We start from the raw sequence: 1,023,372 nt of genomic DNA on the forward strand, positions 1-1,023,372 counted from the left end.
AACCGCCAACCCCCCACATTGCCTACACTAAATAAACCTATTAACCCCTGTGTGCGGAGGACGATCGCATGAAGAGGACCCTCCACACTGGATGTTGTCTGGAAGAAGATGAATGTCCACACTTCAGGAATGGTGAGTACATTTTTTGGGGGTTAGTGTTATTTTATTTTATTTTTTTGGGGGTGGGATTTTTTTAGATTAGGGCTTTCTTTAGGGCAGCAAAAGAGCTGATTGCCCTTTTAAGGGCAATGCCCATACAAATGCCCCTTTAGGGGCAATGGGCAGATTAGATTTTTTTAATGTTAGGTCTTTTTTATTTTGGGGGGTTGGGTGGGTTTACTATTAGGGGTTAATTTTTATTTTTTTAGGTAAAGATCTGATTTCTTTAGGGAAATGCTCTACAAAAGGCCCTTTTAAATGCTATTGGTAGTTTAGTGTTAGATTGGTGCGTGTTTTTATTTTGGGGTGGCTTTTTTTTAAATTTTTTTTTTTATTGAGGTTATACAGTATATAAACAGTAGTAAGGTTACAATGTAATCAGTGACAAAAGCATATGTCTAAGTAGTAGCATCTTAATGATACAAATTGTCACCAATGCACAACCAGTACATTATAAATAAAATATAACATTGTAGAATGCAAACATAATCCTTGATAAAGAATTAATCTGTGTACTCTAAATCAAACCACTTTTTGTATATATTTGGTTGCCGTTTTTAAGGCAATTTAAACTTATCATTTCCCCCTAATGCAGAGCGTAAAGATAAACTAGAGAAAATTACACCTCATATAGAAGGGGACGGTCTCTCTTGGAACTCTGTTGTTATTATATAGTGGTTTGAGGATATAATAGGGAGTATGTAACAAAGAAAAGGTATATAGGGTCACTCTTGGATCAGGGATAGGCAAGGTGTCCGTACACGTGTCCGCCACAGTGTCCGCCACAACCTTAGTATATCTTTTCTTTCTGATTAAATAATAGGAATAAAAAAAAATATGTAGTGTGAATAAAGTTAGTGGCTTGTCAAGAGACTGCTAGCGATATTGGGTGATAAGTTATGGAATAAAACCTGAGTAAAATACTGGATGTGTATCTGCATCAGTATAATAACACCCAACTCTATACAAAAGACACAGTAGTGACACTGGCACATGCGTATAGCCAGAGGAGGGCTGGTTATAGGATCAGTGGTATCTACATCAGTATAATAACACCCAGCACTATATAATGACAAGGGCTGGTTATAGAATCAGTGGTATCTGCATCAGTATAATAACACCCAGCACTATATAATGACACAGTAGTGACACTGGCACATAGGTATAGCCAGAGGAGGGCTGGTTATAGGATCAGTGGTATCTACATCAGTATAACACCCAGCACTATATAATGACACAGTAGTGACACTGACACATGGGTATAGCCAGTCAAGGGCTGGTTATAGAATCAGTGGTATCTGCATCAGTATAATAACACCCAGCACTATATAATGACACAGTAGTGACACTGGCACATAGGTATAGCCAGAGGAGGGCTGGTTATAGGATCAGTGGTATCTACATCAGTATAATAACACCCAGCACTATATAATGACACAGTAGTGACACTGGCACATGGGTATAGCCAGAGGAGGGCTGGTTATAGGATCAGTGGTATCTGTATCAGTATAAAAACACCCAGCACTATATAATGACACAGTAGTGACACTGGCACATGGGTATAGCCAGAGGAGGACTGGTTATAGGATCAGTGGTATCTGCATCAGTATAATAACACCAAACACTATAAAATAATGTTTTTAATTTCAAATGTACCGTGGTGTCCTTCACTAAGGTTTGTACTTTGGAAAATGTCCGCCACAGCCTTTTGTCTGCGCCTATCCCTGTCTTGGACCCTTAGTAATATGATACATAATTTTGACTTAACTAAAATATGGAACGGCAAAGTAATAAGGAAGCAGCTTGTCACATGAGATAACAATTATAGATATCAGTATATGTGTATCAATATATTTTATAATATAAGGTAAAATTTCTATAGGGTGCATTTCCCTTCACTTACGAAGTAAGCACTATGGAGTAGGGGGGGTTCTGGGGATATTTGAATAAAACATTTAGCAAAGATTACATTAACCAAGTAGCAAGATTTCCTAGCTATGAGAGAGGAACTGTGTTATAATAATAAGAATTGAAGGGAGAACCAACTACTTATTTATATAATGGGTGATTTTCTTGGTACTGTGATATTAAACAGTGGGCTAATCCACACCTCGGATATGAATGTCTGAAGCCAATAAAGCTACTAGATTGCAAGGGACTGCAAGAATACACAACCTATGTGGATTTGAATATTATCAAATTAGTTGGATAACCTGAAAAATATGTTGGGCGTCTATACTAGGGTACCATAATAAGGATTAAAAAGGAATATTTAGTCCCTATGGGGGTGGTAAAGTCGGTCGGTAGTATCTATCCTCCAATAAACTACTATATAGTAATATGAAATCAAATTGGACCTTCATCAACAATTGTGTGGCTTACAGTATAATATAAAATAGGACGGATGCTTATCCATAGTAATGCGGGTATATGAATGAGGTTCCAATTTGACTGACCATTAGCCAAACATTAGGGAACATATATTGAGAAAATGTACCTAGGCGATATTAGGGTCTAGTGAAACCTATATTGACTTATAGTTGCACATTAGCCTTCCCAATAATTCATTAGGTCCCATCTCCCAGGTATGGGCCCACTACCTATGCAGCAGGCAGTTCAGGCAGAATAGTAAATAGGCAATTCCCAACGTTGGGTTGCCAAAATTTTGGTACCGAGTAAGACTATAGAGCTTAGAGTCAGGTCACCAGCCCCATAAACTAGGTATCATTATTAATATGGAGAAACAGTAGTTAGAGTGTAATACTCTTAATTGGGGATGGGGTACGTCCATTAAAACAAAGAATAGACAATATCAATCATAAGGTAGGCTCCAAGAGATGAATAACAGCTGCGTGACTGTAGCATATATATATATATATATATAAAGTTAACCGAAAACATAGGGCCATATATACCTTCTTTGGGGATACTATAAGGAAACTCTGTTAAAAAAATATAGGTTCAATTATACTTATTTAGTTACTAGAAACCCCTAATAGAAGGTGGCAAAGATATAGTAAAGCTTAAACCTGCTTAGTCATAAAATATAAATAGGAACCCATGTCCTGGGACTGGACTCTTAAAGGGCAGGTGATCTGAAGACCCACTTCAACAGTGCGTTGTGCGAATACTAGTTATAATATTGAGTAAATATTGTTGTAATGATAGTGAAAAAATTTATCAATAAGGCATTAGCTGTATAGAGTTCAAACAGTAAAAGTCGCTGTATTAAACACAGAATCTCACAAAATAGATTAGGTAGCAATGACAATTATGTCCCATCACTACTATACTGTGACTATCAACAAAACTAGACATGTTACTATAACATGGGAGTAGCATGCAAAGACTAGAAAGTACTAGGTAACAGGCTAGCAGCAGTATAAAAAAGAAAAACATTTCCCAAGTGTCCCTGGTCTTAAGGGGAAGCAGTGTTGTATATACTAACTGTAACATGGGGATCTACAAATGTGTACACACACTTCTCCAGGGGTTAGTAACCCTGTTGTACCACATTTAGAGTACCTATATAGAAAGGCGCTCCAAATGAACTCTTAATGTCAAGCCAGTTTAACATAAAGTTTAAAGGGAACATGAAATGTAAGATGCCATGTACTATAAAACGTACCAATTTGGAAGTGCACCATAAAAAGCAAGGCTGAGCAGGAAACATCCTTCATCGTTTCCCAGCTAAACCCCACGTATGACTCTTTATATAGAGCGTTGCTGCCCCCCAGTGGAGAAGAGTAATCTATGCAGTAGTCTCCTATGTAATATATTTACGGTGCAATGCAAATTTACCAACATTTACAAAGTAAGTATATAGGGATAGGTGTGAGTCTCCAGTTATGTAGCATGTAGGTCATCTAAGGGCCTGGGGTTAAATGAAAGGTATAATAGAAGGGCTATGTTTATTTAGAGACACTTGACACTCTTGATAAAAGATCTCCGGTGCAGTAGTCTCTTTCTTCATCCCCTGCACAGCTATTAATATGTAGCTGCTCATTGTCATTTTGCAGGCAGTAAATGGGAGGAGTAGGGCCGTTAAGCCTGGCCATACCATCTCTGAAGCCTTTTCTTTAGGTGAGTTAGCTCCCCTCACAATCAGGCCACTTTGAAACTGCATATCAGGATCAAGATACCACTCGTACCGGGTGGGCGCTTCCGCTGTCAGATTGTTCAGATGGTAAGCTTTCCTCGGTCTGTCTGCTCGGTTATTGAGTGGGGCGATTCAGGTAGAAAGAGATGGCTTAATCTCCTTGTATGTATTAAGTGTGATTTTTGTGCTCACCGCCTCAATAGTGGCTTGAGTCTCGTTGGTCTCCATTGCTGTGATCCTTTTGGGGGTCATCTCCCACAACTGAGTTTCATGCCATCCAGATAATAGTTTGGGCTCAGTATCAGACGATGCGAGCTCTAGGATCAATCACTCCTCTAGCTGTAGTAATCGCTCAAGGAGGGTGTCCAGGAGACTTCCCTTATGGAAAGTCATGTCTAATAGTAATCCTCCACGTGGGCCCAAAAATGGCCGCTCCGGAGAACCCCCGATCATAAGCTCCTTGAGGAGTATGTGAGTCCACACTACTTGGCAGTGTCCTTCTCAGTCTCAGAGCTACACTTTCCAATTATATGTGCCCTTAGACAAAGTAATTACACAGAGAAAGTTAAACTGAATGGTCAAATTTGTGTTAATTTGTGCTGTATAGCTGGAGCTATGGTAATATGCGACCGTTCAGTCTCAAAGCAGGCTCCGCCCCCTATTTTTGTTTTTATAATAATTTCGTTTATTATATGCAATCTTAGATTTTTTTTCTTTTCATAATATTAGACTGTTATTTTTAGTAATTTTTTTTCGTAGTGATTTTTTAATTTTGTAATTTAGTTTTTTTTATTTTTGGTATCTTATTTTTTAAAATAAGGTTTATTTATAGTTTAAGCTTAGGTTTCATTTATTTCACAGGCAAGTTTTTATTTATTTGAAGGGAGTTATATTGTAACTTTAATATAAAGTTAGGGGTTGTTAGGTTTAGGGGTTAATAGCTTAAATTAGTTTGTCGCAATGTGGGGGGTCAGCGGTTTAGAGGTTAATAGATTTATTTTAGTAGTAGCGATGTGCGGGGTCGGCGGTTTAGGGGTTAATAGGTTTATTTTAGTAGTAGCAATGTGAAAGGTTGGCAGTTTAGGGGTTAATAGGTTTATTTTAGTAGTAGCAATGTGGGTGGTCAGTGGTTTAGGGGTTAATAGGTTTATTTAGGTGTTAACAATGCGGGGGGGCAGCAGATTAGGGGTTAATATGTTTATTTAGGTGTTATTGATGTGGGTGGGTAGTGGATTAGGTGTTAAAAGGTTTATCTAGTGTTCGGAATGTCGGAGGGCTACGAATTAGTGGTAATTAGACTAGGGTTTCTGTTAGGGTGATAGATTTATAATAAACTTTCTTGTCTCCATTGACTTCAATGGGGAATGCGTTATAGAGATCACCATTCCGCAATCACAGTGTCGTGCTGCTCAGTCTCAGCAACGGCTCGGTGTTCTCCTCCCATGGCCGATGCCATGGTTGTGGCAGATGTCATCGCCACTTGCCGGCTCCTTCCTCTGATGCCACTCACCGGTCTGCTTGCGCGAACATGCCCCTATGTAAGTCTCACCCCACTTCCTATACGTTGCCCAAGTATAGATTGTACTTTGTATTCCTGGGTGCTGTTTATTCTACTGTATATTTGATTGCCTTTATGCTGCTGAACTCTGCTTGCCTCTGACCTCGCTCCTGTTTAACCCCTGAACTGCTGACTGCTGGATTGTCTTTCTGCTGCTGAACTCTGCCTGTCTCTGATCACTCTTCTGATTAACCCCTGAACTGCTGTTACTGTGGATTGCCTCATTGTTGCCGTACCCTGCTTGCCTGACTACTCTCCAGTTATCTCCTGTAGTGCCGTGAAGGCTTGCCCGCTCTACTGTGAGTACTGTTTGTTACCTCATTTGCTTATCTGTTCTCTTGCTCTGGGATATTTCCTTATCCTTCCACTTCCACGCCGGGATAAGAAGACTACTGGCCAAGTTTAGTCTGATAGGGAAATATCCCACGAGCATTACATGATATTTGGCCAAGGACCCAAATGCAGTAGCAAGAGCAATCTCTCTTCAGGGACAAATGCTGGGAACCCATGCCACGCACCTGCAAAGTCTGGGTTCTAAATTAGAGACTATTACCACTATGCTCTCCTCACTTGTTGCAGAGAAAAACACTGCTCCTGTTGCCACACAGCCTGCCCCTGTTGCTAGTACCACAAACCCCTCCCCTGCTTCTGGCAGCATACCCTGGATACCGTTGCATGACAAGTATGATGGCACTACCGACTGTAGGGGATTTCTCAACCAGTTCAAACTGCATTTCCACAATGACCCTCATACCTTTCAGTCCCATCAGTCCTAGGTCACCTTTATTATTTCTTTATTGAAGGATAAGGCCCTAGCCTGGTTCTCTCCCCTATTGGGACAAAGTGCTCAACTCGAGTCCTGAACGATGCTGATAACTTCATTTCCGCACTGTCTTCTGTGTTTGGGACCCCTGGTCGACCTTCTGCTGCAGAATACTCTCTCTTTAATCTCCACCAGAGTAATAGATCTGTGGCACAATATGCCATTGAGTTTCGCACCTTGGCACATGAGACAAGTTGGGATTGCAGTGCTCTCAGGGCGGCATTCTGGAGGGGTCTACTTGAACGCATCAAGGATGAGTTCACTTATCGTAAAGCTCCATCTACCATGGATGAATTTATAGAGCTTTGCATCAGTCGGGATTTTCACTTTCAGGAGCGACAAGCTAAGCGAGAGAGAGAACTCGCAGAGTCTTGCCTTCTCGTCCTCCTATCCGTCCACCCACTAGACTGTCCTCTACCCCTCCTGCACCTCCAGTTGCCTCTGAGAAGGATCTCTCTTCCCTAAAGTCTTCTGAATCTGAAAGACAGAGAATAAGGAGGTTAAGACTGTGCTTCTATTGTGGTTCTAATTCCCACCAACTTAAGAATTGTGATATACTGCCGGAAAAAGCCAATGCTTAGAAAATAAAAGTGGGGTACCTCTAAGCATAGCTACTACTAATTCCCCTTACTCTTCTCGGATCTTGGTACCTATTACTTTCACCTTTCTCCAGAACTCTGTTCACACTCAGGCCTTTGTTGATTCTGGGGCATCCAGCAATTTCCTAGATCACCACTTCATGATTTATGCAGGTTTACCTCTTTTCCAGAAAAAGCAATGTCTCAAAATAACCACTCTGGACGGCACACCCCTTGGATCAGGCTTAATCCATTTTGAATCAGCAACCCCTTACCATGACTGTGGGAGTCTTGCATTCTGAACAGTTGCAATTTGATGTCCTTCATTCTCCTGCTCAGCTAGTTGTCCTTGGTCTTCCTTGGCTACGCAAACACAATCCTTAATTCGACTGGACTGAGGGGCAGTTGGCCTCCTGGGGTAAAAAAAACTTCCATTATATCACATCCCTATTGCCAGCCTTCTGACTCCTTCTACTCTTCACTCAGTATATGCAGAATGTATGGACATGTTTGAAAAGAAAGCAGCCGATGTATTGCCACCTCACCACCCTTACGACTGCAAAATCGTCCTGTTTCCTGGATCCCTCTTGCTAAAGGTAGGACTTATCCACTGTCCAAGGCTGAGACCAAAGTCATGGAGGAGTATATAGAAGAAAACCTACCTAAAGGTTTTATTCTCCCTCCTCTCTTGCTGGGGCTGGTTTATTTTTTGTCAGTAAAAAGGATGGAGGTCTAAGACCCTGCATTGACTACAGAGCCCTAAACAAAATTACTATTAAGATATGCTATCCTATTCCCCTGATCACAGAATTATATGATTTGCTCCAAAATGCTTGTTACTTCACAAAACTAGATCTTCGTGGGGCATACAATTCGTATCTTCCTGGGACATGAGTAGAAGACTTAAACACGAGATTGGGACATTATGAGTATTTAGGAATGCCTTTTGGGCTGTGCAATTCCCTGGCTGTCTTTCAAGCTTTTGTTAATTATGTTTTCCGTGACCTCCTTAATCACACTGTCATCGTCTATTTGGATGACATCATCATATTCTCCACCACCCTGGAGGAGCATCATGAGCATGTAAAGTAGGAACTCCTTAATCTCAGAAACAATTCTCTGGTAGTCAAGTTGGAGAAATGTGAATTCGATCAAGTCCAGATTCAGTTCCTTGGCTATGTCATCTCTAAAGAGGGTTTTTCCATGGATTCAACAAAGCTAACCGCAGTTCTGGAATGACCTCAACCCACCACATTGAAAGAACTACAGAGATTTTTGGGGTTTTCTAACTACTATCGCAAGTTTATAAAGAACTTCTCCAGAATCGTTGCTCCACTCACTGATCTGACTAAATGAAACAGAGATTTCAGAAAGTGGCCACCTCCAGTAGCTGTGGAGGCTTTTTCTCCTCTGAAAAAGGCCTTTTGTACTGCTCCTATATTACCACATCCTGACCCTGATCAGCAATTCACCTTAGAGGTTGATGCCTCTGAAATAGGAGCTGGTGCAGTCTTAACCCAAAGAGACCCTTCAACTGACAAAATGCATCCAGTAGCCATTTTCTCTAAATGATTTTCTCCTGCAGAGAGGAATTATGATGTGGGAAATCGTGAACTCCTAGCCATCAACGTGGCCCTTACTGAATGGCATCACTGGCTAGAGGGTACTGCCAATCCCATCCACATTCTCATGGATCACAAGAACTTGACGTACTTAGAGACTGCTCATCAACTCAATCCTTGACAGGCCAGATGGGCCTTATTCTTTTCTCATTTTAACTTCATAGTCCCTTATCTTCCTGGTACAAAAAACAAGATGCACTTTCCCGTCAGTTTCCACAATCTAGTGATTCCTCAGAAGTTCCTAACAAACACATCATCCCTCCCTCTTGTGTGGTTGCTCAGCTTAACACCTTTCTTCTTAAAAGACTGCAACATGCTCAGTCAAGAAAACCCCTTGGAAGCCCCTGTGGCACCTGAGATCCTTTTTATACCTTCCATTCTACACACTCCTGTGCTATCCTGGGATCATGATAGCAAACTATCAGGACTTCCCGGCTTGACAAGAACCTTAAAACTCCTTTCCCAACATGTTTGGTAGCCTACCATGAAGTCTGACTCTCAGGAGTATGTTAAGGCCTGTCAGATTTGTGCTGCTAATAAGGCTCCCCGATCCTTGCCTCATGGTTTATTGCAACCATTGTCCATTCCCAAACAACCTTGGACACACATAACCATGGACTTTGTTGTGGATCTCCCACCTGACCATCATACGGTTATCTGGGTTGTGGTGGATCGTTTTTCCAGACTTGCTCATTTTATACCATTAACCAAGCTACCGTCTGCTCAAGAATTATTGACTCTTTATATTTTACATGTGGTTCATCTTCATGATATTCCTGTTAATATTGTTTATGACAAAGGTCCTCAATTCATCTCTACTTTTTGGAGGGCTTTTTGCAAGTTGATTGGAACCACTGTTTATTTGTCTTCTGGCTACCATCCTCAAACTAATGGGCTAACGGAGAGAACTTATCAGGATCTCAAAGCCTATCTCAGAGCCTATGTCAATTCTCTACATACCAATTGGTCTGGATTGTTGCCCCTAGCCAAGTTGGCAAAGAACACTCTTCTTTATGATGTTCGCCATTTCAAGCTACAGCATGATATCAACCTTGTGTCTTTCCTCTCTTCACACATTCTACAGGAGTTTCTGCTGCAGAACATCACTTTACTGACCTCACTACCCATTGGCAATGTATTCGCTCTCAGTTACATTCAGCTTTCTCCAGATACAAGAAGTTTGCTGATCATCATTGAGCTACTGTTCATGCTTTTTCAGTAGGTGAACGTGTCTGGGTCTCTACCCGACATGTTCATTTTACGTCAACCCTGTCATAAGTTAGGACCTAGGTATATCGGCCCTTACAAGGTCCTCAAAAGACTTTCTCCTGTTGCCTACAAAGTGGCTTTACCCAGAACCCTGCGCATACACCCAGTCTTCCACATATCACTGCTCAATCCTTACATCATGAACAGATACATTCAACTCAGACCTCCTCCTCCTCCACTGTTAGTTCATGGAGAACTTGAGTATGAGGTCGCTAAAATTCTAGACTCCAGATTCAGGCACAGGCAACTACAATACCTAGTGCACTGGAAGGGTTACTCCATTGCAGATCGTTCCTGGATTCCAGCCCGTGATGTTCATGCTCCATCTTTTGATCTCCAGGTTTCATGCCCTCCAAGCCATCTTTGGGTCCCTGAGGAACTATTAAAGATGGGGGCTGTGTCACGCCGCTCGGTCTCAGCAACAGCTCGGTGTTCTCCTCCCATGGCCGTTGACATGGTTGTAGCGATGTTGTCATCGCTGCATGCAGTCTCCTTCCTCTGATGCCACTCACCTGTCTGCTGGCGCGAACCTGCCCCTATGTAAGTCTCACCTCACTTCCTATATGTTGCTCAAGTATAGGTTGTATTTTGTATTCCTGGGTGCTGTTTATTCTACTGTATATTTGATTGCCTTTATGCTGCTGAACTCTGCTTGCCTCTGACCTCGCTGACTGCTGGATTGTCTTTCTGCTGCTGGTTAAACCTGAACTGCTGGATTGCCTTATTGTTGCTGAACTCTGCCTGTCTCTGACCACTCTTCTGATTAACCCCTGAACTGCTGTTACTGTGGATTGCCTCATTGTTGCCGTACCCTGCTTGCCTGACTACTTTCCAGTTATCTCCTGTAGTGCCATGAAGGATTGCCCTCGTTACTGTGAGTATTGTTTACTTCATTTGCTTATCTATTCTCTTGCCCTGGGATATTTCCTTATCCTTCCACTTGATGCCGGGATAAGAAGACTACTGGCCAAGTTTGGTCTGATAGAAAAAAACTAACACCTGTGTGATATTTCCCTAACACTTTTTCTCCATTGATGTCTATGGGGGAAAACATGCACGAGCATGTCAAGTAGGGACTTAGCTTTTGTGTGGTATGAAGCTTAATGCACCATACCACACAACAAGATTTTTTTGTAACTTGCAATGGCAGCGCTATGGAAAGTGCGGTACCGTTACATTTTTAGCGTTATTTACGCACCGGGTATCGCGCACAACTTGAAATCTAGGTGACTATGAATTATGTTTTTTTTTTACTGTGCTTCTACTGTAAACATTTTACATTCCAATAGAAACAAATAACTATTAACCCACCTTATAGTCTATTTGTATAATATACATGTATATTCACATATGCAGAAGTGGAAATCTGTATTAACTATTTATTTTATGTATGAGGTTCAGTGACTATTAAAATAAATATTGTATTATATTTTCTAGCCATTAATTCTCAATGATGTGTATAAACCGCAATTTTGAATGTATAGTCTACAATGTATTTCTTAATCTCTTGTTGGTGTCTTTAGTTCATCCTCCAGTTTACATATTGGTAACTGCAGAAGCTTCTACACCATATATTGGCATACTATAAAAAATCATATTGTACATGTTAATCATTATAAATATAAGTTACCAACCATCTTAAAGGGACACTAAACCCATTTTTTTTTCTTTCATGATTCAGATAGAACATGCAATTTTGAGCAACTTTCTAATTTACTTCTATTATCAATTTTTCTTTGTTCTCTTGCTATCTTTATTTTAAAAAGAAGGCATCTAAGCTAAGGAGCCAGCAAATTTTTGGTTCAGACACTGGACAGCACTTGTTTATTGGTGGGTGAATTTATCCACCAATCAGCAAGAACAACCCAGGTTGTTCACCAAAAATGGGCCGGCATCTAAACTTACCTTCTTGCTTTTCAAATAAAGATACCAAGAGAATGAAGAAAATTTGATAATAGGAGTAAATTAGAAAGTTGCTTAAAATTGCATGCTATATCGGAATCACGAAAGAAAAATATTGGGTTCAGTGTCCCTTTAAGTTCAGTAATTGTGCATTGGTACTGTATTGATTATAAAAAATATCACCATTTTGTGTAACAACAAATTTTACTTTATAAATAAGCATTAGGTGGTCTGTGTAATTTGTCATTGCTGATTTTATTATGTATGTCTACTGTTCATTCTATTTGTGTGTCTCATGGCAATACTTTTTATGACAAATGACTCTGGATTTTCTATCCCATATCTTTGTATATCATAAAATAGTGACTGTATACATATTAAATACATTAATCATCAAATATAAATCATCACATAAGCCATGCATGTTTAATGAGTATCTATTCCTCTGCTAAACATACAGGGTTGTGTATTAGTCAATGACATGTGAGTGTGACATTTTTCATTGTCCCTGTTGGGATAATTACACAAAGGTGCAACAAATTCCTTCATGTTATAGAGTGATTACTGTATACAAATGTGAGCCTTAGTGACTCTTAGGGGCCTAATTATCAAGTTCTGAATGGATCTTGATGCCCCTTGTTTCCGGCGAGCCTTCAGGCTCTCCGGAAACATAAGTAATGAAGCAGCGGTCTAAAGTTATGAAGCAGTGGTCTAAATGCTGTCGGCATTTATTGATGTGCAGTGGACATGATAGGCTACATCGTTTCATGTCCACTCACACTTTGATAAATATGCCCCTTAGTGTCTAATAATATCCCAGGGTGTATCCTGAAATTTGTTGCCCCTGGTTATTAAAGTCTAGCTAGGGAAGGTATCTGTTTCCTAAAATCAGATACATTTATTATGGCTCAGCAAAAGTCTTTTAAAATATATCATATTAGAGGCAAGTTTAATAAATGGTGTAGTCTCACCCTTGGTAATGTTCAAACGGGTCATTTGGTGCTTTGAAATACAATCTTAACATTTGGGTGCTTCAGATATAATCTGACATGAGGGATAGTGGCAGGGTTGATATAACGTCCAAAAGACTTGATGTTCAGAGGAATGTGTGCATGTCTAAACTGCCTTCATCAATCATTCACTTGATCCAAATGTTTCCCCCCCACATAAATGTCTTGAGTTTCAGAGTTCAGCGCACATAGAATGGAGAAAAACAAAACCAAAACCAAATTATGGTGCAGTATGTCAGTACTAGGCAATCAAAAACTAAAAGTGAGATTTAAATGTGCTCACCTTGTTTAACCTCAAACATGTGAGGTATGTTGGAAGCATGGAGGGGATGTAATCCCTATCTGTGGTAAAGATGTTTCCAGCTGGTATGCAGAAACTTTTAGCAGGTGGAAATCTTGATATCCCTGGAGTAGAAATATGTTGGTATTTCAGACAAACTTCTCCTCTCTGGAGTTAGGTAGAGACACTTTAATTCTTTTTTCTGAATTTCTTTCCTTGTTGCTGTTTATTTCTTTTCCCCTTCTTTATACTTGAAAGGCTTCTCCTCTCTAGACTAGAGTATGGTATAAACTTTATGTATGCAAACCAATTAGTGCTCAGTTACATACTATGAGATCAATTGTGGATATTATTTGCAGCACTCATGAGATGTGTATAACTGATGCTTGCAAGGACACAAAGTGAAATTTAGAATAAAAACACTTTTATTTTCCAATGTCCAATAAAAAATGATAAACAGAAATCCTCTTTAATAATAATCCAGATCAGGAACAGAATAGGTGATCAGATGAAATATAGTATATTTCTTTAAATCCGGTAGTGAGTTTTTTTATCAGGGCTGGTGCAAAAACAGCTAGCTGATAAAAGTTGGTGATATTGTGGTATAGGATGCTGTAAGTACAGCTGAAAGTAAATTCCTTGTGGTGGTTTTGAGCTCTGAAAAGCTCCCAGAGTTCAGGAGGATAAGTCGTTGTTTATGGTGGAAAACTGTAATAAATAGTTACATGAACTGCTGTAAATACAGCTGGATGATGATTCCTTATGGTTTTTTGAGCTCTAGATAGCTCACAATATCCGGATGGATGTGAATTCTTAAGCCTGTCAGTGACAGGGTCCGTTGCTGAAGTGTTTGAAGCTTGGTCTCCCTGGACAGGAAGTGAAGTCAGAAGTGGGCGTGCCCTTACGCGTTTCGTGAATTACATTCACTTCATCAGAGCATATGCCCACAGAGCACTGAGGAGCGCTTTTATGGCGTTTCAGTGCAGATAATTGGCTTTAACTTAATTTGTTAATTAAATACAGGTACCCTATTGTATATTCTTTGATTGGTGTGATTTATTTGTATTAGTCTGCATAAATTAGAAGCAGATTACTAACTGGCTTACACATATTTTGAAAGAAAAAAGAAAAAGAAAAAAAGAGGAAAAAAAAAAGAAAACTTTTTTTCTTGTTAGTGATATTGGATTTTTATCTATGTGTTTAGACATAAATCTGGTAGGGAATCCTTACGTATTTCCATAGGGGTAATCAAAGGTAATAAAGCTGCCTAAAATTACTGTCACCCATATGATTTTTTGCCTAAAGTGACGGCTGCTTTACCTATGTGTTTATTTATTTTTTCGCATAAAAATATAATGAAATTAAAATAAGCAACCAATTTGGTGCATAACACAGGTGGAGCCTGCTAAGAGCAGTTCTCTGGGGAGTACTAATTGCTTAGGTGATCCTCTACCTCACTTTACCTATGTGTTTATCCATAAAAATAGTTTATTATTTTTATTTTTATTATTTGATTAATGGATTAGGGAATGGGTGGAGTTACCTTAAATGTCTGACCATGGACATAACTTTCTATGTGGAGGTATATTTGCTTAGGTGATCCTCTACTTCACTTTACCTATGTGTTTATCTATAAAAATAATTTATTATTTTTATTTTTATTATTATTTTTATTATTTGATTAATGGATTAGGGAATGCGTGGAGTTACCTTAAATGTCTGACCATGGACATAACTTTCTATGTGGAGGTCTATTTGCTTAGGTGATCCTCTACCTAACGTTACCTATGTGTTTACTAATAAAATTTGAGAAACACAAATTATTATTTTTATTTTTATTATTTGATTATTGGATTAGGGAATAGGTAGAGTTAACTTCAATGTGTGACCCTGGACATAACTTTTTATGTGGGAGGTCTATCTGCATAACTATGTTGTTTTACACAGATTTAACTATGTGTTTATTTGAAACGGGACATAGAGAATAATTTAGGTGTAGAAACACTTGGTAATATTAATCACAATATAAAGCTAATTAGTAAGACATAGGAGTGGATAACAACTATAAATGATTTAAAGAAAAATATTTATATCTCTCTCTTTTTGTTACAGGAGAAAGTCAAAATGGGTCATTCTTGATTATTTAAAGAAATGCAGCCAGGTCTATGTCTTGTTTGAGACCTGTTGGTTGTAAAGTATTCAAACAGTGAATCCAATAGGTTTCTCTTTTTCTGAGCTGTAAAAGTCTTTCCTTCCTTTTAGAGGCTGAAATTTGTTCAATTGCTCTTACCGTAAATTCGTCACTATTTTTATTGTGATAAAGCCTAAAGAGACGAGTGCTGGAACACATAAACAACATCAAAGATGCCAATTCTGAATACGGCATCGGCAAACACTTTGAATAATATCACAATAAAAATAGTGACGAATTTACGGTAAGAGCAATTGAACAAGTTTCAGCCTCTAAAGGAAAGGAAAGACTTTTACAGCTCAGAAAAAGAGAAACCTATTGGATTCACCGTTTGAATACTTTACAACCAACAGGTCTCAAACAAGACATAGACCTGGCTGCATTTCTTTAAAGAATCAAGAATGACCAATTTTGACTTTCTCCTGTAACAAAAAGAGAGAGATATAAATATTTTTCTTTAAATCATTTATAGTTGTTATCCACTCCTATGTCTTACTAATTAGCTTTATATTGTGATTAATATTACCAAGTGTTTCTACACCTAAATTATTCTCTATGTCCCGTTTCAAATAAACACATAGTTAAATCTGTGTAAAACAACATAGTTATGCAGATAGACCTCCCACATAAAAAATTATGTCCAGGGTCACACATTGAAGTTAACTCCACCTATTCCCTAATCCAATAATCAAATAATAAAAATAAAAATAATAATTTGTGTTTCTCAAATTTTATTAGTAAACACATAGGTAAAGTTAGGTAGAGGATCACCTAAGCAAATAGACCTCCACATAGAAAGTTATGTCCATGGTCAGACATTTAAGGTAACTCCACCCATTCCCTAATCCATTAATCAAATAATAAAAATAATAATAAAAATAAAAATAATAAATTATTTTTATAGATAAACACATAGGTAAAGTGAGGTAGAGGATCACCTAAGCAAATATACCTCCACATAGAAAGTTATGTCCATGGTCAGACATTTAAGGTAACTCCACCCATTCCCTAGTCCATTAATCAAATAATAAAAATAAAAATAATACATTATTTTTATGGATAAACACATAGGTAAAGTGAGGTAGAGGATCACCTAAGCAATTAGTACTCCCCAGAGAACTGCTCTTAGCAGGCTCCACCTGTGTTATGCACCAAATTGGTTTCTTATTTTAATTTCATTATATTTTTATGCAAAAAAATAAATAAACACATAGGTAAAGCAGCAGTCACTTTAGGCAAAAAATCATATGGGTGACAGTAATTTTAGGAAGCTTTATTACCTTTGATTACCCCTATGGAAATACGTAAGAATTCCCCACCAGATTTATGTCTAAACACATAGATAAAATTCCAATATCACTAACAAGAAAAAAAGTTTTCTTTTTTTTCCTCTTTTTTCCTTTTTCTTTCAAAATATGTGTAAGCCAGTTAGTTATCTGCTTCTAATTTATGCAGACTAATACAAATAAATCACCCCAATCAATGAATATACAATAGGGTACCTGTATTCAATTAACAAATTAAGTTAAAGCCAATTATCTGCACTGAAACGCCATATAAGCGCTCCTCAGTGCTCTGTGGGCATACCCTCTGATGAAGTGAATGTAATTCACGAAACGCGTAAGGGCACGCCCACTTCTGACGTCACTTCCTGTCCAGGGAGACCAAGCTTCAAACACTTCAGCAACGGACCCTGTCACTGACAGGCTTAAGAATCCACATCCATCCGGATATTGTTGTTGGGGTAACTATATTTAGACTCCGGCCGGAGTGACTCCCTGACTGAAAGTAGCTGATACCAATTTCCACAGAATTTCTGGAGTATCACCAAGTAACTGACAGACAATATGGATGCTTGGCAATACTAATTTATTCAGAGCAGATGCAAACAGTTATTGGGGTTGTTGGGGTAACTATATTTAGACTCCGGCCGGAGTGACTCCCTGACTGAAAGTAGCTGATACCAATTTCCACAGAATTTCTGGAGTATCACCAAGTAACTGACAGACAATATGGATGCTTGGCAATACTAATTTATTCAGAGCAGATGCAAACAGTTATAATCTTTTTCAGTTTTACAGAAAGCAGAAGTGACTTTGCCATATATGGGTGTATCACATTACTTTATAATGTATTGTCAGCAGTAATTCTTATGCCCATCACCCCTGCCATATTAGTAGCAATGTGGTTGTTAGTAGAACAAATTATGTAGCAATACATACAGGGAGTGCAGAATTATTAGGCAAATGAGTATTTTGACCACATCATCCTCTTTATGCATGTTGTCTTACTCCAAGCTGTATAGGCTCGAAAGCCTACTACCAATTAAGCATATTAGGTGATGTGCATCTCTGTAATGAGAAGGGGTGTGGTCTAATGACATCAACACCCTATATCAGGTGTGCATAATTATTAGGCAACTTCCTTTCCTTTGGAAAAATGGGTCAAAAGAAGGACTTGACAGGCTCAGAAAAGTCAAAAATAGTGAGATATCTTGCAGAGGGATGCAGCACTCTTACAATTGCAAAGCTTCTGAAGCGTGATCATCGAACAATCAAGCGTTTCATTCAAAATAGTCAACAGGGTCGCAAGAAGCGTGTGGAAAAACCAAGGAGCAAAATAACTGCCCATGAACTGAGAAAAGTCAAGCGTGCAGCTGCCAAGATGCCACTTGCCACCAGTTTGGCCATATTTCAGAGCTGCAACATCACTGGAGTGCCCAAAAGCACAAGGTGTGCAATACTCAGAGACATGGCCAAGGTAAGAAAGGCTGAAAGACGACCACCACTGAACAAGACACACAAGCTGAAACGTCAAGACTGGGCCAAGAAATATCTCAAGACTGATTTTTCTAAGGTTTTATGGACTGATGAAATGAGAGTGAGTCTTGATGGGCCAGATGGATGGGCCAGTGGCTGGATTGGTAAAGGGCAGAGAGCTCCAGTCCGACTCAGACGCCAGCAAGGTGGAGGTGGAGTAGTGGTTTGGGCTGGTATCATCAAAGATGAGCTTGTGGGGCCTTTTCGGGTTGAGGATGGAGTCAAGCTCAACTACCAGTCCTACTGCCGGTTTCTGGAAGACACCTTCTTCAAGCAGTGGTACAGGAAGAAGTCTGCATCCTTCAAGAAAAACATGATTTTCATGCAGGACAATGCTCCATCACACGCGTCCAAGTACTCCACAGCGTGGCTGGCAAGAAAGGGTATAAAAGAAGAAAATCTAATGACATGGCCTCCTTGTTCACCTGATCTGAACCCCATTGAGAACCTGTGGTCCATCATCAAATGTGAGATTTACAAGGAGGGAAAACAGTACACCTCTCTGAACAGTGTCTGGGAGGCTGTGGTTGCTGCTGCATGCAATGTTGATGGTGAACAGATCAAAACACTGACAGAATCCATGGATGGCAGGCTTTTGAGTGTCCTTGCAAAGAAAGGTGGCTATATTGGTCACTGATTTGTTTTTCTTTTGTTTTTGAATGTCAGAAATGTATATTTGTGAATGTTGAGATGTTATATTGGTTTCACTGGTAAAAATAAATAATTGAAATGGGTATATATTGGTTTTTTGTTAAGTTGCCTAATAATTATGCACAGTAATAGTCACCTGCACACACAGATATCCCCCTAAAATAGCTATAACTAAAAACAAACTAAAAACTACTTCCAAAACTATTCAGCTTTGATATTAATGAGTTTTTTGGGTTCATTGAGAACATGGTTGTTGTTCAATAATAAAATTAATCCTCAAAAATACAACTTGCCTAATAATTCTGCACTCCCTGTATGCACAGGAAATACAGAAGTTTATGATATTGGGAAATTACAGTATAAATGAAAAATAATACATTTTGGAGTCTGTAAAAATATTAACCCCATAATAGCATACAGTGATATAGTAATATAGTAATAAGGCACATTTATAAGGCCTATGGAATATATATATATCTACATTCCCCTCTTTGATCACTAAGGCCTAGATTTGGAGTTTGGCGGTAGCCGTGAAAACCAGCGTTAGAGGCTCCTAACGCTGGTTTTAGGCTACCGCCGGTATTTGGAGTCACTCAAAATAGGGTCTAACGCTCACTTTTCAGCCGCGACTTTTCCATACCGCAGATCCCCTTACGTCAATTGCGTATCCTATCTTTTCAATGGGATCTTTCTAACTCCAGTATTTAGAGTCGTGTTTGAAGTGAGCGTTAGACCTCTAACGACAAAACTCCAGCCGCAGGAAAAAAGTCAGTAGTTAAGAGCTTTCTGGGCTAACGCCGGTTTATAAAGCTCTTAACTACTGTGCTCTAAAGTACACTAACACCCATAAACTACCTATGCACCCCTAAACCGAGGTCCTCCCACATCGCCGACACTCGAATACATTTTTTTAACCCCTAATCTGCCGACCGCCACCTACGTTATCCTTATGTACCCCTAATCTGCTGCCCCTAACACCGCCGACCCCTATATTATATTTATTAACCCCTAATCTGCCCCCCACAATGTCGCCTCCACCTGCCTACAATTATTAACCCCTAATCTGCCGACCGCAAAGCGCCGCCACCTACGTTATCCTTATGTACCCCTAATCTGCTGCCCCTAACACTGCCGACCCCTATATTATATTTATTAACCCCTAATCTGCCCCCCACAACGTCGCCTCCACCTGCCTACAATTATTAACCCCTAATCTGCCGACCGCAATGCGCCGCCACCACCTACGTTATCCTTATGTACCCCTAATCTGCTGCCCCTAACACCGCCGACCCCTATATTATATTTATTAACCCCTAATCTGCCCCCCACAACGTCGCCTCCACCTGCCTACACTTATTAACCCCTAATCTGCCGACCGGACCTGAACGCTACTATAATAAAGTTATTAACCCCTAATCCGCCTCACTAACCCTATAATAAATAGTATTAACCCCTAATCTGCCCTCCCTAACATCGCCGACACCTAACTTCAATTATTAACCCCTAATCTGCCGACCGGAGCTCACCGCTATTCTAATAAATGGATTAACCCCTAAAGCTAAGTCTAACCCTAACACTAACACCCCCCTAACTTAAATATAATTTAAATCTAACGAAATAAATTAACTCTTATTAAATAAATTATTCCTATTTAAAGATAAATACTTACCTGTAAAATAAATCCTAATATAGCTACAATATAAATTATATTTATATTATAGCTATTTTAGGATTTATATTTATTTTACAGGTAACTTTGTATTTATTTTAACCAGGTACAATAGCTATTAAATAGTTAAGAACTATTTAATAGCTAAAATAGTTCAAATAATTACAAATTTACCTGTAAAAGAAATCCTAACCTAAGTTACAATTAAAACTAACACTATACTATCAATAAATTAATTAAATAAACTACATACAATTACCTACAATTAACCTAACACTACACTATCAATAAATTAATTAAATACAATTCCTACAAATAAATACAATTAAATAAACTTGCTAAAGTACAAAAAATAAAAAAGAACTAAGTTACAAAAAATAAAAAAATATCTACAAACATAAGAAAAATATTACAACAATTTTAAACTAATTACACCTACTCTAAGCCCCCTAATAAAACAACAAAGCCCCCCAAAATAAAAAATGCCCTACCCTATTCTAAATTACTAAAGTTCAAAGCTCTTTTACCTTACCAGCCCTGAACAGGGCCCTTTGCGGGGCATGCCCCAAGAAATACAGCTCTTTTGCCTGTAAAAAAAAACATACAATACCCAAGCCCCCCAACATTACAACCCACCACACACATACCCCTAATCTAACCCAAACCCCCCTTAAATAAACCTAACACTAAGCCCCTGAAGATCATCCTACCTTGTCTTCACCTCACCAGGTATCACCGATCCGTCCTGGCTCCAAAATCTTCATCCAACCCAAGCGGGGGTTGGCGATCCATCATCCGGTGCCTGAAGAGGTCCAGAAGAGGCTCCAAAGTCTTCATCCTATCCGGGAAGAAGAGGCGATCCGGACCGGCAACCATCTTGATCCAAGCGGCATCTTCTATCTTCATCCGATGACGACCGGCTCCATCCTGAAGACCTCCACCGCGGACCCATCTTCTTCCGGCGACGTCCAACTGCAGAATGACGGTTCCTTTAAGGGACGTCATCCAAGATGGCGTCCCTCGAATTCCGATTGGCTGATAGGATTCTATCAGCCAATCGGAATTAAGGTAGGAATATTCTGATTGGCTGATGGAATCAGCCAATCAGAATCAAGTTCAATCCGATTGGCTGATCCGATCAGCCAATCAGATTGAGCTCGCATTCTATTGGCTGTTCCGATCAGCCAATAGAATGCAAGCTCAATCTGATTGGCTGATTGGATCAGCCAATCGGATTGAACTTGAATCTGATTGGCTGATTCCATCAGCCAATCAGAATATTCCTACCTTAATTCCGATTGGCTGATAGAATCCTATCAGCCAATCGGAATTCGAGGGACGCCATCTTGGATGACGTCATTTAAAGGAACCGTCATTCGTCGTTCAGTCGTCGGCCAGGATGGATGTTCCGCGGTGGAGGTCTTCAGGATGCTGCCGCTTCGCTCCGGATGGATGCCGCTTGGATGAAGACTTCAATCGGATGGAAGAACTCTTCTGCCCCGCTTGGATGAAGACTTCAGCCGGATCATGGACCTCTTCAGCCCCCGCTTGGGCTTGGATCAGGACATCGGAGGAGCTCTTCTGGACCGATCGGTGAACCTGCTATGGTGAAGACAATGTAGGATGATCTTCAGGGGCTTAGTGTTAGGTTTATTTAAGGGGGGTTTGGGTTAGATTAGGGGTATGTGGGTTGTGGGTTGTAATGTTGGGGGGCTTGGGTATTGTATGTTTTTTTTTACAGGCAAAAGAGCTGTATTTCTTGGGGCATGCCCCGCAAAGGGCCCTGTTCAGGGCTGGTAAGGTAAAAGAGCTTTGAACTTTAGTAATTTAGAATTGGGTAGGGCATTTTTTTATTTTGGGGGGCTTTGTTATTTTATTAGGGGGCTTAGAGTATGTGTAATTAGTTTAAAATTGTTGTAATATTTTTCTTATGTTTGTAAATATTTTTTTATTTTTTGTAACTTAGTTCTTTGTTATTTTTTGTACTTTAGCTAGTTTATTTAATTGTATTTATTTGTAGCAATTGTATTTAATTAATTTATTGATAGTGTAGTGTTAGGTTAATTGTAGGTAATTGTAGGTAGTTTATTTAATTAATTTATTGATAGTCTAGTGTTAGGTTTATTTGTAACTTAGGTTAGGATTTATTTTACAGGTAATTTTGTAATTATTTTAACTATTTTAGCTATTAAATAGTTCTTAACTATTTAATAGCTATTGTTCCTGGTTAAAATAAATACAAAGTTACCTGTAAAATAAATATAAATCCTAAAATAGCTATCATATAATTATAATTTATATTGTAGCTATATTAGGATTTATTTTACAGGTAAGTATTTAGCTTTAAATAGGAATAATTTATTTAATAAGAGTTAATTAATTTCGTTAGATTTAAATTATATTTAACTTAGGGGGGTGTTAGTGTTAGGGTTAGACTTAGCTTTAGGGGTTAATACATTTATTAGAATAGCGGCGAGATTCTGTCGGCAGATTAGGGGTTAATAATTGAAGTTAGGTGTCGGCGATGTTAGGGAGGGCAGATTAGGGGTTAATACTATTTATTATAGGGTTAGTGAGGCGGATTAGGGGTTAATAACTTTATTATAGTAGCGCTCAGGTCCGGTCGGCAGATTAGGGGTTAATAAGTGTAGGCAAGTGGAGGCGACGTTGTGGGGGGCAGATTAGGGGTTAATAAATATAATATAGGGGTCGGCGATGTTAGGGCAGCAGATTAGGAGTACATAGGGATAATGTAAGTAGCGGCGGTTTACGGAGCGGCAGATTAGGGGTTAAAAATAATATGCAGGGGTCAGCGATAGCGGGGGCGGCAGATTAGGGGTTAATAAGTGTAAGGTTAGGGGTGTTTAGACTCGGGGTACATGTTAGAGTGTTAAGTGCAGACGTCGGAAGGGTTACCGCATAGCAAACAATGGGGCTGCGTTAGGAGCTGAACACGGCTTTTTTGCAGGTGTTTGTTTTTTTTTCAGCTCAAACAGCCCCATTGTTTCCTATGGGGGAATCGTGCACGAGCACGTTTTTGAGGCTGGCCGCGTCCGTAAGCAACTCTGGTATCGAGAGTTGAAGCTGCGTTGAAAATGCTCTACGCTCCTTTTTTGGAGCCTAACGCAGCCTTTATGTGGACTCTCAATACCAGAGTTATTTTTATGGTGCGGCCAGAAAAACGCGGGCGTTAGATTTTCGGCTCGTTACCGACAAAACTCCAAATCTAGGCCAAAGTGATCACAACAATCAGCATTATACCTGAGTGTTTATAATGTTGGGGATCTCATATGTATCGTTGCTCATTACATATGTGGAAGGTATGCCTCTTAACAAATTCTCATATTCATGTTCAGCATGCCTCTCAATAGTGGCCTTAATTCTTTTGCGAAGAGTGCAAGTGAGGTATAGATTCCATATTGTTAACAGTATTAATATGCATGCAATGATGATGAGTGGGTAGAATGACATTTGTAATATCTGATTACCCATTGTAGACCAGCCGGTCAACGCATCATAGCAATGATGTGTAAGATCATTTTGTATTTTTGAAGATACAGATAACAACTTAGTTTTAACAAAATGTGTTTGTATTTCCCCATGAGAAATAGCTTTTTCATGTTGTTGCAATGTATTGAACAATTCTTTCTGCCCCAGCATTTATTGTAGAATGGTAGTGGAGGGTAACTGGTATGAAGAAATAGGTAGGTCATGTGGCACAAAGAATGCATGTTTGTAAATATTCAGTACAGGGTGTAATAAATAGCTATTACCTTTCCAAGTAAAAAAAACTAATATTAAATACACATCCAGAGAATGGTAGCTGACTGTCAACCATAGGAATGTTAACTGGCAAACTAGTAGACATGCATACAGTTTGAGGTGCTATTTCTATCATGACTGAGAAATTTTCAGGATAAACCTGCCATGTGCATGAATTAATCTCAGATGCCAATAAACAAGGTTCAAAATTTGGAGAGGCGTGACGACATGCCAATCCATGATCAGTCTGATCACAATGTTCAAGTGAAGATGTGGTGTTGTCATGAGGAAATATATATTTTCCATGATATGTGGGTTTCCACCATGTCCAATTAGAATGCAACAAATTAAAAACTGGGTGTGGTAATGTGAAAAATTTACAAGCTACCTTAACAATATCAGCTGTGTAGGCAGTGATTGACACTAGGCAAGAGTGTTTGGAAACATTACCATTATGTTCCCATTCTACGCACTTAACACTAGTAGTATCAGTATGTATCCATACATTTTCATTGTTGTTTCCTATTGTTAATAAGTTGCGTAATTTATCAGTTTTAGGAATCATTAGAATGTTTTCCAAATCTAAACGTTGTTGACTCATATATACATACCGTAAACCACAAAGACTCCAACTACCACTATCTGTTACCAGGTTCTCCACAGCCTTAGTAAGGTTATTAAAATATCTATACATACTTGACTCAAGCTCTAGGCCTTTCCTCTGTGCCTCATAGATTGTAGGTGCCCATTGTCCTATCAAGTGTAGGGATGAGCCGATGTCTGCACCAGCACTAGATAATTTGTTATTGATAACTTCATTGTCTATACCATTAAGGACACCAAGTGTAGCCCCAGTACCCCCTAGCAAGGTGTCATACCTTTCACGACGCCTGCGTGAGCGGCGGCATAAAGAGACATCTGGCGTAGAAATGTTAAGGGTTATGTGTACCATTTTTGAAAATGTGGTAGTATTTACACAAGTGTGAGCTAAAGGAATAGTGGTATAGTTATGGGTACTGATGGGAACAAAAGGGAGACAATAAGCCAATTTCCAAAAATATGCATAAGGATACTCCTCCCCTTGCACATTACTAGGCCTTATATATGTAAATATGATATAAGTACCTGTACTCCATTCTATATCTGTATAATTGGGTGCTTGGTTTATCTTAAACGTGTGTGGTAGGAAATAATTGTTAGAGCGGAGTATATTTTTAATGTTATCATGCGTGTTCTGACTGTCCCTCAAATCCTCTAAACTTCTCAATGCCACAGGGAGTCTAGTGGGTGGAAATGATAAATGATAAGTGGGTCTGGGGCCTGGGGGATAGGCAGTAACTCAAGTATTGCATTTCTTTGAGTCTTTATTGGGCAAAAACAGGAATTGACCTAAAGGCCTGTCATAGCAAATGGGCTTAATAGTGGAAGTAAGACTTAAAGTCCTACATGATTTCCAATTAGTACAATTAACCTTTTTATCAGTCTCCCTTTCATCTGACATCAAATATGTATAATTGAAATGGGTACCTATATGCCAATCATGTGAACTACAGCAATCAACAGGAATATAGGGTGTCCTATGAGCATATAATGGTTCTGTATATTCATTACAGAATTGTACAAAAACATTAAGATCAGTTGTGTACCCTCGCATATCCATTGTATTTAAAAATACAAGATATGTATTGTGAGGCCATGTTAACACTGTAGTCTTACTTTCTCCCTCTTGTATAATTGTTACATTAGATGACAGTTTATTTTGTTTAAGGAAAAAACAAAAAGACCGTATTATCTTATGTTCTGTTGCATCATCTGAATTTGGATTCTTCACTTTAATCACAAAGTCATTTGTCATGCCCATAAACCGGAGAGGAAGATGTGATAAAAGATAACTTGTATAATTAGTAAAAGAAGTAAACTGCATGCTACAGTGTTGTGTGTCGTAATGCGGGGTCAATGTTAATACATTTGAAGTGACATTGTGACATAGATTTTTTGATGAAGATCTCAAAATAAATACATCACATCTTTGCTTTGAACTAAAACAACAAAAACACAAGCGCATCCGAGATTCACTGTATCTTTCTTTATTATTTTTAAAATAAAGCCATAAAAATATACACTTACAAGATAAGTGCAAGTTATGTGCACATAAAGTTTAAAGTTGCTCAGCGGTCCCAACCCAAGCCTCGGTATCCGGTCTTTGTGATGGGAGCTGTATGTCCGCTCTCCTGCTTTTATTCCTCCAGCTTAATGATTCAGCAAATCCGGTATTGTTTCACCGGTGAGGCACGATTGTCCTGTCAATGAGCAAGGTTTGTTCAACTCTTTCTCCCGAACGCGTTTCATTCACTCTCGGGTGAACTTTCTCAATGGGCTTTGCATGTTGAACAGCTGTTGTTGTGAGCTTTAAATTTACCGGGTTTTGCTCTCATTGGTTGGTGTCATATTACTCACAAATACAATGTATCCGAATTAGCTGCGGTGGGTCTGACATTACATCAGTATAAGTGCTCTGCAGATGTAAAACTGTAACCTATCCTAAAACATATATATTACTAAGATGAATCATTTATAATTTATGAAAAACTGTTCGTAAGACTCGCTCTGTGTTATATAACATTAGATCAATTCCACATTAACACTCTTACTGCCTACAATCAACTTACTCCAAGAAATGCTTAAAATCACTTTACAGAATAATAGAATTATAAATCAATTCATAACTATCAAAAAATAATAATTTAACAAACACATTTACAAAGATGCAATTTGATTAATATTAATTAAACTACATTATGATATTTAAAAACTCTCTAAAAAACAAACCATTCTAAACCTTAAAATACGATTAAATTAACTCATATAAAATATGATAAATTCATTCCTATTTCCTTTTATTTAAAATTTTAAGAATATTAAAAGATATATTAAAAAACTAGTGATTGCTATAGATTAACACTATACTGCTCTTTACCTACTTTGTGGGACAGACATGTATTATACTATACCATAAAAGCTTGAAGATCAATTTCTATATTTAATCCTCTAGGGCTTAAACTTCCTAATTGGTGAATCCACTTGGTTTCAGCTTTTCTAAGTTTTAATAGGCGATTGCCCTGATACTCACTAGTAACATGTTCTAACACTTTGAATGTAATTCCTACACTACTACACTGATGTTTTAATTTACAATGATGGGAAACACTATGGCCTTCCAAACCATTTTTTATATTGTTCAAATGTTCATAGACTCTCCTTTTTATTTTACGTTTAGTACGCCCTATATAAATTAATCCACAAATGCATGTAATTTGGTATACTACATATGTTGAATGACATGTAGTTCTATCTTTGATTTTAAATTCATTAGTTCTATCCCAATTCCAAGTACTCTCTGATGTTTCATCTATAATAGGGCATAAACAACAGTCTATTTTCCTACACTTATATGTTCCTGGTTTAAGTGCTAACCAATTAGACAAGGTTCCCTCATTTTTAGGTCTGGTAGCTTTCAGTTTGGATGGAGCAATTAGACTCTTAATGTCCCTATTCTTCCTGTACACTACATCGGGTCTCTCTTCTAATTCTCCTGCTAATATTGGATCCGCTAATAAAATTTTCCAATGTTTATTTAAAATAGATCTAACACCCTGTACTCCTTCACTATATGTTGTTATAAAAGTAGTATTGTTTTTCCTCTTTCTTACACTTGATACTTTATTTCCTTTGTCTTCTAGCAGTTTACTTCTATCATATTCTAACCCTCTTTGTTTAGCTTCCTCTATTCTTGATTTTTCATAACCTTTTTGTAGAAATTTATTGCTCATTATCTCAGCCTCCTGCATATAATTATTGATGTCTGTACAGTTCCTCCGTATGCGCCTAAATTGCCCACTTGGGATATTTTCCTTCCAACGGGGTAAATGCCCACTAGTAGCATGTAGGAAACCATTTTTATCGGTGGCTTTCCTAAAATTCCTCACTGATATTCTATTAGAACCATCAATATACAAAACCAGATCTAAAAATTCTATTTCAATAGATGAAATTTTACTAGTAAACTCAAGATTATATTGGTTGTTGTTAATATATTTAATGAACTCTTCTGCTTCTTCCCTTGACCCCTTCCAGATCATAATAATATCATCTATAAATCTGTAGTATTTGTGTATATTAGAATTAAACCTATGTTTCCCCCAAATCATAGAATTTTCAAAATGCCCCATGTATATATTAGCGTAAGATGGGGCCATATTGGTCCCCATCGCTGTCCCTTGGATTTGATTGTAATATTTTCCTTCGAATAAAAAGTAATTGTGGGTTAAAATATAAGAGATACTATCACCTATGAATTTCACATGTATATCAGGGATATTCCACGTTATACTAGTTTCTTTGAAAGCTTCTATGCCTAATTTGTGGGGGATTTTTGTGTATAACGAGGATACATCACACGATATCCACAAGAAGTCTTCTTGCCAACCTATACCTTCAAAAATATTTATAGTATGAGTTGTATCATTAAGGTACGATCTCACCTTTTTGGCCATTGGTTGAAGATACCAATCTACATAAATGGATAAATTACTACTCAGTGAGTCAATACCCGACACAATAGGTCTTCCCGGGGGGTTGGTACTATTTTTGTGGACTTTTGGGATATGATAAAATGTAGGTATATTAGGACTTGCTTTATATATAAACTTAAATTCCTCATCATCAATAATATTATTATCCTTTGCTTTCGTCAATAACGAATATAATTCACTTTTATATTGCTCAGTGGGATTTCTATCTAAAATAGCATATACTTGTCTATCCCCTAATAGTACTTGTGCTTCTTTCAGGTAGTCACTTTTATTTTGTATGACAGTTCCTCCTCCTTTATCTGATTGGCGAATTACTATTGTACTGTCATTTGTTAAGTTCTTAAGTGCTTGTCTTTCACTCATATTGAGATTGTCATTATACTTATTGACAAATTTCCCTTTGTTTTTCTCAAAATATAGTTTTAAATCTTCAGTAACTAGTTTGTTATAGGTATATATATATTCTCCCTGTGTTTGATGTGGGTAAAAGGTAGAACGAGATTTCAAACCACTATGTCTCACTTCTTGCTTTTCTTCATATACACTACAATTAAGTATTTCATCTAGATTTATATCTACATGACTGCTTGATGAATCCAAGGATGCTTGTCTACAGCTATCCTGTTCTAAATTTTTAAGGCAATTTATAGTTTTTATATCCTCTAAGTTGAAATTAGTTACACTACTTTGCTGTACAGTATTATTATATTCTTTAATGTAATATCTTTTAAGGGTTAGTTTTCTAATGAATTTTTGCAGGTCAATATATGTATCAAATTTATTAGGGGCTTTCTTGGGGGCAAATTTTAAGCCCTTACTCAATAGACTAATTTCTTCATCTTTCAGGACTCTATCTGAGAGGTTAAAAATCTCTTTCTTTGCATTCTCTAATTCCATCTTCTTTGTTTGTTTCTGCTGAAATCTGACACCTCCTCTACGTCCCCTCTTTGTTCCCACCCTCTTTTGGCTACTCTCTGATTCTGATTTTGTTGCCCCCATTGTCTCTGTTCCAGTGGTCTCCAGTATGTGTTCTGTTGATATGGTGGTGGCCTCTGTTGATTGTTTCTTTCGTATAAAAAATGATTCTCATTATGTTGTGTATTATACGAAATTCTAGGATTCCCATTATATTGAGGGTTATGCATTGGTCTAAAATTCTCACTAGGTCGGTGATTTGTACTCTCTTTTGGTTTAGCACCCTCCCTATTCCATGTTGGCGATATTGGTTTGCTATGATCTATACTCTCACTAAGAGGAGCAAATCTATTACTTACGAGTAATGGTGTATTTAGGAGGGGTTGATTCAATACAAAGATTGAAGCGTGTACACTTATTAGCACTCACATCTCATGGTGATGTGGCTTTAAATTTAGAACCTTTAGTGCCAAAAAGGGGGGACGGTCTGTGCCGTAAAAATAAAATATAACCTTTATTAGATTTGTTAAAAAAGATTCCACAAAACAAACATAAACATATATATATTAAAAACACTTAATGTTGAAAAGGATAATATCACGAGGATTGAAATGCTAAACGTAGCTATCTGTAAGGAAAGTTATCTTCAGGCTTATGGTTAGGGGTATTCCTGGTTCCCTAGATGTCTCCTGGTTATAGCTGCTGCTATATGTGATATATAATGCTTGTGAAAATAGTGGTACTATTATCTTGTTCAAATATTATAGTTATTCGTAGTCTCAAAAGTCTTTTGAAAATAGACTTATTTTACAGTGTAGTACCTATAAATGTAATTGTAAATGCTTCTCGGGCATGTGCTTAGGGTTCTTTGATATTAATGCTGCTAACGCAGTGATACTTATTAATGTATAGCACTAGTTATTGTGATACTGTTGCATTATCACTTTCTGGACATATAATTGCTATCGTATGCTTGTTATATACCTCCCCTTTCAAAGGGTTAATTTGGCTAAGTTCTTAATGCAAATATAATAACCTATTGAATTTTCATAATTAAAAGGTATGCCCTAATAATATTGGGTATGTATTTTTCGTTATTTAGCATAAATATTCTGCTGTTGTAGGGCTGTATGCAATTTTCAACGTTAATACGAATGTTGCTATTAGGACATAGCGTTATACAAGTCCACACAGTGTGAATTGTATCTAGATTACTGGTCTATGTTTTCATGGAGGTATTTGTTGTTTATCCCTCAGTCATTTATACTGTGCGTTGTGCAGATTAACACAATATCAATTTATATTCGGATTATTCCGATTGTTAGGTTGTGTTTTTCTGAGGGTATTTGGCGCATATTCCCTGGTGCTTGGTGCCAACAATATCAAGTATTTCAATGCTATGGATATCTTGCACTGATATCAACAAATGTACTGCTGTTAGCTAGAGCTTTAGTACGATTGGTCTTTTAATTTAATAATTTCATTCATCATTCATACTCAAATGCCCAAGAGCTGCACTATGTCAGCAACTATTAGTTAAATCTCATTTGCATAACTTGCTATAATCGTAAGATATACTATCGTTAGCTTTATATTTATAGTTAGCTTAATATTTTCATTTGTGTGGCGGTCCACCTTGCATTCATACACTTGGCTTACTAGCCGTTCTATACTGCTTAGATGTGGACTAGTCACTATAATAGTTTTCTAGTGAGCTAAGCTATAGTAATTTCCTCAAAAACGTAATACACCTAACTTCAACCTTTTAACTTATAACTAGGCAGTGCGCCTTCCGTAATTGTACCGTTAAGGTTTCAGTGGTGTAACTAAATACTATATCCTTATTCCAACATTAGCTGATAAAAAAGTTTGGCTTAAAGCCTAACAACATATTCAAAGCCCTAACATGTTTCGCCACCAACGTGGCTTTCTCAAAGGGCCCTTTGAGAAAGCCACGTTGGTGGCGAAACATGTTAGGGCTTTGAATATGTTGTTAGGCTTTAAGCCAAACTTTTTTATCAGCTAATGTTGGAATAAGGATATAGTATTTAGTTACACCACTGAAACCTTAACGGTACAATTACGGAAGGCGCACTGCCTAGTTATAAGTTAAAAGGTTGAAGTTAGGTGTATTACGTTTTTGAGGAAATTACTATAGCTTAGCTCACTAGAAAACTATTATAGTGACTAGTCCACATCTAAGCAGTATAGAACGGCTAGTAAGCCAAGTGTATGAATGCAAGGTGGACCGCCACACAAATGAAAATATTAAGCTAACTATAAATATAAAGCTAACGATAGTATATCTTACGATTATAGCAAGTTATGCAAATGAGATTTAACTAATAGTTGCTGACATAGTGCAGCTCTTGGGCATTTGAGTATGAATGATGAATGAAATTATTAAATTAAAAGACCAATCGTACTAAAGCTCTAGCTAACAGCAGTACATTTGTTGATATCAGTGCAAGATATCCATAGCATTGAAATACTTGATATTGTTGGCACCAAGCACCAGGGAATATGCGCCAAATACCCTCAGAAAAACACAACCTAACAATCGGAATAATCCGAATATAAATTGATATTGTGTTAATCTGCACAACGCACAGTATAAATGACTGAGGGATAAACAACAAATACCTCCATGAAAACATAGACCAGTAATCTAGATACAATTCACACTGTGTGGACTTGTATAACGCTATGTCCTAATAGCAACATTCGTATTAACGTTGAAAATTGCATACAGCCCTACAACAGCAGAATATTTATGCTAAATAACGAAAAATACATACCCAATATTATTAGGGCATACCTTTTAATTATGAAAATTCAATAGGTTATTATATTTGCATTAAGAACTTAGCCAAATTAACCCTTTGAAAGGGGAGGTATATAACAAGCATACGATAGCAATTATATGTCCAGAAAGTGATAATGCAACAGTATCACAATAACTAGTGCTATACATTAATAAGTATCACTGCGTTAGCAGCATTAATATCAAAGAACCCTAAGCACATGCCCGAGAAGCATTTACAATTACATTTATAGGTACTACACTGTAAAATAAGTCTATTTTCAAAAGACTTTTGAGACTACGAATAACTATAATATTTGAACAAGATAATAGTACCACTATTTTCACAAGCATTATATATCACATATAGCAGCAGCTATAACCAGGAGACATCTAGGGAACCAGGAATACCCCTAACCATAAGCCTGAAGATAACTTTCCTTACAGATAGCTACGTTTAGCATTTCAATCCTCGTGATATTATCCTTTTCAACATTAAGTGTTTTTAATATATATATGTTTATGTTTGTTTTGTGGAATCTTTTTTAACAAATCTAATAAAGGTTATATTTTATTTTTACGGCACAGACCGTCCCCCCTTTTTGGCACTAAAGGTTCTAAATTTAAAGCCACATCACCATGAGATGTGAGTGCTAATAAGTGTACACGCTTCAATCTTTGTATTGAATCAACCCCTCTTTTGTAGTCCAAAAGTACACAGCACCTAACTCTAATATTATAGCAAGGTGAATTACCTGCCTCAATTATTATAGAGCATCTCAAGTACACCGGATAGTAGTGCTATTTAGTCTCTCTCTTTTCTTTCTAATGGTGTATTTAGCTTTATAGGTTTAAAAGCCACATTTCCCTCACTTGTAGATTGCTGCGAATCTCTGGTGGTAGATACATGGATTTTAGTATAATTACCATTCTGATAAGCATTTTGGTTTAGATGGGTCTTCCTATTCTTTTTATTGTAAGTGTGTACTTTATCTGTTGCATAATCCTCTTTATCTCTTTTTAATTTTTCAGCTTTATGTTCCATTAATTCTTTCTCTAATTCTATATTTCTTTTTACTATATTATTGAATTGTCTGTCCCACTTTTCCTCATTTCTAAACACTTGTATTTTTTGTAATGTATTTGAAATATCAGTTTTGGACTTTTCTAATTTATATTCTCTATATTTTATCAAAATTTTAATAAGTGTGACTGAGCATGTATGCAGAGCACTCTCCCACTCGGTAGAGGATTCCACATCTTCTAATTCAAAGGCCGGATATTTATGCATCCGTAATCCTCTAGGGATGATATCATGTTTGATATAATTATCCAGTAGGATTAAATCTTGCCAATCTTTTGTATCGGCTGTTATTAATTTCTCAAACATTTTCAATAGATGTGAAGGATCTTCATTAGTTATATTATTTACTTCTAACAAGTTAATATCCCTATTACGGTTAATATTATATTCTTTGATTTCATTATCCACATTTATACTGGTTTGGGCGGTGACCTCTGTATCTGCCATAAGTGCTGCTACTACAAACAACCTATATAGTACGACCTCTACCTAATTACCAAAAAATGTTGCAGCGCAAAAATTAAACTGATATAGGGTACACTCTACCTATTAGATACCACAATTTTAAATTCCTAGAATCTTACAATCCCCTGAATACTAACAAATCTTTTATACACAATTCTAAACTTACAAATGGTAAAGTGCTAGTGCTATTACTATTCTTCCTTAAATAATTTAATAAAAAATGTATATCCTTATCTACCTGAGTGATATAATAAACTCAAGAATTAGTTATGCATGTAAAAACTCTATTACACATATAAAAATCCAATTACATATAAAACACTGTTTCATATAGTATAAATACCGCAGTTCAAACTCTTGAATTGAAACAAGTCCCGAAAAGGGTTAAAAATCCAAATGGAATGAATATGGCTTAAATGTTCTTTAGCAATAGGTTTCCAGCTGATATCTGTGATCTTTCCGTTGCTGCTTGTCTCAGGAACCTGCTTGTGTCCAGATCCTCCTTTCACACGAACTAAAACAACAAAAACACAAGCGCATCCGAGATTCACTGTATCTTTCTTTATTATTTTTAAAATAAAGCCATAAAAATATACACTTACAAGATAAGTGCAAGTTATGTGCACATAAAGTTTAAAGTTGCTCAGCGGTCCCAACCCAAGCCTCGGTATCCGGTCTTTGTGATGGGAGCTGTATGTCCGCTCTCCTGCTTTTATTCCTCCAGCTTAATGATTCAGCAAATCCGGTATTGTTTCACCGGTGAGGCACGATTGTCCTGTCAATGAGCAAGGTTTGTTCAACTCTTTCTCCCGAACGCGTTTCATTCACTCTCGGGTGAACTTTCTCAACGGGCTTTGCATGTTGAACAGCTGTTGTTGTGAGCTTTAAATTTACCGGGTTTTGCTCTCATTGGTTGGTGTCATATTACTCACAAATACAATGTATCCGAATTAGCTGCGGTGGGTCTGACATTACATCAGTATAAGTGCTCTGCAGATGTAAAACTGTAACCTATCCTAAAACATATATATTACTAAGATGAATCATTTATAATTTATGAAAAACTGTTCGTAAGACTCGCTCTGTGTTATATAACATTAGATCAATTCCACATTAACACTCTTACTGCCTACAATCAACTTACTCCAAGAAATGCTTAAAATCACTTTACAGAATAATAGAATTATAAATCAATTCATAACTATCAAAAAATAATAATTTAACATCTTTGCTTTGCATTACACCTTTTTGGATCTATACCTTCTAAGTTTATACTATAATTATGTGAAGTATAACCATTCCAAGCAAAAAATCATAACAATTTACGAGTGTACCTGGAGTCCTATGCAATGGTGCAGATCTTTTGTCTCTCTCTTGGGGAATAGAGGTTTTAGCATAAAAGGTAAATGAAGTATCAGAACCGTTATGAAACTTTGTATTTGTGTTTGTGTAACTAATGTTTCTTTTATCTAGCAAAAATTCACATTGTGGATCAAAAGATCCTGTAGCCTCAGGGTATCCATAACAGGAGAATATTATGACTGGTATGTAAGCAAAGAAAAGAGCGCCGAACACTATCATTATCGTTTTGCATGGGTGGTCCATCATTACAATAGGGGGCATCCTTAAGACTTAGCAGAAACTGGTAAGTTCAGAGTCAGTATTACTGTCAAAACTGATTGCAACCTAAAATAGTAATGTTCGCCAAGGCTAAGGGACAGTGTGTTAAGTGATGTGCTATATCTCTCTCTACGACTGCATGTAAGTGTTTCAGACATGCCACTTGATCACACAACTCCTTAATCTGTTGCTCTAAGCGCTGTTGTCTTTCCCAGGTCCGTGTAAGTGCTGCTGTCCTTCTTGCTCTGTATCTTCTGGATGCTAATCTATTATACTGACGCTCCCTAATCTGACGTTGACTAACCTTCTGCTGTTTAGTAATAGCAGCAAGGATCTTAGCACATCTGTGCGGAGTGGGAGGCGGTTCCTGATATCCCTCCAACCCAAAACTAGTCTCTGCTAACCCTGTTTCAGCCTTAGTAGGTGAAGGTGTATGTAAGAAAGATGGGCCTGCCAAGGAATCTTCCCGTATTGGTTGTGGGGACGTTTCCTCTTCTATCAAAGGAGGAGAAGTGTAAGTAGGCGCACTCAGTGGGATGTGACTCATTAGATTTTATAAAACCACCCTGATATACCTACAAAGAAATGTATGTGTGTTAAAACTGCGTTAACCCTTTTTCCCCCTGTCTCTGCTCTCTATATAATCTATAGATTAACATAACCCAGGGAAATGGGGATAGGAGGATTCTCAGTTACTTCGGGGGTATCATGTACTACCAGGTGCGGATAACTAGTTGAACACTGAGCTAAAGAACAAATCCAAAAATGTTCCTCAAGTGTACTCTGAATAGTTTTAGTAAGTTCTGCGAGTTCCAGCAACTCCTTAACTAGTGCTTTCTTTTGGGTTTTTAAAACTAAACAAGTGTGATGGAATCGTTGAGCCTTCTCCTGTAGTTTATTACGAAATCTTCTCTGATATTGTGTTTTGTTTTGTCTACGTATCTTACGTTTAAACTCCTCTTCAGCAGGATCTGTAACAATCCATTCTATTTTACTTTTACTTTTTAATACTAAGGAAGTTTGAGCAACTGCAGTATTGGGTTCTGGCTTTGATAAATTATCGTGGAAGAAAGCAACAAAAGGTTCAGAGGTCATTGGGTAGAGATGTGGTAGCTAGTTGGACGGTATTATTGTCAATATGGCCGTGAGATGTAGAAGCACTGGAAGTAGTAGGTGGTGGGGGAGGTGGGGGAGGGGCAACCTGTCTAGATAAGTCGAGAGCAGTAACCTCTGGACACTGGACTAAAGGACAAATCAAAGAGTGTGCTTGCAAATTTTGTATAAGTACTCTATTAAAGATTTGTACCTGTCCCAACTCGTGTATAAGCCAGTCCTTTTGTTCTCTTAAAATGCTACTATCATATTGGAGCTGGTTAAAAAGTTCCCTTATTCTAGCACAACCCTCGTGACTGCCAAGACTCAATTTACGTCTAACCTCTTCTATAGCAGAGCCTGATACCCTTTTCCTCCCCTTTTCCCTACTTTTTATTAAATTTGTGAGTGATGCTGTAGTAGTGGCTAATATAGTTGTTAGAGATTGTGTTGGAACCTCTAATGGAGGGGTTTTAGGAACTATAAGTACGGGAGGGTTGTTAGTAGAATCTGTCAAACTAGATTCGTCAGACAAAATAGTCGATGCAGAGGATGGAAGTTCGTCAGGTATGGTGGTCAAGGAGGGTTCAGAGTTCATTGAAAGAAATATGCAGTGTTGCAATGTCTTTCAATGAATAAGGCTCATTAACTAATTTAGAATCTTTGTAGAAACGTGTCTGTATGGTGTATTTTGTGTCTTTCCCCCGTTTTACTCGTAACAACCTCTAATCACCTATTATTGATACCAATATAACATCACAAAAAAATCACAGGTTTTACAATTGCTTAGAGGACTGTTGAGTAAAGGGTGCTGAAATATTGTTCACACTGTTGATGGTGTTCAGGGTAATATCACTGTCCTTTGTTCCACATAACGTGCATACCACTGTTGAAAGATCTGGCAATGGGGTAGATGAATCAGGATGCTGAATGCAGGGGTCTGGAGTACTGTCCACAGCGTCTGCTGTCTGTATCTTTATAAGGCGTGCCCAGTCCTGGGCATACTCTTCTTCTGTGTCTTTGTGAGAGGTGACCGATACCTTGTCACCTGCTTCTCCCCTCTTTGGACAGAGTTTGACACGCGAAGCGTGTATCCAGATATCCCTGTCGTCAGTCAGTACTGCATTCCTTGTTACAGCTATTACGCTATCTAGAGCTCAAAAAACCATAAGGAATCATTATCTAGCTGTATTTACAGCAGTTCATGTAACTATTTATTACAGTTTTCCACCATAAACACCAACTTATCCACCTGAACTCTGGGAGCTTTTCAGAGCTCAAAACCACCACAAGGAATTTACTTTCAGCTGTACTTACAGCATCCTATACCACAATATCACCAACTTTTATCAGCTAGCTGTTTTTGCACCAACCCTGATAAAAAAACTCACTACCGGATTTAAAGAAATATACTATATTTCATCTGATCACCTATTCTGTTCCTGATCTGGACTATTATTAAAGAGGATTTCTGTTTATCATTTTTTATTGGACATTGGAAAATAAAAGTGTTTTTATTTTAAATTTCACTTTGTGTCCTTGCAAGCATCATTTATACACATCTCATGAGTGCTGCAAATAATATCCACAATTGATCTCATAGTATGTAACTGAGCACTAATTGGTTTGCATACATAAAGTTTATACCATACTCTAGAGAGGAGAAGCCTTTCAAGTATAAAGAAGGGGAAAAGAAATAAACAGCAACAAGGAAAGAAATTCAGCAAAAATAATTAAAGTTTCTCTACCTAACTCCAGAGAGGAGAAGTTTGTCTGAAATACCAACATATTTCTACTCCAGGGATATCAAGATTTCCACCTGCTAAAAGTTTCTGCATACCAGCTGGAAACATCTTTACCACAGATAGGGATTACATCTCCTTCATGCTTCCAACATACCTCACATGTTTGAGGTTAAACAAGGTGAGCACATTTAAATCTCACTTTTAGTTTTTGATTGCCTAGTACTGACATACTGCACCATAATTTGTTTTTGTTTTTGTTTTTCTCCATTCTATGTGCGCTGAACTCTGAAACTCAACTCCATACCTTTTTCCTTCACATTCCATTTGATGATAGTGGAATATTCAGAAACTAGCTGCCATTGAAATATATCAGGAGGAACTATTTTGAGCAAAATAACCATTTGCAACTTACACAGCGCAGATCAAGAAACACCCAAGCAACACTTTCAATATATATATATATATATATATATATATATATATATATATATATATATACAGGGAGTGCAGAATTATTAGGCAAATGAGTATTTTGACCACATCATCCTCTTTATGCATGTTGTCTTACTCCAAGCTGTATAGGCTCGAAAGCCTACTACCAATTAAGCATATTAGGTGATGTGCATCTCTGTAATGAGAAGGGATGTGGTCAAATGACATCAACACCCTATATCAGGTGTGCATAATTATTAGGCAACTTCCTTTCCTTTGGCAAAATGGGTCAAAAGAAGGACTTGACAGGCTCAGAAAAGTCAAAAATAGTGAGATATCTTGCAGAGGTATGCAGCACTCTTAAAATGGCAACGCTTCTGAAGCGTGATCATCGAACAATCAAGCGTTTCATTCAAAATAGTCAACAGGGTCGCAAGAAGCGTGTGGAAAAACCAAGGCGCAAAATAACTGCCCATGAACTGAGAAAAGTCAAGCGTGCAGCTGCCAAGATGCCACTTGCCACCAGTTTGGCCATATTTCAGAGCTGCAACATCACTGGAGTGCCCAAAAGCACAAGGTGTGCAATACTCAGAGACATGGCCAAGGTAAGAAAGGCTGAAAGACGACCACCACTGAACAAGACACACAAACTGAAACGTCAAGACTGGGCCAAGAAATATCTCAAGACTGATTTTTCTAAGGTTTTATGGACTGATGAAATGAGAGTGAGTCTTGATGGGCCAGATGGATGGGCCCGTGGCTGGATTGGTAAAGGGCAGAGAGCTCCAGTCCGACTCAGACGCCAGCAAGGTGGAGGTGGAGTACTGGTTTGGGCTGGTATCATCAAAGATGAGCTTGTGGGGCCTTTTCGGGTTGAGGATGGAGTCAAGCTCAACTCCCAGTCCTACTGCCAGTTTCTGGAAGACAACTTCTTCAAGCAGTGGTACAGGAAGAAGTCTGCATCCTTCAAGAAAAACATGATTTTCATGCAGGACAATGCTCCATCACACGCGTCCAAGTACTCCACAGCGTGGCTGGCAAGAAAGGGTATAAAAGAAGAAAATCTAATGACATGGCCTCCTTGTTCACCTGATCTGAACCCCATTGAGAACCTGTGGTCCATGATCAAATGTGAGATTTACAAGGAGGGAAAACAGTACACCTCTCTGAACAGTGTCTGGGAGGCTGTGGTTGCTGCTGCTGCATGCAATGTTGATGGTGAACAGATCAAAACACTGACAGAATCCATGGATGGCAGGCTTTTGAGTGTCCTTGCAAAGAAAGGTGGCTATATTGGTCACTGATTTGTTTTTGTTTTGTTTTTGAATGTCAGAAATGTATATTTGTGAATGTTGAGATGTTATATTGGTTTCACTGGTAAAAATAAATAATTGAAATGGGTATATATTTGTTTTTTGTTAAGTTGCCTAATAATTATGCACAGTAATAGTCACCTGCACACACAGATATCCCCCTAAAATAGCTATAACTAAAAACAAACTAAAAACTACTTCCAAAACTATTCAGCTTTGATATTAATGAGTTTTTTGGGTTCATTGAGAACATGGTTGTTGTTCAATAATAAAATTAATCCTCAAAAATACAACTTGCCTAATAATTCTGCACTCCCTGTATATATATATATATATATATATATATATATATATATATATATATATATATATATATAGATCTGATATTGATAGTTTTCCCCACAAATGATCTTAGACTGTATATATATATATATATATATATGCCGAAAAATAAAACCATTCCCAATCAAGGGCTTTCCAGAAGGAATGGCATGATGAATTAAACCCTGTCTGTAGTTTTCAGCATTCATTATCCCATCAATTTGGACAATATCGCCAAAACCAATAGCAGAAATGCAGCCCCAGACCAGGACAGACCCTCTACCATGTTTCACTGAAGGCTGCCAGCACTCATTCTTCCATCTCTCTCCAACACTTCTTCTCACATATTGTCCATGATTGGACCCAAAAATGTCGAACTTGGATTCCTCACATTATTATACTCTTTTTCACTTATTTGCATTCCAATCTTGATGAGCTTTAGCATATCTTAAACTTTTCAACTTTTTCCCCTTCAGAAAAAGTGTTTTCTTGGCTGCTACCCTTCCACAAAGACCATTCCGGATCAAGCTTCTTCAGACTGTAGAAAGGTCAACTTGGCATTCCGATGAAGCTGCCAGATGCTGAGCCAGGTCCTTGCTGGACTTCTTCCAGTCTCTCAAAGAACAAACTCTGAGAAGCTTCTCATCAGATTTTGAAAGTTTTCTTGATCTTCTAGTCCTTTTTTGTCCTTGACCACTCCTGATTCTTCACATTTCTTTATGACAGCTTGACTACCACATCTTGAGTATCCCATTTGTTTGCTGATTTCACTTTGAGAGTGGCCTTGCTGATGCATAAGTTTGATTTTATGTCTGTCAAATTATGTGATATTTGGTCTTATTAGCAAGCTTCCAATTAATTAAACTCATACCACATGGGTATGTAATGCTCAAGCATGTCTTGCACAAACCTAGTGTAATAGACCTTTTTCACAGCATTCATTTTGACATGAAATAGTAGGACAAATACAGGTGTTAGCAAGACATTAATTAGGGTTCCATTTCATTTAGGTTTACGAAAGCCAGGTTCCTGCTATTGCTCAAGTGTAAGGGGAGGTCACACTGAATACTTGCTACTTTAGCCTATAGAAGCATTTTTTTCTGATATTTTTTTTTTTTTTTTTTTTAATGCTGCCTACAAATACCCTGTATTTTCTGGTTGTATTCTAATAAAGAGACTGAGAAATAAATATATATGGTCATTATAACTTTGCTAAAGCAACAAACCTAATGGTGACCTAAGACTTTGCACAGTACTATATACATATATATATATATATATATATATATATATATATATAATGTGTACACAGATTCAAAAACCCCACTGAGCTGGTGCTCAAACAACAAGCCAAACGTAGCAGACAGTCACAGGTGTGATTACCAACAGTGATAGGAGCTGCCAAGCACTAAATACCTCTGCTAAAAGGATTCCCCCAGGATAAGGGTAAAAACTTACTTCCAGTTTCTTGCAGTCAAAACCTTTCAATGTCACAGCGGCCGCCACTGCAGCCGTGAGTGACACAGGGATTGCTTCTCCAGCCGGAATGTTACCTCCTTAGCCTCTCGGGGGGTTGCTCTGTAGTGCTTCACGTAGGCTCACCTCTGTCTGCTCAATTACCGGCACCTGTGCAGGACTTGTCTCTCTCTCCTGCACCAAGTGATAGGTGCCGTCTCTGTATTCACCACTTCCAATCACAGATGTTAGATGGAAACTGTGTCTCAGTGGTAGTGGACCCAGAAAGGTGCTCAGCTCGGTAGGGAAAATTCATGTGAAGATAGTTAAAGTTAAGCCAGCACTACACCTTCTTGATTAAAAGTCCAAATTTATTAAAGTTTCAATAAAATGAGAACAAATTAAAGTGCAATAGCTATTCAGGTACTAGCTTGTCTAACATGTTTCGGCCGTAGCCTTAATCATAGACCTAGACCTAGGTCTATGATTAAGGCTACGTCCGAAACATGTTAGACAAGCTAGTACCTGAATAGCTATTGCACTTTACTTTGTTCTCATTTTATGGAAACTTTAATAAATTTGGACTTTTAATCAAGAAGGTGTAGTGCTGGCTTAACTATATATATATATATATATATATATATATATATATATATATATATATATATATATATATACAAATGAAGTAAGTATCTATCACTATGCAAAGCAATACAATACCAAACTGCGCTCTCTAAGAACTTAGTAGTTCACAAGTTTAAAAAAGGAAAAGAAAATAATATAACATATATATAATATTATTTTTAAAAACAGGTTAGTTGATTTCTATTTTATGTTGCATAAACAATTCTTATGTTGATAAATAATATTATGAATAATATATATATATATATATATATATATATATTAGTAAAAAGGATAAATATTGATCCCACACAATGTTGAGAGGTCTAAGTAGGTGCTGGCTGCTGTATTCACAAAGTTATCCTTTATCCCACGGATTGGAGAGAAATCTAAGGCAAAGACAAGAAGAAAAGCGCACAAAAGCACCTACATAGTGCAAATCAATTTTATAATCATAAAACACACACAAATATCTGATAAAAAGTGAGCCCCCGCAGGGTGTCTACTCACAAGAACTACCCTCAAACAAAATGAGGTATGTACAGGCTCTTTAAATAAGATCCTCACTGGCAGTGATGGCTTTTACCGGTCTCACGTCCCTTCAGGTGGATTGTTCTTCAAATCCCCAGTGAATACCGAAAGGGTCCGTTGCACAAAGGTCCTCACTGCACACAAACAGAGTCCCAGTGTCCGTATATAACTGCTACAAATGCGGCTGGTAAAAGTTTTAAAGAACCGCTCACTCGATCGGAGCTACAAGATCAGCTGTATGCTAATCTCTCGATGCAAGGTGGGCGTGGCCTTACGCGTTTCACGGTTACGTAACCGTGGTGACGTAACCGTGAAATGCATAAGGCCACGCCCACCTTGAGTCAAGGTTGGCGTGGCCTTACGTGTTTCGCGGTTATGTCACCGCTTCGTCAGAGGTATGATACCTCTGACGAAGCGGTGATGTAACCGCGAAACGTGTAAAGCCACGCTCACCTTGCATCAAGGGATTAGCATACAGCTGATCTTGTAGCTCTGAGTGAGCGGTTCTTTCAAACTTTTACCAGCCGCATTTGTAGTGGTTATATACGGACACTGGGACTCTGTTTGTGTGCAGTGAGGATCTTTGTGCAATGGACCTTTTCGGTATTCACTGGGGATTTAAAGAACAATCCACCTGAAGGGACGTGAGACCGGTAAAAGCCATCACTGCCAATGAGGATCTTATTTAAAGAGCCTGTACATACCTCATTTTGTTTGAGGGTAGTTCTTGTGAGTAAACACCCTGCGGGGGCTCACTTTTTATCAAATATTTGTGTGTGTTTTATGATTATAAAATTGATTTGCACTATGTAGGTGCTTTTGTGCGCTTTTCTTCTTGTCTTTGCCCTATATATATATATATATATATATATATATATATATTATACTGTATAATTTTTATAAAAAAATAATATACCTGTATATAAATATATATTTATAAATAAAAATAACATTTCATCCTTTGTGAAGAATATAGAAATATAAAATATTACTCACTTCAGGTTAGCGTTGTAGGTCTCAAGTTAGCACTGTGTCTGGTAAGCATGCAAGCTAAAAGTGTTAGGTTTTTGTGAAGTTGCACTCTCTACTGAAACCTATGGGGAGAGATTAGTGTGGTCGCAATATCCAAAGTCCTGAAGTTAGTGTGTTTCAGCTTTCACTTGCACGGGATCAATTTACTTTCAACTTGTAATATGTGTGCTAACCTGTGCTTGTTAAGTTTAAGTTTTTTTCTTTCTCTCTTTGCATGCGAAAAGCACTAAACAGCGCACCACTTGTAATCTTGCCCAGTATATATTCTCAGTTTTTAGCCTACTCCTAGGGAGAGCACTAAACGTAAGGATAGGTTACAACTTGTTGAATTGATTCATTTATTCAAACCGATGTGACCATTAAAAGTATAGCAAGGTCAAAAATTAAACTTGCATGAATCAAAAAGAGCATGTCATTTTAAGACCCTTTTAATTTCACTTATATTATTAAGTTTACTTTGTTCTCTTGGTATCATTTGTTGAAAAATAAAATGTACATATCCTATACTACTGGGAGCTAGCTGGTGACTGGTGGCTTCACACATTTGCCTCTTGTCATTGGCTCACCAGATGTGTTCAGCTAGCTCTTAGTAGTTCATTGCTGTTCTGGAGATTACTTTAACTATGTGTTTAATCCCTTTGCATGGGTTAAACACACAATTATAAACAAGCAATAGTGCAATAGTAAAATATTACAGCATTTCCTTTTTTTTGGCACTTTTAGATCCCTTTAATATGCCACTATCTCAGAATGATACATCACATCTTGTTTTATAGGCCATAATAATAACTTTATTATACAGTGAGCAAACACGTTTAATGGTATAACTGTACTAGTATACAAGTTAGCTCAGGTCAGAATATATGGGCTTTTGATTCCCTAGCTGTTATTTCTACATACCAAAGTTTAGCTTTGTCATAGGTTTGGGAGAGGAGAATATGGGTGAATGAAGAATACAGTAAATGCAAAGGACATTAAATAAACTGTTCTTTTCCTATTACATTCACCTGTTGACCTTGTTATTTTTGTAGCCCCCAACCTAAGTGTAGCACAGACGTAGTACATTGTTCACAAATGTTGATGAAAGCTTTGAGAACAAAATCTAAATAATGCATGTGTCTTGTGCATGGTGTTCTCACAGCTTTGAGAAATTCAAGGACTACTGCTGTTCACAGACAAAAGTTATATGAATATAACGATAAATATTATAATGTATTCTTTATTCACTAATTATTATTTAATATGTATCATTATCAAGTATTTTTTGTAATACTCGTAATTATTTTTTTATTCCATTTTCCCTATTTACACTTTAGCATTTTATCTTTTCATTTTCTCTTGTATTTTCTATGTGTCTATATTTATCCCTAATTGTTTCCATACATTTGCAAAATGCTTTTGAAAAACCTGCTGTCTATTTTGCCACTTAAATTCCTTACTGGAAGAATGCAGTTCTTAAAAGGATAAGAAAATGCTCTGTTGGCCCACTGCTGTGCTTAAATGTAGGAGCATTAGAGGTAGGGTGACCATATTGCTGCTTTAACAAGGGACACATATGAAAAATGTTAGGGCTGTTTCAGGGCTATTAAAAGAAATGTTTTGTATAAGAACCCTGACATACGTATTTTTTATATGTGTCCCTTTTTAAAGCGGCAATATGGTCACCCTAATGATAGGGGTCAATTTATCAAGACCTTCTTTCCCCATTTGACTGGAGTTTGGCACAAGCAAACATGCAGTCAGGGTTTCTCAAGCAGTGCTTATCAGACCCTGCCCTGTTCTCCACCTCTTAGGTGGAGAATTTCAATCTCCCCGGTCTCTTCCGACTAGGTGGCTTAACAGCTCCTGCGGGCAGTGGATTGCTGCCCACCAGAGGAGAAGCCGGGCGGACAGGGGCAAATATTTACACCCCTGTCCACCACGAATGATAAATCTAGCCCATGTGATCTATTTTTGAGGGTAAACCAGAGCAAATGTCTTCTGGAGCAGAGATGAACATATATAGCAGTGTAGTATGCCAACCTTTACCACTGACAATTAAAGCGTTTGACAATTTTATGAGCATGATTAAAAGGACACTGAACCCATTTTTTTTTTATTTCATGATTCAGATAGAGCATGCTATTTTAAGCAACTTTCTAGTTTACTCCTATTATCAATTTTTCTTTGTTCTCTTGCTATCTTTGTTTGAAAAAGAAGGCATCTAAGCTAAGGAGCCAGACAATTTTTGGTTCAGGTCCCTGGACAGCACTTGTTTATTTGTGGGTGAATTTATCCACCAATCAGCAAGAACAACCCAGGTAGTTCACCAAAAATGGGCCATCATCTAAACTTACATTCTTGATTTTCAAATAAAGATTCCAAGAGAATGAAGACAATTTGATAATAGGAGTAAATTAGAAATTTGCTTAAAATTGTATGCTCTATCTGAATCACAAAAGAAAAAATTTGGTTGGAGCTCTACTGTTTTTAAAAGACTGTCAGGTGACATATCTTTATACAAAACATGTTTTTTTACCCACCAGCTGTTCATAGAATTTCTTGAATAATCTCTATAACTGCAGAACTGCTGCAAAGTAAGTACCATATCAAAGTACCAATGTTAAAAATTTCATGAATGTACATCTGTTTTTTCTATACTGGAAAATTATTGAAAATAAATGGGGGATAAGAGAGTTCACGTGAAGAGGGTAGGTATAACTCCTTTAGAATATGTGGAGATAAGCCAGGTAATTTCTTGGGTGAGGAATATATTTCTTAACTTGCATCAATGACCCCCCGTGGAAAATGTTTACCCCTAAATTAGCGATTGGCAAACATTCTAAAGTTTGTGATGTTTCTTATCATCAATAACATCTGTCATGTTCCCCATAGTTGACCTACTACAAGGCAAGGACCATCGGTATCACTTTCTCCATGTCAACTTCTAAAATTACCAATACCACCTTCACCAACTCTACCTCAGACTGGCCTAACTGAATATTATATCTCTTATGGCTTAGCTGAGGTTATAATGGGTGAGGGGACAAGGAGATAGGCATGGCTTGTGTACAACCAGTCCATACAGGTCCAGAGACAGACAGAAAAAAATATGCTTGCAAATATGCAGTATCTACAAATTAATTGGACCAAAGTATACTATGGATTTAAAAGGACAATGAAACATAAGTGGACAACACAGTAAGTAACTGATATGAGTTCTGAGGTGACACAACCATTGATCACTCCTCAGTGTTAAGATTTTCAGCACGTTGTACTCCATACCATATTGTACAGTACTCCTTTCAAGCATGGAAATAGGGGAAAACATATAGGGGTCAATTTATCAAGCTCCATTATGAAGCTCTGTTATGAGGCAGCGGTCTAAAGACCGCTGCTCCATGGGGGATATTTATCAAAGTGTCAACTGAAAATACGCTTGAATCCAGCATCGTATTTGTCGTGAGATTGATCCAACGTAGTTATCAAAGCGTCAAGATCATCAAATGTTGAAATGTGTGAAGAAATATACGCTCCCATGATCTCTATCCGACGCAGATCGATGATTGCGTCATTACAGATGTTTTGAATACACATTCGACTATGACAATTTTCACAATTTATCAAACATTTAACAGGTACGCTCGTGTCTATTGCGACGCAGCGTACCTAGTTTTCAATCCGCCACCCTTGAGGCCGCGGATGCCATAGAAATCAGTGGGAGTCTGAAATCACAGAAAGCTTACGTTGATGCTGCAAGAGAATGAAGTATATTACATAATAAAAGTAAATTAGAAACTTTATTAAAATTGTATACCCTTTCTAAATCAAACAATATTATTGCTTCACATTTGGTGCACTAGTAGATATAGGGATAAAAATGAAAAATATATTACTACTTATGGATTTTGTTACAACTTTGTCTCTCATTACAAAGAAAGGGGACAATATTATTTCTCAAAAATTTTAGAAAAGGTTTTTTTTTTTTTTTCAAATAATTTTTATTGAAGGTTTCAAAGATACAGTAAAAAAATGAACATTATAAAACTTCAAAAGAAAGAAATGTAAGTACACTGTCTCACAGTCAAAATTGGCAAAAACATCCAGCATATTTATTTTACTAATATAAGATTTTAGATCAATGACAGGATCCAAGACTGACGAAAAATAACTGTCTAAGCCCAAAGTGAGCTGTGATATAGTGGACGTGTGTACAGACAACCGTGGTCGATGCGTAAAAGAACTTATATATCCTGTCTCATGGAAACAGTGTATGTTTTTCTGAGAAGGTAGAGAATAAGAAAAGAAATAGAGAGAAAAGAAGTAAGAAGTAGGAGGAGTGGGTAGGGAAGAGAAGGGGGGAGGGTAAGAGGGGGAGGAGGGAGGGGAGGGGGAGGGAAAGAGGAAAAAAAAGAAAAAGGGGGGGAAGAGGGGGGGAGGGAAAAAATGAATAGAGTACAGGGCCACACTTATACGGTTATATGTATTACCACTTCTGCCACCAGTGCGCTTCCTTTATGGGTTTTATCTATTAATAAAAAAAAAAACAAAAAAAAAACTTGTGAGCCATGTCACTACATTCGGTCGGGGGGAGCGCCACAGGGGGGAACACAGTCTGTTTATGTGTTACCAGTCAGAGGGAGCACAGCCGGCCGGACAGGTGAGCTGTATTTCTCCCATGTCTCGGTCAGCAAGCAATGCAGATCTAGTTTGTTCGATTTCATGAAGTGAAAACGCTCTAGCACGATTAAGTCTGTCACCTGTGTACGCCAGGCATTCAGCGTCGGAGGAGCCGCTGATTTTCAGTTTTTTGGGATAAGCTTTTTTGCCCCATTAATCATTATCAGGAGTAATGCCCTTGTGGCTGTGTTTTGAATTTTGGGGATACCCAGAAACATTAGGGAGTGTATATGGGGTGGTAAGGTAGTTTCTATTATTTCTGAGACTGCAGAGAACACTGCCTCCCAATATGGTGCTATCACTGGGCAGGTCCACCATATGTGGTACATTGTGCCGCTCAGGCCACAGCCTCTCCAGCACATGTCGGTGATCTGTGGGTTTTATGTAGTCTGGCAGGGGTTAGGTACCATCTGCTCAAAAGTTTAAAATGCATTTCCTGTATGTTAGCAGAAGAGGATGCCTTAACAGCAATCTGGAACACCCGGCTCCAATCAGTAGGCTGGGTGTCTGTGTTGGTCTCTCTGTCCCATGCTTGTGTGTATGTGGGTAGTGCCTGGTCATCACTCACCAGCAACAGCTTATATATATGGGATATAGTATGTCTTGGGGGGTTCTGCTGTACGCACAGAAGTTCAAAAGGGGTGAGTTTCCTGTTTAACTTGCTCTTGTGTCTATGTGTGATAATGAAATGTTTAATTTGGGAACGCGCAAACCAAGACGAAAACAAAGTCTTGTCCCATTGTTGGAGGGTTTCCAATGAGGCTATATCCCCCCTGTCTAGTGCAAAATGTAAGTCTCCATCTCTCAGCTTATATGGTTGTCTATGTGCCAGTCTTTGGTGTGCCAACGGGATCCCAGGATGTTCTCTCAGGGGCAAGAGTGGGGAATATGGTGTAGAGATATTACCAGGGACTGAAATGGTTTAATCCCATTCACTACACTAAATGTCTCCCGTTTGATGGGGTAAGATTTCAAGGTCAAAGGTCTATAACGTGGTTCGATCCAAGCCATGGTGGCCATGTTACCTTTAGAAAAGATCTGATTATCCACCTGCACCCACGCCTTCTGTGTGATATTGTGGCTTCAGTCTACTATGTGCTGTAATAATATCGCCCTATGGTATAACTTGAGATTGGGGAAACCCATACCACCTCTATGCTTTGGCATGTATAGTGTTTGCCTACTTATCCTGCTCTTCTTTCCCTGCCAAATATAGTTGTCGATAATTTTTCCTAGTTGGGTAAGGTAGGTAGGGGGCAGTGGGACAGGTAGGGCTTGAAAAATATACAGGATCCGTGGCAGGCTGTTCATTTTTATTATGCCCACCCTGCCCAACCAGGAGATGGGCTTGTTACCCCAAAGTTGGAGGTCGTTTGCAATCTCATTCTTAAGCTTTTGATAATTGTACAGTATAATGTCGTTGTCTTTACTTGCTAAATTAATACCTAGGTACTTCATGTGTTTTTTGGCTATTTGTATGTGAAGGGTGTCTTCCATTTGGGTGATGGTTTGTGGTGTGGCAGAAATATTTAGTAGTTCAGATTTTGTAACATTAAGTTGGAAATTGGAAATCTGGCCGTATCTATGTAGTTCCGCTAAGATGTTTGGGAGAGTAGTTTCCGTGTTGGAAATGGTAAATAGTATGTCATCAGCATACATAATCATTTTATGTTCCCTGTCCCCCACCACAAAGCCCGTTGTACTGTGATTGAGCCGTATCGAGACAGCTAAAGCCTCGATTGACAGCACAAACAAAAGTGGGGAGAGGGGACACCCCTGCCGTGTACTATTCGTAATGACAAATGGGTCCGGCAACGTGTCATTGGCCCTTATTCTAGCGCTGGGGTTGGAATATAGAGAGAACACCATATTAAGGAAGGGAATACCGAAATTCATTTTGAGCAATACTTCTTTGAGAAAACGCCAATCTACTCTGTCGAACGCCTTTTCGGCGTCCGACGAGAACAGTGTCAGCGGGACGGATTGTTGTTTGGCATAACTGATTAACTGAAGGACTCTTAGGGTGTTGTCCCTGGCTTCACGTCCTGGGACAAAACCTGCCTGGTCAGTGGATATTAGATCGGGGAGGAACTTATTAAGTCTAGTTGCTAGCACTTTTGCCAATATTTTGACATCAGTGTTCAAAAGGGATATGGGCCTAAAGTTCCCTGGTTTATCTGGCTTCTTACCGGGCTTCGGCAAGACTGTTATATGGGCCTCGAGCATGGAGGAAGGGAGTGTTTTAGTTTCTGCTAGGTTATTGAACAATGCCTGTAGGTGGGGAACAAGGGTATCTTTAAACGTTTTATAGTATTTAGGTGTAAGGCCATCAGGGCCCAGGCTTTTCCCCGTTGGGAGGTTTTTTATCGCTTCACATATTTCTTCTGAAGTAATAGGTGCATCTAGGGACCCAGAGTCCTCTGTTGTCAGTCTGGTTAATGGCAAGTTTAGTAGGTAGTCTTTAGTTAGTAGGTCCTTTGTGTTTATGTTGTCCTGCGCGTTAGGTGCTGGCGCTGGGGGGTTTAAATTGTAAAGGCTATTGTAAAAATCTCTCAGGGTATTTGCTATCCCCTTACTGTCTTGTACTGCCACTCCCCTCCCATCTGTGAGTGTGTGAATAAAGGTTTTAAGTTGTTTACATTTTATTGACCTGGCCAAGAGTTTGCCTGGCTTGTTCCCTTGATCAAAATACAGCTGTCTTAAGTATAGGGCTTGTTGCTGAGATTCAGATGTTAGTAGGTCCCTAAGTTTATGTTTGGCCTGCTGTAGCCTGTAAGAGACATCTGTATCCCGCGGGTTTGCTTTGTGTGTTGTCTCTAACTTAGAAATTGTAGAATGTATTTGGTCGTACCTAATCCGTCTTTCCTTCATTTTTTTAGCTCTCAGCTTTAAAAATTCGCCTCTAATGACGCACTTGTACGCCTCCCAATTTGTGGTGAGAGAGGTATCAATATGATTATTAAATGAGAAATACTCTGTTAAGGCAGTGTCAAGTGAGGTCACTACAGTCGGATCTGATAGTAAGTGATTGTCCGGGCGCCAAATGTAGTCAGTCAAAGGGGCTTCCGGCCACACAATATCGCATACTACCGGTGCATGATCTGTCCATGTGATTGTTCCTATATGGCATGAGTGTATTATAGAGAGACTAATTGAATCTGTAAACCAGTAGTCAATGCGAGAATATTTGTGAAAGACATTGGAAAGGTAAGTGTAATCCCTCCTCGCCGGATGGAGTGTTCTCCATACGTCGTGGAGGTTTAAGCTAGATAGTGAAGTTTTGATCGATTTCAGTATCAATTTGGGAACACTGGATCCTGAGTTAGATATGTCTAATGTTGGCTGTAGTGGGGCATTAAAATCACCGCCCAGGAACACTGCTCCCTTTGCGTGATCCAGGAGCAACCCTGATAGTTTTTCAAAAAGCGATGTTGCTGCGCATTAGGAGCGTACACGTTTAGGAGAGAGATAGGCCTTCCAAAGAGGAGGCCCACTAAAAGTAGGTACTTGCCCTCCGGGTCTTTATGTGTGGATAATACTTGGAAATCTATTGAGTTATGCATCAGGATGCCCACTCCATTCTTCTTTTGAGGGCCCGATGCAAAAAAGGCAACAGGATATTTCTGGGATGACCATTTAGGCTCCCTCCCCCTCTGAAAATGGGTCTCCTGTAGGAAGCTATGAAGTTTAGAGAATTCTCGCATCGCTATTGAGCGCTTTCCTGGGCTATTCAGTCCATGTGTGTTAATTGTCTCCAGGGTCAGAGTGTGGTCCCGTTTACGGGAGCGTGGAGTTTGCATTGTGGAAAAGGGAAGAGGAGAGAAAAAAATAATAATTAAATTTAGGGATAGGAGAAGGGGAAAAACTTATAGGGAAGAGGGATATAGGGTTAGATAGGTGATAGGTAAGAGAAGGTAAAGATGTGTGTAGCCTCTAGACCAAGTAACCCAAGGCTGTTGACGTGGGCTGTAGGTTGTTGGTCCAGACTACTTAACAGTTAAGAGTTTTAGAAGAATAGAAGTGCTAATGAGAAATAGAAAATCTCCTTGCTGGAGTGCACTATGAGAAGTAAGTACACTAGTGGGGATGTGTCCTGGCAAAAGTGGAGGACCGCTATTCATGAGTTTAGGTGTTATTTAGGGTATGTGGCTTTGAGCTATATTCTTGTAGTGATTTGTAGCGCATTGTGTAACTTAATAAAGGTATGAAGTTTATCGTCAGACATGTGTGCTATATATGTGCTATATGTTCAGGAAGCAATGATGGTGTGGTGTAGGTGATTGCTGGTAAATGTGTATATGTGAATAAAGACAGGAGGTGTATGTGTTTCCTGGATTCCTGTTAGAATATCTCAAGTAGAGAAGAGAGTGTTAGCTATCAACATTCTATTCATAACATTATCCATATCTTAAAACAGTAAAAATATGGTAAAACAGTTTATACAGCATTCAGGATATATTAGAAGACTATATGTTCAAATAAACTATAACTGTTCAAAAAATGTGTCCCCTCCTTGAAGGGTATTCCCCACAACCAGTAGACAAATTGCAATAAGGAACAGCATTATTCCCATGCTGATGTCCTAGGGGCAAGCCCAACATGAATGTAAACAACATTTAAAAATAACTTACATAACCACATTTATAACAAAATTATAACTAGTCTCTTGCTTATCCCTCTGTTTAGGTAATCACTCAGACTAGGCTAAAGTACCCTAAGGGGAGATGGTCTGAGGAAAAGCAATACTATTCCTGTGCGTATCGTCTCTATGACTGGTCTATGACAACCATGCAAACATATTAGGGTTCATATTGCCAATATACTTGCGCCTCCGAAGCAGGGCTGCGACCTCCGGGAAGCAAACAATAACAGTACTGAGGGGGTCCATATTTTCTGATCTGTTTCAGTCCCCAGTTTCTTTGTGAAAGATTGTAGCTTGTGTAGATGTGCCATCTTCTTCTTGTGTCCCTTCCTGAGTCCCCTGTGCTGCCTCTTTGGCTGTCTGTGGGGAGTTGGTATTTCAATGGAGAGTTGTGTGCAGAATCAGGCAAGGTCCTCCTTCGTTTTATACATTACAGTCTTATTGTCTCTGGTGGCAACTATAAAAACGGGGAATCCCCATCTATAGGGTATTTTGTGTGCCTGTAAAACAGATGTAAGGAATGAAAGGGACCTGCGCTTTTGCAGAGTAGTAGGACTAATATCACTGAATATTTGTATGTTAATGCCAGCATGGCTGATTGGCTGTTTTGCTCTTGAGTTTCTCAGGATGTCTTCCTTGTCAGGGAAATGGAGTAATTTAACAATAATGTCCCTAGGGGGTGCCTTGGGTGGAGGCTTAGCCCTGAGTGCTCTGTGGGCTCTTTCAATAGGAACACCTGGGGCCCCAGGCATCCCCCTAATGGTCAGGAAAAGATCTTGTAAGTATCCCATAATTGCAGTGGGGGCTACAGACTCTGGTGTTGTTACGGTGACTGCGATTTTCTAAGTCCTCTATTTTCTCATGTAATGCATCAATAGAGTTCTCTTGTGCTGTGACCTTGTTTGTGAGTTGCTTGAGTCCAGCTGAAACTGTGGAGCTTTGCTCCTCTACTGTTGTAACTCTGCCTTTAAGGGTAGATATGTCCCTATGAAGGTCTTTGTACAGGGTTCTAACCTCATGCATTGCCACCCTTATGTCTTCTTTAGAGGATAATAGGCTCAAATCAGCTTTAGTGACATAGCCTGTAGGTAGTGCATCTATTATGGGTTCCTGAGCTGGTGTTATGGATTGTCTGTCCTCTGATGCATCAGGCTGTGAGGATATAGAATGTTCAATTGATTTCAGGTATTGCCCTATCGTTTTATTACTGGTGCCCTTTTCCATTTTTTGGCCCTTCTTTTGAGGCATAGCAATGTAAAAAAAAAAAAAGAGATGCCCTTTCCTGCTTGTCAAATAGTATAAACCAGGGACCACAAGAATATACGTCTAGTGAAGGGACGTTGCTGTTTGCTTATATGGTCTTACTGTGGGTAAGAAAAGAAAATGTCTCGTGTTTTCTACTTGCGGTCTCCCTCTTACACCGCTGCGGTGCTTTCTTTATGGCCAGGCAAGTGTACCCTGCAGGGTCCCAGTCTGCTTTTATAACCTCCTCCGTGCTGTGGTGCTTTGTGAGTCAGGGGGTATACTGTACGGCCCGCACCTGCTGTTCACTTGATAGTGTATATGTGCCCCCGTGTACCCGGTGTGCTGGGTGATTTGCGGGTATTAGTATTGGCCAAATCGTGGTGTGTGCACTAGCACTTGCCTGTTGCACTGTCCGGTGCTTTAAGTATCCCCGTGATAAGCTCTGTACATGTCGCACACTGAGGAATCTGTAAGGCTTGTATGCGGAGGCCACGTGGCGTGCCGAGATCAGTGAGAAGGCCCCTGTAGCAATGGGAAACTGTACACTTGCTGGTTATCTGCGGTTGTGGGCTCCGGTATTATCCCTCTAGGTGGTCTAGCTGTTCAGACCGTCACCGCTTCCAAGTTGAGGTATTTTAGCCACAATTACATGTTAGATGCCGTCCTCCAAGAATGCCAGGCCTAGGAGCTCTAACTTTATGCTGCCATTCAGCTCCGTGGCTAGGCTCCGCTCCCAATTTTAGAAAAGTTTTGTCCCAAACTTGTTGCACTAAAAGATATAGAGGTAAAAAATAAATAAATACACAACATAATATAGCTAACTTTCTTTTTATTTTTTTGGAAAAATCTATTTGCACCATGTTTAAGCCCTGTAAAACAAGTCCCACTCTCCACTTTGCACCAAATAGGACGCAACACTTTTCGCACCAGTTATGACGCAAACTCCTAAATAACCCACACACTATTACATTTTTCAACCACTTTTGATTGGAATATGCATAATTATCACATGATTTATGACATCAGCCAATCTGATTCAAATATACATTTTAAACTATCACTAACTAATCAAATTGCTCAATGCTTGTGCCATTGATCACGCATCATCATTTGTTACATTGTGTATTATACTTTGAAAGCATGTATATGTGAAATTAGTATTAAAGATAAACATTGATGCTGACATTAGGACACACAGTGTAATATTTTAGACAATGATTTTAAAATTCAAATTGATGTTTGATTCAATATAATCTTAAGCTGATAGCTCAAAGGGATAGCCCACCTAACATTAAACTGTCATGATTCAGATACAACAGAAATTAAAATCACCTCTTTACTGTCATGCTATTTTCAATGTATTTCTTCCTTCTCTTGAATTTCTTTTTGAGTAAGAAATGTCATCTAATATGCCAGCCCATTTTATAACACCTGTGTAGGGGTGGTTTTTAAAACTAGATTGCAATCAGGAGGGGTTACACAGGTACAGAGAGATAAAATATCCATTGATTGCAAATAAATACATATGATACCCTGATTACATGTTATATTCACAATTATTCCTGCTAAGAATAATAATAAATTTACACTACAACATTGTATGTGCAAAGATATATGTAGAAATTCTAGCATTAATAATCATTTATAAAAAAAAAAAACATGAAATAAAAGCATATCATGACTTCTAGAAATACAAATACACATTAATTTATGTGAAAGTAACATATATTAAGATTTTTTTGGACATTAACAGATAAAAAATAAAAGATTAGCTTTTCGAGAAATGTGCTTGTTCATGGACAGTAATGAAACGGTATAAATAAAGTTGGGAAAAACCCGAATAACCGCAACATCGATGACAGTTAACAACATCGCGCCGTACTTGACACGCGTGTTTTTTTACATTTTTTTTTATAAATAAGGGCATCATATGTGGATCCGCTTTAGCGATGCCTGGCGATGTCTGGCGAGCATATTGACGCTGGCGAATGCACCGCGATTGGTGTAAGATAAATATCCCCTCATAACTTGTCCGCCTGCTCTGAGGCGGCGGACAGAAATCAACCCGATCGAATACGATCGGGTTGATTGACACCCCCTGCTAGTAGCCGATTGGCAGTGAATCTGCAGGGGGCGGTATTGCACCAGCAGTTCACAAGAACTACTGGTGCAATGATAAAAGCAGATAGCGTATGCTTTTTCAATAGATCTCATCCTATTGGCTGATTTGAACAGCCAATAGGATTTCAGATGCTCGCCTCCTATTGGCTGATTTGAATTTAACTCTCAAATCAGCCAATAGGAATGCAAGGGACGCCATGTTGAATCTCGTCCCTTGCATTGAAGCTTCAGTTTATGGCGGCGACTGTAAGAAGAGGAGCTCCGCTTTGGATGGCTTCAGGATTAACCTGCTCCGTGCCGCAGGGATGAAGATAGAAGATGCCGCTTGGATGAAGACTTCTGCCGCCTGAATGGATGAAGACATCGTCGCCTGGATGAAGACTTCTACCACCTGGATGGATGAAGACATCGCCGCCTGGATGAAGACTTCTCCGCCTAGATGTCGGGACTTCCGAACTGTAAGTGGAGCCTCGAGGGTTAGTGTTAGGATTTGTAAAAAAATTTTGGGTGGGTTTTTATTTTAGATTAGGGTTTGGATTTGTATAAGAGCTAAATGCCCTTTTTATTTGGGGGGTTGGTTGGGTGGTGGGTTTTACTGTTGGGGGTATTTGTAATGTTTGTACAGGTAAAAGAGCTGATATCTTTGGGGCAATGCCCCACAAAAGGCCCTCTTAAGGGCCATTGGTAGTTTATTGTAGGCTAGGTTTTTTTTATTTTTGGGGGGATTTTTTATTTTGATAAGGGCTATTAGATTAGGTATAAAAAAAAATTATTTTGGATAATTTCGTTTGTTATTTTTCGGAATTTAGTGTTTGTTATTTTTTGTAACTTAGTGGTTTTTTTTGTTGGTAATTTAGAACTTTGTAATAATGTATAATTGTATATTTAAATAATTTTAGTAGTGTTTGGTTTTTTAATATGTAATTTAGTTTATTTGATTGGTAGTTTAATTTAATTTTAGTATAATAGTTAGGCTAGGTTAATTTATAGTTTAAAATTTGTATATTTTAATTCTACAGGTAATTTTTAATTTATATTAAGATAGGTATCTTTAAATTTGAATTTAAAGTTAAGGGGTTGTTAGGTTTAGGTGTTAATAGCTTAATTTAGTTTTTGGCGATGTGAGGGGCTGACGGTTTAGGGGTTAATTAGGTTTAGTTAGTGGTGGTGATGTGGGAGGCCAGAGGTTTAGGGGTTAATACGTTTATTTAGTGGCGGCGGTGTCGGGGAGCGGCGGGATAGGGGTTAATATATTTTATTTGTGTCGGCGATGTCGGGGCAGCAGATTAGGGGTGTTTAGACTCAGGGTTTATGTTAGGCTGTTAGGTGTAAACTTAACTTTTTTTCAACCATAGAAATCAATGTGATATGCTTCCTTCTCTTGCAACATGGAACATAAGCTTTCGTTGCTTTCATAATCCCATTGATTTCTATGGTATCCGCGGCCTCAAAGGTGGCGGTTTAAAAACCAGGTACGGTGCGTCGGATTAGCCGCGAGCGTACCTGTTAAATGTTTGATAAATTGGGAAAAGTGTCAAATAGAGTTGAATGTGTATTCGGAAAATCTGTAATGACGTAAGCATCGATCTGCGTTGGATTTAGATCGCGGGATCATGTGTTACGTCACAAATTTCAACATTTGCCGATCTTGACGTTTTGATAACTAGGTCGGATTAATCTCGCAACAATTACGATGCGGAATTCCAGCGTATTTTCGGGTTGACGCTTTCATAAAGAAAGAAAAAACTACCGACTAGAATAAGATTAAAATTGTACATTTTATTGTTTTTATTTTCTACATTTTACAGTCCAACATTTAGGATTCTATACCAACATTTTATAATATAAATAAGTAATCAAAGATTTGAATATACAATTCTGATTTTACATAAGCATAGCTTAGTTTATTTTTAAGGACTATGTAAGATATAGCAAAAACATTTTCAACCAATAAATATTTATATATAAATTTCAGCTATTTTACACATTTTTCTTTTGAACTTCAACTCTTTAGCATACCCCAAAGTGTGTATTTGCGCAGAGAAATATGTATTGATGAATCTAGACTCCAGTGAGCATAGAGCTGCTTCTATGATACAAAAACCTTTTCTGAATGTTGGGATCTCTTTTAAATAAGGGGTCAAATATTTCTATTGTCATGGTGTAGTCAAGATTTTTTTTTTTAGGGAGACCGCAAAATAGGACCAATGCTTTGAATTTGCCATAGTTATGACAATCACCTGACAGCTAGATGGATAGAAAACCATTTATTTGAAAGAAAACTTGTTTTTATCTTTTAAATGAGAAGGGCACATGACACCCTACCTCCCAGGATTTTGTACCGTGTATATTGTTCTACGAAGTGATCACTATTGCTAACTGACCTGGATGTTTCATCCCCTCGTTTAAAAGAGGGGGGTTTTGTGCTGTTTTTAAAATATGGGTCATATGTCTATATCATACTTATATGTGGGTGATAGAATATCTTTAGAAAGGATAGCACACTAAAACTTCTATCCGACATATGATTACTATTTCTACCCCAAGCACCTTTTACTATTTTAAAGAGGTAAATGCTATCTTTCACGTGTGGGGTGTTATGTACATGCTGTGTAAACTGATTTTAGAGGGTAGGAATTTCTTTCAATATTATTGGTTAACTTCTAATATGACGATCAGGTTTAGTTTTCATGTATTAGTTTTACTATTGTATTGTTTACAATAAAGCTCAGTTTTAGTTCACACATGTAAATTGTATTGTAATTCACTACTGTCTAAAGGGATGATTTACATTACGTGTTTGCTGCAGATGGCGATACTGCTTTTAACATTCCGCCAGTGGCAGAGAATCATCACTTCCGCACAGTAAAGTGTTGTAAAACACCTCTTTAGCGAGAATGCCTTCTGACAGGGATTTCATCCCTTTAGAACTCTGGTTTTCAAACCTGTTCTCAGGCGTCCCTAACAGGCCAGATTTTGAGGCTATCTGAACTGGAGCACAGGTGGAATAATCCAAGGTAATCCTGAAAATCTGGCCTGATGGGGAGGCCTGAGACATGTTGGAAAACCATTACTTTAGAACATATCACCTGCATTCTCTTTGTGATGCGTATTATACTTTTTATAAAATAGTATAAACCATACACTTAGTATACCGCACCTTTCTTGAGTGATGCACAAGGAACTGGGGTGACTGTCTTCCCCTCAACCATAAACCGGCAGAATCCTCAGCACCATAGATAAAGTTCACTTAATATTAGTGAATATTAGAGGATTCTGCGTGTTTATAACATAGTGCTATTGTGATGCTTACAACATCAGGCCCTAAGGGTTAAATAGAAGATTCCAATGTCTTACATTGGTGGTAGATATACTAACTTGTAATATACAGAACCTGTGACACCTATTTTTCCGTAAACAGGTAAAACTTAAAATAACTTTGATTACTAAACATTGTTATCAACCTACTCTCACCAAAATTAATCCTGAAAATCTAGGATGTTAGAGAGGTCTGAGGACAAGTTTGAAAATCCCTGATTTAGAAGGACATAAAAGTGTAAAAAACAAAATGATGTAATGTATTATATGCAAGAAATGGTGTAGTCATAACATGCTATGTGTCTTTAAGTCCCTGCTAATGGGTTAAAGTGACATAAAACCCAATATTTAACTTTCATGATTTAGATAGAGAAAAGTATTTTAAACAACTTTCCAATTTACTTATATTATTTCATTTGCTTCCTTCTCTTGTTATCCTTTGCTGAAAGGTTTATATTGGCAAGCTCAGGAGCAGCAAAGAACCTAGGTTCTAACTGCTGATTGGTGGCTGCATATATATACCGATTGTCAATGGCTCACCCATATGCTCAGTTAGAAACCAGTAGTGCATTGCTGCTCCTTCAACAAACGATACCAAGATAATGAAACAAATTAGATAATAGAAGTAAATTAGAAAGTTGGTTAAAATTGTATTCTCTATCTGAATCATGAAAGAAACATTTTGGGTTTCATGTCTCTTTAACCCCTTAATGACCACAGCACTTTTCCATTTTCTGTCCGTTTGGGACCAAGGCTATTTTTACATTTCTGCTGTGTTTGTGTTTAGCTGTAATTTTCCTCTTACTCATTTACTGTACCCACATATATTATATACCGTTTTTCTCGCCATTAAATAGACTTTCTAAAGATACCATTATTTTCATCATATCTTATAATTTACTATAAAAAAAATTATAAAATATGAGGAAAAAATTGAAAAAAACACACTTTTTCTAACTTTGACCCCCAAAATCTGTTACCCATCTACAACCACCAAAAAATACCCATGCTAAATAGTTTCTAAATTTTGTCCTGAGTTTAGAAATACCCAATGTTTACATCTTCTTTGCTTTTTTTGCAAGTTATAGGGCCATAAATACAAGTAGCACTTTGCTATTTCCAAACCATTATTTTTCAAAATTAGCGCTAGTTACATTAGAACACTAATATCTTTCAGGAATCTCTGAATATCCATTGACATGTATATATTTTTTTTTAGTAGACATCCCAAAGTATTGATCTAGGCCCATTTTGGTATATTTCATGCCATCATTTCGCCGCCAAACGCGATTAAATACAAAAAATCGTTCACTTTTTCACTAATTTTTTCACAATCTTTTGGTTTCTCACTGAAATTATTTACAAACAGCTTGTGCAATTATGGCTTAAATGATTGTAAATTCTTCTCTGGGATCCCCTTTGTTCAGAAATAGCAGACATATATGGCTTTGGCATTGCTTTTTAGCAATTAGAAGGCTGCTAAATGCCACTGCGCACTACACGTGTATTATGCCCAGTAGTGAAGGGGTTAATTAGGGAGCATGTAGGGAGCTTTTAGAGGTAATTTTAGCTTTAGTGTAGTGTAGTACACAACCCCAAGTATTGATCTAGGCCAGTTTTGGTATATTTCATCCCACCATTTCACCGCCAAATGCGATCAAATTAAAAAAAAACGTTAAATTTTTCACAATTTTAGGTTTTTCACTGAAATCATTTACAAACAGCTTGTGCAATTATGGCACAAATGGTTGTAAATGCTTCTCTGGGATCCCCTTTGTTCAGAAATAGCAGACATATATGACTTTGGCGTTGCTTTTTGGTAATTAGAAGGCCGCCAAATGCCGCTGCGCATCACGTGTGTATTATGGCTAGCAGTGATGGGGTTAATTATGTAGCTTGTAGGGAGCTTGCAGGGTTAATTTTAGCTTTAGTGTAGAGCTCAGCCTCCCACCTAAAACATCAGACCCCCTGATCCCTCCCAAACAGCTCTCTTCCCTCCCCCACCCCACAATTGTCCCCGCCATCTTAAGTACTGGCAGAAACTCTGCCAGTACTAAAATAAAAGCTATATTTTTTTGTTTTTGTTTTTTTTCTTAGCATATTTACATATGCTACTGTGTAGGATCCCCCCTTAGCCCCCAACCTCACTGATCCCCCACCAAACAGATCTCTAACCCTCCCCCTCTGCCTTAATGGGTGCCATCTTGGGTACTGGCAGACAGCTGCCAGTACCCAGTTTAGTACAAAAAGTGTTGTTGTTTTTTATTTAATTTCCCTTTTCTGTAGTGTAGCTTCCCCCCCCCCCAGATCAATCCCCCACCCCTTCCAGATCCCTTAGATTATTTTTTTTTTTTTTTAAAGTTTGGTTTTTTACTTTTATTCACACTTATTTTTCTGCAGTGTAGCGGTTCCCTCCCGTTCCCGCCCCGTGCACGCGCCCGCCCGCCGCCCCCCGTGCACGCGCGCGCTCCCGTGCGCGCTCCCGTGCGCGCTCCCGCCCCTCCCGCCCCCGATCCCGCCCCCCTCCACTTCATTCGGCACATCGATGGCCGCCCACCCGCCTCCCAGACGATACCGGCCACCGATGTCCGGTGCAGAGAGGGCCACAGAGTGGCTCTCTCTGCATCGGATGGCCAAGGGGGGTTATTGCAGGATGCCTCGATATCGAGGCATCACTGCAATAACCGGAAAGCAGCTGGAAGCGAGCAGGATCGCTTCCAGCTGCTTTCCAGACCAAGGACGTACGCCACACGTCCTCGGTCATTAAGTGTATTTTTTTTGAGGACGTGTGGCGTACGTCCTTGGTCGTTAAGGGGTTAAATATGGTTAGTGCAACAATTAACTAATGTAGTGCAGTAGTGCATAGCTGCTCCTTAGTCTACCTATGTATGCTTTTCAACAAACGATGCCAAAAGAACAAGGTCAATTTGATAACAGAAGCAAACAGAAAAGAATCATAAAATGTAATGTTCTATCTGAACCATGAAGTTAAAGGGACACTGAATCCATATTATAAAAAATCATCTTCTACATGTTAATCATTATAAATATAAGTTACCAACCATCCTAAAGGGACACTAAACCCAATTTTATTCTTTCATGATTCAGATAGAACATGCACTTTTAAGCAACTTTCCAATTTACTCCTATTATCAATTTTCTTCATTCTCTTGCTATCTTTATTTAAAAAGCAAGAATTTAGGTTTAGAAGCCGGACCATTTTAGGTTCACAACCTGGGTTGTTCTTGCTGATTGGTGGCTAAATGCACCCACCATTAAACAAGTGCTGTCCAGGGTCTGACCAAAAATTGGCTGGCTCCTAAGCTTAGATGCTTCTTTTTCAAATAAAGATAGCAAGAGAATGAAGAAACATTGATAATAGGAATAAACTAGAAATAATTGCATGCTCTGGCCTATATTTATCAAGGTCTGTTGGACCTGATCCGACAGTGCGGATCAGGTCCGACAGACCTTGCTGAATACGGCGAGCAATACGCTCGCCGTATTTAGCATTGCACCAGCAGCTCACAAGAGCTGCTGGTGCAGCGCTGACCCCCTGTTGACTCGTGGCCAATGGGCCGCCAGCAGGGGGTGTCAATCAACCCGATCGTACTCGATTGGGTTGATTTCCGGCGATGTCTGTGGCGGACAGGTTATGGAGCAGCGGTCTTTGTGACTGCTGCTTCATAACTGCTGTTAAACACGGGGCATCAAGCTCCATTCGGAGCTTGATAAATATGCCCCTCTATCTGAATCATGAAAGAAGAAAAAAATGGCTTTAGTATCTCTTTAATTTTGGCTTTCATGTCCCTTTTAAATAGTGAATGTTAAACTCCAAATAAGTATAATTGGTTGTGAGGTTTTGCAGATCTGTAGCATTTAAATATAGGAAGTTACAGAGTTGTAGAACAAACATGACTCACTGACTACCAGGATTTTTATAATACATTGATAAATATATATTTGAAATTGTATGCATTGTCATATGTTAAAGGGACATGAAACCCAAATGCTTTCTTTCATGATTCTGATAGACCACACACTGTTTAACTACTTCCCAATTTACTTATATTATTTTCTTTGTTGAAGAAAAAGCAATGCACATGGGTGAGCCAATAACTCGAGGCATAAATGTGCAGCCACCAAACGGAAGGGCCTGAGCCTACCTAGGCATGCTTTTGAACAAAAGATATCAAAAGAACAAAACAAATTAAATGATAGGTGTAAATTGGAAAGTTGTCAAATAATCTCATGCTCTATCTGAATCATGAAAGAAAAGACACACACACAAAAACACTCACGCACACACACAGAAACACTCAGACACACACACAAAAACACTCACGCACACACACAGAAACACTCAGACACACACACAAAAACACTCACGCACACACACAGAAACACTCAGACACACACACACACAAAAACACTCAGACACACACACACACACAAACTCAGACACGCACACATACAAAATATGGAAACTGCACTGCATTAATTATAAAGCTCATGCCTAGAGCTGCTCCCTGGCTCAACAGAGCATCAAATGAAAGATAAACAGTGCACTCTAAAAATAAATCACTAAAGAAAAGGTTTAGGCGCGCAAACTATGGAAAATCTGCTCTCTGACTCTGTTCCAAGTCTGTCAGTGCACAGCCCCGGGCTGCGTGCCTACCGCTTCTTATAGCCAATCACCTCTGCACTCTGCCCACCCCCGCCTGCCCTCCCCTCCTACACTTAGTGTGCACTTAGTGTATTGTAACCGTACCAGTCTGGTGGGCATAATATGTGGCTCCTTCACTTTAGAGACACTGTCAGACAGTCATGCGGTCAAGTGCCAGGCATCCCCCTCACGATTTCCTGGTTCCCGTTTAGAGAGACAGCACAGCAGTGAGTGACTCCACTGCTCCACATGTCACTGAGCAGTGAGCACAGATAGGCAGGCAGGCTTAGGCTAGCAGTGTAACTTTGCAAGCCCCACGACATGCCCACAACATTCATAGTAAAATTGGGTAGGGGAGGAGCAAAGCAAAAAAATTAAGTGCATCTACAACTTCCCCAGTCCCACTAATGTTAACAAATGCTGGCCCCTCTAATAAAAAAATCTATGCATCTCTACATTGTATTTCTTTGAATTTCAATACAAGTAAAAAAAAAAAAAAAAAAGTTCTGGTGGTGTTACCCCCTGGAGGGTGTCACACGGGTGCAGCCCGTAACCCCCTAGTGATGCCACTGCTTTCCTGGACTCATTTCACAGGGATATTCTATAGGTTTAAGGAAGCCCTTCTGCAGGGCAAGTTTGTGAAGACAGAAACAGGCAATGATTATAGTTAATGGGGCATTAAACACTTTGAGATGGTAATATAAAATGATGAATCATGTATATAAATATAAACTCTGCAATATACATTTATTTTGTCCCCTTTTCCTGTAATTCAATTCTTAAATTGTGAGCTTTTCAGTTCCTGTTAGAAATGGAAATGCAGGACACTGTTATATTCCACACAGCCATTGGCTGCACACTCTAGTGACCTATTTATAACTGTCCCTAATTGGCCACAGTAGAGAAGGTAGCTTAAGTCAAAACATGGCAGCTCCCATTGTTTTATAGACACTAAGGGGGAGATTTAATAAGCAGCGGATGCAGCTTTCTCTGCCCGTAGTTTCCGGCTCGCCAGAAACAGAAGTTAAGAAGCAACGGTTGTAAGACAGCTGCTCCTTAACTTCTCTGCCACCTTTTAGGTGGCGGACTGCAATCATCCCGATTATATACGATCAGGATGATTGACACTCCCTGCTAGCGGCCGATTGACCACGAATGTTCAGGGGCCTCCATTGCACAAGCATTTCACAAGAAATGCTTGTGCAATGTAAAATGTCAACAGCGTATGCTGTCAGCATTTAGGGATGCCAGGTGGACATAATTCTCTACAATAATAAATTATACCCCTAAAACTTTACACCTATTTTGTCAATATTTAAAGAGCTAATTAAACTTTAAAAACAATATCAACATTTTTTTTCTTAGACTAATCTGTTCTTTGAATGCATCATTCTATCTAACATTCATTTAAATAAATTACAAAATAAATAAACACTAAATTACACAAAATAAAAAAGAAAAAAGGGCCTTTTGCAGGGCATTGCCCCAAAGAAATCATCTCTTTTAACTGAAAAAACAAAATACAAACAACCCCCCCAACAGTAAAACCCACCACCCACACAACCAAACCCCCCAAATAAAATCCTATCCAAAAAACCTAAGCTCCCCATTGCCCTGAAAAGGGTATTTGGATAGGCATTGCCCTTAAAAGGGCATTTAGCTCTTTTTCAAAAGCCCAAACCCTAATCTAAAAATAAAACCCACCCAATAAACTCTTAAAAATCCTAACACTAACCCCCGAATATCCACTTACAGTTTTTGAAGACCGGACATTCATCCTCAACGAAGCCAGGAGAAGTCTTCATCCAAGCATCAAGAAGTCCTCAACGAAGCCAGGAGAAGTCTTCATTCAAGCGGCAAGAAGTGGTCCTCCAGATGGGCAGAAGTCTTCATCCAGACGGCATCTTCTATCTTCATCCTTCCCACGCGAAGCAGCTCCATCTTCAAGACATTCGGCGAGGAGCTTCCTCTTCTTTTGATGGATCTTCAAGAATGAATTCTCCTTTAAATGACGTCAACCAAGATGGCGTCCCTTGAATTCCGATTGGCTGATAGAATTCTATCAGCCAATTGGAATTAAAGGTGAAAAAATCCTATTGGCTGATGCAATCAGCCAATAGGATTGAGCTTCAATCCTATTGGCTGATCCAATCATCCAATAGGATTGAGCTCGCATTCTATTGGCTGATTGGAACAGCCAATAGAATGCAAGCTTACTCCTATTGGCTGATTGGATCAGCCAATAGGATTGAAGCTCATTCCTATTGGCTGATTGCATCAGCCAATAGGGTTTTTTCACCTTTAATTCCGATTTGCTGATAGAATTCTATCAGCCAGTCGGAATCCAAGGGACGCCATCTTGGTTGACGTCATTTAAAGGAGAATTCATTCTTGAAGATCCATCGAAAGAAGAGGATGCTTCTCGCCAAATGTCTTGAAGATGGAGCCGCTCCACGTCGTAAGGATGAAGATAGAAGATGCCGTCTGGATGAAGACTTCTGCCCATCTGGAGGACCACTTCTTGCCGCTTGAATGAAGACTTCTCCCGGCTTCGATGAGGACTTCTTGCCGCTTGGATGAAGACTTCTCCCGGCTTCATTGAGGATGGATGTCCGGTCTTCAAAAACTGTAAGTGGATCTTTGGGGTTAGTGTTAGGTTTTTTTAAGGGTTTATTGGGTGGGTTTTATTTTTAACTTAGGGTTTGGGCTGAAAAAAAGAGCTAAATGCCCTTTTAAGGGCAATGCTCATCCAAATACGCTTTTCAGGGCAATGGGGAGCTCAGTTTTTTTGGATAGGGTTTTATTTGGGGGGGTTTGGTTGTTTGGGTGGTGTGTTTTACTGTTGGGGGGGTTGTTTGTATTTTTTTTTTTACAGGTAAATGCCCCGAAAAAAGGCCCTTTTCAGGGCTATTGGCAGTTTAGTTTCGGTTAGGGTTATTTTTATTTTGGGGGGCTTTTTTTGTTTTGATAGGGCTATTAGATTAGGTGTAATTAGTTTAAATATTTGATCATTTCTTTTTTATTTTGTGTAATTTAGTGTTTATTATTTTTTGTACTTTAGATAATTGTATTTTGTTAATTTAATGTATTTAATGTTAGTGTAATGTTAGGGTTTTAGTGTAAGGCAGGTTAGGTTTTATTTTACAGGTAAATTTGTATTTATTTAACTAGGTAGTTAGTAAATAGTTAATAACTATTTATTAACTAGTCTACCTAGTTAAAATAAATACAAACTTAGCTGTGAAATAAAAATAAAACCTAAGATAGCTACAATGTAACTATTAGTTATATTGTAACTAAATTAGGGTTTATTTTACAGGTAAGTATTTAGTTTTAAATAGGAATTATTTAGGTATTAATAGTAATTTGTATTTAGATTTTTTTAAATTATATTAAAGTTAGTGGGTGTTAGGGTTAGACTTAGGGTTAGGTTTAGGGGTTAATAACTTTAGTATAGTGGCGGCGACGTTGGGGGCGCAGATTAGGGGTTAATAATTGTAGGTAGGTGGCGGCGATGTTGGGGACGGCAGATTAGGGGTTAATAACTGTAATGTAGATGTCGGCGACATTGGGAGCGGCAGATTAGGGGTTAATAAGTGTAGGTAGGTGGCGACAACATTGGGGGCGGCAGATTAGGGGTTAATAAATGTAGGTAGGTGGTGGGGGCGGCAGATTAATGGTTAATAAGTGTAGTGTAGGATGTCGGGGTGGCAGATTAGGGATAATAAATTTAGTTCGGTGGCGGTGATGTCGGGGGCCGCAGATTAGGGGTGATTAGATTAAGGGTTTATGTTAGGGTGTTAGGTGTTAACATAAATTTTCTTTCCCCATAAGAATCAATGGGGCTGCGTTATGGAGCTTTACGCTCCTTTTTTGCAGGTGTTAGGCTTTTTTTTAGCCGGCTCTCCTCATTGATGTCTATGGGGAAATCATGCACGAGCACGTAAAACCAGCTCAAAGCAGCACTGGTATTTGGGTGCGGTATGGAGCTAAATTTTGCTCAATGCTCACATATTGCCTGCTAACGCCGGGTTTTTGCAAACCTGTAATAGCAGCGCTATAGGGAGGTGAGCAGTGACAATAACTTGCAAGTTAGCCCCGAGCCGCTCATAACGCAAAACTCGTAATCTAGCCGTATGTTAGCTATTACAGCTGTGAGTAGCTAGTCTTTTATAAAAGCCTGTTGTACCTAAATTGTAACATGCAATTGGAAGATATATTCTGATTTTAAGGTCAAAATCAGTATTAAACAGCTAGTATATTTCAAACTAATCATCATGCTGGGAAATTGCTGGCTTGAACCTGAGTAGCTAGCATAGTGTTTAAGGAACTGTGGGGTGCTGTTGGATAAGTAGCAAATATATTCAATATGCACATGTTAGCATCACATGCGAATTGTACTTTGATGGAATAGAAATGTTTCCTTTTACAGATTTAAATGTGTTATGCCTAGGAGGCCCGTTTCCCTATGACAGGTGCAAATGACAGACGCTTTGAGCGTCTGTATAGAGATAAGATGTATCTGCGTAAGGATAAAATATTTACATATCTGGGAATTGAAAAGCTAAGCAGTTTGAGGGTTCTTGGCATTTAGTGTCAGAACTTATTGACAAATTCCACAGCACTTTCAGAGCATAATATTATTTAATGATAGAAAAACAAAGGGTTTCAGTATTAATCTGAAGTATTTATATGAAGACAACAATATTGCTGAGACAGAAGCTCCTGTATGTAATAATAAATAAAAAAGTATCACATTTTCAAATACAACACATTTTACATTCATCTTCCAAGTTGCTCTCAGCAGGAGTTTTCTTCTGACTCTCACACAGGTACATGATCAACAGACAAACAGCATTAAACCAACCTTTCCTTAATTGTACCAATACACTTAAATTCAATCAGTTACTACTTTTGCTAAGAGTTTGGAAATGCTCATTTTTAAAGAAGACCAAATACAAGTGTCATTGAATCAGCATAATCAGCATTACTTCACAACATAAAGTACCTCATTAGTAGTTATCTGATATATTTCTAGATACAAACAATCTCTATTCAATTGCATTTAATTTAATGTAACTATAATTATTCTAAATGAACTTAAATTAGTGACACCTTGAGGTATATTGGATAATTAATTTTAGTGATACCAATAACTGATGCTAAAGATATTAAAGTATTATGCAGCCAATTGCCAGGTCACCCTAATATTATTAGAGGTCTCTGGCTCAATTTTTTCTTTTTTTCACATGCTCTAATAGAAGAATACTCAGAGTTACCTCTTCCCTCATTTTTTTTTATTTTTTTTTTTTTAAATTTTGGACAGATCATTTGAAGGATTTTGAACTGACACTGGATCACCCATAGCAACATACATTTTTATAAATAATTACTATTTTCATATTGATATAACAGTCTGTCAAGTTCATGAGACTTCAACCAAGTATTTTGTTTGTGACCTCACCAATGTACAATGTAGTGGAACTTTAGATATCTAAAAATGTGTAAATCCTCCTAATGGGAATTAGTCGCTGGCCCATCGTTTCAGGACCTAAAAGGTGGCTGATTGAAATCATCCCTATCTGTACCAATCGGGGTGATTGACTGCCCCTGCTCGCAGCTGATTAGTCTGCCAGAAAGCAGAGAGCTGCATTCCACATGCAATTCTGACTAAATGCTTGTGCAATCATAAATGTGGACAGCGTATGCTACAGCAAATCATGTCCACTCAACATTTGATACATAGAGCCCATAGTCTCAATTCACTTAAGTGACTTCACTGTGAAGATGTAATGATGTTTGGGTATGATATGCCAATTGGCACCAGTGTAAAATGACAGCTTTTTTAATTACCACATGTAGCCATGCATTAAACATCCAGTTATAATGGCAATCCCATTCCACTGAAGTGATGAAGCCTTCTGATCCCTGTGTCACACACAAAACCTTACTGACTGTTAACAGAGGAGGTCTGCTATACGTCCAAAACAAACTTATGAATATAATTTTATAAAGGAAATTACTTTATTAAAGGGTCATAGACCCAATCTTTTCTTTCATGAATCAACTAGAGCATGCAATTTTAAACAACTTTCTGATTTACTTCTGTTATCAGATGTTCTTCATTCTTTTAGCATCCCTTGTTGAAAAGCAGATATGTAAGCTCAGGAATGTGCACGTGTCTGCAGCACTATTTGCAGCAGTTTTGTAAGAATCTAATACATTAGCAAGGGCACTAGATGGGAGCACTATTTCCTACCATGTAGTACTCAAGATATGTGCAATCAACCTAACTAGCTATCTCTTCAAAAAATATTATGAAAATAAAGCAAATGTGATAATAGAAATACATTGGAAAGATTTTAATAATTGTATGCTCTGTCTGAATCCCTGAAATCATTTTTTGGGGTTTCATGTCCCTTTAAGGAAAAATGTTTATACAGTTTACAACAAGTTCAAACAATCCCAGCATGTAGTTCCAAGAACCTCTAACGCATTTTGTGGGAGATCACACTTTGGGGTCAATTTATCAAAGCGTCAATCTCAGAGCATTTTAATTAATGTTAGTCAATACGCTCACCAGACATCGCTGGCAGGGATCTGAATACAATAATCAAAGTAGAAGGGGAACAGCTTATGGATGTATGCACAATATATTTTATTTTTATTTGAAAATAAGTCTCTTTCCCACAAACAGCTTGGATATTGTGATAATTGTAGTTTCTGTTCAGTACTGTCAGTGGGTTGTCCCCTAGCACCCCGGACTATTTCAAAATTAAAGGCAAAAGTTCACTTCCAATATCACCAATATAGTATTATCTATATTACAAGTGACTCACCACTTTCTTGTCGCTGGGTGCTGTTTTCTTCCACTTCCTGTGGTGCTGTTAACAGTAGAGAGGCTGTTTCCACCACCCCATGTCTTGAGTCCCCTGCTGGTGATTGGCAAATATCCCTTGAAGATATAGTAATCCAAGCAGAGTGGTACCATACAATCCACAGTTTAGGGTATGTTTTTATAATAATAAAACTCTCTTTAATGTGCTCACTGTGGCCACTGCTAGCAAATATCAAATGAAGAAAGTTTGTAGGAGCACCAAAAAAGCGAGTTAAAAAAAAAAAAAACTTTATTGTGTACAAAAGGGTTAATTAACCCCCAGGGTAAGAGTGAAAATAATAATATATAACAATTGAAAAATCAGAGAACAAAAAAGGCTTACCGGTTTCGGCGTCTGCCTTAATCCTAGCCTGGCTAGGATTAAGGCAGACGCCGAAACCAGTCAGCCTTTTTTGTTCTCTGATTTTTCAATTGTTATATTTTTTTTTTTCACTCTTACCCTGGGGGTTAATTAACCCTTTTGTACACAATAAAGTGTCGCTTTTTTGGTGCTCCTACAAACTTTCTTCATCTGAATACAATACCCTTATTTATCAAAAGAGCCGTCAAAAACACACACGTCAAGTACAGTGCAAAGAGCTTCGGACTGTTGCTAACAGTCATTGATGTCATGGTTATTCAGGTTTTTCCCAACTTTATTTATACCATATCTCATAGAAAGTTATTTTTATATTTATTTGTTATACAAACGCACTCAAGAGCTATATAAGGATATTTTGTTATGCTTTACTAATCCTTAAGACTGAGTTATTGCTGTTGTATACAGATCTCTAAAGAAACAGAGTACTAGTTTAAACTTGACAGGTTGGTGGTGGCTATAAAGATAACCACTAAAGAGGATACATTGATAGCACTCAAAAGCTATGTTGGAATATGTTGTTGTAATAAGTTGTTATGCTTTACTAATCCTGGAGACTGAGTTGTTACTATTATATTCAGATCTCTAAAGGAATGAAGTCAAGATATCTCGTTATAAAACTTAACTTTTTTTATGAAAATACTACTAAAAATATGCGGGAAAAAATAAAATGTAAAAACACAAGCAATAATATGACTTCTTATTGAAATTTTATTTGTGGTAATAGATTTCAAGCTTGTTCAGAGAGTGAAAATAATGGATCACAAATTATAGATACCTTCAGGGTTTATTGTATATCAGCTGTTGTGATTGGATCTATATTAAATATGATAGTCCTACATTTTAATACTGATATTATTATGCCTGAAGTGGCGGCCAATAGTGGGTTAATAATAAAGCTTTATTAATTTATCTCAAAACACTATGTAATTGTGTATATTACTTTGTGTATATACCCATAAATCATATATTCTAATACCTGTGGTTAATTTGAACAGCAGTTATTGTAAAGATTGTTTATTGAATGTCAAACCATGTAGCTGTAATTTTATAATCCTTAGTTAAACATCTCCTATTATCTCTTATATAGAGATTTTCCTAGTCATAAGTTATAGTACACTTAGTTCTTAGTATAGCAGGTATTGCAAAAAAATCGCTTGTTGAACATCAGACCCTGTTTTTTCGGTTACAATCCATTATATCTATGGTTGTGAGTCATTTGTTAAAAGTCAATCTTTATATATGCTGAGCAATTGTTAATAACATATATTGTTTTTGCAATAATTTGTAATTTGCTATTTTCAACTGTAAATTAGTTGTAGATTTCCACTAATAATATAATTCTACTCTTAAGAGATGTTTTATCAGATTAAATAAAATTTGTGCATAAAATTCTGCACAAATAGCAGCTCACTTGATATTATGTTTATCCAATGCCTCAGATTTCACATAAAATATTGCAAACCTCACTTTAAATTATATTTGTTTGAGGCATATGAATAATAAGTGATAATAGCGTGTTTTTATTTGTTACAACAATTATTTGTTATCTGCAGTTCTCTGCTGTTAGTCTATTGCTGGCTTCCACTAACAATATGATGTTGCACTTAAAGGATTACTTTCTGTTATAATTTTTAAGCTAAACAACTAACATATTAAAGTTAATAAACATTAATTAAAACCTACTGACCTATATTTTCTCCAAAACGAAGTTTCATAACGTTCTAAAAGTTATATCTTTTATTTGCCGATGATGTCACGTTATCCTGCCCACTATTTTCAGCACTGCATGTTCAAAATACTTAAACCAATAACTTTGTGTTTAAAGCGCCATTTTGAAACCTAGGTATTGTAAACGGATTGGTACAGAGCAAAGGATACCCCCGGAGTGGGTTTGGAAAACAATTAAATTTGCAGACAAGATTTCTGATATACGGTAGAGATATGTTAATGAAATGCTATTGATAAAAAGCGAATTTGGGGTAGTTAGTTAGTAACAGGCATAGAAAATATTTACTTACATTGGCCCTTTAAGAAAGTGTTGTTCTTAGAATGAATAAGTTTTTTACTTAGGATTTTAAATAGGTTTTTTACATAGGGGTTTGCATGGTAATGAAGTGCTTGCATAGATGCTTTATTGAATAATATACTTTGTTTAATGCATATATTAAGTGGTTAATAATGATGGAATGTTGTTATTTATTTCCACAATTGTTTGTGGCCTGCAGTTCTCTGCTGTAAATCCGTTGTTAGCTGTCACTAGTAATAACCTTGTGATTCTTACAATTCATAAATTAATTGGTTTTGGTTTATTTCACCATTCTGTTAGCAGAGTTTGCTTTATTTAACAATCGTTTGTGTTAACTTATTCAATAGATACACTTTGTTACAATCTATGTTTATTTGTAACATTAAATCAGTAGTTGAGTTGAAGTTGCTTAAAATGTAACTAAATATGTTCTTAAGATCCCCACACAATGTGTCGGTATTTGACTTAATGGCTACCTAGTTCAGTGTGAAATTATATGAATACCACTTGCAGTATTTAGTTACCACAAAAATACTTAATCAAATTATAGCGTATTTAAATATCTCTGTGCATGACTATAAAGTTTAAAATGCACTATTGTAATACTTAGAGCTTTGTTACACATTTTCAATTAAGCGTTGTGGCATAAATCAGCTGGTTGTTCCCCGCTATTGGTATTCATTATGTGCGGTAGCCAGGGCCACCACTAGAAATTTTGGGGCCCCTGACTCAACCATTGATCAGGCCCCCCCCCCCCCCCCTTGACATGTGCAATTTTTGACCACGTGACTAAAACGTATATGCACTTTATTCTTAAGTTTAGTCAAACTTGGAAATGTTGTAAAGGTAGTAACACACAAACACAGAAACACACAGAGACACTTATACACGGAAACACACACTCACACATAAGGATTCACATATAGACACTCTAGCAGACACGCAAAGAAACACAGACACCCAAACAGACACTCGGCACTTGTTTACATTGACCTGACAAGTAATGAGGTAGACTACAGTTTTGTCAAAAAAGGAGATTTACAAAACAAAAAATGGAGTTCTGATTATCTTTTTGTCAAGGAAGATGCCAACTAAATGATGACAACAGCATGCAGTGGCTGAAAGGAAGGGCCCTGAACTGCCTAAACAATAATTTAAAGGTTAAATGGTGGATTGGTGACTTCCAGAAAGGTCTCATTAGTCTCAAAGTCTGTAGAAAGATGTGAATAATCAGTAGTAAGGTCAAAATGTCCTAAAAAGGAACAGACTATGGACATACACACACACACACACAGACAAACTCAAACACAAACTTGCACATACATCCAAGGAAACATCAACAGAGACAGCCTCAGAAAACACACAAAGACATACACACACACACACACTCACAGACACCCACAGAAAACACACAAAGACATACACACACACACAGACAACCTTAATAAAACACAGAAAGACATACACACGACCTTACTGAGACATCCACAGAAAACACACAAAGACATACACACACTCTCACAGAGACACCCACAGAAAATGCACAGGCATACACACACCCTCACAGAGACATCCACAGAAAACACAGACATACATACACATCCCCACCCTCACAGAGACATCCACAGAAAACACAGAGACATACAAACCCACCCTCACAGAGGTATCCAGAGAGAATACATAAAGATATTCATATACATACCATCACAGAGACACCCATAGAAAAAGCACAAAGACATATGCACAGACCCTTACAGACATCCACAGAAAATGCACAAAGACATACACACCCACCCTTACAGAGAGACCTACAGAAAAAAATTGCATACACACTCATAGAGACACAAACAAAAGAACAAAGACATAAACACAGACACCCACAAAAACACTCACAGGAGGTAACATTTCTGCACATTGCATCCCCTAAATCAACAGTGTCTGACATGTATGATAAAAAATTGTAGAAATTAAGAGATCACTTTTTAAAGAATCATATTTGTAAATGTGCAAACAAAAATAATTATGTGAATTCAAAATTGTACATTAATGATCTGGGTAGATGGCTAGATGAAGAAAAGTACTTTTAAAAGGTTGGCATATGTTTGTTTTTGTCCCCCCCCATTTACCCCAACCAAGAGCACCTCTTCAAATATAGTGTACAAATGTTCCCATCTGTCAGCTGTACTTATGGATTTTGAAAATGTTGTACTCTATATGGTCTTGGTGGAACCATAAGCTGTAGTACTCATACAATTAGATCTGGTTAAATGCAGGATTTAGGCTTGTTTGTATGTATTTCAAAATTAAGTCAGCTGTAGTGTAAACTGAACAGTTTTAAGTTAACCTGTCTCATTTCAAACACTGAGCAATCCTAGTCTGAGAGTATAACATTTTATGCAGATGTAAATATCTTAGATAAAATGCCTCCTTGCATCTGGAAAGTCCTTGCATAAAGGGGCAGTATATATATTAAAAAAAACTCATATCTGCCAAAAGGGCACCTACCATTTGTGTATTGAGGAGGAAACATTTCTGCATGGCTTTAAATATAGAATTTCTACAGCATTGTTGAATAATCATAAATATAAATAAATATACTGCTGCTAAAAAAAATGTGTTTTTATGGACCCCTGGCCCCACCATACAATTACTACCACACTGAAGTTACAATCCGAAATTGCACAAAGAAATAAAAAACATTTACTAAGTAAGTCCTACCTCCTCTGCAAATGAAAGTGATCTGCCGTCTGACTCAGGCACACACTGTACAAAGTGCCAAGTCTGTCTCACACTGTGCATAGTGGTTTAGTACACATTCAGAAATCCTCTCAAATGTTTATAATTTACTCCTTGTAATAACATTTCCCATGCTCAATTAGCACTCTGCTGTAGTACCCACTGGTGGCTGCCAAAATAAATTAAAAAAAAATATTTTATTTTTTTTAGTTCCTGCCTCATGGGGCCCCCTGGCCCATTGGGCCCCTGACAGTAGTCAATCCTGTCACCCCCTGATGGCAGCCCTGGCGGTAGCTATTGTCCACTATTGTTGCAAGTTAAATCAAGCTTATCTGGTTGTTTGGATTGCTTTGAATTATCACTCTGTTACATTAGCAAGGGCACCAGATGGGAGCACTATTTCCTACCATGTAGTACTCAAGATATGTGCAATCAATCTAACTAGCTATCTCTTCAAAAAATATTATGAAAATAAAGCAAATGTGATAATAGAAATAAATTGGAAAGATTTTAATAATTGTATGCTCTGTCTTAATCCCTTAAATCATTTTTTTGGGTTTCATGTCCCTTTAAGGAAAAATGTTTATACAGTTTACAACAAGTTCAAACAATCCCAGCATGTAGTTCCAAGAACCTCTAACGCATTTTGTGGGAGATCACACTTTGGGGTCAATTTATCAAAGCATCAATCTCAGAGCATTTTAATTAATGTTAGTCAATACGCTCACCAGACATCGCTGGCGCGGATCTGAATACAATACCCTTATTTATCAAAAGAGCCGTCAAAAACACGTATGTCAAGTACGGTGCGAAGAGCTTCAGACTGTTGCTAACTAACAGTCATTGATGTCGTGGTTATTCGGGTTTTTCCAAACTATATTTATACCATATCTCATAGAAAGTTATTTTTATATTTATTTGTTATACAAAAAAATCTGTTATATGATACGTTCACATAAATTAAAGTGTATTTGTATTTCTAGAAGTCATGATATGCTTATATCTCATATTTTTTTTTCTAAATGATTATTAATGATAGAATTTGTACACATATCTTTGCACATACTTGTATATATATATATATATATATATATATATATATATATATATATATATATATATATGTGTGTGTTATGTCAGAAATCTTTTGCAAACATATTTACATGTCCCTAAATTCCTTTTTTGTTCTAAACAATGTTGTCTTTCATATCTCTGTGTTTATTTACACCACTATACGTATACAGTGTAAATGTATTATTATTCTGAGCAGGAATAATTGCAAATATAACATGTAATCAGAGTATAATATGTATTTATTCGCAATCAATGGATATTTTAAGAGCTGGGACAGTTTTCTCTCTGTACCCCTCCTGATTGCAATCTTGTTTTAAAAACCACCCCTTCACAGGTGTTCTAAAATGGGCTGGCATATAAGGTGACATTTCTTACTGAAAAATAAATTCAAGAGAAGGAACAAATACACTGAAAATAGCTTGGCAGTAAAGAGATTATTTTAATTTCTGCTGTATCTGAATCATGAGTTTAATGTTAGGTGGACTATCCCTTTGAGCTATCAGCTAAAGATTATATTGAGTCAAACATCAATTCGAATTTTAAAATCATTGTCTAAAATTTTACGCTGTGTGTCCTAATGTCAGCATCAATGTTTATCTTTAATACTAATTTCACATATACATACTTTCAAAGTATAATACACAATGTAACAAATGGCACTTACAAGTTCTGATGAGTGATCAATGACACAAGTATCGAGCAATTTGATTCATTAGTGATAGTTTAAAATGTATATTTGAATCCGATTGGCTGATGTCATAAATCATGTGATAATTATGCATATTCCAATCAAAAGTGGTTGAAAAATTCACTAGTGTGTGGGTTGTTTAGGAGTTTGCGTCATAATTGGGGCGAAGTGGAGAGTAGGACTTGTATTCGCATTGAGATTGCAGAATCGTATTTTACGTCACAAATTTTGAACATTTGCTGCTTTGATAACTACCTCAGATCAATCTCACGACAAATACGATGCAAAATTCAAGTGTATTTTAAGCTGACGCTTTGATAAATCGACCTCTTTGTCAGAGCACAAGATGAGGAAATCGCTACTATCCCATTCACCCTTTATATTAAGCCTTGTCATCAACTTTTAACACCCCAAATTATTAGGGCTAGAATCACTCCTGGTTAAAACACAGTTTGTGTTTAACTCAAGAATACATTTTATAGTAATTTTAAGAACTTTACACAGTGGTATCATTAAAAATACTATCAAATATATGAAGAAAGGCATATTTAATACAGTATATATTACAAATTATGGCCTGATTTATAAATGGAGCACACTCATTACTGTGAGAATCACAAACACGATTTCGAGGTGGCAATATTTTACTACTAAATCCAATATTACAAGTTCATTGTGAAAAAAAAAAATATAGCAAACCTGTAGTAATTAACGCTCCTTATACTTTCAATGACGATCACAAAATGGAAACACACTTATATTACAAGGTTATTGTTAACTTTTGTACTCAAGTGATAATAACATTAACACTGGAAACATTTACCAAAGTTAAAAGCTCTGATAAAGTCATGTTGACTGCTAATAAAGGACTTTGGAAATAGACACATGCATTTGTCAGTTTCGTTAGCTGCCGAATGCAGGAGAAGGCAGCGACTCTTCGGCCTCTGGCTCTTTTCGAAGCCAGATTTATTCTTGTGAAAGTTCAACACACTAAGATCTGTATTTGCACAGCTGTTCTTAAGGATTGATATTTCAGTTTAGATGGGCATATAACAGGCAAAAGCAGCTATTTCTAATGACAAAATGCATGTAAAGGAGCTATTTGTAAACAATTTAATACACTCTAGCAGGTAAAATGGAGCATTGGGAACATCATATTAAAGTGGATAACATATATATTTAGAGGTTATGAAATCAATGGTATTTGTTTAAAGGGATACTAAACCCAATTTTTTTTTTCTTTCTTTCATTATTCGGATAGAGCATGTCATTTTAAGCAACTTTCTAATTTACTCCTATTATCAATTTTTCTTCGTTCTCTTGGTAACTTTATTTGAAAAGCAGGAATGTAAGCTTAGTAGCCGGTCCTTTTTAGGTTAAGCATCTGGGTAGCCAGGGCCGGCTTAACTATGGGACCAAGGGGGTCCAATGGACCCAGGCTGCACTTGACAGGGGTGGCACTTCAGTGACTTTCACGGACTGCCGCTCTGACGTCCTCTTTCTCTGTGGGGGGTTGGGATTTAGAGCCGGTCAGGTACGGCATTGAAGGCATAACGCCACTCATGTAACCTTTGTCTCCATGTCTATCTATTTCCCCCATCCTCTAACTTTTACTCTCTCTCCCATGTCTCTCTATTTCCCCCTTCCTCTAACTTTTCCTCCCCAATTGCTTTGCGGATTCAAGCAGTTCAGTTTCTGATAAGAAAAAAGAAAAACTCTGAATCCTAGCTGTAGTTTCAAAGCACTTGAACAGTAAAGATTGAAAATATATTCAAGTCCCCAACTCTGCAGATTCCTGTCCTTGATACCTAAGCAAAATAACATTATCAAATCTGCCTAGAATATAGCTGAGTCACAGTGGTTATAACCAATGCAAACTAGGGGAACTTGATCCCTTTGTAGTAGATGCACAGCTGCAGTTAAATTCAAACATAACTACACAGCCTCTCACATACTGTATAGCGCTTGCTGATTGGTGGCTAATGAGCAAGCACTATCCTGGGTGCTGAACAAAACAAATTAGATGATAAAAGTCAATTAGAAAGTTGTTTAAAATTACATGCCCTATCTAAATCATGAACGTTTACTTTGGACTTTACTATCCCTTTAAAGAAATTATCAAGTAAGCATAAATTTTGTTTTTAAGCAGTTCTAACACTGTAAAACGTGTTTAGTAGAACGCAAAGATTTCTATCAGTTAGTTTCTGTCTAAAACTAATGAGCTGTCTCATTTTGTAAACCTATCATTTCTAGCTGTACAAACTTCAGGGCCAGATTGGCCTACCAGTAAATTTCCTGGTTGGCCGCCTGGCTGTGGCCTTGTGACAGTAGTTGGAATTGAGGCCACTCATGGAGCGACCAGCTGCTTTGAGCACAGTACTTGCATATTACAAGGTGGCCGCTATGCTCCAAAATAGCACTGCGGGTAGAGGGGAGGGTAGGAATGACGTAAGTGCTCTGCATTTGCTGCCTGCACTGCACACAGTCCGTGAAACAGCAGGGTTAGAAGCAGGAGCCAAGCTGGAGCCTGGAGGCCAACAAAACATTTATTTGCCTTGACTCAGAATGTTCAACTTTCCTTATTTTTCAGACAATCAGTTTCATATTTGGGATAATGCATTTGAATTAATCATTTTTTCTTACCTTTCAAAAATTTGACTCTTTTTTCCCTGTGGGCTGTTAGGCTCGCGGGGGCTGAAAATGCTTCATTTTATTGCGTCATTCTTGGCGCAGATTTTTTTGGCGCAAAAATTCTTTTCCGTTTCCGGCGTCATACGTGTCGCCGGAAGTTGCGTCATTTTTTTGACGTTATTTTGCGCCAAAAATGTCGGCATTCCGGATGTGGCGTCATTTTTGGCGCCAAAAGCATTTAGGCGCCAAATAATGTGGGCGTCTTGTTTGGCGCTAAAAAAATATGGGCGTCGCTTTTGTCTCCACATTATTTAAGTCTCATTATTTATTGCTTCTGGTTGCTAGAAGCTTGTTCACTGGCATTTTTTTCCCATTCCTGAAACTGTCATTTAAGGATTTTGTTCAATTTTGCTTTATATGTTGTTTTTTCTATTACATATTGCAAGATGTTCCACGTTGCAACTGAGTCAGAAGATACTTTAGGAAAATCACTGCCGGGGCTGGATAAATTTTTGGTATCTGTTTCTCCAGCTGTTGTTTGTATTGCATGTCATGACAAACTTATTAATGCAGATAAAATTTCCTTTAGTACTGTTATATTACCTGTTGCTGTTCCGTCAACATCTAAATTTCAGAGTGTTCCTGATAAACATAAGAGATTTTATTTTTTAAATCCATTTAGAAGGCTATGTCTGTTATTTCTCCTTCTAGTTTACATAAAAGTCCTTTAAAACTTCTCTTTTTTTCAGATGAATTTTTAAATGAACATCATCATTCTTATACTGATAATGGTTCTTCTGGTTCAGAGGATCAGGATATATAGGAGCGCCAATGGCTTAGATATACCACAGGGAATAAAGAGTCAAATGTTTTCCAATAGTTTCTATGTTCCAAAATCAACCAAATATTTAATATATAAATCCAATCTAATTCTGATCACCAGAATTACAAAAACACAAATTACAATAAAAAACAATAAAACAGTAAAACACAAAATAATCTAACGAAGCTTAAAATACAATGCAGTAGATGCTTTAAAATACAACAGATAACAGATTTAATCCGGTTGGTTAAACTGGATAACCAATATCTAATGTCCCAGTTATCGTGAGTCCTCTTAAAAACCTTCTAGTAGGTACATAATATGTTTAACAAATACACGTGCAATTAAACTTAGTGTTCAATAAAAACTCAAAAATTCTTATCAAAGTGATAAGAGTGATATGATCACTAATAAAGTGATATGAGACCCACTAGTAGGTCAACAGTGCATATAAATTTTGCAACATTTATAACATGTAAAAAAACAAAAAAAAAAGAATACAATGTGTTAAGTTCCTTAAATTGTCAAATACACCATTTAGTGGATTTGTAGATTATGACACACAATAAAAATAAGTCGTAAGTGGTGAGTCTGCTCTTCAAAAATAATATTATCAAAATGAAATAGAGTAATGAGAAAAATAATAATGTATGTGATAACAAATTTGATGTGAGATCCTACCAATGGGATATCTAACTAAACTGGTACCAGCTGTTACCTCAATTCTCCTGATTAAATCTGGGTGATGGACTCAGTGGTCCGATATTTGGTTAATATCTTAAAACAGTGAACAAATACCATAAGCTATATCTTAAAAACAGTAACAAATACCAACTATAAGCTATAAAAACAACAAATGAACAGAGAGTGTGTATAGTTTGGCCAAAACTAGTCCACAAACTCCTAAAGGTGTGTTTCCACAACTTTGAATAACAAAAATAAATATAACATTAGTGTCCTTTAAAAGTCTTTTGGTAAATCCTTAAAAAGTCTGGAAAAAGTCCGGTGAGAGAAATCCTCAATACAGTGGAGTCCAAAGTCCTAATTCTATGTATAGAAAAATACCTGAAAGAAATAGAAAAAGAATTAGAAAATCTTGAAAAAGGCCCGATACGAGGGCCGAAACGCGTAGACGAAACTACATACCAGAGTTGGAGAGGCTCATTATATCCAGGACCAGGATTTAAATGGTAAGACTATTTTCAATAGTCCATACCCGTTAGCGCTGTTTGTTTAGTGCGCTTTTTTTCTATTTCTTTCAGGTATTTTTCTATACATAGAATTAGGACTTTGGACTCCACTGTATTGAGGATTTCTCTCACCGGACTTTTTCCAGACTTTTTAAGGATTTACCAAAAGACTTTTAAAGGACACTAATGTTATATTTATTTTTGTTATTCAAAGTTGTGGAAACACACCTTTAGGAGTTTGTGGACTAGTTTTGGCCAAACTATACACACTCTCTGTTCATTTGTTGTTTTTATAGCTTATAGTTGGTATTTGTTACTGTTTTTAAGATATAGCTTATGGTATTTGTTCACTGTTTTAAGATATTAACCAAATATCGGACCACTGAGTCCATCACCCAGATTTAATCAGGAGAATTGAGGTAACAGCTGGTACCAGTTTAGTTAGATATCCCATTGGTAGGATCTCACATCAAATTTGTTATCACATACATTATTATTTTTCTCATTACTCTATTTCATTTTGATAATATTATTTTTGAGGAGCAGACTCACCACTTACGACTTATTTTTATTGTGTGTCATAATCTACAAATCCACTAAATGGTGTATTTGACAATTTAAGGAACTTAACACATTGTATTCTTTTTTTTTTGTTTTTTTACACGTTATAAATGTTGCAAAATTTATATGCACTGTTGACCTACTAGTGGGTCTCATATCACTTTATTAGTGATCATATCACTCTTATCACTTTGATAAGAATTTTTGAGTTTTTATTGAACACTAAGTTTAATTGCACGTGTATTTGTTAAACATATTATGTACCTACTAGAAGGTTTTTAAGAGGACTCACGATAACTGGGACATTAGATATTGGTTATCCAGTTTAACCAACCGGATTAAATCTGTTATCTGTTGTATTTTAAAGCATCTACTGCATTGTATTTTAAGCTTCGTTAGATTATTTTGTGTTTTACTGTTTTATTGTTTTTTATTGTAATTTGTGTTTTTGTAATTCTGGTGATCAGAATTAGATTGGATTTATATATTAAATATTTGGTTGATTTTGGAACATAGAAACTATTGGAAAACATTTGACTCTTTATTCCCTGTGGTATATCTAAGCCATTGGCGCTCCTATATATCCTGATCCATTGTTCCGTTTTTAGACCTATTAGGGGGTCTTCTTTATAGTGAGCAGATATCAGTCCTGGGCGCTGGTTACTTCTCCTTTTCAAATCTTCTGGTTCAGAGGTTTCTGTCTCAGAGGTTGATGCTGATAAATCTTTGTATTTGTTCAAGATGGAATTTATTCGTTCTTTATTATAAAGAAGTATTAATTGCTTTAGATATAGAGGATTCTGGTCCTCTTGATACTGAATCCAAATGTTTAAATAGGGTTTTTAAATCTCCTGTAGTTATTCCAGAAGTGTTTAATCTCCCTGATGTTTTTTCTGAAGTAATTTCCAGGGAATGGAATAATTTGGGTAATTCTTTTACTCCTTCTAAACGTTTAAGCAATTATATCCTGTGCCATCTGACAGATTAGAGTTTTTTGGGACAAAATCCCTAAGGTTTGGGGCTGTCTCTATTCCTGCTAAAATGTACTACTATTTCTACGGCAGATAGTACTAAATTTAAGGATCCTTTAGATAAGAAAATTGAATCCTTTCTAAGAAAAGTTTACTTATGTTCAGGTAATCTTCTTAGACCTGCTATATTTTTACCGGATGTTGCTGCAGCTTCAACTTTTTGGTTAGAAGTTTTAGCACAACAAGTAACAGATCATAATTTTATAGCATTATTATTATTCTATAACATGCTAATAATTTTATTGGTGATACCATCTTTTGATATCATTAGTGTTGATGTCAGGTATATGTCTCTAGCTATTTTAGCTAGAAAAGCTTTATGGATTAAACTTGGAATGCTGATATGTCTTCTAAGTCAACTTTGTTTTCCCTTTCTGTCCAGGGTAATAATCATTTTTTCGTTCTTTTTTTCATAATAAGGAACAAAAGCCTGATCCTTCATCCTCAGGAGCGGTATCAGTTTGGAAACTTTTTCCAGTTTGGAATATATCCAAGCCTTATAGAAACCTATAGTCAGCTCCTAAGTACCCATGAAGGTGCGGCCCTTTTTTCCAGTTCAGCTGGTATGGGGCAGATTACGTTTTCTTCAAAGGAATTTGGATCAATTCCGTTCTCAATCTCTGGTTTCAGAACATTGTTTCAGAAAGGTACAGAATTGGCTTCAAGTTAAGGCCTCCTGCTAAGAGATTTTTTTCTTTCCCGTGTCCCAGTTAACACAGCAGGCTCAGCATTTCTGGAATGTGTTTCAGATCTAGAGTTGGCTGGAGTAATTATGCCAGTTCCAGTTCTGGAACAGGGACTAGGGTTTTATTTTATCTCTTCATTGTACCAAAGAAGGTCAATTCCTTCAGACCAGTTCCGGATCTATCAATATTGAATCGTTATGTAAGGATACCAACATTCAAGATGGTTACTGTAGGACTATTCTGCCTTTTGTTTAGTAAGGGCATTATATGTCTACAATAGATTTACAGGATGTGTATCTGCATATTCCGATTCATCCAGATCATTTTTAGTGTCTGAGATTCTCTTTTTAGACAAGCATTACCAGTTTTGTGGCTCTACCGTTTGGCCTAGCCTCAGTTCCAAGAATTTTTTTCAAAGATTCTCGGTGCCCTTCTTTCTGTTTTCAGAGAACGGGGTTTTGGTATTTCCTTATTTGGACGATTATCTTGGTATTTGCTCAGTCTTCTCATTCGAAGAATCTCATGCGAATCGATTTGTGTTGTTTCTTCAAGATCATGGTTGGAGGATCAATTTACCAAAAAGTTCATTGATTCCTCAGTCAAGGGTAACCTTTCTGGGTTTCCAGATAGATTCAGTGTCCATGACTCTGTCTTTAACAGACAAAAGACGTCTAAAATTGATTTCAGCTTGTCGAAACCTTCAGTCACAATCATTCCCTTCGGTAACCTTATGCATGGAAATTCTAGGTCTTATGACTGCTGCATCGGACGCGATCCCCTTTGCTCGTTTTCACATGCGACCTCTTCAGCTCTGTATGCTGAATCAATGGTGCAAGGATTACACAAAGATATCTCAATTTATATCTTTAAAAACCGATTGTTCGACACTCTCTAACGTGGTGGACAGATCACCATCGTTTAATTTAGGGGGCTTCTTTTTGTGCTTCCGACCTGGACTGTAATTTCAACAGATACAAGTCTCACAGGTTGGGGAGCTGTGTGGGGATCTCTGACGGCACAAGGAGTTTGGGAATCTCAGGAGGTGAGATTACCGATCAATATTTTGGAACTCCGTGCAATTTTCAGAGCTCTTCAGTTTTGGCCTCTTCTGTAGAGAGAATCGTTCATTTGTTTTCAGACAGACAATGTCACAACTGTGGCATACATCAATCATCAAGGAGGGACTCACAGTCCTCTGGCTATGAAAGAAGTATCTCAAATTTTTTTGGTTTGGGCGGAATCCAGCTCCTGTCTAATCTCTGCGGTTTATATCCCAGGTGTAGACAATTGGGAAGCGGATTATCTCAGCCGCCAAATGTTCCATCCGGGCGAATGGTCTCTTCACCCAGAGGTATTTCTTCAGATTGTTCAAATGTGGGAACTTCCAGAAATAGATCTGATGGCGTCTCATCTAAACAAGAAACTTCCCAGATATCTGTCCAGATCCCGGGATCCTCAGGCGGAGGCAGTGGATGCATTTTCACTTCCTTGGAAGTATCATCCTGCCTATATCTTTCCGCCTCTAGTTCTTCTTCCAAGAGTAATCTCCAAGATACTGAAGGAATGCTCGTTTGTTCTGCTGGTAGCTCCGGCATGGCCTCACAGGTTTGGTATGCGGATCTTGTCCGGATGGCCTCTTGCCAACCATGGACTCTTCCGTTAGACCAGACTTTCTGTCGCAAGGTCCTTTTTTCCATCAGGATCTGAAATCCTTAAATTTATAGGTATGGAGATTGAACGCTTGATTCTTGGTCAAAGAGATTTCTCTGACTCTGTGATTATTACTATGTTACAGGCTCGTAAATCTGTATCTAGAGAGATATATTATAGAGTCTGGAAGACTTATATTTTTTGGTGTCTTTCTCATCATTTTTCTTGGCATTCTTTTAGAATGCCGAGAATTTTTTTTTCAGTTTCTTCAGGATGGTTTAGATAAGGGTTTGTCTGCAAGTTCCTTGAAAGGACAAATCTCTGCTCTTTCTGTTCTTTTTCACAGAAAGATTGCTATTCTTCCTGATATTCATTGTTTTGTACAAGCTTTGGTTCGTATAAAACCTGTCATTAAGTCAATTTCTCCTCCTTGGAGTTTGATTTTGGTTCTGGGAGCTCTTCAAGCTCCTCCCTTTGAACCTATGCATTCATTGGTCATTAAATTACTTTCTTGGGAAGTTTTGTTCCTTTTGGCCATCTCTTCTGCCAGAAGAGTTTCTGAATTATCTGCTCTTTTCTTGTGAGTCTCCTTTTCTGATTTTTCATCAGGATAAGGCGGTGTTGCGAACTTCTTTTGAATTTTTACCTAAAGTTGTGATTTCCAACAACATTAGTAGAGAAATTGTGGTTCCTTCATTATGTCCTAATCTTAAGAATTCTAAGGAGAAAGCATTGCATTCTTTGCATGTTGTTAGAGCTTTGAAATATTATGTTGCAGCTACTAAGTCTTTCCAAAAGACTTCTAGTCTATTTGTTATCTTTTCCGGTTCTAGAAAAGGCCAGAAAGCTTCTGCCATTTCTTTGGCATCTTGGTTGAAATCTTTAATTCATCTTGCCTATGTTGAGTCGGGTAAAACTCTGCCTCAGAGGATTACAGCTCATTCTACCAGGTCAGTTTCTACTTCCTGGGCGTTTAGGAATGAAGCTTCGGTTGATCAGATTTGCAAAGCAGCAACTTGGTCCTCTTTGCATACTTTTTCAATTCTACCTTTTTGATGTATTTTCTTCTTCTGAAGCAATTTTTGGTAGAAAAGTACTTCAGGCAGCGGTTTCAGTCTGAATCTTCTGCTTATGTTTTTTATTAAACTTTATTTTGGGTGTGGATTATTTTCAGCAGGAATTGGTTGTCTTTATTTTATCCCTCCCTCTCTAGTGACTCTTGTGTGGAAAGATCCACATCTTGGGTAATCATTATCCCATACGTCACTAGCTCATGGACTCTTGCTAATTACATGAAAGAAAACATAATTTATGTAAGAACTTACCTGATAAATTCATTTCTTTCATATTAGCAAGAGTCCATGAGGCCCACCCTTTTTGTGGTGGTTATGATTTTTTTGTATAAAGCACAATTATTCCAATTCCTTATTTTATATGCTTTCGCACTTTTTTATCACCCCACTTCTTGGCTATTCGTTAAACTGAATTGTGGGTGTGGTGAGGGGTGTATTTATAGGCATTTTAAGGTTTGGGAAACTTTGCCCCTCCTGGTAGGAATGTATATCCCATACGTCACTAGCTCATGGACTCTTGCTAATATGAAAGAAATGAATTTATCAGGTAAGTTCTTACATAAATTATGTTTTTTTACAAATCTTGCATTTTTGGTATGTGCTACAGGGCAAAATCAACTTTAACCTTGTCTGTCTTCCAGCATCAAACAATATAATTGCCATTACTCTTACATTTATGGTATATTTTTCATTACCTTTTTTTTTTTTTTTTTTTTTAAAAGACAATTGTTATCTGCATTATTTGTTTAGGCCTTCTTTCATCCTGCTGTAATTTATGACCTTTGTAAATTAGGACCATGTGACTGTTATTACCCATAATTTGAATACCCTTAACTTGTTACATCAAGCTAGCTTGTTAGATTACTGCAGCATGTGTGTAGTTCTCTAAGTGTGTTAGTTCATAAGTGTAGGGAGTTATAACAAGTACTTTCTAATCTCCCTAAATTTCTCTGCAAATATGCTACAACTTCTCCTGTCTGCCTTTACCTTCTCCTCCGTTCTCCTTAAAGTCACAGCTCTTCCTTTCACAAACAACACTCAGACCATTCATATCTCCCATTCTCTTCTACCTTCCCCGCTCTACAACACACATTAACTCTATTCCTATCTTACATCCCTTAGCCAGCCATGCTCCACTGATTTTAAGCTTAAACAATCACATAAGACACACTCTCATCTCCTTTCTCTTACCATCTTTCTTCTCCTTGCAGCTGGGGATGTCTCACTTAACCCATGTCCACTCTCACATTTCCTCTGCTCACTACCCCAAATGACACCTCAGAAACCTTGCCCATGTAACCCTCTCAACCTCATTGACTGCACATCTGTTAATACACCACAAATCTCTGGTGCCCTTTGGAATGCATGCTCTGTATGCAATAAGCTCATATCTATTCACAACCTTTTCATTTCATGATCACTTTCCCTGATAGCCCTCACTAAAACTGGGCTTTCCTCCTCTATAACAACTGTTGTAGCCTCTCCTATGGCAACCTGCACTTCAATCACTCCGAGGCCAGGAGACAAACAAGGAAGGGGAGTAGGAATTTGTCTGTCTTTATACAGTACATTCCACTGCATTCCTTCACCCCCTCTCTTTCTTTCTCATTTTTTGACGTTCATGCTATCTGCCTTTTTATTTGCTGCTTTCAATACAGTTGACCATCCTCTCTTCCTAAAAATCCTACATTAATTTGGTATCCGAGATTCAGCCCTCTCTTCTGATCCTTTGCCTCTCTCAGTTGGAGTACCACAAGGCTCTGTCTTGGGTCCCTTGCTTTTCTCTCTCTATACATCCTCCCTTGGAAAACGTATATCCTCCTTTGGGTTCCAGTACCCATTGTATGCTGATGATACCCAAATCTATTTTTCCTCTCCTGATATCTCTCCCTCTTTACTCAACCAGGTTACCAACTCTCTCTCTGCACTTTCCTCTTGGATGTCCTCACACTACCTCCAACTTAATCTGTCCAAAATTGGGCTTCTTATTCTTTCCTCTTAAAGACATCCGACACCTGACATTTCTCTGATGCTCGGAGACTCTGTTCTCAGCACCTCATCCTAGGCCATCTGTCTTGGGTTCACACTTGACTCAGAACTCACATTCACCCCACATATACAAGCATTTACCAAATCCTGCCATGCACACCTTCGCAACATTTCACAAATTTGTCCCTTCCTTACTCAAAAACTACAAAAATACTAATTCATTCCCTAATTTTGACACGCATTGACTACTGCAATCTACTTCTAAATGTCTTACCAAAACACTGCATCCTCCCTCCAATCTATTATGAATGCTTCAGCTAGACTCATCCACTTAAGTCGCTGATCTACATCAGCTGCCCCTCACTGTCTCCCCATACACTCCAGAATACAATTTAAAGTTTTAACCCTAACTTACAAAGCCCTCAACAGCCTTACTCCCAACTATATTTCCTGTCTCATCTCCAAATATTCCCCAACCCATCCTCCTCTGACCTACATCTCTCCACTCCTATTATCTCTAAATCCAACTCCCGCCTCTAAGACTTCTCATGTGCTGTTCCTGTCTTCTGGAACTCACTACCCTGCTCCATAAGATTGCCTCCAACCTTTTATAGCTTCAGACGCTCCTTTAAAACACACCTATTACGAGAGGCTTACCAATTCTCCTCTGTTTTTAATCCTTACCAAAAAAATTCTTGAACTGCCTGACTCACTGCTGCAACTGCAATCCATATGGTAAGATACCCAAAACCTTATGTCTATGCACCCTCAACCTGTAGACTGTAACCTCTCTGGAGCAGGGCCCTCTTCCTCCTGTACTAGATTTGTTTAGTCTGTTATGTTTTTGTATTATATCAAAAATTCTTTTCATTATATACCCTATCTCTGTACCCAGTGCAACAGAATTTTGCAGTGCTATTTAAATAAATAAATAAATAATAATAATAATAATAATAATAATAATAATGTCCATGTCCATATATTATGCAATAACTAAGCAGTGATATGATATGATATTTTTTTCCACACAAAGATGTATTCATTTATTAGCTTGCTTTATCTTGCTTGTACAGTACAAGCAAGATTAAGCAAACAGATTAACATGGATACTGTACCAGCCCAGGTAGTAGTTTTACTTTGTTAATTGATGGCTTTTTGCCATTCTCTACCAGCCATAACATTTATGTTTTTTTTTGTTTTATCACATTTTCATTGACTTGTTTGAATCAATATCAGAGGCAGAAGTTGACATATATTTAAGGACTAATTTGAAATACATAGTGTTCTATATCTTGCATGTACACTGCTAGTGCCTGGCATATGTGGAATAATGCTGCAGATGAGGCAAGGCAAGCAAGGCTGCAGAAGGCAAATTTTAGGACCAATTATACCGGTAGTAAAACAGTGACTAACAGTCGGCTAGATTACGAGTTTTGCGTTATGAGTGAAAAAGCAGCATTATGGGTTATAACGCTGCTTTTTAACTACCACTGCTATTACGAGTTTTGTCAAAAAAGCTATACCGCACACTTTTTTGGCCATAATGCAAATTAACTTAAGCAATTTGCATAAAGTCTTTTTTCAATGGGACTTCCATAGCGCCGATATTACAAGCTTTTTCTGGGAGGCCAAAAAGTGAGCGGTACAGCCTATCCCGCAAGATTCGTAACGCAATCTAAAGTCAGTAGTTGTGATTTTTACGCTACAAAGCAGTAGCATAAAACTCATAACTAAAGTGCTAAAAAGTACACTAACACCCATAAACTACCTATTAACCCCTAAACCGCCACCCTCCCGCATCGCAAACACTAAAATAAAATTATTAACCCCTAATCTGCTGCTCCCGACATCGCCGCCACTAGTTAAATATTATTAACCCCTAATCTGCCGCCCCTAACATCGCCGCCACCTATCTACATTTATTAACCTCTAATCTGCCGCCCCCAACGTCGCTGCCACTATACTAAATTTATTAATCCCTAAACCTAAGTCTAACCCTAACCCTAACACCCCCTAACTTAAATATAATTCAAATAAATCTAAATAAAACCTACTATCATTACCTAAATTATTCATATTTAAAACTAAATACTTACCTATAAAATAAACCCTAAGCTAGCTACAATATAACTAATAGTTATTTTTATTTTACAGGAAAGTTTGTATTTATTTTAACTAGGTAGAATAGTTACTAAATAGTTATTAACTATTTACTAACTACCTAGCTAAAATAAATACAAATTTACCTGTAAAATAAAACCTAACCTGTCTTACACTAACACCTAACCTTACACTACAATTAAATAAATTACCTAAATTAAACACAATTAACTAAATTAGTAAAAAAAAAACCCACTAAATTACACAAAATAAAAAAAGAAATTATCAGATATTTAAACTAATTACACCTAATCTAATAGCCCTATCAAAATAAAAAAGCCCCCCAAAGAAATCAGCTCTTTTACCTGTAAAAAAAACAAAAAAACAACCCCCCAACAGTAAAACCCACCACCCACACAACCAACCCTCCAAATAAAATCCTAACTAAAAAAACCTAAGCTCCCCATTGCCCTGAAAAGGGCATTTGGATGGGCATTGCCCTTAAAATGGCATTTAGCTCTTTTTCAAAAGCGCAAACCCTAATCTAAAAATAATACCCACCCAATAAACCCAATAAACCCTTAAAAAAACCTAACACTAACCCCTGAAGATCCACTTACAGTTTTGAAGACGACATCCATCCGGATATCCTCTTCCATCGAAGTCTTCTTCCAGAATGAAGGTTCCTTTAAATGACATCATCCAAGATGGTCTCCCTTGAATTCCAATTGGCTGATAGAAGACTTCTCCTGGCTTCGTTGAGGATGGATGTCCAGTCTTCAAAACTGTAAGTGGATCTTCAGGGGTTAGTGTTAGGTTTTTTTAAGGGTTTATTGGGTGGGTTTTATTTTTAGATTAGGGTTTGGGCTTTTGAAAAAGAGCTAAAAAAAGTACTAAAAAAATTTGGATCCCCCAAGCGCCTACCAATCGGAGGCAAAGGGATAGTGATGGGTACAGCAATATGTCAAGGATAAAAACTAATTTAATAATACAAAACTAGATACATATAATAAATACAGTTCATGGATCCATGAAATAAATGACATACAATAAAAACCATATACAATGTAAATAAAGATGTAGTTAACAATAAAAACAGAAGTTATCAATAAAAACAGTGATAAGGGCATATACAATGTAAATGAAGATGAAGATGCAGTAGATAATAATAAAACCAGAGGTTATCAATAAAAACATACTATCCAATGGTCTACTACTTGCTGTGTTGATTTGCCTGCACATAAATTTAGATTGCCAGCAATCTCACTACTATTATTAATGAAGGATATTCCTCAAAATTAACTGGAGAGATTGCTGTAATATTATTTGATATGTTCTTCTTGTCATATATTTGATTTTCATGATCAGATTTCAGAGCTTGAGCTAATTTTAACCAGTGTGTGTGTGAGTGTTTGTATGAGTCCTGCTGGACTAAACCCTTTGTCTCCAATAAAGTTTTTTCAGTGTGAGTGTCATCCTTAGAGACAAATTTTATCTTAAACTAAACAAATTTTCTGGTACTTGCTGACGCATTTACCTTATGACACATAGTGTTGATCTTTGATATAACCTTACTAATATAAATCGATTACTCATATTAGTGGGATTCTTCAAATATATCTACTTAGAAACAAGCAGTCTTTTCCTATTGTTTGCAAGATTTCTCTCTTCTTTGCAATTAATGGTACATATACGTGTATTTCTCTAGCTTTTCTCTAGAATTATAGGGTTAACACATTGGTACAATAAATAATTTACCCTATAATTTTGATTTTCAACCCCACTTGCCCTCAGCCCCCTTTTTATTATACAATATTTAACTAGTGTTTGTGAGGCGGGAGTGTGGCGGTTTAGGGGTTAATATGTTTATAAAAGTGGCGGAGACGTTGGGGGCGGCAGATTAGGGGTTAATAAATATAATGTAGGGGGCAGCAGATTAGGGGTTAATAAGTATAATGTAGGTGTTGGCGATGTCGGGGGCGGCAGATTAGGAGTTAATAAGTGTAGGTAGGTTGCGGCGACATTGGGGGCGGGAGATTAGGGGGTTAATAAATATAATGTAGGTGGCGGCGATGTTGGGGGCAGCATATTAGGGGTTAATAAGTATAATGTAGGTGTCGGCGATGTCGGGGGTGGCAGATTAGGGGTTAATAAATATAATGTAGGTGTCGGCGATGTCGGGGGCGGCAGATTAGGGGTTAAAAAGTGTAAGATTAGTGGTGTTTAGACTCGGGGTTCATGTTAGGGTGTTAGGTGTAAACATAAATTTTGTTTCCCCATAGGAATCAATGGGGCTGCGTTATGGAGCTTTACGCTGCTTTTTTGCAGTTGTTAGACTTTTTTCAGCCGGCTCTCCCCATTGATGTCTATGGGGAAATCGTGCACAAGCACGTAAAACCAGCTCACTGCAGCTTTCAGCAGCGCTGGTATTGGAGTGCAGTATGGAGCTCAATTTTGCTCTATGCTCACTTCTTGCCTGCTAATGCTGGGTTTTTATAAACCTGTAATACCAGCGCTGTAGGGAAGTGAGCGGTGACAATAACGTGCAAGTTAGCACCGTACCCCTCAAATTGCAAAACTCGTAATCTAGCCAAGTGTGTGTTATACTGTGCTTCAAGCTTGTGTGCAGCAACAAGGCGAAAAGGGAGACCAAACAACAGAAAACAGTTAACCACTTCACTACCAGGAATTTTAGAGAAAAACTTGCTCAAAGTACAGGAGAAATTTTAGCATTTTTGCTATCAATACATTTGTTTTCAACTTAGCTATTCATTCACATTATTGTAAATTTACTAAAAAAATAATAATATAATATATATAAAAAATAGGAATTATCACATGCTCCCAAAAATTGTAACTTTCTAACTGTAGAAAAAAATCTCATAATTTTTGATAATTTTAAGGTTTTTATCTGCAGCTATAAAATCTTTTTTACGGAAATAATTTACATATAACTTGTGCAGTCACAAGACAAATGCTTGGAAAAGCTTTTCTAGGTTCCCCTATGTTCAGAATTAGCAGACATTTATGGGTTTACCATTGCTTTTAGTGATCAGAATGTCGCTAATTTCACCTGCGCAACACAATTCGGAAAGAGGCTTGTAGTTTGTATGCAAATTGGATCATATAAAAAAGTTAACTTTTTCACAAACTTTGGGTTTCTGACTGACATTTACACAAAACGTTGGCAGTGATAAATCAAATTATTTTAAAATCTTTTTTTAAAGGGACATAAAACAGGTTGAGATCTGTGCATATCCTAAAAGGGCTAATTAATTTAAAATAGTTTACATAAAAAAAAATTGTTTAAAAATTGCTGGCAAGTATTTTAAAATAATTTTCAAAAATAAGAAAAATGCATTACATAGCGAAGCTATCATATTTTGTCTCTATCCCAACTTGTTTTATGTCCCTTTAAAGTCCTTTTGTTCAGAAATAGCAGATGTATGGGCTTGTCATTGGTTTTGGTAATTATAAGGCCAAAAATTTGCAGCTGTGCATCACAGTTCTGAAAAGGGGATTTTAAACACTTGGGCCAGATTATGAGTAGAGCGGTAGTGCTCGTATTAAAAGTAAAACGTTTTCGCTTGCGCACTAACCTGAAACACACAAAAAGCCAAAGTTAGAATACCGGGACCGGGTTAACATATTCCCCCATAGAAGTCAATAGAACAAGAAAAGTGGGGAAAAAAACACCCTACTTGCTTGCAAACCTGATTGCATAGTGTCAAGTTCGCTAACCTGACATGAAAATAACATTTCACATTCCAATATTCTTCACATAGCAGAATATATTCTATTTATTCATAAATATATATATAGATTAGATTTATTGTTTTAGCAAAGTTTTAATGACCACCTATATTTCTTTTTTGGTCTGTTTATTAAGATACAAACATAAAATACAGGAAATATGTACATAAAATATAAAAACACAATTTCTTCAGGCAAAAGTCAGTATTTAGTATGACCTCCCTTGGCACTATGCACATCTTTAACTCTTTTGGGGATACTGTCCTGACACTTTCTGAAGTAATCTTCTGGTATATTATACCAGGCTTCTTTCAGCACTTCCCAGAGTTCTTCTTTAGATTTAGGTTGTCTTATATTAATTTTTCTGTCCAGGTGATCCCATACTGCCTCTATAATATTCAGGTCTTGACTCTGTGGAGGCCAGTCCATGACTGTCAGTATTTTAACAGATGTTTTTCTCTCCAAATATGATTTCACTGCATTAGCAGTGTGCTTGGGATCGTTATCATGATGAAAAATAAATCCATTCCCAATCAGGTACTTCCAGAAGTAATGGCATGATGAATTAAAACCTGTCTTTACTTTTCAGCATTCATGATCCCATCAATTCGGACAAAAACACCAACACCACTGGCAGAAATACAGCCCCAAACCAGGACAGATGCTCCACCATGTTTCACTGAAGGCACTCATTCTTCCATCTATCTCTCCATATATTCTTCTCCCATATTGATGACGATTGGACCCAAAAATTTCAAACTTGGATTCGTCACTCCATAATGCTCTTTTCCACTGATCTTCACTTCAATCTTTGTGAGCTTTAGCAAATCTTAACCTTTTCACCCTGTTCCCTTTCTGAAAAGTGGTTTCTTGGCTGCTACCCTTCCACAAAGACCATTCCTGATCAAGCTTCTTCAGACTGTAGATGGGTCAACTTGGCATCCAGATGAAGCTGCCAGATGCTGAGCCAGGTCCTTCTTGTACTTCTTCCAGTCTCTCAAAGAAGAAACTTTGAATCAGATTTTGAAAGTTTTCTTGGCCTTCCAGTACATTTTTTTTGTCCCTGAACTCCCCTGATTCTTCAAATTTCTTTATAACAACTTGAATACTTGATAGTGGCCGTGATGATGCAAAACTAGGATTTTATGTCTGTTATATTCTGTGATCTTTGGCATTTTGAATGGAATGATGAAGTTGGTCTTATTAGCAAGCTTCCAATTAATTAAACTCATACCACATATGTATGTAATGCTCAAGCATGTCTTTCACAAACCTGGTGTAATATACCTTTTTCACAGCAATTAGGTTTATAAGAGCTAGGTTCCTGCTATTGCTCAAGTGCAAGGAGAGGTCACACTAAATACTTGACACTTTTGCCTATAGAAACTGTTTTTCTGATTTATTTTTTGTTTTTTAATACTGTATACAAATATCTTGTATTTTCTGGTTGTATACTTCTACACAATGCTCTCTATGACTTTTCTGCTCTCTCTGTCTGCCCTTCTCCTAAAAATCACTGCATGTCCCTTTAACAACAATCCCCACACTATCCATATCTCACCCTCCATTCTCTCATCCCCTATGCTATCCTCTCATGAACTACTTTGTTTCCTTAGAAATACTTCCCCATCTAACTCTCCTGTGTCTAATCATACCCGCTCCTATAAATCTCACTCTCACCTTCTGTCACTCTCACTGCTACTACTGCTTGCTGCTGGTGATGTCTCTCCTAACCCTGGCCCTGCAGCAATCACCACACTTTTACATACTCGCTCCATCTCCCACTGCAAAAATTCTAGGTCACATAATACCAGCAATCTCATCTCCATTAACACACAGCGCCTATCCCCTCCCTTTTCTTGTTCCCTCTGGAATGCTCGCTCTGTCTGTAACAAACTTACAACTGTTCACAGCCAGTTTGTTTCCAACATGCTCAACCTTTTAGCAATTACTGAAACCTGGCTATCTTCCTCTGACAATGCTTCCATTGCTGCTCTCACACACGGTGGTCTCCATTTTAGCCACACACCTAGGCCAGGTGAGAGACACGGTGGCAGTGTTGGCATCTTACTCTCCCCCTCCTGCTCCTATCAGTACCTATCCCCATTTCCATCTCTCTCCTTTTCTTCCTTTGTTCTCCCCCTCTCTCTCAGAATGGTAGTTATCTATTGCCCCCCTGGAACAACCTCCCAATTCCTTGACAACTTTTCTGCCTGGCTTCCTTACTTTCTCTCTACAAATACACATGCTCTAATCCTAGGGGACTTCAACATCCCTATTGACAACCCATCTGCCCCTGCTGCCTCTAAACTTCTCTCACTCACTAACTCCTTTGGCCTCTCACAATCCACCCTATTCCCTACCCACCGCGATGGACACTCAATTGATCTGGTATTCTCCTATCTCTGCTCTCTCTCTGATGTTGCCTGTTGTCCATTTCCCATCTCAGACCACCATCTGCTTACCTTTAATCCTAATACAGATGCTAAACCTACTTCCCCCTCTCACCCCCACACCAGTAGAAATCTGCACACTGTGGACCCTCCCTAACCCTCCAATCTTATTCAAATACGCCTCCCCCACACTTCCAAAATATCCTGCCCTGACCTTGCTATAACCCACTATAACAAAACTCTCTCCACTGCACTTGACACTCTCGCTCTGCCCCAACCTCGCAAAGCCCCACGTCGTCGGCTCCAGCCCTGGTACTTCCAACAAACACGCCAGCTACAAAAATGCTCCCACACTGCTGAGCGTGCCTTGAGGAAATCCCGCTCTAAACCTGATTTCATGCACTATAAGTTCATTCTTTATGCTTACACCTCTGCCCTTCGCTTAGCTAAGCAAACTTACTTCTCTTCTCTTATATCCACTCACTCTTCAAAGCCTCTCTCATCTACCCACCTGCACCACTCCCCTCATCTACATTCAGTGCTCAAGACCTTGCTGACTATTTTTTCAATAAAACTCTTGGCATGCGAAGAAACATCCCAACACAAACCTGCAATCTCCCAAATCTGCTCCCAGTCACCCTCTCTGCCACTCTCTGCACCCTCCTCCGAACCACTGAGAGTGAAGTGGCTTCCCTTTTGTCTTCCTCACACCTCACTACCTGCCCACTTGACCCTATTCCTTCACATCTAATTCCTCCTTTGTCTCCCACCCTCACTCCGGCTCTAACTCACATATTCAACCTATCCCTTTCTACCAGCTCATTCCCTGCCTCCTTCAAACATGCAAAGGTCACCCCCATCCTCAAAAAACCCTCCCTTGACCCTAACTCCCCTGCAAACTACCGCCCCATATCACTGCTCCCGCTAGCTTCAAAATTCCTTGAAAAACTAGTTTTCAATCGCCTAACCCACTTCCTGTCCTCCAACTCATTGCTCGACCCCTGCAATCTAGCTTCCGCCCCCAACACTCAACTGAGACTGCCCTCATCAAGGTTACTAGCGATCTCCTTTCTGCTAAAAACAAAGGCTATTACTCTATACTCATCTCACTTGACCTCTCTGCTGCCTTTGACACTGTTGACCATCCCCTTCTCCTACGGACTCTCAGCTCTCTCGGTCTCTGTGACACTACCCTCTCCTGGATTCACTCTTATCTCTCTAACAGATCCTTCTCCATCTCTTTTGCTGGTGACACCTCCTCTCTATTGCCTCTGTCTGTTGGAGTACCTCAAGGCTCTGTCCTGGGTCCTCTACTCTTCTCTATTTACACTTCTTCACTGGGTAAACTTATCAACAGATATGGCTTCAGCTATCACCTCTATGCTGATGATACCCAGATCTACCTTTCCACCCCTGCACTCCTTCTGTCAATTCTCACATCAGCGACTGCTTATCTGGCCTTTCCTCCTGGATGGCCTCTCACCACCTAAAAATAAACATGTCCAAGACTGAGCTACTTCTAATTACCCCCTCTAATTCTACTCCAGTTTCCAGTTTCTAATTTTTCTATCACGGTTGGTGGCACCACTATCTCCCCATCACCCCAAGTCCGCTACCTCTGAGTCACGCTTGACTCAAATCTGTCCTTCATTCCCCACATCCAACTGCTCTCTTCATCCTGCTGCAACAAACTACGCAATATCTCCAAAATTTGTCCATTTCTGAGTGCTGAAACTACTAAACAGCTAATCCACTCCCTGGTAATCTCCTGACTTGACTACTGTAATAACCTACTAACTGGCCTCCCTCTCTCCCACCTCTCTCTTCTCCAATCCATCCTAAATGCATCTGCCAGGCTAATCCACCTCTCTCAACGCTCTGTTTCTGCTGCACCTCTCAGTGAGTCCATTCACTGGCCAAAGTTAAATTCAAAATTCTTACCCTGACCTACAAAGCCCTCACCAATGCTGACCCACCCTACCTATCCTCACTCATCAACAAATATACTCCTGCCCACCCCCTAAGATCCAACAATGACCTGCTTCTTGCGTCCTCTACCATCACCTCCTCTCATGCTAGACTACAGGACTTCTCTTGTGTGGCACCAACCCTCTGGAACGCACTTTCTCGAGCTGTCAGACTTGACCCTAACCTCTCCTCCTTTAAATGTTCCCTAAAGACCTTTCTGTTCAGGGAAGCTTATCACCCGACTTATTAACAAACTAACTTCACTTAACAGTTGCCCTCCTCACTAATATCAATCTCACCTTTGCAGTCCCCACCTCCTGCTTCCCATCCTCTTACCCATCTAGATTGTAAGTTCCCACGGGAATAGGGCCCTCAATCCCCCCCTGTATTTGTCTGTAAAATTTTGTCTTTTATCGTATTGTTTCTCCATTACCCATGGGCAGCGCTGCGGAATCTGTTGGCTCTTTATAAATAAAGAATAATAATAATAATAAAATAAAATAAATAATTATATATGGTTATTACTAAAACAACAAATCTAATGGTGGCCTAAGACTTTGCACACTTTGAGAGACACAGTCTCCGTTGCTAAATTTGAAGTGAACTTTCAGTTTATTCGATGTGAGGACAGTACCTGCTCTCTGCCGTACCCCTAGTTTTTGGACTATTGGTAATCGGTTTGTGAACGTTCCAGCCAAATACAAGTGTGGACGTTTGGAGATGTGATACAAAGGTGTGCTGTAGCCCATGGTTCCAGGGGAATCACCTGTTTTTATAAAAATTTGTTGAACTTTACATCTGTGTTCTTCTTGCTGCACTCCATTTGTTCTGTTTTGCAGATTTTGTGGGATAAAATGAGGGGGATTTCAAATTAAATTGTTACCTCAAGACTCTTCAAATTGCTCTTGTGGATATTAGGTCTCTGTTTTTTGGGGGGAATATGGGGCTCAGTATCAGTGTCACTTGGTTCATCACTGTCTGAATTAGGATGGTATTCTGATTTAGCCGGGTCAATATCAGAGCCTGTATCATTACCAAATTTTATATACCTCCTCAACATTTTAAAATCTTTTTTTTTTTCATTTGTAGTTTTCCAAATCTATAGTATATATCTTGCCACAAGAAAACCCCAAATCTGGTAATATAATATAGTACAGATTAGTTCTGCACTTTCTCTCTCTCCCCCCCTAAAATAGCACTGTCTGTAACAATCTGGCATTTGCCTTTATATAAAACCAGAGCACCGATAGTGTCCCGTTTTCTGAGCTGCAGATATCTGTCTGCATATAGTAACAGCAGCTTAAAGGGACAGTATACACTCATTTTCATATAACTGCATGTAAAAGACACTACTATAAAGAATAAGATGCACAGATACTGATATAAAAATCCAGTATAAAACTGTTTAAAAACTTACTTAGAAGCTGTCAGTTTAGCTCTGTTAAAAATGTAGCTGGAAAGCCCACTGCAAGTGGGAAATAAGACCCTCCCCCTTCTTTTGCATATGAAAAGACACTTTACACAAACAGGAGCAAGCTGGAGAAGGTAGCTGATGGTATTCACATAAAACTTAGGGGCTTGGTAAGGAGTCTGAAAATCAGAGCAATGTTATTTAAAAATAAGCAAAACTATACATTTAAAAAAAAAAAAAAACTTTATGGGCTATATAAATAGATCATCTACAAAACATTTATGCAAAGAAAAAATGAGTGTATAATGTCCCTTTAAGTGACAGCCAAGACTGCGGGAGCTATAGAAATGGATGCATCTACAAGACATTTATTCAAAAAAAATCTAGTGTACAGTATCCCTTTGATGCAAAATACAAACAAATATGCCTTTTGTTATAGATGCATCAAAGAGAAAATAATACTTTTTTTTGTCCTTTAGAAAAAAATAATAATTATTACTAATATGCTTGTCCCGATAGTTATCACAACTTTGAATCACATAGAAACATATTTCTCAACATTTCAAGTACCAATAGCAGGATACATAATAATAACCTAAGGTCACTTGTAGCAGGCATTATCCGTTTTGGTGCAAAAGCACATGTACTAAAGGGGGAAAAAAAAAACTTGAGCTATAAAAATGGAAAACTACATATTACCAGTAATTTGTGTCAAAAGAAGATTTTCTATTAAAACATGTCAACCTTTCAGAACGGGGAGGTATTTTTAAAACTTGGGGATAGATCAAAAACTCATAGAGATAAATCATGCAAATATTTTTTTAGCAATATATTATAATGTTGGTATAACTCCACATCCAGATACCTGCATAGCAAGATAAATAGTTCTCAAGCTAAAATATGTACTTAAGTAGTTTGAGGGACCTCTCAGTACTGGCAAGACTTCTTAGATAATCTCACCAGACCAGAGATCTTATCAGGCCTTTGGCGAGACATGGGACCAGTTCTCAGCTGACACCAGGTGCACACCTCTAGGGGGCCCATCCTGGTTCTGCAATCAGTAAGAGCATAATTTATTCTCCCTCTGTCCATTCTCGCACTGACTAGCAAAGGGGGGAAGGATAACTCACATTCATAAAGAAGCAGCTCCTCTGTTTACTATGTAACTGTCTGCTCTCCTTTTACTGATAGCAAACAGCCAGATAGGGAGCTGTTGAAATTCCAGAGCCTATACCCCAATGGACTCAATTCTCTAATGCTCTCTGCTTAGGTGAGCTTATCTAAAATGATCCTCCAGCTCTGTGAAATACCTAACAACATTTCAGAAAGGCTAATTATTTCATTACAGTACAATGCAGCACTGCATGACAGAGTTTTATTTCACTTACATTTTTTTTTATTTACTTAAGATGTATTCCTTTAAGTTTTATTACATTTTAAGCTTTGAACTTAAATTTGTTTTAATGCGTTTAGCTTTTATTTACCTCAGTGCCTCGCTGGTTTATCTTACCAGCTGCATTCTGGTGAAATTTGTTCAATGTTCACTATACAATTATTTTGTAGACATAAAAGTAATGTATATTAAACTAGAAGCATATACAAGTTACTGTAGTGAAAACATTGCAGTTTAATTTGTATCTGCTGCAAACTGAGAATTTATATCAACCCTGGAGGCTCCCCTGTTAATTTCACTGTCGCCTATGAAATTATCTATTCAAGAAAGCCTTTTTACTTTCTATGGACCTGATTCTCAAAACTCGCAGGCATGGAGTGAAAGCATCATCTTATTTTAGTGAGCACTATTCTATAAAGCAAGTATGTCTCCTTTACATAGTGAAATCCCCTTACTGAGATACACAGTTCAGAAGGTAAAAATAGCCTTTAAAACAATCTCTAAGGGACTTTGTGATAGTGAAAAGACATCTTATACAATCTTGTCAGAGTTTTAGATAATCAGACCCTCTGGGAGGTAGCTCTTATCTCTCTGGGACTGCCATATTCAATCTTTTTTTTTTTTTTCTCCAAGCTGGAGACTTTTAGAGAATGAAGCTCATTCAGGGTTTATTACTTATTGATTATTTAGCGCTGCAGAATCTGTTGGTGCTCTACAACTAACTGATAATAATAATAATAAAATAATTACAAGTAGGGATGTATCATTAGATTTGAATGTGTAAGTAGAAAGATACTCGTGGCATTCGGGTCCTTTTGGAGCCGGATTTATTCTTGTGAAAGTGCAACAGACTAAGATCTGGATTTTCACAGATCTTAGTGTGTTAAACTATCACAAGAATAAAGACTCTGGGGCATATTTATCAAGCTCCGATTGGAGCTTGATGCCCCGTGTTTCTGGCGAGCCTGCATTCTTGTCAGAAACAGCAGTTATGAAGCAGCGGTCACAAAGACCGCTGCTCCATAACCTGTCCACCTGCTCTGAGCAGGCGGACAGACATCGCCGGAAATCAACCCGATTGAGTATGATCGGGTTGATTGACACCCCCCTGCTGTCTGCAGGGGGCGGTGTTGCACCAGCAGCTCTTGCTCGCCGTATTCAGGTCCGACAGACCTTGATAAATTGAGGCCTCTGACTCCAAAAAGAGTCTGCTGCCTTCTTCTGCATTTTGATCCTAACAAAGGATCCAAATTAACATCCATAATTACAAGCACACAATTTGCCTTTAAAATGTGTTACCAATTTATCATTATTTTCTCTTTTTCTTTTAATCTGAAGATTAATCTAAAATTGTTCAAACTGATTTAGAAAGGAAATATAAAAATCTTTTTCAGTTTATTTCTTCCGACAATTCCTTAGTTGCTAGCAATATATATTATCCAACAACATGATTGTATCTCAGCAAACAGATGGGGCATGCATTCTTGTAGCAGCTGGTTAATTACACTGTTCGAAAAAGTGCATTAGACAAATTCCATTTTTTCTATAACCCAATACTTTAAGAAGCATACACTACTGGGAATGTAATGTGTTCTTTGCTACCGTCTTGTAGAGCTTTTCACATACAGGGAACAAATTGGTGTATAAAAAAGTTATACAAATATGAAAATCTAATGTGTAGTTTAATAGTTTGTACTTTCCAGTCCTCATATTAATATAATAGCTTATGAGTACTACCATAATTATTGTTTTATTTCATGTAGTGGTTTATAATACTTATCAGTAGATAAATGCTAGAAAATGACACTCTCACTTCCCTTGATTCAGTACAAATTAAAAAATTATCCAGCAAATCTTATACTACACCTATGTTATTGAATGAGACAATTAACTATAGTGTTAAGCAAATCAGTTTGTTTTGTTTTTTTGGCGGGGGGGGAGGGGTTGTGAATTTTGAGAATTGTGCAAATTTGAACTTTATTTCCACCTCTCACTCTCTCTCTCTCTCTGGGAAAGATTATATAAAGGTCTCTAGGCTTAGGAAATTTTCTTCATATGATGAAGTTTTAGCTTTGAGAACACTGTGTCTTGAAAAGGAGTTTTCCCTGCTTTTTAAGTATGTGAAAGAGATGCATACACTATAGGACTCACTATAAAAAGTGTAATATAAAAGGACAGTAAAGTAAAAATTAAAATTGCATGGTTAAAATTGAGCATACCAATTTAATAAACTTTACAATTTACATAAATTTTCTCATTTTTTCATTCCCTAGGAATCCTTTCAAGAAGACTTAAAGGGACATTATACACTCATTTTTTTGCATAAATTTTGCATAAATGTTTTGTAGATGATCTATTTATAAAGCCCATGAAGTTTTTTTTAAAAAAAAAATGTTTAGTTTTGCTTATTTTTAAATAACATTGCTCTGATTTTCAGACTCCTAACCAAGCCCCAAAGTTTTATGTGAATACCGTCAGCTACCTTCTCCACCTTGCTCCTGTTTGTGTAAAGGGTCTTTTCATATGCAAAAGAAGGGGGAGGGGGGAGTGTCTTATTTCCCACTTGCAGTGGGCTTTCCAACTACCTTTTCAACAGAACTAAACTGACAGCTTCTAAGTACGTTTTTAAACAGTTTTATACTGGATTTTTATATCGGTATCTGTGCATCTTATTCTTTATAGTAGTGTCCATTACATGGAGTTATATGAAAATGAGTGTATACTGTCTCTTTAACCTAGGTCTGCAACAACTGTATTTACAACAATGTATAACATTATTACAAAAGTTGTTTCACACTGCTGCTATAGAGTTCTAAATACACATGCATGCTCCTGAACTCTTATGAGCCCATGTAGGTTTACTCCTCAGCAAAGTATGCAAGGAGAATGGAGAAAGTTTTATGTAAAATCGGGCCTCTCTCTTGTGCCTTTGTGAACACAATTTTAATAATGTAGGTGCAAGCACTTTAAAATGCACTGTTTTGGCTATGTTTAGACTTAGCGTTCATAAAGGCACTTCCCCTAGAAACACCAGTCAAAAAAGTGGTGTCGTATGAACATCTATGCAGATATAATACAAAGCCGACAGGCGAAACATGTCAAGGGCGGTTGGGAGTGTAATGGGGTTCCTAAATTTGTTTTAAATCTTTACTTTGACCAGACTTGTACTACAGTTATATATAACAATAGGGTCAAGGACTGTGAGTAAGATTGGGTTAATTAGTATGTCAGTAGCTGAATGGAACTATTCTAGCACAGCTCTCCATGATAGGAGATCTGAAGTGAATTAGAAAGGTAATAATGGAAGTTGCATATAGAAACTGCTTAACAATCACACATAGAGCAAATCTAATAGTAACAGTTTGGGCTCAGCACTGTGGAATGTTGCAACATTGTATTTATTAAATAGCCACTAAGCTTTTATGAAAAGGGACACTGAACCCAAATTTTTTCTTTTGTGATTCAGATAGACCATGCAATTTTAAGCAACTTTCTAATTTACTCCTATTATTAAATGTTCTTCATTCTCTTGGTATCTTTATTTGAAAAGCAAGAATGTAAGTTTAGATGTCGGCCCATTTTAAGTGAACGACCTGGGTTGTGCTTGCTGATTGATGAATTCACCCACCAATAAACAAGTGCTGTCCAGGGTGCTAAACCATAAATTGGCTGGCTCCTTAGCTTAGATGCCTTCTTTTTCAAATAAAGATAGCAAGAGAACAAAGAAAACTTGATAATAGGAGTAAATTAGAAAGTTGCTTAAAAATGCATGCTCTATCTGAATCACAAAAGAAAAAACTTGGGTTCAGTGTCCCTTTAAGCGAGGATATAATTGAGTCCTAATATTACTAGCATTTAAAAAGCAGCCATTAATCCTGTACTGAGTGTGAAAGTAATTTAATGTAGGATGTAGCAACTAAGCTCAAATAAAGTGGGGATACAATTGAGTCTAAATATTGACAATCCTTTTTAAGCAGCCATAAAATCTGCACTGCGTTTGAATCAATTGTATTTGGTACATTGCTACATTGAATCACAATAGCAGCGGTTACTAATACCTGGTTACAGGAATACAGGTATATAGAGACTAGTAGGAAGTGTAAGGAGCGCCTAAGAGAAAGGCCAGGCCAATATAAAGAGATATAAAAAGTTAATGAACTTACCAACAATAGCTAGGAAGATAAAATATAAAATTTAAATTTTAAAATATGAAATCTATTAAATAGTAAAATATAAAAATTAAAATCTATTTAATAGTACATAGAACCACATTAGTGACACATATTAAAACAAAGTATATGGATCCATAGTACTGATTAATACAAGATAAAACAATGACAAATATTATAATGATAATAGGATAAAAGCAATGAGGGCAATGACAAAATCAATAAAATCAGATAAAAATAATTATAAGATGAAAATAATTATAAATGGGGTAGAATGTTGTGTGGCCCCTGAGATCAAGGGTATAATGTGAAAAATAATAAAAAAATAATAAAACGTGTGAAAAAAGTGTGTCCAGAAATAAATGTGTTAAAAAAGTGTCCAAATGTTAACAAGAATGATGTGAGGTGACAATACAATCAGTCAAATCCAACAAATATTGTAAAATACACAAAATACATATAATCCAAAGTAGTGTTAGAAGTCCCTGTGGATCTAGAGTGAAATAGTGAAATGTTCCAATTATTCCACAAATAAGTGTTCCAAAATAAGTCAAATATTCCAGGTGTTCCAAAACTAGTGATCCAACTAATCCAAAAAATGTATGTAAGTCCTCCAAGATGTAAAAATAAAAATAAAAATAAACACTATGCTGTAATACACTGCAAAAATTGTGTAAAAGTGCCAAAAAGTAGGGCTATGTGAAGGTAATCACCGGTGTGAATCAAATCACTAATGAACAAAAAACTCCAAAACCTGTGGAAAAAAGAAAAAGTACAACATAGAGCAGTATTGTTTATAATAAGCTCAAATTGATAAGAATATAGCTCACCATATATGCCAACGCGTTTCGGCCCACCAATAGGGCCTTTTTCAAGACTATTGGTGGGCCGAAACGCGTTGGCATATATGGTGAGCTATATTCTTATCAATTTGAGCTTATTATAAACAATACTACTCTATGTTGTACTTTTTCTTTTTTCCACAGGTTTTGGAGTTTTTTGTTCATTAGTGATTTGATTCACACCGGTGATTACCTTCACATAGCCCTACTTTTTGGCACTTTTACACAATTTTTGCAGTGTATTACAGCATAGTGTTTATTTTTATTTTTACATCTTGGAGGACTTACATACATTTTTTGGATTAGTTGGATCACTAGTTTTGGAACACCTGGAATATTTGACTTATTTTGGAACACTTATTTGTGGAATAATTGGAACATTTCACTATTTCACTCTAGATCCACAGGGACTTCTAACACTACTTTGGATTATATGTATTTTGTGTATTTTACAATATTTGTTGGATTTGACTGATTGTATTGTCACCTCACATCATTCTTGTTAACATTTGGACACTTTTTTAACACATTTATTTCTGGACACACTTTTTTCACACGTTTTATTATTTTTTTATTATTTTTCACATTATACCCTTGATCTCAGGGGCCACACAACATTCTACCCCATTTATAATTATTTTCATCTTATAATTATTTTTATCTGATTTTATTGATTTTGTCATTGCCCTCATTGCTTTTATCCTATTATCATTATAATATTTGTCATTGTTTTATCTTGTATTAATCAGTACTATGGATCCATATACTTTGTTTTAATATGTGTCACTAATGTGGTTCTATGTACTATTAAATAGATTTTAATTTTTATATTTTACTATTTAATAGATTTCATATTTTAAAATTTAAATTTTATATTTTATCTTCCTAGCTATTGTTGGTAAGTTCATTCACTTTTTATATCTCTTTATATTGGCCTGGCCTTTCTCTTAGGCGCTCCTTACACTTCCTACTAGTCTGTTTATACTCTATGGGTAACTAGAGACCCATTGGTTATAGGAGCTTAGGTCCCTGAGTTAGCGCCATTAGATTGTTATTATTTGGAATACAGGTATATAAGCAGTTCCCCAGATTTTTACTTGAGGGATATACAAGTAACTGCAGTTGTACTGGCAATATTGACCCAAATGTAAACAAACCAATTCTCTTAATGGGGATGAAACATATGCATCTATAATTATAACTTATGAGAAAGTTCTAATTCTATCCACTAATCAATTAAGTGATAATTAATTAAGGCATATGTTCAAATTGTTGTTTCTCATTATTATCACTAAATAGTTACCATACTCAGTACTAGCTAATAAATATATGCAGCACAATGTTGCTTTCACAAACAAGGTGAAAGTGTGAAATACACTAGCCACTATTTAACTTCAGAGTCCACCAACATAACTTATAAATTCATCTGAAAAGATAAAGTGATAAAATTACAATTTTTGCGGTACGGCTATACTTTTTGAGTGGAATGGCAGGTCTCCCGTATTACAGATCACGGCGGTACAGCTATACCGCTAGCGTTTTAGCCTGTACCGCAACTCTCCATTCCGCACTCAAAAAATGGCTTTTGAATGTGGATTTTTCAGGTCTCCCGTATTACAAGTTGTTTGGTCAGGCTATTACCCTAGCGTTATAGCTTATACCGCCACAATCTATTCCGCGATCAAAGACCAGAAGTTATGGATTTTGTGAAACAAAAATGTTTCACAAAACTCATAACAAAAATGTTACTAAGCACAGTAACACCCATAAACTACCTATTAACCCCTAAACTGCCATTCCCCCACATCGCAAGTACTATATTAAACCTATTAACCCCTAATCTGCCACCCACCCATATTTCCAACGCTAAAATAAAGTATTAACCCCTAAACCGCTGACCCCCCACATCGCCAACACTAAATAAACCTATTAACCCCTAAACCGCCGACCCCCATCACCAACACTAAATAAACCTATTAACCCCTAAACCGCCAGCCCCCACATCACAACTTCTATAATAAAGCTATTAACCCCTAAACCGCCAGCCCCCACATCGCTAATACTAAACTAAACCAAACCTATTAATCCCTAAACCGCCGGCCCCCCACATCGCAACACACTAAATTAAACTATTAACCACTAAACCTAACACTCCCTAACTTTAAATTAAACTTACAATATAACAACCATAAAATAAATAAAAACTTACCTGTGAAATAAAAAAACCTAAGCTTAAACTATACAAAAACCTTACATTACTATTTTAAAAACTAAAATAAACAAAAAATAAAAAAACCTGTTAAAAAATTATAAAATCCTAACACTAAGAGAAAAAAAAAACTAGCATTACTAAAAAAAAAAACACTAAAATTATGAAAAATAAAAAAACACTAAGATTACAAAAAATTTTGTAAGTGGAACTTGACCCGCAGGCCAGATTCATTATTTTACAAATTGTGATCAACAATGTTGACTTTGTTTTATGTAATATTTATGGGCCAAATGCTCATTCTCCCATATTTTGGGAGGAAATTAAACTTAAATTATTTCCATTTGTTTCTCAAAATCTGATTCTAGGGGGTGATTTCAATATCGCTTTATGCCCTGAAATAGATAGATTAACTCAGAAAAAGTCAAAAGAGTACAATAAAAGGGCAAAATATTTGAAGCAATTTTGTCAGAAACTTAAACTTTTCGACATCTGGCGTATTGAGAATCCAGATGCGATAACATTTTCCTGCGAGTCAAAAGTACATAATACATTCTCAAGAATTGACCTGTTTTTAATTTCGGAATCTCTCTCCATCTTAAAAGTTAAACCTGAAATTTATGATATAATTATATCAGACCATGCTATTATCTCATTAGCTTTCCCATCTTTGCACAAGCCAAAAGACAAAAATCAAAGTTTTACATTCCCGCGGTTTCTATATAATAACCCCAGATTTGTCCTTTGGCTAAAGCAAAAATGGAGGGATTATGTTACCTTTAATATCGCCCAATTTAATGATATTGAGCTATTCTGGGAGGCCTCTAAGGCTGTATTGAGAGGGGAAATTAAATCTTATTTATACGCTTTGAATAAAAAAAATAGGGCCACTGAAATTCAATTAGCATGTCATGTGAAAAACGCTCTTAAAATTTTTTACAATGAAAGGTCAGCTATTAATTGGAATAAGTACTGCGAAGCTAAAAACAATCGTGAGGTCTTCCTCAAGCAAAGATCGCATAGGGAAGAACTTAAATTGAACTTAAAGTTCAAAGGTTATCATGGGATCTCAGCAAAACATCTTTCTAACTTAACAAGGAATAGGAAGAGTAAAAATTATATTATGGCTATTAAAGAAGGTAATAAAAGATACACGGATAGTGAAAACATTAGAAAGGTTTTTCATAACTTTTATCAAAATCTCTACAACAAAATGGATGTTAACTTGTTAAATATGGACAATTTCTTGTCAAAGATCAAACTGCCCCAATTGTCCAAAGATCGCCTGCTGGAACTAAACGCACATATCTCGGGGGAAGAAATTACTAAAGCGATAGAAAAAACAAAATTAAATAAGGCAGCTGGGCCCGACTTTCTTCCTTCAGAATACTATAAAATACTTTCTCATGAGATTATTTTCACATTGGAAAGGCTTTATAATGATTACCTCTCTTCTAATAAAACCATGTCCAGCCTATTTACAGCTGCTAATATTACCCTAATTCTTAAAAAAGACAAGGAAAGAGAAGATCCAGCATCATATAGACCAATATCGGTGCTTAACACCGACTATAAAATTTTAACCTCTATTATCGCAGATAGACTGGCGAAAGGATTAGGCGAGATTATACACCCAGACCAGACGAGTTTTATTCAGGGACGCAACTCTACTAAAAATATACGCAAAGTAGTCATGCTCCTGGACTACATGTGGAATAGAGATAAAATTAAAAAAAATGGAGAACACACAGATATGGCTCTTCTGACGTTAGACACGGAAAAAGCTTTTGACTCCATCACATGGCAGTACCTATTTCGGGTTTTAGAACAATTTGGGTTTCAGGAACAATTTATGAATCTGGTGCATAAAATATACAGGTCACCAATATCATATCTTTTAATTAATGGCATATTATCTCCTAGGATAATATTAGGCAGGGGAACGAGACAGGGATGTCCGCTGTCTCCCCTGCTATTTGATATCGCTCTAGAACCTTTGGCTATCTGGTTAAGACAAAAATTATCCGGAATTTCAATAGGGCCACATATTCTCAAGACCCTTCTTTATGCAGATGACCTTTTATTGTTCCTAGATAAAACAGAATTGCATATACCCCTAGTATTACAAATCCTGACGGAATTTAGTTCTTTTTCAGGGTATAAAATTAATTATGGAAAAAGTGAGCTATTGTGGATTTCTAAGTCAAGGGTAAGTTGCTCTAATCACCCCTTTAAGGTGGTAGATAGACTTAAATATCTTTATATTATTTTACACAGAGACCCACTGAAATGGTATAATTTGAACTTTGAACCATTGTTACGGAAGCTCAAGAATAATCTTGAATTATGGGCCTCCTTTCCCTTGTCTATCTCAGCACGAGTTAACTTAATAAAAGTAATTGTATTCCCCCAGATCTTGTATCTCTTACAAAACTTACCGTTATTTCTTTTAAAAAAGGATCTAAATAAGTTTGATCAAAATATAGTTAAATTTATATGGGGTAACAAGAAGTCTCGGATATCCTTGATGAAATTGACCCAAAAAAATGTTTTGCTGGCCTAGCCCTTCCTAGTTTAAAACTGTATAATATCGCCACTCTAGCTAAATTCGCGCTTGACTGGCTAACCGACTCAAATTATTTTTCAACAATTGAATTAGAAGAACAATGCATTGCCCCGTTCTCATTAAAAGCGGTCGTGCATAATGTAATTAAATACCTTCCCCCTAAAATTAAGACATTATCCTCAGTCAAAAACATAATTGTGGCCTGGCAGAAATTCTGTAAAATCTTAGAAGTTGATCCTCATTTCTCAAAATTCCTGCCCATAAGAGGCAACCCAGAGTTTATGCCTGGGGTACAACACAAGGTTTTTAAGAAATGGGAAGAGAATGGATTGTCACGGGTCTCCCAGGTCATTTCAGATACCCAGTTAATAAGTCCATATGGTTCGTTGTTTCAAATTTTTAATTTAGCCAGGGACAACCTGTTCGCTTATTTTCAACTTAGGCATTTTGTGTATAAGCATCTCCCAACAGGGGACTGGGTGTCCCGTTGGGATGAGATCAATATTTGTTTTGATAAATTCAGAAAAGGTTATACTTCAATTTCACTTACATATGATATAATGTTGGCTAAGCAAGGGGCATTAACAGTAGACAAAATCGGTAAAAATTGGGAGAATGTGTTTCCGGCTATAACTCCTGAATGGATTTTGCAGAGTTTGGAGATAGTATACAAATGCATAGTTCCTGTGTCAGTAAAAGAGTCTCACTTTAAACTTATTAATAAATACTATTTCCCCCCTTCCAGAATGGCTCAATGTTATTCTTCACAAATCTTCCCTTGTCCGCGTTGTTCACATTTAAACGCCAATATAATTCATATGTTTTGGTCGTGCCCGAAAATAAGGCAATTTTGGTTGAAAATCCAGTACTGGGTCAATCAGTCTTTTCATCTAGCTAGTTGTTTTACTGCTGACATGGTATTTTTCTTTAGAATAAACACTCATATAGAAAGGTCACTAGTAGATTCGTACATAACTATTATTCTTATAGCCAGGTGTCTTATAACTAAGAATTGGCGCTCGAATAAGGCCCCACCCTTTACTCTTTTTCTCAGAGAAATCCAGTCCCAAATAATTTATGAAGCCTTTCATCTTCAGCTTTCTTCTGAAAAACACATTAGTAAATTTATTCACAGATTGCTTCCCATAATTAAGTCTTATCCATTGTCAGTGCAGAAGAGTATATTGATGCCATTCTTGAGCTCCCAGACCTTTGCAGATTTAGTTCTTCATGGGTTGTTTCCACCCTTATGGGTGTCCAACGCCAGAGAGGTGGGTTAGAGGGAGGGACACATTGTTGAGTGGGGGGAGAGGCGACAGGAGAGGCTCCATTCCCTTTTTTTTTTTCTTCTCTTTCTTTCTTCCCCGAAGGATGGTTAAGGTGATTAACTTAAGTGCTATTGGTGTCGAGTAGGCTTAATTTCTGTGTTAATGTTTATTCAGCATTTTGATTTCTACTATATCCCAGTAGGTGATTCTTATTGGGAAAAGTAAATTTCTCAAGATATGCTAATTGAGTATGATGAATGTACATTGATATAATATGTATACGTTTTCATTTTGTTAATGGTATTCCACAAGGTATCTGTATTCTTGATCATTTTTCGTGCATGGTTTCACCACCAAATTTTGTTACTTTATTTATCCATTTTTTTTTTTTTTTTTTCTTAATTTTATTGCTGTAAAAATACCACAATAAAAAAGATATATATATATATAAAAAAAAAAAAAGATTACAAAAATTTTTAAACAAAACTATCCAAAATAATAAAAATTAAACCTAATCTAATAGCCCTACAAAAACAAAAAAACACCCAAAACTACAAACACCCCCTAAGCTAACAAAAAATTTCCATGGCCCTTTAAAGGGCCTTTTGCAGGGCATTGCCCTTAGTTAAACAGCTCTTTTACCTAAAGAAATTACAAAGTCCTCCCTAACAGTAAAACCCCCCACCCAACCAACCCCCCAAAATAAAAAATCCTAAGTCTAAAAATAACTTAAACTACCTATTGCCCCTAAAGGGGCAATTGTATGGGCATTGCCCTTAAAAGGGCAATCAGCTCTTTAGTGCCCATTAAAAAATGAAAAAATCCCTAATATAAAAAAAACACCCAAAAAAATAAAACAAAAACCTTTAACATTAACCCCAGAAAATGTACTCACCGTTCCTGAAGTCCGGAAGTCCAGGCAGAGCAAAGTCTTTATCCAGGCGGTGAAGATCTTCTTTCAGGGCGGCACCATATTTTATCTTCTTACCGGAGGTGCGGATTGGTCTTCGGCAATACGCGGATCCGGAGCACTGGTCCTCATCCGGAGTGCTTGTCCTCTTCAGTGGCGGCAGTCTTCAGTGACATGGATCCTCTTCATGTGATTGTCCACCGCACACTGAAGATTGAATGCAAGGTACCCCTTTTGCATTCCTGTTGGCTGAAAAATTCAAATCAGCCAAAAGGGTAAGAACTGCTTATATCCTATTAGCTGATTTGAATTTTTCAGCCAATAGGAATGCAAGGGTACCCCAATATAATAGGGGTACCTTACATTCAATCTTCAGTGTGCGGCGCATGATCGGATGGTGAGGACCTCCACGTTGGACCGATGGATCTCCACCTGGAACTCCGCCTCCGCGCATCCACCGACCGCTCCGCCTCAGCTGGGATGAAGAAAGAAGATGCCGGTTCCACGATGGATGAAGATGGAGCCGCCTGGATGAAGATGCTTTGCTGCTGGGATGAAGATCTTTTGCCGGACTTCAGGAATGGCGAGTACCGATTTTTGGGTTAGTGTTAGTTTTTTTTTTTAGATTAGGGCTTTTTTTATTCTTAATGGGCTGTAAAAGAACCTTTTAGGGGCAATGGGGGTTTGTAATGTTAGGTGGTATTTGTTTAATTTTTTTGGCAAAAGAGCTGTTAACTTTAGGGCAATGCCGTACAAAAGGCCCTTTTAAGGGCTATTGGTAGTTTATTATAGATGTGTTTTTTTTTTTATTTTGTTTTTGTTTTTTTAAATGAAGTATTAGAATAGGAATAATTTTTATTATTTTAGATAATTTCATTTGTTATTTAAATATTTAATTTTAGTGTTTATTATTTTTTGTAATTGTATTTTTTTTTTTTGTAATGTTAGGTTTTATGATTTTCAGTAATGTTAGGTTTCTTATTTTTTGCATTATTTTATTTTTTTACAAGTAATGTTAGGTTAAGGTAACTTTGTATTTATTTGGGATGCACCAAAATTTCAGCCGCAATAACGTTTCGGCCGAAAATTCCATTTTCGGTTATTTTGTTTGTCATTTTTTTTGCCTGTTATTTTCGTTAAAATTATTGTGTAGCATATTTCAAATTTTATGCTAGCCTAGAGCTGCTGTTTAAGTTCATTACTTGACTTTTTTGCATATAATAATAGTTTTCTTGGACTATTCAGTTTTTATATAATTGGTAAAAAAAAAAACTGTTAAATCTGATTCTGTTACACAGAACTAAATACAGAATAATACAGTATATTAATATTTAAAGGGACACTGAACCCACATTTTTTCTCTTATGATTCAGATAGAGCATGCAATTTTAAGCAACTGTCTAATTTACTCCTATTATCAATGTTTCTTCATTCTCTTGCTATCTTTACTTTAAAAGCTGGCCCATTTTTTGTTCACAACCTGGGTTGTCCTTGCTGATAGGACAGAACCAATAAACAAGTGCTGTCCAGGGTCTGAACCAAAAATTGTCTTGCTCCTCAGCTTAGATGCCTTCTTTTTCAAATAAAGTTAGCAAGAGAATGAAGAAAAATTCATAATAGGACTAAAATAGAAAGTTGCTTAAAATTACATGCTCTATCTGAATCATGAAAAAAAAAAAATTGGCCGAAATGGCATTATCAGGATTTATTTGCCTTTTTTTTTTCTTGTTAAAATTATTGTTTATATCATATTATTGTTTTAAGATCTTTTTTGTCCAATTTTAGTGTGTTACTTTCAAGTTTTTCAATTCAGATTCATTCATTAAATAGTCTAATTATGCAAAAAGACATTTTCAGTTTTCGGCCAAGTGCATTCTGGATTTTTGGGTTCAGTTTTGATCCAGAATTTCCAATTCGGTGCATCACTAGTATTTAACTAGGTAGTTAGTAAATAGTAATATTGTAACTAGCTTAGGTTTTATTTTTATTTCACAGGTAAGTTTCTATTTATTTTTAAATAGGTAATTAGTTAATAATTGTAACTTTACTTTAGGTTTATTTTAATTATGTTAAAGTTAGGGGGTGTTAGGTTTAGGGGTAATAGTTTAATTTAGCTAGTTACAGTGTGGGGGGGGGCAACGGTTTAGAGGTTAATAATTGCATTTAGTGTTTGCGATGTGGGGGGACGGCAGTTTAGAGGTTAATAGAATTAGTTAGTGTTGGCGATGTGGGGGAATGGCGGTTTAGAGGTTAATAGTTTATTTAGTGTTGGCAATGTGGGGGGATGGTGATTTAAAGGTTAATATGTTTATTTAGTGTTGGCGATGTGGGGGGACAGCAGTTTAGAGGTTAATAGGTTTTATTTAGTGTTGGTGATGTCGGGGGATAGCGGTTTAGAGGTTAATAGGTTTTATTTAGTGTTGGCGATGTCGGGGGACGGCGGTTTAGATAATTATGTTTCACCATATTCCTTATGTTAAGTTAAATCATTTTTCGGATCCGTTCTTTATTCATATTCATTATTCTATTCTAAACTTTAGAATAGAATAATAAATATTAATAAAGAATGGATCCGAAATAATGAATGGATCTGAAATAACGATTTAACTTAACATAACTAATTTGGCAAAACGAAATTTTTTTAACTTAACTAATTTGCTGAAAAGAAATTATTTATTTAACTAATGAAAACGAAACTAAATGATTTTTTTTGCTGTGCACGTGTCTATCCCAAAGATTTTTCTGTTGAAATTTTAGCTTATCAATTTTCCTTTACTGATGTTGATTACATTCAATAAAGTGATTAGTTAGATGAGGCTAGCAATATAACTTTATCCATTCAACCACATATCATATTTCATGAGCTTCCAATAATTTTACCTAGTGCCTAAAGACAATGTAGATACAGGAGTACAGTAATATAAGTGAAATATGTTTGAAGTCATTATGTTGTTGACCAGTATCTGTGCATCTCCATTAGCCTAGTATTCAAAAATACAAAAAATTAAAATAAGTAGAATTGGCAGAAACATACTTGACTTCACATAGAAACACCAGGCGTGAAATATGGATGGAGATATGCACCAATATTGCCTACCAGCTTCTGCTAGACAGAATTTATGGTCTACGCCAAGGGATTACTCCATGTACTGTCACCATTTCACTGATTGTTTGGTTGCAAACACAGTACCCTCATAATTAACCCAAGAGACAGAAGGAGCGACACCTAAAGGTATTTGATCTAGTGGATTTAGAGCAGCAACTGTAAAGGGAAAATATGCAGCCACTTGCTATAGATATATATTGTGCTGGGTATTAATTCAAATATATATTTTGCCCTCAGGATATATTCAGTCAGAATTAGTAACAGCTTCAAGGTTACTGTTCCTACCTTTTGCCATAATCCACATTAACAGTGTATACATATTTATTCCCAGAAAATGTAACATGACAAGAAAACAGAAAATGTTACAAAAGAATCAAAGCCTTTGTAGTAAGCTGGATTTTAGTGAAAGAAAAGATGCCATTAATATTGCAGAACAGGTGAAATAATCAGATGTTGGTTGAGAGCAGGTTCATAACCATGGTTACTGATAAGCTAATTATTTCTACTTAAAAACTTGGGAATTTGCACTTTCTTATGTTTTAGCAAACAGTCTTAATCCTTTGTATTTATTTAGACTGATTCCTCTTCGAGGTTTGCCAGCAATTATTCACAATTTTATTGCCAAAAAGCACATATAGATGTGCCAAAAAAGATTGCTGTGCCTCCACTTTTTAATATTTTTAAGTGCAATTTGATTATTAAGTAGTTTGCATGCTGGCTTCTCATTCATATATCTTTATTGGATTATTAAACACACAGACACAACACACACATACTGAATTAAAAATACTTAAACTCCTTTGATTAAAAATAATATTTGCGTTGTCTCTGAGAAATATTATACACAATCTATTGCTCTGTTTCCGCTATAGGGAGTCACTTATTTTGAAGTATTATTGGATTGCATCTATCTAAGGCTAAGCTCCTTCTATAGCAGGAGCTATGATTATCGTTATGCTAGCTATTATATCCAAGGCAGATTTTATTTAGTTAGGAGGTAAGCTAATGTTTAAAAGAGGAGACTGAGTTTCTAAGATGTGTACCCCTCTAATTATTTTGCCAGCTCTAATTAAAATATTATGAAAATTTGGCCTGTTAGTGGTACATGAGGGCTAGAGTTGAGAAACACTTCTGTAGAGATATGTTTGGCTGTGTGTCAATCTAACCTGCAAGGTGTGCTGTAACAATATTGAATTTAGCAATTGACTCACCTTTAAAGGAAATTATAGGTAGGAACTCCGGATGATTGCCGACTAGCCATCATAGGTTGCTAATATTGATGACTCCTTAGCAAGAAGTTATGATCTGACAATATTTGGACTATAACACATCTACTACTTTTGACTGCGGACTCACTTCTACTAAGCTAAACAGAGAATTTTGAGTTATCTTTGGTACACTCCGGTATTCCAGATCTCTCATGTCAACTGCCCTACCACTGCAGCTCTGGCCTTCAGCTAACCCACCCCCCCACCAGGTGGATTCTGGGGGTCGATCCGATAAAAATCGTCGCCCGCAAAAGTCGGCGACGCCAATATTTGCGCGGGTTTGGTATCCTATATACGGCGTAACCTAGAAGTTACACGCGTATATTTCTGCCGTCGCCCGTAGTTTTTTGGGCCATAGGCAGGTATACCAAAATCTATCTAAAAATACAATTAAATAAACTAAACTAAATTACAAAAAAAACCCCCACTAAATTACAAAAAATTACAAAAAATAAAAAAAAGATTACAAGATTTTTAAGCTAATTACACCTATTCTAAGCCCCCTAATAAAATAATAAAGCCCCCCAAAATAAAAAAATGCCCTACCATATTCTAAATTAAAAAAAGTTCAAAGCTCTTTTACCTTACCAGTCCTTAAAAGGGCCATTAGCGAACCAATCAGCCAATCAGATTAAGCCCGCATTTTATTGGCTGATCGGAACAGCCAATAGAACGCAAGCTCAATCTGATTGGCTGATTGGTTCAGCCAATCAGATTGAACTTGAATCTGATTGGCTGATTCAATCAGCCAATCAGATTTTTCTACCTTAATTCCGATTGGCTGGGAATTCGACGGACGCCATCTTGGATGAAGTCATTTAAAGGTACCTCATTCGTCGTTCAGTTGTCGGCCGGGATGGATGCTCCGCGTTGTGGAGCGAAGAATGAAGATTGAAGATGCCGCTTGATGGAAGATGCTGCGGATGGAAGAAGACTTTGATGTCGCTTGGATAAAGACATCGCCGGGATGAAGACCTCTTCTTTGCCGCTTGGATAGACATCGCCCGGATCGGATGAGGAGTTCGGCCCGGCGTGGTGAAGATAAGGTAGGAAGATCTTCAGGGGGGTAGTGTTAGGTTTATTTAAGGGGGGTTTGGGTTAGATTAGGGGTATGTGGGTGGTGGGTTGTAATGTTGGGGGGTGGTATTGTGTGTTTTTTTTCAGGCAAAAGAGCAGTTTTCTTTGGGGCATGCCCCGCTAATGGCCCTTTTAAGGGCTGGTAAGGTAAAAGAGCTTTGAACTTTTTTTAATTTAGAATAGGGTAGGGAATTTTTATTATTTTGGGGGGCTTTATTATTTTATTAGGGGGCTTAGAATAGGTGTAATTAGCTTAAAAATCTTGTAATCTTTTTTTTATTTTTTGTAATTTAGTGTTTTTTTTTTTTTGTAATTTAGTTTAGTTTATTTAATTGTATTTTTAGATAGATATTTGTAGTTTATTTAATTTATTGATAGTGTAGGTGTATTTGTAACTTAGGTTAGGATTTATTTTACAGGTAATTGGGTAATTATTTTAACTAGGTAGCGATTAAATAGTTATTAACTATTTAATAGCTATTATACCTAGTTAAAATAATTAACAATTTACCTGTAAAATAAATATAAACCCTAACATAGCTACAATGTAATTATTAATTATATTGTAGCTATCTTAGGGTTTATTTTATAGGTAAGTATTTAGATTTAAATAGGTATATTTTAGTTTATAATATTAATATTAGATTTATTTTAATAAGAGTTTAGTTAGGGGTGTTAGAGTTAGATAGGGTTATTATACTTAATATATATACAGTATAATATAATAACAATATTAACTATATTAACCCTAATATAATTAGGGTTAATATAGTTAATATAGCTGGCGGCGGTGTAGGGGGATTAGATTAGGGGTTAATGTGTTTAATATAGCTGGCGGCGGTGCAGGGAGATTAGATTAGGGGTTAATACATTTATTATAGGTGGCAGCAGTGTAGGGGGATTTAGATTGTAGGCAAAAGAGCTGATTACTTTGTGACAAAGCCCCGCCAAAAGCCCTTTTAAGGGCTGGCAAAAGAGCAGTTTACTTTGGGGCAATGCCACGCAAAAAGCCCTTTTCATGGCTATTTGTAGGGTTAGACTTAGGTTTAGTGGTAGGGATAGTTTAATAATTTAGGGGTTAAATAATTTAATATAGATGGCGGCAGGGTAGGGGGATTAGATTAGGGGTTAATAATTTTAAAATAGATAGCGGCGGGGTAGGGGCTCACTTTAGGGGGTAGGGAAGGTAGATGGCGGCGGTGTTAGGGGCTCACTTTAGGGGGTTATAGATTTAATATAGCTGGCGGCGGTTTAGGGGTTAATAACTTTATTAGGTTGCGGCGGGGTTTGGGAGCGGCGGTTTAGGGGTTAATACATATTTTATTGTTAGGCTAGTGAGGGGGGATAGCGGATAGAGGGTTAGACGTGTCGGGCTATGTTAGGGAGGCGTGTTAGACAGTGCGGGTGATTTAGACTTTAGTCAGGTTTTGTAGGCTCTGGCAGTTTCTAACGTGCCGTAAGTCACTGGCGACGCCAGAAATTTGTACTTGCGTAGATTTCTGGACATCGCTGGTTTATCCGACTTACGGCATTTTAGCATCTGATGGCGCCGTATATGGGTTAGCTCGAGTTGCGAGCTGAAACTGCGGGCGACGCGGGTTCCCTCGCTTGCGCCGCAAACTACGCCGTATATCGGATCGCGCCCCTGGTAAGCAGTGAAAGGATACCGCTAATAAATGTAGCTACATAAAGCATTTAGGTTCACTACCTAATTGTTGGTGGATTGAGTAAGACTGAGAGAAGAAGCACCTTGCACAGTGACACGTTTAATTTAAATTTCTACTTAAATATTTAATTCAGCATTTGTTGTTTAACCCTTTACCAAGAACTAGGATTTTTCACAGCCTGAGGGCTAGAGATCTGATTTTTTCTTTTTTTTCTTTTACATGTTTCTAGTGGCAGCCCTAGTCTGAATGGCTTTTTTTTAGGGTTTTTGACAGTGGCTGATGATTGGCTAGATGATCTGACCTCTTTAAGTCCACAGCCCTGTAATTCCGAATCCTAACTCCTTTCAGAGTTAGCTAACTTGCTGATTGACTTTATCCATTTTTTTTTTTTTACAAATTAGGTCACAGTCCAGCGAGTAAAACGTCTTGGAGAGATGGTCAGGTTGATTGTATGAACAATGTCCCTAAGTAGTGGTAGAGGTGCTTGTCTATATGGGCAGGCTAACTGGAGTCCTCATAAGGCATATGTGTTTCAAAAATAGGGAAGAGCTTGACTGAGGCTACAGAGGGAAATCCTGACCTAGATCCATTGACTTTTTGCTAGATTTGGGATTTTTGGTTATGAAACTCAGTGGATGCCATTGTTGAATTTTCAAATATTAAAATGTTTAGCACCCAACTATGGTTTGGTATAATCCTCTATTTCCCTATGTCTATATGTATTTCTGGTTAGGGAATGGGGGGGGGGGGGAAAGGGGGAACCTAGGAAATAGAACCCTCATTGGCGTTTATTAAGAAGATGGTAATGACAAATGGGGATTTTGTCCCTTATGTTGATTAGGAACTGTTTTTTCTAAACAGATTGTACACAGGAAATAGCAATAGCAAACAGGTATTACTGCAAATAAACAGTAGCTGTAGTCTAATGTCCCATTAAATGTGAATTCTAAGTTAAATTCCCCTTTTAAATACTTATTTCTATAGAATGGATGAACTTTTACTGAAATCTCTGAATCATATTTGTTATTCAGATCTAAGTCATTTGGTTCAGTATTTTGAAGGTTGTTATGTGAAATATATATATATTTTTAAACAAGATTTTTTAAGAGAAGAAAACAAAATGGGTACAATGAAAGAGGAATTAATGTGTAATCATATATTAGATACATGTACAGTCCAGAAAGGGGAACAAGAAATAGCAGATTATCTGCTTCCAGCAAAATAAGTGCCGTAAAGTGGCTACAGGTAAGCGCTTAAAACCGCCACAGAGTCTACAAGTCCCAGTCCACTTAACAATTATTTGGAGCGTCGCAATCAATTTTAGTTGTTTACTTTGCCTAGTGGAGTAGGAGAAGGGGAATGTAAGGAGCGCACCAGGGGGAAGAAAAAAAAGGGGGGAAGGGTATCAGGCAAAAAACAAATCTGTAGAGTAGAATCTGTCCAGATAGTGTTATCTGGTATTATTGCACTGTGTTCTGATTTTAAAGACTTACAACATGAGTTATGCCATGTGGCCACACCAATGTTCTACCACCTTCTCATAAAGCTCTATTTTATGAACCAGAAGAAAGTGATAGCATTGAAGTTGGATCAATTTAGAAACTTGGGAAGATCATTCATCTTTGGTGAAAATATTTTTAGATTTCCAATGTTTGTGCTATTGAGCGTGATCAGTAGGAGAGTATACTTATCTGCTTCTTTAATTTTCAGTAGAGTGGAACATCAGGATTTTATGATCATTTGGTATTATCAAATTCAATATTTCAGGCATGGCTCATAGCAACTCGGGCCAGAAATCACGCAAATTAGGGCAGTACATCCATATATGTGACAGGGTGCCTTCATGGCTGCAGCCTTTCAAGCATCTGTCACATAAAGAGGGGTATATTCAATGAAGTATGGTAGGTGTTAAATACCATCTGATTGTGAGTTTAAATTGCATTTCTTTAAAGATTTAAGCCATGATTTATGGTTAATATCAACTCCCACCTCTAAGCTCCAAGCAGCAGTGTATGTAGGGATCAATGAGTTGATTGGGATCAGTAAAAGCTTATATATTATTGATATAGTATATCTGGGGGTGATTCTCATTTCAACCTAATTATATCTTATGTTTGTAATTAGTTAATTAATGTGTGAGTTGTGCATACCTGAAGCAGGAAGAAAACAGTGCAAAGACCCATTCCTGAAGTTTTGCTAGCCTGACATTTTCAAGAGGATAATGTAGCACTACTTCTTTGAGGCTATAGGTGTTCCCAGAGGGAGGCCCTGTGGGGGAGTAAGGTAGAACAGGGTTTTCCCTAAAGCCAACATAGGCGAGTGGGGTGTGGATAAGCGTGTGCTTGTAGCAAGCGTATTGTCCCACTTTTTGGAAAATTCCTCAACCTATGGGTATTTAGATATTAACTTAGGGCCTTTTGCCAAGGCCAAAAATAAAACCATCTAGCCAGACCCACACCTTGTGGTCCAAGTTGTGGCTCCACTCTACCAAACATTGAAGAAGAACTGTACATGATAGAAGCTAGTACAGGGAACACCTTGGCAGGTACATGGTATATCTTTTAACTCTGGGGCCTTGATGATCGAAAGTGCCACAAGGCAGCAAGATCTTCAAAAGGGATCTGTTGTCATGTAGAGAAAGCCAATTAAATATTCAAAAGGGCCGGCAGTACTGTTTAACAGCAGCATTGCCGAGAGGCATCTTACGATACATTCAGTGGGTGGTAATACTGCTCTGATATCATCAATATATTCAAAGCAGCATTGTGACCTACATTGAAGGTGTAATGTAAATCATCCCTTAAAACAGTACTGTATGACAATTCAATTTACATGTATCAACAGAAACTCAATCCCTGTTCTTACAATACACCTATTTAAGCTGGGGGATTGTGGGTATATGAAATATTTATATACATTATTTAATGTATAGTATAGTATAATGTTAGAATATGTATGTAAACTGTAAACGTGATTGTGCTAATCTTCTATTATGTCCATAAGCGTGTATTTTTACTTGTTTTTACTTATTTTAAGAATGCGATTGCGCATTCTCAACATTCATTTTTACATTACATTGAGAATGTGCATTTGTGGTCACAATATTCATAATTCACAACATTGTGATCGGATTTTCGTGTTTGTAATATTCATATTTTATTATATTGCGATTGTGGTTGCACGATCGTGTTTTACTTATAATATTGCTATTGTACTATAGCACATGTTCTATATTAATATATATATATATATATATATATTTATATATATATAGATATAGATATATTATTATAGAATGGTTCATCCCACTTTTTTAGAATATATTTACGGACTGCGAGCCTGGTGAACTCAAACAGGTAATTTCTCATCAGTCTGTCAATGTTTTGAATATCAGGGTCTGGGTCCCATTCAAGCTCATATATACTCTTCTAACAGTTTTTGAACTTGGGGGATATATCTAGAAGGGACAATATATATATATATATATATATATATATATATATATATATATATATATATAATTTTAATTTATAATGTTTTTTTATTAAGGCAGTGAGCAAAAATGATATACATACAAATGACATGTAAAATACACTAGGAATACACATGTTTAAAAGGTACATACAAGATATAGGATATATGGCATACATGGCTCGAACAGAGTAAAGTACGTCATTCCAATATACATCCCAAACATCAACTTTGGTACCTTAATTTTAAATAAGTACTTAACAATGAAACGTCTAGGTAAAGTAGATCATCCATGAGAATGTTGTTTCAGGAGAAAATATTAAAATCAACTTAAACGTGATTTTACTTGAAAGTAGTCTATCTTATCAATCAGATATCAGAGCTAACGGTTATAATGGTATATTTAGTATATTAAAGATAAGGTTATTGGGATAAATTGACTAAAGAGAAACTCTAGTGTCTGTAAAAGTGTCAGACTCAGATGAGTATAAATTCCGAAGGGAAAAAATATAAAGAGAGGGAGGTGCAAAAAAATTAATTTTGTGACGTAACATATGATCCGCCGGTCTCAGTCTGACACAGATCGATGCTTACATCACAACAGATGTTCCGAATGCAAATTCGGCACTATCTGACTACTTTTGCTAGTTATCAAATTTCTACCAGGTACGCTAGACACTATTCCGGCCCAGTGTACCTGGTTTTCAATCCGCCGCCCTGGAGGCGGCGGATGCCAAAGGAATCAATGGGAGTCTGAAAGCAGCAAAAGCTCATGTTCGCTGCTGCTCGATATCCTATTGATTCCTAGGGGAGAATAAAAGTTATGTTTACACCTAACACCCTAACATGTACCAAAAGTCTAAATCTGCCACCCCCTATACCGCTGCCACCTACATTATACTTATTAACCCCTAATCTGCCACCCCGACACCGCCGCCACCTACATTATACTTATTAACCCCTTATCTGCCGTCCCCAACGTCGCCGCCACTATATTAAATTTATTAACCCCTAAACCTAAGTCTAACCCTAACCCTAACACCCCCTAACTTAAATATAATTTAAATAATTCTAAATAAAATTCCTATCATTACCTAAATTATTCCTATTTACAACTAAATACTTACCTATAAAATAAACCCTAAGCTAGCTACAATATAACTAATAATTACATTGTATCTAGCTTAGGGTTTATTTTTATTTTACAGGCAAGTTTGTATTTATTTTAACTAGGTAGAATAGTTACTAAATAGTTATTAATTATTTACTAACTACCTAGCTAAAATAAATACAAATTGATCTGTAAAATAAAACCTAACCTAAGTTACACTAACACCTAACCTAACCCTGCAATAAAATAAATGCAATTAGCTAAAGTACAAAACCCCCCCACTAAATTACAGAAAATAATAAACAAATTACAAGATACTTAAACTAATTACACCTAATCTAATAGCCCTATTAAAATAAACCCCCCCCCAATAAAAAAAACCCTAGCCTAAACTAAACTACCAATAGCCCTTAAAAGGGCCTTTTGCGGGGCATTGCCCCAAAGAAATCAGCTCTTTTACATGTAAAAAATACAAACAACCCCCCAACAGTAAAACCCACCACCCACACAACCAACCCCCCCAAATAAAATCCTAACTAAAAAAACCTAAGCTCCCCATTGCCCTGAAAAAGGCATTTGGATGGGCATTGCCCTTAAAAGGGCAGTTAGCTCTTTTGCGGCCCACAGCCCTAACCTAAAAATAAAACCCACCCAATACACCCTTAAAAAACCTAACACTATCCCCCTGAAGATTGACTTACTGTTTTGAAGACCCGAGATCCATCCTTAAGGAAGCGGCAGAAGTCTTCATCCAAGCCGGGCAAAGTGGTTCTCTAGACGGGCAGAAGTCTTTATCCAGACGGCATCTTCTATCTTCATCCATCCGACGTGGAGCGGGTCCATCTTCAAGACATCCGAAGCGGAGCATCCTCTTCATCCGAAGTCTTCTTACTGAATGACGGTTCCTTTAAATGACGTCGTCATCCAAGATGGTGTCCCTTAGATTCTGATTGGCTGATAAAATTCTATCAGCCAATCGGAATTAAGGTAGAAAAAATCCTATTGGCTGATGCAATCAGCCAATAGGATTGAGCTGGCATTCTATTGGCTGTTACAATCAGCCAATAGAATGCAAGCTCAATAAAATTCCATATGATAGGATCAGGAGGCCACTGCAGCACCGGTCTTATGCGTTTCAGCTTGCGCCTTCCTCATAGACCGTGCTGGACTGACCCTTACAGCCTCATTATATTCATGTGTGATCCTATGATGTCACTAAATACAAAAGATTAACTCTTAATGCTCTTAACTTTGCATATTGACAATAAAACATACTTTTAACTAATACATAGCGCATATCATTATTAATATCCTTAGAACAGTTTGTATATATGTAAACAAAAGCGACAATATAAGTTAAAGCTCAAACGCTAACTCCCTCCTAAGGATTTGTGGGGACATTTAGGACATATATTAATTTTATCTATAACTTTGTCTATTGGTTAAATTTTCCCAGGTCAAAATTCCAAGTTTAATCACAAGGTTAAATGTCTTATTGACAGCTATCAATGTTAAAAGTATTCTACCTAAAAACTATTGGGAATACATACATTACTTATTGTATCTTAATATTGAACACTATATGAGACCTTTATTATAATAAACTAGAATTTACCCTTAAGAATTCTAACCGTTATAGTCTAAATGTATCATATCTCTCAGTCATTTATACCTCGATATAGTATCAAGCTAGTATGTATCCATCCTACAATTTATAATCTACCCAACTAACGAAGACTAGTTGTTTAACTCAACTTTGTGACTATCTCAATATAGAAATAAGCTAGCAAGCTTATTTTAAAGTGGATACAATTCAAGTACCTACTCCTACTCCCAAAAATTTATAAGATCCGTTTGCACATTGAGGCCTTCAGGCGCTCTCGTTTTCAATTTAAAAATCCAAAACGCCTCTCTTTTTTGTAAAAGCTTATCTCTATTCCCACCTCTCCAAGGTGTTTTCACATGTTCTATTATTTGCCATTTTAGGGCATCTAAAAGCTCATTATGCATGTATTTAAAATGATAAGTCACTTGTGAATTAGGAGTTATGGATTTGACCTCATAAATATGCTCCTTTATCCTGTCTCTAGCCTCTCTAGAGGTGAGACCAACATACTGTATTTTACAGTGTATACATGTTACCAGATATACCACATAAGTAGTGCGACAATTTGTACAAGAGCTAATGTCAAAAACTCTCTGTGTGACAGTTGACTAAAAATGCTTCCCTATCTGAGTGTAGGCACAAGCCCTACAACTCGCTGCACCACATCTGTAATGACCTTTACAGTACAACCATCTGCTATCTCTCTGTATCTTTTTCACCTTTATTTCACTTGGAGATAAGATGTTGCCCAGTGTTTTGTTCCTTCGGGACACACACTTGCAACCATCCTTAACCCAGGGATAAAGAGATTCATCTCCCTGTAAAATAGGTAAACATTTCTTAATAATCGTTGCAATTTCTTCAAACTGATTACTGTAATTTGTAACAAAAAATAGGTAGCTAGTCCTTACCCTCAAATGGAGCCTGCTGCAGAACTTTAAGAATCATGGGGCCGATATATTAGAGCTTCAACTGATAATGCGCTGAAAGTCTGCGTCAAATTTGACGCAAATTTGATCCGCCGTAGTTAACAAAGCTTCAAGATCATCAAATGTTGAAATATGGGACATCATATACGCTCCCGACATATCAATCCGACGCAGATTGATGCTTTTGTTATTCAAGCGGAATACTGATCATCCGCCGTCACATTCGACTCCATTTGACCATCTTGCCAATTTATCAAACATTTAACAGGTACACTCGTGTCAATTCCGATGCAGCAAACCTATCGTTAAAACTGCCACCCTTGAGGCCGTTAATGCCATAGAAATCAATGGAAGTCTGAAAACACAGAAAGGTTATGTTCGATGCTGCAAGAGAATGAAGCATATTAGATAATAAAAGTAAATTAGAAACTTTTTTAAAATTGTATACTCTTTCTAAATCAAACAATATTATTGCTTCAAATTTGGTGCACTAGTAGATATAGGGATACAAATTGTAATGAGAGACAAAGATGTAACATAATCCATAAGTAGTAATGTATTTATTTCAAAGCAAGGGGACAAGTATTGCTCCAAATTTGGTTTGGTTCCCAACCTTTTTTCTCTCCTGTACCCCTTGATTAGGCTTTTAATTTATGAGTACCCCATCTTTTCATTACCCCAACCCATCCCTTAAAAAAAGTTTTATTTTTTTAGGTTAGCTAAATAATCAAACGTCTCAAATAAACCTAATAACATGTGAGGCACTCATAAAAAATAACAATCTAGACGGGCTAGGCCTATTAATACATGATCAAAAGTAATCAGTCCCAAAGCATGTGTACCAAGCTCAAAGGGGAATAGGGTCAGTGTCTTTGTATCTGCAAGAGGAACTGAAGTGTATTTAAAACTTGGTCACGGGTGAACCTTTCAGCGAGGAGATCGCTCAGTGGGCTATGTCACAGTTATACAGGGGACAGTGTCAGGGGCTACGTGCAGGTGTTGAGTGCGAGTAAAGTAAATACTTGGTCCCAGGACTGTGCACTAGTAGATATAGAGATAAAAATGAAATACATTCATAAAATAATATAGCTAACTTCCATACTTTTTTTTTTTTTTGGATAAATCTATTTGCACCATATTTAAGGCATGTAATACAAGTCCCACTCTCCACTTCGCACCAAATTTGACGCAACAATTTTCGCACCAAATTTGGTGCAATACTCAAAAACAACCCACAAACTAGTGAAAATTTCCACCACTTTTGATTGGGAAATGCATATTCATATGATTGATGACATCAGACAATCTGATTTAAATATACATTTTCTACTATCACTAACTAATCAAATTGCTCAATATTTGTGTCATTGGTCACTCATCAGAACATGTAAGTGCCATTTGTTACATTGTGTATTATACTTTGAAAGTATGTATATGTGAAATTAGTTTTAAAGTTAAACATTGATGATGACATTAGGACACACAGTGTAATATTTTAGACAATGATTTTAAAATTTGAATGCTGTTTGATTCAATATAATCATAAGATGATAGCTCAAAGGGATAGTCTACCTAACATTAAACTGTCATGAATCAGATATAGCAGAAATTGAAATCACCTCTTTACTGTCATGCTATTTTCAGTGTTTTTCTTCCTTTCCATCTAGAAATGTCATCTTAAATGCCAGCCCATTTTATAACACCTGTGTAGGGGTGGTGCCTAAAACTAGATTGCAATCAGGAAGGGTTACACAGGTGCAGAGAGAAAATTGGCCCAGCTCTTAAAATATCCATTGTTTGCAAATAAATACCTATGATACCCTGATTACATGTTATATTTGGAAATATTCCTGCTCAGAATAATTATAAATTTACACTATATACTGTACATCTAGTGGTATAAATAAACACAGCGATTTGAAAGACAACATTGTTTAGAACAAAAAAATGAATTTAGGGACATGTAAAAGATATCTGACATACATATACAGTATCTCACAAAAGTGAATACACCCCTAACATTTTTGTAAATATTTTATTATATCTTTTCATGTGACAACACTGAAGAAATGACACTTTGCTACAATGTAAAGTAGTGATTGCATAGCCTGTATAACAGTGTAAATTTGCTGTCCCCTCAAAATAACTCAACACACAGCAATTAATGTCTAAACCATTGCCAACAAAAGTGAGTACATCCCTAAGTTGAAATATCCAAATTGGGCCCAATTAGCCATTTTCCCTCCCCGGTGTCATGTGACTTGTTAGTGTTACAAGGTCTCAGGTGTGAATGGGGAGCAGGCGTGCTAAATTTGGTGTTATCGCTCTCACACTCTCTCATACTGGTCACTGGAAGTTCAACATGGCACCTCATGGCAAAGAACTCTCTAAAGATCTGAAAAAAAGAATTGTTGCTCTATATAAAGATGGCCTAGGCTATAAGAAGATTGCCAAGACCCTGAAACTGAGCTGCAGCACGGTGGGCAAGACCATACAGAGGTTTCACAGGACAGGTTCCACTCAGAACAGGCCTCACCATGGTCGACCAAAGAAGTTGAGTGCATGTGCTTAGTGTCATATCCAGAAGTTGTCTTTGAGAAATAGAGGTATGAGTGCTGCCATCATTGCTGCAGAGGTTGAAGGATTGGGGGGTCAGCCTGTCAGTGTTCAGACCATATGCCGCACACTGCATCAAATTGGTCTGCATGGCTGTTGTCCCAGAAGGAAGCCTCTTCTAAAGATAATGCACAAGAAAGCCTGCAAACAGTTTGCTGAAGACAAGCAGACTAAGGACATGGATTATTGGAACCATGTCCTGTGGTCCGATGAGACCAAGATAAACATATTTGGTTCAGATGGTGTCAAGCGTGTGTGGCGGCAACCAGGTGAGGAGTACAAAGACAAGTGTCTCTTGCCTACAGTCAATCATGGTGGTGGGAGTGTCACCTACAGTCAAGCATGGTGGTGGGAGTGTCATGGTCTGGGCCTGCATGAGTGCTGCTGGCACTGGGGAGCTATAGTTCATTGAGGGACCCATGAATGACATGTACTGTGAAATAATGAAGCAGAGCATGATCCCCTCCCTTCAGAGACTGGGCCGCAGGGCAGTATTCCAACATGATAATGGCCCCAAACACACCTTCAAGACTACCACTGCCTTGTTAAAGAAGCTGAGGGTAAAGGTGATGGACTGACCAAGCATGTCTCCAGACCTAAACCCTATTGAGCATCTGTGGGGCATCCTCAAAGGGAAGGTGGGGGAGCGCAAGGTCTCTAACATGCACCAGCTCTGTGATGTTTTCATGGAAGAGGGGATGAGGACTCCAGTGTCAACCTGTGAAGCTCTGGTGAACTTCATGCCGAAGAGGGTTAAGGCAGTGCTGGAAAATAATGGTGGCCAAACAAAATATTTACACCTTGGACCCAATTTGGATATTTCCACTTAGGGGTGTACTCACTTTTGTTGCCAATGGTTTAGACATTAATGGCTGTGTGTTGAGTTATTGTGAGGGGACAGCAAATTTACACTGTTATACAGGCTGTACACTCACTACTTTACATTGTAGAAAAGTGTCATTTCTTCAGTGTTGTCACATGAAAAGATATAATAAAATATTTACAAAAATGTGTGGGATGTAGTCACTTTTGTGAGATACTGTATGTATACTGTAAAGTATTTAGTCAGCCACCAATTGTGCAAGTTCTCCCACTTAAGAAGATGAGAGAGGCCTGTAATTTTCATCATAGGTATACCTCAACTATGAGAGACAAAATGTGGAAACAAATCCAGACAATCACATTGTCTGATTTGGAAAGAATGTATTTGCAAATTATGGTGGAAAATAAGTATTTGGTCAACATCAAAAGTTCATCTCAATACTTTGTAATATATCCTTTGTTGGCAATGACAGAGGTCACACTTTTTCTGTAAGTCTTCACAAGGTTGTCACACACTGTTGCTGGTATGTTGGCCCATTCCTGCATGCAGATCTCCTCTAGAGCAGTGATGTTTTGGGGCTGTCGCTGGGCAACACAGACTTTCAACTCCCTCTAAAGGTTTTCTATGGGGTTGAGATCTGGAGACTGGCTAGGCCACTCCAGGACCTTGAAATGCTTCTTATGAAGCCACTCCTTCGTTGCCCGGGCAGTGTGTTTGGGATCATTGTCATGCTGAAAGACCCAGCCACGTTTTATCTTCAATGCCCTTGCTGATGGAAGGAGGTTTGCACTCAAAATCTCACAATACATGGCCCCATTCATTCTTTCATGTACACGGAACAGTCGTCCTGTTCCCTTTGCAGAGAAACAGCCCCAAAGCATGATGTTGCCACCCCCATGCTTCACAGTAGGTATGGTGTTCTCTCTCCTCCAAACACGACAAGTTGTGTTTCTACCAAACAGTTCTACTTTGGTTTCATCTGACCATATGACATTCTCCCAATCCGCTTCTGGATCATCCAAATGCTCTCTAGCATACTTCAGACGGGCCCGGACATGTACTGGCTTAAGCTGGGGGACACGTCTGGCACTGCAGGATCTGAGTCCCTGGCGGCGTAGTGTGTTACTGATGGTAGCCTTTGTTATGTTGGTCCCAGCTCTCTGCAGCTCATTCACTAGGTCCCCCGTGTGGTTCTGGGATGTTTGCTCACCGTTTTTGTTATCATTTTGACCCCACGGGGTGAGATCTTGTGTGGAGCCCCAGATCGAGGGAGATTATCAGTGATCTTGTATGTCTTCCATTTTCTAATTATTGCTCCCACAGTTGATTTCTTCACACCAAGCTGCTTGCCTATTGCAGATTCAGTCTTCCCAGCCTGGTGCAGGTCTACAATTTTGTTTCTGGTGTCCTTCGACAGCTCTTTGGTCTTCACCATAGTGGAGTTTGGAGTGTTACTGTTTGAGGTTGTGGACAGGTGTCTTTTATACTAATGAAATGAGGAAAAAGGAAGCTGAGTCCTGGGGTCAGTAATGGAGTTTATTGCAATGCAGGCTTACAACAAGTTAGGTGAGCTCCATCTAACGCGTTTCGCGCATGAGCACATGCGCTTCATCAGAGATATCAGTCTCTGCCGGTCGGGATCAATATAAGGATGTGAGCGGCCAATCAAGATCATTCAGATCATTAACTCTTGTGATGCATGATATTGTCTAAAATAGATAGAGTATTGGTCACTCCCAAGTTAATAACATTGACCCCGTTCTGCAAGAGACCGATGGAACAGAATTTATAACAAACAAATTTCTAAATGCTTTGTACTTAATAATACATGATATTTTACACATATATATGCATACATACAATTCAGCCATTGCGGTACTGATACTGGTTACAGAAAGTGGGGACATTTTTTGTGTGCTAGCTAGATACTGGGTATAAGCCAGGATGAACCAGGATCAATATGTTTGTACACCTAGACAGGGTGTGTTGGAATGAAGTAACAAGACAATTTTTAGTTAACTTCAGTTAGGTTTAAACCCCTTGGTCTGAGCTTGTGCTCTATCTAGACACAGTAGGGCTTTTAATGATCCTTTCTAGGTCCCCAGCTGGTTGTATGTGATGTCCATTAGTTAAAATCATTAATAACATACTATACTATACATGCTATAATCCCCTATGTTGGAGTGTATTTAAACTTATATATTTTTTTTTTCTCCCTGCCTCCTTATAAATAAGCAAGAAGGAAGTGGTACTCTTTGCTAATTTGATGTTAATTTAATGTACCCCTACATAGTGTAAGACTAGTGAGTGTATGTCACTTTGTTCAACACTTGGATAGGTAAATATCAATATGGTGTACCTCTCTAGAATTGTTATAAGAAAAACAAACAAAGTGAGGAGATGGTGCTCCATATTGGTTAAGGGGAAGATGACGTGAGTTATCCACCCTACCAGCTGAAGGGTGGCCACTCTGAACTGAAGAAGGAAAGGGGAAAATAGCAAATATAGGAGCTTAATAAGAACATTTGGAAATTAAACTAAAAGCAAGAATATATTTCTCTCTTTCTTTAGGTATTTAGGAAAAGGGGCCGGTCTGGCTTGGATAGGCTTGCTTGAGAGTTGTTATATAACCTTTGGTGGATCTTTTTTATATATTGGTGTATGGATATATCTGTCTTTTATTGTTTTCTTTTATGTGGGGGATTTTTTGGACTCATGGCACTGATTTATGTGTGTTGGAAGAATATTTGTTTACTCTATGTATAGGTTTACATCATATCTTTTGTTCATACCTTGAGGTGCCCTAGTTTGTAACATGAAAATCCAATATACTTCTCTTTTGGATAGCAATTTGTTCCTATCTCCCCCTAATGGATTGTTAATAATTTGTTCTATAGCTTTGAATGTAAAGTGAGTTAACTTTTGTGCGTGTGTGTGGAAATGTTTGGCCACTGGAGTTCTAGGGAATTCTTCTTCTATGGACAAGAGATGTTCTCTAATACGGTCTTTTAGGGGACGTGTTGTAATTCCTACGTATTGTTGTTGACAAAATGTACATGTGATTAGATAAATGATATATGTGGATGTGCAATCCATTCTGGTAGTGATAGGATAAGATTTTTGAGTCTGTGAAGAGGTAAAGGTAAAGCTTTTATCAGTATATTTGCAACTCTTACAGGGTACATGACCACATCTATAATTGCCTTTAGTTGGAGTAAGCCAGTTGGTGGTTGGTGAAATTTTGTTGTGAAACTTGTGTGTAATCTTATCTCGTATTGTTGGTGCTCTTTTAGCTACAAATCTAATATGTTTGTGTAATTTGTCCCTTAAGGTAATGTCACCATTGAGAACTGGTAGGTATTTCTTGATAATGCTTTTGATAGTGTGGAATTGATTGCTATAACTGGTTACGAAGCTTATGTGTTCTAAGGTAGTTGGTCTAATTGTGTCCTTGTTTATACTGTTAGTTGTACTCTTTACTGGTTTGCTGTTTAATAGTGATGTCCTGTCCATTCTCATTACTTGGGTTTTGACTTTCAAAAGAAGACTTCTCTTGTATCCTCTAGCTATTAGTCGATTGGTGAGTTCTTCAGCTTGTTTAATATATAACTGAAGAGAACTACAGTTTCTTCGCAGCCTAAGATACTGACCCTTAGGGATGCCTCTTTGTGTGTGGGGGGCATGGCAGGAGTCTGCTCTTAGTATCGTGTTTCTTGAAAGAGGTTTCCTAAAGGTGCTAGTCATAATGTCTCCTTGTCTATTGTGTTCTAGTGTAAGATCCAGAAAATCGATGGTTTGATCGTTGGTTTGGTACGTGAATGTCAAATTGAGTGTGTTGTTATTGAAGTAGTCAATGATTTCCTGAATTGTAAGTTCTGTATTTTTCTTGTAAATTATAATTAGGTCATCTATAAACCTGCCATATATGACTACTTTGTCCTCGAGGGCCAGCCTACCCCCAAAAAGGTAAAGATGTTCAAAATACCCCATATACAAATTTGCATATGAGGGGGCAAACTTGGCCCCCATGGCAGTGCCACATTTTTGGAGGTAGTAGTGGCCCTCGAAGACAAAGTAATTGTGTGTGAGGAGAAATCTGGTAAGTTCCTCAAGAAAAGTAATAAATTCCTCTGAATAATTAGTGTATCTTCTTAGCATATGTGTTAGAGCCTTAAGGCCTTCCTCATGGGGGATGCTAGAGTAAAGGGCTGAGACGTCTATGGATAGCCAAGTATAGTTGTCAAGCCAAGTAATTGCTTGAATTTGTTGTATCAAATGTGTGCTGTCACGTATGTACCCAGGTAAGGACTTGACTAAAGGTTGTAACACATTATCCAGCCAGTTCCCCACTCTCTCACACAGTGAGCCTCTGCTGGCTACTATCGGTCTGCCTGGTGTGTTGACAAGAGTTTTATGTATTTTGGGTACTGTGCGAAAGGTGGGGATAGTGGGATGTTCTACTAGACAATGGGTGGCTATTTCTTGGGATAAAAATCCATCTTCCACAGCTGAATCTAACAGGGTGCGGAGTTCTAATTTGAATTTGTGGGTTGGGTTGTAAGTCAATTTTTGATATGTCTCACTGTCATTGAGTTGTCTGTATACTTCTCTTTTGTAGTCTTCAGTGTTAAGGACTACTACAGCCCCCCCTTTATCCGCTGGGGTAATCACTATGTCCTTATTAGTGCTAAATGATTTGAGTGCAAATTGCTCATTAATAGACAGATTCTGTTTTCTTGTAAAATTAGTGGTGGTGCTAGTGGTGTTCTCTAAAGCAGAGTGTAAACTTATGAGTTCAGACTCTACAAGATTTTGGAACATCTCTATCGCTTCACTCCTGCTGTGAACAGGGTAAAAGTAAGATTTAGTGTGTGGTGAAAATTTGGGTGTGGAGGCTGTATTGTAGGTGCTAGCCTCTCTAAGTGTTATGGCTTGGAGTGAAGTTAGTGTATGTAGATCACATAGGTCTCTAAATTGTAGGCCTATAGAATCAAAAGTGTTTTGTGTTGTGTCTACTGGGGGTGAGTTATTCTCTTGTTCTTGATCTGTGTAAGTGATTTGTGAGAAGTGTTTGTATAGAGTGATTTTTCTCACCAGGGCATTTACATCCAAAATAGTGGAAAACAAATCAAAATTGGTGGAGGGTGCAAAGGATAGTCCTTTATTTAATAGACTAATTTGTGACTGAGTGAGGGTGATGTCAGATAAATTAATCACAGAGCCTACTTCTTCTGTGTGGTCTTTTTTATCCTGCTTGGATAACGTAGTGGTAGGTCCTTTTTTGGTGTACTGCTAGTGATTGGTGTTTGAACTAAGGTTGATAATTTTATCCTGTCATCAGAAGTGTTGGGGTGAGTTACTTCATCATTAGAGGTGTGCTCTGCTGTGTCTTCTGCAGTTTGTGAACCCTCTGTGTTATCTGTGTCAATGCTTGAGAAAGTGACCCGTTTAGCTTTGGGTGTGTGATGAAAGTTGCCCTTCCTTTTATTTTTGTTCTTATTCGTATTATTATGTTGAGAGTGGTTTGTTTGCCTATGGGGTTTGTCTTGTTGCCAAGAATACACTATGTTTAGTTCGTAATCCTTTACATCTCTTTGATATTTACTAACTTTTCTTGCTGAAAGTGTAGCATGGTAGAGTCTAGTTGTGTTTTGTAGTCAGTATATTTCTTTGTCTGTTCAAATGGTTTGAGGGATTCTATGATCTCTTCTATTTGTGTTAGTAAGGTGTCCCTCTCCTCTTTTTTGTGTCTGAGCAACTGCTTCATCAGGATGATGGAGCAGTTGGTCAGGTTGTTATTCCATTCCTCCATGAAGCTTAGGTTGTGTCGTGCAAAGGAAGGGTATTTTTTTCATCCTAAGTCCCCTAGGGACTTTTCTTTCATTAATGTAGAGTTCTAAGAACTCGATGTCCCACCAAAGGTTACTTTCTTTGTATTTTTTGCTCTCCAAATCAGAGAAGATATGAGTTAGGTCCTTCTCCAATGGTTCTTCTGTTCTAGCGGAGTCACCTTTTAATGCTTTACTCATTATGGTTTTTCTCCTATCTATGTCTACTACTCCCATGAGAGTGTTGCTTTCTGCCATAATGGTAAGCTAATGTGTCACAATATGTTGTTATACCAGTGTATAAGTCAGGAACTGTGTGTTCAAGGGTAAGCCTGACAAATATGTTAGGAAGCTAAGGAGGCTAAAGATCCTATAGCAGGGATCATAAAATAAGATTCCTAACAGGAAGTTTGCACTGTGTACTAAGTATGAGTATTAACAATTTGTATGAAAACAAACAAGCACTGTGTAATAAATATGAGTATTAGCAATTTGTATAATAACAAACAAGCAATGCATATACTTAGGACGAGTCCTAAGTATGGCAATGGTGTGTCACTAGATGAGCAGGTGGGCAAAGTTCAATCCTCATTGGTATAAGACTTAAGTGGATTAATTTGATAGTGGATCTCTTATAAAGATATTTAAGCCACCAGCTCTAGTGATTAATAGATGTATAATTCACCACTGTGCTTTATAGGTTTGTAACAAAGCTCAAGACAAATGAAAGTTCAAATCAAATGTAATCAAATGTTTATACTAATAACAAGTTCAAACAGGTGCCATTAATACAGGTAATGAGTGGAGGACAGAGGAGCCTCTTAAAGAAGAAGATACAGGTCTGTGAGAGCCAGAAATCTTGCTTGTTTGTAGGTGACCAAATACTTATTTTCCACCATAATATACAAATAAATTCTTTCCAAATCAGACAATGTGATTGTCTGGATTTGTTTCCACATTTTGTCTCTCATAGTTGAGGTATACCTATGATGAAAATTACAGGCCTCTCTCATCTTCTTAAGTGGGAGAACTTGCACAATTGGTGGCTGACTAAATACTTTTTTTCCCCACAATATATATATATATATATATATATATATAATATATATATATATATATATATATATTATATATATATATATATATATATATATATATATATATATATATACAATTATGTGCAAAGATATATGTACAAATTCTAGCATTAATAATCATTTAAAAAAAAAAAAAAACATGAGCTAGAAATACAAATACACATTAATTTATGTGAAAATATCATATATCAGTTTTTTGTAAAACAAATACATAGAAAATAACTTTCTATGAGATATTGTTTGTTCAGGTATAAATCTAGCTATTTCTTGGACATTAAGTGATGAAAAATAAAAGATTAGCTTTAGAGAAATGTGCTTGTTCATGGACAGTAATAAAATGGTATAAATAAAGTTGGAAAAAACAGAATATCCGCGACATCAATGACGTACCTGACGCGCAAGTTTTTGACCGACTTTTTAATAAATTAGGTCGTCGTATGTAGATTTGCGGTATCGATGTCTGGCGAGCGTATTGACTCCAGCAAATGCGTTGAGATTGACGCAATGATAAATAGGCCCCTAAGACTCCAAAGAGGAGCAATTGACCTAAACACAGGCCTGATTCTAACCAAAGCCTGGACAAAAGATTGAACATCTGGCAAAATTGCCAGATGCTTCTGCAGAAGAATCGACAGTGCCGAAATATGATTCCTTAGGGTACTGACTGAAAAACCCTTCTCCAGGCCCTCCTGAAGAAAAGACAAAATACAGGGAATTCTCACCTGACTCCAAGAAAAACCCTTAGATCCGCACCAATGAAGGTATTTACGACATACCTTATAATAAATCTTGCGAGTAACATGCTTACGAGCCTGAATCATAGTCTCAATAACTTTCACAGAAACACCTCGTCTGGACAAGACATAGAGGCCTATTTCACAAATGTCAATCAGGCCTGACCGACAGTGCGGATCATGTCCGACAGACAGCGCTGAATGCGGAGAGCAATACGCTCTCTGTATTCAGCATTGCACCAGCAGCTCTTGTGAGCTGCTGGTGCAACAACGCCCACTGCAGATTCACGGCCACCTGCAGGGGGTGTCAATGAACCAGATCGTACTCGATCGGGTTGAATTCCGGCGATTCCTGTCCGCCTCATCAGAGCAGGTAGACAGGGTTATGGAGCAGCGGCCTTTGTGACCGCTGCTTCATAACTGCTGTTTCTGGCAAGTCTTCAGGCTCACCAGAAACACGGGCCCTCAAGCTCCATTCAGAGCTTGATAGATAGGCCCCTAAGCGTTCAATCTCCAAGCAGTCAGCTTCAGAGTGACTAAGTTCAGATGTAGGAAGAGACCCTGAAGTAGAAGATCCTTCCTCAGAGGAAATTTCCATGGGGGAAATGACAACATCCTCACTAGGTCCGCAAACCAAGTTCTGCGAGACCACACTGGAGCTATTAGAATCACTGAAGAATGCTCCTGTTTGATATGAGCTATCACCCGAGGAAGGAGGGAAACCGAAAGGAAACAGATAAACTAGACCGAAATCCCATGGCACTGACAGGGTGTCTACCCTGCATGAGGATCTCTTGATCTTGCTCCGTAACTTGGAAGCTTGGAACTTAGATGAGATGCCATCAGATCCAGCTCTGGAACTCCCTATTTGAGGGTTAACATCGAGAAAACTTCCAGATGGAGAGCCCATTCCCCTGGATGAAACGTCTGCCTGCTCAGATAATCTGCTTCCCAGTTGTCCACTCATAGGATATAAATGGCAGAGAGATGACAATTGTGAGACTCTCACACATATAAGTGTATAAAGTGCGAGTCTAACTATTATACACAATTCAGTATTGGAATAAATCACACTGTGTCTTTCTGCTGTGTAATAAAGGAACCAAAAGTCGCTTCATGGACGTCTAGCAAACACGTAAAAATCCCAACTTGTGTGTGAACACAAAAGGGTGGGCATGTTAACCGTGCACTCTTACCCTCCACCTCCGACTTTCCGGCTTCTGAGAATAGTGGGACCTCGATATCCTATCGATAAGAGCAGTCGGCTCCCCGGTCTACTCCGCCTCCCTAGGCGTCTCAAGCCCAAAGCGCTCCTCTGGTGGCCCGGCACTTCCGGGTGACGTCACAATTACCAGTAAGTTACAGATTGGTCTCCAGCAGAGCGTGAAGTGAACAGCTGTTTGGCGGCGCTGGATCTCTGGAACTGGCATAGAGAATTCACAAGAAGAAATGCGATCCACGCCGGATAAGTTAAAACTTGTTTTTTATTAGAAACATTAAAACAAATGGAAGACTTGCAGCATGCAGAGTGAGCACAGCACTTGGCTTACGTGTTTCGGCTGACAAGCCGTAATCATAGCCTATAGTGCTGTGTTCACCTCTGCTTTTTAAGAACATGAGGAAAAAGCCCATTGACTCAAAGTCAATTACAAATTTAAAACACTTGTGCGCTACTCTGTTAACCTCTTAACATCTGACTGCAACTGAGCAAGGGGGGAAAAACAGATCCCCACAGTGAAGCAAATATCAGAACCAAACACAGAAACACCTGCATAGGGGGATAAACCTGTCATAATAACCTTATCAAATCCATTTTGAATGGAAAATATCTAAAATGTAAACCACTTATTATTATATTCATATGTGAAGATATGGTTTTTAATTGAAAAAAATCCCTGCAATAAAACTGAAAATGTATTCAAAAATATACTTACGTCTAGATTTAGAGTTTTGCGGCCAAATGGGTGCGTTAGCTACGCGTGGTTTTTCCCCCCCGCACGTTTTAAACAACACTGGTATTTAGAGTTCTCTGAAGGGCTGCGTTAGGCTCCAAAAAGGGAGCGTACAGGCATATTTACCGCCACTGCAACTCTAAATACCAGCTTTGCTTACGGACGCGGCCAGCTTCAAAAACGTGCTCGTGCACGATTCCCCCGAAGGAAACAATAGGGCAGTTTGAGCTGAAAAAAACCTAACACCTGCAAAAAAGCAGCGTTCAGCTCCTAACGCAGCCCCATTGTTTCCTATGGGGAAACACTTCCTAAGTCTGCACCTAACACCCTAACATGTACCCCGAGTCTAAACTCCCCTAACCTTACACTTATTAAACCCTAATCTGCCGACCCCGCTATCGCTGACCCATGCATATTATTTTTAACCCCTAATCTGCCACTACGTACACCGCCGCAACCTACGTTATCCCTATGTACCCCTAATCTGCTGCCCCTAACACCGCCGATCCCTATATTATATTTATTAAGCCCTAATCTGCCGCCCCAACGTCGCCGCCACCTACCTACAATTATTAACCCCTAATCTGCTGACCGGACCTCACCGCTACTCTAATAAATGTATTAACCCCTAAAGCTAAGTCTAACCCTAACACTAACACCCCCCCTAAGTTAAATATAATTTTATTCTAACGAAATAAAATAATTCTTATTAAATAAATGAATCCTATTTAAAGCTAAATACTTACCTGTAAAATAAACTCTAATATAGCTACAATATAAATAATAATTATATTGTAGCTATTTTAGGATTAATATTTATTTTACAGGCAACTTTGTATTTATTTTAACCAGGTACAATAGCTATTAAATAGTTAATAACTATTTAATAGTTACCTAGTTAAAATAATTACAAAATTACCTGTAAAATAAATCCTAACCTAAGTTACAATTAAACCTAACACTACACTATCAATAAATTAATTAAATAAACTATCTACAATTATCTACAATTAAATCAACTAAACTAAATTACAAAAAAAACAAACACTAAATTACAAAAACAAACACTAAATAAAAAAAAAAACGAACACTAAATTACAAAAAATAAAAAAAGATTACAAGAATTTTAAACTAATTACACCTACTCTAAGCCCCCTAAAAAAATAACAAAGCCCCCCAAAATAAAAAAATGCCCTACCCTATTCTAACATAAATATTTTACAGCTCTTTTACCTTACCAGCCCTTAAAAGGGCCTTTTGCGGGGCATGCCCCAAAGAATTTTGCTCTTTTGCCTGTAAAAAAACATACAATACCCCCCCAACATTACAACCCACCACCCACATACCCCTAATCTAACCCAAACCCCCCTTAAAAAACCTAACACTAAGCCCCTGAAGATCTTCCTACCTTATCTTCACCACGCCGGGTATCACCGATCCGTCCAGAAGAAGGTTCAGAAGTCTTCATCCTATCCGGCAAGAAGAGGTCCAGAAGAGGGTCCGAAGTCTTCATGCTATCCGGCAAGAAGAGGGCATCAGGACCGGTAGCCATCTTCATCCAGGCGGCATCTTCTATCTTCTTCCATCCGGCGCGGAGCGGGACCATCTGGAAGCAGCCGACGCGGATCCATCCTCTTCTACTGACGTCCTAAGTCCGAATGAAGGTTCCTTTAAATGACGTCATCTAAGATGGCGTCCCTCGAATTCCGATTAGCTGATTCTATCAGCCAATCGGAATTAAGGTAGTAAAAATCTGATTGGCTGATTGAATCAGCCAATCAGATTCAAGTTCAATCCGATTGGCTGATCCAATCAGCCAATCAGATTGAACTTGAATGTCATTTAAAGGAACCTTCATTCAGACTTAGGACATCGTTAGAAGAGGATGGATCCGCGTTGGCTTCTTCAAGATGGTACCGCTCCGAGCCGGATGGAAGAAGATAGAAGATGCCGCCTGGATGAAGATGTCTACCGGTCCAGATGCCCTCTTCTTGCCGGATAGGATGAAAACTTCGGACCCTCTTCTGGACCTCTTCTTGCCGGATAGGATGAAGACTTCGGACCCTCTTCTGGACGGATTGGTGATACCCGGCATGGTGAAGATAAGGTAGGAAGATCTTCAGGAGCTTAGTGTTAGGTTTTTTAAGGGGTGTTTGGGTTAGATTAGCGGTATGTGGGGTGGTGGGTTGTAATGTTGGGGGGGGGGTATTGTATGTTTTTTTACAGGCAAAAGAGCAGAATTCTTTGGGGCATGCCCCGCAAAAGGCCCTTTTAAGGGCTGGTAAGGTAAAAGAGCTGTAAAATATTTATTTTAGAATAGGGTAGGGCATTTTTTTATTTTGGGGGCTTTGTTATTTTTTTAGGGGGCTTAGAGTAGGTGTAATTAGTTTAAAATTCTTGTAATCTTTTTTTATTTTTTGTAATTTAGTGTTTGTTTTTTTTATAATTTAGTTTAGTTGATTTAATTGTAGATAATTGTAGATAGTTTATTTAATTAATTTATTGATAGTGTAGTGTTAGGTTTAATTGTAACTTAGGTTAGGATTTATTTTACAGGTAATTTTGTAATTATTTTAACTAGGTAACTATTAAATAGTTGTTAACTATTTAATAGCTATTGTACCTGGTTAAAATAAATGCAAAGTTGCCTGTAAAATAAATATTAATCCTAAAATAGCTACAATATAATTATTATTTATATTGTAGCTATATTAGGGTTTATTTTACAGGTAAGTATTTAGCTTTAAATATGAATAATTTATTTAATAAGATTTATTTTATTTCGTTAGATTTAAATTATATTTAATTTAGGGGTGTGTTAGTTTTAGGGTTAGACTTAGCTTTAGGGGTTAATACATTTATTAGAGTAGCGGCGAGGTCCGGTTGACAGATTAGGGGTTAATAATTGTAGGTAGGTAGCGGCGACATTGGGGGCGGCAGATTAGGGGGTAATAAATATTATGTAGGGGTTGGCAATGTTAGGGGCACCAGATTAGGGGTACATAGGGATAATGTAGGTTGCGCCAGGGTGCGGTCGGCAGATTAGGGGCGATGTGGGGGGGGCTTCGGTTTAGGGGTGCATAGTTAGTTTATGGGTGTTAGTGTACTTTAGAGCACAGTAGTTAAGAGCTTTATGAACCGGCGTTATCCCCGAAAGCTCTTAACTCCTGGCTTTTTTCTCCGGCTGGAGTCTTTCAAACGCTCACTTCAGCCAAGACTCTAAATACCGGTTTTAGAAAGATCCAATTGAAAAGATAGGATACGCAATTGAAGTAAGGGGATCTGCGGTATGGAAAAGTCGCGGCTGGAAAGTGAGCGTTAGACCCTTTCCTGACTGACTCTAAATACCAGCGGGCGGCCAAAACCAGCGTTAGGACCCCCTAACGCTGGTTTTGACGGCTAACGCAGAACTCTAAATCTAGGCGCTAGTGTTTTAATAAGGGGACAGTAAATAATTATTTTCTATTATGAACTACACATCTAGTGGCTTTGACATATAGCCTAAGCCTTACGATAAACTCTCAGGAATATTAACAATATTGACATTCATTTCAGGCTTATAAATTTTATAGTCATCGTATCTTATGATTAAGGTGGAATAGTTTATCAGGGATGACGGTTGTAGCTTATAACGCCATAGGTTCCTGGGAACATTAAATGTCACAAAATGTAACAGACAGCTCAGTGTCCGTTTTGTCATATACTTTATATCTAACATGACCCACTAGATGTGTAGTTTTGAATAAAAACCAAGTTTTAACTTATCCGGCATGGATCGCATTTCTTCTTGTGAATTCTCTAATTGTGAGACTCTGCCCACTGAAGAATGTGAGTCACCTCCTTCATAGCTATCAAGCTCCGAGTTCCTCCTTGGTGGTTGATATACGCCACCGCAGTGATGTTGTCCGATTGAAATCTGATAAACCGGAAAAAACTAATTTGAAGCCAAACTGATAGAGCATTGAGAATTGCTCTCAATTATATATTTATAGGGAGGGCAGACTCCTCCTGAGTCCAACGCCCCTGAGCTCTTAGGGACCCACAAACTGCTCCCCAGCCTAACAGGCTGGCATCCCTGGTCACAATCTCCCAAGAAGGTCTCAGGAAACAAGTGCCCTGAGACAAATGGTCCTGGTAAATCCACCAAGACAGAGAAATCCTTGTCTGAGAGTCTAAAACTATCCTCTGAGAGAGATCTGAGTGGTCTCTGTTCCATTGATTGAGCATACATACTGTAATTTTAGAGGTCTCAGAGGAAAGCATATGGAATAATGTCCATGGATGCCACCATGAGACAAATTACTTCCATGCATACAGCCACCGATGGGTGAAAAGAGGACTGAAGAGAATGACCAGACTCCAGAAGTTTGAGTTTTCTGACCTCCATCAAAAAAATCTTCATAGATACTGAGTCTATGATCGTCCCCAGAAAACATACCCTGGTACTTGGCCCCAAGGAACTTTTCCCTAGATTCACCTTCCACCCGTGAGAGCGGAGAATAGCTAACAGAGAATCTGTATGGGATCTTGCTAACTGAAAAGATGCTGTCTGGACTAAGATATCTGGATATGTGTGGGAAGGAAAAAAGAGAATTCCCACTGAAAGAATGCGCTAAAGAACTCTTTGCCCTAACTGCTAGGCATAAGCATACAGGGAGTGCAGAATTATTAGGCAAGTTGTATTTTTGAGGATTAATTTTATTATTGAACAACAACCATGTTCTCAATGAACCCAAAAAACTCATTAATATCAAAGCTGAATAGTTTTGGAAGTAGTTTTTAGTTTGTTTTTAGTTATAGCTATTTTAGGGGGATATCTGTGTGTGCAGGTGACTATTACTGTGCATAATTATTAGGCAACTTAACAAAAAACAATATATACCCATTTCAATTATTTATTTTTACCAGTGAAACCAATATAACATCTCAACATTCACAAATATACATTTCTGACATTCAAAAACAAAACAAAAACAAATCAGTGACCAATATAGCCACCTTTCTTTGCAAGGACACTCAAAAGCCTGCCATCCATGGATTCTGTCAGTGTTTTGATCTGTTCACCATCAACATTGCGTGCAGCAGCAACCACAGCCTCCCAGACACTGTTCAGAGAGGTGTACTGTTTTCCCTCCTTGTAAATCTCACATTTGATGATGGACCACAGGTTCTCAATGGGGTTCAGATCAGGTGAACAAGGAGGCCATGTCATTAGATTTTCTTCTTTTATACCCTTTCGTGCCAGCCACTCTGTGGAGTATTTGGACGCGTGTGATGGAGCATTGTCCTGCATGAAAATCATGTTTTTCTTGAAGGATGCAGACTTCTTCCTGTACCACTGCTTGAAGAAGGTGTCTTCCAGAAACTGGCAGTAGGACTGGGAGTTGAGCTTGACTCCATCCTCAACCCGTAAAGGCCCCACAAGCTCATCTTTGATGATACCAGCCCAAACCAGTACTCCACCTCCACCTTGCTGGCGTCTGAGTCGGACTGGAGCTCTCTGCCCTTTACCAATCCAGCCACGGCCCATCCATCTGGCCCATCAAGACTCACTCTCATTTCAGCAGTCCATAAAACCTTAGAAAAATCAGTCTTGAGATATTTCTTGGCCCAGTCTTGACGTTTCAGCTTGTGTGTCGTGTTCAGTGGTGGTCGTCTTTCAGCCTTTCTTACCTTGGCCATGTCTCTGAGTATTGCACACCTTGTGCTTTTGGGCACTCCAGTGATGTTGCAGCTCTGAAATATGGCCAAACTGGTGGCAAGTGGTATCTTGGCAGCTGCACGCTTGACTTTTCTCAGTTCATGGGCAGTTATTTTGCGCCTTGGTTTTTCCACACGCTTCTTGCGACCCTGTTGACTATTTTGAATGAAATGCTTGATTTTTCGATGATCACGCTTCAGAAGCTTTGCAATTTTAAGAGTGCTGCATCCCTCTGCAAGATATCTCACTATTTTTTACTTTTCTGAGCCTGTCAAGTCCTTCTTTTGACCCATTTTGCCAAAGGAAAGGAAGTTGCCTAATAATTATGCACACCTGATATAGGGTGTTGATGTCATTAGACCACACCCCTTCTCATTACAGAGATGCACATCACCTAATATGCTTAATTGGTAGTAGGCTTTCGAGCCTATACAGCTTGGAGTAAGACAACATGCATAAAGAGGATGATGTGGTCAAAATACTAATTTGTCTAATAATTCTGCACTCCCTGTAAAGAAAAGAAATAATAAAATATAACTTTTATTGGTAAACATTTAAAATTGGGTAGAAATTAAAGAAGTTAATTAGAGAAGTGTTATCATATAAACCCTGCTAATAGTAACTAAATAGGCCTTTGTATAATATCCTATGATTAGTAAGGGTTAACTAGATCAGTGTTTTTCAACCAGTGTGCTGTGGCACACTAGTGTGCCGTGAGAGATCCTCAGGTGTGCCGCGGCAGACTGACAACAGTGCAGGGGTGTTTGTGAATGAATGTCAATATGTCATGTATAGTTTGTAGGAGGCATGGCATGACAGCACAGTACAGTGTGTGTGTTTATATATATATATATATATAAATATATATATATATATATATATATATATATACTGTATATATATATCCTGTATTAGGCTACAATGTGTGATTTTGTAAAATTTTGGGATGGTGGTGTGCCACAGGATTTTTTAATGTAAAAAAGTGTGCCACGGCAAAAAAAAGGTTGCAAATCACTGAACTAGATAACAGGAGCATTGATGAGGATGGAGGAAAGATGGTTCAATCTGAGTGTCTAGGAATGTTTCCTCAATGTATTCCTCTAATCTCATATCATCTCTATATGGTATAGTGATACATTATCCATGCAATTCCATTTTGTACATAGATGGAGGATAATACAGTGATATCATGAAAAGCTAGGATGTCTTAATGGACTACTAAACTAGGAGGTGACATAATTATATGCTTAGTCATACACAGAGATTAGCAATCACAATTTTGTGCTAATCCACAGTTATAGTGTTACGGTTTTAACCATAATAGATAGATGCCTTGCTACCTACATATAACATTGATATGGGAGTAGTATGATGATTAGAAAGTGATATGCTTTTACATGTGTGTATAAACCCTTCCTGGGGTTCTTGCAACAGTTGACATCAGTCTCAAGTTATTATAAATAATGCCTACTATAACAGAGTAATAAGGGTAAATTCCCAATATTCTTACTCAGAGATTAGGTTTACATTTAGTATTAGTGATTCTAAACAGAGTGTGCTGAGCTGAGGATAAAATGTATTCCAAGTAATGCCAACTAGTAAGTCTCGAGTAATAATATTTCAATCTTACGGCTAGATTTAGAGTTTTGTCGGTAATGACCCGCGTAGCTAACACTGGCTTTTTTCTGGCCGCACCTTTAAAATAACTCTGGTATTGAGAGTCCACAGAATGGCTGCGTTAGGCTCCAAAAAAGGAGCGTAGAGCATATTTAACGCAACTTCAACTCTCGATACCAGAGTTGCTTATGGACGTGGCCAGCCTCAAAAACGTGCTCGTGCACGATTCCCCCATAGGAAACAATGGGGCTGTTTGAGCTGAAAAAAAACCTAACACCTGCAAAAAAGCCGCGTTCAGCTCCTAACGCAGCCCCATTGTTTCCTATGGGGAAACACTTCCTACGTCTGCACCTAACACTCTAACATGTACCCCGAGTCTAAACACCCCTAACCTTACACTTATTAACCCCTATTCTGCCACCCCCGCTATCGCTAACCCCTGTATATTATTTTTAACCCCTAATCTGCCGCTCCGTAAACCGCCGCTACTTACATTATCCCTATGTACCCCTATTCTGCTGCCCCTAACACCGCCGACCCCTATATTATATTTATTAACCCCTAATCTGCCCCCCACAACGTCGCCTCCACCTGCCTACACTTATTAACCCCTAATCTGTCGAGCGGACCGCACCGCTATTATTATAAAGTTATTAACCCCTAATCCACCTCACTAACCCTATAATAAATAGTATTAACCCCTAATCTGCCCTCCCTAACATCGCCGACACCTAACTTCAATTATTAACCCCTAATCTGCCGACTGGAGCTCACCGCTATTCTAATAAATGTATTAACCCCTAAAGCTAAATCTAACCCTAACACTAACACCCCCCTAAATTAAATATAATTTTAATCTAACGAAATTAATTAACTCTTATTAAATAAATTATTCCTATTTAAAGCTAAATACTTACCTGTAAAATAAATCCTAATATAGCTACAATATAAATTATAATGATATTATAGCTATTTTAGGATTAATATTTATTTTACAGGTAACTTTGTATTTATTTTAACCAGGTACAATAGCTATTAAATAGTTAAGAACTATTTAATAGCTAAAATAGTTAAAACAATTTTAAACTAATTACACCTACTCTAAGCCCCCTAATAAAATAACAAAGCCCCCCAAAATAAAAAAATGCCCTACCCTATTCTAAATTACTAAAGTTCAAAGCTCTTTTACCTTACCAGCCCTGAACAGGGCCCTTTGCGGGGCAGGCCCCAAGAAGTTCAGCTCTTTTGCCTGTAAAAAAAACATACAATACCCCTCCCAACATTACAACCCACCACCCACATACTCCTAATCTAACCCAAACCCCCCTTAAATAAACCTAAAACTAAGCCCCTGAAGATCTCCCTACCTTGAGTCGTCTTCACCCAGCCGAGCCAAATTCTTCATCCAAGCGGAGCAAGAAAAGGTCCTCCATCTGGTAGAAGTCTTCATCCAAGCGGAGCAAGAAGAGGTCCTCCATCCGATTGAAGTCTTCATCCAAGCGGGGCAGAAGAGGTCTTCCATCCGATTGAAGTCTTCATCCAAGCGGAATCTTCTATCGTCATCCATCCGGAGAGGAGCGGCAGCATTCTGAAGACCTCCGACGCGGAACATCCATCCTGGCCAACGACGAATGACGGTTCCTTTAAATGACGTCATCCAGGATGGCGTCCCTCTATCAGCCAATCGGAATTAAGGTAGGAATATTCTGATTGGCTGATGGAGTCAGCCAATCAGAATCAAGTTCAATCCGATTGGCTGATCCAATCAGCCAATCAGATTGAGCTCACATTCTATTGGCTGATCGAATGCGAGCTCAATCTGATTGGCTGATTGGATCAGCCAATCGGATTGAACTTGATTCTGATTGGCTGATTCCATCAGCCAATCAGAATATTTCTACCTTAATTCCGATTGGCTGATAGAATCCTATCAGCCAATCGGAATTCGAGGGACGCCATCTTGGATGACGTCATTTAAAGGAACCGTCATTCGTCGTTCACTCATTGGCCAGGATGGATGTTCCGCGTCGGAGGTCTTCAGAATGCTGCCGCTCCTCTCCGGATGGATGACGATAGAAGATTCCGCTTGGATGAAGACTTCAATCGGATGGAAGACCTCTTCTGCCCCGCTTGGATGAAGACTTCTACCGGATGGAGGACCTCTTCTTGCTCCGCTTGGATGAAGAATTTGGCTCGGCTGGGTGAAGATGACTCAAGGTAGGGAGATCTTCAGGGGCTTAGTGTTAGGTTTATTTAAGGGGGGTTTGGGTTAGATTAGGGGTATGTGGGTGGTGGGTTGTAATGTTGGGGGGGGGTATTGTATGTTTTTTTTTACAGGCAAAAGAGCTGAACTTCTTGGGACATGCCCCGCAAAGGGCCCTGTTCAGGGCTGGTAAGGTAAAAGAGCTTTGAATTTTAGTAATTTAGAATAGGGTAGGGCATTTTTTTATTTTGGGGGGCTTTGTTATTTTATTAGGGGGCTTAGAGTAGGTGTAATTAGTTTAAAATTGTTGTAATATATTTCTAATGTTGGTAAATATTTTTTTATTTTTTGTAACTTGTTCTTTTTTATTTTTTGTACTTTAGTTAGTTTATTTCATTGTATTTATTTGTAGGAATTGTATTTAATTAATTTATTGATAGTGTAGTGTTAGGTTTAATTGTAGATAATTATAGGTATTTTATTTAATTTATTTATTGATAGTGTAGTGTTAGGTTTAATTGTAACTTAGGTTAGGATTTAGTTTACAGGTAAATTTGAAATTATTTTAACTATTTTAGCTATTAAATAGTTCTTAACTATTTAATAGCTATTGTACCTGGTTAAAATAAATACAAAGTTACCTGTAAAATAAATATTAATCCTAAAATAGCTATAATATAAATATAATTTATATTGTAGTTATATTAGGATTTATTTTACAGGTAAGTATTTAGCTTTAAATAGGAATAATTTATTTAATAAGAGTTAATTAATTTCGTTAGATTAAAATTATATTTAATTTAAGGGGGTGTTAGTGTTAGGGTTAGACTTAGCTTTAGGGGTTAATACATTTATTAGAATAGCAGTAAGCTCCAGTTGGAAGATTAGGGGTTAATAATTGAAGTTAGGTGTCGTCGATGTTAGGGAGGGCAGATTAGGGGTTAATACTATTTATTATAGGATTAGTGAGGCGGATTAGGGGTTAATAACTTTATTATAGTAGCGGTGCGGTCCGCTCGGCAGATTAGGGGTTAATAAGTGTAGGCAGGTGGAGGCGACGTTGAGGGGGGCAGATTAGGGTTTAATAAATATAATATAGGGGTCGGCGGTGTTAGGGGCAGCAGATTAGGGGTACATAGCTATAATGTACTTGGCGGCTCTTTGCGGTCGGCAGATTAGGGGTTAATTATTGTAGGTAGCTGGCTGCGACGTTGTGGGGGGCAGGTTAGGGGTTAATAAATATAATATAGGGGTCGCGGTGTTAGGGGCAGCAGATTAGGGGTACATAAGTATAACGTAGGTGGCGGTCGGCAGATTAGGGGTTAAAAAAATTTAATCAAGTGTCGGCGATGTGGGGGGGGCCTCGGTTTAGGGGTACATAGGTAGTTTATGGGTGTTAGTGTACTTTAGAGCACAGTAGATAAGAGCTTTATAAACCGGCGTTAGCCCAGAAAGCTCTTAACTACTGACTTTTTTCTGCGGCTGGAGTCTTGTCGTTAGAATTCTAAATCTCACTTCAGACACGACTCTAAATACCGGAGTTAGAAAGATCCCATTGAAAAGATAGGATACGCAATTGACGTAAGGGGATCTGCGGTATGGAAAAGTTACGGCTGAAAAGTGAGCGTTAGACCCTTTTTTGAATGACTCCAAATACCGGCGGTAGCCTAAAACCAGCGTTAGGAGCCTCTAACGCTGGTTTTCACGGCTACCGCCAAACTCCAAATCTAGGCCTTAGTTAGCTACAGTGTGCAAAGTGTTCTGCTATATACACTGGTGAGCCCCATAGACTATAAAAGTTAGGAGCGATATTGGTCCGGCGCTTATAACCTAGTGTTGGTTAGTAATTTGCAGTTAGCAGTTCATCATCATAATTTAGGTATAGTTGGTACTATTCACTAGACTTATCTTAAGTTACTCAGACTATTCAACAGTGTCTCTATAAAGCACTTGAAAGACGCAATGTAGTAAGTAATTCCTCAACATTCTATAATAATAGATAAAACCCACCACCCACACACCCAACCCTACTCTACTCTAAAACCCACCCAATCCCCCCTTAATAAAACCTAACACTAACCCCTTGAAGATCACCCTACCTTGAGAAGTCTTCACCCAGCTGGGCCGAAGTCCTCAACGAAGCTGGGCGAAGTGGTCCTCCAGACGGGCAGAAGACTTCATCCAAGCCGGCCAGAAGAGGTCCTCCAGACGGGCAGAAGTATTCATCCAGGCGGCATGTTCTATCTTCATCCATCCGGCGCGGAGCGGCTCCATGTTCAAGACATCCGACGTGGAGCATCCTCTTCCAACGAAGTCTAACTGAAGAATGAAGGTTCCTTTAAATGACGTCATCCAAGATGGCGTCCCTTGAATTCCGATTGGCTGATAGAATTCTATCAGCCAATCGGAATTAAGGTAGAAAAAATCCTATTGACTGATGCAATCAGCCAATAGGATTGAAGTTCAATCCTATTGGCTGATCCAATCAGCCAATAGGATTGAGCTGGCATTCTATTGGCTGATTGGATCAGCAAATAGAATGTGAGCTCAATCCTATTAGCTGATTGCATCAGCCAATAGGATTTTTTCTACCTTAATTCCGATTGGCTAATAGAATTCTATGAGCCAATCAGAATTCAAGGGACACCATCTTGGATGACATCATTTAAATGAACCTTCATTCTTCAGTAGGACTTCGTTGGAAGAGGATGCTCCGCGTTGGATGTCTTGAAGATGGAGCCGATCCACGCCGGATGGATGAAGATAGAAGATGCCGTCTGGATGAAGACTTCTGCCCGTCTGGAGGTACTCTTCTGGCCGGCTTTGATGAAGACTTCTGCCCGTCTGGAGGACCACTTCGCCCGGCTTCGTTGAGGACTTCGGCCCGGCTGGGTGAAGACTTCTCAAGGTAGGGTGATCTTCAAAAGGTTAGTGTTAGGTTTTATTAAGGGGGCATTTGGTGGGTTTTAGAGTAGAGTTGGGTTGGGTATGTGGGTGGTGGGTTTTAATGTTGGGGGGGGTATTGTACTTTTTTTTACAGGTAATAGAGCTGATTACTTTGGGGCAATGCCCCGCAAAAGGCCCTTTTAAGGGCTATTTGTAATTTAGTATAGGGTAGGGCTTTTTATTATTTTGGGGGGCTTTTTTTATTTTATTAGGGGGATTAGATTAGGTGTAATTAGTTTAAAAAACTTGTAATTATTTTATTATTTTCTGTAATTTAGTGGGGGTTTTTTCGTACTTTAATTTTTTTAAATTGAATTTAATTGTATTTAGTTTAGGTAATTAATTTAATTATAGTGTAGTGTTAGGTGTAATTGTAGCTTAGGTTAGGATTTATTTTACAGGTAAATTTGTCTTTATTTTAACTAGGTAGCTATTAAATAGTTAATAACTATTTAATAACTATTCTACCTAGTTAAAATAAATACAAAGTTGCCTGTAAAATAAAATAAACCCTAAACTAGCTACAATGTAACTATTAGTTATATTGTAGCTATCTTAGGGTTTATTTTATAGGTAAGTATTTAGTTTTAAATAGGAATAATTTAATTAATGATAGTTATTTTATTTAGATTTATTTAAATTATATTTAAGTTAGGGGGGTGTTAGGGTTAGACTTAGGTTTAGGGGTTAATAACTTTAATATAGTGGCGGCAAATTTGTGGGTTTCAGATTAGGGGTTAATAAGTGTAGGTAGGTTGCGGCGACATTGGGGGTGGCAGATTAGGGGTTAATAAATATAATGTAGGGTTCGGCGATGTTGGGGGCAGCAGATTAGGGGTTCATAAGTATAATGTAGGTGGTGGAGGTGTCCGGAGCAGCAGATTAGGGGTTAATAATATAATGCAGGTGTCAGCGATGTCGGGGGTGGCAGATTAGGGGTTAATAAGTGTAAGATTAAGGGTGTTTAGACTCGGGGTTCATGTTAGGGTGTTAGGTGTAGACATAAAAAGTATTTCCCCATAGGAATCAATGGGGCTGCGTTAGGAGCTTTACGCTGCTTTTTTGCAGGTGTTAGGTTTTTTTTCAGCCGGCCCTCCGCCATTGATTCCTATGGGGAAATTGTGCACAAGCACGTTTTACCTGCTCACCGCTAACGTAAGCAGCGCTGGTATTGAGATGAGATGTGGAGCTAAATTTTGCTCTACGCTCACTTTTTTTGTGGCTAACGCCGGGTTTCTAAAAACCTGTAATACCAGTGTTGTCTTTAGGTGAGCGGTGAGCATAAAATGCTTGTTAGCACCGCATAGCCTTACCGACAAAACTCGTAATCTAGGCGTTAGTATCCGGTTACACATAGTTACTGTTTCTATTTGTTTTAAGGGCAATGTTATTGTTTAATATATAATTTTAATATTTTGTATTTTTAGTTTTTTGTGTGTAGCAGCTCTAAAATATAGTTTTGACTGAATGTTCAGATCTCTTCAATATAAATAAAAATCGAATGAAATTTACAGCCCAATATTAATTTGCTTAATACTGTGCTAATACATTATTTTAATATTTATAATTTTTTTTGGTTGAGTCTGATTTCTCAGATATTATTTAACAGTCTTGTCTATCTTACAGCTGATATTTTAATTTTCTTATATTAAATTATCTAAATTTTATTGGCTAAGGTTTATAATCTAAATTGTGTTACACCCAGTGTACTAAGTGCTAAATGAATGTGTGTGTTATGTAAATATTGTGATTGTTATACCACAATTCATCAATGTGCTATTATAGTGATATTCTAGTGGGTTATATGACCTGCTTAGTTGGTCAACAATCATCAGTGTATCTGTGATAATGAAGTGATGCTTTTAAGAAAAAAAACACACAAAAAAAACCCAAACTCTAAACTATAAGTAAAAAAAATATTAAAAAGTGGTAAATATTATTATGTGTATATTTAAGTGTTGGTGCAGTTGTTTATAGTGCTCAGAAGCGTGATAGAGAGAAGTGTGTAAATATTTATTAATACCGTGTTAGTTTTGCTCATAGTGAGGTATGGATTCTTTCACCCTTATTTTTCCCAATACTGTAAATTTGTTTGGCATCTGCCAATTGATGTGTGTTTATTAGAATTCTTACTATTACTGAATAAGAAGAATTTATCCTTTATTGTAAGTATCTCTGTATCTTTAATCATAATCTTTCATCCCAAAATAATAAGGTTTAGTATTAGTCTGAAAAATCTTTCTGCTAACTTCAAAGGTATGATTGTTATTTTGATGTTAATATCAATGTCTGCATATTTTCTACTTAGTATTCAACTAAACGATAGGGATGACTTAGATAACTGTATTTCAGTTAAATGACTTTTGTGCAGTCCCCTTCACTGAATGTGGGTTTTTAGTAACATCTGAGTTATAAGAATACAAAGTAGTTATTTTGCTCATTCAGTCCTGATGGGTATACTAAACTTAACAGGTATATTCATCTGCTTTCCGCTTTGAGGAGGGCAGTTTCTAAATCACCTCCTCTCATGCCCATACTGACTTTCTCAATTCCCGAGCATTGAATATCCTCTTGTTTGGAATTATAATATTCAAAAAAATGCACAGCTACACTTGTTAGGGTTTGTTTAGGGTTCAACTAAGCAGGTTATATACCCCACTAGAATATCACTATAATAGCACATTGATGAATTGTGGTATAACAATCACAATATTTACATAACACACACATTCGCTTAGCACTTAGCACACTGGGTGCAACACCATTTAGATTGTAAACCTTATGCAATAATATTTTGATAATTTAATATAAGAAAATTAAAATATCAGCTGTAAGATTGGCAAGACTGTTAATTAATATCTGAAAAATCAGACTCAACCAAAAAAAATTATAAATATTAAATAATTTATTAGCACAGTATTGAGCAAATTAATATTGGGCTGTAACTTTCATTCAATGATTATTTAAATTGAAGAGATCTGAACATTCAGTCAAAACTATATTTTATAGCTGCTACATGCAAAAACTAAAAATACAAAATATTAAAATTATTTATTAAATAATAGCATTGCCCTTTAAACAAATAGAAACAGTAACTATGTGTACCCGGATACTAACTGAATTAAGAATAATGGGATTGAATACATCCTATATCATGATATATCGTGATATACACTATCAGTGTCTAAATCCATCTTAAATAGCCATTCAACAATAATGCTCTTGGAAACCTTACAGAGATTAAGGTCCAGCGATCAGTATTAACTATTATAATAGAATGTTGAGGAATTACTTACTACATTGCGTCTTTCAAGTGCTATATAGAGACACTGTTGGATAGTCTGAGTAATTTAAGATAATCTAAAGTCTAGCGAATAGTACCAACTATACCTAAATAATGTTTATGAACCACTAACTGTAAATTACTAACTAACACTAGGTTATAGGTCAGAACACTTTGCACACTGTAGCTTACTAAAATAGAAATATTATTACTTGAGACTGACTAGTGGACATTACTTGAAATATGTTTTATCCTCAGCTCGGGACACTCTGTATAGAATCACTAATGCTACATGTAAACCTAATCTCTGAGTAAGAATATTGGAAATTTACCCTCTATTACTCTGTTATAGTAGGCATTATTTATAATAACTTGAGACTGATGTCAACTGTTGCAAGAACCCCAGGAAGGGTTTATACACACGTGTAAAAGCATAGCACTTTCTAATCATCATATTACTCCCATATCAATGTTATATGTAGGTAGCAAGGCAGCTATCTATTATGGTTAAAACCGTAACACTATAACTGTGGATTAGCACAAAATTGTGATTGCTAATCTCTGTGTATGACTAAGCATATAATAATTTTACCTCCTAGTTTTGTGGTCCATTGAGACATCCTAGCTTTTCATTACATTGAGGAAACATTCCTAAATACTCAGATAGAACAATCTTTCCTCCATCCTCATTAATGCTCCTGTTATCTAGTTAACCCTTACTAATCATAGGATCAATAGGTGAGCCTAGCACCCTTTAGTAATAATTGCTTTAATGGTGCACATAGTAAGGGGTTACTGCTACCCCCAAACCAATATAATATCCAAAAAATCCACGGCACCAGACAAACTTAAATGTATTTATACCTTTATTTTTACATCAAAATTGCTTATTAATCATAAGATATTACGCAAAGGCCTATTTAGTTACTATTAGCAGGGTTTATATGATAACAATTCTCCTTCATGATTTTAATTTATACCCAATTTTAATAATTTAACCAATAAAAGTTATATTTTATTATCTCTTTTCTTTATGTTTCTGCCTAGTACTTAGGGCATAGAGTGCTTTAGCGCATTCTTTCAGTGGGAATTCTCTTTTCTTTCCTTCCCACACATATACAGTTAAATTAACTGTGTATAGCACCACTCCCTAGGTTACACTTACTTAATTAAGACTTTTATTAATATATATATATATATATATATATATATATATATATATATATATATATATATATATATATATATATATTGGGAGATTGCCCATTTGTAGTGCCATTGCTTAATCTCAGTTCTTTGCATTGGACCAAGATATCATCCAGGTAAGGAGCCACTGCAATCCTTAGAGCTCTGTCCACAGCCAAAATAGCCCCTAGAACCTTCGTAAAGATTCAAGGAGCAGTGGCGAGGCCGAAAGGCAAGGCTACAAATTGGAAATGTTGATCCAAAAAAAGTGAACTTCAGGAACTTAAAATGTTCCCTGTGGATAGGAACATGAAGATACACATCCTTTAGGTCTATAGTGGTCATAAACTGACTGAGGGAGAATAGAACGAATAATCTCCATTTTGAAGGACAGGACCTTGAGAAACTTTTTGAGAGACCTTAAGTCTAGCATGGGTCAAAAATGTGCCTCCTTTGTGGGAACTACAGAAAGATTTGAATAAAATCCCTGACCCTGTTGTGACTGAGGAACTGGGATAATCACTCCCAGAGAGGACACATCCCTTATGCAGTTTAAGAAGGTCTCTCTCTTTACCTGGTTTACAGATAATCTTTATAATAGGAATTTTTCCCTGGGGGGACAAGACTTGAATCCTATCCTGTATTCCTGTGAGACTACATCCACTGCCCAAGGATCTGGAATGTTGCGAATCCAAGCCTGCTGAAAAAAGGAAAGCCTGCCCCCTACCTGATCTGGAATTGGATCATGGGCGGCCCCTTCATGCTGACTTAGCCTCAGCAGAAGGCTTTCTGGATTGCTTACCCATGTTTCAGGGCTGACTAGCTCTCCAAGAAGTCTGGGTTTGCTCAGATTTAATAGACAAGGAAGATCTCTGTTACAAAAGGAACGAAAATTAGAAGTCTGACGACACTTGGGTCTATTCTTCTTATCCTGTGGTTAAAAAACTCCCTCTCCACCAGTAACCATGGAAATGATCTCTGCCAGACCAGGACCAAATAAAGTCTTACCCTTAAAAGGTAGACACAGAAGCATGTTTTTAGAAGTCACATTCACACCAACAGATAAAACAATCTTGTTCAAGCTGCAAATCCTAGAAAGCTGCAACCATCAGAGAGAAGCGACAGACAGGAAAAATGACCTTATGGCGGAAAAACCACTCTGACTCCTTGAAAATCCAGCTTCCAAACAGCCAGCTACAAAACAAACTGTTCAGCACTCAGGAAGTAACTGAGTGGTCACATGATCGCAAATTCAAAAGTAAGGTGTGGTCCAACAACCTTCTTAAAGAGATATTACTATAACAAAATAAAAGGTAACTTTGTGCAAACAAATCCTTATAGCCAAAATCAAAAAAGCCTTCACATGACAGAACAGTGCCCTGAACTGCTGCCAAATTAATCCCCAAAATTTAAAAGGTATATTCAGTCTCATAAGGATCCACATTGTTTTCAAACTATCCTTTTTAAAAAAAAAAATGACATCCTAAGTGCTGCATCCTTCTCACCTAGAAGGTAAAAGCACTTACCTGTGCATCCGCTGTAGGGCAGGTACAGCAAACAGGTGTGACAGATAGTGATGTCGCGAACCTAAAATTTTCGGTTCGCGAACGGCGGACTCGAACTTCCGGTATTGTTCGCGAACCGCCATTGAATTCAATAGGCAGGCAAACTTTAAAACCTACAAGGACTCTTTCTGGCCACAATAGTGATGGAAAAGTTGTTTCAAGGGTACTAACACCTGGACTGTCGCATGCTGGAGGGGGATCCCTGGCAAAACTCCCATGGAAAATTACATAGTTTATGCAGAGTCTGCTTTTAAGCCATAATGGGCCTAAATCAACTAACATTCCCAAATTGTTTGCAATAACGTGCTTTAAAACATCAGTTAAGATGTTGTATCTATCAGGTACTGTAAGGGTTACGGCCGCATCACAGTGACAGAGCAAACTCCAAGTGTTACGCACCGCAATCAACCGCAAACAGTCCACTTGCACAACCACGAGATAGATAGATTTGATAGATAGATACATAGATAACATAGCTCAATCGATGCAATATACATATGATCTATACACTGTACATAGCTCAATAGATGCAATATACATTCGATTGATACGAATTACATCGATCAATAGATGCAATATACATTTGATAGATAAGAATGTTATCGAATCAAAGATGCAATATACATTTTATAGATACGAATGACATCAACCAAAATATGTAATATACATTTTATAGATACGAATTACATCGATCAATAGATGCAATCTACATTTGATTGATACGTTTGATAGTTCGATCGATTTGATATATAAATAAATGGATTTGAAATATATATAATTTCCCTGACAGAGTATAACAATAAGACATGCTGTCTGTGACCCGTGGTGTGTTAAGTAGTACTATTCTTAACGTTTTACTACAACCTGTTACTCCCCCTATCAGAAGAGGTCTATATGGCCTTCATTTGTGGAACCGGGAGATGGAAGAAGATGATTGTTCTGTCCTCCTACTTCAAATTTGTCAGAAACACAAGTGGCTGTCTCAAAACATCCCGGACAGAAGATAGATTGATAGATAGGATAGATAGATATACATAGATTGATAGTTAGATAGAATCGATAGAAGAGAAATAGATAGATTTGTTAGATATATACTGTAATTACCCTGATAAAGTCTAATAATTAAACATGCGTTCTTGGACCCAACTAGGTTGTTTTAAGCAGTTCTATTCTTCGCACTTTCAGCCCTGTAACTCCCCCTATTGGTGGAGGTCTATATGGCGGTTATGATTACCCTGACAAAGTATAACAACAAGACACGCGGTCTGGGACCCATGGTAATTTTATTGTGTTAAGTAAAACTTTTCTTATCACTTGAATCCCTCTTACCCCCCCTTTTGTTGGAGCTCTATATGGCCTGCATGATTAGCCTGACAAAGTATAATAATAAAACATCTGGTCTTGGACCCATGGTAATTAGGTTGTGTTTAAGTAGTACTATTCTTATAACTGTAATCCCTGTTACTCCCCCTATCAAGGGAGGTCTATATGGCCTGCATGATTACCCTGACAAAGTATAACATCAAGACACACAGTGTTGGACCCATGATAACTAGCTTGTGTTAATTAGTACTTTTCTTAGCACTTTAATCCCTGTCCCCCCCCCCACTATCGGGGGTGTTCTATATGGCCTGCCTGATTACCCTGAAAAAATATAATAATAAGACATGCGGTCTGGTACCCATTTTAACTAGGTTGTGTTTTAAGTACTACCATTCTTAGCACTTTAATCTCTGTAACTCCCCCTATTTGGTGAGGTCTATACGGCCTGGATGATTACCCATACAAAATATAATAATAAGACATCTGCGACCCATGGTAACTATGTTGTGTTAATTAGTAATGTCCTTCGTCTTTTAATAGCTGTTACTCATACTCACCCTATCGGTGGAGGTCTATATGGCCTGCATGATTACCCTTACAAAATATAATAACCAAACATATGCTCTGGGACCCTTGGTAAGTAGGTTGTGTTATTTAGTACTGTTCTTTGCAGTTTAATACCTGTTACAACACCAAATGGTGGCAGGTCTATCTGGCCTTCATGATTAGCTGCACCCAAACCCCAAAAAAAAACGAGTGGTCATAGACTAACACCCATGGCTAACTCGGTTGTTTCAATTAGTACTATTCTTAGCACTTTCATCCCTGTTACGGGTGGTCTACATGGCCATCATGATTAGCCGAACAAAATACTACAATCCAACCTTTGCTCAGTCTTCATAGGCCCTTCATTGGCTGTATTTTGATAGTACAGTTCTTATTATGTTTATAGCTGATACAACACCGAATGGTGGCAGCTCTATATGGCCTGCATGATTAGCTGCACCCAATACAAAAATAAATCCAAGCGGTCTTGGATTAACACCCATGGCTAACTCTGTTGTTTCAAGTAGTACTATTCTTAGCACTTTCATCTCATCATCCCTGTTACTTCCAGGACTCTCGTGGTGGTCTACATGGCCATCATGATTAGCCTAACCAAATACTACAATCCAACCTTGGCTCAGTCTTCATAAGGCCCTTCATTGGCTGCATTTTGGTAGTACTGTTCTTATAAGTTTAATACCTTATACAACACCGAATGGTGGCAGCTCTATATGGCCTGCATGAATAGCCGCACCCAAAGCCAAAAAAAAGCCAAGTGGTCTTGCACTAACACCCATGGCTAACTCTGTTGTTTCAAGTTCTACTATTCTTAGCTCTTTCATCTCATCCCTGTTACTTCCAGGACTCTCAGTGGTGGTGGTCTACATGGCCATCATGATTACCCTCATCAAAATATAACAACAATACGTGCGTGCAGGGAACCATGGTAAGGTTACTTCCTTTCGCAAAATCGAGTATAACAGTTGCAGGCAGAGGTTCTGACCCTGCATTATGGCTGCACCTCTCCCTAAAAAAGGCATGCATTACAGAGTCTGTGGGCATGTATGCAAAGAGCTGGCCTGTCTAAAAAGAGCAAGGCTGTACAGGTTGTTCTCCTTCAGTCGTTTTATACGCTGTCCCACGGCCACGACCCTCAACAACCACAACAGAATGAAACACCACATATGCCATCCTTTTGAACAACAGAGTACAGGTATGGCATTGATTTTAGTTATAGGGCAATATTTATTATGAACCATGAAATTGAAAACAAAAACATGATTGGCACCCAGTACAGTACAGGTCGTTCTCCTTTGGCCTTTTTAGAATAGTGTTCTGGACCCCCAACAAAAACAACAGCAGGAAAGAGGACATATGGCATCCTTTTGAACAATAGATGACAGGTAAGGCATAGATTTTACAAAGCCATAGATAATTTTTTTGCAACTGTGAAATAAAAAAAAACATTGGACACCCAGCACACTTCTTTATCCTTAGGCCTTTTTATAAGAGGCTCCTGGAGCCTCAACATTAACAACAGCATGAAAGAGTACATATGGCATCCTTGTGAACAATTGATTACAGTTAAGGCATTGATTTTAGAATCCCAGAGTTAATTTATATGACCCGGGAAATAGAAAAAAACATTGATTGGACACCCAGTACACTTCTTTATCCTTAGGCCTTTTTAATAAGAGGGTCCCGGAGCCTCAACCGAAACAACAGCATGAAAGAGGACATATGGCATCCTTTTGAATAATAGATTACAGGAAAGGCATTGATTTTAGAAACCCAGAGATCATTTATATGACCCAGGAAATAGAAAAAAACATTGATTAGACACCCAGTACACTTCTTTATCCTTAGGCCTTTTTAATAAGAGGGTCCCGGAGCCTCAACCGAAACAACAGCATGAAAGAGGACATATGTCATCCTTTTGAATAATAGATTACAGGAAAGGCATTGATTTTAGAAACCCAGAGATCATTAGTTGCAACCGGGAAATAGAAAAAAACATTGATTAGACACCCAGTACACTTCTTTATCCTTAGGCCTTTTTAATAAGAGGGTCCCGGAGCCTCAACCGAAACAACAGCATGAAAGAGGACATATGTCATCCTTTTGAATAATAGATTACAGGAAAGGCATTGATTTTAGAAACCCAGAGATCATTAGTTGCAACCGGGAAATAGAAAAAAACATTGATTAGACACCCAGTACACTTATTTATCCTTAGGCCTTTTTAATAAGAGGGTCCCGGAGCCTCAACCGAAACAACAGCATGAAAGAGGACATATGTCATCCTTTTGAATAATAGATTTCAGGAAAGGCATTGATTTTAGAAACCCAGAGATCATTAGTTGAAACCGGGAAATAGAAAAAAACATTGATTAGACACCCAGTACACTTCTTTATCCTTAGGCCTTTTTAATAAGAGGGTCCCGGAGCCTCAACCGAAACAACAGCATGAAAGAGGACATATGTCATCCTTTTGAATAATAGATTACAGGAAAGGCATTGATTTTAGAAACCCAGAGATCATTAGTTGCAACCGGGAAATAAAAAAAAACATTGATTAGACACCCAGTACACTTATTTATCCTTAGGCCTTTTTAATAAGAGGGTCCCGGAGCATCAACCGAAACAACAGCATGAAAGAGGACATATGTCATCCTTTTGAATAATAGATTACAGGAAAGGCATTGATTTTAGAAACCCATAGATCATTAGTTGCAACCGGGAAATAGAAAAAAACATTGATTAGACACCCAGTACACTTATTTATCCTTAGGCCTTTTTTTTTTTTTTTTTTATAAATTTTTATTGAAACAAATAAACAGACAGAACAAGACAGGTTACACCATTCATAAAAAAAAAAAAGAAAAAAAAAATACATAAAGAGGATTGGATACAGGTGAATTGGGTTTGGTCACAGTACAATCCGATCCCCAATTTTCCCTCCACTGTTCCTGATACATTAAGTTCCTATTGGTCACTTTATTAAATCTTGCAAAGTTGTATTGTTAATTCTCCCTTTAACAGTTATCTCAGGGTTCTTCATCAAGAGAATTATTCTATACTCTGTTAGGTTTGTGATACATTAGGTTCAGTACATTGTGTGGAATGGCAATATTCTTCCCATATTAAGTTTATTGCTAAAAAGTCATCTAATCTTTTCGTAGCACAATAATAATACTTTTCCATTGCTAGTGTGTGATTAACTAAAGAGCGTCACTCCGATAGTAAAGGAGCTGTTTTTAACTTCCACTTCCTTGGTATCAACCGTCTAGCGCAGTTAAGTAGAATAATTATTAGCTTTTGTCTCAATTTACATTTAATTTTTGGTGTGCTATTAAATAGAAATATGAGAGGATCTATGGGTATCTCAATATTAATTGACTGTTTAATGGCTAGGTGGATATCTTTCCAATATTGGCCAATATGAGGGCATGTCCACCAAATGTGATGGTAGTTTCCCACCCCTCCACATGCTCTCCAACACTTATTATCGTTAAGGTCATATATCGCAGCTAACTTAACTGGGGTTTTGTACCATCTGCATAGCAGTTTTATGTTCGATTCCAGTTGTGCTATAGATGATGTATGGGAACACATATTGTTAAATATTCTTGCCCATTGTTTCGATGAAATAGGAATTTGAAGTTCCTCTGACCATTTATTTGTGTAAGTTGGGAGATTTTTAGAATGGTGTTCTAGCAGCAATTTATATATTATAGAGAGAGAACCTTTGGAGTATGTGTCGGATCTGCATATAGACTCAAAGGGGGATAATGATCTATAAAATTGTGTGCGCTTAGTATGTGTGTTCAAATAATGATTTAACTGAAAATATCTAAACCACGGATTGAAATAACTTCCAAAAGTTTCCTGCAAGACATTCTTGGGTTTAAGGGATTTGTCGTCCATGGCCAGGCTACATGGAATAACATCTCTTAAAGTTAAATCCCCTGCATATGGAGTATGGTGAAATTTCTGTGCTTCAGGATTATGTTTCAGGGGCGTTAGAGGGGATGGTAAGCTGGAAATCAACGGGAAATTAATGAGGCATTTGTCCCATGTTTTAAAGGTGAGTCTGGTTATTTCTGATGTAGATGGATCTAGAATCCTGTGAATATGTGGTACCCAACAACTTGCTCCTAGTTGTGTATTTTGTGCTAAATCATGATCTAATTTTACCCATTCTTTGTGTATACCATGTTTACACCAATCTATTATCCGTGTGAGTGTGCATGCCATAAAGTAGTAATGTAAATTTGGCATGCCCAACCCTCCCTGTAGTTTAGGGTGATAAATGACATTTTTTGCAATTCTAGGGCGTCTATTGTTCCATAGGAAAGTGTTTAGTGTGTTTTGGAGTTTGTTAAGAAAGGAGTTGGGTAGCGCGAGTGGGATAGTTTGAAAAATATATAAGATTTTTGGCAAGATAGTCATTTTTATGGCATGCAGTCTACCTAGCCATGATAATGTTTTGTTGTGCCAGGCTTGTAGTTCTTTCTGTATATTGTGCAGTAGGGGGGTATAGTTTGCATTAAACATATTTTGAGGGTTAAGTGTAACATTAATGCCTAGGTATTTTAAAGAGTTCTTCTGAAGCCTATACTGGTATGTGGATTGTATGTGATTAAGTTCAGCCACTGAGGTTTCCACTCCCATAAATTCAGATTTTAAGGCATTGATCTTGAAATTTGATAACCTACCGTAGGTTTGAAATTCCTTGTGGAGCTCGGGCATGGAGATAAGTGGGTTAGTTATAGATAACAAAATGTTATCTGCATACAGAGAGACCTTGTAATCTCTCTCTTGAATGTTTATGCCAGAAATATTCCCATTATTTCTAATTCTACCTGCCAGGGCCTCCATAGCTAAAGCAAACAGCAGTGGGGACAGGGGGCAACCCTGCCGTGTGCCGTTATGGATAGTAAAGGTCGGGGATGTAGCGTCATTCAATCTAATTTGTGCGTTTGGGGTACTATATAGGGACATTATTTTAGAAATAAATGTGTCGGAGAAGCCAAATTTGATCAAAATTTGTTCAAGAAAGGTCCAATTCAGCCGATCAAAGGCTTTTTCCGCGTCCAAGGACGCGAAGATTGTGGGGATTTTTGCTTTTGATGCATAGCAAATCAATGTTTGTATTTTAATGGTGTTGTCCCTAGCCTCACGGTATGGGGTAAAACCAACTTGATTGTAATGAATTAGTTGAGGGAGTAATTTAGACAGTCTATTCGCTATTATCTTCGCGTATATTTTGGTGTCGATGTTTAATAAGGAAATGGGGCGAAAGTTTGCTGGTGTATCGGGAGTCTTGCCCGGTTTTGGGAGTACTACGATATATGCTGCTAGCATCGAGGGAGGGGGTGGATTATTAAAGGACATGTTGTTGTATAGCTTGTATAGGGACGGGATAAGGGCTGGGGCAAATGTCTGGTAGTATTTAGCAGAAAATCCATCTGGGCCTGGGCTTTTACCTGGGGTTAGGTCTTTTATAGCTGCTAGGATTTCGTTTTGAGTTATTGAGGAATCTAATGCCTCCTGTTGTTCTGAGGAAATTGAAGGGAGATTACATGAAGTTATATATGTTTGAATGAGATCTTTAAACTGTATGTCAGTTTCTGAGGCCTTGTCTTGTAAGTTATAGAGAGTTGAATAATATTCATGAAACTGGTCTAGGATATCTGGGGTTGTATTTACAGTAGTGTTGTGAGGGGATCTTAGTTCGTGTATAAATGATTTTAACCTAGTTCTCTTGAGGTTCCTGGCCAGCATTTTACCTGCTTTGTTACTTTCATGATAAAATTTTTGTTTTATTTTCAGAGCAGTTTTCTGATGTTCTAGAGCAAGAAATGTTTCTAATTGTTCTCTAACCTCACCTATTTCATGTAAGATTGAAGTATTTTTGGGGTCTTTCTTATGCGTGTATTCTAAATGACCCAGTCTGGAGGTCAGGGTTGTGTAGAGCTGTCTGGAAGTTTTTTGGATATGTGCCTTATATTTTATGAATTCCCCTCTTAGTGTGCATTTATGAGCTTCCCAAACCACATATGGATCTTTCACCGAATTATTATTGATCTGGAAGTATTCCTCCATTGTCTTAGAGAGGTGGTCTACAAAGAGTGGATGCGTCAGTAATGAGTCATCCAGTCTCCATTGGAAGGGACTGGTAGGTGTATTAGACCACGTAATCTGTATCTTGACTGCCGAGTGGTCAGACCAAGATGTAGGTAAAATTGCAGAATTATTTATTAAGGAGAGGCCTACTTGATTCGTGAGGAGATAGTCTATCCTACTGTATGACTGTGAGGGGTGAGAATAGAAGGTGTAGTCTTTTGTTGAAGGATGTGTAAAGCGCCAAATGTCGTATAGGTTATAGTCTCTCAGAGCCTTCCATAAGTATGACAGGGTGCCTTTTGATGTTCTAGGTTGCGGGTTGGAGGTGTCTATGGAGGGTTGAAATGGAAGATTGAAGTCGCCTCCAAGAAATATTGGGCCTTTAGCAATATCTAATAATTTACGGAACATTGTTTTAAAAAATGGTATATGTTGAGTATTAGGGGCATAGATATTAATTAATGTAATTGGCCTACCGTATAGTAAACCTGTTATTCCCAGAAACCTACCTTCCCCATCCCTGGCTGACTGCAGAACCGTAAAAGGGATATTTTTGCAAATTAAGATACTGACCCCACAGTGTTTGGTTAACGCAGTGTTATGAAAATGCTGCGTGTAGTGCTTACCAAAATACTTTGGGATTTGTGATTTTTTTAAATGTGTCTCCTGCAGAAACAATATGTTGGCCTTTTTCTTATATAGATCCGATAGAGCCTTTGACCTCTTACAAGGAGAGAGAAACCCTTTAACATTCTGAGTAAGTATTGTAAGTGGTGTTGATGTTTGCTTAGTGGCCATTAATCAGTTTACTGGGATGATCTGCACCCTTCTTGAACCTTGCACACATGCTAAAAACATTTTTCAGACATTGGAACAGTAATACATTGCTCATCATAATAGGTAACCTGTATCTGGTAATATAACATAAATAACTGTAATAACAATAAAAATAACATATTCGTCTCGGCTCGAATAGCCCGAGATGTGACATATAAACCATATATGCTGCTAGCATCGAGGGAGGGGGTGGATTATTAAAGGACATGTTGTTGTATAGCTTGTATAGGGACGGGATAAGGGCTGGGGCAAATGTCTGGTAGTATTTAGCAGAAAATCCATCTGGGCCTGGGCTTTTACCTGGGGTTAGGTCTTTTATAGCTGCTAGGATTTCGTTTTGAGTTATTGAGGAATCTAATGCCTCCTGTTGTTCTGAGGAAATTGAAGGGAGATTACATGAAGTTATATATGTTTGAATGAGATCTTTAAACTGTATGTCAGTTTCTGAGGCCTTGTCTTGTAAGTTATAGAGAGTTGAATAATATTCATGAAACTGGTCTAGGATATCTGGGGTTGTATTTACAGTAGTGTTGTGAGGGGATCTTAGTTCGTGTATAAATGATTTTAACCTAGTTCTCTTGAGGTTCCTGGCCAGCATTTTACCTGCTTTGTTACTTTCATGATAAAATTTTTGTTTTATTTTCAGAGCAGTTTTCTGATGTTCTAGAGCAAGAAATGTTTCTAATTGTTCTCTAACCTCACCTATTTCATGTAAGATTGAAGTATTTTTGGGGTCTTTCTTATGCATGTATTCTAAATGACCCAGTCTGGAGGTCAGGGTTGTGTAGAGCTGTCTGGAAGTTTTTTGGATATGTGCCTTATATTTTATGAATTCCCCTCTTAGTGTGCATTTATGAGCTTCCCAAACCACATATGGATCTTTCACCGAATTATTATTGATCTGGAAGTATTCCTCCATTGTCTTAGAGAGGTGGTCTACAAAGAGTGGATGCGTCAGTAATGAGTCATCCAGTCTCCATTGGAAGGGACTGGTAGGTGTATTAGACCACGTAATCTGTATCTTGACTGCCGAGTGGTCAGACCAAGATGTAGGTAAAATTGCAGAATTATTTATTAAGGAGAGGCCTACTTGATTCGTGAGGAGATAGTCTATCCTACTGTATGACTGTGAGGGGTGAGAATAGAAGGTGTAGTCTTTTGTTGAAGGATGTGTAAAGCGCCAAATGTCGTATAGGTTATAGTCTCTCAGAGCCTTCCATAAGTATGACAGGGTGCCTTTTGATGTTCTAGGTTGCGGGTTGGAGGTGTCTATGGAGGGTTGAAATGGAAGATTGAAGTCGCCTCCAAGAAATATTGGGCCTTTAGCAATATCTAATAATTTACGGAACATTGTTTTAAAAAATGGTATATGTTGAGTATTAGGGGCATAGATATTAATTAATGTAATTGGCCTACCGTATAGTAAACCTGTTATTCCCAGAAACCTACCTTCCCCATCCCTGGCTGACTGCAGAAGCGTAAAAGGGATATTTTTGCAAATTAAGATACTGACCCCACAGTGTTTGGTTAACGCAGTGTTATGAAAATGCTGCGTGTAGTGCTTACCAAAATACTTTGGGATTTGTGATTTTTTTAAATGTGTCTCCTGCAGAAACAATATGTTGGCCTTTTTCTTATATAGATCCGATAGAGCCTTTGACCTCTTACAAGGAGAGAGAAACCCTTTAACATTCTGAGTAAGTATTGTAAGTGGTGTTGATGTTTGCTTAGTGGCCATTAATCAGTTTACTGGGATGATCTGCACCCTTCTTGAACCTTGCACACATGCTAAAAACATTTTTCAGACATTGGAACAGTAATACATTGCTCATCATAATAGGTAACCTGTATCTGGTAATATAACATAAATAACTGTAATAACAATAAAAATAACATATTCGTCTCGGCTCGAATAGCCCGAGATGTGACATATAAACCATTAGCGCAGGCAAAGTGACTACCTTTACACCAATGTATGTAACAAATAAGTAACTGAGGGAAATAAATGTAAGCCTATATTAAAAGTCTTAAAGGCTTTGACAACATGAAACGTATAATAACATATCAGAGAGTATATTAAATTATCTGCATTAGATCAATTTACTAGCATAACTAAAGTAATAAGAGCGTTCTTGAAAATTAGTAGTTAGGTATTATCTACTGTTAAGTTCCACTTAAAGTCTTTGGCTATATCCTTGGGAATTGCCTTTCAGCACAGATATTGCAATCATACTCACGTATCCAGAATTCCCAACAGGGATTGCAGGAGTTGCCGTCTGCAAGTTAATGTCCTACGGTTTCCCTTACAGAGAGGACTATGCGGAACAAACAACATTGTGAGTGATTATAAGTCCATGTGATTCGTTATAGTAAGATGAGTTAGGATCTGTCCATGCTCAGGTGCCAACTTTTAATGCCCTTGCGGCTGCAGGGCGCCTCTGCGGTTTAGCTGGAGTCAGGGACCAGTTGTTTCGTTCGCGCTGCTGGTTAATGGTTGAAGAACCTGCTTGAGGCGGGTTGTTAAGATCCGGCAGATCCAGATGTAGTATTTCACAGAATCTTGAAGCTTCTGAAATGTCGTCACATATCACTCTTCTCTCTTCATGAATTACTACAAGATGAGTAGGAAATCCCCATCTATATGGAATACGTTTATTGCGTAAAAGTTGCGTCAGTGGGGAAAATTCCTTGCGTTTTTGCAAAGTTTTTTGCGAGAGGTCTGCGTAGAATTGCACTACTGTGCCCCGAAATCTAATAGGTTGATTTTTCCGTGATAGATTAAGAATTTCTTCTTTATCCCTGTAGTTCTTGAACTTAATAATAATATCCCTAGGTGGGGCTGAGTCAGGTGGCCTAGCTCTCAGGGCTCTGTGAGCCCTATCCCAAGGTATTTCCTCTTTATCTGTAGTGCCTTTTAGATGGTTAAACAGGGCAGGCAAATATGTAGGTAGGTCTTTAGGCAATACTGATTCAGGTACCCCCCTTATCCTTAGGTTTTTTCTTCTACTTCTGTTCTCTAGGTCTTCGATTTTAGAATGCAAGGCCTCAATGGTAGAAGTAACATTATCCGTTTGGGTTTGTAAGCTGTCCAAATCTTCCCTCATAGTGTCATTGTTTTCTTCAAGGGCTTCCACCCTGAACCCTATAGCATTAATGTCCTGTTTTAGGTCTGCAAGTTCCTCACGCACACATGCACGGACAATGTCCGCTATATCCTGCTTAGATGGAAGTGCTGACAAAATATTAGAAGGAACCTGAACCACATTTGACGATTGGGAGTCACTCAGTACTATCTGTGATTGTGGAGATGCCATTGCTGATGGAGGGGTGATTGTCGTTTGAGTATTTCAGAGGGGTTAAAATAGGAGGCCACTGAAGAATTTTTGTTTAATAGTGGTTTAGACAACTTGTCCGATTTGGTATTCCTCCTAGAGGCCATTTGGGGTATTAAGATCCCTTCAGTTCTGATGTGTAGTTTGATATTTTCCTGTGTTATTTGGCTTTATCTTTGTGATCTCACTCCTGTTATTAGTTATGATCCTTCTCCTCCACTACAGTGAGAATAGTGCCCCTCAAGCGTGATCTATAGTGTGCGCAGTTTATATGTCTTAAGTCCAAGCGCTTATGTAAGTCTCTTTATAGGGCTTTTTGCTGTAAATGGGATTAAGATTATGCACCTCCGCTTAGATATCTGGGCAAATCCCCTTATTCAGGCAGAGTCATATGGGGTCTTATGTCTTAAACTCCCACGTTCACAGTGTCATCTCCCCTTTATGCGATATTACAGACTGCCAATTACCTGTATTTAGCCGGCGTCACATAAGTTATCCTGCGCCTCTATTCATAAACAGCCGATCCTGTAATGTGTGTTTTTGTCAGCGCAGATGACTTTCTGGTGCGGTTGAAGTTGTTGCTGCAAGTGCGCCATCTGAAACTCTATGTTAATTACAAGGCCGTTTCCGCTCTACGCCGCCATTATAGCCATGCGGCTCCGGGTTCTCTTTAGTTGCAGAGTGTCCTCTTAGAGTTCCGACATCCAATTGTCGGTCACGCAGTATGGCTTACATGATGAGCCTTTCCTCCCTTGTATTTGTGAAGATGGCTAGCCTTGTTCTGATGGCATTTATGCCGTAAGTTGTCTCTGGCTTACACAGAGCTCGGAGTTTATGCGACCATCTTAGTCGCTACCGGCTCCGCCCCCCTTCCCTTAGGCCTTTTTAATAAGAGGGTCCCGGAGCCTCAACCGAAACAACAGCATGAAAGAGGACATATGTCATCCTTTTGAATAATAGATTATAGGAAAGGCATTGATTTTAGAAACCCAGAGATCATTAGTTGCAACCGGGAAATAGAAAAAAACATTGCTTATACACCCAGTACACTTATTTATCCTTAGGCCTTTTTAATAAGAGGGTCCCGGAGCCTCAACCGAAACAACAGCATGAAAGAGGACATATGTCATCCTTTTGAATAATAGATTTCAGGAAAGGCATTGATTTTAGAAACCCAGAGATCATTAGTTGCAACCGGGAAATAGAAAAAAACATTGATTAGACACCCAGTACACTTCTTTATCCTTAGGCCTTTTTAATAAGAGGGTCCCGGAGCCTCAACCGAAACAACAGCATGAAAGAGGACATATGTCATCCTTTTGAATAATAGATTACAGGAAAGGCATTGATTTTAGAAACCCAGAGATCATTAGTTGCAACCGGGAAATAAAAAAAAAACATTGATTAGACACCCAGTACACTTATTTATCCTTAGGCCTTTTTAATAAGAGGGTCCCGGAGCATCAACCGAAACAACAGCATGAAAGAGGACATATGTCATCCTTTTGAATAATAGATTACAGGAAAGGCATTGATTTTAGAAACCCATAGGTCATTAGTTGCAACCGGGAAATAGAAAAAAACATTGATTAGACACCCAGTACACTTATTTATCCTTAGGCCTTTTTAATAAGAGGGTCCCGGAGCCTCAACCGAAACAACAGCATGAAAGAGGACATATGTCATCCTTTTGAATAATAGATTATAGGAAAGGCATTGATTTTAGAAACCCAGAGATCATTAGTTGCAACCGGGAAATGGAAAAAAACATTGCTTATACACCCAGTACACTTATTTATCCTTAGGCCTTTTTAATAAGAGGGTCCCGGAGCCTCAACCGAAACAACAGCATGAAAGAGGACATATGTTATCCTTTTGAATAATAGATTACAGGAAAGGCATTGATTTTGGAAACCCAGAGATCATTAGTTGCAACCGGGAAATAGAAAAAAACATTGATTAGACACCCAGTACACTTATTTATCCTTAGGCCTTTTTATAAGAGGGTCCCAGAGCCTCAACCGAAACAACAGCATGAAAGAGGACATATGTCATCCTTTTGAATAATAGATTACAGGAAAGGCATTGATTTTAGAATCCCAGAGATCATTTATATGACCCGGGAAATAGAAAAAATCATTGATTGGACACCCAGTACACTTCTTTATCCTTAGGCCTTTTTATAAGAGGGTCCCAGAGCCTCAACCGAAACAACAGCATGAAAGAGGACATATGTCATCCTTTTGAATAATAGATTACAGGAAAGGCATTGATTTTAGAAACCCAGAGATTATTAGTTGCAACCGGGAAATAGAAAAAAACATTGATTAGACACCCAGTACACTTATTTATCCTTAGGCCTTTTTAATAAGAGGGTCCCGGAGCCTCAACCGAAACAACAGCATGAAAGAGGACATATGTCATCCTTTTGAATAATAGATTACAGGAAAGGCATTGATTTTAGAAACCCAGAGATCATTAGTTGCAACCGGGAAATAGAAAAAAACATTGATTAGACACCCAGTACACTTCTTTATCCTTAGGCCTTTTTAATAAGAGGGTCCCGGAGCCTCAACCGAAACAACAGCATGAAAGAGGACATATGTCATCCTTTTGAATAATAGATTACAGGAAAGGCATTGATTTTAGAAACCCAGAGATCATTAGTTGCAACCGGGAAATAGAAAAAAACATTGATTAGACACCCAGTACACTTATTTATCCTTAGGCCTTTTTAATAAGAGGGTCCCGGAGCCTCAACCGAAACAACAGCATGAAAGAGGACATATGTCATCCTTTTGAATAATAGATTACAGGAAAGGCACTGATTTTAGAAACCCCAGAGATCATTAGTTGCAACCGGGAAATAGAAAAAAACATTGATTAGACAGCCAGTACACTTATTTATCCTTAGGCCTTTTTAATAAGAGGGTCCCGGAGCCTCAACCGAAACAACAGCATGAAAGAGGACATATGTCATCCTTTTGAATAATAGATTATAGGAAAGGCATTGATTTTAGAAACCCAGAGATTATTAGTTGCAACCGGGAAAGAGAAAAAAACATTGATTAGACACCCAGTACACTTCTTTATCCTTAGGCCTTTTTAATAAGAGGGTCCCGGAGCCTCAACCGAAACAACAGCATGAAAGAGGACATATGTCATCCTTTTGAATAATAGATTACAGGAAAGGCATTGATTTTAGAAACCCAGAGATCATTAGTTGCAACCGGGAAATAGAAAAAAACATTGATTAGACACCCAGTACACTTATTTATCCTTAGGCCTATTTAATAAGAGGGTCCCGGAGCCTCAACTGAAACAACAGCATGAAAGAGGACAGATGTCATCCTTTTGAATAATAGATTACAGGAAAGGCATTGATTTTAGAATCCCAGAGATCATTTATATGACCCGGGAAATAGAAAAAAACATTGATTGGACACCCAGTACACTTATTTATCCTCAGGCCTTTTCAATAAGAGGCTCCCGGAGCCTCAACCGAAACGACAGCATGAAAGAGGACATATGTCATCCTTTTGAATAATAGATTACAGGAAAGGCATTGATTTTAGAAACCCAGAGATCATTAGTTGCAACCGGGAAATAGAAAAAAAAACATTGATTAGACACCCATTACACTTATTTATCCTTAGGCCTTTTTATATGAGGGTCCCGGAGCCTCAACTGAAACAACAGCATGAAAGAGGACATATGGCATCCTTTTGAATAATAGATTACAGGAAAGGCATTGATTTTAGAAACACAGAGATAATTAGTTGCAACCAGGAAATCTAAAAAAACATTGAATAGACACCCAGTACACTTCTTTATCCATAGGCCTTTTTAGCAGAGGCTCCTGGACCCTCAACAAAAACAAGAGCAGGGAGCTGGGCATAGGAGTACAATGGAGTGTGACAATAATAATGTGAAGGGGAAGATTGCGGAGTTGTGGCATTTTAATTTTGTTATCGTGGGAAGTACTTGCAATGACCTTGCTCTGATGAATCCATATCGCAAATGTGTTTTTAAGGCACTGTTTGTCTATTTTTTGAATATCAGCATTTGGTAAATGAAGCTCAACTTAAGGCTGGTGAGAACCGACCTTTCTTCTGGCTGTTTGCAAATGTTGTGGCTCTGGACAAACATGTGAATAAGGGGCCCTCAGCCATATTCTGCACGCAACCCCTTTGATGATTGACGATAAACATGTGTCACCTGCAAGCAGAGCTTGTTACTTCTGTCTAAATCATCTTCCTGGTATGGACAGGCCACTGTTTCCCACAGCAAGTCCGAAGCTTGAACTACAAGATTGTCTTGAGTATGGTAGGAAACCAAAGTTTATTTAATTCTGTACTATCACCACAAAAGCTGAACTTCTTGAAGCAAGGAAAATGCAAGAAATTTCATGTGCTTATGGATGACAAGGACGTCCTGTCCTGTGGTGCACAGAGATGGAGAGGATTTTGGGCCTCCCTGTACACTACCCAGATGTCTCCAACATCACCAGAAACACAAGACAGCGACTCTTGGGAAGTTCCTGGAGTGTTCCGGTAGCCATCTCTTTGCGCCCCGAAAGGAATACTTTATCAGTGTTTTTGTATACATCCGACAACAGCTTCGGAGACTGTGGTGACGCACATGTTATTTACTGTTGTTCCAGCTGTGGCAATATCAATTGGCATTAAAAAGGTAAGATTTGGGGGGCGGAGCCTATAGCTGTTGCTGTAGGACATGTGTTTGAGGAGCTACAGGTCTTACAAGTTACTTTGGAGTTAGTTTTCAACCTTAATTTAATTTTCTTTTTGGGATTCATAGTCACACTTTCTGGGGCTATCCAAGAGGAGCCTGGAGATACCTTACTCATATCGGCTTACCTATGTTCCTCAGCTGACTACGTTACAGCTAGCTGCGAGACTGAGAGGCCTCTCTAGCCTGATAGTGCTGTCAAAGCTGCCACCAATATACACCCCCAGGACCCTGGGTTATCAAACCAGTTCTATAGTAACTGGACAACTCGTTAATCACAACTATTGACAAAGAGAAGGAAAAGCACTAGTCACCCCTTATATCAACGGGTACAGAGACCTGTATTTTGTCTTTCCAATATGGCGCTGGACACCAAACTAATCCTGAATGAAGTGAAAGCCATGCTAGATGCGCACTTCCTCAGCCTGCATGAAGCACTACAGGAGGAATTCACATCCCTAAAGGGGGCTTGCGCTAAAGCAGTAAGAGGAGCACAACCTTTGCCTGAACCACACAAGCACTCGACCCAGGCACCTGAAATCTACAAAGTTGACACAATCCGTCTGACCCTGTCAGAAGATGGTACCGGCCCACATACAGAAGAGGCGATGGAGCAAGCAGCTCACTGGGAGCAGGGAGCTGCGGTGCATATAGGCGCTGAGTGTGCGGGGGTGAGCCCTTCAAGAGGAGTGGAACACCAGATACTTTGGCAGCAAGTCGCAGCTTACCCTGACAGACAGAGGGCCAGAGGGCCATACGCCACTGGAGCACCCCACAGTGTTTGGGAGCCGCAGCCCTTGTTTACACATCTCCCGACCATCTTTTCTCTTACCGGGGATGCATCTGGGGCTTGTCTACCTAAACTAAGCTGTGACACCTTTCACACATGTTACGGTGAACCAAAGAAGGAGAACACTGTCAAGGACATTGCGCTACAGGCATTGCAGCTCAACGTGAATAACAGCCTGGTCCTATGGGCCAATTGATCGAACGAGATCATTAAGGTGTCTGCTCTCAATACCTGTGGCCCAAAACCATCATTCCTTCAGTACGGCTTTACCCCTCCATTGGAACCTGAACAGTTAGAGGCTTGCAGCCCACTCAGAAAGCAGCTTCCTTACCTTGTGCTTACGGCTCGGGCTAGCGCAAGACTACTTGGCAGACACGGAGTGGGCTGGAGCTTCAGTCATAGCTGCCGACTAGATGAGGTACAGTACAGCCGTGGGGGAGTGTTTGACCCTGGGGGCTTATTTTGTCCATCTGAACCGAGGGTTGTGGACGCTACCTAACCGAACTTTCCAGCTTCCAGGACTCTAGACTCTCTATAGTTCCAGACAAATTACTGGGCAGCTGGGAGTCTGTAGTGCCCGTACACAGAGCTGGATATATGACTTTCACTTTCCGCTTCACTGTACTACAAAGATGTAAGAAGTTCATTGCTGTTTATTTGTCTTAGCAGCCTGCTGCTACTCCCCGTTAGAATACTAATGTCATCACCACTTATTCTAGGTTTGATATTTTGACATTAATTGACAGTTTATTTATTCTGTGGGTAAGATTGAGCACTAAATCTGTAATAATCACATGTTTGTACAATTTTACAGTTGCACGTAATGGTCACTAAGCCTAATCAGAGTATTCATGGAGATTGCTATTTATTTTACTGGGCCAGAGAGTTGTTAAGCAAAAGTTGCATATTTTCCTTTTATAACTACTCGGCCCGATTAACAGAAGTAAAACCCTATGTTATTTTACACCATAGAGCCCACTGGTAACAGGCATGTTATTTTTATTGTTTGATCTGGAATTTAAAAGTTGGATAGTTTATCTTAGCTATTGGGGATGACATATAAAACCACTCCAGTTTAATGAACGCTACTACTATACCCTATTCTTTTTGATTGGTACTTTTACATACAGTACTTTAGAGTGTTTCAGCCCTTTTTAGCCACTGCAGATAGTGAGGGTTCAGAGAGTTAATTCTTTAATCCAATGTACTAATATATACATGCTCCTATGTCATTTTGGACTTTATCCAAGATCCCAACATCATCTCACCCTTGATGCATTAGCAGCCCAAAACATGCCTCCTTAAATATACTCCTATATAGCAGCCTTTGGCCCACATCAATTTCACCTCCCTGTACCCTAACCCATCCAAAGTGATTCTTTGTGTTATTGTTTCCCTCATAATTTGTCCCATCTAGCGTGATATTAATTGGATTGTTCCTCTCAGATACACAACCTTTGAGATGTAATATATGAGTCATATGGTCCATGAGTGGCCTTTAGTATGAGGAGAGGACTCAGTACTATACCTAAATACAAAAAATGAGGTTTTAACTATACATTCAATTACGTCTTGATTTGTTTCCATGTCGCTCCTCTTTCTGATGTTTAATCAAATATGGTTTAACTAGACACTTCTTTGAGTTGATTTTATCTATTGTTTTCTAATTGCATACAGTTTGTTATGGTTTTACTGATTCATGTTGTAATCTGTGCAAACCTCAATAAAAATATTTATTTAAAAAAAAAAAAAAAAAAGGTAATATTTGGAGACTAGTGATGCACATTTTATGCACGCTGTGGCAAATGCAATTTGCATTAAAAAGAATCTGCTAACAACCACTACCTAGGACCACACCTGACTCCTGAAGTCATGCTTCAGTTAGTAACTCAAGTTAAATTATTTTTTTTTTTTATTATTATGCTCAGCGGATTCAAAACATACCATTCTTCTAGTCATATCACACGACATGTCAAAATGCTGCATGGAAAATGGCAGTGTGCAAAGTCATAATCTTAGTGAACCTATAAGTGCATTACATTTTCTAAAATAAACAAAAATACAGAGAAAAAAATAAAAAAAAGGAAAGAGGACATATGGCATCCTTTTGAACAATAGATTACATTTAAGGCATTGATTTGAGAAACCCAGAGATAATTTGTTGCAACGGGAAAATCTAAAAAAACCTTTATTAGACACCCAATACACTTATTTATCCTTAGGCCTTATTAGCAGAGGCTCCAGGACCCTCAACAAAACCAGCAGCAGGAAAGAGGACATATGGCATCCTTTTGAAAAATAGATTTCTGGAAAGGCATTGATTTTAGAAACCCGGGGATAATTTGTTTCAACCGGGAAATCTAAAAAAAACATTGATTAGACACCCAGTACACATATTTATGCTTAGGCCTTTTTAGCAGAGGCTCCAGGACCCTCAACAGAAACAACAGCATGAAAGAGGACATATGGCATCCTTTTCAACAATTGATTACAGTTAAGGCATTGATTTTAGAATCCCAGAGATCATTTATATGTACCGGGAAATAGAAAAAAACATTGATTGGACACCCAGTAAACTTCTTTATCCTTAGGCCTTTTTATAAGAGGCTCCCAGAGCCTCAACAGAAACAACAGCATGAAAGAGGACATATGGCATCCTTGTGAATAATAGATTACAGGAAAGGCATTGATTTTAGAAACCCGGGGATAATTTGTTGCAACCGTGAAATCTAAAAAAACATAGATTAAACACCCAGTACACTTCTTTATCCTTAGTTCTTTTTATAAGAGGCTCCCGGAGCCTCAACAGAAACAACAGCATGAAAGAGGACATATGGCATCCTTTTGAATAATAGATTACAGGAAATGCATTGATTTTAGAAACCCGGGGATAATTTGTTGCAACCGTGAAATCTAAAAAAACATTGATTAGACACCCAGTACACTTATTTATCCTTAGGCCTTTTTAGCAGAGGCTCCAGGACCCTCAACAAAACCAGCAGCAGTAAAGAGGACATATGGCATCCTTTTGAAAATTAGATTACAGGAAAGGCATTGATTTTAGAAACCTGGGGATAATTTGTTGCAACCGTGAAATCTAAAAAAACATAGATTAGATACCCAGTACACTTCTTTATCCTTAGGCATTTTTATAAGAGGCTCCCGGAGCCTCAATAGAAACAACAGCATGAAAGAGGACATATGGCATCCTTGTGAATAATAGATTACAGGAAAGGCATTGATTTTATAAACCCGGGGATAATTTGTTGCAACCGTGAAATCTAAAAAAACATAGATTAGACACCCAGTACACTTCTTTATCCTTAGGCCTTTTTATAAGAGGCTCCCGGAGCCTCAACAAAAACAACAGCATGAAAGAGGACATATGGCATCCTTGTGAATAATCGATTACAGGAAAGGCATTGATTTTAGAAACCCAGGGATAATTTGTTGCAACCGTGAAATCTAAAAAAACATTGATTAGACACCCAGTACACTTATTTATCCTTAGGCCTTTTTAGCCGAGGCTCCAGGACCCTCAACAAAACCAGCAGCAGGAAAGAGGACATATGGCATCCTTTTGAAAATTAGATTACAGGAAAGGCATTGATTTTAGAAACCTGGGGATAATTTGTTGCAACCGTGAAATCTAAAAAAACATTGATTAGACACCCAGTACACTTCTTTATCCTTAGGCCTTTTTATAAGAGGCTCCCGGAGCCTCAACAGAAACAACAGTATGAAAGAGGACATATGGCATCCTTGTGAATAATAGATTACAGGAAAGGCATTGATTTTAGAAACCCGGGGATAATTTGTTGCAACTGTGAAATCTAAAAAAACATTGATTAGACACCCAGTACACTTATTTATCCTTAGGCCTTTTTAGCAGATGCTCCAGGACCCTCAACAAAACTAGCAGCAGGAAAGAGGACATATGGCATCCTTTTGAAAATTAGATTACAGGAAAGGCATTGATTTTAGAAACCTGGGGATAATTTGTTGCAACTGTGAAATCTAAAAAAACATAGATTAGACACCCAGTACACTTCTTTATAATTAGGCCTTTTTATAAGAGGCTCCCGGAGCCTCAACAGAAACAACAGCATGAAAGAGGACATATGGCATCCTTGTGAATAATTGATTACAGGAAAGGCATTGATTTTAGAAACCCGGGGATAATTTGTTGCAACTGTGAAATCTAAAAAAACATTGATTAGACACCCAGTACACTTATTTATCCTTAGGCCTTTTTAGCAGAGGCTCCATGACCCTCAACAAAACCAGCAGCAGGAAACAGGACATATGGCATCCTTTTGAAAATTAGATTACAGGAAAGGCATTGATTTTAGAAACCCGGAGATAATTTGTTGCAACCGGGAATTTGAATCAAACAAATGATTCGATGGACACCCAGTACACTTCTTTCTCCTTCAGCCTTTTTATAAGAGGGTCCAGGACCCTCAAAAAAAACACCAGCAGGAAAGAGGACGTATGGCATCCTTTTGAACAATAGAGTACAGGTACAGCATTGATTTTACAAACCCAGAGATAATTTTGGTCAAATGTGAAATAGAAAAAAAAATTGAGTGGACACCCAGTACACCTCTTTCTCCTTAGGCCTTTTTATAAGAGGGTCCAGGACCCTCAAACAAAATACCAGCAGCAAAGAGAACATATGACATCCTTTTGAACAATAGAGTACTGGTATGGCATTGATTTTAGAAACCCACAGATAATTGTTTGGAAAAGTGAAATAGCCCCAAAAACCATGCTTGGACTCCCACTACAGGTCGTTCTCCTTCAGCCTTTTTATAAGAGGGTCCAGCACCCTCAACAGAAACAACTGCAGGAAACACCACCACATATGCCATCCTTTTGCACAAGCGAGTACAGGTATGGCATCCATTTTAGAAACCCTGAGATAATTGAGAGGAACCAGGAACATTTTTCAAAAAATTTGATGAAGCACCCATTACAGGTCATCTCCTTCAGCCTTTTTATACCATGGGCCACGACCCGCAACAGGCACAACAGCATGAAACACCACATATGCCACCCTTTTGCACAATAGAGTACAGGTATGGCATAGATGGAACACAGAGATAATTTAGAGCAACCAAGAGTTCAATTTAATGGTCCACCAGATATGAGTGGTGTGCTAAGTTGTACAATTCGTAACAGTTTAATCACTAGTGTTATGTGCCTTATTTTTTTTATTTGAGTTTTGTACCCACAGAGCTGCAGCAGAGGCCAGAAAAATTAGGAATGTACAAATGACTGAAAAATTTGGGTATTGTTGTAGCAACTGCTGTAGCAGCGGCCAGAAAAATTGATGTTTGTAAAACATTTATAAAGTGCCCTAAAAGCTTGTGGCTTGAACACTAGTTGTTGGCGGATAAGTCAAGCAAGTCCTCCGGCTTTATAACAAAAAAAAAGGCCAGCCTGTGTACCAGTTGTAGCCCAAGCCAGCTCATCTCATCATCAGGCCTTTTTTATTCAAATGTATCGCCCAATGTCAGTCCCTTCGGGATCCAACCCTCATTCATTTTTATAAAAGTGAGATAGTCAAGGCTTTTTTGACCTAGGCGACTTCTCTTCTCAGTGACAAAACCTCCTGCAGCACTGAAAGTCCTTTCGGACAGGACACTTGAAGGGGCAGGCCAGAAGTTCCATTGCAAATTGGGATAGCTCAGGCCACAAGTCCAGCCTGCACACCCAGTAGTCAAGGGGTCCATCGCTCCTGAGAGTGTCGAGATCCGCAGTTAAAGCTAGGTAGTCTGCTACCTGTCGGTTGAGTCTTTCTCTAAGGCTGGATCCCGAAAGGCTCTGATGGTGCATGGGAGTTAAAAAGGTACGCATAACCTCCATCAACAAGACGTCAGGAAAGCGTCCTGTCCTTGCCGCCGTGGTCTTGGGAGGAGGAGGAGGAGGAGGAAGATTAATTTAATCTCTTCCACTGTTACATTCCCGTGGTGCTGTGACATCACCCTTATACGCTGTGTAAAGCATAGTTTTTAATTTATTGTTAAAATGCTCCATCCTTTCCAACTTGTGGGAATTTGGTAACATTTCAGGCACTTTATGCTTATACCGGGGGTCGAGGCGCGTGGACACCCAGCTTTTTTATACGAGGGTCCCTCAACAGGCACAACAGCATGAAATAACCCATTTGAACAAGGTTGGATGCCGAGCTAATCATGTTCCGTTCCTCCTCCTCACTGATCTCACTGATGGTATCTTCTTCCCCCCAGCCACGTACAACACCACGGGTACCAGATAGGTGACAACAACGAGCACCCTGGGATGCCTGTTGTGCTCGGTTTTCCTCCTCCTCCTCAAAGCCACATTCCTCCTCTGACTCCTCTTCCTCACAATCCTCTTCCTGCATTGCCGCAGGTCCAGCAAGCGATGCTGATTCAGCTGTTTGTGGGGGTGATGGACACCACAACTCTTCCTCTTCACGCTCATCTACGGCCTGATCCAGCACTCTTCGCAGGGCACGCTCCAGGAAGAAAACAAATGGTATGATGTCGCTGATGGTGCCTTCGGTGCGACTGACAAGGTTTGTTACCTCCTCAAAAGGACGCATGAGCCTACAGGCATTGCGCATGAGCGTCCAGTAATTTGGAAAAAATATCCCCAGCTCCCCAGAGTCTGGCCTAGCACCCGGTCATACAAATACTCATTAACAGCTTTTTCTTGTTGTAGCAGGCGGTCAAACATTAGGAGTGTTGAATTCCACTGTGTCGGGCTGTCGCAAATCAAGCGCCTCACTGGCAGGTTGTTTCAACGCTGGATATCGGACAAGTGCGCCATGGCCGTGTAGGAACGCCTGAAATGGCCACACACCTTCCTGGCCTGCTTCAGGACGTCCTGTAAGCCTGGGTACTTATGGACAAATCGTTGTACAATTAGATTACACACATGTGCCATGCACGGCACATGTGTCAACTTGCCCAATTTCAATGCCGCCACCAAATTACTTCCATTGTCAGAAACAACCTTGCCAATCTCCAGTTGGTGCGGAGTCAGCCATTGATCCACCTGTGCGTTCAGGGCGGTCAGGAGTGCTGGTGCGGTGTGACTCTCCGCTTTCAGGCAAGTCAACCCCAAGATGGCGTGACACTGCCGTACCCGGGATGTAGCATAGTACCTATGGAGCTGGGAGGGTGCAATAGATGTGGAGCAAGACGCAGAAGTTGAAGAGGACTCAGCCGAGGAAGAGGTTATGGAAGAGGATGGAGTAGGAGGAGTAGAGGAGGTAGCAGCAGTCGTGGCGGTGTCAAGAAACTCTTCTGCAGAGCCACGCATTCCATGCTTGTCAGAAGTCAGCAGGTTTACCCAATGCGCAGTGTAGGTGATATACCTGCCTTGACCATGCTTTGCAGACCAGCTATCCGTGGTCATATGGACCCTTTCCCCAACGCTGTGTGCCAGACATGCCATAACTTCCTTTCTCACAACAGAGTACAGGTTTTGGGATTGCCTTTTGTGAAAATAAATTTCTGCCAGGTACCTTCCACTGCGGTGTCCCAATAGATACAAGTTTTTTGAAAGCATCAGACTCCACCAGCTTGTATGGTAAAAGCTGGCGGGCTAAGAGTTCAGACAAGCCAGCTGTCAGACGCCGGGCAAGGGGGTGACTTTGAGAAATTGGCTTCTTACGCTCAAACATGTCCTTGACAGACACCTGACTGTGGGCAGATGACCAGGAACTTCTACGTAATAGAGACTGAGTGGAGGATGGTTGAGAGGGGGCAAGGAGGACAGCACTGGTTGACATGGCTGAAGATGCTGGAGCAGGAGGAGGAGGGCGGCTTTCACTTTGTGTTCTGCTTCTACTCATGTGTTCTTCCCATCGGCCTTTGTGATGGGAGACCATGTGCCTTTGCAAAGCAGTTGTACCTAGGTGGCTGTTGGACTTCCCACGACTCAGTTTCTTTTGTCACAGGTTGCAAATGGCATTGCTGTTGTCAGAGGCAGACACACAAAAAAATGCCACACTGCTGAGCTCTGCGATGACGGCATTCTGGTGGTGGCAACCGCATGCGTTGATGGGCGTCGGCGTGCTGTCTGGCTGACCCCTGGTGACGATGCATGCTGTCTGACTGTGCCACTAGCTCCTTGAGACGACCTCCCCATGCTTCCAAATCGTCTCCTCCTCCTCCTTTCTGTCTCCCCATCTAAACTTTCCCCCTATTCTTCTTCTCTTCTAGCAGGCACCCACTTGACATCCACCGACACATCATCATCAACCGCTTCACTTGTATCTGAAACATCAAGAAAGGAAGCAGCAGCGGGTACAACATCATCATCATCACACCGTACCTCCATGTTGGTAATGCTGCCTGACTGAGACTGATCACTATTATCTACATCCTCTGTCAATGATGGTTGCGCATCACTCATTTCTTCCAAATGATGTGTCAATAACTCCTGCGACAGATCAAGTGAAGCGGCTGTGGTGCTAGTGTTGGTGGTGGCGACAGGTGGGGGAGTGGCACTGGTCACTTGAGACCTGCCCAAAGCACAGCTGGACGTATATGGTGCGTCAAGTTTAGGAGGACTAGCAGCGGAAGCTGAAGAAGATTGGGTGTCCTGTGTTAGCCATTCAACTAGGTCCTCCTCAGAAGTTTTCGCGTCCCCCCTGGCACCCGGCGTCTGAACAATGTGCATATTTGTAGGGTCTAAAGGAATCACAGCACCACGACCACGGAACCTGCGGGGTGGCCTGCCTCTGCCTGTCATTTTTTTTTAAATGGACACTAACAATACTATTACACCAATTGAGTGGTGGCACTGTGAAAGTGGGCAAAGTATACGCTGTTAGACTGACAACAACAAAAAAGACAGATGTTTTAAAAATCACAAATTGTTAATTTTTTAAAATATTACAAGTACTGTGACAACAAATATGATTGTTTGGCACTAGTTGGCAAATGGGCCTGTCTGGCACACACGCTGGGAGAAAGGAAACTGCAATTCAATGGCACTAGGAGACTGAAGAATCACAGTCAAAACAGTTATGATTAACAAAAATTCCAATCCTGTTACAATAAATATGATTGGTGGCACTAATTGGCTAGTTGGGACTGGCACACAGGCAGGCAGGCAGGAGGAAAATGCAATTCAAGGGCACTAGTAGACTGCAGATTGACAGTCAAAACAGTGATGATTGACAAATTTTGCAATACTGTTAAAAGAAATATGATTGCTGGCACTAATTGGATAGTTGGGCCTGGCACACAGGCTGGCAGGCAGTAGAAAAGTGCAATTCAATGGCACGAGCAAACTGAGGATTAAGATCAACAATCAAAATTTCTTTAATTTTAATTAGTAACTATACTGTGACAACAATTATGATTGGTGTAAATAGTTGGCAAGACGGCCTGGCACAAAAGGCTGGCAGGCAGGAGGTAAATGCAATTCAAGGACACTAGGAGACTGAATACTGACAGTCAAAACAGTGATGATTGACAATTTTTGCAATACTGTTAAAAGAAATATGATTGCTGGCAATAATTGGCTAGGTGGGCCTGGCACACAGCAGGCTGCAAGGCAGGAGGAAAGTGCAATTCAATGGCACCAGCAAACTGAGGATTCACAACAACTATTACCAAAATTTTTAATTTTTAATTATTAAGAATACTGTGACAACAAATATGATTGGTGTAAATATTTTTCAAGTAGGCCTGGCACACAGGCTTGGAAGGCAGTAGAAAAGTGCAATTCTAGGGCACGAGCAAACTGAGGATTAAGATCATCAACAATCAAGAATTTTTTAATTTTAATTAGTAACTATACTGTGACAAAAAATTATGATTGGTGTAAATAGTTGGCAAGACGGCCTGGCACAAAAGGCTGGCAGGCAGGAGGTAGATGCAATTCAAGGACACTAGGCGACTGATTACTGACAGTCAAAACAGTGATGATTGACAATTTTTGCAATACTGTTAAAAGAAATATGATTGCTGGCAATAATTGGCTAGGTGGGCTAGCACACAGCAGGCTGCGAGGCAGGAGGAAAGTGAAATTCAATGGCACCAGCAAACTGAGGATTCACAACAACTATTACCAAAAATTTAAATTTTTAATTATTAAGAATACTGTGACAACAAATATGATTGGTGTAAATATTTTTCAAGTAGGCCTGGCACACAGGCTTGGAAGGCAGTAGAAAAGTGCAATTCTAGGGCACGAGCAAACTGAGGATTAAGATCAACAATCAAGAATTTTTTAATTTTAATTAGTAACTATACTGTGACAACAATTAGGATTGGTGTAAATAGTTGGCAAGACGGCCTGGCACAAAAGGCTGGCAGGCAGGAGGTAAATGCAATTCAAGGACACTAGGAGACTGAATACTGACAGTCAAAACAGTGATGATTGACAATTTTTGCAATACTGTTAAAAGAAATATGATTGCTGGCAATAATTGGCTAGGTGGGCCTGGCACACAGCAGGCTGCAAGGCAGGAGGAAAGTGCAATTCAATGGCACCAGCAAACTGAGGATTCACAACAACCATTACCAAAAATTTAAATTTTTAATTATTAAGAATACTGTGACAACAAATATGATTGGTGTAAATATTTTTCAAGTAGGCCTGGCACACAGGCTTGGAAGGCAGTAGAAAAGTGCAATTCTAGGGCACGAGCAAACTGAGGATTAAGATCAACAATCAAGAATTTTTTAATTTTAATTAGTAACTATACTGTCTGTGACAATTATGATTGGTGTAAATAGTTGGCTAGACGGCCTGGCACAAAAGGCTGGCAGTGGCAGGCAGGAGATAAATGCAATTCAATGGCACTAGGAGACTGAATATTTGCAGTCCAAAAAATTATGATTTTTATTTTTTTATATACTGTTACAAGAATTATGATTGGTGCCACTAATTGGCTAGTTGGGCCTGGCACACATGCTGGCAGATATGAGTCGTGGATGGTAGGTAGGGCAGCAATTTAACACAGTATGCTGTGTAAGTGACAAAAACACAGGCCTGATAGAAAATTAAGTTAGATTACACTAGCAAAATATTTTAAAATTTTAGATTTTAATATTAAAATTATGTTAAGAAGTGCAATGCACATATGACTCTATGAGTGGTTGCACTGGCTGGCTGCTACGTAGGGCAGCAATTAACAACAGTATGCTGTGTAAGTCAGATAGACAGTTAGACACAGGCCTGATAGAAAATAAAATTAGATTACTCTAGCATAATGATTTAAAGACTTTTTTTGGGGAATTTAAAGAAAAAGGTTAAGCATATACATATGAGTCGTGGCTGATAGCCTTGGAAGGGCAGCTATTAAAAACAGTAGGCTCTGTAAGTCAGATACACACACGCCTGATAGAAAATACTATTAGATTACACTAGAAAAATGATTTAAATTATTTTTTGGGGGGGGGAATTAAAAAAAGGTTAAACCCATATGAGTCGTGGCTCATAGACTAGGGAGGGCAGCAAGTAAACACAGTAGGCTCTGTATGTCAGCAAAACACACAGGCCTGATAGAAAATTATATTAGATTACACTATCAAACAAATTTTAAAAAAAATTCTTTTATATTTAAATTAAGGTGAGGAAGATATGAGTGCTGGGTGGCTGCCTGGCACAGACCAATTAACCAAAAGACTGAAAAAATGAGGTATATTAATGCTGAGCGAGCCTGACAGACACAGGCCTGATAGTAAATGTAATTAGATTACACTAGCAAAATATATATATATTTTTTTTAATTTAAAATAATGTTATAAATGGATATTAACACTGGTGGCTGGCACAGAGCAATGAACCAGAGTATATGCTGTGTGACACAGGCCTGATAGAAAATGAAAAAAAATTACACTAGCAAAATAATTAAATTTTTTGGTTAGTTAAATTTAAACTAATGTTGTTAGGGAGATATCAGTGGTGGCAGTAATCACAGCATATGCTGTGAGCCTTAAACACACAGCCTGAAAGCCAGTCAAATGCTAAAAAAACGGCACAAAATATAGCCCTAAAAAGGGCTTTTTGAGGCGCTGTGCTTGCAGCAGAGATGAGTGGAGTCCTTCTGGACTGTAAATACACTAGCCTAGCTATGTTTTTTCTATTAATGTCAGGAGCAAAAACACAACACGTCCTCTCATTAAGAAATCAAGGTCGTTATGAGTCTAAAATGGCGGATTCCGAGTAGCTGGGAGGGTCTGTGAGGGAGTATCTGATGTTGATTGGCTCTAATGTGTCAGACGGCTGTGACATAAAGGGTCAAAGTTTCCTCAATGATGACACATAGGGGCGGATCGAACATCGCCATGTGTTCGCCCACAAACGCGAACGCGAACAAGCTATGTTCGCTGTGAACCGTTCTTGGGCGAACAGTTCGAGACATCACTAGTGACAGAATCCTCACTGACATAGACCTGTAGATTACAAAAAACAGAGTAACCAACCCTGGTTTTCTATATAGGGGAAGGAAAAATGTTGGAAGGTAAGCAAAGACTACCTCGTCGTCTTCCAACTGCTGAAAGCCACCATTACTCTTACTAAAATGAATTACATGGACACAGCATAACCTCAATCCTTGTTTGCAGGGAAAAGTACCCATTAAAGGATTAACAACTTGATTTTTTCAGACACCTTTGCACATCACCTACAATGTTACTCAGGCAAAGAATAACTAGGGATTGTGGGTAATGGGAGGATACTTGAATCAGCTTTGCTGGGGTGTTCTTTGCCTCCACCTGGTGGCCAGAAGTTGAATTCCCACTAGTAATTGAATAGATTTGTGGACTCTCCATGCCATTGGAAAGAAAATATTTTTTAGTAGAGTGAGAATGTTTAGGCAATACTATAACAAACCTGATGAAACAATAATGATAATATTTTGCAAGGGGATGAATAGGTAAACCGTATAATTAATTCCAATGATTTTGAAATGCCATATTATAATGATGTTTTATGAGTATGTGACAGAAAAACATAACTTAATGCACACACGCAGAGATAACATTTTCTGTAACCGAGCATCATAATTTTAATTTGAAATTTGTGTTATATTGATGTGAACTGAGCTAGATTGACATAATATTCTTTTATATTGATCTGGATTTACATCAATGTTGGCGGCTATTCTTATCTAGCTAATTCATTTTTAGTCTGTGCAGTAGTAATTTTAAGCCTGACTGCCTGTCAAAACAAGAGCAGAATTGAGCATAGTCAAAAAATATTGAGCTTATCTGACTTATTTGCACTAGAGCATTGGTTTTCATTCCTGTCCTTAGGCCTCAATAACAGGCCAGCTTTTCAGAAATACCTTGGGTAAGAGCAGGTAAAACAACCATATTTACTAATCTGCTGATTATCTCACCTGTGCTCTAGTTCAGATATCCTCAAAATCTGGCCTGTTAGGGACGCCTGAGAACATTGGTTAAAAACCAATGCACTAGAGAAGGCTTAAAGCATGTTTTATATTAATTAAAGGAACAGTCTACACCAGAATTTGTATTGTTTAAAAAGACAATAAGAGATGACTGCGTTCTGTATAGAAACAAAAAAAGAAGAGGCGCTCTGGTGCAGATGATCCTACAAATGATTCTAAACTAACAGTTCAGAGTAATACTCACAAAGATGTTTGCACATGCAGTGCAATAACAGGTGAGCCGAAGGTAGCCTGATGAAACGGCATGTTAGCCGAGAAACGCGTTGCTAAGTAATTTTTATATTTTTAATAAATACTTTTATTTTGTCTACCTTGCTGGTGAATTGTTCTATTTGCCTTATTGATCCCTTGCTTGGATTAACCTCTATCGGCATATCCACCTTTATTTTCCACCACTCCTCCAATGATCCAGGAGCAGCTGTACAGGCCTCAGGGAGTCAGCCGAACGGCTCTTTAAGATTCGGCACGCCTGATATTGCACTGCTTGTGCAACTCTGTTTGTGAGTATAACTTCTCGACACCTGTTGTATGTGTATTCTGTGCCTGGGATAATCTGCACCAAGGGCGGTATCTATATTTTATGTCATAGGTATCTTTTTCCCCACATCGTTGGTGAAGTGATTACCCAGTGAACAGCTGATTTCACCCTCTAGCGAGTCAGCCGAGCGGCTCTGAAGCTTCGGCTCACCTGTTATTGCACTGCATGTGCAAACATCTTTGTGAGTATTACTCTGAACTGTTAGTTTAGAATCATTTGTAGCCAAGGATCATCTGCACCAGAGCGCCTCTTCTTTTTTTGTTTCTATACAGAACGCAGTCATCTCTTTTTCAACATCTTTGGAGAGAGCAGCTATCGTTTGGGACATCATTTCCAGATTGGACATCACTCTATATTGGGACTTTCACTTGCATCTATGGATGTATATTTCCTAACCATATGACTGTGGTGACTATTGTAATGCACTTGTATTTATAATTATACAGTTCATATTGTTTATTTTTTGTAAAATATAAAACTTAGGATCTATCCATATTATCACTTTTTTGAAATAGCATAAATTAGGCGCACCTTATTTCTGGACACACTACTTAGATATAGTAGATATGTCATAGGTATCTTTTTCCCCACATCGTTGGTGAAGTGATTACCCAGTGAACAGCTGATTTCACCCTCTAGCGAGTCAGCCGAGCGGCTCTGAAGCTTCGGCTCACCTGTTATTGCACTGCATGTGCAAACATCTTTGTGAGTATTACTCTGAACTGTTAGTTTAGAATCATTTGTAGCCAAGGATCATCTGCACCAGAGCGCCTCTTCTTTTTTTGTTTCTATACAGAACGCAGTCATCTCTTTTTCAACATCTTTGGAGAGAGCAGCTATCGTTTGGGACATCATTTCCAGATTGGACATCACTCTATATTGGGACTTTCACTTGCATCTATGGATGTATATTTCCTAACCATATGACTGTGGTGACTATTGTAATGCACTTGTATTTATAATTATACAGTTCATATTGTTTATTTTTTGTAAAATATAAAACTTAGGATCTATCCATATTATCACTTTTTTGAAATAGCATAAATTAGGCGCACCTTATTTCTGGACACACTACTTAGATATAGTAGAGCCCCATTGTTTTTTAAAAAGACAATACCTTTATTACCCATTCCCTAGTTTTGCATAACATACACAGTTATATTAATATACTTTTTACCTCTGTGATTACCTTGTATCTAAGCCTCTGCAGACTTCCCCCTTATTTCACGTCTTTTGACAGACTTGCATATTAGCCAATCAGTGCTGACTTCTAGGTAACTCCACGGACGTTAGCACAATATTATCTATATGGCACATATGAACTAACACCCTCTAGTTGTGAAAAACTGTCAAAATGCATTCAGATAAGAGGCGGCCTTCAATGTCTAAGAAATTAGCATATGAGCCTACCTAGGTTTCAACTGAGAATACCAAGAGGACAAAAAAAATTTGATGATAAAGGTATTTTGGAAAGTTGTTTAAAATAACATACCCTATCTGAATCATGAATGTTTATTTTGGACTAGACTGTCCCTTTAATAAAATAAATATATAATGAAAAAAATAGGGGATGTAGGATTTTAGGAATTAGAAGCGCTAAATTAAGAGCCATAGGGGCCCATTTATCAAGCTCCGAACGGAGCTTGTGGGCCCGTGTTTCTGGCGAGTCTTCAGACTCACCAGAAACAGCAGTTATGAAGCAGTGGTCACAAAGACCGCTGCTCCATAACCCTGTCCGCCTGCTCTGAGCAGACGGACAGGAATCACCGGAATTCAACCCAATCGAATACGCCCAATCAGCTGGTGGCTGATTGGGCGTGAGTCTGCAGGGGGCGGCGTTGCACCAGCAGCTCTTGTGAGCTGCTGGTGCAATGCTTAATACGGAGAGCATATTGCTCTCCCCATTCAGCGAGGTCTTGCGGACCTGATCCGCACTGTCGGATCAGGTCTGCAAGAACTTTGAGAAATAGGCCCCATAGTGTAAATATGAACAAACCGCATCTTGTTTTTTTTAAAGAGATACTAAACCCACATTTTTTTCTTTCATGATTCAGATAGAGCATACAATTTTAAGCAACTTTCTAATTTACTCATATTATGTTTTTCTTCATTCTCTTGGTATCTTTATTTGAAAAAGCAGAATTCTAAGCTTAGCAGTTGACCTATTTTTGGTTCAGCACCCTGGCTAGCGCTTGCTGATTTGATGGATACATTTTGACCATTTTTCACAGCTAGACAGCGCTAGTTCATGTGTGCCATAAAAGATAACATTGTGCTCACTCCCGTGGAGTTATTTATGAGTCAGTACTGATTGGCTAAAATGCAAGTCTGTCTAAAGAACTAAAATAAGAGGGCAGTATGCAGAGGCTTAGATACAAGATAATCACAGAGGTAAAAAGTATATTAATATAACTGTGTTGTTTATGCAAAACTGGGGAATGGGTAATAAATGGATTATCTATTTTATTTTTTTTGAATAATTTTTATTGAGGTAGCAATGACATACATAAATAGCTTCATATGTGTTCATGGCAACATACCTATATACATACATCATGTCTTGCGCATTTAATACATAGGTATGTCCTAAAAAACTATAAACAATATAAGTTCCTAAACAGTAGGAAATACAATAAGCGATGAGCGGCACCTCATTTTTTTTTTAATTTTTTTTTTTTATATTAAATATGTTTTTATTGAGGGAATTGCACTTACAAATGCACAAGAACAGTTTGCCCCAACATGGACATAGTATAAAGCATATAGTAAAACAAGTATTGTGGACAATTATAAATGTAGAAGAACAGATATAGAGATAAATCTCCTGTCAAATTCACAAAATGTTCTCAGGTTAAAGTATACATCAAATGAATAGAAGTTGGAGAGCAAACTCAAAATCGCCCTCTTTTCCCTCAAAGATGACTGAAGCCACTTTTGGACTTCTATGAATTAAGGGTACTATTCAGAGGGCTTTTAGGCAGCACAGACCCAATCAAGGCCTACGCTGAATAGCTCCTCCCTATGGCAGATAGGACACTGGTGAGGTCCGAGAAGCTCAGAATAATATAGGAAGAGATGATATAACCAGATATTACAACATTAAATATTTCAATATCTCATATTATGTCAGAGAAACAAACTGTAGAAACTGCGTCTCATAAAAGCTCACATACTGATAAATAAAGGAATGTAGTTGTTCACCAAGATACAAATATGGGAAGAGCATTGAGGCTAGAAAACTAACAGACCAAAAATTGCAGGCTCAAAAGGAATTATCAATCACCCGAAGGTTAGTGAGTGCTTATACCACCACGGTGGGTAGCATATGAAAGAAAACATAAGCATTGGACGTCCTAGAATCTCTGAGCCTTAGGCAGCATAGTAATAATTCTAGAAAAAGCATTAGATATATAAGTGAGGTTGCAAATACAGAAAGCCAATAGTGAGACGCAGCAGATAATAAACAATGCATGACATTCATAATATATTGTTACATTAGTGACATTCGAAGAGCCAATTTTTACACTCATATGGGTATATTTTCTAACCGAGGCCCTACGAACAGGGCAGAGACTTCATAACTCTGCCAGATAGGAGCATAGAGGATAAAGTATTTATCCCTTTACTACACAATTGTGAGAGGGGGGGAAGCAGGAAGGATGAGGAAAGAGGGGAAGGAGAAGAGGAGGGAATGGAAAAGGAGGGGGGGAGAAGAAAAAGGGGAGGAAAGGAGGGAGGGGAGGAGGAAGGGGAAAGGATGGAGAGGGGGGGAGTGAGGGAAAAGGGGGAGAGAGGAATGGGGGGGGGGGGGAAGGAAGGGGGAAAGGGAAAATGGAGGGGAAAGGGAGGGGGGAAAGGAGGGAAGGAGAGGAGGAGGAAGGGAGGAGAAGAAGGTTGGAGGGGAGTAGGAGAGGGGAGAAGGGAGGAGGGAAAGGGGGGGAGATGGGGGAAAAAAAAGGGGGGAAGATGAGGGGAAAAAGGGGGGGAGAGGGGGAAAAAAGGGGGGGAGAGGGGGGGAGGAGGAAGGAAAGAGGGGGGAGGGAGGGGGGAAGAGAGGCGGATCTAAGACAAGTATTGTGGTCCCATTCCTTGAAAAAAACCCAGCTACCCAAGTAATATCTGAAAACTAGCATTCTCTTTCCCAATAACACATATCGTCAGGAGGAGGCTGCAATGGTATGAGAGGGATAAACTGTTCACTATATATGGATAGAGATTAGATGAGGAAAGAGCAAAGGGCAGACAGTGGTAACCTACAAGTACAGGGGACATATCAGTTGCATATTTAGATCCACAGTTAGCCAAATAATCAGAGAGGATATAGGTTCTCATATCTCCAGTAAGCTGACAAATATGAATATTGCTGGGGCCACAAGATAAAATGTTCACAAAAGTGAGTCTGTGAGTTCAGACCTAACGGTCGTCATATGGGATTGCAATGTTAGAACATAGGCACCCTGCTGAACATGGGGGTAGCTGCACAAATGACAGCCACAGTAGGAATGCTCAGCCCACACCGGTCTTTACAAACAGTTGTCTCACCAAGACGCCAAGTAAATCCAGAGTTTCCCAGCATGATATGTCCATCCGATGTAGCCTCAGGCTGTTGGTCATGTTGGAGTAGAATTGTCTTCTGCGCGCACCCTCCTGAAGTGTAGCAGCGCAATGGTAGGAGCTCCCACAGTCCCCCCTGGGTATCTGGATTAAGAGATCTGACCTGTACCAGGTCGCTGGTAATCCACAGGCCTCTGATTCTGCGGTGAGCGGTGAGTTATCCGGGGGTTGATCAATATCCTCCTGAGAGTCACTGCGCTGTGCGTTCAAAGCTGCATGGGGTGCCACATCCGAGACTTCAGTAGCAATTTCTGCATGGGTATCCGCCATGATGGTTAGGAGGCGGTCAAATCTGCGGCCCATCTTGCACTCGAAGTCCTCCTGCCAGTTGTGCAATGCCGCTAACAGCCCCTCCATGGTCTCAGAGTCCTCACACTCCAGCAGGCACCGCTCCAAAAAGCCAGCTCGGGCCCTCTTACTATTATCTTGCTGCGAGGTACGTGGTATACAGGTCTCTCAGGGAGACCCCGAGCTCGGCAAGGCCTCAATCTGTCGCTCCTCTCTGGCGTCCAAAACCTTCTTATAAATCGCCAGCGAGGTCCTCAGCTATTGCAGGGCTCCTTTAGAATGAGTACATCTCTTGTGCTGTTCGAATTAGCTAAATTTTATAACTTTTTTATTATTTATTGCAGGAGCCATGTTCAAACACATCCTCTCTGCATGATAGCTGGCTCCGCCCCCGCGGCACCTCATTTTATATATAAAAGTTTTAACATAGACATAGCATAACATAACCAGTGAGAAACATAAGACCTAGTTTTCATGACACATCTCTAAAAGAAAGGAAATAGGTCTTCGTGTGTCCATAACATATACCATATGCATTGCATTTGTGACAAAGATATCTGTCTACAATTAAAAAAAAAAAAAAAACATATTAACACTGGCACATTAAGCTGCAACATGCTGAAGTTAAATTGTGAGAAGTAACTGTAGTAAACTTGTAGTTATATAATCTCTAGGCACCATAATAACAAGGGGAGCAAACAGTACATGGATATCAGTATATAGCCCCTCATAATATGTAGTATGATATATGGCAGGATTCCCTGACCATTAGACAAATAAATCAAGGAGCCCTATATAATATGTATGAAACATCAGGGCATATCCATGTAGAGTATACTAGTTGCAAACCAAATATAGAACATCACTACAGTGAATAACCTGTATACAGAGATTTCTAATTGGTGATGTAAAGTATAAATTTATACTAAGACTATGTTGCTTCATCCAAACATGTTTATCTTTAGTGATGTTGCAAATAGTTCGCCGGCGAATAGTTCCCGGCGAACATAGCATGTTCGCGTTCGCCGCAGATGGCGAACATATGCGATGTACGGTCCGCCCCCTTTTCCTCATCATTGAGTAAACTTTGACCCTGTACCTCACAGTCAGAAGACACATTACAGCCAATCAGCAGCAGACCCTCCCTCCCAGACCCTCCCACCTCCTGGACAGCATCCATTTTAGATTCATTCGGAAGCTGCATTCTTAGTGAGAGGAGGGACAGTGTAGCTGCTGCTGATTTAAAAACGAAATCGATAGCTAGGCTAGTGTATTCAGTGTCCACTACAGTCCTGAAGGACTCATCTGATCTCTGCTGTAAGGACAGTGTTGCACTTCTAATAAATAAACTCCACAGTGCGATCGGGGTTGGGTGAAATTAGGGTGCTTTAATATGAACTGCAATAAAATGGAGAACACTCATAACTGAGGGAACAAGTGTGTAACTGAACACAATAATACAGAATATAAAGCATAACAACTGTGTAGGTACAGTACAGAATTATTGTGATTAACATCCAAATGCAGAATCAACATGTGCTCTGTCTGCTGAGAACATCCTTCCCCAAAGCTGCACTAAGGAAGATGCTACATGTCTTATAATCACACTGCATTTACTTTCACTTGTCACTGGAACATTAGCTAGACCAGTTTAATCTATTATATTCCCAGCTATGCTTATAAGAATCCTCTCCCTTACCTGCAATAAAATGGAGAACACTCATCACTGAGGGAACAAGTGTGTAACTGAAAGAAGGTTCCCCTCAGAAACAAGTAACTAAGTTTCCCTTCCCACTTACAGTGCAGCAGGTGCTCTGGTAAATGTGTCCTCTCTCTACAAACAGGAGTTTAGCTTAAAGTGTCAATGTGTCCTCACTAAGAGAGCCTTTACATATTATTAGAATATTATTTTGGGGGTGTCTATTTTTACATTCTTTACACTGTCCCCCACAAACTTTTATGTCGTCCTCGACATATGCCAACTCTGTATGGTAAAACAATATGTGCTTGTTGTCTGACAACACTGTTGGGTAGTCAGGAGTACGTCACAATTTCTCACTAGGCCTATTGCGCGCTATAATATCTGGTGAGGTATTCTTGCTCGTACAGCAAGCTATTTGGTAAACCCCTTTCCTCACTTACTTGTGTAAGTTACTGTAGTCAGACTAAAGATGGTGGTAACCTAGAGTACACACTCTTACTCTGTCCCTTTACTTGACCCAGCATGGTGGCAGACTAGATACACATTCACCATGTCAGTTTATAATTTCAACCAATACCTTTGGGTGAACTTTTCCCATCTTATCTAGTTCCATCATCTCCAAATTACTGCTTTTGCTTTACCATTTGTACATCTTTAACATTTGCTCTATACATGAATAACTGCGGCATAAGTTTACATGCAAACATTAGAGCATTAAATCTGACAGATTTACCAATGTTTAGAATCTACATCAAAACAATCTGGATCTAGATACCAATCAGGGTAGACAGGTAAAACATTGCTACACTGTATAGCTTGTACTGTTGGGTCTCTGGAAACTATGCTGGGTTGACCTAAAGTATCATAAGTCAAAGTCTTTGGTTGTCTCCTTTCTCTGCTGGATTTTAGTCTTTTTAGAGGAATGGTATCTGAATAGTCCTCATCCTCATCGCTCACACTTTCAACTATCTCTGTTGAGTTTTCAGGTGATGACATTTCCTCTTCCATGTGTCCTGATGGATTTTCAGATATCTCATCTTCAGAAGAATTTTCTTCTGTAACAATCTCTTTAAGATTTTCATTGGTCCCTAACTGATGTGGGTAGAACTCATGAGCTTCTGGATTCAGATCTGTTGTGTTTCCAACTCTGTGATCACTTTGAGATGTAGGAATGAAAGCTTTCCAATGTTCCTGTTCCGTCTCTGACTCACTTCCTGTCTCATCATTGAAGTTTTGTGCAGATTGTAATGCAGTATCCTTACGGTTTGCTTGGTTTCTTGCAGTAGGTCTGTCTTTTGTTTTGTGACCTGGATCTACAGGTAGATAATCACATGGCAACAACAAATTGCGATGCAGAACTTTGATTTTTCCTTTTCCAGTTTCTGGCTTAACTTCATAAACTGGGCTGTCTTTACATTTCCTTTTAAGAACAACATAGACAGTATCTTCCCAATAGGATCTTAATTTTCCAGGACCTCCTCTTTCTGTGATGTTTCTTACAAGTACTCTACTACTGGGTATTAGTTCAGCTCCATAAATCTTCTTGTCATAGTGTGTTTTACCTCTTTCTGCACTTTTAATAGCTGTTTCTGAAGCAACTTTGTAGGCCTCATTCATTCTTTTTATCCAGGTGTTCACATATTCGGAAGAGGTATGATATTTTTCAGTTACTGGAGTGTCAAACATGCTATCAATGGGTAATCTTGGAGATCTTCCAAAAAGAAGGAAGAAAGGAGAATATCCTGTAGCTTCACTCTGTGTACAATTATATGCATGTACTACCTTTGCAAGTGAATTTTTCCAATCTTTCTTTGATTCGGATGACAAAGTGCGAAGCATGGATAGAAGGGTGCGATTGAACCTTTCCACTTGTCCATTACCTTCTGGGTGGTATGGAGTTGTATGAGAGTTTTGGATGTGGCAGTGCTTGCCTAATGCCAAAAACAGTTTGTTTTCAAATTCTCTACCCATATCATGGTGAATCTTGGTAGGAAATCCAAATTTCAGGACAAAATCATTAAATATTTTATCTGCAACAGTTCTTGCTGACTTGTTCCTGGTTGCATATGCTTGAACAAATCTTGCAAAATGGTCTATTACCACTAAGATATATTCATATCCACCTTTACATGTCTCAAGATGAAGGAAATCAATGGAGACCATTTCGAAAGGATATGTTGTGGTAATATTACTCAAATGAGCTCTAGTAGGCTTGTTTGGGCATTTATCCTTTAAACAGGTACACTGTTGAGTAATGTAATGTTCAGTGTCCCTTTGCATATGTGGCCAACAGAATCTATCTCTGATTAGATTTACAGTCCTTTCAACTCCTAAGTGTCCCATCTCTTCATGTAATTCTTTAAACACTAATTGATGGTACTTCTTTGGCAACACTAACTTAGAACCTGATAGTGTTTTTCTTCTCAAAATTCCTTCATTGTCAAGATAAAGTTTATGCCATTGTCTCAGGAGTATAGAAAAATCAGAAGACTCACCTTGGCGCTCATGTTTTGATGGAAACTTGTTCTCTTGTTTATATTTCCATACTTTTCCAATCACAGGGTCTTCCTTTTGTGCTGTTCTGATAGTCCCTTTGGGAATTTCGGCTACACTTTTTAATTCACCATTTTCTGTCATTGGAGTTGTATTATTTTTACATCTTTTCCCAATGAGATTTAACAATTTACTATGGTGTTTTGTGGTAACACCGTTCATTTTTGGTGGCAGTCCATTAGTAGAATTGTATGGTTGCTGCGCACGCTGAGCAATGCAGTCTTGTATTCTTCGTGAAGTATTCAGATTTAACCTTTCCTTTGCTGTGTTCCTTGCTATATGAGGACTCTTATCTGATACTTCTTTGATATAGGGCAGTGTATTACTCTGGGACACAGGTGTGCTGTAGGTTACTGTCTGTCCCTTGACAGCAACCCTCTCTCTTTTAACGGTTTCTGTTTTCTCACTCTGCATCCTTTTGCAAAATGTCCCAATTGACCACATTTGAAACAATGGTTACATGTGGTTCCCTGACCTGTGTTCTCACAACATTCACAAGCTCTTTTTCTTAGTCTAGGTGTGGCTGTTGGCCCTTTAAATACAAGCTCCTGCTGAACTTTGCAAAAGTGTTTTCATTTCTAGCATTTCTTTTTGCATTTGCAGTATTACCTTTTCAAGATCCAGTTTAGTATTCTGAATTTGCTGAGTATTTTGGTTACTTACTTGTGGCTGCATCAATGGCATGGTGTCAGCGGATTTCTGAGAACAATGTAGATGACTGGACTTACACTCCATCATCATTGGTTTGCTGTTTTGATATTTCTTCTGCTTCCTCTCTCTTTCAATCTCCATATTGGCAGCTTCATTTATTTTCTCTATGAGCAAATCATCTGAAGCAGAGGGGTCGTCTAAATATTGCTTTAGCTGAAACTTGATGTGATCACTTACTAGTCCAGTACCTACAGACCTTAAGAATTTCTTCTGTATTAATTCCATTCCAAAGTGTTCATCTGATTCTTCTCCTTGTGAAACAAACAAGAGACGATCTTTCAGTTCAATTGCTCTAAACAGAAAATTCTGAGGTGTTTCTTTGGTATTTTGTGAGATGTTGATCAGTTGTTGGTACAAATCTGATGTATTCTCTTCCTTGTAGTGACTTTTCAGGATTTTTTTCAGTTGCACTAGAGTCAGCTCATTCTTCATTTCCAACATACCTCTAACACTTAAACCAGGACTTATGGCCTTGGCTACAGATTCCACAATCTCTATTTCAGAGTATCCTCTTTGTAGTCCCATGTCAATCTGGTGCATGAGGTTAGTATAGGACAATTTGTCTGTCTGTCCCTTCTCACCTATCTGACCAGCAATTTTAAAGTCCTTTCTTATTGCAACTTCCGGTAAGTTACTATAATGAGGTGTCTTAGCCGTTAAAACAGGTTCTTTTCTTAAATGACTGTCCCTTGAATCTTGACTTTTAGTGCTGAGTTCTTTAATTTGATCCTCTATTATCTTAGTTGTTTCCTGAAATTTTTCCTGCATAATGCGGTACTGTTGCTTTAAATATTCCAACTGTTGTTGTTCCGGTTGGGGGTCTCTGTCACTATCACTTACTGCTTCAGCATCCATTCTTTTCCCTAATTCAGAGATGAATTTCTTAGTTGTCTGTAGAAATTGCATAACAGCCTCTTCACTCTCACTCTCTACCAGTTCATCCATCATATCTTCAATTATCCTCATGTAATGGCGGCGGTTTTTGCCTTTCGCCATACTCTCTTCTGATGCTTTAATAACCTGGCAGGTTTCAATCAGTTCACTGACTGTCATCTGTGTTAAAGATCTGCTGATTTCATCTTGTAACCTCTCCATATCCATTTTTGCAGCTTTTGCCATCAATGGGGTTAATTTAGTATATATATCCTCCTTTGCCTAATTCCTTGTTTCTATTCCCCTCAGCAGACAGGGTGTTTCTTCACCATACACTATTACAGGGATTGCACCAAGTTTCTTTCACTCATAGACTGCTATTTCTATATGCAGCATTCACTTCTGTGTCTTTTCTGTGACATATTCACCCGGCCCCATGTTGGGCGCCAATTTTGTTGCACTTCTGATAAATAAACTCCACAGTGCGATCGGGGTTGGGTGAAATTAGGGTGCTTTAATATGAACTGCAATAAAATGGAGAACACTCATAACTGAGGGAACAAGTGTGTAACTGAACACAATAATACAGAATATAAAGCATAACAACTGTGCAGGTACAGTACAGAATTATTGTGATTAACATCCAAATGCAGAATCAACATGTGCTCTGTCTGCTGAGAACATGCTTCCCCAAAGATGTCCTATAATCACACTGCATTTACTTTCACTTGTCACAGGAACATTAGCTAGACCAGTTTAATCTATTATATTCCCAGCTATGCTTATAAGAATCCTCTCCATTACCTGCAATAAAATGGAGAACACTCATCACTGAGGGAACAAGTGTGTAACTGATAGAAGGTTCCCCTCAGAAACAAGTAACTAAGTTTCCCTTCCCACTTACAGTGCAGCAGGTGCTCTGGAAAACTTGTGTCCTCTCTCTACAAACAGGAGTTTAGCTTAAAGTGTCAATGTGTCCTCACTTAGAGAGCCTTTACATGTTATTAGAATATTATTTTGGGGGTGTCTATTTTTACATTCTTTACAACAGCACCCCAAAAAGCCCTTTTTAGGGCTAGAACATTAGTCTGCTTTTTTTTTTTTCCTGTGTAATCTAATTGCAGTTGCCTGCCTGCCAGCGTGTGTGTCAGGCTCACATCGTATACTGTGCCCACTTGCCCAGTGCCACCACTCATATCTGGTGTAACAGTAGTGTACATTTAAAAAAAAACAACACTTTTTTGACTGTGAAATAATAGCAGACAGCTGCCAGTACCCAAGATGGCCGCCAATAAGGCAGATGGGGTGGGTTAGAGAGCTGTTTTGGGGGGATTAGGGAGGTTGGGGGCTAAAGGGGTATGCTACACCACAGCATATGTAAATATGCTAAAAAAAAATAAAAAAATTAAAAAACCTTTTATTTTAGTACTGGCAGACTTTCTGCCAGTACTTAAGATGGCGGGGACAATTGTGGGGTGGGGGAGGGAAGGGAGCTGTTTGGGAGGGATCAGGGGGTCTGATGTGTCAGGTGGGAGGCTGCTCTCTACACTAAAGCTAAAATTAACCCTGCAAGCTCCCTACAAACTACCTAATTAACTCCTTCACTGCTAGCCATAATACACGTGTGATGCGCAGCAGCATTTAGCAGCCTTCTAATTACCAGAAAGCAACGCCAAAGTCATATATGTCTGCTATTTCTGAACAAAGGGGATCCCAGAGAAGCATTTACAACCATTTGTGCCATAATTGCACAAGCTGTTTGTAAATAATTTCAGTGAGAAACCTAAAATTGCGAAAAAATGTAAGTTTTTTTTAAATTTGATCGCATTTGGCGGTGAAATGGTGGCATGAAATATACCAAAATGGGCCTAGATCAATACTTTGGGTTGTCTACTACACTACACTTAAGCTAAAATTAACTCTACAAGCTCCCTACATGCTCCCTAATTAACCCCTTCACTGCTGGGCATAAAACACGTGTGGTGCGCAGTGGCATTTAGCAGCCTTCTAATTACCAAAAAGCAACACCAAAGCCATATAAGTCTGCTATTTCTGAACAAAGGGGATCCCAGAGTAGCATTTACAACCATTTATGCCATAATTGCATAAATTGTTGGTAAATAATTTCTGTGAGAAACCTAAAGTTTGTGAAAAAGTTTACAATTTTTTTTTATTTGATCACATTTGGAGGGAAATGGTGGCATTAAATATACCAAAATGGGCCAAGATCAATACTTTGGGTTGTCTACTACACTACACTTAAGCTAAAATTAACTCTACAAGCTGCCTACATGCTCCCTAATTAACCCCTTCACTGCTGGGCATAAAACACGTGTGGTGCGCAGTGGCATTTAGCAGCCTTCTAATTACCAAAAGCAACGCCAAAGCCATATGTCTGCTATAATGGCATGTCTGGCACACAGTGTTGGGGCAAGGGTCCATCTGACCACTGATACCTGGTCTGCAAAGCATGGTCAGGGCAGGTATATCACCTACACTGCGCACTGTGAAGCGGGCGTAACCCTTACACTACCTGATCGATACAACATCATACCTGATGTTTTAAAGCACGTTATTCCAAACAATTTAGGAATGTTAGGTGATTTATGCCCTTTATGGATTAAAACCAGACTCTGCGTCAACTATGTAATTTTCCATGGGAGTTTTGCCATGGATCCCCCTCCGGCATGCCACAGTCCAGGTGTTAGTCCCCTTGAAACAACTTTTCCATCACTATTGTGGCCAGAAAGAGTCCCTGTGGGTTTTAAAATTCGCCTGCCTATTAAAGTCTATGGCGGTTCGCCCGGTTCGCCGGTAGGTGAACTTTTGCGGAAGTTCACGTTCGTCCGTGAACCCAAATTTTTATGTTCGCGACATCACTATTTATCTTATCAATAGTATAATATTTTTATACATGCAACCCCACATGAAATATCACATAGAAGACATTTAAAATTCTAAAAGACTATATAAAATTTGCACTCTCTCTCTTATGGTAGCATAGATAAAGCTATGTAGAGCATCATCCCAACACCAACCTGCAATACTCCATCAACAGGCCCTGTCACTCCCTCTGCCACCCTCTGCATCCTCCACCCAGCCACTGAGAATGAAGTTTCCTCCTTGCTATCTTCCTCACGCCTCACTACCTGCCCACTCGACCCTATACCTTCCCATCTAATACCCTCCCTATCTTCTACCCTCACTCCTGCTCTTACCCACATCTTCAACCTATCTCTTTCTACCGGCTCATTCCCATCTTCTTTCAAACATGCAATAGTCACTCCCATACTCAAAAAAGCCTCCCTTGACCCTAATTCTCCTGAAAGCTACCGCCGATATCACTGCTCCCACTAACATCAAAACTCCTTGAAAAACTAGTTTATAATCACCTAACCCACTTCCTGTCCGCCAACTCCTTGCTTGACCCCTTGCAATCCGGATTCTGCCCCAAACACTCAACTGAGACTGCCCTTACCAAGGTTACGAACGATCTTCTCTCTGCTAAAAATATTGGCCACTACTCCATACTCATCCTACTTGACCTCTCAGCTGCCTTCGACACAGTTGACCACCCCCTCCTCCTACAGACCCTTAGCTCTTTTGGCCTCTGTGGCACTGCTCTTTCCTGGTTTCACTCTTATCTTTCTCACAGGTCTTTTTCTGTGTCATTTGCCAATGACTCCTCCTCTCCTCTCTAATGCCTCTGTCTGTTGGAGTACCTCAAGGATCTGTTCTGGGTCCTCTACTCTTCTCCATTTATACTTCTTCACTGGGTAAACTTATTAACAGTTATGGCTTCAAATATTACCTCTATGCTGATGACACCCAGATCTACCTCTCCACCCCTGCTCTCTCTCCCTCTGTCCTTTCTCATGTCAGCAACTGCTTATCTGGTATTTCTTCCTGGATGGCCTCTCACCACCTAAAGATTAACATATCCAAGACTGAGCTCCTTCTTATCCCCCCCTCAAGCTCTATGCTGACCTGTGACTTCTCTATCCCTGTTGACGGCATCACCATTTCCCCACCGCCCCAAGTCCGCTGCCTCGGAGTTACACTTGATTCAAATCTATCCTTCACCCCCCATATCCAATCGCTTTCTACATCCTGCTGCAACCATCTACGCAACATTTCCAAGATTAGACCTTTTCTGTGTGCTAACACCACAAAGCAAATAATCCACTTCCTTGTTATTTCCCAACTTGACTACTGCAATAACCTACTTACTGGCCTTCCTCTTTCCCACCTCTCCCCTTTTCAATCCATCCTAAATGCCTCTGCCAGACTGATCCACCTTTCCCGTCGCTCTGTATCTGCTGCACCTCTCTGTGAGTCCCTTCATTGGCTCCCCATACACAGCAGAATTAAATTCAAAATTCTCACCCTTGCATACAAAGCACTCACCAACTCCGCTCCCCTCTACCTATCCTCTCTAATCAACAAGTATACTCCAGCCCGCCCACTAAGATCCAACAATGACCTGCTCCTTGCTTCTGCGACTATCACCTCCTCTCATGCTAGACTGCAGGACTTCTGTCATGCAGCACCTACCCTCTGGAACACTCTCCCTCGTGCTGTCAGGCTTTGCCCAAATCTTTCTTCCTTTAAATGCTCTCTGAATACTTTTCTGTTCAGAGAAGCCTACCACCCAACTCAATAACTCATTTTACCTAACAACATTTCCCTCCTCTAACTCTGCATTAACATCTTTCTCAATCTTGCAATCCTCACCTCATGTTTCTCAACCTCCTACCCTTCTAGATTGTAAGTTCCCATGGGAATAGGGCCCTCGATTCCTCCTGTATGTGTTTGTAAATTCTGTCCTGTCTCTGCGGAATATGATGGCGCTTCATAAATAAAGTATAATAATAATAATGATAATAATAAACATTTCTCTCTGAAGTAAGAGAAAAAGAAAATAAAGCACATTGTCATAGATAGAAGGAGCTTATAAACATTAATTTTCCCCTTTGTCTAATATGGCTATATCAGGGCCTCAATGAACGTTACCTTCTGATCTGGGGATACAGGCCTTTGTCCGACCTGCAGTATAACAAATATGAATTAGGGGAGGAGGACTGCTTCTCATCAAACGATTACAGCACCCTTATCTCCTAAAAGGATCCCAGGCTCTATTAAATGTTGCTATCCTACTAATAAACTGGGTTTTGGGCAAATCTGTCTCGGTTAACCAACTTTCCCCTAGTCTCATGGGGTAGTATAGAGGCCAAGCTAACCACAGACCTAAGGGCACAACAGTGTTAAGTATATTAATAACATCTCGGCCTCATGTATAGCAGTTCTCAGGGCAGTGCATAAACTCCAGTTCGGGAGAGAATCAATTCTGGAGTGGGGCTAGATCCAGCCTAGCAGTCTAGAAGCAACCATTGTGCCTTTTACTTTACCCAACCCCAACTCTTGTGTCAATACTCAGATCCAGAGGGCCTCCGGGTATCCGCCGCATCACTTTGGGAGCCGGATCTATCATATACTCCAGCATGTGTCACAAACCTAGGCCGCAACCTTCGCAGAGAGCCAGGACAGCAGGATAATAGTTAGCTGTCAGCACCAGATGCTCCTCTGTAGAGCCTTTCGCTGGGGAGCTGGCCGGTCTCCCCCACATGTCCAGGTAAGCAGCATTAGGCTGGATGTCTCCAACTGAGCAACCGCCATGGGCCTCAGCAGTTTCTTGTGTGCTAGCGACAGGCGCTGCCGTGGCAACTGTCTCCATCTCAGGCAGATTATTTACTTTGGGAGTTCCCGGGTGAGAGACGTCTCCCTTCTCCAGAAAAGTGGCTCCGGTAAGTGTGCTCTCATCCCACGGCTGTGGATCGCTGCTCAAGTGCATGGAGCTGTCACCTCCCCCATATTGAGCCTGCAAGGCTGCTTCATAGGGGCCTCAATTAATTGCATGAGGCAGTCAAATCTGCGGAGCATTTTCTGCTCAGACTTAGCGAATAGATCTTGTATCTTAGAGTAAAAGTCCTCCTCCATGCTGGAAATGTTGAGCAGAGGATCACTATATTCTCTGAATACCCGGTACCCCGGGGGGGGAGCTGAAATCCCTCTCCTTAGGAGCCGCCAGGGACATTCAGCGGTCCAATCTGGGAAGTCCTGTTGTATGGAGAACAAAATTTTTTATATCAGACCATTCAGCTAACTATCCTCTGCGTCGTGAGGTATAAATTCTTGCTGGATGGCTGTGTAATTAGCAGATTACAGGCGGGATGTAAAACTGTGTTACAGAGCTCCCAGTTTAGTGGTCATCTTGGACCATAGCCCGGACACGCCCCCTATCTATCTTTTTAAACAATAAAAAGATAGATAATTTCTAGTTCATTCATCCCCATTCATACACACAAGACAAGACACTTAGGTTAGTAATGTTCATAAAATAAAACTCCAGTAAAGTATTTCATAATAATATCCATCAGTCCCCCTTGTTTTTTCTATGAAAATACATTTAAATATGGACAACAAAGCAAATGAGGCTTAGGTGTAGAGTAGCTAAGGAGTTCAAGCAAGGATTATAACAAAGGCAATCTGAGTTAAAAAAGTGAGTCTCCTGGCCGACAACAGGATACCTCGGCATCAGTTAGAGAGACACAGGTAGCAAAGGGCTTCATTGAAGGAAGAGCTAAAGCCAAGCAAACTAAAATGGGCAGGTGAAGCTGGGAGTGAGTTACTAGGCAGGTAAGAAGCTGAGGCACTAACAGAAACCAAACAAGTAAATCTTTATTTAGCATCATCACAATCAATATCTCCCAAATGGAGATGTTCCATGTAGATCACATGATCCTATGCCATTGAGTTTGCAAGCTCCTGGAAGCTGTCTGTGCCTTTTTATATATTATCCTCATCATACCTCTACAACAAGACTTAGGAGGTGTTTTCAGATCCTTAAAGTCAGTCAATGTGACATCATCTGTAAGCTCAGGATGTTTGTCAGAGCAGGTTTGCAGAATTTCCTGTTGCAACAGAAGAGGGGTACTGGAGATACTGGACAATTAGATAAGGCAACATTTACACAGACAGACAAGGATAGGGATAGCAACAACCACAAGGACAAAAGCAATAAGAGCAGGATTCACCCACCCAATCCTGTAAATAGGAAAGTAAACCAATTCATATCTCATACAATATCTAAGTTTGGCTTGTACTTCTTGGATAACTTACCTAGTGGTGTCATTAATATATACACAACCGTGATGGCCTATACAGTAACCCATGTACCCTCCGTAGCTTCTAAGATATAATATAAAGACATACAGATTTGCAAAGCAACCATTCCAACTTGAACTTATTCCTGGTTAACGTTTTTATTGTTATCAGTAGTATCATTCAAAACCATCAAAACCAGCAATTTTGTGAGTTTATTATGTTTCTGAGCAAGGAAAAAAGCACCTGCCTTCTCACTATAGGTAATAAGTACATCAGTAGAACCTAGGTGAAACCCCCTTTCCATTCCTAAGTCTACCTTCCTAAAGCTGATTTGTCAGTCTGATTCCAGGCATGAGATTTCTTAATAAACAAGTACTGTACTATTAAGAGGGCAGACTCGTATATGCATACTAATCACATATCCAATAAATCCCCTAGGTAAAGAATAACTGTAGCAGTTATAAGTTTGTTCTTCAAAGGACCTTTAAATGAAGGCAAAAAAAGTATCATATAATGCATTTTGAACAAAATCAAGTCCGCAGCGAGGTCCAGGGGACATGATTCGCATTAGCAATGTGAAAAAGACTTTGTAGTTTTGGAAGCTGAGCTTGGCGGCTGATCCCAGAGTGGCCTTCAAGTCCTTGAAGGCTGCTACAGTGGCATCAGTATATAAGTATATGTTACTAAGAAATTATACTTACCCTTTACTAGCTCCTGCCGGGCCGAAGCTTTATGTGAACAATTTGGTATCCATTGACAACAGAATCCTTCCATCCCCAAATAAATATATGTAAACTGGGTACTAGCAAATAGCTGTCAGTACCTAAAATGGCAGAGACCATTGGGAGGGGAGAGGGAGAGCTGTTTTGGAGGGATGAGGGAGGTTAGATGGTAAGGGAGGATCCTACACTGCAGAAAATAAAAAATAAATTAATTAATTTATTCATTCATTTTAAAAAAAGCCCTAAAACGTCATACTGGCAGATTGTCTGCCAGTACCTAAGATGGTTGTAAGGAGTGTGGGTTGGGGAAAGAGATTTGTTTTGGAGGGATCAAGTACATATGGCAGGTAGGAGGATATTTCTTACACTAAAATACTAATACCCTTGCCAGCAAAAAACAATGGCAAGCCATGCATGTGTGCTATTTCTGATGCCAGAGAAACTTTTACAACCATTTGTTTTATGACTGCAAAAGCAGTATGTAAATAATTTCAGTGAGAAACCCAAAGTTTGTGAACAAGTTAATGAAATAAGTTTGTGAACAAGTTAATGAAATAAAATATACCAAAATAGGCCTAGATCAATACCTATTTATTATCAAGTTCCGTATGGAGCTGTTCCATAACTTGTCCACCTGCTCTGAGGCAGTGGATAGAAATCAACCCGATCAAATATAAGCGGGTTGATTGACACCCCCTGCTAGCGGCCGATTGGCCATGAATCTGCAGGGGGCAGCATTGCACCAACAGTTCACAAGATTATGCTGTCGGCATTTATCGATGTGCAGCGGATATGATACACTACATCGTATAATGTCTGCTCACTTTATAATAAATATACTCCCTTGGGTTTTCTACACACACACATATATTTTTATATATATATAATATATATATATATATATATATATATATATATATATATATATATATATATATATATATTATAAAGGACGGCACTCACTGGTCTTTCCAAAGTGTACTTTTAATAGAAAAAAAAGTGATGTTTCGGGGACACACTCCCCTTCCTCAGACGTATATACTGTATATATTATTCAGAAAAACGACTGCACTCTCTGATTTTCCGTAAAAAATAACTTTTAATTATAAATAGTTAAAAATAAGGAGAAAACATGACGTTTCTTTTGGGACATCACTACGGTGGTGTTTGTTTTTTGACCTTTGGGGACATTTGATAAAGATGCCAGTAAGGCATCGAAACGTCATGTTTTTCTCCTTGTTTTTAACCATTTATAATTAAAAGTTATTTTTTATGGAAAACCAGAGTGAAGTCGTTTTTCTGAATACTGCATTATTATTGATTTTTTTGGCACCCTGGAAGCTGCTGTATCAAGTTGTAAATCTGGAGTGCAGTCAGTTTTGATAGGTAAATGAAATAAATAAGGCTCTATTTCTGTTTATACAAAGTGATAGCCAAAATGCTAAAAATGCTCCAATACTTTGGGCAAGTTTTTCTCTGAATTAAATGGTAGCAAAAGGGTTAAGCTGCTGTAAGAAGCTTATTAACAGGCTTATCAAATATACACCATATAACACAGTCCTTAAATTCTTAGGATGAATTAAATCATAAATGGTATTTTGTGTCACGGTGGTAACCACAATGTGAGTTTACAGGTTACCACAGTGACTTGATATCTGCCGTAAGTGTTGTTAATATACCAAAATACTAACACAAGGTCACATATGGCATTAAATACCTTAAGACTTAAATGGTAGGAGTCTGATCAGTGAAGCAGCGTATCAACCATGGTTGGAATATAGACAAACGGCTTTTCTGCGGGCTGTAGTGCTAAGTTTGTCGGAATAGGAAGGAGGAACAGCTTCAGGCATCTGTAGCTGATGATGTCAGCGAGTTCCGGACAGGCAGTCTGTGAGAGTTTGCAGAGAAGCTGAACAGGAACAGAGAACAAGTGGAGGTAACAGGAATACAGGAATCCTCCTTGTAGAAAACGAACAGAGTTCCAGGTAAGGGCGCAGCAATATGTTGCACTGAGCAAAGAAGCTGCTACCCAGGAACTTAATTGGCCAGCAATGAGAGCTAGCAGGAGGCGACTTAAGTAGGGAGAGGTTGATTATTTAAAGGCACAGGACAAAATACAAGGCACTGATAAGTTAACTATACAGCTGCACTAAGACTGGAGTTCAAGTTCTTTCTCAACTGAAGTGTTAAAGGAATTTACCTTTAGTTCTAAATCAATGTCTTCAAATAGTAATGAGAGCATTTTTTTAACTTGGCTGTTCATGGTCAGTGGTGGGGACATCTAAGTACCCGCCATCAGGTGTGCAGTGAATAGTACATACCATACAGAGGAGGTTTTTCCCTAGTAAATTAACAGGATATGTGGGGATCAATAAGAAAGCATGCCTGTCAGCAATAGGGCCTAAGGAAACAGTCATAGGTTGTAATACCTTGTGTCTAATCACTTGGTTACCAACCGCTTTTACTAACACCATTTGGATATGGGCAGCAGGTATATTGAAAGAGTCAGTAGCAGATATGGCAGATTGTGGGGCACCTGTGTCAATCAGAAATTCATTGTCATGTCTGTCAATTTGCATAGTCACATAAGGGCCATCGTTGCCAACTGGTATTACACAATGCCTAATCTTGCACTTTGTAACATATTAGAAATATTTGACTTTAACCCATTTACAAAGGCAGACACTTTAATGTAACTGCATTTTGTTCTACCACAGTTATCCCACCAAAAGCTTTTAAGGCTTTCAACGGCCTATTGAAGAACTCTGCTGGTCCCTCATTTTTACCTTACTTCATGACATTACATTTTCTCTAGTCTACATGAGAGGGAAAAGTCCTTACAAATGCATGTCATAAATCTGTGTAAATAATTCCTAAGAGCCCAACCTCATGTACATTATCCCAAATAGCAACTGGAGGCTGTTTTGCTCTCCTTATGTCATCAAATGTCTGTTTTAACTTGTTCATTTTTAAAGAGTTAGCTGTAGCCCTAATTATCTGGTCAATGTCAGTCAGAATAAGTTTACTGTATATCTTGCACATATTCCTTTGCGTAAACTTCTGGATCAACATTCCTTTTTTGTAAAGTTTTGTTTCATTACCATAAAGTCATCTATAGTCCATGGTGTGCATACAATAATCTGATTACCATCATCTGCTAATCATCTTTTTTCTCTAAATCAGTAGTTATTATGTTGGTATGTCTAGCATTCAACGTCTTAGACTATAACTTTCACGTATTTCCTCATTCACTGCCCCTTTCAGTATTTTATCTATTTAGCTCCTCTTTTCTGGCCCCTCCTCTTTAGTTGGTGTTTGTGTGAATTTTTGTGTCTGTTGGAGTTAAGGTAAGGGAGGTGGTGAAGTGATAACTACTGGTGGAGGCTTAAGGGATCTCACATGAATGGGTTCAGGTGGAGGACTTTGGGTTCGCGCAGGAACCGGGGTTGTGAGCATTATAATTCTTTTAATTTGTCTTTAGTTTCATTTAACTGGGCCTGAAGCTTATTTTTGATATCCTCATTTGACTTCCTCAACTGATTCTTTGGGTATACTATATGCTTCCTCTTGTCATTTTAAATTAGATGTCCATTTCCTTGCATTAACCTTTTTAACCTCTGCTTCCTTAAGATTGTCTATGAATGTAATTTCAAAAATACCTTCCTCTGGCCATTTACGGTGTCTGTTTGTTATATTATTCTATTTATTACTGTATTCATTTACCTATGGACCTACGGTACGTTGCATTTGATATATAGGTGTTCCCTTAGGGGCCTCTCTGTACAGTACAGTTGACTTTGCTGATCCCATACTTATTTGTATAGTTAAACTAAATCACCTACGGCTAGATTTGGAGTTTTGACGGTAACGACCCGCGTAGCTAACGCCGGCTTTTTTCTGGCCGCACCATAAAAATAACTCTGGTATTGAGAGTCCACAAAAAGGCTGCGTTAGGCTCCAAAAAAGGAGCGTAGAGCATTTTTAACGCAGCTTCAACTCTCGATACCAGAGTTGCTTACGCAAGCGGCCAGCCTCAAAAACGTGCTCGTGCACGATTCCCCCTTAGGAAACAATGGGGCTGTTTGAGCTGAAAAAAAACCTAACACCTGCAAAAAAGCCGCGTTCAGCTCCTAACGCAGCCCCATTGTTTGCTATGGGGAAACACTTCCTACGTCTGCACCTAACACCCTAAAATTTCCCCCGAGTCTAAACACCCCTAGCCTTACACTTATTAACCCCTAATCTGCTGCCCCCGCTATCGCTAACCCCTGCATATTATTTTTAACCCCTAATCTGCCGCTCCGTAAACCGGCGCTACTTACATTATCCTTATGTACCCCTAATCTGCTGCCCCTAACACCGCCGACCCCTATATTATATTTATTAACCCCTAATTTGCCCCCCTCAACGTCGCCTCCACCTGCCTACACTTATTAACCCCTAATCTGCCGAGCGGACCTGAGCGCTACTATAATAAAGTTATTAACCCCTAATCCGCATCACTAACCCTATAATAAATAGTATTAACCCCTAATCTGCCCTCCCTAATATCGCCGACACCTAACTTCAAACATTAACCCCTAATCTGCCGACCGGAGCTCACCGCTACTATAATAAATGTATTAACCCCTAAAGCTAAGTCTAACCCTAACACTAACACCCCCCTAAATTAAATATAATTTTAATCTAACGAAATTAATTAACTCTTATTAAATAAATTATTCCTATTTAAAGCTAAATACTTACCTGTAAAATAAATCCTAATACAGCTACAATATAAATTATAATTACATTGTAGCTATTTTAGGATTAATATTTATTTTACAGGCAACTTTGTAATTATTTTAACCAGGTACAATAGCTATTAAATAGTTAAGAACTATTTAATAGTTACCTAGTTAAAATAATAACAAAATTACCTGTAAAATAAATCCTAACCTAAGTTACATTTAAACCTAACACTATACTATCATTAAATTAATTAAATAAAATACCTACAATTACCTACAATTAAACCTACACTATCAATAAATAAATTAAATACAATTCCTACAAATAACTACAATGAAATAAACTAACTAAAGTACAAAAAATAAAAAAGAACTAAGTTACAAAAAATAAAAAAATATTTACAAACATAAGAAAAATATTACAACAATTTTAAACTAATTACACCTACTCTAAGCCCCCTAATAAAATAACAAAGACCCCCAAAATAACAAAATGCCCTACCCTATTCTAAATTACTACATTTCAAAGCTCTTTTACCTTACCAGCCCTGAACAGGGCCCTTTGCGGGGCATGCCCCAAGAAATTCAGCTCTTTTGCCTGTAAAAAAAAACATACAATACCCCCCCCAACATTACAACCCACCACCCACATACCCAAACCCCCCTTAAATAAACCTAACACTAAGCCCCTGAAGATCTTCCTACCTTGTCTTCACCCTACCAGGTTCACCGATCCGTCCTGAAGAGCTCCTCCGATGTCCTGATCCAAGCCCAAGCGGGGGGCTGAAGAGGTCCATGATCCGGCTGAAGTCTTCTTCCAAGCGGGAGCTGAAGAGGTCCATGATCTGGATGAAGTCTTCATCCAAGCGGGAGCTGAAGAGGTCCATGATCCGGATGAAGTCTTCTATCAACGGCATCTTCAATCTTCTTTCTTCCGGATCCATCTTGCAGACCTCCGACGCGGAACATCCTCTTCTCCGGACGCCTACTAGCCGAATGACGGTTCCTTTAAGGGACGTCATCCAAGATGGCGTCCCTCGAATTCCGATTGGCTGATAGGATTCTATCAGCCAATCGGAATTAAGGTAGGATTCGATCAGCCAATCAGATTGAGCTTGCATTCTATTGGCTGTTCCGATCAGCCAATAGAATGCAAGCTCAATCTGATTGGCTGATTGGATCAGCCAATCGGATTGATCTTGATTCTGATTGGCTGATTTCATCAGCCAATCAGAATATTCCTACCTAATTCCGATTGGCTGATAGAATCCTAATGAAAAGTGAGCGTTAGACCCTATTTTGAGTGACTCCAAATACCGGAGTTAGCCTAAAACCAGCGTTAGGAGCCTCTAACGCTGGTTTTCACGGCTAACGCCAAACTCCAAATCTAGGCCCTAGGTAGCTAAGGTCACTAAGACTATGTAACTAAGACTGTTTCACTAGGCTGTGTGCCTAGAACACTTGCCACGAACACTACGTGTTAAAAATATCCCTCAATTTTCCCTATGTGTACACTACTTAATTAACTCTGCATCCCTTTAGGTGATTAGTCAGGTCATTATTTCCATATAGATTTGTTTTCCAGTATCCCTTGCATTCCACAAGGAGCTGGTCACTGCCTTGCGGCTAGCAGAAACTGTAAGTGCAGCTGATACAAGAATCCTATGCTTAATCTCACTTGCCTGTGGACCAACAACCTACTGGCATACAGTTTTTACACAATATTAAATAGGTTTTAAAGCATCCATAGATCATATAACTATATTATTCAGACTTACTTTTTTAGATTAAGACTCCCTTCTCCAACAACCACTCAAGCAATTACACATTTAAAAGATGCCTTACCTTTGAAATGTGGACTGGTCTTGGTAAGTTGGAGTTGGGTCTGGTTGTCTCTCTCCAGTTGTTCCTGAGGTGTTGGTTTTCTGGCCAATGCCCCAAATTATTTTGGGTCTTTCAGCCTTAAGAAAAACTAGAGAAAGAGCTGAAACCGGTTGCCATTTTTTTTAAACTCGAAAGAAGTTTTGTCCCACAGCAGACAACATACTCATAGCCCACACTGCTTGGAACTACTGTCTAGCATGCTGGACAAAGTTGCGATTCTGACGCAGTTTAAAAGGCTGTGCTGCAGATTTGCTAAAGGATCTGCAAAAAGTTGGGAGGAATAACAACAGCGAGGTACAGTTCAAATATGAAGGAATTTGAGTACACACAACTTTAATATCAAACTCAAAATATTGACTTAATACTCAAATTGGAATAATTTAAGAACATCACTGGTACTCTCTGGTGTACATCAGGAACAGTGTTTTAATTAAAACAGACTTCCAATGAAATTACTTTTTACATTTTTAAAGAACTTTATAAATGGATATTTATTGAGCTCATTTAGGCTTTTTTTAGTGATACAAAGATCCTTGTTTTTTTTATCTAAATGTTGACTAATATATTCTGATATATTTCACTAAATATTACATTGTATTTGTGATCTTATATATTTCAAATTGATATTCAGTCTATGACACTTGTGTAGAGTGGTGCTCACACATTGCTTTTTACTATTGTCTTGTTTTACATAGGGGTGCAAGGTTAACTCTTTAGTAAATGTGCTGTTTGGACAGTGATTTTTCTAGTTATGGTTCTTTCGATCTATATCTTTTTCAGGTAACCTTGCAATAAACCAGGAGTCTGTAAGGTAAATAATATAGTTTATCACAAGTGCACATTGAGATGGTATAACAGGGTTGTTACAGAATCAGAGGAAGGGTATTCCTCACTCAATATATAGAATACAATTTACATATAGGTTACAAATCAATAAGCATTAGTAGATTTCTATCACTTAAGGCCTGATCAGCGTGTGACCAGTTCATGATGTACCTTTTACAACATTACCAGAACCATACCACACCATATTTATAATTTGTACAACTAACATGGCAAGGATGTTTCGGCAGTTAATAGGAGTAGTACTAACTGAATTTTATTCAAATAGCCATCCTAAAAGCTAAGGGGTCCTGATACACATTTAATGCACACAAAGTTAACTCATTCATCACCATTCACAGACACAAGACAAGACACTTAGGTTAGTAATGTCCATGAAATAATAATCCAGTAAAATATCTTTGCATAATAATATCCATCAGTAGATGATATATTAGCATATTGTAAAGTTGGTTCAGTTGATTCCTTAGTTTTCTCTTGTGTTTATGTGCAAATGTTAACAATTTAGGGCCCAGCACAAAAGCAATATTTGCGCTCCACTGAGTAATACCATTGCATGCTAATGTGCGCTGGTATTACAAGTTGAGAGCAATGCAAACGTGAGCTCTCGTTCGCATAGCTAGGAAGCATTCTACTCATGAGAGTGCACTTCCATAGGCCCCAATGGGAGTCTCATTTTGATGCCGTGAGACAGGGCATGAAATCTAGCGCAGAGAAGGAGTAAAGTCGAGCAGTGTTGGCAGCAAATTGTAAACATATATGAATATATAGATATATATGTATCTGTTTATATGTGTATATACACACATTAACACATAAATATATATGTATATAAGCATATACATATATATTTACAGGGAACACACAGTTCCCATAGACTGCAATGTAAAGGCAAGTTTCAGTGCCATTGTTTTTCTAACACCCCACACCAGCCAACTTTAGTCCCTTGTAACTGCTTTTTGAAGTTATTTTATTAAAAAATAAATATTGTACTATCTTTAATTTTTAATAAAGTATATTACACTGTATTTTGGAGGCATTTGGTGGACATTTATAAAATTATCTCTGGGTAATTAAATATGCGCTAATTGTAATGGCTGGTTATTTATTGCACACCCATAAACGGGCGCTCCACTTGTAATCTAGTCCTTAATTGCCAATGCATTGTAACATAGTAATATACATAGTAGATAAGGTTGAAAAAAGACCAAAGTCCATCGAGTTCAACCTATACAAATCTAAAATACTTACAAAAAGCTCCAGTTAAGCTTAAATAACCCCACTAAAAGGTGACTCATTTAATACTAGCAATCATATCCATGAATTTTGTTTACATACAGAAATGTATCCAGACTATTTTTAAATGTATCTAGGGTATTGGCATTCGGTAATGAGTTCCACAATTTTATTGCTCTTACAGTGAAAAAACGTTGCCGTTACAGGAGATTAAATCTCCTTTCCTCCAACCTTAAATTGTAACCTCTGGTCAGAAAATTTTTTCTAGGAATAAACAGAGCTTCTGTCATCTCTGAATATGGGCCTTGAATATATTTATATAAAGTAATCATGTCACCTCTCAAGCGCCTTTTTTCTAAAGAAAACAGACTCAGTTTGGCTAGCCTCTCCTCATAGGTTAATTTCTCCAATCCCCTTATTAGCTTTGTGGCCCTTCTCTGAACTTTTTCTAGTTCTGCAATAGCTTTTTTTGAGATCGGTCCCAAGAACTGCACTCCATACTCAAGGTGAGGTCTTACCAGGGCTTTATATAGTCACAGAATTATGCTTTGCTCCCTTGAATCAATGCATGCTAGTATCTTATTAACCTTTGAAGCCGCTGCCCTGCATTGTTCACCCATCTTTAGTTTGTTATCTATTACTACTCCCAAATCCCTTTCCTCCTCTGTTTGGCTAAGTCTTGTCCCATTTAAAAAATATGTTGCCTGCTTATTTTTACTTCCAAAATGTAGAACCTTGCATTTTTCCGTATTAAATCTCATTAAATCTCATTTTCCATTTACTTGCCCATACTTCTAATTTTTGCAGATCCCTTTGTAATGAAAGTTCATCCTGCTCTGACCTAATGACCTTACTTAACTTAGTATCATCTGCAAAAATAATTTAATTTAATCCTTGCTCCAAGTCATTTATAAAAATATTAAAAAGAACGGGGCCCAGTACTGATCCCTGGGGGACTCCACTGATTACCTTTGTCCAATCTGAGTATGATCCATTTACTACTACTCGTTGCTCCCTATCTTTTATTAAGTTATTTATCCATGAGCTAACATTTTCAGCTATTCCCAGTCCCTTAATTTTGTGCATTAATATCTCATGTGGCACTGTATCAAATGCCTTTGAAAAATCTAAGTATATCACATCAACTGATTCCCCTTTATCTATAATTTTACTTACTTCCTCGTAGAATCTAATTAGATTAGTTTGACATGATCTAGTTCTCCTAAAACCATGCTGATTAGAACTCATAATCTTGTTTACACGAATATGCTCATCAATATAATCCCTTATAATCCCTTCAAATATCTTCCCCACTATTGATGTCAGACTAACTGGTCTATAGCTTCCTGGATCATCCCTGCTTCCCTTTTTGAAGAGTGGCACCACATCAGCTTTACGCCAATACTGGGGTACCATGCCTGAGGATAATGAGTCTTGAAAAATTAAGAGTAGAGGTTTGTCTATAACAGTGCTAAGTTCCCTTAACACCCTTGAGTGTATTCAGTCTAGGCCTGGAGTTTTATTTACCTTAATATTATCCAGTTTTTTCCTGATATCCTTTAAACATAACCCAGTTAATAGTATGGACTGGCATGTTCTATTTTTCTTCCAAAGTATCATCCAATGGTTCCTCTCTTGTGTATACTGAAGAAAAAAACTGGTTTAGTACCTCAGCCTTCTCCCTGTCATTATTTATCATGCTACCCTCCACGCATTTTAATGTACCTATATTATCCTTCTTAGATTTTTTGCTATTTATGTATTTAAAGAACCTTTTAGGGTTAGACTTAGAATCCTTTGCAATTAATTTTTCATTTTCAATTTTGGCTAATTTGATTGCTTTTTTGCATGCATTGTTACATTCCTTATAAATATTGTATGTTGAGTCTGTACTATTTTCTTTGAATAATTTAAATGCCCTACGTTTTTCCTAATTTCTCTTAACACATTTTTATTTATCCACAACGGCTTTGATTTTTTATTTTGATTTTTATAACCATATGATATTTGTTGATATGTTAAGTTTATTATTTTCTTAATATGAGTACATTTATAAAGCAATTAATTAAAAATAAATAACACATTGAACCAGTATGTCTGCTGAGCAGGGATCAAAAGCTTCCCTCATGTAGTAGATGCATTTGTACAGAAATGAAATAGTCAAGTATTTGAGCTCAGTCAGAAAGGACCTAAGTGAACAAAGATTTTTTGCAAATTATTTTTGATAATGCCTAAGGACAAACAAATATGTATTGTAAATTATCGGCTTTAAAATATGTTTATTCATTGTCTATGATGGACTAATTGTTTAATTCTCTGTTTGGCTTGTAGCCATTATAAAAAGTAAACATGATGAAAGTCTTATAGGGGCTTTAAATATATCAATGCTATATAATAATTAAACAAACAAACTTGTATCTGGATTTTGTTTGATTTAAATTTCTGTATTTGAGCTTTTATATATATATATATATATATATATATATATATATATATATATATATATATATATAAAAATCAAAGAATACAGGATAGCGCAGGTTAAACAGCTAGTATATAAATCAATAAAGATATAGTATCATGAAAGGTATAAGTCTGCGATCAGTCGTACCAATTATAGTAATATAAGAAAAAAATAACAAAATATAAAAATAAGTTAAAAATCAGTTAAAAATATGTGGTAAAATACACAGTCCCAAAAGTAGATAAAAGTGAGGTCAGAAAGTTAATCTTCATCAATTTCTCCCCTTTTGGATGTGCACTTACTTCCAGTCCCCTCAATCATATGAGGTAAGAATGTAGCAATATCACTGATGGGCTAGGCACCTCCTGTAGTATGGATCACGCTAGTCATGGATCTCTGGAGATTGCAGAATCTTGTCACTATTTGCTCATGTAGAAATCCAGCACACACCCTTCTATCTATCTATCTATCTATTGGGTTCTTGTAAAGCGCAGCTATTCACCCGTAAGGGTCTCAAGGCGCTGAGGGTTGCAGTTCAGTCGAAGAGCCAGGTCTTGAGGTCCTTTCTGAACTTAGTTAGGGCGGTAGCTTGTCTAAGGTGCAGCGGGAGGGTGTTCCAAGTCTTGGCAGCCAGGTGAGAGAAGGATCTGCCTCCCGCTGTGGTTTTCCTGATGCGGGGGATGACAGCTAGGGCTTGGTCGGCCGATCGAAGTTGTCTGGCAGGGGTGTAGAAGGTAACACGGTGGTTCAAGTATTCAGGACCAATGTTGTGGAGGGCCTTGAATGCGTGGGTGAGAAGCTTGAAGGTTATTCTTTTGTTGATGGGGAGCCAGTGCAGGTCCCGCAGGTATTTGGTGATGTGGCATTGATGAGGGATGTCAAATATTAGTCTGGCCGAGGAGTTCTAGATGCACTGTAGTCTCTTTTGGAGCTTGATGGTGGTGCCGGCGTAGAGTGCGTTACCATAGTCCAGTCGGCTGCTGACGAGGGTGTGAGTGACAGTCTTCCTGATCTCGATTGGAATCCATTTGAAGATCTTTCGCAGCAGGTGAAGTGTGTGGAAGCATGCAGAAGATACGGCGTTGATTTGCCGGTCCATGGAGAGCAATGAGTCCAGGATGATGCCTAGATCTCGTGCATGGTCGGTGGGGGTTGGAGGGTGTCCGAGGGCTGTGGGCCACCAAGAGTTATTCCACGAGGATGTGGTGGGACCGAGGAGGCAGTTGTAGTTCATCCAGGTGGCGACTGCTGTCAGCCCTTCATGGACGTTTCTCTTGGCGGTGGTGGGGTCACTGGTGAGTGAGATGATTAGCTGGGTGTCGTCGGCGTAGGAGACGATGTTGAGGTTGTGTCGTCGGGCGATGGCGGAGTGAGTGGCCATGTAGATGTTGAATAGGGTGGGGCTCAGAGAAGAGCCTTGGGGTACACCGCAGCTGATTTCTGTGGGCTTGGAGGTGAAGGGTGGGAGTCTAACTTTCTGGGTTCTGCCGGTGAGGAAGGAGGTGATCCATTCCAGGGCTTTGTCGCGTATGCCGGCATCGTGTAGTCGGTTGCGGAGGGTGAGGTGGGAGACAGTGTCAAATGCTGCTGAGAGGACCAAAAAGCAACGCCAAAGAGAGAATGAGGGCGGCGGTCTCTCCTCGGTCGAGTAGGGTGAGGATGTTGTCTGTGGCGGCAAGGAGGGCGGTCTCGGTGCTGTGGTTGCTCCTGAAACCGAAAGTCTGCCAGTACTAAAATAAAAGGTTTTTAATTTTTTTTAGCATATTTACATATGCTGTGGTGTAGCATCCCCCCTTAGCCCCCAACCTCCCTGATCCCCCCCAAAACAGCTCTCTAACCCTCCCCATCTGCCTTATTGGTGGCCATCTTGGGTACTGGCAGCTGTCTGCTATTATTTCACAGTCAAAAAAGTGTTTTTTTTAAATGTACACTACTGTTACACCAGATATGAGTGGTGGCACTGGGCAAGTGGGCACAGTATACGCTGTGAGCCTGACACACACGCTGGCAGGCAGGCAACTGCAATTAGATTACACAGGAAAAAAAAAAAAAGCAGGCTGATGTTCTAGCCCTAAAAAGGGCTTTTTGGGGTGCTGTCGTTACAGCAGAGATCAGATGAGTCCTTCAGGACTGTAGTGGACAATGAATACACTAGCCTAGCTATCGATTTCCCTATTAAATCAGCAGCAGCTACACTGTCCCTCCTCTCACTAAGAATGCAGCTTCCGAATGAATCTAAAATGGATGCTGTCCTGGAGGTGGGAGGGTCTGGGAGGGAGGGTCTGCTGCTGATTGACTGGAATGTGTCTTTTGACTGTGAGGTATAGGGTCAAAGTTTACTCAATGATGAGGAATAGGGGGCGGACCGAACATCACATATGTTCGCCGTCCGCAGCGAACACGAACATGCTATGTTCGCCGGTGAACTATTCACAAAATCACTAGTGACAAGATTCTGCAATCTCCAGAGATCCACGACTAGCTTGATCCATACTACAGGAGTTGCCTAGCCCATCAGTGATATTGCTACATTCTTACCTCATATGATTGAGGGGACTGAAAGTAAGTGCACATCCAAAAGGGGAGAAATTGATGAAGATTAACTTTCTGACCTCACTGTTATCTACTTTTGGGACTGTGTATTTTACCACATATTTTTAACTGATTTTTAACTTATTTTTATATTTTTTGCTTATCCTATATTATAAAAGGCCAAGTGTTTTTCTGAAGCCGTCATGCGCAGTAGAGACAAACACTTGGCCTTAGATCCCTGCATGCGCACCTCCGTAGTTTAAGCAGCGCACAGCATAGACCTTCGCACGCGCACCCACCTGACCTCGCACGCGCACCTCCGCAATTGACACAGCAGCGCGAGGATCAGATACAACCTGACCTCGCACGCGCACCTCCGCAATTGAAATAACAGCAGCGCGAGGATCAGGTACAGGAGAGAGAGAGAGAGAGAGAGAGAGACAACATGGCCCGTGGCTTGGCTGCAATACATTGTATAAAATAGCTAGAAGGCAAGGGCTTAAGTTCTCACTAAAATGAGAAAACGCAGAGAGAGTCTTCAATTCATCTTTCTCATAAAAAAAATAATTTTAAACTAGGTGCTCTAAGCAAAATAATACAAAAGTAAACAAACAAACAACAACAACCATTTACTTGTTAAATAGAGAGCTATAAAGAGCTGTGGATATTTTACCTAGTTAAACTTGCATGTAGTTTATGTATAGTATGTGTGTATATATACTGTATGTGTGTATATATATATATATATATATATATCGGTGTATATATATATATATATATATATATATATATATATATATATACATATATATATGTATATATATATACATATATTATAACTGTATCCAGTAATGCAGTTTGCAGATATGTGTAATGCTTGATTTCCAACTATAAAAAATTAATGATGGGGTGATAGAAGAGATTAATTACTACTAGAACAGGGTATTTGACACTAAGTGCATATAAATGAGCATGTGCATAGGGTAAACGGTAAGAAGACAATTGCTACATGGTAAATGCGAAACTCTTCATTGTGTTTACAATCGCAATTATAAAAGGCTAATAGCATTTGAGATGTTCAAACTGTAACAGCTGCTGCTAATAATTAGACCTCTCATAACCTAATGTAATTAGAGTTTCCTTGAGGATGTCTGTGTATAATCATATGCACAACTTGAAACAGAGCATATATAACTGAAGGGTCTAAATTCTTTCTGCTTGGCAGTGAACTCAGCAATATGGAGGTTAAGAAGAAATGTTTAGAAAGATGATTTTTGCATAAAAATGAAACAGTCATTGAAAGTGGTAATAGTTAGTAATTAAATTTGATGTTTAAGATTATCTTTGAACATAGCAGATTATTGTTGGGCCAATTAAATTTTAATGGTTGAAAAAATATTTGGTGAAACTGATAAAAAACCCATTGGCAAGATTTGTTTTGTTATATATCTCTAAATAAAACTGTATTAATTTCCTAATTTTTATGTTCTTCTTATGAAATAACATTTCTTTCTTTACCTACGCACCTGTTGGCTAATTATGTTTTTGCTTTCTGTAAGAAGAGAAAAATAACCTTAGTTCAATAAGATTTAGTACCTGGATTTATCTGTTGATTTCAAGAACTTTGTTGCTAAGAAAATGGTAAGTCACATATGTCAGTAAATACATTAAGGGCCAGATAACAAGTGGAGAGCTAAATATTGTTTTCGCAAACACAATATTAGCACTCCACTGAGTAACACTAGCGCATGCTAACATGCGCTGGTATTACAAGTTGACAGCAATGTGAACGCGAGCTCGTGTTCACATTACTGGGAAGCATTGCACTCATGAGACCGCGCTTCCGTAGGCTAAAATAGAAGACTTATTCTCACTCCGTCACTGTGAGACACAGCATGAAAACCTTTGCGCAGTGAAAGAGTTAAGTAGTGCAGCGGTGGCAGCAAATGTTAAATATATGTATATGCTTATATACATATATATTTATGTGTTAATACAGTATGTGTATATACACATATTAACACATAATTATATATGTATATATATATATATATAAATATATATGGGTAGAAAGAGGGGTGATGTTTATCAAGCGCTGTCTACTGTATAAAATATTTGTGTGTAATATTTATTTGAGAAAATATATGTGTGTTGGATACCCTTAAGCTGCCATGCTCTATGTGTTATACTTGATACCACTAACAAGTATGGCGATTGCAATGGAAATAGAGGAAAAAGAGGGAGCGCTGTAGGGACCAAACTAATTAATGAAATTCAACTGGAAATACATGCCGCTGAATATAATATGGTAAAAAATATGGAAGAAAATACAATTAAATTCGGTATCTATTGAGAGACCCAAAAATGAGGATGCTGAAACAGTTAGATATATATTTACAGGGAACACAAGTTCCCATAGACCACACAAACCCACAGTGCTGTTTTTTTTTTCGTCTAAAAACCCACCACCCACCATTTTTAACCACTTAAAACTGCCTAGTGCAGTTGTTTTTTTCTTAAAACATTTGAGGGTATTTTTTGGGCACTTTTAGAAAATTAAAGGGACACTGAACCCATTTTTTTTCTTTCATGATTCAGATAGAGCATACAATTTCAAGTAACTTTCTAATTTACTCCTAATATCAATATTTCTTTATTCTCTTCTTTTCTTTATTTAAAAAGCAAGAATGTAAGTTTAGAAGCCAGTTCATTTTTGGTTCACAACCTGGGTTGTGCTAGCTGATTGATGTCTTAATGCACCCACTAATAAACAAGTGCTGTCCAGTGTTCTCAACCCAAAATTAGCTGGCTCCTTAGCTTAGATGCTTTCTCTTTCAAATAAAGATAGCTAGAGAACAAAGAAAAATTGATAATAGGAGTAAATTAGAAAGTTGTTTAAAATTGCATGTTCCATCTGAATCATGAAAGAAAAAATTTGGATTTATGATCCTTTTAACCAGAGATGTATAAACAATGTATAAACTAAATATTGGTTAGCACATAATCTATAAATGCATGATATATAAATCACAGTGAACATTCATCTTAAAGTAGAGGTACATAATAATTATAGTGATGTATCACAAATCAAATTGTATTATTTTACTCCCAATTAATACATAATTCAGAATTGAAACCTTTCAGAAACCTTTCAGAACCTTTCAGCACTGGAGGCAGAGTATTTTGTACTTATCACCCCCTCTTAGTGGACAGAAAACAACCTGCTCAATAGCCTGTCATCTAAAGCAATCAACTTTTTTATGATGTACATCAATGAAATGTCTTAATAGGGCTGATCAGGTAATTCCTCCCGAGATGTATGACAAGTGTTCCCTGATTTGAGTACCCACATTTCTGGTCGTCCTACCAACTTACTGGTGACAACAAAGCGTGTATTCAATAACATAGATAACATAAGAGCTAGTGCAATTGATGCAACCCTTAGGGGGCGATTTATCAAGCTCTACTCCAGTAATGGCTGATTTAAAAGTATTCATCACAGAGATAAAAGATTTACATTTTCTTCTCCCACCTCTAAAAGTTTCTATAAATTGAAGCCAAGAACTTTTAGAGCTATCAGTTTTTAAAAGACTTGGGGATAAGAGATTACCTAAGGTAAGGTTCTTTTCGTATACACATCTACAGCCTTCTACCCTGTTTTTTAACTGTTTATCTCCTAGGAGAATAGGTAAGTTCCTCTTAACAATAGAGCACACCTCATCATATTGGTTAGAAAAGGCAGTTATGAAGGTGGGTTTGCCTTTTGAGCCATCATAGTTTCCACATGGACGTCTACAAAGTAAATATCTCCTGTCCATGGCTGCCACCTCTCTAAATGCCCTCTTAACCATAATCCTTGGGTATCCTCTACATTTAAGCCAGCATTTTTAATTCAGTTAAGTTTTAGCCAAATTATATGTCCCTTAGCAATGTCCTTAAATACATGTCTAGGGTGACTACTTCTAGCATTCAGGAGAGAATTACCTGAAAAAGGTTTTCTATGTAAAGATGAAATCTTTTTTGAAGATGAAATCTTGTTTGAAGATGATCAAGGATTACATTTGAGAGCTATCTATGTGTGTGTTATTTTTAACCAATAGCAGAACATGTTTGCTTTTTTTACATTTTCCAACTAGGTGTGTGTTATTAGCCTATGATTACAGTCTGCAGACCGAAACTGGTATGGATTTTTTTCTCACTCTCCCTTTTTATCCTATGATGGATTGCTTGGACCCTTGTCCATTTTAGTTGTTTTTTGTACCTAATAAACAGTTTGGTTTTATTAGTTTGGACACTTTGACTTTTATTTTATTTTTACATCATTCAGTTCTTTGTTTATTCTTTCAAAGGGGTGCTCATTTTGCATTTTGAATTAAATGCAAATAATATAGCAAAAAAAATGTTTAACAAAATATAAAGCTGCTATAATATTATTGTGGTAAAACAAAGCAGCGCTACAAAATCTCTTTTTATATAAAGTAATGAATACATTTTTAGTTAAATATTTCAGATTTGTTTTCTTTATTCTAACGAACAAAATAATGACATAACTCTTCACTACAACCATACACAGATTACTGTATAGTCTGACTATATTAATAATTAGAGATCTGTTATCTTAGCATTTAAGACTTATTTATTCAATATGTATTTTGTCTTCAAAACTCAGATTCTTAAAACAGTGAAAATGTCATGGTCAACAAAATTTTACATAAAAGTACATTTACAGATTTTTAAGACCTTTAACAAAGATGTTGCCATGGCATCTTATGAAACACATTCTATTACACAAGTAGAGATATATTTTTATCAAAACAAAGCCCACATCATATGACATCAGATTACGAGCTACACTTGTGTAAAATAATGCAATTGAAATTTATAACTTTAATTTACCTTATAGAAATTAATAAATATTACCCTTAAAATGTGAAATATTGCTCAATTATCAGCTTTACCTCTTAGCTATGCTGAAAACAGCAGGGCTATCCAATTTGGGACAAAAATCCTGCAGTCTCTCATAGACCTACATTTTCCTGCTTCGGCAGCGGTCTGTTTGTGGAAACCCTCCCTATTCTTACCCAGCCTCGGACGAGTAACTACTTACCAGGACGCTGTAAGGATGGTATGATCCACTTCAGAGGCTACAGGGTTGAGAATGGTGGAGTCGAGGGGACACCCCAACAGCAGTCTCCCAGTGGTAAGAGTAGCATTTCAGTGTCTCTGGTTTGCTCCATTTTTGTAGTCATGCAAGTGCTTTAATGTGCAGGGTTTAAGGGACAGCACTTTGGAGGAAGTTGTTGGCTTTTGCTTGTTCATGCATTTGTATATTTTGGCGCATGGATTATCTACTCAAGTGCAATGATTTAACCACTTTACCATCTGGATTGTTTGCATTATCAATTTGAACTGTGTGCAAGTAGCCTGCTACTTTCTTAGTGAGTGGCCCAGTAGATTTTATAGAATATGTTTAGGTAATTTCTATGTACTATATATAAGTGTGTATTAAAAAATGTAAGCCTTGAGTAATGCAATTTCCCTTTCTTTCTTTTGTTTTTGTTAATTTGAGTGCTATTTTCTAGACTTTTGGGTACACTCACGGACGTCTCTTTTTCTATTGTATCCAAAGGCTGTGTTACAAATGATTAGGTTAAGAGAACCAATATGTTTGTACATGCCATTATCTTTTGTTTTACTGTTTAAAGTAATATGTATAGTCATAATTCAAAAGGGAAGTTTCTGTTCTATTACATTTGAAATAAAGAATGGTGGATACCAAATTCTTTTTTCAATATTTACTTAGTTCAGAGAAAATTGTGCGTTTTAATAAAAAAGTGTAAGGCTAACACTACTTTCGAGCACGTCTGTATATGCGTGTGTATATACATAAACACAAAAATGAAATGTAACATATAGCTTCTTATTTAAATAAATGTTTTAACATAAATTTAAAGAGGTATATGGTAAAGGCTCAGAGGTGTTTATGAGTGTTTATGTACATATACAGAGGTGTTTTTTGTATGTGTATATATTTCTGTGCACCCTAGACTTTCACTCGAGTGCTAACACACTTTACTTTTTACATATAATATGAGATCAAAAATTAATTCTCTGCTGAGTTAACTTGAGCCGCTAATATTTTTGCGCTTCACTTGTAATCTAGGCCTAAGTGTTCATTTACTATATTTTTTATTTATTTTCTTGACAATTTTGATTGCTACAAATGTGATTTATCTAATCTCAACTCGGAATTATTAATGAGTAAAATTTTCTGACAACTTTCCTTAAATTTGTATCATGTGACAGCCATCAGCTAATCACAGAATTATATACATATACACAGTAAAGTCTTGCACAGTCTCATTTGTACCTTTTACATATGTGAACTTATCGTTAGATATGTGCGATTCGTTTCGGATCGATTCGGAAATTCGGAAAATTCTGCAAATTCGGCGATTCGAATCGAACCGAATTTCCAAATTAAAATACTGCCGAATTACCAAATAAATCCGAATTACTTCGGATTTATTCGGTAAATTCGGATGGCCATGGATTACACTAGTATTATACAGTATAAATCTAATCCCACCTAACACTTACCGAAATTCCGAACCGAACCGAATCCAGCCGAATTTAGTACATAATACTAGTCTAATCCTCCTAACACTTACCGAAATTCCGAATTTCCGAACCGAACCGAACCGAATCCAGCCAAATTTATTCGAATCCGAATGAATCCGAAACAATACCGAACCGAATTTATTCGAATCCGAATGAATCCGAAACAAATCCGAACCGAATTGATTCAAGTTTTTCCGAATTCGAATCGCTCTGAACCGAAATTAAAAAAAATCTGAATCGATCCGAACCGAACCGAATTTTTTCGCCATGCACATGTCTACTTATCGTTCATTATTATGAACAAATGATGAATATGGACACATTCTGAGGAGGATTTATTCATTTGAAAGTGCAACACACACAATGATCTGGATTTGCACTTTGAAACAAATAATCCTGGCTCTAAAAAGAGCCAAATGCTGCTCCTCACAGGAATATTTGTCATCCATTCATAGGAACATGTGTCAGATGCACATATCTAGTAGCTGGTGCCTGAGAAAGTGTGCCTATAAATAGACTGTGCACAATTTGAAAAGGGAAGAAAAGTATGAAGTCTCTTAAAACTACATGCTCTTTCTGAATCATGAAAGTTTAATTTTGACTTTAGTGTACCCTTTAATTCCTAGCCTGTCACTCTGTCCTTAGAACTATAAATAAGAAAGCTTTACTAAGAGCTTAGTAAAAGCATACATATCTCCATTGAGATTTATTTTACTTTATTTTTTGTTACTGGTAGCTGTTTTTAAAGCATTATTTTTGGTGTTTCATCAAAAAAGCAAATTTAAAAAACATATGTTTATTATTATTATTATTAGTAAAAATAATAATAAAAATTATAATAAAAATTATTAGCAAAATATAGGTGTTCTCGTGCTATTTTTGATTGTCAGGTCTATCCGTCAATACATCTGTGGAACTACTATCCCATGTATAGGGCAGTATTAGTGGTGTACAAAATGCATTCTGTGCATGTTATAATTTTACTTCACTTTACCATGAATAAAAATTATTTAAAGCTACATGAAAGTCAAAATTAAAGTTACACTTTTAAATTCACTTCTATTTACAAATGTGCTTTTTATCTTGGTATCTTGAAAAAGAATATGCACATATGCTACACTAGTTGGTGCTAGCTGCTGATTGGTACCTGCACACATTTGTCTCTTGTGATTGGCTGACAAGTTGTGTTCAGCTAGCTGCCAGTAGTGCAATGCTGTTCTTTCAGCGATTGATACATAGAGAATGACGCAAATTTGATAATAGAAGTAAATTGGAAAGTTGTTTGAAATTGTATGTTCTATCCGAATCATGAAAGGAAATGTTGTAGTTTCCTGCCCCTTTAACAGTGTTTAATTTCTGATCTTTAGTATGCCTGAAATAAGTATTTGTCACCATGTTCCTTTAAAGTTTAATGTTCATGCAAGCTTCCAACAGAATTTAAAAAAAAATTAAATTGATAAATTCTGACTCTCCCATCTTGGAGAAAAACCAGCAGTAACTTAGCATTCTATAAAGTAAAGGGATATGAAACCCAATTTTTTCTTTCTTTCATGGTTTAGATAGAGCATGCAATTTTATGCAACTTTCTAATTTACTCCTATTATCAGTTTTTCTTCGTTCTCTTGGTATCTTTATTTGAAAAGCAGGAATGTAATCTTAGGAGCTGGCCCATTTTTTAGTCAGCACCTGGGTAGCGCTTGCTGATTGGTAGCTAAATGTAGCTAACATTCCTGCTTTTTCAAATAAAGTTATCAAGAGAACAAATAAAAATTGATAATAGCCGTAAACTAGAAAGTTGCTTAAATATGCCTGCTCTATCTAAATTATTAAAGAAAAAAATTGGGTTTCATGTCCCTTTAAAGATATCTTTATTATAATAAGATTTGTATTTTTAAGCCTGTAATTTATGCTTAGGTGTCAAATACAATGCATTGTACAAGATTACAAAACCACACAGATGGTCTTCCAGAGGCAGCATGGAAGATAATAAATACATAATTTACATTTCAACTCAGATTTTACAGATTATTTTCATCCTTACACTAAGTTAATGGCTAATTAAAATTACATTTCTGATAGAAGTGGTGCTAATTATGACTCTTTAAAGCAAATCTTGATATTACCTGTGTGTTTTTATATCTTTCCATACACATTTATTTCAAGTTTTGTCTTGTTTTCTAGATGGAGCAGTTGATTACGCTTTGGATTTTGTTTATCCTCACTATAGTCGGTAATTCAGTTGTCCTATATCTCACCTGGAATGAGAGGAAGAGGAAATCCCGTATGACCTTCTTTGTTACTCAGCTTGCGATCACTGGTAAGTCAACCTAATTTATACAAAATTAACATATATAATAATATATATATATGGTTTATGAGTACGGCACTGGGCCGAAACGCGTAAAACCTATTACCACTGTGTGACCCATGTTGATTTTTTAAATGGATTAATAAAGCTGTTTTCTTTTATATACATTTGGATGCTGGGACTGCTTCTTCTCTCTTTTTTCACAAAATTAACATATGTCTGTCTAATTTGATAATGTGAATTTTGGGTTAATTATCAGTTAAATGATTACTATATACAAGAACTTTTTTTGTCCTATATTACAAAAATAACTCAAAATGTATTTGTTTCTGTAGATTAAATTATAGTTATTTCTAATGCCCCTGAGAGATATAAAGGCTGATGAGTTATATTTATAATGGATTAGCCTAGTTTACTACAAGTGAGCTTTCTTCGTGTCTTGATATAAAACACGGGGAAAAGACGAGAAAATAAGTTCTACTTTTAAATGAGTTGTAACTTTGTGTTTTTTGTGATTTTTTTCACAAGAAAATTTGTATTCAACATGTGGATATCCAGTAATCCTCTAAGATTTAAGGCTTTTCCTTATTTTATAGATCATTACATGATGATAGAACAACTGGACGCACAAGTTGATTCTCAGAGTAGAATAAAAAAGTTATACAAAAATTGAATGGTTATTCTAGATTCCTAGCTATTAATAGACTAAAACAAATGATTTTCCCGTTTAGTAATACTAAATACATATGCCATACAAATCTGAAAGGAGCATGGATTTTCACAAATGAAGTGTTTTTCAGATAATTTAGGTAATAAATGAGAGAAAAAAAAGATGAGTGATGAAGAAATTTGGATTGTTTATGTTAATATGGAACTAAAGATTAAAAGGGTAGTCAAGTCAAAATTAAACTTTTATTATTCAGATAGAGCATGCAATTTTAAGCAACTTTCTAAATTACTCCTATTATCAATTTGTCTTTGTTCTCTTGGTATCTTTATTTGAAAAAGCAAGAATGTAAGCTTTGGGTTCAGAACCTGGGTAGCGCTTGCTGATTGGTGGCTTCATTTAGACACCAATCAGCAAGCACTACCCAGGTTCTGAACCAAAAATGGGCCGGCTCCTAAGCTTACATTCTTGCTTTTTCAAATAAAGAAAACCAAGAAAACGAAGAAAAATTGATAATAGGAGTAAATTAGAAAGTTGCTTAAAATTGCATGGTCTATCTGAATCATGAAATTTTAATTTTGACTAGACTATGGGGCATATTTATCATGCTCCGTATGGAGCTTGAGGCTCCTTGTTTCCGGCGAGCCTTCAGGCTCGCTGTAAACAGAAGTTATCAAGAAGTTATGAAGCAGCGGTCTAAAGACCGCTGCTCCATATCTTGTCTGCCTGCTCTGAGGCAGCGGACAGAAATTAACCCGATCGAATACGATTGGGTTGATGATTGACACCCCCTGCTAGCGGGGCAGCATTGCACAGCGTATGCTGTCAGCATTTAGCGATGGGCAGCGCACATGATACGCTACTTTGTATCATGTCCGCTCGCACATTATTAAATATGCCCCTATCCCTTTAATAGTTCCTCGTTTTTTGTTGATTATGATTACATTTGTATAATTTATGTTACTACATTGTGGAATATTATTGTAATCTATTTTGTAATCTTTGCATTCAAGTGATACTCTGTTCTGGCTTTTCTTTTCTTTTCTGTTTTAAATTGGCTACTTGTTTGTAGCATTTGTGCTTTGTATTTCTTTGTATTTCTTGCTGCTTCTCTATGACCTGTATACACCAAGCCAGAAAATAATGTTACAGTTACCTATAAAGAACACTTTTTCTGGCTTCTAGCACTATGCATCGTTGTCTAATTTTATGGGTCAATAAATTGCTGTTTATAGACAAAATACCTTAGCGCTTCATGCTGACAGTTATTGTATTGTACACTAGCTTCAAAGCTGAAAATACGACAAACAGGGTTTTAGAAAGACTCACTGATATAACTTTTCTCATTATTAATAGGCTTTTATAAAAATGATAGCCCATCTTTATTTTGTGCTTTCCAAATGGCACCTTGCTATTTATTTACTATACTGCTTATTAGAAATCTCTTTCCTTTACATAGAATGCAGCAAATTACGTTGCATGTATACAGAGATACATATAATTATAGGACATATTAAAACTACTTCACCCATTTAGCTCACACAATTTATAATCTGTGTAAATTCTCAAAGTATATTTGGTCATATATGTTTCTCTTGGCTAAGCATTGTTTTTTTTGCATATTCCAAGTAAGCATAAATTCACTTGTAGTATTAAAGGACCAGTCAATACAGTAGATTTGCATAATCAACAAATGATTGGTAAGAAGACAATGCAATAGCACTTAGTCTGAACTTCAAATGAGTAGTAGATTTTTTTTAAAATAAATTGCAAAATTATGTATATTTCCACTCCCCCTGTATCATGTGACAGTCATCAGCCAATCACAAATGCTTATATGTATATGCTGTGAATTCTTGCACATGCTCAGTAGGAGCTGGTGACTCAAATAGTGTAAATATAAAAAGACTGTGCACATTTTGTTAATGGAAGTAAATTGGAAAGTTGTTTAAAATTGCATGCTCTATCTGAATAATGAAGTTTACTTTTGACTTGAGTGTCCCTTTAAATGTAAAATGTATTATTTTCGCTGCTTAGTCTAAATATAATCAAATTCATTATTCTAAGCCAAACCTAACTGCCTTCCAGTAGAACTACAAACACGGAAACTTCCATGACTCAACATGACAATTGTTTATTTAAAGGGACAGTCTAGTCAAAATTAAACTTTTACGATTCAGATAGAGCATGCAATTTTAAACAACTTTCCAATTTACTTTTCTCATCAAATTTGCTTTGTTTTTTTTGTTATTCTTTGTTGAAAGCTAAACCTAGTTTGGCTCATATGCTAATTTCTAACACCTTGAAGGTCGTCTGTTATCTCAGTGCATTTTCACAGTTTTTCACAGCCAGACAGCGCTAGTTCATATGTGCCATGCAGATAACATTGTGCTCACTCCCGTGTAGTTATTTATGAGTCAGCACTGATTGGCTAGATGTAAGTTTTTCAAAAGTACTGAAATAAGGGGGCAGTCTGCAGAGACTTATATACAACATAATCACAGAGGAAAAAGGTATATTAATATAACTGTGTTGATTATGCAAAACTGGGGAATAGGAAATAAAGGGATTATCTATCTTTTTAAAAAATGAAAATTCTGGAGTAGACTCTCCCTTTAAATAAAGAAATATTACTTAAACTAATACAATTATGTGATTAAATCTTTGGCAATTATATTTTTACTAATTGTAAATTATAGATCAAAGCTATCTTAAATAACATTCATAATTGTGATATACATGTGTAAAATTGTATGATTATGATTTTTGAATATTTACAAGCAAATGTTTAGAAAGAAAATTGCATGCAGAGTAAGAATGTAGTCAGATATTAGCTGTTGTTGAGTTTTCTTTGCCTGATTTAGTCAATTTAAAAATGTTGGACTGATTAGATAAGTTATTTTAAGGTTTCTTTCTTGGAAAATATGTGTTGCACATATTCATATCCATACCATGCATTCTAGTATAATGTCACCTCTAGTATAATGTCACAATCTGAGCAGTCTTTATTGATAAACGTTATCTACCCTAACTATTTTATATTTTTGTCTTATAGTGTTTTGTAAATTAAGTTCTCAAGCTCTTCCAAAGATCATTGTTTACGCATTATTCCTGGCAGAACAGAAGCAGCACAAACATAGAAACATAGAAATATAGATTTTGACGGCAGATAAGAATTAAGGCCAAACTTTCCTATAAAGTATAAGCTTAATTAGCATATAAGGTAGTATTATGCTTATTAAGGCATTCATTAAGTTCCTCACAATAATTGTCTTTATCACCTCTAATTAACGTTTATTCCATGAGGCCGAATTATCAAATGTCTGTGGGACCTGATCCAACAGTGCGGATCAGGTCCGACAGACATCGCTGAATGCGGAGAGCAATACGCTCTCTGTATTCAGCATTGCACCCGCAGCTCACAAGAGCTGCTGGTGCAACGCCGCCCCCTGCAGACTCGCGGCCAATCAGCCACCACCAGGGAGGTGTCAATCAACCCGATCGTACTCAATCGGGTTGAATTGTGGCGATTCCTGTCCGCCTCATCATGACCCCTTCTTCTAGTGTTGCTCTTTTTGTTCAAAATGCTCAGCTTTATTAAGCCCCTTAATATACTTGAACGTTTTATCATACCATATTTTACACCTCTCTCCTCTATACATATTAAGGAAATTGAGCCTTTCTTTATATGTTTTAATTTTAAAACCATGTGCCATTTTAGTAGCCCTCCTTTGAACATCAACTCTATTACAATTTTAGTATAATATTTAAACAGATATACATTTCCCTGTAGCCCTTTGTATTAAACAAAACAGGCCCCAGGACAGATCTCTGAGGAACACCACTAGTAACAGCCCCCTCATGTGAGTGCACTCCGTTTGTTAAAACAGTCTGGCCCAGATTACAAGTGGAGCACTATTAATATTACAAATCGAAAGTTATGGGTTGCACTTGACTGCAAGCCAAAATAGTGTTAAAAGAATTAGCTCAACCTGAAGCCTGAAGTAAAGTGTTCACTAGAATAAAAGTTTAAAATAAACTTATGTAAAACATATTAAAATAAAGTAAACTTATATATTAACATATTTAACATAAATATGTTTATTGTTGAAATAAATGTTTAAAGATGGTTAAAAATAGATTTGGAATATGTCAGGGTGTTTGACTGGGAAGGGCTCAAAAGTTTATTCTCATAATGGATAGAGAAATAAAAGACATTGGGGGATATTTATCAAAGCATCAACTATGTTGCATTTGCGGGTGTCAATACGCTTGCCTAACATCGCCAAACATTGCGGCCACGGATCTGAATATGATCTCCATATTTATAAAAAAAAGCCGTCAAAAACATGCGCACCAAGTATGGGGCGATGAGCATCGGACTGTTGTTAACTAACAGTCATCGATGACGCTGTTTTTCGTGTTTATCCAACTTTATTTATACCAACTAAACTGTACACTAACACCCATAAACTACCTATTAACTCTTAAACTGCCGCCCTCCCGCATAGCCGCCACTATAATAAACCTGTTAACCCCTAATCTGCCGCTGCCGACATCGCCAACACAAATAAAATGTATTAACCCCTATTTCTCCGCTCCCCAACACCTCCACCACTAAATAAACTTATTAACCCCTAAACCTCTGGCTTCCCACATCACCAACACTAACTAAACCTATTAACCCCTAAACCGTCAGCCCCCACATAGCCAAAAACTAAATGAAGCTATTAATCTCTAAACCTAACAACCCCTTAACTTTAAATTAAAATTACAAGATCCCTATCTTAAAATAAATTAAAACTTACCTGTAGAATTAAAATAAACTAATTTTAAACTATAAATTAACCTACCCTAACTATTATACTAAAATTAAATTAAACTACCAATTAAATAAACTAAATTACATATTAAAAAACCTAACAATACTCAAATTATTTAAATATACAATTAAACATTATTACAAAGTACTAAATTACCACACAAAAAACACTGTTACAAAAAATAACAAACACTAAATTACGAAAAATAACAAACAAAATGATCCAAAATATTTTTTTACACCTAATCTAATAGCCCTATCAAAATAAAAAAGCCCCCCCAAAATAAAAAAACCCTAGCCTACAATAAACTACCACCCCCCAACTGTAAAACCCACCACCCAATCAACCCCCCCCCAATAAAAACCCTAACTCTAAAAAAAACCTAAGTTACCCATTGCCCTGAAAAGGGCATTTGGATGGGCATTGCCCTTAAAAGGGCATTTAGCTCTTTTACAAACCCAATCCCTAATCTAAAATAAAAACCCAACCCAAAAATGTAAAAAAAATCCTAACACTAACCCCTGAAGATCCACTTACAATTCTGAAGTCCTGACATCAAGGCAGAGAAGTCTTCATCCAGGCGGCGATGTCTTCATCCATCCAGGCGGAAGAAGTCTTCATCCAAGCGGGGATGTCTTCATCCATCCAGGCGGAAGAAGTCTTCATCTAAGCGGCATCTTCTATGTTCATCCCTGCGGCGCAGAGCGGGTCCATCCTGAAGCCATCTAACACAGAGCTCCTCTTCTTAGGTCGCCGCCGTAAACTGAAACTTCAATGCAAGGGACGCGATTCAAGATGGCGTCCCTTGCATTCCTATTGGCTGATTTGAGTGTTAAATTCAAATCAGCCAATAGGAGGTGAGCTTCTGAAATCCTATTGGCTGTTGAAATCAGCCAATAGGATGAGAGCTTCTGAAATTCTATTGGCTGTTCAAATCAGCCAATAGGATGAGAGCTACTGAAACGCCAATAAAACCTCATTGCTTGTAAAAAGATTAGTGCAAAGTCCATTTCCATTTTTAGCAGAATCCCTTATTGTAGTTCAATTTTCACAATCTTTTGTGAAGACAGAACAAAAGTTATCATCTTATCTCCTTCCACTACTCTGCAGTCAACTGTTTTATTACTCTTTCTTCCTTAGTTGTTCCCCTTCCGCTGATATATCTAAGAAAGATTTTGTCTCAGTTATTCACAGACTGTTCTATCTTCTCTTCTGAATGAGAATTAGATTGAGCTCGCATTCTATTGGCTGTTCCGATCAGCCAATAGAATGCAAGCTCAATCTGATTGGCTGATTGGATCAGCCAATCGGATTGAACTTGAATCTGATTGGCTGATAGAATTCCGATTGGCTCATAGAATCCTATCAGCCAATCGGAATTCGAGGGACGCCATCTTGGATGACGTCCCTTAAAGGAACCGTCATTCGTCGGGAAGTCGTCGGTGAAGATGGATGTTCCGCGTCGGCGGGATGAACATGGATCCGGAAGAAAGAAGATTGAAGATGCCGCTTGATAGAAGACTTCAGCCGGATCATGGACCTCTACAGCTCCCGCTTGGATGAAGACTTCAGCCGGATCATGGACTTCTTCAGCTCCCGCTTGGATGAAGACTTCAGCCGGATCATGGACATCTTCAGCCCCCCGCTTGGGCTTGGATAAAGACGTCGGAGCAAGGACGGATCAGTGAACCCGGCGTGGTGAATACAAGGTAGGGAGATCTTCAGGGGCTCAGTGTTAGGTTTATTTAAGGGGGGTTTGGGTTAGATTAGGGGTATGTGGGTGGTGGGTTGTAATGTTGGGGGGGTATTGTATGTTTTCTTTTTACAGGCAAAAGAGCTGAATTCTTTGGGGCATGCCCCGCAAAAAGCCCTTTTAAGGGCTGGTAAGGTAAAAGAGCTTTGAACTTTTTTATTTTAGAATAGGGTAGGGCATTTTTTTATTTTGGGGGTCTTTGTTATTTTATTAGGGGGCTTAGAGTAGGTGTAATTAGCTTAAAATTGTTATAATATTTTTCTAATGTCTGTAAATATGTTTTTTATTTTTTGTAACTTAGTTCTTTTTTATTTTTTGTACTTTAGTTAGTTTATTTAATTGTATTTATTTGTAGGTATTGTATTTAATTAATTTATTGATAGTGTAGTGTTAGGTTTAATTGTAGATAATTGTAGGTATTTTATTTAATTAATTTATTGATAGTGTAGTGTTAGGTTTAATTGTAACTTAGGTTAGGATTTATTTTACAGGTAATTTTGTAATTATTTTAACTAGGTAGCTATTAAATAGTTATTAACTATTTAATAGCTATTGTACCTGGTTAAAATAAATACAAAGTTGCCTGTAAAATAAATATTAATCGTAAAATAGCTACAATATAATTATTCGTTATATTGTAGCTATATTAGGGTTTATTTTACAGGTAAGTATTTAGCTTTAAATAGGAATAATTTATTTAATAAGAGTTAATTTATTTCGTTAGATTTAAATTATATTTAACTTAGGGGGGTGTTAGTGTTAGGTTTAGACTTAGCTTTAGGGGTTAATAAATTTAATAGAGTAGCGGTGAGGTCCGGTCGGCAGATTAGGGGTTAATACTTGAAGTTAGGTGTCGGTGATGTTAGGGAGGGCAGATTAGGGGTTAATACTATTTATTATAGGGTTAGTGAGGCGGATTAGGGGTTAATACATTTATTATAGTAGCGGTGAGGTCCAGTCGGCAGATTAGGGGTTAATAATTGTAGGTAGGTGGCGGCTACGTTGTGGGGGGCAGATTAGGGGTTAATAAATATAATATAGGTGTCGGCGGTGTTAGGGGCTGCAGATTAGGGGTACATAGGTATAATGTAGGTGGCGGCGGTGTACGGAGCGGCAGATTAGGGGTTAAAAAAAATATGCAGGTGTCAGCGATAGCGGGGGCGGCAGATTAGGGGTTAATAAGTGTAAGGTTAGGGGTGTTTAGACTCGGGGTACATGTTAGGGTGTTAGGTGCAGACTTAGGAAGAGTTTCCCCATAGGAAACAATGGGGCTGCGTTAGGAGCTGAACGCTGCTTTTTTGCAGGTGTTAGGTTTTTTTTCAGCTCAAACTGTCCCATTGTTTCCTATGGGGGAATCGTGCACGAGCACGTTTTTGAAGCTGGCCGCGTCCGTAAGCACCACTGGTATTGAGAGTTGCAGTGGCGGTAAATATGCTATACGCTCCTTTTTTGGAGCCTAACGCAGCCCTTCTGTGAACTCTAAATACCAGCGGTATTTAAAAGGTGCGGCCAAAAAAAAGCACGCGTAGCTAACGCACCCCTTTGGCCGCAAAACTCCAAATCTAGGCCAAAATGTTTAAATATCTAAATACTAAATATAGTCATATAAATATATAAAATCATAAAGGCTAAAACTCACTAGCGTTTTGAAATGTAAAAGTAACTTATTTCTTATGTGACATTTTTGGAAATCATTCTCATTCCTCATTGTCTGAGGAGATTGTTCATGATTTGTTATTACTTTGGACTTGCCCTGAATCCTGGTGGAAGATTTTGCATATATCCAAGGACGATTACTCCAGAGAGCAGCCAGGATCTACTTGTTACATCTATCTAGGACTTTCTTTTGACTTACTTACATTGATACTAATTAATATTTTTGGGAATCAAAAATGTAACCCCTTTACCCTTTATGATGTATATATATATATGTTGTGCAGTATTTTGCTTATTGTACCACACAGTGTATATATACGTTGGAGCTGCAGAAAGCTAGTTACAGCTGAGAGCTGGTGTTCCTGAGCTCCTGACATCTGTGTTCATATGGAACCAGAGCACGATCAGTGGTTTCACCATCTGTTACAATCATCTGCTGGTGACGACGGGAGGGAATCTGGGAGGCAGGTGGGTGGTCCTCAGCAGAGGAGGGGTGACAGAGGGGAAGGGAGTGGGATAACCCTACACTACAGAAAAATAAAAATAAAGGAATGGGGAGCATTCACTATAAAAAAAATATCGGGTGCTGTTTGGGAGGGATCAGGGAGGTTGTAGGGTATTGGGGAATCCTAAACTGCAAATAATAGAAATTAAAAAAAATGGCATTAAATCTTCATATTGGCAGACTGTCTGCCAGTACCTAAGGTGGTGATGACCAGTTGGGGATGAGGGAGGAAAGAAAGCTGTTTGGGAGGGATACGAGGGTGGGAAGTGTCAGGTTGGAGGTTAATCTCTACACTAAAGCTAAAATTAAGCTTACTAGTGACCGGATTAACCCCTTCACTGCCGGGAATAATAAAAGTGTTGTGCGCAGCTGCAATCAGCAGCATTCTAATTACCAAAAATCAATGGCAAAGACATGCATGTCTGCTGTTGCTGAACAAAGGGTATCCCAGAAAAGCTTTTACAATCATTTGTGCCATGATTGCACAAGCGGTATGTAAATAATTCCAGCGAGAAACCAATAGTTTGAGAAAATAATTAACGATTATTTTTATGTGACCGCATTTGTCAGTGAAATGGTGGCATGAAAAAAAACAAGGCTCTGTTTCTGTAGAAATGGAGTGATAGCAAAAATGCTAAAAATTCTCCGGTATTTTGGGGAAGTCTTCTCTGAAAGTCCTGGTAGTGAAGGGGTTAAGTTTTTTACATCAAAGTAGCCACCTTTTGCAGATGTAACAGCCAAATAAACTTGTGTCATTCTTTCAAAAATGAAAATCAAATATTGTTCAGAAAGTTCTTCCTAATATTGTTACAAAAGTTCCCACAATTGTGCTGCACTTTTATGTTTCTTTGCTTTAACCCCGATTTGCTTTAACCCCTATTTGGGGTGTTATAATCCTCACTTTTATATCTTTTGAATTACTTTTATCAACCAAACAAATGTATCTGCTTTTAACTGTTGAAATCCATACTGTTTATTTTAATACAACCTTTAACATATATATATATATATATATATATATATATATATATATATATATATATATATATATATATATATATATATATAAATTTACACTTTGCTATAACTTCTTGTCTGCCATTAAATGCTGGGACACTTTGCATAACACTGGATTGCAGTCCTCTCTGATTTCTAAAGGGTTAAGATGTTTTTGAACAAATACAGTAACTTTGTAGAATTTAAAGTAAATGAGGAATTCTATTTGATTTCCTGTAATAACCTGAAAACCATTCAGAAGTTTTCATATATTTTTTAAATAGATTTGATAAAATCTTACTGTATTCACCTCCTAAGAAATAGATTATTTTTTTTAAATATTAGTAAACACATTAACTAGCTGCTTATTATAGTTTGAATGTAACTTAAATAGTTTTTTTTAGAAGAATAGAGGGAGAACATAACACTTTACAGTGCACAAAAGGGCTGAGAAAATGACTTGATAGTTGGAACTGGCCTGAGATGTGATTGACTGACAGGCATCGATTGCTTTGTAAAACTTACACCTGTACTAGGTAGGAGGAGTCAGGAAAGGATATAAGGATTGTAACGAGTATGTACAGGGCCTGCTCAACCTTCGGACCAAGTGGGTTGATATGCAAATCAGTAATGTTACTACTGGGGGTGCATAATTGCATTCTCGGACCCAGGCAGCACAATATCTTGAGCTGGCCCTGAGTATGTAGAGATATAGCTCTTTTATTTCAATGTATTAGTTCTTGAGAAAGGCGGTGGAACCACTGAAATATGTAGAGCATTTTTTAACTGTTTTTATTTAATAAGCTTGAAGATAAATCTGCTGAGAATCTTCAATAAAGTGTTTTTTTGGAATTCCTAGTGAGTACATTCCTTTTGATGCATGCTTGAGAAAAACATTATTGCACTATCATTTGTACTTTATCTTAGAAGTTTCCTGAGGAGAGTGCGGAGTCTAGCAACCTGCAGAGGCCAGCACTGCCATTTGAGTATTTGTCTGAAATCTGGAGAAACTGGGGCTGGCAGCGGCCTGAAGGGAAATTATTTTAAAAATTTTGTATCAACAAAATAATGAATTCTGAGATGTGATTGTCCAGCTTCTCCTGTGACTTGCTGGTTGATATAGTACTGTTTTATTATCTAGGCCTTTGGGCTACATAAACCCATGTAATGTTTATCTAATATACTTACAAAAAGCTCCAGTTGAGCTTAAATGAATCCAACTAAAAGGTGACCCATTTAATACAAGCAATCATATCCATGAATTTTGTTTCTAGCCAGAAATGTATCCAAACTATTTTTAAACGTATCTAGGGTATTGGCATTGTATGTATGTATGTATGTATGTATGTATTGGGTACTTGTAAAACACGGCTAATCACCCGTGGTAATGAGTTCCACAATTTTATTGATCCTACACTGAAAAAACTTTTTCCATTGCAGGAGATTAAATCTCCTTTCCTCCAACCTTAAATTGTGACCTCTTGTCACAAAAAAAAATCTTGGAATAAAAAGAGCCTCTGCCATCTCTGTATATGAGCCTTGAATATATTTATATTAAGTAATCATGTCACCTCTCAAGCGCCTTTTTTCTAGAGAAAACAGACCCAGTTTGGCTAGCCTCTCCTCATAGCTTAAATTCTCAGTTCCCCTTATTAGCTTTGTGGCCCTTCTCTGAACTTTTTCTAGTTCTGCAGTATCTTTTTTTGCGACCGGTCCCCAGAACTGCAATCTATACTTAAGGTGAGGTCTTACCAGGGATTTATATAGTGACAGAATTATGCTTTCCTCCCTTGAATCAATGCCTCTTTTAATACATGATAGTATCTTATTAGCCTTTAAAGCAGCTGCTCTGCATTGTGTACCTATCTTTAGCTTGTTATCTATTACTACTCCCAAATCCCTTTCCTCCTCTGTTTGGCTAAGTCTTGTCTCATTTAAATAATACATTGCCTGCTTATTTTTACTTCCAAAATATAGAACCTTGCATTTTCTACATATTAAATCTAATTTTCCATTTACCTGCCCATTCATCTAATTTCTGCAGATTCCTTTGTAACGAAAGTTCATCCTTCTCTGACCCAATGACCTTACTTACCTTAGTATCATCTGCAAAAATATAGATGTCGCTACTCGCTATTTAATCCTTGCTTCAAGTCATTAATAAAAATATTAAAGGGACAGTCAAGTCCAAAAAAAACTTTCATGTTTCAAATAGGGCATGTAATTTTAAACAACTTTCCAATTTACTTTTATCACCAATTTTGCTTTGTTCTCTTGGTATTCTTAGTTGAAAGCTAAACCTAGGAGGTTCATATGCTAATTTCTTAGACCTTGAAGGCCGCCTCTAATCTAAATGCATTTTGATAGTTTTCCACCACTAGAGGGCATTAGTTCACGTGTTTCATATAGATAACATTGAGCTCATGCACGTGAATTTACCATGGAGACAGTGCTGATTGGCTAAGCTGCAAGTCTGTCAAAAGAACTGAAAAAAGGGGGCAGTCTGCTGAAGCTTAGATACAAGGTAATTACAGAGGTAAAACGTGTATAATTATAACTGTGTTGGTTATGCAAAACTGGGGAATTGGTAATTAAGGGATTATCTATCTTTTAAAACAACAAACTCCACTGATTACCTTTCTCCAATCTGAGTATAATCCATTCAGTAATACTCGTTGCTCCCTATCTTTTATCCAGTTATTTATCCATGAGCTAACATTTTCAGCTATTCTCAGTCCCTTCATTTTGTGCATTAATCTCTCATGTGGCACTGTATCAAATGCCTTTGCAAAATCTAAGTATAGCACATCACCTGATTCCTCTTTATCTATATTTTTACTTACTTCCTCATAGAATATAATAGGATTAGTTTGACATGATCTATTTCTCATAAATCCTGCTTCCCTTTTTGAAGAGTAGCACCACATCAGCTTTACACCAAACCTGGGGTACAATGCCTGAGGATAATGAGTCTTGAAAAATTAAGAGTAGAGGTTAGTCTATAACAGTGCTAAGTTCCCTTAACACCCTTGGGTGTATTCCATCTGGGCCTGGAGTTTTATTTACCTTAATATTATTTAGTTTTTTTTCCTGATATCCTCTAGACATAACCCAGTTAATGGTATGGGCTGGCATGTTCTAGTTTGTTAAAAAAAACAACTGTATTTAGATGCACCTAAAAAACTCTGGTATCAGATTGCTTTAAAAAGGCTGTACTAACAGCCGAAATGTGTAGCACCTGCACTTTGGAACCAGCACCTGCACTGCAAAACCAATTAAGGATCAATATTTGCCGTTATATTAACATTGTCAAGAAACTGTTTCGCACAGGAGCTGCACCGGACCAGTACAATACTACATACAGGTCAAAGGTTACAGTGTGTGAAGTGGAGGCTAGTCTGCCTCACTACACCTGCCTAACCCATAAGATTAAAGACAGAGAAGTTCTGGTTATCCAGGCTCAAGGACGTGCCTAACATCAAACAGAGGAGATGGCTGAAAAGGTTTTTTATCTAACTAAGCTTTTACCACTAATCGCTAGACACGAAGAGGAACTTTTTAATAATAACGTTGTCATATTTAGGTCTACCTAAGAATTTTTATTCATATGGAGTCCCGGGCATTTTTCATGCTATATATTTCTAACTGGCCAGTTTAATACGATTTCTCTGAATATATTTACCTATTGAGATTGTACCACAGATTACATGAGTTTTACCTTTTAAAATTTAAATTGTTGCTTTTAAAATTGATATCTTTGCTTTTAACTCGGCATTCGGTTTGGAATAAAATCAATAAAGATATATGTTATTTCAGCATTTTTTCCTTTAAGTATAAGATGATATATAGGACCCAAATAATTAGACACGCTCTTGTGGGATACATACACTATTTTAGGAATGTGTATGCACTCCTCACATTTCAGGTGGTCTATACTAGGACATCATATATTTTGTATACCAGTAACACTTAATTTTCAGACTAAGAACCATTGGAGTTTTTTTTTAGGCGCATCCAAATAAAGTTGTTTTTTTTAAATTTTCATTCTATATCCAATATTGAGGTTTTTATTGGTTCTTTTTTGGATGTTAAGTGAGGGATAACTGCCTGCACTAAGATCTGTGATAACTGTCTTCTGTTTTAATATGTTCTAGTTTGTTCCAAAGTATCCTCCATTGGTTCCTCTCTTGTGTATACTGAAGAAAAGGCACAGGAAAAGGAGGGTCTACAAATAGTATTGCTGCATAATGCATTTTAAGAATTGCCCATAAAAGGTAAAGGGGGAAAAAAAGGAAGAGAAATAAGAGTTGTCTTTTAAGGAGGCATTTCAAGGATGCATGATACCATTTAGAATAACATTAGCATTATATTAAAAATGGACTACCTAAAAAAAAATACTTAGAATAATTAAGAAACTAAAGAAAAAATATAAGAACGTAATAATAATATTAATGGGACATTTAAAAGGGACACAGCCCTCACTGCCCAAATGGACCAGGCACTACTGCTGAATCTTTCAATCTTGAAGCTTGAATTCTTCTCTTCACAGTTGAAAGTGATACTTCCTTACTTTGATGTGCTTCAAGCTGTTGTCCTGTTACCACCCAATCATGCCAGCTGCTGACTCTCAAAAACTTGTCTTCTGATGTTATAGGTTTGGTTCTGCTAGATATATTTCTTTTAAATAAATAATATAATGCCCACAAGTGTGGTGCTGCACCCCTTCACTGTTGTAAATGTTGGGTACATCATGGGAATGTGCCAGGCCTGGCTGCAACTCTAGACATAAAGTGGGCAACCTCCCTTGACAACCGAGCATGAAACAGGACTACTAGGTCATGTGAACTGGATTTGTGCAAAACCACTGCACAGTGTTTGGTAATACAAAACTCAAGACCACAGTTATTAGCAACTATTAACTGCAGACAATGAGGCCGAATTATCAAGCCGTCAACTATGCTGCATTCGCTGGCACCAATACGCTCGCCTAACATTGCCTAACATCGTGGCCGCTGACCTGAAAACGCTCTCCATATTTATAAAAAAAGCTGTCAAAAATCCGCGCACCAAGTATGGGGCGATGAGCAGCGGACTGTTGTTAACTAACAGTCATCAATCTCGCTGCTATTCAGCTTTTTCCCAACTTTATTTATACCCTGTCACTAAACACCGCCACTATACTAATAGGTTTAACCCCTATCCCGCTGCTCCAGGATCCCGCCACAACTAAATAAAGTTATTAACCCCCATCCCGCTGCTCCCAGAGCCCACTGCAACTCTAATAAAGTTATTAACCCCCATCCCACTGCTCCCGGAACCCACCACAACTCTAATAAAGTTATTAACCCTCATCCTGCTGCTCCCGGAGCCCACAGCAACTCTAATAAAGTTATTAACCCCTATCCCGCCACTCCCGGACCCCGCCGCAACTCTAATAAAGTTATTAACCCCTATCCCTCTGCTCCAGGAGCCCACATCAACTAAATAAATGTATTATCCCCTAAACCCCTGGCCTCCCACATCACTACCACTTACTAAACCTATTAACCCCTAAACAGCCTGCCCCCCACATCGCCATAAACTAAATTAATCTATTAACCCCTAAACCTAACAACCCGCTAACTTTACATTAAATATTAACTCATCCCTATCTTATAATAAATTTATAAACTTACCTTTAGAATTAAAATAAACTATATTAAACTATTAATTAACCTACCCGAACTATTATACTAAAATTACATTAAACTATATTAAACTATTAATTAACCTACCCTAACTATTATACTACAATTACATTAAACTATATTAAACTATTAATTAACCTACCCTAACTATTATACTACAATTACATTAAACTACAAATTAAATTAACTATATTACATATTTAAAAACCTAATCCTACTCAAGTTATTTAAATCTACAATAAAGAATTACTAAGTTACAAAAAATAACAACTAAGTTACACAAAATAAAAAACACTAAGTTACAGAAAATAAAAAATAAATGATCAAATATTTAAACTAATTACACCTAATCTAATAGCCCTATCAAAATAAAAAAGCCCCCCCAAAATTAAAAAAAACCCCTAGCCTACACTAAACTACTAATGGCCCTTAAAAGGGCCTTTTGCAGGGCATTGCCCCAAAGAAATCAGCTCTTTTACCTGTAAATAAAATACAAACACCCCCCACCAGTAAAACCCACCACCCACACAACCAAACCCCCCCAAATAAAAACCTATCTAAAAAACTTATGCTCCCATTGCCCTGAAAAGGGCATTTGGATGGGCATTGCCCTTCACTGTTGTAAATGTTTGGTACATCATGGGAATGTGCCAGGCCTGGCTGCAACTCTAGACATAAAGTGGGCAACCTCCCTTGACAACCGAGCATGAAACAGGACTACTAGGTCGTGTGAACTGGATTTGTGCAAAACCACTGCACAGTGTTTGGTAATACAAAACTCAAGACCACAGTTATTAGCAACTATTAACTGCAGACAATGAGGCCGAATTATCAAGCCGTCAACTATGCTGCATTCGCTGGCACCAATACGCTCGCCTAACATTGCCTAACATCGTGGCCGCTGACCTGAAAACGCTCTCCATATTTATAAAAAAAGCTGTCAAAAAGCTGCGCACCAAGTATGGGGCGATGAGCAGCGGACTGTTGTCAACTAACCGTCATGAATCTCGCTGCTATTCGGCTTTTTCCCAACTTTATTTATACCCTGTCACTAAACACCACCACTATACTAATAGGTTTAACCCCTATCCCGCTGCTCCAGGATCCCGCCACAACTAAATAAAGTTATAAACCACCCATCCCGCTGCTCTCGGAGCCCACCGCAAATCTAATAAAGTTATTAACCCCCATCCCGCTGCTCCCAGAGCCCACTGCAACTCTAATAAAGTTATTAACCCCCATCCCACTGCTCCCGGAACCCACCACAACTCTAATAAAGTTATTAACCCTCATCCCGCTGCTCCCGGAGCCCACCGCAACTCTAATAAAGTTATTAACCCCTATCCAGCCGCTCCCGGACCCCGCCACAACTCTAATAAAGTTATTAACCCCTATCCCTCTGCTCCAGGAGCCCACATCAACTAAATAAATGTATTATCCCCTAAACCCCTGGCCTCCCACATCACTACCACTTACTAAACCTATTAACCACTAAACCGCCAGCCCCCCACATCGCCATAAACTAAATGAATCTATAAACCCCTAAACCTAACAACCCGCTAACTTTACATTAAATATTAACTCATCCCTATCTTATAATAAATTTATAAACTTACCTTTAGAATTAAAATAAACTATATTAAACTATTAATTAACCTACCCGAACTATTATACTAAAATTACATTAAACTATATTAAACTATTAATTAACCTACCCTAACTATTATACTACAATTACATTAAACTATATTAAACTATTAATTAACCTACCCTAACTATTATACTACAATTACATTAAACTACAAATTAAATTAACTATATTACATATTTAAAAATCTAATCCTACTCAAGTTATTTAAATCTACAATAAAGAATTACTAAGTTACACAAAATAAAAAACACTAAGTTACACAAAATAAAAAATAAATGATCAAATATTTAAACTAATTACACCTAATCTAATAGCCCTATCAAAATAAAAAAGCCCCCCCCCCCAAAAAAAAACAAAACCTAGCCTACACTAAACTACTAATGGCCCTTAAAAGGGCCTTTTGCAGGGTATTGCCCCAAAGAAATCAGCTCTTTTACCTGTAAATAAAATACAAACACCCCCCACCAGTAAAACCCACCACCCACACAGCCAAACCCCCCCAAATAAAAACCTATCTAAAAAAAACTATGCTCCCATTGCCCTGAAAAGGGCATTTGGATGGGCATTGTCCTAAAAAGGGCATTTAGCTCTTTTTCAGCCCAAAGTCCCCAATCTAAAATTAAAACCCACCCAATAAACCCTTAACAAAAACCTAACACTAACCCCCGAAGATCCACTTACAGTTTTCGAAGACCAGACATCCATCCTCATCCAAGCGGCAGAAGTCCTCAGCGAAGCCAGCAGAAGTCTTCATCCAAGTGGGCCGAAGTCTTCATCCAACCGGGCAGAAGTCTTCATCCAGACGGCATCTTCTATCTTCAACAATCCGGCGTGGAGCGGCTCCATCTTCAAGACATCCGGCCTGGAGCATCCTTTTCTTCCGATGGTCAACGATGAATGAAGTTTCCTTTAAATGACGTCATCCAAGATGGCATCTCTTACATTCCGATTGGCTGATAGAATTCTATCAGCCAATTGGAATTAAGGTGGAAAAAATCCTATTGGCTGTTGCGATCAGCCAATAAAATTGAGTTTTCATACTATTGGCTGATCCAATCAGCCAATAGGATTGAGCTCGCATTCTATTGGCTGATTGGAATAGCCAATAGAATGCGAGCTCAATCCTATTGGCTGATTGGATCAGCCAATAGGATGAAAGCTCAATCCTGTTGGCTGATAGGATTTTTTCCACCTTAATTCCGATTGATAGAATTCTATCAGCCAATCGGAATGTAAGAGATGCCATCTTGAATGATGTAATTTAAAGGAAACTTCATTCTTCAAGAGTCGTCGGAAGAAGAGGATGCTCCGCGCCGGATGTCTTGAAGATGGAGCCACTCCGAGCGGGATGGATGAAGATAGAAGATGCTGTCTGGATGAAGACTTCTGCCCGGTTGGATGAAGACTTCAGCCCGCTTGGATGAGGATGGATGTCCGGTCTTCGAAAACTGTAAGTGGATCTTTGGGGGTTAGTGTTAGGTTTTTTTAAGGGTTTATTGGGTGGGTTTTCTTTTTAGGTTAGGGACTTTGGGCTGAAAAAGAGCTAAATGCCCTTTAAAGGGAAATGCCCATACAAATGCCCTTTTCAGGGCAATGGGGAGCTTCGGTTTTTTAGATAGGTTTTTATTTGGGGGGTTTGGTTGTGTGGGTGGTGGGTTTTACTGTTGGGGGGGTTGGTTGGGGGGGGTGGGTTTTACTGTTGGGGGGTGTTTTATTTTACAGGTAAAAGAGCTGATTTCTTTGGGGCAATGCCCCGCAAAAGGCCCTTTTAAGGGCCATTGGTAGTTTATTGTAGGCTAGGGTTTTTTTTATTTTTGGGGGGCTTTTTTATTTTGATAGGGCTATTAGATTAGGTATAATTAGTTTAAATATTTGATCATTTCTTTTTTGTTTTGTGTAACTTAGTGTTTTTTATTTTGTGTAACTTAGTGTTTATTATTTTGTGTAACTTAGTTGTTATTTTTTTGTAACTTAGTAATTCGTTATTGTGGATTTAAATAACTTGAGTAGGGTTAGGTTTTTAAATATGTAATATAGTTAATTTAATTTGTAATTTTAGTATAATAGTTATGGTAGGTTAATTAGTAGTTTAATATAGTTTAATTTAATTCTAAAGGTAAGTTTAAATGTATTATAAGTGTTAAGGAAAAATATTTTTAATTCTGTATATATTTCTCATGTGTTAGAATATGGGCTGACTATAGCAGTTACATTTCTTTTTGTCAATTCAGCTAGTATAGAAACTGCTGTATATGCAAAGTAAGTATTTTCAGCTACAGTAACACCCAAAGTTTGTATGGACAAGATAAGAAGAAGACCACGAGGTGCATAATGTGAAGATTCTCAGAAACACCCAAGATGGCCTATAAAAGAGAGACATTGCTGCAATCTAATGCTGCACGCCACACACACTTGTATTACTATGTAAAATGACCTGCTGTCATTTTTGTTGTAATATGTTTAATTGTACAATTATAACCTTTTAAAATTTGGACCAGCTGTCTTCACGTTATTTTACTTTAACATAAGATAGGGATGAGTTAATATTTAATGCAAAATTAGCGGGTTGTTAGGTTTAGGGGTTAATAGCTTAATTTGCTTTATGGCAATGTGGGGGGATTGCGGTTTAGGGGTTAATAAGTTTAGTAAGTTGTAGTGATGTGGGAGGCCAGGGGTTTAGGTGTTAATACATTTATTTTGTTGCAGCGGGGTCCGGGAGCGGTGGAATAGGGGTTAATGCATTTATTTAGTTGCGACGGGGTCCGGGAGCTGTGGGATAGGGGTTAATAACTTTATTATGTTGGGCCAGGATAGGGTTTTATGCATTTATTTAGTTGCAGCGGGGTCCAGGAGCGGCGGGATAGGGGTTAATAACTTCATTTAGTTGCGGTGGTGTCAGGGAGCGGAAGAATAGGTGCTGCTGTCCTACACTCCCTGGGGACGCCCTGGGGGTGCAATTATTTTTTTATTTTTTTTGCTATTTCTTTGTGTATTTATGTATGAATGTTACTTGCAGATGTGTGGATTGGTGGATGGGGTTTTGTGTGGATCTGTGTGAGTGCATCTTTGATCTCCTTCCATTATTTGTTATGCATTATCAGATAGTGTCTGAATTTATGTGCAACCATTAAAATAATTTTTAATTTAATTTTTTAATCTTATATTATTATTGAGTTGAGGACCAGACTCCATCCCGTGCCGGAGCATTTTTTGATACTGTTAGGGTGGTGCTGTCACCTTGGTATTATAGTATATTTATTTAGTTGTGGCAGGGCCCGGGAGCGGCGGTATGGGGTTAATACTTTTATTTAGTTGCGGAGGTGTCGGGGAGCGGCGGGATAGCGGTTAATAACATTATGTAGGTGGCAGCGATGTTGGGGCGGAAGATTAGGGGTGTTTAGACTCGGGGCTTATGTTAGGGTGTTAGGTGTAAATGTAATTTTGTTTTCTACCGTCGAAATCAATGGAATATCGGGCAGCATTGAACATAAGCTTTCGCTGCTTTCAGACTCCCATTGATTCCTATGGCATCCGCGGCCTCCAGGGTGGCGGATTGAAAACCAAGTACGCTGGGCCTGAAAAGCCGCGAGCATACCTGTTAGAAGTTTGATAACTTTCAAAAGTTGTCAGATAGTGCCGAATTTTATTCGGAACATCTGTAATGACGTAAGCATCGATCTGTGTCGGATTGAGACAGGCGGATCGTATGTTACGTCACAAATTTCAACTTTTGCCGGTCTGTAGGCTTTGATAAATAGGTCGAATCAGGCTCGCCATAATTACGCTGCGGAATTCCGACGTATTTGCGGTTGACGGCTTGATAAATAACCCTCAATGTTTCTATGTGATGTCATCAGAACAGAATTATATTTTTTTTTAGACCTCTGACACTATTTTATTTATTTTTATTGAGCATGCTTTTTATTGACAGAATTACTAGTAACATATTGAGATTACTTTGATATTTTATTAATTTTATCAATATATTTGATTGTAAAAAAAGCATATGTACAGGTATGTTACAATTTTGCTTTATTGTTTTTTAGTATTAAAGTTTGTTTCATTTCAAGTTTTTTCCTATATTCTACTACTCTAGTCGTTATATTTTATATTTTTTTATGTATACTCAAGACTTCACATATTTAAATTAAATATAACTTTTCTATACTTTAATTATTCTAGTTATATACTTTAGCTTCATAATTCAAATCTGTGAAAATGTTGTATTCTCCATTTTTTATGAAAGCTTTTTAAAGTTTACCTAAACTCAGAATGTTTTTATCATCCACACAAATCAAATCATTCTGCAGTTTATTTTTGCCTTGCACAGCTAAAAAGTGTGATTGCTATAATAGGAAGATAGATGATGGTGTTTCCCATAAAAACAGACACTTTATTTTCTTTCGCCCAGATTACGAGTTTTACGTTATGAGTGGCTCAGTAATAACTTGCAAGTTATTTCCACCACTCACCTTTAATAGCGCTGCTATTAAAGGTTTGCAAAAAAACAGCGTTTATGGGCAATATGGCAGCGTTGAGCTCCATACCGCACACAAATACCAGCTCTGCTTTGAGCTGGTTTTACATGCTTGTGCACGATTTCCCCATAGACATCAATGGGGAGAGCCGGCTAAAAAAAAGCCTAACATCTGCAATAACTCAGCCCCATTGATTCCTATGGGGAAATAAAATGTAGGTGTAAACCTAACACCCTAACATAAACACAGAGTCTAAACACCCCTAATCTGCTGCCCCCGACATCTCTGCCACCTACATTACACTTACTAACCCCTAATCTGCCGCCCCCGACATTGCCGACACCTACCTACACCTATTAACCCCTAATCTGCCACCCCCAATGTCGCCGCCGCCACTATACTAAAGTTATTAACCCCTAAACCTCTGGCCTCCCACATCACCAACACTAAATAAATATATTAACCCCTAAACCTAACCCTAAGGCATCTACTTATCAAGCCGTCAACCGCAAATACGCTGGAATTCCGCAGCGTATTTGTGGCGAGCCTGATTCCCCTTAGTTATCAAACCCTACAGACCGGCAAAAGTAGAATTTTGTGACGTAACATACGATTCACCGGACTCAGTCCGACACAGATCGATGCTTACGTCATTACAGATGTTCCGAATGCAAATTCGGCACAATCTGACTACTTTTGCTAGTTATCAAATTTCTACCAGGTACGCTCGCCACTATTCCGGCCCAGCGTACCTGGTTTTCAATCCGCTGCCCTGGAGGCGGCGGATGCCATAGGAATCAATGGGAATCTGAAAGCAGAGAAAGCTCATGTTCGCTGCTGCCCGATATCAAATTGATTTCTATGGTAACGTTTACACCTAACACCCTAACATGTACCCCGAGTCTAAACACCCCTAATATGCCCCCCCTACATCGCCGCCACCTACATTATACTTATTAACCCCTAATCTGCCACCCCTGACACAGCTGCCACCTACATTATATTTATTAACCGCTAATCTGCCCCCCCTACATCGCCACCACCTACCTACATTTATTAACCCCTAATCTGCCCCCCCTACATTGCCACCACCTACCTACATTTATTAACCCCTACTCTGCCGTCCTCAACGTCGCCGCCACTATATTAAATGTATTAACCCCTAAACCTAAGTCTAACCCTAACCCTTACACCCCTTAACTTAAATATAATTTAAATAAATCTAAATAAATATTACTATCATTAACTAAATTATTCCTATTTAAAACTAAATACTTACCTGTAAAATAAACCCTGAGATAGCTACAATATAACTAATAGTTACATTGTATCTATCTTAGGGTTTATTTTTATTTTACAGGCAAGTTTGTATTTATTTTAACTAGGTGGAATAGTTACTAAATAGTTATTAACTATTTACTAACTACCTAGTTAAAATAAATACAAATTTACCTGTAAAATAAAACCTAACCTAAGTTACAATTACACCTAACGCTACACTATAATTAAATTAATTCCCTAAACTAAATACAATTAAATACAATTAAATAAAATTATCTAAAGTACAAAAGAAACAAACACTAAATTACAGAAAATAATAAACTAATTACACCTAATCTAATCCCCCTAACAAAATAAAAAAAAAAAAGCCCTACCCTACACTAAATTACAAATAGCCCTTAAAAGTGCCTTTTGCGGGGCATTGCCCCAAAGTAATCAGCTCTTTTACCTGTAAAAAAAGTACAAATCCCCCCCAACATTAAAACCCACCACCCACACAACCAACCCTACTCTAAAACCCACCCAATACCCCCTTAAAAAAACCTAACACTAACCCCTTGAAGATCACCTTACCGGGAGAAGTCTTCACCCAACTGGGCCGAAGTCTTCAACGAAGCCGTCAGAAGTGGTCCTCCAGATGGGCAGAAGTCTTCATCCAGAGGGCATCTTCTATCTTCATCCATCCGGCACGGAGCGGCTCCATCTTCTAGACATCCGACGCGGAGCATCCTCTTCATCCGATGTCTTCTTGAACAATGATGGTTCCTTTAAGTGATGTCATCCAAGATGGCGTTCCTTCAATTCTGATTGGCTGATAGAATCCTATCAGCCAATCGGAATTAAGGTAGGAAAAATCCTATTGGCTGATGCAATCAGCCAATAGGATTGAAGTTCAATCCTATTGTCTGATCCAATCAGCCAATAGGATTGAGCTCACATTCTATTGGCTGATTGGAACAGCCAAAAGAATTCAAGCTCAATCCTATTGGCTGATTTCATCAGCCAATAGGATTTTTCCTACCTTAATTCCAATTGGCTGATAGAATTATTGGATGACGTCACTTAAAGGAACCGTCATTGTTCAAGAAGACGTCGGATGAAGAGGATGCTCCGCGTCAGATGTCTAGAAGATGGAGCCGCTCTGCGCCGGATGGATGAAGATAGAAGATGCCGTCTGGATGAAGACTTCTGCCTGTCTGGAGGACCAATTCTGCCCATCTGGAGGACCACTTATGCCGGCTTCGTTGAAGACTTCGGCCCGGTTGGGTGAAGACTTCTCCCGGTAAGGTGATCTTCAAGGGGTTAGTATTAGGTTTTTTTAAGGGGGTATTGGGTGGGTTTTAGAGTAGGGTTGGTTGTGTTGGTGGTGGGTTTTAATGTTGGGGGGGGATTTGTACTTTTTTTTACAGGTAAAAGAGCTAATTACTTTGAGGCAATGCCCCGCAAAAGGCCCTTTTAAGTGCTATTTGTAATTTAGTGTAGGGTAGGGCTTTTTTTATTTTGGGGGGGCTTTTTTATTTTGTTAGGGGGATTAGATTAGGTGTAATTAGTTTAAAAATCTTGTAATTTATTTATTATTTTCTGTAATTTAGTGTTTGTTTGTTTTTGTACTATTTTTTATAGGTAAGTATTTAGTTTTAAATAGTAATAATTTAGTTAATGATAGGAATATTTATTTAGATTTATTTAAATTATATTTAAGTTAGGGGGAGTAAGGGTTAGGGTTAGACTTAGGTTTAGGGGTTAATACATTTAATATAGTGGCGGCGACGTTGGGGGCGGCAGATTAGGGGTTAATAAATGTAGGTAGGTGGCGGAGATGTAGGGGGGGCAGATTAGGGGTTAATAAGTGTAATGTAGGTGGTGGTGGGCTCCGGGAGCGGCGGTTTAGGGGTTAAACACTTTATTTAGTTGCGGCGGGGTCCGTGAGCAGCTGTTTAGGGGTTAATACATTTATTAGAGTTGCGGTGGGCTCCGGGAGCGGCGGTATAGGGGTAAAACAGTATAGTATAGTGGCGGTGTTAGCGACAGTATACCAATAAAGCTGGGAAAACCCGAAGAGCAGCGAGATCGATGACTGTTAGTTAACAACAGTCCACTGCTCATCGCCCCGTACTTGGTGCACGGCTTTTTGACTGCTGTTTTTGGTAACTTTGGAGAGCGTATTCAGGTCCGCGGCAGCGATGTTAGGCGATCTTAGGCGAGCTTATTGGTGCCGGCGAATGCATGTAAGTTGACAGGTTGATAAATAGATGCCAATGTCTAACCATAACAACCCTAACTTTAAAATCTAAATACAAATTACTATTATTACCTAAATAATTCCTATTTAAGACTAAATATTACCTATAAAATAAAACCTAAGCTAGCTACAATATAACTAATAGTTACATTGTAGCTATCTTAGGTTTTTTATTTTTATTTTACAGGTAAGTTTGTAATTATTTTAACTAGGTAGCTACCTAGTTAAAATAAATACAAAGTTACCTGTAAAATAAAACCTAACCTGCCTTACACTAAAACCTAACATTACACTAAAATTAAATAAATTAAATTAACAAAATACATTTATCTAAATTACATAAAAAATAAACACTATCAAAATAAAAAAGACCCCCCAAAATAAAAAAAACCCTAGCCTACACTAAACTACCAATGGCCCTTAAAAGGGCCTTTTGCAGGGCATTGCCCCAAATAAATCAGCTCTTTTACCTGTAAAAAAAAAATACAAACAAACCCCCAACAGTAAAACCCACCACCCACACAACCAACCCCCCCAAATAAAAACCTACCTAAAAAACCTAAGCTCCTCATTGCCCTGAAAAGGGCATTTGTAAGGGCATTTAGCTCTTTTACTGCCCAAAGTCACTAACCTAAAATTAAAACCCACCCAATAAACCCTTAAAAAACCTAACACTAACCACCGACGATCCACTTACAGTTTTCGAAGACTGGACATCCATCCTCATCCAAGCAGCAGAAGTCCTCATCGAAGCCGGCAGAAGTCTTCATCCAAGCGGGCCAAAGTCTTCATCCAAGCGGACAGAAGTCTTTATCCAGACGTCATCTTCTATCTTCATCCATCCGGCACGGAGCGGCTCTATCTTCAAGACATCCGGCGCGGAGCATCCTCCTCTTCTGACGTCTGTTGAAGAATTAAGTTTCCCTTTAAATGATGTCATCCAAGATGGCATCCCTTACATTCCGATTGGCTGATAGTTTTTTTTTTATTTTGGGGGGTCTTTTTTATTTTGATAGGGCTCTTAGATTAGGTGTAATTCTTTTTATTTTTGATACTGTGGTTTTTTTATTTTTTGTAACTTAGTGTTTTTTATTTTTTGTAACTTAGTTGTTATTTTTTTATAATTTTGTAATTTTTAATAGTAGATTTAAATAATTTGAGTAGGGTTAGGTTTTTAAATATGTAATATAGTTAATTAAATTGTTAGTTTAATGTAATTGTAGTATAATAGGGTAGGTTAATTAATAGTTTAATATAGTTTAATGTAATTGTAGGATAATAGTTAGGGTAGGTTAATTAATAGTTTAATATAGTTTATTTTAATTCTAAATGTAAGTTTTAATTTATTATAACAGGGATGAGGGAATATTTAATGTAAAGTTAGCGGGTTGTTAGGTTTAGGGGTTAATAGCTTAATTTAGTTTATGGCGATGTGGGGGGCTGGCGGTTTAGGGGTTAATAGGTTTAGTTAGTGGTAGTGATGTGGGAGGCCAGGGGTTAATAATTTTATTACAGTTGTGTCTGGGTCCGGGAGTGGCAGGATAGGGGTTAATACATTTATTTAGTTGCGGTGGGCTCTGGAAGTGGCAGAATAGGGGTTAATACATTTATTTAGTTGTGGTGGGCTCCGGGGGTGGCGTAATAGGGGTTAATGATTTTATTTAGGTTGCGGCGATGTCAGGGCGGCAGATTAGGGGTGTTTAGACTTGGGGTAAATTTTAGGGTGTTAGGTGTAAACGTTACTGGTTTTCTAGCATAGAAATCAATGGGATATCAGGCAGCAGTGAACATGAGCTTTCGCTACTTTCAGACTCCCATTGATTTCTATAGCATCCGCGGCCTCCAGGGTGGCGGATTGAAAACCAGGTACGCTGGGCCAGAATAGTGGCGAGCGTACCTGTTAGAAATTTGTTAACTAGCAAAAGGTGTCAGATAGTGCCGAATTTGTATTCGGAACATCTGTAATGACGTAAGCATCGATCTGTGTCGGATTGAGACCGGCAGATCGTATGTTCCGTCACAAATTTTAACTTTTGACGGTCTGTATGCTTTGATAACTAGGCCGAATCAGGCTCGCCACAATTATGCTGCAGAATTCCAGCGTATTTCAGGTTGACGGCTTCATAAATATCGCTTATAGTCTTATATGATGACATCCTCATGTTGCTCGATATAACCACTACCAGAATAATCTACCAACCATCTAGTCTCAGTGAGATTTATACTGCTACTTGTTGTAAAACTTATATTATTGTACATATAGCCAATATCCCTAGTATCTGATAGAAAGTGTATAGTAAACAGAAGTCAAACTTGGATCCAACTAGAATGTAGTGTCACATAAGCTATCTATTTAGGTGCTAGGACTACAGTGAAGTTTGCCTAATCCTGTTGAAAAATTATCAAAACCAAATATATATGCACAGTCTTTGTCAAACACCATATACCATATATGTTTGAGCCTTTATAACTTTTTTATGAGAAATTTTTAATATATTTTTTAAAAGATTGTGTTTATATGAGTGTAACTTTACTTTTAAATTTATTTATGTTGTGTTTTATACCAACTTTTTTTTAACCCACTACCCTTTACACAAGTTATTCAGTTGCGCTAACCAGATGATTATGCTCAAGTGAACATGTTTACTTTCATCTTGTGATATGTATGTTACTGCACCACTTGTATAGCCCTATATATGTATATATACTTTCAAAAATTGAATTGTTGATAGTTTATTTTTATCTATTAAAGGGACACTGAACCCAATTTTTTTTTCTTTCTTGATTCAGATAGAGCATGCAATTTTAAGCAATTTTCTAATTTACTCCTATTATCACATTTTCTTCATTCTCTTGGTATCTTTATTTGAAATGTAAGAATGTAAGTTTAGATGCCGGCCCATTTTTGGTGAACAACCTGCGTTCTTGCTGATTGGTGGATAAATTCACCCGCCAATGAACAAGTGCTTTCCAGTGTTCTCAACTAAACAAATAGCTTAGATGTCTTCTTTTTCAAATAAAGATAGCAAGAGAAGAAAGAAAAATTGATAATAGAAGTAAATTATAACGTTGCTTAAAATTGCATGCTCTATCTGATTCACGAAAAAAAAAATTTGGGTTCAGTGTCCCTTTAACAAAATGCAAAGTGAGTAAACAGAAGAAAAATCTTATTCAAATTAATATTTGGTGTGACCACCCTTTGACCACCTGACTATCACACCTAAATGAAAAGGGCTTTCAAAAACATTTAGTGTCAGATCACTTTAAAGGGACAGTATACACCAATATTCATATAATTGCATGTAATAGACACTACTATAAAGAATAATATGCACATATACTGATAAAAAAATCCAGTATAAAACCATTAAAAAACTTACTTAGAAGCTCCCAGTTTAGCTCTGTTAAAAAGGTAGCTAGAACACCCTCTTTAAGTGGAAAATAACAGACACTCCCCCCCTTCCTCTGCATATAAAAAGACCCTTCACACAAACAGGAGCAAGCTGAAGTAGGTATCTGATGGTATTCTCCTAAAACTTTGGGGCTTGGTTAGGAGTCTGAAAATCAGCGCAATGTTATTTAAAATTAAGCAAAACTATATATTTATTAAAAAACAAACAAAACAAAAAAACCTGTATGGGCTACATAAATGGATCATCTACAAAACATTTATGCAAAGAAAAATTAAGTGTATAATGTCCCTTTAAGATTGGTTTATAGTAATAATTCAAAACAAATAATTAAGTTGATGGAAATTCAAGAAATAGAGCCCATTGTGAAATGAAATTATTTAACTTCTCAGTACATTGGCACCCAAAGGTCTCATTTTGGAATTTGATTGTTATTCTTGATATAAATATCAATGGATAAAAGGCTATACATTAGCTATATTTAAAATTATGATCCATTAGCGTTTCCTGCATATATTCTATACTTGGGATCCTGGAACTCTCAGTTCAATCCTAGGCATAGACTAATTAAAGACTTATTTTTATTTATTTTTTAAATAATCCTATATTTATGTTATTTTTATGTTTTTAATATATTGAGTATGTTATGCTTATTATCTCTGATACTTAGAACATAACTTAAAAATTATACATTTTTACAGATTTCAAATGATGCTAAATAATAAATTAATCAGAGTAGCACAGTATTTGAAGAGCCTCAGTGACTCATTGATAACATTTTTACCTTGGAACTTCAAGAGTTAGAATCCAGGCTGATGATTATTAAAAAAAAAAAATTAAAACATTTTTTTCAGTTATTTTTTTACACACCATTTACCCCTTTGGTATAAGTAATATAGTTGTTATATTGTAGTTTTTCTGCGTCACTTGTCAATCATTTCCTTCCATTAACATTTTTCAGATAAGCTTCCTCTGTGAAAATGGTAAAAGTTAACAAATGGTTAATCACATGAACCAATAGCATGCTCTGCAGGTGTTATAAAGCGGACAACAGCAGAGAGGAAACATTCTTAAAAAAGCCAAGTGCATTTGGTGAAAAAGATATGGGATGTAAACAGAGAATTACACATCACAATTAATGTGTGAGACAAACACGGAATCCTCTAGCAAGGGTGAAATCTAACCGGTATCCTTATGGACACAATCCACCTCCTTATGTGATTGTGTTTCGCTTGTTTCTATATGGTTTTAAAGTTTTATTGTATAAAATAAATGTGATTAACATTTAAACAAGTGATACAGATTGACTAATTTCTGGCTGATATATCTTTAAAATCTCTGTTGATACTAAGAAATGGGTTAACAGCTGAGAAGAGTGCATGTAATGTCCAGTTAGAATGTGGCAATCATTCATACACTGACGTGGAAAGAATTTCACTAGAGGGAGTCTTCATTATCTACATTGTTACTATGGGGCTGATTTATCAAATGTCGGGCGGACATGATCTGCTGTAGCGCTGTCTGCATTTAACATTGCACAAGCATTTCTAGTGAAATGCTTGTGCAATGCCACTCCCTGCAGATTCGCGGCCAATTGGCCGCTAGCAGGGGGTGTCAATCATCCCTATCGTATCTGATCAGGATGATTGCTGTCCGCCGCCTCAGAGGTGGGGCATAAGTTAAAGAGCAGTGGTCTTAAGGCCGCTGCTTCTTAAATTATGTTTCTGGCGAGCCTCATGGCTCGCGCAGAAACTTCTGCATTCGCAGCTTGATAATTCGGCCCCTATATGTGAAAATTGCACAATGTAACACTTATATTTAGTTGTTTTATTTTCTGATATACACATACACTTTACTTTATATTAAGTTTACTCCAGAGAACATGTTTTCACTGCTCCAGAGTCCGGCGGCGTTGTCCACTACACCACTCTAGCCGACACTTAGCATTATGCATGTTAATGTGAGACTTGTGTACAGCTGCTCAGCAATGGAAAACCATTTCATAAACTCCTTATGAACAGTTTTTGTGCTGATGTTATTTCTAGATATGTGCATGGCGAAAAAATTTGGTTCGGTTCGGATCGATTCAGAATTTTTCGAATTTCGGTACGGATCGATTCGAATTCAAAATGTTTTAATCGATTCGGTTTGGATTCGTTTCAGATTCATTCGGATTCAAAGAAATTCGGCTGGATTCGGTTCGGTTCAGTTCGGAAATTCGGAATTTCGGTAAGTGTTAGGTGGGATTAGACTAGTATTATGTACTGTATATTAGGTGTAACCCATAGCAGAGTGATATAACCTAATATACTGTACAATACTAGTGTAATCCATGGCCATCCGAATTTACCGAATAAATCCGAACTAATTCGGATTTATTCAGTAAATTCGGCAGTATTTTAATTTGGAAATTCGGTTCAATCCGAATCTCCGAATTTGCTGAATTTGCCGAATTTCCGAATCGATCCAAAATGAATTGCACATATCTAGTTATTTCCAGAGGCAGCTTGGAACTCTGTAGTGAGTGATTCAACAGATGATTGGCAACCCACTCTGTGAGTTTGTGGGATCTATTATTTTGTGGCTGAGCTGTGGTCACAACTATATGCATCCACATTACAATTATATCACTTACACTTAACAGGGGTATATCTAGAAGGGCAGAAATTTCACTAACTGACTTATGGCAAAGTTGGCATCCTATGATAGTGCCATGTTTAAACTCATAGAGCTCTCTAGTACCACACATTTTACTGCCATTGTTTGTCTATGGAGATTGAAATGGATAATCTCTTTTGCAAGAGAAAGTACTCTGCGCTACAATAATTTAGCTAAATTGGTAACAGAATGGCAGATTAGAAATAGGTGTGAGGTTAAAAACCAATGGTTGAATGTCAGGAATGGTGATTAAAATTCAAGTATTAAAAAACGTAATAAACAAAATAATGTTAGCAATTGAATAAAAAAAGTTGCATATAAAATGCTACATAAAAAGTACAAAAAGCATAGTATCAGCAAATTAGATACATCAAATAACAGAATAAAAAAAAGACACATTACAAACATATAGAACAAATACAAATACAAGCATTAAAAACAGTGCATCCGATAATGAGATCCAATAAAAGATCCAAACAAACTTTAACAAATGTCTTCCAGTAAATTGAAGAAGTTAATGGGAACCTAGAGCGCTGGAATATAAGGAAATTCCAATGAGAAGCAAAAATGGAACCAAACTTAAAGGTGACAAGCCTTACTTACACCGGCAGTTGTTTGGGTAATATGGTATTATCCAGTGACGTACTCCTCCCGCACTCTCTCCAAACAGAAAGCACAGACACCTCTTCAGTGTCTCTATTAGCAGTCTTAGTACTTTGCGGCGTATACTTGAAACTTGGCACCTCAGTACATTCAAAACAAACAGGGCTATGGAAGCCCAAATAGGACAGATTAAAGAGTAACGTGTTTCAGCCCAGAATGGCCTTTGTCAAACTCTAAGGATGAATGTATTCTTGCCGCTATATATACCCCTATTGCACTGCAAAAAAGCTAATTTGCATAATCCTTTAATTTAATGCAGACAACTTCTGGTGTCAAAACAAACAGACTTTTGAATGCATAGGACAATATATATTGTAGATATATATTAGATGTGTATTACAAATAAATATTAGAAAAAAATTAGAAAAAATAAATATAAAATTTTGTATATATATATATATATATATATATATATATATATATATATATAATACTTAATAAAACAAAGGAAATATTAATTCATTATAAAGTGGTGTGTTGTAAAAATAAGGGATAAAATATTTGTAAACAGAAATACATTTTACAAACCCTATATTGCTCAGTGGTACATTTATAATACATACGACAAATAAACATGATTATTTCTTCAACGATAAAAACTAAATGCAAACAATGAAAAGTATATGTGTGGGTGAAAGGGACATGTTAAGGAAAAGTAAAAAGAGTTTCAAAGAGGAAAAGGGGGAATATTGAATATATAAATGATATGGAACTAGAAGTGGACATAGAAAGAAAAGATGGGATTTTAATCATTCAAAAAAGCAATTTATTTCAAACTCTATATTTAGATTAGTAGATTGAAGTGTCTTTAAAAGAAAGAGCCATCTCCCTTTCTTTTTGAGAAGTTCCTTATGTGAATTTTCCCCTCTCCAATTTTTAAGTTGCTTATCAATACCCATGTATGAAAAACAGCTAAGATCTGCCTTATTTCACTTTGCAAAATGATTAGGGACCAGTACTAAAATTTTTTATCGACCAGATCTGTTCCCTAATCCTATTGCGGAGGGGTCTTTCCGACTCCCCCACATATTGTTTTCAACATTTGCGCTGGATTACAAAAATGACATTTTTATTTGTACATCTAATTAAATTCTTAATTTTGTACGAATGGTTTGTTACATGTGAAATAACTTCTTTCTGTTTCTTAGAATGTTTGCATGACTTGCATGTTAAACATGGATAAAATCCTTCTAATTTTTTACTTGTAAGATCTGTATCATATTTATTATTCTTTAATTTTTTTAACTCGGTGCTAAAAAAGATTTCAGGTTTCTCGCTTTTCTATATAACATTTGAGGTTTGTTTGGCAATATAGGACCTAATTTATCATCTGTTATTTTATGTATATCTATTTTGCTGATACTATGCTTTTGTGAGTATTTTTTGTACTTTTTTTGTAGCATTTTCTATGCAACTTTTTATGCAATTGCTAACATTATTTTGTTTATTACATTTTTTAATACTTGAATTTTAATCACCATTCCTGACATTCAACCATTGGTTTTTCACCTCACACCTATTTCTAATCTGCCATTCTGTTACCAATTTAGCTACATTATTGTAGTGCATAGTACTTTCTCTTGCAAAAGAGATTATCCATTTCTGTCTAAATTTTCTGGGGGAATTAGGGATCCCCTGTTTTTTGTACTCTGCTTTTGGCAACGCTTCTACAGCACAAGTATCTATCTGCTTCCACTTTTCTTGTCTATGGAGATTTCATGGCTATGTGCTGGATTTTATGCACCTGTTAACAATAAGTGTGGCTGACCTGAACTTAATAATTAGTTTTGACCATGTATTGTATATAAAATAGTGTGAGAGAGTAGGGATTAAATAAATGTTTCATAATGTCCATGCAGCAATGTTTTCCCTTTAATTACTTGGAATGTTGTGATTTAAAGAAGAAGCAGGGAGGGATAAAAATAGTTCCACTAGAGAGGAGCCATGAAAGGGCTGGAAATTTAGTGAAGATATTGGGATAGATTTACTATATGTTGAGCCTATTCTTTCAGCATTTATCATTGCACAAGCATTTCTAGTGAAATGCTTGTGCAATGCCACCACCTTCTCACCAGCAGCCAATCGGCCCCTAGCAGGGGCTGTCAACTATTCCTAAAAGGTGGCGGACAGGTTAAGGAGCAACAGTCTTATGACCGCTGCTTCTTAACTTCCGTTTCAGGTGAGTCAATTGGATCAATATTATTATTATATTATATTATTATATTTTACCCTTGTGAAAAAAAAAATCATTTTTCTTATGGTGCTTATAGCAGCAAATCATTTTTCCTGTGAATGCCAAGTTCTGCAGGGAAGAAAGATTAGAGTACTAGGTAGTTTTTCCTCCTGGAAGTGATGATGACTGCAATGCTGCAATGTTTTTAACCTCAATAGCAGGTAAGAAATGGCAGAAATTTGCTGTTCCAAATAGACAATCTATGAAAACTGTTCAAATAATAAACTATAAAAAAAAAACTATAATGTTTATGTGGAATCAGCAAAACCAGAATTTAGGCAAAGTGCAATAGCAGAAGAAAGTCCACCTCACAAAGGGGAGAGGTGCTATTACTAATCGTGTGCTTTCCTGGCATTAGAGTCTGTTGAACTCTGGAATTTTGGGTTATTGTACACTAGATTTCAGATAATTATTCTATAAATGGGGATCAAATGAAGCCCTACACAATAGGGAAGAATTTATATAACAGAGAGAGGTACAGCCTAGGGGGAACTGACATATCTCAATTCAACTGAGAGTTTTCACATACTTTTGGATGCAGGTGATCAACCTTTAGGTTCATGAACACCCACACTACTGGCACTTGGGTGGTTCTTTCATAGTATCTTTCCGCTCACAAATTAAGAACTTAGAAAAAAAAACTATCTTTGAAAAGAGAAATTACTCTTACTCTTCGCTATATTATATTAAGCAAACCGACTTCTCCTCCCTTATATCTACTCTTTCCTCAAACCCGAAACGACTCTTTTCCACCTTTAACTCTCTCCTCTACCCTCCTGCTCCACCCCCCTCATCTGTCTTTAGTGCTCAAGACTTGGCAGACTACTTTTTAAACAAAACAAATTCTATCCGGAGCAACATCCCAACACCAACCAGCAATACTCCATCAACAGCCCCTGCCACTCCCTCTGCCACCCTCTGCATCCTCCATCCAGCCACTGAGAATGAAGTTTACTCCTTGCTATCTTCCTCATGCCTCACTACCTGCCCACTCAACCCTATACCTTCCCATCTAATACCCTCCCTATCTTCTACTCTCATTCTTGCTCTTACCCACATCTTCAATCTATCTCTATCTCTAACATGAAATAGTCACTCCCATACTCAAAAAACCCTCCCTTGACCCTAATTCTCCTGAAAGCTACCGCCCAATATCACTGCTTCCACTAACATCAAAACTCCTTGAAAAACTAGTTTATAATCGCCTAACCCACTTCCTGTCCGCCAACTTCTTGCTTGACCCCCTGCAATCCGGATTCCACCCCAAACACTCAACTGAGACTGCCCTTACCAAGGTTACGAACGATCTACTCTCTGCTAAAAATATAGGCCACTACTCCATACTCATCCTACTTGACCTCTCAGCTGCCTTCGACACAGTTGACCACCCCCTCCTCCTACAGACCCTTAGCTCTTTTGGCTTCTGTGGCACTGCTCTTTCACTCTTATCTTTCTCACAGGTCTTTTTCTGTGTCATTTGCCAATGACTCCTACTCTCTAATACCTCTGTCTGTTGGAGTACCTCAAGGATCTGTTTTGGGTCCTCTACTCTTCTCCATTTATACTTCTTTACTGGGTAAACTTATCAACAGTTATGGCTTCAAATATCACCTCTATGCTGATGACACCCAGATCTACCTCTCCACCCCTGCTCTCTCTCCCTCTGTCCTTTGTCATGTCAGCAACTGCTTATCTGGTATTTCTTTCTGGATGGCCTCTCACCACCTAAAGATTAACATGTCCAAGACTGAGCTCCTTCTTATCCCCCCTCAAGCTCTATGCCGACCTGTGACTTCTCTATCCCTGTTGACGGCATCACCATTTCCCCATCGCCCCAAGTCCGCTGCCTCGGAGTTACACTTGACTCAAATCTATCCTTCACCCCCATATCCAATCGCTTTCTACATCCTGCCGCAACCATCTACGCAGCATTTCCAAGATTCAACCTTTTCTGTGCACTAACACCACAAAGCAAATAATACACTCCCTTGTTATTTCCCGACTTGACTACTGCAATAACCTACTTACTGGCCTTCCTCTTTCCCGCCTCTCCCCTCTTCAATCCATCCTAAATGCCTCTGCCAGACTGATCCACCTTTCCCGCCGCTCTGTATCTGCTGCACCTCTCTGTGAGTCCCTTCATTGGCTTCCCATACACAGCAGAAGTAAATTCAAAATTCTCACCCTTGCATACAAAGCACTCACCAACTTTGCTCCCCTCTACCTATCCTCTCTAATCAATAAGTATACTCCAGCCCACCCACTAAGATCCAACAATGACCTGCTCCTTGCTTCTGCGACTATCACCTCCTCTCATGCTAGACTGCAGGACTTCTGTCGTGCAGCACCTACCCTCTGGAACACTCTCCCTCGTGCTGTCAGGCTTTGCCCTAATCTTTCTTCCTTTAAATGCTCTCTGAAGACTTTTCTGTTCAGAGAAGCCTACCACCCAACTCAATAATATTACTTTACCTAACAACATTTCCCTCCTCTAACTCTGCATTAACATCTTTCTCAATCTTGCAGTTCTCACCTCCTGTTTCTCAACCTCCTACCCTTCTAGATTGTAAGTTCCCACGGGAATAGGGCCCTTGATTCCTCCTGAATGTGTTTGTAAATTCTGTCCTGTCTCTTAGTCTTAGAAGCTTTATACTATTGTTTTATTTAAATGATCTGTATCCATGGACAGCGCTGCGGAAAATGATGGTGCTTCATAAATAAAATATAATAATAATAATAATAATATGCATAAACAAGTCTATAATAGTAATAAGAAAAAATTGTTTGGCTTCTCCTGTCATTTAGGTCAACAATTCACTTCAGGATATTGCCTATCAATAGGGCAGTATTATTTATCTGCATTGGCACATCCTGCCAGAAAGATTATTAAAGCAAGGAGCTTTATCTCTATGTCAGAATATTAAAGCCATTTTAAAGGGACATAAAACCCTATGTTTTCAAGATTTCCTGTAATTTTTCAACAAATTATGATTAGCGTGGTAAAAATGTATCAATGCAACATCTGTTCTTACCACCTCTGCTGAGGCCTGCAAGGGAGAAAGATGTGGCAGGATTCATTTGTGCAGCACCCAGCTAAAATGATCAATAAATACATTTATCTTGAACTATGCAATCGATTTGTGCATTGGATTTCATAAAATGTTATAATAATAAAAATAATTGCACTGCCCTCACCCGACTACTTCATAATGCCACCCCGCTGGCAAGATTTTCTGTGAAGAACCCTAATTTTGTTTTTCACATAAATCTTTACTCCATACCCCATAATGACAAAGCAAAAACCAGATTATTGATAACTTTGTAAATTTGTAAAAAAAAAAATAAAAAAAAAAATATCACATTGAAGTATTTTCTGACCTTTGCTAAACTCTTGAAATTTAGCTCAGGTGCATCGCTTTTGTGAGATCATCTCTGAGATGTTTCTACACTATGGGGTCTATTTAACAAGGGCTGAATGGCCCCTTTTCCCCTTGTTTCCGTGCAAACCTTCAGGCTCGTTGGAAACAAGAGCTACGATCGGGCTGATTGACACCCCCTGCTAGCGGCTGATTGGCCGCGAATCTGCAGGGGGTGGTATTGCGCATCGGGTTCGAGTCAATTCAGAGCTCTGGTTAACTGTTAATGAAGTCAAAAAAGTTGCAAAAAACATTAAAAGTACATTTAAAGGGACAGTCTAGTAAAAAATAAACTTTCATGATTCAGATAGGGCATGTCATTTTTAACAACTTCCAATTTGCTTTTATCATCACATTTGATTTGTTCTATTAGTATTCTTTGTTGAAAGCTAAATCTAGGTAGGCTCATATGCTGATTTCTAACCCCCTGACGGCCACCTCTTATCTGCATGTTGACAGTTTTTCACAGCTATTCGTGCCATTTAGATAACATTCTGCTCAATCCCTTAGAAATATTTATTAATCAGCACTGATTGGCTAAAATGAAAGTCTATCAAAAGAACTGAAATAAGGGGGCAATCTGCAAAGGCTTACATACAAGGTAATCACAGAGGTAAAAAGTGTATTAATATAACATTGTTGGTTAAGCAAAACTGGGGAATGGGTATTACAAGGATTATCTATCTTTTTAAACAATAACATTTCTGGAGTAGACTGTCTCTTTAAAAATTCATTTACATTCTATTTTTTTTTACCAAAACAATTGCAGAAAAAAGTTATAAGGTCTCAAAGATATGAGGTATCAGGTGTTAGAAAAAAAAAAGGTATGCAAAGGCCTTTAACATAGAGATACATCCATAGTCACATGTTTAAAGATCTATATGTATGTATGTAGAGTATATATGTTTATTTGTGTGTACATAGGTATTTATGTATTTATATGTGTATATATGCATTTACAAACATATATACACATATGAACACATACATACATATGTATACATATTTACATATAAGTTAATTGGAGCCCTTTGCAGTCAAGTAGCTGAAACATGTAAAATCATATTTATGCAATATTAATTTTAAATAAAGTGTTGAACTATGTATTTACGGTAAATATTTTACATTCCAATCTTCTTCACGTAGGGGAATATGTTTTAAGTATTTTTACATAGATATTCCTTCATATATCTGTATATAACTATATTTATATATATATACTGTATATACAGTATATATATATATATATATATATATATATATATATATATATATATATATATATATATATATATAGTTTTTTGGTGTAAAATATATGTATACCTAGGTGTATATATATATATATATATATATATATATATATATACACATTTATATTTTACCAAAAAACTATCATATTGGCTTCTTGCACATGCCGGGTTAGTGCTCATGTGAAAACTTTTTACTTTCAACTTGTAATACACGCGCTACCCGATGTTCACAAAAACTTTACTTCTACCAAATTTAACACACAAGCGGAAGCAATACATTGCCCTATATAAGGTCTCACAGCTGAAAATGCATGTGAGAGCAAATACAAAGCATGATGTCAAAGGTATAGATTTATGAAGCAGATGTAAATGAAATTAAATCAAAACTTTATAAGTGCAGCTGGTTGTTGTGATCCTCTCTATCAAGAGCAATTTCCTGCTGGTGATAATGTATCTCTTGCTCAGGGGGTGGTGAAACGGTAGAATGCAGAAGTTCAACTACAAAGTCTCTGCAAAATAGTGTCTGAAAATCTGCACAATGATCACACCATACACACGTGTGCTTTGGAATCATATAATAGAAATCACCCATTAAAGGTTGAGGAACTGCTGTAGGACTAATTATCCATAATAGTTCCCTGTCATATTGCTCCAAACAATCATTATGTGGTGCCCAACAACAGGCTTTTAAAGTAGTACAAGTATAGGCTCCATGACTAACAAAATTCAAGTTACCCTCACAAGGAATATAGCAAGACATCATAAATACTTCTTGCTCAGGATCAACCACTATGCATTCTTCTGATCATACAATTTATCAAACCATTTATCTGACAGAAATTGGTCAATAGGGGAAGGGCTTGTAGAAGAAGTGTACCTTGCGGAGTGATCACTGAGTAGGGATCATTGTTTTGCAGAGGTGCATGATACATTTAGATGCATAGTGTTGTTCGATGTTGTACATAGTTCGGCAGAGTTGCCAAGGGGTGAGGGGGTCACTTGCTGAAAGTATGGTTTCATAGATAAATGACTCATGTGTGGCAGTAATCTCATTGCTCTAATCTGATTCAAGGAGACTGTGCTCTTCTGTCACTGAAACGGACATACATTATAAAGGCAGAAATGTCAGTAGAAGGCAAATGGCCAAGATTTTCTGCTGTGAGAATTCTCAAGAGTAACAAAACCTGCATGAGAATATATAAGGATTATTAAGATCTTTAATTAAAGCATCACACTGATTACGTTTATAAAAGAAAAAGTAACGTATCTCATCTACATATCAAATTGGAGTATTATAATTTTATAGCGGGGTAATAAGAAATGTCTCTCTCTCAGGAATCACAGTACACTCAAAAGAAAACATGTTGATGAGAAATTGCTGATTTTCTCGTGTTAGACTTCTTCCTAGGATGAAGATAAAATTCTGAAAAATATAACAGTGAACACTATTGCTATAACTGCTATAATTATAGGTTTTACATAACATAATAATCCTTAAATTGAACTAACTATGCCCCTAGCAATTGTCCTATATTTGAAATTACATCCCTAAAGTAGGCATAATAGTGCTGAGACTTAAAGGGACAGTCAAGTCAAAATGAAACTTTCATTAATCAGATAGGCCATGTAATTTTAAACAACTTTCAGATTTACTTTTATCATCAAATGTGCTTTGTTCTCTTGGTATTCTTAGTTTAAAGCTAAACCTAGGAAGGCTCCTATGCTAATTTCTAAGCCCTTGAAGGCTGCCACTCATCTGAAAGCTCTTTTATTTGCTTTTCATAATAGGGGTGTGCTAGTTCACGTGAGCCATTGTGCTCACACTCGGGGAGTTATTTAAGAGTTAGCACAACACAGCACTAATTGGCTAAAATGCAAGTTAATAGATAATAAATAAAAAGTCATGTGATCAGGGGGCTGTCAGAAGATGCTTAGATCACAGAGGTTAAAAGTTTTTTAATATACACTAACTGTGTTGGTTATGCAAAACTGGGTAATAAAGGGATTATCTATCTTTTAAAACAATAAAAATTCTAGTGTAGACTGTCCCTTTAACTAAAATCATAAAGGGACAATCTACACCAAAATTGTTATTGTTTAAAAAGTTAGATAATGCCTTTACTACCTTATCCCCAGCTTTGCACAACCAACATTATTAAATTAATATACTTTATGACATTTAAACCTCTAAATTTCTGCCTGTTTCTAAGCCACTACAGACAGCCTCTTATCACATGAATTTGTATTAGCTTTTCCCAACAGGAGACTGCTAGTTCATGTGTGTCATATAGATAGCATTGTGCTCTCTACCATGGAGTTGTGGCTGACACTGCACTAATTAGCTAAAATGCAAGTCAATAGTTAATAAATAAATAGCCATGTGATCAGGGGCTGTCAGCAGAGGCTTAGATACAAGGTATTCACAGAGGTAAAAAGTGTATTAATATAACAGTGGTGTTTAATATAAAGGGAAAGTATGTCAGACTCAGAGCGCCATACAAAGTAGGCTGGGTCAAGGATCAGCTCAACAATCACCAGTGATAACAATAAGATGGTAAAAAAGTAAATAAAGTACAGTTTAATACAATTAGATACTAATACAAATCTATTAAGATGTGGTGGTAATCAGATAAAACTACAGTTTGATACATTAGATACTAATACAATACTGTTAAAATGTGGTGGTTTTCAGATAAAAATAACAATGATACATGGATCCATGTTACAAATATAAATAAAAACATATTTCTGAAAAAGCTCAGGTGGCACAAAATAAAGAGCAAGTGTTTGCAGAAAGTTTGGCGTTTGAGTGACTAAAAAGGAAAGGCACTATGTGATGGCTCTGAAAGAGTGGCGGACTAATGGAATAAACCGGATAAAATTACCGGATGGAATTACATATAATAACAGTCGTGTAGATTTGTGTGATGCGTGGTAGATAATGCGAGGGGGTTGATTAAGCAAATGCTATAACGAAAAAAGTGGAAGATTGTCCCGGCTCACACCATAAGTTTTACTTATGTGTTTAAGTTTTCAAAAATTTACGTTTAGGATAGACTGTTAACAAGACATTCTAATTTTCACTGAAGTTTGGACTCATTCCTAATTGCATCACCATCTGTTATTTTTAGTTCTGAAGATGTCAGCTTAGCGGTCTCCTGATCCGGAGATACTCTCAATAGTTGCTTATGGAAATTGTTGTAATTCATTGTGCTTTAATCGATTCTAACGTTTTATCAGAGTGATCACTCATTGTTGTTTGTTTAAAATTTTGAGTTAAATTTTTTGTTGTGGTTTGAGTTTTAGTTTCACCCTTGCATTTCCAATCGAATATACTCACCTTTAACAACCACCGTCACAATCTTCTATCCCCTACACAAACGCCGATTTTATTTTTCTACACCATTTTCAAGTTTTTTATGTCACACCACACGATCACATTTTTCTTCTAAGCACTCGTCAGGGGTACCTCTGTCACGCTCCTACCAATCTAGGAGCATTTTCCGCATTAATAGTATTAAGTTTTTGAAAACTTAAACACATAAGTAAAACTTATGGTGTGAGGCGGGACAATCTTCCACTTTTTTTTCGTTATAGCATTTGCTTAATCAACCCCTTCGCATTATCCACCACGCATCACACAAATCTACACGACTGTTATTATATGTAATTCCATCCGGTAATTTAATCCGTTTTATTCCATTAGTCCGCCACTCTTTCGGAGCCATCACATAGTGCCTTTCCTTTTTTAGTCACTCAAGCTCCAAACTTTCTGCAAACTAGCGCCTAGATTTAGAGTTCTGCGGCCAAAGGGGTGCGTTAGCTACGCGTGCTTTTTTCCCCCACACCTTTTAAACAACGCTGGTATTGAGAGTTCTCAGAAGGGCTGCGTTAGGCTCCAAAAAGGGAGCGTACAGGTATATTTACCGCCACTGCAATTCTCAATACCAGCGGTGCTTACGGACGTGGCCAGCTTCAAAAACGTGCTCGTGCACGATTCCCCCATAGGAAACAATGGGGTGGTTTGAGCTGAACAGCCAATAGAATGCGAGCTCAATCGGATTGGCTGATTGGATTAGCCAATCCGATTGAACTTGAATCTGATTGGCTGATTCAATCAGCCAATCAGATTTTTCCTACCTTAATTCCGATTGGCTGATAGAATCCTATCAGCCAATCGGAATTCGAGGGACGCCATCTTGGATGACGTCATTTAAAGGAACCTTCATTCGTACTTAGGACGTCGTTAGAACAGGATGGATCTGCATCGGCTGCTTCAAGATGGTCCCGCTCCGCGCCGGATGGAAGAAGATAGAAGATGCCGCTTGGATGAAGATGTTTGCCAGTCCGGATCTCCTCTTCTTGCCGTATAGGATGAAAACTTCGGACCCTCTTCTGAACCTCTTCTTGCCGGATAGGAGGAAGACTTCGGACCCTCTTCTGGACGGATCGGTGATACCCGGCGTGATGAAGACAAGGTAGGAAGATCTTCAGGGGCTTAGTGTTAGGTTTTTTAAGGGGGGTTTGGGTTAGATTAGGCGTATGTGGGTGGTGGGTTGTAATGTTGGGGGGGTATTGTATGTTTATTTAAATGCAAAAGAGCTGTTTTCTTTGGGGCATGCCCCGCAAAAGGCCCTTTTAAGGGCTGGTAAGGTAAAAGAGCTGTTACATTTTTATTTTAGAATAGGGTAGGGCATTTTTTTTATTTTGGGAGGCTTTGTTATTTTTTTAGGGGACTTAGATTAGGTGTAATTAGTTTAAAATTCTTGTAATCTTTTTTTATTTTTTGAAATTTAGTGTTTTTTTTGTAATTTAGTGTTTGTTTTTGTAATTTAGTTTAGTTGATTTAATTGTATATAATTGTAGATAGTTTATTTAATTAATTTATTGCTAGTGTAGTGTTAGGTTTAATTGTAACTTAGGTTAGGATTTATTTTACAGGTAATTTTGTAATTATTTTAACTAGGTAGCTATTAAATAGTTATTAACTATTTAATAGCTATTGTACCTAGTTAAAATAAATACAAAGATGCCTGTAAAATAAATATTAATCCTAAAATAGATACAATGTAATTATTATTTATATTGTAGCTATATTAGGGTTTATTTTACAGGTAAGTATTTAGCTTTAAATAGGATTAATTTATTTAATAAGAATCATTTTATTTCGTTAGATTTAAATTATATTTAATTTAGGGGGGTGTTAGGGTTAGGGTTAGACTTAGCTTTAGGGGTTAATACATTTATTAGAGTAGCAGCGAGGTCCGGTCGGCAGATTAGGGGTTAATACTTGAAGTTAGGTGTCGGCGATGTTAGGGAGGGCAGATTAGGGGTTAATACTATTTATTATAGGGTTTGCGAGGCAGGAGTGAGGCGGATTAGGGGTTAATACATTTATTATAGTAGCAATGAGGTCCGGTCGGCAGATTAGGGGTTAATAATTGTAGGTAGGTAGCGGCGACGTTGGCGGGGGGCAGATTAAGGGGTAATAAATTTTATGTAGGGGTCGGGAATGTTAGGGGAAGCAGATTAGGGGTACATAGGGATAATGTATAAGGCGGCGGTGTGCGGTCGGCAGATTAGGGGTTAAAAAATGTAATATAGTAGCGGCGATGTGGGGGGCCTCTGTTTAGGGGTACATAGGTAGTTTATGGGTGTTAGTGTACTTTAGAGCACAGTAGTTAAGAGCTTTATGAACTGGCGTTAGCCCATAAAGCTCTTAACTCCTGGCTTTTTTCTGCGGCTGGAGTCTTGTCGTTAGATTTCTAACGCTCACTTCAGCCAAGACTCTAAATACCGGCGTTAGAAAGATCCCATTGAAAAGATAGGATACGCAATTGACGTAAGGGGATCTGCGGTATGGAAAAGTCGCGGCTGGAAAGTGAGCGTTAGACCCTTTCCTGACTGACTCTAAATACCAGCGGGCGGCCAAAACCAGCGTTAGGAACGCTGGTTTTGACGGCTAACGCAGAACTCTAGTCTACTTTCTCTTTATATTGTGCCACCTGAGCTTTTTCAGAAATATGTTTTTATGTTTTTATTTATATTTGTAACATGGATCCATGTATCATTGTTATTTTTATCTGAAAACCAACGCATTTTAACAGTATTGTATTAGTATCTAATGTATTAAACTGTAGTTTTATCTGATTACCACCACATCTTAATAGATTTGTATTAGTATCTAATTGTATTAAACTGTACTTTTATTTACTTTTTTACCATCTTATTGTTATCACTGGCAATTGTTGAGCTGATCCTTGATCCAGCCTACTTTGTTTGGCGCTCTGACATACTTTCACTTTATATTGGTCACCCCTTATTGACAACTAGGTGCCAATCTATCAGAGCCAGAGGTCTGTTTAGTTGGCGCTCTGTAATCCCCTTTATAACAGTGGTGTTTATGCAAAGCTGGAGAATGGGCATTAAAGGGATTATCTATCTTTTTAAACAATACAAATTTTGGAGTAGACTGTCCCTTTAATCCAAGAAAGAAAATCCCCTTTATGCAAATCTACCCTCAATAGTGTTGCATGGACCCTTTTAACTAAGTCTTCAAGTGTCTGGTGGGAGGATTCTAATGTCACCTGCATATTATGCAGATGAGCCCAGAAAGCACTCATATTAGTTATCTGCAATGTAATTTGTGGAATTTGTATATCTATCTGATGCTAATGTCTTTCAATAAAGGAGGTAAACAAATAGATTTAAAACATAATGGGCCAGATTTCAAAGATGTATATGTCAGTATCTCTATGTTAAAGCCCTTGGTCTTTTATTTTCTAACACCTGACATCTCATATCTTTAAATATTTATTATTTTTTTGCGCAATATTTTTTGGAATATTTTTTATTAGATGATGTTATTATGAGTGTAAGTGTACTTTGTAATCTATTTTGATGTGTTTTATGACACTTTTTGTTTTGCAAAACAGTTAACTAGATCTCTGAAGTTGCAGTAATCATTCTAGCGTAAATTGCATTTACGCTCACGTGATCGTGTTTTCTTTCAACTTGTAATACGAGAGTAAAACACGACGGACGCCAATACCAGCGATAAACCCCTTATCGCTTGCACGCAAATGTTTGCGCTCCACTCGTAATCTGGCGATATATGATTTATATGTCTGATTTACAGTCACTATTGTAGCCTGCAATATTTGAATATTGCAGTTATCTTCACTAGTTATTACAACATAAGAGCCATTATTTGTAGACTCTATACTAGTATATAGTGGATTAACAGGTGTTATTTTAAAAGGACAATTAGATCCTTGTTTATTAATCCCACAATATTTTTGCTTAAATATATTATCGCATATCAAATATTCTAAATCAATGCATTTCTCTGTATTTATATTTATACTTATATTTATATATATATATATTTATATTTCCAGTTATCACACGTCTGTGATATATACTTATATAATTACTGAAGTTTTAATAGAGCCATATAATCTGGTTAACGAATTAAGTGTCCATAATTTACAATTTCCCAATGAGTAATATAAACTTCTCCTGGTATTATAAATTCATAATAAATTACCAACTCCTATTGACAATATTCTGGGTTTTCTTTTAGTCTATGCTTTAATTCTCCTATATTATAAATCTTTAGTTTGGAATATGCACCATAATTTCTGTTTGCTTATTACTGCATAGCAATATCCGTAGGGCAAGATAACGAGTGCCACGTTAACAGTTGCACACTAGCAAAAAGGGGTTTATAGCGTCTGTTCGCATCAGTTTTTTCGTTTGTATTATAAGTTGAAAGTAAACATGATCGCTTGAGCGCAGTCGCGCGTCAGGTGAGCGCAACCTCAATGTTCTGGTTAAATGTTTCGCAAAACAAAAAAGTCTCACAATACACATCAAAAATACATTACAAAGTACAGTTACACTCATAATAACACCATCTAATAAAAATTATTCCAAAAAAATATTGCACAAAAAAGTTATAAGCGCTCAAAGGGAATATGAGGTCTCACGTGTTAGAAAAAAAAGTAGGCAAATGGCTTTTAACATAGCGATACATACATATACATGTCTAAAGATGTATATGTATGTATGTATATATATATATATATATATATATATATATACAGTATATATATATATATATGTGTGTGTGTACATATGTACTTATGTATTTATATGTGTATATGTATTTAAAGACTTATATACACATATACACATAGAAACACATAAATACATATGTACACAATAATGCTATGAAGCCTATTTATTAATGTGCGAGCAGACATGATCCGATATGGCGGATCATGTTCGCTGCACATCGATAAATGCATACAGCATCGGCCGCTAGCAGGGGGTGTCAATCAACCCAATTGTATTCGATCGGGTTGATTTCTGTCCGCCGCCTCAGAGCAGGTGGACAAGTTATGAAGCAGTGGTTTTTAGACCGCTGCTTCATAACTTATTTTTCCGGGGAGCCTCTGTGTCTTAATTTTGTGGTGCTTTTATATTAGACATAGGAATGCCTGCAGCCTGTGCTAGAGGAATTTTAAATACTCATTCCAGATATTCTACTATTTATAATTTTTGTAATTATATGACTTAAAATTGTAATAAGGTTATTCCTTTCTGTTTGTACATCTCCTGCAATTGGTGGTATTTAAATTTTCTTTACTGGACTACATACTCAATTTAGGTGTTCCGCACATTTCAGTTAAGGCTATAGGACCATCTATATTACATCTTTATAAGTAACATTTATGGGCCCCTTCTGATATGCAGCGTCGCCCGCAAAAGCCGGCGACGCCGGTTTTTGCACGGGTTTGGTATCACATATACGGCGTAGCATACAACTTACGCCCGTATATTTCACCCGTCACCCGCAATTCTTACTCCCATAAGCTAACATGGGACCGCGTCGTAAATTGGTATCCAATATCCAGCGCAAGGCCTTACGTGGAGAAAATGGAGAAATCTTACTCCATTTTTACCTCGCCAAAAAATGCAGCCGTAGCAGGCCTTGCGCTGAGTATGGGAGCACTGTAACTCCCTAAAATGCCTGCAAAAAAACACCTAACACCCAACGCATGCGCAATGTCTATCTACCTGTCAACCGCAATCTCCCACCGCAATACCTAATAAAGTGTTTAACCCCTAAACCGCCGCTCCCGGAGCCCGCCGCACCTAAATAAAGTGTTTAATCCCCTAAATCGCCACTCCTGGACCCCGCCGCCACCTACATTAAATTTATTAACCCCTAATCTGACCCCCCTACACCGCCGCCACCTACATTAAATTTATTAACCCCTAATCTGACCCCCATACACCGCCGCCACCTACATTAAATATATTAACCCCAAATCTACCCCCCCTACACCGCCGCCACCTACATTAAATGTATTACCCCCTAAACCTAAGTCTAACCCTAACACCCCCCTAACTTAATTATTATTTAAATAAATATAAATAATATTAATATTATTAACTAAATTATTCCTATTTAAAACTAAATACTTACCTAAAAAATAAACCGTAAGATAGCTACAATATAATTAATAATTATGTAGCTATTTTAGGGTTTATATTTATTTTACAGGCAAGTTTGTATTTATTTTAACTAGGTACAATAGCTATTAAATAGTTAATAACCATTTAATAGCTACCTAGTTAAAATAATTACAAAATTACCTGTAAAATAAATCCTAACCTAAGCTACAAATACAGCTAACACTACACTATCAATAAATTAATTAAATAAATTAACTACAATTATCTAAAATAAAATACAATTAAATAAACTAAACTATAGTACAAAAACAAACAGTAAATTACAAAAAATAAAAAAATATTACAAGAAGTTTAAACTAATTACACCTAATCTAAGCCCCCTAATAAAATAAAAAAGCCCCCCAAAATAATAAAATGCCCTACCCTAAACTAAATTACAAATAGCCCTTAAAAGGGCCTTTTGCGGGGCATTGCCCCAAAGTAATCAGCTCTTTTACCTGTAAAAAAAAGAACAATCCCCCCCCCAACATTGCAACCCACCATCCACACACCCCTACTCTAAAACCCACCCATTCCCCCCTTAAAAAAAAACTAACACTACCCCATTGAAGATCACCCTACCTTGAGTCGTCTTCACCCAGCCAGGCCGAAGTCTTCATCCAATGGGGCAGAAGAGGACATCCAGACCGGCAGAAGTCTTCATCCTATCCGGGCAGAAGAGGACATCCAGACCGGCAGATGTCTTCATCCAAGCGGCATCTTCTATCTTCATCCATCCGACAAGGAACGGATCCATCTTGAAGACCTCTGGCGAGGAACATCCTTCTAGGCCGACGGACTAACGACGAATGAATATTCCTTTAAATAACGTCATCCAAGATGGCGTCCTTCGAATTCCGATTGGCTGATAGGATTCTATCAGCCAATCGGAATTAAGGTAGGAAAAATTTGATTGGTTGATTTAATCAGCCAATCGGATTGAACTTCAATCCGATTGGATGATTAAATCAACCAATCTGATTTTTCCTACTTTAATTCCAATTGGCTGATAGAATCCTTTCAGCCAATCGGAATTCGAGGGATGCCATCTTGGATGACGTTATTTAAAGGAATATTCATTTGTCGTTAGTCTGTCGGCCTAGAAGGATGTTCCGCGCTGGAGGTCTTCAAGATGGAGCCGTTCCTCGTCGGATGGATGAAGATAGAAGATGCCGCTTGGATGAAGACGTCTGCTGGTCCGGATGTCCTCTTCTGCCCGGATAGGATGAAGACTTCTGCCGGTCTGGATGTCCTCTTCTGCCCCATCGGATGAAGACTTCGGCCCGGCTGGGTGAAGACGGCTCAAGGTAGGGTGATCTTCAATGGGGTAGTGTTAGGTTTTTTAAGGGGGGATCGGGTGGGTTTTAGAGTAGGGGTGTGTGGGTGGTGGGTTGCATTGTTGGGGGGATTGTTCTTTTTTTACAGGTAAAAGAGCTGATTACTTTGGGGTAATGTCCCGAAAAAGGCCCTTTTAACGGCTATTTGTAATTTAGTTTAGGGTAGGGCATTTTATTATTTTGGGGGGCTTTTTTTATTTTATTAGGGGGCTTAGATTAGGTGTAATTAGTTTAAACTTCTTGTAATATTTTTTTATTTTTGTAATTTAGTGTTTGTTTGTTTTTGTACTATAGTTTAGTTTGTTTAATTGTATTTTATTTTAGATAATTGTAGTTAATTTATTTAATTTATTGATAGTGTAGTGTTAGGTGTATTTGTAACTTAGGTTAGGATTTATTTTACAGCTAATTTTGTAATTATTTTAACTAGGTAGCTATTAAATAGTTATTAACTATTTAATAGCTATTGTACCTAGTTAAAATAAATACAAACTTGCCTGTAAAATACATATAAACCCTAAAATAGCTACAATGTAATTATTAATTATATTGTATCTATCTTAGGGTTTATTTTATAGATAAGTATTTAGTTTTAAATAGGAATAATGTAGTTAATAATATTAATATTATTTAGATTTATTTAAATAATAATTAAGTTAGGGGGTTGTTAGGGTTAGACTTAGGTTTAGGGGGTAATAAATTTAATGTAGGTGGCGGCGGTGTAGGGGGGTCAGATTAGAGGTTAATATATTTAATGTAGGTGGCGGCGGTATATGGGGGTCAGATTAGGGGTTAATAAATTTAATGTAGGTGGCGGCGGGGTCCTGGAGCAGCGGTTTAGGGGTTAATACATATAATGGTGATTTAGGGGTTAATAATTAGGCTTATTGCTTTGTGGGGGTTATCGGTCCAGGGGTTAATACATTTTTTATTAGGAGTGAGAGGGGGGATTGTGGATATAGCGGTATACGTGTCGGTCTTATTTTTGGGAGGCAGGTTAGACGGTTACAGGAGATTTAATATTTTAGTTACTTTTTTTAGGCGCAGGCAGTTTCTAAAGTGCCGTAAGTCACTGGCGACTCCAGAAATTTGTAGTTACGCTCATTTCTGGACATCGCTAGTTTATCCGACTTACGGCACTTTAGCAACTGCCGGAGGGGTATATGTAATACCCCGATGTGCAAGGTGAAACTACAGGCAGCGCGGGTTCACTCGCTTGCGCTAAAAACTACGCTGTATATCCGTTTGCGCCCTATAATTCTGTGTGTTGTTGGATCCTAATCCTTATGTATAGTGTGATATGTTGCTTGTTGCAAAGCTACTTCAGAAGTATTACTTAAATGTAAATATATTATCTAAAGCAATAGTCTTTTCACGTAGAACATCCCTACCACAACATAACAAAATGTGAAAAAATAAAGGGGTCTCAATACTTTCTAAGGGCATTGTATGTGTGTGATTTTGTTTGTGTGTGTGACAAGAAAGAAAGGAAGGAAGGAAGGAAGGAAGGAAGAAAGAAAGAAAGAAAGAAAGAAAGAAAGAAAGAAAGAAAGAAAGAAAGAAAGAAAGAAAGAAAGAAAGAAAGAAAGAAAGAAAGAAAGGAAGAAAGGAAGAAAGGAAGAAAGAAAGAAAGAAAGAAAGAAAGAAAGAAAGAAAGAAAGAAAGAAAGAAAGGAAGAAAGGAAGGAAGAGAAATGAGGGTAGGATTTAAACAAAAACTAAATATATGCAATATGTGAATTCTGCAGAAAGAAATCCTGTCCTTAACTATGATACAGTATAGATATGCTTTCTATGAAGTGTCAATATTTTACTTAAATTGTTTTTTGTATCATCCTTTTGGCAGAACACAACTGGAGTCTTTGTTGTTTATATGTTCACACTGCTTTGTATTGTGAGTAACAGTCAATAAGTTCCTTTTTAATAAAAGATCAATGGTATGAAATCACTATGAGCTTTGAGTGTCAGCATGACATTTGCCTATGAATATATTAGAAGGTATTCAATATAAATTATTTCTGGATCTTTTTTTTTTTATTTTATAAAAGTTGATGATTAAACATTGTCTTTATAACATGTTTTAAATATGTTGTTTCTTTTTAAATTGATCTTATAAAGCCACAGTAGCATCACAATGGACAAATGGAAGTACAAACCATAATAACAAAGAACAGACATATTGTAGCAAGACAACTGAATACAGCAGCATTGTATCTACCTATTTAAAGGGACAGTCTAGGCCAAAATAAACTTTCATGATTCAGATAGAGCATGTAATTTTAAACAATTTTCCAATTTACTTTTATCACCAATTTTGCTTTGTTCTCTTGGTATTCTTAGTTGAAAGCTTAACCTAGGAAGTTCATATGCTAATTTCTTAGACCTTGAAGCCTACCTCTTTCAGATTGCATTTTAACAGTTTTTCACCACTAGAGGGCGTTAGTTCACGTATTTCACGTATTTCATATAGATAACACTGTGCTCATGCACGAGAAGTTATCTGGGAGCAGGCACTGATTGGCTAGACTGCAAGTCTGTCAAAAGAGCTGAAATTCTGGTGTAGACTGTCCCTTTAAATTATATCATTCAACAAGAGATGCTACACCAAAGAGAAGCATATTGCAAATCTCATTTTTAAAATGATGAAATAAGAATAGAAATGGTGATTTCTTTCTAAATCCAATTTATCATTGTGCCTACATTAAACTTCCAGTATACATTAATAGTAAGTAAATGTTTGGTTGTTAAAAATCCACAGCCACAAACAAGTTTTAAACTGAAAAGTTCCCAAAAAGGTCTAAGAGATCACCCAAAACTGATAGATAGAAAAGTCTATTCACACCAGTCAAAGGGATATAACACCCAAAAAATGTATTAAAAAAAACATTTAAAAAAGTTTCCAATTTATTTCAATTATCAAATTTGCTTCGTTCCCTTGATATTCTGTGTTGAAGAGATACCTAGGTAGGCATCTGGTGCACTACATGACAGGGAATAGTGCTGCAATCTAGTGCTCTAATAAATGGATAACATTCTAGCAAAACTACTGCCGTATAGCGATCCAGAAATGGGCCTGCTCCTAAGCATTTGTCCCTGCTTTTCAATAAAATATAACAACAGAACAAAGAAAAAATTATGATAGAAGTAAATTAGAAAGTTGTTTAAAATTGCATGCTCTAACTGGAAAAAACACGTTTGGGGTTTCAAATCTTTTTAAGCTCACAAAGCTGAAGTCATGTAACTCCTTGGTTCACTCTACAAGTTAAATACTCGTTTGCCTATGTGACATTAACCTTTTGTCATCACAAAACATCATCAACACTCAGTGTCCGTATGAATGCTATCTGTATCTTGGCAGGATCAATATACTGTTATACTCACTTCAGGACAACAACATCTACAAATAACATGATTTTATATTGCATTTTTTATATTTTATTGTAAGTCAAACTCGCACTGTTGTGATTGTAGTTAACAGTACTGGCGTCATTAAAATCGTTTTTTTAAAGGAGATCATTTAATCTCAATACGTTCCTATTCACACCACTGCTATCCCATTTAAATGCATATTTTATGTTGTCAGAATAGGCAGACTGTGCATTCTTTTTCTATTGCTATATGGTCACTTTGCAACTTAGACAAGTATTTTTTGTTTTTGTTTGTTAAAGGGACATGAAATCCAATTTTTTTTCTATCATGATTCATATTATATTATCAAATTTTTTTTATTCTCTTTGTATCCTTTGTTAAAGAAACAGCAATGCCAATATCATGAGGCATATACCAATATCATGAGGCATATATGTGCAGCCATCAATCAGCTGCTCCTCAGCCTACCTAGGTATCCTTTTCAAGAAAGGATACCAAGAGAACAAAACAAATTAAATAATAGAAATAAATTAAAACATTTTTTAATTGCATTATTCCTCTGAATCATGAAAGAAATAAAATTGGGCTTTGTATCCCTTTAAAGCATTGTTTCCATTTTGTTGTGAACTTATAATAAAATGGCGACTATGAACTTCTATGTAAAGGACTTATGATATCTTTTAGTAAACACATAAAAAAGGCGCCTCCTAGTGCAGATAAACGAGATTAAATTGACTAAATATAGGCCCAATATGAGAAGGGGTACTCACACTTTCAGAAGCACCTAACAGTGCTAATATTGCCTGCAGGGCTATTATAGTGGCCCATGCCTGAGGAAACGGTGCAGTAGACGCAGAGAAACGCGTTGCACTATAAGTGCTATTGATTTTTACTTATGTCTTTATTTTGTATAACTTGTTTTTAATTAATACACTTTTTTTTTACAATACTTGAGCATTTTTTTGAGTCTTTTTTTTTTAGTCATCCACCGTTTTGGACGCAGAGGATCTTTGGCTGGATGTTAAGTGAGCTGGGCCACTATAATAGCCCTGCAGGCAATATTAGCACTGTTAGGTGCTTCTGAAAGTGTGGGTACCCCTTCTCATATAAACAACTTAACACTTAACAACAAATAAACAAAAAACAAACAAATCAGTTAGTAAATGTTTTCCCCTCTACTTATAACAGTAAGGGTTTTCTCATAAATGGGTTCACAAAGCTGTTGGTTTTGGATATGAAATATTAAAGAAACTCTTAGGCCTAGATTTGGAGTTTGGCGGTAGCCGTGAAAACCAGCGTTAGAGGCTCCTAACGCTGGTTTTAGGCTACCGCCGGTATTTGGAGTCACTCAAAAAAGGGTCTAACGCTCACTTTTCAGCCACGACTTTTCCATACCGCAGATCCCCTTACGTCATTTGCGTATCCTATCTTTTCAATGGGATCTTTCTAACTCCGGTATTTAGAGTCGTGTCTGAAGTGAGCGTTAGAAATCTAACGACAAAACTCCAGCCGCAGAAAAAAGTCAGTAGTTAAGAGCTTTGTGGGCTAACGCCGGTTCATAAAGCTCTTAACTACTGTGCTCTAAAGTACACTAACACCCATAAACTACCTATGTACCCCTAAACCGAGGCCCCCCCACATCGCCGACACTCGATTAATTTTTTTTAACCCCTAATCTGCCGACCGCCACCTACGTTATACTTATGTACCCCTAATCTGCTGCCCCTAACACCGCTGACCCCTATTTTATATTTATTAACCCCTAACCTGCCCCCCACAATGTCGCCGCCAGCTACCTACAATAATTAACCCCTAATCTGCCGACCGCAAAGCGCCGCCACCTACATTATAGCTATGTACCCCTAATCTGCTGCCCCTAACACCGCCGACCCCTATATTATATTTATTAACCCCTAATCTGCCGCCCTCAACGTCGCCTCCACCTGCCTACACTTATTAACCCCTAATCTGCCGACCGGACCGCACCACTATTATAATAAAGTTATTAACCCCTACTCCGCCTCACTAACCCTATAATAAATAGTATTAACCCCTAATCTGTCCTCCCTAACATCGCCGACACCTAACTTCAAACATTAACCCCTAATCTGCTGACCGGAGCTCACCGCTATTCTAATAAATGTATTAACCCCTAAAGCTAAGTCTAGCCCTAACACTAACACCCCCCTAAGTTAAATATAATTTAAATCTAACGAAATTAATTAACTCTTATTAAATAAATTATTCCTTTTTAAAGCTAAATACTTACCCGTAAAATAAATCCTAATATAGCTACAATATAAATTATAATTATATTATAGCTATTTTAGGATTTATATTTATTTTACAGGTAACTTTGTATTTATTTTAACCAGGTACAATAGCTATTAAATAGTTAAGAACTATTTAATAGCTAAAATAGTTAAAATAATTACAAATTTACCTGTAAAATAAATCCTAACCTAAGTTACAATTAAACCTAACACTACACTATCAATAAATAAATTAAATAAAATACCTACAATTACCTACAATTAAACCTAACACTACACTATCAATAAATTAATTAAATACAATACCTACAAATAACTACAATGAAGTAAACTAACTAAAGTACAAAAAATAAAAAAGAACTAAGTTACAAAAAATAAAAAAATATTTACAAACATAAGAAAAATATTACAACAATTTTAAGCTAATTACACCTACTCTAAGCCCCCTAATAAAATAACAAAGCCCCCAAAATAAAAAAATGCCCTACCCTATTCTAAATTACTAAAGTTCAAACCTCTTTTAACTTACCAGCCCTGAACAGGGCCCTTTGCGGGGCATGCCCCAAGAAGTTCAGCTCTTTTGCCTGTAAAAAAAAACATACATTATACCCCCCCCCAACATTACAACCCACCACCCACATACCCCTAATCTAACCCAAACCCCCCTTAAATAAACCTAACACTAAGCCCCTGAAGATCTTCCTACCTTATCTTCACCATACCAGGTTCACCGATCGATCCAGAAGAGTTTCTCAGATGTCCTGATCCAAGCCCAAGCGGGGGGCTGAAGAGGTCCATGATCCGGCTGAAGTCATCATCCAAGTGGGAGCTGAAGAGGTCCATGATCCGGCTGAAGTCTTCATCCAAGCGGGAGCTGAAGAGGTCCATGATCCGGATGAAGTCTTCTATCAACGGCATCTTCAATCTTCTTTCTTCGGGAGCCATCATCTTCCATCCGACGTGGAACATCCTCTTCTCCCGACGCCTACTAAGCGAATGACGGTTCCTTTAAATGACGTCATCCAAGATGGCGTCCCTCGAATTCCGATTGGCTGATAGGATTCTATCAGCCAATCGGAATTAAGGTAGGATTATTCTGATTGGCTGATGGAATCAGCCAATCAGAATCAAGTTCAATCTGATTGGCTGATCCGATCAGCCAATCAGATTGAGCTCACATTCTATTGGCTGTTCCGATCAGCCAATATCGGAACAGCCAGACTCGGGGTACATTCTATTGGCTGTTCCGATCAGCCAATATCGGAACAGCCAGACTCGGGGTACATGTTAGAGTGTTAGGTGCAGACGTAGGAAGTGTTTCCCCATAGGAAACAATGGGGCTGCGTTAGGAGCTGAACGCGGCTTTTTTGCAGGTGTTAGTTTTTTTTTCAGCTCAAACAGCCCCATTGTTTCCTATGGGGGAATCGTGCACAAGCACGTTTTTGAGGCTGGCCGCGTCCGTAAGCAACTCTGGTATCGAGAGTTGCAGTGGCGTTAAATATGCTCTACTCTCCTTTTTTGGAGCCTAACGCAGCCATTCTGTGGACTCTCAATACCAGAGTTATTTTAAAGGTGCGGCCAGAAAAAAGCCAGCGTTAGCTACGCGGGTCCTTACCGACAAAACTCTAAATCTAGCCGTTAGTTATTGTTGGATAAATAAGTTCTGTGAGTGCCTTTATCACAAGTACTGTCATTTAAGGGGACTGAATCTGAGCGTTCCTCCAAGCTGCAACCCTTTCAGCTAGTTCTTTAGGGATAAAGAGCTCTATAAATAGTATTGAAGCTGGGAGAAAACTTCACCCACATCCTGTCTCTTTACTACAATCTTTGACACTGGGAGATTCACTTAAAGGTACAGTAAAGTCAAAATTAAACTTTCATGATTCAGATAGATCACTGGTATTCAAACGTGTCCTCGGGCCTCCCGAACAGGCCAGGTTTTCAGCATTACCTTGGGTGAGAGCAGGTTAATTATCATGTTTACTAATCAGCTGATTATTTCAGCTGTGCTACAGTTCAAATATCCTTAAAACATGGCCTGTTAGGGAGGCCTGAGTACAGGTTTGAAAACCAGTGATAGAGTGTGCAATTTTAAAACAACTTTCCAATTTACTTCTAATATAATATTTATTTTGTTCTCTTGATATAATTTGTTGAAGAGTAAATCTAAGTAAGCTGATAGGAGTTCAGGAGCATGCACGTGTCTTTAGCACTCTATGGCAAACGTGTTTGCTGCCAGATAGCTAGAGAAACGTGCACACTACTGAGCTCACCTAGAATTACTCTTTAACAAGAGATATCAAAAGAACTAAGCAAAATTGATTATATAAGTTAATAGGAAAGTTGTTACACCATCATGCTGTATCCAATCCATTTAAGGTTAATTTTGACTTTACTGTCCCTTTAACACTTAAAAAAAATTGTGTTTTCTATTTTACATTCCTAAATACCCTGCTATTTAGTACGCAATAAAATGATACCTGTATTTAGTTTAGACTACATAGTTTATATTTTTATCTGTAACAACGTAGAAGTAGGAATAAAAAAAATCATGATCAATTTGAATTGTATGTATAAAGAATAAAACAGGAGACACAAAGCAGGTAAAACTAATTCTAGCATTATTGTATTGTATTAATTTCCCTTTGTCAGCAGAAAACATAATGAGCATTCCATATAGTGCTATAGAGTGATTAATGGCAGATTTCCTTTAATGAATTTCCCAAGAGAACCTTCAAACCCAAAAACTATTGCAGGAGCATCTTATATAGATACCGGTCTGGTATGTGTTCCCTGGGGATGTTTTATGTGGTTTTTGAAGGATGTATCATTATTCCTGAATGACTACCTCCAAAGCCACAGGGTATATTTTCAAACAAATCTTCATAAGTCATAAAGTTTGGACTGGTTTGATTCGTCTTGGCCTTCAGCTTTCACTGCAGTTGTTCTGGATATCTATGTCAGCAAACTAAAATCAAAACTTATATTCTAAAATGGTTTAAAATATAAAATCTACTATATTTAATTCAAAAATAGAATTGTTAAAGTGTACAAAATGCAATTAATTTCTATTTGTATATGGGCAACTGTTCCAGCCGTTCTTAAAAAATGTAAGTGTTATACAGCTAATGTTAATATTATTGCAAAATTATATTTTATATTTTTTACTTTTGAACATCTGTAAATATGTTTAATTGGTTTATATAATTTGTTTACAATATTTATAGAATATTAACTTTACTTTTTACTGTACCGTCACTATTTACCTGACTTTGTGCCATTCACAGACAGCTTATTTATAGGTTCTAAATAAAAAAGTTCCTTGTTAAGTTTAATGTGAGCAGGGGTCAAGTCGGGCGGGAGCACATGGGATCAGAGTTCCTGCACTATTTTTGCAGGAGGAACTAGGTTCCCTCTGGACAAAGAACAGAAACCCTTCAGAAAACATTGCTGATGCTGCTGGTGTGAGGAGCTAAATCACAGTCTTGTTAGACGGATAGTGAGATCCTCTAGTAATGGGCAGTAACACTTCTTATGATACACTAAATGTAAGCCTAGTAGCGCGGTCCTACTGTATGATCAACCTGCACTGTGTGTAACACCTGGTGCTTACATTTTTGTGTGGCATCCTATTATTTAGCTCCCCTCAGCAGAAATAGGACTATTGCACCTTAAAGGGACATTATACACTAGATTATTTGTTTGCATAAATGTTTTGTAGATGATCCATTTATATAGCCCATCTGGGTGTGTTTTTGTAAACATGTATAGTTTTTCTTATTTCTAAATAACATTGTGCTGATTTTCATACTCCTAACCAAGCCCTAAAGTTTTAGATTTATAATGATGTATACATACTTCAGACTGCTTCTGTTGGTATAAAGGGTCTTTTCATATGCAGGGAAAGGGTGAGGGGGGGATTTATGCTCTCAGCCATTTTCAGTAGGTGTCCCAGGCTAATATTTTCAACAGTGCTAATTTGGGAGCTTGTAAGTAAGTTTTTAAAAGGTTTTCTACTAGATTTTTGTATCAGTTTCTGTGCATATTATTCTTTATAGTAGTGTCTATTACATGCAGTTAAATAAAAATTGGTGTATACTGCCCCTTTAAGTGGGTGTGACAGAGAAGGATTCTCAGCCCCAAAGGCAACCATTCGACCCTTCGATGGATTTAATTTGCCAAAGTGTACATAAACATATAAATACAGTGTGTGTGTGTGTGTGTGTGTGTGTGTGTATTTATAAAAACAATAATAATTGTGAGGGGGTGGAAGTCTTAGTAAGTTCCCACACTTTTTTTTGTAGGACTTGACCCGCGACTGTGAGGCTCACTTTAAGCTAATTCTAGTCATTTTGTCTTTGTGTTTGTGTGCTTCGTATGTTTTATGTTCTTTTTACCCATCACATACATTATATTGAGACTCATATATTAATAAATGCAAATAGACTCTTCTGGATGATTTCTTAAGTCAGGAGGGTTTAGCATTAACTTTGTCTCCCCTTGAAATACAATAATATATCAAGAATATAAATTTAAGGAACATGAGACCAATTATTTTTCTTTCATGATTCAGAACATGAATATGATTCAGATAGAACATACACTTTTTTAAAAAAAATTCTAATTTACTTCTATTATCAAATCTACTTTGTTCTTTGAATCAGTTCAAAGAGCAGCATTGCGCTACTGGCAACTAAAGGAAACTAATGAATGTTTTGTCAGTATTTTTCGTTTTCTTTAATATTAGTTGGTGCATTCATTCAGATTTTGGTTTATGAGAACGAAAATCCAATTTTTGTGACAAATGAACATGTCTAATACACCGATATGCCGGCTTGTTTTTAAAACACAGAGGTGATGTTCAGAGTTCACAGATATGTGAAATCAAGAGACTGATTCACACTGAGGCCCCTATTTAACAAAGCTCTGTCGAACCTGGTCCGACAGTGCGGATAGGGTCCGACAGACCTCGCTGAATACGGAGAGCAATACGCTCTCCGTATACAGCATTGCCCCAGCAGCTCACAAGAGGCCGCTAGCAGGGGGTGTCAATTAACCCGATTGTACTCGATCGGGTTGAATTGCGGCGATGTCTGCCTGCTTAGGGCAGGTGGACAGGTTATGGAGCAGCGGTCTTTAGACTGCTGCTTCATAACTGGTGTTTCTGGCGAGTCTGCAGGCTCGCCAGAAACACGGCCCTCAAGCTCCATCCAGAGCTTGATAAATGGGCCCCTCAGTGTTGCTTTAAGAAGTGTAGGAGTGCTAAAAACAGACTAGTTGCAAACCACTTGAAAGTCTTAGCAGGTCAGGGGATTATGACTTTAGATCAGGGGAGTATGACTTTTGGTCAGGTGATTATGACTTTTGGTCAGGTGATCATGACTTTAGGGAGCAATGAAAGCTGGACTTGGCAGTGGCAGCTAGGGAGCAAGAAAAAAGGAAGTCAGGCTGCATTTTGTGACATATTTATTTTTATGGACTACACTTTTGTTTGGAGAGAGGCAGATATTCTATTATAAATTTGTTTTCCTCTGTTTATGGTTTTCCTCTCACTTTTTAAAATGTATTATATCTAGTTGCACTGAACTGAATGCTGTCATAGGATGTCTCCTAATAGCTTAATAGTTTTGATTATATATCTGTAGATTACATTGCCATCTCTATGTACAGCAATTATTCCTTTTATACAATAGCTTTAAAGAGAACACTTTCATATGTCTCCCTAGTCAAATCCACCTACAGTATAAGTGAAATAGACAAGTTAAGTAGACATGAAGAAATCACTCAAACTTGTAAATGCACGGACAATTACTAGGTGTATTCCTTTTTGACATCTCAAAATTATTGGGGTAGATTATTCAATATTAAAGTTAAATTTATATTACAAAATTTACTTTTTTCTTTTGGTATCCTTTGTTTAGAAATATACCAAGGTAGGCTCAGGAGCGGCAATATGCGAATGGCAACTAGTTAATGATTGGTGGCTCCAGGTATATGACACTTGTCATTGGCTCACCTGATGCGTTCAGCTAGTTCCTAGTAGTGTAGTCTGCTCCTGAGCCGCCTAAGTTGGTTCACTCTTCAACAAAGAATACAAAGAGAAGAAGCTACTTTGATAATAGAAATAGACTGAAAAGTTGTTTAAAACTGCATACTTTATATGAATGATGAAATATGAATTTTAGTTTACTGTCCCTTTAAGCTGCTACTGTGAGCTTCATCAGGTCTGTAAAATCTTTTTCAGAATTCATAAAGGACAAACTTCATTGAAGGCTATGTAGTTCACTTTGGGGCAAATTTAACAAATACCAGGTGGACATGATTCGCTGCAGCAAATCATGTCTGCCCGGCATCGCTAAATGCCGTCGTCATTTAACATTGCACAAGCATTTCTTGTGAAATGCTTGTGCAACGCTGCCCCCTGCACATTTGCGGCCACTAGCAGGGGTGTCAATCATCCCGATCGTATCTTATCTTATGATCGCTGCTTCTTAATTTATGTTTCCGGGGAGCCAGAAATTTCACGGGTAGAAAGTAGCATCCGCTGCTTATTAAATCTACCCCTTTGAGTATTCAATATATTTCTGAATTAGAAAAAAAAAATGTCACCCTACAGTTTATTAGGCAATAAAATACAACTTTTGCTCATTTATTTACCTTGTATTTGTGTATGTAAGTAGGGATGGTCGAATGTGCTGAAATTGTAATTCGCTTGGTAGAACGAATAGTCCCGTGGACATTCGTTTTGGACAATTGGATGTTGATTAAAATTCTGTAATCAAATGTTATTTCCAGTTTTCAAAAGTCACTTTAATTTTTCGAATGTTCATAATTAGTTCGAATATCCACATTTGAAATTTTGAATGTAACATTCGATTTAACAAATACTAATCAGAAGTTCAATAGTTCATGTGGTAAGGAATATAGTAAATTGATACGCAATATATACAAATCTATCAATTCTAATGTTTACATTTTGAATATTGCATAATTCCAATATTACATTTATAGAGCGCATTAGAAATACTATTACAAATATTTTGATTTTCATTTTTTCGAATTTGAATATTGCATATTTCTAATTGAGTTATTAGAAAAACTAGAAATTAATATTACATTTAAAGAAAGCATTAGAAATACTATTACATTAAACGAATGTTAGAAAATTTTACAAACATTCGAAATTCGAAACGAACAAATGCGTTAAAATTTGTTTCATTTTTCGATTGTTGCAAAACATTCACTATCTATCTATCTACAGTATCTATTGGGTACTTATAGAGTGCAAACTAATCACCCATGAGGGTCTCAAGGCGCTAAGGGAAAGGGGATACGAGAAGGGGGGGACGGGATGGGCATTCAGTCGAAGAGCGAGGTTTTGAGGTCCTTTCTGAACTTTGTAAGGGAGTTGGATTGTCTGAGGTGCAGCGGGAGGGTGTTCCATGTCTTTGCTGCCATGTGGGAAAAGGATCTTCCGTCCGCTGTAGATTTGCTGATGCGGGGGATGACTGCGAGTGCTTGGTCGGTGTAGAAATTTACGCGGTGGTTGAGGTATTCAGGTCCGATGTTGTGCAGGGCCTTGAACGCGTGGGTAAGGAGCTTGAAGGTGATTCTCTTGGTGATGGGGAGCCAGTGAAGGTTCCTTAGGTGTTCGGTGATGTGGCATTGGAGAGGGATGTCAAGGATGAGTCTGGCTAAGGCGTTCTGGATACGTTGGAGTCTCTTTTGGAGTTTGATGGTGGAGCCGGCATAGAGTGCGTTGCCGTAGTCTAACCGGCTGCTGACGAGGGCGTGGGTGACTGTTTTCTTTGTTTCGTTAGGGATCCACTTGAAGATTTTTCGTAGCAGGTGGAGAATGTGGAAGCATGTTGAGATGATGGCATTGATTTGTCAGTCCATGGAGAGTGAGGAGTCCAGGATGAAGCCTAGATTTCATGCATGGTCGGTTGGGGTTTTTAGGGTGACCCTATATGTAACGTTGCCAATGCTAGTTAGTGTGTTTGATTTAATTATAGCTATTTTTTTTTTTTTGTCTTTCATCCAGTGTTAAAAAAATAAAAATTTTTTTTGTAAATTAAACTTTTATTTTGTATTATAATCAGGATTTATTTAATTTTAGACTTAGATTTTTTTTTTTTTAATACTGTATGAAGACGTAAGAAGATTGGTTTACTTAGATACAAATAAATTACTAATGTTTGTTACACTAAAAGATTTCAGTGTCAATGAAAGAACAGAGCCAAACTTTTGTTAATCTTGTTTCTTAAAGTGAAAAGAAAAGAAAAAACAGCTTTCCCACTCTATAGTCCAAGAAATACTTTTAAAACCTGGTGAGTGTATCACATATAGATATTTATGATGATTTTAAACTGTATAAATGACATAAATTTTACAAAAATTATATCCTCATGGTTTTTTAATTTAAATATCCCATTTATTTTTAAATAATGGTGCACAATATTGTTTTCAAAAATGATCTATCATGCATAGAGATCAGCATGTTTAACATTGTCAATGTGTTTAAGATTGTGTTAGATTTCCTCCAAGGTGAACAGCTTATCTCAAAATGTATTTATGATCATTTAAAGGGACAGAGAAGTTAAAATTAAGCTGTCATGATTAAGATAGAAATACAGCAAGAAAAATAGTTGCACGCTCCAATATATATAAAAATTACCTTTATTCCAAAAAATGTTTAAAGGAACACTGTACCCAAAAAATTTCTTTCATGATTCATATAGAGCATGCAATTTTATCAACTTTCTCCTATTATCAAATCTTCTTTATTCTCTTGGTATCTTTATTTGAAATGCAAGAATGTAAGTTTAGATGCCGGCCCATTTTTGGTGGACAACCTAGGTTGTCCTCGCTGATTGGTGGATAAATTCATCCACCAATCAAAAACTGCTGTCCAGAGGTCTGAACCAAGAAAAAAGCTTAGATGCCTTCATTTCATATAAAGATAGCAAGAGAACAAAGAAAAATTGATAATCGGAGTAAATTAGAAAGTTGCTTAAAATTGCATGTTCTATCTGAATCACAAAAGAATTTTTTTGGGTACAGTGTCCCTTTAAAATATTGACGGTAAACCAAGCCACCAAACAAAAAAAAATATGTGTAGCATTTTAGCAAACATTGCAGACACTGATGCTATATAGTGCTCAAAACACATGCACGTCTCTGAGCCTACCTCAGTATGCTGGTATGGAACGGAGTTAAAGGGACATGAAACCCAAAAATGTTCTTTCATATCGCAGAGCATACAATTTTGTTCTATTGGTATCCTTTCTTGAAAAGCATGCCAAGGTAGATTCAGAAGTTGGGAGCTAGCTTGCTGGTTGGTGGCTGCACATATATACCTTTGTAACATTGGCGTACCAATGTGTTCAGTTAGCGCTCAGTAGTGCATTGATGCTCCTTCAATAAAGGATACTAACAGAATGAAGCACAATTAATAATAAAAGTACATTGGAGAGTTGTTTAAAATTGTATTCTCTATCTGAATCATTAAAAAATAATGGGGTTTCTTGTCCTTTTAAGCTTCAACAATTATTTTTAAATAACTAGGATCTACCTGGATCACAAATGGTCTCTAATAACCTATTTAAATTATTGAAATAAAATTAGAAATATTTGAAGAAAATAACTGAAATACAACCTTCTTTACATCAAAAGCAAAGTTTAAAAAACAGTGTTTTTAGTTTTAAAACTCTTTTCATGTGCAAATTATATATATTTAATATTCAAGATAAATATTAAAGGTTAAGTAAAATAATTGTAGCTGGGAAACATATTAAAAAAATGCTTCAAATTAAACACAACTACTGCCTTGAAATTGTGTTTCTATAAAACACATTTTTATAATTTTGTGAAGTGAGTTTAATATTTTGTTTTCAGCTGTCTTAAGCATTTGAAAGCTGCATGTATTAGGCTAATGTGTTTGTCAAGAACAAAAAGAAAAAAGAAGAAAGCTTTATAATGATAATTTTTAATGGTCTCCAATGTTCACTTATTTTCCAAGTTCATGTGGGTTTTGATAAGAAAAATGCCATCCTTAATTTGATTCTTGTAGGCTATTTTTGTCATCTTAAATGCTGTTAAATAATGTATTTTAGGATATATAAGCATTTATTTGCTTTAGAGGTGTCCACCATAAAAGGAACCACATAGGATTTTTCTATTTTTTTTTTTTACTTATTTCTAAAATGTATAAATTCTTGGATTCAGAAGATGGAAAAAAAATCTAAACTTTGTGATGATCAAACCAAAAATTAGTAATCCTTTAACACAATGGGGCCTATCTATCAAACTCCGAATGGAGCTTGATGCCCCGTGTTTCTGGCGAGCCTGCAGGCTCGCCAGAAACAACAGTTATGAAGCAGCGGTCACAAAGACCGCTGCTCCATAACCTGTCCGCCTGCTCTGAGCAGGCGGACAGACATCGCCGGAAATCAACCCAATCGAGTACGATCGGGTTGATTTACACCCCCCTGCTGGCGGCCCATTGGCCGCGAGTCTGCAGGGGGCGGCATAGCACCAGCAGCTCTTGTGATCTGCTGGTGCAATGCTGAATACGGCGAGCGTATTGCTCGCCGTATTCAGCGAGGTCAGGCGGACCTGATCTGCACTGTCGGATCAGGTCCGCCAGACCTTGATAAATAGGGGCCAATAAGTAATTCACACTGATCATGTTAAAAAAAAAGCTCAGCATTTCTAATACCTTTAATAAAAATGGAAACAAACGTCTAAGAGTTGGCACTATCACAAAATAAGAGCTATAATCCTACCACATGTTAAACAAATATATATGGCCGTTTGAGAGATTGGCTTTTCCAATGCTCCAAAACCCAGAGAATTAAAAGTCAGCAGAATTTTCTGAAACGCAACACTTTTATCAAGTTAATATATAAAAAAAAATAAAAAAATAATATGGTCAGCCAATTTACTTGAAATTTCCAGTTTTATATGTGATAGAAAGGTCAATAGAACTGCCAGCATTTAGGTCAGTTGAAGTTTTCGCATAAAATTCCAGTTTATAACAAAAAGGCAATATCAACTATACACATAGACAAAGAAACTTATTAAAGGGTCAGTCTACTCCAGAATTGTTGTTTTAAAAGATAGACAATTCCTTTATTACCCATTACCCAGTTTTGCATAATCAACCAAGTATATTAATATACTTTTTACCTCTGTGATCACCTTGTATCTAAGCCTCTGCAGACTTCCCCCTAATTTTTTTTTTTTTGACAGACTCGGATTTTAGCCAATAAGTGCCCTCTCATAAGTAACGCCATGGGCATGGGCATTATTTTATCTGTATGGCACACATGAACTAACACCATATGAGCCTAACTAGGTTTAGCTTTCAACTAAGAATACCAAGAGAACAAAGCAAATTTGATGATAAAAGTGAATTGGAAAGTTGTTTAAATGTTCATGCCCTATCTGAATAATGAAAGTTTAATTTTGACTAAACTGTCCCTTTAACAGAGAAAGGATAGGAATAAGCCAGTTGCAAGAAAGAGAACACTGTGTTTCCAATATGTTTCAAAGGTTAGTGGTTTAGTTTGAAAGGGGTAAGTGGAGATGGTCAGAGAAAAAAGGCTTTATAGGCACTATAGGGCAACATTTTGGTTTACAAAACAAACTAAAAGTATTATTATTATTTTAATAGTAACCCATTCCACATAGACAATAAATCAAAGCCTTTAGTACCTCAGAGGAAAACTATTAAAAGATGTACCGCATCAATTTTTTTTAGTGAGATGGTGCCTGCAGAAATTAGTAAAATAATTTTTAAAGGGATATGAAGCTAAAATAAAACATGCATGATTAAATAGAATATACCATTGAAAAAAATGTTAATGTTAACTTTTATGCTCCAAATTCACTTGGTACCCTTTGTTGAAACTTAACTCCTTAAGATGAGATCATACTGAGGTAGGTTTTGGAATATGCACATCCTGAGTAATATGCAGTACCAGTGGTTGGGACATAATTTGTAACAATGTATATGCACATAAAAGTCATGACACCTACACCCTGCTGAGCCTACCTATGCATTATCTCATTAAAAGTTACACTTCATTAAAGGATTCCAAGATAAAAGTAATTTGTCAATATAAATTAATTAGATTTTTTTTAACTGCATGTTCTGTCTGAATCATCATGCAAGCAAGTGCTAGACTTTCTCTGTATGTTGTTTTAATATGTTTTGTAGTTTTCCCTAAGGGCCTTGAACTCAGACTTGTCTGGGGTTAACTGCCTGGGACTCTGGGGATGGTACAGCTACCTGTGAGTGCTATCGAGCACCCAGGGCTGTGCGTGTTACAGGGTCATAGGATATGTACCCAGTCCAGTCCCCTTCCGTGTTTTGTATATGTCTAGGGTGATTACATAAGCCTGTGCCCCCTTGACTTGCTCCCAATTTGTTGGATTGAGAACTTGCATTGTTTGGCTGTATTAGGGACCCAGGTTTAGGAGACACCTTGACGTGGTACCTGGGCTTGTCCCATTTGGCCAGATGTGGTAACTAACTCTTCCATGTTTGCTTTTAATCTTAGCTGAGTGCTTGCAAGTGAGTGATAGACTTCATCTATGTGTTCATTTTTTTGTAATTTTCCCTATGGGCCTTACACCCAGACTTGTCTGGGGTAAACTGCCTGGGACTCTGGGAACGGTACAGCTACATGTGTGTCATAGGATGTGTACACAGTCCAATCTTAGAGTGCAGTCCCCTTCTGTGTTTTGTAAATGTCAAGAGTGATTACATAAACCTGTGCACCCTTGACTTGTTCCCAGTATTTTGGATTGATAGCTTGCAATGTTTGGCTGTATTTGGGACCCAGGTTTGGGAGAGACCTTGACGTGGTACCTGGGCTTGTCTCATTTGGCCAGATGCGGGAACTAACTGTTCCATTTTTGCTTCTGTGTGTTGTGTGTGTATATATATATATATATATATATATATAAACAAAAGCAGAGACCGCACTCATAGGTCTTATTTTCACCACCACTGTGGACTTTATTCAATCTGTACAGATTGAATAAAGTCCACAGTGGTGGTGAAAATAAGACCTATGAATGCGGTCTCTGCTTTTGTTTATATTGTCTTTATGTACTGCACCTAGGCATCATATGTACAACGTGAGTGCTTGGTGACCACAATTTGCTTATATATATATATATATATATATATATAATCGTTTCCAAAAATATTGGCACCCCTGCATTTCTGTCAGATAATGCACCACTTTGCCTAGAAAATTGTTGCAATGAAAACATTTTTAGGCATTCTCATGTTTGTATTGGTATGACACCAAAAAGTGTAGAGAAAAAAAAGCAAATCTGACATTCCATGCAACACTCCAAAAATGGACTGTACAAAATTATTGGCACCTTCCCAAAATTGTAAGAAATAATTGCATTCCAAGTTTGTGATGCTCCTGTGATTTGTAATTAAACTCACCTGTATCAATTAAAAGTTGCTGACAATATAGAAATCACACTGGCAACCAGTTAAAATGGTGAAAAATTTACTCAACCTTTCTGTAGTGTGTCTCTGTGTGCCACACTGAGCATGGAGAAGAGAAAGAGCAGCAAAAAATTGTGTGAGGATTTGAGAATAGAAATTGTGGAAGAGCATGGACAATCTCAAGGTTACAAGCCAATCTCCAGAGATCTTAATGTTCCTGTGTCCACTGTGCGCAATATTGTCAAGACGTTAACAGCCCATGGCGTTGTAGCTAATCTCCCTGGACGTGGAAAGAGAAAAATGTATCAAAGATTGCAACAAAGGATTGTTCGAATGGTGGATAAAGAACCTCAATCAACTTCCAAACAAATTCAAGCTGACCTTCAAGCACAGGGTACAAATGTGTCAGCTTGCATTATTCATCACCATCTGAATGAAAAGGGACCCTATGGTAGGAGACCCAGGAGGACCCCACTTCTTACAAAGAGACATAAAATAGCCAGATTGGAGTTTGCCAAAACTTACCTGAGGTAGCCAAAAAGCTTTTGGGAGAATGTGCTGTGGACAGATGAAACAAAATTACAGCTTTTTGGTAGAGCCCATCATTCTACTGTTTTTCTTGCCGGAGAGTACTGAACTGGCTAGCAATGAGTTCAGATCTCAATCCCATAGAGCACCTGTGGAGAGATCTCAAAACATCTGGGCACAGGGTGGATTTGAAACCCTCAAACCACAAAAAACAAAAAGAAGGTATAGATTTCTACCTAAAACACAGATCCATCAAATGGATACAACTTATGGAAGGAATACATCGGGGCTAAGGGTGGATTTGAAACCTGTAAACCCGCAAGATTACATCTAGGATCCTAGGACGTTCCCCCACTACCACCGACCTACTGAAGGGGTAAAAAGGTCAGATAGGTATACCTTACTAACTTTTTGCTGTTAACACAGGCTCCCTATAGCTGCCATTGCCTCAGATATATTTTATCCTTTGTTTCTTCTTCTTTTGTTGCTCCTCATATTAATTTTTTTTATGAACCATTTATGATCTTTTATTTGGGAAGCGACACTTACTTTATGATTGCTGTTGATCTTTTGTTTTTTTAGCCCAATTCCAATTTTACATTGTAATTGTATTTGTTATTAGCGTATATAGGTTGGCCAACTTACTGTATTTTTTCTTTTTTTAAATATTTCTATGTTTTATGATATATGGTTTACACCTCAAACATATTTGTGTAACATCAAAACTCTTTTTACATCAAAACTCTTTTAACACATTGAGTGTATATAATATAGTCTACATAAGACAGTTAGAAACACATCACTACTACTAAGAGTTGATACAACTAATAAAATGATTGTTTTAATAAGAAACTTATTTGTTACAGACAATTCTTTCCTTATCTCCATTGGGTATTCGCTATTTTAGCGCTCTTTTTTCTAAAACTCTTTCACCCAATACCTCTGTAGGAAGCCTAGAGGCAGCTTCCATTAGATATAAGAGCTTATACCTCATCAGCGCAGGAATATATATCTACCAGTACAGAGATCTCAAAACAGCAGTTGGAAAATGAACACTTCCATTCTGAGAGACTAGGAGCAGTTGGCAAAAGAAGAGTGGTCCAAAATTCCAGTAGAGAGGTGTAAGAAACTCATTGATAGTTACAGGAATCGATTTCAAATATTTTTTCCAAGGGGTGTGCTACCAAATATTAAATGGAGGGTGCCAATAATTTTGTACAGTCCATTTTTGGAGTTTTGCGTGGAATGTGTCAGATTTGGCTTTTTCCCCCCCCACCTTTTTTGTGCCATACCAATACAAGCAAAAGTAATAATCATGAGCATGCTTAAACATTTGTAATTGCAACAATTTTCTGGGTGAAGTGGTGCATTATTTGACAGAAATGCAGGGGTGCCAATATTTTTGGCCATGACTGTGTATATATACAGTAAATACATACATATTCAACATAAAATATACTTTTTTTTTAAATAAATGTTTAAAAATGATTTAAAAGGGTGCTAGGTAAAGTAAGTAAAGTGTTAGGGCTAGATAGAAAAAATGTATCACACCAAACACATGTAAATCATATTAAAACAAAGTATAACACATATATATTTGCATACAAAGAGAGAAGCGCTCTACCAGGAACGAACAACAGCTCATCAGCTAGTTCCATGGCGATTTACCACCCGAAAGCAGCCTCTTTTAGACCAGTGTGCTTTTCACAGAGGAAAACTTTCCTGAAGTAAATCAGTCTGATCCCACCAAGTAAGGTCAGTCCAGCCCTGAAATACTTTGCAATTCTCCTCTGAACAAGGAACATGACAACCCCAGACGATCGTTTCGGCCTCCTATGGGCCTTGACAGTGAGGTGCAGCCACATTCCTCTAAGCACACTGGGCAAGGAGTCCATGTCTGATTTCCCCCATCACCCATAGGGAGACTTCCCCAGGGTCATATTAATATGCATACAAACAGAGAAGCACTCTACCAGGAACAAACAACAGCTCATCAGCTAGTTCTATGGCGATTTACCACCCGGAAGCAGCCTATATTAGACCAGTGTGCTTTTCACAGATGAAAACTTTCCTGAAGTATATCAGTCTGATCCCACCAAGTAAGGTCAGTCCAGCCCCAAAATACCCGGCAATTCTCCTCTGAACAAGGAACATGACAACCCCAGATGATCATTTCGGCCTCCTATGGGCCTTGTCAGTGAGGTGCAGCCACATTCCTCTAAGTACACTGGGCAAGGAGTCCACGTCTGGTTTCTCCCATCACCCATAGGGAGACTTCCCCAGGGTCATATTAATTTGCATACAAAGAGAGAAGCACTCTACAAGGAACGAACAACAGCTCATCAGCTAGTTCTATGGCAATTTACCACCCGGAAGCAGCCTCTTTTAGACCAGTGTGCTTTTCACAGAGGAAAACTTTTCTGAAGTATATCAGTCTGATCCCACCAAGTAAGGTCAGTCCAGCCCCGAAATACCCGGCAATTCTCCTCTGGAAAAGGAACATGACAACCCCAGATGATCATTTTGGCCTCCTATGGGCCTCGTCAGTGAGGTGCAGCCACATTCTTCTTAGCACACTGGGCAAGGAATCCGCATCTGGTTTCCCCCATCACCCATAGGGATACTTCCCCAGGGTCATATTAATTTGCATACAAAGAGAGAAGTGCTCTACCAGGAATGACCAACAGCTCATCAGCTAGTTCTATGGCGATTTACCACCCTGAAGCAATGTCTTTTAGACCAGTGTGCTTTTCACAGAGGAAAACTTTCCTGAAGTATATCAGTCTGATCCCACCAAGCAAGGTCAGTTCAGCCCTGAAATACTCGGCAATTCTCCTCTGAACAAGGAACATGACAACCCCAGACGATCGTTTCGGCCTCCTATGGGCCTCGTCAGTGAGGTGCAGCCACATTCCTCTAAGCACACTGGGCAAGGAGTCCACGTTTGTTTTTCCCCATCACCCATAGGGAGATTTCCCCAGGGTCATATTAATTGGCATACAAAAAGAGAAGCGCTCTACCAGGAACAAACAACAGCTCATCAGCTAGTTCTATGGCGATTTATCACCCAGAAGCAGCCTCTTTTAGACCAGTGTGCTTTTCACAGAGGAAAACTTTCCTGAAGTATATCAGTCTGATCCCACCAAGTAAGGTCAGTCCAGCCCCGAAATACCCGGCAATTCTCCTCTGAACAAGGAACATGACAACCCCAGACGATCGTTTCGGGCCTCCTATGGGCCTCATCAGTGAGGTGCAGCCACATTCCTCTAAGCACACTGAGCAAGAAGTCCACGTCTGGTTTCCCCCATAGGGAAACTTCCCCAGGGTCATATTAATTTGCATACAAAGAGAGAAGCGCTCTACCAGGAACGAACAACAGCTCATCAGCTAGTTCTCTCTTCGTATGCAAATTAATATGACCCTGGGGAAGTCTCCCTATGGGTAATGGGGGAAACCAGACGTGGACTCCTTGCTCAGTGTTGCTTAGAGGAATGTGGCTGCACCTCATTGACGAGGCCCATAGGAGGCCAAAACGATCATCTGGGATTGTCATGTTCCTTGTTCAGAGGAGAATTGTCTGGTATTTTGGGGCTGGACTGACCTTACTTGTCGGGATCAGACTGATATACTTCAGGAAAGTTTTCCTCTGTGAAAAGCACACTGGTCTAAAAGAGGCCGCTTCCGGGTGGTAAATCGCCACTGAACTAGCTGATGAGCTGTTTGCTAATAATGGTAGAGCGCTTTTCTCTTTGTGTGCAAATTGATATGACCCTGGGGAAGTCTCCCTATGGGAGGTCCACCTGTGGAGGTAATATTATGTCTTCTCAAATTCTGCCTGGAATGTAATCATTTCCGTTTTGAACGGAAATTTTATTTACAGATTTCTGGAACGGCGATGGGTTCGAATATGGCCTCATCACATGTCAACATCTTTATGGCAGAATATGAGCTATTTGACACTGATCTATCTCATAACCCAAACATCAGGATGTTCAAGAGATATATAGATGACTTGTGTATCATTTGGACGGGCACCAGACATGAGTTGGATAACTTGTTTGCCCAACTAAACGTATCAAGTGAACACCTCAAATTCAAAATGAATGCTTCTGACACCTGTATTGAGTTTTTAGATTTGTTAATCTTCAAGAATGGTAATCGCCTAGAGACTACTCTATACACCAATGAGACGGATAGGAACTCCATCCTAAGAGCTGAGAGCTGCCATCTGCCGGCCCTTAAAATGGCACTGCCTATCTCCCAATTGAAGAGAGTGCTGTGGAACAACAGTACTGAAAGTAAAAAGTTAGAACAACTCCAAGAAATGGAGAACAAGTTTATCCAAAGGAGATATAAGCGTAAAACCATTCAGGATATCAAATCTACTATGTCCACATTGACACAAGCTGAAGCATTGATAAAGAGAACCAGCAAAGACACACCTGACGGGCTTCAAGGATGACGTTCGTGACCACATATTCTCCTGACAAGTGGCAAACACCTAGTATTCTACAGGAGAATTGGCACATCAACACAGATGAATGCTTACCCTTTAAGAATACCATCCATCCGAGGGTTGGTTATAAACATTCAAGATCTTTGAGGCACTACTTGATGCGTCCTGACAATGTCCAAAGTTATACCAACAAGACTTGGTTAGGGAAGCCTAAACATGTTTGTTTTAAGTGTATGGGTTGGTACAAACCACCCATTTTGTTCACCCATGGCACAACAAATGCTATGCCATTAAGCACAGAGTCACATGTACTACCAAGTTTATAGTGTACATGCTGCACTGTTGCTGTGGCAGATATTACGTTGGCAAAATGAATGATGATCTATGCACCCGTATGGCCAATCACAGGGCATCCATACGTGCTGCCCTAGCGAGTGGTGAAAGTGATCAGCCAGTGGCTAGACACTTTTTGTCTGCCAAACATACTGTGGCCGATTAGCGATACGTGATCATTGATCACCTCCCTCCCTTACTGAGAGAGAGTAATAGGGCCAAATTGTTTTTGCAAAAAGAGACCAGATGGATTTACACCTTGGATATTTTAACCCCTTAGTGACCACAGCACTTTTCAATTTTCTGACCGTTTGGTACCAGGGCAATTTTTAATTTTCTGCAGTGTTTGTGTTTAGCTGTATTTTTCCTCTAACTCATTTACTGTACCCACACATATTATATACCGTTTTTATCGCCATTAATTGGACTTTCCACAAATAGCATTATTTTCATCATACCTCATAATTTACTATAAAAAATTTTTAGACGTGAACGCGCACACAATCTTCTAAGTTATGACGAAAAAATTGAAAAAAACACCCTTTTTCTAACTTTGACCCCCAAAATCTGTTACACATCTACAACCACCAAAAAACAACCATGCTAAATAGCTTAAAAAATGTTGTCCTGGGTTTAGAAATACCCAATGTTTACATGTTCTTTGCTTTTTTTGCAAGTTATAGGGCAATAAATACATGTAGCACTTTGTTATTTCCAAACCATTTTTTTTTCAAAATTAGCGATCGTTACATTGGAACATTGATATCTTTCAGGAATCCCTGAATATCCCTTTGCATGTATATATATAATTTGTTTAGTAAACAATCCAAAGTATTGATCTAGGCCGATTTTGGTATATTTCATGCCACCATTTCACCGCCAAATGCGATAAAATAAAAATAATTGTTCACTTTTTCACAAACTTTTTCACAAACTTTAGGTTTCTTACTGTAATTATTTACAAACAGCTTGTGCAATTATGGCACAAATGGTTGTAAATGCTTCTCTGGGATACCTTTTGTTCAGAAATAACAGACATATATAGCTTTGCATTGCTTTTTGGTAATTAGAAGGCCGCTAAATGCCCCTGCGCACCACAAGTGTATTATGCCCAGCAGTCAGGGGTTAATTAGGGAGCTTGTAGGGAGCCTTGTGGGGTTAATTTTAGCCTTAGTGTAGTGTAGAAGACAACCCAAATTATTGATTTAGGCCCATTTTGGTATATTTCATGCCACCATTTCACTGCCAAATGCGATCAAATTAAAAAAAATGTTCACTTTTTCACAAACTTTATGTTTCACACTGAAATTATTTACAATCAGCTTGTGCAATTATGGCACACATGGTTGTAAATGCTTCTCTGGGACCCCCTTTTTTCAGAAATAGCAGACATATATGACTTTGGCATTGCTTTTTGGTAATTAGAAAGCCGCTAAATGCTGCTGTGCACCACACTTATGTAATGCCCAGCAGTGAAGGGGTTAATTAGTTAGCTTGTAGTGTAGAGATCAGCATCCCACCTGACACATCCCACCCCCTGATCCTCCCTCCCAAACAGCTCTCTTTCCTCCCCCATCCCACAATTGCCCCTGCCATCTTTAGTACTGGCAGAGAGTCTGCCAGTACTAAAATAAAAGGCTTTTTTAAAAAATATATATATTCTGCTGTTTAGGATCCCCCCTTAGCCCCCAACCTCCCTAATACCCACAAACAGCTCTAACCCCCCATTCTACCTTATTGTCTGCCATCTTGGGTACTGGCAGCTGTCTGCCAGTACCCAGTTTGCCATACAATTTGTTTTTTTAATTTTATTTTTAAAATATAAAAACCTATTTTTCTGTAGTGTAGCTGCCCCCCTCAATAGCCTACCCCCACCCCTCCCAGATCCCTTAGATACAATTTCTTCCAACCACCCACCCGTCTCCCTGCAATGGCTCCCACCCACCAACGATTGGCACCATCACTGGACGATGCAGAGAGGGCCACAGAGTGTCTCTCTCTGCATCGGATGCCTAAAAAATGTTATTGCAGGATGCCTCAATATCGAGGCATCACTGCAATAACATGAAAGTGACTGGAAGTGATCAGGATCTCTTCCACCACTTGAAACCCCTGATGACGTACAGGGTACGTCGTTGGTCGTTAACAACCTTTTTTTTGTAGGACATACCCTGCATGTCGTCGGTCGTTAAGGGGTTAATACCTAGGGGCCTTAATACCCATTTTGATATGCAATGTTTCTTGTAATGATCCTGTTTGTACATATTTTACACGTAATAGTATATTGTGTAGTTCAGCTAGCCATAGATTCATACTAATCTGATAGTCATACTCTGAGTCTGTCAGTTATTAGATTATACAGGGATGATTTAGATTGTATTCACAATTTTTCTGTATTTTTGACATATTCCCACCTAGTTAAAGCAATTTTTGCGGTAGGTAGGTTTCATTTGTCTCCCTGGTCAAATTAAGTATGTCCTGTTACAGGGTATGGATTTCATAATTACACTTGATATTCATTACTTGTCTGCTTTTTTTGTAAGTAACATCTTACTTATTCCCCTCATTAGTTAAGATGTAATATTTATTTGTAGCCAATTTTTGTTTTTGCTAGTTTTGTTACATATTGTGAAGATTAGTTATTCATCACATATATAAGGGCTACTTAGGTTACATTTTTGTTTATATGAATATTGTTACATTGTAATTTCAGGCAATTTCCATTTTTAATTTTGCTTTTAGTTGTTTGCCCCAATGCAGCCACCGTAGTTATCTCTGAGCATGCTCAGTTGCGCAGATGAGAAGCTGCAGGTGTTAAGCATTCACAGTACATTGTGGAGGGTATTTAAGGGGAGTAAGTTGCACTATATTTGTTATCTGTCTGAGGAAGGGGCTAACCTACCCTGAAACGTCACAGTTCAAATAAAGAAGTTTGTGTTTTCACAGCGGAGAGTGTGGGACCTGTTTATTTCATATGTTTACTTTTCCTACCCAGAGCACCACGGAAGTTGGAAATTTATTGTGTGTGCAGATCCCCTGCTTGATTTTAAAATAAATGTATGAAAAGGATTTAAAAGGGCTCAAAAGTGTGTATGTATATATATATATATATATATATATATATATATATATATATATATATATATATATATATATATATATACAGGGAGTGCAGAATTATTAGGCAAGTTGTATTTTTGAGGATTAATTTTATTATTGAACAACAACCATGTTCTCAATGAACCCAAAAAACTCATTAATATCAAAGCTGAATAGTAGTTTTTAGTTTGTTTTTAGTTATAGCTATTTTAGGGGGATATCTGTGTGTGCAGGTGACTATTACTGTGCATAATTATTAGGCAACTTAACAAAAAACAAATATATACCCATTTCAATTATTTATTTTTACCAGTGAAACCAATATAACATCTCAACATTCACAAATATACATTTCTGACATTCAAAAACAAAACAAAAACAAATCAGTGACCAATATAGCCACCTTTCTTTGCAAAGACACTCAAAAGCCTGCCATCCATGGATTCTGTCAGTGTTTTGATCTGTTCACCATCAACATTGCGTGCAGCAGCAACCACAGCCCCCCAGACACTGTTCAGAGAGGTGTACTGTTTTCCCTCCTTGTAAATCTCACATTTGATGATGGACCACAGGTTCTCAATGGGGAGATCAGGTGAACAAGGAGGCCATGTCATTAGATTTTCTTCTTTTATACCCTTTCTTGCCAGCCACGCTGTGGAGTACTTGGACGCGTGTGATGGAGCATTGTCCTGCATGAAAATCATGTTTTTCTTGAAGGATGCAGACTTCTTCCTGTACCACTGCTTGAAGAAGGTGTCTTCCAGAAACCGGCAGTAGGACTGGGAGTTGAGCTTGACTCCATCCTCAACCCGAAAAGGCCCCACAAGCTCATCTTTGATGATACCAGCCCAAACCAGTACTCCACCTCCACCTTGCTGGCGTCTGAGTCGGACTGGAGCTCTCTGCCCTTTACCAATCCAGCCACAGGCCCATCCATCTGGCCCATCAAGACTCACTCTCATTTCATCAGTCCATAAAACCTTAGAAAAATCAGTCTTGAGATATTTCTTGGCCCAGTCTTGACGTTTCAGCTTGTGTGTCTTGTTCAGTGGTGGTCGTCTTTCAGCCTTTCTTACCTTGGCCATGTCTCTGAGTATTGCACACCTTGTGCTTTTGGGCACTCCAGTGATGTTGCAGCTCTGAAATATGGCCAAACTGGTGGCAAGTGGCATCTTGGCAGCTGCACGCTTGACTTTTCTCAGTTCATGGGCAGTTATTTTGCGCCTTGGTTTTTCCACACGCTTCTTGCGACCCTGTTGACTATTTAGAATGAAATGCTTGATTGTTCGATGATCACGCTTCAGAAGCTTTGCAATTTTAAGAGTGCTGCATCCCTCTGCAAGATATCTCACTATTTTTGACTTTTCTGAGCCTGTCAAGTCCTTCTTTTGACCCATTTTGCCAAAGGAAAGGAAGTTGCCTAATAATTATGCACACCTGATATAGGGTGTTGATGTCATTAGACCACACCCCTTCTCATTACAGAGATGTACATCACCTAATATGCTTAATTGGTAGTAGGCTTTCGAGCCTATACAGCTTGGAGTAAGACAACATGCATAAAGAGGATGATGTGGTCAAAATACTCATTTGCCTAATAATTCTGCACTCCCTGTATATATATATATATATATATATATATATATATATATATATATCACACAACCTTAGCACTCCCTGTATAGTAAATTGGCCAGTGCTGAGCTTTCAAACACACCTTGCAACCAGTTTTTTCAATAAGGATGACACCACTCTTATTCACATATTGTGGTGTAAATCACATCCAATACATCCAGCGTTTCGGTCCTCCACCTAGAACCTTTGCAAAGGATACATAATACACATAAACACCCACCTCAAATAATATTCCACAAGAGAATTCACACACATCGTCAAAAACGCTAAACCAGAACAGCAGGTACCAACTTCCGGTGATGACGTCATTGCTGTTTTAAACAAAACTTTCAAACTAAATAAAAACCTAAAAATAACTCTAATCAAAGTTTCTATTACTCTTAATAAGAGTGCACAAACCAGAGGGCACCTACATGACTCTAAATACCTTATAAAGAAACCGTGATAAACAGGGAAAAATAAACAATCAGTTGTCATGGCAACGAAGGTACACATAACAGACAAGTAACGTCTGAACCTGCATAGTTACAAAAAAATCAGGAGGTTGAAGCCTATAGTCACATAATTTTATACATATATACAATAGTTACATATTCATGTACAATCCATTATTCACACACAATAAGGTTATATCACACTTCGTGTTATACTGAAGATGTCCATTCTAGTTCAACATACTACCAAACTTAAGCACATAAATAAAGCAAACAAAATCACAAAAAGCACTCAGATTATTTTTCCTAGAGGAAACATGAAAGCCAAACCTGTTTGTTGAGGCCCTTGGGCGAATGAAAGAATTGCCAACAATCAGGCTACTGCAAGTTATACATCCATCTGATCTGTGGCACACTGGGTCAATGTCCTAACTCCTGGTATCATAACTGTGTATAGGGTCAGTACAAACCAGGAGGTCCTTTAAACTCATTCCTCTCCTATACCCAATCAGGGAGCGGATCTTAAAGATACCTTTCAGAGAGTCATCTGTAGATAAAGTGTCCCAATACGTATATATTAATTGTTTCATCTGCTGAGTCACCAAATTAAATCTAGGGGTAAAGACACATGAAGGTGGTTCAGAGCTTGCAGCTCTCTTGGCCAGCTTACTTCTTATTTTAGCAATCTCAACACATTTTGATGAAAAACCTCTATCAAGGAATTTATAAGTCATTTCTTCCTCCCTAACCTTTACCTGTCCCTCATCAGAGACAATCCTACAGATCCTTGAAAATTGGCTAATAGGCACACTATCCAACAGGGTTTTAAGGTGAAAGCTAGAAGACAATAGCAATGAGTTTCTATCAGTGTCCTTAACATAAAGATCCATTTACCCCCCCCATGTTTCACTACCATCACATCCAAGTATGGAATGTGGGTATAACTTGCATTCAAAGTGAATCTGATTTTCAAGTGGACCGAAATGTTGGATGTAATGGATGTGATTTACACCACAATATGTGGATACAAGTGGTTTCATCCTTATTGAAAAAACCGGATGCAAGGTATTTTTTTGGAGTATATATATATATATATATATATATATATATATATATAGTATACCACACACATGAGTACACCCCTCACATTTTTGTAAATATTTTATTATATCTTTTCATGTGACAACACTGAAGAAATTACACTTTGCTACATTGTAAAATAGTGAGTGTACAGCCTGTATAACAGTGTGAATTTGCTGTCCCCCTCAAAATAACTCAACACACAGCCATTAATGTCTAAACCGTTGGCAACAAAAGTGAGTTAAGTGGAAATGTCCAAATTGGGCCTAAAGTGTCAATATTTTGTGTGGCCACCATTATTTTCCAGCACTGCCTTAACCCTCTTGGTCATGGAGTTCACCAGAGCTTCACAGGTTGCCAATGGAGTCCTCTTCCACTCCTCCATGACGACATCACAGAGCTGGTGGATGTTAGAGACCTTGAGCTCCCCCACCTTCCATTTGCGGATGCCACACATATGTTCAATAGGGTTTAGGTCTGGAGACATTCTTGGCCAGTCCATCACCTTTACCCTCAGCTTCTTTAGCAAGGCAGTGGTCATCTTGGAGGTGTGTTTGGGGTCATTATCATGTTGGTATACTGCCCTGTGGCCCAGTCTCTGAAGGGAGGGGATCATGCTCTGCTTTAGTATGTCACAGTACATGTTGGCATTCATGGTTCCCTCAATGAACTGTAACTCCTCAGTGCCAGAAGTACTCATGCAGGCCTAGACCATGACACTCCCACCACCATGTTTGACTGTAGGCAAGACACACTTGTCTTTGTACTCCTCGCCTGGTTGCCGCCACACACACTTGACACCATCTTGGTCTCATTGGACCACAGGACATGGTTTCAGTAATCCATGTCCTTAGTCTGCTTGTCTTCAGCAAACTGTTTGCGGACTTTCTTATGCACCAACTTTAGAAGAGGTTTCCTTTTGGGATGAAAGCCATGCAGACCAATTTGATGTAGTGTGCGGCGTATGGTCTAAGCACTGACAGGCTGAACCCCACTCCTTCAACCTCGGCAGCAAAGCTGGCAGCACTCATACGTCTATTTCCCAAAGACAACCTCTGGATATGACGCTGAGCACGTGCACTCAAATTCTTTGATCGACCATGGTGAGGCCTGTTCTGAGTGGTACCTGTCCTGTGAAACCACTGTATGGTACAGCTCAGTTTCATGGTCTTGCCAATCTTCTTAAAGCCTAGGCCATCTTTATGTAGAGCAAAAATTCATGTTTTCAGATCTTAGAGTTCTTTGCACACACCTGCTCCCCATTCACACCTGAGACCTTGTAACACTAACAAATCACATGACACCGGGGAGGGAAAATGGCCAATTGGGCCCAATTTGGAAATTTCCACTTAGGGGTGTACTTACTTTTGTTGCCAACGGTTTAGACATTAATGGCTGTGTGTTGAGTTATTTTGAGAGATGGCAAATTTACACTGTTATACAGGCTGTACACTCACTACTTTACATTGTAGCAAAGTGTCATTTCTTCAGTTTTGTCACATGAAAAGATATAATAACATATTTACAAAAATGTGAGGGGTGTCCTCATTTTTGTGGGATACTGTGTGTGTGTATATATATATATATATATATATATATATATAAAATTCAAAAGGGTGCAAGTGACGAATCAAACTATACAAAAAGGCTGGCACTTACTGAATATATAATTTTCAAAAGTCAACAGCACCAGGTAAACTTAAAGGTGATTAAACCTTTATTTTCACATTAAAACATGCAACGTTTCGGCCCCTCTGGCCTTAATCATGCATAGGAAACAACTGAGCCCATATACACATTATATATGCTAATACATTAAGAGTTCATTACAAACAGATTTCGCAAAACTCATTTCATGTAAGACAATAAATCCACCTAATGGTACATAAACCTTATTACATCAACCATTTTATCTCTTTAATATCCTTACAAACACATTACTATATTACGAGTTTTGCGTTATGAGGGGTGCGGTACTAACTTGCATGTTATTGTCACCGCTCACTTACCTACAGCGCTTGTATTACAGGTTTTTATAAACCCGTAAATTATAAGTGAAAAAGAGGGCGCTTGAGGAAAAGACCAGACATTGGTCTAGAAACGCGTAGCAATTTTATATGGATTAAAGATTTTAATTCTATCATATGGAAGTTGTCTTACATTTTTATTGATCTAACCTGAAAAGGGTTTTGATTTTAAAAATCCACTGCAGTTTGCAATACATTGTCTATACAGACGTTTGGTTTACTGCAATCAAGCAACACTGAGATCCACCTGTCTGCAGTTCAGCTGAGGCCACCCAGTGTGCTAACCACTGAGAGTGTTAGTCTGCCTGATAGCACCGGTCACAGAACGGTGCAAAGCCATTTGGTAAGCCTTTTTGAATATTCTGCCTTCTGATTTTACAACAACAGTATCACACTATGTGGCGCCCTCTTTTTCACTTATAATTTTCAGAAACCTTCACTCCGAGGACCAGAGGAGCTTTGCCGCCTGCACCTTTTATTCCAATTGTTTTGAACTCACTGCCCGATCCCACGGGAACCATATGGTTTGTGCACTAATTTGATTGTTTGGTTCACCAAGCGCACCCCGCTCTGGGTTCCCTTAGGGGTTCCTTGTTTTATAAACCCGGCATTAAAAGGCAAGAAGTGAGCATAGAGCAAAATTGTGCTCCATATCGCACTTCAATACCAGCACTGCTTAAGTCAGCGGTGAGCTGGTTGTACGTGTTCGTGCAAGATTTCCCCATAGACATCAATGGGGAGAGCCGGCTGAAAAAAGTCTAACACCTGCAATAAAGCAGCGTAAAGCTCCGTAACGCAGCCCTATTGATTCCTATGGGGAAAATAAACTTATGTTTACACCTAACACCCTAACATGAACCCCGAGTCTAAACACTAATCTAACCCTAATCTTACATTTATTAACCCCTAATCTGCTGCCCCCTACATCGCCGACACCTACATTATATTTATTAACCCCTTATCTGCCGCTCCGGACATCGCCGCCACTATAATAAACATATTAACCCCTAAACCGCCGCACTCCCGCATCTCAAACACTATTTAAATAATATTAACCCCTAATCTGCCTCCCCCAACATCGCCGCTAATTACCTACATTTATTAACCCCTAATCTACCGCCCCAACGTCATCATTAACTAAATAATTCCTATTTAAAAATAAATAATTACCTGTAAAATAAACCCTAAAATAGCTACATTATAACTAATAGTTACATTGTATCTAGCTTAGGGTTTATTTTTATTTCACAGGCAAGTTTGTATTTATTTTAACTAGGTAGAATAGTTACTAAACAGTTATTAACTATTTACTAACTACCTAGCTAAAATAAATACAAAGTTACCTGTAAAATAAAACCTAACCTGTCTTACACTAACACCTAACCTTACAGTACAATTAAGTAAATTACCTAAATTAAATACAAATACATAAATTACAAAAGCAAACAAACACTAAATTACACAAAATAAAAAAGAAATTACAAGATATTTAAACTAATTACACCTAATCTAATAGCCCTATCAAAATAAAAAAGCACCCCCAAAATAAAAAACCCTAGCCTAAATTAAACTACCAATAGCCCTTAAAAGGCATTGCCCCAAATAAATCAGCTCTTTTACCTGTAAAAAAAATGCAAACAACCCCCCAACAGTAAAACCCACCACCCACACGACCAACCCCCCAAATAAAACCATAACTAAAAAAACCAAAGCTCCCCATTGCCCTGAAAAGGGCATTTGAATGGGCATTGCCCTTAAAAGGGCATTTAGATCTATTTCGGCCCAAACCCTAACCTAAAAATAGAACCCACCCAATAAACCCTTAAAAAAACCTAACACTAAACCCCTGAAGATCCACTTATAGTTTTGAAGAGCCGACATCCATCCTCAACTAAGCCGGTAGAAGTCCTCAACGAAGTGGCAAGAAGTCCTCTACAAAGCCAGGAGAAGTCTTCATCCAAGCCGGGGGAAGTGGTCCTCTAGACGGGCAGAAGTCTTAATCCAGATGGCATCTTCTATCTTCATCCATCCGGCGTGGAGCGGGTCCATCTTCAAGACATCCGGCGCAGAGCATCCTCTTCTTACGACGACTCCCAACGAATAAAGATTCCTTTAAGTGACGTCATCCAAGATGGCGTCCCTTAGATTCCGATTGGCTGATAGAATTCTATCAGCCAAATGGAATTAAGGTTGAAAAAATCCTATTGGCTGATGCAATCAGCCAATAGGATTGAACTTCAATCATATTGGCTGATCCAATCAGCCAATAGGATTGAGCTTGCATTCTATTGGACTTCTCCCGACTTCGTTGAGGATGGATGTCGGCTCTTCAAAACTGTAAGTGGATCTTCAGGGGGTTAGTGTTAGTTTTTTTAAGGGTTTATTGGGTGGGTTCTATTTTTCGGTTAGGGTTTGGGCCAAAATAGATCTAAATGCCCTTTTAAGGTCAATGCCCATCCAAATGCCCTTTTCAGGGCAATGGGGAGCTTAGGTTTTTTTAGTTAGGGTTTTATTTGGGGGGTTGGTTGTGTGGGTGGTGGGTTTTACTATTGGGGGAGTTGTTTGTATTTTTTTTACAGGTAAAACAGCTGATTTCTTTGGGGCAATGCCCCACAAAAGGCCCTTTTAAGGGTTATTGGTAGTTTAGTTTAGGCTAGGGTTTTTTTTTTTTATTTTGGGGGTGCTTTTTTATTTTGATAGGGCTATTAGATTAGGTGTAATTAGTTTAAATATCTTGTAATTTGTTTATTATTTTGTGTAATTTAGTGGGGGGGGTTTGTAATTTAGGTATTTGTATTTAATTTAGTTAATTGTATTTAATTTAGGTAATTTATTTAATTGTATTGTAAGGTTAGGTGTTAGTGTAAGACAGGTTAGGTTTTATTTTACAGGTAAATTTGTATTTATTTTAGCTAGGTAGTTAGTAAATAGTTAATAACTATTTAGTAACTATTCTACCTAGTTAAAATAAATACAAACTTGCCTGTAAAATAAAAATAAACCCTAAGATAGCTACAATGTAACTATTAGTTATATTGTAGCTAGCTTAGGTTTTATTTTATAGGTAAGTATTTATTTTTAAATAGGAATTATTTAGTTAATGATAGGAATTTTTAGTTAGATTTATTTTAATTATATTTAAGTTAGTGGGTGACAGGGTTAGGGTTAGACTTAGGTTTAGGGGTTATTAAATTTAATATAGTGGCGGCGACATTGGGGACGGCAGATTAGGGGTTAATAAATGCAGGTAGGTGGTGGCGATGTTAGGGGCCGCAGATTAGGGGTTAATAATATTTCACTAGTGTTTGCGAGGTGGGAGTGCGGCGGTTTAGGGGTTAATATGTTTATTATAGTGGCGGCGATGTCCGGAGCAGCAGATTAGGGGTTAATAATTTTATTTTAGTGTTTGCAATGCGGGAGGGCCTCTATTTAGGAGTTAATAGGTAGTTTATGGGTGTTAGTGTACTTTTTAGCACTTTAGTTATGAGTTTTATGCTACGGCTTTGTAGTGTAAAACGTATACTGACTTTAGAATGCATAGGCTGTACCGCTCACTTTTTGGCTTAAAAAAAAAAGCTTGTAATACCGGCACAATGGAAAGTCCCATTGAAAAAAGACTTCACGAAAATTGCATAAGTTAATTTGCGGTACGGCCAAAAAAGTGTGCGGGACAGCTGTACCTACATGACTCGTAATAGCAGCGGTAGTGAAAAAGCAGCTTTATGAGCCTTAACGCTGCTTTTTTACTCATAACGCAAAACTCGTAATCTAGCCATATGTTAATAGAAGAACAACCTCTTAGTGAACCTAATGTAATAGAAAACTCAATAGACTGAAGTACTTCAGATCAAATATTATATATACCAAAATGGGACTAGATCAATTAAGAGTTAATTACAAACAGATTTAGCAAAACTCATTTCATGTAAGAAATTACTCCCCCGAATGGTACATATACTTTATTACATCAACCATTTTAACTCTTTAATATCCTTAAAAACACAGTTAATAGAAGAACAAGCTCTTAGTAAACCTAATGTAGCAGAAAACTCAATAGACTGAAGTACTTCAGATCAAATATAATTTTTTTAGAAAAAAGTGGTTATTTTATAGAGGACTACTGTGAGAGACAGGGGAGAATGCAAACAGTTTCAGATAAATACTGAAAAGTCTTTTTCCCTATTTAACCCCTTAGGGTACATACTGTCCAACTGGTAGATCCAGTAAGTTTCTCTCTGCTTAAGCATCCTTAAGCATCCTCTCCCTGTTTTCAGGGACTATAATTTGCCATCTCATTTGACATATTTTGCCCTGATTGCTATTATTTTTTAAGGGTGCTGGGCTCACCTATTGTTTCTGTGAACTTTGGTACTGCAGAGCTACGTGCACCCTATATTCTGCCTATTATGGCAGACAAAGCGAGAACAGATGGAACCAATATACCTCCTAAAAGAAATAGATATACAAAAAGAACAAGTATCGAATACGAAAACTGAGCTGAGCAAACTAATTATGGTAGAAGAGCTTGACAAAATTATCAAGGATGTGGACATGAAAATTAAGGATATGGAGACAGAGATCAAGGAGATGAAAAGATCCAAATTCAAGAGGGACGAACAGGATTACCTCAGTGGAATGGTCTACAGATGGAGAGGCATATTTCCAGAATGAGGGGACACTATGAGAAGCTGGCGTTACCAGGGTAACACACGCAACAGAGGTGGACCACGCGAGACTATGGCACACAGTGATGACGTCAGCAAGACTTTGATCAATTCGTCAGCAGGCAAGGTATCTCCAGCTTTTTTGTCCAGCAACAAAAGCAGCACAGAGGCGGAAGAAAACATAAACACCGCCATAAGCACCCGGAACACACGGAGCATGATGAAGAGAGGCGGAGGGAACCAATGGATCTAACAGAACAGTATTAAATATCTCTTCTACGGAACTTACGAACAGTGAGTAAAAGCTTCTAAATAAGGGACTGTCCTTTTGCCCTAACACCAATGTGGACATTTGTGAAATTGAAAAGAACCTTCAAATGTTTTACAGGTCTTTAAGGCTACAAATTATGTTTCATAAAGGGGATATACCTACTTCCAATATACAATGTGAGCTAAATGTTAACAAGGGTTTCAATGCTAAAGATATGGGTCTTAGAAAGAAATCAAACTTTGTACCCACTTACAGTAACAATAGAATTGAAACCTTTGTTAAAATGGTTAGCAACAACTGGCATAATTTGAAATAGGAGATTTATTAATCCCTCTACAGAAGAAAGGCAGTCGTTAAAATCTCTTCGAGAAAAAGAGAAAGATATCCTAGTGAGGGCGGCTGATAAGGGGGTGCAACTATTATATTGGATAAAAAATATTACATTGGGCTCCATGTACGAAGCAGCGAAAGCTGCTCCGGAGCCTTTGCGGGGCAGGTTCGCATATGCGAGCCGTCTTCCCGCAATGTAAGAAGCAGCGGTCATTAGACCGCTGCTTCCTACACCCTACGCCACCTCTTAGGTGGCGAAGCAAAATCACTGAGAGCTCGCTCGCTCTCGGTGATTGACAGCCCCTTCAGTCACGTGATTGGTCGCGCGACTGAAGGGGCGGGCATTACACACTCCGCTGAGTGTGTAATGGTACATACGGGCAAAGCGGATCAATAGATCCGCTGCCCGTGTGTAGCGGAGGCGGGCGGACAGCTTCGCGAGTTAAGAAGCTGTCCGCCCGCCTCTTAGTACATGGAGCCCATTGATGAAATTAATACTCAATTATAGGATAATACTACTTACCATTCATTGCCAGGGGATCCAGTATTTAAAATACAGAAAGAGATAAAACATATACTGGCTAAGGCAGTAAAGAATGGTGTCATAGATGTCAAATTATCCAATTATTTGTACAAAGATCATCCAAGGACCACAATATTTTACACGGTCCTAAAAGTGCACAAGAATGTTAAGAGTCCCCCTGGTAGGCCGATTGTCTCCAATGTGGACTCAATTTTCACTAATATAGCTATTTTTGTGGGCAAAATATTGCAACCAGAAGTTATTAAAATGCCCGCATATATTAACGATACTGGTGACTTTTTAAATAAACTTCATGATTTGCATTAACCTAGTCAAAATATATTCCCTTTACTCTTGATGTCAAGAGTCTTTATACCTCAATTAAGCATAAAACAGGTATAGAAATAATCAATAAACTCTTGTGTGATATTGGTATCTATAGCCCTCAAAAGGTAGAATTTATTTGTGAACTGTTAAGCCTCATCTTGTATTGGAATTACTTTTTGTTCCAGGATTACTGGTATGTGCAGATTAAAGGGACAGCCATGGGATCCAATGTGGCCCCATCATACGCCAACCTTTTTATGAACAGCTTTGAAGAACATTTTGTATATGCTAATAAATTGTTCCAGGAATATGGTGCAGTCTGGTGGCACTTCACCGTCGATGTGTTTGTCGTGTGGTGGGCCGACATTGGATCCCTGGAGAAATTTGTAGCCTCCTTAAATACAGCTATCTCAGGGATAGAATTTATACTTACATATAGAGAGATGTCTGTGGATTTCCTAGGTACTAAGATATACAAAGAAAATGGTTCTCTAAAAGTTGATTTGTTTAGGTAGCCCACAGAAAAAAACACAATGTTGGCCTATGATAGTTTTCATCCCAGCAAGTTAAAGAACTCCCTTCCAAGAAGCCAACTATTAATGGTTAACAGGATTGTTAATGATAACCAGATATTACCCACAAGCATGAAAGAAATGGGTAATAGGTTCATCCAAAGAGGTTATCCAGAACAGCTTATCAGGGAGGAGATTGATAGGTTACAAAATATAAGTCCTGCCACCAAAACAACTAAAAAAGTCCCTAAGACTGATAACAAAAGGATGGTGTTCTCTTCCCAATATAATTTGTACAGTACTGAAGTAACAGAAATTATTAAGAAACACTGGGAGATTTTAAGTAATTGCAATAAAGAAATGGAAATTCTCCAGCATTTCCCCATTATGGCGTTTAGGAGAGTTAGAAACCTTTGGGATTGCCTAGTAAGGAGTGATTTGGGCCCCATGAAAAATAACAAAACAAATTGGAGTTTGGGAGCACTATAAGCTAAATAAGATAATCTGGAGACTTCTATATAATTTATCAAAAGTACATTTATTTAAAACATAAAAACATAGATATATATATATATATAAAAATGACGAAAATATAGTATGGGACGTCTCCCTGGATTTAAAATAAGCAATGTGCAATAAATTAATTCTATAATGAGAACTCTAGTGTCCTTTCTGAGTATTCCACCTTTTAAACGTATATTTATCCTATTCCACCTTAATAATTTATTACCACAGTCTTTGTGGCTTGTTTCTCGGTGTTGCTATTTTTATTCAAAAAGTAACAGTGTCTATCTTCATAATCCAATAAGTTGTAATATTGTAATTCACTTGTAATAGCAATGTCTCTTGGTGCTTATTATAACTTGTAGACTTGGCTGTAATTATGATAGTTCGATGTATGTATAAAGATGGGCTTACTGGGTCTTCTGACACATCTGTGTCTGATGGGATCAAGGTGTTTCTTACCGGTGTTTTCTGCCTTTCCTCCTTATGTGAAGCAGGTATCGCTGATATCGAAACCTAGACCACGCTCCTGCGTGTATGGGTTTCTTTCACTCTGCCGGCTTGAAATAACTTTTACCCCTGTAGTTTGGGGTCTGTGTTTCCCGGGCAGCCTCTTGAAACAGGTATATGCGGTGCACGCTTCCAGCATGTATGTAAGAACTCGGACTTCGATTACAAACGGCCGTTTGTTTTAGACTTTCTTTCCCTCTGCTCCTTCCAAAGCGGGGTAGGTTTAGTGGATGTCCAGTTCTTTCAGGTGTAGAAAACGTCTACGCGTTTCGCCAATAGGCTTTATCAAGACGGATGATGTTAGTTGTTGCCCCGGCAGTTTAAAAAGCCTTCCTTCCATTTCGATTGGTAAGTAGGTATTCTGTTCTGATAGGTGTGTTTTTTAAAGGTGGATTTCTCTAATTTCTTTAAGGTGGAAACTTTTTGCTTCTTTCTTTGTTACTTTATATAAGCTTTTGGTATCTCATATTTCTCTATAAGGACACTAGAGTGCTCATTATAGAATTATTTTATTGCACATTGCTTATTTTAAATCCAGGGAGACGTCCCAAACTATATTTTTGTAATTTTTATATATATATCTATGTTTTTATGTTTTAAATAAATGTACTTTTGATAAATTATATAGAAGTCTCCAGATTATCTTATTTAGCTTATAGCGCTCCCAAACTCCAATTTGTTTTGTCCTTTTTCAATTTTGTACGGTAATCATAGGGAAGATTACCTGTGAGGGAGCTTTAAGATTAAACTCCAGGCGCGGTTCCTTATATATTTATTTATAACTGTTTCACTTCCCTAGCTTATTCAATTAAGCATAAGTAATAGCAGCCTGGTAATGGAGAACAACATATTTGCCTGGAGAGAACAAATACTAAAAGAAATCACTGAAAATGAATCCAATATAAGTGAGATAGAACCCATAGACATAAACACTAAAATGTCTAAATTAGAGAAATACATGACGAGTGAACTCAAACAAAAAATAGAATTAAATTTTCTTAACAAATACATAGCAAACAAGTGGGCACCAAGAGGCCTTAGATTAAAAAAGAAATGTACATTTGACCTAAAAAGTGAATTCCAAATAGAATGGGACACAGCATTGAAAAACACTACACAAACTCTATTAGACATTTTGAAATGCTCTAGGGAAGAATCCTTAGAACAACTAAGTGAGAATATTACAGCAATTAAAAATGAATTAACTGAAATGAAGGATGATAAAGAATTTAATTTATAAAGGCTACAAATATGAAATAAGGTCTAATGAAAGACAAAATTTTGATAGAGAAAGGAAAAATTATAACTACTGGAATCACCCTCGTAATAATTACCAATCAAGAGAATATAGAAATTATCACAATTATGACAGAAGGTTTAACACACAAAATAGAAATTATACACAGTATGAAGATAACTATAGATATAAAGAAAGAGACACATACAGAGGGGAAGACACACAAAAAGGTGAAAACGAGCACAACAACTATAGAAATGATTATAATTATCACTATAGAAATGACAATCACTATAGAAATGACAATCACTATAGAAATGACAATCACGTAAGAGAAAATCCTTACAGAGAAAATCACAAGGGAAATTTTAAAAACCACACATCTGAAAAAACGCCAAGAGAAAACACTGATCACAATTACGAATTAGAAACACACAATAGATTTGAGAATTTAAAAGTAGATCAGAACACCCCAACAAATGAGGAACATTTTTTAGGGTTAACCCCAAAAAAACTAGAAACACCACAAAATCAATTGGCACTAAAAGCACCACCATTAAGAAAAAGAAACAGAGAGGAACAAGAGGAGGGAGATCAACAACAACAAAAAAAATGTAAAGAAAACAAAATAAACACTTCTATAGGGATTTTTAATTTAAGCAGCAAAACATTGACAAAAGATGAAGAAAAAGTGTTACAACTAGGTCTAAGTTTCGCCCCTACAGCCAAAATGAATAAATTCAACACACATATACATATTAGTCAATTTGTTCGAAAGTTAACCTTAAAAAGGTACTTTGAAAAAAAACCAATAGAAAGACAAATAACTTCAAATAAAATAACCACAATAACCACGGAAACAGCAACCCCAGAAATAAAACATACAAATTTTAAATTAAAATCAAAATTTTACCCAACTAATGAGAAAGGGAGAAACCTCAAGCTTTTTGAAAAATGAGTACAAATTGATATTGCAAAATTAAAACATAATAAATATAGACCAAGAAATTTGTCCAGAAAAGAAAATACAATAATACAAAATTTACAAAAAGATAAAGAACTGACAATTAAGGCTGCGGATAAGGGAGGAGGCATAGTTCTTTTAGACACAACCAGTTATATCAATGAGGCCAATAGACTCCTAGGAGACATAGATACCTACAAAGAAATTAAAATGGATCCAACAAAAAAAATTCTAAATAAAATAACAAATATACTAAAAGAAGCCCAAAGTAAAAATATAATTCCTAAAAAGGAATTTAAGTTTCTATGTCCCAAATATCCAAAAATACCTGTGTTCTATTACTTGCCAAAACTACATAAAGATCTCATCAATCCACCTGGTAGGCCCATAATATCTGGAATAGGGTCTATAACTGCAAACTTATCACAATACATTGACAATTTCTTGCAAAAATATGTAAAAATTCTACCTTCTTACCTTAAAGACACCACGGATATATTACAACTCCTTAATAATCTAGAATGGAAAGGAAATTATCTGATTGGCACGTGCGATGTTTCATCTCTATACACGAGCATTCAACATCATTTGGGCATAAAAGCAGCAGAAATGTACATGACTAGGGACAAAACATTAGACCCAGAACAAAGAGAATTCATACTCAAAGGTATTAATTTTATTTTGAACCAGAATTATTTTTCTTTTAATAATAAATTCTATCTTCAGATGAGGGGAACCGCTATGGGCACGAGATTTGTGCCGAGCTATGCAAATTTATTTTTGGGAAAATGGGAAGAAGAATTCATAACCAGACATGAGCTCGGCACAAATCTCGTGCTCTATAAAAGGTACATTGATGACATCATCTTTGTATGGGAAGGGACAACCATAGAGCTAGACAAATTCATTTCAGACATGAACAAAAACGATATAGGAATTAATTTCACACATATCATTAGTAAGGAAAAAATAACATTCCTAGATTGTAGAAAGGGAAATAATTACCAAAACACATTTAAAAAAAGTAGACGCCAACAACCTAATACATTTCAATAGCTGTCATTTAAATAAATGGAAGGAAAATATTCCTAAAGGTCAGTACCTCAGAATAAAGCGCAATTGCACAAAAACGTCAGATTATCTAGAACAAATTGAGATACTTGAGAAAAAATTCATTGACAGAGGATATAATATAGAGACAATAAGAAAGGCAAAAGAACAGGTAGACCAAAAAGAGAGAAAAAGTCTACTTACATATAAAAATACAAACTCTGACAGATTGGATAATAAAGAAGAGAAGGAGAATAAATTCAATGTTGCACTAATAACTGACTACAATTGTGATCATTATACTTTACAAAAAATATTGAAAAAACACTGGCATCTAGTCCAAACAGATCCCCTTATAGGGGAAAAAATGACAGATAACACAAAAATCATTTTCAAAAAAGCAAAAAATTTCAAAAAATTACTAGCTCCCAGTGAGTTCAGACAGACTAAAACGAATCCTATACTAGAAAAAGATCTATTAGACAATACACTAGCTGGTTTCTATCCCTGTTTTGGCTGTAGGTCTTGCAAATTCAGTAGCAAGTGTAAAAATATCAAATCAAATAAAAACGGTCTGATTCATCACATAAAAGAAACCATAAGATGTCAGGATAAGGGTGTTATTTACATTATACAATGTACATGTAATTTACAATATATAGGGGAGACCACCAGGACCCTAATGGAACGCATACGGGAGCATTTATCATGCATAGACAGAGGAAACCTAGAAACACATCTATACACTCACTTTAGGGAAATTCACAATAATAATCTGAAAAACTTCACTTTTTGGGGCATAAAAAAGCTTAAACCTGAATGGAGAGGGGGAAATTTTGAAGAAAAACTGCTAAGAACAGAAGCAGAGTTAATTTACAACTTGCAAACCCGCTATCCTTCAGGATTAAACTCAGAATTAGATCTGTCCCCGTTTCTTCTGTCATAAATCAAAATTCATTAATAGAAAATACAATATAAGAAAAACATGGAAAACAAAACAAAAAAAAGTACACTATAGATTAAACATTTTCTGATGATTATCACTGCCATTATTATTATTTTCTATTATTATTTTCTATTATTAATTTTATTCTTATTTCTATTTTTATTTTTACTTTTATTATTTTTATTTTTATTTCTATTTTTATTTTATTTTTCAGTATTTGATTTCCCTTTTTAAGATTTTAAAAAAACTTTTTAAAAAAAGTCTTTAAGACTTTTGAGTTTATTGTAGACATATTTTAAACTTTATGAATAAGAAATTATCTATGAAGGGATAAACAAATAGACAAGAAAATAAAAACATGTTATGAAAAGTGGAGAAATATAGATAATAAAGATAAAATAACGCACTAATATATAAATATATATGGAATATCAGAGAATAATGTGTAATACATTTTTAATAATAAAACATAAGAATAAAATAGCTCTGTTCAAAATTCATATATGTTAAAATCCATACCAAGAATAGTAAATTAGAAGTTCAACATCCCTCTAATATAGATCGCTAATTTTCCATATATATACAAAAAGTATAGTATAATAGAAACTAATATATGATTTTATAATCTTGACCTAAAGTAAAAGGTGCGGTAATTTCACCATATGAATTGTAAATTTAGATATTGTTGATACTGCCCCTAAAAAAGCCGAAAATATTAGATATCTAAAGATTACAGAGAATAACAAAGAAAGAAGCAAAAGTATTCCACCTTATACAAAGCCGCAAATATGAGATACCTAAAGCTTATATAAAGTAACAAAGAAAGAAGCAAAAAGTTTCCACCTTAAAGAAATTAGAGAAATCCACCTTTAAAAAACACACCTATCAGAACAGAATACCTACTAACCAATCGAAATGGAAGGAGGGCTTTTTAAACTGCCGGGGCAACAACTAACATCATCCGTCTTGATAAAGCCTATTGGCGAAACGCGTAGACGTTTTCTACACCTGAAAGAACTGGACATCCACTAAACCTACCCCGCTTTGGAAGGAGCAGAGGGAAAGAAAGTCTAAAACAAATGGCCGTTTGTAATCGAAGTCTGAGTTCTTACATACACGCTGGAAGTGTGCACCGCATATACCTGTTTCAAGAGGCTGCCCGGGAAACACAGACCCCAAACTACAGGGGTAAAAGTTATTTCAAGCCGGCAGAGTGAAAGAAACCCATACACGCAGGAGCGTGGTCTAGGTTTCGATATCAGCGATACCTGCTTCACATAAGGAGGAAAGGCAGAAAACACCGGTAAGAAACACCTTGATCCCATCAGACACAGATGTGTCAGAAGACCCGGTAAGCCCATCTTTATACATACATCGAACTATCATAATTACAGCCAAGTCTACAAGTTATAATAAACACCAAGAGACATTGCTATTACAAGTGAATTACAATATTAGAACTTATTGGATTATGAAGATAGACACTGTTACTTTTTGAATAAAAATAGCAACACCGAGAAACAACCCACAAAGACTGCGGTAATAAATTATTAAGGTGGAATAGGATAAATATAAAAAAAAGGTGGAATACTCAGAAAGGACACTAGAGTGCTCATTATAGAATTATTTTATTGCACATTGCTTATTTTAAATCCAGGGAGACGTCCCATACTATATTTTCGTCATTTTTATATATATATCTATGTTTTTATGTTTTAAATAAATGTACTTTTGATAAATTATATAGAAGTCTCCAGATTATCTTATTTAGCTTATAGCGCTCCCAAACTCCAATTTGTTTTGTCATTTTTCAATTTTGTACGGTAATCATAGGGAAGATTACCTGTGAGGGAGCTTTAAGATTAAACTCCAGGCGCAGTTCCTTATATATTTATTTATTACCCCATGAAAAATAAACAGCAAATATATATAAGCCAGAAGTCCCTAGGGTCTTATCCCTGTTTAGGTTGTATTAACAGTCATGCCATGATTAAGGGGAAAGTGGTTATACACCCTAGAACAAATACAAAATAAACGGTTCCTACACTTGTGAAACAACATTTATTGTTTATCTAATTAAATGCCCGTGCTCTTTAATTTATATTGGGGAGTCCACAAGGAAAGGCAGAGAAAGAATGAACCAACACAAGTCCAATGTGAGGTGTTGCAATACAGAGGTCCCGGTATCTAACCATTTTATTCAAGCAGGACAACAATATAAGTCAAATGAGATGGCAAATTATAGACCACGTTGGGATATTGAGAGGTGGTGGAGACAGGGAAAGGATGCTTAATCAAAGAGAAACTTACTGGTTCTTTATCTGAAACTGTTTCCATTTTCCCCTGTCTCACAGTAGTCCTCTATAAAATAACCATTTTTTTCTAAAAAAAAATATATTTGATCTGAAGTACTTCAGTCTATTGAGTTTTTTGCTACATTAGGTTCACTAAGAGGTTGTTCTTCTATTAACTGTGTTTTTAAGGATATTAAAGAGTTAAAATGGTTGATGTAATAAAGTATATGTACCATTATGCCATTAGGGGGAGCAATTGTCTTACATGAAATGAGTTTTGCTAAATCTGTTTGTAATTAACTCTTAATTGTGTATATGGACTCAGTTGTTTCATATGCATGATTAATGCCAGAGGGGCTGAAACGTTGCATGTTTTAATGTCAAAATAAAGGTTTAATCACCTTAAAGATTACCTGGTGCTGTGGACTTTTTGAAATACTATTTGTTTGAGGATAGCAGTAACCCTTTACTATGTGCAATACTCAAGCTATTATTTTTAAGGGTGCTGGGCTCCCCTATTGTTACTGTTTCACTGAATATAAAAATATTATGTCTCCCTTATTTTTTACAAAATATCTTCAAGTACATTGATCTCTTGTACTTGTATTTCATTAATCATTTTTTCCTATATGACAGTTTAATGACTGTTCTCATGCTGTGCCATAAATGAGAAATATAATTCAGGGAATTGCAAGTTGTTGAATGTATTAACCCTTTCACTACCGGGAATTTCAGAGGAAAATTTACCCAAAATACTGAAGAATTTTTAGCATTTTTGTTATCACTCCATTGAAACAGAAATAGAGCCTTGTTTTTTTTTTACCTATCAAAACTATATATATATATACATATATATATATATATATATATATATATACAGTATTTTTTTTTTTTTTAGTATACAGCCCAAAGTATTGATCTAGTCCCATTTAGGTATATTTCATGTCACTGTTTTGCCACCAAATGCAATTATATTAAAAAAACTTGTTAACTTTTTCACAAACTTGCGCCTAGATTTAGAGTTCTGCGTTAGCCGTCCAAACCAGCGTTAAGGGGTCCTAACACTGGTTTTGGCCGCCCGTTGGTATTTAGAGTCAGTCAAGAAAGGGTCTAATGCTCACTTTCCAGCCGCGACTTTTCCATACCGCAGATCCCCTTACGTCAATTGTGTATCCTATCTTTTCAATGGGATCTTTCTAACGCTGGTATTTAGAGTCTTGGCTGAAGAGAGCGTTAGAACTCTAACGACAAGACTCCAGCCGCAGAAAAAAGTCAGGAGTTAAGAGCTTTCTAGGCTAACGCCGGTTCATAAAGCTCTTAACTACTGTGCTCTAAAGTACACTAACACCCATAAACTACCTATGTACCCCTAAACCAAGGTCCCCCCACATTGCCGCCACTCTAATAACATTTTTAACCCCTAATCTGCCGAACGCACACTGCCGCAACCTACATTATCCCTATGTACCCCTAATCTGCTGCCCCTAACATCGCCGACCCCTATATTAAATTTATTACCCCCTAATCTGCCCCCCCAATGTCACCGCTACCTACCTACACTTCTTAACCCCTAATCTGCCGACCGGACCTTGCCGCCACTATAATAAATGTATTAACCCCTAAACTGCCTCACTCCTGCCTCAAAAACCCTATAATAAATAGTATTAACCCCTAATCTGCCCTCCCTAACATCGCCGACACCTAACTTCAAGTATTAACCCCTAATCTGCTGACCGGACCTCGCCGCTACTCTAATAAATGTATTAACCCTTAAAGCTAAATCTAACCCTAACCCTAACACCCCCCTAAGTTAAATATAATTTTTATCTAACGAAATAAATGAACTCTTATTAAATAAATTAATCCTATTTAAAGCTAAATACTTACCTGTAAAATAAACCCTAATATAGCTACAATATAACGAATAATTATTTTGTAGCTATTTTAGGATTTATATTTATTTTACAGGCAACTTTGTATTTATTTTAACTCGGTACAATAGCTATTAATTAGTTAATAACTATTTAATAGCTACCGAGTTAAAATAATTACAAAATTACCTGTAAAATAAATCCTAACCTAAGTTACAATTAAACCTAACACTACACTATCAATAAATAAATTAAATAAAATACCTATAAAATGATCTACAATTAAACCTAACACTACACTATCAATAAATAAATTAAATACAATTCCTACAAATAAATACAATGAAATAAACTAACTAAAGTACAAAAAATAAAAAAGAACTAAGTTACAAAAAATAAAAAAATATTTACAAACATTAGAAATATATTACAACAATTTTAAACTAATTACACCTACTCTAAGCCCCTACACTATCAATAAATTAATTAACTAAACTATCTACAATTATCTACAATTAAATCAACTAAACTAAATTACAAAACAAACAAACACTAAATTACAAAAAATAAAAAAAGATTACAAGAATTTTAAACTAATTACACCTACTCTAAGCCCCCTAAAAAAATAGCAAAACATCTCTTTTACCTTACCAGCCCTTAAAAGGGCCTTTTGCGGGGCTTGCCCCAAAGAAAACAGCTCTTTTGCATTTAAATAAACAGACAATACCCCCCCCAACATTACAACCCACCACCCACATACCCCTAATCTAACCCAAACACCCCTTAAAAAACCTAACACTAAGCCCCTGAAGATCTCCCTACCTTATCTTCACCACGCCGGGTATCACCGATCCGTCCAGAAGAGGGTCCGAAGTCTTCATCCTATCCGGCAAGAAGAGGTCCAGAAGAGGGTCCGAAGTCTTCATCCTATCCGGCAAGAAGAGGACATCCGGACCGGTAGACATGTTTATCCAGGCGGCGTCTTCTATCTTCATCCATCCGGCGCGGAGCGGGACCATCTTGAAGCAGCCGACGCGGATCCGTCCTCTTCTTCCGGCGACTCCCGATGAATAAAGGTTCCTTTAAGTGACGTCATCCAAGATGGCGTCCCTCGAATTCCGATTGGCTGATAGGATTATATCAGCCAATCGGAATTAAGGTAGGAAAAATCTGATTGGCTGATTGAATCCGATATCTGATTGGCTGATCCAATCAGCCAATCAGATTGATCTTGCATTCTATTGGCTGATCGGAACAGCCAATAGAATGCGAGGTCAATCTGATTGGCTGATTTGATCAGCCAATCGGATTGAGCTTGAATCTGATTGGCTGATTCAATCAGCCAATCAGATTTTTCCTACCTTAATTCCGATTGGCTGATAGAATCCTATCAGCCAATCGGAATTCGACGGACGCCATCTTGGATGACGTCACTTAAAGGAACCTTCATTTGTCTGGAGTTGCTGGAAGAAGAGGATGGATCCGCGTCAGCTGCTTCAAGATGGTTCCGCTCCGCGGGGCTTTTTTATTTTTTTAGGGGGCTTAGAGTAGGTGTAATTAGTTTAAAATTCTTGTAATCTTTTTTTATTTTTTGTAATTTAGTGTTTGTTTGTTTTTGTAATTTAGTTTAGTTGATTTAATTATAGATAATTGTAGATAGTTTAGTTAATTAATTTATTGATAGTGTAGTGTTAGGTTTAATTGTAACTTAGGTTAGGATTTATTTGACAGGTAATTTTGTAATTATTTTAACTAGGTAGCTATTAAATAGTTATTAACTATTTAATAGCTATTGTACCTAGCTAAAATAAATACAAAGTTGCCTGTAAAATAAATATAAATCCTAAAATAGCTACAATATAATTATTCGTTATATTGTAGCTATATTAGGGTTTATTTTACAGGTAAGTATTTAGCTTTAAATAGGATTAATTTATTTAATAAGAGTTAAATTATTTCATTAGATAAAAATTATATTTAACTTAGGGGGGTGTTAGTGTTAGGGTTAGACTTAGCTTTAGGGGTTAATACATTTATTAGAGTAGCGGCGAGGTCCGGTCGGCAGATTAGGGGTTAATACTTGAAGTTAGGTGTCGGCGATTTTAGGGAGGGCAGATTAGGGGTTAATACTATTTATTATAGGGTTTTTGAGACGGGAGTGAGGCGGTTTAGGGGTTAATACATTTATTATAGTGGTGGCGAGGTCCGGTCGGCAGTTTAGGGGCTAATAAGTGTAGGTAGGTAGCGGCGACATTGGGGGGGCAGATTAGGGGGTAATAAATATAATATAGGGGTCAGCGATGTTAGGGGCAGCAGATTAGGGGTACATAGGGATAATGTAGGTTGCTGCGGTGTATGGAGCGGCAGATTAGGGGTTAATAATAAAATGCAGGGGTCAGCGATAGCGGGGGGCGGCAGATTAGGGGTTAATAAGTGTAAGGTTAGGGGTGTTTAGACTCGGGGTACATGTTAGGGTGTTAGGTGCAGACTTAGGAAGTGTTTCCCCATAGGAAACAATGGGGCTGCGTTAGGAGCTGAACGCTGCTTTTTGCAGGTGTTAGGTTTTTTTTCAGCTCAAACTGCCCCATTGTTTCCTATTTAGATATCGTGCACAAGCACGTTTTTGAAGCTGGCCGCGTCCGTAAGCAACGCTGGTATTTAGAGTTGCAGTGGCGGTAAATATGCCTGTACGCTCCCTTTTTAGAGCCTAACGCACCCCTTCAGAGAACTCTAAATACCAGCGTTGTTTAAAAGGTGCGGGGGGAAAAAACGCGTAGCTAACGCACCCCTTCTAACGCAAAACTCTAAATCTAGGTGTTAGTTTTTTTACTGAAATTATTTACACACAACTACTGCTATAAGACAAATGGTTATAAAAGGTTCTCTGGGGTGCCCTCCACAGAAATATCATACATGAATGGGTTTGCAATTAATTTTTAGCGATTAGAATTAGTTTTTATCAATTAGGAGTCTGCTAATTGCAGCTGTGCAACATACTTCTGAAATGTGCAGCAGTGCAGCAGTGAAGGGGTTAATTAGTAAGCTGGTAAGGGTAATAGTATTTTAATACAGGGATTACCCTCCCACCTGACACTTCCCTCCCAAACAGCTCTCTCTTCTTCCACACCCACAATCTTGACCACCATCTTAAGTACATGCAGACAGTCTGCCAGTATGACGTTTTTATATTTTTGTTTTTTTCTGCAGTGTAGGATCCACCCTGTCTGCCAGTAAATAGTTTATATTTTTTTTGTTTTTTTATAATTTATTTATGTTTTTTATGTTAGAACAATCACTATTTAGCTAGAATCCATACCGCAATCTCATTGCTGTGGTTAACTATTTTCCAAAACTAAAAAGTGTCACAAACCTCATAAAAAATACATTACAAAGTACAGTTACACTCACAAGAACACTGTCTAATAAAAATGATGTAAAACATATATTGCATTAAAAAGGACTCAAAGATATGAGATCTCGGGTGTTAAAAAAAAAAAAAGCAGGCAAAGGGCTTTAACATTTAGATAAATACATATACATGTCCAATGATGTTTATGTTGAGATATATATATATATATATATATATATATATATATATATGCGTGTATGTTCACATATGTTGTATCAATGTATTTATATGTGTAGATATATATTTACAGATATATATATATATATATACATATATATATACACATATATAAAAACATTAATATATATGTACATATATAGATATATATATAAGTGCATTGGAGCCTTTTTCTGTTAAGTAGATGAAGACATGTTAAAGCATATTTATGCAATATTCATATTTAATAAATGTTTTAACTATGTATTTACTGTAAATATTTCATATCCCAATGCTTTGCACATAGCAGAATATGTTCTATGTATTTTTAAATAGATATTCCAATATATATATATATATATATATATATATATATATATATATATATATATATATATATATATATATATATATTTGTTAATAGAAAGAGAAAATCAAGTAATGGCGCACAGCTGATTACTATTGATCAATAAATTGAAGTATTGTCAATATCAATGTATTGCTGATTGATATGTCATACAAATAAAAGTAAAAACAAAGTGCATATGTCCATAAAATTGGTTTTGAGCTCAAGTTATTTCTTATGCTTCAACAGTTTTTATCCTTCTAGGGTAAGTAAGATGTGCTTACCAGAAAGTACCTCAATCCTATGAGGTAAGGTGTCGGCCTTTTTTGGGGGTTTACAGATGGTTCTTGGACTCTTGTCGAGATGAAAAAAACTTTTCTTTTCTTTTGAATTGTGTAATCTTGCAATTTCTGCAGTATGCCTTTAATGGAAATCCTGGACTCTCTTGTGAAGATGTTACAGCTGGATGTAATTTGACAAACAGTAATGGAGACTCCTGGACTCTTTTCTTTTCCTTATGGTGGTAAGGATCTTTATCTTGTATCAGATCATTCCATGGATCCTTTTTTTGTTTCCTTGTTTTAATGCTGTAGGAAAAAACCTACAGCATTAAAACAGGGAAACAAAAAAAGGATCCATGGAATGATCTGATACAAGATAAAGATCCTTACCACCATAAGGAAAAGAAAAGAAAAGAAAAGAGTCCAGGAGTCTCCATTACTGTTTGTCAAATTACATCCAGCTGTAACATCTTCACAAGAGAGTCCAGGATTTCCATTAAAGGCATACTGCAGAAATTGCAAGATTACACAATTCAAAAGAAAAGAAAAGTTTTTTTCATCTCGACAAGAGTCCAAGAACCATCTGTAAACCCCCAAAAAAGGCCGACACCTTACCTCATAGGATTGAGGTACTTTCTGGTAAGCACATCTTACTTACCCTAGAAGGATAAAAACTGTTGAAGCATAAGAAATAACTTGAGCTCAAAACCAATTTTATGGACATATGCACTTTGTTTTTACTTTTATTTGTATGACATATCAATCAGCAATACATTGATATTGACAATACTTCAATTTATTGATCAATAGTAATCAGCTGTGCGCCATTACTTGATTTTCTCTTTCTATTAACAATTAACTACAGTGACAAGGGTACACTGCATCATAGGCAGCACGCGTACACTTAACAGTAACCAACACAGAAATCAAATTAAAAAATAAGAAGTGTTATAGTTTTTTAGCGCTGGTGCCCCCTCTTGACTTTAAAAATATATATATATATATATATATATATATTTAAAAAGCCATCAAATATATGTAGAAATATTTATTTATGAATAAATAAAACATATTCCGTTACGTAAAGAACATTGGAATATGAAATATTCATATGTTCATGTCGGGTTTGCGCTAATGAGAATATGTCATGGTGTTTGCGTGAGAGAGTGGGTGTTTTACATAGTTGCTTTTTTTGCTAATTGTAGTGAGGCCATTCACCACTTTTCTTCTCTATAATTTAGTTGTAGATTCTTTAAGAATGTTGGTCTCTTGAGAGCAGTGAATCCATTTGTTTAGATCTTTTAATATGTTGCAGCTCCTTAGCGGCTATCTGAGATGCATATTTTCTTTGAAAAATAACATACTATTAATCTGCATAGGAGTTTCTATATTTATTAGTTGAAGTAATGTGTGACACATTTAATCTTACAATCAATATCTAGCAATTCTCTCTCTTTATGTGCACTTTCAAAATTCCCAAGGGTGACCATTTTTATGGCTCAGTGTTGCTAATGGCTACTCTGTTTTTCAGAATAGTCTTATATTTATAGTAATATATTTAGTAATTTTGTTCCTGGGACTTTCTATATTTGAATTGATTATTTATCAGTACTTTCATGATGTCACAAACAACAGAAGCAGAGCTACCAATTACTAGCATATACAATGTGACTGGCAATTATTTTTCTTTGGCTAAGCTTGATGATTTGGACTTGCAAGGTCTTGAATTGGAAGATTTATTTGGTCTAGAGGGTCCTAATGCACAACTGAGTGATCTATTCATGCAAATGGAACAATTATGCTTAAAAGAACAAAGGCTGAAATTGGACTCTTGGACTTTGAACAAATATAGTGTGTTAAAAATGATACCCAGAGGTCTAAGAGTACTCAAATTTCCTACATTTGATGTTTCAGATGATATTTTTATCAGAGAATGGAATGAGGTTTTATCTGAATGCTCTCTACGCCTTATGCAATTATTGATTAAGTATAAGACAGCACAACTTATAGAATGCATACAGTTGGAACTTAATAAGTTTAAAGACATAGAGGGATATGGTGTTTTAGATAAAACATTACAAGATGTGGTTCAGTCCAATAAGAGTCAGATTATACAAACTAAACATACCAAATATTTGAGAGATAAAAACGATTATCAAAATGATCAAGTGTTCATCTGGCACAGGAGGAACCGTAGGAAACACAATAACAGAAAAAATCAATCCTCTATTAAAATCACTGAGGATCAGATTGTGGGTAGCAGTAAGACCAATAAGGGTAACAAGAGAAGACACAATAAGAAATCTAAGGGTAACAGAAAAGTAACATTCTCATATACTGAGCCTGAAACCACAGATGATGATGGATCATTATCTGCTTTTTCTAGCTCATATGAGGAAAGTGGGGATTCAGACCTGGAGATCAATTCTGAACAGAATGAAAGATCAGAGGTTGTCCCTAATCAACAGGTATTGGCAATAGAAAATCAAACCCATAGTGAACAATTGGGAGCTAGATTAAAAACACCAAGTATTCAAAAGAATAAACAGCAAAGTTCTATAAAACCTATCCTAGTGAACAAACAACAAACAGATACCCAGCATACACATGAAGTAAAGCAGCAGGATTTTCACAGGGATACGAATCAAGGAGAAGGAGGGGGGATAAAAGCAACCCTACCCCTACCCCTAAGGGGAAAGGGAAAATATATATTGAGGAACATAGTAACACAAAAGTAAATAATCAGGGTGTCATTAATATCTCATCCTATCAGTTAAGTGAAGCTGAGTACAAAGTCTTGAGATTAGGTTTAAATTTCTGTCCGAGCAGGGATTTCAATCTCTTCCAGACAATTCTTGACGTCAACAAGTTTGTAAGGATACTCCCTGTCAAAAAATTCTATAAAGATTCACCTGATCAATTGGATAAAGAAACACGAGAGAGTGGTCTGGGAGAGATTGATCTGTTTAACTTTGAGGATACCTGTGGTTTGCTCACTTTAAGATCATTGGATAATGAAGGGGCTCCTGATATTCCGTATAATTGCTCAGGAAGTTTAACCATTAAAAGTAAATCTAACTTTTATTCTATTCAGTCTAGGGGTAAACAACTAGAGCTGTTTCATAAGAGGGTGCTTGAGGATTTGAATGCACTCTCACATGAGAAATCAGACGTGAAATCTAATCTTTCACGTAAAGAAAAACAGGCTATTAAATCTCTCCAAACAAACAAACAAATTGTAATACGCAATTCAGATAAAGGTGGAAGTATAGTGGTTATGGATAGGAGCTCCTATATATCCGAAGCATGTCGTCAACTGGATGATCCAAATGTGTATACCTGCCTTAGCAATAATCCTACTGCTAGGTTCCAGAGAGAGTTAATGTCGCTTTTGGACGATGGTGTGGAGATAGGCATCATTAGTAGGAAAACTGCTATGGGCCTGAGTATCAGTGACCCTGTTTTGCCTATCTTCCACCACCTTCCAAAGGTGCACAAAGGTTTGCAGGATGTCAAAGGCCGTCCGATTGTGGCGGGTATTGGCTCATTACTCGAGCCTATCTCTGAATGGCTTGATATGTATCTGCAGCCGCTTGTAAATAAACTTCCCAGTTACATCAGGGATACCTCACATGTTTTGAGATTGACTGATGATTTGAAATGGCAGCCTGGCTTTGTGTGGCTAACTATAGATGTTGTGTCGCTTTACTCAGCAATACCGCATTGTAAGGGTCTTGAAGCGATTTCCTTTTTTCTTAACACCTATACAGATCTGAATGAAAACTTTAAATCATACATTATCCGCGTGGTTGAATTCCTTCTGAGTCATAATTTTTTCATGTTTGAAGGTGATTTCTATCTGCAAAGACGTGGAACAGCCATGGGGGCTAAGTTTGCCCCCTCCTATGCCAACCTGTTCATGGGTTGGTGGGAGCTGTTCCAAATCTTTGCGGATGGAAATCCCTTCATTAAGCACATCCAATTTTATAGGAGATTCATCGATGATCTCTTACTTGTCTGGCATGGGGATGAACAGACCATACATGGGTTTATGGACTATTTGAACTCCAATGACAAAGGTTTGGAGTTCAGCCATTGCTGGCACAAGTCTGAGATAGTGTTCCTTGATTTAGTGTTGAAAGCAACGCCCTCATCAAAAGAGGTTACCACGACCCTACATCGTAAAGAAATTGCAGGTAACAGTTTGCTTCACGCACAAAGTGGACATCCTCAACATGTGTATAAAGGAATTGTCAAAGGACAATTTTTGCGCGTGAGGCGTAACTGTACCCTGCATTCTGACTTTGTTAAAGAGTCAGTTGACCTGAGACAAAGGTTCATTGAGAGAGGCTACAATGTGGGGATGATTGACTCAGTGTATAGGGAGGTAGAAACTATGGATAGAAAAGTATTACTCAAAAATAGAAAACAGGGATGTAAAAGAAAAAATGTAAGATTTGTTACAAAATTTTCAAATCAATTCTCTGGAGTGTGTAATATCATCAAAAAGTACCTACCTATTCTGTATGGGGATGATGATTTGAAAAACATAGTTCAACAGGGATGTGACTTTGTTTACTCTAAAAATCTAACAATGGGAAACATGCTTTCACCAAGCATGTTGCCCATCACAGAAGCGCGCAGCTCCTGGTTAGAAGTTGGAGGAACTTACAAATGTGGTGTTCCACGCTGTAAGTCCTGTACATACATAAAACAGGGTAATAATTTCACATCCTTTGTTACAAATGAAACCTTCTCCACTAGAGGCTGTGTTAAGTGTACTTCCACCTATGTGATTTACCTAGTGGAATGCACTCAGCACAAGAAACAATACATTGGTTTAACTACAAGGGATATACGTTCCCGGATAAAAGAGCATCTGGGCTATATATCTAATGAAGTGCAGTGCTCAGCACTATCAAGGCACTTTATTCAGGTGCATGATAAAAAAGTACAGCACTTTAGATGGAATGCTATTGAGAGTATAAGTGTGCCTCGCAGAGGTGGTAGTAAATTAAAGATTTTGGAGAGACAGGAGATCTACTGGATCCACAAGCTGAAAACTTTGGTCCCAGGAGGATTTAATTCACAATTTGATGTGATTAATTACTGGGAGTAAGCTTGTGGATCAGATCTATAGTCCTGTTTATCTTTACAGAATGTAGTTAGAATGAGGTCAAATGATGAGGCAAAATAATATATAAAGAAACACAAATAATCAAGACACTAACATTAAACTAAGTTTGGTGCATGTGTTATATTAGTTTGATATTGTGTTGCTATTTGCTTCTTTTATTTTTCATTGATCTTTTCTTGATTTTTCTTCATTTTATCTTCATTTCTTCAATATGTAGAATTTAATGCTATGTGAAGAAATGTAAAGACAAACAAATACATCAATAATTGACTAGGGGCTGGCAAGGAATGTTTGCTATGGTTCTATAATTGATAAGGTACAATGGTACATGCACTCAATATTGAATTAATTATCTGTTGCCAAATCCATTTTAGCGTATTCCTAATATGCATTTAATCTGAAAATTCTTTTTTCCCCTTTCTATGGTCCTTATCTGATGAAATGTAACAATGTAAATAAATAAAATCGAATAATATGTTTAGCCATTAGTATTTAACAATTGTAACAGCTATAAAATATATCTTTGTTGTATGTATTGTATAATTACTAACAGCTGGTAATTAAAGGGTTAAGGAGTGTTAATTTTAATGGGCGGATGAAAGCCCTATAAGAACACCTCCCATATACCAAGGGAGTATGTCTATGATTACGGCCGTGGAGGCTGAAACATGTAAGACCTAGTGTTAATTCCTTTTTACCTGATGGAGCTCTGTCTTCAATACCTACTTTTTTAAATTTGTGAATAAACTTTGATGTTTTAACGGACTTGGAGACGCCTGGATTCATTTTTTCATTGCTGCATATATATATATATATATATATATATATATATATATATATATATATATATACAGGGAGTGCAGAATTATTAGGCAAGTTGTATTTTTGAGGATTAATTTTATTATTGAACAACAACCATGTTCTCAATGAACCCAAAAAACTCATTAATATCAAAGCTGAATATTTTTGGAAGTAGTTTTTAGTTTGTTTTTAGTTTTAGCTATTTTAGGGGGATATCTGTGTGTGCAGGTGACTATTACTGTGCATAATTATTAGGCAACTTAACAAAATTATTATTCAATTATTTATTTTTACCAGTGAAACCAATATAACATCTCAACATTCACAAATATACATTTCTGACATTCAAAAACAAAACAAAAACAAATCAGTGTCCAATATAGCCACCTTTCTTTGCAAGGACACTCAAAGCCTGCCATCCATGGATTCTGTCAGTGTTTTGATCTGTTCACCATCAACATTGCGTGCAGCAGCAACCTCAGCCTCCCAGACACTGTTCAGAGAGGTGTACTGTTTTCCCTCCTAGTAAATCTCACATTTGATGATGGACCACAGGTTCTCAATGGGGTTCAGATCAGGTGAACAAGGAGGCCATGTCATTAGATTTTCTTCTTTTATACCCTTTCTTGCCAGCCACGCTGTGGAGTACTTGGACTCGTGTGATGGAGCATTGTCCTGCATGAAAATCATGTTTTTCTTGAAGGATGCAGACTTCTTCCTGTACCACTGCTTGAAGAAGGTGTCTTCCAGAAACTGGCAGTAGGACTGGGAGTTGAGCTTGACTCCATCCTCAACCCGAAAAGGCCCCACAAGCTCATCTTTGATGATACCAGCCCAAACCAGTACTCCACCTCCACCTTGCTGGCGTCTGAGTCGGACTGGAGCTCTCTGCCCTTTACCAATCCAGCCACGGGCCCATCCATCTGGCCCATCAAGACTCACTCTCATTTCATCAGTCCATAAAACCTTAGAAAAATCAATCTTGAGATATTTCTTGGCCCAGTCTTGACGTTTCAGCTTGTGTGTCTTGTTCAGTGGTGATCGTCTTTCAGCCTTTCTTACCTTGGACATGTCTCTGAGTATTGCACACCTTGTGCTTTTGGGAACTCCAGTGATGTTGCAAGTCTGAAATATGGCAAAACTGGTGGCAAGTGGCATCTTGGCAGCTGCACGCTTGACTTTTCTCAGTTCATGGGCAGTTATTTTGCGCCTTGGTTTTTCCACACACTTCTTGCGACCCTGTTGACTATTTTGAATGAAACGCTTGATTGTTCGATGATCACGCTTCAGAAGCTTTGCAATTTTAAGAGTGCTGCATCCCTCTGCAAGATATCTCACTATTTTTTACTTTTCTGAGCCTGTCAAGTCCTTCTTTTGACCCATTTTGCCAAAGGAAAGGAAGTTGCCTAATAATTATGCACACCTGATATAGGGTGTTGATGTCATTAGACCACACCCCTTCTCATTACAGAGATGCACATCACCTAATATACTTAATTGGTAGTAGGCTTTCGAGCCTATACAGCTTGGAGTAAGACAACATGCATAAAGAGGATGATGTGGTCAAAATACTCATTTGCCTAATAATTCTGCACTCCCTGTATATATATATATATATATATATATATATATATATATATATATATATATACACTGCTTTTCTCCTTATTAGGCAACATGATTTTTAAGCATTTCTGTTATGGTTCTGCACATCTAAGGTTTCCTATGAGTCATTCTTTTGCCTTGGTTAGTCAATGACAGAGGATATGAACTTCCTATATAAATACGATTAAAGGTTCTTCTGTACAGTAAGACTGTGACCGCCATCTTGGAAACTCTTCCACTATATTTGTAAAGGCAAATTCAAACACCTTCCATACACTGTGAGTCTTGTTTCGTATGGAAGCACACAGAGGGGCCAGACACCAGCTCATCAGCCCCCCTGTAGAAACACCAATACTGATATCAATGCCAGATTGCCCCCCCCCCAGAAGTGTGGGGCCAGTTTCCATAGAGATCTCCAAGACCCCTGTGAAGCAACATGCTTTAACTAATTGGAAAATGGGAGGGTTTATGTTAGATGCTTGGCCCTACATAAAATTCCAAAGTGATCTCTGATGGATGTAAAAAAAATAAAAAAAATCCCTGTTACAGTTTATTAAATTGTTCTTGATTCCATCAGTATTACATTTGTAACTGTAATATAAGTCATTAGTCTACTTTGTTATATATCTGCAAGGAGGTAGACATTTGACAAAGGAGACTTCTGAGAATTTTGACATATATTCAGTAAATTGTTGTATTGTAATCATAGTTAATTGGAGAAAAAAAGATTGACTAAATAAAATATATTATTGGTCTTATATCTTGTAAAACTATTGCATTTCACTAAAAATACTATTTTATTTAATTAATACATTTTAATATATATTTTTTATTTGTTTAAGATACTATTTTATGAGAAACGCAAATGTAAACAGTTAATATGCCTTTACAAATAGTTCCTTAAAAAACAAAAAAACAAAAAAAACATATAAATATAAAGAACTGTTATTAGCATTTTAAAAAGTATATCCTTATTCTTGTATCTTCCCTAGGAAACTAAGAATGTTTTATAGATGCAGGTGAATCAGCACACTCTATCTTACTGGATAATTAATTGTTTAAGGCAAAATGCCTAAAGCAATATCTTAATCCAGCCAAAAAATTGAAGCCCATATTTAAAAAAAAGTATTTTTTTTTTATGCCAGTTCCATTTTTTGCAGCTGTATAACAATCTCTGTATTTTTTGATTATTTTTTTTTTTGTATGAGTCATGGTATTATACCAGCTTTTATTAGGTGCACATAACATTTTTCTTTTTTTTCACTTAATGGAAGTTAATGGAACATTGCCTGGCAGTGCGGCTTGGCTGGTATTAAATCAATAGTTCCTTAGAGCATGTCATTTTAAGACCTTTCACATCTGTGTTTAACCCTTGCCAAGGGGATAAATTCATAGTGAAATTACCACTTGGGACCAGCAGAGGACTGCTCGTACTGAGTGGAAACTGATGCTGACCAAATTAGTACTCATTAATAATTAATAGGCCCTACTGACAAATATGATGCATATAAAGGGTTGGAAATTTCACCTAGTCCACTAGGCGTGGAACAGAATAAAATCACAAAAATAAGCAAGAAACCTGGGTTTTGCCTGTCTATATTATGTGAACTAGTAACATTTCCCATATATACATATCCATACTGGTGAACTATAGTAATTTTTTTCCAACTTCAATCATGAAAAAAGTGTGGTTTTTTTAAATATAAACTGATCATGTACAAAAATGTTAACATTGGAAAACAAAAACTGTGCACACAGTTAAGACGTGCTTAGCCAAACTGTGTTTTCCAGAAGTTAAAGCTATAGAATTTGAAAATTATAAAGAGCTTATTTAGAAGTGTTTTCTTATGGTTTGGTATACTGCTTTCAAATAATCTCCTACAAGCAGGGAACTATAAGTTCCAGAATGACTGGCAGCAAGAGGCCTGCACATTGGAGGATGGAGCTTCTAGAGGGGCACATGGAGCTGGGGAAGGTAGGGGTTCCCAGAGCAGCACACAGAGGAGGCATCCTGAGCTGTAGACAATATTGAATTGACAACCTCCAGCGCTACAGAATTTGGCGTCGCTATACAAATAAATAATAATAATAATAAAAAATAATAATGGTTAGGATGTTGCTGTGACATAGGGCTGGCATATTGTTTAGGACTCTAGTTATTGGAGTTTACAGTAGGCATCTATTTTATTTTTTCATTCTAAAACTTGATAACATTGTGGCTGTGTTACTTAAAATAAAGCTTTATAAAGCATCAAAATATTAACCATCTTTCATAGTGATTTAGTTAGCTTTTCCAGTATACAATGTGCAGGTTTTCACAATGCATTTTCTTCACAATGCAAGGTAACATAATAATTCACTGTTTACTACAGTGCATAAACAATTCCAGATAAAGAATATACTACATCTAGTGTGTCAGGATGAATAAACCTCTCTAGTTAGATATTATTTTTTCAAAATAGTTTGATAAGTAAACAGTGTGTGTCTGGGGGTGAGTATGACAATGTGTGAGTGTTTCTGAGGTTTTCTGTGTTTATGTTAGTGTTTCTATGTGTGTTTCTGTGTTTGTGTATGTATATTACAACCTTTACAACATTTTCAAGTTTGTCTACAGTCAAGATTCAAGAGTCACTTGACCAAAAAATGCACAGGTAAAAGGGGAGAGGGGCCCCAATTGATGGTTTGGTAAGAGGCCCCACAATTTCTAGTGGCGGCCCTGACTATAAGGTAATTGTTGTGTTATAGAGCCACATATGTGTTTATTTTGGTAAGTGGGTGATCTACAGTAAATGATTGGAAGGGGTTTCAATTTGAAAAACCATTTAATGCACTTTTAGAATTTGGAATTCTAAAGGACAGGAGTGGATACCAGTGTAGGATACTTTTAAGCATAACTGAGAATACAGTTTTATATTGAAGAAGAGACACAAAATAAACTATATACTGGATAATGTTGGGGGTTCTTTGTTACATTCTATAGTAGCACAAGAAACACAAAAATAGGGTACACTAAAAACCAATCTCATTCATAGTTTCTGGGTGGGATTGATTGAATACCCCAGGATTATGGATATGATAGCATACTAGTGTAATCATATTGTATGATGTCTGAGATTCCATGTCCAACCTATGTTAGAGAAATATTTTTTAATAGTAATCGAGGAGTACAGTTCTTGCAAATACATTTGTACAAGACTAGTAAAACATTTGATGTAGAGAGGTTGGCACACATAAATGAATACATCTAAAAATATATTTGGGAAGGGAATAGACTTGTAATTTGGTCAAACAGATTAAAGTTCACCTGGTTTAGGTAAATTGACAGATGTTGATTACAAACATTCTTATTGCAAGGAACCTTGAGTCCTACTTTAATTAAAGAGCGTAGTTATAGAGCATATGGAGCTGTATTTGTGGTTGCACACATATGCCTTGTGTCATTGCCTCACTCAATATGTTCAGCTAGCTCCAAGTATTGCATTGCTGTACCTTTAACAAATGATTCCAAGAGAATGAAACACATTTGAAAATAGAAGTAAATTGTAAAGTTGTTACAAATGAATGCTCTATCTGAATCATGAAACACAAGTTTTGGGTTTCATGTCCCTTTAAGCAGGAGAACTTGATATTCAAAACCTCGGAGTTCAGGTGAGATATTTGGTATGGCGAGGCCCTCTCCATTCCAGTGAGGTTTTGAATATCAGGCCCTCAGTGTTCAAGCAAGTAAATCCTAACACCCTTGAGGGTCTTGAAGTTTGGGAATTGTTTTGTAAGCTAAAGTGTTTTAAAAATATGAACCATCATCTTGAATTTTTATTACATTTGATAAATGAGATAATCGGGGGGGGGGGGGAATTATCTTGTCTAAGAGGCTGTGATTGATTTTTCCACCCTGTTCCTTGCACAAAAATAACATTCACTTGGGACTGAGCAACCAGTTAAATGATTAAATCCTTGAACATTATAGGACAAGAATGTCATATTGACTAATAAGTGTAATTATTTGCTTTTGTATAGATTTAGGTGCCATAACGAAGTACATAGATAAAAATAACATAGCAAGTTCTCTATCCATCAATACCAACTATTAAAAAAACATTTTGCAAACAACAAACGTACACCTTTATGTACCAGGCAAAACATTCTATAATTTTATAATGAAATTTGCTGAGGAAAACAGTTGAGGCTTTCTCCTAAAGTATAATGGCTGCTAGATAAGAAACTCACACACAGGATATAACAATGTCAAAAGAAAATGATCTTATATGGTTGATCATCGTATTATTACACTATTGATGCATATAACTATGTGATTAACCCCTCCAAATAGATTAAACACATAGGGAAAGCCAGCTCCAGAGCAGCAATGCACTACTGGCACCTAGCTAAACAAATCTAATGAACCAATGTGAAGAGGCATATCTGTGAAGCCACCAATTACCAACTAGTTTATTCTGGTTATGAGTCTACATAGGTATGCTTTTCAACAAAAGATACCAAGAGAACAAAGAAAAATTGATAACAGGAATAAACTGAACAATTTCTTAACATTTTATGATGACTTTAAATCATGCAAGTGTAAAGGGGAAGCAGTAATACAAAAATAGAACAAAAAATAGCAGAAAACAGTGCCAATGCTGAGTCAGGTTTATGTAGACATTAAATGATTTGTAAATAGCCTATTTTCTTGTGTTTTCTGAATTAATTGAGAAGATTTAGTTTATTATTTATTTATTTATTTATTTATTTATTTATTATATAAGTACTTCATATTACACTGTCATAGGTACTGGAATATCTATTGCTTCTGCATCTCTTTCCTCAACATTTACCTCATATATTTCCACATGGAGACCATGGGCACATAGGGTGGCCATGCATCCCCACTAAACATCTGTAGATCATTGATTTATAATACAATTAATAAATAACACATTTAAAGATCATGGGAGTGTAAAGACATCATGCCATACACAGCTTATTGCCCTAGTCATTATATGTGTGCATTCAGCAGTTTTGTTCACTACCGAATGCGGAAGTAGGTGGCTATTTTTGGAGCCGAATATCCTCTTGTGCAAGTGAAACACACCAAGATCTGTGTAAAACCAGATTTTAGTGGGTTTCACTTGCACAAGAGGATATTCGGCTTCGAAAATAGCCACCTACTTCCGCATTCAACAGTGAATGAAACTGCTGAATGCACATATCTGCTAGTTATATGCCTTGTTTTTCTAGGCCAAAATACTCCCAGGTTTGTGAGGTAAAATTAAATATTATTTATGTGATAACTGAATGCAATGTTTCTTTAGGGGGAGAACAAATTTTGAAACTAAAGGAAAAAAGTATTCTTTGTTATATTTTGAGAATATGAGAATGTGTGTAAAATGGATAGGATTATAAGCAATTAACAAAAATGTATGTTGGTAAGTGATATAGATATTTTTTTTTAAAAAAAATTCTTAACCGCATTCAGAAGGTCCATTAAATGAAATTGAATTTAGATTGAAAACAAACAAATTACATTATTTTCACTTATAGTAATTAGTGATGTCGCGAACCTAAAAATTTGGGTTCGCGAACGGAGAACTCCGAACTTCCACAAAAGTTTGCGAACCGGCGAACCGGGCGAACCGCCATAGACTTCAATAGGCAGGCGAATTTTAAAACCCACAGGGACTCTTTCTGCCCACAATAGTGATGGAAAAGTTGTTTCAAGGGCACTAACACCTGGACTGTGGCGTGCCGGAGGGGGATCCATGGCAAAACTCCCATGGAAAATTACATAGTTGATGCAGAGTCTGGTTTTAATCCATAAAGGGCATAAATCACCTAACATTCCTAAATTGTTTGGAATAACGTGCTTTAAAACATCAGGTATGATGTTGTATCAATCAGGTAGTGTAAGGGTTACGCCCGCTTCACAGTGCGCAGTGTAGGTGATATACCTGCCCTGACCATGCTTTGCAGACCAGGTATCAGTGGTCAGATGGACCCTTGTCCCAACACTGTGTGCCAGACATGACATTATAGCAGACTTATATGGCTTTGGCGTTGCTTTTTGGTAATTAGAAGGCTGCTAAATACCACTGCGCACCACACATGTTTTATGCCCAGCAGTGAAGGGGTTAATTAGGGAGCATGTAGGCAGCTTGTAGAGTTAATTTTAGCTTAAGTGTAGCGTAGTAGACAACCCAAAGTATTGATCTAGGCCCATTTTGGTATATTTCATGCCACCATTTCACCGCCAAATGCGATCAAATAAAAAAAAACTGTTCACTTTTTCACAAACTTTAGGTTTCTCACAGAAATTATTTACAAACAACTTATGCAATTATGGCATAAATGGTTGTAAATGCTTCTCTGGGATCCCCTTTGTTCAGAAATAGCAGACTTATATGGCTTTGGCGTTGCTTTTTGGTAATTAGAAGGCTGCTAAATGCCACTGCGTACCACATGTGTTTTATGCCCAGCAGTGAAGGGGTTAATTAGGGAGCATGTAGGGAGCTTGTAGAGTTAATTTTAGCTTAAGTGTAGTAGACAACCCAAAGTATTGATCTAGGCCCATTTTGGTATATTTCATGCCACCATTTCACCGCCAAATGCAATCAAATAAAAAAAAATTGTTCACTTTTTCACAAACTTTAGGTTTCTCACAGAAATTATTTACAAACAACTTATGCAATTATGGCATAAATGGTTGTAAATGCTTCTCTGGGATCCCCTTTGTTCAGAAATAGCAGACTTATATGGCTTTGGCGTTGCTTTTTGGTAATTAGAAGGCTGCTAAATGCCACTGCGCACCACACGTGTTTTATGCCCAGCAGTGAAGGGGTTAATTAGGGAGCATGTAGGGAGCTTGTAGAGTTAATCTAGGCCCATTTTGGTATATTTCATGTCACCATTTCACCGCCAAATGCGATCAAATTTAAAAAAAATTTTTTCGCAATTTTAGGTTTCTCACTGAAATTATTTACAAACAGCTTGTGCAATTATGGCACAAATGGTTGTAAATGCTTCTCTGGGATCCCCTTTGTTCAGAAATAGCAGACATATATGACTTTGGCGTTGCTTTCTGGTAATTAGAAGGCCGCTAAATGCTGCTGCGCATCACACGTGTATTATGGCTAGCAGTGAAGGGGTTAATTAGGTAGTTTGTAGGGAGCTTGCAGGGTTAATTTTAGCTTTAGTGTAGAGATCAGCCTCCCACCTGACACATCAGACCCCCTGATCCCTCCCAAACAGCTCCCTTCCCTCCCCCACCCCACAATTGTCCCTGCCATCTTAAGTACTGGCAGAAAGTCTGCCAGTAGTAAAATAAAAGGTTTTTAATTTTTTTTATTTTTTTTAGCATATTTACATATGCTGTGGTGTAGCATCCCCCCTTAGCCCCCAATCTCACTGATCCCCCCCAAAACAGCTCTCTAACCCTCCCCATCTGCCTTATTGGCGGCCATCTTGGGTACTGGCAGCTGTCTGCTATTATTTCACAGTCAAAATTTTTTTATTTTTTTTTAAATGTACACTACTGTTACACCAGATATGAGTGGTGGCACTGGGCAAGTGGGCACAGTATACGCTGTGAGCCTGACACACACGCTGGCAGGCAGGCAACTGCAATTAGATTACACAGGAAAAAAAAAAAAGCAGACTGATGTTCTAGCCCTAAAAAGGGCTTTTTGGGGTGCTGTCCTTACATCAGAGATCAGATGAGTCCTTCAGGACTGTAGTGGACACTGAATACACTAGCCTAGCTATCGATTTCCCTATTAAATCAGCAGCAGCTACACTGTCCCTCTTCTCACTAAGAATGCAGCTTCCAAATTAATCTAAAATGGATGCTGTCCAGGAGGTGGGAGGGTCTGGGAGGGAGGGTCTGCTGCTGATTGGCTGTAATGTGTATTCTGACTGTGAGGTACAGGGTCAAAGTTTATTCAATGATGACGAATAGGGGGCGGATCGAACATCGCATATGTTCGCCCGCAGAGGCTAACGCGAACATGCTATGTTCGCCGGGAACTATTCGCCGGGGAACAATTTGCGACATCACTAATAGTAGTATGGTACAGGGAGTGCAGAATTATAAGGCAAGTTGTATTTTTGAGGATTAATTTTATTATTGAACAACAACCATGTTCTCAATGAACCCAAAAAACTCATTAATATCAAAGCTGAATAGTTTTGGAAGTAGTTTTTAGTTTGTTTTTAGTTATAGCTATTTTAGGGGGATATCTGTGTGTGCAGGTGACTATTACTGTGCATAATTATTAGGCAACTTAACAAAAAACAAATATATACCCATTTCAATTATTTATTTTTACCAGTGAAACCAATATAACATCTCAACATTCACAAATATACATTTCTGACATTCAAAAACAAAAACAAATCAGTGACCAATATAGCCACCTTTCTTTGCAAGGACACTCAAAAGCCTGCCATCCATGGATTCTGTCAGTGTTTTGATCTGTTCACCATCAACATTGCGTGCAGCAGCAACCACAGCCTCCCAGACACTGTTCAGAGAGGTGTACTGTTTTCCCTCCTTGTAAATCTCACATTTGATGATGGACCACAGGTTCTCAATGGGGTTCAGATCAGGTGAACAAGGAGGCCATGTCATTAGATTTTCTTCTTTTATACCCTTTCTTGCCAGCCACGCTGTGGAGTACTTGGACGCGTGTGATGGAGCATTGTCCTGCATGAAAATCATGTTTTTCTTGAAGGATGCAGACTTCTTCCTGTACCACTGCTTGAAGAAGGTGTCTTCCAGAAACTGGCAGTAGGACTGGGAGTTGAGCTTGACTCCATCCTCAACCCGAAAAGGCCCCACAAGCTCATCTTTGATGATACCAGCCCAAACCAGTACTCCACCTCCACCTTGATGGCGTCTGAGTCGGACTGGAGCTCTCTGCCCTTTACCAATCCAGCCACGGCCCCATCCATCTGGCCCATCAAGACTCACTCTCATTTCATCAGTCCATAAAACCTTAAGAGTGCTGCATCCCTCTGCAAGATATCTCACTATTTTTTACTTTTCTGAGCCTGTCAAGTCCTTCTTTTGACCCATTTTGCCAAAGGAAAGGAAGTTGCCTAATAATTATGCACACCTGATATAGGGTGTTGATGTCATTAGACCACACCCCTTCTCATTACAGAGATGCACATCACCTAACATGCTTAATTGGTAGTAGGCTTTCGAGCCTATACAGCTTGGAGTAAGACAACATGCATAAAGAGGATGATGTGGTCAAAATACTCATTTGCCTAATAATTCTGCACTCCCTGTATTTCCTTTAATAATGAATGCATGCAACAAGCCACAGTAGCAATTTGTGTGACTTTTTCAGCAATGGAAATCAGACATGTTCAGAAAACCGCACAGTTATTGCAGATATCTCAAACTATCGTTTACGCTCTTTACTATGCTCTTCTATATTAACAAATAATCATGTAGATTACGAGTTGTGCGTTCGTGTTTTAACGTTGAAAAAATTGTCATTTCAGCGTTAAAACAGCAACGCGGCCATTACGAGTCTTGTCGGTATAGCTGTACTGCAAGCCTTTTTGGCTGTCCCGCACTCGAAAAAATTATGTTTTTTCCATAGCGCTGCCATTACGAGTTTTGCGGTGAGGCTAAAAAGCTTGTGTTACACCCATGTGAGAGCAGTAGTTATGAGTTTTAGGCAACAAAACTGTTACACAAAACTCATAACTAAACTGTTACAAAGTACACTAACACCCATAAACTACCTATTAACCTCTAAACTGAGGCCCTCCCGCATCGCAAAACACTATATTAAAGTTATTAACCCCTAATCTGCAGCTCACGACATCGCCACCACTAATACAATTTATTAACCCCTATTCTGCCGCTCCCCAACATCGCCCACACTATAATAAAGGTATTAACCCCTATTCCGCCGCTCCCAGACATCGCCGCCACTAAATAAAGCTATTTACCCCTAAACCGCCAGCCCCCATATCGCAGCAAACTAAATTAAACTTTTAACCCCTAGATCTAACCCTACACCTAACCCTAACCCTAATAACCCCTAACTTTAACATAATTAAAATAGAGCTAAATTAAAGTTACAATTATTAACTAAATAATACCTATTTAATATTAAATACATACTTACCAGTGAAATAAAACCTAAGCTAGCTACAATATAACTAATAGTTATATTGTAGCTAGCTTAGGTTTTATTTCACAGGTAAGTTTGTATCTATTTTAACTAGGTAGACTAGTTAGTAACTAGTTATTAACTATTTACTAACTACCTAGTTAAAATAAATACAAACTTACCTGTGAAATAAAACCTAAGCTGCCTTAAACTAAAACCTAACATTACAAAAATTAAAAAAACTACCATTACAAAAAATAACAAACAAACAGCTAGATTACGAGTTTTGCGGTAAGAGATGCAGGGCTAACTTGCACGTTATTGTCACCGCTCACTTACCTACAGCGCTGGTATTACAGGTTTTCATAAACCCGGCGTTAACAGGCAAGAAGTGAGCATAGAGCAAAATTGCGCTCCATACCGCACTCCAATACCAGCGCTGCTTAAGTCAGTGGTAAGCTGGTTTTATGTGCTCGTGCACGATTTCCCCATAGACATCAATGGGGAGAGCCGGCTGAAAAAAACCCTAACACCTGCAATAAAGCAGCGTAAAGCTCTGTAACGCAGCCCCATTGATTCTTATGAGGAAACTAAATTTATGTTTACACCTAACACCCTAACATGAAGCCCAAGTCTAAACACCCCTAATCTTACACTTATTAAACCCTAATCTGCTGCCCCCGACATCGCCGACACCTACATTAAACTTAATAACCCCTAATCTGCCACTCCGGACATCGCCGCCACTATAATAAACATATTAACCCCTAAACCGCCACACTCCTGCATCACAAACACTAGTTAAATATAATTAACCCCTAATCTGCCTCCCCTAACATCACCGCCACCTACCTACATTTATTAATCCCTAATCTGCCGCCCCCAACGTCTCCGCCACTATACTAAATTTATTAACCTCTAAACCTAAGTCTAACCCTAACACCCTCTAACTTTAACATAATTAAAATAAATCTAAATAAAACCTACTATTAATAACTAAATAATTACTATTTAAAACTAAATACTTACCTATAAAATAAACCCTAAGCTAGCTACAATATAACTAATAGTTACATTGTAGCTAGCTTAGGGTTTATTTTTATTTTACAGGCAAGGTTGTATTTATTTTAACTAGGTAGAATAGTTACTAAATAGTTATTAACTATTTACTAACTACCTAGCTAAAATAAATACAAATATACCTGTAAAATAAAACCTAACCTGAGTTACACTAACACCTAACCTTACACTACAATTAAATAAATTACCTAAATTAAATACAATTACCTAAAATAGTTAATAACTACTTACTAACTAGTCTACCTAGTTAAAATAAATACAAACTTGCCTGTAAAATAAAAATAAACCCTAAGCTAGATACAATGTAACTATTAGTTATATTGTAGCAAGCTTAGGGTTTATTTTATAGGAAGTATTTAGTTTTAAATAGTAATAATTTAGGTAATGATAGTAATTTGTATTTAGATTTATTTTAATTATATTTAAGTTAGTGGGTGTTAAGGTAAGACTTAGGTTTAGGGGTTAATACATTTAGTATAGTGGTGGCGATGTTGGGGGTGGCAGATTAGGGGTTAATAACTGTAATGTAGGTTGCGGTGATGTTAGGGACAGCGGATTAGGGGTTAATAATATTTAACTAGTGTTTGCGATGCTGGAGTGCGGCGGTTTAGGGGTTAATATGTTTATTCTAGTGGCGGCGATGTCGGGAGCGGCAGATTAGGGGTTAATAATTTTATTTTAGTGTTTGCGATGCGGGACTGCCTCGGTTTAGGGGTTAATAGGTAGTTTATGGGTGTTAGTGTACTTTTTAACACTTTAGTTGAGTTACAGCTCTGTAACATAAAACTCATAACTACTGACTTTAGAATGCATTACGAATCTTGCGGGATAGGCTGTACCGCTCACTTTTTGGCCTCCCAGAAAAAGCTTGGAAGTCCCATTGAAAAAAGACTTTACGCAAATTGTATAAGTTAATTTGCGGTATGGCCAAAAAAGTGTGCAGTACCCCTAAAACTGCAAGGCTCGTAATACCAGCGGTAGTGAAAAAGCAGCATTATGAGCCTTAACGCTGCTTTTTTACTCATACCGCAAAACTCGTAATCTAGCCGAAAATTATCCAAAGCAAAAGAAAGTATTCCTATTCTAATACCCTGTTTAAAAAAGAAAAATAAAACTACCTCAAAATAAAAAGTCCTAATCTATAATAAACTACCAAGGGCCCTTAAAAGGGCCTCTTGTAGGACATTGCCCTAAAGAAATCAGCTCTTTTTCTACAAAAGAAAAACATACACCGACTAACAGTATACAAACCCCCACCCCCCAAATCCACAAAATAGGAATAAAGTAAAACCTAATCTACCCATTGCCCTGAAAAGGTCATTTGTATGGGCATTGAATTTAAAAGGGCATTCCGCTCTTTTTCTTGCCCTTAAAAGGGCATTCAGCTCTTTTAAGAAATGCTCAAACCCTAATCTAAAAAAAAACAAACACCCCAAAAAACATTAAAAAAACCTAACACTAACCCCTCTTTAGGAACTCACAGATGCTGAAGTCCCACTTGAACGATCTTCATCCCAGCGTCTCTAGTTTAGTGTCCATCTTCGGCAATAGCCCGGACACGCCCCTATGAAATTTGAATTTTGACTTTATTGTCCCTTTAATAATCTTCCCCTCTGATAGTGCACTGGAACAGGTATAGAAGTTTAGAGTGTGCCAGGCAGCCAGAAACAAGGACACACACTGCAGTGGGAGCAGGACTGACTGGCTTCCTGTACGGATGACTAACATTTCAGGCTGCACTGCTGCGCTGTCTGAATCTTAACTACTACAGTAAGGGTTGTGCACCTGCATATAATAGTGTACCTCCCCTATGCACTAATTAACCACCAAAGAACCAAATCAGAAATATAGGATCAAAGTGCTATATCTTAAACTGCTTAAGTGAAAATTCCAGTAAGCAATAAAATTATTTACTCATAAATATAAGATAATGATGTCACTACAGGGCACTGCCTCCCAACCTTCCTTAGGGAATGCCTAACAAAATAATCTAAGGGATCTGGGAAGGAGTGGGGGTTGGTCTTGGGGGGGGCTAAGCTAAACTACAGAAAAAAATACATATATTATATTGTAAACTGGGTACTGGCAGACAGCTGCCAGTACCCAAGATGGCTCCCAAGAAGGTAGAGGGGGAGGTTAGAGAGCTGTTTGGGGGGGGGGGGTCAGGGAGGTTGGGGGCTAAGGGGGATCCTACACAGTAGCATATGTAAATATGCAAAGAAAAAAAAAGAAAAAAAGGATACCTTTTATTTTAGTACTGGCAGACTTTTTGCCAGTACTTAAGATGGCAGGGACAATTGTGGGGTGGGGGAGGTAAGAGAACTGTTTGGGAGGGATCAGGGGGTGTTATGTGTCAGGTGGGAGGCTGATCTCTACACTAAAGCTAAAATTAACCCTGCAAGCTCCCTACAAGCTACCTAATTAACCCCTTCACTGCTAGCCATAATACACGTGTGATGAAAAGCGGCATTTAGCGGCCTTCTAAATACCAAAAAGCAATGCCAAAGCCATATATGTCTGCTATTTCTGAACAAAGGGGATCCCAGAGAAGCATTTACAACAATTTGTGCCATAATTGCACAAGCTGTTTGTTAATAATTTCAGTGAGAAACCTAAAGTTTGTGAAAAAGTTGACTATTTTTTTTATTTGATTGCATTTGGCAGTGAAATGGTGGCATGAAATATACCAAAATGGGCCTAGATCAATACTTTGGGTTGTCTACTACACTACACTAAAGCTAAAATTACCCCAAAAAGCTCCCTACATGCTCCCTAATTAACCCCTTCACTGCTGGGCATAATACACGTGTGGTGCGCAGTGGCATTTAGCGGCCTTCTAATTACAAAAAAGCAACGACAAAGCCATATATGTCTGCTATTTCTGAACAAAGGGGATTCCAGAGAAAAATTTACAACTATTTATGCCATAATTGCACAAGTTGTTTGTAAATAATTTCAATGAGAAACCTAAAGTTTGTGAAAAAAAAAAAGTGAATGATTTTTTTTAGTTGATAGCATTTGGTGGTGAAATGGTGGCATGAAATATACCAAAATGGGCCTAGATCGATACTTTGGGTTAATTTAAGGAGGTTTGACCTATTCCTATAAAAATCGGCTATTATAGTATAAATGATATTAATCTGTTTGATACAGAAAATTGTATATTTTGATCGTCTACACAATGGTCCTCTATTTTATTTCATACTCCACAGAGTGAATATACGTATTTGAGTATGCAGATTTGTAACAGGGTCAGGTCAGTCTCGGTCATGTATGCATTCAAAATTCCATTCTCTTTAATATGTCCATTTATATGTGAAATTGACCGGTTCCGGTCCACAGAGAGAGCAAGTATAGCGGGAATTAGAACAATATATATTCAAATATCACAAGCAGGAACCAGGCCTGCATAACATTAATTCCTTTTCTACTCACCGCTGCTCCTCTCCTCCTCGGCAACGCTGACCTGACTCCTGTTTGATCTGTCGGTACTGTGTGCATTCAGGATCCTGTTGATTTCCGCTTTCCATGTAGAGTTCGATCCGGGTATCAGGTGCTGGAAGTAACTAAATGAAGGACAATTCAACCGGAGAGCTCTTTAAAAATCCAAGTACTTTATTTCAATTGGTATAAAAACATTTTCGGCAGCATAGAGACAAATTGTGTATCTGCCTTAAACTTTCATATCCACCAACGGTAGCGCCAAGGGGTCAGCTGACGCGTTTCGGCAAATTGCCGTAGTACAAGCTGTATGACCCACTATTACACACCCCCGTTTATTTAAAACAGTGATTCACCTGTGATTGGTTACTAAAAAGCATGACGCTACTCGCTCACTCCATTGATATATTTACTCTAATTGGAAACAATGTATTGTATCATATCTTTCACAATGCTTGTCATATTGAAACAATGTTTGCAGTACTCGCAGATAATAATCTACTCTAACTTCAACTACTCATAGAACCATTTGTTTTTATTTTTAATTCAAAGAACTATTTCCGTATTTTAGTTACAAGAATTTTATTTCTTTATTTATTCGGGTACATTTGTTCCCTGCTGTATTTTTTCATTGTGATCATTATTGATATTAATATAATTTCTTTATCGACTGTGCACTGCTGTTGGGAACTGGCACTATTTGTCATGTTCATCTGTATTTATTATGTATTTTCCCTACCGATATATCCTTTTCCTTGTTAACCCCTTACATACTAGATTATAGATAGAGATTAATTTCCCTGGAGTTGACTTTACATTTATATATTCCTTCTTGTTATTATAATGTATGGTTAGCTCCCTGTTATACATGATTAGTCTATTCCCAGAAATTTATGACATCTGACTCCAGGTTTAACCCTTTTGGGATTCTGGTCTCTAGTTTTATCATCCAGAATACTTCCTGCTTCGATAATAGGTAATTCATATTTCCCCCTCTTTTTGGTAATTTTACCTTTTGTATAATTGTCCATCCCAAAGTGTTTGGACTCTTGTTATGTTTCCTAAGAAAATGTTCGACAAGAGGGGTAGTCATTTTACCTGCTTTGATGTTAGTTACATGTTCCCTAATACGGCTCCTAACCTCATGGGTAGTTAACCCTGTATATTGGACGTTGCATGTTTTGCATGTCAGAAGGTATATGCAATTTGTTGCCCTACAGTTTAGGCACTCTCTATGATTATACACTTTACCTGTGGCTTCGCTCCTGAACTGATTTCCTGGGGTAAGGTACTCACATGCTGTACATGTGTGATTGCTGCAGGGATAAACCCCTACGCAGGTTAGCCGAGAGATCACACTTTCCCTGTTTTCCTGTAACTTGGTTGGTGCTATAACATTTCCTATGGTCTTAGCTTTTCTATAAGAGAATTGGCACCCTTTCTTAGCAATATTCACTAGGCTATCATCTGCACTCAATATGGACAGATTTTGTCTAATATTTTCACACACAGCGTGATATTGGTCACTGTAGTCAGTCACAAAGAATATGCCTTGGTCCGATTTCTGATTCTTACTTTTTTTAGGTTTATTTTTCAGAAAGGTTTCCCTTTCAATCTTCTCTATGTCTCTCCTAGTATTTGTCACCATTTTTTTGTTATATCCCCTCTCTGTCAGTCTTTTCTCTAGATTTTCTGCCTGTTTGTTGTATTCACTTAGGTCTGTGCAATTGCGCCTTAGCCTCACAAATTGGCCTTTAGTAATGGCTTTAAAGATACCCTTTGGGTGGCAACTATTTGCGTGGAGTACCGTATTCCCTGAAATGGGCTTCCTGAATATTGTACTCATTATTCCTTTTTCCACTGATCCTGTGATCTTAATATCTAAGTACTCCACACTATTTTCTTCATATTGGTATGTAAAGCTTATACCTAGACTATTGTTATTTAGTTCATCCACAAATAGTTTAGCTGTCTCCTTATTTCCATCCCAAATAATTATCAGGTCGTCTATAAATCTTCGAAAAAATTTAATGTGTTGTTTTTGAGTTCCCCCCCCTCAAAAGATGTGGAACAGCTCCCACCAACCCATGAACAGGTTGGCGTACGAGGGGGCAAATTTTGCCCCCATAGCTGTTCCACACCTCTGGAGGTAGTAGGTGCCCTCAAACAAAAAATAATTATGTGTCAGTAAGAATTTTGTTATTTCCACTATAAAACTTATGTGGGTACTACTATATTTACCTGATCTCCTCAGGAAGAATTCAATCACTTGAAAGCCCTTGTCATGTTGTATAGACGTGTATAACGATTTTACATCTATAGTTAGCCACCCAAATCCCTTTTTCCACTGGAAATCTGCTAAGTGATTTAAAAGGTCTTTTGTGTCCCTCAGATAGCTATATAATTCCAATACCATTGGTTGAAGGATTGTATCTAGCCATTGTGATAGTTTTTCTGTTATGGAGCCAATGCCACTCACTATAGGTCTTCCAGTTATCTCTGTGAGAGATTTGTGCACCTTTGGTAGATGGTTAGGAGGAGGCAGAAGAGGCAGAGGAAGAGGGGGCCAAGACAGAGAGGAGTGGAACAGCCAGAATCAGTACAATCCCCCACAGGAGAGATACCAGTTACGCAGAGGGAGCAGGGGGAGAGCACCTGCACAAACAAAATACCAATGAAAAGTGTAATCAATCTCTCTAAATATACACTTACACACAAACAAAATAAAGTATTATCACTGGGTTTGGGATTTTCACCCTCTACATCATTTGATTTATTTCAAACCTTAATAGACGTTAATGGTCTAATCAGAAACCTTACTCTAAGGAAGCATTTTTCAAGAAGTGAGGGTGATGTGATCAGTGAGAGAGACATTCAAATTCTAAATGAACAACAAGGTGACGAATTGTCCTTCACAGAGATATGTGATATGGAAACCTTGGAATCTCTCCTCTCAGAGAACACATCACACACACAAGAGTCTCAACAACAGTATGCTACCCTACCGACCTTTAAAAAGAAGTCAAAATTTTACCCCATACAAGATAGGGGTCCAATACTAATGACTTTCCAGAGGAGAGTTGAGAAAGAGCTAACTGAGTTGTCAAATAGTATAAATAAAACCAAAAATAATTTAACTCTAAAACAGAGACAGGCACTTCAAGAACTAAGAAACAATCAAGACATTACAATTAGGAATGCAGACAAGGGTGGATCCATAGTGGTTATGGATAGGACATGGTTTGTTGAGGAAGCACTTAGACAACTGAATGATCCAACCCAGTATATGAAACTAAGCAATAATCCAACCAGTAGGTTTGTGAGAGAGCTGGAGCACCTAGTAGATGAAGGATTGGAAATTGGCTTATTTAACCAAACAACAGCTGAGTATTTGATTGTGGAACACCCTGTTGTTCCAATATTTAACCATCTACCAAAGGTGCACAAATCTCTCACAGAGATAACTGGAAGACCTATAGTGAGTGGCATTGGCTTCATAACAGAAAAACTATCACAATGGCTAGATACAATCCTTCAACCAATGGTATTGGAATTATATAGCTATCTGAGGGACACAAAAGACCTTTTAAATCACTTAGCAGATTTCCAGTGGAAAAAGGGATTTGGGTGGCTAACTATAGATGTAAAATCGTTATACACGTCTATACAACATGACAAGGGCTTACAAGCGATTGAATTCTTCCTGAGGAGATCAGGTAAATATAGTAGTACCCACATAAGTTTTATAGTGGAAATAACAAAATTCTTACTGACACATAATTATTTTTTGTTTGAGGGCACCTACTACCTCCAGAGGTGTGGAACAGCTATGGGGGCAAAATTTGCCCCCTCGTACGCCAACCTGTTCATGGGTTGGTGGGAGCTGTTCCACATCTTTGGAGGGGGGGGAACCCAAAAACAACACATTAAATTTTTTCGAAGATTTATAGACGACCTGATAATTATTTGGGATGGAAATAAGGAGACAGCTAAACTATTTGTGGATGAACTAAATAACAATAGTCTAGGTATTAGCTTTACATACCAATATGAAGAAAATAGTGTGGAGTACTTAGATATTAAGATCACAGGATCAGTGGAAAAAGGAATAATGAGTACAATATTCAGGAAGCCCATTTCAGGGAATACGGTACTCCACGCAAATAGTTGCCACCCAAAGGGTATCTTTAAAGCCATTACTAAAGGCCAATTTGTGAGTCTAAGGCGCAATTGCACAGACCTAAGTGAATACAACAAACAGGCAGAAAATCTAGAGAAAAGACTGACAGAGAGGGGATATAACAAAAAAATGGTGACAAATACTAGGAGAGACATAGAGAAGATTGAAAGGGAAACCTTTCTGAAAAATAAACCTAAAAAAAGTAAGAATCAGAAATCGGACCAAGGCATATTCTTTGTGACTGACTACAGTGACCAATATCACGCTGTGTGTGAAATTATTAGACAAAATCTGTCCATATTGGGTGCAGATGATAGCCTAGTGAATATTGCTAAGAATGGGTGCCAATTCTCTTATAGAAAAGCTAAGACCATAGGAAATGTTATAGCACCAACCAAGTTACAGGAAAACAGGGAAAGTGTGATCTCTTGGCTAACCTGCGTAGGGGTTTATCCCTGCAGAAATCACACATGTACAGCATGTGAGTACCTTACCCCAGGAAATCAGTTCAGGAGCGAAGCCACAGGTAAAGTGTATAATCATAGAGAGTGCCTAAACTGTAGGGCAACAAATTGCATATACCTTCTGACATGCAAAACATGCAACGTCCAATATACAGGGTTAACTACCCGTGAGGTTAGGAGCCGTATTAGGGAACATGTAACTAACATCAAAGCAGGTAAAATGACTACCCCTCTTGTCGAACATTTTCTTAGGAAACATAACAAGAGTCCAAACACTTTGGGATGGACAATTATACAAAAGGTAAAATTACCAAAAAGAGGGGGAAATATGAATTACCTATTATCGAAGCAGGAAGTATTCTGGATGATAAAACTAGAGACCAGAATCCCAAAAGGGTTAAACCTGGAGTCAGATGTCATAAATTTCTGGGAATAGACTAATCATGTATAACAGGGAGCTAACCATACATTATAATAACAAGAAGGAATATATAAATGTAAAGTCAACTCCAGGGAAATTAATCTCTATCTATAATCTAGTATGTAAGGGGTTAACAAGGAAAAGGATATATCGGTAGGGAAAATACATAATAAATACAGATGAACATGACAAATAGTGCCAGTTCCCAACAGCAGTGCACAGTCGATAAAGAAATTATATTAATATCAATAATGATCACAATGAAAAAATACAGCAGGGAACAAATGTACCCGAATAAATAAAGAAATAAAATTCTTGTAACTAAAATACGTAAATAGTTCTTTGAATTAAAAATAAAAACAAATGGTTCTATGAGTAGTTGAAGTTAGAGTAGATTATTAAAAAAGGCAGACATATGCGAGTACTGCAAACATTGTTTCAATATGACAAGCATTGTGAAAGATATGATACAGTACATTGTTTCCAATTAGAGTAAATATATCAATGGAGTGAGCGAGTAGCGTCATGCTTTTTAGTAACCAATCACAGGTGAATCACTGTTTTAAATAAACGGGGGGGTGTAATAGTGGGTCATACAGCTTGGACTACGGCGATTTGCCGAAACGCGTCAGCTGACCCCTTGGCGCTACCGTTGGTGGATATGAAAGTTTAAGGCAGATACACAATTTGTCTCTATGCTGCCGAAAATGTTTTTATACCAATTGAAATAAAGTACTTGGATTTTTAAAGAGCTCTCCGGACGATACTTTGGGTTGTCTACTAAAAAAAAAAAATATACATGTCAAGGGATAATCAGGGATTCCTGAAAGATATCAGTGTTCAAATGTAACTAGCGCTAATTTTGAAAAAAAGTGGTTTGGAAATAGCAAAGTGCTACTTGTATTTATTGCCCTATAACTTACAAAAAAAACAAATAACATGTAAACATTGGGTATTTCTAAACTCAGGACAAAATTTAAAAACTATTTAGCATGGGTGTTTTTTGGTGGTTGTAGATGTGTAACAGATTTTGGGGGTCAAAGTTAGAAAAAGTGTGTTTTTTCCATTTTTCCTCATATTTTATATTTTTTTTATAGTAAATGATAAGATATGATGAAAATAATGGTATCTTTAGAAAGTCCATTTAATGGCGAGAAAAACGGTATATAATATGTGTGAGTACAGTAAATGAGTAAGAGGAAAATTACAGCTAAACACAAACACCGCAAAAATGTAAAAATAGCCTTGGTCCCAAGCGGACAGAAAATTGAAAAGTGCTGTGGTCATAAAGGGGTTAAACTATCATCTTTCATGTAAAATAGATATCCCCTCTACATGGCCCTCCCATCACAAACCCCAGACCTAGATCCTCATTAGCAAATCATAAAGACCTAAACTCCTAATTCCCTTAAAGGGCCACTATAAACAAAATACAAATTTCATAATTTAGATAAAGCATACAGTTAAAAAAAACATAAAAACTTTCCAATATACTTCCATTATCAAAACGTGTACATTTTTAATATGCACATTTTCTGAGGCTCCGGCTCCTACTGAGCATGTGCAAAAGTGCACGGTATATACATATATGCACTTTGTGATTGGCTGATGGCTGTCACATGATACAGGGGGAGGGAAAATTGTATTAACTTTGACAGAAAATGTTCTACTGCTCATTTCAATTTCATTCAAAGTTCTATTTGTTGTGCATTTGTCAATTAATGTACTTATTGTAAATTATTTTTTTTAAATGCTAAAAAAAAACGTTAAAAATATGTTTACATTTTAATTAAAAGGCCCCATACATAACAATACACCATTTTTCTTAATGTGTGATGTTTTTAATCCTCCAAATCCAACAATAGTGATAATGTAATATCAATCTCACTGTGTAATCTGACTGATTGAATTTCCTATGGTCTAGATTTAGAGTTGGGCGGTAGCCGTCAAAACCAGCGTTAGAGGCTCCTAACGCTGGTTTTGGGCTACCACTGGTATTTAGAGTCAGTCATTAAAGGGTCTAACGCTCACTTTGCAGCCGCGACTTTTCCATACCGCAGATCCCCTACGCCATATGCGTATCCTATCTTTTCAATGGGATCTTTCTAACGCCGGTATTTAGAGTCGTGGCTGAAGTGAGCGTTAGAAATCTAACGACAAAACTCCAGCGGCAGAAAAAAGTCAGTAGTTAAGAGCCTTCTGGGCTAACGCCGGTTTATAAAGCTCTTAACTACTGTGCTCTAAAGTACACTAACACCCATAAACTACCTATGTACCCCTAAACCGAGGTCCCCCCACATCGCCGCCACTCTATTAAAATTATTTAACCCCTAATCTGCCGTCCGCACGCCGCCGCCAGCTACATTATAGCTATGTACCCCTAATCTGCTGCCCCTAACACCGCCGACCCCTATATTATATTTATTAACCCCTAATCTGCCCCCCTCAACGTCACCTCCACCTGCCTACACTTATTGACCCCTAATCTGCCGAGCGGACCGCACCGCTACTATAATAAAGTTATTAACCCCTAATCCGCCTCACTCCCGCCTCAATAACCCTATAATAAATAGTATTAACCCCTAATCTGCCCTCCCTAACATCACCGACACCTAACTTCAATTTTTAACCCCTAATCTGCCGACCTAATCTCGCCGCTACTGTAATAAATGGATTAACCCCTAAAGCTAAGTCTAACCCTAACACTAACACCCCCCTAAATTAAATATAATTTAAATCTAACGAAATAAATTAACTCTTATTAAATAAATTATTCCTATTTAAAGCTAAATACTTACCTGTAAAATAAACCCTAATATAGCTACAATATAAATAATAATTATATTATAGCTATTTTAGGATTAATATTTATTTTACAGGCAACTTTGTAATTTTTTTTTTTTTTTGAGGTTAATGCAAACAAATTACATGTAACATATGATCTTTCACATCAAGTAGTCTTATACAGGAATTTTGTCATCTATGAGACAGCAATGAATATCAAAATAATAAAAATAAAAAGAATCCAACACATATTTAGTACATTCATATCCCAAGAAAATTGTTTACTTTACTCAAATAGTTGCCTTAAATCAGGAGAAAGAACCTATACAGAAAATACCTCATTTAAAGTAGGAGGGAGGGGTATATCAATTTCTTCTTTGGGTAAGTACATTGAAGCATAATATGGGGAGTTGCATATGGGATCTGTGTCCCTAAGCTTAACCAGTAAGCAATATATTGGGGTGAACGGAGCGCGACATGATAGTGAAAATCTGTAACCTAGAAACTCTATCACGGTGGGGAAGTTTAAAACTTATATATGAACCTGGCGCACTCTTTTCAAATGCGCCAGGGTGACATGAAAGCCCAACAGCATACGTAGTTCGGCAATGAGATAGTATAGTGAATCAAGCACCCAGACATCCTAGGATAATTTAACGCCAAGAGATACAACGCTCAAATTAGGAGAGAGGATTGATATATAATTCAAAAACATAGGGTTATGTGCAGCCACCGCAGATATTAAGAAGAATACAAATACTACAGGGTTGAAGTATACAAGTAATCATGGGTAGGCCATCTCGGCCGCAGACAGCCCCCCACCCTCTGTACTTAATACCAGTACAAAATATAGGTATAGTGTGATAAGACTAGATTGCTCCATATGGTTTTAGGAATATGCAGGCTACACATCAGTATAGACTTCATTCACCCTCTAATATCTAAAGCAATGTATCTGCAGTAAAGTGCACACAGTCAGCTAAATGCAATAATAAACAATAGCTTAATGAGGTATAGGTCACCGAGTCCAGGACTAACTATCACTTGCTGAGTTAGGTCAAAAATTTAAACCTACTAAGGAGTGTCAAGCCCATAATCTCTCCTGGGAATATTTCTACTAATCGTCAAGATGTCATTTTGTATAAGTTCAATTAATACCCCAGGGAACACACATCAAACAGTTAAAACACATGGTGCAAATAAGACAAATACAAACATAGTAGGGAGAGAGATGTGGCAAATGGCAGGGCTACCTTAATCTAAAATATATGAAAACCGTGAACTGCAATTTTAAACATGAGGCAGAATTATTCAATTATATAGTATATAATAATGGCAGCCTGATTCAAGATAACTGTTGTAACAAAATGGTTTTCTCTCACCTGCCTTAACTAATAAAAGCTCTGTGCAAAAGTCAATTATGCAAAGTACCACCAAACCAAGCTTTCAGCGGACATTGGTTCTGTTAGAATCGGTGCATAATAGTAAAACCTTGCATAAAACAAATTCGAACTTAAAGCTGTGTGAAACACATAACGGTAAACTTTCCATTAAAGAATAACGAGGGAGGCATAATATTAAAGTAAATTATAGAATAGTCTCAGTGTCCACATTTGCTTCAGCCCTCATGGGTATAAAGGCTGTCTCTGAGTTAGCCGATGTCTCTTCTGAGGCCACAGCAAACATATTGCTCACATTGCCTAAGTCCCAGCAGAGACCACCAACCTGCGACAATGTCCCAGATCTGGGGGACCCAGCGCAGTTGTAGCTCACAAGCTCCACGTCCATGCGGCTTTATATTATCACCGCCAGGTAGTTCATACTTCTCAAGGGAGCTCCGATATAGTATCTGATAGTCAGAAGTAATGCGCGGTCCCCGTGTCGATATCCTCACGTTAGTACACAGCAGCGCGTGCATCCGTATCTTCTCTCTCAGGCCCCCGCAAAACGTATCCAGCTGTAAGCCTTGCGGTTCAGCAAAGGCCTCAAGATCCTTTCCAGCCTCTTGCACATTGGTCTGCCCAACCTCCTCAGTGTTGCACTGCAATAAAGTGCGTGTCGGCCTTGGTAGTAAAGATGGCGGCCGCACGGCCTCTGCCACATCCTCTGCACCATCACACTTCTCCACACAAACAGTTAGGGTAGCTGAAGAGGTAATGTGAAAGTCCGGAGACTCGGAAGCCCTAGCCACTACATCCAAGAGAGCTTCGGCAAAGTGATCTAGCAGATCCTGTAGCTGATTGAGAATTATTGTAGCCATATTGTAGCACATTCACAGTAGGCCAGTAAACAGTGGAGATCATAAGTTGCCAAAATCAGAGCCTGGAACACTGCAATGTTTTCCAAAAGCAGTGACAAGATAGATCACCAGGTGCACCTCCAGATCAGAGTAAAAAATAGGAAAAGTAGGCAATGAATCTTTTAAAATTATAGTATGAGTCAGGAGCTCCAGAAATGTGCGTCTTATCCCAGTGATAGCTAGCTCCGCCCCTCAACTTTCTAATTATTTTAATCAGGTACAATAGCTATTAAATAGTTAATAACTATTTAATAGTTACCTAGTTAAAATAATTACAAAATTACCTGTAAAATAAATCCTAACCTAAGTTACAATTAAACCTAACACTACACTATCAATAAATTAATTAAATAAAATACCTACAATTACCTACAATTAAACCTAACACTATTCTATCAATACATTAATTAAATACAATACCTACAAATAATTACAATTAAATAAACTAACTAAAGTACAAAAAATAAAAAAAAACTAAGTTACAAAAAATAAAAAAATATTTACAAACATTAGAAAAATATTACAACAATTTTAAACTAATTACACCTACTCTAAGCCCCCTAATAAAATAACAAAGACCCCCAAAATAAAAAAATGCCCTACCCTATTCTAAATTAAAAAAGTTCAAAGCTCTTTTACCTTACCAGCCCTTAAAAGGACCTTTTGTGGGGCATGCCCCAAAGAATTCAGCTCTTTTGCCTGTAAAAAAAACCATACAATACCCCCCCAACATTAAAACCCACCACCCACATCCCCCTAATCTAACCCAAACCCCCCTTAAATAAACCTAACACTAAGCCCCTGAAGATATTCCTACCTTATCTTCACCTCGCCGGGTATCACCGATCGGTCCTGGCTCCGAAATCTTCATCCAACCCAAGCGGGGGCTGGCGATCCATAATCCTGCGGCTGAAGAGGTCCAGAAGAGGCTCCAAAGTCTTCATCCAATCCGGGAAGAAGAGGCGATCCAGACCGGCAACCATCTTGATCCAAGCGGCATCTTCTATCTTCATCCGATGAGGAACGGCTCCATCGTGAAGACCTCCAGCGCGATTCCATCAGCCAATCAATATTTTCCTACCTTAATTCTGATTGGCTGATAGAATCCTATTTTTTTAGGGGGCTTAGAGTAGGTGTAATTAGTTTAAAATTGTTGTAATATTTTTCTAATGTTTGTAAATATTTTTTTATTTTTTGTAACTTAGTTCTTTTTTATTTTTTGTACTTTAGTTAGTTTATTTAATTGTAGTTATTTGTAGGTATTGTATTTATTTAATGTATTGATAGTGTAGTGTTAGGTTTAATTGTAGGTAATTGTAGGTATTTTATTTAATTAATTTATTGATAGCGTAGTGTTAGGTTTAATTGTAACTTAGGTTAGGATTTATTTTACAGGTAATTTTGTAATTATTTTAACTAGGTAACTATTAAATAGTTATTAACTATTTCATAGCTATTGTACCTGGTTAAAATAATTACAAAGTTGCCTGTAAAATAAATATTAATCCTAAAATAGCTATAATATAATTATTATTTATATTGTAGCTATATTAGGGTTTATTTTATAGGTAAGTATTTAGCTTTAAATAGGAATAATTTATTTAATAAGAGTTAATTTATTTCGTTAGATTTAAATTATATTTAACTTAGGGGGGTGTTAGTGTTAGGGTTAGACTTAGCTTTAGGGGTTAATCCATTTATTACAGTAGCTGCGAGATTAGGTTGGCAGATTAGGGGTTAATAATTGAAGTTAGGTGTCGGTGATGTTAGGGAGGGCAGATTAGGGGTTAATACTATTTATAATAGGGTTATTGAGGCGGGAGTGAGGCGGATTAGGGGTTAATAACTTTATTATAGTAGCGATGCGGTCCGCTCAGCAGATTAGGGGTTAATTATTGTAGGTAGGTGGAGGCGACGTTGTGGGGGGCAGATTAGGGGTTAATAAATATAATATAGGGGTCGGCGTTGTTAGGGGCAGCAGATTAGGGGTACATAGCTATAATGTAGGTGGCGGTGGTGTACAGAGCGGCAGATTAGGGGTTAATAATAATATGCAGGGGTCAGCGATAGCAGGGGTGGCAGATTAGGGGTTAATAAGTGTAAGGTTAGGGGTGTTTAGACTCGGGGTACATGTTAGAGTGTTAGGTGCAGACGTAGGAAGTGTTTCCCCATAGAAAACAATGGGGCTGCGTTAGGAGCTGAACGCGGCTTTTTTGCAGGTGTTAGGTTTTTTTCAGCTCAAATGGCCCCATTGTTTTCTATGGGGGAATCGTGCATGAGCACGTTTTTGAAGCTGGCCGCGTCCGTAAGCACCGCTGGTATCTAGAGTTGCAGTGGCGTTAAATTATGCTCTACGCTCCCTTTTTGGAGCCTAACGCACTGAAAACCCAGCCATTCTGTGAACTCTAAATACCAGCGGTATTTAAAAGGTGCGGGGGGAAAAAAAGCATGCGTAGCTAACGCACCCCTTTGGCTGCAGAACTCTAAATCTAGGCGTTTGTTAACAGAAGTACTGCAAATAAGTGAGCTAACTTTCAAAGTTTAGCACGATTATTAATTTGATTGTTTTAAAGTTGTTGCAGTACAATAATTATATGTTTATGTAATATGACTCAAGAAATACATAAAACAAAGGTGAAAAAGAAATCATTTAAAAAACCTGATTATAAATTTCATTAAATAAAAAGCACTTATACATTTATTTGCATTATGGATGGTGGCTTTTTGCCCTTTGGGCTTAAGTGTAAACTAGAGGTATTTTTATTAACTGCATAATCTTAAAAAAACAAAACACTTTCGGCTAGATTACGAGTCGTAAAAGCAGGCCCCAACGGTCCCAATGCTGCTTTTTAACGCCCGCTGGTATTACGAGTCTTGAAGGTACAGGCTCACCTCTCACTTTTTTGGCCAGACTCAGAAATACCGCAAATCCACTTACGTCAATTGCATATCCTTTTTTTTCAATGGGACTTGCATAGTGCCAGTATTACGAATCTGCCAAAAAATGAGCGGTACACCCTCTCCTGTCAAGCCTGGTAACGCATTTTAAAGTCAGTAGTTAAGAGTTTTACACTACAACGCCGTAGCATAAAACTCTTAACTAAAGTGCTAAAAAGTACACTAACACCCATAAACTACCTATTAACCCCTAAACCGAGGCCCGCCCACATCGCAAACACTTTAAACAAAATGTAACCTCTAATCTGCCGAACCGGACATTGCCGCCGCTATAATAAATATATTAACCCCTAAACCGCCGCACTCCCGCCTCGTAAACACTAGTTACATTTTATTAACCTCTAATTTGCCGTCCCTAACATCGCCGACACCTACCTACATTTATTAACCCCTAATCTGCCGCCCCCAACGTCGCCGCCACTATATTAAAGTTATTAACCCCTAAATCTAAGTCTAACCCTAACCCCCCCTAACTTAAATATAATTTAAATAAATCTAAATAAAATAACTATCATTAACTAAATTATTCCTATTTAAAACTAAATACTTACCTATAAAATAAATCCTAAGCTAGCTACAATATAACTAATAGTTGCATTGTAGCTAGCTTAAGGTTTATTTTTATTTCACAGGCAAGTTTGTATTTATTTTAACTAGGTAGAATAGTTATTAAATAGTTATTAACTATTTAATAACTACCTAGCTAAAATAAAGACAAAAGTACCTGTAAAATAAAACCTAACCTAAGTTACAATTACACCTAACACTACCACTATAATTCAATTAATTCCCTAAATTAAATAAAATGATCTAAAGTACAAAAAAAAACAAACACTAAATTACAGAAAATAATAAAAAAATTACAAGATTTTTAAACTAATTACACCTAATCTAATCCCCTAACAAAATAAAAAATCCCCCCCAAAATAAAAAAGCCCTATCAGTCATTCGGAATTAAGGTAGAAAAAATCCTATTGGCTGTTCCAATCAGCCAATAGAATGCAAGCTCAATCCTATTGGCTGATTGTTGTTGGGGATGTTGGGGGCGGCATATTAGGGGTTAATAAGTGTAGGTAGGTTGCGGCAACATTGGGGGCAGCAGATTAGGGGTTAATAAATATAATGTAGGTATCGGCGATGTTGGGGGCAGAAGATTAGGGGTTCATAAATATAATGTAGGTGGCGGCGGTGTCCGGAGCGGCAGATTAGGGGTTAATAATATAATGTAGGTGGCGGCGATGTTGGGGGCGGCAGATTAGGGGTTAATAAGTGTAAGATTAGGGGTGTTTAGACTCGGGGGTTCATGTTAGGGTGTTAGGTGTAGACATAAATGTATTTTCCCTATAGGAATCAATGGGGCTGCGTTAGGAGCTAAACGCTGCTTTTTTGCAGGTGTTAGGTTTTTTTTCAGCTGGCTCTCCCCCATTGATTCCTATGGGGGAATTGTGCACGAGCACGATCAGCCAGCTCATCGCTAACGTAAGCAGCGCTGGTATTGAGGTGAGATGTGGAGCAAAATTTTGCTCTACGATCACTTTTTTGCGGTTAACGCCGGGTTTGGAAAAACTCGCAATACCAGCGCTGTCTGTAAATGAGCGGTGAGCATAAACTGCTCGTTAGCACCGCACAGCTTCTAACGCCAAACTCGTAATCTTGCCATTTATTATTTGTGTGAGTAAATCACTAAAAAGCACTAGATTGGTGTTAAATTGTTAGGGTCCAATGATCAAAAACTCACCAGCATGAAGAAAATCAAAATATGTTTAGGCTTTTTTGTTTTAGCATTATATTGATTCTAATGTTGGTGTCTCTGCTGTTTATCTTGCAAGATAAACAGCACCCAGGCTAAATTTTGCCTTGAGGTATCTCACATTATTGATGAAACGTTTTAGATAATCCAGTGGCGGACCTAATGAACAGAGGCCCTCTTTTTTGCCGCCCCCCCTATGAAAAAGGAAACTCAATGGTGCATCAGCATACCCATGGATGCAAGCACACACACTATAAGTAACTGTTAATAAAATAATTATTTTAAAAACACATACATATATTTATTTACATACACAATAATATACACACACACTGTATGTATATATATACTTTATAGAAAGACATAGAAAGAATCAAGTGGCATACATTACTGTCACTTTAAAGAAATGGATTACTGCACACAGAATCCTTAATCAAATTGTAATTTATTAAGTTGCCATTATAAAAAGATATCATTGACCGGGTAGTGTCCAGGGTCCTGAACAAACCAACAAAAAACATAAAACATCTAACAAAAAAAACTAAAACCTAAATAAAGCAAGAAAAACCTTTATGCATTTAAACATATGCTACCAGATGTATATTTCCATGCTCTACAATAAAATAGAGTTGTACCATCTTTGCTGTGTCCTGCATGTGTCCTGCATCTCATGACAAAAACCTTTATGCATATAAACATATACAAAGTACACATAGAGTCCTTAAAATGAGGATCAAAAGCATATGGCTATATATCACTAGTCAAAGTTACTCACACAGTCCGCAAATGATATTGAAGGCTTGCAAGCTTGGGATTCGGAGGTATACCTCTGTTTGCGGCAACATTTAAACAAACCGCCATTCAGCTTCAGCTCTCAGACATGCCGATACCTTAGATCAGTGCTTTCCAAACTGTGTGTCATGACACATTAGTGTGTCGGCAGCAGTGTGTAGGTGTGTCCCTGCTTCAGCACAAATTTTTTTTTTACATTTTTTTTGGTTTCCGACTTTCCACCTGCCTGCTACACATATCACATGGTTGACACGTGATTGATACCTAGTGGGTCACAGATCGACTTAACCTACTGGCGTAGCTCAGTGGGAACTGAAAATATTCCCATTGAAGGCTTTGGCGGCACATTGGCTTCTGACTGCACGTGTAGTCTCCTCAATCGGCTTGTGACTGCATGTGTAGTAAGTGAGTGGGACAGCAGTGTGTTTGCAGCATGATCAGTAGTCAGTCGGACTCACAGAGCTCTGAGGGCGGCAGCTTAAATGCTGAGCTGAAGTCAGAAGTCAAAGTGTTTTTTTTTTTTTTTGCAGCTAGCTCCCAGTAGTGCATTGCTGCTCCTGCTCTTAACATATGGATAGGAATTGGAAGCTTAAAAATGCTTGATGATGAAATGTGAGTGTCTTATTCCACCAAATATTCAGAAACTGTGTTCATCCCATCAACCTCATACATCCCATTAAAATAGTAAGTAGCTATTGGTGTTTTTAAACTTTTTTTTAATTCTTGCACATACATACTGTTACTTGTATGTGTCTGTATCTCAAACAAGCTAGTTCAACCTCATGTTTGCTTGTACAACTGAATTACTGTGTCGCAAAATAATGTAGGTCTAAAAAGTGTGTCACCAACATGAAAAGTTTGGAAAGCTCTGCCTTAGATGATGTCATGAGGGTGCAGGTTAGTGATCTTACACACCTCTCCTCTAGTTGGTTAGATTCCAGAAAATGTTTGTCTCATAGGCTGTCATGCCTGTCAAGTGTAAGGCTGGTATAGCAGCTTCTATGTGGTAACTTCAAGTGGGAAAATACCAATAAACCAAAGTCCCATAAACACAGTTCTGTGCACACACACCAGCTAGGGTATGTCCGATCCAAACCCCTCATTCAGGGTGTACCACGGATGTCCGGAAACTACTCCTACTGGTTGTTTGTTTGCTGAAAAATACACATATAGCAGATAATAGGTTTATCTTGCAAAAAAGGTTAGCTTCATAGCAAAGTATCCAAAAGCCACATTGTTGCAAATGGTATAACACACTGAGTGCCAACGTCACGTACGTTTCACACCCACCATAGACTTGTGTGTCAGGGGCTTCATCAGGGCATCTGTTTATGGGACTTTGCTGTATTGGTATTTTCCCACTAGAAGTTAACCACATAGAAGCTGCTATACAAGTCTTACACTTGACAGGCATGACACCCTATGAGACAAAGATTTTCTGGAATCTAACCAACTAGAGGAGAGGTGTGTAAGATCACTAACCTGCCCCCTCATGATGTCATCTAAGGTATCGGCATGTCTTAGAGCTGAATGGCGGTTTGTTTAAATGCTGCCGCAAACAGAGGTATACCTCCGGATCCCAAGCTTGCAAGCCTTCAATATCATTTGTGGACTGTGTAAGTAACTCTGACTAGTGATATATAGCCAGATGCTTTTGATCCTCATTTAAGGACTCTATGTGTACTTTGTATATGTTTATATGCATAAATGTTTTTATCATGAGATGCAGGACACATGCAGGACACAGCAAAGATGGTACAACTCTATTTTATTGTAGAGCATGGAAATATACATCTGGTAGCATTGATCTCACTAACTAACTGCGACACAGACAAACGGACCTAAACCCCGCCCCCAATCTGGTGATGTCACTTCCTACTCTCATCACATCTTCCCCCTTTTCAAAGGACAAAGCATACATTTTTTTTTTCATTTGAATATAACAAATAACAAGGTATACAACAACAGTTTTGTATAGTATAGAACACATAAGTTACAGAAAATATAAACAACATGAATTACATCCTAAATTGAACATCGGGGTAGACTACCCTAGTCCACAGTGACCATGGGATTATTCTGCCCATACTTCCGGTCACTGTTCTAACTAAAGTTAATCCCGATATCGGGCCAGAAGTTTCACCACTCTTCCACTTGATGTAACTCTACATGAACTGTCCTCTGATACAGAAGAAGGTGATTGAGAGTCTGCTGGAGGCAAAGACATATCACCGCTGTGATCTTGCTGATGGGAAGGCATCCCTCTTAAAGCAGGGGATCCCACTGGCGGTGGTACTGAGGCATCCAGTTCCAAACTCACAGGTACAGGCTGAAGATGTTTTCAATTTCGACGTGTGACTGTCCCTCCATCAGTAAGGACTACATAAGACCTTGGTTCTCATCATCCAGTTTAATTCTGACACTTTGCCCCGCATTCAGCTCCTGCAAGGACCTCACAGAATGGCTCCTGTCGTAGAAGAATCGATAGCCCCTTTTTGCCTCTTAATCCCTCCTAAGGAATTCGTCCCGAGGAATAGAGCTAGTTGGCTGGAAGACACCCACAGAGGGTAAGGTGGTGCGAATGTGGCATCCTAGCATCAGCTGTGCCGGGTTAAACCCTGTGGCTCGAATGGGAGTCGCCCTATAGGACAAGAGGGCCAGGTACGGCTCAGATTGCTTCAAAATGAATTTTGTTGTTTGAACTGCCGTTTCAGCCATTCCATTGGCCTGCGGGTAATGTGGACTTGACATGGAATGTATAAAATCATATTCCCTGCTGAAAGAACTGAACTCTGTGGAAGCGAACTGCATTCAGTTATCACTCACCAACTCCATTGATATGCCCCACCAGGCGAACAAGCTCTTGAGACGAGTGATAACGGCTTGACTTGTGATTTCATTCAAAGGTGCAATTTCCAAATACCTGGAATTGTAGTCGATCACAACTAGGAACTTTTTCCTGTGCAGTTCACACAAATCAGCAGCTATTTTCTGCCACAGGCCTGCAGGCAGCGGAGTAGAAATCAAGGGCTCCCTTCTCTGAGTAGGCCGGCGTTCCCGGCAAAAGGCACATTTAGACACATGGCTTGCAATGTCGGAACTGATCCCAGGCCACCATACAGCCATAGCTGCCCTTTCTCTGCACTTTGTAATGCCTAAGTGGCCAACGTGAATCCTGTTTAACATCTCCTGCCGCATACTGACAGGAATAACAATGTGGTCCTAGAACAGCACCAACCCATCCAGCTCCGTGAGCTGCGACCTTTCTGACTGGTAAGAATTTAAAGACATCCAGGCTGCCCGACTCTCGGGCCAACCTTCTTTTATGTACTTTATAACTTCTTGAAGGTCTGTATCTAAATATGTCTCTTTCTTTATTTGTTCTAGCTTCCCTGAAGAGATGGACATGGAGGCCAGAACTGAATCTACATACACTTTTACATCCGATTCCGTTGAAAACTCTTCAGCAGCAGCCAGTGGGAGTCTGGATAGTGTATCTGCCACAACCTGTTGTTTCCCTGGCACATGCACTGTCTGAATGTTGAATCTGAGCAGCCTCATTAGACGTCTCTGGCATCTTAGGGGTGTTTGCCAATATCATAGGAGTTGATTAGAGGGACTAGCGGTTTATGATCAGTCTCCAGACTAAATTTCTCTAAACCCACTAGGTAACGCTTAAAGCGCTCACAGGCCCAAACTGCAGCCAGGCACTCTTTCTCAATTTGGGCATATTTTGACTCAGCAGCCGTCAGTGTACAGGAACAGTAGGCGATGGGCTGTAGTTTGTTTTCATTCAGCTGCAGGAGGGCGGCCCCTAACCCATAACTGCTCGCATCAGCATTAACCACAGTCTTTTTGGAAGGGTCGTAGAACCCCAACACTGGGGCAGACCCCAGCAGGGAATTGACCTGCATAAAACATTCTTCCTGTGAAGGTCCCCAGACCCAGACATCTTTCTTTAGCAACTCTGTGATAGGGTGTAGTATTGTGGATAAATCTGAAAGGAACCTGCCCACATAATTTACAAGGCCCAATATTTGTCTCAGCTCATGTACATCAGAAGGATTTTTCATCTGTTCAATAGCACAAATTTTCTCGGGGTCTGGCTTGATGCCATCCCCATTGATGATATGCCCAAAGTAACATAACTCAGCTTTCCCAAAATGGCATTTCTCTTTGTTTAGCTTCGGCCTGGACTCTCTGATAGTCTGCAGCATACAGCTCAATCGCTGATCATGTTCCTCCAATGTAGACCCATACACTAAGATGTCGTCCATAACGACTGCCGTGCCCACCCACCTGGTCTCTTAGGAGAGAACTCATTTCTCTTTGGAAGATTTCAGGAGCAGAGGATATCCTGAAGGGGAGTCTGCAAAAACAAAACCGACCTACTGGTGTAATGAAGGTAGTCAGTTTGTGGCACTTTGAATCTAGAGGTATCTGCCAGAAGCCGCTAGAAGCATCCAATGTAGAGAAGAACTTTGCCCCCGCCAATTTCGGAGCTTTGTCTTCAAGTGTCGGCAACACATATCTCTCTCTCTTCAATGCCTCATTCAGCCTTTTCAAGTCTACGCAGATGCGTACCTTCCCGTTTTTCTTTGCAACGGGCACAATGGGGGCACACCAGTCAGTTGCTTCAAAAACCTCTTCAATAACCCCCATATTCTTCATATGCAGAAGCTCCTTCTCCACTTGAGGCATGAGTGGGAATGGAATTCTATGGGGTGTGGTAATGCTGTATGGGACTGCGTCACCTTTAAGTGATATACGGACTGGGTTGCAATTCAGTAGGCCCAATTCACTAAACATATCTTCTGAGATTAGGCCCAAACCACAGGCTGCTTTTCTGCTCAATAAATTGTTAACACACTGACCTCTAATCACATGCACCCACATGGTGAATTTCCTTTGCTTGTACTCGCAGCTGGCAAGAAATTTCCCCACACAATCAATGCGGCCACCAGGACTATGGACTTTTGTTGTAACTTTCGCCAGCTGGGGCTGTCGAGGCAGTTTTATAAAACGCTGCAAGAGACATTACAGTCATGTCTGCTCCTGTGTCAATCTTAAAGGCAACTTTGGCTCCCATTACAGTAAGAGTAACCCTCCAATCATCTTCTGAACCTGGCCGTTAAACAACAGACCCCACAAAGGACACTTCTTGACCCTCCTGGTCGCTATTCACCTGCATCTCCTTAATATATTCAGTCTTACACACCACTTCAAAATAGCCCATCCTGTTACATTTTCTACATCTTTTGTCTTTAGCAGGCCATATGACACTCTAATCATGGGCACGGTTGCACTGTGTCCATCGGGCATGCTGTGCCCATCCACTTCTAGGCCTATCTGTTATCTTAGGTCTACCGCTCACACTGTGCCTTTCACTAGCAGCTCTCCTGAACTGCTGCACTTTATCCACAATACTCTCAGACCTCAGATCAGCACTTTGCTTTTTCACCAGTTCACTCTGGCAGGCCATCCTAATAGCTCCATCTAATGTTAAATCAGACTCTAACTGTAGCTTCAGTGAGACTTCAGCATCTGCAATTCCAATAACTATTCTGTCTCTGATTTGCTCTTCTTTAGCAATACCAAAATCACAGAATTCAGCTAGTTCATACAGGCTGCTCACAAATGACTCCACAGATTCTCCCATACGCTGAGCACGTTTGTGAAAACAAGCCCTCTCATGAATCACATTTCTTCTGGGCACAAAGTGGGCACTGAGTTTATTCTTAACTATTTCAAAGTCAAATTCTTACCCTTCTTTGTAAGTAAAAATATTGAACACTGGCTCCACATCTTTCCCCATAGAGTATAAAAGAGAATTAACTTATAATTCACCACTCTCCTTGTCCAGCTTGGAAGCAATCCTGAAGCGCTGAAACTGCTGACACCATGTGGGCCAAGCTGCAGGCTGAGAGAAATCAAAAGGCTCAAGTGGGGTAAACTTTGACATCATCATCGATCAGGAAACAGAAGCGCAGGCAAGAACGTCTGACACCATGTCATGAGATGCAGGACACAGCAAAGGTGGTACAACTCTATTTTATTGTAGAGCATGGAATTATACATCTGGTAGAATTGATCTCACTAACTAACTGCGACACAAACGGACCTAAGCCACGCCCCCAATCTGGTGATGTCACTTCCTACTCTCATCACAGTTTTTCTTGCTTTATTTAGGTTTTTTTGTTAGATGTTGTATGTTTTTTGTTGGTTTGTTCAGGACACTGGACACTACCCGGTCAATGATATCTTTTTATAATCGCAACTTAATAAATAACAATTTGATTAAGGATTCTGTGTGCAGTAATCCCTTTCTTTAAAGTGACAGTAATGTATGCCACTTGATTCTTTCTATGTCTTTCTATAAAATATTTCTTTAAAGGGTTGCACCAGGTTTTGTTAAACATAGTAGTATTAACTCCTCCCTCCAATTCTATATAATAATATATACTGTATATATACATTCATATATACACACACACATTCATATATGGTAAGGAAAAAGCAATCAATAATAGTAGGATGGCACTCTGCTATAGTATATTTTTCTGATATATTTATATATTATAAAACATTTAGTACTATAAGAAAGAGATTCTTGGATGGTAATTGGACACAGTTTGTGTTAATTTCTTGGGTGGATTGCATATTAAATAGAGATGTAAAAGTAAGACTTCCTGCTTACCTGATACGACCTCAATCCTATGAGGTAAGCTGTCTGCTCTGTGTGGGTAAAGGTGGTTCTATCTTTGTCCTCCAGAGTAATGTTTTCTGAGTACTTTGTCCACGTCTTGTTCCGGTGTGGGGAAAGTTCTTTATAATCAATGGTATCCCTGGACTCTCTGTTGATCTTTCATGCAATGGTGAGAATCTTGACCGCCTCGTGAGTATGGAGAGTATTCTGAAAATTTCCCAGTTTTATGCAAGAAAGAAAGATACACACATAGCATAACACTGTATAGAATAGAAAATAAAATGTATTATATACAAGAGGTATTATGCTTATATCAATTAACCTCAATCCATAATGAGGTAAGATTAAAAGCTTAGACCCAATTGTGTTGTACTCCAACTGGTACCCTTAGGATATACTGTTGTAGTGCAGAATAGTGTCTGTGATTTATAACTTACATGACCCTATATGGGGCATGCAGCTTGGTAAGCAGGAAGTCTTACTTTTACATCTCTATTTAATACACAATCCACACAAGAAATTAACACAAACTGTGTCCAATTACCATCCAAGAACTGTTCTCTTTCTAATAGGACTAAATGTTTTATAATATATATTAGAAAAATATACTATAGCAGAGCGCCATCCTACTATTATTGATTGCTCTTTCCTTACCATTTCTAACAGTGACATGGGTACACTGTGTCAATATTGAGACTGCACGCTATTTAGATTTTCTTGTATTGAATGTGGTGTATATATATATACTTTACTTTCAACAAATTCAATTATTCCACACCAAGAAATAGTGATATCCATCCTTACCAATGTATAAGTAGGGTAATATAAAGGCAAAACAAACCTTATAAACTAATACACTGAAACAACAAACCACCATATTGAAAGGTTTTAGCGCTTCTGTGTTCCAGTCATAGATATTAACCTGGGGTCCTGCTCACTGAATTCCAGACATTGAGGCCCATTTATCAAGCTCCAAAAGGAGCTTGAGGGCCTGTGTTTCTGGCGAGTCTTCAGAGTCGCCAGAAACAGCAGAAACAGCTGCTCCATAACCCTGTCCACCTGCTCTTAGCAGGTGGACAGGAATCGCCACAATTCAACCCGATCGAGTATGATCGGGTTGATTGACACCTCCCTGCTGGCGGCCTATTAGCCGCAAGTCTGCAGGGGGCGGCGTTGCACTAGCAGCTCTTGTGAGCTGCTGGTGCAATGCTGAATACGGAGAGCGTATTGCTCTCCACATTCAGCGATGTCTGTCGGACCTGATCCGCACTGTCGGATCAGGTCTGACAGACATTTGATAATTCGGCCTCATTGTCATTGTTTTCTTTTTTAACTTCCTGACACATTTGTCCAACACCGCCACAGCTAAAGCTTCTCTGAGGTGAGAAAGTAATTTCCCGGTCTACTCTCATTGCCCCGCCCGTTTCCTAACTCACATGCTATATAGCATGCCATTGCCTAGTACATATGCATTGAGCTCGCTACATAGCGAGCTGCACGCTGTACTGCCCAACACATAGCATAATGTTGGGGCATTGTGACACCCACCCGGCTCACCAAAATGATTTGCATGACAGTTGAATTTATTTCTGTAATTGGTGGCACACACCAGGCTCAATTATTGTTTTTGCAATCCTAGGAACTGGATTTCACAAACCAGTAAGCAAGCCAGGTGTGTGCCACAACGTTCAGTCAAAAATTTGCTTTATAGCTGGAACTCTCTGTGGGCCCCTTCCAGCCCTCGGGCCCCAGTGCAGTGTCACCTCCTGCACCACTGGTAGGTCCGCCCCTGAGATAATCTTGCTATAGCTGAAAACTTTATATAATCGTGCCTAAAAAAACTAAGGAATACAAAAACTTTATTATAGAAATTCTTATTTTTTTTTTGGTGCCTCATCTTTTTTCTTTGGAGGTGTTGTGTGTCTGTTTCTGTTTGTCATATGTGCACAGTGAATAGTTTTACTAAAAGTTGAGTTGCAACAAAATTGGGTTAATAAATTATCGCTCTATTTAACTTGAAAGCAATAATAATAATAATATTAATAATAATGTTTACGTCTGAGTTATCAGTTTTACTAAAGTCATTAAATGTCTCTCACATAATTATTATAGTTTTTAAATAGCTTGTTTTCCGAGTAGTTTAGTATGAATCATTATTTAAAAAAAAAAAGTAAATAACATAATTGCAGCTTTGAATCTACAAAATTAATTATCTTTTGAGAGGTTAAACTGACTAATGATATACTGTGTCTTCAGTGTTGTTGGATATGCACACCAATTACTGACATCCCAAATGGTTTTCATAAAAACTAAGGTACAATATTTCTAAAGAAAGTATTTAGGGCCAAGAAACATAAAAAAAGAACAAACAAAACAAAACTTACATTATAATGAATTAAAAAAAAAAAATACATACATAGCTTTTATATATTTATGGTTATTAAGTGTTAAAACATTTTTAATCTTTCCATTTTTTTTTTAAACGTAATTTACTGGTGCTTTTTTATATTTAAAGGGACATTAAACTGCTGGGAACAATTAAAATAGCATGGTGATACTACTCATTTTTCTCCTGTTCTATTCAAAGCCATTCTCCTAATTTAACTCCTTAAAATTACCCGACGGGGAAAGGCTCTCCTCTTTAGTGATAATGGCTCATGGCCATGACTACGGCAGTAGCCGAAATGCGTAGGATTTTTTGATTATCACACCTTTTTAGTGCCTTCCTCTTTTTTTATGCTTGTGTGAAATAAAAGCTAAGTTTTGTCTTATGCTAACTGCTTTTTGGACTTTTATATTTATTATCATGTGGACCACCAAGATGGCGGCATCCAGTATGAAAAGGCAGACTTTCAGCATCTGGTAACTTTAAAGGGACAATATACTGTTAAACTGTTTTTCCCTTAATGTGTTTTCAATTACTTTTTTTTACCAGCTGCAGAGTATAAAATGTATGAGATTTGCTTTTTTAAGGCTTATTTGTGTATATGAATTAGTTGATTTTGTGCTTTGAAGCCACAACCTAATAAAATGGGTTGAGCTTGTAGGTATAATCAGATCTCATTTCTGTATCACATTGTGTACATATACCTGCTTCTTTATCTTATATCTGTCCATAAACCAATCACCAATACTTGAAGAGAAAAATGGAAAATTAACATTTCATTACTTTATCTCTTCTATAACCCACTGGGAGTGTAATTTATTCTACTGGTTGTGTTAACATAGCTTGGCCTTGAGGCCAAAAACTTTCAGGATGGGTGGGGATACCACAGGCTAAATAAACTATTTCAAATGCCAATATAAGGCTAATGGAAATACTTGTAAAAAACATGCAATACACTCCAGCAGGTAAAGTGGATTATTGGGAACAAATTAAGGGAGAGAACATTTTTGAGTAAACTGTCCCTTTAAGGTGTTAAAATAGGAGAAATGTTTTGAAAAGAGCTGAAGACACAGGAGAAAGTACAATAACATTCTGAGCAGTAACCATTCTTTTGTAGTTGTGAACTTTAGGTTTACTGTCTTTTTATTGTCTCTTTAAAAATATTGTTTCTTTAAAGGAACAGTTCACCCAAAAATTGTATCCCCTTTAAATTGTTCCCAATGATCTATTTTACCTGCTGTAGTTTATTAAATTGTTTACAAGTAGCTCCTTTACACCTATTTCGGCACATGAAATAGCTGATTTAGCCTGTGGTATCACAACCTATACTAAACGTTTTGATACTGGAGTATATGCTATTGACAGACTATGCAAACATAGCCAGCAGAAGAAATTACACTCTCAGTGTGGTACAGGATAGTATAAGTAATAAAATGTTAATTTTCCATTGTTCTTTCTAAGTATTGAGCTTTGGTTTACAAACAGATATAAGATAAGGAAGCAAGTCTGTGTAAATAAAAGTAATAACATAATGAGATCTGATATTATCTGAAAGCTCAACCCATTATAATAGGCTGTGGTATAAAAGCACAAAACTAGCTAATTCATATCTATAAATAAACCTGAAAATGCAAATTCTCATACATTTTATTCTCTGCAGCTGGTATAACAAGTCATTGAACATACATTAATTGGAAAAAATTTTACGGTGTATTGCTCCTTTAGGACATTGTTTTAAACAATAAGGTCCAGATTACGAGTGGGGCAGTATTTAATGCTCCTGCTCGCTATCTCTGCTAGAAGTAAGCTTTTTGCTCATGTCGGATTCCAAAGAACATATTCTGCTTTGCAAAGAACGTGGGTATGTGAAATATTTACAGTAAATACATAGTTAAACACTTTATTAAACATTAATATTGCATAAATATGCTTTTTCATGTTTTCATCTACTTGACTACAAAGGGTTTCAATGCACTTATATATATGTTTACATATGTATTTATGTGTATAAATGTCTGTAAATACACATATACACATATCCTATAATATAAAAGGCCAAGTGTGTTTTTTTCCGAAGCTGTCATGCGCAGTAAAGACAGCACGAGGACAAACACACCTGGCCTTAGAGTCCCTACCTGATCTGCAGTGCGGGCAGAAGTGGGTGTGGCCGGGTGTGAGTGGGGGGCGTATCCAGACGTGAAGGGGCGTGGTCGGGCGCAAAGAGGGTGGGGCCGGGCGCGCACGTGAGATAGAGGGGAGAGAGATAGAGAGGGGGAGAGATAGAAAGAGGGGGAGAGAGCAAAAGAGATGGGAAGAGCTAAAGATAGGATACGAGAGGGGAAAAAGCAAGAGGGGGGAGAGAGAGCAAAATAGAGGGGGAGAGAGAAAATAAGAGGGGGAAAGAGATAGCAAAAGAGAGGGGAAGAGAGAGAACAAAAGAAAAGGGGGAGAAAGAGGGGGAGGAGAAAGAGAGGGGGAGGAGAGAGAGAGAGGAGGGGAGATAGAGAGAGGGGGGAGAGAGAGGGGAGAGAGAGAGGGGGAGATGGAGAGGGGAGAGAGAGGGTGGGAGAGAGAGAGGGGAGAGAGAGAGAGGGGAGAGAGAGAGGGAGGGGAGAGAGAGGGGGAGAGAGATAGAGAGAAAGAGGGGGGAGAGAGAGGGGGAGAGAGGGAGGGGGGAGAGAGGGGGGATAGAGGGGAGGGGGGAGAGGGGAGGGAGGAGAGAGGGGAGAGAGAGAGAGGGGAGGGGGAGAGAGAGGGGGGGAGAGAGAGAGAGGAGGGGGAGAGAGAGAAAGGGGAGGGGGGGAGAGAGAGAGGGGGAGAGAGAGAGAAGGGGAGAGAGAGAAGGGGAGAGAGAGAGAGGAGGGTAGAGAGAGAGAGGGGGAGAGAGAGAGGGGGAGAGAGAGGGGGAGAAAGAGAGGGGGGAGAGAGAGAGGGGGGAGATAAAGAGGGGGGAGATAGTGAGGGAGAGAGAGAGGGGGGATATAGAGAGGAAGGGGGAGATAGAGAGGGGAAGAGAGAGAGGGGAAGAGAGAGAGGGGGAGAGAGGGGGGAGAGGGCGGGTGAGAGGGGGGAGATAGAGAGGGAGAGAGAGAGAGAGAGAGAGAGTGAGAGAGATAGAGAGGGGGAGAGAGAGAGGGGGAGAGAGAGAAGGGGGAGAGAGAGAGGGGGGAGAGAGAGAAAGAGGTGGAGAGAGAGAGAGTGGGGAGAGAGAGCACAAAAGAAAGGGAGAAAAGAGTGCAAAAGAGAGGGGGAGAGAGAGCGCAAAAGAGAGGGGGAGAGAGAGAGCACAAAAGAGAGTGGGGAGAGAGCGCAAAAGAGAGGGGGAGAGAGCGCAAAAGAGAGGGGGAGAGAGAGCAAAAGAGAGGGGGAGGGAGAGAGCGCAAGGGGTGGGGCCGCTGTACTGCAAAAAATGGCCCATGTGAACGGGCTTTAGGACTAGTAAATACATAAATACATATGTATACACACACACATTTCTGACACAAAACAGTTCACCAGAGCTCTGAGGTCGTGCTATCCCGACACATTTTAGCTTCAATTGCGCTCAAGCAATCGCGTTTACTTGTAATACGCGCACTATATCCAACTTGCGCAAACAGTTGCAATAAACTCGATATCGCTTGTGGGTAACTGTTATCGAGACACTCATAATTTGTCCCTTAGTTCCTTAAAACAACAAAACAAATATGATTACTAAATGTGACAATCTTAAAATGTGGCAAATGTCCATTTCAAATTATTTATCATATTCAAATCAAACTATAATCAAAGAAACACTGAATTTTTTAAAAGCTAAAGGCAAAAGGTGCTCTAAGTAAGGGAGCGAAAATGTTTTATGTTGGTATACATAGCAACTAATTGGTCAAGCCAGTTGAAGTAAAAAAATAATAATAATAATGTAAAATAATAAAAATATAGAATTTACATATTCGTTTGTGATGTATAACATGTAGATTGTTTAAATTTAATGGAAATTAGAATAATTAACAACCAAATTTTTGAATGATCTAGACTCAAATTCTTACGATTAGCAGCTGTAGTATTTGCTTTTTTTCCAGATATGCACCCTCCTAGCTTATCAAGTGATAACGCTTTTAATAAGTTCCCTGTTATTATAAATTTCGTGTTCTGCACTCTTGAACAAAAACAACCATTAGGGAAATGTATAGCTGTACAAGTTGGATGTGATATCCACAAGCACAAGTGAGTTGAAAATTCAGTGGACATCTAATTAACCTGTGCCTAGAAACCATAGGAAAAATAGCCCTTCATTTGCTAGTATGGGTTAGCTAGTATAGGATGCTAAAAGTATAGCACTCTACCCCCCAAAAAAAATATTTTAAATAATCACTTTACAATTTGAATGAAATATTTATTTAGTTTACTTGCTATTGTAAAATATCTTGGCTAATTTCACTCTTCTCCCTCATTGCAGAAGAACTGAAGTGTAGGTTAGGTAAAGGGGTCCAGCCATGTTTGTCTGGCTACCTTTTCAGTGGCAAGACTTTATAGCATGAGGCAGGTAGTGTAGGTTTAGTGACAGTTAAAGGGATACTGAACCCAATTTTGTTCTTTTATTATTCAGATAGAACATGCAATTTTAAGCAACTTTCACATTTACTCCTATTATCAATTTGTCTTCGTTCTCTTGGTATCTTTACTTGGAAAAGCAGAAATGTAAGCTCACGAGCCAGCCCATTTTTGGTTCAGCACCCTGGATAGAGCTTACTGATCGATGGCTATATTTAGCCACCAATCAGCAAGCTCTACCCAGGTGCTGAATCAAAGATGGGCTGGCCTGTAAGCTTACATTCCTGCTTTGTCAAATAAAGATAGCAAGAGAACCAAGAAAAATTGATAATAGGAGTAAATGTGAAAGTTGTTAAAAATTGCATGCTCTATCTGAATAATAAAAGAAAAAAATTGGGTTCAGTATCCCTTTAAGTTACACAAGCATTATTTAAAGTACTCCTACACAGAAAACGTTTTTGGTTTCGGTGAGAAGACTGTCTGTGCTGTGTAGGAGCACTTCAAATACACCCACCCCCCTGCCCGCTAAAAGTGGCAATGTTTGCAGGCTTTTACTAAAGCCGCAATCCCTATTATTTCCAATGGGAGACACGTTGCCACTCGATAGCACTTGGCGGGTCTGCCCCTTTTATTCGAATATATCAACAGACTGATGGACTGTGAGCTTGGCAAACCCAAGCAGGCAGTTTCTTATTGGTATGCCGATATTTTGAATATAGGAGCCTGATTCACAAAATAACATTTTGTTTTTTTAATCCCTTTATGTGTATGAAATTTAAAAAAAGTTAATTATAAAATGAATCAAGATCATATGAAATGATTACTTGCTCAGATGTCATGAATACTATTATAATTTAAATAGAAAAACCTAAATTTAAACATATAGTACTCCTCATCAAAAATAAAGTATCACTGACTGCCATTCCTCAGGTGTTTAGGGAGTCAAGCATGGAACTTAAAAATTAAGTGCATGGTGTCTAATACAGTGTGTAGGTGTCTGGAGAACGTAGGTTGACTAATTACAACACTGGTAACAGATTGGAACAACCTAATGGCCATAAAATGCAGAATCACCAACAATTTCAACATGCTAGGGATAGCCATTGTTCTGAAGGTGACTGGCTCCAAATAGTTATGTATCTGGTCAAACAGCCTTAGAATTGATTGCTTGATGACCAGAACCTCTGCAATATCTCAAGGTCTGTTAGAGCTCCCAGACCACAATGGGGCAAAAACAATCTGATCACCCTTATGCGCCAATCTTTGTTGGATGACCTGTTCACTTTGCTCTAGAGCAAGGCACTGTCTATGCACCTTCTAAGAAAAAGGTTTGCTGCTACTGTAAATAGCAATACTTCCATTCCCAAACACATATAAAACAAATATTTTTTTCTATGTCACAACTTATACAGTGCTATGGAATTTTGTGGCGCTATACAAATAAATGATAATAATAATAATATTTATTGTGACTTCCAGAATATCTATTCTTTTGTGTGTTATTTGATTGCAGACATATTTAGAATACACAATCATTATACACCTATGTAACATTCGGCTATTGTGAGACTGATTTCATTCAGACTTTCAGACTATTGTTTTCCATGGAGTTCATGACAAAGCATTTGCTCAATACACATTTTCTATCCGGGCGGATTTTTCTACACGATTTTTCGACTTCACAATATGATAATCAGATTTGGCCTAATACGGGCAGAAAATATGTAAAATCGATCAGACGTGGAAACACATCTTGATTGAATCCAGTTGCAGGAACAATCATTGTTTATTCCTTGATAAATCTAAAAGCTGAATTACGCGCATATTTTGATGTGCGGACACAAGCAGATTGAGGGTTCAAGCCTTGATAAATGGAGCCCTATAGATAAAGTTTTTACAAAGTAAGAACAAAAAAATGGTTGAGAGGTTTTAAGACACTGCACTATTGTAAACTGGAAGAGTTAGGAGTGAGGAAGCTGGGGACTGTTCCAAACACAGCTCAAAGGAGATGAGTATGTCTGTTTATTCCGATATTGCTGGATAAATAATTTACCTAAGCCCGTAATGAGTGTCTGTTGATAAACTGAATTTTTACATTATTGTTTAATAATATGTATGAATTGAAAGTATTGACCTCAACATATTTTTAAGTAGATTTTGCCATTATTTTTGTCAGAACAGGTTACTTTCCTTAATTGGGCTCACTGGCAAAATGTGAATAAAAAAGTGAACTTGTCAAATATATTAAAAGAAATGGTGATATCTTCCTTGATGTTCTCCTTGCATTACCATTTCATTAATATGCATGCATACTCGATGTTGACATAAAATATGAACACACAGGCACAATTACTAGACATATATGTCTTCAGTGAGAAACAGCTCATTGGCCACTTTATTTATTTGCAAAAAGTTCACTAAAGCAGGAGGGGACACTTTAAAATAGTATTAGAAATCACTAAGAAAATGTATCTCTGAAAAGAATCTTTTATACCATTTCCTTTTTCAGCGTATTCCTCTCCAGTATTGATAGTCACTTTTTTAGTTTAAAGTTATGGTAAAGTCTACCCTTTTAAAATCAGATCCGGAATGTTATTGATATTTTCGATGGAGTTTCATTAACCAGTTGTAACGAAGATGTGCTATAACTTGCTTTTTAATATAGATATGAAATTCAGATAACTAGCACCCCACCACCCACTTCAAAAGATTATTTTTCTGTGAGCTAACGGTTTATATTGTTCTCCAATCAGCGATCTAGCTACAACAAAAGGCGTCATAATATCACTAACATTCCGGATCTGATTTTATAAAGGGGAGAGTATATCATCACTGTAAGTATGTTCATTTTCTTCAAATACTATGTATATTATATGGTTGTTAATAATATTTTCTTTGTGTTCTTCACAGAAGCACATTTTTTACAAAAGTAATTGTACTGTCTTTTGTTATAAAATATAAGAATTCCTTTGATATAATTTTTTTTTTTTATAATACATCAGTGAATTCTGAAATAGAATTTAAATAATTATCTTTTTTATGCTTCTCCCCTTAGATTCGTAGGGCAATATTTATAAAGACATTTATCTTGCTTATTAAATATATATGCATTGGAATAAAGGGATATTTAATATCGTTGGAAATATTTTCCACATCTAATGACCTTGCAGCATAAAAAGATGAGACAATCCTATTGTATCCATGAAGAGATATTAATTACTAGTCCTGTGCAGATCTCAAGTTCATTGGATTGTATCACAGGCCTACAGGGCAATTTTCATCTGAATTCATTTTAGTCAAAGTTAACTAAAAATAACAGGAAAATAATAATGTAGATACAATGTATGGAAATAGTAGCTTATGTAGAAGCAACATACTTACAAATGGAGAAAAATAAATTAATGTTATTGTGCTCATTATATATATATATATATATATATATATATATATAAATATATACTGTATATATATAATTGCTATAAGCAATGCATATTACAAGTTGAAAGTAAATGGGTGTAATCAGCGGGTTAGCGAGAGTGAAGAAGTGTTACACTCATATATACAGTTTCTAATACAAATATTTCATATAAATATAAAAAAATGTATAATGGTTAAAAGGTATATGGAAAGGTCTATAATATATATACAGTATATATGTGTGTTAGTATGTATAAATATGTATATTTATTCCTATGTACAGTAAGGATGGATTGCACCTGAATGACATGGGTGCAGGTGTGTTGGGGGAAAGGATGGTATCACGTTTAGAGAACCTTTTAAACTAGGCAAAGGGGGGGAGGGTCAATTAGAACAAAATAGAACAGAGAGATCAGTCTGTGAATATGTCACTCCCTTAATATCTCAAGGAAGGGATGACTTAAGAAATGTCACATTAGAAAGTATAGAGGAAAGTACACCAAGTAGCAGCAGAAAGCACATGAAAATTAAATGTATGACAACAAATGCAAGAAGCATGACAGGTAAAATGGGGGAGCTGACGCTCTTAGTTGCAGAAGAGGACTATGATGTTATCAGTATAACTGAAACTTGGTGGGATGATTCACATGACTGGGCAGTTAACTTAGAGGAGTATACATTATTTAGGAGGGACAGGAATAATAAAAGGGGTGGAGGAATCTGCATGTATATTAAACCTAACCTTAAACCTACAATAAGGGAAGATATTTATGATACAAGTGACAATGTAGAGACCCTGTGGGTTGAAATAAAGAGTGGGGGAAAAATCCAAAAAAAATATTACTAGGTACATGCGACAAGCCTCCCAACATTAGTGACCCGGAGGAAACTCAACTACTTATCCAAATAGGTAAGGCTGCTAATAACAGTGCTGTAATTATAGGAGATTTTAACTACCCTGATATAAACTGGGCCAATGAAACTAGTAATTCAGCTAAGGGGGATAGATTGTTAAATGTTCTCAGGGATAACTTCTTGTCACAATTAATAGAGGAGCCAACTAGGAGTAAAGCTATATTGGATTTAGTGCTATCAAACAATACAGATATAATATCAAACATAGAAGTTAAAGAACATTTGGGTAACAGTGATCATAACATGGTCACATTTGAAATCTCTTTTCATATGCAGTGTTTTAAAGGCTTAACTAAGACTTTTAATTTCAAGACAGCAAAATTCAACGATTTAAGGAAATCATTAAATATAAATTGGGACAATGTATTTTCTAATAAAAATACAGAGGATAAATGGATAATATTTAAAAATTTGTTAAATAAATATACATATCAACACATACCATATGGTTATAAAAATAAAAATAAAAAAAACAAAGCCGTTATGGCTAAATAAAAATGTGTTAAGAGAAATTAGGAAAAAAAGTAGGGCATTTAAATTATTAAAAGAAAATAGTACAGACTCAGCATATAATATTTATAAGGAATGTAACAATGCATGCAAAAAAGCAATCAAATTAGCCAAAATTGAAAATGAAAAATTAATTGCCAAGGATTCTAAATCTAACCCTAAAAGGTTCTTTAAGTACATAAATAGCAAAAAATCAAAGAAGGATAATATAGGTACATTAAAATGCATGGAGGGTAGCATGATAAATAATGACAGGGAGAAGGCTGAGGTACTAAACCAGTTTTTTTCTTCAGTATACACAAGAGAGGAACCATTGAATGATACTTTGGAACAGAATAGAACATGCCAGTCCATACCATTAACTGGGTTTTGTTTAGAGGATATCAGGAAAAAACTGGAAAATATTAAGGTAAATAAAACTCCAGGCCCAGATGGAATACACCCAAGGGTGTTAAGGGAACTTAGCACTGTTATAGACAAACCTTTACTCTTAATTTTTCAAGACTCATTATCCTCAGGCATGGTACCCCAGGATTGGCGTAAAGCTGATGTGGTGCCACTCTTCAAAAAGGGAAGCAGGGATGATCCAGGAAGCTATAGACCAGTTAGTCTGACATCAATAGTGGGGAAGATATTTGAAGGGATTATAGGGGATTATATTGATGAGCATATTCGTGTAAACAAGATTATGAGTTCTAATCAGCATGGATTTAGGAGAAATAGATCATGTCAAACTAATCTAATTAGATTCTACGAGGAAGTAAGTAAAAATATAGATAAAGGGGAATCAGTTGATGTGATATACTTAGATTTTGCAAAGGCATTTGATACAGTGCCACATGAGAGATTAATGCACAAAATTAAGGGACTGGGAATAGCTGAAAATGTTAGCTCATGGATAAATAACTGGATAAAAGATAGGGAGCAACGAGTAGTAGTAAATGGATCATACTCAGATTGGACAAAGGTAATCAGTGGCGTCCCCCAGGGATAAGTACTGGGCCCTGTTCTTTTTAATATTTTTATAAATGACTTGGAACAAGGATTAAACAGCGACATCTCTATTTTTGCAGATGATACTAAGTTAAGTAAGGTCATTAGGTCAGAGCAGGACGAACTCTCTTTACAAAGGGATTTGCTAAAATTAGAACTATGGGCAAGTGAATGGAAAATGAGATTTAATACGGAAAAATGCAAGGTTCTACATTTTGGAAGTAAAAATAAGCAGGCTATGTATTTTTTAAATGGGTCAAGACTTAGCCAAACACAGGAGGAAAGGGATTTGGGAGTAGTAATAGATAACAAGCTAAAGATGAGTGCACAATGCAGGGCAGCGGCTTCAAAGGCTAATAAGATACTAGCATGTATTAAAAGAGGCATTGATTCAAGGGAGGAAAGCATAATTCTGTCATTATATAAAGCCCTGGTAAGACCTCACCTTGAGTTTGGAGTGCAGTTCTGGGGACCGATTGCTAAAAAAGATATTGCAGAACTAGAAAAAGTTCAGAGAAGGGCCACAAAGCTAATAAGGGGATTGGAGAAATTAACCTATGAGGAGAGGCTAGCCAAATTGGTTCTGTTCTCTTTAGAAAAAAGGCGCTTGAGAGGTGACATGATTACTTTATATAAATATATTCAAGGCCCATATACAGAGATGGCAGAAGCTCTGTTTATTCCAAGAAAATTGTTTCTGACAAGAGGTCATAAATTAAGGTTGGAGGAAAGAAGATTTAATCTCCTGCAACAGAAACGTTTTTTCACTGTAAGAGCAATAAAATTGTGGAACTCATTACCAAAGTAAGTAGTGAATGCCAATACCATTGATACATTTAAAAATAGTCTGGATAAATTTCTGTATATAAACAAAATTCATGGATATGATTGCTAGTATTAAATGGGTCACATTTTAATGGGGTTATTTAAGCTTAACTGGAGCTTTTTGTAAGTATTTTAGATTTGTATAGGTTGAACTCGATGGAATTCAGTCTTTTTTCAACCTTATCTACTATGTTACTATGTTACTATATATGTATTTATATCTATTCTGAATATATTTATATATAGACAGTATATATATATGCCTGTTCTTTATGTATTCTGCTTGAAGTGCACCCCAGATGATGAACTATTGAAAGAGTGTGTGCTGGTTCCCCTTTGCATCTTCCTAAGTATACTATTTTGATTCTACAGCACCATAAACTAAGACATTCCAAGGAGGACCCTCATCTGATTATTTTTTGATCATTTGTTTTTAATGGTGATGGCCTTTTTTGTACACTGTGATTTTATATTGTTACAAACATGAGTCAAGAAGTTGAAATATTAGATGAGGAATTAGAGTGCCTTGATGACACTGACAATATTGAAGAAGCTAATGTTTTCAAGTTCTCAGAGGCTGATGCTAGCCGTATACACTTTGATGCTTTAACAATTAAGGCTAAGAGAGATAATGCAGAACAACTTTTTAACCACCTATTGAAGCTAAAGAAAAGGTTATTGATTTGAAGCTACACAGCAGTTTCCTATCTGAATATCACAGACGTTTATTTATTCCCAAAGGCTTCAGAGTTAAGAATGTCCCCACGATTGGCAGGAATAATCCAATCTTTTGTACCAAGTGGTGCGGCATTCTTAGCAAGTGCTCAATTGATTTAATCTTATTGGTTATAGAGGAGGTGAGTGAACAACTAAAGAGTCTGGATATTGAGGTAGGATCCTTTGAGGCCACACATATTGCTAAACTAATAGAGGATACTGACAATACCTGGCTGGTTAAACTAAAACAACAACTTGACAGCTATGAAAAAGTGCTGATCAGTTTTAAAGAAAATAAATGGGAGGCTGTTACCAATGATTATAAATAAAAGAGGATCTATATGTGGATGCTAGGATCCCAGGAGAGGAATATCTACCCTAGATATCGAAGAGCGAGGGTATTTAAACCAAGGAACCTGAATACAGTTGAAAGTTCTGAAAACAGTAGTGATAATCTAGGAACTGAGGGACACACAGTGATGACACAGAGCTCACAAGCAATGCAAACACGCTCAAAAAACTGGGCAGGCAGAAGCCGCACACATGAAGAGGGGGGCACAAGCTTCAGGCAAAGGGGAAGACCACAGAGGTAGTGGCGCAAGTAACCAATGTTAAATGCGACACTAGCAATATAATTAATCTTAGCTCACATACATTGACTGCTGCTGAACAATCTGTTCTTCAAAAAGGATTCAAGTTTGTGCCAACAGTCAAGACTGATGACTTTTCCTTAAGTGTTGACTTATATAAATTTCGAAGGGCACTGCACCTTATGGAGCATTTTGGCATTTCTGAAACACCAAGTTTGACTTTTAGGAAGAAGGGGAAGTTTGATCCCAAAAGCAGTAATCCAAGTATTAGGACCAATTCAAGGATGGTGAATGATGAGATGATGTCAGACCAACATGAGAAAATGAACTCTGTTTGTAATAACCTTACAAGACTGGAATGACTGGCCTTAAAGGGTCTACAGTCTAATCATACGTTGGTGATCAGGGAGGCCGATAAGGGGGGTGCCCTGGTACTTCAGGATTATTCAGACTATAAGGCAGATATTGCTGCACAACTCTCTGATGAGAACACGTATCGCAAATTGCCCAGGGACCCCACAAATATCTTTAAGGATAAGATAGACACCTTTGTGAATCATCTACTACCGGTGGAGGTGATAGACAAACAGTTGAGGGACTATTTGCTGACTGAATATCCAATAGTACCTGTGATCTATACCATACCAAAGGTCTATAAAGACCCCTTACATCCCCCTGGCAGACCCATCATCTCTGCCAGGGGTTCGATTTTACAACCATTGGCCACCTATGTGGACTCTCTTTTACAACCACTTGTACGGAATGTTCCTTCATTCCTGTTGGATTCAATTGAATTAATAAGGTTGTTGCAGGATTGGAACAGGTTTAGTACACCGGATGTGGTGGTCACCCTTGATGTGACCAGCCTTTATACGATCATACCGCATGACCTGGGCATGACAGCAGTTAAAAAACAATTGCTTAAGAGTCCATATTTTGGACCACCTGTGGACGTGATCGTACACTTACTTGACTTCTGTTTAAAGTACAACTACTTTAAATTTGAACAAGAATTCTACTTACAAATTTCAGGCACTGCGATGGGGTCCAATGTGGCCCCATCTTTTGCCAATTTGTTTATGGCTGACATTGAATTAGAACAAACCAACTTGTTTCAGGATGACAGGATCAAACTGTTTTGTAGATACATTGATGATCTCTTCATCATCTGGGGTGGCACCCAGGAGGATCTCCTAAAATGGTTTAATGACCTCAATGGGACGAATGCTAAGGTGCAGTTTAAGATGACGGCCAGTATTGAGTCTGTGGACTTTCTTGACTTAAGGATATCTAAGGGCACCGAACGATTCTGCACCACTTTATTTAAGAAGGCGACGGACAGGAATTCTTTACTGGAAATATCCAGTTGCCATCCACCAAGCTTGAAAAAGACACTCCCTCGCTCCCAGTTTAAACAAGTTGTAAGAAACAACTCAGATGATCAGCAAAAATGCATCCAATTGGAGGAGATGCACAACCGTTTCAAGGAATGAGGATATGGAAATGTCCATACTAAGGAGGCATTACAGGAGGCCTTACAAATGACCCAGGATCAGGCTTTGTTAAAAACCAATCGTGATGAAGGGGTCACACTGATGGTGTTCAGCACCACCTTTGCACCAGAAAGAATCCAGTTTGCAGCTGCACTGAAGGATAATTGGGACATTGTTGCAAGTGATAAGTCACTCCCATTTGGCCATATGGAAAGCCCGATTGTTGGCTTTAGACGTGGCAGTTCCCTGAAAGATCTACTTCTATGACCCGACAATAGGGATAGTTACAATCCTCAAACATGGCTGAATCCAATGAAGATGGCCTGTTTTCGTTGCAGTGGGTGCACTACATATAGGGGCCTGATCAAGAGCTCCAACTTCATCCATCCCTGGACCAACAAGAAGTTCACTATCCGGCACAGAGTGACCTGCACTACTACCCACATAGTGTATCTGCTACACTGTCCGTGTGGCAGATTCTATGTGGGTAAGACTCAAGATGATTTACGCACAAGGATGGCTAATCACAGATCAGCCATCCGGAGTGTCATCAAAAATGGTGACTCGGAACAGCCTGTTCAGGATTTATGGTATATTATTATCGACCATGTTCCGGCACCACAGAGAGGGGGAGACAGGTCAAGACGTCTATAACAAAAAGGGCTGCTATGTTCTGGATACCATGCACCCGAAGGGTCTGAATATGACCATGGATTACCAGTGCTTCCTCTAATATGTTTAAAATGTTTGATTTGGGATCTCTCAAATTGTCTGGTCTCATTATCTGATTAACTGTGTTGTGTATATATTTTTACTGCTATGGTATTAGATGACCTTTGAATTGTTCCGACACTAATGGTTTTCTGTATGCTATGGTGTGAAGGGAGATGTGTGTTTGAGATGAATATGGTTTCAGTTGAATGGTAGTGTTGGGTGTGATGGCCTGTTATGAGGTTGTATGGGTTGGTATTTGGGTGAATTTCCGGTTTGTGATTGGGGGAGTATGTGTGTTTGTCTTAGTGCGTGTGTTTGGTTTTTTTTAGACCATGATATTATTCTGAGGTAGGTATGAGTACTTGATGCCTTTCTGTTGACACAACCCTCCTTGAATACAAGGTGATTGGATATGCTGGTTGTAGAATTTGTACTCATGTTGATTGATAATTCTGAGAGTGCCTTATGACTATGGCAATAGGGGAGATGGTCAAGAAGGATGTATGAGTGGTGTTATATGGGTGGTGACATGTATGTGTTTATTAGGGAGCATCTGTCAGGGTGGTGGTGTTTGTTGGTTCTATGTTGGATGTGTGATTGGGTTTGATGGAAGGGTGCATGGTGGTATAGTGTGATTGGTGCATTGCTTTCAGCTTAGTATGGCATTGGATGTACAGGGGGACTTACTCGCCTTGTTGGATATAAAAATCGCTAATATGTTTAATAGTATTCCTTTTAGATATATGCTAGTGGTCTTAGTAGCATTGGTATGATTTGTATAAACAATGAATTTCGTCCGTAGTTAGAGCCGCATTAAGCATAGTGTGTTATTTGGTAGCTAGGAAAGGGTTGATAGCTGCTCTGTATATGTGGGTTTAAGGTGGCTGGGAGGATGATTCAGCTGTAGTGAATTAAACAAAATATATCCAGCCCTATAGATAGGAGAAGACTAAGGTAGTTCAGTCTGTGTGATTTAGTGCTCCCCATTGTGTCTGTATCTTGTTGTTAGTGAGTTTGATATGCCCCAGAGGTGATTTGAGTGGTTGTATGCTTGTGGTATTGTTGTTATTACTCCGTTGAGGTGGGGTAAATGTGTAAATGTAAAAATATATTATGATTGTGACAGGATAAGGAATTTCGTTTGTAGCGAGTGCCGCATTGAGCGTTGAGCGTCAGTATTGTCATTGGGTTGCTAGGCAACGTTTGGCTGGCTGCTTTGTACCTGTGAGTGTAAGATGTGATTGTATACTGGTACGCTGCTCCTTATGTGATCTTGTGCCGTATATATAGGTGTTTACAAGGTTTGATCTGTTTCAAATGCGATCATGTTTGTTTTTAACATGTTAAAGTTAGTCACGGTGGTGTTGTTATGTTCCTATGGTGACTGTTGACCTGAGGCTATTCTTGTCCTCAGCTGTGCTCCGTAGCGGGTTGGCGCATGCGCAGTTGCGCTTGGCAGACGTGCAGGGGCACAGCTGATTATGATGACACAGTGATGGGTTTACTTGTAAATAGGTGAGTTTTGTGTTTGTTCTGTTGGTCTGAGGATGGGGGCAACCCCGAAAACGTTAACAAGTGAATAAAGTATTCAATTTATTACGGTGAGTGCCTTCCCATTGCCTGTTCTATATATATATATAGAACAGGCAATATAAAATATTTAGCAAATAATTGAAATAAAATTTCTGAATATTCCTTAAAAACAAAAAAACAAGAACACTGATCTTAATAAATTACATAATAAACCAAGAAACTGAGACCACTCCTATTCACAAAGAGAACTGCTGCCATGTGCACAATTCTCAGAACTAGAAAACCAAACATTTTCAGATTCTTATTATAGAAAAGGGGGACAAACATTATGAACGTTTATTGCAAAGTTATTTTAATAGGCATAATTACACATTTTATATTATTATTTAAAAGTGTTTACTGTCCCTTTAACCCTTAACTGCAACTCCTCTCAGACCCTGAGCACAAAACCCCCTAACCTCATTTAACTTTTAAATTGACCCCCATCATAAATATCTATCCACATTAAAATACATACCCTCCATTAAACTACCCCCCCTCTTTTAAATATTACCTTAGAGTTAACTAACATATTCTTACATAATCTCCCTAAGATACATGTAAAGAGACATAAAAAGTATAGTATATATATATATATATATATATATATATATATATATATATATATATATATATATATATATATATATATATATATATATATATATAAATAGCTTCTTTGCCCAAAAAAATCATTTAAATCTTTTGTTGGCTCTATGTGCAAGGTTTTGCAAATTGCTTATAATTCAAGGATACACCTCTTGAACAGCCTGGTGAAAACCATGTTTAGGTACTGATGTAAATGAGCTTGTGCTCTGAAGTAACTAATCAATCTGTAGAAAGTTGTAGGGTCAGTCAATTTCACCATACCCAAGTGTAATGGAAGTACCCCAGCCTCTTTAAGATGTAGTAGAAAAAGTTCAGTTTCCAGAGGTATTTTTACAGCAAAATAGGCTAAATTAATAACAAATTTATATTGCAATGCTATATTTTTCTTCCCAAAAGGACCATTAACTCCTTAAAGACCAACATGCCCTGTACTTTAATGGATTTGTAGCACAGCATGGCCAACAGCTGCAAAGCCAATAGAATACAGTAGAAAGCAAACACATAATAAAAAAAAATAGAATAGCACATACTCTGAATTTCAATTAACAGTAATTTCAGAGGTTCCTTCAATTTCCCTGCCTTCTGTATCATGTGACAGCCATCAACCAATAACAGACTCTTACAGTGTGAACTCAGTAGAAGCCAATGCCTCATAAAGGGCCATATTACAATTGGAGCTCTATTTTACGCTCCCACTCGAACGGTAACTGCGCTAGAAGTAAGCTTTGTGCGCGCGTCAGGTTGCGCTTGTATTGAAAGCAAACTGTTTTTGTTTTGGCGCTAACCCTACAAGCGTAAAAAGCCAAAGTTAGGATATTGTGTGTGCAATGTATGATCACGTTTAATTTCAACTTGTAATACGAGCAAAAAACACAACGTGCAAACAACCGCAATAAACCTCTTATCACTCGTGAGTAACTGTTAATGCACCACTCGTAATCTATTCCAAAGTGTTCATATAAATAGACCTTAGACAATTTGATAATGGAAGTAAATTGGAAAGTTTTTTTTTTTAATTGCATGCTCTGGGCTCCATGTACTAAGCAGCGTAGGCTGCTTTGGAGGCTTTGCAGAGCTGACATGCGCATGCAAGCCTACTTCCCACAATATAAGGAGCAGCGGCCATCAGGCTTCTGCTTCTTACATTTTCCACCACCTCTGAGTTAGTGGAGAGAAACCACTTTGAACACGCTCGTTCTGGGTGATTGACAGGCCCTTCTCTCACGTGATTGGTCACACAAGAAGGGGTCAGCATTACACACTTGCTTGAGTGTGTAATGGTACATACGGCAGCGGATGTACAAGGTTCACTGCCCGTACACAGCTGATTCTCAGGTTGAGAACCTTGTCCACACAGCCGAAAGTAAATAGGGCCCTCTATCTGAATCATTAAAATTTTAATTTTGACTTTAGTGTCCCCTTAATGAAACCATTTATGAGGAGATTTAAAGCTAAGTTTAATGTCTCATTGAATACACCAACATTCACTAACTATTCAAAGAACCCTTTGGTGAGAAACACAATAGTGTAAAGTAGGACTCAGATAGTCCATTTCCTGCAATAACCTACGATTGAACAGATTTGTCATTCAGTAGAGTTCTGTTAATATTTAGTTTGCATAGAGGACCTATGTTTAATCTTGTTTGTACTTGGTTTTCTGTTAAGCAGCAATTGTTCATGTTTTTTAAATGTCTCTAAAAATATTCAAACTGCTAATATTAAATGAAATATACAGTAATCAACCTACAACGTCTTTTATTTTGCAAGAGTACATTAGCCATTTTCTACTTATTTGGAATTTCTCCTCATCATCACAGAATGCAGTTCTTTCAGTACTTACTTTTTACTTTTGTAACGCACAATTGAAATGCCACCTTCTATAATTAGCTATGTATTCATCTTGCTTTTTAAAGCAGCTTACAATATCGATTTGCCCTCTTCTCAATTCAGAAAAGTAACTGTTATATTTTTTTTTCCTTTGTACACACATTTTCTGTATTAATTCTAATTATAATAGAAATGTAGTTAAACAAAATTCTTGAATAAATATATGTATAAGATTAATACAAAATTAAATTGGCCAAATCATGTTATGGCAATAACATTAGCCTGCAATCAATAAAATTTGTTTGTGAAACTAATAAGTATCTTGTTTTTGCAAAATTACAACTCAAAAGTTCCAGAATGAAAAAGAAATTTGTACCAATTTCTCATCACAGATTTGAGTTGCAAGTTCAGCTCCATTATAATTTACTCTGTGAAGGATACCAACATCACAAAACGTCTTTAAAGTGATGGTAAACTTTCCCCGTTGTATAAACAGATCCAAAAGGTTAGCAATATTTTAGATCAAGTTTAATTAATCAGTTGTAATGAAAATTCGCTATAACTTACTTTTTAATGCAGCACTCAAATTCAAATACACTATGCTCCCACAGCCCACTTTGATATTACTTTTTCTTTTTTAGCTAATGGTTTGAACTCTCCTCCATTAGGCGCTCTAGCTGTACAGCTTTTATTTTTTTTTATTTTTTTTTAGCTAGAGCACCAATTTGAGCATAGTTCAAACTGTTAGCTCACAAAAAAAGTAGTTTTAAAGTGGGCTGAGGAGAGTGTGGGGTATTTGAATTTCAGTGCTGCATTAAAAATTAAAGTGAAGGTAAAGTTACCTTCATGTAAAACTGTAATGACATTCATTCCCCAAAATGAATTTGAGTTCCATTCATAATTTTTTTTAATTGTGTGTCTAAACTAAGTTTTCACCGCTATTATTCCCTTTTTTTTGGTCCGCAAATTCCACCCGTTTATTTTCTTATTTCCTGGGTTGGTCACATTTTTTTATGAGCCTATTAAAAATCTTGCCATTAGGCTCTGGTCTATCGATGTCTTCCGATTCTCGGATGATCTGCGCAATTGCTAAGAATTTTTTTTTTTGGCTTGGAATCCACGCGCACTCCCGTTTCGCACATGCCTATTGGTATTATTATGGAATTCCCATAATACATAATAGGTTTCCTACAGACGGCTCCAATCCTGAGCGCTACAATACTGACAAGCACATCACTTTCCTACTTAAAGAATTAATTGCAAGTAAGTACCGCTGTGATTTAACTTAGTACTTAGTACTATTTACATTGATTAATCTAATATCTGATTAAGACAATATAGCTCATCAAATATAACATACTTATAAAAATTTAAAAAAACAAGTGAATGGATATTATTGACACACTGTATCAAAGAGTTCAATCACTGTGGACAATAATTACAGTGTTATTTTAGCAAATAAATATTATTCTGAGAATTTCCATGTTAATTCATCTTTATGTGTAATACTTCTATTACACTTTCATATAGAAATATATTCTATTTATTATGTACTTATTTTGAAATGTATTAATATATACTATAACGAGTAGCCGATTAACGCATGTGCAGTATTGAGAGTAATCTCTGCTTTGCACATGCACAGTTCAATGGATAATCGTGAACGCGCTTTGGAAACACGGGTGGGACCGCTCTATACATCACTGAATAGAAAATAAGGAAATAGCAGTTGCGATGAATCAAGATCGGAACGGTAGGAAATTATAAAAAAATTTTATTGCATAAATAAAAAACAAATTGGGTAAAAAAATTTAGCGATTACCTTATTTAAATAATGACAAATTCATTAGTGTATTCAGCGTGTTAAAACTTTAACTTTCCGTATCTGTTTATACAAAGGAGAAAAGTTACCATCACTTTAAAACAAAGTAGTTCAATTTGGAAAAAATATGCACACAAAAAATCACTTTGAAAAACATAAAAGAAAAATTTAAAGATAAAGAAAAGATAAGCTCATCAGTTTTGAAATTGCAAGCCACGAACACAAAGCAAGATACTTCACAGAGTCTTTATGAATTGCGTATGCTTGGCTTTGATTTAAGTGAAAAACTTTGTTTATGCTCCAGAAAACCCACAGTCAGCCCATGGTCAGTCGGCAAGTTTTCAGAGACGCCTCTTGTTCTACCCAGTGAGACTACTTTATGCTATAACAAAACAGACATGCAAACATTTTACACTTACATTTATATTTACTGTGATTCAAGTTCTCGTTTCATGTGAGACATGTCATGTATTGGGGACTTAACAAACAATCAATATTGATAGCAGGAATGCCCACTAATCATATGATCTAAAAGACAGGTGAATTTCAAATGATTGGATTGCAAAATGTTTTTGTTGGTTATGTATAAGAAAGACACTGGAAGCTTGTAGGAATGCAACATTAGACTACTTATACGAATGCAACAGTCAGCATTTAGAACACATCAATCACTTGTAAAATAGTAGTCAGCACAGAGAGAGAAAACGAAAGAAACAAAACGTCCTTCCTGTTAGTGAATTAACAAGTTCACAGATATATACAGTACAAGTAGTAATCTGAAATAAACAGCACCATCTACAGCCCACATGCTGTTCATATGTTTGTTACAGTACATGCTGTTCTATTTCCCAACACCCCTTCTCAACGGCATGTACATAATTAAACTACATTCAGCTTCTTTTGAAGAAAACAATGATGTTCCTTTAACAACAGTTTAGTGAGTGCATCTGCAGTCATCTATTCTGATGGGAAATATTGAATGTCAATAATTCCTTGTGTTCTCTGAGCAAATTAGATTTTACATCAGTGTCCTTGGTTTGAGAATTGACTCTTTCTGATTGTGTCAACTTTATACCCACTTGGTTGTCTTCAAGGATTGCTCTGGGTTTAGACACATCCAGTTTCATAACTTGTAACTGACAAATCCAAATTGCTTCTTGACATGCATGTGCTGCTGCTATATATTCCACTTCAGTTGAAGAGAGTGCAACAGTCACTTGTTTTTGACTAGACCAACATATGGTTCCTTCTCCATACCGGAAGATGTAACCACTTATAGATTTGCCTTGGTATATCCAGCCCAATCAGCATCTACATATCCAATTAGTTTTGGGTATGCCATTGTTGGCAGTTGCAGCTTCCTCAGAATTGCTCCTTTTAGGTACTATATCACCCTCTTTACGGGTTCCAATCAAGTTTATGGGGTTTTGTAACCTTTCTAAAGAGTATACCCACTGCTGCGCCAATATCTGGCCTTGTGACGGTGGCAATGTATAGAAATTTGCCAATTGCCATGCAGTAATTGTCATTATTGTGTAACAAGTTTTCTATTCCTTGTTTTTCAGGTAATCTGGTTCCATAGGTGTTTTCACTTCTTTTGCATCTCACATGTGAAACTGCTCTGATCTTTTTCAAGATAGTATGTGATGTTCCCTAGTTCTTTAATGTCAAAGTTCTGTTTCAATATGTGAATTATTCGGTCGTAATCCCCTTCTTGTTCAAAACAAGTTATGATGACATCAACGTAAATTAGGATGTATATCCATTTGTTTTCTTGATTCCTTGAATATTAACATGGATCTGCATTGCTTCTCGAGAATCCTTCTTTCATGAGTACGGTGTTCACTTTTCATTCCACATTCTCACCTGCTTGAGTCCATAGATGCTCTTTTGAAGTTTAAATACAAGAATCTGTCCCTTCTCAAATCCAGGTAGCTGTTCCATGTTGAGCTCCTCCTTGATGTCTCCGTATAGGAAAGCAGTTTTGATGTCCAGGTGCCTCACTTGTATTACCGTTCTGTCTGCAATGCTAAGGAGCTCTCTGATGGGGGAGTTTTATCATAATCTTCTCCAAATTTCTGTGAGTATCCCCTGGAAACTAATCTTGCCTTGTATCTCAGGATATTTCCTTCTGTATCGTATTTGACTTTAAAAGTTTATTTGCTTCCTATAGTTTTGCAAACGGGGGAGCTCAATGAGTGTCCAGGTTTTATTTTCCTGAAGTGATTTTATTTCTTCTTTGGCTGCCTTTCTCCACTGATTGACTTCCCTTTTTGGCAATATTTCTATATCTTCCCAGCTAATTTGTCTATTATAAGTTTCACTTCTTTTTCTGTCTCCTGCACAGCTTCACTTTGGTCAGTTTTGCTTGCTGGCTCAGTGGGCAATTTCTCTTGCCTTTCCCTTTCAAGGGTAATTTTTTTTGACGTTTAGCTTTGGTCAAAATAAGCACTGCAGCTTACTGTGATCTTGTTGGTCTTTGGGTAAAGGATTCTATATCCCTTTCTTTGTTCACTGTAACCCACATGAATGCCTTCTATAGCTGTGTGCTTTAATTTGGAGCATTTCTCGCTTGGAACATAGGTGTATGCTTTACATTCGAACAGTCTAATATGCCCTATACAAGGTTTCGATCCATTCCACATTTCATATGGGGTACTTTCAATAGTTTTTGATGGTAGCCTGCTCTGTAGGTATGTTGCAGTCATTATTGTTTCTCCCCAGTACTGGTTAGGTAAATTGGCATCTGAAAGCATGCATTTGGCCATTTCTATGGTTCGATTTTTCCTTTCTTCAACACCATTTTTCTCAGGAGTGTATGGCACGGTTGTTTGGTGTACAATACCTTTTTTCTTTAGCCATGATTCCACTTCCTATTCATATATTCCCCTCCATTGTCAGTAAGTATTATTCCTGGTTTCCAATTAAATTTGTTGCTGAATGTAACTATAAATTCTTGAAGTTTTTTATGATACAACATCTGTACTTCATGAGTATGTGGCAAGGCAATATTATCATGTATTCTTATAAACCTCCCTTTGCAAGTTCATTTATAGTTTCTAGGTTTCGATGCCCAATCGTTTGTACCACAGGTGGATAGATTTGTTGTGTGGATTATGAAAGGTTGTTTTGGCTTGCTCTCTTTCAGTGATGAGTTTGTAGAGGTGTTCATTCAACCTTCCTTTTTGTCTTCTGTTTCGAATTGTTCTTTACGAGGATGCTTTGCTTACCTCCTGATGGTGTGATGCAATTCAGGAACCCTTGACCATTACCTTCCTCTGTAATATTTTTCACATTTTATAGGAAGACTTTGCCTTTTGCATTGAAATCAATTTCTGTGAAGAACATCTCATATTTGTCATGTGACTTGTTGCACCTGAGTCAATGCAGCATCCATGTGGTATACTATTCTGAGTCACTTTAATGCTAATGCTCCATTATTTGGCTGCAGTTTTCTTTGTGGCTGTCTTAGCTCTTTATCTTGTGAGTGGCTCTAGCCTTCACTGCTCAGCTTTTTAGATTAAGCAGTTCTTTTTCATGTGACCGGGCTTTTTGCAGCACTCTGCTTTCTCTGTTTTGCATCGTGCCTTTGCACACCTTCAGAGATATCTCTGATCTCTCATTTTCCTCACCATGCATATTTTACTTTCTTCCATTTTATTCATTGATGAATTTTCCTTAGCGTATTCTATTTTTATTTCCGGATCAGGTCTAGTTACTAGAGCGTTGATAAGGGCACCATACGACTCTGGAAGGCTGCATAGTATCAGTGCTACTCAATGATTGTCTTTCATTTCTTCTCCAATTGTTCAACAATCTCTAGCATAGTATTCACTTATTCACACATTTCCTTGCCTTTTTCTAGCCTTGTGTTCTACAGTCTGCGCAGAAAATATAGTTTACCATTTACATCTGAATGCACATGCAGTTTTGGAAGTGCAGTTCCCATACCTTTCGCTGTGTTTTCTTATATGAATGAGTTGATCATCCTCTAATAACAGGCTTATAACTGTTTTTGTCTGCCTGTTTTATGTTTGTTTAATTATTCTGGGTTTTCAGTGGGTCTGTTTGTATCCAGCCCTCCCATAAGTCATCTTTGGATAACAGCATTTCAAGCTTAAACTTCCACAGCTGGTAGTTGGTATTGGTGAGCTTTGCTATTGCAAATTTCATATCTGAACCACTTGCCATATTTTAGTAAATTGGATGCAGCTCTTGTTTCCTCACACAGTATTTACTTGGATCATAGATGCAACACTTCTTGACTAGTTTTCCTTTAGTGTCTGGGCCCATAACCTGTTAGTTATGTATCAAAAAGACACTGGAAGCTTGTTAGAATGCAGCATAAGGCTTTACTTATACAGATGCAACAGTCAGTATTTAGAACACCCCAATCATTTGTAAAACAGTAGTTAGCACAGAGAGAGCAAACATAAGAATAAAACTTTCTTTCTGTTAATGAATTAACAAATTCACAGATATATACAAGTAGTAATCTAAAATTCATTAAAATTATGGGGGGAGATAAAAAATGAAATTAAAATCCTCCATGTCTAAAAATTAAATCAATGTAAATATTTGCATACGGCTAGATTTAGAGTTTTGTCGGTAAGGACCCGTGTAGCTAACGCCGGCTTTTTTCTGGCCGCACCATAAAAATAACTCTGGTATTGAGAGTCCACATAAAGGCTGCGTTAGGCTCCAAAAAAGGAGCGTAGAGCATATTTAACACAGCTTCAACTCTCGATACCAGAGTTGCTTACGCAAGCGGCCAGCCTCAAAAACGTGCTCGTGCACGATTCCCCCATAGGAAACAATGGAGCTGTTTGAGCTGAAAAAAAACCTAACACCTGCAAAAAAGCCGCGTTCAGCTCCTAACGCAGCCCCATTGTTTGCTATGCGGAAACACTTCCTATGTCTGCACCTAACACTCTAACATGTACCCCGAGTCTAAACACCCCTAACCTTACACTTATTAACCCCTATTCTGCCGCCCCCGCTATCGCTGACCCCTGCATATTATTATTAACCCCTAATCTGCCGCTCCGTAAACCGCCGCTACTTACATTATCCCTATGTACCCCTAATCTGCTGCCCTAACATCGCCGACCCCTATATTATATTTATTAACCCCTAATCTGCCCCCCACAACGTCGCCTCCACCTGCCTACACTTATTAACCCCTAATCTGCCAACCTGACCGCTCCGCTATTATTATAAAGTTATTAACCCCTAATCCGCCTCACTAACCCTATAATAAATAGTATTAACCCCTAATCTGCCGTCCCTAACATCGCCGACACCTAACTTCAAACATTAACCCCTAATCTGCCGACTGGAGCTCACCGCTATTCTAATAAATGTATTAACCCCTAAAGCTAAGTCTAACCCTAACACTAACACCCCCCTAAATTAAATATAATTTTAATCTAACGAAATTAATTAACTCTTATTAAATAAATTATTCCTATTTAAAGCTAAATACTTACCTGTAAAATAAATCCTAATATAGCTACAATATAAATTATAATTATATTATAGCTATTTTAGGATTTATATTTATTTTACAGGTAACTTTGTATTTATTTTAACCAGGTACAATAGCTATTAAATAGTTAAGAACTATTTAATAGCTAAAATAGTTAAAATAATTACAAAATTACCTGTAAAATAAATCCTAACCTAAGTTACAATTAAACCTAACACTACCTTATCAATAAATTAATTAAATAAACTACCTACAATTACCTACAATTAACCTAACACTACACTATCAATAAATTAATTAAATACAATTCCTACAAATAAATACAATTAAATAAACTTGCTAAAGTACAAAAAATAAAAAAGAACTAAGTTACAAAAAATAAAAAAATATTTACAAACATAAGAAAAATATTACAACAATTTTAAACTAATTACACCTACTCTAAGCCCCCTAATAAAATAACAAAGCCCCCCAAAATAAAAAAATGCCCTACCCTATTCTAAATTACTAAAGTTCAAAGCTCTTTTACCTTACCAGCCCTGAACAGGGCCCTTTGCGGGGCATGCCCCAAGAAGTTCAGCTCTTTTGCCTGTAAAAAAAAACATACAATACCCAAGCCCCCCAACATTACAACCCACCACCCACATACCCCTAATCTAACCCAAACCCCCCTTAAATAAACCTAACACTAAGCCCCTGAAGATCTTCCTACCTTGTCTTCACCTCACCGGGTTCACCGATCTGTCCAGAAGAGCTCCTCCGATGTCCTGATCCAAGCCCAAGCGGGGGGCTGAAGAGGTCCATGATCCAGCTGAAGTCTTCATCCAAGCGGGGCAGAAGAGGTCTTCCATCCGATTGAAGTCTTCATTCAAGCGGCATCCATCCGGAGCGGAGCGGCAGCATCCTGAAGACCGCGGAACATCCATCCTGGCCGACGACTGAACGACGAATCACGGTTCCTTTAAATGACGTCATCCAAGATGGCGTCCCTCGAATTCCGATTGGCTGATAGGATTCTATCAGCCAATCGGAATTAAGGTAGGAATAATCTGATTGGCTGATGGAATCAGCCAATCAGAATCAAGTTCAATCCGATTGGCTGATCCAATCAGCCAATCAGATTGAGCTCGCATTCTATTGGCTGTTCCAATCAGCCAATAGAATGCGAGCTCAATCTGATTGGCTGATCGGATCAGCCAATCGGATTGAACTTGATTCTGATTGGCTGACTCCATCAGCCAATCAGAATATTCCTACCTTAATTCCGATTGGCTGATAGAATCCTATCAGCCAATCGGAATTCGAGGGACGCCATCTTGGATGACGTCATTTAAAGGAACCGTCATTCGTCGTTCAGTCGTCGGCCAGGATGGATGTTCCGCGTCGGAGGTCTTCAGGATGCTGCCGCTCCGCTCCGGATGGATGCCGCTTGGATGAAGACTTCAATCGGATGGAAGACCTCTTCTGCCCCGCTTGGATGAAGACTTCAGCCGGATCATGGACCTCTTCAGCCCCCCGCTTGGGCTTGCATAAGGACATCGGAGGAGCTCTTTTGGACAGATCGGTGAACCCGGTGAGGTGAAGACAAGGTAGGAAGATCTTCAGGGGCATAGTGTTAGGTTTATTTAAGGGGGGTTTGGGTTAGATTAGGGGTATGTGGGTGGTGGGTTGTAATGTTGGGGGGCTTGGGTATTGTATGTTTTTTTTACAGGCAAAAGAGCTGAACTTCTTGGGGCATGCCCCGCAAAGGGCCCTGTTCAGGGCTGGTAAGGTAAAAGAGCTTTGAACTTTAGTAATTTAGAATAGGGTAGGGCATTTTTTTATTTTGGGGGGCTTTGTTATTTCATTAGGGGGCTTAGAGTAGGTGTAATTAGTTTAAAATTGTTGCAATATTTTTCTTATGTTTGTAAATATTTGTTTATTTTTTGTAACTTAGTTCTTTTTTATTTTTTGTACTTTAGCTAGTTTATTTAATTGTATTTATTTGTAGGAATTGTATTTAATTAATTTATTGATAGTGTAGTGTTAGGTTTAATTGTAACTTAGGTTAGGATTTATTTTACAGGTAATTTTGTAATTATTTTAACTATTTTAGCTATTAAATAGTTCTTAACTATTTAATAGCTATTGTACCTGGTTAAAATAAATACAAAGTTACCTGTTAAATAAATATAAATCCTAAAATAGCTATAATATAATTATAATTTATATTGTAGCTATATTAGGATTTATTTTACAGGTAAGTATTTAGCTTTAAATAGGAATAATTTATTTAATAAGAGTTAATTTATTTTGTTAGATTTAAATTATATTTAATTTAGGGCTGTGTTAGTGTTAGGGTTAGACTTAGCTTTAGGGGTTAATACATTTATTAGAATAGCGGTGAGCTCCAGTCGGCAGATTAGGGGTTAATGTTTGAAGTTAGGTGTCGGCGATGTTAGGGAGGGCAGATTAGGGGTTAATACTATTTATTATAGGGTTAGTGAGGCGGATTAGGGGTTAATAACTTTATAATAATAGTGGTGCGGTCCGGTCGGCAGATTAGGGGTTAATAGGTGTAGGTAGCTGGCGGCGACGTTGTGGGGGGCAGGTTAGGGGTTAATAAATATAATACAGGGGTCGGCGGTGTTAGGGGCAGCAGATTAGGGGTACATAAGTATAACGTAGGTGGCGGCGCTTAGCGGTCGGCAGATTAGGGGTTAATAGGTGTAGGTAGCTGGCGGCGACGTTGTGGGGGGCAGGTTAGGGGTTAATAAATATAATACAGAGGTCGGCGGTGTTAGGGGCAGCAGATTAGGGGTACATAAGGATAACGTAGGTGGCGGTCGGCAGATTAGGGGTTAAAAAAATTTAATCGAGTGGCGGCGATGTGGGGGGACCTCGGTTTAGAGGTACATAGGTAGTTTATGGGTGTTAGTGTACTTTAGAGTACAGTAGTTAAGAGCTTTATAAACCGGCGTTAGCACAGAAAGCTCTTAACTACTGACTTTTTTCCTGCGGCTGGAGTTTTGTCGTTAGATGTCTAACGCTCACTTCAGACACGACTCTAAATACCGGAGTTAGAAAAATCCCATTGAAAAGATAGGATACGCAATTGACGTAAGGGGATCTGCGGTATGGAAAAGTCGCGGCTGAAAAGTGAGCGTTAGACCCTTTTTTGAGTGACTCCAAATACCGGAGGTAGCCTAAAACCAGCGTTAGGAGCCTCTAACGCTGGTTTTCACGGCTAACGCCAAACTCTAAATCTAGGCCATAGGAAATTAGCACATCTAGGCAAGAATCCCCGCTTGCTTTTTCCCAGAAATACCTCATATACAATGTTACCAATGCACAAGAGAATTCTGGGTAAGATATGCAAATTAAATATGCAAATTCTCAGTTTAAGTAATCTGAAATAAATAGCGCCATCTACCTCCCAAGTGATGTTCATACATGTGGTACAGTGCATGCTGTTGTATTTCCCAACAGTTTTTGCAATGAACTCCCTCACAAACTTAACAAGCATCTATGAATCTTGTTCATTGACAGTTCTTACTGTAATAAAATCTTCTTCCCACCTAGAGAAAACCTCTTTTCATTTAATTTCCTTATTATAAAAGTACTCTTGATAACTGTCTTTATGGACCCTGACTATATTAATATAATGTGTATCACCTTTTAATTTCATCATTTATACTAGATAAACAAACCCTGTTTTGCTATCCCTGCTAATATATTTTACCCTTTGTTGCACTTCTTAATATTGTTGCCCATCTTTGAATCTCCATTAATTCTGCTATACACTTTTTAAGCAGCAGTGCCCAGAAACCTCACTCAACATTCAAGGTGAGGAAACAGCTGTGATTTATATAGTGACAAAATCATGCTTTATTCCATGGTTCTATTGTTATTTTTATATATGGCATCTATATATATGGTATATATGCATATATGAATATATATGTTTTATATAGTTTATATTTTTTATCATAATTTTTTGTTATTATTATTTTTTTTTTATTTTTTTTTAATTAAAGCAGTTGCCTAGCATGGAATACTGATATCTACAAGTATGATGCTTTCCTTTCCTATTTCTGTTTTACTCAGGATGTATAGCTCCCTTAATTAATGCATAATTATATGGTTGGCTTTGTTATCAACTCATAATTTCTCTTTACACAAATCCCTTCCTAGTAAATCTGGTTTGGATTTTAAAACTTTACACAGTTAACTATTTTTGGCAAAAATTGAAATACTGCTCTCCTGTGAGATATTGATAGAACTGGGCCCACTACAGATCCCTGAGGAATACCACCTATCATGTTAGTCCAATTAGAGTTTGATGCATGTGTTACAATCGTTTGTTACATATCCATAAATAAGTTGTTCATTCATTTGTAAAAAAAAACATCTGCTTTATGTCAACTCTGCGCTACCATGGGACAAAAAGCCTCAGAAGATTAAAAATATTGGTTTTAAATATATATCATATGGAATTGCAACTTTGTTTAGCCACTTCAACATTTTACTTTTACTATTAATAATCCAACCTATCTCGTATTTTAGTGTTCCTATATATATATATATATATATATATATATATATATATATGTGTGTGTGTGTGTGTGTAAATATATACTGTATATATATATATATATATATATATATATATATATATAGTCATTTATATCCTAGAAAAATATTTTATTCTTAGTTTTACCTTTTCAAATTCATTTTTATATTTTCTATATGTCACTCAGACTTTCCATTCTTTCCATACTTGAATTGAATACCTCTCATTCATATATTAGAAGGACATATGCTATGTTAGGAAATGTAATACTGTAAAAGCTAGGCATTGTGTGTACTACATGCAGCGCATTATTTGGGTGTAACTGGTAGCACACTATGAGCAAGATAAGGAGTGGAGCTGTAATTACCGCTCCTGCCCGCACAGTAACTTCGCATGACTTCTGTTTTTGCGTGCATCAGGTAGCATGCATATTAGAAGTTGGAAGTAAATCTCTTTTGCTTGCGCACTAAACCGACGCTCGCAAAAAGCAGAAGTTAAAATACTGCAACCGCATTAACATTCTCTCTCATTTACTTCAATGGAGAAAGTGGAAAAAACACCCATACTTGCAGGTTAACCCTTTTTGCCATAAGCCCTCTACTCTAATAACCCCTAAACCACCACATAGCTCACCTCAAAGTACCCACTACACTATTAACCCCTAAACCGCCACAACGCCCGTTGCAATGTAAGCCACTACGCTATTAACCCTTAAACCTCTACACACCAATTGCAAAGTAACCCACTACACTATTAACCCCAAAACCTCCACACACACACACCACAAAGTTTCCCACTAACATTTAAATTGGCTAACCTAACACCCCCTAAGTTACCTCAAAACAGACTTACCTTATCTATAAAAAACAGTATCTTTAAAAAAAAAAACTCACCTGAAAAAGTAAAAAAAACGAACATTGCTTAACAAACCTAACATTAATAAAGAAAACAAACATCCCTTAAAAACAAACAAACCTACCATTACAAAAAATATAAAAGCTACCATTAAAAAAAGCAACAAATTAGCCAAAAAAAAAAAGAGTTATGCCTATTCTAAAACCCCACTTAAAATAACACCCCGCTAACATTAAACTACAGAAACAGCCCTTAAAAGGTCCGTCCTTTTGTAAGTTACAATTAACCCACCCAAAAAAAAAACTATTCTATCTAAAAAACTACTCTAAAAATTGCCCTAAAAGAGGTATTTATTTATTTTTTTATTTATAAAATATTTTACCAGGAAGGATACATTGAGATTTCTCTCGTTTTCAAGTATGTCCTGGGTCCACAAGACATTGCATTGATAACATAGGGTACAATAAAATACAAAAAACAATAATAATACACAATATACGAAAAAAAAAAAAAATTAACATAGAACAGTTATTTAATCAACCATATCAAAATATAAAATGAGAGGGCGCTAAAAGCAAGAATAAATACCACACTTAATCTCTAAAAAATTATAGGGGTTTAATAAAAATAATTATACATATATATAACAGGTAAAAATTACTAACATCAAAATTAAAGGGACGTCTCGCTATAAAAAGTTAATAGTAAAAATACCACCAATATATTCCAAAAAAAATAAATTAATTGTTAAAATTGCATTTTTCATCCGTTTGTATAAAGACCATAGAATATAGTCAGATCGATGTAGGCCGCTGGTAATTGCAATAAAATTAATCCGCAAATGTTCAGGGACCAACAGTTGGTAGTGATCCAAAATGATTAACAATGTTGCAGAATAGTTTTTGTAACTTTGTAGCAGTTCTTAAATAGATAAGTGCCTTAAGTTAAAAGACAGTGTTCCACCTTTTATATGCAAATATCGAAGATACTTGTGTAGTAATAAACAAGTCTTTATGAATTGGCAATAGAATGTATTAAAAAGGGCGCTCCAGGGCGTCTTACCGTTTTCTTCTGTCGGCTAAAAGCAGGCCGTTCAGCTTTTGTGGTAAAGGTTCACCCGTGGTGATAGAGTGGAGTTCAAGCTTCCAGGTAAACTCCCACTTGGGTTTAACCGTCTCACAGCAAGCCGCTCTGACCACACTGGTGGCGGTTTCCTCTCGGTGGTTGAGCACGGTTTGTAGCCGTAGTAATCCGTGTCACTGGCTGGATCTGTACTGGCTGAGGTTAACACCTCACTTTGTGACTGTCAGTAACAACGGCTCCAGGACCAAATTGAAATTCTAGCAGCATAAATATCGAAGAATGTCAATGTGTCCCGCACTTAGCGTGTATCACGCGCGGGGTAAAGAGACTAGGTACCTAGTGTCAATCAGTTGCTCTAAGCAGGATAAGCAACTCTCCTTCTACGCGTTTCACCCAGCTGTGGGCTTTTTCAAGATAAAAGTTGCTCCCAGAACAAAGTTTAAAAACCTGCTGCTTCTCTTCTATTGGTCCGTGTTCTAATTGCTTTTGAAGGTGGACTTCATTTTAAGGTGGATTATCCATTTCATCAGCATACTTTAAATTTGGCACTTATTTAACCATGTTGGAATATTTAAAAATATTGGAAAATATTTTGCTTATAGAAATTAATGTTACATTTAAAACATTTAAAACATTAATATTGTATTTGGTGGTATTTAAAATTGATTGGTGGTATTTGTAAATATTTTTTAAAAAACTAGATCTAACAAATAATACTAACATTCACAAAATTACAGTAATATATTTCAAAATAGAATTTATTATTAAAAAATAAATTAAAAGGATTTGTGGAGGATCAATACCTTATTTATCATATTGGCATTATATTTGATTGTTGCTTGAATATATTGATATAGTTACATAATTGTTATCATATGGATTTATGTGTAATCCATATATCATAGATTATCATCTTAACATATTGGGAATTACGCATGATTGGGACAAGGAATTTCACATGATTGGGACAATAATAAAAATATGTAGCGGTCTAGCATCCTCAAATCATAATATGTGTGAGGATTCATAATGAGTTTATCATAACTATCTCTGAAAAAATGCACAAGTGTCACAGATTTATATTCCTAAAAAAGGGGACAGATCCAATTCTGAATTTAGCCCAGCAGGGTGAAGGGAGTTATACTTATAAATAAATTCAGCTTCTTTTTTGAGGAGTTTATTTTCGAAATTTCCTCCTCTCCAATCCCCTTTTACTATGTGGATACCCCAGAATTTAAAGTGTTCCAAGTTGTTATTATGAATGTCTCTAAAATGTTTATAAAAATGAGTGTCTAAATTACCTTTCTCAATATTGCATAGGTGTTCCCTTATCCTGTCACGTAGCATTCTTGTTGTTTCTCCAAAGTACACTAAATTACATGAACATTTTATAACATATATCACTCCCTTCTGTGAGCATCTTAATATATTTTTAATATCTAGCTTTTCCATTTTTTCGGTTATGATTATGGAGCTGCTCTTCGTACTATATTTGCATGCTCTACATAAATGGCATGGAAAGAAACCCTTCAAATTATGTCCATGTAGATCTCTATCGGATGAGGTTATTGCATCTCCTTTGAGTTCACTGGGTGCTAAAATTTGTTTAAGGTTTTTGGCCTTTCTAAAAATAATCTTAGGTTTGACTGCTAGTATGTCTCCTATGATTGGATCCTTTTTTATAATGTTCCAATGTTTATTTACAATTTTCTTTATGATTTGGTGATTTTCACTATAATCAGTAACCAGAGCCACATTGTACTCATTATTAGTATTCTTGGTCTCATGTTTGTCTTTGTATTGTAATAGTGACCTCCTGTCAGTATCATGTGCTCTTTTTATGGCTCCTTCGAGTTCTTTTTCAGAATAGCCTCTATCATAAAACCTTTGTTGTAAGATGTTAATTTGTGTTTGGAAATCGACATGTCTTGAACAGTTTTTTTTAATTCTGAGAAACTGTCCTATAGGTATATTCTCCTTCCACCCTATATGATGACAACTTTTTTTATGTACATAGTTGTTGCAGTCTACTTTTTTAAAAAATGTTCTGGTGGCAATGTTCCCCTCATCTATAAACAGTTCTAGATCTAAAAATGAAATGCTTGTCTGACTATGCTCATAAGTGAATTTTAGACCTCTATCATTTAAATTCATATGTTCAAAGAATAATTTAAGATTTTCCTCTGTTCCTCTCCAGATGATTAAAATATCATCAATGTACCTTTTAAAGAGCACGAGGTCCATGCCAAACTCATGGGAGCTTAAAAAATCATTCTCCCAGTTACCCATAAAAATATTAGCATAACTTGGTGCGAACCTCGTGCCCATTGCGGTACCTTCCAATTGTAAATAGTATTTCCCGTTAAATTCAAAATAATTATTTTCAAGAATAAACTCAATTCTTTTGAGGATGAATTGTTTCTTAAGTTTACTGATGCTTACATCTTTGCCTAGAGTATCATTAACTGCTTTTAGTCCCTTTTTATGGTCTATTACTGTATATAAGGATGTAACATCGCTCGTTGCTAGAATGAAATTGGTGTTACGGTTGCCTCCAGGCTGGCTGGAAGTTGGACCGTAGAAAAGGATGCTCCTAGCGCTCACCAAAGGAGCAGCAGCACCGTGGACACTATAACTACTGCGTAGCCACCATCAGTAATGCAGACTATATGAACCACCGCTGCTGGGCTGGTATCTCGCCGTCTGCTCTGCGCCCGGGACCTACGACCAGGCTCCAGTAGGCGAACCTCTTCCTTCTGTAGCAATCCCTGTAGCTAAGGGAGTATGAAAAGCATAGCAATCCCTGTAGTGATTATAAGCTGTATCCTACAAACATGAGTCAAAGCTTCAAGTTAGAGGGTCAACATAGGTCTGATGTGCTGGAGCACACAGCCTGCTTTTATTCAGGTTACATGCAAACAGGACACTCTCAGGGGGAGGCATAAAATCCCCCATCACACATTTGATATTAGATAGAGAGACACTCCCTTTGACAGGCCACAACATTTACTTCAGCAGATAACATTACACACAATAAAACAATGCAGTCCACCTTATCAATACTAGTCTGATTAGACAATGGGAAAGTTGATCACTAAACCTAATTAGAGCTAATCCCAGCAGACTTGTATTTAGAATAGGTTTCTTGAAGCTGAACAAAATTTAACTCTTAATGGCACACAATGAAACTGAACCAAGTGGGAGAAAGCCAGGGACAAGTCATTTCACAGGTCTGGGGACATAGTCTTAAAGGGGCATTGTTCATCAAAGTCACAATATGTCCCCAGATGGTTCTTAAAGGGCCACACACACCCAACAAAAGTCAATATGTCCTCAGGGGCACAATCTTCCAGGGGCCATAGTCATGTGGAAGGAGGCTGGCAAATAGGCTTCTCCAAAATCCAGGGAAGCAGGGCAATTTTTCATTTAAAGGGCCAGTTACAAACAGCAGTTTGTAACATATCTCCCCTTTTGGAGGGAGACTAACCAGGCACCTGACCTTCTGCCGGTCAGTGCCTAAGTTAGTCTCGCAACCCACCCACAAATAATCGTTAGCAGCAAAGTAGCCCCCCCACAATACGTAGTACTGGCCTGTAAGTTCCAGGTTGCAGGATGAAAGTGCAGCATCCTCGGCCTTCCTGGCGCAGCTGGGCAAATAGCTGATGGTACTTGGGGGGCAGAGGCCAGCGGCACTCTGCCCTGGTGCCAGCGCTTCTGCTGGGGTGAGGGGTTTGCAGGCCAGTCCTGTAACAAGGACAAGGACTGTAGGGCAGAGGCCAGCAGCGCTCTGTCCTGATGCCAGCTCTTCTGCTGGGGGAATTGGGGCATAGTCCTGCCCGGTGGCAAAGGGAACGTGGGGGTCAGTGGGGGTTAACATCTCCACTGTTAACCCTGGGCCCAAGTTAGGAGTTAGCTGGGGAGGGGGAGATTGGCTTACCTCCTCCTCCTGATACTCCGGCGGCCGTTGGGAAGGGAGGTCGATGCTCTCCGCTTCCTGTGGAACATGCTGCGGCTGGGGAGAGAGACCGGTTGTCTCCTCTCCCTGGAAGGCACACTCCGGCTGGGGAGGGAGGTCGATGCTCTCCCCTCCCTGTAGCTGGGTCTGTCGCTGGGGATCTGGGCCGCCTGCCCAGCATCCCTGTAGGGCCGGTAGAGAGACTGCGGTCCCATCTCCACCTGCCTGCTGGGGGTCCTCCCAGGACCAGTCTATGAGGCCTGCTGCCTCTGGTATCTCTGGTTGGGGTTGGGGAAGGAGACCGGTTGTCTCTTCCCTCTGCACGGTATACTGCCGCTGGGGAGGGAGGTCGCTGCTCTCCTCTCCCTGTGGAACATGCTGCGGCTGGGGAGAGAGACCAGGTGTCCATACCCTCAAACTCCACAGTTGGCGCTCAAAGGCTCGTGCCGCTTCGTTCTCAGTAGCCAATTCCCGGATGAGGCGACTGACTACCTCCTGTGCAGGGTCTGGACCATATCGGACTAGCCGCCTCTTTACCTCTGGAACGAAATCCGCGCCCTCATAGCGACGGATCAGGTTGAGGTGCTCTTCACAGGGTTCTGACCATTATCTTGTCAGCTCCATGCTGCTGTAGGTAGGGACGCTGCGCAGTGGCTAGCGTTGCCCTCAATAACTTTCCTACGATACCAGTGCTGTTGTGGTGCTGCTCCTTGCGCTAGGATGCCAATCCCACCGCTGCCACCAAATGTTACGGTTGCCTCCAGGCTGGCTGGAAGTTGGACCGTAGAAAAGGATGCTCCTAGCGCTCACCAAAGGAGCAGCAGCACCGTGGACACTATAACTACTGCGTAGCCACCATCAGTAATGCAGACTATATGAACCACCGCTGCTGGGCTGGTATCTCGCCGTCTGCTCTGCGCCCTGGACCTACGACCAGGCTCCAGTAGGCGAACCTCTTCCTTCTGTAGCAATCCCTGTAGCTAAGGGAGTATGAAAAGCATAGCAATCCCTGTAGTGATTATAAGCTGTATCCTACAAACATGAGTCAAAGCTTCAAGTTAGAGGGTCAACATAGGTCTGATGTGCTGGAGCACACAGCCTGCTTTTATTCAGGTTACATGCAAACAGGACACTCTCAGGGGGAGGCATAAAATCCCCCATCACACATTTGATATTAGATAGAGAGACACTCCCTTTGACAGGCCACAACATTTACTTCAGCAGATAACATTACACACAATAAAACAATGCAGTCCACCTTATCAATACTAGTCTGATTAGACAATGGGAAAGTTGATCACTAAACCTAATTAGAGCTAATCCCAGCAGACTTGTATTTAGAATAGGTTTCTTGAAGCTGAACAAAATTTAACTCTTAATGGCACACAATGAAACTGAACCAAGTGGGAGAAAGCCAGGGACAAGTCATTTCACAGGTCTGGGGACATAGTCTTAAAGGGGCATTGTTCATCAAAGTCACAATATGTCCCCAGATGGTTCTTAAAGGGCCACACACACCCAACAAAAGTCAATATGTCCTCAGGGGCACAATCTTCCAGGGGCCATAGTCATGTGGAAGGAGGCTGGCAAATAGGCTTCTCCAAAATCCAGGGAAGCAGGGCAATTTTTCATTTAAAGGGCCAGTTACAAACAGCAGTTTGTAACAATTGGGTTCCCATTTAATATTTTCCATCAGTTGTAAGACTTGAGTAGAATCCCTAAGATATGTGTCTAGTTGTTTTACATATTTTTGAAGGAAGATGTCGACATATCTCGATAAGTTGCATGTAATGGAACCAATACCGGAGATAATAGGTCTCCCTGGGGGATTGGTCAAACTTTTATGTACCTTGGGTAAAAAATAAAAGATGGGAGTTCTGGGAAACTCTGGATACAAAAATAGAAACTCATTATCATTTAAAATTCCATCATGTTTACCCTCTTCCAATATATTTAGAAGATTTTTCTTGATCCTCTTTATGGGATTCAATTCTAATATTTTATAAGTCTTTTTATCACTAAGGATCCTATTTGCTTCTGTTACATAGTTTTCTTTGTTCATAATTACGACCCCCCCACCCTTATCCGCAGGTTTTATGATAACTTGTTTATCCCTTTGTAGTCTATCAATAATATCTTTATCTTTTTTAGTCAAATTATAATTTGGCTTTGAGTTTTTGGGATTAAATTCTTTAAGATCTTTGAGAACCATTTTCTCAAAGGTTTCCAGATTTGAGCCCTTGGCAAATAACGGATAAAATTTAGACTTAGGTTTCAATATTGTATGTGTGGTCGTAGTTTGTGTATTAGTAATAGTGCCTGGAAATCTTGAAGGAAGGGACTGTTTTTCAATTGGGTTTTTCATAAAGCAACGTTTAAGAGTGAGTTTTCTCACAAATTGTTTCACATGGATGTGGGTGTTGAACTTATTCAGAGTAGTGGTTGGGGCAAATGACATCCCTAAGGCTAATATCCTTTTTTCATCCTTATCTAATTCTTTATCACTAAGGTTAAAAATACCAGATTCATCAGTGGCTATTTCACTCTTTTTGCCTCTCCTTCTATTCTTTCCTCCTCTTTGTCCTCTAGTTGTCTTTTCTTTTGGTTTAATGGGGTGTAGAATTTCTCCCTTCTTTCTAATGCCATTAGGTTTTTTGAGGTGCCCTCTCTTAGAGGGCTGTTCTCTAAAAAATCCTTCTCTATATAATTTTGACCATTCGAATCATTGTCATTGAGTTCATTAAGAGGTAGAAATTTATTTTTCGTTTCTATCTGCCAACTGTCTAATCTGGGTCTGTATGATCTATCATCATCATAGTCACGTGTATTTCGATATGTGAAAGAATTTGTGTGGTTGTGTTTAGCAGCTCTGTGATTTATATTATAATCTTGATGACTAATGTGGTTTCTATCATTGTGATGATAGGATCTTCTATCATATGGATATGTATTTTCATTAGGTTGATGCATTCTGTGATGTGTATTGCTCTCTGAATTATGAGTTCTATGGTTATAATAACTTTGTTGATGCATCCTTTGATTCTGAAAATTATCATAATTGCGTCTGTAATTTTGATAGTGGGGTTTGTAATGTTGTTGTGCCATATATTCAGGGTTCTTCCTCCAATTTTGATAATTATAATTATAATTACTCCTATTATAACCTACATCATTAGTTTTCCTTCTGAATTGTCCACTCCTTTCAAAACCTTCTCTATAAGAATCCTGATTTCTATCTCCCAAATTTTTATGAGATTGATATTCTCTAGTAGTATTTCCCCTATTCGAGATACATAGATCTCCTTCTTCTTGCTGTAATAAAATGGCTGTATCCTTGTTTTTTATTTTTTCATTATATTCTGCCAAATCAATCCTGTCTCTTTCAAGTTTTTTCCATTTTGTGTCCAGTAGTCCATGCTTTAGTTCAATTAGTTTATTCACTAAATTTGCTTGTCTCTCTTTGAAATTTGGATGTTCCCTTTTCATTTCTAACTTATTTTTATATTCTATAATTTTAGTGTTGATTTCATTTAGTGTCTCTTTTCGTGATTTTTTTAAAATTTCTATTAAATTACATGATGCATTTTTTAAAACTGTGTCCCATTCACCTTGATGTGTTTGATTTAAAGTAAATGTGCATGTTTATTTAAATTTAAGACCCCTAGGAATCAGGTCCAACTCAGTGTATTTATCTAAAAATATTAATTCCATTTTCTGTTTTAACTCTCTAACCATCAATTTCTCAAGTTCATTAATTAATTGGTGAAAATCTAAAGTATTACTGTGTGTTATATCTTTAGTGATGTCTGTGTTGCTAAGTTCTATGAGAAGGTTATCTCTGAATGAGAATAGTTCAGATTCCATAGTAGTGATTAGATTGGATACAAAAGGGTGTGATGTGCCTCACAGAAAAGAGAAGACTGTAGTGAAGAGTATCTCTTAAATGTCGATAGAGATTATAAATGTGTGACCAAGCTGCTATATATTGGAGATACAAGGTAGTGGAAAAAACCAATGTTATACAGCGCTGAGGTCTAAAAACTTATCCAAGCCTCTCCCTAACCACCTCTCCAAATGGCTATAAAGAACAGGGTATCAAAATTTAAAATGAGAGGGCGCTAAAAGCAAGAATAAATACCACACTTAATCTCTAAAAAATTATAGGGGTTTAATAAAAATAATTATACATATATATAACAGGTAAAAATTACTAACATCAAAATTAAAGGGACGTCTCCCTATAAAAATTTAATAGTAAAAATACCACCAATATATTCCAAAAAAAATAAATTAATTGTTAAAATTGCATTTTTCATCCGTTTGTATAAAGACCATAGAATATAGTCAGATCGATGTAGGCCGCTGGTAATTGCAATAAAATTAATCCGCAAATGTTCAGGGACCAACAGTTGGTAGTGATCCAAAATGATTAACAATGTTGCAGAATAGTTTTTGTAACTTTGTAGCAGTTCTTAAATAGATAAGTGCCTTAAGTTAAAAGACAGTGTTCCACCTTTTATATGCAAATATCGAAGATACTTGTGTAGTAATGTATTAAAAAGAGCGCTCCAGGGCGTCTTACCGTTTTCTTCTGTCGGCTAAAAGCAGGCCGTTCAGCTTTTGTGGTAAAGGTTCACCCGTGGTGATAGAGTGGAGTTCAAGCTTCCAGGTAAACTCCCACTTGGGTTTAACCGTCTCACAGCAAGCCGCTCTGACCACACTGGTGGCGGTTTCCTCTCGGTGGTTGAGCACGGTTTGTAGCCGTAGTAATCCGTGTCACTGGCTGGATCTGTACTGGCTGAGGTTAACACCTCACTTTGTGACTGTCAGTAACAACGGCTCCAGGACCAAATTGAAATTCTAGCAGCATAAATATCGAAGAATGTCAATGTGTCCCGCACTTAGCGTGTATCACGCGCGGGGTAAAGAGACTAGGTACCTAGTGTCAATCAGTTGCTCTAAGCAGGATAAGCAACTCTCCTTCTACGCGTTTCACCCAGCTGTGGGCTTTTTCAAGATAAAAGTTGCTCCCAGAACAAAGTTTAAAAACCTGCTGCTTCTCTCCTATTGGTCCGTGTTCTAATTGCTTTTGAAGGTGGACTTCATTTTAAGGTGGATTATCCATTTCATCAGCATACTTTAAATTTGGCACTTATTTAACCATGTTGGAATGTTTAAAAATATTGGAAAATATTTTGCTTATAGAAATTAATGTTACATTTAAAACATTTAAAACATTAATATTGTATTTGGTGGTATTTAAAATTGATTGGTGGTATTTGTAAATATTTTTAAAAAAACTAGATCTAACAAATAATACTAACATTCACAAAATTACAGTAATATATTTCAACATAGAATTTATTATTAAAAAATAAATTAAAAGGATTTGTGGAGGATCAAGACCTTATTTATCATATTGGCATTATATTTGATTGTTGCTTGAATATATTGATATAGTTACATAACTGTTATCATATGGATTTATGTGTAATCCATATATCATAGATTATCATCTTAACATATTGGGAATTACGCATGATTGGGACAAGGAATTTCACATGATTGGGACAATAATAAAAATATGTAGCGGTCTAGCATCCTCAAATCATAATATGTGTGAGGATTCATAATGAGTTTATCATAACTATCTCTGAAAAAATGCACAAGTGTCACAGATTTATATTCCTAAAAAAGGGGACAGATCCAATTCTGAATTTAGCCCAGCAGGGTGAAGGGAGTTATACTTATAAATAAATTCAGCTTCTTTTTTGAGGAGTTTATTTTCGAAATTTCCTCCTCTCCAATCCCCTTTTACTATGTGGATACCCCAGAATTTAAAGTGTTCCAAGTTGTTATTATGAATGTCTCTAAAATGTTTATAAAAATGAGTGTCTAAATTACCTTTCTCAATATTGCATAGGTGTTCCCTTATCCTGTCACGTAGCATTCTTGTTGTTTCTCCAAAGTACACTAAATTACATGAACATTTTATAACATATATCACTCCCTTCTGTGAGCATCTTATTATATTTTTAATATCTAGCTTTTCCATTTTTTCGGTTATGATTATAGAGCTGCTCTTCGTACTATATTTGCATGCTCTACATAAATGGCATGGAAAGAAACCCTTCAAATTATGTCCATGTAGATCTCTATCGGATGAGGTTATTGCATCTCCTTTGAGTTCACTGGGTGCTAAAATTTGTTTAAGGTTTTTGGCCTTTCTAAAAATAATCTTAGGTTTGACTGCTAGTATGTCTCCTATGATTGGATCCTTTTTTATAATGTTCCAATGTTTATTTACAATTTTCTTTATGATTTGGTAATTTTCACTATAATCAGTAACCAGAGCCACATTGTACTCATTATTAGTATTCTTGGTCTCATGTTTGTCTTTGTATTGTAATAGTGACCTCCTGTCAGTATCATGTGCTCTTTTTATGGCTCCTTCGAGTTCTTTTTCAGAATAGCCTCTATCATAAAACCTTTGTTGTAAGATGTTAATTTGTGTTTGGAAATCGACATGTCTTGAACAGTTTTTTTTAATTCTGAGAAACTGTCCTATAGGTATATTCTCCTTCCACCCTATATGATGACAACTTTTTTTATGTACATAGTTGTTGCAGTCTACTTTTTTAAAAAATGTTCTGGTGGCAATGTTCCCCTCATCTATAAACAGTTCTAGATCTAAAAATGAAATGCTTGTCTGACTATGCTCATAAGTGAATTTTAGACCTCTATCATTTAAATTCATATGTTCAAAGAATAATTTAAGATTTTCCTCTGTTCCTCTCCAGATGATTAAAATATCATCAATGTACCTTTTAAAGAGCACGAGGTCCACGCCAAACTCATGGGAGCTTAAAAAATCATTCTCCCAGTTACCCATAAAAATATTAGCATAACTTGGCGCGAACCTCGTGCCCATTGCCCATTTAATCAACCATGACAGATGCATTCTGTTTTGAGATATGTAGAGAGGGATCTCTTAAAGGATATTAGGCTTGGGGAAGGTTTGAAAGCGTGCGGGAGGTTGTTCCATAATTGTGGTGCTCTGTAGGAAAAGGAGGATCGAGCTGCTTTCTTTTTGTATTGAGGCAAGCTAAATAATGTGCTGGTATTGGATCGGAGGTTATAGGAGGTGGGAATAGCCGGGGAGAGCATTCTGCTCAGAAATGCTCTTAAACACAAGGCAAGAAAGATGGAGGGAGCGTCTGGATTCCAGCGACAGCCAGTTTAGTTCTTTTAGCATGTCACAATGGTGGGTCCTGTAGTTACATTGTAGCACAAAGCGGCAGAACGAGTTATATAACGTATTTAGTTTATTAAGGTGAGTTTGCGGTGCAGGTGCATATACTACGTCCCCGTAATCCATGATAGGCATCAGCATTTGCTGTACAATCTTTTCCTTTACTGTAGGGCTGAGGCAAGATTTGTTTCTGTACAGGGCACCTAGTTTTGGATAAAGTTTAGATGCAAGTTTTTCTATGTGGAGGCCAAAAGATAGATTGGGGTCTAACAACATACCCAAGTATTTGAAAGAGTGGACTGCAGTCAGTGTGCAATTGGATTTTGTTTTGATGCGTAGATGGGAATTTTGTAATTTGTGTAATTTAGGCCCTGTTCCAAAGATCATTGTGACAGTTTTGTCAGTGTTTAGGAAGAGTTTGTTTTTTGATATCCACTTTTCTACCTCTGTGAATTGGTCTTGGAGCACTGCTTCAAGCTGCGGCAGATCGGAATTGTTTACATAGATTACCGTGTCGTCTGCGTACATGTGTACAGTTGAGGATTTGCAGACATTAGGCAGATCATTTATAAATAATGTGAATAGCAGGGGGCCGAGAATGGATCCTTGGGGAACACCACACGTGACCGGGAGAGGGAGGGAGTCACTGTCAGAAATGGAGACATATTGTGATCGATCCGATACATATGATCGAAACCAGGTTAGCGGAAGATCACCAATACCTGAGTTTTTTAGTTTGAGCAGTAGTATATCGTGGTTTACTGTGTCAAAGGCCTTTGCAAAGTCAAGGAAAATAGCTCCAGTTAGGTCTCCTTGTTCCATGCCAGTTTGGATGTAGTTGCAAACTTTTAGGAGGGCAGTTGTAGTGGAGTGATTCGGGCGAAAACCTGATTGATCAGGGGTCAGATAGTTAGATTGTTGGTAATACTCACAAAGTTGCGTATGGACGCATTTTTCAAAAAATTTTGACAATACTGGGAGCAAAGATATGGGACGATAATTAGAAACCAAGGATAACTCCCCACTTTTATGGATAGGTACTACTCTTGCAGTATTCCAAAGTTTGGGTATGTATCCAGACACCAAGGATTCGTTAATTAGGGTTGTGACGGGTTTAGCAATTGCCGGCGCACTGATCTTCAACAGCATTGCTGGGATTTGATCAGGTCCAGACTGGTTTTTCATTTTTAGATTATTAAGGTGTTTCTTAATTACATTGATGGGTACAGGTCTAAAATTGAACTTCTGTATATTGGGTCTTTGCTGATTTAGTGGGGCCTGATCCACATTTGTAGTTTCAGGATGCGCGTCATTTATTAGTTTGTCAATCAGGGTGGTGGAGCAATTTGGCTTGGGCATCCCAAAAAAACACCCAAAATACACCTAACACTAAACACCGAAGATGGTACTCACCAAACATCAAACCAGGCGGTGCTCCATCTTCATCCCAATGGCGGTCCATCTTCTTTTCTTCATCCCAGTTTTATTTGACAGGTAATTTTGTATTTTTTTTTTAACTAGGTATTTATTAAATAGTTAATAACTATTTACTAATTAGTCTACCTAGTTAAAATAAATACAAACTTAGCTGTGAAATAAAAATAAAACCTAAGCTAGCTACAATATAACTATTAGTTATATTGTAGCTAGCTTAGGTTTTATTTTACAGTTAAGTATGTATTTAGTTTTAAATAGTGTTATAATGTTATTTAGTTAATAATTGTAAATTTAATTTAGCTATATTTATATTATGTTAAAGTTAGGGGTGTTAGGGTTACGTTAGGGTTAGTGGTTAATATAGTCTAATTTAGGTTGTTGCGATTTGTGAGGCTGATGGTTTAGGGGTTAATAGTTTTATTTAGTTAATAATTGTAAGTTTAATTTAGCGCTATTTTAATTATGTTAAAGTTAGGGGGTGTTAGGGTTACGTAAGGGTTAGGGTTACGTTAGGGCTAGGGGTTAATAGTTTAATTTAGGTTGTTGTGATGTGTGGGGCTGGTGTTATAGGGGTTAATAGGTTTATTTAGTGGTAATGATGTGGATGGTCAGAGGTTTATGGGTTAATAGCTTTATTTAGTTGCAGCGATGTCGGGGTGCGGCGGAATAGGGGTTAATATATTTATTATAGTGTGGGTGATGTTGGGGTGCAAAGCGGAATAGGGGTTAATAACTTTAGTATAGTGGCGGTGATATCGGGAGCGGCAGATTAGGGGTTAATACCTTTATTTAGGTGGCAGCGATATTGGGAGCAACAGATTAGGGGTTAATAACTGTAGGCAGGCGTCGGTGATGTTGAGGGCAGCAGATTAGGGGTGTTTAGACTCAGGGTTTATTTTAGGGTGTTCGGTTTAAACTGTATTTTCTTTTTCCCCATAGATATTAATAGGGCTGCGTTACAGAGCTTTTGTTTCCGCGATCAAAGTTAGACTTTTTTTTACTGGCTCTCCCCATTGATGTCTATGGGGAAAGCTTGTTTTGGGTGCGGTATGGAGCTTAAAATCTCCATATCGAAGATGGAGATTTTTCTCTAAAGCTCCGTGTGTTGGTGACTGGGAGAGGGGCCTTCACCCCTCCAAATCTGCATCCAGGGAGGCATAAAAGAGCTTAAAAGCTAGCTGAGGTAACAGGGAGTGTGGAGGGCACTCTCCTTGAGGTCAGAGAAGTTACCACGGCAAAAATCTGAGTAGCCTTGAAAAGCGGCACGCCGCCATCTTTTCCTCTTACACGCCGGGTAAGCTCAGTAAAGCAATGAGCAGGATCATAATCAGTAAAGGTCGGATCGGTTTTACCCCTGAACAACAGCTACAGTAAGAAGACCGGAGGGTCCATCACGCCTGACTTGGCAGAAAGCGTCCGGACTGTAAGTACCTGGCTAAAGTCTGCCGTTTGCCCCTTAATATAACTAACAACACAGACAGCTGATAAGGGACTTACAGGCAGCTTTTACATAAAGGAGGCATGTCGCTACAGGGATCTCACGTAGTAACCTGGTTCCCCCTGATGGCTGGTTCAGATTGAGAGTCTGGAGGGAGAAGAGGGCAGTGGCGACTCTGATTGCATTAAATGCCCTTGCTGTGGGCTTAGAGGAGAACTTTTAATAGATTGCCTAAACGGAAAAGCTGTGTGTGAGAGTGGGTCTGACTGTATAGATACTGGGGCCCCCCACGTGTTACAAAAAGCATAGATTCTCTCCCCTCAGACCCATAACCTATAAGTTCAAGCTCAGAGGTCTAGGGGACAGTAAACCCTGGGATATTCCACCACAAGTGGGCAAAAACCCATTCCTTTCTATCTCTGGGGCCTATGTCCCTCCTTTTTTTGTTCTCTCTTTTTGCCCCTATAGTCACTTAGGAGACTGAAAAAAAAAAAAAAAAAAAGCAAAAAAGAAAAGCACATTTGGGTTGGAGTTGAGGCCTATGCTTCATTTTTCTGTTGAATACTTGTACACTGAAAGCTGCTCTTAATTTCAATACAAGACTGCCACCGTGTGGCCAACAAAAATATTGCAAATAGCAAGATCCTATAACTTTTTTTTTTTTAAAAAATACAGGGGAAGGAGTATGGCCTCAAAGAGACTGAGCAAACAAGAGAAGTCAGGCAAAACCACCCCTGTTACTTCCTATTTCAAACCCTCTCAAGGGGACAATCCTATGGATCAGATTAAAGAAGTTGTAGACACCATTGCAACTATACCAACAATGCCAGAAACTCTGGAAGATAATTTCCCTCTAACAAGAGCTGATTTACATCTACTTATCTCCAAACAAGATTTCTCCAACAGTTTTGAAAAATTGTGGGCTAAGATAGACACTATGCATACGTCCATGACTGCGAGCCTAAGCGATATAAAAAAAGACATCACTGATTTAGGCACAAGAGTAGAAACATTGGAAGACAACAGTGACAACTTAGTGGAAGATGTAGAGATGGCAGTGCAACAGGTCTCACAACAACAACAAGTGATCAATGAGCTACTAGATAAAATCGAGGACATGGAAAACAGAAATAGGAGATGTAACATCCGCCTTAAAGGCATCCCAGAATCAGTCAGATCCGAAGATCTCCCATCCTATCTCCACCAGTTGTTCTGTGCAATAACAGGAGTGGACCCCTCTACGGAGATTGAAATTGAAAGGGCTCACAGAGCTCTCAAACCCAGACCTAAAGCCGATCTCCCACCAAGAGACGTTATTGTTGCATTCTTGAGATATCCTGAAAAAGATAAGATCCTGAGAGAAGCAGCTAAACAACCGACATTTAAGTTCCGCGGCAATGTGGTCCATTTTTTTCAAGACCTTAGCATCAGAACGCTACAAAGAAGAGGGACCCTGCGGCCCTTGACTACCCTCCTTAGGAAACACCAAATTCAATACAGGTGGGGTTACCCTTTCGCCCTACATATAACCAAAGACAATAAAATCCTCACAATCAGGGATCCAGTAGGAATTCCAGATATATGCACAGCATTGGATCTAGAAACACCGACAATACCAGAATCTCTGTTGTCAACAGAGACATCTATACCACAACAAGTCTCCTTAAAGGCACAGAGATCACAATGGACAAGGATCCCTAAGAAGAGAACAAAAAATAAATGAAAGACTTGATTCAGGGTGCCTTGATTAGTTATTATCTCCCTTCTCTTTAGGTTGCTACAGCCAGCGAGACTGAGTGACTGGCGGTTCCGGCCTATGGACTTACAGCCCGAGTTAATGCACAGTTAGTAAAAGTTGTTGCACTTATAGGGTGCTAAGTTCTCTATTTATGTCTAACACTAAGTTACAGACTCTCTATGTGGGAAACTAAAGGACAATAACATGAACTCATGATCACTAATGATTTGTTTTTATATGTCTCATGTTTTCCAGGCCAGGTGTTTGAGAGTTTAGTTTAATTCCTGTACTTATTTTATTTAATTTAATAGTGCGTGGTGAGACTTTCTTGAACATGATTATATACCCATGAGAGATGCTAGAAAAGTTAAAGATTTATTTTAAAGCACTACAGTCTTAAAATACAATACAATCCTCCCTAAGATATGTTACAAAGAGGGGCAGTCGGCCCGCTCCTAGTTCCTGATTTCCCCCATAAACTAACATGTCATTCCGAGAAGTTATTTAAAAAATTTTGTTTTTTATTTCAGGTTTAATTAGGTGGTTTATCTGCACTGTTTTTATTGTAATTCACCTGTATTTTTCTCTTTTTCAGACTTTTTCTTATCTTACCTCTCTTTCTCTCCTGCCCTTCCCTTCCCTGCAAGGACCATGGATACCCTTATTTCAACGCCGAAAGTTAGATTACACTACCCGGATCTATAAAACCAAAGAGCGGGGTAAGATTTATCTTCCACACACGAGACTTGAAGGTTTACAGGTTATAGAGGGATACATAGAGAACACCAAACACACACATGGCCGCTTCTAATATTACTCTAGTCTCCCATAATGTGAGGGGTCTTAACTCAGTAGTCAAGAGAAGGAAAGCATTGGCCCAATATAGACATATGGGTGCTAATGTAATATTCTTACAGGAGACCCATTTTACGTCCGGTCAAGTCCCAAAATATTGGGAGAGACAATTCCCCCTGCATATCCACTCTACTACTGACAAGAAAAAAAGAGGAGTGTCTATCTTACTGCATTCCTCTCTAAACTTTAACCTCACAAACACCATAATAGATAAGGATGGTAGATACATTATCATCAGAGGCAGGTTGAACGAGGTAGACACGGTTTTTTGTAACGTTTATGCTCCAAATGAGCAACAGGAACAATTTTTTACTAGGTTGTCGTTCCTCCTTTCCAGCTGGAACACAACCAGAATATTTCTGGCCGGGGATTTTAATGTATCTCTTTATAAACAAGATTATTGCCCAAACGTACAACAGCAGCCTAGACACAATAGACACATAAGCAAAGCTAAATCTATCTTAAATATTTTAGAGGGACATAATCTTTTAGATTCCTGGAAGGCACTGTATGGTGATACTTCAGACCACACTTTCTTCTCCACGGCCCATCACAAATACTTTAGACTTGATTATATTTTCCTGAGCCAAATATTACTAACAAATCTTGTCTCCTCCTCTATTACTCCGTGTGTGTGGTCAGACCACGCGGTGGTACTAATAAAGATGGAGGGGCTTCTCCCACCCAATTCTATGAAGAGTTGGACTTATGATCCTACAATTTTGAAAGACCCCACACAGAAAGAGGTAGTACTCACACACATGGTGGAATATTGGAATCTTAATGCTGACACGGTAGATAACCCCATTCAGGTGTGGGCAGCTCACAAAGCGGTAGTGAGGGGATTGTTAATCCAGATTAAATCACAATACAAACGCAAAGCAAAAGCACTAATAGCCACCTATCAGTCGGAAATAACTGCTTTGGAAAGGCGACATAAACTAACTGGATCCCATAACATTTATAAAATCCTACAAGATAAGAGACGGGCCTTAGATAAAATACTAAACGATCAATCGGTAAGAGCAGGACTAAGATTGCAATCTAAATATTTTATCTACGCGAATAAGCCGGACAGATACCTTGCCAACAAGATTAGAAACAAAACTAGAGATATTACTATTCCCACACTTCGCAAGCCAGGAGGGGAAACAACCTCCAACCCAATAGATATAGTTAACACCTTTGCAGCATATTATGGGGCGCTATATGATGGACTCAAAGTTAACAAAACACCACACACCCAAAACCTACTCGCAAAATTCTTAGATGAGGCCAACTTACCTTCAATTAATCAGCAAGAGTTTGACACTCTAAGTGCAGACATCACAAGCCAAGAGGTGCTTGCAGTTCTACAGGAAATAAAACTGGGGAAGGCGGCTGGTCCAGACGGCTTCCCGGGCGATTATTATAAATTATTCAAGCCATCTCTTACACCTCACTTAGTCAAATTCTGTAATCATATCATGCAAGGTCACCCCATCCCCCCTGAACTTTTGGATGCCAAGATCATAGTAATCCCCAAACCAGGTAAAGATAAATTGTCTTGTCATAACTATAGACCAATCTCCTTAATAAATCAGGACTTAAAAATTTTCACAAAAATCTTAGCCAATCGCCTAAAACACATCCTCCCCAAACTAATCCATCCCGACCAGGTGGGTTTCATTAAAAACAGAGAGGCTCCAGATAACATTAGGAGAACGATTGCCCTAATTGATTATGCACAAGACACAAAAACTCCTTCTCTGTTGCTCTCTTTGGACGCAGAGAAGGCGTTTGATAGAGTTGACTGGGAGTTTATGCTGGCGGTGTTGGAGAGAGTAGGAATTGGAGGGCCATTTCTAGACGCGATTAAAAATATATACTCCACCCCGACAGCGCGAGTCAGGGCTATGGGTCATCAGTCCGATAAATTTGCAGTCCTTAATGGTACCCGTCAGGGATGTCCACTGTCCCCCCTGTTGTTTGCACTATGCATAGAGCCCCTTGCTCAACACATTAGAAGGTCTCCAGACATCTCAGGAATAACTATTAAACGGGGGGAGTACAAACTCACTTTATTCGCAGACGACATCTTACTATCATTGACCAAACCCTTGATCTCCCTACCAAATCTTTATAAAATTCTTGAAACGTTCTCTGAAATTTCGGGATACAAAGTAAACTTAGAGAAATGTGAAGCAATGCCCATTGCACTTCCTGATCTTACAAAAAAACTAATAGAATTAAATTTTGAATTTAAATGGGTTAAACAACACCTTCGTTATTTAGGGATTAACCTAACAAAAAGCTCATCAGAACTATATCAGGCTAATTACCCCACAATATTTAAATCTATTAAACAGGATCTAAGAAACTGGAGCAAACTGGGATTTTCTTGGTTTGGTAGATTATCTTCAGTTAAAATGACGATACTCCCACGGATTCTATATTTGTTCCGCACGCTACCCATAAATATCCCAACCCAAGATCTTGAAGATCTCCAAAAACACACTAATGGTTTCATAAGAGGCAATAAAAAGGCCCGTATCTCATCTAATACACTCAATAGGCACAGGAAACTGGGGGGAATTGGGGCACCAAATTTTAAACTATACTACCAGGCGGCGAGGCTAGCACAAACAGCTCTCCTTAATGAACTAGAGGAGGATATTTTATGGACAAAAATAGAGGCAGACATTACAGAAATAGAACCACGATCATTAATACTATGGGACCCAAAAAACTGCACAGGTAAAAATCATGTAGCCTTCTCAATCTCAGACTTCATGATTAAGCAGTGGTCCAAGCTCACCTCAACTTTTCAACTACTACCACACAACTCTATTAAAACACCATTGAGATGTGTAACTAAAGCGGAATGTACTCCAATTATTAAAAAGTGGGAAAACAGAGGACTATATAGAATAGCAGACCTATTAGACAGGGGTAAAATGATTACCTACACACAATTACAAGATAAACTTAACCCAATCAAGCTTCAATGGTTCTTATACCTACAAATTTCGTCCACCATACAACACCTTACACCAGAGGGCTCAAGTGGTTCTCTCACCACCTTAGAAATCATTTGTAGCTCGCCAACAAGACCCAAGAACTCTATATCTAGACTATACCAAGCAGTTCAATGTGCTACAGGGAACACTAAAACCCCTCTACAGACTAAATGGGAGACAGATCTAGATACAGTTTTTGAGGTTCACACATGGCAGGACATCTTATATAATACAGGAAGAGGGTTACTCAGTGCAGATATGTTAGAGAACTGTATTAAAACTAGCTTTCGCTGGTACCTTACCCCGATAATAACATCACATACTATAAGACATGGTTCCAAACTCTGCTATAGAGGTTGCGAAGAAGAGGGTTCATACAAACACATGTGGTGGGACTGTCCTCACTCCCATAATATATGGAATAAATTGTCTCAGTTCCTAAGTTCCATCCTGGAAAGTCCCATTAAACTCTCTATGGAACAAGCATTACTACATACCAGACTTAAAGAGTTTAACAAACATATAAATCAATTCATTAAGATTACTTGCACGGCCACTAGGGTATGTATTGCACGTCACTGGAGGGAGTGTGCTCCAAACTGGGGGGAAATTATACTTAAGATCAGGCACTATTATGAGATGTCAGCACAGGCAGCCACGATACAGGGTACGCAGGAAACCTTCCAGAAAGTCTGGTATTACTGGATTATGCATGATACACCAAAAACTAGAGCAGAGGATATATGAAGGGTTCTCTACATACAGGTCCACCTATTTTTGAGCTGCAAGACTATGTGAAGCCGTTCAGATACCGAACTATACCGCATAGAGTAAAGGATGAGGTTCCATATAGGTCCTTTCCCGTCCCCCTTTCCTTCCCTCTCTTTCTCCATTTCTAACTATTCTCTTCCTTCCCCTTAATCTTGAACTTTGTTTACAGTTAAAAAAAAAAAAAAAAAACAGCTATGATTTCAACTTTTATAGTTGAAAGTAGAACAATCTAATATATTGCTTTCAATTGTTTTAGTTTACCAACGAGCTTAGGTTTTTAGCAGAACTCTGTGAATATCCTTAGATCTTTATTTGTGACGAGTATTTTTTTTCTCTCCTTTTTGGATAAGTTTAAAGCTGTTAATGTCACTGTCACAACGTATATAATTTTCAGACTTCTGTTGTATGATATGTTTTGTTATAAAAAAGCATAAGGAAAAATATTTTCAATAAAAATCTATATTAAATTAAAATCTCCATATCGCATGCGCAAGCCGTTTTTTTCAAAACTTGTAATGGTAGCGCTATAGGGAATTAAATAACACAACTTTTGTTGTGCTCGTTAATTTCCATATAGCGCTCAAAACTCATAATCTAGCTGATTGACAATGCTGGCTGAAGTTCAGAATTTGTTATCTGCTGAAAATCTGCACAATATTTTCATCAAGCCCATAGTTACAAGCAAGCACCAGCACAATAATAAAACATTAGAGCATTTTATCTGTGCATTTGTATTTGTCTTTAAAATGCTCAGATTGCAAAAGTCAGGTGACAAACTTTAGATCTTTCTATTGGTGCTTCCCTGAGCAAACATTTAGCACATGGCTTAAATTTCAAGATTTTGTTTTTCCTTGTTCTATATTATTGGTAAGAGAAAAATTAAGCAATGACATTGGTAAGTATAAATAAAAATAAAAAGATAAATCTGAACATAGATTTAAAACAAGTGAATGTTTTTACCTCAGGGCCAGCACAGCCCCAAACGTATTAAATTTTATAGGCCTTGCACATAGATTTTCATGATATAACTAAAAATGCCATCATTAAGTTATCATGGCTAAACTATCCAATATATTCAAGTTGTTCCAATAAATGCATTGATTTTCAAAAAGTTAGCACATTATGTAATATCATATTCTACAAACAGTCTTCATCCATGGACATATTTTCCAATATTGTAGCTTAACAAGTCAGTGTCCTTAATTTTTCCCAGGACATTTATATCTTTTTCAGGATTCTCAGCAGATTCTCGAGCATACGGGGGTAGGTATAAATAATAAAAATAAATGTTGTAGAATAAGAATATTCCATGTCTTCATACATAAGAATTGATTCTACACAAGCATGTTTTTTTCTTTACAACAAAAGTAAGATATCTTTTAGTTAACAGGGCTGAAGTATTCAAAAGACTCTTTGTAACTCTATAAAAGTATATATTTTCTAAAAGTGTTCACCTAAATAAATATAAAATACCATAAAATGTGTGTGTAAAAGAAGGATAGTGTATGGGGTAGTGTATAAGGTTGGGAAAGGCTCAGGTTGGTGTACATATTAGTAAGAGAGCCTAAGGAGTGCATAAAAATAGAAAACCACTTGAAAGAGCAAAACCAGCACTGAGGCAGGTAGTGCACCCTTCTTAGTAACAATAATCTGCTTGGCAGGGAATCCTGGGGTGACATTACCAGGGTCTTCTTGGACTTCTCGCATAGCAAAGTGTTGCAAACACAGTCACATTAGTTGCTTGTCTCAGTGCAGGTTTGCGCTTCTGTGTGAGAGGACAGATCAAACGCTGGGGATCCAGTCACCTCACCTCAACTGGACACTAGAGATCAGTTCCCAGGGACTATTCTAAGAAGGGGAGTGATTATGTATATGACTGGGTGGGGGTTAGATAAATAATTAAAGACTTTTTAGATAAAAAACAATTTAAAAAAAAAAGTATTACATTTTAAGGGTATGAACTGATCACCTCTTCCAGGTTGTAGGGAAGTAAGAACCTTTTAAACATTATACATTAATTTAACTGGCCCACTTTCAATAGCAGGAATGTTATAGGCACTCAGGGGGTTAAATTGTTTGAATTTAGTTCAATAAATAGGCATTAAAATTTGTTCTTACTGGAGGCAATCCATTAGCTTGTACAGGCAGACAAGATCAGATGCCCAGTAGATTTAAGCAGTAAGGTCCAAGTAGTCAGTAATAAGCAGCGTAAGAAGCAACTAGATTAAGGGTCCAATCAACAACAATGATCAGGCGATGAGTTCTTAAAGGCCCAGCCAGTGACATGATTGGACCCAGGTAAAAGTAGTTTAAAGGAACAGTAAACACCTTGTAATTACAATATTTCTCTGCAGTCCTCTAAAAGATTACTGTATCAGCAGAGTCTCTGTATTAATAAAAAGAGAGAAGCGCTCAACCTGGGAACGAACAATAGCATATTAGCTTGTTCTATGGCTAGCTACCACCCAAGAAGCAGTCTCTTTTTGCTCAACATGTGCCTTTCACAGAGAAGAACTTTCCTGAAGCATATCAGTCTGATCCTGACTTCACAGTACAGTCCAGTCCCGAAATACCAGGCAATCCCTCTCTGAACGAGAGAAACAGCAAAACCCCAGACGTACGTTTCGGCCTATTGTGGGCCTCGTCAGTGAGGTGCAGCCATATCCCTCTAGGCACACTGAGCAACGGGTCCACGTCTGGATTCCCACATCACACTTAGGGAGACTTCACTAAATGTCATAATTTGCATAAATAAAAAGAGAGAAGCGCTCAACCTGGGAACGAACAATAGCATAATAGTTTGTTCTATGGCTAGTTACCACCCAAGAGTCTCAGTATTGTTGGAGCCAATTAACACTTTGTTTGCTGTAATTGGTTTTTAATGGTCAAACTACACCCACCACTATCTTTATTTGGAGGAAACAATGTGGACTTGTGCCTGGAGATGACAGGGCTTATCACCATCATTGCGTTAACAAATCTTCTTCTAGTTTTAGACACATTCTTCTCAGGAATCTGAAAGCTTTAATTTTCACTGAAGAATTGTATTTCTGTGGTATCTGGATCTTCCACTCATCAAAACTCTAATGGTAGCATAAATTGTTATATATATATATCTGGACCGCACTAACATTTTCATGGACATTGATATTACTAGTCCATGGTAAATCTTATTTACCAAGGAAGTATTAGCGCGGATGTCACTGCTATAGAGTAACCTATACTATCAATGGAGATTGTCATATTACACAAAATAAAGTTCAAAGTTATAGTTTGCGCTCAAATGAAAGCCTTAACTGCTCTAGAATATTTAACGCAACACATCAAAAACATATCAAAATAAACTATTATACACATATGTACACTTTAATAAAAAATATTTTAATATTATTAAAAATATTTTAAAAAGGTTAGAAAGGGATATGGTATATGGCAAGGTGACTGGAAAGTGCTAAAAAAGTGTGTGTATATATATATATATATATATATATATATATATATATATATATATATATATATATATATATAAATATCTGTATGTCTGTTTAAATACTGTACATGTCTATTATAATAACAACTATTACTATTCAGCTGCTGATTTGGTTAATTCCGAGAGCGGGCACTGAAAAAGTGCTTTGAGTCCCACTGGGAGAAAGGCACTATATAAATAAGAGTTATTATTATTATTTTTATTTTTATTATATATGTGTATTTATGTGTTTATATGTGTAAATATGTATGTGTACATATTCATACATATATACAAATATAAACACTTAAAAACACATGTATATACACACACACACACACACACACACATATATATATATATATATATATATATATATAGTCCATATATGTAAAGTGTAACAGCACCACAGCACAGTCTTACTTCTTAGAGGTGAAAAATTCTTTTATTGAGGTACAACAACCATAAAAAAGCGACGTTTCGGACCTACATGGTCCTTATTCATGCATAGTTAAAATACAACTGAACAAACATTTAAAAAGGGTATCAGAGCCAATCAGGGTTTAGTGCTGTGAACTAATTGGTTTAACTCATACCTGTCCAGGTATTGCAATTTGCTTTACTTAAGTGCCCCCTGGTGGCCCCAAAACACATAACATTTTAAAACAAAAGAATATCTTATAAAAACAAATACAAATCATAGTCCCTATTCAGACCATAAGGGTGTAAAGTATTCAAACGTTTAATCCACCATACTTCTTTTTGTTTTAACTTTAATTCCCTATTGCCCCCTCTTCTATGTATGGGAATATGGTCTATAATTTGAAAGCGGAGTTGGCTAACTGTGTGTCCCATTTGTGTAAAATGTGCAGAAACTGGTAATGACAAATCTTTAGATTTAATAGAGGCCTTATGTTGGCTGAACCTATCCCTGGCAGCCTGGGTGGTCTCGCCAATATAACAAAGCCCACATGGGCATTTAAGTAAATAGATTACATAATTGGTCTGGCATGTATATAATCCATTTATAGTGTACTGTTTCCTTTTATCATTTTGTGCCAGGTATTTACCTTTAATTATAGAGTTACATTGGGCGCAGTGCAGACAGGGATAACATCCCTTATTTGGTGTAGTTAGGTAGTTAACATTAGATGGTTTGATGGTACCTATATCGGCACAAACAATATTATCCCTAAGGTTTTTAACCCTTCTGTATGAGGGCATGGGGGTAGTTTGAAAGATTCTACTTCTGGATTATATTTAGACAGTAAGTGCCAATATTTTCTTACTATTCTAAAAACATCACTACTCAGATCACTATACTCCATAGAAAAGACCAATCTGTTAGATCTACTTACTGTGCTGTTTTTAGGATGTTTTTTAGTTTGTTTTCTTTGTATTTCTTCAATACTCCTAGCTACTGTCTCTTCTGGATATCCTCTTTGGATAAATTTATTGCCCATAGATTTCAATCTTTCTGGCAATATCTCTTGGTCTTGAACTATTCTCTTTGTACGCAATAGCTGGCTCCTGGGTATAGATCTGAACACTGTTTCTGGATGGAAACTTTCATATCTTAGCAATGTATTCCTATCTGTTGGTTTGCTATAAAGATCAGTGCTCAGTTTTGTGCCTTGCTTATAGACAGTAGTATCAAGAAAGTTAACTTTTTGATGAGAATATGTAAGTGTAAATCTAATGCCCACCATGGAGGCATTAATGTCCTCAACAAACTGAATTAAGGACTCCAATGAGCCCCCCCATATGCCAAAAATATCATCTATATACCTTAGCCAGAGCTTACAGCTACTGATGAATGGCTGACTATTGTAGACAAATTTGTTCTCAAAACCACTCATGAACAAATTGGCATATGAGGGGGCTACATTGGAGCCCATTGCTGTCCCCCGTTTTTGCATATAATATGTGTCCTGAAAAAGGAAGTAATTACAGTACAATATCAATCTTAGCATGTCGTCAACAAAATCAATCTGAGATGGATTATATAGTTTGCTTTCACTTAAAAAACTTTTGACAGTAGTTAAACCAGCCTCATGTGGAATTGAAGTATAGAGATTTACCACATCAAGTGTAAAAATTAAACATGTATCCTCTATTTCAACTCCTGCAAGTTTTGTTAAAAAATCATTTGTGTCTTTAATGAATGATCTTTGCTGTTTGACTAAAGGAAAGAGAATTTTGTCTAAAAAAATTGAAGTGTTAGAAAACACAGAATCAGTACAAGCCACAATAGGGCGTCCAGGTGGATGTGTGAGGTTTTTATGTACCTTGGGCAATGTATAGAAAACTGGTGTTATTGGAAATTTGTTAAACAAAAATTCATAAATCTCTTTAGAGATAATATTGCGTCCCAAGGCTCTATCTAAAATCCCTCTAAGTTCACTTTGTATCTCTACAAGGGGGTTGTGATCCAGTATTTCATAAACTCCCCCATCTGATAATTGTTGTAAAATTTCCTGGGTGTAATAATCAGTATCTAATATCACAATAGAACCGCCCTTATCGGCGTTTTTTATTGTGATGTTTTTATTACTTTTTAGGGTAGATATAGCCTCCCATTCCCCTTTAGTTAAATTGTGTTGTTTAGTATATGGTTGCAATTTTGCTTTCTTCACTAAATTAGCAACATCCTGTTGGACAAACTTAACAAAGGTTTCAATACCAGAGTTACTTGTAGGAGGTATAAATGAGGACTTTTTGTATAGATTCAACGTTTTTAGATTAAAGCAATCATTTTGCATTACTTCATTTATTGCATTTTGATCACACACATTAGCCGTATTACTCCCACCATATAGTGCCTTTAACCTTAATGTCCTGAAAAATTTATAGAGATCTTTATCTATCTCAAAATCGTCATGATCTTTAACAGAAGTATGGTGGATTAAACGTTTGAATACTTTACACCCTTATGGTCTGAATAGGGACTATGATTTGTATTTGTTTTTATAAGATATTCTTTTGTTTTAAAATGTTATGTGTTTTGGGGCCACCAGGGGGCACTTAAGTAAAGCAAATTGCAATACCTGGACAGGTATGAGTTAAACCAATTACTTCACAGCACTAAACCCTGATTGGCTCTGATACCCTTTTTAAATGTTTGTTCAGTTGTATTTTAACTATGCATGAATAAGGACCATGTAGGTCCAAAACGTCGCTTTTTTATGGTTGTTGTACCTCAATAAAAGAATTTTTCACCTCTAAGAAGTAAGACTGTGCTGTGGTGCTGTTACACTTTACATATATGGACTGTATCTTTTGGAGTGTGGCTGATACTCCACAGTAACGAGCACACAAGCTGGAAGCCAGTATTGAAACTTATGGTGCTGGGCTCTAACTATCTATTGTTTATATATATATATATACATACAATTGCCTTACGTCTATCTATTATTGATTACTGCACCCTGGTACTGTGCTTGGAAGTTTGTGAGAGTGCATCTCTTCTGCACTGATATATACATTGTATATTTATATATATATATATATATATATATATATATATATATATATATATATATATATATACTGTATATATACACATTGTGTGTGTATATATATATATATATATATATATATATATATATATAAATAAAAAGAATATTTTCTTCTATATGAAGAACATAGGATTGCAAAGTATTCCTAACTCACCTAGCGGGTTAGCATGCAAGTGTTTGTTTTTTTGTGCACCTTTAGAAATGTATGGGGAAAATGCATTAGCGATGTTTAGATTTCGGAAGTCCTGCAGTTTGCGTGCTGTTGTCTTTTGCTCACACGCTTCCTTTTTACTTTCAACGTGTAATACACGCATTAATATGGCTGCAATAATTTTTTACTTTGAGTGCAGTTAGGGAATTTGCGAAACAAAAATTAGCACGCAACTTGCAATCTGGCTCATAGGACTCCATGTACGAAGCAGCGGAAGCTGTTCCAGAGTCCCTGCACGGCAGATTCGCACTTGCGGTCATTAGAGTGTTGCTTCTTGCACTCCGCTACTTTTGATGTCTCGGTGATTAACAGTTCCTTCTCTCGCGCAATTGGTCACGCGAGTGATGGGGTGGGTATTACGTACTCATCGGAGTGTGTAATGATGCTTACGGGCCAGCAGATGAACAGATCTGCTGCCCGTATGCAAGTTGAGAAGCTGTCCACACGCCATTTAATATTGGGTCCCGTGCTATACTCAAGAGTTAGGATTCTTGAAGGCTTTATTTTTTTAAAGAAACTGACAGATAATTTCATTGATAAAGAAAGAATTGCAATTAGAGGATTTTGATAAAAATAAATTATTTCAAAACTTTTGTCGAAAAAGGTTTTTCTAAACAAGAAATATTTAATGTCTAGAATTACTGTACATCAAATTTATGCAGAGGACTTCATTGTATTACTACCTATAATAACAATGGTCAAAAGATTAATCAAATTGTAAAAAAAACATTGGCATATATCATCAAACGATTACATTTTGGGTCAAGCACTATTTGATAAACCAAAAATTATTTATAGAAAAGCATTTTTCTTAAAGAATATTATAGCACTCTCACTTATTAAAAAATGAAACCATTTAAACCAATTCTGTTGAGTAACAGGATTTTATACCTGTAGTAAATATAAAAGTTGCAATTATAAGAGAAAAACACATACCACTTTTTAGTCTTTTATTACAGGTAAACATTTGATTAAGGAATACACTAGCAATGTATTGCAATTCATTTTCAAACAATTAAATTGATCCTCAGTACCATTTGAAAAGAAAGCCTTTAAGACCCCTAACTCCTGTGAGTACTTTTCTTTTAGTGTGTAATCTGTTCTTTGGTTCATAGAAGTGAGGCCTAGTTCGATTGATGTGGTACATTTTGGAAACTAATGATACAAAAATGTATCTCCATTAAAGTCTATGTAGAAATTTTATGTTACCACCAGTTTCCAAACTTTACCACCTCAATGAAAACTAGGCCTAGGTTGGCTGACTGTTCATTCTGAACTTCTCTGGCAAGTGGAATATACATATACAACAGAACAGCTATTCTTCAATTTAAATTAAAGCTTTCAGCCTCACAAGACTAGAAAAGGAATCGTTACAGCAGGTGTGGAGTTCCTGGAGGGGCAGCATCTAGGGATGCCACTTTGGCCATGTTTTGCTGGACACTTATGAGTTATGCATGCTGCAGGATAAGCAGAGGGGGACATATATTGTGACTCTGGACATCACAGGAATAGTTCTGATGAACAGCACAATACATTGTCATCCCTACACACCCTACAGCGGGCTCTATTACATATGCAGCGTCACCCACAAAATCCTCGATTTTGGTATTACATATACGGCATAGCATACAAGTTACACGAGTATATTTCACCCTTCGGCCGTATTTTTTATCCCCATAGACTAACATAGAACAGCCGCGCAATTTGGTATCCAATAAACAGCGTAAGGACTTATGCGCGCAGAATTCAGAAAATCTACTCCATTCTCATCTCGCCACTTATTGCAGGCGCAGCAACCCTTGCACTGACTAAAAAAGCAACGTAACTCCCTGGAAGCCTTAACAAACACATATATTTAAGCAGCTTCTCAAGGTTAAAGGGACAGTATACTATGATATTGTTTTAAAGGTTTATTTGTGTATTTGAAATAGTTGATTTTGTTGTTTTAAGCCACAACCTAATCAAATGGATTGAGCCTGTAGGTATAATCAGATCTCATCACTTTATCACATTGTGGACATATACTTGCTTATTTACTTTATATTTGTTCTTAAAACAATCAACAATACTTGGAGGAAAGAACAATGGGAAATCATAATTGTATTACCTTCATCTCTTTAGAACCCACTGGAGTGTAATTTATTCTAATGTTAACACAGCTTGGCATTGATGCCAAAATATATAAAGGGGCAGTCAAGTCCAAAGAAAACCTTCTTGTTTCAAATAGGGCATTTTATTTCAAACAACTTTCAAATTTATTTCTAACACTTGCTTTGTTCTCTTGGTATTCTTAGTTGAAAGCTAAACCTAGGATGGCTCATATGATAATTTCTAAGACCTTCTTGAAGGCCGCCTCTTTGCAATTGTGTCAAACCAATCACAGACAACACAACCTCTTACCTGCAGCCTTAAAACACCTGATAATGCACACCCTATCAGTAACATCACTATTATATATACCCATGTGTCAATTTATATTGGATGTGAGATACATTGATTTACATCTTAGAAGTGAATATTGCTATATATACCCTTCATAAACAACTATTGTGGATGTGAGTTATAGTACAAGTCATACACATTATAATATTACCTGTTTTTATTGCCATGTCCACACAGGTCATATTATATGTTTTAACAATATTAGTGTAATAAAACATACCTCACATGGATGTGGATGACAATTATATGGTAAATAATAGAGGACAAGATTTATGGTGAACTATAAGAATATTTATTTCTTTTGTGGCTTCTTGGATGAGGGAGATTAGGTGACTGTAGTGGATTTCCTAGCTCTCCTGGTTTAAGAAGATTCTGCTGTTTCTGCTGGTGTGCTGGCCACAGATGATAGGCTGGAGGCAGTGTCCTGCTGGTGTGTAAAGTGCTCAACCAACACACCCAAGAGTTGATTTTGTTCTCTCCATCTATTGTCCATTTGCATTTGCATATCAGACAGAATTTGCATCATCTGTGACTGGTTCTGAACACTTGCACTTAACGATGCTGCCATGTCCCTCTGTAACTCTATGCTACGTTGTTGTTTCCTCTCTTGGCTCCTGATGAACCTTTCATGGTTCCTGAAGAACCTCTCTTGGCCTCTTTGTATGCTCTTGGTGCTTGTTATGAGCCGCCTCTGGAGTGCAATGTATTCATCACCCAGGGGAGAATACAATGCATCCACAGGCTCTTGAGCAGCAGGGCTTCTAGGTGTTTGTGGGGCAGGGTCACCCGCATCTGCTGGTGCTTGAGGTGCAGGGTCAGCTACATCTGATGGTTCATGTGGGGCAGGGTCAGCTACAAATGCTGGTTCATGTGGGGCAGGGTCAGCTACAATTGTTGGTTCATGTGGGGCAGGGTTAGCTACATTTGATGGTGCTTGATAGTGCAGCTGTAGATTCTGCTATATTTCCATCTGCAGATGGTGGAGCTCGTCCAATTGATGAGGATGGTGGAGTTCGTCCAATTGATGAAGATGATGGAGCTTTCATGGTTGGTTGATAGTCCCACTGATGACCAGTGTGTGACCACTCAGCCTGCCCAATTGGCACTTCCTGTGACATTGTCTGTGGGTAAAATCCCTGACTGCCATAAGATTGTGTTGTGGGGGGGTAAATACATGGACCCTTTGTGGCTGTTTTGGCTCCCCCTCAAAGCCAAAGGGAGGATATTCCTCTGGCCAGGAATCTTGCCAGGGGTCATATGGCAATGGTGGTGGAATCACTCCCGGGTCCTCAACTGAAGCCATCCAACCATGCTCATGCCTGGTAGCATACTGTTCTTGCAGTTGCCTGAAGACTGGTGGTGGTGGTATGGATATTTGTAGCCACGTGACAGGAGGTTCTGTGAAGGAGTCAAAGGATGAGAGGGATTAGTACATTCAGATATATGTCCATGTGGGCATACAATATACATTGCTACATATACTGATTCTCATGTCAAACTCTATTACATGTGTCCTGTGTTATTCTGAGACATGTTAGTATTGAACTATTCCACTTCATATCATGAATTGCATTGTGTTAAGTAGCAGTAAGGTAGGTCAAATATAATTGTAGATGTTTTTGTTAGTAGGCCAAATACCATGCTCCTCATTGTGTACATGAATGTGTGATATTAAAAGATGTTATATCTCAAATACATATAATACTGGTGTGTGGGATGTTACTCAACAGCATGATGTGCTGTGGTTGCAGCCCCTGAGTCTCAAGTTCATGGACTGCTGTGATACTCAGGGACCTGCGTATCATCTCCTGCCAGGTGTTATACTCAATATCCAGGGATGGGCCACCGCCTGTTCCCTTCTGGTGCATAGCTTCCTGCCCCATCTTTTCTTTGACCCGCCTCTTGTAGTCATTCCACCGCTTTCTCAGGCCCTCAGCAGTCCTAATCTGAGGGGCCACACTGTTGACGGCATTCTCTACCGCCAACCATGCCGTTTTTCTCTTTTTGGCAATGCCTTTGCCGTTCTCCTGCCCGAAGAGGTCACTGTAATTGTCCATGATGGCCTGGACAAGGGCAACATTTTCATCAAATGAGAAATTGGGACATCTCAGCCTCTCAACCTCCATGGACACTTGGCTTCCTCCCTGTCATGTCCATGGTGTGGGTTCCTCCCTATCCTCTCCATCCTCCCCCCTTCTGTCCCCAATGTGCACCCTCTGTCCCTCTCCTAGATGTGCCTGCTCTCTGGGGCTCTCGGGCATCTCCCCTCCCATCATCCCTTCTAACTCTCCCTCTCCCCACTCCACTTACTCCCTGACGGGGGGCCCACTGCTCCTCCTGTCCTCTACTATACTCCTCTCCCTGCCACTCCTCTCCCCTCCTTCCCTCCTCCCTACCTCTCCCTGCCATCCTCACACTAAATCACACTACACACACACCCACTCACTGCCAGTTCAATCACACACAATCACAACCAAACACTCAGCCTATCACACTGTAAATATCAAATATAATATGCAAATATGTGTGCAATATGTAAAAATATGTGTAAGTGTACAAGCTTAATCAAACAACAATGCGACCTAACTCCTCTGTTCGCGCTTCTCTCTCTCTACTCTGACTAATCCTCCACTCCAGTGTAGTGTGTTGTAGCTCAACGAACAATCCAAACACACTGAAGAAAATGGCAGCTGCGCATGGGTTTATATATGAATTTTGAATAGCGTAATTACGTGTCACATTTTTATTTGAAATCTGTTCATTTTTATGAGTGTTAGCCTAATTTGCATAAAACTACTCTTTATTGACACTTTCCGTGGAGAAAATATTGGCGTAAGTTACTTGCGACAACTAAAATGTGTATTTGCACACATTTCAGAAGATCGCCAGTTTGTCCTACTTACGCCAGTTTAGCATCTAACGGCGCAGTATATGTAATACCCTGATGTGCGAGGTGAAATTACGGGCAGTGCGGGTTTCCACGCTTACGAGGAAACCTGCGTCGTATATGTAACTCATAAGTGTCCAGGAAAATATGGCCAAGATGGCAACCCAAGCTGCAACACTATAATGGTGATTACCTGCTTCAAGTACATACCTTTGCACTGATTGATTAGGGAGACATGGTACATTTAAAGTCCTTATTAACCTAATAAAAAAGTGAGAGAGTCCTTGTTTCCAAATTTCCAATGCCTCATATCATAACCTGTCATTAGTAGTTGATTACAATAAAAATGACAATCTACATAATATATTTTCTATGTTTCTCTGAACTAATAAAACAATTTTTGAATCAAAATAAATGGATTAACTGGGTAAAAATTAATGTTACAGTTAATTTATGCTTGATGTTTTTTAAATATTTTTTTACTATGCTGGGACTATGCTTTGGACATGAGTAGGAGCATCAATACATTGCCAAATTAAGTCACTCCACCCCTCTAAGAAACCGGAATTTTGTTCAAGTGTAAAATGTGTCTAATATTTGTACAGGATTGAGCTCGCAATCTATTGGCTGATTGGATCAGCCAATAGAATGTGAGCTCAATCCTATTGGCTGATTGCATCAGCCAATATGATTTTTTCACCTTTAATTCCAATTGGCTAATAGAATTCTATCAGCCAATCGGAATGACGTCACTTAAAGGAACCTTCATTTGAGAAGAGCTGTCGTCAGAAGAGGATGCTCCGCGCCAGATGTCTTGAAGATAAAGCCGCTCCGCGCCGTATGGATGAAGATAGAAGATGCAGTCTTGATGAAGACTTCTGCCGGCTTGTATGAAGACTTCGGCCCTCTTGGATGAAGACTTCTGCCGGCTTCGCTGAGGACTTCTGCCGCTTCATTGAGGATGGATGTCTGGTCTTCAAAAACTGTAAGTGGATCTTCGGGGGTTAGTGTTAGTTTTTTTTAAGGGTTCATTGGGTGGGTTTTATTTTTAGCTTAGGGTTTTGGTGGAAAAAAGAGCTAAATGCCCTTTAAAGGACAATGCTCATACAAATGCCCTTTTCAGAGCAATGGTGAGATTAGATTTTTTTAGTTAGGATTTTATTTGGTGGGTTTGGTTGTGTGGGTGGTGGGTTTTACTGTTGGGGGGTTGTTTGTATTTTTTTTACAGGTAAAAGAGCTGATTTCTTTGTGGCAATGCCCTGCAAAAGGCCCCTTTAAGGGCCATTGGCAGTTTAGTTTAGGCTAGGGTTTATTTTTATTTTGGGGGGGCTTTTTTATTTTGATAGGGCTATTAGATTAGGTGTAATTAGTTTAAATATTTGATAATTTCTTTTTTATTTTGTGTAATTTAGTGGGGGTTTTTTGTAATTTAGTTAATTGTATTTAATTAATGTAATTGATTTAATTGTAGTGTAAGGTTAGGTGTTAGTGTAACTCAGGTTAGGTTTTATTTTACAGGTAAATCTGTATTTATTTTAGCTAAGTAGTTAGTAAAGAGTTAATAACTGTTTACTAACTAGTCTACCTAGTTAAAATAAATACAAACTTAGCTGTGAAATAAAAATAAAATTTAAGATAGATGCAATGTAACTATTAGTTTTATTCTAGCTAGCTTAGGTTTTATTTTACAGGCAAGCATTTAGTTTTTAAATAGGAATTATTTAGTTATTAATAGTAGGTTTTATTTAGATTTATTTTAATTACATTAAAGTTAGTGGGTGTTAGGGTTAGACTTAGGGTTAGGGGTTAATAACTTTAGTATAGTGGCTGCGACATTGGGGGCGGAAGATTAGGGGTTAATAAATGTAGGTAGGTGGCGGCGATGTTAGGGGCGGCAGATTAGGGGTTAATAAGTGTAATGTAGGTGGTGGCGACATTGGGGGCGGCAGATTACGGGTTAATAATTTAGGTAGGTGGCAGCGATGTTAGGGGCGGCAGATTAGGGGTTAATAAGTGTAATGTAGGTGGCGGCGAGGTCGGGGGCGGCAGATTAGGGGTTAATAAGTATAATGTAGGTGTCGACGGTGTGGGGGGCGGCAGATTAGGGGTTAAAAAGTGTAATGTAGGTTGCGGCGACATTAGGGGCCGCAGATTAGGGTTAATAAGTGTAGGTGGGTGGCGGCGACATTGATGCGGCAGATTAAGGGTTAATAAGTATAATGTAGGTGGCGGCAACATTGGGGCGGCAGATTAGGGGTTAATAAGTGTAATGTAGGTGTCGGCGATGTCGGGGACAGCAGATTAGGGGTGTTTAGACTCTGGGTTTATGGTAGGGTGGTAGGTGTAAACATAACTTTTGTTTCCCCATAGGAATCAATGGGGCTGCGTTACGGAGCTTTACGCTCCTTTATTGCAGGTGTTAGGCTTTTTTTCAGTCAGCTCTCCCCATTAATGTCTATGGGGAAATCGTGCACGAGCACGTAAAACCAGCTCAATGCAGCGCTGGTATTGGAGTGCGGTATGGAGCACAATTTTGCTCTACGCTCACTTTTTGCCTGCTAACGCCGGGTTTATGCAAACCTGTAATAGCAGCGCTATAGGGAGGTGAGCGGTGACAATAACTTGCAAGTTAACACCGAGCAGCTCTTACTGCAAAACTCGTAATCTAGCTGTAAGTTATTTTCAAAAAATGCTCGGTCAGCTGAAAAAAAACAAGGTATAGTTTTTGTGGTGCCTCAACAAAAAAAGATTGAAATTTATGTGCAAAACAGCTGTAGCAAAAATATATTTATGAAATGGCTCAGCACTGGAGGGGTTAATATATCATCTATCTCTTGTCATTTTATGTGTTTTTCAAGAAGCATATAACCTGATAGTTTGTAAATGGATAGTACAGCAAATAAGTCAACTTATTAGTTATCCATAATGTATTTATTAGGTGCAGAATTGTATATTTAAAAACTACATGACTATTTTCTATTTAATTACCCTTAAACCTTAAGCCTGTTGTGTTGCCCAGAGTCAATGTAACTAATATGTTATGTGGAAAGATTTAAATTAAGTACAGTAGCTAAGAGAGATCCATTCATTATTCACAATAAATTAGATGGGTCTGCAGAGTCATGAAAAAAACTAATAGCAAACATATAATTTGCAAGCAATTGTTCTAACACTAAATACAATTCATTATTCTCAGCATTTAGTTTTTCCCCCCTGCATTGTTATATTTAAGTGCTGTAAACAGAGTTACTTGTACAACTGCTCTGTGTTCCAGGTTAAATTAAGGACACATTAGTATGTAATAGGGTTTTGTAAATAGACTTTTATAGAAAGTGCTGCTATAGTTAAAGGAACAGTAAACATATCAGACAAGTTTAAAGATTTTCAAAACCAAATTAACATTTTGCTTGCTGCAGTTGTATTTCAATAGCCAAACTCCACCCATAATTTGCCTCATTAGACGGGACCAATCTGGGTTTTACTCTGTAGACTAACCATAGTCATAATGGTAGCAAAAAGTGCATTGTTTTACAGCTCTTGCCTGTTAAACACAATTGGCAAAATATACTGTATGTAGTAGGGTTAGCATTAAGAACTCTACTGTGTCATTTTCAGCTTTGAAAAATAGAAGCACAATTTTCAGAGCTAAATTACATGAAAGGGGCAACATAAATAATGAAACTATACTACAATGTTGTTGTTTTTTTTTACTGTTTAACTAAGCTGTTTATATTACAATCTCAAGGTGTGGAGGATGCTTCTGGGCTGGAGCCAAGATGGCTAAATTACTTTGAAGTTGTGACAACAAATTGGTTAATATGCTGTGTATCAGCTGATAAAGTTACCATCAAAGCTTCAAATATACAGATTCTGATTCTATTTCAGCTTTACTTGCTGATTGTTTTGGACTATGGGCTTGCTTCCATTAAGTCATTAAAAAAAGGAACAGTAAGCTACCGAAGTTGCCGGAAGTTAAAAGTAATTTACGACTCCATTTTAGTACCAGGTTTACATTGATATATTTTACGCATTGCGTGCAGTCGCTCGTTTTGTGTAGATGTAAGTTAACGTTGTGTTAATGCTTCCATCCAACGTCAGATTTCTTGAAAGTTAATTCATTGCTACGGTAAACTGACCTTACACTATAAAATTTACGTTTAACAGCTGTGCTCCTTACCTGTGATCACCTCTAAACAGAAACAAAAACAAATATACACTTATTTATAATACATATTTTTTACATATAAGCAAGTACTATTTTTTATTAGAATTATATTTTCCACTTTATGAATATATGTAATATGTATTGCTGCCCTATGCATAGGTCTAGTTTGGATTTTGTGGATATATGCTTCTATACATTTTTATATGTAAATAAATACTGTACTGATATTTCCATAAGAACATAAGTGCAACTATTCCTTTACATAGGACAACAATAAATATTACATATTTCAGTTATTTCTACATTGAAGCACTTGCATTGTTTGCAAGATTTAAAATTTCAATGGGAACCAGGCATCAAAAAGCAAATTTGTCCTCTTTTACACTTAGTTGAGCTGGGTGTAATTTTTCTCAATGTATCAACAGCCTCCGACAGTGTATTCACGGTTTGCGCTTTCATTGGAAACCTGGTATAATTTATAGATTAATGACTTCTAATACTCTCTATGGGACACGAAAATGTTTTCCACAGCTGGAGTCAGGCTGCTGAAATTGAGGTATAACGCGCCATTGGAAGCAGTCGATAAACGAAATTGCTTCTGACAGCATATTTATCGTTTTGTGAGCACAAGCAAACCTAATTATGGCTCAATGGAAGCAAGCCCTAAGTTGGTGGCTGTCTTCCCAGCTCAAGGTACTCAAATGAGAAGACCTTCAGAGGTACCAGTGTGTCTGTGACCATTCCTACCCACCCTGGATGTATCTGAGTAGAGAAGCCTTTGTCTGCTGTAAGACTACACATTATAGGATATGAATGATTTCTAGGAGATATAATTTACAAATATGAAGAATACTTGCTAGAGTGATCTGTCGAATACCATGGCTGCCATATTATCAGGGAGCAATGTCGTTCCCTTTGTCCATATGCTTGCTAACCCAGATTTCCTTCCATTCAACAATGCTGAGACGCCCTCTTTGAGTACTGCTGCGATGGCTTTGCGCTTTCAAGAGGAGGTGTGGAGTTCAGCTCCATTGAGAATATACTTACATGAGCTCACATCAACCAGAGCAGAACCTGAAAGAGGCCTGGAGGTAACATAGGTTTGTTTCCTGCCTGCTGCACATATCCTATCCGAGCCTCTCTTGCAAGGACCTCTTGAACAGTCTCCTCATTTAATTGTAGGCATAGGCATTGTAATATTTTGTTATCATACAAATATGGAAGAAGGCGGCCGCTCATGGTGTTCGGATCTTTACGGAGCTGAATTCCTTCTTGTGAAAGTGCAACACACTAAGATCTGTGCAAATCCAGATCTTAGTGTGCTGCACTTTCACAAGAAGGAAATAGGAAATTGGCTCTGAAAAGAGCCGAATGCCACGAGCGGCCGCCTTCTTCGGCATTCGGATGCTAACAAAGCCTCCCAATGCCCATGCATATTTAATTTTGGAGTAAGGGAGTGGCTCCTATGTTTTTTCCAGGTGTAAGAGTTACTATCAGTTAAGGGAGGAGGTTTGCAATATTCCACAATACATTTTATAACTATATTGTTTCGTAGTTAGATTTTGTTCTACACTTGAGGTATTGTACAATTTAAAGGGGTTTCCTACTATTATGTACATTACTTAGCTAATTTGCATTCCTCCCTGTAGAAGTAATCAGCAACCACTCTAAAACATGTTTAAAGGGACATGAAAACCAACATTTTTTATGATTCAGATAGAGATAGTTAGTGTGCACATGTCTAGCGCATTACATGAAATTAAATCTAGTGCACTTGCTAATGTAGAAGAACATTGTTGCAAAACTTTTGTTATATAGTGCTGCAGACACGTGCACAAACCTGAGCTTACCTTCCAGCTTTTCAACAAAGTATAACAAGAAAACAAAGAAAATTTGATGAAAGAAGCAAATTGGAAAGTTGTCTATCTGAATCACGAAAGAAACATTTTGGGTTTTATGTCTCTTTGACCACTTTGATGTCCATGACAAGGAATTCTTGTCATGCACATAGCTACCTGTATGCACATGACAAGCCCTTCTCATCATGCAGGGGATCGCCAATCAAACACTGTTTTCAGCAATCCCCCTACAGGCCGGGGATCGTTGGAGGCCTAGTGGGTGGCACTGCCAGGCTTCATGGGAGTGCTAAAAGGTGTCAAAAAGAGAAAGGCGCCACAAAAGTGCACAATCAATAAGATAGGTAACGCACACACATAGATACCATAATACTCAGTATCAAGCACTTGAGAAGTGCTACAACAGCCTCCTGGACCCTTAATGAGTCGTCCAGATAACTCTCCCTCCAGCAATGAACTCAAACCACTTGTCCACTCCCTGGAACTGCAGGTCTCTGCTTCCTAATTGATAGGCTCTAAGGACGATGTGGGATGCTCTGTAGGGAACTGTCAAGAAGCGGCTCATTTCAGAAGAGACTAAGAACCATTAAAAATCCACAAATATTACAGAATGATGAAATAAAAAAGTTGCGGATTAAAGTCTTCAAGATGCACTGAAGAGACTCATTGGTAATCTTTCCTTTAACACAAACCAGTGCAGAGTCAGATACAGATCCCAGATCCCGGAAGCCTTTAGCAGTGTCAGAACTGCAGTCAAGTGCCTAGTAGGGATGGGCGAATGTTTCGCAACATTTGAAAAATGGCGCAAATTTTAACACATTCGTTCGTTTTCGAATGTTCGGTTTCGAATTTTACGATTACATTCGAAAATATTCTTTTCGAAAAATTCGAATTTATATTGTAATAGTATTTCTAATGCTTTTTCTTTAAATGTAATATTCGAATTATGCAATATTCGAATTTGAAAAATTTGAATTTATATTCGAATTAGAAAAATTCGAATTTATATTCGAATTTGAAAAATTCAAATTTATATGTTTGTAATAGTATTTCTAATGCTTTCTTTAAATGTAATATTCGAATTATGCAATATTCTATATGGAAACATTCAAAATTATATATTTGTATCTATTATGTATCAATTTACTAGATTCCCGCCCTACCACATGAACTATTGAACTTCTGAATAGTATTTGTTAAATAGAATGTTAAATTCAAAATTTCGAATGTGGACATTCGATATAATTATAAACATTCGAATTCGAAAGTTACATTCGAAAACTGTAAATAACATTTGATTTTCGAATTTTTAAGAATATTCGTTCTTATCGACATTCGGATTTAGAATTCGAATTCCGGTAATAACATTCGTTCTACATTCGAAATTCGAAAATTTACACATTCGCCCATCCCTAGTGCCTAGCATTGTCGGGTGTGTGGCAAATTGTTTATGTAGATATTTACAGTGTGGATAACAGTTGTCTTATTCTGTAGGCTCTTTTAGTTGTTAGCAAATTGTTTCTGCATGTTAATCATTATAAATACTGTAAAGGCATTGAGTATCTTTTTGCGTACTTTATATAGAGTATCTATAAAAACATTACTACAATAAAAGCACTGTATGGACTTTATGTACAAAGAAATCATTATTCATTTCAAAATATTTTATGCCAAAATGACTTACTGGTTACTTGATTTGTTCAAGCAGAGTTCTAATTGCATAATAACAGTTAGAATAAAATAATAACATAGTGTAGGTTATTTTGTGACAACAAACATATTAGAATACCTTACAACAAAATAGAGAAAATCTCATGTTAAAGGGACATTAAACCCCAAAATGATCTTTCGTGATTTAGGTAGAACATACAGCTTTAAACAACTTTCTAATTTACTTCTATTATCAAAGTTGTTTCATTCTCTTGGTATCATTTGTTGAAGGCACAGCAATGCACTACTGGTTTGTAACTGAACACATGTATGAGCCAATTACAATCGGTATATCTATACAACCACCAATCATCACCTAGAACCTAGGTTCTTTGCTGCTTCTAAACTTTCCTAGAGAAACCATTCAGCTAAGGGTAACAAGAGAAGGAAGCATATTAAATAATATAAGTACATTGTAAAGTTGTTTAAAATTGCATGGTCTTGGGAAAACTATACCCTCAACATAAGCTAATCAATATGACAGTTGCTGCAGCCAGATACCTAATCTTCAAAAAGTGGAAATTGAAAGCAATCCCTACGGTTGTGGAGGTCAAAGACTATCTAAAAAAACAGTGTATATTAGAACAGATAGATACAAATATGAAGGATGAAGAGGACATAAGAAAGTTTTTTATAAAGTGGTCTTTATTTATTAAGATTTTCTCGGTAGCCGAAATAGATCATATGATTTTTCCATTCAGAAATTCCGAACTAGTATTATTGGGGGCGTGGTAGCTTCATTATTTTTTCTTCTTCTCTTTCTCTGCAGGGGGGGGGGGGGGGGGGAGGCCAATCAAAATAATGGATAAAATTACATGTCCTATAATGGATTCTATGATATAGAAGTGATCACCATAGGCAGTAGGATCAGGAATAAATGGTTTAGAAGTATAAAAGCAGATAAGGAAGGCCATAACTGTCAATTATTGAACAGGGCGGTAGACTTTGGTCAATATACTTAAATTCTAGTTAAATAATATTAAGTAAGAAAAAAGGGTGGTAGGCTCTGTTTGAGTCATTAAATAGGAGGGACGGGGATTAGTGTCTCTCTATTGTATCAAGCCAGCTTTTCTTGCTACCCAGGGACATCTTTCTGATCGGTATAATTATGTTAACTTGATGATCGTTTCTCAATTTAGAAACACTCTTCTAACTCTAAAGGGTATTTGATTAGTTTTGATATATCTTTTAGTGTAGTAACTTACCCTATATAGTAATAATGTTTTATATTTAAAAATGTACAGCTCATATACAGCCAAAAAGTCATTCAACTCCTGTATTTGTTTAGTAAGCTTAACAGGCTTTGTTAAGAATATACTTGGGAACTTTTGTTGTTATTACTATACTGTTTTCTTTTTGGTGTCATTTAATTGCAATTGTATCATTCTCTGATAGTATGCTGATTTCAGTTATATGGTACATATATCAGAATATGAGAGATATTTGTGTAACTCGAAAAAAAAAATAAAAAAAAATTGCATGGTCTTTCTGAATTATGAAAGAAAAAATTTGGGTTTCATGTCCCTTTAAGTTACAATCAAAATTTCCCTCCCTATCTATCCTACCCCCTTTATTAATCTTTCTATCCTTGTATTTGGATATGTTTCCCAGGGCCAACCATAGCATTTGTGTGGCCCTGGGCAATATACATTTGTGGGGCCCCTCAGCCCAGTGCCCTTATTCCCCTCCTCTGTATGCTCTGTCCCTTTTATGGCCCACCCCTGTGCCAATATTAAATTATACCTATATAAAGAATAACACAATATACTAGACCTCCTGATACCATGAAGCTTATGGCATAAACACTTCTCAAAAATTAAATACAACATATACATTGCACCATCTCATAACCTCACTGCCGGCATTGTGGGGCCCCTATCATGCTGCCCAAAAAGCAGGCCTGGTGTTTGCTTGTGTGTATGTGTCCTGTGTGTGACTGCATCACTGATGTTATGTGCATGTGTTTGTGTATCTCAGTGTGTGTGTGTGTGTGTGTGCCTATGTGTGTTTGTATATGGCTTTACCAATGAATGTCTGAGCTATGTGTACAGGCTTGCCTGTTGCCAATTGAATTGTGTGTCCAGCCTCTGCCTGTTGTCATATGAACTATATGTACTCTATGTTGTCATACAAACTATATGTACAGTATCTGCCTGCAGACATTGGAACTGTGTGTTCTGAATCTGCCTGCCGCTGTCCTATAAACTAGGTGTCCAAACCTTTGTCTGCTTCCACCTCAAGAAGAAACTTCTCTTTTTATGTCAGAGAATATGTTTATATACCTCATAGGAATATAAATAATATTTTATTCTTAATACCAATATATAATAGAAGTGTATATTGGTTATGTGGAAATTTAGCCCAAAATAGGTTCTTATAGACAGACAAAGAGAAGTGAGCTCTTGCTGCGTGAAAAAACTTATATTCAAGAAACATTTTTTGATAAGAGAAATACTGTATATGTAATTGGTCATTATTAATCACACCACACTGCATCACTAACAGAGGCTGGATAAAAGACAGATTAGCATAGAAAACATAGAATAGGGATATTCATTTATCTAGCAAAACTATTTTCTTTGCTACATTTTATGTCACATGGGTTTCCTACAATCAAAGCTACGTGACAAACATATCTTAGGAAATAAAACAGTAGCAAGAAGCCAATAACAAAATATTATACAACATTCCCCCCTTTGAATGCTCACTTAAAATAAATTAAGATAGACGTAAGTAATAAGAGTCCTCACGGGTATCCATGAACGCTATGTGGTGTCAGGTGATCAAGGCCTCTACTAAGCTACAAGTAAATACTGCATACATATAGGGTACAGAGTAAAACCCCTCTCCCATAAAGTGTCACAGAAATGATGAACCATTTGCATAGATAAACAGTTAATTTCAATAGTATGTAGGTCAGGGTTCTGCAGCAAACTGTCAGCTGGATCCATAGAAAGGTGGGAAACTTATACACCTAGGTAGGATAAAACAAAAAGGAATGAGTACAAAGTAATATAAAACTGTCAAACATCATCCTATAAAATGCTTTCACAGAAAGCAAACAAAAAACATTCAGTGCATTTCTAGAAAGATTACTTCACAACTACTTTTCACATTTTCATTTTCACATGTATTGGTTACCAGAGGAATAGGGAAGGAAAGGTTATAGGAATTATAGGCTACAACTGGTTGGGCCATCAAGGTAGGGGATGGTTCATGGCCTTTCTATTACCCGTTCCCATAAGATAGGATGTAGTGAAGCCAAAGGACTAGTTGAAGGGTTAAAGGGAAGAATAAAGAGAAAGATGGTGACCCAGAGATGGCGAATCCAAGGCAGCCTCTAGCTGTAAGGCTGACTAAGAAAAATACCTTCCACTTATATAACAAGTGATTCTAGCATGTAATTTATAAATGCCTTAAACATGACCACTAAGCAAGGGATACATTGTATGCAACAATAAAGAGAGATTAAGCACACTATAAAAATGATTATGTCTATAAGCATATTACATAACCATCGAGTACTGGGAAGCCAATCAAAAGGTGGTCAAAGAGACTTCCAAATATAGTACTACCATTAATTACACTTTTGCAGATACCCTTAAAATTTGTTTATGTTTGCTATGTGGTGTGCTATGTTTGGAACCTGGTCAGAGACATAACTATAACACTCCCTCCCAATGAGATTGCAGATGTCCCCCCCTTGGGCAGCCAGTAGGAAGTCCAGTGATATACAATTCTGGAGCATAAGCTGTCTAAGTTTTGTCAACTATCTATGCATTTCCTGGTGATTAATATACACTTCTATAACTGGCATTGATGCCCTTCCAAAGGAATCCCCATTATACTGTGATGCTATTTTGGTAAGTAATGCAGGATCCTGCTCCAACCTATTACAGCTAGCACCTGGGGGTGGGCATTGGTGATTTGAATTCCTGCCAGCACAATACCCACAAAACAATTAGCAGTTATGCTAACAGATAACTTTATGGCCATATACCTAGAACAGTCCTGGGGGAAGTTTAATCTGCAGGTAGTTTACATGAGAGACAAAACTGCAGTTGGGCCTTATAGGAAACACAGTAAGGCAGTCAGATTAGCATCTGAGCACACACCAGCATAAGATGATTTATTACAGTCCAGTAAATATTCACAGTATGATGTACGCAGGCACCATTTACCTGTTTCCAGTCTCTGACTTATAATACCACTAGGAAGGCTTAGGCCATCTAAAGAAAGGAAGTTTCACGTGAGGTTAAACAGAGGTGAGCCTGCCTTTTTAAAGCTAGAAGTATTAAACAGTACCACATTAATTTCAGCAGCTGTAAGACAGATACCCACTTTATGATGAGTAGGGGCTTGGACACAAACATAACATTGGCATTTTGTGTTACTGGCAATGTGTCTCATTAGAACAACATGGGTACATAGTCTCCATTTACTCTCTTCCCCATCCTCAGTTCCATGGAGCTCTCAACCCTGTCAAGGCATCGGAGAATGTAGAAATCTTGTTACTGGCAGTAATTTCAACAAGTGGCCTGTATATGGCATGTAGACTACTAGGAGACAATTTTCTTTCTGCAATTTTTGCCCATTATCAGCTGACCACAGGTGGATTGTCCAGTAATACAAGCAGTGGTGTACATACTAGTATGATAGAGTTTGCCAAGCAGTTATGGATGTTTACAGGTTAAGTTTGGGGAAAGCATTTCTACAGACTAAATTTTAGGGGCAATCCTGGCCAGTGTAACTTAAGTAGAATATGACACAGTCTGTTTCATTTTCTTTTTTCAGTTTACTTCAATTTAACATATTTGTTTTTACTAAAGAAGCACTGTTTAATATCCCTTTATATATGATTCTCTATGTCAGAGACAACCTTCTGACCTTATCTGGGAATTTGCAAAACTGAGTAGTGTGCTAAAAAGAACAAGGCAAAGCAAAACATTGCGAATGTTGTGTTTGGCATCAATCAGACACAGTATACAGTTATGTGTAATAGCAAATTAAAGGAACACCTTCCAATCCAGTAAGTATATCAGTACATAGCAGAAACCATCCTGAGTATAAAAGTACACTCACTGACCAACAAGATTTTGTAAAGTGGTCATGCATAGTAAAATAAGGAAATATACTTTGCAAATTTTAAATCCTTGTGTACTCAAAACAATTTTTAGGTCTAGTCAGCGAGATTGGTTGTGGCTTTGTCTCTGCAAAACTGGACTTTTAGGTCTCGATTAGCTACTTTTCCTTAGGGCTTTTGTTGTCCTCTTTGACTGCGGCTAAGGCTGGGCCACTACGATCATCTGCTTCTCGTCTTGGTCTGAGGTCTTCCACCAGCTTGATAGGGGTGATGTCATCTGTTACTTGTCCTTGTCCAAGGAAACGCATGCATCTTGTGTAGTAGTGGACCCATGAGTCAGCTTTGGCAACCTTGACAGCAGTTGGATTTACAAGCAGAACAAGACACATTCCCTTCCACATTTTCTGTAGAGATACATTGTTATAAGTCTTTAACATCACTTGATCTCTAAGTTGGATGGAGTGGGCATCACTGTCTAATGGCAGTGGCTGGAAACTTTGTAAATATATGTAGAGGGAGCAGATATGCTTCTGTAATTGTAGAAGATAAGAGGTTAATAACAAATCTCTGACAGCTCTGGTACATGCAGAGATATAGGGATGTAAGAAGCTCTAAGTCTACTCCTAGGGCTGGTTCTTACATGTAACAACGATAGTTTGAGTGTATCAACTAATTTTAGTCCTGTCTAGGTATATAGCTTACTAATTGAGAGCTTTAAAGTAAGTGTATAAAAGATAGCTAAAAAATAAATAAATTTGATTCTCTGTCAATCAGACCTGACTTTTTTCGCAAATGATATTATACCCTTAAAGGGACATGAAACCCCCCCAAAAAAAATCATGATTCAGATAGAGCAAACAATTTTAAACAACTTTCTAATTTACTTTTATTATTTAATTTTATTAGTCCTCTTGTTATCCTTTGCTGAAAGGTTTATCTAGGTAACTCAGGAGCGGCAAAGAACCTATGTTCTAGCTGCTGATTGGTGGTGCATATATATACTGATTGTCATTGGCTCACTCATATGTTCAGTTACAAATCAGCAGTGCATTGCTGCTCCTTCAACAAATGATACAAAGAGAACTAAACAAATTTGATAATATAAGTAAACTGGAAAGTTGTTCAAAATTGTATGTTCTGCCTAAATCAAGAAATAATTTTTTGGGGTTTTATGTCCCTTTAATCTCTTGTTGTATTTTAAATTTATGATCACCAATTAAAATTGCATATACTTGTTTATCCCAAGTTGTCTAAGTCATTCCTGTATATAACCATCCAGATTTAACACCTCTGTGGCCCCACCTTTATCTACTGTTTTCAACATAAGGGGGGTCAATGTATCAAGCTCCGTACAGACCGCTGCTCCATAACCTGTCCGCCTGCTCTATGGCGGTGGATAGAAATCAACCCGATCTAATACAATCGGGTTGATTGACATCCCCTGATAGCGGTCAATTGGCTGCGATTCTGGTGCAATGATAAATGCCGACAGCGTATGCAGCGGACATGATACGCTATATCGTATCATGTCCACTCGCACATAAATAAATTTACCCCAATATGTTTATCCTGCAAGGTCTCAATAGCCTTAAATTCTTCTTAACCCAGATTAGATCTTAATCTTGTTTTATTCATATGTGTCAAACACTGTTTTAGATTGGTAAAATCATTTAACACCAAATGAATAACTGTTTTGTGGGGCATATGTCTACTCATTTTCTTTAACCCCATCCTCAATGTATAGTTGCAAAAAATGTTCTGCTCTATTTGAACTTTATTCACTTCATTATACCTTCCCTTTTGTCAATTTTTTCTGAAATAACAATATAATCACTCTACAATTCAAAATGATTAGTTCCAGTTGGTTTATTTAGCAATTCAAGCTCATATTGATTTAAATCTTTATACAAGGCATTAATGACCATAGTCTGAGAGTTATCTACATTACTCACTATGATGACCCTGGTTGCAAGTTCTCATCCCTCCATATTGAGATGTTACTGTGATGTTAATTAACTTGCATTCTGCGTTCTGCATTCTGAGCATGAGCTAAACAGACTAAGGGGCATATTTATCAAGCTCCGTATGAAGCTTGATGCCCCTTGTTTCCGGCGATATACATTTATATGTTGAAAAGCATACCTAGGTAGGGTCAAGGATTTAGGTTTATTTAGGTGTTAGCGATGCGGGGGTTGGCGGTTTATGGGGTTAATAGGTTTATTTAGGTGTTAGCAATGCGGGGGTGTCGGTTTAGGGGTTAATAGTTTTATTTAGTGTCGGCTATGTCGGGGGGGGGGCAGATTAGGGGTATTTAAACTAGGGGTTTATGTTAGGCTGTTAGGTTTTAACATCAATGGGGATTGTGTTATATTGATCGCCATTCTGCGATCGCAAGTGTTTTTTTCTAACACTTTCTCTCCATTGATGCCTATGGGGGAAAACGTACATGAGCACGTCAAGTCAAGCCTTGGCTTTTGTGCGGTATGGAGATTATCGCACAACAAAAGAAGTTTTTTTTAAAACTTGTAATGGCAGCGCTATGGAGAGTGCGATACCGCTAATTTATTGCATTATTTACTGGTTTAGCACACAACTTGTAATCTTAGTGATTATTTGCTGTGTGTTTAATAGCCACACATTTATATGCTGCCCTTAATGCTTTTAAAATATTGATCGGCTGCACATAAGGGTTCTAAAATATTGATGTACGACCCCCACAAAGTGTTTCAATAAATCAAAAGAAAAAAATAATACACAGATATACAATAATACAATGCAAAGTTTATTGTTATCATCATAAATCTACCTTCTATTCTAATCTTTACACTTGCTAGTAAAATTAATAACCCTACATTATACTAGTATAAGAGTATAAACATGATCTTATTATATATGCCTTTATAATATGTAAAGTTATAAATATATTAAATACAGAATATCATAATGGAGAATTTCTATTTCAAGAAATATCCTATAGACCCAAAACTAACAAACACATGCATTACAATGAATATTATACTCAATTAATATTTAATCATGCATAATCAACATTTTAAAGAAAATAAAAAATCAAACATAATTTGATCAATTGATCAAAGATTGCAACAAAGGATTGTTCGAATGGTGGATAAAATGGTGGATAAATTAACTTCCAGACAAATTCAAGCTGACCTTCAGGCACAGGGTACAAATGTGACAGCTCACACTGTACGTCGTCATCTAAATGAAAAGGGACGCTATGGTAGGAGACCCAGAAGGACCCCATTGCTGCACAGAAACATAAAAAGGCCAGAGCGGATTTTGCCAAAACTTACCTGAGGAAGCCAAAGTCCTTTTAAGAAAAATGTGCTGTGGACAGACGAAACAAAATTACATATTTTTGCTAAAGCCCATCATTCTACTGTTTTCAGAAAAATAAATGAATCTTTTAAAGAAAAGAATACAGTCCCTAGAGTCAAACATGGTGGAGGTTCACTGATGTTTTGAGGTTGCTTTGCAGCTTCAGGCACTGGATGTCTTCACTGTGTGCATGGCATTATGAAATCTGAAGACTGTCAGAAAGTTGGGTCTCCGTCAGAGTTCATGGGTCTTACAGCAGGACAATAACCCAAAGGACACGTCAAAAAGCGCTGGAGAGTACTGAACTGGCCAGCAATGAGTCCAGATCTCAATCCCATAGAGCATCTGTAAAGAGATCTCAAAACAGCAGTTGGGAAAAGGATCCCTTCCAATCTGAGAGACCTGGAGCAGTTCCAGTAGAGAGTTGTAAGAAACTCATTGATGGTTACAGGAAGTGATTGATTTCAGTTATTTTTTCCAAGGCGTGTGCTACCAAATATTAAATTGAGGGTGGCAATAATTTTGTCCAGTCCATTTTTGGAGTTTTCCGTGGAATGTGTCAGATTTGGCTTTTTTTCTCTACTTTTCTGTGTCATACCAATACAAACAAAAAAAATAAACATAAGAATGCTTAAACATTTCTGAGCGAAATTATGCATTATCTGACAGAAATGCAGGGATGCCAATATTTTTGGCCATGACTGTACATATATACACATATAAATACATATGTACAGACATATAAACACATATATATATATATATATATATATATATATATATATATCAATGTATATCTATGTATCTCTATGTTAAAGCCCTTTGCCTGCCTTTGTTTTCATAACACCTGAGATCTTAAATCTTTAAACCTTTATAACTTTTGTGTGCAATATTTTATTTTAATAATTTTTGTTAGTTGTTATTATGAGTGTAACTGTGGTTTGTGCAGCTTTTTTGTTTCACTAAACAGTTAACCACAGCTCTGAGGATGCGGTATCATTCTAATGTATCTAATGTAATCGTGATTGCGCTCAATTGATCGCATTTACTTTAAACGTGTAAATCCAGAGGTAAACCTGACAAATCCCTCCCCGTTATAAACCCCTTATAGTTTTTGCGCAAACATTAGCGCCCCACTCATAATCTGGCCAACAGTAATTAACCTATATCTAATTTTATCTCAACAGCAAGTTACTTATAATCCTAAAATATATTAAATAATCCTAAAATTATATGTCTGCTTAAACTGTTTAATAATTAAAATGCCCTGTACCACCAACAGCATAAGGTGCGCATATAAATATAGCAAACAAAACAAAACATGCAGTATTTCTAATATTTCCAATTTAAAAGAAAACATCAGTTCAGCCAGGCTTTAATTGCATTCCATGGGACTGGTGCATTATTAGTACATTCTTACGTTTGCCGTAGCATCTCTTCTTCAAGACATTTTTCTCAATTACTGTGCCATAAAAAGAAAAGCCATTAAAGTATGACGTCATATACTGCAAATAGGTTAAAAGCTTCCCATGTACACTACTAAAAAATGACATTATTAGTGCTTTTATTCCTTAGATATTTAATACCTTGTGAAGATAATTTCATGTAAATATAAGTGGGAAATGACAGTTTGTGTTCTTATCCCATAAGGCATTGGGCAAAGTAATTCTTTCACTGGGAGAAAAATAATGTGTGATGCTAAAGTCAAAGACAGGAGATAATACAATACAGAAAAAAAATATGAATTACATTTTCATGTTTCTCTAATCAAACACAGTGGCACATCTTAGATGTTTAACCTATTGGATCCTTCACTTTTGTAAGAGTGATGCATATAGTATGAGTGAGGAAACTATGAAGAAAGGAAATAATGAATGTGTATCTCATTTTTCTACCATATAAATCCATCCAGTACCTCCAGTTACTACCTATTATTATTATTCACTTGGAAAATTGTTTTTATATTGTTATGTTATTATTTTTATTTATACAGGTACATGCCCATAACATCCATTCAGGCAACGTCCGACTGCATATACATCCGTGTTTAGTTTAGTTTATAGAAATAAAGAAAAGTATTTACTCTACATACAGCTGTGCAGTGTATTATTGTGTACATAAATTAATTGTAGAAAGTATAGATTACATATTAGCATGTACAGTATACAGTATTTTACATTATTTTTCTACTTAACCCATATACTGTACAGTATTACCTTGCCAGCCTTTGCTAAGTATGTATATACTATGGTGTTCACACAACGTCCAAATCATATAACATCCTATTTCACAGAACATATTGTGGATGTTAAGCAACACAAATATATAATTCATTTAAATTGTACCAGTGCTATCACATTAGCTGCTTGATTACAGCGCAATATTCATAGAGAGACAATTACTCAAAAAATAGAAAGGGAGAAGGTTCTGCTCATGAGATACCATGTACACATATGTTTGAGCAAGGTGATCTACAGGGCAAATGTACTCATAACGAATTATAAGGGAACAGCTAAGAGAAGGTGACATATCTGAGAAATAGATTTTGGGGCATATTTAACAATGTGCGAGCGGCCATGATATGAAGTAGCATATCATGCCCGCTGCCCATTGCTGCCAATAGATAAATTCCAACAGCATACGCTGTCGGCATTTATCATGGCACCAGCAGTTCTTGTGAACTGCTGATGCAATGCCGCCCCCTGCAGATTTGCGGGCAATTGGCCGCTAGCAGGGGGTGTCAATCAACCTGATCGAATTTGATCGGGTTGATTTCTGTCTGCCGCCTCAGAGCAGTCTTTAGAGCGCTGCTTCATAACTTCTTGATAACTTAATATGGAGCTTGATAAATATTCCCCTTTATGTAGCTGTGTCTGTATAAATTAATCATACCAATTGTAAATGTGCTATAGCATCATTTGGTGTTTTTCTTCATCAAAATAAATATTTGGCAATTTTGCCCTTGCAGTGACAGAAGTGTTGGCATATTGCCACTTTAAGGGAGGACACAAAATACATTTGTCAGGGGCTGTTTAAAGAAATGTTTGAATAATGTTCTGGTAAAGGAACCCTGACATATGTATTTTTTATGCGTCCTGCTTTAAAGCAGCAATATGGCAACCCTACATAAGTCATAATCCATGTATTAATACCTTTTCCTTCCATTTTGGTGTCTATCAATCCAAAATTATTAACTAGTATATGAGCAAAAAAAAGAGGTGACGAAAATGAAAAAAACTTGCAATAAATTGTCAAAAAAGTTCTATTTTGATTGGTCTGTTTGAGGGAGTTTAAAGTGATATGAAACCCAGATTTTTTTTTAAGCAACTTTCTAATTCACTCCTATCAATTTTTCTTCGTTCTCTAGTTATATTTATTTAAAAAAGCAGGAATGTAAGCTTAGGAGCCGGCACATTTTTGGTTCAGCACCCTGGGTAGCACTTGCTGATTTGGATTTCATATCCCTTTAAGGGAGCTCAATGGAGGGGTAAATATTCAATATCTGTAAGCCCAGAAACACCTAAGACCCACCATTTGAAAATAAATCATTTGCTCTTTCAAATGTTGTGTGTAAGGTTTAAACACACTTTAAAGAACAACAACATAAAAATGTTAACATATTCACACTTATAAAGTTATAATAGGGCATCAAAAAGGCCTGGAGATCTCCATGACTCATTGCTATAAAACTCATAAGCGCTTCATTTAAATTAAGAACCTGTATAAGTTTTAATTGCCAGTTGATCACCATGGTAATAGTGATCACTCGACATGAATAAATATGCATTTATTTGAGTAGCGGCTCATGGGAGCCCCTGTGTGCACATTAAAGAGGCCCCAATGTATATGAGGATAAACCCTTCTTGTTTTGACTAAAGGTTATTAAAAATATACATCATTGTTTGCAACCTTGTTTTTTTAAAATGCCTATATGTAATGTATATGTATCTAAAACAAAGAGGTAATAAATATGATATCCATACAGCTTTTGTTATTGAACTATTGCGCTTTGTCTTGGAGCGTAATTACTTTAAGTTTGATGGTAAATTTTATAAACAGATAATGGGAACGGCCATGGGTGCATGTTATGCACCCACATATGCCTTTCTTTATCTAGGCAAATGGGAATTGGATTCTGTTTTGGATGCACCAAGTAAATTTGATGGGATGGTTGTATCATGGATCCACTACATTGATGATGTCTTGATGTTTTGGGAAGGATCAGTTGAATTATTGCAAGAATTTGTGGCGTATTTGAATGTTAATACTGTGAACCTAAAATTTACATATCAATATAGCAACAAAGAAATTGCATTTTTAGATTTGTTGCTTACGAAATACTCTAACACTTTACTTACACAGAGTTACTGTAAGCCAATGGCTGCAAATACCCTCCTCGAAGCATCAAGCCATCACCCTAAATCCCAGATTAATGGCATCCCAATAGGGCAGTATTTAAGACATAGACGTAATTGCTCTACTGAATCTTTGTTTAAACAACATGCTGATAACCTAAAAAAAACGTTTTCGTAATCGTGGTTATAATTGGAAATCTTAAAAATCTGGCTTTTTGAGAGCTCACAACACTACCAGACAGTCACTGTTGTATAATACAAAAGATAAGCCTCAATATGAGAAAGTCAGAATGATTACCACTTACAATGAAAGTTGGCAAGATATAAAAGCCATACTTTCTAAACATTGACATCTACTGACTCTCGATAAGGATATATATCCATTTGTTGGAGATTTTCCCCTACTAACTGCAAAAAAGGCTCCATCCTTAAAAGATAAAATTGTACATAGTCATTATGTTAGCAATGAATCAAAGAACTGGTTACAGAGTTCCAAACCTAAAAATGGGTGTTTTCCATGCAATAAATGCAAAATGTGTAAATATCTACTAAGAGGAGGATCAATTGAAGATATTAAGGGTATTACACATAGAATTAAGGGTTACATTACATATGAAACCATTGGGGTAGTCTATGTTCTTTCATGTTCTTGCACCAGACAATATGTTGGGAAAACCTACCGTGAACTCAAAGAAAGGATGAAAGAGCATAGACGTGATATTTTGAAAAAACGAATAAAAACAAGTGGTATTGCATGTCACTTTCTTGAATTTCACAATAGCAAGGTTAAAAGTTTACACTTCATGGGTGTAGAAAAGGTGAGCGTAAGTGAAAGAGGTGGAGATTGGGATAAAGCCCTCCTAAGGGAGGAATGTAAATGGATATTTAATATTGATATGGTACAACCTGGGGGCCTAAATGAGGAATTAAATTATGCCCCCTTTTTTGTAAACAAGTACTCTTTCCAGGGTTCAGCGAATCAAACTTCCTCTAAAAGACCCCCTTTTTGAATAAGTGTAATGTAAATGGGTAGTTAATGTAATGTAAACATATTTATTAAATTAATCACATCTAGTGACAAAATTTTTCCTCTCTATTTATATCATAGAGTTGTAAGTTATGTGGGGGTGGTGATATATGCATTTTTTGATTGGACTGTTAGAATTGTTATTTAGGATCTCTATATATGTAACTTACTTATATGCTATTTAGTTATCACTCCCTGCAATGTGATCTCTAATAACACTTTCTGTGAAGCCAGCCATGGCATGTACAATGAGGTATTTTTTACTTTTGTGCTGCACCTAAGAATTTACTGACACCGAATTAGTTAATTATTTCACCCGGCATGATATAAATACTTTCTATGTGACATAGTTGCATCACATGCCTGACGAAGCCCAATAGGATCACTGGAGTGGGTGAAACACGTGTAGCAAGTGTCAACTGATCACACCCACTGGATCTCCGTGAGCATGGTGTTTGCTCGGTTTGAGTTGGTTTGCCCCCCGAAGAGTTTCAAGCCCTGGATACCATGCTGAATTTCCACAGTTGGACGAGCAGCTCACAGAAGGGATGTGGTTCCCACCTCAAAGGAAATGCCGCTAGTCTATCCGAACAAGCAGAGTAAGTCAGTGAAAACTACCTCTGCAACAGAGGAAGCGGCACCTGGATTCAGACAAATCTGAAGTCGTGAACGGAGAGGTGAACTGTGAATGTATTTTCTACTGTGATCGCAAGGGGAGGTACCGCTTAACCGATATTAACTGTGTTCTCTGTCTAACATTTGTGGAGGCTTACTTGCTAAGAGCGCTAATTTCTACGCAGCTTGCTACTGCTTTTCAGCATTCTTGCTTGATTTAAAACTGACTCATCACCAAACTTTCTAATGCTGGTTCAACTTGCTAGCAAAAAACGCTGGAATTATTACAAATTGCATGCGAAGATCTTAAGCCGGTTTGCCACTTATACATACTGTATTTTTGACATTTTACTTGTTACAGAGTCACAGTTTAATAGAATTTGTGCTTTTGGTGTCTTAAATTTGTTATAATACTTTATAGTGGTTTAATTATATTATGAACCAACAAGAAGGGGTTTACATTTGTATTAGATTAATCCTAATAAATGGTTACCCTTCTAATTTGTTCTGACTACTGGTTCTTGTGTCTATCTCTGACTTGCACATTTCACCAGGGGTAATTTCCATTTTGTTTTTTATAACATTATAAAACCCATTACCCCCCCCCCCCCCGGGCACCGGAGTAGCAACAGTATTTTTTTGCTTCTCTGACACTCAACCTTTTCAATTAATTCCCAACTACAGCTGGTAAAAATTCTTTATATATATATATATATATATATATATATATATATATGTATATATATATATATAGCAAAAAGACAGAAGACAGCACTCTCTGGTCTTAATTAAATACAAAGGTTGCTTTATTTGTAGTGACGTTTCAGGGAAAGACCCTCGGTCTGAGGAAGGGGGAGCTTTCCCCGGAACGTCACTACAAATAAAACAACCTTTATATTTAAGACCAGAGAGTGCTGTCTTCTATCTTTTGGTATTATTACCCACATTCATGCACCGTGGCAAATCGTGAGAGTGCACTTGTCCTATTAACCTATATATATATATATATATATATATATATATATATACTTTAATGTACTAGAAAAGGGGAGGGGGGACAGAAAAAGAAAAGAAAAAAAAAAGTAAAAAGTATGCCCTGTGCCAGCACTAATCATTAGAAAACATTCAGGGGAATGAAGTCTTCAAAGCTGAATGTGAGAGCCACTGGTCTTGGGGATATAAGCTCCTCTCCTATAAACATAAAGATGCTAGTCATGAGTTAGCAAAAAAACATATTCAGTTTATTAATCAATAACACATATCTACATTAGAGTGTTCTTGGGGTTATTATTTCTGTGTTTGTTCACTATGGTAATTTTGAATCAGTCCCTAGTCCTTCTTTGGAAGCTGATATTTCTTCCTACATTAGGCTGAGGTTAACCCTCTATACTTATGTGAGTCCTGCCTTAATGTTCTGATGCATTCTGACTAATGCTGCACTTTCTTCCAAAGGAATTATTGCTCCTTCTCTTTGTTCAATACAGGAAGGTCTGGCTTAAATTGCTAATGGCAAGCTACAGTGTCTGAAATATTGGCAGTCATTCTGCCTTCAAGTAACACAAAAGGTCAGTACAGGATATGCCTTCTACTAGTAGGAATATTCCTGTGTCTTTTGAGGCTAATGAGGCTTCTGAGGGTGTGTTTTTTTATGATCATGGACCTGTCTATTATTCATTTTTGTCTATTTTGTCTATTAATCATTTTTGTTTAAGATTGATCACATTTGTTCTTTATTAAAGTAGGTCTTGCTATTTTAAACATGCTAAGAATTCTTCTAAAGTTTTTACAGTGGCTGATTCTGTGGATGGGATTATTTATAAAGAATGGTCTAAAGCTGGTAATTAATTTAATCCTTCTGCAAGATTTTAAAAATGTATCTTCTTGCTTTTAATATTGAGCTTTGGGAAACTGTTCCTAAGGTGAATGGTGCCATTTCTATTTTGGTCAGATGTACTTCTATCCTTCTGGAGGATAGGACTTCTGTTAAAGACCCTTTAGATAGGAAACTTGAATCCTTTTATAGAAGGGCCTATTTGCAGGCAGGTTATCTTTTCAGACCAGCTATTGCTATTGCTGATGTTTTTGCTGCTGCATCCATTTGGTTGGATAGTATTTCTGATCAGGTTTCTCAAGATTCTGATAGTCAAGCTTCTCTTAACCCTTTGGGTTTGTTTAAATGTGCATGTCTTTGTCAAGCTTTATGGTTAAAATCTTGGACTGCTGATGCAGTTTCTAGGTCTAGATTCTTTAATTTTTCTTTTCAAGGAAAAACATTCGGCTAGATTACGAGTTGTGTGTTATTACAAGTTGTGTGTTAGGGTAAAAAAGCAGCATTAAGAGGTCCTAACGCAGCTTTTTTACGCCCGCTGGTATTATGAATCTTGAAGGTTTAGGTGTACCGCACACTTCCTTGGCCTTACCTCAAAACGACTTGCGTAAACTTTGTAAAGTCTTTTTCTATGGGACTTCCATAGCACCAGTATTACGAGGTACAGCCAATAGAATGCCAGCTCAATCCTATTGGCTGATTGGATCAGCCAATAGGATTGAACTTCAATCCTATTGGCTGATTGCATCAGCCAATAGGATTTTTTCTACCTTAATTCCGATTGGCTGATAGAATTCTATCAGCCAATCTGAATCTAAGGGACGCCATCTTGGATGACATCACTTAAAGGTACCTTCATTCAGCTTTAGTCCATCAGAAGAAGAGGATGCTCCGTGTCGGACGTCTTGAAGATGGACCCGCTCCGCGCCGGATGGATGAAGATAGAAGATGCCGTCTGGATGAAGACTTCTGCCCGTCTGGAGGACCACTTCGCCCCGGCTTCGATGAAGACTTCTCTGGGCTTTGTTGAGGACTTTGGCCCGGCTTGGATGAAGTAAGTAAGTAAGTCGATCTTCAGGGGGTTAGTGTTAAGTTTTTTTAAGGGTGTTTTGGGTGGGTTTTATTTTTAGGCAAGGGTTTGGGCGGCAAAAGAGCTAACTGCCCTTTTAAGGGTAATGCCCATCCAAATGCCCTTTTCAGGGCAATTGGGAGCTTAGTTTTTTTTAGACAGTATTTTATTTGGGGGGTTGGTTGTGTGGGTGGTGTGTTTTACTGTTGGGGGGGTTGTTTGTATTTTTTTTTTACAGGTAAAAGAGCTGATTACTTTGGGGCAATGCCCCGCAAAAGGCCCTTTTAAGGGCTATTGGTAGTTTAGTTTAGGCTAGGGTTTTCTTTTATTTTGGGGGGCTTTTTTATTTTAATAGGGCTATTAGATTAGGTGTAATTAGTTTAAATATCTGTAATTTGTTTATTATTTTCTGTAATTTAGTGGGGGGTTTTTTGTACTTTAGCTAATTTAGTTTAGGTAATTGTATTTAATTTAGTTTATTTAATTATAGTGCAGTGTTAGGTGTTATTTTACAGGAACTTTTGTATTTATTTTAGCTAGGTAGTTATTAAATAGTTAATAACTATTTAATAACTATTCTACTTAGTTAAAATAAATACAAACTTGCCTGTAAAATAAAAATAAACCCTAAGCTAGATACAATCGGCTAGATTTAGAGTTTGGCATTAGCCATCAAAAGCAGCAGTAAGGGGTCCTAACTCTGCTTTTGGCCTCCCGCTGGTATTTAGAGTCAGGCAGGAAAGGGTCTACCGCTCACTTCCCTACTGCGATTCCAGGCTACCGCAGATCCCCTTACGCCAATTGCATATCCTATCTTTTCAATGGGATCTGCCTAATGCTGTTATTTGGAGTCTTGGGAGAAGTGAGCGGTAGACCCTCTACCGACAAAAAAAGTCAGTAGTTAAGAGCTTTATGGGCTAACGCGTGAATATAAAGCTCTTAACTACTGTGCTCTAAAGTACACTAACCCATAAACTACCTATGTACCCCTAAACCGAGGCCCCCCCACATCGCCGCCACTTTAATAAAAAAATTTAACCCCTAATCTGCCGACCGGACACCGCCGCCACCTACATTATACCTATAAACCCCTAATCTGCTGCCCCTAACATCGCCAACCCCTATATTATATTTATTAACCCCTAATCTGTTCCCCCAACGTCGCCGCTACCTAACTACACTTATTAATTCATAATCTGCTGACCGGACCTCGCCGCCACTATAATAAATATATTAACCCCTAAACCGCCACACTCCCGCCTCTCAAACACTAGAATAAATAGTATTAACCCCTAATCTGCCCTCCCTAACATCGCCGCTACCTACCTACAATTATTAACACCTAATCTCCCGTCCACACCGTCGCCACTACTATAATAAAGTTATTAACCCCTAAACCTAACTCTAACCCTAACACCCCCCTAACATAAATATAATTTAAATTAAATGAAATAATATTCCTAAAATTAACTAAATTATTCCTATTTAAAACTAAATATTTACCTATCAAATAAACCCTAATATAGCTACAATATAACTAATAATTACATTGTAGCTATATTAGGATTTATATTTATTTTACAGGCAACTTTGTATTTATTTTCACTAGGTACAATAGCTATTAAATAATTAATAACTCTTGACCCTACCCTGTCAAGAGTACCTTTGAGGAGCACTTACAGACAGCATTACTACGTAAAGCCCTAATGTATAGCACTATTACAATTAGTTATTAACTAAAATTAACTTTAATCCACAGACCACTAATGCACTACAAGATGGATTTTTTTTTAATTATGACAAAAGCAATGTTAATTAAAATAATGGATAGGATAATGCTGACTCATTTCAAATAACATACACTATATACTATGCAACAGCCTTAGAATAAAGTAAGGAGCCGGTTAAATAATCATTCAAGGATGTGTCATATATAATAATACACACACAGCAATGATGCATGTTGTAGTAGTATTATATAGAAACAATGTCATTATGCCAAAAGTACAATACTACTATTAAACTTTTTTTTTTTTAAAACAGCCAGGGTAATTTAATTTTAATAATTACATTACATATGTTATAATGCTACACAAGGGGGTTAGTATTTGTTCTATTCATTGTTTGACAGTGCACTGAACTTAGTCTTCACTGAGACTTACTGACTCTGCTGAAAGTGAATCTCACTTCACTTGACTTTTCTAAGTTCTCTGGGCTGGCTGCCTCTGCGTGTCCTGTGAGGCTGTGACCGACCGTCGTCATCTCTGGTGAGGTCTTCTTTAGTTAGACTGTGACTGACTGTGACTGTCCCTACACATGGGTGGCCTCGGCCCTCAACTAGGCACATCGCTCATGCTCCTCAGGCTGGGTAGTGTCCCAGGCTCCTTCCACTCCACTATACAGTATGTCACGTGGGTGCGTGTGACGTCACGTAAGCTGCAACCGGGCCGGCCCGGCCCACCTCCGCATTCCTTCCTAGCCGCCCTCATCCACTGACAGACTGAGCTGTGTGATTGACAGATAAGACAGACACAGACTCAGTCTGATTGGCTTGCGCTGCGGGCCGGGCGGCCCCGGCCAGAGGGGGGTTAAGCTGAGCTGAGAAAGTCACTGTCATCTGTCAGTAGCGTGCCTGGTGCCTCTTAGGATATTATACTAACAACTCATACTTTACTGGCTAAGAACTTTAAGTTACCGCGCAAATATAAATTAAATATCAGACAGTCACTGTCATAACAGCTGAGTGCTGAGCCCAGCACAGCTGAGCTGCCGGCTGGCGGCCCACCAGGATTTTTCCCGGTATCCCAACTGCCCAATCCAGCTCTGATAACTAAAGTGCAAAAAAGTACACTAACACCCATAAACTACCTATTAACCCCTAAACCGAAGCCCTCCCGCATCACAAACACTAAAATTAAATTTTTAACCCCAAATCTGCCACTTTTGAAACCGCTGCCACCTACATATAATTTATGAACCCCTAATCTGCTGCCCCTAACATCGCCGACACCTACATTATATTTATTAACCCCTAATCTGCCGCCCTCAATGTCGCCGCAACCTACCTACACTTATTAACCCCAATCTGCCGCCCCCAAAGTCGCCGACACTATACTAAACATATTAACCCCTAAACCGCTGCACTCCCGCCTCGCAAACATTAGTTAAATATTATTAACCCCTAATCTGCCGTCCCTAACATAGCCGCCACCTACGTACATTTATTAATCCCTAATCTGCCGCCCCCAACGTCGCCAACACTATACTAAATGTATTAACCCCTAAACCTAAGTCTAACCCTAACACCCTCTAACTTAAATATAATTTAAATAAATCTAAATAAAATTACTATCATTAACTACATTATTTCTATTTAAAACTAAATACTTACCTATAAAATAAAAACTAAGATAGCTACAATATAACTAATAGTTACATTGTATCTAGCTTAGGGTTTATTTTTATTTTACAGGCAAGTTTGTATTTATTTTAACTAGGTACAATAGTATTAAATAGTTATTAACTATTTAATAACTACCTAGCTAAAATAAATACAAAAGTACCTGTAAAAAAAACCCTAACCTAAGTTACAATAACACCTAACACTACACTATAATTAAATAAATTTACTAAATTAAATACAATTAAATAAATTAAATTAGCTAAAGTACAAAAAAAACAAAACACTAAATTACAGAAAATAATAAACAAATTACAGATATTTAAACTAATTACACCTAATCTAATAGCCCTAGCAAAATAAAAAAAAGCCCCCCAAAATAAGGTAGAAGATAGAAGATGCCGTCTGGATGAAGACTTCTGCCTGTCTGGAGGACCACTTCGCCCGGCTTATCGCCTGCTAGCAGGTGGTATTGCACCAGCAGTTCACAAGAACTGCTGGAGCAATGAAAAATGCCGACAGCGTATTTATCGATGTGCGGCGGACATGATCCGCTATATCGGATCATGTCCCTCCGCACATTAATAAATGGACCCCTATGTCTTGGCTCCTAGTGATACAGACATAGTAATTAGATAGCCATTTTGTGCTGGCAATGGAAAACTGTTTTACATCAGTGACTGCCATACTGTAGATCACACATATATGAAAACAATGAGAAGATCAAGAATGCTTTCAAATTCTATAACCCTTCTAGCTTTACAGGTTAAGTGACACAGCCTGTCCCTTTTGCTTAAAGGAACACAGTGCTTCGTAGTATGCTGAGGTTGTAGGTCATGTATTTTCCTTGCAGCAGTTGCTACTAAGCAGCATATTTATATACTGTATATATTAATTGTAAAAATGTGTGCTCCATTCGACGGCACCAATACGCTCACCTAAGTTCGCCTAACATCGCTGCCACAGACCTGAATATGTTCTCCAAAATTATCAAAAAAGCTGTCAAAAGGCCGCGCACCAGGTATGGTGCGATGAGCAGCAGACTGTTGTTAACTAACAGTCATCGATCTCGCTGCTCATCAATCTCGCTGCTCTTCGGCTTTTTTACAGCTTTCTTGGTACCCTGTCACTAAACACCCACACTATACTATACTGTTTAACCCCTATACCGTCGCTCCCGGACCCTGCCACACCTAAATAAAGTTATTAACCCCTAAACCACCACTCCCAGAGCCCACTGTAACTCTAATAAATGTATTAACCCCTAAACCGCCACTCACAGAGCCCACCGCCACCTACATTATACATATTAACCCCTAATCATCCACCCCCTATACCGCTGTCACCTACATAAAGTTATTAACCCCTATCCCGGACCCCGCCACAACTAAATAAAGTGTTTAACCCCTAAACCGCCGCTCCTGGAGCCCACCGCCACCTACATTATATTTATTAACCCCTAATCTGCCCCCCCCTACACCGCCCCCAACTACATTATATTTATTAACCCCTAATCTACCCCCCTACACCGCCGCCACTAAGTCTAACACTAACCCTAACACCCCCTAACTTAAATATAATTTAACTAAATCTAAATAAATTATTCCTATTTAAAACTAAATACTTACCTATAAAATAAACCCTAAGATATCTACAATATAAATAATAGTTACATTGTAGCTATCTTTATTATTTTAGATTTATTTTTATTTTACATGCAACTTTATATTTATTTTAACTAGGTACAATAGTTACTAAATAGTTATTAACTATTTAACAACTTCCTAGTTAAAATAAATACAAATATACCTGTAAAATAAAACCTAACCTAAGTTACAATTACACCTAACACTACACTATAATTAAATTAATTCCCTAAACTAAATACTATTAAATAAAATTAAAAACAATTATCTAAAGTACAAAAAACAAACACTAAATTACAGAAAATAATAAAATAATTACAAGTTTTTTAAGCTAATTACACCTAATCTAATCCCCCTAATAAAATAAAAAAGCCCCCCAAAATAATAAAAAGTCCTACCCTATACTAAATTACGAATATCCCTTAAAAGGGCCTTTTGCGGGGCATTGCCTCAAAGTAATCAGCTCTATTACCTGTAAACAAAAGTACAATACCCCCCCAACATTAAAACCCACCACCCACACAACCAACCCTACTCTAAAACCCACCCAATCCCCCCTTAAATAATCTAACACTAACCCCTTGAAGATCACCCTACCTTGAGACGTCTTCACCCAGGCGGGCCGAAGCCCTCCACGAAGCTGGGCGAAGTGGTCCTCCAGATGGGCAGAAGTCTTCATCGAAGCCGGCCAGAAGAGGTCCTCCAGACGGGCAGAAGTCTTCATCCAGGCGGCATCTTCTATCTTCATCCATCCGGCGCGGAGCGGCTCCATCTTCAAGACATCCAACGTGTAGCATCCTCTTCATCCGGAGTCTTCTTGAACAATGACGGACCCTTTAAGTGAAGTCATCCAAGATGGCGTCCCTTGAATTCCGATTGGCTGATAGAATTCTATCAGCCAATCGGAATTAAGGTAGGAAAAATCCTATTGGCTGATGGGAACAGCCAATAGAATGCAAGCTCAATCCTATTGGCTGATTGCATCAGCGATTAGGATTTTTCCTACCTTAATTCCGATTGGCTCATAGAATTCTATCAGCCAATCGGAATTTAAGGGATGCATTTTGGATGACGTCACTTAAAGGGCCCGTCATTGTTCAAGAAGACTCCGGATGAAGAGGATGCTCCGCGTCAGATGTCTTGAAGATGGAGCCACTCCAAGCCGGATGGATGAAGATAGAAGATGCCGCCTGGATGAAGACTTCTGCCCGTCTGGAGGACCTCTTCTGGCCGGCTTCGATGAAGACTTCTGCCCATCTGGAGGACCACTTCGCCCGGCTTCGTGGAGGACTTTGGCCCGGCTGGGTGAAGACGTCTCAAGGTACGGTGATCTTCAAGGGGTTAGTGTTAGGTTTTTTTAAGGGGGCATTGGGTGGGTTTTAGAGTAGGGTTGGGTGTGTGGGTGGTGGGTTTTAATGTTGGGGGGGTATTGTACTTTTTTTTACAGGTAATAGAGCTGATTACTTTGGGGCAATACCCCGCAAAAGGCCCTTTTAAGGGCTATTCATAATTTAGTATAGGGTAGGGCTTTTTATTATTTTGGGGAGCTTTTTTTATTTTATTGGGGGATTAGATTAGGTGTAATTAGTTTAAAAAAATTGTAATTATTTTATTATTTTCTGTAATTTAGTGTGGTTTTTTTGTACTTTAGATAATTGTTTTTAATTGTATTTAATTGTATTTACTTTAGGGAATTTATTTAATTATAGTGTAGTGTTAGGTGTAATTGTAACTTAGGTTAGGTTTTATTTTACAGGTAAATTTGTCTTTATTTTAGCTAGGTAGTTATTAAATAGTTAATAACTATTTAATAACTATTTTACCTAGTTAAAAAAAAGACAAAGTTGTCTGTAAAATAAAAATAAAACCAAAGATAGCTACAATAGCTACAGACAACTTTGTCTTTTTTTTAACTAGGTAAAATAGTTATTAAATAGTTATTAACTATTTAATAATTAGCTAAATAAAACTAGCTATAGTTAAAATAAATACACACTTGCCTGTAAAATAAAAATAAACCCTAAGCTAGCTATAATGTAACTATTAGTTATATTGTAGCTAGCTTAGAGTTTATTTTATAGGTAAGTATTTAGTTTTAAATAGGAATAATTTATTTAATGATAGGAATTTTATTTAGATTTATTCAAATTATACTTACGTTAGTGGGTGTTAAGGTTAGGGTTAGACTTAGGTTTAGGGGTTAATAAATTTAATATAGTGTCGGCGACATTGGGGGCGGCAGATTAGGGGTTAATAAATGTAGGTAGGTGGAGGTGGTGTAGGGGGGGCAGATTAGGGATTAAACACTTTATTAGAGTTGCGGTGGGCTCCAGGAGCAACGGTTTAGGGGTTAATACATTTATTAGTGTTGCGATGGTATGGGGGGCAGATTAGGGGTTAATAAGTATAATGTAGGTGACGGCGGGCTCCGGGATAGGCAGTTTAGGGGTTAAACACTTTAGTTGCGGCGGTGTAGGGGGGGCAGATTAGGGGTGTTTAGACTCTGGGTACATGTTAGGGTGTTCGTTGTAGACATTTACCATAGGAATCAATGGGATATCGGGCAGCAGTGAACATAAGCTCTCGCTGCTTTCCGACTCCCATTGATTCCTATGGCATCCGCCGCCTCCAGGGCGGCAGATTGAAAACCAGGTATGCTGGGCCGGAAAAGTGGCGAGCGTACCTGGTAGGAATTTGATAACTTCCAAAAGTAGTCAGATTGTGCCGAACTTGCGTTCGCAACATCTGTAGTGACGTAAGCATCGATCTGTGTCGGACTGAGTCCGGCGGATCTTATGTTACGTCATTAAATTCTACTTTTGCCGGTCTGTAGCCTTTGATAACTAAGGCGAATCAGGCTCGCCACAAATACGCTGCGGAATTCCAGCCTATTTGCGGTTGACAGCTTGATAAATAGAGGCCACTGACTCCATCTTACACAGGTGCTGACAGGTATGTATCCTCTGTGTAGTGAGCATTTTAATATACTCTGTCTTGCATACTAAGTAGTTCCTGCTCCCTAAAACAAAAATCAGGAGGTGATCCTCATCAGCTTTTTAGCAGTAACTGGGTTAAAACTGGTCTTTAATAAAAAATAGAAATGGTCTACAGAAACCATGCAAATCAATGTTTTTATATTTACCAAAAATGATTCTTTTATAGTTATAGTGCACTTACGCACAGATAAATAAAACTCTAAGTAGAAAGCACACAAGGGAAAAAAGTTGCATTTAACACATACATTAAAATAAAATTATAATAAGGTAGTTTATTTGTTTCCATGCACCTGCATCTTTTAGCACATCCCTCTATTAAATAAATAATTCTAAATTAAAGCCCCTTTGAATTCCATGTCAGTCACACTAGCCTCTTCAGGTAAAAAAAGATAGTATTTTAATTAGATATGTGCAGTTTGACGTCACGGGTGATACTCGCAAGATGGTTTTGTTGATGTTCTCTGAACTCAGGCTTTCACAGTGTGACACTGTGTAACAAAATTTCGCTGTATACCACAGATACGACGCGTTTCACCCTTCTCAGGGCTTTATCAAGATACCTGTGGCATGTAAGAAGCTTACTTTTAAATGATCCTCCTGTGTGTTATTGGTGGAAAGTTAATTGGTGGGTTCCTGATTGTTTAGAATGAAGGTGGTATTAGCATTTTCTAAGTTAAGGTGGTATACACATGTTATTAGATGATCTTCTTGTGTGTTATTAGTAGAAAGTTCATTGATGGATTTCTAGTTATCTTAAATTAAGGTGGTATTTGCACGTTCTAAATTAAGGTGGTATACACATGTTTTTGAATGGCACATTAATTTCTGTCTATCTAATATCAGACATAAGTTTGTATTATAGGATAACATTCATGTCACAAGAAAAATATATAAATATACAAATATACAAGTTCAGAAAAATAAGTGCAAAAAAAAATGTTATGAAAAATATAAAAAACAGGTATGTATTATACCCAAAAAACAGGAGATTGTTTAAAAATAATCTTTAAGATAGTGAAAAAAAAATTATTTGAAAAGAAAGGGTGAAAGGTCTAATTCCGAGTTCAGACCTTTGGGAAATGAGTTTTATGATGTATAGATCAACTCTGATTCCTCAATAAGTAGTGTTTTTTCTATATTTCCTCCTCTCCAGTGGCCCTTAAACCTGTGGATACCCCAATATAGGATATCTTTGGTCCTCCCTTGGTGTACCTCTTTAAAATGTTTATATAAATGTGTGTCCTCTTTATTGTTTTCTATGTGCCACAAGTGTTTTTAATACGTTCTCTGAGACATCTTTTAGTCTCCCCAATATAAAATAAATCACCACAAGTGCATTTTAAAACATAAATGACATTTTTCTGTGTGCATCTGATAATTTCTTTAATAATATATTCTTCTTCAGAATTGTTTATTCTTATTTTTTTTATTTTATAACTGTGTTTGCAAGCCTTGCAGGTATAGCATGGATAGAAACCAGCTATTTTGTTCCCATCCAAATCTATTTGTGCTTTTGTTTTTACTTTTCTTTTTAACTTACTCTGGGCCCAAAATTGTTTTAAAATTTCTTGCCTTTTTAAAGATAAAGTTAGGGTTTGGTGATAGTTTCTCTCCTATAATTGTATCTTCCTTTAAAAGATGCCAATATTTATTAATGATCCTTTTGATGCTACCATAGTCTGCACTATAATCAGTTATAAATAGAACCTTAATTAAGTCTGTTTCCTCTTTATCTTTAGTTTTATATTCAAGAAGAGTTTCCCTCTCTACATTTTTGGCTTTTGTTATAGCCTTATTAATGTGTGCTTTATCATAACCCCTTACATTAAAATTATCTGCCAATAAAGTTACTTGACTCTCAAAGTCTTTAATTCTAGAACAGTTTTTTCTTATATGTAGGCATTGCCCAACTGGGATATTATCCTTCCATATTTTAAGATGGCAACTTCCAGAATGTATATAATTATTACAATCCACTTTCTTAAAGTGTGTTTTCCTCTCCAGTTTTTTATTTATCACCATTATCTCAAGATCTAAGAAAAAAGCCTGGCTCTTGCTATAATTAGAGGTAAAGTGAAGACCGTAATAATTTCTATTCATATTTTCAAACATTTGTATAAGTTCAGGTTCAGGGCCCCTGCAGACCAATAGTAGATAATCTATATATATCTCTTATAGAGTATGAGGTTTGCACCATATCCGCCATCTCTGAGAAACGCCTCTTCCCAGACACCCATAAAAAGATTGGCATAGCTAGGTGCAAACCTCGTACCCATTGCGGTCCCTTCTACTTGCAAGAAAAATGTGTCATCGAATGAAAAATAATTATGTTCCAGTATATATTTGATACTATTCAAGATAATTTTTTTGTGTGTTTGTTTCATCTCCTTTGTCTTTTTGTAGAAAGTGATCTATTGCTTGAATTCCCTGTTTATGATTAATCACAGTATATAACGATGACACATCACATGTGGCCAAAATTATGTCATCTTGCCACTCCAATGAGTTCAGGATATTCAGAACTTGTGTGGAGTCTTTTAAGTGTGAATCTAATTTTACTACATGTGGTTGTAGGAATATATCTACATTCTGGGATAGATTAGCAGATATAGAATTAATATCTGAAATTATCAGCCTTCCAGGGAGATTTATGGATTTTAGGGAGAAAATAAAAAATGGGAATTTTAGGGAATTTGGGCGTTAGATAAGCAAATTCTTTGACGTTGAGGACTCCTGATTTTTTACTATCAATTAAAATGTTATTTAATATACTCATAAATCTACTGGTGGGATTATGTTGTAATTTCTTATAGTTTTTTCCATCATTTAACAGTCTATATGCTTTACACATGTACTTGTCTGTGTCCATCACAACAATTCCTCCTCCCTTATCTGCTGGCTTAATGTTGACCTGTGCATCAGTTTGTAGATCATTTAAAATGTTCCTTTCTTTTCTACTTACATTCTGACTTCTGAGTTTAGGGGTTTACATTTTTTTACTTCCTTTAGAACTAATTTTTTGAATGTTTCTAAATAGTTACGCTTAGCATGGATAGGTTAGAACTTCTATTTGGGTTTAAGGTTGGTGTGTTGGCCACTGTCATTCTTAGTATGTGGGGGCTTCAGTTGTCTCTCTAGAGGATTTTTCATAAAAAATCTTTTTAATGTTAAATTTCTGACAAATTTCTTCACATGAATGTATTAAATGTATTCATCCTGGCTGTTGGGGCATAGGACAAACCCAAGTTTAATAACTTTTCTTCTTCAGTAGTCAGTTGTATTTTACTTAAATTAAACATTACTTGGCTAGATCTATTTATCTCCATCTTTTTGCATCATTTTGAAACTCCCCTTCCCCTCTTTCCTCTAAACCTCTTTTGGGTCTTAGACTTTGTTTGTGTTCTGGTCTTAGTAGATCTCGTGACGTGCCCTCCTTTATAGGGCTGCATTTTAAAAAAAGTCTTCTCTTCTGTTGTAAGCATATCATCTGCAACTGGATTCAAATCTATTCTGTACCGGAGTTTTCCAACTATTTTGTTCTTGTCTATAACTCCCCCATCAATTAGTGTTTCTTGAATATTCCCAATCCTCATAACCTTGATCTTGTCCTCTATAGGAATTGTCTTTGGATCTATTGGCATATAATGGATATCTGTCCCTTCCATAATTATTATAGGAATAATTTCTATTGTGGTTGTAATGTTGTCCATAATTAGGTCTATCCTTTTGGAAATTTTGGTTATAGTTATTCCTGTTATAATTGTTTGTGTTATAGTTATTCATATTATAGTTATACCCATGATCATTATAGTGTCTCTGATTGTTTTGAAATCTCCTATTTTTATTTAGGCCATTGTTCTCAGCCTTAGAAGTAGTTTCAAATACAGGTTTAGTATTGCTTCTATAGTTGTAAGAGTTTCCCAATGTGACCTTTTTCAGAATATATATGAGGTACAGGTACCTTTCCTTCATACAGAGACTGTATCAAAAGAAATCTCTTTTAAAAGGAGTAAAGCTGCTCTAGAGACATTTGTTCCTTGTTTTTTTCCCTCCCATAACAGCACAAAAATAATATAAGATTATGCTATAATAGCGGACCCGAGTATCCAGCTCTATAAAGACTTGGCTTAAACAGGATTTTTTTATACAATTGCTCTGGCACTTTGCTTCCTTGCTATGGGATACTAAATAAATATGTATAGCTGTTTTATTGTGGAATTGATACTTTTTACATATGTATTGATACATTGCAAACTTACTATTTTTATTCATTACTGTTTACTAATGTTTAAGGGAGAGGTCCCTCTTTTTATAGACTATTAAAGTCGCAAGAGAACTTTTAATAAATTTGTATTTTGATTTAAACTTAACGAGTAATCTGATATCTTCAGCTATTTTTAGCGCCCTCACTCCTATTTGTTTGTGTAATAAGGAGAGGAATGCTGAACGTTCCAATACAGCCTGGCTAGTAAGCTACATTGCACCATTCAAGTTCACTAGGCTTCATGGTGCACTCTTGTCACAATTTTCACAATGCCCCAGCAAAGTCAGTCCCCACATTAAAATACCGGCTGCTCTAATAGGAACCTGGAGGCATCCTTATTTCCCCTGAGGACAAACCTCAATCTATCCACTGCTCTGTGTACATTGTCCTACCTTCAATTTGCCACACTAGTTCTAAGCTCAGACTTACAAATTCTATGTCATCATGAAAACAATACAGCTAGCTGCTAACTGGCTAAGGGGCAGTTTGTATAAACATCACTGTCTGGCTCCTTCCTTCTCCAAGTCTCCCTGCAAGATTGTTGAGTTAATATGGCCCCAGGCTGCGCACTAAATCACAATCCACCACCACCGGCTGCACACATGAGATGAGAGAGGGACTAGTCGCCCCGCCCCACCCCCAAAAGTACAAGAGCCAGAAACAAAAAATAATTATTTTTTAATAAGTACATTTTAATAAATATATATATATATATAAATCCAGCTGCAGTATGATGCATGGGGCCCCCTAAGATGCAGGGCCCTCGAACAAGGGACGATTTGCCCGACTTGTCAGCCCCTGCTCCAAGGATCTTTACAAAGGTTCTGGGGTTCTTTTTTCTGTCATCAGAGAATATCTGTGTTACCTTACCTGGACAATATCCTGGTACTAGCTCCTTCTTTACATTCTCACACCAACAGACTGTTGTTTTTTCTTCATCAATATTCTTGTTGGAGCAGTTTTCTAAAGAGTTCTTTAGTTCCTCAGACAAAGGTTACTTTTCTAGGATTCCAGATAGATTCAGTCACCTTGAGATTGTCTTTGACAGATCAAAGAAGACTGAAGTTGGTTTCAGCCTGTCAAAATCTTCAATCTCTCCAGTCTCCCCCTGTTTCTCTTTGCATGTGATCACTAAAGATGCAAACCTTTAGGATGGGGAGCTGTTTGGGGCTCTCTAACTGCACAGGGAGTTTGGGAGGCAAGTTTGCCTATACACGTTTTAGAACATGCTATTTTCAGAGCTCTTCAAGCTTGACCCCTTCTGAAGGGAGAATCTTTTCTCCAGTTCCAGTCAGACAATGTCAAATCTGTGGCTTATGTCAATCATCCAGGGGGAACTTGAAGTCCCTTAGCCTTGAGGGAAGTTTTTTGAATTATCTCTTAGGCAGATGCCTATTGCTGTCTAATTTCAGCCATCCACATCCCAGGGGTGTTCAATTGGGATGCAGATTTTCTCAGTAATCTGTTTCTTCATTCAAGGGGATAGTCTCTTCATCTGGAAGTTTTCAATAAAATTGCCTGTCTGACAGAGACCACACACCCCTGACACAGAAAGAGCAGCACAATCTATATACAAGGATTTGGCTACTATTATAATTTTGCCCCCCCAAAAAAATAGTATCGGTTTTGGGCGGCCTGCGTATCTACCCTCTAAGTAAGTCTAACAATCTTTTTTATACATGGTTTAATTCATTCTTAATGAACAAATGCACATAGATTGACTTGAATACACAAAGCATTTAAGAAAATCTATGTTTACTGTCCCTTTAAGTTTCGTTCCTGGAAAGTCCTATTTCCTCTGGCTATCACCTCTGCTAGAAGAGTTTCTACACTTTCTGCTCTTTCTTGTGATTCATCTTATTAAGATTTTCTTTAAGATAAGGCAGTTGTAAGAACAAAATTTGATTTTCTTCCTAAGGTTGTGTCCTCTGAGAATCTAAGCAGGGAAATAGCTGATCCTTCTTTGTGTCCTAATCCTAAAAAAAATTCAGAGAAGCTTCTTCACAATCTAGAAATGGCTAGCGCCTTGATGTAACCAAGGATTTCAGATAAACTTTAAGTATGTTTGTCCACTTTTTTGGTTCTAAACAAGGTCAGAAAGCTTCTACTGTCTCTTTGGCTTCTTGGTTAAAGGGACACTGAACCCAAATTGTTTCTTTTTTGTGATTCAGATAGAGCATGCAATTTTAAGCAACTTTCTAAGTTACTCCTATTATAACATTTTCTTGGTTCTCTTGTTATCTTTATTTGAAAAAGAAGGCAAAAGAAGGTTATATTTTACTAGATCCCCCTACCATAATAATAGAGGCACTAGTGTTGTATTCACTCTTCATATTTCATGACCTCTTCCTTTATGTTACAATAGTAGCTCATTTACCCTTTTAATAAGAAACAGCATACTACAGGTTGCATATAACAATGACCATCTGACAGACATTGTAAGGTCAGCTAGTGCAATTCAGTCATATGACTAATGCATAACAGGGTGATATAGGAGAGTAGAAAAACACAAAGGTGACAGCAAATCCTAATTTATTCAAAGAATAATAGGAGACAAGCAAACAGGTGACGTTTCAGGATCCTATCCCTTACTCATGCTGTCACCTTTTCATTTTTCTATGTTATATTCTGGGACCTGGGCGGTGACCCATAGGTGACGTGCAATACCTGCCTAAGTGCTGGAACATTACTTTTTATGATATAGGAGAGTGCCTACTTATAACACAACTAATTTGTTTTGAAGCACTAAGGCCTAGATTTAGAGTTGGGCGGTAGCCGTCAAAACCAGCGTTAGAGGCTCCTAACGCTGGTTTTTACCGCCCTCTGGTATTTGGAGCCAGTCATTAAAGGGTCTAACGCTCACTTTCCAGCCGTGACTTTTCCATACCGCAGATCCCCTTACGTCAATTGCGTATCCTATCAATGGGATCTTTCTAACGCCGGTATTTAGAGTCGTGTCTGAAGTGAGCGTTAGAAATCTAACGACAAAACTCCAGCCGCAGAAAAAAAACAGTAGTTAAGAGCTTTCTGGGCTAACGCCGGTTTATAAAGCTCTTAACTACTGTGCTCTAAAGTACACTAACACTCATAAACTACCTATGTACCCCTAAACCGAGGTCCCCCCACATCGCCGCCACTCTATTAAAATTTTTTAACCCCTAATCTGCCGACCGCACACCGCTGCCACCTACATTATCCCTATGAACCCCTAATCTGCTGCCCCTAACACCGCCGACCCCTATATTATATTTATTAACCCCTAATCTGCCGCCCCCGCTATCGCTGACCCCTGCATATTATTATTAACCCCTAATCTGCCGCTCCGTACACCGCTGCCACCTACATTATAGCTATGTACCCCTAATCTTCTGCGCCTAACACCGCCGACCCCTATATTATATTTATTAACCCCTAATCTGCCCCCCTCAACGTCGCCTCCACCTGCCTACACTTATTGTGGCTTGACCACATACTCCAACCCATTGTTCAATCCTTACCAGGCTACATTAAAGACAGCGGCCATCTAATCCAGCAACTTAATACAGTCAACTGGAATTGTGAATACACTTGGCTCACAATTGACGTGGCTGCTCTTTATTCAAGTATTCCTCACACAACAGGCCTTATAGCGCTTCATGAGATGTTACTCAGACACACAGACTATGATATAGGTTTTATCACATTCATAGTAGAAACTGCAGAATTTCTACTAAAACATAACTATTTTGTACATGAAGGAAATTATTATTTACAGCAACGTGGCACGGCCATGGGGGCAAAATTTGCCCCGGCCTATGCCAACATTTATATGGGTTGGATGGAATTTTGTTTTATTTTTTCAACTGAATTCCAATTTAAAAACAATATTAAACTATATGGTCGCTTCATTGACGACCTCATAATCATTTGGGACAAGACAGACAATGAGTACACCATAGAACAATTCATGACCTATATTAACAATAACAAATTAAACCTTGTCTTTACACATAAAAGTGACAACCAATCCATTGATTTCCTAGACCTAAAACTCAGTGCAAATTTGTCAAAACTAAAAAATTTTACTTCCACATATAGAAAACCCACTTCAAAAAATACAATTCTAAGGGCAGATTCATGTCATGTCCCACATCTCAAAAAAGGCATACCCAAAGGCCAATATCTACGACTCCGTAGAAACTGTTCCAACTTAGATACCTATAGACAAGAAGCAAAAGAATTAACCAACAGGCTAGTTAACAGGGGATACAATAGATCTAAACTTGATCTAATCAATAAAGAAGTAGAAAGCACACAGAGGAACACGTTATTCCAGAAAAAGGATAAAACACAAAATGAGGAAAGTATAGTGTTCTCTACTCAATTTAGTAGGCAATACTATAAAATTTGTAAAGTAATCAAGGATAATTTGACAATATTAAAGAGTGATGATACATTGAAAAAAGTAATATCTAAAGGCATTAAATTTGTAGCTAAAAAAGCTCCATCAATAGGAGACTTAACAAACAAAAAATTCTCAGAGAGACCACCAACACAAGCTAATTGGCTGGGCTTAAGTCCTGGATCCTTTAAATGTGGCCACAGACCCTGTAAAAGCTGTGATTATACCAACATAACTCACACTTTTACTTCTAGTAATACTAAGGAAACCTACACGATCAAGCAAAGGATAGACTGCACTTCGCAGTATGTAATATACCTGATTACATGCCAACTTTGCTTTCAGCAATACATAGGCATCACCACACGTCCGTTAAAAGATCGCATTAGGGAGCACTTATTATCCCTCATTGAAAAAGAAGCTAGAACCCCAGTGGCCAAACACTTTCGCCAACATGGGATAGGTACTGACCACTTCTCATTCCAAGGAATAGAAAGGATTGTTAAAGAAGCCAGAGGGGGAGATAGAACTGCCAAACTCTTAAAAAGAGAAGTCTTCTGGATAGTCAAATTAAACACTAGATATCCCAATGGGATTAACAGAAGACTGGATGTGGATCTATATGTGTAATTTACTCTATTCAGACACATTGCAACCCCCTTAGAACTAACTAAATAAGATGGGAGTTATAAATCCTTTGGAACACTAGACCTAATAATACACTTGACATATCTCCAACACCCAGTACATACAATTGAATACTTATAATTAATACGATTCTATCTGCTCAACTCATCTAGTACACACACAAAACAAAAATAATAACAACAATATAACTGACTCTTCAGTTCATTTGCTCTTCTAGTGGTCCCCCTAGTAATACATAATCAATATATATATACACATACCTAAGCTAAGACACTCATATATATTTAATACACATAAAAGAGATCAGCATAGTATAGTTTAGTTCATGATTTTTTGATCTTGTAATCCTTTTTTAATTATAAATTGGACAACAAGTCTTTTTTACATGACTGATCAGTATATGCATTGTCCAATCTAGATTCTAATCTTCCTTAGTAAAGAACTTTCTAATTCCCTAGCCTTTTTAAAAAAAACATGAATAATACATGTGGGTAATTAAAATAGATAAAATAAAAAACAATTTCCCCCTTCTAGAAGAAGTGCACCTATATTTAATTAGCTAGCATAGACACTTAGAGCTATATCTTCTATTTTGATGGTAGGAAATTACTTTTTACCTATTTATTTATTCATTGAACATTTTTATTTTTATTTCTAGTTTTATTGACATTTTCCATTTTTTATTTTTTATTTTTTATTTTCAATTTTCATACTCATTTTTATTTTTTACTCACATTCCCATCCCAATTTTTACTCTTATCTTTACATTTTTATACCTTTTCACCATTTATTAATATTTTTACTCATTCATTTTTTACTCATTTTTTATCCATTTACTAAGGTATCTATTCATGTATCCACCATGAGAATTATCTATGTTTAATTATTCACCAGTTTTTCTCAGTAATCTTATCCTTAATTACTGTTATATTACATTAATGTTTAATTATTTTATTTATTGATGTGCGCCAATCAGTGTTACCGCAGAGTTAACAATATTAGCCTCTGTATCAAGTTGAACACACAAGAGTCAACAACACAATTGCTACAACTCACTGAAGCAACACTGATTGGTTTAGACCTCAGTCCTTCTAGGATTGGTGAAAATTTGGTTTAAAAGGCTGACACTGTTATACTCTATCAGCCTCCGATGAAGCGCATCCACGCATGCGCGAAACGCGTCAGGCGTTCCTAACTGTGACCCTGCATACCTGTACCTGTACCTGTTTGGTCTTTAAATAAATTTATGATTTCCAGCATTTCCACAGTGAGCAAGCGTACCTCTTTCTTTACTTGCTTACACTTATTAACCCCTAATCTGCCGAGCGGACCGCACTGCTACTATAATAAAGTTATTAACCCCTAATCCGCCTCACTCCCGCCTCAATAACCCTATAATAAATAGTATTAACCCCTAATCTGCCCTCCCTAACATCGCCGACACTTAACTTCAAGTATTAACCCCTAATCTGCTGATCAGAGCTCACCGCTACTCTAATGAATTTTTTAACCCCTAAAGCTAATTCTAACCCTAACCCTAACCCCAGTTAAATATAATTTTATTCTAACGAAATAAATTAACTCTTATTAAATAAATTATTCCTATCTAAATCTAAATACTTACCTGTAAAATAAACCCTAATATAGCTACAATATAAATAATAATTATATTGTAGCTATTTTAGGATTAATATTTATTTTACAGGCAACTTTGTATTTATTTTAACCAGGTACAATAGCTATTAAATAGTTAATAACTATTTAATAGTAACATAGTTAAAATAATTACAAAATTACCTGTAAAATAAATCCTAACCTAAGTTACAATTAAACTTAACACTACACTATCAATAAATTAATTAAATAAAATACCTACAATTATCTACAATTAAACCTAACACTACACTATCAATAAATTAATTAAATAAAATACCTAAAATTACTACAATTAAATAAACTAACTAAAGTACAAAAAATAAAAAAATATTTACAAACATTAGAAAAATATTACAACAATTTTAAACTAATTACACCTACTCTAAGTCCCCTAATAAAATAACAAAGCCCCCCAAAATACAAAATGCCCTACCCTATTCTAAATTAAAAAAGTTCAAAGCTCTTTTACCTTACCAGCCCTGAACAGGGCCCTTTGCGGGGCATTCCCCAAAGAATCCTATCAGCCAATCGGAATTCGACGGACGCCATCTTGGATGACGTCATTTAAAGGAACCGTCATTCGGCTAGTAGGCATCGTTAGAAGAGGATGGATCCTCGTCGGCTGGGAAGAAGATGGCTCCGCTCCGCTCTGGAAGAAAGAAGATTGAAGATGCTGCTTGATAGAAGACTTCATCCCGATGATGGACTTCCGACTTCAGCCCGATGATGGATTTCTTCAGCCGCCGCTTGGATCCAGACTTCAGCCCGAGGATGGATGTCACTCTTCAGCCCCCCGCTTGGGCTTGGATCAACACTTCCGAGGCTTGGATCAAGACTTCCGAGGACGGATCGGTGAACCTGGCATGGTGAAGATAAGGTAGGAAGATCTTCAGGGGCTTAGTGTTAGGTTTATTTAAGGGGGGTTTGGGTTAGATTAGGGGTATGTGGGTGGTGGGTTGTAATGTTGGGGGGGTATAGTATGTGTTTTTTTTACAGGCAAAAGAGCTGAATTCTTTGGGGCATGCCCCGCAAAGGGCCCTTTTCAGGGCTGGTAAGGTAAAAGAGCTTTGAACTTTTTAAATTTAGAATAGGGTAGGGCATTTTTTTATTTTGGGGTCTTTGTTATTTTATTAGGGGGCTTAGAGTAGGTGTAATTAGTTTAAATTGTTGTAATATTTTTCTAATGTTTGTAAATATTTTTTTATTTTTTGTAACTTAGTTCTTTTTTATTTTTTGTACTTTAGTTAGTTTATTTCATTGTATTTATTTGTAGATATTGTATTTAATTAATGTATTGATAGTGTAGTGTTAGGTTTAATTGTAGATAATTGTAGGTATTTTATTTAATTAATTTATTGATAGTGTAGTGTTAGGTTTAATTGTAACTTAGGTTAGGATTTATTTTACAGGTGATTTTGTAATTATTTTAACTATTTTAGCTATTAAATAGTTCTTAACTATTTAATAGCTATTGTACCTGGTTAAAATAAATATAAAGTTACCTGTAAAATAAATATAAATCCTAAAATAGCTATAATATAATTATAATTTATATTGTAGCTATATTAGGGTTTATTTTACAGGTAAGTATTTAGCTTTAAATAGGAATAATTTATTTAATAAGAGTTAATTTATTTCGTTAGATTTAAATTATATTTAACTTAGGGGGGTGTTAGGGTTAGGGTTAGACTTAGCTTTAGGGGTTAATCCATTTATTACAGTAGCGGCGAGATTCGGTCGGCAGATTAGGGGTTAATAATTGAAGTTAGGTGTCGGCGATGTTAGGGAGGGCAGATTAGGGGTTAATACTATTTATTATAGGGTTATTGAGGCGGGAGTGAGGCGGATTAGGGGTTAATAACTTTATTATAGTAGCGGTGCGGTCCGCTCAGCAGATTAGGGGTTAATAAGTGTAGGCAGGTGGAGGCGACATTGAGGGGGGCAGATTAGGGGTTAATAAATATAATATAGGGGTCGGCGGTGTTAGGGGCAGCAGATTAGGGGTACACAGGGATAATGTAGGTAGCGGTGGTTTACGGAGCGGCAGATTAGGGGTTAAAAAAATATGCAGGTGTCAGCGATAGCGGGGGCGGCAGATTAGGGGTTAATAAGTGTAAGGTTAGGGGTGTTTAGACTCGGGGTTCATGTTAGGGTGTTAGGTGCAGACTTAGGAAGTGTTTCCCCATAGAAAACAATGGGGCTGCGTTAGGAGCTGAACGCTGCTTTTTTGCAGGTGTTAGGTTTTTTTTCAGCTCAAATGGCCCCATTGTTTTCTATGGGGGAATCATGCACGAGGACGTTTTTGAAGCTGGCCGCGTCCGTAAGCACCGCTGGAATTTAGAGTTGCAGTGGCGTTAAATTATGCTCTACGCTCCCTTTTTGAAGCCTAACACACTGAAAACCCAGCCATTCTGTGAACTCTAAATACCAGCGGTATTTAAAAGGTGCGGGGGGAAAAAAGCACGCGTAGCTAACACACCCCTTTGGCCGCCAAACTCTAAATCTAGCCGTAAATACTTAGTTGTATTCAAATAAAAAAAAAATGTATATATAAAAAAAGCCCTCTTGTAGTACAATACAATATTTAGAGAAAAGTATAGTAAAAAGAAGATTTATTTTGCTATTAGTGAAACAGCTGCTATCATACAAAAAGTACTCAAACAAAATCAACACCCCTTTTACTCAAAAAGGTATGTGACAGAGCCTAGAACCAAAATTAATAATTAACTCAATTCATAATAACATTAGATATATTTAATAGAAAATACACTGCACATAATAATGCTAAAACAATGATAAAATATGAATCACAATACAAAATATCAAAACAATACAAAATATAGACAATACTTGCACTTAATAAAGGTGGTGACAAACAAACAAGTCTCTTTGTCAGAATCAACAAAGCTATAATCCAAGAAAGACAGAAACACTGCTACACACTACGCATTTCAAGGAAACCTCTTCATCGGGTGGTATGGATTAAGTGGCTGAATGCTTTCTTATATAGCAGACTTGTTACATAGTGCTCCCACTCATTGTGACATTCCATTTTGGTCACTTAGCAACATCAAAACAAAAACGAATGCTACAACTTCAATATCAATATTCAGTATCCAGCCTTATGATATACAAGTACACACAAATTCAAATGCTGTTCAATAACTTGGAATTATATGATAGCAAATGGAGTCTGAGATTCAAAATATGTAGATCGTTATCACAATACAAAATATCAAAACAATACAAAATATGGATTATACTTGCACTTAATAAAGGTGGTGACAAAAAACAAGTCTCTTTGTCAGAATCAGCAAAGCTATAATCCAAGAAAGACAGAAACAACGGCGATTCCACTGCTAAACACTACGTGTTTCAAGGAAACCTCTTCATCAGGTGGTATGGATTAAGGGGCTGAATGCTTTCTTATATAGCAGACTTGTTACATAGTCCTCCCACTCATTGTGACGTTCCATTTTGGTTACTTAGAAACATCACAAACAAAAACGAATGCTACAACTTCAATAACAATATTCAATATTCACGCTTATGATATACAAGTACACACAAATTCAAATGCTGTTCAATAACTTGGAATTATATGATAGCAAATGGAATCTGAGATTCAAACTATGTAGATCGTTATCTACGGCGATTTACTAGACACACAAATATTCTCAACAATATTGATTGACATCCCAAACCACCAATGGACATGCTCAGAATCCATTTGGTTTTATGTAACTAATGCATGTCACAAACCATCAAAGCCATTCATTCTAAAAATTCTAAGTGCTTTAAATTTGAAATGCGTAAGGACCTCTGGTGGGGATGCCTGTCAGTATAGAATGCATCCTATTCCCCTCTTGGGTGATTTGGATGTTTTATTGTGCTTTTATCATGCTTCATATCTGTTTAAAGATTTTATATGTGAGTGTATTTCTGTAATATGAATGTGTTATATTCAGTAAACGGTACACAATATGTTGAGTCTCTGTGCTTCCTTTTGAGACCAACTGCTCAATTCCCATGGAATAACTTACTACAGAAGGTGATGTAGTTTATACAGATGTGGGAATTCCTCCCTATCCAATTATGACTGACAATTACATAATTCAATTTTAGTCTTGTCTGTGAGTTTGCCTCCTGTCTAGGATACAGATTAAGTGAATTTAATTTTACTACTGCTCATGAATTGTTTCTTTATATACAAAAACGTTGTATATGTTTTATATTTTAAATTTCATATTCACTTTATTTTATTATACATGCTGTTATTTTCATTTTCTTTATTTAAATATATATATATATATATATATATATATATATATATATATATATACAGTGTGTGTATATATATATATATATATATATATATATATATATAATCTGAGGATGGGGTGATACCCCGAAAAATCATTAAATATACTACGTTAAGTCCGGTGAGTGCTATCTTTTTGGAGGATTATTGGTTTGTTTAATGAGTACCACATCACAATTATTTTGTGTTACCGTGAGTATATATACACACACACAGTGGCGTCGCTACGGGGGGTTCTAGGGGGACATTTCCCCCCCTAGAATATGGCTTGCCCCCCAGCCAGTCCCCATGCCAGCCCCGGCACTTTCTTAATTCTGGAGGACAAGGAGGAGGGAGGAGTCAGGAGTATGTGTGAGTATTTTTAAATTGTGTTTGTGTATATGTAAACTGGTTGTTTTTTATTTTGGGTCATTTAGATGCTGAGAGATAAGATGAGGCTAAGGGTAAATTGCGCAGTGGCAGCATGCCTTCCAGTCCCTGACCAACCGGTGACCCCTGTTGTGTTCAATTTGGAAGTCCTGCCACACATGCACGTGGCATGCCGCACCACCACAGCACTCAACTCGTGCCTCATCATGCCGGCTCTCCACGCAGCCCCACGGGTGGCACTCCAATTACCCCAAGCAATGGCATGCATGCTGGCATTATTTGCTTCTCTTACTCCAGATCAGTCCCAGTGGTCACGTTCCTTCACAGCACAATGAACATGACCAGAGACTCTGGAGAAGAAGAGGGAGGAGCAAGCCAGCAGTTGATATGTGTGCAGATTCTGCAGAAGCGCGAGGGAAGGAGCTGGCACTGGCTGTCTCTGTGTTGTGGACTGGCACTGTTGTGGCTGTGGTGCATTGTAAAGACCGTTCTGTGACGTTGTCCCCGGTCTAAAGAAGAGAGCTGATTCTAGGGTAGGGTCAAAAATGTCATACATGAATGTTCTGACTGTTGTACTTGTAGAGTGTAATGGTTAAAAAAAAATCCCCAAATTTGTTATTTACCAACTTACCATACCAAAATACCATGACACCAACTTTTTTTTTATCTACTTCCTGCTTGGTAATTTGGGTCTGCAAGTTGACTTCAGAAGCAGGTCAATCATTAAAAAAAACATTAAAAAAATCATTAAAAAACCCAGAAGAGAATACATGATGATGATTGATTTATGAATGTTTCAGATATAGAGTGTGTAATATTGTAATTTGTAAACAGTGAACGTTCTAAAAAAATAAATCCCAAAATTTATACTGTTACCAACTTGATATATTTTCTTGGTAAAATATTTGGGTGTGCAAGACAGTTGACCTTTTTTTTTTTTGTTACAGAAACATTACTAGAGTTCAGGAGGGATACATTTTTCAGAAAAGAAGGAAAAACAGAGAAAAAAACCCAGATCATATAATGAATGTAAATGTTATAATAGTTAATCTTTAAGGTATCCTTTAGTAAAACTACAGTTGTGCTCATAAGTTTACATACCCTGGCAGAATTTATGATTTCTTAACCATTTTTCAGAGACTATGAATGATAACACAAAAAAATTTCCTTCACTCATAGTTAGTGTTTAGCTGAAGCCATTTTATATCAATCAACTGTGTTTACTCTTTTTAAATCATAAAGACAACATAAACTACCCAAATGACCCCGATCAAAAGTTTACATACCCCAGTTCTTAATACCATGTATTGCCCCCTTTAACATCAATGACAGCTTAAAGTATTTTGTGGTATTTGTGGATGAGGCTCTTTATCTTCTTAGATGGTAAAGCTGCCCATTTTTCCTGGCTTAATGATATTGAGGTCAGGAGACTAAGATGGCCACTCCAGAACCTTCACTTTATTCTGATGTAGCCAATGACAGGTTGACTTGGCCTTGTGTTTAGGATCATTGTCATGTTGGAATATCCAAGTACGTCCCATGCGCAGCTTCCGGGCTGATGAATGCAAATTTTCCTCCAGTATTTTTTGATAACATACTGCATTCATCTTGCCATCAGTTCTGACCAAATTTCCTGTGCCTTTGTAGCGCACACATCCCCAAAACATCAGCGATCCACCTCCGTGTTTCACAGTAGTATTGGTGTACCTTTAATCATGGGCCTTGTTGACTCCTCTCCAAATATAGCGTTTATGGTTGTGGCCAAAAGCTCAATTTTGGTCTCATCACTCCAAATGACTTTGTGCCAGAAGGTTTGAGGCTTGTCTCTGTGCTGTTTGGTGTATTGTAAGCGGGATACTTTGTGGCATTTGCGTAGTTATGGCTTTCTTCTGGCGACTCGACCATGCAGCCCATTTTTCTTCAAGTGCCTCCTTATTGTGCATCTTGAAACAGCCACACCACATGTTTTTCTTTGCATCCTGAACAATTTTCCTGGCAGTTGTGGCTGAAATTTCAGTTGGTCTACCTGACCGTGGTTTGGTTTCAACAGAACCCCTCATTTTCTACTTCTCGATTAGCATTTGATCACTGCTGATTGGCATTCTCAATTCTTTGGATATCTTTTTATATCCCTTTCTTGTTTTATACCATTTACTACCTTTTCCTGCAGATCCTTTGACAATTCTTTTGCTTTCCCCATGACTCAGAATCCAGAAACTTCAGTGCAGAACTGGATGAAAGATGCAAGGGTCTGTCAGGAGTCTAGAAACTCATTGACCTTTTATACACACACACTAATTACAAGCAAACAGATCACAGGTAAGGATAGTTACCTTTAATAGCCATTCAAACCCCTTTGTGTCAACTTGTGTGCATGTTATCAGGCTAAAATCACCCGGGTATGTAAACTTTTGATCAGGGTCATTTGTGTAGTTTCTGTTGTCATTATGATTTAAAAAGAGTAAACACAGTTGATTGATAATAAATGGTTTCAGTCAAACACTAACCATGAGTGAAAGAAAAGTTTTTGTGTTATCATTCATATTCTCTGAAAAATGGCCAAGAAATCATAAATTCTGCCAGGGTATGTACACTTATGAGCACAAGTGTATATATTTTTCATAAGATCATATATTTCCTTATAACACAATCAATATTTATTATAAGAAATTAGTTTGCATTCATATTATGGTAGACACGGAAGTGTGCATGTGTATTGTGCACTATAAGTATCATATTGCCACAAACATTTGAAAATATTGCTGCTATAGTGCTCAATACACATGCACAATTCTGAGTCTACCTCAGTATGCTTTCTTGGATACCAAGAGAAGAAATAGGTAAATAGAAGTAAGCAATTATTTTATATATTTTGTATTGTATCTGCTGTCTGAATCAGGAAAGTTTATTTCTTTTACTCCATGCCTCTTTAAAGAGTAAGACACCCTAATATGATGGCATGGCTCTGGTCTGCACCCTTAAAAGGTATAGGCCAATATTTATCAAGCTTCATACGGAGCTCGAAGGGCGTGTTTCTGGCGAGTCTTCAGTCTAGTCAAAATTAAAATTCAGGATTCATATAGAGCAACAATTTTTCTAATTTACTACTTTGATCATTTTTTCTTCATCCTCTTGGTATCTTTTTTTTTTTTTAAAAAGCAAATATGTAAGATTAGGAGCTGGCCCATTTTTGGTTCAGCACCAGGGTAGCGCTTGCTGATTGGTGGCTACATTTAGACACCAATCAGAGATCCCTGCCCAGGTGCTGAACCAAAAATGGGCTAGCTCCTAAGCTTAGATTCTTGCTTTTTCCAATAAAGATACCAAGAGAATGAAGAAAAAATTATAATAGGAGTAAATTATAAAGTTGCTTAAAATTGCATGCTCTATCTGAATCATGAAAGTTTAATTTTGAATAGACTGTCCGTTAAATATCCTGATTGTGAATTACCAGACACAAAAGGTAGAAAAATATTAGCACATTGTAACTATAGAATTTACTAGTATACTTAAAATTAAAGTTATGGTCATCCTTTGACTTAGTGGTGAAAATTATAAGTGCCCCCCCAGCTTGACTGTGGTATCTTATGTGCCTCCCCCTATATATTTTTCCTAGAGTCGCCACTGCACACATACACACACACACACACACACACACACACACACAAGGCAATAAAAGAGACATTACAGCAAACAGTCATTTTTCTTATCAATTATCCCTTTAACTAAATGTTGAACATGATTTCTAACAATTACCTGCATAACCTTTGTTTATATTCAATAATAAATCCTGGAATGACATATATCAATGGCCTTTCAAGGATACATTTTCATGCTTTCAAGCCGAGTGGGTGGAAAATCTAAATGTCAAAATTCACTTGAATGTCTGTTTTCTTGTCTATTCTCTGTTTAGAGAGAATCAAAAAGCTGGCATAAATCCTTCTGTGTATATATTTATTTATATATTTAGTAATTTACTCCATATTCAGCACAATAATTATAATAGTAGGCTTAGTAAGCATATAAAGATGCAAGGCCAAAGGTTGAGGGGTGAGTGTCCTTTTGAGAGATTAAGAAATATTGAGATGCTAAAATGGATTTTAAATAACTGCTAAATGTAATTTAAAATCATGCAGCAATTTATAAAAAACACAGCTATTGAGAAATATGCACATAAAAAAAATGAAACTAATATTACTCTTGTTAGAGTATACTTTAAATGATATCATCCACTTATCTAAATAAATGTGAAGCATAAGATACAAAAACATCTCTAATGAGATGGTTTTTATTCAGTATCTATTTCGGAAAAACCATATTGTAACAACTTAGCGTATTGTTATAATGCTTTGTTCATTATATACACACATTTTATTTAAAAAAAATCCTTCAAAATATAAAAAAATATGAAAGTTTTGACTTGGTGATACTATACTTTTGATATTACAAGGTCAATACAAATACAAAATAATTCCAAATAATATGCAATCTACTCTTTGTCTTTGGCCTACGTCAGTGGTTTTCAAACTGTGAGGCAGGCCCCCGCAGGGAGACCCGCCAGAGCATATAAGTGGTGGCGTGGGAGCAATGAAACTTTGTATCATCCTATAGAAACCAAAAGCAGTAGCTGACTTTGACAAAGCATAGAACGTTTTTTAAGAGCGACAATGACAGTTGCCATGTTTTTGCATAATGAGGCGAAGGGTAGGATGTAGTTGGAAGAAAGACACCGAGGTCAAAATTGCCCAGAGACTGTTGCGTTCGTTGCCTTGATCAGTAACACAGGAGTAACAAAGTGCCAATTAAAATGTGAGTGAAATACTCTTTTGCATGAGCAGAATCAGCTCTTGAGGTTTGTGTATGAACCATGGATCAGATGTAAATCCCTCAATTAAGTCGTAAAATAAATATTACAATTTGCTTTAAAAGAAAAAATAAAGTAACATCTATTATTGGGGGGGGGGGGATGTCTTGTAAATTTCATCAGAGGGGAGGCCCACTGCCTAAGACTAAAACACCTGGGCTACATGAACTACGGTGGTTGTATTCCTAAAATGTGTTAGACAATATGTGAGCAACCATACTCATTGAGCATCTTAATATCTCTTACACAATTCTTGTGACATCATTAAGCTCCAACAGAGAGGTCATTACTGTTGATCACAAATTAATTCCCATTTTATTCAGGATCAGGCACAGAGTAGTCACAAGAGCACAGTAAAAACTCAGGATCTGGCCCAGATATTGGAAGGCAGGTCTGTGATTTGGCACCAGCAGGAAGGGAGATCTGTGGGTTCTCAGCGGCAGGATGCAGGTACCTCTGCAGTGGGCAGGTCGCAGCAAGGATTGCACCCTTGCAGACTGTGGACCCAGGCTGGGTCCAGATAAAATCCAAGGCTAGGTTGGAAGAGAGCCCATCCCTGGGATAAACTGTGGTTCCATGGCAGGGCAAAGAGAGTACAAGAAATAGGCCAAAAAATAAAAAATGTCAATATGATTTAAACGTAATATGAATCTTGGGAAAGGCCATGAAATAGGCTGAAATGCATTTCTTTGCCTTAGTCAAATACTATTATTGTGCGTATGAACTTTATAGTACATAACAGACAGACTCTTTTGACTTTTGTGATCTGGAGGCAGTGATTGGCAGCCGGAGACACGGAACTCATGGGGACATGCTGAGTGGCAGTGAATCCTGTGGAGCCGGAGATTATATATATGGACTATCTGTGTGAGTAGTTCCATTTGGTGTGTGCTCTACAGTTCTGAAGATACTGCGCAATGGAAGCTTGTTTGTTTGTGTCGATAAGCGCAGCACTCCCACCCGCCATCTTGTCTAAATGATCGACAGATGACGATTCTTCCCCCAAGGATTAGTTGGTTTAATATCGTCATCTGTCAATCAATTATACAAGATGGCGGGCGGGAGTGCTGCGCTTATCGACGGAGCAGTTTAAAGGTACAAATATAAGAAAATAAATAGATTTAAATAAAATTCATGACTTTAACTCCTGCTCATTTTATAAGTCTATGCAATGCCGTGAGGCTGTACTTTTAAAGTTGACCTTCACGTTAAAGGAACATGAAACCCCAAAAAAGTTATTTCACTATTCAGAAAGAACATACGAATTAAAACAACTTTATAATTTAGTTCTATTATCACATTTGCTTCTTTCTCTTGGTATCCTTTGTAGGGATGGTAGAATGTGCTGAAAGCACAATTTGTTTGTTAGAATGAATAGTCCTGTAGACCTTTGTTTTGTACAATCTAATGTTAATAAGAAGGAAAATTCATTCAAATCAAATGTTATTTCCGGTTTTCGAATGCTACTTTAATTTTCGAATGTTCTCGATTAGATTGAATATCCACATTCAAAATTTCAAATGTAACATTTAAATTAACAAACACTATTTATAAGTTCAATAGTTTATGTGTTAGGGAATTTAATAAATTGATACATAATAGATACAAATATTGCATAATTAAAAATCAAATTATTAGAAAAATAATAATAGAATATTACACTTAAAGACATCATTAGAAATACTATTACATTAAACAAATGTTAGAATTTCTTACAAGCATTCAAAATTCGAAACGAACGAACCAATGTGTTTAAATTTGTTTCGAATGCTGCAAAACACTCGCCCATCCCTAATCCTTTGGTGAAGGATTAGCAATTATTACACTACTGGCAGCTATCTGAACACATCAGATCAGCCAATAACAAGAGGCATATATGTGCAGCCACCAATCAGCTGCTGGTTCCCACTAGTGCTTTGCTGCTCCTTAGCCTAATTTTCAACAAACGATACTAAGAGAACAATGCAAATTAGATAATAAAAGTACATTGGAAAGTTGTTAAAAATTGCATGCTCTTTCTGAATCATGAAAGGACATTTTTGGGTTTCATGTCCCTTTAACCCCTCCGACTCCTCAAAGTTGGCACAGTTAAATTATCCTAATCAGATCCGATAAAGATAATTGACAAGCACTGTTCTCATACGGTTGCACTTGCTGCATTCCTGGAGCTGACAAGGTTTCCCGGGAGCAAACCTTGCTTGTCTGGTATTTAATAAATAGGGCCTTTGAGTAAAATGCAGAAAACCTGTTCACCTTAAACATTGCACTTTCTCTTTGTGACTTTAGTTATAATCATCATAAAAGTTAAAAGCGCGATAAGGTTTAAAGGGACACAAAACCCAAATTTTTTCTTATGAGAATCAGATAGAGCATATAGTTTTGAACAACTTTCCAATTTACTTCTATTATCAAATTAGCCTAATTCTTTTGGTATCCATTGTTGAAGGAGCAGCCATGCGTGACTGGGAGCTATCTAAACACATCTGATGAGTCAATGACAAGAGGCATGTATGTGCAGTCAATAATCAGCAGATAGCTCCCAGTTGTGCATTTCTGCTCCTCGGCCTACCCAGGTACACTTCTCAACAAAATATACTAAGAGAACAAAGTGAATTTGAATACTATAATAAATTGTAAAGTTATTTAACCCCTTCACTGGAGAATTTTTAGCATTTTTGCTATCACTCCATTTAAACAGAAATAGAGCCTTGTTTTTTCTATTCACCTGTCAAAACAATATATTTTATTTAAGTAGACAACCCAAGGTATTGATTTTAGCACATTTTGGTATGTTTCATGCCACCATTGCATCTCCAAATGTGATCATATAAGAATTTTTTTTAACTTTTTCACAACCTTAATGTTCTTGACTAAAATTATTTACATTATTGTGAAATAATGACATTAATAATTGTAAAAGCTTCTCTGGGATCCCCATTTTTCAGAAATAGCAGTCAAATATGGCTTTGCCATTTATTTTTGATAATTAGAAGGCCGCTAATTGCAGCTGTGCATCACACTTCTATTATTTCTGACAGTAAAGGAGTTAATCAAGTAGCTTGTAAAGTTCATTTTAGCTTTAGTATAGAGATTACCCTCTCACCCCCTGATCCAAACCTGATACCTCCCAAAAAGCTAGTTTCCCTCCCTCACCCCCACTGGTCATCACCATCTTAGGTATTGGCAGATAGTCTGCAAATATTACATTCTAAGTATTATTTTTCTGCAGTGTAGGATCCCCCCTTACCCTCCAACCTCCCTACCCTCCAAAATATCATATTTTTTATTGTTTTATTTTATTTTATGTAGTGTAGTGCCCCCCACGATCATTAGTTAGGGACACCCCCACCCCACCATTATTCTCTATTGCTCCCCTTCCTTCCCTCTCCTTTTATTTTTTTTTTTCTACAGAGTAGCTCCTTCCCACTCCCTCCTCCCTCTCACCTGCAGGGCTTCCCACCCACCTCCTGGTTTCCCTCCCACACATCCCGCAAGCACCAGCAGATGATCGTTACAAATGGTGACACACATAGTGTCACTATCTGTAACGATCTGGCATCTGCCTTCAAATGGAACCCCAGCACCGATCATGCTACGGTTCCATATGCGGGCAGATGCCATGATCTCAGGAACTCCCGCTCTTGGCTGTAATTTAACAGCTAAGACTACTGGAGCTTCCTGCAGCTCTGACGTATACTTATGTTGTGCGGTATTATAACAAAGTACAGCACAATGTATATATACTTTGCATTGGGCTAAGGGGTTAAAATGGCATGCTCTATCTGAATCATGAAAGTTTAATTTTGACTTTACTGTCCTTTTAAACAGGACTATTTCAGTATTTTGCAAGAGTTAATTGCCACTTGTTGGCACTTTTATTAATGGATTTTATTTTCCTAATATGCACGTGACAGCTTACTTAAAATTATATTATTCTAGTGAATGCTCCCCTGGTGTCTCTGATTGGTGGTTCAAAGTAAATCTAAAGCTTATTATTGGTCTAACATAATAGGACCTTGTGAAACTGGGAAGAAAATTATTATATTGTTAGTGTTTTACTCTTTGAGTTAAAGGGGCCAATTTACCAAATGGCGTGCGGACATGATTCGCTGTACACTGTCAGCATTTAACATTGCACAAGCAGTTTTAACAGGGGGTGTCAATCAACCCGATCATATCTGATTGGGTTGATTGCTGTCCCAGCTTCAGAGGTAGTGGACTAGTTAAGGAGCAGCGGTCTTGAAACCGCTGCTTCTTAACGGCTGTTTCTGGCAAGCCTGAAGGCTCGCGTTGAAACAGGAGCATCAGGGGCCATTCGGCCCTTGATAAATCGGCCCCTAAATATTGAAGGAGTTGACTATAGTAGTATAAATAATCCCTCATTTTAAACTCTTATAATAATGTTAATTGTATAGAAATAGGATAGGGAAGGGATTGCTAGGATGCTAAATAATGTGTAAATTCATAGATGCTAAATAATGTGTAAATTCATAGATGCTTGTGAGATTACCAAGGGGCCTCTTGGAAAAGTGACATAAATTCATAGTGTTGGTCTTAACCTATCTGTCCAAATGGATCATGTGTGGACGTTCCTGCCAATAACATCTACAGATGCATTAACTGTTTAAAACATGAAACAAGAACCTATTGCTAAGCGGTTAAAACAATTATAACTGTTCACAGCATTATTCTATAAAGAGCTGACAGTTCCTTCTAAGTTTCTTCTGTTCTTCCTTTACTTCTGGTGTTCTTAATTCCAAGTTCCTTGAGGCGACTATCCTAACCATACCCAATGAAGGTAAAGATCATGCTAAATGTGAAAGTTATAGACCCATCTCCCTGATCAATTTGAATATAAAACTATATGAGAAAATTCTAGTAGAAAGACTCAGTCTTAAAACGGCATAAGATTTTTGTCTTCAGGCCCCTTAGCACAGGTCCCCCTTATGCAGGATACTCACAAAGCTGTTAGGAGTACGGTTTGTGAATGTGCTTGAGGGTCCGGTCACATGACCTTTATGGTGTCATCAGATGGATACATTGACAAACTGTAGTTGTAGTGGTAGGTGATTTATAAAAATGTTTTTGACACTTTCTGATAATGTTTTTTTTTACACTTTGGGCTGATGACGTTTAGGGGCATATTTATCAAGCTCGGTATGGAGCTTGAGGCCCCTTGTTTCCGGCGAACATTCAGGATCACCGGTAACAGAAGTTTTCAAGGTTATGAAGCATCGGTCTAAAGACTGCTGCTCCATAACTTGTCTGCCTGCTCTGAGGCGGCAGACAGAAATCAACCAGATCTAATTCGATCGGGTTGATTGACACCGGCCCAGCCAATTGGCCGCGAATCTGCAGGGGGCAGCATTGCACGAGCAGTTCACAAGAGCTGCTGGTGCAATGATAAATTTATTAATGGGCAGCGGACATGATATGCTACTTTGTATCATGTCCACTTACACATTGTTAAATATGCCCCTTAAGCTCCTTATTGGATATTTAAAATTTTGCAAGTGTCACAAAAATGACGTCACTATTAACAGGCCTCAGCATCGGAGGATCGTAAATGGAAGGATATCATATAAACAGTGTAAAGTACCGTAAAAAATACATTTGTTTTAATCATAATATACACAAAAGGATTGTGCTGATGATAATCTCATGTGCTGTTCATCTTTGTTAATGAGATAATTATGCCAGTGTGTGTATTTTTATCAGGTAACTAATGTTATGTTTATACTTTGCTGCTTGAGGAAGCAAGTTGTTCTTGCGAAATGCGTCCGGAATTTGTTTTTATTTTATATCATGAAATCGAGTAGGTAAATATACCAAGGAGCGCGTCTGATAATATAGAGTTTATTTTGGGCAGTGGTCTAATTAGATGTATATGCCTAAAAAGTGGTGTTCAATTAAATTTACTAATAATAGCAACCAAACGTAGCAAAAATATAACATTAAATGTCTAAGCAGCTGCTTTATTTTTTTAAAAATGCATAGAAGAGATATAAAACTCGCTTCTTACTGTTGTATTCCAAAAGGAAGATAGCAAGCAAACAGCGCTGGATGATATATATGGAATAAATAAATATTAACTCCAAATAATATTTCTACTGGAGTTTAATAGTCTTAAAGATATATACAAAGTACAAAGAAAATGATAAAACAAATAGCAACCTGATGAAGAGCCGTGAACCTGGAAACACGTAGTGGAGCTTGTGTACGAGTCGGACAGCCGTCCTTGTGTTTTTCCTGCACCCATTTGCTTTAAATTCGGACATTTATCTGCTTCTCTATCCAATTGCAAGTATTGTTGCTATAAATGCACTTTGAGATAAGTGCTTCAGCTTTGTGAGTATCCTGCCTAAGGGGGACCTGTGCTAAGGGCCTGAACACAAAGATATTATGCCATTGGAGAGCCTTCTTTCTTTTCTATTTCAGTTTTATATTATATCCTATGAAGAGCTCACTGTGGCATTTTAATTTTACCATCTGTTTGAATAATAATTTGTCACTGGAGTAGCGCCTCTGCTATTCATTGTAACACTGGTGACAGTGGGACTGAGTATTATTTTTCAGTCTTACAATACCCTCTATTATTGACCAGGTAGGCTTTCTGATGGGGAGACAGGGCTTGGACAACACTCGTCGACATTTGAATGTTTTTACTGTAGCCTTTGATATGGGCCTTCACCTTCTCACCCTGCCGATGGATGCTAAGAAGGCATTTGAGAGGGTGAGATGGGATTATATGTTCAACACTCTAGAAGCTTTAGGATTTCCTAATTAATTTACTACAGCCATGAGTGCACTCTATTCTTCCCTGGTGGATTGGGTTTAAGGTGTCGGCTTCTGCTCTGAACTGATAAACAAACAACGGTACCAGACAAGGGTGTCCACTATCAGTCTTGCCGAAGCAATTAGGAAAACTGCTGAAATCCAAGGACTATTATTGCATGACACTAATCAAAAATTGGCGCTCTATGCGGGTGACCTGACCTTGTTTATTACGAATACTGAGACATCCCTCCCTACCTTGTTTGATCTAATTGAGAAGTTTGGTCGTATAATATGGGAAAAAACAGAGGCATACTCATTGTGCTTACCCCCAACTACACTTGCTCACCGTAAGCATACCTACAGCTTTAAGTGGTCTCAAAGAGGTACCAAACATCTGCAAGTTTTCCTGTCCCGCGATCTACAAGAAATAGTGGATAGGAACTACAACCTACTCTATACACAGATGCAATGCAACCTTAAGTCTTACATCTACTTGGAGGTGTCTTGTTTAGGAAGGATTGCAGCTTTTAAAATGATACAACTGCCGAAACTCACCTACTATTTCCGATGTCTGCCTATTAGGCTACCATTGTCCCACCTCAACAAATTCCAATCGCAAATCAATTATTACTTCTGGAATGGGAATGGCATTGCTGGAGATTGTGACTGTTGTAAGTAACCTACAATTTATACTCAGTACTAATTATTAGAGATGCAGCCAATACATTTTCACTTCAGACTAAATTTTCATTCAGAATATTTATTCAGTGGCTGCACTATTCGGTATTCGGTTTGTTAAAACAGAACAAATCTTTAATTTTAGTTAAACATCTAAATTTGTTTTCGTTAAAATGAATGCCAATGTTTCAAAGCTACAGGTGGACTTTACAATACTTACCATAACACACTCTCCTCTTCTTGCAAGAGCTCCAGCTTACTTTAGTGCAGATCCTGGGAGCTGAATGTGCTAAGCCTCCTGTTAACATGACTAGGGCTCTAACAAGAAGAGGATCGGGGTAGCGGAGAGCGGGGTAAGTATTAACCCATAAAAAAAATCAAGCAAACAAATGAATACTGATAGATAAATAAAGAAAAGATGTATCCAAGACATTTATCATAACTTTAATTTAAATTTAGTTAACTGAGTATAGCAATTAGGATTATGCCTCTTTTCTTACCACATTCAAAAAAATATATATTTTTTTCTCATTTTCATCTGTTACTTGAACATACAAATACTTTACTATATAACTTTTTGTTGGGATAGAAGATAAGGCAGTGTAACGCTGTAATAAAAATAGCCATTTTAAATAGCCTTCTGTTCATGGTACAGTAATGTTGATCTTACATCTCAATAGATATTATTGTAGTGAAAAGCTATGACAAACATAATGGAAATTTCATATCCCACATGGCAGCTGTAAAAGAAATTTTACTTAAAAAGGAATTCCTCTCTTTTTATGTAGTTTCTAGAAAAGACTGATTTTCTTGTAGGATTCTGTGCTGTGGCAAGGCAAAGATATAGCAGTAAATATTTGTCTATAAAATAAAAACAGTAATGTTTAATAAAGGGTATTTTTTTAATAAAACAAAATTTAAAAAAAGAGAAAAGAGAAAAAGGGCATACCATAGGGCAGACATGCCCTTTCAGTTCAAGAAAAACCACTACATAGATATTTTTTTTCCTTTTTATTGAGGTATTCATAATGAAATATAGAGACATTAGAAACAAAAGTTCACCGGCTTATACAAACGTATGTTGCATAAAATTCAATTACCAAGACCTCGCATTGGTATCACTAACCCCTCTGGTTAATTTCAATGACATATAGTGAAAACAAGATGAGACTTAGGGCTTTTATCAAACTTGAGCAGACGTGATTTGCTGTAGCGAATCATGTCCGCTGGACATCGCTGTAGGTGGACAGTATATGCTGTCCATATTTATCATTGCACAAGCATTTCACCAGGAATACTTATGCAATGCTGCTCCCTGCTTACTGGCAACCAATCGGCCGCTAGCAGGGACTGTCAATCACCCCAATCGGAACAAGAATATAATGTTATTGTTTATCAGATGATCCGTTAACGATAAAATGCCAATAAAGTTTGTTTAAAAAAATATACAGTTACCAAGGGCTAAACAATATAAAATGTCTACTTAACAATTATCCAAAATAGTCACTAAAGGTGAAGCAATACTGAATGAATCTCTTAATTTGAATCAAGTTAAAGGTTAAAACAAATGCCTCTAGACAAAGTTTGGTGACCACTTTTGGGCCTTGTATAAAGTCGACTAATTATCAGGCGCAAACTATAAACAAACATAAATGTTTGGTCCCAAAGTAAATAGATTAAGAAAATACACTAAATATATTAAATAAGATGAAAATATACCAGCAACACTGTATAATTAATACTAATTAGCCTCTATAAAGAAGAGAAACATTCAAATAAGTAGAGAAGGATTACAACCAATAAACTATTAAACTAAGGCAGATGGAAGTTTAATAGGAAAACATAATAAGTTAAGACAACAAAATATATTTTATAAATACTTCATCATTACTTAGAGGTAAAGCAATATACAAATGTTAATACTTAGATACCTGAAAAGGACCTAAATTTAAAGGGACACTAAACTCAAACTTTTCTTTCATGATTCAGATAGAGCATGCAATTTTAAGCAACTTTCTAATTGACTCCTATTATCATTTTTCTTCGTTCTCTTGCTATCTCTATTTGAAAAAGAAGGCATCTAAGCTAAGGAGCCAGACAATTGTTGGTTCAGTACCCTGGACAGCATTTGTTTATTGGTAAGTGCATTTAGCCACAAATCAGCAAGCACAACCCAGGTCATCTAAACTTATGTTCTTGCTTTTCAAATAAAGATAGCAAGAGAATGAAGAAAAATTGATAATAGGAGTCAATTAGAAAGATGCTTAAAATTGCATGCTCTGGGGCATATTTATCAAGCTCCATACGGAGCTTGATGCCCTGTGTTTCTGGCATGCCTTCAGGCTGACCAGAAACAGGAGTTATGAAGCAGCGGTCTAAAGACTCTGAGGTGGCGGACAGAAATCGACAGAAATCAACCCGATCGAATATGATCAGATTAATTGACACCCCCTGCTAGCGGCTGATTGGCCGCAAATCTGCAGGGGGTGGTATTGCACCAGCAGTGCACAAGAACTGCTAGTGCAATGATAAATGCAGAGAGCGTATGCTGTCTGCATTTATTGATGTGCAGCGGACATGATCCGCAATATCGGATTATGTCCGCTCGCACGATGATAATTTAGTCCCTCTATCTGAATCATGAGAGAAATAATTTATGTTCAGTGTCCCTTTAATGGTAAACACCTAGATTCCGAGTTTTGCACTAAACAGGGTGCGAAATGAATGCAACAAAAGTTGCGTTATTTCACCCCTCATAGCTCTGCCATTACGAGTTTCTGAGAAGCCTCCTTGTGCGTGTTATATGGTGACATTAAGCTCCATACCGCACACATGCCAAGGGCCGCTTTGACGTGCTCGTGCATGCTTTCCCCTATAGACATCAATGGGGAGAGAGTGTTAGAAAAAAACTAACACCTGAAGTGCGGAATGACGATCGCCGTAACACAGCCCCATTTCTGTCTATGGGGAAAAAAAAGTTATGTTTAAACCTAACACCCTAACATAAACCCCAAGTCTAAACACCCCTAATCCGTCACCGCCGACATTGCCGACACCTAAAGAAAATTAATAACCCCCTAATCCGCCGCGGCCCAACATTGCTGCCACTAATAAAAGTTATTAACCCCTATTTCACCACTCCCCGTCATCGCCGCCACTAATAAAAGTTATGAACCCCTATTCCGCCGCTCTCCAACATCGCCGCCACTATAATAAAGCTATTAACCCTTATTCCGCTGCTCCCCGACATCGCCGCCACTAAATAAAGTTATTAACCCCTAAACTTCTGGCCTCCCACATCTCTGCCACTAAATAAACCTATTAACCCCTAAACCTCCAGCCCCCCACATCGCAAAACACTAAATTAACCCCTAAACCGAATACCCCCTAACTTTAAATTAAAATTACAATATAACTATCTTTAAATAAAAAAAAACTTACCTGTGAAATAAAAATAAACCTAACATTCAACTATAAATTAACATAGCCTTACTATTCTAATAAAATAAAAAATACTACCAATTAAAGTATCTAAATTACAAATTTAAAAAAACCTAACAATCCTACGTAAAATGTAAAAAATCTAACGGCTAGATTACGAGTTTTTGTCGGTAATGGTGTGCGTGGCTAAGGCACAGTTTTTCCTTACCGCTCACCTACAGTAACGCTGGTATTACGGGTTTTTTTAAAACCGGCGTTAGCTGCAAAAAAGTGAGCGTAGAGCAGAATTTAGCTCCACATCTCACCTCAATACCAGCGCTGCTTACGGTAGCGGTAAGCTGGCAAAACATGCTTGTGCACGATTTCCCCAATGGGGCAGAGCCACCTGAAAAAAAACCTAACACCTGCAAAAAAGCAGCGTTCAGCTAACGCAGCCCCATTGATTCCTATGGGGAAACAATTTTATGTCTACACCTAACACCCTAACATGAACCCCGAGTCTAAACACCCCTAATATTACACTTATTAATCCCTAATCTGCCGCCCCCGACATCGCCGACACCTGCATTATATTATTAACCCCTAATCTGCCGCTCCGGACACCGCCGCCACCTACATTATACTTATGAACCCCTAATCTGATGCCCCCAACATCGCTGAACCCTACATTATATTTATTAACCCCTAATCTGCCGCGCCCAATGTCGCCGCAACCTAACTACACTTTTTAACCCCTAATCTGCCGCCCCCAATGTCACCGCCACTATAATAAAGTTATTAACCCCTAAATCTAAGTCTAACCCTAACCCCCCTAACTTAAATATAATTTAAATACATCTAAATAAAATTACTACTATTAACTAAATTATTCCTATTTAAAACTAAATACTTACCTATAAAATAAACCCTAAGCTAGCTACAATATAACTAATAGTTACATTGCAGCTAGCTTAGGGTTTATTTTTATTTTACAGGCAACTTTGTATTTATTTTAACTAGGTAGAATAGTTATTAAATAGTCGTTAACTATTTAATAACTTCCTAGTTAAAATAAATACAAATATACCTGTAAAATAAATCCTAACCTAAGTTACAATTACACCTAACACTACACTATAATTAAATAAATTACCTAATTTAACTACAATTAATTACAATTAAATTCAATAAACTAAATTACGAAAAAAACACTAAATTACAGAAAAAAATAAAATAATTTCAATTTTTTTAAACTAATTACACCTAATCTAATTCCCCTAATAAAATAAAAAAAAAACCCCAAAATAATAAAAATCCCTACCCTATACTAAATTACAAATAGCCCTTAAAAGGGCTTTTTGCGGGGCACCCCAAAGTAATCAGCTCTTTTACCTGTAAAAAAAAACAATACCCCCCCAACATTACAACCCACCACCCACACACCCAATCCTACTCTAAAACCCACCCAATCCCCCCTTAATAAAACCTAACACTACCCCCTTGAAGATCACCCTACATTGAGACGTCTTCACCCAACCGGGCAGAAGTGGTCCTCCAGACGGTCTGAAGTCTTCATCCTATCCGGGCAGAAGAAGTCCTCCAGACGGGCAGAAGTCTTCATCCAGGCGGCATCTTCTATCTTCATCCATCTGGAGCAGAGCGGGTCCATCTTCAAGACATCCAACGCGGAGCATCCTCTTCGTTCGACGGTGACTGGAACAATGACGGGTCCTTTAAATGACGTCATTCAAGATTCTATCAGCCAATCGGAATTAAGGTAGAAAAAATCCTATTGGCTGATCCAATCAGCCAATAGGATTGAAGTTCAATCCTATTGACTGATTAGAACAGCCAATAGGATTGAGCTTGCACACTATTGGCTGATTGGAACAGCCAATAGAATGCAAGCTCAATCCTATTGGCTGATTGGATCAGCCAATAGGATTTTTTCTACCTTAATTCCGATTGGCCTTTTAAGGGCTATTTGTAATTTAGTATAAGGTAGGGATTTTTATTATTTTGGGGGGCTTTTTTATTTTATTAGGGGGATTAGATTAGGTGTAATTAGTTTAAAAAAATTGTAAATATTTTATTATTTTCTGTAATTTAGTGGTTTTTTTTTGGTAATTTAGTTTATTGAATTTAATTGTAATTAATTGTAGTTAATTTAGGTAATTTATTTAATTATAGTGTAGTGTTAGGTGTAATTGTAACTTAGGTTAGGATTTATTTTACAGGTATATTTGTATTTATTTTAACTAGGAAGTTATTAAATAGTTTAGAACTATTTAATAACTATTGCACCTAGTTAAAATAAATACAAAGTTGCCTGTAAAATAAAAATAAACCCTAAGCTAGCTACAATGTAACTTTTAGTTATATTGTAGCTATTTTAGGGTTTATTTTATAGGTAAGTATTTAGTTTTAAATAGGAATAATTTATTTAATTGTAGTAATTTTATTTCGATTTATTTAAATTATATTTAAGTTAGGGGGGTGTTAGGGTTAGACTTAGATTTTGGGGTTAATAAATTTAATATAGTTGCGGCGAGGTTGGGGACGGCAGATTAGGGGTTAATAAATGTAGGTAGGTGTCAGCGATGTTAGGGACGGCAGATTAGGGGTTAATAAAATGTAACTACTGTTTGCGAGGCGGGAGTGCGGAGGTTTAGGGGTTAATATATTTATTGAAGTGGCGGCGATGTCCGGACGGCAGATTAGGGGTTAAAAAAATGATTTAAGTGTTTGTGATGTGGGGGGAGCCTCGGTTTAGGGGTTAATAGGTAGTTTATGGGTGTTAGTGTACTTTTTACCACTTTAGTTAAGAGTTTTATGTTATGGCGTTAGCCCATAAAACTCTTAACTACTGACTTTTAAATGCGGTAGGAGTCTTGACAGGAGAGGGTGTACCGCTAACTTTTTACAAGACTCGTAATACCGGCATTAGGCAAATCCCTTTAAAAAGATAGTATACGCAATTTACGTAAGTGGATTTGCGGTATGCTCGAGTCGCAGAAAAAAAGTGAGCGGTACACCTGTACCTGCCAGACTCGTAATACCAGCAGCGTTGGGACCTCTCAATGCTGCTTTTTAAGGCTAACGCAAGACTCGTAATCTAGGCGTAAGTTTACCAAAAATAATAAAATCATCAAAAATAAAAAACACTAAGATTACAAAAAAATAAACAAATTGATCAAAAATAAAAGCAATTACACCTAATCTAATAGCCCTATAAAAATAAAAAAGCCCCCCCAAAATAAAAACACCCCCTAGCCTACAATCAACTGCCAATAGCCCTTAAAAGGGCCTTTTGTAGGGCATTGTCCTAAAGAAATCAGCTCTTTTACCTGTAAAAAAATGCAAAGTCCCCCAACAGTAAAACCCAATACCCAACCAACCCCCCAAAATAAAAAACCTGACTCTAAAAAAAAACCTAAGCTACCCATTGCCCCTAAAGGTGCATTTGTATGGGCATTTAACTGTTTTGCATTGCCCTTAAAAGGGCATTTAGCTCTTTTTCAAAGCCCAAACCCTAATCTAAAAAAAAAAGACTCATAAAAATAAAAAAATTACCTTAAACTAACCCCAGAAGATCTAATTACGGTTTCTGAAGTCCGGACATCTATCTCCATCCAGGCAGTGAGGTCTTTATCCAGGCGGCAAGTCTTTATCCATCCCGGGGGCGTCTTCTATCTTCATCCCGGCAGCGTGTAGCGGAGCCATCCTGGAAGCCGATTCCATCCTGCGTGGAGCATCCTGTTCATACGGTCGGCGCCGTACACTGAAGTTGAATGCAAGATAGCCGTTTCAAAATGGCATCCCTTGCATTCCTAATGGGTGATTTGATTCACTAAATTTAAATCAGCCAATCGGATGAGAGCTTCTGAAATCCTATTGGCTGTTCAAATCAGCCAATAGGATTTCAGTAGCTCTCATCCTGTTGGCTGTTTTGAACAGCCAATAGGATTTCAGAAGCTTGTATCCTATTGGTTGATTTGAATTTGAAGAATCAAATCAGCAAATAGTAATTGCAAAGGACGCCATTTTGAAACGGCTACCTTGAATTCAACTTCAGTGTACGGCGGCGACCATATGAAGAGGACACTCCGCGCAGGATCTCTTCCAGGATGGCTCCGCTCCGCACTGCCGGGATGAAGATAGAAGACGCCCCGGGATGAATGAACACCTCGCTGCATGTATGGAGATAAATGTCCGGACTTCAGGGACCGTGAGTAGATCTTCTGGGGTTAATGTTAGGTTATTTTTAAAAAATGTGGGGTGTTTTTTTTTGTTTTTTTTGTTTTTTAGATTTGGGCTTTGAAAAAGAGCTAAATGCCCATACAAATGCACCTTTAGGAGCAATGGGTAGCCTAGTTAGGTTTTTTATTTTGTTGGGTTGGTTGGGTGGTGGGTTTTACTGTTGGGGGAACTTTGTATTTTTTACAGGTAAAAGAGCTGATTTCTTTAGGGCAATGCCCTACAAAAGGCCCGTATAAGGGCTATTGGTAGTTTATTGTAGGCTAGGGGGTGTTTTATTTTGGGGGGTGCTTTTTTATTTTTATAGGGCTATTAGATTAGGTTTAATTGTTTTTATTTTTGATAATTTCGTTTATTTATTTTTGTATTCTTAGTGTTTTTTTATTTTTCGTGATTTTAGTGTTTATTATTTTTGGTAAACTTAGATTTTTTACATTTTTCGTAGGATTTTTTGTTGTAATTTAGATTTTTTTTTTCTAGTGTTAGGTTTTTTTAAATTTGTAATTTACATTTTTTAATTGCCAGTTTTTTTTATTTTATTAGAATAGTAAGGTTAGGTTCATTTATAGTTTAATGTTAGGTTTACATTTATTTCACAGGTAAGTTTTTATTTATTTAAATAGAGTTATATTGTAATTTTAATTTAAAGTTAGGGGGTGTTAGGTTTAGGGGTTAATAGTTTAATTTAGTGTTTTGCGATGTGGGGACCGGCGGTTTAGGGGTTTATAGGTTTATTTAGTGGCGGAGATGTGGGAGGTCGGAGGTTTTGGGGTTAATAACTACATTTAGTGGCGGCGATGTCGGGCAGCGGCGGAATAGTCGTTAATAAATGTATTATAGTGGTGGTGATGTCGGGGACCGGCGGAATAGGGGTAAATACATTTTATTAGTGTCGGCGATGTCGGGAGCGGCAGTTTAGGGGTCAATAAATGTATTTAATAGTCTCAATGTGGGTGGGCGGCATATTAGGAGTTAATAGCTTTAATATAGTGTTTGTGATGCAGGAGGGCTGCAGTTTAGGGGTTAATAGGTAGTTTATGGGTGTTAGTGTACTTTGTAACAGTTCAGTTATGGATTTTGTGTAACAAAAATGTTTCACAAAACTCATAACTACTGCTCTCAGATGACAGTATGTATCGTGTCAGTATAGGCTGCAATGCAAGCATTTTAGCCTGAACGTATAACCTGTAATACTGGCGCTATAAAAATCCCACACACAAATGGCATTTCTTTGAGTGCGGGATTGACGTTGCGTTACAGGCTAAAATGCTTGCATTATAGCTATACCGACACGACTCCCATAGTGTGTTCCTGCTTTTTAGCTGAAATTGCCATTTTTTTCAGCATTAAAAGCCACAATGCAAAACTCGTAATCTAGGTGAAAGTGATTAATGTAGCCTTACACCCATAAGGTGTCATACTGGAATAAAAAAAGTAGTGCTTAACTGTGATCTGCCGCCTTGGCCGCTGGTAGCGGGGCACTAGACAAGCTAGGTGGAAAGACTATAGCCACAATAAATTATCTTGTGGGTCAAAAAAAAAAAATCAATGTAACCTGAAATTGCTTTTATCTAAATATGAAGTGAAGCAGTAGAATTAGTATTTGGACATCATAGAGAGACAAGCAGAAGAGTTCAAAAAACATTGGTGTAACATTGAAAGTTAAATCCAAAGCTATATTTGATGTAACCTAGTGGAGTTTTTTTCTAAATATGAATAAGTAAATCAGTGGGATTAATGCAGGGATAGGCACGGACCAAGGCTGTGGCGGACATTTTCCAAAGTACAGACGTTAGTGAAGGACACCAAGGTACATTTCAAATTAAAAACATCAAAAAACATACATTGTGGAATAGCCATCCAGCAGAAGTTGTAGAGACAGTGAAGTAGTTTAAACATGCATGGGATAGGCATATGGTTATGCTAGATATAAGATATGGCCAGGAACTAATGAAAGTATTCAGAAAATTGGGCAGACTAGATAGGCCGAATGGTTCCTATCTGCAGAAACATATTCTATGTTTCTACAAGTCAGGAGAGCGACACTTTGCTGTCAAATGGGATGCACGTTGGGCGCCCCTGGTCTAGTTCCACAAGTACAAATTAGTCATCTAATCAAACAAGTTTAAAATAACATTTATATAAAGACTGCTTGTGGTATTACCTTTTATTTTTTTGTGGTTATATGGAGAGTCTGCAACTCCTGATCAAACCCACCCACATTGATGTTAATTGCATGATCATCATGGTTGGTTACTTAGTTACGCAAGGTTTGTCAGAGTAGGCAGCGGTCTTCTACACACAGACACCAGCACCACACTGCCGCATAGATCAAGGAATTGGGATGGGTCACGACTCACGGTTAGTTGACTGCAGGCAGCTTGCTTCTACCCTCACTTTCCCGCTACTAAGCGTGGCGCCGCTTAGGTCAAGGAGGAGTGAGGACCAACATTCATCTGTCCTACTCCTCCCTCCCCTCCGTAAAATGGGTGGCGGACACTGCAAGGGCCAGTCACGGACACCAGTGTCCGTGTACGGACACCTTGCCTATCCCTGGATTAATGGTTTAATGTCAAAAGAAAGTAAGTGTCAAAACGCAAATTACTTTGTTAAAACATGTAAAGAAAAGCCATCTTAAAGGGACTTTAAACACTTGTCATTAGTGTTTTGTTTGTTTTTTATTCATAATGTTTCTTTATTTTTTTTAAATGCAAATCGCTATTTCTTTTTATTATAGGTTTATTTATTTTTTTATTTTTTTAAATTTACTTCACTTTCTGACCGCTCTGTGCCGACATGGCTGAAAGTTATGTTGAGAAACCCGGAAGTCTCTGCTTATTGCTGTGAGCGCGCACGCATGTAGACACTAGACAGCACAGCATAACTAAAACTACTGCTGCTATAAAGTTTGCAGCGATTGTCTTAGTTTTTTCCCTAAATAATATCCGCTTTGAACTGGCCTCATCTATAGCTAACACCCTTGTAAGCTAATAATTTATTATAATTTAAAAAAAATAAAAATAATTAACTCTATTTTGCAATAATCCTTGTACTACGAGTGAAAGAGGGATCGCCCAACACACTGCTCAGGAAGACAGCTGCTGTCTCATAAATATACTCTGTTTTCTTTTACCCCTCTGTTATCTCTCCAAGCTCCCGGAGTCCCGCTCAAGCTATACCTTCTGAGCTTATTGCAAATCTTATGCAGCTCACGCTCTCTATGTGAATGTGATGTGACAGCATCAGTGGTTTGTTTATTTAGTAGACATTCCGAAGATCCTAAAAGATAGCGTAGTGAATGCTTTATTTGTTTTTTTTTACGAGTATGGAACGGTCAGCCGTAGGGGGTAGTTATCAAGCCGTCAACCTCAAATACGCTGGAATTCCGCAGCGTATTTGTGGCGAGGCTGATTCGCCTTAGTTATCAAGCCCTTGATACCGGCAAAAGTAGAATTTAGTGACGTAAGCTTCGATCCGCCGGACTCAGTCCGACACAGTTCGATTCTTACGTCACTCCAGATGTTCCGCACACAAGTGCGGCACAATCTGACTACTTTTGCTAGTTATCAAAAAACTAGCAGGTACGCTCGGCACTTTTCCGGTCCAGCGTACCTGGTTTTCAAACCGCCGCCCTGGAGGTGGCGGATCCCATAGGAATCAATGGGAGTCTGACCATAGCGAAAGTTCATGTTCGCTGCTGCCAGACATCCCATTGATTCCTATGGGAGATGTCTGCACCTAACACCCTAACATGTACCCCGAGTCTAAACACCCCTAATCTGTCCCCCCTACACCGCAGCAACTAAATAACTGTATTACCCCCCTAAACCGCCGCTCTCCGAGCCCACCGCCACTATAATAAACATGTTAACCCCTAAACCGCCGCTCCCTGACCCCGCCGCAACTATAATATATGTATTAAACCCTAAACCGCCGCTCCCAGACCCCGCCACCACCTACATGATACCTATTAACCCCTATCCTGCCCCCCTATACCGCTGCCCTCAATAATAAAGTTATTAACCCCTATCCTGCTGATCCCGGACATCGCCGCACCTAAATAAATAGTTTAACCCCTAAACCGCCGCTCCCGGACCCTGCCGCAACCTATATTAAACTTATTAACCTCTAATCTGCCCCCCTACACCGTCGCCACCTATAATACATTTATTAACCCCTATCCTGCCCCCCCTACACCGCCGCCACTGTAATAAAATTATTAACCCCTAAACCTAAGTCTAACACTAACCCTAATACCCCCCTAACTTAAATATTAATTAAATAAATCTAAATAATATTTCTATTATTAACTAAATTAATCCTATTTAAAACTAAATACTTACCTATAAAATAAACCCTAATATAGCTACAATATAAATAATAATTATATTGTAGCTATCTTAGGATTTATTTTTATTTTACAGGCAAATTTCAATTTATTTTAACTAGGTACAATAGCTATTAAATAGTTATTAACTATTTAATAGCTACCTAGCTAAAATAAAGAGAAATTTACCTGTAAAATAAATCCTAACCTAAGTTACAATTACACCTAACACTACACTATACTTTAATAAATTATTCCTATTTAAAACTAAATACTTACCTGTAAAATAAACCCTAAGATAGCTACAATGTAATTAATAATTACATTGTAGCTATTTTAGGATTTATATTTATTTTACAGGTAACTTTGTATTTATTTTAGCTAGTTAGAATAGTTATTAAATAGTTATTAACTATTTAATAACTACCTAGCTAAAAGAAATACAAAATTACCTGTAAAATAAATCCTAACCTAAGTTACAATTAAACCTAACACTACACTATCATTAAATTAATTAAATAAATTAACTACATATAACTACAATTAAATACAATTACATAAACTAACTAAAGTACAAAAAATAAAAAAAGCTAAGTTACAAAAAATAAAAAAAATAATTTACAAACATTTAAAAAATATTACAATTTTAAGCTACTTACACCTAATCTAAGCCCCCTAATAAAATAACAAAGCCCCCCAAAATAAAAAAATGCCCTACCCTATTCTAAATTAAAAAAGTTCAAAGCTCTTTTACCTTACCAGCCCTTAAAAGGGCCTTTTGCGGGGCATGCCCCAAAGAAAACTGCTCTTTTGCCTGTAAAAGAAAAATACAACCCCCCCCAACATTAAAACCCACCACCCACATACCCCTAATCTAACCCAAACCCCCCTTAAATAAACCTAACACTACCCCCCTGAAGATCATCCTACCTTGAGTTGTCTTCAGCCAGCCGACCCTCCGATGGAACCGAAGAGGAGATCCGGAGCAGCAGAAGTGATCCTCCAAGGGGCGCTGAAGAAGTCTTCCATCCGCTGAAGTCATCATCCAGGCGGCACTGAAGAAGTCTTCCATCTGGGCGATGTCATCTTCCAAGCAGCGCTGAAGAAGTCTTCCATCCGGGCGATGTCATCTTCCAAGTGGGGTCTTCAATCTTCTTCTTCAGGATCCATCTTCATCCCGCCGATCCTTCTTCCCCGACGGACTACCAACGAATGAAGGCTCCTTTAAGGGACGTCATCCAAGATGGCGTCCCTTCAATTCCGATTGGCTGATAGGATTCTATCAGCCAATCGGAATTAAGGTAGGAAAAATCTGATTGGCTGATTGAATCAGCCAATCAGATTGAAGTTCAATCCGATTGGCTGATCCAATCAGCCAATCAGATTGAGCTCGCATTCTATTGGCTGTTCCGATCAGTAGTGGTGAGATCCGGTCGGCAGATTAGGGGTTAATAAGTGTAGGTAGGTAGCGGCGACGTTGGGGGGGCAGATTAGGGGTTAATAAATATAATATAGGGGTCGGCGGTGTTAGGGGCAGCAGATTAGGGGTTTATAAGGATAACGTAGGTTGCGGCGGTGTACGGAGCGGCAGATTAGGGGTTAAAAATAATATGCAGGGGTCAGCGATAGCGGGGGCAGCAGATTAGGGGTTAATAAGTGTAAGGTAAGGGGTGTTTAGACTCTGTGTACATGTTAGGGTGTTAGGTGCAGACTTAGGAAGTGTTTCCCCATAGGAAACAACGGGGCTGCGTTAGGATCAGCCAATCAGATTTTTCCTACCTTAATTCCGATTGGCTGATAGAATCCTATCAGCCAATCGGAATTGAAGGGACGCCATCTTGGATGACGTCCCTTAAAGGAGCCTTCATTCGTCGGTAGTCCGTCGGGGAAGAAGGATGTTCCGCGTCGGCGGGATGAAGATGGATCCTGAAGAAGAAGATTGAAGACACCGCTTGGAAGATGACATCGCCCAGATGGAAGACTTCTTCAGCGCCACTTGGAAGATGACATCGCCCAGATGGAAGACTTCTTCAGCGCCACCTGGATGATGACTTCATCGGATGGAAGACTTCTTCAGCGCCCCTTGGAGGATCACTTCTGCCGCTCCGGATCTCCTCTTCGGTTCCATCGGTGGGTCGGCTGGCTGAAGACAACTCAAGGTAGGATGATCTTCAGGGGGGTAGTGTTAGGTTTATTTAAGGGGGGTTTGGGTTAGATTAGGGGTATGTGGGTGGTGGGTTTTAATGTTGGGGGGGGTTGTGATTTTCTTTTACAGGCAAAAGAGCAGTTTTCTTTGGGGCATGCCCCGCAAAAGGCCCATTTAAGGGCTGGTAAGGTAAAAGAGCTTTGAACTTTTTTAATTTAGAATAGGGTAGGGCATTTTTTTTTATTTTGGGGGGCTTTGTTATTTTATTAGGGGGCTTAGATTAGGTGTAAGTAGCTTAAAATTGTTGTAATATTTTTTAAATGTTTGTAACTTATTTTTTTTATTTTTTATAACTTAGCTTTTTTATTTTTTTGTACTTTTTTTGTTAGTTTATGTAATTGTATTTAATTGTAGTTATTTGTAGTTAATTTATTTAATTAATTTAATGATAGTGTAGTGTTAGGTTTAATTGTAACTTAGGTTAGGATTTATTTTACAGGTAATTTTGTATTTCTTTTAGCTAGGTAGTTATTACATAGTTAATAACTATTTAATAACTATTCTAACTAGCTAAAATAAATACAAAGTTACCTGTAAAATAAATATAAATCCTAAAATAGCTACAATGTAATTATTAATTACATTGTAGCTATCTTAGGGTTTATTTTACAGGTAAGTATTTAGCTTTAAATAGGAATAATTTATTAAAGTATAGTGTAGTGTTAGGTGTAATTGTAACTTAGGTTAGGATTTATTTTACAGGTAAATTTCTCTTTATTTTAGCTAGGTAGCTATTAAATAGTTAATAACTATTTAATAGCTATTGTACCTAGTTAAAATAAATTGAAATTTGCCTGTAAAATAAAAATAAATCCTAAAATAGCTACAATATAATTATTATTTATATTGTAGCTATATTAGGGTTTATTTTATAGGTATTTAGTTTTAAATAGGATTAATTTAGTTAATAATAGAAATATTATTTAGATTTATTTAATTAATATTTAAGTTAGGGGGGTGTTAGGGTTAGTGTTAGACTTAGGTTAAGGGTTAATAATTTTATTACAGTGGCGGCGGCAGGATAGGGGTTAATAAATTTAATATAGGTGGCAACGGTGTAGGGGGGGCAGATTAGGGGTTAATAAGTTTAATATAGGTTGCGGCGGGGTCCGGGAGCAGCAGTTTAGGGGTTAAACTATTTATTTAGTTGCGGCGAGGTCCGGGATCGGCAGGATAGGGGTTAATAACTTTATTATAGAGGGCGGCGGTATAGGGGGGGCAGGATAGGGGTTAATAGGTATCATGTAGGTGGTGGCGGGGTCCGGGAGCGGCGGTTTAGGGGTTAATACATATATTATAGTTGCGGCAGGGTCAGGGAGCGGCGGTTTAGGGGTTAACATGTTTATTATAGTGAAACAGTCACAGATATCCAGCACAGGGAATGTGTCACGGTGTGCCAGCAACAAGGTTCCTGCCAGAACCCAACAATATAGCATAGGCAAAGATGAAGCAGCACCACCAATTTCTTTGTTCAAGTTGCTTTATTCAGCTTGAGGAGTAGCCAGACCAAAAAATCAAACAACAACGTTTCGGACACAGTCCTTAGTCATACATGACTAAGGACTGTGTCCGAAACGTTGTTGTTTGATTTTTTGGTCTGGCTACTCCTCAAGCTGAATAAAGCAACTTGAACAAAGAAATTGGTGGTGCTGCTTCATCTTTGCCCATGTTTATTATAGTGGCGGTGGGCTCCGGGAGCAGCGGTTTAGGGGGTAATACAGTTATTTAGTTGCGGCGGTGTAGGGGGGACAGATTAGGGGTGTTTAGACTCGGGGTACATGTTAGGGTGTTAGGTGCAGACATCTCCCATAGGAATCAGTGGGATGTCGGGCAGCAGCGAACATGAACTTTCGCTATGGTCAGACTCCCATTGATTCCTATGGGATCCGCCACCTCCAGTGCGGCGGATTGAAAACCAGGTACGCTGGGCCGGAAAAGTGCCGAGCGTACCTGCTAGTTTTTTAATAACCAGCAAAATTAGTCAGATTGTGCCGCACTGAGTCCGGCGGATCGAAGCTTACGTCACAAAATTCTACTTTTGCCGGTATCTAGGGCTTGATAACTAAGGCGAATCAGCCTCGCCACAAATACGCTGCGGAATTCCAGCGTATTTGAGGTTGACGGCTTGATAACTATCCCCCTATGGCTGACCGCTCCATACTTGTAAAAAAAAAAACAAATAAAGCATTCACTACGCTATCTTTTAGGATCTTCGGAATGCCTACTAAATAAACAAACCACTGTTGCTGTCACATTACATTCACATAGAGAGCGTGAGCTGCATACGATTTGCAATAAACTAAGAAAAGGTAAAGCTTGAGCGGGACTCCGGGAGCTTGGAGAGATAACAGAGGGGTAAAAGAAAACAGAGTATATTTATGAGACAGCAGCTGTCTCCCTGAGCAGTGTGTTGGGCGATCCCTCTTTCATTCGTAGTACAAGGATTATTGCAAAATAGAGTAACACAGCTGTCATTCACTGAAAACGGCTGCCTTTGACAACTAAATCTATGAAGCTCGTTCACAAAGTTAATGAGAACGAGCTTCATAGAAGCGGCTAAGACTTTGCTTTCTTTGTATGCGCATGCGCGGAAGTAAAGGAGGGAGTGCACATCGAGTCTGCATATTATCCCATACAACGTGCGTTACAACATGGTGGCTACCACTGCATTCAGTAGGGGGTGGTTTAGTGGTAAAATTCAAAATAAAAGATAATTGAGCAGAAGCAAGATACAAATATGGAGAAACAAATAATGTTTAAAACTAAAACAAAATGATTAAAAAAAAAATAATTAAATGAAAACAGAAGGTGTTTAGTGTCCCTTTAACAATGGTACTATGTATAAAAATGATGTGCAACTGTTATCTATAAATTAAACTAAATCTGGTCTGGTATTAATCAGCTACAATTAGTCTCTTGTTTGGTATCCTCACTCAAAAATGTGAATTAGTCATAGACATAAACATTCTAAGATAGTGTAGCTAAAGGGATCATTAATATTTATGCGTTGCAAGGACTCTGGCAGAATATTCCAATTATGGGCCAGATTACGAGTGGCACGCTAACATTTTTACGCAAGCAATAACGAATGGCTGTGGCGAATCATGTCTGCACAACATTGCTAAATTCCGACAGTGTATTTAACATTGCACAAGCATTTCTATTGAAATGCTTGTGTAATGCTGCCCCTGCACATTTGCGGCCAATCAGCTGCTAGCAGGAGGTGTCAATCATCCCGATCGTATCTAATCAGGCTAATTGTAGTCCACCACCTCAGAGGTGGCAGATGAGTTAAGGAGCAGCAGTCTTAAGTTAAGTTAAATATCTGAATGTGGATATTCGATCTAATAATGAACATTCGAAAACAACAGTAACATTCGAAAACTGGAAATAACATTCAATTACCAAATTTTTATCGATTTTAATTCTAATCTACATTTGATTGTCCAAAACTAATGTCCACAGATTTATTCATTCTACTAAACTAATTACACTTTCCGCACATTCGCTCATCCTTAGACCATACGTGTGCTTTGCTTTTAAGCTGTTAAGGATGAATCAATGAAGGTCTTTTCCAGACAGTTTTTGGGATTTTGAGCTTTTGTCAGGACTGAGTACACCTTACAAGTGTCTTGTTTTTAACCTCTTAAGAACCAAGTTCTTTCCAGTTTCCGTGTTTAAATGACAGAGTAGAGTGACCATATTGCCGCTTTAAAAAGGGACACATATGAAAAATACATATGTTAGGGCTGTTTTCAGGGCTGTTTAAAGAAATGTTTTGTATAAGAACCCTGACATATGTATTTTTCATATGTGTCTCTTCTTAAAGCGGCAATATGGTCAGCCTATGACAGAGGCAATTTTGCTCTGTATTAGTTTCACAATAATTGTCTGCTCTCTTGTTAAATGCAGCCATACATACATATTATATACTGGATTTGTTTTTTTGTTTTATAAATAAACATGGCTTTCTTGTGATATCCTATATGGTTACATAAAATACAAAAAAAATAGGATTTTAATACTAAAACCTGGGTGGGGGGGGGAAGCAATTTTCTTTAATGATCCTTTCTACAAAGCTAGTATAGCTAAAAAACAAAACTAAAAATAGATTCATTATTTTATCCTAATTTTAGAAAGATCTCATTTGTCTAAGTTTCTAAGCAATGTACTGCAAACATAGGCCAAATACTACAAGGATAGAATAGTTGGTTTAATACAAAATTTGCTATGCTTGGACTGTAAATTCCAATACCTTAGATACATTTAGAAATGGTTTTAACACATTTCTGGCTAGAATCATAATTCGGGAATATGATTGCTTGTGTTAAATGGGTCACCATTTTTAATGTGATTAATTTAAGCTCAACCAGTAGCTTTTAATGTAATTATATTAATATTTGTATAGGTCACTGTTTTTCAAACCTGTCCCCAGGCCTTCCTAACAGGCCACATTTTGTGGATATCTGAACTAGAGTACAGGTGAAACAATCAGCTGATTAGTAACCATGGTTATTTACCTGCTCTTATCCACGGTAATCCAGAAAACCTGGCCTGTTGGGGAGGCTGAGGACAGGTTTGAAAACCAGTGGTATAGGTTGAACTTGATGGACTTCTGTCTTTTTTCAACCTCATCTACTATGTTACTATGTAGATACATTTTATACTTGTTTTTATTAATATGGCTTATTAATAATATTAAAGTTATTCAGAGTTATTTATTTTGTTTTTATGAATGTTTGGACATATGATATAGCTAAAAACAATGGTATTTTGCTAAATGATTTAGAAGTTTACCTTATTAATCAACATAGCATACAAATTAATTGAAGACATAAAAACATCCTTAAAGGGACACTAAACCCTAACATTTTCTTTCATTATTCAGATAGAGAATACAAATTTAAACAGCATTACAATTTGCTTCTATTATTTATTTTGCTTCATTGTTTAGATATTCTTAGTTGAAGAAAAAGCAATGCACATGGGTGAGCCAATCACACAAGGCTTCTATGTGTAGGAACCAATCAGCAGTTACTGAGCCTATCTAGATATGCTTTTCAGCAAAGAATATCAAGAGAAAAAAACAAATTAGATAATAGAAATAAACTAGAAAGTTTTTTAAAATTGCATGCTCTTTCTAAATCATGAAAGAAAAAACGTGGGTTTCATGTCCCTTTAAATCAACGGACTTGTTTCTTTTAAATATATCCATATGGCTTAAACTTTAATAAAAAGAAAATCCATATGTACAGTATGTTTTTTAGAGTATTAAATTATGTATTTGAAATTCTAAATAATTAAATATGTATAATTATTTAGCGCATACAAGTAAAATTTTTGGAAAAGTATTCCTTTGTATGTTTTTTTATCATCTTTGAAAATCAATAATTATAATGTTGTTCCTTAAAATTCCTTAAAAATAAATCAGGTCAGTAAACACAATTACTTGCTGGGCCCCAGGGTTATGCTTGCAAATCTTTAATTCCAAATCATTTTAATCTTTAATGTTAGACCTACAAAGTGAATTTTAATTTCATAAAGAATCCCTCAAGGTTATTTTACTGTGGTGCAAGAAATAAATGTAATTTTGCTTAAATAGACTCTAAGAAAAATTAAATGGACAGTTAAGTTAAAATCAAACTTTCATGATTCAGACAGAACATTCTATTTTGAACAACATTCTATTTTACTTCTATTATCTAATTGGCATCATTCTCCTGCTTGGTATCCTTTGTTGAAATGCATACCTAGGTAGGCTTAGAAGCAGCAGTGCACTACTGGGAGATAGCTGTCAATTAATAGCGGCGCATATATGTCTCTTGTCATTAGCTCACCATATGTGTCCAGCTATTATCCCAGTAGTGCATTGCTGCTCCTACCAAGAAAATGAAACAAATTTGATCATAGATGTAAATTAGAAAGACATTTTAAATTGTATGCTTAATCTTAAAGTGACAGTCAACACCAGAATGTTTGTTGTTTAAAAAGAAAGATAATCCCTTAATTAGCCATTCCCTGGTTTTGCATAACCAACACTGTTATAAAAATAAATTGTTTACCTCTTGTATCTAAGCCTCTGCAAACTGCCCACTGGTTTCAGTTGTTTTGATAGACTTGCATTTTAGCCAAAGTGCTCACTCCAGGGTAACTTCACGTGCATGAGCTCAATGTTATCTATATGAAACACATAAACTAATGCCCTCTAGTGGTCAAAATGCATTCAGATTATAGGCAGTCTTCAAGGTCTAAGAAATTAGCATATGAACCTCCTAGGTTTAACTAAGAATACCAAGAGAATAAAGCAAAATTGATGATAAAAGTAAATTTGAAAGTTGTTTAAAATTGCATTCCCTATTTAAATCATGAAAGTTTTTTTTGGACTTGACTGTCCCTTTAACCATGAAAGAAAATAAATGGTTTTCATTAACCTTTTAAGGAGCATTTCATTTTAACAGTATTATTTTTTCTGTGATATAATTCATCATAGCTAATTCCTGTTTTCTCTGTATAGTCACTTTCTGTTTTTTAAAAATATATAGATTGGGATTCAATATTTTTACATTTAGACTAACTTTTAAATATTGACACATGCGTCCTCAGTAATGCTTATTGAATGCACAATGGGGAAACGTGAGTGAATGACCAATGGTTGTCTAGTACTATACAGATATCATTTATTATAAAACAGAGATAACTTTAGCTAGGGGCAATATTGCTAGTATTAGTATACTGCAAAAATGCATCTTTTGAAATTGACTGTTTGTTTTCAAATTCCCCATGTCTTTTAATTTAATGTGTGGGTACAACACAGACAGCACATCATTTTTTATTGATATATTTCCAGCTTAGTACTGTTTAAAAATGTTGTTCATAATTTATATTTGTTGTTCATAATATACACTAAATGCCCAAAAGTATTTGGGCAACTGACCATCACATCTATATGGGGGGGGGTTGGCCCTCCCATTCCAATCAAATTAAAAGTTGGAAACTAGAAAAGAACATTTATGTTTATCACTTTACAAACCTTGCACTGTATGCAGAAAATAAGTAGGAAAACAATACAGAAGAGATTTGTAAAATTTGAGCAGGTTAGTGCAGCTGTGAAGAAGAGGAGTACGTTAGCGAGGCTGTGAAGAAGAGGAGCAGGTTAGCACGGCTGTGAAGAAGAGGAGCAGGTTAGCACGGCTGTGAAGAAGAGGAGCAGGTTAGCACGGCTGTGAAGAAGAGGAGCAGGTTAGCACGGCTGTGAAGAAGAGGAGCAGGTTAGCACGGCTGTGAAGAAGAGCAGTGATTTAGCGAGGCTGTGAAGAAGAGGAGCAGGTTAGCACGGCTGTGAAGAAGAGGAGCAGGTTAGCACGGCTGTGAAGAAGAGGAGCAGGTTAGCACGGCTGTGAAGAAGAGCAGTGATTTAGCGAGGCTGTGAAGAAGAGGAGCAGGTTAGCACGGCTGTGAAGAAGAGGAGCAGGTTAGCGAGGCTGTGAAGAAGAGCAGTGATTTAGCGAGGCTGTGAAGAAGAGGAGCAGGTTAGCACGGCTGTGAAGAAGAGGAGCAGGTTAGCACGGCTGTGAAGAAGAGCAGTGATTTAGCGAGGCTGTGAAGAAGAGCAGTGATTTAGCGAGGCTGTGAAGAAGAGGAGTGATTTAGCGAGGCTGTGAAGAAGAGGAGTGATTTAGCGAGGCTGTGAAGAAGAGGAGTGATTTAGCGTGGCTGTGAAGAAGAGGAGTGATTTAGCGTGGCTGTGAAGAAGAGGAGTGATTTAGCGTGGCTGTGAAGAAGAGGAGTGATTTAGCGTGGCTGTGAAGAAGAGGAGTGATTTAGCGAGGCTGTGAAGAAGAGGAGTGATTTAGCGAGGCTGTGAAGAAGAGGAGTGATTTAGCGTGGCTGTGAAGAAGAGGAGTGATTTAGCGAGGCTGTGAAGAAGAGGAGTGATTTAGCATGGCTGTGAAGAAGAGGAGTGATTTAGCGTGGCTTTGAAGAAGAGGAGCGATTTAGCGAGGCTGTGAAGAAGAGGAGTGATTTAGCGAGGCTTTGAAGAAGAGGAGTGATTTAGCGTGGCTGTGAAGAAGAGGAGTGATTTAGCGAGGCTGTGAAGAAGAGGAGTGATTTAGCGAGGCTGTGAAGAAGAGGAGTGATTTAGCGTGGCTGTGAAGAAGAGGAGTGCGTTAGCGAGGCTGTGAAGAAGAGGAGTGATTTAGCGAGGCTTTGAAGAAGAGGAGTGATTTAGCGAGGCTGTGAAAAAGAGGAGTGATTTAGCGAGGCTGTGAAGAAGAGGAGTGATTTAGCGTGGCTGTGAAGAAGAGGAGTGCGTTAGCGAGGCTGTGAAGAAGAGGAGTGATTTAGCGAGGCTTTGAAGAAGAGGAGTGATTTAGCGAGGCTGTGAAGAAGAGGAGTGATTTAGCGAGGCTGTGAAGAAGAGGAGTGATTTAGCGAGGCTGTGAAGAAGAGGAGTGATTTAGCGTGGCTGTGAAGAAGAGGAGTGATTTAGCGAGGCTGTGAAGAAGAGGAGTGATTTAGCGAGGCTGTGAAGAAGAGGAGTGATTTAGCGTGGCTGTGAAGAAGAGGAGTGCGTTAGCGAGGCTGTGAAGAAGAGGAGTGATTTAGCGTGGCTGTGAAGAAGAGGAGTGATTTAGCGAGGCTTTGAAGAAGAGGAGTGATTTAGCGAGGCTTTGAAGAAGAGGAGTGATTTAGCGAGGCTGTGAAGAAGAGGAGTGATTTAGCGAGGCTGTGAAGAAGAGGAGTGATTTAGCGAGGCTGTGAAGAAGAGGAGTGATTTAGCGAGGCTGTGAAGAAGAGGAGTGATTTAGCGAGGCTGTGAAGAAGAGGAGCGGGTTAGCACGGCTGTGAAGAAGAGGAGCGGGTTAGCGAGGCTGTGAAGAAGAGGAGTGATTTAGCGAGGCTGTGAAGAAGAGGAGTGATTTAGCGAGGCTGTGAAGAAGAGGAGTGATTTAGCGAGGCTGTGAAGAAGAGGAGTGTGTTAGCGAGGCTGTGAAGAAGAGGAGTGATTTAGCGAGGCTGTGAAGAAGAGGAGTGATTTAGCGAGGCTGTGAAGAAGAGCAGTGATTTAGCGAGGCTGTGAAGAAGAGGAGTGATTTAGCGAGGCTGTGAAGAAGAGGAGTGCGTTAGCACGGCTGTGAAGAAGAGGAGTGATTTAGCGTGGCTGTGAAGAAGAGGAGTGATTTAGCGTGGCTGTGAAGAAGAGGAGTGATTTAGCGTGGCTGTGAAGAAGAGGAGTGATTTAGCGTGGCTGTGAAGAAGAGGAGTGATTTAGCGAGGCTGTGAAGAAGAGGAGTGATTTAGCGTGGCTGTGAAGAAGAGGAGTGATTTAGCGTGGCTGTGAAGAAGAGGAGTGATTTAGCGAGGCTGTGAAGAAGAGGAGTGATTTAGCGTGGCTGTGAAGAAGAGGAGTGCGTTAGCACGGCTGTGAAGAAGAGGAGTGATTTAGCGTGGCTGTGAAGAAGAGGAGTGATTTAGCGTGGCTGTGAAGAAGAGGAGTGATTTAGCGTGGCTGTGAAGAAGAGGAGTGCGTTAGCGAGGCTGTGAAGAAGAGGAGTGATTTAGCGAGGCTTTGAAGAAGAGGAGTGATTTAGCGAGGCTGTGAAGAAGAGGAGTGATTTAGCGAGGCTGTGAAGAAGAGGAGTGATTTAGCGAGGCTGTGAAGAAGAGGAGTGATTTAGCGTGGCTGTGAAGAAGAGGAGTGATTTAGCGAGGCTGTGAAGAAGAGGAGTGATTTAGCGAGGCTGTGAAGAAGAGGAGTGATTTAGCGTGGCTGTGAAGAAGAGGAGTGCGTTAGCGAGGCTGTGAAGAAGAGGAGTGATTTAGCGTGGCTGTGAAGAAGAGGAGTGATTTAGCGAGGCTTTGAAGAAGAGGAGTGATTTAGCGAGGCTTTGAAGAAGAGGAGTGATTTAGCGAGGCTGTGAAGAAGAGGAGTGATTTAGCGAGGCTGTGAAGAAGAGGAGTGATTTAGCGAGGCTGTGAAGAAGAGGAGTGATTTAGCGAGGCTGTGAAGAAGAGGAGTGATTTAGCGAGGCTGTGAAGAAGAGGAGCGGGTTAGCACGGCTGTGAAGAAGAGGAGCGGGTTAGCGAGGCTGTGAAGAAGAGGAGTGATTTAGCGAGGCTGTGAAGAAGAGGAGTGATTTAGCGAGGCTGTGAAGAAGAGGAGTGATTTAGCGAGGCTGTGAAGAAGAGGAGTGTGTTAGCGAGGCTGTGAAGAAGAGGAGTGATTTAGCGAGGCTGTGAAGAAGAGGAGTGATTTAGCGAGGCTGTGAAGAAGAGCAGTGATTTAGCGAGGCTGTGAAGAAGAGGAGTGATTTAGCGAGGCTGTGAAGAAGAGGAGTGCGTTAGCACGGCTGTGAAGAAGAGGAGTGATTTAGCGTGGCTGTGAAGAAGAGGAGTGATTTAGCGTGGCTGTGAAGAAGAGGAGTGATTTAGCGTGGCTGTGAAGAAGAGGAGTGATTTAGCGTGGCTGTGAAGAAGAGGAGTGATTTAGCGAGGCTGTGAAGAAGAGGAGTGATTTAGCGATGGCTGTGAAGAAGAGGAGTGATTTAGCGAGGCTGTGAAGAAGAGGAGTGATTTAGCGAGGCTGTGAAGAAGAGGAGTGATTTAGCGTGGCTGTGAAGAAGAGGAGTGCGTTAGCGAGGCTGTGAAGAAGAGGAGTGATTTAGCGTGGCTGTGAAGAAGAGGAGTGATTTAGCGTGGCTGTGAAGAAGAGGAGTGATTTAGCGTGGCTGTGAAGAAGAGGAGTGATTTAGCGTGGCTGTGAAGAAGAGGAGTGATTTAGCGTGGCTGTGAAGAAGAGGAGTGATTTAGCGTGGCTGTGAAGAAGAGGAGTGATTTAGCGTGGCTGTGAAGAAGAGGAGTGATTTAGCGTGGCTGTGAAGAAGAGGAGTGATTTAGCGTGGCTGTGAAGAAGAGGAGTGATTTAGCGTGGCTGTGAAGAAGAGGAGTGATTTAGCGAGGCTGTGAAGAAGAGGAGTGATTTAGCGAGGCTGTGAAGAAGAGGAGTGATTTAGCGTGGCTGTGAAGAAGAGGAGTGATTTAGCGTGGCTGTGAAGAAGAGGAGTGATTTAGCGAGGCTGTGAAGAAGAGGAGTGATTTAGCGAGGCTGTGAAGAAGAGGAGTGATTTAGCGTGGCTGTGAAGAAGAGGAGTGATTTAGCGAGGCTGTGAAGAAGAGGAGTGATTTAGCGAGGCTGTGAAGAAGAGGAGTGATTTAGCGAGGCTGTGAAGAAGAGGAGTGATTTAGCGAGGCTGTGAAGAAGAGGAGTGATTTAGCGTGGCTGTGAAGAAGAGGAGTGATTTAGCGTGGCTGTGAAGAAGAGGAGTGATTTAGCGTGGCTGTGAAGAAGAGGAGTGATTTAGCGTGGCTGTGAAGAAGAGGAGTGATTTAGCGAGGCTGTGAAGAAGAGGAGTGATTTAGCGTGGCTGTGAAGAAGAGGAGTGATTTAGCGAGGCTGTGAAGAAGAGGAGTGATTTAGCGAGGCTGTGAAGAAGAGGAGTGATTTAGCGTGGCTGTGAAGAAGAGGAGTGCGTTAGCGAGGCTGTGAAGAAGAGGAGTGATTTAGCGAGGCTTTGAAGAAGAGGAGTGATTTAGCGAGGCTGTGAAGAAGAGGAGTGATTTAGCGAGGCTGTGAAGAAGAGGAGTGATTTAGCGTGGCTGTGAAGAAGAGGAGTGCGTTAGCGAGGCTGTGAAGAAGAGGAGTGATTTAGCGAGGCTTTGAAGAAGAGGAGTGATTTAGCGAGGCTGTGAAGAAGAGGAGTGATTTAGCGAGGCTGTGAAGAAGAGGAGTGATTTAGCGAGGCTGTGAAGAAGAGGAGTGATTTAGCGTGGCTGTGAAGAAGAGGAGTGATTTAGCGAGGCTGTGAAGAAGAGGAGTGATTTAGCGAGGCTGTGAAGAAGAGGAGTGATTTAGCGTGGCTGTGAAGAAGAGGAGTGCGTTAGCGAGGCTGTGAAGAAGAGGAGTGATTTAGCGTGGCTGTGAAGAAGAGGAGTGATTTAGCGAGGCTTTGAAGAAGAGGAGTGATTTAGCGAGGCTGTGAAGAAGAGGAGTGATTTAGCGAGGCTGTGAAGAAGAGGAGTGATTTAGCGAGGCTGTGAAGAAGAGGAGTGATTTAGCGAGGCTGTGAAGAAGAGGAGTGATTTAGCGAGGCTGTGAAGAAGAGGAGCGGGTTAGCACGGCTGTGAAGAAGAGGAGCGGGTTAGCGAGGCTGTGAAGAAGAGGAGTGATTTAGCGAGGCTGTGTAGAAGAGGAGTGATTTAGCGAGGCTGTGAAGAAGAGGAGTGATTTAGCGAGGCTGTGAAGAAGAGGAGTGTGTTAGCGAGGCTGTGAAGAAGAGGAGTGATTTAGCGAGGCTGTGAAGAAGAGGAGTGATTTAGCGAGGCTGTGAAGAAGAGGAGTGATTTAGCGAGGCTGTGAAGAAGAGGAGTGATTTAGCGAGGCTGTGAAGAAGAGGAGTGCGTTAGCACGGCTGTGAAGAAGAGGAGTGATTTAGCGTGGCTGTGAAGAAGAGGAGTGATTTAGCGTGGCTGTGAAGAAGAGGAGTGATTTAGCGTGGCTGTGAAGAAGAGGAGTGATTTAGCGTGGCTGTGAAGAAGAGGAGTGATTTAGCGAGGCTGTGAAGAAGAGGAGTGATTTAGCGTGGCTGTGAAGAAGAGGAGTGATTTAGCGAGGCTGTGAAGAAGAGGAGTGATTTAGCGTGGCTGTGAAGAAGAGGAGTGATTTAGCGTGGCTGTGAAGAAGAGGAGTGATTTAGCGAGGCTGTGAAGAAGAGGAGTGATTTAGTGTGGCTGTGAAGAAGAGGAGGGCGTTAGCACGGCTGTGAAGAAGAGGAGTGATTTAGCGTGGCTGTGAAGAAGAGGAGTGATTTAGCGTGGCTGTGAAGAAGAGGAGTGATTTAGCGTGGCTGTGAAGAAGAGGAGTGATTTAGCGTGGCTGTGAAGAAGAGGAGTGATTTAGCGTGGCTGTGAAGAAGAGGAGTGATTTAGCGTGGCTGTGAAGAAGAGGAGTGATTTAGCGTGGCTGTGAAGAAGAGGAGTGATTTAGCGTGGCTGTGAAGAAGAGGAGTGATTTAGCGTGGCTGTGAAGAAGAGGAGTGATTTAGCGAGGCTGTGAAGAAGAGGAGTGATTTAGCGTGGCTGTGAAGAAGAGGAGTGATTTAGCGTGGCTGTGAAGAAGAGGAGTGATTTAGCGAGGCTGTGAAGAAGAGGAGTGATTTAGCGAGGCTGTGAAGAAGAGGAGTGATTTAGCGAGGCTGTGAAGAAGAGGAGTGATTTAGCGAGGCTGTGAAGAAGAGGAGTGATTTAGCGAGGGCTGTGAAGAAGAGGAGTGATTTAGCGAGGCTGTGAAGAAGAGGAGTGATTTAGCGTGGCTGTGAAGAAGAGGAGTGATTTAGCGTGGCTGTGAAGAAGAGGAGTGATTTAGCGTGGCTGTGAAGAAGAGGAGTTATTTAGCGTGGCTGTGAAGAAGAGGAGTGATTTAGCGAGGCTGTGAAGAAGAGGAGTGATTTAGCGAGGCTGTGAAGAAGAGGAGTGATTTAGCGTGGCTGTGAAGAAGAGGAGTGATTTAGCGAGGCTGTGAAGAAGAGGAGTGATTTAGCGTGGCTGTGAAGAAGAGGAGTGATTTAGCGTGGCTGTGAAGAAGAGGAGCGATTTAGCGTGGCTGTGAAGAAGAGGAGCGATTTAGCGAGGCTGTGAAGAAGAGGAGTGATTTAGCGAGGCTTTGAAGAAGAGGAGTGATTTAGCGTGGCTGTGAAGAAGAGGAGTGATTTAGCGAGGCTGTGAAGAAGAGGAGTGATTTAGCGAGGCTGTGAAGAAGAGGAGTTATTTAGCGTGGCTGTGAAGAAGAGGAGTGCGTTAGCGAGGCTGTGAAGAAGAGGAGTGATTTAGCGAGGCTTTGAAGAAGAGGAGTGATTTAGCGAGGCTGTGAAGAAGAGGAGTGATTTAGCGAGGCTGTGAAGAAGAGGAGTGATTTAGCGTGGCTGTGAAGAAGAGGAGTGCGTTAGCGAGGCTGTGAAGAAGAGGAGTGATTTAGCGAGGCTTTGAAGAAGAGGAGTGATTTAGCGAGGCTGTGAAGAAGAGGAGTGATTTAGCGAGGCTGTGAAGAAGAGGAGTGATTTAGCGAGGCTGTGAAGAAGAGGAGTGATTTAGCGTGGCTGTGAAGAAGAGGAGTGATTTAGCGAGGCTGTGAAGAAGAGGAGTGATTTAGCGAGGCTGTGAAGAAGAGGAGTGATTTAGCGTGGCTGTGAAGAAGAGGAGTGCGTTAGCGAGGCTGTGAAGAAGAGGAGTGATTTAGCGTGGCTGTGAAGAAGAGGAGTGATTTAGCGAGGCTTTGAAGAAGAGGAGTGATTTAGCGAGGCTTTGAAGAAGAGGAGTGATTTAGCGAGGCTGTGAAGAAGAGGAGTGATTTAGCGAGGCTGTGAAGAAGAGGAGTGATTTAGCGAGGCTGTGAAGAAGAGGAGTGATTTAGCGAGGCTGTGAAGAAGAGGAGTGATTTACCAAGGCTGTGAAGAAGAGGAGCGGGTTAGCACGGCTGTGAAGAAGAGGAGCGGGTTAGCGAGGCTGTGAAGAAGAGGAGTGATTTAGCGAGGCTGTGAAGAAGAGGAGTGATTTAGCGAGGCTGTGAAGAAGAGGAGTGATTTAGCGAGGCTGTGAAGAAGAGGAGTGTGTTAGCGAGGCTGTGAAGAAGAGGAGTGATTTAGCGAGGCTGTGAAGAAGAGGAGTGATTTAGCGAGGCTGTGAAGAAGAGGAGTGATTTAGCGAGGCTGTGAAGAAGAGGAGTGATTTAGCGAGGCTGTGAAGAAGAGGAGTGCGTTAGCACGGCTGTGAAGAAGAGGAGTGATTTAGCGTGGCTGTGAAGAAGAGGAGTGATTTAGCGTGGCTGTGAAGAAGAGGAGTGATTTAGCGTGGCTGTGAAGAAGAGGAGTGATTTAGCGTGGCTGTGAAGAAGAGGAGTGATTTAGCGAGGCTGTGAAGAAGAGGAGTGATTTAGCGTGGCTGTGAAGAAGAGGAGTGATTTAGCGTGGCTGTGAAGAAGAGGAGTGATTTAGCGAGGCTGTGAAGAAGAGGAGTGATTTAGCGTGGCTGTGAAGAAGAGGAGTGCGTTAGCACGGCTGTGAAGAAGAGGAGTGATTTAGCGTGGCTGTGAAGAAGAGGAGTGATTTAGCGTGGCTGTGAAGAAGAGGAGTGATTTAGCGTGGCTGTGAAGAAGAGGAGTGATTTAGCGTGGCTGTGAAGAAGAGGAGTGATTTAGCGTGGCTGTGAAGAAGAGGAGTGATTTAGCGTGGCTGTGAAGAAGAGGAGTGATTTAGCGTGGCTGTGAAGAAGAGGAGTGATTTAGCGTGGCTGTGAAGAAGAGGAGTGATTTAGCGTGGCTGTGAAGAAGAGGAGTGATTTAGCGTGGCTGTGAAGAAGAGGAGTGATTTAGCGAGGCTGTGAAGAAGAGGAGTGATTTAGCGTGGCTGTGAAGAAGAGGAGTGATTTAGCGTGGCTGTGAAGAAGAGGAGTGATTTAGCGTGGCTGTGAAGAAGAGGAGTGATTTAGCGAGGCTGTGAAGAAGAGGAGTGATTTAGCGTGGCTGTGAAGAAGAGGAGTGATTTAGCGAGGCTGTGAAGAAGAGGAGTGATTTAGCGAGGCTGTGAAGAAGAGGAGTGATTTAGCGAGGCTGTGAAGAAGAGGAGTGATTTAGCGAGGCTGTGAAGAAGAGGAGTGATTTAGCGAGGCTGTGAAGAAGAGGAGTGATTTAGCGAGGCTGTGAAGAAGAGGAGTGATTTAGCGTGGCTGTGAAGAAGAGGAGTGATTTAGCGTGGCTGTGAAGAAGAGGAGTGCGTTAGCGAGGCTGTGAAGAAGAGGAGTGATTTAGCGTGGCTGTGAAGAAGAGGAGTGATTTAGCGAGGCTGTGAAGAAGAGGAGTGATTTAGCGAGGCTGTGAAGAAGAGGAGTGATTTAGCGTGGCTGTGAAGAAGAGGAGTGCGTTAGCGAGGCTGTGAAGAAGAGGAGTGATTTAGCGAGGCTTTGAAGAAGAGGAGTGATTTAGCGAGGCTGTGAAGAAGAGGAGTGATTTAGCGAGGCTGTGAAGAAGAGGAGTGATTTAGCGTGGCTGTGAAGAAGAGGAGTGCGTTAGCGAGGCTGTGAAGAAGAGGAGTGATTTAGCGAGGCTGTGAAGAAGAGGAGTGATTTAGCGAGGCTGTGAAGAAGAGGAGTGATTTAGCGAGGCTGTGAAGAAGAGGAGTGATTTAGCGAGGCTGTGAAGAAGAGGAGTGATTTAGCGTGGCTGTGAAGAAGAGGAGTGATTTAGCGAGGCTGTGAAGAAGAGGAGTGATTTAGCGAGGCTGTGAAGAAGAGGAGTGATTTAGCGTGGCTGTGAAGAAGAGGAGTGCGTTAGCGAGGCTGTGAAGAAGAGGAGTGATTTAGCGTGGCTGTGAAGAAGAGGAGTGATTTAGCGAGGCTTTGAAGAAGAGGAGTGATTTAGCGAGGCTGTGAAGAAGAGGAGTGATTTAGCGAGGCTGTGAAGAAGAGGAGTGATTTAGCGAGGCTGTGAAGAAGAGGAGTGATTTAGCGAGGCTGTGAAGAAGAGGAGCGGGTTAGCACGGCTGTGAAGAAGAGGAGCGGGTTAGCGAGGCTGTGAAGAAGAGGAGTGATTTAGCGAGGCTGTGAAGAAGAGGAGTGATTTAGCGAGGCTGTGAAGAAGAGGAGTGATTTAGCGAGGCTGTGAAGAAGAGGAGTGTGTTAGCGAGGCTGTGAAGAAGAGGAGTGATTTAGCGAGGCTGTGAAGAAGAGGAGTGATTTAGCGAGGCTGTGAAGAAGAGCAGTGATTTAGCGAGGCTGTGAAGAAGAGGAGTGATTTAGCGAGGCTGTGAAGAAGAGGAGTGCGTTAGCACGGCTGTGAAGAAGAGGAGTGATTTAGCGTGGCTGTGAAGAAGAGGAGTGATTTAGCGTGGCTGTGAAGAAGAGGAGTGATTTAGCGTGGCTGTGAAGAAGAGGAGTGATTTAGCGTGGCTGTGAAGAAGAGGAGTGATTTAGCGTGGCTGTGAAGAAGAGGAGTGATTTAGCGAGGCTGTGAAGAAGAGGAGTGATTTAGCGTGGCTGTGAAGAAGAGGAGTGATTTAGCGAGGCTGTGAAGAAGAGGAGTGATTTAGCGTGGCTGTGAAGAAGAGGAGTGATTTAGCGTGGCTGTGAAGAAGAGGAGTGATTTAGCGAGGCTGTGAAGAAGAGGAGTGATTTAGCGTGGCTGTGAAGAAGAGGAGTGCGTTAGCACGGCTGTGAAGAAGAGGAGTGATTTAGCGTGGCTGTGAAGAAGAGGAGTGATTTAGCGTGGCTGTGAAGAAGAGGAGTGATTTAGCGTGGCTGTGAAGAAGAGGAGTGATTTAGCGTGGCTGTGAAGAAGAGGAGTGATTTAGCGTGGCTGTGAAGAAGAGGAGTGATTTAGCGTGGCTGTGAAGAAGAGGAGTGATTTAGCGTGGCTGTGAAGAAGAGGAGTGATTTAGCGTGGCTGTGAAGAAGAGGAGTGATTTAGCGTGGCTGTGAAGAAGAGGAGTGATTTAGCGAGGCTGTGAAGAAGAGGAGTGATTTAGCGTGGCTGTGAAGAAGAGGAGTGATTTAGCGTGGCTGTGAAGAAGAGGAGTGATTTAGCGTGGCTGTGAAGAAGAGGAGTGATTTAGCGTGGCTGTGAAGAAGAGGAGTGATTTAGCGAGGCTGTGAAGAAGAGGAGTGATTTAGCGTGGCTGTGAAGAAGAGGAGTGATTTAGCGAGGCTGTGAAGAAGAGGAGTGATTTAGCGTGGCTGTGAAGAAGAGGAGTGATTTAGCGTGGCTGTGAAGAAGAGGAGTGATTTAGCGAGGCTGTGAAGAAGAGGAGTGATTTAGCGTGGCTGTGAAGAAGAGGAGTGCGTTAGCACGGCTGTGAAGAAGAGGAGTGATTTAGCGTGGCTGTGAAGAAGAGGAGTGATTTAGCGTGGCTGTGAAGAAGAGGAGTGATTTAGCGTGGCTGTGAAGAAGAGGAGTGATTTAGCGTGGCTGTGAAGAAGAGGAGTGATTTAGCGTGGCTGTGAAGAAGAGGAGTGATTTAGCGTGGCTGTGAAGAAGAGGAGTGATTTAGCGTGGCTGTGAAGAAGAGGAGTGATTTAGCGTGGCTGTGAAGAAGAGGAGTGATTTAGCGTGGCTGTGAAGAAGAGGAGTGATTTAGCGAGGCTGTGAAGAAGAGGAGTGATTTAGCGTGGCTGTGAAGAAGAGGAGTGATTTAGCGTGGCTGTGAAGAAGAGGAGTGATTTAGCGTGGCTGTGAAGAAGAGGAGTGATTTAGCAAGGCTGTGAAGAAGAGGAGTGATTTAGCGAGGCTGTGAAGAAGAGGAGTGATTTAGCGAGGCTGTGAAGAAGAGGAGTGATTTAGCGAGGCTGTGAAGAAGAGGAGTGATTTAGCGAGGCTGTGAAGAAGAGGAGTGATTTAGCGTGGCTGTGAAGAAGAGCAGTGATTTAGCGAGGCTGTGAAGAAGAGGAGTGATTTAGCGAGGCTGTGAAGAAGAGGAGTGATTTAGCGAGGCTGTGAAGAAGAGGAGTGATTTAGCGAGGCTGTGAAGAAGAGGAGTGATTTAGCGTGGCTGTGAAGAAGAGGAGTGATTTAGCGTGGCTGTGAAGAAGAGGAGTGCGTTAGCGAGGCTGTGAAGAAGAGGAGTGATTTAGCGAGGCTGTGAAGAAGAGGAGTGATTTAGCGAGGCTGTGAAGAAGAGGAGTGATTTAGCGAGGCTGTGAAGAAGAGGAGTGATTTAGCGTGGCTGTGAAGAAGAGGAGTGCGTTAGCGAGGCTGTGAAGAAGAGGAGTGATTTAGCGTGGCTGTGAAGAAGAGGAGTGCGTTAGCGAGGCTGTGAAGAAGAGGAGTGATTTAGCGTGGCTGTGAAGAAGAGGAGTGATTTAGCGTGGCTGTGAAGAAGAGGAGTGCGCTAGCGAGGCTGTGAAGAAGAGGAGTGATTTAGCGTGGCTGTGAAGAAGAGGAGTGCGTTAGCGAGGCTGTGAAGAAGAGGAGTGATTTAGCATGGCTGTGAAGAAGAGGGGCGGGTTAGCGCAGCTGTGAAGAAGAGGAGCGGGTTACCGCAGCTGTGAAGAAGAGGAGTGGGTTAGCGCGGCTGTGAAGAAGAGGAGCGGGTTAGCGCAGCTGTGAAGAAGAGGAGCGGGTTGTGCAGCTGTGAAGAAGAGCAGGTTAGCATGGCTGTGAAGAAGAGGAGCAGGTTAGCGTGGCTGTGAAGAAGAGGAGCGGGTTAGCGCAGCTGTGAAGAAGAGGGGCGGGTTAGCGCAGCTGTGAAGGAGAGGAGCGGGTTGTGCAGCTGTAAAGAAGAGGAGCAGGTTATCATGGCTGTGAAGAAGAGGAGCGGGTTAGCGTGGCTGTGAAGAAGAGGAGCTGGTTAGTGTGTCTGTGGAGAAGAGGAGCGGGTTAGTGTGCCTGTGGAGAAGAGGAGCTGGTTAGTGTGTCTGTGGAGAAGAGGAGCGGGTTAGTGTGTCTGTGGAGAAGAGGAGCTGGTTAGTGTGTCTGTGGAGAAGAGGAGCTGGTTAGTGTGTCTGTGGAGAAGAGGAGCGGGTTAGTGTGTCTGTGGAGAAGAGGAGCGGGTTAGTGTGTCTGTGGAGAAGAGGAGCGGGTTAGTGTGTCTGTGGAGAAGAGGAGCGGGTTAGTGTGTCTGTGGAGAAGAGGAGCTGGTTAGTGTGTCTGTGGAGAAGAGGAGCGGGTTAGTGTGTCTGTGGAGAAGAGGAGCGGGTTAGTGTGTCTGTGGAGAAGAGGAGCGGGTTAGTGTGTCTGTGGAGAAGAGGAGCGGGTTAACACAGCTGTGAAATTTAAATTTAAGTATAAGCTACAGGTAAAAAATTTTTACCTGTAACTTAGAAACATTTACACAATAGTTATTTTACAAATATTCAGTATTCGTTCAGTTTAAAATGAAACTAATACTGAATAATGCTGAATAATGCAGCCAAAGAGTATTCTGGGAATTTCCCTGAATATTTGTAACAATAGATTCGGAAGAACAGAATATTTCTGGGCTACACAAGTCTCCAATACAGTACCTCAACATTAGATACATTTTAAAACAGCTTTAACATCTGATTTTACAAAGGGTAAAAAAAATTTGTGCTTGCACAGAGGAACAGCTAAGTGCCTTGACACCAACAGCGAGAAAAAATAAAGCTAGCAGTTCTCAGGAGATCATTATAACTATGAATAATACTTGATCAGACCATTCCATTAAAAGATAAAATGACTCTAAAATAAAAAGTGACATCACAGATGATGTAATTATATTTGTAAAAGAAATAGCATTAATTTACAATCGGCTAGATTACGAGTTTTGCGTTATGGCTCATAAGGCTGCTTTTTCACTAGCGCTCCTATTACGAGTCTTGCAGGTATAGCTGTACTGCACAATGTTTTGGCCATAACACAACGTAACTACTGCACCTTTCAAAAAGTCCTTTTTCAATGGGACTTCCATAGCGCCGGTATTACGAGTTTTGCCTGGGAGGCCAAAAAGTGAGTGGTACAGCCTATACCGACAAGATTCGTACCGCCATCTAAAGTCAGTAGTTATGGGTTTTTGCGCTACAAAGCTGTAGCATAAAACTCATAACTAAAGTGCTACAAAATACACCCATAAACTACCTATTAACCCCTAAACTGAGTCCCTCCCGCATCGCAAACACTATAATAAAAAGGGCTTTTAAGGGCTATTGGCAGTTTAGTTTAGGCTAGGGTTTTTATTTTTATTTTGGGGGGCTTGTTTATTTTGATAGGGCTATTAGATTAGGTCTAATTAGTTTAAATATTTGATCATTTCTTTTTTTATTTTGTGTAATTTAGTGTTTATTTTTTTTTGTAATTTAGTTAATTGTATTTAATTAATGTAATTTATTTAATTTTAGTGTAATGTTAGGTGTTAGTGTAACTCAGGTTAGGTTTTATTTTACAGGTAAATTTGTATTTATTTTAACTAGATAGTAAATAGTTAATAACTATTTACTAACTAGTCTACCTAGTTAAAATAAATACAAACTTGGCTGTGAAATAAAAATGAAATCTAAGATAGCTACAATGTAACTATTAGTTATATTGTAGCTAGCTTAGGGTTTATTTTACAGGCAAGTATTTAGTTTTAAATAGGAATTAGTTAGGTAATGATAGTAAGTTTTATTTAGATTTATTTTAATTATATTAAAGTTAGGGTTAGGGTTAGACTTAGGGTTAGGTTTAGGGGTTAATATATTTATTTAGTGTTAGTGATGTAAGAGGCTAGAGGTTTAGGGGTTAATAACTGTAATGTAGGTGGCGGCGATGTTAGGGGCGGCAGATTAGGGGTTAATAAGTGTAATGTAGGTGTCGGCAATGTCAGGGGTGGCAGATTAGGGGTGTTTAGACTCGGGTTTATGTTAGGGTGTTAGGTTTAAACATAAATTTTCTTTCCCCATAGGAATCAATGGGGCTGCGTTATGGAGCTTTACGCTCCTTTATTGCAGGTGTTAGGCTTTTTTATAGCTGGCTCTCCCCATTGATGTCTGTGGGGAAATCGTGCACGAGCACGTAAAACCAGCTCAAAGCAGCGCTGGTATTTGTGTGCGGTATGGAGCTCAATGCAACCATATTGGCCGCTAACGCAGGTTTTTGGAAAACCTGTAATAGCAGCGCTATTAAAGGTAAGCGGTGGAAACAACTTGCAAGTTATTACCGAGCCGCTCATAACGCAAAACTCGTAATCTAGCCGTATATTTATTCATGCAGTTCAGTATATGAGCTACTTCATAATTTATTTAATTGATCTGATCTGTGGTTAATTTTATGATTTAGCTTTGTTATCTAAATGATAGAGGACCACAAAGATAAAAAAAAACAATAAACACATTCCCAAATATTATCCAGAGATTAAATATATTTTATTTTCCTCCATAAATAGAATAGCCTTAACTCGCTTTGGGGTAGTTTTTGTTTCAGATATACAAATAAAGACACCACAAGTTGTATGAATCATGTTGAAAAAACTGAAACTCCACAACATCTTCCCTTTTTTATATAAATTCTTAAATCAGCAAAAAGTCCTAACAAACATGAAGTGTATCATGCTACATTTCTAGTTGCTCTGTTATAGATTGAGTCTTTCTGGTGGTCTCTAATATCATTCACTACAAGAGATAAAAAGGATCTTGCCTTCAGAGAGCTGTTTAACTGGTGTAATCACTTAATTCAAGTCATCCTCTTCATATCTCTCTAATGTAGGTGTATGCTAACTTTCCTTGCTCGATTTATTAGAACTTGGGCTGGTGAGTACCTCAACTGTTCCTGTACAGGATGTTGATAATCTTGTGTCATGGGTTTTTCTGCTACTCGCAGATCCACTCAGTTGCAGTGGTAGAGAGTACCTTCAAAATCAGCAATAAGACCTAGGTACAATATTCTAAACACAGGTACCCAACCTCCATCTACCAGTCCTATAACCGGTTTTGGCAGATACTTCATTTGTCAATTTGGAGTTTTTTCAGTGCTCCTGGAATTACACAGGTTTCAAATAACTTTTTTGATACTGTCAAAGTCTTTAGTCTCCTTGACATGAGGCACTGTGCTGGACTACTTTCCATACCTTCAGTTGGTGTGTTCCTCCACTGCTGGATTGCTTTCCATGGGTCTGTCCCATCATGCTTAGCTTTCTTGAACAGCTTATTCACTATTTTGACAGCAGATTCAGCCTTGCCATTGGCTTGTGAATGCCTTGGTGAAGAGGTAATATGGTCAAACTCCCATTAAAGGACCAGTAAACATAGTAGATTTGAATAATCAACAAAAGCATGATAACAATACAATGCATTAGCACTTAGGGGCATATTTATCAAGCTCCATATGGAGCTTGATGCCCCGTGTTTCTAAAGACCACTGCTCCATAACCTGTCCGCCTGCTCTGAGGCAGCGGAAAGACATTGCCAGAAATCAAACCGATCCAATACGATCATGTTGATCGGCACCCCCTGCTAGCAGCCGCGAATCTGTAGGGGGTGGTATTGCACCAGCAGCTCACAAGAACGGCTGGTGCAATGATAAATGCCGATAGTTTATGCTGTTGTCATTTATCGATTTGCAGCTGACATGATCCGCAATATCGAATCATGTCAGCTCGCACCTTCTTAAATAGGCCCCCAAGTCTGAACTTCAAATGAGTAGTAGATTTTTTTTCTGACAAATTTCAGTTATGTATATTTCCACTCCCCCTGTACCATGTGACAGCCATCAGCCAATCACAAATGCATATACGTACATTCTGTGAATTCTTGCACATGCTCAGTAGGAGCTGGTGACTCATAAAGTATAACTGTTAAAAGACTGTGCACATTTTGCTAATTAAAGCAAATTGGAAAGTTATTTAAAGTTGCATGCTCTGTCTGAATTGTTAAAGTTTAATTTGACCTGAGTGTCCCTTTAAGTTTCAAACCGTCTGTATTGCTAACATGCATATTGAGGTCTATTGAAGATGACTCTATCTGTTTTGCCCTAATGTGCAAACCGTACCTTACAACGCTTGATTTTAGTGTCAGCAGATAAGTCAAGTAGCAGACCTATTTCCCAGAAATCAGAATAATGATAAACAATTAATAAAAATACCTACCCTGCATAGTTGAATAGGTCCATGCTCACATTTTGCCATGGTAGGGTGGGTAGCAGATGGGACATCATAGGTTCTTGTCATAGTTTCTTGTGCTTGTGCATATTCATTGCAAGTTGAACGACTACTGACAAAGGCCCCAAGTTATCAAGGTCTGTCGGACCTGATCCGACAGTGCGGATCAGGTCCGACAGACCTCGCTGAATACGGGGAGCAATACGCTCGCCGTATTCAGCATTGCAACAGCAGCTCACAAGAGCTGCTGGTGCAACGCCGCCCCCTGCAGACTCGCGGCCAATGGGCCGCCAGCAGGGGAGTGTCAATCAACCCGATCGTACCCGATCGGGTTGATTTCCGGCGATGTCTGTCTGCCTGCTCAGAGCAGGCGGACAGGTTATGGAGCAGCGGTCTTTGTGACCGCTGCTTCATAACTGCTGTTTCTGGCGAACCTGCAGGCTCGCCAGAAACACGGGGCATCAAGCTCCATCCAGAGCTTGATACATATGCCCCAAAGTCTCTGATCTCATTTTGCATATTGGCAAGTACAAAGTATCATGTGCCTGTCTATAGCATGCTTCTCCACCAATGTGGCTTGAATGTATTTATGTCTGTAACAGTATTTTGTAATGTATTTTTGATGTGTTTTGAAACTTTTGTGTCTTGTAAAACAGTTAAAGTAATAGTAAATCAATTTTTTTTCTTTCTTGATTCAGATAGAGCATTCTATTTTAAACAACTTTCTATTTTCTTGATTCAGATAGAGCATTCTATTTTAAACAACTTTCTATTTTACTCCAATTTTTATTCATTCTCTTGCTATCTTTATTTGAAAAGCAAGAATGTAAGCTTAGTAGTAAATTAGAAAGTTGCTTAAAATTGCATGCTCTATCTGAATCATGAAATAAAAAAATTGGGTTTACTATCCCTTTAATCAAAGCGCTTAGGCCACGCTAACCCAACGCACGTTAACTTCAATTGCGCTCAAGCAATCACATTTACTTTCAACTTGTAATACTAGTTTGAAAACCCGACACGCACAGATAGCTGCCATAAACCCCTTCTCGCTCGTGAGTAACTATTAACTTGCCACTTGTAATCTAGCCCTTAGTAATTACTTCACTATTCAAAAACTTGTTTAATTGGTTGGATGGACTTGATAAAATGAAACCAGTTACTCAGTTTTATATCACTTAGAAAGAGTCTTAAAGGGACAGTAAACACCACTAACAACTATTTCTATTAAACAAATCCATAACCATTTAATCACTATTCACATTCACAGTAATGAAGAAGCAGCCATAATTATCCCTAATGTAATAATTGATTTTGATGTCTCCAAAATGGCCCCCAAACTCCTCCTCCCTCTACCTTCTTTCTCAACATTCAATATTTTTTTCAATGCCTTGGCTCATTACTGAGGCTTTCAACTGTGTCATCACGCAGTGCAGATGACATAGAAACACTACTCGCACAGTGATGAGCATGCGCACTGCAATTTGTTTCACTGTCTTCATTACCGGGTGGGCAGAGTGAACGCTTTCAGTAGTCTGTCTGAAGCGTTCCACTTCCTGCTCAACCCGTTGCGCCTCTGCAATATTGTTCAATATATTATTATTTATTATATTTATATTTTAATATATATATTTATACACTGGGCAATAAGCCTGCCCAGAGGGTAGTCTATGTTTAAAAAATACAAACCCCCAAGCTAAAGTTACAAAAAAATAATAAAGTAAAATTACAGAAAAAAATAAACAAAGCTATCCAAAATAAAAAATGTAAATCTAAACTAATACCCCTATGAAAATAAAAAAATCCCCCCAAAATAAAAACACCCCCTTATCTGATACTAGACTACCAATAGTCCTTAAAATGGCCTTTTGTAGTTTAACAGCTCTTTTACGTTTAAAAAATACTAAGTCCCCCCTAACAGTAAAAAAACCCCACCCACCAAACCCCCCCAAAATAAAAAAAACTAACACTAAAAAAAACTAAACTACCCATATTTTGGGGGGGGGGGGGGGCTTTTTATTTTCATAGGGATGAGGTTTAATTTTTTTTAATTTTCAAAAATTTTGTTTATTCTTTTCTGTAATATTAGACTTTTTTATTTTTTGTAATGTTAGATTCATTTTTTGTAATTTAATGTTAGGATTTTTTTTTTAAATTGTAATTTAGTAGTAATTGGGGTTAATTTAGGGGGTGTTAGGTTAGGGGTTTAGTAATTAAATTACAGCCAGATTATGAGTTTTGCATTATGAGAGGCTCGGTAATAACTTGCAAATTATTTCCACCGCTCACCTTTAATAGTGCTGCTATTACAGGTTTGCAAAAACCCGGCGTTAGCAGGCAATATGACAGCGTTGAGCTCCATACGGCACACAAATACCAACGCTGCTTTGAGTTGGTTTTACGTGCTTGTGCACGATTTCCCTATAGACATCAATGGGGAGAGCCGGCTAAAAAAAAGCCTAACACCTGCAATAAAGGAGCGTAAAGCTCTGTAACGCAGCCCCATTGATTCCTATGGGGAAAGAAAATTTCGGCCAGATTATGATTTTTGCGTTAGAAGCTTTGCGGTGCTAACGAGCAGTTTTTTCTCACCACTCACTTACCTGCAGCACTGTTATTACGGGTTTTTACAAACCCGGCGTTAAAAGGCAAGAAGTGAGCGTTGAGCAAAATTGTGCTCCATACCGCACTCCAATACCAGCGCTGCTTAAATCAGCAGTGAGCTGGTCGTACGTGCTCATGCACGATTTCCCCATAGGAATCAACGGGGAGAGCCGGCTGTGAAAAAGCTTAACATCTGCAAAAAAGCAGCGTAAAACTCAGTAACGCAGCCCCATTGATTCCTATGGGGAAACACATTTTATGTTTACACCTAACACCCTAACATGAACCCGAGTCTAAACACCCCTAATCATACACTTATTAACCCCTAATCTGCCTCCCCCGACATCGCCGACACCTGTATTATACTTATTAACCCCTAATCTGCCGCTCCGGACACCGCCGCCACCTACATTATACTTATTAACCCCTAATCTGCTGCCCCAAAATCGCCAACACCTACATTATTTTTTATTAACCCCTAATCTGCCACCCCCGACATTGTCGCCACCTACATTATACTTATTAATCCCTAATCTACCGCTCCGGACATCGCCGCCACTATAATAAACATATTAACCCCTAAACCGCCGCAATCCCGCCTCGCAAACATTAGTTAAATATTATTAACCCCTAATCTGCCGTCCCTAACATCGCTGCCACCTACCTACATTTATTAACCCCTAATCTGCCGCCCCCAACGTCGCCGCCACTATACTAAATGTATTAACCCCTAATCCTAAATATAACCCTAACCCTAACACCCCCTAACTTAAATATAATTACAATAAATCTAAATAAAAATTAATATTATTACCTAAATAATTCCTATTTAAAACTAAATACCTGTAAAATAAATCCTAAACTAGCTACAATATAACTAATAGTTACATTGTAGCTATCTTAGGTTTTATTTTTATTTCACAGCTAAGTTTATATTTATTTTAACTAGGTAGACTAGTTAGTAAATAGTTATTAACTATTTACTAACTACCTAGTTAAAATAAATACAAATGTACTTGTAAAATAAAACATAACCTGTCTTACCCTAACACCTAAGCTTATACTACAATTAAATAAATTACATTAATTAAATACAATTAACTACATTACAAAAAAATAAACACTAAATTACACAAAATAAAAAAGAAATTATCAAATATTTAAACTAATTACACCTAATCTAATAGCACTATCAAAATAAACTAGGTAGAATAGTTACTAAATAGTTATTAACTATTTAATAACTACCTAGCTAAAATAAATACAAATTGACCTGTAAAATAAAACCTAACCTAAGTTATACTAACACCTAACACTACACTACAATTAAATAAATTACCTAAATTAAATACAATTAAATAAATTAAATACAGTTAGCTAAAGTACAAACCCTCCCCACTAAATTACAGAAAATAATAAACAAATTGCAAGATATTTAAACTAATTACACCTAATCTAATAGCTCTATCAAAATAAAAAAGCCCCCCCCAAAATAAAAAAAAACCCTAGACTAAACTAAACTACCAATAGCCCTTTAAAGATCCTTTTGCGGGGCATTGCCCCAAATAAATAATCTCTTTTACCTGAAAAAAAAAAAAATACAAACACCCCCAACAGTAAAACCCACCACCCACACAACCAACCCCCCAAATAAAAACCTAACTAAAAAAACCTAAGCTCCCCATTGCCCTGAAAAGGGCAATTGGATGGGCATTGCCCTTAAAAGGGCAGTTAGCTCTTTTGCAGCCCAAAGCCCTAACCTAAAAATAAAACCCACCCAATACATCCTTAAAAAAAAATTAACACTATCCCCCTGAAGATCAATTTACTGTTCTGAAGACCGGACATCCATCCTCAAGGAAGCGCCAGAAGTCTTCATCCAATCGGGCCGAAGTCCTCAATGAAGCCAGATGGCATCTTCTATCTTCATTCATCCAATGCGGAGCCGCTCCATCTTCAAGACATCCGACGCAGAGCATCCTCTTCAATCCTATTGGCTGATTGCATCAGCCAATAGGATTTTTTCTACCTTAATTCTGATTGGCGGATAGAATTCTATCAGCCAATCGGAATCTAAGGGACGCCATCTTGGATGACGTCATTTAAAGGAACCGTCATTCAGTAAGAAGACTCCGGATGAAGAGGATGCTCTGCGTCGGATGTCTTGAAGATGGAGCCGCTCCGCGTCCGATGGATGAAGATAGAAGATGCCGTCTGGATGAAGACTTCTGCCCGTCTGGAGGACCACTTCGCCTGGCTTGGATGAAGACTTCTCCTGGCTTCATTGAGGACTTTGGCCCGGTTGGATGAAGACTTCTGCCGCTTCCTTGAGGATGGATGTCCGGTCTTCAGAACAGTAAGTCGATCTTCAGGGGGATAATGTTAGGTTTTTCTAAAAGTGTATTGGGTGGGTTTTATTTTTAGTCTATAATGAAATAGAGAAGGCGCCACATAGCATAATTCCGTATATTATATCAGATTTTAAGATTGTAGTTTAGAACCACTCACGTGTATAAAAGCACCAAGATGTGGTGCTGGCTAGGCAAACCGGAACCTCAGAGTTGTCCGGTAAACTCTCCTCTTGGGCAAAGATTCCTAAAAGCCAAGAAAGGTATTCACCAAACAGGCTATCAGTCAGGAAGGCACCGTCCCGCCTCCAGCAGAGGTATAAAATGACTCCAAAAGAGTGTCCAAGGAGAAACAAAGTAGCAAGTTGTATATATTAAAAGTGTTTATTACAACACATTAAAAACACAGCAACGCGTTTCTCAGTATCATGTACTGTTTCATCAGGCTGAATAAAACTATACAACATTTGCTACTTGATATACTCTATACTAACCAATAAAGAGCTGTTTAGCATACACGCCCTAATCTCTCTTAATTAGTCATATGACTCACAGGTGTTTGCAAACACATTCATGTCAAAACAGCATATCTTAACATATAACCTATAACAAGACTTTTCAAACTTGGTTACATCTTGCAACATTCTCTAAGAACATTTATCTGCTAACAATATATGCAGTAAAAGCTAATACAGATTTAAAACTTTCATGGTGATATACTGCTAACAAACAGCATGTAGATAAACTACATATAAATAATCATCATGTAAATAAACTTGACATTCATTTAAATCCCCCTGATAATATATTACCTATTCGATTATTCAAGTCTCATTTGCAGATTGCACACTTTGATCCTTATACTATCTCTTACTTTTAATCATTATGTATTTGTAGACACTATATGTCTCATTTCAGAGAGTATCTATACTATCGAGAGTTGTTTTAAATTATTTTTATGAAAAATTCTTTTCTAGTGGTTTCGTTATTCTCAGGTTAGAGGTATGTGTATATAGGACTATTGTTTTTATACATTGTTGCGCTCTCACAAACTTTAATCACTTACTAGTATATTCGTCTTTCAAAAAATGTTCCTTAGTGATTTTGCTAAGGTTACGTCTCTGTGGGTGTATACTACTGGTTATCTCCTATTGGAATAGCCAAGAGTGACGTGTCTGGTTGCTAGGGACAATTCAGATGTGACGTGTGGTCTCTTCGGTAGAATCGACATTAGCAACCTAACCTAACCTAATCTGCTGTAATCGTGGTGTTCTTTAAATTTGGTGTTAGGTTGTGTGAATAAATGATAATCTCTGTTTTGGCGATATACCTAAATATCGGACATACTTTGTATCAGATAAATAAAATGTCATGTTCGAGTTATATACTGCAAATTAATCACATCAAAAAATAACATCAAACTATATAAAAAATAATATATGCAGAGAGATGTATCTAGTTTTCACTATCACTTACACAACTAGATCATAATATAATAACAAAATAACATTAAAATGAAATAACATATTAAATAATACCCAATAATATAATGGGGTATTGAATTTTCATTTTTATTTTTTGTTTCTGTTTTACATTTTTTTGTCATGCATGTGTCCATCTTAATAGAAAATGAAATTGGATATACATAGAAGGAGCAATATAACAATAAAAGAATAAAAGTGATTAATTTGCAGTATATAACTCGAACATGACATTTTATTTATCTGATACAAAGTATGTCCGATATTTAGGTATATCGCCAAAACAGAGATTATCATTTATTCACACAACCTAACACCAAATTTAAAGAACACCACGATTACAGCAGATTAGGTTAGGTTAGGTTGCTAATGTCGATTCTACCGAATCAAGAGACCACACGTCACATCTGAATTGCCCCTAGCAACCAGACACGTCACTCTTGGCTATTCCAATAGGAGATGACCAGTAGTATACACCCACGGAGACGTAACCTTAGCAAAATCACTAAGGAACATTTTTTGAAAGCCGAATATACTAGTAAGTGATTAAAGTTTGTGAGAGCGCAACAATGTATAAAAACAATAGTCCTATATACACATACCTCTAACCTGAGAATAACGAAACCACTAGAAAAGAATTTTTCATAAAAATAATTTAAAACAACTCTCAATAGTATAGATACTCTCTGAAATGAGACATACAGTGTCTACAAATACATAATGATTAAAAGTAAGAGATAGTATAAGGATCAAAGTGTGCAATCTGCAAATGAGACTTGAATAATCGAATAGGTAATATATTATCAGGGGGATTTAAATGAATGTCAAGTTTATTTACATGATGTTTATTTATATGTAGTTTATCTACATGCTGTTTGTTAGCGGTATAATCACCATGAAAGTTTTAAATCTGTATTAGCTTTTACTGCATATATTGTTAGCAGATAAATGTTCTTAGAGAATGTTGCAAGATGTAACCAAGTTTGAAAAGTCTTGTTATAGGTTATATGTTAAGATATGCTGTTTTGACATGAATGTGTTTGCAAACACCTGTGAGTCATATGACTAATTAAGAGAGATTAGGGCGTGTATGATAAACAGCTCTTTATTGGTTAGTATAGAGCAGTGTTTTTCAACCAGTGTGCCGTGGCACACTAGTGTGCCGTGAGAGATCCTCAGGTGTGCCACGGCAGACTGACAACAGTGTGACATATTTTTTAAACGTTGCTTGTTTTTTACTCCCAGTGCAGGGGTAGTTTGTAGGAGGCATGGCATAACAGCACAATACATACAGTATGTGTGTGTTTGTGTGTATGTGTATATATATATATATGCTGTATTAGGCTACAATGTGTGATTTTTTTTAACATTTTGGGATGGTGGTGTGCCACAGGATTTTTTAATGTAAAAAAGTGTGCCACAGCAAAAAAAAGGTTAAAAGTCACTGGTATAGAGTATATCAAGTAGCAAATGTTGTATAGTTTTATTCAGCCTGATGAAACAGTACATGATACTGAGAAACGCGTTGCTGTGTTTTTAATGTGTTGTAATAAACACTTTTAATATATACAACTTGCTACTTTGTTTCTCCTTGGACACTCTTTTGGAGTCATTTTATACCTCTGCTGGAGGCGGGACGGTGCCTTCCTGACTGATAGCCTGTTTGGTGAATACCTTTCTTGGCTTTTAGGAATCTTTGCCCAAGAGGAGAGTTTACCGGACAACTCTGAGGTTCCGGTTTGCCTAGCCAGCACCACATCTTGGTGCTTTTATACACGTGAGTGGTTCTAAACTACAATCTTAAAATCTGATATAATATACGGAATTATGCTATGTGGCGCCTTCTCTATTTCATTATAGATTAACCTGTTGTGGATGGCCTTATACATCGAGGAGAGCTGCCTCACACCTCTATAACTTTAAAGGGATTTTTTGGACTTTATTTTGGACATTTTCTAATCTTTTGTCTACTTGGACATTCTGTATTACAGTTTGTATGTTATGAGCTAAGTTGTTCTTGTATGTTTATGCACAAGTACTACTATTTCTGGGAATATATGTATTGTGAATATTGAATATATGTGTTTTGAACCTTGTTAATCACATATAATTTTTCCAGCACCATTATATCTAGATAGCGCCCCTATTTTATATAATATTGTGTTATCCTCTATAGGATATACACATATATATATATATATACTGGTTTTATTTTTAGGTTAGGGATTTGGGCCGCAAAAGAGCTAACTGCCCTTTTAAGGGCAATGCCCATCCAAATGCCCTTTTCAGGGCAATGGGGAGCTTAGGTTTTTTTGTTAGGTTTTTATTGGGGGGGTGGTTCTGTGGGTGGTGGGTTTTACTATTGGGGGGTGTTTGTATTTTTTTTACAGGTAAAAGAGCTGATTTCTTCAGGGCAATGCCCTGCAAAAGGCCCTTTTAAGGGCTATTGGTAGTTTAGTTTAGGCCAGGTTGTTTTTTTTATTTTGGGGAGGCTTTTTATTTTGATAGGGCTATTAGATTAGGTGTAATTGGTTTAAATATCTTGTAATTTGTTTATTATTTTCTGTAATTTAGCGTTTTGTATTTTTTGTACTTTAGCTAATTGTATTTCATTTATTTAATTTAGGTAATTTATTTAATTTTATTGTAGTGTTAGGTGTTAGTGTAACTTAGGTTAGGTTTTATTTTACAGGTCAATTTGTATTTATTTTAGCTAGGTAGTTATTAAATAGTTAATAACTATTTAGTAACTATTCTACCTAGTTAAAATAAATACAAACTTGCCTGTAAAATAAAAATAAACCCTAAGATAGCTACAATGTAACTATTAGTTATATTGTAGCTAGCTTAGGTTTTTTTTTATAGGTAAGTATTTAGTTTTAAATAGGAATAATTTAGTTAATGATAGTAATTTTATTTAGATTTATTTAAATTATTTTTAAGTTAGGGGGTGTTAGGGTTAGGGTTAGACTTAGGTTTAGGGGTTAATAAATTTAATATAGTGGCGATGACGTTGGGGACGGCAGATTAGGGGTTAATAAATATAATGTAGGTGGCGGCGATTTGTTAGGGGCAGCAGATTAGGGGTTAATAAATATAGGTAGTGTCAGCGATGTTGGGGGCAGCAGATTATTGGTTAATAAGTATAATGTAGGTGGCGGCGATGTCCGGAGCGGCAGATTAGGGGTTAATAAGTATAATGTAGGTGGCGGCGATGTTAGGGGCGGCAGATTAGGGGTTAATAATATTTAACTAGTGTTTGCAAGGCGGGAGTGCGGCGGTTTAGGGGTTAATATGTTTATTAAAGTGGCGGCGATGTCCGGAGCGGCAGATTAGGGGTTACAAATTTTATTTTAGTGTTTGCGATGCGGGAGGGCCTCGGTTTAGGGGTTAATAGGTAGTTTATGGGTGTTAGTGTACTTTTTATTCTTGCGGGCATCCAGGTGGATTCCTTTGGCTGCGCGTACAGCCAACATTCTTTTGGCTACTTCACGTAGCCAACATTACTTTAAGGATGTGTGCGCAACTGGCGACTCAGACGGATGCGTTACAAACGCGATTATAGTATATATATATCTATATATATATATCTATATATATATATATATATATATATGCAAACAGGGATTAAGATACTATATTAGTTACCTTGTTGTGCTTGGAAGAAAGGAACGCTATCGCCCTACAGTGTGAAGGAAGGTATACACCTGGGGATCCACAATTGCATGGAGGATTCACTGGGAGGGAAACCTCCATGTTTAGAAAAAGACAAAGAACAACTTTCTCCTTGCATATGTTTACAAGATAATAGTCCTTATCCAAGAGCACAAGACACTTATGCACCAAGTCTTATTAAAAAGTAGAAATATTTATTGGATATACCTTAAAACAGTGATAACTCACATGAAACCACAGAGAGACAATAGCAATATACGTCATTTGACGCGTTTCATGCTCAACAGCGCTTTCTCAAAGATAGCCTGGGGGTGTCCGCATACAGGTATAAATGGCTACATAGCGGACAAGCCCCCAGGACTCTGACGTAAAGGGAAACTCTCTGTGAGCATTGCCGTAAGAGTTAGCCTGCCCTCATAATGTGAACTCTTTCATTTAGTATAACAGAACATTACGTCTGCATTCTTATTGGTTCACTATTGGCAGCTATTCAAAGCAGTTACGGTCATGGTCACAGAGATGTACATACATATAAACACAAGTAAAAAACTAAGAAAAAGGAAACATTTAGTACAATACAACGAAACAGGCTACGAAATGACAACAGCAGTTCTAAAAATGTTATTAGTTTAGAACACGTATTCATATTTGTTAATATGTTGCTCAAAAGACAAAAGACATTCACCTAGATTTAGAGTTTTGCGTTAGAAGGGGTGCGTTAGCTACGCGTGTTTTTTTCCCCCCACGCCTTTTAAACAACGCTGGTATTTAGAGTTCTCTGAAGAGCTACGTTAGGCTCCAAAAAGGGAGCATACAGGCATATTTACCACCACTGCAACTCTAAATACCAGCGTTGCTTACGGACGCGGCCAGCTTCAAAAACGTACTCATGCACGATATCCCCATAGGAAACAATGGGGCAGTTTGAGCTGAAAAAAAAACCTAACACCTGCAAAAAAGCAGTGTTCAGCTCCTAACGCAGCCCCATTGTTTCCTATGGGGAAACACTTCCTAAGTCTGCACCTAACACCCTAACATGAACCCCGAGTCTAAACACCGCTAACCTTACACTTATTAACCCCTAATCTGCCCCCCCGCTATCGCTGACACCTGCATATTATTATTAACCCCTAATCTGCCGCTCCGTACACCGCCGCAACCTACATTATCCCTATGTACCCCTAATCTGCTGCCCCTAACACCGCCGACCCCTATATTATATTTATTACCCCCTAATCTGCCCCCCCAATGTCGCCGCTACCTACCTACACTTATTAACCCCTAATCTGCCGACCGGACCTCGCCGCCACTATAATAAATGTATTAACCCCTAAACCGCCTCACTCCCGCCTCAAAAACCCTATAATAAATAGTATTAACCCCTAATCTGCCCTCCCTAACATCGCCGACACCTAATTTCAAGTATTAACTCCTAATCTGCCGACCGGACCTCGCCGCTACTCTAATAAATGTATTAACCCCTAAAGCTAAGTCTAACCCTAACACTAACACCCCCTAAGTTAAATATAATTTTTATCTAACAAAATATATTAACTCTTATTAAATAAATTAATCCTATTTAAAGCTAAATACTTACCTGTAAAATAAACCCCAATATAGCTACAATATAAATAATAATTATATTGTAGCTATTTTAGCATGTATATTTATTTTACAGGCAACTTTGTATTTATTTTAACTAGGTACAATAGCTATTAAATAGTTAATAACTATTTAATAGCTACCTAGTTTAAATAATTACAAAATTACCTGTAAAATAAATCCTAACCTAAGTTACAATTAAACCTAACACTACACTATCAATAAATTAATTAACTAAACTATCTACAATTATCTACAATTAAATCAACTAAACTAAATTACAAAAAAAACAAACACTAAATTACAAAAAATAAAAAAAGATTACAAGAATTTTAAACTAATTACACCTACTCTAAGCCCCCTAAAAAAATAACAAAGCCCCCCAAAATAAAAAAATGCCCTACCCTATTCTAAAATAAAATTTTGACAGCTCTTTTACCTTACCAGCCCTTAAAAGGGCCTTTTGCGGGGCATGCCCCAAAGAAAACAGCTCTTTTGCATTTAAATAAACATACAATACCCCCCCCAACATTACAACCCACCACCCACATACCCCTAATCTAACCCAAACACCCCTTAAAAAACCTAACACTAAGCCCCTGAAGATCTCCCTATCTTATCTTCACCACGCCGGGTATCACCGATCCGTCCAGAAGAGGGTCCGAAGTCTTCATCCTATCCGGCAAGAAGAGGTCCAGAAGAGGGTCCGAAGTCTTCATCCTATCCGGCAAGAAGAGGACATCCGGACCGGTAGACATGTTCATCCAGGCGGCGTCTTCTATCTTCTTCCATCCGGTGCGGAGCGGGACCATCTTGAAGCAGCCGACGCGGATCCATCCTCTTCTTCCGGCGACTCCAGACAAATGAAGGTTCCTTTAAGTGACGTCATCCAAGATGGCGTCCCTCGAATTCCGATTCGCTGATAGGATTCTATCAGCCAATCGGAATTAAGGTAGGAAAAATCTGATTGGCTGATTGAATCAGCCAATCAGATTCAAGTTCAATCCAATTGGCTGATTGGATCAGCCAATCAGATTGAGCTCACATTCTATTGGCTCCTGAACGCTCACTTCAGCCAAGACTCTAAATACCAGCGTTAGAAAGATCCCATTGAAAAGATAGGATACGCAATTGACATAAGGGGATCTGCGGTATGGAAAAGTCGCGGCTGGAAAGTGAGCGTTAGACCCTTACCTACAAGACTCTAAATACCAGCTGGCGGCCAAAACCAGCGTTAGGACCCCCTAATGCTGGTTTGGACGGCTAACGCAGAACTCTAAATCTAGGCGATTGTAAAAACCTTATCATTAGAAACATTAAATATACAAGGGAGTTGTGGTAGAGCATACTTTTACTTACTATAGTATTCTATGTGCATAATCCATATAGATTATCAATTAGTACGAAAAACCGTGTGAATGAGAGCATTATATTTTGAATTAACTAGAATTCAAAAGTCAATACTAAATTCAGAGACCATATATAACCAGACTTAGTCAAATCTTATGATGATTTATAGATGTACGAGGGTAGAAAGTATACACACATATTATATTAATCAGTAATCTGATTTGTACAATATTGTAGATATATTGTGTATTAGCTGGTTCTTTGCTACAAATTTTAGTCCTATTTATAACTGTATATTGGATGAGGTGTCTTGGTTTAGTATGTTAGAATGATAGAGCACATCATTCATTATTAGTAGCTACTTTTTACAAATGAATTATTATATGTTTTTTACATATTATAGTCAGTTTGTTCCAGAGAGGAGAGAACGGAACAGGGTAGGTGTTTTTTTTATATTATATATAAGATGTTATCTACGTGTAAAGAAACATGTTATCACAGGTCTTGATATAGGTCCAAATCCCATCTTAAATTTATCCCTTTTGGTTCTCTGGTCTCTAGTTTAAGAATCGATTGGACTTCTCTGTCCAGTAGTTTCCTATATATGTCACCTCCTCTTTTATTTGGAGTAACATAATCTATAGCTTGAAACATAAGTGCATTTTTGCCTTCCTTGTGTTTACCTACAGGTGTTTTTGGAGGGTCCTTGTCTATTGATGTAAGATGTTCATGTATCCTGTCCATTAGATTCCTACTAGTGGAACCTGTGTATTGTTTTCCACAGATTTTACATGTGATCACATAGATCACATATTTTGAACAACGGTCTAGTCTATATTTGATGTTATATATAGAGTTGTTAACTGATGAAATCACTTTGCTATCAGTCTTGCAGCGAATGCACACATTGCAATGTCTGCCACAACAAAAAAAATCCCTTGTCAGCCATGTTTCTCTAGTGGGGGTATCTATACCATATACATATTTGATCACTTGGCTACCTATAGTAGCTGCTCGTTTTGGAATGAATTTGATACCTTTATCCAGGATCTTTTTACACTGGGGATCTAGGGTTAGAATAAAAAGGTTCTTATGTATAATGCCTTTAATTTTGGCAAATTGGTTACTAAATTGTGTTATGAATCCAATATTATCCTTATTTTTTGTTGAGTTCCGATTTTTTCGCTGTTTGTTTTGTAAAAGACTTGTTCTATTCATGTTCCTTATCTTATCTCTTAGTGTTCTGAGAGACTTTTTATTATATCCACTTTTATCAAGTCTTTGAACTAACTCTGGTGAATGTTTATCATAATTATCTATATCTGTGCATATCCTTCTAATTCGGATCAGTTGGCCTTTTTGAATTCCAGTTTTTAGATGTTTTGGGTGGCAGGAATCTGCTCTTAAAATTGTATTCCCTGCAATTTCTTTTCTATATAGTTCTGATGTAATCCTACCCTTCTCACCTTTTAGCACAATATCTAGATATTCTATAGTATGGTTATTCATATTGTGGGTAAATTTTAAGTTCATAGAATTAGAAATAATGTAAGACAAGTAACATTTTGCTTGTTCATGAGTACCAGACCAAATTATTATCAAGTCGTCAATATATATCATATACGACTTGATATAACCATTATAAATGTTTTTCTCACCATAAATATATGTAGACTCGAACCACCCCAGAAAGAGATTTGCATAGGCGGGGGCAAATTTTGCCCCCATTGCCGTATAGCATATCTGAAGGTAGTAATTTGAGTCAAACATAAAAAAATTATGGGTGAGCAGAAATCTCAATACTTCCAAAACAAATTCAATCATTCATTTGGGAAGCTACTTCTAACCTGTAGATGATTTTCAACTGCCTTAATCCCCAGTTCATGGAGTATACATAAATATATAGTGACGAAAAGTCAACTGTCAACCACTTAAAATTGTCTTCCCAAATTTGTTTATCCATTTTATTGATCACATGAGTAGTGTTTTTGACAAAGCTGGGGATCATCTGGACGTATGGCTGTAAAATATTATCAAGCTACTCACCCAGATGTTCACCCATTGATCCAACCCCCAAAACTATTGGGCGACCTGGGGGGGACCATAGGTCTTTATGTACTTTAGGAACAAGTCGAAAATTAGCTTTTTACCGGATGTGTTATATATAGATACTCACATAACTTTTTATTTAATATGCCCAAATGTTCCCCCCAGTCCAATCATTTTTGTAATTTAAGTAGGAAAACACCAGTAGGATTCCTGGGAAGCAATTTACAGGTTTTGCTATCATTAAGTTGATTTAATGCCTCTCTGTGTTACTTAGTTATATCTTTGACCACTATGGATCCACCTTTATCAGCCGGGTAATTGTTATGTGTTGGTTATCAACCAGTTTCTTCAGAGATTGCTTTTGTTTATATGTCAAATTTGATTTAGTGGTCATTTGTCTTTGATTATTCTGTTTGGTGTATTGATGTAATTGTACCAAGTCTCTATGTGTTTTTTCTTGGAACATCTCAATATAGTTATTACATGAATGTAGAGGGTAAAAAGTACTTTTTGATTTAAGGTGCTTGTTTGTAGCTTTTTGGGCAAAGGTGTCAATTGTTACGCTGGCTGATTCATTACCCAAATTATCAAGTATCTATTCTATTCTAGCATCTTCAAAATCTAGGTCAATATTGATGTTAGTAGGTTGTATTGCACCTAAAACTGGAAGTGGACTCTCATTCCTTTCTGGAAGTGGACTCTCATTTATCTCTGGATGCGGGCTCTCATTTCTATCTACCGCAGATAGAGTATGTACCTGTGAACTATCAGTGTTTTGAATTTGCATAAAGTGCTTTTTTAATACTAATTTTCTCACGAAAAAGGTCAAAGTTGTTGATGGTGAGAATCCCAGGCCTTTCTCCAGGACCTCCATTTCATGTTTGTCCAATGGATATTTGGATAAGTTCACTACTGTGTATATCTTCTCGTCATAGTTTTTTTCTACTGTTTTTCTGACTTTTTTGACTGTTTTGATATTATTTCATCCTTATCATTTGGACTTGGCAGATCACTATCATTGGGTCTACTCGTGTTTTTTTTTTCTTGCTCCAAGGTGTTCTGTATAACTTTGATTATTAGTTTCTGGAGAGTTTGGATCAGTTGTGTCTGTAGACCCTGTATGGGTGTTAATGCAATATTACTGCTTACTGAGAAATTTGAGTCTGAGAAATTAACTTTTTTCTCTTTTTGTTGGTTACTTTGTTTTCCATGATATTTTTTGGATTTGTTGGCTTTTTTAGTATTTTTTCCTTTGTTATTAGTGTGTTCTGAAGTGTTCCAATTGTATACTACATCAAGTGCATAGTCATGTTCATCTCTGAGCATTTTGTTATCTTTCCTTGATGTAAGATCCTGTTCTAGATCATCTAGATTTTTAGCCAACTCTTCATCATACTTAAAATATTTCTCATGTGTTTGTAGGGGCAACATTTACTTTTGTAACTCTTTTATTTCTTCCAATACCTTTGTCCTTTTTTTATTCTTGTTGGTCAGAAGTTTATTTATCGATTTAAGGGAACATTCACTGAGTGTTTCATTCAATTCTTTCATGAAGTCTTTATCTTCATCTTTGTCCACATTGGGGAATGTTTTCATCCTTAAACCTCTAGGAATAATTGCAGATTTTATATATTTGTTGAGATATATAATTTCATACAATAGCTTAAATTCTTTTATTCTCAGATTTTCCATTTTGAGAAATAACTGACGTAAATCATACATCTATGATTGATTAGGTGATAGTTCATTTTGTCTCTCTTTGAATGTGAGTTTTCTATTGAAAATGTCTTCCAAGGCTTTTGATTGTGCCATAATGTGTCTTGAGTTGTTTAGTTTTTATATTTATATAGATAGGTACACTTTGTGGTGTGTGCTATTTTTCTAATATACGTATATGTGTAGAGTCAAAAATAGTAACAATAATGTGCTGTAATCATTTCTGGTATCAGTCAATTTTTAACATAGCATTTATCCTCTTTTCATAGCTATGTAGTATTCAGCACACTAATAGATCAGTCCATTGGAAAATCCCCTGTCTATTTCTTTATAGATCAGAGGAGTACATTGCTTTAAACACAATGCAAAAAACTCTTAGTTTCATAGGAAGAAAAAAACGCAATGTTTTCAGTGTATTCTGGACTTTAGATATTCAGTTTGGTTCTGACAAACACACACCAAATTTCAGTGTCAACGGTAACAGGTATAACTCACAAAGAGCAATGTAGCAAAGAGCGCTACTTATTTATATGCAAACAGGGATTGAGATACTATATTAGTTACCTTGTTGTGCTTGGAAGAAAGCAACGCTATTGCCCTACAGCGTGAAGGAAGGTATACACCTGGGGATCCGCAATTGCACGGTGGATTCACAGGGAGGGACACGTCCGTGTTTAGAAAAAGACAAAGAACAACTTTTTCCTTGCATACGTTTACAAGATAATAGTCCTTATCCAACAGCAAAAGCAATAATTGAAGAAGTCAAAGGTAACAATCATATGCTCCCTGAAATCCTCTAGGAGGTGCTATAAATTGTAAACAGCAAAGTATTTATATATGTACAAAGGAATAAATCCTAAGTAAATTAGATATATCTCAATAAAAAATAAAAAATGCACAATGCAAAAAGAGCAATGAAAAATGTGAAAGCAATCTGTCTCAAATTGCAATAATGAGTGGGATATTACCACCAAAACATACATGCAGAAAAAAGTCCAGATATTATCAGCTTGATGGAGATTCCCCAGAGAAAAGGGATGTAGACGTGATGAAAAAGTGTTCAGTAGGCAGCCCTCTAACAGCATACAGGACAAGACAATCTGTTAGAAAAAACACAATAAATAGAGGCGCCAATGGGGCAGATCAATAATGAATCTTGATAACTTCAGACAAGAAGTAAACACAGGGTACTCATTTGTGGAAAAGACAATCAATCATGCCTATAGAGACAGGCTGGATTTCTACAACAGTCCAGCTAGCTGATTAGTGTCCAACAGACAGCTCCAGAATGCAGGGGGTCATCAGGCCCAGTGTACACACCAAAGAGGTGTATAGGCAGGATACCAGGGTCAGGGATTCGTTCCCTGATAGTAGCGTAGCTCCACGATATACTAGACACTCAGAGTTGGTAAAATAAAAACAAATTTATATAAAATTGTAAAATACACAACTCATATTTGTGCCAGTAAAAACTTGGACAAGCAAAGAAACAATGCAACGCGTTTCTCAGTAAAACTGTTTCATCAGGCATCTCCTATCCAAGAGCACAAGACATTTATGCACCAAGCCTTATTAAAAAGTACAAATATTTATTGGATTTCGTGTGCGTTACCACTGTTTTAAGGTATATCCAATAAATATTTCTACTTTTTAATAAGGCTTGGTGCATAAGTGTCTTGTGCTCTTGGATAAAGACTATTATCTTGTAAACGTATGCAAGGAGAAAGTTCTTCTTTGTCTTTATATATACACTTCTAGCAAGTATTTTAAAGATATGTATTTGTATTACACATTCGTAATAATATTTTCCTAATCTGAACACAGCTCTAAAATATACTGTCTTAAGCATGTAATATCATGTAATATAATTTTATATCATTAAAATTATGTTCGTTATTATTTAGGTTCTGTATTATGTTTTACAATAAACGGTACTTCAATAACCTTTGTACTTTTCTGCACTGTCCATCAGACACAGCACAGAAAGTGGTTAGATAAAGGTTCCGGATTTTTCATTCCCCATAGACTTTGCGCATGCACAAATTTGGTGAGTCATGTGGCTGATGATCCGATGACGCAAGCGCCACAGTCTGTGCACGGAGAGAAAAAATATTTGCAAGTCAATTACTAGGGGCTGAGTTTGGGGGCCATTTTTAATGGTCCAGATTCACAGTTTGAACATAAAATGCAGCACCATATGATGTGACCTAGTATATTTGAAAGGTTGCAGACGTATCAGCAGGATTAAATCTTTTTAAGATAATTATATAAGTAGTGTTTACTGTCCCTTTAACTCACTATGTTTAGAAATCTGGAGTTGATTTATTTGCTTGGATCATAGATGTACAACAGCACAAATAAACTTTATGGAAAATGTATTCTACTTGCCAAAATGTTGTTTAGCGCACACTGCACAGTTTATTTATTGTAACAGGAGACTAGAAAACCATCATCAGATTACTGTGTGCAAAGCTACTAAGACAGGCACAACAGGACTTTTGCTATGTTCCCTGCTACTACACAGTAATCCCATACTGTATGGTTAATTTTAAGAAAATGTGCTAATGAACAACACAGGTAAAACAAAGAGTGCAAGTCTTCTGTACAAGTGGCTGCAATCTATCAAAATCAGAAAGAATATAGGTTAAGGATAAAACTAAATTATCATAAAAGGGAAAGCCTTAAAAGCAGAGAGCAGTACAATGTCAAATAAATACAAGAAAGTTGTTTTGCTTTAGACATCTAGACCAGCGTTTCTCAACTCCAGTCCTCAAGTTCCCCTAATGGGCCAGATTTTCATGATATGTTTACTAGAGCAGATGTGAAATAATCAGATGATGGGTGAGAGCACATTAGTAACCATGATTACTGATGAGCTGATTAATTAGATCTAGATAAAACCAATTAAGGTCTTTAAGCTTGAGGGGACCTACTAACATCTTCTTCCACCCCTTACCTTTGGAAATTCCAGTGCCCCCCTCCATCTCTCTTGCCTATAAGTGCCCCCTCAATAATCCCACCACCAACCAGGGGGCTGTAACGCCCCCCTTTGGGAACCATTTATTTATACCCTTTAAATACAGATATTTGGCCATACCTACCTGTGTAATGACCCTATCAAGAAAGAAGAATTAAAATGTATTATTTAGGTGTAAAAATTGATGTTTGTTATTAACATGCAAATTGCATCAATGGTAACAAAGAGAAAAACACCAGGAGACAAATAGATTAGAGTTTTTAAACCATGGTCACTGAACAGCTGATTCTTTCACCCGTGTTCTAGTTCAGATATCATGAGAATCTAACTAGTTGGTCTGCCCTGAAGATTGGAACTGTGGTATGCATTTCTGTTGGACATTTTGTTTTTCTTAATTTCATATGAAACATGATATTTAGTAAAATTTTGTGGAAAATATTGAAATTTTAGTATTTGACTTATCATTGTTCTAAACATTTCAAAAAGAGTCAACAATGTAAATTATTACACTACATCTAATTAATTGCACTGTGCAGTGCTTAGTTTCCTTTGTAATGGTGTCCAAAGCACTTTGTAATTATATTCTTTACACCTGGTTGGTGCTTGCGTTCTGACTTGTCTTTATGTCCCTGTGTGTCTTGAGGTTTTTATAATCTGATAATCACAAGCCATACCAGCTGCTTCAGAGGCTATTCACTGCTAATTCCTACTGACAGTAACGCTTTACAAACAATACAGAGAGACTTAGATACCCTACCCCTGAATATTGAACACCTAGAACATTTTAAGTAATGTTGTGTTCATTTTTTATTGGTTTGGGCAAAATGATTGCTCTATATGTTCAACGTGCTAATCGTTATAGTCTAGGGAGTTTAAAGGGACAGTAAACACAAGAATTTTTGTTGTTTAAAAAGGTAGATAATCCCTTTATTACCCATTCCCCAATTTTGCATAACCAACACAGTTATAATAATATACTTTTTACCTCTGTGATTACCTTGCATCTATGGCTCTGCAAACTGCCCCCATATTTCAGTTCTTTTGACAGACTTGCATTTTTAGCCAATCAGTGCTTGCTCTTAGGAGCTTCACGTGCCTGAGCTCAATGTTATCTATGTGAAACACATGAACTAACGCCCTCTAGTGGTGAAAAACTGTCAAAATGCATTTAGATTAGAGGTGGCCTTCAAGGTCTAAGAAATTAGCATATGAGCCTACCTAGGTTTAGCTTCCAACTAAGAATACCAAGAAAACAAAGCAAAATTGGCAATAAAAGTAAATTGGAAAGTTGTTTAAAATTACATGCCCTATTTAAATCATGAAAGTTTTGTTTTTACTTGACTGTCCCTTTAAAGATACATAAAACCAAAATAATTTATTTCATGATAATTTTAGACAACTTTCCATTTTACTTTTATTATGAAATTTGCTTCCTTCACTTGGAATCATTCATTAAAGAAACATCAATGCCCTACTGGGAGCTAGTTGAACACATTTGAAGAGCCAATGACAAGAGGCATTTACATGTGCAGCCACAAATCAGCAGCTAGCTCTCAGTAGTGTACTGCTGCTCCTGAGCCTACCTCAGTATGCTTTTTTAAAAAAAAGATACGGATACTTTGGGAGATGAGATAATACAGGTTTAAAATGCATGTTCTATGTGAATCACAAAGTTAAATTTTGACTTTAATCTCATTGCACAACACTCACTGCTGTTAGTAGAAATAAGCAGTGAACAGTCTCTAGCGCAGTCACGTGCAGCACGAGTTGCTTTCCTTTGGTGGGGTTGTATCACTTGCTTGTCAGATTATAATACAAAAATTGAGATTGAGAGATGGTTAAGCAAACCAGTAATATATATATATATGAAGTGATTTGAACATGATTACAAGGATTAATAAGCAATACCCACATGCAGTGTAATAATTTTCAACTTTTACTGTTCCTTTAAGGTTGCCATGACATATATAAAATAAAATTACACATTTATATGCTGCTTTTAACAAATCATCATATTGAATGCATTTTTTTTCCTCTGAAGACTATCTTACAGGTATTATAAGCATCATGACAGATATTATATGGAGGTTTACTGGAAATTTCATGGCTCCTGATGTTGTGTGTCGATTAGTCCGCTACTTACAGGTAAGTAACTGTCTTCCATTGCATGTTTACATTATTATGCATGGCTATGTCCCTCAATATTCTTTTTAAGTTGTATTTTCTAAAATACCAATTTAGGGCTAGGTTATGAGTGGTGAGCTAACAGTTGCATGAGAGCAAAAAGGGGTATACTTCTGCTCTTTGTGCACGGCACTGTTAGCGAATGTATTACTAGATGAAAGTAAACTTGTTCACTTGAGCACTATATGTATATACATACATACGTACATGTATGCATATCAAGTATGTATTTATGTGTGAACATATGTATTTTTATGTGTATATATATATATTTATATATATATATATAAATGTATTTACAGACATATATACACATATAAACACATAAATACATATGTATACATATATAGACATACATAAGTGTATTGGAGCCCTTTGCAGTCAAGTAGCTGAAAACATGAAAAATGCATATTTATGCAATATTCATATTTAATTAAGTGTTTAACTGTGTTTGTACTGTACATATTTCACATTCCAATGCTCTTCACATAAGGGAATGTGTTCTATGCATTTTAAAATAGACATTCCTATATATATATATATATATATATATATATATATATATATATATATTTATATATATATATATATATATATAGTATCTCACAAAAGTGAGAAAAGTGAGTACACCCCTCCCATTTTTGTAAATATTTTATTATATCTTTTCATGTGACAAAACTGAAGAAATTACACTTTGCTACAATGTAAAATTGTGAGTGTAAAGCCTGTATAACAGTGTAAATTTGCTGTCCCCTCAAAAAACTCAACACACAGCCATTAATGTCTAAACCGTTGGCAACAAAAGTGAGTACATCCCTAAGTAGAAATGTCCAAATTGGGTCCAATTAGCCATTTTCCCTCCCCGGTGTCATGTGACTCGTTGGTGTTACAAGGTCTCAGGTGGGAATGGGGAGCAGTTGTGTTAAATTTGGTGTTATCACTCTCACACTCTCTCATACTGGTCACTGTAAGTTCAACATGGCACCTCATGGCAAAGAGCTCACGAGGATCTGAAAAAAAGAATTGTTGCTCTACATAAAGATGGCATAGGCTATAAAAAGATTGCCAAGACCCTGAAACTGAACTGCAGCATGGTGGGCAAGACCATACAGCGGTTCCACAGGACAGGTTCCACTCAGAACAGACCTCGCCATGGTCGACCAAAGAAGTTAAGTGCACATGCTCAGCGTCATATCCAGAGGTTGTCTTTGGGAAATAGACATATTTTTGCTGCCAGCATTGCTGCAGAGGTTGAAGGGGTGGGGTTAGCTACCTAGTTAAAATAATTACAAAATTACCTGTAAAATAAATCCTAACCTAAGTTACAATTAAACCTAACACTACACTATCAATAAATTAATTAAATAAACTACCTACAATTATCTACAATTAAATCAACTAAACTAAAAGGCCATTTTAAGGACTGGTAGGGTAAACTTTTTATTTTAGAATAGGGTAGGGCATTTTTTTATTTTGGGGGGCTTTTTTTATTTTTTGTAATTTAGTGTTTGTTTGTTTTTGTAATTTAGTATAGTTTATTTAATTGTAGATAATTGTAGGTAGTTTATTTAATTAATTTATTGATAGTGTAGTGTTAGGTTTAATTGTAACTTAGGTTAGGATTTATTTTACAGGTAATTTTGTAATTATTTTAACTAGGTAGCTATTAAATAGTTATTAACTATTTAATAGCTATTGTACCTTGTTAAAATAAATACAAAGTTGCCCGTAAAATAAATATAAATCTTAAAATAGCTACAATGTAATTATTATTTATATTGTAGCTATATTAGGGTTTATTTTACAGGTAAGTATTAAGCTTTAAATAGGAATAATTTATTTAATAAGATTTATTTTATTTCGTTTGATTTAAATTATATTTAAGTTAGGGGGGTGTTAGGGTTAGGGTTAGACTTAGTTTTAGGGGTTAATACATTTATTAGAGCAGTGGCGAGGTCTGGTCGGCAGATTAGGGGTTAATAAGTGTAGGTAGGTAGCGGCGATGTTGGGGGGGCAGATTAGGGGTTAATAAATATTATGTAGGTGTCGGCGATGTTAGGGGCAGCAGATTAGGGGTACATAGGGATAATGTAGGTGGCGGCGGTGTGCGGTTGGCAGATTAGGGGTTAAAAAAATTAATTTTGGTGGCGGCGATGTGGGGGGGCCTCGGTTTAGGGGTGCATAGGTAGTTTATGGGTGTTAGTGTACTTTAGAGCACAGTAGTTAAGAGCTTTATGAACCGGCGTTAGCCCATAAAGCTCTTAACTCCTGACTTTTTTCTGCGGCTGGAGTCTTGTCGTTAGAGTTCTAACGCTCACTTCAGCCAAGACTCTAAATACCAGCGTTAGAAAGATCCCATTGAAAAGATAGGATACGGAATTGGCGTAAGGGGATCTGCGGTATGGAAAAGTTGCGGCTGGAAAGTGAGCGTTAGACCCTTTCCAGCGGGCGGTAAAAACCAGCATTAGTACCCCTTAACGCTGGTTTGGACGGCTAACGCAGAACTCTAAATCTAGGCATATGATAGCTACAATATAACTTATAGTTACATTGTAGCTATTTTATGATTTATTTTTATTTTACAGGCAACTTTGTATTTATTTTAACTAGGTACAACAGTTATTAAATAGTTATTAACTATTTAATAGCTACCTACTTAAAATAAATACAAATATACCTGTAAAATAAATCCTAACCTAAGTTACAATTACACCTAACACTACACTACAATTAAATTATTTCCCTAAATTAACTACAATTAAATAAAATAAACTAAAGTACGGGGAAAAAAAAAACTAAATTACAGAAAATAATAAAATAATTACAAGAATTTTAAACTAATTACACCTAATCTAATCCCCTAATAAAATAAAAAGCCCCCCAATAATAAAAAGCCCTACCCTATACTAAATTACAAATAGCCCTTAAAAGGACCTTTTGCTGGGCATTGCCCCAAAGTAATCAGCTCTTTTACCTGTAAAAAAAAATACAATACCCCCAACATTACAACCCACCACCCACACACCCAACCCTACTCTAAAACCCACACAATCCCCCCTTAATAAAACCTAACACTACCCCCCTGAAGATCACCCTACCTTGAGACGTCTTCACCCAACCGGGCCTAAGTTCTCAATGAAGCCAGGCGAAGTCTTCATCCAACCGGGCAGAAGAGGTCCTCCAGATGGGCAGAAGTCTTCATCTAGACGGCATCTTCTATCTTCATCCATCCGACAAGGAGCAGCTCCATCTTGAAGACATCCGACGAAGAGCATCCATCCAGACCGACGACTACCCGACGAATGACTGGTCCTTTAAATGACGTCATCCAAGATGGCATCCCTTGAATTCCGATTGGCTGATAGAATTCTATCAGCCAATCGGAATTAAGGTAGGAAAAATCCTATTGACTGATGCAATCAGCCAATAGGATTGAGCTCACCTTCTATTGGCTGATTGGAACAGCCAATAGAATGCGAGCTCAATCCTATTGGCTGATTGGATCAGCCAATAGGATTGAACTTCAGAGTAGGGGTGGGTTTTAGAGTAGGGTTGGGTGTGTGGATGGTGGGTTGTAATGTTGGGGGTATTGTATTTTTTTACAGGTAAAAGAGCTGATTACTTTGGGGCAATGCCCCGCAAAAAGCCCTTTTAAGGGCTATTTGTAATTTAGTATAGGGCGGCGGATTGAAAACCAGGTACGCTGGGTCGGAATAGTGGTGAGTGTACCTGGTAGGTATTTGATAACTACCAAAAGTAGTCAGATTGTGCCGAACTTGCGTTCTGAACATCTGTAGTGACGTAACCATCGATCTGTGTTGGACTGAGTCTGCCGGATCGTATGTTACGTCACTATATTCTACTTTTGCCAATCTGTAGGGTTTGATAACTATGGTGAATCAGGCTCACCACAAATACGCTGCGGAATTCCAGCGTATTTGCTGTTGACTGCTTGACAAAATAGAGGCCATAGGGTGAGTAATCAGATGAGATTTATAGGTAGCTCTGGGGTTCAGTTCCATGCGTATTGTTGCATCAAAGGCAGCACCGTAGTCCATAAATAGATAGCTCAGCTCCCCCAATATATCAATGGCGCTCTCCATATTAAGCTGTTGGCGGGTTGTTATTAAAGGGATAGTAAAGTCCAAATTAAACTTTAATGATTCAGATAGGGCTTGTAATTTTAAACAACTTTCTAATTTACTTTTATCATCACATTTGCTTTGTTCTATTGTTATTCTTATTTGAAAGCTAAACCTAGGTAGTCTCATATGCTAATTTCTAAGCCCTTGAAGGTCGCCTTTCATCTAAATGCATTTTACAGTTTTTCACAACTAGGGGCATTAGTTCATGTGTTTCATATAGATAACACTGTGATCGCGCACGTGAATGTTTTTTAAGATTCAGCACTAATTGCCTAAAATGTATGTCACTCAAAAGATCCCAGATAAGCAGGCAGTCAGCAGAAGCTTAGATACAAGGTAAAAAGTATATTTCTATAACCGTGTTGGTTATGCAAAACTGGGGAATGGTAAATAAAGGAATTATCTATCTTTTTAAACAATAACATTTTTGGTAGGTATGAGTGGGTGTACACTAATACTTAGAATGGCAGTACTAGCTTCCTAACGATTCTAATTCCTCACAAATTAGAACAAAGGGGTGTATTGTAGTGAAGTTGTGTTAGGAGCACCCCTAAAGGCTGACTGTGAAAGTGACTTAACTTATAATAAGCTAGAATTTTATCTATAATAAGAAGAATATACTGAGTGCAGTATTCACTGATACGAATAACCTTAATTATATTGTGACCTTATGTAGGTGTTCTAATACTGTTTGACGATACTTTGGAGACTGCACTTAGGGACCCAATGTTCGCTCAATGAGAAATTTGTCAAAAAATAATGTAACAAGAGGTTATGTATAAATATAAATAAAAATTTTAATGTATAACATAGGAATAAAAAAATAAAAATAGAAACAAATTGACAGTTCAATATCTCGGTATAGGTAAAATTTAGACACCGGTGTCGCTATCAATAAAATATACTAATATTAGTAACTCTGCATAAAAACATTGATACAATTGTCTGATGATAGAGGTATTTCAATAATGTTGCTACTAGCAGCCACGTTTTACATGCATAAAGATACAATAAGATACTGGAGATAAATTCTAAATTCTCAATCAGTACATTCTGATATACGGTGTAATTATGAGTAATATATCAGTCCATTATTCTCCTTTAGCGTATGTATAATGAATATAAAAAAGTCCAGGTTTATATCGTGGTGTGTTTGGGTACAGTGATATTTTTGGTATGGTTTGTTTGTATTCCAAATAGTTGTTATCTTGTGATTTCAATATGTACTCACTGTTGATTCTTCGGCTTCAGAGCTGGTAATAGTGTATGTTTACTCACAGTTCTTAGAAGCTACTTTGTTTCACTTGATGCTTCGACCAACTGGTCTATTTACAGTCTGTTTTGCTGTGTCCAATCTTATCCAATCCGTGTGGAGTATGATCAGTGCGCGCACTTATTTGAAAATCTTGTCTGTTGAATTCCCGTCTCCTACCGCTTCTATCTGTATTCAGAATTGGTTCTGGGAGTGGGATTAAACAATCTCCTACCAATTCAGTTTGCACCTACATATGTCAGTGTAATACTGGTACAGGTCCTGGGAGATCTGCTTGGTCTGTTTCAAAATCAGGGAGCTGAGTAGTGTGATCTTGCCAGTCTGTAGGGTTTGATAACTATGGTGAATCAGGCTCACCACAAATACGCTGCGGAATTCCAGCGTATTTGCGGTTGACTGCTTGACAAAATAGAGGCCATAGGGTGAATAATCAGATGAGATTTATAGGTAGCTCCGGGGTTCAGTTCCATGCGTATTGTTGCATCAAAGACAGCACCGTAGTCCATAAATAGATAGCTCAGCTCCCCCAATATATCAGTGGCGCTCTCCATATTAAGCTGTTGGCGGGCTGTTATTAAAGGGATAGTAAAGTCCAAATTAAACTTTAATGATTCAGATAGGGCATGTAATTTTAAACAACTTTCTAATTTACTTTTATCATCACATTTGCTTTGTTCTATTGTTATTCTTATTTGAAAGCTAAACCTAGGTAGTCTCATATGCTAATTTCTAAGCCCTTGAAGGCCGCCTTTCATCTAAATGCATTTTACAGTTTTTCACAACTAGGGGCATTAGTTCATGTGTTTCATATAGATAACACTGTGATCGCGCACGTGAAGTTATTTAAGATTCAGCACTAATTGCCTAAAATGTATGTCACTCAAAAGATCCCATATAAGCAGGCAGTCAGCAGAAGCTTAGATACAAGGTAAAAAGTATATTTTATAACCGTGTTGGTTATGCAAAACTGGGGAATGGTAAATAAAGGAATTATCTATCTTTTTAAACAATAACATTTTTGGTGTTTGCTATCCCTTTAAAGCAGTGATTTCCCTGCCGTGATGTCTGCCTACTCCATGACCCTGTCTATGCCTCCACACTCCATAGGCCATTCCGGTGTGTTGGTTGCACAGTCCATGCACCCTGAGTGAAAAGCACTGTAGCGTGTAATGACTGCCACTCTACTCAATGTTTGCCGGATGTTCGGCTAGAAACGCCGGTGTCTGCTGCCTTCTGTCACTTGTTTTATATATATATATACATTGAAGTCTATGAAAACACACAGTTTCCATAGACTGCAATGTAAAGGCACTTTTCAGTTGCTGGCAATTTGTGTGTTTTCCAGTGTATATGTGTGGTGCCTGGGATAGCTGCTCTGTATAATTGTGTGTTGCTGGCAATTTGTGTGTTTTCCAGTGTATATGTGTGGTGCCTGGGATAGCTGCTCTGTATAATTGTGTGTTGCTGGCAATGTCTGTTTGTGTTTTACAGAGTGTATGTGTTTTGCCTGAGGGAGCTGTTCTGTATGAGTGTGTGTTGCTGGCAAATTCTATGTGTGTTTTCCAGTGTGTATGTGTGGTGCCTGGGATAGCTGCTCTGTATGAGTGTGTGTTGCTGGCAATATCTGTATGTGTTTTCCAGTGTGTATGTGTTGTGCCTGAGGGAGCTGTCCTGTATGTGTGTTGCTCGGAATATCTATGTGTGAATGTCAGGGTGTATATGGCTTTGAGGGCCTGTGTGTCTCCATATGTGATCTCCTTGTGCCTGTGTAACTTTATGTGTTTATAAAATTTGGTGGATGACTGTAAAAAGGTGGAAATTGAGGTTGGTGTATGTGTGAGTTCTTTTTTTATTCGTTGTAGAGGCTTTGGGCTAGATTACAAGTGGAGCGTTAAATATCACTTGCATGCAAGCAATATTAGTGCTCCACTTTGTAAAACATATTACAAGTAAATCGCAATGCGAACATGAGCTTACAATCGCATTGCTAGGAAGCATTGCGCTCATGAGAGCATGCTTCTATAGGATCCTATGGGAGCCTTGTTCTGATGCCATCACAGATGGCATCAGAACTTCGCACAGTGAAGGAGGTAAGTAGCACAGTGATGGGCAGCATTTTTAAATATATATGTATATGCTTATATACAAATATATTTATATTTACATATATATTTACAGTTCTCATAGACTGCTATGTAAAGGCAAGCTCACCGTAGCAATAACCAGTCACTTGTAATGGCTGGTTAATTATCGTGCTCCCACAAATATCCAAATTTGCCTGTTTGTAATCTAGCCCTATATGTTTTATATGTTGTATTTATGTGTGATCACAATATATTAATAAAAAACAATAGACCACCACACATATACCCACATTAGACATTTCTTTAGGTATTTATTTCTAGTTTGGCATAATTGTGTCTATGTAGTTGCCTACACCAATGTGAGCGCCTGCGTGTGAGTTTGAGTGGGTTTGTCTATAATATATAGGCTGACCATATTGCCACTTTAAAAAGGGACACATATAAAAAATACATATGTCAGGGCTGTTTTCAGGGCTGTTTAAAGAAATGTTTTGTATAAGAGCCCTGACATATGTATTTTTCATATGTGTTCCTTCTTAAAGCGGCAATATGGTCAGCCTAATAATATATAATGTATATATATATATATATATATATATATATATATATATATTGTTACAAGGAGGCCGAGCTTTTGGCCTCAACAAGAAGAAAAATAATTTATTTGTTACACAGCAGGTTTCACATAATTAGCTTTTTGCATAGATAAAAACAAATCAATACAAATACCTACTCCCACTTCAGGGCCAGATTACAAGTGTAGTGGTATTTAACGCTGCCTCTTGGGCGCTAACTCTACTTGAAGTAAGCGTTTTGCAAATGTCCAGTAGCACTCGTATTTCAAGTTGAAAGGAAACTGTTTTGGCGCACGTGCTAACTCGATTTGCTTAAAAAGCCAAACTTAGAATATTCTACACACGATGACAAATTCCCCCAGAGAAGACATTGAAACAAAAAAGTGGAAAAAAAAGAAGCAATACCCTATTCATGTGCAACCCTACTCTAAAACCCACCCAATCCCCCCTTAATAAAACCTAACACTACCCCCCTGAAGATCACCCTACCTTGAGACGTCTTCACCCAACTGGGCCTAAGTTCTCAACGAAGCCAGGCGAAGTCTTCATCCAACCGGGCAGAAGAGGTCCTCCAGATGGGCAGAAGTCTTCATCTAGGCGGCATCTTCTATCTTCATCCATCCGACGAGGAGCAGCTCCATCTTGAAGACATCCGAAGAAGAGCATCCATCCAGACCGACGACTACCCGACGAATGACTGGTCCTTTAAATGACGTCATCCAAGATGGCATCCCTTGAATTCCGATTGGCTGATAGAATTCTATCAGCCAATCGGAATTAAGGTAGGAAAAATCCTATTGACTGATGCAATCAGCCAATAGGATTGAGCTCGCCTTCTATTGGCTGATTGGAACAGCCAATAGAATGCAAGCTCAATCCTATTGGCTGATTGGATCAGCCAATAGGATTGAACTTCAGAGTAGGGGTGGGTTTTAGAGTAGGGTTGGGTGTGTGGATGGTGGGTTGTAATGTTGGGGGGTATTGTATTTTTTTACAGGTAAAAGAGCTGATTACTTTGGGGCAATGCCCCGCAAAAAGCCCTTTTAAGGGCTATTTGTAATTTAGTATAGGGCGGCGGATTGAAAACCAGGTACGCTGGGCCGGAATAGTGGTGAGCATACCTGGTAGGTATTTGATAACTACCAAAAGTAGTCAGATTGTGCCGAACTTGCGTTCGGAACATCTGTAGTGACGTAACCATCGATCTGTGTCGGACTGAGTCCGCCGGATCGTATGTTACGTCACTATATTCTACTTTTGCCAGTCTGTAGGGTTTGATAACTATGGTGAATCAGGCTCGCCACAAATACGCTGCGGAATTCCGGCGTATTTGCGGTTGACTGCTTGACAAAATAGAGGCCATAGGGTGAATAATCAGATGAGATTTATAGGTAGCTTCGGGGTTCAGTTCCATGCGTATTGTTGCATCAAAGGCAGCACCGTAGTCCATAAATAGATAGCTCAGCTCCCCCAATATATCAGTGGCGCTCTCCATATTAAGCTGTTGGCGGGCTGTTATTAAAGGGATAGTAAAGTCCAAATTAAACTTTAATGATTCAGATAGGGCATGTAATTTTAAACAACTTTCTAATTTACTTTTATCATCACATTTGCTTTGTTCTATTGTTATTCTTAGTTGAAAGCTTAACCTAGGTAGTCTCATATGCTAATTTCTAAACCCTTGAAGGTCGCCTCTCATCTAAATGCATTTTACAGTTTTTCACAACTAGGGGCATTAGTTCATGTGTTTCATATAGATAACACTGTGATCGCGCACGTGAAGTTATTTAAGATTCAGCACTAATTGCCTAAAATGTATGTCACTCAAAAGATCCCAGATAAGCAGGCAGTCAGCAGAAGCTTAGATACAAGGTAAAAAGTATATTTCTATTTCCGTGTTGGTTATGCAAAACTGGGGAATGGTAAATAAAGGAATTATCTATCTTTTTAAACAATAACATTTTTGGTGTTTGCTATCCCTTTAAAGCAGTGATTTCCCTGCCGTGATGTCTGCCTACTCCATGACCCTGTCTATGCCTCCACACGCCATAGGCCATTCCGGTGTGTTGGTTGCACAGTCCATGCACCCCGAGTGAAAAGCACTGTAGCGTGTAATGACTGCCACTCTACTCAATGTTTGCCGGATGTTCGGCTAGAAACGCCGGTGTCTGCTGCCTTCTGTCACTTGTTTTATATATATATATATATACATTGCAGTCTATGAAAACACACAGTTTCCATAGACTGCAATGTAAAGGCACTTTTCAGTTGCTGGCAATTTGTGTGTTTTCCAGTGTATATGTGTGGTGCCTGGGATAGCTGCTCTGTATAATTGTGTGTTGCTGGCTATGTCTGTTTGTGTTTTACAGAGTGTATGTGTTTTGCCTGAGAGAGCTGTTCTGTATGAGTGTGTGTTGCTGGCAAATTCTATGTGTGTTTTCCAGTGTGTATGTGTGGTGCCTGGGATAGCTGCTCTGTATGAGTGTGTGTTGCTGGCAATATCTGTATGTGTTTTCCAGTGTGTATGTGTTGTGCCTGAGGGAGCTGTCCTGTATGTGTGTTGCTCGGAATATCTATGTGTGAATGTCAGGGTGTATATGGCTTTGAGGGCCTGTGTGTCTCCATATGTGATCTCCTTGTGCCTGTGTAACTTTATGTGTTTGTAAAATTTGGTGAATGACTGTAAAAAGGTGGAAATTGAGGTTGGTGTATGTGTGAGTTCTTTTTTTATTCGTTGTAGAGGCTTTGGGCTAGATTACAAGTGGAGCGTTAAATATCACTTGCATGCAAGCAATATTAGCGCTCCACTTTGTAAAACATATTACAAGTAAATCGCAATGCGAACATGAGCTCACAATCGCATTGCTAGGAAGCATTGCGCTCATGAGAGCATGCTTCTATAGGCTCCTATGGGAGCCTCGTTCTGATGCCATCACAGATGGCATCAGAACTTCGCACAGTGAAGGAGGTAATTAGCACAGTGATGGGCAGCATTTTTAAATATATATGTATATGCTTATATACAAATATATTTATATTTACATATATATTTACAGTTCTCATAGACTGCAATGTAAAGGCAAGCTCACAGTAGCAATAACCAGTCACTTGTAATGGCTGGTTAATTATCGTGCTCCCACAAATATCCAAATTTGCCTGTTTGTAATCTAGCCCTATATGTTTTATATGTTGTATTTATGTATGATCACAATATATTAATAAAAAACAATAGACCACCACACATATACCCACATTAGACATTTCTTTAGGTATTTATTTCTAGTTTGGCATAATTGTGTCTATGTAGTTGCCTACACCAATGTGAGCGCCTGCCTGTGAGTTTGAGTGGGTTTGTCTATAATATATAATGTATATATATATATATATATATATATATATATATATATATATATATATATAATATCCCAAGAGGTAGCAGCACTCACGGTAACACAGTCCTTTATTTAGCCTGCCCGGGGTGCTTTAAAGTAACAATATAGGCATCCAACAAGAAAGCACTCACCGGGTCTTATCCAGCAAAAATCTTTTTAATATGTGACGTTTCGGGGTTGCCCCCGTCCTCAGACAACAGTGTTGTCTGAGGACGGGGGCAACCCCGAAACGTCACATATTAAAAAGATTTTTGCTGGATAAGACCCGGTGAGTGCTTTTCTTGTTGGATGCCTATATATATATATATATATATATATACATATATTTTGTGACAAGGAGGCCGAGCTTTTGGCCTCAACAAGAAGAAAAATAATTTATTTGTTACACAGCAGGTTTCACATAATTAGCTTTTTGCATAGATAAAAACAAATCAATACAAATACCTACTCCCACTTCAGGGCCAGATTACAAGTGTAGTGGTATTTAACGCTCCCTCTCGAGCGCTAACTCTGCTTGAAGTAAGCGTTTTGCACATGTCCAGTAGCACTCGTATTTCAAGTTGAAAGGAAACTGTTTTGGCGCGCGTGCTAACTCGATTTGCTTAAAAAGCCAAACTTAGAATATTCTACACACGATGACAAATTCCCCCAGAGAAGACATTGAAACAAAAAAGTGGAAAAAAAAGAAGCAATACCCTATTCATGCACAAATGCGATCGCATATTTTTAAGTGCGTTAACCCAACATGAAAATATGAATAGTTTACTTTTTAATGTTCTTCACGTAGAAGAATATGTTCTATTTATTCATATTTATATACTGTATATATATTTATGATTTTTTTGCACAAATATATATTTATATCTATTTATGATTTTTTTGCACAAATATATATTTATACCTAAACTGGGACTAGTGTATAATATTCTGTTTAAAAACTTAAACTTTAAAACTTATGATCGAAAAAATCCTCATTTAGCAATGTGCTAGCAATATCATATAGAAGTCAATATGGAGTTAACTGCTTCTTTGACATAAGCTATGAAAGTTGTAACGAATAATGTATGAATAAGGGGTATGAATGTAAATAAGGATAGCCATTATTTAATACCTCAAACCAATACACTTAACATTAACACTTAGTGTACATAGAAGCAACACTACCAGGGTTGCTCTAACCATTGTTTGTTTATTTTATTTTTCTTGCCCTATATGTCAATTTTATTTTTATTCCTATTTTTAGTCCTATTTGTTTGTTTTATATAAAATGTGTTCATACAGACACCCTAGTAAATCTTCATACTGCAATAGGGATAGCGAGAGGAACCCTATATATATTCTACATTCCTATATCTCTTACATTCCTTATACTATATATTGCTTATATTGCAGATATTGGTAGCCCTGAGGACAGGTTGGCACAGTGAATGTGTCACCACTTGGGCTTTTGGATATGTTGAGGATATAGCCACTGCACAGGTGTAACACACTAATACAGGCTTTGTAGCAGTAGGTTATTATACTCTCTGAAGAAACAAGCAAGTATGCACCATTATAAGTAGGGCCAATAGAACCATCCGCCTATATAGATCCGGTACAACAACCGGTTACCATGTCAACCAGGCTAAGATGGCGGTCCCTTAAGCAGGTATAGGAACTATCGGGTGAGACTCCCTCTAAAGTATTAAATTAAATTAATAAATTAGTAGATTACAAGTTTGAGCTAAGCACTTAGGTTAAATATATTTATGATCTCCAGTCGGGCACAGTAGAGAAAGGAACTGAAGTGAAGTTACAACAAATTAACACTAGTTACACTAGTTACGCATAAAACACAGACACCATTAAATATGTAGCAATACCTAATATGTACACTACTATTGTTAAGATATAGGACATATTTATGTCATATCACATTTAAGTTACGTTATACTTTATCTAGCTAACCGGATATGGAGTTACTTTTCCAATTCCGGTTCACAGTGTGGAACGCAAGATATGCGGTCCACATACGCACTGTTTGGCGCGAGTTTCACTGAGAGTACACTGAAACTATCACACAGGTATTTGAATTTTGGCAATCACTTTATTTTGTATATAAGTTTGTTTAATGCACAATATGTTTATGCTGATGATGGGGAGGAAGTCCCCGAAAACGTTCCATTAAAGAGTATTTTCTTTTTCAACAAAAGACCTGAGAGTGCATCTATTTGTCTTGGATTATATATATATATATATATATATATATATATATAGGTTGCCCTCGTTTTACAACGGTTCAATTTAAACCGTTTCAGAATAACAACCTTTTTTTCCAGTCATATGACTGCTATTGAAAAGCATTGAGAAGCAGTGCATGTATTAAAATAGCCAGTAGGTGGAGCTGTCCGCTTGTGTTGCAGCAAAGCCAAGCAAGTTGAAATTAATCAGTTTAACCAGACCTGAGCTATCAAGCAGATTTTAAAGGAACAGGATCTTCCTGTCTATAAATCAGTCCAGATTGGAATGCATAGAAAGAACTGTTTGCAGAAAAATGCAAGTGAAGTCTGTGTTGTGTGATTATGTTATTAGGTTTATAATGCTGTTTAGCACATTTTTTTGTTCATTTAACTTAGTTTAATTATATATTCTCTGTTGTGTGATTATTTTATTAGGTTTATAATGCTGTTTAGCATTTAAAGTCTTCATTTCAAAGCTTTAAAAATAATGTATTAGGTGTTACTTATGACAATTTTGAGAGGGGTTTGGAACCTAACTCCCTCACTTCCCATTGACTTACATTATAAACTAGGTTTCAATTTACAACAGTTTCGATTTACAACCATTCCTTCTGGAACCTAACCCCGGCGTAAACTTAGGGCTACCTGTATTTATATATATATATATATATATATATATATATATATATATATATATATATATATATACACATGATTATATATAGATATATGTATATATATATATATATATATATATATATATATAGGTATAGATACATACAGATATATATATAGGAATATGCTATGTGCAGAACATTGGAATGTGAAATATTTACAGTAAATACACAGTATAACACTTTATTAAAAGTGAATATTGCATAAATGGGTTTTTACATGTTTTCGTTCACTTAACTGCAAATGTAAGTATCTCAACGTTAAAGTCCTTTACTTTCAACTTGCAATACTTTCAACTTTCAATATCTATACCTATATATAATCATGTTTATATAAATACAGTGTTTAGCATAAATGAGTACACCCCTTTTGAAAAGTAAAATTTTTATCAATATCTCAATGAACACAAGAACAATTTCCAGAATTTCGACAAAACTGAGTGTTAACATTTGTTTAGCTCATTACATGAAAGTAAGGTTAATAATATAACTTAGATTACAAAATATTCAGGTTTACTCAAAGTAGGTGATGCACAAATGAATACACCCCACAACAAAAACTACTACATCTAGTATTTTGTATGACCTCCATGATTTGTAAGAACAGCACCAAGTCTTCTAGGCATGGAATGAACAAGTTGGCGACATATTGCAACACCTATCTTTTTCCATTCTTCAAGAACAACCTCTTTTAGAGCCTAGATGCTGGATGGAGAGTGATGTTCAACTTGTTTCTTCAGAATTCCCCATAGGAGTTCGATTGGGTTCAGATCAGAAGACATACTTGGTCACTGCATCACTTTCCCCCTCTTCTTCTTCATAAATGCACAGTGGCCTTAGATGTGTGTTTTGAATCATTGTCATGTTGGAAAACTGCACGACGACCAAGGGCATGGATGGTAGCACCTTCTCTTTCAATATAGAGCAGTACATCTGGGAATTCATGATTCCATCAATGAAAGACAGCTCCCCGACACCAGCAGCACTCATGAAGACCCACAAATAGACACTGCCACCACCATGTTTCACTGTAGGCACCATGCATTTTTCATTGTACTCCTCACCTTTGCGATGCCATACAGTTTTGAAGCTATCAGTTCCAAAAACATTTATCTTGTTTTCATCACTACAAAGTCCCAGTAGTCTTCTTCTTTTTCAGCTTGTGTCCTAGCAAATTCTAGGCAGGCTTTTTTGTACATGGGCTTTAGGAGAGGTTTCCTTTGTGGACGACATCCATGCATGCCATTCCTCTGCAGTGTACGCCGTATTGTGTCATGGGAAACCATCACCCCAGTTTGATTTATACTTCTTTAGCTAACTGCAGTGAACTTGCATGGCGATTTTCTTCAACCCTTCTCATCAGAAGACGCTCCTGTTGAGGTGTTAACTTCTGTGGATGGCCTGGACATCTCTGTGAGATGGTTGCAGTTCCATCTTTGTTAAAGTTTTGTATCACTTTTGCTACAGTATTCTGACTGATAAGTAAACCTTTGCTGATCTTCTTGTGGCCTTCACCTTTCTTGTATAAAGAAATGATTTTCTTTCTCAGGCCTTGTGATATTTCTCTTCCATGTGGTGCCATTGCTGACAGCATGTCATGAGAAGGGGTTTTCTTTGGTAAGTAACACCCTTTTATAATCAACTGGCTGCTGGACACATGTTAAATGAATAATTAGACTCATCTGTAGTTGAATTCTTGTTAATTAGGAATTTGTTGTCAGACATTTAGCTTTGCTCCTATGACTTTCATTGGGGTGTATTCATTTTCACAACATGGTCTTGAATGAATTTGTTAAATTAACAAATCTTGGTTCCAATCAATGGCCTGCATATGTGGAAGTATTTTGTAGTATAGTGTCCCATAGAATATGTTGTTTCTGAAAGGTAAGTAAAGGTTTTCTGAATTTCTGACAAATCTGCTGGGGTGTCCTATATATATATATATATATATATATAGGTATAAATATATATTGTACCAAAATACCAACAGATATATGTAAAAATATGGATTTATGAATAAATAGAACATATTCTGCTATGTGAAGAACACTGGTATGTAAAATATTCATATTTTCATGTTGTTTTAATGTACATGAGAATATGGGATCAGGTTTGAGTGCAAGTGGGGTGTTTATTTCTCCACTTTTTTTATCCATTGACTTTTATGGGTGAATAGGTTATTGTCTGCACGATATTCGAAGTTCATCTTTTTGCGCACGTCGGGTTAGCATGAGAGCGATAACTTTTTACTTTCAACAAATAATACATGTGCATCCCGACTTGCGTTGTACAAACGCTAGGATTGACTATTGAAACAAATAAAGGGGACTTTCATTCATGAAGTATAAGATACTTCATGTAGTAAGATCCTTTATTTGTTTCAATCGATCGCCGTTCTTAGCTGCTAAAGCAGCCCACATCTAAAAAAAATTTTTTGCTAAGAGGTGACATTTTCACCTCTTAGCCAATAGCCGTGCGGTAAATCCGTCTCTCATTGGCGCCAAGCCAGATTTACCGCACGGGCTATTGGCTAAGAGGTGAAAACGTCACCTCTTAGCAAAAAAATATTTTAGCCGTGGGCTGCCATAGCAGCTCCGAACAGCGATCGATTGAAACAAATAAAGGAGCTTTCTACATGAAGTATCTTATACTTCATGAATGAAAGTCCCCTTTATTTGTTTCAATAGTCAATTCTAGCGTTTGTAAAATGCTAGGATTTACTTTCACTTTAAGCAAATCATTATACCCTCATATTTTCTAGCTAAGATAAGAAACACTGATAACCATGAACAGCACTTAGCCAGATTAATTAGCAGGCAAGACAACTCAGATGAAAACAAGCACCTCTTCCAGCTTTGTAGCTGTTTTAACATATACACAAAACCTCAACTTATTCTTAAGTGGTTTTAATATAGATTAAACCTTTGGTCAGAAAGGAAACACATTTTATGAATGTTCTATTTATTTAAGGACAACACATATTTCAAACATATCAGAGACAGAAGAAACTGATAAGCTGAACTCTCCACTAATATTCAAATGTACCTAGACTTGTCTGAAATAGCTCAGATTGGACAGATACAAGCAAATTCGGACTTTAACAATTCATTTTTCCGACAAGATAATACTGTAAATCCCAAGATGATAAGTGGGAAGTAAACCTTCACAAGTAACAAACACTTCTTACACATGAAACAAAAAGAGGCTTTTCACATACACAGTTATTATTCAAGCGAAATCCTGTCATGTCACAATACAACATTATGTACAGGGAGTCAGGAATCTTCTCCATGAGAGTTAAGTTAATGAATCTCATCTATCAATCATTGTCTGAATAAAAATTAGTCTCTGCCAGGAAATTAAAGTCTGTAAGTCTGTACCTAGACAGACTGTAGCTAGATTGACAAACATTTTGATTTGCTGTGCAGATTCTCATTAAAATCTTGCCATGAGTTCTTAAAAAGAAATATCTCTCGTCATTCCTATTTGTAATTTCCTATTTTCCACTCCTTTACATTCAAGCAGCAACAATAGCCCAATAGCTTGCACATCAATATCAATTAGCACAGTAAGCAAAAAGCAGCAACAGCACTTATCACTAAGGCCTGTGTTTTATATGAGCAGACCCTATATTCATTTAATACTTCTATACACAGCACAGCACAATAAAATACAACACAATACAATATGCAATATGAATATGCATCGATCAGTGATCACTCAGCTCGAGTGATATGTATGTCTATCTAAATAAATATATATATAGACTTTAACCCTTAACATGGTTGAACTCTAACCCCCGTTAAAGTATACAATGGCCGGACCCTAGGTTCCGAAATCATAGAGGGGAAGGAAGATATAAATAAATCCCACTTCTTACACTAGGATTATGGATCCTTTCTTAAGCAAGGTACAACTTGTCACTGGTCTGTATTCTGCACTTCACCAGGAAATTAATATTTCACCATACAAGACTTTGGAGAGCAAAATCAGACACACACCCAGAATACAGTCTAAAGTCTAATATGTTTATTATTAGATGTGCTGTGCTTTTAAAGAAAACAGTTACATGGTACATAGTTATGCAGCAACGCAGTATAGTCTGAAAGTTTACAGAAAACAAGAAAGTATGAAAGGAGTGAACCAAGAGGAGTAAACCAAGATAACACACCGAATCCCTGCGTTCAGCCAAGGACATAGTTTCAATATAAGGCTATTTTGCAACAAGCTCACATAAGCATATTTCTTTCACAATATAATAAACTAAAATGGTGGTTACAAGAGAAAATGGAGTCAGTTTGGTTATATATATTCTTACAGTGTGTTATTTCAGTAGTGACAATAGCATACTCTACTATAGTTCCATGGACACAAAGCACCCCCAATAAAATTGTTATCACTCCCTGAGTCTACAAGGTCCAGTATGGCCTTTCCATTTAACTGTACACATACATGGAAAACACTTTTTTTCACTTATTCCCCACTAAACACACAAGGCCACAAAAGTGTTTATCTACTGAAGCATATCCACATTCCACGACTTCCTGCAATTGTGGACAATGAGGTTTGATGTGTCCTAATCACTCACACACAATGCAAGTAATGGGAACAATCATTCTGCAGTCCTTTCTGAGGTTCATTATCCTTTAACCAAACTGAATTCCTTTAGGACACGTGGTCAAGTTTACCATCTTTTGAAGTCCATTAGCTCTTCAGTCCTTTAGATCCTGGGGTAGTTTAACCTTCTTGCAGGCGAAGAGGAAGAGTTAGGTCATGCACAACAATATAGTGTTCCACCATAGCCGCCATCTTATCACAGGTAGTGGGAATTCCCTGCCACACCCACTAGAGTAGTCTATTTGGTCCAACACCATGGCCTCTATAATCTGTGCAGGTGTAGAATTTTCTGGGATCAGCCATTTCTTTGCAAGATGTATCAAGTCAAATAACTGTGTTCTTGGGGCATTCTGCTCCTGATATGTTCAATTGTGACAACTTTGGGCATACAGTGTGGGGGTAAACCAGCTCTGGTCAGTATTTCTGCATTGTGGCTGTTTTAGTCATTTGCAGCCTCCTCCTCCAGATCAAAGTGAACCCTTTGGGCCTCTCCTAGTAGGAATGGTGCAAGGATTCCAGCCCACTTTGCAGGTGGCCACTGCTCCCTAGTAGCAGTCTTTTCAAAGAAGGTAAGCTTCCACATAATCTTGCGTAGTCATCTTTTGCAGCCTGGACAGTCCTGGAATCACTGCTAGTCTCTCCTTTGCTGACTTCTGACAGACTTTCCATTATTACTATACCTTGAAGCATAATGCAGTCAGTGTTTTGTACCTCTGTAACGGCACCAAGTTGCTCAGACAATAACCGGTTACTTTCTTGCTGAGATCTGAATGTTTTCTGTTGCACTGCTGTGACCTCTAAAGGGGCTTTAACAATCTCCTCCATTTTTGCAATCACTTGGGTTAAAGTACCTGCTTTGTCTCCTCCCTCTTTGTTTCTGTGCTTACAAGCAGTTTGTCAGGTCATTCCTCCTCACAGGGAAGAGAGACAGACTTTGCTCTCAGATCAGGCCTTTTGCTAGCAAGGTAATTGCACTACCTGAGAGCACCCGAAATGTAACTGTTCTCATTCTGTAAAAACAGGGAGCTCCATCCTCCTGCTGAAATATATATATATATGATATCTGACCCTTTCACACACACACTATATATATATATATATATATATATATATATATATATATATATATATATATTTAAGTCTAACAATAACCCCCCTAACTTAAATATAATTTAAATAAATCTAAAGAAAAATTACTATAATTAACTAAATTATTCCTATTTAAAACTAAATACTTACCTATAAAATAAACCCTAATCTAGCTACAATATAACTAATAGTTACATTGTAGCTATCTTAGGGTATATTTTTATTTTACAGGCAAGTTTGTATTTATTTTAACTAGGTAGAATAGTTATTAAATAGTTATTAACTATTTAATAACTACCTAGCTAAAATAAATACAAAAGTACCTGTAAAATAAAACCTAACCTAAGTTACAATAACACCTAACACTACACTATAATTAAATTAATTCCCTAAATTAAATACAATTAAATAAAATTAGCTAAAGTACAAAAAACAAACAAACACTAAATTACAGAAAATAATAAACAAATTACAAGACTTTTAAACTAATTACACCTAATCTAATCCCCCTAACAAAATAAAAAAGCCCCCCAAAATAAAAAAAATCCCTACCCTACACTAAATTACAAATAGCCCTAAAAAGGTCCTTTTGCGGGGCATTGCCCCAAAGTAATCAGCTCTTTTACCTGTAAAAAAAATTACAAATTCCCCCCAACATTAAAACCCACCACCCACACAACCAACCCTACTCTAAAACCCACCCAATACCCCCTTAAAAAAACCTAACACTAACCCCTTGAAGGTCACCTTACCGGGAGAAGTCTTCATCCAACCGGGCCGAAGTCCTCAACGAAGCCGGGAGAAGTCTTCATCCAAGCCGGGCGAAGTGGTCCTCCAGATGGGCAAAAGTCTTCATCCAAATGGCAACTTCTATCTTCATCCATCCGGCGCTGAGCGGTTTCATCTTCAAGACATCCGACGTTTATTTTACAGGTAAGTATTTAGTTTTAAATAGGAATAATTTAGTTAATTATAGTAATTTTTATTTAGATTTATCTAAATTATATTTAAGTTAGGGGGGTTAGGGTTAGACTTAGATTTAGGGGGTAATAACTTTAGTATAGTGGCGGCAACGTTGGGGGCGGAAGATTAGGGGTTAATAAATGTAGGTAGGTGTCGGCGATGTTAGGGACGGCAGATTAGGGGTTAATAATATTTAACTAATGTTTGCGAGGCGGGAGTGCGGCGGTTTAGGGGTTAATATATTTATTATAGTGGCGGCAATGTCTGGTTCGGCAGATTAGGGGTTAAAAAAAATTGTGTTTGCGATGCGGGAGGGCCTCGGTTTAGGGGTTAATAGGAATTTTATGGGTGTTAGTGTACTTTTTAGCACTTTAGTTAAGTTTTATACTACGGCGTTGTAGTGTAAAACTCTTAACTACTGACTTTAGAATGCGGTACCAGTCTTGACAGGAGAGGGTCTACCCCTCACTTTTTGGCGGACTCATAAAACCGGCGTTATGCAAGTCCCATTGAAAAAAGAGGATACACAATTTACGTAAGTGGATTTGCGGTATTTCCAAGTCTGGCCAAAAAAGTGAGCTGTGAGCCTGTACCTGCAAGACTCGTAATACCAGCGGACGTTAAAAAGCAGCGTTAGGACCTCTTAACGCTGCTTTTTTAACCTAACGCACAACTCGTAATCTAGCCGAATATGTTTTAAAATTGAAGGTATGCGTTTTAACATAGTGCTTGGCTCAATCTCTCCTTCACTATTGAAATAGTGTTTACGTACTGTGAGGTTTCTAACCATCCTATTGACATCTATTATATTGTTGAAGAGATTGAAACCTGCACTAGGTACAAAATTTAAGCCATAATTAAATACTTTCTCTTGTTCCTTAGTTAGACTCATATCAGAGAGGTTGATGACTATATTGTTATCTGTATCTCCTAATCTTTTTTGGTCCTTAGGGCGTACCTGTTCACTTGGAATTGAATTTGTGTTTTGGCCCTGCCTCTCCCTCCTTGTAGTATTAAGTTTCCTGGTGGTTGCTTGAGTATAGTGGTGGGCACTAAAAACCCCGCCTCAAATTTATTTCTAGCTCCTTCCTGTGGTTTCTCTGTGTTCTCGTCTGTACTTTTTTTCTAATTAATGGACACTGTCGCTGTGTCCACAGATGAAACATTGTTATAATCGGTTATTGGTTCAGTTTGCACTACTGATGTTTCTGTTTCATTGTCGCCACTGTTATCATCTGTGGACTCAGCCTCGGTATCTGAAAAAGTAACTGTTTTTTTTATTTTTATGACTCTTAAAGTTTTTCCCTCTGCATCTAAAGTTTCTCCTATTATTGGTGCGGTAAAAATTAGACCTATCTTTCCTTTGCCATATATGTATGCTATTTGTCTGGTAGTCAGTCCAATCTCTCAGAAACTTTGTGCGTTTTATTTGTACTATTTCCCCAGAAGATTTTTCTACTATGTCATATAAAATTTTATCACAGGCGGGATATTCAGGTATAGATTGAAATGTAGATAGATGCCGTTTCAAGGCACTGATCTTCTCACTGATATCTACCAGTAGCTTATCCTTAAATGAAATTATCATAAACATCAATCTAAAAGAGCATTTATCAAGAACCTCATTCCATTCATCCTTGAATTTGTAATCGTCTGCCTCAAAAGTTGGAAACTTGTTTATGCGTAAGCCCCTTGGTATCATTTTCAGATTGACATATTTTTCTAAAGTCCACTTGTCATATTTAAGTTTCTCTGCTTTAATCATTAACACCTCTATTCGTGAAAACAATTCTGATAAGTCTAAATCTGAATCATCTACTGAGAAGATAGTTTCAAAATTCCTATTACACATGTCATTCGGATTTCTCAATGAATAAAATACCATTTGTTGTACACCTGTTGAGACACTTTCTATTGCCATATTGTCTGGATTTTCCATATTTAGAGATAATGAAAACAGGCACTTAGATACCCAAAAACTATGTCTATGTGCTAAAGCAGGTATACAGCCTCAATATGTGCAGAACAAGTTATATAACTGTGTATACTATACAGCCTTTAAATTTCAGCATCCATTTAAACAATTAAATACTGTAAAAAAGCAGGTATACAACCACAATATGTGTGGAACAAGTTATATATCTAGGTAAACTATACAGCCTTTAGATCTCAGTATCCATTTAACCAGTTAAATACTGTGATAAAGTAGTTATATATCTAGGTGAACAATACAGCCCTTAAATTCCAGCATCTATTTAAATGGTTAAGTACCAAAATGATAGTGAATTAACTTTAGCAAAAAGGGCTACATAATGACAATAGGATAGCCATTAGCAGAAAAATGCTATATATCCAAACTAAATGCTTATTGGCATCAGTGCACTCTCAAGAAACTGAATAATATTTCATAGGTATACATGTTACCAAGATAATAATGCCATCATTATAATTATTGATACTTTTAAATCATGTAGCACATAGTAGGTAAGTCAAAGTTAGAAAAAGAACATGGAATGATATACATACATAAGTAAGGGTTGTTTAACACATAATCTAGCATATCTCTATAAAACAAATGTTATAGAGATGTGGGGGGTAAACCAGCTCTGGCCAGTATTTCTGCATTGTGGCTGTTTTAATCATTTGCAGCCCCCTCCTCCAGATCAAAGTGAGCCCTTTGGTCCTCTCCTAGTAGGAATGGTGCAAGGATTCCAGCCCACTTTGCAGGTGGCCACTGCTCCCTAGTAGCAGTCTTTTCAAAGAAGGTAAGCTTCCACATAATCTTGCGTATTCATCTTTTGCAGCCTGGACAGTTCTGGAATCACTGCTAGTCTCTCCTTTGCTGGCAGACTTTCCATTATTACTATACCTTGAAGCATAGTGCAGTCAGTGTTTTGTACCTCTGTAACGGCACCAAGTTGCTCAGATAATAACCGGTTACTTTCTTGCTGAGATCTGATGGTTTTCTGTTGCACTGCTGTGGCCTCGAAAGGGGCTTTAACAATCTTCTCCATTTTTGCAATCACTTGGGTTAAAGTACCTGCTTTGTCTCCCTCTTTGTTTCTGTGCTTTCAAGCAGTTTGTCAGGTCATTCCTCCTCACAGGGGAGAGAGAGAGACAGGCTTTGCTCTCAGATCAGGCCTTTTGCTAGCAAGCTAATTGCACTACCTGAGAGCACCCAAAATGTAACTGTTCTCATTCTGGAAAAACAGGGAGCTCCATTCTCCTGCTGATATATATGTATATGATATCTGACCCTGTCACACACTATATATACATATATATACTGTGTATATATATATATATATATATATATATATATATATATATATATATATATATATATATATATATTTATTGAAGACCAGTTCTATATTCCATCAAGTCTTTAGAATGCACAATTAAAAAAAAGAAAAAATAGGGCTCATCTTTTCCATGGGTGCTTATTATTCCCAGTCCTGATAGACATATATCTCACAAATGCATTCATTATTTACAATTAAAGTTGTTTATGATCTATCATCTTTCTATCTATCTATCTTTCTATCATCTATCTGTCTAATTGTAATGATATCCTGTTTTAAAGGGACAGTCTAGGCCAAAATAAACTTTCATGATTCAGATAGAGCATGTAATTTTAAACAATTTTCCAATTTACTTTTATCACCAATTTTGCTTTGTTCTCTTGGTATTCTTAGTTGAAAGCTTAACCTAGGAGGTTCATATGCTAATTTCTTAGACCTTGAAGGCCACCTCTTTTCAGAATGCATTTTAACAGTTTTTCACCACTAGAGGGTGTTAGTTCACGTATTTTATATAGATAACACTGTGCTTGTGCACGTGAAGTTATCTGGGAGCAGGCACTGATTGGCTAAACTGCAAGTCTGTCAAAAGAACTGAAATAAAGGGGCAGTTTGCAGAGGCTTAGATACAAGATAATCACAGAGGTTAAAAGTATATTAATATAACTGTGTTGGTTATGCAAAACTGGGGAATGGGTAATAAAGGGATTATCTATCTTTTAAAACAATAAAAATTCTGGTGTAGACTGTCCCTTTAAGTATAGTAATTGCAGTGTCATTGCTATTGGTTAGCTGTGGACAAACGTGTAACATCATGTTGATTTCTATCTTTGAATTCATAAATGCTACTTTTTTATAATCACTATAATAGACTATATTTTGTTTCATTGTATTAAAAAAGGAAGGAAAGTGTTCTCTTATTGCTTTGTATTTTATCTACGTAATACCCCCCCCCCCCCCTTGTGCTTTCATTGCACAGATTTTTTTATTTTGTTTATGGTACTAGAAAAACACTGAAGAATCACCTATTGACTGTGCTTCCTCTTTGGAATGAGATATTTCTCAATACACTTGAACACCCTGCTGGTTCAACAAGTACTATATTTAACATCAGCTTTAAAACAAAATATTTTTTTTCAAATCCTTTTAGCAGATGCACTTTTAGAAATATAAAACAAAGATACTCCATCATGATGGACACTGAAATGGTCTCTAAATAATATGACTAATAGTGTTAAAAGTAAAAAGCAAAAACATATATATTTTTGTTTGTTTTTATAGATAGATTACTAGCTAGATTTGTAGTTTGAGTGCACTCATGTGCTTGCAATCATATGCCATACATGTATTCTGTAGCAAATTAAAAAAAAATCAAAACAGTAAATATAAAATCAATATAGATGTATGCTGGGGAGACATCCATTTGTTCTACAATGGTATATTCTGAGGGGCTGCTGGTCTGTTCAGTGCTTAGACAACCACAGATCTATGCAAATGTCACCACCATATTGCCTAAGCCATATGATATCAGAGGAGAGCAGCGCCCTATTGACCTTTGCTATAATTTAGATGTCAAGTCCTTGTGTTTGGCATTGTCAGTCTGCAGAATGTGCCCAGAGTGGGAGAAGGCAATACATAGTGGAGGAGAGGGCAAATATTGAACTATATTGTTTGTGGGTTATAGGGCTATATTGTACACATCCTAAAGGAATGCACCCCGGTTGTTCTGGTAAACAGATCAGGCAGTATAGAGGGGCAGTGTGGAGTCCCTAGACTGGAGGCATGGAAGCCGGCTACAGGAAATGCTAGAAAACCAGTAACATTTGTGTGGAGGATACATTCTAGCTGTATAGTTGAACAGTTGCCACAGACAATATGGCTGCAAAGCTGCAAGCTAATTCCCTGAAACATAACATGTCTGGGAAACACTTGTTTATTCTGCAGAAGGAGCTGTCAATATGTTACCTTGTTTAAATAACATGTCATGCCATTGTCTTGCTATGGCTACTTCAACTAAGTTTCTATTCAGTAATTGTTTTTCCAGATGGTTAAAATCTAGCCGCTAGATTTAGGGGTCGATCCGATAAAAATCGTCGCCCGCAAAAGCCGGCGACGCCAAGAATTGCGCGGATTTGGTATCCTATATACGGCGTAAGCTAGAAGTTACGCGCGTAGATTTCTGGCGTCGCCCGTAGTTTTTTGGACCATAGACTGACATATAAAACACGCGCAATTTGCTATCCTATATACGGCGTAAGGACTTACGCGCGCAGATTTTTCTAAATCTACGCCATTCTCAGCTCGCCACAAATTGAAGGCGCAGGTACCCTTGCACTGACTTAGAAACCAACGTAACTCTCAGAAGGCCTAACAAATGCATGCCTAACAATATACATAGCAGCAGCTTGTTCACAAATAGTTAACCTCTTAAAAGCATTTATTATTCCTGCCCCTGCAAGTGTGTCAAACCAATCACAAACAGCACAACCCCTCACCTGCAACCTTAAAACACCTGCAAATGCACACCCTCATTAGCCACCATGTTTCCCTTGCAGTATATAGCATTTAGAGTGAGACAGCGTCGTGGGGCACAAGGGGTGCTGGAACCCCTACAAGCCCCAGTTTTGGATGGTATCCCTGCTGCTGAGGTCCCTGGTCATGGTGCTGTAGCTGTCCCTGCTCCAGCTGCTGCTGCTGCCCTCCCTGATCCTCCTGCTGTTGTCCCTGTTCCTGGTGCTCCCCATGCTGCTGTTGCTGCAGCTGCCCATAGGCCAGCAGGGCCTATAAGACGAAGGCATCAGCAGAGGGGAAGAGCACCAAGGGTACACAGGGTTAGGGTCACCCTGTTTGGGATGACAGAAGTGGAGGTCAGGGAAAAATATCGCTTGACATCTGCAAGCCTCATTAACCTATATGAGGTGTTGAAGGATGAAATTGACCCTCAAGCGTATAGGAACCGAGCTCTGACTGGTATGCAGAAGCTGTTGTGTGTTGTACACTTCCTGGCAACTGGCTCATACCAGTCAACAGAGGGGCTTGTGTCTGGCCTAGCGCAGTCTACCTTCTCCAGGATTCTAGGGGAGGTTCTGACTGCTCTAGATAACCAGACACAACGATACATTCATTTCCCCCATACCCCCCAGGAATGGAACCGTCTTAAACAAGGCTTCTATCGACTGGGGGGTATTCCTAATGTCATGGGGGCAATTGATTGCACACATGTGCGTATTGTGGCCCCACATGAGGAGACAATCCTCTATATTGACAGGAAAGGGTTTCACTCATTGAATTGCCAGATGGTCTGCGATACCAATCTGAAATTCTTACATGTGTATGCAGGCTTCCCAGGGAGTGCACATGATTCCTACATCCTGCGCCAGACCTCCTTATTCAATATGTTTGAAAATGGAACACTTTCGGGAGGATGGCTGCTTGGTGAGTACCTTCATTCTGTCTGTATATTTCTAATAAAGGGACACTAAACACATATTGTCATCTCATGTGTCAGATAGAGAATACAATGTTAAACAGCATTATAATTCACTTCTCTTATATCATTTTATTCATTCTTTAAATATATTTATTTTATAAATTATAATTCACATATATGAGCCAATCATATGAGGCTTCAATGTGCAGCCACCAATCAGCAGCAATTGAGCATATCTAATATGCTTGTCATCAAGAGTTATCTATAGAATGGAGAAAATGATCTAATAAAAGTTAATTATCAAGCTGCTCACAATTGCAGGTTCTTATTAAATGGACAGTCTAGTTTAAATCTCTCTTCCATTATTCAGATAGGCCTTTTAATTTTAATTAACTATCCTGATTACTTCCATTAATATTTTGCTGAAATGTATCTTTTATATGTGATTCATGTTGTGTCCCTTTTTAAAGCACATGATGTACCTGTAGTAATCCAAACACATATGTTACATGACAGGTGACGCAGGGTACGGCTGCAGACCATGGCTATTAACCCCCTTGGTGCACCCCATTACAGAGCCACAACTCAGGTACCAGGAGGCACACATAAGAACAAGGAATGTCATTGAAAGGAGCTTTGGCCTATTAAAAACCAGGTTCAGGTGTCTGGATGTTACAGGCGGAGCACTACAGTATAACCCCAACAAAGTGTGTTCCATTGTCAATGCTTGCTGTATTCTACACAACATTGCTGTGGACACACGTTTGTTGGGGGACATTGACCCAGAGCAGCAGCAGCAGCTGGTTCCTGTACCTGAGGATGTGGACAGGGGGACACTGAGGGGGAATGAAGTGAGGGATTATGTCATCCAGGAATACTTCACCTGTAAGTTACTTATTCATAATTACAGTAAACCGTAACATTCACATGTATTATGATGTTTGACAGTACCTCACCAACCATTGCATGTGTATATATCATGTCTTGCAGAATGTAAAGGTTTGGATTTCCACTGCATGTAAGTGAAAGTACTACATCCCAACCCCCTTCCCTTAAAGGGACACTATACCCAAACATATTGTTTCATGATTAAGGATAGAGAAGATAAATTATAACAAACCTTATAATTGACATCAATTACCTATTTTCATTATTAATTTAGATATACTTTAATGAAGACATAGAAATGCACACAGTGAAGAAATTGCAGGAGGCATCTATATACAGCTACTAATCATCAGCTACCAAACACATATTGATATTTTTTACAGCAAAGAATATCAATAGAATGAAGCTACAGAAATAATAGAATGAAATTATAGTTTAATTTAGAAATTATCTTCACCTTCAAAATCATGAGGTCAAATAATTTGCTTTAATGTCCCTTTAACAACCCTAATTACTGTATATTTATAATTTGTTTAATTCATGTTTAGTTCACTATCATTAAGAATGAGGATAATGGATATTTATACCTTATGTTCACACATTCTTTAAATATATTATTAGTTATATATACCAACATGTAAATTTATATTGGATGTGAGAAACCTTGATGTACATCTTAGAAGTTAATATTACTATATGTACCGTTGAGACACAACCATGTCATGTTGTTTATTGAGCATGAATATGTCATAAACATTCTAATAATACCTTTTTGGTCCATTTCAACACAGGTATTATTATATGTTTTAACAATATTACTGTACTAAAACACAACTCACATGGATGTGTATGACAATTAGATAGTAAATAACAGAGGACAAGAATTTCAAAGAAATAGAATATATTTTTTTTTTTTTTAGGCCTCTTAGATGAGGGGCCTGGTGTGGGTCTTCTGCCTCTCCTGGGTTGTGTGGATACACTAGGAGTGCTGGTCACAGAGGAGATACTTGATGCCATGTCCTGCTGTTGGGTGAAATGCTCCACCAAAGCCCCCAACAGTTGATTCTGTTCCCTCCATCTTTGGTCACTTTGGATTTGCATGTCCGAGATTACACGTAGCATTTGGTTCTGATTTTGGACCATAGCTGATAGTGATGCTGCCATGTCCCTCTGCAGCTCATTCGACCTCTGTTGCAAACGGTGTTGTGTTCTATGGAACCTGTGTTGTTCCCTCTGCATATTCTGACATGTTTCTGTTAGAGTCTCACAGGTCAAAGTTTGCCTCCTCTGTAGTGAGATATATTCATCACCCATGGCAGAAGTCAAATTATCCATGGGCTCTTCATCAGCAGGGACAATATGCTCTCTTTCAATGACGTGTTCCTCAGCTGGAGGTGCCAGAACAACAACCTCAGCTGGAGGTGCCGGAACATTAACCTCAGCTGGAGGTGCAGCAACTATAACCTCTGATGGAGGTGCAGCAACAATAACCTCTGATGGAGGTGCAGCAACAATAACCTCTGATGGAGGTGCAGCAACAATAACCTCTGATGGAGGTGCAGCAACAATAACCTCTGATGGAGGTGCAGCAACAATAACCTCTGTTGGAGGTGCCGGAACATAAACAGCAGCTGGACGTGCAGGAAGAGATATCTCAGCAGGAGGTGCAGCAACAGGGATATGAGCTGGAGGTGCAGGGCGATGTATTACAGTTGGTGGAGCCCTTCCAACTGAAGATGATGGTCCAGATGTCGGGATGGACCGATAGTCCCAATGTCCGCTGGTGTGCATCCACTCAGCCTGCTGGTATACTCCTGTGGTTCCCTGATATTCTTGGGGGGGGGAAAATACATCTACCCTTTGGGGCTGGTGGGGCTCCCCCTCCAAGCCATAGGAATATTCCTCCTGCCACGGGTCCTGCCAGGTATCCTCCTCTAATGCAGGTGGCATGATATGTGGATGTTCAATGGACGCAGTCCAAGACATCTCATGCCTGGCATACTCCTGCTGTCGTATCTGTACCGGTGGTTGTGGTGGACATATATTTAGAACCGGTGTTGGGGGATTCATGGGCATAGGCACCCTGGTGACTGGAGGTTCTGTGAAGGAGTCAAATGATGAGAGTGATTAGTACAGTCACATATCTATCCATGTGGGCATACAATTTACATGCTAGGGCCTATCCACATTCTCATGTCTAACTCTATAACATGCTTGTGCACATTGAGATTTGTGATATGAGGGTTTGTAATATGCTAATTATACATGTATGTGTTTCATACAATAGTTCTGTGTACATGTCAGTGATGGAGAAAATGTGTTCTTTAAGTGACACTATGGTTGTGATGACTATGGTGTCCATTTACTGAAAGGTCTACATGTGGCTTGTGGCCTGTGTTACTCTGAGACATGTTAGTATTTCACTATTCTACCTCAGATCATGAATTTCAATGTGTTAAGTCACATTAAATGGACATGCAAAACATATTGATTATTTAATGATTCAGCTAGACAAGCATGGAATTCGAAAAATATTGTAATTTACCTCCAGTAGCTAATATGCTTCATTATCTTGATATTCTTAGCTGATATGCATTTATTGATAGGCTCAGAAGCTGCTGATTGGTGGCTGTACATCAATGCCTCGTGTGATTGCCTCACCCAGGTGCATTGATATTTAATAAACTAAGATGTTCAAAATAATAATTAAATATAGATAATGGAAGTAAATATGGATGTTGTTTAAAAGTATATTCTCTATCTGAATAATGAAAAAAGATCTTTGTGTTTCATGTCCCTTTAATGTTAAATATCATTGTATATTTAGTTGTTAGTAATCAAAATACCATGATCCTCATTGTGTACATGAATGTGTGACAATATAGGATGTTATAACACAAATACATATAATACTAGTGTGTGGGATGTTACTCACCAGCATGCTGTGCTGATGTTGCAGTCCCTGAGTCACGAGCCCCTGGAAGGCCACGGACTGCTGTGAGGCTCAGGGACCGACGAATGAGCTCCTGCCACTCATTGTATTCTGCCTCATAGTGAGGCCCACCTCCAGTTGCCCTCTGGGAGATTGCTTCCTGGCCCATCCTCTCCTTGACCCTCCTCTTGCAATCATTCCATCTCTTCTTAAGCCCGTCAACATTCCTCCTCTGTTGGGACACTCCATTGACGGCATCCACCACCTTCTGCCAAGCATCCTTACGCCTCCGGGCAACTCCTTTGCCCTTCTCTTGTCCAAAGAGGGCATTATGGTTCTCCAGGACAGCCTGGACGAGAGCGAGGTTTTCTGCAAAACTGAAATTGGGACACCTCATACGCTCCTCGTCCTGGGCTGCCTGGCTCCCTCCCTGGGATGTCCCTGGTGTGGGTTCCTCCCTATCCTCTCCCTCCTCCCCCCTTCTATCCCCATGTGCACCCTCTATCCCTCTTCTCAGTGTGCCTGGCCTTTGGGCAACCCCACTCCCATCCTCCCTTCTGGCTCTCCCTCTCCCCACTCCGCTCACTCCCTGACGGGGACCCTGCTGCTCCTCCTGTACATAATCCTCTCCCTGCGACTCCCCTTCCCTCCTCCCCCCAGCCCTATCTCTCCCTGACATCCTCACACTACACACACTCACACACTCACACTCACTCCCACTTCAATCACACACAATCACAACCAGACACTCAGCCTTTCAAACTGTAAAAGATAAATAAAGAGTGTTGGGTGTTATAAAAAAAAAGTGTTGTGTATTTTGTATATGTGTGTATGCAAAATGTGTGCAATATGAAAAAAAGTGTAAGTAAATGTACTGGCTTAACAATCCAACCAACAATCCGACCTAACTAACTTTTGATGATGCTCCTTTCTCACTACTCTTACCACTAATCTCTCTACTCGCTGTAGTGTGCTGTAGCTCCAAGAACCAACCAAACACACTAAAGAAATGGCGGCTGCGCAGGGGTTTAAGTATGATTTTTGAATCTCGTCATTACGTGGCGCATCTCTTAGAACTGGCGTAATTTTTTACGAGTCGTAGGCAAATTTGCATAAAACTACACTTTATTGAGACTTTACGTGAACAAAAAACAGGCGCAAGTACTTGCGACAACTAAAAGGTGTATTTGCGCACATTTTGGCTGCTCGTCGGTTTTCATGACTTACGCCAGTTTAGCATCTGACGGCGGTGAATATTGGATAGCTCGAGTTGCGAGCTGAAACTGCGGGCGACGCGGGTTACCTCGCTTGCGCCGAAAACTACGACCTATATCGGATCGCGCCCCCAGAGTTCTGCGGCCAAAGGGGTGCGTTAGCTACGCGTGCTTTTTTTCTCCCGCACCTTTTAAATACCGCTGGTATTTAGAGTTCAAAGAAGGGCTGTGTTAGGCTCCAAAAAGGGAGCATAGAGCATAATTTACCGCCACTGCAACTCTCAATACCAGCGGTGCTTACGGATGCGGCCAGCTTCAAAAACGTGCTTGTGCACGATTCCCCCATAGGAAACAATAGGGCCGTTTGAGCTGAAAAAAAAACTAACACCTGCAAAAAAGCAGCGTTCAGCTCCTAACGTAGCCCCATTGTTTCCTATGGGGAAACACTTCCTAAGTCTGCACCTAACACCCTAACATGTACCCCAATTCTAAACACCCCTAACCTTACACTTATTAACCCCTAATCTGCCGCCCCCGCTATCACTGACCCCTGCATATTTTTTTTAACCCCTAATCTGCCGCTCCGTACACCGCCGCCACCTACGTTATCCCTATGTACCCCTAATCTGCTGCCCCTAACACCGCCGACCACTATATTATTTTTATTAACCCCTAATCTGCCGCCCCCAACGTCGCCGCTACCTACCTACACTTATTAACCCCTAATCTGGCGACCGGACCTCACCGCTACTATAATAAAGTTATTAACCCCTAAAGCTAAGTCTAACCCTAACACTAACACCCCCCTAAGTTAAATATAATTTTTATCTAACAAAATAAATTAACTCTTATTAAATAAATTAATCCTATTTAAAGCTAAATACTTACCTATAAAATAAACCCTAATATAGCTACAATATAAATAATAATTATATTATAGCTATTTTAGGATTAATATTTATTTTACAGGCAACTTTGTATTTATTTTAACCAGGTACAATAGCTATTAAATAGCTATTTAATAGCTACCTAGTTAAAATAATTACAAAATTACCTGTAAAATAAATCCTAACCTAAGTTACAATTAAACCTAACACTACACTATCAATAAATTAATTAAATAAAATACCTACAATTATCTACAATTAAACCTAACACTACACTATCAATATATTAATTACATAAAATACTGACAAATAAATACAATTAAATAAACTAACTAAAGTACAAAAAATAAAAAAAGAACTAAGTTACAAAAAATAAAAAAATAATTTACAAAAAGATTACAACAATTTTAAGCTAATTACACCTACTCTAAGCCCCCTAATAAAATAACAAAGCCCCCCAAAATAAAAAAATGCCCTACCCTATTCTAAAATACAAATAGAAAAGCTCTTTTACCTTACCAGCCCTTAAAAGGGCCTTTTGCGGGGCATGCCCTAAAGAATTCAGCTCTTTTGCCTGTAAAAAAAAACATACAACCCCCCCCAACATTACAACCCACCACCCACATACCCCTAATCTAACCCAAACCCTCCTTAAATAAACCTAACACTAAGCCCCTGAAGATCTCCCTACCTTATCTTCACCACGCCGGGTATCACCGATCCATCCAGAGGAGCCTCCGAAGTCTTCATCCAAGCCCAAGCGGGGGCTTAAGAAGTCCATCATCGGGCTGAAGAGGTCCATCATCCGGCTGAAGTCTTGATCCAAGCGGGCGATGAAGAGGTCCATCATCGGGCTGAAGTCTTGATCAAAGCAGGCGATGAAGAGACCCATCATCGGGCTGAAGTCTTCTATCAAGCAGCAGCTTCAATCTTCTTTCTTCTGGATCCATCTTCATTCCGACGACGCGGAACATCCATCCTGGCCGACGACTTCCCGGCGAATGACGGTTCCTTTAAGGGACGTCATGCAAGATGGCGTCCCACGAATTCCGATTGGCTGATAGGATTCTATCAGCCAATTGGAATTAAGGTAGGAAAATTCAGCCAATCAGATTCAGGTTCAATCCGATTGGCTGATCCAATCAGCCAATCAGATTGAGCTTGCATTCTATTGGCTGATCGGAACAGCCAATAGAATGCGAGCTCAATCTGATGGGCTGATTCCATCAGCCAATCAGAATTTTCCTACCTTAATTCCGATTGGCTGATAGAATCCTATCAGCCAATCAGAATTCGAGGGACGCCATCTTGGATGACGTCATTTAAAGGAACCGTCATTCGGCGAGTAGGCGTCGGTAGAAGAGGATGGATCCGCGTCGGCTGGAAGAAGATGGCTCTGCTCCGCTCCGGATGGATGAAGATAGAAGATGCCGCTTGGATGAAGATGTCTACAGGTCCGGATGTCCTCTTCTGCTCGGATAGGATGAACACTTCTGCCGCTCCGGATGTCTTCTTTTGGTCCATCGGTGCCCAGTTGGGTGAAGACGACTCAAGGTAGGGAGATCTTCAGGGGGGTAGTGTTAGGTTTATTTAAGGGGGGTTTGGGTTAGATTAGGGGTATGTGGGTGGTGGGTTGTAATGTTGGGGGGGGTTGTATTTTTCTTTGGGGCATGCCCCGCAAAATGCCCTTTTAAGGGCTGGTAAGGTAAAAGAGCTTTTCTATTTGTATTTTAGAATAGGGTAGGGCATTTTTTTATTTTGGGGGGCTTTGTTATTTTATTAGGGGGCTTAGAGTAGGTGTAATTAGCTTAAAATTGTTGTAATCTTTTTCTAATGTTTGTAAATTATTTTTTTCTTTTTTGTAACTTAGTTCTTTTTTTCTTTTTTGTACTTTAGTTAGTTTATTTAATTGTATTTATTTGTCGGTATTTTATGTAATTAATTTATTGATAGTGTAGTGTTAGGTTTAATTGTAGATAATTATAGATATTTTATTTCATTAATTTATTGATAGTGTAGTGTTAGGTTTAATTGTAACTTAGGTTAGGATTTATTTTACAGGTAATTTTGTAATTATTTTAACTAGGTAGCTATTAAATAGTTATTAACTATTTAATAGCTATTGCACCTGGTTAAAATAAATACAAAGTTACCTGTAAAATAAATATTAATCCTAAAATAGCTACAATCCTATACTATAAAAGGCCAAGTGTGTTTGTCCGAAGCTGTCATGCGCAGTAGAGACAGCACGCGGACAAACACACTGGCCTAAGTCCCTACCTGTTCTGCCGACTGCGCCGAGCAAAAGTGGGCGTGGTCGAGCGTGAAGGGGGCGGGGCCTAACGCGAAGGCCCGCGAAGGGGGCGGAGCCTAGCGTGAAGGCCCGTGAAGAGAGCTCAAACAGCTCAAGAGAGGGTGGAGGGATGTGGGGAGAGGGGGGAGATGTGGGAGATGTGGAGTAAGGGGGGAGATGTGGAGTGAGGGGGGAGATGTGGGGGAGATGTGGAGAGAGGGGGGAGATGTGGGGAGAGGGGGGAGATGTGGAGTGAGGGAGGGGGAGATGTGGAGAGAGGGGGGAGATGTGGAGAGAGGGGGGAGATGTGGAGAGAGGGGGGAGATGTGGGGAGATGGGGAGAGATGTGGGGAGAGGGGGGAGATGTGGAGAGAGGGGGGGAGATGTGGGGAGAGAGAGAGGGGGGAGAGAGAGGGGAAAGAGAGAGGGGGGGAGAGGGAGAGAGAGAGAGAGGAGAGAGAGAATGAGAAAGAGAGGGGGAGAGAGAGAGATGGGGGAGAGAGGGAGAGAGAGAGAGGGGAGAGAGAGAGGAGAGACACAGAGAGAGGGGAGAGAGAGAGAGGGGGGAGAGAGAGAGAGGGGAGAGAGAGGGGGGAGAGAGAGGGGGGGGGGAGAGAGAGAGAGGAGAGACAGAGGAGGGAGAGAGAGAGGGGGGAGAAAGAGAGAGAGGGGGGAGAGAGAGGGGGGGAGAGAGAGAGAGAGAGGGGGGGGAGAGAGAGAGGGGGAGAGAGAGAGAGAGGGGGAGAGAGAGAGGGGGGAGAGAGAGGGGGAGAGAGAGGGGGGGGAGAGAGGGGGGGGGGAGAGAGGGAGGGAGAGAGGGGAGGGAGAGAGGGGGAGAGAGAGAGGGGGAGAGAGAGAGGTGAGAGAGAGAGGGGAGAGAGAGAGAGGGGGGAGAGAGAGAGAGGGGGGAGAGAGAGAGAGAGGGGAGAGAGAGGGGGAGAGAGAGAGAGATAGAGGGGAGAGAGAAAGAGAGAGGCGAGAGAGAGAGAGGGGGGAGAGAGAGAGATAGAGGGGAGAGAGAGAGAGAGAGAGGGGTGAGATAGAGAGAGGCGAGAGAGAGAGAGGGGAGAGAGAGAGAGGGGGGAGAGAGAGAGAGGGGGGAGAGAGAGAGAGAGGGGAGAGAGAGGGGGAGAGAGAGAGAGATAGAGGGGAGAGAGAAAGAGAGAGGCGAGAGAGAGAGAGGGGGGGAGAGAGAGATAGAGGGGAGAGAGAGAGAGAGAGGGGTGAGATAGAGAGAGGCGAGAGAGAGAGAGGGGAGAGAGAGAGAAAGGGGGGAGAGAGAGAAAGAGAGAGAGGGGGGAGAGAGAGAGGGGAGCGAGAGAGAGAGAGAGAGGGGGAGATGGAGAGAGAGAGGGGGAGATGGAGAGAGAGAGGGGGAGAGAGCGCAAAAGAGAGGGGGGAGAGAGAGAAAGCAAAAGAGAGTGGGAGGGAGAGAACGCCAGGGGTGGGACCACTGTACTGCAAAAAATGGCCCGTGTGAACGGGCTTTAGGACTAGTATAATTATAATTTATATTGTAGCTATATTAGGGTTTATTTTACAGGTAAGTATTTAGCTTTAAATAGGAATAATTTATTTAATAACATTTATTTCGTTAGATTTAAATTATATCTAACTTAGGGGGGTGTTAGTGTTAGGGTTAGACTTAGCTTTAGGGGTTAATACATTTATTAGAGTAGCGGCGAGGTCCGGTTGGCAGATTAGGGGTTAATACTTGAAGTTAGGTGTAGGTGATGTTAGGGAGGGCAGATTAGGGGTTAATAATATTTATTATAGGGTTATTGAGGCGGGAGTGAGGCAGATCAGGGGTTAATAACTTTATTATAGTAGCGGTGAGGTCCGGTCGGCAGATTAGGGGTTAATAAGTGTAGGTAGGTGGCGGCGACGTTGGGGGCAGCAGATTAGGGGTTAATAAATATTATGTAGGGGTCGGCGATGTTCGGGGCAGCAGATTAGGGGTACATAGGGATAACGTAGGTGGCGGCGGTGTGAGGTCGGCAGATTAGGGGTTAAAAATTTTTTATAGAGTGGCGGCGATGTGGGGGGGCCTCGATTTAGGGGTACATAGGTAGTTTATGGGTGTTAGTGTACTTTAGAGCACAGTAGTTAAGAGCTTTATGAACCGGCGTTATCCCAGAAAGCTCTTAACTCCTGGCTTTTTGCTGCGGCTGGAGATTTGTCGTTAGATTTCGAACGCTCACTTCAGCCAAGACTCTAAATACCAGCGTTAGAAAGATCCATTGAAAAGATAGGATACGCAAATGGTGTAGGGGGATCTGCGGTATGGAAAAGTCGCGGCTGCAAAGTGAGCGTTAGACCCTTTCATGACTGACTCTAAATACCAGCGGGCGGCCAAAACCAGCGTTAGGAGCCCCTAACGCTGGTTTTGACGGCTAACGCCAAACTCTAAATCTAGGCGTAGGTTTTCATGCTATGTCTTCTATTTCAGATACATATAAAAGGCCTCACTTCCCATGAGAATAAGTAGTTTGTTTTTAGTGTGCCCTTTCTTAGAGAAGTAAATGTACATTGTTATAAATATAACATCTACATTAAAGTTCACATGTGGTACTGGGGGAAAAAGGAATATGGGAAATATATGGTTTGAAAAATATTTCACTGCTACAATGTAAAGGGACAGTGTACACCAATTTTCACCTAACTTTATGTAATAGACACTACTATAAATAATAATATGCACAGATACTGATATAAAAAATCCAGTATAAAACCTTACTTAGAGCTACCACTTTAGCACTGCTGATGATGCTTCGCTGGGGCACCCATTGAAAGGGCCCGAGAAAGCAGGAAGAGCAGACAATCTCTCTCTCACCTGCATATGAAAAGTCCCATTAGACAAACAAGAGCAAGCAGGAATCTGTAGACTTCAGTCTACATCTGAAACTTTGGGGCTTGGTTAGGAGTCTGAAAATCAGTACAATGTTATTAAAAAATAAGCATCTACACAACACAACCTTGTTAAGGATGTTGATAAGTTTGGTCACTTCAGTATGGTATCTAATAAATGAGTTATAAAAATACAATTTGAACCAATAAACTTTAATATAGCAATAAGGTACTCCGTTTCCTGTACCCTCTATACAAAATGTTCCTATTTCACATCTGATTTTCTCTGAGCACACGCCAACACTTGCAGATATCTTTTGTAAATTTCCATTTTAATAATCACTCTTGGTCTATTGTAGACACAGGTTAAATGCATAGATTAATTATATATTTGAAAAGAAACATATTTGCAATATAAATGTATTGGCAAAAATGCTTCTAGTAAAAGTTATCAATGTGTTAGTGCTAACATTTTTCTCTTTGCATGTGAAACATAGCTAGATATTCTCAGTGCACCAGCATTTTAAATACTGCAGCTGCTCATACTGCAAGTAGGGCTTGTATCATGACAGCAATTAACAGTTGAGTTATTACCAGATGGTTCCAGCACATTAGGCTCTCTGAGCAAGTTCTGTGTTTAAAATGCTAGTGCACGGTGCATACTTAAAGGATTACTTTCTGTTATCATTTTTAAGCTAAACAACTAACATATTAAAGTTAATAAACATTAATTAAAACCTACTGACCTATATTTTCTCCAAAACGAAGTTTCATAATGTTCTAAAAGTTATATCTTTTATTCGCCGATGATGTCACGTTATCCTGCCCACTATTTTCAGCACTGCATGTTCAAAATACTTAAACCAATAACTTTGTGTTTAAACCGCCATTTTTAAACCTAGGTATTGTAAACGGATTGGTACAGAGCAAAGGATACCCAAGGAGTGGGTTTGGAAAACAATTAAATTTGCAGACAAGATTTCTGGCATACGGTAGAGATATGTTAATGAAATGCTATTGATAAAAAGCGTATTTGGGGTAGTTAGTTAGTAACAGGCATAGAAAATATTTACTTACAGTGGCCCTTTAAATACACTTTTGAAACAGCTAGAGGGGCATATTTATCAAACTCCATATGGAGCTTGATGCCCCTTGTTTCCGGCGAGCCTTCAGGCTCACCGGAAACAGAAGTTATGAAGCAGCGGTCTAAAGACCGCTGCTCCATAATTTGTCCGCCTGCTCTGAGGCTGAGGACAAAAATACAATCGGGTTGATTGACATCCCCTGCTAGCGGCCGATTGGCCGCAAATCTGCAGGGGGCGGCATTGCACCAGCAGTTCACAAGAACTTGTGAACTGCTGGTGCAATGATAAATGCCGACATGTCGTATCATGTCCGCTCGCACATTGATAAATATGTTATTTATAATGTGTAATAGAAGCATTTTGACTAATACATATATTACAAAAATGCTTCTATCTGAAACGGAAATGTATCCGTGTAAATTACAATGTTGGCTAGAATGTCCCTTTAAGTTTTCAAACTGCTTCAAATTGCCCAAATCATCTATTTGAGTTTCAGCATTTGCAGGTTACAGAGTTTAATTTTGACCTCTCTAGGGAACCTGGGAAAAGCACACAAGCAAGAGGTGTTTTTTTAATGTCCTTTTAATAATAGAATAGAAGGGTCACCAGGGGTTAAATAAACTAATATCATGCCAGAACACAAGCTATACCTTTGTGGACACTGAATTATACCAAGGTTGAAAAAAGAAAGACACGCAGGAAAATATAATTTAATGTAGGGTTCATATCTAACATTAAGGATTTTTTTCAACATCAAAGACTGTAGCTGCCAAACTGCTAGATCAAACACTGGACCACAGCGATGATGCAAAGAATGAACAAAGGTGCTCTGTACACAAAAAGCTATTTTTTAAAGTGATTCTGCTGCCTTGAAGGGACAGTAACATTATTTGTCTTTGTTTCCATATTAAAATGTTTTACTGATTAAAATATGTGTGTTCCTATGATGAGAGAAAAAAATATATTTCTGTTTCCTTGTTGGGCATGTCCCTGTTTATCATTAGAGCTATGATAGCTATTTTTCACCTAGATTACAAGTTTGTGCATTCGTCTTTTAACACTGAAAATACAAATCAGCCAATAGGATTGAGCTCTCATTCTTTTGGCTGTTCCAATCAGCCAATAGGATGAAAGCTCAATCCTATTGGCTGATTGCAACAGCCAGTAGGTTTTTTTTCCCCTTTAATTCCTATTGGCTGATAGAAATCTTTCAGCCAATAGGAATGTATGGGACGCCATCTTGGATGACGTCACTTAAAGTGAAACTTCATTTTCCAGCGACGATCGTAAGAGGATTCTCTGCGCTGGATGTCTTGAAGATGGACCCGCTCCCTGCCGGATGGATGAAGATAGAAGATGCCATTTGGTTGAAGACTTTGCCGGCTGGTTGAAGATGGAAAAAGCCGCCCAGATGAAGACTTCTTGCTGCCTGGATGATGACTTTGCCCGTTGGATGAGGATGGATGTCCGGACTTCGATAACTGTAAGTGGATCGTCGGGAGTTAGTGTTAGGTTTTTTTAAGGTTTTTTGGGGTGGTTTTTTTTTAGCTTAGGGTTTGGAAATGTAAAAGAGCTAAATGCCCTTTTAAGGGCAATGTCCATACAAATGCCCTTTCCAGGGCAATGGTTAGCTTAGGTTTATTTAGATAGGTTTTTATTTGGGGAGGTTGGTTGGTTGGGTGGTGGGTTTTACTGTTGGGGGGTGTTTGTATTTTTTTTTACAGGTAAAAGAGCTGATTTCTTTGGGGCAATGCCCCATAAAAGGCCATTTTAATGGCCATTGGCAGTTTAGTGTAGGTTAGGGTTTTTTTTTGTTTTGGGGGGGGCTTTTTTATTTTGATAGGTCTATTAGATTAGGAGTAATTCGTTTTTATTTTTGATAATTTCGTTTTTTATTTTTTTGTAATTTAGTGGGGGGTTTTTGTAATTTAGAAAATTGTATTTTAATAATTTAATTAATTTTCATTTTATTGTAATGTTAGCTTTAGTGTAAGGCAGGTTAGGTTTTATTTTACAGGTAACTTTGTATTTATTTTAGCTTTTATATTGTAGCTAGCTTAGGTTTTATTTTACAGGTAAGTTTGTATTTAGTTTTAAATAGGAATTATTTAGTTAATAATTGTAAGGTTTATTTAGATATATTTTAATTATATTTAAGTTAGGGGGTGTTAGAGTTAGGGTTAGACTTAGGCTTAGGGTTACGTTAGGGTTAGGGTTATCCTTAGGATTAGGGTTAGGTTTAGGGGTTAATATATTTATTTAGTGTTAGTGATGTTGGAGGCCAGAGGTTTAGGGTTTAATAACTTTAGTATAGTGACGACGAAATTGGGGGCGGCAGATTAGGGGTTAATAACTGTAATGTAGGTGGTAGCGATGTTAAGGGCAGATTAGGGGTTAATATTTTATTTAGGTGGCGATGATGTTAAGGGCGGCAGATTAGGGGTTAATAACCTTATGTAGGTGGTGGTGATGTCGGGGGCGGCAGATTAGGGGTGTTTAGGCGTGGCTTTTATGTTAGTGTGTTAGGTTTAAACATAACTTTTTCTTTCCCCATAGACATCAATGGGGCTGCGTTACGGAGCTTTTGTTTCCGCGATCGCAGGTGTTAGGCTTCTTTTTTACCGGCTCTCCCCATTGATGTCTATGGGGAAATCGTGCACGAGCACGTCAAAGCAGCGCTTGTATTTCGGTGCGGTATGGATCTCAACGCCACCATATCACCCGCACAAGCCTGCTTTTTCAAAACCTGTAATAGCAGCGCTATAGGAAGGTGAAATAAAGGCACTTTGTGGCGGTCGTTAATTTCCCTATAGCACTGAAAACTTGTAATCTAGCTGATAATTATTAAACTAAAATTAAACTAACTACAAATTGAAGATTGAAGAGGCCGCCTGGATGAATTCTTCGCCGGGATGAAGATCATTCAAGCGGGACTTCAAAAACTGTAAGTGGATCGTCGGGGGTTAGTGTTAGTTTTTTTTTAGGTAGATTTTTTTTTTATTGATTTCAACAACTCAGATATGACAGAAGTGTAAAACAGTGGATCTCACATCATCTCTATATCATCCAGGTGTTATGAAAATAGTCAGATGTTAATTACCAGCAATAATAATCACTCGTATATTACAGATCTAAACATCACTTATTCTGAGATCCCATAAATAAATAGGTTAAGAATGTTACCCAAGCAATCTTTTCATTATGTCTTTGTGGAGCACAGTCCTTAAAGGGACAGTTCACCCAAAAACTTTCTCCCCTTTAAATTATTCCCAATGATCCTTTTTACCTGCTAGAGTGTATTAAATTGGTTGCAAGTAGCTCCTTTACTCATATTTCAGCATTTGAAATAGCTGATTTAGCTTGTGGTTTCCCAACCTATACTTAAAGTTTTGATACTGGCGTATACGCTATTAACAAGCCTAAGTAAACACAGCCAGCAGAAGAGATTACACCCTCAGTGGGGGGCATGAAAGTTAAGTAATAAAATGATAATTTTCCATTGTTCTCTCTATGTATTGAGCTTTGGTGTTCCAGACAAATATAAAATAAGGAAGCAAGTCTGTGTACATAAAAGTGATAACGTAATGAGATCTGATATTACCTGAAGTTCAACCCATTGTAATAGGCTGTGGTTTCAAAGCACAAAACCAGCTACTTCAGATACACAAATAAACCCGAAAATGCAATTTCTCAAATATTTTATACTCTGCAGTGGGTATAACAAGTCATTTAAAATACATTTATGGAAAAACAATTTTACAGTGTACTGTCCCTTTAATGTCTTTTTGCCTGTAGTACTATCTCACAGACCCTTGCGGTTATTGACCTTAACCACATTGCCGGGTACTCTTAATAAAAGTAAAACCAATTACCTTTTATACTTTACACAAAAACATAAACTTAAATTAAATTAAACAACATATTCAATAAACAAATAAATTAACTCAAAAACAACTGTGTGGTCATTAATTGAAGTCTCGGTCTATTCCATCAATCATAATATCAGACATGGGTTCTTGGGAGAGTGTGTGGAGACATCAGCTGTGGTCCCATTATGTTCCTAATTGTCTCCAAATTTCCCCTCATATGTCGCCTTTCATTATCCAGTAAAACCATGTTCTATGGAATTGATCGGTGGTGCCTTGAGTCCAAGCTATTATTTCTGTCATGCTGTATATATGTTGTATTTTATCTAGAATTTCTCTCCAGAATGGGACTCCTTCTTTCCAGTGCCTGGCTATACAGACTCTGGTGGCTGTGCATAGAATTGTAATGAACCTGTTGATCTGTGTGCTGTACTTTTGGGATATTTTGGTTGAGGAGTGCCTGAAGTACCGAGAGGGAAAAGGGCTCATTAAGAAGTTTACTTATAAAATTAGTTAGTTGATCCCAGATATCTCGGACCCCAGAACACTCCCACCACATATGTAAATACGTACCTACCCCCTCACATCTCCTATAGCATCAGTTTGTACTGGATGGTGCGAAATGGAAGGTCCTCATGGGCAGTGTTCCCTCTAAGGACAGTTTTGTGTGCAGCCCAGCAGTGAAACAGTTAACAAGAGAACCATACCTTACCATCTGCATTGTGCAGTGTTTGCTAATTGCAGGGTGTGGTTACCTAATTATATGTTTCACTGCTGGGCCGCACACAAAACTGGTCTTAGAGAGAACACTGGTCATGGGAGTTAGGTACCACTGAAATAATGTTTTAATGCAGTTTTCCCTATGGTCTGCACTGATTAGACCCTTTCAGGAATCATAAAGGATCTGATCCCACTCCTCTTTTGGGAGAAGCACTCCCAACTCTGTTTCATATTTTGCAACCAGGTTCAACTTATTATTTTTATTGTCTTGTAACGTTAGATATAATGTAGCTATTGTGTGTTTGCCTCTGATAAGGGGTTTACAGATATGGTCCAGTGTGGTGTAGGGGACTGTGTCTAAATTTATGCCATATTTGTGAATAGCTGATATTAATTGGAGATATAGAAACCATTGTAGTTTTAATGGTTGTATTTTGGCTTGTAGTTGTGAAAAGGTCAGTAGTCTTCCCCCTTTTGTAAAATCTGCAACCCTATAGAGTCCTTTATTTTCCCACTTTCCTATCAGTCTGTGTAGTTCTGGGGATAAGAGGGAGCGAATGGTTCTAATTTTGGTGTTAGTAGTTATTAGGTTCAAATGCCCTATGAGTAGGCTGACCATATTGCCGCTTTAAAAAGGGACACATATGAGAAATACATATGTCAGGGCTGTTTTCAGGGCTGTTTAAAGAAATGGTTTTGTACATATGCATTTTTCATATGTGTTCCTTCTTAAAGCGGCAATATGGTCAGCCTACCTATGAGGGATTTCCAAGTATGTATAGTTTCCAAGGTGACAGGAGACCTGTAGGGAGGGTCTTCTCCCCTGGGTCTCTGCATCCAAAGAATATCTTCTGGTTTGTCACATTGCAATAGGTCAGCCTCTATTTTTGCCCATACAACGTATTGAGATGGTTTAGTAAGCAAGGCAGCCTGGGCCAGTCTAGCTGCTTGGTAGTAACCCATGAGGTTGGGTGCCCCACCCCTCCTAACTGTCTGTGTTGGGTCAGTATATATGAAGCTATTCTCGCCTTTTTATCCCCCCTTAACAAGGAATGTAGTTCTGATTGTAATTTTTGTAAGTCTGAGGTAGGAACCTTAATTGGGAGAGCTCTAAAAAGATATAAAATCAGAGGCAAGATATTCATCTTTATGGCTGAGAGGTGCCCATACCAAGAAAATGAACCCTTTTTCCAGTCCTTAAGATCTCATCTAATTACCTTATAAAGTGGAAGGTAGTTCAGACTACAAAGTTTTGTGAAAGAGTCTGCCAATTTAACTCCTAAGTATGTTAAGGACAGTTTTGCATATGTGAAATCAGTTAGCTTCTATAAGCTTTTTAGTGTGTGGAGGGATGGCCAGGGGTAAAGCTTCACATTTATCATGATTAATCTTGTATCTCGAGATGTCTGAGATTTTTTGTAGAATCTTATAGAGGTTAGGGAGGGAGAACAGGGGTTTAGTAATTGTCAATATCACATCGTCCGCGAACAGTGATAATTTGTACTCTGAAACTTTTATTTTAACTCCTGTGATGTCCGGTGATGCTCTAATACAGGAGGCTAGGGGTTATATACATAGGGCAAATAACAATGAGGTGGGCAACCTTGTCGGGTTCCATTCAGGATGTCTATAGGTCTAGATTGAAAGCCCGCCGCCCCAATCATGGCAGTCGGTGTTGAATATATTCCCCTAATTGCTCTCATAAATGTCCCATCAAATCCCATTTCAGTCAATACTCTAAACATGTCATTCCAATCTATTCTGTTAAACGCCTTCTCCGCATCTAACGAGAGAAGCAGAGAAGGCGTCCCCGTCTCCACCAGATAGTCCATCAGCACTACAGTCCTTCTAACATTGTCAGGGGCTTCCCTATCAGTGACAAAACCCACCTGATCAGGGTGAACTAGTTGTGGTATTATTTTTTCATCTGTTCGCCAGTATTTTTGTTAGAATTTTAACATCCTGATTGATCAGGGAAATAGGTCTATAACTCTGACAGAGTTTTGGATTTTTACTGGGTTTTAGAATTACCACTATTTTCGCTCTCAGTATATCGGTCAGTATCTCAGTCCCTTGCATTATATCATCACAAAACTTCTTTATGTGTGGTATCAGTTCAACTTTAAATAGTTTATAATATTCTCCTGTCAACCCATCCGGCCCCGCTGCCTTACCTGCTTTTAGGTCTTTTATAATGTTAAGAATCTCCTGTGTGGAAACTTCAGCATTTAATATTGTTTTATCTTCTACACTAATATGATTAAGTTTGTCTCTCAGTAAGAACTGTGTCAACAGTTGTTTTGTCTGGTTATTCTTCCTAACTTTGTGACCGTCATATAGTCTATCATAAAATGTGGCAAACAGTTCCCAAGTGACAGACAGCACACACCTGATGCTCGTGGTAGAGGGCCACTGCACACACCTCTCTGTAATATGTAGACAACTGATTTCCACAGCACCAAAAAATGATAGGAAAATTGTTAAATAAACTTAGCTTTTATTGTTCCATTTCAGCACTTGGCACACAGCAGCAAAAAAAGCGATGTTTCGGGCTGTTAACCCTTACTCATGCTTATTCAGAACACCTGTTAGCTGCTCCTTAAATACCATATGACATTAACCCTTAATACACCAAATAACATTGTGTTAACTAAACAACTACAAAATATCGCCACCTAGTGGTCAAAACTCATTATTCCTATAACATTGTTAAATACATAGTTAAAAACAATCTGCTGTTAGTAGTTACAATTTCCAGATATATATCTTACACATTCATCATATGATAATATTATTATCTTTGCTACAGTTTACTTATTTACAGTGAATACAATATTGTGTTGTATTACAAACTGAGAAAAATATCTTTTATTTCAAATTTTTAAATTCAAATTTTTACTCACAAGAATACTGTCATATCTATTTCTCTATTGATCCCTTTGGGAACTAAAGCATCTAACTTGTGTATCCAGAAGGATTCTTTCCTCTTTAGCTGAGTTTCCCTATTCCCACCCCTTCTATGGGGTTCAACACTATCAATGACTTGCCACCTCAGTTGTGAGATATTGTGACCAGCTTCAATAAAGTGACAGGCTACCGGGGCTTTCATGTCCCCACATCTTATATTTGATCTGTGCTGACTGAGGCGATCACGTATTTTTCTAACTGTCTCGCCCAAGTAGATTTTGGAGCATGGACACTTAATAAGATAAATTACATGTGTAGACTCACATGTATAAAATTTGTTGATGTTAAACTTCTTACCTGTTTGGGGGTGTACAAACTCTCTACCCTTTATGACCGAATGGCAACTGGCACAGTTTAAACAGGGATAGGTGCCACATGATTTAGATGATATGTATGTCTGTTTTTTCACCTTGGCCCCAATGTCATTCTTTACCACTAGATCTTTAATATTGGGCACTCTCCTATATGCCATTAGTGGATAGTTTTGAAATTCAGTAATATCTGTATTACAATTTTTTATAATATGCCAATGTTTTTTAAGGTATTGGGCAATTTCAGCACTATAAGGATTGTATTGTGTTACACACACTATTCTATCCTGTTTATTCCTAATTTTGTGCCTATTTTCACTGACACTATTGGCTTTTTGTTTCTCTCTTTCCACTAAGCTAGAAGGATAACCCCTTTGTACAAATCTCTCAGTCATCTCTCTAAGTCTTATCTCTTTCACATGGCTGTCACTTACTATTTTATGAACTCTGAGCATCTGGCTTTTAGGTAGGGAATTTTTCAAAGACTCATGATGGAAGCTATCATATTTAAGTAGGGAATTTCTATCTATACTCTTCCTGTACATGTCAATTTTTAAATTACCAGTCATGACATCCTTGTGCACTTCAGTATCCAAGAATACAATATTTGTCTCGCTAAAATTAAGTGTAAATTTCAGTCCCTGCACTGCACTATTCAACTGACAGCCATGGGGTCCAATGTTGCCCCATCATACGCCAACATGTTCATGAGTTGTTTTGAAGACAAATTTGTCTATGAAAATGCTTTATTCTTAAAGTATGGGGCAGCCTGGTGGCGCTTCATAGATGACGTGTTTGGCGTGTGGTGGGGTGACATTGGTTCCCTTTTGGCTTTTGTAGATCAGTTGAATAGTGCAGTGCAGGGACTGAAATTTACACTTAATTTTAGCGAGACAAATATTGTATTCTTGGATACTGAAGTGCACAAGGATGTCATGACTGGTAATTTAAAAATTGACATGTACAGGAAGAGTATAGATAGAAATTCCCTACTTAAATATGATAGCTTCCATCATGAGTCTTTGAAAAATTCCCTACCTAAAAGCCAGATGCTCAGAGTTCATAAAATAGTAAGTGACAGCCATGTGAAAGAGATAAGACTTAGAGAGATGACTGAGAGATTTGTACAAAGGGGTTATCCTTCTAGCTTAGTGGAAAGAGAGAAACAAAAAGCCAATAGTGTCAGTGAAAATAGGCACAAAATTAGGAATAAACAGGATAGAATAGTGTGTGTAACACAATATAATCCTTATAGTGCTGAAATTGCCCAATACCTTAAAAAACATTGGCATATTATAAAAAATTGTAATACAGATATTACTGAATTTCAAAACTATCCACTAATGGCATATAGGAGAGTGCCCAATATTAAAGATCTAGTGGTAAAGAATGACATTGGGGCCAAGGTGAAAAAACAGACATACATATCATCTAAATCATGTGGCACCTATCCCTGTTTAAACTGTGCCAGTTGCCATTCGGTTATAAAGGGTAGAGAGTTTGTACACCCCCAAACAGGTAAGAAGTTTAACATCAACAAATTTTATACATGTGAGTCTACACATGTAATTTATCTTATTAAGTGTCCATGCTCCAAAATCTACTTGGGCGAGACAGTTAGAAAAATACGTGATCGCCTCAGTCAGCACAGATCAAATATAAGATGTGGGGACATGAAAGCCCCGGTAGCCTGTCACTTTATTGAAGCTGGTCACAATATCTCACAACTGAGGTGGCAAGTCATTGATAGTGTTGAACCCCATAGAAGGGGTGGGAATAGGGAAACTCAGCTAAAGAGGAAAGAATCCTTCTGGATACACAAGTTAGATGCTTTAGTTCCCAAAGGGATCAATAGAGAAATAGATATGACAGTATTCTTGTGAGTAAAAATTTGAATTTAAAAATTTGAAATAAAAGATATTTTTCTCAGTTTGTAATACAACACAATATTGTATTCACTGTAAATAAGTAAACTGTAGCAAAGATAATAATATTATCATATGATGAATGTGTAAGATATATATCTGGAAATTGTAACTACTAACAGCAGATTGTTTTTAACTATGTATTTAACAATGTTATAGGAATAATGAGTTTTGACCACTAGGTGGCGATATTTTGTAGTTGTTTAGTTAACACAATGTTATTTGGTGTATTAAGGGTTAATGTCATATGGTATTTAAGGAGCAGCTAACAGGTGTTCTGAATAAGCATGAGTAAGGGTTAACAGCCCGAAACGTCGCTTTTTTTGCTGCTGTGTGCCAAGTGCTGAAATGGAACAATAAAAGCTAAGTTTATTTAACAATTTTCCTATCATTTTTTGGTGCTGTGGAAATCAGTTGTCTACATAAAATGTGGCAAAAGTATCTGCTATATCTTGAGGATTGGAGATCTGGGTTCCATCCATTTTCTGTAGAACTGGAATTGAGTGTGCCTTAATCCTCTCTCTAAGTCTGTGTGCCAGGTATTTGTCAGGTTTGTTGGAGAATAAAAAATAGTTAGCTTTAATTTTCTGAGCTACTCTTATTTCTTTGTCATCTAAAATCTTTGCTAGGGTGTCTCTTTTCAGCTGTAATTGCCTATATATCATCTTGGATTGCATCTGCCTGTGTTGTGAGTCTAATGTGTGTAGTTCCCCCTGTATTTGGTTTATAGTGTGGTTGGAGATTCTAACGAGTCTTGCTTTCTCTTTATTAAGAAGGCCACTTATGAAAGGTATGTGGGCTGCCCAGGTGTTTATTGGGTTGGTAGTGGAGGCTTTATTAAGCTGCCAGAATTCTGTCATTGCTTTCAGAATCTTATTGTGAGTGAACTTATTCTTAAGTGTTATGGGGTCATAAGCCCATGAACGTTGCCTGTGTGTGTTGATAATTCCCATGTCTACCTGAACAAGGGAATGATCGGACCAGACACACGCATGGATGGAAGAGGAAGTCACATTAGGAATTAAGGTCTGACTGACTAGAACCTAGTCCAGTCTTGAGTATGTACTATGCACTGATGAGTAATAAGTGTGATCTGTTGTCTTACCATGTAGGGCTTCCCATGTGTCAATGATGTTATGTGATGATAATGTATCCCTGATATATTTGGAGATAGAGTTATGTCGGTGTTGTTTACTGGTCAATTTAGTCCTCCCTACATTGACCCGGGGTGTTAAAGAGATATTGAAGTCTCCAGCTAATATTATGCAGGTTTGGGACCACTGGGTAAGAAGGTGAGTGACTCGACGGAAGAAAGTATCTTGTTTTTCGTTTGGGGCATAGATGTTACATAGGGTAACCTGTATGTCTTGTATTCTACCCTCTGAGTCTGTTATTATTTCCTAATTTGTAAATTGTACCGAAGAGTGTATGAGAATGGAGACACCTCTTTTCTTTTGGTCAGTGGTAGAGTGAAAATGTTGCGGAAACTGCCTATTCCAGTATTTCCTGAGTGAAGTGAGTCTCTTGCAGAAAGACTATTTTCACATTTAATCTATGATATTGGGCTAGTGCCTTCTTCCTTTAGATGTCAGTATTGAGACCTCTCACATTATGGGAGAGAAGTGTTATGTCGTTTGTCATGTTATATCAGTGTAATTTCCCACATACCCTTTTCCACCTCTGTTCATGAAATTCGTCTTTTCCTTCACCATGTCTGGGATAAGCTTGAATCTTTCTCGACTCTCCTCGACTAGGTTTAACTTTAGACCACATAAAAAAAACATTAAAACATCAAAATAACAATAACTATAACTATATATCAGGTTATCTACCTGAAAAACAAACATATACATTCCATCGCTCAAGTGCAGTAATATCAACATGACTCTTCTCTATTATTTGTATGGGAAGTCTTAACCTATTTAGGAAAATAAATTGGTAAAAATCAACTCCACAAACCCTTCAATAACTCCTTCAATAGAGCATCCCTCTATTTTGGGTTTTTGACAACTATTACTTATCAACAGTTTCCAAATAAACTTATTCGTAAGTAAATTCTCTAACAAAAAATGGTTACATAATGTCTCAGGTTAGTCTGTAGTAACCCTTAGGGTATTATGTTAGGCACACTTTGGGTGCAGACTGAGTCACATACCCTGCTTGAAAACAAAGGTATTAAGTTATTAGTAGGACGGTTCATACTCATCTGTGTGGATATCCCTTATAAGATTATTTCTTGGGTGAATCAGCAGCATTTTGTGTCCCTTCCCCATTCCGCAGTCAGAGTTTCTGCATCTTTTTGGTGACTTTCTACCATTTTGACCTTTTGGTCCCTTGTAGCACTGTTTTCTTCAGATTCTTGTAGATTTAAACAGCTCTCCGGGACCTTTAGCTTGAGGAAATCACAGATTTCTGGAATATCTTTACTTTCTTTCAATGTAATCACTCACCCTCGTGGTGGATATTGAGAGCGAATGGTAACCCCCATCTGTAGTTTATTTGATTTTTCCATAGTAGGAGAGTCAGAGGTCTCAGCGAGCCTCTCCGTTGTAGAGTCCGCACATAAAGATCTTGCTAAAAGTGGACTACTGTGCCCTGGAATTTGAAAATTGGGTTCTTCCTAGCTGCGTCCTCCTTTTCTTGATTGCGGAACATTTTAACGATTATGTCTCTTGGAGGGGCTCCTTCTTTAGGTTTAGGCTTTAGGACCCAATGTGCCCTTTCTATCTGAAACCTGTCATCCTCCACTTGTCCTGTGATTGCCGGGAATAGCTGTCTAAGGTAGTGCAGGAGTTCGTTTGGTGTAATAGTCTCAGGAACACAGCGCCCACCGATTCAAAGTCGCTTTATGAACAATTTATTTGATCACCAAAATAAAAATTTCACACTTACAAGATAGCAGTGTAAAACAAGCCCTTCATATATATGACAGCCGTAGTCCGTTAGTCCTTTAGGTTTGTCTTAGCCTGCATGTCTTGGATCCCTTCACCGTATGTTTCACTGCTGTAGCTGTTTGCTTTCTTTCAGAAATTGAAATTAGTAGAGGATGAAAATAAGGAAGAAAACAATGAAGAAAAAAATGAGAATTTGGGTAATAATAATAATAAAATTAGTAATAAAAATAAAATCAATAGAATCAAAAATAATAATAAAGAATCAAGTTCAAAGGGAGAGCCAGACCCTTTTCAAATTTTCAAACCAAGGATCAGGAAAAGAAGTTTGGAACAAAGCAGGGCAGAAGAGCAGGTAGAATCCAAAAGAGGAAAGAAAGCAAAAAAGAGAACTTAGAAGAGGCAAATGATCAAATATTTAACTTATCAGATCATGTATTAACTACCAATGAAACAAAATTGTTACAATATGGTTTAAGTTTTGCACCAAAATCTAAACCCAATAAATTTAATACTTATATAGATTTGCAAAACTTTATACGGAGGATGACCCTAAAACGACATTTTGCAAAATATAATAGTAATAATATCTGTACTAAGTCTGTAGAAGGTAATGATTGGGCATATGTAACCATGCTGGAGAAATTAGATACTCCGGCGGTGTTCATTGAGAAAGGTAATAATACAGAAGAAAAGGATGACATTGTAAGAGATTCAATGGCGGAACTTTTAGATTTAAGTTTACATGAGGATGAATTAAAGATAATTCATTCAAATCTAAAACGTCCATCTAATTTCTATCCAACTACCTCACAAGGGCCACATATCCAAATTTTCAATAAATTAGTGACAGAGGATTTTAACAAAATGCTAAATAATAAGAAAGCCTTAAAATCAATGAAATATAAAGACAATTTGAACAAACAAGAAAGAAAGGCATTAGATATATTGTCTAAAGATACTAATCTCATTTTCAGGCAAGCAGACAAGGGTGGGGGATTAGTAATACAGAACAGAAAGGACTATCTAAAGGAAGCTTATAAACTCCTGGAATGTAGAGATACATATAGGAAATTAACTGTGAATCCTATGGAGAAATATAATAAGGAATTATTAAATTTACTGAATAAGGCTAAAAAAGATCAAATCCCTAATGAGGATGAATTTCGTTTTATTTTTTAACCTAATCCTAGGATTCCTATTTTCTATCATTTGCCCAAAATCCACAAGGACCCAGTGAATCCTCCGGGGAGACCCATTATATCAGGAATAGATTCCGTAACAGACCATCTTTCAAAATACATTGATGGTTATTTACAACCCATTGTGAAGAATATCAAAACTTATGTTAGGGATACAATGGATGTTATAACTAAGTTTGAGGGTTCCCCGTGGAGTCCTGGGTCCTTGTGGATTTCCTGTGATGTACCAGCATTGTATACCTCAATCCCCCATATAAAAGGAGTGAAAGCAGTAGCTTCACAGTGTGCTAAAAGCAATATGTTAGAAAACCATATTACATTTATTTTAAAAGGAATTCAGTTTATTTTAGAACACAACTGTTTTCTATTTGAAAAACAATTTTACAGACAAATAGAGGGGACGGCCATGGGCACTACCATGGCCCACTCATATGCGAATATTTATATGGGGGAATTTGAGGAGCAACATATATGGTCCAATAATCCTTATTTGGGTCATATAAAAAAGTATTACAGATTCATAGATGAAGGGGACATGGAGGAAGCCGTAAAATTTGTGGAACACCTAAATGCTAATACATTCAATTTGAAATTTACCAAAGTAATCTCTCAGGATAGTATCAATTTTCTAGATTTAACATTATATAGCAATAAGGATAATATAATCAGTGTGAAAAATTACAGGAAGGAAACGGACAGAAATAATTTTTTAAGTGCTAGCAGTGGCCATTTAATGAGGTGGATACAAAATGTTCCACTGGGACAATACAATCGTCTGAAAAGAAATTGTACAGAAGGAATAGATTATGAGAAGGAGGCAGACATTTTAACCAACAAATTTAGAGAGAAGGGATATAAGGAGGATTGGCTTATCAGAGCAAAAAATAGAACTGACCAAATAGCTTGGGAACAACTCCTGATCCCCAAAGATAAAAGAAATAAGTCACCAATAAAGAAGACTAAATTTAATGAGGAGACCCTGTTTGTTACAACCTATTCTGAAGGATCAAATCAGATCTATGAAATTTTGAATAAAAATTGGAATATCTTAAAGCAAGATTCAATTTTGGGTCCATTGCTAGGAGAGAAGCCAAGGGTTGTATTCAGAAAAAATAAAGATCTGAAACAATTCTTGGCACCCTCTAAACTGAAAGAGGTTCAGGTAATATCATCAAAAACTAACTGGTTATCACAAAAACAGGGCATGTATAGATGTAAAAAGGATGATTGCAATATGTGCCCACATGTATTACAATCAGATACATTTCAAGATGCAATGGGTGATGCAAGTTATAATATGAAATATAGATGCACTTGCGAATCAACCCATGTTGTTTATCAATTGATCTGTTCATGCAATAAAATTTATTTGGGGAGAACAAAAAGAAAGATAAAAAGGAGATTTTGGGAACATACAAATAATATCATAAAGGGAATTGTGAAGCATAGTGTTGTAGATCATTTTAAAGAATTCCATTCGAGTAACCCAGATGACCTAAAAAAAAAGGTAATAGATTGGATCCCACATAAATTAGGGGGCACAAATCGTCTCATGCAACTGAGGAGGCGTGAGACTTTTTGGATCACAGAGCTAAAAAGTCTCTATCCAATCGGATTAAATATTGATTTAGATTTGGCAGCTTTTACATAGGAAAGGTTGCTATACAAAATATGTAATTAATCAGATCTGGGGAGGAATGTGTTAAAATTAGAAACCAAGGGGGCTTAAGAACATTTAGCAAGAGATAATTTAGTTATTAGGATTTTACAGAATATATTTTAAATTTGCTAAGGAAAATATTAAGTTGCTTAGCACTTGTGTCCGCTATAAAGTTCATATTTAAAAATTCAAATATTCTAAACCTTTTAATAGTGTTTTTAATGTTTGTGCAATAGATTTATGAAAAAAAAAAAAAAAAACTTTTTTTTTTCTCTTTTGTTGAAAAATATTAGGTTAAGCAATTGTGTGTATACATTCTGGTAATATACAATGTATTAAATGTTTAAGATAGGGCATTAGGACCCAGCAGGAGTATACACCTGTGCAGGTGCCGGTGATTATATCCGGTCAAGAGGATTTTTAAGATCAGGCTTAATGGAAAGGAGTATCAGCAATTTAATACCCCTGAAGAAGTTTGCACGAATGCAAAGGAAACGCGTTGGGTAACTAAGGGACAGCCGGGGAATCTGCCGAAGTGACCAAAGCCAGCTGAAGTCGGAACCCCCGTTTTATGAAACCGCCAGCGGTAAACAACAGAAAGTGCTGCTGAAAGAAAGCAAACAGCTACAGCAGTGAAACATACAGTGAAGGGATCCAAGACATGCAGGCTAAGACAAACCTAAAGGACTAACCGACTACGGCTGTCATATATATGAAGGGCTTGTTTTACACTGCTATCTTGTAAGTGTGAAATTTTTATTTTAGGTGATCAAATAAATTGTTCATAAAGCGACTTTGAATCGTTGGGCGCTGTGTGTTTTTGTATTTTTCAGTTACCTTCTCTTTGCCGGGACCAGGAGATCCGGACCACACACTGAGCAGCCTGAACCAAAACAAAGCTAAAGACAGAGGAAAGACTTCTTGTGAACTTTTATTATCAAGTACCAATTTTTTCCAACATTCATTCAGTGGAAATTATACTTCTTTGTATATGGTAATATATTTCATGACACTTTTTATGGGATTTTAAATAGTAATTTAAATTATTTCTAGTGAATGTTTTAGGAGTATTTATTGTAGTGTTATTTTAAGTGTTATTAACAAGAAGAGTCTTACTTTGAGGGAGCTACTAGAATATTGTGCACAAACATATATTTTCTGTGTTGAAGGGAGCGCTGAGATTTATTTTTGTTTGTAAAGTCTCAGGAACACCTTTGAGTCGGATGTTACACCTGCAACTGCGATTCTCCAAGTCCTCAATCTTTTCTTGGATAATTTCCAGCTCTTGCAGATGGTCTAGTACTTGCTGATTTAACAATGTTATTTCTTCCTTCCACTACTGTGTTTTAGTTATCCTCTAGAGAGGATACGCTAGTCCCAAGATCTTGGATAGCATGCTTTATTTCTGCCAAACTGCTAGTCACTGAGGACTGAAACGCATCCATCTTCTCCCACATTTTCTCAAAGTTGGCAGCAATATTTTGCTTGGAGACTAAAGTTTTGATACTTTGTTACTGGGGCCAGATCTTCAGAAGACCCTGGTGAGATCGTGTCAGTGTCCTCTATAACATCCTCAGCTATGGGCTTTGTAACCAGTGCACTGTCCCCCTTAGGTGATCTGAAGAATAAGCTCGAAGCCGTTGTTTTCACTGGTGCAGAGGTTTTGACTTGCCTCCTGGAAGACATGATGTTTCCGTGTATACGGGTTGATACACTCACAGATATTCTGGATCTTATCCTTATTGCTAGAGGACAAAATATATATTGGGCTTTGCTCCTTATCTTAAAAGCTGTGGCTTGTTAGTTATACCTTTTGGAAGTTCTTTTATATTCATACATAGGGATCACTGCTTTTTATATCCATTGCAGGGCCAGCAATCTTGCGTTATCAAGACTTGGTGCTTTGTCTGAGTGCCCTACCCCTCTGGTGACTGTTTCCTCTCTGTGGGGTGCTATAGTGACATCCTGATATAGGTAGTTCAGAGGGGCCTAGTGGGCCATTACTGCTTGCCTTCATATCCTGTCTATCGCCACTATATTAACTGATTCAGTTAGGGAAAGTCTCTGTTACCCCTCATAGTCCCCTGTGTGTCTCCTGTATTAACCCAGTCTGGCTGCAGGGCTGATTGCCCTGATTCTTACAGCCACGTGGCTCAGCAAGATGGCGTCCCCACTCTGTTCAGGCCGGGTTCTTTTTGACTCCTCTCCAGTCCAGTGTCGTTTCACATCCTACTACAGGGTAAGGGCTGCGACCGGAGCGTCTCTAGGGTCCCCACACTAATTTTCAGATGGGTTAGTCAGGGTTGTGGGCCTTCCATTATGCTGTCTGCGCAGATCTCTTAACTTATGTTGCCCTCATTGTTCTGCTCCCAGCCTCAGGCTGCTTTTTAGAAGGTTGTGCGCCTATAAGTTGCTCCCTGTGAATGCTTCTGGTGTAGTGATCACCTCCTCAATTGATGTAGGCACTAGTTTAGTGTTTCTCAGGCAGAATAACTAAGTTTTTAAGCAAACTTTTACGGAGCTGCAGTAAGACACGTTTATCTGTAAAGGCAGTTGGCTCCGCCCTAGTGTTAGGCTTTTTTTAAGGGTTTATGGGGGGGGTTTAGATTAGGGTTTGGGCTTGTAAAAGAGCTAAATGCCCTTTTAAGGGCAATACCCATACAAATACCATTTCTTTCATGTAATTAGCAAGAGTCCATGAGCTAGTGACGTATGGGATATACATTCCTACCAGGAGGGGCAAAGTTTCCCAAACCTCAAAATGCCTATAAATACACCCCTCACCACACCCACAAATCAGTTTTACAAACTTTGCCTCCTATGGAGGTGGTTAAGTAAGTTTGTGCTAGATTCTATGTTGATATGCGCTCCGCAGCAGGTTGGAGCCCGGTTTTCCTCTCAGCGTGCAGTGAATGTCAGAGGGATGTGAGGAGAGTATTGCCTATTTGAATTCAATGATCTCCTTCTACGGGGTCTATTTCATAGGTTCTCTGTTATCAGTTGTAGAGATTCATCTCTTACCTCCCTTTTCAGATCGACGATATACTCTTATATATACCATTACCTCTACTGATTCTCGTTTCAGTACTGGTTTGGCTTTCTACTACATGTAGATGAGTGTCCTGGGGTAAGTAAGTCTTATTTTCTGTGACACTCTAAGCTATGGTTGGGCACTTTTATATAAAGTTCTAAATATATGTATTCAAACATGTATTTGCCTTGACTCAGGATGTTCAACGTTCCTTATTTCAGACAGTCAGTTTCATATTTGGGATAATGCATATGAATAAATCAATTTTTTTCTTACCTTAAAATTTGACTTTTTTCCCTGTGGGCTGTTAGGCTCACGGGGGCTGAAAATGCTTCATTTTATTGCGTCATTCTTGGCGCAGACTTTTTTGGCGCAAAATTTTTTTTTCTGTTTCCGGCGTCATACGTGTCGCCGGAAGTTGCGTCATTTTTTACGTTTTTTTGCGCCAAAAGTGTCGGCGTTCCGGATGTGGCGTCATTTTTGGCGCTAAAGCATTTAGGCGCCAAATAATGTGGGCGTCTTTTTTGGCGCTAAAAAATATGGGCGTCACTTTTGTCTCCACATTATTTAAGTCTCATTATTTATTGCTTCTGGTTGCTAGAAGCTTGTTCACTGGCATTTTTTCCCATTCCTGAAACTGTCATTTAAGGAATTTGATCAATTTTGCTTTATATGTTGTTTTTTCTATTACATATTGCAAGATGTCCCAGATTGACACTGAGTCAGAAGATACTACTGGAAAATCACTGCCTGGTGCTGGATCTACCAAAGCTAAGTGTATATGCTGTAAACTTTTGGTAGCTGTTCCTCCAGCTGTTGTTTGTATTGAATGTCATGACAAACTTGTTAATGCAGATAATATTTCCTTTAGTAATGTTACATTACCTGTTGCTGTTCCATCAACATCTAATACTCAGAGTGTTCCTGTTAATATAAGAGATTTTGTTTCTAAATCCATTAAGAAGGCTATGTCTGTTATTCCTCCTTCTAGTAAGCGTAAAAGGTCTTTTAAAACTTCTCATTTTTCAGATGAATTTTTAAATGAACATCATCATTCTGATTCTGATAATGGTTCCTCTGGTTCAGAGGATTCTGTCTCAGAGGTTGATGCTGATAAATCTTCATATTTATTCAATGGAATTTATTCGTTCTTTACTTAAAGAAGTATTACTTGCATTAGAAATAGAGGATTCTGGTCCTCTTGATACTAAATCTAAACGTTTAAATAAGGTTTTTAAATCTCCTGTAGTTATTCTAGAAGTTTTTCCTGTCTCTGATGCTATTTCTGAAGTAATCTCCAGGGAATGGAATAATTTGGGTAATTCTTTTACTTCTTCTAAATGTTTTAAGCAATTATATCCTGTGCCATCTGACAGATTAGAGTTTTGGGACAAAATCCCTAAGGTTGATGGGGCTGTCTCTACTCTTGCTAAGCGTACTACTATTCCTACGGCAGATAGTACTTCCTTTAAGGATCCTTTAGATAGGAAAATTGAATCCTTTCTAAGAAAAGCTTACTTATGTTCAGGTAATCTTCTTAGACCTGCTATATTTTTAGCGGATGTTGCTGCAGCTTCAACTTTTTGGTTAGAAGCTTTAGCGCAACAAGTAACAGATCATAATTCTCATAGCATTGTTAATCTTCTTCAACATGCTAATAACTTTATTTGTGATGCCATCTTTGATATCATTAGAGTTGATGTCAGGTATATGTCTCTAGCTATTTTAGCTAAAAGAGCTTTATGGCTTAAAACTTGGAATGCTGATATGTCTTCCAAGTCAACATTGCTTTCCCTTTCTTTCCAGGCTAATAAATTATTTGGTTCTCAGTTGGATTCTATTATCTCAACTGTTACTGGAGGGAAAGGAACTTTTTTACCACAGGATAAAAAATCTAAAGGTAAATTTAGGTCTAATAATCGTTTTCGTTCCTTTCGTCACAATAAGGAACAAAAGCCTGATCCTTCATCCACAGGAGCGGTATCAGTTTGGAAACCATCACCAGTCTGGAATAAATCCAAGCCTTTTAGAAAACCAAAGCCAGCTCCCAAGTCGACATGAAGGTGTGGCCCTCATTCCAGCTCAGCTGGTAGGGGGCAGATTAAGTTTTTTCAAAGAAATTTGGATCAATGCAATTCACAATCTTTGGATTCAGAACATTGTTTCAGAAGGGTACAGAATTGGCTTCAAGATAAGGCCTCCTGCAAAGAGATTTTTTCTTTCCCGTGTCCCAGTAAATCCAGTGAAGGATTGAGCATTTCTGAAATGTTTCAGATCTAGAGTTGGCTGGAGTAATCATGCCAGTTTTAGTTCTGAAACAGGGGCTGGGGTTTTATTCAAATCTCTTCATTGTACCAAAGAAGGAGAATTCCTTCAGACCAGTTCTGGATCTAAAAATATTGAATCGTTATGTAAGGATACCAACATTCAAAATGGTAACTGTAAGGACTATCCTGCCTTTTGTTCAGCAAGGGCATTATATGTCCACAATAGATTTACAGGATGCATATCTGCATATTCCGATTCATCCAGATCACTATCAGTTTCTGAGATTCTCTTTCCTAGACAAGCATTACCAGTTTGTGGCTCTGCCGTTTGGCCTAGCAACAGCTCCAAGGATTTTTACAAAGGTTCTCGGTGCCCTTCTGTCTGTAATCAGAGAACAGGGTATTGTGGTATTTCCTTATTTGGACGATATCTTGGTACTTGCTCAGTCTTCACATTTAGCAGAATCTCATACGAATCGACTCGTGTTGTTTCTTCAAGATCATGGTTGGAGGATCAATTTACCAAAAAGTTCATTGATTCCTCAGACAAGGGTAACCTTTTTAGGTTTCCAGATAGATTCAGTGTCCATGACTCTGTCTCTGACAGACAAGAGACGTCTAAGATTGATCTCAGCTTGTCGAAACCTTCAGTCACAATCATTCCCTTCGGTAGCCTTATGCATGGAAATTCTAGATCTTATGACTGCTGCATCGGACGCGATCCCCTTTGCTCGTTTTCACATGCGACCTCTTCAGCTCTGTATGCTGAACCAGTGGTGCAGGGATTACACAAAGATATCTCAATTGATATCCTTAAAACCGATTGTACGACATTCTCTGACGTGCTGGACAGATCTCCATCGTTTAGTTCAGGGGGCTTCTTTTGTTCTTCCGACCTGGACTGTAATTTCAACAGATGCAAGTCTGACAGGTTGGGGAGCTGTTTGGGGGTCTCTGACAGCACAAGGGGTTTGGGAATCTCAGGAGGTGAGATTACCAATCAATATTTTGGAACTCCGTGCAATTTTCAGAGCTCTTCAGTCATGGCCTCTTCTAAAGAGAGAATCGTTCATTTGTTTTCAGACAGACAATGTCACAACTGTGGCATACATCAATCATCAAGGAGGGACTCACAGTCCTCTGGCTATGAAAGAAGTATCTCGAATTCTGGTATGGGCGGAATCCAGCTACTGTCTAATTTCTGCGGTTCATATCCCAGGTATAGACAATTGGGAAGCGGATTATCTCAGTCGTCAAACGTTACATCCGGGTGAATGGTCTCTTCACCCAGAGGTATTTCTTCAGATTGTTCAAATGTGGGGACTTCCAGAAATAGATCTGATGGCTTCTCATCTAAACAAGAAACTTCCCAGGTATCTGTCCAGATCCAGGGATCCTCAAGCGGAAGCAGTGGATGCATTGTCACTTCCTTGGAAGTATCATCCTGCCTATATCTTTCCGCCTCTAGTTCTTCTTCCAAGAGTAATCTCCAAGATTCTGAAGGAATGCTCGTTTGTTCTGCTGGTGGCTCCAGCATGGCCTCACAGGTTTTGGTATGCGGATCTGGTCCGGATGGCCTCTTGCCAACCATGGACTCTTCCGTTACGACCAGACCTTCTGTCACAAGGTCCTTTTTTCCATCAGGATCTCAAATCCGTAAATTTAAAGGTATGGAGATTGAACGCTTGATTCTTAGTCAAAGAGGTTTCCCTGACTCTGTGATTAATACTATGTTACAGGCTCATAAATTTGTATCTAGAAAGATATATTATCGAGTTTGGAAGACTTACATTTCTTGGTGTCTTTCTCATCATTTTTCCTGGCATTCTTTTAGAATTCCGAGAATTTTACAGTTTCTTCAGGATGGTTTGGATAAAGGTTTGTCGGCAAGCTCCTTGAAAGGACAAATCTCTGCTCTTTCTGTTCTTTTTCACAGAAAGATTGCTAATCTTCCTGATATTCATTGTTTTGTACAAGCTTTGGTTCGTATAAAACCTGTCATTAAGTCAATTTCTCCTCCTTGGAGTTTGAATTTGGTTCTGGGGGCTCTTCAAGCTCCTCCGTTTGAACCTATGCATTCATTGGACATTAAATTACTTTCTTGGAAAGTTTTGTTTCTTTTGGCCATCTCTTCTGCTAGAAGAGTTTCTGAATTATCTGCTCTTTCTTGTGAGTCTCCTTTTCTGATTTTTCATCAGGATAAGGCGGTGTTGCGAACCTCTTTTAAATTTTTACCTAAGGTTGTGAATTCTAACAACATTAGTAGAGAAATTGTGGTTCCTTCATTGTGTCATAATCCTAAGAATTCTAAGGAGAGATCATTGCATTCTTTGGATGTAGTTAGAGCTTTGAAATATTATGTTGAAGCTACTAAGAATTTCCGAAAGACTTCTAGTCTATTAGTTATCTTTTCCGGTTCTAGGAAAGGTCAGAAGGCCTCTGCCATTTCTTTGGCATCTTGGTTGAAATTGTTAATTCATCATGCTTATGTCGAGTCGGGTAAGACTCCGCCTCAAAGGATTACAGCTCATTCTACTAGGTCAGTGTCTACTTCCTGGGCATTTAGGAATGAAGCTTCGGTTGATCAGATTTGCAAAGCAGCAACTTGGTCTTCTTTGCATACTTTTACTAAATTCTACCATTTTGATGTGTTTTCTTCTTCTGATGCAGTTTTTGGTAGAAAAGTACTTCAGGCAGCTGTTTCAGTTTGATTCTTCTGCTTATAATTTCAGTTTTTTTCATTATAAGATTTAAACTTTATTTTGGGTGTGGATTATTTTTCAGCGGAATTGGCTGTCTTTATTTTATCCCTCCCTCTCTAGTGACTCTTGCGTGGAAAGATCCACATCTTGGGTAGTCATTATCCCATACGTCACTAGCTCATGGACTCTTGCTAATTACATAATTTATGTAAGAACTTACCTGATAAATTCATTTCTTTCATATTAACAAGAGTCCATGAGGCCCACCCTTTTGTGGTGGTTATGATTTTTTTGTATAAAGCACAATTATTCCAATTCCTTATTTTTTATGCTTTCGCACTTTTTTCTTATCACCCCACTTCTTGGCTATTCGTTAAACTGATTTGTGGGTGTGGTGAGGGGTGAATTTATAGGCATTTTGAGGTTTGGGAAACTTTGCCCCTCCTGGTAGGAATGTATATCCCATACGTCACTAGCTCATGGACTCTTGCTAATATGAAAGAAATGAATTTATCAGGTAAGTTCTTACATAAATTATGTTTTTCAGGGCAATGGGTAGCTTAGGTTTTTTAGATATTTTTTTTTATTTTGTGGGTTTGGGGGGGGGTGGGGGTTTGTAATGTTAGTGGGTCTTTGTATTTTTTTTCACTAAAAGAGCTGATATCTTTAGGGCAATGCCCTACAAAAGGCCCTTTTATGGACCATTGGTAGTTTATTCTAGATTAGGCTTTTTTGATTTTGGGGTGTTTTTTTTTAAAAAAAAGGGTATTAGAATATTAATAATCTTTATTTTTTGGATAATTTCGTTTTGGTTTTTTGTAATGTTATTTTTTAATTTTTTGTAAAGGTATTTTTGTAATGGCAGCGCTATAGGGGGTTAAATAACGTCACTTTTGTGGCATTCTTTACTTTCCCTATAGTGCTAAAAACTTGTAATCTAGGTGATTATTAGCCAATCAGCAACTGCCCCTAAGGGTGAGCTGAGTACAAATATCAGTCCAATGTTTAAAAGTAGAAAACAGCACTTACAAACAAAGCACAGAACAATGAGGCAACTACCCCCAACAAATCCTTACAAGAAAATTAACATTCCAACCTTAAAGGGACAGTCTACTCTGAAATTTGTATTGTTTAAACAGATAAATAATCCCTGTATTTCCCATTCCCCAGTTTTGCATAACCAACACGGTTATATTAATATACTTTTTACCTCTGTGATAACCTTATATCGAAGCCTCTGCAGACGGTCCCCTTATTTCAGTTCTTTTGACAGACTTGCATTTTAGCCAATTAGTGCCCCCTCTACGGGCTTGAGCACAATGTTATCTATAAGGTACACATGAACTAGCACTGTCTAGCTGTGAAAAACTGTCAAATGCATTGAGATAAGAGGTGGCCTTCAAGGGCTTAGAAATTAGCATTTGAGCTTACCTACGTTTAGCTTTAAACAAAGAATACCAAGAGAACAAAGCAAATTTGATAACAAAAGTAAATTGGAAAGTTGTTAAAAATTGCATGCCCAATCTGAATCATGGAAGTTAAAATTTGACTAGATTGTCCCTTTAAATGATTTAAAACAGACCTTTATTCCAGCTTCATCTCATTAATGTCTTAATGTCAAAAAAACCCCTATTTTTTAGTATATTTAGTTAATGGTCTTTCTTACGCATGATAGACATGTTTTGAGTTTAATGTTAAGTGCTGACATTTATAGTTTTCTGATATAAACCTCTGCACCTGGAAGCCCCTTATATTAGTTATTGATATATTTATATGACTGTCATATCTAGGGGTTTTTATCCTTTTTAAAGAAAAACACCTTTAACCATCTGGAACCTTCTCATTTTTAAGTCATGCATTGCACAAATTAATTTTAGCAGACTATCCCAAAACTTGATCTACTATGAACTTTTAAGCATTATTCATGGTCAGGTGTTGTGAGGGATTTATGTAAATACACAATTGGATCTTTACCCAGGTGTCTTATCTCTTTATCTTTTTTTTCATAATAATATAATTAATTAATGCTCAACCTTCATTTCTTATTGGTTGTTGTTGTGCTCATTAAGGGGTAGATTACAAGAGCGCAGGGTATGTAATCTTTTTGCGTAACCTTGTGTAATCTGGCATTACAAGTAAATGGCTAAATATTTAAACCAAAGCTCTTAATGCTGCTGAAACTTTTTTTTTTTTCAATTAATATTACTATACTTTTGATAGTGCACTCTCATTAAACTTAACGGCCACAATGCACCCTGTATGTTGCTGGGTTTTTTGACCAGTAATAGTATTATTGCTGGTGGTGAGAGCTGTACTATAAAAAACACAGCGATGTGCAAGGTACGGTGCTGGTTGTTAAGGGGTTAAACTCATATTACAGTGATGAATTAAATGTTGCCTTCAAGTGTAATCCAAAATACTGATGTAAAAAGAGACTTGAAGTAAACCATTATTATTCATTGTACAGCACAGCACCACATGAAGAATTTCACTAATTGCATGCCCTTGTATTAGCATACCATCAATTAACTCTTGAGCGATACCCAACATGAGTTTTACTGAACCCCTCCTTAAAAGTCTATTATGCAAGGAATTTAGCACACCCTCATTATCCAACGTATATAAAGTATCGCCTGAGGGATAAAAAATAAATTTGGACTGCTATTATCTGTGCTCGAGCAATGTTAGCACTCAACATTGCTAATATTTTTGAGCTCCACTTGTAATCTAGACCTAAACATTAATTTTACTATAAATTGACAATGAGAGAGAACTAAAATAAGACACAAAATGGAGCCATATTTTAAAAGAGTATGACAGAAGAAATATACAGATATTGTAAGATTTAAAAAAAAAAATCTGTTACAAATTGACAAATAACTGTCCTTAGTGGTGGACCGCTGCCTTCTTACAGTCTCTCCCAAGGGACTGTGGGTAATATCTGATTGTGGTTATAGTTTGCACAGGTCCTAGATATTCACTCAGGATATGCAGATATCCTTGATCTCTGTTGACAAAGGAAAAAAGGCTTGATGTACGTATATATACCAAATGATAAGAGTGCAGTATACTCACTCCATAAGATCCGTGATGTCAGCCCGTCTGAAGAGAACCTCTCAATTGTATTCAAACAAGCTGAGGACAAGGAGAAACTCCAATGAGGTGAAAGCAAGATAATCTTTATATAAAACAAGTAGTCTTACTCCATCAACATTCAAATTCCAGCGGTGTCACAGCAAAAAAGGTAAAAAGCACTTCAATGTTGATAAAAATGAACAAAGCTTTAATATTATCTCAACGCGTTTCAAAGTTTACAACGTCTTTTTTCAAGAGCAAGTAAAAACAAGTAAAAACAGCTAAAGGTCGCTAAGCAGTATTGGAACATCTGCGTAGGTACTGTGTTAGAGGAGTATGCCAGGGCTGAGGATGAGAGTGTGGTTTCTAAGCTATGGTAGGAGGGGGCCAGAGTGTTAATGACCGATGTAAGGGTGGAGTTATAGTGGCAGATAGATTGGACAGGGCAGGAAAAGGAGGTGATGGAAGAGAGGAGAGGTTCGAGAGAGCTAGCGAGCTGTTGCTGATCTAATGACTTAGTGCGTCTGTGAAGTTTGGTGTGAGGGGTAGAGTAAGGGGGGTTGTAAGGAGGGAAGTGATGTTGCAAATTAGGAGATGATGGTCATATATATATATATATATATATATATATATGCATACTGTATGTATGTGTTCTCTAATAAGCAAAGTTGTAATATAAACTGCTAAAACTTTAACTGTTTGATTAATTAGTTGTGCATGGAGTCATGAAAAGTTTCCAATCCCTTACACTCCACCTGTTGATTCTATCACAAATCATTATTTTCATTTCATTGTAACACTGGCCTTCTCAACCAGATAGAAGCACCTGTAGGCCCAAAAACTGGATATAATTGTCCACAGTCCCTTTACAGGTCCAGTTCACAAAAGTGTGTTTATCTGCATCGGCAGTATATGTGTAATGTTCAACAGGGAATTAAAGCAATCAAAGTTCCCAATGTCTACATTTCTGATAATTCTGTTATATTTCACGCTTAACAGTCTCTCTTTAGGCATAATAGGCCCTGCAGCAGTGATATTCAGGTCCAGTGTAGATTTCATAGCTGGACAGCATTTTAGCATACAGGTTTGTTGGGACCATGCACCTGAAAATTTAGAAACAACAATTGGTCTATATTGCTTTGGGTACACATTATCCTTAAAACAACATTTGAGGAGTACTCCCCAACATTTCTGCAACTAGAGTAGCTTGATTTGTGGAACCATCTGTAGGCTCTAGAGGGCACACACATCTTATCATGACATGTCTCTAAACCCTTACTGTCTGTCGGTCTGTCAGTCAGTGCTTTAGTGTGAGAGCTCCCTCCCCCCACCATTTTGTTTTTTACCACTTTAGCTCACTCCCTCAGAGTATGACTTGGGGTTAGTTTGCAGATCTGATTTTACAGCAACGCATTCCACCTTTCAACCAATCCTCAAGCCTTGGGGTGACGTGCATTTACTGCACTACAAGGTCTTTACTTTGATTATAGGCCACATCTGTAAACCAGACTCATGCTCTCCGAGTGACAGCACCAGAAGAACGTGACCGGCGCTGATTGGCCCCTGCTCATGTGCAAGGGAGCAGTAGAAACAGCCTGCACATGTGCAAGGGAGCAGCAGAAACAGCCTGCACATGTGCAAGGGAGCAGTAGAAACAGTGAGGTACTGGCACGAAGCTTGAAGAAGAAGAAGAGACTACTCCTGTCCTCCTGAACTCGAATCTTGAAGAGTTTCCGAATCGATCAGCTGCTGCCCTGCCCTCATGAGCAGAGAGCTCCACACCACCACCAAAAACAGGAAAGGAAGGTAAGTAACTATAGTAAAATAATGTTTTGTATTTTTCTAAAAATATTTTTTTTGTTTGGTGACAGTCATGAGACTCTGGAAGGGACAGGGGTTGCTGCAGGGGGATTGTGGGGGCCACGAGGGGTTCAGCGGGGGGAAAGGATGGCGGACCAAATCTAAGAGGTTATAAAACGAAGCCAGGTGCCTGCAGTAAGAGACTTTGCAGTTACAGCCTTTGTTAGCCACATTCTTCTATTATATAAATCAGTCCTCAATGGGACTCCACTCCTTCATATACATGTTTTCATGTGGGCTGCTTGTTTTGTAGTAGCAGTGTGTCTGTGTATAATATATAATATATATATAGCATATCTATAGCATAAGAGCTACTGAAATCCTATTGGCAGTTCAAATCAGCCAATAGGATTTCAGTAGCTCTCATCCGTTTGGCTGATTTGTATTTGAAGGCTCAAATCAGCCAATAGGAATTCAAGGGACGCCATTTTTAATTGCATACCTTGAATTCCTATTCAGTGTACGGCGGAGATCGTATGAAGAGGATCCTCCACGCTCCATGGCTCTGCGGTCGCCGGTCTTCAGTTCCAGAGTCGCCAGTCTTCAGTTCCAGAGTCGCCGGTCTTCAGTTCCAGAGTCGCAGGATCTTCAGGTCCAGACTCGCCGGTCTTCAGCTCCGCGGTCACCGGTCTTCAACTCTGCCCTCCGCTCTGGCTGGTTCCTGGAAGAAGAAAGAACAGGTCACCGCATGGAAGAAGACTTCACCACGTGGAACAGGACCTTCTCCGCCAGTCTTCAGGACAGGTGAGGAGCACTTGGGGGTTAGACTTAGAGTTTTTTAAGGGTTTTTTGGGGGGTTTACTTTATTTAGATAGGGTGGGCAACAATAGAGCTGAATGCCCTTTAAAGGGCAATGCCCAACAAATGCCCTTTTCAGGGCAATTGGTAGTTTAGGATTTTTAGTGTTTTTTTTGGGGGGGTTTGGTGGGTGGGGGGATTTTACTATTGGGGGGGCTTTGTGTATTTGTTTGGCAAAAGAGCTGATTATCTTGGGGCAATGCCCTGCAAAAAGCCATTTTAAGGGCTACTGGTACTTTATTAGATTAGGGGGTGTTTTTATTTTGGGGGGGCTTTTATTTTCATAGGGATTAGGTGTAATTTTTTTAAAATTTTGTAATTTTCTTTTTTATTTTCTGTAATCTTAGATTTTATTATTTTCTGTAATTCTAGCTTAAAGGGACAGTCTACTCCAGAATTTTGATTAGACAGCCCCTTCAATTTATACTTAGTTTATTTTTCTTTTTAAAGTAGTGTTAGTTTTTTGTAAATTAAGAATAACTTTAGTATTTTGTAAATTAGGTAATTTTGGTTAATTTAGGGGGTGTTAGGTTAGGGTGGTTAGGTTAGGGGTTAGGTTTATTGCATTGTGGGCTATGGCGGTTTAGGGGTTAATACTTTAATAGGTGTATTGCGTTGTGGGTTAATGGCGGATTAAGGGTTAATAGTTTAAATAGGTAGTTTGCGATGTTGGGGTTGGCGGATTTAGGGGTTAATTGAGTTATTACTTGCGGTGTGGGTTTGATGGAGGATATAGGGGTTAATAGACTTTATTAGTAATTGCGGTGGGGGATTGCAGTTGACAGGTAGATAGACATTGCGCTTGCGTTAGGTGACATTGCGCTTGCGTTAGGTGTTAGTTTATTTTTGCAGGCATTTTCGTGAGTTACGGTTCTCCCATACTCAGCGCAAGGCTTGCTACGGCTGCCTTTTTATGACGAGGTAAAAATGGAGTAAGATTTCTCCATTTTATCCTTGCGCCGGATATTGGATACCGATTTACGACGCGGTCCCATGTTAGCTTATGGGAGTAAAAATTGCGGGCGACGGGTGAAATATACGCGTGTAACTTGTATGTTACGCCGTATATGTGATACCAAAACAGCGCAAAAAACGTCATCGCCAGCATTTGTGGGCGACGCCGCATATTGGATTGAGCCCCAGTGTTAGTTTTTTTCTAACACGTTCTCCCCATTGATGTCTATGGGGGAAAGCGTGCATGAGCACGTCAAAGCAGCCCTTGGCTTTTTTTTTTGCGGTATGGAGCTTAACGCCACCATATCACACTCACAAGGGGGCTTTTCAGTAACTCGCAATGGCAGCGCTATGGAGGGGGAAATAACGCAACTTTTTTGGCGTTAGTTTCGCACCCTGTTTAGTGCAAAATTTGCAACCTAGGTGATAGTGCTGATTTTCAGATTCCTAACTAAGCCCCAACGTTTTAGATGTATACCGATGTAAACAGACTTCAGACTGCTTCTGTTTGTATAATGGGTCTTTTCATATGCAGGGGAGAGGGTTCTGCTATCAGCCCCTTTCAGTGGGTGTCCCAAGCTTTTCTCATTAACAGTGTTAAATTGGGAGCTTCTAAGTAAGCTTTTAAAAGTTTTTACACTGGATTGTTATATACATTACTGATTTTTCAAATAAAAATACAAAGAGAACTGAGAAAATGAAAATAGGAGTAAATTAGAATAAAACATTGCATGCTCTATCTGAATCATGAAAAATAAAATTGGGTTTCATATCCCTTTAAGTGCATTGTGGCAGCAAATGGGTTTGCGTATCTGACATTAGCCCTGTGACTGCATTACTGCAATGCATCATTTATGGTAGCGAAATGGTTAAGAAATCCCATGACAGGCCAACCAGATTGTTTACTAACTCACAGTCAATGATATTGAGAAGAATAGAAGCTATAGTACTTCATACATATGTTATTTCTTCTTTTCTTCTCAATGTGAAAAGTCTATGCACAAAGTGGAATCTTTTACTATAAGTACCTAATTAAAGCATTTCTCATTTTAAAATGCTTATTTTCATTAACATTTCCAGCATTCTTCAGATAAAGCTGAACAAAAGAATTCCTTCGTAGCTATGAATATTTAACAACTATGCAATACATTTTCATTATTTGTTTTGCCCCCTTTCTCATGTAATTTAGCACTGAAAGTTGAGCAATTTCTAATCATCAGAACAAGGAATGCGCCTAGCTGACTAATCAAGGCTAAATCTGCTACATATCTGTCCCTAATTGGCTTTAGTGGATAACAGCTGCAAAACTATTTATACTAACTTTATGACAGTGACTAGCCTTTTTGTCTGAGGAATAAAGCCCAGATTGGCTTCTCCAAATAAGACAAATAGTTTGACTACTGGAAAATAGCTGCAATACAGAAGATGTTACTTTGTTTTACAACATTAAAGGAGCATGACACACAATTTTTTTCTTTCATGTTTCAGATATAAAAAAATACAATATTAAACAACTTTACATTTCACTTCTGTTATCTAATTTGCTTTTTTTCTTTTGTTATCCTTTTAAAAGCATACCTAGTTAGGCTAAGAAGCAGCAATGCACTACTGGGAGCATCTGGTGATTGAGGGCTGCACATATATGCCTCTTGTCATTGGCTCATTTAATGTGTTCAGTTAGCACCCAGTAGTGCATTGTTGCATATCTTTCAACAAAGGATACCAAAGAAAGAAGCAATTTTAATAATAGCAGTAAATTGTACCTGCAACCTGCAAATTTTATCGTAAATTTAAGCTGCCTCTGTCGGGTTCATATATGTGTTTCTCCGGCGTATCATAGCCAGTGCCTCACAAGCCTCTAACCTCACCGCACGTCACGAATTGGCATTATCCTTTTCCTAGCAGAATGCCTTTTTTTCTGGTACAAGTCCCATGACATTACATTATTGTTACAGGTGACATCCAAATGGAAAGGCTGAACTGTTTGCAGGGGGACCAGTTCTTTGGGCCCCATCCCTCCCTCTCCCTCCCTTCATAACTTTTTGCCGTAGTGTAGAGAACCCTGTTCTCCCTCCAGCCTCCCACCTTCCCTCCCACCACTTCTACAGCAATCTGGCTTCATATGGTCAGCACTCCCTTACTATATGAAGGCAGATGACTATTTCTAAGCTGACAGTTGGGACCACACCATGCACCATAGTTTTAGACAGTCAACACAGTATTCTGGGCAAAGTACTATGTGGTGTAGTAGATACATCCAAGTGGCACAAGGGGTTAATAATGGAGGCATTTGCAAGTAATTTGAGTGTCTTTAGGTTGGCAGAAAAGTATTATAAAATATATTACTTTTCACAAATTACCAAAACATTAATTATTTTAGCAAAGAACCATAACGTCCATTTTGTGACATGAAAAACCTTTTCTATTTCAGTTTTTTTTAAATTCCAGCTATAATTAGATGAAAAATGTCAGCCACCTACTTATAATCAAAATCAACCTTTTATTTTAAGACATCAACAATTATTTTATAATACTATAATTGAACATTATTGTTATCAGGTTATTCTTTACTTTTTCTTTGAGTTCATCATTATTTCTTTTCAATTTGTAGAATTGGAAAAAAATATATATTAGTCATAATTTAAAAGCAGAGGGAAAAATTATAATAAATTGCAAACAGGTTTTACAAAGCCCTATTTTTCTTTGTGTTGAAAAGAACTGAATGTATTAACCCACCTTGCTATAGTACTGAAAATAATAAGTGGCACGCTAATTATTTTTTGTCGCTCAAGCACTAACTGTGCTCAAATTAAAAGATTAGCGCAATAGGATTAGCGCAATCGGATTAGCGCATGTATTGCAAGTTGAAAGTAAAATGTTAGCGCGAGAGCGAAAGACTGAGTCACACTAGCTTCAGGAGTTCGGCTGTACTAAAGCTGAAGGGTTATTTGGAATACTTTACATTCCTATGTTCTTCACTTAGATAAATGTTTTCTTTTTTTTTAAACAGATGTCTATATATATGATTATTTATTTATAATATGCAGTATATACTGTGTGTGTATATGTATATATATATATATATATATATATATGCCACACTATGTGAATCTTCCCTCCATGAGACAACCACCTGAAGGTTCTGTGTAATCAAAAAATGTATTGACGTTTCGGGGAGTAAACCTCCCCTTCCTCAGAACATAAAGTGTACAAACACACTGCACCTTAAATAAGCAAACAAATACAAGAACACCTCCCACTTCCTGTACAGAAAAAGCGCCAAATTCTCACTACTTCCGGTTTAGCAAGCGTGACCCGGAAGTGCTTCAACCAAATACTTCCGGTATGTGTTTATGTTACAGTGCCAATAGTACTCTTTATTTAAAAACACACACATTATCACATTGTGTATATACTAAGTGTTATTTCATTTTGTCCTCAACACATAAAGTCATTATCAAACATATAATATTCATCATGACGATGTTAAATCAAACCCAGAAGTTAAAAAAAACATTTCCGGTATATCGTAATAAACATACACTGTGTCACTCATATACTTAATATCTTGTTCCAATCTAGTGCCATTTTGTGATGTATTACACGTGTCTGTATAATCATAATCGTAAACAACCACGATCTTAGTGTCCAAACATACCTTCGTGATTTCCCACGCATGCGTATCCTAAGACCGCCACCAGAAGTTACGTCACTTCCGGTTTCGGTAACTAAACATCACTCGTGTTTGAGCACCAAGCATATTATGTAGTGTTTGATCTGCTTTATCATAGCCTGAACAGTTACCCAGCACACCACTCATAGACAATAATAGGTATTTTGTGCCATTACTGCAACCATACCGCTAGATTTAGAGTTTTGTCGGTAAAAACCCGCGTAGCTAACGCTACTTTTTTTCCCAATGCACCCTTCCAACAACGCTGGTATTTAGAGTTGTCTGAGGGGCTGCATTAGGCTCAAAAAAGGGTGCGTTGAGCCTAATATAGCTCCACATCAACCCTCAATACCAGCGTTGCTTACGGTAGCGGTAAGCTGGGAAAATGTGCTCGTGCACGATATCCCCATAGGAAACAATGGGGGCATTTTGGGCTGAAAAAAATCCTAACACCTGCAAAAAAGCAGCGTTCAGCTCCTAACGCAGCCCCATTGTTTCCTATGGGGAAATACTTTCTAAGTCTGCACCTAACACCCTAACATGTACCCCGAGTCTAAACACCCCTAACCTTACACTTATTAACCCCTAATCTGCCGCCCCTGCTATCGCTGACATCTGCATTATACTATTAACCCCTAATCTACCGATCCGGACACCGCCACAACCTACATTATCCCTATGTACCCCTAATCTGCTGCCCCTAACACAGACGACCCCTATATTATATTTATTAACCCCTAATCTGCCCCCCAACGTCGCCGCTACCTTACCTACACTTATTAACCCCTATTCTGCCAACCGGACCTCGCCGCCACTATAATAAATGTATTAACCCCTAAACCGCCGCACTCCCGCCTCACAAACACTAGAATTAGTATTAACCCCTAATATGCCCTCTCTAACATCGCTGCCACCTACATTCAATTATTAACCCCTAATCTCCCGCCCGCAACGTCGCCGCCGCTACTATAATAAATTTATTAACCCCTAAACCTAACTCTAACCCTAACACCCCCCTAACATAAATATAATTTAAATTAAACTAAATAATATTCCTAAATTATTATTTAACTAAATTAATCCTATTTAAAACTAAATACTTACCTATAAAATAAACCCTAATATAGCTACAATATAATTAATAATTACATTGTAGCTATTTTAGGATTTATATTTATTTTACAGGCAACTTTGAATTTATTTTAACTAGGTACAATAGCTATTAAATAGTTAACTATTTAATAGCTACCTAGTTAAAATAAATACAAAATTACCTGTAAAATAAATCCTAACCTAAGTTACAAATACACCTAACACTACACTATCATTAAATTAATTAAATAAATTACATACAATTACCTAAAATAAAATACAATAAAAAAAACTATACTATAATACAAAAACCCCCCACTAAATTACAAAAAATAAAACAAATTACAAGCAGTTTAAACCAATTACACCTAATCTAAGCCCCCTAATAAAATAAAAAAGCCCTCTAAAATAAAAAAATCCCTACCCTATTCTAAAATACAAAAGTAATCAGCTCTTTTACCAGCCCTTAAAAGAGCTTTTTGCAGGGCATTGCCCCAAAGTAATCAGGTTTTTTACCTGAAAAGAAAAATACAATACCCCCCCAACATTACAACCCACCACCCACATACACCTACTCTAACCCACCCAAACCCCCCTTAAATAAACCTATCGCTAACCCCCTGAAGATTATCCTACCTTGAGTCGTCTTCACCCAGCCAAGCCGAATTCTTCATCCAAGGTGCGCAGAGGAGGTCCTTGATTCGGTAGAAGTCTTCATCCAAGCGGCAAATAAGAGGTCCTCCATACGGTAGAAGTGTTAATCCAGGCGGCGTCTTCAATCTTCATCCATCCGGAGCGGAGCACAACCATCTTCAACGGAGCCGAGGCGGAGCCATCCTCTTCAACCGACGGACTAACGACGAATGAAGGTTTCTTTAAGGGACGTCATCCAAGATGGCGTCCCTTCAATTCCGATTGGCTGAGAGAATTCTATCAGCCAATCGGAATTAAGGTAGAAAAAATCTGATTTGCATACGAAGAGAGAAGCGCTCTACCAGGAACGAACAACAGCTCAGTGGCTTGTTCTATGACGATTTACCACCCGGAAGCAGCCTTTTTTAGACCAGTGTGCTTTTCACAGAAGAAAACTTTCCTGAAGTATATCAGTCTGATCCCGCCAAGTAAGGTCAGTCCAGCCCCGAAATACCAGGCAATTCTCCTCTGAACAAGGAACATGACAACCCCAGACGATCTCTTCGGCCTCCTATGGGCCTCGTCAGTGAGGTGCAGTCACATTCCTCTAAGCACACTGGGCAAGGAGTCCATGTCTGGTTTCCCCCATTACCCATAGTGAGACTTCCCCAGGGTCATAATAATTTGCATACGAAGAGAGAAGCGCTCTACCAGGAATGAACAACAGCTCAGTAGCTTGTTCTATGGCGATTTACCGCCCGGAAGCAGCTTCTTTTAGACCAGTGTGCTTTTCACAGAAGAAAACTTTCCTGAAGTATATCAGTCTGATCCCGCCAAGTAAGGTCAGTCCAGCCCCGAAATACCAGGCAATTCTCCTCTGAACAAGGAACATGACAACCCCAGATGATCGTTTCGGCCTCCTATGGGCCTCGTCAGTGAGGTGCAGCCACATTCCTCTAAGCACACTGGGCAAGGAGTCCACGTCTGGTTTCCCCCATCACCCATAGGGAGACTTCCCCAGGGTCACAATAATTTGCATACAAAGAGAGAAGCGCTCTACCAGGAACGAACAACAGCTCAGTGGCTTGTTCTATGGCGATTTACCACCCGGAAGCAGCCTCTTTTAGACCAGTGTGCTTTTCACAGAAGAAAACTTTCCTGAAGTATATCAGTCTGATCCCGCCAAGTAAGGTCAGTCCAGCCCCGAAATACCAGGCAATTCTCCTCTGAACAAGGAACATGACAATCCCAGACGATCGTTTCGGCCTCCTATGGGCCTCGTCAGTGAGGTGCAGCCACATTCCTCTAAGCACACTGGGCAAGGAGTCCACGTCTGGTTTCCCCCATCACCCATAGGGAGACTTCCCCAGGGTCATAATAATTTGCATACGAAGAGAGAAGCGCTCTACCAGGAATGAACAACAGCTCAGTGGCTTGTTCTATGGCGATTTACCACCCGGAAGCGGCCTCTTTTAGACCAGTGTGCTTTTCACAGAAGAAAACTTTCCTGAAGTATATCAGTCTGATCCCGCCAAGTAAGGTCAGTCCAGCCCCGAAATACCAGGCAATTCTCCTCTGAACAAGGAACATGACAACCCCAGACGATCGTTTCGGCCTCCTATGGGCCTCGTCAATGAGATGCAGCCACATTCCTCTAAGCACACTGGGCAAGGAGTCCACGTCTGGTTTCCCCCATCACCCTAAGGGAGACTTCCCCAGGGTCATAATAATTTGCATACGAAGAGAGAAGCGCTCTACCAGGAATAAATCTGCAATCAGCCAATCAGATTGAAGTTCAATCCGATTAGCTGATCAAATCAGCCAATCATATTGAACTCGCATTCTATTGGTTGATCAGATTTTTATCTACCTTAATTCCAATTGGCTGATTGAATTGAAGGGACGGCATCTTGGATGACGTCCCTTAAAGGTACCTTCATTCAGCGTTAGTCCGTCGGTTGAAGAGGATGGCTACACGTCGGCTCCTTTGAAGATGGCTCCGCTCTGGATGAATGAAGATTGAAGACGCCGCCTGGATGAACACTTCTACCGGATGGAGGACCTCTTCTTTGCCGATGGGATGAAGACTTCTACCGGATAAAGGACCTCCTCTGCGCACCTTGGATGAAGAATTCGGCTCGGTGAAGACAACTCAAGGTAGGATGATCTTCAGGGGGTTAGCGATAGGTTTATTTAAGGGGAGTTTGGGTGGGTTAGAGTAGGGGTATGTGGGTGGTGGGTTGTAATGTAGGGGGGTATTGTATTTTTCTTTTCAGGTAAAAGAGCTGATTACTTAGGAGCAATGCCCCGCAAAAAGCCCTTTTAAGGGCTGGTAAAAGAGCTGATTACTTTTGTATTTTAGAATAGGGTAGGGAATTTTTTATTTTGGGGGGCTTTTTTATTTTATTAGGGGGCTTATATTATGTGTAATTATATGTGTAATTAGTTTAAACTGCTTGTAATTCTTTTTTATTTTTTGTAATTTAGTGTTTTTTTGTATTATGGTATAGTTTATTTTATTGTATTTTATTTTAGGTAATTGTATGTAATTTATTTAATTAATTTAATGATAGTGTAGTGTTAGGTGTATTTGTAACTTAGGTTAGGATTTATTTTACAGGTAATTTTGTATTTATTTTAACTAGGTAGCTATTAAATAGTTATTAACTATTTAATAGCTATTGTACCTAGTTAAAATAAATACAAAGTTGCCTGTAAAATAAATATAAATCCTAAAGTAGCTCCAATGTAATTATTAATTATATTGTAGCTATATTAGGGTTTATTTTATAGGTATTTAATTTTAAATAGGATTAATTTAGTTAATTTTAGGAATATTATTTAGTTTAATTTAAATTATATTTATGTTAGGGGGTGTTAGGGTTAGGGTTAGAGTTAGGTTTAGGTTTAGGGGTTAATAACTTTATTATAGTAGCGGCGACGTTGCAGGCGGGAGATTAGGGGTTAATAATTGTAGGTAGGTGGCGGAGATGTTAGGGAGGGCAGATTAGGGGTTAATCAAATTTATTATAGTGTTTGCGAGGCAGGAGTGCGGCGTTGTAGGGGTTAATACATTTATTATAGTGGCGGCGAGGTCCGGTCGGCAGATTAGGGGTTAATAAGTGCAGTTAGGTAGCGGCGACGTTGGGGGGCAGATTAGGGGTTAATAAATATAATGTAGGTGTCGGCGATGTTGGGGGCAGCAGATTAGGGGTTTATAGGTATAATGTAGGTGGCGGCGGTGTCCGGTCGGCAGATTAGGGGTTAAAAAATTTATTAGAGTGGCGGCGATGTGGGGGGGGGGGGGCCTCGGTTTAGGGGTAAATAGGTAGTTTATGGGTGTTAGTGTACTTTAGAGCACAGTAGTTAAGAGCTTTATATTCACGCGTTAGCCCATAAAGCTCTTAACTACTGACTTTTTTTGTCATTAGGAGTCTTGTTGGTAGAGGGCCATAGTGTTGTTAGACTATGTGGATTACCGTGATGATATTCTATCACAACTTCAAGATTCTAATATGTATCTGAAATTGACTTTTGACCCCACTGATAAATTTAAGACACAATTGCAGGGTCTGGTGGACTCGGGTGTATCACATGGATATCTTACGGAATCACTGGGAAGACACTAGACAGAAAAGAGGAAGAGACCTCTCCAAAGACTGCACATATAGCACTCTAAGCCTGGACTAGAAGTGGAGAAATTGGAAAATTTTAAATGTAACTTTTATTGTGTATATTTAAAATAAAACACTCAATTAAAAACAACCAAAGAATTGGAGGCCTATTCCTTAATCTTCAGTAAGCCTTATATATGTCAAAAGTATTTAGAAGGAAATTGTATAGGTAGGAAGCTATACTTATGACCACTATTAGCAAAGTCAATAGTTAGTAGGGAGGATCAATATTACAATATCAGGCACAGTATATGCTATGATGATGTAAAGTACTAATACACTATGGGAGTCATCATATATAGTGTTATAATGCCACATAGTGTCAAACCATGATAGACTCATATAAGAATAAATGTTCAAATAAGAAAGTTTGTTTTCTTATTTTATTTATTCAGGGTGTTGTCATAAGTTCACAATCAGAGATCATAGTTAGCTAAGTATATCAGATTGGAGTATATTTTCTTAAGATTAATAGGGCATTCATATCAAATAAAACTTATATTCGATAAATTGAGTTAATAAACTTCCTGGTTGTTAACTATTGTTACATAGATAAAGTTGTATCACTATTAAATTGTGAAGTACTACAATAGGAGACAAGTTTTGTATGGAGTTAATTATAGAAAACAAGCAGGTGGGTTTGCAATAGTAAATCTGGACGTGCTTATGTAAATTGCACTAGTGTAGTGAATTCTTTTAATCCAACGACTATACCGGTATATGTCCGGTCTATGTTTGTAGCCGCAAAAATATGACAACTCACTACAGCCACTTGTTGTATTTCTATTTGGTAATCAGTAGCACTGTCTATCCTGTCAGCACTCTCTAGCAGTAGTAGCAGAATTATTGATAGTGACAATAAAGTTAGCAGCACGCTAGCAATTTAAATAATTGTTTGCACAAGTTGGCAGTTAAGGTTAGTATCAAACATTCCCCCCTAATAAAGTACTTGTATGCAGCTCCAATTAAATAGCCGATTCTAAACAAAGTTCCTCGCTAATAGTGTGTGACATTCCATTTGGTCTAAGTTAGCGATAGCTCAATAAGTAACAAAGTAAAATTATTCATAGTTTTCTTTGTATAACTAAGGTTTTTAAGTCTATACCCGCCTATACAGGCCAACAATTCTAGGTAGAAGTTTAAAAACTTAATAGAGCTCCCTTAAGCTCTACAACCCCCTGACCGGTTTCACCCGTATCAGGCTTTTTCAAAGGCGGCGAGCCGCCGGAAGTTTGATAGTATAAGCGGGTTGAGGACCAGGTCCCAAACGTATCTCCTATTTGATTGGATAGTCTAAATGTCTATCTGGTTAGTTCCACCAATCATTGAGTTACTTGTTTTGGCAATAGCTGTAGGAGTTAGAAGATCACAAACGTAAGATGCCGATATGCATTTAGATGGATACTGACTGCAAGTTGTTAAAGGAGAATAGGGGGAAACAAAGTTTCCATCTTGAACTGTTATGTATCTTATAATAATGTGTATCTTAACCATAATAACCATAATAAATGTTCAGTCCTATTAATTTATTGTATCTTGTTCCACATATTATGACGAATTTTATGTATAGGTTTTTAAGCATATAGAAATAAGTTATATGTCTGATGTTAAATAATAAAATAAAAAACTAATAGAATAAATTGGGATAAAAAATGTGACCGATTTTATTATAGAAATATTCTTCACTCAGGTTATTTTCCTCAGTTTCGATGTTTCTTTCTACTATAGTAAAGTGATGTACAGAGTGGTATAATAATAAAAGACATCCTTTAAAGTATCATGTTTGTTCCAATTTTTCTCGTTTTTTATTTTATTTTGTGTTGTTTGACTTATATGTGTCCATTCATTTAATTTGAGGTACTTTGTTTGTGTTGATGTTATAATTCATTGGACAAAAAGTCATATTTATAGAGGATGATTTGAGGTATATATTCATGCTGGTTCCATTAGATAATATTTAATATGAAGAAATATGTACCCATGTTGGTATGTAAAATATGTGTTGTAGCTAACATTCTCTATAATTATAGAGCATCTGAATTACTTATGCTTTTTTGTATATTTTACATTATAGCACAGTGGATAACTAAAACACCATGTGTTAAATACTAGATTTATTCAAATTAAAATCTTACAAAAGAGTGTTGAGTGTGACAGTGTTGTAAAGATTTTTTTTTATATTATCAATTAAAGTGCTCTTGCTAGTTAAAATAATAAAAAAGAATATAATAAAAAACATAGATAATGTGAATAACAAGGGATATGTGAATTGAAATGGAGTCTAACTGTATCATGTTTCAATATAATGCTATGTATGCATCATGCATAAGTGAATGGAAATGTTTATGTGCTTCCATGTGAGGGAGAGTACATAGTGGTGGGTGCAGATTGGTGCGTGTGGCAAAAAACATGTGACTTACAGTAAACGAAATTGTGACATTATTTTGATAAAATACTATAAGTTAATTGTGCATACTTGTATGTGTGATGGTTTCACTACTGAAAATTTTATTGAAATTAAATTTATAAAGTTCATATGATCAAATTAAATTTCAGTTGTTAGTTACAACACACGGTGGTTTGAGTGAAATGTTTATTTCTATATAAAAATTTTAACCACATCGCTCTTGATTAACTAAGAGCTTGTGGTTTTACTATTTGTCAGGCTGTATCAAGACTGTTATTATTTACTCAAACTAATGTGTCTGTCCATATGCTTGTTTATATTAGGGACATTCTTTGAATTATTACCTCTAATCTAAGTTTGAAGATGCACATAAAAATTATTGTTTTCATTCATGCCAAATGGTTGAACAGTATTGAGAAGGTATATCCATCTACTTTCCCTTTTTAATAAAACTGTTTCAAGATTTACTCCTCTGATGCCCAGTCTTATTCTTTCTACACCTTTACATTGTAGTTCTTCAGCATTGGCTTTATGGTACTGTAGGAAATGTTGCGCGACACTTGTTAGAGTTTTCTCATCTTTCTTATCTTTCTCAGCGTTTCTGATGTTGCGTAGATGTTCCATTATTCTCACTCTTAATTTTCGTGTCGTCATCCCTACGTAGAATTTTTCACACTTACAACTGAGTAGATATATTACTCCCTCCGTTTGGCAACTGATGTAATCTTTGATGACATGTTTGTTCCTGAATCGGTCTATTATGTGATCAGATTTGATCATATATTTACATGTACTGCAGTTGCCACATTTGTGTGATCCTGGTGCTAATGCTGTCCTAGTTTTATGTCTCTGTAGATGACTACTTGTAATCATATCTTTGATGTTACGAGTTTGTATGAATGAGGGTCTTGTCCCTATAATATATTTTAAAATTGGATCAGATTTAAGGATGTACAAATATTTATTCAGAATTTCATTAACCCTTTTACTTTGAGAATTGTATGTGGTTATGAGTCTTGGAGCATCACTCCTGGATCTGAATTTCTTCTTTAGGAGTTCTTGTCTATTGGTTTCCTGTGCTCTATATTTTGCTTTCTTGATGGTTTTTTTACTGTATCCTCTTTCCAATAATCTGCTCTCCAATTCTTGAGCACGTATTTGGAAAGTGTGTAAATCCGAACATATAGTATAAGTATATAACATATAGTATAAGTATAACATGAATGTGATGTTATATGTACAAATAAAGTGATATCACACAATCATAAATATCACTTTTTCTATGTTTACTGAGTGTCATTAGTGTTACATAAAAAAAACCAACAACAACACAATATTGAAACTAAGATCTCTGATTGTGAACTTATGACAACACCCTGAATAAATAAAATAACAAAACAAACTTTCTTATTTGAACATTTATTCTTATATGAGTCTATCATGGTTTGACACTAAGTGGCATTATAACACTATATATGATGACTCCCATAGTGTATTAGTACTTTACATCATCATAGCATATACTGTGCCTGATATTGTAATATTGATCCTCCCTACTAACTATTGACTTTGCTAATAGTGGTCATAAGTATAGCTTCCTACCTATACAATTTCCTTCTAAATACTTTTGACATATTAAAGGCTTACTGAAGATTAAGGAATAGGCCTCCAATTCTTTGGTTGTTTTTAATTGAGTGTTTTATTTTAAATATACACAATAAAAGTTACATTTTAAATTTCCCAATTTCTCCACTTCTAGTCCAGGCTTAGAGTGCTATATGTGCAGTCTTTGGAGAGGTCTCTTCCTCTTTCCTGTCTAGTATATTACACACTGCACAGCACCAACTTTTCTGCTACAATAAGTATGTAGACATGAACAAGGTTTATGTCAGCTAATATAAATATAGAAAAGATTTGCCGGTGTAGTACCACTGTATTTGCGTTGTAGTAAACTATCTATCACTGGGAAGGCAGTTGGTGACTGCCTCCCCAGTGATTCCTATTCTATACACGATACCTAAGATACATAAGTCCCTGAGTAAACCGCCAGGCCATCCAATCGTCTCTGCACGTGAATCTCTGCTACAACCGGTAGCACAGTATGTTGATTTCTTACTTCAACTGGCTGTACAAGATACTAAAGCCTTCCTCCTTGATTCCAGTGAATTACTGAGACTATTGAAAAAGGTCCATATAGAGAAAGATGATCTACTTGTAGTGTTAGACGTCAATAGTCTGTATACTATTATACCCCATCGGGTTGGTTTAGACACTTTGAAAGAATAGTTGGTGGCTTCAAATAAATATGTTGGTCCCCCTATTGAGTACCTGCTTGATTTGGCAGAATTTTGTCTATCAAAGAACTATTTAAAGTTTGAGAAATCTTTTTTTCTCCAAATAGCAGGCACGGCGATGGGGTCAAATATGGCCCCATCGTATGTCAATCTATTTATGGCAGGTTTTGAGAATCACCATCTATGGAGCATCAATGTACCTCAAATAATTTTCTATAAGAGGTACATTGATGACATTTTTCTGATTTGGAGAGGTGACACGGAAAGTTTACAACAGTGGTACCACAGATTTAACAACACAGACATGACAGTTAGGTTCAAGATCACAAGTAGTGATCAGCAAATAGAGTTTTTGGATCTTTTGATCACTAAAGACGCTATGGGACTACAGACATCACTATATTCAAAGCCGACTGAACGTAATTCTTTATTAATGGCTCACAGTTGTCATCCTCCCTCATTATTGAGGGGTATTATCAAGTCCCAGTATATTAGGGCTATTAGGAGCAATTCTAATAGAGAGAAGGGGGAGTCACAGGTACGTGAGATGCGGCATAGATTTGCCCAAAGGGGGTATCCAGCTGGCGCTCTGGATGAAGTCAAGACACAGACACAAAATATGAAGCAGGAAACACTCCTAAAGAAAGGTGAAAAGCAAAAGGACCCTGTAACTAAAATTATCTTTACAATCACCTTTGCCCTTAATACCTCTAAAGTTGGACAGACACTAAGAGAAAATTGGCACATCATGCTCTCAGACCTGAAACTGAAGTTTGTACATAATGCATGTCCGCTGGTTGGGTACAGACGTAACATGAATCTAAGGGATCTCTTTGTCATCTCGGATCCAATACAGAGCTACACAGACAGAGATCGGTTTCATACAAGGAAGGGATGTTATCGATGCCCGAATTGCACCACATGCAATGCCATAATAGCAACTAAGAAATTCAATCATCCACATGGAAACAAGGTGTACACTATCAACTTCCCCATAACATGTACTACGACGTTCATGGTATACTTGATTATCTGTCCGTGTGGACTTCACTAAGTGGGAAAGACCCACGGCACCATACGGGAAAGGATGGCGAACCACCGCTCAGCCATCAGAGCAGCTTTAAAGAAAGGAGAAGAACACCACTGGGTAACAGTGAAACACTCAATAGCTGCAATAAAATTGATCTTGATCGACCATATTCCGAAACAAACAAGAGGAGGTGATAGAAACAAACTACTGCTGAGATGGGAGGCTCAGTGGATGTTCCGACTAGGGACTTTGTATCCAAAAGGACTGAACTCCCCACCGGACTATGATGCTCTGATATAATTCAGTGTTGTGATTGGGGTTGAGATTCTCCATTTGTGTTAGTGGTGACTGTCACCAGTAGGTCGTGGATAGGGACCGCCGTGTACACACTCCCACCAGAGGGTGGGGCTGTGTGCTAGTGTGGACAGAGGGGTATGTGGGAGATGGCATGGATCATATTGTGGTTCATGCCGTTTCCCAAGTGTCTCTGCCTGAGACCTGCGGGTTGGTTGACAGTCATTCACTGAATGTATGGGGACAGCCTAGATATTCTCATCTCTAGCAATATAGAATTATATTAATGCCAAGTTATATGTGCAATCGGGTTTATGAAACACTTAAAATATATGTAACAATATGTGAAAACCAATACTATGGTGTAACATGTAGATTATGGTAGATAAGTATACACATCGTGATATAGAGACACATGCAGATGTGTATTAGTATATGGTTGGATATTCAATTCAAATGATATGTGCTGACACTTGTTCCTATTTATTAATGGGTTGTTTGCTATTTGTTCTGTTTTTGTTCACTATGGTTGCAGTAATGGCACAAAATACCTATTATTGTCTATGAGTGGTGTGCTGGGTACCTCTTCAGGCTATGATAAAGCAGATCAAACACTACATAACATGCTTGGTGCTCAAACACAAGTGACGTTTAGTTACCAAAACCGGAAGTGACATAACTTCCGGTGGCGGTCTTAGGATACGCATGCATAGGATATCACGAAGGTATGTTTGGACACTAAGAGTGTGGTTGTTTACAATGATTATAATTATACAGACACGTGTAATACATCACAAAATGGCACTAGATTGGAACAAGATATTAAGTATATGAGTGACACAGTGTATGTTTATTAAGATATACCGGAAGTGGTTGTTTTAACTTCCGGGTTTGATTTAGCATTGTCATGATGAATATTATATGTTTGATGATGACTTTATGTGTTGAGGACAAAATGAAATAATACTTAGTATATACACAATGTGATAATGTGTGGGTTTTTAAATAAGGAGTACTATTGGCACTGTAACATAAACACATACCGGAAGCATTTGGTTGAAGCACTTCCGGGTCACGCATGCTAAACCGGAAGTAGTGAAAATTTGGCGCTTTTTCTGTACAAGAAGTGGGAGATGTTCCTGTATTTGTTTGCTTATTTAAGGTGCAGTGTGTTTGTACACTTTATGTTCTGAGGAAGGGGAGGTTTACTACTCCCCGAAACGTCAATAAATTTGACCCCTGTTTTTGAAAAAATCCTGGCTGGTTCCTGCTTTGTTGAAAATATATATATATATATATATATATATATATATATATATACATACTCACCGGCCACTTTATTGGGTACACCTTGCTTGTACCGGGTTGGACACCCTTTTGCCTTCAGAACTACCTTAATTCTTCATGACATAGATTCAACAAGGTGTTGGAAACATTCCTCGAGATTTTAGTCCATTTTGACATGATAGCATCACGCAGTTGCTGCAGATTTGTCGGCTGCACATCCATAATGTGAGATGTTTGAGATGAGTTGAGATTTGTGACATGGTGCATTATCCTGCTGGAAGTAGCCATAAGAAGATGTGTACACTGTAGTCATAAAGGGATGGACATGGTCAGCAACAATACTCATGTAGGCCGTGGTGTTCAATTGGTACTAAGGGGCCCAAAGTATGGCAAGAAAAATTTCCCACACTATTACACCACTACCGCCAGCCTAAACCATTGATACAAGTCAGGATGGATCCATGCTTTCATGTGGTTTATGCCAAATTCTGATCCTACCATCTGAATGTCGCAGCTGAAATTGAGACTCATCAGATCAGGCAACGTTTTTCCAATCTTCTATTGTCCAATTTTGGTGAGGCTGTGCAAATTGTAGCCTCAGTGTCCTGTTCATAGCTAACAGGAGTGGACCTGGTGAGGTGTTCTGCTTCTGTAGCCCATCTGTTTCAAGGTTCAACGTGTTGTGTGTTCAGAGATGGTATTCTGCATACCTTGGTTAGAACGAGTGGTTATTTGAGTTACTGTTGATTTTTCTATCACCTCGAACCAGTCTGACAATTCTCCTCTGTCCTCTGACATCAACAAGGCATTTTCATCCACACATCTGCCACTCACTGGATATTTTCTCTTTTTAGGACCATTCTCTGTAAACCCTAAAGATGGTTGTGCATGAATACCCCGTAGATCAGCAGTTTTTGAAAATACTCAGACCAGCCCGTCTGGCACCAACAACAATGCCACGTTCAAAGTCACTTAAATCCCCTTTCATCCCCATTCTGATGCTCAGTTTGAACTTTAGCAAGTCATCTTCACCACATCCAGATGCCTAAATGCTGCCACGTGATTGGTTGATTAGCCATTTTTGTTACCAAGCAATTTAACAGGTGTACCTAATAAATTGGCCGGTGAGTGTGTGTGTGTATATATATATATATATATATATATATATACAGTATATATATATATATATATATATATATACACACACACTCACTGGCCACTTTATTAGGTACACCTTTCTCGTACTGGGTTGAACCCCCTTTTGCTTTCAGTACTGCCTTAATTATCAAGGTGTTGGAAACATTCCTCAGAGATTTTGGTCAATATTGACATGATAGCATCACGCAGTTGGTGCATATGTGTCGGCTGCACATCCATGATGCGAATCTCCTGTTCTACCACATCCCAAAGGTGCTCTATTGAATTGAAATCTGGTAACTGTGAAGGCCATTGGAGTACAGTGAACTCATTGTCATGTTCAAGAAACAAGTTTGAGATAAATTGAGCATTGTGACATAATGCATTATCCTGCTGAAAGTAGCCATCAGACGATGGGTACACTGTAGTCATAAAGGGATGGACATGGTCAGCAACAATACTCAGGTAGGCCGTGGCATTTAAACAATGCTCAATTGGTACTAGGGGCCCCAAAGAGTGCCAAGAAAATATCCCCCACACCATTACACTACCGCTAGCAGCCTGAACCGTTGATACAAGACAGGATGGATCCATGCTTTCATGTTGTTTACACTTAATTCTGACCCTACCATCTGAATGTTTCAGCTGAAATCAAAGCTCATCAGACCAGGCAACATTTTTCCATTCTTCTATTGTCCAATTTTGTTTAGTTTGTCTGAATTGTAGTCAGCTTCCTGTTCTTAGCTGACAGGAGTGGCACCCGGTGTGGTCTGCTTCTGATGTAACCCATCTGCTCCATGGTTCGATGTGTTTTGCATTTAGAGACAGTATTCTGCATACCTTGGTTGAAATGAGTGGTTATTTGAGTTACTGCTGCCTTTCTATCATCTCGAACCAGTCTGCCCATTTTCCTCTGACATCAACAAGGAATTGTTGTCCACACAACTGCCGCTCACTGGATATTTTCTCTTTTTATGACTATTCTCTGTGAACCCTAGAGATGGTTGTGCATGAAAATCCCAGCAGATCACTAACAACCATGCCACGTTCAAAATCACTTAAATCCCCTTTCTACCCCATTCTGATGCTCGGTTTGAACTTCAGCAAGTCATCTTCACCACGTCTTGATGCCTAAATGCATTGAGTTGCTGCCATGTGATTGGCAGATTAGCAATTTGTATTACTAAGCTATTGAACATGTTTATCTAATAAAGTGGCCGGTGAGTGTATATATATATATATATATATATATATATATATATATATATATATATAGTGTATATACAGATGTGTATAGAAATATCTAAAAATAAACAGAACATTTTTTCTAGAGGAAGAACATAGGAATTCCAAGTATTTCTATTCAGAATACATTAAACATTTTAAAAATGATATTGCAAATTTAATGGTTGACTGGGAAGGGCTTAAAAGTGTTTATATATATTTATATATATGTGTATACATGTGTTTATATGTGTGCACATACATATGTACACATATATAGACATTTATACATACACACATAAACAAATATATATATACCTGTATATATATATATATATATATATATATATATATATATATATATATATATACTATATATATATATATATATATATATATATATATATATATATATATATATTGTATATACAGTATCTCACAAAAGTGAATACACCCCACATTTTTGTAAATATTTTATTATATCTTTTCATGTGACAACACTGAAGAAATTACACTTTGCTACAATGTAAAGTAGTGAGTGTACAGCCTGTATAACAGTGTAAATTTGCTGTCCCCTCAAAATAACTCAACACACAGCCATTAATCTCTAAACCGTTGGTGTCACATGACTCGTTAGTGTTACAAGGTCTCAGGTGTGAATGGGGAGCAAGTGTGTTAAATTCTGTGTTATTGCTCTCACACTCTCTCATACTGGTCACTGGAAATTCAACATAGCACCTCATGACAAAGAACTCTCTAAGGATCTGAAAATAAGAATTGTTGCTCTACATAAAGATGACCTAGGCTATAAGAATCAGCATGGTGGACAAGACCATACAGTGGTTTCACAGGACAGGTTCCACTCAGAACATGCCTCGCCATGGTCGACCAAAGAAGTTGAGTGCACATGCTCAGCGTCATATCCAGAGGTTGTCTTTGGGAAATAGATGAATGAGTGCTGCCAGCATTGCTGCAGAAGTTGGAGGGGTGGGGTTCAGCTTGTCAGCACTCAGACCATACGCCGCACACTGCATCAAATTGGACTGCATGGCTGTTGCCCCAGAAGGAAGCCTCTTCTAAAGATGATGCACAAGAAAGTTTGCAAACAGTTTGCTGAAGACAAGCAGACTAAGGACATGGATTAAAGGAACCATGTCCTGTGGTCCGATGAGACCAAGATAAACTTATTTGGTTCAGATGGTGTCAAGTATTTTTGGTGGCAACCAGGTGAGGAGTACATTACAAGTGTGTCTTGCCTACAGTTAAGCATGGTGGTGGGAGTGTCATGGTCTGGGCCTGCATGAGTGCTGCCTGCACTGGGGAGCTACAGTTTATTGAAGTAACCATGAATGCCAACATGTACTGTGACATACTGAAGCAGAGCATGAGCCCCTCCTTTTGGAGACTGGGCCGCAGGGCAGTTTTCCAACATGATAACAACCCCAAACACACCTCCAAGATGACCACTGCTTTGCTAAAGAAGCTGAGGATAAAGGTGATGGACTGGTCAAGCATGTCTCCAGACCTAAACTCTATTGAGCATCTGTGGGGCTTCCTCAAATGGAAGGTGGGGGAGCGCTCCGTGATCTCCTCATGAAGGAGTGGAAGAGGACTCCAGTGGCAACCTGTGAAGCTCTGGTGAACTCCATGCCAAGAGGGTTAAGGCAGTGCTGGAAAATAATGGTGGCCACACAAAATATTGACACTTTGGGCCCAATTTGGACATTTCCACTTAGGGGTGTATTCACTTTTGTTGCCCACGGTTTAGACATTAATGATTGTGTGTTGAGTTATTTTGAGGGGATAGCAAATTTACACTGTTATACAGGTTGTACACTCACTACTTTACATTGTAGCAAAGTGTCATTTCTTCAGTGTTGTCACATGAAAAGATATAATTAAATATTTACAAAAATGTGGGATGTACTCACTTTTGTGAGATACTGTATATATATATATATATATATATATATATATATATATATATATATATATATATATACTGAATACAAAAAAGAATCACTGCAAACCACGGTAATCTTGCTTCAAAGTTGAAAAGGGTTTATTTCATCCACTTAGACATGAGCAGACAAACACCTAACATGTTTCGCATGGGCACTCCCACGCTTCATCAGAGGTGATTATACAGAACAGGTATGGGGACTTAAAAAGCTGAGCTTAGCCAATAGGAACACAATGCTTAAACACTCCCTCTCAGGTATATAATTAACATGAATAAGGGTACATAACCCAAAACGTCGTTCTATTTTATTGCTGTACTTGTGTCATGGAATAGAGAAAAAAAGATTGGAAATACTACAGTGGTGCTGCTGTGATTTTGTTCATTGGATGTTGCTTGGGTGCTTTTGCAGTTTGCACCTCACAGCTTTGTGCACACCTTGGGAGATTTTGTGCTGGATACAGACTTTGACTTTTGCTTGAGGTATATAATTAACCCTATGTATGCCTTATATCCTGGTACTGATCTTATGATGATGGCATTAAATTTCTAATAATAATTATAGTGGGGGATAATTCTTGGTCTTTATAATTAATAATAAATATCATTATATAAGGACATAGCTATAAAGCTCTATTGTCTTATATTATAATTAGGGGTTATAGCAAAAGCTCCTAAAACTTATACCAAAATTGATAAGCATAGCTATCAAAAAATATAAAAAAATATATGTAATTTAAAAATCATATAATTTATAATAGGGCAAAGAATATATATATATATATATATATATATATATATATATATATATATATATATATATAAAAATCTATATGGTATTAAGTACTAAATAGTACAAAGTAATAACATAAATAATAAAACACATCAGTAAAGAATAAAAAATCACAAAAAAGGTAAAGAATACTAAAATTAAAAATACCATCAATGTTATAGAAACAATTAATATATATATATATATATATATATATATATATATACAGGTAGCCCTCAGTTTACGCCGGGGTTAGGTTCCAGAAGGAATGGTTATAAATCAAAACCGTTGTAAATTGAAACCCAGTTTATAATGTAAGTCAATAGGAAGTGAGGGAGATAGGTTCCAGTTCCCTCTCAAAATTGTCATAAGTAACATCTAATACATTATTTTTAAAGCTTTGAAATGAAGACTTTAATTATAAACCTAATAAAATAGCATTATAAACCTAATAAAATAATCACACAACACAGAATATATAATTAAACTAAGTTAAATGAACAAAAACATTTGCTAAACAGCATTATAAACCTAATAAAATAATCACACAACACAGACTTCACTTGCATTTTTCTGCAAACAGTTCTTTCTATGCATTCCAATCTGGACTGATTTATAGACAGGAAGATCTTGTTCCTTTGAAATCTGCTCGATAGCTCAGGTCTGGTTAAACTGATTAATTTCAGCTTGATTGACTTTGCTGCAACACAAGCGGACAGCTCCACCTACTGGCTATTTTAATAAATGCACTGCTTCTCAATGCTTTTCAATAGCAGTCACATGACTGGAAAAAAAGGTTGTTATTCTGAAACGGTGTAAATTGAACCGTTGTAAAACGAGGGCCACCTATATATATATATATATATATATATATATATATATATAACATAATAGCATAATACTTTATCAGAAAAAACTTTTTTATATATACCATTTTGATGTGTTACAAATAGTTTCACATACATGTATGTAAAAAAGAGCACTTATATATATGCATTTCTATGCTCATATATAGACATCTCTAAGCGTTAATGTCTGTATACTAATTATCCTAACTATGTATAAACTAGCTTTATTAGTTCATAGGGTATATCATATATAGGATAAATGTCTATATGTGTGTATATATCATATAGTATGCTCAGCTGAATTTAGCAAATAAGTACTATAAGTACACATTGGAGCACTTTCCCGTCAAACAATTTCCCATATACCATATCACTTTGTAACCCTTTTAAAACCTTTTATCAATATTAAAATGATATATTTATTAAAATATGTATAAATGAGTGAATTACTTTATTTCAATATGTTTTATAAATGTGTTATGTGAAAAACATGTTTTAACCATAAAACTTTACAGGTTTCAAGTTGCATTAAATATTCTAGCACAGTTGCAGCTTTCACTCAAGTACAACCTATAGCTTTCAACTTGTAATATGAGCGCTTTTTATTGCATTTACTCTCTCAATTGAAAGTATAGGCTGTGCTAGAGTGATGTTGGCCGCACTAAACCTTCTATGGTAAATGTTTTTTATAATGCACTTGTATTATCAAGTTTCATGCTAATGCTAGCGCATCCAGCGATATTGCTTATCGTGTCCTGTGCTATCATTAGTGCGCCACTTGTAATCTGGCATATTATTTTAACTGTAGCATTGTTACTGTTTTACTGTTGAATGTTATTTTCCAACATCATACAGCCAGATTAAGAGTTTTGCGTTAGAGGCTATGCGGTGCTAACAACAAACCCGGCGTTAAAAGGCAAGAAGTGAGCGTTGAGCAAAATGATGCTCCTTACCGCACTCCAATACCAGCGCTGCTTAATTCAGCGGTGAGCTGGTTGTACGTGCTCGTGCACGATTTCCCCATAGGAATCAACGGGGAGAGCCGGCTGAGAAAAAGTGTAACACCTGCAAAAAAGCAGCGTAAAGCTCAGTAACGCAGCCCCATTGATTCCTATGGGGAAACTAAATTTATGTTTACACCTAACACCCTAACATGAACCTCGAGTCTAAATACCCTAATAGAATTCTATCAGTCAATCGGAATTAAGGTAGAAAAAATCCTATTGGCTGATGCAATCAGATTCCAATCAGCCAATAGAATGCAAGCTCAATGCTATTGGCTGATTGGATCATCCAATAGGATTGAACTTCAATCCTACTGGCTGATTGCATCAGCCAATAGGATTTTTTCTACCTTAATTCCGATTGGCTGATAAAATTCTATCAGCCAATCAGAATCTAAGGGATGCCATCTTGCATGACGTCACTTAAAGGTACCTTCATTCAACTACAGATTTCTGCTCTGCTTCGGATGTCTTGAAGATGGAGCCACTCCGTGTCGGATGGATGTAGATAGAAGATGCCGTCTGGATGAAAACTTCAGCCATTCTGGAGGACTACTTCGCCCGGCTTAGATGAAGACTTCTCCCGGCTTTGTTAAAGACTTCGGCCCGGTTGGATGAAGACTTCTGCTGCTTCCTTAAGGATGGATGTCCTTTCTTCAAAACAGTAAGTCGATCTTCAGGGGGTTAGTGTTTGGGCCTGCAATAGAGCTAACTGCCCTTTTAAGGGCAATGCCCATCCAAATGCCCTTTTTTTGTATTATTTTTTACAGGTAAAAGAGCTGATTTCTTTGGGGCAATGCCCCACAAAAGGCCCTTTTAAGGGCTATTGGTAGTTTAGTTTAGGCTAGGGTTTTTTTTTATTTTGGGGGGGCTTTTTTTATTTTGATAGGGCTATTAGATTAGATGTAATTAGTTTAAATATCTTGTAATTTGTTTATTATTTTCTGTAATTTAGTGTTTGTTTGTTTTTTGTACTTTAGCTAATTTAATTTAATTTATTTAATTGTTTTTAATTTAGTCAATGTATTTAATTGTAGTGTAGTGTTAGGTGTTATTGTAACTTAGGTAAGGTTTTATTTTACAGGTACTTTTGTATTTATTTTAGCTAGGTAGTTATTAAATAGTTAATAACTATTTAATAACTATTGTACCTAGTTAAAATAAATACAAACTTGCCTGAAAATAAAAATAAACCCTAAGCTAGATACAATGTAACTATTAGTTATATTGTAGCTAGCTTAGTGCTTATTTTATATGTAATTTTTTTAGTTTTAAATAGGAATAATTTAGTTAATTATAGGAATTTTATTTAGATTTATTTAAATTATATTTAAGTTAGGCGGTGTTAGGGTTAGGGTTAGACTTAGGTTTAGGGGTTAATAAATTTAGAATAGTGGCGGCGACGTTGGGGGTGGCAGATTAGGGGTTAATAAAAATAATGTAGGTGTCGGCGATGTTGGGGACAGCAGATTAGGGGTTAATAAATATAATGTAGGTGGCGGCGAAGTTAGGGGAGGCAGATTAGGGTTTAATAATATTTAACTAGTGTTTGCGAGGCGGGAGTGTGGCGGTTTAGGGGTTAATATGTTTATTCTAGTGGCGGCGATGTCTGGAGCGGCAAATTAGGGGTTAAAAAATTTATTTTAGTGTTTGCCATGCAGGAGGGCCTCGGTTTAGGGGTTAATAGGTAGTTTATGGGTGTTAGTGTACTTTTTAGCACTTTAGTTATGAGTTTTATGCTACAACGTTGTACCGTAAAGCTCTTAACTACTGACTTTAGAATGCGTCATGGATCTTGGAGGTAGAGGGTGTACCGCTCACTTTTTGGCCTCCCAGGACAGACTTGTAATACCAGCGCTATGGAAGTCCCATAGAAATAAGTTTACGTAAGTCGTTTTGCGGTAAGGCCAAAAAAGTGTGCGGTGCCCCTAAACCTGCAAGACTCGTAATAGCAACGGTAGGGAAAAAGCACCGTTAGGACCTGTTAACGCTGCATTTTCAGCCTAATGCACAACTCACAATCAAGCCGATAGTCTTTTAAAGTTTGAATTCAAAACTTATGTTAAAGTAATAATATAAAATATGCTATTTTATTAAAAGGGTTTAATCTAGGAAACTGCAAAAGATCCACAACTAGTCAAGAAAACATATTTAAATGTAGCGCAAGTGTTACCCATTGAGGGTTGCCAGCTGTCTTTTACAATAGTACTGGACAACTTGTAGAAGACTTGGCATGAGTATTCTGTCGGGGTCACATAATGGGCTCTCCCAAAGGGAATGCAGCTGTTTCCGTGCAAGCCTTCAGGCTCGCCGGAAACTTAAGTTAAGAAGCAGCGGTAGTAAGCCCTTTGCTCCTTAACTCGTCCACAACCTCTGAGGTGGTGGACATCAATCATCTCGATCAGATATGATTGGGATGATTGTCACCCCCTACTAGCAACTGATTGGCCGCGAATGTGCAGGGGTGGCATTGCACAAGCATTTCACCAGAAATGCTTGTGCAATGTTAAATGCCGACAGCATATGCTGTCGGCATTTAGCGATGTCGGGCGAACAAGATCCGCTACAGCCGATCATGTCCGCCCCACAATTTACCCCTTCGCCTCACCTTTAACCTCACTGGTTGACAGTAAAAAACACAAACAGAGATTTTACCCCAGTGTAACACACCTCCTATGACTGCTAGTAGTACACAAAACAGTAATAACAAACAGAGTAAGATTTTTTTTCTGAAGTGGGTTAAGGTTATTGGACCTGCCCAAAGAGAATCAAATGCAAATAATTTGCAGTTTCAAAGGATGGAGTTCTTTCTACAATCCATTGTAAATGGTCTGTTCCATATTGGTTGGATCCAACCTTAAAGGGACAGTAAACACCAGAATTTTTGTTGTTTAAATGATAGATAATCCCTTAATTACCAAATCCCCAGTTTTGCACAACAGACACAGTTATAATTATACACGTTTTACCTCTGTAATTACCTTGTATCTAAGCCTCAGCAGATAGCCCCCTTATTTCAGTTCTTTTGACAGACTTGCATTTTAGCCAATCAGAGCTGTCACCATGGTAAATTCACGTGCATAAGCTCAATGTTATCTATATGAAAAACGTGAACTAATGTCCTCTAGGGGTAAAAAACTATCAAAATGCATTTAGATTAGAGGCGACCTTCAAGGTCTAAGAAATTAGTATATGTACCCCCTAGGTTTAGCTTTCAACTAAGAATACCAAGAGAACAAAGCAAAATTGGTGATAAAATTGAATTGGAATGTTGTTTAAAATTACATGCCCTTTCTGAATCATGAAAGTTTTTTTTGGACTTGTCTGTCCCTTTAAGTCTTTTTTTTTCTCCCCAATCCCCCCCTCTATGGTCCCTGACGCCCCTCCCTTTGATTTCTACTTATGGGAGATCCATGATACAGTATTATTATCTGGAAAACATGTCTACTACCTTTAGATTAAGCATGTAGAAATTTAAGTTCTAAATTGTTTTCTTTCTCTTTGCCTGTCTACATGATATTAAAATAATGCAGAAAGCGTTGTGTTTATTTTGCTTATTTATATGTAATTTTTATTATGACATGAAATAAAAATGATATATAAAAGAAAACAAGAAAAAAAAACTGGGTATTTGAGTGTCAATTATTTTTTATAAAGATTTTATTGAACAGACTGCTGGAATACTTGACTGTCTAGTTGAATGCCCGACACCTGGCAACTCTATACACACTTAAATGACAAGAACAGACTTACTAGGTCTTTCTATGGAAGCAGGGCATACAAGAGTAGCGTTATGATATAATGCCTTCCAGTGTATCTTTTAAGGCCACATTTTGTGAGCGGCCCAGCAGTGAAAAAGTTAATAAGGGAGACATGTTTTGCAGTCTGCATTGTGTAGTGTTTGTTAACTGCAGGGTGTGGTTCCCTCATTAACTGTTTTACTGCTGGACTGCTCGCAAAATGTAGCCTTAGAGGGAACACTGATGCCTTCCCAGTACTATGCCCTCCAAAAGTATTATTCATTTTATTATCAATTAATGATTCCTAGTTGGCCCTTCCTTGCATCCCTGGCCTCCATTTGTGAAAAATATATTTAAAAAAAATATGAGTTAAAAACGTTATGAGTGGGTTTAAGAGACAACAGATTTCTCAGTAACTAGAGCACAAAACCTAAATAGTTACACAACTGCTCCAACATTTCTAATGTTTTTAAATTAAACCAAATGTTTTGTTTGCAATATGCTTAAAATTACTATTCCCAACATTAAAATGATATTCAACAGATATAAACATTACTGTAAATAATGTAAATGATGTGATCACTATTCATCAGCAAGTGTTACTGAGAACATTGTTATAATGTGCTGTGTAGTGACACATATTTGCTTATATTTTGTTTATTTGTTAGGTTGTTCTTCTGTATGCTTCTACATATGTACTAGTAGCACTAAGTATAGACAGATATCACGCCATAGTTCATCCAATGAAGTTCCTTCAAGGAGGTAAGAAAATATTTTGCTTTTATTGTTTAATATTATGTTTCATTTAACACATTGGGGCCTAATTATCATTGTGCGAGCGGACATGATCCGATATTGCGAATCCTGTCCAATGCACATCGATAAATGCCGACAGCATACGCTCTCAGCATTTATCATTGCACCAGCAGTTCTTGTGAACTGCTGGTGCAATGCCGCCACCCTGCAGATTCGTGGCCAATCCGCCGCTAGCAGGGGGTGTCAATCAACCCGATCGTATTCGATCGGGTTGATTTCTGGTGATGTCTGTCCGCCGCCTCAGAGCAGGCAGACAAGTTATGGAGCAGCGGTCTTTAGACCGCTGCCTCATAACTTGCTTCTCTGAAGAGCCTGAAGGCTCGCCAGAAACACGGGGCATCAAGCTCCGTACGGAGCTTGATAAATAGGCCCCTATAACTTGATGCCGTATTTTTTTGTTTGTGATTCTTCATACTATTGTAGTATATCTAGGTTCATTTTTTAATGAAGAACTTATTATAGTTTGTGTTAACAAAAGTAATGTTTTGTTTTTTTCAATAAATAAACAAAGGAAATTTTGAAAGGATTCAAACATCTCTACCCCATGAGATCTATTTAGCTTGTTCTCAGTTAGCTTTGGTTGGGCAACTCGAATGTGTCATCTACTTTCATTTAGGGTATTACAGAAAATTAAGATATCACCCAACAGAGGATTCCAAAGGAGTTTGGCATGTTATGTTGTGCAGTCGTTCTTTTGACTACTTATCTTATGTGGATTCGATTAAAAGTCCCTTTAAGATTTAGTTTGGTGACTGTTTTACTCCCTGAAGCCAATAAAAAAATTCCCAATTGAGAAGTAGGGGTAGCATTTCCTGTTTTTAAAATAGGTAAGACTACTATAATTAAAGCATAGCCTAATTTCTTAGAAGCAAAAAATAATTCTGCCCCTGCTGTAGAATAGAAAGGTCTGATGAAAATATTCCTTTATCATTACACAGAATAATCTATTAGATCAAATCATTTTATTGAATGTTTATCTCCAGAATGAAGATGGATCAATTAGTTTACAAGCCTTACAGTGGCCATGTTTGTAGAAAACCATAGATCAATATACTTGATCATTTGATTTCTTCATCATTTAGGTGGATGGTGTTTCTATCCACCCAAAAATAAATTGGCATCTTATTATTAGAATCTATACAAGACTTTGAAAATTGATTATATTCCTAATAAAAATATATTTTAAATAAAATAAACTCATGAAATTGATAGCAAACAAATCAGACCTCCATATGTAATCAATGTATCCATAGGTTAAATGGGAATAACTCAATATAGCTCATATCTAATTTAAATAATTACAAAGTTACCTCTGTTATACAAATGCAATAGCAAAGACATTATTGTTACATGTACATGTTACATATTCTTCTCTTTATTTTTCCACAGAAAGACAAGCAAAAGTATTGATCGCAGCAGCATGGGCACTGTCATTTCTGTTTTCTATCCCTACCCTGATTATATTTGGAAAAATTCAGCTTTCTAATGGGGAAATACAATGCTGGGCCCTTTGGCCTGATAACTCATACTGGAAACCTTATATGACAATTGTTGCCTTTCTTGTGTACTTTATACCCCTGATGATTATAAGGTAAGTCTTGGTCAATATGGTCTTCTTATTGGTGTTTGTATCTATTTGCATTATGTTCATCCATGGTCACTATATTATTTTACATTTGTAATCCAGATAAGCTGACTTTACCGCATTGATCTGTGAACTTGGCATATTAGCACTATTTTATCTGGATACACATTTTTAGCAGCCATTTTGGGTGTGTTAAATGGCTACAGCAACAACAGAGTATTAGATGTTTTAAAAAAAAAAAAAAAGCAGAGTAGATTAAACCAGTAGATTATCTGTCTGCATAGGATACTACTATTTCAGCCAATGGGGCCAATTTATCACATGTCTGTCCAACATGATCAACCATGTCATGTTCAAAGTCAATTAAATCCCCTTTCTTCCCCATTCTGATGCTCGGTTTAAACTTCAGCAAGTTGTCTTCACCATGTTTAGATGCCTAAATACATTGAGTTGCTGCCATGTGATTGACTGATTAGCAATTTGTATTACCAAGCAATTGAACAGGTATATATATATATATATATTTATATGCCTGTGTGTGTGTGCCTGTATTTACATACATATTCAAGTAAAAAAAAAATAATATATATATATATATATATATATATATACAGTATATATATATATATATATATATATATATATATATATATATATATATATATAAATGTGATAGAACATAGAAAAAGAAACTGTAAAGTTAGATAACAACAATTAAAGAAAGCTAAAAAAAAGTTCAGAAAAATTCCAGAGGCACTGATGTGCCCAAACTTTGGTGAAGACTTCTGGAATAAGTAAGTCAGTGTTCTTAATATGGTGTAATATAGTAATGTCCACCAAGGAAGAGTCCTTTTTAAGTAGATACAAAACCGGAAGATGTCAGAGAACAGATAGTTCCATTCGTCCTTGTTTTTCCAGGTAAAGAATTCAGTCCTGAAAGTCAGCCCAAAAGTATAGTAGAAATAATAAGATGGTACTTAGCTTAGCTCCACTTCGAAAGAGTGGTGCTGGACTGGTTCCTTATGAACGGTTATGTCCAATCCTGAACCTCGAAACCAAACAGTCAGTATATACAGCAGCTGTAGTCAACATCCACCGGCATGTCCCGTTAGACAAGCACCCCACGGTCCCATAGGCAAGAAATGGCCACAAACCGCTGGTTCAGCCGTCAACACGTGGTATCCGGAACGCTCTGACGTAAGAGCGAAAGCACTATTGGTAAGTGCTCAATGATGAGGTCAGTGAAGGAACAAGATCGCTGGACACCTGTGGGAAGCGGGCAAAGGGCAGAGTCCTCAGTCTACCAAATAGCGGTATCCCATCAGCTGGATGCTATGCACAATATTCCAAAAAGGAGAAGGCGGAGACAGGAGGCTCAAGGCTTGGTATAACGTTTATTCAGCAAGGTTGCCAGGTACAAGGTAAGTAACCCAAATGACACCTGACGCGTTTCTCGCATGTGCACATGCGCTTCATCAGAGGCTGAAAATTCAGAGTGCTGCAATAACTTTTATACAGACCCACAGCCAATCAAATGTTACAAGAGTGAAGTCAAGTCCACAAAGAAGTCATAGTATCAGAAATATGAGAACAAATGGAGAGAGGCCGGGGATGTGTATAGAAGTAAGTACATCATATATTTTATTACACATAAATAAAAAAGAAAATGCTCCTTAACTTTAAAAAAACATTAAAAATACAGATATTCAAAAAACAGTTACCAAAAAAAAAGTAAAAAAAGGGGAACACATCAAACATAAATCCTATGCAAAAATATGTAAACTCAAAATAAGAAAATCTGAAAGAAAATATAAAAAAATATATATTAATAATAAGTAAAATATATATATATGTTACAAATTCGCTCATGGCTCTTAAATAGTACCAAGTGTATGACCCCAGTCACAAGGTTAGATATCCAAAGGGGGCGAATTTAAACTTTGCGAGGAGCAAAAGCAAAATAAACATAGCACCTATGCTATAAAATAAAGAACATATATATCACGTTAGAAGTAAAAAATAAAAATATAAATAAAAAGAAAAAAGGGGAAATTGGATACATACTTGCATATCAATAAAGGTCTCTATAGAAGTAACAAACTGGGGGCCCTAGTTGTAAAGTATAGTGGGTCCTCAAATACTAATAGAGATCATAATATGATAAATAAAAAATATATGATAAAAGAATTTCATGAAAGACTTAAGGAGCAAAATAAATAAAAAACATACAACAGAGTATAATCTGAAACATATTTAATAACAGAATGGGTGTATTAAGACCAATAGTAGTGTAGTATAGAGCACAGCTATTCAGTGAATAGATCTACGTCCATTCTTTTATTAATACCTTCAGGGGTCCTAGTATGTAATTTAACAATCCAAAATATTTCCTTTCTTCAGAGGTTCTTTTCCCTGTCCCCCCCTCTAGGATGCATTTCTGAACTTTTATAGCTTTCTTTAATTGTTGTCATCTAACTTTACAGTTTCTTTCTCTATGTTCTATCACATTTGTTATATTTCCCGCAATCTGTTTATAGGGCAAGGCTTGTGTTTATACTTAATATTTTTACTTGGTGATTAGTGCAGCTTCCATAATGGCCACTATTAATATACCCAAAGGGGTTATAGATGTGAACAAAAGAAAACGCTTTATGGAATCAGCACTGAAAGAAGATAACCCAATGAGTGATCTCATTCAGGAGGATGACATCACTAATGTTTTTCTAATTTGGAACAACTTAGGTTCAAAGAAACCAATTTATGGTGGAATATTGAATTTTTGGAACTTTATATTTCTGAAAATAAGGTTCCAAGGAGTTTACGTATGAAAATTTTTCTATCATTTGCACTTAACAATTTGAAGTTTATGGAAGAATGGAATGAGAGTTTAACGAACTGTTCAATAATATTAATGAAACAATTATTGAAGTATAAAAAAGAGGAAAGAGACATGATCTTAATAGACATTAATAAGACCACTGAGATTTTACAACCTTTTGTATCAGCACAGAATTATCTAGATTGCACTAAACAACTTAACGAAACTATTGATAATCTGGATACCACTCTGTCTAACCGTAAAGTGCAGAAGTATCATAGAGATGTGAAGGACTATGAATTAGACATAGTTTATTCTTGGCAACAACATAAACCCAATAGACAAAATTGGCCATCCAATAAGAAAAATAAATCTAAGAGCAACAAAAAAGGTAATAAGATTAAGAACAATACCGGCAGACATGTGACCTTTTCTAGTATTGACACTGATTATCAGGACACTAGTGGATCAAATATAGAGGGAGAACAATTGTTAGACATACCTGAGTCACATCAAGGGAGTCTAGATCCTAGTACCAGTAGGAAGGAACTTAAGACACTGGTTAAACAACCTACTCAGACCAGCACACCTAAGAAAACTGAGGCCACATTCCGGTACCCCAGCAGGGTCAGAAAAACAGTAAAGAAATAGCTGTTATTAACCTCTCTGATGTTGAATTGTCTAAAGTAGAATTTGATCTACTCAATAAAGGTTTGACATATGCACCAGCACATAATTTTGATTTAGTGAATACATTGATTGACATTAACAAATTTGTTTGAAAGTTAGTTCTAAGGAAACACTTCTTACACCAATATGACAACACACCTATTCAAGATGCACCATCTTTTACTCATGGTCAATCAGTAGGTTTGAAATATACTGACCTAACACACCTTACTTACTTGATCTCTTTAGAACAAGAAACAACCAGACAGGCTGATTCACTTTTGAACACTTGCACTACTTATTCTTTTAAAAACAGTTCACATTTTTATCCAGTACACTCGAGACATCACATATTAGACCTATATCAGAGAGTAGTAGAAAAAGAACTTACTGACCTTTTTAGGACAGTTAAAAGCAATTTCCCATACATACCACATGACAATATCACTAAACAACAAAAGCAGGCATTAACTAAATTACAGAAGAATGACAATATAGTCATTACCCAGGCTGATAAGGGGGGGGGGGCGGTTGTTGTGTTAAACAAATGTGACTATGTCTCTGAGATTAATTCACAACTGAGTGACAATTGTTTATACACTAAATTAACCTTCAACCCTACCCACTCCTTTAAGAATAAATTTTCTCATCTATTGGATTATGCGGTTGAGCATAACTTCATGGATAAAGAATTAGCCACCTACATTTTTGTTCCAGAACCTAGTACCCCTTACTTCCGCATAGTACACAACATACATAAATGGTTGAACAGTCCTTCGGGATGGCCCATAGTGGCCAGCAATGGGTCACTGTGCGAAAGGTTGGGGAGCTGGTTGGACCATATATTGCAACCGACAATGTTTGCCTTACCAGGTTATATTAGGGATAGTGCTCACTTAATTACACAACTAAAAGATATTACCTGGAAGGATACATACACTTGGGTCACCGTAGGTGTGGCGGCCCTGTATTCCAATATTCCCCATACACTGGGTCTTGAAGCTATTGATCACATGCTACATAGGCATTCAAATTATGGAGACCAATTTATTTCTTTTATTGTTCAGGTAACCGAATTTCTGTTACAACATAATTTTTTCATGTTCCATGGGGAATACTATCTGTAGAGATGTGGTACGGCAATGGGGGCTAAATTTGCCCCCCCCCATGCCAACATCTACATGGGTTGGCTCGAACTGAGCCGCATCTTTGCAGATAGTTTTCCGTTTGTCAATAACGTCATCTTATATGGGTGTTTTATTGATGATATTATCGTTATTTGGGATACACAAGATGATAATACGGTTGACTCTTTTGTCAATTTCATGAATGATAATCAATACAACTTAACTTTTATAGCCCAGTCTAGTTCCATAAGTATTAATTTTCTTGATTTATTAATTGAAGCTAGACAGGACAGAATTATGACATCTACCTATCGTAAGCCTTTGGCACGCAATACCATATTGCGTGCAGACTCATGTCATATTTCCCACCTTAAAAGAGGAATACCTAAAGCGCAATACCTACGTTTACGTAGGAATTGTTCGGATGTTACTAAATATAATATTTAAGCCCAGGAACTGACTATCAGACTAGTTGAGAAGGGTTACCATAGAGCTATACTTAAAAAAATGGAATTACAGGTTGCCCAAATGGATAGACAAGAGTTATTTATACAAAGGAAGAATAACTTGACTTTATCTAATAGGGGCTGTATTGACCCTCAAAATCAGAATACCCTGTTTATAACACAGTTTAGTAGACAATACCAACAGATTTGTAATATAGTAAAGAAAAATGTGACTATTTTGAAGGGTTAGGACTCCCTAATAGAAGTATTAACAAAGGGAGTAAAATGTATAGCTAGGAAGGCACCCACATAAGCAGACATCACCAGAAAAAACCTAGCTGGTAAACCCACAACTAATGTTGCCAATACCAATTGGCTTAGCCCTAGAGTAGGCTGTTTTAAATGTGGCCATGTTCCTTGTAAAGCTTGTACTTGCATCATTGTTACAGATACGTTTACCTCTAGTGTCACGAAACAAATATTTCACATTAGGGACAGAATTGACTGTACTTGCCAATATGTCATCTACGTGGTAAATTGCCTTTATTGTTCCCAACAATATGTTGGGATCACGACCCGTCCGTTGAAAGACAGAATTCGTGAACACTTACGGTCCATTGATGAAAAAGAACCAAAAACACCGGTAGCCAAACATTTTCTCATGTATGGGTATTGACAAAATAAAAATACATCCTAGAGGGGGGGACAGGGAAAAGAACCTCCGAAGAAAGGAAATATTTTGGATTGTTAAATTACACACTAGGACCCCTGAAGGTATTAATAAAAGAATGGATGTAGAACTATTCACTGAATAGCTGTGCTCTATACTACACTACTATTGGTCTTAATATACCCATTCTTTTATTAACATTTGTTCCAGATTATACACTGTTGTATGTTTTTTATTTATTTTTCTCCTTAAGTCTTTCATGAAATTCTTTTATCATATAAATTTTTATTTATCATATTATGATCTCTATTAGTATTTGAGGACCCACTATACTTTTCCAACTAGGGTCCCCAGTTTGTTACTTCTATAGAGACCTTTATTGATATGCAAGTATGTATCCAATTTCCCCTTTTTTCTTTTTATTTATATTTTTATTTTTTACTTCTAACGTGATATATATGTTCTTTATTTTATAGCATAGGTGCTATGTTTATTTTGCTTTTGCTCCTCGCAAAGTTTAAATTTGCCCCCTTTGGATATCTAACCTTGTGACTGGGGTGATACACTTGGTACTATTTAAGAGCCATGAGCAAATTTGTAACATATATATATTTTTTACTTATTATTAAAATATATTTTTTTATATTTTCTTTCAGATTTTCATGTTTTGAGTTTACATATTTTTGCATAGGTTTTATGTTTGATGTGTTCCCCTTTTTTACTTTTTTTTTTAATATCTGTATTTTTTTATGTTTTTTAAAAGTTAAGGAGCATTTTCTTTTTTATTTATGTATAATAAAATATACAATATATATACTTACTTCTATACACACCCCCGGCCTCTCTCCATTTGTTCTCATATTTCTGATACTATGACTTCTTTGTGGACTCGACTTCACTCTTGTACCATTTGATTGGCTGTGGGACTGTATAAAAGTTATTGCAGCACTCTGAATTTTCAGCCACTGATGAAGCGCATGTGCGCATGCGCGAAACGCGTCAGGTGTCATTTGGGTTACTTACCTTGTACCTGGCAACCTTGCTGAATAAACGTTATACCAAGCCTTGAGCCTCCTGTCTCCGCCTTCTCCTTTTTGGAATATTGTGTATATATATATATATATATATATATATATATATATATATATATACTGTATACACACACGCAAATATTCAGGTTCTCTAGAAACTGCTCTGAACAACATATTAATTAAAACAACTGATTACTGCATTGAAAACATGGCTGTAGAAGTATAATTAGAGTGCTACATTCCAGCCAAGGTTGTAGAAGTATGTTTAACATGTTTTTATCATTCATTTAGTTCAACAAAACTAAATGTTTTCTTGCATTTTAGGATTGTTACAGACTAAGTAACAAATATTCGGCACGTATGGTCTAAGTTCAGCAGTAGGAATTAAAATGATTTTTCCTTTTTCTAGTTTCATAAATTCCCTCTTACAACATATTACGTTTGAGATTCAGAATATTAATTTATTAAATGATAATAAGATCCAGGAATTTTTTTGACAAATGGTTGCCACTAATTAAAGCTCAAACATTGGTGATTCAAAAACAGTTATTATCTCCATTACTTAACACCAAATCATTTATGTCGGCGGCTAAATCTGGGCTGTTCCCTCTTTCCTGGATGCCCGCTTCATTTGTCGTATAGTAATCCGAAGATTATGTTAAAATGAGTAGTGTTATAGAGGGATGGAGCAATTTATTTATTTATTATCTATGGCTATATGGGGTTTTTTGTGTGTTTTTCGGAGGATAAAATGAATAAATTTGCTTGGTTCACAGGCATGATAGTACCAAAAGATTTAGGGATAATACATATAGGTATTGCCCCTTATTGGTTTTGGAAATTAGGGTAATCTATGCAAATTGAGATCAGGTCTTAGAAGATATGTGGTATTAATTTATTTATCTGTGGTTTATGTATCTACCTATTATTTTTGTATTAACATATCATAATATGTCATTTGTTTTATGGATATGAAATGTATGTAACTCCCTATTTCATGTCTGTCTTGTGAACTGGTTTAATACAAGAATTAAAAAAAAAAAATATTTTTCCTTTTTAAAAATTGATACACAATATATGAGGAATTCATGCTCATGAGGTATAAATACAGTCTTATATGCAAATTGAAAATTATCTGTGTAAAGCATCTATTTACGCTAATCTTTAATGCCCAAAACCTTTACCTATTACTGCAGAAACCTCATAAAAATAAAAATAACAAGAAGTTATGACAGATCATGATGAGAAATATTCTGCGTGAAATGGGTCACAGAGTTCATGTTTTAATGACTTTGGATCTAAATTCATTGATCTGAAATATCACCTCTTCTTTCTGAGTTAAAAAAGATGTATAAACGGAAAAGTGAGTTATTTTACGAAATGTTATAAATATATCTAAGAAAAACATGTTTTAATGAGTAGAAATCATTGGAATAAAGGTATCCTTATGTGACCATTTTTATAGACTGGAGTTTTATCATACTGATTCAGTAGGACACTTTTAGGTGTATACTGTTTTATTAGGTTCAGGCGATATACACCTATTGCTCTATCATTAGCGATAGGTATGTAAATGCTATCATGAGATTGGGGTGTTCTTTACATTCAAATCCATATTACAAGTGATGCAGTGTTTAAATTACTGCAATTTTTTGTGGAAACTCGCAGTAATTTGCGCTCCCTATATTTTTGTATGGGCGGCATTGACCAGCAATTTCCGCTCGTATTACACGTTGAAAGTGACTGTGATCGCTCGGATGCAATTGCATTTAACAATCAAACTTTTTACTTAACCTAAAAAGTTGCATAAAGAGTTGGCTGGAAGAAACACATTACTCTATTAACCCCTAAACCACCAAAAAAGCTGATTTGAATTTAAAATTTAAAATCAGCCAATAGGAATGCAAGAGAACCCTATATAAAGGGGGTACCTCACATTCAAAATTCAGTGTGCAGCTGGTGACCGCATGAAGAGGACGTTGGGTTACAGAAGATAAGAAGATAGATGAATATAAGAAGACCACTGCTGCGATGAACATAAGAAGACAGCCAACGGGATGAAGATAGAAGGCTGTCGCAATGATGAAGATGGAATGCTGCCGCCAGGATTCATCTTTGTGGTTTAGTTTTAGGATTTTTGGGGTGTTTTTTTTTAGACTTTTTTTTAAATTTTATTTTGGGCAGAAATAGAGCTAATTGCCCTTCTAAGAGCAATGCCCAGCCAAATGCCCTTTTCAGGGCATTTTTGTAGAGTAGTTATTTTTAGATAGCTTTTTTTGGGTGTTGGGTTTTTTTTATTGTAAAAGAGCTAAATCACTTTAGGGCAATGCCCTACAAAAGACCATTTTAATGGCTATTGCTGTAGTTTAGTGTTAGTATAGTTTTCTTTTATTTTGTGGTGTTTTTTTAAGTGGGTTTTTAGAATAGGCATAACTGTTTTTTTATTTTTGGTAAAAAAAAAAATCTGTAATGGTAGTTTTTTATTTTCTGTAATGTTAGGTTTTGTTTTCTTGTAATGTTATTTTTTTTATTTTTAAAGGTAAGGTTAAGTTTTTTTTTGTAATATTATTTTTTTATATTTTTAAAGGTAAGGTTATGTTTTTTTATTTTTAAAGGTAAGATTAGGTTTTTTATTTTTAAGGTAAGGTTATGTTGTTTAATTTTCAAAGGTAATGTTAGTTTGTTTTTGGGGTAACTTAGGGAGTGTTAGGTTAGGGGGTTTAGATGTTACTGGGTATTTTGTGGTGGGGGTTGTGGTGGTTTAGGGGTTAATAGAGTAGTTGGGTATTTTGCAGTGGGTGTTGGGGCAGTTTAGGGTTTATTAGTGTAGGGGGGGACTTTGCAATGGGCTATGTGGTAGTTATCGGGTAAATAGTGTAATACGCAAGCTAACCAAAAAGAAAAAGAAAAATGGATAGTCCAGAGCACTCAGTTAGTACTAGATAATGTATGCAACCGTATGAACCAACAGTGAGGCTAGGTTGGAGCCGGTTAGTAATAAAACTTAGCTTTTAATAAGGAATTAATAATAAAATCAAAGAAACACTACTAAAGTTTATATAAAAACAATTAAAATTGTTAAGGAACAAATAGGAAAGCAAACTTGCCCAGGTATATACCATATAGTGTGCAGCACATATGCGAATGGGATTGTCTTTCAGGGAAGCACACAAAAATGCTCACGGATTGCACAGGTATACTAATCTAAAAAGAGGATTGACCTCAAAACAAAGTTACCTATCGCTAGTGCAATGCTGGAGTGGTGCAAACCCTATCAGAGTCCCAGCAGGGAATACATAGTTACGAGTAAGCAGTCTCCTATAAATGTGTAATAGTGCACAAACACATCCTATTATCGTAATAACTGTCAAATTTAACAAGCACACGTAAGGCAAGTGTGAGCTTTCAGAGCAAGCGCCTGATGCGCATTTCGCCAAACTAATGGCTTTCTCAATGCAGCCTTAAGGACTGCTGCTCCTTAACTCGTCTGCTGCCTCTGAGGCTGCAGACATCAATCCTCTCAATCTCATACGATCGGGTTGATTGACACCCCCTGCTAGCAGCCAATCTGCAGGGGGTGGCATTGCACAAGCAACAAGCATTTCACCAGAACTGCTTGTGCAATGATAAATGCCGACAGCGTATGCTGTAGCGGATCATGTCCGCCATACCTTTGATAAATCGACCCCTATGTGTACTGCATGGGAGGTGTTCCTCATATGTAGTTACCTGGGTTAAGTAAAAGTAATTGGTTGTCCAAAATACTAAATGCTTATTTGCTGGAAGTTATTCAAAAGTTGAAAAATTTTACACAAAAAAATAGTAATAATTATAGGGACACAGAGCTGCAATAAAACAATGCTTTAATCTATTAGATTTTTTTGCACTTTTATTTACCTTTAGCTGTGTGTTTAACCTCAGAAAAGACTCTTGTTTTTTTTGCCAATCAGGGCTTATAACACATACTAGAATTGCCCCTGCAAACTAACCTTCCAAAGTTAGAGATCCAGGGCGCCATGCATCTTTGTGTGGGAGGACAAGGTTCCCAACTAAAGAACCTGTTTGCCCATGGGTAGCAGGCAGCATTGTTCTACCTGTATTTATCATTGCTCAAGTAGCTGCTTGTGTGATGCCACCGCACCCTGCTCTTGTGAAACCAAGTAATAGAGAAGATAAGACAGCTTATGCCACTGACACGCTTGTCTTAAACCACTAACCAGCAAACGTCTTTGCTCTTTTAAAAAAAGACTTTTTAAAGGAATGCAGACTTTTATCTTTTGGAGGATTATTTATTGTAATATATATGTTAATGTTTATATGTGAAACGTTGCATGCTTGATTTGAAATAACCTTCGGCTAGATTAAGAGTTTTGCATTATGAGGGGTGCAGTACTAACTTGCACGTTATTGTCACCGCTCACTTTCCTACAGCGCTGGTATTACAGGTTTTTATAAACCCGGCTTTAAAAGACAAGAAGTAAGTGTAGAGCAAAATTGTGCTCCATACCGCACTCCAATACCAGCGCTGCTTAAGTCAGCGGTGAGCTGGTTGTACGTGCTTGTGCACGATTTCCCCATAGGCATCAATGGGGAGAGCCGGCTGAAAAAAAGTCTAACACCTGCAAAAAAGCAGCGTAAATCTCAGTAACGCAGCCCCATTGATTCCTATGGGGAAACACATTTTATGTTTACACCTAACACCCTAACATGAACCCTGAGTCTAAACCCCTAATCTTACACTTATTAAGCCCTAATCTGCCGCCCCCAACATCGCCAACAACTACATTATATTTATTAACCCCTAATCTGCCACTCTGTACATTGCTGCCACCTACACTATACTTATTAACCCCTAATCTGCTGCCCCTAACATCGCCGACACCTACATTATATTTATTAACCCCTAATCTTCCTCCCCCAATGTCGCCGCAACCTACCTACATTTATTAACCCCTAATCTGCCGCCCCCAACGTCGCCGCCACTATTTTAAATGTATTAACCCCTAAACCTAAGTCTAACCCTAACACCCCCTAACTTAAATATAATTTAAATAAATCTAAATAAAATTACTATCATTACCTAAATAATTCCTATTTAAAACTAAATACTTACCTATAAAATAAACCCTAAGCTAGCTACAATATAAATAATAGTTACGTAGCTAGCTTAGGGTTTATTTTTATTTTACAGGCAAGTTTGTATTTATTTTAACTAGGTAGAATAGTTACTAAATAGTTATTAACTAAATAAAACCTAACCTAAGTTACACTAACACCTAACACTACACTACAATTAAATAAATTCCCTAAATTAAATACAATTACCTAAATTACAACAAAAAAAACACTAAATTACACAAAATAAAAAACAAATTATCAGATATTTAAACTAATTACACCTAATCTAATAGCCTTATCAAAATAAAAAAGCTCCCCCAAAATAAAAAAAAACCCTAGCCTAAACTAAACTACCAATAGCCATTAAAAGGGCCTTTTGTGGGGCATTGCCCCAAAGAAATCAGCTCTTTTAGCTGTAAAAAAAAATACAAACAACCCCCCCAACAGTAAAACCCACCACCTACACAACCAACCCCCCAAATAAAACCCTAACTAAAAAAACCTAAGCTCCCCATTTCCCTGAAAAGGGCATTTGGATGGGCATTGCCCTTAAAAGGGCATTTAGCTCTATTGCGGCCCAAAGCCCTAACCTAAAAATAAAACCCACCCAATATACCCTTAAAAAAGCCTAACACTAACCCCTGAAGATCCACTTACAGTTCTGAAGATCCGACATCCATCCTCAACGAAGCTGGGAGAAGTCCTCATCGAAGCGGCAAGAAGTCCTCAACGAAGCCGGGAGAAGTCTTCATCCAAGCCGGGAGAAGTGGTCCTCCAGATGGGCAGAAGTCTTCACCCAGACGGCATCTTCTATCTTTATCCATCCGGCGGGGAGCGGGTCCATCTTCAAGACATCCAACGCGGAGCATCCTCTTCTTTCCGACGACTAACAACGAATGAAGGTTCCTTTAAATAACGTCATCCAAGATGGCGTCCCTTAGATTCCGATTGGCTTATAGAAATCTATCAGCCAATCAGAACTAAGATTGAAAAAATGCAATCAGCCAATAGGATTGAGCTTCAATTCTATTAGTTTATCCAATCAGCCAATAGGATTGAGCTCGCATTCTATTGGCTGTTCCAAACAGCCAATTGCATCAGCCAATAGGTTGCATCAGCCAATAGGATTTTTTCAACCTTAATTCCGATTGGCCAATAGGATTCTATCAGCCAATCAGAATCTAAGGTACGCCATCTTGGATGACGTCATTTAAAGGAACCTTCATTCGTCGTTAGTCATTGGAAAGAGGATGCTCTGCGTCGGATGTCTTGAAGATGGACCCGCTCTGCGCCGGATGGATGAAGATAGAAGATGGGTGAAGACTTCTGCCTGTCTGGAGGACCACTTCTCCTGGCTTGGATGAAGACTTCTCCCGGCTTCGTTGAGGACTTCTCCCGGCTTCGTTGAGGATGGATGTCGGATCTTCAAAACTGTAAGTGGATCTTCATGGGTTAGTGTTTTTTAAGGGTTTATTGGGTGGGTTTTATTTTTAGGTTAGGGCTTTGGGCCGAAAATAGAGCTAAATGCCCTTTTAAGGGCAATGCCCATCCAAATGCCCTTTTCAGGGAAATGGGGAGCTTAGGTTTTTTTTAGTTAGGGTTTTATTTGGGGGTTGGTTGTGTGGGTGATGGGTTTTACTGTTGGGGGGTTGTTTGTATTTTTCTTTTCAGGTAAAAGAGCTGATTTCTTTAAAGGCAATGCCCCGCAAAAAGGCCCTTTAAGGGCTATTGGTAGTTTAGTTTAGGCTAGGGTTTTTTCTATTTTGGGGGGGGGGGGGGGCTTTTTATTTTGATAGGGCTATTAGATTAGGTGTAATTAGTTTAAATATCTTGTAATTTGTTTTTTATTTTGTGTAATTTAGTGTTTTTTGTTTTTTTTAATTTAGCTAATTGTATTTCATTTATTTAATTGTATTTAATTTAGGGAATTTATTTAATTGTGTTAGGTGTTAGTGTAACTTAGGTTAGATTTTATTTTACAGGTAAATTAGTATTTATTTTAGCTAGGTAGTTAGTAAATAGTTAATAACTATTTATTAACTATTCTACCTAGTTAAAATAAATACAAACTTGCCTGTAAAATAAAAATAAACTCTAAGCTAGATACAATGTAACTATTAGCTATATTGTAGCTAGCTTAGGGTTTATTTTACAGGTATGTATTTAGTTTTAAATAGGAATTATTTAGTTATTAATAGTAAGTTTTATTTAGATTTATTTAAATTATATTTAAGTTAGGGGGTGTTAGGGTTAGGGTTAGACTTAGGTTTAGGGGTTAATAAATATAGTATAGTGGCGGCGACATTGGGGGGCGGCAGATTAGGGGTTCATAATATTTAGCTAATGTTTGCAAGGCGGAGGTGTGGCGGTTTAAGGGTTAATATGTTAATTATAGTGGCGGCGATGTCCGGAGCGGCAGATTAGGGGTTAATAATTTTATTTTAGTGTTTGCAATGCGGGAGGGCCTCTGTTTAGGGGTTAATAGGTAGTTTATGGGTGTTAGTGTACTTTTTAGCACTTTAGTTATGAGTTTTATGCTACAGCTTTGTAGTGTAAAACTCATAACTACTGACTTTAGAATGCGTTACCAATCTTGACGGGATCGGGTGTAACACTCACTTTTTGGCCTCCCAGGACAAGCTCGTAATACTGGCGCTATGGAAGTCCCATAGAAAAAAGACTATACGCAATTTGCATAAGTTGATTTGTGGTAAGACCAAAAAAGTGTGCGGTGCCCCTAAATCTGCAAGACTCGTAATACCAGCGGTAGTAAAAAAGCAGTGTTATAACCTGATAACGCTGCTTTTTAACCTTACCGCAAAACTCGTAATCTAGCCGCTTGTTATTTATGGTGCACTTTTAGGCTATGTTTTGCCTTTCTTTTATTTTCATCAAACGAAATGATATGTCTTTTAAATTGTGATGATGTTTTAAAATGATATATATATATATATATATATATATATATATATAAAATACTTATTTAGCCAGTTACCACACACATTTGGCTACTCTTTTAAGGGCTGCGCAGCTGTATATAATTACCAGTCTGCAGACCCCTGCAGACATTGTAATTTAACCCCTACTCTTGTGCAACCAAGTGGAAGAGCATAGGGGCTTTAAATCACTCTAGTCAGATTAGTCCTAGGTGTTTTTAAACCTCCAGTTCAGAGGTGGCGGAGAGGTTAATAAACCACAGTCTTCAGATCCCTGCTTCTTAAAGGGCAAGAAAGACATTTTTTTTCATTTTGATTCAGATAGAGAATACATTTTTTTTTTTAAATACTTTTATTTACCAACAAAAGGCAATGCTATACAGTGATACGGGTAAGAGTCATAACAGTCACAAACAGCAAAGAAAAGAAAAAAAAGTTGCTAACATCTGATAATTCATACAGTTTTATCAGTCCAAAACATATTGTATAGCCTCAAACACACAGTCTTCCTCAAAGGAAGTTTACTTTTATTATAATCCGAAAAAGAGAAATAATAATTATCTTAAATCGCCCTATGTTGGGGTTTTATCCATTTTTCCCCCCCCAAAAAAACAAAAAAAAAACAGTCGAACAATCAACCACACAAACCAAGAGAGTCCAACTCTCTCCCTGCTCCATTTACCATATGTTTAAAAGAACTAATTCTGAGTTTTAAAATGGAAAGATCATATATTCCCTTTCATTTTCAGAAAGTGATTTAATATACACTGCCCATTTATTAAAATATTTCCTTATATCATCTTCATTATCTATGTCTGTGTCTTTCTGTTCTAGTAAGCATTGTTTTTTCAGACAATTCTGAATTTCAGAGACACTGGGTACAGAGCGCATTTTCCATTTTTTGCATATCAAATAGGATGGCGCTCATTTGAATTATCAATACATAATATTATCTGGTAGAGAGAAAAGGTCACTGGGGGAATTTTTAGGACCCTATTCAACCAATATTCTAGCTTACACCATGTATTTCTTATTTTTGGGCAATACCAGAACATATGTTCAAGATTAGCTGCTGAGAGTGAGCATTTAGGGCATTTATCAAAATCCGAATTGTGTATCCTGAGGCCTTTTTCCGGAGTGAAGTATGCTCTATGAAGCAATCTAATGTGTGCTTCCCGCCATGTGGCAGAGAGAGTTATCTTTTCCACTTTACCTATAGAGTGTTGCATAATTTTTGAATCCACTGTGTTCTGCTCTAGAAGTGAGATCCATGTTGAGGCGAGCCTGGTCAGGTTTAAATTTCCCCTGTTACTACCAAGTAGCTGATAGCACAAAGAAATGGGCATCTGATTAGTTCTCATAAGTATAAGCCAATTTTCCAATTTACCCAATTTCCAACTCCATCCTACTTCTCTAGTTATTTCAAAAAGGAAATGTCTTATCTGTAGATAAGCAAAAAAGTCTTTATTAAGTAAATTAAATTCCCTTTTCAGTTCTTCAAATGTTTTAATAGTTTTTCTTTCTCCATCTATCAGTAGAAATAGTTTGTTTAGTCCATTCTTATGCCATCTATTAAAAACCTCAGAGTTCAACCCAGGTTGAAATTTTGGATTGCCTATCAGAGAAAGGTAGTTCGAAGCTTTGGGATTAATAGAGAGAAGCTTTAATATCTTCCACCATGCCTTAATAGGATTAATGATAACTTTAAGTCTCTTGATCTCTGATGGTAACTCTTTAGGAGAGGAGTGTAAAAGTGCTAAAGGAAGATACGGATCACAGATGTTAGTTTCAAGATGATTGTTTAAAATGTAGTCTTTAGACAACATCCAGCAAGCCGCTATTCGTGCCAAGAAACTGAGGTTATACGATCTAATATCTGGAAGTGCCATGCCTCCAAGTTCACGAGAGAGAGAAAGTTTGTTGAGGGATATTTGTGCTCTTTTCCCCTGCCAAAGGAATTGTCTAATTAGACCATTAATCAGCCGAACATCTTTTTCGAAAATAATTACTGGGACGTTCTGAAGTATATATAACAACTTCGGAAGGAGGATCATTTTAAATAGTGCTACACGCCCTGAAATTGATAGTGGTAGACTCTGCCATATTCTAAGTTTTTCCCTAATTTGCTTTATAATTGGGGGTATGTTGAGTTCATATAAATCACCGGAGTTCATCGGGATATTTATTCCTAAGTATTTAAATGAATTTGTTACTATTTTAAATGGGTTGTCTATACATGAATCACTATTCTTTAGCTGCATTTATTTTATAACCTGAAAAAGTACCATACTGATCAATTATTTGCTTAAGTTTGGGAATATTGATTTTAGTATTTGATAAATAAAGCAGTACGTCATCCGCATATAACCCAATTTTCATCTCATGATTTATAATCTTGATACCTTCCAGGCTTTGTCTTATCATGATTGCCAAAGGCTCAATGGCAACATCAAACAGGAGTGGGGAGAGAGGGCAACCCTGGCGAGTTCCTCTTTCCAAGGTTATAGGTGAGGATACCGTTCCATTGACTATCAGACTTGTGGCTGAGTGTTTATATAAATTCTCTATAAATTCAAGAAATTTACCTTTGATACCGAACTTCAGTAAATAGAGAGAATAGCCATATCTGGAACCCCAGGTAAGTCCTCTCTCCCCCCCCCCAGTCGAGAGATTTTTTTCAAGATATTCAAGTGTAGCTAAAACCTCCCTAATTTTGGCCGAGGAATTACGTCTGTTGGGAGAATTGACTGAAGTCTAGAGGCTAGAATAGAAGTTAGAATCTTATAGTCTGAATTAAGCAAGGCTATTGGCCGATAGGATTCTTTTTTCCTCGGATCCTTCCCTCCCTTAAGTATTAAAGACGTATAAGAGGAAGAGAATGAAGGTGTAACTGGTTTACCATTGATGTAAATATCATTGTATAGATTTGTTAGATAGGGAGAGGTTTCTGCAGATAATATTTTATAAAATTCACCGGGTAATCCATCTGGACCTGCCGCTTTATTAGCAGGAAGTTTAGAGATTTACCTTCACTACTTCTTGAGCAGATATAGGGGAATTAAGACTACTGATGCACTCATCTGTTAGCGAGGGACTTACGATCTTTTTCCAGAACTCTGCAGCTTTATCATTATCATAACCTTTACATGAGTATATATCTTGGTAATATTCCACAAGTACAGCTGCAATTTTATCGGGATTTAAGAATCGTTTACCCTTATCAATGATTTCTTCAATATGAGATTGCTTTTTCTCGTTCTTAACCAATCTGGCCAACATCTTTCTGGATTTATTCCCAAACCTATATAGTTTGGCATGCATTTTTAATTCTTTTTGCGTTTGTTGAGCCAGAATAAATGTATCCCGAGCTTCTTTAGCTTGTACATATTTGGTCCAATTTTGGGAATTTTTGTGAAGCAAAAATTTATTATATGCATTAGATAATGCTTTATATATTTCCTTTTCCCTTAATTTCAATTTCTTAGTCAAGGCTATGTTATATGCCAGAATTTCACCTCTGAGAACTGCCTTAGCAGTCTCCCAGAGCAATTCAGGGCGATCTATATAATTGGAATTAAACCGTAAGAATTCCTCGAACTTAGACCTAAGGCAAGTTTTAAACTTCATATCAGTCGCTAAATGGTATGGGAAGTAAAAACGTATTGATTTAGGTTTTGATTGGTTAGACTGAAAATCGAGAATGATAGGGGCATGATCTGATAATAAGATAGGAGTGATTCCCGCTTGTACCGTGAGAGTCCCCAGGCGCTCATCTATAACGAATAGGTCTATTCGTGAAAGAGTCTTGTGCGCTTTTGAGAGACAGGTAAATTCCTGGGTATCCGGATTCTGATTCCTCCAAATATCACGTACTGCAAAATTTTGCTTTATTTTATTAAACATGTTAAATTCCAAATGATCCTTTTTCTGCTTTTTTTGTTTCGCAGTTTCACGGAGTCTATCTAACGGGCACTGCGGCGCCATATTAAAATCCCCTTCAATAATTAAATGCCCCTGGCTATATAAGAGAAGTTTAGATTGTATTTTATTCCAAAATTCTAAGTCAAAAGTGTTAGGGCCATAAATGTTACATAGTGTATACATTTCCTGGGCGATTTTTACTTTTAATAGAACATATCTTCCCTCCGGATCAGGCTCACAGTGTATTACCTCAAGCTGAATTCTTTTCCCAATTAAAATGGCCACTCCCGGGGGGCGGAGCTAGCCTGGGAACTGAACGGTCGCATATCTCTTCAGCTCTGCTGAAATAGCTCATAATTTAACTTAACTGACCGTTCATTCCAGCTCAAATCCATACTATAGGCATCTTTGGATCTTCTGGAAGACCTAGATCTATTTGGGACACCGAATAATAACCTTACGGAGGAGACAATAGCTGTTTTACAGGTCAGCTAATGATTAGACTGCTCAGGAGCGGCCATCTTTCCCCCCATGTCAAAGATTTTTCATGTCGCAGCTAGTTTAGAGAAGCTTTGAATCGCTCCTGATGACTAAGAGAGACACCACTTATCCCCAAATCCGGCTGAAGGCACAAAGAATATGGCTCTCAGATGGGACGAATGTCTTCAGCATTTGCTGCGTTGTCACTTCCAGAGACTGGAGGCAGTGCTAGCCCGGGCTCTTTCACTTACGAGCAGTAATATACCCCCCAAGGAAACCCGGCAACACTCACAACTTTGTAGGGGCTCGCAGGTCTCTTGTGATGGACTAGAGAGTGCTGTGGACAGGCCGGTGCCCTCGGTAAAGTCTGCTGAAGTTTTTGGCTGGCCTCCTGAGGACCTCACGGCTGACCCAAGCTTTAAACAGAGTGATTTGGCCTTCTTTTCAACGGTGCGATGCGGGGCTGAGCTGATGCGATCCCGGTCTGCCTACTTTGAAAGAAGCAAAGTCTCTGACTGCTTACCTGATGATGTTGAAGTCACGGTCCCAAACCGGTATGGTAAGCCGGATTTGTTGTTCTCATCTGACGTGGTGGATGCGGCAGGTCGGACCCTGAGAAGGCGCCCTCGGGGTGAGACCTCTCTAGTTCCTGGAAGCATGGGGCATGACCGGGCTGCTTTGCTGGCTACCGACAACGTAGCCTTTCAGATTCAGCTACAGCTCTTTGGATCCAACATGAGAGTGCAGCAGATGAGTCTGGTCAGCCTTAAGCGAGGCATCGGCTGAACACACGTTTTATGATGGCCCTGCATGTCGCTAGTTTTTTCTTCTTAAAAATGCCTTTTGGACATGTCATTAATTTACACTGACTGTGGGGACACTGATCGTTTTAATCGTTTGGATAAGTGACAGTTCATTACTCTAATCTCTGCAGTCATTATGCTGGTAATAGCTTGTGATAATTCTATATGTTCTATGGGACACATTATTTTATGGTTACCGCTCTGTTTGGTTCAACATATAAGACTCTTAGTGCAAATAACGTTTTTTCATGGGAACTGTATTTATTACTATATGGACTACAATGCGCTTCTATGTGACTGCCCTCTACGAAGCGATTGCTTTAGTTTAAGGCCCATCTGTTTCAACATGTATGTGTGCAATATAAGGATAACTTTACTCATTCAAATAGGATGTGTGATTGGAACAGCAATGTACTATAGGCATGTGACCCACATAGCTTTATATATAGATATGGAGCTTATTACATGAGCATATGCAAATAGTGTGTTCCTGTCCTTTATGTTTACTTTGGGCTAGCCACACCTGCGATGCTATAAGATTAAATCTCTGGAGAACTGGTTGTCTTACTGCCTTGAAGTTCAATATGTTGAAAGCATGCTTATATATTTTTTATTTTTTTTTTATTATTATTATTGTTTGTTTGGCTGTATTAATGGGCCACATGTGAATGCCTATCTCTGTTTCATAGTAGCTCTGTAAAGTTTAGAACTAGGCTTTATTATGCCAGATACACCACTAATCTAAAATGTTACCAGTCCGCTCTTATTATCTCCCTGTTAACCACTATGTACCTGAGATTCTATGCATGACTGTGTTGCCCTGTGACACTAACGCCTACCTACTTAATATTATCACATTTACTTAATTGCCCTCTCCTAACCCATAGTGAGCTTCTTAGTTCCTAAGCTATACACTTTACTTATTGCATTCACTCTATCACCTCCCCCATCATCACCTCCCCTCCCCCGCCCCCCCATAACATAACATACCTCCTTTTATAGGAGGGCTATCTATGCGACCTATCTCACTTGTGTCGCACCTTAATTATGGCTCTTTTTTCTTTTTGTTTATGAAAAACCCTTGCAGCATAATATAAAGTTGACCTTGTCCTCTATGCCTAGCGCAAATAGACTGCTTGGGTATCTAGCTCAATACATTTCTATATATTACAATGCTAGCTATATCGCAAAATGATATTTTCGCTATTGTTACCATTTACAAACCACTAAACTAAACTACTAAACTACTCTAAGTCTATAGGTCTTGATCTGACCACTCAAATTACTCATTTTAGTTTATGAAAAGGAAAAGAGGTTCCAATGTTTGTTCTTTTCTACAAGATTATTTACTTGGAAAATTTTATCTTTGTATCTGTGCAGAAGTTGTCAAACTGAACTGTACCATCTATGTTTGTTGCAAGGATATGATGTTTCATCTATGTTGTATTGTTTTCGCACAACCTCAATAAAAACTTTATTTAAAAAAAAAAAAAAATGGCCACTCCCCTTTTTTATTAACACTAGGCGAGAAAAATACTTCTCTAACCCATGAAACTTTAAGTTTACAAGATTCTTCTGAGTTTCTTGAACAAAGCCTATATCCGTTTAAAGTTTCCTTAATTGGGTCAGTATAGTTTTCCGTTTAATAGGGGTAGAGATCCCTCCTACATTCCACGAAATTATCCTGAATTTTTCTATTTTCCTATGTTCTTAAAGCTTTATATGGAGCAAGGAGGAGAGGAAGAGAAAAAAAAAAAAAAAGGGGGGGGCCCCCCCCCCAGCAGCTTTCCCCATTTACCCCAACCGTGGGGATCTTCCCAGATACCAAACCTAACTTTGCTATGGTTATATTAACCTTTCAGGTGCTAGCGAGGACAAAGATATATAGAATTTCTCGGCTGCATGAGCTTCCAAAAAAAAGTGGACTACTTCATTTACTGTTACTTTAAGTTTGGCTGGATAAACTATGGTGGCATCAACACCATGGTTTATGAATTTAGTGCAAATAGGTGCCAAATCTCTCCTTTTAGAAGCTGTCTCAGCCGAAAAATCCTGAAAAATAAGAATCTTAGTACCATTGATAATGAGAGGTTGGATTTTACGGAAATGTTGTAAAAGAATAATTTTGTCTTGATAGTTAAGTAATTTTGCAATTACTGATCTAGGCCTGGTAACATTTTGATTAGATGTACGAGGTGGACCCAGCCTATGTGCTCTCTCTACCAGTAACCAGAACTATGTGATGTTGTTAAGTCTTCTAAATCAGAGAATCTCTGCTTAGCATCTTGCAACCTAGATGAAAATTGCCTAATTTCTTGTGTTAAAGAAGAAATATCTTGTTTAATTTCTGCCCTCAATGCATCAAATTTGGGAGACAGGGCTTCTGAAATACTGGCGACCAGACTCTGAATATTTAATACTTCAGGCATTGCTATATTTGATAGAGCTGGTTGTGTATCAGTAGCTGAGTCCTGTATGCCCTTGGGCTTTCTGTCCCTATGCCTAGCTGCCATGGCTGGAGAGGGTGTTTTGGCAGGAATGCCAAGAAACTTATCCATGTACCAGATTTACTTTAGTGATTGTGTAAAGTGAATCCAAAATTATAAGGATACTTTCAGGTATCTAACAAGAGATAGAGGAAAAAAAAAAAAAAAAGGAAGAGAGAAAAGGGGGATTAGTAGTGACCCCAATTTGATGGGATTTTCCAACATGGTAGTGTTAAAATTAGGTGGGCTGTGCAAAGTGTTGCCCGTGTATAACTTGGTATGTGAAGAATACCAAACCTGATATAAAGTTTCTAAATCAACCTTTACTTATTAATTACTTAAGCCAAAACACAAAGTGAGAGAAAAGAACCTTGACAAAGGGTTTAGAACATATTTGCCCTCGAGCCAGAGAATTTTATGTGATTAGATATATTTCCCTGAGATAGGCTTAGTGTAGTTCCCCCCCCCCACCCCCTGAGCGTATCTTAATCAGTATATGGTGATATAAGAGGCTACCAGCCCCTAACGACAAAGTTATTAAATGATAATGAATGTAAATCAAGGAGGCTTATCCTTGGTACGAGATGTAAGATTGGGTATAGGAGTGGCAGGGTTTTTAAGAATTTCCAAGGGAAGGAAAAAAATGAGAAAGAAACAGGGGGACTCCTCTAGAATGTCAAGTTGTAACTGTATATGTAACTTACACAGATATTCCTATTTTTTAAGCTCTTCTTTCCCCCTCTTCTTACAGTTATCACAACTTTCTCTCCCTTCTTCCCTCCTTCTCTCCCTTCCTTTACCCAGGTAGCAGAATTCCCCGTAACAAACTTATCCTGCTTAGGACTTCAGTCCTCTGTATTATGGTAAATATTGAATAGTACAGAGTAAGTATAATCCTTAGGAGCCTTTCCTTCACAACAAGTGAATTATTTTGAGATAGAACTTAAGGATAGCATGGGAAAATAAAACATTATAATGCACATAAATATAATCTAAGAGAGCAAGATAGAGTTATAATAAAAGGTACACCCCTTAATCAACTCATGGTGTCAATATAAAACTCTTAGAAAAAGAGGATACTATTTAGTTAAATAATATAGCCTGGATCTTAGCCTCAGTACTAGGAGAAAGCAACAAATAAATATTTTTATATTTCTCTTCTCCTTTTAAGCTCCAAGAAACACAGTGTGGTCCTCTAACACTTGTTTACACTTCCAGGGTAAAAATTAGGATCATTCCTTAAAATCCTTCCCAATTGTCACCCTTAACAGCAATTAACTTATTTATAAATGAGGCTTATAGATGTCACAAAGAAATAAAATATTGTTTTTGCTTGGACATATTTGCACAAAATTTCGTCAGCTGAGAGTATCAAAAAGTAATTATTAGAGGTGAAGAATATAATTTAGTTAAGTATGTATAGTCTGAGTCTAAATCTCTTAAATAGAGAAGGCAGCAGGAAAGTCCTTATTATTGTCTTCCTTTATTTCTCTCTCCTTTTTATGGCTCCTTCAAACAAAGTATAACCATCTGACCCTTGTATGTGTTTCCAAGGAAATAAATGAAGATCAGTCTTTAATGTTCCTTCTTATTTCCCCCGCTAATTGATATTACTTATAGCCCAAAGGAATGATGACAAGGGGTAGCCTTTTCAGCAGCCCTTCAGTCCAGCCGCTAAGTCCTTTCCAATTATCATACTTTCCCCCTTGAGATTTTTTTAGAAGAAAATTGCCCAACCAGAGGAATAACTTAAGTTTGTTAATCAGAGAGACTCACCCTTTCTCCTACCGCCTGTCCACCTGCCGTATTAACCGCCTGCATCCGATTCCTTGCAGAGTAGCCTTTAGCCCAGATGGAAGCCGCAATTAGCTCCTCTTGCTCCACAACAGCAGCCGCTTGTCAATCTCCAGCTCCCCTCACACAGCAGCGGTGGGAGGGGGAGGAGAAGAGCCGCACCGGGATCCTCCAGCACAGAGGTAGGCAGCCCCAGCACCTGGTCCCAGCTCCAGACCGAGGTCGACTCCCTCCCATGCAGCACCGGTGGGGGAGGGAGGGGGGCACACTCCAACAGCAGAGACTATAGGCGAGCAGTCCTCGCCGGTGCAGCAGGTAAAATTATAGAGAGCTGTTGCGGTGTTTAAAGCTGAATTGTCCTGGCAGGGGCGGCAGGTATAGAGAAGGGCAAAAGGATGAAGGTTTGGGCATAAAAGCAGACTCCGCTGTGGGGAACAGGCTAGACGTCTTAAAGTTAGAGCCTTAAGAATTAAGCCGTGCACCTGTTGTACCAGGTAAACCAGGTGTCACTAGAAAAGTAAGGCTGGTATTTTGTTCTAGCAGTGAGATGGCACTTCACTGTTAGGAGGTTCCGGAGATGATTTTCTTAGACTGTCCAAGGCAAAAAACAGCCCCCAAACTAGGGGTAGGGCGCGAAGAATTCCACCGCCAGTTTCTGTGGGACTGGAGCTGAGAGCTCAGCAACACCTGTGGAGCTCCTCCTCCACCGGAACCAAGAGCATGCAATTTTTCAGAGAATACATTTTTAAACAACTTTCCAATTTACTTCTATTATCAATTTTGCGGCATTCTTTTGGTATCCTTTATTGAAGGAGCAGCAATGCACTTCTGGGAGCTAACTGAACACATTTGTAAGTCAATGGTTACAGGTATATTTGTGCAGAAACCAATCAACAGCTAGCTCCCTGCTCCTGAGCCTACCTAGGTATACTTTGCAGCAAAGGACACTAAGAGAACAAAGCAAGTTAGATCAAAGAAGTCAACTGGAAAGTTGTTTAAAACTGTATGCTCTATCTGAATCATGAAAGAAAATTTTAGGATTTCATGTCCCTTTAACAATCGGCTGCAAACTTGTTCATGCAACTGCGCACTGCAAGAACTCCAAAACTGCATCTTTATCTTAATAAATGGAGTCCGCTGTAACTTATACTGGAAATTAATTTATACTTGGGGCTTTTATATCAGATAATGAGTAGAAAAATATACTTTTTAGTCAAGATCTATAGATAGAATCTGTCTTTTTCTGATATGCAGTATGTATCTAGATGTAATACCTAGTTACTATCACAACAAAGTGTTATGGATAATCAAGTGTATCTCCGTTGATGGCATTATGTAGGTGTTTCACAGAAGAACATCTGCAGATGTAACTTATAATCATTTCTCTCACAAAACTTTATAAATTGTAGCATTATAAACATGTCCTAGTGTCAGTACATTTTGTATCCAATAAGCCATACAACTCATATTATAGGTAAAATGTTTCACCATGTCCAGATATCGAGACAATAAGTAAAAATGAAGCTACAGATAAAAACATAATTTATATATTTTTTGGGAATCATGCTGTAAATCTTTTGAGTTCATTTTATCTGCTAAAAGAACCATACCTAATAAATAATAGAGGGAAAGAATTACAGTTCAAACCAGCAATTGCATCTCTTTTGTTCAAATACAGGCACATTAGTATTATGAGGTAACAAGCAAAACACTGTGGACATATTATTGCTGCATATACTTTAAAAAAAAGCGTCCAATTGAGTAGTTTATTAGAACCCAAAATGCCTTACAGGTAAATTTATTTAAGTCTAGACATATGGGGCGTGATAACATATATGGCGCAGGTTTCATCGCAAGCGTGGGAACCTGCGCCGGCCGTAATTTAATCTTGCACATCGGGGTATTACATATACTGTGCCTTTAGATGCTAAACTGGCGTAAGTAGGACAAACTACTGATCTTCTGAAATGTGCGCAAATACACATTTTTGTCGACGCAATAACTTACGCCAGTGTTTTGTCCACGGAGAGTGTCAATAAAGAGTAGTTTTATGCAAATTAGGCTAACACTCGTAAAAATGAACCGCGATTTCATATAAGAATGCGACACGTAATTACGCTATTCAAAATTCATATATAAACCCATATATAAAGAGATGAAGGTAATACAATTATGATTTCCCATTGTTCTCTCCTCCAAGTATTGTTGATTGTTTTGAGAAGAAATATAAAGTAAATAAGCAAGTATATGTCCACAATGTGATAAAGTACCTACAAGCTCAATCCATTTGATTATGTTGTGGCTTCAAACTATTTCAAATACACAAATAAACCTTAAAAAAACAAATATCATAGTATACTGTCCCTTTAACCTTGAGATGCTGCTTAAATGTATGTGTTTGTTAAGGCTTCCAGGGAGTTACGTTGCTTTTTTAGTCAGTGCAAGGGTTACTGCACCTGCAATATGTGGCGAGATGAGAATGGAGTAGATTTTCTGAATTCTGCTCGTGTAAGTCCTTACGCTGTATATTGGATACCAAATTGCGCGGCTGTTCTATGTTAGTCTATGGGTAAAAAAATACGTCCGAAGGGTGAAATATACACGCGTAACTTGTATGCTACGCCGTATATGTAATACCAAAATCGCATAAAATCTGGCGGCGGAGGATTTTGCGGGCGACGCTGCATATGTAAAGGAGGCCATGAGGAGAGGTTGAACATTAGATTTTTGCTCAAAGGGACATGTAAGTGGTGTATTTATTATTCTGCGTATCATTGCAAAAACAAATGCTAATATATAATTTTTCAAGGAATATGGAAAATGTAGATGAATTACATCTTTGAATAGAAACATATTTGCAATATACATGTATTGGCAAAAATGCGTCTAGTAAACTGTTTTAGTGTTAAAAGAGTTCTCTGCACATGCATGTGAGGCATAGCTAGATATTCTCAGCGCACCAGCAATTTAAATACTGCAGCTGCTCAGAGCACCAGTGGTGCTTGTATTTGGCCAGCAATTCACAAACACATTACTAGATGGTACAAGCACATTATGCTCTCTGAGCAAGTGCAGTATTTAAAATGCTAGTGCACGGTGCATACTTAAATATACTTTTGAAACAGTTATAGCTTTCATTAGACACATTTTTACCAATAAATGTATATTATAAAAATGTTGTATTCAAAACTAAAATGTATCCATGTGTATTCCAATTTTGACTGGAATGTCCATTTAAATCATTTTGGCACAGTAACCATTAACATAGCTGTCATTTACATTAAACTATAGTTAAAGAAACATGAAAGTCAAATTTTCAAGATCATTTTCAGTTTACTTTTTTTAATCTAATTTACATTTTAGTTTAGTTTTCTTGGTATCCTCTGTTTAAAAGCATACCTAGGTAGGCACATGAGCAGCAATGCATAACTAGGAGCTAGCTGGTGATTAATGGCTACACACATATACTTCTTGTCTATGCACACCGTATGTGTTCAGTAGCTCATTGCTATTCTGGAGCTAACTATAACTGTGGAATAAACACCTTTTCATGGGTTAATCCAACAGGCCAAGATTACGAGTGGAGTGCACTGGTATAACAAGTAGCAAAGTACAGTAAAGCACAGAGGGCAATTTGTGCAGCATTGGGCATCAAAATAAAGATATATATGTATGTGAATATATACATATATATTTATGTTGAATCTCAAAAAGAAAAAAAAACATTAAGTAAACCATATCCAGCATCCCCATAATAAGCAATACAAAATTGAAATACCAGGAGTATATCTTCCCCCAGAATAACACAACAACTGCTTACAAAGTCTTAAGTATGATAATTGTTCATTCTTATATTAGGGCAAAAAAAAAATAGAGAGCTTAAAGTGAATGTAAAGTTTACTGAATAAGTGCCCGGTTTTTAAAAATACTCTTAGAAACAGGGGCACTTTCATTCATTAAACTTTACAATGAAACTTCTTTTTTAAAATACTTGGGCCTAGATTTAGAGTTGGGCGGTAGCCGTGAAAACCAGCGTTAGAGACTCCTAACGCTGGTTTTTACCGCCCTCTGGTATTTGGAGTCAGTCATTAAAGGGTCTAACGCTCACTTTTCAGCCGCGACTTTTCCATACCGCAGATCCCCTTACGTCAATTGCGTATCCTATCTTTTCAATGAGATCTTTCTAACGCCGGTATTTAGAGTCTTGGCTGAAGTGAGCGTTAGAAATCTAACGACAAAACTCCAGCCGCAGAAAAAAGTCAGTAGTTAAGAGCTTTCTGGGCTAACGCCGGTTTATAAAGCTCTTAACTACTGTGCTCTAAAGTACACTAACACCCATAAACTACCTATGTACCCCTAAACCGAGCTCCCCCCACATCGCCGCCACTCGATTACATTTTTTTAACCCCTAATCTCCTGACCGCCACCTACGTTATACTTATGTACCCCTAATCTGCTGCCCCTAACACCGCAGACCCCTATATTATATTTATTAACCCCTAATCTGCCCCCCTCAACGTCGCCTCCACCTGCCTACACTTATTAACCCCTAATCTGCCGAGCGGACCGCACCGCTATTATAATAAAGTTATTAACCCCTAATCCGCCTCACTCCCGCCTCAATAACCCTATAATAAATAGTATTAACCCCTAATCTGCCCTCCCTAACATCGCCGACACCTAACTTCAATTATTAACCCCTAATCTGCCGACCGAATCTCGCCGCTACTGTAATAAATGGATTAACCCCTAAAGCTAAGTCTAACCCTAACACCCCCCTAAATTAAATATAATTTAAATCTAACGAAATAAATTAACTCTTATTAAATAAATTATTCCTATTTAAAGCTAAATACTTACCTGTAAAATAAACCCTAATATAGCTACAATATAAATTATAATTATATTATAGCTATTTTAGGATTTATATTTATTTTACAGGTAACTTTGTATTTATTTTAACCAGGTACAATAGCTATTAAATAGTTAAGAACTATTTAATAGCTAAAATAGTTAAAATAATTACAAAATTACCTGTAAAATAAATCCTAACCTAAGTTACAATTAAACCTAACACTACACTATCAATAAATTAATTAAATAAAATACCTACAATTATCTACAATTAAACCTAACACTACACTATCAATAAATTAATTAAATACAATACCTACAAATAAATACATTTAAATAAACTAACTAAAGTACAAAAAATAAAAAAGAACTAAGTTACAAAAAATAAAAAAATATTTACAAACATTAGAAAAATATTACAACAATTTTAAACTAATTACACCTACTCTAAGCCCCCTAATAAAATAACAAAGACCCCCAAAATAAAAAAATGCCCTACCCTATTCTAAATTACAAAAGTTCAAAGCTCTTTTACCTTACCAGCCCTGAACAGGGCCTTTTGCGGGGCATGCCCCAAGAAATTCAGCTCTTTTGCCTGTAAAAAAACACATACAATACCCCCCCAACATTACAACCCACCACCCACATACCCCTAATCTAACCCAAACCCCCCTTAAATAAACCTAACACTAAGCCCCTGAAGATCTTCCTACCTTATCTTCACCTCACCGGGTATCACCGATCGGTCCTGGCTCCAAAATCTTCATCCAACCCAAGCGGGGGCTGTCGATCCATAATCCTGCGGCTGAAGAGGTCCAGAAGAGGCTCCAAAGTCTTCATCCTATCCGGGAAGAAGAGGCGATCCAGACCGGCAACCATCTTGATCCAAGCGGCATCTTCTATCTTCATCCGATGAGGAACGGCTCCATCGTGAAGACCTCCAGCACGGATCAATCTTCTTCCGACGACGTCCAACTGAAGAATGACGGTTCCTTTAAGGGACGTCATCCAAGATGGTGTCCCTCGAATTCCGATTGGCTGATAGGATTCTATCAGCCAATCGGAATTAAGGTAGGAAAATTATGATTGGCTGATGGAATCAGCCAATCAGAATCAAGTTCAATCCGATTGGCTGATCCGACCAGCCAATCAGATTGAGCTCGCATTCTATTGGTCTGACCTTGCCCCAAGCCACTGCAGAGAAATACAAGAAGGGGACAATTTATCAAAGCTTCACTGATAATGCGCTGGAAGTCCCTGTCAAATTAGATGCCAAGTTGATCCGCCGTAGTTAACAAAGCGTCAAGATCATCAACTGTTGAAATGTCTGACATAATATACATTCTGGCAATATCAATCAGACGCAGAACGATGCTTGTGTTATTTGAGCAGAATTCTGATCATCCGCCGTCACATTCGACTCCATTTGACCCTCTTGCCAGTTTATCAAACATTCAACAGATACTCTCGTGTCAATTCCGATGCAGCGTACCGATCATTCAAACCTCCCCCCTTGATGCCGCGGATGCCATAGAAATCAATGGAAGTCTGAAAACACAGAAAGGTTATGTTCGATGCTGCAAGACAATAAAGCATATAAGATAATAAAAGTAAATTTGAAACTTTATTAAAATTGTATACTCTTTCTAAATCAAACAATATTATTTCTCCAAATTTGGTGCAAAGTATTGCTTCAAATTTGGTGCACTTGTAGATATAGGGATAAAAATGAACTAAATACATTACTACTTTTGGATTATGTTACATCTTTGTCTCATTACAAAGCAAGGGACAAAATTATTGCTCCAAATTTAGTGCGAGGTACTGCTTCAAATTTGGTGCACTAGTAGATATAGGGATAAAAATTAAATAAATACATTACACAATACAGCTAACTTCCTTTTTTTGGATAAATCTATTTGCACCATGTTTAACGCATGTAATAGAAGTCCAACTCTCCACTTTGCAACAATTTTTACTTAACACTTTTCACACCAAATTTTACGCAATACTCAAACTCCTAAACAGCCCATAAACTAGTAAAGATTTCCACAACTTCTTATTGGTAAACGCATAATCACCTGATTAATGAAATCAACCAATTTGATTGAAATATACATTTTCTACTATCACTAACTAATGAAATTGTTCAATACTTAAAGGGACAGTAAACCTTAAAAATAATGTTATATAATTCTGCACATAGTGCAGAATTATATAACATTACATTAGCCAAACATTTCTAAAACCTAATATTCCCAATTAATTTTAAAAAAAAGCGCTGTTTCACAGACCCGCTCTCTGCTGAGCGGGTCTGTTATATTTACTCAGCGCATCGAGCCAGCTGTATAGTCACAGCCCAGCCCGACCGCGCCATAAGACTAAGTGCAGCTCGCTCCTGTCACAGGAGCGAGCTGCACTTAGTCTTATGGCGTGGTCAGGCCGGGCTGTGACTATACAGCTGGCCCGATGCGCAGAATTATATAACATTATTTTTAAACTTTACTGACACTTTAAGTCATTGATCACTCATCAGAACTTGTGCCATTTGTTACATTGTGTATTATACTTTGAAAGTATGTATATGTGAAATTAGTATTAAAGATACACATTGATGATTACATTAGACCACACAGTGTAATATTTCTGCCAATATTTTAATAATCGAATGATGTTTGATTCAATATAATTTTAAAGCTCAAAGGGATAGTCTGACTAACATTAAACTGTCATAAATCAGATACAGCAGACATTAAAATCACCTCTTTACTGCCATGCTATTTTTAAGTGTTTTTCTTCCTTCTCTTGAATTTCATTTTCATTCAGAAATGTCATCTTATATGCCAGCCCATTTTTTAACACATGTATAGGGGTGGGGTTTAAAATTAGACTGCAAAGGGTTACACAGGTGCAGAGAGAAAACTTGCCAAGCTATTAAAATATCCATTGATTGCAAATAAATACATATGATATCCCGATTACATGTTATATTCGCAATTATTCTTGCTCAGAATAATAATATATTTACAATATATACATATAGTGGTATAAATAAACACAGATATATGAAAGACAACATGGTTTACAACAAAAAAAGGAATTTAGGGACATGTAAATATGTTTGCAAAAGATTTCTGACGTAACATATATATATATATATATATATATATATATATATATATATATATGTCTTGTGTGGCCTAGCACTCACAGTTACCGTTTAGTACCGGGGTGCGCAACAAATGATCCAAATAGAAAATAATGAGGAAGGCACTCACCGGATTTAACCAAAGGAATTTTTAATCCTTTAAAGTGTTATTGTGACGTTTTGGAGTCTTTCCCCCATTTTCAAACTGGCATAAACACCCCACATACATCAGTAGCTTAAATACCCACTCACCTTAAACACCAAAGTGCACTGCAGAAGGCGCCCTGCACGGAACACACGTCATCAGGCGGCGTCGGTGTCCAAGCAACCAACTGTAAACAACTACCATATAACTATATGTGTCAGATACATTAAAATTAAAAACTAACGGCTAGATTTGGAGTTTTGTCGGTAACGACCCGAAAAACTAACGCCTGCTTTTTTCTGGCCGCACCATAAAAATAATTGAGAGTCCACAAAAAGGCTGCGTTAGGCTCCAAAAAAGGAGTGTAGAGCATTTTTAACGCAGCTTCAACTCTCGATACCAGAGTTGCTTACGCAAGCGGCCAGCCTCAAAAACTTGCTCGTGCACGATTCTCCTATAGGAAACAATGGGGCTGTTTGAGCTGAAAAAAAACCTAACACCTGCAAAAAAGCCGCGTTCAGCTCCTAACGCAGCCCCATTGTTTGCTATGCGGAAACACTTCCTACGCCTGCACCTAACACCCTAACATGTACCCCGAGTCTAAACATCCCTAACCTTACACTTATTAACCCCTAATCTGCCGCCCCCGCTATTGCTGACCCCTGCATATTATTATTAACCCCTAATCTGCCGCTCCGTAAACCGCTGCTACTTACATTATCCCTATGTGCCCCTAATCTGCTGCCCTAACATCGCCGACCCCTATATTATATTTATTAACCCCTAATCTGCCCCCCACAACGTCGCCTCCACCTGCCTACACTTATTAACCCCTAATCTGCCGACCGGACCTGAGCGCTACTATAATAAAGTTATTAACCCCTAATCCGCCTCACTAACCCTATAATAAATAGTATTAACCCCTAATCTGCCCTCCCTAACATCGTTGACACCTAACTTCAATTATTAACCCCTAATCTGCCGACTGGAGCTCACGGCTATTCTAATAAATGTATTAACCCCTAAAGCTAAGTCTAACCCTAACACTAACACCCCCCTAAGTTAAATATAATTTACATCTAACAAAATTAATTAAATAAATTATTCCTATTTAAAGCTAAATACTTACCTGTAAAATAAACCCTAATATAGCTACAATATAAATTATAATTACATTGTATCTATTTTAGGATTTATATTTATTTTACAGGTAACTTTGTATTTATTTTAACCAGGTACAATAGCTATTAAATAGTTAAGAACTATTTAATAGCTAAAATAGTTAAAATAATTACAAAATTACCTGTAAAATAAATCCTAACCTAAGTTACAATTAAACCTAACACTACACTATCAATAAATTAATTAAATAAACTACCTACAATTACCTACAATTAACCTAACACTACACTATCAATAAATTAATTAAATACAATTCCTACAAATAAATACAATTAAATAAACTAGCTAAAGTACAAAAAATAATAAAGAACTAAGTTACAAAAAATAAAAAAATATTTACAAACATAAGAAAAATATTACAACAATTTTAAACTAATTACACCTACTCTAAGCCCCCTAATAAAATAACAAAGCCCCCCAAAATAAAAAAATGCCCTACCCTATTCTAAATTACTAAAGTTCAAAGCTCTTTTACCTTACCAGCCCTGAACAGGGCCCTTTGCGGGGCATGCCCCAAGAAATACAGCTCTTTTGCCTGTAAAAAAAAACCATACAATACCCCCCCCCCAACATTACAACCCACCACCCACATACCCCTAATCTAACCCAAACCCCCTTAAATAAACCTAATACTAAGCCCCTGAAGATCTTCCTACCTTATCTTCACCCTGCCAGGTTCACCTATCCGTCCTGAAGAGCTCCTCCAATGTCCTGATCCAAGCCCAAGTGGGGGGCTGAAGAGGTCCATGATCCGGCTGAAGTCTTCATCCAAGCGGGAGCTGAAGAGGTCCATGATCCGGATGAAGTCTTCATCCAAGCGTTAAACCAACCATGTAAAATGACTGACAAGAAGTTGAACCAATCAGATACCATAGATAGATGTCAGATAACACAGCTCCAGTGTTTCGGTCTGAATTAATTAAAGAGTAGCAATGTGTTAATACATTTTTCATATTGTAATGATTCTTAGTAAACCTTTTAACTGCAAATACTTATTTGTAGCATAACTGTGAATATTATTTACAGTTATCTTCTGTAGTATGAGCATAGAAGATTCTTTTTAATATTTTACATACAATATGAATATATATGTGCTGATTAATGGATAATGTAAGCTGGTACTATTAAGTAACAATTAAGTTGAAATGTCAGTAGTACAAGAACAACCAGTTTCCTTTATTTTATGAGTTAATTGTATTCCCAAATTATGTTTCCTTGTATTGCGAGAATGTTCCACATAATGTTAGTTTTGTAATATTCTTCTAAGACCTGATAGTGCTGGCTTAGCAAAGGATTTCTGGCAGTATTTTCTTCTCTTCCCTGATTTACATCAGCACACAATTACATCACTTCAGTCTGGCTACTGATCTCTTTTGTGAGAGTAATGTTTAATGTGTATGTACATATATCTGTATGTTCTCTAGCGTGACTGATGTGTGTGTGTTTATGTATATGTGTATGTGTATGTTTGACAGTGTGTATGATTTATATGTGTATTTATGTGTGCATAGTGTGTGTATGCTGAGTAGTTATTGTGTTGTGTGTGTGTGTGTATGAGTTAGTGTGCAGTGTAGCTTGTATACATGTATATGTGTATGCTTGACAGTGTGTATGTTTTATATGTGTATTTATGTGTGCATAGTGTGTGTATGCTGTGTAGTTATTGTGTTGTGTGTATGAGTTAGTGTGCAGTGTAGCTTGTATACATGTATATGTGTATGCTTGACAGTGTGTATGTACATATATCTGTATGTTCTCTAGCGTGACTGATGTGTGTGTGTTTATGTACATGTGTATGTGTATGTTTGACAGTGTGTATGATTTATATGTGTATTTATGTGTGCATAGTGTGTGTATGCTGAGTAGTTATTGTGTTGTGTGTGTGTGTGTGTGTGTGTGTATGAGTTAGTGTGCAGTGTAGCTTGTATACATGTATATGTGTATGCTTGACAGTGTGTATGTTTTATATGTGTATTTATGTGTGCATAGTGTGTGTATGCTGTGTAGTTATTGTGTTGTGTGTATGAGTTAGTGTGCAGTGTAGCTTGTATACATGTATATGTGTATGCTTGACAGTGTGTATGTACATATATCTGTATGTTCTCTAGCGTGACTGATGTGTGTGTGTGTGTGCATGTATATGTGTATGTGTATGTTTGACAGTGTGTATGTTTTATATGTGTATTTATGTGTGCATAGTGTGTGTATGCTGAGTAGTTATTGTGTTGTGTGTGTGTGTGTGTGTGTATGAGTTAGTGTGCAGTGTAGCTTGTATACATGTATATGTGTATGCTTGACAGTGTGTATGTTTTATATGTGTATTTATGTGTGCATAGTGTGTGTATGCTGTGTAGTTATTGTGTTGTGTGTATGAGTTAGTGTGCAGTGTAGCTTGTATACATATATATGTGTATGCTTGACAGTGTGTATGTTTTATATGTGTATTTATGTGTGCATAGTGTGTGTATGCTGAGTAGTTATTGTGTTGTGTGTGTGTGTGTGTGTGTGTGTATGAGTTAGTGTGCAGTGTAGCTTGTATACATGTATATGTGTATGCTTGACAGTGTGTATGTTTTATATGTGTATTTATGTGTGCATAGTGTGTGTATGCTGAGTAGTTGTTGTGTTGTGTGTGTGTGTGTGTGTATGAGTTAGTGTGCAGTGTAGCTTGTATACATGTATATGTGTATGCTTGACAGTGTGTATGATTTATATGTGTATTTATGTGTGCATAGTGTGTGTATGCTGAGTAGTTATTGTGTTGTGTGTGTGTGTGTGTATGAGTTAGTGTGCAGTGTAGCTTGTATACATGTATATGTGTATGCTTGACAGTGTGTATGTTTTATATGTGTATTTATGTGTGCATAGTGTGTGTATGCTGAGTAGTTATTGTGTTGTGTGTGTGTGTGTGTGATTAGTGTGCAGTGTAGCTTGTATACATGTATATGTGTATGCTTGACAGTGTGTATGTTTTATATGTGTATTTACTGTATGTGTGCATAGTGTGTGTATGCTGTGTAGTTATTGTGTTGTGTGTGTGTCTATAGTGTGTGTGTATGTGTGAGTTAGTGTGTAGTGTAGTATGTATACATGTATGTATACATGCTGGATAATGTTTGCATATTCTAGTGTGAGTGAAGTGTATGCTGTATAGTGTGGCATGTGTGTGTGTGCTGTGGTGAGTGTGTTGTGTGTGTTTGTGTCTATAATGTGTGTTTGTGTGTGTGAGTTAGTTAGTGTGCAGTGTAGCTTGTATACATGTATGTATACTTGCTGGATAATGTTTGCATATTTGTGTATGCTAGTGTTTATGTCTATTATAACAGTATATTTTCTAGTGTGAGTAAAGTGTATGCTGTATAGTGTGGCATGTGTGCATATGGTGTGTATGCTGTGTACTTTGGCGAATCTGTGAAGTGTATTTGTGTATGCTATGCATACAATTAAAATGTTGTTCTTTTTCCATCTGTATTTCCTTACTCAGCCCAGCCATGATGTATGCTTGTGTGCTGGACAGACAGCATTAGTTAAAAATATAGAAAGGTCAACATTTAAATATGTATGGATAAATTTCAAATAGAAGCAATATACTTCCATTAGCAAAAATGCTTCTAGTAGAAGTTATTACAGTTTTTCAGTGGCATTCACACATATGCTGTGAGGGCGGCTTGTTCCATATATATCAGTATATTATACTTGTTACTTTTGGTATATGGTCGAATAACAGAATAGGGGGGCCTATTTTTAGTCTCAGTCTGGCCATGGACTGATATAGTCACATAGATCATTTATGCCTGTGGACATGTTCTCCATGGTTGATTGGTTACATTGCACTATTTTCAGTTGTAACTAGTAGTTTATGCCTGATGGAACAGCACACCAGCTGAGCATCGCGTTGTAGCATTGCTACTGCATGTATTATATTGTCGAATTTAAACACGTGATGTTTTTAAATAAATCCATTTTAACGTTGGACAATGGTAAAAGGGTGATCTGTAGAGCAGATAACAGGAGTAAGTGAGGGATACTTTCCCTATACCGTGGTTCAGTGAGCGAGGACACTGTGATTCCCCAGTCTGCGTCTAACAGCACAATAGAGTGCTGCTCCATTTGTGAGTATATCAGCTGTTTTCTTCTGTTTTAGAAGATCGCAATTACTGTTCTGCACTAGGAGGCACCTTCTACTGTTTGTGTATTTCATAGTTGCACTTAAAGATTGAATTTTAGCAGAGTTGCCGGATTGGATGGATTATCACTATCTGTGAACATCTGGTGGAAGTGATTACCTGATTGGGGACTTTTTTTGTCATTTATTTGATGTATATTTGTTGTTAATTTTGGTGCCCCTATTGGTGAATATTCTAATACCCATTTTTGTTTTGTTTGTTATATCATTGGACTGAACTAAATGGATACCTGTATGTTAATAATAGTTTAAAGTATAGTTGCTATGGTGTTGGATTCAAGTCATTTAATCTTTGACTTTAAAAGTTATCTAAACAAATATAAACATTCTTCAGATTTGCTTCTTGATTTTCTCTTGCTTGTTTAAAAAGCTCAATGGATGATAAGGACAATTGAGATAGCTCTATTGGTGAATAATAGTGACACACACCCCAAGCTTAAAAACCAGAAAACATCAATTTAAAAAAAAAAAAAATTAAATTACCTTATTTTACATAATATAAAGAAACATACTAAAAAGGGATATGAAACCCAAAATGTTTATTTTGTGATTCCGACTGAGCATATACTTTTATAACTTCTGTTATCAAATTTTCATTCTCTTAGTACCCTTTATTTAAAGAAAAGCAATGTACTACTGGGAGCTAACAGAAGACATTGGATGAGCCAATTACAGGAGACATATGTGCAGTCACTAATTAGCATCTATATCCTAGTAGTGCATATTTGCTCCTGAGCCTACCTAGGTATACTTTTCAAAAAAGGATATCAAGAAAACAAATCAAATTAAATAATAGAAATAAATTCCATGCTCTTTCTGAAATATGAAATTTTTATTTTTTACCATTTTTGTCCCTTTGATATCAATTTAATTGAAGAATTGACTAGTGTTACATTTACACACCCAATAAGTTACTGATGCCTGAAGTTATCTACAAAATGATTAACCTCCTTGGGAATATTAGGTTTGCATAATAAAGCTGCATAAAACACAAAGGGCTAGATTACAAATGGAGCGCTAATTTATCGTGCACCCATAAACGGGAATATTCGGCCATTTACAGACGCACAATAAATAACCAGCCATTACAAGTGTGCTCCGAAAATTAACCAGAGATTAAATCCGATGGTTAATTTTCAAAATGTCCCCCAATTGCACCAAATTTAAGTGAAGTTTTTTTTAAATAACTGCACTAAGCAGTTTTAGTGCTTAAAGTGTGTGGGTATGGGGTGTTTGTAAAAAAAATAAACGGTGCCTTTACATTGTGGTCTATGGGGAACTGTGTGTTCCCTTTAAATATATATTTATATGCTTATATACATATATATGTATGTGTTAATATGTGTTCATACACATATAAAAACATAAATATATATGTATGTATTCATATACATATATATTTTAAATGTACTGCCCATCGCTGTGCAACTTACCCCCTTCACTGCACTAGGTTCTGTGCCATGTATGACTAATCAGAACAAGGCTCCCATTGGAGCCTAAGTAAATGCTCTCTCATGAGCACAAAGCTTCCATGCAATGCTAACACGAAGTCGCGTTCGCATTGTGCCCAACTTGTAACACCAATATTTTGTGCTTAACTCGTAATCTGGCACACAATATTATGTGGAATTTTCTTTTTGCCATGAAAATAATTTATCTAATACTTCTTTCTGAATATTTTTGTTATGAATAATTTGATTGCCACTATAAAAGATTTTTGCAATCTATTGTAATATCATTAAGTTCTTATAGTTCATTATAGTCATATCTTCTCTGTTTTTATAACTATTGACAAGCTGTCTTGAAGTTCTTTCTAATCTTTTTATATAAGTATTGAAAGGTTATGTTTAAATTTGATTCAACCTTTTTTCAATTTTAAAGACTTTTAATATAAAAATCTTTCACCTATGATGGGAAAAATATAGGTCTGCTCTTTAATCTTTGTATAAATTATATTTTTAATAATCTTTTAAACGTGCAGCATTACAGCTATTATATATTTGTAGTTATTATTATTCTACTAAACAAATTCATTAAATTGTCATTTTGCATATTATTTTTCACTAGAGGGATGGCCTTGCATAGGCAGAAGCTAAAAAGGAACAATTTTAAAGGGACATAAAACCCACAATTTTCTTTCATGATTCAGATAGAGGGTACAAAAAACAAAATATTTTAAATATCAAATTTACTGTGTTCATTTGGTATCCTTTGTTTAAAACAGGTAGGTAGGCCCAGGAGCATGTTCGTGTCTGGAGCACAATATGACAGAAAGCTTGCAAAAATGCTTTTAATAATGTTAAACACTGTTCAAACACTGCTGCCATCTAGCATTCCAGACACGTGCACACTACCTACCTAAGTATTCTCTTCAACAAGGAATACCATGACAATGAGGAACAATGAAGAACATTTGATAATAGAAATACAATAGAAATATTTTAAACATTGGGTTTTAAGTACAGTTAGCAAAAAATCCAGTTTACGTTTATTTTCAATTTGCTTCTAACTCTTAGGGGCATATGTATCAAGCTCCGAATGGAGCTTGATGCCCCGTGTTTCTGGCGAGTCTGCAGACTCGCGAGAAACAGCAGTTATGAAGCAGCGGTCACAAAGACCGCTGCTCCATAACCTGTCCGCCTGCTCTGAGCAGGCAGACAGACATCGCCGGAAATCAACCCATCGCCGGAAATCAACCCGATCGAGTACGATCGGGTTGATTGACACCTCCCTGCTGGCTGCCTATTGGCCGCGAGTCTGCAGGGGGCGGCGTTGCACCAGCAGCTCTTGTGAGCTGCTGGTGCAATGCTGAATACGGCGAGCGTATTGCTCGCCATATTCAGCGATGTCTGTCGGACCTGATCCGCACTGACAATGTCCGACAGACTGATAACTAGCCTTAGTATCCTTTGTTAAAATGTAGTCTCTATTAATGAGTGCATACCTAGGTAGCCTCAGACGTTTATATGGCAGTAGTGTTTGAAACTATGTTACACATATACATACAGTGCTTTAGAATAGTTCTCACATACACACTTCTGGGCCTACCTCAATATGCATTACTGGATGAAAAGGAGTTTCAACAAAGAATACCAATAGAAAGAGGTAAATTTAATAACATATTGAAAATCTTTCAAAATTTTACACTTTTTCTGAATCATTTAAGTTTAAATTTGACTTCCATGTTTATTTTTGTAATTTAAAAAACTTTATTAATATTTTTTTACATGAATATATGCTTACCTAAGTCCTTCTCAAAATTAAGATGTTCCATGCCATCCTTACTGTGCTGGGCTTTAGAGCCGTTAGGATGGCATGGAACGTCCTACTGAAGCCAACTGCGCTTCCTGATTGGGGGGATCGTGGCCTGGAGGGTGTGCCTAGTGTCATAAGCACTCCCCCCTGACCTGATCCCATCATTGAAATCTCGTGATCGAATGCACGATTGCGTGATTTCAATTTGTTTACATAGGAACATGGTTATGATGTAGACAAATTAGGCTCATCATGAAAGGGTAAACAGCAGCCATTGTTTTCTATGTAAATAATTTTAGGCCTGCCATTCCGCTCTTGGTCCAAGGTGTAGTGTTGGCATGACTGGCAGGTCAGGAGCATGATTGGGCGCAGTTTGAGAAGAGCTGTAGAACAGATATCCCAGCCATGGAACCCTGTAGCTTTCAATTGCAATATCACACCAACTATCAAAAACTTCTATCATCTCATTTTGCTTTTAAATATATAGAATGTCCAATCCATCCACTACTGTTATAGTTGTCTCTACACAGACAACATTGCTGCAGTTCAATACCTCAATGTCAGGGGGGGGGGGGGGGGGGAATCCATGGATCTCCCAGACATTACTAAAGATTTTATTAACAAATGCACAGAGGTAAACATTTTGGTTGAAAGCTGAATATCTTTCGTGCTCTTCAATCTTGCTGCAGACTGATATTCTCCTCATCAGAAAGATAGAACAAATGAGATTTTTACTATTTTTTTTCAGATATGTAGATTATAGTGCTTTTCCATTATACACTTCAGCTGGGGTCTTTATTTAGAAGAAACCGTGCTGGATGCATTTTTCAAGTCTAGATAATCTCAAAGGGTGTTAGCATTGTCCCTTTTTCAGTGATTCCAGGCACAAAATACTTTATATCCATTTTCCTGATAACTCCTCATATGGCCATCTCAACCATAATATCTTTCCTTTCTAAAACATTTTATCATCCTAATCTCCAACATACTCTTACCATCCTCTAACACAGGGGTCAGCAACCTTGGCACCCCAGATGTTTTGGAACTACATTTCCCATGATGCTCAGACAGCCTAAAGAATGTCAACTCATGATACGATTACTTATATTGTCAGCTGCCCAATGAAATCCATCAATGCTTAACCCCTAAGAGCACAAAAAGGAAAATAAAAACATTCCCTGCAGTTCCCTGCACTGGGGGCTCTCTTCCAAATTACAAATATCATGTATGAGACAGATATTTTTGATGCGGCCGAATGTCAAATGTAGTATATACAGTGTTAGCGACATACACAAGAATGAGTGTCTTGCAGCCAAGTCTTCAGTAGTAAAACGTAGCTTTTATTTTTAAAAAAATGTATAATTTATTTTTATTATTATGAGGTATTTGTAGAGTGTCAACAGGTTCCGCAGCGCTATAAACATGGGTGGTATATAAAAAATGATTACAGGGATCAAATGGGGAGAGAGAGGGTCCTGCCGAGAGTTGCACTGTTGTAGTGGGCTCTTATGAAGGTGAACTACAAACAGCTGGGCTCATAGGCTTACATGCTATGGGGCTGTAGGGGATAGCAGTGGAGATAGAAAGGTTAGTGTAGGTTGTAAACGTCCCTGAATATTAGAGTCTTCAGGGAGCACTTGAAGCTTTTAAAACTAGGGGAGATTCTTGTGGAGTGAGGCAGATGGGAGCCAGTCTGGAGAAATCTTGTAGACGGGAATGTGAAGAGGTAACAAGAGAGGAGGATAGTAGGCGATCATGAGCGGAGCGAAGGGGACAGGAGGGAGAGCATCTGGAGACAAGGTCTGAGATGTAGGGGGAGCAATGCAATTGAGGGCTCTGTGTGTTAGAGTGAGAATTTTGTGTTTAATCCTGGAGGCAAGAGGAAGCCAGTGAAGGGATTGGCAGAGAGGTGCGGCAGGTGAAGAGCGATGTGCAAGGAAGATGAGCCTGGCAGAGGCATTCATTATGGATTGTAAAGGAGCTAGGCAGCAGCTAGGGAGACCAGAGAGGATAGAGTTGCAGTAATCGAGGCGGGAAAGGATGAGAGAGTGGATTAAAATATTTGTTGTGTCTTGTGTAAGGAAATGTCTAATTTTAGCAATGTTTTTAAGGTGGAAGCAGCAGGCTTTAGCCAAGGACTGAATGTGAGGAGTGAAAGAAAGATCTGAGTCAAGTGTGACCCCAAGATATCGGGCATGTGAGGTTGGGGTAATGATGGAGTTATCAACAGTTATAGAGACATGGGGGTGGAGATTTTGGAAGAAGGGGGGAAAATAAGGAGCTTAGTTTTGGAGAGATTCAGCTTTAGGTAGTGAGAGAACATCCAAGATGAGATATGAGAGAGACAGTTAGTGGCATGGGTTAGCAAGGAAGGAGATAGTTCTGGTTAGAGAGGTAGATTTGGGTATCATCGGCATACAAATGATAATGAAACCCGTGGGACTTTATTAAGGAACATAGTGAGGACGTGTAGATTGAGAAGAGAAGGGGACCGAGGACAGAGCCTTGCGGTAGCCCAACAGAAAGAGGTAATGGGGCAGAGGATACCCCAGAGAAGGCTACACTAAAGGTACGGTTAGACAGCTAGGAAGAGAACCAAGAGAGAGCTGTGTCACAGATGCTGAAGGATTGGAGGGTATGGAGCAAAAGAGGGTGGTCGACAGTATCAAAGGCTGCAGACAGATCACGGAGGATAAGTAGAGAGAAGTGGCCTTTTGATTTTGCTGTATATAACATTTATTTAACAGGCCTGGTTGATGTCAACAAGTACAGTGTACTGGATATAAATACATCTGACCCCCATTCGAGTCAACTGACGTGTTTTGCCATAGCTTTTTTAAAGGTGACTGGTATTCTGACTAAAAACGCCAGCTTTTAAATATCCCTCTGATCACGTGACTGCAGGCTTTAAAACCAGAAGTGACGTGTTAGGGGATTTCTGAGCCAATAATAAAAATGGAAATACAGGCTAAGATGTTACTAGGCAGAATATCTGACATATCAATATGAATACAACGTTACCATGGTAATTAAATTCTGTAATATAAGTATCTTTGCCTTCATGCGCTAAGCGCACCTAGTATCTACAAAGATATACTCATGACTTGTTTTATTTATGATACAATATGTCGATTGTTATCTATTTAGGCAAATTCTTGTTATTACAAATATTTAAATAAAATTTAAATACATATAAAAAAAGCTGTTACAATCTAATTTCAATAAGGATATGAACTGCTGTGTTACTAACGTAATAATGATATAGTGTTTACTGGACAGGTGTTGAAATATTTATCAGACAGATATATATATATGTACACTCGTGTCCCCATACTAGTCCCATATAATTTTTTGCTATCCATTCATCATTTATTATCAGTTATGAACTATGTAAGGGTTTTGTTTAAAATTATTTTTCCTACAATGATGAAATAGGGGTCAAAAAGTATGATAATGGTCACATATTGCTCATTAGCCTAAGAAAAGGTCTTCATCCCATCTAGCATTTATATTTTTTGGTTCTTTTGTTTGTAAGAAAAATATCCACTTTGTTTCTTTAAATAACACATTTTTGAACCTATCTTCTCCTCTTGGTGACTTGGGTAGATAGTATATTGCTTGGATTTGAAATGCATTAGTGGGGTTTGGATGTTTTGAAAAGTGATTAGCTACGCTGGTTTTGGGGGGTCACTCTGGATATCGTTAAGATGTATTCTTGCTCTGTCTTTCAACATTCGTCTCGAACAACCAACGTATTGTTCTTTACACAATAAACAAGTAATTAGATATACTATATACTTTGATGTACAATCTAAACAATACCTTGTTTTATATTCCTTGTTAGTTGTTGTAGAGAGAAATGTCTCCTGTCTTAATATGAGTACATGTTAAAGGGGCAGTAAACTTACAAACTAATGCTATATAATTCTGCACATAGTGCAGAATTATATAACATTACCTTAGTGGCAGATATATACATTAAAGGATTGCAGAGAATTTTTATTTAAAAGTTCATTTTTCCAGAACGCCGCTTCTTGCTCTACTGAGCGGGTCTGGTTTTTCCTCAGCGCATCGCGGCAACACTGTCTAGTCAGAGCATGCCCAGTCGCGCCATTAAAATGAATGTAGCTCGCTCCCGCTCTGATCTAGTATATTTTTTTTCTCCATGTATCTGCCATTACCTTTGATTTTCTTTTTCAGTAATGACTTCTATTTCTGTCTCTTACTTCTCTTTGAATTTTTTCTAAGTTTCATGTGTTATAACCCCTTTCTACCAATCTACTGATCAATTGATTTGAGTGTCTGTCATAGGCCTCTAATGTGGTGCATTTTCTTCTTATACGAATAACTTGTCCTTTGTGGACCCCTTTCTTTAGATTGCGATGGATTGCATGAATCTGAGCGCAAGATAGTATTGCCTGTTATTTATTTTCTATATAATTCAGACATTATTATTTGAGTGTCTAAATCACCTGTTAGACTAATGTCTAAATATTTTATAGTTTTTGCATTATATTTCTAGGTAAATCTCAGATTGTGAACATTGTTATTTTAGTAGGAAACAAATATTGTGCCACTTATTTTCTGCCATCCCATTTGATCAACAAATCATCAATATACCTGGTATATAAAATTATATTCTCCATAAAAATATTTTTACCAGAAAAAATGTAATGTAATTCAAACCAGCCTAAAAGCATATTTGCATACGAGAGGGCAAACGTTGCCCCCATCGCTGTGCCACATTGCTGCAAGTAATACTGACCATTAAATTGAAACAAATTATGTGTTAGAAGGAAACTTAGCACCTCTATGATGTACTCTATCAGTTCTTCTGAATATGTTGTATATAGATTTAAAGAATGTCTAACTGCCTTAATACCGAAAATATGTGGGATAAATGAATACAGAGAACTGACATCTATTGTTAACCATGCCCATCCTTGTTGCCATTTGATATCCTTAATTTTAATTAGGTGCGTAGTGTCCCTCAGATACCCTGGTAGCTGAGTAACACAAGGTTGCAACAAGTTGTCAACCCATTCACCCAAGTGTTCCATCAGAGAGCCCACCCCCAAAACTATGGGCCTTCCTGGAGGGTTAAGGGGATCTTTATGTATTTTAGGTACAAGTCTGAAATTAGGTACTATGGGGTTTTCTTGTATTAAGTATTCACATAATTCTTCATCTAAAACACCCAGATGTTGACCCTGATCTACTAATTGTGTAATTCCTTTTTTCATTTTCTCTGTTGGATCGCATTGTAATTGCATATACGTTTTTATGTCGCTCAGCTCTCACTGCGCCTTTGCATAATAGTCTGACTTGTTTTGTACTATTATGGAACTACCCTTATCTGACTGAGTTATACTTATCTCTTTTTAAGACATTAGTTGATCTAATGCTATTTTTTCTTTTCTGGTCAGATTATCTTTATTATATCTGTTTCCTCCTTTATTCAAACTTTCTTTTAGGGATGTGATGTCACTATATACCTTGTCCTGAAACATTTCTATGGTTTTGTCTTTAGTATGTACTGGATAAAAGTTACTTTTATTCTTAAGTGTACTATTAAGCTTTTTATGAACTTCTATCTTTTCTATATATCTGCCAGATTCCAGCTGTAATTCTAAAAGAGATTGACCTGCACATAGATCTTTGAATGTAAGACTATCTTTTAATGAGCTATAATTAATTCATTTTTCTTGACTGCTCATCTGTACATTCTAAGTTTTTTTCCTGGTCAAACAAATGTTTTCTCAGAACTATCTTTCTCAGAACTTATTGATGTCTACTATTGTGTTAAATACATTAAAGTCTGTAGTGGAAGAGAAGCCTAAGCCTTTCTCCAATAGGCTTATCTCAGCTTCTTCCAGATTGTAATTAGATAAATGTATTACAGTCCATATTTCTTCTTTTTGTCCTTCTTGTTTCTTAGGACCAGTTAGTATCTGTTTGTGGTTGTGTTGTTGTTTCCTTCTTCCATTGGTCTGTGACCTGCCTCTGCTTTCTCGTTTTTTGCTTGTTCCAGATTTACAGATTCATCTGTGTTTTCACTTACTGCAAATCCCATAGAATCCAGTGACCTTACTATAGGGGTGGATGCTGAATGTGAGCTGGAGATGTTAGACTCTGAGAAACTGACTTTCTTTTGTGTTTTTTCTCCTTGACCTCTGTTTTTCTTCTTATTTTTATTATTCCTTCTGTCTCTTTTATATCCATTGGGGTTTGTTGATTGACTTGGAGCTCCGTTGTCTCTCCTCGGTGTCCATGCTCTCCTGATTGTTTAAGTTCAACTGTAAACCTCATTTAGGGAGTAACCTTTCTTAATCCCTTGAAAACGTGTTGTTTTTACAAATCTGCAATTAATTCTCTAAGTCCTTCAACTCTTTGCTGAGCTGTTCATCATATTCCAAGTAGTTTGGATCCTGCATATATTATATAATTTGGGATTGTAATTATTTTATCTCCTCCAGAACCAGATTCCTTTTCTTATGCTTTTGTGCTAATAGTTGGGACATCAATTTCATGGAGCACTCTGTCAGTGTGGTATACCATTCTGACATAAAATCTTCCTCATCTCTGTCTGCTGTGGGGAATTTTTTCATGCGCAATCCCCTTGGTATAATTTGCCGTTTTATATATTTATCCAAGTACACTATTTCATACCAGAGTTTGTTTATCGTTAACTTCTCCATATTAAGAAACATTAGACCAAGATTTTTTGTAGTCTGAATCATAGAGGGGTCGGAGGTATTGATCGACTGGTCATTCATTAAAGTCCTTTTTGTAAGGCCTTGCAATGCTGTGCTTGCTTCCATATTCAACTTTAAATTCAAATGACTCTCTTTGTTCCGGCCAATCTTAATGTATGCTCAGTGAGTATGTGAATGCGTAGAAAGGATATACCAAATGCAAAGTTTCATAATCATGGGAAAATGTAGTTCCAAAACATCTGTGTGCTGACCCCTGCTCTAAGAGATTGAGACATCTGGGAAATCACAATCATTAAAGGGACAGTCAGGTCAAAATTAAACTTTCATGATAAAGATATATCACGCAAATTTAATCAACTTTCCAGTTCACTTACGTTATCTAAATGTGCACAATCTTTTTATAGGCACAGTTTTTGAGGCACCAGATACTTTTGAACATGTGCAAAATTCACAGGATATACGTATATGTATTTTGTGATTGGCTGATGGCTGTCACATGGTGCATAAGGAAGGAAAATGCCACTAACTGACATTTGTCAGAAAAAAAAATCTACTTCTCATTTGAAATTCAAAGTAAGTTCTTTTGTATTGTTTGTTTATTGTCCATTTATTGATTATGATATTCTACTATGTTTAGTGGTCCTTTAACAAAGTCAATTTCACAAGATCCTGAAGTTTCATTCATTATTGATAAGGAGCAAGCTTATCCTGGAGTAATCTTGAGTTTTACACATTTGCTGTTCAGCATGAACTAAATGGAACAACACCATGTTCTTGAAAAATTATTTGGATCACTTTTTATCATATATAATTGAACTCACTAACCATCAATCTTGTACTCAGTTCTGAGTACACATAGGGGCTGAATTATCAATGTGCAGGCGGACATGATCCGCTGTAGCGGATCATGTTTGCCGCACATCGATAAATGCAAATAGCATATGCTGTCGGCATTTATCATTGCACAAGCATTTCACTAGAAATGCTTGTGCAATGCCGCCCCCTGCACATTCGCGGCCAATAGGCCACTAGCAGGGGGTGTCAATCTACCTGATTGTATGTGATCGGGCGGGATGCTGTCCACCGTCTCAGAGGTGGCGGACGAGTTAAGGAAGGCTCACCAGAAACAAGGGGCATCAAGCTCCATACGGAGTTTGATAAATTGACCTCCTTGTCTCTTATCTCAGTGCATTTTGACAGTTTTTCACAGTTAGATAGGGCTAGTTCATGTGTGCTATATAGTTAAAAATTGTGCTCACTCCTGTGGAGTTATTTATGAGTCAGCACTGATTAGCTAAAATGCAAATCTGTCAAAAGAACTGAGATAAGGGGGCACTCTGCAGAGGCTTAGATTCAAGGTAATCACAGAGGTAAAAATTATATTAATATAACCGTATTGGTTATGCAAAACTGGGGAATGGGTAATAAAGGGATTATCTATCGTTTTAAACAATAAATAATTTCAAGTACACTGACCCTATAACCCCTTAATGACCAACGATGTACAGGGTATGTCCTACAAAAAAACAGTTGTTAACGATCAAGGACGTACCCTGTACGTCGTTAGTGTTTTCAAGCGGTGAAAGCGATCCTTATCGCGTCCAGCCGCTTTCATGTTATTGCAGTGATGCCTCGATATTGAGGCATCCTGCAATAAAAAAATGTAGCCATCCGATGCAGCGAGAGCCACTCTGTGGCCCTCTCTGCATCGGCCATCGATGGTCACGATCGCTGGTGGGTGGGAGTCGTTGCAGGGAGGTGGGTGGGTGGCTATTGATGGGGGATGTGCATCAGAGGGGGGCAGGATCATGTGTAGGGGCGCCAGGATAAGGTGGGAGAGAGGAGGGGAGAATTTTTATCTAAGGGATCTGGGAGGGGGTGGGGGGTTGGTTATTGAGGGGGTTAGCTACACTACAGAAAAATAGCGTTTATATTTAAAAAAAAAAATTATGGCAAACTGGGTACTGGCAGACAGCTGCCAGTACCCAAGAATGGCGCACAATAAGGTAGAGGGGGAGGGTTAGAGAGCTGTTTGGAGGGGGGGATCAGGGAGGTTGTGGGCTAAGGAGGGATCCTACATGGTAGAATATGTCTTTTAAAAAATAAAATAAAAAATATTTTAGTACTGGCAGTACTTAAGATGGCGAGGACAATTGTGGGGTGGAAGAGGGAGGGAAGAGAGCTGTTTGGTAGGGATCAGGGGGTGGGATGTGTCAAGTGGGAGGCTGATCTCTACACTAAAGCTAAAAATTAACCCTACAAGCTCCCTAATTAACCCCTTCATTGCTGGGCATAATACAAGTGTGGTGCGCAGCGGCATTTAGCGGCCTTCTAATTACCAAAAAGCAACGCCAAGCCATATATGTCTGCTATTTCTGAACAAAGGGGATTCCAGAGAAGCTTTTACAACCAATTGTGCCATAATTGCACAAGCTGTTTATAAATAATTTCAGTGAGAAACCTAAAATTGTGAAAAATTGAAAAAAAATTTTTTATTTGATCCCATTTGTCGGTGAAATGGTGGCATGAAATATACCAAAATGGCCCTAGATCAATACTTTGGGTTGTCTACTACACTACACTAAAGCTAAAATTAACCCTACAAGCTCCCTAATTAACCCCTTCACTGCTGGGCATAATACACATTTGGTGCACAGCGGCATTTAACAACCTTCTATTTACCAAAAAGTAACTCCAAAGCCATTTAAGTCTGCTATTTCTGAACAAAGGGGATCCCAGAGAAACATTTACAACCATTTGTGCCAGAATTGCACAAGCCGTTTGTAAATAATTTCAGTGAGAAACCTAAAGTTTGTGAAAAAGTTTGTGAAAAAGTAAATTATTTTTTTTATTTGATCACATTTGGCGGTGAAATGGTGGCATGAAATATACCAAAATGGGCCTAGATCAATACTTTGGGTTGTCTTCTAAAAAAAAATATATACATGTCAAGGGATATTCAGGGATTCCTGAAAGATATCAGTGTCCCAATGTAACTAGCGCTAATTTTGAAAGAAAAAATGGTTTGGAAATAGCAAAGTGCTACTTGTACTTATTGCCCTATATTTTGCAAAAAAAAGCAAAGAACATGTAAACATTGGGTATTTCTAAACTCAGGACTAAATTTTGAAACTATTTATTTTGGTGGTTGTAGATGTGGGTGTCAAAGTTAGAAAAAGTGTGTTTTTTTCCATTTGTTCATCATATTTTATAAAAAAAATTATAGTAAAATATATGATATGATGAAAATAATGGTATTTTTCGAAAGTCCATTTCGAAATATATAATATTATATTATAATATATATAATATGTGTGGGTACAGTAAATGAGTAAGAGGAAAATTACAGCTAAACACAAACACAGCAGAAATGTAAAAATAGCCCTGGTCCCAAACGGTCAGAAAATTTAAAAGTTTCTTCCCCTTACATGCACTATTTCTTCTATTCTCAGGTGATTCAAATGGATTTATGTAGAAACTAGGTATATACTCACATTCTTTAGAGTGCAGCAGTTCTTTATATATTTTTCCTCTGTCACTCTAGAATTGTATTAGTTTCCCCTCTTGTGTATACACTTGATCATGACTTCACTCTTCTATAAACTAAGCTTTATCCCTTTTATAAGTATTTGTATTGCTCTTTCTTCTGAACTTTCTTCTGAACTGACATTTCATGCTATTCTCACCTTTGTTTCCAAGTGTCTTTCCTTTAAGAAGTAGGTTTAAAAACATGTTAACCTGTTGCATATTTTAAATAAAAGTGAACCTATAATTGATTGCACTAAAGTGCAGGATCCTCCTCTACTCTTGTTCTGTCATATCCCCATATGCAAAGCAACCATATACAGAACTACATAAAATATTAGCCTTTATAATTCCTGTGTCTGTATTACTCTATAGCAACAGAGTTTTGCAACATTGTATAACAGGTACTTATAATGTTGCTAAACACTTTTGCCATAGAGTACAAAAGACACGTGCACACTCCTGAGCTCTTATCAGCCTACCTAGTTTTACTCTTCAATAAAAAATACCAAAAGTACAAAGCAAATTTGAGAACAGAAGTAAATTGAAAAGTTGTTTAAAATTGCATACTCTATCTGAATCATAAAAGTTTAATTTTGACTTTACTGCCCCTTTAACATTAATTTAGTAGTAAAGGAAATTTACAAAATATCTGACTGTATTTTTAATAAAATCATGATTATTCTAATATGATGTTAGGATGATATAACTTATAGTGTTTCAGAGATTTATTTTTTTTCAAACAGGTTTATGCATTTGTTCAATTTTTGAGGCAATTCTAAAAATCTTCTCTTCATCAAGGAAATTAAATCTCTATTCACATAGAAGATTTGGAAACAGATATATTAAGCTTAAGTTTCCACATCCCTTAGAGAAAAAAGATTGCTAACCATGGAGGTGATTTGGAATGTCATGCACCGCCAAATCAAATTATGATTAGAGGTATCTTGTGTTATCTCATGAGAGCTGTAGTTGATATGAAAGAAAATTCTGTTAGCCCAATAAAAAAGTACACTGCAAATCTCTATTTTTTTTTTTAATAATAATCATTTTTATTGAGGTTTTACAAAGAAGGCACAGACAAAACAGAACATAAACTAAAAGCAGTACAAATTAATATGTCTGCTCATTATTTTTACGATAACAGTACAATGAAAATACTTAAAACCAACATGGCCACCATTTGTTGCAGCCCATCCGTGACATGGGGCACCTAGTGGTGCGTTGCAATATATTTTTCTCAACACCAAAGATGAATTCTGATGTGATTCGTGAAATTGTAGCCTGTCTGCTTGCACAAGTCTAGCCATCATCCTCTGACCTCTTTCACAGGACTGCCGCTGAAAGGATGTTTTTTGTTTATTGCACCATTCACGATACACCCTTGAAACTGTGGTACAAAAAAAGTTCAGGAGTACTGCCATTTCAGATACGCTTCGTCCATTACGTCTTGCACCTGCTATCATGCCACTTTCAAAGTCCATGGGGTCTATTTATCAAACTCCGAACGGAGCTTGATGTCCCGTGTTTCCGGCGAGCCTTCAGGTTTGCCAGAAACACAAGTTATGAAGCAGCGCTCTAAAGACCGCTGCTCCATAACCTGTCCACCTGTTTTGAGGCGGTGGACAGACATCGCCAAAAATCAACCCGGTCAAATACGATCGGGTTGATTGACACCCCTTGCTAGCGGGCAATTGGCCGCGAATCTGCAAGGGGTGGTATTGCACCAGCAGTTCACCAGAAATGCTGGTGCAATTATAAATGCTGACAGCGTATGCTGTCTGCATTTATCGATGTGTGGCGGACATGGTTTGCTATAGCGGATCATGTCCATCCGCACAATGATAATTGGACCCCCATTAGAGCACTGCTCTTCTCCATTCTTACTGTGGTTTTTACACTTAACTGATAGTAGGAAGGTTGTTCTGCTGCATTTATACCAAAACTGTGGCAATGTGATGTGCCACTGTGCCACATAGTGGAACGAACCATTTGTGTGCACAGCAGGGCTGTACCTTATAAAGTGGCCGCATATACATATACATTTATTGAGAACACACAGCTACCTTAGACAGCAATGTAAAGGTACTTTTAAGTGCTGTTTTTTCCTAACACCCCACACCCACCATTTTTAACCCTTAAACTGCCTCCTGGAGTTATAAATAAATAAGAAACATTATTTAATTTTATAAAAGGCACACTACACTAAATTTTGGGAGCAATGGGGGGTGATTTTTAAAATTAACCAGAGGTCTAACCTCTTGTTAATTTTCGGTGCGTTAATTGCTACTGCAAGCTCACAGTTGCAATAACCAGCAACTTGTAATGACTGGTTATTTATAGCACGCCCGTAAATGAGCGAATTTGACCATTTATGGATGCGTGATAAATTAGTACTCCACTTGTAATCTAGCCCTAAATGTCTGTAAAAAACACGTGATAAGCTTCTCTTTTAATGATATAGTTTATGAAATTCCTCTTAGACCTAACTAGTAGTGTCAGGTATAACAATATATAAAGGGCTGGTGTCATAGCAGATGTCCCTTAAAAAAATTCTAAACCTATGTACCAAACTAAATAGCAGCTTTTGCGTCATATTTACTCTGTAAAGCCCCAAAATGACAAGGAGGAAAACATGTTAAAGTAAATAATTATGATTATTAAAAAGATAGCAATAACTAAGCATGTCAACAGGTTTAACACATCAACATTTGCCTAAAGATTAAAATATCATAGAAATAATATTATAGCTAGCGATGAAAGTATCAAGTCAAGAGCGGAACTACCACTAGTGCAGCAGGTGCATTGGCACCAGGGCCCAAGTTCTGGGGGCCATATCAGCCGGACTATAAATAGGCGTGTGCAGAATTTGTACAATGCTAATGCAGGGAAACCTTTTATTAGAGCAGGTTGCAGGTCCATCTATCTACTTGCAATGACTCATTTGTTTTTGTTTTTCAACATCTGTAACTCAAAGATGCTAACTGTTGAATAAAATTATGTATAGCCAGGCTATGCAAATGACAATATGGCAGTTACTGTAACAAAATAATATAGGAGGTATATTAGGGTTTTATTGCTAGATTAATTATGGTTAAATACAGAATATTACCAAAGCACAAATGTCAAGGTTGTAATATATCCATTATTAAACCAGACAAATTGGTATTTTAATGTTATGCCCAGTAAAATATTTAATATATATATATATATAATATATATATATATATATATATATATATATATATATATATATATATATATATATCTATATATACTGTATATTTAAATGCATGTATACATCATTGGTGGGGGCTAGAAAAGGAGTGACTCAGCTTGCATTGCCACTCCTGTTTATACATTATCACCCCCATTGTCACATTCCTGGATTGCAACCAGGCCCAGCAGTCTCCGCACCCTCTCTCATTGTGTAGTGTTTGAGAAACATACCATCTAGGGTTGCCACCTCACCTATGCTATCCTGGACAGTTATGAGTTACACATAGTGCAAGGAAGAACATGAATTGTGTGCTATGCAGAGAGCACAATTCATGTTCCTCCCTGCAAACCCTGTACAATGTGTAACTCATAACTGTCCAGGAAAACGTGGCTGAGGTGGCAACCATGAGGAAACAAGAGCAGCAGGCACTAACCCTTTTAAATCAGGGATATTCAGCAACAAGTCCAGAGGCTTGATCAGTGTTTTGATATGGGTAAGATTATTTTATACAAGAGATGCAGGTCATTGTTGATATAGATCTGAGGTGAGTGAATGTGGCTTACAGAGGTTTTGAAGGAACAGGAATCTAAATTAAGAAGTGATGTGGGCACAAAGCTGAAAGAGAGGCTGTAAGTCCCAAGGTCTTATCTGAGATCTGATAGGGGCATGTAGCCGACAGGGGGTTCCTGGTCAGTGGTGGGATCTGTGGTGTGTTGTTAGCATGTGTCTAACAGAGAAGCTAAGGTCAGGTGTCTGATCCAAGGTCTTATATTTGGCAGATGGCTAAAAGAGTTGTTGCCGGGTTAGAAATATGATCTATGTTTTTATCTGTGCATGTGACTGAAGGAGGAACTGCAGAGCAAGGAAACTGATCTGAGTGAGACGTGGTTGGGAGAGTGGCTGCCGGGCATTGGGGTTTATTGGACTTTTAATATATGGCTGATAAAGTGCTTAAGGGTCATGGATCTGAACTTACAACATATTCAGGTATGGTTTGCAAGAAAAGAAAAAAAAATCTTCTAGTAGGTGCAGCTTTTATATTCAAGGGCTAGATTATAAGTGGAGCGCTAATGTTTGCACCAAAGCGATAAGAGGTTTATTGCGGGTGTTGGGCTTACCGCTAGTATTGCAAGTCTGAAGTAAACACAATCGCTTGAGCTCAGTCGCAATTTATGTTAGAATGATTGTGACTTCAGAACTCTGGTTAAAGGGACACTGAACCCACATTTTTTCTTTAGTGATTCAGATAGAGCATGTAATTTTAAGCAACTTTCTAATTTACTCCTATTATCAATTTTTCTTCGTTCACTTGCTATCTTTATTTGAAAAAGAAGGCATCTAAGCTTCTTTTTTGGTTCAGAACTCTGGACAGCACTTTTTTATTGGTGGATAAATTTATTCACCAATCAGCAAGAACAACCCAGGTTTTTCACCAAAAATGGGCCGGCATCTAAACTTACATTCTTCCACTGCCACTCTAATAAAAAATTGTAACCCCTAATCTGCCGACCGCACACCGCCGCAACCTACGTTATCCCTATGTACCCCTAATCTGCTGCCCCTAACACCGACGTCCCCTATATTATATTTATTAACCCCTAATCTGCCCCCCCAATGTCACCGCTACCTACCTACAATTATTAACCCCTAATCTGTCGACCGGACCTCACTGCTACTATAATAAAGTTATTAACCCCTAATCCACCTCACTCCTGCCTCAATAACTCTATAATAAATAGTATTAACCCCTAATTTGCCCTCCCTAACATCACCAACACCTAACTTCAAGTATTAACCCTTATTCTGCCGACCGGACCTCACCGCTACTCTATTAAATTTATTAACCCCTACAGCTAAATCTAACCCTAACCCTAACACCCCCCAAGTTAAATATAATTTAAATCTAACGAAATAAAATAAATCTTATTAAATAAATTATTCCTATTTAAAGCTAAATACTTACCTGTAAAATAAACCCTAATATAGCTACAATATAAATTATAATTATATTGTAGCTATTTTAGGATTTATATTTATTTTACAGGCAACTTTGTATTTATTTTAACCAGGTACAATAGCTATTAAATAGTTAATAACTATTTAATAGCTACCTAGTTAAAATAATTACCAAATTACCTGTAAAATAAATCCTAACCTAAGTTACAATTAAACCTAACACTACACTATCAATAAATTAATTAAATAAATTACCTACAATTATCTACAATTAAACCTAACACTACACTATCATTAAATTAATTAAATAAATTACCTACAAATACCTACAAATAAATACAATTAAATAAACTAACTAAAGTACAAAAAATAAAAAAAGCTAAGTTACAAAAAATAAAAACATAATTTACAAACATAATAAAAATATTACAACAATTTTAAACTAATTACACCTACTCTAAGCCCCCTAATAAAATAACAAAGCCCCCCAAAATAAAAAAAATGCCCTACCCTATTCTAAAATTAAAATTGAAAAGCTCTTTTACCTTACCAGCCCTTAAAAGGGCCTTTTGCGGGGCATGCCCCAAAGAAATCAGCTCTTTTGCCTGTAAAAAAAAACACAATACCACCCCCCAACATTACAACCCACCACCCACATACCCCTAATCTAACCCAAACCCCCCTTAAATAAACCTAACATTAAGCCCCTGAAGATCTTCCTATCTTGTCTTCACCACGCCGGGTATCACCGATCAGTCCTCCAGAGGGTCCTGAAGTCTTCATCCTATCCGGCAAGAAGAAGTCCAGAAGAGGCTCCAAAGTCTTCATCCTATCCGGGCAGAAGAGGAGATCCGGACCGGCAAACATCTTCATCCAAGCGGCATCTTCTATCTTCATCCATCCGACGACGAGCGGCTCCATCTTCAAGACCTCCGGCGCGGATCCATCCTCTTCTTCCAATGTCCTAACACAGAATGAAGGCTCCTTTAAGGGACGTCATCCAAGATGGCCGCTCGCCGTCGGATGGATGAAGATAGAAGATGCCGCTTGGATGAAGATATTAAGAAAATTAATATAGTTAAGTCACAAACTATAGGATAATAAATTATATCGCTCAAATTCTAGAATAATAATCTCTTTCCTGACAAGGTCGATATTCACATAAAATTATTTATTATAACACACAGTATATTACAAACAGTATATTATTTAATTAACACTTCACATTCATCCTCTCATTCATAAAACAATGTATCTAAAACCGGCTATAGCCAAATCTCTTTGCTACTGATCCAAATATGTGGTATTGCCTAGTATACAATGTAGCAATATATCAAAACAAATAAAATATATATAAGGAAAGTCCCAATATTAACTCCAAATCTCGCGGTTTAAGCGTTTGGCAAAAATGGCTTATCTGACAGTAGTTTTAAATTTGTATTTCCTTTAGTCTTTAATGCTTAAGAACATTTCTTTTCAAAATTCAGGTCACAGTCTTTAGTCTGGTAAACCAGCTTTAAGCACACGGATAAAAAGTTCAGTTGTTATTTGTTGAACTAAGCCGTACAGGTGTTACCTTATACTAGATTATGTCAGTCCCCAAAGGCTTTCTTACCGCCTTGGTCAAATCTTCTGCCTGCTGCTCTCGCTCGCAGGTCTCAACAGATGCAGCTTCACACTCACCGGGATTCTTCACGCTGCTAGCTTTAGTGTCTGACGTCACCGGTTACCCTCAGCTATGGAGTCTTGAATTCCGATATACTTGCGCAAGTATTCTTTTCTCTGGCAGCCCTCCAAACTTTCACTCTGCTCTTAGTACTCCGTACGCAGAGATCTCTCGGGCTCAAAACGTTATCCTCCTTCTGTTATGCAAATCAAATGTGCAGTTTAAATCCGTGCAGATTACACCAAGTGTTCAGTATTTCTACGCGTTTCACCCCACTTTTACCAGGGCTTTCTCAAGTTCTAAAGTCTAAAGACTGCTGCTCCATAACTGATCCGCTGCCTCTGAGGCTGCGGTCTTCAATCCACCCGATCCTATACAATCGGGCTGATTGACACCCTCTGCTGGTGGCCGATTGGGGGTGGCATTGCACAAACAGTTCTGGTGAACTACTTGTGCAATGATAAATGCAATGTCTGTCAGACATAATATGCTACAGTGTATCATGTCGGACTGACATTAGTAAATCTACCCCTATGTATTTACTGTAAATATTTAATCTCAAATAATATAGTGACAGCACAACTATTCTATACAAAATATGAAAAAAAATGCTCATGCCCGGGATGGGGTCTATTCTCCTTTTCTGCCATTAAATTAAACAAAAAATCCCAGCAATTGAGTCTTAGAATATTTTATTATTATAACTTATAAATGCTTAAATATTCGAGTGTAATAAAGAACAAGGGAACAACAATGTTTGTCCATTCCTCATCTCACTAACCCCATCCTCCATGTAATAACCGCTACAATAATAGAAACTAAATTTACACACTCAATTCAAACATACACCATCAATCATGTTGAAAGAATTGTATGGTCAAATTAGGAAACATCCAAATAAAAAAATAATAATAATAATGATGATGATGCCCCCAAGGCATCCCAAGGGGGAGATGACCTGCACCACCTGCCAGAAAAAGTAATAATAAAGTTCACAGTCTCAGGTGTTGCGAGATATTTGCACAATGTATCTCATACCAGTAACTTTAGACAATTATAACTGTTGCTTTTACTAAGCATACCGTCCCAGTATCTGTGTGGGCCCACACTTTTATGTTTAACACATTAATATCATTTCACGGCAATCTCAGTAACTTGTGCTGCTGTTTATTAATTTCCACCATATTGCAGTGTGACGGATCAAAATTTGTGTATGCTCTGTATCAGCTTGTCAAAGCAATCCTCAGTTATATTCCTTTTAACTTGTCAGTACTTGTGCTATTGAGGCACCTGTGTCTAGTAACCGCTTGCACATATATTAACCAACCTGCTTTGTATCAACTGTGTCACAGAGGTAGTACTGTTCATTTGTAATCCCAACTTCCCACTAACGAAATCTTCACTCACTGTGTACTCGCTGTCTGCCGTCTGTTGTATAGCTATTTCAACCAAAGCTTACAGTTCTGTGTCAACCCAAGACCGGAATCCATCTCTCTCAGTGCTCTCTGGGTGATGGCTAATGGCCCATATTATGGACCGTACTAGTGAGACTTACCGCAATCATGTGTGGCAATGGGTCTGGCAATGTTGCAGCCATTCGTTCTCTTACCTCTATGGTTTCAATCTCCGTATAGCAGGTTTGAATGTGCCGCCGTCTAGATACAGGATTGTGCGGGTGATAGGGTCATCAGCTTCTCTCCGACGCGCGTTTTGGGACTCCTCCCTTTGTCAAGGAGAATGAAGGTGTGACTAGACCTGGTGTTTTTTTAAAGACCTAATGCTTAATCCTCATTGGAGAAAATCATTCCCACCTCCTCATGCGTACGTGTCATATACTCAACCAATCAGTATCCTACATTTGACTCCGATTACTATGTTCTAATTTTAAACTACAATATATGTGAGTGTTAATTCAATTTTCGGGTATAACATTAAACCTGAATAAGCCATCTAATAAACAATCATAAAGTGATTTTTATATCTTTTATCTAACTGTTCATCGGAACCTACATCTCTATAAATAAAATGTTACCATGAAATTATGTAACCCTCCTAACTACAGCTCCAGATTACGTATGGTACCTAATTCATATAGAATGAAATACTACTATCCAAGAATATCACAGTGACTACCAAATCATGAGATTTATACTCATCTAAGTATATTTAAAAAAGAAGGGGGATTGTGTATATCCTTCAAAAAAATCTATATAGAAACAATTCTATATCCAGAAAATAAATACACTAAAGAAAATTCTACAAAATAGAAAAAGGAAAAAAGGAAAAAATGAAGGAAAAAAAAATAAAAAAAATGAAAAAATGAAAAAAATGAATAAAATTAAAAAAAAATTAAAAATTGAAAATTGAAAAATTAAAAATATGAAAAAATGAACGTATGAAGAAATGAGAAAATTAAAAATTAAAAAAATTAATAAAAAGAATAAAATAATAAAAAAATATATACAAGAATGAAAAAATAAATGAAAAAAGGGAATGAAAAAATGAATAAAAAATAAAATAATGACATTATCAAAATCAGTTTGCAATCAATTTAGACAAAACTTCCCCAGGAGATATCTCTATTTAGACCCCTAGGTGTTAAAGTATCCAGTCTCCTAATCCATTGTGCTTCTTTTCTAGACAGAAGTTTCTGTCTGTCTCCCCCACGATGAAGTGGGGGTACCCCAAACACTATCTGAAATCTAAGTTGGCTCTTATTGTGAGAATCATCATCATTTTTACCAATTGCTGCCTTGTTTTGGCGTATTCTATCATTGACCAACTGTGTGGTTTCACCTACATATGCCAAACCACAAGGACATTTGACTACGTAGATTACATATTTAGAATTACAAGAGAATATTCTTCTAATAGGGATCCTCTTCCCTGAATGGGGATGGGTAATCGAGTCTCCTTGCTGCATCGAATGACACAACGCACAGTTCATGCAGGCAAAACAACCTTTTTTCCTTGTTTCCCTGGGTACTTTAGTTGAGCCTAGATCTGTTCTGAGGAGTTCATCTCTTAGATTCTTGTTCCGCCTGTATGAAAAGAGTAGAGTGTCATTAAATATGCTCCCTACCTGATCGTCTTCCCATAGTAAGGGGTCGATGCTTCAAAATATTTTTTTTTAATTTAGTACTGTGAATCCCATAGTGGCACACAAATGGAAATGAAGAATGTTTTGGGTTTGGAGGTTTTTTTTGGAGGAGACTACTCCTTTCTTACTTTGGCCATATTGATCTGTAATATATAATTTGGAAATCCCCTGTGGATACATTTCTGTGCCATCTCATCCAATCTATTCTGACAAACCAACGGGTCATCTATTATCTGCTTAGTTCTTAACAATTGACTCAGAGGGAGGCTCTTAATTAATACTGTTCCTATCCGTATCCTTTGTGTAAAGATCATAAAGAGCCACAAGGATGTAATCCTGAAGCCTGCAGATAAAGGCGGGGCACTTGTAATTTTGAACAGAAATAAATATAAGGAGGAGGTGTTATGTCAACTACAAGATAAGGAGAATTATGATACAATAGTCGGGGATCCGACTCTCAGATTAAAAATTAAGATATAAAGAATTGTAGATGAGGCATTCTACTCAGATATTATTACCAAGAAACAAGCTGAATTTTTAATAAAGGAAAAACCTATTACCCCGGTCTTTTATGTATTACCGAAGATCCACAAGAGGTTGGATGACCTTCCAGGATGCCCAATTGTGGTAGTTACTGAATCGATATTTTAACCTGTGGCAATCTTCTTAGATCAGTTGATTAGACCATTATTAGGATACATTGAGTCATATTTACAAGACACAACAGATTTTTTGTATAAAATTGAACCTCGGGTGATACCCCAGAACGGCTTATTGGTCACAATATATACCTCGATCCCACACCACTTAGGCATTGAGAGCGTGTTCTACTTCTTGGACAAGGAGGGACTATACTCACCAAGTAAGAGACGCCTGATTAAGGATCTATTTGTGATTATTCTGTATGAGAATTTGTTTCTATTTGAGGTTACTTTATTTGTCCAAAAGAAGGGGACAGCGATGGGCTCTAATGTAGCACCCACCTATGCCAACCTGTTTGTTGGCAAGTTTGAGGAAGATGTGGTATATAAGGATCAGGGGTTTATAGACTTTTGTGATGGGTTGGCACAGATATATTGATGACATTTTTTTTGTCTGGACAGGGGGATCTGAAAAATTGTTACAGTTTGTTTCTCAACTGAACTCGTCGAATGACCATCTTCAATTCACAGTGGAGTATAGTACAGAGAGTGTGAACTTTCTAGACACAAGAGTCACTGTGAAAGGAGAGAAACTGAGTTGTGATCTTTACACAAAGGATACAGATAGGAACAATACATTACATTATACGAGCTTCCACCCTCCAGCATTATTAAGAGCCTCCCTCTGAGTCAATTGTTAAGAACTAAGCAGATAGTAGATGACTCATTGGTTTGTCAGAATAGATTGGATGAGATGGCACAGAAATGTATCCAAAGGGGGTATCCAAAGGATATATTACAGATCAATATGACCAAAGTAGCAGGGTAGAGTAGTCTCCTCCAAACCCAAAACATTTTTCAGTTCCATTTGTGTGCCACTATGAGCTTCACAGTACTAAATTGAAAAAAATTATTTTGAAACATTGGCCCCTACTACAGGAAGACAATCAGGTAGGGAGCATATTTAATGAAACTCCACTCTATTCATACAGAGTAGATCTGGGTTCAACTAAAGTACCCAGGGAAATAAGGAAAAAAGGTTATTTTGCCTGCATGTACTGTGCGTTGTGTCATTCGATGCAGCAAGGAGACTCGATTACCCATCCCCATTCAGGGAAGAGGATCCCTATCAGGGGAAGATTATCTTGTAATTCTAAATATGTAATCTATGTAGTCAAATGCCCTTGTGGTTTGGCATATGTAGGTGAAACCACACAGTTGGTCAAGGATAGAATACACCAACACAAGGCAGTGATTGGTAAAGATGATGAGGATGCTCCAGTGGCCTTCCATTTCACTAACGTAGGTTACAATAAGAGCCAACTTAGATTTCTGATAGTGGATGGGGTACCCACACTTTGTCGTGGGGGAGACAGACAGAAACTTCTGTCTAGAAAAGAAGCACAATGGATTAGGAGACTGGATACTTTAACACTTAGGGGTCTAAATAGAGATATCTCCTGGGGAAGTTTTGTATAAATTGATTGCAATCTGCTTTTGATAATTTTATCTAATAAATGAGATGTTGGGTTGAGGAGGGTGGTCATGCTATCTCTATAATCTCAGTTGTCTGCTCATTTTTTCATTATTTCATATTTTTATTTTTTTTTCAATAAAGTTTTATTGAGTAATAATAAGCATAGTACAGAACATGATACCACACATATACAAATGTGACAAGTAAGATAAAGGGGAAAAGAGATAAGGGGCAAACACAGAGATATCTTTTACCAGAGAGTGAAAGGAGTGACGCAGTCTGATGCCCATTACTTAGGCTATTTACTTAAATGTCCATCTGTGTTCAAAATATACTTGCTGATCATGTGGATAATCAGACCATACTTTTATGATAAACCATCACATGTTTTTCGAAATTCAAACTCAAAAACTGTTGAACCATCATTCCAGTTGTTGTAAAAGGGAAGGGGGGGAGAGGGAGGGGGCCAGCCCGGATAGGCGGGTTAAACTAGCTAATGTTCATGTTGTTTTACTATCTAAGGTGGTCTTATGGGAGCTTGTAATAATGTTTGCCAGTAGAACTGGATGTTATGATATAGGGGCAGACAACCGCTCTTAAAATAAGAGTATTCTTCCACAGAAAGGATGTCAGATGTATTAAGTAACCACTCCTGAACAGTAGGTACACCTGTGGACTTCCACTTTCCGGCGATGAGTAATCTGGCACTATTCAGGCAGTTTTGTATAAGTTTCCATCTGATTTTACACATTTTGCCCGGATTGTAGCTAAAAAGAGCTGTGAGAGGTGATATGTTAAATTGATCCTCTAAGACTATTCTCATGTGACTAATAATGCCTTCCCAGAAGGTAAGCAGCTTCGGGCACTGACACCAAATATGGGCCATCGTGCCAGGAGACCCACAGCCCCTCCAGCATGACGTGTTGGAGCTAGGATATATATGCTTAAGCCTAACTGGGGTAAGATACCACCGGTACAGAATTTTGTGGTTCATCTCCAGTTTCCTCGGAGATGATGAGGACTTGGAGGAGTGGTAGAATATGTTTTCCTACTGCTCTTTGGAAATAGGGAAGTCTAACTCAGTCTGCCAATGTAAGTCGTATGATGAGGGTGGTAGTGTGAGGGACATGTCCATCAGTTTTTTAACCATCGATAGGGACCCCTTAGGGACCTCTCCTGTCATTTCTCTCAGGAGGTCTGGTTTGTGGGGTGAGGTTCTCAGTAAGTGTGTCAGTTGAGCGTATTTAAGCCAATGAGAGAAGGCCCCTCCAGCAGTGTCTGATAGTTGTGTTCTAAGTTTCAGGGCCCCTCTATTAGTCAGGCATGCGAATGGGATTGTTTGAATTGTGCCTATATGGCCTGGCACCTGCGGGACTATCCCGCCACTGAATTCTGCATTTATTGGTATTGGGGACATAGGCAAGGTAAATGATGATATCCCCTTAACTTTGGTTCTAACTAAGTCCCATGTACGAAAAATGTGGGAGTATAACAATGAGGACCTAGCGAATGCAGGTCTGCATTTGTGTGAAATCCAGCAAAGTGGGCCTATGGTAGGTGTTCACAAGAGAAAGGAGTCTATGGTGGCCCACGCCTTGGTGGAGGAACGGTCATGCCATTCCCACACTCTCTGTAGTGTTACTGCGCTATAATATTGAGAGATCAAAGGAACTCCCAATCCTCCCCCTCCCAATGGTTTTACTAGGACTCTTTTACTAATCCGGGGTTTAATATTCCCCCATATGAAGGAATTTATCAAAGCCTGGACTTGATTCAAGTATGTAACCGGTAAGTTAACTGGGGCAGCCTGTAGAATGTATAGGATCTGAGGGAGGGTAGTCATCTTAACCGACTGGATCCTGCCCCACCAGGAGATGGGTCAAGCATGCCAGGAGTCAAAGTCCTTCCTAATCTTATGCAGGATAGGTAGATAATTGTATTTAAATATTTTATTGATGGATGGGGCTATGTGTATTCCTAAGTATTTAATTTTATCGTGTAGGAGTCTGTACTGACAATGTGTCTTAAGGGCATCAAAGTCTCCCCTCCTCATATTGAGGTTAAGAATTTCCGACTTTTGTGTGTTGATCAGGAAGTTTGAATGGCCACCAAACTTATCAAATTCCTCTAACAGGTGTGGCAGAGACCTATGCGGATGGGTTAGCAGGGTAAGGACATCATCGGCATAAAGGGTGAGTTTATATGTATTTGGGCCTAATTCTACTCCAGATATGTTTTGTTTTTTTCTGATGAGTGATGCAAGTACTTCAATTGAGATGGCGCATAGCAGGGGAAACAGGGGGCACCCCTGTCTCGTGCCATTTTGTATATTAAAACTATCAGATAAAGTCCCGTTTGTGCGAACCCTTGCCGTGGGGCAAGAATATAAGCTAAATATCCTTTGAATCATGACAGAACCAAAACCAAAGGCCCTCAGACACTGCTTCAGAAAGTTCCAGTCCAGCCGGTCAAACGCTTTTTCAGCATCTGTAGAAATAAGGATAGATGGTATGTTCGACCGGCTGGACTGTTCAATCAAGTGCAGAACCCTGATGGTATTGTCTCGGGCTTCTCTCTTTGGTATGAAGCCCGATTGGTCGACATGTATGCGTCAAGTATCACCTTCTCAATTCAGTAACATTGCCTTACACTGTGCCTTTAAGACCTGCATAATTTCTAATCCTCTCCCTATATAAGGCTCCTCCTTATTATAGCATATTGCTTAGTATTGCAGTTACTTACCTGACTGATTCATGAGCATATGCACCAGACTGAACGCTATTCATACCATCCTGAAGACTCTTCCTTTTACCTCATTCAATATCCTTTTCAAGCATTCTCTGTTGCCTTAAAGTACTCTGAGTAATCTTACCTTATTACCTCGCCTGCAAGCTTTCCTGCTGAGCTGACTGGGACTTTGCTAAATCGTGTGAGCCTTCCGCTCTCCCTACCTTCCTCTGCAGCTCTCACTATCCGGAACGCGGTGACGTCATCGCCGGCTGCGACTCTGCTCCTCTGGCACCCGCTCTACAGTCTTGCTTGTTCCTGGATTCAGCGTTTTCCACCTTACGCTCCTGCAGGGTAAGCCTGGTTCTCTGCATCTCCTCTGGGCCAGTATTACTGTATTTACCGTAGTCACTTTGTCTCTTCCTCATAGTATTTTATATGAGACTTCACACTGCTTAAAGTTTTGCTTTAACTGTTGCTGGCCTCTCACCTCTCTCTAAGCTGCACTTCCTGTGTTATGTATTTTTTACAGATATATTTGTATATACAATATTTTTGCTGACTTTACTTGTTACCTCTGGATGGTCAGCAGTTACCCCTGCTGTTATTTTATTCACAGTGTTTCCCAAACACATGTGGCAGCCATAGGGTGTAACTGCTAACTGCACCTGTATATTAAACATTGCATGAAGTGATTATTGTAACACATTGTTGCGCAGGTATTCCATATGTTCTTTCACTATCACATATGCAAAACAATCTATACTTTTATATGACATCCTAGCAGTTGTGATCCATAATCCTTCCACATATATATATATATATATTTAGATCTAGTTTCCTAAAATCTGACATAATACTAAGCCATCACAAATGGATCCAGCTGGGATGAATACTCATCTGCAGAACCTTACACAGAGGGTTGATTTACTCACTGAAGCTCTAAATTCCCTTAAAGTAGAAAACGACACTTTGAAAGCATATATCAGGGATGTTGTGGATAAGAGGGTGCCCATATGTGAACCGCAGGTTAGCACCCCAGAGAAATTTAGTGGTGACAGGTCTCAATATAGAGACTTTAAGAATGCCTGTCTCCTTCTATTCTCTCTCAAACCTCACACTTACCCAAATGACAGGGCAAGAGTACTAACAGTTATATCTTATCTAAGGGGTGAGCCTCGTACCTGGGCTAACTCATATTTTGAAAATAATGATGAGATACTAAATTCATTGGAGAATTTATTTACTGCTATGGGACACCTGTATGAGGACCCATATAAACAAATGACAGCTGAGAATGCAATGAGAAGCTTTAAACAAAAAAAGAGAGTAGTTGAAGACTATATTACCGAGTTTAAAAGATGGGCTAAGGACACACAGTGGAACAATTTGTCTCTACGAAACCAGTTTAGATTGGGCCTCTCAGAAGGCATAAAGGATGAGCTCTCACGATCTGAGTTACCCCAGACTCTTGAGGAATTAATGACACTTAGCATCACCATTGATAGGCGTCTCAGGGAGAGACAACAGGAGCGCTCTTATCATGATAATTACCCCAAAAAACATCCAATTCCATCTGTCAGCAAGTCCACACCCGAACCAATGGATATAGGTTTCATTAAAGGCCCACTCACACCTGAGGAAAAGAACAGGAGAAGGTCTAACGACTTATGCTTGTACTGCGCTTCTGAGTCTCATACCGTTAGAGATTGTCCTTCCCTCCAGAAACAAAATAAGGGTAAGACTTCCATTCAACCTTTTTGTTGTACCACTCAACATTTGCCTACTCCTTACTTACACCTATCTTTTCTTTTGCAGTGGGATTCACACCGAGTCATGGCTTCCGCGATCATTGATTCTGGAGCCACAGCATCATATATTGATAGTGTGTTTACCCATACAAATAAAATACCTATAGTAAAAAAGAGGTCTCCTGTTTTATTAAGGGGAATTGATGGTAATCCTATCCCAAATGGTCCTGTGGAATATCAGACTATTCCTCTACTTGTCTCTTCAAATGATCACCATAGGGAATATATAACATTTGATATTATCCCTTCTCCTATCTCACCTATTGTTCTAGGTATAAACTGGCTCCAGTCTCATAATCCCCAAATAGACTGGTCCAGTTTGACTCTTACTTTCAACTCAAAGTTCTGTCTCTCTACCTGTTTTCCTGCTACTGTTTTACAGACATCTGAACTTCCTCACGTTCTCCAGCTTCCTGAGGTATATCAGGACTTTTCTGATGTCTTTAGTAAAGCAGAATCAGAAAATTTACCGCCTCATAGAAAGTATGATTGTCCTATAGAGATCATACCAGGATCTGAAATCCCTACAGGACATATCTACCCACTTTCCAATCCAGAACTCACACATTTAAAATGTTATTTAGATGAAAACCTCAAAAAAGGTTTCATCCGCCCTTCTACTTCACCTGCTAGTGCAGGGATTTTTTTTGTAAAAAATAAGGATGGTTCACTGAGACCCATTGTCGATTATCGACAATTAAACAAGATTACTATTAAAAACCGCTACCCTTTACATCTTATACCCGTGTTGATAGAGAGATTGGAGGGAGCACTCTATTTTACCAAATTGGATTTAAGGGGTGCCTATAACCTCATTCGAATTAGAGCTGGGGATGAGTGGCTGACGGCATTCCGAACACGCTATGGTTTGTTCGAGTATGTCGTTATGCCTTTTGGGCTATGTAATGCGCCCGCAACCTTTCAGCACCTCATTAATGACATCTTTAGAGATATATTAGATGTTTTCGTCGTCATCTATCTAGATGATATTTTAATTTACTCCAAGACATACGAACAACACATATTACATGTCAGACAAGTACTAGCTAGACTTAGGGGAAACCACCTATATGCCAAGGCTGAAAAATGTCTCTTTAATACTCAGCGTATATCTTTCTTGGGTTACGAAATTTCCCCCACTGGTAATTCTATGGAGGACAAAAAGGTTGAAGCAGTCTTGAATTGGCCCATACCCAAAACTGTACGTCAGGTACAATCCTTTCTCGGATTTGCAAATTTTTACCGCAAATTTATTAAAAACTTCTCCAAAATAGCTCAACCCCTCACATCTCTCACTAAAGCTAACACACCTTTTAAGTGGACTCATGATGCCCAATCTGCCTTTGACTTGTTTAAACAAATGTTCACATCTGCTCCGATTCTCCGTTTCCCTGACTCTGATTTGCAGTTTGTTTTGGAAGTACATGCTTCAAACCATGCTATCGGTGCAGTCCTCTCACAAAGAGAGAATTTAACAAAACCACTTCATCCTGTAGCCTTTTATTCAAGGACTTTAAATTCTGCTGAACAAAATTACCCTATAGGCGACAAAGAACTTTTAGCCATTAAACTTTCTTTAGAACATTGGCGACACCTCCTTGAAGGAGCTTCGATACCAACTCTCATATATACGGATCATAGGAATCTCCAGTATTTGAAATCTACTAGAACTTTGTCAGCAAGACAGGTTCGCTGGAATCTTTTTTTTTCTCGCTTTAATTTTCTGATCACTTATCGTTCTGCAGGTAAGAACCAAAAGGCTGACGCGCTCTCAAGAATCACTAACCAATCCACATCTCCACAAACAGTTCGCTCAGTGATACCAGAAGAGAATTTCATTTCTTTCGCAGCTGATATTTCTCCCATTCTAAAAAGGGAACAAACTAAAGATCTAACCAAACCAACAGATCAACTCCAAATCAACACACGTGGGATATACACTCATGAAAGTAAAGTATACGTTCCACCTACTCTCAGACCCTCATTTCTGCGTTCTGTTCACGACTCTCTTCTAGCTGGCCATTCAGGTCTTCATAAGACTCAAGAACTGGCAAATAGAAACCACTGGTGGCCAACTATTTCATCTGATGTTAAGAACTATGTGAACACCTGCTCTACCTGTACCATTTCTAAAAAAGATAAACAAGCCCCTTATGGTCTCCTACTACCTTTACCGACACCAAAGAAGCCTTGGTCTGAGATCGCTCTTGATTTCATTGTAGATCTCCCTTTATCATCTAAGAACAATACTATTTTGGTTGTGGTAGACCTCTTCACAAAGATGTGTCATTTCATCCCCTACAACAAACTCCCTACTGCATTGGAAACCGTACAGCTACTTATTAAAAACGTTATCAAATTGCATGGTCTACCCATCTCTATACTGAGTGATAGAGGGACTCAATTCTCTAGTAAACTTTGGTACCAATTTTGCAAAACTTTTTCTGTCGAAAGGAAATTGACGACTGCCTACCACCCTCAATGTAACGGCCAGACCGAGAGATGTAATCAATGGCTGGAGCAATTTCTAAGACTGTACTGCTCCACCGATCAAAATTCTTGGTCTACTTACCTTCCCTATGCTGAATTCTGCTACAACAACACCATACATTCCACTACTGGAATTACGCCATTTTTTGCCAATTATGGATTCCATCCAGTTTTTCATCTCTTTGAACCCGCCAACATTTCTTCACCCAGTATTTCTGAGTTATCTAACAGCATCTCTTCTAATTTCAGGAGCATTGAATCCGCTATTAACACCGCAAAGGATGTACAAAAAAGGTACTACGACCGGCATAGACGTCCTCCACCCAACTATAATGTTGGGGATCTTGTTTGGCTCTCCACCAAACATTTACGGCTCAATACTCCGTCTAAGAAATTGTCTCCTCTTTTTGTTGGTCCATACCCAGTATCTCGTATCATCAACGCAAACGCCGTTCGTCTCAAACTACCCGACTCTCTCAGAATACACCCTACATTCCACGTCTCACTCCTTAAACCTTACCGGGTTCTTAGAGATTCCGCAACTTCCATAACTGCTACTCCTGTCTCCATTGATCCTGCCTTGGAGTATGAGGTTCGTGCTATACTGGACTCACGTTTTCGCAGAGGTAAATTGGAGTATCTCATTCACTGGAAGGGTTACTCTCACGATGAAGACTCTTGGGAGCCGGCAACCAATATTTCTGCTCCACGTTTACTTTCTATATTCCACCAGCGTCATCCGGATCGTCCGAAGCCCTGAGCCCCGGAGTGGCTCCTTGAAGGGGGGATTCTGTCAAGTATCACCTTCTCAATTCAGTAACATTGCCTTACACTGTGCCTTTAAGACCTGCATAATTTCTAATCCTCTCCCTATATAAGGCTCCTCCTTATTATAGCATATTGCTTAGTATTGCAGTTACTTACCTGACTGATTCCTGAGCCTATGCACCAGACTGAACGCTGTTCATACCATCCTGAAGACTCTTCCTTTTACCTCATTCAATATCCTTTTCAAGCATTCTCTGTTGCCTTAAAGTACTCTGAGTAATCTTACCTTATTACCTCGCCTGCAAGCTTTCCTGCTGAGCTGACTGGGACTTTGCTAAATCGTGTGAGCCTTCCGCTCTCCCTACCTTCCTCTGCAGCTCTCACTATCCAGAACGCGGTGACGTCATCGCCGGCTGCGACTCTGCTCCTCTGGCACCCGCTCTACAGTCTTGCTTGTTCCTGGATTCAGCGTTTTCCACCTTACGCTCCTGCAGGGTAAGCCTGGTTCTCTGCATCTCCTCTGGGCCAGTATTACTGTATTTACCGTAGTCACTTTGTCTCTTCCTCATAGTATTTTATATGAGACTTCACACTGCTTAAAGTTTTGCTTTAACTGTTGCTGGCCTCTCACCTCTCTCTAAGCTGCACTTCCTGTGTTATGTATTTTTTACAGATATATTTGTATATACAATATTTTTGCTGACTTTACTTGTTACCTCTGGATGGTCAGCAGTTACCCCTGCTGTTATTTTATTCACAGTGTTTTCCCAAACACATGTGGCAGCCATAGGGTGTAACTGCTAACTGCACCTGTATATTAAACATTGCATGAAGTGATTATTGTAACACATTGTTGCGCAGGTATTCCATATGTTCTTTCACTATCACATATGCAAAACAATCTATACTTTTATATGACATCCTAGCAGTTGTGATCCTTAATCCTTCCACATATATATATATATATTTAGATCTAGTTTCCTAAAATCTGACAGTATGATTTGGGGGAGTATTCTATTGACTCGGGCGGCGAGGATCTTGGCATAAATTTTCAGGTCTGAATTTAATAGGGAGATTGGCCTGTAGTTGCTTACTAGTGTGGGGTCTTTATCTGGTTTAGCTATGACAGAAATATGTGCTTCAAGGGAGCTCCTAGACCATTTCATACCGTCATCTATAGATTTAAATATGGACGTGAGATGTGGGACTAACAAGTTCTTAAACTGCTTGTAATACATGTTGATGAAGCCATCAGGGCCAGGGCTTTTATGGGAGGGAAGAGATTTTATAGTGTCTGCCACTTCTTGAGGTAAGATAGGGCTGTCTAAGGCTTCGGAGGTTTCTTTAGGTATGTAGGAAGCGAGGCCTCCGCAATATATTTTCCCGTTGCTAATGAGTGCTTGCTGCACGCGGGGTAGGTAAGTTATACAGTGTACTATAATACTTTTTAAATTCATCAGCTATTGAGAGGCTACCCACTACTGAGCTCCCAGAATCATCTAGTATTTTATGGATATAAGAGTGGAGTTTACGCTCTTTAAGGGCTCTAGCTAGCGACGGGCCTATTTTATTAGATCTGGCTAAGTATAATTTCCTAAGGTATAGGGCTCTGGTTTGTGCTTCTGCATATAACAATTGGTTGAGTTCGTTTCTGTAATGTCGAAGCTGACTAGATAGTGCTACATCTCGGGGAGCCTCCTGGTGTCGCCTCTCTAGAGTGTAAATGGTCCGAATAATACTGTCATGTCGGGCCCTATACTGCGTCCTTTTCCCTGCTTTATATTTAATGAACTCGCCCCTCAGCACAGTTTTATGAGCTTCCCAAAGAGTGTGGGGAGAGATATTATCTACATTGTTGAGCCTAAAGTACTCTGCCATAGTCTCCGCCAGTCTCTTAGTCAAGACATTGTCTTTAAGTAATGACTCATCCAATCTCCATATATATGGGGATAACGGGGCGTTTAACCATTTTAAGCTTAAGGAGACCATGGCATGGTCAGACCAAGTTGTTGGGATAATGTCAACCTCCATGACCGAGTCATAAAGGAGTTGGTCTGTAAAGATATAGTCAATTCGGGAGTGACTTCTGTGGGGGTTGGAGTAAAAAGTAAAGGTGTGCTGAGAGGGGTGTCTCATTCGCCATGCATCAATCAATGCTAGTCGATGAATTAGGGATGTCATATCTAATAGAGTCTTGGGGGAAACGCTACTTCGGCCTGATGAGCAGTCCAATGTTGGGTCCAGTTCTATGTTACAGTCGCCTGCCAAGATCAGCGGTCCAGTCTGGTTAAGAAGGATGTGTCGCTTTAAGTTCTTAAAAAATTTGGTGTGCTTGGTATTTGGAGCGTAAATATTAGCTAGGGTGAGTGGTCTATTGTGGAAAAGTCCTGTAACTATAAGCCATCTACCTCCGGGATCCGCCTCAACTTTGTTTAGCTGGAAAGGGACATTTTTGCTGATCAGAATCCCCACTCCCCCTACTTTTCTAATATTATGGGCAAAATAACCCGTTGGATAGTCTTTGTTTGCTAGCGTGGGAGGTGAGTCTTTGGGGAAGTGGGTCTCCTGCACAAAAACAATATCTGCCTTTGACTGTTTAAACCATGCTAGTGCGACAGAACGTTTGGTCGGGGAGTTCAGACCCTTAGCATTCTGTGTGACTATAGTTAACATTCGGGTTGCCATAGTATAATATATGTGGTTGAAACATTGTTGTGGGTCTGGAGGGAAGAGTTATGTGCTGCAGTAGTGTTAATTAACAGCGAATAGAAGCTATGGCTTACCTGACTTGCGGGGACCTCGTTACCGCCAAGAACCCGGGCTGACCATCAGGGATATAGGGTTGGGAAGGGGAGGGGTGGAGAGAGGTAGAAAACAATGACCATTCCGGAATGAAGAAAAACACATGTAAACAATACAACAATAAACAGAATAAAACAAAAAAGAGAGAACAATTTAACGAAAATGATACTCATAAGTTTCTCCTAGGAGAAATTCCTAGAGGAGGAAAAAAGTGACTGCTACAGCTCTTGGTAGCAGGTCGGTTAACTGAAATGCATTCAAACAGGAAAAGTTTTGATTAGACATACATATCTAACATACTACTCATCTATGAACTAAAGGTTCTAGAAAGTTTTGGCTGCATACAATGTGGACCATCTTGGCGATGATCAGAATGTACTCTAGACCTCGGTCCATGGTAGAAGGGACAACTGGTTGGAAGCTTATAATTTAATATTGTCCCGATTCAAATAGGACATAGGGTACCTCAGCGTTCATGGAGGACTGAAGAAGTGTAGCACCAGGAAGTGACCCTGGACTATGGTAGCAGAGAAAGAGTACCAGGAGGGGCAGGAGCTACCGATTTTGCAAATAAAGTGAACCAGGTTGTAGATTCAAGAGACTCGGTCCTGTTCAGAGGACGAATTTTTGTTTGTCGTTTTGTTTCGTTTATAGCGAGAAACTCTGCTCCATTCTTGACATTGGGGCCTCTGTTCCAGTGGGTCAGAGCTAGAATATCTGATTGTTGGTAGATCTGGATGTTTGATTCCCAGCTGGGTGCAAAAGGTGTCCAGGTCTTCCTGGGATCTGTAAGTTATTGTAGCATTGTCTTTTATTACTTTTAAACAAAAGGGAAATCCCCAGCGATAGGGGATCTTCAGTTCCCTTAGGTGCGTTGTAAGTGGCCTAATTTCTCTTCTTTTAGTTAGTGTCATTTGGCTGAGGTCTGCGAAGAATTGAAGAGCATGGCCCTCAAATGTTATAGGGGCTTGTTTCCTTGCCGCAGATAAGATACTTTCTTTTTCTTTGAAGCTTGTAAATTTGAGGATGATGTCTCGTGGCTGGGCTGTGTCTTTAGGAGGCGACCGGAGGGCTCGATGGAATCTATCCAGTTGGAATTCAGTAGGGGCCCCACTGTGATTGTCCCCTCTCATTAACTCATTAAACAGCTTTTGAAGAAAGGGCAGCAAGTCCGCAGATTTAATGGATTCTGGTACTCCACGAATCCTGATATTTTGGCGTCTGCCTCTGTTATCTAGATCCTCGACTTGGTCCTGTAGTTGTTGAATGAGAGTAGAGTTTTGGGTGGTATGATGGATCTGCTGGTCTAAGATTCCATCAGTGTGTTCCACATCCTCTTCAAGATGCATAATTCTGTTGCCAATCTCAGTTATTTCTTTTTTAACTTCAGAAAGACTTGACTTTATCATAGAGCTTACTTGCGAGATAAAACTAGTAAAATCTTCCTTTGAGGGGAGTGACATAATGTCTGCTTTTGTGAGAGTGGTGTCCCCCTCTGTTTGGCTTTCAGTGGTGTTTAAAGTGTTTACTGTCTCGTGTAAGAGAGGGGGAGAGTGTGGAGCAGAGCCTTCCATATTTTTGAAGAAGGAGTGGACTTTTGGTGGTGCTGGGGTGAGCCCTTTACCAGATTTTTCAGCTCTGGGCCCTTTTTTTGATGCCATGAGAAGGTATGTGAGAAGAAAGAGGACGCTGGATGTAATAAAATGCAGCCTTTCAAAACAGTTGAACTGCAGACTTCAAATGGCTCAGGGCACTTTTTATCAGTTACAGATGCAGTTGTCCTAAGTTTAAGGGTTGAATAGTTTAGGTTCTGTGTCTCCGCCGCAGCCTCTCTTTGCAACAATAAAGATGGCGCTCAGTGTGAGATAAATATTGTCTGACGCTGCAGTAGAGGAGCGCAGCAAGTCATGTATGTAGTGTCCCCTGCTAAACAGATAATTTATCCCCTTGGGAGCATAGTTAAGCTACTGAGGGCAGAGATATAAATTGAAAATTAGTGATGGCCCCCCAGCACTGCCTTAAGTGTTAAGAAAAGTACACTCACATGTTGCGGTTGTTAGGCAGTGATGTCCGCCTCCTAATCCATCTGCCTCCGATTCAGCTTAAGCTCTGTGGGGCTTCCAGGTGTCAGACAGTGCTGGGATGAGGAGACATGAAACAAGCCGGAGCCCTGCAGCGGTATCTTTAGCGGCCATGTGGTCGACCATTCAGCTCTGTGTCGGCTGTGGTACAAAGCTCCGTTTTGCCTCCCCAACAGGATCACTAGTTGTCAAATGGTGTCCGGTTGCTATGGGTGAAAAGTCCCAGGCCGTAAGAATCTTTTCCCTGTCCTTTAGCTGCCACAATGACCGACCTCACTTCGGAACTCTAAGAGCCTGCGTCCATCTTGGCACAGGCTAGCTCCGCCTCCCTCATTATTTCATTTTTTTTATTCATTTTTTCATTCACTTTTTCATTTCATTTTTTTATTCTTGTATATATTTTTTTATTATTTTATTCTTTTTATTAATTTCTTTTATTTTTAATTTTCTCATTTTTTCATACTTTCATTTTTTCATATTTTTAATTTTTCACTTTTTTATTTTTTCATTTTTTTCATTTTTTTATTTTTCTATTTAGTAGAATTTTCTTTAGTGTTTTTTTTTTCTGGATATAGAATTGTTGTTTCTATATAGATTTTTGAAGGATATACACAATCCCCCTTCTTTTTTACATATACTTAGATGAGTATAAAACTCATGATTTGGTAGTCACTGTGATATTCCTGGAGAGTAGTATCTCATTCTGTATCAATTAGGTACCATAATTAATCTGGAGCTGTAGTTGGGAGGATTAGGTATTTCATGGTAACATTTTATTCACAGAGAGGTAGGTTACGATGAACAGTTAGATAAAAGATACAAAATCACTTTATGATTGTTTATTAGATGGCTTATCCGGGTTTAATGTTATACTCGCAAATTGAATTAACAGTCACATATATTGTAGTTTAAAATTAGAACATAGTAATCGGAGTCAAATGTAGGATATTGATTGGTTGAGTATATGACACGTAGGCATGAGGAGGTGTATATGAGTTTCTCCAATGAGGATTAAGCATTAGGTCTTTAAAAAAGCACCTGGTCTAGTCACACCTTCATTCTCCTTGACAAATGTTGGAGTCCCGAAACGCACGTCAGAGAGAAGCTGATGACACTATCACCTGCACAATCCTGTATCTAGACGGCGGCACATTCAAACCTGCTATACGGAGATAGAAACCATAGAGGTAGGAGAACGAACGAGAATGAGCTGCAACATTGCCAGACCCATTGCCACACACGATTGCTGTAAGTCTCACTGGTACGGTCCATAATATGGGTCATTAGCCATCACTCAGAGAGCACTGAGAGACGGATTCTGGTGTTGGGTTGACACAGAACTGTAAGCTTTGGTTGAAATAGCTATACAGCAGACAACAGACAGCGAGTACACAGTGAATGAAGATATCGTTAGTGTTAAGATGGGATTACAAGTGAACAGTACTACCTCTGTGATACAGTTGATACAATGCGGGTTGGTTAATATATGTGCAAGCGGTCAATATATGTGCAAGCAGTTACTAGACACAAGTGCCTCAATAGCACAAGTACTGACAAGTTAAAAGGAATATAACTGAGGATTGCTTTGACAAGCTGATACAGAGCATACACAAATTTTGATCTGTCACTCTGCAATATGGTGGAAATGAATAAACAGCGGCACAAGTTACTGAGATTGCCGTGAAATGATATTAATGTGTTAAACATAAAAGTGTGGGCCCACACAGATACTGGGACGGTATGCTAATTGGTAAAAGTAACAGTTATAATTGTCTAATGTTACAGATACTGGGACGGTATGCTAATTGGTAAAAGTAACAGTTATAATTGTCTAATGTTACTGGTATGAGATACATTGTGCAAATATCTCGCAACAACTGAGGCCGTGAACTTTTTTATTACTTTTTCTGGAAGGTGGTGCAGGTCATCTCCCCCTTGGGATGCCTTGGGGGCATCATCATCATTATTATTATTTCATTTGGTTGTTTACTAATTTGACCATACGATTCTTTCAACATGATTGATGGTGTATGTTTGAATTGAGTGTGTAAATTTAGTTTCTATTATTGTAGCGGTTATTACGTGGAGGATGGGGTTAGTCAGATGATGAATGGACAAACATTGTTGTTCCCTTGTTCTTTATTACACTCAACTATTTAAGCATTTATAAGCTATAATAATGAAATATAAGACTCAATTGCTGGGATTTTTTGTTTTATTTTTGTAAATATTTAATATTCCAATGTTCTGCACATAGCAAAATATGTTCTATGTATTTCTAAATATATATTCCTATATACAGTATATCTGTATACATCTATACCTATATATAATCATAGCCTGAGTATCATATTGTGCAGCATCAATATCATACTTGGATATAGGAATGTTTTTCGATTGCTAAATTATAAACACCCAGCAGTTCTAACACTTGACATATGTGTACTTACTGATTGATATATAGATAACAAAATTTATGCTTACCTGATAAATTTATTTTTCTTGTGGTGTATCCAGTCGACGGATTCATCCATTACTTGTGGGATATTCTCCTTCCCAACAGGAAGCCGCAAGAGGATCACCCACAGCAGAGCTGTCTATATAGCTCCTCCCCTAACTGCCACCTCCCAGTCATTCTCTTGCAGCTCTCGACAAGGGAAGTAGCTAGAGAGATGTGGTGCACTAATGTAGTTTATCTTCAATCAAAAGCAAGAGAAAGGAGAAACTATAGGGTGCAGTGGTGACTGTAGTTTAAAAATTTAAAAAACACCTGCCTTAAAATGACAGGGCAGGCCGTGGACTGGATACACCACAAGAGAAATAAATTTATCAGGTAAGCATAAATTTTGTTTTCTCTTGTAAGGTGTATCCAGTCCACGGATTCATCCATTACTTGTGGGATACCAATACCAAAGCTATAGGACACGGATGAAGGGAGGGACAAGGCAGGAACTTAAACTGCCTGTAAGACCTTTCTCCCAAAAATAGCCTCCGAAGAAGCAAAAGTATCAAATTTGTAGAATTTAGAAAAAGTATTAAGCGAAGACCAAGTCGCCGCCTTACAAATCTGTTCAACAGAAGCCTCATTTTTAAAAGCCCATGTGGAAGCCACTGCTCTAGTGGAATGAGCTGTAATTCTTACAGAAGGCTGCTGGCCAGCAGTCTCATAAGCTAAGCAGATTATACTTCTTAACCAAAAGGAAAGAGAAGTTGCAGAAGCCTTTTGGCCTTTCCTCTGTCCAGAGTAGACAACAAACAATGCAGATGCTTAACGGAAATCTATAGTAGCTTGTAAATAAAACTTTAAAGCACGAACCACGTCAAGGTTGTGTAACAGACGTTCCTTCTTTGAAGAAGGATTAGGACACAATAACGGAACAACAATCTCCTGATTGATATTCTTATTAGATACCACCTTAGGAAGAAACCCAGGTTTGGTACGCAACACTACCTTATCTGCATGGAAGATCAGATAAGGGGAATCACACTGTAAGGCAGATAACTCTGATACTCTTCGAGCCGAAGAGATAGCTACCAAGAACAGAACTTTCCAAGATAAAAGCTTGATATCTATGGAATGCAGAAGTTCAAACGGAACCCCTTGAAGAACTTTATGAACTAAATTTAAACTCCATGGCGGAGCAACAGGTTTAAACACAGGCTTGATCTTAACTAAAGCCTGACAAAACGCCAGAACGTCTGGAACTTCCGCCAGACGCTTGTGCAAAAGAATAGACAGAGCAGAAATCTGTCCCTTTAAGGAACTAGCTGACAATCCTTTCTCCAATCCTTCTTGGAGAAAAGACAATATCCTGGGAATCCTGACTTTACTCCATGAGTAACCCTTGGATTCACACCAATGAAGATATTTACACCATATCTTATGATATATTTTCCTGGTGACAGGCTTTCGAGCCTGAATTAAGTTATCAATGACCGACTCTGAAAAACCACGCTTTGATAAAATCAAGCGTTCAATCTCCAAGCAGTCAGACGCAGAGAAATTAGATTTGGATGTTTGAAGGGACCTTGAAGTAGAAGGTCCTGCCTCAGTGGCAGAGTCCATGGTGGAAAGGATGACATGTCCACGAGATCTGCGTACCAAGTCCTGCGTGGCCACGCAGGAGCTATCAAAATCACAGAAGCTCTCTGCTGTTTGATCTTGGCAATCAGCTGAGGGAGCAAAGGAAACGGTGAAAACACATAAGCCAGGCTGAAGGATCAGGGTGCTGCTAGAGCATCTATCAGCGCTGCCTGGGGATCCCTTGACCTGGACACGTAACAAGGAAGTTTGTCATTCTGACGAGATGCCATGAGATCCAGTTCTGGTTTGCCCCATAGTTGAATCATCTGGGCAAATACCTCCGGATAGAGCTCCCACTCCCCCGGATGAAAAGTCTGCCGACTTAGAAAATCCACCTCCCAGTTCTCTACTCCTGGGATATGGATAGCTGAGAGATGGCAAGAGTGAACCTCTGCTCATAGAATTATCTTTGAAACCTCCAACATTGCCAGGGGGCTCCTTGTTCCCCCCTGATGGTTGATATAGGCTACAGTCGTGATGTTGTCCAACTGAAATCTGATGAACCTGACCGCAGCTAGCTGAGGCCAAGCCTGAAGAGCATTGAATATTGCTCTTAATTCCAGAATGTTTATTGGAAGGAGAGCCTCCTTCTGAGTCCACAAGCCCTGAGCCTTCAGGGAGTTCCAGACTGCAACCCAGCCCAGAAGGCTGGCATCTGTCGTTACTATATTCCAAACCTGAAAGGCAAACCTGAGAAAACGATGATGATCTTTGTGTATCGGAATGTGAAGATAAGCATCCTTTAGGTCTATGGTAGTCATATATTGACCCTCCTGGATCATAGGAAGGATGGTTCAAATAGTCTCCATCTTGAAGGATGGAACTCTGAGAAATTTGTTTAAGATCTTGAGATCTAAGATTGGTCTGAATGTAAGAATGCCTCTCTTTTTATCTGGTTTGCAGATAAAAGTGAGAGATGAAATCTCCCTTTTGGGGAGAGGTTTTGAATTCCAGAAGATAACCCTTGGACACAATTTCCAATGCCCAGGGATCCTGGACATCTCTTGCCCAAGCCTGGGCGAAGAGAGAGAGTCTGCCCCCTACTAGATCCGTTTCCGGATCGGGGGCTGCTCCTTCATGCTGTCTTAGAGGCAGCAGCAGGCTTTTTGGCCTGTTTTCCCTTGTTCCAAGCCTGGTTAGGTCTCCAGACCAGCTTAGACTGGGCAAAAGTTCCCTCTTGTTTTGTGTTAGAGGAAGTTGAAGCTGCGCCACTCTTGAAGTTTCGAAAGGGCCGAAAACTAGACTGTTTGGTCCTTAATTTGTTGGACCTGTCTTGAGGAAGGGCGTGACCTTTTCCTCCAGTGATGTCAGAAATAATCTCCTTCAGTCCAGGTCCGAATAGGGTCTGTCCTTTGAAGGGAATGTTGAGAAGTTTAGACGTTGAAGTCACGTCAGCTGACCAGGATTTAAGCCATAGGGCCCTGCACGCCTGAATAGCAAAACCTGAATTTTTAGCCGTTAGCTTGGTTAAATGAACAAAAGCATCAGAAACATATGAATTGGCTAGCTTAAGGGCCCTAAGCTTGTCAATAATATCTTCCAATGGGGTTTCAACCTGTAGAGGCTCCTCTAGGGACTCAAACCAGAAAGCCACAGCAGCAGTGACTGGGGCAATGCATGCAAGAGGCTGGAGAATAAAACCTTGTTGAATAAAAATTTTCTTAAGGTAACCCTCTAATTTTTTATCCATTGGATCTAGAAAAGCACAACTGTCCTCGACAGGGATAGTGGTACGCTTAGCTAGAGTAGAAACTGCTCCCTCCACCTTAGGGACCGTCTGCCATAAGTCCCGTGTAGCAGCGTCTATAGGAAACATCTTTTTAAAAACTGGAGGGGGAGAGAACGGTACACCTGGTCTATCCCATTCCTTAGTAATAATTTCAGAAAACCTTTTAGGGATTGGAAAAAACATTAGTGTAAGTAGGTACTGCATAGTATTTATCCAATCTACATAATTTCTCTGGGACTACAATAGTGTCACAGTCGTCCAGAGTTGCTAAAACCTCCCTGAGCAATACGCGGAGGTGTTCAAGCTTAAATTTAAATGTAGACATGTCAGAATCAGATTGAAGTATCTTCCCTGAAACAGAAAATTCACCCACAGATTGAAGCTCCCCTGCTTCAGCTTCAGTATAATGTGAGGGTGTATCAGACATAGCTACTAAAGCGTCAGAGAGCTCTGTATTTATTCTAGTCCCAGATCTGTCTCACTTCCTTGCAATCCTGGCAGTTTAGATAATACCTCTGTAAGGGTATGATTCATAACTGCTGCCATGTCTTGCAAGGTATACGCAATGGGCACGCTAGATGTACTAGGCATCCCCTGAGCGGGATTTATAGGATCTGACCCGTGGGGAGAGTTAGATGGCATAACTTCCTCCTTGTCAATTTCTTCTGGTGATAAATTTTTTAAAGCCAGAATATGGTCTTTGTAATCTATAGTAAAATCAGTGCATTTGGTACACATTCTAAGAGGGGGTTCCACAATGGCTTCTAAACATAATGAACAATGAGTTTCCTCTATGTCAGACATGTTTAAACAGACTAGTAATGAGACCAGAAAGCTTGGAAAACACTTTAATAACAGTGAACAAGCAAAAAATAAAAACGGTACTGTGCCTTTAAGAGAAAAAAACAATCACAGAAACTGCAAAACAGTGAAAAAGCAGTAAATCTTATGAAATTTTTACAGTGTGTATAATAGGCTAAAAGAGCATTGCACCCATTTGCAAATGGATGATTAACCCCTTAGTTTCAAAACCGGATCAAAAAAACGATATAAATGTTTTTAAACAGTAACACCAAACTGCCACAGCTCTACTGTGGCCCTACCTGCCCATTCAACGACTTTGGAAGGCACAAAAACCCTTTAGAGAGGTCTTAAATGTTCAGGGGACTCCTTCAGGGAAGCTGGATGTCTCAAACTGCAAAAACTAATGCAGTTAATAGGCCCCTCCCAGCCTGTACTCACAATGAGAGGGCCTTAAAAAACTATCCCTAGGTAAAATCTAGTCAGCCATGTGGAAAAAACTGGGCCCCAGAATAAAGTTTTATCACCAATATGTAATAAACGTTCATACACCTTTCAAGAAAACGTTATATCTATTCAGTAATGTGAGTAAATAATAAAAATATTACCCTTTACAGCAAGCATGATGCCAGTCATTATTAAATCACTGTAATCAGGCTTACCTTAAATAAATCCGGTATTGTCAGCATTTTCTAGCATATTCATTTCTCTAGAAAAATTTAAAACTGCACATACCTCAGAGCAGGAGACCCTGCACGCTATTCCCCCAGCTGAAGTTATATCATCTCTTCAGTTATGTGTGAGAACAGCAATGGATCTTAGTTACAACCTGCTAAGATCATCAAGGACCACAGGCAGACTCTTCTTCAACTTTCTGCCTGAGGTTAAAATAGTACAACTCCGGTACCATTTGAAAATAACAAACTTTTGATTGAAGATAAACTACATTAGTGCACCACATCTCTCTAGCTACTTCCCTTGTCGAGAGCTGCAAGAGAATGACTGGGAGGTGGCAGTTAGGGGAGGAGCTATATAGACAGCTCTGCTGTGGGTGATCCTCTTGCAGCTTCCTGTTGGGAAGGAGAATATCCCACAAGTAATGGATGAATCCGTGGACTGGATACACCTTACAAGAGAAATATAATCCATCTGCATAAAGTACTGAGATATATATATTATAGTCTTGGCTTCCACATTTTTTAGAAAATCTGAAAACAATCATACACAGAAGGCTCTCCACTTATGAGCTGCATTTGAGACTATTACCTGGTCTTTGCCCAATAATTTTCTATTATTCTATGATTGCAAAACCTTAGCATAACATAGTGGCGACATGACAGACGGGCCATTACGGCTCAATATTTGATAGATATTGGTACTATTACAAATTTTTTACATTCCCTTGACCAATTTGGAACCAGTAAATCTCACATTTATATACCGAGTTTAAGTGTGCCAAATAGTACCTCTTTTTTTTCTACCCCTATAAACTACTACAACTTATGGTACTAGACACTGCCCTCTATAGACACCTAGGCCTGTCTATTCTGGGACCTGTGTGACTTTACAATTCTCTCCCCAAACTGTTTGTAAATACTTCAAACAAACTCTATCAAATAATGTATGCTTAGGTGTCAGCTCATTTTTGGAGCACTATACGGCAGTTTTGCAAGCATGCTATCCATTTACAAGAACACTAGATAACAGTACTCTTTCCTGCCATGTGCTCCAGATGCCTACCTAGGTATCTCTTCAGCACATAATATCATGGTAACTAAGCAAATTTTATAATAGAAGTAAATTGGAAACTTTCTTAAAATTGTATGTTCTTTCTGAATCACAAAAGAACATTTTTGGCTTTCATATCCCTTTAAAAGGACAGTAAAGTAAAAATTTAACTTTCATGCTTCAGATAGGGCATGCTATTTTAAACAACTTTCCAATTTACTTTTATCATCAAATTGGCTGTGTTCCCTTGGTATTCTTTGCTGAAAGCTAAACCTAGGTAGGCTCATATGCTAATTTCTAAGCCCTTGAAGGCCGCATTTTTGGGAAAACATCTGTCTCACTAACACGTACAGCACTGGTGTGTAGAGATTCTGCTCATTCAGCTCATTTTGGTGCGCTGGGTTTATTATAGTAAAATTGCAACACACAAAAATCTACACAAATAAGAATATTTGCCCCTCCATACATTTAGCAGTGCAACACATTTTTCAATCAAAACAAAATTTGGCCTAATAAGAGATTTTTACTGTTGTTTTACTGGACAGATTGGACTAGTAATGAAGCTCCCCCTTTCTAGAAACTAGTTAAATCAATTGATTCACAGGGGCTTATAGAGCAAGCAGGTGTCAAGGAACTGGAAGACATCAATATCCATGGTAAACACCTTTTACTGAAAAGGGAACCATGCATTTAGAGTCCCTTCACGTTAACATAAAACAGGTAGGTTTTTACCCTTCAAAAACATGCTTATTTTGAACAAATAGCTATTTGGGGCACAGCACTTTCAACAGGGAAGGGAGGCTGTTAGTCCTGATATTTTTACGGTAAATGATATGGTGTGATTGCTGTGCACTATGCAGAAGACTGTCATCTCTTGGAAGAGTTGGCCCTGGTCATGGGGAGTCATGTATTTCTTTCAAAATGGTGGAGTGGTTTTCTTTTTTTAATTTTGGTTTTAATGTTTATCAAATGTTTAGGTTCCATTTAAAATGGAAAATGTCAATCTGCTTAAATATCACGCAGGAGCTCAAATAGGCTGCTATGATTAATCACAGTATCTTTGTATTGTTTGACTGTTCTACATACAATGCCACTGTTATTGGCTCTGCTTTTTTTGTGGGTGTTGGGGAACATTCTGTCTGCAACCAGTATGGGCCGTAATTTGCAGAAACGCCACTTTTGTGGGCAGTGGAAAACGTCTTGACAAAAAAGTGCTTCTGCTATTAACCAGTTTCTTGTCAGCTGGTTAACTAGACTCTTTTTGTAGGGACAATAATGTTCTTTTAATACCAGGAAAAAAATAAGTATCACAAATGAAGAAAACAGAAAAATAAAAGATGCACAGCCTTACCTATAGACAATATTATTAAGAAATGTAACAGGCTAGCACGCACATAATACACTGTTGTGTTTGAGTGGCCTGTAACAACCAATGTATTCTCTCTGAGAATGCAAACAGTGAAAGTAATATTGAATCCCGCTGCTGTACATGATGTACACATCTCATGTAGCAATCTTAAGCCATTACAGCAGTATATGTTTAACATTTTTAAAATGATCTGTTTTCTTGTAAAAAGGCATATTCTGCTGCATATCAGTTAAATAATTATATCTTAGCCCTAAAGTATATGCAAAAACAATATTATTTATATTAGTTCAGTTTTTCAATTATCTGATAGTTACCATTGTGAGATGATATTTATATGGTATACCCATTTTGACATTTTATTAGTAAGAGCAATGACATTTTCTTCTCTATAAATTATTATCAGTATTACATTTCTAGATGTTAAAGAGACGGTAACATTCTGTAATAAGATTTTTCTGCAATCCTACAATAAACTAGCATGCTGGTTGAGTTTGAACATGTTTGGAAAACATTATTACCTTTTTTGCTGCAATTATTTTTCACAAAAAAGAACTCTATTCTTCCGTTGTCTTATCTGGAGAAGCCAAGCTGGATGTATTACTGGAGTAAAAATAGCTATCAACTATAATGTTGTTAACCAAACCTGCATTGTTTGATAGTTCTTATATTATCATCTCTGTTGAAGTCAGTTAGGCACAGGATTGTACTTTTATTGCTTAACATGTCTCAGGAGTTTACTGTGTCCCATTTGTCTTGCGTGATGCTTTATAAACATTGTCCACAGTTTGCTATTCTGGCTTAAAATCAATGCGAACTAAGCGATAAGTTACATGACATTTATTGTGATGAACTTGGCCTAAAAGCAATTGAAGTTTAAAGGGATACTAAACAAGGTGCCTTTGGTAAAAACAAATATGTTAAATCAAAGTAAACATAAAAAGAAACAGATTGTGTAAAAAACAGCAGCTAACTTACTTGTTTTCTTGAAAAATTAGCACTTCTCATTGTAGCCCTGTCCCCAGTGTAATAAGAATTTGAAAAAAACCTAAGTTTTAATCTGTCAGGTTTGAGCATGAGCAAATCGGACTCCTTGTCATCTTGTCTATTCACTAAATAAACCTTCCTGCAGAGGCCCCTTCCTCTTTGTAGGGCTGTGATAGGAAGTAATGAACACTGCCCAAATGAAGTGTAAAAAAGGGAAATACAATTTAAAAATACATTTAACCCCTTAATGACTAGCGACGTACTCTGCACACCGCTGGTCTTTCTATGGGGGTGCCACTTTTAAAAGCCTTCCGGAGGGAGGGTCTAACAGCGCACTCTTGCTGTCCAGGGCAAGACCTGTGTTATTATGGCCACACAATCCTTTATGACCAGCGACGTACAGGGTACGTTGTGGTCATTAAGGGGTTAAATAGATTCATTATACATGCAATGATTTATATTAAGTATAAGCAACTGATTAGTGCTTTTAAATACAACAATGAAACAGACTGTTTAACATCCCTTTAATGATTTGGATCAATTTGTGCACAGTCTTTTTTATTTGCCTACTTTCTAGAACGCTAATGTACACTTATATGAGTCTGTGATTGGCTGATGACTGAAAAGGCTAGCAAAGGAATTTTTAAAATAGTTAGAAAAATCGACTGCTCATTTAAAATTTGTGCTATTGCATTGTCTTTTTATTAGGCACTTTTTAATGATGCAATTCTGCTGCATTTAGTGTTCCTTTAAGGCAGGTATTTAAAAAAAAAATATATCAGAAAACAAATATTACAATGTAGTGTTTAAAATAATCCCTTTGTATAATGTTTAAGGAAAATAACTTGAATGGCATCGATAATTTCTGAGCAACCAAGACTCCCTGTCTGGTCAAGGAAAACACATAAGGGGCTCGATTTATCATCTTGTGGCAGAAAGGGGCGTACTGTGTGCCCGGCTTCTCCTCCTGTGCAATCAGGTGCCACCCCGCCCCTGTGTGCACACAGCCAATCACACGCAAGCAGAAGCTGTCAGTCTCCCCAGTCAGACGAGAACGGGAAATTTAAATTCTCCACCTATTTACATATATACACATATAAATACATTAATACATATGTATAAATATAGAGACATATATATATATATATATATATATACACATATCCATCTTTAGACATGTACAGTATATGTATGTATCATATATCTATGTTAAAGCCCTGTTAACATCCGAGATCTCATATCTTTGAGCCCTTATAACTTTTTTGTGCAATATATTTTTTGCAATAATTTCTATTAGATAGTGTTACTATGAGTGTAACTGTACTTTGTAATGTATTTTTTAAGAAGTTTTATGCAACTTTTAAGTTTTGCAAAACAGTTAACCACAAATCTGAAATTGCGGTAATGATTCCAGCGTAAATTAGATTTTGCTCAACTTGTAATATCAGCGCAAATCAAAAGGAATGCAAAACTGTCGCAATATCCCTTGCAAAATGGTTTGTGCTCCACTTCTAATCTAGCCCAATCCTTTAACTGTTTTACAACTGCCGATTATCAGCAACAATGCGACCTTCATTTAAAACCTAAATAAATAATAAAAGTAAAAAATGTTTTTAATGTATTTTTTTTAATACACCTAATTAAACATTTTATATTAGGAAAGTATTCACTATCTCTTAAATGCATTTTGGCATGTTTGAAACCTGTTACAAACCACATTCTAGTTTTTTTCATGTAACTAATATAAATTATCTGAAGGCAGCTGAAATTTACTGATGATTTTCTTGGGCAATTTTTTTTTTTTTAGTGCTCATTATTGTTTTTACCTCACACATAGCTGCCCACTTTCATATTTCCGTATTTAATGAAATGCCTGCTGTAACAGAAACTGTATGTATTTCCCTCTATATACTGTATGTGTTTTTGCTTCTGAAACTCCCTGAAAATAAAAGATACATATATCACTATGAAGTCATTTTTCCCTGCATGATAATGCTTATTTTTATCTAACCTTAGTTTTTCTGCAATATGGTTATTTACTACTTAGTCATTAAATTGTACAGTAAGTACAGAACAGTAAGATACTAGATTTGGACACATAATGGAAAGATTTATTTTTCTTCATATAAATGAACCACACATTGGCTAATGTATTGCTGAGTAGAGTAATGCAGACGGTAATAAGCTAAGGAGATCTAAAAGCCATTCCAAAACAATTATGTTAGTGTATTTATTAAATAGAAAGAATCACAGTTTATTTTCTAGTGATGCTATCAGCTGCCTACATAAAGTTCTGAGTTCTAGTTTAAAAATGAATATATGAAGATATGAGTAATTTAAAAGGACATTCAATTCCAAAAGAAAATGCTCTAATTAGGATTTGCAACATTGGAAAAATTAAACGAATTTTAACAGATTTGTTTGTTTTTAATTTTGAATGTTTGTACAACATTCTAACATCCATTTAATGTAATAGTATTTCTTATGCTATCTATTAAGGAATAGTAAAGTCCAAATTAAACTTTCATGAATCAGATAGGGCATGTAATTTTAAACAACTTTCTAATTTCCTTTTATCATCAGATTTGCTTTGTTCTTTGGTATTCTTAGTTGAAAGCTAAACCTAGGTAGGCTCATATGCTAATTTCTAAGCCCTTGAAGGCCGCCTCTTATTTGAATGCATTTGAAAAAAAATTACAGGTAGAGGGCTCACGCACATGGGGGTCGATTTATCAAGCTCTGTATGGAAACAGAGGTTATGAAGCAGCGGTCTAATGATCGCTGCTCCATGACTTGTCCACCTGCTCTGAGGCCACGGACAGAAATCAACCCAATTGAATATGATTGGGTTGATTCACACCCCCTGCTGCTGGCCGCAAATCTGCAGGGGACGGCATTGCACCAGCAGTTCACAAGAACTGCTGGTGCAATGATAAATGCCGACAGCGTATGCTGTCTGCATTTATCGATGTGCAGCGGACATGATACGCTACATCGTATCATGTTTGCTCGCACTATGATAAATATACCCCATGGAGTTATTTAAGAGTCAGCACTAATTGTATGAAATGCAAGTCTGTCAAAATATCTGCGATAAGGAGGCAGTCTGCAGAAGCTTAGATACAAGGTAATCACAGAGGTAAAAAGTATATTTCTATAATAGTGTTGGTTATGCAAAACTAGGGAATGGTAAATAAAGGGTTTATCTCTCTTTTTAAACAATAACATATTTGGTGTTTACTGTAATATTGTATTCAAATTTTTCAAATTTCGAATATTGCATCATTTAAAATGTATTAGAATTAGAAAAAAAATAAAATCTATATATTTGTAATAGTATTTCTAATGCTCTCTTTAAATGTAATATTCGAATTTTGCAATATTCGAAATAGAAAAATTTGAATTTATATTATTTGTATCTATTATGTATCAATTTACTAAATTCCTTACCACCTGAGCTATTGAACTTCTTAATAGTATTTGTTAAATCAAATGTTATATTTAAAATTTCAAATGTGGATATTTGATCTAATTATGAACATTCAAAAAAACGGAAATAACATTTGATTACCGAATTGAAATGGATTTTTGTTCTTATCAGCATTCGATTGTCCATAACAAATGTCCATATAACTATTCGTTCTACCAAGCGAATTGCACTTTCATCATATTCACCCATCCCTAGCTCTAATATGTTAGAACATTTTTATTATTGCACTTTTGCTTGCATATGAAACTATGGGACTGATAATCTAAAGTGCTCTGCTCTGGCGAGATTATCTAAGACATGTGTACTGGGTCGCGCATGTGTGTGTTGTACGAGAGTGTGTCTGGTGTGATTACATTTTACAACACTTTTAAGTTTGACTACAATCCGGAATAAGTCACTTTTCCAAAAATTGCTATATGTATATAACTTCAGAATTTTTCAGACCAAGCATAAAAATAGGATCATGATGGTACATGGGGGCATATTTATCAAACTCCGTATGGAGCTTGATGCCCCTTGTTTTCAGGCTCGCCGGAAACAGAAATTATGAAGCAGCGGTCTTGTCCGCCTGCTCTGAGGCCGCGGACAGAAATCAACCCGATCAAATACAATCAGGTTGATTGACACCCTCTGCTAGTGGCCGATTTGCTGCAAATCTGCAGGGGACCGCATTGCACCAGCAGTTCACACGAACTGCTGGTGCAATGATAAATATACACTGTCGGCATTTATCGATGTGCAGCGGACATAATACGCTACTTCGTATCATGTCCTCTTGCACTATGATAAATATACCCCATGGAGTTATTTAAGAGTCAGCACTAATTGTTTGAAATGCAAGTCTGTCAAAACGTCTGAGATAAGGAGGCAGTCTGCAGAAGCTTAGATACAAGGTATTGACATTTGTATCATGACACTTCGTATCATGTCCACTCGCACATTGATAAATATGCCCCAATGTATCATTGCACTGGGTCTTTGGAAAAAAGTTTGAAGAAGCCTGGTCTAAGACATCTCGTAAGTATTGTGAGTTCGCTGAAGAATAGACCCCTACATTACATGGTAATGTTCAAAAAAGCCACCAAAGATTTTACATGATTTCTGTCCATGTTGCAAGTTTTTAAATGATTTAATAGACCCTAGGCTTTTGAATTCTGCAAAGGGACATAGCTGAAAACATCTGGTAAACTACCAGTACTGCATTGCTGCTCCTGAGTCTGCATAAGTATTTTTAACAAAGGATACCAAAAGAACACAACAAATCTGATAATGGAAGAATATTGAAAGTCTCTTTAAACTGGATGCTTTGAAACATAAAATGTAATTTTGACTTTCATGTCCCTTTATGCAAATATTTATTTTATTCATGCATATTTCCACTTAGTGTGTCTGTGTGATTTTATTAGATGTAAATCCTGCAAATACCTCCTGCTTAGTATCGCTAGACCAATGGTTTTAAAACCTGTCCTCGGGCCTTCCTAACAGACCAGAATTCCAGGATTACCTTGGGTGAGAGCAGGGAAAATAATCATATTTATTAATCATCTGATTATTTCACTTGCCTCTGGAAATTTTATTTGTTATCTGATTCACTCATTTTTTTGTTTTGAAGGGGAGAGATATTGAAAATTGTGACCAAGACTAAAGCACAAATTGCTGCAACAATCTTCATGAAATTTGGCAAGGAAGTTCATTTTATGGGAAGAGAATTCCAAGCCTGGTTTGAAAATGTGAAAACAAAAATCAAGAGATTGAAAGATTTATAGCCACTTATGATACCCAAACGTTGAAGCACATGAAAGTGATGCAGCATAGCTGTAAAAAGCTGACTAGAAAATATCACCTGGACATCTCTATGTAAAAAAGAAAGATATTTTATCTCAGATTTCCTAAGTATTCAAACCCTACTGTAAAGAGACTTTAAGCAGCCAGTCAGGATGCTTGTCCCAGGACAAGCTAGGGAGTGTGCATCTGTCATGTGCAGGCACAGTCATGTTGTTTTCTTATCCAGTTTAAGTAAGTTCTATAAAATCTCATGAGGGGCGGCATTGCACAAGCAGTTCTGGTGAACTTGTGCAATGATAAATGCTGTGCATATGCTGTTGGCATTCAGAGATGTCTGTCTGACATGATACGCTACAACGTATCATGTTGGACAGACATTGGTAAATCTACCCCAAAGCATTACCTCAGCACTGCTAAAGCTGATTGGCTATTTTATTTTTCAACTTGCAACTTTACAGCAGCTGAAGTATAACTGTTTACACAGCACTTACTCTGGTGAGCTGAAGAAATTTTGAGGTAAAATATCTTCCTTTTTTACATAGAGATGCTCAGGTGATATTTTCTTGACAACTTTTTATTCTGCTTTTTTATTCTGCATCACTTTCAAGCGATTTAGCATATTAGTATTATGTTCCTTTAATGCATGCATGTTCAAACAGCATTTTTCGTTTTGAAAGCTAGTCTTAAAAATGTATGAAATATCGCTCTGGCATTGGTATCTTTTTTATTGCACGTTGATCACTGTGATATATACCCTTGGAAACACACATAAACACATTTCTATTTTTTCAACATATTTTTGATATATTTGATATCTTAGGTACATTTGGAAAGATCAGGTATGTAAAAATTAGGAACTGGCACGGATGTGTAGCATGTAATAAGCAAGTTTGTTTTTTCACAGTGAGCAAGTTTCATCACGATTTAAAGAGATTTGAAATAATAAATCATTCTTCATTCGCTTTTAAAAAATATAAAGCTAGCCTGAGCTCAGGATAAATTAAAGATTACATTGAAGTAAAATCAGATAATTTTTTTCTGAGGCCAGCAAATTATAGTTATTCAAAATTCTGATGTAACCTAAATAAATGATGTTCCCCTAAGAGTCTTCATACAATGCTGCTTTAATTACAAGCAATAGAAATCAGTGGTTAATAGTGTATCCTATAATATAAAAGGCCAAGTGTGTTTGTCCGAAGCTGTCATGCGCAGTATATACAGCGCAAGGACAAACACACTTGACCTTAGAGTCTACCTGATCTGCTGTCTGCGGTGTGACAATGGTGAACAGGAGTGGGTGTGACCGGGCCTGGCATGGGCGTGTGGGCGGGGGCAGGCACGACGGGGTGTGGGGCCGGGCGAGAGAGACAGATTAACAGAGAGGGGGGAGAGAGAGAGAAAGAGAGGGGGAGAGAGTATAGGAATATTCTGATTGGCTGATCGGAACAGCCAATAGAATGCGAGCACAATCTGCTTGGCTGATTGGATCAGCCAATCGGATTGAACTTGATTCTGATTGGCTGATTCCATCAGCCAATCAGAATATTCCTACCTTAATTCCGATTGGCTGATAGAATCCTATCAGCCAATCGAAATTCGAGGGACGCCATCTTGGATGACGTCCCTTAAAGGAACCGTCATTCTTCAGTTGGACGTCGCCGGATGAAGATGGGTCCGCGGTGGAGGTCTTCAGGATGGAGCCGGTCCTCATCGGATGAAGATAGAAGATGCCGCTTGGAAGATGATGGTTGCCGGTCCGGATCTACTCTTCTTCCCGGATAGGATGAAGACTTTGGAGCCTCTTCTGGACCTCTTCAGCCGCCGGATGATAGAAGACTTCAGCCGGATGATGGATCGCCAGCCCCCGCTTGGGTTGGATGAAGATTTTGGAGCCAGGACCGATCGGTGAACCTGGTATGGTGAAGACAAGGTAGGATGATCTTCAGGGGCTTAGTGTTAGGTTTATTTAAGGGGGGTTTGGGTTAGATTAGGGGTATGTGGGTGGTGGGTTGTAATGTTGGGGGGGGGTATTGTATGTTTTTTTTTACAGGCAAAAGAGCTGAATTCTTTGGGGCATGCCCCGCAAAGGGCCCTGTTCAGGGCTGGTAAGGTAAAAGAGCTTTGAACTTTAGTAATTTAGAATAGGGTAGGGCATTTTTTATTTTGGGGGGCTTTGTTATTTTATTAGGGGGCTTAGAGTAGGTGTAATTAGTTTAAAATTGTTGTAATATTTTTCTTATGTTTGTAAATATTTTTTTATTTTTTGTAACTTAGTTCTTTTTTATTTTTTGTACTTTAGTTAGTTTATTTCATTGTAGTTATTTGTAGGTATTGTATTTAATGAATGTATTGATAGTGTAGTGTTAGGTTTAATTGTAGGTAATTGTAGGTATTTTATTGAATTAATTTAATGATAGTATAGTGTTAGGTTTAATTGTAACTTAGGTTAGGATTTATTTTACAGGTAATTTTGTAATTATTTTAACTAGGTAACTATTAAATAGTTCTTAACTATTTAATAGCTATTGTACCTGGTTAAAATAATTACAAAGTTGCCTGTAAAATAAATATTAATCCTAAAATAGCTACAATGTAATTATAATTTATATTGTAGCTATATTAGGATTTATTTTACAGGTAAGTATTTAGCTTTAAATAGGAATAATTTATTTAATAAGAGTTAATTAATTTCGTTAGATTAAAATTATATTTAATTTAGGGGGGTGTTAGTGTTAGGGTTAGACTTAGCTTTAGGGGTTAATACATTTATTAGAATAGCGGTGAGCTCCGGTCGGCAGATTAGGGGTTAATAATAGAAGTTAGGTGTCGGCGATGTTAGGGAGGGCAGATTAGGGGTTAATACTATTTATTATATGGTTAGTGAGGCGGATTAGGGGTTAATAACTTTATTATAGTAGCGGTGCGGTCCGCTCGGCAGATTAGGGGTTAATAAGTGTAGGCAGGTGGATGCGACGTTGAGGGGGGCAGATTAGGGGTTAATAAATATAATACAGGGGTCGGCGGTGTTAGGGGCAGCAGATTAGGGGTACATAAGTATAACGTAGGTGGCGGTCGGCAGATTAGGGGTTAAAAAAAATTAATCGAGTGGCGGCGATGTGGGGGGACCTCGGTTTAGGGGTATATAGGTAGTTTATGGGTGTTAGTGTACTTTAGAGCACAGTAGTTAAGAGCTTTATGAACCGGCGTTAGCCCAGAAAGCTCTTAACTCCTGACTTTTTTCTGCGGCTGGAGTTTTGTCGTTAGATTTCTAACGCTCACTTCAGACACGACTCTAAATACCGGAGTTAGAAAGATCCCATTGAAAAGATAGGATACGCAATTTACGTAAGGGGATCTGCGGTATGGAAAAGTCGCGGCTGAAAAGTGAGCGTTAGACCCTTTTTTGAATGACTCCAAATACCGGCGGTAGCCTAAAACCAGCGTTAGGAGCCTCTAACGCTGGTTTTCACGGCTACCGCCAAACTCTAAATCTAGGCCCAAGAGAGGTGGTTATGGTAAGATTTTTTATTTATTTTTTTGGTGACTTTCAGTAACTTAACTTAGGGGTCCTGTGTGTGCCTATTTGGACCAAAGATGATAATATGCGGTATGTTTATGCAAGTACTTTTTTCCGCGCTTCAGTATGGTTCTGTTTGCTCCGTTATTTACAATGCGGCTCACCAGCAAGCAGATAGCAAGCATTCTTAGCAAGTGTGTTTGTAGTCTTGCTTCCTTTTTTAATAACAATTATAAGCCAATATGGCTGCTTGAAGTGTGAAATATATTTTTCCATATCGGCTGAAAAAACACGAATATTGTGCTACTTCTATGGACCGTTTGATTTTGAATAGTGTTTTGGATTTTTCATGTGGATTTTGCCCCAAACTGTTAATCTTGCTTGATTTTGAATAAGAGCCATAATCAGCTGCTCACTAGTTGTTCTTAATTAACCTGTTCTCTTTCAAGGTAGCCATAAAAATCTAGCCTGTTAATTGGTCCTGAAGACTAGAACTAACAAAACTCTGTACTATCCTCTCTGTGGAAAGCAAAGGCAGCACGGCTTTATTATGCCAATTATAGGAAAAAGCATATAAAATAAATAATTTATGTACATTGAAAATTTTAATTTCAAATGAATTTGAATTTATTTTCCCTTCAACAGAGCTCCCAACTGTTCTGCATATTGTTTCATTGGTTGGGAAATCTGCTCTGCTGTCCTTCCCACTTCTTCCCCTTTAGAGCAAATGTCCTTGTTTTAAGAGTGAAACCTGGGACTTCTCGAACATCTCCCCACCCTAGCAATGGAACACTCAAAACACTTTGCCCATCCCCCCATGGTGCTGCCCACAAAACACACATGAGACACTGAATACTGATCTTCAGTTTGGCTATTTAAATTATTAGGTATTTTTTTAAATATCAAAAAGTATTTTTATATATATATATATATATATATATATATATATAGTCAAATAAATAGATTAATCCTCCTAGAGACAACAACCTGGGTGCAAATATGGGATGAATATTCTAATAGAAGGATGCACTCTCAGGAATTTCAGACAAAACGGTGTCAAAGGTTTATTGACATTTTTTGGAAATTATATCCCCTTCATCATATATAGACTAGCATTTTAATTTTAACATTTTAGAATATAAAAATCAAACCAAAGATGTAGGCAGAGAATAGTGTGAAAAATAATAATTTTTAATATTTTAATAAAAAAAAACCCAACAATATTAATAAAAAAGAATTATTCTGGATTTGGGTTTTTACCTGTATCTACATTGTTAATTTTTAAATTTCAGAAACCACAAACTAAATGCGTATAATTAACTGCAAATAAAATATTTTGTGGATTTATCATTCACATCACAGGTTGATGGGCTTGTATGTTGGATGATCTCTTTTAATAAAGTGTAGTGATGCTAATAAATGACTAGCAATTAACCTGCTTTCAAAACTATAGAGATATGTGTGTAGATCTCTCTACAGGATTTGAACAGAGGCATTATGGGTATAGTGGGCATCTGTGTTTGTTGGATTTGGCTAAATTATTAATATCTTATTATATTTTATTAACTTTAGTAGATTGAGCAGGAAGTATTTTTATCTGTGTTTTGATGTTGCTACCTAATGTTATCGAATAAAGCGGGAGTAATCACAGGGTGCAAACCTGATGTTACTTTTGACATTTTTGGGGTACTTGAAAAATATTGACCTGGGTTTATCAAGTTTTTGCAGCTGTTGAATTTGCTAAGTAAAAAATTGCCCTGTAAAAATATTATGAATTTGGATTGTGATCAGAAAAACAGGACTGGCATACGTTAAGTACAGGGCCATTTTTAACTGAACGATAATGAAAAAAATTGCTGCTGATAAAACATGGCTAATTATGAAAAGATCAACATCAAAAATGTCTTTTATGGCAGCCATTAACATTCTGATAACTATTAAATGATAGATTGAGATCAACCTCTAAGTTCTTCCCACATCTTCTTTTGTGATTACAAATAACAATTTTGAGAAAAATGATATATTGAGAAGAAACATTGTTATATTTGAGACAGGACTAATTTTCAAACTGAGCATTAATATGTATAAATGCTAATTATATTCACCTCTCTTTCCATTGCCAGCGTAATTTACTTCATCGTTATACGTACAATATGGGCAAAGAGCAAAGCACATGCTGTGATAGTTTCTAACTGCAGCGGTGAGTATAGTTTTTTTCCATCCCATAATTCTCAGGTGCTTTATAATACTATTTACAATAAAAATGTATTTATATAGACTAGTATGTTTGTGTTTTGCAAACTCTGTTCATGTTATGTTATCCTGATCTTACCATGCTCTAGCTGTATGGGAACGTACATTTGTTCAATTGGCGGCTCTGTTAAATGCACAAAACAACTATTTAAAAATGTAAGCAAGCAAAATTAGCAGAATGTTTCATACCGTTTCATATCAACAAATATTTTTATATAGAAGCTGAAAAACCTGTTAATTTAACACCATACCGAGTTAAATATTAAATTAAATATGATAGTATATTCATCATTTTCTTTTTTCTCATATTAATACATAATTCTTTATATTTTTGGCTCCCAGAAATGTAAAACTATTAGATTTTTTGTTTGTTTGTTTGTTTATTGTTGCTTTTTCACAAATCAGAAGAGAGAACCAGCCTTTTATATGTATATTTAGAATAAACAATTTTAAACACTACATAGCTTTTGTAGTTATTGTTATTTTATGTGTGTAGCTATGTCTAAGAGAGCTAACAGCAGTCTCAAATCTTCATTCAAGGGAAAAAAAACTGCTTTTCTAACAGAGATTAGACAGCAGGTTTTAGGCACTGGTTTCTCAACAGAAGGCCCTCCTGGTGGGTTGTGACTCTACATAACACTGCTGCATCCTCTGACAGGCCTGCCGCTCCACACATATGGAATACTGGGTGGCAGGCGAAAGTGCCATTGCTCATGCGTGCATGTACACTATGAACACATAGGACTTGCCCTGGACACTGCAGGCAAGTAATTAGGTGATACCAACCACCACTAACACCAATGACTCATTGAACACCAATGACTCATTGAAAGTATATATTTTCTTCCCCCGCTCACACCAATGTATTTAAAAAAAAAAAAGAATATTTATATTTATCTATCTATCTATCTATCTATCTATCTATCTATCTATATATATATATATATATATATATATATACAGTATATATATATATATATATATATATATATATATGTATATATATATATATATATATATATATATATATATAAATACATATATTTATAGATATTAAAATGCATTGGTGTCAATGGGAGAAGACCATATATACTATGAGGCCCTGGACACATCCGACCAAAACTGGACTTGAAGTTCACCTCGTTTGGGAACCAATGGTCTAGGCTATAAAATCTCACATTTACTGGAGATAACACTAGTTATTGCTTGTAGTTATTTCTGCAATTAGCTGATTGCTCAGTATAGAACTAGAATTTTGACCCAAACAAAACCAGTACACTGCACTGGGTCTGTAAGCTTATAGAGAACTGACTGTTAACAGACTCAATCAACTGACAAGAATATTGCTAAATTATTATTGAACTGTTTGAATTTGGATTTTCACCCCCCCCTCCAAATAGTGTAAACCTGAATTGTTTCCTGTTTGCATGTTATTTTTCTGCCTCTAGAGTAATAAATTCAACAGCATTCATTCAGCTGCCTTGTCTATACAGAACATCTCTATTCAAAATAATGGTAAATTGTGCTAAGAGATACATTCCCAAATATTGAAAACAACCTCAAATACAATCAATGACATAATGGCTAAATTGGATACATACATTTCCTTAGAGAAGCTTTATTACAATTTAAATGGAAAACAGGAACATGCCAAAATATTAAAACGAGGCTGGACATCTCTACCACCTTAAAAGAGGATACATTTTCCCATTTATTCATTTTTTTATTATTGAATAACTTTCTCATTTGCTACTTTTATCTTTGCCTCTTCTGCCTATATGTCTTTATGGGAAAAAATACATAGAACATGCCCCTTATTTTGTGGAGTTATAGGTGCTGCTCACAGTGTCTAATTAAACTGTGTAGGTAACAAGTTTTTATCATTTAAGATATTTGATTCTTCTTGAATTTCATGTACAATTAATATACTTTCTTTTACATACATAATTATGTGTTTTGCATGTTTAACAAATGAGTTACATAATATAATAACAGGAGTTTGGACTCTATAGATTTTGATGTGGTTAGTTGTGTATACTTGAATACCTATATCTTAATAGTTTGACAGTATTGCTTAACCCCTTAAGGACCAGCGACGTACAGTGTACGTCTTTCTATTGGGTTTGCGCTACTAATAGCACGGTCTCACTGCCAACGGTGAGGCCGCGCTATTTTTGGTGACTAGAAGGGAGACTATAAAACAAGGAAACCCTTAATTGCCGCAATGGGGTAGCAATAGCGCAGGGCAGGACTCGCATTGTTATAAACAAGGAAACCCTTAATGACCGGCGAGCTTGCGGTAGCAATTAGCACTGAGGAAATTAACCAGAGATCAGTGTTAAAGGGACACTAAACCCAATTTTTTTCTTTCATGATTCAGGTAGACAATACAATCTTAAACAACATTCCAGTTCACTTCTATTATCTAATTTGCTTATTTTTTTAGATATCCTTTGTTGAAGAAATAGCAATGTACTTGGGTGAGCCAATCAACACGAGGCATCTATGTGTACCCACCAATCAGCAGCTACTGAGCCTATCTAGATATGCTTTTCAGCAAAGAATATCATGAGTATGAAGCAAATTAGATAATAGAAGTAAATTAGAAAGTTCTTTAAAATGGCATGTTCTTTCTAAATCATGAAAGAAAAAAAATGGGTTTCATGTCCCTTTAAGGAGATAAAGATATTTGTACATCTTCTCAATCAGAATTCTCTAAATATTTTTTTCACATATGAAATAAGCAATATTGAGGCATCCTTTCTAGATCTACTGATTAGGAAGAGCTTGATTGCAGAAGTCTATAGGAAAGCAATGGCAACAAGCAGCCTTTTACATGCTGATAGCCATCATACTCAAGCATTAAAGGATGGGATTCCGACTGGACAGTTTGTTAGACTTAAAAGAAATTGTTCCACGGAGGCATCATCTGAGAGACATGCAGAGGATATGGTTAGAAGATTTAAAGATAGAAGGTACTCCAATAGGGAATTTAAAAAGGCATGGACAAGACCTAGAGTAATTAATAAGTATAATAACCATTGGGATAAAATCAAATCTATACTACAAAAAAAAACTGGCATATCCTGCAGGCAGATAATTCCCTGGAAGGGATTATTTTTAAATTCCCCCAGATCACAGCCAGAAGAGACCTCAGCCCTAAAGATTGTTTAGTACATAGTGAATTTGAGAGGTGTGTTCCAACAAAAAATTGTTTGGAAGCAAGCCAGTCTAGAGTGGGAAACCACCCCTGTGGGAAATGTGTTTATTGCAATAACAAGGTAAAAACAAATACTTTTTCTATAGATGAAAACCATGTGTTTAAAATCAAACAATGGATTAACTACAATGCCACAGGGGTGGTCTACCTGCTGTACTGTTATTGTCCTCTGTTTTACGTAGGCAAAACAACAAGGGAACTGAAAAAGAGAGCGAGGGAACATCAATATGATATTAAAAAAGTCAACCTAGACAGCCCCATTGGGAGACACTTTGGGAAAAAGCATGAGTCTAAGTATGATTATTTGTCTGTTGTGGGCATTGACCATGTAAAGTCAAGAAGGACAGGGGGGAATACAGACAGACTTCTACTTCAAAAGGAGTCATGGTGGATGTATCCATTGAACACCTTGTCACCAGCGGGTTTAAATGAAAAAAATTTCATGATTAAAGGAGACAACTATGTCAATGTTACTTCTGTGGAAATAATAAGGTAACAATGTGTTCAAAACTTTAACGTTGCAACCACATTCCCAGTGCTATATAAGCTCTGGTAGAAGGAAGGAGTGTCATCTTACGAAGCCCCAAGACAACCCAGAAGGGGGAGGGGTGAAACGCGTCAACATCATTCAGTGGCAACTCAGTTTGTATGCATCTTGGTTTGATGTGTACCGACTTCTTCATTACTTGCTATGGTTTGGTGGCAGGCTTGAATTGCCTTAACGCAGAAATGGTAGTTTGCTAAACACAGCTGATGATTAACAAGGAGTTACAGTAGTAGATGTACGGCGATATTGGAAATCTCAGAACCATTGGGAAGCTGCCTTAGGATTAGTTTTCCTACCTGTTTGCAGGACTGACTTGAACTCTGCAACCATAAGAAACTGTGTCCGTAAGTGAACTGATTATATCAGCTATTTATTTGCCTGGACTGTTGGTATGACTACCCAACATCTGTTTACGAGTGTGCAGTTGCACTAAGAGCACTGGTAGTTGGGAGTCTGTTTTTCTGTGTGGGGCCTTGGAGTCAATCATCCAGGTTGGGCGTGCGCACTAAGAGCCCACCTCAAATTGGGAACTTTTGATACTGTCTCTCCAAGTTTTAGCATGACAGAAATGTATTTATATTTATATATATATATATATATATATATATATAAATATATATATATATATATATATACAGTATCTCACAAAAATGAGTACATCCCTCATATTTTTGTAAATATTTTATTATATCTTTCATGTGACAACACTGTAAATTTACTGTCCCCTCAAAATAACTTAACACACAGCCATTAATGTCTAAACCATTAGCAACAAAAGTGAGTACACCCCTAAGTGGAAATGTCCAAATTCGTCCCAATTAGCCATTTTCCCTACCCGGTGTCATGTGACTCGTTAGGGTCTCAGGTGTGAATGGGGAGCAGGTGTGTTAAATTTGGTGTTATTGCTCTCACACTCTCTCATACTGGTCACTGGAAGTTCAACATGGCACCTCATGACAAAGAACTCTCTGAGGATCTGAAAAAAAGAATAGTTGCTCTACATAAAGATGGCCTAGGCTATTAGAAGATTGCCAAGACCCTGAAACTGAGCTACAGCACGGTGGGCAAGACCGTACAGTGGTTTCACAGGACAGGTTTCACTTTGGTCAATTGACCAAAGAAGTTGAGTGCACATGCTCAGCGTCATATCCAGAGGTTGTCTTTAGGAAATAGACATATGAGTGCTGCCAGCTTTGCTGGAGAGGTTGAAGGGGTGGGGGGTCAGCATGTCGTCCCAGAAGGAAGCCTCTTCTAAAGATGATGCACAAGAAAGCCCATAAACAGTTTGCTGAAGACAAGCAGACTAAGGACATGGATTACTGGAACCATGTCCTGTAGTCTGATGAGACCAAGATACACTTATTTGGTTCAGATGGTGTCAAGCATGTGTGGCGGCAACCAGGTGAGAATTACAAAGACAAGTGTGTCTTGCCTACAGTCAAGCATGGTGGTGGGAGTGTCATGGTCTGGGCCTGCATGAGTGCTGCCGGCACTGGGGAGCTGCAGTTCATTGAGGGAACCATGAATGCCAACATGTAGTTTGACATACTGAAGCAGAGCATGATCCCCTCCCTTCGGAGATTAGGCCACAGGGTAGTATTCCAACATGATAATGACCTCAAACACACCTCCAAGACGACCATTGCCTTGCTAAAGAAGCTGAGGGTAAAGTTGATGGACTGGCTAAGCATGTCTCCAGACCTAAACCCTATTGAGCATTTTTGGATCATCCTCAAACAGAAGGTGGAGGAGCGCAAGGTCTCTAACATCCACCAGCTCCGTGATGTTGTCATGGAGGAGTGGAAGAGGACTCCAGTGGCAACCTGTGAAGCTCTGGTGAACTCCATGCCCAAGAGGGTTAAGGCAGTGCTGGAAAATAATGGTGGCCACACAAAATATTGACACTTTGGGCTCAATTTGGACATTTCCACTTAGGTGTGTACTCACTTTTGTTGCCAACGGTTTAGAAATTAATGGCTGTGTGTTGACTTATTTTGAGGGGACAGCAAATTTACACTGCTATACAGGCTGTACACTCACTACTTTACATTGTAGCAAAGTGTAATTTCTTCAGTGTTGTCACATGAAAAGATATAAAAAAAAAATTTCAAAAATGTGAGGGCAGTACTTACTTTTGTGAGATACTTTTTATATATATATATATATATATATATATATATATATATATATATATATATATATATGTGTGTGTGTGTGTGTATTCTTGATTTAAATTTTAATTTTAATTTTAATGCAGAACGTATATATGTTGTTGTCTGTGGGTTGTTTCACTAAATAAACCTGCTGCTATATTAGCAATAAACCCATTTTTTTGTGCAACCTTTGTCACGCTTTGGCTTTGTATTAATTAACAATTTCTTCTTATGGTATATAATCATATATATTTATATACCTATATATTTACAATCTGTTGCCCATCGCTGCGCGACGTACCCACTTCGCTGCGCTAGTTCTCATGCCGTGTCTCACTTGTTGTTGATATCTGTTGTTGCTATGGCCGCTTCCTGGATGTCACATGCATTGCGTGCACCATCAGCTCAAATTTTACATTATTCACAACATTGCTGTGCGTTACGCATTTTCAGGCACATTTCTGACATCTGTTTGAGCACATCTTGGCCCGCACACTGCGCCGCTTTTGGCACGAACTGACGTCTATCAATAGCATCCTCACTCTGACTTCCTTGCCAAAGTATATGTTCCTTGTGTTAACTAGGGTGCGATTATTCTTGAAAGATTGGACTGTCTACCTGTTGCTTAATAATGCTTTGCCATGTGAACTACTCTGTCTTCCTGCTGCTCTACCTAGTTGCTTTGTTTCCTTCCTCCGGCCTCTCCTATTTTCCTAGTACTCCTTTCCTCTTAGTCCTGGGATTTTCTACTTAACGCTTTTTTACATTCATCTGTAAGTTTAATTCCTAGTAATCTTTTTGCAATAGGTCATAGTATTAGTTTCTATTATTGTGCAACAATTATTCCAAATATCTAGTAATATACTTATTTTCCTTAGATGTGCAACAGAACTTTTGTTCATTAAAATATTTCACAAAAACCTGTCATACAACAATAAAAAGGAATTTGTATTTTTTTGTGGGTTTTTTTAAAATCTATTTTTTCCCCCTAAAGCATTACATAATATAACGTGGAATAAATATATGAATAACCTTTTAGACTGAGCAATTAAAAGTTTAATAAGGGGTTTTAAAAGAGATTGACTCCTTTACAATGAATTTATAAAGTAATTAAAACATTTATTATATGGGAATTTCCCATCACATTTAACACCTTCATGAGAGCTGATTTACACAAGTGCAACTCTTGGCAGGGCCCTCTACCCACTTGTTCCCTATAAATGCTGCTTGGCATAACATACCTATGTTTATAGCGCTGCGAGATCTGTTGGCGCTCTACAAAAAACTGATAATAATAACAATACAATTGTCTAGATCTGCATCCTATTGTACAAATTTTGCATTAATATGTAGTAATTTTGTGCAGCTGCTTCATTTGTATTGCTGTATCACAATTAAATAGTTACTATCAATGAGAACATTCCATTTGTCTGTTACTGAATAGTAGAAGCTCCTTCCAATTGGTCTCTATGGCCTAGATTTAGAGTTTTGTCGGTAACGACCCGCGTAGCTAACGCCGGCTTTTTTCTGGCCGCACCATAAAAATAACTCTGGTATTGAGAGTCCACAAAAAGGCTGCGTTAGGCTCCAAAAAAGGAGCGTAGAGCATTTTTAACGCAGCTTCAACTCTCGATATCAGAGTTGCTTACGCAAGCGGCCAGCCTCAAAAACGTGCTCGTGCACGATTCCCCCATAGGAAACAATGGGGCTGTTTGAGCTGAAAAAAAACCTAACAACTGCAAAAAAGCCGCGTTCAGCTCTTAACGCAGCCCCATTGTTTGCTATGGGGAAACACTTCCTACGTCTGCACCTAACACTCTAACATGTACCCCGAGTCTAAACACCCCTAGCCTTACACTTATTAACCCCTAATCTGCCGCCCCCGCTATCGCTGACCCCTGCATATTATTTTTAACCCCTAATCTGCCGCTCCGTAAACCGCCGCTACTTACATTATCCTTATGTACCCCTAATATGCTGCCCCTAACACCGCCGACCCCTATATTATATTTATTAACCCCTAATCTGCCCCCCTCAACGTCACCTCCACCTGCCTACACTTATTAACCCCTAATCTGCCGAGCGGACCTGAGCGCTACTATAATAAAGTTATTAACCCCTAATCCGCATCACTAACCCTATAATAAATAGTATTAACCCCTAATCTGCCCTCCCTAACATCGCCGACACCTAACTTCAAACATTAACCCCTAATCTGCCGACCGGAGCTCACCGCTACTATAATAAATGTATTAACCCCTAAAGCTAAGTCTAACCCTAACACTAACACCCCCCTAAATTAAATATAATTTTAATCTAACGAAATTAATTAACTCTTATTAAATAAATTATTCCTATTTAAAGCTAAATACTTACCTGTAAAATAAATCCTAATATAGCTACAATATAAATTATAATTACATTGTAGCTATTTTAGGATTAATATTTATTTTACAGGCAACTTTGTAATTATTTTAACCAGGTACAATAGCTATTAAATAGTTAAGAACTATTTAATAGTTACCTAGTTAAAATAATAACAAAATTACCTGTAAAATAAATCCTAACCTAAGTTACAATTAAACCTAACACTATACTATCATTAAATTAATTAAATAAAATACCTACAATTACCTACAATTAAACCTAACACTACACTATCAATAAATAAATTAAATACAATTCCTACAAATAACTACAATGAAATAAACTAACTAAAGTACAAAAAATAAAAAAGAACTAAGTTACAAAAAATAAAAAAATATTTACAAACATAAGAAAAATATTACAACAATTTTAAACTAATTACACCTACTCTAAGCCCCCTAATAAAATAACAAAGACCCCCAAAATAACAAAATGCCCTACCCTATTCTAAATTACTACATTTCAAAGCTCTTTTACCTTACCAGCCCTGAACAGGGCCCTTTGCGGGGCATGCCCCAAGAAATTCAGCTCTTTTGCCTGTAAAAAAAAACATACAATACCCCCCCCCAACATTACAAACCCACCACCCACATACCCCTAATCTAACCCAAACCCCCCTTAAATAAACCTAACACTAAGCCCCTGAAGATCTTCCTACCTTGTCTTCACCCTACCAGGTTCACCGATCCGTCCTGAAGAGCTCCTCCGATGTCCTGATCCAAGCCCAAGCGGGGGGCTGAAGAGGTCCATGATCCGGCTGAAGTCTTCATCCAAGTGGGAGCTGAAGAGGTCCATGATCCGGATGAAGTCTTCATCCAAGCGGGAGCTGAAGAGGTCCATGATCCGGATGAAGTCTTCTATCAACGGCATCTTCAATCTTCTTTCTTCCGGATCCATCTTGCAGACCTCCGACGCGGAACATCCTCTTCTCCCGACGCCTACTAGCTGAATGACGGTTCCTTTAAGGGACGTCATCCAAGATGGCGTCCCTCGAATTCCGATTGGCTGATAGGATTCTATCAGCCAATCGGAATTAAGGTAGGAATATTCTGATTGGCTGATGGAATCAGCCAATCAGAATCAAGTTCAATCCGATTGGCTGATCCAATCAGCCAATCAGATTGAGCTCGCATTCTATTGGCTGTTCCGATCAGCCAATAGAATGCGAGCTCAATCTGATTGGCTGATTGGATCAGCCAATCGGATTGATCTTGATTCTGATTGGCTGATTCCATCAGCCAATCAGAATATTCCTACCTTAATTCCGATTGGCTGATAGAATCCTATCAGCCAATCGGAATTCGAGGGACGCCATCTTGGATGACGTCCCTTAAAGGAACCGTCATTCGGCTAGTAGGCGTCGTGAGAAGAGGATGTTCCGCGTCGGAGGTCTGCAAGATGGATCCGGAAGAAAGAAGATTGAAGATGCCGTTGATAGAAGACTTCATCCGGATCATGGACCTCTTCAGCTCCCGCTTGGATGAAGACTTCATCCGGATCATGGACCTCTTCAGCTCCCGCTTGGATGAAGACTTCAGCCGGATCATGGACCTCTTCAGCCCCCCGCTTGGGCTTGGATCAGGACATCGGAGGAGCTCTTCAGGACAGATCGGTGAACCTGGTAGGGTGAAGACAAGGTAGGAAGATCTTCAGGGGCTTAGTGTTTGGTTTATTTAAGGGGAGTTTGGGTTAGATTAGGGGTATGTGGGTGGTGGGTTGTAATGTTGGGGGGGGGTATTGTATGTTTTTTTTTACAGGCAAAAGAGCTGAATTTCTTGGGGCATGCCCCGCAAAGGGCCCTGTTCAGGGCTGGTAAGGTAAAAGAGCTTTGAAATGTAGTAATTTAGAATAGGGTAGGGCATTTTGTTATTTTGGGGGTCTTTGTTATTTTATTAGGGGGCTTAGAGTAGGTGTAATTAGTTTAAAATTGTTGTAATATTTTTCTTATGTTTGTAAATATTTTTTTATTTTTTGTAACTTAGTTCTTTTTTATTTTTTGTACTTTAGTTAGTTTATTTCATTGTAGTTATTTGTAGGAATTGTATTTCATTTATTTATTGATAGTGTAGTGTTAGGTTTAATTGTAGGTAATTGTAGGTATTTTATTTAATTAATTTAATAATAGTATAGTGTTAGGTTTAATTGTAGATAATTATAGATATTTTATTTAATTAATTTATTGATAGTGTAGTGGTAGGTTTAATTGTAACTTAGGTTAGGATTTATTTTACAGGTAAATTTGTAATTATTTTAAATATTTTAGCTATTAAATAGTTCTTAACTATTAAATAGCTATTGTACCTGGTTAAAATAATTACAAAGTTGCCTGTAAAATAAATATTAATCCTAAAATAGCTACAATGTAATTATTTGTTATATTGTAGCTATATTAGGGTTTATTTTACAGGTAAGTATTTAGCTTTAAATAGGAATAATTTATTTAATAAGAGTTAATTCATTTCGTTAGATTAAAATTATATTTAACTTAGGGGGGTATTAGTGTTAGGGTTAGATTTAGCTTTAGGGGTTAATACATTTATTAGAATAGCGGTGAGCTCCGGTCGGCAGATTAGGGGTTAATAAGTGTAGATGTCTAACGCTCACTTCAGACACGACTCTAAATACCGGAGTTAGAAAGATCCCATTGAAAAGATAGGATACGCAATTTACGTAAGGGGATCTGCGGTATGGAAAAGTCGCGGCTGAAAAGTGAGCGTTAGACCCTATTTTGAGTGACTCCAAATACCGGAGTTAGCCTAAAACCAGCGTTAGGAGCCTCTAACGCTGGTTTTCACGGCTAACGCCAAACTCCAAATCTAGGCCAGGATATGCAATTTACGTAAGGGGATCTGCGGTATGGAAAAGTCGCGGCTGAAAAGTGAGCGTTAGACCCTATTTTGAGTGACTCCAAATACCGGAGTTAGCCTAAAACCAGCGTTAGGAGCCTCTAACACTGGTTTTCACGGCTAACGCCAAACTCCAAATCTAGGCCTATGATAATCCCAGTTGGAAGCTTCTGACCCCAGCTGCTATAATACAAGCACTTATGTTATATGGGTTTATGATAGTGAGTGCAATATACTGAGTCAGGAATTAACCATTATTAGGTATTGTGCTGCCCTAGGCACTCAAAATTCTGCTGTGCTTTAATTTCTCCCCCCCCCCCACCCCCAGGTTTTAGGCCTTTTTTGTCCAGAATATTTTTTTGCTAATGGATTAATGCTAATTTTTAAAATTTATTTTTTCATGGCATTTTTCAAAGAAAATGTTTACTAGGGCTAGCAAAACACTTGCATACATACAGGCACATACATACACACACAGAGTTATACACATATACATGGATATGTATGACACAGACATTCACAGGCACACACATGTCTATCTATTGCGGCACGATATATACAGTATATATATATATATATATATATATATATATACATATATATATAAACAAACACAGATTTCTTTAAACAATACTTCCCCAAACACAATACTGTGTGCTGAAAGCCAACAGAACTAAAGGCAATAGCTAGCTAAATAAATGAAAGTTTTAGAGTTACCACGTAACCGTAAGCTTCACAAGCACTCTCTTATTATACACCCCTTGAAGGTAAGCCCCTTGGGCAAAATCTCCCATTATATACCTGTATAATACTTGTAAAATCACTGTAAGCTTTTTAGAAATAGAGCCACAAAAATGTGTTGCCCTCTTCCAATCTGCCGCCCTAGGCAAGTGCCTTGTTTGCCTAGACCAAAATACGCCCTGTTGCCTGCTGAAAAGAGATCCAATTTTTTAGTCAGTAATACTTAAGGATTCAAAACTGTTCTCTTTTATACTTAATACTACTCATTATCTTGCGTACATATACTTAACTAAGCCTTTTTTTCCACTCATTAATCCATACCAGCTTACAATAAAAAAATGAGAAGGCTTATTGATCCAGTCAAAATAAATTTATAATTAATTATGCATTAGTTGGCTTTATGAAAATCACTTTAATATTGACAGATACAATGTCATTTTTCAGCACATATTTAATATTTGCTTTCTTATATTTTATGTATGCGTTTATTGATCTATGTACCTTAATTGAAATATTTTTATTCTGAATACGTTATTGCATTTTATTTGAATACAAAGTAGCTTATGTATTAACTGATCTATGGTAGGCTTGGCCAACCCTGGGGACACAAATATGCTTTCCAGTCCTTTCTTACAGCCCTGCACATCTCAGAAAAAGATATATATTTTTTTCGAACAGAGAAAACGCTTTCATTATATTGCTGTTGAAGCTGGAAAATTTATGATAATGAATATATAGAAAACTGGAAGAGATCCAGAGTATGCGTTGGTATCAAATTACCATGCAGACACTGGCACTTAAAGGGCCACTAAAACCAAAATCTTTCTTTCATGATTCAGATAGAACATACAAATTTAAACAACTTTACAATTTACTTCAATTATTTATTTTGCGTCATTTTTTAGATATCCTTATTTGAAGAAAAAGCAATGAACATGGGTGAGCCAATCACATGAGGCTTCTATGTGCAGCAACCAATCAGCAGCTACTGAGCATATCTAGATATGCTTTTCAGCAAAGAATATCAAGAGAATAAAACAAATTAGATAATAGAAGTAAATTAGAAAGATGTTTAAAAGTGCATTCTCTTTCTAAATCATGAAAGAAAAAATGTGGGTTTCATGTCCCTTTAAAGGGACAGTCAACACCATAATTGTTGTTGTTTAAAAAGAAAGATAATCCCTTTTTTCTTCCTAATGGGAAAGAGTCCACAGCCGCATTCATTACTTATGGGAAATAAGAACCTGGCCACCAGGAGGAGGCAAAGACCCACGCCACCAGTCAAAGGCTTAAATACTTCTCCTATCCCTCAGTCATTCTTTGCCTTTCATCCCAGGAGGTTGGCAGAGAAGTGTCAGAAGTTTGATTTATTTTTAATTTTTTTATTTATACTCTTATTTAATTTTAATATGTCTCTTATGGAGGGTGCTACACTTCGACATGGGACAGGAGTTTTAAGTAGACCTGTTAGCCTCTCGTGGAGGGCCTGGGCGAAAGTTAGAGTCCGGAGGTGCAGATGCAGATCCCAGGTGTAATAGCTTGTGGATGCTTACCACCGTATGAAAGAAAATAAACTTCAAGTGTGCAATACTTTAGTTTGATATAAACATTATTTAAAGGGACAGTCAAGTCGAAAAAAAACTTTCATGATTTAAATAGGGAATGTAATTTTAAACAACTTTCCAATTTACTTTTATCACCAATTTTGCTTTGTTCTCTTGGTATTCTTAGTTGAAAGCTAATTCTAGGAGGTTCATATGCTAATTTCTTAGACCTTGAAGACTGCCTCTAATCTGAATGCATTTAGACCACTAGAGGGCATTAGTTCATGTGTTTCATATAGATAACATTGAGCTCATGCACGTGAAGTTACCGTGGAGTGAGCACTGATTGGCTAAAAAACTATTCTGTCAAAAGAACTGAGATAAGGGGCAGTTTGCAGAGGCTTAGATACAAGGTAATCACAGAGGTAAAAAGTGTATTTATATAACTGTGTTGGTTATGCAAAACTGGGGAATGGTTAATAACATAAATTATGCTTACCTGATAATTTCCTTTTTTCGCGTGGGAAAGATTCCACAGCTGCATTCATTACTTATGGGAAATAAGAACGTGGCCACCAGGAGGAGGCAAAGACCCACCAGCCAAAGGCTTAAATACTCCTCCCACTTCTCCTATCCCTCAGTCATTCTTTGCCTTTCGTCCCAGGAGGTTGGCAGAGAAGTGTCAGAAGTTTGTTTTATGTTTTTATTTATACTCTTATTTAATTTTAATATGTCTCTTATGGAGGGTGCTACCCTTCGACATGGGACAGGAGTTTTAAGTAGTCCTGTTAGCCTCTCTTGGAGGACCTGGGCGAAAGTTAGAGTCCGGAGATGCAGTGGGAGCTTCCCCTGCGACACCATCCCGACTCTATAAAACAGCTCCTTTCAGCACTTGGAGTTGTCGAACTTCGCTTTGCTACCTGCTGTCTTCTCTAGAATCCATGACGGTGGCACTGCTACTATTTGTCACACTTGAAGGGTCGTGTTCCTGTTCCACGGCGTAGATTCCGGTGAGATCGTTTCATTTTATTACATTGTCTGTAATGTGATTTATTATGACAGTATAGTATGGGCCTTGCTGAGGCACCTTCAGTACAGATCTTGGAATCAAGGGATATTTCCTCCTTAGGGTGGATTGGTGAACTGGGAAGGGGAATCTTATCATGTTTCTTATGTGATTCAACCTGCGTTGGGTATGTGTGTACGGGCTCTGAAGCTGAGGCATGTAGAGTTACTTTATGCGGTGCATAGTGTTTTTTTCAGGGATTAAAAACCTTCGGGTTATGGGTATATGCCTGTTTGTTTAGACTTGGTTATCCTTTTATGTTGGCCTAGTTTTGCCACCTTTCGGTGGCGCGCTTTTTGGATTTTGCGGGGCATCTGCTGACCATGCGTGTTTAAGCTTGGGCGGGGTTTCTTCTCCTTCCGCATTCCTGACCGGGTGGCGATGGAGGAAAGAGTCTGCTCCGCTGAGATCTGGTCATAGGAGGTGGTGAGTTCCCCAGCCATTGTGTGTCAGGTGCCAGTCATTTTTTTCCAATAATTTGCATTTTATAATAGTCCTAGCCATGGAGGATTCTGATGCTGGGACTATTATCTTATCAGATTATGAGTCGTCCTCGGATGAGGATTGTCATTTGACCCCATTGTCGCAAGTCTACCACTCTTGTCTCTTGTGCCTGCATGGTTTACCGGGTCCCTCTGGCTCAGGGGAACCTTGGGTATACTGAGCCATCGGCCTCCGGGGGTTCTGTTCCTCAGGAGGCGCCTTCCCAATTGCACACTCCTTTTGCTTTCGTAGGTGACCCTGACTTTGATGTCTCCTTCACACAGGGTAGATTGTTTCCCCCGGAGATGGCGGGACATTTTTGTTTTAATATTTTATTGGCGCTGATTCGTCTGCAAGATCCCAAGGTTTCCTTGCAGTTATGTGCCTGCCTGCCTGCCTATCCCAGGTGTTCAGACCGTGAATGGCATTATAATATTCCCCCCAGGGGTGATTGTTCCCCCATGTTATTCCTTTCATTAAAGGATTGTGCGGCTGCGTGTCCTACTACGACGTCTTTTTGATTTATTGGGAGATCCTTTCCTTTATCGTCTGGGGACTTCTCAGTTCTCGCACGGTTCTTTGGAATAGATGATGGGGGTAATCTTATCTTCAGTCGGTCTATTATGAGCTTTCCCAGCCTCTTTTTCAGAGGGTTCCGGTCTCTGTTTGGCAGGTCCTCCGGAGACATAGTTCCTTCTGGGCGGATGCCTTCGGGTGCCCTTTTTTATTTTATCCAAGTCGGATTTATTTACTTTATATTTTTTTCCTATGGGAATTCTGGGATTGCTTGCATTTAGTTCTTCCATGGAAGTCGTTACCGGATTCGTCCGGAGTTGGTTGTGTGCACTGTTAATTGTTAGTGACGCATCTTGCGCCTGGCTGGTCAGGCAGGACCTACTGATTCACTTGTTCTTGTTGTTTGTTTTTATACACTACATTTTGCATTGCGACTTTTGGGACCTGCTCTAGAGACATGGACCGGAGGAGTTCCACCGCGTTCCTTCGCATCCCCGGCCTGAGGGGTGAGGTCCTTGCTGCGTGTGGTTCTGGCATTTTGGGCTGCCCTTGGCAGTTCTTCTAGAGACTAGGTGCCGTTGGGTGGCTAGTATAGGTCCGGTCTGGTCATGCTGAGGTGGCTACTTACGCCTACCTCCGCTTCGGGAGCTTTTGATGCTCTGATGGGATCTTGGATGTTGCAGCTCACCCTGGTTATCTACAGTGTTGTCACTGGTGTTTTGGTCATTTCAGCCACCCCTTAGGGGTCAGGAACTGAGGTGAGCTTGGTCCTCGGAACCCCGTGCCTCGTGACTGCTGGTCCGAGGTTTTTCTTCTTGGACTCAGGATGTGTGTTTTATCGCAGTATATATACTGTGTCCTTCTGTGCTTGCTGTTTGAGGTCTTCCTTTTCCTCTATGTGTTAATCTGCCAGCGTGTTGTTCCAGTTTGGGGCGTGGGTCCTCGGGTCCTGACTAATGGAACCTGACCCCTTCTTCTCGGATGTCAGCGTAGGTTTGGGAGGGGAGTCTAGGGTTCTGTCAGTCCAAGTTCTGGCTATCTCTCCTTGTCCCTGTTATCCCCTTGGTTGTTAGGGGTTGGGTCAGGATGGGTTCCATTTTCTTCTTGGGGAGCTTGGAACTGTTGGCGGATTGGGTACCTGTGGTGAGGTCGGGCTTCTGGGCCTTCCTTTCTTAGGGGTTATTTGCCCTATTGTCCTCCTTTGGTCTAGTATTTGTCTCTAGCCTGCTTGACCTTTCCATTTCTTGTCTCTGCATTTTGCAGACCTTTGCTTGCCAAATGGTGGGTGCACGTTAGTTGCCTTGCTGCTGTTGTGGGGCTTGAGAGGCTGTCTCTCATAGATCTTATTCCTTTTTTGTTGGGCTCTGGATGGTCTGTCTTGACTTTTCTCCTATGGCCTGTGGTAGACTCCCCTGGTGGGGGGGTGCCTTTTGGGTCTGTTGCCTCTCTGCTCTTTAGGGCATTCAGTGCCTGTGCATTCATCGGTAGATGGTTTAGGTGTCTTGGGACACGTCCTATGGTCTTTTCATCTGGGGACTCTGGTTCCCCATGGAAGGAAGGGTCACGTTGGTACATAGTGTTTTTCTGAGAATTCATCCTGTTAGCTCGGATGCTCGACTTAGATCTAGCCATCTATGGATCTTTCAGTTCGAGTTTCGATTCCATCTGGTTTAGATACATTAATGTTGCCTTGTGGGCTTGGGATTCCGTGTTCTCCAGTTTGTGGGAATTATCCCTGGGTTATGGTCGTTTTTTCTTCAAGGCTTGCCTGGTTGTTTTTCTCTCCCTCTCCTTATGCAGGGGTGAGGCTTTATTGTCAGCTGCAAGAGCCTGTTGGTTAGCTTCGCTACCTATTGAGCGGTAGGTTTGCAGTTTGACTCTGCTGATGCTATTGCACCTTGGTTGCTAGCACACTTTAAGGGTCCATTAGAGGAGTTTCTTTGCTCCCTCTGGAGGAGTGGGATCCTTAGGGATTCCTCGGTTGTTGAGAGGATTGGTTCTCGGATGAGTTTTGGCTGCTCTGTGGCCTATACTGGTGTTGTGTTGGTCTACACCGTCTAGGTTGTGAAGGAGCGTGTTGTTTTGTGTTCCTTCAGGTAGCAGCTGTGCGTCCTCTCTCACACCTTTAGCATGATCATCTTTTTCTCGATCTTCTTTGGCTGTGGAACTTTTTCCTAGCTTGTGAGGCATTCTCAGTGTATTGTGGCCTGGGGGTGGGTCTTGGCTGTGGTAAGAGATTTTCCCTTTGTGATCCCTGATCGGTGGTTGCTGCTCATCCACGCTGTGTAGCAGTTTCTGCGTCCATCAATCCTTGGGATCCTTTGTTTCTCTATGGTCATTTTTCTGTTTTCTGCTGCTGTCTATTTCTGTCCTGATATATGTTCAGGTGAGCCTAGCGAGTGGATCTTGGTTTTCTTCTTGAAGACCTGAGTTGGTCTTCTGTCCTGTTAGTCGGGTTCCCCTTGTCGGTTTCAGGGGCTGTGACTGGGTTGTTGCCCCTGAGAGTGGGGTCTTCAAGGCCTGTGTCTCGGTTGCATCTACTCATGGTAACTGTCCAGGTCATTGGACTGTCGTGGCTTTGCGTCTCCAGGGTTGTTTTTTGTTTTTTCTTTCAATGATGTTGTTCCCAGTTTTCGGACGAAACGTTTTCTGGGAATATGTTTTTTGGTGGGTGCCTTCATTGGTCCGCCTCTTACCCTCCCGTCTTGGCATTCTGTGTCCTCTTTGGCTTGGGTATAAATTTCCCATAAGTAATTAATGTGGCTGTGGACTCTTTCCCATTAGGAAGAAAAACATAAATTATGCTTACCTGATAATTTCCTTTTCTTCCGTGAGAAAGAGTCCACAGCCCCCCGCCCATTTTGGAGGCGTTGTTGTTATTTCATATTCTGGCACCTTTTCACCTTGATGCTTCTTCCACTGTTCCTTGTTCCTCTGCTGACTGGGGCATAGGAGAAGTGGGAGTATTTAAGCCTGGCTGGTGGGTCTTTGCCTCCTCCTGGTGACCAATGAATAATGCTGTGGACTCTTTTCCACGGAAAAAAAGGAAATGATCAGGTAAGCATAATTTATGTTATTACCCATTCCCCAGTTTTGCATAACCAACACAGTTATATAAATACACTTTTTACCTCTGTGATTACCTTGTATCTAAGCCTCTGCCAACTGCCCCCTTATTTCAGTACTTTTGACAGACTTGTTATTTAGCCAATCAGTGCTCACTCCACGGTAACTTCACGTGCATGAGCTCAATGTTATCTATATGAAACACAACTAATGCCCTCTAGTGGTCAAAATGCATTCAGATTAGAGGCAGTCTTCAAGGTCTAAGAAATTAGCATATAAACCTCCTAGAATTAGCCTTCAACTAAGAATACCAAGAGTACAAAGCAAAATTGGTGATAAAAGTAAATTGGAAAGTTGTTTAAAATTACATTCCCTATTTAAACCATGAAAGGTTTTTTTGGACTTGACTGTTGCTTTAAATAATGTTTATATCTAACTAAAGTATTGCACACTTAAAGTTTATTTTCTTTTATACGGTGGTAAGCATCCACAAGCTATTACACCTGGGATTCGACTCCTGGCCACTAGGTCGAGGCAAATATACCCAACTTACTACGAGCTTTTAATCCCTACTACCTTTCGGTATATCTCAGCCTTATTTTGGCCTCCACAGGAGAAGGTGAAGAATAAAGGTGTTCCAGATTCTTCATCGACAGGGGTTCTCAGACCAACTTGAGACACATTTTCCCCTCAGAGAGTCCAGAATAGGATAGATGGGAGTAATGGAGTACTTGAGTAGTGTGAGAAATTCTCCCATTGGGAGTTTGTCTTAAGTCCCTTGTCAGTGTCCCTTAGTCTCCTCCTGTTGAGTCATTGTTGCACTCCTCTGAGATAGCCTCTGCTGTTGCTTGCACAGCACTCAATGGGCTCTCTGCTGGAAGCAGTTATTTCTTAAGCTAGATAAGCACGTCAGAGTGGGTGCTGCTCAGGTAAGTAAATTATGCACTCACATAGCCCACAGGCTATAAGACAGGTGCATACCTTTATTTATGACATTTCACATGCATGTTTATTTGCTGTAGCATATATGGGACAAAGGAATTCCCCCTACTTTCTCTACCTCTGTGTTTGGCCTAATTTTGTTCTGATCAAAATGTATTATACTCATTTATTTTATGTTAAGATATTTTTGTTTCTTTTTCTTTTATTGTGCAGTTTGGCTGCCTTTATTGCGTGCCTTGTATTTTACTTTTAGCTTGCTCTCCAGGACCGCGCTCATGTTTATCAGAAGCACACTCTTCTTTTCAAGTTGATCTCTGCTCCAGGTTGACACGTATTTCCCACCCTTATTTCTTATTTTAGATGTAAAAGCACGGTGGACCACAAGCTCTATAGTATCCCCCACACACTCTTGTTTAAGCATTGCAGCAGCAATTTTGGTTCCTTAAAGGGACACTATATTATGTTAAGATATTTTTGTTTCTTTTTCTTTTATTGTGCAGTTTGGCTGCCTTTATTGCGTGCCTTGTATTTTACTTTTAGCTTGCTCTCCAGGACCGCGCTCATGTTTATCAGAAGCACACTCTTCTTTTCAAGTTGATCTCTGCTCCAGGTTGACACGTATTTCCCACCCTTATTTCTTATTTTAGATGTAAAAGCACGGTGGACCACAAGCTCTATAGTATCCCCCACACACTCTTGTTTAAGCATTGCAGCAGCAATTTTGGTTCCTTAAAGGGACACTAAACCCCAAAAAAATATTTAATGATTCAAGTAGAGAATATAATTTTAAACAAAATTCCAATTTACTTGTATTATCTAATTTTCTTCATTCAGTAGATATCTGTTGTTGAAGAAATAGCAATGCACATGTGTGAGCCAATCACACGAGGCATATATGTGCAGCAACCAATCAGCAGCTACTGAGCCTATCTAGATATGCTTTTCAGCAAAGTATATCAAGAGAATTAAGCAAATTAGATAATAGAAGTAAATTAGAAAGTTGTTTAAAATTGTATGCTCTTTCTAAATCATGAAAGAAAAAAATTGGGTCCCTTTAAGCTCCACTACTTTTTTTACTATTTCATAAAAGGGTTAGTTCATTTTTCTATCATGAGCATTCATTTTCTATAAAATTGTATTTATTTATCATAAATGGGAGGTGGGGGGGGGGATCAACAGCAGTTACCTTAGCTTTCTGGCTTTAGTATCTAACTCATAAGCTTACTTGGTGGTAGGTAGATCTTCCCCAAACTCAGCCCATTTCTCTAGATCAGTCTCCACTTCTTGGGCATTTAGGAATGAGGTTTCTTTTGAACAGATTTTACGTGTTCTTCTTCAGACATTTTCACTGTCTTATCAATGTGATGGGGTTTTTTGCCTCTTCTGAGGTTATTTCAGGCAGAAAGCTCCTATAGGCTGCAGTGTCTGGTAAATAGGTGCCTGTCTTAATTTCTTCCCAGCCTTTTTTCCCGTGGACTCCACAGCCTGGTTATTGGCTCCCAGGTGTAATGGCTTGTGGACTCTCACCACCTCATGAAAGAAAACAGTACCAGCAGCACACAGTACCTCCTGTTTAGCTTGCCCATGAAGTTTCCTTCCCTGCCAGACTCCCCTTCTGCTTAGAGCGGCTGGCACTACACTGAGTAGAGCCTTTGTGCTATGGGTCAAGGGTCAGTTCATCCACTCCTAAAAACGCCCCCGTGTGGGACCACCAACCCCAGTGCAGTGGCACCATCTGCTCCTCCGCTAGTTCCACCCCTAATTTAGAAGTCAGCATTGATTGGCTAAAATGCAAGTCTGTCAAAAAAAACTGAAATAAGAGGGGAGTCTGCAGAGGCTTAGATACAAGGTAATCACAGAGGTAGAAATTATATTACTATAACTGTATTGGTTATGCAAAACTGGGGAATGTGTAATAAAGGGATTATCTATCTTATAAACAATATAAATTCAGGAGTAGATTGTCCATTTAACCCAAATGAACTAATGTCAGAAACAAAAATCACAGTTTTGTTTTTCAGTAAAACCACAGATAATCAATAAAGATTTGCACATCTATTTGATGCTTTAATAGAGAAAACAACATTGTTCATACATAAATTAACACTGCTACACTGATGGAACAAAAATGTTCCCCATATACTTTAACTCTAGCTTTACCATGGAGTTTTATACTGCTATATTGTTAGCACAAGCTAGAATTTTTTTTATAATCACTTTCTGCCAATTTTAACATGACAGGTAATGACTTATTGGCAGTACTTTTTGAAGACATGACCAACATTTTAATTCTTAAATGTCTTTAATGAATGGACCTATTAATCTGTAGCGCTCAGTATAACATGTATATTTGCCAGTACTAAATCTGGGACATTTGTACTGTCTCACATAGAAAATATCTAAATGCAATGTCCTTCAGAACTGCATGTTCAATCTCATGTCAAATAAAAAGTGTGGCCCAGATTACGAGTTTTGTGTTAGAAGCTGTGCGGTGCTCACTTACAGACAGCGCTGGTATTACGGGTTTTTACAAACCCGGCGTTAACCGCAAAAAAGTGATCGTAGAGCAAAATTTTGCTCCACATCTCACCTCAATATCAGCGCTGCTTACGTTAGCGGTGAGCTGGCTGAACGTGCTTGTGCACGATTTCCCCATAGGAATCAATGGGGGAGAGCCGGCTGAAGAAAAACCTAACACCTGCAAAAAAGCAGCGTAAAGCTCCTAACGCAGCCCCATTGATTCCTATGGGGAAACACATTTTATCTCTACACCTAACACCCTAACATGAACCCCGAATTTAAACACCCCTAATCTTACACTTATTAACCCCTAATCTGCCGCCCCCGACATCGCTGACACATACATTATATTATCAACCCCTAATCTGCCGATCCGGACACCACCGCCACCTACATTATACTTATGAACCCCTAATCTACTGTCCCCAACATCGCCGACACCTACATTATATTTATTAACCCCTAATCTGCCGCCCCCAATGTTGCCGCAACCTACCTACACTTATTAACCCCTAATCTTCCGCCCCCAACATCGCTGCCACTATATTAAAGTTATTAACCCCTAAACCTAAGTCTAACCCTAACACCCCCTAACTTAAATATAATTTAAATAAATATAAATAAAATTACTATCATTAACTAAATTATTCCTATTTAAAACTAAATACTTACCTATAAAATAAACCCTAAGCTATCTACAACATAACTAATAGTTACATTGTATCTAGCTTAGGGTTTATTTTTATTTTACAGGCAAGTTTGTATTTATTTTAACTAGGTAGAATAGTTATTAAATAGTTATTAACTATTTAATAACTACCTAACTAAAATAAAGACAAAAGTACCTGTAAAATAAAACCTAACCTAAGTTACAATTACACCTAACACTACCACTATAATTAAATTAATTCCCTAAATTAAATAAAATTATCTAAAGTACAAAAACAAAAAAAAACACTAAATTACAGAAAATAATAAACAAATTACAAGATTTTTAAACTAATTACACCTAAGCTAATCCCCCTAACAAAATAAAAAAGCCCCCCAAAATAAAAAAAGCCCTACCTTACACTAAATTACAAATAGCCCTTAAAAGGGCCTTTTGAGAGGCTTTGCCCCAAAGTAATCAGCTCTTTTACCCCCCAACATTAAAACCCACCACCCACACAACCAAACCTACTCTAAAACCCACCCAATCCCCCCTTAAAAAAACCTAACACTAACCCCCTGAAGATCACCCTACCGGGAGATGTCTTCACCCAACCGGGCACAAGTGGTCCTCCAGACGGGCAGAAGTCTTCATCCAAGCTGGGTAGAAGTGGTCCTCCAGATGGGCAGAAGTCTTCATCCAGACAGCATCTTCTATCTTCATCAATCCGGTGAGGAGCGGGTCCATCTTCAAGACATCCGACGCGGAGCATCTTCTTCTTTCCACGACTACGACTGAATGAAGGTTCCTTTAAATGACGTCATCCAAGATGGCGTCCCTTCAATTCCGATTGGCTGATAGAATTCTATCAGCCAATCAGAATTAAGGTAGGAAAAATTCTATTGGCTGATCCAATCATTTAAAGGAACCTTCATTCAGTTGTAGCCGTGGAAAGAAGAGGATGCTCCTCGTCGGATGTTTTGAAGATGGACCCGCTCCGCGTCGGATGGATGAAGATAGAAGATGCCGTCTGGATGAAGACTTCTGCCCGTCTGGAGGACCATTTCTGCCCGGCTTGGATGAAGACTTCTGCCCATCTGGAGGACTACTTCTGCCCGGTTGGGTGAAGACGTCTCCCGGTAGAGTGATCTTCAGGGGGTTAGTGTTAGGTTTTTTTAAGGGGGGATTGGGTGGGTTTTAGAGTAGGGTTGGTTGTGTAGGTGGTGGGTTTTAATGTTGGGGGGGGAATTGTAATTTATTTTACTGGTAAAAGAGCTGATTACTTTGGGGCAATGCCCAGCAAAAGGCCCTTTTAAGGGCTATTTGTAATTTAGTGTAGGGTAGGGCTTTTTTATTTTGGGGGGGCTTTTTTATTTTGTTAGGGGGATTAGATTAGGTGTAATTAGTTTAAAAATCTTGTAATTTGTTTATTATTTTCTGTAATTTAGTGTTTGTTTGTTTTTGTACTTTAGATAATTTTATTTAATTTAGGGAATTCATTTAATTATAGTGTAGTGTTAGGTGTAATTGTAACTTAGGTTAGGTTTTATTTTACAGGTACTTTTGTATTTATTTTAGCTAGGTGGTTATTAAATAGTTAATAACTATTTAATAAATATTCTACCTAGTTAAAATAAATACAAACTTGCCTATAAAATAAAAATAAACCCTAAACTAGCTACAATGTAATTATTAGTTATATTGTAGCTAGCTTAGGGTTTATTTTACAGGTAAGTTTTTAGTTTTAAATAGGAATAATTTAGTTAATGATAGCAATTTTATTTATATTTATTTAAATTATATTTAAGTTGGGGGGGTTAGGGTTAGACTTAGATTTAGGGGTTAGTAACTTTAATATAGTGGCGGCGACGTTGGGGGCACCAGATTAGGGGTTAATAAATGTAGGTAGGTGTCAGCGATGTTAGGGACGGCAGATTAGAGGTTAATAAAATTTAACTAGTGTTTGCGAGGGGGGAGTGCGGTGGTTTAGGGGTTAATATATTTATTATAGTGGCAGCGATGTCCGGTTCAGCAGATTAGGGGTTAATTATTTTTTTTTAAGTGTTTGCGATGTGGGGGGGCCTCGGTTTAGGGTTTAATAGATAATTTATGGGTGTTAGTGTACTTTTTAGCACTTTAGTTAAGAGTTTTCTGCTACAGCGTTGTAGTGTAAAACTCTTAACTACTGACTTTTAAATGCGGTTACAGGATTGACAGGAGAGGGTCTACCGCTCACTTTTTGGCAGACTCATAATACTGGCGCTATGCAAGTCCCATTGAAAAAAGAGGATATGCAATTGACGTAAGTGGATTTGCGGTATTTCCGAGTCTGGTCAAAAAAGTGAGCGGTACACCTGTACCTGCAAGACTCGTAATACCAGCGGGCGTTAAAAAGCAGCGTTGGGACCAGCCAACGCTGCTTTTTAAGCCTAACGCAAGACTCGTAATCTAGCCGAGTATATTTCTCAATACCCGAGAATCTGAAGAATATAATTTAAAAGTATTTACTGGTCTGTTTAAATAAAAATTTCTAAGTTAAATAATAATATAAAAAATATTAATGCTTTTATTTGTTTTGAAATTCTTAACATACTTGCAATAGATTAGATTACAAGTGGAGCGGTATTTTGCACTACTGCTAGAGCGATTTTTTTTGCACTATTCGTATTTCATATTCCAATGTTCTTTACATATCAGAATATGTTCTATTTATTCAGAAATAAATATTTCTACATATATCTGATGGTTTTGTGGTACAATATATATATATATATATATATATATATAGGTATAGATATATACATAAATATATATGGATTTTCTATTATTTATTATAAAAATGTATATGCATGGGCCTCTATTTATCAAGGTCTGTCAGACCTGATCCGACAGTGCGGATCAGGTCCGACAGACCTCGCTGAATACGGAGAGCAATACGCTCTCCGTATTCAGCATTGCACCAGTAGCTCACAAGAGCTGCTGGTGCAACGCCGCCCCCTGCAGACTCGCGGCCAATAGGCCGCCAGCAGGCGGGTGTCAATCAACCCGATCGTACTCGATCGGGTTGATTTCTGGCGATGTCTGTCCGCCTGCTCAGAGCAGGCGGACAGGTTATGGAGCAGTGGTCTTTGTGACCGCTGCTTCATAACTGCTGTTTCTGGCGAGCCTGCAGGCTCGCCAGAAACACGGGGCATCAAGCTTCATTCGGAGCTTGATAAATATGCCCCATGGACTCTTTTTAATGGAACTTTAGCAATAAAAGTTATGTTTTACACTAAAACCAGTGTGTGCTCAGCTGTCATGATGGGATGTTATATATTTATATATATATATATATATATATATATATATATATATACAGTATATACATACATATTTTGACATGTACAGTATTTATATGTATCTCTATCTTAGGCTTTTGCCGGCTTATTTTTTTTTTTTCTAACATCCAAGATCTCATATCTTTGAACACTTATTAACTTGTTTCTGCGTTATGAGTGAAAAAGCATCGTTATGGCTCATAACACCGCTATTTCACTACCGCTGCTATTACGTGTCTTGCAGGTACAGCTGTACCGCACACCTTTTTGGCTGTCACGTAACGTAACTACCGCACTTTTCAAAAAGTCCTTTTTCAATGGGACTTCCATAGCGCCGGTATTATGAGTTTGCCTGTCCGGCCAAAAAGTGAGCGGTGCAGCCTATAACTACAAGATCTGTACCGCCACCTGAAAGTCAGTAGTTATGGGTTTTACGTTACAGAGCTGTAGCTGTTACAAAGTACACTAACACCCATAAACTACCTATTAACCCCTAAACCGAAGCCCTCCCGCATCGCAAACACTAAAATAAAATTATTAACCCCTAATCTGCCGCTCCGGACATCGATGACACTATAATAAACATATTAACCCCTAAACCGCCTCACTCCCGCATCGCAAACACTAGTTAAATATTATTAACCCCTAATAAGTGCCCCCAATGTCGTCGCCACCTACATACACTTATTAATCTGCTGTCCCTAACATCGCCGCAACCTACATTACTGTTATTAACCCCTAATCTTCTGCCCCCAAAATCGCCGCCACCTAACTACACTTTTTAACCCCTATTTTTTTTAGTTTGATAGGGCTATTAGATTAGGTGTAATTAGTTTAAATATTTGATCATTTCTTTTTTATTTTGTGTAATTTAGTGTTTTTTTGTAATTTAGTTAATTGTATTTCATTAATGTAATTTATTTAATTTTAGTGTAATGTTAGGTTTAACTGTAAGACAGGTTAGGTTTTATTTCACAGGTAAATTTGTATTTACTTTTACTAGGCAGTTAGTAAATAGTTAATAACTATTTACTAACTAGTCAACCTAGTTAAAATAAATACAAACTTACCTGTGAAATAAAAATAAAACATAAACTAGATACAATATAACTATTAGTTATATTGTAGCTAGCTTAGGTTTTATTTTACAGGTAAGTATTTATTTAGTTTTAAATAGGAATAATTTAGATATTAATTGTAATTTTTATTTGGAATTATTTTAATTATGTTAAAGTTAGTGGGTTTTAGGGTTAAGGTTACGTTAGGGTTAGATTTAGGTTTAGGGGTTAATAACTTTAGTATAGTGGCGGCGACATTGGGTGCAGCAGATTAGAGGTTAATAACTGTAATGTATGTGGCGGTGATGTTGGGGGCAGCAGATTAGGGGTTAATAACTGTAATGTAGGTGGCGGCGATGTTGGGGGCAGCAGATTAGGGGTGTTTAGACTCTGGGTTTATGTTAGGGTGTTAGGTTTAAACATAAAAAAAAAATCCCCATAGACATCAATGGGGCTGCATTACGGAGCTTTACGCTCCGTTATTGCAGGTGTTAGGCTTTTTTAGCCGGCTCTCCCCGTTGTTGTCTATGGGGAGATCGTGCACGAGCATGTCAAAACACCGCTTGCACGTAACAGCAGCTCAAAGCAGCGCTGGTATTTGTGTGCGGTATGGAGCTCAACACAGCCATATCGCCTGCAAACGCCAGCTTCTTTTAAACTCATAATACCAGCGCTATAGGGAGGTGAAATACCGCCGAAAATGCTGTGGTCGTTAATTTCCCTATAGTGCTCAAAACTCGTAATCTGGCTGAGTGTTAATATGAGTGTAAGTGTACTTTGTAACGTATTTTTGATCTGTTTTGTACAATTTTTTATTTTTGCAAAAGCAGTTAACCACAGCTTTGAGGACGCAGTAAAGATTCTAGCAGAATGCAAACCCTTGCAAAATACCCCTTAACGCTGGGGCGCAAATGATTGCACTCCACTTGTAATCCAGCCCAATGTGAGAAATAGGTACTGTACAGTATTTGTGATGGGTTAGTGATTATCAAACATTTAAAAAAAAAAAAAGATGTTAGCTGCTTAATTAGTAAATTGAAGACTTTTCTTGAGTTGAATGCATTGGTATCATAAATCATTGTCAAAAATCTACTAAAAATACTTCTCTTGTTTAACATGCAGCCATAGTTTACTTTAGAATGAGTTCCTTATTTATGGTCATCTGTTCTTGCGTACTTAATGTACATTGCTGCACATGTGCCAAAATTGCTATTGATGGAATGTTTCCCCTAAGTAGCAAAATATCCAAATATTTATATAAAAATGTTATGCATACTAATATGTTATTTGCCTTTTTTAAAGGAACAGTCAACACCAGAATTTTTGTTGTTTAATAAAATAGATAATCCCTTTATTACCCATTTACCAGCTTTGCAAAACCAACACACTTTTAATACTAATTTTAATTAATACTAATAATACACTTTTTACCGCTGCGATTACCTTGTTTCAAAGCCTCTGCAAACTGCCCCCTTATTTCAGTTCTTTTGACAGACTTGCATTTTAGCCAATCAGTGCTTACTCCTAGGTAACTTTACATGTGTGAGCTCAATGTTATCTATATGACACACATGAACTAACCCCCTCTAGTAGAGAAAACTGTCAAAATGCATTCACATAAGAGACGGCCTTCAAGGTCTAAGAAATTAGCATATGAGCCTACCTAGGTTTAGCTTTCAACAAAGAATACCAAGAGAACAAAGCAAAATTGCTGATAAAAGTAAATTGGAAAGTAGTTTAAAATTACATGCCCTATCTGAATCATGAAAGTTTTTTTGGGACTTGACTGTCCCTTTAATATATGCTGCATGATATTCAACACCACTTCTTACTTTGTTCTCTACAAGATATTACTTCGCAAGATTTGTTTGCATTCAAACAATATATACATACGTTATTGTTTATAAAGCATTAGCATTTTACGCAGTGCTATACAAAGGTATATTACAATCATGAGGGTACAATACAATAAAAACTTACGATGAGCCATTGTGTAAGACTTAATGTACATTACTGCACTTACATTGACAAACATAAGCAAAATGAGAGAGGTGCCTTGCCCTTGAGCGCAATCAGTAACGGATGCACTTTTATACAAGGTGAGCTACAGTTAGCTCTCAAGCTTACATAGGGAGGTTGAGAGAGGAAAATATAAGTAGCCCAGACATCTTAAAGTATGTTATATGAATGGATATGTTTATAATGAACACAGAGTTTTTGAAACTAGAGGCAAGTCTGCCTGAGCAAGGCAAGGAGTTTCATATTATAGGTGCATTTCCAGAAAGGTCTTGTAGGAGAGAGCGTGAGGAAGTAAGAAGAGATGAGAAGATAAGTAAGTCTTAGGCAGAGTGGAGGGGTCGGGCTGGGGAGTATTTGCTGACAAGGGCAGAGATATAGGATAGTGCAGTGTTAGTTAGGGCTTTGTATGTTACGGTCAAAATGTTTAGTTTTTTTCTTGAGGCTAAGGGAAGCCAGTGGAAGTTGTGGTAAAAAGATGCAGAAGATGTGGAGCAATGCTTAAGAAAAATAGGCCTGACAGAAGCATTCATGATGGACTGCAGCAGGGACAGGCGGTAGTTTGAGAGACTAGATAACACAGAATTGCAATAGCCAAGGCGGGAAATGATAATGGAGTGAATAAGAATCTTTCTTGAATGAAGAAGTGAAGAATTTTAGAGATGTTTTTAAGGTGGAAGTGGCAGGAGTTGGCTAAGGACTTAATGTGGGGAGAGTCAAGTATAACTCCACGGCAACAGGCCTGGGGAGTGGAGGTAATGACAGAGTTGTCCACAGTAAGTGGGATTTGGGAAACGGGGAGGTTGGTAGAGGGAGGAAATAAAGAGAGTTCAGTTTTACAGATGTTCAGTTTTAGGTGGTGAGAAGCCATCCAGGATAAAATAAATTAGCTAGGCAGCTAGTGACACAAGTCAGGAGAGAGGAGGGAATGCCTGGTGCAGAAAGGTATATTTGGGTGTTATCAGCATAGAGATGATACTGAAACCCACATGACTTGATGAGACTAGAAATTATGTGAAGACAGGGAAAAAAAGGGGACCTAGGACTGAGCCTTGAGGTATCCCAACATAGAGAGGAAGAGGGAAGGAGGAGGAGCCAGAGAATAAAACACTGAAAGTACAATTAGAAAGGTAGAAAGAAGGCTACAGTAGAGCTGTGTCACAAAAACCCAAGGATTGAGTGAAGGTTTTTTTTTAAGGATGTTTAAGGTAAGATAAAAATGTACCAGATTTAAAAGAGAGGTTGAATATACAGTGCCCTCCACTAATTCTGGCACCCTTGGTAAATATGAGCAAAGAAGGCTGTCTTAATCATTTAACCTTTTGATCTTTTGTTCAAAAAGTACACAAAAATACTTAATTGAAAACACAACCATTTTTAGTCAATACTTTCTGCTACCTCCCTTTGCCAGGATAACAGCTCTGAGTCTTCAATCTCCTTTAATGCCTGATGCGGTTGGAGAATACGTGGCAAGGGATCTGAGACTATTCCTCCATGCAGAATCTCTCCAGATCCTTCAAATTCCAGGGTCATTGCTGTTGGACTCTTCTCTTCAATTTACCCCACAGGTTTTCTATGGGGTTCAAGTCCGGGAACTGGGATGGCCATGGCAGGTCCTTAATTTTGTGGTCAGTAAGCCATTTCCGTGTTGATTTTGATGTATGTTCTAGATCATTGTCCTGCTGGAAGATCCAGTCACGGCCTATTTTAAACTTTCTGGCAGAAGGCAGTCAGGTGTTTATTTTAAATCTGTTGATATTTGATAGAGTTCATGATGCCATGTATCCTAACAAAATGTCCAGCCCAAAAACATTAAATAACCACCACCATATTTAACCATGGGCATAAGGTACTTTTCCATATGGCTACCTCTCTGAGTGTCCCAAACCTGGTGTTTATTGCCAAAAAGCTCTATTTTGGTTTCATTTGACAATATAACCTGATCCCATTTGAAGTTCCAGTAGTGTCTGGCAAACTGAAGATGCTTGAGTTTGTTTTTGGATGAGAGTAAAGGCTTCTTTCTTGAAACCTTTACAAACAACTTGTGATGATGTAGGTGATGTTAGATTGTAGTTTTGGAGACTTTCTGACCCCAAGATGCAACTAACTTCTGCAATTCTCCAGCTGTGATCCTGGGAGATATTTTAGCTACTCAAACCATCCTCTTCACAGTGGGTTGAGACAGTATGGACACACATCCTCTTCCAGGTTGATTCATAACATTTCCAGTTGACTGGAACTTCTTAATTATTGCCCTAATGGTGGAAATGAGCATTTTCTATGCGTTTGCTATTTTCTTATAGCCACTTCCCATTTTGTGAAGCTCATCAACCTTTTTCCGCACATCACAGCTATATTCCTTGGTCTTACCCATTGTTATGAATGACTAAGAGAATTTGACCTATGTATTACCTCATTTTTATACCCTTGTGAAACAGGAAGTCATAGTTGAACAATTTTCTGTTCCTAGTCACCCAGGTTTACTAACAAAAATGAAATATCAATGGGAATATACTTCAAATATATTTTTCTCATATGAATTCATAGGGGTGCCAATAATTGTCGCACACATATATTTAACAAAGATTTTTTTTTTTTTTGTAGATAAACCTATGTTTGAAATTGTTTGATATCCATGAGAGCATAGTATTTTTGTGTATTTTTTTTTAAACAAAAGATTAAAAGGTTAAACGATAAAGACACATTTTCACAGCCTTCTTTGCTTATATTTACCAAGGGTGCCATTATTAGTGGAGGGCACTGTATGTGTGAGGTTGGGTGTAAGAGTAAGGGAAAGGAATATAATATTTGTGAGGGATTAGGATGAAGGGGACAGGTAGTAATATGGGAAGATATAAGGAGAGCAGAAACTTCCTCCTCTGTAACAGAAGTGAAAGTGCTGAGTTTTGGAGTTGGCTGAGATTTTGGTATTGAAATGGATAGAAAAGTCATGTATTGTGAGAGATGTGGTAATGAGAGGAGAGGGAGGGCACAGGAGGGTATTAAAAGTGGAGAAAATACACTTAGGACTATGGGACATAGATGAAATGATAGTTGCAAAGTAATTTTGTTTGGAGAGGTTGAGGGCGGATGAGTGGAAGTGCAGCATAAATTTGCAATGCAAGAAGTCGACAAAGGAGTGAGATTTCCTTCAATGCCGTTCTGCAGTTTTGGTGCATTTTTGCAAGTAGCATGTCAGATGTGTGTAGTAAGGTTGGGGGTGTTTCTGTCGATATGAGCTATTGAAGGAGGGACTATTTTGTCAAGGGCAGAGGTCAGAATATAATAATACAATTTTCTGTTCCTAGTCACCCAGGTTTACTAAAAAAAGTAAAATATAAATGGGAATATACCCTTCAAATATATTTTTCTCATATGAATTCATAGTGGTGCCAATAATTGTGGCACACATATATTTAAAGTGAAGGTAAACTTTGATGAATGAAAGCCCGTTTTTTAAAAATACTAATAAAAACAGGGGCACTTTTATTCAGCCGTTTTGATAAAAAAAAAATGTTTCTTTCTTTTCACAGCCGGAGCAGCTTCCCCCTTCTGAAAATCCTCTCTTCACACGTCAGCAATGACTAATCCGACTTCCTCCAATCACAGCATGGCCTAAGGCAATGACTACCCTGGAGGGAAAGCCGTGATTGGAGGAAGCCGGATTAGTCATTGCTGACGTGTGAAGAAAGGATTTCCAGGAGGGGGAAGCTGCTTTGGCTGTGAAAAGAAAAAAAAGTAAGTTTTTAATCAAAATGGCTGCTTTGTAAGCTTTGATGAATGAAAGTGCCCCTGTTTTTAATAGTATTTTTTAAAAACGGGCTTTCATTCACCAAAGTTTACCTTCACTTTAACAAAGATTTTATTTTTTTTTGTAGATAAACCTGTGTTGTACACCCTTAAGGCCGCGGATGCCAAAGAAATCAATGGGAGTCTGGAATTGAAACAGCCAATAGGATTTTAGCAGCTCTAATCCTATTGGCTGATTGGAAACTTTCAGCCAATAGGAATGCAAGGGATGCCATCTTGGATGACAACACTGGCATTGAAGTTCCAGTTTACGGCGGCGACCGTATGAAGAGGAGCACCACGCCGGATGTCTTCAGGATGGACCCGCTCCACGCCGGATGGATGAAGATAGAAGATGCCGTCTGGATAAAGACTTCTTGCCGCCTGGATGAGGACTTCGCCGGCTGGATGAAGATGGAAGAGGCCGCCCAGATGAAGACTTCTTGCCGGCTGGCTGAATCCTTCAAGTGGGACTTCAATAACTGTAAGTGGATCGTCAGGGGTAAGTGTTAGGTTTATTTAAGGTTTTTTTGGGTGGGCTTTATTTTTAGATTAGGGTCTGGGCATGTAAAAGAGCTGAATGCCCTTTTAAGGGCAATGCCCATACAAATGCACTTTTCTGGGCAATTGGGAGCTTAGGTTTTTTATTTGGGAGAGTTGGTTGGTTGGGTGGTGGGTTTTACTGTTGAAGGGTGTTTGTATTTTTTTTTACAGGTAAAAGAGCTGATTTCTTTGGGGCAATACCCAACAAAAGGTCCTTTTAAGGGCCATTGGTAGTTTATTGTAGGCTAGGGTTTTTTTTATTTTGGGGGGGGGGCTTTTTATTTTGATAGGGCTATTAAATTAGGTGTAATTATTTTTTATTTTTGATAATGTGGTTTTTTTTTTCTCGTAATTTAGTGTTTTTTTATTTTTTGTAACTTAGGGTTTATTTTTTTGGTAATTTAGTAATTTTTAATAAGGTTAAATAGTATATTTAAATAATTTGAGTAGGGTTAGGGTTTTTTAATATGTAATTTAGTTAATTTAATTGCTGGTTTAAATTAATGGTAGGATAATAGTTAGGGTAGGTTAATTAATAGTTTAAAATTAGTTTATTTTAATTCTACAGGTAAGTTTAAATTTATTTTAAGATAGGGATGTTGTAATTTTAATTTAAAGTTAGCGGCTTGTTAGGTTTAGGGGTTAATAGCTTAATTTAGTTTATGGCGATGTGGGGGGCTGACGGTTTAGGGGTTAATAGGTTTAGTTAATGGTAGTGATATAGGAGGCCAGAGGTTTAGGGGTTAATACATTTATTTAGGTTGCGGCGGGGTCCGGGAGTGGCGGAATAGGGATTAATAACTTTATTTAGGTTGTGGCGGGGTCCGGGAGCGGCGGGATAGGAGTTAATAACTTTATTTAGGTTGTGGCAGGGTCTGGGAGCGGCGGGATAGGGTTTAATAACTTTATTTAGGTTGCGGTGGGGTCCTGGAGCGGCGGAATAGGGTTTAAACATTTAAGTATACTGGCGGCGTTTAGTGACAGGGTATAAATAAAGTTGGTAAAAAGTCGAATAGACGCGAGATCGATGACTGCTAACAACAGTCTGATGCTCATCGCCCCGTACTTGGTGCGCGTCTTTTTGACAGCTTTTATTATAAATATAGAGAGCGTATTCAGGTCCGCGGCCACAATGTTAGGCGATGTAAGGCGAGTGTATTGGTACCGGCGAATGCAGCACAGTTGACGCCTTGATAAATATCTCCCTAGGTCAATTGAATGGCCATCTTTGTGAAGTCAAGTGAAAGAGTGGGTGACTCAGGGGGGCAATAAATGACAGCAATACAAACAGATAGGAGTAATAATAAACTAGTTGTATGGACTTCGAAAGCAAGAAAATGTGAGGGAAGAAGTGGGGGGTATGTGTTAAAAAGTGCAGCGGGGAGAGAGAAGGATGCCAACATCGTCTCCTTGCTTGTTGTCAGGCCTGGGTGTATGGCTGAAGTGCAGCCCCTTTAAGAAAGAACAGCAGGGGAGGTGGTGTCAGTGGAAGAGAGCCAAGAGGTTAAGGGAGTGTGAGATGAGCAGGTCATGGCTGGTGGTAAGTTTGTTGCATACAGAGTGAGTGTTCCATAGTGCAAAGTGAATGGAGTGTGGGCCTTTGGGAGGCATGGGACAGAAATGAGGTTATGTGTATTAAATTTATTAGAGTTTCTGTAAGGTGTGTGTGATTGGGTAAGGGAGGGAATGAAGGAGGGTCCAGGATTAGGAGAAATGTTCCCTTATACTAAAAGCAGGAGGATGGCATTAACTACGCAAGAATATTTTCTTTTTTATAATTTGTATTAGATGGTGTCATTATGAGTGTAAGTGTACTATGTAAAGTATTTTTATCTGTTTTGTAACACTTTTTGTATCACAAGATATTTAACTAGAGCTCTGAGGTCACGCTAACCCAACGCACGTTAACTTCCATTGCGCTTAATAGATTGTGTTTATTTTCAACTTGTAATACTAGTGAAATACCTGATACATGCAAAACCCAGGAATGAACCCCTTTTTTGCTTGAGTGTAACTGTTAGCGCTCCCCTCATAATGTAGCCCTAAATTTGTTGATTGCAGACAAAGAGATAAATAAGGCCAGGTGAGAATGGTAAACTTTACCAAGATCAGAGAAATGGATACAGACCAAACTGAGTGGGGGTTAATCAATTTAGCAAAGGTAGCAGATTAAAGAATTACACTTGCGTTAAACAGGATGTGAGGAGATTGAGACAGCGGTATCTGAAGGTGAATAAGGTGAATACAAAAAGTATCAAGACTGGTTTAAAAGTATAGAAATGACTCAGCAACATATATATACTGTATATATATACACACATATATATATATATATATATATATATATATATATATATATATATATATATGTTATCTTAAACCTCATATGTATATGCCAACCTTTCTTTACCTAAAGTGGGTCTATCAGAAAACACTTCCAAGGCTTTTTCGGCTACATTTTAATTTAGTTATTTTCAGCATATTAGAAAAAAGCAGTATAAAAACTATTGACTATATTCTTATCTATTAAAACAGTTTTGTGAAGCACTTTGTACAGCTTTTTAGAGAATTTCAGATATAAGACGTCAATTTTAAATGTTAACGTCTATAACTTTTTCAATTAAGTAATTTGATAACGGTATTTCAAAAACCAGAAAATCAAATAAACAGCGTGTAGAGCGCCAGTAGGTTAAATAAGATATATGTAAGTTTAATATAAAAAGATAAAAGTATATAAAAACGTATGGTCTATCTAACCATCTGAGGATATATCCAAACACGGTTATAATAAATAGGACATTACACAATGCTATGCAATAATAAAGAGAACATTACACAATGCTATGCAATAAAAAAGAACATTACACAATGCTAAGCAATCATAAAAAAGTAAAAATGGAAATTAAGTGCACCTAAAAAATAGAACAGCTTCTAAAGATAAAAGCGGATATATGTCCTAATCCCTGTGATCCATTTAGACAGAAACAGAGTCAATTTCAATGTCAATTGTGTCCAGAAAGTAAATAAAGTGATGAGTGGCTCCGGTATGTGTTTGTGAGAAATCCAGTGAGTGTACACAAAAAATGAAGATAAAAATAAAGATAAAAATAAAAATATATATAAAAATGTGAAAAAAGTAAAAATCAGGAAGCTGTGTTAAACCTTCATGGAAGATCCATATGTGACAGAATCTTGGAAAATCGTGAGAAGTAAAAAAATAAAAAATATGTGTAACAAGTGAAAAATATATATAAAAAACAAAATGCCTGGAAACCCAAACAAAAAACAAAAAACAATCCAAAAGGAACTAGTGGTTAGTGATCAGAGGACGTTCCTTTGGTGTGTGAAATCTTCTATTAATCTTCAAATACCTGTGGAAAATAATATGACATAGTGCAATATCGCTAATGACCCAATATAACAAATTGAAATAAGGCTTACCAATACTGTCAACGCGTTTCGGCCTTCTATCATAGGCCTTTATCAAGACTAGTGTATGGTAATGCCTATAAGCCTTATATAGTGTTTTTCCTAATAGCGATATTGCACTATGTCATATTATTTTCCACAGGTATTTGAAGATTAATAGAAGATTTCACACACCAAAGGAACGTCCTCTGCTCACTAACCACTAGTTCCTTTTGGATTGTTTTTTGGTTTTTGTTTTTTGTTTTGGTTTCCAGGCATTTTGTTTTTTATATATATTTTTCACTTGTTACACATATTTTTTATTTTTTCACTTCTCACGATTTTCCAAGATTCTGTCACATATGGATCTTCCATGAAGGTTTAACACAGCTTCCTGATTTTTACTTTTTTCACATTTTTATATATATTTTTATTTTTATCTTCATTTTTTGTGTACACTCACTGGATTTCTCACGAACACATACCGGAGCCACTCATCACTTTATTTACTTTCTGGACACAATTGACATTGAAGTTGACTCTGTTTCTGTCTAAATGGATCACAGGGATTAGGACATATATCCGCTTTTATCTTTAGACGCTGTTCTATTTTTTAAGTGCACTTAATTTCCATTTTTACTTTTTTATGATTGCTTAGCATTGTGTAATGTTCTTTTTTATTGCATAGCATTGTGTAATGTTCTCTTTATTATTGCATAGCATTGTGTAATATCCTATTTATTATAACCGTGTTTGGATATATCCTCAGATGGTTAGATAGACCATACGTTTTTATATACTTTTATCTTTTTATATTAAACTTACATATATCTTATTTAACCTACTGGCGCTCTACACGCTGTTTATTTGATTTCCACTACCCCTCATAGGTGAGCTAGAGCACCTTTGTGTAGAGCGACTTTAGGGATACCCCAAGCGCCTGGTTTGTTCTTCCATCAAAAAACAGAAAATACTTGCAATAATTTTTAGCAGGCTTTTTTTTTTTTTTTTTTCTGCTATAACTTTCACTTATTATAAACCCATTTTGGCTTCTTATTGAACATTTTTTTTTGTAGTAATTGTGTGTGCATGTTCAGTTTTCATTTTAAAAAACACAATCAGTGGTAATATTTGAGCCTGTCTAAGGCAATGTGAGATAGGCTGAGTGATTAAACCACACTACTAAATAACTAGTAATACTATACAGAGACACCAACATATACATAATGTATGGCATGTATATTATATGGCATCATATAAAAAGCAAAAAGATCCGCTACAGGCTGGCATAAAAATTTAAATTTTATTTAAATCCATTAAAGGCATAAACAGACGGTCCACACATAAAAGAGCTAACTTAAGGGCTCGTTTTCCTTGAGCCCTTAAAAATAAGCTACCGAAGTGGCCGACAGCTAAAAGTAAATTACGGCTCCATTTTAGCACCAGGTTTCCATTGAAAAAGATAGCGCATTGTGTGCAGTCGCCCTTTTTGTGTAGGTGTAAGTTTGTGTTGTGTTAATCCTATCAGTCAATCAGAATTAAGGTAGGAAAAATCCTATTGGCTGATGCAATCAGCCAATAGGATTGACCTCGCATTCTATTGGCTGATTGGAACAGCCAATAGAATGCAAGTTCAATCCTATTGGCTGATTGGATCAGACAATCGGATTGAACTTCAATCCTATTGGCTGATTGCATCAGCCAATAGGATTTTTCCTACCTTAATTCCGATTGGCTGATAGGATTCTATCAGCCAATCGAATTCAAGGGACCCCATCTTGGATGACATCACTTAAAGGACCAGTCATTCAGTCGTCGGCCGTCGGTTGAAGAGGATGCTCCGCGTCGGATGTCTTGAAGATGGACCCGTTCCGCTCCGGAAGGATGAAGATATAAGACGCCGTCTGGATGAAGCCTTCTGCCAGTCTGGATGTCCTCTTCTGGCCGGATAGGATGAAGACTTCGGACCCTCTGGAGGACCACTTGTGCCTGGCTGGGTGAAGACGGCTCAAGGTAGGGTGATCTTCAAGGGGGTAGTGTTAGGTTTTTTAAGGGGGAATTGTGTGGGTTTTAGAGTAGGGTTGGGTGTGTGGGTGGTGGGTTTTAATGTTGGGGGGGTATTGTATTTTTTTTACAGGTGAAAGTGCTGATTACTTTGGGGCAATGCCCTGCAAAAGGCCCTTTTAAGGGCTATTTGTAATTTAGTATAGGGTAGGGAATTTTATTTTTTGGGGGGGGCTTTTTTATTTTATTAGGGGGATTAGATTAGGTGTAATTAGTTTAATATTCTTGTAATTCTTTTTTTTTCTGTAATTTAGTGTTTTTTTTTTTTTCGTAATTTAGTTTATTTAATTTAATTGTAATTAATTGTAGGTAGTTTAGGTAATTAGTTTAATTATAGTGTAGTGTTAGGTGTAATTGTAATTTAGGTTAGGATTTATTTTACAGTTACTTTTGTACTTATTTTAACTAGGAAGTTATTAAATTGTTAATAACTATTGTACCAAGTTAAAATAAATACAAACTTGCCTGTAAAACAAATATAAACCCTAAGCTAGCTACAATGTAACTATTAGTTATATTGTAGCTAGCTTAGGGTTTATTTTACAGGTAAGTATTTAGTTTTAAATATGAATAATTTTTTTAATTGTAGTAAATTTATTTAGATGTATTTAAATTATATTTAAGTTAGGGGGGTGTTAGGGTTAGGGTTAGACTTAGGTTTAGGGGTTAATAAATTTAATATAGTTGCGGTGACGTTGGGGGGGCAGATTAGGGGTTAATAAATATAATGTAGGTGTCGGCGATGTTGGGGGCAGTAGATTAGGGGTTCATAAGTATAATGTAGGTGGCGGCGATGTCCGGAGCGGCAGATTAGGGGTTAATAATATAATGTAGGTGTCAGCGATAGCGGGGGCAGCAGTCTAGGGGTTAATAAGTGTAATATTAGGGGTGTTTAGACTCGGGGTTCATGTTAGGGTGTTAGGTGCAGACATAAAATTCATTTCCCCATAGGAAACAATGGGGCTGCGTTAGGAGCTGAACGCTGCTTTTTTGCAGGTGTTAGGTTTTTTTTCAGCCAGCTCAGCCCCATTGCTTCCTATGGGGAAATCGTGCACGAGCACGTTTTCCCAGCTTACCGCTACCGTAAGCAACGCTGGTATTGAGGTGAGATGTGGAGCTAAATTTTGCTCTACGCTCACATTTTTGCGGCTAACGCCAGGTTTAAAAAAACCTGTAATACCAGCGTTGTCTTAAGGGAGCGGTGAAAAAAAAAGGCTCGTTAGCAATGCACCCCTGTTACCGCAAAACTTGTAATATCGCCGTATGTATGTTTATTCCTACTTATCAAGGAAAGGTAATTAATATTCGCACATCAATCACATGCTAATGTTTTCAGTTGTTTAAGGCATACAAAGGATATATAACAATGTGTATCAATATGTGACAGTAATAAAGAAATCATATATTTTGCAGAAACGTGGAGGGCATCATAAATGGATAGTAAAACCAAGATACATATGTCCAGAAATGTTAATTTTGTTTAATCCATAACTAGTCCAAGTCCTGTAATAGGGATAGATAAGCAACAAGTAAAGCAGATGTACTATTATCATGCATTGTTATGGAGTAAGACTATACAGGCCAGTGCATGCCATGGTGGGGCATATTTAGCAAGCTCCATACAAAGTTTAATGCCCCGTGTTTCTGGCGAGCCTTCAGGCTCGCCGGAAACAAAGTTATGAAGCAGCGGTCTAAAGACCACTGCTCCATAACCTGTCCACCTGCTCTGAGGCCACGGACAGAAATCGCCAGAAATCAACCCGATCGAATACGATCCGTTTTATTGACACCTTCTGCTAGCGGCCGATTGGCCATGAATCTGCAAGGGGCGGCATTGCATCAGCAGTTCACAAGAACTGCTGGTGCAATGATAAATGCCGACAGCGTATGCTGTCGGCATTTATCGATGTGCAGCAGACATGATCCGCTATATCACACAATCATAAATATGCCCCCATGTGTTGATGTGTCTATGTAGTAGTATTGGTTATTTTGTTCTGACCCCACAATATATTGGATATACATAAATTCAATAGAAACCCCTTAGTTGCCATCTTGTTTTAAGAACACAGCAAAATGAAAATGGTGCTTTTACAAAAAATAAGAATATATATTTTTAAAAACAATACTTGGCAAAGATTTAAAATGACCATATAGCAATAAAAAAATGGTACTGAGTCTGTCCATCATGTCAACATACAATGGGCATTCAGATGGTTTAGCAGTGGTGTGGATTTCAATTTAGGTTCCTATAAAAATCCCATTTTACAACCTGGTTTTACAACAGGCACTTAACAATAATAAAGGCCTTTTCAGAAGCTTAGCTGTTGAAAAGGTGTTTGCGGCTGCAAATTTTAATAAACAAATCAATTTTGCATTTTGATCACTTGAGAATTTTGAAGACCAATTTGGGTGAAAGCAAAAAGCCATTTCAAGAGCAAATTGCAGGTAGATTGTGATCCACTCTTTTATTTAACCCCTTAAAGGGAGAGTATAGTCAAAATTAAACTTTCATGATTCAGATAGAGCATGCAATTTTAAGCAACTTTCTAATTTACTCCTATTATCAATTTTTCTTTGTTCTCTTTGTATCTTTATTTTAAAAAACTGGAATGTAAAGCTTAGAAGCCGGCCCATTTTTGGTTCAGCACCTGGGTAGCGCTTGCTGATTGGTGTCTAAATGTATCCATTCAATCAGCAAGTGCTACTCAGGTGCTGAACCAAATATGGGCTGGCTCCTAAGCTTACTTTCAAGCTTTTTAAAATAAAGATATCATCAAGAGAATGAAGAAAAATTGATAATAGGACTAAATTAGAAAGTTGCTTAAAATCACATGTTCTATCTTAATCATGAAAGTTTATTTTGTCTATACTATCCCTTTAATGACCAGAGACATACCCTGTACGACGCTGCTGTTCTGGGCTTCTCTCTGCCGCAATCTCGCAACTTTTAGTGGGGCAGTGCAGAAATAGATGGGCAGAGGTACCAATGCAGAAAGTGTGTGGTGGTGGTGGTGTGGGAGGGTATGGAGGGAGACAGTGGGTGGCCCATCGCTGGAGGGGGGTGGGAGTGGGCGGGAGCATGTGGGACTGCTACGCTACAGAATTTTTTTTAGAGCGGCAGTGAGTGGGAAGGAGGGAGGCGGAAGGAGAGAGAGGGGGCTCTAATAGTGGAGGGGGGATATTGATCTGGGAGGGGGAGGGTAATGAGGGGGTCAGCTACACTACAAAAAAATTGTTTTTATTATTATGATCAAATAAATTTAAAAAATGATAGATAGCTGGGTAATGGCAGATAGCATTTTGGGAGGGATCAGGGAGGTTGGGGGGGTAAATAAATATTTTATTTAAAAAAAAAAAAACCTGTATATTTTCATACTGGCAGACGACTTTCTGCCAGTACTTCAGATGGGGTGACCATTAGGGGGTGGAGGAGGGAAGAGAGCAGTTTGAGAGAAATCAGGTAGAGATCAGGGGTGTGAAGTGTCAGGTGAGAGGGTAATCTCTACACTACAGCTACCTAATTAACCCCTTCACTGCTGGGAATAATAAAAGTGTGGTGTGCAGCTGCAATTAGTGGTCTTCTTATTACCAAAAAGCAATGGCAAAGCCATATATGTCTGCTATTTCTGAACAAAGGGGATCCCACAGAAGCACTTACAACCATTTGTGTCATAATTGCACAAGCAGTGTTTAAATCATTTCAGTGAGAAACCTAAAGTTTGTGAAAAACTTAACTTTTTTTTTTATTTGATCGCATTTGGCAGTAAAATGGTGGCATGAAATATACCAAAATGGGCCTAGATCAACACTTTGGGTTGTCTACTAAAAAAAAAATATGTAGTTTTGATAGGTAAATATAAAAAAGGCTTTATTTCTGTTTAAATGTAGTGATGGCAAAAATGCTAAAAATTCTCTGGTCTTTTGGGGAAGTTTTAGTCTAAAGTGCCCTATCCTTAAGGGGTTAATAAAAATTGAAAACAGCCTTTGAATAAACATATTGATTGTTTCTTTTTATGAGGATGTTGTAACAGAGATTAGCATTTCATTATTATATAATTATTTTAATTTGATGAATTCTAAAATTAGATGACATTGGTGTCATAAGACAGATTGGTCTAAGTTTTAACCTTTCAAAGGCTAAATTCATATAGGGCTAGATTACGAGTGGAGCTCTAATTAACGTTTCCGCTCAAGCATTAATTGCGCTAGAGGTATGCTTTTTGCACTCGTCGGGTTGCGCTGATATTACGAGTTAAAAGTAAACCAGACAATCGCAAAAGTTAGAATATTGCATGCACATTCACGTATTTACCAATAGAAGTCAATGGAGAACCCCCCCCCCCACTCTTGCACAAACCCGATCACATATTCTCAAGTGCTTTAACCCGTGTTCTTCATATAACAGAATATGTTCTATTTATTTATAAATACATATTTCTACATATATCTGATGGTTCTAAGGTACAGTACACACACACATATATATATATATATATATATATATATATATATATAAGAGTCAATTTATCGGTCAACCACACTCAAAGATATAACCTGGGTTAATAATAAGGTGGAGAAACCTCAGACAAAATTATTGAATGTCTGGGGGTGCACAGGGGGAATCAACAATAAAGATTAATCCATATAAGAAAAAGAGAAATGATAGTCAAAAGATAAAGGACATGATAGAAAAGGAAAAGGATTCCCTAGCCAGCACTTCTCATTAATACACCATAAATAATAACAGATGTGGTGTGTCTAGCAGTCAAGGAGCCAAACTCAGACAAGACAAAGAATCCAAATACTCAAAGTTGGTACAATGAAGTGAACAATTTATTGACTAAGCAAAATAAATCTTACAAATTAAATAACCACAGTGAAATAAAAAACCATGGCCATGGCGATAAAGCTATCTATATGTCTAACTAATATTGCACATTAGAGGCTCAAGGGATAAAGTATAACAATTTAATATATGATATAGCCCTAGAGGACAAAATATCAATATGGCATACTAAGTGCAAAATTAATAATTATGACAATATAATAGCAGCAATACTGGAGATGAGACCAATGCAATCCAGCTGGATAACAACTAATGCTTTGCAATGGCTATTACACCACTAACCTGTCTGTTAGCTTGCTTGCTTCATTTATTGTTGGTCATCAATTGATGCACGAACTACACTTTATATAGCATCTTTATATTATGGTTTTCATCATTGATGCATTGGTCTCATCTCCAGTATTGCTGCTATTATATTGTCATAATTATTAATTTTGCACTTAGTATGCCATATTGATATTTTGTCCTCTAGGGCTATATCATGTATTAAATTGCTATACTTTATCCCTTGAGCCTCTAATGTGCAATATTAGTTAGACATATAGATAGCTTTATCGCCATGGCCATGGTTTTTTATTTCACTGTGGTTATTTAATTTGTAAGATTTATTTTGCTTAGTCAATAAATTGTTCACTTCATTGTACCAACTTTGAGTATTTGGATTCTTTGTCTTGTCTGAGTTTAGCTCCTTGACTGCTAGACACACCACATCAGTTATTATTTATGGTGTATTAATGAGAAGTGCTGGCTAGGGAATCCTTTTCCTTTTCTATCATGTCCTTTATCTTTTGACTATCATTTCTCTTTTTCTTATATGGATTAATATATATATATATATATATATATATATATATATATATATATATATATATATATATATATATATATATATATATATATATATATACAGGTGGCCCTCGGTTTACGCCGGTTCAATTTGCGCCGTTTCAGAATAACAACCTTTTTTTTCAGTCATGTGACTGCTATTGAAAAGCTTTGGAAAGCAAAGTGCTCTAATTAAAATAGCCAGTAGGTGGAGCTGTCCGCTTGTTTTGCAGCAAAGTTATGCCACTTAACAGCCTTAAATTGATCTGTATACACAGGGCAGACCAGATCTATCGAGCAAAATTTAGCAGGCACTTCCCTATTATCTTCCTGTCCAGCTGCTTGAGGTGAGGGTGTCTAACTGCTTATTAATCACTGCAGATTGAAATGCATAGAATAGGTGCAGACCCAATATTATCTAACATGCTAACAATGCAGAGAACTGATTGCAGAAAAATGCAAGTAAAAAAACGTTTTTGTTCATTAAACTTAGTTTGATGATCATGCAGTCTGGTGTGGCAATATTTTATTAGGTGATGTTCAGCAAATGTTTTTGTTCATTAAACTTTGTTTGAAGATGATACAATCTATATTATTAGATTTATAATGCTGTTTAGCATTTAAAGTCTTCATTTCAAAGCTTTAAAAATAATGTATTAGGTGTTACTTATGACAATTTTGAGAGGGGCCTGGAACCTAGCCGCCTCACTTCCCATTGACTTACATTATAAACTGGGTTTCAATTTACAACGGTTTCGATTTACAACCATTCCTCCTGGAACCTAACCCCCGGCGTAAACTGAGGGCTACCTGTATATATATATATATATATATATATATATATATATATATCCAGAATTATATATAGGTATAAATATAAACAAATATATAGGAATATCTATTTATAAAATACATTGAACATATTCTGCCATGTGCAGAACATTGGAATGTGAAATATTTACAGTTAATACATAGTTAAACCCTTTATGAAAAATGAATATTGCATAAATATGTTTTTCATGTTTTCATCTACTTAACTGCAGAGGGCTCCATGCACTTTTATATTTGTATACATATGTATTTATGTGTTTATATGTGCATATATGTCTGTAAATACATATATACACATATACAAATGCATAAATACATATGTAGATACAGTATATACATATATACATCTATAGACATATATATGTATGTATCTCTTTGTTAAAGCGCTTTTTCATGCCTTTGAGCCCTTATAACTTTTTTGTGCAATATTTTTTGTGAATAGTTTTTATTAGATGGTGTTATTAGGAGTGTAACTATACTTTGTAATGTATTTTTTATGTGTTTTGTGTCACTTTTTAGTTTTGTTAAACAGTTTACCAGAGCTCTGTAGTCTCGATATTCATTCTAGTGTAATTGCAATTGGGCTCAAGCGATCACATTTACTTTCAACTCGTAACACGAGCGGTAAACCCGAGGAGCGCAAATCCACACGATAAACCCCTTATCGCTCAGGCACAAATGTTTGCGCTCCACTTGTAGTATGGTCCATATTGTTTAACATCTGTAGTTACCTAGTATAGTAGATGATGTTAAAGAGACATTAGAACATATAATTATTCTATAACGAACCCTAAATAATTGTGTATTTAACCCCTGCAAAACTAATTACATGTTATTTTATATACCAATAATGCACTGCTGCTTTTTACATACTTTACGACTATGTATACAATTTTTGGAATTTCATAACTGAAGAAAGATCATATGCATTGCCATAGGGATAAACAGGTCTAGTTAATCCTTTGACATGCATTACTCTATAGAGGGGTAGGATCGCAGTTAATCCAGGACTTCTTTTTGGTGCATAAAGTTGTATTATTTCTGTGCGTGTGCATGTGTTTGCTTGTGTGACGAAAACTAATGAATCCAATGCATTTTCTCAAGTCTTAAAAACATTTTAGCATATGAAATTTGCTATATATAAAACTTACCTTTCCGTTTTATATATACACTCACTGGCCACTTTATTAAGTACACCTGTTTAATTGCTTGGTAACACAAATTGCTAATCAAACAATCACATGGCAGCAACTAGCCAATCACAATGCAATTAGGCATCTAGACTTGGTGAACACGACTTGCTGAAGTTCAAACCTAGCATCAGAATGAGGAAGAAAGGGGATTTGAGCGACTTTAAACATGGCATAGTTGTTAGTGCCAGATGGGCTGGTCTGAATATTTAAAAAAACTGCTGATCTACTGGGATTTTCACACACAACCATCTCTAGGGTTTACAGAGAATGGTCCGAAAAAGAGAAAATATCCAGTGAGCAGCAGTTGTGCCTAGTTGATGTCAGAGGTCAGAGGAGAATGGGCTAAGAACAGGAAACTGAGGCTACAATTCACACAGACTCACCAAGCTTGGCCAGTAGAAGATTGGAAAAATATTGCCTGGTCTGATGAGTCTCGATTTAAGCTGCAACATTCAGATGGTAGGGTCAGCATGGATCCATCCTGCTTTGTATCAACGGTTCAGGCTGGTGGTGGTGGTGTAATGGTGTGGGGGATATTTTATTGGCACACTTTGGGCCCCTTTGTACCAATTGAGCATCATTTAAACATCAATGCCTACCTGAGTATTGGTGCTGACCATGTCCATCCCTTTATAACTACAGTGTACCCATCTTCTGATGGCTACTTCCAGCAGGATAATGCACCATGTCACAAAGCTCAAATCATCTCAAACTGGTTTCTTGAACATGCCAATGAGTTCAGACTGTTTTTTCTAATCTCCTTTTGGAATGGTGTCTCTGTGGAATTTTAACTGACTTTAATAAAGGATTTGTTTTTTATTGAGGTTATTTCGTTTGGAATTATCTTTTTTCTTTCTTATTTGGGAGAGTCGGAAGCTCCCCTGTTCCTATTTAACCTCACAGCCAACATACCAGGATTACTGGGACTGCCATTTATTCATTCTGGGAGCGGAGTAGGCAAATGTGTTATCGGAGCCTGCCTGGTTGATTGGCGAGTGACGTTACCCAGAAGCGCTGAGCACACACGCTGTTTGCAGACACAGTGAATGGTGAGTGTTCTCAAATTTGTGAAGTAAGAGTTTCAGTTGATCGACCGGTGCAAGGTGTAGGAGTGGTTACTAAACCATGGTACCCGCTGGTCTCTTTGAAGCTGCTTCTTTAGAGTGGTGATTTGGCTCCAAGTGTAATATTTGCCTAGGATCTCCTGCTTGTCCCATTGTGATTGGTATGTATATGGATTTGTTTTGTCTACTGATTCAAGAGTGACTTTGAACTCTTATTTAAATGAATTCACTGTACTCCAATGGCCTCCATAGTCACCAGATGTCAATCCAATAGAGCACCTTTGGGATGTGGTGGAACTGGAGATTCGGATCATGGATGTGCAGTCGAAAAATCAGCAGCAACTGCTTGATCCTATCATGTCACTATGGACCAAAATCTCTGAGGAATGTTTCCAATACCTTGTTGAATCTATGCCACGAAGAATTAAGGCAGTTCGGAAGGCAAAAGGGAGTTCAACCCGGTACTAGCAAGGTGTACCTAGTAAACTGAATAGTGAGTATATATATATATATATATATATATATATATATATATAAAACATTATTATTATTTTTTGTCACAACAATCATAAAGATGATGCAAAGAGTATGTAACAAAGTATAGGAGGCAACATAAAACAGAGTATATTCTAAATAAAAAAGAGACATGAAAACCTTTATTATAAAACAATTTTATTACGCAATACATTGGTACAAGTTACTGAGCTTTTCTATTATCTGTCAGTTCACTATGTGAAGGATTTGACATATTACTGTAAAACAATGTGGCTTATATTCCATTTTCATTTAACAAAAGGAAACGTTTGTGTAACTGAATGCCTGTCATAAGAAAATCATTTTGTCATGTTATTGTAGGCAAATTTTTGCTAATTTAAATTTCTGTTAATCATTTAAATAGTGGATTTTCACTTTATCTAATTAGAAACAATTATATGTGTATTTATAGTGAAACAATAATCCGCACACAGAGTAATACAATAGGAAAGTTGCAATATCCAGTTAAAACAAAATGGAAAAAAACTATATTTTTGTTATAAAGAAAAATATAAATAAGATGATTGAATGTTCTGAGAGGCAACAATATATTCAAAAGGGATCTGATGCAATGTTGAAAATGCCGGAGAAATATTAAAAAGTGCTGACATTACTCTTTATAGACAGCATCTCAGAGGGGCGTTTTATTATACATCGCAATGGGTGACTATGCTGGCGAAATATTCCAGGCAGCATTGGCACAGACATTGGTGATGTAAAGTAAAGGATCCCTTTTAAATATATTTCACGCAACCTAATAACTATACCTATGTACCGCTAAACCGTTATAACCCCCAACCACTAACTAAACTCTACGCCACCAAAAGCCATCCACAATACACTTCCTAACCTATTAACCCCTAAACCGCCAATAGCCCACTCCTAAACTACTTAACCCCTATACAACCAACAACCCACTGCAAACACCCCCTACACTACTTAACCACTATACTGCCAATATCCTCTAACGTATTAACCCCAACACAAACTACCCCTACACTACTTAACTACCTAACACCTAACCCACCCTACCACTGCTAAGCTAAATCCCTCTAAGTAACACAAAATAACAAACACTAAATTTACAGAAAATAAAAAAACTAACATTACAGAAAACAAAAAACAACACTACCAAAAATTAAAAACACAGAAATGACGATACTAAAACTAAGACCCTTTAAAAAAATAAAATAAAAAATAAAACGAAAACCTAAACTAACACTAACAGTTACACAAACTGTGCTCTGTGAACAGTTATATTTCAGCTGCTGTAAAGCTGCAAGTTGGGAAAAACAATAAAAAAAAACAATAGTCAATCAGCATCAGCAGTGCTGAGGTCATGCGTTGCTTTACTGAGATCTCATGAGATTTCACTTAAATCTCATGAGATTTCACAGTATACGTCCTTAAATCGAATAGGTAATGCTCCCTTGCAAGTCCTGGGACTAGCATTCTTTACAGTGGGGTGTGAAAACTGAGATTTTAAGGTAAATATCATCTTTTTTTACACAGAGGTGTTCAAGTGATATTTTGTAGTCAGCTTTTTACAGAAAAGCTGCATCACTTTCAAAGTCTGTTGACAAAACATAAGTACATTTTCCTATTTCCATTTGGGGATATTCAGCAAAAATCAACAACATTCTTGCTGTATTATTTGATCATATCCTGAAGTTATTTTTTAAAAAAAAACTTTACCACTTTTGAACTTGACACGTATCTGTTTTTTTTTTTTTTTTTTTTTTTTAATCTTCTTTCTAATTACATTTAAATATAATTACACAAAACTCTTCCCATATGCTACACATTAAAATATTTTATTAGTTGAATCATTGCAGCACGTATCCATTTTAATCTGTAGTTAGAATTCATTTTTCAAAAAATATACACGAAGGACTAGATTACAAGTGGAGCTCTATTTAAATGTGCAGCCATAAAGAGGCAAATTTGCCCGTTTAAGGGCACACGTTAAATAACCAGCCATTACAAGTGGCTGGTTAATGCTACCATGTGCTCGCGGTAGCATTTTGCGCTAGATTTCATTAACCAGAGATCAGATCTCTAGTTAATGAAAAAAATGTCCCCCAGTGTACAGTTAATTTATTAATAAAAAAATTGCTTTTTTTATTAAAAATAATTGCACAAAGCAGTTATAAGGGGTTAAAGTGCCTTTAAATAGTGGTCTATGGGGACTGTGATTTATACTGCAAATATATTTGTATATGCTTATACACATATAAACATAAATACATATATCTTTTACATATATTTTACATAAATACATATATATTTTAAATTTGCTGCGCGATTTACCCCGTGCGCTGTGCTAGGTTCTTTGTCGTGTCTGACAGCATCAGAACGAGGCTCCTATTGTAGCTTTTGGACGTGCACTCTTGTGAGTGCAGAGCTTCCAGTGCCGGTATTACTGAGTGGAGCACATATTTCATGCTTGCGAAAGCGCAATTTTGTGCTCCACTCGTAATCTAGGCCTAAGCGTACAATAGTATACATTTTTGTTCATTCAAATCAAAACATATTTATTAATCTTTCAATGTATGTTGCTTTTTAATTAAAATGTGATATTTTGACTAGATATAGCTACAATTTTCAAAATATAAGAGGTAACAAAATATGTATTCTAATCAATGGGAGAACAATACAGTTTTTTCATTTTATTGAAGATTAATTATTAATTTTGGAATATAATATTTATATTAATAATAATAATAATAATAATTATTATTATTATTATTATTTATAAAAGAATTTGCTTGTGAGAAAGACAGCTTAATATAACAACTTTTATTAGTCACAGCACCCAAAATCTTAGATCACACGATATAAAATTCTATGCTTCTTTATATCGTACTATTAATATGAGTTACATTTAATACATTACATAAAACACATTGACATAACTGCATACAATTTCTTACATCAAATCCAAACAGACATAAAAACAACCTTATAGCTATAAAGTAAGTAAGTGCCTAATATAATTACCTCTGGGCCCCAGTAAGAGCTTGTAACCTTTCTCTCCTTCCTTCCCTTCTCTTCTTCTGTTCTTCCCTTCTATCCCTACATCTTATATACTTTTAAATGACAAGCCTCTTCAGCCAATACTTCCCAAAATGGATAATGATGGGTATCCATTTTGGGTTAGCCTTTGAATGTGATTGGTTATTATAAGTCTGAGATATATTTTTGTATTTCTGCACTTCTAGCTATTTCTGACTTTTGAATAGCTGTTTCTTAGGCCACCAGTAGTGATATTAATCATGCTCCTGACATGGCTTCTGACCTGGACTTGATTTGAACTAAAGGAATTTATTGCTTTATTCCTTTACATGAACAGGTGTGTCCTTGGGAAGTTGTAGCAAGTTGAACACTAAGCATACACATACACACTCATACATATATATAATTTGATCATATTTAGCAAATTACTCATATTGTAACAGTCGAACCCTTGTGGCCATTAGTATTTTTTTGGATTGACCACACATTATGAGAGTAATTGCTTGTATATTATCTGTAAACATCCTAAATTATTATTTATTTATTAGTTTTGCTATCTAAATTATTAAAAGAAAATTACAAAACTAACAATGATCTATTATATATATATATATATATATATATATATATATATATATATATATATATATATATATACCAATGTTAATGTGTTCATGTGAGGTGAAGCATAATTTAGCATAGAAACTGGACATGACAGACCCATATAGGCCTCTTTCTCATGTATGGCAAAAACACTTTAGCTTCTGAAATACTTCTTCTCATAAGTCATTGACCATGGCACCTGTAAAATGATAATGTTCTTTTCTTCCTTTTCTTTTTGCAAGGCTTTCCTTCTTGATGATGTCTGTAATCACCCATGTCACAGAGGCTCTTTCTCACTGTTGGGGTTGGCAGCTACAAATAATCTTCTGTAACCCTTATTTTCCCAATTAATAAAGCATAAAGTGGGGATGTCCTTTTACTTTTCAGAAAGATTTTCTCCTTAATGACTTCCATATTTTCACAGAGGCTCTTGTTGATGCAGCAATTATATTGGAAACTTCTCTCACCTACAGTTGGTGTGGGCTTTTCTTACAAGTCTTTTCCCAGCTAATGTGCTTCCATCTTGTGCAGATGCTGAGGACTTTGATTTGCAGGCAGCATCCTTTTGAAACACTCTCTTACTTTTAGCATTGCAGTCATCTTTTTGGAGTAGCGTATTACTTGTTGCTGGCAGTAGACTTCTCTCTGGTCTGTGGTTTCTTGTTGTCACTGCTGGCAGTACACTACTCTCTTATATGGAGCTGGTCTGTGCATTTATTGTTGTCGCTGCTGACAATAGACTTCTCTATGGTCTGGAGCTGGTCTGTGGGTTTCTTGTTGTCACCATTTTGAAGGCTGATGGATAAGCATCTACTGTCATAATAGTGGAAAACTTGTGAGAAATAATTTTCTTTATCAGCAAAAGATTGAAGATTATATTTGAATGTGGTGTCAGTGTCTATGTGGCAAATGTTAGGGTAGAAAACCCCTAAATTTATCTTCTGAGAATTTCCTTGTCACATTCACCTCATTCCTAATTTAGGATTGAACAGAACACCATTTGGTACTCTACAGAAACTGTATAAATCAACCACATACATTCATACATATATCCTGTACCTAAATAGACACCAGTTAATAGCTACAATAGAGGCTATTTAATACCTACACTAATATCCCTACATCTACATATATCTTATTTTTCTAAAGTGGGAATTATTGCATCTTTAACACCGACTGATTTCCATTACATATGATTGCCATATATATTCAGCAGTTACTGAGAAATACCAGGTAAATAGCTTAACGTAATATTTAACAGGACTGTAGCAATGATGATTTAAAAGGATACCCCTCTTGAATTAAATAAGCAAGAAATAACTACAAATTTTAAAATGATATGATTTCATTATTTTATCTTAGTATCTAAAAGTCTAAAAGATAAAATAATAATCTGCAAATTTAGACTATTAAACTATGGGGTATATAATTCTGCTTAGTTTACCTGAGTCCTGTTAGTACCTATTGTGGTCTTACATGGAATAGTATGATGAACAATGTAAACCTGCAGGGGTACACTATGGTACCATATACATTTTGTAAAAATATACATTTACATATAGAAACAGTAGTTTAATAATCATAGATATGTGAGAGTTTTCAGTAAATGCTGGAACAAGGATTAATTGACTCATTGTAAAGGTACTTTATATGGTTATGTTCTATTACAAACTAAATTATAGCAATCAGCTTTAGTTCTGTTATTTTAAGATGGAGATTCTCTAGATGCAATTGTGCCTCTGGTAGCTGATGTCAGTCATGGCTCTGCTTTCTGCTTTTGGTATCAGTCATTCCTTTTTGTGATACCTGTTAAAAAAATATAAAATGTAAATCTACATATAATATATACATAAAACTAACTTGGGGTTTCGTCTGTCCTGAATCTGTCTTACAAAATAAAATGGTGTTTGAATGGCCTAAGTTTTACAATACTCAATTCAGGTACAGACTATTTTGTTCTTAACGTTTAGCAAATAAGAGTGCCCAAATGGGAACATTCTGTTTCGAGCAAGTGACCCTCTCCCCCCCTTGGGCACGATTGTTGCTTAAAACAATTTTCTTTAAAGAAATGGGGATAGCTAAATATATTTGGGACCAAATGGTATCCATCAGGAATGACACCAATATCAATGCACTCACCGTAGTTGAAGGCATACTTCCTATTTCCTTTACATCCATAGATGAGTGTTTGCGGTGCCTCTGCTGCTTTTTCATTCCATTTCCTGACTGTTTTTCCTGTGAAGCCTGAAACATACTTTCTAGGGAAGACAGCTTAGTGAGAATGATCTTATATTCTGCATTTAATTCTGGGTGACCATGTGATACATCCAAGCTCCAAGTGTATTTTTGTTTATCCAAAGAATGTGGAAAATTATCTTCACAGTGTTGATAGTCTGAATACAGCATCAGTGTAAAACCATTGACTTATTAATTTCATAATTGAGGGATGTTAGAGATTGCACTTGAGTTTCTAATTTGTCAATCTCTTTTTCTTTTTTGTTTAATATATATTTGGAACTTTGCAGTTAATTTTTCAATGTTTCTATTTTGGCATTCATTGCCAAGCATGCTGCAAAGATACTTGCAACTGCTTTTCCTTTTGTCTTTTTGTATTTTTGTGAGATATTAATCTCTTTTTTAAATAAATCCTGGACATATTTCCAGGGATTCTTTTTTTCATAAACATCACAAGCATAATCATTACTTTTATGGCTTGTGATGTATTTAGCTACAAAGCTTTCCAAAGCAGATAATGTAGCCATCTTGAGAAAAAAAAACTTAAAATAAAATTAATTGATTCCCTTTTTCTTTATGTTTGTATATCCTCTCCAGTAAGTTGGCCGGCACTTACAGGTTCTTCTAATATACTTATATGCTTTAAAATATTATTTGGGAAATTTTACTTTTCATTGTAGATCCTCTCCCTTATGTTCACTAGTCGTAAGGGTTACTCTAATTATACACTTTTTAAACAAAGAACTATATTGTGATTTTGTTAACGTAGGGTAGGTTTTAAATCCTTTCTATCACCTAATATCCTATCCCTGTTAGGTTTTCTTCCTTGACAGAGTTAGGCGTTGTTCAAAATTATACTGAATTTCTCACAGACAAAATTATTTATTAGAACAGTTTCAAAACAGCAAATCACATAATATACAATACTTTAGGTGTATATATTAATGCAATAGTAATTGTTTTATTTCAAGGTGACAATTTAGCTTATGTCCACAAGATTTTAACTATTTATTTACATAGCTTCCTGTGGCTCATTGGAAAAATTAACAATTCAATACTAATTAATCCAGAAGTATATACTTATAGTTAGTGATGTCGCGAACCTAAAATTTTGCATTCGCGAACGGCGAACGCGAACTTCCGCAAATGTTCGCGAACCAGGCGAACCGCCATAGACTTCAATAATAGGCAGGCTAATTTTAAAACCCACAGGGACTCTTTCTGGCCACAATAGTGATGGAAAAGTTGTTTCAAGGGGACTAACACCTGGACTGTGGCATGCCGGAGGGGGATCCATGGCAAAACTCCCATGGAAAATTACATAGTTGATGCAGAGCCTGGTTTTAATCCATAAAGGGCATAAATCACCTAACATTCCTAAATTGTTTGGAATAATGTGCTTTAAAACATCAGGTATGATGTTGTATCGATCAGGTAGTGTAAGGGTTACGCCCGCTTCACAGTGACAGACCAAACTCCCAGTTTAACGCACCGCACTGCATTATTCTAGGGCCAAAGGGAATCTCAGCACGATGAACAAGACGGCCCCTGCGGGGCGGCCTGCCTCTGCCTGTCATTTTTTTTTCGATTAGTGGTACTATGCGTGAAAGCTACTGTGACAACAGATATGAGTGGCACTGTGCACTGGCAGAAGTTGGCAGAGTAGACGCTGTAGGCCTGACACACACGCTTGCAGACAACTAACTGCTATTCAATCTATTACAGTCAAAATATTTTTTTTTTTTTAATGTACACTACTGTTACACCAGATATGAGTTGCACTGGTGTGACACTGTGCCCTGGCAGGCCCTGAAACGCACACGTGTGAAGGAAACTGACTGCTATTATTTCACAGTCTAATTTCTAGTTTTTTTTTAACCCCTTAATGACCGAGGACGTACGCCATACGTCCTCAGAAAAAATACAGTTAGCGCCTGAGGAAGTATGGCGTACGTCCTCGGTTTGGAAAGCAGCTGGAAGCGATCCTGATCGCTTCCAGCTGCTTTCCGGTTATTGCAGGATGCCTCGATATCGAGGCATCCTGCAATAACAAATTTTACCCCTCCGGTGCAGAGAGAGCCACTCTGTGGCCCTCTCTGCACCGGGCATCGATGGCCGCATTCGTTGGTGGGTGGGAGCTGAAGTGGGAGGCCATCGATGTGGTCCTTGTCAGAGAGGGGGCGGGATTGGGGGCGGGATCGCCGGGGGTACACGCACGTGCACGGGAGGAGGCGGGTGGGTGCGTGCACGGGGAGGGAGCGGGTGGGAACCGCTACACTACATAAAAAAAATGTTTTTATAAGTGGGAGAAAGGGGTGCAAAATATTTAGTACTTGGAAATCTAAGTGATCTGGGAGCGGGTGGGGGATTGGTCTTGGGGGGGGGAGCTACACTACAGAAAAATGAAATAAAAAAAAAAAAAAAACATTTTATTTGCAAACTGGCCCCCAATAAGGCAGAGGGGGAGGGTTAGGAAGCTGTTTTGGGGGGGATCAGGGAGTTTGGGAGCTAAGGGGGGATCCTACACAACAGCATATGTAAATATGCTAAAAAAAAATATATATAAAAAAAAAAAGATACCTTTTATTTTAGTACTGGCAGACTTTCTGCCAGTACTTAAGATGGCGGGGACAATTGTGGGGTGGGGGAGGGAAGAGAGCTCTTTGGTAGGGATCAGGGGGTCTGATGTGTCAGGTGGGAAGCTGATCTCTACACTAAAGCTAAAATTAACCCTGCAAGCTCCCTAATTAACCCCATCACTGCTGGGCATAATTCATGTGTTGTGCGCAGTTGCATTTAGTGGCCTTCTAACTACCAAAAAGCAACGCCAAAGCCATATATGTCTGCTATTTCTGAACAAAGGGGATCCCAGAGAAGCATTTACAACCATTTGTGCCATAATTGCACAAGCTGTTTGTAAATAATTTCAGTGAGAAACCTAAAGTTTGTGAAAAAGTTGACTATTTTTTTTAATTTGATCGCATTTGGCGGTGAAATGGTGGCATGAAATATACCAAAATGGGCCTAGATCAATACTTGGGGTTGTCTACTACACTACCCTAAAGCTAAAATTAACCCTACAAGCTCCCTACAAGCTCCCTAATTAACCCCTGCACTGCTGAGCATAATACACGTGTGGTGCGTAGCGGCATTTAGCGGCCTTCTAATTACCAAAAAGCAATGCCAAAGCCATATATGTCTGCTATTTCTGAAAAAAGGGGATCCCAGAGAAGCATTTACAACCATTTGTGCCATAATTGCACAAGCTGTTTGTAAATAATTTCAGTGAGAAACCTAAAGTTTGTGAAAAAGTTGACTATTTTTTTTTAATTTGATCGCATTTGGCGGTGAAATGGTGGCATGAAATATACCAAAATGGGCCTAGATAAATACTTGGGGTTGTCTACTACACTACCCTAAAGCTAAAATTAACCCTACAAGCTCCCTACAAGCTCCCTAATTAACCCCTGCACTGCTGAGCATAATACACGTGTGGTGCGTTGCCGCATTTAGCGGCCTTCTAATTACCAAAAAGCAATGCCAAAGCCATATATGTCTGCTATTTCTGAACAAAGGGGATCCCAGAGAAGCATTTACAACCATTTGTGCCATAATTGCACAAAATGTTTGTAAATGATTTCAGTGTTAAATCTAAAATTTGGAAAAATTTAACATTTTTTTTTATTTGATCGCATTTGGCGGTGAAATGGTGGCATGAAATATAACAAGATGGGCCTAGATCAATACTTTGGGTTATCTACTACACTACACTAAAGCTAAAATTACCCCAAAAAGCTCCCTACATGCTCCCTAATTAACCCCTTCACTGCTGGACATAATACACGTGTGGTGCGCAGTGGCATTTAGCGGCCTTCTAATTATCAAAAAGCAACGTCAAAGCCATATATGTCTGCTATTTCTGAACAAAGGGGATCCCAGAGAAAAATGTGCAACCATTTATGCCATAATTGCACAAGCTATTTGTAAATAATTTCAGTGAGAAACCTAAAGTTTGTGAAAAAATTTGTGAAAAAGTGAACATTTTTTTTTATTTGATCGCATTTGGTGGTGAAATGGTGGCATGAAATATACCAAAATGGGCCTAGATCAATACTTTGGGATGTCTTCTAAAAAAAAAAATATACATGTCAATGGCTATTCAGGGATTCCTGACAGATATCAATGTTCCAATGTAACTAGCGCTAATTTTGAAAAAAAAAAAAATGGTTTGGAAATAGCAAAGTGCTACTTGTATTTATGGCCCTATAACTTGCAAAAAAAGCAAAGAACATGTAAACATTGGGTATTTCTAAACTCAGGACAAAATTTAGAAACTATTTAGCATGGGTGTTTTATGGTGGTTGTAGATGAGTAACAGATTTTGGGGGTCAAAGTTAGAAAAAGTGTGTTTTTTTCCATTTTTTCCTCATATTTTAAAAAAAAAATTATAGTAAATTATAGGATACTAGTCCTAAAGTCCGTTCACACGGGCCGTGTGGTTTATTTTTATATTCTCTCTCTCTCTCCCCTATCTCTCTCTCTCCCCTCTTTCTCCCCCCTGTCTCTCTCTCTCTCTCCCCCTGTCTCTCTCACTCTATCCCCCCTGTCTCTCTCACTCTATCCCCCCTGTCTCTCTCACTCTATCCCCCCTGTCTCTCTCACTCTATCCCCCCTGTCTCTCTCACTCTATCCCCCCTGTCTCACTCTCACTCTATCCCCCCTGTCTCTCTCACTCTCTCCCCCCTGTCTCTCTCTCTCTCTCTCCCCCCCCCTGTCTCTCTCACTCTATCCCCCCTGTCTCACTCTCACTCTATCCCCCTGTCTCACTCTCACTCCCCTGTCTCTCTCTCACTCCCCTGTCTCTCTCACTCTCTCCCCCCTGTCTCTCTCACTCTATCCCCCCTGTCTCACTCTCACTCTATCCCCCCTGTCTCTCTCACTCTATCCCCCCTGTCTCTCTCACTCTATCCCCCCTGTCTCTCTCACTCTATCCCCCCTGTCTCACTCTCACTCTATCCCCCCTGTCTCACTCTCACTCTATCCCCCCTGTCTCACTCTCACTCTATCCCCCCTGTCTCTCTCACTCTCTCCCCCCTGTCTCTCTCACTCTATCCCCCCTGTCTCTTTCACTCTATCCCCCCTGTCTCACTCTCACTCTATCCCCCCTGTCTCACTCTCACTCTATCCCCCCTGTCTCACTCTCACTCCCCTGTCTCTCTCTCACTCCCCTGTCTCTCTCACTCTCTCCCCCCTGTCTCTCTCACTCTATCCCCCCTGTCTCTCTCACTCTATCCCCCCTGTCTCACTCTCACTCTATCCCCCTGTCTCTCTCACTCTCTCCCCCCTGTCTCTCTCTCTCTCTCCCCCCTGTCTCTCTCTCTCTCTCTCTCCCCCCTGTCTCACTCTCACTCTATCCCCCCTGTCTCACTCTCACTCTATACCCCCTGTCTCACTCTCACTCCCCTGTCTCTCTCTCACTCCTCTGTCTCTCTCACTCTCTCCCCCCTGTCTCTCTCACTCTATCCCCCCTGTCTCACTCTCACTCTATCCCCCCTGTCTCTCTCACTCTATCCCCCCTGTCTCTCTCACTCTATCCCCCCTGTCTCTCTCACTCTATCCCCCCTGTCTCACTCTCACTCTATCCCCCCTGTCTCACTCTCACTCTATCCCCCCTGTCTCTCTCACTCTCTCCCCCCTGTCTCTCTCACTCTATCCCCCCTGTCTCTCTCACTCTATCCCCCCTGTCTCACTCTCACTCTATCCCCCCTGTCTCACTCTCACTCTATCCCCCCTGTCTCACTCTCACTCCCCTGTCTCTCTCTCACTCCCCTGTCTCTCTCACTCTCTCCCCCCTGTCTCACTCTCACTCTATCCCCCCTGTCTCTCTCACTCTATCCCCCCTGTCTCTCTCACTCTATCCCCCCTGTCTCACTCTCACTCTATCCCCCCTGTCTCACTCTCACTCTATCCCCCCTGTCTCACTCTCACTCCCCTGTCTCTCTCTCACTCCCCTGTCTCTCTCACTCTATCCCCCCTGTCTCACTCTCACTCTATCCCCCCTGTCTCACTCTCACTCTATCCCCCCTGTCTCACTCTCACTCCCCTGTCTCTCTCTCACTCCCCTGTCTCTCTCACTCTCTCCCCCTGTCTCTCTCACTCTATCCCCCCTGTCTCACTCTCACTCTATCCCCCCTGTCTCTCTCACTCTATCCCCCCTGTCTCTCTCACTCTATCCCCCCTGTCTCACTCTCACTCTATCCCCCCTGTCTCTCTCACTCTCTCCCCCCTGTCTCTCTCTCTCTCTCTCTCTCTCCCCCCTGTCTCTCTCACTCTATCCCCCCTGTCTCACTCTCACTCTATCCCCCCTGTCTCTCTCTCACTCCCCTGTCTCTCTCTCACTCCCCTGTCTCTCTCACTCTCTCCCCCCTGTCTCTCTCACTCTCTCTGAGGCTATGTTTGCGTGCGCGTTCGCGTGCGCGTGCGCAGTTGCGAGGGTGCGTGCGCATTCTGCAAGTGTGCTGTGTGATAGGCTAAGTGGGTGTCAACATCAAGTGTGCTGTGTGATAGGCTAAGTGGGTGTCAACATCAGTTTTTGCTTTGAGGGTACGGTGCGCATGAGGTCACGTGGGTGCGAGGGTGCGCGCGGTGAAAGTGTCACATCAGTTTTGTACGCATCAGTTTTGTACGCGGGTGCGCGCGGTGAGGGTGCGCGTGCGAGGTCAGCGGTGTGCGGTGAGGGTGCGCGTGCGAAGTATCAACAGCTGTCAGCTATAGGCCAAGGGTGCGCGTGCGATCAGCGGCAAGAGTTTGTCTGAACTGCGCATGACGGCTTCAGACAAACTCTTGTCTTTTATAATATAGGATGATGAAAATAATGGTATCTTTACAGATTCCATTTAATGGCGAGAAAAACGGTATATAATATGTGTGGGTACAGTAAACGAGTAAGAGAAAAATTACAGCTAAACACAAACACTGCAGAAATGTAAAAATAGCCCTGGTCCCAAATGGACAGAAAATGGAAAAGTGCTGTGGTCATTAAGGGGTTAATGTACACTACTGTTACACCAAATACGAGTTGCACTGGTGTGACACTGGAGGAAACTGACTGCTATTATTTCACAGTCAAAAAAGTGTTGTTGTTTTTTAAATGTACACTACTGTTACACCAGATATGAGTGGTGGCACTGGGCAAGTGGGCACAGTATACGCTGTGAGCCTGACACACAAGCTGGCAGGCAGGCAACTGCAATTAGATTACACAGGGAAAAAAAAAAAGCAGACTGATGTTCTAGCCCTAAAAAGGGCTTTTTGGGGTGCTGTCCTTACAGCAGAGATCAGATGAGTCCTTCAGGACTGTAGTGGACACTGAATACACTAGCCTAGCTATCGATCTCCCTATTAAATCAGCAGCAGCTACACTGTCCCTCCTCTCACTAAGAATGCAGCTTCCGAATTAATCTAAAATGGATGCTGTCCAGGAGGTAGGAGGGTCTGGGAGGGAGGGTCTGCTGCTAATTGGCTGGAATGTGTCTGCTGACTGTGAGGTACAGGGTCAAAGTTTTACTCAATGATGACGAATAGGGGGCGGATTGAACATCGCATATGTTCGCCCGCCGCAGCGAACGCGAACAAGCTATGGGAACTATTCGCCGGCGAACTATTCGCAACATCACTACTTATAGTACATGACCATGCATGATATAACTATATAAATGCTGGCTTATTGTTTTAATTAGAGGGGCCACAATACAATATTTCTATAGTATGGGACTAGATATTTCTATATCAAAGCAGTGTGCAGCTTACAAATAAAATGACTAGAATTTTATTCCACACAAATGTGTGACTATTGCATAAACATATATAAATGTATATTTAAACCAAATAAATATTAAAATAAAATAAATATTATAACCAAATGTAATCTATGAGGATTCTTTGAATAGAAGTAATCATTCCAAAAAGATATAACTTACTATTAGAACAATAAGCAGAATATGCTATGATTCTGTTACTGGTGATGACTGAAACAGCCTTAAATAAAAAACCTAAATTACTAAATTAAAAAAATCCTAAAACTACTAAAATAAACTAAAATTACAAAAAATAACAGTCTGAAATTACGAAAAATTAAAAAATCTAAGATTACAACAAATAATAAACGAAAATATCCAAAATAAAAAAATTAAACATAATCTAATTTAAGAACGAGAGCCACCCCAAAATAAAAACACCCCCTAATCTATCAATAAACTACCAATAGCCCTGAAAAGGGCCTTTTGTAGGGCATTGCCCTAAGTTTAACAGCTCGTTTACATTAAAAAAATACAAATTAACCCCTAACAGTAAAATACCCAACCCCCCAAAATGAAAACTATAACTCTAAAAAAACTAAGATACCCATTGCCCCTAAAAGGGCATTTGTATGGGCATTGCCCTTAGGGCAATCAGCTCTTTTGCTGCCCACTAAAAAATAAAAAAGCCCTAATCTAAAAAAAAAACACCCCCAAAAAACAAACAAAAAAACTAACACTAACCCCAAAAAATGTACTCAGCATTCCTGAAGTCCGAACATCCATCTTCTTCTAGGCAGAGCAAAGTCTTCAACCAGCCGGCAAAGATCTTCTTCCAGGGTGGCACCATCTTCCATCTTCATCCTGGTGGTGTGGAGCGAAGGCAGTGCGGAGCGGAGCTGGAATGGCGGACGCTCAGACATCCGATGTGGAACGTCCTCTTCATGTGATCGCCCGCCGCACACTAAAGATTGAATGCAAGGTATCTGTTTATATTGGGGTACCTTGCATTCCTATTGGCTGACATTTTCAAATCAGCCACTGCTAGGCTAATTCACCTCTCTCCCCCGACTCTCTGTATCTGCTGCACCTCTCTGCGAGTCCCTTCACTGGCTCCCCATTCACAGCAGAATAAAATTTAAAATTCTCACCCTAACCTGCAAAGCCCTTACCAACGCAGCCCCCACTATCTGTCCTCACTCATCAACAAATATACTCCAGCCCACCCACTAAGATCCAACAATGACCTGCTCCTTGCATCTTCTACCATCACCTCCTCCCATGCTAGACTACAGGACTTCTTTCATGCGGCACCAACCATCTTGATCGCACTTCCTTGAGCTGTCAGATTTTCCCCTAACCTTTCCTCCTTTAAACACTCCCTAATGACCTTTTTGTTCAGGGAAGCCTATCTCCAAATCAGTAACACATGAATTTTGCCTTGCCTAATAGCTGCCCTCATCTAACTCCACACTAACATCTTTCCCACCCTTGCAGTCCCAACCTCCTGTTTCTCACCCTCCTACCCATCTAGATTGTAAGTTCCCACCGGAACAGGGTCCTCAATTCCACTTTTCCGTTCCAAAAAGATGTAACTTACTATTAGAACAATAAGCAGAATATGCTATGATTCTGTTACTGGTGATGACTGAAACAGCCTACACACATCTAAATGCCTCATCATCATATGTATCAAACATACATGCCGGATCTTATACCTTAATGGAGACGGCAAGTTCTATTAAATAAGCGGTCGCCAATTATTGAAGATTAATTATTAATTTTGGAATATAATATTTATATTATTAATAATAATAATTATTATTATTATTTATGAAAGAATTTGCTTGTGAGAAAGACAGCTTAATATAACAACTTTTATTAGTCACAGCACCCAAAATCTTAGATCACACGATATATTATTCTATGCTTCTTTATATGGTACCATTAATATGAGTTATATTAAATACATTACATAAAACACATTGACATAACTGCATACAATTTCTTACATCAAATGCAAACAGACATAAAAACAACCTTATAGCTATAAAGTAAGTAAGTGCATAATATAATTACCTCTGGGCCCCAGTAAGAGCTTGTAACCTCTCTCTCCTTCCTTCCCTTCTCTTCTTCTGCTCTTCCCTTCTATCCCTACATCTTATATACCTTTAAATGACAAGTCTCTGCAGCTAATACTTCCCAAAATGGATAATGGTGGGTATCCATTTTGGGTTAGCCTTTGAATGTGATTGGTTATTATAATTCTGAGATATATTTTTGTATTTCTGCACTTCTAGCTATTTCTGACTTTTGAATAGCTGTTTCTTAGGCCACCAGTTGTGCTATTAATCATGCTCCTGACATGGCTTCTGACCTGGACTTGATTTTAACTAAAGGAATTTATTGCTTTATTCTTGTACATGAACAGGTGTGTCCTTGGGAACTTGTAGCAAGCTGAACACTAAGCATACATATTCACACACATACATATATATAATTTGATCATATTTAGCAAATTACTCATATTGTAACAACCTCGGCCATCCAAGCTATTTCAAAATAGTATTTTAATCCATCGCTTTCCCAAGAAATTACAGCTCAACCACTATAAACAAAGCCTCCAATAACCCATTGGATGAGTACTATGTCAATCACACTGCAACCAATGGGTTAGCACTTCCGGTCTCTACATTTGCATAAGAAATCAGCATGGATATTTCATGGCATTATAACACGATCAGGATTATTTCCCGGAAGGCCTTTCTTTTTCCATGCTTTATGTGTAGAAACCTAAAAGATTCTAAGATGTGCCATTATGCAAAGAGTCCTCGAGAAGCTATATATCACTGAATTCGCAGTCCACAATGCACGCGATAACATAGGACAATTAAAGTATGGTCATCTTGTATTAATCAGGAGTATAAATAAGATCAATACAATATATACATATACACTTATCTGTTTAAGGATAACAAGAATGAAATTCATGTCATGTTATGTCAATCTCCAGTTGACATCAATATAGACCAACAGATTAAAGGAAAATGTTCCTCCCTCATCCAATCCAATCACAGGAGGAGGGCTCTTTATACACATAAATAGAGTAAATCTGCAGCTCTCAGGAAACATGATGTGAAAAGCGGCCGCGTCAGAGGACATTTATTTTTTTAACTTACTCTCTGCTTGATATTTTAAAATAAAAGAATAAAATTAATTAACAGCTTAATGCTTTTCTAAAAAGGGAATGATGGGAGTTGGGAAAGTTATGGAGGTGAAATTTTCCTATATTTATTTATTTATTTATTCCGAAGACATGGCCTATATATTTCAAGTGCAAATGTATGCACCATCATATAGGCCTCTAGTTATCAAGGTCTGTCGGACCTGATCCGACAGTGCGAATCAGGTCTGACAGACCTCTCTTAATACGGCGAGCAATACGCTCGCCATATTCAGCATTGCACCAGCAGCTCACAAGAGCTGCTGGTGCAACGCCACCCCTGCAGTCTCGTGGCCAATAGGCCGCCAGCAGGGGGGGTGTCAATCAACCCGATCATACTCGATCGGGTTGATTTCCGGTGATGTCTGTCCGCCTGCTCAGAGCAGGCGGACAGGTTATGGAGCAGCGGTCTTTGTGACCGCTGCTTTATAACTGCTGTTTCTGGCGAGCCTGCAGGCTCGCCAGAAACACGGGGCATCAAGCTCCATTCAGAGCTTGATACATAAGCCCCATAGTATTTACTCAGTTATAGCTTCCTTTTTTCCCTAGCTTCTGTGTCTAAGGACAGACACCCCCAAAAAAACTTTCTATACATAATTTTCATACTAAGTTACAGAGATTTGTTTTTTAATTATTTTGCTGTCTACTTTTTATATAAATATTATTAAAGGGACACTGAACCCAAATTTTTTTTCTTTCATGATTCAGATAGAGCATGCAATTTTAAGAAACTTTCTAATTTACTGCTATTATCAATTTTTCTTTGTTCTCTTGCTATCTTTTATTTGAAAAAGAAGGCATCAAAGCTAGAGAGCCAGACAATTTTTGGCTCAGACTCTGGACAGCACTTGTTTATTGGTGGGCGAATTTATTCACCAATCAGCAAAAACAACCCAGGTTGTTCACAAAAAATGGGAGTCATTTAGAAAGTTGCTTAAAATTGGATGCTCTATCTGAAGAATCCCGAAAGAAAAAAATTGGGTTTAGTGTCCGTTTAAATGTTAAGTTTGATTTACTATTTTCTTATGCTTATATGCATTCTTGAATTTACCTATCTGATATAGTTTTTTATTGTATTTAAGTAGAATTAATGCTGCGGGACATAACTGGATGCTCAACTCTAATATCATAATTCATATCAATGTCATCCAGAAGTTGTAATTGGGACTTTTTTCTATGTTTTTTCAATAGAAATAGAGCCTTGGTTTATTTTTGGTTTACCTATCAAAACAACCCATTGTATCGATCTAGGCCCATTTTGGTATATTTCATGCCATCCTTTCACTGCAAAATACGATCATATTAAAAAAATTATCTTTTTCAAAAACTTTGGGGTCCTCGCTGATTCTTCCCAAACAGATCTCTAACCCCCCACCCTCTAAACCTCATCTTGGGTACTGTCAGCTGTCTGTCAGTATCCAGTTTATATGTATTTCTAGCACTTTTTAAATGTATTAAAAATATATATTTTTTTTTCTGTAGTGTAGTGGTATCAGGGAACCAAGAAACAAGACAGAAATGGAAAGTGCAGGTTTAAAAATAAATAGCGTTTATTGAAAATAACAATAAACAAAATAATAAACAACAATAGGGTAATCCAGGATGTAGTCGGTACCAAACCAGAGGTCAGATGCCAAAGCGGGTAGTCAGCCGAGCCGGGTCAGGGAACAAATCGAACAGGAACAATAACCAAAGTCAGGAACCAGGAAATCAGTCAACAAAAGCCAGGGTCATACATGGAGAAAAGAAACTGGCATTACATCATCATTGAGAGACAAGAAGTTGTCAGAAGTTGCCAGTAGTTGCAGAATGATGATGTTCACTAGTTTGCCCTTGAGATGCAACCAAAAAAGACAAAAGCGCAAAAAGAGGGGATTCAAGCGTAATTAATTAGACACCAATATCTTGCGCAAATGAACTTCTACTCACCAGAGTTAGTATATATATATGCCTTTATTGATACAAGTTTAAAAAGACTCTGTGTCCCATATACAGCAAACGGTTTTCCAAGGTAATTAGCAGCTGGAAGTTCTGATCACAGGATGCAACCTGTGGCGGGGATAGCCGGCTTGCCCGCCCTCAGCTGTTACTTCTAGGATACCGCAGCTCAGGACCAGTGGTAGATTTACCCCAACGCGTTTCCCCCGGTACTCGTCTGGCTTTTTCAAGGGGATCTGAACAAAATTCACAGCTTCTGTGAAATTCACAGCTATATACCCGTATGTGTTTAATAGATACGCCCATTCCAGGGGCCTGGTTCTCATGTCCTTATTTCATTGGTTAGTTTCACCGGTAATATAAAAACATGTATTGTCAATCTAAAATTACATCTAGTAAAACATTTTAAAACATTTTAGCAAGTTAATCATCATAAACAAAGTAAAAAAATATATAATACATCGATATTCAGTATATACAGCTGTAATAAAAACCAAGGGATATTCAGAGTGCGCTTTTACTTTTAAATAGAAAATTTCCTCGGTGCAGTCTGAATACTATTATGACACTTAAGGTGGTATTGCAGAATAATTGTTTGTTTTAACTTATATTTAAGGTGGTATTGCACAATAATTGTTTGTTTCTACGTATAGAATACCTTATACATATGCTGAAAATTCCTAAGGTGTTACATTGTAATATTAACAAATAAAATATATGCATCTGCAACTTTAGACCTATACAATATATATTTAAAAATTGATAAAAAATTCTCTAAGATAATAAATCAGTTCTATAAAAAACATTCATAATTCATAAGAAACATGATCATAATTAAAATCTTAAAAAATTTGATAAAAACTAACAGATTAAGAATGTATAAAAAACAAACAAAATAAAAATCCTAAAATCTGACCTTTGTTAGATGCACTTTTTCACTTCTATTTACATATAAGCAGCCACATCTATATCAATATTGAGACCAGCAGGATGCAAAGTTTTTAATTTATAGATCCAATATGTTTCTAATTTCCGTAATTCCAACAGTCTATTGTGTATAAGTGGCAAAATCCACCCAATTACCTGTACTTTTAAAGAAACAGGATCACTGTTATGATAATCAAAAAAATGTTTTGCTAAGTTATGTTTAAATATTTTTTCTTTTATATTGTATATATGTTCATACATCCTACGTCTAATATGGCGTTTAGTGCGGCCCACATACATTAGGCCACACCCACAACGTAAAAGATAGACCACATATGTGGACTCACAGTTACTCCTAAAGTCTATTTCAAAGGTATCATTGATATGGGGACACATAGTGCATCTGGATTTTGGACATCGCATTGTTCCCTTCCAGTCACTGAGCCAAGTACCTTTTGATTCCTTTTTGTCCTCTTTTATATCTCTTAACCTACTTGGAGCTAGAATATTCTTTAGGCTCATGCCTTTTTTAAATGTTACATTTGCTTTTTCTTCTAATTCTGGTCCTAGTATTGGATCTGCCTTTAAGATGGACCAGTGTTTATTTATAATACTTTTTATTGCTCCTGCTCCTCCATTAAATGTAGTCATAAATCTAATACACTCATTACTATTATTTTTATTCTGATTTCTTATTCCCATCTTTTTTGGAGAAATAAGTTCTTTTCTGTCTATTATAGTTGCTTTGTTTCTAGCTCCCTTAAGTAATACGTATGTTTGAGGGTATTGTCTGGGAAGAAGACATGAGCTGGATAACTTGCGATGTGTCCGCTTTATACACATCAATTCCACACTCAAAAGGTGTGGAAATGATTGAGAAGGAATTAGAAAAATGGAATATTCCAGGTATACATGCTACATTTTTGATAGACAGTATTAATTTTGTTTTAAGACACAATTATTTTATTTTTGAAGGAAAACATTACCTACAGATTCATGGCACAGCGATGGGGACGACTTTTGCCCCATCCTATGCCAATCTGTATGTAAATGCATTTGAAAATGAGCATGTCTGGAATAGTAATCCATTTGCGGACAACATTTACAAATATGGCCGGTATATAGATGATATTATTATCTTATGGCGAGGTGATCATTCCAGAATAGATGAGTTTATTTCCCATATGAACAATAATTCTTACAATTTGAGATTCACGAAACAAACTTCACAGATATCAATAGAATTTCTAGACCTGGTATTATTTAGTAGTGATAGTTATAATAATAAGAAAACTATTTGTATTAAGAACTATAGAAAATTGACAGAAAGAAACGGATACATACAGGCAACTAGTGCACACAAAAAATCATGGATTAATAACGTACCCTATAGTCAATTTTTACGAATCAGGAGAAACTGCACTCATTTACAAAATTATGAGGAAGAAGCAGATATCCTTAAGAATAAGTTTAGAGCTAAAGGATATGATATGAATCTAATTAAGGGAGCTAGAGACAAAGCAACTATAATAGACAGAAAAGAACTTATTTCTCCAAAAAAGATGGGAATAAGAAATCAGAATAAAAATAAAAATAATAGTAATGAGTGTATTAGATTTATGACTACATTTAATGGAGGAGCAGGAGCAATAAAAATTATTATAAATAAACACTGGTCCATCTTAAAGGCAGATCCAATACTAGGACCAGAATTAGAAGAAAAAGCAAATGTAACATTTAAAAAAGGCATGAGCCTAAAGAATATTCTAGCTCCAAGTAGGTTAAGAGATATAAAAGAGGACAAAAAGGAATCAAAAGGTACTTGGCTCAGTTACTGGAAGGGAACAATGCGATGTCCAAAATCCAGATGCACTATGTGTCCCCATATCAATAGATCTAAGTTTTTTAATAATTCAAATGGAACAGATACCTTTGAAATAGACTTTAGGAGTAACTGTGAGTCCACATATGTGGTCTATCTTTTACGTTGTGGGTGTGGCCTAATGTATGTGGGCCGCACTAAACGCTATATTAGACGTAGGGTGTATTTAAACATAACTTAGCAAAACATTTTTTTTATTATCATTACAGTGATCCTGTTTCTTTAAAAGTACAGGTAATTGGGTGGATTTCGCCACTTATACACAATAGACTGTTGGAATTACGGAAATTAGAAACATATTGGATCTATAAATTAAAAACTTTGCATCCTGCTGGTCTCAATATTGATATAGATGTGGCTGCTTATATGTAAATAGAAGTGAAAAAGTGCATCTAACAAAGGTCAGATTTTAGGATTTTTATTTTGTTTGTTTTTTATACATTCTAAATCTGTTAGTTTTTATCAAGTTTTTTAAGATTTTAATTATGATCATGTTTCTTATGAATTATGAATGTTTTTTATAGAACTGATTTATTATCTTAGAGAATTTTTTATCAATTTTTAAATATATATTGTATAGGTCTAAAGTTGCAGATGCATATATTTTATTTGATAATATTACAATGTAACACCTTAGGAATTTTCAGCATATGTATAAGGTATTCTATACGTAGAAACAAACAATTATTGTGCAATATCACCTTAAATATAAGTTAAAACAAACAATTATTCTGCAATACCATCTTAAGTGTCATAATAGTATTCAGACTGCACCGAGGAAATTTTCTATTTAAAAGTGAAAGCACGCTCTGAATATCCCTTGGTTTTTATTACAGCTGTATATACTGAATATCGATGTATTATATATTTTTTTACTTTGTTTATGATGATTAACTTGCTAAAATGTTTTAAAATGTTTTACTAGATGTAATTTTAGATTGACAATACATGTTTTTATATTACCGGTGAAACTAACCAATGAAATAAGGACATGAGAACCAGGCCCCTGGAATGGGCGTATCTATTAAACACATACGGGTATATAGCTGTGAATTTCACAGAAGCCCGACATCCGTTTTTGCTTGTTCAGATCCCCTTGAAAAAGCCCGGCGAGTACCGGGGGAAACGCGTTGAGGTAAATCTACCACTGGTCCTGAGCTCCGGGATCCTAGAAGTAACAGCTGAGGGCGGGCAAGCCGGCTATCCCCGCCGCAGGTTGCATCCTGTGATTAGAACTTCCATCTGCTAATTACCTTGGAAAACCGTTTGCTGTATATGGGACACAGAGTCTTTTTAAACTTGTATCAATAAAGGCATATATATATACTAACTCTGGTGAGTAGAAGTTCATTTGCGCAAGATATTGGTGTCTAATTAATTACGCTTGAATCCCCTCTTTTTGCGCTTTTGTCATTTTTGGTTGCATATCTTGGATCCTGTATCCCATAAAACTCTGGAGAAGGAAGAGTTTTAAAACAAGCAGCAAAGAGGGGAAAAGAAGTGGAAACCTATCCAGACTTTTATTTGATATCTGAATGAACATTTGTACCATTTTGGAGGTTCAAAGGTACATTGGACTAAGATTTGTTTAAAGAAATTGTGTTTATTTACTTTCAAAGTGTTTTACTGTTTGTATTCAATGTCCTTTTTTTATTCTAAATTTATGGTGGTTATTATTCTAAATTTGTGGTGGATAATATTCCCTTGATAATATTCCCCTGATATTGGGCATTAATAACATATTTTGCAATTTTAGATGTGGAACTATTAACCTAGCGCTGTTGAGTGTATTTTTGAGTTTGCCCTTGAGAGGTATGTACAGTGTCAGAAACACTGCAAGAGAAGCCAGAAATAGGCCTGCACTCCAAGTGAAACAAGGTTAGTTGAGTAACCCTAACAAGCAGCCCCCCTCTCCCCTCTCATCATACCATTTTTTTGTAGTGGATCCCTCCCCCTTCCCTCTGTGTAAACTGTTTTCTGTTACATAGCAATCCTGACCCCTTCCACCACCATTTTCAGGTCACCCGTATTACAGGTTGTACGGTACAGCTATTCCGCTAGCATTAAAGTTTATACCATAACGATCCATTCCACTATCAAATACCAGTAGTTATGGTGCTTGCATAACAAAAATGTTACAAAGTACACTTCCACCCATAAACTACCTATTAACCCCTAAACTGCCACCCCTTGCATCGCAAAATACTATAATAAACATATTAACCCCTAATCTGCTGCCCACCCACATCGCCAACACTAAATTAAAGTATTAACCCCTAATCCGCCACCAACCCACATCGCCAAAACTAAAGTAAAGTATTAACCAATAATCCGCCACCCCCCCAAACCACCAGCCCCCCACATTGCTACTGCTAACGGAGCTGGAATAGCGGACGCTCAGACATCCAACGTGGAGCGTCCTCTTCACGTGATCGCCCGTCGCACACTAAAGATTGAATGCAAGGTACCTGTTTTATATTGGGGTACCTTGCATTCCTATTGGCGGAAATTTTCAAATTAGCCACTGCTAGGCTAATCCACCTCTCCCGACTCTCTGTATCTGCTGCACCTCTCTGCGAGTCCCTTCACTGGCTCCCCATTCACAGCAGAATAAAATTTAAAATTCCCACCCTAACCTGCAAAGCCCTTACCAACGCAGCCCCCACTATCTGTCCTCACTCATCAACAAATATACTCCAGCCCACCCACTAAGATCCAACAATGACCTGCTCCTTGCATCTTCTACCATCACCTCCTCCCATGCTAGACTACAGGACTTCTTTCATGCGGCACCAACCATCTTGATCGCACTTCCTTGAGCTGTCAGATTTTCCCCTAACCCTTCCTCCTTTAAACACTCCCTAATGACCTTTTTGTTCAGGGAAGCCTATCTCCAAATCAGTAACACATGAATTTTGCCTTGCCTAATAGCTGCCCTCATCTAACTCCACACTAACATCTTTCCCACCTTTGCAGTCCCAACCTCCTGTTTCTCACCCTCCTACCCATCTAGAATATAAGTTCCAACCAGAACAGGGCCCTCAATTCCACTTTTATCTTTGTACCCATGGACAGCGCTGCAGAATCTGTTTTGCGCTTTATAAATAAAGAAGAAGAATAATAATAGTGTTAGGATTTTTTAATTTTGTATTTTAGGTTTTTTATTTTTGGTATATTTTATTCTTTAAAACAGCAATGTTAGGTTTATTTATAGTTTAATGTTAGTTTTTTTTTTATTTCACAGGTGTTAGTTTTTTCTAACACATTTTCTCCATTGATGTCTATGGGGGAAAACGTGCACAAGCACGTCAAGTCAGGACTTAGCTTTTGTGCGGTATGGAGCTTATCACACCATACCGCACAACACAAGAAGGTTTTTTTGAAACTTGTAATGGCAGCGCTATGAAAAGTGCGGTACCACTAAATTTTTTGTGTGATTTACACACCAGATTTAACGCACAACTTGTAATCCAGGTGAAACTTTTTTTTAAAAAACTACCAATTAAAAACTCTAAATTACAAATTTAAAAAACCTAACACTACAAAAATATTTAAAAAAATCTAAAATTACGAAAAATAATAAACACTAATTTACAAAAAATAAAAAACACTAAGCTTACAAAAAATAATAAACGAAATTATCAAAAATAAAAAACAATTACACCTAATCTAATAGCCCTATAAAAATAAAAAAGCCGCCCCCCCAAAAAAAATCACCCCCTAGCCTACAATAAACTACCAATAGCCATTAAAAGGGCCTTTTGTAGGGCATTGCCCTAAGTTAAACAGCTCTTTTACCTGTAAAAAAATACAAAGTCCCACCAACAGTAAAACCCACTGTTGAAATCAGCCAATAGGATTTCAGTAGCTCTCATCCTATTGGCTGTTTTGAACAGCTAATGGGATTTCAAAAGCGCTCATCCTAAAAAGGGCATTAAGCTGTTTTAAAAAAAGCCCAAAGCCCTAATTTAAAAAAAAAAACACTAACATTAAAATCTACCTGAAGTCTGGACATCCATCTCCATCCAGGCAGCAATATCTTAATCCATCCTGGGGGACGTCTTCTATTGTCATCCCGGTGGCACGGAGCCATCCTGAAAGCCGAAGAAATCCTGCATGAAGCCTCCACTTCATACGGTCCCCGCCGTACACTGAAGTTGAATGCAAGGTAGCCATTTCAAAATGGGAATCTGTAAAAAAGATCACAAAAAGAGAGGGCACCTCCTAGTGTAACACTGCGAAAGTGATAATATAGCAGATCTTGTAATAAAATAATGCTCACAAACGGAGCAGCACCAATGTGCTAATTGACACAAGCTTACCCAGTTACACTGATCCTGCAATAGGATGATGGGATCCAGGATATCCAAGTGATGTGGTAGGTAAGATAGGCTCAGGCTTCCATATAATACAACATATTTATTATAATGGTTGATAAAAATAGAAGGGTGTGTGAACTTCACGCAAAATATTAAAACAAATGTTGTGACAGATCGCAACGCATTTCTCAGCCCAACTGGCTGTTTCCTCAGGCATCTGTCTAACTAAAGGAAGCTCTGACTTTTAAAACTGTAAGAAAGCCTGATAACCCCTCCCACCACATGTGTTAGCAATTATACTTAATTGGCAATTAGCTGAAAACAGCAAAATCCTACATATATTAGATATAACCTTTTACATAAATGTCTTATTCAACTCTCTTTGAATGGATCAAAGCCTTGATAGTTGTGTTATAAGAAAATATCTGTGCAAACCTTAAAGCGAACTAAGATCTAGGGATAATACGTTTTCATCTGATACGTTTGAATATCATTTTTCTGGTGTTATACTATTCATCATCTAAATACAGTATTTTTGTGTGTTAAATAATTCTATGATACACTATATATTAGGATTGTTAGTATTCCGTGCAGGACTATTAGCATGGTAGAAAAAAGGTACCTTATTTGCAAACTCATTTGAGTTTGTTAGCCAAATTGAAACTTTGTTTGTTAGTGCAGTGATAATTTACATGATCTGACACACCTCTCTGAAAAAGCCCTAATCGGGCGAAACACATCAGGGTTTGGGAGCTAAGGGGAGCTCCACTGTTTTAAATATTTCACTAGAGACCTGTTGACCGCGTTTGCGGTATCTTATTTAACTACTAATATAGCATTTTGTTATTATGCTCCGTAGATAACGCATAGCCACTATGGAGGCTAGCAATTCATACTGAGGGAGGAACCATATAGAACCACAGTAGCGTAACAGTTACAAATTGATAAATGCCAAACTAGTATCGTATACATACAAGACTATACAATATAGACTAATACAAATGCTAAACTGGTAGTCTACATTGATTTTGAAACTCCTGGCTTATTACATAGAATTACGATACCATTATTGGCATTACTAATGTTGTAAAAAGCTAACATAAAACTAAACAAGTGGGGATATAACATACAAGTAGAATAACGGCTGAAAATATTTTATCATGAAATAATTGACTGTAGTTACAGTGTTGCTCTAGCAGGGCAGGCAGCCTTGTGTCACTTATTATCGGGAGCCGCTGTAAAAACACAAACCGATTGAGTCTTGCACTCTCTTTCAGTAAACACAAGAACTTTAACACAATAAATTTTGTTTTTTATTTTATGTTGGAGTGAATAGAGCTCCAAATTTGATCTGATTTGCACAAAAGTATTAAAGTCACGTTTTCAAGCATTTACCCATTCACAACTATATCTAATTACTGCAAGCCCTCTCAGTAGTGTGCAGGCAAAATCTGAGTACTATTTAAGTCATTTCACACTGATATTATTTTAAATGAACACATTCTGCACAGAACTTGTCAACTCTTTAAATAGAGATTATAATACTGAGATTAAATACTATTTCATACAAGAGGATAACAATATGAACTACTTATGATAAGTAAAATTTAGTGGTATCTAAGGACGCAATTAAACTATTATTTGTGGGCCATATAAACAATTTCTCCACAATTGTCTTGCAAACTGGGCAAGCTACACAAATTACCATCATTGTAACTAACAGCCCACAGGAATAATCCTGCTATAAAATTCTCAGTAATACACCAGTATTCCCAAGCATTGAATACCATTAAAAAGTAGACTTTATGGTGAACACATTATAATCTGTTTGAAGCCTGATGTTCAACAATAGATAGGTAACCCGCTTGATCATATTTGTTAGCATGTTATCTACTTCCAATACATTTTCAACAAAGTGATTTTGTATTACAATGAAAGCCTATCAATTATATTCAACATTTAGTTGCAGCTATAATGCTTAAATAACCCAAGTTCTAGGCAGAGGTTCACACTACCCACATAGTGGGAGCTAGATGATACTATATTATTAGTAGGGTGATCAGGAGAAACACACATGCCATTTTGTGATGACCATCACTACAAGAAATGTTGGTTAGATTGACTTAGAGTCCCGACACAGGATTATACACACAATCTGACCACTGTGAAATTAAATATCCATTTCACATTAACCCACCACTCACTTTATGGATATTATAGCGTACTAGAAGCCTTGATCTACTCTATCCCCTAGTACCTTTGGAACCATATCAGCACTAATTTAGAAAGATACATTGTATATCCTTTGCTGTTTGTTCCCAAATAAACGCATAACGCTATTCCTGCATTAACTAATTTACCCCAAAGGCAACATTAATTCAATATCAGGAATATCATCATCCGGTCTCTCGTTGTTTTTAGTGTTCCTTACACTGGGTCCCTTATTTTAATTTAATCTTAATAAAAGTTATATTTTAATTAGCTCTTTCTTCAATATAAGTTTAGGCTAAGAGGGCTATCAGTGCAGCCTATCCAGAGGGCTCTTCCCTCACCAGAGTAGCACAACATGTAATACCTGCGCTATGAAAATCCCACGCAAAAACGTTTTTTTTAGTGCAGAATAAACGTTGCATTAAAGGCTAAAAAGCTTGCGGTATAGCTATACCGACACGACTCGTAATATGCGTTACTGCCCATTACGCTGGAATTGACATTGTTTCAGTGTTAAAAGCCGTAACGCAAACCTCGTAATCTACCTGTATGTTTTCTTATATGTATTAACTAGGAAAACAAGCAAGTTCACCTTAAGTAAAATGTTTACAGCAAAAATTAAATAAAGTTAAGAGAGAAAGAAAAAAAACTTTGCAACTTCCGATTCAATTGATGCAAATAGTACCACAGAAACAGAGAGAGGAATGTCCGGAAGAAGCCCTAAGCACCCAAAGGTAAGAGGGAAGGGCGAAACGACCGTCAACAGACAAGTTTGTCTCAGAGTATGTTTGTACAAGTTAACAAACAGCAAAAAAGTTTTGAGTAAGAACTGATGCCGGGTATATTGCTGCTACCAAAGAAAGATCCAAAGTCTCGTGGGACATCTGCTAGAGTGGAAGCCGGTCTGCCTGGGCTGAAAATCCCCAAAAGATAAGGATCATATTTTGGATGCAAAACCTGCAATTTATTCAATCTCCCATAAGACCAGAATTTTCAGAGATGCTACGGTGAGGCCAAATGGGATATCCACAACAGTGGAAGCCATGAAGTGAGGCCGAATTTTCACAAATTAAAGGATATACGGGTTGTGTGTGCCCATAGCATTACTTTTTATGGTCTTAGAGTCAGGGTTGAACTGCTAATTGCCATACACCTAAATGAAAGCAAGCACTAAAGATAAGGCTTACAGTATAATAAAGCTCAATATTAAGCTGCTGTTAGGATATGAGAAGACGCTATAGCAACAGTATTACAAGTATTCTGTCCAGAACTTTTCTCTTCATGCTCTGAGGACATCTAGATCTAAGCTGTACTATATTGAAAACATATTATTAACACATTATTTGATGTTTTACTTTGTGAATTTGAATTTTTGAAAATATGCGCTCATTTCAAATCTGATGACTGCAACACACTCCAAAAAAGTTGGGACAGGAGCAATTTAGGACCAATAGCAATGTGACAAGGTGAAATAAGAAGGTGATGTGAAACAGGTGATGCAATAGTGTAATCATAGTATATAAGGAGCCTCCAAAAAAGGCCTAGTCGTTCAAGAGCAAGGATGGGTCGAGGCTCGCCAATTTGCCAACAGATTCGTCAGCGAATAATCTAACACTTCGAGAACAACATTCCCTAAAGACAAATTGGAAGGATTTTGGGCATTTCACCTTCTACAGTGCAAAATATAATGAAAAGATTCAAGGAACCAGGTCAATTCTCGGTGCGTAAAGGGCAAGGCCAAAAACCACTTCTAAATACGCGTGATCTCCGTTCCCTCAGACGTCACTGTCTCAAAAAACGGCATGAGTCTGTAATGGATATCCTGACATGGGCTCGAGAATACTTTGGTAAACCTTTGCCATTCGCAGCTATATCCACAGATCCAAGTTAAAACTCAACTGTTTTCTTTCATTATTCAGATAGGGCATGCAATTTTAAGCAACTTTCTCATTTTCTACCGTTATCAAATTTTTTTCCGTTCTCTTGCTATCTTTATTTGAAAATCAAGAATGTAAAGCTTAGGAGCCGACCCATTTTTGGTTCAGCACCAGGGTTTCACTTGTTGATTGGTGGCTAAATGTACCCACCAATCAGCAAGTGCAATCCAGGGTACCAAACCAAAAATGAGCCTGCTCCGTAGCTTTGATTCCTGCTTTTTCAAATAAAGATAGTAAGATAACGAAGATAAATTGATAACAGGAGTAAATTAGAAAGTTGCTTAAAATTGCATGTTTAGCATCCCTTTAAGGCTTTACTATGCAAAGCAGAAGCAATACATCAACACTGTCCAGAAGCGCTACCGATTTCTCTGGGCTCGGTCTCATCTAAGATTGACAGTAACACAGTGGAATCGGGTTTTGTGGCCCGACGAGTCAACATTTCAAATATTTTTTGGAAAAAAAAGCCGTCTAGTTCTTCCTGGCCAAAAGAGGAAAAGGACCATCCAAGCTGTTATCAACGTCAGGTCCAACAGCCAGCGTCTGTCAGGGAATGGGGGGGGGGTCAGTGCCCATGGCATGGGTAATTTGCATCTGTGAGGGCACCATTAATGCAGAAAGATATGTATACATTTTGGAGCAGTATATGCTGCCATCCAGACATCGGGGCCCATTTATCAAGCTCCGTAAGTAGCTTGTGGGCCTGTGTTTCTGGCGAGTCTTCAGACTCGCCAGAAACATAAGTTATGGAGCATAACCCTGCCTGCCTGCTCTGATGAGGCGGACAGGAATCACTGGAAATCAACCCGATTGAGTACGATCGGGTTGATTGACACCCCCCTGCTGGCAACCGATTGGCTGCGAGTCTGCAGGGGGCGGCGTTGCACCAGCAGCTCACAAGAGCTGCTGGTGCAATGCTGAATACGGAGAGCGTATTGCTCTCCGCATTCAGCGATGTCTGTCAGACCTGATCCGCACTGTCGGATCAGGTCCGACAGACATATGATAAATAGGCCCAAGTGTCTTTGTCAGAGACCTCCCTGCATTTTCCAGCAGGACAACGCCAAACCACATTCTGTCCGGATTACAAGTGCATGATTGCATAAGCAGAGAGTGTGGGTGCTAGCCTGGCCTGCCTGCAGTCCTGACATGTCTCCAATTGAGAATGTGTGGAACATTATGAAGCGCAAAATAAGGCAATGAAGGCCCCTAACATTTGTGCAGCTGAAGACATGCATAATGGATGAATGGGGGAAAATTCCTCTTGCTAAACTTCATCAACTGGTGTCTTCAGTGCCCAAACACTTAATAAGTGTTATTAAAAGAAAAGTGGAAAATAGTCGACTGTCGCAACTTTTGGAGTGTGTTGCAGTCATCAGATTTGAAATGAGTGTATAGTTTCAAAAAATACATTAAATTCACAAAGTAAAACATCAAATAATGTATTTTCAATATAGTACAGGGTGAATTTAATTATCAAATGACTCTTTGAATTTTTTGTATTTTCCTGTCCCAACTTTTTAAGAATTGGGGTTTCCAATCCCTCTCCAGTCAAACACTTTGCCAAATACCATACCATATCCATGACATATCCTGCCCCAGACTTGCAAGCAATACACAGACCTCCACTCAGCTGTTCCACTGCCCTCTGCTAACAAACAGTAGTCCTCCTACCCCGACATCACAAAATTATAAAGTATCCCATTTACTATATGGCCAAACAAAAATGATGTCCAAATTCCTACTCCTTATGTTACTTGCTCTTGCAAATGATGTAGAGTCTAACCCTGGCCCCCTAACAAATTCCATTCCTAAACTTCCAGCTATAAAAGGCCTCTCCTTTGTGCACTGTAATATCCGCAGCTTACTACCAAAAATTGATGCACTGCAAGCATTGTGTTTACATTACAAGCTCAAAATTATTGTGATCTCTGAATCGTGACTAACCACAAAAATACCTGACTCTGCCATTGCAATACATGGGTATTCATGCCATAGAAATGACAGAGCAAAAAGAGTAGGCGGCATTGTAATTTATGTTGACAATTCAATAAAGTACACCCCTTACAAAAATTTAGCTCTCCTGCCACCTTTGATTTCCTTTCTGTCACAATTGAGATCCCGTGCAGTAAATCAATCATTGTTGCAGGAATCTACCGCCCACCTTGCTCCCCTGTGCATTCCATTTCTGACATAGCCCATCTCCTTAGTGAAACCATAGCTCAAAACCCAAAAAGTGAGATTTTGGTCTTTGGACATTTTAATATTGATTGGCTGAATACTAAAAATAAGCCCACCGCCACCTACATTATACTTATTAACCTCTAATCTGCCGCCCCCTACACCACCGCCACCTACATTATATTTATTAACCCCTAATCTGCCCCCTCCTACACCGCCGCCACCTAAATTATACTTATTTACCCCTAATCTGCCCCCCCTACACCGCCGCCACCTACCTTCATTTATTAACCCCTAATCTGCCGCCCCCAACGTCGCCGCCACTATATTAAATTTATTAACCCCTAAACCTAAGTCTAACCCTAACCCTAACAACCCCTAACTTAAATATAATTTAAATAAATTTAAATAAATATTCCTATCATTAAATAAATTATTCCTATTTAAAACTAAATACTTACCTTTAAAATAAACCCTAAGATAGCTACAATATAACTAATAGTTACATTGCAGCTAGCTTAGGGTTTATTTTTATTTTACAGGCAAGTTTGTATTTATTTTAACTAGGTACAATAGTTATTAAATAATTATTAACTATTTAATAACTTCCTAGTTAAAATAAATACAAATATACCTGTAAAATAAAACCTAACCTAAGTTACAATTACACCTAACACTACACTATAATTAAATTAATTCCATAAACTAAATACAATTAAATACAATTAAATAAAATTATCTAAAGTACAAAAAAAATCAAACACTAAATTACAGAAAATAATAAACAAATTACAAGATTTTTAAACTAATTACACCTAATCTAATCCCCCATACAAAATAAAAAAGCCCCCCTCAAATAAAAAAAGCCCTACCCTACACTAAATTACAAATAGCCCTTAAAAGTGCCTTTTGCGGGGCATTGCCCCAAAGTAATCAGCTCTTTTACCTGTAATCAGCCAATAGGATTGAAGTTCAATCCTATTGGCTGAAATTATGGGGATGTAGTATATGCACCTGCACCGCAAACTCACCTTAATAAACTTAATACATTGTATAACTCATTCTGCCACTTTGTGCTACAGTGTAACTAAAGGACCCACCATTGTGACATGCTAAAAGAACTAAACTGGCTGTTGCTGGAATCCAGACGCACCCTCCATCTTTCCTGCCTTGTGTTTAAGAGCTTTTCTAGGAAGCTCCCACCCTACCTGAGCAGAATGCTCTCCCCGGCTGTTCCGACCTCCTATAACCTCTTATCCAGTACCAGCACATTATTTAGTTTGCCTCAATACAAAAAGAAAGCAGCTCGATCCTCCTTTTTCTACAGAGCGCCACAGTTATGAAACAACCTCCCATACACTTTCAAACCTTCCCCAAGCCTAAAATCCTTTAAGAGATCCATCTCTACATATCTCAAAACAGAATGCACCTGTCATGGTTGATTATATATTTCTTACCTGTTCTATGTTAAAATTTGCATATATTATATATTAATATTGTTTTTGTATTTTATTGCACCCTATTGTATCAATGCAATGTTTTGTGGACCCAGGACATACTTGAAAACGAGAGAAATCTCAATGTATCCTTCCTGGTAAAATATTTTATAAATAATAATATTCCTTTTTAACCCTTTAAAACCTTTGTATCAATATTTAAATGATTTTTTTTTATTAAAAAAGTATATATATGCATGTAATAGTTTATTTTAATGTATTGGATGTGTTTTGTTAGGATATGTTTTTAACCCTTACACTCAACGTCATGTCTCAAGTCAATATTCTAGTGAAATTTCGCTCAAGAACAACTTATAACTTTCAACTTGTAAGATCAGTGCAAGTTAGCATGTTCGATCTCTATTGAAAACATAAGTTCTTAGGTAAATGCGATTTTTCATGGACTTGTAATCTCAACTTGAATGCTAATGTTACAGTGGTCCGGCGATATTGAGTACTTTGTCCTGTTCTATCATTAGCGCGTCATTTGTAATAAGGTCCTGTATGGGGTTAACGTTACCTCCAATGTTTTATACTAGAAATAAAGGCCATGGGGCATGTTTATCAAGCTCCGTACGGAGCTTGATGCCCCATGTTTCCGGCGAGCCTTCAGCCACGCCGGAACTTGTCTGCCACCTCTGAGGTGGCGGACAGCAATCAGCCCAATCAAATACAATCGGGTTGATTGACACCCCCTGCTAGCGGCCGATTGGCCGCAAATCTGCAGGGGGCGGCATTGCATCAGCAGTTCACAAGAACTGCTGGTGCACTGATAAATGCCGAGAGCGTATGCTGTCGGCATTTATCGATGTGCAGCGGACATGATCCGCTATATCGCATCATGTCCGCTCGCACAATCATAAATATGCCCCTAGTTTGCATTAAAATATAAAGTTTGGAAACTGGTTATAACATAAAAATTCTCTATAGACTTTAATGGAGAAAAATGTTTTTTCTACCAGTTTCAAAAGATAAATTAATTCATGCAAAATATGAAATTATAATCTGGCAAGAAACCAATAACAATTATGTGATTAAATTATAATTGTTCTGGGAACCAGACCAAATGCTAAAATGGATGGTGAACTGGAAAACAAAATATGTTTATAGCTTGAGAATCGAAAACCAATGACAAACTTTCAAATGACCTCAATGCGAAAGAAGTAAAAACTACTACCACTGTACTGTTACAAGAACTGGGCAGTGATGGTAAACAATATAGGATATCATCTTAAAAAAATCAACAATTTGTTAAAATAAAAGGGAAAAAAACAGAGCAAAGGAGGAAGCTCAAGCTAATATGTAAAGATATTATATAATAATAAATTAAATCACAAATCTGACAACATATGTAAGCATGTGACTATTAAATATAGTTTTGATTTATGTGAAAGAAGATAGTGTTTTTCTTGAGCTTCCAGTGTCATATCTGCATGACATATTTTTATAGACTGTCTATAGTTACTCTCGGCTAGATTACGAGTTGTGCGTTAGGGTAAACAAGCAGCGTTAAGAGGTCCTAACACTGCTTTTTTACGCCCGCTGGTGTTATGAGTCTTGCAGGTTTAGGGTGACCGCACACTTCTTTGGCCTTACCGCAAAATAACTTGCTTAAACTTCGTAAAGTCTTTTTTCTATGGGACTTCCATAGCGCCGGTATTATGAGTCTGTCCTGGGAGGCCAAAAAGTGAGCGGTGCAGCCTACCCTGTCCAGATCCCTAACGCATTTAAAAGTCAGTAGTTATGCGTTTTACACTACAACACTGTAGCATAAAACTCATAACTATAGTGCTAAAAAGTACACTAACACCCATAAACTACGTATTTTCTATCAGCCAATCGGAATTAAGGTAGAAAAAAATCCTATTGGCTGATGCAATCAGCCAATAGGATTAAGCTCGCATTCTATTGGCTGTTTCAATCAGCCAATAGAATGCAAGCTCAATCATATTGGCTGATTGGATCAGCCAATAGGATTGAACTTCAATCCTATTGGCTGATTTCATCAGCCAATAGGATTTTTTCTACCTTAATTCCGATTGGTTGATAGAATTCTATCAGCCAATCGGAATCTAAGGGACGCCATCTTGGGTGACGTCACTTAAAGGTACCTTCATTCTGTTTTAGTCATCGCCAGAAGAGGATGCTCCATGTCGGATGTCTTGAAGATGGACCTGCTCCGCGCCGAATGGATGAAGATAGAAGATGCCGTCTGGATGAAGACTTCTGCCCATCTGGAGGACCACTTCTGCCCGGCTTAGATGAAGACTTCTGCCCGTCTGGAGGACCACTTCACCCGGCTTGGATGAAGACTTCTGCCCGTCTGGAGGACCACTTCGCCCGGCTTAGATGAAGACGTCTCCCGGTAAGTCGATCTTCAGGGAGTTAGTGTTAGGTTTTTTTAAAGGTGTATTGGGTGGGTTTTATTTTTTAGATTAGGGTTTGGGCGGCAAAAGAGCTAACTGCCCTTTTAAAGGCAATGCCCATCCAAATGCCCTTTTAAGGGCAATGGGGAGCTTAGTTTTTTTTTAGATAGTATTTTTGTGGGGGGGTTGGTTTTGTGGGTGGTGGGTTTTACTGTTGGGGGGGTAGTTTGTATTTTTTTTTACAGGTAAAAGAGCTGATTACTTTGGGGCTATACCCCACAAAAGGCCCTTTTAAGGGCTATTGGTAGTTTAGTTTAGGCTAGGGTTTTTTTTATTTTGGGGGGGCTTTTTTATTTTAATGGCGCTTTTAGATTAGGTGTAATTAGTTTAATATTTGTAATTTGCTTATTATTTTCTGTAATTTAATGGGGGTTTTTTTGTACTTTAGATAATTTAATTTAATTTATTTAATTGTATTTCATTTAGGTAAGTTATTTAATTGTAGTGTAGTGTTAGGTGTTAGTGTAACTTAGGTTCGGTTTTATTTTACAGGTAAATTTGTATTTATTTTAGCTAGGTAGTTAGTAAATAGTTAATAACTATTTAGTAACTATTCTACCTAGTTAAAATAAATTCAAACTTGCCTGTAAAATAAAAATAAACCCTAAGGCCTAGATTTAGAGTTTGGCGGTAGCCGTGAAAACCAGCGTTAGAGGCTCCTAACGCTGGTTTTAGGCTACCGCCGGTATTTGGAGTCAGTCAGGAAAGGGTCTAACGCTCACTTTCCAGCTGCGACTTTTCCATACCGCAGATCCCCTTACGTCAATTGCGTATCCTATCTTTTCAATGGGATCTTTCTAACTCCGGTATTTAGAGTCGTGGCTGAAGTGAGCGTTAGAAATCTAACGACAAAACTCCAGCCGCAGAAAAAAGTCAGTAGTTAAGAGATTTCTGGGCTAACGCCGGTTTATAAAGCTCTTAACTACTGTACTCTAAAGTACACTAACACCCATAAACTACCTATACACCCCTAAACCGAGGTCCCCCCACATCGCCGCCACTCTATTACATTTTTTTAACCCCTAATCTGCCGACCGCCACCTACGTTATACTTATGTACCCCTAATCTGCTGCCCCTAACACCGCCGACCCCTATATTATATTTATTAACCCCTAACCTGCACCCCACAACGTCGCCGCCAGCTACCTACATTAATTAACCCCTAATCTGCCGATCGCAAAGCGCCGCTACCTACGTTATCCTTATGTACCCCTAATCTGCTGCCCCTAACACAGCCGACCCATATATTATATTTATTAACCCCTAATCTGCCCCCTCAACGTCACCTCCACCTGCCTACACTTATTAACCCCTAATCTGCCGAGCGGACCGCACCGCTACTATAATAAAGTTATTAACCCCTAATCCGCCTCACTCCCGCCTCAATAACCCTATAATAAATAGTATTAACCCCTAATCTGCCCTCCCTAACATCGCCGACACCTAACTTCAATTATTAACCCCTAATCTGCCGACCGAATCTCGCCGCTACTGTAATAAATGGATTAACCCCTAAAGCTAAGTCTAACCCTAACCCTAACACCCCCCTAAATTAAATATAATTTAAATCTAACGAAATAAATTAACTCTTATTAAATAAATTATTCCTATTTAAAGCTAAATACTTACCTGTAAAATAAACCCTAATATAGCTACAATATAAATTATAATTATATTATAGCTATTTTAGGATTTATATTTATTTTACAGGTAACTTTGTATTTATTTTAACCAGGTACAATAGCTATTAAATAGTTAAGAACTATTTAATAGCTAAAATAGTTAAAATAATTACAAAATTACCTGTAAAATAAATCTTAAGCTAAGTTACAATTAAACCTAACAGTACACTTTCAATAAATTAATTAAATAAAATACCTACAATTACCTACAATTAAACCTAACACTACACTATCAATACATTAATTAATTAAATACAATACCTACGAATAACTACAATTAAATAAACTAACTAAAGTACAAAAAATAAAAAAGAACTAAGTTACAAAAAATAAAAAAATATTTACAAACATTAGAAAAATATTACAACAATTTTAAACTAATTACACCTACTCTAAGCCCCCTAATGAAATTACAAAGCCCCCCAAAATAAAAAAATGCCCTACCCTATTATAAATTACAAAAGTTCAAAGCTCTTTTACCTTACCAGCCCTGAACAGGGCCCTTTGCGGGGCATGCCCCAAGAAATTCAGCTCTTTTGCCTGTAAAAAAACACATACAATACCCCCCCAACATTACAACCCACCACCCACATACCCCTAATCTAACCCAAACCCCCCTTAAATAAACCTAACACTAAGCCCCTGAAGATCTTCATACCTTATATTCACCTCACCGGGTATCACTGATCGGTCCTGGCTCCAAAATCTTCATCCAACCCAAGCGGGGGCTGGCGATCCATAATCCTGCGGCTAAAGAGGTCCAGAAGAGGCTCCAAAGTCTTCATCCTATCCGGGAAGAAGAGGCGATCCAGACCGGCAACCATCTTGATCCAAGCGGCATCTTCTATCTTCATCCGATGAGGAACGGCTCCATCGTGAAGACCTCCAGCGCGGATCAAACTTCTTCCGACGACGTCCAACTGAAGAATGACGGTTCCTTTAAGGGACGTCATCTAAGATGGCGTCCCTCGAATTCTGATTGGCTGATAGGATTCTATCAGCCAATCGGAATTAAGGTAGGAAAATTCTGATTGGCTGATGGAATCAGCCAAACAGAAACAAGTTCAATCCGATTGGCTGATCCGATCAGCCAATCAGATTGAGCTCGCATTCTATTGGCTGATCGGAACAGCCAATAGAATGCGAGCTCAATCTGATTGGCTGATCGGATCAGCCAATCGGATTGAACTTGATTCTGATTGGCTGATGGAATCAGCCAATCAGAATTTTCCTACCTTAATTCCGATTGGCTGATAGAATCCTATCAGCCAATCGGAATTCGAGGGACGCCATCTTGGATGAGGTCCCTTAAAGGAACCGTCATTCGTCGGGAAGTCGTCGGTAAAGATGGATGTTCCGCGTCGGCGGGATGAACATGGATCCGGAAGAAAGAAGATTGAAGATGCCGCTTGATAGAAGACTTCAGCCGGATCATGGACCTCTTCAGCTCCCGCTTGGATGAAGACTTCATCCGGATCATGGACCTCTTCAGCTCCCGCTTGGATGAAGACTTCAGCCGGATCATGGACATCTTCAGCCCCCCGCTTGGGCTTGGATCAAGACATCGGAGGAGCTCTTCTGGATCGATCGGTGAACCCGGCGTGGTGAAGATAAGGTAGGAAGATCTTCAGGGGCTTAGTGCTAGGTTTATTTAAGGGGGGTTTGGGTTAGATTAGGGGTATGTGGGTGGTGGGTTGTAATGTTGGGGGGGGTATTGTATGTTTTTTTTTACAGGCAAAAGAGCTGAATTTTTTGGGGCATGCCCCGCAAAGGGCCCTTTTAAGGGCTGGTAAGGTAAAAGAGCTTTGAACTTTTGTAATTTAGAATAGGGTAGGGCATTTTTTTATTTTGGGGGTCTTTGTTATTTTATTAGGGGGCTTAGAGTAGGTGTAATTAGTTTAAAATTGTTGTAATTTTATATATTGTAAATATTTTTTTATTTTTTGTAACTTAGTTCTATTTTATTTTTTGTACTTTAGTTAGTTTATTTAATTGTATTTATTTGTAGGAATTGTATTTAATTTATTTATTGATAGTGTAGTGTTAGGTTTAATTGTAGATAATTGTAGGTATTTTATTTAATTAATTTATTGATAGTGTAGTGTTAGGTTTAATTGCAACTTAGGTTAGGATTTATTTTACAGGTAATTTTGTAATTATTTTAACTAGGTAACTATTAAATAGTTATTAACTATTTAATAGCTATTGTACCTGGTTAAAATAATTACAAAGTTGCCTGTAAAATAAATATTAATCCTAAAATAGCTACAATGTAATTATAATTTATATTGTAGCTATATTAGGGTTTATTTTACAGGTAAGTATTTAGATTTAAATAGGAATAAGTTATTTAATAAGAGTTAATTTATTTCGTTAGAATAAAATTATATTTAATTTAGGGGGGTGTTAGGGTTAGGGTTAGAATTAGCTTTAGGGGTTAAAAAATTTATTAGAGTAGCGGTGAGCTCCGATCAGCAGATTAGGGGTTAATACTTGAAGTTAGGTGTCGGCAATGTTAGGGAGGGCAGATTAGGGGTTAATACTATTTATTATAGGGTTATTGAGGCAGGAGTGAGGCGGATTAGGGGTTAATACATTTATTATAGTAGCGCTCAGGTCCGGTCGGCAGATTAGGGGTTAATAAGTGTAGTTAGGTGGAGGCGACGTTGGGGGCGGCAGATTAGGGGTTAATAAATATAATATAGGGGTCGGTGGTGTTAGGGGCAGCAGATTAGGGGTACATAGGGATAATGTAAGTAGCGGCGGTTTACGGAGCGGCAGATTAGGGGTTAAAAAAAATATGCAGGTGTCAGCGATAGCGGGGGCGGCAGAATAGGGGTTAATAAGTGTAAGGTTAGGGGTGTTTAGACTCGGGGTACATGTTAGGGTGTTAGGCGCAGACGTAGGAAGTGTTTCCCCATAGGAAACAATGGGGCTGCGTTAGGAGCTGAACGCGGCTTTTTTGCAGGTGTTAGGTTTTTTTTCAGCTCAAACAGCCCCATTGTTTCCTATGGGGGAATCGTGCATGAGCACGTTTTTGAGGCTGGCCACGTCCGTAAGCACCGCTGGTATCTAGAGTTGCAGTGGCGTTAAATTATGCTCTACGCTCCCTTTTTGGAGCCTAACGCACTGAAAACCCTGCCATTCTGTGAACTCTAAATACCAGCGCTATTTAAAAGGTGCGGCCAGAAAAAAGCATGCGTTAGCTATGCGGGTCCTTACCGACAAAACTCTAAATCTAGGCGTAAGATAGCTACAATGTAACTATTAGTTATATTGTAGCTAGCTTAGGGTTTATTTTATAGGTAAGTATTTAGTTTTAAATAGGAATAATTTAGTTAATGATAGTAATATTTATTTAGATTTATTGTAATTATATTTAAGTTAGGGGGTGTTAGGGTTAGGGTTAGACTTAGGTTTAGGGGTTAATAACTTTAATATAGTGGCGGCGACGTTGGGGGCGGCAGATTAGGGGTTAATAAATAGTATGTAGGTGTCGGCGATGTTGGGGGCAGCAGATTAGAGGTTAATACATATAATGTAGTTGGCGGCGGTGTCCGGAGCGGCAGATTAGGGGTTAATAATTATAATGTAGGTGTCGGCGATGTCGGGGGTGGCAGATTAGGGGTTAATAAATATAATGTAGGTGTCGGCGATGTTGGGGGCAGCAGATTAGGGGTTCATAAATATAATGTAGGTGGCGGCGGTGTCCGGAGCGGCAGATTAGGGGTTAAAAATTTTCTTTTAGTGTTTGCGATGCAGGAGGGCCTCGGTTTAAGGGTTAATAGGTAGTTTATGGGTGTTAGTGTACTTTTTAGAACTTTAGTTATGAGTTTTATGTTACGGCCTTGTACCATAAAACTCATAACTACTGACTTTTAAATGCGTTAGGACTTTTGACAGGGTAGGGTGTACCGCTCACTTTTTGGCCTCCCAAGACAGACTTGTAATATCAGCGCTATGGAAGTCCCAAAGAAAAAAGACTTTACGAAGTTTACGTAAGTCGTTTTGCGGTAAGGCCAAAGAAGTGTGCGGTCACCCTAAACCTTCAAGACTCGTAATACCAGCGGGCATAAAAAAAGCAGCGTTAGGACCTCTTAACACTGCTTTTTTACCCTAACGCACAATTCGTAATCTAGCCTTATGTTTTTCACTAGAAGAAAATGCTCTCTTTATTTTTAAATATATATTGTGAAATATATATATATATACCTACACTTTATATCTATGTTAATGTAAGCAGATATAGATATATATTGAATTAATAGATACTTTATTAAACCCCAAAGAAGCTATTTACCAAAGTTGAATTTGTGGGCAGTGGCAGCGCTCCATCTTCATCCCGGCAGTGGTCTTCTATCTTCATCCATTTATTTACCTTCGGTCAATATCCTCTTTATGCAGTCACCAGCCGCTCAAGGAATTCGGAATGAGAGCTACCCCCTTTATACAGAGGTACCATTGCATTCCTTTTGGCTGATATTCAAATTTAAATCAGCCAATAGAATGAAATATTTTTCTATTAGCTTATTTGAATTTGAAATTGAAAATGAGCCAATAGGAATGCAAGGGTACCCCTATATAAAGGGGGTACCTTGCATCCAAAATTCAGTGTGTGGCTGGTGACCGCATGAAGAGGACGTCAGCAACCGAAGATTAGAAGATGGATGAAGATAGAAGATTGTTGCCAGGATGAAGATGGACCACCGCTGAGTTAAAGATAGAAGACTGCAGCTGGAATAAAGATGGACCACCACTAGGATGAAGATGTAGCGCCGCCTACCAGATTCAACCTTTGTGAGTACCAACTTTGGGGTTTAGTGTTAGGATTTTTTGGGGTGTTTTTTTTTAAGAATATGGGGGTTTATTTGTTTTTTGGGGCAGAAAAGGAGATAAATGTTGCTCTAAGGGCAATGCCCAGCCAAATGTAATTTTTAGGACAATTTGTTAAGTATTTTTTTAGATAGCCTTTTTTGGGGAGGTGAGGGTTTTGTGTAGAATAGTGTAGGGTTTTTTTTCTTTGAAAGAGAGCTAAGTCACTTTAGAGCAGATCCCTATAAAAAGCCATTTTAAGGGCTATTGCTATAGTTTAGTGTTAGTATAGGTTTTTTTTTTTGGTATGTTTTTTTTTATAGTTTTAGAATAGGCATATCTTTTTTTTATTTTTGTTAATTAGTTTTTTGTGTAATGACAGTTTTTTAATTTCTGTAATGGTAACTATTTTTTCTGTAATGTTAGTTGGGTTATTTTACGGTAGGATTTCTTGTTATTTTATTCTGATAAAATATTGGCACTATGATCAAGTTGCTATAGGAAAAAAAAGGTTATTTAAACCTCGGTGCTGCCCCTTTAATTATGACTGATTAATTACAGGGTAAGGGGAAAGAGGAAGGACAAGAAAGGGATTAAAGAGCACTCTTTCCTAACACTTAGTGTAAGAAAGCTGAATTTAATCAGCTATAGGATAATAGGGTAACTATAGTTTAAAACAAAACTTTATTATATAGAGTTAAAAAATGTTAAGGTGAAAACCTGGTCACCAATAACTATCACACCACCTTAAAAAACTAAAACAAGAAACACTGTGGGCTACCCCCTGTGTGCCTTGCTGATAGCTGGAATCGTCGGCTTCAGGTGCCAGGGGTAGCTTAACTCAGTGGTCTGGAGAATAATAGTAAAATATTGAAATATATGTACACAAATGCGTTTCGGCCCTTTCACACGGGCCTTTTTCAATGTGGCTGGAATAATTTTTGACAAACCGAGTGCCAAAAACTTGCATCTTTTGAAGCCTATTCTATCGATATTCAACCAATAGCGTGCCGGTTTCTGTACACTCCCCTATGTTAGCCAAACATAGTAATTTCATCCACTGATGTGTGATAAGGCCTTAGTGCTTGATGACTGGGTCGCATAGTAGTTTCTATAGCCAATCAATCCTATCTAAGTTGTTCACACATTCTTACTAATCAGATATGATGGGTTGCAGTTTCTTTTGTATTGCTTCATTAGGATTACATGTTATGTTATGACAGCGAACGGCAAATAGATTCAAAAGATTAGTGTAAGTTTTATACAATAATAGGAATTTTGACGTGCACTTCAGAAAAACGAACTTCTCACTGTTATACATATTACCTCAGTATATTCTATCAAAATAAGAATTACTGTGCGATCGATGGTATTGTACATTCGATACAGCTAAAGTTGCAAAGTTGGGTGACAAGTCGATACGTGGTATCTATAGTGTTATAGCACGTAATCAATGAGGGAACTAATATATGATCAATACTTATGTTGTCCCTCTATTTTACGTATTTAATTAAATCTTATATATGTATCCATTAACTTTTCCCCTGGGTGCACATCAAAATTTGAATTTCCTGTAGATATAGAGTGTTAGATTTCTGATATATATATATAATGGAATAGGGGAAAGGGGGAATGGGGAATATTCAAATTGGCGCAACACTCAAAAAATGAGATCTCGAATATGGGTGTCTAATTATAAGTAACTTTAAAAAACCCAGTTTGCTGAAATAAAACAACCAGTTAATATATGTGTCTTGGTCTCCAAATACTGTGGATAAGTAGAAGAAAAAGAAAAAAGGGAATAACAGTGATTATTTAGTAACACTATTATAAGCTGTTCTATAGTTGAATAACATATGGTATCTAAAAATAAATGTATACAGTATACACAATTTACTGTGTTGGAATATAGTAAACAATATAAATGTTCTGGCCACGTAACTGGTATAATTCCCACTGAATAGTATGTGACAGATTTGGTACACAAAGATATATATCAAAATGCAGCCATCTGTTTCAGGAATAACCTAAATATTGGCAAATGTGACTACGCTTGGTATTTTAAATATTGTAATAACAACAGCCTAAGCGTACAATATGTGGTGATAAAAGTAATGATAATGATAAAGCAATTTCAATATTGAGTTTAGATCACAAATAATAACCCAATAAAGTGCAAATTATAAGTCCAATCCGGGGCCGCCGCCCCGGCTTTTCAGTGTATTTAAGTGCAGCATATGTATTAATCGGTAATCACCTCTGAGGAAGAAGGGCACAAAAGTTTTATATCCCTTCGAAACGCGTCAGGTTCCTTGTTTTTTACCGTATGTTTCATCTATATTGTATATAGAAGTTTACCAGATTTTATGAATATTTGTTCAGGAATCAAAGAACAAAGAAAACCTTTTTATCAATGTTTTTAATTACCTCATATTATTGAGGTCATTTGATGTAAGCGCACAATTGTTAAACAAATAAAAGAAGTGTGATATTTCCAGACAATGTTGCACTATTGTATGTCCTTTCTTTTACATGATTGAGCTAAATTCGAGTGAGAACACCTAAGAGATCTCTGGATTATAAGAGGACACCGCTCCACTACACCACAGATACCAGGAGGGAGAACTACCTATACACTGCGCGGCACTTACCTCATCAGATTGAGGTAACGGAGTGTAAGTATACTCCCAACGGGCTCGTTGTGGAACGTGGATACATTGTTTCATTTGCCTAAACATTTGTATTACTCGCATCTACCTACAGCTATTGAAGTTTTCTACCAATATTGGACTTATAATTTGCACTTTATTGGGTTATTTGTGATCTAAACTCAATATTGAAATTGCTTTATCATTATCATTACTTTTATCACCACATATTGTACGCTTAGGCTGTTGTTATTACAATATTTAAAATACCAAGCGTAGTCACATTTGCCAATATTTAGGTTATTCCTGAAACAGATGGCTGCATTTTGATATATATCTTTGTGTACCAAATCTGTCACATACTATTCAATGGGAATTATACCAGTTACGTGGCCAGAACATTTATATTGTTTACTATATTCCAACACAGTAAATTGTGTATACTGTATACATTTATTTTTAGATACCATATGTTATTCAACTATAGAACAGCTTATAATAGTGTTACTAAATAATCACTGTTATTCCCTTTTTTCTTTTTCTTCTACTTATCCACAGTATTTGGAGACCAAGACACATATATTAACTGGTTGTTTTATTTCAGCAAACTGGGTTTTTTAAAGTTACTTATAATTAGACACCCATATTCGAGATCTCATTTTTTGAGTGTTGCGCCAATTTGAATATTCCCCATTCCCCCTTTCCCCTATTCCATTATACATTTTATTCTATCAGGTTTACTGTCCTTGGGGGCACAGTTTTCTCTAGATAGATATTCATAGGCAGCAAATCTAACACTTTAGTCACAACAGAATATATATTTTTAGGGTGTTCTTACAGCGCCACACCTACATCCATCTTTTCTGCATATATATATATATGTGTGTGTTTTGGCCTGTTATTTAATAGTTATATACATTCATTCCTACTCTAGCATGTAGTCACATTAGGAATTTATTATCCACAAAAAGGTGTGTATATTACCTCTATCTTAAAGGAACACTGAACCCAAAATTTTTTCTTTCGTGATTCAGATAGAGCATGCAATTTTAAGCAACTTTCTAATTTACTCTTATTATCAATTTTTCTTCCTTCTCTTGCTATCTTTATTTGAAAAAGAAGGCATCTAAGCTTTTTTTTTGGGTTGAGAACTCTGGAAAGCACTTTTTTATTGGTGGATGAATTTATCCCCCAATCAGCAAGAACAACCCAGGTTGTTCATCAAAAATGGGCCGGCATCTAAAATTACATTCTTGCATTTCAAATAAAGATACCAAGAGATTGAAGAAAATTTGATAATAGGAGTAAATTAGAAAGTTGCTTAAAATGTCATGCTCTATCTTAATCAGGAAAGAAAAAAATTGGGTTCAGTGTCCCATTAACAGATACTACTCAGGGACAACAACAGAGTCACATAGTTAAACCTAAGTGAACTACTATTATAAATGTTTACTGTGTGTTGACCAATAAGTCTGGTCTTAGTAGAATGACTATCTTAAATATGTTGGCATATCTTGCAGTTACCACATGCTATAGACCCTCTATATAGAGGTGGGTTTCTAGTAGGGTTGCACCGATACCACTTTTTTAAGACCGAGTACAAGTACCGATACTTTTTTTCAAATACTCACCGATACCAATTACTGATACTTTTTTTAATGTCATGACAGTTTACCAAGCACAATACAGACTAATGATTTAAGATCGCTTCTTTATGATTATGTAACTCAAAAGACATTTTGAAATAATAAAACAGTTTTATGTGCTTGTTGTCACAAAGTTCACAGAACCTGTTTATAAATAAAAATATTACAATAACATATATTAATAATAACAACAATAAGTAACAGCTGCAACAGCTGGGGCTGGAAAGATACAATTTAAAGGGGTGATTACTGGATGCAATTGGGTTGTAGGGTGCCTATATAACTCATCAATCTGACATTTGTACTTAATAAAAAGTTATATAATTTAATTCTGAAAATAATATTGAGGAAGGAGTATCCCAGTAATCCCCTTTGAGAAAAAATGGGGCATTTGCATTCTACTGACTAAACAGAAAATAGGGCGTCTTCATATTTTTCCAGGGCTGCTTTCTATTCCCAGTCCAGCCCTGGCTAAGGATGTTCCTTAGAGTACAGTATATTTTGAGTACAATTGTTTAGGATGAGAACTAGCCATATAACAGGCAATCTAGCAATTAGAATACTTTTTCAAAAGTTAGTGGCAAGTTCTTATTAAGGAACAGAAGCATCTCTGCATGTTCAGCTATAAGTCTGCTTCTGCTATCCGTAAGGACATTTGACGCTAAGCTGAACAGTCTTTCACTTTTCACACTACTGCATGGGTCAGAAAGATATTTTTGGGCCATTAAATCTCAGTTTATTAACTGCCTAGTACTTCAGGGGTTTGTCTGAATGATGTACAGTGATCTCTCCCAGGTTGGCTTCCAGCTTTAAAGTAGCAGCTTTTGGAGCACTGCTCTGACGTACAATAATACAAATAACAGCAATTTGTATTGGCAGGACAGAAGTGAACAATTTTTAGTTAAGTTTCCACTCCAGCTTAAAATGAAATGGGAACATGCAGTTTGAAAATGCCACAAGATGGCGTATGGCTAGGAATTAGAGGTATCGTTTTAAGTATCGGTGCATTTGCACGAGTACAAGTACTCATGCAAATACTTGGTATCAGCACTGATACCGATACTAGTATCGGTATCGGTGCAACCCTAGTTTCTAGCATTTCTGTCAAAATGACTGGTGGTTAACCAATCGCTTAGATTGTTGGCTCTTCTGTAGGTAAAAAGTGATTTGTCAGGAATGGTTGACTGTAGTTCATCAGCTTGTAGGAGATGCCATTGTTTGTGCAAAATGGTGGAAATATGGTCACTCTGGCTTGTAAAAGTTGATATAAATCTAAGGGGGTTGGTATTTTTGACATATTTAGGCATTAATAGCTCCTGTCTGTTTCTATTTAGGGCCATAATGTGTGCTCTGGTGAGAGATTTTCTAGAATAACCCCTATGAAGAAGCCTCTTTCTAAGGTCCGATGCTGCCTTTTGAAATGATTCCAAAGTGGAACTATTTCTGTGTATTCTTAGATATTCCCCTACAGGTAGACTCTTAATGGTATAAGGATGGTGATAGCTACTTGCACACAAAATATTATTAGTGGCCGTAGACTTTCTATATGTATCTGATTCTAGATGGTTATTGACTCTCTTTATTGTCAAATCAAGGAATTCTATTTGTGCTTCATCAGTTACCATAGTGAGATATAGTCCAAATGGATTTGTATTTAGCAGCGTAACAAATTCATGCAAGAGTTCTCTGGGACCATGCCAAACAAAGAAGATATCATCTATATACCTGGACCAGTGGGAAATGTGTTGTGTGTATTGTTGTAGTGTGTCATGAAACACTACAGTTTCTTCCCACCAGCCCAGGTATATATTTGCATATATTGGGGCAGAGGATGTCCCCCATCGCTGTTCCACACGTCTAAACCCATTTTAAAACAGTCCACAGCAATAGTGTTTTAGACTACAAAAGTAATTACTATAATCATTGGAAGACTAACATGTGGCCAATTTAGGAGGTTAAGTAGTAACTGTAGTTCTCTTGATAATCCAGAAGATTTTTTAATAAACATTGAGTTATTTTAAAGAGGGACTCCATTTTAAAAGATTTAATAGATGATAAACCACATAGTGTTTTTAGACAGGCTCCTACTAATAAAAATAAACTGGCCCAGTAAAGTTGTAGAAGATTAGGTGGTGGCACCAAACAAATTATTTGTAATAAAAAAGGGGCCTTTAACCCCTTAATCCAAAAAGATGTATACATCAATGCATACTTTGCCCATCGTACTGCATATCGTTTATATACGTCTGAGCTGCAGGAAGCTCCAGCAACTTTACAGCCGAGAGCTGCAACCATCTGTTTGCATATGGAACTGCAGCACGATCGGTGCTCCGGTTCCATATGAAGGCAAATGCCTGATCGTTACAGACAGTGAAACTGTGTATGCCACCCTCTGTAAACATCAACTTCTTGTGCCAGTGGGAGGTGTGGGAGGAGAGGCGGGTTGGCGGCACAGAGGAGGAGGGAGAGTGAGGGGGAAAGAGCGGGAAATACCCTATTTGGAGGGGGGTCAGAGTGGTGGGAGGGTTGAGGAGTGATCACTACACTATGAAAACAATAATAATAAATATAGAATATGTTCTATGTATTTTTAAATAGATATGCCTATATATATATATATATATATATATATATATATATATATACAGTGAAACCTGTCCAAGACGGACCCTGTATAACACGGAAACCTGTCCATGTCGGAAATATCCCTCCGTCCCGGCGCTTAGTGTATACTTTCATTGTTTTACTACCTGGATAAGCCGAAAACTGTCCAACGCGGAAACGGAAAGTGGTCACAGTGTTAATTACGCATACATTTGGTTCACTTACCTGGATAAGCCGGAAAACCTGGATAAGCCGGAAAATGTAACGCGGAACGGAAGTGAGGTAAGAACAAGACGACGGAACAGACGCTGACACGGAAGTGATGAGAGAAGGACGCAGAAGCGTTAGTGGTGTGGGAAGGAAGCGGAAGGGGTGTTAAGTGGTGTGGGAAGGAAGCGGAAGGGGTGTTAAGTGGTGTGGGAAGGAAGCGGAAGGGGTATTGGAACAGACGCTGACACGGAAGTGATGTGAGAAGGATGCAGAAACGTTAGTGGTGTGGGAAGGAAGCGGAAAGGGTGTTGTAAGGACGCCGAAACGTTAGTGGTGTGGGAACGAAGCGGAAGGGGTGTTGGAAGGACCCTGAAACTTAAGAGACTTAAGAGGTGTGTGACAAAGAATGGCTCCTAGAAAGTGCAACACTCTTACTCTTGCTATGAAAGTTAAAGTGATTGAGGCCTACACAAAAGATAAGTTGTCTGTAAAACAATGTGTTGAGAAATTTAAGTGTGGCAAAACACAAATTTATGAAGCTATCAAAAATAAAGAGAAAATCATGGAAGAATGGTTAGCTGGCAATGGCGAAGTGAAGAGGAAAGCGAAGGCAACTGGAAATGAAGATTTAAACAAGCTCCTGTGGGAATGGTTTGTAGCCGCACGCTCTAAAAATGTACCAATTTCTGGTCCTATACTACAAACACAAGCCCTCGCACTAGCCAAAGAATTAGGCAAAACAGATTTTAAGGCATCTAATGGCTGGTTGGAAAGTTTTAAAAGGAGGCATTGCATTGTATGGAATGAAATATGTGGAGAAGCAAAGGATGTAGATCAAGAAACTATTAGCCAACGGGAAGAAAAGCTCAAAATGCTTAAGGAACCATACGCTACAAAAGATATCTACAATGGCGATGAAACTGGCCTATTCTTTAGGTTGCTACCTTCAAAAACTCTGGCTGTTAAACGTGAAAAACGCACAGGAGGAAAGTTATCCACGGAAAGATTGACGGTGTTCCTCTGTGGAAACATGGATGGGAGATTGGAGAAGCCTCTTGTGATTGGTAAGGCAGCAAAGCCACGTTGCTTCAAAAACATAGACACTACACAGCTTCCCGTTATTTGGCGTGCAAATAAAAAGCCTGGATGACAGCAGAACTAATGTCTGAATGGCTCAAGATTTTTGACAGAAAAATGAAGAGAGAAGGTCATAAAGTCATCCTGTTTTTGGATAACGCTACCTGCCATCCACATCTGAAACTTAGCAATGTAAAATTAGCCTGGTTCCCTGCAAACACAACAAGCGTAACACAGCCAATGGACCAAGGTGTTATCTACACGATGAAGACACACTATAGAAAATTATTGCTACAGTCCTTGGTTGCAAACATTTCTACCACACAAAATGTACACCAGCTTGCCAAGTCCATAACAGTCCTTGATGCTGTCAACTGGATTTCTATGGCATGCAAGTCTATTTCTGCTGATACCATTTGCAAGTGCTTTGTAAAAGCTGGTTTCTCTAATTCAAACAGGAACGATAATGAAGAATTGCCAGAAATAATACAGGTGACTGTAGAAGAAAACAATGATATTCGTTCATTATTCCAGCAAGGAGGTCTTGTTGACAGTGAAATAGACCGTTACATTGACATAGACAAAGAACTTGCGACGGAAAGCACATTTACAAATGCTGTGGAACTTATAGATCAACAACAAGATAGTGATGAGAACATGGATGACGATCAAAGTGCTGAAACCACAGAAATTCCCAGTGAGCCAGCAATCAAAAGCTACCAAGATGCTCTAGAGATAGTTCACCAGTTGCAAGAGTTTGCATTATTTAATAACTGCCCGGAGCTTCTAGAACCAATAACATCCACTAGACATTTAATTGAAAAAAGGATAACCAATGCCCCAAGAAAACAAGCAACATTATTGGCACTGTGGGGACAAGAAAACCAATAAAGGTACAGTAAAAACATACAGTAGACAGTAACTGTAGTACACTATCTAAATACAGTACAGTACTGTATAAGAGTATGTAAAGCTTAAATACAGTACTGTACTGTTTTTTAGTACAGTACTGTACATTATTTAACAGTACTGTTGAATGTTTTGTTTATGATCATTATTTCTGATGACTAACTACTGTATTTCCCTGTTTTAGAACACACTGGCCTGTTCCAGATCATTCTGTATCCGGACCTTCAAGCAAGACCTCTCCAGCAACAGTACAGTACGAACATTTTAAAGTACAGTATGTAAACATTGTCTCCATCTGCAGCTCAAAAAATGTTAAAGTACAGTACTGGATTGGATACAAAAAACTATACAGTACTGTACTTTAAAATGTTTACTGTATTACAGTAATTGTGAACAAAGTTGATGCAACAATTAATCTTTTAATAATGTTCAGTACTGTACCATTTTCTGTTAGAATAAAAAAGTACTGAAGTACAGTACTGTAGAAATAAATCCAGATACTGTACTGTATAGAACAGGTGTACACTAAAAAAATTAAAAGTACATACAGGTAGAGTACAGTACCTGTATTTTTATTTACAGTACTGTACTGTATGTTATTAACAGTACTTGCACAGGTATTTTTATTTTCAATATTTTACTGGACAGTATTTACAGTACTGTAGTTTAAAATGTTTGCATATTACTGTATGTGAATGTGATTACTGTATTAGTGGGCATTGCGCACAATAGATACTGTAGCTGTGATTGTACTGTACTTACAAGAGTTTAAGTTTGTGTACTGTATTACTGTAATTGTGAACCAAGTTGATGCAACAATTAATCTTTTACACTTAATAATGTTCAGTACTGTATTTGTATAGAATATACAGGTAGTTCATGTCTTCAGAGCCATTTTCTTTTAGAATGAAAAAGTACTGAAGTAAAGTACGGTAAAATAAATCCATATACTGTACTGTACAGATGTACACTAAAAATGTTAAGGTATGTACAGGTAGAGTACAATACCTGTGTTTTTATTTACAGAATTTTATTTTCAGTAGTTGTACACTATTTTAGGTACATTATGTTATTTACAGTAATTGTACTGTTTTTTTTATTTACAGTACTGTACATATTTTATTTACAGTACTGTACTTTAAAATGTTTGCATAAGATGTGATTATTAGTGGGCATTGCGCTCAATAGATACTGTACCTGTAATTGTACTGTACAGTACAGTACTGTATTTAGAAGAGTTGAAGTTTGTGTATTACAGTACAGTAATTATGAACAAAGTTGATACAACAATGAATCTTTTAATAATTTTCAGTACTGTACCATTTTCTGTTAAAATAAAAAAAGTACTGAAGTACAGTACTGTAGAAATAAATCCAGATACTGTACTGTATAGAACAGGTGTACACTAAAAAAATTAAAAGTACATACAGGTAGAGTACAGTACCTGTATTTTTATTTACAGTACTGTACTGTATTTTATTAACAGTACTTGCACAGGTATTTTTATTTTCAATATTTTACTGGACAGTATTTACAGTACTGTAGTTTAAAATGTTTGCATATTACTGTATGTGAATGTGATTACTGTATTAGTGGGCATTGCGCACAATAGATACTGTAGCTGTGATTGTACTGTACTTACAAGAGTTTAAGTTTGTGTACTGTATTACTGTAATTGTGAACCAAGTTGATGCAACAATTACAGTTAATCTTTTACCGGTAATAATGTTCAGTACTGTTCCATTTAATGTTAGAATAAAAAAGTACTGTAGTACAGAACTGTAAAAATAAATCCAGATACAGTATTGTACAGTACAGGTGTACACTAAAAAATAAAAAGCACGTGCATGTAGAGTACAGTACTGTACCTGTATTTTTATTTTTACAGTATTTTACTGTACATTTTACAGTATTTAAAATGTTTGCATAAGGTGTGATTACTGTACCTGTATCTGTGGTAATTGTGCACAATAGATACTGCACCTGTAGATGTCATTGTACTGCATACTGTACAGGTATTAAAGTTTGTGTATTACTGAACAGTAATTGATGCAACACATAATCTTTTAATACAGTACTGTACTGTGTTTGTATACAATTTATGTTTTCTCACCCATTTTCTGTGTTAGAGAAAAAAAGGCAATCCAGATAAAAACTAAATAAAAGACTGTAATGATTAAGCAGCAAAATTGTACTGTCTTTGTTACTTGAATGCAAGAAAAACAAGAAATTGATTCTGATTAGGGATGCACTGATATTGGTACTTTATGATATGGTGCTGATCCTGAGCATTTGCGCCAAAATGCTCTGATACCAGAACTGACGGTCAGAGGGAGACCTGCAATACCGCGAGGGAACATGGAAATGGCTTCCCAGCCAATCAGGAAGCTGGACAGCAGGTCATTACCTGCCGCCCGACTTCCTAATTGGTCAGGAATTCAATCCTATGCTCCCTTGCGGCAAGGCAGGTCAGACTGGCTTCATGACCAATACAGTAACATTATTCTGCCATTTTTGAATTTGCACATGTCAAAAGATGCTCCATCAGTTACTAACTGTATAAGACGGAAACCTGTCCAAGACGGAAAATTTCCGTTGTCCGATGCCATTCCGTCTTAAACAGGTTTCACTGTATATATATATATATAGATAGATAGATAGATAGATAGATAGATAGATAGATAGATAGATAGATAGATATACGGTATATATTTATATTTATGTACACCTATATATACATTTATATATATATATATATATATATATATGCACACACTGTAGTTATAGATATATATTGTACCAAAATACAGTACATAGAAATATGTATTTATGAATAAATAGAATATATATGCAAAACATTGGATTGTTAAATATTCATATTTTTCCGTTGAGTTAGTGTAAATGAGAATATGGGATCGGGTTTGCGCGAGAGGGCAGTGCTAGGTTTTTCTCCATTGACTTCTATAGGGAATACGTCGGGTTAGAGTGAAAGTGGAAACAGTTTAATTTCAACTCGTAATACAAGCACAACCTGACGAGCGCAAAAAACTTACTTCTAGAGCAATTAATGCAACACTCATTATCTATTCCTAAATCTCTAGTTTCATGTCACTTAGCTTCATTGTTGGAGATCTGGAGTTGATATCTTTGCTTGAAGCATAGTTGTAATATTGAACCAATAAATCAACTTTATAGAAAGTGTATTTTACTTAACAAAGTGCTGTGTAGTGCACCACCAGACTTCTGATGACAGAAGACTTATAAACCTTAGATGATTGACTGTGTACAAAGCTACTCAGACAAGCATAACAGGCCTTTGTTGTGTTTCCTACTGCTACACAATGATTCTAAACTGTATAGTTAATGTTAATAATCCATGCAGCCATAGCAAAACAAAGAAAACAAGCCTACAGTACAAGTGGCTGCAATTTACTGTGATGAGAGGAAGTGTAAGTTGCTGATAAACCTGAACTATACTAAAAGAAAAAGCCTTGACAAACAGCAGTAAAACTTCAAATACAAAGTGAGAAAGTTGTTTTGCTTTGAACAACTAGGATATGCACAAATATGATAATTATACTTAAAAGAACCCACTAGCATCCTCTTCCACTAATTTCCTTTCATACTAGTGCGCCCTATAGTAATCCCAGTGCCCCCCTTCTACTTGTTATGCCTATTAATGCCCCCTCAGTAATCCCACCGCCACCCAGTACTGCCCATTTTGGAAACCACTGCTTTAAAAGATAAGTTAAGACAAACTGAAACATATTGTATTTATAAACTACAGATTTTGTTTCCTTTGGGTCTTAATCTGAATGTAGATTTAGTAGTGTTTGATTAATGGGTTTGACCACTACATATATAATTAGTACATTGTTTTACACGATACACACTTTTTCATATCATTAGGTTTTATTAGGTTGCACATATTTAAACCTATTAGTTTTCAGAATTCTATTTATTTTTCATCACATATATCATATTATTATTATACTATTTAGGTTAGGGGTACATTTTGTATGCATAGATATTGTTAGAGTATTTATAACATCATAGTTATTATTGCAGTCACGATAAACATATTTCACACTTGATTTGCTAAGTTTTTATGTTTACTTTCAAAGGTATTTTTTTAATGTGATTGTATTATAAGTACTATGGATTGATTGAATACATGCTACACTTCATTTGCTATGTACTTATGTTCACTTTTTTGGTATATTTTAATCTGATTGTATAATCTGTTTTATGGATAGTTTTAATTTGGGCTTTCTGTTTTTATTTTGCTCCTTGGTTTTTTTTTCAATATGGAAGGGGCTTGTTTCTATGAGTATATATACAGGTACTTTTTTTACTTTGGTTTATGCCTGTTGAAATTGACATGCTTTAGGCTTAGAAATACACTGTAATATTTTAAAGTTTTTAAATAATACCCTGTTTTTTTTTTATTTATTTTTTTATTTTTTTAAATATCTTTTTATTGAAGTCAAAAACCAGTACAGAGTATAAGGTATGTCACAAGACATTCACAAAACAATGTGTACAGAGCAAAATTAGGAAACAATGTATTCTAGTATCACAAACATTTCCGTACGATATGGGTCATCACATAAAGAGACTTCAGTTTTGTTTTAGAGTATAACAGATGTAGTATAAGCAAAAATGATCCTCTCCTAGTTATATACAAATACAAGTAAGGTAGCTAATCAGATGAGGGTAAAACTAGGGAGGGGGCGACTCTATAGTTATATGGGGAAGAGGGATGCAGCGGGCAAGAGCCGCTCAAAATGTAATAAGGGGGAAGGGGGGGGTGGAGGGTGGAGCCAGTTAGTGTGTTTACGCTAGGGACAAATTTAGGAGAGACCAGGGTGTTATTACTTAATATAAATACAATCACACTCATCTAAACCTTTATATTCCTATAGAGGGGGGCCTAAAGTCATATAATATATTGTCAAATTGAGGGGGGTCGTCAGATTAATTGGAGACTAGGGGGTTTGGGAGACTTCTGGGTGAGCCCCTCTCCTGGGGGAGTGCCACCTCTAGGCGATGTTGGAGAGGGAGAAGGGATATGACCCGCAGGCATAAGTACCGGCGGGAAAGGGAGGAGAGAGGCTCAATCAAGAAAACTATTATGTGCTAGAGATGTGAATAAGAGCTTAGATAAACTAGGAATTACAGTTGTATAGTCACAGAAAATTATAGTCAATAATACATATAAAAATAACACAACACTTAAGTAATAGAGAGATCACGTGCACCCATATAGACAACAATAATTATTAAACACATTATAAAGAACCGGAATAAACTAGGGAGAGTCTAAATTACATGTATGCTCACTGACACTACCACGGATAATATGACACCGTACATACTGTCAATTAGTGCCCAGATACTTTGAACCAATTTAGTTATTTTATCTTATAACTTGTAGCACAACATATGTCTAGCGCCTTGCAGTCAAAGCTCACACGCCTTTATGAGTAAGGGATAAAAACCAGTAGACACGGCCCAGCAGCATCTATAAACGGACCTTATCATCATCAACCAATATACCCTGCTTACTAATAGGGATATGGGCACCTAACAAGCTGTGAGCTTTACTAGTACTATAGAAGTGATATGGCAACCTTTGAACATACATATAAAAAGCTTCAGCATGAACATGGAAGGTAGTTAATAACACATGTAAAACAAACCAGGGATAATTCTGAGAGAGAATATAGATTATGAGAGACTTTTATGCTAAAATCTAAGTGGCTTCATGAATAAACAGCCTAAGCCTGGCTGAATATAATAGTAAGAAATATGTTTAAAGGTCGGAAGAATCTATTATATGGGAGGCATGGGAGGTATTGTCTTTACTAAAGCATTAACAATATGAAAAGAGAAAAACGGCTCTAGCCGTCAAAGTTAAGTTAGAATTATATAGTATGGCATTAACAGTTATTATTAACAATAGATTAAACCTGCCCCTATGTCTAGTGGTGTCCAACCCAGAAAAACATAAGAGTAAGGGAAAAATAATTAGATATATATGTAGTAGTGCTCTTCTGCTCCATATACTTAAGAAGGTGAAATGTCAGTTATGAAAACAACATAAACTAAATAAGATCTAACTAATATTAGGTTATATAATAACCCCATAAACAGTCATGGGACCAAAGATAACAAATACATAACGTGTACTTAATAGCAAGGAAGCAAAAACATATTCCTGTGGGAGATGTACACAATAGGACCAAGCTATTAGTATCAATCAGACACTTGAGAGCAGTTAAGTATACTTACTGACATAGCAAACATAAGGGTTGGACTGCTTAAATAAGTAGTATTAAAGAAGAATAGGGGTAGTTGTATTACATTGCAGGGATTAGATATTTCTCACCCAATCACAATGAAAGTGTGTCTTAGGGCAGCGTGGTTATACTATATATAATGTAAGAGCTATCAGAGAGCATATATTAAGCCATTAAAGGTATATAAAGTAGAGGACTGGTAAAATAGCAGTTTATGCATACAATATTAGGGTTATCAGCAGACAGTGAGTGATATGAACTTAAATCCTATTACTGGTTACTAGACAGAATCTACCATACATAATGGCTGCATGTGTTTATACTATCACAGTTAGCGTGGGAACAAAAAGGGATAGTCATTGAGGCATTTAAAATGATAACTGAGAGCTACGTTCAACAGTGCATTTTCTCAAAGATACCGTCTATGGAGACTAACTGTTGTTCTCTGTGCCTCAGGATGTTTCTCCTGTCAGTCCGTTGGAGAGGAATGCGAGTTAAGGAGATGTGGGCTCTCCAGAACGCTCCCTCTCTCAGAGGGTATATGTTAGATGGCGTCTACTCCCTCCCGCCTGATCTAGGAGCTGTGCGCCACACAAAATAGCTACCATAAGAAAAACATATAGAGAGGTATCAATAGCAGCAGTGCAGGCAAACATATAGTCTAAATAATAAAGAAAAAAACAACAACAAAAAACGTCAGATCAGCAACAAGTGAAAAAGTCCCAGACATGCAAGCAGCATGAGTCCCGCAAGTTTCCAGCCAGCCACAGCCTATCCCGCCACGAATGAGCTAGAGTTGGGTGCTCACGATATCAGGGCTGTAAACTCAGATTTACCCCACTCCAGCTCTAAGTTTGACCGGCACGCTAGGTGTTAGGAAGATCTGCCAATATGTTTTATTATAGCCTCGACAATGAGCCCTCAGGGTCAATAGGACAATAACAGCCAATGCCTCATCAGATGTGTCTCTCCAACTCCTGCGTACATAGACACTCTTTGCTCGTTCTGTTTCCCAAGTTCCGTTCCCTGTTGAAGTAGTTAGAGTCTCCAGGGTGTTAAGTGTGAGAGTGGCTTTCACGTTTAGGTAAGGAGGGAGAGGGAACTGGGGATGTTGTCCAGTGCCGGTCTGAATAAATCTGTATGTTCCTGAGGTAGCGGTAAAGATGTGGGGCAGATTAGCTATGCCTGGCTGCATCGGGTCGCTACCTGCTCCTTCAGGAAAGGTGCTGGGTGAGTCCTCTCTGTCCTGCTTCTCCTGCAGACCCTTAGGAGGATGTTGAATAGACAGCGCATTTTCCATCTGGCTTGCCGCGTGAGAGTCGCAGTTGGAAAGGTAGGAGACGCCATCTTTATTACGCATCTCTATGATGGTAGCCCTTAAGCTATAAGATTGACTGTCAAATTTAGCAATCAGACCCTCCAGTAGGGAACAATGGTGTGTAGATAACTCCTCCATCCTAAGGACAATGTTTTTAGAAGGCATATAAGCTTCCAAGACGTTAAAAATCAGGGTTTTAGTAGACAAATTTCAGGAGCTCTATAATAGTGCGTCTTAGTGCTTCAGCAGTTGGCTCCGCCCCCCCTGTTTTTTATTTTTATATGGACACATTGTTTTATTATATTTTGTTACTATGTTTCCTTCCATTAGCTACTTCCAATAGCTGTTGTCGCTTGGTTCCCTCTTCTGCACTTACACCTGGACTTATTCCTGATGTGTGAAGTGTAAGACTTTGGGTCTTATTGTATAGGAACTTTCGAGTTTTCTCCACTTCCTTTCGAATAATTCTGTTTTGGAGTGCCAGATTCAGCCTCTGTAGTAAGTTCCGCTTATCACTTGCACACAGCTATGAATCCTGATGTGTCGAGAATAAGTTATGTTAGGGAGACACTTTGGAGGTGGGTCTTCCTAACTTATTCCAGCTAGAAGCTGTGATCCTGTTGGTAAAAACAGTGAAGAGACTAGATACCTGAGTCAAATTGCTGAGACTGTGGTGTTACACTGTGGCTGAAGGTATTGTGTGGCAGTTTGTGCACGGTGGCATCAGTAGGAGAGCTTTGTGCTTTCAGGGATCCTGTTTACCAGAGGAAGTTTAGCTGGAGAACTTATCTTCCAGCTCTCTTATGCTAGCAATGGTTGTGCTTTTCTATCTTGTGAGCAGTGTTCCCTCTAAGACCATTTTTGTGTGAGGTCTAGCAGTGAAACAGTTAATTAGAGCAATTAGCAAACACTAGATAATGCAGACTGCAAGGTCTGTTTCCCTTATTAACTGTTTCAATGCTGGGCCGCACACAAAGCTGGCCTTAGAGGGAACACTGCTTGTGAGCCTCGTCATTGGGGGCTTGTTTGGGTATTATTTAATACGGTGTAATGCTATGGTGCGCTTCCTGACTAAGGTCAGTTCAGAAAAGCAAAATAACAGCGCAAGACAGTAGCAGGGTCAGTTTAGGTGTGATGTCTAGCACCACAAGAGCAGACCAGATCACTAAGCAAAGCAGGTCATCAAACAATTACATTACAAAAATTGTGGCACCCACTGTGTACATGGAAAAAACTTTATTTATAATATGCAACACAGACACAGGTGGTTTTCATTCAAGTGATCTCTTAGGGAGACAAGTAATGGCCCATGCAAATCACTGACCTATGTATGCCAAAAGGACCTTCTAGGAAGATACATTGCTATTTTATGGGAAAAGGGGAACCACTTATCTGAAGCATAATTGGAAGAGATACCCTTTTGTACGTTCGAATAATATTACATTAATGAATGGTGTTTATTCAGTGAAGCTTTAGTTGATTAGTTCATCTAATCGCTTTAAAATAATTAATTACATATGTCTAATACTATCTATATATCAAATGAAGAGTTGCACACTCACTGGATTTAACTTCATTAGATATTTATTACGTGACATTTCAGGGCCTGCACCCCTTCCTCAGACAACCAAAGTGTGCCAAGCAACACGTTTAAATAGTTTCACAAACTCCACCCACCAAGTGAATAGTTGGCTACAATGTGAAAACAATCTAATTAAATTATGCTCACTAAAGATGTATAATTATTGTTACGTGTCACTACATATACCGTGCTCAATATTACATATCACATATATAATGTTTAATCATCCCTTTGAAATCATTAATCATGTCACAGCTACTGTATATGATGGATACACCCATGGAAACAACAATTCCGCAAGCGTCTATAACCATGGAAGTTCAGGGGGCTGATGTGCTTTTATCCACAGATGTAGATGCCCCTCGAATATTATATGATGCTGAAATTCCAGAAGCTATTTCAAAATTCCCCCCAATCTATGTATTTATCCTTGCTTAAACTCAAGAAGAGAGACGGATATGCATCTTCATTGTGTCTATTTATCAAAATATCATAGAAAATGAATGATTCCAAAAGGATATAGTATAAAGAATCTACCAACTATTGGGAGAGACAACCCTGAGTTTAACAAATTATCTTTAGATTTTCTATTATTGGTGGTTGAAAGTCCAGAAAGTTAAAGATGAGATGACATTTTTTAAACTCATGTTCATGATGTTTTGGTACATACTTGTACCTTTATCAAATAGATACAAAAATATATTGACTACCCCATCTCGTTCGTTTTGATAAAGGTACAAGTATGTATCTATCCCATTTGATAAAGGTACAAGTATGTACCGAAAAACATTATGGACGTGGAATTTTAATTAAAGGGACACTGAACCCACATTTTTTCTTTTGTGATTTTCATGCGATTTTAAGCAACTTTCTAATTTACTCCTATTATAAATTTTTCTTCGTTCACTTGCTATCTTTATTTGAAAAAGAAGGCATCTAAGTTTCTTTTTTGTTTCAGATCTCTGGACAGGACTTTTTTATTGGTGGATGAATTTATTTACCAATCAGCAAGAATAACCCAGGTTATTCACCAAAAATGGGCCGGCAACTAAACTTACATTCTTGCATTTCAAATAAAGATACCAAGAGAAGGAAGAAATTTGATAATAGGAGTAAATTAGAACGTTGCTTAAAATTGCATGCTCTATCTGAATCACAAAAGAAAAAATTTGGGTTTAGTGTCCCTTTAAGTGAAATAAATTCTATGTTTTACAAAATCCAGTGAGTACAGTCTTCTCGAAAACTATATAGAGAGAGAGAGAGCAATCAAAGTTATAGAGAGAGAGCAATCAAAGTTAATTGTATAGATAGATAGATAGATAGATAGATAGATAGATAGATAGATAGATGATAGATAGATAGATAGATAGATAGATGGTATGTAGTAATTATACATACATGAGCATTGTTTTAGTGAAAGTTAAATGAGGATAGGTTGATGCATCCTATTTCAATTAAAAGATCAAAATGTCATGCTACAATAGGATATGTACATTTCCATATATTATATTATGTAAGAAAATGTAATGCAAATAACCTAAAAATAATCAGAGTTAATGGTAACACATATTGTAGAATGAAAATGAATATGCAATAGCAGTATAACTGACATGCTGTTGCTCTTCAAATGGAAAGCACCATCTGTAGGAGGTGGCACAATTTGACAATATAGAAAAGAAAATTAAAGTTTTAATATTGTAGGGGATAAATGTATAAACATTAGTTAAGCATTTTTTGGAAAACGAAGATGTTATAGAGATACAACACTCAGCTACTCTAATGCCAAATCCCAGAGGATACAATTGGTTTAACCTCTAAAAACCAAGGTGGATACAGAACAGAAAAGAGTGATTCTGGGATGGCGCTCAACAAAGGAGAGCTAAGAGGTATAATGTATTAAGTGCAAGGTCTCTGATATTAGATATATATGTGTGTGTACACTAGTGAATATTTGTAATAAATGTGGAATTAATATAGGCCAATAGCAATTAACTATTCCGGTATAGAAATATAGCAGTTAAACGGATGGAATAAATTAAATTTAAATAATATTTATTACATACGTGACATTAGATAAAAATATATTGATGCCGGCATCTAAAAACAAACACAATATGAACAATAAGAAATATCAATGTAAAAATGTGTACGAACATATGATCTCATCTAGAACAAATAATAACAGAAAAGAGATACATAAGAATTCTAAAACCTGTATCTTCCTGTTTATATCGCAACAATGTCCAGAGAGTCGTTTTTTTGTGCAAACTTGTAGCCAGAAACTCCGGATAATATGTGTACTCCTTTCCTCAGTGTTGAAAATCAGTACAGCGTTCTCTGCAAGCGGTGGAGGATACTGTGATCCCCGTATGTACACAAACAGTTCCGGGCTGCAGTGCAAAAGATGTTCCGGTGTAGGTAACTCTTTGATAATCCCACAAGGTATGGTAGAGAACCGAAGTTCCAAACAGGATGTTGATTACACAGATGGATTAGTATGAGTAGGTCCTGGGACAGGAATTATACATATGGAGCCAGCTCAAACCAAGTTTTAATAGCTGCCCGATGTACCTGTCCTATCTACTTACGTATCCAATGTGTTGCTTACAATAATATTAGTCTTGTGCACAGGAGCAATCGGCAAATCTACGCGTTTCAGCCGCCAGGGGCCTTTATCAAGATTAGTTAAGCATTTTGCCAAGATGCTCACCAAATAATTAACTCCAGAGCTAGATTTCGCAATTTTATAAAGGAAAATAGCAGGCAGGGCAGAAATATTAGATCCTTCGAAAAACTTCAAACTAATTTTAAATTAAATATTTTTTCTCTGTGAAAAGGCATACACCTAGATTTAAAGTTCTGCGGTAGCCGTCAAAAGCAGCGTTAAGGGGTCCTAACGCTGCTTTTGGCCGCCCGCTGGTATTTAGAGTCGTGTAGGTAAAGGTCTAACGCTCACTTTCAAGCCGCGACTTTTTCATACCGCAGATCCCCTTACGTCAATTGCGTATCCTATCTTTTCAATGGGATCTGCCTAACGCTGGTATTTAGAGTCTTGGCTGAAGTGAGCAGTAGACCCTCTACCGACAAGACTCCAGCCGCAAAAAAAAGTCAGTAGTTAAGAGCTTTATGGGCTAACGCCAGTTTATAAAGCTCTTAACTACTGTGCTCTAAAGTACACTAACACCCATAAACTACCTATGTACCCCTAAACCGAGGTCCCCCCACATAGCCTCCACTATAAGAAATATTTTAAACCCCTAATCTGCCGACCGCACACCACCGCCACCTACATTATCCCTATGAACCCCTAATCTGCTGCCCCTAACATCGCCGACACCTACATAATATTTATTAACCCTTAATCTGCCCCCCCCCAACGTCGCCGCAACCTAACTACACTTATAAACCCCTAATCTGCCGACCGGACCTCGCCGCTAGTCTAATAAATGTATTAACCCCTAAAGCTAAGTCTAACCCTAACCCCCCCCTAAGTTAGATAGAATTTTAATCTAACAAAATAAATTAAATCTTATTAACTAAAGTATTCCTATTTAAAACTAAATACCTGTAAAATAAACCCTAATATAGCTACGATATAACGAATAATTCTATTGTAGCTATTTTAGGATTTATATTTATTTTACAGGCAACTTTGTATTTATTTTAACTAGGTACAATAGCTATTAAATAGTTATTTACTATTTAATAGCTACCTAGTTAAAATAATTACAAAAACAGAATTTATGTTTACCTGATAAATTACTTTCTCCAACGGTGTGTCCGGTCCACGGCGTCATCCTTACTTGTGGGATATTCTCCTCCCCAACAGGAAATGGCAAAGAGCCCAGCAAAGCTGGTCACATGATCCCTCCTAGGCTCCGCCTTCCCCAGTCATTCGACCGACGTAAAGGAGGAATATTTGCATAGGAGAAATCATATGATACCGTGGTGACTGTAGTTAAAGAAAATAAATTATCAGACCTGATTAAAAAACCAGGGCGGGCCGTGGACCGGACACACCGTTGGAGAAAGTAATTTATCAGGTAAACATAAATTCTGTTTTCTCCAACATAGGTGTGTCCGGTCCACGGCATCATCCTTACTTGTGGGAACCAATACCAAAGCTTTAGGACACGGATGAAGGGAGGGAGCAAATCAGGTCACCTAGATGGAAGGCACCACGGCTTGCAAAACCTTTCTCCCAAAAATAGCCTCAGAAGAAGCAAAAGTATCAAATTTGTAAAATTTAGTAAAAGTGTGCAGTGAAGACCAAGTCGCTGCCTTACATATCTGATCAACAGAAGCCTCGTTCTTGAAGGCCCATGTGGAAGCCACAGCCCTAGTGGAATGAGCTGTGATTCTTTCAGGAGGCTGCCGTCCGGCAGTCTCGTAAGCCAATCTGATGATGCTTTTAATCCAAAAAGAGAGAGAGGTAGAAGTTGCTTTTTGACCTCTCTTCTTACCAGAATAAACAACAAACAAGGAAGATGTTTGTCTAAAATCCTTTGTAGCATCTAAATAGAATTTTAGAGCACGAACTACATCCAAATTGTGCAACAAACGTTCCTTCTTTGAAACTGGATTCGGACACAAAGAAGGCACGACTATCTCCTGGTTAATGTTTTTGTTAGAAACAACTTTCGGAAGAAAACCAGGTTTAGTACGCAGAACCACCTTATCTGCATGGAACACCAGATAAGGAGGAGAACACTGCAGAGCAGATAATTCTGAAACTCTTCTAGCAGAAGAAATTGCAACCAAAAACAAAACTTTCCAAGATAATAACTTAATATCAACGGAATGTAAGGGTTCAAACGGAACCCCCTGAAGAACTGAAAGAACTAAATTGAGACTCCAAGGAGGAGTCAAAGGTTTGTAAACAGGCTTGATTCTAACCAGAGCCTGAACAAAGGCTTGAACATCTGGCACAGCTGCCAGCTTTTTGTGAAGTAACACAGACAAGGCAGAAATCTGTCCTTTCAAAGAACTTGCAGATAATCCTTTCTCCAAACCTTCTTGAAGAAAGGATAGAATCTTAGGAATTTTTATCTTGTCCCAAGGGAATCCGTTAGATTCACACCAACAGATATATTTTTTCCATATTTTGTGGTAGATTTTTCTAGTTACAGGCTTTCTGGCCTGAACAAGAGTATCAATGACAGAATCTGAGAACCCTCGCTTTGATAAGATCAAGCGTTCAATCTCCAAGCAGTCAGTTGGAGTGAGACCAGATTCGGATGTTCGAACGGACCTTGAACAAGAAGGTCTCGTCTCAAAGGTAGCTTCCATGGTGGAGCCGATGACATATTCACCAGGTCTGCATACCAAGTCCTGCGTGGCCACGCAGGAGCTATCAAGATCACCGATGCCCTCTCCTGATTGATCCTGGCTACCAGCCTGGGGATGAGAGGAAACGGCGGGAATACATAAGCTAGTTTGAAGGTCCAAGGTGCTACTAGTGCATCTACTAGAGTCGCCTTGGGATCCCTGGATCTGGACCCGTAGCAAGGAACCTTGAAGTTCTGACGAGAGGCCATCAGATCCATGTCTGGAATGCCCCACAATTGAGTGATTTGGGCAAAGATTTCCGGATGGAGTTCCCACTCCCCCGGATGAAATGTCTGACGACTCAGAAAATCCGCTTCCCAATTTTCCACTCCTGGAATGTGGATTGCAGACAAGTGGCAGGAGTGAGTCTCCGCCCATTGAATGATTTTGGTCACTTCTTCCATCGCCAGGGAACTCCTTGTTCCCCCCTGATGGTTGATGTACGCAACAGTTGTCATGTTGTCTGATTGAAACCGTATGAACTTGGTCTTTGCTAGCTGAGGCCAAGCCTTGAGAGCATTGAATATCGCTCTCAGTTCCAGAATATTTATCGGGAGAAAAGATTCTTCCCGAGACCAAAGACCCTGCGCTTTCAGGGGTCCCCAGACCGCGCCCCAGCCCACCAGACTGGCGTCGGTCGTGACAATGACCCACTCTGGTCTGCGGAAGCTCATCCCCTGTGACAGGTTGTCCAGGGACAGCCACCAACTGAGTGAATCTCTGGTCCTCTGATCTACTTGTATCGTCGGAGACAAGTCTGTATAGTCCCCATTCCACTGACTGAGCATGCACAGTTGTAATGGTCTTAGATGAATTCGCGCAAAAGGAACTATGTCCATTGCCGCTACCATCAAACCTATTACTTCCATGCACTGCGCTATGGAAGGAAGAGGAACAGAATGAAGTATTTGACAAGAGTTTAGAAGTTTTGATTTTCTGGCCTCTGTCAGAAAAATCCTCATTTCTAAGGAGTCTATTATTGTTCCCAAGAAGGGAACCCTTGTTGACGGAGATAGAGAACTTTTTTCTACGTTCACTTTCCACCCGTGAGATCTGAGAAAGGCCAGGACAATGTCCGTGTGAGCCTTTGCTTGTGGAAGGGACGACGCTTGAATCAGTATGTCGTCCAAGTAAAGTACTACTGCAATGCCCCTTGGTCTTAGCACCGCTAGAAGGGACCCTAGTACCTTTGTGAAAATTCTTGGAGCAGTGGCTAATAGGAACGGGAGGGCCACAAACTGGTAATGCTTGTCCAGAAATGCGAACCTTAGGAACCGATGATGTTCCTTGTGGATAGGAATATGTAGATACGCATCCTTTAAATCCACCGTGGTCATGAATTGGCCTTCCTGGATGGAAGGAAGAATTGTTCGAATGGTTTCCATTTTGAACGATGGAACCTTGAGAAACTTGTTTAGGATCTTGAGATCTAAGATTGGTCTGAATGTTCCCTCTTTTTTGGGAACTACGAACAGATTGGAGTAGAACCCCATCCCTAGTTCTCCTAATGGAACAGGATGAATCACTCCCATTTTTAACAGGTCTTCTACACAATGTAAGAATGCCTGTCTTTTTATGTGGTCTGAAGACAATTGAGACCTGTGGAACCTCCCCCTTGGGGGAAGCCCCTTGAATTCCAGAAGATAACCTTGGGAGACTATTTCTAGCGCCCAAGGATCCAGAACATCTCTTGCCCAAGCCTGAGCGAAGAGAGAGAGTCTGCCCCCCACCAGATCCGGTCCCGGATCGGGGGCCAACATCTCATGCTGTCTTGGTAGCAGTGGCAGGTTTCTTGGCCTGCTTACCTTTGTTCCAGCCTTGCATTGGCCTCCAGGCTGGCTTGGCTTGAGAAGTATTACCCTCTTGCTTAGAGGACGTAGCACCTGGGGCTGGTCCGTTTCTGCGAAAGGGACGAAAATTAGGTTTATTTTTGGCCTTGAAAGACCTATCCTGAGGAAGGGCGTGGCCCTTGCCCCCAGTGATATCGGAAATAATCTCTTTCAAGTCAGGGCCAAACAGCGTTTTCCCCTTGAAAGGAATGTTAAGCAATTTGTTCTTGGAAGACGCATCCGCTGACCAAGATTTTAGCCAAAGCGCTCTGCGCGCCACAATAGCAAAACCAGAATTTTTCGCCGCTAACCTAGCCAATTGCAAAGTGGCGTCTAGGGTGAAAGAGTTAGCCAATTTGAGAGCATGAATTCTGTCCATAATCTCCTCATAAGAAGAATCTTTATTGAGCGCCTTTTCTAGTTCATCGAACCAGAAACACGCTGCTGTAGTGACAGGAACAATGCATGAAATTGGTTGTAGAAGGTAACCTTGCTGAACAAACATCTTTTTAAGCAAACCCTCTAATTTTTTATCCATAGGATCTTTGAAAGCACAACTATCTTCTATGGGTATAGTGGTGCGTTTGTTTAGAGTAGAAACCGCCCCCTCGACCTTGGGGACTGTCTGCCATAAGTCCTTTCTGGGGTCGACCATAGGAAACAATTTCTTAAATATGGGGGGAGGGACGAAAGGTATACCGGGCCTTTCCCATTCTTTATTTACAATGTCCGCCACCCGCTTGGGTATAGGAAAAGCTTCGGGGGGCCCCGGGACCTCTAGGAACTTGTCCATTTTACATAATTTCTCTGGAATGACCAAATTCTCACAATCATCCAGAGTAGATAACACCTCCTTAAGCAGAGCGCGGAGATGTTCCAATTTAAATTTAAATGTAATCACATCAGGTTCAGCTTGTTGAGAAATTTTCCCTGAATCTGAAATTTCTCCCTCAGACAAAACCTCCCTGGCCCCCTCAGACTGGTGTAGGGGCACTTCAGAACCAATATCATCAGCGTCCTCATGCTCTTCAGTATTTTCTAAAACAGAGCAGTCGCGCTTTCGCTGATAAGTGGGCATTTTGGCAAAAATGTTTTTGATAGAATTATCCATTACAGCCGTTAATTGTTGCATAGTAAGGAGTATTGGCGCACTAGATGTACTAGGGGCCTCCTGAGTGGGCAAGACTGGTGTAGACGAAGGAGGGGATGATGCAGTACCATGCTTACTCCCCTCACTTGAGGAATCATCTTGGGCATCATTTTCTCTAAATTTTGTGTCACATAAATCACATCTATTTAAATGAGAAGGAACCTTGGCTTCCCCACATACAGAACACAGTCTATCTGGTAGTTCAGACATGTTAAACAGGCATAAACTTGATAACAAAGTACAAAAAACGTTTTAAAATAAAACCGTTACTGTCACTTTAAATTTTAAACTGAACACACTTTATTACTGCAAATGTGAAAAAGTATGAAGGAATTGTTCAAAATTCACCAAAATTTCACCACAGTGTCTTAAAGCCTTAAAAGTATTGCACAACCAGAGCCGTTTTTATATTTAACCCCTTTACAGTCCCTGGTATCTGCTTTGCTGAGACCCAACCAAGCCCAAAGGGGAATACGATACCAAATGACGCCTTCAGAAAGTCTTTTCTATGTATCAGAGCTCCTCACACATGCATCTGCATGTCATGCTTCCCAAAAACAAGTGCGCAATAGAGGCGCGAAAATGAGACTCTGCCTATGATTAGGGAAAGCCCCTAGAGAATAAGGTGTCCAATACAGTGCCTGCCGGTTATTTTACATAATTCCCAAGATTAAAATAATTCCTCAAGGCTATGAAGTATAAAATATGCTTATATATAAATCGTTTTAGCCCAGAAAATGTCTACAGTCTTAAAAGCCCTTGTGAAGCCCTTTTTTCATTATGTAATAAAAATGGCTTACCGGATCCCATAGGGAAAATGACAGCTTCCAGCATTACATCGTCTTGTTAGAAATGTGTCATACCTCAAGCAGCAAAAGTCTGCACACTGTTTCCCCCAACTGAAGTTAATTCCTCTCAACAGTCCTGTGTGGAAACAGCCATCGATTTTAGTAACGGTTGCTAAAATCATTTTCCTCTTACAAACAGAATTCTTCATCTCTTTTCTGTTTCAGAGTAAATAGTACATACCAGCACTATTTTAAAATAACAAACTCTTGATTGAATAATAAAAACTACAGTTAAACACCAAAAAACTCTAAGCCATCTCCGTGGAGATGTTGCCTGTACAACGGCAAAGAGAATGACTGGGGAAGGCGGAGCCTAGGAGGGATCATGTGACCAGCTTTGCTGGGCTCTTTGCCATTTCCTGTTGGGGAGGAGAATATCCCACAAGTAAGGATGACGCCGTGGACCGGACACACCTATGTTGGAGAAATTACCTGTAAAATAAATCCTAACCTAAGTTACAATTAAACCTAACACTACACTATCAATAAATTAATTAAATAAATTACCTACAATTACATACAATTAAATAAACTATACTAAATTACAAAAAAACAAAACACTAAATTACAAAAAATAAAAAAAGATTACAAGAATATTAGGCTAATTGCCCCTACTCTAAGCCCCCTAATAAAATAAAAAAGCCCCCCAAAATAATAAAGGTCCCTACCCTATTCTAAATTAAAAAGTAACCAGCTCTTTTACCAGCCCTTAAAAGGGCTTTTTGTGGGGCATGCCCCAAAGTAATCAGCTCTTTTGCCTTTAAAAATAATACAACCCCCTCAACATTAAAACCCACCACCCACATACCCCTACTCTAACCCAAACCCCCCTTAAATAAAACTAACACTAGCCCCCTGAAGATCACCCTACCTTGAGCCGTGTTCACACAGCCGGGCACCGATGGACCAAAAGAGGACATCCGGAGCGGCAGAAGTCTTCATCCTATCCGGGCAGAAGAGGACATCCGGACTGGCAGACATCTTCATCCAAGCGACATCTTCTATCTTCATCCATCCGACGAGGAGCGGCTCCATCTTCAAGACCTCCGGCGCGGAACATCCTTCTTCCCCGACGACTAGACGATGAATGACGGTTCCTTTAAATGACGTCATCCAAGATGGCGTCCCTCGAATTCCGATTGGCTGATAGGATTCAGCCAATCGGAATTAAGGTAGGAAAAATCTGATTGGCTGATTGAATCAGCCAATCAGATTCAAGTTCAATCCGATTGGCTGATCCAATCAGCCAATCAGATTGAGCTCGCATTCTATTGGCTGTTCCGATCAGCCAATAGAATGCAAGCTCAATCTGATTGGCTGATTGGATCAGCCAATCGGATTGAACTTGAATCTGATTGGCTGATTCAATCAGCCAATCAGATTTTTCCTACCTTAATTCCGATTGGTAAAAGATTATTACCTTTATTATTTTGGGGGGCTTTTTTATTTTATTTGAGGGCTTAGAGTATGTGTAATTAGCCTAATATTCTTGTAATCTTTTTTTATTTTTTGTAATTTAGTGGGGGGTTTTTTTTTGTAATTTAGTTTAGTTTATTTAATTGTATGTAATTGTAGGTAATTTATTTAATTAATTTATTGATAGTGTAGTGTTAGGTTTAATTGTAACTTAGGTTAGGATTTATTTTACTGGTAATTTTGTACTTATTTTAACTAGGTAGCTATTAAATAGTAAATAACTATTTAATAGCTATTGTACCTAGTTAAAATAAATACAAAGTTGCCTGTAAAATAAATATAAATCCTAAAATAGCTACAATATAATTATTTGTTATATTGTAGCTATATTAGGGTTTATTTTACAGGTAAGTATTTAGTTTTAAATAGGAATACTTTAGTTAATAAGATTTAATTTATTTTGTTAGATTAAAATTATATTTAATTTAGGGGGTTGTTAGGGTTAGGATTAGACTTAGCTTTAGGGGTTAATACATTTATTAGAGTAGCGGCGAGGTCCGGTCAGCAGATTAGGGGTTAATACTTGAAGTTAGGTGGCAGCGACGTTGGGGAGGGCAGATTAGGGGTTAATACTATTTATTATAGGGTTTGCGAGGTGGGAGTGTGGCGGTTTAGGGGTTAATACATTTATTATAGTGGCGGCGAGGTCCAGTCATCAGATTAGGGGTTAATAAGTGTAGTTAGGTAGCAGCGACATTGGGGGGGCAGATTAGGGGTTAATAAATATTATGTAGGTGTCGGCGATGTTAGGGGCAGCAGATTAGGGGTACATAGGGATAATGTAGGTTGCGGCGGTGTCCGGAGCGGCAGATAAGGGGTTAATAATAAAATGCAGGGGTCAGCGATAGCGGGGGCGGCAGATTAGGGGTTAATAAGTGTAAGGGTAGGGATGTTTAGACTTGGGGTTAATTTTAGGGTGTTAGGTGCAGGCTTAGAAAAAGACTTAGGAAACAATGGGGCTGCGTTAGGAGCTGAACGCTGCTTTTTTGCAGGTGTTAGGTTTTTTTTCGGCCCAAACTGCCCCATTGTTTCCTATGGGGGAATCGTGCATGAGCACGTTTTTCCAGCTAGCCGCTACCGTAAGCAACGCTGGTATTGAGAGTTGAAGTGGCGGTAAATATGCCTTTACGCTCCCTTTTTGGAGCCTAACGTAGCCCTTCAGAGAACTCTAAATACCAGCGTTGTTTAGAAGCAGCGCTAGAAAAAAAAGATGCGTAGCTATTGCACCCCTTCGGCCACAAAACTCTAAATCTAGGCGATAGTGTGCTAAAAGAACGTGCACCCTAAGTTGCAATAGAAATGAACAGGCATGTAAGTTATTCTAGCTTCTGTTCTATCTCAGGAGTGCTGTTCTCTCTCTTCTGATATTTATGCAAATTACTCTTGCGTCTCCCTATGAGCAATGGGGGAAACCAGACGTGGACCCCGTGCACACTTGCCCTTAGAGAGATACAACTGCACCTCACTGACAAGGCCGAAATGATTGTCTGGGGTTGTTGTTTCTCTTGTTCAGAGAGGAATTGCCTGGTATTTTGGTGCTTGACTGTCATTGGGCAGGGTCAGACTGATATGCTACAGGATATTTTTTCTCTGTGAAAAGGCATAGTGTGCTAAAAGAACGCGCACCCTGAGTTGCAATAGAAATGAACAGGCATGGAAGTTATTCTAGCTTTTGTTCTATCTCAGGAGTGCTGTTCCCGCTCTTCTGAATTTTAAATTAAGGAATACAGATTTTTTTGTGTATCTTCAAGTAAGGCATTATACTATGGAGTTAATTATGAACGTTGGTTGGGAATGGAAATGGATTAAACTAGATGAATGTCTTAGAAAATATAAAAGTGGAAATTTCAGTATTTCTAAATGGTACAAAGCTATTCTAGAAGACGAAGGAGAAGATAACCGGACTTCAATAGCCAAAAAATGACAGTCAAATGGGTATATCTCAGTCAATGAACAAATAATTAAACTTCTATTTTACGTGTTGGGAAAGCTGTATTTTCTACAAATATAAAATAATCCCATCTGAAAATGATTTATTGACACCAGCAACTGAATGAATGAATAAATGGAGGAAAAATTCTAAACTAAACTGTCCTAAAAGTTCTAATATACAAAGAGATTTGGAGCACTTTTTCTGGTTTTGTAGGGAAATAAAGAAGAAATAAAAAATCCCGGGTCATAACATTGCATTAGATCAACACCATGGGGCCTATCTATCAAGCTCCGAAAGCTTGACGGACCGTGTTTCTGGCGAGTCTTCAGACTCACCAGAAACAGCAGTTATGAAGCAGTGGTCACAAAGACCGCTGCTCCATAACCCTGTCCGCCTGTTCTGAGCAGGCGGACAGGAATTGCAACAATTCAACCCGATCGAGTACGATCGGGTTGATTGACAGCTCTCTGCTGGCGGCCCATTGGGGAAAAAAGTTAAGTTTAACACCCTAACATAAACCCCAAGTCTAAACACCCCTAATCCGCTGCACCCGACATCGCCAACACCTAAATAAAGTTATTAACCCCTAATCTGTCGCTCCCGACAACGCTGACACTAATACAAGTTATTAACCACTATTCCGCCGCTCCCCGACATTGCCGCCACTATAATAAAGTAATTAACCCCTAAACCTCCGGCCTCCCACATCGCCCCCACTAAATAAACCTATTAACCCCTAAACCGCTGGCCCCTTACATCGCAAAACACTAAATTTAACTTTTAACCCCTAAACCTAACACCACCCTAACTTTAAATTAAAATTACAATATAACTATCTTTAAATAAATAAAAACTTACCTGTGAAATAAAAATAAACCTAACATTAAACTATAAATTTACCTAACATAATTATTCTAATAAAATAAAAAATACTACCAATTAAAAAATCTAAAAAAACCTAACACTACGAAAAAAAATAAAAAATATAAAATAATAAATACTAAATTATGAAAAATAAAAAACACTAAGCTTACAGAAATAATAAACTAAATTATCAAAAATAAAAACTATTACACCTAATCTAATAGCCCTATAAAAATAAAAAACACCCCCTAGCCTACAATAAACTACCAAACTACAAAAAACTACCAATAGCCCTTAAAAGGGCCTTTTGTAGGGCATTGCCCTAAGCTAAACAGCTCTTTTACCTGTAAAAAAATACAAAGACCACCCAACAGTAAAACCCACCACCCAACAAACCCCCCAAAATAAAAAACCTAACTCTAAAAAAGCCTAAACTACCCAATGCCCCTTTGGGCATTTGTATGGGCATTGCCCTTAAAAGGGCATTCAGCTCTTTTTCACAGCCCTTAAAAGGGCATTAAGCTCTTTTCCAAGTGCCCATCCCTAATCTAAAAAAAAAAAACCCACCCAAACAAATTAAAAAAAAAACCTAACATTAACCCCAAAATATCTACTCACGGTTCCTGAAATCCGGACATCCATCATCATCCAGGCGGCGAGAAGTCTTCATCCAGGCGGTGATACCTTTACTCATCTCGGGGACGTCTTCTATCTTCATCCCAGCGGCGTGAAGTGGAGCTATCCTGGAAGCCGGAGACATCCTTTGCGGAGCGTCCTCTTCATACGGTCACCGCCTTACACTGAAGTTGAATGCAAGGTAGCCGTTTCAAAATTGTGTACCTTGCATTCCTATTGGCTGATTTGATTCTTCAAATTCAAATCAGCCAATAGGATGAGCACTTCTGAAATCCTATTAGCTTTTCAAAACAGCCAATAGGATGAGAGCTACTGAAATCCTATTGGCTGGTTTGAACAGTGGGTTTTACTGTTGGGGGGACTTCGTATTTTTTTACAGGTAAAAGAGCTGTTTAACTTAGGGCATGCCCTACAAAAGGCCCTTTTATTGTAGGTTAGGGGGTGTTTTTATTTGGGGGGGGGGCTTTTTTATTTTTATAGGGCTATTAGATTAGGTGTAATTGTTTTTATTTTTGATAATTTAATTTATTATTTTTTGTAAGCTTAGTGTTTTTTATTTTTCGTAATTTAGTGTTTATTATTTTTTGTAATTTTAGACTTATTTTTTTCGTAGTGTTTTTTTACATTTGTAATTTTGGTTTTTAATTGGTAGCATTTTTTTATTTTATTAGAATAGTTACGTTAAGTTAATTTATAGTTTAATGTTAGGTGAGGAGACTTGCCTTTGCTACCTCCATGTACCTTTTTTTTATTTTTCACCATTAAAAGTTATTTTTTAACTTAATTCTTGTATGGTGCAGGCGGTTTCTTCTTTCTTTTTTTGTCCGTTTATTTTTATTTTACAGGCAAGTTTTTATTTTTTTAAAGATAATTATATTGTAATTTTAATTTAAAGTTAGGGGGGGTGTTATGTTTAGAGGTTAATAGTTTAATTTAGTGTTTTGCGATGTGGGAGGGCGAGGGTCTAGGGGTTAATAGGTTTAGTTTAGTAGTTACTATGTGGGAGGCTAGAGGTTTAGGGGTTAATACTTTATTATAGCATTGGCGATGTGGGGGGGCGGCGGTTTAGGGGTTAATAGGTTTATTTAGTGGCGGTGATGTGGGAGGCAGGAGGTTTAGGGATTAATAGGTTTATTTAGTACCGGTGATGTGGGAAGCCGGAGGTTTAGGGGTTAATAGGTTTATTTAGTGGCGGTGATGTGGGAGGCCGGAGGTTTAGGGGTTAATAATAACTTTATTATAGTGTCGGCAATGTCGGGGAGCTGCGGTTTAGGGGTAAATAGGTTTATTTAATAGTCGCGATGTGGGTGGGTGGCAGATTAGGGGTTAATAGGTTTAATATAGTGTTTGCGATGCGGGAGGTTGGCGGTTTAGAGGTTAATAGGTAGTTTATGGGTGTTAGTGTACTTTGTAACAGTTTAGTTATGAGTTTCGCAAAATCCATAACTACTGCTTTCAGATGGCGGTATGGATTGTGTTGGTCTAGGCTGTAACACAAGCATTTTAGCGGGACCGCACAACTTGTAATACCGGCGCTATGGAAATCCCACACAAAAACGTACATTTTTTGAGTGCTGAATGGACGTTGCGTTACAGGCTAAAATGCTTGCGGTATAGCTATACCGACACAAATCTTAATATGCGTTCCTGGCCATTACTCTAGTATTGCCATTTTTTCAGCATTAAAAACCATACCGCAACACTTCTCTAGCCGTTTGAGAATTAATATGAAAAAGGAACATAATTTAATTTAGCTTGAGATCAAATTCTGTTTTGCTTTCAAAAATGTAAAGTATGTGTTACTGTGGACTTGATTTAATATATTACGTATCGACTATAAATTAAGAATTAAAAAAAAAAAAAAAAAAAAAGAGCTGACATTTTTGGAGAATGAAAATAACACTAAAGCAATCTTTTCCAATCTCCCTAAAATCCACAAGGTTTAAAAACAGCCCCCATGGAAACCTTCTGTGTCAGGCATAAATTCCCTGACAACATTTCTTTCTGAATATGTAGTCTGCTTTCTACAGCCTTAAGTGCTCCATTTAATACCTTTTATTAAGGACTCACCAACACAATAACTAAACTTTCCACAATTAAGTGGTTTGAAGGTTTCAAATGGGTCACTCTTGATGTAAGTGCCATTTATACCAACATCCCACATACTCTAGGTATAGAGGCTATTACATTTTGGTTAAGCAAAATTAGGGCATTGTCAAAAGTACACCAATACCTTATTCTAGCCCCCATTAAGCTTTTTCTAGAAAAAAAAAAAAATCTTACTGAGGATACATATTACCTGTAGGTTAGTGGGACAGCCATGGGGAAAATATTTGCCCCCAGCTATGCTAACCTGCATATGGGTTTTTTGGGAGGAAAACTCCATCTGGAACAACAACCCATATGTAGGAAGCATAGCTATATGGGCTGCTTAATTGATGAGATTTAAATTAAATGAATGAAAATAAAGCCAATTTACATTACTCAACAAAATCTATCGATACTAAGATTGAGTTTTTGGACCTCATACTATTCCAAAAGGATAGCCAGATCCTCACCAAATTATATAAAAAACGAGACAGATAGCAATGGCTATCTACATGCAGAGAGTAATAATTTCCCCTTGAGGCAGTTTCAATTAGATATGTGCGATTCGTTTCGGATCGATTCGGAAATTCGGAAAATTCAGAAAATTCGGCAATTCGGATCGAACCGAATTTCTGAATTAAAATACTGCAGAATTTACCGAATAAATCCGAATTACTTCGAATTTACTCGGTAAATTCGGATGGCTATGGATTACACTACTATTGTACATATAAGTCTAATCCCACCTAACACTTACCGAAATTCCGAACCGAACCAAATCGAACCGAATCCAGCCGAATTTAGTACATAATACTAGTCTAATCCCAACTAACACTTACCGAAATTCCGAATTTCTGAACCAAACCGAATCGAACCGAATCCAGCCGAATTTATTCGAATCCGAATGAATCCGAAACAAATCCGAATCGAATTTATTCGAATCCGAATGAATCCGAAACAAATCCGAACCAAATTGATTCAAATTTTTCCGAATTCGAATCGCTCCGAATCGAAATTCGAAAAAATCTGAATCGATCCGAACCGAATTTTTTCGCCATGCACATGTCTAGTTTCAATGCATGAGAAGGAACTGCTTAAAGGGACATGAAACCTCAAAAAAAATCTTTCATTATTTAGGTAGAACATACAATTTTAAACAACTTTCCAGTTTACTTCTAGCAAATATCAAATTTGTTTAATTCTTTTGGTACCATTTGTTGAAGGAGCTGTAATGCACGACTGGTTTCTAACTGAACACATGGGTGAGCCAATGACAATCGGTATATATATGCAGCCATTAATCAGCAGCTAGAACCTAGATTCTTTTTCTGCTCCTGAGCTTACCTATATAAACCTTTCAACACAAGATTACAAGAGAAGTAAGCAAATTAAATAATGGAAGTAAATTGCTAAATTGTTTAAAATTGTATGCTTTGTCTAAATCATAAATGTCTAATTATGACTTTACTGTCCCTTTAAGAATGGAGGACTTTGAAATTGAAGCAACCATCTTAAAGAATAAATTCAAAGAGAATGGTAATAAGGGGGGAAAAGTGACAACAGCCTGAGAAAAGCAAAAAACTTAGATAGAAATGTCATGCTGAAGACAGATTCCAAAATAAGAAATTGACTTTCCAAATTTCCAAAATTGATTTAATCCAAACATATAATGAGGAAGCTAAAGGAATACAATAAATTATTTAGAAGAATTGGTCTATACTAAAGAAAGACCCACTCTTAAAAGATTTACTGGGGGGTCAAAGTTTATAGAAACCAAAAGTAGAGATCTGGCTACATTAGAGAAGCAGAGGGTTCTTAAAATGCAATAGGATGAACTGTATCTCAGGTAGTAAGCCCACAAAATCCTTCACCTTCAATTCCAATGAAAACTATTTTAAAATGTTAACATTATCCAACTGCAGAACTCATTATGTAGTATATCTCTTTCAATGTAGTTTCCATCTTCAATACATAGGATGCACCACCAGACCCTATAAGAAATGGTTATATGATCATATCATATATATATACAAAGATTGGGACAGTGCTACAAAATGTATTTGCGTTGCTCATTCACCAAAAACACTGATGATAATAATATTGAGGGAGACACAGCAGCTCAAACAGAATGTATTGACACAGCCACTAGATGCCACCATTACCACAGGTATACAAGTCCAGTATCTATTTTAGTAAATCAGTTGTATTTCATTAAATAATGGTTACTGTATGAAGCAATTAAGTCTCTATCTCTACATGATATATCATAATCACATATTGTGCTTGCCCTCATTTATGGTGGCATCTTTACACAGAAACACAATCAATGAGATAATGATAAAACTAACCCTATTCCCAGGGGATTGGTTAACATAGTCAGGTGATTAAACTCCTAAATATAAACTTGGTAATATTTATGTAAAAGAGTAGTGAGGAAAGTTGACAAAATCTTTATATTTATATTTAATCCTCCTGGTTGCCTCAAAGTGAAAATCCATAAGGCCTCTTTTTTATACAAATCTCCAACTCTATTACCTCCCCTAGGTTTTCTGTTCATTTTGTCAATAACCATCCTCGAGAAACTGTCTACTTGCTGATCATGTTTTGTAATAAAATGCTTGGCTGCTCTATTAGCTTTATGCCCATGTTGTAAACAATTTAGGTGTTCTCATATGCATACATGTACTTCTTCTCAACATGCAACCTACATATTGTTGATTGCATAATGAACACCTATTGACATATATAACATACTCTGATCAGCAGTTAGTACAGAAATTGTGTGTAAAAACTCTCTAAGTAACACATGACTGAAAGATTTCTCCTACACTTGTGTAGTCACAGGCCTTACACGCACCAACGCCACATCTATAGTGTCCCTTACATTGTATCCAGCTATTCTGCCTCCTTGGTTTTCTCAAGGAACTTAGAGAAACTATATTTTCTATAGTTACATTACATTTTGACACAAAATCACAGCCTTTACTCAAGAGATATTTAAGATCGTCATCCATCAATAAAATGGGCAGATTCTTGCAGATTATATCCCAAGCTAATTGATGTTGGTTGCTGTATGTTTTGATGAAAATTGGTTTATTGTCCGTCCTTTTTTCCCTAGACTTAGGTATTACCAAGGACTTCCTATCCTTGTCCTTTACTTCATTGAATGCTCTTTCTATAATGCTATTGTTATAGCCTCTTTCATGTATTTTTTATACATCACCTGGCTCTGCTGCAAGAAGCTGTCATCCTCTGAATAACTGCATCTAATTTATAAGAATTGTCCTTTTGATATGCCATTACTCATGCGACTCAGAGGACAGCTCCTTGCATGCACCAAGACTTTGGCCGCAATAGGCAAGTAAAAACCCTCCCTTTAATAGAATCTGCTATTAACAACCCATCTAAATATGGAATCCTCACCTTATCTTTTAATGTCCTCGATTATTATTTAGATAAGCAAGAACATCCTTACTCGATGTTTGAGGGCCTGACCATACAAAGAGTAGATCATCTATACCTATAATATACTCTACCAGTGAGTTTCAAAGGGGGTTCACATTTGAATAGACATAACAGGTTGGCGTAAGTGAGGATATTTAGCACCCATTACTCTCCGACCTCTATGCAAAAAGAACACCCCCTCAAACTCAACGTAATTGTGGATGAGTAGAGAGTGTAATACCCTTAATTACTGAACAAATCCATTATCTTACTGCCTCAATTCCCTTATCATGTGGTATAGCTGAATATAGGCTAACCACATCCACTGTTTACCACCCAATTCCCTCCTGTCAGGTTAGTTCATACATCACATTTAAGAGATGTTTCATATCTCTAATGAAGCATATGGTACGGATCCAGTGGCTGTCACTTGTGATCCTCTTCTTCCTCCATGAATTGTAGGACCAGAGCTCTGTGAAACAGAAACAGCTCTGTGAAACAGACACTTGCTAGCTCTGGCTGCACATACTGCTATGATTTTAGGACCAGAGCCATGTGACACACTTAATATGCTTATTTCTGCACATGCTACATGACTGACTTATACTTCATGCTAGCATACCTCATTATAGATAAAAACAAAAATCAAAGGAGGGCGCTAGAGCGGAGTAAAAATGCAATTAGTGATAAGTGAATTGAAGTGAAACAAATAGTATAGTAAAAATAGTAGAAATAGTACAAAATTATAGAAATAGTACAAAGTTATCAAGTCCCAGTATTTGGGTAAGTTATAGCCTAGTGCTAAACAGTGAAATAACTAATTTGAAAATAGACAAGGTTTAATATATAAAAAAAAAATGTTAAAATAAAAATGTCCAGAAAAAACGAGTAAGTATCCAGAAAATTAGCGTTCAGGTTAATATGGAGATGCCCACAAATAGACAGAAAAATAAAGAAGTGAAATCTTTACTAAATCAAAATTAAAAATATATAAAATTATATAAAATGAATGAATAAATATATGTACTAGAGAGTTACTCATGATAGGATGCACATCACAACATAGTATAAAATCATTGATAACAAATAAGAGTATTAGAATTATACTGAGTAAACTTGAAGCACTGCCAGCTTAATCTATACCTTTTGTTCTGGTAATCTATCATTCTTGAAGTGAGAGTTTGGCAAAACTCGATATCGGACTTATTGCTGTAATCACAATTGCATGTAAAGTGAATTTGGTAATCGTCCAGTGGTCTGCGTACAAATTCACTAAGTGCAGGTACCTAAGGATCAGCAGAGGAGTTCCACAGTTGATTTCGGATCCAGCGCTCTCAGCGTCAGTGACGTCAACAACCGAATCTCTGTGGTAAAAATACCTGAAGTGTAAGCAGGGCCGGAACGAAGTGCCCGAGGAGAGTTGATCATAAAAAGGTACATCTTCCCATACCGCAATACACCCTAACTTTCTGCTAAAGAACAAGAGGGTGAGTACTTTGTTCGTGCTACAGATTTATAGCACCACTGCAGAGAGTTACTGGCTATTTGCTGTGATCAAATATACTGTGAGCATATGCTCAAATCAGACACCACTCACGCTATAGTGTTTTTAATCACCTACTCTGGACTTTTAAGGCTTTTAATACTTTTGTTCGGTGGTATTTTGGGAGACATCCTGCTCTATATACCCAGAGGCTGACCTATACAGGTTCTATAGTCAGGTTTTATATTAAGGTTTGCTCAGTATAATTCGAATACTCTTATTTGTTATCAATGATTTTATACTATGTTGCGATGTGTATCCTATCATGCGTAACTCTCTAGTACATGTATTTATTCATTAACTTTATATATTTTTAATTTTGATTTAGTAAACATTTCACTTCTTCATTTTTCTGTCTATTTGTGGGCATCTCCATATTAACCTGAACACTAATTTTCTAGATACTTGCTCGTTTTTTCTGGACATTTGGTCGGATTTTTATGTTAAAAAATTTTTTTCTATATTAAACCTTGTCTATTTTCAAATTAGTTTTTCACTGTTTAGCACTAGGCTATAACTTATCCAAATACTGGGATTTGATAATGTTGTACTATTTCTATAATTTTGTACTATTTCTACTATTTTTACTATACTATTTGTTTCACTTTAATTCACTTATCACTAATTGCATTTTTACTTCGCTCTAGCGCCCTACTTTGTTTTTTGTTTTTATCTGTGTATTTTTTGGTACTCTTGTGGAAGGGGTACCTAGGAGAGGCAGTGAGTCACATATCTAGTGCAAACACTTAATTTTCTTTAATCACAGCATATCTCATTACACCAACCTTCTCCCAGTCTAGGCAGTGGAGGCTCCTCTATAGGAGCACTTGAGCATGTGAACCCCCTCCTGACCCCTGATGAACAAAAAAAAAAAAAAAGAGTGGGAAATAGAAAAAATAAAAAAATAAAACATTTTAAACCTTTTTTGCTTATTAAAATAAAAAAATCAACCAGGCTCCACTGCAGTTTTGAATAAAAAACATTAAAATTGTTATTTTTAAATCTTTAGGCTGAAAGTGGAATGGGCTTTTGCCTAATACTTCTATCTATCGCACATGCTGTGCAGTGCGATAGATAGAAGTATAGGCAAAAGTACTTTCCACTTTAAAACTGCATTGACTGGAGCGCCACCTACAGGCCAGCCCATAACCTTCCTAATCGCACAGCTCTTAGTGTGCGAGTGAGAGCCAGCTGTCACGTGACACTCGCACACTAAGAGCTGACTGTGTGTGTGTGAGGAGGCAGGGGCGTAACTGGGTGGTTTATGGTTTTAGTAATTTCAGTAATTATATAGTAAATACTGTTGGATCTGAATGCGATCAGCGCAGCCTTTATTACACATTAGTAGTTAGCTTAATGTAACAGTGTTATGGGTGCGTGGTTTCCAATAAATATACATAGGAAATTCAGTTGTATTCATATGCGGCCAGACAGTGTAGTTTCTACTCCACACATTAGTAGTTAACTTTTAATGCAACAGCGTTATAATATTATAATATATTGCTTAGACTTAGTATCCAGCAACTAACCCCCAATGACCGGTTATTTTTATAGTAACGGATTGCTATATGCACAATGGGCATTTTCAATTAATATTAGTCAGCCAGTGTATAAGGGATCGCTAGATCACATGAACAGAGGTGTTTATACCTGTTTGCCACAACAACCTGGGGTTCATCCTTTGATTGGTTGAGCAGACTGTGGAGCGGATGATGCTCTAGCCACGCCGCTTGTCTCCATCCGTCTTTGATTTGTTTGTATGCTAATGGCGGACGTAAGTGTTTAAGCTTTTATGGTTCTGTGACCTGTTCAAATTGTTTGTTCTGTATGCTGGCGACATTACTGTCTAACATACTTTTGTCTTAGGAATGCACTTAGCTTCAAATAATATACATATGGATGATTGTTATATGTTTGATGCCATTGATATAGAATGCTAGTAGTTGTTACATGTGCTCCATATTTACGTTGTGTTCACTTTGTATGTCACCAATCACTACTTTTTATATTGTATATTCATTTATTTTTGTTTATATATTTGTAATATATTCACAGTCTTTTTACTAGATGTTTTCTACAAGATTATACTATAGTCTATTGGTCACTTCTATATGATGAATATGAATATACACACATGTATTGTTTTGCTAGATTTCTAGCTTATTGGCTAGATTCTATGGGAGGATCATATGTGTGTGTGTGTGTGTGTATATGGACATATATATATATATATATATATATATATATATATATATATATATATATACTGTATATATATATATATATATATATATATGTCCTTATACTGCCCCAGTGACAGGACTTTTGTATCCAGTATATATATATAAAATGGGCGGAGCCATCTGAGGGGCGGGGCTAGTGCTTCCCCATCTTCAAAAGTCACCAGCCGCCACTGCTAGGCTTGCATGGGAACTCCAGTTACTATCTAATTGTTCAACAAGCATTACTGAACAGCATGCAGTGGTTGAGTGTTATGCTGGGAATAGTAGTTCCCAGGTGCAGCATATGGATATATTATAGCCAGTATGAAGGTAATCACTAGTGGTTTAAAATCCACACCATGTATTATCTTGGATTATGGAGATCTAGCATTAATTAGCAAGCTTACTGAATTTAATCAGACCTTTGTCATCTACTTATAGTGAATCAATTGATTCAATTAAAGATATAAATATAATTCATAATATATCTGTCATTAGCATTCCAGAAGTCAGACAGTGCAAGGAATGATATTCTAGAAGGCATAATACCATCTTCACTTAATACCTTTACAACTGCACGTTCCCAAATATTTTTTAAATTTTTATTGAATTAAAATACATAATAATGGTTAATTGGCATGCTATCAATAATTGTATGTGTCATGATCAATGATGTAATTAATAATGCCCAGAATATTTTGAAAATGTAAATAAAATATGTGTAATAACTAGTCATGTGTCAAGCTTTTAGAAATATGCCAAGTTGGACTTTTGAATAAGCCACAACACACTTTTAGAAGTTCAATGGGTTTGTGCATCATAATATACCATTTTAAAGGCTGTTTCTCACATATATTTTTTCTAATTTTTAATCTGTTTGAGTCTCTAGTGTGTGCATCTGAGATCTATATGCAAATGATCTTCTGTGTAGAAATAATTTAATTTACTAATTTAATAAGTATTCAAATTATTTTTTAATAAAATAGCTTTCATGGATACAACTTAGATCTGTGTCTACCATCAAAGTACAGGCTTCCTCATATGCCTGTACTTTTTATGTTTTTGTTGGTTTATTTTTTGTTCTTTCTAACCCACTGACTATTTAATAGAAATGATATTCCAGAATTGATTATGATATAAACAGTGGTAATATACATAAGTGCTGTACATAAGTACTGTATGTCTTGCATTATACTTTTCTCTATGATGAATAGTTAACACTTTATCACTGTAAAGCTTATCAAATCTACAAATGCATGAACTTTAAAAATTAACATCAATATTACGAAAATCTAGAAGATTTTGAACAATATTACGATTTTTTTCTCTAATTTATGGGACAGTTTAGTTAGTATTCTCAGAAACGGAATCAATTTATTTTGTATTTTACCATGAAACAAAATGTCAGCACACTTTGCTCCTGTCTTCAGAATTTAAATGCAAGTTTTTAACATATATTATTACACTTTTCTGTGAACTTAAATTATGACAACATAAATGTCCAGTTACAAAATGAAAATATATCTGTATATTACAATATATGTCTAGAAAACACATGAACATTTGCTTCAAGATCATGGAATGCAAATGGGACACCCTATGCATATTTTAAACCACAAACCAAATCATTAATCCTATATTATAAAAGACAAGTGTTTGTCTGAAGCTGTCATGCGCAGTACAGACAAACACTTGGCCTTAGATTCTATTCTCGCGCACCTCGGCATAGCTGACAGCTGACAGATTGGGAGCTCTACACAGCATACAAGCAGCTGTGAGATAGGGAGCGCGAGCTACTCAACAGCTGTGAGGTCTGCTGTGTGAGAAGCGGCAACGCGCTCCCCAGACCTCACAGCTGTTTGTGGCCGACGGGAGCGTCGCGAGGGGTGTGGCCGGGCGTCGTGAGGGGCGTGGCCGGGTGTCACGAGGGGCGTGGCCGGCGGGTGTTGCCGCGATGGGGCGTGGCCGGGCGGGGTCCCGCGAAGACAGAGCCAGAGAGGGAGCAGGAGGGGGGGGGGGCAGAGAGCCAAAGAGAAGGAGGGGGGCAGAGAGCCAAAGAGAAGGCGGGGGGGGGGCAGAGAGCCAAAGAGAAGGCGGGGGGGCAGAGAGCCAAAGAGAAGGCGGGGGGCAGAGAGCCAAAGAGAAGGGGGGGGCAGAGAGCCAAAGAGAAGGGGGGGGGCAGAGAGCCAAAGAGAAGGGGGGGGGCAGAGAGCCAAAGAGAAGGGGGGGGCAGAGAGCCAAAGAGAAGGGGGGGCAGAGAGCCAAAGAGAAGGGGGGGCAGAGAGCCAAAGAAAAGGGGGGGGGGCAGAGAGCCAAAGAGAAGGGGGGGCAGAGAGCCAAAGAGAAGGGGGGGGGCAGAGAGCCAAAGAGAAGGGGGGGGAAAGAGAGCCAAAGAGAAGGGGGGGGGGAGAGAGAGCCAAAGAGAAGGGGGGGAAGAGAGCCAAAGAGAAGGGGGAGAGAGCCAAAGAGAAGGGGGGGGAGAGCCAAAGAGAAGGGGGGGAGAGCCAAAGAGGGGGGAGAGAGAGAGCCAAAGAGGAAAAAGAGCCAAAAAGGAGAGAGAGCCAAAGAGGGGGGAGAGAGAGCCAAAGAGGGGGGAGAGAGAGCCAAAGAGGGGGGGGGGAGAGAGCCAAAGGGGGGGGAGAGAGCCAAAGGGGGGGAGAGCTAAAGGGGGGGAGAGCCAAAGAGGGGGGAGAGAGAGAGCCAAAGAGGAAAGAGAGCCAAAGAGAGAGACAAAGAGGGGGGAGAGAGAGCCAAAGAGGGGGGGGAGAGCCAAAGAGGGGGGGTAGAGAGCCAAAGAGGGGGGGGAGAGCGCCAAAGAGGTGGGGGGGAGAACAAAAGAGGGGGGAGAGAGCCAAAGAGGGGAGGGGAGAGCAAAAGAGGGGGGGAGAGCCAAAGAGGGGGGGAGCCAAAGGGGAGGGGGGAGCCAAAGGGGAGGGGAGAGCCAAAGAGGGGGGAGAGAGAGAGCCAAAGAGGAGAGAGAGCCAAAGAGGGGGGAGAGAGAGCCAAAGAGGGGGGAGAGAGGGCCAAAGAGGGGGGGAGAGAGAGCCAAAGGGGGGGGAGCCAAAGAGGGGAGAGAGAGAGCCAAAGAGGAGAGAGAGCAAAAGAGGGGAGAGAGCCAAAGAGGGGGGGGGGAGCCAAAGAGGGGGGGGGAGCCAAAGAGGGGGGGGAGAGCCAAAGGGGGGGGGGGGAGAGCCAAAGAGGGGGGAGAGAGAGCAAAAGAAAGGATGGAGAGAGCCAAAGAGGGGAGAGAGAGAGCAAAAGAGGGGAGAGAGAGAGCAAAAGAGGGGAGAGAGAGAACAAAGGAGAGGGGGGAGAGAAAGCAAAAGAGAGGGGGGAAAGAAAGCAAAAGACAGGGGGGAAGAGAGAGCAAAAGAAAGGGGGGAGAGAGCAAGGGGTGGGACCGCTGTTCTGAAAAAAATGGCCCGTGTACACGGGCTTTAGTACTAGTCTGTAAATAATTGTCCAGTCTAATGTTTAGAAATGTTATCTTTATAAGGCAATGAAAAATAGAAAATGCTTGTGAGCATATATCTTAGTCATTGTCATTTTTCTTTAAGTTCATGTACATGTTAGAAATGTTTGTATTTCACATCACATATCTATAGCAATTGTTTTGTTTTTCACATAATTATTTTTTTTCTTAGATGGAAATTTTTGTGCCAGCTATAGTCATCGGGGACTTATATCAAAAGCCAAAATGAAAGCTATCAAATATAGCATTGTAGTTATACTTGGTAAGTAGATTAAACAAGACTTTTTTTGTTCCACATTATGATCCATTAATCAACATATGTTATTTTAAGTATTATTTGTAAAGCTACTTTGTAGACCATATTTACAACTCTCCATTTTATAGACAGTGTCCTGGTCTTCCAAGAATTTCTGGCTCCTACCCATAACCCAAAAGTTGTAAACAGTAGAGAAAGTCAGGGTAGACTGTGGGTAAAGTCAGGGTGGGACATAAGCATGGTCAGGACAGGTAATTTACAGATGTCCAGAGCAAGGTCAAGTCATGGAAGGAGATTGAAACAGTAATCCAGGTTTCAGTGCTTAAAATTGAGACATTTATATTGATGAGAGAACTGCTGGATAGATACCAGGGAAAAGCTCCCAACCTGTGGCAATCCTGCAGAAAGCAAGATGGTGGTAGCTCTGAAAATCTACTAATTTCCTCAAAGTACAGATTGAACTCTATGAGAAAAAAACACACAAACTATACCCATTAGGGCAGAGAGCCTAGATACATGTTTTTTAGAGATGTTTAATTAAAAGAAAATCCGAATAAATGCACCAAAGAAAATTAAAGAAATATTTACATAATCAAGGGTGAAAAGTCACTAATGCACAGGCTTCAGATTCTAACCACATTTTATTTTAAGGCAGACAATCTCACAGAGACAAAACATATTAAACAGGTTTTTTTTAAGTTAAAAAATGTTGTTGTTTTTTTTTCCTCGTCTATATTATAATCTCTCCAATAACAGATATCCTTCTAAATAAATTTGCACTTGTCCTCTTATCATGGATGAGTATGAGACTGAAGTGGATGAGTAAAAAAATTACTTTTTGCTACCTTTAACATTTAGTGGACTAGTAACTTTTTCCCATTGGGCTAGTTACTTTTAACCCCTGCCTAATAAACTATAGTGACCCATATACTTCTCTATCTGTCTGTCTGTCTGTCTGTCTGTCTGTCTGTCTGTCTATCTATCTATCTATCTATCATCTATCTATCATCTATCTATCATCTATCTATCTATCTATCTATCTATCTATCTATATTTCTGTTATCCTTTATTAATGCTCTAAAAATCCATGGAATAGTAATACCTTAATACCAAAGTAAATAAAAGTCAGAACAATTATCAAAACTAATGCAAGGGAAGAGAAATGGTATGCTTATGTAAATGTAGGGTACCATTAATAAACTCACATGTATACACATATTTGCTCTGAAATATATTGTATGAATAGTATGCAAGTTTATTATAGTTTTTAAACCAAACATTACCAATATAGGGCAAGATTATGAATGGAGCACTATTTATCACTCCTGCTCTTGCGCTAGAAGTAAGATTTTTGTATAAATGTAAAAAGTTTTCGCTCTCACACAGAAACCCAAGTTAGAATATTGTGACCACCTTAACGTATTCACCCTGAATTACTATGCCCCGAATAGGGCCAACTTGCCCTGTTTCCGCGCAAGCCTTCAGGCTTGCCGGAAACCAGAGTTAAGAAGCAGCGGTCTTAAGATCGCTGCTCCTTTACTGGATCCGCCGCATCTGAGCGGCGTACAGCAATCAATCTGATCTCATACAATCGAGTTGATTGACACCCCTGCTAGCAGCTGATTGGCCCGCAAATCTGCAGGGGCGGCATTGCACAAGCAGTCTTACATGGTGTTGTGTTAGCAAAGTCTTAGTTTTTTTTTGTTTTTTTTTGTTTTTGTTTAATGAATACTCCTTTAAAGTCTATGGGGAGAAGTTGACACGGTCGCGATATTCCTGAAGTTAGCGTGTATCGGGTTTTGATCACACGCAAACAGTTTACTTTCAACTTTTAATATGCTTGCGTTAAAAGTTTACTTCCAGCTGTGTTTGCACGAGAGCGGAAAAAAACTATTTAGCATGCTACTTGTTATCTGGGCTTCTATATACACAGATATCTAGACAAAGGTTATTTTTTTTCTCATTCATTACTTATTCCAAGTTTCAAAATATAGTTTCAATATCCAAACGAAAAGGAAATCAGATTATATTTTCAGAAGGTGGTTTCTATATCCAAAGGTGATGAATCATATATTACAATTAAGGCAAATAGAAGAAATGCAATTGTCCAGATATTACATTCTATACTAATTTTTTTAGGTCTTGCAAAGCAAACAAATGCACAACCGCCTTTTTTTTTTTTAGATAGAAACTGCATTTTTAATACAAATGAACTTGGATATAATTATTGATTCTAATAATATTTTCTGTTTCAATTTTGTTTTATTTCCCCAGCATTTATATTATGCTGGAGTCCATACTTTCTCTTTGACATACTGGATAACTTTGAAATGCTACCTGAAACCAAAGAACGTGTCTACGCATCTGTGATCATTCAGAATTTGCCAGTTTTAAACAGCGCTGTAAATCCAATCATTTACTGTATTTTCAGCAACAAGCATTGTCGTCTATCAAGGTAATAAAGCAGGTGCTCTCTATCCTTATAATAAATAGCTATATACCAAAAACAAAGATATTTTGTATGCTCCTTGTATTACACAAAATGGATATTAAATGTGTGGGAAAAATATATATTGGTTATTTGATGAAATCACTTGATTTGATGTATTTAATTTGGGGATAGATCATTGGTCAGTAAATGTGATATTAACGGAACATGAAATCCAAATTTTTTCTTTCATGATTCAGACAGAGCATCCAATTATAAACAACTTTCTAATTTACTTTTATTACCAGATTTTCTTTGTTCTCTTGGTATCCTTTGTCCAAAAGCAGTTAAGTAAGCTCAGGAGAGTGCATGTGCCTGGAGCACTTTATGGAAGCAGTTTTTCAAGAAGTCTATCCATTTGCAAGAACATTAGATGGTAACACTATTTCCTGCAGTGTAGCGCTCCAGATGCCTACCTAGGTATCTCTTCAACAAAGAATACAATGGGAACAAAGCACATTTGATAATAGAAGTAAAATGGAAACTTTATAAACATGTTATGCTCTGTCTGACTCACAAAACAACATTTTTTTGAGTTTCATATTCCTTTAAAGGGACAGTCTAGTCAAAAATAAACGTTCATGATTCAGACAGGGCATGCAATTTTAAACAACTTCTCAATTTACTTTAATCATCAAATTTGTTTTGTTCTCTTGGTATTCTTTGCCGAAAGTTAAACCTAGATAGGCTCACACTGAATTGTCAGTCATTGAAGACCACCTCTTATCTCAGTGCATTTTGACAGTTTTTCACAGTTATACCCTGTTAGTCCATGTGTGACATATAGATAACATTGTGCTCACTCCTGTGATTGGCTAAAATTCAAGTCTGTCAAAATAACTGAGATAAGTGGACAGTCTGCAGAGGCTTAGATACAAGATAATCACAGAGGTAAAAAGTGTATTATTATAACCATGTTGGATAAGCAAAACTGGGGAATGGGTAATAAAGGGAATATCTATCTTGTTAAACAGTAAAAAATTCAAGTAGACTGTCCCTTTAAGCTTATGTTAAATATCTGATGCTGTGTTAAAGCAATGTTGATTATTTGATATTTATCATGTGTAGTACTGTTGTATCCTGTTTGCTAGGTCTTAAAGGGACAGTCATTGATTTTGATTTTTTAAAAAGATAAATAACACCTTTACTACCCATTCCCCAGCTTTGCACAACCAACGTTGTTATATTATTATGCTTCATAACCTCTAAATATCTGCCTGTTTCTAAGCCCCTGCAGGCCGCCTCTTATCTCAGTGCATTTTAATAGCTTTTCACAACCAGACAGTGCTAGTTCATGTGTGCTATATAGATAACATTGTGCTTACTCCCGTGGGGTTATGCATGAACTATCACTAACTGGCTAAAATTTAATTTTGTAAAAAGCACTGAGATAAGGGGGCAGTCTGCCGAGGCCTAGATACAAGTAAAGTCCAGAAAGCAGATAGCAGCACCACCAGAGTAAAATCTCAAATTTTATTCAAGACAGTATGTAAAAAAAATGAAAGTTTTTTTTATATTTTGGCTTGAATAAAATTTGAGATTTTACTCTGATGGTGCTTTTATTTGAGACTGAGGTGCTGGTCTCTGATAGCTTGCACATCAACATACCTGCATTCCTGGAATAAGGAGTTACCCAGGTGCTGGAACCCTTGGGATTTTCTGAGGCCTAGATACGAGGTAATCATAGCAGTAAAAAAGTGTATTAATATAGGGCCAGAAAAAAAATATTTTTGCGCTCATGTTATGAGTTGAAAGTAAACTGTTTTCGTTTGAGCGCTAATCCGAAGAGTACAACAAGCCGAAGTTAGAATATTGCATGCGCGTTCACGTATTGCCCCATAGAATTCAATGGAGAAAACAAGAGGAAAAAAAACTTAATACCCCACTCTCGAGCAAAGCAGATTGCATATTCTCATGTGCGCTAACCCGACATGAAAATATGAATATTTCCCATTCCAATGTTCTTCACATACAAGAATATCTTCTATTTATTCATAAATAAATATTTCTATATATATTTGATGTTTTTTGGTACAATACATATAGGCATGATTATATAAAGGAAGAGAAGCAGGAACAACAGCTCAATAACTTGTTCTATGACCCGGTTACCACCTGGGAGTAGCTTCTTTTTGCCCAATTGTGCTTTTCACAGAGGAAGACTTTCCTGAAGTATATCAGGCTGACCCCACCTAACAAGGTCAGTCCAGCCCCGAAATACTAGGCAATTCTCATCTGAACAAGGGAAACAGCAACCCCAGACAATCATTTCGTTTGGCGGAAACCAGACATGGAATCCTTGCCCAATGTGCTTAGAGGGATATGGCTACACCTCACTGACGAGGCTCAGAGAAGGATGAAATGATTGTCTGAATAATGAATATTGCATAAATATGCTTTTACATGTTTTCATCTACTTAACTGCAAAGGGCTCCAATGCACTTAAATATATGTCTTTATATATGTGTACATTTATATTTTTGTGTTTGTGTATATATGTAAATACATATATGCACATATTAAGACATAAATACATATGTATACATATTATTATCATTATTATCAGTTATTTGTAGAGCGCCAACAGATTCTGCAGTACTAAAAGCATGTGTTTAATATGCAAGGTAACAATTATGGGAGACAAAGGGATAGAGGACTGCCAGGAGTTTACTGTTGCAAATAAGCTCAAATGAAGGTGATCTACAAACCAGCAAGGCTCATGGGCTTATATGCTAAGGGGGTTCAAGGAGATAACTAAATGTGGAGAGGAACTAAGAAAGAAAATGTAGTGTATATTATATGCATCCCTGAACAGTAGAATCTTTAGGGAGCGTTTTAAACTTTCAAAACTAGGGGAGAGTCTTGTGGAGCGAGGTAGAGTTCCACAAAATAGGGACCAGTCTGGAGAAGTCTTGTAGATGGGAATGTGAGGAGGTAACAAGAGAGGAGGAGAGAAGGAGGTCATGAGCAGAGCAAAGGGCTTGGGAGTATCCGTATACTAGTTTTGAGATGTAGGGTGGAGCAGTGTTATTGAGAGCTTTAAAAGTTAGAGTCAGGATTTTGTGTTTTATTCTGGAGGTCTGTTTTATTATTCTGAAGATTGTACACAGTGCTGCTGTTGGTATATTCTTGGAGATTGTTGGGGGTTGCAGGACCCTACAGCTTGCACATAAGAAACAAGACATAGAGGTGCTGGTTATATTGTGACAGTTTTTTTATTCTGGAGGTTAGAGGAAGCCAATGAAGGGACTGATAGAGAGGCGCAGCAGATGAGGAGCAACGTGTAAGGAAGATTAACCTGGCAAAGGCATTTTATGAATTGTAAGGGAGATAGACTGTAGATAGGGAGGCCGTAGAGGATGGAGTTGCAATAGTCAAGGCAGGAAATGATGAGAGATTGGGTTAAAGTCTTAGGGGCCGGTTTATCAAATGCCGGGTGGACATGATTCGCTGCAACGAATCATGTCCACCCGGCATCGCTAAATGCCGACAGCATACGCTGTCGGCATTTAACATTGCACAAGCATTTCTTGTGAAATGCTTGTGCAATGCCGCCCCCTGCACATTCGTGGCCAATCGGCCGCTAGCAGGGGGTGTCAATCATCCTGATTGTATCTGATCGGGATTATTGCAGTCCGCCACCACAGAGGTGGTGGATGAGTTAAGGAGCAGCAGTCTTATGACCGCTGCTTCTTAACTCTTGTTTCCAGCGATCCGGAAACATCGGGGGTAGATTGCAGCATCTGCTGCTTGGTAAATCTACCCTTTAGTTGTGTCTCGTGAGAGAAAGTAGCAAATTTTGGAGATGTTTTTAAGGTGGTGGCGGCGGCAGGAATTGGCCATAGACTAGATGTGGAGAGTGAAAGAGAGATCAAGTGTGACCCCAATGCATCGGGCATGCGGGGTTAAGGTAATGATGTTATTATCAACAATTAGAGATAGTTGGGGTGTAGGGATTTTGAAAGAAGGAGGGAAATAAGGAGATGAGTTATTGAGAGATTTAGCTTAAGGTAGTGAGAGGACATCCAGGATGAAATATTAGAAAGACAGTTAGTGGTACAAGTTAGTAAGGAAGGGGATAGGTCTGGTGCAGAGATGTAGAATTGGGTATCATCAGCATACACATGGTATTGAAACCCATATACTGTATATATATATATATATATATATATATATACATATACATATACATTTTTAAAGATGTACATGTATGTATCTTTTTCTAACATCTGAGATCTCATATCTTTGAGCCCTTATAACTTTTGTGTACAATATTTTTTTTCTTTGAATAATTTTTATTAGATGGTGTTATTATGTGTGTAACTATACTTTGCAATGTATTTTTGATGTGTTTTGTGCAACTTTTTTTCTGAAGTCTGGTAATCATTTTATCATAAATCGCAATTGCACTCAATCGATCGCGTTTACTTTTAACTTGTACTATCAGCGGTAAGCCCGATGAGCGCAAACACCCGTGATAAACCCCTTATTGCTCAAGCGCAAACGTCCCATAATAGGTATTAAAGGGATTATCTATCTTTTTAAACAATAAAAAATTTCAAGTAGGCTGTATCTTTAAGTCATATTTGTTAAAGGGACAGAATACACTAAAATTGATATTGCTTTAAAATATAGATAATGCCTTTACTACCCATTCCCCAGCTTTGCACAACCAACATTGTTATATTAATATACTTTATAACAATTAAACCTCTAAATTTCTGCCTGTTTCTAAGCCACTATAGACAGCCTCTTAACCACATGCTTTTGTATTTGCTTTTCACAACAGGAAACTGCTAGTTCATGTGAGCCCTGTAGATAACAGTTTGTTAACGCCCGAGGAGTTATTTAGGATTTAGCACAACACAATACTAAATGAAAGTCAATAGATAATAAATAAAAAAGTTTTGTGATCAGGGGGCTGACAGAAGATGTTTAGATACAAGGGGGCCAATACAAGGGGGCCTATCTATCAAGCTCCGAATGGAGCTTGATGCCCCGTGTTTCTGGCGAGCCTGCAAGCTCACCAGAAACAGCAGTTATGAAGCAGCGGTCACAAAGACCGCTGCTCCATAACCTGTCCGCCTGCACTGAGCAGGCAGACAGACATCGCCGGAAATCAACACGATCGAGTACGATCGGGTTGATTGACACCCCCTGCTGGTGGCCGATTGGCTGCGAATCTGCAGGGGGCGCGTTGCACCAGCAGCTGTGAGCTGCTGGTGCAATGCTGAATACGGCGAGCGTATTGCTCGCCGTATTCAGCGAGGTCTGGCGGACCTGATCCGCACTGTCGGATCAGGTCCGCCAGACCTTGATAAATAGGGGCTGTTACGGTTGCCTCCAGGCTGGCTGGAAGTTGGACCGTAGAAAAGGATGCTCCTAGCGCTCCCCAAAGGAGCAGCAGCACCGTAGACTCTATAACTGCTGCGTAGCCACCATAAGTAATGCAGACTCTATGAACCACCGCTGCTGGGCTGGTATCTCGCCGTCTGCTCTGCGCCCTGGACCTATGACCAGGCTCCAGTAGGTGAACCTCTTCCTTCTGTAGCAATCCCTGTAGCTAAGGGAGTATGAAAAACATAGCAATCCCTGTAGTGATATAAGCTGTATCCTACAAACATGAGTCAAAGCTTCAAGTTAGAGGGTCAACATAGGTCTGATGTGCTGGAGCACATAGCCTCCTTTTTATTGAGGTTACATGCAAACAGGACACTCTCAGGAGGAGGCATAAAATCCCCCATCACACATTTGATATTTGATAGAGAGACACTCCCTTTGACAGGCCACAACATTACTTCAGCAGATAACATTTTACACACAATAAAACAATGCAGTCCACCTTATCAATACTAGTCTGATTAGACAATGGGAAAGTTGATCACTAAACCTAATTAGAGCTAATCCCAGCAGACTTGTATTTAGAATAGGTTTCTTGAAGCTGAACAAAATTTAACTCTTAATGGCACACAATGAAACTGAACCAAGTGGGAGAAAGCCAGGGACAAGTCATTTCACAGGTCTGGGGACATAGTCTTAAAGGGGGCATTGTTCACCAAAGTCACAATATGTCCCCAGACGGTTCCCAAAGGGCCACACACACCCAACAAAAGTCAATATACTCTCAGGGGCACAATCTTCCAGGGGCCATAGTCATGTGGAAGGAGGCTGGCAAATAGGCTTCTCCAAAATCCAGGGAAGCAGGGCAATTTTCCATTTAAAGGGCCAGTTACAAACAGCAGTTTGTAACATATCTCCCCTTTTGGAGGGAGACTAACCAGGCACCTGACCTTCTGCCGGTCAGTGCCTAAGTTAGTCTCGCAACCCACCCACAAATAATCGTTAGCAGCAAAGTAGCCCCCCCACAATACGTAGTACTGGCCTGTAAGTTCCAGGTTGTAGGATGAAAGTGTAGCATCCTCGGCCTTCCTGGCGCAGCTGGGCAAATAGCTGATGGTACTTGGGGGGCAGAGGACAGCGGCACTCTGCCCTGGTGCCAGCGCTTCTGCTGGGGTGAGGGGTTTGCAGGCCAGTTCTGTAACAAGGGGGTCTGTAGGGCAGAGGCCAGCAGCGCTCTGTCCTGATGCCAGCTCTTCTGCTGGGGGAATTGGGGCATAGTCCTGCCCGGTGGCAAAGGGAACGTGGGGGTCAGTGGGGGTTAACATCTCCACTGTTAACCCTGGGCCCAAGTTAGGAGTTAGCTGGGGAGGGGGAGATTGGCTTACCTCCTCCTCCTGATACTCCGGTGGCCGTTGGGAAGGGAGGTCGATGCTCTCCGCTTCCTGTGGAACATGCTGCGGCTGGGGAGAGAGACCGGTTGTCTCCTCTCCCTGGAAGGCACACTCAGGCTGGGGAGGGAGGTCGATGCTCTCCCCTCCCTGTAGCTGGGTCTGTCGCTGGGGATCTGGGTCGCCTGCCCAGCATCCCTGTAGGGCCGGTAGAGAGACTGCGGTCCCATCTCCACCTGCCTGCTGGGGGTCCTCCCAGGACCAGTCTATGAGGCCTGCTGCCTCTGGTATCTCTGGTTGGGGAAGGAGACTGGTTGTCTCTTCCCTCTGCACGGTATACTGCCGCTGGGGAGGGAGGTCGCTGCTCTCCTCTCCCTGGGGAACATGCTGCGGCTGGGGAGAGAGACCAGGTGTCCATACCCTCAAACTCCACAGTTGGCACTCAAAGGCTCGTGCTGCTTCGTTCTCAGTAGCCAATTCCCGGATGAGGCGACTGACTACCTCCTGCGCAGGGTCTGGACCATATCGGACTAGCCGCCTCTTTACTTCTGGAACGAAATCCGCGCCCTCATAGCGACGGATCAGGTGGAGGTGCTCTTCACAGGGTTCTGACCAGTGTCTTGTCAGCTCCATGCTGCTGTAGGTAGGGACGCTGCGCAGTGGCTAGCGTTGCCCTCAATAACTTTCCTACGATACCAGTGCTGTTGTGGTGCTGCTCCTTGCGCTAGGACGCCAATCCCACCGCTGCCGCCAAAGGTTACGGTTGCCTCCAGGCTGGCTGGAAGTTGGACCGTAGAAAAGGATGCTCCTAGCGCTCCCCAAAGGAGCAGCAGCACCGTAGACTCTATAACTGCTGCGTAGCCACCATAAGTAATGCAGACTCTATGAACCACCGCTGCTGGGCTGGTATCTCGCCGTCTGCTCTGCTCCCTGGACCTATGACCAGGCTCCAGTAGGTGAACCTCTTCCTTCTGTAGCAATCCCTGTAGCTAAGGGAGTATGAAAAACATAGCAATCCCTGTAGTGATATAAGCTGTATCCTACAAACATGAGTCAAAGCTTCAAGTTAGAGGGTCAACATAGGTCTGATGTGCTGGAGCACATAGCCTCCTTTTTATTGAGGTTACATGCAAACAGGACACTCTCAGGGGGAGGCATAAAATCCCCCATCACACATTTGATATTAGATAGAGAGACACTCCCTTTGACAGGCCACAACATTACTTCAGCAGATAACATTTTACACACAATAAAACAATGCAGTCCACCTTATCAATACTAGTCTGATTAGACAATGGGAAAGTTGATCACTAAACCTAATTAGAGCTAATCCCAGCAGACTTGTATTTAGAATAGGTTTCTTGAAGCTGAACAAAATTTAACTCTTAATGGCACACAATGAAACTGAACCAAGTGGGAGAAAGCCAGGGACAAGTCATTTCACAGGTCTGGGGACATAGTCTTTAAGGGGGCATTGTTCACCAAAGTCACAATATGTCCCCAGACGGTTCCCAAAGGGCCACACACACCCAACAAAAGTCAATATACTCTCAGGGGCACAATCTTCCAGGGGCCATAGTCATGTGGAAGGAGGCTGGCAAATAGGCTTCTCCAAAATCCAGGGAAGCAGGGCAATTTTCCATTTAAAGGGCCAGTTACAAACAGCAGTTTGTAACAGGGGCCAAGGTAATCACAGAGGTAAAAAGTACATTAATATAATTGTTGGTTATACAAAACCGGGGAATGGGTAATAAAGGGATTATCTATCTTTTAAAACAATAAAAATTATATTGTAGACTGCCCCTTTAAAGGGACATGCGACTCTAAAGAAAAAAGAGCAACATTTTTAAAATAATATTTTTAGCAAGAAAAAGTTAGAGACATACGCCACTTTTTTTATATTTATGTGTAGCATATATCATAAATTATGCAGTGCATTGCTAATGCTAAATACTTTTATACAAAATAAGGGCCAGACTACAAGTGGCACACTAACTATTGCGTGCAAGCAATATCGGGTTTATCGCAGGTGTTTGCGCGCATAGGAAGTAGCAAGTATTACAGGTTGAAAGTAAATGCATTTGATCGAGCACAATTAAATTTAACACACCTCAGAATAGACCAACCTCAGAGTTCTGGTTAACTGTTACGCTCGAATAAAAAGTTGCACAAAACATCAAAATACATTTGAAAGTACAGTTACACTCATAATAACACTATCTAATAAAAATAGATATGAGGTCTGAGGTGTAAGAAAAAAAAGGACTGCAAAGGGCTTTAACATGCATACATATACATTATTATTATTATTATTATTTATTTATAAAGCGCCAACAGATTCCGCAGCACTGTCCATGGGTACAAGGATAATAGTACAGTACAATACAATATAAAAGACACCAAAGTTTAACAAACAAATACAGGGGGGATTGGGGGCCCTGTTCCCGTGGGAACTTACAATCTAGATGGGTAGGAGGGTGAGAAACAGGAGGTTGGGACTGTAAAGGTGGGAATGATGTTAGTGTGGAGTTAGATGAGGGCAGCTATTAGGCAAGGGGAATTCACTTGTTACTGATTTGGAGATAGGCTTCCCTGAACAAAAAGGTCATTAGAGAGCGTTTAAAGGAGGAAAGGTTAGGGGAAAGTCTGACAGCTTGAGAAAGTGCGTTCCAGATGGTTGGTGCTGCACAAGAGAAGTCCTGTAGTCTAGCATGGGAGAAGGTGATGGTAGAAGATGCAAGGAGCAGGTCATTGTTGGATCTTAGGGGGCAGGCTTGAGTATATTAGGGGGGGCTGCGTTGGTAAGGGCTTTGTAGGTCAGGGTGAGAATTTAGAGATTAATTCTGCTGTGAATGGGAAGCCAGTGAAGGGACTCGCAGAGAGGTGCAGCAGATACAGAGTATTGGGAGAGGTGGATTAGCTTAGCGGAGAAGCATTTAGGATGGATTGAAGAGGGGAGAGGTGGGAGAGAGAGAGGCCAGTTAGTAGGTTATTGCAGTAGTCAAGTCAGGAAATTACCAGGGAGTGGATTAGCTGTTTAGTAGTTTCAGCACTCAGAAACGGACGAATTTTGGAGATATTGCGTAGGTGGTTGCGACAGGATGAAGAGAGCAATTGGATGTGGGGTATGAAGGACAGATTGGAGTCAAATGTAACTCCTAGGCAGCGGACTTGGGGTGATGGGGAGATAGTGGTGTCACAAACAGTGATTGAAAAGTTAGAAACTGGGGTATAATTAGAGGGGGGATTAGAAGGAGCTCAGTCTTGGACATGTTGATTTTCAGGTGTTGAGAGGCCATCCAATAAGAAATGGCAGAAACGCAGACACTGATGTGAGAAAGGGCAGAAGGAGAGAGTGCAGGGGTGGATAAGTAGATCTGAGTATCATCAGCATAGAGGTGATAGTTGAAGCCATTGCTTCTGATAAGTTTACCCAGTGAGGAAGTATAAATAAAAAAGAGTAGAGGACCTAGAACAGAGCCTTGATGTACTTCAACAGAAAGAGGCAATGGATAGGAGGAGTCGCCAGCAAAGGAGACAGAAAAGGACCTATTAGATAGATAAGAGTGGATCCAGGAGAGGGCCGTGTCAGAGAGCCCAAGGGAGCTAAGAGTCCGCAGAAGGGGATGGTCAACGGTTTTAAAGGCAGCAGACAGGTCAAGTAAGATAAGTATTGAGTAGTGGCCATTGTTTTTAGCAGAAAAAAGATCATTAGTAACCTTGGTGAGGGCAGTCTCAGTTGAGTGTTGGGGATGAAAGCCAGATTGCAAGGGGTCATGCAATGAGTTGGAGGACAAAAAGTGAGTTTGGCGATCAAAAACTAGTTTTTCCAGGACTTTTAGTTGAAATATTTCTTTATTAGAATCAAAGAATTCAATGTATAACATAGGAACTGTTACTATACATGCTGTACAAGAGGCAAGAGCCGACAATAATCAAAAGACAATTATACAAGCCAGAAGCTTTTACATCCTCCCCTAACCGTACAAGTAAGATTTTACACTGAAATTCTACAATAGGTAACCTCTTTTCCAGGACTTTTAAAGCTAGCGGAAGCAGTGATATGGGGTAGTAGTTTGAAGGAGCATTGGGGTCGAGGGAGGGATTTTGAGGAGTGGGGTGACCTTTGCATGTTTGAAGGAAGATGAGAATGAACCGGTAATAAGGGATAGGTTGAATATGTGAGTAAGAGCTGGAGTGAGGGTAGAAGACAGAGAAGGTATTATATGTGAAGGGATAGGGTCAATTTGGTAGGTAGTGAGGTGTGAGGAAGATAATAGGGAACTCACTTCATTCTCAGTATTTGGGGGGAAGGTGCTGAGTGTGGTGGAGGGGGTGGCCGGGGTGGAGATTGAAGGTTGTAGTCTTGTGTTGGGATATTACTTCGGATGGTAAGTGTTTTGTTGAAAAAGTAGTCTGCCAGGTCTTGAGCACTAAAGCAGATGAAGGGGGTGGTGCAGGTGGATAGAGGAGAGAGTTGAAAATGGAGAAGAGATGTTTAGGGTTTAAGGAGTGAGTAGATATGAGAGAAGAGAAGTATGTTTGCTTGGCTAAGTGAAGGGCAGAGGAGTAAGAATAAAGAATGAACTTATAGTGGAGGAAATCTGGTTCAGAGAGGGATTTCCTCCAGGCACGTTCACCAGCACGGTAGCATTGTTGCAGGTAGCATGTTTGCTTAGAGTGCCAGGGTTGGAGCTGACAACATGGGGTTTTGCATATTTGGGGAGGAGCAAAAGTGTCAAGTGCAGAGGAGAGAGTATTGTTATAGTGGGTTGTAGCAAGGTCAGGGCAGGATATCATGGAAGTGTGGGGGAGGCGTTTTTGAAAAAGTTTGGAAAGTTGGAGAGGATCCACAGTGTGCAGATTTCTACAGGTGGGGGGGCGAGGGAGAGAAGAAGGTTTAGCCTGTATATTAAGAGTAAAGATGAGCAGATTGTGGTCTGAGATGGGAAATGGGCGACAGGAGACGTTAGAGAGAGAGCAGAGGTAGGAGAATACCAGATCAATAGAGTGTCCTTCGCGGTGAGTAGGGAATAGGGTGGATTGTGAGAGACCAAAGGAGTTTGTGAATGAGAGAAGCTTAGAGGCAGCAGGGCCAGATGGGTTATCAATAGGGATGTTAAAGTCCCCTAGGATTAGAGCAGGTGTATTTGTAGAGAGAAAGTGAGAAAGCCAGGCAGCAAAGTTATCAAGGAATTGAGAGGTTGGTCCAAGGGGTGATAGATAACTGCCACCCTGAGGGAGAGGGGGTAGAACAGATAGATGCAGTGAACTTCAAAGGAGGAAAAGGAGAGAGATGGATGAGGATGCAGATGCTGATAGGAGCAGGAGGGAGAGAGTAAGATGACAACACCGCCACCATGTCTCTCACCTGGCCTGGGTGTGTGGCTAAAGTGGAGACCACCATGCGTGAGAGCAGCAATTGAAGCAGTGTCAGAAGATGATAGCCAGGTTTCAGTAATTGCTAGAAGATTGAAGGTGTTAGAAACAAGCAGGTTGTGAACAGTTATAAGTTTGTTACAGACAGAGCGAGCATTCCAAAGAGCACAAGAAAAGAGAGGGGATAAGCGCTATGGGTTAATAGAGATGAGATTGTTAGGATTGCGTGACCTAGAGTTTTTGCAGTGGGGGACTGAGTGAGAGTGTAAAAGTGTGGTGATTGCTGCAGGGCCAGGGTTAGGAGAGATGTCCCCAGCAGCAAGCAGTATTAGGAGTGTGAGTGACAGAAGGTGAGAGGGGGACTTGTAGGAGCGGGTATGATATATGATTAGACACAGGAGAGTTAGATGGGGAAGTATTTCTAAGGAGACAGAGTAGTTCATGAGAGGACAGCATAGGGGATAAGAGAAGGGAGGATGAGATATTGATAGTGTGGGGGTTATTGTTGTCATAGGGAAGTGCAGTGAGTTTTAGGAAAAGGGCAGACAGAAATATCAGAAAAGACATGGAGAGAATTGTGCAGGTGTATAGTTTTTTTTTGTTTTAAGTATTTTTATTGAGGGAATAACAATTTCCAAGACAAATACAGTTTGCTCATACAAACATATGGCACATAATACATGGTAAGATACATATTGCATGCCTAAGAAAAAAAATAAAATAAAAAATAAAAGATACATAACAACATATGCAGAGATAGTACCCTTAACACAATATTCATATAGCTGACCCAAATTGAAGTGTAGTCAAAGGTGTGAAGATTAAAAAGCAAACCTGATATCACCCTCATTTTTCCCTCCAATACTGCTGGGGCCACTTTTGGACCCCTGTATTAAAAGTACTACTCAGAGGGGTTTTAAATAATGCAGTCCTAGAAAAGGCCTGCATTTTATAGGCTTCTTCCCATGGCAGCTAGGACCACGGGTAGGTCCCTAAGACTAATAATAACATTGAGGGAAGATATTGCAGTGAAGAATAAGAACGTTAAAGATACAAGTACCAGACGCTATGTCATAAATAAAGAACCGCATAGACAGTTTCACACATACATAGGAAAACAGATAGATGATACACAAATATGCTAACATCAATACTGAAATTATGGTGATAAGCAGTCTATCGACATTGAACTCAGGATAATTCATAATAAATCTCTTCATTTTTAATCCGGAGAACCATTTTTTCCGCATATATAGACAGAAACCACTACATTGGTTCTACGAACAGGGCAGAGACAATATAACTCTGCCAAAAGGGAGTATGGAGGATAAGCTAGTTATCCCTTACCTTACATTTATGAGGGGGGGGATGGAAGAGGGTGAGGAAGAGAGGGGGGGAGAGGGAGAAAGGGGGGAAGAGGGCAAGGGGGGGGAAGGGGAAAAGAAAGGGAAGGAGAGGGAAGGGAGAGAGGGGGGGAAGGGGAGAGTAGGGGTAATGGAGGAGGGAGAAAAGGTGGAAAGGGGGGGAATAGGATGGTAAGGGGGGAAGGGGAATGGAAAGGGGAAAGGAGGATGGAAAGAGAGGGGGGGAGGATGGAAAGAGAGGGGGGAAGGATGGAAATGGAGGAGGGGAGGGTGGGAGGGGGGGGCAAAGCCTAGAATGTAAACAAAGTTCTTCATGATGGGCAAGCAATGGATCTTAAGCTATATTGTATATACTTTCCTCCTCGCCAGTGTATAGTCTCGGGAGGGGACCACAATAGAGATAGAGATAAGGGGGCAGACTTTCTACAGGGTATATATGGAGAAGGGATCACAAATAGACATTTGATAGGGCACTGGGGTCATTAGGTTTAATGGTGATCTGTGCACATGGCATAATTAACTAGGTAGTTCAATATTGCTAGATTATATGCTATAAAAGCATCGCTCTTTCCAGCGCTCATGTTACACACATTAAAAGATCATAAGAGGTAGGCCTACAACATACTGGGAGTTAGTAGTACAATGACACACATATATCATTTATAAGTGAAGTTCTACCGCAAAGCAATCCAGAGATGAGGATGTGACTGAAACACTAGACTGAACCTTATGTTCATAGATTTAATTACTGTGATCTAGATTATGTCGTACTCATATTGCCCAGTGCAAAAGCTACATTACTGAATCAGCCCAAGGACTTCATAATACACATAGCAACATATAACTTATAACATAACATATAGCAATGTAAGAAAAATAAAAAAGATAAAAATCATTAGTGAACCCATGAAGAAACATTGCTGTAATTAGTTAACCAAGCACTTAACGCAAAAATTATTACACATAAGTCCCAGAGTCCTGCACACGGTCCCAGTCCCAAAATCCACACAGTCTCCGATAACGATCTTCATAAGTGTAGACTTTGCAGCCACAGGTATAGTAGAATTATTGAATAAATCCATGAGCTGAACTGCAGGCATTTGCAAATTTGATAGCAGTGTGAGCCCTTAGCAACCACCACCACAATAAAAATGTGTCTTCAGATATATATATAAAAAAAAAGATCTTTGTGAATGTAGATGTCTAAGTCTCAGACAGTACAATGGTGCGCAGTAGTTATAGGGCAAAGGCATCTTGCTAAGTCTGGCGATTGCCATAGGAGTAATACACTCTATACTCCTACAGCTGCAGTAGAGACATTCAGCCCACACCAGTTCTCACACAATGCAGACCCACAAAAGCAGCAGTGAAATCCAGTTGTAAGGGGGAAGAAGGGTCACAAACCTTACTATATCCATCTTTGTCTGAGTAGGTTTCAAAGACATAACAAGACAGTGACCTCCAGATCTCATCATACACACTGCCCCTGTTCGCAAATGTTGGTAGTTTTCGCTCCTCCAGAGCTACTGACCCCCAGGCCTCTTCGATATGTTCCTCCGTAATGCCGGCTTGCAAAGATTCATTTGTAGGCTTACTTATCGGTGCAGAGGCTTTTCCCACCTCTAGTAGCATGACAGGCTGCATAGCAGCGGTAACCTTACTCACTGCATCAGGCTCGTTGTTCCCTCTCGCGCCATGCAGGTCTTCCACTATCGCTAGGATGCGATCAAATCTGCGGAGTATCCACCTCTCATAGTCCTCAAATAGAGCTTGTACCTTTGAGTACAGATCCTCCTCCATTGTCAAGGAGTATTCAACATGGAATCCTATCTTGTTCTGGGCACCTTGTGGTCTGCACAGGCAAAAACAGTGCTCACTGTGACTTGGGCCGGAGGGAGGCAAGATGGCGACTTTCTTTGTGATTCCAACCTGGTCTCCGGTCTCCCCTTGATTTCCATAAGTCAGAGGCAAAATCAGCACTCACTAGTTATTGGGGAGGGAATAAACATAAAGCCCCTGTTTTATTGAGTCCAATTTCATAGCTAAGCTGCATCTTATTTCAATGTTAAGGTGATATCAGTTGGAGCTCAGGAAAATTGCGACCAGCCATGCTTGCTGTCGGCTCCGCCCCCCAGGTGTATAGTTTTAACTGTTAGTGGGACTGCAGTTTCCCCCTCTAGTTCTTAACTCGCACTTGTAACACAGGCCACTTAGAAGCACAGGGCACACATAGCCAAGGCTCAAATAGCCTATGCTCAGCTGTATGTAGCAGTAAGATTTTAGTTGGAATGATTTAATTCAAGGCAGCTGTGTACAAAAAAGGCTAACTAAGAGACTGGAGTTACACACACTTGTAAATTAGATTGGGGGGGGGGAGACATATGGCTGGGGAAGCACACAGATATTCTACAAAGGAACTGATAACATATTTAAAGAAAAGTCATAAATAAAGACTGCAGGAGTGATGCATACCAGTGTATTACAAACAGATTAAAGGGACGTGGAAGGTTAACCAGGCAGATAAAGGAAGCAGGAGAGAGGCATACCATTGTATTACAGATTAAAGGGATGTGGAAGGGCAACCAGGCAGATAAAGGAAGCAGGAGAGATGAATACCAGTGTATTAGAAACAGATTAAAGGGATACCTAAATAGGTATATATATATATATATATATATATATTTATGTCTGTATATATGTATTTATATGTGTATATATGTATTTACAGGCATATATATACATATAAACACATAAATGCATGTTAAAACAAATTCAAACTCTTCCAAAAAAAAAAAGAAAAATAGTGGTTGCTGTGAATAAATTATCGTAGGAATTTACATAAAAATTATATATATGTAAAAATATATGTATAAAAACTATATATTGAAAATAGTAATGTGAAAATATAAAATAACAATATGGGGTATATCTATTAAGCTCCGTACGGAGCTTGAAGCCCTGTGTTTCTGGCGAAACTCCATAACCTGTCCGATTGGCCGTGAATCTGCAGGGGGTGGCGTTGCACCAGCAGCTCACAAGAGCTGCTGGTGCAATGCTGAATACAGAGAGCGTATTGCTCTCCGCATTCAGCGAGGTCTGTCGGACCTGATCCGCACTGTCAGATCAGGTCCGACAGACCTTTGTTAAATAAGCCCCTATATCTCTATATGTGCAAATAATGTGAAAAATTATACACTCATATGTAAGTGAAAATATCAATAATGAACAGTGAATAGGATAATAATCAAAAAGTCTATGTCAGCGCCTCTTCTGGCGGATTGGGCTCGCTTGGAAAGATTCTATGGGGAAAACAAAGAAGAGCTCCTCATGGTGTACAAATATTCTATGATGTATGGTGTAGAGATATGCAAAATATCTGATGACAGTGTAAATACTCAGAAAAGTATTGCACTATTTGTGAGTGCAAATAAAGCAAGCTGGGCCTGTCAGTCTCCAGCTGACTGTGCAGGGACAACTATTCCATGGGTGTGAACACAAGAGTATTGATAGATGATTGGGATCTTTGTAAATAAAAAACAAAGAAACCACCCAATAGTGCAGATAAACTTCTTTATAACAAAATAATGTAAAGTATAAACGTGGTACTCATATGTAAGAAAGCACTGTCAGGTAGTGCTGTAAAGGCAGGCTGGGTATTGTAGTCACCAGCTGACTAGACTTGTTGGGTCTCCCAGGATGGTATACTGTGGTTCCTAGGTTCCAACGTTTCTAATAGCAATCTAGAAACCAACGTAGTACAAGGCAGATACTACTAGAATGCATTTAATAATAAAAAAACAAAGTATAACAATACCATTAATTAATCATAATAATAATAATAATAATAATTAATCAAAAGTAATCTGTTTTTATTGTTATACTTTGTATTTTATTATTAAATGTATTCTAGTAGTATCTAATATATATATATAGATATATATATATATATATATAGATAGATATATATTGTAGCAAAATACCATTAGATATATAGAGAAATATGTATTATTGAATAAATAGAACATATTCTTCTATGTGAAGAACATTGCCTTCTTTATTTACTCCGATTAGGATGATTTTTATTGATTACAGCTCATGTTTGTTTTATTTTTCCTTTGGGAATTTTATTTTCTGGAATAGATACTCGCGACCTTTTGATCGCACTGCTTACTTCTACGGAAGTTTGTTCTAGAGGACATGTTTGGTCCTATGTTTATCTGTCCTTTATTCTCCCTCTCGGGGGGAATATATGAGGCTAGTCTTGTTTGGGCTCAGATCCTTTATCTTAGGGCTTATTTCAGACTCATGGTGCCTGTTCTGCCTGGCTGATCAGGTTAAGTTGCTGAGTGCTTCACATTATTATTATTCTTGTTTTTAATTTACAAGTTCTGCTGAATAGGACCTAAGGGTTCCTGTGGCGTGGAGGATTAGTTCAGTCCTCATTAGCCTTTTTAGCTGGTCGTCTGGGATTCGGTGGAGTTCCGCTGCGACACACTCAGTTGTTTCCGATGTCTGTTGGGACTTAGAGTGTTCCTTCCCGTGTGGGTGAAGATTTGGAGGATTTAGGGCCTCTTTGCCACCGGTTCCAGGCGGTCTTGCCTTCTAGGGACTTTTTGGACTTGTCCTTTTGGACTTGTTCCTTTCGTAGTTCTCTTCTTTAGGGTCGAGACTTCTGGGCTTTGTCCGTTATCCTTAGCAGTTTAGCCGCCTTCTGGGAGGGTCTGTGGCCTTTTCCTGGGTTTGGGAGTTAGTCTTTTCCCTTTCAGGGATGATAGGCTGTGTGGTCTCCTTCTCCAAGCTTTGCTTAGGGGTTTTTCTGCCGGGGTTGGGATGCTTTGCATTATTTTTCCTTAGGTGGGTTCCTCTGGTTACGTACTCTGAGGTGTTTATGGAGGCATCTAGGGGCACACTGGCGTGGCCTCGTGGTTTGCTCTAGCCTTGTTCTACTCCCTTTTCGGAGGACTTGGTCCTCAATATTTTCCCTTGGCCTTGGATGTCTTGGTGTTGTTCTGCACACCATTTAGGCTCTAGAGTCTTGTAGTGACTCTGTTGTGCTCTAGCTCTTTTTGGAGTGCTGGACTCCGGCAAGGGGTATTCTCTTCCTTTAAGTTGGGAATTTTCGAGTGACTCTTGTTTTCCATTTTTCCGGGTTAGTCCGGTCATTCTCCTGTGAGGTCTGTTTTCAGACAGGTTATTTTTGTTTCCTGGGGTGTGGTTGGTTCCACACATTTCTGGGCTCGGGCCTATAGTTTTTGTCTTGGATTTTTCCGGATGTCCAGAAACTTATGATCCCGTGGCTGGTTCAGTGCGTTCCAGTTTTTCCAGGGAACATTGGCTATGACTTATGGTCTAGTTAGTTGAGCTGCTTGCAGCTTGACAAGGATCTGTGCGTTTTTGGATATGCTCCTTTTGCTCTGTCCTGTCCTTTGAATGATGGGTGATCTCCTTCATTGGGAGTGTTTCTGTGTTTTGTGGTGTCTGGAGGATTTTCATTCAGCTTTTGTTTTCATCAGGATATGGCTTCCTGTTTGGAGCTTGTGCACTGTTGTTCTTTGTGCTCTCCCCTTTGGGGGGTAGTTTTGTTCTCCTTAGAAGGCAGAATTTCCTCTCTTGGGAGGGTGGCTGTCCTGTCTTGTAAGCAGGTGATTGGAATGGATATTTTACCCTATAGTGGGTTGTTCTGTTCAATCTGTGGAGATTGAAGTCTCCAGGTTGAGACTGTCTTTAGTATAGTGCTTGATCTTATGGCAATCTACTGTATTTCTCTGTTCTTTTCTATGAGGGTGTGAACACAAGAGTATTGATAGATGATTGGGATCTTTGTAAATAAAAAAACAAAGAAACCGCCCAATGGTGCAGATAAACTTTTTTATAACAAAAGAATGTAAAGTATAAATGTGGTACTCACATGTGAGAAAGCACTGTCAGGTAGTGCTGTAAAGGCAGGCTGGGTATTGTAGTCACCAGCTGACTAGACTTGTTGGGTCTCCCAGGATGGTATGCTGTGGTTCCTAGGTTCCAACGTTTCTAATAGCAATGTAGAAACCAACGTAGTACAAGGCAGATACTACTAGAATGATTTTAATAATAAAATACAAAGTATAACAATACCATTAATTAAACATAATAATAATAAAAATTAATCAAAAGTAATCTGTTTTTATTGTTATACTTTGTATTTTATTATTATATGTATTCTAGTAGTATCTGATATATTTAGATATATATTGTACCAAAATATTAGATATATAGAGAAATATGTATTATTGAATAAATAGAACATATTCTTCTGTGTGAAGAACATTGGAATGTGAAATATTCATATTTCATATCGGGTTAGCGCACTTGAGAAAATACGATCACGTTTGCGCGTCTTGTTGTGTTTTTTTTTTCACTTTATGCGGTCCAGTGACTTCTATGGGGGAATACGTTAACACAGTCACTATACAGGGAGTGCAGAATTATTAGGCAAGTTGTATTTTTGAGGATTAATTTTATTATTGAACAACAACCATGTTCTCAATGAACCCAAAAAACTCATTAATATCAAAGCTGAATAGTTTTGGAAGTAGTTTTTAGTTTGTTTTTAGTTATAGCTATTTTAGGGGGATATCTGTGTGTGCAGGTGACTATTACTGTGCATAATTATTAGGCAACTTAACAAAAACAAATATATACCCATTTCAATTATTTATTATTACAAGTGAAACCAATATAACATCTCAACATTCACAAATATACATTTCTGACATTCAAAAACAAAACAAAAACAAATCAGTGACCAATATAGCCACCTTTCTTTGCAAGGACACTCAAAAGCCTGCCATCCATGGATTCTGTCAGTGTTTTGATCTGTTCACCATCAACATTGCGTGCAGCAGCAACCACAGCCTCCCAGACACTGTTCAGAGAGGTGTACTGTTTTCCCTCCTTGTAAATCTCACATTTGATGATGGACCACAGGTTCTCAATGGGGTTCAAATCAGGTGAACAAGGAGGCCACGTCATTAGATTTTCTTCTTTTATACCCTTTCTTGCCAGCCACGCTGTGGAGTACTTGGACGCGTGTGATGGAGCATTGTCCTGCATGAAAATCATGTTTTTCTTGAAGGATGCAGACTTCTTCCTGTACCACTGCTTGAAGAAGGTGTCTTCCAGAAACTGGCAGTAGGACTGGGAGTTGAGCTTCACTCCATCCTCAACCCGAAAAGGCCCCACAAGCTCATATTTGATGATACCAGCCCAAACCAGTACTCCACCTCCACCTTGCTGGCGTCTGAGTCGGACTGGAGCTCTCTGCCCTTTACCAATCCAGCCACGGGCCCATCCATCTGGCCCATCAAGACTCACTCTCATTTCATCAGTCCATAAAACCTTAGAAAAATCAGTCTTGAGATATTTCTTGGCCCAGTCTTGACGTTTCAGCTTGTGTGTCTTGTTCAGTGGTGGTCGTCTTTCAGCCTTTCTTACCTTGGCCATGTCTCTGAGTATTGCACACCTTGTGCTTTTGGGCACTCCAGTGATGTTGCAGCTCTGAAATATGGCCAAACTGGTGGCAAGTGGCATCTTGGCAGCTGCACGCTTGACTTTTCTCAGTTCATGGGCAGTTATTTTGCGCCTTGGTTTTTCCACACGCTTCTTGCGACCCTGTTGACTATTTTGAATGAAACGCTTGATTGTTCGATGATCAAACTTCAGAAGCTTTGCAATTTTAAGAGTGCTGCATCCCTCTGCAAGATATCTCACTATTTTTTACTTTTCTGAGCCTGTCAAGTCCTTCTTTTGACCCATTTTGCCAAAGGAAAGGAAGTTGCCTAATAATTATGCACACCTGATATAGGGTGTTGATGTCATTAGACCACACCCCTTCTCATTACAGAGATGCACATCACCTAATATGCTTAATTGGTAGTAGGCTTTCAAGCCTATACAGCTTGGAGTAAGACAACATTCATAAAGAGGATGATGTGGTCAAAATACTCATTTGCCTAATAATTCTGCACTCCCTGTATTCTAACGTCGGCTTTTTCTTCATAAATGGAAAGAGTCCACAGCTACATTTATTACTTTTGGGAATTCCGAACCTGGCCACCAGGAGGAGGCAAAGACACCCTAGCCAAAGGCTTTAATACCCCTCCCACTTCCCTCATCCCCCAGTCATTCTTTGCCTTTCGTCCAAGGAGGTTAGCAGAGAAGTGTCAGAAGTTTTAGACTAGTCTCTTATGGAGGGTAGTACTCTTCAGCATGGGACTGGAGTATTAAGTAGTCCTCTCAGCCTTTCAGTGAAAGCATGGATGAAAGTCCGGAGATGCAGGGAGAGTCTTTCTGTGAAACCATCCCGACTCATATTAACAGCTCCACAAGCAATCGGCGTTGACGAGATTTGCTGCCTGCTTTCTTCTCTCAAGTCCATGGCAGAAGCGATGTTCCATGGTGTAGATTCCGGTAAGATGTTTTCCCGAGGGGCTACCACCTCGCGGGACTAACTTATAACACAGGGTCTCAGTGAGGCTCCTTTTGTATCTTCTGAGGGGGTTATTGAACAGGGGTATTTTTTAATCATGTTTGTTATATGATTCAACCTGCTTATGTGTAGTGTTATTTTGGCTCATGGCTTGTGGAACATAACGGCTTTTGGAAAGTGACGCAACCTTACGGTCGGGCATGCTTTTTTTGGACTATACTGTTTACCTGGTGACCAGGCATGGTCACGTTTTTGGGCTCCATTTACTCATTCCTGACCGTGTGGCGACGCAGAAATTCTGGTCTGCTGGTGTCTGGTTCATAGGAGGTGGTAAGTGCCCCAGCCATTGTGGGTGTCGTTTAGATTTTTTAGTACACTCTTTTGTATTCAATATCCTAGTTATGGAGGAGTCTGATATTGTGGAGACGGACGTCTCTGTTTCAGATTCTACTCCTTGTGCAGAATGCGTATTGCCCGGGATGATACAAGCCTATCAGTTATGTTCTGAATGCCGTATTAGAGTGCTCAATTCCTCGGGATCGGGGAATCAAGGGGCCGCTGAGCCATCCGCGTCTGGGGCTTCTGTTTTCCGAGTGGTGAGTTCCCTTCCACCATCTCTTACTACGCATGCAGGTAACCCAGACTTTGCTTAACCTTCTCAGGAAGATGGCTTGTTCCGGCACGATGTCGCATGTCCATAGTTTTGGCGCTGGTGCATCTGCAACTTCCAGAAAGTTGTTTCAGATATTGTTCATGTTCCGTTATCTAGGGCTCCTCAGGCATGGGATGGCCTGTTCAGCTCTCTGGGGGAACGGCTGTCCCTAAGGCTTCAGAGGGTCAACCTTCGGGGCTGGAGTTGTCTTTTGCTCCTGCGGGGGTATGCTGTGCTTTTCAGTATAGACTGGTGCGCTTTTGTGCTCTATTGAGGCATGTTTTGGCGTCATTGGAGGATTCCATCCTTAATGGATTTGAGAATTGTCAGTCTTCTTCTTCGATTAGCTTTCAGAATTAGATATAAGGGGATGAAGTATTCCTCTTATATGCTAATTTGTTGAGTATCCTTTTCCGGTTCTGAGCTTGGAAGAACAGGGTCCCTGTTGGGCTATTCTGTTCTTATTGGGCAATAACCTACAGGTTGCCTTCTTTATTTACTCTGATTAGGATGATTTTTTATTGATTACAGCTCATGTTTGTTTTATTTTTCCTTTGGGAATTTTATTTTCTGGAATAGATACTCGTGACCTTTTGATCGCACTGTTTACTTCTACGGAAGTTTGTTCTAGAGGACGTGTTTGGTCCTATGTTTATCTGTCATTTATTCTCCCTCTCGAGGGGAATATATGAGGCCTTGGGCCCTTCATTGCAGTCTGGTCCTGTTTGGGTTCAGATCCTTCTGTCTTGGGGCTTATTTCAGACTCGTGGCACCTGTTCTGCCGGGCTGATCAGGTTAAGGTGCTGAGTGCTTCACATTATTATTATTCTTGTTTTTAATTTACAAGTTCTGCTGAGTTGGACCTAAGGGTTTGTGTGGCGTGGAGGATTAGTTCAGTCCTCATTAGCCTTTTTAGCTGGTCGTCTGGGATTCGGTGGAGTTCCGCTGCAACACACTCAGTTGTTTCCGATGTCTGTCGGGACTTAGAGTGTTCCTTCGCGTGTGGGTGAAGGTTTGGAGGATTTAGGGCCTCCTTGCCACCGGTTCCTGGCGGTCTTGCCTTTTAGAGGCTTTTTGGACTTGTCCTTTTGGACTTGTTCCTTTCTTAGTCCTCTTCTTTAGGGTCAAGACTTCTGGACTTTGTCTGTTATCCTTAGCGGTTTAGCCGCCTTCTGGGAGGGTCTGTTGCCTTTTCCTGGTTTTGGGAGTTCGTATTTTCCCTTTCAGGGATGATAGGCTGTGTTGTCTCCTTCTCCAAGCTTTGCTTAGGGGTTTTTCTACCGGGGTTGGGATGCTTTCCTTAGGTGGGTTCCTCTGGTTATGTACTCTGAGGTGTTTATGGAGGCATCTAGGGGCACACTGGCATGGCCTCGTGGTTTGCTCAAGCCTTGTTCTACTCCCTTTTCGGATGACTTGGTCCTTAATGTTTTCCCTTGGTCTTGGATGTCTTGGTGTTGTTCTGCATGCCATTTGTGCTCTAGAGTCTTTAGTGACTCTGTTGTGCTCTAGCTCCTTTTGGAGTGCTGGACTCCGGCAAGGGGTATTCTCTTCCTTTAAGTTGGGAATTTTCGAGTGACTCTTGTTTTCCATTTTTCCGGGTTAGTCCGGTCATTCCCCTGTGAGTTCTGTTTTCAGACAGGTTATTTGTGTTTCCTGGGGTGTGGTTAGTTCCACACATTTCTGGGCTCGGGCCTATAGCTTTTGTCGTGGATTTTACCGGATGTCCGGAAACTTATGATCCCATGGCTGGTTCAGTGTGTTCCAGTTTTTCCAGGGATCATTGGCTATGACTTATGGTCTAGTTAGTTGAGCTGCTAGCAGCTTGACCGGGATCTGTGCGTTTTTGGATATACTCCTTTTGCTCTGTCCTGTCCTTTGAATGATGGGTGCTCTCCTTCATTGGGAGTTCTTCTGTGTTTCATGGTGTCTGGATGATTTTCATTCAGCTTTTGTTTTCATCAGGCTATGGCTTCCTGTTTGGAGCTTGTGCTCTGTGGTTCTCTGTGCTCTCCCCTTTGGGGGGTAGTTTTGTTCTCCTTAGGAGGTAGAATTTCCTCTCTCGGGATGGTGGCTGTCCTGTCTTGTGGGCAGGTGATTGGAATGGATATTTTACCCTATAGTGGGTTGTTCTGTTCAATCTGTGGAGATTGAAGTCTCCAGGTTGAGACTGTCTTTAGTATCATGCTGGATCTTATGGCGATCTACTATTTCTCCATTCTTCTCTATGAGGTTCTCTCGGGAGATCCTAATTGAAGGACCTATTTGGGTTGGCACCCGAACTCTATTGGGGTGGCTAGGTCCTTTTTCTGGGACAGAGATTGGGGTCTTTTTTGTTTCCCTGCTTGTCAGATCTGCCTGTCGCTGGGCTGGTCTGGTGTTGGGAGCAGTATCTGGGATCTGAGGTTACGGTAAGCCTCTTTGAGGTTTCGGTCCTTCTCCATGTTCAAGTTACGCGAGTAGCTTTGATGGCTTTTGGATAGCCTGTGATGTGTCCACTGCTCAGTGGATGTTTCGCAGTTTGAAGGTGGGGTTGGTGCTCTGATCTGGTATAATGGTTAGAGCAACAGCTTAGGTATTTTGACAACTCAGGTTTGATTCCCGTTACTGGGAAGTGTATTTTTATCAAATCTACTTCAGCTGCTCTTTACTATTGCACGTGCTTGATGCAGATGTTTCTATCTGGGTTTACGTCACGTATTTTGGTTCTAAATATCTTGATATTCTGAGTTCCTTGCGACTTGAGGACTTCATCTTCATTTGTTATTTAGGGAGCATTTGCATGTTGCCCCCCCTTGTTTCTCAGGACTGGTTTTGGTCTCTGTGAGCTTGACTTGGATCTGGGGTTTTTTTTCTTATTTTATTTGGAACTTGTGTACCCTATGTAGGGTTTTCCGGGTATCCTTGTCTGCTTTTCCTTTTGGGAGTTTGCGGTAGTTGATCCCTTTCTCTCGTAAGGGGTGTGTTCTGGGGGACCGACTGCTGGGCGATGGTGTTCCCCGGAGGCGTATTGGCTCAGTCGAGTCTATTTTCTGCGGTCTCGAGCAAGGCTTGTGAACTTCAGTAGGTCAGTGTCCTTTCTTCAAAGTTTTCTTGTCTTCAGACAAAGTTTTTTTGCTGGGTAGGGGTTTTCAGGCCTGGTGCCCTCAGAATGGGCCACCTTTTGTACCCTCCCGTTTTAGCATTCAGTGTCCTCTATAGCTTGGGTATTGTTTTCCCAAAAGTAATTAATGCAGCTGTGGACTCTTTCCATTTATGAAGAAAAACATAAATTATGCTTACCTGATCATTTTCTTTTCTTCAGATGGAAAGAGTCCACAGCTCCCCACCCGTATTTTTTATGTGGGGCGTCTTTTTTTTGTTCTTTTGGCACCTTTTCACCTTGATATTTCTTCTACTGTTCCTTGTTCCTCGGCAGAATGACTGAGGGATGCCTCCTCCTGGTGGCCAGGTTCTTATTTCCCAAAAGTAATGAATGCAGCTGTGCACTCTTTCCATCTGAAGAAAATAAAATTATCAGGTAAGCATAATTTATGTTTTTGTGCGCATTGGGTTAGCATGAAATGCGAAAAAACTTTTTACTTTCAACTTGTAATACACCGGGTATGCGACGCATGCACAAAGCTGAAGTTGAGCGTAGATAGTGCGCAAGTGGAAACTTTTGAAATTACATTATGTTAGCAAAATATGGACTGATTTGCAGTGCCCTTTAAAAGCCTCTTATCTCATTTGCTAAGCATTATTAGGAACAATTATGAATGACAAAGCACCAACTGCAAATTCTCACATACTGCTATGTGCAGAGCAATAAAGAAAGGTTGCTTCAATATTAACAGCAAAATTGTATTCCATCTTAAAGGGACACTGAACCCAAATTTTTTCTTTGGTGATTTATATAGAGCATGCAATTTTGAGCAACTTTCTAATTTACTACTATTATCATTTTTTCTTCATTCTCTTGCTATCTTTATTTAAAAAAGAAGGCATCTAAGCTAAGGAGCCAGCCAATTGTTGGTTTAGTACCTTGGACAGCACTTGTTTATTGGTGCTGTCCAATCAGCAAGGACAACCCAAGTTGTTCACCAAAAATGGGCCGGCATCTAAACTTACATTCTTGGTTTTCAAATAAAGATACCAAGAAAATGAAGACAATTTGATAGTAGGAGTAAATTAGAAAGTTGCTTAAAATTGCATGCTCTATCTGAATCACAAAAGAAAAATTTTAGGTTCAGTGTCCCTTTAAATGAAGCATTAAATTACACAAGTCAGATATAACTTCAGTTCAGTACTTAATTACTGTGTAGAATGTAACAGGGTAAAGCTTCAGAAGCCTGGACTATGCACTTGTAATTAAAAATGGTGCATATTTCAAGTTCCAATGGGAATTATAAGTAAAGTGGGCAAATCAAATAATGAAAGAGAATACACACAAGCTCACTAAAGAAACGATTACCTAATTTAATCGTTAATAGTTATGAGAAAGGAGGGCTAAAGTGTAGTGATGTCGCAAACCTAAAATTTTGCATTCGCGAACTGCGAACGCGAACTTCCACAAATGTTCGCAAACGGGCGAACCGGGCGAACCGCCATAGACTTCAATAGGCAGGCGAATTTTAAAACCCACAGGGACTCTTTCTAGTCACAATAGTGATGGAAAAGTTGTTTCAAGGGGACTAACACCTGGACTGTGGCATGCCGGAGGGGGATCCATGGCAAAACTCCCATGGAAAATTACATAGTTAATGCAGAGTCTGGTTTTAATCCATAAAGGGCATAAATCACCTAACATTCCTAAATTGTTTTGAATAACGTGCTTTAAAACATCAGGTATGATGTTGTATCGATCAGGTAGTGTAAGGGTTACGCCCGCTTCACAGTGACAGACCAAACTCCCCGTTTAACGCACCGCACTGCATTATTCTAGGGCCAAAGGGAATCACAGCACCACGACCACGACGGCCCCTGCGGGGTGGCCTGCCTCTGCCTGTCATTTTTTTTTTCGATTAGTGGTACTATGCGTGCAAGCTACTGTGACAACAGATATGAGTGGCACTGTGCACTGGCAGAAGTTGGCAGAGTAGACGCTGTAGGCCTGACACACACGCTTGCAGACAACTAACTGCTATTCAATCTATTACAGTCAAAAAAAAATTTTTTTTTAAAATGTACACTACTGTTACACCAGATATGAGTTGCACTGGTTTGACACTGTGCCCTGGCAGGTCCTGAAACGCACACGTGTGAAGGAAACTGTCTGCTATTATTTCACAGTCAAATTTCTAGGTTTTTTTTTTAACCCCTTAATGACCAAGGACGTACGCCATACGTCCTCAGAAAAAATACAGTTAACGCCTGGGAAAGCAGCTGGAAGCGATCCTGGTCACTTCCAGCTGCTTTCCGGTTATTGCAGGATGCCTCGATATCGAGGCATCCGGCAATAACAAATTTTACCCCTCCGGTGCAGAGAGAGCCACTCTGTGGCCCTCTCTGCACCGGGCATCGATGGCCGGGCATCGATGGCCGCATTCGTTGGTGGGTGGGAGCTGAAGTGGGAGGCGGGTGGGCAGCCATCGATGCGGTCCTTGTCCAAAAGGGGGGCGGGATCTGGGGCGGGATCGCCGGGGGCACGCACGCGTGCACAGGAGGAGGCACGCAGGCGGGCGGGCGGGCGGGTGCGTGCACGGGGAGGGAGCGGGTGGGAACCGCTACACTACAGAAAAAAAATGTTTTTATAAGTGGGAGAAAGGGGTGCAAAATATTTAGTACTTGGAAATCTAAGTGATCTGGGAGCGGGTGGGGGATTGGTCTTGGGGGGGGTGAAGCTACACTTCAGAAAAATGAATTAAAAATTAAAAAAAAAAAAAAACATTTTATTTGCAAACTGGGTACTGGCAGACAGCTGCCAGTACCTAATATGGCCCCCAATAAGGCAGAGGGGGAGGGTTAGGAAGCTGTTTTGGGGGGGATCAGGGAGGTTGGGGGTTAAGGGGGGGATCCTACACAACAGCATATGTAAATATGCTAAAAATATATATATATATATATAAAAAAAAGATACCTCTTATTTTAGTACTGGCAGACTTTCTGCCAGTACTTAAGATGGCGGGGACAATTGTGGGGTGGGGGAGGGAAGAGAGCTCTTTGGGAGGAATCAGGGGGTCTGATGTGTCAGGTGGGAAGCTGATCTCTACATTAAAGCTAAAATTAACCCTGCAAGCTCTCTACAATCTACCTAATTAACCCCTTCACTGCTGGGCATAATTCATGTGTTGTGCGCAGTTGCATTTAGTGGCCTTCTAACTACCAAAAAGCAACGCCAAAGCCATATATGTCTGCTATTTCTGAACAAAGGGGATCCCAGAGAAGCATTTACAACCATCTGTGCCATAATTGCACAAGCTGTTTGTAAATAATTTCAGTGAGAAACCTAAAGTTTGTGAAAAAGTTGACTATTTTTTTTAATTTGATCGCATTTGGCGGTGAAATAGTGGCATGAAATATACCAAAATGGGCCTAGATCAATACTTTGGGTTGTCTACTACACTACACTAAAGCTAAAATTACCCCAAAAATCTCCCTACATGCTCCCTAATTAACCCCTTCACTGCTGGACATAATACACGTGTGGTGCGCAGTGGCATTTAGTGGCCTTCTAACTACCAAAAAGCAACGCCAAAGCCATATATGTCTGCTATTTCTGAACAAAGGGGATCCCAGAGAAGCATTTACAACCATTTGTGCCATAATTGCACAAGCTGTTTGTAAATAATTTCAGTGAGAAACCTAAAGTTTGTGAAAAAGTTGACTATTTTTTTAATTTGATCGCATTTGGCGGTTAAATGGTGGCATGAAATATACCAAAATGGGCCTAGATCAATACTTGGGGTTGTCTACTACACTACACTAAAGCTAAAATTAACCCTACAAGCTCCCTAATTAACCCCTGCACTGCTGAGCATAATACACGTGTGGTGTGCAGCGGCATTTAGCGGCCTTCTAATTACCAAAAAGCAATGCCAAAGCCATATATGTCTGCTATTTCTGAAAAAAGGGGATCCCAGAGAAGCATTTACAACCATTGGTGCCATAATTGCACAAAATGTTTGTAAATGATTTCAGTGAGAAACCTAAAATTTTGAAAAATGTAACGTTTTTTTTTTTATTTGATCGCATTTGGCGGTGAAATGGTGGCATGAAATATACCAAGATAGGCCTAGATCAATACTTTGGGTTGTCTACTACACTACACTAAAGCTAAAATTACCCCAAAAAGCTCCCTACATGCTCCCTAATTAACCTCTTCACTGCTGGACATAATACACATGTGGTGCGCAGTGGCATTTAGCGGCCTTCTAATTATCAAAAAGCAACGTCAAAGCCATATATGTCTGCTATTTCTGAACAAAGGGGATCCCAGAGAAAAATGTACAACCATTTATGCCATAATTGCACAAGCTATTTGTAAATAAGTTCAGTGAGAAACCTAAAGTTTGTGAAAAAATTAGTGAAAAAAGTGAACAATTTTTTTTATTTGATCGCATTTGGTGGTGAAATGGTGGCATGAAATATACCAAAATGGGCCTAGATCAATACTTTGGGATGTCTTCTAAAAAAAAATATATACATGTCAATGGCTATTCAGGGATTCCTGACAGATATCAGTGTTCCAATGTTACTAGCGCTAATTTTTTAAAAAAAAAATGGTTTGGAAATAGCAAAGTGCTACTTATATTTATGGCCCTATAACTTGCAAAAAAAGCAAAGAACATGTAAACATTGGGTATTTCTAAACTCAGGACAAAATGTAGAAACTATTTAGCATGGGTGTTTTTTGGTGGTTGTAGATGAGTAACAGATTTTGGGGGTCAAAGTTAGAAAAAGTGTGTTTTGTTCCATTTTTTCCTCATATTTTATATTTTTTTATAGTAAATTATAGGATATGATGAAAATAATGATATCTTTAGAAAGTCCATTTAATGGCGAGAAAAACGGTATATAATATGTGTGGGTACAGTAAACGAGTAAGAGGAAAATTACAGCTAAACACAAACACAGCAGAAATGTAAAAATAGCCCTGGTCCCAAACAGACAGAAAATGGAAAAGTGCTGTGGTCATTAAGGGGTTAATGTACACTACTGTTACACCAGATATGAGTTGCACTGGTGTGACACTGGAGGAAACTGACTGCTATTATTTCACAGTCAAAAAAGTGTTGTTTTTTTTAAATGTACACTACTGTTACACCAGATATGAGTGGTGGCACTGGGCAAGTGGGCACAGTATACGCTGTGAGCCTGACACACACGCTGGCAGGCAGGCAACTGCAATTAGATTACACAGGGAAAAAAAAAAAAAGCAGACTGATGTTCTAGCCCTAAAAAGGGCTTTTTGGGGTGCTGTCCTTACAGCAGAGATCAGATGAGTCCTTCAGGACTGTAGTGGACACTGAATACACTAGCCTAGCTATCGATTTCCCTATTAAATCAGCAGCAGCTACACTGCCCCTCCTCTCACTAAGAATGCAGCTTCCAAATGAATTTAAAATGGATGCTGTCCAGGAGGTAGGAGGGTCTGGGAGGGAGGGTCTGCTGCTGATTGGCTGGAATGTGTCTGCTGACTGTGAGGTACAGGGTCAAAGTTTTACTCAATGATGACGAATAGGGGGCGGATCGAACATCGCATATGTTCGCCCGCCGTGGCGAACGCGAACAAGCTATGTTCGCAGGGAACTATTCGCCGGGGAACTATTCGCGACATCACTACTAAAGTGTGTAAACAGGAGATTAATATATACTTATGTAGGGATTTAGTACATATTTAATATAGGACTTAAATATAAAAGCAACGCAATAAAAAGCAGCACAATTAAAAACGAGATATAAGAGTCTTGTTTAAAACTAGAAGCAGCTACATAAAAAAAGAGTGATCACTTGGTATTTATAGGTCACCCAGATAGGGTGTATGTACATATAACTGAGTAACAAAAAGTGAAAAAAATTGATAAATAGTTTAGATATATGTATACAAAAATGTGGGGGGGAATCTGTAAGTGTCCAGTATAAGGATAAATAATAGGGTCAATGTGTTTTCAAGATCGGAATAATTAATCTCAATGTAGGGTTCCAATAAGGAGTATGGTGTCTGGGAAAAGCCAAAGAAGTGTGCCCAAAAATTCAAAAAGTTAATGTGTCCAGGGATTAAGAAATTCCAAGATGTGAGGGCAGTGGAGTGGAGGTCCAAAAGAGATGGGTATTGAGTCTTGTGAAACCTGTAAAGGAAGAAAAAATACAAGGTGCAGCAAAAATGGGTGACAGGTGAGGCCTATGTGGAAATAGGCTTACCTGATGCTCATACAGAAAACTCGGGCTGGTATGTCAGGCAGATCGTCGACGCGTTTAATAAGGCCTTTTTTTTCAAGACTTGAGAAAGGCCTTATTAAAGGCCGAAAAGTGTAGACAATCTGCCTGACATACCAGCCTAAGTTTCCTGTATGAGCATCACGTAAGCCTTTTTCCACATAGGCCTCACCTTTCACCCAGTTTTGCTGCACCTTGTATTTTTTTCTTCCTTTACAGGTTCCACAAGAATCAATACCCATCTCTATTGGACCTCCACTCCACCGCCCTCACATCTTGGAATTTCTCCATCCCTGGACACATTAACTTTTTGAATTTTTGGGCACACTTCTTTTCCTATTCCCGGATACCATACTCCTTATTGGAACCCTACATTGGGATTCATTATCCCCATCTTGGACACACATTGACCCTGTTTTTTATCCTTATACTGGACACTTACAGAATTTTTCACCCTCCCCCCCCCCATTTTGTATACATATATCTAAACTATTTTTCACATTTTTTTTACTTTTTGTTACTCAGTTATATGTACATACACCCTAACTGGGTGACCTATAAATACCAAGTGATCACTCTTTTTTATGTAACTGCTTCTAGTCTTATACAATACTCTTATATCTCGTTTTTAATTGTGCTGTTTTTTATTGTGTTGCTTTTATATTTATATCCTATATTAAATATGTACTAGATCCCTACATAAGTATATATTAATCTCCTGTTTACACACTTTAGCCTCTTCTGGCGCTCCTTTCTCATATCTTTTATGTTAACTATTGCTGTAAAAAAATATTGATATGCACTGAAATAAGAGGCACCCTTCAAGGGCTTAGAAATTAGCATATGAGCCTACCTAGGTTTAGCTTTCAACAAAGAATGTCAAGAGAACAACGCAAATTTGATGATAAAAGTAAATTGAAAAGTTGTTTAAAATTGCACGCCCTATCTGAATCATGAACATTTTAGTTTGACTATTAGAGTTCTGGAGGAACAAATTGCAACACTGCATGATACTCAGACACTTGAAAGGGAAATGGATATAATTGAGCAGATTGTTCAGGGTTCTTGCAGTGGAAATAAAGAGGATTCAGATGGGGAGACTCTGGGAAGTAGCTGGGTCACAGTTAGAAGGGGAAGTAAAAGTAAGCGGAAGAGAAAGGCCAGTTCTGAGCTGGTGCACCCTATTAGATTTGCAAGATTGATGTTGGGGATATCAGTTCAGGGGTGGCAATGTCAGAAAGGGCTGTTCTGCTTAATATAGCGAACAGCCCTTCAGCTATAGAAGAGAAGAATACTATACTGAGCAGTTCTTCAGTCATAGAGGCAGGGAATAATAAAGTGAATAGTCCTTCAGTTATGGAAGAGGGGCATACTATAGTGAACAGTCCTTCAGTCATGGAAGAGGGGCATAATATAGTGAGCAGTCCTTCAGTCATGGAAGAGGGGCATACTATAGTGAGCAGTCCTTCAGTCATAGAAGTAGGGCATACTATAGTAAACAATCCTTAATTCATGGAAGAGGGGAATACTATAGTGCGCAGTCCTTTAGTCATAGAGGCAGGGAATACTAAAGTGAACAGTCCTTCAGTTATGGAAGAGGGGCATACTATAGTGTGCAGTCTTTCAGTCATAGAAGCAGGGCATACTATAGTGAACAGTCCTTCAGTCATGGAAGAGGGGCATACTATAGTGAGCAGTCCTTCAGTCATAGAAGTAGGGCATACTATAGTAAACAGTCCTTCAGTCATGGAAGAGGGGCATACAAGTCTGGGCCTGAGGCAGATGTTGGTTGTAGGAGACTCTATTATAAGAAAGGTAGATACAGTAATTTGTCACCTAGATCCCTTAAATAGTACAGTTTTCTGTCTTCCAGAGGCTTGTGTTAGGCATATAGTGGAGCGTATTGATAGATTGTTAAAGGGATCTGAGTCTGATTTTGCAGTCATGGTGCATATTGGCACTAATAAAGGAATCATCGGGAGATAATGACTTCAGGGAGTTATGTAGCAAGCTTAAAGCAAGGAACTCCAAGGTAATATTTTCAGAAATATTACCAGGGTCATTTGCTAAACCAGTAAGGCAGAAGGAGCTAAGGTCAGTTTATTCCTGGTTAAAAGCATGTAGTAAAAATGAGGGGTTTGACTTTTTAGAACACTGAGCTGACTTTTTACTTGGGTACAATTTGTACAGGAAGGATGGTTTGCACCTGAATGATATGGGTGCAGGAGTGTGGGGGGAAAGGATGGTAGCAAGCTTAGAGACTATTTTAAACTAGGCAAAGGGGGGATGGTCATTTCTAACATAATATAACAGACAGATCAGTCTGAATATGTCACACCTAGAATATCTCAAGAAAGGGATGACAAAAGGGTACACTTAGGAAATGTCACTTTAGAAAGTTTGGAGTAAAGTGCACTAAGTAGCAGCAGACATCACATGAAAATTAAATGTTTGACAGCAAATGCAAGAAGCATGACAGGTAAAATGGGGGAGCTTGAGCTCTTAGTTGCATAAGAGGACTATTATATTATCATTATTACTGAAACCTGGTGGGATGGTTTACATGATTGGGCAGTTAACTTATAGGGTTATACTTTATTTAGGAGGGACAGGAGTAATAAAAGGGGTGGAGGAATTTGCATTTATATGAAACCTGACCTTAAACCTACAATAAGGGAAGATATTTATGATGATACAGGTGATAATGTAGAGACCCTGTGGGATACAGGTGATAATGTAGAGACCCTGTGGGATACAGGTGATAATGTAGAGACCCTGTGGGATACAGGTGATAATGTAGAGACCCTGTTGGTTAAAATAAAGAGTGGGGGTAAAAATCCTAAAAAAAATATTACTAGGAACATGCTACAAGCCCTCCAACATTAGTGACATGGAGGAAACTCAATGCAAATAGAAAAGGATGCTAATAATACCAGTGCTGTAATTATGGGAGATTAACTGCCCCAACATAAATGGGGCCAATGAAACTAGTTATACAGCTATGGGAGATAGATTTTTTTTAATTTTCTCAGCGATAACTGCATGTCACAATCACAATTAGTAGAGGAACCAACTACGAATAAAACTATATTTGATTTGATGTTTCAAATATCAAAGTTAGTAATGTATGTTGAATTTTTTTGTCAAATCTGATTGTATTTGTACTTAATAGATTAACAAAAAAACTGTTATACAAGTATCATTGATGATGTTGTTGTAACCTTTCTTAAAAAATTGTTCAATAAAAACAAATGTTTAAAATAAAAAAAAACTATATTTGATTTAGTGCTATCAAACTATACAGAAATAATATCAAACATAAAAGTCAAAGAACATTTAGGTAACAGTGATCATAACGTGGTCACATTTAAAATCACTTTCTATAAGCAGTAAGATAGCTAAATTCAATGATTTAAGGAAATCATTAAATAACATAAATTGGGGCAAAGTATTCTCTAATACAAATACAGAGGATAAATGGATAACAGTTAAACCTTTGTTAAATAAATATACATATCAACACAAACCACATGGTTATAAAAATAAAAGAAATAAAGCCAATGTTGCTAAATAAAAATGTGTTTAGAGAAATTAGGGAAAAAGTCAACATACCAAATATATAAGGAATGTAACAAAGGATGCAAACAAGCAATCAAATTAGAAAACATTGAAAATGAAAGATAATGCAAAGGATTATAAATCAAACCCTTAAAGCTTTTTTTAGTACATTAATGGCAAACAATCTAAGAAGGACAATATAGGTACACAAAAATATGTGAAGAGTAGCATGATTAACAGTGACAGGGAGAAGGCTGAGGTTCTAAACCAGTTCTTTTCTTCAGTATACACAAGAGAGGAACCAATGGGAGATACTTTTAAACAAACTAGAACATACATTAACTGAGCTATCTCTAGAGGATATCAGGAAAAAAACTGGATAATGTTAAGGTAAATAAAACTCCTGGCCCAGATGGAATACACTCAAGGGTTTTCGGGAACTTAGCACTTTTATAGCCAAAACCTTTACTCTTGTCATGGTTTCACCCTGACTTTGCTTGTTGTTTGAAGCTTTTTGTTATGGCTGCAATTTAAAACTCATTTGTGTTTTCTCCTTGCCTGAAGCAGAGTGTGTAAGGCTGCCCACTACACCCAGGCTCCCTCTTATGACCAAACTGGAGAACATCATCAGTGAGAGACAGTTTTCAGTGCCAGAATGAGGATGTCATCACTTACTATTTAAGTGCCTCAGTCTGCCTTTGTCCTTGCATTGTCTCTGACTTTTCTGTGAGTTTCTGTTTCCGTGTATACCTGGCTTGTTTGACATCCCTTCTGGTTCCTGATCCCTGGCTTGTTCCTGACTTAGCTGATCTCTGTGTTCCTGACTCCAGCTTGTCTGACTCCCTGCTCTGGCTTTGACTCCTGGCTTGTCATTTGGCTTTTGGACTCGTTATAATTGTTTTTGTTATTTTTTAATAAAGGTGTGATTAATTTAGCATTTCCCGTCTCTGTCTGGTTCCTCGTACCCTGAAAACTCTTTATTTTTCAAGACTTTCTATCCTCAGGCATAGCACCTCAGCTGATATGGTGCCACTTTTTAAAAATGGAAGCACGCTGATCCATGAAGCTATAGATCAGTTAGTCTGACATCAATAGTGGTTAAGATACTTGAAGGGATTCTAAGGCATTATATTGATGAGTATATTTGTGTAAACAAGATTATGAGTTGTTATAAGCATGGTTTTATGAGAAACAGATCATGTCAAACTAATCTAATTAAATTCTACGAGGAAGTAAGAAAAAAAATAGATAACAAGGAATCAGTTGATGTTATATACTTAGATTTTGTAAAAGCGTTTGACACAGTGCCACATGATACATTAATGTACAAAATTAAGGGACTGGGAATAGCTGAAAATGTTAGCTCATGGATAAATAACTGGATAAAAGACAGGGAGCTAAGAGTAATGGTAAACAGATCATACTCAGTTTGGACAAAGGTAATCAGTGGGTACTGGGTCCTGTTCTTTCTAATATTTTTATTAATAACTTGGAGGAAGGATTAAATAGCAACATCTCTTTTTTTGCAGATGATACAAAGTTGTGCAAGGTCATAAGGTCAGTGCAGGATGAACTTGCTTTACAAGGGGTTCTACAAAAATTAGAAAAATGGGCAAGTAAATGGAAAATTGGATTTAATGCTGTAAAATGCAACATTCTACATTTTGGAAGTAAAAATAAGCAGGCAACCTATTATTTAAATGTGACTAGACTTAGCCAAACAGAAGAGGCATGGGATTTGGGAGTAGTAATAGATAACAAGATAAAGATGGGTGCACAATGCAGGGCAGTGGCCACTAAGGCTAAGTTACTAGCCTGTAAGAGGCATGGATACAAGAGAAAGAAGATATACAGAGGGCGACTCCTAGTGTGGAATTAGTAAGCAGAGTGTGAACCCACCAGCTTTACCCTTCAGAGATATACTCACAAAGTATAGAGCACACTGTAGTGCTAATGAAGCAAGCTGGGTATATTAAAAGTGGCCCAGCGCACATACCACTCCGGTGAAAGATGGTCCAATGTATTCAGAAGGTTCAGATAAAAAATTCAGGAGACTCCAGATATATATAAAAAACACTTTATATAAAAATATAACAGTGTACAATAAAAATCAGTAGAATTCGCTACGCGTTTCTCAGAGCTACCACTCTGTTTCCTCAGGCAAGTTATACTGATCTAAAACTGAAGTCTCCTATTTATACATCCTCAAATAAATTAAAACATTGGTCACACCCAATTTACCAATTACTTATGCAAATGTTGCTATGGTGACCTTCACAATACAAACTGACTTTTCTTGATACCAGTATGTGAATATATAACTCATTGTATGCATAGATCTACTTTAACATATACAGCTAGTATCAAAACAAGTATATAGCAGATATTACAATATATCTCATAAACATTTCGGAAGAAAACATATATAGTATGCACAATAGTGTTTCAGCAAAAAAACAAATACAGCACTCATATAGTTGGTTCATTAAATTTTCAGCAATCTCTCTTTATGAAAGTGAATGCACTATTTATTTCTATTTTATATGGTTAATAACTTCTTTATTTCCTGAGGATTTCTTTCCTCCCCTTTGTTCATAGTAGAAAGTCTAATTTATTTATTAATTAAAAGCATTAGCTAGTTTGTTTATATCATATATAAAGCTGTCAGCTTGTGGGTGTGTGTCATTAGCCTATCTCACACTTCCATATGTGTGGGTAATGGCTAGTGGGCGTGTATCATTTATCGCCGGTCTTTAAATACAATTCCTCAACTTTCTTCCTAATATATTCTTACCCCTTTTGACATGATCTCCTACAATAAACTGTTTAAATGTTATCTGAATTGTTGTATTGTGCATATCATAAGCTGATTTTATGAAGGGCTATGTCTATTTGTTTAAAGCTCCCTCTCTGATTTCACAATGTCCAATGTGTAGGTGATAATCCGTGGGCGTGTAGCATAAACCAATCACGCGTCACTATGTGTGTGAATCCCAGCTTATAGGCGTGTGTTTTCTATCGTTAAAAAAAAAAAAAAAAAAAAATCAACTATTGTCCATTTATTTTTTTGGGATATGAACTGCTTTGCTATTATGATATATTTATATATAACCCTATGGCTATGTTCGAGATAGCATCAGCCAATTTGTGTAGCCCTTTGGTATTACTGCTCTGTGAAAGCATATCCTATCCTCACAGTATTCGTCAATTTTTACTGAATCATAACATTCAAAATAATGCCAGTCTCGTAATCATTGCGCTTCAATCGAATAGATGCATATACTCATATATTTTTATATATTGGTAACCTGTATAATGTATATAAATAAAACTATATATATATAAAAAAATATGAATTATAGTCTTCCATTTTTTGTGTGTGCTTTCTGTGCCCTAGTGAATAAATTAATAAATTGTTCTATATGAAAAGACATGTGAAAAAACATATAGAGGAAAATTATGGTTACTATATGCTATAAATAGTGATAATTAGTGAATTCTATGTGTGACTAGTGTTAAGTACTCTAACTATATCTTATTTTATGTAAATAAATATATATAAATAGATGTGCTATTATAAAAACCTATGTGACTAGAGTAATAATATATAAATAATATAACTATAATAATATTATGTGTATGACCATGAATATATCAATTCCTATGTGACTCATATGATTAAATGTGTATAGTGTGACAATGTTAAGTGTTTATAATTAATATAATAAATACTCTATGTGTATGAATATAGACAAATTGTATGTTTATAGTATTCTAAATATACATATCTCCATTAATGTGATTAAATGTGTTTTATAGTGATATGATGCTTGAATGATTGTAAGATGGATAGTAAATACTGAATATATTTTCAAGATGAAACATTACTGGTATATTAAGATATTTGCTGGGTGGTGACCTCAGGTGATCTATACTTACATTCCTTCTAAATAATATATATCAATATCAATGAGGATATGATCCATTATATACACATTAATATTAAGTGCACTACTAATGTGAGAGAACAGATATGAAGCTTGTATAACAGAACCCTTAAATTAAAAGATAGAATGAACTGAATGTTTGTACTGGATTGATCTAAAAGGCTGCTGTATCAATTACTTCATTGAGGCCTTCTGGATGTAAAGATGAAAATCTATAGATCCAGAAGGTCTCCCTTTGACGAAGTTTAATCATTCTATTTTGGGAATTACTAGCAGTCACTACCTCGAGTGGGGTTATCTTCATAAGGCATTTGTTAGTGCCATGTGATGCTGTATGATGTCTAGAAGTACTGTATTTATCTAATCCTTTCACAATGCATCTGAGATGTTCAGACCATCTCTGTCTTATCATCCTGCAGGTGCGGCCTATATAATGTAGGCCACAGATGCAGGTGATACAATAGACCACATAAGTAGAACTGCATGTTATTTTTTGTGTTAATGTAAAAGTTTCCCCTGTGTTATTTACTTTGATACTCTTTTGTCCATTGATGGTATATTTACACATACTGCATCTATTTTTGTGACATCTGAAAAAGCCTATTTTTGCACCTTGAGTGCTATCTTGTATGTTTCCTCTATTGAATGGTGCATTTGTTTCCCTTTTGCACATCACTATCTTACTAGGTGCAAGTTTTTCCTTTATTGTTGGGGCTCTCCTAAAAGTGCATATTGGTTTCTCCCCTAAAATGGATCGCAGAACAGGGTCTTTCTTTAATAGTGTCCAATGTTTAGATAAGATCTTTCTAATCTCCCTATGGTTGTCGTTATATCTCGTAATGAATGTTGATTCATATCCTGAATCAAATGTAGATTCTTTCTTCTTTTTACTAGTGAATAATTCATGCCTATTTTGGGCACGTGCCCTATGGTAACTATGTTCAATGAGAGATGCAGGGTAATGTTTTTCTTTAAAACGATCTATGAGGGTCTGGCTTTGGATATCAAATGTATTGATATCTGTACAATTTCTTCGAATTCTTCGAAACTGACTGTATGGTATGTTTATTTTCCAACTGGAGTAATGGTTACTGTGATAGTCTAGTAAATTGTTGCTATCGACTGTTTTGAAAAAAGTGCATGATTCCACCTTATCATCTATGCCCCACATTAGGGAAACATCCAAAAAATCAATTTTATCTATTTGTACGTTCCATGTGAACTTAATCCCCATATTATTCATATTTAATTCATTCTGAAAGGCTGTCAGAGAATCCAATGGACCCTTCCATAAAAAAAGCAGATCATCTATATAACGGCCATAGAAGACCAGATTTTGCTCCCAGTTAGAATCATAGATGTAAATTGATTCAAAATAACCCATGAATAGGTTTGCGAAACTGGGAGCAAATCTGGTCCCCATGGCCGTCCCTTTAATTTGTATATAAAAGTTATCTAAAAACTGAAAATAATTATGGGTCAAAATAAAATTGATGAGTTCTAATATGTAATTTTTTTGAAGGTCCGACATATATATGTCTTCACTTAGAAAATAATCTATTGATTTTAACCCTATGTTATGTGCAATATTTGAATAAAGCGAAGTGACATCACAAGAGACCCAATACAAATTTTCTTCTTTTTTGATGTTAGAAAGTTTGATTAATAGATCAGTAGTGTCTCTAATGTAGGACCTCAGTTGTGATACATATTTTTGAAGATAAAAATCAATATAAGAAGATAGATTGTCAGTGATACTATTCATTCCTGCAATGATAGGCCTACCGGGTGGGTTATTTAGTTGTTTATGTATTTTGGGTAGGTGATAATAATAAGGTATGTTCGGACTTTTGGGAATCAAATATGTTTTTTCTTTTTTATTCAAAATGCCATTTGTATGTCCAAAATTAATCAATGTTATTAACTCTTTTGAAAAGTTGTCTGTGGGATCTTTTTCTAATTTATTATAATATTCTTTGTCAAGAACTATTCTGTATGCTTCATTGATATAATCCAGGTAGTTTTGGATCACTATCCCCCCGCCTTTGTCCGCCTGGCGGATGACTATGTTCTTATCTCTAGTAAGTTCCAAAAGGGCTTTCTTTTCATTGGGCCAAATATTACTATGATTGCTGTTGCGGATGGGAAGTTTTTCCAAATCTTCTAACACTAGACTTTGAAAAATATCAAGATATGCTGTATCCTCTCCTTTTGGATTGAATGAAGATGGTGGTGCAAAATTTGTGTGAATCACTCCCTCAAAAAGTTGTTCTGATAGATCTTCAGGATCAACATATATTACTGTAGTATTCCTACATGTTGGCATGTTATCTGTGAGAATGGGGATACCTATATTTCTATTTGTTTGAAGTGATTTTTTTGCAAAATATCGTTGTAATGATAACTTTCTCGTGAATTTATTTAAATCCACATATATTTCAAACATCCTATGTGGATTTGAGGGGCAAAAACTTAAACCCTTACCCAAAATTCTTATTTGGTCATTAGTGAGAATTTTGTCGGATAGATTGAAAATACCTTTACTTAATTGCTGTAACTTTTCTTCCTGGGAGGCAATTCCCCTTCCCCTCCGTCCCCGTTTGTGTGTGTTCTTTTGGTTTTTCCTGGTTGTTGATAAGGTGTATTTTGCCCTTCCCTTCTCCATAGAGGTGCTAGGGGAATACGTTCCTCTAAAAAAGGAGGGGGATTCTGTGGTAATGGTGAATTGTGTGTCTGTAAATTATCCCTATTGTTAATGTGTTGATCTTCATATGTCCTATTATTGTTATTGGCGTTTACTCCATGGGTCCTTGGTGTTTCTGCTACATAATCCCTAGCTTGGTGTGTTCTATTATGATGTTGATTATCTCTATAATCCGATGAATGATTATCTCTATATTGATTATAAGTGGGTTTATATGTAGAATAGTGATGTGGCTGCTCTCTATAATGAGAGCTAGTGTTCTGTCTATTTTTATCTTGTTGGTCTCTTTGGTCTCTTTGATTGAAGTGTTGTCTATCATATTGTGTGTAATTTTGATCATTAAGTGGTGTGAACCTATTTGAAATGGGTATCTGATAAGGTTGTTGTTCTCTATGTTCTCTAAAATCTGTGTATGCCGTGTTAGTTTTATTATTTTTTTGTTGTTGAGACTGGGTATTAGAATAATGTCTATTTCCCATGTATTGGGGTCTATTAGAATAGTTTTGGTTTCTAAATCTATTTCTATTGTGATGTGTCACTTTAGTCCAAGTAGATTCATCTGGTTCTTTGTTCTCCTTCTTATTATAGGTATAAACTGTTCCCTTTGTATAATCCTCATCATCCCTTTCTTTTTTCTTATTTTTTTTTTTTTTTTTTTTTTTTTTATTTTTTTTTAACAAATGGTATTCAGCTCTGGACAGCTGTTCCTTTAATCTAATAGACATTTTGATTTCCCATAGAGAAAAATTAGCAGAGGAAATAGCCTCAAAAATTGAAAATATCCAAAAATCACTTGAACAATTTAAAGATCATTCTGAGTATTCAGCACTCGATGAGAGAACTATCAAAGCTACTGATGAATATCAAGATGAAATTATTTTTAAAAAAAATAAGAAAAAAGAAAGGGATGATGAGGATTATACAAAGGGAACAGTTTATACCTATAATAAGAAGGAGAACAAAGAACCAGATGAATCTACTTGGACTAAAGTGACACATCACAATAGAAATAGATTTAGAAACCAAAACTATTCTAATAGACCCCAATACATGGGAAATAGACATTATTCTAATACCCAGTCTCAACAACAAAAAAATAATAAAACTAACACGGCATACACAGATTTTAGAGAACATAGAGAACAACAACCTTATCAGATACCCATTTCAAATAGGTTCACACCACTTAATGATCAAAATTACACACAATATGATAGACAACACTTCAATCAAAGAGACCAAAGAGACCAACAAGATAAAAATAGACAGAACACTAGCTCTCATTATAGAGAGCAGCCACATCACTATTCTACATATAAACCCACTTATAATCAATATAGAGATAATCATTCATCGGATTATAGAGATAATCAACATCATAATAGAACACACCAAGCTAGGGATTATGTAGCAGAAACACCAAGGACCCATGGAGTAAACGCCAATAACAATAATAGGACATATGAAGATCAACACATTAACAATAGGGATAATTTACAGACACACAATTCACCATTACCACAGAATCCCCCTCCTTTTTTAGAGGAACGTATTCCCCTAGCACCTCTATGGAGAAGGGAAGGGCAAAATACACCTTATCAACAACCAGGAAAAACCAAAAGAACACACACAAACGGGGACGGAGGGGAAGGGGAATTGCCTCCCAGGAAGAAAAGTTACAGCAATTAAGTAAAGGTATTTTCAATCTATCCGACAAAATTCTCACTAATGACCAAATAAGAATTTTGGGTAAGGGTTTAAGTTTTTGCCCCTCAAATCCACATAGGATGTTTGAAATATATGTGGATTTAAATAAATTCACGAGAAAGTTATCATTACAACGATATTTTGCAAAAAAATCACTTCAAACAAATAGAAATATAGGTATCCCCATTCTCACAGATAACATGCCAACATGTAGGAATACTACAGTAATATATGTTGATCCTGAAGATCTATCAGAACAACTTTTTGAGGGAGTGATTCACACAAATTTTGCACCACCATCTTCATTCAATCCAAAAGGAGAGGATACAGCATATCTTGATATTTTTCAAAGTCTAGTGTTAGAAGATTTGGAAAAACTTCCCATCCGCAACAGCAATCATAGTAATATTTGGCCCAATGAAAAGAAAGCCCTTTTGGAACTTACTAGAGATAAGAACATAGTCATCCGCCAGGCGGACAAAGGCGGGGGGATAGTGATCCAAAACTACCTGGATTATATCAATGAAGCATACAGAATAGTTCTTGACAAAGAATATTATAATAAATTAGAAAAAGATCCCACAGACAACTTTTCAAAAGAGTTAATAACATTGATTAATTTTGGACATACAAATGGCATTTTGAATAAAAAAGAAAAAACATATTTGATTCCCAAAAGTCCGAACATACCTTATTATTATCACCTACCCAAAATACATAAACAACTAAATAACCCACCCGGTAGGCCTATCATTGCAGGAATGAATAGTATCACTGACAATCTATCTTCTTATATTGATTTTTATCTTCAAAAATATGTATCACAACTGAGGTCCTACATTAGAGACACTACTGATCTATTAATCAAACTTTCTAACATCAAAAAAGAAGAAAATTTGTATTGGGTCTCTTGTGATGTCACTTCGCTTTATTCAAATATTGCACATAACATAGGGTTAAAATCAATAGATTATTTTCTAAGTGAAGACATATATATGTCGGACCTTCAAAAAAATTACATATTAGAACTCATCAATTTTATTTTGACCCATAATTATTTTCAGTTTTTAGATAACTTTTATATACAAATTAAAGGGACGGCCATGGGGACCAGATTTGCTCCCAGTTTCGCAAACCTATTCATGGGTTATTTTGAATCAATTTACATCTATGATTCTAACTGGGAGCAAAATCTGGTCTTCTATGGCCGTTATATAGATGATCTGCTTTTTTTATGGAAGGGTCCATTGGATTCTCTGACAGCCTTTCAGAATGAATTAAATATGAATAATATGGGGATTAAGTTCACATGGAACGTACAAATAGATAAAATTGATTTTTTGGATGTTTCCCTAATGTGGGGCATAGATGATAAGGTGGAATCATGCACTTTTTTCAAAACAGTCGATAGCAACAATTTACTAGACTATCACAGTAACCATTACTCCAGTTGGAAAATAAACATACCATACAGTCAGTTTCGAAGAATTCGAAGAAATTGTACAGATATCAATACATTTGATATCCAAAGCCAGACCCTCATAGATCGTTTTAAAGAAAAACATTACCCTGCATCTCTCATTGAACATAGTTACCATAGGGCACGTGCCCAAAATAGGCATGAATTATTCACTAGTAAAAAGAAGAAAGAATCTACATTTGATTCAGGATATGAATCAACATTCATTACGAGATATAACGACAACCATAGGGAGATTAGAAAGATCTTATCTAAACATTGGACACTATTAAAGAAAGACCCTGTTCTGCGATCCATTTTAGGGGAGAAACCAATATGCACTTTTAGGAGAGCCCCAACAATAAAGGAAAAACTTGCACCTAGTAAGATAGTGATGTGCAAAAGGGAAACAAATGCACCATTCAATAGAGGAAACATACAAGATAGCACTCAAGGTGCAAAAATAGGCTTTTTCAGATGTCACAAAAATAGATGCAGTATGTGTAAATATACCATCAATGGACAAAAGAGTATCAAAGTAAATAACACAGGGGAAACTTTTACATTAACACAAAAAATAACATGCAGTTCTACTTATGTGGTCTATTGTATCACCTGCATCTGTGGCCTACATTATATAGGCCGCACCTGCAGGATGATAAGACAGAGATGGTCTGAACATCTCAGATGCATTGTGAAAGGATTAGATAAATACAGTACTTCTAGACATCATACAGCATCACATGGCACTAACAAATGCCTTATGAAGATAACCCCACTCGAGGTAGTGACTGCTAGTAATTCCCAAAATAGAATGATTAAACTTCGTCAAAGGGAGACCTTCTGGATCTATAGATTTTCATCTTTACATCCAGAAGGCCTCAATGAAGTAATTGATACAGCAGCCTTTTAGATCAATCCAGTACAAACATTCAGTTCATTCTATCTTTTAATTTAAGGGTTCTGTTATACAAGCTTCATATCTGTTCTCTCACATTAGTAGTGCACTTAATATTAATGTGTATATAATGGATCATATCCTCATTGATATTGATATATATTATTTAGAAGGAATGTAAGTATAGATCACCTGAGGTCACCACCCAGCAAATATCTTAATATACCAGTAATGTTTCATCTTGAAAATATATTCAGTATTTACTATCCATCTTACAATCATTCAAGCATCATATCACTATAAAACACATTTAATCACATTAATGGAGATATGTATATTTAGAATACTATAAACATACAATTTGTCTATATTCATACACATAGAGTATTTATTATATTAATTATAAACACTTAACATTGTCACACTATACACATTTAATCATATGAGTCACATAGGAATTGATATATTCATGGTCATACACATAATATTATTATAGTTATATTATTTATATATTATTACTCTAGTCACATAGGTTTTTATAATAGCACATCTATTTATATATATTTATTTACATAAAATAAGATATAGTTAGAGTACTTAACACTAGTCACACATAGAATTCACTAATTATCACTATTTATAGCATATAGTAACCATAATTTTCCTCTATATGTTTTTTCACATGTCTTTTCATATAGAACAATTTATTAATTTATTCACTAGGGCACAGAAAGCACACACAAAAAATGGAAGACTATAATTCATATTTTTTTATATATATATAGTTTTATTTATATACATTATACAGGTTACCAATATATAAAAATATATGAGTATATGCATCTATTCGATTGAAGCGCAATGATTACGAGACTGGCATTATTTTGAATGTTATGATTCAGTAAAAATTGACGAATACTGTGAGGATAGGATATGCTTTCACAGAGCAGTAATACCAAAGGGCTACACAAATTGGCTGATGCTATCTCGAACATAGCCATAGGGTTATATATAAATATATCATAATAGCAAAGCAGTTCATATCCCAAAAAAATAAATGGACAATAGTTGATTTATTTTTTTTTTTTTTTTAACGATAGAAAACACACGCCTATAAGCTGGGATTCACACACATAGTGACGCGTGATTGGTTTATGCTACACGCCCACGGATTATCACCTACACATTGGACATTGTGAAATCAGAGAGGGAGCTTTAAACAAATAGACATAGCCCTTCATAAAATCAGCTTATGATATGCACAATACAACAATTCAGATAACATTTAAACAGTTTATTGTAGGAGATCATGTCAAAAGGGGTAAGAATATATTAGGAAGAAAGTTGAGGAATTGTATTTAAAGACCGGCGATAAATGATACACGCCCACTAGCCATTACCCACACATATGGAAGTGTGAGATAGGCTAATGACACACACCCACAAGCTGACAGCTTTATATATGATATAAACAAACTAGCTAATGCTTTTAATTAATAAATAAATTAGACTTTCTACTATGAACAAAGGGGAGGAAAGAAATCCTCAGGAAATAAAGAAGTTATTAACCATATAAAATAGAAATAAATAGTGCATTCACTTTCATAAAGAGAGATTGCTGAAAATTTAATGAACCAACTATATGAGTGCTGTATTTGTTTTTTTGCTGAAACACTATTGTGCATACTATATATGTTTTCTTCCGAAATGTTTATGAGATATATTGTAATATCTGCTATATACTTGTTTTGATACTAGCTGTATATGTTAAAGTAGATCTATGCATACAATGAGTTATATATTCACATACTGGTATCAAGAAAAGTCAGTTTGTATTGTGAAGGTCACCATAGCAACATTTGCATAAGTAATTGGTAAATTGGGTGTGACCAATGTTTTAATTTATTTGAGGATGTATAAATAGGAGACTTCAGTTTTAGATCAGTATAACTTGCCTGAGGAAACAGAGTGGTAGCTCTGAGAAACGCGTAGCGAATTCTACTGATTTTTATTGTACACTGTTATATTTTTATATAAAGTGTTTTTTATATATATCTGGAGTCTCCTGAATTTTTTATCTGAACCTTCTGAATACATTGGACCATCTTTCACCGGAGTGGTATGTGCGCTGGGCCACTTTTAATATACCCAGCTTGCTTCATTAGCACTACAGTGTGCTCTATACTTTGTGAGTATATCTCTGAAGGGTAAAGCTGGTGGGTTCACACTCTGCTTACTAATTCCACACTAGGAGTCGCCCTCTGTATATCTTCTTACTTTTCAGATGATTTTGGAAATCTACTAAGAGGAGCTGCCCTAGCATTCTAATGCACAGTCAACTGGGACACTGATAAGTTTCCAGACTGCTTATCTAGGCATTATCTTTGCCTTCACTACATGTGAGTACAAAATCTATATCTCATTCTATTTATCCTTATATATACTGGCTACACTAGGAGGCGCCCTTTCTTTTTTTGTTTCATGGATACAAGAGAGGAAAGCATAATTCTGTCACTATATAAATCCCTTTTATGGAGGGCAGTTCTGGGGACCTATCTCAAAAAAAGACATTGCAAACTTAAAAGTTCAAAGAAGGGCCACAAAAATAATTAGGGGAATGGAGAATTTAAGCTATGAGGAGAGGTTAGCCAAACTGGGTCTGTTTTAGAAAAAAAGTACTTACGAGGTGACATGATTACTTTATATAAATATATTCAAGGCCCATATACAGAGATGTCAGAAGCTCTGTTTATTCCAAGACAATTGTTTGTGACAAGAGGTCACAATTTAAGGCTAGAGGAAAGGAGATTTAATCTCCAGCAACGTAAACATTTTTTCACTGTAAGAGCAATCAAATTGTGGAACTCATTACCTAAGGAGGTAGCAAACACCAATACCTTAGATACATTTAAAAACGGTTTAGATACATTTCTGGCTAGAAACAGAATTCAGGGATAGGATTGCTGGTGTTAATTGGGTCACATTTTTTAATGGGATTAATTTAAGACCAACTGGAGCATTTTTGTAAGTATATAAGATTTGTATAGGTTGAACTTGATGGACTTCTGTTTTTTTTCAACCTCATCTATTATGTTACTATGTTACTAGGCTGTCCCTTTAAATTATCATATTGTGCTCAGTGTTTTTATGTGCACACTTTCTGAGGCAGCAGCTTTTACTGAGCATGTGCAAAAATGGAAAGGCAAACACATTTTTTAAATTTGTCAGAAAAATCTACTGCTTATTATTATTGCAATGTTTTGTTATGCATTTGTTGAGTATGCATACTGAATGTAATAGTCCTTTAAACATATTAAAGGGACTGCAAAGTCAAAATTTAACTTTTTAGATTCAGATAGAGCATGCAATTTTAAACAACTTTACTATTATCTTATTTGCTTTGTTCTTTAGGTATTCTTTGTTGAAAAGCATACATAGGCAGGCTCAGGAGCAACAATGCACTACTGGGAGCTAGCTGCTGATTGGTGACTGCACATATATGCCTCTAGTCAGTAGCTAAATTGTTGTCTTCAGCTAGCTCCCAGTAGTGCACTGCTGCTCCTTTAAAAAATGGTATGCTTTGTCTGCAATATATAAAAAAATGTGTTTCATGTTCCTTAAAGGAAAATTTAACTTTGTTTCTGGTGGACAGTGATGCACCCTACATTTAAAAAAAAAAACACTTTCTTCTCAGTCAGTGCAAAATATTTATCAAAAAATGAGAAAAAAATGTAACACATTTGAAAAAGCCCTTTTTTAGGTAAAAACAAAGAAAAATGACTTCAATCTTCCTTTAAAAAAAGTTCTATTTTTAAATTATTTACAGTTATAAAGGGACATAAAGCCCCACGCTTTTTCTTTTATTCAGATAGAACATACAATTTTAAACAACGTTCCAATGTACTTTTATTATCACATTTTATTTGTTTTCTTTGTTGAAAAGGTTATGTTGGAGCACTACAAATAATTTGAAATAAGTTTAGGAGTGTGCACATGCATTCAGCAATGGTATACAATAGCAAGAGCATTAGATAGCAGCACTATTTCCTGTCATGTTGTGCTTCAGACGTGTGCTTGCTAGGTATCTCTTCAACAAAGAATAACATGAGAACGAAGCTAATTTGATAATAGAAGTAAATTGGAAACTTTTTAAAAAAAAATGTATTCTAGATCTGAATTGTGAAAGAAAAAAATATGTGTTTTATATCCCTTTAAAAATGTACATATATAAAGGGCCACAATAGTCAAAAAATGGCATACACTAATTTGTTAGAGCATGTCATTTTAAGACTATCGATCCTGCACTACTCTACTAACCCCTCAAAGGGGTTAAACACTCAGTATAAGTACCACTCAGGACTTGCAGAGCACTGCTAGTATCCAGCAGATACTGACGCTGATCCAATCAGTAGCACTACACACATCAGGGTCATGCAACAAGCACTGCTGATTGAATCAGTTTTGGTGTCTTCTCAGGAACATCAGTGCTCTGCAGGTCCTGAATGGTACTTTTACTGTGTGTTTAACCCTGGAGGCTAAAGTGCAGGGTCAATAGTCTTAAAATTACATGCCCCAACACAAGGTTCTTCAAACCATGGGTCAGGACCCATTACTGGGTAGCAACACCATGTTTACTGGGTCATGACGTGTGTGTGTGTGCTGTAGGAGAGTGTGCGTAGTGTGTGTTGTAGGAGAGTGTGTGTGATATGAGAGTGTGTGTGGTGTGTGTGTTGTATGAGAGTGTGTGTCGTTTGTGTGTGGTGTATGAGAGGGTGTGTGAGTGTATTATATAAGAGTGTGTTGAATGAGAGTGTGTGTGGTGCATGTTTATTGCATGTATGAGAGTTTGTAATGTATCTGTGTTGTATGAGAGTGTGTATTGCATTAGGTGTGTGTGTGTTGTATGAGAGTGTGTATGTGTGTGTATTGCATAAGGTGTGTGTGTGTTGTAGGAGAGTGTGTGTGGTGTGTGTGTGTATTACATAAGGTGTGTGTGTTGTAGAAGAGTGTGTGTGGTGTGTGTGTGTATTGCATAAGGTGTATGTGTGTTGTAGGAGAGTTTGTGTGGTGTGTGTGTATTGCATAAGGTGTGTGTGTTGTAGAAGAGTGTGTGTGGTGTGTGTGTATAGCATAAGGTGTGTGTGTTGTAGAAGAGTGTGTGTGGTGTGTGTGTATTGCATAAGGTGTGTGTGTTGTAGAAGAGTGTGTGTGGTGTGTGTGTGTTGCAGGAGAGTGTGTGTGTATTGCATAAGATGTGTGTGTTTGTTGAATGAGAGTGTGTGTGGAGTGTGTATTGTATGTGAATGTGTGGGTAATAAAGTATGCACACATATTTTAGTCACTTTCCCAAAATTGCAGCAATCTTGTTGTATGTTTTTATTACTTTAGAAATTTTCAGACCAAGCATAAAAATATGTGGTATCATACCACTGGGACTTGGGAAAAAGCTTTAAGAACCCCCGCTCTAGCAAATTAGAGTATGTAATTTTAAAATATTTATTATTGATTTTAATTCTAAAAAAATGAATTCTTGGCACATCTACATTCTCGGTTCATTACAATAAATATGCACCATAACTTGTAATGCAAAATTACTTTATAATAAATGTGTATCCTTTAAAATTTATGATAGCCAGAGGCTGTCAAAATAATTTGTAATTTTAATCTTCAAAGGCCTCCAACAGATCAGGATATATATATATATAATTTTGTATATGTTATGTTCCTGTGAAAGAAAAGGATGTTAATCATAGAATCACTAGCTTAGCAATTAGGGAAATCCATAACTTTCTGGCCTCCTTGGGATTGAATTTGGAAGCTTATAAACCAAACTGTAAAATTAACTGGAGCAAAGCACAAAATCGTTTCATGTGACTAAGTAATAAAGATTCTCTGGAGTCAATTTAAAGAGGAATTATTTTTATATTTTCTATATATTACCATTTGTATTCCTTTATCTCAAAATTAAAGGAGTATAGACGTTAAAATGAAATGTTCACCATTCATATGGAGCATGTAAGGCTAAGGAGCGGATGTGTTCAGCTAGCTCTCAGTTGTGCATTGCTCCTCCAAGAACAAAGAATAACAAGAATGGAACTAATTGATAATAAAAGTAAATTGGAAAGTTGTTTATAATTTTATCCTCTATCTGAATCATTTTGGGTTTCATGTCCTTTAAAGCAGGGATGGGGAACCTTGGCCTTCCAAATGTTTCAGAACTACATTTCCTATGATACTCAACTAGACTTCAGAGTGCCTAAGCATCGTGGGTAATGTAGTTCTGAAACATTATCAGGAGTGCCATGGTTCCCCATCCCTGCTTTAAAGGGACATAATACTCATATGCTAAATCACTTGAAAGTAATGCAGCATAACTGTAACAATTTCTTCAGCTCACCAGAGCAAGCGCTCTGGGAACAGTTACAGTTCAGCTGCTGTCCTGCTGCAATTGAAAAAAAAAAATAACAAATCAGCATCAGCAGTGCTGAGGTCATGCTTTGCTTTGCTATGATCTCATGAGATTCCACTGAAAGCTTGTGAGATTTCATAGTAAACTTCCTTAAACTGAATAGGAAAATAACATGACTGTGCCTGCACATGCCAGATGCGTGCTCTCTTGTATGTCCTAGGTCTAGCGTCATGATTGGCTGCTGAAAGAGGCAGTAAACCTAAAACTATCTTAGTGCAGCTTGAAAAAAAAACAAGATTTGAGAATTTTTGGCCTTCAGAAGTATATTTACCTTGTTTCCTCACCAGGCTTTTCTTATCAGGTTTTTTTTTTTTCAAAGTGATTTGCGGGTGGCCGATCACGCATTTGAACTAAATGGAGTGCTCTCCCGCGCTGGCCTGGTAGCAGGAGAGCACTACATTTAGTTCAATAGCACAAATCACTTTTAAAAAGAAGATCTGATCAGAAGAACCTGGAGAGAGAACAAGGTAAGTATAACTTTGGGGCTAAAAACTCACAAATCTTTTGTTTGGTGTCTGAAGAAATGAATTCCTTTTTCGGGTACTTTTTCCTGCAAGCAAGGATTTGGGTTTAGCTGAGTCCACGTCAATCTCTTCAGTAGAGTATTGGTGGCTTTTAAGCAGTTAGGAAGTTGTGAGGTAGTCCTTGCTTTGTTTCCTAACACATTGCTTCCCATGGTACAGAAAGCCAGAGTTGGTTACTCTGTTCTTTCTTTTTCTACAGGTCTCTGTAAGGAGTATGTGTCCTTTCACGCCTTGTGAGCTGTCTACCTGCCAGACAGCTAAACTGCAGGTAAGTGCTTTTGTCTTCTAGGTCTTGGAGACTTGCACTTCAGAAGAATATGTCATATGCAGTAGATGGGGACATTTTTAAAATCCTTTATACAGAATTTTTTTTGCAGTGTGCAGGCACATTATGTATGTTGAGACAATGGGGCAAATTTATCCAGCTCCGTATGGAGCCGAACGGATCAAGTGGGGGGCAGACCTTCCCTGTTTGGTCAAGCGTGGAAACGAGATGTCCCAGATCCTTGGGCTGTGGTCATAGTATCTCAGAGTTACAAAATAGAATTAAAAAATTTCCCTCCCAGGGGCAGATTCCACCTCTCAAGATTATCTGCAGACCAGGTAAAAAGAGAGGCATTCTTGAACTGCATTCAGGACCTGTCCTCCCTGGGAGTGATTGTTCCAGTTCCAGTAAGGAAACAGGGTCAAGGATTCTATTAAAATCTGTTTGTGGTTCCTAAAAAAGAGGGAACTTTGTGAGCCATTTTAAACCTAAAGTGCCTCATCAAGTCTCTCAGGGTACCATCCTTCAAAATGGAAACCGTTCATTCCATTCTTCCTTTGGTCCAAGAGGGTCAGTTCCTGACGACCATAGACCTAAAGGATGCGTATCGTCATGTTCCCATCCACAGGGATCATCACAAATTCCTGAGATTCGCCTAAACACTTTCAGTTTGGGGTTCTTCCGTTTGGACTTGCCACAACTCCCAGAATTTTCTCAAAGGTTCTGAGAGCTCTCTTGGCAGTGATCAGGTCTTGGGGAATTGCAGTGGCACCAGACATGGATGACATATTGGTTCAGGTGCCATCTTTTCAACAAGGAAACTCTTATACAGAGATCTTGTTGTCTTTTCTACGTTCCCACGGTTGGAAAGTGAATCTGGAAAAGAGTTCCCTTGTTCCAGCTACAAGGGTGGTTTTCTTAGGGACCATAATAGATTCCCTATCTATGACATTTTTTCTGATGGAGGTCAGAAAATCCAAAGTTCTCTCCTTTTGCCTCTATCTTCAGTCTACTATTCGGCCATCAGTGGCTCAATGTATGGAGGTAAATGGTCTGATGGTCGCTCCATGGACATTATTCCCTTTGCTCAATTCCATTTGAGAGCTCTGCAATTATGCATGCTCAGACAATGGAATGGAGACCATTTGGATCCGTCTCAGAGGATAGATCTAGACCAGTCGACAAGAGACTGTCTCCCGTGGTGGCTTTCTCGGGACCATCTGTCTCAGGGCACATGTTTCTGGAGACCTTCCTGGGTGATTGTGATCACGGATGCCAGCCTCCCCATAAACATCTGGGAGTTGAGAGCGATTTATAATAATCTGATGGCTTGGCCTTAATTGTCTTTAGCCTGGTTTATCAGATTTCAGTCGGACAATATCACGTCAGTGGCTTACATCAACCACCAGGGAGGAATTCGGAGTTCCTTAGCCATGAAGGAGGTGGCACGGATTATTCAGTGGTCGGAAGCTCACAATTGTTGTCTATCTGCAATCCGCATTCCTGGAGTGGACAACTGGAAAGCAGATTTCCTGAGCAGACAGGCATTTCATCCCGGGGAGTGGGCTCTCCATCCTGAGGTGTTCTCCAGGTTAACCCTCAAATGGGGGGTTCTGAAATTTGATGTGATGGCGTTTCAGCAGAATTCCAAGCTTCCAAGGTACAGTTTAAGGTCAAGAGATCTTAAGGCTGCTCTGATAGATGCTCTGGTGGTTCCTCTGGATTTCGGTCTAGCATACCTGTTTTCTCCATTTGCGCTCCTTCCCTGAGTTATTGCTCATATCAAACAAGAGAGAGCATCAGTAAATCTAATAGCTCTTGCATGGCCTCACAGGATCTGGTATGCAGACCTAGTGAAGATGTCATCTCGGCCTTCTTGGAGGTTTCCTCTGAGGAAGGACCATCTAACTTGGGGTCCATTCCTCCATCCAAATCTTGTTTCTCTGAAGCTGACTGCTTGGAGATTGAACGATTATGTTCTGGCTAAGCGTGGAGTTTCTGAGTCAGTCATTGAGACCATGATCCAGGATCGCAAGCCTATTACTTGAAAATGTTACCATAAGGTATAGTGTAAATACCTTTATTGGTGTGAATCTAAGGGCTACTCTTGGAGTAGGGTCAGGATTCCTAGAATTTTGTCTTTTCTCCAGGAAGGTCTGGAGAAAGGGTTGTCAGTTATCTGAAAGGTCAGATTTCTGCATTATCTATTTTGTTACACAAGCGTCTGGTGGATGTACCAGATGTTCAATCTTTTTGTCAGGCCCTGCTCACAATTAGGCCTGTGCTTAAACCTGTTGCTCCTCTTTGGAGCCTTAATCTTGTTCTTAAAATTTTGCAGCAAAGCTCAGTTTGAGCCAATGCATTCCATAGATATTAAGTTGCTATCTTGGAAGGTTTTGTTTCTTATTGGTATCTCTTCTGCTCGGAGAGTTTCGTAACCCTCGGCTTTGCAGTAAGATTTGCCTTATCTTTCATGCGGATAAGGCGGTTCTTCGTACTAAACTGGGCTTTCTTCCTAAAGTGGTTTTGGATAGAAATATTAATCAGGAAATTGTTGTTCCTTCTCTCTGTCCCAATCCTTCTTCTCATAAAGAACGCCTGTTGCACAATTTGGATGTTGTTGGTGCTCTGAAATTCTACCTACAGGTGACTAATGATTTTTGACAGTCTTTTGCTCTGTTTGTTTTTTTTCTCAGGAAAGCATAAGGGTCAGAAGGCTACTTTTACTTCTCTTTCCCTCTGGTTAAGAAGTATGATTAGTTTTCCTTATGAGACTGCTGGACAGCAGCCTCCTGAGAGAATTACAGCTCATTCCACTAGGGCTGTCTCCTCTTCTTGGGCTTTCAAAAATGAAGCTTCTGTGGAACAGATTTGCAAAGCTGCAACTTGGTCCTCTCTACATACTTTTTCCAAATTTGATACTTTTGCCTCAGCTGAGGCCTCTTTTGGGAGAAAGGTTCTTCAAGCAGTGGTGCCTTCTGTTTAGGTCTGCCTGTCTTGTTCTCACTCCATGTTCATTCTGTGTCCTCTAGCTTGGGTATTGGTTCCCACTAGTAATTGAATGACGTTGTGGACTCTCCATATCTTAGAAAAGAAAACAAAATGTGTGCTTACCTGATAAATTTCTTTCTTTCCGGATATGGAGAGTCCACGACCCCACCCTTTATTAAGACAGTTATTTTTTACAAAACCTCAGGCACCTCTACACCTTTGTGTTATTCCTTTTCCATTTCCCGTCAGTCAAATGACTGGGGATGGGTGAGAAGGGGAGTGATACTTAACAGCTTTGCTGTGGTGCTCTTTGCCTCCTCCTGCTGGCTAGGAGTGATATTCCCACTAGTAATTGAATTACGTTGTGGACTCTCCATATCCGGAAAGAAAGACATTTATCAGGTAAGCATAACATATTTTTTTATGCTTACTATCTCATTAAAGTATCTTTACAGTCGGGTGTTAATACTTAGGAAATTTTGAGATAAAATATCTTCCTTTTTTACATAGAGATTTTCAGGTGATATTTTCTAATCCGTTTTTACAGCTATGCTGCATCACTTTCAAGTGCTTCAAGATTTGGGTATCTTGTCCCGTTAGACATTTAATACCAAAATTATTATTGTTTAAAAAGATAGACAGTGTCTTTACTACCCATTCCCCAGCTTTGCACAACCAACATTATTACATTAAAATACTTTATAACATTTAAACCTCTAAATTTCTGCCTGTTTCTAAGCCACTACAGACAGCCTCTTATCACATGCTTTTTTATTTGCTTTTCACAACAGGAGACTGTTAATCCGTGGGCCATATAGAAAACATTGTGCTCTATCTCGCAAAGTTGTGGATGACACTGCACTAATTGGCTAAAATGCAAGTCAATAGATAATAAATAAATAGTTGTGTGATCAGGGGGCTGTCAGAAGTGGTAATTACAGTGGTCAAAAGTATATTTATATAACCATGTTGGCAGTGCAAAACTGGGGAATGGGTAATAACGGCATTATCTATTTTGTTAAACAATAAAAAATTTGGAGTTGATTGTCCCTTTAAGCATAACGCCCATTTTCAAAGGTTGTACAATGAATACAATTTGGTTGGCATTCATTGCAATTAAAATGAAAACAAATCTACACTGGTCTTCATTCTTGAAATGTGGAATGATGTCCAAAATTACAACACTCCTTTTTCTACATTACCCCCTTTTATAAAGTAATTGAGCACACTCATTCTGTTAGCCCTATCTACAAGGTTTTGTAAATGGGAAGTATTTTAGGGATGCGCCGCCTTAAAGCCTAGTAAAGTACATATTTCTGGCCCCTTTGCTGTGGCCACTTACAGACAAATGTACATCAACATTTGCTCTTGTTTAAAGGGACATGTAAGCAAGGATTACATTTTCATAATTCAGATAGAGGGGCCGATTTATCATGGCCTGAATGGGGCCAAATACCCATGTTTCTGCACGATCCTTTAAGACCGCTGCTCCTTAACTTATACTCCTCCTCTGAGGCGGCGGACAGAAATCCGCCCGATTGTGTACGATCGGGTTGATTGACACTCCCTGCTAGCAGCCGATAGTTAGCGAATCTGCAGGGGACGGCATTGAAAAAGCAGTTCACCAGAACTGCTTATGTAATGTTAAATGCCGATAGCGTATGCTGTCGGCATTCAGCGATGTCTGGCGGACATGATCCTCTACAGCGGATCATGTCCGCCAGACATTGATAAATCGGCGTGTACGATCGGGCTGATTGACACCCCCTGCTAGCGCCCGATTGGCCGCCAATCTGCAGGGGGCGGCATTGAACAAGCAGTTCACCAGAACTGCTTGTGCAACGTTAAATACCGACAGCGTATGCTGTCGGCATTCAGCGATGTCTGGCTGACATGATCCGCTACAGCTGATCATGTCCACCAGACATTGATAAATCGGCCCCAGAGTGTACAATTTATGTCTTTCTCTTGATCTTCTTGGTTAAAACTTTAAATTAGAGCATACTGAGGTAGGCTTACGAGTGTGCATGTGTTGAGAACTATATGGCAGCAGTGTTTATTGCAATGGTATATGAACAACCTGTAGATGGACCGTTAGCTGCAGCAGGTAGTGCTGTGTTTCAGCAGGGAACTACCACAGCTCTGCTGTACTAACTACTGTTGCACACATGGTTTGTATGTCTCCTACCTAATGATAGATGCACTCATAGTTTAGTTGAGACCAGGGAGATAACTAGACCCTGCAGGGTCTGACTGTTTGCAATAAGAAGAAGCTGAGCTGGCAGACACTTGGGAGAAATAGGAGCTTTTTCTCTATGAATAGGAATCTTTCTGTCCCCTTGGTTAGTCTGTGTCAGATGATCTATGCAGCCTTTCTGTACAAATATGGTGGCTGTTTTTTCTGAACAGTGAAACCATAGCTGCCATCTTGGAAACCCTGAAACCATATTGTAAAAGTAAATCAATACACTTTCCTTAAAGGTACATGATACACAAATGTTGAAGCACTTGAAAGAAAAGTAGCATAACTATAGTAGGCTGACTAGAAAATATCACCTGAACATCTCTATGTAAAAAAAGAAGATATTTTACCTCAAAATTTCCTCAGTAGCCACATCCCATTGTAAAGCGACTATAAAGGGACAATAAACCCAAACATTTTCTTTCATGATTCTGGTAGAGAATACAATTTTAAACAACATTTCAATTAACTTCTATTATTTAATTTTGCTTCATTCTTTAGATATCCTTTGTTGAAGAAATAGCCATGCACATGGGTGAGCCAATCACATGAGGCATGTATGTGCAGCCTCCAATCAGCAGCTACTGAGCCTATCTAGATATGCTTTCCAGCAAAGTATATCAAGAGAATGAAGCAAATTAGATCATAGAAGTAAATTAGAAAGTTGTTTAAAATTGTGCGCTCTTTCTAAAATGTTAAAGAAAAAAAATTGGTTTCAAGTCCCTTTAAGCAGCCAATTATAATGCTAGTCCCATGATTTGCAAGGGATGTGCATCTAGCATGTGCAGGCAAAGTCATGTTATTTCTCTACTCAGTTTATGATTTCAGTGAAATCTCATGAGATCACAATAAAGTAAAGTTTCCATCGATCCCCGGTGTTCAAAAACAGGACGAGGTTCCCCTCCCAACAGCTGACGCTAGGGGTGAATGAATAGGGTTGACCCCACCAATCAAATGTAAGAGCTCCGGCATTGGGGATCTAAAAAATCTCAGCTTCTCGGTAGCTACCTTACCTGCCTTACAGAAGTCAGAAAGGGAAAAGTTCTCCATTGTTGAATCAGGGAAGAGTCTCCATTCCCATCACAGTTTCAAAGTCAATCATCAGGTGAGAAGCGGGTAGCTCTGCATTGTCAAGTTCTTAAAACGGTTTGGAAAACAGCACTGTCATTTGGCTTATGGGGCACGGAATAAAGGACCTGCCACTTCCCAATAGTAATTCAATCAGCAAAAAAGGTTATTCCAGCCTCCAAAATTTAAAAAAGACCTTTATTGTTTCACATGGGGTCCATAGAAAAAGAAATACAATGTTTTAGGCCTGCTATATACCCTTAGTTATGTACCATGCTCTGCAAGTTTAGGATAGTTCTAATCTCTGATTCTCACTCTCTTTACAGCTGAGGTTTATTTCAATGGATGCTGCAGAAATGCTGCTATAATTGGCGGATTAATCAAATAGCAGTCTAGGAGCCCTAGATATTGCAACCGATCATGGTCGCCACCTAGACGCGCCCCTAAGTCCATCTTTATACTACAGAGTTTAGGGAAAACACACACACTGTTGTTTATAGCCATTCTTATTAAAATTTTAATTTTGTTTACACTTTTTGATGCAGGTTTGTCACTTGTCATGATGTTAAAAAAAATAATGATACAGTTTGAATCTGCTGTGTCTCCTGAAAAAAAAGATATATAATATATGTGGATTTCTCACTGATAAATGGCCTAAAGTACAGTCTAAATGTGAGCAGAATCTAAAAACTGCAAAACAGCTCAGCACAAGGGTGGAAATGGTTCAGCAGTTAAAGGGTTAAGTATGCTGGGTGAACTAAAATCTCTTTTTAGGGAACAAAACCATTATATGTTTAAGCAGTATATTATAGCGCACAAAGGCAAAACAATGTGTGTACATTTCAATGCTAGGTAACAAGCCTTAAACCCTTCACCTATTTGGACGTATATATGTTGTGCGGTACTTTGGCTATCGTACCGCACAACATATATATAGCTGGAGTTCCTGAGCTCCATGCATCTGCCCGCATATGGAACCGGATCACGAACGGTGCTCCGGTTCCATATGAGGGCAGATGACAGATCGTTACACAAAGTGACACTCTCTGTGTCGCTGTGTGAAGCGATCATCTGCTGGTGCTGGTGGGAGGTTTGGGAGGGAATCTAGGAGGTGATTGGGTGGCCCAGCAGCAGCGGGGGAAGGGAGTGGGGAGGGCCTACACTGCAGTAAATAACAAATAAAGGGAAGAGGGAGGGAAGGGGTGCTACGCTACAAAAAAGTGGGGGTGTGGGGGGTCTCTAACTGGTGAGCTGTTTGGGAGGGATCAGGTAGGAGGTTAATCTCTACACAAAAACTAAAATTAACATTACAAGCTACCTGATAAACCCCTTCACTGCCGGGAATAATAGAAGTGTGGTGTACAGCTGCAATTAGTGGCCTAATTACCAAAAATGCTATTTCTGAAGAAAGGGAATCCCAGAGAAGCTTTTACAACCATTTGTGCCATGATTGCACAAGTGGTATTTAAACAATTTCAGATAGCAACCCAACGTTTGTGAAAAAGTTAATGATTTTTTTTATTTGCTCGCATTTGGCAGTGAAATGGTGGCATGAAATATACCAAAATGGGCCTAGATCAATACCTTGGGTTGTCTACTTAAAATTATATATACAGTTTTGACAGGTAAATAAAAAAAAACAAGGCTCTATTTCTGTTTAAATGGAATGATAGCAAAAATGCTAAAAATTATCTGGTATTTCACTGAAAGTCCCAGTAGAGAAGGGGTTAACAGGACAAGAAACAGACTGAGGTTTCAATATAAATGGTTTAGTTATGTGTAGGAAAACAATTTTATATATGCGTATATTTTTTATTTTCTCCCTTTTACATGTAATTTAGCTATGAAAATTATGGATTTTCTAATTCTCAGAGCTGGAAATGCACCCTGCTGACTTTTCAAGGCTAACCGTGCTACATGCCATGCCCTAATTCTCTTAAACAGATAACTGCAAAACAATACAGACTCAAACCCAGATTAGCTCCTCAAAATAAGACAAATGGGTAGAGTTTGGCTATTGAAGAAACTATTGCAGCAAAAAATATGTTTGTTTTAAAAATGTTTAGACGTGGCTGATATGCTATTCTAAGCATGAAAACAAAAATGTAATTACTATCACCTAGATTACGAGTTTTTGTCGGTAATGGTGTGCGGTGCTAACGCACAGTTTTTTCCTTACCGCTCACCACAGACAGCGCTGGTATTACGGGCCTTTAGAAACCCGCAAACCCGTTAGCCGCAAAAAAGTGAGTGTAGAGCAAAATTTAGCTCCACATCTCATCTCAATACCAGCGCTGCTTACGGTAGCTGTAAGCTGTAAAAACATGCTAGTGCATGATATCCCCATAGGAATCAATGGGGCTGATTCGGCTGAAAAAAAGTCTAACACCTGCAAAAAAGCAGCGTTCAGCTCCTAACGCAGCCCCATTGATTTCTATGGGGAAAGACTTTTTATGTCTACAACTAACACCCTAACATGAACCCCGAGTCTAAACACCCCTAATCTTACACTAATTAACCCCTAATCTGCCACCCCTGACATCGCCGTAACCTACATTATATTATTAACCCCTAATCTGCCGCTCCAGACACCGCCGCCACCTACATTATACTTATGAACACCTAATCTGTCGCCCCCAACATCGCAGACACCTACTTTATAGTTATTAACCCCTATTCTGCCTTCCCCATTGTCGTCGCAACCTATCTACAATTATTAAACCCTAATCTGCCGCCCCCAACATCACAGCCACTATAATAAAGTTATTAACCCCTAAACCTAAGTCTAACCCTAGCACCCCACTAACTTAAATATAATTTAAATAAATCTAAATAAAATTACTATTATTAAATAAATGATTCCTATTTAAAACTAAATACTTACCTATAAAATAAAATCTAATCTAGCTACAATATAACTAATAGTTACATTGTAGCTAGTTTAGGATTTATTTGTATTTTACAGGCAACTTTATTTTTATTTTAACTAGGTACAATAGTTATTAAATAGTTATTAACTATTTAATAACTTCCTAGTTAAAATAAATACAAATTTACCTGTAAAATAAATCCTAACCTAAGTTACAATTACACCTAACACTACACTATAATTAAATAAATTACCTAAATTAGCTACAATTAATTACAATTAAATTAAATAAACTAGATTACAAAAAAACCCCACTAAATTACAGAAAATAATAAAATAATTACAAGTTTTTTAAACTAATTACACCTAATCTAATCCCCCTAATAAAATAAAAAAGCCCCCCAAAATAATAAAAATCCCTTCACTATACTAAATTAAAAATAGCCCTTAAAAGGGCTTTTGCGGGGCATTGCCCCAAAGTAATCAGCTCTTTTACCTGTAAAAAAAAAGACAATACCCCCCAACATTACAACCTACCCCCCACACACCCAACCCTACTCTAAAACCCACCCAATCCCCCCTTAATAAAACCTAACACTACCCCCTTGAAGATCACCCTACCTTGAGAAGTCTTCACCCAACCGGGCAGAAGTGGTCCTCCAGACGGCCATAAGTCTTCATCCAGGCAGCATCTTCTATCTTCATCCATCCGGAGTGGAGCGGGTACATCTTCAAGACATCCGACGCGGAGCATCCTCTTCCATCGACGGCGACTGGAACAATGACGGGTCCTTTAAATGATGTCATCCAAGATGGCGTCCCTTCAATTCCGATTGGCTGATAGAATTCGGAATTAAGGTAGAAATAATCCTAATGGCTGATCCAATCAGCCAATAGGATTGAGCTCGCATTCTATTGGCTGTTCCAATCAGCCAATAGTATGCAAGTTCAATCCTATTGGCTGTTCTAATCAGCCAATAGGATTGAACTTCAATCCTATTGGCTGATTGGATCAGCCAATAGGATTTTTTCTACCTTAATTCCGATTGGCTGATAGAATTCTATCAGCCAATCGGAAGTGAAGGGACGCCATCTTGGATGACGTCATTTAAAGCAGTGATTTGCAACCTTTTTTTTGCCGTGGCACACTTTTTTACATTAAAAAATCCTGTGGCACACCACCATCCCAAAATTTAACAAAATCACACATTGTAGCCCAATACAGGATATATATACAGTATATATATATATAAGCAGAAAAGCAGAGACCGCACTCATAGGTCTTATTTCACCACCACAGTGGACTTTAATAAATCAGTAACGTTTCGGGGTTTCCCCCTTTGTCAAACATAACATATAATACATAATAAACCCCTTATATACACAAATAATCTCTTACCCCCAGGTGCACACATCCAGCTCTGCCTGCGCCGGGCTTCTGACAGCGTGTAGCCAGCGCAACTGCGCATGCGCGAGGCAGCGCTACGGAAAACCCAGCAGGCCAACTGCAAAGAAAAAGCAAAGTAAAAATTACCGTAACATAGCAACGGTAATGCATTATGACACATACAAGGAAACAGTGTTGTAAGCATATAATTATAATTGTATCTAAATTACATCCTTAACTGTGAAGGAGCTAGCTATTTATACTGGTCCCAGGATATTAGTCTCAGTCCTATGTTTGATCCAGAGAGTTATCTATATGGCCTTAAGTCCCTCTATATATACTTACCAGTAGTGAGCACATTGCTGTCATTATTAAGTCCCCCGCCCCCTCCCCCTTTTCCTCAGATACCGGGCTAAAATGCCAGTATAAGACAAATATGTTTCTGAGGTATATATTAGTTTTGTGATATCTAATAAATTGAATATAGAGGGAGTTAAGTTACAAATATAAGCGGGGCGCTTTGTACATTCTATGCTTACAACACTGTTTCCTTGTATGTGTCATAATGCATTACCGTTGCTATGTTACGGTAATTTTTACTTTGCTTTTTCTTTGCAGTTGGCCTGCTGGGTTTTCTGTAGCGCTGCCTCGCGCATGCGCAGTTGCACTGGGTACACGCTGTCGGAAGCCCGGCGCAGGCAGAGCTGGATGTGTGCACCTGGGGGTAAGAGATTATTTGTGTATATAAGGGGTTTATTATCTATTATATGTTATGTTTGACAAAGGGGGAAACCCCGAAACGTTACTGATTTATTATAGTCCACTGTGGTGGTGAAATAAAACCTATGAGTGCGGTCTCTGCTTTTCTGCTTGTAATACTTATATGTACTGCACCTAGGCAATTTATGCATAACGTGAGTGCTTGGTGACCAGAATTTGCTTATATATATATATATATATATACACACTGTACTGTGCTGTCATGCCATGCCTCCTACAAACTATACATTACATATTGACATTCATTCACAAACAATCATAATGATTGTCTGTGAATGAAAGTCAATGTCATGGTTGTAAATGATGCTGGATGAGCCTGTCACATACCTCCCAATATTTCAAAATTTGAAAGAGGGACACCCCCGCACTGTTGTCAGTCTGCCGCGGCACACCTGAGGATCTCTCACGGCACACTAGTGTGCCACGGCACACTGGTTGAAAAACACTGATTTAAAGGACCCGTCATTGTTCCAGTCGCCGTCGATGGAAGAGGATACTCCGCGTCGGATGTCTTGAAGATGGACCCGCTCAGCTCCGGATGGATGAAGATAGAAGATTCCGCCTGGATGAAGACTTCTGCCCATCTGGAGGACCTCTTCTGCCCGGATAGGATGAAGACTTTGGACCGTCTGGAGGACCACTTCTGCCCGGTTGGGTGAAGACGTCTCAAGGTTGGGTGATCTTCAAGGGGTTAGTGTTAGGTTGTATTAAGGGGGGATTGGGTGGGTTTTAGAGTAGGCTTGGTTGTGTGGGTGGTGGGTTTTATTGTTGGGGGGGTATTGTCTTTTTTTTTACAGGTAAAAGAGCTGATTACTTTTGGAGCAATGCCCTGCAAAAAGCCCTTTTTAGGGCTATTTGTAATTTAGTATAGGGTAGGGATTTTTTTTTTTTATTGATTTTTTTTATTAGGGGGATTAGATTAGGTGTAATTAGTTTAAAAAACTTGTAATTATTTTATTATTTTCTGTAATTTGTTTTTTTCGTAATTTAGTTTATTTAATTTAATTGTAATTAATTGTAGTTAATTTAGGTAATTTATTTAATTATAGTGTAGTGTTAGGTGTAATTGTAACTTAGGTTAGGATTTATTTTACAGGTATATTTGTATTTATTTTAACTAGGAAGTTATTAAATAGTTAATAACTATTTAATAACTATTGTACCTAGTTAAAATAAATACAAAGTTGCCTGTAAAATAAAAATAAACCCTAAGCTAGCTACAATGTAATTATTAGTTATATTGTAGCTATTTTAGGGTTTATTTTATAGGTAAGTATTTAGTTTTAAATAGGAATAATTTATTTAATTGTAGTAATTTTATTTCGATTTTTTCAAATTATATTTAAGTTAGGGGGGTGTTAGGGTTAGGGTTAGACTTAGATTTTGGGTTTAATAAATTTAATATAGTGGCGGCAACGTTGGGGTCGGCAGATTAGGGGTTAATAAATGTAGGTAGGTGTCTGCGATGTTAGGGACGGCAGATTAGGGGTTAATAATATTTAACAAGTGTTTGCGAGGCGGGAGTGCGGCGGTTTAGGGGTTAATACATTTATTGAATTGGTGGCGATGTCCGGTTAGGCAGATTAGGGGTTAAAAATTTTAATATAGTGTTTGCGATGTGGGGGGGGGGCTCGGTTTAGGGGTTAATAAGTAGTTTATGGGTGTTAGTGTACTTTTTAGCACTTTAGTTTAGAGTTTTATACTACGGCGCTAGCCCATAAAATTCTTAACTACTGACTTTTAAATGCGGTATCAGTCTTGACAGGAGAGGCTGTACCGCTCACTTTTTACAAGACTTGTAATACCGGCGTTATGCAAGTCCCATTGAAAAGATGGGATACGCAATTGACGTAAGTGGATTTGCGGTATGCTCGAGTTGCAGAAAAAAAGTGAGCGGTACACCTGTACCTGCCAGACTCGTAATACCAGCGGGCATTAAAAAGCATTGTTGGGACCTCTCAACGCTGCTTTTTAAGGCTAACGCAAGACTCGTAATCTAGGCGTTTGTGTTTACTGTCCCTTTAATATATTATATAATACAATGGAATCTAGTATTTAAACTTTTAATTTTTATTTTAGTCTAAAATAATGTGTATTTTTATTTTTGTATTTTATTTCAGGTACAGAAGTTCAGGAAAGCTTGCTGGCACTTTTAGAGATAAAACAGAAGGATTTGAAATGCAAGTTGTATCAAGACCAGAATATATCTAAAGCATGAACTTTTTTTAAAGCAATGAAATACCATCATTTAAATGGACACAACAATTTGTACATTTTAGAGGGTGATAGTATGATGTAAATAACATTTCATATTTGTCAAAAAAAATTGTACCTATTTTTTAAATATGCTCTAATTTTTAACAATGTGTCTGCTTATCTGACAAAATGCATTCTAAACTTTTTACACTGAGGCCTTAAGTACTTCATGTATGTACTCTATGTACTGTATACTTATTCACGTATCACATATCTTTGGGCAAATGAGCTCAGGTGAGTATTGTTGTTATCAAGGTTTTTTTTCTTTAATTTTATGATGGATTTCCTTCCTAACTCTCATATACATATTTTAAAGCGTAATTGGCCAGATCAGGGGCATAACTACAGGGGTTTAACTGGGTACACACCATTAGGGGACCCAATTGAGCCCTGCAATCAGTAGTAGCATTGCTCAAATTGCATCATGCCTGACCCCTCTCTGTGCAAACCAAGCTTTACAGCAGTGTTTCTCAACAGCGGTCTTCAAGTACCCCAACAGGCCATGTTTTTATTACAGCTAAAACAGTGCACAGGTGAAATCAGCTGATCAGTAACCATGGTTACTAACCTGCTCTCACCCATAAGCTGATTATTTCACCTGTGTACTGGTTCCGCTATAATGAAAACATGGCCTGTTGGGGTACTTGAGGGCCGCGGTTGAGAAACACTGCTTTACAGTATGGTGGCAGGGTTTCCAAGATAGCTGCCACAATGTTGCTTCACAGAAAAACCTGCCACCACATTTGTACAGGAAGGCTTTGCAAATCCTCTGACACACACTAGCCAAGTAAAAACCTACTCTTTCTACAGGCTCATCTTTTGCTATTTAAAAACAGCCAGAAAAGGTGCTATTGAAATGGGGGGGGGGGGGCACCACATTGTTTGCCCTGGGGCTCAGTGAGGTTTAGTTATGCTCTTGTTAGCCATACAGTATTAAAGCAATGCTAGGCACCTTTAGACAAGTAAAAAAGATTAAACAGGGATTAAAAGACATGTGTTAAAAGAAAAATATGCTCTATTAAAGGGAAATTAGAGGGATATCAAAGTCAAAATTAAACCTTCATGATTGAAATCATGAATTTAGAGCTTGCAATTTTTATGTTATGGCTGCTCGCTAATTTTGTGTACGTTATTTTCACCGCTCATCTCCCTATTGCGCTGCTATTACAAGTTTGCAAAAAGCAGGTTTGCACGGGCGATATGGTGGCGTTGAGCTCCATACCGCAGCCAAATACAAGCGCTGCTTTGACGTGCTCGTGCACGATTTCCCCATAGACATCAATGGGGAGAGCTAGCAAAAAAAAACCTGCGATTGCGGAAATAAAAGCTCCGTAACGCAACCCCATTGATGTCTATGGGGAAAGAAAAAGTTATGTTTAAACCTAACACCCTAACCTAAAAACCACATCTAAACACCCCTAATCTGCTGCCCCTAACATCGCCGCCACCTACATTAAAGTTATTAACCCCTAATCTGCTGCCCCCAACATCGCCGCCACCTACATAATGTTATTAACCTCTAATCTGCCGCCCCCGACATCGCCGCCACCTACATAATGTTATTAAAGCCTAATCTGTCACCCCCGACATCGCCGCCACCTACATAATGTTATTAACCCTAATCTGCCGCCCTTAACATCGTAGCCACCTACATAAAATGATTAACCCCTAATCTGCCGCCCTTAACATCGCCGCCTCCTAAATGCACTTATTAACCCCTAATCTGCCACCCTTTAACATCACCGCCACCTACATTACAGTTATTAACCCCTAATCTGCCACCCCCAATGTCGCCACCATTATACTAAAGTTATTAACCCCTAAACCTCTGGCCTCCAAAATCACTAACACTAAATAAATATATTAACCACTAATCCTAACCATAACCCTAACGTAACCCTAAGCATAACCCTAACGTTACCCTAACCTTAACACCCCGTAAATTAAATATAATTAAAATAAATCTAAATACAATTTCTAAAACTACTGTAAAATAAAACCTAAGCTAGCTACAATATAACTAATAGTAGTTATATTGTAGCTATTTTAGGTTTTATTTTTATTTCACAGGTAAGTTTGTATTTATTTTAACTAGGTAGACTAGTTAGTAAATAGTTATTAACTATTTATTAGCTACCTAGTTAAAATAAATACAAACTTACCTGTAAAATAAAACCTAACCTGCCTTACACTAAAACCTAGCATTACAATAAAATAAAATAAATTAAATTAATAAAATACAATTATTTAAATTACAAAAAAATAAACACTAAATTACACAAAATAAAAAACAAAATGATCAAAAATAAAAAAGAATTACTCCTAATCTAATAGCCCTATCAAAATAAAAAAGCCCACCAAAATAAAAAAAAACCCTAGCCTACACTAAACTGCCAATGGCCCTTAAAAGGGCCTTTTGCGGGGCATTGCCCCAAAGAAATCAACTATTTTACCTGTAAAATATATATATATATATATATATATATATATATATATATATATATATATATATATATATACATAACTATATAATAAACAAATAATACAACTTTTTTAAAGTCTACTGTGACATTTTTTTTTAAATATAAAAAATAATGATCAAACTCGTAACAGGTGACTATATTGTTTCAGGCTGTCCAGTAAAATCTTAACAAATACTGGACACTTAAATATCCCAGAGTGTTAGCTAAATGTAAAAAGCCTCCTATTCCTTAATTGCGATACAAATATGGAGCAGAAAGAAATAAGTGAAAGTCAAAGGGTCAAATAGCTACTGTTTAGGTGTGGAAGAGCAGCTGAAGGGATAAAATAGTTGATTTGTATGATACTGGCTGCTCATTTGTCAAAAACATACAAGGCTGAATCAAGAGTGGTGACTTTGGGGAGCATTGTGTGACCCCACTTACCATTGTTCCAAGTCACCTAGAGATTGTCCAGTATTTTTGTGGTGCACAGCTGGCAACTCTAGTTACAGTAGGTAGGTATTACAGAACATATGAAATGCCCATTATACCCCTCTTGCTTTCGTGTAAAACTGCTGTGCTTCTTCCCACATTCTCTAGAGGGTCCTAAAGATTAACATGTAAGTTGTAACCTGTTTTCAAAATGCCACAAATTACCTAAATCAATATTTAATTTTGCAACATTTGCAAAGAACAAAATTTGAATTTTGTCCTCTAGGGAGCATGGGACAACCACAATTAGACACAAAAGTAAAAATAATTTAATGCCCCTTAAACATAAATTCATTTTGCAGTTTGAAATAAACTCTTGCGGCTTCTGTTAGTTTAAGAGCTAAATAAACTAATAATAAATCAATTAATTAAATTAATTTGTTGTTACGTGAATTAAATCATATTTATTAGAAAAATTTAGAAGTGCCGTGGTTAATTGCAAACAACTAGATCAGAGAGATAAACGTGTGACACCATTCAGAATCAAAACGCACGTAAAATTGGTTCTCCAGCAGCTTATGATACTTTTCAGTGGCCTAAATGTTAAATGAAGATTGAGGAGCACCAGCAAAAATTAAAAAGTTATTTTATTGATAAAATGTTAAAAACCATCATAGCAAGGCATGATAAGGCATGAGAGTTCAGCCTCAAGAGGAGATGATTCAGAGGGAGAAATAAGTGTTCATAAGGGGTCTGAGGTAGCCCCTCAAAATGTAACCATAATCCATCAAGTGGTAAGACCTAAAAAAAAAGGGCTGAATTTTGAAGAATACAGTTCAGAGCAGAGGGGGTATCTCCAAAAATAGTACTCAGGGAGGAGTAAACCAGATAAACAGTGGTGGTTTAAACTACCAAGAAAAGTATCAATTGAAACAGGGTTTTTTTCTATTCCCAGGTACAACCCAGAAGAGGGGGGGGGTGGGCAAAAAGATACTTCTAAGGGAAGGTATCCCCTGAAAAAAGGATGGAGGCAAACCCATTACAATTAAAAAGTGTGATTAATTTGTCTGATTACCCCCTAAATAAAATAGGTTCCTGAATTTGGATTGGGTTTTGTTCCTGCTTTTAATTTCAACCTTTTTCACATGCTTTTAGATGTAAATAAATTAATTAGAAATATTACTCTACATTATTATTTTCTATAAGAAGACTATGGGTCCAGTATTCTGATGCCACAAGAAAGGGGATAATAAGTCAATCCCATGAAAGAATCTCACAATATAGATTTTCAAGTCCTCAGAATGTTTGGCACTTTGTATGAGGAGAGTGGAAAAGGTGATAAAAAAATATATAACAGATACTTCCCAAGTTTAAATCTCCCTCTAATTTCTATCCAATTCAAAGTAGGGGTATCATCATAAAAACATTCCAAAAAAAAATTAACAGGACCTTACAATACTTTCTCGAAAAAGCCATAGCAAACTTCCCACTTAAATAGGCAAGAAAAGTGTTAAGACAATTAAATAACACTCATGACTACAGGGTTTTGGAGAAAAACAACTAAATTATTCCAAAAACAGCTTTGTGATTTGATAGATGATGTATCCATCTGGGTTTTTTGATACAGAAACAAGTGACAATTTAATGAAAGAACATCTAAGAATACCGATATTTAACCACTAACCAAAAGTCTACAAATCTCTGGAAAATGTGGTAGGCAGACCAATTATAAGTAGTATATGGCAACTATTATAACGTTTGTCTGAATGGCCAGATGCCATACTGCAACCCATGGTATTGGACTTTTGGGGTAGTGTAACAGACACTAAGGGTCAATTTACCAATTTGCGGGCGGGCATGATTGCTGTAGCAAATCATGTGCGCCCGACATCGCTAAATGCCGCTGTCTGCATTTAACATAGTGAAATGATTGTGCAATGCTGCCTGATGCTCACCAGCAGCCATTTGCCCGCTAGCAGCAGTGTCAATCATCCCGATTGGATTATTGCAGTTTGCCACCTAAAAGGTGGCGGAGAAGTTAAGGAGCAGCTGTCTTCTTAACTTAAGTTTCGGGTGAGCTAGAAAATATGGGTATAGAAAGCGGCACCCGCTGCTTTTTAAATCTACCACAAAGCATGTTCTAAACTTGGTTTCTGGTATTGTTTGGGAAGAGAAGTTTAAGTGGTCAACTACAGATGTCAGATCATGATATTCCTCTATACCACATATACTAAGGGTCTTCAGGCTATCCACTATTTACTTAGTAAATATCATGGCAGCAATCCTTCTTTCTGTGAGTTTACAGTGAGGGTAACAGAATTTCTCTTGACACACAACTATTTTGTGTTTTAGAGGATTTTTTTTTATCTCCAGAGGTGTGGAATAGCGATGAGGGGGCAAATTTTCCCCTTCCTACTCCAACCTCTTTATGGGATGGTAGGAGCTGTCCACATATTTGGAGATGTTAACCCCTTCAAACATAAAATAGTATTTTTCACGTGTTTATTGATGACCTGCTCTTCATCTGACTAAGTGAAGTGACTGTCATCCATAAATTTGTGGACTGTTTGAATTTGAATGAAGCTTCTCACTTTTATATTTGAATTTAATGACACAAGAATTATCTAGACATAACATTGTATGGCATTTGTGGACAGAGAATCACAAGTGTACAGAAAACCTATAAAAGACAATACCCTACCGTATGCTAAGAACTACCACCCCCATACAGTTTTTTGGGGGCTGTAGCTAAAGGTCAATTCACACGCCTAAAAAGAAATTGTTCTGAGAAGGTACAGTCAGATCGGTGAGCTGAACGGCTTAGCTAACAAGGCTATAACAAGCTTGCAAGACCGTGGATGGCATTGAAAGAAAGGACTTACTAAGTGGTAAGAAATCAAAAAGGCAAAGTACCTTTACATCTGATTTTAAGGGAAATATGTTTAAAACGAATTACTCAGAACAGTATTTTAAAATCTGTGAAACTATTCAGCGTCACTTTCCCTTGTTACTAGCTGATGATGGCCTGGTTAGGCTGATAAAGTAAGGCTGTTGTTTTGCTTAAAGGATAATTAAGACCATTGGTAATATGAAATCTTCAACAACAATCCTCATTAACGGGTCAATATTTCTTTAAACAAACATACGAACTCTATATCAACTTACATCATTTACTTGATCACATGAATAGTATGTAACATACAGTATGTAGGTCTAATGACCTGTGAAGTGAGATCTATAATATCTCCAGTACCCTCTAGTACAGCATTTTGTTAACACTCACCAAAAAAACACTGAGTCTATAAAATTGACAGCAATTGAAAAAGATTTCTGTACAACCAGAGGGGGTGACAGAGGCTTTTGGCAAAACGTGAAGTTTTGCCAATATTTAAATTTAAAAACAAGATTATCAAGTGGGCTAAATTCAACTTATGATTTAATAAATATCCGGTATAAAAACCTGGAGTAAAGTATTTGCTTGTTAATAAGGTGTTTGGATAACATATACACTTTTTGTTAAACTGCTCCGATAAGGTATATTGCTCAGTATTGATATAAGAGCTCCATCCTTTGAAACTGAAAAGTGAGAGAATATAATATTATCATTATGTTCCCTGACGATGATACAACACATAAGGTAGCTAATATTTATGTATATATTGCTTAGTATTGATATTAAGTCCTATTTCTTAAACATTAAGGTTTATCAGGATGATACAATACATAAGCTAGCTAATATTTATGTATATATTGCTTAGTATTGATATTAAGTCCTATTTCTGAAACTGAAATAAATAGTATGGTCATTAAGGTTTATCAGGATGATACAATACATAAGCTAGCTAATAGTTATATGATAGTAATTAGATCTCTAAGGATGTATATATTAGCTATTTTACAATAATATTGTTAAAAATTTCTCACTTTTTGTATTGAATATTTACATATGATTATGAATTTAGTAGTGAACTAGAAACTTAAGTGTGTACTATGATGAGTTATTAGTGCTATACTCATCGTGATAATGTAATAATGAGCTAGACCAATAGGAACACATTATTTCCTTTATATGAGAGGTGTTTTAAATTGGGACAGTAACTTAAATTATGGCCAGGTACCGAAACACGTCAGCTGGCTGCTGTCTATCTATTGAACTATTTTGTCAGGCCTTGCTATACTGATTTTTAACTATTGCCGGTGCTCCTCAATCCTCATTTAAAATTAGGACTTCTCTCTGACCCTTATCGAGTGTAGTTGTCGTTAACACATAAGTTCTGGTGATTTGCTGTTATCCTGGATTGACAGTGCAGGGATACCAATCAAGGGTAGCGCTGACATCTGAAAGAGGGTGTGTTGGCCACATGGAGACAGTTATTCCGGAGCCTGGATCAACTGCAGCTACAAACTCTGTGGAGAATCAGCCCACTTTTTTAGAATATATAGACAGACCGATGGACTTCAAGCCTGGCAAACCCAAACATCAGTCTGTCAATATTTTAAATATCGGGGTCTTAGAGAGAACAATTGAACATTAACATTGTATTATTTATTTCTTCTATCTCCCACTGGCAGTATAATTTTTTTCTGCTGGTTATGTTTATACAGCTCTTCTATAGCCTAAACTTGGGACATGAAACCCAATTTTTTTCTTTCATGAGTTAGAAAGAGCATGCACTTTTAAACAACTTTCCAACCTTCTTCTAGTATCTAATTTGCTGCATTCTCTTGATATTCTTTGTTGAAAATCATATCTAACTGGGCTCAACAGCTGCTGATTGTTGGCTGCACATAGATGGCTCATGTGATTGGCTCACCATGTGCATTACTATTTCTTCAACAAAGGATATCTAACGAATGAAGCAAAAGTTGTTTAAAATTGTATACTCTAACTCAATCATGACAGAAACAATTTTGGTTTCATGTCCCTTTAAGTGTAGAAACTTTCAGTATAGGTAGGCAGAACCAGCTATTTCTTTCATAAGATGGTGAGAGTCCATGAGCCATTACTACTGGGATTCAACTCCTGGCCACTAAGAGAAGGCAAAGATTGCCAAAACTCTAAGAGTACTTAATGTCTCCCACCCATCTGGTATTCTAGTCTTTTATTTGCCACCACAGAAGGAAGGTGATTTGAGGCACATTTTCCTCCCAGGCAGCTGCTACTAAGAGATGGAGATGATACTGGAGTATTTGGTAGTGACACAATTGTTTCCAGTAAAGAATTAGTCCACAAGTCTGCCACAAGTGTCACGGGAGCCAGTCCCTTATCCTCCTCCTGTTGGGTCATCGATATACTGTACTCCAGCACTGGATGGGCTCTTTACCAGAAACAGTTTTTTCAGCAGCCAGTATGTATGATAGAGTGGGTGCTTTTGAGGTAAGTGCAGCCATTTTTTGCACTCACATGGTCCACAGACTACTAGTAGGTACATTAATTTTAAAGTACATCATAGCCAGGTGACATGTAATGTTAACAGACATTTTTTAACCATTTTCTTAGACTATTTTATAGACAAAATAGGAGACATATTAGGAGACTAGTATACTCTTTTGTGTTATATTATTCTGAAATGTGATTGTATTTGAACTTAGCGTGTCAGTTACGCGTCCAACTGTGCAGTGCCTGCTGCTTTAGCATGATTTGTTCTGTTTTAGGCCCGCACTGGGTTAGTATGTTTTATGCATATCAGCCTCGCTTCACACCAAATCTGCATGCAACGGTAGTGGGAGTGCATGTTGACTTTGGAAGTTGAGTTGGCTGTATATGTGTAGTACGCATCGGCTGTATATCGCACATGGCTTTGTTTAAGTGTGCTTTGTGTGAGTGCGCTTCACTTTGAAAAGGGCCTGCCCTATTATCGTATCAATATAGGTGCTTTGAGCCTTGTGAGTGCCCGCTTGGTTTGTTTTAATATTAGATATCGTGTTTAGTGCGCTCTTGATTCTTTTTGTAACCTTACTATCTTAAGACATTTTTTGTTCCTGGTTTATTAGGGCTTCAGTTCCTTTAGCTGATGCGCTATTCTCAACACTTTAAAATTTTGTCAAGTGCTGATGCAAGGTGTTTTCTATTCTCACCTGTGTTACCTGCAATACCGTTCATCTTCTCATAAAGATTTTTATTTCTATTATCTAGAAATAAATCATATTAATCAAAAAGAGGGCTTTTCTGTCAATTTCTCCTATATATTCAGATTTTAATTTTAAAGTTGCTGTTATTCTTTGCAAAATCATTATGTTACTTTTGTATTTATACTAATTTGCAGAGTAATGGTTCTTGTGGTACTGTATTTATTTATGTAGGTGTGTAATTTATGAAGCATACTGAAATTTGTCCCCCACTATTTTACATTATCTTTTAAAGGGTAGATCCACTGATAACCATTTATTTTCTGTTTTCCAGGTATTTTACCAGTTCTATGAAAAACCTGAATAACTCACATTTGGCATGCTAAAAGTCTTATACTGCTCTAACCTCTAAAGGAACCTCCCTTTGTTTCTGTCATACAATAGACATAGTGCTTTAAATTTTGCTCTGGGATTTAAAGGTTGGTGCAACCTTTTTTTTCTGTATTTGTGGTGGCTATGCCTCCTCTAAGAATGCACAAACTTTCTACATCTGAAAGTCATACATTATCAGGCTCTTCTTCCTCTTAGAGATCAGAACACCTAAGAAGCCTTTTATAGTTTTCAGACTCAGACACCTCAGATTGTTGGCTGCAGGTGAGTTTATATTGATCAAGAGTCTTTTACTGATCATGATACTGAGTCTACCTCTTTCATGTTTGATCTTGAACTCTTTGTTTAGAGAGGTTTTATGTACGTTAGGCATCCAAGACACTAAATCATCTGGGGGAAAATCTTCTGCTAAGTTACAAGAGGTTGTTCCTGTTCCTGAGGCTATTATTCAAATAATTTTCAGAGAGTAATCCAAGCCTGTTTGTATCTTTTTATTCATCCTCTAAAATTCATATGATGTTTCGTTTACCAACTTTTAATGGAGAACTTTTTAAATGATGGATGGGGCAATTTGTACTATTCAGATAATACATTTGACAGGAACTATGAATATAAAACTGGAATACTTTTATTGAAAGGTATTTTTCGGCAAGCATTGCTTCTATAGTGGTTGTGTCTGATTTTTAAAAATAGTAACAATCTGAACAATTCTACTACTTGTTCAAAAGGGTCAAAATTGTCCACATTTAATTTGAAGGATGCCTACCTTCCTATTCCTAAGATTTGCCTTCAGGACAAACTTTTTACAGTTTGTGGTTGTTCCATTTGGTCTATCGTCAGCTTCCAGAATTTTTATGAATTAAGAATGATCTATTCTTGATGTAATTAGAATTCAAGAATTTCAGTGTCTCCATACTTGGACGGTATAATGGTTCTTGCTCCTTCTTTACCTTTAATTATATCTCATTCCAACAGTTAGCTATTGTTTCTTCTCAGTTTTTCATTTATCAATAGTCTCTTTTTTAGGAGTCATTATACACTCTTACAATGCAGCTTTGTCTATTGGTTCTTTAGGGATCAAAATTACAGTCAGTTTGCTCACAAATTTCCAACCTGTCTGTAGCTCATTGTATTGAAGTGTTATGTCTGATGATTGCAATATCCGATGCTCTTCCTTTTCCTTGGTTTCTTATGAGATCTTTTCAATTTTGCATGTTTTGAAAATGGTGCAAGAAATACTCATCTATCTCATAGAATCCTTTTGGATTGATTAGTGAGGCAATCTCTTTCCTGGTGGATAGATTTACAATCTATTTCTCTGAAGGCATCGTTTATTCCCAGAAGAAATTCAGAATTTTTGCTCTTTCTTGCGAGATTACTTATCTTATTTTTATCTAGATAAGAAGAGTTATAGACTAGATTTTTATCTAGGGTGATTTTTCGGATAGCATCAATCAGGAGACTGTGGCCCATCTCCTTGTCCTACTGCAAATAATTCATTTGATGGACTCTTACTTAGTTTAGATCTTGTTAAGAGCATTATAAGTCAACTTTCAAATTACAAAGGGTTTTTGGACAATCCTTTTCTTTGTCTCTTGATCCACATAAAGGTCAGAAGGACAGGGCGATCTCTTTCGCTTTTTGGCTAAATCTCTTGATTACCAAGGCTTACTTGGAGGTGGGGTAGTTTTTTCCAAAGATGCATTATTACCTATTTTACTAAATTAGTTCCCTATCTGTGGATTTTTAAGAATGAAGCTTGCATTGATCAAATTTGCAGGGGAGCAGCATACTTTATCTATATTCTACCACTTTTTATGTGTTTGTTAGGAAAGTCCTTCAGGCAGCAATATTTGGTACTTAGGTGCCTGCCTTAAAAAATGTTTCTGTCCCACCCAATTACTTGTGGACTCCACAGCTTGTGTATTAGTTCCCAGGAATAATGGCTCATTAACTCTCCAACCTTATGAAGGAAAACAAAAATGCTGACTTTTATTTCTTTCATGGTGGTGAGAGTTTACAAGACTGACCCAGTTTCATTTGTTATTTAATCAATGTTTTTATGGTGGCAGTTTTAGTTTGCAGCTCTTTGTCCCTGTTTTGTCCTTTCCTACTTTTCTATTTTTCCTTTCTTGGCTATACGTCAGACTAGCATACCAGAGAATTTGGAGGGATTAAGTACTCAGAGCTTTGTGAATCATTGCCTCCTCCTAGTGGCAAGGAGTTGAATCCCAGGAGTAATGACTCAAGAAATTAATTGATCAGGTAAGCTTAAATTTTGTTTTCAAATGCTGAAATAAAGGTAAAGGAGTTATCTGTAAACAATTTAATACAACCTAGCAAGTAAAATGGATAATAGGGAGAAAAAATCAGGGTACACTGTTCCTTTAAGAGGTTTTTGCAAAACACCTCTTGACTGCAAACAAATGCAGATTCTGCTTAAAAATACTTTTAAAATATTTAGAACTAGATTACAAGTGGAGTGCTATTTATCGCTCCCACTTGCGCATCAAATCTGCTAGAAGTAAGCTTTTTGCATGCGTCGGGTAGCGCTCATATTACAAGTTGAAAGCAAAAGGTTTTTGATCTTTCGCTAACCTGACACACACACAAAAGCTGTTATACACAGTATAACACTTTATTAAATATAAATATTGCATAAATATGATTTTTTTCATGTTTTCAGCTACTTAACTGTAAAGGGCTCCAATGCACTTCTATATGTGTCTATATGTGTATACTGTACATATGTATGTATGTGTTTATATGTCTATATATGTTTGTAAAAATACATATACACACATATTAGTACATAAATGTATATGTACACACACACACACTCACACTCACACACATATATATATATAGTGTATATATATATATATATATATATATATATATATATACTATATATATATATATATATATATGTATATGCACATGAGACCTCTTTAAGCCCTTTTAACTTTATTATGCAATTTTTTTTTTATAATGTTTATCAGATAGTGCTACTATGAGTGTAACTGTAGTTTTAAATGTATTTTTGATGAGTTTTGTGACAGTTTTTATTCAAGTGTAACAGTTAACAGTTAACCAGAGCTCTGAGGTGATCACATTTAGTTTCAGCTTGTAATACACACGTTAATTCCAATGTCCGCAAACAGCCGCAATAAACCTGATATTGTTTGTGCACAACTGTTAGCATGGCACTTGTAATCTGCCCCTTAATTTTTAATGCAGAATTTTTATTTTTTCAATGCAATTCTTAATTTGTGATGTATGTAAAAAATGTATTTGATGGCCCTTTAATGTCCCTTACATTTTTTTTTTGTAAAATATTTATTTTAACACTTTTATTGACTGATCCTTCATGTGCATATTAATTCAACTTTCCAATTTACTTCTATTAACTAATATGTTTTCTTCTCTTGGCATCCTTTGTTGAAAAGCATACCAAGGTAGGCTCAAGAGCAGCAATGCACTACTGGGAGCTAACTGCTGATTGGTAGTAATGTAAAAATGCCTTTTGTCATTGGCTCTCCCAGCATGTTCAGGTAGCTCTGAGAACTGCATTGATGCTGCAAGGTTTACAAAGGATACCAAGAGAATTAATTTGATAATAGAAGTAATTTGGAAAGTTGTTTAAAATTGTGTACTTTTGGGTTCCATGTTTTGGTTTTGGGTTCCATGTTCCTTTAAGTGTAATAAACACTTCTCATAATAACACATAGCACACCACTCAGACACACAGTTAATTTATGTGAAACCAAAAAAAAAAGTTACATTCATTAAAAAATATTTTCATTCATGATTTATGGATTAAAGAACAGACAAATTTAGCTTTAGATATAAAGTTTGTTTTGGGTTTTTTATTACTGATATCCGTAAACAAAAATAACTCTTTAAAGATTGGTTCTCAGGTAACATTATCTATATTCCCTGAAGCAAATATAGGAATAAGAATAATGAAGGGCAGCCTTGTCAAACATATAGCCATATTCTGTTATAGAGTTTTGTGTCCTGAATTCAGTTTATGCGTTTTGCATAATGATTCATTTTAATTAAAGTTGTATTAAAAATGCTGTATGTGTGAAGCATGCACTGTATAAAGCTATGTGTTAAAATGTTCATGGTTACTGAATAAAAGTCTTAAAATCTAAGCACTGTTGTTATTAGACCAAAGATTATTCAGTATTTTACAGTATTTAGGATTATGCTCTTCAGTATACTTTGATGGTATGAAATTGTAATATTCAAATTGCTTCTGCTATAATGCTTTGGACAGATATTATTTCTCTCAGTGCAATGCAAATTTGCAAACCTTATGGAACAGCTATACTTTCAAAAACCACTAAAAGTAATCATAATTTTGACTCTATATTTTAAAATACTTTTAGCACTATCTTATGATGGTGTTAAACGTTACAATGTTTGCACATAAAGTAAACATCATAATATAATTACTGCCACTGCTAAAAAGGAAGCTTATTCCGATGCTCATTAAAGGAACATAATACCCATGTCATAAATCGCTTAAAAAATGATGCAGCATAACTATAAAAAGATAACAAGAAAATATCACCTGAACATCACTATGTAAAAAAAGAAGATAACTTATTTGGCTCACAATAGTAAGTGCTCTGTAAACAGTAGGGTTGCCACCTTCAATACAGAAAAATAAGGGACGCCTGCTGCAACATGGGCCACACCCCTCTGGGGCCACGATGACCAAAGGCCAGATGACGTGCCAAGCTTACCCAATGAGAACCCCTTAAAGTATACATTGAGAACTTGCTTTTTCCAATAGGATGCATGCTGCAAGAAGAATGTGCAGTTGTCACATTGTTAATGCAATGCAATATTATTAACCTTCTCACTGCCAGGGATTTTATTTATATTGGTGAATATTCTAAAATTCCCAGATCTAGATGCAGTTAAGCCTTGATCCTTGTTTGTGGCTGCAAAAAGGACATCCCTCATTATATACACCAAAACCACAGTCAAAAGCTGTGACTACCGTGAAACATTACTTTATCTCTTTCCACCGTCACTTTCTTTGTGCAACTCTGGTAATAATTATTTTCCTCATTTGGTATGAATCTTTCATATACACCTCGATATTAATCCGATCTTTTTATTTTGTAATCGTCTATCTCCAAGAACAAATAAACGAGCACAGGGCATCATTTGTTTCTCACCAGCCATGTACTCTCCATCCTTGATTTGGAATGCTGCCATGTCCGTGATATAACAAACAATACAGGGACTTCACGTACAGTACCCGGGATGGGATAGAACCTTAGAATGTTCGATTTCTGTTACCAAGGCTGCTCATCCAGCTCCCTAGCAACCCAGCCAGACAATTTAGGCCACACGTACTTGCATGGAGTTTTTTTTTTTTAAGTAGACTTTATTAGTAAGAAGAAGCGTCATTATACACAGTGCTGCTTAGTGCGTTTTGGCTTGCTATACATAGTATTCAAATAAAAACTGCCCCATGAGCTCCCATTTCTTTCCAGATGAATTTCATATTACAGTTTAACCATCAAAAGTAGTTTTTTAAAATCTGTGAAGTGCTAGCTATAATTGAAAAGTAACTCACTGGAAAGCAGCTGAGAGCCTGTAGCCAAGCTCCGGACCAAACACACCCGCCAGGACAGCCAGAGACTAGGGTAACTCTGTGTAGTTGTGCGGCTGAGCACAGGCTAGCATGCCACCCCTCACACTGCTCACTACCCGCATCGCCATCTTACACTCAGCACCAGCCGCACTGTCAATGGAATGCTGTGTAAGCCAGCCCGAGCTGAGACAGCTACTGTGCATGTGCGACTGGGGGTGGGGTCAGGAGCTGTGTAGCAATAACTAGACTGTGGACATTTGATTGAACTGTTCAATGTCTGGCTGTCAACCAGTAGAAAATACGGGACAAACCCCATCCCGTATTGATCTCAAATACGGGACGATTCCGTAATTTAAGGGATGGGTGGCAACCCTAGTAAACAGTTACCCTTCAGCCACTAACAACTGCATGTTTGAAAGAAAAAAAAAACACAACAGCCAATCAGCTTCATCAGTGCTGATGTCAAAATTTGCGTAACTGTGATGAGATTCATGAAATTAAACTTCCTTATACTAAGAAGGGAAAGAACATGACTGTGCATGCAAACGCCAGATGCACACTCCTTTGAAATTCCCAGGACTAGCATATTGATTGGCTGCTTAAAGTCCCTTTACAATGGGATGTGGCTACTGAAGAAATTTTGAGGTAAAATATCTTAATTTTTTACATAGAAATGTTCAGGTGATATTTTCTAGTCAGCTATTTACACATGTGCTGCATCACTTTCAAGTGCTTCAAATTTAGAATATTTTGTCCCTTTAACTAGACTAGTAATTTGGCAAATTAAAGAGGCATAACGGTGAACAGAACCACAGCATAGTGCAGGACAGTTGGAAACTCTGGATATTAGGTGCATGCATGTAGTCAAGTACAACAATATCCCCAGAGACTGCAATAAATCAATTAAAAGCATTAATCAGTATCAGGTTTGAACTCTGAATACCATCTGATACATTTTGGGATTAAAAGAACTAGGGGTCTTCTCTTATTGTTAATTGAATAGTTTATGAGGAAACAATTAATAGAAATAGAATATGGTGATTTATTCTTATCTCTGATTATTATAGATCCCTGTTGTTCCTGTGAAAAAAATGTGTGTATACAGTCATGATGTTCGATGTGATTATTGATTTTCCTGTTAAGATTGAATTTAATATATGATATATATACAAGTGTGGCATTTGGCTTTATCGACTAAGTATAGTGCATCACATATGCACAGGTAAGAATAAGCTGAGATAGGTTCTTAGGTTTTATATGCATTTATTTTACTATATCATACGAATGAAGGTTTACTGAGCGTCATGGAGTTAATGTAATATAAAGTAGGTTAGAGCATGATGTGTTTAATTCCACCTTAAAGGGACATAATACTCATATGCTAAATCACTTGAAACTGATGCAGTGTAACTGTAAAAAGCTGACAGGAAAATATCACCTGAGCATCTCAATGTAAAAAAAGGAAGATATTTTACCTCACAATCTCCTCAGCTCAGCAGAGTAAGTTCTGTGTAAAAAGTTATACTCAACTGCTGCTCAGCTGCAAGTAAAAAAAATAATAAAAAAAATGAAGAAATAAACAGCAGCCAATCAGCATCATCAGTGCTGAGGTCATGAACTCTTTTACTGTGATCTCATGAGATTTGACTTAACTCTCATGAGATTTCATTGTAAACTTCTTTAACACTGAATAGGGAAATAACAGGAGAGTGGCACGAGGCTCATCCCTTTGGCTGTCCCGGGACAGACATACTGATATGCTGCTTAGAAATCCTTTACAATGGGATGTGGCTACTGAGGAACTTTTGAGTAAAATATCTTTCTTTTTACATAGAGATTTTAATGGGACATGTGGCTATGGGTAGGGCTACATTTCTGTAAATCTCTGTTTATTTTAATGGATGTTTTTTTTTTTCAGTCTTTTTTTTAATATGCATGTGTTGCCAATCTAGTGTTAAAAAAGATAAATAAAGCACCCTTTTTTAATACATTTTCAATTACAATATGTCTTGCAATAGTATGCCGGGGCTGTACATGTGTGCAGAAAAATGGAGCACACCAGAAAAGGTGTTCCACAAATGTGTGAACCAATTAACATAGATGGTTGAAAAGTTCTGCTAATTGATTTAGAGCTGAAATCTCTAATGTATTGATCCTATAATGTATATCTTATTAATTGTTTATGGATAATAATTATCTTGTGTTAGTGTTTATCTTAATGTCGGGATACCACTTGACACTTAGCAGTATTTTACACCTTTACCTGGAACTGAATAGGTCACTTGGGCGAGATATCTCGGGGGAACAGAAATCAGGCAGGCAGCAAGTAAAGTCTAATCAGTGTTCTGTTTATTATAAGGTGTATTATGCTTTTATAGAAAATGGTTACATTACATTGGATTAAAGAGTGACGTATCATAGTCAGACCATTTTACACAGAATAGCTTAAAAACAAAGAACCATAGTAAAAACATAGGAGTAATGAAAGAGGACACTAATGAACAAAGAAATTTAGATATAAGTATATCCGAGCATATAGCCAAAACCATAGGCAAGGCCACTGTACACATTCATGAGATAAAGTTGTTCTGCAAGAAAATTTACATCAGCATAATTCTTAATAGCATAATAAACTACATAATAATGAACTATAATAAACTAATCTAAAATGGTGCTTAAACAAAATGAAGTATTAGAGACAAACTGTTGTCAGTATGGTTATATATATTCTTACATCTTGGAAAACTTGGGTTTCCTTATAAGTACTTGAAATAATTTAGGTGCAGAGCCTAGTTTTTTTAACAACATTCACCCATGGACACTTGTGTATTTAGCAAGAGTTAATCACAGGACTGTCATCTGATTTTTTTTAAATTAATTAGTGGTGGTGCATATTTGAATAGGTGAATAGTGGTCACAATAATACAATGTATCAGGTAATCACTGTTATAATGAAAGCTTTACTGTGAAAGGTGACATAGTGAAATGTCACACTATAAAATATTTCTACATATGTTCTACTAAAATATATTATACTATTGTTTTAAAGGGTAAAGCATACCAATTAATGATCCAGTTTTAACAGTGCCAAATAGAATGAATGTGTAATGTAAAATATCACAGTGATATGATATAAACAAACACAGTGATATGATATAAATCAAATCTTTATTGGTAACCTTATTTTTAAAATGATAAAAAAAAATTAAAAGTGAAAAAGAAGAATTATCCCATATTAGTTAATCATGAGCAAAAAGAACATTAAAAACTAAAGGGGGGAACTAAACAAAAAATAGCTTTCCATTTTGAAGAAACATTTAAAATTACTACATAATGATCAACATTTGGCACCATACATCAGCAAATGTAGATTTGTCTCCAGGAAGCCAGAAACCTTAGGCTCCAGATTGTCCCCAAGTATGGTTCAAACACAAAAAAACCTATAGTAACAGAACATTGCTGCATAAGAAGGGTAATTTCAAATGTAATAACTTTAATTGTATAGCCTGTCAATCAGTAATATTAGGCAATTGTTTTGCCTCTTTAGCAAATAACAGGTCTTTTGAATTAACTTCTATGCCACATGTAGAACCAAATGGGTGGTTTATCTTATCCCCTGCAATCATTGTCATTTACAATATGTGGTGTCAGACCTCCCGTGAGTTTCGAGTCAGAGAACATGTAAGGGATGTCAAGAATTACAAAAAGGAGTCCTTATTGGCCAAACACTTTAATGGGGAGCATTTCACTAATATTTCCGATTTTGGAATTATATTATAGTTTTATAATAAATTACCTTATGTATTATTATACATTTATTAATGTTAGAGAGCTAGAATATCCTATTACCCCCTTAAATAGCACATTCATATTTTTGGTCTTTTTGTCTAGTAGGGGGGCTTCATTTATTTATTAATTATTCTAATTTTTGTCTACACTCCTTTTCTGTTTTCATACAAAGCCAAATATGTACTTATGAGCTATTAATTCCAGAACATATCAAAAAATCTTTCGTATTACATATTTATTGTAACTAATGTTTTTTTATGTTCACTGTTGTCGATTCCATCTTTAGCCCGGGAGGGGGGCGTGGCAGACTGGTGTCTGTTTTTATGGACGCCGATTGTCCATGGTTCCCTTCATAAGGCATTGGGTGGGTTTGCACAGGTTATGGTCCTATGATTAAGCACAGATAGAGGCGCAAAACACATCCGGATAATCTCTGTCCTGGACTCTTGTCTGCTTTTGGCATATTTCTTGTATTTTTAACCAATAAAGCAATTTACTTTTTATCCCCTGAGTGCAGCCGGATTTTCTTGTTCTTGTTTTTGTAAAAAATAGCTTCTTCCAAACAACCTCAAGTTTAGCTGGTGTTTTATAAATTGATGTTTTTTAGACAGGGTTATCATACTTTAATAAATTCCTGTTAAGAATTATGATGCACCCAATCCAGTGTATGCAATGGAAGCCTCCTCACCTGCAATTCTCAGAAGAATATTTTTCACTGAATATTCTTCATGGTCCAATGTCTTTCAGTTCCCTCCCAATACACATACATGAGTTCTGACAGGTTCTTTATATCTACATGGATCCATGTCAAACTTGTACTTGTGTATGGAATAATAACAGGCAGTTATAGATGGTGTTGTGAATATTATTTCCTCATTGTAGGCTGAAAGTTATTTATCTTTTTAATTAGGTAGAATAGGTACAAGACTACATTTTCCACATGTAGGTTGTAATACTTCTTTTGATTAATCTATAATCAGAGATAATAGATGTTAAAATAAATCCCTAAATTTCGACACATATCTAACACATATGTATTTTTCTTCTAGTTTATAGACCCAAATAAAAAAAAATGTTTAATCATAAGGGTTATTAAATCTGTTAAAAAAGTTATGAAATACTGGTGAATAGCATTTAATAAAAAGAGTAAAAACATAATTTATGTAAGAACTTACCTGATAAATTCATTTCTTTCATATTGGCAAGAGTCCATGAGCTAGTAACGTATGGGATATACATTCCTACCAGGAGGGGCAAAGTTTCCCAAACCAAAAAATGCCTATAAATACACCCCTCACCACACCCACAATTCAGTTTAACGAATAGCCAAGTAGTGGGTGATAGAAAAAAGGAGTAAAAAGCATCAAAAAAGGAACTGGAAATATAATTGTTGCTTTATACAAAAAAATATAACCACCATAAAAAGGGTGGTGTGATGAGAGTGGGGACGTGACGTCACCGGATGGGGGTGTGGTTTAGGGGATTGATTGTCTATGTTGCAGTTACCAAGTTAGATTGTTTGTACCAGCTGTATACTTCTTTGCTCTGCAATAAAATAGCGTTGTACCTTCTATGCTGTGTCCTGCATCTCATGACATGATGTCAGAAGTACTTGCCTGCGCTTCTGTTTCCTGATTAATGACAATGTCAAATGTTTACCCCACCTGGGCCTTTTGATTTCTCTCAGCCTGCAGCTTGGCCCACATGGCGTCAGCAGTTTCAATGCTTCAGGATTGCTTCCAAGCTGGAGAGTGGTGAAGTACAAGTTAATTTTCTTTCATACTCTATGGGGAAAGATGTGGAGCCAGTGTTCAATGCCTTTACTTTTCAAGAAGGGGAAGAATTTGACTTTGAAATAGTTTATGAACAAACTGACTTTGTGGCCAAAAGAAATGTGATTCACGAGAGGGCTTGTTTTCACAAACGTGCTCAGCGTGTGGGGAGAATCTGTGGAGGTCATTTGTGCACAGCCTGTATGAACTAGCTGAATTCTGTGAGTTTGGTGTTGCTAAAGAAGAGCAAATCAGAGACAGAATAGTCATAGAAATTGCAGATGCTGGAAGTCTCACTGAAGCTACAGTTGGAGGCTGATTTCACATTGGATGGGGCTATTAGGATGGCCCGCCAGAGTGAACTGGTGAAAAAGCAAAGTTCTGATCTGAGGTCTGAGAGTATTGTGGATGAAGTGAAGCAGTTCAGGAGAGTTGCTAGTGAAGAGCACAGTGTGAGCGGTAGACCAAGGGCAATAGATAGGCCCAGAAGCGGATGGGGCGCAGCATGCTCGCTGCACGCGGTGTAACCGTACCCATGATCAGAGTGTTTGTATGACCTGCTAAAGACAAAAGATGTAGAAAATGTAACCGAATGGGCCATTTTGAAGAGCCTGTAAAACAGAATACATTAAGGAGATGCAGGTGGATAGTGACCAGGAGGGTCAAGAAGTGTCCTTTTTAGGGTCCGTTGTTGAACAGTCTGGTTCAGATGAAGATTGGCGGGTTACTCTTACTGTAATGGGAGCCAAAGTTGCCTTTAAGATTGACACAAGAGCAGACATCACTGTTATGTCCCTTGCAGCATTCATAAAACTGCCTCGACAGCCTCAGCTGGCAAAAGTTACAACAAAAGTTCATAGTCCTGGTGGACGCATCGATTGTGCAGGGAAATTTTTTGCCAGCTGCGAGTAAAAGCAGAGGAAATTCACCATGTGGGTACATGTTGATTAGAGGTCAGTGTATTAACAACCTATTGAGCAGAAAAGCAGCCAGTGGGTTTCGGCCTGGTTGCCAGAGTGAATGAGATTTCAGAAGACATGTTTGGTGAATTAGGCCTACTGAATTGCAACCCAGTCCGAATATCACTCAAAGGTAACGCAGTCGCATACAGCATTACCACTCCACGTAGAATTCTGTTTCTGCTCATGCCTCAAATGGAGAAGGAACTTCTGCGTATGAAGAATATGAGAGTCATTGAAGAGGTTGTTGAAGCAACTGACTAGTGTGCCCCCATTGTGCCTGTTGAGAAGAAAAACGGGATGGTACGCATCTGCGTAGACTTGAAAAGGCTGAATGAGGCGGTGAAGAGAGAGAGAGTATGTGCTGCCGACACTTGAAGACATAGCTCAGAAATTGGCTGGAGCGAAGTTCTTCTCTACACTGGATGCTTCCAGCGGCTTCTGGCAGATACCTCTATATCCAAAGTGCCCCAAACTGACTACTTTCATTACACCGGTAGGTCAGTTTTGCTTCTGCCGACTCCCCTTCGGGATATCCTCTGCTCCTGAAATCTTTCAAAGAAAGATGAGTTCTCTCCTAAGGGACCACAAGGGCATGGCAGTCGTCATGGACAACATTTTGGTGTATGGGTCTACATTGAAGAACATGATCAGCGATTGAGCTGTGTGCTGCAGACCATTAGAGAGTCCGGGCTGAAATTAAATAAGGAGAAAAGCCATTTTAGGAAGGCTGAGTTATGTTACTTTTGGCATATTATCAATGGGGATGGCATCAAGTCGGACCCTGATAAAATACTTGCTATTTAACAAATGAAAGTCCTTATGATGTACATAAACTGAGACAAATATTGGGCCTTGTGAATTATGTGGGAAGGTTCCTTCCAGATTTATCCACAATACTACACCCTATCACAGATTTGTTAAAGAAAGATGTTGCCTGGGTCTGGTGGGGACCTTCACAGGAAGAATCTTTTGTGCAGGTCAAGTCCCTGCTGGGGGTCTGGCCCCAGTGTTGGGGTTCTATGACCCTTCTAAATAGACTGTGGTTAGTGCTAATGCGAGCAGTTATGGGTTAGGGGCCGTCCTCCTGCAGTTGAATGAGAACAAACTACAGCTCATCGCCTACTGTTCCCATACACTGACAGCTGCTGAGTCGAAATACGCCCAAATTGAAAAAGAGTGCCTGGCTGCAGTTTGGGCCTGTGAGCGCTTCCAGCGTTACCTAGTGGGTTTAGAGAAATTTAATCTGGGAGACTAACCATTAACCACTAGTCCCTCTAATCAACTCCTATGATATTGACAAAACACCCCTAAGATGCCAGAGACTTCTGATGAGGCAGCTCAGGTTCAACGTTCAGACAGTGCATGTGCCGGGGAAACAACTGTAGTGGCAGATACATTTTCAAGGCTCCTGCTGGCTGCTGCTGAAGAATCTTCAACGGAATCAGATGTGAAAGTGTATGTAGATTCAGTTCTGGCATCCAAATCCAATTTCATCAGGGAAGTTAGAGCAAATAAGAAAGGAGACATATTAGATACTGACCTTCAAGAAGTTATTAAGTACATAAAAGAAGGTTGGCCCGAGAGCCAGGGCAGCCTGGATGTCTTTTAAGGTTCTTACCAGTCAGAAAGGTCACAGCTCACGGAACTGGATGGGTTGGTGTTGTTCCAGGGACCGCATTGTTATTCCTGTTAGCATGCGGCAGGATATGTTTAAGCAGGATTCATGATGGCCACTTGGGCAATAAAAAGTGCAGAGAAAGAGCAGCTACGGCAGTATGGTGGCCTGGATCAGTTCCGACATTGCAAGCCAATGTGTCAAAATGTGCCCTTTTGCTGGGAACGCTGGCCTACGCAGAGAAGGGAGCCCTTGATTTCTACTCCCTGTCTGCAGGCCCATGGCAGAAAATAGCTGCTGATTAGAAAATAGCTGCTGGATTTGTGTGCGAACTGCATGGGAAAAAGTACCTAGTCGTGATTGACTACTATTTCAGGTATTTGGAGATTGCACCCTTGAATAGACATCAAGTCAAGCCGTTTTCACTCGTCTCAAGAGCTTGTTCGCCCAGTGGGGCATACCAATGGAGTTAGTGAGTGATAACAGAATGCAGTTTGCTTCCACGGAGTTCAGTTCTTTCAGCATGAATATGATTTTGTCCATTCTACATCGAGTGCACATTACCTGCAGGACAATGGAAATGGCTGAAAGGGCAGTTCAAACAACAAAGTTCATTTTGAAGCAATCTGAGCCGTATCTAGCCCTCTTGTCCTATATGGCGACTCCCATTCAGCCACGGATTTTAGGCCCGGCACAGCTAATGCTAGGATGTCAGATTCACACCACTTTACCCTCTGTGGGTGTCTTCCAGCCAACTAGCTCTGTTCCTCGGGACAAGTCCTTAGGAGGAATGAGAGGCTAAAAGGGGCTATCGATTCTTCTACACAGGGAGCTGAAATATGGGGCAAAGTGTCAAGAGTTGAACTGGATGATGAGAAGAAATGGAAATGCCTGCTACTGTAATTGGACGCTCTCCAGAACCAAGATTGTATGTAGTCCTTACTGATGGAGGGACAGTCAAACGTCGAAATCGAAAACATCTTCAGCCAGTACCTGAGAGTTTAGGACTGGATGCCTCAGTACCACTGCCGGTGGGATCCCCTGTTTTAAGAGGGGTGCCTTCCCCTCAGCAAGATCACAGCATTGTTCTTCTATGCTGTGTCCCTGCATCTCATGACAGGTGGGTCTCATGGACTCTTGCCAACATGAAAGAAATGAATTTATCAGGTAAGTTCTTACATAAATTATGTTTTCTTTCATGTAATTGGCAAGAGTCCATGAGCTAGTGACGTATGGGATAGTAATACCCAAGATTTGGAACTCCACAGAAGAGTCACTAGAGAGGGATAACAATAAAAACAGTTAAAATTAAATCCACAACCAAAAAAATAAGTTTTAATCATAGATTTGAAAAGAAAAAAACTTAAAACATAAGCAGAGAATCAAACTGAAACAGCTGCTTGAAGAACTTTTCTACCAAAAGCTGCTTCTGAAGAGGCAAATACATCAAAACGGTAGAATTTAGTAAATGTATGCAAAGAGAGACCAAGTTGCTGCTTTGCAAATCTGATCAACTGAAGCTTCATTCTAAAAGCTTAAAGTGGAGACTGATCTAGTAGAATGAGCTGTGATTCTCTGAGGGCGGGGCCTGACCCGACTCCAAATAAGCCTTATGAATCAAAGCTTTAACCAAGATGCCAAGGAAATGGCAGAAGCTTTCTGACCTTTCCTAGAACCAGAAAAGACAACAAATAGACTGAAGATCTTCCTGAAATCTTTAATAGCTTCAACATAATATTTCAAAGCTATAACAACATCCAAAGAATGTAAGGATCTCTCCAAAGAATTCTTAGGAATAGGACACAAAGAGGGTACAACAATTTTCCCTATTAAAGTTTTTATTAATCACAACTTCAGGTAAAAATTTAAATGAAGTCTGCAAAAACTGCCTTTATCTTGATGAAAAATCAGAAAAGTGACTCACAAGAAAGAGCAGATGATTCAGAAACTCTCTAGCGCAGAAGAGATAGCCAAAAAGAAAAACACTTTCCAAGAAAGTATTTTAATATCCAAAGAATGCATAGGTTCAAAAGAAAGAGCCTGTAAAGCATTCAAAACCAAATTAAGACTCCAAGGAGGGAGAGATTATTTAATGACAGGCTTTGATATGACCAAAGCCCATACAAAACAGTGAATATCAGGAAGCTTTATGCAATCTTTCTGTGAAATAAAACAGAAAGAGCAGAGATTTGTCCCTTCAAGGAACATGCAGACAAACCCTTATCCAAACCATCCCGAAGAAAAAAGAAAAAGAATGCCAGGAGAATTTATGAGAAGAACACCATGAAATATGTCTTCCAACTCGATAATAAATCTTTCTAGAAACAGATTTATGAGCCTGTAACATAGTATCAATCACTGAGTCAGTGAAACCTCTATGACTAAGCACTAACGGCTAGATTTTAGAGTTTTGTCGGTAACGTCCCACGTAGCTAACGCTGGCTTTTTTTCCTCCGCACCTTTTAAATACCGCTGTATTTAGAGTTCACAGAAGGGCTGCGTTAGGCTCCAAAAAAGGAGCGTAGAGCATAATTTACAGCCACTGCAACTCTAAATACCAGCGGTGCTTACGGACGCGGCCAGCTTCAAAAACGTGCTTGTGCATGATTCCCCCATAGAAAACAATGGGACATTTTGAGCTGAAAAAAAAAGCAGCTGCGTTCAGCTCCTAACGCAGCCCCATTGTTTCCTATGTGGACACTTAGCTTACTATGTCTGCAACTAACACCCTAACATGTACCCCGAGTCTAAACACCCCTAACCTTACACTTATTAACCCCTAATCTGCCGCCCCCTGCTATCGCTGACCCCTGCATATTTTTTTTTAACCCCTAATCTGCCACTCTTCCGTACAACCGCCGCAACCTACATTATACTATGTACCCCTAATCTGCTGCCCCTAACACCGCCGACCCCTATATTATATTTATTAACCCCTAATCTGCCCCCCACAATTGTCAGCCGCTACCTAGCTACACTTATTAAACCCCTAATCCTGCCGACCGGGACCTTCACCGCTACTCTATTATATTTATTAACCCCTAATCTGCCCCCAACAACGTCGCCGCCAGCTACCTACAATAATTAACCCCTAATCTGGCCGACCAAGACCTCATCGCTACTCTAGTAAATTATTAACCCCTAAAGCTAAGTCTAACCCTAACCCTAACACCCCCCTAATTAAATATAATTTTTATCTTACAAAATAAATTAACTCTTATTAAATACATTAATCCTAATTAAAGCTAAATACTTACCTGTAAATAATACCCTAATATAGCGACAATATAAATTATAATTATTTTGTAGCTAGTTTAGGATTTATATTTATTTTTACAGTCTTAATGCCACTTTATAGATCATTAGTTAGAGCCTTTATCTTGAGTATTGTGTGCAGTTCTGGAGACCATATCTTCAGAAGGATATTAACAAACTTAATCTGTGCAAAGGAGGTCTGACCAAAATGGTACATGGTCGTAAAAAATAAAACTTACCAGGATAGGCTCAATGACCTAAATATGTATAGCATAGAGGAGAGAAGGGAAAGAGTGATATGATAGCAACTTTCAAGTACATTAAAGGGTTTAGTAAAACTGAGGCTGTGGGTATTTTACATAGAAATGGGAAAAATTCAAGAACAAGGGGTCATGAGCTCAAGCTAAAGGTAGTAGATTCAGGAGTAATTTGAGGGAAGCACTTCTTTACAGAAAGAGTGATTGATTTATGGAATAAACTTCCTCAAGAGTAGTAGCTACAAACACTGTGGGGGACTTTAAAAATGCTGGGACTAGCATAGGGCTATCCTACAACTAGATAAGTTTATACTGTTAGGTAAGGTCGGGCAGACTTGCTGGGCCATGGCTCTTATCTGCCGTCAATATCTATGTTTCTAGTTTCTATGTTTCTATTTATGTTTTCTATGTTTCTATGTTTACAGCAACTTTGTATTTATTTTAACTAGGTACAATAGCTATTAAATAGTTAATAACTATTTAATAGCTACCTAGTTAAAATAATTACTAAATTACCTGTAAAATAAATCCTAACCTAAGTTACAATAAACCTAACACTACACTATCAATAAATTAATTAAATAAAATACCTACAAATAAATACAATTAAGATAAACTAACTAAAGTACAAAAAAATAAAAAAAGCTAAGTTACAAAAAATAAAAAATATTTTACAAACATTAGAAAAATATTACAACAATTTTAAGCTAATTACACCTACTCTAAGCCCCCTAATAAAATAACAAAGCCCCCCCAAAAATAAAAAAAATGCCCTAACCCTATTCTAAAATTAAAATAGAAAAGCTCTTTTACCTTACCAGCCCTTAAAAGGGCCTTTTGAACTCGCATTCTAGTTGGCTGTTCCGATCAGCCAATAGAATGCAAGCTCAATCTGATTGGCTGATCCAAATCAGCCAATCGGATTTAACTTGAATCTGATTGGCTGATTCCATCAGCCAATCAGATTTTTCCCTACCTTAATCCCGATTGGCTGATAGAATCCTATCAGCCAATCGGATTCGAGGGACGCCATCTTGGATGACGTCCCTTAAAGAACCGTCATTCGTCCGGAAGTCGTCGGTGAAGATGGATGTTCCGCGTCGGCGGGATGAAGATGGATCCGGAAGAAAGAAGATTGAAGATGCCGCTTGATAGAAGACTTCAGCTGGATCATGGACCTCTTCAGCTCCCCGCTTGGATGAAGACTTCAGCCGGAACATGGACCTCTTTCAGCCCCCACTTGGGCCAAGCCTTCAGCTCGGATCATGGACCTCTTCAGCCCCCGCTTGGGGCTTGGATGAAGACGTCAGAGCCTGGACCGATCGGTGATACCCGGTGTGGTGAAGATAAGGTAGGATGATCTTCAGGGGCTTAGTGTTTAGGGTTTTATTTAAGGGGGGTTTGGTTAGATTAGGGGTATGTGGGTGGTGGGTTGTAATGTTGGGGGGGGGTATTGTATGTTATTTTTTACAGGCAAAAGAGACTGAATTCTTTGGGGCATGCCCCACAAAAGGCCATTTTAAGGGCTGGTAAGGTAAAAGAGCTTTTCTATTTTAATTTTAGAATAGGGTAGTGGCATTTTTTATTTTGGGGGGCTTTGTTATTTTATTAGGGGGCTTAGAGTAGGTGTAGATTAGCTTAAAATTGTTGTAATATTTTTCTACTGTTTGTAAATATTTTTTATTTTTTGTAACTTAGCTTTTTTTTATTTTTTGTACTTTAGTTAGTTTATTTAATTGTATTTATTTGTAGGTATTTGTATGTAATTCATTTATTGATAGTGTAGTGTTAGGTTTAATTGTAGATAATTGTAGGTAGTTTATTTATATTAATTTATTGATAGTGTAGTGTTAGGTTTAATTGTAACTTAGGTTAGGATTTATTTTACAGGTAATTTAGTAATTATTTTAACTAGGTAGCTAATAAATAGTTCTTAAACTAAAAAATAAATACAAAGTTGCCTGTAAAATAAATATAAATCCTAAAAATAACTACAATATAATTATAATTTATATTGTAGCTATATTAGGGTTTATTTTACAGGTAAGTATTTAGCTTTAATTAGGATTAATTTATTAAATAAGAGTTAATTTAATTTTGTAAAATAAAAAATGATATTTAATTTAGGGGGGTGTTAGGGTTAGGGTTAGACTTAGCTTTTAGGGGTTAATAAATTTAATAGAGTAGCGGTGAGGTCCGGTCGGCAGATTAGGGGTTTTATACTTGAAGTTAGGTGTCAGCGATTTAGGGAGGGCAGATTAGGGGTTTAATACTATTTATTATAGTGTTAGTGAGGCGGATTAGGGGTTAATAACTTTATTATAGTAGCAGTGAGGTCTGGTCATCAGATTAGGGGTTAATTATTGTAGGTAAGGTAGCAGCGATGTTGGGGGCGGCAGATTAGGGGGCAGCATGATTAGGGGTACATAGGGATAACGTAGGTTGCGGCGGTGTGCAGTCGGCAGATTAGGGGTTAAAAAAATTTAATAGAGTGGCGGCGATGTGGAGGGACCTCGGTTTAGGGGTACATAGATAGTTTTATGGGTGTTTAGTGTACTTTAGAGCACAGTACATAAGAGCTTTATGAACCGGCGTTAGCCCAGTAAAGCTCTTAACTCCTTGGCTTTTCTCTGCGGCTGGAGTTTTGGCGTTAGAGTTTCTAACGCTCACTTCAGCCAAGACTCTAAATACCGGCGTTAGAAAAGATCTCATTGAAAAGATAGATATGCAAATGGTGTAGGGGGATCTGCGGTATGGAAAAGTCGTGGCTGCAAAGTGAGCGTTAGACCTTTACCTACACACTCTAAATACCAGCGGTAGCCCAAAACCATGTTAGGAGCCTCTAACGCTGTTTTGACAGCTAACCCCAAACTCTAAATCTAGGCTTATGTGTTAATTTCCATACCTTCAAATTTAATGATTTGAGATCCTGATGGAATAACAGTCCTTGAGACAGATGGTCTGGTCTTAAAGGAAATGGCCAAGGTTGACAACTGGACATCAGGGAAAAAGGTCCGCATACCAGAACCTGTGAGGCCATGCTGGTGCTACCAGAAAAACAAACAAATGTTACATGATGATCTTGGAGATCACTCATGGAAGAAGAACTAGAGGTGGGAAGATATAAGCAGGTTGGTAAAACCAAGGAACTGCTAACGCATTCCACCGACTCCGTGCCTAGGGATCCCTGTGACCCTGGACAGGTACCGAGGGAAGTTTCTTTTTTAGATGGGAAGCCATCAGATATATTTCTTGCAGACACCCCACATCTGAACAATCTGAAAAAAACATATCTGGAAGGAGCGACCACTCCCCTGAATAGGGAACTGGCGAGTCCCACCCTGATGATTGACATATGCCACAGTTTGTGACATTGGTCTGTCGAGAAAACAAATGAATGGTTCTCTCTTCAACAGAGGGCAAACCTGAAGAGCCCTGAAAATAGCACGGAGTTCCAAAATATTGATTGGGTACACCTCGCCTCTTAGATTTTCAAACCCCTTGTCTGTCAGAGATTCCCAGCTGACAGCACAAGGGCTGTCAGCTCCTCAACCTGAAAGACTTGCATCTGTTGTGATTACAGTTCAGTTGGATGAACAAAAGACGCCCCTTGAATTATACGGTGGTGATCTAACCACCAAGTCCAGAGAAAGTTGAACATTGGGATTTAAGGGATATTAATTGTGATATCTTTGTTATAAGGTCCTGCACCATTGATTGACATACAAAGCTGGAGGAGGTCTCATATGAAAACGAGCAAAGGGGATCGCATCCGATGCTGCAGTTATGAGACCTAAAACCTCCATGCACATAGCCATGGAAGGGAATGATTGAGACTAAAGGTTCTGACAGACTGAGAACCAATTTCATTCATCTCTTTTCTGTTAGACAGAGTTCGACAGAGTCATGGACACTGAATTTATCTGGAAACCTAAAAAGGTGACCCTTGTGTGAGGAATCAAGGAACTTTTTGGTAAATTGATCCTCCAACCATGTCTTGAAGAAACAACATTAGTTGATTCATGTGAGATTCGGGCAAAATGTAAAGACTGAGCTAGTACCAAGATATCTTTCAAAAAAGGAAACACAGCCATACCCTGTTCTCTGATTACAGAGAGTAGGGTACCGAGAACTTTTGAAAAAATTATTGGAGCTGTCGCTAGAGCCAAAGGGAAAAGTGACAAATTGGGTAATTGCTTGTCTAGAAAAAAGAATCTCAGAAACCGATCCTGAGCCTTCACTGGATTTGCTGGGAACATGTGAGAGAAAAAATCTTCTCACAGGAGGTCTTACTCTGAATCCTATTCTATACCCTTTAGAGACAATGCTCTAATCCATTGATTTTGGACAGAATCTGCCAAAATGTTTTTGGAAAGAATTTTAATCTGCCCCCACCACTGAGCTGGAATGAGGGCCGTACCTTCATGCAGACTTGGGGGCTGGCTTTGGGTTTCTTAAAAGGCTTGGATTTATCCCAACTTGAAGAGGGTTTGCAATTGGAACCATATTCTTTGGGGGACGGATTGGCTTTCTGTTCCTTATTCTGTCGAAAAGTAAGAAAACGATTAGAAGCTTTAGATTTACCCTTAGATCTTTTATCCTGAGGTAAAAAAATCTCCCTTCCCCCCCAGTAATCAGTTGAAAATAATTGAATTGAACTGAGAACCAAATAAATTGTTACCTTGGAAAGAAAGAGATAGCAATCTAGACTTAGATACCATGTCAGCATTCTAATATTTGAGCCACAAAGCTCTTCAAGCTAAAAATAGCTAAAGACATTGATTTAACATCAATTTTGATGATATCAAAAATGTCATCACAGATAAAAGTGATTAGCATGTTGAAGCAAGCGAACAGTGCTAGACAAATCAGGATCTGTTTCCTGTTGCACTAAACTTGCCAACACAAAAAGTTGATGCAGCTGCCAACATCAGCCATCAGAAATAGACAGGCCTGAGATGATAGCAAAAATAATAAAATCTAAGCGTTTCCTTAGATAGATTTGTTTACTGTCTCAGAAGGGTCCTTAAAGGAAGTACTATCTTTCATAGGGATAGTAGTACGTTTGGCAAGAGTAGAGATAGCTCCATCAACTTTGGGGATTTTTTTCCCCAAAACGAGGCCTATTCCAATCCTTTGAAATCATATCAGAAATAGGCATCAGGAACTGGAAAGACCTCTCGGAAGGTAAAACACCGGAGGTTTATAAACAGAATTCAAAGTTTACTAGTTTTAATATCTCAAGGAGACTAGGTATTCCTCCAATAATCCAAGTAATCAACACCTCTTCTAACAAGGACAAAATACTACTCCATCTTAAAGAGATCAGTAGATTTGTCAGTGTCAATATCTGAGGTAGGATCTTCTGAATCAGATAGATCCTCATCAGGAGGGGGATAAATCAGTATGTTGTCGGTCATTTGAAATTTCATCAACTTTATGAAAAGTTTTAAAAGACCATTTTATGTTTTATTAGAAAGCGGAATAGCAGACAAAGCCTTCTGAATCGCATCAGCAATAAAATCTTTTATATTCACAGGGATATCATGTACATTATATGTTGAAGGAACAACAGGCATTGTACTAGTACTGATGAATACATTCTCTGCATGTAAAAGCTTTCATGACAACTGTTACATACTACCGCTGGAGAATATAATCTCCGCTAACTTACAACAGATACACTTATCTTTGTAGAAACTGTTATCAGGTAGCAGGAATCCAACAGTGGTTTCTGAGACAGGACAGATTGAGACATCTTGCAAATTTAAGAGAAAAAACAACATATAAAGCAAAATGATCAATTTCCTTATATGGCAGTTTCAAGAATGGGGAAAAATGCAAAACAGCATAGCCCTCTGAGCATAGAAAAAGGCAAGAGGCATATAGGAAGTGGGGTTTAAATAATTAAATAAACTGGCGGCCAAATATGACGCGCAACGCAAAATGAACATTTTTTTGGCGCTAACAACATCCGGAACAGACGCAACCTTGTGCAAGGAATCTGGCGTCAACTAAGACCGCTGGAAATGGTGAATTTGCGTCAGCTGAACGTACCTTTGCGCCAAAAAAATTCTCACGGCCAAGAATGACGCAATAAATATTAGCATTTTGGGGCCTCGCAAGCCTAATATGCTGCGAAAATTTATGAAAACAGTCAATTTTAAAGAAAAGACTATATCCCAGGTAAGAAAAAATAACTTCCTAATATGTTTTCCCAATTTTGAAACTGATAGTCCTGCAAAAGGAAATATACATAAACCTGACTCATGGCAAATATAAGTACAATACATACATTAGAACTTTACATTAATACATAAAGTGCCAAACCATAGCTGAGGTGTCTTAAATAATAAAAAATATACTTACCAAAAGAAACCCATCCACATATAGCAGATAGCCAAACCAGTACTGAAACAGTTATCAGTAGTGGTAGGTAATGTAATATGAGAGTTTATCGTCGATCTGAAATGGGGGTAGGAGATGAATCTCTAAGGACCGATAACAGAGAACCTATGAAAAGATTTCCCACAAGGAAAACCATAGAATTCAATAGGTGATACTCCCTTCACATCCCTCTGACATTCACTGTACTCTGATAGGAATCAGGGCTTAAAAATGCTGAGAAGCACATATCACAGAAGAAAATCAAGCACAAACTTACTTCACCACCCTCCATATGGAGGCAAAGTTTGTAAAAACTGAATTGTGGGTGTGGTGAGGGGTATATTTATAGGCATTTTGAGGTTTGGGAAACTTTGGCCCCTCCTGTTAGGATTGTATATCCCATACGTCACTAGCTCATGGACACTTGCCAATTACATGAAAGAAACGTTGTCTCATCACTTAATAAATTACATAAAAGATGGTCATAAATCACAAAAAGTATCACTGATATCATACAAAATATATGCTATAGCTTTAACATTATAAACAACAGATAATATAATTCCAGCACTATGAGGTCAGTCAGATGGATTGCAATCTTTTACAAAGGTATATCAAGATCTTACCAATAGATCTCTAAGTGTTGATCAGTAGATAGATCACAAGACTCTTGTGTGATTTCCAATTTTGGGTCCTCAAAAGAAATATAAGAATATGTTTTGCAGAATAATTTTATGCTCCCCTGCAGGATGGTTCACCACAAAAATATTAGTCTCTGTGTTAAATAAAGATCAGTTACACATGCCTAGCTCACATTTTCTTGTGCTTAGGACATGGCAGAAGTAGATAACACTGACAAACTTCCCAAAAAAGTAAACCATGTCTTACTTAAGTATAGGCACTCATGTGTTATACAAATGCTATAAACCTACATTTGAACATAGGCTCTGAAAAATATGCATTAAAGTCTACCAGACAGGACAAAAATAATTCAAGTTTTAGAAAATAAGAGGCATCTCTTTCTAGCATAACATTTAGGAATGATTCACATGGGTGATAACAGTTTGTAACATATACTGGATCAGTCATTAATAGTTATCATAAAATAGACCCACATCTCATTCAGGAGTTTTCTAGTTTTCAATTAAGCTTTTTTACTGTTATTTTTTTCAGGATCTTGCTTTATAAAGACCCTATTTCATTCCAATAACCGAGAAAACATGTAAAGCTAATTGATGATTTTCCAAACATACTTACTTAATGTAGTCTTTCTTATTTTCAGACTTTCAATAGAAAAGTATATCTATCATCGTATTCCTGTCTTTTTTGGGTCTGGATGTTCTCCCTATATACTAGCATACTACAGAATTGGCAGGTCACAAGTGAATTCACATTTAGAAAGTTATAAACATACAGTGTTCGAATTAAGTATTTCTTACTAATACTAAATTAATGAATTAATGTAAAAATACATTGTAGTTGTAAAGTTTCTTAGAATAAACATCACCTCTAGCAAAAGCTGTAAATAAATTACAAAATATTATTTTATCTTTGCAATATCGAAATTGAAGTGGCTGTGAGGAGGTTAGCGTGTATGGAACCTCAGAATGTAGGAACATATACACAATTAAGTCTCTTTGAAAGCTTACTAATTTGATAACCCAAAGCAAAGTATGGTAGTTTCAGATTGAAAATCACCAGAAACTAGCAAGTCTGACCATAGGTCTTATGCAAATCTCACTAAAGTCCAAAACAAGGTTCAGAATAATTTAAGTAGTTTGCATTAACTAAGTCAAATACACACTGGCTGCTTAAATTTAACCGTAAAGGGTGAGGTTGATACAGAAAACGTGATAGGTAGCAGTTGGTTTGAAGAAATGTGTCACTGGTAAGTAGTTTTCTCAATAGGCAGAGGATACCCAGTGGGTACGTGTTGGTGAGACTGTCACTGGATACCAGATAGATAAAGCAGGCACAGCTGGTTTTGAGGAGAGCTGGTCACTTTTATGGTAGGCCACAGGTTTCTCAGAAGGCAAAGAATATCCAGGGGGCTACCAGATACAGCCTCAGGAACAAGGTGAGCAGTACAGCGATATCAGGTTATTCTGCTTGGGTCTCAGGAAACAGAAGAGCATATCTAGGTGCAAGGTAAGAATGTTTGGTCTCTGAAGCAAGGTAAGCATACACAAGTATCAGGTAAGGATGATTCGGTGGTTGGAGCAAGGTGAGCATACACAGGTATCAGGTAAGTAAGCTTTGGTCTCAGATTAAGAATGAGCATACACAGGTATCAAGTAAGTATGCTTTGGTCTCAGGAGCAAGATGACGCATACACAGATATCAGGTAATTATGCTTAGGCCTCAGGAGCCAGGAACAAGGTAGGTAAGGCAATAACCTCAGCTTAAGAGGAATGGGCTGAGTGAGCTTTTTTATAGGAAACTCCCACACCTGAGTTTTCCAGTGGGAGTTACTGAAATCTAGGACATGGCCCCCTTTAAATCAAAGCGAGCGCACACCTAAGAGCTGCACACAGTCGACATTCCGAAGCCAGTAAGCTTTTCGGAAGTCTCTTTGTCATCCCTCCATGCTGGGATGCCTGAGTATTGCAAACTGACACTCTCGGCATTCACTGAGGTGGGAGGAGGCCGGTCCAGGTGCGGGGCTCCCCCAGGTAAGTACCCCATACAAGTGCAGTGGATTTGACTGTCGTAAGCATATTAACCCAAAATTAACAATAATTTGCTTGCACAAATAAATCACAACTAGTAGGTAGAATTTCAGTACCTATGGACAGGGTCACTGTATATTTGATGCTAAATTAATATAAGCATATGCATTTGGTTAAATGAATGGGGATTAGAAATTAATTTGACTTTGTTTAATAAGCCTGCATAATAATTTAAAATGTATTGGCCTAGCAGAATCAGTGATACGTTTCTCTTAAGGAGTAAGAAATGGGGAAGGATTTGAAATGTACGACTATTTTACCTTCCTTCTGGTACACATATGTGTACTACAGGGGCCACCCACAGGGGTGAAAGGGGTCACTACGAGTTAAGGGCCCTATGAACCAGGGGGGTCTTGGGCCCCAGGGCCACGCGCTAACACTGGTGTGTCAGTATCTACTTCTTTTTTTCAGAACTTGAGCCCACACAGCACTGCACAGTTGGCTGAGTACGTTTATTTTATTTTATTTTTTTACACTGTGCGCTCCTAAGCCTGTACACACACTGAAGTTTCTACATAGGGAATAAAAAGTAAGTGGCAGAGGTAGCAGGCAGTGATAGACAGGAATTGTACAGGAACAAAAAAAGCCACCAGGATACAGGACCGGTCAGAAGCTGAAAATTCAGTAACTTACTGGAGGCAGTATGCCAGAGTTTAAGTAGTTGTATAAAAATCAAAGAGGCACTGCATAGCATAATCATGTAGGCTCAAAGAAAGTTTTAAAGGAAAAATATGTTCCCACTCACAGATAGTCTCTGTGGTATTATACAGAGCATTAATCTAGTAGTTTTGGTGGCTTTTTATTTATTTTTTCTGTGCACCATTTGACCATTGCAGTAGTCTACCCCGTGCAACACTCCATATGTGGAGTAGCATATTGTGTATCTTTCCAGTGTGAACCCGACTGAGATATATACACATGGGTGGAGGAGCTGACCAGAGTTCATCAGCTGGGGACTGAGGGCACTAGACTGCTTGTACTGCACCATACCTTAGGTGCTTTCAAAATTGTGAATGGGAACATTTTTTCCGTTAACACTAACTTTTAGCCAACAAGATTATGCTATGTGGCGGCCATTGTTTTGTGTATGTTCTAGGTGTTGTCATCACCTGTACAACTTGAAGTGGAGTGGCCTGAGCAGATCAGTTTCTATACTGCCTAATATCTTTTATAACCGGGACTTGATTATTATTGTTCCAAATTGTTTGGATTTTTAATAGGGCATCATTTAATGTTTTTATAAAATTATCTTTGTAGTTTTATGCAAATACTTATTTATTATCTTCCTCATTTGTTGTATTGGCGCCCGCCCAAACTCACATCCCTTGAGGTGTTTGTTAGTCATTTAAGTAATAGTAGCATGAATGATGACCACCTAACACAGAGGTGCTTCCTGCACTGGCCCTGTAAGTTGCTATCATTATAATTGTGTTAATATTTCCAAAGATTGTCCCTCTCTCAGGTTTACACATTTAGAGAAAGTAGGTTATGATTTTGACTCCTCACTGTGTCTGACATGACTTGCCAACACACAAAGGATTTCCCTGGGTTAGTTCCCTGTGGTTTGTGGGCTGTGATCATGCTCTCTGGGATCTTCCTTCGGGTATCTTCACAATGAAGTGTTTGGGATTTGGTAAATGTGGTGTAATTTTTTTCTAAAGCAAAAATTATTTCTAAGCAAAATAATGGGGAAATAGATGGGCATAAAATAATAAACATGAAACATTGCTGCCATTGCTCTGAGAAAGAATGTCATTACATGCTCAGTGATACGCATGAGCACAATCGCGATTTATACTAGAATGATTAACATTACTTCAGAGTTCTGGTTAACTATTATGCTCGAATAAAAAGTGTAGCAGAACACATAAAAAATAAATTTAAAGTACATTTACCCTCATAATAACACTGTCTGACTTCTCAAAGTCTATTTGTTACCACGATTTGCGAACTCGAGAGCTCAATCGTTTTACTTTCAACTCATAATACAAGTGTGAATCGCAAAGCACAAAGCAAAAAAAATTACTTCTAGCAGTTTTAATGCTCGAACACGAGTGCAAACTTTCACTACACTCATAGTCTGGCCCTTAGTGTTCATAAAGGTATGCTTTTATTAACTTTTTTTGATTAGGGATGCCTGATTATCTGATTTTGAATGTAAGGGACTATTTTGGGTGATTTTCTTTGTTTGATGCTTTTTCTGTACAAATAAAAAAATCCCGTATTTTATGTTTAACTATTTTCTATTTATTAATGTGTAGGTATCAAATTGTTGCTTGCATAAGGTTTTACATGCACTCAGGACAAGGCCCAGGGCATCTTTATGTCATTTAAAGTTTTTTTTTATTGGATTGTTAAGAGGTGTTGCCTATCATAGATATTGAAACACGTTTATCTACCTATATAGTGTGTGTGAGTGTTTCTGTGTGTGGTTCTGTGAGTGTATATATTTATGTGTGTCTGTGAGTGTTTCTGTAGGTGTGTGTGTTTCAGTATGTCTGGGAATGTTTATGTGTATATGTATGTGTTTCTGTAAATATGTGAGTGCTTCTGTGTGTATGTATGTGTTCTGTAAGTGCCTGTGATTGTTTCTGTGTGTAATTCTGTGTGACTGTATTTCTGTGTGTGTATTTCTGTGAGTGTTTCTGTGAATGTATGTATTTCAGTGTGTCTGTAAGAGTGCATTTCAGTTCAAATTGCTTTTAATTTTTTGTCACTCAGTAACAGAGGTATACATTGTGCTACAAGGATACCAGATGTTAACTTGTGGTCTGAAACCTTTGATAGTTATATCATAATAGTTAAAATAATAATAGTTACAAACTTCTGGATGAAATAGTTGGCATTCGTATGAAGAGAAAAAAAAACGAACATTGAAGTGTAACAATTCTATATTAAAAAATACTGATAGGGCAAGATTACAAGTGGCGCTAATGTATTACAAATTGAAAGTAAACGCATATGCTTGAGCACAAATGAATTTAATGTGTGTGGGGTTAGCGTGACTAAAGACCTCATGTAAAGCGTTAGGGATAAAATAAAAGTTGCACTAAACACAACATAAATAAATTAAAAGAAACACTCATATAAACACAATCTGATAAAATCTTTCATATAAATATTAATAAAAAATATTTATAAGGGTTCAAAGCTATATGGTTTATGGCCATGTAATTGACTGCAAATGGCCATAATATATATGGGTCTAAAAATAAATTCAATAATAATATTTAATATTTATATTTACAAATACAATGCAATTTTTTTCCTTTGTGAAGAACAGTAAAATATGGGTAACGCGCTTCGGGTTGCGTGCTTTAGGTCTAACGTCGTATCCGGTTAGCGCACTTAGGCCTAGATTTAGAGTTTGGCGGTAGCCGTGAAAACCAGCGTTAGAGGCTCCTAACGCTGGTTTTAGGCTACCGCCGGTATTTGGAGTCACTCAAAAAAAGGGTCTAACTCTCACTTTTCAGCCGCGACTTTTCCATACCGCAGATCCCCTTACGTAAATTACGTATCCTATCTTTTCAATGGGATCTTTCCAACTCCGGTATTTAGAGTCGTGGCTGAAAGTGAGCGTTAGAAATCTAACGACAAAACTCCAGCCGCAGAAAAAAAAACAGGAGTTAAGAGCTTTTTGGGCTAACGCCGGTTCATAAAGCTCTTAACTACTGTACTCTAAAGTACACTAACAACCATAAACTACCTATGTACCCCTAAACCGAGGTCCCCCCACATCGCCGCCACTCGATTAAAATTTTTTAACCCCTAATCTGCCGACCGCTACCTACGTTATACTTATGTACCCCTAATCTGCTGCCCCTAACACCGCCGACCCCTGTATTATATTTATTAACCCCTAATCTGCCCCCCACAACGTCGCCGCCCAGCTACCTACACTTATTAACCCCTAATCTGCCGACCGCAAAGCGCCGCCACCTACGTTATCCTTATGTACCCCTAATCTGCTGCCCCAACACTAAATACTTACCTGTAAAATAAATCCTAATATAGCTACAATATAAATTATAATTACATTGTAGCTATTTTAGGATTAATATTTATTTTACAGGCAACTTTGTAGTATTTTAACCAGGTACAATAGCTATTAAATAGTTAAGGAACTATTTAATAGTTACCTAGTTAAAATAATTACAAAATTACCTGTAAAATAAATCCTAACCGAAGTTACAATTAAACCTAACACTATACTATCATTAAATTAATTAAATAAAATACCTACAATTACCTACAATTAAACCTAACACTACACTATCAATAAATAAATTAAATACAATTCCTACAAATAACTACAATGAAATAAACTAACTAAAGTACAAAAAATAAAAAAGAACTAAGTTACAAAAAATAAAAAAATATTTACAAACATAAGAAAAATATTACAACAATTTTAAACTAATTACACCTACTCTAAGCCCCCTAATAAAATAACAAAGCCCCCCAAAATAACAAAATGCCCTACCCTATTCTAAATTACTAAAGTTCAAAGCTCTTTTACCTTACCAGCCCTGAACAGGGCCCTTTGCGGGGCATGCCCCAAGAAATTCAGCTCTTTTGCCTGTAAAAAAAAACATACAATACCCCCACCCCAACATTACAACCCACCACCCACATACCCCACCACCCACATACCCCTAATCTAACCCAAACCCCCCTTAAATAAACCTAACACTAAGCCCCTGATCTTCCTACCTTATCTTCACCATACCAGGTTCACCGATCCGTCCTGAAGAGCTCCTCCGATGTCCTGATCCAAGCCCAAGCGGCGGGCTGAAGAGGTTCATGATCCGGCTGAAGTCTTCATCCAAGCGGGAGCTGAAGAGGTCCATGATCCGGATGAAGTCTTCATCCAAGCGGGAGCTGAAGAGGTCCATGATCCGGATGAAGTCTTCTATCAACGGCATCTTCAATCTTCTTTCTTCGGGAGCCATTATCTTCCATCCGACGCGGAACATCCTCTTCTCCCGACGTCTACTAGCCGAATGACGGTTCCTTTAAATGATATCATCCAAGATGGCGTCCCTCGAATTCCGATTGGCTGATAGGATTCTATCAGCCAATCGGAATTAAGGTAGGAATATTCTGATTGGCTGATGGAATCAGCCAATCAGAATCAAGTTCAATCCGATTGGCTGATTCGATCAGCCAATCAGATTGAGCTCGCATTCTATTGGCTGATCGGAACAGCCAATAGAATGCAGCTTAATCTGATCGGTGAACCTGGTATGGTGAAGATAAGGTAGGAAGATCTTCAGGGGCTTAGTGTTAGGTTTATTTAAGGGGGTTTGGGTTAGATTAGGGGTATGTGGGTGGTGGGTTGTAATGTTGGGGGGGGGTATTGTATGTTTTTTTTTACAGGCAAAAGAGCTGAACGTCTTGGGGCATGCCCCGCAAAGGGCCCTGTTCAGGGCTGGTAAGGTAAAAGAGCTTTGAACTTTAGTAATTTAGAATAGGGTAGGGCATTTTGTTATTTTGGGGGGCTTTGTTATTTTATTAGGGGGCTTAGAGTAGGTGTAATTAGTTTAAAATTGTTGTAATATTTTTCTTATGTTTGTAAATATTTTTTTATTTTTGTATCTTAGTTCTTTTTTATTTTTTGTACTTTAGTTAGTTTATTTCATTGTAGTTATTTGTAGGAATTGTATTTAATTTATTTATTGATAGTGTAGTGTTAGGTTTAATTGTAGGTAATTGTAGGTATTTTATTTAATTAATTTAATGATAGTATAGTGTTAGGTTTAATTGTAACTTAGGTTAGGATTTATTTTACAGGTAATTTTGTAATTATTTTAACTAGGTAACTATTAAATAGTTCTTAACTATTTAATAGCTATTGTACCTGGTTAAAATAATTACAAAGTTGCCTGTAAAATAAATATTAATCCTAAAATAGCTACAATGTAATTATAATTTATATTGTAGCTATATTAGGATTTATTTTACAGGTAAGTATTTAGCTTTAAATAGGAATAATTTATTTAATAAGAGTTAATTAATTTCGTTAGATTAAATTATATTTAACTTAGGGGGATTAGTGTTAGGGTTAGACTTAGCTTTAGGGGTTAATACATTTATTAGAATAGCGTGTGCTCCGGTCAGCAGATTTGGGGTTAATAATTGAAGTTAGGTGTCGGCGATGTTAGGGAGGGCAGATTAGGGGTTAATACTATTTATTATAGGGTTAGTGAGGCGGATTAGGGGTTAATAACTTTATTATAGTAGCGGTGCAGTCCGCTCGGCAGATTAGGGGTTAATAAGTGTAGGCAGGTGGAGGCGACGTTGTGGCGGGCAGATTAGGGGTTAATAAATATAATATAGGGGTCGGCGTGTTAGGGGCAGCAGATTAGGGGTACATAAGGATAATGTAAGTAGCGGCGGTTTATGGAGCGGCAGATTAGGGGTTAAAAATAATATGCAGGGGTCAGCGATAGCGGGGCGGCAGATTAGGGGTTAATAAGTGTAAGGTTAGGGGTGTTTAGACTCGGGGTACATGTTAGGGTACATGTTAGGGTGTTAGGTGCAGGCGTAGGAAGTGTTTCCCATAGCAAACAATGGGGCTGCGTTAGGAGCTGAACGCGGCTTTTTTGCAGGTGTTAGGTTTTTTTTTCAGCTCAAACAGCCCCATTGTTTTCTATGGGGGAATCGTGCACGAGCACGTTTTTGAGGCTGGCCGCGTCCGTAAGACAACTCTGGTATAGAAATGCTCTACGCTCCTTTTTTGGAGCCTAACGCAGCCATTCTGTGGACTCTCAATACCAGAGTTATTTTAGAGGTGCGGCCAGAAAAAAGCCAGCGTTAGCTACGCGGGTCGTTACCGACAAAACTCTAAATCTAGCCGTTAGGCCTAGATTTAGAGTTTGGCGGTAGCCGTGAAAACCAGCGTTAGAGGCTCCTAACGCTGGTTTTGGGCTACCGCCGGTATTTGGAGTCATTCAAAAAAGGGTCTAACGCTCACTTTTCAGCCGCGACTTTTCCATACCGCAGATCCCCTTACGTCAATTGCGTATCCTATCTTTTCAATGGGATCTTTCTAACGCCGGTATTTAGAGTCGTGGCTGAAGTGAACGTTAGAAATCTAACGACCAAACTCCAGCCGCAGAAAAAAAACAGGAGTTAAGAGCTTTTTGGGCTAACGCCGGTTCATAAAACTCTTAACTACTGTGCCCTAAAGTAAACTAACACCCATAAACTACCTATGTACCCCTAAACCGAGGTCCCCCCACATCGCCGACACTCGATTAAATTTTTTTAACCCCTAATCTGCCGACCGCCACCTACGTTATACTTATGTACCCCTAATCTGCTGCCCCTAACACCGCCGACCCCTTTATTATATTTATTAACCCCTAATCTGCCCCCCACAACGTCGCCGCCAGCTACCTACAGTAATTAACCCCTAATCTGCCGACCGCAAAGCGCAGCTACTTAAGTTATCCTTATGTACCCCTAATCTGCTGCCCCTAACACCGCCGACCCCTATATTATTTTTATTAACCCATAATCTGCCCCCCTTAACATCGCCTCCACCTGCCTACACTTATTAACCCCTAATCTGCCGAGCAGACCGCACCGCTACTCTATTAAATTTATTAACCCCTAAAGCTAATTCTAACCCTAACCCTAACACCCCCTAAGTTAAATATAATTTTATTCTAACGAAATAAATTATCTCTTATTAAATAACTTATTCCTATTTAAAGCTAAATACTTACCTGTAAAATAAACCCTAATATAGCTACAATATAACGAATAATTACATTGTAGCTATTTTAGGATTTATATTTATTTTACAGGCAACTTTGTAATTAGTTTAACCAGGTGCAATAGCTATTAAATAGTTAAGAACTATTTAATAGTTACCTAGTTAAAATAATAACAAAATTACTGTAAAATAAATCCTAACCTAAGTTACAATTAAACCTAACACTATACTATCATTAAATTAATTAAATAAAATACCTACAATTAAACCTAACACTACACTATAAATAAATTAATTAAATACAATATCTACAAATAACTGCAATGAAATAAACTAACTAAAGTACAAAAAATAAAAAAGAACTAAGTTACAAAAAATAAAAAAACATTTACAAACATAAGAAAAATATTACAACAATTTTAAACTAATTACACCTACTCTAAGCCCCCAATAAAATAACAAAGCCCCCCAAAATAACAAAATGCCCTACCCTATTCTATATTACTAAAGTTCAAAGCTCTTTTACCTTACCAGCCCTGAACAGGGCCCTTTGCGGGCATGCCCCAAGAAGTTCAGCTCTTTTGCCTGTAAAAAAAAACATACAATACCCCCCCCCAACATTACAACCCACCATCCACATACCCCTAATCTAACCCAAACCCCCTTAAATAAACCTAACACTAAGCCCCTGAAGATCTTCCTACCTTGTCTTCACCATGCCAGGTATGACCGTCCGTTCCAGGCTCCGATATCTTCATCTAAGCCCAAGCGGGGGCTAGACATCCATCATCCGACGGCTGAAGAAGTCCAGAAGAGGCTCCAAAGTCTTCATACTATACGGGAAGAAGAGTAGATCCGGACCGGCAACCATCTTCTTCCAAGCGGCATCTTCTATCTTCATCCGATGAGGACCGGCTCCATCCTGAAGACCTACACCGCGGACCCATCTTCATCCGGCGACGTCCAACTGAAGAATGACGGTTCCTTTAAGGGACGTCATCCAAGATGGCGTCCCTCGAATTCCGATTGGCTGATAGGATTCTATCAGCCAATCGGAATTAAGGTAGGAAAATTCTGATTGGCTGATGGAATCAGCCAATCAGAATCAAGTTCAATCCGATTGGCTGATCCAATCAGCCAATCAGATTGAGCTCACATTCCATTGGCTGATCGGAACAGCCAATAGAATGCGAGCTCAATCTGATTGGCTGATCGAATCAGCCAATCGGATTGAACTTGATTCTGATTGGCTGATTCCATCAGCCAATCAGAATTTTCCTACCTTAATTCCGATTGGCTGATAGAATCCTATCAGCCAATCGGAATTCGAGGGACGCCATCTTGGATGACGTCATTTAAAGGAACCGTCATTCGGCTAGTAGGCATCGGGAGAAGAGGATGTTCCGCGTCGGATGGAAGATGATGGCTCCCGAAGAAAGAAGATTGAAGATGCCGTTGATAGAAGACTTCATCCGGATCATGGACCTCTTCAGCTCCCGCTTGGATGAAGACTTCATCCGGATCATGGACCTCTTCAGCTCCTGCTTGGATGAAGACTTCAGCCGGATCATGGACCTCTTCAGCCCCCCGCTTGGGCTTGGATCAGGACATCGGAGGAGCTCTTCAGGACGGATTGGTGAACCTGGTATGGTGAAGATAATGTAGGAAGATCTTCAGGGGCTTAGTGTTAGGTTTATTTAAGGGGGGTTTGGGTTAGATTAGGGGTATGTGGGTGGTGGGTTGTAATGTTGGGGGGGGGTATTGTATGTTTTTTTTTACAGGCAAAAGAGCTGAACTTCTTGGGGCATGCCCCGCAAAGGGCCCTGTTCAGGGCTGGTAAGGTAAAAGAGCTTTGAACTTTAGTAATTTAGAATAGGGTAGGGCATTTTGTTATTTTGGGGGGCTTTGTTATTTTATTAGGGGGCTTAGAGTAGGTGTAATTAGTTTAAAATTGTTGTAATATTTTTCTTATGTTTGTAAATATTTTTTTATTTTTTGTAACTTAGTTCTTTTTTATTTTTTGTACTTTAGTTAGTTTATTTCATTGTAGTTATTTGTATATATTGTATTTAATTAGTTTATTGATAGTGTAGTGTTAGGTTTAATTGTAGGTAATTGTAGGTATTTTATTTAATTAATTTAATGATAGTATAGTTTTAGGTTTAATTGTAACTTAGGTTAGGATTTATTTTACAGGTAATTTTGTAATTATTTTAACTATTTTAGCTATTAAATAGTTCTTAACTATTTAATAGCTATTGTACCTGGTTAAAATAATTACAAAGTTGCCTGTAAAATAAATATTAATCCTAAAATAGCTACAATGTAATTATAATTTATATTGTAGCTATATTAGGGTTTATTTTACAGGTAAGTATTTAGCTTTAAATAGGAATAATTCATTTAATAAGAGTTAATTAATTTTGTTAGATTAAAATTATATTTAATTAGGGGGGTGTTAGTGTTAGGGTTAGACTTAGCTTTAGGGGTTAATACATTTATTAGAATAGCGGTGAGCTCCGGTCAGCAGATTAGGGGTTAATAATTGAAGTTAGATGTCGGCTATGTTAGGGAGGGCAGATTAGGGGTTAATACTATTTATTATAGGGTTAATGAGGCGGATTAGGGGTTAATAACTTTATAATAATAGCGGTGCGGTCCGCTCGGTAGATTAGGGGTTAATAAGTGTAGGCAGGTGGAGGCGACGTTGTGGGGGGCAGATTAGGGGTTAATAAATATAATATAGGGGTCGGCGGTGTTAGGGGCAGCAGATTAGGGGTACATAGGGATAATGTAAGTAGCGGCGGTTTACGGAGCGGCAGATTAGGGGTTAATAATAATATGCAGGGGTCAGCGATAGCGGGGGCGGCAGAATAGGGGTTAATAAGTGTAAGGTTAGGGGTGTTTAGACTCGGGGTTCATGTTAGAGTGTTAGGTGCAGACGTAGGAAGTGTTTCACCATAGCAAACAATGGGGCTGTGTTAGGAGCTGAACGCGGCTTTTTTGCAGGTGTTAGGTTTTTTTTCAGCTCAAACAGCCCCATTGTTTTCTATGGGGGAATCGTGCACGAGCACGTTTTTGAGGCTGGCCGCGTCCGTAAGCAACTCTGGTATCGAGAGTTGAAGTTGCGTTAAAAATGCTCTACTCTCCTTTTTTGGAGCCTAACGCAGCCATTCTGTGGACTCTCAATACCAGAGTTATTTTAGAGAAGCGGCCAGAAAAAAGCCAGCGTTAGCTACGCGGGTCGTTACCGACAAAACTCTAAATCTAGCCGATAAAGAATTAGTTATCTTAAGGAGCGTTATGTAACTTATGTGTGCAAAACCAACAGGAGTGCACTAATTCTTCCTCTGCACTAACCTGCCATGCGATATATTAAGGTGCATTATGTATTTATTAAATATAACGCTGGTTACATTACTATAACCCCAATGTAGCAACTGCAAATTTTATAATAACTCAACAATCAGTACCACTAACCAATTATAAACACAATATTTGAGTAACAAATGGGGAAACTACAACTAAGATCCGTCTTGGCATTCTTTCCTCCAGACTTTCACATTACTGTTGGGTGACTTTATGCCACTCCTGGCACAACAATTCAAGCAGCTGTTTGATGGCTTGCGACCATTGATAACATTCCCAAGATTTTCAATGGGGTTCAGGTTTGGAGATTGGGCTGGCCATGAAAGGGTCTTGATCTGGTGGCCCTGCATCCACACCTTTATTGACCTGGCTGTGGGGCATGGAGCATTGTCCTGGTGGAAAAAACAGTCCTCAGAGTTAGAGTTAGGGAACATTGTCAGAGCAGAAGAAAGCAAGTTTTCTTCCAAGATAACCTTCTAGGTGACTTGATTCATGCCTCCTTCACAAAGATAAATCTGTCTAATTACAGCCTAGCTGAACACTACCAACAGCCTTGCTGAACACTCCCAGATCATCACCGATCCTCCACCAAATTTCACACTGTGTACAAGACATTGTGGCTTGTAGGACTCTACAGGTCTCCGTCTAACCATTAGAGGACCATGTCCTGGGCAAAGCTGAAAATTGGACTCATTAGAGAAGATGACCTGAAATGTGATCAAGAGGAAGATGGATGGTTAAAGTCATCAAACAAAGCTGTGCTGCTTGAATTTTTGTGCCAGGAGTGGCATAAAATCAGCTAATAGAAATGTGGAAAACTGGTGGATAGCATGCAAAGATGCACTAAAGTTGTGATTGAAAATCAGGGTTATTCCATCAAATATTTATTTCTGAACTCTTGCTAAGTTAAAACATTAGTATTGTGTTTAAAAATGAATATGAACTTGTTTTCCTTGTATTATTTTAGGTCTTAAAACTCTGCATCGTTTTTGTTATTTTAACCAGCTGCCACTTTCTGCAAATAAATGCTCTAAATGACAATATTTTTTATTTGGAATTTGGGAGAAATGTTAGCAGTAGTTTATAGAATAAAACAAAAATGTTCATTTATATACATATACTGTATACACACACACAAAAATAAAAACACATATACACTAAACCACATCCATTCATCAAGAAGCCCTCAGGAACTATGACACCCATCCTATCCATAAGAGTAGAATAGCCATGCTTTATTGCCGTTTTTCTATCCCTTCTTAATAAACCAGAGGCATTGCTACATAAAAAAATTAAGATGTCCAAATTTATATGCAATTAATCTGACCTTCCCATGTTCAGATAAAGTAAACATGTTAAAAGCAGACTTCTATTTTTGAGGAGTTTCACATACAAGGGTCCACAGAAGACATGTCTGATCTGAGGGCAATGTTTAGATGTACATTCTATCCAGGTGAGGATACATTTAGCTGCCCCTCAACCAATTGCTTACCTAGCCCTTATACAGCTAGATTACGAGTTGTGCGTAAACAGCACTGCAGCCATTACGAGTCTTGTCGGTATAGGTGTACCGCAAGTCTTTTAGCCTGTAACGTCAGTACCGCCCTCGTAAAAATCACATTTTTTAATGGGATTCCCATAGCTCTGGTATTACAAGTTTTGCGGTGAGACTAAAAAGCGAGTGTTACACTCTAAAAAGACAAGATCCGTAACGCCATCTAAAGTCAGTAGTTATGAGTTGTACGCTACAAAGCTGAAACATAAAACTCATAACTAAAGTGTTACAAAGTACACTAACACCCATAAACTACAGCCGAGGCCCTCCCGCATTGCAAATACTATAATAAATTTATTAACCCCTAATCTGCCGCTCCCGACATCGCTGCCACTAATAAAATGTATTAAACCCTATTCCACCGCTCGCCAACATTGTCACCACTATACTAAAGTTATTAACCCCTAAACTGCCACCCTCCCGCATCGCAAACACTATTTAAATATTATTAACCCCTAATCTGCTGTCCACCCCACATCGCCCCCACTATACTAAAGTTATTAAGCCCTACACCGCCGTGAATATATAATATAACCTATTAACCCCTAAACCAAAAGCCCCCCACAATGAAATATAATAAACTATTAACCCCTAAACCGAAAGCCCCCACATCGCAATAAACTAATTTAAACTAGTAACCCCTAAACCTAACGCCCCCCTAACGTTATATTAAAATTACAATTTCCCTGGCTTAAATTAAATTTAAACTTACCTGTCAAATTAAAAAAACTAACGGCTAGATTTAGAGTTTTGTCGGTAAAGACCGGCGTAGCTAACGCTGCTTTTTTTTCCAGCGCACCCTTAAGCCAACGCTGGTATTTAGAGTTGTCTGAGTGGCTACGTTAGGTTCAGAAAAAGGAGCATTGAGCATAATTTACCTTCCCTTCAGCTCTCAATACCAGCGTTGCCTACGGTAGTGGAAAGCTGGAAAAACGTGCTCGTGCACGATATCCCCATAGGATACAATGGGGCTGAGCTGGCTGGAAAAAAACCTAACACCTGCAAAAAAGCAGCGTTCAGCTCCTAGCGCAGCCCCATTGTTTCCTATGGGGAAACACTCTCTAAGTCTGCACCTAACACCCTAACATGAACCCCGAGTCTAAACACCCTAACCTTACACTTATTAACCCCTATTCTGCCGCCCCCACTATCGCTGACACCTGCAT

At 38.0% G+C, this 1,023,372-nt stretch overlaps 1 protein-coding gene across 1 annotated transcript; it reads left to right on the top strand.

The window, feature by feature from the left end:
- Window positions 1–210,606: 210,606 nt before the first annotated feature.
- Window positions 210,607–973,775, top strand: NPSR1 (neuropeptide S receptor 1). Its single transcript, XM_053715773.1, has 9 exons — window positions 210,607–210,771; window positions 234,043–234,178; window positions 570,445–570,548; window positions 668,463–668,556; window positions 670,000–670,201; window positions 767,855–767,931; window positions 904,184–904,273; window positions 906,542–906,722; window positions 973,685–973,775. The coding sequence occupies exons 1-9, from the start codon at window positions 210,607–210,609 to the stop codon at window positions 973,773–973,775; spliced, it is 1,140 nt and encodes a 379-aa protein (XP_053571748.1).
- The last annotated feature ends 49,597 nt before the right edge of the window (window positions 973,776–1,023,372 follow it).

The sequence above is a fragment of the Bombina bombina genome, chromosome 5, assembly GCF_027579735.1.
Source record: "Bombina bombina isolate aBomBom1 chromosome 5, aBomBom1.pri, whole genome shotgun sequence".
In the NCBI taxonomy this organism is placed as follows: Eukaryota; Metazoa; Chordata; class Amphibia; order Anura; family Bombinatoridae; genus Bombina; species Bombina bombina.

Coding starts and splice junctions, on each gene's coding strand:
- NPSR1 (XM_053715773.1), top strand. CDS start 210,607: ATGTTTGTCAGAGCAGGTTTGCAGAATTTCCTGTTGCAACAGAAGAGG. Junction 210,772..234,042: donor GGATTCACCCACCCAATCCT/GTAAATAGGAAA, acceptor CTTGTTTTCTAG/ATGGAGCAGTTGATTACGCT. Junction 904,274..906,541: donor TAGCATTGTAGTTATACTTG/GTAAGTAGATTA, acceptor TTATTTCCCCAG/CATTTATATTATGCTGGAGT.